The sequence below is a fragment of the Schistocerca cancellata genome, chromosome 4, assembly GCF_023864275.1.
Source record: "Schistocerca cancellata isolate TAMUIC-IGC-003103 chromosome 4, iqSchCanc2.1, whole genome shotgun sequence".
Classification (NCBI taxonomy): domain Eukaryota; kingdom Metazoa; phylum Arthropoda; class Insecta; order Orthoptera; family Acrididae; genus Schistocerca; species Schistocerca cancellata.
The window spans coordinates 751625010-752778442 of NC_064629.1; the positions used below are offsets into that span (position 1 = coordinate 751625010).

At 42.4% G+C, this 1153433-nt stretch overlaps 1 protein-coding gene, 5 non-coding genes and 1 pseudogene across 7 annotated transcripts; 2 read left to right on the forward strand and 5 right to left on the reverse strand.

Annotated features, from left to right (window-relative positions):
- The first annotated feature begins 33407 nt into the window (after positions 1–33407).
- LOC126184342 (zinc finger protein rotund-like) lies at positions 33408–916417 on the forward strand. 2 transcript variants are annotated; one of them, XM_049926719.1, is made up of 7 exons: positions 33408–34226; positions 592400–592747; positions 682901–682975; positions 714750–714795; positions 812108–812346; positions 907960–908040; positions 914063–916417. In XM_049926719.1, the coding sequence occupies exons 1-7, from the start codon at positions 34089–34091 to the stop codon at positions 915389–915391; spliced, it is 2256 nt and encodes a 751-aa protein (XP_049782676.1). In that variant the 5' UTR covers positions 33408–34088; the 3' UTR covers positions 915392–916417. The 2 variants fall into 2 exon arrangements, with proteins under 2 accessions (XP_049782676.1, XP_049782678.1); XM_049926721.1 differs by having other exon boundaries at positions 592403–592747.
- Positions 87008–87081, reverse strand: Trnat-ugu (transfer RNA threonine (anticodon UGU)). The gene has a single exon. It is a non-coding gene; the product is annotated as a tRNA-Thr (tRNA).
- On the forward strand, positions 401235–401353 carry LOC126185921 (5S ribosomal RNA; annotated as a pseudogene).
- Positions 457784–457857, reverse strand: Trnat-cgu (transfer RNA threonine (anticodon CGU)). The gene has a single exon. It is a non-coding gene; the product is annotated as a tRNA-Thr (tRNA).
- Positions 479998–480072, reverse strand: Trnas-cga (transfer RNA serine (anticodon CGA)). The gene has a single exon. It is a non-coding gene; the product is annotated as a tRNA-Ser (tRNA).
- Positions 573532–573606, reverse strand: Trnas-cga (transfer RNA serine (anticodon CGA)). Its single transcript has one exon. It is a non-coding gene; the product is annotated as a tRNA-Ser (tRNA).
- Trnas-gga (transfer RNA serine (anticodon GGA)) lies at positions 857715–857798 on the reverse strand. The gene is given in 2 exon segments: positions 857715–857749; positions 857759–857798. It is a non-coding gene; the product is annotated as a tRNA-Ser (tRNA).
- Positions 916418–1153433: the final 237016 nt, after the last annotated feature.

Genomic DNA, 1153433 nt, shown 5'->3' on the forward strand with positions numbered 1-1153433 from the left:
TGCGATTCCACACACAGCTCTCACATATGAAGCAGCAGCAGAAGAACAAATTAAACATCAGATTACAGCTATAACGAACACTCACAAACGTGCAAAACATTCATCTTCAATACATACCTGTAGAATGGCTACAATCAAATTGGAGACGCTTATTTCCCACAGAACCGTCATCATAACCCTTTCATTTATGGCGTTTCATTTCTGCTGATTCTACCAGTGATTCTGATGTTGCTGCTACCAAGTCCCAGGCTGGAATGACTTCTCATATTTATAGCCGAAAAACACGTTCCTCTGCTTATTTCAACCAACAGGAATCGACTACCACAGATCGTCTTAAATATAGGGCCATATTTCAGCGGAGGTGCGCGCACTGGTCCATCATATGGAGGGTACATCCACTGATGAAAGAGAAGAATAATTCTCCAGTGCTTTGAAATTTGCTGCCCGCCCCGATCTGCAAAGTAGTAACCACGCATCAGATGCCGCTAACAAAAAGAAAAAAATGGTTCAAATTGTTCTGTGCACTATGGGACTTAAATTCTGAGGTCATCAGTCCCCTAGAACTTAGAACCACTTAAACTTAACTAACCTAAAGACATCTCACACATCCATGCCCGAGGCAAGATTCGAACCTGCGACCGTAGCGGTCGCGTGGTTCCAGACTGTAGCGCCTAAAACCGCTCAGCCACCCCGGCCAGATGCCGCTTTCGATTCTGTTCAAAGAATACCACACATATATTAGTAACGCGTCTTTTGCAGGTGTTTGCTAGCGCAGAAGCCACTGACGTCACATGAAAGCATCAGACGTCTCTCAAAGCCAGGTAGCTATCACGGTACGCATCACTTCCGCATTATATATGAGGACGTCCTGAAAAGTAATTCCTCAGAATTTTTTTGTGGGAAAACTATTGAAGCTTCTTAAATGAGAAAAATTATTAACAATCCAAATCTTTATTCATGACGTCTACTTATTTAGTTAACATAATCATGAGGACGACAAACACATTTCTCCCAACAAGAGACCAGTTTGTTGATACATTACTGTAGACAGTTTGGCCTTGTTGGCAGAGCCACGTCACATCTGCTTCACTATTAAAGTGAAGTCCTCCAAGATGTTCTTTAAGTTTTTGAAACAGTTGAAAACTGGGTGTAGTCAATTAATTATTGTATGGTGATAGCCAGTGACAATGAACGTTGGATTGTTGCAGATGTCGCAGCGCTCGTGTATGGTCTGGTGTTTTCATGCTCAAGGGGGGAGTGCTCAACGTGTGGTCGAATTCTTCTTATTTGAAACTCGATTACAGCACGCAGTTTCTCACGCACTGATACAGTTATTTTACAAGTCACATGCTACAATTCGGAGCCCCCTAGTGGCAGAGCGCCGAAGCCATTAAGATTAAAGATGCAGAATATTTATAACAGCTAGTTCATTCAAAAAGTTTTAAGAACTTTCACATAAAAATGGTAAGGTATTAATTTTCAGCACGCCTTCATACTTCACAAGATTTCTCCACTATTAAAAACAAATATACCTAAAATACCACAAAAAGAAAAACATAATGCCTCCACGAGCCACATGCAGTCGGAATCCACCCGTCATGGCTGATTGAGGTTCTGGTTTCAGGATAATGACGTCATGTGCGGTCTGAATTGCCTATGGTCTACGAGAATAGGTTCTGGCGTGCAGGCATGCGGAGATGTTTGCTGGTGCTTTAAATCGTTCGGTTCTTTTGTGATTCATAACAACCTTTGAGGCTTATACTTATAATACTTAGATGATGATGATGATGATAATGATGATGATGATGATGATGGGGCGCTCAACTGCGCGTTTATCAGCGTTCATACAAATTTCCAACCTTTGCTCAGCCCAATCTCGCCACTTTCATGAATGATGATGAAATGATGAGGACAACACAAACACCTAGTCATCTCGAGGCAGGTGAAAATCCCTGACCCTGCCGGTAATCGAACGCGGGACCCCGTGCTCGGGAAGCGACAACGCGACCGCGAGACCACGAGCTGCGGACATAATACTTAGAATTGTGAACAAATTTTGCGTTCTTGATGTGTCAGTAGCTGCCAAAGTGAATAACAAAATAAACTTTTTTTTTAATTCCCAGGCGATGATGATAACCTCCATAATCGAGATGGGATAAATTCCGTTCCAAGCACTCAGAGGTAAGTAGATACATTTTTAATGTAAGTGTCTCGTAGTTACAGTTTGGTTCGCAGTATAAATTTAAGCTGTGAAAGTACAAAATGTTGTTCTGGTCTTCAATCAGAAGACTGGTTTGATGCAGCTGTCCTTTTTATTCTATTCTGTGCAAGCAAGCCTCTTCCTCTCTGCATAGCTACAAACTGCATCCGTTTGAACCTGTTTGCTGCACTCGAGCCTTGGGCCTCTCTACCATGTTTATCTCCGGCACTTCCCTCCAGTAGGAAACTGACTATTCCTTGATGCCACAGAATGTGTCCTATCAACCGATCCCTCCTTTTAGTGTAGTTGTGCCATAAATTTATAGTCTCCCCATTTCGATTCAATGTCTCTTCATTACTTACACGATTTACCCATCTAAACGTCAGCATTCTTCCGTAACACCCCGTTTCTAAGGCTTTTATTCTCTTCTTGTCGAAACTATTTATCTTGCACGTCTGTATAAGGCAACAGACCAGACAAGTACCTTCATAAAGGACTTGTTGTTGTTGTGGTCTTCAGTCCTGAGACTGGTTTGATGCAGCTCTCCATGCTACTCTATCCTGTGCAAGCTTCTTCATCTCCTAGTACCTACTGCAACCTACATCCTGAATCTGCTTAGTGTAGTCATCTCTTGGTCTCCCTCTACGATTTTTACCCTCCACGCTGCCCTCCAATGCTAAATTGGTGATCCCTTTATGCCTCAGAACATGTCCTACCAACCGATCCCTTCTTCAGGTCAAGTTGTGCCACAAACGTTTCTTCTCCCCAATCCTATTCAATACTTCCTTATTAGTTATGTGATCTACCCATCTAATCTTCAGCATTCTTCTTTAGCACCACATTTCGAAAGCTTCTATTCTCTTCTTGTCCAAACTACTTATCGTCCATGTTTCACTTCCATACATGGCTACACTCCATACAAATACTTTCAGAAATGACTTCCTGACACTTAAATCTATACTCGATGTTAACAAATTTCTCTTCTTCAGAAACGATTTCCTAGCCATTGCCAGTCTACATTTAATATCCTCTCTACTTCGACCATCATCAGTTATTTTGCTCCCCAAATAGCAAAACTCCTTTACTACTTTAAGTGTCTCATTTCCTAATATAATTCCCTCTGCATCACTCGACTTAATTCGACTACATTCCATTATCCTCGTTTTGCTTTTGTTGATGTTCATTTTATATCCTCCTTTAAAAACACTATCCATTCCGTTCAACTGCTCTTCCAAGTCCTTTGCTGTCTCTGACAGAATTACGATGTCATCGGCGAACCTCAAAGTTTTTATTTCTTCTCCATGAATTTTAATACCTACTCCGAATTTTTCTTTTGTTTCCTTCACTGCTTGCTCAATATACAGATTGAATAACATCGGGGAGAGACTACAACCCTGTCTCACTCCCTTCCCAACCACTGCTTCCCTTTCGTGTCCCTCGACTCTTATAACTGCCATCTGGTTTCTGTACAAATTGTAAATAGCCTTTCGCTCCCTGTATTTTACCCCTGCCACCTTCAGAATTTGAAAGAGAGTATTCCAGTCAACATTGTCAAAATCTTTCTCTAAGTCTACAAATGCTAGAAACATAGGTTTGCCCTTCCTTAATCTAGCTTCTAAGATAAGTCGTAGGGTCAGTATTGCCTCACGTGTTCCAACATTTCTACGGAATCCAAACTGAAACTGATCTTCCCCGAGGTCAGCTTCTACTAGTTTTTCCATTCGTCTGTAAAGAATTCGCGTTAGTATTTTGCAGCTGTGACTTATTAAACTGATAATTCGGTAATTTTCACATCTGCCAACACCTGCTTTCTTTGGGATTGGAATTTTTATATTCTTCTTGAAGTCTGAGGGTATTTCGCCTGTTTCATACATCTTGCTCACCAGATGGTAGAGTTTTGTCAGGGCTGGCTCTCCCAAGGCCGTCAGTAGTTCCAATGGAATGTTGTCTACTCCGGGAGCCTTGTTTCGACTCAGGTCTTTCAGTGCTCTGTCAAACTCTTCACGCAGTATCGTATCTCCCATTTCATCTTCATCTACATCCTCTTCCATTTCCATAATATTGTCCTCAAGTACATCGCCCTTGTATAGACCCTCTATATACTCCTTCCACCTTTCTGCTTTCCCTTCTTTGCTTAGAACTGGGTTTCCATCTGAGCTCTTGATGATCATACAAGTGGTTCTCTTATCTCCAAAGGCCTCTTTAATTTTCCTGTAGGCAGTATCTATCTTACCCCTAGTGAGATAAGCCTCTACACCCTTACGTTTGTCCTCTAGCCATCCCTGCTTAGCCATTTTGCACTTTCTGTCGATCTCATTTTTGAGACGTCTGTATTCCTTTTTGCCTGCTTCATTTACTGCATTTTTATATTTTCTCCTTTCATCAATTAAATTCAATATGTCTTCTGTTACCCAAGGATTTCCACTAGCCCTCGTCTTTTTACCTACTTAATCCTCTGCTGCCTTCACTACTTCATCCCTCAAAGCTACCCATTCTTCTTCTACTGTATTTCTTTCCCCCATTCCTGTCAATTGTTCCCTTATGCTCTCCCTGAAACTCTGTACAACCTCTGGTTCTTTTAGTTTATCCAGGTCCCATCTCCTTAAATTCCCACCTTTTTGCAGTTTCTTCAGTTTTAATCTACAGGTCATAACTAACTGATTGTGGTCAGAGTCCACATCTGCCCCTGGAAATGTCTTATAATTTAAAACCTGGTTCCTAAATCTCTGTCTTACCATTACATAATCTATCTGAAACCTGTCAGTATCTCCAGGCTTCTTCCATGTATACAGCCTTCTTTTATGGGCTTATGGACTTATTAATGCCTAAAATGCTATTAGATGTTTAAAAAAACGCCTCTTTTTCACAAATGCTTTGCTTGCTATTGCCGCTCTACTTCGGCCATCACTAGTTTTTTTCTACCCAAATAGAAAAATTTATCTACTAGTTTTGATGTCTCATTTACTAATTGCCTCAGAGTCGCCTTCTGTATAGCGTTTACACTACATTACCTTTGTTGAAGTTCATTTTATAATCTCTAGTCGATAGGAGTATTTCCTCTAGTGTTTCGGCACATAACTGCAGCTTCGTTTTCACAATATGTAGGCAGGAGATTCCCCAACAAAAATGGCGTACGACATGTTCCAAGCAGCCCCCACCGTCAACGGAAACATCATCTGTTTATTGTTGCAAACATTTCTGTAATTTTGAATTTTATGTGCACATTCAACGGAGCGATTCAAAATTAGTCTAGTCCGAAATGCGCTCTAGTACTTATCGTACTAGTAAACATTTGTTAAGCACGTATTTCTTGTCCGAATCGGCCATTCTCGTTTCGTGTGCCAGCCGGCTCCAGGATGTCTGATTGTAACAGCCATGCAGCAATCCTACTCAGTGGCTGCTCGTGGTCTTGGTATTCTTCGTGTCCTAAAGTCCCTGTTAACATGACGTATTTTTAAATCGAATGGCGCACTAGAACGATTTGGAATCATTCTGTCGAACGGACAAAATTTCAGCGATTCGCGTACTTGAGAAATCAGGCACAGATGGTCCAGCCAGCAGATGGCATTTCGGTACGAGATCCTTGACTAATGCTCGTCACTTAATGAGACTCACCAGGATTTGAAGAGGAGGTAGCCGTGATCCAGAGAAGAGCGGCACCTTTCGTCACTGGTTCATTTAATGAGAACGAGAGCGTCACGAGGAAGCTCGTCAAACTTCGACTGCAGCCACTACAAGAAAGACGTTGAGAGTCACGAAAATGTTTAACAAGAGAATACGTTCAAAACTGATCACGCAATTCCTCTCACATACATCTCGTCAAACGACCGTGGTTAGTTCATACGCAGCCTTAGCGCTGTCGTTCTTCCCGTGCACTGTTCATTCATTTAAATATTTTACGAAAACATTCGGTCTGTACTATTACGCTGAGAAAAGTTCACATAACATACCCAGCTCATACGTATATAACTGAAGTTCACTGCCGATACGATATGGACGTTGGGACTGATATAAACCAAATAATCCTGGGATGCGTGAGGTCCACCGCTCAGCAAATAAATAGAGGACTGTATGTCTCTCGACTTATCAGAGGATTTACTTCGCTACAGTTCAGTCGATCAAGCAGAGCATATCTCGATGGCCATGTACATGTGGTAGAAGATTTTTTCATGTGACAGTGAAACAATATAATTCTATAAACGACTGTGTGTCTATAAGTGATAGACTCAAATCATAGTTTTTAAATTATAAGTTTATGTAACATCTTGATATTTATGCTCGTGCACACGTGTGTGTATGCGCGTCGGTGTGTGTGTGTGTGTGTGTGTGTGTGTGTGTGTGTGTTTTCATTTCGAACTCGTTTGCGCTAATGACTGTCACTTTAAATTTTTTGCATAGTGCTTCATTTAGTCGCTGAATAAATTTTAAACTTTTGAAAGGTCGACACAATAATTCACACTCATGAACTGTACACGTACTTGCACGTGACGTCATGAAATTTTGAGCCCTGAAGTGGACTGTTCATTGAAACGGATAGCTACAGGCCACAGCATGACGTTTATCGTTCAACACAAAAGTGTCTTTTTCATTTGTAGTTAGTACGTGACGTTTGTTGTTGCTTTAGGTGCTTGGCTAGTAACACCAGCTCCAAAATTCATTATAATACTTAGGCTGCAGAAGAGATAGCAGGTGTATCATACACAGTGCAGGAGTGAAATAACGTGGCCACTGGAAACTTACTACAAAGCTGAAATGCGTCGGACAGGGTAGGGCAGGAAATTATTTCATAACTTCTAATTGGAAACCCCGCTCGTAACGTTGTATTTCTCCGACATACCGAACAGGAGACTACTCGACACGCCACTGTGGTTGTGGCTTGAGTCGAACGATGGTCTACTTTTCCAATTAGAGTACGTGTTGAAACGAAGTTCCACCAACTTCAATACACTTAGGATCCGATTTTCAAATGACCGCATACAGGACAGAAGTATATCTGCGGGAATGTCAGCACAGGCGTTTCTGATGCGGTCGACCAAATCTTCGAGGCCTGTTGACACTTGCTGGTACACCTTCTCTTATAGCTGTCCCCACAGAAAGAAATCGGGCGACGTCAAATCCGGCGACCTAGCGGGCAAATTAATAGGGCCACCTCTGTCGATCCACTGATCAGTGTAAACATCTAATATCTACCGTGCTTCAGTTGCGTAATGCCCTGGACAACCGTCATGCTGATACTTTGTCGAACGTCCAGGGCAACTTTCATTCGTCAGCGCTACCTACCGTGGCAACGATGCATTTGTGGACACATGTTCGTAGGACAGTTTTCCCTCCATTTCCGGACAAAAATCTGTCCCTGGAGTTTGTCGGTGTTATCAATGTCGGTCCTGTATACGAATGACGTTCCACTTAACATTCAAAAAATGGCTCTGAGCACTATGGGACTTAACTACTGTGGTCATTAGTCCCCTAGAACGTAGAACTACTCAAACCCAACTAACCTAAGGACATCACACACATCCATGCCCGAGGTAGGATTCGAACTTGCGACCGCAGCAGTCGCGCGGTTCCGGACTGCGCGCCTAGAACCGCTAGACCACCGCGGCCGGCTACTTAACATTCAACAAGCAAAACTGGTACTAAATCCCACTAGAGGGAAATAACCGAAGAGATTTTTAATGATTTTTTCAAAGAATTATTAAGTGATTCTCTGAAAACGAACGTTCCCTTTTTTGAGAAAACACACTACAGAATATTCAGTTCTGTACAACAAACAGAGTCATAACAAAACTTGATGTACCACATGAACAGGAGTGAGTTAATAGGGTAGAACGCTCTAATTTTATTGGTGTACATACTGATGAAAACTTGAACTGGAAGAAGTCTATTACTGAGCTTCTCAAACTATTAAATTCAGCTATTTTTGGTCTTCATATAATTTCTAGCCTTGTAAACAAACGAATCAACCTCCTGACATATTTTACGTATTTACACTCAGTAATATATCAAGGAAAATTTTTCTGGCGTAACTCACGACTTACAAAGAAAGTATTGCTTGCACGAAAGCAAGCAGTAATACCTACAACACTACAGGGAAAATGACCTTTATTGGGTTGGGGTTGGGTTGTTTGGGAGAAGAGACCAAACTGCGAGGTCATCTGTCTCATAGCATTGGGGAACGATGTCTGCCGTGCCCTTTCAAAGGAACCATCCCTGGATTTGCCTGGAGCGATTTACGGAAATCACGGAAAACCTAAATCAGGAAGGCCGGACGGGGGATTGAACCGTCGTCCTTCCGAATGCGAGTCCAGTGTGTAACCACTGCGGCACCTCGCTCGGTAAATGACCTTTATTGTCCATTATTAAAGCTGTCGGTGGCTCAGAAAGGAGTTCAGTGCTAGCAACAAGGAATTTTGATCATTTGCCTAACAAACATAAAATGTGTCACAGGTGCAAAGAATGTTTTCAGTCTAAGGTAAAATCTGTTTTTATGGACAAGTCCTTCTATTCCGTCGACGAATTTCTATTTAAAAACTGGTAGCCCGTAAGAAAAAATTAAAAAACTAGTTTTTAAGCGTAACTGCATAAGTAGGACTAAAAATAATGATTCATTAATTTTAACACTAAATACACTCCTGGAAATGGAAAAAAGAACACATTGACACCGGTGTGTCAGACCCAGCATACTTGCTCCGGACACTGCGAGAGGGCTGTACAAGCAATGATCACACGCACGGCACAGCGGACACACCAGGAACCGCGGTGTTGGCCGTCGAATGGCGCTAGCTGCGCAGCATTTGTGCACCGCCGCCGTCAGTGTCAGCCAGTTTGCCGTGGCATACGGAGCTCCATCGCAGTCTTAAACACTGGTAGCATGCCGCGACAGCGTGGACGTGAACCGTATGTGCAGTTGACGGACTTTGAGCGAGGGCGTATAGTGGGCATGCGGGAGGCCGGGTGGACGTACCGCCGAATTGCTCAACACGTGGGGCGTGAGGTCTCCACAGTACATCGATGTTGTCGCCAGTGGTCGGCGGAAGGTGCACGTGCCCGTCGACCTGGGACCGGACCGCAGCGACGCACGGATGCACGCCAAGACCGTAGGATCCTACGAAGTGCCGTAGGGGACCGCACCGCCACTTCCCAGCAAATTAGGGACACTGTTGCTCCTAGGGTATCGGCGAGGACCATTCGCAACCGTCTCCATGAAGCTGGGCTACGGTCCCGCACACCGTTAGGCCGTCTTCCGCTCACGCCCCAACATCGTGCAGCCCGCCTCCAGTGGTGTCGCGACAGGCGTGAATGGAGGGACGAATGGAGACGTGTCGTCTTCAGCGATGAGAGTCGCTTCTGCCTTGGTGCCAATGATGGTCGTATGCGTGTTTGGCGCCGTGCAGGTGAGCGTCACAATCAGGACTGCATACGACCGAGGCACACAGGGCCAACACCCGGCATCATGGTGTGGGGAGCGATCTCCTACACTGGCCGTACACCACTGGTGATCGTCGAGGGGACACTGAATAGTGCACGGTACATCCAAACCGTCATCGAACCCATCGTTCTACCATTCCTAGACCGGCAAGGGAACTTGCTGTTCCAACAGGACAATGCACGTCCGCATGTATCCCGTGCCACCCAACGTGCTCTAGAAGGTGTAAGTCAACTACCCTGGCCAGCAAGATCTCCGGATCTGTCCCCCATTGAGCATGTTTGGGACTGGATGAAGCGTCGTCTCACGCGGTCTGCACGCCCAGCACGAACGCTGGTCCAACTGAGGCGCCAGGTGGAAATGGCATGGCAAGCCGTTCCACAGGACTACATCCAGCATCTCTACGATCGTCTCCATGGGAGAATAGCAGCCTGCATTGCTGCGAAAGGTGGATATACACTGTACTAGTGCCGACATTGTGCATGCTCTGTTGCCTGTGTCTATGTGCCTGTGGTTCTGTCAGTGTGATCATGTGATGTATCTGACCCCAGGAATGTGTCAATAAAGTTTCCCCTTCCTGGGACAATGAATTCACGGTGTTCTTATTTCAATTTCCAGGAGTGTATATACACATATCCTGTAAACTGACTCGTTTATTATCATTCCGATGAAAGAATAGTTCAGATGATCCATGAAACATGGAACGTGTAACTAACTAACTAATCAACGAAGAACTGAAGACTGATGACCTTAGAAGTTAAGTCCAAAAAAAATGGTTCAAATGGCTCTGTGCTCTATGGGACTTAACATCTGAGGTCATGAGTCCCCTAGAACTTAGAACTACTTAAACCTAACTAACCTAAGGACATCACACACATCCATGCCCGAGGCAGGATTCGAACCTGCGACCGGAGGTCGCGCCTTTAACCGGGTGGCCACACTGGCCGGCAGAAGTTAAGTCCCATAGTGCTCAGAGCCATTTGAGGAACTGAACGATTGATAAAAGGTTACGATCGTAGTTGAAAGTGACTTGGCTACTATGTTGAAAAATAGTGTGAGGTATCTATGTCACTTTGAAATGTGTTGCAGCACTGAGTAAACGTTTGTTGTCGTGCCATTATCATGTATAACTTACTTTCTGAAGTACACTAATAAAGTCTTGTTCATCTATATACGCATTCTGCATGACTATAAGTGGTGGAGTGCGGTTGAAAACGGTAAAACTATTAAAATAATTCAGCAAAAAAGAGAGAGAGACAGAGAAAAGCACCAAGATCATGTTTACAGTCAGTTTTAAAGTCATTTTTTAGAAATGTGACAATGGAAAGATCTAAGGTAGTACAACAGATAATTGAGGCTGGCTGATCACTCTACTAAAAATAGTATGAGAAATACGCTTTGTTACACAGTCAAGTCTCAAACCTAACGTTAAGTTCAGCCACCGACTTCTTTCCTCTTTGGTACGTCCTTCCTCGCTTCTACTGTTTTCTGATAGTCCACGCATCACTTATAATCGTGCCGTGCAACAGACGTACACTATCAAGTACCTCCTCCTGATTTTCATACTAATATCTGACATCAGAGGACCTCTTTCATTAAACAAAGCTTTCTTCGTTTTTGTCAGCCTACGCCTAATATTACCCTTGCTTCTGCCACCGAATGTAATCTTGCTTCCTAGATAGGAAAATTCTATCACTTCTTCCAGTACAGTTGTAGATCACGATTTGATGTTCAGCAAGTCATTATTCTCCTTCCTACTACTCTTCTTCATCCTCCTCCTATTTACTTTGTTTACCCTAAAGCCGAACTCTGTTAAATGTCCATTCCTTTCAAAGTCCTAGTGCCATCTGTCCAGAAGCTCTACGTCCCCTCTGAAACATAGCATTGCTTTTCGTACTCCTTGCACGTTTATTCTGCAATATTCTTTCACTTCCATCATCACTTGTGCGGGGTACAAGATATCAGACATGAAGACTCATTTGGTGAAGTACGTAGCACTCGTGGTTTATGCAAAACCTACAAAACGTACTGCAAATATTCGGCTACAATGTGATAACACAGTTAAGTGCGCGTTTTTTATCCGCGGCGTGTGTAAGTGGTGTTTCCCTCGTTGTCGTGCTGAGCACTGAGCCGCAAGCGCAGCGGCCGCCTCCTAGCGAACACCCAACACTTAAAATCAGCTGCCGCCTGACAGGGTGCACGAGAACCTGTTCCCTGCGACTGGCGCAAAATAACGGGCTCTGGCACGCTGGAGCCTTCTAAGACGAGAGCTAACCTTACCTTCGACAAAGCCGCCAATACCGTCACCACGTACCGAAGACCCAGCCGACGTTGTTTAGGATCCAGCGGCTCCTTACAAAATAGGCTCACCGCAGAATATGATATCTCAGTTCTGTATTCTTCAAAGACACTTATACCAGAGAAGTAGCATCAACGGCAACCTGTTCATTTCACCCTCGACGCTCTGTTACGCCAACAGGTCTCTCGTCGGTATCTCGCTAACGATTTCGGAATACATCTCTTATTGTTAGGGATTTCTGCAAGTCATTATAGCTCATTTGGACGAGGATGGTGGAAGTAACATTGTGTGTCTCTTGCATTTCTAACTAATCACGGCAAATATCTTAACACCTAAATGTGAAATCAGACCTCACTGCGCATACAAGCTAAACCACACAGAAACAAACATTATTCAGTAATTCTATCTTCATTTTTCGATATGACAGCTCACAAGAAATTAAAACCTTAGACTAACATACACACTAATTCGTCTAGTACGATCAGTTCCCCATACAAACTCAAAAAGTTGGGTAAGAATATCCGGACTGTCTTGATTGAAGACTGAGCTGACATTTTGTACGAGATGAGCTCGTAATGGTCTCAGTTGTTGCATGAATTCTTATGTCTCCTCTTACGAGAGTAAGAGAAAATTTATAACTCCTATCTATGCATTTAGAAAGTCACAGATGGTGTTTTCTCGGTAGAATTTCTATGCCTATAACAGGGAAAATATCAATGGACAGATGTACTTCTACAAGTCACAGTGATGTTGACAAATGCAACCTTTAAACGAGTATACACTAATCAGCCAGAACATGATGACCGCCTAACTAGTAGTCTGTATGTCCTCCTTTGGCACGGAAAGCAGCGGTGACGAGACGTGTGATGGACGCAATGAGGCCCTGATAGATCGCTGGAAGGAGTTGGCACCACATTTGCCCACACAATTCACCTAATTCCCATTAATTCCGGGGAGGGGTGCGATGAGCTCTGACTCCACGTTCAATCATATCCCAGATTGTTTCGATCGGGTACAGATCTGACGAGTTGGATGTCAAGCACGTCAACTGGAACCCGCCACTATGTTCCTCCTAAAACTCCAACACATTCCCGGACTTGCAACGTAGCGCATTATCTTGGTGAAAAATGCCACTGTCGCCGGGAAACATGGTCCTCATGAAGGGTATACGGGGTCTACGACCGGTGTACGATACTCCTTGGCCGTCACGATGCCTTGCATGAGCTCCACTGGTTCCATAGATGCGCAAGTGAATGTTCCCCTGAGCGTAATGGAGCCGCCGCCAACTTATCTCCGTCCCGCAGTACAGGTGTCAAGAAGCAGTTTCCCTGGAAGACGATGGATTCGCGCCCTCCCATCGGAATTACGAAGAAGGTATCGGGATTCATCAGGCCATGCAGCGATCTACCACTGCGCCAACGTCCAGTGCCGATGGTCACTTGCCCTTTGCAGTGGCAGTTGCTGATGTGGTGTTAACATTGCCACATAGTGGATCGTCGGCTGCAGAGGCCAATCGTTAGTAGTAATCGGTGCACTGTATGTTCAGACACAGTTGCACTCTGCCCAGCTTTAACGGCTATTATTATTTCCGCCACAGTTCACCGCCTGTCCTATTTTACCAGTTTATTCAGCCTATGACGTCCAAGATCTGTAACTAGGGGTGGCCGACGACGTCTGGACTCGATTTCACATTGATTTCGCCACGTGTTGAAGACACTCACCACAGAGCTCCTCGACCACCCAAGTCGTGCAGTTTCCGAAATGCTCATGCCGAGCCTCCAGGCCATCACAAGTATGAAACTCAGATTATGCTGTTCTGCAAAACTTAAGGACGAGATAGATAAAGCAATAACATATTAGTAACTCGGTGGGAATGAATAAAAGTGCGGGAGCATTTTGCCAGAAGTCTCCGAGTCGGGAACAGAGAGATGGACGAAAGATGGCGCGAGATCAACGTGACTGTAACGGCAAAAGGGCTGACCCCGCATGATGAGGCAGTTGTGGAACGGAAAAAGACAGTGTTTTACGATGAAAGAGCAGTTACGGTGCACTGTGGTGGTCTTCGACAACACTTCGATGACTTCACACAGGAAAGTACCATCGAGAAAGTTGAAGAAGGACGCAGTTTGACGAATGTAGCCCAGTAGTTTGGTACTGCTCACAGCACTGTTTCACACGCATTAGGATCGTTCCGAACCAGAGGCAGTGCTGCCCGAAGCATCGGAGATGGTCGATCACGGGTAGCTACAGCAGCAGAAGATCGCTACAATATGCAACAACAGGCAAGAAGGGACTCACGTCAAACAGTGAATGCAGTTGCTTCCATATTCAACATAGTGCAAAGCACGCGTTTCCACGTTCCACAGTTGCACAGCGCCTGCACGAGGTGGTCTTTTTGCCTGTAGACAAGTACACTGTGTTCCGTTGACACCCACATCCGAGATACCGGTCGCGATGGTACTAAGAGCATAGGGATTGGGCTGGAGGGAACTACGGTCATGTGCTCTTCTCACATGAGCGCAGATTCAGTCTAACTAACGATTCTCGACGCACTCTTTTATGTCGAGAATGAGAACACGTAATGCAACCAGGGACATTGTCGAACATGATCGTTTGTGGTGGTTAGGGTGTTATGGTATGGGGAGGCATGATATTGCACGGGCGTACTGACCCACAGATCTTGGAATACGATGCACTCACCCGTCGATATTGTTGGGACACTATACTCCTTCCCAATGTACATCTTTTCAGTGGTGCATTCGGCTCTGACTTCATGTTTATGGGCGACAGTGCGTGACGATATCGAACAGTGGAGGTGGAGGAGCTCTCGGAACGAGAGGATATTCAGCGAGTGGAATGGCGAAACCCACTGATATAAACGGCTTTGAAAAATGGAAGATTGTTGTGATTTGACTCCTGGGAACGAGCACCTCGGAGACGATGAATCTGGTCGAATGTTCGCGTGCTGCTATCGCGAGCCTCTATGGAAAGTGGCTGAAGAACGGTGTAACCACGAGTAGGCGACAAGACACTGGATATCCACATCCCATCACAAAACGTGCAGGTCGGAAGGTAGTCCGATCTGTAAAGCAGGATAGGATGCAATGCTGGTGCAGGCACAAGTGTTTTGGAACACCCACTTCAGTGAACTTATTGAACATGGAGCTCCGCAGCAGATGGCCACTACGTCTCCCGCGTTGACCCAGTATTGTCAGTTACGATTGCAATGGCCACGGGATCATCCAGATTGGGCCTTGTATCAATGGAAACGTGTCGTCTGACTGGATGAACCACGTTTCTAGTTTCGATGGTTGTGTCCGGATATTGCGTCATACAGGAGAACCCAGCTGCTCGGTAAGTGCACCGCGCCACGGGCGCAGGCCGATGGGGCAGTACCGTGCTGTGGGGACAATCGTCACGGCTGTACCCCACCTGCATGGCTTCACGACTGATGCCTTCCACGACGATAGTGACATCTTCCAGAAGGAAAGCTGGCGCAAGGCCAGAAGCGGTTTTAGGAGCAGGATAGTGAATTCGCCAAATTCACCTAGTCTGAATCCGATGTAGCGCATCTGACACGCTCTCGGGCGCCAGGTCGGTTCCTGTAATTTACGAGAAGTGCTTGACCTTTGCGTAGACATTCGCAGCCACGTGCCTCCGGAAACCTGCCTATCACTGGCTGAATCCGTACCACGCAGAATCGCTGGTTCATTGTGTTCCAAAGGTGAATCAACGCGCTGTTAAGCAGCTTGTAATAATGTTGTGGCTTATCAGTGCATAATAGGAGTATATATTTTCTACATTATTTCACAGGATTTTACGAAAGCAATGTCGTCTTTTTTTGGTTCCCATTTATGTTTCATTGTCATCACCGTCAGCGACGTGTTGCGATTAAAGGCATTTGTCTGTGAGATGGCACAACACCTGCCGTCATGCCTACCTAACAAGGGCACCAAATGTTAGTACAGTACTCTAGAATGGGTCGTGGCAGAGTCTTTTATGCAGCTTCTTTTACAAAAGTACACTACACTTTTCAGAATACTTTTAACAAATCTTACTCTTTCGCCGGCCGAAGTGGCCGTGCGGTTAAAGGCGCTGCAGTCTGGAACCGCAAGACCGCTACGGTCGCAGGTTCGAATCCTGCCTCGGGCATGGATGTTTGTGATGTCCTTAGGTTGGTTAGGTTTAACTAGTTCTAAGTTCTAGGGGATTAATGACCTCAGCAGTTGAGTCCCATAGTGCTCAGAGCCATTTTTCTTACTCTTTCAGTCACCTTCGCTACCAGTGATGTTATTTTTTTTTCGCCCCATTTAACATTACTTCTCAGCCGACATCACCAGCCACTTGACATGTGCTGCTACAAAAGGCGTCCTCTGGACTTTGCCGTCTTCAGCTACATATCTTCAGCTACACGCACCCGTATTGCTCCTTCACGTTTTGTATTAGGTCGTTGTCTCGGACTTTCCTTACTTCTTAGAATGCGGCAAAGAACTTCCTCGAGTCATCTGCCATCTCTTTGCATTGCCTCGTGACCCGCCCACCTCTGTTTCATTTTTGTTACAGTCAGAATGACGTCCTGCACGACAGTCTCTTTCCTGGTCCATTGCTTTATTTTTCTGACCCTCCCGGTCATTCCCGTTCCGCGTATCCACTGCTTGCTCAGTAACCGGCAATGCTTGAATGGATTTGACGTTAAAAGTCCATATCTCACTGCAATAAACGAAATCTCGTAACACTCACTGACGTAATCATTCTTGTTCAGACGCACCAGAAGTTTAGTTTAGAACACGTTAGCTATTGTAATTGCTCGTTTTTACTCTTCCGTTTATTTATTTTGTAGTCACCACAGCCGTTGTCTTCAATTGCGCTAATTATGACAATTCATGAAGTGCTTCTAGCACTTCGTAGAGTATTTTTACAGTTTTCTTTTCGATGTTTTCACGGAACATCACTTCAGTATTATTAACATCAATCTACTGAACAACTTTCCAAATTTCACTATTTTTGGTATAATCCTTAAATACTCAAACGGTAAAATGGGCTCCACCAGTTTACCATTAATCTTGTAATCGGCGATTATCAGTATTTCTGTGTTTATTATAGGCACTATCTTACATTCATTCACAGCTGGCGTTCATCATATCGGCGATCTCTCGAAATTAAGTAAGGAAAGCGCTGCGGCTAGAAGGCGATTTACACTTCGTCGTTCCGGAAGGACCCGGCTCTCACACTCTCGCGGAAACGGAACAGCTGCTTGCGGAATGACTTACGAGCGTCATCGCATTACTATCGCCCGTTCTTTCGAGCACAGAAATATCGTGCTTTTGATAGCTCCGTGTCCGTTTGTTGAAATACTGGGCTTGCATTCGAGTGGCTGAAGTTGACCTCAACGTCGGATTGATTTGAAAATCATGGCGTTCCACTGGAGGCGGTACGCTATGATCTTCCTCCGAGGTCTGAAGTGAGTTAAGGACGGGTGCACTGGATGCCAACGGACCGTGACGGAACGGAGCGGATACTCTGCGTCAAAGAGCGGTGTGTTCACATGGAGCACAATGGCACGACGCTCAGTTCAATACCGAATGTTGAAAGTGAAGTTATGAGGGACCGTTCGCCTCACAAGGAGCCCTAAGGTCGAACTAGCATTAATTAACTTCCGATGGTAGAAGAGAGGTCAAAGACAAAGCAAAATTCGTAGCAGGTGCTCTTGACGAAGTATGTATGGTATATCTCACACACTGTTACGAAATTAAGAGAGCAGGGAAAGTGGAGTGAAAATATTTCAAATGGACAAGGTTTATATGTATACAATATCCAGAAGGCATTATCTAGCGCCTTTTCGTCTTTACCTTAGCGTCTTGTATTCGTTTTAACTGTTGACTAGCTTCAAAAAACTATATTTCTCCCTATCCACAGAGGTAACTTATTCGCTGTCGAAGAAATTTTCTCTGAACAATATATTTTTTCTATTAACGCTGCTTATGCACAGTATAGGCTTTTTAATAGGTGGGTCCGCCTTTTCGCAAGTACACAAATTATTATTTTGCTTTATCACCCTTTCTTCGCTTTCAGATATTGGCTCATCATGCAACTTTCGTAAACGAATCAAGCAGTAAAATAAACACTAAGAAGACACATGAGCAAAAAATTCCGGTAGACTACTAAAACATGAGAATAAGTTTAGTGGCATCTAGACACGAGGCCGTTCCTTCAACTTCAAAATGTTCTTCCCGAGGACCCTTGACAGTGAAGCTCCGTTTCGCTGACGGCATGTGTGAGTGCTGTTTTGATGCTGGCTCCGTGAAGACTATTGTGAACATATCTTTAGCCACCCCATGATTCCTTTATAAATTCTGTAATGACACCGTAAATTCATAAACCTAAGAGTACTGTGGTAGCGCAAAGAGATAGGGCTGATTTAACGTTCTCAATTGTATTATAAACTCCTAGTTTATACGATTTAAAGCATTTACGATGTCTCATCGCATTGGAGTGCTGTGTCTCTGACACACTGCAGATCATAGACGTTATAATATTTCTGGGCATCACACTATTGGAATACTACACTTCTATGGGAATAAAGCGCTGTACGCAGGCGTACACCCGTCCTCTAGTGGTTTTCGCAGTATCCCATCCCCCTTGTCAGAGACGAATTACACGAGTCAGAAATTTCTCGCGGAAGTCCGTGTAGGGGATTTTCAGCATTACTGCTTCGCTAGTTCGTTCTGCTTCTTTTGCTAATCAACTTGCCTTTACACTGTGTGTATTACCGAGAGGTAACAGCCATTCAAATTTAATTACCTTTCCCGTTGTTAATGCTAGGAAATAAACCCGTCTATTATTTCCACAGTTTATTTATGAATACGGCAACTCCAGTTCAGATGCGTTACAGCTTTTAGAACTCTCTCGGAGACACCAATAACTAAAGCCTTCATTAATTCAATATATTCTGCTTATTTAACGACCTATATTGTAACTGTAGTCTCCGACAGGAATGCTGACAATTCTTAAGGTAATTCGATTGCTTTTCAGAAAAGAAGCGATAGGACCGACTCATAATCGAACCCCGGACGTTTCAACATGTAGTCTGACGCTTAACCATCTTTTTTCAAAATTTAGTTTTTATTTTCACAGACTATGTTTTTTACATATCCTTATATTGTCTTGTATCCTTGATTCTTACGAACGCACTTGCCCCTCACCAACAAAATATTCGTTAACATTCCACGAACAAGCTTAGCCGAAGCACACGAGTTTCGAGGTCTTAGTAGGCTGCAGTGGGTCAGCGAAATAGGAGATGAAAATTGATTTTCCCCTTCTGTCTGCAGTATTCCACAGTGTGTGTGGAACAAATATTTGTCAGAAATGCATGTAAAATACCACACATTAGAACGACAAGATCGACACGATTCAAAGATAAATTAATGATGTCATGATTCCGAATTGATTCCTGGCTAATTTTCAGCGGTAATAGAAAACTGGCCTATCCATCCTTAAATTCTTTTACTCTATAGCTTGATGAAGTCCGTTCTTAACGTAACAAGTATCATCTCCAACGAAAACGTACAGTAGGATAGTCTCCGAATCACCTGCAACAGGTTCCGGATGAGTTAAATTAAACTGGCAACAAATTACTTTGATATTGGAACGTTCATACGTATGTCAACTCACAAGGGAAGCATACATTCAATGGGTCATCCAGTTTGCTCTTCTTTCACACTATTGTAGTGCTTATTAGATGTAACAATGCGCTTCTCACGTGTTTTCGAGAAATCGAGGTCCAAAGTTCTACTAGTGTGTTGAATAGCGTATGTGGGCGCCAGTCATAAGCAGTGCCGTTAATGCAACTGGTTACACAGCGTAGCACCAATATTACTTTTGACCTAAAGAACAGTCAAAGGATGCATTGTTTGAAATTAAAACATAAACAATGGCAAATGATCCTAATAATAATAATGAGCGTATGGCATTGGTGGCCGGGAGAGCCCTCGCCAGGCGGTTCGGCCGCCGCTCCACAAGTTCTTTAACGCCACTACGGCGACTTGCGAGCGAATGAGGATGAAATGATGATGAAAGACACAGAACACCCAGTCATGTCGAGGCAGAGAAAATCCCTGACCCCGCCGGGAGTCGACCCAGGACCCCGTGCGCGGGAAGCGAAAACGCTACCGCGAGACCACGAGCCGCGGACTAAAAATCGTTTAATAAATTTAGTAAATTGGTTTGTTCATTAGGCGGACGCTTCAGATATTGTTAGGTAAAGCTAATATCGTCCGTACTATATTTTTTGAAGTGGCAAGGCCGGAAACTTTGTAATTCCCCATCAACTGGGTCAAAATAAAGTTCAGGACAAAATTTGTAAAAGAATTTCTCATGGAAACGAGCTACATACGAGAATCTTGGCAGCCTTGAAGGGAAAGAAAAACAAACAAAACAAAGAATCAAATGAGGAAGTCAATGAAAGAGGAAACAGGGGGAGACAAAATAACATTGAGGAAAAGTATGCTGATAAAAACTGACCATAACACTAAAAAGAACCATAAGCAACCGACTTCATACATCTTATTTTAAGCCGTCGTGGTACAAAATAGTTCCTGGAACTGCGCGACAGCTGCGGTCGCAGGTTCGAATCCTGCCTCGGACATGGTTGTGTGTGGTGTCCTTAGGTTAGTGAGGTTTAAGTAGTTCTACGTTCTAGGGGACTGATGACCTCAGATGTTAAGTCCCATAGTGCTCAGAGCCTTCTGAACCATCTTTACAAAATAGTCAATAAAGTAGTAGCTAAATGATTTTATTACGTTTTTGGTCACAATTACACAAACAACGAAAGTTTCACCAGCCACATACGGGAATATATTAAACACACTTTTCGCAGATACTGCTTAGTAAGATGATATGAAGGACTGTGGCCTCAATAAAAGGCGCCGATCCCTGAAGAAAAGACCTTTAATATCCAAACTATGATCAGAGACGTCTAAAAAGCGAAATTGGTCGAAAGTGCAAAATGGCTAGGCGTAAATGGCTGGAGGCCTAAAGCAAGTCCATAGATGCATACACCGTATTTTACGGACTATAAGCCGCACTTTTTTCTTCGAAAAATTGCCTCCAAAATTCAGGTGCGTCTTAGACTCGAAATTAATATAAAAATGTCCAATGCTTGATTTAAAATTCTCGCCAGTCTTAAAAATGACCAGGTATTCGATGTCGCGGGAAACATATCTCTATCTGGCAACATTGGATTCAACTGGCAGCAGCAGTGCACCGATGCGACGAATTGTGGGCATTCACAAGCTTGCTAACAGTGTCTCCCTGCCACTCCGCCATCACAAACCCTGAACACTGTCGAGCCTATGATGCGTCATTGCAGTCTACGGTGTCAGTGAACTTGAACTGATAATGATTTGTGTTATCGGTAACAGTACAATATTTTTCTTAGTATCTGATTCCGTAATGTAACAAATAAAAGGCATTTGTATGATGCAGGCTACAAATTGAAAGTAATAGCATATACAGAAGAACATGGAAACAAATGAGTTCAGCGGCATTTCGGCCTTCCACCACAGAAAAAAACCATTCGTGCTTGGCGGACTAGTAAAGAACTGAAAAAAATAAAGACTACATGTGCAAACAGAGGACTGAATGAAAAATGGCCAAAACTAGATAACGTACTGAAATGGATTCAAGACCACCGTCAAAATGCATTGGAATTAATATAAAAATGATTCAAATACACACTCGTAAACTAGCACTACGGTGGCAGTTAACAGACTTCAATGGTGGAGTTGGTTGGTGCTACAGGTTTATGAAGCGTCATGGACTTAGCATACGAAACAAAACCAAAATATCTCAGAAAATTTCACTAGAGGATAAGGAGAAAATATTGTCTTTCCATCGCTTTATTATTCAGCATCGAAAGAAAGCCAGTGTGAAACTAAGCCTAACAGCGAATATAGACGAAACTCCTCTGACATTCGATGTGCCGAGTAACAGAACTGTTGCTATGAAAGGTGCTAAAACTGTAACTATAAAAACAAGTTGACATGAAAAAATTACAGTACATTATTGTCTTTTCATGTTGTGCTGATGGTATTAAACTTAATCAAATGATCATTTTCAGCCGCAAGACAATGCCGAAACCTTCTGAAATAGCACCAGGTAGTGTTGTTCACGTACATGACAAGGGTTGGATGCACGAGGCTGGTATGAAATTATGGATTAACAGAGTCTGGGAGAGAAGTAAAGGTGCTTTGTTGAAGAAGAGTTCCCTTCTTGTGCTACATCAGTTAGGTAGTCAGTTGAAAAATTCTGTGAAAGAGAACGAGAGCCAGGGAAATACAGAGCTTGCTGTTATTTCGGAACGACTTACTTCAAATTGCGGGCTATTGATGCCTCGATAAATAAATCAGTCAAAGTGTATATGAGACAGGAATGGAACAAATGGATGATGGATGAAACTCAACATGAATTCACGTTGAAGGGAGTTTTAAAACGACCTACAAGCAAACATGTGTGGCAGTGGATAAAACACTCGTGGTCTAGGGTGAGAAAAAGACATTGTTAAATCTTTCCAGAAGTCTAGCATAAGTGACGCTCAGTGAAGACCATCTTATATATGAGAAGGACAACGATAACGACGAAGAGGAGGAAGAAGAAGAAGAAAGTTCAGATGCCGATTTTCAGGGAACTTAAAGGTTACTTCGGTTTTATAAACTAAGAATTTTTTAATTTGGCTTCGCTATGCAATAATAGAAATGGTAAAAATGTTAATTTTTTTTAAAAAAAGAAAGCTTAACACTTAAGATGAGTCTTATAGTCGGTAGCGTCTTGTAGTCCTCAAAATAGGGTAGAGGGTGGTCAGAAACAGTCTGAAAAACTTGTAATGGTGCTGCAGGGTAGGTTGTGCTGACAAATAATTGTTAAGAAAAACTTCGATATGTTGCGCCGCTTTCGAGCCAGTTAGCATTGTAGTTAGTCAATCAGGCCGTTGCGAGCAGAAATGTAAGTGGACCACCAGATAAAATTAGTCTCAGTTGTTTTCATAGCGTAGATGAAAGAGCACGTGACTGCTTAGCCTTTGGCTCAGGTTCGATCCTTACTAACGTCCCTTGCTCTATCATTGTATCGCTGACCTGTTGCGTTTTAGGAAGCCAAACGAAGAACACATTCGGCGTCACCGTCACTGGCGGCCGCTAGAGCGCGCAACGACTTGATTGGATAACTTCAAAGCTAACTGGTTCGGAAACGGCACAACGTATCGAATTTTTTCTTAACAATTATTGCTCAGCACAATATACTCTTCATCACCCTTATAAGCTTTTCAGACCGTTTATGACTACCCTGTATGACTCGGAGTAAGATCGATACCGCCTAAAATTTAATTAGAGTGGCCTTCGGAGAAAAAAATAAGCAGCTATATGAATAACAAGAGCTCATACGGAAAACCAGAACTAAGCAAAGATAGGAAAGCTGAAAGGTAGAACTAATACGTATAGGGGCTGCACAAGGAAAATGAAGGCAAGACTATTATGCGATGAGGAAGTAGATTAAGATGATATGGCGCTCAGTCAGGAATCGCGCGACTGCTACGGTCGCAGGTTCTAATCCTGCCTCGGGCATGGATGTGTGTGATGTCCTTAGGTTAGTTAGGTTTAAGTAGTTCTAAGTTCTAGGGGACTGATGACCACAGATGTTAAGTCCCATAGTGCTCAGAGCCATTTGAACCATTTGAAGATGATATGGGACTTATGGTATTACGAGAAGAATTTGACTGAGCGCTGAAAGACCTACGTCGAAACAAGGCTACTGGAGTAGACATTTCCTCAGAACTACTGATAGCCTTGAAAGAGCCAGCCATGGCAAAACTTTTGCACCTGGCGATCAGGATGTTTGCGACAGGGGAAATACCTACTGACTTCAAGATGAATGTTGGACTGTCATTTCCAAAGAAAGTAAGTTCTGGCACATGCGAATATTACCGAATAATCAGTTTAATACGTCACGGTTGCAAAATACTGACAAACTATTTACAGAAATATGGAAAAACTTGTAGAAGCCGAAGACGGGGAAGATCGCTTTGTGTTCCCCTCCACATTTGCCAAGGTTGTTTCGACTCCGCTGCAAAAGTCCCGCAGCGAAGCCCTTACACATCCTCCATACAGTTTCTGTCTCTCCCCAAGCTATTTCAACATTTTTGGAGACCTGAAGGAAGACGTTAGTGGCCGTCTATTTGCTATGGACGAAGAGCTGCAAAACTGGGTGCAATCACGGTTCCGTAGGCAACCGCAAATATTTTTCCTTGAAGACATAACCATGTTGTCTCACAGTGAGATAAATTTATTAACAGTTACGGCGATTACTTTTAACATAATAAAGAGTTTACTTACTTTTTTCTATCTGACTGCTCCTTACAGGGGCACGCGGGTCATTACTGACACTTCGATTTATCTTAGAAGATACATTAAATAAGGATGAACTTACGTTTATAGCTTTTGTATACTTAGAGAAAACTTTCAAGATTGTTGAATGGAACACACTCTTGGCAATCTTAAATGTTACAGAGATAAAACGCAGGGAGCGAAATGTTATATTCGACTTTTACAGAAGCCAGACGACAGTTGTGAGACTCGGAGGACATGAAAAGGAAGCAATGGTTGGGACAGTAGTGCCTGTCCCCTATGTTATTCAATATATGCACTGAACAAGCAGTAAAGGAAACCAAAGGAACATTTGGAGAAGAAACGAAAGCTCAGGAAGTAGAATAAAATTTAGAAGTTTACCCACGATTTTGTAGTTCTGTCAGAGGCAGCAAATACTTGGAAGAGCAATTGAATGAAGGATATAAAATTAATATTAACAAAAGCAAAACACAGGCAATGAGATGTAGTCGAGTCAAATTAGGCGACGCTGAGGAAATTAGATTGCGATATGATGCATTGAAAGTAGTAGATGGGTTTTGCTTTTGGGTAGTGAAATAACTCATGATGGCTGAAGTAGAGAGGATGTAAAATGCTGATAGCAATAGCGAGAGAAGAATTCCTGGAAAACATCTAATATCAATTTAAGTGCTAAGAAGTATTTTCTGAAGGTGTTTGTAGTGTACCCTTGTACTGAAGTGAAACGTGAGCGATAAGACGTTCAGACGAGAAGAGAATAGAAGCTTTTGAAATGCAGTACTACAGAAGAATCCTAAAGATTACATGGGTAGAGCGTGTAAATAATGAGAAAGTTCTGAAACTAAATGGAGAGAAAGAAATTTGTGGCATAAATTGACTAAAATAAGCTATCGATTGATGATGTACATTCTGAATCAGTTTAGTATTGGAGGGAAGTGTGGGCGTAAAAACTGTAGAGGGAGACGAAGAGGGAAATACAGTAAGCAGATTCAAACAGATGTATGTTGTAGTAGTTATTCAGAGAATAAGAGTCTCGCATAGCAGAGAGTAGCGAGGAAAGCTGCATGAAACCAGTCTACAGCAGCAACAACAACACAAGAGCTCACTCTATTGAAACGTCCCCTTAGAACAAATTATACATGACTGTGCTTAAACTGACACACAATATTTTTAGCGCAACGCAATCTGACTTCCAATAATCCCTACAAAAGAATGGCCCTGACTAACATTAACCTATACCTTTCACAAATCACTTACCTCACAAAAATCTTCGTTACTGGAACTACTGCAATACAGCGAGCGCCACTACTGCCAGCTAAATAAAAGATTCAAACTACGGAAGGCACTAACTACTGATAAGCATAGTTAGCAAATGAAAGATTTTAATAGACAACAAACAATGTATTTACCTTAATATCATCAAAAGTCATAATATACATAGCAGTTCATGACATCCAGTATTGGAAATTTCAAAACTCCGCCATCTCTCTCCCCACATCCACCACTGCTGGCGGCTCACCTCCAACTGCGCAACGCTACGCGCTGTTCACATCCAGCTGCCGCTGCCCAACACTACAATGGCAGACAACAATGCAAACTACTATGCTTATCAGTAGTTAGTGCCTTCCGTAGTTTGAATCTTTTATTTAGCTGGCAGTAGTGGCGCTCGCTGTATTGCAGTAGTTCCAGTAACGAAGATTTTTGTGAGGTAAGTGATTTGTGAAAGGTATAGGTTAATGTTAGTCAGGGCCATTCTTTTGTAGGGATTATTGGAAGTCAGATTGCGTTGCGCTAAAAATATTGTGTGTCAGATTAAGCACAGTCATGTATAATTTGTTCTAAGGGGACGTTTCACTATATGCAGTGTATAAATAGGCTGGATTAAGCTTAGTTTAATTTAAAAATGCGTATATATTAAGGAACGGAAAGGTTTCTGGTGCGAACAAAGGAAAAAAATTAGTCGTTCAGTTATTTGTTTAAATCACTTTATTATGATTTATTTATTCAGTTTGATGTAACGCGAGGTCACTTACTGTGAAGTGTCGGCTAGGCAAGAATAGGCCTCACCTCTCCAGAGACACAGTCGAAGAGTAAGGGAGAAAAGCTGCAGATAACAAAGACAGAAATATCCTTTGTGCACCTCCAGTCTTAATTTATGGGTGAACTGAAATCAAATGTGTGTGTGTGTGGCTAGCGCCTACCGTCGGGTAGAACAGTCGCCTCTTTTTAGTTGACGCCCTTCCGGCGACTTGCCTGTCGATGACGATGAAATGATGATGAAGACAATACAACATCTAGTCCCCGAGTGCAGAAAATCTCCGACGCGGCCGGGAAATGAACCCGGACCCTCGCAAGACATTCTACGGCGCTGCCCACTCAGCTAGAGAGGGGAAAAAACGCTGATAATATGCTGTAATATACGAACTTCATTTTTATTTTGTATTTTATTATTTTAAATAAACTTCAATTATTATCAAAAAATGTTCACATGCCAGACTAGAAGTCTTTCTTTTTTCCAAATCTTACACCAAGTACCTGTACCATTACAACGAATCATTTTGTTCGGAAATGAATCATAATAATGATAATACTTATCGATACATTTGTGCACTTATTCCCGTGAAGCCATTGCTCCTGGAAAGCAGCTGTGTTCCCTAGTCGTGCAGGGGGCCGGCTTTGCCTGTTTTTCTAAGTGCTGTTTTACAAACCGCTTCATTTCGATGCTAGAAGTGAGCCAGCTGTTATACAATTGTTCACAAGCGCTCAGGGCGATAGTTCGCTACTGTGCACTGCAAAATTGGAAAGGAGCTGTGACCAGGATCTTCAGCTGAAGAGTCATCATACGATACTAAGTGGCTGACTAGAAAAAAAAGATGAGATTCAGCCTTAGAACGGAAGGATTGTTATCTGCAGCCTTGGGGGAAAGGAATGGAATGCCAAAATAATCCACAATACATTTCAAATGGCGGCATTCTCAAATGCTGTTAACGGAACGGGATGTAAACAACATCGGACTTTTATTTATTTATTTATTTATTTATTTTGCCACATTGCATAGGTTACATTATGACTTCGATATTTGCTACGACTGTTCGTGCAAAAGAACAGGCCAGATATCTGAAAGAGACAGATATTTAGATTTTACAACGTCTAGACACTAACAGAGCGTATACTCTGCGTACATAGGAGCATAAATTGGAGAAATAATGTTCATTGAATAACTTTTTTTTAACAGCGATAATGTCAGTTGTATTGAAATAGAAAAATGCAGTTGTTTTGACGTTACTTGGTACCGAGATGTATGAGTAAGGTGCCGGGAAGGCACTTTTTCTATTGGTTGACTTCTCAGCGGCTTACCTTACAAATTTCGTCAAGAACATCCGTTATGAATTTCCTTTGATCATTAATATATTTTATCAGTGCTATTTCCTTAATTCTTATATAGTCCGATCTTTTGCATAACGGACGTTATCTCATAACTTCACTTTCCCCGTCCGCTATAGGCCTAAGTGAAGAGACTTCGTGTTGACGTTCCGTCTAGTTTGAACACGATTTGACATTCCGTTCTGTTGACGTCCAGCGTGAATAGGCCTTAATGCTGTTGCGCTAACGCCGCTACTGACGACTAGCGCTTTCGTACGTACCAACAGCCTTGTAAAATTTCGAACCTCGATATCTCAAAAACGGCCGAGAAGCGCATCGTTCTAGAGCAGCGTTTGTTACAAAAGCGTGCGAAAGATGAGCGGGGTGGGTGGATGGCAGATAAGGTGATAGTCGGCCTCAGCAGGTTTTGTGGCGCAGCCTTGGAGTCAGAGTGGCCGGCAGCGGCAGTGAAGTCGCCGCCAGCGCTGCCCGCGGCGGAAAAAGTGACGCGCCGGCCCACCAAAAGAAAAAAACACGCCGCTCTCCCGCTCATCCGGAAATGTACGGCAATCACTTAGCCCCAGCTCCTCAAACTACACTCGTGTTCAGCTAGCGAATATTTCAAACTTCATCTATATCCATACTCTGCTAACCACTATCGAGCGGTACTTCCCACTGTAACATACTTTAGGGTTTCTTCCTGTTCCATTCGTTTATGGAGTGTGGAAGGAACGACTACTTAAATGCATCTGTGCGCTTTGCGCGCTATAATTAGCGACGTTCCGATATTACTTTTACGAGTGAGAGTAGTTTGTTATACAGCTTTCATTATCACCTCGAAAAAATAGTTATATAATTAAGTCGTTTGTCGATAAAGCATACAGGGATTTTGTTTCGGCTCCTGTACCGGTGTGCTACGATACTGCAGCGGGTGCTTTCAGTTTGTACCAGCACTGCAAACACGTACCTCCAATTTAAAAAGAGGCTATTACGAAACTTTTATTTCGAGGTGATAACTAAAACTTTATTATCACTCCTTGTAAGTACAACGGCACAATAAGTGACTTAAAAATACGGGAATTAAGTCGAGAATGTCTACGTATTTCATGCCACCGAAGATGCATCAGTAAATAATGGTGCAGCGCATCTGACAAAACGAAATTTCTGTTTACTTGGTTGCACATTTACAGAAATAAACTAAGACTTCTTAACATTAAATCGGTAATTCTGTACTATCTTAGGAAATATCAGAGTAGCAGCATCGGAAGTATCGCGTGTGTATCGTGGACAATAAGAATCTTTCGCAACAAAGTTAATAAGAATTTAAATATATGCAGTATCTTTATAGCATCCTGGAAACACAAGTGTAGTAACTTGAATTGCATTCCATGTGCAGTCTGTAATGAAATGGTACATGGCTCTTAGCACTATGGGACTTAACATCTGAGGTCATCTGTCCCCTAGACTTAGAACTACTTAAACCTAACTTAAGGACGTCACACACAACCATGCCCGAGGCAGGATTCGAACTTGCGACGTTCGCAGCAGCGCGGTTCCGGGCTGAAGCGCCTAGAACCACTCAGCCACAGCAGCCGGCTATAATCACTATCTTTGATTTCAGAAAGGTATATCATTAATGTTAAGTATCTATGTAGTATACAGAAAACACAAGTGCGTTACCGAGAAATTCATTCTACAGTGTACAGCTCAGGTTTCAGAACTGTGTAGCACTAATATTAAGTATCTCCTAAGCTGCCTTGGTAAAGTGATTCGAGTACTGATTTCGTACAGAAGTTGGTTCATGACAACATAAAAATTTCCATATTTCTCCTTGTATTCCAAATAACTCCTTTTGAATTCAAGAAAAACTTAAAAAAAGCAAAGGCATATTAATTAATAGCTAACGACGATTCCAGTATCAATGCTTTTGTTATGATGTTGTCGAGGTATCGTAAAAAAAAAATTGTATTGGTTTCAGTACCAAATACCTTAGCGAATCCTATACTGAAACGTCCTTAGTCTTATTTTGGCCTCGCAGTAACTACGGAAGCGATGTGCAGGGAGTTGCAGTTTATTCCTAGAGTCGCCCCTTAATGCAGAGTCTTGGAATTTTGCATGCCAGCCTTTGCGTGACAGAAGGCGTCTTTCTAGAACCGTCTACCACTTGAGGTTTCTCATTATTCCCCTGACATCCCGGGTTCGATTCCCGGCGGGGTCAGGGATTTTATCTGCCTCGTGATGGCTGGGTGTTGTGTGCTGTCCTTAGGTTAGTTAGGTATAAGTTCTAGGGGACTGATGACCATAGATGTTAAGTCCCATAGTGCTCAGAGCCATTCTCATATTCCCCTGACACTCTCAAACAAATCTTTGGCCCTTCGCCGTCCTTTGTATACCGTGTTAGACCTATTTTGTGTAAGCCTTTACACATTTCAGAAATATTCGTAAGCAATCTCCTTTGATGACTGACTGCATTTTCACAATACACTAACAATATACTACTCGAGTATAAGCACAACAGGGAACTGCACGGTTAACGAGGAAGAATGTACGTAGACCAGCTAGCAGGAGGGCGCCTCACGCCGCTAGAAGTCAATATTGGCTGGCCGCGTCGTCCTGTCTCCACAAGCTTCCTTTGTCAGCTCCCTGCACTTCGCACTCGATAACGGCACGCGAGACAAGAAATTGCCGATGACATCTTAATTCTGTCAGAGGCGGCACGAGACGTTGGAGATCTGTTGTACGAAATGGACAGTGGCTTCAAAACAGAACATTAGAGGAGGAGGAGGAGGAGAGTAGTGTTTAACGTCCCGTCGACAACGAGGTCATTAGAGACGGAGCGCAAGCTCGGGTGAGGGAAGGATGGGGAATGAAATCGGCCGTGCCCTTTCAAAGGAACCATCCCAGCATTTGCCTGAAGCGATTTAGGGAAATCACGGAAAACCTAAATCAGGATGGCCGGAGACGGGATTGAACCGTCGTCCTCCCGAATGCGAGTCCAGTGTGCTAACCACTGCGCCACCTCGCTCGGTAGAACATTAGATGTACAGCAACAAAAGTATGACACGGGTAATGGAGTGTCGTCGTATCGAGACAGGTGGTGCTGACGGAACTGAGACACAGAAAGTGTAAACGAGTTTTGATATTCGGGCGGCCAAGTAACTGACAACGTGAGAACTAAACAGAATACAAAATACAAACTGGCAGCAGCAAGAAACACGTTCCTATAACGAGGAAATAAGTTAACACTGAATATAAATTTTAGCTGTAAAGAAGTCTTTGTCAAAATTATTTGTTCGGAGTGTAGCGTCATATGGGTGATAAATCGCACATGGAGGAAAGAAATAGAAGCTTTTGAATTTGAACGCTACCAAAGAATTTTGTAGGTTAGGCGAGTAAATCGGATATTTAATAAATATATGCTCAAACAAATCATTGGGAAAGCCATCTTTAAATCACAAATCGAGTAAAGGAAAAAGTAAGCTGATAGTACACTCCCAAGGCATCAAGATTAGTTAATGTGCTAATGGAGTGTAAGAGGTACTAACTAAAGAGGGAGATGATAGTTTGAATACAGTAAGCAGATCAATTGTTTGTAGGATGGTAGTTATGTAATTATAAAAAGACATGCATGGGGCGGAGGGCTACATCAAAAGGGTCTTCGGACTGAAGATTAAAACAAGTATGGAACATATGTTTCGGAGACCGCTCATAAGCATTCTAGGGGCTAGTATACCATCGACATGAGTAAGCAATACTGAACAATAAAGAAGCGTTTCACTGTTGTTGAGGTATGACGGCTGAAAACATTTTAGACATCCCACATTTTAGTCATACAAATCATGCAGACGAAAAAGGACTGTTCTAAGACAGGGAATCATTGATCAAAAACAAATTATTTCATGTGGTATGAAGTCTTCAGTGAACAATGGCTGCAAGGCACGCATGTGTCTGCTGCTTGCGTTTCGTAACAAGCAACTGAGTGTCCCACAGACGTTGGTGACGCTACATTGAAAAATAATGCACAGCCGTCTGTTACGCGCCAACAACGGAGTTTACATCAGTTTATGGTATATGACTTTTTGTCGACGACGGAGTATTACTCGTTGTGGAAATTTTCAGACACAATTTCAGTGTATGGTGCAGCAGGATGCAGTGCCCGAAAAGGCGAACAGAAGTTCAGATAAAGCAACAGGTGCCAAGTTAACGTGGAAAAAATTTGTTGCTGTGAAAATTAACGTACGAAAAATTCTGATATTTCAAGCCACCTGGGAAAGGTTCTAAACAAAGAATGAGTCGCCATCTAATATTGAGAAGGTGCGTTGGATTGCGTCGGGAAGGACCCGTCCAATTGCCCGTGAACCACACGCTTCGGAAAATATGGTGTAGACCGCTGGTAGCCCAGAAGTTACACTCCTATAACACAAACCGTGTTCAGCCAATGGACCCACATGATTCTGAACCAAAGGCTCAATTACGGCAATGGATTACGTTGTAGGTCATGCACTGATACTGGGAGTCTTCTGTTTGAACGTTTGTTATGAGCTCAAGTTGTTGCTATAAAGGGTCAATTTCTTTTGTAAAAAAAAAAAAAAAGAAATATTCATTTCCGACCACTGGTGCCTTATCTCAGAGAACTCAGTCTAAGATCATCTAACATCTGCGTAATTTTCATCTCAGAGCCTACAGCCTGTGTAACTCTAAAAATATTTGTTGTGAACTATGCGTGCGTGCTATAATAAAACACAATTCTATACATTTTATAAGTTGTATGTAACTGCTGATAAATCGTCTATTCCAGTGTCAATAGTCCAGTTAACATTTATTCAGCAACGCTGATTGAAGGGAGAATATCAGTTACTATATTCAGTCTAACACAGTGCAAAACAAGAACCCTGACAATGTCAAAGGAAAAACCAAAGAGGTAATAGAGAATTCGGAAAGTGTGAATTTAAAAGAATGGTAACACGCACGTATTGACGACTGCTGAACAGTCCCGTCATTTAATTCTGATTTACACGAATTTAGATATATCGAAAACTATCTACCAACATTTGATAAAACTAGAATGTTTTACAGTTAAGACTTTTTTTAGAGTTGAAATACATTTATACTTACCTCTGCACTGCGTTACGAGTCGTTAGGTACATAGAAATAGGTAGGGTAAAGTATTATTGACTGGTCAGTAATATAATACAGAATTTTGGCTTAAGTCTTTCACTGCTTCGGACTAGAGACAATTCTGTCTTCGCGTACGGTGGGCGTAAACTGTGCTCTATAGCAAGCAGTGATCAGTATGACAGAACGATTTGGTGATGGCTATCTTACTGTTCGAGTGCCCCTTAAACGTAGACAAACACGTGGCGCATATTAATTCATACATTTCTTCTCTCGAGGGGCAACGGAAAGAGTTCAGCACCCTGAAGTGGCGATTCGGGAGAAATCGTTCTGGTTCTGGCGGTGTAAGAAACGAGTAAACAAAGCAAGGAGCGCATTTCGGAAGGTAATTTGGCTGTAGATGCGCTGCGATATCGAGCAGCGTGGCAGCGTGCATCGGAGCGCAGCGCATTATGAATGGCGCTACGCGAGTGGTAGCCGCGTACATGTGCCGGCCGGTGGTGGGGGCAGCAGCGGGGCTGGAGGAGGCACCCTTTCCGTCATCACGCACGACAGTAGCCGAAGGGGGCAGCCGAGAGCAGCCGAAGTGCCGCCAGCCAGGCGAGCGGGAGCGGGAGATCGGGGTGTCGCGTGCGCCTTCTTGTTTGTATTTCGTGCGGTGTTCCAAACGAAACGGCCAGATATACACCTCACGGCCGCTGCCGCCTGCGCTCCCGCGTCACATTTTCGCCCGTTATTCTGCATGTCAGCCGCTGCGAGCGCCGCAACGATGAAGAACCCGCCGCCGGCGTCCGACGCTCGCATTTCGAAGCGACTTGCCGCCAGACAGTGTCGCCCGCTGTTAATTTGAGTGTTATATTGCCCGAAAGCAACCGCGCGCGCGCGCGGCCGGGTATTTTGTGAAGTTTCCGACAGTTGACAGTCGTCTGCGGCGAGTGACAGTTGCCGCGAACTCCAGTGTCGTCTGCACGAAGCAGAAGCACTTTTCCTGCAGGGGCCTAAATGGCAACAATAGCGATGGGAAGCTGTCAGCACGGCAACAATTAGGCGCGCGGTTGGGGAGCTGGCGCCAGGAGAACTGGCGCGCCACCCCACCGTGTCAAAACAGATTTGCAGCAGCCGACGTCGCGTGTGCCAGTGCGTTTGCCAGCTTGTCAGCATAGTTAAACTATATCTGTCTGTTTCTCCCGACATGTACGTTACGACATTATCGGGGTAGACTTTGCACCTACGTACCTACGTCATCGTCCCAGTACTGCACCGCCGGCCGCCGCAACAATCGACGCCAGCGAGATGTACCCGTGGTATCGAGATTCTGTGAGCCAGCTGGGGCAATTCTGCCCGCCGGCGAACCCCATGTCCACAACCATCAAGACGGAGAACGGCTACAACGACTGCATGCTGGCGTTAGATTACGCTGCACAGACCAAGGTAAGTCCAGTGCACAATACAAATAGCGCCATTTTCAAACGCACCTGTTTCCCGTGCATACCTGTAGTTGTCAAACACAACCCGTGGTACCGGTATGCAAGATAAAAATACATGTCTTCTGTGTGCTAGGCCAAGATAATCTATCAAAGTAGATGAATACAAAGTGATAACTTATTTATTTACTAATATGCAAGTACAGATAACTAGTTAAGCACGTAACAGTCACTGCGAGTGTTGCATGTAGTTGGCGTCGTAAAAATTATAACTGGCATTTGACGCAAAACTACATGGAAACTGCTGAAACGATATGCACATGAAATTCTTTGAAAACAAATTTACGAGTGTAAACGTACAGAGTTTTTTTCCCTGTGGATTTAGTATGAGAAAAAATTAGCTAGAAAAATTTCGTTTACAAAACATAGTCTTTGATCATCTATGCCTGTGAAATACAGAATAATAAATACAGTAGACGAAGCGAGTCACGAAAATGTTTGGAATTTGCTTCTATTATCTGCATCGCTGACTTTTCTACAAAATTTCATAAAGACTGTAATGCACTAATATATATATTATTTTTTAAACAACATGTCGTTGTAGTGATTTGTGGATAAGAGCAGCAGCGTTTTGTGCTTATATCTTGGACGATACAATTGAATCATAATTAGGTACGAGTATTTCGATGGTAAGAAGTGACCATGTTACACCACCAGTGAATGTGCTGCCCAACTGGAACTTAAAATTACTGTCCAGAAGCAGCGTCTCTGATGGTATGCCGCCTGAGCATTTTTCGCAAACAATACTTTGATAACGTTTAGCCACATTTCTTGGAAATTTTCGTAAGTTTCACAAATATTGAAGACCAATGTTCGAGATGAGTATTATTAGCCAACGTAGGTGCATTGAGACATGATATAGTTGCGCAGCCCAGTTACGTACTTACTGAAACATCTTCTACTTTTGTTTAATTGTGGGTTATGTTATGAATTATAAACTGCTTAGATGCGCTGTGGGATTGAGTACAGCAGTGGAAAATTTTGATCCAGTCCATCTGCTGGCGGTAAACGTCTCTGTTGTCATAATTCTAACAAAACATGAGGCATGAATCAGATTGAATCCGTTTAACGTCAGTGAAAAAGACACGTGAGCTGACAGATTGATTCCCTCGTCGTGTAAACATGCGCGGATAAAAGTCCATCTCTTTTTGATATGCTGTAAAATGTCTTGTTCGTACGTCTGCGATTCTGCGTATTGTTTTTGCATTCCTCTGTGTAATTTCGCATTTGATTTGCGTAAAACCATAACATTTGCAACATGAAGTGCGCAGATAGGCGTCGTTGTTCAATTCCTAAATTTCGCTTTTAAACATAGTCACACTTCCCACAAGTCTTTAGTTTCGTATTAAATTTTTTGTGCGCTTACTTTCCGGTTGTTATTGTTACGGGTTATAAATTTCATTTTTTCCTATTAACGTTTTTTATTCTTCTATTATTGCTGAAGAACTTGTTGAAGATCAACATTAATTTTTTCAGCTACAACAGTGACGTTACATCTTCTAGCAATTATTATAATTAAATAAATGCAACAAGCAGCTGAACAGCTTATAAAAAATGTCCGCGTGATAGGCATTCGAAAGATATCCACTCTTCGGTCTTGCGTAGAGTATAAATGAAAATATAAATATTCGGAATTGTAATCTGACATTTCTTTGCGCCCGAGTCAAATGGAACATCAGCGGGAAACATGGAATATTGTTCCATATTGGAAGGCGATGTGTTGGCCGACACTTCTGTGGTGATTTTCAACTAAGAAATATATATCTCCCCCTCTGGAAACATACACTACGAATGTCATCAGCAAGTGATATCAGTTAACACACGTTGTATAAGTAAAATGCAAGTTCTCTGTTGTGATTCGTGTAGGCCCGTTAGTAGGATCGTGTATCTATTATTGTACAGCTATCCGATGAAATGTTCATTTCGTCCCCACATTTCAGTACGCTAGAAGGTACTAAGACAGTTAATTTGTTTATACACTGCACAAAACAGACACGAAGTATCTTTTTACAAGGATCTTCTGAAACCCATTTCCTCCTTTGTTGTTCTTCGTTTTGCCGCCATCTGGCAAATATTTACAATTCATGTTCGCTAGACAAGAGAGTAGTTAATCTTATAACAGAAGGGGATATTGCAAACATATTACGCCACCTTTACTTTAATGGTAGGCACATACAAATTAATTGAAACATAAATCATGAAAACCACGCGGGAAAACCTTAAAAGTCTTTTTCTGTAATGTTTACTAATTAGAGAGAGAGAAAAGAAATTTAGTAGAGGCTGAACGCGCCAGTCCCCTTTCCTGTGAAAACTGAGTTTTCTTTGTGTTGTGTTTTAATATGAAACAGAAAAACATATTTGAGTGGCGGGGGGGCAGTGTCAATAAACCCCTGCAGTGACAATGCTACACCTAAACTATTTTCAACAACATAAAATATTAACTTATCCTTTTCATCTAGCAAAATAGTTTTTATTATTTGTCTGCTGTATGATCTCGTCCGTGTTGTCTACCACACTTTTTCCAGATATGAGTAATATCACTTACTACACCAACCTCGTTTTATGAGCGTTCCTTGCAAAGCAAAGTAATGAAAAATTAAACACAGATTTTACAACATACTGCCACGCTCCACTTCCGTTCTTTGAGCGATTTTCTAAATAGCTGGAATTCGTTTGCAGACTTCTAGCTCCTGAAAGAATCAACACTTCAGATTCATCACTTATCATCGTTTTAAACAGGTAAATTTGAATCTCTGGATGTGCAGTGTGTTGCGCGGGAAAATACCGCCCGCAATTCAGCCGCCGGCTCGGCGTTATTATATTCTACAGACAAGACCACAGTTAGGCCTATACCAGGCAGTTTACAGTTCGCTACTGCACTTCTTCTTCAGTCAAGTATGAAAGTAATACTGTAACTATGCCCACTAGTGCGTTCTAGAAAATTCTACTAGCAAAGCAACAGATGAAAAGTAGTCGATTCTTCTGTCGGTAGTAGGAGATACTAAAGTTTGGACAACTGGATGCGTGTGCGTGCACCACTTCCACATAGCTTTCCTTCCACATTGAAATACAGAGGGCACTGTACAAAGCTAACAGTTTTCAAGTGTATTCAGCTCGTCATCCCGACGCAGTTGTCTTTGTCCACATCTTATGTCTTTGCAGATAATTCACCTAAACTGGGAAATGTTCTTCTCGATATCGATGCCCAGACCATATGAATTTCTGGTTTCCTAATAAAACTTCGATATGACTGGAAAAAAGCAACCAAGCCACTTATCCCGCTTTACAGAGTACAGTGGACAGTGAACAACGTAAGATGCCTGTAAACGCGCTTGAAAATTTCTCAGGAGTGCTTACTTCTTTCATGTATCGTAAAGGTGGTTTTAACCAAATAGTAGGGCATAAAAATTTCGTAATAATTTTAACCAAGAGTGAAGGTTGCAAACACAGTGAAAAGGAAAATAAAAATAAAGTATGAACTCTGGGGCAAATGGCAATGGGAAAGTAGATAAACATAATATTAACTTATCTGTGTCGCTACTACATTAATTTGCTATTACGGGACATGTATTACAAGAGCTGATCGTAAGTATATCTAAATGCTCCTTATGGGGCGTCGGGTACACCGGAACAAAAAATTAGTGCCTCGAAAAATTTTTAATGTAAAGGAGAACAGTTTTGTTTACAGACGTCTGAAAGAAATTAACTTCACTCGAAGAAAATTCAAATTAGTAACATTCAAATATGCTGTAATTATGTTCAGGCCCAATCCTTAAACGTAATTTTCAAATATATATGATGTTCTTACGACAAGATTTCCTTTTACGTCAAACCATTTTCTTTGCGTGGCTGATTTGAGTTAAACGACAACAATAAATTATACGTCAGGATGACAAAGAATTATGTGGACTAAAAACAGCCGTAGAGGAAAATAGTATCATTTAACAAACATTAGTGCGAAGTCAGTGCGGTCTTGGGCAGAATGAGATTACTGTTTCAAGTAACAGAACATTATGAACTTTTGCCTGAAGATGACATAGCCCACATTCGTAAGTGTGGTAGACAACCAAAAGTACTGTAACACGCACAGATAAAAGAATACATCGGTAAATCTAAGCAGCATGTACCAAATAACGTCAATGAAACGTAAATGTAATGCGGCTAGCAAGTTTTAGTCCAGTGAGCACTGGTGGCTAGATTGGCCGAAGAAATGTTCACAGAACGGATCGGTCGGGCGCCCTTCAGTCGGCGCAGTGCATTAAAAAATAATGGCCCGCAACAGTTTGTGGAAAGAAGAGGAGCCCGTGACGCGGCCGTGGCCGGCCCAACTCCTTTCTTCTCGCTTCTCGCCGAGAACGGCCGAAAATTTGTTGCTCGTCCGCTTCTTTTTAACATATTCCCGGCTGAGACTAATCGGCGCGACAGAAGGGCCGCATTAGCGACGCGCCCTCACACCGCCTCTTTCAATCAAACATCCTCGCCTCCACACCTGTAGCCTGCAACCTACTCCACATCACAGCCCGTGCAAAGCAAATTTAAATTGCTGCTCTTTACAGACGATTGCTAGATTCGTGTTCATTTGACAGTTTCGCCCTCTGTGCCTTATATGGAAGCAAGTATCTGGAACCACAAATAACTTTTGTACAAGAAAACAGGTGTCCGTTTATAGATGAATTTGCATAGTGTTCTGTTGCAGTTTGTCGTAATATATTCAGACAAAACTGAAACTGCCGCTTGTTATGGCGGAATGGTAACTTCGTGTCCAGCTGATAATTTTCAAGCTGCATCTTAATAACGGAAGCACGCATCAGAACTCAAAACTGATTTAGGGTCTCGGGAACATACTGCTCATTTATGTATAAATTTCATCGATACTAAGAATCACTTTATTTTTATAATAGTAATGAACTTGTATAAATTAAAATTCTGCTCCGGAAGAGAAGGCGATGCCATTAATAAATATTTCGAATTTGTTTGTGAATCGAATTTCTGCACTTGCTAGTTAATTTAAAATGTAAGGCAAGTGGTCGAAAATTTTTGTCACAGCGTAATTTACTCCTTTTTTCGCAATAAACATCATTGCAGCAATGCACATTACTATTTGTTTTAGTTCACAATGGATTATTTGCGACAAATTTCATTAGATAATGTATGTACTGCATCGGTAGGGAAAATATTTAGCGCCTCACAAAGCTTTCGTCGGATTTATTATTTGTACGCCACACGTATCTACGCAGTTAAAAGATTCAGTTTGAACTATTATCTGTCCAGGAATATTCATCTAAAACTCACAATCGGTATAAATAGGCAAAACATATTGATTTGTTTGTCTCCAATACTTGCGCTGACAAGGACTAAAGCTGGTGAAACTAGTTGCTCTGGATACTAATACAAGCTCATTCTGCAGCTTGGTTATATCGCAGTTTTGGCTTCTCCGCGGTGTGAAATTTAATCACGGCTTCCGGCTTTTAACTGAAAGCTAAATATACTTTTATTCAAAAAACAAAAAAACTTTATAAATACGATACGTCCTGCGTCTGGTCCGAACAGGTGGTCTTTCACACGTAGCAGCTGCCTTCAGAGCCTTGTACAATAATTACACCGTCAGTGAATTTTAAACATTTAGTTAAGCATCTATAGGACTAAGTGCGACTCCCTGGCCAAATATCGAAACAAGGACCACGTTCGCTTTTGCTACCCATTTCTGCTCCGGATAATATATTATAAAGGTTTCCAACGTTAAATGTTTAACTGCCATTGTCGAGCATGAGAAACTGTTAAGAGAAGGAACCGATCCCTAGAACTAAGTGTTGTGTACTTCGTTTCTCTGACAGTATCCATTGCGAAACAATAATTTCAATGTTGTAAAGGCAGAGTATTTGTTACCGTACGATTGCAGCGTTGCCCTTGTTGGATTTCTTATTATTTGATTTTATATTTTGTGCATCGCTACATTTCTGTTGTCTAAATCAATCTTACTGTAACATTTATGATATAATAATCATACAAATTATAATATGTGCCGCTTCTATGCACTACTGACGGTCTCTTTCAAATATTCTTAAAGCTGCCATCAAAGTAAACTTTCATCCCATTATGTCCAATAGCAAAATGTTGGTGGAGCCCTGTGTGCTTGCTATGTATTATACAGAACACACTTCCAGCCTGCTGGCAAGCGTACCCATACAGTATATGACAGAAATTGTTTAAGTATTATTCCTTTTAATAACAGTTAAAATTAATCTCTAATAAGAAAAACGGGAAACATATTTCGCGGCTTAGTCCAAACCGTCATGTAGCGCCGTGGTTATATTACTGAGCCCGCATTGATAATGTTTTAAGGAGCGTTGCGTTACTTACTACGACTCAATTTAAAATTCCATGTGTAGCTGAATAGTCTATACCGCTGTGAAATATTCAATAAGAGCTAGAAAGAATACTGTTTCACGCGAACTTCTTGCCTTTCCGAAGGACATCACCAAGCGGGTATGAAATAAATGATTTCAATTTACATCACGTTAACTGAAAATAATTACGCGCCAAAATTTACTTTCTGACGCTAAACAAAACTTCATCATTCTTTAGACTTTCTTATTTTTTTAAATAATCGCAAACCAAACAATACACTGTAGAAGTGAGCCCGGCGAGATTTACTTCAATGAAGCCATATATCGTCCCAAACCGTATGTACTGTCTTCGATGGAATATTCTTGGTGACACTAACAGTCACAGTTTTTGTGTGTCTGGTTAAGAAAAGATGTTTATATCTTTTTTCGAGCTATTCTTGCTCTATGTTATTTTATGCGCGAAATAGGCAGGTCTTCATTCGCGTATCTGCTGCAAACAGGACATGTTCATTGACATGACTGGCGAACCACACACTGTACAATCACTTACAGTTTCGCTGTTCACTTCTCCCAACGCCGTATGTTGGTCCTCGCAGTGGTTATAGCTGTATTGATACGATTGGTTGCAACGCAGAAGTATTGTTCTTTCTGACTCTGAAGGCTTGTTGTTAACACGTCAGCCTATCAAAACTAATGCAGAAACCCATCGCGTCCGTATTCCTTCCGTTATGAGAGAGCTTCAGCTTCGTACGTTCTTGTTTTACTACTCTGTCACCTCAATCTTTTAGGAGCTTTAACAGGGTAGTTAGACAGCAGTGGAAAAAGATAGACCAAAATTTCGTTCCGTTTTCTTTTCATCTCTAGCTAAATCTGCCTGATCTGGCCACTTGTAAAAAGTACAAAACTTATCCTTTCACTGTCAGACCTCTAAACAAAAATTGAAGAAATCACCAAGTTTCGTAAAGACGATTAGGAGTTATGAAATATCCTCTGGCTGTTATTTTTAGAGGTATTTTAACGTCGTTTGGTAGCTAAACTTCATTTCTAGAGTTAATATTCAATTTTCTTTTCCGTTAAATCTCACTTTACACATATCTCTATATACTACCGTACGTCATCCGAAAACAGACTGCTGTTTTATTAAATGTTATCGCTGCAGGCTTTGCTTTTTGCTGGTAATAGGAGACTGCTGGAAACTGACGGAGCATAAAAGATTAGTTTTTATGGACATATAAAACTGAATGACAATGAACCAGAAAAAGCTAAGCGTGAATGAGTTACGCGATAGCACTCTTAAGGAATGTAATCTTTTTTATCACCCGAAACAAACATACAGAAGTACGACACGTCCGCATGCATTATTAACATTTCTGTGCCTCAACTTAGACTAATCCTCAAGAAGAATTTCTGTGTATCATGAGTCGATCTTAACTTGTTTCGGATTTTTTAAAAATAAGTTTCTGCTCTCCTACAGTTTAATAATAAATTATAGATTGGTACACATTTGTAATGACACGCTAGAAGACATCTTTTCTGTCACCCGGTAACTCCGACAACACTAAGAACTGAGGCATCCGGCCGACGTCACATACCGTATTACTTTGCAACAGCGTCAAACAAAATTCGATCCTTTGTAGAAATGTCAACAACGAGAAACATCGCTGAGATGAACAACAATTTTTTGATGTGGCTTCCACTATAGACGCCAGAACATGGCGCGTTTCTCAATAATTTGGTTCGTGTTGATGAAAAATAGACTTTATTCACCAAGTGTTTCGGCGCCCATAGTTCAAAATCCTGTAATGAACTTTTTTTGTTCAGTTTTATGCCTTTCTGGCATCCTGAACCTATGTAAAAACCTGTTGCTCACCTCGTATAATTAACGGATTTTGAAATATTGTCTCTTTCAAATCAGCTATATTGTTTCCAGACAGAGGCACTTTTTTTAAATTGTGCCACGAAATATATGTGACCAATGACCTGCAATGAAGAACTTAACCGATTATTAGCGTATGCTCCCATATAAAGGTCAATCAGTCTAAATTTAGCATAGTCAATAACACATTTTAAGTGATTTTTCATTACCAATCAAATGAGTGCTAGTGGGTATGTAACTGTAATTTACGCCATTGTGTGGAAACACGTTTTATGCATGCTCGTGTTAATATTATAATTAAAATGCAAAGACTTATTTCACACTTTAACCCATACGATACATGAGTCAGCTGTCAGGTAGCTTGACTTGAAAGGCGAGTTACAGTTACTTGACAAAAGTAGTTTTAATATCAATATTAAAGCCAATAGCAACACGTTACCCGAAAAACATAAATTTTTTCATTACGATGTTATCTTTGTTTGGACGCATAAAAGCTAGGTCTTTAAATGCCCACGTAGTTAAAATGGCAATACAAATAAACATTACCAATAACTAAAGTATAATAATTATCCAAAAAAATGTTCATAAAAGCACACACACACACACCCACACACACACATTTTTTTATAACGAGGATAAAAGCATGCGAAAGACCTAAAATACTACATCAGGTAAATGAGGCTGTCCAATCACTAGACTAAAACAGAGTGAAAACCATTCTGCAACTCATTTTTTCAAAAGTTTTTCCTGACTAGTCTCGTCGAAAGCCTAAGCAGAAGGTACGTCTCCATCTAAACTTACTTCTGACCCCTCACCAGTGACTTTTACGCACAGGCAGCACAGTCTGGAGGAATATACTCCCCACGCACCATGAAATCTTTGTATATTGTATATATAAACAGGGACACTTGAAATTTGAATGTGGCTGATTTATCTGCCCAGCATATATAGCAGAAAGTTACACTATCGACAAAAATCTCGATCACGGTGAAAAATCAGAGAAATTAGAGCTCATAGGTGGGTTTACAAAGAGTCGAGCTCCCTACACACCAATCGCGAACTAATTTGGATATTGGCACGCGAAGTACCTTCCGCCATACATCGTAAGGTGCCGTGCAGAGCACAGATTTAGATGCAGATGCTGTATTTTTCGCTGATTTCTCCGATAACACAAATACATTTTTGACTCAATATTAAAGAATAAAGTTCTTTATTTCCGTCTATGATCACAAAATTGGTAGATCCTTTTCCTAATAATTTTGTGATCATTGACGGAAATAAATTTATTCTACATTTTTCTGGATCACTGACCATGTCGTATCTTGGCAGTATTAAAGTTTGACTTAACAGTTACCAGTTTCAGCGCTAGAGATGGAAGCACGCAGAACACTGTGCCTACACTATACTAAATATAAGAGTAGTCACACCTAGTGACACACAGTCAGCAAAACACACAGAGAACAAAATTCACCAGAAAATATAATAAAAATATTTGACAAACTTACGACAACTCTAGCGAATACGACGTAAGTTCGTATTTGTTGATACACAAAATTACCTTTGCAAGTAGTTTCGTTCAATAAGACAGAATTGAACTGACGTTCTGGAATTAAAAGTATTATCTTAGTAAACTTCAGCATTGTTGAATCCATCAATTTAGTATTGGTGTATGACACATTTTGCTTTGTACTTCTGAACTACCCGCGTGGCACTGAGGACACTAGAATGCACGTGTAATGAGAAATATCTAAGTCTCTTTTTGATTGTTGCCGTACAGGAGTGTCTATATGAATTTACCACAGTAGCTAACTACATTTATTATCGGCTACAATTACATTTGCATAAAAATTTCGAGTTAAGCGTCTGTTTATTGGCTACGGTTTATTAATAGTCCACGATCGCACGTGGTTAAAGCGTTGACGCTAGAAGGCCGCTATGCAAATCGCCCGAGACGTATACCACTGCTTGGGCAGGTGACCCGCGCGGGATGTCTACACACGCGCCGTGCTGGGCTGTTCGTCTCCTGTCCTCCAACCCCACCACTACATCAAATGCCCCAAGTTTTCTTTTCGAAAAGCGAGTCGTTATATCGGAATACCGGGATACACAGTTCTGTAGTAGTCACGTGTATTACCGAATCATTAAAATTTAAGTGGTTGGCCAATCAAAGAATCATTGTCAGTAGATATTTAAGCAACTATTGCCAACAACAAAAGGTTAATTTTTATTGTTCTTTCTGTTCTTTCGTATAGCACGAATACCTTCCAAATGCTATCTACTAGCGTTTCTGGATATAACAAGACTATCGTTAGGATATTTATCTCATACCGAGTCTTAACAAGAAAGTGTCACATCCGCTTCTAATCAAAACTTTTAAAGGGTTGGAATTCCTCGATACGATGCTTAGAGACATACTGTAATCTGACTGTCATTTATTCTCTGTCTATATCAAAAACTGAGTTTGTCGCCATCTTTCAGGAGCTTCAATTATTATCAATTAAACTTTGCTGCAGTTGATGTGTTCTGCCACGAAATATTTCACAAATGCATAATTTTTTTATGGCTTCTATTGATGGAAGGACTGTTCGCATCGTACCTTCTACTCTGTGCCTACCTAAAGCTCCTCAGAGTGCCTCGTATTAATTTCTACAAAGCTTAAGGTCTGTGGTTACAATATTCTTGCGAATACAGAACTCATTACTTCTGAAGTAATTCTTTAGTCGAATCATTTAAGTCAAGTCACAATACAGTACTGATTTCTCTTCCTTCCATAATTTTCATCGCATTTCAACCGCTTGATTGAATTAAGTTAATATATTTCTGTAACTCTAAATTAAAGATGTCGAAGTGATATAGGGTGAAAATCAAACAAAAGTTTATTACATTTCTTATGCCGATCTTCCACTTTCGAGGCGTAGGGGATTCTTCTTCTGAGTCACAATTAGGTGTCGTGTTTATTGCAACAACGTTAAAGATCTTTAAAATTGAAACTAAATCATGACTCGTGTACTATCGTTCTACAAGGCGATTTTTTGCAGTTTCTACCGAAAACTGAGTTTTTCTTATTCCCTCGACCGCTGCCATGGTGTTCATGTAAATTTTACTGTATTATACGTATTCTGTCATCAAATGTTTCAAAAATGCATCGTGACAGCATGGTTTATGCAACCGTTGAAACTGTTTTGCAACTGTCTCTTCATTCACTACGTGTATAGAATTTCTCAATATGGCTGATATTAACTTCTGGAAAGTCTAAGCTCTGTGGCTGCGATCGGCTTCGGAACACAGAACTCAAACTTTATGTAGTTACATATTTGGAGCACACGTCACATACTCTCTCTACATCTGCCATAACTTTCTTTTCTAATAATTGTATTGTCAAATTAGTTAAATCCCTCTTCTGCATTGAATTTCGAACTATCGACTGGATGATGTTAACATATTTTTGTATCCTGAAGTCCAATACAACGAAGAAATATTGGGTGAAAATAGAAAAAAAGAGTAGATCTAATAAGAGGAAGGATGTGACCCTGTTGATTGGTGACTCGTCCGTGCAATGAGGCGTGATACGAGTTTTTTATTCTCGCCCTTCCTTTTATTCTATAACAAAATCAACAAAACATCCTTACCATAGTCATTTAGACAAAAAAAAACCTTATAGCTAAGAGAAAGACTTCCACTAGGACGTTACTCGGGATTAAAGTGACTCAGTGTGATACTGATTTCGGCTTTGTACTTGGCGCAAATAGTCAGTGTACGACGTGCAACTATTACGGTTTTAAAATAATTGTTTTCCACATGTTTCAATGTTTATAACATTTTAGCTCTAAGTAACTGGACACATAGAAAAAGCTACAATTCATTATTAAAAGTAATAAGAAAGCACCTTAGTAATACTGGTACAAATTTATTATCTCACAACCTGTTTCGTTAGAAAGAACATTGTTAGAATACACAACCAACAGTCTTCATAACAAATTCCCACAGATTTCTGCCAATATCATGACTTAAGAACGCTAATTATCTTATATAACATTAAAGGCGAATTTTGGACCGTGACAATCATAACACTCACTCCGGCGGTCAAATTTATTTAACATGATAGTCACGAGCTGCAAATTAAAAGGAACAGCACTATAGTACACTTGTGACAACATTCCGTGGCGTTTAAAAGTTTACTAAATCGACTTTGCATCGCGCAGACCCCTGCACCGTGTTGCGAGAGGAACAGCGCTGATAGTGCGCTGTATTAGAATGTAGAAAAGATATTGCGTAAAAGATGTAATACAGTTCACTTAAAACTGAGAAGCAGTTAACACGATGCAGCTGACTTTGATACGTGAAACATCTTGTTAAAAGTCATAATTAAATTAAAACATTTATTGCACGCAGTTTTCGCCTAAGGTGTACTTTGAGCTGAGTGTGTCTGCAGCCGCGCTGCCAAGTGCGGCACCCTGCTATGACTCTTCTGTCGCATTCACTATAGCAAAGCTGCTGACCAGTTAAATGTCATAAGATGTAGATGTCTAAAATGAATTATGCATTTTGTAATGTTCTATACCAAGAATTACTACTGCTAAGGAGTTGTTTTGGTAGTAATACATTAATGATTGTTATACTACGTCTCTTGGCAATTGAATAAACGCAGTCCTATATCTCTAAACCCATTTCTCTTAATTTATTAGAGCATCTTGGGTGGCCTGAGATACATTTTTTTTTATTTTAATGCAGCACTTTTAACTTTCCTGTACACATATGTTTTGTTACTTATAATGCCAGGGTAAGAACGTTTTGTAGTACATAAGTACAACGGCACAATAAGTAGGTTAAAAGTACTGTATTTAAGTAAACACGAACATGTATTTCATGATATCTCAGGAAATGAAGCCGAAACGCTTCTGACAAATAGGCATTTATTCATTTGCACATAGACATAACCTAATTACACCCAGCAAATGAGGATTGACAGAACAGCACCTGTACCGGCGGAGGACGTGAGGCAGGTACTCGCACACAATACGTGCTTGCTTGCAGCTGCCTAGATCAGTCACCACAGACAGTTTGCGTATTCTGTGCGTGTAAACTTATGAAGGCGGGTTAACCTTATGCGTAGTTCCACAGTAGGCGTTTCCCTTGATCTTGAAGTTCTGTATACGGAAGCTCAAGTACTGTCTGCGTGCTGTGACTCAATGCAGGACGTAGACGAAACTTTGTATGCAATTCCTTTCGGAGTGCATACTTTATTTTATTATTTCATAACCACCACACTGCTAAATCAATGAAGTTGGATACTATTTTCATTTGACTGCAATATTATACTAGTCCTTGTCGTCCAGTCAGGACGTTTGGAATATTTTAGAGCTGTTAATTTAGTCGTTAGAGATTTACGAAGAGGACACCATCATCTAAGGACTGCTGTTACAACCTCTTATCGAATATCAAATTCATACTAATTTTGCTTGTGTTTTGGCAGTGATGTTGACGCGAAGCATGTCCATTGCAGCAGAAAGTCTAATATCATCGTTGTTTTCCAGGATCTGTTAACCAGCTCTATGCTTTTGTAACACTGTAATCTTCATTTTTCACATCATATTGTTATATAAAGTAGTTTAACGTTTTAAACGTAATCTTTTAAACGTAATCAAGATATTAGTTTCGAAGTTTTAGAAAATCTTCGCTTCTTAAGTTTGAGTAAACAGTTATTCCACGTTAACATGTACAACGACGAACAACCTGACGTTTGAGAAGAATTTATTAGTCTTATAATATGTTATCACTGTGTCATTTCCTGAGATCAAGATACTGAATAAAAACAATACTGCCATCTGCATTCTTTAGGCCATTCGCTGACAGGGCGAAAACTTAAATGTATTGTCTCCTTATTTTGTGAGGCCTGTCCCTGAGTGTCTGTTTCTTCCATTGTCATACGTGTTTCGTTTCTTTTATTTTGAAGCATTCTAAGTGGAAAAGATTTTAAGTGGCCTTTCTTCACATTTCTGCCACTAGGTAACTGCGTTCTGTTATCCACCACCGCCCAAGATATCCTATTCTTGTTACTGACATTTTACGATAACAATTCACGTTTTCACAAGTGCGTTCAAAAAACAAGCTTTTATATACTAGAAAGATAAAAATAATCAGACTGACAACAAAGAAACTGCAGAAGATATACAAAACGATAAAATGTGTTGTTTCGTATATTGACATAGTGGAGAAGCTGTTCTTCAAGGAATAAAGAAGATGGCTTTTTTTTTTTTTTTGTAATATATAAAATGGGCCTCCTACCTCCCCTGTAGCCCTACCTTTTCCTCCCCAAATATGCCGCCATCCTCTAGTGTCGACGCAGCACGTAAAGCAGGGTGCTGTTAGTAGCAAGACTTATTGCCATAAACCTAAAATAAAAGTGGAGGTATACTCTGCTATGCCTCAGGGGGAGACGACACACTACTCAGAAACACACCTCCCTCTGCAGGTGTGAAGCAAGTGATGATTTTAGAAACTAAAAAGAAAGAAATAAATCGTCTGAAGCTGCATTTTCATGCAGGTTGTATTCCTGGTGTCCAACGTATCTATACCAAGAAAAGGTTTCTGCATTCGCATGGTCTCGTCTTCAAGACAGGTGACAGACCCGCCGAAGGATGTGTTTTGCGATCGAAGGCTCTTTTAACACGTCACTAAAAATATTTTGCAATACACTAATGCCCCGTCGTATTTCCGCATTTAGTGCTAGCGCGAGTGGGGTAACAATTGTTTTACATCTTTTTTTTACGTTTCGCTACATTAGTGTATGTTTACAGTTTCTATACCACGATGCAGAAGATTCTGTAGCTCTCTTCGCTAACTTATGGAGACACCAGACGGTTGTTTACCGTATTGCTACTAGCTATTACCTAGCTAGAACACAAAGTACGTTCTGTATTTTTAAAACTGTACTTTCGTCTAGCTCATGCCATTCCATTATTTTACTTCAAAATGATCGAAATTACATCAACTGTCGATCTCTACCTTTATAATAGGTACCGCGCCTTATATTTGTAAGTAGCCTAGTCGTATTGCTGTCATAAACCATTCAATTGACTTTTTTTTCTATTTCTAATTAATGGAAGAATTTTTATAAAAATGTAACTTATCTACGGACCAGTCCGCTAACTAATCTCTCTTCCAAGTTCTTCGTCAGTACTGCCTGCTTTTCAGTCTGTGATCGTTACCGAAAACGTTTAACCAAAGAAATGGGAAGTGTCAAGGGAGAGCTTATCGGTTTTGAAACGTCCCCTTAGAAAAATTATACAAGACTATGCTTAAACTGACACACAATATTTTTAGCGCAACGCAATCTGACTTTCAGAAATCCCTACAAAAGAATGGCCCTGACTAACATTAACCTATACCTTTCACAAATAACTTACCTCACCAAAAATCTTCGTTACTCGAACAACTGCAATACAGCGAGCGCCACTACTGCCAGCTAAATAAAATATTCAAACTACGGAATGCACTAACTACTGATAGGGATAGTTAGCAAATGAAAGATTTTAATAGAGAACAAACAATGTATTTACCTTAATAGTCATAATATATATAGCAGTTCATGACATCCAGTCTTACAAATTTCAAAACTCCGCCATCTCTCTCCAACATCTACCACTGTTGGCGGCTCACCTCCAACTGCGCAACGCTACGCTCTGTTCACATCCAGCTGCCCAACACTACAATAGCTGACAACAATGCAAACTGGCCACAGACTGCACACAGCACAGCCAGTGATTTTCATACAGAGCGCTACGTAACGTTGCCAATAAGAAAATATAAACAGCCTACTTACAGCTTGAAACGGAGTTTTCTAGCCTCAGCTAGTCGAATATCATCGACATACGAATCTACGTACCGAGAAGAGTCGAGGGATCCAATACAACTCCTCACCTAGACTTCGCATAATGTCACGATGGTAAAATTAGAGAAATTTTACCCATACAGAGGTGTCAGAAACATGCTCTTTCCACACAACATTCACAAACAAATAGAACGGAGGTTGTTTATGTTGGTAATTTCCGCGAAATATTGCATAATGGCAGACAGAATGCGAAGACAGGCGTTGATATAGAACAGATGCATAAATTTTGGAAAATTAAACAATAAGAACAACGATGGTGGAATGCGAAATATTTGAAGAACGCACTTTTTTTTTGGATGATTCAACTCAGCTTCTACAACGTTTGTATGATTTCTAAATTATTTGCATAACGCTATAAGTCTATCTCAATCGAAATTTATTGTAAAATTAACAGTATTTAGTTTTACCACCTAGGAAACAAATCTGTATAATGCTTTTTGATTATACGGTATAGAATTGTATTTTGAAAGTACCACTTGATATAAACAAGACGTTACCGGTGAGTGAATTTCAACCGATCACATTTAATCACAATTGATAGTTTCTTTCAGTTTGAGTCTTAAACACAAAATGAACGCTGAAGCACTCAGAAATGATTAATGTTTTTAAAGCGTTACCATTAGTTGACAAAAATGAAGAACCATTACCTCCCAAAATATCAAACCCAGAACTTAATAGTTTCTCCGCCACTTCCTAGAACAATCATAAGTATTTCACTTTCTTCCATCGGAACTCGTCTTCATTAAACGTTAGCAGCATTCAGCATCAGACTTTCGTGATGTACATACTCTTGTGAGTCGACGGGAATAACTTGCAATATGCCGCGCAAGATTAGCCGAACGGTCTAAGGCGCTGCAGTCATGGACTGTGCGGCTGGTCCCGGCGGAGGTACGAGTCCTCCTTCGGGCATGGGTATGTGTGTTTGTCCTTAGGATAATTTTGGTTATGTAGTGTGTAACCTTAGGGGCTGATGACCTTAGCAGTTACGTCCCATAATATTTCTCAAACAACTTGCAGTATTAACATAGCGAGTATCTTACGCGACGTGAACTAGTTTTTTATTTTATTTTTTTAAGATAAACATGCCTACGAACTTGCGATTCTCGCCAGTTCTTGTAGGAGAAACACGTATTTATTCTTCCCTGAGGCCCATAGTTATCTAAACCGCTTGCGTGATCAAAAAATTAAATGTAATTGTACCACTGGTATTTGCTCAAGGTAAGACAGTTGTACATTAGTAACGTAATATTTAATGTCAGTCCTCCACCCTCCCTTCTAACTGAATCCGGATACTTAAGAGTGTTTACATTTCACCGTCTCATGGAGAACATTGCCCTCAAAAGATGTGCTAGATATAAGGCAAATAAGAAGTAGTAAGAACGCAATAACTTATTCGTAGGGCTTCTATTTTTTCATAATTATCTCTAAAAGCAGGGTGTTTCCTCTTATCACAAGCTACCGACATGCGTACCTGTTTGCGACACCACACAATACAGCTAAATGTTATACAGGTTACATTATTTAGCTGCATTCACCATTCCAAACGCAAAACTTACAGTACGTAATCATGCCGATAGCTCGTTATAAAATTTATATTTTTAGAAAGTGGAGTAATATATGGCGAATTGTGTACCACAAACATGTAGGGAAACCAAAGATCACCCACGGACAGATTCGCGTACGCTTGCAAGCTGCAAGGTCTCTGCAGTCAACCTCTGGATCGCTGTCTTCGGAATTTGTTTCAGCTAGGCGTAGGGCCAGGCATACATTTCAGCGAAAACATGCTAGTCCTGCACTCCAAATTAATTCTCCATTGTGGACCTGACTTGACGTTGTGGTTGTGCACACAAATTTAGGTCTGATTTAAGGAGACCTTATCGAGTCATTCTTCTGTTTTGTGGTCAGACGGTTGTGAATTTGTTTTTACAGGAAATTCTTTTTTCGGCAGTGAGTGCTAATTCCTGTTTCACCATTGCAAAAATAATGTTTGATAAGCACTATGTTCTAAATTCCTTATTAATGAGCTCTGAAAGAAAGATGAACTCAAATGCAGCTACATGTTCACATTGGTGTAATCACGTGGGCATATGAACGTTATGTATGTATTTTGTGTCTTTCGCCGTTCTGAAGTACATAGTAGATATAAGAATAGGAGAATACAGACGTGTCACAAATGTTCAAGAGCTCTTACATAATTTTCATTACTCGAATGTAGTGAAAAACAGTAAAAAATTAAGTTTTTTCGTTAAACTGATATTGCGTCGGTCTTATACGCGTTAAATATATTTTTTTAATTTTACAGAAAGGAAATTTTTTCGTTAAAATTTACAATTATTATGACAGTAAGATGTATTTTTTGATAATCTCACTGTTTTGCAACGTCTGCTACGGCGCATCGGAATATTTCTTAATGACATTAGTAGGAACTTCTAAAACAGTCTTTCCACGTAATTTTTTGCTTCGTATGGCATGGCCGTTGATTTCTTACATCTTGGGTAAGATAACATATCTTACGAAGAGGGAGGACAATTCTTTATACTGGCTATAATATTCACGAAGGTGGCAAGATTTGCGATGACGTGTAGGTATGTTTGTACGTTTACCATCCATTTAGTGTGTTGTTTTGGATGCAATGTTTAACGTAATAATTGATCTCGCATACATTGGCGCTCGCGTAGCTCCACCATCTTTCATTTGTTTAGCTTTTACCTGATTACACTCAGCCGTTCTTAAACAAGAGACACGGTTTATTCTTCCCGTACTAGTAACATCTATATCGGCACCTTAAAGCTATAGGAATCTATTTTAATTTTCCCTTCCAAAAAGTAATATTTGTAAGATTAATTTCTCGCAACTAGTAATAGTTTTAGAGGTGCAGTTAACATTATAATCCGTGCACTGTACTCAGTAAATAGATGAAAGTAATGGATAAAGGATCGGTGAATACGTTTACTGCCTCGAAGAATTTCTTAGTACTTTGAATCAGGCACGAGATTTAATAAAGTACCTGCAATTATGGCTAGCCATTTGCCATTATGTATTTATCTTTTGTTTTAAAGACGATATGAACAGAAGGTTCGTCAGCAGCAAGTCTGTGAGTAACAGTTGTTTACTTTTAGAGGCGTAACAGTTCAAAAAGACATGCTGCTCCCGCATCATACACCGTAACCACTGTCGATTCCGCTTTTCGTCTCATTCATCCCTGCTGTTTGAGATAGAAAATAAAATAACACCGACGTCTTCGTAGAGCTTTTACATCGATCTCCACCAAGGAATACGAAAGGACATACCATGGGTGGGGACGACGACGCAAACAACGAAACTGACGTCGTCAGAAACTGTACGTATGTTAGTATGAACATATATGTGGCTAGGTAATTTCAAGCGCACGTACAAAAATGAGATACAACTGCTTAAAGTGCATTTCTGTGATGTATAGAAAGTATTTCGTTGTGCTGACGTCTTCGTGTAACTGCATGAAGAAAAAGCTTAGGCGTGAAGTCGGTGGTAATCGGTGCACTTTCACAGGCCTCTTCTTCTACATCCCTACCCTTAGGAATTTGAAAATAAATGGAAAATCACTAAGCACTCATGAAAATGATATCACACTTCTTACAACGCAAGCCACTGGGCGTAAAATCTACAAGCAAAGAGGTTCTTATGCATTGACTGCCTGTTAGTATATATTAAACTCGTAAGCTACACACCACGATAATTATCAACAGTTTTATTCAACAAGCGATCAGTACAAAACTCAAATAATCAGTTACTTAAAAGAGCTTTCCTTGTTTTCGGTACCGCTGTTCATGAGTTTTGCTACTTTTCTTTATGAAAACGGCAGAGTATAGGGAATGATCGAGTATAGGGAAACGTGTACTAAAATCAATGTTAACATCATCAGAAGTAGCAACTTGACATCCACTACGGAGTAAACGCCTCCTGTAGTATTTTCCATTATTACTGTTTCAGTAGTACGCATCCAAGTGGGTTTTCCATATTTTGCAATGTCTTCTATCAATTTTCCGTAGGTCGTCGTTTCTTTAGTTTCTGACCTCTTAGAAACCCGCAAGGAAATTCCTCGGTTGTTCTGCTGTCCATTCAACTTGTTATGTGTCCTGGCCACCTCCATTTATCATTTTCTTTTTTTCACGATCATAATTATGCCATCCACTTTTGTCGCTTCTAGTAATTCTGAAAATGCATCTCTTCATTGATCGATGGTCCGTCCTCAGTCTTGGATTGCTTTACGCATTAAAAGTATCAGGCTTTATAATAAGCACTAACTGTAAACTATCCTCTTCCGACAGAATGGCAGCTTTCATCCGAAAATCCTGTTTGATTTATAAAAAACTCCACTAAATTTTTATCCATTTCTTTTCCTGTCTATCCAGGCATTATCTTCAACTGCCCTCTATATAAAAACTCATCCACTGGTTCTATGACTTTATTGTTAATATGTATGGGAGACTGGGGCTAGTTGACACACAGCTTGTATGTCCTGCCATCGTGATAGTGGGGAGCGTATGTAAAAGAGCACGATCCACCGCAACTTTAGTCTACTTGGAAGCACGACGAAGGAAGGACCCCTATTTTATAGTTTCTATGACTAGTGAGTAAATTTTTTCGTCTTTTTTCTGGTGAATCTGAAAATCTAATTGAGGCGCTACTAAGAGCTGTTTTCAAAAGAGTGGTTAATTTTTGTTGTATGTACCTATCATAATCTTTTTTTCCAATGTTTGGGATTGTGTGGCATCCATTTCCTTTTTTATATCGCCGTGGGACTAGTTGGCATAGTTAGACATGGGGTCAGAAGGCATACAACTCATCCAATATGTATGTCAACAAACGCCCTCGATTAACATTCGTTATAAAATAAACACTTCCTGTAAAAAGTACATAAACACACATCACCCCAGTAGAAAATCGCGCAGCCCCACAGCTATGCCAAAACAACAATACATCCATGGGCGAAAAAGAAGATTCACTGCAATTCTGACAGACAGTCCTATGAAAGAAGGTGACATGGCTAAAGTTGACAATTCGAAGAAGAAAAAACTTCCCAGAAAACGTCCATCTGAATTTTCTTCCACGTATTCTGATGACGGCGTGTCAGACATTAGCTACGTCGAAACTCAAAAATGGCTCTGAGCACTATGGGACTCAACATCTTAGGTCATAAGTCCTCTAGAACTTAGAGCTACTTAAACCTAACTAACCTAAGGACATCACACACACCCATGCCCGAGGCAGGATTCGAACCTGCGACCGTAGCAGTCCCGCGGTTCCGGACTGCAGCGCCAGAACCGCTAGACCACCGCGGCCGGCACGTCGAAACTGACGAGAGCTAGGCCTTCCTTAATGATAGTTCATAAGCTGAAGAACTTCTCCGTGGCGAACAGCTTTCATCCTCAGCCTCGCACCTAGACGATGGTGAGGGTTCTCATTCGATAGTTCCCACACATCCTGGAGAACGTCAAAAATATGCCAACACGTCACGTCGAATAAGACCAACAAAAAATCCCCCACAATCTCGAGGACCTCCTAATCCCGCTGAATTCCATGTAAATGGCTTTCCTTTGATGAAGTACCAGCCTCACCAATACCTTAGGAAGATAGTCAAAAGTGGAAACGAAATTCGAGTGTCCACCACAGACAAAAAGGGTAGAAATTGAACTCGTGTGCTCCATTAATTTCTGGCGTTATTCTATTGCTTGTAAGCAACTGAGTACACTTTTTTAGCCAAATAATGGGCCATATTTAAAGGACCACTTCACAGTTCTTTTAAAATACTGTTAAAATTTCTTCTGTTGTTTTCCTTTTAACAGGATTAATTATAACACGTATAAAGTCTGTGGACAGTACAAATTCTGCTCGAGTTATGTTCAGAGGAGGGGTATTCACCTACGTGGGGAATAGTAGTGAACCTATCATCGAACCCTCTGGCATTCCCCTTCGTAATTTCTCCCAAATCACTAAACTTTTCGCACTCTTCCAGCGTTGTTTAAATTATTCGGCAGAATATTTTGCTTTACGAGTTGTTTATTGTAATAGGAATGTGTCGCAGTAGGGTACGAAGTGCGACAATGTTAGCAGTGACAAAAGAACGGCAAGCAGGACTTGCGATGACGGGGCGAGTTCCGCAACAGAGATGGGATAGCCTTGGCGCCTGTCACGGCGCGTTCACCGCAACATTGCTCGCCACGTTTAACAGCCGGGCCGCAGGCGCTACTACCAAGTACGTGCCTTTTATAATGCCTTGTAATTCAATAACCGGACAACTAGCCAATATTCGCGGACCCATAACTTACGATCAAAACACGTAACATTCGACACGTCGTAAACCAGTACTTGGACAGCAATGCTGTGAGCTAGAAACTCCAGGAACGCTCTGCACCACTGTCCAAAGGGCTGCTTCATATGCCTAAATGAACCTCAGGAAAAACAAACGTGAAAGTATATGTGTTTCGCAAGATTTAATTCTTTGTTGGGTTATCTGTATTTGCAGCTGCATTTTTCTGCTCACTGTCTGTCGGCAAGTAATGTGCAATCTGTTTATGATGCTTACAAAGCCCGACTTTTCAAATGGTTCAAATGGCTCTGAGCTCTATGGGACTTAACTTCTGAGGTCATCAGTCCCCTAGAACTTAGAACTACTTAAGCCTAACTAACCTAAGGACATCACACACATCCATGTCCGAGGCAGGATTCGAACCTGCGACCGTAGCGGTCGCGCAGTTCCAGACTGTAGCGCCTAGAACCGCTCGGCTACCCCAGCCGGCCCGACTTTTCAGTACATTAGGTTCCTTACTGTTGTTCCCTCTGACAATGACGCCATTTTAGATAGAATATGTAGTTACACTCGATAATGATATGATCTGTGCTGACAAGCCTCGCAGAATAAAGACGATAACTGATGATCTGAAGTAGGAAAGGTAGACCCGTGAGAAAGTGGTCCAACGCTCGATATGTGTCCCCTCGCTTCACCCTATGCCGCTAGTCAGTTGCAGACCTTTATTTCTCTAGGAAATGCATTTCCTTCTGTACCTATGTTGATCTTACAAAAAAGTAAAAACAGGAACTAGCCAGTGTTAATAACGCCATTTTCCGAGAACAAACAGTGCTGTTGCCGGTTTCGAACCGACAAGTTTATCATCACACTTATAGTGACATTTTGATTCTGCTTCACATGCAGTGTCGGCTGCTTTTCGTTGTGGCGCTTGTTCCTCGAGATGATGCTGCGCTACAGCAAAAAAAGCTATGTAAGAAAAAGATGTTACGTCGAAAATCCTGCATTATTTGATGACACAGTCAACAGTGTCAATCAAATTGACTCAGTCCTTATCTTAGTAAGCTATCAGTGTTGTTTTAGTTGTATGTTACATCCAGTTACAGTAACGTAGCCCTTTTTTAAATCGTTTTTTGCTGTAAGGTACCACCAACACGAACAACTTTCGCCACAAGGAAAAACAGCCTACACCTCATCTGCAGCATAAACCACATGTAGTTTGAAACTGGAACAGCCGTCCGACGAGGAACTTGTGACGGCAACTGCGTCGTTAGTTCTTAATAAATAGCATTATTGACAGTGACTGGTACCGAGCGGGTTGGTGCAGTCATTAGCACACTGGACCTGCATTCGGGGTGGGGGGGTGGGGGGAGGGGGGCGAATGTTCAAACCCGCGTCCGGCCGTCCAGATTTAGGTTTCCCGTGATTTCTCTAAATCGCTCCATCCAAATCCCACGATGGTTCCTTTAAAAGGGCACGGCCGATTTCCTTCACCATCCTCGATGCCATTCGAGCTTGTGCTCTCCGTCTGTAATGACGTCGATGTCGACGAGCCGTTAAACCCAATCTTCTTCCTTCCTTTAACAATTACTGGTTCCCGTTTTCTTTTCTTTTCTTTTCTTTTTTGTAAGAATTAACCTATATTATTACACTGCTCTAGTCTCATCATGTCAGTTTTCAACAAAACAGCATTAATAATGTGTTTAAGCTACCCGACATCTCTGCTAAATACTCAAATATAATTAATTTAATTCAACGTTATATTCAATTTAGCGAAGCAAAGGTTATGTTTATCACCATCTTAAAGAACAGTGGCTAGTTTCGTTAATACACTGCTGTCGGCGATTTAATTAAAACATGTGCTTATAAAATTCTAACATTCCTTACGAGCCATGTACCATTCGCTTAAAGTAATAACAATACCAAGAACCAATAATACGAACCATTTACACGCATAAAATGTTTGTCGTTCGCCTTCAGATTTATCAATATTATTGTCTTGTTAGTCTTAATATGTGATTCTACAACGATATTTGAATGCATTTCTGCATTTTGATAGCGTTAAATTGAATGTACATTATTAAAGCGCGAGAATTTGTTAAGACCATCAAGAGAAAGCTTTTAATATTTGAGGCCGGCCAGTGTGGCCGAGCGGTTCTAGGCGCTTCAGTCTGGAACCGCGCGACCACTACGGTCGCAGGTTCGAATCCTGCCTCGGGCATGGCTGTGTGTGGTGTCCTTAGCTTTAAGTAGTTCTATGTTCTAGGGGACTGATGACCTCAGATGTTAAGTCCCATAGTGCTCAGAGCCATTTGAACCATTTTTAATATTTGAGTGTGTTGGCTAACTGGATGAATATGCTTCATCATGTCCCAAGAATTCAGCATCAGTAGCAGCACAGAAATTTTTATTAATTATTATTACTATTCGTTTGAATAGATCACCATATGCATGGTACATGATTTCGGCGTTTACGTAAGAATGAAGCGTCAAGGGCAAAGACGTAAGATCCAGTGTGCTCTCAAGGGGGTAAAACTGTGATTACATTCCTATTTCTGTGGGTATCGGAGATGATAGCTACATTTTCCAGAAACACTTATAAAAGAAGCAATAGTTGTAATGTATTCACGTTTAGGACAGCACATTGTTTTATTTGTACAAAACTGTCACTGAAACGTCATCCAGTAACATTTAATACGAAATACTTCAACTTAATAACGGAGAAATATTTTTTCTGTATTAAAAGAAGGCTAGACTAACGTACCGTGCACATCAAGGTCTTCAGAGAGTAGGCTTATGGTTTTTGTGGGTAAAACGTGTGCTGATTTCTGCATTATTACACTGCCATTTAAAAACAGTTGCCTGTATACAGCCAGACTTGCCAGCGTAATATGTCTACAAATATTAAGTGAAACAGCGTATGCGTCCACTCATATTAGAGATGCCTTTAATACCTAACGCAGTAGTCCAACTAATAAGAGAGGTGTATTAATATGAAGGGCATCTCACTTTATATCCATTTTACACATACCGCAACTGATTTTTTATAGCGAAGACGATCCCTATTGCATGTAAGTCCTCGTACGGTTACAAATAGATAGTGAATGAAGCGTAAGCTGGAGAGAAAAAGATTCCGACGCCATTCTTCTTGAAAGTTAGTGTTATTATTTTTTCATCGAATTCGTATCTTTAATACGTAAAATCAACAGGTATGACTCGTAATATTACTATGTAGGAATTTTTCCAATGATTCATAAAGAAATTTTTAATCACATATTCATTTACTAATGAAAATGAATAGCAACCGTGAATTATGCTTTGTAGATATTTTGTTACAACGCTTTGTTTGGAAATAACAGATCTGTTTTTATTTCTTCTGAAATAAATTCTCCATTACTGCAACATACCATTACAATACCTAACTCGGGAACTTGGCCTGCAGTAAATTAAATCTATGGCGACCGCGCAGACTAACCTAACATCAACGGGAAGCGTGCATCTGTTTTAGCGTTAGTTATCCTCTTAAAGTTTAGGTGTCCGGAGTGCGTTTGTACAGCCATACGCGTACAGTTCTTATTTCATACGCTTCTCAAATAGCACAAGGAAGTGGGATATGTACCCCTTTCCTTTTGTTCAGATTTTTAATTGATCATTAAAGTTGATTTTAATTGCCACTACAGACAAGGATGCTGTCGTAAGTGGTGAGCAGAGAGTATTCTTAAGATAATTTTCACCTATTAGCTGTATACTGCTGAATCATTCGCACCTCGAACTGCTACGAAAGTACTTGTAATATCGTGTGCTAATCTATGTGCCAGCATTTACACTAGTTTTTAGAGTAAAAACCCGTTAATCATCTTTGTGCCATAGAGTCCTCAAACTAATAAGCTTTTTTTAATATTCAATAAGAAACACTCTTTTCTGTTCCGCTTAATGCAAGCAACCTTTCATACAGACCGATCTCGTGTTCGGATATCAAGAGCTATCTCGAACGAGTAACAAATAATTGCTGTAGCTATGCGACAATCCACGTGAGAACACAATTGCACACGTCGGGGTGTTTCTCAGCTATTTCGTAAAATGTCTGGAGCTCGTGCTCTTGTGCTTAGCGTCGCAACCTCTAGATCGCAGGATCCCGGGTTCGATTCCTAGCCGGGTCTTGAGATTGTCTTCCCTCGGGAACTGGGTGTTTGTGCTGTCCTAACCATTTTATGTCATCTTCATCGCCGAAGTGATGTCAAATAAAAAGCCGTCCACCAGGCAGCCGAATAACCGCAGAGAGCACATAATACCACACCACATATCATTTCATTTCGTAAAATTAGCCACCATCATTTCATTTCATTTCGGAAACTTAGCCATCAGAGTTATTATGTTTCCAAAACACAGATATAATGTTTCTTTCCACAATGACGATTGAAATTACATCGAATTTGAGATTTTATGGACTACAGGTGAGTACAATCGTTATATGGTCTCAAAAATCTCAATCATAGTTAATAACTTACTCATTGTCTAACTGTCAAATATAAGCGATGAATAATTTGTTTTCTTGTATCACCTGTTACTGCTGTTTGGTGTAATACAGTCTGCTGTTAATACATCTAATAAAATAATTCATAGTCATGCACTGGAAGGACAGGTCTTTCATATTTTACGATCTTCCAGTCGACTGTTAAAAGACGTTTTCTTTCAAATACATCCAACATCTGAGTTCTGCCGTTCGCTATGCTTAGTTACTTGTTTGAATCACTTCTCAGTATCTTCTCTACTTGTTATGTCTCAACAAAATGATAGCCTACAAAGTTTCTAAGCAGAACAGTTGCTAAACAAATGCCTCCACCATCTATGAAGACTGAACCACACAACTGTTGTCAATTTGTCTCCGGAGTGGAACTCTTTGGAAATACAATCGGCTTAAAGCTTTTAAACTAATATTTCTGGCATCGGAGAGAAGTAATTCCTCTTGCCACCATTTCCAGTAAACAAGTGGACTCTGCTAACATTTAGCGTCCTAGTTTTATGAAACGAACACTCCGAGCAACGCGCATACGAATCAAAACAGAGCAGGCTCAAACAAATTGTAACTTCATTAGCTCTAAAGTACTATACATTAAAGTTTGTAAAGTAGTAACACAGTACTAACTTCACTCGTTAAGACACAATGTATCAACGAGATATTTATTTGTCTTCTTTTGCGGTCTTGCACGCCTGAAGTTATGTAGCGTAGACGTCGGTGTAGTACGCCTCAAAGATTTTGTACTTATTACGGACTTTACGACGCTTTGGCACAGGCGCGGAAGAAGATGGCAGCGAATGTCCATCCACAGAACCTGCACTTCCTGTAAATTCCGAAGAAGCGGTTTGTAAGCCATGAGCTGGCATGTCCAGGAGAACTAGTATCCGGCTGAGTTTAGGTACGGGACAGAAACCGGAGTTGATCAAACTGTATGGCACACTTATATTCTAACATGTTGGTATAATCAGTTGTTGCTCTCGTGAAATCCTATGCGCTGAGGACGACAACATCCACAAACGAATGCAGTAAAGGTAAAACTATCGTAAAACCAGAGGTTGGTTTGAACACCGCAGTAATATACTGGCCATGTTCCTGGTACGCCCTTCCCTTAAGAAAAACTTTTGATCTCTTAAGTATAAGAGGACCTACAGTTTCATATGGACTCAAAACAACGGTGCAAACTGATAGTTTTTACAATAAGAAATCATTGCCACAGGCGTAAGAAGGGATACGTGACAAAGAATTTCCAGCGTCAGATAAGAATTGAAACCCATATATTCGGATTTACAGTTTTACATAACCTATTGAGCCATGCACGTGCGCAGTTTGTGTAACAAGCATAGGTTACCTGCAGCAACATACTGCCATCACCTCTCGTGTAATTATCAGGTCACGATTAAATAACACCCATAAAATACACTTCATCCTTTCACCTACTTTTAATCTACGTTCTCAGTATCATTTGTGAATTCTGTTTTCATTCAATACATATTTCTGTCTCTTTTCTCCTTTCTGCGTAGTCACTTCTCGACCCAATATATTAGCATTTTTTTCACACCATAGCTGCTACTCATTGTATGTTTACGTCTTTGTCGCTTTTGTGATACATTTACCACGCCTGCTACACGAGATTTAAACTTAAGTGTTTGTATCATTATTTCACCAGTTTCCTAATGTGTATGGTATATGCAAAAGTAAATAAATTCACGCTACCACAAGCCACTGCTCTTACACAGAACGTCACAGCTTTATATTATTGAGTGGGTTACATCTCACGTAAGTAGCTTTGAAATTTTCATTTTCAACGTTTGTCAGTTTCATATTTACTTGTGTTTACTGACTGCCTTCAGAATGCTTGAAAATGACCACGTTTCGAAATTGCAGTAAATAATGATTTAACAGCCTAAAGTGGAATTATTTCATTTAAAAATTTCACGATGGCTGTGGACCCAGTCATCGTCAAATTTCTAGATCCTTTTATATGACAGACTCGGACGACACCATGAGTGTGATGTTCCAGGGAGAGCGAGTCATGTGGCCAGGTAATTTAATTCCCACGATATTCCCATGTCAACTCTAATCGTCATACAACGCCGCCCTGTCATCAGGATCGCAGATACCCCGAGAATTCCCAATCCAATAATGCTCGAGTAACCGTGAGCTGCGAAAAAATGATGCTTTCTCAGCACTGTACTCAACGGCAGGCACACAACAGATTGGCGCCCGCACTGCTCTACACAGGAAGCAAGCCATTGATTTACATATTCTTGAGTGAGATCCTTTGTCGTTTACTTATTCACTGTTGATCATATAGTTACGATACTGGTGACGGCATCATTCTGGGGAATCTGTGTTCAAATCCCGCTATCTGGCTGTTCAGATTTAACTTTTCGTGGTTTCCCGAAATCGCTTAAGGCAAATGTCAGGATGGTTCCTTTAAAAAAGACGTGACCGAGATCGTTACACCTCCACGATATGAGCTTGTGCTCTGTCTCTAATGACCACATCGTCGACGGGACATTACACCCTAATTTTTCTTCCCCTCCTTTCTTCTCCGTTTCTCTGATACTTCCCTTCGTCTCGCGCTCTCACATCGTCTCTTGTCAAAGTATCTTAAATCACCAACCTTCCGTACGCCTCGTACACGGAGTGAAGGCCCTCAACTGTTACACGGAAAGTTCCAAATCTTTAAGAGGAAAATGATACAGATGGTGGAGGATCCTAAACTGAGTAGTATGAAATGAGCATTAAATGGTGGGAAATGAATATCTGCTTTTTATTGACATAAATAACTGTCATCTGCTAACAACATGGTAAACTCATAGCAACGTTTCAGTGTGACTACCGCCAGTGTGAATGCACGCATTAAAACACAGTGACAACACAAATGAGGCCTGATATCTAAACCATTTCTCCCCAATTCTTGCACACTTTGTTCATGATGGGTTGCATTTGCAGCTATGCCGTTTCCTACGAAGTGTGCTTTTCACGGGAAGAGGTAGAGTGCTTCGCGATTGATCTTCGTAACTGCAACTACTAGTATTGGAAAAATTCTTTATCGATAACCGCGGTCAACTCTACGTCGCTTCAACGTCCCAATACGTCACTGTTTCCAACGACAGCGGGAAGCTATATATACATATTGTCCACTAGATTGACGTTTGTTGCAGAACTGTTCTATGTATGAACGTTCGGCTTTCTAGACAATACGCCCTACTGCACTACAAAGGGTACATTAAATATGTTTCTGTAACGAATAATTCTCCATCTTCGGCAACTGTTCGTGGACCGTAGAAGAGTCCACCAAAGACACATTACAAGCCACTGTGTATTGTCTGTCAGTGTATGGAATGCGGTGAACAGTTGACAAAGACCTGCCTCATATGCGTTGCTCATTCGGGACCTAGTATCGTCTGAAATAGTCATAACCGACCGTAAACGATATTAATTCTGCACATTTTCATGTGAGTTATTACCACTTGAGTTGTGCGTTTTTAATCCCAACTGTAATTTATTAAAAATGGTTTTCATAAGACTGCATTTATTCTATGGAAGATCTGACTACTGCTAATCCCGAAATACTCTGGTACTAATAGAATACGGTGGTTTGTGAAAAGGACGTCGTTCAAGTAATACTTAGTAGCTTCAAGGCTTGCAACCCAGCAAAGTTTAATAAAAATCAGATAGAAATTTCTTTGTTACATTGTCGATGAATTTGCGACTATAATTAGCAAAAACGCGAATGACGGCTGCACATGCACTCAGAAATCTTCATTTGCCTTAGATTAGTCTCAAATGTGAAGATATTTTCGTATCATCCGTACAACTGCTGAATAAGAAGGACCGCTGAGACTATTAAACATCTTTATTAAAATACATTTCGGGAACTACATTTGCATCATCAGATGTTAATAATCAGTCCATAAAAGCGATTTGTTTAAAAGCCGGATAAGCACCTTCCCCAACATTCTCATCAAGGTATTTAAAATTTCTCACTTTTTCCGGCTTTTAACCAATCGCTTGTATGGATTCGTTATAAAGCCCTGATAATGGAAGTATAGCTTGCAAAACCGGTCATGTCTTTGAATAAAGATTTTTAACAGTCGCAGGGGTTCTTTTTATTCAACATGGAAAATTTCAACTGTGGATGCCCTATATATAAAGCGTTATATTCAAACACATGTACAGTTGGCACGCCCAAAACGGAATTTCAGTATTAAATAAAACGTTGCTAACTGGAAACCTCTTTGCAGATAGCTGACAGTGTCTCAATAAACCGATAGTTCATATGCTCTTTACTATTTTAATGAGTACTGTATGCGAAATAAGTGCAAACACGCTAAACTTCTCTTGAATGTAATTTCTAGAAGTATATTAACATGTATTAAATAAACTAGTCAGCAAATTCGAAACTGTTTAAAGGCATGAAAACATCAATGGACGAAGAAACCGACAAAACCGCATAAAAAAAAAACATATATCAATCAAATGACAGGTGAGACTCCTACCGATGCAGTGCTCTCGGAGTTATGAACATACTGCTCAGATTCACGCGAAGATTAACAACAAAGCCTCGAAAAAACAGTCAAATTCGTCAAATTAGTTTGCGTAGAATGACATCCCCTAACTCTAAGGGGAAATCTGGGTTCTTTTTTCCTGAAGAATAGATTGCAGCGTGATCCTACGATTTGTATTGACACAAGAATCGCACAATATAATATCTTTGCAGTATTGAAATATGCTAGCCTCCATCATATGTCTACAGCGAAAATAAAATGTTACTACTCTATAATAGCGAGTCTACACGATGTGGTACATGTTTCGAATTAAGGCACGTCAACTTTTCGTACAGAGCAATTAAAAATGGATACAGCGATTATAAACGGCTATAACTATTTGATTACAAGTATGCATCGATAATAATTACAGAGAAGGCAAAATAAAGTTATTTTTTTACACATTTCGTAGGTTACACGAATAATATGAAGTGATAACCCATTTCGCGCCGTATATGGAGCTAAGACTATTTACTTGCACATGCATCAACAATGGCCATTGCCATAGTTTGGTCCGAATTTCACAGATTACAACTCTCAGCAAAATGAAGCACCACCTCATTAGAGTAAGGAATTTCGCACATTTTTAAACCAACATCTTCCAAATCGTTGGATCGGTCGCGCTGGGCATGAAGAAGTTCAAATGGCTCTGAGCACTATGGGACTTAACTGCTGTGGTCATCAGTTCCCTAGAACTTAGAACTACTTAAACCTAACTAACTTAATGACATCACACACATCCATGCCCGAGGCAGGATTAGAACCTGCGACCTAGCGGTCACGCGGTTCCATACTGTAGCGCCTTGAACCGCTCGGCCACTCTGGCCGGCCGTGAAGAAGTGCTTGGGATCTTACACCCCTGGATTTACTTTATGGGGTCAAATGAAAGACCTCGTGTACGTGCCACTTTTGCAAAAAATTCTAAAATTCAAAATGTGCGTTACTAATGCTCTTGCTTCGGTGACTCCGATATGGTTCTGAATTTACGGCTTATCGCTTAGATTTGTTTATGTGTATAAGGGGAATAACATAGCACACCTGTAAACCATATAACGTTTTTTAACTTTCTTTTAGATTATTTGTAGTTATTATTGATATATCGCTATGTTTTAATAGTTGTTTTACGTTTCCTGTATTTCCGTTTTTTATTTACCTAAACGTCTTTCTGAGCGAAAGCTCCCACTACAGGTCTTGCAAGTACGCCAAAAATGTAAATAAAAACCGAAATGAAGATGGTTCGCCAACTTTTATTCAGAAAAATATATATCTGTCTACTGTCTCTCCGTACCAAGCGAAACCATTATGAATTCGTTGAAGTGCACAGTTTTGGTTTGTAACAATCAGATAATAGCAAATGAATTTCACTAAGAACCTCAAGCGAATAACATTAGCCTCGGATGTTTTAATAACTGCAACTGAGTGCGTAGCATTTCCTTAAACCCTGTTTAATTTATCGCTGTGGTGGACTGAACTATGATGGACTATTATATAGCACGACACTAAAATAATCAAAATATATGGCTACGTAACTCTTTGTACAGGTATGTTTCTGTGTGTAACCCGGGAGACAGAATCTTTCACTGTGCGTCCGTTTCTCAAACCGGCAGCTCTTGGTAAGCGACATTATTCACATAAACGTCAAATTGGAATAATTACCTGTGTACGAAAATTCAGCTGTCTCTCTCATAGTTTAGTAAATTGTATTCACTGAAAATGGACAGAGAATGAAGACACAGTTTAACGTCCCGTCGACGACAATATCAATACAAACGAAGTACAAGGTCGTATTGGAGAAAGATGGGGAAGAACATCAGCTATGTCCTTTTTAAAGGAACCATCATGGTATTTACCTTAAGCCATTTACAGAAAACAAGGAAACCTAAATATGGATTGCTCGATGGCGAATTGAGTCGCCGACCTACCGAAACCTGGTCCAATGTGCTAAACCTAGCTCCGCCTCGCTCTTTCTAAAAGCCGGTCGCGGTGGTCTCGCGGTTCTAGGCGCGCAGTCCGGAACCGTGCGACTGCTACGGTCGCAGGTTCGAATCCTGCCTCGGGCATGGATGTGTGTGATGTCCTTAGGTTAGTTAGGTTTAAGTAGTTCTAAGTTCTAGGGGACTGATGACCACAGCTGTTAAGTCCCATAGTGCTCAGAGCCATTTGAATCATTTGAATCTTTCTAAAAATCTAAAGCACTATAATGTTGGTCTGAAATAATATAGTGAGTTTTCTGACAACGGATTACTCTTTTGACTTCTTAAAAATCTGGCAATTATCTGTGGAAAGTTTTGCTTCTCGCTACAAAATAAAAAAAAATTATTGAAAATTTGGTACAAACTTCAGACATAGTCTCCATTATTAACAACAGTTTTCATGGAATGAACGTGTCTTCTAAACAAGTAACAATTACCACTGGAGAACTCTTAATTTACTTCCCAAGACAAACAGTGACTTTAAGACACTCCACCATGGAATCGCATTATGCGCCTTTGACACTGAGTTGCGGTTTCACACTTACTTTGCCGGATTTCCTTCTTGTCTCTACACTCTGTCTTACTTCTCTCTAGGTGTAATTGTCGTACATATTTTCTCTGGTTGCTTCACTAGCTTTAAACTCTCCCTTTATACTGTTTTGTTGTTTCGCATCCTTAGAGATTACACTCGTACAATGGAAGTTACTTAAATCCTTCTTGTTTCTGCAATTTCTTTGAACAGAGAAAGACTTCAGACATGTCGGACACGATGTAGTGTTCATGTAATATTTGTACAGTAATAGCAATTTTCTAGAGAACTGAATTAAGGTTCTACAACACACACGTGGCCATCTCTCGCTACACTTGGAAACGGGAGGGTTAAGTCACGCAATGCTTTTTGTCCTGCTTAGCAAAGTAGATGTATATTTCCTATACAACTTGTATGAAGAAAAAGTATTTACCAAAATTTAGCAGGTCTTAAACAGAGGAGGTTTTACTGATACTTTCTGTTTTATGTACTGCTTCGGTACATACGAGAGGAAATGGCGGTGTGTTTTAATGATCAGTGTAACATTCCCACAGATTGAAGTATTTCGGTATCGAAACAAAGTTCTAAAGCATAAACAGGTAAAGAAGCAAATCTATAATAAACTTACTCTTTTGTGAATTGAGCATAGATTTCAGTTTCTGAACACGATCCTAATAAAACTTTTAAAAAACTAGCTGCAGGCATGCTGCACACCTTCGCGACATCGATTTTTTTCCTTCTCCTACTACTTTTTGCAAACGTGTGCACTTATTAGTTTCAATAAATGACGGAACCGTATTTTAAACAATCAGTTCAGGTGCTTTATAGCAATACCTAGCAAACTGCATTATTTCGGACTTTTTTAAACAATCATAAGATCATACTCGTATATTTTGTTCGTTTTTCTTCCGTTACACGTACGTCGTTTGCAATAAGATTTTTAACTACAGAATCGAAATATATCTTTAAAATACGATTAGCCACTGCGGGGAAAAAGAAATGTATGCGCAGTACATTTATATAGGAACTGTTTGACATGACTGCCTCAGACATACAGTCTATAGAATTATTTATCGTACACATCACTAGACGCCATCCTCTCTGTGCTAACCTACGATGATTTACTATGACACACGGCTACTAGTACTAATGTGACGATGGACAATATCCATTCGAAGTTGATAATATAAAATTACATTTATCGCTCAGACAACAATTCAAACAATTTTCTTTCAGAAAATAATCATTCGTTACTACCACGTGTAAGAATGGTTGACCCAAGTTCTAGTGTAAGAATATTCGTAGGGAAAGAAAAGGTTGTCTTCGAAAATCAACCAAGTTTCACTGAAACACTGCTTGAGTTAACTAAATTGAAAACCATTAGCTACCGGTTGTACACATCGATCGTTGAATATTCGATGTAAAGAAGGACAGCAGTCAGCCACCGAATCCGCAACTTATTGCAGAACTATATTTCGACTATAACAAACTCATCATCAGTGCATTACCAGAAGGACGACGTACGCATAACCATGTCAGGGCATAAACATGTGACATTTACATTGCAGAAACAAAACTGCTTGCTTTTCTCAACGCAATAGTCTGCAAACTGTGGACACAGACAAAGAGACAGATAGTGTATTCGTGGTTTCTCGGAAGGCGTATCATACTTTCTAGTGAAAACAAAGGTACGAGTGCATGGTATTATCTTCTGAAATACGTGAGTGGCCTGCAACATTTTCAACTATTAGAAGCTAGTGCGATACTATATACGGGGACCGCCCCGAAGAAGCGTTTTTGCTTTTAGTTCGGGTGAGCAGCACTTTCAGGCTGTTTACTGGTGATGTTGTTACGAATATATTACTGTTGATAACTGTAGTGAAAGTCAGAAAGCCTCAGACAATCATGTCTTTCTGCAGATGAGCGTGGATTTGGTTATATGTGAATATAATATTGGGCACGAATAGGAGGTAGAAATCGTTAACGATCGCGTGCAACATTGGTGGTCCACCACAGGACTAAGCCACATCGATTACATTCCCTAGTGTAACGTTCTAAATACTACGAATGACTTCATTTACCTAGGAGACACAAAGGAGATTGATTACAAGAAATTAGTGCGACCTGTTCTTTAATAATACGCGTGCGTTTAGGAACCTCTCCCGACAAGGATAAAAGACGAGACGGAGAGCGTTAAGAACCGGGCTGCTAGATTTGTGACCTCCAACTTTTTCATGATGAGTGTGTTTATACGGAGATCTTCATGGAAACCATTTAAAGAAAGTCAATGTTTTTTTCCCAAAATGCTCACGAGTAATTGTAGCAAACCAATGTTTTACATAGACAATACAATGATTTTAGTGCATCAGTTACGTGTTTCGTTTAATAATGAGCATAAGAACAAGTCAAAAGAGATTAGAACGCAGACAGTGACATTTTCCTCTTACTCTGTCAATAACGACAGAACCAAGCACCTTATACTACGTAGTACTCAATGGTTTTCAGGGTATATCGCCACATGCAGCTCTAGACATACATAATCGTCTTCCGTTCTTAGTATCAATATACATATGAAAACTGTCATGTCACTCTGTTTCGAATAACAAAAACACATTTGATTGTCATCATCATCACCACCACCACCACCACCACAACCACAACCACCATCTCCACCATCATCATCACAACCATCACCAACCATTTGACATCAAACGCAGTTTTCCATGCATTACGGTTTTCAGCTACAAGCATCTTTAATGTCATCTACCCACCATCCGCCGTCTTGGCCTTTCCGTCTCACGGAACCGCGAAAAAAATTCTGTTGGTGCATCTGCCATCTACTCGCCTGGCTAGAGGTCCAGCATACCACGGTTTCATTTTCACTGTAGTCATAATTACGTCTCCAGTCCAGACTGTTCTGTGTACTTCTTTTGCTGTTTTCTTTGTAGAGTACTTCCCAGCAAGCAATTCACCATTGTTGGCCGAGAAAATCTAGAATAAAACAATTATGACCTTTCATTTTCAGACTTATCAGAAGCTTTGTTTAGAAAACTCTGTTTATGCTACTAGAAGTGCTGCAGGCCATTTTCACTATTCTGTTCATTCTTTCCTTGTCCATCCAGTCACTGTCTTCAACTGCCCAGCACAAAAAAATCATCCACTCGTTCTAAGACTTAATGATTACTTTTCGCTATTTCCTTTTCTATATGTTGCTTACATATTACTGTAGTCTTAACATAATTTCGAAGCTCATTATTAAATTTTTTCCGGTTACGTTTTTCCGTTCATCACTGGATTTTGTCTACACCTGTAGCAAATAGTACCATGTCGCCCGCAAGATGAAGGTATTTTAGATGTGTTACATTAACACGCACTGCTTCTTCATTTTCCCAGTTTCAGCATTTGAAGACTTCCTCTAGGACAGATAAGACTAGTTTTTATGACATTCAGCCTTACTGCATGGCTCCTCTTTATGTTCTCAGTTTCTCATTGGTCTTATTATGTCTGCCTAATGGTAGCTGTGGCAATGGTGTATACGTTCTTGATTATTCTGACATAGATTGAATCCCTGACTTAATTCTCAACGGCGATTATTAAAAATTTTTCGAAATCTAGCCAAACGCTTCTCAAAACATACTAATCGGAGACAAAATGATAATTCATACTTATCGCCCTGTCCTATAATGTAGTTCTCAACTCGTTGACTGTCCTATATCCACTTCTAAGCCACCATGTGCTTTTATCTAATTAACCTCATTTTTTGCATAATATTAGTGGATTTCTTTGTATTACCTAGAGAAGGATGATAGATGTATAGTTCTTTATCTCTTGTCTGTTCTCTTTCTTGTGAGCGAGAATAATTGCAGCGTTGTTCCACTTTTGGGGAACCTTTTTTTGTAATCATTCTGTAAGTAGTTTTACGAGTTTCTGTTATCATTCTTATCATTTCTACTGAAACCCCACGATTTCCTGTCTTCATGCTTTATACACTGCATATGGCGTCACTTTTAGAATTTCATTACATTTCTTATGGTCTGTCTGCGTTTCTCTCTCATATAATTAATTATACAACCATTTTAGGTTACTCTGCTCTTTCCCACCTTAGTTGACGAAATGTGGTGTTTCCCAATAACATTATTTTTTGTTTTCTTCATAGTTTAATTATTTGCAGTTGCATCTCATACCAAATTTTCGTTCTATCCTACCACATCCTCTCGTCAGACAGGCTTCATTTCATTACCGCGAGCTCGATGGATATTATTGCATTATTTAGCATCCACATGGTTCAAATGGCTCCGTGCACTATGGGACTTAACTTCTGAGGTCATCAGTCCCCTAGAACTTAGAACCATTTAAACCTAACTAACCTAAGGACACCACACACATCCATGCCCGAAGCAGGATTCGAACCTGGGACCGTAGCGGTCGCGCAGTTCCAGACTGCAGCGCCTAGAACCGCTTGGCCACCCCGGTCGGCTTAGCATCCAAAACTCTTTGTGTGTGTCTTAGATATTAATGGCTGTTTTTCTCTTGTTCAATAGAGTATTACAAACAAAAAATATTAAAGGCCAATTTGTACATGAATCTCGTTGTTTCATGTAAGCAATAATGTTGCACAACTGTAATCTGAGGCATTTTGTTACGGGTGTACGCCATTTCCGTAAAACTGTTACCTGTTAAACTACGGTGACAGATGTTTATAAGGCGAACAGAAGTGTAACGGCGTCCGCATTCTGTCATTAAATCGTTCTCTGTTTTCTTGCGCCTGTAAGTTTGTGTTGTTTTCTTCATAGTTTCCTTGTTAAAAAATTTTCTTTAACAAATTTTTTGTCTCTTCCTACATCCTTGCAACACCACTTACAAATAGTTTTGTTTTATTCAGCATATTCTGTCATAAAAACTGCACTTACAACTGTAAAACTGATCGTTAGTCGTCCAGAGTTGCGGTTCATTTCGTTGGCGCTTCCCGCCACGTGTTTTGCCACGTTCGTCCTGTTGTTTCTTATGCGGTATACTTTCATAAGCAGATGCTCTCGGCAGTCGTTAATAGCTGCGAGATATAAAAAGGAAGGCGCTACCTGATAGTGCAGCAGTCGCAGCTATTTATACGGGGTTTCGTTTTTACTAGCGTGGGCGCACGTCTTGTGAGACACCTGTCTGGCACACCGGCTACTGCTCCAGAAATCAGCAAGTGGCCTATTGTCTCACCACTAGCACTGACAGTCTATAATACAGCGGGCAACGTTAGCAGTTGGCGACTATTACACCTCTTCTTTCGCCCCTCGACTCCTGTCCACGTCACGTTAATTCCAAAGATTTGAAAAAAGGAATTGTCTTATTTTATGAAGAAAATACCATCTTACCATTAAATTTTGAATATGTTAGAATATATTGGGTAGGCAGAAGTACTTACCGAAGTACAAGAGAGCTCCTGTCTTCTGCACGGAAGCCTAGAAGAGCTGTGATGATTCTGTGTTGTGACTGACTCACCTCATTCGTGGAATGCTGAAATCCTTCCTAGACTTCACGCCCTCATTCGCATAGGTTTCGCGACGGATTGACACTGAACTTTGTTCCAGTACGTCAAAGTTTTGATGATGGAAGTAGCAATTCTTGAACAACGTAATAAATTACAAAAAAAACATTACGCGATCTGAGCAGCATTATTCGCAAAGGCGTGCAATCATCGCAGACTTCTTTCAGGACTTTATTGACTCTATTAATAACGTAAGCCGGCCGGAGTGGCCGAGCGGTTCTAGGCGCTACAGTCTGGAACCGCGCGACTGCTACGGTCGCAGGTTCGAATCCTGCCTCGGGCATGGATGTTTGTGATGTCCTTAGTTTAGTTAGGTTTAAGTAGTTCTCTAGGGGACTGATGACCAGAGCAGTTAAGTCCCATAGTGCTCAGAGCCATTTGAACCAATAACGTAACTCTCGTTGCGGCCACTCGAGTGGTTTGCGTGTCAGGTGCCTTAACCGTAACTACTTCCTGCACGTGACTCTGAGAAGCGCATACATACTATAGAGTCTGTGTTGTTGATCCTGAGGGAAGGAAAAGGACGAAAGCTAGTGCCGCCAGAGGCCTACTCCACATCCTCATCGCCACCAACGGTGTCATATGTCCTCACTCCATGACACAACGCAGAAAAATTTTGGATTTAACCCAGGTCAAGGTTGCAAAACATGTGGATCAGACATTCTATTACAGAAGACACACAGTACTGCATTCCACCTAGTATATTTTTACTTAGGTAGTGCAAACAACTTGTAAATGTAGACATAACTTCGTATTCATCAATATAAGCTGCTGACTGAAGTAAATTTTATTTACTACCAATTTCAGTCACACAGATAATAGTCAGCATCTTGAAAACATGTAACTTCCTTATCAAAAAAAAAAGAAATGCTTTGTAGTAACATACAAATAAAACTAAATTACTAACATGAAATGAAAATACAGCACATTTAAAATAGGTAAATTATGGCCGACTAACAAATATAACATTCCGTGTTCTTTTAGAAGACAATCTCAGTTGAAAAACGGGGAAATTTTTATATTGCTCCCTAAAATAAATGTGGACAAAAATTTCGCGATATCCATCATTATGTGATCAAAAACATGTAGCATTAATAAACACGAATCAAATTATCATACACATCACGTTCTTTTGACTATCAACAGCTCTTGTTATTATATGTGCAGCAAGGGTATTTGAAATCACCCGAAACAGCTGAATTACTCTGATGAGTCAATTAAGAAATATGCATGACAGTACTCAGTGAACAGTGTTAAAATGTAACACTTAAATATCATGGAGGAGCTGTTCTCCTCACTGACATTCAACCGTATTCATGAATAAACTAAAAGGAATCATAACAGACTTAACCATTACACATTATGCGACGTAATACCATGTGTATGTATCAACAAGCGGTATAGGTATTTACGACTTACAGTGCACACACATTTCGCATCCTTACCCAAAGGATTATGTGATATTACACACTAGGACCATTAATGAAACCAGAAACGTAATAAGAAAACAGAGCGCTGCAAATTTACATATTAAGTAACAAACGTTATATAACTGATTATCTTAATATTTGCCGTCAAACATTCAAATTCAGTACGTATGTACCTAAATGCATTTAATGAACACAGATGTTAATGCCACACGAGTACTCTGCAGACTGTTACACTGGACATCTAATGATGATCTGTGTGGTCGAAACCACTAGCAAACAATCAGCAGTTTATTTTTATGAATCTGCTGTGATTTAAGCAATTCATTCAGTTGAAAACGTTTTGGTAAAAGAAATCGCATTTTTCGAAACGAGTTCTGCTGTTCATTGGTGCCTAACACGTTAAATTAGCAGTGTAACGTTGTTTGTAAACTTTGTTGGTTGGCATACGCATTTGCTACCCAGCGAGGTAGTGACGAGTAACTTGAAACCAACAAACACCCGGCCGATGCTTCATGACTCTGATCTAATCCCTTCTCGATGGAGTTAATATCATAACCAGACTTGCATCGAGGTTATCCTTCGCCCCTACCTGAACTATACACCTGTGAGTCCTTTCCCTTAAAACTGCAATACTTTTCTGCGGTTTTATCTACGCTGATTTAGCCTTTTTAAAGTCTGTATGTGGGTTTAATGAAAATGAAGCATTACTAAAATTATTATGTAAATGAACTACACTGATATTGCACATAACAAATTGAACATATCATTGCAGTAAATAAATTATAAATTTTATAAAGTACTTAAGAAATTCAATATAAAACAAAATCTCAGTCTTATCGTTTATTATAGCTACTATTCATTTCCTTTAGCAAGAGATGTAGTAAACAACAAATTTTATTTTCACCTTATAAACTATTAGTATTGCTTAAATTATTAATCTGAAATACATAGAAAGAGGTTTAGTTGAAAATTAAGAAAAAGTTGCTATTACGTTCGTTTGCATGGTGATTCAACAGAAGGCTTATTCTTGAATTCTTTTTTATTGACACTGTAGGAAGTATCAACCGAGACATGGGAGCAGCAAAACTGATGGCTGGAAGAGCAAATAAATTATATACCCCTCTACGTTTTTTGATTGATTCCTCCAATGACGTGCCTTGCTCCAGACCTCAGTCGTAGAAATCAGCAAGAATCAGAAGCCTTCGGTCCAACAACATATTTGCCTCAGCACGCTCCCGCCGACCTTTGGGCTGCAGTGCCGTAGCGAAGTAGCAGCTACGACTTCATTGTTGAACATAAGCGAGCTGCGTAGGCGGCAGCTGAATGTATGTGCACTGTTGCCACATAAATCACGTTAGCGGTAGTTGTCTGTTCGGTAGTAGTCGTTTCCTTATGATGCTACTGCAGAAATGTCGTTTTAAGAACAGCGTGCGTTCACAGTCGCGGGCCGAGGGAAGGGCTTTTTTCTCGTACGCAAGAGATAGGAACACGAAGGGTGAAAACTCACGTGCCTCTCTCGGTAATTTTTTTCTTTTTTAATACCGTGTCATTTTCATATCTCCGTGAGTTTATCATACATTTTTGTCTTTCCAACAGCATATTCTGCTAGTAAGATCGTCGCTTTGCATGGTAGTAGAATATAGACATAGTAGGAAACTGCTAGTTCCCAGAGACAGACCTTTGCTTATTAAAGCCGATAGAGTTTCTACCAATGGTGTTGCTCGTTTGTAACGGAGAGTAAAATCACAAAACCAAACCTATCCACTATTCGCGACAGCAACTGATCTGCGACTAGAAACATTTTTCAGTTTTATGGTGAACTTGAGTGGCAAGCATAAGACTCTTATTCTAGTCAAATTTTAAGACGGGTAGAGTGTTAAGAAATAACTCTAGAGAGTGTAGCATTTTCACTGAAAGGTACGTCCGGAATTTCTACCGACAGAAGGATCAATACTGCAGTTACCTTTGACAGTAAAAGCTAACATATGCAGCTTGCAACAAAAATGTTTCTGCCCTTCCCAAACATTGTCAACTAAATTTTAATGTCTACGTTGCTCCCTTAGCTCTTGTACTACTTATTCCAGCTTAAACAACCGTTTCATGTGAAATGATTCTCTTATCTGGTCGGAAACATTTAGTATTCTTAACGTGCTCTTTACAGTGCAACGTCTCAAAAATGAAACCTCGAAGATGAGACGGTTATGAAATGTGTCATACCGAGGGTGAAACCATAGTTTCGCTATTTCATAGTTTCATACTTACATATAAATATGGGTTATGAGCTGATAAATTTAAGACATGGATTTAGATTCGACATAATAACGCACTGCTTAGCTGGGGCAGTCAGGTAAAAGCTTACATTATTTTGTGTGTACTTTTCGCTTTACGTTCATTATTTTCACGGTGTTAAGACTTGACTACGTGTAGAGATATTTCCTCGCTCCAACAGTGAACAAAACAAAGTAATATGTACGTATAAACGTTGATGGACTTTATTTCTTCCAAAACAGCTAAATGTGTTTAATTACCCCTTTCCACACTCCCCTCCTGTTCTCAGTTTCTTAGTTACTTATGGTTTGGCACAAAGTGGTCATGCCAAAGCAACACAAGAATGTTTCTTTCCGTGTTTCGTGAAACGTTAGCTGACGAAACAGCACTGAGTAAACAGAAAGTGCGAGTCGGCTGTGTCGAGAACGGCACACTCCACCGTGTGCTTACTTTCTTTCTCGCCTTAAGTTAATTACAAGCAGCGTTACATGTATTTAAAGTTTGTTTAATTGCTGCAGCTCTGCTCCTACCTCCTAATCCCTTCGTGACTTTGCGCTCTGACCCACATTCCTTTCGGTTAGGGTTAAACCTAAGATTTGGAACGGTTGTGATGTTTCAACGATTTGCAATTCTACTTCAGGCTGTACAAGGGGCACAGAGGCAATCAGCAAAGGCGGTTCGTCGTCGTCGTCGTCGTCGTAAACGGAAAAATTTGGACACTATGTAACGTGGTAGTGGAGGGACTACTACCTTGTACCTACAATGCAAGCCTGCTAAGGTTACACAAATTCGCAAAAGAAAGACAGCAGAGCCTACGGTAAATTATTCCCTACATCCGCGGATGTACTGCCTTTCAGTTTGTCTTAAGCCACTAACAAAATCTATAAATTACGGACTCTATATCACTGAGGGGCATACTATCTTTTACTAACGAAATTTCGTAACAGTTGGAGAACTTCGCGGATTTCATGGGAAGCATAATGCAGTAAGTTGTTATCAATTGATACGGAGGTCACCTAGCGTACGATAGACTAAGAGACTAATGTTACTCACTTATTCACTAACAACGTGGAATTCTGTGAATTTTTAGTCCTACAAGTCTAATAGTTTTCTGCCAATAATGGAAATTATCCCTAAAACAAAACTATTTAAGTAAAATAATGCGATCTTAAAAATATGGCATCCTTCGAGAAGCGGAACTGGCTATCTCATATAAACAACTGCTATTAACAATATGTGGAGGAATGAAGTGTCATAATAACATTAAGTAGAAAACATATCCTGGTATTCGAATAAGATATGATGGTCTGTCAGAGGATACTGCCCACATCATGTGATCTCTATTAACTTGGAACAACATACCGTATTCTACACATCGGAAGCCACAGGATTATTCATTCAATTGAATAGTACACATATACTGCACGAAGATGTAATTGAAAAAAGAAATAAAATTAAAAAATTCGAGAATTTTGTTCTGTCAGTGAACATCCTGCAACAGTGATCATGCCTCTTATGTAGGAAAGCTGAAGCCATCGTCCGCCTGAGTGTCAGACATCGAGATAAGTACACAAATATTAAAGTAAATGACATCGCAAATTTATATCCTTTGAGCGAAGTTACTGACTACTTTACTGTCTAATCAGAAACTATTCGAACTTTTTTTTTGTCTATGGAGATGCATACTTGACTCACTAATCAAAATCTATCTGAACACTTTTTTGTGTAGGGAGATGCATAGAACTACAATCATACCAACATATATTCAGAAAGAAGAACGTTCTGTATTCTTCCTTAATAAGTAAAGGGCTCTCATTCTTCTCATTGTACCACCTTTTCTGCTTTTTTGAAAAACAAGTATAAATATCCCTGGAATTATCGCCGACGGTTTTTGCCCAAACTTACGAACAATACTGAACAACGTATCGGCCATTTGTGATTTAAGCAACTCCTTTGGCGGGACAATTACATTTACATTACAGTCACATTCTCCCAATAAAAGTCAGTCTACCACCGGCCTTCCTCAAGACTTGATTTATGTTGGCTTTCGCCTCAGTCGCTTCATACGGATACCCTTAGACATTTGACGGTTGTAACTGGTCACCGATCGTGTAGTCAAATGATGGAGTTTTCGCCTATCTGATCATTTCTTGGTCTTTCCGCCCTTCGCACGAACTGTGTAGAGTTGTGATCTCCATATGTACAACTTTGTCATCCAATATCAGTTCTCGCGTTATCTAACTTTGTCGTAAGCATATATAGAGTGTAAAAAAACTACGCGTACAAAATCTCAGAGTGTTTAGAGAAGATAAAAAGAAATACTCCTTGTATGTGACAATGTGACGAAATGTTTCAAGTTCACTGTTTCCTCGCAGTTGGTCCATGAAGATCTAGTAATGATAAGAGACGGTGTTCAAACTGGTGTCTGATGAATCTTATTTTAGAGATGTTCCTGGGCAAATATGACTACTTTTTCATGGGAAGATGAATGGCTTGGTATACGAGACACCGATAGATGCTCCAGAAGAGCTGGTTGCCTTTTTAGCTGAAAAATTCAACTGGATGTTTCGGGCGTGTTAGACAATCATTGGCAAGCAGATGGCAGTTGAGCATTAATGTAAGCGGACGACATTTTTAGCAACATCTCTAAAACAATATCCTTCACACTGCAGGTTGAACACCGTTCCTGGTCATCACCAGTTCCACAATCTTCATGGACCCTTACCGGTGAGACTGTTTACCTGTGGCATTTTTGTCAAAAAATGTGTTTCTTTTCATCGCCTCTAAAAATTCTGTAATTTTACATACGTTGTTCTTTTGCACCCTGTACCCGCCAGGGTAGCCTAGAGCGCTAACGCGCTGCTTCCTGGACTCGGATGGGCGCGCCGGCCCCGGATCGAATCCGCCAGGCGGATTAACGATGAGGGCCGGTGTGCCAGCCAGCCTGGATGTGGTTTTTAGGCGGTTTCCCACATCCCGCTAGGTGAATACCGGGCTGGTCCCCACGTTCCACCTCAGTTACACGCGTAGCAGACATTTGAAACACGTTAGCACTATTTCACGATTTACACTAGATGCAGACAGCTGGGGTACACTGATTCCATCCCTGAGGGTACGGGGTGGCGGCAGGAAGGGCATCCGGCCACCCCTAAAACTAACCTTGCCAAATCCGTTCTAACCGCGCCGACCCTGCGATCGCTGCGGGACTATGGGGTAAGCGAAAGAAAGAAAGAAAGAAAGTTCTTTTGCACCCTGTATAGTGAATGCATTGTGAATATTAACGATCCTAACACTTTGTGACACGCCGAACGCTTCTTTTACTTCTGACAATGCTTGAAAAGAGAGCCTATACCGAGTTTCATGTGATAAGTCGCATTAGACGTTTGGTTGCTCGGAAATCTACGATAAAATTTTGCTAGATCATGTGTCAATGTCTGTTAATAAAGCACTTTTCTATATCTTTGACTTCTACTGCTCTGTTCTGTAATGGATGGGATGAGCGCCAGTATAACACCTCAAGGAGGCGTAACAAAAATAAACTTTCCTTTATAACTGAAAATACTATCGAAGGGAGAGTCACAGCAGAATTATAGCAGCAGCCTCGCTCTAGAAATCATTTTGAAACTTACCTGGACAGGAAGCTGGACCACGGAAGATTTGAATCAAAATCAGGGATGGCGATGATGAGGTAATTATTGTGAGGCGTTGCGCCGTAAATATGAGGTATGTTGGACATGGAAGTAGTTTCCAGCCGTGCTACTCTGAACTTACTTTAGTTATTTTCTCTCGCGGTTGCCGTTTCTTGAGAGACTTGACACGTGGTCATCTTGTGTAACGATCTTGTAACGCACAAAACGGCAACAAAGTAATGGATCTACAATTTTGGATGGAGTGGCGCCTTTCAGAAGCTATTACGTACGACTCACCATGTAGATAGTACAATGGTTAACAAATTAGACTTCTAATTACGATAAAAATTACTTGGCGAGTCCCTAAATGATACCATTTGAGTTGTGACGAAGATTATATTATATATATATATATATATATATATATATATATATATATATATATATAGACATTCTTGTAATTTCAAATATAAGTTAAAAATTCCAGAATATAATGGGTAAATTTTGCCATGGGCAGGGCCATAGTTTGTGCCGTATTCTCTCTGTCTTCTTTCTATACTTTGCAACGGATCATAACGGAAGACCCCTTTCGTGTTTCAAAAAATTTTGCTCTCGCCGTTAAACTGAAACATTGTTAACGGACGAGTATTTTTTTTATTTTTGGTTTTACAGATTTACAGCACTTTTAAAGTTCTTTATTATAAGTATAGGTACTCCCCAGCGAACTTTTAATTTTTTTATATGCAGAAGAATTGTCAGTTCGCGGGATACTACAGCTTTTAGAAAGCTTACTGAGTTACCTGCAAACAGCTATATTGGTATCTTTTTGCAAAGAAGATTTCTTTGGCCATGTAAGAATGCCTGAGCTTCGACGGCCGGCGCACAGCGATAAGCGAGCCGTACTGTTCGGCGGGCTGCCTGCCACCAATGACTCATCGACACTGACACCAGCCAACGGCTGCATTCACCACGAAACTCGCAAGTGAGCGTACATACTGTGTATTTCAGCTATGAGTACAATGTGCGAGTGAAATTCAGGCGTACGACCGACAAAGCAAGGCAAAGAGGGTGACCGAGTGAACAATCAAACCAACTGGTTTGACGCGTGTACTACTAAGCCTATTCTGTATCAGAAAGCAGATCTTTTGTAGAATAGAAAAGAGCGAAGAGACTTTTCCGACTTGTCTTCGGTATGAAAAATCTTACTTGGTAGACTACTACAACGGTAGTGTTCGAAAACTTATAAAACTTTCCATCCAGTATTGTTTATGGACAATCGTAATTGATTTTATAAGCTTTAACTTCACTTCTCTGGTAGATTTTACTTTCAAAAACAATCCGAAACTACGGATCAGTATTCATAAGTGCATACCGTTTAATTAATACCAAATATACACTTTATAAGCAACCGAATTGTGCATTGCGAAGCGTACACACTATACCAGAACATTTTTCTTCCTTCCCATTGTCTTTTCAGATTGGCGAGGCAATAAAGAATGCCAGTGCCTCTGAATTAGGGTAATTTTGCAGCCATGGTCATTACGTTGGCTGTAAAATGCAAAAACTGGAAACATATCCTGGTGTTCGAGTAAGAAATGGTGGTCTGTCACAGGATACTGCCCACATCATATGCTCTCTATTAACTTGGAACAACATACCGTATTCTACACATCGGAAGCCACAGGATTATTCAGTCCATTGAATAGTACACATACACTGCACGAAGAATTAAATTTCAAAAATTCGAGAATTTTGTTGTGTCAGTGAACAAAATGGTTCAAATGGCTCTGAACACTATGGGACTTAACATCTGTGGTCATCGGTCCCCTATAACTTAGAACTACTTAAACCTAACTAACCTAAGGACATCACACACATCGATTCCCGAGGCAGGATTCGAACCTGCGACCGTAGCGGTCACGCGGTTCCAGCCTGAAGCGCCTAGAACCGCACGGCCACACCGGCCGGCTTGTCAGTGAACATCCTGCAGCAGTGATCAGGCCTCTTATGTAGGAAAGCTGAAGCCATTGTCCGACTGAGTGTCAGACATCGATAGAAGTACACAAATATGAAAATAAATGATACCGCAAATTTATATCCTCTGTGCGAAGTTACTAACTACTTTACTGTCTAATCAGAAACTATTCGAACATTTTATTTATTTTTTTATTATTTTCTTCTATGGAAATGGATACTTGACTCACTCATCAAAAACTATCTGAACACTTTTGTGTAGGGAGACGCCTAGAACTACAATCATGCCAACATCCACTCAGAAACAACAAAGTTCTGTATTCTTCCTTAATAGGTAAAGGACTCTCTTTGGTTGGTGCTTTACTGTGTATGTTCCTTTTGGAAATCGTATGTCCTCATCTTCTTCTGGCCTGTCTATTGATGTATGCAGTCAGTTATAAGTAGATGTACAGTTCAACATGCATTCCGTTCCATAGTTCAACATAAGATTTCTCGCATATACAAAGCAGTGCCAAACATATGAGAAACTACACTGCCTGACGAAAAAACAAACACCCAGAAGACATGGCCGGATGTCAATGGACGGTGGTACACGCACACACCATCTCTCTGCGACAGGTAGTACGGCCAGCAGACAGCATTACTGCTGTTAGTGTTTAGTGCTGTAAAGCCGGCCGGTGTGGCCGTGCGGTTCTAGGCGCTTCATTCTGGAATCGCGTGACCGCAACGGTCGCAGGTTCGAATCCTGCCTCGGGCATGGATGTTTGTGATGTCCTTACGTTAGTTAGGTTTAAGTAGTTCGAAGTTCTAGGGGACGGATGACCACATATGTTAAATCCCATTGTCCTTAGAGCCATTTGAACCATTTTAGTGCTGTAAACAGGCCTGTCATTGTAGCTCTCAGTTTGGCTGGCAGGTCGAATCGCGGGGTATTTGTATGTGGCAGTAGAGCGGGATTGGACTGAATGGCAAGCTGAGTGCAGGCATACCACGTCTGATCAGCACAAGGGAGGATCGCCGTGTTGTGCACCAAATACATAACATCCCTTTCAGATTTGCGCTAGCCTTTCGAGAACGAGTAATGGAGTCTCTGCACTATTCTCCGTCGTCTCGCAATATTGGTCCAGATTAGCACCAGCTGCACTACGGAATTAGGGTGACATGCTTAGGCCGCCGTCAACATCACAGTACAAACGGCTGCGTTTTCAATGGTGCCGTCACCGAGAAGCACTGATTGCTCGCCGGCCCTTGTGGCCGAGCGGTTCTAGGCGCTTCAGTCCGGAACCGCGCGACTGCTATGGTCGCAGGTTCGAATCCTGCCTCGGTCATGGATGTGTGTGATGTTCTTAGGTTAGTTAGGTTTAAGTATTTCTAAGTTATAGGGGACTGATGACCTCAGATGTTAAGTCCTATAGTGCTCAGAGCCATTTGAACCATTTTTTTGAACGGATTGCTCGTGGATGGCGTCGCATTGTCTTCGGCGATGAATCGTATTTCTGTGCAAGTGTGTATGATCATCGTCAGCGAGTACGGTAGCGACTTGGGGATAGATCACATTTTTCGAATCTTTTGGAGAGGCAGAGCGTTGTTACTCCTGGCTGCATTTTGTGGAAAACCATTCGTTATTTCCTGAGGTCACGGCTGGTAGTTATTGAGGGAGCTGTGTCAGCACAACGGTACATCACGGACATTCCGTGTCCTCATGCGACAGTGTCTTGGGACCATTTATCAATAGGACAACGCTAGTCCATACGTGAGACGTGTTTCTATGAACTGTCTACGTGATCGTGGGGTACTCTTGCGGCCAGCAACACCCCCAGATGTGTCCCCGACAGAACACGTATAGGACCATCTCGTACTACGAGACCGTCCCAGTACCAGTACGCTGAGTATAAAGGACCAGCTATAACAGTTATGGGCCAACTTGCCTCAGGATGGGATACAACGCCTTTATGACACCCTTCCGAACCGAATCAGTGAATGCACCCAGGCTAGAGGGGAATGCAACATTATACTGCCACTTTCTTCATAAATTCGACTCGATTTTGTGATCACTGAAAAAAACATCACATACCCTGTCAACTCGTGATGCTTTATTTCGTTTCCTCCAACGTTTCTTGGTGTTTCACCTTTTTTGTCAGGCCGTGTTTACAAATTGCCGAAAGTTATGGACAGGATTTCACTAGTTTGCTCAGAGCGATGTATGTACAAACAGTGTTATTGTAGTATAAACAGAAAATTGTAATTGCTAGTGATGTTTTACATTACATTAAGTGATTAACAGCCTGCCGCGGTGGCCGTGCGGTTCTGGCGCTGCAGTCCGGAACCGCGGGACTGCTACGGTCGCAGGTTCGAATCCTGCCTCGGGCATGGGTGTGTGTGATGTCCTTAGGTTAGTTAGGTTTAAGTAGTTCTAAGTTCTAGGGGACTTATGACCTAAGATGTTGAGTCCCATAGTGCTCAGAGCCATTTGAACCATTTGATTAATTGATAAAAACAGACTCCTGAACGGGCACACGTTGCAACAGCTTGGACTGGAGCTAATAGCTGTAATAGGTACGAGATCTTTCCTTTCGTAAGTTAGATCGTTCTAAACAACTGATTCTTCTCAACGATCTACTACTTGTAACAGTAGCTACCGCTGTTTTCTGCAGTGAATAAAGGAATAACGATGTTGCTGTATAAAAAATATTCTACCTACGGCCAACAATTGTATTGCTTTGTTGTACAATACTACATCTACATACAGGGGTTGGACAAAAATATGGAAACTCTGCGAGGAATATATGCTCGAACATAATTGCAGATGCTAGCCAAGCATGCACGTTGCACTGTTCTATTTTATCACGAATGATACCAGGCAATGTCCTCACTACGTTACTACTATCAGTCGTGGTTGTGAGTGCATTACGACGGAGCTTAGTGAATTCGAATGTGGGCAAGTTGATGGTGCTCATATGGTGGGTGCTTCCGTAGCCAAGGTAGACGAAGATTTATACCGCATGCAGGGAAGGCGGAAAAAATTCATCCGCCAAGTCACAACGCGGATGAAAGTGCGTGCCGAGTGGTCGTGACGGATGACCGTTTAAAAGGAATGTGACAAAAAATAAGAGGACGACAGTTGCAAAAGTCACTGCAGTACTGAATGTCGTACCCGCAAACCTTGTCAGTACCAAAACAATACGATGGGAGCTCCATAATCTACGATTTGTAGAGTGAACTGGAGCTGGAGCTCCAAAACCACTCATCAGTAGTGCAGATATCCATAATAGGAAGACGTGGTGCTTAGACGTACAACCTGGGCTATGGAGCAATAGAAGAATGTCATTTTCTCGCAAGAGTCTTGTTTCACAACTTTTGGCCGAGTCTCCCTCCGAAGAAAGAAATATAGAGGTGGCTGGGTAACAGTTTGGGCAGCCTTATCGTGATATTCCATGGGCCTCCATGAGAACCTTGCAAAATCGCATCAAAGCCAAGGATTATGTGAGAATTCTGGCTGATCAGTTCCATCTCATGATACAAGGTTTGTTCTCAAATGTTGGTGCAGTGTTTCAAGACGACAGGGCCTCGCATCGTCCAGGACCACCTTCTTAGCACGAAAATCAATTGTCGCATGTCCCCTGGGCACCAATCACCTGATCTCAACATTACTGAGCCTTTGTGGAGAGAAGGTCGCGTTAGCGCTATCCACCTCCATCATCGTTACATTCAGGTTCTTTGTGCACCTGTGTTACAGTTTAGTATGCGCTAAACTCACCTATTACGAGCCTAGAAGCGCCTCTCTGAATCATTTGATATCTGCTGCCAGGACTCCAAACGCTGTCGTAGTTTTCTAGAATTAAATTACAATGAAATCCAGACCATTAGCTGCTTACAGGCGTTGATAAATATCAACGGGGGCGGTTGAAAATGTATGCCCCAACCGGGACTCGAACCCGGAATCTCCTGCTTACATGGCAGACGCTGTATCCGACTGAGCCATCGAGGCCACAGAGAATAGTGCGACTGCAGGGACTTATCTCTGGCACGCTCCCCGTGAGGCCTTCATTTCCAACTTACTGTCCACACAATGTGTGTGGCAATGTGAGTGCATCTGCACTGAAGAAGGTCATTCGTCGGTAAGCCTTATCTATATGAAGATGGTATCTGTTCTTTCGGACTGTGTCCTCGAAGGCTCAGTCGGATAGTGTGTCTGCCATGTCGGTAGGAGATTCCAGGTTCGAGTCCCGGTCGAGGCACGCATTTTCAACTGTCCCCGTTGCTATTTATCAACGCTTGTAAGCAGCTAATGGTCTGGATTTCATTGTAATTTCATTTTTCGGGAGCTGCAAGATCACCAATGGTATCTGTTCTCTTGGACATGTCCGAAAGAACAGATACCATCTTCATTTTCTAGAACTGGTCGCACTAGCATATTGTATGCGGTTTCCTTTACTTATGCAATCAGCTTTCTTACAACACTTTCAGCAAATAAAAGTTTTCCAATCGCCTTCACTACTATCGATTCACCGCATTTCATACTGCTCCGTGTTATTATTCCAACAGATGCAAACTAGGTTATGGGGCACCAAGTGTAAGTTTTAGCCGCTTCTTCCTACATTTCCTCACGATCGCCCAAAGCCGATAGTTTCCTGTAGACGAAAGCATCACCGATGAACTACTTGCTGCTGATCACATTCAATAAATCCAGAATGTATATTGAGAATAGTACTCTCCCTGTTGCACTTCCTTGGCCACAATATTCATAATGTTCTCGTTAATAAAAGTAGTAGCTTGTTTGCTGGTTTTCACAAAAGGAGAACTGTTGTGCCAGAAAAACTTTATTCATTTTTCATTTTTTTAATTCTGTTGTCGCCCTGTTGTGAAATAGTCAGACAAAAGTCTGATAACAGCCTCGCACATTTTTGAATGATACTATGTAAGTATTTGGAGCAAAATTGCATGAAGTGTAAATCGGGAAGTAACACAACATCCGCTTGTCTAAATGCGAAAAAGCTACATGTGGTTTCTATCTTTAATTCATCCCGTCGACTAAGTGGACACGAGAAGGCATAGCAGTACGTCAGTTTCAACAATGTTGTCTTAAGAATAGACCGCAGCTGTATCCACATAACTTTTCACAAGGCACCAAAAATAATGTAGACAAGGCCCATCACACTGGCACATAGATCTCCCAGTGTTCCGCGTCGCTGAGTAAGTCGCTACTCCGCATAGGTCTGCGCCAGTTCAACAGTTCCAGCCAAACTGAGGCGCAATTCCACAACTTGTAGAAACCCGCATGTCCTACGTATACTCTTTCGTTCTGTGCCATTATAGCGTATCTATTAACCAGACGCATCTTTGGAAAAATACCTACAACCTAACATTAGCAAATCAACAGCTTAAAACAATGTTTCGAAAGAGTGGTGTGTCAATTGCGCATGAACGTTTACTAATTATGTCCCGAAAGTAAGAATTACAACAGCTATAACGTAATGGATCACTCGTTTTCCTTACTTAACCATGAAAACTGTGCATAATGATCACTTTTTTGTTATCGTCATTGTTCAAATAGATTACATTGTTCACTGACATTTGTCTCGCAATCGTAGCCTATTTAATGGGGCAACGGACAGTTTTGAACTAACTGTCCGTTGCTTAGTTTACAATTCCTATTTTCTCGAGAGGCGTCAAAGGTCCGAACTGATTATTTCCACCATGATTTTTATGTCACTCTCTTTGGGTAAAAGTTCCTTTGTAAGTTACTTTGTTCTCCATCCTAAGGACGTGCTATTCTTTTAAATCTAACCACTTGCGAGAGACAAGACGCAATTTCCATTGCAGTCATGTAAAATGGAACATAGTAACATATTCTCCGACACCTGTCTTTAAGTCGTGAGACCATTTGCACATACTTGCTATAAAATACAGTAAAATTAATTGCGACTGCTCTGATGAAAATTTGTGGTAAGGTACTATGGGACCAAACTGCTGAGGTCATCGGTCCATAGTCTTACACACAAATTAAACTAACTTATGCTAATAACAACACACACAACCATGCCCTAGGGAGGACTCGAACATCTGGCAAGAGGGGCTGCGTAGTCCGTGACAGGACGCCCTAAACCGCGCAGCCACTCCGCGCGGCTCTCTTGTTTACTCTATATTGCGTACTATTAATGTACAAAAAGTAAGTGAAATGTCCCAAAGTTTTAGTGACCTGTTATTATAGGCTCCGTTTCCAACTATGTCCTCCACACAGTCTTAAAGTGAATCAGTCTGTAGGACGCTCTGGAACTAGATATATCTTTTATTACTTAATTATATTATCTGTATGATAACTGCAACACTTACTCGAAATTATGTCAAAACTATAACAACGAAAGAAACAGATTCACTGTTTCACATCAGAAGCACCTAAATAAGAAAACGAGGTAATACCTATTGTGGTTTATCTCTTCAGGTCTGCCTGGCTGAAAACGTAGGACTAAAACCACTCTGTGTGCCATTATGTTACGCTAAAAACAAAGAGAACGCATAATTATGACCTAACACGTCGAATACGATAGTGGAAGGGGAGACTCATCTGGTAATTTCTGCATTCTGACAATAGTCGTAAACTATTACGGATGTTTCTCTTTTAGAAGTGATTGATTTTTTATAAGTAACACGTAGCAGTGTAGCACTTATAATTGTACATCCGTTTAAAGAATACTTCATGGCTATAAAAGTTACGAGGTGTCCCATACAATTCGCATAGACAATGACTCAGACCTTATTTCCCTTCCTTGCTTAAGTAGAACAATTACCCAGAATGAGCTGCTGTTGTGAATCGCATAATTATACTAAATTCTTCTACTAAAAGATTAACATGTACATCACTAGTTTTGTAGATTCAGACCTTAAGAATATTAAAACTATAGTAGCAGAACCTTCTCACCACACGGACGTGTTGCACAAAATACTTCAGCTTAGTCTGGTGTAAAGCTGTCTAATACTCCATCTTTAAATCCCTTGTCATGTTACTGTAGACGCCACAGAAAGCCTCCAGGTGAAAATGTCCTTTCAAAATTACAGAGTGACTGTGACATCAGCCGAAGTTTAAAAAAATAAAATAAAATAAAACTTTGTACAACGTACTTTTCGTGTGATAAGGGCACGCCAATCTGCCTATTTTTTGGGGTTCATTCTCTCTCTCTCTCTCTCTCTCTCTCTCTCCCTCTCCCTCTCCCTCTCCCTCTCCCTCTCCCTCTCTCCCCTTTAGTTTTCCAGGCTGTTATTGAATAGAGACTCAAAAACTTTTAAATACTGTGCAAAACAAACGTAGCAACGTTTCTACGGGTAATTGTATAATCTTGTGTATTTACGATAACTATCTATTCGCCGGAGCTTCTTGTATAGTTTAAGAAGCATTCGCTCGCTTGCGTGTCAGAGAGGTGAGCGAGACCTGTAACTAGTCCATGTGGCACATTAATGACCGATCAGCCGGAGTGTGGTTTCACGTGATTTTCTACGCTCGTTTTGCAAATACCGGGCTGTTCCCGACCACCGTCTCACAAAGCACGGTACGTTAACACTCGAAGTACGATCACACACAGAAGAAAGTTTCCGCGATTCGCAGACAGATGGCGCCCACCATTTGCCTCCTTATATGAGCTTTCGACTGTGGCGGCAAAGTTACTATAGGTCTGACAAATCATGAAAACAGCGAACACTACAGAATGGGACAAACGATAGAATAGGAAGAGATATTAATATTTATTCTTGGATCCTGTAAGCCACCTCCACGTCCTAGTATTTTATTTCTTTTCTCTATGAATATAGGTAATTAATACTTGCTATAGTCTAGCTGATTAGAAAAATTAGGCATCGGGCATTAATAAGTAGCAGTTATAGAGCACAAACTTCCTCCCAACATACTGCGCCGCAAACTGAAGTTGTGACAGTTAGCCCACGACGTATGTTCTTTCTGTTCCCACATTGTTCTATGACTGTGTTCCTTCCAAAACATTCTATTAATAATGAAAACTGGTTAATACGTGAACACTTTTGTACGATACAGTTATTTTATTCTACTTTATATTCAACTAACACGTCTCTACTGTTTCAGATTTCATCCATATTACAATTGCAGTCATTCACTTAGCACGCGCTTGTATGAGTTCACCATTGCTGCTTCATTACCGTACGACAGCTATTTTATTACGTAACAATTCTCCCGGACACAAAATATTCTTCTGAACTCGAAAATTCTAACTTTGTTCACACACATACGCGTTCTAATCGTCTTTAACCGTGGCGCGACTATCATTAAGGTCTTTCACTTTTCTGCGCGACAGCGAGAAGCGCAGGGACTCGAGATATACCCTGTTAAGCATGCTCCTGCACGACCGACTCACTGCTTCGCGCCAAAGATATCCAGAAGCCATCTCTCCCATCTAAAACTTTGGGGCATCCCTGCCAGCTATGCCGCTGCCCTGTAGTAAAGGCGCGTAAGGGTAGATTCGATCCTTCCAATTTAGGATCGATATCTCTACCCTTACAATCCATATTTCGCAGAAGTTAAGTTTTTCTACACTATCAAAGCTTTCCGTTCATCGATAAATGTAATGTTTGTTGCTCCATTTTTACGCACTGGAATTATATTATTAGATTACAAGTTAAAAGTCGCTCAGCAGCTTATTGTGTTTACCGCATTTTTATTAACGTACGCGGCGCCGAAGAAAATTCGATTTGCGGCTTAAGGATGTAAACGTGATTCATTTATGTTAACTTGCTTTACCACAAGAGTCAAGCCCCATTTAGAAAGCTATTTGAAGGACCAGGAGGTGCTTTTCCAGATTGTTGCAGCTTTTTCTAGACGTAAAGAGTACAGCGCACATTACCGCGGTATTTTGTTTGAACATCACAGTACGTTATCGGGCATGCCCCTATTGGAACATGCCTGTTCAGAGTATATTTTCCCTCTATAAGACGTAACTTTCGAGGCCACTGTATTACAGACTATAAAATTTTGACTCTTATTGCATCACGCAAAGCACTGAAATTAAAAAAAGAAAAGGAGATGCCAAAATCACTCATTACGTGTGGAAATGAGGGTGTTTAGATATTCTGATGACACACAGGCATGATATAGCAAAGTTGTGATATCGTCTTTCCATTTATACATTCCACGCAACTAGTTTTCATTGTTTTACGACATATATCGAGGTCCAAAAACTAGCGTGAGAAAGAAATATAAGTTTCAATATTCCACAGCAAAAACAGAGAAGCAACGCGTACTGATACAATTGAAAATCGGATTGTGATCTAAAATTTTAACCAGTATGAATGAGGATCACTGCGACTGTGATGAATAAAGGTTACTTGAAATTACTGCAACCAGCCGCTTTTTATTTTGCTCTTCAATTTTTACTATCCCATTTCCATTTTCGAACCACCTAGCGATTCATGATCAGATGGTATATAGGCATTGACTGTTTGTAGCAGTGTATAAATGGGCTCTTTCAGTAACTAAGTGTGCTTCAAAGATAAAAACATTTTTGAAAGCTTTTATTCCACTTTTTGCGAGTTCCCCTGGTTTCTTATTGCGTGAGGTATGGAAGAGTAATAAAATCAGAATGCCGTCGTAGAGGGAAGTTCTAAACAGACACCAATGGTTTCTAAGCAAGAAATTTATTTCACGGTGCCTGCGAATATTAAAAGTAGTGTTATAATTTAGGTGTGAAAGAAGAATACCGACGTCTTAACAGCCTGAGGGCTCCACTCGAGCATTTGCTCAAAATTACGAACAAAAGAAAGTTTCAAATATTTCCGTGCAACGAAAATTAGTGAATCAAGTTGGCTGCGAGTTATTTTTCCTGTAGTTATAATCGACAAAGGACTATTTCAAAAACGGCAGATAATGTTTCCATCAACTGACACTGGATTGGAACGGTACAGTCTGATACAAATTAACGTGCCTCTTTACTTTATGGGCTCAAAGGAAAATCTCTACCTCTTCTCCGTCAGTTTCAGAGCTATAGATGGAGCTGCATGTTGAAATACGATCGGACAGTACCCGCTGGGGATGAGAAATCGTTGTAACTACCACCGTAAACGTTCGCAGGGTTCTGCATCATGCATTCTATAGAAGGGATGTGCAACAAACGTCATAAATTCCAAATTTTTTTCACAATAATGAATAACACCTAAAAGTTTTAAAAAATTAAGTTTTTTTTTTTTTTAGCATGGCGATTGAGGGAGAGAGAGGGGCAGACGCGTAAAACAACGATCGTTGGTCACAATACACTGTTGTCTTTACCATCTGCTGAAAAAGTTCCTTCTGGGCAACTTCCTCTACTCGACGACAGAATTTTTATTTAGAAACTTGTAGCTTATTTAATACAAAAGTGCCGCGCGGAGTGGCCACGCGGTTAGAGGCGCCATGTCACTGAATGGGCGGCCGCTCCCGCCGGAGGTTCGAGTCCTCCCTCGGGCATGGGTGTGTGCGTGTTGTTCGTAGCATAGGTTAGTTTAAGTTAGTTTAAGTAGTGTGTAAGTCTAGGGACCGATGACCTCTGCAGTTTGGTCCCTTTAAGAACTCACACACACATAGTACAAAAGTGTTACATACTTATGTCTGTAATTAAAGTAAATGGGTTTTCTGTTTGTGAACTCATCCGCAAATGGTCAGCATGCAACAATATTTAAATAGCAATTAAAATGATAATCTGAAAGCTGAATCGTTGCACGTCATTACGCTATATCGTGCAAGGTAGCCCATGGAACAGCTAACTATCTAACTTACAACTCGACAGTAACCATTGCTTCTGACCAAAACATACGTAAACAAATTAATTGGCTCGAAATTAAGTTTTTACGGTATCTACTTTTCCCTAAATCTCTTTGTGAATTCATTTTCTCAGTGTAACTATTTCGGCATAAACAGAATACAAACGTGAATTATATTATTTTCTGAACGATCGTATATGTGCCTCAGAGAAGCGTTTTAACCGGTACATTATGTTGATGATTATGACCACCATATCAAACAAGTTCCCAAATACAGCCTACAATCTTCTCAGTTGGTAGCAATGTTTCAGATGACTTCTACTCAGTATTTCGATAGCGTTGCTGTAATCTTCAGCAATGTGCATCTCATGTAACTGAACACTCCTCGCCCATAACGTGAGATGAAAAAGGATTGGGCCGTACCCGAAGACAGTAACATAGGTCCAACGCTGTTCAGGATGTGTATAAGTGGTGTGAAACATAACATCTGAAACTCTGTAATGTTACTTTCGGAAGAAAAAAAAATGTTCATATGTGTGTGAAATCTTATGGGACTTAACTGCTAATGTCATCAGTCCCTAAGCGTACACCCTACTTACCTAAATTATCCTAAGGACAAACACACACACCATGCCCGAGGGAGGACTCGAACCTCCGCCGGGACACTTGTGGAAGATTCTGCTGATTTTATGGAAGTCGTAACGCCAGAAATTTGTACCGAAATTCAGTAACACTAAAAATAGACGCTTAGTGCAGGAATTTGAAGCTGATCCTCAATGTAAAGAAGTTAAATGTGAATGTGGATTGCCTTACTGGTAAACAATTACTAGAGACAGACAATCGACATTATCAAGACATACTCGCCAGGACTGATCCAAAGTGGAACAAGCGCATTAAACTTGTAGTAAATGCATATACCAGGCTGAGATTCGTAAGAAGAATTCTAACGAAAAGCTATCCACCACGAAGGATGTAACATCGTAACGCTGGTGCTTGAGTACTGACCGTCAGTATGGGACTATCATTAATGACAGAGGGAGAGGAGCAGCATGTTACTTTACGAGAGCGTCATGGAGATATTCACCCATCTCCAGAGAGAGACGCTACGAAAGAGGCTTTGTGCATTACTGAGAAGTCGTCGTCGTCATGGAGCTACGTTCAGGGAAACGGCCATCTTTCCTTTGCCTCTCCTTCCTTTCGGGATTTTCATGCTTAGTCTTTCATCTCTCATTGTATTCACACAATGTTTCCATTTGTCTCTATATTCAGTGGTTTCCTCATCAACAGCAGGAACAAGTACATTCAACTCATTTCAAACGTTACCGTTTATATTTAGATTTCTTTTTGCACAGCTTTTCCCTTTACTCTCCTGAAAAATCTCATCTCAGCTGCTTGCATTCATCTTTCTTTTTTATTTATCTAGCTCTTGCATAAACAACACAATAATAGCGTCGCCAGAGTTCTATGAAATAAGATTTGCCTATCTTCTCGAGTTTTATGCTTAAATTTTCTGTTGTTGTTCCATATATTGCTTGAAATGTGTGCAGGGTTTGAACTACATCACTACCACTTTCATAATCGCTGTTGCATCAGAGATATTTAAAATGTTCAAATTTTTCGTTGTTGGTTACTATCTCCTATTCTATCGTGTATTTACCGTAGATTTCGTCTTATGTGTTGAAATTTTAAGACTTTATTCTGTACGTTATGCTGTAAGGCGATGTACTGCATCTACACTTTCTCTATCTCTACCGAAAGTGAGAATTTATTTTTATTGATTCGATCGAAAGCTTTCTCAAAATCTATAGAAGCGATATGGGTTTCAAGATTAAAATCTGTTTGTTTTTCTAGGAGTCATTTTATTGCAACAATACTGTTACTTTTCTAAATCAACTTTCATCTTAAAGAGGTGCCTCAGCTAGAACTGTTATCCTAATGTTCAAGATTTTTCAGTAGATTTTGAACGAAAAGAGTTAAGTAACTTATTGCTTCATTGTTGGTACTTCTCACGAAATGATCTTTATGGAAAAATCAGCGAAATTCAATCAGACAATTATACCGACAGCTGTTATTCCCTGCGTCATTGACGAATGGAAAGGAAACGAGGAAATGGTTGGACGCAAACGAAGCCCTCCGTCACACACCGTAAGATGGTTTGGGAAGTATAATCGTAGATTCGGAATGTTAAAAATGACTATTGAAAGGGTTCATGTAGTCTGAGTAGTTCCACAAAAGCCTCCATACGTACGAAGATCAATTATGTCAGCAAACGTCTGAAATTAGTCGTAACCCTTGCAGCCTGCTTCAACTATGAACGTCTGTAATGATAATTTGTTGCGCGAGCTTTTTAAGACTAATGCCTCGTGCTTGATCAACAACGACATAAGTTCTTCCTCTTTCCCAGTAGTTTACAGACGAACAAGGGTCGAGGTGCTCCGAGGTTTCGCGATTTGCATTCCATTGCTCTGCGTGGTAAAGAAACTGGATAGAAAAAGGAAGCGCGCAGAAACCGTTACTGCAAATCAATTTTTACGAGTTCTTCTTCTTCTTCTTCTTCTTCTTCTTCATTCGTGTTTGGGGGTTTGCAGGTAGTTTTTCCTCCTAACTTACGCAGCTCCGTGCACTATGTATTACGTCAGCGAAGGGACAAAAAGTGGAAACCCCGACATTAAGCATGCGAATACTAGGTTAACAGAAGGAGTACACCGTGGACGGTACGAGATGCACCGGCCGCGGATTTCCCCGTTGTTATTTTGGCCAGCAGCTGACCATCTGATGATTCACATTATTCTTATCGTTATTTGCATACACTTCTTCTGCGTGCTCCGAGGCGCCGCCGTAATCGTAAGTGGCTTTCCCAGGGCTGCGGCCAATGTGAATATTAATGCGTCTCTCCCTCGCGAATACGCCACAGCCTTCGTTTTACTCACCTGCATGAAAGCATACTGTTCCAGCGAGGCTGAAAATTTTAGCTCCAGTTTTCTCAGTCGAGGGTTGTTCAATCAGAAATTTTGCTCGGAATGTTTATGAAGGCACTTGTAAACAGATAACAGCTGGTCCGCAAAATGCGCCAATTTACATTTCGACGCCGGATGTGAGACTCGGCGCTAGACGCACGTTACATTATTCACACAGCGCGCTCTACCGAATTTTGCAGTTTGATGAAAGAAGTGCTGGATCGTACTGAGCACGTACAACGCTTTCCCTGAGTATTGTAAACAAACAGTCCGCTGTATTCGTGTTAAACTATAGATGTTAACAGGAAACGTCACATTATTATAAATCGTAGTGAAAAGTTTACAGTAAAAGTCAGCTGTTTGAGACAATGAAACTGCTTTCTGGATGTTGATGCTGTTCATACTGCATAATCATGAAATAAGTATTTCCCTTCCTCTGATTTAACTAGTCATTATGTAACTTTTCTTAATGTAACTAGCCTTCCTTTCGACTACTGTATTCTTTTGGAGTCTCCGATTTTATTATTAGTGTGGCAGCTATAATCCAGATTTTATCGAACATCAGGTAACTTTTAGTTGATGCACAGATCGTTTATTACGTACAAAACATTGCTCATGTTCTTTTGAAATCCAAGGAATGCGTGGACTACGTATTCTGTTATGGTTTTGTTCGTTTTGAAAGAGGTTTATGCGAAGTTACGCGTGTTAGAAACAATAACTTGAACACATGTACGGATTAAAATGTCATACAAAACAGGCTAAAAGCGTATGTCTCTTTCATAAGGCGTGTTCGATACATTTTGGAAATATTCGTAATGAATCCTGCTCGTCCGGAAATGACTTATCAAGAAAACTCATTTGCCCATATGCAAGAAATTTAGGAAGCAGGTGTTTTATTCCTGTTCATCAGCCAACGCCCTTGCTAACAGAAGAACTACACCAAACAGAAAAATACTTTACCAATTATAAAGATAAAAACGCGAATACTATGAGGGACAAACAATTTAGTGTCTACTCATTTAATGACCGCTAAACGATTTCTTCCTAAAAAAAACTAACTCGTGCCGTCTCTCTCTCTCTCTCTCTCTCTCTCTCTCTCTCTCTCTCTCTCTCTCTCTTCACTTTGATACGCATTTTCGTGGTTCGTGCGTCGTAGAGCTTCATCCCTCCTGTATTTTAGATTATGATATTTTTGTGACCGCATCCTAATAATGCCATCACGACTTCACTGTAACTTAAGATGGGAGTGTAAGTCGTAAATGCCACCTGTCAGGGAATAACGAAAATCTTATTCAGTATGTTTTAATGTTGTTTGAACGAGAGACAGTTCATCTTTTGCTCTGATAACTGTATGAAACTGCCTTAAAACCGACCCAGTCGGCACACGACTCCATTCGAGCCTGGCCTACCTCCTCGTCTCGCCAACTAGCGCTCTGTCCGTTATTTTATACGAGCATGTTGTTTTATCGGTACATTTCTTATTTACAGTGAACAAAGTGCGATTATCACAAAATTTCAGAGTTCAGATATTTCACATGGAATGTTAGGAATAACAAAAGCACACCTTGACCGCGATTTGCCTTTTTCATAAACACAGTAATACTAAAATTATAAACCCTATTTTGTCAAAAATTGAAATTTTGCGCCCGTGGCTATGTATAGAATATGGTTTGACTCTTACACAGAAGATTACAGCAACCAGCCACTTTTTACAGTGTTATTTATTGATTTAAACAGCGACATTACCGGTTTCGAACCGCCAGGTTCATCTTCAGACGGCTAGTTCACGTTAAACATTAGATTTCGTCTTTTGCTTCCCCATGTGACGAAATTTCCTAGGGGTGGTGGTACCGATGAAGAATCCGCGCCATTATGTTCCACAGCAGGTTGCTCATCATCTTGCAGCAGCGAAAGCTGTATAATGCACTTTTTTGTGTACATATATGCACATAATATAAGGCACCACTCCCACACTAAGAAGTTTCGTCACATGGAGGAATCATTGTATACAACATTATGTGCATACATATGCACAAAAAGTGCATTATGTAGTTTTCGCCGCTGCATGATGATGAGCAATCTCCAGTGGAACATAACGGCGCGGATTCTATATCGGCACCACCACCCCAAGGAACGTCAGGTGGAGAAACAAAAGGCGAAATCTAATGTAACGTGAACTAGCCGTCTGATGATGAACCTGGCGGTTCGAAACCGGTAACGACGCTGTTTAAATAAATAAATAAATAGCATTATAAAAAGTGGCTGGTTGCTGTAATTTTCTGTGTAAGAGTCAACCCATATAAAATTATAAAAATGGGGCTGTATATGGAACTTCAAATTTCTTTTATACAAATATGGTAGTTCCAACAAAATTTAAAATAAAATTTAACCAAAGTAGAACCGTGTAATACATTGTCAGGATAAAGGCCTCGAGTATTTTAGGCCGCCCGTGTGGCCGAGCGGCTCTAGGCGCTTCAGTCTGGAACCTCGCGGCTGCTACGGTCGCAGGTTCGAATCCTGCCTCGCGCATGGATGTGTGTGATGTCCTTAGGTTAGTTAGGTTTAAGTAGTTCTGAGTCTAGGGGACTGATGACCTCAGATGTTAAGTCCCAGAGTGCTTAGCGCCATTTGAGCCATTTTGAGTATTTTAGATCAAGGGGATCCATCATTATATCAATACGTTTCGAAGGGTTTGGAATACACACAGTTGCCTCAACTGTTTATGTAATGAAAAAAGCTACTCATGAGGTGCAATTAGTGAGAAGATGCGTCAGTAAACAAAGTTTGCACGTGGTGCAACGTTGGATGCCAATCAAAATGGCTCAAATGGCTCTGAGCACTATGGGACCTAACATTAGTGGTCATCAGTCCCCTAGAACTTAGAACTACTTAAACCTAACTAACCTAAGGACATCACATACATCCATGCCCGAGGCAGGATTCGAACCTGCGACCGTAGCAGTCGCGCGGTTCCAGACTGAGCGCCTAGAGGGTGCCAATCCATCCGCGGAGTTGTGCAGACAATCAGAACTCCTCATCCAGTCAAGTCTGCTGGCGAGGAACGGGGTTTACATCTATACGTGAAAATCCAGATATAGGTTTTCCACGGTTTCACTACATCACTTAAGATGACTGCCAGGATGGTCTATTTGGAAAAAGAGTGGCCGATTTCTTTCCCCGTTTGACCTCAGACCCAAACTGCACTGTGTCCTCTTCGTCGGAAGGAAGTTAAGCCTAATCTCAGTTCCTTTTTATAGGAACGCCTGCCTTCGTAAAAACATCTACATCTATGCTGTAGAGTTTGCTGGTGACGCTCAATATATTACGACGAACTCTAGGCCGAGACTCATTCCATGGCCTGTCAAAATAAGGAAAAAGTCGAAATCTCTGTAGCCGCAGCATTATTTTACGCCGCATTTGCCCGCAATAAACTTAATTGTTAAGAAAACCGCACGGCGTTGTTCTCCGCCTTAACAAATCACATATGAAGGCCAAGGCTTTCAGAAGAACAGAAATTTTTAGGATTAATATCGGTTTAGATTATTCAGGGGTAGAACTAGAGTAAGACGTTTGGTACCTGGGAGTGAAATCACTTGACCCGGACGGAGATAGAGTTACTAAACTGTCCACATATAAGTACATTAGTGGAGCAGTAGAAGGAACATTTTGAAAAGAAGTGACATGAGAAACAAATTCAAAGTTAAACCTAACGTGCCTTCCACGATGTTTACTTACGACAGGAAACATTCGGTGTTTACCAAAACAGATACAAGGATGAGCCAGAAAATAGAGATGAAGTTTCTGAGTAGAACCCGCTGAATTGCAGTGTGAAATAAGCGCAAAAATCCCGTACGGAAAGATAAAAAAATATTTTCAACATAAATGATAAATTCCGGAAAAAAGGTAGGAAATGGAAATCGTATCTGCAACGAATGGATAATCAAAGGTACGCGAAATATTTATAATCATACGGTTCGACAGAAAGAAGAAGCAATGGATCATATTTACAAAGATCGTAAGATACGGAAGATACATAAAGATGGAACAGGAATTTATGCCTACACCATGAAACGGAGACGACGGCGTCTCTGTTACACTTGTTGAAAGTCTATGTCATGGTGCATAAAAACATTTAGTTCAGTTGAAATGGAACTCACCTATGCCTTACGTACCTATGCGATGACGTGTTCCATTAGTAAAGTTTACAATCTGCTCAACTGAATAATTTCCTACAGCATTTGATAATGCCATTTGCTATAACTTTTTACAAAACCAAGAAATTCGTACAAAACGCTAAGGGAATGTTTTCTATGACCCCACATTGAACGAATAAGAACAACTGTGCATTTCATCTCAGACTGCAGTACGATATTTATTCAAATAAAAATTTTCAAGTTAGAAAATAAAACTTTATGACGATCTAGCCTTTTTGTTTTTAATTTTTAACGAATCTTACGTTAAGAAAGTGGGAGGAAGGAAGGCGGACACTTTCTAGGGCGCCAATATTTAATGTTTTTAGAGTGTACTAGCGACCCGACTCGCCTTCGCACGGCTGACACCGAGTACCTACGGCAGGATGACTTATCTGGCCTAACGGCAGCAGACTATAGACACAAATCTTCCTCACGAATAAAGTGGAAACCATATCAACATCCCTAAAGTACTTCCTGACATACAGACAGGAATATACGGTGGGAGACTTTAATTTAGTATTATGTACAGATTATTGTATTTCAAGCTGAGGATGTCATACACAATTTACAGACAGTATAAAAATGAGTGAACTTGCAATCATATCTGTGGCTTTGTCTATATATGTGATAGGCAATCACAGCACTAAAGAAGTAAACAAAAATATTTTTCACTCGTAATAAATGCTTTCCTTCCGGGCAATTCGGCAACAGTATAAAATCAATAACAATTAGCAAGACAGCTCTTTGTCATTGACAGAACACTATGCATTACCGAATGCTATTATTTTCCAACAAGTCTCCCAAAAAGTAATCTGCAAATAAGCACGAATCCTTGTACAGTCGACGACTGCATCTTTGCGTTCAGTTGCCTCAGTCGGCATCACGCGCCTGTGCACTGGGGCTCGACTCGGTTGTAAGCCGTTTCTCACCCTGATGGTGGCTGAAATTCTGTCAGTATTTGGCTGGAAAGGGGAGGAGATGTGGGGGCGTCAAGTTCCTATCACCAGTCTTTCAGCCAATGACCTCGATTAAATTCCTAACACCTCCGCAGTGTCTCCCGAAATGAGGGCATGTGCTCATTCAGATCCACGTCTAGCAAAACGTCTGGCAAGGCAAGACGCTGTATCTTTCGTGCTTCTACAAAGACTTTGAGACTGCAGAGGGGACAACACGTGATCGAGCGTTCAATTGTTCAAGTGGAATACCAGAAACGAGCTGAGGGAACGATGTAGATTGGTGACCGAGTTTACTAACTACTTGTAGCGTCTGAGAGCGTCGATGGTAAGAACAGTGTTGACCAACCCATCAGAAACATAAAAAAATGACGTAGCCTAACATGAAAAAAATAGTTCTCAAACTAAATGTATTGTATACAATGATGTGCTCATTGTAATAAGAAATATCGATACTCGAGAAACAAAGGGGCCCCATTAAAAGATGCACTTGTACGCAGTCTTTAAAACAGCCAATAACGCGGAAGAAATATCTTACTGTCTTCTCCCGCTGTTGGGCAACGCTCACAGGTCTATACTAGCAATCACGGCGTGGTTTTTCCTTCGGGCACACACTAAACCAATAAAGTAAAGTAAATTCGTATGGCATTGTTGATTGGAAACCCCAAGGGACAGGCTCAGCCGCCAACTTGTTTTCCATTCTTCATCTCTCCATTCCGAAGTGTGAGTGTTACGTCTTAGGTGAATCTGTCCAATGTCTTTTTCTGTTCGAATAGAATTTAATACCAGGTTTGTGTTGCTGATGACGATGAGAAAGAAAGGAAATGGTGTAATTTGATGCAGGGGCATAGCCTAACGTTTTCGAATAGCAAGAATGGGGCTGCCGAGCTTAACATCCCAATCCCACGGATAGGTCACCATCAACAGTGTATCATGCTGTTACACCTCGAGGCACCCTAAAAGCGTGCGTTGGTGAGCCCTGATACAGAAGCGGGTTTTCTACGCCGTTGAGACACAGTGACATCTGTTAAACAGTTCGCATCTCGCAGTCAACGTATCTACTGGGTGTGTAGAGACATCGCGGAGTAGCTCAAGCATGCCACCTGACACTGTTGTGTTAGCTGATGATTGATTTTCTGATATGATTTCCTTTTGACAATATCTTCGAACTTTCGCAGTTATTACGAATTTGCTTGTAAATCTAACTCAGAACGCCATGTCCTTCTTTCTTTCCTTTCACAAACTAATAAATAATTATGGTTTGAACACCACATCTAATTACGCGAGACAATTTTTTTTTCAATCCTCGCAGCAAATAAACTAACAACATTGTTGAATGTCATCATGTTTACTCAAAACTGCACTGCCTATGAAAGACCAGAATTTCCGCCATCTTGTAATCTTCAAGCAGTCCGCGGTGCTACATTCAACGTCAGGATTCACCTTGGAGGCGACTTGATGTTTAACGCGACGACATGGAGATAACAGGCCAACAACAACGAACCTCAGCAGCAATCGCTGAAACGGTGAGAAACTTAAATATGAAGAAGAATGACAATAAGTATCAAAGACGATGATCGTGAAGACACACACGTTCTAGTTCTCCGTCCGTGGTCCAGTCAGTTCACAACGCTATGTAGTCCTAAGGTGACCACCATGTTGCCCCCTAAGAGCCATAGCGATTCGTGGCCTCAGATTCACTTTCAAGGAACTTTATCTTCTTTTGATAAGACTTATTTTAACAGCCCTATTCGTGTAATTAACCACGACTTCGAAAGAGAAGAAGATGAACTTCATCCAGCGCAGAGCGGCTAGTATCACACAAACTGTGACCAAAAGAAAAAAAGATCTGGCACGTGAAACGGTAGCCCAAGTTACTTATCACTCTCCATAAGAACCATTATTTGTTACCCAAGTCAGCTGGCAGCATGACAATTACAGTTTCCACCATTCTTACCATTTACCACCACGTAGTGAATTGCATTCTTTAGAAAGTTTTTTTTCGTTGTTTCTGGTAAACACACCAGTAACAATAATTATGAAGGAATACAGGATGATTACTGTTTACTTCCCGTCGAGAGCGAGGCCATTACAGAAGGAGCATAACTTCTTCTTTTCGAAGGACTAACTCTTGATTTAGGGGAAGTAGATTGTGATAATGGAAAGGGAATTTGAACCGCAGGCCTCCCACTGCGAATTGAGCGCCTTAACAACTGTGCCACCTCGATAGGTAATAATTTTGATTGCCACTGATGATTAAATAAATGAATATATCTCTGTACTATTATGTTTATGATACTGTGTGATCTTTGCATCTCTAACCTGACGGTATACCCTCTTTTGTACTGAAAGCTGGTTTCGCAAGAGCTATTTACATTTTTGGTCTTGGGCCACCCTTTGCACACCTGTGCTTCTCTAGCACATAAGTGGAAGGAAACTTTCGTCTGTTATTACTCTAAGACGTTATATACTAGGCATAACAGTTATTTTAACCGGTGTGTCAATGACTTCCGACTGTAGCAATAGTCTTACAAATGTTTTGGGTCCTGACTAGCCCATCCTTATCTTCTAACGCTGGATGTCAACGGGCTAGCAGTCTGAAAAAGAGATCATTTCCCTTGGCGAGGTGGTGCAGTGGAAGACACCGGATTATCATTCGGGAGAACGCTAGTCCAATTCTAGGTTTAGATTTTGCGTGCTTTCCTGAGGTCACTAAAGGCCACTGTTCCACTGGAGAGCTTTTACTCCGTCTCTGATGACCTCGTAGTTGACAAGACATGGAAACTTGATATTTCTTCCTTCTTTAGACCATTTTCCAATAAATATAAAAAGAAATATTAGAATTTAATGTCCCGTAGACATCGATATTATTAGGGAAGGAACACAAGCTCAGTTCGACAAGAATGAAGAACGAATTCGTTCGTGGTCTTAGTGAAAAAATCAACCCGTCATTCACGTGTATAGATTGAGGGAAATCATGAAGAAACTGAATGGCTTACGGAAATTTGTAATTCTTTGTTCTCGAATCCGAGTTCGATGTCTTCACCACAGACAAAGTGAAGTCCTCAGAAACGGCCAACCGATTCGTCCCGTATTTGGAAAGTCGCTTTTGTACAGCCTAAAATGATAGAGTCTAAGACATTTTGGCCAACAACCCTGCCACCCCCCTTTTTCTAGAAAATTGCCCTAAAGTTCAAGACGCGCAATCGGCTCTTAATTCACGGAATCGACAGATAATTGGAAACTGAATTTATTTGTTTCAACGTAATATGAGGGGTCAGCAGCCACATATTTTCGTACAAATCGAGGAAAGAAACTTTTTTGACTGCCACTTACGTAACGAAAAGATAGGCGCTGTGAAACGAAAGCGCCGATGGCATAGCGACCGAGGCAACTGGACCTGTGGAGAGGACCTGTGTCCAATTACCAGTTGCATTCTGTAGTCTATTTTTCTTTTGCATTTTTCCGCATCGAAAATTGTAGGAATATGAGGCTTTAATAAGATAAGTGAATCAGTATGAAACAATAACAAAGTAGGTAAATCAATTTCTCAAACGACTTGGATTAGTTATGAATTAAAATTTTAATCCCTGTTGTATGCAAATAATAGCGAGTAAGATTGCTACGAAGACAAGCATCCGGCGAACGTTATGGCATAAGGTAGGAAAACTAACCGTCGTCGTAGTTGGTAGTGCGTATAAAATAACGCATTCGTACACCGCGCAGTATTCCATCATACAGCCTAGAAAATTGTTTCCCACAGTTTATCCCTAGTTGTAAGAAACTAATTATGAATTTGGGCCTCGGGATACGTAAGAGGTCAAGCGTCTAATCGACTAGTTAAAAATTTTTACTTGACTTGCTCCAATTCAATTCAATTCAATTCACAAAATATATCTTTAGAACATTTTAAAACCATACGTTGCTGATAACACGTTTTGTCTGATATTGGATTCCTGGAGTGCATAAACTAATCCATCACGAATGAGTGCATGCTCATAAATGACGAGGGTCAACCGATATGCACGGTAGAAGTAACACCGCCAAATTGAACACCTGTGTGCTATCCATGTGATCCTTATTTTTACCACCAAGCGAAAAACTTTATTTTGAAGCTTCAAAATTACAGTCTGCATCTGGAAACCACGAGGGAATAGCACAACCTAGAGGATGCAATAACAATTGAAAGGATCAACTTTCAACACCGATTTTTCAGATACTGTTATCGTGTAAGTAGTATGCATCAAAATTAATTCCCGAAAAAGAAATATTTTTAAAAGTAAACTAAGTTTGTTTTCCTTCGAATCTTCCAACGAAGCGATGTAGTTGTACAAAGAGTGCATTCGTTTGACGTTCTTCATGTCGCGAGTATACTTATTTCGAATGCTTATATCCATCTAGTTGTTCGAAGGAAGCTAAGGCCATATCACAGAGTGAATGAAAAACTCATTGTTAAGCGACCACGATTAAATTTTTAATTCCTTACTAATCCAAGTCCTTTGAGAAATTTATTTGCCTACCTTCATATTATTTCACACTGCTTTACATAACTTATTAACACTCCTACGCCGCCAGTTTCGAAAGGGAAAGAAGTACAAATAAAAAAAATGCAAAATGGAACTAGGAATCGCACACAGGTTCATCGCTCCGCAGGCCGATGTCTCGGTCGCTACGCCAGCGTCAAACGGCGCGTACCTTACGGGTGCATAAGTGGCAGTCGAAAAAGTTTCTTTCCTCGATTTCTAGGAAAACATGAGTTTGCAGATCCCATACATGTCACGAAAAATGCTCAGGTTTCACTTAGCTATCGATCCCGTCGATTATGAGTCGATTGCCCGTCATGAACTTTACGTGTAGTTTTCTCAAAAAGGAGAGTTTGATGACCCTAAACATCTTGGAGTCTTTCATTTTATGTCTTACACAAGCGACCTGCCAAATATGAGCCGAATCGGTTGGCCGTGTCTGAGGTCTTTCCTTGTCAGCCATCTCGCTGTGTAACAAAATTTATATTTTCCACGAAATACGACAGTATTCTTGTATAGTAGATACGAATTTCAGTTACCGTTTCATTCCCATTTTCTTCTATTACTGATCTTAGGTAGCAGCATTAACGGCAACTGATAGTGTTTAGCTTATTCTACGCGATACAATGACAGAGCCGGAAGGTTTCGTTTCCTTCGGCATATATTCATCGTGATGCTGACGAATAGTGCAGGGAGCACTGTTATATCATTAGTCTGCAAACACGGTGCGCAAAAGACCGTTATTACTGGTTGACGCAGAAAGAACAAAAGATTTTTCTGCCCAGAGAGTATAAATCAAAGAGCCATTACACAGAGCTACAGGCGGTACGCGTAAGAGAGCAGAATTGATTACCGGCCGCAGCGGGAAGTGTTGCACAGGAAGCTGGTGGAAATCAATCAACTGCATTACATAGCTAGTTCGGAAATTCCCATCGCAATTCCAGACCGGTCGCCTGGCGCGACATACCTCACCGCTTCGCCCGCTGCCACCAGTAAGCGTATGTTTGGCCTTCTCACTCACCTGTATGTATCCATACAACTATTTGCACGTTTATCGTTGATTTTCAGTGACAGACAATGTGCCCTGATACGTGCTATTACTAAAGTGTTGTTCTTATTCAGTATTCAGTAGCGCGTTTATGGAGTCTTTTTTTTTAGTTTCCTATGGAATAAGCAGAAAATTTGAATTTGAGTGAATAAACCATAAAGTGTCCCCTAGATATGTGTTGTTAAGTACAGTTTTTAAGTCATAGGATCAGCCTCGAAAGAGGTCCGTCACCCGCAAAGGCTAGCGTCTAGAAAAACACAAACATGTGTTTTAAAATCAAGCAGTTGGTCCTAGAGCAACTAGTTTTCACGTCAGTAGTGAACATGAAAGAGTTTATTCTAAAGCAACTAAATTCATTTTTATTGCCTTCAGAAGGAAGAAAGTATAAACTAATTTTGTCCATGTTGGACTCTTTCTTTGGTTTGTTTATGTTACTGGTTCGTGTTTGTGAAAAATTAAATTAAAAATGTATAAGTCTATGACGCTGGACCTTTTCTAAAAGTACTCTTAATATATCTTCATAATACGGCACATTTTTAGACGGTATCTGTTTCATAACCTTCTGATGCCTTGAATTTTCGTACGCTTCATTCGAACGCTTCTGTCGTACATTGACCGCCCAGGAATAATAACACATTTTGTTATTGCCAAACTTGAGACTAAAGTATGTTTTACAAGCCCACCAATTAATATAAAAGTTATGACTGTGTCAGCTCTGAACAAATAGAAACAGAGTGTCCCACTTTCCTTCCTCGAGATTCCATGGAAAGTCTTCCTCTCTTGCAGAAGTTCGACCATCACCCCTTAAAATCTAAAACTGCCGCAGGATTTACGATGCGGATCGTACATTTGTTATTCTTAGTATGTTAACAATGACGGTTCTCTGTTAAATTGCTCCATCAACAGGAATAGGGCCTTTCCAAAATGAATGAAAAAAATTTTGTCATCCTCTTATAAAATCAGCAGCCTTAAGAGCCGTCTTTAGTATAGTGTGATTAATTACTCCTGGAGACCGCAAATCACAATTAAAAACTGTTACTCTGAAATGATTGATTCAATTTCGTTATGGCCTTCAATTTAGTGCGCCTGTTAGGTATATTGACTCATATACCATATAACAGAAAATAGTACGATGTTATGCATACATTGTTCATGCTTCAAAATTGGTCTGACGATCTTTGACAAATTGTCTTATGTGATAAGCACAAAACATTCGTGCCAGTAAAATAAAGACATCTTAGCAGTAGGAGGTACATCCAAAAATGATGCTGAAACATCCCTATCCCGTTATTATACTACTTAAAACGACTGGAGCTTGAAATTATAGAGGACAAGTAAAGGTATCTTTTATTTTGCTCTTGTTGTTATACTTTTAACCGGCACAGAAGAGCCACAAATGACAGCCATCAGAGCTAAATCGACAGAAACACTTTGTTCAAAGTCTGATCGCATTCCTACGAGGTACGAGGTCAAAGCCTCATGATTTGTGCAAAGCGCATGCGTTAAACATGATTTAGGCAACAACTGAGCGTGTCTTTCAAGGGCTGGGCATTAAGAGCACGCTAGCGAGGCTCAAGCAAATCATAGATGGTGTAAAAGTGCCTCAAAGCATCGAGTAATATAGGACAATTTGCACTGAACAGGTACGGACAGAACACCACTTATCATATTTTCTCGTCTGAGAGCAGGTGACGTAGTGTATACAGATATTATCGTAAGCCAACACCAAATGAGAATAACCAGACTTAGAATTAACGCTCACATTGTTTAATAGTTCGTAAAATAATATAAATACGTTACCCCTAATCTCAACCAGAATAAAGATGAATGAAACATCATAATAGTAATTTTGGGAAGAAGCGGCCATGTGAGTACAAAAATGGCTCTTCAGAAGCGAGGGTAGAAGAACTGAAAACCACAGCTGTAGTAAACCACCAATTTATATCATTGCGTCTTATGTGGTTTCTCATAACCCCAAGCGAGTTGATCACACGTAATTAGATAAAATTAAAAAATGCAGAAGACTGGAAAAGCAAGTTTGTGAAAGTAGAATATGTATTAAAACTGTGTGATTTATCTTTGTTTATAACGACTAACAGAAATGTATGTGTCAGATCATTTCGAATTACTATGAAAGAATATACCCGCTTGAGAGTTTTGCAGTGGCAGTAATGTTGTCCAGCTATGAAGAACTTCATTCCCATATTGCAGCCGCACGGGGTTTCCACTCGGTCTCAGGCGCCTTGTCACGGTCCGTGTGGCTCCCCCCGTCGGAGGTTTAAGTCCTCCCTCGGATATGGGTGTGTGTGTTGTCCACAACGAAAGTTAGTTTAAGTTAAATTAAGTAGTGTGTAGGCTTAGGGACCGATGACCTCAACAGTTTGGTCCCATACGACCTTAGCACAAATTTCCAATTCCATATTGCAAAAAATATTTTTGAAAAAACAGAAACACACATCTCGTGGATAATTAACATAACTACAATTGTGCCTGGAAGATATTCAGTATAAAGTCGAATGGCAAATATAATTGCACACATTTATTCACTCCACCCTTGGTTTATGTTTGAATCAAAATTCTAACGATCCTCAAAACAGGACTGAAAGTAAACGCTACACTTTTATTATTATTTAGTTTTTCATTACGTTCTGAGAAATTATTATCCGTACTCGTAGTTTTATTGTTGTAATTAGTTATTCTGCCGGAGGAAACATTTTATTGGGAGCTGACGTGCGTGTAGTCACTTACTTGTCAATTATATTAAAGGATGCTGCGTAAATTTTTGTCATCTGTAATAATAATAGAAGTACGTGTAACACATGTTAAGTGATTTTATTGAACAAAGGATAGCCACCAAAAAATCATTTATTTGGAATTATTTGACCGCAGTGTAGCTCGAGGCTCACTCGTGTCAAATTTACACTTACAAGAAAAAGTTTCTTGGGAACACAAACAACAGCAATAGCTGCTATGCAGTTTCCGTTCTGGAAGAATTGTAGAGAACAGTTATTGTGCCGTACGGTCTTATTCGTGGGGTAATTTTAAGTTACTTAAGAAAACTGACATTCAGAGTGTTATTCCTTTTCTGCTATGTGCAGGAAGCCGACAAATCATTGAGTCATTAGGTGATAGTAAACATTAGGTCCCTGGAACTTTTTACATGCTACTAGATTTTGCAGACTTGACGTGATATCGAAAAGTTATTTGCTGTTTAGGTTTTGAGGACTGAAACCGCTGAGGGGTAGTAACGGCCCTGAGCAAAACTTACGCCGGCTGCACAGTATCTGTGACCCGTGTTTCGATCTAGACATTCAGTAGCCAATTTATTAAAGTTATTTGATGCCTCACATGACAATGATAAATTGCCTGCCATTATTACTGCATTTCTGTGAAAAGAATCCACACTTTTAAGGTCCCGTACTTCAATTGGTAAAAAAGAGACCCTTATGGCGTCACTTCGCTTTACTCATTCATTAAAACCCGTGGGATACTTTCTGTTTAAATAAATCTTGAACTTTGTCTAGAAGGAAGGTTTCACAGTACACGATAAGTAAAAAGTCCTAAAATTGTTAATTTATAATTATAGCACATAAAAAACATTTTTTTGGCATCACAAACTTACATTTCATTTGTAAACCATCAAGAATCTGAGGAACTACAATAGAGATTTTGATCTAGTTTTCATTAACATGTAGAGCGATTCACGAGGAGGGGTTGTGTATACAATTTATAAATATTTCGTCCTAATTCGCAAAGCTACAATGAAGTGAAGTCTCCTGTCGCTGTAAAAACGATGCCTTTGTCATTTAGCTGTGATAGGCCTTAGGCCGGTCGACTTATGCGATTTACTTGTTGTCCGTCTGTCGGTCTCTCCGTGTGTCTGTCTTCCTTTTTCTCAGGAGAGGGTGGAGGTATCAAGTTGAAATTTATGTCAAATAAACTTGGCGATGTGAAAAAATTAAGACAGGAAGTCAATGTAGTCAAAAGCTAAGGCCGTTTATGTCTAATATTTTGATACTCTCAAACCCACACATCAAAACCTGTAAATGAGCTGTCTATGTACAAAATTAAGTTTGTACGGGAGTCTCGGAGCACCATTCCTACTCGTACTTGTCAGATTTCTTTTCTCAGATATTGATACTAATTTTCAGTTTGTTTCACACATTTAGCACAAGGTAAATGCCGATCCACATTAATTAATTTGTACAAAATAGGAACATTTTCTTTTTTGCAAGTAAAAATATTTTCGTTCCGTGTACGAGTTGTGAGTTAATTTGGTTCCTGCATTTCTTAAGGAATAAAGGTATTTGCTCCAGTGAAGTAGACGTCATCACATACGAAAATATATCTACTAAAATTTAGATCTTGAAAAGATCATTAGAAAACTGGAGTCAGAAACGTATCTCAAGGCTATGAAGAAAATGTGTCTGACTGCAACGAACCAATGACGTTATTCTAGACCTTCAGCGTTATATCCGTATTGCATAAGGTAAAGAAGGTGTCGTTTAAGATGTACAGGAATGTCAGATTACATTTAATGAAACAAATTTACATCAGCTCACAGTAAGTGGAGCTTCCACTTAAATTATCTCACAGCACGAAGCAGCACTGTCACAAAGAAATGTGAAAGCCAAATTTAAATCAGCGATACAATCACACACATCCGGAAAGCACTGCATTACAGAAAACACGAAAGTTTGTGTGGTGAATGAAATATGGACCGATGGCAAAGTTGTTCATAATCTTTCGCTCCCTGTATTTCATCTGTGGTATCTTCACAATTTCAAATAACGTATTCCAGGCAATATTTTCAAAATCTTCCTCGAGATCTACAAATGCTATAATCATAGGTTTGTCTTTCCTCATTCTACCTCCAAAGATATGTCGAGGGGTCCGTATTGCAGCATGGGTTTTCCTTCCTTCATTCTATCTTCAGAGATAAGTCATGGGCTTAGTACTGCCTCGTGTGTCTCTAAACTTTTCCAGAACTCCCTCGGCTTCTACTAGTTTTCCCTTTCTCCTGTAAATAACTGTTGTCACTATTTTGCAACTGTGATTTGTCAAACTGACGGGCACGCAGAGCATTTTAAAACTGTGGGATAAGTGAAGTGAGCTCTTGTTACAGATGACTGGCAAAACCTATTAAAGGTGATCTGCATATGATTCATGATAGTCTGAAACGTTTATGCTACACAATAATGAAAGCTATATTTTATCAATAGTAGTAGAACGAAGAAAGTTATTTAGTGGAAAGACCAGCATTTTATCGCAAGGGTCGTTTACAGCGTGTGTGGGTGTAATATGTGATCTCGCTAGCTTTTACTGTAATCGGAGCTGCAGGCTCAGGCGTTCTAGCGAGGTTTCTTTGTTTACTCTATGGCCAATCACACTGTAAACCAGTACAACATGCTGCGGCGTCCGTCATGCCTATCGCAAAGTGCCCACTTCAGCAAGGCTTACTGATGTTAAAAGCTCTTTTGCCAATTCTCCGTGTTTACATATTAAATTAGGTTTTAAAAACTCCACCTTTTGCAAAACGAAGGGTTTCTATTTTATCTTATTATTTAGGAATACATGTTTCTCCATTTTGGACAAAAACAACGACATTAACAAGCTACCAACTGCAGCAACATAACTCCTCGATGAATGTCGCGACGTAAGTTACTCTAAATTCGTTTTGAGAATAACACTCCGCGATACCAGGTAGCAATGAAGCGAAAAAAATGTGGAAAACGGCGTTTACAGTTACACTCTTCAAAACGCACCGAAGATGCACAATATGATAAAAAACGTATCTATCTAACATCCACTATTGTTACCACAGGAAGATGTATACAAAAACAGTTACTTTCTGTGTAAGGCAACACACTTTTTTCCGACTCCTTAGCAGATAAAAAATGGTTCAAATGGCTCTGAGCACTATGGGACTTACCATCTGAGGTCATCAGTCCCCTAGAACTTAGAACTACTTAAACCTAACTAACCTAAGGACATCACACACATCCATGCCCAAGGTAGGATTCGATCCTGCGACCGTAGCAGTCGCGCGGTTCCGGACTGAAGCGCCTAGAACCACTAGGCCACCGCGGCCGGCTAGCAGATAAAATCCTGTCAAAGCATGAAAAGAATAAAAGTATGCCTTCATTTACAATCAAAACTTCAAGTTGGTGCAGCTTCGAGTGAGCAGTCGCAATAAAATAAATGCACATGTTATAGTTTTAGGCCTAAAATAGAAAATCAACAGAAGTTTGTGTATTATATAAATACACATAAATAAAAAAGATATCCACAGAATGTGACATATAGGCGATGAAACATGTAATGATAAATAACGAAAAGAAGAAAAACATTGTGCTTTAGGCACTGCAAAGTTTTTCAAAACAAAATTTTCAGACGGCTGTTTACGCTTCCTTATTGGACAAAATCGTAACCGAACTTTTCTTCAAAAGATTCACTTTCGACACAGTGGAACTGCCAGTAGCTTTCGTACGACATCCATCTGAAATTAAATCCAAGCTTCTATGTTTTTGAGGATGTTGAGAGCAAAAGTCGTTGCAGGTGCTATTAGATGAAGAACCTTTTATGATCAGAGTATATTTTGGTTACTAAGAAAACATGTTAGCAATATGCCAACAGATCCACGACAGAATGTTTGCCGGCCGTGGTGGCCGTGCGGTTCTAGGCGCTTCAGTCCGGAACCGCGCGAATGCTACGGTCGCAGGTTCGAATCCTGCCTCGGGCATGGATGTATGTAATGTCCTTAGGTTAGTTAGGTTTAAGTAGTTCTAAGTTCTAGGGGACTGATGACCTCAGCTGTTAAGTCCCATAGTGCTCAGAGCCATTTGAACCATTTTTGAACAGAATGTTTGAGTAGATTTTGTAAATATAGCTATGAAAATCACTTATGCTGACTGTAGCAGTAGAGAGAAAAAGGAAACTCAATCAGATACAGAAGACAGAATGTTTCCCAGTCACGAGAGATGAATTTATAGATCCTTCAGAGCGATTAAAGTTTCCGTTGAAAGAGAACGAGACGTATGGCGGCCTAATATCAAACTTTTCTGCCTTCGAACAAACTGGCCCTTTTCCTTCGCGAAATGTACCAATTTGTCCTAAGTGTACCTGTTAAATGTAGATGACTGAGATGAGAATCCTTGGAGTTTTAGCGTTGTTTACGAAGTTAACAGTAGGAAGTCACGTAGCCTATTCTTCTGTAATAGCACCAGTGGTGCCACTGAGCACAATGTCCCAACCCGACCGACGGACCACCAACAAGTGTCTCATGTCTTCATTCCATGAGATACAGCGGAGCTGTTTGAAATATAATCCAGGACCAAGCCTGGAGGTATGAAACATAAAGCCACAGTCTCACCTTCCACTCCCAGCGAAGTACTAAGGGTGATCATTTATTTTACCACAAAGAATCTAGCGCTAGCTCCGACTCGAAAACCACTACACAAGCATACTCTAGCAACTTCAGCTACGATTATTGTGCCGGTCGCGGTGGTCTAGCGGTTCTGGCGCTGCAGTCCGGAACCGCGCGAATGTTACGGTCGCAGGTTCGAATCCTGCCTCGGGCATGGGTGTGTGTGATGTCCTTAGGTTAGTTAGGTTTAAGTAGTTCTAAGTTCTAGGGGACTTATGACCTAAGATGTTGAGTCCCATAGTGCTCAGTGCCATTTGAACCATTTTTACGATTATAGTTTTCGTTGTGAACGGAAATGATGGCAAAGCATTTAACGTTAGTTTCTAAAACTGTATTAGTGGTAGGTAACTAATGGAAGTATATGTAAGGAATTGTCAAAAACAATGCAAAGTCCTGGTGGTGTTCAGAGATTTTGAATGGAATGAACGTGCAATGTTATTTTCCCGCGCGTATGGAGTCAAGGCTCTTGGGGGTATACTCCCCCTACATAAAAATTAACTGTATACTAATGTGAAAAGCTAGAGACATTTGCAGTGCCGGAGCAGCTGGCGGGGAGCCTCTCCTAACAGATCCCGCTTTCCTGGAAAGAAGCCCAAGACGAGGGTACAAAAACTCTCGATTCGGGAGAAATGAAAAGAGGGAGCACCTTCCAAGAAAGTCTTTGCACGCCACGCTACGTACGTTGTTAGGACACCATTCTTGTACTTGACGCTGGCTATTCGTAATTGCGAAACCCGTTAAGAACGTAGCAGAAAATCTCCTACGCATTTCACATACGCCGGTAGTTGAAATGTAAGCGTCCTTAGAAGTTTCTTCTTATATTTCCAGACTTCCAGACATATCCTTTCAACAAATGATATCTTTTTCACCCACTTGTAGAATATAAAATTATTTTCTTGCGATCTGTCACCGTGGATTATTAATGGTTGTTATTGCTTACAGTATATACACCGACGAGCCAAAACATTATGGCTACCTGTTTGATAGCGTGTTGGTCCACTTCTCAAACACACTGCAGCAGCGATGCTGCTTGGCATGGACTCTGCAAGTCGCTCATAGCTTTCCAGAACTATTTGGCACCCGATGTCCACTCACAGGTCACTAAATTCCCGCAAATTACGGGGCGGTAGGTTTTGGGTACGCAGCTGGTGCTCGATACCTATTCCAGTGGGTACAAATGAGGTGCATTTGCTCCCTAAGACATCAATGTGAGTTCACTATCGTGCTCCTCGAATCACTGTAGCACGACTCTGGCCTCGTGTCGCAGAGAGGTACTCTGCTGGAAGATGCCATCGCCATCAGAGAAGACTTCAACCACGAAGGGACGCAAGTGGTCCGCAATAATGTTAACCTAGTTCGCTGCTGTCACGGTCTCTTTGAGTACTACCATAGTTTCCACAAGTCCAACCCAATGCACCCCATAGCACGAATCTGCTCTCACCAGCCTGCATCTGTGTCGCGGTGCACATTTCAAGCAGCCATTCGCCTGGATGACGACGAATAAGGATCCAACCACCGGCCTGGTGTAATAAGAAATGCGATTGTATTGATCCACGGTGAAAACTCAATGATGCTGTGCTCTCTGCTATCACAGACGATGCTGTTGGGTCAACACTGGAACACGTGGGGGGCGTGTGATGTGGAGCTCCATGTTCAACAACGACCTTTGAACGGTGTGCTCTGAATCATTTGTTGCTGCACGAGCATTGTTCTCTGTCGTACGATCTGCCACAGATTGCTGCCTAGCCTGGATTACACAATGGGGAATCCCCGACGTCTACGTTTTGTGACGTATACGTCCAGTACCAACAGCCTACGTGTTATTCCTCCATCCCTCAGTCACGTTCCACAGGTGTTCACGATAGTAGTACGCAAACAGCCGACCAGCTTGGCCGTTTCAGAGCCACAGCAATGTTCCCCTTGTCGAAATGCGTGGTGTCTGTTCTTTCGTACGTTTCCGAAAAATCAGACACTACGCATTCATATAACTGATTCGCCGCGATGGGCAACGAATCCGTCTTCTTCAGTGCAGGGATGCACGATTACGTCTGACGTTCTGCGGGAATCTCAAGCAGCGAGCATGGGGGACGTGGACAGGGACTGCAGAGAAGTGGCGCTAGGTGGGAATGTGCGTCGGCCGAGAGGCCTACCGAGATAGTGGACTCAATTACGATAAACGCTGTCTCCGGGTGGTACGGTGGTTAACGCAACTGCCTAGTAAGCAAGAGATCCCGGGTTCGAATCCAGGTCCGTATTAAATTTTCACTCGTCTTCGCTGATTCTGCGAAGAGTCCCGATGCAGCTAGCATCAGTAGCGCCTTCCCTTTCCTTTCCTTTCTACCCCGCAGCCTTCAATTGACATATAATGTGCCCCTTGTCAATACCGCGTCTATCAGTCGATTTCCGCATCTGCGGCCCGTATCTTCGCTATAATGTCTGCCCATTCGTCTCTCTTCCGCTTATATTCTTCCCTTACTGCGTCACGTGCCCGCAACACCACCAGGAGGTTTTCAACCTCGTGGTGGGCAGTGGGCAGAGCGTTTTGGCTCATCAGTGTGGTCGGCTCGGCAAAACTTAAGGACGAGAAATACAAAGTGAGTGAATTCCTAATGGACTAAACTGCTAAAGTCTTCGGTCCCTACACCTACACACTACTTAAACTAACTTATGCTAAGAACAACGCACACATCCATGCCCGAGGGAGGACTCGAACCTCCGGCGGGATGGGCCGCGCAGGCATATAAAGTAACGTAATATGTTAACAACTCGGTGAAAATTAATGAAAGCGCAGAATATTTTCCCGAGGTCTTCCAGTCGTGCACAGAAAGATAGGGGTTACATGGCGTGCGGTCAGCGTGACTATAGTGCCAAATGTGGCTGGCCCCGTAATCTGTCCCCACCTTACCACTTGCAGCTACTATCCACATTAGTCTTTTATGAAGATTTGAGAGGAGCGAAGATTACAATAAACTTTCTAGTTTACTTATCTTTTCACGTAGAGTTGGCTTCAGTTCTTCTCGTCTAGTGGTCTGATTCTTGAAGCTGAAATTCACACATTTTAGGTCCTAAATAAATTTGAAGTCTTTTGGTGCAGAATTTTTGTTGTTACGTTAACATATTTTGTCACATTTTAGCATATCATAGTCTTTTGATTCTTCACATTAACAAAGCCGAAATTACATTGTTCACATAAAATACAAAACTACGTCTGATCACATCAGAGGCATGCTTACTACTGTCTCACTCAGCGGAAATAACAATATTCCAAAGGGTTTACAATTTTTCTTGACAAATTAATTTCTATCAGTTTAGATTATTATTTCATAAATGAATCAAGAAGTGAACATAGTAAACAGTACTAGACTGCGTAATTAATAACAGAAATTTTAAGTGTGCCAAATAACTTGTAATTTCAAATGTTTCTAAAAAAAAACTTTAACTGTACATTCAGAACTAGTAATTATCGATTATAACATACAAAATATCGACAACTACTGCTGAGGAAAAGTAATACTAGAGGAGGATGTCCCTTTACACCCCGCAACGCGAGACAACTGAAGAAACGGGAAAAGACCGCGTGTGTCAATCAGCGAGCGATTATGGTGCAATGAGGTGGTGTTCTTCATTAAAACACAGCCCGGCGACAACATTTGGATGATTTCGCACTGGAAAGAATAATCGGGAAACTGGAAGAAGGCGGATGTGACGACTGCAGTCTAGGTGTTTGGTATTGTTCACAGCATTGTTTCACGAGCGTTCTGGATCTAAGGTACTGCTGCCCGAAGCAGAGGAGGTGATCGACCACGGTCAAATATCGCAGCAGATGACCGTAACGGGCAAAAAGGGACCCACGTCAAACAGCAGGTGCAATTTCAACAACATTTAACATGACAGCAAGACACACAATATCATGCTCCACAGAGACACGGCGACTGCATGGGGGTGGTCTCTGCCCAACGACCAGTTCGTTGTATTCCGTTGACACCCGCACATCGGCGATGGTGACAAGACAACAGGAACTGGACCAACGAGGAGTGGGGTCGGATGAAAGCCGATCCAGTCTGAGTAGTGATTCTGTACGAACTCTCATTGGCGAGAAATGGGAACAAGTAATGTCATGGTCGAACATGATCCTTTTGGTGGTCTAGGAGTTATGATGTGGGAAGACATAACGTTACATGTCCGTACTGGCCACATAATCATTGATCACGGTACACTCACTTGTCGACGCTAATCTGACACTGTACTCCTGCCCTACGTGTGTATTTCCAGGGATCCATTCGGCGCTGACTCCATTTTTGTGGATGACAATGCGCGATCGCATCGGATAGCGCAGGTAGAGGAGCTCGTGGAACGAAACGTTATTCGGCGAATAGACTGGCCTACCCGTTCCCGCTACTTAATCTAATCGAGTAGGTGTGGGATATGTTGGTGAGACGTATTCCGTTACGTCCACACGCACCAGCGAACACACAGCAGTTGTCAACCGCGCTGGTGGAGGAATGGAACGCGCTACTACAAGGACTCCGTACTAACCTTGTAGCCGACATGAGAGCACGTTGCAGACCATGTAATGCCTTCCGTGGTGATCACACGTCCTATTAGGAACAATGTTCCACCATTTGTAATGTGTTGCGGACCATAAATCGCGGTGACTTTTGTGGGTCTTGTCTTTGAATAAAATGTCATTTCTATTCGTCTCATTGCGTATTTTTCAACTACATTCTATACTATACTGTAGCTGTTCTTTGTACGAGGGCTTCTCAGAAAGAAATGTCCGATCGATCCCGAAATGGAAACCACAGTGAAAATCAGAAATGTTTTATTTTGAACAGTTAAAACTTCTTCCTGGTACCTATCTCTATAGTCGCCGCTCCGACGTAGACATTTGTCATAGCGTTGTACCAACCTTCCAATACCCTCACTATAGAAGGCAGCCGTCTGTGCTCTCCACCACTTCCTTATGCTGGTCTGCAGTTCGCTGTCTTTGCCAAAATGTTGTCTACGTAGCATAGCATAGTGGTTCAAGTGAGCATAGACAAACATCAGAAGGAGCCAAGTCCGGACTGTAGGGTGTGTGGTCAAACACTTCCAATCGAAAACGCTGCAGCAGCGTCCACATTGCCTCTGCAGTGTGTGGTCGAGAATTGTCATGAATAAAGTAATGCACGACTGGTATATTATGTGGAGCTGCATTAAATCAGGCGAAACTTCGCGGCCGGTAACCATACTTGGCGGGAGAAACTATTGTTCTATGCATATTTATGTGCTCACTGTGCACTCAGAACTGGAAAGAGCAACGTGACGCGATCGACGGAGATGCTAGAGACACTGCCGAACATATCGGTGCAAATCTTCGTAGGATTTTTACTTACGCTTCCATCTCTCGACCTATCCGAACTTAATTTCCGAATAGGTTTCCTGCACGTGGTAAAAGTTTCGACCTATGTTACTTGGCAGTAACATATCTTGTGAAAGTTACATTCGTTACATACATCAGTGTTCAATCAACAGTGAACACCACAAGATCCTGAAGAAGATGCCAGCAGAGGGGTCTAAACGGCGAGCGTTTAGAAGGAATATGACGCGGCCTAACAACCCAGAATTTTTTACGTCAGTTACAATGGCCACTAAAGCCTGCAGACTTATGTATATATTTTCTGCCCTTCTCAAATGTTTCAGAAAGTTTATATTTGCCTAATCTTTCTTTTTTTAAACACCATATACAGATATCTGAACATCAGTAAGTACTTACGTTTGCATCTACATCTTTCTGAAATAGTTGCCATATCATCATATGAAATGATAGGTTTGTCACCGTTTATTCACCAGCTATTTCTTAATTAACTTCTAAGTCTGAAATTACATACTTTCGGTCATTAAATTTTCCTACAATTATTAATATCTTGTTAAGATGCATAATAACTTTTATTGTATTGAAGCCACCTCGTTCTTTTCTCTTTAATATAAAAGTCTACGGTTAAAGAAATGGGTACCTGTTGGTGTTAGAGTAAGATTACAAGCTGTTTATGAACTGAAAAGATTAGTAGTAGTAGTAGTAGTAGTAGCAGAGGTTTTTTTTGGGCGCACGACAGCAAGGTCTTCAGCGCCCTGAACAGATTCGCGTGGTTATATCGATGGATTTATGGATCTCATCTATCGAAGTATTTATTACAATAACGAGAAATGATACTTACTTCGCAATCACTGCACAGGTTACCATCAAAGAGACAAGGTACTTAAAGCGATCACAGAAGAAATTTTACATTTACGTGTATACTGCGCCGTTCACTATAAAGTGCGTAACAGAGGTTCCTTTTCTTTTACTCTATCTTCACATTTCGTCTCATTCCGGAGTGTAGCAAAAATGAGTGCTTGTCCACCTCTGCTCGATTTGTTGTTTGCTTCATTTTATCTGCACGATTCTGCAAGAAACATACATAGGAGCTGAAGAATATTTATAGTTCCTGCGCTGAAAGACCGTTCTTCAAATTTATTAAGTTCTCGGCAGATGTACACATCTGTTACGTCCTCTCGCTAGTTTAGCAGGTTTATAGCTGTTTCCGCCGCTCTTGTCTGTGTTCCATGTAAATCCGACCTGATCTGTGTCCCACACACCTGAACAGTATTCAAGTATGCAATTGCTTTTGAAGGAAAGCTGCAGTTGCCCACAGTCATACCGCGAAATCGCAGCGTAACCTGTCATTTGCTTACCTACAACTGAGCCCATATGGTCGTCCACTGTATATCACTACATAATTTCATTTCCTAATATCTATGCGATATCACTGACTATTTGTGACTCTGTAATCCTATTGTCAAAATTCTCCACGATTTTTACGTTTAATGAAGTGCAAATATTACAGTTTTCTACATCAAGATATATTTAATTTTCATTATTTGGATTAGGATGATATTTTGTCGAGGTATAGCTGGATATTAGTACAATTTTTACGGGATAGAATATTCTCGTTGACAGCTGCATCAACTGAGAAAATCTTGAGATTGTAGCTATTATCATCCGCAGAGTCATTAATGTATAACACGAGCCGGAACTCCCTTGGGATGCACCACATATTACTTCAGTGCCTGAAAGCTACTCTCTATCCAGGATAAATCCCTGTGTCCTGCCTGCGCGGATTTTGTGGCCAGGCGCAAACCTGGGCAGATATCCTACAGGATGATTTGGATTATACGATCGACCTCCAGCTTCCACAGTTCAGATGACAAGTCCTCCAAACGGAGCCTGTAACGATCGTGGCGTTGAATCAAAGAGGAAGTATTTGCTTTTCTGGGGAAGCTTCATTGCGCTGTTCCGCATTGCTTTACCAATTGTTCTTGGAAAACCATGGCAGACATGTCACGGACTAGAAGCATCCCAGACACTTTCGACAGACAAGATACCAAGTGAATATATTGGCCTGAGGGCAGCAGCACTCATTGTTATTAGAAAAAGGTTGTGGTGTGACTGTAATCTGCCGTACAGGAGGACTCTTAAAACAGCTCCGATATGGCGATTGCTTTTCAGATTTCGCTCAATACGACCGAATCAGTATCACACATTGTATCCTGTTGTGTCTCAAACCGTAACATATGTATCTTGTCAGCTATGACGGTCACCAATGCCGGATGTCTGATTATTGTCAACGTAGTAGCATTCAACAAGTATGCAACCATCGTTGTAGGACACCTTTCCACTCAGCACGCCAGAAATGACATTCACGCTTCCAACGTAATCTGACGCACTTCAGGTCTCTAGAGAATGGAGTACAATGAAGATTCAGATTTGAAGTCCCATCGATGACGAAGTTATTACAGGCTCGGACAGGAGAAGGGTAGGAAAGGGAATCAGCCGCGTCCTTTACACCATAAGCTGTAATGGGTTAAGTGAAAACATGGAAAACCCATCTCACGATGCATGTAAGGAGACTTGATTCCTGTTGCTACCGAATGTGATACCAGTGTTTTAACCACTGCGCCACCTCACACGGTCTGTGCAATGGAAACCGATGCACTGGCGCACGTGGCAGAACTCCAACCCACATACGACGCCGTCCAACAATCTACGCAGATAGCCTGTTGGATTACTCCGGCGTCGAGCAACACTCAACACGAATCCGTAAGGTCTGTTGTTGCCATGCGGCCATCTCTCGCTATAGAGACACTAAATGTCCAGGGATCCCCTCTGCTAGCAAGATATTTGTCCACCGGTTCTACGCATGCGCCACTTTCTTCGCAACATGCACTGCACAAGCTGAAATGGCTTTGTGTAGCAAACACGTTTTCCGGAGACGACCGTTCTACCCCAACTAAACTATGTTACACGCTCCATTTGAAGGCTACGAGGCATATTACGGTGATGCTCATATGAGACGACGAACGGGGGACCGATGTGCAGGAGTGATTCACATTGGCTACTCCCGTCATTAGCATCAGATTCAGTTGGGCGTAGAATACTTAGCGTTGGTATTTCGTGATAGTGTATCTATCTGTTTCTCCAGTCTAGTACTCATTGCAAGAAGCACATGACTGTTACAAGAAATGTAACGTTCACAAGCCACAGCGATACTTTCCAGGTCTATATATATACAGGGTGATTCAAAAAGAATACCACAACTTTAGGAATTTAAAACTCTGCAACGACAAAAGGCAGAGCTAAGCACTATCTGTCGGCGAATTAAGGGAGCTATAAAGTTTCATTTAGTTGTACATTTGTTCGCTTGAGGCGCTGTTGACTAGGCGTCAGCGTCAGTTGGTGCTAAGATGGCGACCGCTCAACAGAAAGCTTTTTGTGTTATTGAGTACGGCAGAAGTGAATCGACGAGAATCCGCGGGAAACAACTCAGTATGAACGTGACTCGCCTAAGGTGAACTTTTTCTGTGTCATTTCAGCCAATAAAGTTTTTGGTCCATTTTTCTTCGAAGGTGCTACTGTAACTGGACTACAGTATCTGGAGATGTTAGAGAATTGGCTGTTCCCTCTGAACAAGAAGCACAACAATTCATATTTCAGCAGGATGGAGCGCCACCACATTGGCATTTATCTGTCCGTAACTACCTGAACGTCAACTACCCGAGGCGATGGATCGGCCGCCAGGCAGCCCGTGACAGAGCACTTCATCACTGGCCTCCAAGAAGCCCTGATCTTACCCCCTGCGATTTTTTCTTATGGAGGTATGTTAAGGATGTGGTGTTTCGGCCACCTCTCCCAGCCACCAATGATGATTTGAAACGAGAAATAACAGCAGCTATCCAAACTGTTACGCCTGATATGCTACAGAGAGTGTGGAACGAGTTGGAGTATCGGGTTGATATTGCTCGAGTGTCTGGAGGGGGCCATATTGAACATCTCTGAACTTGTTTTTGAGTGAAAAAAACTTTTTTAAATACTCTTTGTAATGATGTATAACAGAAGGTTATATTATGTTTCTTTCATTAAATACACATTTTTAAAGTTGTGGTATTCTTTTTGAATCACCCTGTATATATATATATATATATATATATATATATATATATATATATATATATATATATATATATTCCAAAGGAACGAAAATGAGAAATAGAGCCCCAATACCGCAGCGTTATTTGTTGTCACGGGAGCAGGGGATACAACAACGGGAGCGTGTGGTGTGGCAGGCTGTCAACACATTATGACATTGTCGTTTTACTTGCACATTGCTGTAGCAAAATTTTTGTAAATTTCTGGTAAGGTCTTATGGGACCAAACTGCTTAGGTCATCGGTCCCTAAGCTTACACACTATTTATTCTAACTTAAACTAACTTACGCTATGGACAACATACAGACCCATACCCGAGGGAGGATTCGAACCTCCGAAGGGGGCAGCCGCGCGGGCCGTGACAAGACGCCCTAGATAGCGCGGTTACCCCGCGCGGCCACTGCTCTAGCACTTGCCACTGCTGAGCTTCATTTAAAATCTCTTCAGTGACTGACTGTGGCGCGTAATAGAACCATTCTTTACAGAAGGTTAAAAGCTACTCGACATCCACGCCAATCTTCTATCTGCAGTCTTATTACCTGCCGGCATTACACCGTTCTACTTTCTCTCCAAATTTGGATTCATTTAGCTCTTTGTTTCTAGTTCCAATTTTCCTAAATGATAGTGACATTTGTTTAAATTTATACTTTTTTCGTAACTAAAACCGCCTTATCTTCCTGCAACTTAATTTATTTTTTCCAGAGGTGTTTCACCTTTTTCTTGCTCTAAGGCATCAAAGTGGGATCTATAACGATACAGTTTTGTTATTTTTAGATTATCAAACAGTTCACATCGCAATTTTTTATGCCAATAAGATATTACTTACGGTTTTATGTGATCTGCGTTTCCTCTCATCTGGTCTGGATGACGCACTACCAAAGGTCACACTACCACTTTATTTTTAAGTCCCATAGTGCTCAGAGCCATTTGAACCATTTTGAGCCACTTTATTTCCGACACATAAGCAAAATTTTGTATTCCAAACTTTTTCATTCTGTTCACCATGTTTCTCCTTTTTTGTAGTGTACTATTATTCTTTTGACACTCGATATAGCTATTTCTTCAGACACTGTGCTTTTAACAACGTAAATATTGTAACTTCATTACGTGTTACCTCCTCTTTGGTGTGTGTGTGTGTGTGTGTGCGTGTGTGTGTGTGTGTGTGTGAGAGAGAGAGAGAGAGAGAGAGAGAGAGAGAGTATGGGTGTGGCCGGGGGGGGGGGGGGGTTGGAGTTGGTGTGATTTGAGTTGTAGAGTGCTGAATATGAACGTAATGAAAGCTTTGGTGACAGTTGATTTGACTTTAAGTTTCAGTGTTCAGGGTTCATGGATCAGTGAGTCTAAAGATGCTGGGTGGTATTATTGTTATATTGGGTGGTATTGTTATATTAATCCTCTTTGGAAGCGTAATTCTATTATTTTATCTATTAGTGTAAACAATGTATTGTTTGGCATGTGAACTTGATAATTCGACAGGGTTTTCCTTTTTGCTTTGGTTTCTGTATGTGGTAATTTTATTTCATGGTTAGGAGGTGTTTTTTTCTTGTTGTTTCTAATTATTTTCATGTCTTCTTCTCTAGTGGTTGGTTTGTGGCTATGTTCTCTTTGGTATTCTGCAAATGTGGAGTGGTTTGTCCCATATTTCCAGGCACTCATGAGTTCTTTGTATCTCACATCAAATGTTCTACTTGTTTGTTCTATGTATCTACATTCACGAGTGTTACACTGTAGTTGATATATACTTGCTTTCTGGTATATGTCTATTTTTTGTCAGTTTTGGGGTGTATTTTTGTACAGAATTGTCTGTATGAACATCATGAGTAAAAGTTGATTTTGAACATATATTTCGTTAGGTTGGCAACATGTAGGTAAACAAACCAAAGAGGACGAAACACGTAATAAAGCTACAATATTTACGTTGTTAAAAGCATAGTGTCCGAGGAAATAGGTATATGGAGTGGAAAAAGAACAATAGTACACCACAAAAAAGAGAAACGTGGTGAACAGGGTGAAGAAGTTCGTAATTCAAAACTGTGCTTGTGTATCGGAAATAAAGTGGTAGTGCGACCTCCAGACCAGATAAGAGGAAACGCAGATCACTGCAAACCGTAACTAATTACTTACTTACATAAAAAATCGCGACGTGAACTGCTTGATAATCTAAAGATAACAAACCTGTATCGTTATAGATCTCATTGATGATGTCTTACAGCAAGAAAAAGCCTAAACCGCCGGCCAGGATGGCCGAGCGGTTCTAGGCGCCACAGTCTGGAACCGCGCGACCGCTACGGTCGCAGGTTCGAATCCTGCTTCGGGCATGGACGTGTGTGATGTCCTTAAGTTAGCTAGGTTTAAGTAGTTCTAGGTTCTAGGGGACTGATGACCTCAGATGTTAAGTCCCATAGTGCTCAGAGCAATTTGAACCCGATCAGGACTGTTGCTGAACAGAAAAAAAAGTTCAGTCCAGTTTTGATACTACTGACAAGCCACTGAACGTATCTAAACAAGAACTCACGAGTACATAGTATGAAGTATAACATAAAGCTTTCAAACATAAATGTGGTGACAACAGCGTAAATGAAATCATAAATATGAACATGGTATCACAACATGTGATACACATTTTCTGGTGGTGGAGCTCGAATGCATCGGAAATCAGATGGGATTCTTCCGCGTAAAAGGGCACTATGTGTCAAAGTGACGTCTGTAGATTCACACAAACAATGCGCACTGAATGTAAGGTGAACCACAATAAAAACCTGTGTTCTGAAGAGTATTCGCTATGAAAACGTGAAACATTCTATGGACGAAGTTGTTGATGAAAATGGAGAATCTGAAATCAGAGATGTAACTATTGATTACAGGGCATTCAGCTCTGAACGGTGTTGTAACAGGTGTCTCGGATGACATTGGAAAGCGCTAGACAGTTATCGACCACTCAAAGTTTTGAGGAATTGAAACGATATGGTGGTCCAGTACAAAAATATATCCGAACTAGTTATATCAAAAGGAGAATATGATTTTAATCGAAACATTTTAAATTTAAATTGAGATAAACGGTTACGCTATGTGAAACCAATTGCAGGAGCGCACAGATTATCATAGAAAGCCATAGGAAAGCTGCAAATATCTAACGATCCTGACATTATGCTAAACTCGTGAAGTTTAGTAGAAAGTCGAACGTCAGTGTTGGTGTTTTTCAACCGACACCAACTCCGAATATAACAATTGCCCAAACGATACAGACAGACCATGTAAATAGAACAACACGCGTGAGATAAAAGGAGGCTCTTGCAATCGAAGACGTATTGAGCGTTTATATACTAGGAAAACTCAAGCTGGGTTCAAAAATCTTTAGGAGGCTGAATTTTTAGAACAATGTTTGCATGGAAAACCCGAACACTGTTATAAAAGTGCAAACAGTGTCTTTGGGGCAGTATTCCTTAGAGAGTTTCTGTAAAACTGAATACTCTGTATCCATGTAATGGAGCCGTTTCATGGAACAGTAGAAACGTAATTTAGTGTAATGCGTAGACAAGCATAGGAGTGGAACCGAGGCACTTTATACTCACTTCAATGTGCTGCCGTGTCGACCACTGCGGGAGGGAGGAAGAAGCTGAAAGCAATCCGAAAATGGCGACGAAGCAAAAGCGTTAAGAGCAAATTTCAAGGAGAACGGATGACGAGGTAACTTCTTCCCTTGTCCCACAGTCTCAAAGCTTTGTTCGTTCTATCTTTCAAAGTAACATTACTTGGTCCATAAAGACCATTGTCACAAAATATAAACACTTAGGAAAAATCGTCTTACACAAAGAGCACTTTTACATATGTGTATTTACCCTGAACTATGAGGTGTTCAACGGCCTTATGTTGGGTCATGTAATAATGAGAAAATTATAAGCTGTTCAAGTTTCATTTTAATAGTACTTATGATTTGCAACAGAATTAATTTTCTTTAGAACAAGGTCGTTTTTCATTATCATAGAACACCCTTAATGCCCACTTTCTTCGATCACTAGCAGCTAGATGTGTTATTCACTTGCCCTTCTTCTAATTGTGTTTTGATGTTCTGTAGGCAACCATATATATAGCAGTGAATTACTGAAGTAGCCGTACTGAATTTGTATGATCGGGGATGAAAACGGCTGACATTACCAAACTGGTACGATAGGAAAGATTCAAACAGCATTTGCACGAATTGTCGTGGATTTGTTTACTAGTAGTTAGCGTACGAGTGTCACAGGTAAGTTCAAAACAATTCTGTGGGAGACGCTACAAGCTCAACGTTATGCAGCGCGGAGAGACTCACGTTCCGGAGCAGACAAGAAACGTACTAATCTTGCGTGATGACAACTATGGTAGAGCTACAGAAAGGAGACAGTGTTTCTTCACATTAGGGAGGAGTGGAGGGGTGGGGGGACATTGATACACTATGATGCTTCCGCCATACATTAGTAAAAATCGACATTAAATTCAAAAATTAAATTCTGTAACATAATACGTCGCAAAAATTAAAATATTACTCATTGGGGCTAAGGACTACGAAGTCATCACCCTCCTATTCTCACTTTATGTCAGTTTTTAATAAACGTAGACGTTATGCACGGAAAGATAACAACTACGTGATACTTCACTAAATCGTCTATTTGGCTTGCACAGAATTCTGATTAAGTAACGTAAATACGTCACTTATCATTGTGGTCGGTAATCTAGCGTTGGAAATGGCTATCAGTGAGTTCTGAGTGGCCCACTTAAGCCTTTTTTTTCAACCGGAATGAACCTGCGAGTCAGTTCGGATGATCACAAAAAGTACGACCAGATTATGTAGAGAGTCAAATAGTTGACGTATGACCTCGCGATTTGTTAACAGCTCAATAAGGCCAGTACAGGAAACACGAAACATTTATCTCGGAAGGGAAGGCCGGGCGACGGCACTGCCAGAGAAAGGGACAGGGCATCGACGTACGTCGAACGAGGAGAAGTAAGTTATCGGCGTCGAAAGAAGAGCGGTAAAAAAAGCCTGGCAAAAAGCTGGAGCGCGTCCAAAAACGGCGGCGCGACAGGAGGCGCCGCCTCCTTCACTTCCGTACGCTATCGAAGCCAGTGACCAGAATTGCAGCTGCGGAATATCTGTAATAATGAGAAAACTGGCTTCTTTCACTGGGAGTGGGGCCTAAGCTGTTCCTTCCTGTGGAGATATTTTATTTGTTTTTGCGGCGGCGCTTAATGATGTGTTCCCGGCGCCAGCCGCGCTCTGCGCTCTCCCGCGGAGCCGTTTTTGCCGCCCCAGCCACACGCGAACCTTCTTACGGCCGCTAATGTCTCCATTCCGTGTTGCATCGCGCGCTGATGACATGCACACATGCGGCAAAAATTAATGCCCGCACACCTTACGTAACAACCCCGCCGGCAGATAAAAGCTAATTGCGAAAGGTGCTAAACAAACGCGCCGCGTCTCATCCGCACCTTCTCCTGATCTTTCCGCCTGCTCTCCCGTTTGTGGGATCCTGCGGGCTCAGCATCGGATGGTCCCACTCCGTCTTGCAGTTTTCCTCGCCAGCTTCTCCTCCTTCGATATAAATAAAATACTAGTAGCAGAAGTGGCTTACTGTTTCCATCACGCAGTCCTTATCTGAATCACTAGGCCGTAAGTATCGTCAACAGTTACTCGGTGGTGTGAAGAACCTAATAGGTAATGAAATTAACTTCTAACAATGACCGAAACCTATTTACTTGACAATTCGTGTGTGTGTGTGTGTGTGTGTGTGTGTGTGTGTGAGAGAGAGAGAGAGAGAGAGAGAGAGAGAGAGAGAGAGAGAGCGTTAGAAGCACTTAGAAAGATTTAACGTTAATTTAAGACTGATGTAAAAGAAGATCATGTACATTGTCAGCATATTGCTATATTTTTCATTGAAGGGTTATTACATTTGTAAATTAACTGATACAGGTCGGTTGAACTGCCAATACCGGACGTTAGCTTGGACCCGTAAAGTAATGTGTTGGAGCGTGATACGTGTGATAAAAGAGACGGGTAAGAACATTAATAATGTTTAACTTGCTTTTTATGAGTTCAGCTGAGTGGTCAGTGTGGCTGACTGACATGCGAAGGACCCGAGTTCGATTCCCGGTACTCCCATCGATTTTCCGTTTTCGGAGGACTGGAGCAGGGTGCACTCAGTGTCGTCTGCTCACCCGACAATGGTCTGGATTGTTCTGTACCCTCCATATCGCATCTGCATGACGCCATTGGCTACTGGACGACACGTCGATCGGTTGCCCCGATCGGCTATCCGTCACCAGAACGGCGGCGGTGTTATCTTTTTGGGATGTAGCTTGTGGTGTAAGTAGTGTAAGCTGAAGCATAGGTTAGGTTGTAAGATCACAGTTTGATTGTGAGATGCTGAAGCATACGGATGTGAATGCGGAATCTTCATTGTGTTGACATAGTGATATCTAACGTAGCCCAGATCTATGTTAGCACAAGTTCAATAGCCTGGGCTGAGTTGACGATACCAGCAACGTGAAGCGATGGGAATAATTAAAATTCTTGTTATGGCATGCATTTCACGCATATTCGAAGTCCACGAGTTGCTTGTTTCCGCCATTTTCATGAAGACACGGGTCAAAACAGGCGTGTGGGATTTGTTTATTCAATATTTTCCGCACACATTCCACATTATGTTCACCGTTACGACCCACGGAATATGTAAAACTATACTTTACCTCTTATTCGCCACTGCCTGCCTTTCCTTCTCTCTAATTGGGGCTTTGCGCAGTTACTCTCACGTTTCACAAGTCATTTACTGAAGTTAATTCATCTATTCAACATTTAACGTTTGGACTCGAAGATCGCCCGCATCTCGTGGTCGTGCGGTAGCGTTCTCGCTTCCCACGCCCGGGTTCCCGGGTTCGATTCCCGGCGGGGTCAGGGATTTTCTCTGCCTCGTGATGGCTGGGTGTTGTGTGCTGTCCTTAGGTTAGTTAGGTTTAAGTAGTTCTAAGTTCTAGGGGACTGATGACCATAGATGTTAAGTCCCATAGTGCTCAGAGCCATTTTTTTTTTTTACTCGAAGATCATCATCTTTCATATCTTCCAACGAACATTTTTGTTCAATCAGCAGAAGAGGAGTCAACTTTTAGCCAAACTCCGAAAGTAGCAACTCACTCTTTATAATCTTCGACATAACGATGTCCAAACTTTGAAACGTATCGTTGATTATACTATTTGAGTTACTCGCCATCGAAGTTTCAGCTTTCAAGACATTTCCATATCGAAAAAAATGCTCTTTTGCTATTGGTTTCATTTTTCGTCAGTCTCAACAAAGAATGTCGTATAGTATCCCGATCATCCCCATATTCCGTTGCGGTATTATTGCTGTTTTAGTAAACATCCAATGTTTTACAGACAGAGGCGAATTTTGGCGTAAAATGCTGTTTGTTTTTGCCGCACGTCACTCCCGTAAAGATAGAAATTGGTCGCAATGACACTTCAGAATGTGTTTCCAGTTAAATTTCTCATTATCTTTCTTTTTTTTAGTTTCACTTCAGGCCACGGCATACGAGCATACGGCAACACTGATGGCATACCCCTTCTGCATGAATGCCAAGTTCGGCGGCCCCTGTTTCTCATACGCCCTTCTCTCTCTCTCTCTCTCTCTCTCTCTCTCTCTCTCTCCACGTATCTACCTCATATCATTATCAACAACACAACGATATCACAAACATGCACTTACCACAACTACCCATACGAAACGGTTACTCTTAACACACGAAATTCACATACCTGGATGGAGGAATCCCAAGTACGTTCGAATAAAATACCGTCTTCCGGTTTGGACAGCTGATATCGTATTGACTATCGCAGTCAGTAATGCCACACTATAGTTACAATAATTTGGTTGGGATTAAATTTTAAATTTGCTTATCTTTTTCAAATGATGATTTTTTCAAAGTTTCTTAGTCGTGGCATTGCAAGACGAGGACAAAGTCTACCCTGATTACAAAAATTAATTTCTAATGGATTATGCTAGATACAGCAGATAGACTTCCCCGTTCGTTGCACGTGGAACGTGATACTAGCAGCCGCCTGGGGGTGCCAGAGACGACCCAAGTGCCAAATTTGTACACAGAGTATCGTAACTAGTAACGGAAATAACCTATTTCTAGGATGAATTGCTTTAGATTTATTTTTAAAAGCCTTAGCAGGAGCCCAAAGAACGGCAACAAATGTACGAAGGCGGAAAGGGTGCCAAATAAAATGTTCGTTTGTGTGGAAAAATGTTCCGGAACGTCTAGGCGGTGCTCGGATTCTCTCTATGTCTTTACCAACATCCCTCCCGTCGCCGCCTCTACTGCCTTGGTGTCCGTGCCAGTGAATTGTTGATATAGTTTATTACGTGACCCGTTACAGCAAAGGGAAAACTGTTTGATCCTCTCAGTGCCCGTTGACTTTCGTGATTTTTTTATCGTACCTGATTACAAATAAGCGATCATTCCAAATTTTACAAACGAGGGACAGTCTATGACAGTTTCTTCCGACACAGTTAAACACAAAACAAGAAATAAAACAAAGAGGAATATGTATCATTAGGCTCTGATACCGGTCACACAGTGATTCACAAATATACTTTAGGCTATGGGAATGCTTTCTTGCTAAGTGTAATCATTTCCGAGGTTGACTGAGTGATCATCTATGGAAACTACAATGAATTAAGCCAGTGTGGAAAATTTTACTAAAGAACTGACTGAAGCAGTGAGAACAGAGATATTAATATTGGTTGTGAAAATGCGATAGGTGTAATCACCCATTACACACTCAAGTCCCAAAAAAGACTGAACACACTGTGGGTTGACAAGGCCCCGTTTTGCAGTACTCTCAAATAAAACTCATTCTGTCCGAAAAAAAAGATGCAGCGTAGGAACATATGAGAGGAACACAGATAGATGGGCGCGAGAACATACAGGATGCTTCAAATTTCTACGCGTAGTAGAGGTCCCTAAACTGAGTACTTTGAGATCGAGAACTAATGTTAGGAACATAGTATTTTGTTTGTTACCAGCACAAAGAACATAAACCGTACAGTAACAATTTAGAATCCAAGCAACTGTTCACCGCGATTACCGCCATTCGCAATGTACACATTACAACAACGCATAATATTTTTGCACACTCTCTGAAATACGCCTGCCATCTTCTTTACAATAAGGCATAAAGCTGGGACCCAACGAACACTTTCCTATTCGTTATATGCTGAGCGTTCATAAGCCCACGACATGCAACATCATACAAAGCGTACACCGTGGAGTATTGACTTTCAAGGTACAGCCACCATCATCGACGCATAAACATAAAAGCTTACAAACATGCTGCACACACGGTGTGCTTATTCAAGAAGTTGAACTGCCTGAAATATTCATTTCTCACTATTGGGTTGTTATCTGAAAGTATTTCGTTTAGGACCCTCTACCGGCTGTATAATTTTGATCCTAAAGGTTTGGGACACCCTGTAGAAAATAGCACCGGGGTAGTAGACAAATACAGTACAGGGACGGTAACCATGTGGGGATAATTTTTGCCCAATATTTAACATCAGGTTTTGATTTAAATCGAAATGATTGCGTCTCTTTAATACTGAAAGAAATGATGAACAACAAATGTACTTTAATAGTCATCAAAGACATGAAAAACAACATATTAGCAACAACGCTGTTGATAATATTAAACGTAAGAATAACGGTACTGAGTGCTGAAGATTAGACTAGTAAATCGAATAGCTAACGAAGAGATGCTCAAGCTAATCGTGAGAAAGGTGTAGTAATGGAGGTAACTTGACTACAGCAAATACGTTAGAATGGATGTAGGTTGGAGTAGTTATCAGATATGCAGAGACGACGAGATCGTATCCAGGATAGGCTAGTGTCAAACCAGTATTTGGGATGAATACCACAAAATAAAAACTGTATTTAGAGTGGCAGTAACAGCGCAGATAACAGGGAAATTTACTTTTTTTCTTTCAGTATTGTCGAACATTTCGGAAGGTAAAGTCTCATCTTCACTAACTATATCTGGGGAGCTGGCAAATAAAATTAAATTATCTAACTAACAGAACTCAAGGATCTTTCAGCATCAGTTTATCAGCACTTCTCCTACAGTGCAACATTGACGGAATATTATGTGAGATTTTTTCACCGGAAGCTGACCCTTTTTTATTCAGTAATTCTCGAAGACCTCCAAATGCACTAACCGTTAACGAGAAAAAAAAACAGCTTAAATCCAGAAAGGTGAATCGAACTGTACGTGTTTTCTGAAAAGTTTTTGATACAATCACGGCTCCATAATCCGCTATTCGCTTCCCTGCAGCGGATAATCGTCCAAACTTTGGCAATTTAAAATATTCTTCGTCAATAACACGTTATCTAAAAGTACACATATAATGAAATTGTGACATACACGAAATATTTGTACCGGAGGACAGGCCAAAGTTTCAATGACTCAGGTAGCTGAGTCTTACCCGAAGACCGGTCACAAGAGGTTTAAGACTATCGCTTATTTGACGTCGTAAGTTCAGTTATTATTCTGTCGCAATGGCATCGAAACTAAAAATAACAAATGGGAAACAAACCTGCAACGATGTTTTTAGAACCCGGATTATTTTTTTGTACATTCCTTCCGAAAACTTAACTAAATTGAACAAATAATGGCTTACCAAAAAATGCGCATTCTGTTCCTCATATTTGGCTATAGAGAACCGTCAAAGCTATGCAGATATATCCGACTGTAAAAGCTTTAGTTAATATATGTCACACAGAACTGTAAGGCGAGTCTGAAGTAAGCAACGACGAACTTTTCTTGCGTATTCCCGTTTCGGGCATCCATATCTAGGTTTCTCGTGGTTAACATAAATCGCTTAAGGCGAATGGCGAGATGGTTCCATTAAAAACTAAATACGGGCAGTTGCTTTCTTCAATCTGCCCCAGTCCTAGCATGTCCTCCGTCTCATATTCGGGACGTTAAACCCTATCTTCCTTCCTTTGCGTTCGCAAATGTTTTTTTATTGTTTTTTTTTTTAACTTCCGTCCATAATTACAGCGGTCAAGGATACTTTACCTTTCAGATCAGCAGCAACTCCAAAATTATCTAGGAAAAAGGGAATAGCAGGGAGACAATTCTATTTCTGATATCTGCACCCAAACCTTTCGCCGACTCGGAAATCATTACTTGTAACATCATTATAGCTACTGTGCAATATTTATTATGATCAATGTGATATTATAGCATTCCATGCGCGCTTACATACGCACACGCACACACAGGTGTTTCTCATATTTTTCTTTGCGAGTGCACCAGATCTTACACTTGAATAGCTACATGATATGCAAGATGTGCGGACAGCCGCTTTCTGTAGCAGCTACCGTGCCTCATGCAGGCGTCATGAAGCTGTCCATTGTAAAACGCCTCCCTAAGTGAATACCGTTACAATTATGGCCTTTATTTTTCAGAAAACCGATTTGCTGCTAGACGTAGATACTTCAAGTTATTCTCGATAATGACTCTTCCTTCGCAGGAACCGAGCCCAGAAAGAGCTGACATATAAGCACTTATTTATTCTGTACTGTTCGTTGATGACAACGGCCAATTTAACTCCTTCTTCGGAGGATGTAGTTGGATGTCTTGTCATTTCTTTGTCATCCATACCTGTCCAAGTGTTTTCTAAACACTCAATCCATTCGCGTGAACTGCAGTGAGGTAAAGCACTATTCCACATCGCCGTCTCGTCGCTGAAGTTCAGGACTTGACAAAAGAAAAGTGGTTCAAATGGCTCTAAGCACTATGGGACTTAACATCTGAGGTCATCAGTCCCATAGACTTAGAACTATTTAAACCTAACCAACCTAAGGACATCACACACATCCATACCCGAGGCAGGATTCGAACCTGCGACCATAGCAGCAGCACGGTTCCGGACTGAAGCGCCTAGAACCGCTAGGCCACATCGGCTGGCTCAGGTCTTGACACATACTCACAAGTCAAAAACCTGCCCGGAGTTCTGTGCTTACTTGCGCTCACGGTAAGAACAACAGTGTTTACTGTCGAACAGAAGGAAATGAACTGCCCGGAAAACTTCTAACGTGCGCTGCCCAACGATAATTGCGCCTAACCTTACCTTCCACGAACAGAAAGCAATTTCACCTAGGCCTACCAATAGATTACAGAAGCGATCATAGGTGTCCGTAGACTTATATTTTTCATTAGATGCTTTCTTGCTGCAGGTTCCTATTCATTTACTCCTAATGAATATGAAAATAAGAATGCGCGTGAGCAACAATGAACAATATACTGAACGCCTTATGGTAGCCACATGACGGCAACACCCATCACAGAGGTCCAAGTTTATACGCCAGCTAGCTCCATAGATGATGACAAGATTGAAAGAATGTAAAATGAGATAAAAGAAGTTATTCAGATAGTCGGCGAAGACGAAAATTTGTCATGAGTGACTGGAATTCGGTAGTAGGAAATGGAAGACAAATAAAAATTGTAGGAGAACATGGACTGAGGTAAAGGAATGATAGATGAAGCCATCTGGTAGAATTTTAGAAAGACTATAATTTTATCATCGCTAAATCTTCGTTTAAGAAACATGAAAGGAAGTTGTCTACGAGTAACAGACCTCGATACACTTCACGGTTTCAGACTGGTATATAACGGTAAGAAAGAGATATCGAAACCAGATTTTAAACTGTAAAACATTTCAAGGGGCAGAGGTGGACTCTGAGCATAGTTTATGGTTTATGAACTGCAGATTGAAACTGAAGAAATCGCAAGAAGGTTGGAAATTACAGAGATGGGACCAGGATAGAGTGAAGAAACTAGAGAGTGTTGAGAGCGTGCGTCAAGCAACGTCGACCTGAAATGAGGGAGAGGAATACGATAGAAGACAAATGAATAGCCTTGAGATCTGAAACAGTAGGCAGTAGAGGATCGCATAGGTAAAAAGGTAAGGCCTAGTAGAAATCCTGGATAACACAGGAATTTTGAATTTAATTGACGTAACGACAAAATATAAATATGCAGCAAATGAAGCATGCGGAAAGGGAATACAGACATCTAAAAAATGAGACTGAGAGAAAGCGCAAAATTGGTATGAAAAAATGGCTAGAGGAGAAATGTGTATGATCGATGGTGTCTATGTGGACCGCCTCGCGCCGCCCCCATCTAGGAATACTTGCAGTGAGAATACAACTACGAACTTTGGACGACGTTATTAACATTCAACAATGATACACAACTATTTTTGAAACGCTGTAGAACAGACAAACAGTGATAATGAAGATATGTTAAATTTTACTGTGATGCACATACTGTAAATAAATGTGTTGATGTTTTAGTCGTTTATTAAATGTTTGGTAGAGGTCGATAACGCACACTTGTCCGGTGGCGTTCGACCTGGGGGCAAGCTGGTTCGAATCCTGGTAGTGGAAGAAATTTTCACTACCAGTATTTAGCCGGTAAGGGGAAGAGAGATGGTTGGTTCAAATGGCTCTGAGCACTATGGGACTTAACATCTTAGGTCATCAGTCCCCTAGAACTTAGAACTACTTAAACCTAACTAACCTAAGGACAGCACACACATCCATGCCCGAGGCACGATTCGAACCTGCGACCGTAGCAGTCCCGCGGTTCCGGACTGCAGCGCCTAGAACCGCACGGCCACCGCGGCCGGCAAGAGAGATGGTGTAAAGTTCCCGATCACCAGACTTCACGCCAATGTCCTGGTTTAAACACAGTGCCGAACCTCTCCGCAATGTCTCGTGAAGTGAGGGCATGTGACACTGTTGGTGATTCCTCCGTCGGGTGGGAACGTTAGGCTTGGCGGCCTCCTTGGTGCTATTCGCGAGGAGTAGGCTATGTGCCGGCACAAAGTTTCACCCTCTCCCTTCTCATCGTCGTCGTTATCATCATCATCCAGCACAATCATTTTTTACACACAGAAACACACACACACACACACACACACACACACACACACACACACACACATGTAGTATGTAGTAGTTCTATCTTTATAAGGGTCAGTTTTCGCCTATAAATGATCGTGGTTGGCGGCCGGACTCGTAACTGTAATTCGCGGACGCTTCCGTGCAGTATGACGTCAGTGTTGATTTCACTAATCGCTCTAAGCTAAGCTAAGCTCCTACCCCACAATATTTAATTCTGAATAAAAAGAACCGACATAGTAACTTGACGAGCAGTCAAGAGGGAGGAGAGCACATAATAGAAGTCATAACCACTTTGAAATAGCGAGATACATTGCATTTGGACAATATGGATCCTACACATGTATTACTTTCGCTACCGCAGCAAATGACACTTTCATCAGTACAGAATAAATCTATTTTAAACTTGAGACACCTTTGTGTAAAGTAACACTGAAATGTTGAGTGAAATATCCTGCTAAACATTGAAGTTGCGTTGCTACCGTGGTTGTGTTATTTGTAATTTTTATAATAATAAACATCTTTCTCTAACCTTATCTTTACACAGAATTGACCACTGACTGAAAATGAGTTTTTACACTGATGTTTCCTGATAATTTTCAACGTGAAGAATTTTTGCACTGATAGTACTTCAATTAAATGTGACAATAACACTTCCCTGCACTTTTTTTGAAACAAAAATTTAGTTCGTCAGGTGCAATGAATTAAATCGTATGTTCTGAACACCATAGTAATAATCTTTTTTGTAGTAATGAAAATGTGCACAACACCTTTTGTTGTCTTTTTCTGCAACTGATTTTATTATGCTTGTCAGTGTAATAAAATAGTACTTCGTACACAATCTGATGCTTTGCTTAATATGGCAATAATAATTTTAAGCACTTGATATAGGCCTAAATATAACCAGCTTATGACCTGAAAATGTTGCTGATTAAATATCACAGTATGTGAAAAGGACACACTAAGCATATACTGAAATAACAACACTGCCATAAAACTTGTTGCTTTTAAACACTTAATTTTGAGTACTTAACTTGTGCACAAGGACGGCGAATCATGACGTTTACAATATGTCCGTCACTATGAAAAACAAAATATACTGAACTTCACTATAGAAATAAACACTTCAGTAATTTTGTGGTGTTGAGCAACGTATTGCAGCCACTCATGCGATTTTGCTACCGATGTATGGTTTAGCAACTTGTACACAGCGGCTTCCGAGTCGTAATTCCCATCGTAATATTTGGCCAATGCAGTGGGTAATGCTGCAACATAATGTATGCCTCCTTCACAGCAAACTACTTCCCATTGGTCCTCGTAATAACATTGCCACTTCTGCTTGGTTGACAAACAGCTTCTTCATACTGTCAAATTATGTGTAGCAATAATTTCCCGACCATCCGACGCCGTTTAACAATTATTGTGCTCATTTTAACCACCACACAATACAGTACGTGGGCATCGCACCACACACTTCTTCACAACCCTCCGACTTACAAAGAGAACTGTTCTGGAACTTTCTGTCGCAATGTTTCTCCCGCCTTACCCTTCCGCGGGGATCTTCCTTTACATTTTAACTTCAGCCTAAAGCCATGACTCGTTACAGCTTTAAATACAAGGGTTCATAATACTTTTAAAACTAAGATCTACTTAATAATATATAGATATTAATACAAAAAAACATTCTTGACAGCTATACATTTACAACACAGTTACAGATTATTAGTTGCGTGCTTCGCAGGCTGGTGGCAGTACGTTAGAGCAGCGAGCTGTCTTTTTATCCCACTGCATATGCGCACTCAGCGCACTGCTAGCTTTATACAGGCTTTTGCAACTTCCCTGCTACTGATCGTATTTTTTTAGTTATGACAGAGAATAACGAAATAACTTCTACAAAATGAAATGGAACAATTCCTACACTGTGTGACGTATACTTGTGTCGTTACAAGTATTACAAATAATGTAATGAAACACGTTTAAATAAATAAACAAAATGAAAACTCTGCCTAACCTCCAGCTCCAAATTTTGTTGGAATACTTATTTATCGAGATAATATGGTCTTTGTCCGTGTTCGGGTTTTTGACTCGCAGAAAAACATAATGGGTGCCATACATCCTATAATCACAAAAGGGGGAAAAATACGCTTTTCATGGTTTAATTCTTTTGTCATTATTGGAAGACATACTTCTGTGGCGCACTGTGTGTCCGTATACACAAGAAAGAAACAAGCTGTAAACTCGACCGTGACAATATCACAGACGACACAGTACCGTTTTTAAGGTAGCGCTAGTAATATCCTTGAAGCAGCAGTTTACAAGCACGTGCTTCACACAAATTATTCATTCGAGACATTGTAGCCTGAAATATTCATTTCCGATCATTAGTTTCTATCTCAAAATATTCACTTTGGGATCGTCTAGCGCCTGTTTATTTTTGGCCTGAAGGCCCTTTTTAAAAACTGTGTGACGAAATTACTGTCTTATTTCCATCTGACGAATTGTTATTTGCAATGAAATGATAAGAACTAATGTTTTATGAACAATGTGTCTAGCTTCTAATAAAAATTTCCCGAATTACATAAATGTCATGAACACCACATAGCTGCCACAATACTTCATTTATCAACACCTGAACATGTTTCGGAGTAAATCCATTTTTAACTGTGAGACGTGAAAATGTGCAGCGTTAAAGTTGTATACACACAGATGCCACGTTGAAAATACTTCTTAACAACATAACTGTGAAGTTTTGAAGGTAGCAGAAATTAAGGCCCTGAATGGTGCCGCCGCGCGGTCTAGGGCGCTTGTCACAGTCCGCGTGGCTGTCCCCGTCGGAGGCTCGAGGCCTCCCTCGGGCATGGGTGTGTGTGTTGTCCATAGTGTAACTTAGTGTACGTTAGATTGGCTTAGGGACCAATGAACTCAGCAGTTTGGTCCCATAAGACCTTACCACAAATTTCCAAATTTCCTGAATGATGCCCAGATATTTTTGCTGATACGAAATTGCCCCCGAAAGGTTAGATGCTGCCTCGAGTCCTAATCTGACACACATTTTTAGTCTGGCAGGAAGTTTAAGAACAGCTTACACAACGATGCTGAGTGCAGGACTTATTATGTAAACCACTTAAGATTTTAGGATGACTTCCTAGTGGCAGCAGGACTCGAGCTCAATTTCTTTTTCTGCGCGTGATCAGTTGCACTGCGTGAGGCATAGTAGCTGTAGTAGGTGAACATGTAAGCTGACCGTCTCTCAGACAGTACTGGCAGATCCGAAAAGGTTTCCGCGAAGAAAACGAGCTGATCATTTACGGAAATGATGGCACAGACAATGGGAGGGGAGCCTGCGCACAAGTTGATACACACGGGGGCTCGCGTGACGCCGGCTCCAGACACGCGAGTCGACTTTTATTTTTCGGATCGCTAAGATGTCGACTCCGGCTTCACGGAAGTGTCCAGTTCTGCCCCTCGTCGGACGTCTGCAGGGCCTCAGACTCGACAGCAGACACACGCACCGTCATATACTCGTTCCCCCGAGCAACCCACTCCTCTTCTTCACTATCGTTATCTGTAAACGAGATCACTTACAAAATTCCGAGTGCGGTCTGTTCTTGACTAACGCTCGTGTGCTCACTCGCGGGTAGGGTTCAAAGAGGCGATCTTAGTTATTTGGAGGCGTGCTGGTAGACAAGTAAACTCCGTGATTAGTCAGCACGGGAGTGTTTCGGAGATGACTGAAGACCTTACGTGCGGACTGTGTGAAGGAAGGCAGGAACCGTTGACGAGTAACTGTGGAAAAGTATTTTAATCGTATTCAGCATTACCCTACATAGTCCAGTGTAAGTGAAGAAAGATTAGAACACACAGAAACAGACATTTTTTCTCAGTCTGTGAATCAAGCATCTTAAACTACGTAATGTTCAATGTGTCAGTGTCCTCTACCCACATTTCATTAGCCGTGACGTTTAAGAAGTTTCGAACCCCAGACGTCAAGTAATGCAAAGGTAGAGCTGCCTACCAACCCTAAGACTGGTTTGAACAGAACAGTGCTCAATTAGGTGCGGTCCAACTGGTGGTGTGCCCCTATACACGGTTCCGTCCCATTAATGTGATCACTACTTGGTGTTTCGCTACATGCGTGGAGAGAAGATGAATGAGGAATCGCTCTCATGTCGTGAGCATCTATGGAAACTGGCTGAAGGGAAACCACGAATAGGCGACAAGATGTTGGACGTCCACCTCTCATGGCAGAATGTGGAACTCGAAAGCTCGCCTAATGCATAAAGCAGGATGGGTGGATATCTGTGGCAAATCTGGCGTGTCATTCTTTAGGGCTCCAAAAATATGGAAATCGAATGGAAAGAGATCGAGACTGTATGAAGGATGTGTAAGAGGTTCCGAGAAAAAGCTCTGCAGCGTAGTCGAAACAATGTTGGCAAAATGTGGGCGGACATTATCCTGCAACAGAATTATGCCGTCTGTCAACATTTCTGGGCGTTTGGACTTGATCGCATGCTTCAATGTCTCCGAAGTGTCCACGTACCATTGTGCTTTAATTGTGGTGCCGTCTTCCAGAAATTCAGTGAGCAGTGGGCCCTTTCAGGCAAACAACAGGTCATATGCCTGTCTCGGAGCTGGCGTGTCCGTTGTTTCGACTACGCTGCAGAAGTTTCGCTGGGAAGCACTTACACATCATCCATACAGTCCCGGTCTCTCTCATGCGATTTCCAGATTTTTGGAGCCCTGAACGAAGACATTCGTGGTCGTCGATTTGCTTTGGACGAAGAGGGGTGGTGGGGGGTTTAAGGTTGAAAGGGAAGGGACCAAACTGCATGGTCATCGGTCCCAGGACGAAGAGGTACTTGCCTGGGACAATCACGGTTCCACAGATAAACCGCAAACATTTTTCCATGAAGGCACTGACTGTCTTGTCTCACAGTGGAATAAATGTATTAACAGTTATGGTTATTACTTTTTAAAGAATAAAAATTGTTCAAATGGCTCTGAGCACTATGGGACTTAACATCTGAGGTCATCAGTCCCCTAGAACTTAGAACTACTTAAACCTAACTAACCTAAGTACATCACACAAATCCATGCCCGAGGCAGGATTCGAACGTGCGACCGTAGCGGTCGCGCGGTTCCAGACTGAAGAGCCTACAACCGCTCGGCCACACCGGCCGGCTTTAAAGAATAACGAGTTCACTTAAAAGAAGTACTACATGGAAAACAACTGACAACACACATCTTCACATAAACACCCCATTAACAGAACACAGTGGAATATATAAAGTTATACTATGTTCTACGTAGACAAAACAGGAAAAACTTCCCATACGCGTTACAAATAAACCAATGGTGGCATCCACAATAGTGTAACTGTGCTCCACACACAATATAATCGAAGACAACTTGATCTGGTAGAACGATTAGGAATACTTTTACACAAAGAAATATAGTCCGAAAGCATGCTGAATGAATAAACAATGTTTAACAGCCTATCTTTCAGTAATTTCAAAAGTTTATTTTTTCTAAAGAAACAAGTATTCGATAGTTGCAACTTTTCATAACATAACGTCATATCTGATATCTGCACAAATAACTGTTTCAAAAATGACATCTATGTATAAATAAGAAGGTTGCATCTTTCTGTCATCTTGAAATGACAACACCTGTGCAGAAATGTAACAGCTTTACACTCGGATATTCTTTGAGTTGTTTGAATTTTGTTTGCAAATGTGCTATGAGCCGAATACATAACGTACTTAAAAACTTTGTAACCACTACTGGAAACAGTAAGTAAATCTTTACTTTTGTAAAATTTTTAGTCACAATGAGACGCTTTGTAATACACCTACGCACTCTTAACAGAATCAATAGTAACCTGAACTTGAAAAATTATGAATTCTGATCAATCTCTTGAAGATGAGCCCTAGGGCTCTAAATACATAGTTATTGAAATAAATATCACGATTCGTGACTGAAGACGGTTTGTTTTGTATGTTACGAAATTAAATTATTTAGTTTATCAAAAGGTTCAAATGGTTCTGAGCACTATGGGACTTAACATCTGTGGTCATCAGTCCCCTAGAACTTAGAACTACTTAAACCTAACTAACCTAAGGACATCACACACATCCATACCCGAGGCAGGATTCGAACCTGCGACCGTAGCGGTCACGCGGTTCGAAACTGAAGCGCCTAGAACCGCACGGCCACACCGGCCGGCTTATCAAAAGGACTGTAGGATGTTTTTACTCCTGTTTTGCATCCTGCAGTTATCAACTACTCTAAATCGAATAATTAGTCGTTTTTTTCTACGAATTCATCGTTAATTTCAGCTATTTAGTCCTCGATATGTAACATAAACATCGTTTTTGTGTTATTACCATTACTTCCCAAGTCCATTTACAAACTTGCTACGTGGAGTAGAGTATACTGCCATCAGTGAAACGAATGCGGTTCCAGTGAGATGTGTTAACAAGTATTTCTCCTTCGTATTCCAAGTTTAAAGATCTGAAACTTTCTCTACAACTCTTGAGAACACCTTTCGTAATACGATATCTTCTTCAATGGCTCATCTTTTAGTTCAAATTTTTGTTACCATGCTGAGAGTCTAATGGAAGCTATAACCTTGACACATACATTCTACAGTATATTCTTGTATCAGTGCTTCGTGTTGCTAGGGGTATTGGTAGAGACTGAACCGAAATTAATTCAAAATCTTTCTCAAGATCTATGAATACTGGACAAGTTGGTAATTCATACTTATTGCCCCGATCTATGATTTTGTTCTTAACTAGCAAATGGTCCACAGTGCTATATCTACTTCTAAATAAGTTTTTCCCTTGTCTGATGTTTCCTTTCTTTGCATTTGGTGATGAGTTTAATAAATATCTTATACGCTACAGAGACGGAGCTAATAGAACTACATTTTTTACCTCTTACGCGTCTCCTTCATTGTGAAGTAGGATAAGTACAGGATTGCTAAAGTATTGGGGGATTTTCTAACTCCATAGACATGCTGCAAATAATTTCACATGTTCTTTTCGTATAATTTTTCCTCCAGTTTAAATCATTTATACTGAAAGCCTGTCATCTCCAGACGTCTACCCTTTGTCCATGCGTCGAACGGCTTTTTGTAGTTGCAATAGCTGGTATTTGTTTGATTGCTGGAAAATGGATTTCGTGCACCATCGTGTTATTTTAAATAAACAGTACGATTAAGTGATTACCTCGCAATATATTATGTTTATTTGGAATTCAGCATCGCTTCAAGACATTCTAGGTTAAGGAAAGATAAGGGAGAAAACTAATAAAAAATCTGCGATTTGTTGCAGCTGTGTGAGATGTACGGTTGTTAGTTTTACTATGGCGTGGAAGTTGGAGGTTAAAGAAATTGAAATAAAAGATGGGAACAAGACTTTCCTACTTATTATTAAATGCTGAACAAAAAATGGCCGCATACCTATACAAAGTGCTTTGACCTTACATCATTGTAATGAAAGAAATTCAATTGTCACTGTTTCTCTATTCGACAGTATGTCATAACAGTGCTTAAGAAGGGAACACGTCGCAGTTTACGTAGTTTTTTACTGTTGTACAGGAAAACATGTTATTTGTTTATTGTTATGAAGCAACATAGGATTAGACACGGAACACAAGCTCTGGTCGGGAAAAATGGTAAAACTAACTGACCGCGTGCAGTTCAAAGCCACCATCCCGGCTGAATTAGAGAAATCGGGGAAACCCTACATTCGGATAGCCGGACGGGGAGTTGAACCGCCGTCCTCTAGAATATGAGTTTAGTGTCTCAATCATTGCGCCAGCGTGCTCGTGGATTTTATGTTTGTTACACATACCAAGGCGTCCATGACAATTCTGGAATGCTGAGGCGCTTTTTATACCATGGGACTTTTATCTTCTAAAAAGCCTGGGCCCTGAGTTTCATTATCGATGCTCACATTTACTTTCATTCAACTACAGCGATGTTCTAATGTTCTACTTTTGTAATCGCGAAGGATTTACAAGCACTCCACTGTCACAAATACCCTCTCACATAGTGGAAATGCTGGTTCACTGCTGCAAACTCCAGGCTCACAGTCTCTTCTATAATTTGTAAAACTCTGCTCTGGTAGTATTCTACAATAAATAAATTGTATTTTTCACGTTATGTGAATACTATGGGCTAAAAATGCTGTAGAGTGTCGTCTCAATTATGTACAAACGAAAAATTTACACTACTTGAAAAATTCATTCACAGACCATCATAGAACGAGCTCTATACACCCGGCAGGTAGGCAAATACGACTGACATACAAAACTGTCCACCTCCTACGTTTTGCGCATACACACGAAACCTCCGATGGACGTTGAAACTGGAAATGTCTGCTGCAACTGAAAACAGTACAACGAAAAGTCATCATTTATACATGTAAAATTATTTCCCAGTGGGGCGCTTTCTAGTAAAATATTGCAGGAAACATCACGATAGGTTGATTCACGGTACAGTTATTCCACGTAAGAGAAAAATGTCAGTTTTCATGGAAGTTTATGACCATTGTGGAAGCGTATGAATAAATTTATCTTCCGATGACTGAATAAAACTTAAAATACATTCAGTAGTTTGTGCGAATAGGAAATACATACGCCAGAGTATGGATTATACAGAAATTTTGTATCGCTGCTAAATTTCACGATATGTGGCTATATAGGTGTACCAGCTCAAAATTATCGAAAGCAGGTCAGTACTTCACAAAAGACACGAAATTTTTTAAAAACCCTGACAATTTGTTTTGGAATCAAGCCGTTATTTCAGAGTGTGAAAATACCGAGACAGTGCTAGACAAGCAACTACATGTCTAACCGAGATAGCGCATACGTCGACTATGAATGCAACGTTTCTCCAAACAGTTACACCATTGGCAGCGATCCTCGTAAAAAATATATCGCCAAGTATGTGCACCTTATAATTCAGTCCAATTACGCTACAGATGATGAAAATAATGCAAGTTAGTTACCAAAAAAGTCGGATAAGTGCGAAAATACTCAAACGCTAGCAGAACATCAAAAAGAAGCATCGAAAAGCCGGAGGTGTCCGGAAGAAGACGAGCGGTTTTAACTCTGCTTTATAACGAAGAGTATTGCGAAGCTCGTGTGTACGGCGACTATTTCATGTCAAAAATGGCGCGTCGGGGTTGGTCGGCTGTTTCCGGCAGCTCCCTCGCCTTCGATCCCCTTGAGCTTCTGGCCGCCTAACCAGGTGGCAGCACACGTCGCGTCGAGCGAAGACTGCCCTCACGAAGACATGTGGAGTGCATCCCTCAAGTAGGATAGTGTTATTCGATTTTCAGCGTTTCTATGTATATGTTGAGTAAAACATGAGAAATCTTTAAAAATAATTTCTTAAATGGACAATAGTTCTTTCAACGGTAGACCACTGTGCGCGCCCACTTACAATCTAGATACAGCACCTGAATAACATTCCTGAGTGAGGTATAACCACCAGAAAAGGGTTAAGGATCTTATGCCGTGTTTATTAGCAAAAGGTAAAAAAAGGATGAAACCAGATCAGTACTAACAAAGTTGTATGCTTTATGGATTGAAAAGATTCCTGAGTAACCACGTGAAGCATTGCCATAAAATATAGCAACTTTTGTTGCTTTTTTTCCTTTCTCTCTGTCGTTTACTTCTGTTTTGGATTTCATTCCATATATTTCGTGATGTAAGGATAACAACTATGATAAAAATACCGACTTTGCTTTTGTATCCATTGCTAGTAAATAATTGTACAAACAGCTTATGATGTGGTAAACAGTGTAGATATAGTCCTTAAAATCGCAACGATAAAGAGGTGATATTACACACGGTGTTTGTTTGCTACCACAACGTTTCCTAATACCATCAGGAAACGTTCTAAGATAATTAAAGTAAATAATAGTTTGGAACCTTTTCTGGCAACAACCGTTGATTACGGCTCCCTACATTACAATATTCCGCTTCTCTGGAAGATATAATTCACCAGAATAGCAGTAAATTATTTAAGCCATCTACGCCAAAGACCGACAATTGTAACAATGAAGTTTCAGTATCGTGGCAGAACACATTCTATACAGGCTATACTGAATACGTCAAGAGAGATGTAATAAGCATTATGTGCCACCCCCTACCATCGAAAATATTAAAAAAATAAAACTAGGAACAGGTAAATTCTCATTTGCGGAAACGACACGAATTGCAGGTGAATTCGCCTTGGTTCATGCTTCCAGTTCATTCGAACAGAGGGCGCCGCCACGCCTGTAACAAAGGAGCTACTTCCAGTTTCTAACGCCTTCTCTTTTAGTCGGCAATTAAACTCTGAATGACACAATTTCCCATGCAAGACGAACACAGTGATTCATGTGCACCTACAATGATCTTATAGCATCTGACTTTCATTTAATTAGACTATACAGTCATCACCTCACAAGTATTGGAATACCACGAAGAAATGCACTTACAGAAACAGAAAGTAGCTATAAAGGTAAATTACAGAACGACAGTATAGACATCTGGTGATTACTGCCCCTTACTATGTAGAAATGGCCGCCGACGGACGTATGCGTAGCGTGACAGGTTACTACGCTGCTTCAAAACTGAAAAGAAGCAATCCTTTTAGTTACAGAGTAAAATCTTAGGTGAATGGTTGAACTCCATGAACGTGGTTTGTAATTTTCTGTAATTACCGCATAAAAGATGTGTAATGCTACTACAGTGATATGGGCTGAGGGCAACAGGATGTTTTCCACTATACCCTTACAGCAGACTGGAACAGTAGATGATGTGTTGGAGCGTTACGACAGGTCAGTCATTGTCTGCTTCCACCACTAGCTAGCACAGTGTACTGTGTATGGCAGTTATTTTACGTAGGACCCCGTTCCTCAAAACACAAGACGTATCCTAATACAGTATGCTCGTCACTGTATAAAGCGATAAAACCGTTATCAGCAGATTCTTGTTTCAGCTATAGCATAGCCGAGTATACCAGAATCAGACACACATTCCATCCCGATTTGAGCCCAACTTGCAGCCTGGAGCCCATTGCACAGCGTGGCCGAATTTTTAAAGCGATCACTACATTAGCACATGTGTTCACTCCAGAAATGTTCCCCCATTCTGTATATTTCTGAGGATCTGTTTCTACAAGGAACTACTTGCCCACATGCGAGCAGTGTTCAAGACTTCTTTTCGCGGTTCGGAAAGAAACTGTCTGACAAGGTAATATTCAGGGACATATTCCAAGCCATTATGACTATATTCCTCAGAATTTAGATGGTGTTAGTGAAGCGGATAGAGTTTTCACTTCTCGCCACGATACACTGCTTTATAGCTCTCTAACTTCTATGATTCTTTTTCGTATGGCTATATAGTATTTGGACTGTATATTATTGAGTTTTGATCATCACTTAATGTAATTTTTACAAATAGTAGTGCGGTTTTCCATTTAAGGTCTCGTTCCAAAGTTCAATGAAAAATGAAAGAGCTCGAGGCTCCTTTGCTAAATGTATAATTTGTTCCAGTATTCTCTTTTTATTTCACAGTGTGCGAAAGCAGACATTGTACAGTTTGTGACAACGCATAGTCCTCAACTAAGGCATGCCAGTCGTCAACAAAATTACAGTAATGCACACTGATCGTAAGATGGCGGTTTGACACGGATGAAACTGTTAATATAAAAACATAAATGTGAATCTGTCAGGAAATGAAATTATTTTAGTATATGTAGCCATCACAGTCTTCTCCTCTTCCTACACTTGAAGTATTGGGCGATTGCCTGTTGCGGTACCCATCGTTCCCCCGGTCCTCCTCGATTTCCTCTTCCTTTAGGTTTGTGTTTTATAATTTGGAGATGAGGTCTTTGGCTACTCATCTCGTTCATTCCATTTTATTCTGTTTTCACGGAATATATTTCCTAATTTATACATATTCAATTCATTCCTAATGTGATCATTATTAATTCTGTCTTCTCTCGTACATACTTTTACAGTTCACAGAACCTCATTTCTGCTGCCTCAGTTCTAGTCTCTTATTGTTTATATGTGATCTATAACTCACATCCATACAATAAAGTAGGAAAAGAACATGGTCTTATAAAATTTCAGTGGTGTTGCTTCCAATGGGTTTTTATCCACGGACCTGCTTATTTTTCCACATTACAGTTGTCTCCCTGACGAAAAAAAGCAGACACAGTTTCTATAGGAAAAAGACAAATTAATATATTATAATTATGATAAATAAAACACTTCCAGAATTCTTCCAAAATATTTGTAAACTGAAACTATGCGCCGTATTACGAAGGCTCTTGTATGTTGGCTGTTATATAGCATGACCAGTTTCAGAATTTCTCCTAGATACTATTTCTTAATGCAAGTACGGGTGGGGCAAATAAAAGTATCCCGGAGAATAGAGTGCCAGGGTACAAGGAAACACGGCAGAGGAAAGGAAATACAGTACTAACCTGACTATACCAGATGTTGAAAACGACCACCATTAATCTCTTGGCACTTTTGGGCCGTGGTCAGCAAGTTGCTGAAGGTGGATCGAAGCTGAACTGCTGGAATTGCTGCAGTCTCATTCGAAACGTTCTGCCGTAGTTATTTAAGACTACGAAGGTGGTTGTGATACTCCCCACAGAAAGCAATCGCACACTGACAGATCAGGTGACTATGCTAACAACTCTGTCAAACGTGAAGATTATGCAAATTAGCTCCACGGTTCGGCCGGCTGTATGGACAGTTGCTCCATTCTGTTGGAAGTAACTGTCCGTCTTTTCTTCCTCAGTTAATGCTTTCACAATTGGTTTCAAACTGTTGGCAATGTAACGTGCCGAAGTCCGGGGCACTTTTATTTGCTCCACCCTGTATAACGAAAAACTTACTGTTAATTACACCGATGATTTTTATTTGCAAGGTTATCGGCGATCCCAACAATAATCTTAGGCTGTCCCGTAGTTTTTTTTTCTGTATGCTAGACTGTTTTCTATAGGTATCTCCAGTTTTAGGTTATCTTTAAGAAAACAGTCCAGAAATCAGGGAGGGAAGACAAGTGTAGCGTCCCATCGGCGATAAGGGTATTACAGACGTAACACTAAATCGAAATAGAAAATAATTTGATGGAAATCAGCCTTACCCTATGCAAAGGAATCATCCTGGCACCAGCTTAAGCGATTTAGGGAAAACCTAAATCTGGATGGCTGGATCGGCGTCTCTTTCCTTCCGAATTTGACTCCAGAATCTCGACCACTGCGCAACCTAGGTTCGATAAGAAACAAGCTGATCGTGGGAGGAGCTTACTGCGCCTCCTTGTGGAACGTTGATCTCTAATCGGTTTGTCTGTACTTCTGGATAGTGAAATGAGGAAGCATGTCGAGCGGTCCTGTCTCTACACTTAGATGACTAAAGTTGTGTGTAAGAATCAAAAGAGTGTGTGCCGTGTCAGTACAGAGAACCACGCGAGACTTCTCAGGCTACTGTTTAATGGTCCACGCACAGGTCTCGCCTGTTACGTGAGCAAGAAGGTGAGGCTTCCCAGCAAATGGTCATGTACGCACTTCATCCTGAAGAGGGAACGCGTTCACTTTTTTTTCCGCCATACCCTTTGCAACGATAATTTGTCGCGAACAGTAACTGTAGCGCCTTTTGTTGCAGGCTACATCCTAAAATTCCCGATATTACACTTCGCAAGTTGACTGCGGTGAAGCTTTCGGCTCAGAATTTTATTCTGGATTCGTCACAATCTTTTCATTTATTTCGACAATAGTCTGCATGAATGCCACTGCAACCTATTTCTATACACCGTTAAACTTCGGGTGAGTGTCCCAAATATCGCACATCCTAACTACTTTTTAGGCTGGTAAAATATCTATTCTACTTCAGTTTTCTGTGTGAAATTATTCAACCGACTTTAAAAAAATTGAAGATAGGAATTTTCCAGATAACTGATCCCATTTGCGCCATCTGTTATAGAAGTTGCCAGTTCGAGAAACATATAAGTTACAAAATCAAGGTTATATAACGTTAACTGGATTTGAAGATTAACACACAGCTGTTCTAATAGTTTTGTTGAAAACAATCGGTAAACAGTCTGTTCTGATTGTACTTTATTTTCTTATAAATCGGTTTTTGAGACTGAGAAAGTGAATTTGCGTTTTCTTCAATGTACCTTTAGACCCTAGCTCTTGAAAGGCTCTGATGAGTTCTGACAAAAATTTGGATCCTTCTTCAAAACTAAAGCCAACTATTTCCAGTCAGCACTGTCGTTTACTTCAGAAACCAAATAAGGGAAACGGGTCCTTATAGTCAGTCGGAAAGTCATTTGCTGTGACATTTCGAAAAGGTCGAAGAAATTATTTGGCATGCCGATTCAGTAATTAGCAAGCTCTGTTCCCACACACACTGTCGGCACTTGTTTTCTGTAAACCTTTTTCATTTCTGATTATGATTTTATGTCATTTGTTAACAGTCTTTTCTTTTTAATAATCAATTAAAGAGGGGGCGGTCTTCTTGCAAGAACACAATTTTTTAATATTCTTTTGTTTCTTTTTACTGCAGTTACTGCATTTTCTTTTTCCTTACTTTATTGTACAAACTCTGGAGTAGTTAATCTTAGTACACCTAACGTTTTGTTAGCTTTCAGCGTTGTTATTTCTTTATTCTGAATAGCCCTACATGCAGTCGGAAAATGTGATGTGGACAAAGTCTACCGTTTCGTACTCTTATTCCTCAACATCTTACAAGCCTCAGGTAACAAAAACATAGCGGAAATATATTAAATTGATAAAATTTAGATGATGATGATGATAATAATAATGTCGTGGTGGTCACACAGCGGTGTAAGCCTTGCGATTTGACGCCATATCGGCAACTCGTTTCGATAAAAGATTTTTTGTGCAAAATATACTGCTGGAGTCTTCTTTCACATACTGTTACAAGGATGAAGATGTGTTGTACGCACCTGATCTTTCCGCAGCCAGAATGGAAACACTAAACGGTGAACGAGGCTAGAAAGCTTGAAACTCCAACGTTTTATCTGCCAATGAAAACGAGCTCGATGCTGACGCCGTCTGCAGTCGCGCCCAAAGCTCAAAGTTTACCTTATCAAATCAAGGGTACGTACTGCCTTCAAAACAGATGTAGGCCATATTTTTTTCCATTGCAGTTCATCAACACACTGTGTTTAGCACGGCGGTCATCTGACTATTTGGTACCAGTTTTCGCAAACATGTTTAGATTTCGTGTCTATTGCCTGCATACTCATTTACTCGCGTCTTTTTTGACATTCACGTACCAGGGTATACTTGTTTCTATCTGATGTGTTGAAAGTAAGTTTCGTCCATTTGGAATCGTACATCCTTCATGTGTGGTCGTAACGTAAAACTCTACGTATGTGCATTGTGTCCGAAATTTTATGTTAGACTGTGTTCATTGTATATATTGTTGTTGTCGTCATTGGTAGTTGCCATTTGCTCCTATTGTATCACACACTAATTTTATGAGTCGTCTGTCGGATCTTCCACATGAAACATGACACATTTTCCCTGCACTGGCTATTTCTCTTTATTCGCTCTATTCGTTCCTGTCTCTTTGAAACTTAATTCTCCGACTGTACTAACAAACAGTCTACCTACTGACTGAAAAAGTTCCTGTTTATTACTTCTACTTATTTTGCGTGGGTCTTCTCTAGATGTTGTGTGTACATTTCGTCGTTAGTAGTCTTTGAACGATTCATAGAAATTCCGATCTGCATTTTATAGTATCTTCGGTTAGGTTAGACAACTTGTCTGTTGTTTTACAGGATTTCAGTTTGGTCCATCTCAATTGATCTAAGGCTAAGCATTTTCTTCATAATCCTCCGTTCATCCTTCGGGATGTTTTCCAGATAACTATATAAATAAAAGAGGAAAGAAAAAGGAAAGGTATAGCGAGGCGAGGGTTATGGTGTGACGCAGATTCGCCCTCATTAGCTACGTTCTTCCGTGTGAAACAGACTGGTTCAAAGCAAACTTATAACACATACATCTACATCTACATCGATACTCTGCAAATCACATTTAAGTGCCTGGCAGTGGATTCATCGAACCACCTTCACAATAGTTCTCTATTATTCCAATCTCGTACAGCGCGCGACAAAACGAACACCTGTATCTTTCCGAATGAACTCTGATTTCCCTTATTTTATTATTATGATCGTTTTTCCTTATGTAGGTCCGCGTCAACAAATTATTTTCGCATTCGGAGGAAAAATTTGGTGACTGAAATTTCGTGTAAAGAATCCTCCGTAACGAAAAATGCCTTTGTTTTAATTATGTCCACCCCAAATCCTGTATCATTTCAGTGACACCCTCTCCCCTATTTTGCGATAATACAAAAGGTGCTGCTCTTTTTTGAACTTTTTCGATGTAATCCTATCTAGTAAGGATCCCACACCGCGCAGCGGTATTCTAAAAGAGGACGGACGACAAGCGTAGTGTAGGCAGTCTCTTTAGCAGATCTGTTGCATGTTCTAAGTATCCTGCCAAATTAACGCAGTATTTGGTAAACCTTCCCCAGAACATTTTCTATATGTTCCAATTTAAGTTGTTCGTAGTTGTAACTCCTAGGTATTTAGTTGAATTTACGGCCTTTATATTTGACTGATTTATGGTGTAACCGAGGTTTAACTGATTTCTTTTTAGCAGTCATGTGGATGGCCTCACACTTTTCCTTATGTAGGGTCAATTGCCAATTTTTGCACCATACAAACATTTGTAACCTACGTACTGCATTTAAGGACAGTTATTATGTTTGGTTTATGTAAGTTACGAAGCGCCTTTCTGCTTAAGGCACATCAGGCTATATTTTGACTAACTAATACCAAGTGTCTTGACGTTAATGCTCACACCCATATTGTTACTTAGCTTCAATACAGCTATCAACACTAAGCTAGTGAAATAAATTCGATAAGGAAATTGTTTTAAATATTAGGTTCAAATGTGTGTGAAATCTTATGGGACTTAAATGCTAAGGTCATCAGTCCCTAAGCTTACACATTACTCAACCTAAATTATCCTAAGGACAAACACACACACCCATGCCCGAGGGTGGACTCGAACCTCCGCCGGGACCAGTCACACAGTCCATGACTGCAGCGCCCTAGATCCTTCGGCTAATCCCGCGCGGCTTAAATATTAGGGTTTTTTTTATTTCTTTACCACACACAAAGCCAATAATCCCTCTACTAAATCAATTACACGTAACGGTGAATCATTGTTTAATTTCGCGTACGTAAGGACACTGCGAGAAAATAAACTATCACACGTAGAATTTTAGCAATAGAGGGATGAAATTTAATAATTGCTCTAAATGTAATTTGACTTTTCAGGAAATTTCGCTATCATCTATGTCAGGTTAGCAGTTTAACTGTTGCTAATTGAAGTTATTTAACTTGCAGCGCGTTAGCTTACTCTCCCTTAAATTATCACTAACTCCATTGGAAAGTAATTATTCTCAGTATAAACTGTCTATTCAACGAACGACTCGAAGTTAACATCGTCAGCAAACACTTCCTAGTTGCAAGAGCACCAGGATGCTCGTTACCTCCTCCACCTGAGTCCAACAACCAAGTGTATCTTTCTGGATGCTGTCCTGGTCATGCGCATTCAATGTTGTCCGATACATCAGCAGTGCTTCGCTTTTCCTCGCGCTTGCTTAAAGTTCTCAATACCACCTCAAGGCATGGATATTCAACTTAAATATTGTAAGAGTATAAACATGAAAGTGGTGGTTTTTTTACACGTTCCGAAGGACCATACATGCGGAAGTCAGTTGTCCAAGGAACGAGTCAGTGGGCAGTGCACGAAATGTCTATTACAAATTTATAAACAAAATAAACTAAAGAATTAATGAAACCCAAGAAGTTGAGAGAGAATATATGAATAAATAACAGCCGGCCGAAGTGGCCGTGCGGTTAAAGGCGCTGCAGTCTGGAACCGCAAGACCGCTACGGTCGCAGGTTCGAATCCTGCCTCGGGCATGGATGTTTGTGATGTCCTTAGGTTAGTTAGGTTTAACTAGTTCTAAGTTCTAGGGGACTAATGACCTCAGCAGTTGAGTCCCATAGTGCTCAGAGCCATTTGAACCAAGCCAATAAATAACACATCAAAGAAAAATGTCCGAACTACTGCATCCAACATCTGTACTGAATAAGAGTTTGCCATAAGGAAATCTTTCAACTTGGATTTGAAGACTTAGGACTTGTAACTCAATGTTTCCAGTTATTTCGGAATGTTACTGGATATGAAACCTGCTGAACAGTGCACACATTTCTGTGCAAAGTGTTATCCAAGTACGATTATTTTTCCGTCATATGTTCACTGAATGAATGTCGTTGCTTATTCTGAAGGAGCCAATATTGTCAACAACAAATCCACCGGTGGAGTACATGAACAGGGATAGGAGTTAGGATTCCAAGAAAGGAAGGAAGGAATATTACGGGCATTTGAGACAGAGCACAAGCTCAGAATGATTTAAGGCTGGGGGTAAGAAATCGGTCGTGCCCTCGTGAAGGACTATCCCGAAATTTGCCTGGAACAATTTAGGGAAATCACGGAAGATCTAAATCTGGCTCTGGATGGCCGGACACGGGTCTGAGCCGTCGTCCTCCGGAATGCAAGTTGAGTGTGATCACCATTACGCCACCTCGCTCGGTGGGATTCCAACACACCTGAACCACGACCTACACTGACAAAAGGTAAATCTGCCTGACTTCTCTTTCCTGGGTAAAACTAATACTGAGAAGTCGACACAATTGTCCCAAAGCATGATGCCTTAGGAGAGAAACAGAGAAAGTAAATTAGCTTTCCCGTTCCAATGTCAGAGGCAGTGGAGATTATTCCAACAGTGAAGACAGCGGCATTCAGTTTTTGCACAAGATCTTGAACGCGATACTTCCAAGAAAACGTCGATCCTAATCATTTAAAATTGTAGACTTCACAGACTAACCGACCACGTCGGGACGATATAATTTAGCTTTTATAACACTTCCATGTTAGAAACTGCATGCATTGTGTTTTGTTACAGTTACAAGCTAACCCGTTACCTGAAAGCTACTTGTTGATGTTACGCTAATAGCCACATCATTTATTGTACGTTCTACGTCTTTCACAGCACTTGTGTCATCCGCTAAGAGAAGAATTTTTTGAATCATTCATCATGTTTAGCAATATCAAGAAAAGCAACGGAACGAAAACAGAACCACCTGCAAACGCCCCCCCCCCCTCCCCCCCCCCCCCCCCCCGCCACATTACTCCAGTAAGATTCATATCTCTTCCCCAGTTGTTTGCACTGGAGGGCAACCTTCTGTCTCCTTCTTTCCACAGGTGACGTAAACAACTGTTGAGATTGTGCCGAGATCCTACAATATTACTACTTTATCAAAACTAGACATATTCCTCTTATTGCAACTAATTTCGTAAGACTTTTGAACCTTAGTAAACATACATCCTAAACCAGTTGTAGTTCAAACCAATTATAGTTAAAGGTTTTCGCAACAGATCTTAAAATGGGCAATCCCGAAACCGGTCATACGGAAATAAAGGAAAGCGATCTGGAGATTGGATTTGAACTGTTTTATACTCAACTCAGCAGTTCTCGAATAGAATTTGAATAGTTTCGCAGCATAGAGAGACAGTCCCAAGGTGATGCGCATCACACCATTGATGTTCGAGTTGAAGACAATCCAGTGTGAGGCAGGCACAGTTCCCTTCCAGGAGCGCTAATCGGTGCCACGGACGCGGCCTGCTGTCGTCTCACTGAGGCCCGAGCAGGATGATCAGCAGACAACGCAGCAGGCGCGCTCTTTCGGCATATTTACGTGTCCTACCTTCCGCGGCATAAATTACTCTTAGGCTACACCACGAGCCCTTCATCTTATCTCAACTCGCCTGCTGACTTAAGCGTCATCTCGTGCAGGCCACTTGTAGAATTTCCTTAGCGTTCCTCGTAAAAACCTGGTTCTCATGGTTGAGTGTTGATCGTCCGCCTTATAAGGAGTACGCCTACATCTACTGCTCAAGCCACTATAGGCTGCGTGGGAGAGGGTACTTGGTAACAATATTAGAGATTTTCTGTTGTCTACACGGCTCTCATCGTGACCCAATATCCCTTGAGTTATTATCATAACCTCTGAGAGTGGTATACGATACTGGCAGCAGAACTGCCGCACCGTCTTCCTCAAATATCGGTTTTCTAAATTTTGTCCTGGTGGGATTCGCGAGAACGATATCGGTTTTCTTCCAGCGATTCCCATATAAGTAACTTGTACATTTCTGTTACAATTACAGTATGGACTATACCGACTCGTTGCGACCCTAGTAGCGCGGCTCTGAATTCGTTCATTGTCTTCTCTCATACTTACTTGATAGTTTTCTCAAGTCTGGAGGAATGAAGCTTCCTGGCAGATTAAAACTGTTTGCTGGACGAGACTAGCTAGAGACCTTGAAGCAATGCTCTAGATTTTACCACAGTAGCATCTTCTATGTGATATTCTTTACGAAGGCACTACTCTTCCTCAGAACGTTTCCAACATATCTAAGTCTTCTGTTCACCTTCCCTGACAATGATTCTACGTGTTCGACAAATCTCATATCGCGTCTATTATCTGTAAATGTTAAAATGATATGATATAATCTAATCTTGCAATATGATAGTATCGGCTGCTTTCTCTTTGACATAGGCATTGTCTCACGTTTAAAGAGGTCTGCCGTTCCTTACACCTAGTGGAAATGTTGTCTAAATCTTTCTGCATTGCCTTACCATAGCCCAACGACAGAGCCGTGAGCGAACAGTCTTTTTGGGCTGCTGGGCTAGAAATCGGTTATATACAATATAACACAGCTCAGAAACCTAAAATGCAATTGGTGAGAATTTTTCATTTTATCTTCAAATTATGTGTTCCCTGATATTGCCAATTGTGCAATTGCTTGGTACTACAACATTTAACTCAAAACTTGATACACGCTGTTAGTAGTTTATAACTATTCGGTGTCCTTTACTATATTCGCACGTTTATGACGTTTCTGGTCCTAAGTAATGAGTTTAATAATTTATTCATTTTACGCAACCGTTTCTCGTGCAATGTGTAAAACGCGGAACACATCTGGCATACATACGTACATGGCCGATTGCATGCAGTCGAAGGATTTCCTTCATACCTCTGTTTCAACAATCTCTCACTATAAACAACTTGTGTGAGTATACTTCAGCACTATGAAACTTAACGCTGCGTTCCTTAGTAACAGAGTTCTATGCTTTGTCTTTAACTTTGTCTAAGTGCGTTGCAATTCGAAGATGTATTTTTGAATGTGAGAAACCATGTAGTGTACGTGATTACCATATCAAAAATTGGTACATTTTCCATGTGAAGCTGCCCGCATCTCGTGGTCGTGCGGTAGCGTTCTCGCTTCCCACGCCCGGGTTCCCGGGTTCGATTCCCGGCGGGGTCAGGGATTTTCTCTGCCTCGTGATGGCTGGGTGTTGTGTGCTGTCCTTAGGTTAGTTAGGTTTAAGTAGTTCTAAGTTCTAGGGGACTTATGACCACGGCAGTTGAGTCCCATAGTGCTCAGAGCCATTTGAACCATTTTGAACCATGTGAAGCTACACAGTGTAAAATGATAACACAAATTATGACTTTTATAATAATTTACAGGGAATGTGGCGAGTTTTTGTAAACTCGAAGAAGTTTAGTAAAATTTATACTGATTCAAATAAATCGATATTCCACCTGCGTACAGATGTAGTAGCAAACTACAGTTCTCATTACACTGCCTCAAGCACCTTCTTTAAGACCACTCACGCACAGAATACGCGCAGCAACAATCAGATGACTGTATTTCGTTTCGTCTAACACCACTAAAGAAATTGGTTTGGCATATCTTAACATGCGAAATAGCTCAGAAACCTATAGAACATGAACTTTGAACTACGTATTAGCAGGCGCCGGCCGGAGTGGCCGTGCTGTTCTAGGCGCTACAGTCTGGAACCGGACGACCGCTACAGTCGCAGGTTCGAATCCTGCCTCGGGCATGGATGTGTGTGATGTCCTTAGGTTGGTTAGGTTTAATTAGTTCTAAGTTCTAGGCGACTGATGACCTCAGAAGTTAAGTCGCATAGTGCTCAGAGCCATTTGAACCATTTTGAACGTATTAGCAGCTGTTCTGCTACAAATCATTCGTACCCTATCAAAGGTTGTACTTAATGTTAGGACACAGAATAAGAGGTATTCCATTAATCTAGCTACCTAATCTATTTCTCAGGAATGAACCTAAATAGATTTGTCATGTGCAGTCATGATTTGGTCTCCATTGTTGTACGCATCTCTTGTTGGCGAGTCATGTGTTTCAAGCAAAAAGTGGCACGGCATGTGGTATAAATGATTCCATTTTATGAAGGTTTGTTGATGGAGTTGTATCGTTTCCCAGATATAAATGAAGTTACATGTTTGTTGCAGGAACAGAGGATCTAGTATTAGCGCCATTTTTATCACAATAGATTTACTGGGCTTTTTGGTCACGTTAGTTCTACGTTTTTCTTACTGACTCAGAGCTCATATTTCACCGAGTGACTGTAGCTTTGAAACCTCAAGGTATTATCGAGCTGTTAAACGAATAGGACGCGAATGAAGCAGGGCTGAATTTTACTGAACACGTTCGAGAACATGGTGTTCAGCAAAAGATGAGATTCAGACTAAGAAATTAAAAGGCTACCGACCCCTATGTCTCTAAATCAATCATTTTAGCTGCTTATTTATAAATAACAAAGCATCCATATTGAATGCAGTTTAGTCACGTTTCTTTATCATTTCGGTAGCTTGTGCAGTAACAGCCATTGCTCTGCTGTTTGAATCCTGAGACTTAACAATGAGAGGGAGGAATAAATTAACACAGGCATTAAACAACGCGTTAAGAGCAGACACTTAGCGCTAATGTGGTCATTAACGAAAGCATTTACTCGTGATGGGAAGGGGTAATAAGTAGTATGTTAATGCCATTTTGAGATACTCAAGGTGCCAAACCCAGGAGCGCTCCTCTGACGTTTACTGTTTTACAACTTCTGTGTTCTACCACAAGCAAGGGTCCAGTAATTCAGAGCAGCCATCAGTTTGTTAATTTGCATTAATCTATCCAGCAACGGAACCATGTATAACAATCCCTCTACCAAATGCTTGTTAGCGAATGGAAGAACTTTGAGGACAACTCTATAAACGCCGTATACGTATGAAAAGTCTATGTATCGAACAACAGCAAATTTTATATTTATTTTTTGGCGTTAACAGTAACAGGAAATGAAAGTATCTTACTGCCTGCGTCTCGAATTTGACTTCTTCGGGCATGAATAAAAAAGTTTACTCATAATATTTGTTATCTTATACGGTTTGCACATAGGTATGTATGTGTGTCGATAATGTAGTCTTAAACGATTAACGTCGACCTCTCAGTTATGTACAATGCTTGTCTTACAATGTATGCCAGTGTTTGATGAACATCAACCTAACGATCTCCCACGTACTAAAGATGCCGTTGACGAAACGCTCCGATCACCTTTGGATCTCCTGTCTTCTCTATTAAATCTAATTGGTGCCGGCCGCCGTGTCCGAGCGGTTCTAGGCGCTTCAGTCCGGAACCGCGCTGCTGCTGCGGTCGCAGGTTCGAATCCTGCATGGATATGTATGATGTCCTTAGGTTAGTTAGGTTTAAGTGGTTCTAAGTCTAGCGGACTGATGACCTCAGATGATGTTTGAACCATTTTTGAGTATTTTAGACCAAGTGGATCCACCGTTATATCAATACGTGTCGAAGGGTTTGGAATACACACAGTAGCCTCAGCTATTTATGTAGTGAAAAAAGCTAGTTATGAGGTGCAATTTGAACCTTATTGGTAAGCAATACTTAAGACTCTAAAGAACGAGTGCTTTGTAAACAAATGTTTTCATTGATGAATTACATTTCCTTAGGACGCTTCCAATTCTGGTTTCTGCTTTTCCAACAACTGGTTTTATCTGGTCGTTCAACTTCAGGTCGGTCCGGATGGGAACTCCTAGGCATCGTATGGCTGTTGCTATTTCCAGTGATTTATCGTCAATAGTGAAATTAAAAAAGCCGTGAGTCTTTCCGCTCATTCATGTGCAACAGTTACATTTATTTGCGAAGAGGGTCAGTTGCCAATACCATCACCAAGCGTCGATCCACTGCAGGTCTTCCTGGACTTCACCACAGCTTTCTGACTACAACTTCCTTATATGCATCATCTACATTGAGCTTCCAACGTAGTCCACCAGGTCGTTCGTACACATCGTTAAAAGTAACAACCTTCCAACACTCCACTGGATTACTTTGACGTCGCCGATTTCTCTCCGTTAAGAACGCGCTGTTGAGTTCTATTGGCTAGCAAGTCGCGAATCCAATCACGAAGCTAGTCTAATATTCTATATAATAATATGTTTTGGTTAGCGACGTGTGAGACTGCATCGAATGCCATCCGGAAGTCAATAAAAACTGCGCAACCTTGGCTTCGTTATCTACAACCTTTGGACCCATGGATACACAGAGTGAGCTGACTTCATAAACCCTCTTCTCGTTGAACCTATGTTGATTCCTGTTTTCGTTTTCCGAGAAAACGTGCACCATAATTCTACAACAAATTGTCAATGGTACAGGATTATAATTATGCGTATATGCCCGACGACCCTTCGTGAAGATGGAAAAAACTGTCCATCGAAAGCAATGCAAGACACCGTACAAATAGTGTACAATATTGGTCGCCGCCGCGAATCCTCCCCAGCCACGTTTAGGGCACGTAGCACCTAATAGATCGTGAACAGAAAGAAGCCAGGAAACAGACAACTACTCTAGAACGGGAGTGACCGCAAAAATGTAGCGAATCCGCTGCGAGATACTTGTGACTGCGCAGGCCGCGTTGCTAGCTACGACTTTGCACCTGAACCGTGGGAAGTGCCAGCTTGCAGCTTACCCTCCGCAGTTAAGCGTTCCCAATCGCTCATCAGCGACTGGGCCTGAAACGCAAGAAATCTGGCGTGCTTTTATACTCGATTAGCTCCATTGCTGCGGAGTTGGGTAACATTGCCGATGTTTTATGACACGCTTCTATAGATTTAAATCGAAATATAATAGCAGACTCGACGTGAGGCAGTGTTAAGAGCGATCCCGTAAACCCGAGCGCCGTTAAAAATGTGTAATTAAACGCTACGCCCCGGGAAATTAACGCATCGGCTATCCTGATAGCGCGTTTTTTCTTATTGCAGCGAGCTTAATTTAATTGAACCAAGTTTCCGAGGGAGTCGTATATGGTTGACCAGTTGATCCGGTTCCAGAGCAGCGGCGCGCCCCATTACACGGACAAAAGCCGCGGCGATCGCATTTTGTAAGAACGAAATTTTCAGTCGCGGATCCCTCCTTGCAGAATACGATGCGATGCGCTTCACTACTAATTAGGCTGGCAGACGGCGATCGGCTGGACAAAGAATGTTGCCAACTGCGCCGGTACCAATAACTTGTGCAGTAAGGCAACAGAAACAGACAGCAGAAATCGACAACTCTGCAAAACTCAGGTGCGGTTGACGCAACATAGCGTTTTCGTATGATCGGTGGATTTCTAGACAAGCAACGATTTGCAGCCTTTATCAAAAATGGTTCAAATAGCTCTATGCACTATGGGACTCAACATCTTAGGTCATAAGTCCCCTAGAACTTAGAACTACTTAAACCTAACTAACCTAAGGACAACACACTCACCCATGCCCGAGGCAGGATTCGAACCTGCGACCGTAGCAGTCCCGCGGTTCCGGACTGCAGCGCCAGAACCGCACGGCCACCGCGGCCGGCAGCCTTTATCAGTTGAGGACATGACGTTAGAGTCCAAGTTCGTGATCATTTTCAACGGCTCTTCATTCGTGAAGATTGCATGAATGTATCGCAACCAGTCACAAAGTTTACAGATTATTAATCTTAGAACATTACATTATTGGCGACGTGCCACTCTTGCTGATCTTCAGGCATCAAGGCATACAAATCACGTGAATATTATTCATATTACTACGACTATTAACGAGATTATCGCTAATTTGTTGAGTTGCCAGGATCTTCAGTCGGTCTATATCGTATGCATCTCCACATAGAAATGGTTAAAAAAATATTGTGCATTCTCGCCAAACAGTTGTGCTTAAATGGAGCTGTTTATCGGCGATATTATGCTAGTGACAAACTTTGCAACTATATAACACAATCAAAGAAAACCGTTCAGCCAGCATGACTATTGATCAGCGTTTTATTTGTACTTTGCGGTCTAGATCGCTCCGTGGGCCATGTAGTTCACAATATTGCCGAATTTGGCCCAAGCCATCATAATATTTTAAAGTGAAAAAACTCTAATATGACAATAATCAAATGGTTTGAACGTGGTCTCAAGTGTGTGACTAACAAACTCGTACAATTCTTTATTTTTTAAAATACGTTCCATTCTTTGCACCTAAAGACAGAGGGGGCGAGCATCTTTCCAGACAAACTGCAAGCAAGATGGCAAAGAGGCACACAGTTTTAAAAGGGGATTTTCAGGTTTGGCTTTTGCCTTACAACCAACGGAACTCTCCCGAAAACATTGGCCAGAGCGGAGAAATGGGAAATATTTTTATTTACTTGCGGAAAATTATATCCCAGATGGAAACAGCAAAGCCTTGGATATGTGTAAGAGTACTTGTTTATGAGAATAAGCAGTAAAGTCGATGACTTGCTCCATATATGTAGTGTACCTGTGTCGTTGCCGGTATCGGGCGATGCGATCAAGTCGGCGAAGCCGCGGAGTTAATGGAAGATAAGGTATCACGCTACACATATCAGTAACATGCATACCTAAAAACAGAATAAATATAATTAATTTTAATATGCTAAATATTTTTAATAATTTATGGGCACCACAGAGGATATAAAAACCCAATGTTATTAATATCGAATGGCTCCAAGTGCTATGGGACTTAACATCTAGGATCATCAGTCCCCTAGACTTAAGAACTACTTAAACCTAATTAACCTAAGGACATCACACACATCCGTGCCCGAGGCAGGATTCGAACCTGCGACCGTAGCCCGCATCTCGTGGTCGTGCGGTAGCGTTCTCGCTTCCCACGCCCGGGTTCCCGGGTTCGATTCCCGGCGGGGTCAGGATTTTCTCTGCCTCGTGATGGCTGGGTGTTGTGTGCTGTCCTTAGGTTAGTTAGGTTTAAGTAGTTCTAAGTTCTAGGGGACTGATGACCGTAGCAGTTAAGTCCCATAGTGCTCAGAGCCATTTGAACCATTTTGCGACCGTAGCAGCAGCGCGGTTCCGGACTGAAGCGCCCAGAACCGCTCGGCCACAGTGGCCTGCTGTTATTAACAGTGATCAAATAATATGTAACAGTGACTATTCAGCTAAAAATGTAGTTAGTTTTTGACCAATGTAGAGCAAATTCCGGATGGTGTCACAATTTCGTCTGTGTGGTATGTTTTTCTTTGGCGTTGCTTCCGGACCAAAGCTCACAGTGTACTTATTACGAATTGCTATTTGTGTTTTAGATAACAGTAACTATGGCCATCATGTGCATCTCTCTTTCCCCACTCCGATTCAACCTAATTGTTATAGGCATCGTCAGCAATCTACAAAATAAATAAGAGAAATAACTATGTGCTTTACTTGAGTCTTCCTGCCCAGACTACATCCTTTATTTGTGAATAATGTTAAGATTAACTTAAACTAAAAGTGGTGCTAGGAAACGCTATATCTCAAAGCACAGTAATTATAGCTATGAAAAGTATTAGTCTTTATTTTTCTTTGGCACTGAAGATGCCACCAACAGTTAGGTTACATGTTTGATTAAAATCAACGACAAAATTCAGCAGTAGCTTTTCTTTCACAAAATAAGCAAATCTTTTCTAGCAACTGAAAATAATGGCAGAAAATATCAGTATTTTGTACTGCTTGATACTTTCCTCATTAGTTGCTTTTTCCGTTCTGTTTAACAGAATCTAATGGTAGGTTAGGCTAAAACAGAAAATATCAAGAAATATGTCTAGCAAAGTCCTACTTTTACTGACAATTACAAATAAAGATTAGCATGTGTCTGATGAAACAAGAAATTAGTTCTAGACTGACATTTCTTATTGTGAGTTTGCTCTGTTTTTCACAGCCTACTCAAGATACTGGAAACATTGAAAAATATAATGACAATTCACGTGTCTCACGCTGTAAGTATGTTGTTCGATTTGTGTGTTGAATTCCAGGGTCTTACACATGCCACTCTTGAACGAAAACGGATTTACGTGTAACTTCAATAAGAAGCGTACGGTGCGCAAAGTGCTACTAAGCATGAACATCTTTTAAGTTAGCGTCTCATACAGACCGAAGTCTGGAAGGGTAGAGTTTAACATGCTGTAGGTGAAAGATTTGAAATTTTGGGTGAAAGGAGACCATTGACGATCAGAGAGATTGATCGAGTAACGAATTAAGATCTCCTTCGGCGAGGAAAAATAGCCTAATAAAGAATATAATGACTCGATGAGACAGAACGATTGTGAAAATACATGGCACAGAAGAACGTACCTGATAATGACAGGTCAAGGTAGTGTACGTCAAAACGAACAAAATTTGTCATATAATAATCGGACAGAGATCCACCGTTGTGGCCACAAGACTGCAGCCAATTTGTGAAAAGTACGCCCATCAAGAACTGATCACAGTAACGTTTGAGGCGGCAACGAACGTTCGCAACATGCAAGGAAACGTTGAGAAGGTGATCAATAATTTCTTCCTTTCTTCGACGGTGTCACATTTGTACCACTGGTAAAGGCGGAAACTTCGAGTATTTATTGTAAGCATATTTGAAAAAAATTAAATGTTCAAATTTAATCGCTGTTTTCTTTTAGGTCAGTCTCTTACTTTACATTTAACTAACTACTTGTTAGAAGAAGAAGAAGAAGAAAATTATGATTTGGGTTGAGGGGGCGCTCGACATCATGGTCATCAGCGCCCCGACGGAAAGTCAGCATGCAAATTTACTGGGTGGGGACGAAGGCTGTTCCCACAGTTTATAACGTATTAAAGTCTGCCGCCCTTCTCCACCAATTTAGGGAAGTGGCCTGACAGTTCACAAAATTTCACCACTCTTGTAAGACTGTTATCGGTACCTGCAAGGATGGTGGGGAGATCTCAGACTGAGGGCTGCCCTAATATCAGTATATAGTACCCACGTAGCCACAATATGCTGAACTGAAAGCGGCACGCCACAAACTTCACAGAGTGGTGGATCCTCCCGCCGGAGGAGGAGGAAGCCATGTGAGAAAAGACTATGCCCGATGTGCACTCACTTGTTAGAAGAAAAGCTTATTCATGCTCTTTACACCACAGTCAATATGAAAACAAGTGACCTTTAAAATTCAGTATTAAAAACACTGTATCTCTTATTTTATGTCGACAAATGAATTCCAGCACTGTTCTTGTAACGCGGTTAATACCTAGACAATTTAGTTTTATTACGGAACGTTGAGCGTAGGCTTTACCCAGTACACATACAGAAATCGCGTCTCATGAAACCAGCCGTGGACAGGAATTTAGAGTTTGTCTCACTTTGCCTCTTCGGCCAAAACAATTATCTTGAGCCAATTTAAACAACAGCTGTCCCCCTCGGCATAACAGGTACTAGCTGGGAAAGTTAGCTTGCGTCTACCTTTTATGCCTTGTTATCCACAATGGTGCATTTCCGACCTATGCTCAAACATCAAATTTTGCTCTATTCGGAGTTCTGTATCCTGCGCTGACCTGTCATCACTTTCTGTATCCTGTGTCGCTACACGAGTCATTTCTGCAATCTTTACTCGAAAGGAAGGAGGCAGGAATAGATCGCAGGGATGTGTCTAGAAGTGAGTATATAAAGCAGACTGTTACTATGTTACAATATAGCACATACGCGGAAATTAGGGGAATGACTGGCATGTGACAAGTAATGTAGAACCACTCAAACTAAAAGTTACCAGACTGAATTTTCACTGTGCAAAGGCGTCTGCGTCGAATTAAAATTTCCTGAGAGCGTACACCTGTGCGCGGAACGGGGCGCAGACGTGCAGCCTTTCGCTTAATTTAGGAAAAGAGTGAAGCTGTGGGGACGGGTTGTGAGTCGTGCTTGGGTAGCTCAGAAGGTACAGCACTTGTCCACGAAGGGCAAGGATTCCTACTTCGAGTACTAGTTATTCACAGTTTTACGCTTTCAGGAAGTATAAACCATAGTGTTGATGATGAAAACAACATCTGGAGGAAATTGGTGGTGACTTTGTATGGGAACTACCGGCATAGTGAATTGGGAAAACTTAGACAAGCAAGGCCGTATGGAAATTGAGCACCACTCTTTCCAAGCATGAAAGCAGTGACTAATCGCGGAGCTGCCTCGCTCTATACATAATAAAAATACCAATTACATCAGACGAGAATCACAATTATGAACAAAACAGTCTTTCAAGATGATAGTGAAGGATACTACAGGAAGAACTCGATGCCCAATTACGACCAAGGGCTTCAGCCTAGACAATAAATTGTTAAAATTAAAATAAATAAATGCATGTGGCACAGTGGCCCAAGGAGCCGTTCGAATGAACGTCTTTTCGGTGATGCCTGTACCTAACGCACCCCAGTTATCCGAGCGAAGTAAAGGTTTCTCCACTTCAGTATGGTATCCGAGTCACAAGTCGTTTCTAGCGACTCTTCACATCGTTCAGAGCTTAATGTTAGATTAACGGCAGACTGAAAACTTCCGTGGTCCGGCTGGATTCCAGTCCGCCATCTATCGGTTTCCAGTCAGGCACCTTTTGGCAAGACTACCAAGCCCGACAATGATGGACAAAACATCATTACAGATTTCGTTATGGCAACTGAGGAGAACTTCAACTAGGAGCTCTACTAACGGAATACCGTGGTCGATATAGGAAAGCACGATCGTGCATAGTCTGAGAAATTCGATTGAATATTTCCGCAACACAGCTGGTAAATGATATTTCATCTCGTTTGTCGATATGAAAAAAAAAACCAGCACAGACCAAGAATCATTTAGTAATAGGCCTACTATCTGCGTTTGGATTAGAACAGAAGACCACAGACATTTTAAAAGAGAATCTCACAAAGTCAAAAGTCAAATTTATGGAAGAACATGAAAAAATTATTTAAAACAAACACGGGGACATGCAAGGCGATGGTCTACCCCCATTACTATTCAGATATGCCCATGAACAAATTTCAAGACGATAGATGTTCCTACACATCGACTCAAAAATGTTGAATTAGATTGCCTAGCCTCTGCAAATAACATGGAACCATTTGCTAAAAACGTCAGCTGCGCACAAACAGAACTTGAAGTGTCACACAATCAAGTAGGGTAAATGGAACTACCAACATCTGGTTCACGACTGTTGCCAATACAGAAGCAAGTCTGGTAAAAACTGGGAAAACAAAGTACTCCGTGTCAAAGAAATTAATTACCTAACTGAATGCATCACAGAAAATTGTTACGAAAAAAAGTTCATAGAATACAGTCTTGATAAAACAGATTTCATCTAACAAGAACGCCTTTCCCGAAATTCTGCAGTACAAAAATATTTAAAAATCCCATTTAGAAGACCAAGAACGTACTCGTACAATCGTGTGAAAATCTTTGGAGCAAGATAAAAATCTGTATCACCAAAACCATAATACAGAAATCGACAGGAAAAAGCTTAAAGTCATTGTTACAGTGCATGTACTAAATATCCACCTCATGGGGTACACAGGAAAACATGTTTCAAACAGACGACCTCATCAGATTTACATATTCCTCAAAAAGACTACTAGACACAACTAAAACAAACAAAGAGAAGAGTAAATTACGGAATCTGAATCGCAAATCTACAGGCCTCAGATGTAACTGGTGAAGTCATACCAACAAGCAGTTTCCAAGAACAAAATAGTGCAAAACAACATACACGAACAAAGTAAGATATTCACTCGTTGCGCACGAATGAATATTGGTGAAATCTTTTTATAAATCTACAAATGGTATTACAATTATTGTTTAATAACGTATTACGTAAAGGAATAGTCACAGTTGTGTATAAAATTAGAAATACACAGTGCCTTGTTCACGAACTTCTAACCTGCAAATATTGTTAGAGGAAAGGGTCCATATATTATACCGTGTTTCAACAGTAACGCTCTCATAATTGGTTCTTATTTCATTTCCAGGAATATAAAGGGTGCCTCAAGTAACATATTGGGCGCAGTAATACAGAAGAGCACTCTTACTAGATAATCGAAAGGCTGTTTACGCGCGCACTGAAGCAACGAGGGCGAAGAGCGTCGATTTGGCTGATACGTGTGAGGGAGAGCACGCCATCTGTCGTATGTAAGAAGGCGGAACACTTGACAGGCCAGTTCCCGGGGGAGCCACTATCGCCACGGGAACCTCGTCGCATCAAAGAGCGTACTCACAGCTCTCCACCTCCATCTTTCCTTTCTGCCTTCTACCATTCCCACCGTACATCATACATACATACAAACACACACACTGCACGAGACTTCCGTTGTATTCATTTGGATTCATATACCTTATCTCACATCGTATGCTGAATCTCGCGTCGTAAACTAATTAGATATTTAGTAGTATATTTAGCGCAAGTATTCATAACATGTTGCGCCTGGATTTGCACTCGACCACAACCTTATCGCTAGCTCAAAATCCTCGAAAGCCATACACTCCGCCCCGCCTGCTTCCCCACTCGCATCCTTCATGAATTAATTTTTTCTTCCCACCCCACCCCACACCCCCCGCCCTACCACTCTCAAACTGAATAACTACCGATGTAATAAACTTCTCACTAACGTGACACCGATTACAATATCTTTCATCACTGATTATCAAACCTCGTACTCTGCACATCCGATCACTAAAACGAAATCTGCTGAGATGTCTACCTATTCTTTCTTCCGGAAACACTCTCCCAGTACAACGCTCCTAATTCACTGCTCACTTCCTCCTGCTTAGTGTAGTAAAGTGGTCCTTTTTTTACAGGGTGACAATTACTAAACTACATGAAATAAAATCGTCATAACTTCTGAACGGTTTGCGTTAGGACGTCAGAACTGCACAGTTGGCCGCGGGGGTTGATGGGAATTAGTATGCGTTGTATGGTTTGGTTTAGCGACGAAGCCCACTTCCATTTGGGTGGGTTCGTCAATAAGCAAAATTGGCGCATTTGGGGGATGGAGAATCCGCATTTCGCGATCGAGAAATCTCTTCCAATTTCAGTGAATTTGCTGCTTTATTTTTTCCCGATACATCTCTTTATGGTGATTGCTTTCTCTTTAATTTCACAACCAAAAATTAAACGATTATATTTTTAATACGATCCATCAATGACAATAACTGGCACAGGGCCGGACGTAGGTAAATGTAGCGTATTACGTACAGACAGGCTAAGACACCAACTAACTGTTCGATTACACAGTTAGTGACAAATCACCGCAAACAGTAACTACCGTAAAATAACTACGAGTAAATATCCATAGCGACCTGAAGTGAAATGACTTCATAAAACAAATAGTAGGAAAATCAGATGCCCGGCTGAGACTGATTGGAAGCGTTTTAAGGAAATAAAGATCGTCCACAAAATAAGTAGCTTACAAAACACTCATTTGACCAACTCTTGAGTATCGCTTGTCACTTTGGGACCCTTACCGGGATAGGGTTAGTAGAGGAGGCAGAGGGACGCGTTTCATCACAGTATCGGTTACTCGGTCCGAGACTGTTAACAAAACACTCGACAAACTGCAGCGGCTACGAGAGGGGGTGGGGGTTGTGCATGAGGGCCACGTTCAGTGTTGAAGTTTCGAGAGTATACGTTCCAGAAGCCCCGCCGACAACGAAGTCATTAATGACCAAGAAGAAACTCGATTTATTTCAAGGATGGAAAGGAAATTGGGAGTGTTCTTTCGTACCGGCATTTGTTGGGAGCGATTCAGGGAAACCGCGGAAACCATAACTCGGGAAGATCGGGCGCGTATTTGAAACGCCGTCCTCCCGAATGCGAGTCCAGTGTTCTAACCACTGCGCCACCTCGCTCGATCATGCGTTCCATCAACAGTTGGGCAACATATTGCCACCTTCCACATACGTTTTGGGAAGTGAATCAGAAAATTCCAGCACATACTTAGCTTTGTCGACAATCATTCTTCCCACGCGCAAGGTGGCATATGGAGTGGAGATATAGCTTTAATTGTGACTACAGCCACGACTTCTGTCAGTTATTGTTTTTTTTAACGTAGCTAATTTTACACTGCTATTGTAGTTTCAGGAAGCTGTGTTGTCAAGGCGCACAAGAAACTGCCATTGCAATGTCTTCAGAGAACAGTAGTATAAGTTATTCTTGAATTCCAGGCAAAACTACAGGGTATATACGAGTTTCAGAAAGGAATTTGTGAGGAGTCGATCTGTGCACCACTGTAAAAGCAAAGCAAAACTCCACGTTCAGGCCTAGGCCGACCGTCGTGTCAACCTCTGCCAATACGTCATTCTGACGCGGTATGGAGAGACATGGGGTCAGCACAACTCTTTCTCGGTAATTATTGCTTTGTTGATCTCGGAGCCGCTTCTTCTCACATGAGTAGTTCCCCCATTGACATTATGAGGCTCAGTGCCACCCATACCAGTCCTCCAGATAAAGAAAAATCCCTGTCACCACAGGGTACCTCACGAAGCAGCCAGACACGCTGACCACTCAGCTATGGAGACGAAATACGAACCACTGTATAGCAATATATCCCAGACTGAACCTCGTCAATTTGAGAAAATGAGATTTATCGTTGCCAGGGTAAAACATGCCGGTCGGCCGGTACCGACGGAACCGCTAGGGACTGTGGGCATAGTTTGCGTTGGATGACCGTATGGGGGGTGAACCACAACTCCATCGACACGATTAATGAAATTGTTCAGGGATGTTTCCTCAACGGTAAACTGGACCTGTGATCTCCGAAGACTCGTTACAGAGTAATTATGTAATTATGATCTATTCGGCTTCGTAAAGAGAATCATCTTTTTTTTCTATGGAACTACTTTCAAAACAGTGGAAAAGCCTGTAATATGCAATCACCAAGCCGTAGTAGCGCAAAAGGATACGGTTATTCGTGGGCGCCTATATACAGAAGCAAAACTACTGTACTGTGGTTGCCGTCGCTGCGGGGACAGTTGAGAATGGCGTCGTTGTACACTATGTGTTCAAAAGTATCCGGACACCTGGCCGAAAATGACTTACAAGTGAGTGGCGCCCTCCATCGGTAATGCTGGAATTCAATATGGTGTTGACCCACCCTTAGCCTTGATGATAGCTTCCACTCTTGCAGCCATACATTCAATCAGGTGCCGGTAGATTTCTAGGGGAATGACAGCCCAATCTTCACGGAGTGCTGCACTGAGGAGAGGTATCGATGTCGGTCAGTGAGACCTGGCACGAAGTCGGCGTTCCAAAACATCCCAAAACTGTTCTTTAGAATTCAGATCAGGACTCTGTGCAGGCTAGTCCATTACAGGGATGTTACTGTCGTGTAACCACTCCGCCACAGGCCGTGCATTATGAACAGCTGCTCGATCGTGCTTAAAACATCAATGTAGGCCTGTGATGTGATAGTGCAATGCAAAACAACAAGGGGTACAAGCTCCCTCCATGAAAAACATGACCACACCATAACACCACCGCCTCCGAATTTTGCTGTCGGCACTGCACACGCTGGCAGATGACGTTCACCGGCCATTCGCCATACCCACACCCTGCCATCGGATCGCCACATTGTGTACCGTGATTCATCACTCCACACATCGTTTTTCCACTGTTCTATCGTTCAATGTTTTCGCTCCTTGCACACAGAGAGGCATCGTTTGGCATTTCCCGGTGTGATGTTTGGTTTATGAGCAGCCGCTCGACCATGAAATCCAAGTTTTCTCACCTCCCGCCTAACTGTCATAGTACTTGCAGTGGCTCCTGATGCAGTTTGGAACTCCTGTGTCATGGTCTAGATAGATGTCTGCCTATTACACACTACGACCCACTTCAACTGTCGGCGGTCTCTGTCAGTCAACAGACGAGGTCGGCCTGTACGCTTTTTTCTGTACATGTCCGTCCACGATTCCACTTCACTATCACATCGGAAACAGTGCACCTAGGGATGTTTAGGAGTGTGGAAATCTCGCGTACAGACGTATGACACAAGTGACGCACAATCGCCGGACCACGTTCGAAGTCCGTGAGTTCCGCGGAGCGTCCCCTTGTGCTATCTCACTATATCTAATGACTTCTGAGGTCGCTGATATGGCGTACCTGGCAGTAGGTGGCAGCACAATGCACCTAATATGAAAAACGTATGTTTTGGGGGGTATCCGGATACTTTTGATCACATAGTGTACCTGTTTCCGTTGCTTTAGGTAAATCTGTAAACGATATGCACATCGGCCGATTTTTCATCACTAAACCTATCCGTACTACTATGTATCACTGTTAACGTACAACAAAACTACCTGGAAAACAAACCCGAAACAGGACCGAATATTTCTCAATGCAAGTTTGAGGACCAAGAGTAAAGTAGGCCTTACTGTTCTCAGTAGCAAGTACCGCGTGTGAATGGAACAAGTTTGTTTCCCAACAAGACACACAGCGCATAAGGTCGACATTTGCATTGTTGTGCAGATATCTTCAGTGCAATACCAATAGAAAGCGCAAAAATCAAACTAAATGATTATTACTCTGTAACAAGCCACCTCAGACCACGGGTCCCTTATACGAAAATACTACGGAAATACGCCTGAACAACATCAGAAATACTGTCAGTGTGGTTCTGGTTCACCCTGTATAATTCGTATTCTGGAGACGACAGCATGCTTACAAATATGTTCCAAAACGCCGCATATAAAACCTGGATTTTCCGATGCTCATACCTCGCGGTCTGTTGGTGAGAAAAAGGTAGGGTCAAGCGTTTTGGATAGTCCTTGGGTTAAGGACCATTTGAATACCCAAACAGGGGGATCGTCTTAGTGCCATTCTTATAAAGTACAGGTCAAAGTGTGAATATTACATACTTATTCCGTGTTAGGCAAATGAAGAAAATCGGTTGGTTCTTTTTGCGTTTGATGTAGCCTACGGGGGGCTTGGTGGGCACCGTTAATTCATGGGAAGATACTCGGAAAACCCCAAAAAAGGTGTTTTCTTACTATATTTTCGCCGTTGCCAGTGGACCAAAACCCACGAGGATTCCAAGATGGCTATGCACAGCGAATGATTGAAATTTTTACAATATGTACCTAAGATCCCGGTCTCCAATAACGGTCAAAATTTTCTTGATCTTTATTGCTTTTCCAGATACAAAGCTTCAAATTTACCCTACTCGTATACGTAAAATATGCACATAAAAATTAAAAAGATAGATCGATGACGGGTATACTCGTGATAAAACCGTGATTAATTACACTGACGGATATACCCGTGGATGGATGAATGAGTGAAATGAATTAATTAATGATGCATTTGCGAAAATTCATGGGTGGTTCCTGAGGAAACCCCAAAAACAGCGTTTTTCACCATATTTTCGCCGTCAACGACAGACCACACCCCAGTCGCGGATTCCAAGACGGCTATGTACAGAAAACGGTTGTAATTTTTATGATATATTCCTAAGATTTCAATTTCGAACAACCATGAAAATTTTCCAGATATCTTTATCCGTTTCCGAGACACAGAGGTTCAAAGTTAGCCTCTCTGTGCACGTAAAATACGCACGTAAGATGGGTGTGAGGCGGAAACGTAATTTATGAAGTGACGTAGCACGAAGAAATGGGGTGTAAAGTGGTACCGTTATCATCAAAACGGTTTTGGAAGCCCCACATTGTAGTGCTGAAACACACGCACGTTTGTGCACGTAAAATCCGGCCTGAGGTGTAAAATTAGTTTTGCGTTATTTCAGTTGCACATAAGTAAACTATCAAAATTTTACTGACCAGTTGAGTTCTTTTCATATGACCGACGTGCCCTGCTGTGACCGGAAACACAAGGGAACCAGCGGAAAAATGTTCCTATCGGGGCACAAAAAAGACGAATATGCTCCTCTTTATTAAAAAATTCTGACTGAAAAGCGAGGTACCAACTGCTTCAGTGTACCTTCCTCATCACCTTTAATAATGTTCCTAAAATTTTTGGCATGCAGACATATTCGCGCTGTTTTATGCTGAGAAAGAAGGAGACAATGGCAGCGGGAAAGAGATGGAGGAGTAATGAATATTGGAAGATAGTAGACAGTGGTTGTGGTTAGAGAGAGGAATGCGGCAATAATATCATGAGACAAAGAGAGGGACAAAGTGGCAGTGAAACATAGTACTGTAGACAGTGAGAGAACAGTGCTAGGAAAAGGATGAAGGAGACAGTGCCAGTGGGAGAGGAATATAGAGACGGAAGTGGGTGAGAGCCACTGATAATGAGAAGCAGAGTCTGTGACAGTGACAACGGGGAAGGAAGAGACAGTGACAGTGAGAAGAGACAGCAGCAGTAGGAAGGAATGAATGAGATAGTAGCGGTAAAAGAGAGCAAAAGAGAGGCAGTGACAGTGAGAAGAGACAGTAATAGGAGAACAGAACAATGGAGACTGTGCTGAGACAGGAGACAGTGACAGTTGGAGAGCCACAAAGAGATAATGAAATCGAGTTGGGCCAAATGAGTGAGTGAGAATAGGCAGTTAGAAGTGGATGGGTATGAGAGATTTATAACGATGGACTAGTGAGCGTGAGCGAGTTGGGTGCTTGTGGGAGGGAGAAGTGACTTACATGTTAAAAAACAGCGTGAATATCTTCACATGCCAATATTTTTGCGAAAATTTTTAAAGACGCCGAGGAACGTAGAATGAGACACCTGGCACCCCAATTTTCAATCAGATTCTTTTAATAAATAGGAACACATTCGCCTTTTCTATGTTCCGATAGGAGAATTTTTCCTCTGGTAGAGACTTTCAACGTGAGATACTGTAGTTTCCTCTGGTACATTATCAAGTGAAAACTGATTCTTGTTGTATGTTTATTCAACACCTTACATTGATCAGTGAAGAATTTTTGAATGTCTTTTTCATCTAGAACTCGTTCCTCACTCCAGAAGCCACGGCAAGCTGTGTGCCAGACTGTACTAATATTATTTCCCTCCCCCTTTTCTAGCTGAGTTGCGTACGATACGCGCCGGCTGTTGGTCCCCTCTGCATGATTAATTTTGGCGTCGTTCTCTTATGTAGTACGAAATATTGTGATTCTTGACTCGTTTTGGAAGATGAACTGTCGGAGTTTTGAGACCAATTCTTTCCGCGATGCAAACCGACTTTCTTTATGCATCTCCGACTGAAAATTGTTGACGAAAGGAAGATTACTCTTCAATGGCCAGCGAAGACCTAAAATTCCTTCTTGTCGACTACGTTGCATGTCGTTTACCGATTATAAATCGTGTTTTTCGGTCAAATATGAATTCTGAAGCGTGAAAAAGCTGTATTCGAGTGCAGGCATTCTAAGCATCGTGTGTTAGGCTTACCTTCATTTCTGTTTCCAGAGTCATATTATGATTTCCAAAACACTGTTTCGTAAGTTTAACTTTTTAATTTCACACGGTCGTCTTGCTTACACTGCACTGGAGGGCCAACTGCCTGGTACTAACACGGCGGTCGCCTTACACAGTGTTAATCACATTTTCCTTGAAGTCTGAACATTTCAGGTACGTCCTTCATGATTTCCTGCTTCCTGAAACGACCCTGTCTCAGACAAACGGCGAAACACTGTTGCAAACATCGGATGCTGTAGTTGTCGTCTGCGGGGACAGGTCTCCTGATACAACCTTAGTGCCCGTCACCCACTCCCATTTGCCTTTCCGTAAGTAAACATCATGTCGTCAAGCTCTCGATTCGAATACTGAACCATTGTGTACAACGCTGTATCACATCCACTTCAAGGTGAGTCAGAAAGAGAAGTGAATCGGACACAACATTACCAATTACTATGGCAGGAGAATACGCTAGGGCATGACGTATGAGGAACAGTACCCCGTTCTAGGAGCAAATCATGCGTACTGTAACTGTGGCTGCATGGTACAGCGTGTATTAGACCACACTCGCTGTAACGGGGTACGACTGAATGAATGGTCTCTAGCATGGAAACCACACATTTCCGGAAATAAGTTCATTAGACATTTTTTGTACCGTATCCTCTCATCGATCAATTCCTAGAGTTTGTACATGAAGGAAAAAATCACCCTGCATAAAAAGCGTGATTGCAGAAAGTGCAAAACGGCTAAGGAAGAGTGGCTAGAGAACAAATGCAAGACGCTGCGAATAGGAAAATTAAAGGGCCCTTTGCAGTTAAGAGAAGCAGTAACGTGATTGTCAAGAGTTCCGATGGCGAAGCCAATACTAAGCAAATAAAAGAAAACTCAGAGGCGAAAACAATATATAGAATGTTTATGTAAGGGAAACAAACTTGAGGTCAATATTATAGAAAGAGAAGAGGAAATAGGTGAAGATGAAATGGGAGATGTGACACAACACTGAAACACCTGTCACAACTGACAAAATTATTGCACCTGGTGTGCAAGATGTATGGAATAGGCGGAATAGATTCAGACTTCAGGAAGAATGTAATAATTCCAATGCTAAAGAAGGCACGACCTGAGAGGTGTATATGCTAATGAAACATCAGTTTAACAAGAAGTGGTTACACGTTACTGAGACGAATTATTTAGAGAAGAATGGAAAAAGTGGTAGAAGTCGACTTCGGAGAAGATCTCTTCGAGTTCCGGAGAAATGTAGGAACGCGTCAGGCAATACTGACAATTCGACTTATACTAGAAGACAAGTTAAAGAAAGGCAAACCTACGTTTATAGTCTTTGTAGCTTTAGAGAGACATTTCTCTGGAGTATAGACTTGTACAGAAGTGAAACGGCCATAGTAAATAGTTCAGAAAAGGAGAGAATGTAAGCTTTTGAAATGTGGTGCTACAGAAGAATGCTGAATATTACAAGGCTAGATCATTTAAAGAGGGTATTGAATCGAAATGGGCAGAACATTTATGGCATAGATTGAGTAAAGGAAGTGATCGGTAAATAGAACGCATCCTGAGGTATCACGGAATTGTCCATTTGGTAATGGAGGTTAAAACCGTGGAGGGAGACCAAGGTTTGAGCACAGCAAGCAGGTCCAAATGGATGCAGGCTGTGGTAGTTAACTCAGAGGTGAAGCGGGTTGCACAGGATAGAGCAGCAGGAAGAGCTGCATCAAACTAACCTTCGCACTGAAGACCACAACAGCAACAATTCCTCAACAATTGTATTGTATAGAACGGTGTTCACAATTAAGCAGATTTCATTTTCAACAGGCTTCCCAAAAAACTGAAAAAAAATTGAGTTATACACCCCAAGTCTTCAAATCTAAGCAAGGCAGTCCTCGCAATAGTTGATAATTTATCCCTGTATTGCGTTATTAATTCGTACAGTCTTTCACAATTTTTTGTGTTTTATTCATTCTTTCGTTTCTTTTGTTTATAAATTTTCTAATCAGCATTCTATAAGCTACTTACTGAGTCGTTCGATGACCGTGTAGTTCTGGCCCGAATGCTCCCAGGGAACCTGACAAATAAATGCACACTCATGAGCAGTTGAGCAGGTAACCGTTGTGGTAGGGCGGTGCAAACATTAGATTGGCCTGTAACGTAACTGCAATGTCGGGGATTTTGCCTGCAGACCGGAGAGACAGGATGGGCAAGGCACGAGGTATCAGCGCATTTGATCACTTTTGGCTGGTGGCTATCCATGTTGTTGGACAGTCCATTCCCGACGTGGTGCAGGTAATGGGTTGCCTACGTGCCATAGTGGAATTGCATAACGTGAGTACTTCGGTTCGAGGAAATAGTCCCCGACGGAGTCAACTGCCGTGAGCAATAATGTGTTGACCACTAACGTCACCGTCGACTATCGCCTAAAAACCGAGCACAGCACAGCAAGCTACTCCCCAGTCCAACAACAATCGGTGAGCAGTCATACCAACCGGCCCAGTCTGTAGCAGCACTACTCAGTCGCTTCTGGTGTACTGCTTATTCTACCTATTATGTAGTCGCTGTTAAGATTCAGTTTCCTACAGGACCAAACTGCTGAGGTCATCGGTCCCTTGGCTTACACACTACTTAATCTACCGTAACTTAAAACTACTTAATCTAGCTTACGCTAAGGACAACACACACACCCATCAACACCCATCACTCACCCATGCCCGAGGGAGGACTCGAACCTCCGACGGGGGGGGGAGCCACCGCGCCAACCGTGTTAAGGCGCCCTAGACAGCGCGGCTAAGATTCATTTGACACAATGCTCCACTACAAATTGTTAACGAAGGTGCGAGCATACGTTATACGCTCCCAGATAACTGATTGGCTCCAAGGCTGCTTAAGTAATACAACGTTGTCCTGACGTGGTCACAAAATCACGTGTTTGTAAGTCGAAAACTACATTATTGTTAGCTATAGTTAGTCTGTTATCATAGTAAGTGCAACGTGGGTTTGTGTTCGTCGAGCTCGAGGACAGTACGTAATGCTTCATGACGTTTGCCTCTAGGTAATGTTTAAGTATCTTCTATGTTCTGTCTTGTAACTTCTATTCGATTCATCAGCCTGCTCATTAATGTAACAGATTTATGCAAACTTATACATTTCTATAATTGTTGGAAGTATTGTGAAAGACACCTTCTATTGTGTATAGGAATTACTCGCAGCACTTGAGAACTTTCCTCTTTAATTCTCTCCTGCAACAGATTTTTGTGTTTTCTTAATTTTTTAGTTTCTCTAGATTATAAATTTTCTGGGCAACATTCTGAAAACAATGATTTGAAAGGTTCATGACCAAGTAGCTTTCGTTCACACGGTCCCACGAAACCTGATAAATGAATAATTTAACTGGTTTCCTCCAACAGAAAACGCTACATGTAACGCAGCTGTGTAGCACGAGTCAGGTACAGTTCACTCTTCCGTTAGCCATTACCCTAAACCTTTAAGCTACGAGAACTGACGCATTCATCATCACATTCGTCTATTAAATGAGTACCGATTGAGGTCGAGGTTACTGACGACACTGGACTCCAGTTCCAGTCCATACACTGATTTGGCTATTCCTAAATCACTTGAAAACTGGCTTGATGTGAATGCCGATCAACTTTTCCCCTAACTTCTCTTTCAGAGTTTCAGCTTCGCATTCCATAATGACTAGTTGTTAAACTCTCTCCTTCTATAAGCATTGCTATTGAATCTTTACGCCTGATATTTTATGTTCTAACGTTCTGTCACTAAGCACACGCCAAGCTAACGTATCTCGCCTCTAAACCCCCACAGAAGTTGCGGCTGTGGTGAACACTGACATTCTTAACAAGTGAGAGTGTAAATGCGTTAGGGAGCATTTTCATTCACACACAGCGATTTGTTACATGGATTACTACTACTGCGTAACGTTTCGATGTAGACAAGTTGTTAAGCTCTTCTGTACGGGAGAATATCGGCCATTTTACAAATGACTTGCTACGATGTATCACATCTGCATTTTCCCTTACCGGTGGCGCTGGTATGCAAAATGTTGTCGCGCAGCTACATGACTTGCTCCCCACAGTGGTGACACTAACAGCTAATTGTTCATTCGGCACACACTGCAGCCTCTAGCTTGTACATCCTTTTTGACTCGGGGATACACAATAATGTAAAGGCAACGGACGTGCGGGCCATCATTATGTAATTATTTATCAGACAATTGATGGATTCTTTTGATCCGAGCCGCGCGGACGTTTGGAAGTCTAAACTGCCTTTTTGTATGCTTATACGCCCCTTACTGCAAATTCTTGTGCGTGCGTTCTTTGTCTCGGCTCTTGACGTGAATTCTTTTTTTCTTTTTCTTTTTTTGATGCTGCGGTCAGTCCGACCTGTAACTTTGCGAAAAACAGTCTCCTCCTGCTTTCTCGCCAATGCGGTGGAAGACAGAGCCTGTAATGGACTCAACTCTTCTGTAGTTTCTTATTTTATTCTATTTCTGACGCCAGAGATCTGCAGAAGCCATCGTTGAGCGAAACTCACCGTGCTACTGATCTTCCGACTTGGGTGACTATCTCTAGAAATTTACTTAACTTGCTTCAAAAATGTTTGCGTCGGGGTTTCTGCATTAAAACAACAACAAATTAAGATACTGCATTCAATGCACACAGCTTTTACGCAGATTTGCTACAAGCAATAAATTTTTTCAGTTCATATGTACATCAGACAATTTTAAGAGATTCTTTTATGTATGGTGCCCAGTTAGAGAGCGCGTCGAAACTAATGTTCCACTTTATTTCGTCTTGTCTTCCCAGTATCTCTTCACCTGTTCGCTTTGTTTCTTTTACCATTCATTCGTCCACCCTGAGCGTAATTTGTCAGAGGCGGCTTCTCAGAAATGTTTTTATTGTTAACTATGGCTCCAAATATTTTTCTGTCTTGCAAGATTTCTCCATGCATGTCAGTTTCCCTTAGGTTTTCACGCATTTCTGTTAGCTATTTGTTTCAGTTATTCTAAAACAAGGTTAATTTCAGTATTTTCTTTGTGAGCCATTTATATCCATTCTATGAAAATGACCACGGCGTTGTAATCAACATTTTGCGATTGTGACGGTGATTTTTTCTATAACTTGTCAGGTTTTATATGATTTCCTCTTCATCTAAATTACGTTTTCACATTTTGGAATTTATATTTGGCGATTTACGAGTTTTTTTTTATTTTCTTTGAGGTAAGTCACCAATTGTAATTGTCATAATTACAAACACACAAAGAACTCCTTTGTAATAATTGTAATATAATGCCGCAAATTTCCATTTTTTAAAAGATTTTTTTATGATATTTGTTCCAAATGAGGTTATGTGTACTTTCTACTATTGCAGTTCTTTGTTTATTAGCTTTCCCTTTTATCCCTGCAGATTCAGTAATCTAATGGAAATATTTAATGACCAGTTGGAAGATTTTCCCGAATCTAGTTAGTAAAGGTTGATTGTTGAATCCCGATCATGTTTCTGCTGCAACTGCGTCTTCTTTTACTATATTAGGTGTTCGGTTTTTTCCGCTATTTTGTGTAGTTTCTATCATTGTGTGATAGCAATATCATCAGGAAATCCTTGGCAATGAAGATGAATTTTATAATGGAGACATTTACGAAAAATCATATGCTTACATTCATTTTACCTTATTCCCAACCCTTGATCTCAAGTTTTATCCCAAGTTAATTATCATTAACTGTGATAAATTGAAGTACGTAAGTATAAAAACTACCTTCACTGCAAAAACTTATATTGTTTACGTCTCATGATACTTATGGTGCCATGATACCAAAGTCAAGTGCAGGTAATTTTCAGTAACAGTTATCCTTTCGATAATATGAAATAACTAACATAGTAAAATACTTATTAATTCTACCTGCGCACAAACTAAATTTGCACTCTCGACACACATCACCGTGTCAGCATCACCTTTGGCATTCTGTGCTCAGTACACGAAGCAGTGCCGTTAAATAGAAATAAAGTATCATCAACATGTCTCCTGTTACGTAGTCTTTGTCAAGTCATGACTTACGGCAAAAAGTTCATTGATATTTAATGGCACCGAAGAATAAATCATTAATTTGTTTGCTGAGTTCAACATATTACACAAAACCATCACATTTATTGTAGAGCGTGAAGCAGGAAAATAATAAAATCCTCAGGCAGGTCATAATGAATAAAGATCAAGTACACCACGTTCTAATCCATAAAAGAAGAACGAAAGAAGTTCACATTTAGAGCTGTATTACATGGAAAAACGTTGTCTTTAGCGAGAGCTTAAAGCCGAGGTTCCGATGTTCATGCAGAAAATTCGTGATCATTGTCGTTTAAAGAGCATGGATGTATAATAGTGTCATGAAGGCCATTTAAGTAGTATCGCATGTAGTACTTATTATTAAAGACAATAGTTATCAGGAAGTTCTAAACAGTTTAATGTTTCAATTAATTATTATATACCATAGTAAGGAAAACAAAAATTCTGTTACTTGTGGAGACCCCTTACCAAGGCTTTGTGTCATTATCATACTAATTATCAAGCATTTGACACGAACAACTGAATAAAGGCTTCCTGTAAACTATTCTATGCATTACGGACTTCGTTGCCACGCATACATGTTGCTCTTACTTGTTTGCGAAAGTCGTGTACCAACTTTCTGTTATATCGTAGTCTCAGTCTTTCTTACTCCTTGGAATTCAAAAACGATTTTCCTCGGTCCAGTTTGGATTTTCCGGTTTGCAACATATGCTGGCCACTTCCATTTATTCGCACTGTGATTATCTATTACTCCTGTCTGTCCCCTGATCAGTTTCTTTCTTTTCATATCTCTTCGGTTTACAAACAGAAATAAATACAGTTAAAACCAATGGAATCATTATCATAAGGATAAGAGATATCACAATCCAGGTAGTTGAATTTTCGGACTTGGTCCGTTATGTTTATTCTCAATCATGAGTTTTAGTTCTAACGTGCTCTCTTTCCACTAAAGGCCATAACTGTAATTTTCTTTGTGGCTAGGGTGAAATTACATTTTTCTGCCATTATATGTAAGAACCATACAGCTCGTTGTTGGTTGCCTTTCGTATCCGCCTATACAGCCTGGTCATAAGCAAAAGGAGTGAATTAAAGGCTGCACATTTATTTGAGTACAAATCCTACACTTTTTTTGCCATTTATCGACAATGTGATTTCCACATATGTTAAATAGTGTGGGTGATAAAGGACATCCTTGTCTAACTTATTGCGTGATTCTTCTCATTCCTGTACTAATGGTTGAACTGACGTTTCTCTTTTTTTGCCATTTATCGACAATGTGATTTCCACATATGTTAAATAGTGTGGGTGATAAAGGACATCCTTGTCTAACTTATTGCGTGATTCTTCTCATTCCTGTACTAATGGTTGAACTGACGTTTCTCTTGATGTTGTTATCGGCATGCAAACACTGAATTGATCCTATTAAATGCTGAAGAATACCATACTCTCTTAAATATCCAATAACTTATAACGCACCACGTGTGAATGCCTTTTCATAATCACAGAGCGAGATGGCGCAGTGGTTTAGCACAATGGACGACCATTCGAATCCGCGTCCGGCCATCCTGATTTTGGTCCTCTGTAATTTCCCTAAATCGCTACAGGAAAATGCCAGGACGGTACCTTTGAAAGGGCATGGCCGACTTTTCTCCCCATCCTTCAAAAAATAATTTGAGCCCGCGCTCAGTCGCTATTAACCTCGTTGTAGACGGGAGGTTAAACGCTAATCTTGTAGACGGTGCGTTAAACACCAATCATTTCTTTTCATAATCCACAAAAGCTATATACGTCGGGATATTAAATTCCCTGTGCTTTTCTGTTATCTGGTTTTTAGGGATAACTTCAAACAAAATTACCCTCAAAATGATTCAAATGGCTCTGAGCACTATGGGACTCAACATCTTAGGTCATAAGTCCCCTAGAACTTAGAACTACTTAAACCTAACTAACCTAAGGACATCACACACACCCATGCCCGAGGCAGGATTCGAACCTGCGACCGTAGCAGTCCCGCGGTTCCGGACTGCAGCGCCAGAACCGCTAGACCACCGCGGCCGGCAAAATTACCCTGAAAAGAATTAAAATGTTAGGTACGATTAAGAGAACGCTCCTGAACAAAGCCTGCAAAGAGACAGTAGTTAAATTCTATAATACTATGATTTACGTTTACTGCTCTATGGATCCGAAGTATGGAATTTAACAACCAAACAGTTAAAGAAATTTGAATCTGCAGACATGAGATGCTTCTAAAACCTTTGGCAGGGTACAAATTAGAAGATCGTAAGAGGACCAGTATGATAAGAGAGGAGCTTCATGTTGTACGAATACTAGAAAAGATCCCGCAGTATAGAAAGAAATGGCATGGCCATCTACTACGCATGGGCCAAAACGGTATTCAAAGGCAAACTTATGACTACGGACGCTAGGTTCGAAGAAGGGTATGACGACCACGAAGAATACGGTGCTATGGGCTTTAAATTGCTTGGTATCGGAGAAGGCAAAGATGTTCATCCTAAGATGTACGAGATGTCTTGATGATGGTAAAACCTACCTCTACATCTACATTTACGCACTGCAAGCCACTTGCACAGCACATGACGAAGGATAATTCGTGCCGATATTATCCAGTTTTATCCAGTCTCATTCGTGTGCCGAACAAGGGAAAAATGTGTAAATGCCTCCGTACGCGCGGTAGTCTCTCTCATCTCATACTCATTCTCATTACACTACGCGAGACATACGATGGTGCCAGCAGAATGATTTCACTGTCTTCTTCGAAGTTTACCCAACAGGAACTGGATACTCAAACAGGCCGCCTGGTCCGTTATGGTTGCTGTTCCAGGTACCCACAAACACAATTAACATACTCGTGATACTGAATCAAGGAAATATATCAGCATCTCCTCACACGACGATGTATCTCAAAAACTAGAATATTTACTTAAGGAGACTGATATATATATGCACGTACTCTTTTAAATAAACGTCTCCAGCTTTCATTAACATACAGTTTAAGGTAATATACAGGGTGATTCAAAAAGAATACCACAACTTTAAAAATGTGTATTTAATGAAAGAAACATAATATAACCTTCCGTTATACATCATTACAAAGAGTATTTAAAAAAGTTTTTTTTTCACTCAAAAACAAGTTCAGAGATGTTCAATATGGCCCCCTCCAGACACTCGAGCAATATCAACCCGATACTCCAACTCGTTCCACACTCTCTGTAGCATATCAGGCGTAACAGTTTGGATAGCTGCTGTTATTTCTCGTTTCAAATCATCAATGGTGGCTGGGAGAGGTGGCCGAAACACCATATCCTTAACATACCCCCATAAGAAAAAATCGCAGGGGGTAAGATCAGGGCTTCTTGGAGGCCAGTGATGAAGTGCTCTGTCACGGGCTGCCTGGCGGCCGATCCATCGCCTCGGGTAGTTGACGTTCAGGTAGTTACGGACAGATAAGTGCCAATGTGGTGGCGCTCCATCCTGCTGAAATATGAATTGTTGTGCTTCTTGTTCGAGCTGAGGGAACAGCCAATTCTCTAACATCTCCAGATACTGTAGTCCAGTTACAGTAGCACCTTCGAAGAAAAAGGGACCAAAAACTTTATTGGCTGAAATGGCACAGAAAACGTTCACCTTAGGCGAGTCACGTTCATACTGAGTTGTTTCCCGCGGATTCTCGTCGATTCACTTCTGCCGTACTCAATAACACAAAAAGCTTTCTGTTGAGCGGTCGCCATCTTAGCACCAACTGATGCTGACGCCTAGTCAACAGCGCCTCAAGCGAACAAATGTACAACTAAATGAAACTTTATAGCTCCCTTAATTCGCCGACAGATAGTGCTTAGCTCTGCCTTTTGTCGTTGCAGAGTTTTAAATTCCTAAAGTTGTGGTATTCTTTTTGAATCACCCTGTATATACAGGGATCTGGTATGTGTAGTTATCGCACAAAGACTACTTTGCCTTACACGTAGTACAATCAGAGAGGAGGTTCGGATAACGTTTCAGAAAACACGGAAGTGCTACTAGTCTAAATTATTTCGATAAATAATGTGTGACGATACACAAGCAGGATGCTCCTATCCACAAAAAAGTGTCTGTTATATACATTGCGGGTTGAAATACAAAACTAGATTTACTTCAAGAGGTCGGAACTTATTTACACTAAGTAAGATAGCTGAATGGTATTAATAACTAGAAATCAAATTTTATGTCCACCATTTCTTTCGCAGTATTATGTACACATTGCCCAACCTTCTGCCCGCACCTACAACGTCATCTATATAGTGGTGTTTATAGTGTCAGAGGCCAGGGAGAAAGCAAATAGACTAAAATTGTTGCATGCTGTATACTTTGCTAGGTTGTGTATCTTTGAACTGTTTGTCGCCTGTAGCTAGACAACATCTGCGTATGTTGTATACATTTGACGTGTTTATGCTTACACCACGTTGTACCTGCCTGTCTGCCTTGACTGCACTGTTCTGTGTACTTTTTATACCTCGATGTACAGCAGGACACTGAAGCTGACGCTGCACGAAGCGGAAGTGAATGTTAGCGTGCAGTTTTCGTTTGTACACCCGCAAAACAAATTTTATTATACAATTTACTTCATGTTACCTCATGTTAACAGTGTGTTTTCGGAGCAGAAGGTTGTGAGGTTTCAGTAATTCCCAGATTGCAATGGTACGCTTTTATGAGGACATAGTTTTGGACAATTGTAAATGAATGGTGCTGAAAGTTAGGCAGCGTTGTAGGAGCCACAGTGAATCTGCGAGGGCGCGTTGAACTGAAAGGCAGTAGCCGCGGCGCGCGGTTGTGAGTTGTGTATTAAGCGACCGTTTAGCTAAAGTTAAATGTCAAATACTGTCACATCAATTAATAACTAAATAATTAACATTTAGTGCTCTATGGAATTGCATCATTCTTGCGTTTACTGCAGACCAGAAGTAGCTGCGAATAAACGTCAGTCGATAATTTATGTCTGGACGACTCAGTTTTAAAATGTGCTAACCGGGATCCCACAGGGCGCGTGCAACAGTCGAAAATAGCATTGTGACGTCATATACTGTACGTACTGTTGACTGCACCAGAATCCAATTTACTCCTTAGCTTGCATACAATCGGCTACCTAAGGCAGCGAACGATCCTTTATTTCTGAGGGACCATAACTTCGGAACCTAATAAATAATAGGATCGTCCTAAAATTTCTCTGTGAAGTTAAAAGCTTGAAAAGACTCATACACTGGCGTAATATGTTGTAGAAGTAGATGAAACACTGAATAAACAAAGGGGAATAACTTCATACTCATTATGGTACTGCTGATTCCGTCGAGTGCTGATAAACTTCAACAATAAATGGAGTAATTTAACAGAGAGTGTTTGAAAGCAGGCCTGAAAACTATGACAGTAAGACCAAATTAACTTGTAGACAATGCATCAAAAAGAAAATTCTTCGAATGAGCCATGACGTCAAGTAATTAGTTGATTTTATTTGGGGGGGGGCATTGGTAGGGGGGAGGGGGAGGGTAGCTGAACACCACGACTGAGTGGGCAGGAAAACAAAAATATACAGAACAGTAAAGTGAACCTGGAGCTCTTCTGCTCTTCTGGTAAACTAAACAGGGCCCGATGTATTGGAAAAGAAAAGTTTACTATCCAGTGTATTATCAGTTTTTACTGACGGCGGCGAGTCATGGACTTCAATCGCGTAAACCGTTTATGAACTGAGTTTTTCACAGCGAGAAATGGAGAGATGCAAGTTAGGAAGTACGAGAAGAGACAGAAATAGAAATAAATGGATTGTGGAACAGACTGCTAATAATGACCGTAGTGAAAATGAAATTGAGGTGTGTGGGACATGTCAGACGAATAAACAAGAAATGGATCGTAGAAGTTGAAGTTTCTATGTCAAGTGATAATAACAGAGCGTGATGGAAAGTGGGCAGACGACTTTCGAAAACCCGCAGGAGCAACATGGATACCCCTCACTGGATTGAGAAGTCACGGGAAGTTAACTGCGCCCTTTGGCTGTCAAGAAGCAGCATGTCTTTGCTTTTGGGGTCATTCATCAAATGACACCATATGTAATGCACCGACGGAACCAGTTTCACAAGGATCTGGAATAACAATTATTCCCTTAAACGATGAAATGGCACAGCAGAAATTCCATTATTGCTACAATTTTTCACTTCACAGCCAGCAATGTGCTTTCGATAACTGAAAAAACTCACTGAATTATTAACACTTTAATTTCAAATGTATTTCATTGGTTCACTGCACACCCACTTCGATTTTACGTCGTCGATAAATACAATCAATCGTAAAAGAAAAACGACGCGACGCAAAAATGCTCAGAAACTTACGGAAACGCAAACTTTTTCTGCAGGTCGCGTAGGTTACTGCTGTCTGAAGTCGATATAATTATTCAGGGAGCACTGAAAAGAAGAAAACAGTGGAGAAATGGATATTCTGTAACGTAGATAGCACGTATTGTCGCCACGAAGCTGAAAGTATAGTTTAATATTACGGAATCTGATAATGATTTTAATCTTCGCATACTTTATATTAAAGAAGCATATTATCACTTGAGTACACGCGTTAGCACTTTTAATTTGAAAGGGCTGATTTCACTTTATACTTTAATGAGTTACGGCGGGAAGGTATTTGTGATGTTATGTTCGGCTGTATACGAAAGTCAAGATCGCTGCAGAAGTCCATCACCTGGAACAAACAGGAAGACAGCGAGAGCGTTTTTCCACTTCCCGCTCGTTTGCTGCAGCGTATGCTTGCACTCACATCCGTGTATATCTTTGCTGGTAGACATGCTTCCAATGATTACACTGTAAGATGGGAAACAGATTATTTACGGAACTATTTTTCAGACTGTAATTAGCACTTACGACCTCCGTCAATACCAAAAACGTTAAACGTCACTGCGCGCAGGGAAGTTCCGCGAAAACCTGAAGAAGCGAGGTAATTAAATTTCTAATTTTCTGGTAAGGGTGACGGAGAATCCCACAGAGCACAGGCGACCGAAAATCTCCCAGAGCACCGTCAAATTGTTCTTTTGGCACTCGGACACGCTACCAATGTCAGTAATAGTCTGGCAAAACCTCGTATTCTTTGAGCTAACGATCTAACATACCACAGTTTCCACTGTAGTACGAGTCAGAAACTCTAACAAAATACGTCGTATTTGGTAAATTGTTTTCTGCATTTCAAAGTTTTAAATCAGTCAGTGACTATCTGCGGGACATAATAAGAATTAAGAAACACGGCGCCTGAAAGATTCTTGATGCGCAAATCGTGTGTGGTTGCTAGTGGTGATAGATGCCAGGACATGTATCTATTGAAACTACGTGTAAACATGATTCGTTCGCTGTGTGGTACTCTACTTTGAATTTGCAGTTTAACTTCTAAATTTCTACGTTCCTCACTGACAGACAGGGTTTCATTAGTCTTACAGTTGAACCAATCTTGACTTTCAGCATCTTCTTGATAAATTTCCATAATGCATAAAACACCAATATTCGTAACTAAATTTGAACAAGTACAAAATTGTTAATTAAGTCTTTTATCGTATCGACGATAGACTACACTTTAAATCAGGTTATTTTAAACGAAATCGTTTTCTCGTAATTACAGTAACGCAGGACAGAGAAACTCCTTAGCATTTTAGCATTTCTGTGAGAAATGCTTCAGTTGTGAATCATTTGTCTGTTAGATAATAGAACAAATACTTTTAAGTGGCGCAGTCGTTTCGTAAGAGATTTTTATGAGCATGAGAGAGGCCTCTCACCTTGCTGTATGAATGATCAAGTTGCTAGCAAGCCACAGTTTGTCAAACACCGTTCGACCGTATGAAATACGCCACAGCAGGCACTGCTTTACCACAGTCTTTCCAGGATGAACGGCTCTGTAGAGACGACACTCGTAGTATAGCATCTACTTTTCGTCGCATGGCACTATCCTATTCGAAAGAATGCACAGACATCCTTTCAATAAGTAATCCACCTACCCATCTTATTCCAGGTTCTTGTGAAAATGCATAATGACGTACAAGTAATGCCGCCACTATTTACCTTACAGCGAGGTAAGGATAAAAGACTGTTAGTTCATGTACTGCACTACTATGGAAAACCGCAAATGCAAATTGTCTAAAGGATCGTAACGTCGTGCGGCATCGATTTGAATCACCACCTTACGGGTTTTTCAATTGCTGTATAGGTATAAATATTGACAAATCTGGTCGCCTCTGCTTCATAGTGACCAAACGTACTTACAACCGTTAACTAGAAGTAAGCGAATTTGATTTACGGCCTTTGGTGTATACAGACATAAAGCGGCGGCTGCCCATATGCCCGCATGTTCGATACTGCCTTCTCAATAGACAGCCACCTCGTAGCAGCAGTTTCGTAATATCGTTTCTCTCATTAATGATTACACATCCAATAACACCTCAGCTTTGCCATTACTTTAATATACAGGGTGTAAATTTTAAGTTTCCAGTGAGTCCCCTCGCCTCTCACTTTCGGCCTGCTTGTTGTCCGTAAATCCCTTGCATCTCACCGTTTTATGAAATCAAATGTTCAAAGTGATGACCTCCGACTCGATGCATTTATTGTGTCGTGCCGAAAAATCAGTTCAATAACTACTGTAAAATACTAACACGAATTATTTACAGAATAATGGAAAGACCACTTCAAGCAGGCTAGTTTGGATTCGGGAGAAATATAAGTACACACTAGCCAATGCTGACACTACGGCTTACTTACAATGTACACTTTTTAGCATTTTTAGATTGAGAGGAAACTTTTGACATTGTTGACTAGAATAAACTATTTGAAATTCTGAAGCTTTCAGGGGTAAAATATACTGATCGAAAGGTTATCTGAAACATACACAAACCAGACAGGGGTTATAAAAGTCGGAGGACAAGAAAGGGAAGAGACTGAGACAGAATTGTACAGAAACCAAAGAAATTTGGAAAGGGAATTAAAGATCAGTGACACTGTAATTCTGTCAGAGATTGGAAAGGACTTGGAAGAGCAGTTGACCGGAATGGATAGTGTTTTGAAACAAGGTTACAAGGTGAACCTAATCAAAAGTAAAACAAATGGTATTGGAATCTTGAATTAAAACGACTATTCTGAGGGGTTAGATTATAAAATGAGACACTAAAGTAATAGTCGAGTTTTGCTATTTGGGGAGCAAAGATATGACTGAAGCTGCTAGAAAAGAGAGGATGTAAAGTGCTGACTTGCAAGAACAAGAAAGCTTTTCTGTAAAAGAGACACGTTTTAACATTTAATATGTATTTAATTGCTAGAAAATCTTTTCTGAAACTACTTGTGTGGAAAGTAGCTTTGTACAGAAGTAAAACGCTGCCGATGAGCAGGATAGATACGATAAGAATAGAAGTTCAAAATTAGATGGGTAGATGGAGTAAGCTATGAAGATATACGTAATTAAATCGGTGAGAAACGAAATTTATGGAAAACCTTGAATGGAAGAAGGGATGGAATGACAGGATACTTCTTGAGGCATCAAAGATTAGTCAGTTTGTTATTGGAGGGAAGTGGGGAGAGGGTGGCAGAGGGGTTGAGGGGGGGGGGAGAATTATAGAGGTAAGGCAAAGCCTGACGACAGTAAGTAGGTACAAACGGATTTACGTTGCAGCAGCTATGGAGAAACTTCCACAGGATAGACTAGAGTGGAGAGTTGCATCAAACCAGTCTTCGTACTGAGGTCCACGAAGGAATAACACGAACAGATAGGTCAAATCTGTATGTTTCACAGGACATTTGGATAACATTTCATAAAGCGGTGATTTTAGGAAGAGGGGCTCGCAAGAAGGAAGCAGAAGGCGCGTCCCAATTAGGTCGTGGTTGCGGGTTGCGACGGTCGGCGGTCGGCGGTCCGCTTGTTTGCAGACGCGACGCACATGTGCGCCGCTTTTTGCGACCGCCGCGTTCTCACACTCGCCGCAGCCACCGACGCCGACGCATATGCTGCCTTATCGCACTCTTCTATGCGTGCCTTGCGACACCAGCCGTTATCTGCACCCACCGACTGACATTTCCACTCTTGCGCAGAAGTTCGCTAGGATTTTCATTGCCAGTTAGGCTGGCGGTGACTGCGCTCTTAGGCGGCAGCCCGATACAGTGCTGGCGCGAAGCGTGGAGTCCGATATTTAAAATGTCATAAAGATAACCAGAAACAACGAGCTCTCTTTTGGCAATAGCGAGATATCTCTTAGCAGTGCCAAAGAAATCAGCTGAAAATTCTTTCCAAAGAAAATGAGTCGACTCGAATGCACTTTCCGTTTCTTGCTGTTAGAAGACATATTTCAACCTACAGTACTGAATTCGAGTAAACAAGATCTTAAGGCGTATCTAATACACATAACAAAACTAATAATCGTATAGAGAGTTTTATAGGGCCGTTACCGTTTAACTGTACATAAATGATCCAGTTGACGACGACGGAAGTTCGGCGAGGCTGTTCACAGACAACGTTATTGTCTATAAGAAGGTTTCGACGCCAGAATATGCATTGGATTGCACGAAGAGCTACACAGGATCGGCGATCGGTGCGAGGACTCACACTTAACCCTGGACGAAAATAAATATAGCCTACTGTTCGATCACGCTGTTAGAAGTAAATCACTGTAAACAGAAATAACTGTAAAACATCTAAAATTGACGGTATGCGAGACCTGTAGGAACAGCAGCTGACAACCTGAGATTTATTGGATGAACCTTAAGGAAATGTACTCCGTCCAAGAAAAGAAATGGCTTACAAAACATTTGTCCCACCGATTCTTGATTACTGCTCCTCCGTTTGGGATCGTTCCAAGCTGAATTAATAAAAGAGGTAGAGAAGATCCGACTAAGAGCGGCGGGTTTCGCCACGCTTTGGCTGAGCCGGTGCGATGGCGTTACGAAGGATCGCAACAAAGTTCGCTAGCAGAAATTAAGAGAGAGATATGTTGTGCCTCACGGACAAGTTCATTATTACAATTCCGAGCGCATATGTTAAAAGAAGTGACGGGAAATATATTAGTTATGTATGGTGAAATAAGCACGAGAGAATCAGAGAAACTAGGGCTCATACGGAGGATTACCGACAGTCTTTCTTCCCAAGCGGTGGTAGTGAATGGAACAGAGAAAGCGAGTATAAGACAGTGGTACCACAATTATGCTCTACCACAGACCGTAAGGTGGCTTCCATAAGTCGTATAAAGTCAGTTTAACACGGTGACCGCCCGCACCTTCTCGTCATCACCAGTTTCGTTCAGATTTATGCAACATACAGGGCTTGGCCACAAACGAAAGGGGCAGAACGGGAGCTCCAGATCGCTAAGCGTTTAAAAAAAAATAGCATTTATGGTGTGGGTCGGGTGTGACATGAGCCACATGTGTTTGTGTAGTTCCCAGGCAGCGGAAAGAGCACAGAATGGCTCTGAGCACTATGGGACTTAACTGCTGAGGTCATCAGTCCCCTAGACTTAGAACTACTTAAACCTAACTAACCTAAAGACGTCACACACATCCATGCGCGAGGCAGGATTCGAACCTGCGACCGTAGCGGTCGCGCGGTTTCCGACTGTAGTGCCTAGAACCGTTCGGCCACCCTGGCCGGCAAAGAGCACAGAATCGGGTCCATGTGCGGAAACGTTTAAGTTGTTTTCACTCTGCAAATAAACCGAAATAACGCTCAATATATTGTATTTATTCATATTTTCATTAAAGTCATGAAAAGAATAGCTTCAAAACTTCCGCTGTCTCATCGAGAGAGAAAAATACATCTCATCCCGAGAAGACTGCATCAAAATACATTGCACTGCACATAATCAAATATACTCGCCAGTATCTGGCGAAATGATGCGTTGTGCTCGGTTTGCTGCTACACTGTGCGATGAAACAGAAACTTCTATAAAAGTAAAACAAGTTTTTTCTATAGAAACTTTAAAACAACCAAGTAATTGTAAAACGCGGCGTTTATAAAGTGTGCAAGACGCCATGAATATTACTCCTTTCCATGTTTTTGCGATAAATATACCCCCAACACTTGTAAATCATCGACGGGAAAATAATAAAAGTATCTGATTTTATGCAGACTACGAAGTTCTCATGTATGCTTGCAATTCCTTCCAGGAAATTTATTTGTAATCCTAGATTTTCCTTTGGCTTTACGAAATTATTAATAAATCCAATATCTTAAGTATTATTTTTGTTCATTTTCAACGTAAATAATGTAAAACATGAAGATAAAAATATAAATTGTTTATGCATAGAGACTTGACCCCACGACCTTTGGATTACGTTTATGTACTCTCTGATGTCCCAAACTGAACTACAGTGTCTAACTGTGATTTTCAAGCTTTTTTTTTGGAAGTGTTTGGAGGACTTTGTCTGCAAATTACGGTGACAGATGGCTCACGCCTTCCCCGACACGCGCCAAAAATGCTTTTTTTTCTAAAAGCTCCCACGCCTGTCGTTTTCATTTGTGGCCTAGCCCTGCATGTATCATAAATTGAAAGAAACGGATGAGAACGAGTAGGCACGCCCCAGTTGTAAGTGTAATTTCAAAATGTATTTCGTTACCAACTGTGTTCTACAATGAATTGTGGCCTACTCAGTATACACAGAGGATATTTACCAAAATCCTCTACATTTCTTAAGTTCAACATTTGTAGCTATCTTTTCTCGGTCCTCCGAAGATAACCGATCGTTAGTACGTCACGCGATTTTCAGTCTCTCAAGATGTGGTGATCTTTCCAAGTGTTTAGCTGTTGTAATGTTTACTGACATTTATCCAGAGCTACTTTTTCGTTCTACAACTGACACTCAAAACTTGTTCTTCTGATGTCCCAAATTGAACTACAGTGTCTAACTGTGATTTTCAAGCTTTTTTTTTTTTTTTTTTTTTTTTTTTTTTTTTTTTTTTTTTTTTTTTTTTTTTTTTTTTTTGAAGTGTTTGGAGGACTTTGTCTGCAATAATCATGCAGATTTCGCAATGAATTTTGTGGCTCGATTTGCCATCGCCGTGAGAGGATTTGAGAATGCGTCCCGAAAAGTTTAGGTCATGCAGCGTGTATTCAGTACAGTGTTATGTAGTTAAGCCTATTCTACGTTTAAACAAATACCTACATACGTTTCTCCTTTGCTAGTTTTAAGCTATAGCCCCACTTCTGAAAACTCAAAAGTCGTACATTTATTTATTTTCTCTACAACGCAGGAAAGAGTTTATAAACATGAAATGAGAGGGATAGAGCATGAGAGTAATGAGACGCACTTTTTAGGTTCATATTCTGGGAGCAGAAGAATTGTGTAATTGCATTACTGCCTGGATAAACTTCAGCAATGAACGAACCGCCTTCTCCGGTAGTCGCTCGTATTAAAAACACCTCGTAATTCTGTCGTAGACATATTGGCGGAGTACTCTCTTGCATTGTCCATGTCTTTTCGTTAGTTGTTATTTCACTAAAAGAATGTTTCCATATATTGTTCACATACCTATTGGAAGTTATGGTTTGATGGAAGAAGTCAGTCCAGTAATCCATGTTTCCACAATTTCACATCACTCTCCTCTTTTCAATTATGCAAAATCTCTTGATGTAGCTGATGAGGATTTTCATACTTGTGATCCGCAAGTTCGCACGTGCCAATAAATGCAGCCAAGCTTCATCAGTAAAATAGAAGGGTTTCAGGATCAAACTTTCCGTCACGCACAGACAGCAATGGCCAGGTGCAGCAATGATGCTGAGGAACACTATATGAGTTGTTCAATCGATGCACCATTGTTACTATATAAGGTTTCAGTATGAATTTGTGCACAGCACCGGCAGCAGATGATACTGACGCACCGGCAGCAGATGATACTGACGCCAACTGCTAAATGACGCAGTGCTTTCTTTAGACTTCTTGGTAAGGCTGCACTTGAGTCTTACAGTTTATTGTCGGATGGTTTTCTCAGACTTCTTGGCAAGATCGAACTTGAGCCTTACAGTTTATTCTCGATTAAAACGGAAGCGCCATCTACCACTGTATTCGAACATGAGCTGGAGCGCCATGAGTTGGTCAGAGCCTGCTTAGGGGGACCTGCTTCCCAGGCAACGTTGGAGACAACACTTGCGTCATACAAGAACCGTCACATCTATAATAAGTTAAGAACAATAAAAAGTATTATGTTTTAATACAAAGTCATCTCAGTTAAAAGGTGGCGTAACTCTAGCCAGGAAAAAATGAAAAACAAAAAAAAAGGTAGTAATTCAATCACTAATTCGATTCGTGACATTAGTGAGGAGCAACAAGCAGTCTTACTGAGTATAATAACAGTATATTTCAATTTACTTTTCTGGCGTAACAATAAGCCAGCGTACAATTTCAGGCATAAAATCTGGCCGCCAGCCGGCCACCGTAGAGAGTGTTCAAGTCGTTCACTTAAGACTCGAATTAAACTGGCCACCCCTCAGAATACTTTATCCGACCATCTCCACGATCTGGAAAAATTTTACTATGCAGAAGTGTCTGAAGGAGGTAATGTCTTCCACTCGAGATATTACAGTCCTGGTCTACTGGTCTACTGGTAAAAGTCGCAAGATGTAGACGCAAAGTAGCGAGTTAAAATTCACTCAGTTCATTAATTTTTAACCGTATTTTAGCAAACGTTTACCTTTCAGACTCTTGTGTTGAAAAAATGTCAAGACAATTCCCCTCCGGACGAAAGCGCACCACAAACCTGGCGTGATGACACTTTTCCAGTAGTTTTCTACAAACGTGTAATCGGTAAACTGCCTGAGAATTGACAGACTGTTGTAGATCGTGTTAGAGAATATATTGTTGAAGACTAATTTTTCTCTTATGTTGACTGTTGTGTTCAATAAACTAATGGAAAAACGCTATTAAAATATCCTCTACACTAACACAAATGAATTACAACTTACTGCACCCACCTTACGACGGGAGTCTGTTTTAATAAAACGTTAAGTATCTGTAACACGAACGTGTCTAAACCAGCATGAATTAGTAAAATGCTAAGCACTTTGGGCTTCTAAACGGTCTTTGTTTATGTGTTGTTCTGTGTCATACTCAAGTAGTATGGAATTATTCAGTGCCACAATTTCAAAAATAAATTTTTGTATCCATAAAAACCATAAATTATGTCGGTAGAAGCAGAAAAAGCATTACCAAGTTTGAACACTACATACGTTTTTCGCTCTTACACTATGGGCTACTGGAAGTAGAAAGCGGGCTTAGAATGGAGACATTTTCTTACAACATTCTTATCGATTTTTGACCTGGCTTATGGACGGTATGTCACAAAATAGATAAAAAAACTGGTCTCCATACAGGCTGGAACCAAGACTAAACACAAAAATGGTTCAAATGGCTCTGAGCACTATGGCACTTAACATCTGAGGTCATCAGTCCCCTAGACTTAGAACTACTTAAACCTAACTAACCTCAGGACATCACACACATCCATGCCTGAGGCAGGATTCGAACCTGCGACCGTAGCAGCAGCGCGGTTCCGGACTGAAGCGCCTATAACCGCTAGGCTACAACGGCCGGCGACTAAACACAGAATTTACTTTACAGCACAACCATACTACCTCAGTGATAGCGAAGAGCTGCGCTATTCATCTCTTTCATGATTCTCCAGATCAACTGCGACGTGTAAGACAATAGCAGCTGTAATTTCCGCGTGACACGACTTCCCTAGGTCCAAAACAATAAATTGATAACCCGAAGTCACACCTTAAATGAAAATCCCTCAGACTGTTCGAAGAAAATGACAAGAAAATAGCTAATGCATTTAGCAGGATGATTTTCTACCATCTCCGAAGTACCTCAGAAGTAACACAATTGCCCAAACATTTTCTACGTTGTTGCAAAGTTTCATTTACACGACCAGCAGGAAGAAATCGTTTCACCAGCTGATATATTCCATGATCGGGAGCGGAAGACACTACAGCCTATGTTTGAGAGATGTGGCCACCAAGGTCCAGAATACCAAAATTACATATCAATGAGCTTTATTCCAATTTCTGTAACTAGGCTTAGAAAGCAGAGAGTAATATTCAGATGTACCAAATACAAAATAATCATAAATCAATAACTCTCATGATTACTTTTGTTTGTTCTGTCTTATGTATACTGAAAACTGAAAAGGAAACAGATTTATACCTACTTTAGCAGCTTCTTGTTACAAGTTTTTCAGACTGGGTATTCTGCTGTTTCTCTCAAGATGAATAGTTAAGGTAAAAACGAATATGCTGTCAACTAGCATCCCATGTTTACATTCATCCAGTTCCACTATTAAAAAGACGGTGAAAATAAGTGACAGAATACTGTCTACGTACTAATAAATGATAGTTTAGTTATAACTAGTGAAGTCTGGTAAAGTCCATCAGTCATCTGCCGATTATAAAAATTTTTATGTACACAGCACTGCAGTGCGAACTCAATGGTTTTCTTCACAATTCCATTACTTAATTTCGTTGTGGTTCTTTTAGATTACAGTAAAGTATACGAAAAACATCTGACTTTAAAACACATGTCCAAGTAAATATCTAGTGAAATTATTCGATGGTTTTCCAGAACTGAAGCCGGATTATCTCACTATCACTGATTTGCCAAACTTTTTCTGGATGTCACTTTACAAATAGGATATATATTTATTTTTTGTGCATTACATGTGATTTACGAATATTTGTCTTGTGTAATAATACTTGGACGGCATTCTCTCATTAGTCATTGTTTTGTGATGGTACCAAGCCATGCCAGATACACGTGATTCAGCGTGCGCCACCTATTTTGTAAAATAACTGATGGTCAGTATATTTAAGAACAGTGGAAGTAGGAGTGCAGTGAGCTGATTATTTACCTAACTGTAACATATAAAACTTCTTAGTGACTGTCATTTCAGTTGCATAGGGGACAGTAGTATATGTTATGCAGATATCTGCAGAATTAATGAAATTAAAACAGTGAACTTTGTTGTCATTTTTGTATTATTAGTAGCTCAGGAATTGAGAAATTCGTTATATCAAATTTTCAAACTGATCCCAAGTACAGGAGACTTTTTTCAAATTGGTCTTGGTGTGCGTGTTACAAACAGCGGTGCACGATTTGAATGCAAACTGAGCACTATTTAACCTGTCGCATAATACGTAACAATGTTATTTGTGAAAGGGGGTGCATAAAGAAGCATTACATATGAAAAAATGGTACTGCAACAGGCGAGATACTGTGTGAATGCAGCAGTGCTGAGTAGTATTACTTATAGTAATTGCTTATTTGGAGAAAAATCGCAGCTATCATCTCTAAGTACACTTTTGACTAATTTGCTATACAGATGCGTGTTGCAACTACACAAGGCAAATTTAAGTTAATTTTCTATCAGCAATGCATTTTGAAGGTGTCATGGAAGGGTTATTTGCAGTTTCTCAGAAACTAAGACGCAACAATTTATATCACGACGTTTCGCGATCAGAAATGTTGCAAGAACGAAGTAGTTCTCCATGCTTCCACCCCACAGTCTGTTTCCATTGTTTCCTTTCATATCGCTCGCAGATTCTTTTTTAAGAAGTTCCTGACCTTAAGTTTTCCACCCGAATGAGTCTAACGGTATTTTAATAATTATGTAATGGGGAACATGCAGGAAAGGAGAGTGACCTCCTAGAACAGCGAAGATCTTTACGTATGTCTGGATTCAGCACTGACTGCCAACTGCCACAACGCTTTACACAATTCCTGAAACAGGCAGCGCAACAGTCAGAGCAGTTCGGAAATAATTCAGGATGTCGAGAGGAGATGGACTGAAAGTCGAATTAACGTTACCTTCCGAATCATATTCAATGCCAAATGGAGTACTGCTTAAGGCAGTAGTGTTACAGTTATTACACTTGGATAATTCCTATATCCATAATCTTATACCCTAAAGATCCCTTAAAGTGAAACTATCAGGAACTAATTTAAACTCAGACTACAAGGACTTGAGTAAATGGATGAATATTTTTACATTCGCTGAGTATGTTTAATCTCTTATTGTTATTTCGGATTCTCTCTGCCTAAGGCATACCGCAAACAGGTAATCTCACACATAAGGCGCTTTGTGCTCTTCGCTTTTCTTGGAAAATCTTCAGCAGCAATTATATTGTAATCTTTGCGAGTTGTTGATACAACTGTATGGCCAGAATGGCATGGGTGTTCAGTGAATTGGGTGGTATTACATCGCCTACCTGCTTTAAATGAAATTAGTAGTGGTGCGTGCCATGACATATTCCAATCCTAATGACGTCGTTGATTTTCTTATTTTGCAGTTACTCTGTGCAATGTAATGCCGAGTGACAGTTACAAGCACCACCAAAGTTAATTGTTTCTCCTTCACTGCCATTTAATGTTTATTTTGATCCTGATACTGCAAGCTTATGTCTATGGGAGTAAAGATAAATTTTGGCTATAGTCCTGGACAATCTATCAGTTCTGGAAAATTCACTTAACCTATTACTGCTACCATCTCGCTTCGTGGGAAGTATACTTTTGACTGTAACAAGAAACTTTACAGCTTCTACAGGCTGACAAAAGAAAAACTAAAGACCCATATAATATCTCTGTAACTATGCAAACTCTTCTGTGCTGCTTTCAGTGAAATTGCAAATAAGTGCTCCATCACAACTTTACAATAGCAAACTGGAAGAAAGAATTAAAACTGTGTGCCCGACCGAGACTCGAACTCGGGACCTTTGCCTTTCGCAGGCAAGTGCTCTACCATCTGAGCTACCGAAGCACGACTCACGCCCAGTACTCACAGCTTTACTTCTGCCAGTATCTCGTTTCCTACCTTCCTAACTTTACAGAAGCTCTCCTGCGAACCTTGCAGAACTAGCACTCCTGAAAGAAAGGATACAGCGGAGACATGTGTTAGCCACAGCCTGGAGGATGTTTCCAGAATGAGATTTTCACTCTGCAGCGGAGTGTGCGCTGATATGAAACTTCCTAGCAGATTAAAACTGTGTGCCCGACCGAGACTCGAACTCGGGACCTTTGCCTTTTGCGAGCAAGTGCTCTACCATCTGAGCTACCGAAGCACGACTCACGCCCGGTCCTCACAGCTTTACTCCTGCCAGTATCTCGTCTCCTACCTTCCAAACTTTACAGAAGCTCTCCTGCGAACCTTGCAGAACTAGCACTCCTGAAAGAAAGGAGACTAGATACTGGCAGAAGTAAAGCTGTGAGTACAGGGCGTGAGTCGTGCTTCGGTAGCTCAGATGGTAGAGCACTTGCCCGCGAAAGGCAAAGGTCCCGAGTTCGAGTCTCGGTCGGGCACACAGTTTTAATCTGCCAGGAAGTTTCATATCAGCGCACACTCCGCTGCAGAGTGAAAATCTCATTCTGGAAGAAAGAAAGTTAAATTTGTCCGTTGTAGCTGTAATACATACTCATACCGCAGTTTGGTCAAAAGGATGCTTACAGACAGTAGCTGCAATCTTTCATCTAGTAATTAATTAATGTAAACAGTAACACTCAACACAGTTTGCTTCACACTTCATTTCACCTGTTATAGTACCATTTTTGCACATGTAATGCTTCTTTATGCACCTAATTTCGTAAATAATATTTTTACACATTAAACATTGATGGCTTCGCAGTTAAATCATGCATCGCTGTTTGTAAAACACATCTCAGGATCGAGTGGAAAACAACGTTTCCTACATCACTTTGAACAATCTGACCTAGCCCTCAATTTATGAGCTACTAATGATACAAAAATGGCAATAGAGTTCATTACTGATGATTTTTGTTGTATAGTCTAATGCGTATTTCACTGCTCATAAAACAAATATCACCAGTAACGCAAATACCGGCTGTGAAAGACTGCATTCTATGATTAAAGAGAGTTCAATATTGTAATTACACTCATTCTGCTGATAAGTGTACAACAAATATTACTGTCTGCTATGCAAGGCAAATGACAGTCATTACACATCATCTGTATGTTACAGAGAGATAAATAATCACTTCGCTACATTCCTGCTTCCATTGTTCTGAAATGTACTGCCCATTAGTTGTTTGAATAAATAGGCGCTGCATCTGATTCACGTGTGTTTGACATGGCTTGTTGCCATCACAGAACAATGACTTACGAGTGTAAAAATGTGAAACGGGAAAATGTTTGGCAACTCACTGTTAGTAGGATAGTCCAGTTCCAGTCCTCTAAGATCGTCATATAACGTCACCAGATATTTGCTTGAAAATCTAATGAAACATTATGAACAATTCTCGTGTAGTAAGAGACAGTAAGTTAGAAGATTTAATTTTTCGACTGCAACAAGTTTATTTTACACGTAAATTACAATTTCTCTCATCTTATATTACAGGAAAGAGACAATGTTCACATTACCGCTGCTTCGATAGGTGTGTGCTACTGCAGCTATAATCATAGATTCTCACAGGAAGAAATATTTGAAGTTAGATGTTTTTGAAACGACCACAACGAAATTGAATAACAAAGTCGTAAGAAACCAAACACTTCATACTGCAGTGCTGTGTAGATTAAAAAAGCGGATTTTCATAATCGTCATATGACTGATGGAATTTACGAAGCATCACTAATTATTACTAAATTATTCTTTATTAGTTTGTAAGCGCTTTTCTGTCGCTTACTTTTACCATTTTTATGGTGGAGCTGAAAGAATGAAAATACCGGATGTTCGCTACACAAAATGTTCATATCTGTCTTAAGTATCTATCTTCGGAGCAACAGCAGGATACCCAGTTAGAAATGCTGACAACAAGAAACCAGTAAGACATTGTCATAATTTCTGATACATTCACAGTGGGTGTGCTGGTCGAGGGACGAAGTGGACCTGATCGGTGGTGCGGTAGACAGTAACATATCCACAGTGACGTGACAGTCTGCAGGAAAGAAATTGAGTCACTGGCAGAAAGATGAAAGCATAGGGAATTTCGTTGTGATTAATTGGCATACAAAAGGCCGTATTATGTGTGGATCATGATGCTATTCGCCCACTGTTGAGAAATTCTTTCACAGGCAGATATTAAATTCAAATGTGTGTGAAATCTTATGGGACTTGACTGCTGAGGTCATCAGTTCCTAAGCTTACACACTACTTAACCTAAATTATCTTAAGGACAAGCACACACACCAAGCCCGAGGGAGAACTCGAACCTCCGCCGGGTCCAGCCGCGCAGTCCATGACAGATATTAAGTCTGGGCTATAATTCGACATAAAGGGTAACAGAAGAAGTACTTCAGCAGGTACATTGAAGAATACAGAAATACGAGTCACTGAGGAATGAAATAAATAGGAAGTGCAGGAAAGCTAAGATGACATGGCTGCATGAAAAATGTGAAGAAATCGAAAAAGAAATGAATGTCAGAAGAACTGACTCAGAATATAGGAAAAGCAAGACAATCTTCGGTGAAACTAAAAGCAATGGTGGTAATATGAAGAGTGTAACGGGAATTCCACTGTCAAAAGTAGAGCGGATAGGTGGAAAGAGTACACTGAAGGCATCTATGAGGTGGAAGATTTGTCTAATGTGATAGGAGAAGAAACAGGAGTCGATTTACAGGAGATAGAAGAGATAGGGAATCCAGTATTAGAAACAGAATTTAAAAGAACTTTGGAGGACTTAAGATCAAATGAGGCAGAGGGGATTGATAACATTCCATCAGAATTTCTAAAATCATCGGGGAAAGTGACAACAACACGTTTGTGTGTCGAATGTACGAGTCTGGCGACATACCATCTGACTTTCGGAAATATCTCATCCACACTATTCGGAAGACCACAAGAGGTGACAAGTGCCAGAATTAGCGCACAATCGGCTTAACAGCTCATGCATCGAAGTTGCTGACAAGTGTAATACACAGAAAAATGGAAAAGAAAACTGAGGATGAGTCAGATGACGATCAGTTTGGCTTTAGGAAAGGCCAAGTCACCAAGAGACAGTTTTGACTTTGCGATTGATAAGGGAAGCAAGACTAAAGAAAAATCAAGACACGTTCACAGGATTTGTGACCTGGAAAAAGCGTTCGTTAATGTAAAATGGTGCAAAATGTACGAAATTCTAAGCAAAATAGCGATAAGCTGTAGGGAGAGACGCGTAATATACAAGAGTCATGAGGGAATAATAGGAGTGGACGAACACGAACGAAGTGCTCTGATTAAAAAGGGTGTAAGATAGGGATGTACTCTTTCGCCCCTATTGTTCACGCTGTACATCAAAGAAGCAATTATGGAAATAAAAGAAATGTTCAGGGGTGCAAACAAAATTCAAAGTGAAAGGATAACAATGATGCGATTCGATGATGACATTGCTGTCCTTAGTGAAAGTGAAGAAGAATTACATGATGTGCTGAATGAAATGAACCGTCTAATGAGTACAGAATATGGATTGAGAGTAAATCGAAGGAAGAGGAAGGTCATGAGAAGTAGCAGAAATAACAGCGAGAAACTTAATATCACGACTGATGATCACGAAGTAGATGAAGTTAAGGAATTCTGTCACCTAGGCAGCAAAATAAGCGATAACGGTCGGAGCAAGCAGGTCATAAAAGCAAACTAGCAATGGCAAAAAATGCATTCCTGGCCAACAGGAGTCTACTAGTATCAAACATAGACCTTGATTTGAAAGAAATTTCGGAAAATGTACGTTTGTATGGTAGTGAAACATGGACTGTGGGAAAGACGGAACAGAAAAGAATCGAAGCATTTGAGATGTGGTGCTACCGACGAATGTTGAAAATTAGGTGGACTGATAAGGTAAGGAAAGAGGACGTTCTGCGCAGAATCGACGAGGAAGGGAAATGTGGAAAACACTGACAAGGAGAAGGGACAGAATGATAGGACATCTGTTAAGACATCAGGGAATGACTTCCATGGTACTAGAGGGAGCTGTAGAGGGCAAAAACTGTAGAGGAAGAGAGATATTTGAATACATCCAACAAATAATTGAGGACGTCGGTTGCAAGTGCCACTCTGAGATGATGAAGTTGTCACAGGAGAGGAATTCGAGGCAGACCGCATCAAACCAGTCTTTGCTGTCATGAACCAGCGGCGTATGGATAGTCTTCGCACATATTAGAACCATCTGCCCATATTTGCCATCGCATTACACCTCGATAACTCTCATGTGAATATTGTAGTAGCCTAGAGGCATCATTCGTATGAAACCATAAGTGACCCAATTAATAACACACTGCTTCGACTGTGAAGCGCTGCGTAGAATATGAGCACTAACCTCAGCTTGGTGGACCCATTGTTATTTCAGGTTCTTTCGGTCAGAAGAGAATCGTACGTTGAAAAACACTTCAACATAGGTGCTCTTCGCTTTTATTGACAAAACATCAAGAGCCGTTATACTGTAATCAGTATGAGTACGTGATACTTGTTATTCGCTCTGTATTTATAGCCTCAAAGACAGTTTTTTAAAGCATGACTTAAGTTATGCATTACTGTCTGTGTTTTGTGTTCCTTGTTCAACATTCTGATGAAAACAGCTTCTTCTCTCGTGTAGCAGATTCTGGAATCGAACTCGCACTGCACATATTCACTGGTATCACATTCTCCGCAGCTTTTTAAGCGCACTATTTCGGTCATTTTTGATCTGGAACTTTGTATTAGTTGTAATTTATGAAGTCTCTGCGTGTCTCTGCCTTGTGATGACTGGGTGTTGTGTGCTGTCCTTAGGTTAGTTAGGTTTAAGTAGTTCTAAGTTCTAGGGGACTGATGACCATAGATGTTAAGTCCCATAGTGCTCAGAGCCATTTGAACCATTTGTAGCTCTGCGTGATTGTTTCCGTTTTGCAACCAATTCTCTGTTACTGTCTTTTCATTTCTGCCACTCTGTTTTGGGTTCGAATGGTTCAAATGGCTCTGAACACTATGGGATTTAACATCTGAGGTCATCAGTCCCCTAGAACTTAGAACTACTTAATCCTAACTAACCTAAGGACATCACACACATCCGTGCCAGAGGCAGGATTCGAACCTGCGACCGTAGAGGTGGCGCGGCTCCAGACTGAAGCGCCTTGAACCGCTCGGCCACAACGGCCGGCTCTGTTTTGGGGATAGTGCCAATGACAGCATCTTATGAAAAACATTGTCTAAGCCTATAACGACCAAAGAGCGTATCGCCTACTCATAATGTTACAGTACAACCACTGGAGGCATTCCAAGCATCCGAATTGAACTGGAGAATTACCTTTACAATTTTCAGTATACAAGGGACTGAATAAAATATTCGTGATAATGATTTATGACGTTTAGTTTGGAGTTGGTGCATCTCAATGTCATTAATAGCTGCACTCCACTCGCTAAACCTAGTTACAGAAACAGGAATAATGCTCATTGGCATGTACCTTTGGTATTCCGGCCTTCGGTGGCCGCGTGTCTCAAACGCTGGCCGTAGTGAGTTACGCGCCCGCTCTAGGAAAACATCGGCTGGTGAAACGATTTCTTCCTGCTGATAGTACGATTGAAATTTGGCAAGAACGCAAAAAATGTTTGGCAGTTGTGGGAGTGTATATTCATGACTGGTGTCCGGCAGAAGAAACACGACTCAGACATATAAAATGCTCAGGTAGTTTACCGATTCCACGCCTGTAGAAATTTACTGGAAAGATGGCGTCAAGCTAGATTAGAGGTGGGTTTTCGTACGGATAAGAATTTTTATATGTTTTTTTCGATACGGGGCGTGAAAGGTTTGAGGGCGCAAGTTCATATGAATAAGTGCTTGAGAAATGACTTCCTAAACAACCTCCTGAACAGTTCTGCTTGTTAAATCAGCAGAATGCGTTATCGTTTAGTAGCGACACTTGATGCAGTTTTGTTGGTCGTTTTTCCTACACTGCAACCAAATGCGGTATCGGCCGCCATCCGGTCGGCCGCACTATAAAATACGCGCGCCGCCGCCACTGCGGCATGAGGGTGATGCCACGGACGCCTACACCGCTGCCAGTGATATGCAAGCATCCCTCTCCGGAGCTCCAGCGGGGAGTTTACGTAAGTTCAAACGCCATTTTCTGTGTTTGCCACTTCATAACATTTACAGACTTTCATAGCGGTCAGGGCTCCTCATCTACGGAATGGCCATTGTACTGAAGACTGACTGAATTGTAAATCTTCGTAACTGTATATATTCCAACATTCAAACTACTGTCAGCAACTGACGCTGCAACTACAGCAAACGAAGTTATGTATTACTTTTACTATTTGATATTAGATGTAGAGTAAATTAATGTCTGAATTCTCTGTCCACGAACCGTATCTGTTCCTCGCTCCTGTATCCATTAAAGAAACACAAAGCGTGCAAGTTACAACACCAAAAGTGTCTCAGTTGTTGGCAAAAATGCGAGCTGCGATGGAAACATCCCTACGGAGGTGTCTGTAGTGTGCAACATTATTTTATGCCACTAGATGCAAGATATTATGTGATCGCAACGCCTGTTGCTCGATGGACTGTCTTTATGACGGCTCACCGTTAATTCTTTCTTAATAAGTTAACATAAAGGTACCGCAACTAGTCACCGCTAACAGAATTGCATAGGAATGTTCATAGAGCAAAATGATAACGTTCGTACCAGTATTTAGTGATAGTCACACCTTTAATTTTTGTTGCTTTGAATTAGCATACACCCTACCTCTGAACGTAGCCTACTGAATCCAAATGCCGCAGTTCACCACATATATCAACTATCGAGACTTCCTGAATGTGGAAAACCATTCGTGCCTGAACGATGTGTCACGAAACAAGAAAACCCTTTCCTTACGTGATTTCTCCGGTTGCACTCGTTGCACACACCGTACAAGTGTTCCGATCTGCTTCCGCTTCCTGTACTCCTGCATTAAACCCAAAGCGACCAATATGTCGCAAGCGTTAAACTTTTTCCACTATCGACTCTATTTTATAGTTCTCGATAAATACACCCGTAGCAACCTACATGTCCTGTGTAACAATGCGGTGTTCATTCAGTTTATCGAATTTATTTCACTTGGAAAGTCTACAACAATAAGAAACTATGTTTGATAACAATGCGAGCGCAAAAACGAGCCGAAGTGCGCCGCGGTCATTTGATTGAGGCGGCTAGTGTCGGGTGGACGGCGGCTGCTGTAGAGCGGGGAAACACGAAGGTATTTCTATTAATGGTCTGTTAAAAAGTGGAGCGAATTATGTTTGAGGTTCCTCAGAGCGATACCTTTAGCAGACAGTGGAAATGAGGTGGAAAAATATAATATAATGAGTGGATTCGAACGGTCTGTTTCGCATCTACACAACGCGACTTTGCCATTATACTACGAGCAGGCATATCACTGTAACATTTTGAGCAGCAGACAACTGACTGATGACCTCAGAAGTTAAGTTCCATAGTGCTCAGAGCCATTTGAGCAGACAACTTTTCCTCCAGACAGTTTTGCTGGTGCCTTAAATGAAAAACTCGCACTAAGTCTCTGGGGTGGTCAGCTGGTGGCTAGGTTTCGTGTCTAAGACTGTACGTCACTTTAAGCATATACGTACTAATTAAAATCTTACTTATTTACTGATGCAGTCTTACTGTCACGATGATTATAAGTAACTGAATACATATAATTAGCAACCGTGTTGTGCAAAATAATACAGTTTGTAGTAGTAGATGATTTTCGGCTTTTCGTTTTGCTATCGTCTGCAGTTTCTTCTAGTAGCGTATACACTTCAATAATTTTAAAATCATCAACCTTTAAACTTATTCAGAAGAATCCGAGAGTACTGACGCTCATAATGGTCAATAACCTTTCTCGTATAACCATCGTTAGCAATCACTGTACATTGCTGTAGAAAGTATACGGACGTCTGTTTTTCAAATGGCGCATCTCACGGAACCACATTAGAAACCGGCGTTTATACCGTGGCGACGTTTCGCTGTGCATTCCCGTGCTCCTTTCTCCAAAGCTTACGTTTTTAGTTGTAGATCAAGAGCAGCAGAAGTAAAAACTGCTGTGAAAGAGGCGGCATCAGGTAGCGATATCGCCGAAAGCGGTTTTAGCCTTTCTCGCTGCAGCAAGTCACCTCACTCTCGCACAATGTAACAATGAACTCGGTACATTCTTTAGTAGCATTTTAAGTTCTGGCTCTACTGCTCGTTACAGTTATTCAGCACAATGTCACATGTACTTCCATCCCTTCCCGTAAAGAAAAAAGGAGGAGACGAGGGGGATAACGTCACGTCAATGACGACACTATTAAAGGCAGAAAACGTGCTCGGATTGTGAAGAGACACTGGTCGTGTCCATCCCAGCATTTGTCTGAGTCGCTTCGGGAAGCCACGGGAAACGTAAATCTGTTTGGCTGGACAAGGTTTCGAATCGCCAAGGCAATATCTTCCCTGTTGCGTTCTCCGATCAATCTTCTTTTCTGAAACGTTTCCTGTTTCATCTAAAGAAGTGTCGGCACTAGAACTGTAACTCCACGGCGGCCCCGCTCATTTTTTGGAATCTGGACATCTCTTTCGTTTCAAATCATCCCACTTGTACAATACTCTGCTCCTATTTTCCCACTTTCGACATTACTTCAGAGGTCTTGAAAAATGTTTTGTAAGCGTCCTGTTTCATATAATAAAAACTCTTCCTGACGATTCTTCCAATAAATCCTTGGCCAACGTTAGCTGTATGTGTCCTTCCCACAAACAAATCGCTCCCGGCAGATACTCCCGGTCGTAGAAGGATAAGCCACGGTCCTCCAATGAGTTCACTACGGCAGCGGTGCTGTCCCTCAATTCTCGTAGAAGAACTTCTGCTAGTAGTGCGCGGAAATCATAGAACAATGACAATTAGTTCGATCAGGCTCGGATAGGCTAACGGTTAATGCGCCTACTCTCTACGAGCAGAAAATTCGGATACGAGTCCCAATTTGGCACAGATTTTCAGTTGCGTCTACATATTCATTACATTCCAGGTTCAGCATATCTGAACGGTTTACAGTAATATTCTTTCATGTTACTGCATCTTTACTGATTTCGTCCTCATTAATATGTTCATTTCATTTCAGTGCATTTAATTCATCTCACATTTGACGCTGCATAAGTCCGAGATGAGGCCACGAGCAAGAGCATACAATAACGTTGTACACAGGACAGCAGAGATGTGACTGATATAAAATTGAAATCATTGACCACGACTAAGCGTGGAACCTATACTTCTTAATGTACTGCAAATTCTGTGGATTTCACGCTTATAGTCACTTCACAGCTATCGAATGACGTGTCGCAGTGATAAAGACACTGCACTCGCGTCAGAATGTGCTGGTTTCGAATACCTGTTCGGGCAGCCTCATTCTGCATTTTGCTGGATTCCCTTAATCGATTCTACATCTACGTGCCTTTGAATGCGAATTAATCTCTTCCCTTCTCATGGGCCCTACGCAAAAATGACTGTGAGCACTATGGGACTTAACTTCCGAGGTCATCAATCCCCTAGAACTTAGAACTACTTACCTAACTAACCGAAGGACATCACACACAGCCGGCCGCGGTGGTCTTGCGGTTCTAGGCGCTGCAGTCCGGAACCGCGGGACTGCTACGGTCACAGGTTCGAATCCTGCCTCGGGCATGGATGTGTGTGATGTCCTTAGGTTAGTTAGGTTTAAGTAGTTCTAAGTTATAGGGGACTGATGACCTAAGATGTGAAGTCCCATAGTGCTCAGAGCCATTTGAACATCACACACATCCATGCCCGAGGCAGGATTCGAACCTGCGACCTTAGCAGTCGCGCGGTTTCAGACTGTCTCTAGAGGAACGGAAGGTTCCAAATGATTGGAAAAGAGCACAGGTAGTCCCAGTCTTCAAGAAAGGTCGTCGAGCAGATGCGCAAAACTATAGACCTATATCTCTGACGTCGATATGTTGTAGAAATTTAGAACATGTTTTTTGGTCGAGTATCATGTCGTTTTTGGAAACCCAGAATCTACTCTGTAGGAATCAATATGGATTCCGGAAACAGCGATCGTGTGAGACCCAGCTCGCTTTATTTGTTAATGAGACCCAGAAAATATTAGATACAGGCTCCCAGGTAGATGCTATTTTCCTCGACTTCCGGAAGGCGTTCGATACAGTTCCGCATTGTCGCCTGATAAACAAAGTAAGAGCCTACGGAATATCAGACCAGCCGTGTGGCTGGATTGAAGAGTTTTTAGCAAACAGAACACAGCATGTTGTTATCAATGGAGAGACGTCTACAGACGTTAAAGTAACCTCTGGCGTGCCACAGGGGAGTGTTATGGGACCTTTGCTTTTCACAATATATATAAATGACCTAGTAGATAGTGTCGGAACTTCCATGCGGCTTTTCGCGGATGATGCTGTAGTATACAGAGAAGTTGCACCATTAGAAAATTGTAGCGAAATGCAGGAAGATCTGCAGCGGATAGGCACTTGGTGCAGGGAGTGGCAACTGACCCTTAACATAGACAAATGTAATGTATTGCGAATACATAGAAAGAAGGATCCTTTATTCTATGATTATATGATAGCGGAACAAACACTGGTAGCAGTTACTTCTGTAAAATATCTGGGAGTATGCGTGCGGAACTATTTGAAGTGGAATGATCATATAAAATTAATTGTTGGTAAGGCGGGTACCAGGTTGAGATTCGTTGGGAGAGTCCTTAGAAAATGTAGTCCATCAACAAAGGAGGTGGCTTACAAAACACTCGTTCGACCTATGCTTGAGTATTGCTCATCAGTGTGGGATCCGTACCAGATCGGGTTGACGGAGGAGATAGAGATGATCCAAAGAATAGCGGCGCGTTTCGTCACAGGGTTATTTGGCAACCGTGATAGCGTTACGGAGATGTTTAGCAAACTCAAGTGGCAGACTCTGCAAGAGAGACGCTCTGCATCGTGGTGTAGCTTGCTCGCCAGGTTTCGAGAGGGTGCGTTTCTGGATGAGGTATCGAATATATTGCTTCCCCCTACTTATACATCCCGAGGAGATCACGAATGTAAAATTAGAGAGATTCGAGCGCGCACGGAGGCTTTCAGACAGTCGTTCTTCCCGCGAACCATACGCGACTGGAACAGAAAAGGGAGGTAATGACAGTGGCACGTAAAGTGCCCTCCGCCACACACCGTTGGGTGGCTTGCGGAGTATAAATGTAGATGTAGATGTAGCGCCTAGAACCGCTCGGCCACCCCGGGCGGTGGGCCCTACGCCATCGTATATCTAATACGATGGCGGCAACAAAAACGTCTCACCTCAATAGAGATACGCGAGAACAACGTCGCCTGTTCCGAAAATTCCTACTTACAGTCCCAGAACGTCTATGTTATACTTCCCTGTAGGTTACAAGGACCTGATACGAACCTAGAAGTAGACGTCTCAATTCTTTCGATATCTAGTGTAATGCCTACTTGATAAACATTCGAAAATCCGGAACAATACTCTAGAACTGGTCGCAATGGCCTCTGGTATGCGACTTCATTTAGAGATGCTCTGCACTTTCCCAGAATCCTTGCAACAAATATAAGTTTTCAATTCGCGTTTTCTGCTATTGATTGCCCCATTTAATACCGCTTATTAATATTGGCACTAAACATATAAAGCGAATGGCGGGTCGGGGTTTTTGAACAAGACAATGCCGATTTACTTTCTAGATCTTGCTTTGTCCGAGTTTGTGCTCCGCCTCTAATGACCTCAACGCGTGACGCTGCACGATAATCTTCTATATCACTTCGATGAACTAGCATCGGAAAGTCTACCGTACACTGGAGATTAGTATGCTTTTCTCTCGGCATTTCAAGCGCTAGAGTTGTCGCGGCGGCTAGCGTATTCTTGGTCCGCAGTATTGACTGCAGTGACGAACTTGAAGACTGCAGCTGGGGAAGTTAAACAGCCTTGACCGCAATAACTTCACTCTGGATTATCTCCGCAGAGATCGAGCACACAAGACCCGGCTCGGAATTCATCCGAATTTCGCCGGCTTGCAGATACGAGCGTAAGAAGTCTGAAGCGATTAAATCTGCCGACAATGCTTAAAAAATTTTCAGAGATCGAAAGCGGCCTCCAGGTCCCCCCCCCCCCAAAAAAAAGGTTGTTTCGGGACATCGGAAGCCTGCCCTCGAAATCGACGGCACAACCGTAGACAAACAACCCTCGTCTTACTACTGTTGGGTAAAATAAAACTCAGCCGAGCCACTCACTCGGCAATGTTTTCTAGTGTTCCAACTCCTTTCGGATAGTTACGGTTTTATTTGCTACAGAGCCTGTTTCATGCCATTTTGCATTGCAAACTTTGCTGGAGGTTTTATCAGGACAGTTTCGGTCTTAAACTCTTGCGCAAACAGTGACGCGTATGTTTTCCACGAATTGTGCTGTCCATAACACGCGCTGTTTTATCGTAAACATAATTTTGTGTTGCGTTCAGCTGGTCACTAAACGCGTCTGCTCACCTCATTCGCATAAACGTGATGACACATCAGAATACTCGTGACAGAGCATGTGGCAGATGCGCATGAACAGACATGTGGGAGTAACCGATTTGTGCATAGAAATAACGATTTCCGGCATTTTCTATGACGGGCAGTTCTCCTGTTCATTAACAAGGGTCAGTTCCGCGACAGTGTTAGAATTATTTTGCGGCCTAGTTTTATTTTCACATCGTTATATTTACTACTTATTTAGCGTATGACATAGTGACTCACTAAATATCTTATATATGTGACCAAAAATACAAAAAAAGGTATAAAAGTTCGTAAATTATTCAAAAATAATTTTGTACCGAACTCGTGACTTATATAGTTCGTGATTCTTTGATCGAAACCTCTTTGTCAATACTCTTCTTATTTTAGTAATTGCTAAGCACAGTCGTCTATGTCATAGGATTAAACGTGAACGTATATTCTCAGTAACCGATGTCGTGAGACACAAAATCATTGAAGATCTGCCTCTTAGTGGCCGCCAGTGATCAATAACACCAACTGACGACCACAATCTACGAATTACGGCTCCCAGGTACTCCGAGAGGAATGCAGCAGAACTGCGGACTGCCTTTCGGAGGCTGTGTCGACCGAGACAATACTCAGCCGAATCCCCACAATCAGGTTTCGTCTCTAACCGTCAATGCCCGTAGCACCATGATGCGCGAAGAATGTAGGCAAAAGAGCACATTAAATCAGTGGCGTCTGGTTCTCTTCATCAACTAGCGCAGAATTTGTCTGACCCTGATGATAGTGATAGAACAGTGTGCAGGTACCAATGGATGTCTCACGCATGCATTTCAGAAGAGGGAACATCAGTCGTGGTAGACGACTATCATCGCTGTCGAGGTTAAATTTAATGGCTGGGCAGTATCGGGATTTCTTTCTTCAAAATACTGTCGAGCCCGACAGTCAACATTTCGGCGGTTAGTTCAGCTGTGAAGACAAAGTGGTGCTAGCACATCGCGTCCTGGTCTAGGTTATCTGGCGACGTGAGTCCGATTGAGCATGGACAGCATTCGGCAGCAACATTTGACCACCTGCTCGACATCATTCCGACGAGGATCCAGCTCAGTACTGAGTGTTACCCAGCAGTCAAATGGTTCAAATGGCTCGGAGCACTATGGGACTTAACTGCTGTGGCCATCAGTCCCCTAGAACTTAGAACTACTTAAACCTAGCTAACCTAAGGACATCACACACATCCATGCCCAAGGCAGGATTAGAACCTGCGACCGTAGCGGCCACGCGGTTCCAAACTGTAGCGCCTAGAACCGCAAGGCCACTCCGGCCGGTTTACCCAGCAGTCGATTTTGATTTCACATATGTGCACTTTCGAAGGGAGAGCGATTATTTTTGTTAGTATTTTGTTTTAATTCGTAGTGAAGTTACTTTTTCAGTTTTTCGTTTTCTGCTCCCCTCGAATTTGCGCCCGCAAACTTTGTACATATGCCACTAATGTGAAACTTTTTCGAGACGATTTTTTTAAAAAAAAGACTTCCCCAGCATGTATGTCAACATTGTATGCTGAGCATTCCATATTTTCCGATAATTTTCGTATTGAAAGTACATGTTTGACTATCATAATGCCAGACGGCAACAAAACTGCTAATGCACACTGATTGTAAAGTTAAACTTTCAGACACATCATGAACTTAGTTTTGGAAACTGTATTTAGTTTGCAAAAATTACCCCATATCATTTTTATTGTTCCATTTATTTCTTTTCCTACACGTCCAATCGTTGTCTTAAATTGTCCTAAATATAAAATGTCGTCAACTGACACTGGATCTCCATTACTAATTTCTACTGTTCTCTTTTCGATATGTGCATTATAAATTATTTTAATCTTATTAAAATTTATTTTCGAACCTCCTCGATGACTTTTGTTTACATTAAGTTATTTAGCTAGTTACTGTAGTTAGTTCGAATTAGAGGCAAACTGTAAAGTATCGTCAGTGTGACGAAGCTAGTTTGAGCAGTTTTCGTTATCACGCATGCCTTCTTCTTCCTATTCTACTACTAATTCCCAGTTTAGCGATCTCAAAATTTTATCTACACCTGTTGAGATTAGTTTCTGCAGTGACTTCAAATGTCAGCGTTTTTGTTGGTTTGTGACTTCAAATGTCAGCATTTTTGTTTGTTTGTTTGTTTAAAATCCTGTGTTACTGGCGATAATTTCAGCGAATATCCTATACATTTCTAAGAAGAAGCTATTGATGTCTTGCCTTTCTCCTTTCTTCAGAAGTACAATATTTTAGGGCTTTGCTTTTAATTATGGGAAATTTTCTTCCACAGACTCTATAAGTAATTTGCAAGTTGTTTTTATATAACTTTTCCACCAGTTTGAATCATCATTACTTTATGTCTAGACCTACATCCATACTCTGCAAATCACGGTGAAGCGCGAGACAGAGTGTGCTTTTTGTCGTACCGTATAGTAGGGTTCGCTCACGTTCCATTCGCGGGAGGATTATGGAAAGAACAACTGTATGCCTTTGGCCGAGCTGTTATTTGTTTTCGCTGTCTCCACGGGTTTACGTAAAGGACTGAGGACTATTCGTAGTTTCTGTTCTGAAAGACGATCCTTGAAGGCTTGTAAGAAGGTTCTTGCGAAATGTAGGCCGTCTTTCAAGTAGTGTCTGTCAATTAAAATTTTCACCATTTGTGTTACAGTCTCTCACCCGAGAAACAAGCCTGTGACCCCTTACACATCACTTCTTTGTGTGTACTTTATGTGCCACATAAGTTCAACCTGATATGGGTCCTATACACCCGAGCAGTATTCCGTATGAGCCGCACAAATGTTTTGTATGCAATCTCTTTTGTAGACAGATACCCTGAATTCTATCAATGAATCGTAGCCTGACATTTTCATTTGCTACAACTGAACCTGTAAAGTCGTTGTACATTATACCTTACGCATTGTTGGTCTCCACCATTCTTATGACATGACTGATTTGTGTCATCAGTTCAGTATTCAGAAGATAACATGGTTTTATGTTTAGCGATTCATAACAGACGTAAAAGTAATTTCACGCGCGGAGCACGGAAGTGCATTGAGACCCTGTGTTGCTCATCAACGAGTTGGTAAACAGTAGTCACCTCAGACCATTTTTTTGCAAGTGACGCAATTATCTATAATGAGTACTATACAATCTGATCTTGATAGCGTTTCAAAGTGATGCAAACATGGGCAACGTGCTTTAAATGTCCAAAAATGTAAAACTCTGCGCTTCATAAAACACATTTAAGTAAGTATCCTACGACTGCATTATCAATGAATAACAAATGGAACTCATACAATATAGGGTAGGTGTAGCAATTTCTGAGAATATGAAATGGAATGACTACATAAACCTATCTTTAGTTAAAGAATGTGTCAGGTCGTGGGTTGCAGGAGTCAAGCTTCATTCTGTTGTTATCATAATGGGAAAGTGCGGTCTACAAAAAGTTTGCTTACGTGAAAGTCGTGCGACCCTTCTTAGAATATTTCTCAAGAGTGCGCGACCCACACTAAGTAAGTCTAAGAAGGGATTTTGAAAGCATACAGAGGAAGGACGCACGAGTGTTCACGGGTTTGATTAAATCTGGAGGGGGGGGGGGGGGGGCGCCGAGAAACCTGAACTGGCAGCGATTGGAGATAGACGACGACTGTACCGCCAAAGCTCGCCTACAGAGTTTGAAGAACCAGTATTAAGTAATAACTCTAAGAATACGCTACGACCGCTCTACATGTCGGTCACGTAGGAACCACTAAGGTAAGATTAGCCTAATTACAACGCGCACAGACCCATTCGAGCAGTCATTCTTGCCGCGCTCCCCAACGGGTAGAAACCCACGCAAGTGCTACAGTGGGGAGTACCTCCTGCAAAGCACAATTTTGTGACGAGCAGAATACGGCCAAAATTTAGAAAAGCTTCAACTTCGCATTTCTCGAAACACTACCATGTCCCAACTCCTTTCTTACTTCATTCCTCGGATGACTTATACACCTTATCTGGCAATAGTTTTGTAATTCTGACCACCTGTAGGAAACGAGATTAGGGTGCAAAGTTCTGTCCACAACCGAGTCATTAGAGACGGAGCACAAACTCGGACAGAGGAAGCGTGTGAAGGGAACTGTGTCCTGCTCCCGGTATTCACTTTAAGACGAGTGCAGCCCTCGGAACAAAAGCTGGTACGAGATCGCGGCAGTGTCTGTCGCGGCGCGGCGCTGGGCCGCGTGTGTCGGCAGCCAATGAGGCGGCGGCGGCGGCGGCGGCGGCGGCAAGGTCATTTGCCCCGGCGAAGGCCTAGCTGCGGTTTCCGCCGCTGCGGTCGCGCTGTCGTTTACCACATCCCCTCATAAAAGTGAGCCGGCCCGTACTCCCTGCTCCACTGTCACTGGTCGTTGCTCATTACACGCCTGCACTCCATCTCGTCCGCTCCCGACTCGAGAGGCGAGTACGTGAAGACCAGTTCCATCGCGCAACCGCTAGCAATTTTAACTTCGCCGTATTTTATTTACTTATTTGTTTATTGCCCCTATCTGTGGAGAAGTGGTTAGCGTGTCAGCCTTCTATATCTTAGCTCGCGGATTCGGACTTATCCTTTTTTTTTATTTTAAAAAACCGACTCCATGATATGCCTACTGAAAGCTCGTCTCCTCGAGCTCGGAAAAAGTAAACTTTTATTTTTTGCGTTCGTGTTCGAAATCGCACAGAGGACCATTTTTCTTTCATTTACTGTCGACGGTGATGTCATAAGTTAAAACTCTATGACTTTCTCGAGGTGCTCTTAAAAGATAAAAGTCGATTTTTTTATGATTTGGAGGCGAGCAATACGAGGTGGAGTTCCACCAAAATGACGCAGCCGCAGCCCGTACGAAGTGGAGAGGGGCTGCGACATTTTGGCTTGGCCCACTACCTGCGTGTTTTAGTACTGTGGCACAGAAATAACTAGACATATATACCTGCAAACAAATAATAAATTAATTATGTAACCCAATTTATTCGAGGTCGTAATCAAAACCTTTATCAGTTACCTTTATATGTCAAAAGGATTTTTGTGCAAGGCTGCTTTGCAAAGGATACAGTATGAAGAAGGTAGGGATGAGAACAGCGAACAGAGATGATGAAGAGGGGCGAGAAGAAGTACACTGACATGGACAGGAAAGACGTATTCTTTTGGGCGGCTTACATCTCTACGCGGACGTCGCGCTCAGGTAGGCGCGACGTGCTTAGAGTATTGTTGGGATAGGATTTTGAGAGTATGTATGACTGGTTGTCAGTATCTGCTGGTGCAAGTGCGGCAGAATAAGAAATATGATATTCGAGGATGAATTAATTGGATGATTGGTGTCAAGTTCACAGCAAGTGTAGGGAATCCCAAGGTGTTCGGTGAGAAAGAGGAGAGCCGGGATTCTATTGGGGGAAGCTAGACGGGTGCTGAAGTACCTCACATGTTATAGCTAAAGTGACCGATGTCTACAACAACTAATATTTCCCCTGCTGCATTTTGGAAGTTAATGTAAAGACAAGAAAAAGACTTCCTTTCTGCTCGCTCACTTCCATTCGTGATAAGAGCCTCTCAGTGGACATTTGTAGTTATGAGTACACTAACTGATCAAAAGTATCCGGACACCTGTCAGTGGCCATTCATATGGTGTGCGTCCACTCTGCACCTTATGACGGGTGAACTCCGCTGGGACACTTCCAGTAATGTGACTGAATGTGTGTGGGCGACTAGCAGCCCGGTCTTCCTCAGCAGCCGGAACCAGAAGTTTCACGCTGGCGTCTGGAGCGAAATGACGTTATGACTCATCCCAAAGGTCCTCCAGTGGTGTCCGGTCGAGACTCTGGGCAGGCCAGTGCATTTCAGCAATGTCACTGTCCATAAACCATTTCCTCACATATGCACTTTCATGGTGATACAATCATCGTCTCCGAACTGCTCCTTCACTGAACACAGTACAAAATGATGTTAAATATGTTCACAGCCTTCCGCAGTTACGTTTTCTTAAGCAAAATAAGTGGAGCACACCCTAACTACAAAAAACAACCTCATACCGTAACACCATTTCCTCCGTTCTCCACGGCTGGCATTGCACGCGATGTCCGGTAACGTTCTCCATTCTTCCGCCAGACCCATACCCTTCCATCGGATTGCCACAGGCTACAGTATAATTCATCACTCGAAATCATTCGTTTCTGTCCATCCGCAGTCCAGTGGTGTTGCCCTTTACACCATACCGAGCGTCGCTTGGCATTTACTGCAGAAAATTGTGGCTTACGGGGAGCAGCTCGACCATTGTACGCCATCCTTTTTAATTCCCTGCGCTCTGTCGTTGCGCTAGATCTTTGGATCTCTTATAATTCTTTCCGCTGAATTCGTGCGACTTTTACAGCCAGCCTCCTAGACGCTCGACGGTCCCTGTCCGTTAGTAGATGGGGTCTGCCTTGTTTCGCCTCAGCTGCGGTTCCTTCGAGTTTCTACTTCGTAGTCACACCACCAACAGTTGACTTGGACTCCTTCAGAAGGGTTGGAATTGTTACGCAGGTGACATCCGGTCACTAACCCATGTCCGACGTCAGTAAGCTCCTGTCCGACCCATTCTGCTGATACTACTGACAAATCAGTACTTCACGTCTCCTTCTACACCGGCGGATCCGCCTTTCGCGATATCTAGAAGTCACTTCTGCATTACATAGGGCTGCCCAGGTACTTTTCATCAGATAATGTATTTCCTTCAGAGATCACATCCAGATTTAGGTTTCCGCTAGTTTACCTAAATCGCTTAAGGGAAGTGCCAGTATAGTTCCTTTGGAAAGGACATAGCCGAGTTCCTTCCACTACCCTTCACCAAAATCGAGTTTGTGCTCTATCTCTGTCGCTAACGAGACTTTAAACTCTAATCTCCCTCCATTTCCTTTCTTTCTCAAGTTCCTACTACATTCCTGCTAACATTACAGTTACGCTATCTGAGCATGTCTCCAGCCTCGATTCAAATTTTTAGTTTCGCTGTTTCCTTCCTATTATTTCTGAACTCAACAGACATATGGTCTGACGCAGGTATGTGGGAATAACGTCGCTGGGGGAATAGATTTGATGAAGTACTGTACCTTACGCAAACATATACACGGTCTAGTCACATTAATATGACCACGGCCTGTGTTGGACGACAACGTGCAGCAACCACTCACAACGGCAGGTGGCAGCACTAGCTGTGGAGGGCATATAAAGCGTGTCGGAGAGGGATGCACAAAACAGTGCAGTCGTTGTGGTAATACGGAAAGCGTGTCGGAGAGGGATGCACAAAACATTGCAGTCGTTGTGGTAATGCGGAAACGGTGCAATTTATCTGACTTCCAAAAGGGCACGGTCGTTGACATTCGTGCCTAGGGTGGAAGCTTTTCCGATGCGGCTAAGGTTGTAAATTGTTCCCGTGCACGGCAAAATGGCCCTATCCAAAACCTGCGCTAAGGCAACTGTGGTGCACCGTGCGCCGTAGACGACATGAGTGAAGGACGGCTGAGGAGATGTGTACGGCCGACTAGACGTGGAACTGTTGACCAAATGACCGCCCATATGAACCAAGGGGCTACGAACAGTATCTCCTCAACGAGCTTTCAGCAAACGTTGCAGCGTGTGGGCCTCCGCAGCAGGCGCCTAATTGACGCACCCGTGCTACTACCTGCAGTTCATCGGCGACGAAGGCTGGAATTTGCACACCGGTACCACAACTGGACGTCCACTGACTGTGAGTGGCGACAGGTAGCCGTTTCAGATGAATCACGGTTCATACGCCATCGGACAGAAAGCAAACAATCTGCACCAATTGTCGGAAGGGTCCAGGCCGGGGGAGGGAAAGTTACGGTCTGGGAAATGTTTTCGTGCCATTCCCTGGGCGATATCGTCATTCTGGAAGTTACAGTGGATCAGCATACGTACGAATCTATCCTTGGAGATCAAGTCCACCCATACATGCACTAGACACGACGGCATCTACCAACAGCACAACACAATGTGCCACACAGCTCGCAGTGGAAGTGCGTGGTTCGAAGAGCACCAGCATGAGTTTATTGTCCTCTTTCGACCACCGAGCTCCCTGGTTTTAAACTCAGTCGAGAATCTGTGGGACCACTACGATCAGGCTGTTCGTGCCATCGATCCTCAACCGAAAAACCAACTGCAGCTATTCAAGGCACTGGAGTCGGCATGGCTCTGGATCCCTGTTGGTCTCTTCCAGAACGTCATTAACTTTCATCTTACAACTCTCGCAGCAGTCAACGCTGCAAAAGGTTGACAAGTGTCCACATTAATTTCACTGAAACGAAATGGAGGTATCTAATGAGAATTAAGTGCAATGACATGAAATGATGACAATGACATCCCATAAGAAACGGTGAACGACCCTGTCATAGAAAATAAAAATTTGCGCTAGACAGCGATTCGAACCCGGATCACCTAGTTATGACAAGTAGTCGTGATAAAAATATAGATCATCTGAGTATATATTTTCATTTCTCATGACACGTTCATTTAATTTTGGTGGCTCGTTGCGAAACATTAGTCTACTGCTTAAAAAGTGCTGAACAGAATTCCCTTGTACTTAACTATGTTTCCCAGTGCCTAATAACAGTGCAGATCACATATCTACTAGAAAACGGATAACTCTGAAGTAAGAGTAAATTCTCTGCTCTACGAGTAAGCTGGAAATCTTGTCTCGTCGTCACAGTAGCCGTGGCTTCTGGCTGCGGAAGGCTGCAGAAGCACGTAAGAGTTAGGCCATGAAACTTACATCGTAGGGACGTAACTTTTGAGTCTGGAGAGGCTGACGTTTACAACGTAATCTGCCTCCCGGCTGTTCGGCGGCGTCTTCTCAACTACCCACACAGGAGCGTAAATAGCGAGCCACAGCAAGCGGAACGTATGCATCACAGCTGATGTGCAACCAATGCTGAAATCTCCGAATGTTTGCAATCTTGCAGTTCGAAAAGGTCCACCAAACTAAAGACGTGTACACATCCTATATTCTGTCACAGACTCTTAGTTACACGCACTTGACGTCTACTGCTGAATAAATGAATCATCGTCAATATTAACATCAAAGATTAAATTATCTCCGGTTTCTCCCAGTCATTTGCTGTGATCATCTTTCCGTTGCCTGACCGATCGACCATCTCCTTTGTTTTGGCTTATAGTTCAGCAGCGACTCTGTTATTCTTACACGCTCTGTCCATTTCTTCCGATAATTCATTATTTTTTCATTAAGTATGTTTATTTTTCTGGTATCATCACTTCTCTGACTATCAAATAATCAGTAGCCAGCTATTACTCTCAGAAATCTCATACCTGCTTACTTTCGCCTAGCGTTTATCACATCCATTTCGGGGGACACTTTTCGAGGATTTGTCCAATTTTATTTTGTTACAAACTCTCTGGGGGGAGCCCTAACTAACGCCACAGTCCTGAAGCTAACCTGAGAGAGGGAGATAGTGAGCGCCTTCTGTCTGTGTATTCACGTATGTAACCGACTGCGTTTCTGCTCTGAGACGGAAGCTAGGGACCAGTGCAGCATTTGCCTAAACGAAAATGAGAAACCGCTTAAAACCACTCTCAGGCATACCGGTGTCCCACCCCCGGCCGTTAATCCGCCGCACGGATCTGGCTCACTTCCCTGTCTCCTAAGCCAGCGCGCTGTGCTTTACATTATACACTGAGATGATAGACGTCATGGGACAGCGATATGCACATATACACACATGCCGGTATTATAGCGTATACAAGGCGTAAAAGGGCAGTGCATTGGCGGAGCTGTCCCTTGTTCTCAGGCGATTCATATGGTCGTACGACGGACATTAACAGACTTTGAACACGGAAGGGTAGTTGGAGCTAGACGCATGGGAATTCCGTTTCGGAAATAGTTAGCGAATTCAATATCCTGAGATTCACTGTGTCAAGAGTGTGCCGAGAATACCGTATTTCAGGCATTACCTCTCACCATGAACAACGCATGAACTTAACGATCGACAGCAGCAGCAACCGCATAGACTTGTCAGTGCTAACAGTCAAGCAACACTGTGTAAAAATAATGGCAGGAATCAATGTGGGACGTACAGCGAAATTAGAACAGGACAGTGCGGCGAATTGTGGCGTCAATTGGATACGGCAGCAAACAACTGACGCGAATGCCTTTGTTAACAGCCCGACATCGCCTGCAGCACCTCTCCTGGGCTCCTCATCATATCGGTTGGATCCTAGACGACACCATGGCCTGGCCTGATGAGTCCTGATTTTAGTTGGTAAGAGCTGATTTTAGGATTCGAGTGTGACGCAGATTCCGCTAAGCCATGAACCCAAGTTGTCGATAAGGTATTGTGCAAATGGTACTGGCTCCATAAAGGTACGTGTTGTGTCTACATGGAATGGACTGGGTCTTCTTGTCAAATTGAACCGATCATTGACTGGAAATCATTATGTTCGGCAACTTGGAGACCATTTGCAACCATTTGCGACGGAATTTTTATGGACGACAGGGCACCATGTCACTGGGTACAGTTGTTTCCATAATATGGTTTGAAGAACATTCTGTACAAACTGAGAGAATGATTTGGCCACCCAAATTGCCCAACATGGATTCCACTGAACATTTATGGGACATAATCGAGAGGTCAGTTCGTGCACAGAATTCTGCGCCGGCAACACTTTGGCAATTACAGATGGCTACAGAGGCGGCATGGCTCAATATTTCTGCAGAGTCTTCCAGCGACTTGTTGAGTGCATGCCAAGTTGAGTCATTGCACTAAGCCGGGAAAAACGGAGGTCCGACAGGATATTAGGAGGCATCCCACGACTTTTGGCACCTTGCTGTAGGAACAGGTCATAAATCTCACATCCGCACTTCCTATTATTTTGATCTGTCGTTTGTCGGCCGCGGTGGCCGTGCGGTTCTAGGCGCTCCAGTCCGGAGCCGCGCTGTTGCTACGGTCGCAGGTTCGAATCCTGCCTCGGGCATGGGTGTATGTGATGTCCTTAGGTTAGTTAGGTTTAAGTAGTTCTAAGTTCTAAGGGACTGATGACCACAGCAGTTGAGTCCCATAGTGCTCAGAGCCATTTTTTTGATCTGTCGTTTAGTAAATGTCCACAACTGACACCCGTACAAAACTCTAGAACTGTCATTAGTTTAAACAATGTACTGTTCTGTTACTTTTGAAATACCGTTTGATAGCTCCACATAGATACTAGATTTCTGTAACTTTCTAATCACATCATCAAGTAATTAATATCATATGAAAAATAAAGGAAATTATGTTAACGCTCCCCATTGTTTCGTTACTAATCACTATTTTGACCCATTGCTACACACCATCTACACTGAAGAGCCAGAGAAACTGGTACACATGCCGAATATGGTCTAGAGCCCCCGCGAGCAGACAGAAGTGAAGCAGCACAACATGGCATCGACTCGACTAATGACTGAAATAGTGCTAGAGGGAACTGACACCATGAATCCTGCAGGTCTGTCCATAAATCCGTAAGAGTACAACGGGGTGGAGATCTCTTCTGAACATCACTTTGCAAGGCATCCCAGATATGCTCAATAATGTTCATGTCTGGGGAGTTTGATGGCCAGCGGAAGTGCTTAAACTCAAAAGAGTGTTTCTGGAGCCACTCTGTAGGAATATGGACGTGTGGGATGTCGCATTGCTTGCTGGAATTGCCCAAATCCGTCGGAATGCACAGTGGGCATGAATGGATGCAGGTGATCAGGCAGGATGCTTACTTATGTTTCACATGTCAGAGTCATATCTAGACGTATCAGGGGTCCCATATCACTCCAACGGCACACGCCCAACACCATCACAGAGCCTCCAGCAGCTTGAACAGTCCCCCGCTGACATGCAGGGTCCGTGCAATAATGAGGTTGTCTCCATACCAGTACACGTCCATCCACTCCATAAAATTTGAAACGAGACTCGTCCGACCAGGCAACATGTTTCCAGTCATCAACAGTTCATTGTTGGTGTTGACGGGCCCAGGCGAGGCGTAAAGCTTTCTGTCGTGCAGTCACCAAGGGCACACAAGTGGGCCTTCGGCTCCGGAAGCCCTTAAGGATGATGTTTAGTTGATTGGTTCGCACGCTGACAGTTGTTGATGGCGCAGCATTGAAATCTACTGCTATTTCCGGAAGGGTTGCACTTCTGTGACGTTGAACGATTCTCTTCAGTCGTTGTTGGTCCAATTCTTGCAGGATTTTTCTCCGGCCTCAGCAATGTTGGAGATTTAATGTTTTACCGGATTCCTGGCATTCACGATACACTTGTGAAATGGTCGTACGGGAAAATCCCCACTTCATCGTTACCTCGGAGATGTTGTGTCCCATCGCTCGTGCGCCGACTGTAACACAACGTTATAAAGTCAGTAACGCCAAACGTGTTCTTCGTTTGGTTGCCTAAAACCGAACAAGAGAGCGATACAAAAAAAGAACACGGGATGGTACTAATGATCGAACCCGAGCCATGGGCTGAACAGTATGCAGCGCTATAATCTACACTATGAGAACAACTGACACTAATTGTATCTGGCGGGACGCTTGAATTTGTGTGCGCAACGGCCTGTTGGTTAAATTCAGTGCTAATTAACTCAGAAATGGCGTAACGTACCGATTTTTTTCTCTTAACAATCATTTCTCAGCTGCACCCTGACAAGATTTTCAGGCTGTTTCTGACCACCCTGTAGACAACCAGAACGCACCTGCCACCCTTCTATAGGGGATTCCTGCCAATACCTTTGTCTCTAATGAACACTCACCGCACAGAAAAACGTACTGGGTTCTATTGCTTAAAAGTCTTCGAACTACTCACATATCTGAGAACCTATTCCATGGGCGCAGACCTTCGTTAACCGTTCACAGTGCGGCACCGTGTCAAATATTTACAGAAACCTAGAAGTATGATACCTCCCTGTTGTCCTTCATCCATGGTCTGCAGGATGTCGTGCGAGAAAACGGCAAGCTGAGTTTCGCACGAGCAACGTTTTCTGAATCCATGTTAAAAGTGACAACTGCCAATCTCGATCCATGCACCACAATGGCGTATAAGTCTTTGAAACATTTTCTCAAATAGTCTTGTTACATGACGGCATTCAAAAAGTACGTAATATTATACTATAACAAGCCAAGTAACTTTAATTGAATGCTGCGTTAAACTTTACAATTACTCAGACACAAGACACTATTTTTTAACGTGGTCACCTCCAGATGAAACAGAAAACTTAACAAAAAATCTGAGTTCGCTAATACGTGTAATCCCCCAATCATGCTGCCATCCTTGGAGGGGACTTTTAATCATCTAATATCAACTGGGAAAATTACAATTTTGTAAGTGTTGGGCGTAACAAGATATTCTTTGAAGCATTAGTAAATGCGTTCTCTAAGAACTACCTAGAACAAACTGTTTGGAATCCCACTCGTGATGTAAATATATTGGATCTAATAGCAACAAATAGATCTGACCAATCTCGGGATTTCCACATAGAAACTGCGATCAGTGACCACGAAATAGTTGTAGTAACAATGATTACCAAAGTGCATAGGGCAACTGTATTGTTATGGCCGTAAATCCCAAGACTGGTTTGATGCAGCTCTCTACGCTACTATATTCGTCTTCGACTAACTACTGCAACCTACATCCATCTTACTGTATTCGTCTCTTGGTCTCCCTCTACAATTCTTCCCGCCGCACTCCCTTCCCCCCCCCCCCTCCCCCCCCCCACATACTTCCCACCAATACTAAACTGATGACTACTTGCTGTGTTAGAATGTGTCCTGTCAACCGACACCTTCTTTTAGTCAGTCAAGTTATGCCAAAAATTTCTTTTCTCCGCAATTTCGTTCTGTGCTCCCATCTAATATTCGGCATTCTTCAGTAGAACCACAGTTCGAAAGCTTCTATTCCCTTTTTTTCTGAACTGTTTATCATCCACATTTTACTGCCGTACAAGGCTACGCTCCAAATAAACACCTTCAGAGAAAACTTCTTCACGCTTAAATCTGTATTCCATGTTGACAATATCCTGTTCTTCAGAAACGCTTTCCTTGCCATTGTCCGTCAATCTGGACATCATCAGTTATTTTAATGGCCAAATAGCAAAGCTCATGGACTATTTGCTTTAAATGTTCAAAAATGTAAAATTGTGCATTTTACAAAACGAAGAAAAAGTACAACAGTATCAATGAAGCACAGTCAATTCATATAAATACTTAGCTATAACATTTGTTGGGATATGAAATGGAACGATCACATAGGCTCAATCGTAGGAAAAGCAACCGGCAGACTTCGAATTATTGGTAGAATATTAGAGAAATACAATCAGTCTACAAAATAGATTGCTTAAAAATCACTCGTGTGACCATCCTACAATATTGTCGTCACAGGTTTGTTTGACCCGTGGGAGAGTGTCACAGAGATGCTGAAGAAATTGAACTGTCAGACTCTCGAAGACAGACGCAAACTATCCCGAGAAAACCTACTTACGAATCTTAAAGAATCGCCTTTAAATGACAACTCTAGGAATATACTACAATCTCCTACGTTCCGTTCCCTCAGAGATCGTGAGGAACAAGATTAAATTGACTACGGAGCGCACGAAGGCATCTAACCATTCTTCCCGCGCTTTATACGTGCCACTAGGTTGCAGAGTATAGATGTAGGTGTACAAGTACCTACAAACAACGGTTGGATCGTTCTACCAATCGTTCAGTTCCTCGACGATAGAATTCCGCTCCTCGGTCACGGAACAATTCGACAACGACTGAGTGAACACCCTCATCACCGGAAACCCGCGTCTGCTGCCAATCAGATCCTCGATTGTGTGTACATTGCCGTCTGTTGTCGATGTCGATGGTCTTTCTTCCTGATCGGTTTCACCCACGTCGATCAAGTCGTCGGTACCATTTCCCTACGGCTGAGCGCAACATTCCATTCGGCCCATATACTACCAGCATTTCACAGTGAATCAGCGCGGAATTTCCCACCAGAATCGTACTGTCCTGCATACTTAATCTCTGGAGAACGTTTCCAAATACCGCGCCACTTCTTCACCACGGTGTGAGTCACGTGATATCCGTACCGCAATAGAACTGTGTTTGCAGGAAACCTAGAACATTTACTCTCTTCTGACAATGCGTCAGTCTTGTTGCACGATGGTCTTAATGTGGAACGACAGGTGTAACTAACTTTCTGACGTCCCTCCGTAGATGTGAAACGAAACTGCTATTATAACCTTACCGAAACAGTTCCCTTCCAAATTCTTCTGAAGTTTATACACTAACACCTTCATGTAAAACCAAAGAAGAAAATCCAGCGTCGACACGCCAGAAATCAATGTGTATTTTTTCCAGGTCAGTGCGACCAGTGTCAATGCAGAAACAAGCAGTTTATTGCCTGAAATACTGATTTCCGACCATTCTTCCGACGCTCAGTTTATGTTCCTCTACCGTCTGCACAACTGCGAATCTTACGAATCTAGGACAACCTTTCGTCTGGACCACAGGTAGTGTAATTATGAACGGCCCAATAAGAACTATACTCTATTCGTCTAATAAACTGTATCATTACTGCGCTTGGAATACTATCGTGTGTTACAGTCTCTTACATATCCTCACGGTTTTGATCCTGAAAATATTTTTTGAAATTTTTTCGACATGAGAAAAAAGCTATTAAAGCACTGACTGTTAGATGAAATTGGCACGAGACATTCTCAGCGTTACAGATATTTGGGCAGGTCTTCTACTTTCGGACTGTATATCAAATATTAAAAATGTTACCCCATAAAACATTAAGCAACTAGAAGTAACATGAACATCCTTCAGCGAAATCAATAGAATTCTAAAAAACAAAAGTTCATGTAGTTTTGACGGAATTTCAAGCAGAATTATGAAAAGTTGTTCCTATTTTATAAGTAGTGTCCTCAGTGACATACTTCATGCATCACTGGCACATAAGAAACGTGACAAGGCAGACTTAAACAATTACCGTCTAGTTTCCTTACTGACAGCTTTCCAAAATATGGGAAAAAGTAAGGTACTCCGGAGTAGTCTCACACTTAAATAGGAACATTTTGCGTAACATATCACAGTTTGGATTCCAGAAAGATTGTTCGGCTGAGAATGCTGTTTATGCATTCATCAAATATTACAAATCTTAAATAACAAAATTTCGCCACTTGGTATTTCTTGTTACCTTTTCAAGGTGTTAGATGGTGTAGATCATGCTATTTACTTAGGAACACTCAAGTTTTGTGTGAGTGATAGCTTTACACACAGCTGATCTGAATCACAAGTGACAAACAGAATGCAAAAGGCTGTCCTGGATAATACAGACAATGTCGGAAAGGTAGAAAATTTTAGTGACTGGAGTAAAATCATAAACGGAGTGCAACAGGGTTCAATTTTGGATCAACTCCTAATTCCCTATATATGTTTATGACCTTCCACTTAACGCTCAACAAGCAAAATTCGTTCTTTCTGCTGATGAATAAACGAAAGAAAGAAAGAAATATAAGAGATTTTAAGTGATGTTTTCCAAAGAATTATAAAGTGGATCTCAGAAAATGAATTATCTCTAAATTTTGAAAAAAAAACACACACTATGTTCAGTTCTGTCAAGCAGATAGAGTCATACTAACAATTGATGTAGCATCTGAGCAGTAGTCAATGAATAGGGTAGAATGCTCCAAAGTTTTGGTTGGAAATATTGATGAAACTCTGAATTGGAAGAAGCGTATTACTGAGCTTCTCAAACAGTTAAGCACAGCTACCTTTGCTCTTCGTATAATTGCTAGTCTTGGAAACAAAGATTCAAGCTCCTGACGTATTTCACATATTACGGCTTAATAATGTCTCATGGAATAGGTTTCTGGGGTTACTCACCTCTTAGAGAGAAAGTATTGATTGCACAAAAGCGAACAGTAGGAATAATATGTAGTGTTCACTAGTGGACAGCAGTGGGTTCCTCTTCAACGAGCTAGGCACTTTAAGTGGGCGTCCACGATACATATATTAGCTAATGGAATTCGTCGTAAATAATCCATCACAATTTGACAAGAACCTACGACACTAGAAGGAAAAATGACCTTTATTATCCATTGGTAAAACTGTCAGTGGCTCAAAAAGGAGTTCAGTATGCAGCAACAAAAAGTTTTCACCATCTGCACAATACCATAAAATGTCCGATAGGTTGCAAAGCAAGTCTTAAATGTAACTTTAAGTATAGTCAGCTGACTAAACAGGGATCTTGCCGGCTACAGACAACCATAATGAGTGACTGTTGTAATATTATGTTCAGGAGATGACAAAAGGAAGCAAGTGGACAAATGAGATTTCCCGTTTATTGCTGTACTTGTAGCTCAGCCAGATTTTGACGTTGCTAACCTCAGTGCAAAGAGGCCTAGATTTCTGTTCACGCACCAGTGCAGCTGAGCGCGCCACCACAGAGACAAAGCACTCTGACGCTCTTTTAGCCTTTGTGGTTACTCTAGTAGAAAACTGCTTCCGACTTGCTGTTTTGTCCCAATTCCCCGCAGCGGAGAGCGCTTGGTATGCAAACACCTACCGACTTGTGCGACAACTATCTTTCTCCCTCCCTGCGTATTTCCTCACGGTGTCTCAGGTAAAGGCTAATTTGTTCACCATGAAGTACGAAGTCGCACGTGATCATTAAAATTTATTCGTCATCGGTTATAGATGTCAAATGTCCATAGCAATCTTTCCTGCATATAGGTTACTGGCATTAATGGGCAAGCTCTACAAGAAAAGTAAGTACCTACGAGGTCAGGCTGAAAAGTGATGCCTTCGAATTTTTTATGTGACAACAAATGAAGCTTTTTAAATAAAAAAACGTTATTAATGTTCTGTATATTTATCATTCATATCTACAACTTTTTAGCCCTCTACTGGTAGAGGGCTCCGACTTGTATCGTGTAACGTGGCTGTATATAACGTAACTGTGCCTGTGGGCAAGAAACAGCGTGCTGTAATCGAATGACGAATTCAAAGAATACGTCCACATGTGGAGCACCTCTCCTTACGCATGACAATGACAGACCACAGACAAGTGCTGCGACGTCTGCAGCAATCCGACGACTCGGGTTCCCTGTCATCGATCATCACCCATACAGTCCCAATTTGGCTCCATCCGATTCCAAACCTTAAAGAACAGCATCGAGCACTTCACTTCGATTGTGATGAAGCGGTGTAAACAGAGTTGAGGTTGCGGCTTCGTCAACGAAGTCAAACATTCTACAGTGACGGTATCAACAAGCTGGTCTCTCGTTGGGAGAAATATGTTCGTCAACAAGGTGGCTGCATTGAGACATAAATATGTAGAGATGAAGAATAAAGATGTAGAATGTTAATAACGGTTGTTTTACTTAGAAACCTTTACAAGATTTAACATAAAAGATTTGGAGACATCACTTTTGAGCACGGGCTCGTATATCATTATTCCGGAACACGATACGAGCAGCAGTTTGCCTATGTAATGGCTTCCAGGGAAACAAAACTTTGATTTTCAGTATTTCGCGGAACTACTGACCGAATCAAAAAAATGAGATGCTGTCATATTCTACTCATTAAAAGGTATAATGTTATTCTAAAACTTTGACACAATAAGACAAGTATTACAGGTGGAAATTGTGTGTGTGTGTGTGTGTGTGTGTGTGTGTGTGTGTGAGTGAGTGTGTGTCTAGAGAAAGCGTAAATGACGGCGCGACAGATACCCGGACTTGAGCATGAGAGCACTTAGTGACTTCCACCAAACTTTACACATAATTTCAAATCTTAATGAAACTTTTTCTCGCTGACACCCCTACAAAATGATGAAAGGAAAAAATGTTTATCGTTTACTACATAAAGTCACACTTAGGCATCAGCATGACGTTTTACCAAGAGCAGTCAAATGAAAACGAGAAACATGTAAGAAAAGCAGATAAATTGTTTGTTATTTCAAAAGTAATTGCCATAACCGTTTATACAACTATCTCACTCTGAAATACGACGGTCAGTGCCTTTACAAAAAAAGGTTTGCGGTTGCCTGCGGGACCAGGACTGTATATCGGCGTGCATCTCTTCGTCCGAAGAAAATCGACTGCCACGAATGTCTCTCTTCAGGACTCGAAAAATATGTAAATCGCTTGGGGAGAGAGCACGACTGTATAGAGGATGGATAATGGCTTCCCAGCGAAACTTCTGCAGCGTAGTAGAAACAACCTTAGCAACATGTGGGCCCGCAGACTGCTGCTCACCCTGTCCGTCAGTTCATTTGTGTACACAGAGAATGAAAACGTTCCTATCACACTCCCATGGGACACTCCTGAAGATGCGCACTCGCCGTCAAGGACAATATACTGGGTTCTATTACTTAAGAAGTCTTCGAGCAACTCGCATGTCTGGGAGCCTATTCCGTGCGCTTGTACATTCTAACAGCCTACAGTACGACAACGTGTCAAATGATTTTCGGAAATTTAGCATCGTCGTGCCGCTCTTTCATAACGTTTAGAGTGCTCATATTCGGGACGCTTGTCAGTAACTCTTCATCAGTTAACCTCGCTGTTAACGCACAGCTGACGCTTCGGCAAAAACAGACTCGAGCAGTATTGAATGGAAGTTTTGGGGCGGGATGTTAAAGTGAGCTGTTTTCAAGAGCATGTACCGTGTATGAATGGAACAAGTCTCTTTCCTAACCAGGCCAACAGCGCATACTGTCGGTATTTTCACAGCTGTGCATATATTTTCATTACAATACAGATACGAAGATAAAAGGGAGTAAGAAATCAAACTAAATGCGATTATTGTATAATGAGCCACCGTAGAGCACGTGTTGCTTGTACCAAAATAGTCAGAAAATATCCCTGTACGACCTCGTAAATTTCATCGGTGAGTTTCCGTTTCTCTCTACAGATGAGTGACCCCGATACTACCTGGATGTAGAGCTCCGCGTAGTCGTCATCATACCTGCCGATTCCTGTTGTATTATTATTGTTAGGCAAAAAGTTTCAGTCGGTCAATACGGGACTATTTACACATTTCTGGTAGGTTCTGAGCACTATGGGACTCAACTTCTGAGGTCATTAGTCCCATAGAACTTAGAACTAGTTAAACCTAATTAACCTAAGGAAATCACAAACATCCATGCCCGAGGCAGGATTCGAACCTGCGACCGTAGCGGTCTTGCGGTTCCAGGCTGCAGCGCCTTTAACCGCACGGCCACTTCGGCCGGCACATTTCTGGTCATTTACTGTAATGGTCTTTGAAGCATGGAGCTATGCGTTAGAAGAGGCCCATAAACAAAAATAATTTCTTCCTTCGCGTAAGTACCAATTTTACAATGTGTCTTGTGATTTTATTCCCGCATATTATTAGAAAATATTTAGTGCTCCAGGAATATTTTGTTTGCTTTTTATCTTTACTGAGTATACCTTGCAGGAAATTGATAAGCATCTGCTACATTATTCCCATTGTTCGTCACCTTGCAAATGTACTTATGTTATCAAAATAGGCCACGTTTGGTACTGAGAAGTGCAGATAATCTCCGTGAAACTTATATATCTCAGGTCCTACTGACAGAAATATATTGTCACATTTGCAGTTGGTAGCAGCCACCTTGAAATTAGGCAAGTAACGATGTACGAGGATTTATGGGTGGCACGCTCAGACAGTAGCCCACTGTCATAGATGTAAGAAATGTGGTACCAGTTTTCAAGTGACTCGCTGATATTTTTTAATCGAATATATTGTCCACAGTTGTTGTGAGATATTACAAACATGCGTCCCTCGCGTTCCACACTGCGAGTTGCTTATGCGACTCTGTTTCTGTGCCACAGGTTGGCGTACTGACCCTGAAGACCTAGGTATTGGTTTTTATTTCATCACACTATGAACGATGGAACAAAAATCACTAATTTCTTTCCCACACGTTTATTGAGTAATGCCACAGGTTTTTGGGAGCATTCATTTCCACTTCCTCGATTGCATCGAGCGATGTACCTTTTCCTACCTGTGTGGCACTTTTAACAATTTTTTATTCCTGCGTTGTCGTGGCCTAGGATTTCAAGAAAAGTGCCACAGTAAGGGCTCTATCGACTGTAATACCCTCTATGTGCTCACACAGCCTATATTTTACACTTTACATACTGTCTAATTGCCGTAGAGCCGCGTTAAGGGATAAATTGTCTTCTGCGGGTGTAACAGCGTCGAGGTTGGCTAGTCGAGGACAGAAGAGCAAGGGAAGCTAAGTCGCCGGATTGTGCTCATTCGATTCCCTCCTTCATAGGTCTGCAGTCTGAAGAGCTAGCATGTAATTCCCCGCTCTATCTGTGCAACTATGTTACAAGACGCAAGTACAGGATGTTTCACAAAGTTATACCGACCCTGCACAGTGCGCGCGCCTTGTGAACACTGGTGATGCATGTGCAGGCAAGCACGAGGGGTGGGGGCTATTTTCAACAAATTACGTTAACACTACATGGAATACGGACGGAATCTCTGCACACTGTTCTACACTGCTGCAGGGTAAATTAATGATCAGTCATCCTGCACAGTAGCTTCGTCTTCCTGTACAGCAGTTGTAACATTCTTCTGGGAAAGGAACCACGAGCGCTGCGGTTCCCTTCCTGTTCTCTGATGTGAGTAGACAAATTAACTTCACTGAGCTCGAGTTTATATAGTGGAGTTATTTTCTGTGTATTTCAGTAGTACATATTTGCAGTTATTGTGTTCAAATGTGTGTGAAATCTTATGGGACTTAACTGCTAAGGTCATCAGTCCCTAAGCTTACACACTACTTAACCTAAATTATCCCAAAGACAAACACACACACCCATGCCCGAGGGAGGACTCGAACCTCTGCCGGGGCCAGCCGCACAGCCTATGACTGCAGTGCCTTAGCCTGCTCGGCTAATCCTGCACGGCTTTGCAGTTATTACATGAACATTTATACACCTGATAAGTGCGTAATTTGTAAGTATGATGTTGTCAGTGACCTTTGTAATGTTGGTGGGAAAGGGACTGGATTGGTAAATGTGGCACGTTGTTGCTGTCTATTGTTGGCAGTGTATTGTAAAGCCGTGTAATTGTATTGTCGTCACTTGTTGGTGAATTAATGAATGACCAGAAAGTTACTGCACTTTTACACCATCAAACTGTGTTACTGGCAGACTTCATAAATATCTTCCATTGAGGAAATGCTGACAGCACTGAGTGAGGCCACAGGGTATCTTCCAAGCTGAGTGTGAATATGGCTGATTGAATGGAACTGATCAAGTTCAAGTCTAAAACAGTAATCTACTGTTATGCATTGCTTGACTTATGGTGAATTATCTGAAGTTCCGCAACACCTTGGTGACCTTCTTCTGTTGCAGACGGAGTTAATTAAAGCCTCTGGGCTTCTTCAGCTGTTGGGAGAGCTGAGGTTGGGTAATGCATCTGATACCCCTCATGCTGGGAAAAGTTTTCCACCTAATGATAGTGAAGACAATAAAATCAGCGTTGACGAGTACATATTAACAGCATTTTACAGCTGCGACAGCCTCGAACATTTTTACAAAATGGCTCACTTCACAATTGCAAATGAGGTCTCTCTTAATAAACTGAAACTCGCTCCACGATATAAACACGATCTCGGTGAAGCTAAGAACCGGTCAGGAAATGCTGGGGACGTATAGACTGTCTGCAGAATGAAAAGAGAGCAGCACTCGTGACTGGGGAAGCTGTCTTTCCCTGAAGAACGCTTGACTTGCCGTAAAGGACGATTAACAATCAGTTTCCCGTCTCTGTCCGCCGCTCGTGGTCTCGCGGTAGCGTTCTCGCTTCCCGAGCACGGGGTCCCGGGTTCGATTTCCGGCGGGGTCAGGGATTTTCACCTGCCTCGAGATGACTGGGTGTTTGTGTTGTCCTCATCATTTCATCATCATCCAGGAAAGTGGCGAAATTGGACTGAGCAAAGGTTGGGACATTGTACGGGCGCTGACAACCACGCAGTTGAGCGCCCCACAAACCAAACATCATCATCATCAGTTTCCCGTCTATCAGTGTAGAACAGCGTGTAGACATTTATGTACATCCTGTCCATATGCATTTCTTGCGTCAGTATTATAAGTAACTCATATGTGTATTCCATGTAGTGTTAATGCACTATGTGAAAAATAAACACGCCTTGGGCATGTCCGCGCATTGCGTCGCCAATGGGTCATGAGGCGCACTACAAAGAAAGGGTCGGTATAACTTCGTGATACACCATGCAGTTGTTTCTTGTGACGTAATGGGATTGATAGAGTGGGAAATCACCTGCTCGTCTTCAGTTTGTGACCTATGAAGGAAAAAAGTGCATGACTCCGACTCGGCGACATACCATCCTTCACACTTGTACCATCCATCCACGCTCGCTTCACCGTGTTACATGCCCAAAATACAATTTATCCCTTAATACGGCTCTACTGCAAGCAGACGTGGTACATACTTTTAATTTTTGTTCTTAACTCTCACTTCATTTAATAGAAACATTACTTTTATACTGTTAAAGCAATATTTTTAATTATCTGCGATTTTGCATCCCCTGCTACGCGTAGGCTATTAGTCCTAGAGAAAAAATGAGTAGGTCCTTTTTTGTAAGAATTTATTTAATTTAATTTTGTGCCGGGAAACATTTTCGCTAAAATGCGGTGTTTCGAATTATTCAAAAAACACGTAACTGGTGACCTTTAAACGCCCCCACCATGCTCACTCCCCATCGGTGGGAGTTTTTAGTATGTTGTTTATTCATTCCCTCCAACCACTGTACAAAAATTTGCAACTACAGGAATTTTCTTCGCTATTCGACTTCGTTGAGTAGATTATTTGAGATTATCTGTAGAAACATCATACCCAGAAAACGGCCAGTGTTACAAGTAATCCACATTTACGCATTGCTCTAACCATTCTGCGGGAAGGCCAAGCAGATCAGTCATCCCCATTAAACAGCAGCGCAATGCAAAAACGCCACCTGCCGGGCGGCTGCAGTTAACGCGTGACGTGTAATACGGCGGCCAAGAGGTTCGTTTGTGTTATGCACCAGCGAAACAATGGTGGCCATTGATAAAGGCTGGCCAGGGCACGTAGCGCGGCCGAGGACACGGCCTATTAGACGGCCTGTACGCTTCACGGCTCACGATGATGATTCAGGTTAGATACTTGGTGGTTTTGGTTTTCTGAACCAGATTCCGCGCCACTCTCTTTTTATTTCCTCCGCGTTCGTACCGTTTCTTTTTGGGTGTCTGAGAATGGTAGTTTGTGGTGAGTCATCTCCCGGCCGGCTTTTTATCTACAAAAAAATCCATTTTAGGTACGCTTCGACACCGGGGATAGAATGATCCATTAGCGTTCTGCACTCCAAGTCCTTCGTTGTGCCTAACGGAAGACTAGTCGCAAAAATTACGAAACATGTGACGAAAGGGTGCCTACTCTTCTTTGCCAAGGGCGCTTCATTCCATTGTGCCCCTGTGTCTGACTTCTCAGAAGACGAAGAACCATAATTCATAACGTTTTCCTTCACATAGAAGAATTAAACCTGGCCAGTGCTACCGAAATGTTGCAATTCATCGTTATACCAGTCTCAGTGTGTTACGCTGACATATTTATTATAAGATTAGGATACGAAAGAGACGCAGTAATAGACAAGGGGGTGAGGCAAGGTTGTAGCCCGTCCCCCCATGGTATCCATTATGTATATCGGGCAAGCGGTGCAGGGGATATTTGAAATGTGGATTGAAGTTCAAGAAGAAGAAATAAGATCTTTGAGATGACATTTGACAATGACTTTGTACAGTGAGACGTACCGCTGCCATGCACTTCACAGTGGTTAGCATAGCACAGATGGGTATGTAGATGTAATTTTGTCAGAGACGTCAGACTTAGGAAGATCAGATGAACGGAGTGTCTCTTGAAACGAGATTATAAGATGAATATAATCAAAACTAAAGGGGCGTTCTCGAATTAAATCAGATGATGCTGAGGGTATTAGACTAGGAAATGAAACGCTGAAAGTAATATACGAGTTTTGTATTTGACTAGCAAATTAACTGACGACGGAATAAATAAAGAGGATAAACACCGTAGACCCAACAGCAAAAATCTTTCGTCTGAAGAAGAGACATATGTTAACATCAAACGTCAATTTAAGCGTTATGAAGTCTTTTTGAAAGTATTTATTTGAAGTGTAGCCTTATATGGAAGTGAGACATGGACGGTAAACATTACTGACACAAGAAGAAAACAGAAGCCTTTGAAACGCGATGTTGCAGAAGAATGTTGAAAATAAGTTGGCTACATCGGTTAACTAATGAAGAGGCGCTGAACAGAGTTATAGAATAAAGTTTTTTGATAGCATAAATCTTGAGACATCTAGAAATAGTTTATTTGACAACAGAGGGAAACCGTTTGGTATAGGTTATTTAATATTGCAGAGAAGTGTGGAAGGTAAAAATTGTAGAGGAATACCAGGGTTTGAACACAGTAAGATCGTTCAAATGGATTTCGCGCGCAGTAATTATGCAGATATGAAAATAATCGCGCAAGACAGATCACCATTGAGAACTGTATCAAGGCAGTGCAACAACAATATAATATTTCATAAAACCACCATAAAAATTTGGAAACTAAGAAACAAAAGGATGATGTTGGTTTCTGCGGATTCTATGAAGACACATGACCCAGTACGCAGACAAACAATATTTAATATCTTAGATACATTCGACATAGACCACATGGCTGGAACAGTGATAAAGGAAACGCTTATAATGAGTAAGTGTGATTTACGATTCCAGGGAGAAGATTGCCATGGAGACAGGAGTGAGACAAGGCGACTGACTTTCACCAAACATTTTTTATGTAGTTTTGGAAAAAACTATCCGGAAATGGAGAGCAGACTGTAAGAAAGAAAGCGTGACAGGCAAAATACTGGGTTCAAGAAACACGACTTGAACATAGATTGTTGCCCGCATCTCGTGGTCGTGCGGTAGCGTTCTCGCTTCCCACGCCCTGGTTCCCGGGTTCGATTCCCGGCGGGGTCAGGGATTTTCTCTGCCTCGTGATGGCTGGGTGTTGTGTGCTATCCTTAGGTTAGTTACGTTTAAGTAGTTCTAAGTTCTAGGGGACTGATGACCATAGATGTTAAGTCCCATAGTGCTCAGAGCCATTTGAACCCTTTGAACATAGATTGCTTAGCTTTGGCTGATGGTATAGTTATCCTAAATGAAACAGGAGAATAGGAAAACATGACGTTTCATAAGCTCCAGAAAACAACCCTGAAAATTTCTTACCAAAATAAACAAGTAATGAATGTGATGGTCTGGGGAATTACAAGCGGAATAATTAAGCAGGTATACAGATTCGAATACATGAAGGAGTGGATACAGTCAAAAGGTTACGATAAAGAAGACAATAAGAATTAGACTAGGGAAATGGAACTGGCAAAGAAACCCACACAGCACATTTACACTATCCGCCGAAGTGAAACCGATTCAGAACAACTATAAGAACGAAGGTATTATATGCATGAAAACGTCTAAAAGAATAAAAAGTTTTAGTCATAGAAGGTTTAAGAAGTACTGAAACCATAATTTTTCGTTACTAACCATTGACAAAGCACAATGCGCATTTTCAATATTTATGGAGATTCTTTACAAACAAACCGATAGCTCGAACCAAAGCAGTACAGTTCACGCAGGCGTGTTTCTCCAATACTAACACAGCTATCAACCCCACATATTTTGCAGCATTTGTTTACAATATAGAACCGGGCGTAGAGCACCTACTTTTTGACTAGCGACAGCGTTGATCAGAGACAAATGGAGCGATTCTAACTGGACATAACCAAGTGAGACTGGAAAACACATAAATGATTCGGAAACAAACTGGAGCGAATGGCATAATTATGATTCGTTGATCTGAGGGAGGGGACCAAACAGCGAGGTCATTAGTCCCATCGGATTAGGGAAGGATGAGGAAGGAAATTGGCCGTGCCCTTTCAAAGGAACCATCCAGGCATTTGCCTGAGGCGATTTACGGAAATCACGGAAAACCTAAATCAGGATGGCCGGACGCGGGTCTGAACCATCGTCCTCCCAAATGCGAGTCCAATGTGCTAACGACTGCGCCACCTCGCTCGGCACGTAATTATGACTGTAATGATTATTACATGGAGGAGGCTGAGACATGTAACCGGTGAAAGATGGTACGACGTTATATGGATTCCAAGTGATAAAAAGGGTAATGATTATTACATGGAAGAGGCTGAGACATGTAACCGGTGAAAGATGGTACAACGTTATCTGGATTCCAAGTGATAAAAAGGGAGTGATACGATGGGCTTCACAATGGTAGGTACAATGGATCAGAAGTCATGCACGAACAACATGGGTGTTACACGAATACCGTAATGTATGCAAAAGTCAAGAAGAGGCCTCATTCAACAGTAGATGCCAAATGACTGATGGTTCTGATTTTACTGTTTCGGTGTCTAGGAGTGAAGTTTCATATGCCGTTGTGTCAGAAAGTAGTTTCGAGTCTATGGTTTGTGACTACTCGGATGCGGCAAGATAGATAATATTACAGCGTTTGTATTAGTTGGCGAACAGTGAATTGCAAACGTTGCCAATGATGGGATTCTACTCAGTAACAATAACTTCGTGTGGCTCACAGATCTGATACAAGTCTTTCAATTGGAAACCATTTCGGCCACTTGCGTATTCTTAACCTACCCCTAGTTATCCAACTGGCGAAAGGGGACCTACTTTAACGTGGAATCCAAACCACGTGTAGCTTTTGTTGATCTTCACATCGTTTGGAGGTGAAGGCTAGGTTAAAACGCAGGCTGAAAAATCCGGGAACCGACAGTGATTCGATACCGCGACCTCTCGATTTCCAGTGAAGTACTTTCCTGCTAGACAACTACGCCCGACGTTCTACTCAATGAGGCAGAATTTGGTGACACATGCACATAAGCCTGGACGGTACAGTGCGAGTTTTTGTTTAGTCGTGCCAGGAGAAAATTCACTGAAGCCCCAAAGACACTGGTATAGGCATGCGTATTCAAGTACGGAGATAGGTAAACAGGCAGAATACGATGCTGCGGTCGGCAACGCCTATGTAAGACAAGTGTCTGGCGCATTTGTTAGAGCGGTTACTGCTTCTACAATGGCAGGTTATCTAGATTTAACTGAGTATGAACGTGGTGTTATAGTTGGTACACGAGCGATGGGACACCGCATCTCCAAGCTAGCAATGAAGTGGGGATTTTCCCGTACGACAATTTAACGAGTGTACCGTGAATATCAGGATTCCGGTCAAACATCAAATCTCCGACATCGCCGAGGCCGGAAAAAGATCCTGCAAGAACGGGAACAATGAGGACTGAAGAGAATCGTTTAACGTGACAGAAATGCAACCCTTCCGCAAACTGCTACAGATTTCATTGCTGGGCCATCAACAAGTGTTAGCGTGCAAACCGTTCAACGAAACATCATCGATATGGGCTTTCGGAGCCGAAGGCCCACTCGTGTACCCTTGATGACTGCACGACACAAAGCTTTACGCCTCACCTGGGCCCATCAACACCTACACTGGACGGTTGATGACTGGCAACTTGTTGCCTGGTCGGACGAGTCTCGTTTCAAATTGTATCCAGCGAATGGCAATTCCAGCAGTACAATGCGATACCCAAACGTCCAGAATTGCTACAGAGTGGCTCCAGGACACTCTTTTGAGTTTAAACACTTCCGCTGGCTACCAGACTCCCCAGACATGAACATTGTTGAGCATATCTGAGATGCCTTGCAAAGTTCTGTTCAGAAGAGATCTCAACCCCGTTGTACTCTTACGGATTTATAGACAGCCCTACAGGATTCATGGTATCCGTTCCCTCCAACACTACTTCAGACATTTGTCGAGTCCATGCCACGTCGTGTTGCGGCACTTCTCCGTGCTCGTGGGCGCCCTATACGATGTCAGGCAGGTGTACCGGTTTCTTTGGCTCTTCATTGCAGATTTTAAATGTAGCTCGTCCATTGAACACCTGGCTCGGTACTCAACTGAGGCGGCTCAGTAGTGAGGCCGACTTGTCGTGGGAACAGTTAGTTTCCTTTTCCACCTCTGCAGTTATTGCTGGTCTGCTGAGCTGGGCTAACCAACACACGGCCCTTCCACAGCTGCCTCTTTGCATGTGCTGGACTGGGGATAAAAGCCACTGCTGACAATAATTTCTATGCTGTATGAGTATGGGTCGCCTTGATTCTTTTCAATTAGAGTGCTTCGTGTGTTCGCAGCGATTAAATCGCATCCATTACCTCGTGCTAAACACACTCATTTTCACTGACGTAAACCCTGCAGTGCAGGTAAGTGGGGCTCATCACGATACTGTTACATATTACACGCCAGGTTACTGATGAAAATTCTTCGCCCGCAACGAGTGCGAATAAATTATGTCAAAACTGCGGTACAATCAATTCAGATGAGCTGGACGTCCGGACTAGGAAGTATACACAGTGAATATCTCAGAAATGGAGCAGAAAAACTGTCTGTATTGCTGTTGTAACTATTTTCAGTCATTCATTCACGCACGCGTTTCGAAAATCCCACCATGAAGGAGAACATTGACGGATGCGGAGACTGTCCAATTAGAAACTAACAGGCATTAGCAGTAGTAGCCACCGCAAGCTACTTGCGTGAAGTATACTAACAACCGATTACAGCTAGACTACTGAGCATGGTTAATTATCGGAGGTGTTAAAAAGTTATGGGATACCGATTTGCACATATAAAGATGGCGGTAGAATCGCGTATGCAAGATATAAAAGGGCAGTTCATTGGTGGAGCTGTCATTTGTACTCAGGTGATTCACGTGAAAATATTTCCGATGTGATTATGGCCGCACGAAGGGAATTAACAGGCTTTGAAAGCGGAATGGTAGTTGGAACTAGATACATGGGACATTGAAATTCGGAAATGGTCAGGGAATTCAACATTCCGAGGTCCACAATGTCAAGAGTGTGCCGAGAATACCGAATTTCAGGCGTTACCTCTCACCACGGAGAACCCAGTGGCCGACGGTCATCACTTAACGACCGAGAGCAGCAGCATTCGCGTAGAGTTGTCAGTGCTAACAGACAAGCAACATTGCGTAAAATAATCGCGGAAATCAATGTGGGACGTATGACGAAAGTAGCCGTTAGAACAGTGCGGCGAAACGTGGCGTTAATGGGATATGGCAGCACACTACCGACGCGAGTGGCTTTGTTAACAACCCGACATCCACTGGAGCGCCTCTCCTGCACTCGTGACCATATCGGTTGGACGACTTCGTGGCCTGGTCAGATGAGTTCCGATTTCAGCTGGTAAGAGCGGATGGTAGGGTTCGAGTGTTGCACAGACCCCACAAAGCCATGGACCCAAGTCATCAACTAGGCACTGTGCAAGCTGGTGGTGCTTCATAATGGTATGAGCTGCGTTTACATCGAATGGACTGGATCCTTTGGCCCAGCTGAACAGACCATTGACTGGAAATTGTAACGTTCGGCTACTTGGGGAACATTTTCAGCCATTCGTGGACTTGATGTTCCCAAATGTGACGGAATTTTTACGGATGCCAATAAGCCATGTCACTCGGCCACGCGATTGATTTTAAGATGGCTCTGAGCACTATGGGACTTAACATCTATGGTCGTCAGTCCCCTAGAACTTAGAACTACTTAAACCTAACTAACCTAAGGACAGCACACAACACCCAGCCATCACGAGGCAGAGAAAATCCCTGACCCCGCCGGGAATCGAACCCGGGAACCCGGGCGTGGGAAGCGAGAACGCTACCGCACGACCACGAGATGCGGGCAGATGTGATTTTAAGAACAATTTAGACAGTTCGAGAGAAAGGTTATGGCCACCCAGATCGCTCGACATGAATCACATCGAACATTTATGGGACATAATCGAAAGGCCAGTTCGTACACAAAATCCTGCACTTCCGCAATTATGAACGGCTATAGAGGTAGCATGGCTCAATATTTCTGCAGGGGACTTCCAACGACGTCGAGTTGCTGCATTAAGCCGGGCAAAAGGAGGTCCGACACGTTGTTCTGAGGTATCCCATGAGTTTTGTCACCTCAGTGTATACGGACAACTACTTTTAAGATTCATGTACAGCATGCCGTTCCAAACTCGAGAGGAAACTGCCATGGCATGGGAACACATGTTGCAGGCAGTACTCTTCATATTACGCAGTTTGTCGATTATCAAGTTATTCTAGCCATAAGAGAGAATAATGGTCATCATAAACTATGCAGATTAATACAAGAGCATGAGAATTGGGATTTAATAATTAATGTAAATATGACATAATAGGTTGTAGTTGTATACAAGGGGCGTCGTTTGCATATAGGCCGGAAGTAATCAAAATTAGTGTATTATATAAATAAGTAGGAGCGTCAATAAAAACAAGAGGAGGCAACGAAATAAGTAAGAGAATACGAACTGAAATTTATATTGTAAAGACAACTGAAAAATAACGGATCATGTGGTTTTAGCACGTTGACAGAATGTCTTTCGACTGATAGCCCAAGGAAATAATACTGTGAACACCGCGATGAAGACAAGGGAAGGAGGACGGCTAGACAGAATTCGAATAAGGAAGATCAAGCAGCCACGGCAGCGCGAGGTCTACAATCGGGGAATTGGGAGGACTGACATGAGTGGCTACTGAGTTGCGAGAGACGGCAGCAGCTGAAACAAACCCTCCCGTGGATGAAGATGGTGATGATGATTATCATAATGGCGCTGAAGATGATGATGCTAACTTTGACCACGCGTGATTTCTGGATTGTCCCCACGCTTTCGACACTCTGAAACATGTTCCACTCCTTCCTCAAATGTTGTGCATTAGGAAATCAAACTAAATGTGTTATTAATTTAGGATTTAGAATTAGCGTACTTTCTTCGTTTAAGACAAAGATATTATTTTAAATATACTTGGAAAATGAGAATGCACGGATAAATCTTTAGAGGAACTGCTGGCACTGCAGCAGCTTTTTAGAAGACAACCGAGTAGCTCCGTTTACACACTATAGTAGGTTTAATTAATTTTCTTTGCGCTACTGGATTTCGATGTTTCTTTCATTTGTTAACTGGCTCTGAGAGCGGTATTTAATAAATAATCTTTTTCTTTACAGGTAAGAGGTCACACCGAATGGCGAAACGTACGCTCGATTTCTTCTTGCGCCTTCGTACGTAAGTAGATCTAAATTGTTCAATATAATCGAAGTATAGAGAGAGTGTAGAAAACAAAAACGAAAGTAATTTACTGTTTCCGAAGATCTCATACGCTGTCTCATGGCTTTTATCTATTTTCGAAAATAGTCTCACATTACGCGCGAGTCCGCAAGGATTGCAATATATACCACTGGTTGTTCCTGTATTGCTATTTTTTTTTTTTTTACACATGAATCCACGTCATTTCCGTACATGTCAGCACCGAGTGGCAGCAAGTTTTTACGGTAAGTATTTCGGAGTTTAATTGAAAGTAAGTCCGAATTTCAATTTGAATTGCAGACACATTTCAAATGCCCCGTCCACAGCCATCTGCATTGACTTGTTTGTTGGCACCTGTAGCTGATTCCATATTATGATCAATAGGATGCTTTTCATTTCATTACACTTTATAGATATACATTAGTCTCAAAACTGCATTCTTGATACACTAAAAAATAGTTGATGTTTCTAAGAAAGCTTTGCAATCACAAATCAGTTTCGTTGTTTTGTTATTCACAACAACAGTTATATAAGTCCCTTTTTATACAGGGCGAGTCAGAAGGAGAGCTATATGCTTTGGGGCGTGATAGTGATTCGGAACCAAACACTTCATATGGACATAGAGCATATTCCGAGATACATGGTTCAATCACATTAATGTGATCGCCTGTCAAAAGGCAGAATAATGACCTTTTGCAACGTGGACGTGAAGGAAGAGAATCAGTGAGATTCTGGAAGGTCCCGACACGGATGTGGAGCCATGTCGACTCCTCTGCCGTGGCCATCTACGCTAGCTTTCTCGGCTGAGAATCCATGGCGTGAACAGTCCGATCGAAATGTTTACACAGACTATAGATTTCATTTAAGTCCGGGGAGGTTTGTGGCGAGGGGAGTGCGGTAAACGCATCCTGATGCTCTTCGAATCACGCACGTGCACTTCGATACGTATGACTCATTGCATTGTCCTGTTGGTAGACGCCATCGTGCCGAGGAAAAACAAACTCCATTTAAGAGGGATCATGATCCCCAAGGACAGATTCATACGTGTGCTGACCCATTGCACCTTCCATAACGATGGGATCGCCCAAGGAATGACACGAAAACATTCCCCAGACCATAACGTTCCCTCCTCCGGTCCGCACCCTTCCGACGACTGATACAAAGTGTTTTCTTCCTGTACGATTGAGTATAAGCTGTGATTCATCTGAAAAAGCCACTTTCGTCACACAGTGGACGTTCAGCTGCGGTACTGGCTTGCAAATTCCAGCATTCGTTGCCGATGAACAGCAGTCAGCATGTGTGCATGAGCAAGGTAGCTGCTGCTGACGCTCATACGCTGCAACATTTGCTGAACTATCGTTAAGGAGTGCTGTTGGCAGGCTCCTGGTTATCTGGGTGGTCAGCTGCAAACAGTTGCACGTCTATTCGTCCGCACGCATATCCGCACCCATCGTTCACCCCTGTCATCTATGACCGTGCTGCGCCATAGTTGCGTCGGCGCCTGTTTCGATAGCGTCATTTTAACACTTTAATAACGCGAACAGTTTACAGACTTAACCGTTTCGCAAATGCTTTCACACCTGGACCGAAAGCGAATGACTGTGTCCTTTTGGGCGTCAGATAAATCGCTCCGTTTCCGCATTATGACAATGAATGCAATGTTTTCCTAGTCCCCCGACACGGTGAATGCTAGTACTGGCTTTTTGCGTCTGTGTGTGGTTATTGCACTAAGACGTCGAACGTAGGTGGTCACATTCATGTGAGTGGTCGTGTTGAACACATTTAATACCACTTTTGTACGTTTTTCTTTAATAACTCGAAAACCGCACCCTCCAGCGAAAACGGATCCCAGCACAAAATTAAACTAATTCCGTACAAAATAGGTCCCATTCATTTTTTCTGTAGGACTAATAGTTTGGGCGAAGATAGCGCGAGGATACTGAAAATCTCGCTTGACGAGTATGTGCTTTAGCTTAGGTGTGTCCGGTATTACACTATCATATTTCTTTGTCAGAGTTGATATGTCAAATATTTATGTCAAAGAAATTTGATAGTGTAATAGGGAACATTGACCAATGTCGCCTCTTCTCAAATAAATATGATCAAATCTAGGGCCTCGTCGTAGATTTGATCATAAAAGTCGTTCGTCTTCTGTTCACTCCAATGTGAAATGTAACCGCTTGGAGCGATGGCGTCGCTACAGCTATTTGACGTCTCTGTAGAGTGTTTGCAAATATGGCTTCAAAGTTGCTGCTTTCCTTCGACTCTCTTTTTTATTTTTATTTTTAATAAACTTGCCTCGACAAGGGTGGGGGTGAGCAAGGGGCACAGTGCATGCTATTAATTGTGTGTTGATGGGCAAGTGGAATACGCTGCAGGCGACTTCATGTACACGTTCACAGCTACAGCCATCCACCTCTACATCTGGAAACATCCAGGCAGCTTTTCAAATGGTTCAAATGGCTCTGAGCACTGACTTAACATCCTAGGTCATCAGTCCCCTAGAACTTAGAACTACTTAAACCTAACTAACCTAAGGACATCACACACATCCATGCCCGAGACAGGATTCGAACCTGCGACCGTAGCGGTCGCGCGGTTCCAGACTGTAGCGCCTAGAACCTCTCGGCCACTCCGGCCGGCGACAATGTTTGAACGATACAGAAAGTAAATAACAACGTTCATTAAATGTGTTCACTCTCCGAAACCATAGGGCACATGTCCATATGACGTTTTTGTGTTTTTTGTTCAGGATCAGTAAAACTATAACCCACCCACCCAAAGCATTTACCTCTCTGCTGACTTACCCTCTATAACTGATATTGCAAGCCGCATGTCCGTGCTGAAACGAGGGGAAACCTAGTAAGAATAAACTTCTTCGTACAATATTTTTTTGTTTAAAAACAAACTTCTCATCAATTATAAGTTCCTTTTCATTTTTCTAACACCTTTTCTTTTCTAATGCTCTATAAATTGTAATTTTACGCTCAGTTATGTTTAAATTGTTGTCTTTTTCATTTAATTGATATTTCGATCTTGTCGACAGTGCGATACTTAGCAGCGTTTAATTTGTGTTATCTTACGTTTAATGGAGGTGACATTCGCGCTTATGTTTTTAATCGTTGTACGGAGCCTTTTTTATTTATGTTGTTTTTTGTTTAATGGAGATCACATTTGTGCAATAAGTTTTCAAAGTGAAATTTTTCTGTAATTGAAAATTGCATTCCGCTGAATTTTGAATCCTGTAGATCAGCCTGGAAATCAGTGTATCCGTACTTTTAGAACAGCCATTCCTGATTAGGCCTGTGTGTTGTTTCTAACGGAGACACCGACCATACTACTTAACTGACATGCAAAATACGGTTCTCAGGATGATACTTCTTAGAACCCAAAGTCTAAACTGAAACACCCCAACACCGGTAAGTTTCTAATCAACTGCTAGAAAAGTATAGGTTCATTTATTGACTCTTTAGTAACACGACCAATTACGTCAGTAATATAAGGTAATTGAAAGGTATTACATAAATCCGAGCTCCTTTGACAATGCGTGAGGTGTCCCACGAGTAATTTATCTCCTATGCCTTGACTAATGAAACCCAGATTTCCTGCTCTCCGAGAGCAGTCGCTTCAACCACTAGGCTGTTGTATACAACTCCAGCCTAAATGAAAATGATCTTTGCACCAAGTCCTTTCCTTAGTGACATTAAAGACCTAGAGCCGAGCTCAGATAGTCTAATGGTTAATCCTGTAAGTCATAACAATATGAAAAAAGTATAATTTTAATATTTTTCAAAAACTTAACCCTCATTATCACAGTAAGCAACGAATATAAGAAGAAATTGGCAAAAAGTAAACAATCAATTGTTTTAAGGTTGGAGGTCGTTTCACTTCCGAATAAAGTTTCAAATTTTCACAAAATTATTCATTATTATCACAGTAAACAACGAATAAAGCAAGAATTTGGCAAAAAGTGAACAATCAGTTTCTTAAGGTGGTAGTTTCACTTTAGAACCAAGTTTTCAACCACCCTTCATTTCATGTAATATATTTTAAAGGAATTTCGCATTTCTCGAAGACAAAATCCCATGTCTCGAAATTTCCAAGAACTCATAATACCTAAAACAAGTTATTGCCCTAAATAACAAGCAACAATGGTTTCTAAAATATAATAAATGTATATCAAAAGTCCATACTGCCCGCAGTTCTTCATTTCGAAACCACTCATAAAAGTAGTAGTACAGACTCAAATTTCTGTTATAATAACTTTAGATATACTTACATTTACTGTCAATGGCCCCCTCAACATGACCACTATAAGAAAACTCAATGCCACGATTTCCTATAATCACGTAGCATATTCTTCGCGCTGACGGATGCTTTGAACGCTGTGAGTGAGTGCTACAATTCAATGTCTTCATAGAAGTACCTCAGTGTACCACTAGTTGTCTTTGTCTTGCAACAGCATCGGTGGTTTCATGCGAAAGGCAGTGGTACTTCGAAACAAAATCAATAAAATGGTGGTGTGTGGCTGAACCCATTGGTGCTCAAATGGTTAAAGCGACTGCTCGCGAAGAGCAGAAATTCCGGTTTCACGTCCCAGTCCACCACAGATTTTCCGTAGTCACAGCATATTCATTAGGATTTTTATGAGGTAAAAATCACCATAATATGCAAAGAAAATGCTGTTATCAGCAGAAACACATATAATAAGCGCAATAACATAAAAAATATGACCGAACGATATTAAGGTGATGTAAAACTTCTGTTGTAAAATAAATTAATAAGTCAGTTTAGTATAATGAACCATTTATTTGAGAATAAAATGCACATGAGAAACAGGCTAAACTATGGAATCTGATGTTGTGGTATGATTTTTATTAACAGTATCAGAACACAGTTAAACTTTTGTTTGTATCTGCTCATTTTTACTTCACTTTATGAGGCTTGAGTTACAATATACAATTAATACCTTTTCAGATAATAAAGGTTTTCTACTGTCAGCCAAAAAAGCCTTGTACTTCAAAACATTTCATTCTGCTTCAACTGACCCAAGAGGAGCATATTTAAAATGGACGCTATCATTTGAATGTAAATCTAAATGATTAATACAGATCTTTTCGCCTAACAAATTGAAATGAAACATAGTTTTTTCCAACATATTTTATATTTTCTATTTTCTATGACACTTCTTTTCTACTTTACCATAAACAGCGTCTAATTTACTCATATTTTTCCTATTTATTCTACCTGCTTTACTAGTGGCACCTCCGATTGTTACTAAGCAGTTTTTGCAGCAGGAATAAATCCAAAATTTCATTTTATTTACGAAGGTGTGCCCGAAATTTAAGCATCGGACGTTAATTATTGGCCTGGTCCAATTGAAGCGGTTTCTCTGGTACCGAATGAATCAATATTGCTTTTCACAACTTTGAAGTTACAGGTATCAGTCCATAAAACCCATCTGTCAGAATGGGAGATGCTGGTAAGAAACAACTTAAATGCTGCAACACGCGAAGGTACTTTCAAAAACACCAATTTGACACCCCCAATAAACTTCTCAGCATCTCTGAATTTACTACGAATCTCTTCCGTACTTACGTGGGAGGCGTGAAATAAACATGTCACATGCACCATTTTTCTGTATAATGCTTTTAGTGAATCTTCAGCTTCCACCATATAAAGTGCAGCATCCGATATGAAGATTAATACTTTGTCATGCCCAACGGCTTTGGACCATATGACACGCATAGACCTGTCGAGCAATTTACTAATGGTGGAAAAATTTACTTTTTCTACCTGTTCAGTGTTCAGTGTTCATTACAAACTTTTCGCCTGAACCATCTTCTTCCAAAATTCCTACAGCGACATTTGCAATATGTGTAGCCTGTTTATTCATCAATGCCACATTTTTTACTCACAACCCGTAGTCTGATTTGTTTCATTGTTTTTTCGTAGTTTCTGATGATGTAATCCTTTCTCAGTGTCGAAAAACTGAAGGTGTTGTTTATTGAAACTGGACAAAATGTGATACGAAACGAGGTTAATGACCTGTCTGTCGCTGATCCGCTATTAGCTGGAAAATTAATCTCACCTACTAATCCTATGTTCTTTCGACCGTGGTGACACTGGACTTCTCGCCTACCAAGTGATTCAACTGCAAAGTAGGAATTTATTGATACAGGGCAAAAGGGGAATGTTACAGACCAGCAAACAGACAGATTTGGTGCATAATTCAGATTCATTCACCATGAAACTCAGGAAATGTGAGGTAGCCTGTTACATTCTATGAGAGATCGATTCAGTCACAGTTCAACAAATAACCAAGCCCGACAACGTCTTGCTGTAGGTCAAGATAAAACAATAAAACTGAATCGAACATAAGAAATAAAATACGAGCATTTCGTTCAGCCCTTTTGAAAGAGTGTGCTCACAGAAAATCGCAAGGAAATTTTAGAATTTTTAATCAAAAGGGAAACAGTTAATAGTCATGAGTTTTCTGTCTGACAGATAGCCCGGACAGAGGCACCCCGAAGTAGCTTATCCCACCAGCACGGTAAAAGTCGTCATGTCCGACGATGGCGACGTGAACAGTTGCATCGCAAAGAAGTTGGAACCGAAATTACCGCGAGCATTCCACTGAAAAACCGTGGTACTAAAACGAACTACTCTGCCCACTGGTGCTACTGAGTAACGCTGGCAAGTGCACAGACGCTGAAAACGGCACACCACCTGCGCTACTGCTAACACCATGTGGCTCGGACTAAGAACTGCAACTCAGTGGGGTGCTGAGAGTGTCTTTCAGCACTTTTGTAGATTCGGACGCCTCAGCACAGTAGTTGTCCCCGGCAGAAAGAGGTCCCACACCCAACCTAACAGAGCTGGCGGTTGCAGTGACAACCCGGAAAGGGGGAAGCCTCGAGTACTAGCGAGCTGACGTAACTGTGGCTTGAAGTTCAAAGAATGTCTCGAAACCGCTACACAACTTCACCATTTTGTAAATTATTAGCAATAATTAATCCGCGGGCCTTAAAATCTGTCCGCCTTCCCAAGTCGCTCTCTATTCAGGCAAGCTATCGGTGGGCTCAGATTCGCGGTGAAAATTGATTTAATGTCGTTTACTCATCAAATAATTTTGTCGACTTTCAAATTACTTACTCGATCAACTAGTGACCAATATCATTAGATCCGTAGTTCCAAAAGCAATCCGAATCTGTGATCGTAAATGTAAACTACATTTAATTAGCGACTCTCTTTTCGTCAGGAGACCGGACAGAGCCTCTCACGAAAGGGATCTCTGAATTACAGATTCACTACAGGATTTTCCTGTGTATTTTTCAAAGTATTCACGAATTTTCTGAAGATTCAGTTTAATTGCGGCAGTGTCAGCACAAAGGAAACCCGTACGCAGCTCTAGACAGTTTGATGAATAAGATTGGCGGGACTCCCCTAGAACAATTCGCTGTAGTGTTTTCACCTTTTCAATTTGTTGTATTCCACGTTTGTGTTTCACTGTTGTCAAATGACTTCTTTGCAGCTACTCTTACGACGTACAGTTTATAACATGGTATTTTACCGTCAGTCGCAAATACTTCCTCGTCATATTGAGACTCGAGCTATTGTAATTTTACTCGAATAATTTGCTTCCCTTTAGACATATTTTCTGAATTATTCCGCACACACTTCTGACTTTAAGAAGACACTTGTCTTCAATCGGGGGTCCACCGTGGCCTAAGCAGTTACCTGCTCATGTACTAACTATAGGCTACACAAACTCACTACTGCGTAAGGATGAAGTCCGTATAGTAAATTCAAACAAAATACGAGAGTAAGATGGATATTTGCCATTTTCCAGGAAACAAGATTAGATGCTATTCTAAGAAATATAGCACCCAAGAAAGACACTGAATGTGAATGAATAGCTCTTTACGTCTTGAAAGAGAGAAAATTTAAAGAATATGGGCATTTACTTGCTAAAATACGTTCTATTAGAGAGTAATGGCCATATATTCACAAATGTGACATAACAAATTACAGTAATTCATTTAGTTTTGTCATAACAAGCATTTATATGTATTTAAGAAAGATGTCAGTCTTGCCGAAAAATATACGGGCCATCATAAAAATCTAGCCCTATTCATTACACTGGCGTTCAGCGTTTCTGCTCAGTACTTCACTGACGTCATTTCATGTCATTGCATCTCCGTTGATTTCATCCTCATTATCTCCACCAATTTCACGTCAGTAAATTCAATGGAATTGTTAATTTAGTTCCGCCCATTCCGCTTACTAAGTAAGCTACCAAAATCTGAGCGGCATGAGCACTTTCCGCACTTTTCGTATTCTACGTGTTTAAATACTCTTCTTAAACTATACAAAAAGCGTGACGTCAATGTGCTTTATCAGCCCCTCTCATCCCAGTCGGCTAGCTGGAACACGTTCTTCCAGGGCTAGGCGCACATAGAGGGAACAGTGGACTGGAGCATTGTCCTTTACGGCCGGCCGCGGTGGTCTCGCGGTTCTAGGCGCGCAGTCCGGAACCGCGCGACTGCTACGGTCGCAGGTTCGAATCCTGCCTCGGGCATGGAAGTGTGTGATGTCCTTAGGTTAGTTAGGTTTAAGTAGTTCTAAGTTCTAGGGGACTGATGACCACAGCTGTTAAGTCCCATAGTGCTCAGAGCCATTTGAACCATTTTTGTCCTTTACGTTTAAGATTATTTTCCGCCAAAGAACCAGAATAGATCCGCAACAAATCAACACACAACTGACATACGAGAAGGTATTTCATAACGAGATTCAGACGCAAGATAATACTATTCATTAAGCTACACAAGAGGTTAAGTTTGAACCATATGACGTCTTCAGATCCACAGATCCAGAAATTGCCCAAATTTATTGCACTGAAATGTGGATTATTTGTCCACATTTCACATAACAAATGCAATAGAGCATTCCTTGCCGATTAGTTGCATCATATCACAAGAAAACCTTTGTTTTGCCGACTTGGTACGGAAACAGCAGCTAACCCACGCCATTCACAGAAAATGCAAACTTTTGCTCCTGATGGCTTAATTAGGTACCAGGCAAAATACGCAGTTTTCAAACGTAAACAATAAACCAGATAGTAAATTTTACTTTTACAGCAAAGAATGTGGCCGACATTTTAGTCCGCTCTTACGGCACTAGCTGAAGGATAATGCACCTTTCTGAAAGTACACTGCGCAACAAAATTAAAGTATCACTTCTTAAAAACCCCATAATTATCCCCCATTCTGACGTATAAGTTTCAAATTTGATGAAAGATGCCTACAACCTTCCTCTACAATGACGCACAAGCGTGGCGGCTTGAGAGGTTACCCTCGGGCTCGGCGATGCTTCAAAAAGCAAGCTGATGACACATGTAAGTAAAAAGTCCACAGCTCGGAACGTAATGTAAACTGTAAGGTGGGTTAATAGTGTCACATGGGCACCAAATTTGATCACAATTCTGCTCAACCCCACCATACACGTGTCAGACGATGAGAAGGTCGGTCACACCCGCACTTACCGACATTTCAGTCCTTCTTTTGACGCCACAGCAGTGGAGTTCAGAACTGCGACAACCAGTGTTGAAATCACACGGTTTTATTACGGGTGGTTGAGGAAAACATTTAAGACACTCCGCCGCTCAGAATCAACACGAAAACGCCTCAGGGAGTGGCATAAAGGGCGTCAATGAAACCACCTACTAGGCTGCGATCGTTGGTTCCCATACATTTGGCTGTTGAAAACGGCAGTTCACAGTGCGATGAGCAGCGGGTCGATGTTCTTCACGACGACCGACACTGCTGCGGCCGCATTCTGAGCACATCGTGGAGGAAGGGGGGGAGGGGGGATATTTCTGCTTCGAATCACATTTCAGATTTCGTCGAATCGTTTTCAACGGTCTCTAGTATCTCCATCATGTATACTGGAGCAAAAATTGCAGTCGCACTACACTCCAAACGGGTCAGGTCACGTTCAATGTGATTTCAGCCCCACGATGTCCTTAGACTCGGGTTGAAACGTCCGGGTGGTAGCAGGAGAGTAGAACTCTGTCAAGGACGTCATCGTGCTGCTTATCACACTGCGAAATGTCGACGCTCCTGAGACGTTTTCGTGTCAGTTCTGAACGGCAGTGTATCTCAAATGGTTTCTTCGACCACCCGTAAGAAAACCGTGTGACTTCAACACCAGTTGTCGAAGTTCTGACCTCCACCACAGGGTGACAAAGAAAGAGGTGAAATGTGGGTAAGAGGGGGTGTGAGGATCATCATGTGACATGTGCACGATGGGATCGCGCAGGAGTGTGGTGAAAATTGGTGACAGCGTGAAAGCGGTACCCTATCTGACAGCTCTCATGAACTACTGAGCTGTGACCTTATTTTGCGTGTCGACACCTTGCTGTCTCAAGCGTCGAGGAGGCCGAGGGTGAGGTCGCAGGGAGCCACTCTCTTGCACCATTACAGAAGAAGATTGTACGCATATTTGAGTCAACTTATGCGTCGAAATGTGTCCACTTGAAACGCAAAGCATTACTTCTACTCTCGCAAGGAGTTATCAGAACTACGTGGCACCAATTTTCTCTACCACGTGTTTCTGCTTCCAGGAGTTTAATTATTTTCTCGGATTACCTGCAATTTAACAAGTTCATTGCTTTCTTTAGTCATGTGTGTGTGTGTGTGTGTGTGTGTGTGTGTGTGTGTGTATGTGTATGTGTGTGTGTGTGTGTGTGTGTGAGAGAGAGAGAGAGAGAGAGAGAGAGAGAGAGAGAGAGAGAGAGAGACTGCTCCTGTTGGAGTCTGAAAATCTTCTCTTTTGGAATTAAAAGGTGTGTATATTCGCAAAGCACTACTTATATTCTCTGCAATGAGTTTTCAGTACTAGATGTTGCAAATTTTGTCTATCATGTGTTTCTGCTATTAGGATTTTAATTATTTTCTCGGATTGCCTGCTATCTAACAGCTCTCTCTGCGCTTTTGTGTGTGTGTGTGTGTGTGTGTGTGTGTGTGTGTGAATGCGACAGAGAGAGAGAGAGAGAGACAGAGAGAAGACCCTGGACGTAAATAAATTCAGCGCACTGAGCTTATATAAGCGTAAAGCTCCATTATTCTCTGATTACACGATTGGCGACCAACCGCAATGAAACATAACAACCGTAAAATAGATAGTAACATGCTTGGGGGACGATCTATAAAGTGGAACGATCACATAAAACGAGTTGGAGGAAAAGCAGATTCTAGAATGAGATTCACTGGCATAATCTTGAGGAAATTTAATTCACCCACAACATAAATCGTTCAACTAATTCTACAGTACTGTACGTCAGTGTTAGGCCATTATCAGGCAAGATTCAGACCGGAAACGGAACAAGATGCAATGAAGAACGGAGAGCTTCGTCACGAGATCGATTAGTAAGCGCAACAGACGTTACAAGTAAGTCGTAGTACAGCAAGTAGAGGTCTACAATTAAGATTACAAAGGCGTATGTTACATAAAGAGTCAGTCAACATATTGCTCTCTGAGGAAACTGGGTAACAGTTTATTTCAACCGTCTCAGTTGCATTGATATAAAATTTTGTATCAATGCAACTGAGACGGACGAAATAAAACAATTATTCAATTTCCTCAGTACTGAACAGCTGTGGACCTACCATCGAATAATCAAATATTGCTTTCTACCACCAATATTTCGCGAGGTGACCATGATGGCCAAAATCAGGTTTATTCGAGCCCATACGTGATGCTTGCAATTCGATTATTTCTTTTTTTTATTCGTCCTGCGAACGAGAGCTATTTCGGTCTCCTTGACTTCGTGCGTGAAAAATGTTGTGAATAAAAAACAATCTAAATTTAAAACATTTTGTTGCATGTGCGAATTCAAGGTCTCAGTTCATAAGACTGGGACCACACACTGGTGAGCGTGGCGCCGAGTTTCATTGGAATTTTATGCGCACCGAACTTCCAAACGGCCACCGCACTTTGAATCATTGATCTCAGTCGGCTATATAACTCCAATTAAATTTTATTATTACTTAGTACAAGCGCTAAAAGTCGTCGTTGCTGCAGCAGGGTGTTACTGATGAGCAAAAAATGTCGGCTCCGAACAAAGCCGCTTCGTTTTCGAAAGACATTCGCCACGATAAGCGACAACACGCCATCCGGTCCTCATTAGCCCGTCTTCTTGCTGTTTAGCACGCCCTCTGCAACAGCATGTTGGTCGTACGGTAAGAAACGTGCCGAGGCGTTTTCCGTATAGTAGGGGCAGTATTATGCTCTTTCCCCAGTCACGTTTTATCTACTCACCCGATAAACACTCTTCGCTGCCTTGCACTGCATGAAACGCTATGTTTATGAAATTTATTTTATTTATCTGCATTCGTAAATCGTGTAACCACAGCAGTATCAATGTTAAACCTAAGAGGATTTCTTTGCTTACTTAATACACTTGACTTGCTATGTTGGGACGTAGTATCTAATCGACAGAGTGGTCGTTAGGGGTGAAGAAAGAGCGCACTTTGAGAAGAATGGCTTTTATGTGAAAGAGATGAATCTTACCGGAATTCAAATGGCGATTTCTCGATTGCGAGCCGCTACTTTTGGTCGCTACAAACGCCTTTTGGAAAAGGTTATTGTCTCTCTTTACAAAAATGATCCGATTTTAACAATTATAATCAAATACTACTTGAGAAAGTAACGCTGATATAGTTTTTTCACGATATCTGCTATTGGTTCACTTGTCCACTTGTTACGTAACCATACAAAAATTTGAAGACATGGGAAATCTTATGCCAACAACGAATTCTCATATTCTCTCTACTCTTTTATTCATGATGACTGAGTGGTGTGGGTCGGCAGCCATGTAAACTGGGATATATGCGAAAAAGTATTTTTCGAACAGTTGCCATTACTATTTCAGTAGCTAGAACGTAACTAGTTTGATAACATAGTAGTTCTGTTATCAAGCGTATATCGGAGCGCAGTGCTCCAACATCTAATGCCTGCAAATTCAAAACTTGATAGTATGCGTTTAATACGCCGCTTATGCTCTCATAGATGAGACAATAAGGAACTAATTTCTTCTCATACATCTAAATTCTCGTATTCATTCTACAGTATGGACAAAATCGCAGCTTACTGAGATTTTTCTGAAACGTAAAGCAGTTATTGGGTTTGCAGTTCCTTTGCGTATCAGCAGTTGATTAACAGGATTTCCAACTCGCATTCAACTAAGAAACTGTTTCAAATCTTTCGGTAAGTGGTAGTTCGTACAGCTCCAAACCGCTCCTCTCTTTTTCCCAAAAAAGGCAGGACAAACTAGTCAGACAGAAGTTTTGATTTCCCCACTAAGCTATCTCTATATCATCACTTCGATAATTTTTACTATTTCCAAAGTTAATTGAAGGAACTTGTGGTAAGTTCTAAGGTCAACATGTGAGAATTATACTGCATCTTTTCTCTATCGTCTTTTACTTATTTAGTTAATCATGACCTTGCTTTCCGTCTTAGACCCACCCTCATTCGTGGGGTATGAAAGTGCTCCAGTTCCACTTCTTTGACTAGCCGTCGCCTCTGTCTTCCACTGTGAAAGCTTCGGAATGCATTCCACACATTGACAGAATAAAATCTTCAATGCCTTGAATGTACTACGTAGAGGTATGTAGCAAAGTGTGCCGCTGTCACTGCACCCATTTTTTTTTTCTGTTCGCGGATGGGACGCAGAAAAAATTGCTGTTGATAAACCCTCAAATGGGCTCAGTATCTCTAATTTTTTTCATTAGGACGGTTTCACTAGATTTGCGTGGTAGGAACTAATATGTTGTGTGTGTCTATTTGGAATGCTAGAGCACGAAAATTTTAATATAAACCTCACCATGGTTGACAGAGCCTCTGTTATATCATCTGTCGCTGAATTTAGTGAGTTTCCTGTATGAACCCACAACAAAATGCCGCACCCTTCTTACTCTTCTGTGCACGATGTCTATCCCCCTATCACTCCACCTGTTAAGGGTCACAGACTGACCAGAATACTAGAGACACGGTCGGCTCGTTATGCAAGCTACCTCACTAGTGAGTCAACAGTATTTCAGCCATAAGACGTGATCAGAAGTCAATAATTTTGTATCCACACATACCATCGGCGAGAATCTAAATGATTACAGTTGCAACTGTCTGTCAAAGGTACAATGGACACCAGAGTGCATTAGTGTAGTCTGTGTTTAGTGTCCTTACCAGGATTTGTGGGATACATAAAAAGTGTGAACGGCGTGAGATGTCGAGTGATTAGTGTGAAGGATACTGGGATGATCTATATCCCGTCAAACAGCGTTATCAGCACGTAACAGAATTTGAAAGGAGTCTCATTGTAGATCTCCATTTGCCAGCTGGACAAATCGCACAATATCCAGATTTTTGGGGCATTCAGTTGTGACAGTGGCCCAATGTTGAACTGCACGGGTAGGTGAGGGCAGGCAAACAAGTCGTCAAGCTTCCAATCGGTCACGTCTGACCAGCAGAAAGGAGGATCGCTGTTCTGTGCACAAGGCACATCGTAAGCCTTTCACGTCTCTGTCTGCCATTCGAGAACAAGTAATGAACTCGTAGAAACATTGTGACATCTTGCCCTTTGGTCAGAGAGTAACAGCAGCAGGACTAGGACTTACCGTCTACAGTATAGGCTGCCGTTAACACCAAAGTATGTGCGTTTCGATTGGTGCCGTGACTGGGAAGTATGGAAGGTGATGAATGGTGTCGCACTGTGTTCAGCGGTTCTGCATTACCCCATATGCCTTCTTCCAATGTTCTGGAGAGGTATAGCGGTATTACTGTTGGCGTCATAATGTGTACACCAATCGTATATGACTTTGGCCGTGGCTCGTAGTGGCTGAGGGAACTCTGACGGCACAAAGATGCAACACAGACAACCTCTTATGCGACAGTATCGTGGTGTCATGCTCGTCCACATGTGGCACACGTGCCTACGTTGTCAGCGTGATGTTGAGGCACTTCCGTGGCCAGCAAGTGCCCCAGATCTGTCCCCGGCGGAAAATACTTGGGACCAGCTCGGATTTCATCTCTCTCCCAGTGCCAGTATCCAGAATATAAAGGATCGGTCAGAGCAGTTGTGGGTCATCTTGCCTCAGGAGGAGATATGACAGCTTTGGGCTCCTTTCTCAACCGTATGAGTGCATGCATCCGTGACAGAGGGGGTGGTACGTCGTGGCTCATACTGCCAAGTTGTTTGAAAATTTCGCTCGGTATTATATTCACTGAAATAGCATCATATACCCTTTCTACTCATTTAGTTTGATTCTGTTTTCTCCGTCCTTTTTGCATATGCACGGTGTCCCAGGAATATTGCAACAAATTTTGAGGGTTTGTATATGGTGTTCTGCAGATAAGATTCCATGTCCGGAGACGTCATCTAACGACGCTACAGAGGCGCCGGCGCTGGCCACTAGGTCCCTCTTTCTTCAGCAAATGTAGCTTTGTACGCAATGTTGTTTGTTATTCAGTGACTGCGACTGACTGCCACTATCGCCAGTGGAGAAGTGGCGCTAACTGCTACATAGAAAGGCCTTGTCTCCAATGAAGGTGAAGCTCTGTTGCCTCGGTGGATGAGTGTTTCTCGCACGGGTTTCCGTCTGCATTTTATTTTTCCCCTGTATACCGAAAAACACTGAAGATTTTAAAACAGTTGCTTTCGCTGCATCCCAGAAGAAAAGGTCAGGTGGTGTTAGGTCAGGCGATCCTGGAAGCCGAAGTCCCTGTGAAATTATGCGATCACCAAAAACATCAGCAAGCAGTGACATCGAAACGCGAGCTGTATGCGTGGTTGCACAATCTTGTTGAAAATAACCGTTTAGTATTTCACTTAACACAAGTTCTCCTATGAATGGGTACAGAATATCACTGCAGTATCGTTGTGCGTTTATTGTTTCGTTGAAAAATATGGGACCCACAATACGACGTCTAGAAATTGCAATCCAAACTCCTATTTTCATAGAATGAAGTGGTTCTTCATGAATACACAATGAATTTGCAGTATTCCACATACGAGAATTTTGCGAGTTCATGTACCTGGATAAATGAAACCAAGCCTCATCAGTGAAAAACGTTTCATTAAGAATATCCGTTCCATTTTGTTGAACGAAATTTTTGAACCATTGACAATAATGCAGTCTCTTTCCAAGATCAGTATTTTTCAGTTCTTGCACGACTGTCACTTTGTGTAGGAAAAGTTCTAATTTTTTCCTTACAGCTGTGTGGGCCGTTCAGACACTAACATCGATTTCCTGGACGAATTTTCTTACTGACTTGTTCGGACTCATGGACATTTTATCGGAAATACCCAGTAGTGTATCCTCAAACAAAACGCTAGGACGACCGCTTCTCGGTGCATCTGTCACTGAACCCGTACTTCGAAAGTTGTTAATCAAATCTCGCACAGTATCGCGTTGTGGGAGTGTTGTCTCCGAAAAACCTGAATTAAATGTTTGACGATCTGAAATAGTGTATTTACCGCCAGCTTTGAACACTTGTTCGACTAAAAACAAACGTTTTTCAATGGTTAGCATTTTAACAGTGATAAAAACGAAGCAAACGAACAAAAGAACTAAACTTAAACGTTCACGTCAACACGTAACGACACACACCAACGATACTACTGACGCTGGCTGAGATAAACGAAACAGTGGAGTGCTGGGAGAGTCCACTTGAAGGAAAGTAACCCTGGCAGGCGAACAATCTTACGGCACTCGCGGCTAACAATCATACGGCACTGCGGAGAGATTTTTTGAACACCCCGTATATATAGGGTGTCTCTGCTAAGAGTCGTCAGGCGCATTTTCTCTGGTGTTTCAGCAGATATTTGCAATTTAGTTTTTGAATTGTGTAGCTACAAATAGTGCTCATCACTTCTTGCAAGCGACGCCCATTGTTGACGAAAAACGTCAGTTTGTTTCCCGTCAGAAACAAAATTATTTTTAAAGCTGAATTTAACAGGCCAGTCGATAGAGTGGTCTCAGATTAGCCTAGTGTGATATTTGTTTTATCGGTATGTATAGGGACGGTAAAACACGAAGAATTAAAAGCTGCCCAGCAGCGACGCAGTAGCGCTGCACGCTCTACTGTAGCAGTCAACGAGGCCCAGGACGGTGCTGTCGCAGCTAGAGTACTGATTACTCTTGGAGTTTTTTTTTACCTCTCTTAATACTTAACGATTAAGCAGATAACGGACTAGACTAATCTGGGACTGCTCTATCGCATGGCCATGCAAAACTCTGCTTTAAAAATCATTTTGTTTGTAACAGGAAACATAACGACACTTTCCACAGACAACGGGCTCCGCATGTGAGAAGTAAGGAGCACTATTTGTTCGGACTGACTCCAGCTTCAGAATGCAAAACCGAAATTGAAAGTATCTGCCGAAATACCAGAGAGAATGCACCTGGCGACTTATAGCATAGATACCTACATACCTACAGGGTGTTTCAAAAATGACCGGTATGTTTGAAACGGCAATAAAAACTAAAAGAGCAGCGATAGAAATACACCGATTGTTGCAATATGCTTGGGACAACAGTACATTTTCAGGCGGACAAACTTTCGAAATTACAGTAGTTACAATTTTCAACAACAGATGGCGCTGCAAGTGATGTGAAAGATATAGAAGGCAACGCAGTCTGTGGGTGCGCCATTCTGTACGTCGTCTTTCTGCTGTAAGCGTGTGCTGTTCACAACGTGCAAGTGTGCTGTGGACAACATGGTTTATTCCTTAGAACAGAGGATTTTTATGGTGTTTCAATTCCACCGCCTAGAACACAGTGTTGTTGAAACAAGACGAAGTTTTCAACGGAGGTTTAATGTAACCAAAGGACCGAAAAGCGATACAATAAAGGATCTGTTTGAAAAATTTCAACGGACTGGGAACGTGACGGATGAACGTGCTGGAAAGGTAGGGCGACCGCGTACGGCAACCACAGAGGGCAACGCGCAGCTAGTGCAGCAGGTGATCCAACAGCAGCCTCGCGTTTCCGTTCGCCGTGTTGCAGCTGCGGTCCAAATGACGCCAACGTCCACGTATCGTCTCATGCGCCAGAGTTTACACCTCTATCCATACAAAATTCAAACGCGGCAACCCCTCAGCGCCGCTACCATTGCTGCACGAGAGACATTCGCTAACGATATAGTGCACAGGATTGATGACGGCGATATGCATGTGGGCAGCATTTGGTTTACAGACGAAGCTTATTTTTACCTGGACGGCTTCGTCAATATACAGAACTGGCGCATATGGAGAACCGAAAAGCCCCATGTTGCAGTCCCATCGTCCCTGCATCCTCAAAAAGTACTGGTCTGGGCCGCCATTTCTTCCAAAGGAATCATTGGCCCATTTTTCAGATCCGAAACGATTACTGCATCACGCTATCTGGACATGCTTCGTGAATTTGTGGCGGTACAAACTGCCTTAGACGACACTGCGAACACCTCGTGGTTTATGCAAGATGGTGCCCGGCCACATCGCACGGCCGACGTCTTTAATTTCCTGAATGAATATTTCGATGATCGTGTGATTGCTTTGGGCTATCCGAAACATACAGGAGGCGGCGTGGATTGGCCTCCCTATTCGCCAGACATGAACCCCTGTGACTTCTTTCTGTGGGGACACTTGAAAGACCAGGTGTACCGCCAGAATCCAGAAACAATTGAACAGCTGAAGCAGTACATCTCATCTGCATGTGAAGCCATTCCGCCAGACCCGTTGTCAAAGGTTTCGGGTAATTTCATTCAGAGACTACGCCATATTATTGCTACGCATGGTGGATATGTGGAAAATATCGTACTATAGAGTTTCCCAGACCGCAGCGCCATCTGTTGTTGACAATTGTAACTTCTGTAATTTCGAAAGTTTGTCTGCCTGAAAATGTACTGTTGTCCCAAGCATATTGCAACAAACGGTGTATTTCTATCGCTGCTCGTTTAGTTTTTATTACCGTTTCAAATATACCGGTCATTTTTGAAACACCCTGTATATACGAGCGCTACTCGGAAAGTAAGGTCCGATCGGTCGCGAAGTTAAAACCACAGTGAAAATCAAAAAATTTTATATTCGCAACAGTTAGCCACACCTTCCACGTACCTCTCTAAATAGTCAGTACTCCGACTTAGACATTTGTCGTAGCGTTGCATAAACTTTCCATCAACTTTCCGGTACCTCGTCACAGAAAGCAGCCGCCTGTACTTTCCGCCAATTCTCTACGCCGGTCTGCCTTTCGTTGTTTGTGCCAAAATGTTGTCTTCGTAGCCAGCGGTTCATGTGAGCAGAGATGAACAACGGGAGGAGGCAATTAAGGGCTGAATTGTGGGCGACGAAACACTTCCCATCGAAAACGCTGCAGGAGCTTCTCCGTTGCCCCTGCAGAAAATTGTCTTGAAGAAAGAAACGCATGACATTAATGGTATGTGACCTGCATAGCTTCAGGCGAAATCTTTCACCAGATTCACATACTTGGCAGGAGACACTGTTGGTTTAGGCGTTTCTACCTGATCACTTTGCGCTCTGAACTGAAAAGAGCGACTTGAAGCGATAAACAGGCACACTAAAGAGACTGCCCAACACATTTGTGCAAAGTTCCATCGAATTTTCACTTTTGCTCATATCCATCAAATTATTTACATATGTGTTATTTAAAATCCAGGAAATTCAGATCATCCTACAGAAAAATATATGTGGTGTCCTGATAAGAATATTGGAGAAAGTAACATATGTCATTTCAGGACATCATTAAAACGAAGATACAATTTAAAAAACAGAACGCACTCCAAATATGGAATACAAATTAAATTTCAGTACGATAGAATATCGTAATACAGTATTTTAAAAGTATTTTCTTTTTTTCTACATCTACATCTAAATCCATACTCCGCAAGCCACCTGACGGTGCGTGGCGGAGGGTACCCTGAGTACCTCTATCGGTTCTCCCTTCTATTCCAGTCTCGCATTGTTCGTGGAAAGAAGGATTGTCGGTATGCTTCTGTGTGGGCTCTAATCTCTCTGATTTTATCCTCATCGTCTCTTCGCGAAATATACGTAGGAGGTAGCAATATACTGCTTGACTCTTGGGTGAAGGAATGTTCTCGAAACTTTAACAAAAGCCCGTACCGAGCTACTGAGCGTCTCTCCTGCAGAGTCTTCCACTGGAGTTTATCTATCATCTCCATAACGCTTTCGCGATTACTAAATGATCCTGTTACGAAGCGCGCTGCTCTCCGTTGGATCTTCTCTATCTCTTCTATCTACCCTATCTGGTACGGATCCCACACTGCTGAGCAGTATTCAAGCAGTGGGCGAACAAGCGTACTGTAACCTACTTCCTTTGTTTTCGGATTGCATTTCCTTAGGATTCTTCCAATGAATCTCAGTCTGACATCCGCTTTACCGACGATCAACTTTATATGATCATTCCATTTTAAATCACTCCTAATGCGTACACCCAGATAATTTATGGAATTAACTGCTTCCAGTTGCTGACCTGCTATTTTGTAGCTAAATGATAAGGGATCTATGTATTCGCAGCACATTACACTTGTCTACATTGAGATTCAGTTGCCATTCTCTGCACCATGCGTCAATTCGCTGCAGATCTGCATTTCAGTACAATTTTCCATTGTTACAACCTCTCAATACACCACAGCATCATCTGCAAAAAGCCTTAGTGAATTCCGATGTCATCCACAAGATCATTTATGTATATTGTGAATAGCAACGGTCCTATGACACTCCCCTGCGGCACACCTGAAATCACTCTTACTTCGGAAGACTTCTCTCCATTGAGAATGACATGCTGCGTTCCGTTATCTAGGAACTCTTCAATCCAATCACACACTTGGTCTACGTTGAACACAAAAAATGGACTTTCGTTAATGTCTTAACGAGTTTTTGAGTTTTGTTAGAGTAACATCGCCACTTCATCACATTCAGAGAGGTAGCTCATGGAATATTAATGTAGACGAATTGCTTTAAGGCTCATGAAGGGAGCCAAACAATCAGCGTTCGAAATTACACCATGGTTTCCAGCTGTAACAAGATACAATACGGTTTCTGATGAAAGTGTAGTGTAAAAGGGTTGCGCGATAACATTTGTAAAAGCACTTCGTGTCTTCTCTTCCTCTTAGTGGTATTAGAATAATTGCAGCGACTGAAGCGACGACGAACACTGTTGCGTTGTGGGTAAGATTGCAGCTCGCTATTGAGGGTGTTTCCGTAGTACTTAGGTTTCCTGTAATACTGGGGTTAGTTGTAGAATTGATTTTGAGAATTAATTTTGTAGCAGAGAACGTCGAAAAGTTCGACTTCTCTCAAGGAAACTTAGTTCTGAATCTGAAGAGTAAAGAGTGCATTTCAAAACGGTTGAATGCACCAGCAGGAACGAATGTAAACCATCACCGGCCAGAGTGTGAATAAACAGCTACAAGATAGGAAGTTTGCGAACGACGAGAGTTTTCCAATGTAAATTATGTTAGGCAGAGCAAAATAGAGACAACATAATGCCTTAACGTGCATGGAAATGCTGTACCACGTTTTGCTTGTGGAACTCCAAAATATAACTTGTCATATTAAAAGAGGAAACACCTCTTACGAAAAAAAATTGTTACGCACAGCTATACAGGGTATTTACCTAGGCCCTTTAACCACATTAAAGGCTCATACTGCGGGTCGACTGGGTGTTACTTCAGAAAACACATCAGTGCTGAAACAGAATTGTCTGCTACACACAGATGACGCACTCGGAATTATTTAAAATCATTCGAGGTCACTACAGTGCTAAAGATTCATTCAGCTTTCGAGTCAATTGCTTCTTTTTTTCCTGAATGATTTCTGTTCTCTCACTTGTAGAATTCAGTGTATGAAGTTGGAACTATTTCGCGAGTTTAGCAGAATCTTTTTACGAAAATAATTGGCCTTCCTGTAATTACATACCAAATTGACCCACAGCGTCATTTCAAAGACGTGATCCATTATTGTCTTTGTGTAAGTACCCAAATGGGTGAAGTCGCTATTCTCTTAGCACTACAAATTATGCTAAGATCAGAAATTTCCGCAATGATTTCTTCATCTACTGAACTTTCGAAATAATTTACGCAGCGGACGGTCTACTGAAGCGTTGTTCTCATGACACTAAAGTACAAAAAATTTCCGAGAACATTTTATTCTTTCAAAAAAGAACTTCCAGAGTTCAGTTCCATGTTTATAAATTGTAGTTTTATCTTCTCTTAAACGTCGCTCATTAGTCTGACGATTGTCCAAATTTTTGCTTCATTAAACCGTCAGATACAAAGACAATGTTAACGACTGGGAGGTCCGGCCAGACCCTTAATTAATGGCGCAGCCCAGTGAGAATCAGCTAATCATCTTGTGCAAGATATGAGATTTAAGCCTTGAATATTGTTGTGATCGTAAAAAGTTGTGTGGTTATTTTCAGCGGTGGTATCTTCAATTCTTCTCATATAATGTAACAAAACTAGATTCTTAGTTCGACCTCTGTATTACTTATTTTTGACTTTCTCCCAATTTTTGCTTCGTTAAACACGCGTTCATTATGCTGGAGGGCTGTTAATTGCAAGTGTTTCTAACAACCGTGTTTTGTGCACGGTACACAGTGGAGCAAGCTTCCACTACAACTCAACGCGCCAGTTCTTAAGCAGAAAATGAAGCAAGGACTTAAGAGCAACAAGAAAATAACTGAATGGCTGCCATGACCCTGGTTTTCTGAGAAATCACCGTTACTATGAACCATGGCTTCTATTCAGTTTCTTTATGTCACGGCAAATAATATAGTTATTAACACAATTCCTGTTTAACTGTTACTTGTCTTCCACACTAAATTTCATTTGTTTTTACCAAATACGTTTCACCTAATATTTTTAGGTTTCTATAGTCGTCTATGAAAGAAATACAACAAGTAATTGTTTCCTTAACTATAAATATTTTGCTGTATGATAGTTGTGTTCGTCAGTAGCAGTCCGAGGTTAATTTAAGATCCACGTTATTTATAAAGATGCAGACTGAACCTTACTTTGATTTTAGAAATGAGGCTTTATAACACCATTAGCGGCTCTTTAAATTATACTTTAATTAGAATACCAAAGCTGGAAAACACATTAAACAACAAAAAACTTACTTTTATGTTTCTTATTGTACATCCGTTAGCAGCTGTGAAAGAATGGCTACAAATATTAACAATAAGAAATAATTCAGGGATATGTAGAAATTACGTTAATCGTTTCCATGACCCCGTGCAGAGATGTGTCTGAGATGTAGAAAGTAGACAAAGCTGTACAGTTCGTTTAAGTACAATACAATGAAATGACTTTACATTATGAAATATAATTGTCTTAAAATGCTAATGTTCATATGAAATAACCTAAAATATAAAATTTAAGAGTTTTGGTGAAAGTTGGCTGCAGTAGAGTAGATGAAGTTACCGCAAAAAATTAAACTTTATTGCTTCATATACTATTTTACTTAAATGAACCATGATGTCTGTAATACGTTTCCCGTTTTGAGCTTGGATAAAAACCCATCGGGACTTTAAGACGTCTGCAGAATTACAAATCAGTTCATTGGAAATAGATCAAAGTCGTTTATGAACACGATAGAAGCCGCCTTCTGCTTGTAAATCTTTAAAACCTATGTTAATATTATGCGTCGGTAGTCTTTGGTCTCCATGCAAATACGTACGTACCTCTGACCACCAAAAAGTTCATAATAAACAACAACACAGAAAAATCGTCATCCGAAAGTGATTTATATTCTAGAATCTATTTGTATGTAGCTTGTCATCTGCAACCAAACGATGTTGATGAGAACTTATGTTGGGAGTTAACATTTTATGCCCTAAACGTGGTTTAGTTTGTCGCGATATTTCGCACCTATATTCGTTATTACTTACGTTTTTCTGTGGCAAGCCCCTTTTTCTCAGCTTCATGGTGATATGTTGTGAAGTACACGTAAATATAACACATATGTTCACAAATATGTTCGTAAAAGCACTTTTCACTTCACAAAAATACACTGTAATTGTGGTTGTTGTGTATCCCAGCCCGGTCAGTGTTCACATGTTCACCAGTGCGCGCGCGCGCTTGTGTGTGTGTGTGTGTGTGTGTGTGTGTGTTCTGTAGCTTCTTAGCTGTTTGTGTTGTCTTTTACGTGATGTTCCTTCAGTGTGTAAAATGGTGAGTCTTTGCAGAGTGTAGTGGATCCATTTATCGTGTGTGTGTGTGTGTGTGTGTGTGTGTGTGTGTGTGTGTGTGTGTGTAGACTTTTTAGCCGTTTGTGTTGTCTTTTTTGTGAAGTTCAGCTAAAAAGTCTACCCCCCCACCACACACATATATATATAATGTAAACAAAATTCGAATTTGGCGCCAAACACACTGGTGAACAAATGAACACTGACTGGACTGGGACACACAACAACCACAGTTACAGTGTATTTTGGTGAAGTGCAAAGTGCTTTTACGACCGTATTTGTAAAAATATGTGTTATATTTACGCGTGCTTCAAAACACCCCACTATGAAGCTGAGAAAAAAAAGGGCTTGCCACACAAAAACGAATATAGGTGGGAAATAGCGCGACAAACTAAATCAGGTTTAGAGCATAAAATGATAGGTTAATCCCAAACAAAATTTCTCATCAACATCATTTGGTTGCAGATAACAAGCTACCTGTAATAAATAATACGCAACTGGTCCTGAGAAACGATGCAAACTGAGTGTACGGGTATTAACAAAAAGAAACGAATTGTTGTTTGAACTAAATATTCCCGCAATTTTCTAATAATTTTGTAAAAAGGTTCATGTTACAGATGAAATAAAACAGAAACCCACTGATAAAGGCACAATGGTGCTGAAACATGTTTGAAAACGTGGGAAAAACGGTGTTTTGCATAACTGGCGGACCTTACATCCAACTTTATAGCATTTAACATTAAATCAACTTCTTGCGTGTGTTAATTCGATGAAGTAGAGATATTGAGAAGGAAATGATACCCACGAGACGAAAATCTTGTACTGTTAGCTTGCAGAAAATTTGTCGGCAACCATCTAAAAGAATGTGGTTTGACAATCCTCAACGCGAAAGGAAGGAACGCAGAGTGAGACGGGAGCACGCTGCTGGAGACAATCAACCCACCGCCGCGTTCCTCTCCTGAACCGCAATTAAGGGTAGCAGTGAGCGCTAACACTAATGAAATTCTTCCTGGTTTTGTCTAAAATGCTCAGGGAAGCGGAAAAAAACAAATCTGATCTAACCTGAAGAAACTGTACCGATCAACCGGCCATTCTTGCACACGATACGAAAAATTGGCTGCTCAAATGAATGGTGGACTGACATTGTTCTGACAGTACAACGCCATATTTCTGTTTTCTTTTGATATACGGAAATTATTTCACCGAAAACATTTTGTGTCCCGGAACCACAACCTGTGCTGCAGAAATTCTTATCTAAAGTATAGAGCGAGTGAGGTGGCACAGTGGTTAGCACACTGGACTCGCATTCGGGTGGACGACGGTTCATATCCGCGTCCGACCATCCAAATTCAAGTTTTCCATTACGTCTGCAAATGCAGAGACGGTTAGTTTGAAAGGGCACAGCCTATTTCCTTCCCCACCCTTGAAAGAATCTACATCTACCTCTAAATCTACATAGATGCTCCGCAAGCCACCGTACGGGCGTGGCGGAGGATACCTTGTACCACTACTAGTCATTTTCTTTCCTGTTCCACTAGAAAATAGAGCGAGGGAAAACGCCTGTTTATGTGCTTCCATATGAGCCCCAATTTCTCATTCCTTATTATCTTCGCGGGCCTTAGGCGCAGTGTATGTTGGCGGCATTAGAACCGTTCCCCAGTTACCCAACTCATCAGAGGACCCAAAACAGAAAGTTGTGGTACACCATGTCTGACCGCTTCAAATTCTGCATATGTATTGAGCGATCGTATGGGACAGATACGCTGTGCTGTCTATCATTCAAGTATGATAAAAACAGTGAACCTGCTATGTTTACTATTCCTCAGTATTTTAATTTTCGCAATTGGAGGCTGCACATGCAGACATATGTTTCACCTATCAGACTAATAAAAGAAAATTAATGGGAAACATTTGCACAGAAACACATCACAGTCGATAGCAGTCAACGTTCATAAACCATCGGCGTCAAAGAGATGAAACAGACTGGTCTAAGGTCCTCGTGAAAAGCGACCCACTTTACGACGTGGAAGGCATAACTGAGACTAAGTCGTTTTTTCGGCGTGATATACAGTGTAAACTGTGCTGCATGCATGATGGCTAGCGACACTCCACGAGTGATGGGCGGTGGCACTGATAGCAGGTTGTTTACGTTTCGAAGTCTCTTTCGGCAACGGTAGAGACAGGTCCAGCAGCCCGTGGCCTCGGCCGCAAGTCAACGCTCTATTGCCGGGGGCAGTCGAGGTGTGACGTCACACCGCAGGCCGAGTGAAAGCCGCGTCGCGGAGCAGCCAGTTAAGATTCTCGGTTCGGCCATCACTTAGGTTTTGGGCTGCTGCTACATTACTTGCAGCTGGATTTTAACGCGGCTACACTACAGGTCAACAGCCTTCTCCCACCAATCTAGTCTACGCCCTAGCAGTTATGGCTCACCACGTCGCTCGTAAGTAGGTAGTAGATATCAGTGCCCTGGTTGATGCTTCAGGAAGATGTTCGACGGAGTTCCTACTGTAGCTTCAAGAACAACTTACGAGCGTACGTAATATAAGACTAGTTTTCTGACTGGACTACAAATTTCCTGTAAAGTTGAATGCAGCATGTCGTTCTCAGCAGAGACAAATCTTACGATGTAAAAGTACCTTCGAACGTACCACAGGCTAGTGTTAAAGGATTATTATTGTTCACAATATAAATAAATGAGCATGTAGGCAACGTCGAGAACTCCACGAGGCTGTTCGCGGATGCTATTGTTGTATACAGATAAGACGAAACGCGAGAAAATTCTACTGAAATGCAAGAAGATCTGCAGAGGAGCAACGCTTAGCGCAGGGTTTGACAGTTAACCTTCGACATAAACAAATGTAGCGTGTTGCGTAAAAATAGGTGGAAAGACCTGTTATTGTCAGATTACACGACTGCCGAAAAATCACTGTAAATATCAGTTAAATATTTTGGATAAGTGTTACAGAGCGATTTTAAGTGGAACTAAAGTACAGGGCTATTACAAATGATTGAAGCGATTTCATAAATTCACAGTAGCTCCATTCATTGACATATGGTCACGACACACTACAGATACGTAGAAAAACTCATAAAGTTTTGTTCGGCTGAAGCCGCACCTCAGGTTTCTGCCGCCAGAGCGCTCGAGAGCGCAGTGAGACAAAATGGCGACAGGAGCCGAGAAAGCGTATGTCGTGCTTGAAATGCACTCACATCAGTCAGTCATAACAGTGCAACGACACTTCAGGACGAAGTTCAACAAAGATCCACCAACTGCTAACTCCATTCGGCGATGATATGCGCAGTTTAAAGCTTCTGGATGCCTCTGTAAGGGGAAATCAACGGGTCGGCCTGCAGTGAGCGAAGAAACGGTTGAACGCGTGCGGGCAAGTTTCACGCATAGTGATGTGAAAGATTCAGTGTTTAAACCTCCTCTACCAAGAAACGTGCCTGAACTGCGAGCTCGCATCAACAATGCTTTCGAACTCATTGATGGGGACATGCTGCACCGAGTGTGGGAGGAACTTGATTATCGGCTTGATGTCTGCCGAATCACTAAAGGGGCACATATCGAACATTTGTGAATGCCTAAAAAAACTTTTTGAGTTTTTGTATGTGTGTGCAAAGCATTGTGAAAATATCTCAAATAATAAAGTTATTGTAGAGCTGTGAAATCGCTTCAATCATTTGTAATAACCCTGTATAGAAGAAATCGTAGGAAAGGCAGATGCCACGCTGTGAGTGATTAAAAAAAATCCTGAGTAAGTACAGTGCATCCACGAGGAGGTCTTCCATAAAACCTTCGTTCGTCCAATATTTCAGTATTGTGCCTCAGTCTGGGACGCTTACCAGGGAAGACTGGTAGAAGAAATAGAAGAGGTCCACACCAATTCGTTACTGGTTTCTATAGTAAGCCCGAAATCGTTAAGTAATGCTCATCTCACTCTAGTGGCAGGCGCCGCAAGAAATGTGTAGTCCGACATGAAGTGGTTTACTACACACATCAAAAAAAGTTTTGCATTACCTCGGTTCCGAGAGTTCCAGAACCTGTGCACAAAATTGGACTAGAGATCAACATAAACATCATTTCCGCCCTTTTTATTGCTCATGAAAACCACACATTGCATGTTGTACCACCACACAGAGAGACCTTCAGAGGTGGTGGTCCAGATTTCTGTACACACCGGTACCTCTAATACCCAGCAGCACGTCCTCTTCCATTGATGTATGACTATATTCGTCGTGGCATACTATCCACAAGTTCATCAAGGCACTGTTGGTCCAGATTGTCCCACTCCTCAACGGCGATTCGGAGTAGATCACTCAGAGTGGTGGTGGATCACGTCGTCCATAAACAGCCTTTTTCAATCTATCCCAGTCATATTCGATAGGGTTCATGTCTGGAGAACATGCTGGCCACTCTAATCGAGCGATGTCGTTATCTTGAAGGAAATCATTCACAAGATGGGGACGATGGGGGCACGAATTGTCGTCCATAAAAACGAAAGCCTCGCTAATATGCTGCCAATATGGTTGCACTATCGGTTGGATGATGGCATTTACGTGTCGTACAGCCGTTACGGCACCTTCCATGACCACCAGCGGCGTACGTCGGCTCCACATCATACCATCCCAAAACAGCAGGGAACCTCCACCTTGAAGCACTCGCTGGACAGTGTGTCTAAGGCGCTCAGCCAGACCATGTTGCCCCCAAACAGGTCTCCGACGGTTGTCTGGTTGAAGGCATATGCGACACTCGTCGGTGAAGAAAACGTGAATCCTGAACGGTCCATTGGGCATGTTGTTGGGCCCATCTGTACCGCGCTGCATGGTGTCGTCGTTGCAAGATGGACCTCGCCATGGACGTCGGGAGTGAAGTCGCGCACCGCGCAGCCTACTGCGCACTTTTTTAGTCGCAACCCGACGTCCTGTGGCTACACGAAAAGCATTATTCAACATGGTGGCGTTGCTGTCAGGGTTCCTCCGAGCCATAATCCATAGGTAGTGGTCATCCACTGCAGTAGTAGCTCTTGGGCGGCCTGAGGGAGGCATGTCATCGACAGTTCCTCTCTCTGTATCTCCTCCATGACCGAACAACATCGCTTTGGTTCACTCCGAGACGCCTGGAAATTTCCCTTGTTGAGAGCTCTTCCTGGCACGAAGTAACAGTGAGGACGCGATCGAACCGCGGTTTTGACCGTCTAGGCATGGTTGGACAACGGGCAACACGAGCCGTTTACCTCATTCCTGGTGGAATGTCTGGAACCGATCGTCTGTCGGACTCCTTCCGTCTAATAGACGCTGCTCATGCATGGTTGTTTACATCTTTGGGCGGGTTTAGTGACATCTCTGAAGTGTCAAAGGGACTGTGTCCGTGATACAATATCCACAGTCAACGTCTATCTTCAGGAGTTCTGGTAACTGGGGTGATGCAAAACTTTTTTGGTGTGTGTATAAAACTGCGAGAGCGTACGCTCGCACGAAGTGTCAAACAGTATGTTTTTTCCTCCTACATCTGTCTCATGAAGAGCTGACGAAGGTAAAATTAGAGAGAATCTAGTTCACCTGGAAGCTTACCTGCTGTCGTCCAACCAGCATCCCATTTGCGACCGGTCCAGAAAATGACAAGCACACTCAGTATGGTGGCTTGTGGAGTATAAACGAGGCGAAATTCTCATATGTCAGATTAACTTCAGGGACTTTCCAGAGGAGCCTTACTGTGCAGTTACTTTCCACAATACGCGTGAATGGACGTCTATTGTTCCGCACTTACCCGAGTATAAAATCATTTAAATGTTTCAAAGTTCTCTCGGAAGAATTTTTCGATGTGGCAAACATAAACCGGATCAACGAAATATTTCGATAATTGAAAAATGTTTCGAGGAAGCAACTATGATGATCGAGTGGTCCTTTGTGTACCGAAATTTCATGTTTGTTTTATAACAACCGCTCAGTAATACAACGGTTTCCTCTCGTTTTACACTATTTCAGAAAGTTTATTGCAAACCGCATGTCTGCTGCAGCAGGGCATTACGTCGAACGTAGCACAGAAGAGCAGCTAAAGAAACGCCGTTACAAATATGGTGCACTGAGTGACTGGGCGCAGGCACTTTAGTAACGCGTGTCAGTTGTTGGAGCGATTCAGCTCAGACGGTGCCATTCTTCCTCACTTAACAGTTGTCGTTCACGCTTGACCGAACTGCCTGTACTTCTTGGAAGGCCCGGAACAGCCTAAAAGCGTGGCCGTTAGAACTCTGCGATATTTCTACGGTGACCCAACAACAGTCATTGAAAGGCTTCAGTTAATGGACACTGAAATTGTAAGCAGAAGGACTCACATCTCAAATTACACTTCGGTTGCGGTAGTTCAAGTTTCCTGTGCGACTCTTAGGATTTTGTTCACTATTTCCTTTCCAGTTTCGTATACTCGTTAGGTACAGCGTCGTAGTATATTTTGCTGGAAACACAATTTCGATATTCATCATGGTTCAAATGGCTCTGAGCACTATGGAACTTAACATCTCTGGTCATCAGTCCCCTAGAACTTAGAACTACTTAAACCTAACTAACCTAAGGACATCACACACATCCAAGCCCGAGGCAGGATTCGAACCTGCGACCATAGCAGCCGCGCGGTTCCGGACTGCGCGCCTAGAACCGCTAGACCACCGCGGCCGGCTGATATTCATCTTCCACCGTTGGACATTCACTTTTCGCTAAATTCCAAATGCCCCCTCTAGTCTATTAGGTGCGTTACGGTCTTCTCTCCATGCTTATCGTATATATTTTCTACTGTCATCTGCCCATCGCTTGGTCTTTTATTATTTTCTGGAATCAAGTAAAAAAAAAACTTTAGTGGTTCATCTACCAGCTATTCGGTTGGTTTCATATGCCACTTACCTCAATTTCATTTTCACTGCGGTCATAAACATATTTTTCACTGCAGTCCAGTGCCTTGATTCATTCGTTTGCTTTCGTTACCTCTCCCAGTAATTTTCCCTCATATATCTCCTCATTGCTCAGTGAGCGGACCTAAAATATTGAACGGTCTTCTCTTTACAAGTTCAGTTTGCGTACCTTCCATTCGTTGTTGAAGTCTACCTGCACCTGGGAAACGAAGGTGATTCAGATATGTTCCATTATTCTTCATCCTTTATCCCAGTTTAGGGATCTGAAGAGTTCATTTAAGGCTGCTGAAATTATTTTGGTGGTAAGGACTCACCTTGCCGGGCGCTCTTTTAATTCTGAATTTCAGCCCTATCGCGATGAATTCTAATGGAAAATGTTGCACTGACGTATTCTAACATAGTCAAATCAAAGCTGGTAATTCATATCCAGTGCTCCGTTCTATAATTTCGGTTACGACGTACACAAGCCAGCGTTTGTAAATCTGCCTTTCTCGTTTCTCAGACTGAAGTTCAATAGATTATCTCAGCAGATGACGATAATTTTATTGAACATTTACATTCAGCACCGTAAAAAAAATCAAATCATGATTACATATGATCCCTTTGTTCTTATACATATGCATGAAATGATTGTACCTTGAGATGAGAACTCCAACAGGCATAATTCATTTGTTTCATTCGGTATTGGTTGGACTATGAAACTGAAATTTCTAGCCTGGAAAAATAATTACGGATTAGTTAAACTTCCTTCGTTGAAATCTTTATCAGTTAACCATACACCCCACGCGTCGCGTTTCCCAGTTCGTAGTCAAACCACGTAATATTTTAATCTTTTGGTAAAGATTGTACGCAATATCTGTTCTATTTTTTCTGTGCCCTAAGAAGTCGAGCAAAAACACATTAAAGTAACTTTCTTAACGTTTTCTCTCGGCCTTTCTTCTATCTGAGATGATGTAAACGTCTCAAACAGATGTCACACCTCTCGCTAGAGAGAAACTGGCTTCAACTAACTCACAAGCTATGACAGGGAGCCTTACGTGCATTACTACAGTCACAGAGATATTTTTCTATGACGAGGCCGAGTGCGACTTACGCGGTATAGAGCAAGTGCAGGATGCTCGCTGTACGAAGTGTGGGGACCCAGGGCAGTGCTGAAGCGAGATGTGATCTTGGGCCTGGGGCTGCGTTCCGTGAGTCAGGCGCGATGATGTCACATCCGCCCAATTGCTTAAACAAAGCCGACATACAGCAGAGTATGTGTCAGCTGGTGGTGGCCGCCGATTGCAACCTGCAAAATAAACCCTCCCTGGTCCACGCCTATCGTTTAAAGCGCCCACTTCATGCTGCCCCTATATCACAAACTGTTGGACGGTCATTACCTCCTATACTAGTACTGCCTGTACCTCTATAAGCGGTCGGGAATGATTATATTCCAAAACTGCAATGGAATATGATAAGTCTCTGAAAATACTGTCTTTCCAGGGAATGTAAGCTCGGTGTTCTCATAAATAGATAGAAAATTGGACCCAACAGATACTGACGCTCTATATCTGACAAATACTGAAGAACAGTAACGTTATTCATTCGTACAAGTACTAAAATCAAACAGATCCTTAGCGGCTTTTCTGTCACACTGTATTACCTTTGCAGTCATATCATAGGAAGACCTGAACCGAAATGAGAAAAGCTACGGAATACCGATGGGCGTGCGCCGATAACCTTTTTTCTCTTACTTTATTCCTGAAACACGTAGCAAGAGATACAGCATATTGGCCCTGAGCACTATGGGACTCAACTGCTGTGGTCATAAGTCCCCTAGAACTTAAAGCTACTTAAACCTAACTAACCTAAAGACAGCACACAACACCCAGCCATCACGAGGCAGAGAAAATCCCTGACCCCGCCGGGAATCGAACCCGGGAACCCGGGCGTGGGAAGCGAGAACGCTACCGCACGACCACGAGATGCGGTCTGATACAGCATATCAAGAGCGAATATCTTGTGACATATTGATATGGTTCTATTGCTGCCGTTTAGCGGCATGCTTCCAAAGATGAAGCAAAGCCTCCCGTACCTGAATTTGCATCTGTATCACGTAAACGTTTCTTACAAGCATAAGCTGATTCTGACGTTGCTGTCTACTATTCCAGGTTACATGCTCAGCCGAAGTTCGTCCTCTGAATACACACAAATCGATTACACACCTTGCACGGAATGTCCCATTGTACAGTTGGCAGAAGGTTCTAAACCTAGTATCTTGAGCTAAAGAAATAATGTTCGTAAATCAACACGAACTATATTAACGTAAAAAACTTACACTTAAGTTGATAACAACTGTTAAAAGTTACGACCGCCAGCCTGAATTCCTGCATAATCAATTGTTAGAACTGAACTCTGAATTCAAAGTCATTTGACTCCACCGCTTGCACATGTTTACGATTCGGATGTAATTGCTACCCCACAAATGTCATTCACATTGATTCCTTCGAAGATTGCCCTTCACGAGTGCTCATTGATAACTCTTCAGTCTCGCGAAGCAACGCCATCCCTTCAGATTCTTGTGTTCGAACAATTCTTTGAGGTTTCAGTGAGCCAGTTTCTCGCAAGTTCGTATGCGTGGTGATAAATTTCTTCCGGTTAGGATGATTCCTGTTTCTCTTTACGTTGGTTCGGCTTTCTGAGTACTGACTGCATCCTCCTGCACCATACATTAAATAGAGAGTTGCAGGTTCCTGTAACAAATAATGCTCCACGTCAGTAACGAACTATCAACAGTGAGACAAACTGATTTTGAACGCAGAGTTCAGGTATGTCAATGGACAATGTTGTAACGCTTGCATTAAAGCTGGTGGCTGTCAGTTTAAAAGTTGTTTCTGAAAAACAAAGTAATTATTTGATTCCAACCATCAGTTATTAACTTCAAATACTCAGTTTACGATCTCCTACCATATATAATATTTTGACCCTATGGGGTTGGGACACTTTATGTATTCACACACTGCAGCAAAGAATTTTTTCTCTTTCATTATGGGTAATTGCTTCAATTCTCATAAAGCTTAGCAACTGTCCCTACATTCAAATGTCTCATTTCTATTTAGGGGATTTTTCTTGGTGTATGGTACCAGCTAAGTATGTAATCTGTGCTGCTTTATTTCTCTATTAATGTCGTCATTAGACTGTAACCAACGACTGAGTGTTACTGGTGACGAAGTAACTGACTCCTGCCAGATGCCAGCTACGGTGATATCCGATTGAAATAAAATTGTCCGTAAATCAGCATTTAATGTTTCATTATTATTATTATTATTATTATTATTATTATTATTACAAAACGCCGAAAAATGAAATGGTGTCATCCAATTTCGACAAATGAGAAATACCAGGACTCCTGGGTGTGAGACTGTGGGAAGCACATAACTCTCAAATTTTCTTACCACTGTCGTTCAAGAATCTTTGGATCTTGCCTTTCGAATGACCTTTTCACCACCGAGATATTATCCAATGTGAAAAAAACGCGTTTTTTGTTGACGATGAAGATTAATTCAACGGCTTCTTGGTTGGCTGGTTGCATGTATAAGGCGCTCGACAGTGAGGTTATCCGCGCTTTTACTAAACCAATTTGATATGAATATGGCACCCACGTTTAAAACGGGCTGTGCTGAAAAGTAATACCTCCGATTTTTTTATGTGAAAACTCTTTAAGCTTTTAAGATAAAACAAACCTTATTAGTATTGTACATCTTTATTCTTCATGTCTACATATTTATTTCTCAAGATAGTCACCCTGGCGACGAACACAATTCTCACAACGAGAGACCACTTTGTTGATACCGCCACTGTAGAATGTTTGACTTTGTTGACGGAGTCTCAACCTCACATCAGCTAGCCCCTCTCTATCACTTGTTGTTGTTGTTGTTGTGGTCTTCAGTCCTGAGACTGGTTTGATGCAGCTCTGCATGCTACTCTATCCTGTGCAAGCTAATTCATCTCCCAGTACTGACTGCAACCTACACCCTTCTGAATTTGCTTAGTGTATTTCTTCATCACTATCAAAGTGAAATCGTCGAAGATTTTCTTTGAGATTTGGAAACAGATGAAAATCTGACGAGGCCAAGACGGGACTGTACAGACGATGATCGATTACAGTGAACAAAAGGCATCGGATTGTTGCAGATGGCGCAGCGTTCGTGTGTGGTCGGGCATTGTCATGCTGGAGGTAAGGGTGCTCCATGTGTGGATGAACTATTCGAATTCATGCCTCCAGTTTTCTGAGGGTCTCTCACGCACCATCATAATTACGTTACACACTGCCACGTTAGAGGCTACAGTTCGGAGCCTTATAGTAGCAGATGTTTGCAACTTGCGTCAGCGAAACGGGCAAGTCGACGAGCAACATGCACGACATGTAATACCTCTACCTATACTGACAACAGAAAAAAAGTCCGGAAGCATTACTTTTCAGCACGCCGTCGTATATTTCAAAAGGTAAAATCCGTACGTATTATAGAAGTGGATGTATGTATGTATATTCCACATCTCCTTCTAAACCCCTGGATCGATTTCAACCAAACTTCTTACACCTACCACTTTCTATCTGGAAAGAACCACTGTGAGGGTAAAGGCCACCTACCCCTAAAAAGAGTGGGGTGTGGGTTGGGGGAGGGGGGGGGGGGCGGGTGAGAAAGAAGCGTAGCTCAGGACGCGCACATATCCAGATTACACTGAGGTGACAGAAGTCACGGGATAGCGATATGCGCAGATACACATAGCGATAGTATCGCTTACACAAGATATAAAAGGGCAGTGCATTACTGGAGCTGTCATTTGTACTCTGGTGGTTCGTGTGAAAAGGTTTCCCACGAGATTATGGCCGCATGAAGGGAATTAACGGACTTTGAACGCGGAATGGTGAGCAGGGCTTTACTCGGAAATATGTTTTATCAAAACAAGAGCAATAGTGCTGCTGCTCTTCGCGAGTATCGACTCATTAGAGGAATACGGAGAGGTCCTCTTTCCGCACCGTCGTTGAAAGACGTGATTCGGAAGTTCGATTTAACTGGTGATTTGTGAATTCCTCCGACGGTGAAGCTGCACGACAGTTTATTGAATACGTTACCGTTGCCACGGCTGAGAATTCTGGACGCAATGTGCGGTCTTCAAGCTGCGCACGAGCTGTGTCAGGATAGCTGAACATTCCGTGGTCCACCGTTCACAAAGTGCTGAGAACAGTATTAAAGAATGATATCTCTTAGTGCGGATCCAGGCTGTTGTGGATCCAGATGGTCGTCACCCAGAACGTAAACATTGTACGCAAATATTACACTCGTGTGCAAATTAAATGTATTTCTTTCACTGACTTATTCGTTATTTATCCTTCCCATGTCCTTACAAATGTTTCCACAAAGTTTCATTGCCCTACGATCACCAGTTTTTCATGGGGCCTCTCTCAAGTAGTAAAGATGAGCACAGAGATGACGAGATGAATATAGAGAGGGCGACGGGAAACGGACACACAGGAGGGAGAGGAGGAGATGGGCAGAGAGAGGCAGGAAGAGCAGATGGACAGAGAAAGAAAAGAGGAACAAACTGGAGAAATTTTAAGAGAGGGGGACGAGGAGATGGACAGAGAGAGAGGGGGAGGAGATGGACAGAGGAAGGGGGAGGACAAGATGGAAAGAGAGAGGGTGTGTGGCAGATGGACAGAGAGAGGGGCAGGAGGAGATGGAAAGAGAGTGGGGGGTTGAAGAGGTGGAAGAGATATAGGGGAGAAATATAACGACAGGGAGAACGAGGAGGAGATGGACTAATAGAACTGGAATAAAAATATACCTGTGCATTACATGACATTTAAATCAATGTAACAGCGAATTGTGACTGATTGATCGCTGGGAAAAAGGGATGCATCATTAACCCTGAAGATACATTTAAAATCCTCTTTCTAATAACATATTCAGAAGGTCATACATTACACAAAATCTTAAAACACAAACCACATTCGTTTCATAGTCACCCAAAGTAGAGGGCAGATCAGCTGGTAATTTAGTTGCAGCCCTCATACACTGACAAAAAACCCATTCTTTTCAAGTTTAGTGTAAAGATAACAAGCATTTCACACGGGCATATTCTCTGGTCAAAGGACAGGCGCGATAGAAGTACTTCCTCCTGCTTCAGCGGCCGGAAGGAGGAATGGCACGGCCGTGTCACTTATTTCGCCGACAGTAGCTTATTTACGTCTCAGTCCCAATCACTCCGCCTCCAACAAAAAAAAAAAAAAAATGGTTCAAATGGCTCTGAGCACTATGGGACTTAACATCTATGGTCGTCAGTCCCCTAGAACTTAGAACTACTTAAACCTAACTAACCTAAGGACAACAGACAACACCCAGTCATCACGAGGCAGAGAAAATCCCTGACCCCGCCTCCAACAGATGCAAGATCTTGTGTCTCAACAAACAGAGAATTGCATACAAGGGTGCAGCACATTGGAACATTGTACTTTCCACGCAGGCATACTTAGCTGCTGCCACAACATCTAAATCTAAATCAACACACATAGTCCGCAAGCCGCTACTAGTCATTTTCTTTCCTGTTCCACTCGCAATAGAGCGAGCGAGAACGACTGTCCACATGTCTCTTTACGAGCCCTAATTCTCTTACCTTACCTTCGTGGCCCTTACGCAAAATGTACTCTGGCGGCAGTAGAATTGTTCTGCAGTCAGCTTCAAATCCCGGCTCTCTAAATTTTCTCAACAGTGCCCCTTGAAAAGAACATCGCCTTCCCTCCAGGCAATCCCGTTTGAGTTCCCAAAGCATCTCCGTAATGCTTACATGTTGATCGAACCTGCCGGTAACAAATCTAGCAGCACGCCCCTGAATAGCTTCGATTTCTTCCTTTAATCCGATCTCGTGGGGATCCCAGGCACCCGAGCAGTACTCGAGAAAGGATCGGACCAGTGTTCTGTATGCGGTCTCGTTCTATTTACAGATGACCCACACTTTCCTAAAGTTCTCCCAATAAACCGAAGTCGACCATACACATTTCCCACCACAGTCCTCGGAAGCTCGTTCCATTTCACATCGTCTTGTAACGCTACGCCTAGATGTTTAAATGACCTGACTGTGTCAGGCAGCTCATTACTAATACTGTATTCGAACCTTACGAGATTCTTTTTCCTACTCATCTGCATTAACTTACATTTTTCTAAATTTGGAGCTAGCTGCCATTCATCACACCAACTAGAAATTCCTTCTTGTCATCTTGTGTCCTCCTACAGTCGCTCAAAGACCACACCTTCTCGTACACAACAGCATCATCAGCAAACAGCATGCTGCTCTCCCAGTCCCGACGGCAATCAGGTAGATTTAAATTGAGGGCACTGCCACTGACGGACCTGAGGGAAGGAGTGGCAGAGAGAGAGAGAGAGGGAGAGAGAGAGAGAGAGAGAGAGAGAGAGGACAGTCATAGCACCGAAGAGAGTGGGAAAGAAAATGACATGACTGGCTGAGAAACGAAGACAGACGGAAGTGCAACTGGGAGGCTGTGGGGGCATTTGCTTTACTTTTATGATAGAGGCAAAATACGCCGGATGTGTTGATTGTTAGGTAAAGGTCATTACGTTGACAGAAGGCAGTGCTTCAGCACTTATAAAGTGCAGCAAAGCACTGAATTGTATGTGGAATGCAGAGTAGCTTGTTCCAGAGAGGGAATCTGCCAATGTTTTCGTTTTGTGCGTGGTGACAGCTAGAATACTTACAAAAGTGAGACTTTCCACATCTACATCTCCAACTATTAGTCATTTCCGTTCCTATTCCACTCGCAAATGGAGCGAAGGAAAACGACTTTTTATATGCCTCCCTCCGAGCCCTAGTTTATCTTATGTGGTCTTGGCGGTCGTTACGCTAAATGGATGTTGGCGGCAGTAGAATCGTTCGTCAGTTAGTTGCAAATGCCTATTCTCTAAATTTTCCCAGTAGTGTTTCGCGAAAAGAACGTGTTCCCTCAAGGAATTCCCATTCGAGTTCACGAAGCGTCTCCGTAATAGTCGGGTGCTGACTGAACATACTGGCAACAATTCTGGCAGCTTGCCTCTGAATTCTCCTTTAATCCGACTTGGTGGACCCATAACACTCACGCAGTACTCAAGTATGGGTCGCCACAGGGCTCTATACACGGTCTCCTTTGATGGGTTTCTGTTTCATAAAACTCCAATAAACCGAAATCGGCCATTCGCCTTCCTAACTTGCTCGTTTCATTTCGTGTCACTTTGCAACGCTACGTCTAGACATTTATACGAAGCGACTGTGCAACCAGTACACCACTAACACGATATTAGGACATTACATGAATGTTTTTCCTATTCATCTACATTAACGTACATTTTTCTGCATTTAGAGCGAGCTGCCATTCATTACACCAACTGGAGATTCTGTCTAAGTCATGCTATTTCCTCCTACAGCCACTCAAAGACGACACCTTCCCGTACACCACAGCATCGTCAGCAAGCAGCCACAGATCACTTCTCATTCTGTCTGTCAGATAATTTATGTACGTAGATAATAATAGCGGTCCTATCACAGTTCCCTTTGCTTCTTCAGAATTTTTCGAATTTTGTTATTAAATCACGGTGAGTCTTTTGCGTCCTTAATGCTCTTAATCTGCACATACTTCTCGAGAGCGCGATTTATAATCCGTTTTAACTTCGCCCACAATTCCTCTACGTCCACCATACTGGAACCAAATGGAATCAATTCACTGTTTAATTGGGATGATAGCAACTGCTTATCTTCTCTTGCTAGCAAAAATACTCTCCTAGCCTTCTTGACTGATTTATCAACTTTAGTAACCATCGTTGCAGTGATGACATCAGGATCACTGATCCGTGTCTTTCTACAGACTCCGTCGATAAGGTCGGGCCAGTTAGTAGCTACAAGGTCTGAAACATTTCCATTGCGTCCGGGTTATGTAACTATCTGTTCAAGACGGTTTTCGGAAAATATATTCAAAAGTACCTAAGAAGACTGCCTGTTCATATCCTCTGCAATGAATCTATAGACTTCCCGTTCTGCACTCGGCAGGTTAATGTCACCTCCATTTAATACTGCCTGAACTGGGCATTTCCACGCTACTGAGCGTAGACTTTCTTTGAATTCCCACGTGCTCTGGCACCCAGTGAAATGACGGCACCTATCCCCTGGTTCAGTAGATAGAAAAGGCCGTCGTGGATGATCTGTATACTTTTTCCCTTTGAGCAGTGTGAGGACTAAATGCAGACTTGTGTAGCCTCAAATGAAGTCGACCACCACGAACTTGAACATCTTAAGTTGTTACATAAATTACCAGCATCAATCCCGTAAAATATGAAATACAAATCTCTTACACTCTGCTCCATTCTTTTATTTGATGGACATTGTGAAGGGCTCTTCGGCAGTCAGTGCAGAGTATAAATTTGGTAGTAAGATTACAGTTGATTTACTCCAGCGCCCTCTAGATCGTATATAATTCAGCACCACACATCGTGAATCCACTAGATAAGCGAATCTTAATACTATGTTCGGGAAATAAAAGAGCGCAGCCCATGGAAGTCATCTGGCGCTATTATGTTAAGCCTGGCTTCCATATCAGTTCAGGTTCCGCTGTGTAACACGCATCAAATTACACATTCTCTATGTGATAGACCCCTCTTTAGGTCCATACACTGACGCCTAGTTGAAGCACGTTACTTCAGTCTTCTATAGCTCTTCAGAGACTGTGTGAGTTGGTACAGTATTGCACCGACAGTGAGTCATGTTCTCACAGTCCCGTCGCGTACTGGAACAACGTAATTGTTAGAAAAGACTATCTCACGACGAAACCAACGAAACTGCTCGCAGCCGGCCTGAGCGGCCGTGCGGTTCTAGGCGCTGCAGTCTGGAACCGAGCGACCGCTACGGTCGCAGGTTCGAATCCTGCCTCGGGCATGGATGTGTGTGATGTCCTTAGGTTAGTTAGGTTTAATTAGTTCTAAGTTCTAGGCGACTGATGACCTCAGAAGTTATGTCGCATAATGTTCAGAGCCATTTGAACCATTTGAAACTGCTTGCATTATTGAGGAGCTACTTTTCGACGCAGATTACAGCTCGACTTTTGTTTAAGCTTCAACTGAGTCCTTGTGGTATGACAAGTGTAACCAAAATTGATCAGCTCAGTGGTAGTGGACAAGCCGTTCACTGAGAATGTGTTGCCGTTTACTATGAACGTGTTCTCGCGCAGCGCCGGAAACTGTCGTGCTCGAGGTCTGTCACAAAAGAAACGAGACCGAAGCCGCTGATTTATGTAATTACAAAACGTGTTCAGTTTATGGTAGTGGACTTCATTTCAGTCAATCCATGTCTGGATTAGATACTTACACTGCTCACAAGACAAGTACCTCCGCTGGAGCGGCTAAATCGGAAGAAAAAAGTTACTTTAAGATACAGAAATGTGTCTGTTCTCTCACCTTTCAAGACGATGTATGTCTATAATTCGGCATTTTTTTAAACTCGATGGTTGAAAGTTAACGAATTTGAAGACTGCAGAATCCGAACTCGATGACGAAACAATAGCGTCTAACAGCAAAAGTTTGAATGAACGAAAACAGGGCTGTCAAATTGACCAGAGTGAAGTAATGAGAGTACTTAAGAACAAATTGAAAGTTAGAGAAAATACCGTAAATTTTTTTTAAATGGTTTGTCTAGAAGTGAGAAATAAAACAATATAGAGAAACATTTGTCGCGCCTTTGAATGATGCTGAGTTACGTAGAAAGATCATTAAGTTGAATCCGTAGTTCCAATGAAGCTGCTCTTAAATTTACTTTTTTATTTTTTTGTCGGGAAAAGTAAGCATGGACAATGACTTCGGCAGCAGACATTACTTCTTGTGCCACACGCATTCTCTTTCCTGCTTTCCTGATGCACTTGCCACACACATCTCTGTTGCTCTTGAATGTTTTTTAATGCAGCTAAAATTATTAAGACAGAAAAACTGTTGGACCTTTTTTACATCTTCGGCATAGCTGACAGAAAGACTTCAAGGTCCCACAACAGTACATCAGTAGACTGCATGGTCTACATCATCCGCCAGATCTTTAAAATTCTGCCGCGCGTTATTAGCCGAGCGGTCTGAGGCGCTGCAGTCATGGGCTGTGCGGCTGGTCCCGGCGGAGGTCCGAGTCCTCCCTCGGGCATGGGTGTGTGTGTTTGTCCTTAGTGTGTAAGACACTTAGCAGTTAAGTCCCATAAGATTTCACACACATTTGAACATTTTGATTTTAAAATTCTAATTTAAACATTAATTTTTAAATTCTCAGTCTGCACTTCCATTGCTATACATGATTTCGAGCTTCCTACAAATACGTGTCAAATGTTTCTGCAATCTATTTTTTGTCATACTTTTAGACAACTCATTTAAAGAAACATTTGACAGTTTTTTTCTAAATTTTTCTTAAACATTGTGAAAACTCTAAGCCAGACGTTTTATTCGTTTCCTACGCTTCAAAATGGCAAATTGCTGGTTAAGTGATACATATTTCTTCATCCGTTCTCATTCTGTTACCTAAAAAGAACTTTCCGTATCAAGATTTAGAGCCGTGCCAATGTATGTGTAGCAGATAGCTTCGTAATGAAGTTGATATTCCTGTTTCATTGTAACATAATGTGATCACTGTGGTTTTTGATACTGGGAGTAATGCAGTGCGGTTTCGTTACAAATGATGTAACATGTCTACAAGTTTTTGTTGTCAAGTGTACATACTGTTTCATTCTGCTATGTTTTAATCACATCATTCATATCCCACATTTACAATCGATGACGAATAAGGAAGGAACGTGGGACAATATAGCAACTTCTATTTCTGGATATAACTCTGTAAGTACTGAATGTGTTACTACAAATGTGTCACGCAAATATTTATCATTTTGCCCAGCAATGAATCATTTACTACTCGTGTCAATCTGCTGGTCATAATTGTGTGTCAGATGGTATAACGTCTTCAGTGATTCTCGATTCCGTAGTCCTTAGATTGGTTAATATTCGAACACCGATTACACATAAGTAAAGAGCTTTACAGATAAATAACTGGAAGAACAGACACATGTCCACATTCTGATATCATATTAATTCCGTTTTAGTCATTCCAGGTGGGGTACTCCCCTTGTAAGGAACCTCATCAATTGATTCTCGGCGAAAGAGTCAAACGTAATGACGAAACGTAAACGAAGTAACAGTTATACTGTTTTGTTAGTAACTTGTGATACGATCATCATAAGATTGATCCCTCGCCCCCCCCCCCCTCCTCGTCTCTCTCTCTCTCTCTCTCTCTCTCTCTCTTACGGGATAAAATTAAGTTCATCCAAAGAACGGTAACATCGTATACCAGAAGAGACGTCCGTGTGCAATGGCAGAGAGCGAAGACAGTCTGGAGTAGACGAAGGCAATGAATAACAAGGGCGCAAAGAGAAATGAGAACGAAATTTGTGTGTCTCCACGGCCACTGCTGGATTCAGGCGTGCTCCACATTTCTCCCGTGTTCTTCCATACACACCTCTGTTGCTGTTTCTAACGTCGCTACCAACAGCCGCTTCAGTCTTTTCCCCATCTCTTGAAATCTAACAAAAAATTTCCTTGGTTCACCTGTCATTCAGTGTCCCGGCCACATGTAACTTCCGAAACCATTTTATTTTCGTCACAGTCATAACTGTGTGTTCCAGTCGATTCTATTAATTCCCAACAAGCATTTATCCGTTGCTTGCTGAGCATCCCTGAATTATTGAATAGTTTACTCGTATAAAGCTGAGTGTCTCACTGCTACAAGACAAACTTAACAGCACACACTAATTGTAAACCTCAGGTTTCAGACATGTCGAAAGCTTAGTTTTCAAACTCAACTTAGTTTGATAACATAGGGTGAGCCAATAAGTTCTTTTTCAAGGTCTTCCCGTAGTTTTTGTTGATACTGCGCCGAAAGCTTTTTCAAAACCTGTGAATCCCAAGAGAAACTGGTAATTCACACTTATCCCTTCGGTCTATGATTTCGTACACCACTTGCAAATAACCTATTCCACTATATCCACTCCTAAAGCCAGCTATATCCTTTCTACTCATTAATAAGAGTATCAAAAGTTTCCTCTAGGTGGTTGGTGGTAATTTTAGTGAATACGAGGATGCAGATGGATACACAGTCTCTTATATCTTGTCAGTCTCAGTTGTTGGGAAGCAGCACTGTTACAATTCTCTAAATAATTTTGCAAGATCATTTTACATTTTCTCTGGCTTCAGTCACTCCTGTGGAGTCATCATCATCTCCTGGTGCCTTCCCTTTCTCCAATCTTGAACGGTTTTATACGTTTCCTTAAACATCATTATTTTCATTTAGAAATATTTTTATTTCTGATTCATCTCTTCAGCTATACAAAACATACAAATCTGATGTTACTCAATGTAAGTTTTTGTTTTGTCTTCTACATACTCTAGTTTTTTGCAGTCGTTTCTATAATCAGATGTTCATTATATTGTCGCAAATGATGATATATTTATTACTTCATGAAAATAAAATATTTTGCCTGGCTCTTCGTAATCAAAGAGTAGCATGCCCTTTTCTTCTTATGGACCTATATTCCAGTCTAGATCATTTCACTGGAATGCTTACACTAGTTCGATAATCTAGATGTCTGGAACTGTCTCCTTCTCATTACACATGGTGTGTGTGTGTGTGTGTGTGTGTGTGTGTGTGTGTGTGTGCTGTGTATGTTACTGAACCGTTGCGAATAAATCCTACGCTAAACAGCCGGCCGCGGTGGTCTAGCGGTTCTAGGCGCTCAGTCCGGAACCGCGCGACTGCTACGGTCGCAGGTTCGAATCCTGCGTCGGGCATGGATGTGTGTGATGTCCTTAGGTTAGTTAGGTTTAAGTAGTTCTAAGTTCTAGGGGACTGATGTCCACAGATGTTAAGTCCCATAGTGCTCAGAGCCATTTGAACCAACCCTACGCTAAATACTATTACTATCCACAATCTCACAATGCAACTTAGTTTTGGAATCCGCGGAGGAAAGCGATAATGCCACAAGCATGTCCTCATCGCGACTGCACACACACTGTGTGAAATCGATTCGGAGACATGTAACATAAGTCAATACGGACGACACGCTGTCGGCAGCGCTTTAAATTACAATCATTCCACAGCCGGCAACTCTCCCAGAAGCTCACTTTCCCCGGCACCACCAGCTTCACCAGTAATTATTCTTACAACAGAACGGACCACTACAATTAACAATACGAGACAGTTTTCTATTTACGTTGTTCTCTACGCGAAAGCATCGTCGTTGGATGACTATAGAGGGATTCAGGATGACTTGGACTGAATTTCTGTCGGTGCGATGAATTACAGCTTGCCGTAAGTGTGGATAAATGGCTGTTAATGCCGATGGGAAGTACAAACATTCTCATAATAATCAACTTCAGTAGGTATCTCCTTTTACGTGACATGTACTACAGCCATAAATTTATTAAAAGACAATTCCGTTTTGCACCGTAGCTGTCATTTACATTACACGATCACCTGATTTCGCCACTGTGCAATTCTCAACTGCTGTACCTATCGTCGTAATTTTACATCGTCGCCTAGTGTTGGCGTATAGAAACGTGCGTCCGTCATTTTAATATGTAACTGATACAACATTAGGCACGAGCGAGAACAACGTTCCATATTCGTCGACGATTTAAAATAACATTACTGTGTCAGTCAGATCGATTATATATCTAAACTAAACGACAAATAATGGAAGGAAAACGTAATGGCATTTGTAGGGAAAGCGAATGAGCGATTTCTGTTTACTGAGACAATCCTGGGGAAGTGCAGCGTACTTTAGTTCATGCGACCCGGTCTTGAGTACTGCTCAACTATTTGGCATAACCACAAAGGCCGGCTAAAGGAACACATCGAGGCAATTCAGAGACGTGCTGCTGCTAGATTAATTGGTTCAAATGGCTCTGAGTACTATGGGACTTAACATCGGAGGTCATCAGTCCCCTACACTTAGAACTACTTAAATCTAATTAACCTAAGGACATCACACATATCCATGCCCGAGGCAGGATTCGAACCTGCGACCGTAGCAGCAGCGCGGTTCCGGACTGAGGCGCCTAGAACCACTCGGCCACAACGGCTAAATTAATTACCCATCGTTTATATCAGTAGGAGAGTGATACGAAAATTCGATGGGAATCACCCGAAGGAAGAAGACGGCGGGCCGAGGTGGCCGAGCGATTCTAGGAGCTACAGTCTGGAACCACGCGACCGCTACGGTCGCATGTTCGAATCCTGCTAGGGGACTGATGACCTCAGAAGTTAAGTCCCATAGTGCTCAGAGCCATTTGAACCATTTTTTGAGGAAGACGATCTTTCGGGGGAAAACCGTTGAGGAACTGGTTTGTTTGCGTGGGTATCTTCTGCACGAAGCACAAAAATATTTGATTTGTAAATAAAAAACACCTTCTCTTGCTGCACTGCATTTTATTTCTCTCACCCAGACGCGTTTCGCCTTTTTTCACTTTAAGGCATCATCAGTGGGAGTTTTTAGTTGGCATCTGCGTTCCCCCTCATCCGGTCACATATTGGAGACTGCACTAAAGCTCTATTTACGAAATATGCCCATTTTTTTAACTACTGAACTTTTTTCTTCTCATTTTCCATCTTGTTTGCCCTTACTGTTGCGATGCACTATGAGTTTTCTGTCACTAATTACGGATAATTGATCGAAAACTATGGGTTCACTCAAAGTAGTCTTGAAAACACAGTTTTCAATCGATTATCTATAATTTGTGACAGAAAGCTGATAGTGCGTCGCAACAATAGGGGCAAACAAGATGGAAAATGGGAAGAAAAAAGTTAGGAATATAAAAACATGCTCATGTTTCGTAAATAGAATTTTAGTGCGACCCCCAGCAGGTGACAAGAAGACAGCGAACCCAGATGCCACCTAAAAACGCGAGGAAATATCCCACTGATGACGCCTTGAAGTGAAAAAAGGCGAAAAGCATCTGAGTGGGAGAAATAAAATACAGTGCAGCAACTGACGGTGTTTTTTACTTACAAAACAAATACTACTCTTGAGTACGTTCAGAGAAACAGCTTTTCAGGCAGATTGCAGAACGATTCTACTCCATCCGTCATTTATATCAGGAGATAGGTAAGAACAAAATAACGAAAATTAGGGCTCATATAGAGCCATTCAAACAATCATTTTCCCTCGCTCCATTTGGGAGTACAATAGAAACTGGAAGACAGTGGTTCATAAAATAGACAAGAAACCAATACATACCATAGTTGTTGTTGTTGTTGTGGTTTTCAGTCCGAAGACTAGACTGATGCAGCTCTCCACGCTACTTTATCCTGCACAAGCCTCTTAATCTCCGAATAATTGCTGCAACTTACATCCTTCTAAATCCGCTTACTGTATTCATCTCCTGGTCCCCTCTAAGATCTTTACCCCCCGCGCTTCCCTCCAGTATTAAATTGGCGATCCTTTGATATCTCAGAATGTGTCATATCAACCGATCCCTTCTTCTAGTCAGGTTTTGCCAGATATGTCTTTTCTCCCCATTTCTATTCAGCACCTCTTCACAAGTTACGTGACCTACCCATCTAATTTTCAACATTCTTTTGTATCACCACATTTCAAAAGCTTGTATTCTCTTCCTGTCTAAACTGCTTCTCGTCAATGTTTCACTGCCATATACCATAGTATACAAGTTTATATGCCAACTAGCTCAGCAGATGATGAAGACACTGATTATGTAATGGTGAGACAGTGATTTCGGAACCAGACTTTAAGCTGTGAGACATTTCCAGCGGCAGATATGGACTCCAAAGATAATTTGTTGGTTGAGAACTGTAAATTAAAACTGAAGACATTGCAAAAAGGCAAGAATTAAGGATATGGGACCTCGATAAGTTGAAAGAGCCGAAGTTTCTTGAGAGTTTGAAAAGGAGCATTAGGGAAAGGAAAACGATATAACACGAATGGGTAGCTTTGAGGGATGAGATAGTGAAGAAAGCAGAAGATCAAATAGGTAAAAATCGAAGGCCAAGTAGAAATCCTTGGATATCGCAGGAGATACTTAACTGATGGAAGGAGGAAATAAAGAAATGCAGCAAATGAAGTAGGCGAAGGTAACACAGTCGACAAAAATGAGACTGACAGAAAGTGCAAAATAGCTAAGCAAGAATGGCTACTGGACAAATGCAATTCTATAGAAACGCGTATAACTAGTGGCAAGAAAGGTAGCCTACCACCTATAGGAAAATTAAGGACGATCTTGGTGGAAGGAGTTGCAGCTGTACGAGTGTGAAGACCTCAGATGGAAAACCAGTACTAAGCCAAGAAGGGAATGCTTAAAGGTGGAAGGCGTTCAGGGAAGAGCTCGTAGATGAAGATGAAATGGGAAATACGATACTGTGAGAAGAATTTGACAGAGCACTGAACGGCCTAAGTCGAAACAACATCTCTCACAACTACTAATGTCTTTGTGAGAGGCAGTCATGACAGAACTTCTCCACCTGGTGTGCAAGATGTGTGAGACTGGGGAAATACCCTCAGACTTCTAGAAGACTGTAATAATTATAATTCCAATGACATAAGGTGCAAGACAGGTCAAAGCAAGGCAAACCTGCGTTTATAGCATATGTAGACTTGGAGAAAGGTTTTCACAGTGTTGACTGGAATACACTCCTTGAAATTTTGAAGATAGTAACGGTAAAAAATAGGGATCAAAATGTTATATACAAGGGACAATCAAAATGTTTCCGCTTATGGGTGTTGCTGCGGCGTGTATGCAACGTACCGCGACTCCAATGCGGATCTATAAGTACCGACATGTAGCCAAGGGATTAGTAAGTCTTCTGCCTCTTTCCGAGAAGCGTGTGGTAAATGCGGGAACGTGAACTATGGCGACGTTATTATGAAATGCGGCCAAACAGGGCCATCGTGCTGTTATTCTTTTCTTTACTGCCGAAGGACAAACACCGGTATACATCCATCGCAGAATGAAGACTGTGTAGCGGGCAGCAGGTCTGTCTGTGGAACAGTGCGACAAGTTCCGTGCTAGTCGCGGTTCGACACAAGGCTGTGGTCGGTCTCGGAGGTCAGCCCCGTCCATTACGGACAAGTGGGAGACACTCGAGCACCCGCCCTATAGCCCTGATCTCTCTCCATGCAATTTTCACGCCTTCAGTCCCTTCAGAAATGCCTTAAAGGGTCGACGATTCCTACAGGACGAGGACGTGCAGCAGGCAGTTACGGACATCTTCACACAACAGCTCAGGAGGTTTTACCAAACAGGCAATAGCTTGAAAAGCGTTTCTAAAAAAAAGTAATTTTGTTAACATTGAATACACTTTTCAGTATTGGGAAGTCTTTTTCGAAGGCATTTGTCTGGAATTTAGCCTTGTGTGGAAATGAAACATGGACAATAAGCAGTTCAAGTAAGAAGAAAATAGAAGTTTTTAAAAAGTGATGCTACGGAAGAATGCTAAAGATTAGACGGATAGAGCGCTTAACTAACGAACAAGAACTTAATCAAACTGGGGAGAACACAAGTTTATGGCATAACTTGACTAAAGTAGGGATTGGTTGATAGGAAACATCCTGAGACATCAGGGAAAAATCAGTTTAGTATATGAGAGAATTGTGTGTGTAGGGGGAGGAAGAGGGGCAGAGGCGGTTAACAGTTCTAGAGGGAGACGAAGAGGTGAATACAGTAAACAGGTTTAAATGGCTGAAGATTGTAGTAGTTATTCCGAGATGAAGAGGTTTGCACAGGATAGAGTAACATGAAGAGTCGCATCAGAACAGTCTTTGGGCTGAAGACCACAACAACAAAAATGGCACGGAGTACCTTCCGACACCGAATGAACAGTGGCTTCCGGAGTATGTATGTAGATATAGTACGTGATTCATCTTTAAACTTACGCTCTTAAAATTTTAAGAGCAAGTTTTCATGTGATGTGAAACATATTTAATTTTGTGGCTAGAACTGGAGATTTTCCAGTACTTCTTTGTCGCTCTCCAACCTCCACCGTGCTAAATTACACTTCATCTGTGTTTTTCTAATTAATCTCAGTCTTTCATTTACTTTTTCCACTACAAGATTCGCGTAATCGTCATACATAACCTTGCTCCACATACACAAGATTTGTCATGCAGGACATCCGCAACCAAGAAGCATGATAATTAATTTAGAGAGATCTGCTTCAATTGTACTAATAATTTGTTTAAACCACGACCGGTTTCAGGATATAAAAATCCCATTCTCAGGCGTATAACACAGTAACATGCAAAGAAGATCTGGAGGCGCCAATGGTGTAGAAACAAGGAAACTGATGTTGGTTCAAATGGCTCTGAGCACTATGCGACTTAACTTCTGAGGTCATCAGTCGCCTAGAACTTAGAACTAATTAAACCTAACTAACCTAAGGACATCACACACATCCATACCCGAGGCAGGATTCAAACCTGCGACCGTTGCGGTCGCTCGGTTCCGGACTGTAGCGCCTAGAACCGCACGGCCACTCCGGCCGGCGAAACTGATGTTATTAGCGAAGATAAAAACAGTAATTTTTATCTCTGTTGTTATCTGCAGATCTCAGACGTGGCCCTCTACATCTACATCTACATCCATACTCCGCAAGCCACCTGACGGTGTGTGGCGGAGGGTACCTTGAGTACCTCTATCGGTTCTCCCTTCTATTCCAGTCTCGTATTGTTCGTGGAAAGAAGGATTGTCGGTATGCCTCTGTGTGGGCTCTAATCTCTCTGATTTTATCCTCATGATCTCTTCGCGAGATATACGTAGGAGGGAGCAATATACTGCTTGACTCTTCGGTGAAGGTATGTTCTCGAAACTTTAACAAAAGCCCGTACCGAGCTACTGAGCGTCTCTCCTGCAGAGTCTTCCACTGGAGTTTATCTATCATCTCCGTAACGCTTTCGCGATTACTAAATGATCCTGTAACGAAGCGCGCTGCTCTCCGTTGGATCTTCTCTATATCTTCTATCAACCCTATCTGGTACGGATCGCACACTGCTGAGCAGTATTCAAGCAGTGGGCGAACAAGCGTACTGTAACCTACTTCCTTTGTTTTCGGATTGCATTTCCTTAGGATTCTTCCAATGAATCTCAGTCTGGCATCTGCTTTACCGACGATCAACATTATATGATCATTCCATTTTAAATCACTCCTAATGCGTACTCCCAGATAATTTATGGTATTAACTGCTTCCAGTTGCTGACCTGCTACTCAGTCGGCTGCCGGACGGCACACAGTGTGAGCACAGCGTTCGTTCTAGGTTTCTGTTTCCTTCGTCCCACCCGCCCGGACGTTACACTTTTAGGTCAGTCTGATTATCAGGCCCTCTTCTTTTTTCTAGTTCAGCCAAGATGCAGCGATATGGAGCTACTGCAGTGACTGGTACGACCGCATGTTAATGCATTAGGAAATACAATAAGAGAGTCGCCTTGTTTTTGATCTGATTTTTAGAGGAATGTTGCATTATATTTCTTCCCTCCTTTCCTTTATATGTTACAGTTTTATACACCCGAAGATTGAATTTTAAAATCCCGAAACTCCTCGTGGTTTGAATGAATAATTAGCACAACTGAAGTAAATCTCTTTCAGTTAATTGTCGTTCCTACAGACGAATGCCCTTAATACTTGAAGGTTGTGATTGTATCGAACTTAGCCCAGTAGTACGTATCTCCAGACTGCAGGTACTCTGCATAATCTCCAGTCATGGGTTGTGTACCAGAGTGCTTCGCTAACAGTATGGGATACTGAGAGAGAATGTATGAGAGCAGAAAGCTGTGGGTGAGCTTCGCCAACGCCACTTCAGGCCGGCCGCAGTTAGCGCGGCTCTGCCTCCAACCGATCATGGGCTAATTAATAAAACGACATTAAATAATGTTATGTAGCCAACCACGAGAAACTCACTTTTCTGTTAGTCCTGCGATGAACCATGTCTTTCAAATTTGTCGCGAATAAAATTTCCGTGAACTCTTACGTCTTTTACTAGGTTCTGAGCTGTGGAAAGCCAAACGATATTGCCGAATATTTTCACATAAGCACGTACGCGTTGGTGGAGGTCGTTATTATCCATAACAATAAAAATTATGGGAATGTTTAAACTTACGTCAACAGAACTTCATTTATAGCAGCAGAAATGGGCATTGCAACAAACTACAACAGTAGACATTACAAGAGATACGTTGTACATCGCGGAGAGATCTGCTACTGAAATTTCGAGAGATTACATTCCGGTCAAAAGTCTGGCAACATATTGCTTCCTCCTGCGTACGTCTCGCCAAATAATTACAACGAGAAAATCCGAGAAACTAGAGCTAATACGGATATTTACATGCAAATACTCTCCATTGGAACAGGGAGGGGAATCAGTTGTTGGTACCAGGAGTACCCTCCACCATACACAACAAGGTGGCTGGTGAAGTATAGATGTGGAAGTAGGCGTTACTCAAAAAATACTAGCGAAAATATAGAATTCAGCGAAGTGAGCTGCCATCATTCTCCAGAATCTCGTTACAAAAAATGAAAAAAAAGAAAAAGCCTACAAAAAACGGTCGCAGTTACAAACTTGTTAAGAGGACAAATATGAGAGAAGTGGCATATGGCGAAAACAGACGCATCTCCGCTTTCAGCTGCATATCTTCCTTTATTCACACATCCAGTCTATTACTAGTCGTTAATATGTCTCACACAGATTGTGCTGCAGAAGCAGCTTGATGCCGATATTTTGTTGCAGGGACCACAAATATATCCTGTTTAATGTAATGCATGTTTGATCTTTCTTTGAGTATCGCATACTGTTCAAACATATTCTTAGACTGACTAAATTACCATTGGATTTGTATACACACTGACAACACCTACAAAAATCTATAAAATGGTGGCGTAGCGCGTGGGTAAATCCCGCCTTTCTACATATTCGTAGTGTGTGCGATGTGACGGCTCAACAGGCACTCACACTACACTTTAAAATGCTCATCGTAACATTTTCGCGTCAACAAAGGCAGCGAAAATACTTAGTAAAAGTTCTTCGTGATTTAATCATATCAATTTTGTCACATGTATACAAAATCATTTATACCCCATTACAGCTATCCGATTCTAATTACGTCACACGTACTAGAAATATGCACTGACTCTCCATTTTTCTAAGCTTTATATTGAAATTAAATCTGCAGCGGCTTGTGGAATATCGCCTCAGCTGTGTGACTAGATTCGTGATTTCCTGTCAGATATGTCTCAGTTGGTAGTAACTGACGGAAAGACGTCGAGTAAAGCATACGTAATGTCCGGTGTTTCCTAAGGAAGTGTTAAAGGCCCTCTGCCGTTCCTGATCTGCATAAACGACATAGGAACAATTTGTTCATCCACCTGAGATTGCTTGCATATGATGCAGTCATTTACCGTCTTGTAAAGCCATCAGATGACCAAATCCACTTCCAACATCATTTAGACAAGATGTCTTTACAGGGTGAAAAGTGGCATTTGACACTAAATAATGAAAAGTGTGAAGTCATTCACATGAGTACTAACAGAAGTGCACTAAATTTCAGTTACACAATAAATCTCACAAATCTAAAGGCTGTAAATTCATATAAATACTTAGGGATTAGAGTTAAGAATACCTTAAACTGGAACGATCACGTACAGAAGAATGTGGGTTAAGCAAACCAAAGACTACGATTTACTGGCAGAACACTTAGAAAGTGAAACAGGTCTACTAAAGTGACTGCTTACACCACGACTGCCCGCCCTCTTCTGCAGTACTGCTGTGTCGTGTGGCTCAAACTCAGATTGGATTGTCGGAGGACATCGAAAAATCTTAAAGAAGGCCAGCTCGCTTTGTATTATCGTGAAATACGGAAGAAAGAGTGGATTTGGGTGCAGTCATTAATACAAACGCCTTCTTCGTTGCGACAGGATCTTCTCGTGAAATTTTAATTACCAACTTTCTCATCTGATTACGAAAATATTCTGTTGTCGCCTACCTACATAGAAAGAATTGATCATCATGGTAAAATAAGAAAAATCAGAGCTCGCACAGAAAGATTTAGGTACCTCACTTTTCCTGCGTGCCGTTCGAGAGTAGAACGGTAGAGAAATAGCATGAAGGTGGTTGGATGAACCCTCTGGCACGCACTTAATCGGGAATTGCAGAGTAATCACGTAGATGTAGATGAACAGCTGCAGTTCTTTAACCAAATTGATAACATAATACCTCCTTTCATTTGAGATTTTCTTTTGCTCTACTTTCTTCGGCTCTGTAACGCATTTTGTTACTTCCTCTTCTGTGGTTACTGCTTTCATTTTAAATATTCGGAAACTTTTGCTAATTATCCTGTTCTTTCCCTTTTTAAATAGATTTACATGAACAGCATTTCTGCATTCCTGCCTGGAGAACAAAACAAAAAGTTTTGTATCATCCCGGTTCCCAGAACTTCTGAAGATAGGGGTTGACTGTGGATATTGTATCACGGACACAGTCCCTTTGACTCTTCAGAGATGTCACTAAACCTGCCCAAAGATGTAAACAACCATGCGTGAGTAGCGCCTATTAGACGGAAGGGGTCCGACAGACGATCGGTTCCAGTCATTCCACCAGGAAGGAGGTACACGGCTCGTGTTGCCCGTTGTTCAACCATGCCTAGACGGTCAAAACCGCGGTTCGATCGCGTCCGCACTGTTACTTCGTGCCAGGATGAGCTCTCAACAAGGGAAGTGACCAGGCGTCTCGGAGTGAACGAAAGCGATGTTATTCGGTCATGGAGGAGATACAGAGAGAGGAACTGTCGATGAGATACCTCGCTCAGGCCGCCCAAGGGCTACTACTGCAGTGGCTGACAACTACCTATGGATTATGGCTCGGAGGAACCCTGACAGCAACGCCGCCATGTTGAATAATGCTTTTCGCGTAGCCACAGGACGTCGTGTTACGACTCAAAAAGTGCGCAGTAGGCTGCATGGTGCGCAATTTCACAAATGGCGAGGTCCATCTTTCCAACGACGACACCATGCAGCGCAGTACAGATGGGCCCAACAACATGCCCAATGGACCGTTCAAGATTGACATCACGTTTTCTTCACCGATGAGTGTCGTATATGCCTTCAACCAGACAACCGTCGGAGACGTGTTTGGGGCAACCCGGTCACGCTGAACGCCTTAGACACACTGTCCAGCGAGTGCAGCAAAGTGGAGGCGCCCTGCTGTTTTGGGGTAGTATGATGTGGGGCCGACGTACGCCGCTGGTGGTCATGGAAGACGCCGTAACGGCTCTACGATACGTGAATGCCATCCTCCGACCAATAGTGCAACCATATCGACAGCATATTGGCGAGGCTTTCGTGTTCATGTACGACAGTTCGAGCCCCCATCGTGCACATCTTGTGAATGACTTCCTTCAGGATAACGACATCGCTCGGCTAGAGTGGTCAGCATGTTCACCAGACATGAACCCTATCGAATATGACTGGGATAGATTGAAAAGGGCTGTTTATGGACGACGTGATCCACCAACCACTCTGAGGGATCTACTCCGAATCGCCGTTGAGGAGTGGGACAATCTGGACCAACAGTGCCTTGATGAACTTGTGGATAGTATGCCACGACGAATACAACCATGCATCAATGCAAGAGGACGTGCTGCTGGGTATTAGAGGTACCGGTGTGTACAGCAATCTGGACCACCACCTCTGAAGGTCTCGCTTTGCGGTGTTACGACATGCAATGTTTGGTTTTCATGAGCAATAGAAAGGGCGGAAATGATGTTTATGTTGATCTCTATTCCAATTTTCTGTACAGGTTCCGGAACTCTCGGAACCGCGGTGATGCAATACTTTTTTTGATGTGTGTATATTTCCACTGTGTATCTTCCTATTCTATGATTACTTGCAATTCGAATGTAGTTTAGCACCGTCACAAACCATGCAATGATTATATTGATCTTTCGGAAGACTGTACTGAGGTCAGCCATGTTGATCTTCTCGGTGAATTCTACTGACGTATGAGTTCTCTCATTTCTGGTGTCGTATTCGAAATTTCCTAATAACGAATTCTACTTTCGCATAAAAATTCCGTATTATTACCTTTTAGCGGAATCTGCTGTCACTCTCCACAGAGCTCATCTACCTGGTCTTCAGGTTATGAGCACGTTGGGGCACGCACCTGAATGATGTATAGGGAATATCTTTTGGAGCGGACGTCATTTCCGTGCGGGAGCTACCATGCATATACATATTTTTAAAAAGAAGTTTATTTCTACAGTCCTACTTGCATGGCATAAATGATGACTAGTTTCGATTATATACGTACAATAATGACAAGAAATCAGCGGAACTAGTCAGCAGTGATTTATGTCATGTAACTGACACGGTAAAAATTAACTTTTCTTGAAAGCGATACCTTTCGTGTATTTTTAATATAAGTCTTGTTATTGTATCTCGTTTAAGAACCATAAACCGCAGAGGCGAAGATAAATTATTTTTCGCCCATTACATTCGCAAATAGAATAACAAAGGAAGTAACATTGGTATGAAGCACTATCTGGCAGTGACAGAATAGGGGTAGAGGGAATGCAGATAGGAATCTACTGAGGCGGTAGAAGCTGCTTTACTGTCTGCTCCTACCTCCAGACAGATGTCGCCGCTTCCGGCGCCTGCTCTCTCGGCAGGTGAACATCGTCGAACCGGGATTCCGATTGCACACTCGTCCTCCTATTTTAAGCTTTGTAACGTCTCTCAAAAGAGGTATAAAGCCTGTTTCTCCTTGTTCCTCATTTAAACAGAAACTTTTACTTGGAAAGTACTACACTGAAGCGCCACAGAAACTGGTATATGCACGCGTATTCAAATACAGAGATATGTAAACAGACAGAATACGGTGCTGCGGTAGGCAATGCCTATATAAGACAACAAGTGTCTGGCACATTTGTTAGATCGGTTACTGCTGCTACAATTGCAGGTTATCATGATTTAAACGAGTGTGAACGTGGTGTTATAGTCAGCGCACGAGCGATGCATCTCTGAGGTAGCGATGAAGGGGGGATTTTCCCGTAAGACCATTTCACGAGTGTGCCGTGAATATCAGGAACCCAGTAAAACATCAAATCTCCGACATCGCTGCGGCCGGAAAAAGATGCTGCATGACGATTGAAAAGAATCATTCAACGTGACAGAAGTGCAACCCTTCCGCAAACTGCTGCAGATTTCAATGGGCTATGAACAAGTGTCAGTTCGCGAAACATTCAACGAAACATCATCGATATGGGCTTTCGGAGTCGAAGACCCACTCGTGTACCCTTGATAACTGCACGACACAAAGCTTTACGCCTCGCCTTGGCCCCTCAACACCGACATTGGGCTGTTGATGACTGGAAACTTGTTGCCTGGTCGGACGAGTCTGGTTTCAATAGTATCGAACGGATGGACGTGTACCCTTAGGGAGACAACCTCATGAATCCGTGGACGCTGTATGTCAGCAGGGGACTGTTCAAGCTTGTGGAGGCTCTGTAATAGTGTGGGGCGTGTGCATTGGAGCGATATGGGACCCCTGATACATCTCGATACGACTCTGACAGGTGACACGTAAGTAAGCATCCAGTCTGATCACCTGCATCCATTCGTGTTCACTGTGCATTCCGACGGACTTGGACAATTCCAGCAGAACAATACGACACTCCACACGTCCAGAATTGCTACAGGGTGGCTCCAGGAACACTCTTCTGAGTTTAAACACTTCCGCTGGCCGCCAGAGTCCCCAGACATGAACATTATGGAGCATATCTGGGATGCCTTACAATATGCTGTTCAGAAGAGATTTCCACCCACTCGCACTCTTACGGATTTATGGACAGCCCTGCAGGATTCATGGTGTCAGTTCCCTCCAGCACCATTTCAGACATTAATCGAGTCCATCCCACGTCGTGCTGCGGCACTTGTGCGTGCTCGCGGGGGCCCTGCACGATATTAGGCAGAAGTGTCAGGTTTTTTGGCCCTTCCGTGTATATGGTCCATGTTTTAACGTCATTAACACTAGGAAGATTATAATTGTTTTACAGAAATTGGTTAATAAACTTGCATTATCGGGTGGGGATTTATAGGACACCTTTTGATACGTCAGGAGTGCACCACACGAAGGTAGCAACTACTCGGGTAACAGAGTACTTGTAGAGTGCACATGAGGGTTTTTTTAGACTAGGCGGTAGTTTGAGGCACTCTTATGAACACTCGCCAGTCGATACGCATCAAGGGAGTCAGACCGCGTTCAGAGTAAAGACGCTTCGACTGTCAAAATTTTATCAGTAATTTGTCGAAATATTCATAATAAAGGACCCGAATTTACTGCCATCCAGAGACGTTCTCGCGCTCAAATTATTTTTGGGACTGAAAGCTGGCTGAAACCCGAAGTGAAAAGCTCTGAGATATTTAGTGAGTCATGGAACATATTTCGAAAAGACTGATTAGAGGCCATAGGAGGGGGAGAGTTCATTGCAGTTGACCAAAAAAAAAATATTGCCTCTATCCAGGTCGAAGATGAGTGTGACAGTGAAGTCATCTGGTCGAGTATAATATGTTTACGTGAAACCAAGTTAACCGTCGGATGTTTTTACCGGTCATCCGATTCTGATGTGACAGTTCTAGAATCATTCAAAGAAAATCTACGGTCAATAGCGGGCAAATACCCAGATCATGCAATACTACTTGGAGGCGACTTTAACCTGCCGAGTATAGACTGGTATTTCTATCGATTCATAGCAGGGGGAACGGACAGACAGTCGTACGCGATACTTTTGTACTGTCTTGAACAGCTAGCTCGATAGACCACACGCTATCTTAGACGTTGTAACTACGAATAGGCGAGATCTTCTCGACAATGTCAGTATAGAATCGGGGATTAGCGATCATGATGCCATTATAGCAACTCTGGCTACGAAAGTTAATAAATCAGTTAAGAAGGCTAGGAGCGTATTTCTGCTAGATAGAGCAGATAAGCAGTTGTCAGCATCTCAGTTATTGAGTGAATTGACGTCAGTTAGTTCCAGTAATATGGACGTAGTGGTTCAAATGGCTCTGAGCACTATGGGACTCAACATCTATGGTCATCAGTCCCCTAGAACTTAGAACTACTTAAACCTAACTAACCTAAGGACATCACACAACACCCAGTCATCACGAGGCAGAGAAAATCCCTGACCCCGCCGGGAATCGAACCCGGGAACCCGGGCGTGGGAAGCGAGAAAGCTACCGCACGACCACGAGCTGCGGACTGGACATAGAGGGATTAGGGGCAAAGTTCAAGCAGAATGAAAGTTTCACTCTGCAGCAGAGTGTGCGCTGATATGAAACTTACTGGCAGATTAAAACTGTGTGCAGGACCGAGGCTCGAACTCAGGACATTCGCTTTTAGCGGGCAAGTGCTCTGCCAACTGAACTACCCCAAGCACGGCTCAGGAATCGTCCTCATAGCCATACTTGCGCCAGTACCTCGTCTCCTGCCTCCAAACTTCACAGAAGCTCTCCTGCGAAACTTGCACAACTAGCACACCTGGAAGAAAGGATATTGGGGAGACATGGCTTAGCCACAGCCTGGGGATGTTTCCAGAGTGGCTAAGCCATGTCTCCCCAATATTCTTTCTTCCAGGAGTGCTACTTCTGCAAGTTTCGCAGGAGAGCTTCTGTGAAGTTTGGAAGATACGAGACGAGGTACTGGCGGAAGTAGGACATTGAGGACGGGTCGTGAATTGTGCTTGGGTAGCTCAGTTGGTAGAACATTTGACCGCGGAAAGCAAAGGTCCCGAGTTGTGGTCTCGGTCCGGCACACAGTTTTAATGTGCCAGGAAGTTTCAAAGTTCAAGCAGATTATAAATCGTGGTCTGCAGAATTCTGTCCCTAGTTACTAGATAAAGGATGGGAAAGACCCGTCATGGTTTTATAAGGATATTCGGAAGATGATGGGGAAGCAGGGGCTGTTGCAAAAAAAAAATGGCTCTGAGCACTATGGGACTTAACATCTGTGGTCATCAGTCCCCTAGAACTTAGAACTACGTAAACCTAACTAACCTAAGGACATCACACACATCCATGCCCGAGGCAGAATTCGAACCTGCGACCGTAGCAGCCTCGCGGTTCCGGACTGAGCGCCAGAACCGCTAGACCACCGCGGCCGGCGGGGCTGTTGCACTTGTGCGTCTGTGAAAAGATGTATGCGCGAAGCATACCATACCTGAGCAAAAGATCTGGCAGAGAACACGAGAAAATTCTGGTCCTATGTAAAATCGGTAAGCGGGTCTAAGGCTTCCATTCCGTCTTTGGTTGACCAGTCTTGTGTGGCAGTTGAAGACAGCAAAACGAAAGCCGAAGTTTTTCATTTCGCGTTCAAAAAAACGATCACACAGAGGAATCGTACAAACATATCGTCATTTGACCATCGGACAGGCTCCCGTATGGACGACATAGTAATAACTATCCCTGGCGTAGAGAAAAAACTAAAAGATTTGAAAGCAAATGGAAATAAGTCACCAGATCCGTATGGAATGCCAGTTCGGTTTCACAAAGGGTACGCTACGGCATTGGCCCCTTACCTAGCTTGCATTCATCTCGAATCTCTCACCTAGCAAGAATTCCCAAGCGACTGGAGAACAGCGCAGGTGACTCCAGTATTTTAGAAAGGTAAAAGAATGGACCTGAAAAATTAGAGACCAATATCCCTAACTTCAGTTTCCTGCAGAATCCTTGACCATATTCTCAGTTCGAATATAATAAATTTTCTTGACACTGAGGAGCTTACGTCCACGAATCAGCATGGTTTTAGAAAGCATCGCTCATGCGAAACTCAGCTGCTCTTTTCTCGCATGATATAATGCGAACTATGGATCAAGGGCAACAGGGAGATTACGTAATTCTAGACTTCCGGAAAGCATTTGACATGGTGGCTCATCGCAGGCAGTTAACGAAGGTACGAGCATATGGAATAACTGCACAGATATGTGAGTGGCTCGAAGACTTCTTTATGAAAAGAACTCAGTATGTTTTACTCGACGGCGAGTGTTCATATGAGACAAGGATACCTTCAGGAGTGCCCCGGGCAAGTGAGATATGACCACTGTTGCTCTTTATGCACGTAAATGATTTGGTGGAGGGGGTAGGCAGCAATCTGCTGTTGTTTACTGATTATGCTGAGGAGTACGCTAAGGTGTCGAAGTTGAATGACTGTGGGAAGATGCAAGATGACTTAGACAAAACGTCTAGTTGGTATGATGAATGGCAGTTATCTCCAGATGTGGGGAAATGTAAGTTGATGCGGATGAGTAGGAAAAAAAACCAGTACTGTTCGGATACAGCATTAGTTGTGTACACATTCACGTCGTTTAAATATTTGACCGCAACGTTGCAAAGCGATATGAAATGGAGCAAACATGTGAAGACTGCGGTACGGAAGGCGAATTGTCGACTTCGGTGTACTGGGAGAATTTTAGGAAAGTGTGGTTCATCTGTAAAGGAGACCGCATATAAGAGGCTCGCGCGACCTATTCCTGAATGCTGCTCCAGTGTTTGGGAGCCATACCAGGTCGGATTGAAGGGGAACATCGAATCAATTCAGAGGCGGACTGCTAGATTTGTTATCAGTAGGTTCGAACAACACGTAAGTGTTACGGAGATGTTTCGGGAACTCAAATGGAAATCCCTGGAGGGAAGGCGACGCTCTTTTCGAGAAACACAATTGATAAAATTTAGAGAAGCGGCATCTGAAGCTGACTGCCGAATGGTTCTACTGCCACCAACATATATTGAGCGTAAGCACCACAAAAATTAAAAAACGAGAAATTAGGGCTCATTTGGAGGCATATAGAGAGTCGTTTTTCCCTCACCGTATTTGTGAGTGGAACAGGAAAGGAAATGACTAGTATTTGTACAGGGTACTCTCCGCCACGCACCGTACGTTGACTTGCGGAGTATCTCCGTAGATGTATATGTAGATGTAAGCTTGACAGCAGTCACCGAAGGAATACAGATACGCGCTGATTGGAAATAGTGATAAGTTTTTACATATTCATCTTTTAGCAGCAATTGCATTAGGTCATTAAAGTTATGAAATTATTGAATTTTACGGTCTTATTCATGATAACATTCTTAACTTTTCTCTCTGTATTATTAACTTATAACCGAACAAATAATTTACTTTTTGAGTAGAAGTGCTGTTTGATTTTTTAAATTTTTTTTGTAGTGATACCGAAGTTCAGCCATCTGTTAAATAATATATATTTGTTGTAACTGTGTTAAATGCGACCTTTATTAGCCAGGTTACAAGAAAAGAGAAGCAAATAAATAAACGTTTTGGCCGTAACAGAACACTAAACTCATAGGAAAAGAAATTTAAACAGGAATTTTTGTAAGAATAGCTTCGTAGTTCTCGCAAAACCTTGTTCGTAAATTTAGACAACCGGTAAGGACACCATCGCATTTTTCATGTAATGATGGTAAGAATAAAATTTGAGAGATTAGGATGAGTAAGGAGACAGTCATTTTGCCCTCACTCCGTTGGCGAACAAGTTAGGAATGTTTATGACCAATACAGGCCCTAGTGCCCTCCGTGGAGCTCCGTATAATGGCTTTCGGAGTATGTAAGGGGACGATCAGAAAATTACCGTTTCAGTGCGTTGCTGCAGCTATAGGCAAGCCAGCGCTACCCCAATGTAGGTATATAAGCACCGACATGTAAACAAGGATTTAGTGGGGCTTTCGAACTGAAAGTTCCTGCAGAAATGCCCTTTATTTTTCCTGTAGGAAGGACTAATAGTGGGTGCGTACCGATCGTGAGAATATGAGAATCTGAAAATCTGACACGTAGTTTTTGAAGGCTAGATATAACATTGTGGGCTGCATAAAATGACATCGTTTTGAAGGCCAGATATAAAATTATGGGTTGCATAAGACGACATCGGTAGGAGAACCTCATTCACCTTTTATATGCAGATGTAGACCGATACCTGATTAAACAGTGGTAAATTCAGCGTGGAAATAACATGGAGACGAATATGCGCTTTTTTATGATTATAGACTCAGCGATAAATCATTGACGTCGTTCCAGTATCGTGGTGTAACGTATTAAGATATGCAGTATTAGATGTAATGTTTACGAGAAAGTGATTGTAGCCTGTGCTTTATTGTCAGGGCCTCGGCCAGATGTAACGGAATATGTATTATTCGCGCTGGTCATCCTTGCCGGTTTAACGAGTGGAACTACTGAAACGTCTCTGACAATATCTGCGGGGTTGGTTACAGCTTTCTAGCTTTCTGTATTGGGGGTAGTGCGTTACGGAGATAAGCAACGAATTGCAGTGGGAAGCTTTAGCAAAAAAGTGCCGTGCTCCTCTGAAGGGCTACTGAATTTTTCTCTGAGGAACCTAATAATGCACTATTTTTCTTTACACACGTGTCGCGCCAAGACCTCAGTAATCAGCGAAATACGAGTGCGTTGTGAAACCTGAAACTTCAGTGGTGTGTTTTTGTGCGAACGTCTTTCATAACGAAAAATAGATTTTTAAATGTTTTGTGGTTATTTCTTATACATCCGAACGTAGTGCACCATTTCAAATACAGAAGTTTTAATGAAAATATAATAGATGTACTGTCCATATGTGTGGAAACTGATTTCGAAAATTACAAGGTGAGTCTGAAAAGTTCAGTGAATTGACCCAGAAAATAAATGAAACAAAATTTACAAACAAAATACCTTTAATGGCCTTCAAAGTAATCACCAGTAGCTACAACACACGTCTGACATCGGTTGTAAAGCTGTTGAAGACTGTCAGCAAACTCTTCTTGTGGAATCGCTCGAAGCACCGTGGTCATGCGCTAATTTAAGGCGAGGAAACAAAAAGTAAACTGCCGGCGCCAAATCTGGAGAATAAGGAGGGTGTTGAAGAACACTCGCCTTGCACTGAGCGAGAAAGTTGAGCACACAGGAGTTGCGGATGTCCAACAACTAGTGAGCACGTTGCTTCGAGCGATTCCACAAGATGTTTCCTAGAGCTTTACGACCGATGTCAGAAACGTGTTGTAACTGCTGGCGCATCCTTGAAGGTCAGTAAAGGTATTTTGTTTGTAACTCTTGTTTCCTTTACACTGTGGGACTATTAATCGAACTTTTCAGACGCACCTTGTATTCAGTCAGGCACTGTTTGTTATCAGTTTATCAGATTCATTACGAAAAGAAAGATCATACACTGCCAGAAAATCTGTCCGTTGAGAGTTGGGTGGTATATGTACATTCTTGATGTGGACGATCGTATGTAGTAGAAGCTAGCGCGTTTTCAGACGATAGGACAATGTAGCAGCGTTATGACACATCTAAATTCAGTTCAGGTATTCTGGCTGTTTCTAAGCTGCAAACGTAAGAGCAAACAGGGAGGAGCGGAGGTATTATGGTCCGAAAATTTGCATGATTGTAAATTACTCCCTCCTTCGTACGCGTGTGTGTTCCTCTTTCATTATGCGCTATTATTAAATAAGTGACCAAAGGCCCGTACACAGCAAACAAAGCTGCTTGGGAGGGTCGCAAGAAGGGCAGCGCTGACGAGGCAGCGCGGCATTGCTCCCTGGCTGCAGCATCGCGAGCGCTCACTACTCAAGCCTTACGCCTCAGTCTTCTGCTTTAGGCAACCAGTCACGAATCTGCTACGGACATAGGATCCAACATGACGCTGTACTTAATTTCATATTATATCTTTCACGAAAGAGAACATTATTTCTCCTTAGCCTTTATAATTCCACAGAACCGTGCTTATTTAAACCAGTTTCGACTGTGTAGCCATTCTCAGATGCGAAAGTCAACGAATATGTGTCATATGCCCTACAAAAAACAATCAGGCATCTAATACTGCGGTCTATCACACAGCTGGGAAATGTGTAATCGCAAGTTTTGCAAAACTGAGCGAAGTATACGTTATTAATTATCCAAGATTCACACGAACCGAAGGGAAAGGGGGATAGGCAATCCGCACGTCAGGTGATAGGACCAATAAAATTCGAGCTCCCACTCCCGCTAATCATCCTTTGTAACTACTCCAGTTGTGTAGGCCTCTCCATTCGAGGTCTGTGCATTGTGGGGGAGGTTCAGGTATGTTATAAACAAACTATTATTGACAGTAATTTTATAGTAGAAGGGTTCGGAAATAAGAACAATGATACAACATATTAACTAATGATTTATTATTAACAATATCTTTTGCAATACAATTTTTACAATAAATTTTGTTATTTATTAACATTTTTCCTATTGCGTTGTTGTTTGCAAAGCTATTTGTTTCTGATGACATACACACAGTGGTGTTTCTTTTACAAAGCTATTTTTTCTTATGTATTGGGTTGGTGCGTAAGATCGTAGAGTTTTTCCATCTAAGAAACAGAACAGACGCACATAAGCCGGCCAGAGTGGCCGAGCGGTTCTAGGCGCTACAGTCCGGAACCGCGCGACCGCTACGGTCTCAGGTTCGATTCCTGCCTCGGGCATGGATGTGTGTGATGTCCTTAGGTTAGTTAGGTTTAATTAGTTCTAAGTTCTAGGGGACTTATGACTTCAACAGTTGAGTCCCATAGTGCTCAGAGCCATTTGAACTATTTTGACGCACATAACAGAGTCCTTAGTCATCAATATTATGTTATCCTTCACTGTCTACAACTGTCTACCAACGCTGGGGTAACTTTTCGATTCCACCACTAAAGAAATCACTTGGTTTTGTGGTGACAAACTCGTCGAACCATTTTCGGAGCGCATTTTCATCTGGAAAGGAGGGTCCTTGAAATTTGTTCGATAGAAAGCGGAAAAGATGAAAACCTGAGGGCGCAAGATCAGGTGAATAAGGTGGGTGCGGAATGGCTTCCCAATCCAACTCCTGTACAGTGTATTTTGTCAGTCTAGCAGAATGCGTGTGGGCGTTACTGTGGAGTAGCATCACTTCACGCGGTCTTCCTGGCCGTTGTTCTTGGACTGCGTTTGCAAGACGTTCAGTTGTTGTCAATAAATTCCGGTAGTGATGGTTACACCTTGGAGAAGCAATTCGTAGTACTCCACACCGTCGCTCTTCCGCTAGATGCACAACATTATCTTTTGTGGATGCGCGCAGGTTTTGTACGAGAAGTTCTGCTTTGTGTGGGCTCAACCATTCCATGCACATGGCCACGTGCTGATTTTTGTGATTTTGGCTAAGAGCATGCGGTACTCAAACCCCCGGTTTTTCAACCTTCCGCATTGCATAAAAATGTCGCACGACGGCGGAATGATCACAGTTCATCACGTCTGCCAGTTCTCCATTACACTGACGTGGATCGTTGTGGATTAATGCGTTGAAACGATTTTCATCAAACCTCGAAGGTCTCCCTGAGCGTGGAGAGTCACCAATTTTAAAACGAGAAGGGCTGGCGGTAACACTCCACGGAGGCTCGAATTTCTCTAATTTTAGCACCATGATGTTTATGTGAGATGTATGTTTTAAAAAAGAGTGCGTTTCTGGATTTATTTTGGATCGTGGACTCCAGGAACTTTGTGAGGAAGTCGCTCTGCGATGATTATCACAAACTTGCAACGTCTCGTACTGTAATTTGTTGAGTACATTCGTTATGCTCTCAAGACGGCTTAATAAACATGTGACGAGTCGTGCAGCTCTTCTTTAAGCATTTTATACGTCATCCGTTAATCCAACTTCGTAAGAGTTCCAGACTGACGCACAGTACTCAAGAATTTATCGAACGACGGTCTTGTAATTGATGCGTTCGTGTGTGAGCTAGACTTCCGTAGATTCCTCCAATAAATCTGAGTCCAAGATCTACCTCCGCAAGGCAGATTTGCAGCTGATTGCAGTGACTGAATGCCAATCGAGGAGACTAACCACGTAGGACAATTTCATCTATTTCCACGCATTACATTACATTTATTTACGTCAAGCGATAGCTGCCAATGTTTGTTCCAGACGCTGATTTCCGCAAGTCGCTCTGCAGTTCGTAACAAATTTTAAACAGTGTCACGTCCCTGTACACCAATGCGTTGCCTGTGAACAGAAACAGAACATTATCAGCCAGGTTATTTATATAGATCGTATCGCTCACTGCGTCCATCCCTGGTAGCTGAATGCTCAGCGCGACGGAATGTCATACCTAACGGTCCGGGTTCGATACCCGGCTGGGTCGGAGATTTTTCTCTGCTCAGGGACACGCATCGACACGCAAGTCGCCGACGTGGGGTCAACTCGAAAGACTTGTACCAGGCCAGGGCCCAACGGACGGCCAAATGGCAGAAGATGTGTTGCTGCTGGCGGCGAGGGAGCCTCGGTGGGGCGGGATGGGTCCTGGCGTCGAGTCCTCAGCCCTCTGCCTCTGCTGCTTTCGCATCACAGCCTTCCTGGCGTATTTTTGCAAGCGCAACATAAGCCAGTAAGATCGCCGTGTACTCTCATTTCCAAAGCTTCTTTGAAGGTCGAATCCCAGAAACCGTTGGTGCGGCACAGCACCTTTGTTCAGGAACACTGTGGATGCCGTGCTTTGCCACTACAGACTTCTCGGTTTGTCCGAGGCGAACGCTCCTCACACGTTCTAAGAGGCGCTACGAGATGCAGCTCTGCGTCTGGGCGATGTACTGCATACCACACTCGCAACTGATGTTGTAGACGCCAGCTGCCCGCAGCCCTAGTTGTCTGACTGACCAACATATTCTTGACGTTAACCGTTGAGCTGAAAATAGTTTTTACCCGGTGGTTCTCCACCGTCCAGACAATGTTGGCTGTGGGCGGCTCTGCGTAGTGGAGGAATGCCAAGCGTTTGGTTTCTTCTTCTGGATTGTTTTCTTTCTTCTTCTTGTTCGGCTGGAGAGGGCGTGTTATATGTATCTCCGAGTATCCGGAGGTTTTGCGCAGATGCTGCAACTCGGTAGAGAGACTTCCCTCGTCGCATGTGGCTCACGCTGCGTGTACCAGGGCACTCCAGTGTAAAACGCTCACGCGAAGATGGCAGTACGGTTGTCAGCCGAAATATTGTGGCACGGTGTCGACGCCATCCGGTTGCATTCCTGCAACTTTAAGTATCGAAGATTTTTCGATGTCAAGAAACATAGCTTCAATCTGATTCTGAAAATCTCCAGAACGCGTAAAAACTCAGATTGCACAGCGTAACTGTCGTCGCAACTGGTTTCGCTATAGGTCCCAATGTTCGAGTTCTGTGAACATCCGTACGCACTGAAAATCTCCTCTTGCGTGGTAAACTCATTGCTGTTGCACAAGTTTTTACTTCGCTTCGTACTTTAGTATACAGCGTGTTGTGAACCGTCGCCGGGATGTTTGCTGCGACTAATCCATTATATCGGGGTTTAATAAAACCCGGAACGGCCCGTGGAATGCAAGTCCAGAAGCTAACACTTCGCGCTGTGTCATGCCGATGTGCTCACCTGCTGGGAGAAAGCCTCAACAGCGCCTGGCAGCATTCACCGGAAACTACGGGCCTCTGGTTTTGCTACGAACGTTTCCATAAACAAATCAACTCTTCGAGTAACCGAGATACTTTCATACTTTTCACTTCGTGTCCTCAAAAAAATCTCTTAAGCTCTTATCTCTTAGTTGCGATACTGTTCACTGGAGAAATTGGTGAAGACGTGATCAGTTGTTCATCTCGCAAAATCCCCGCAGAACACGTTTTTATTTTTATCGTTTAGATATACATGCCATTTTAGTGTAAGTAAAACATCAATAATTATTTGGTAATGGAAATATTGGGGCTGGGTCTACCTGATCCCCATAACACAACGACAAAAAATAAATTTCACCTATTAGTCCCTAAATGTTGTAATATGGTACTGTGGATGTCAGCAGTAGCTTTATTGTGTGTGTATCTTCAGCTACCAATGACTAACAGTGGTTTTCGCAAAAATACCCTAATAACACTGCTCAGGAAAGAGTCAAAACGGGCTTTAAGGATATTTGCACCTAGCAGTGAGGAAGCCGACTCGCTTAAAAAACTGGACAACTGTAAGTAGGACTGGCGCTCCGCCAGTTGGGTACAAACGTATATGGATATTGATAGCAATAATTATTTCGCGTGGCTCAATGGCCTGGTGCAAGTCTTTCCATTCGACGCCACTTGCGTGAATCGCGTATCCTAACGTAACCCAGTTATACAACCGGGGAAAGGAGACCTAAAGTTAAACAAGCAATACGAACCACGTGTAGTTTGTGGCGACTCCTCAAAACGTTAAGAGGCGAAGGCTAGGTTAAAACGAAGACTGGAAAATCCTTGGTCCCAAGGAGATTCGAGGCTGCAATCTCTCGGCTTCGAGGCAAGCACTTTACGGCTAGGCCACCAGCCTCAACATGTATGTAGATAGCTCATCTGTAGGTTTTGATGAGTGAGTTTGCGCGTGGCAACGTATGTGAAGTTTGTGGCCGTATCTTCTAATTGCATTGACTGAGAAGTTTAAATGTTTTACACCGCTAAGGGACCGTAGACTTTAGTATTTGACATAAATGTCAACTTCCTGGAAAAAGGGACTGTTAACAGACGGACAGACAGACAGATGGACTGACGGAATGGCAAAGAATTTATTTTCATGTGATATAATTACAATTCCCATTTGTAATTTTGACATTTTTGCTCTACTCGTACTGTGAAACCTGGTTTCTTGTCTAATTTCATGAGTTTAAGTCAACAGGAAGTGCGCTATAGATTCTGATGAATGAAGTTGCGAGTGTTGAAATATGTGACATAGGAGATTTTTTTCCTTTGAACAGTTCATTGCCAATTTCATCATATCCCTCTCTCGTAGTTTCCAAATCCGACACTGTGCTCCGTCTTTAATTACTTGCACGACGACAGGACATTAAAGCCTAACCTTTCTTTAGTTTTTCGTAAATAAGTAAGTCTGAATCAGAATACAGTCGACAGGAAACTGTGACGACGCAATAGAAGGACCAAAGTGTACGCTTTAAGAATTCTTTTGCTGCAAACTATAGAATTTATGCAAAATTAACAATTACTTCTCTAAAGCTGTTAACAGTCAACTTAAAATGCCTGTAAAACAATTAGCAACAGAACGATACCAGTTGTTTTATAAGGGTGATTCGCCACACTTTTACTGAGTTGTGTGTACAGTAAACTTGTCACAGTGCTCATTGCACGTAGTTCAAGAAAAGATGAATTACAGCTTTGTCACTGAAATATACCTATCATTTAAAATATTCCATTCAATTTTTCGTTATATTTCTTGATAATTCCATTAATTAACTATCTAGGATAAGTGTTTTAGTTCTGTACGTCTCAATTCACTGCCAGCCTGAACACGTTCTTTTTGTCAGAACAAAAATACTAATTTGATATTGTACCTTTAATTTTTGACGTAGCAATGTAGATTTGTATAGTGTGGTCAGTAACAGTCTGAAAAGTCTGTAAGGGTGTGGCAGAGTAGTCTGAGCTGAGAAATAATTGTCAAGAAAAAAATTCGATAAGCTGCGCCGTTCTAGGTTTAATTAGCACAGAAGTTAGCTAAATAGGCCGCTGCGCGCGCAAATTCAAGCGGCCCACCAGAGACGGTGGTGCCAAACTAGCTCTTCCTTTGGTTTTCTAAAACCAAACTAAAGAGCGATACAAAAATTGGACCTGGGACGGTAATAAGGATCGAACCCGAAGCAAAGGCTGAGCAGTCTCATGCGCTGTCATCTACGCTATCACTAAATGTACCTGGCGGGCCGCTTGAATTCCCGCGCGCAGCGCCCTGATTGGATAAATTCAATGCTAATTAAATCGGAAAATGCACAACGTACCGATGTTTTTAACAATTACTTCTCAGCACAACCTCCCCTGCAACACCCTTACAAGCTCTTCAGACTGTTTCTGACCACCTTGTATAATTAGCGGCATAAGTTTAGTCATAGGCAATTAAATAATATGATTAAGAAATAATAATATGTACCTTGATAAAAATTTTAATTTAACATTTTGGTCAGTAGTGCAGTATTAAATTAGATTCATAATCCTGATTCACTGATCAGGATTCAGCGACCATTCAGTTAAACCGAGGAGTACTGTTGACGGCAAGAAAGGTCTTTTCTGAAGCATTAAAATTCACAAACTAAATATTTGTGTCCACATAATGTATCTATCACCTAATTATGAAACTCTGGTCTTAGTACGAAAATGCGAGTCCATTTGCTAATCACCGTGCCACTTCGCACGGCGAAGGGAAGAGTGAGGAAACGAAGGTTCAAATGGCTCTGAGCACTATGGGACTTAACTTCTGAGGTCATCAGTCCCCTAGAACCTAGAACTAATGACATCACGCACATCCATGCCCGAGGCAGGATTCGAACCTGCGACCGTAGCGGTCGCGCGGTTCCAGACTGTAGCGCCTAGAACTGCTCGGCCACCCGGGCCGGCAACGAAGGTGGAAAGGGAAATTCAGTGAGAGTGCCAGCACAGGATTCTATGTACCCTACGTTTGAAGACTACTGAGCCCCATAAACGACACGTAGGTTCGTATAAAGAATGCCGAGTGTTAACTGCAGTCCCCATAATATATGGAGGATGAAGGATGAGGAAAGTGCTTAGGTAAATACACACTTCACCCTGAGTCGAATGGCAGTGTGTGTATAGATTGCGTCAACGCAACGCATAGTTGGAAATTACAAATGTGCATGTTTCTTATTAGCTGTATATTGTCAAGGATTTATCCTTTAGAAGAATTTTGATTCTTCTTGTTCTTTCTCATTGAAGATTAACGGAAGCCTGTTGATTCACCAATATATTGATCTCACGTGTGCTTTATTCCAGAGAGGGGCTAAACAGGAGTATGTACGCGGGAGAGAGTGAAATGGGAGTGGTTTTGGAAGTTAGTGGGTATGGCGTTCAAGTCAGATACGGAGCTCATAACCATTTCAATTTCTTTAAAGATACGTGATCTTTTAAAGGGGTTGATATTTTGGAGGGCGGTAGAGGAAAAGAAAAATGTATTATGTATTCAGTGGTACTTGCGGGGCGAAGGGAATATTTGGTTGCAGTGGTGTATCGATTGGACGGATCGGGACTGTTGTTTGAAATATTATGGTGAGAAGGCTGTGCCTAAAATGTGTAGGAGTGTGTCAGGTGCGACAAATTACAGAAATTCTGTTTAAGTGGTGACTGCAGGTTGTGATGAAGCGATGTCCTGGGGCCACGTGGAACGACGTGTGACCGTCTTCCAAACTGCTTTCTGGAGTCGAGCAGCGATGATCGCTGGCGAGTCCCGTGTATAGTCCGACTTCGACAGTGTACAAAACTTGCGATAATCCTGAGGTGAAATGTTTACATTGCAATATGTACGTGAATCGTCTACATTGGTCAATGTGGCCAATGTGTTATTCATGATTCTAAGCTGTGTGTTCGCCTACATAGTTCTTTCAACGGCCAAAGATTAATCAAATGTCGAGTCTGCCAGAAGTCGTCCATCGTTGCTATCAGCGCTTTCCATTCAGTGTGGGATGAGTTGTCAAATGTTGAAGGAAAGTAATGAACACATTCACCTATTCTACAACATTTAGGATGAAAATAATTTTAGTGAAGCATTGTAGTTCCATTTTAAAATAATATCGTTTCAGAATAACCCCTTTTACATTTCAAAGGACGAAGTCTCTTTATCGGTGTTTCAGTCGGTAATGGTGCGGTGCCGGATGAGGTTATAAGTATGCTTCAATAATCATTTATTTAGTTAATATACTGGCTCTCATAAAAACTTATTTTTACTTAGTTTAACCCCACGATTACATTTCGGGTCAAAGAGTTTGGAGCATATTAACAGTGGCATTAGTGCGTATAAAGGGGTTGTTCCTCAGTTAAAGCCACGTGGCGATGCAGCCACATTACCCATTCTCTTGAAGAAGCAGTTTGTGCTAACGCCGTACAATTTGTAAAAGCAACGCAGAAGCATGCAGGGGACGCTGCAAAGGGATTTCGTAACGCACGTCTCCCATTGCGGCCGTAATTCGGGCGCCGCTATTCTCGGACCTTTTGCTGCTTTACGAAAATGTTCTGACACTCTCTCCTGCTTTTTATTAATGATTATGAAAAATAAATTTTTTTAGTCGTGTCTTCCACTCTTCAGTCCATTTCCTATATGTTTTTATGCGGATTACGAAGTAACGGCTTCGGTATACACAAATATTTTTGTATTATCTTTGACACTTCGCCGATTTAGTTCATTCTGGCGCTTATTTACTTTCGTCGTCCTTTTGGATGCAAGGAAGAAAAGTTACAGTTTAACGTCAATTATAGACGGAGCACAAATTCAGACTGGAAAAAGACGAAGAAGGAAATTAATCGTGTTCTCTTCAAAGAAACCACTCCGGAATTCGTGTTAAAAACATGATAGCGGTTCGGGGATTCGTCGACAACGCGGGGCAGTAGTTCAGACGCTAGATTCGCTTTGGTGGCCTCCGTTTGATTCCCCATCCGATCAGTGTTATTTACGTTTCCCGTAGCTTCCTTAAAATGCTTGAGGCGAATGCCGGAATGGGTATTTGAAAAGGTCGCAGCCGACTTCCTCTCGCAGCATGGCCTGTGGCTCTGCTAACGTCGTAATCAACGGGACGTTGAAAACTAACGTGCTTCCCTCTTTCTTCGGGATGGGAATCTTGGTCCTCTCAAATGTGAGCCGACTGCACCACTTTACTCGGCTATCGAAAAGACCACCTACGACCGTGTTCCCATTTTCTCTCTGAAACCATGTATTTCCCAGCACTAATTTTGTTCTTGAAACCGTGTTGCTGAGCTTTTTTTCTACTTATATCTTTTACTTTGTGCTTTTCACCTAGGAACACCTATTTTTCGTTCCGTGTGTTTCACGACTCTGTGATGACATGCAGGTTGAGCAGACTCAAACTGACCTTGAAAATATTTCGTGCAAACCATTTTCCATCAGCCGCTGCAGGATACGGATGATGTAATTTGGGTTACCTGTCGTAAGGAGCGTTGTAACCTCCCTGTACATACAGGGTAAGCTGCGTAAGACGTAACACCGCTTTCATTTCGCGAACGGTTCAAGAAATCGAAACAACGTTTTCAGAAAATGAGAGGGGGACTTAATTTTGTTACATGGTCAATGTCCTTAACTCCTGTATCGACCGAGATGGTGAAGGAAGTATGTTTTTTTTTTTTTTTTTAATGTAACAATATACTTTTTAACGGTATTCTAAAGCTCTTGAAAGAACAAATACAGTGATGTAACACTTGTTACTATTAAACAGTTATGCAAAAATAAGTGGGAAGCGTGCTAATATTGAAAGGCGATGTCTCTTAATTGCCTTACGCCGACTCATATTAAAATTTTCAGATGATTTTTGTGTATGTCCTTTGTTAACCGGGATATCACTTCCTTATCTTTAGTGGACACTTCAGCTATTTAACACATTAGGTTTTCGCTGCTTGTTCTTGTCCATATTCATGATCCTTTGTGTTGCCCTTACGTTTGTTTGCGTAGTCTAGTCCAATGGGCAAGTCTCTGTAGCCACTTTGACTTCGTTCAGATGGTTCAAATGGCTCCGAGCACCATGGGACTTAACTGCTGAGGTCATCAGTCCCCTAGAACTTAAACCTAACTAACCTAAGGACAACACACACATCCATGCCCGAGGCAGGATTCGAACCTGCGATGGTAGCGGTCGCGCGGTTCCAGACTGTAGCGCCTAGAACCGCTCGGCCACTCCGGCCGATCTTTGACTTCGTCTCGCTGCTGATCCCATCTTTCACTTTATGCACGTTTTCCTCTGCAGAAAAGAATATAATCTTTGAGATATTCACGTTGTGTAACGCGAATGTGCAAAAACGCGAAATACCTACTATACAATAGCTAAATAGTACTACAGTATAGTTACGTAGTTTTAAAAAGTGAATTAATTTTGTTCATCGGTTTACAGTCAAAAATAGACGAAACAAAACTTAAAATGCAGCACATCACTCGGGACTATCAGTCAAACAGAGGATTACATGTAAAAATATCAGAACAACATTCACGATATGAGTGCTAACATAAATTTCTTTCTTTTTAAGAATTAACTTATATTCATACAGTCACAGGGCGTCCTTCCACCATTGTATATAAACCACTGTATGAAAAAAATCTAAGTTCACTTTTTAAAACTATGTAACTATACTGTGGCAGTATTTAGCTACTGTATAATAAGTATTTCGCGATCTGGAACATCAGGGTCACACAACGTAAAGTATTTACAAAAGAACACGGATATCTCAAAGATTATATACTTCTCTGCAGATGAAAACGTGGCTGTGGTGAAGAGGGCATCAGTTATTTCACGATATTTTATTTTGTCAAAACGTCTCTAATTCTTCTAGCAGGTGCATTCTCTGGCCTTTGTTCAAATGATGGAGCCCAATGAGACATGTCTGTTATGGCTGTACAAAATTGATTTGTTCACTGTATCCGGTTCGATAATCATACATATGATAGGGATAGACACACTGGGGAAATAAAAGCAAACATTTCCAGTGCTTTTAACCCGTCAGAACAAACCCGTTATGAATAATGTTTCTTATTGATTACAAAGTGCAGTCTTAAATTCTGTAGTAAAACTAAAGTCTTTAAGACACAAAGGAGTTACAGACATTGGTTGCGAGTGGGCGTATTGATGTAATCAGTGGGGAAAGTTAAAAATTTGTGCCGGACCGAGATTCGAACCCGGGTCTCCAGCTTACTAAGCAGATGTGCTGACCACTGCGACATCCGGACAAAGCGGTCATCGCAAATGCACGGACTACTATAGCATGCCTCCCGTCAGATCCAAATTCTGAACTTATCCAGGCAGTACTAATGTAATGCCCCTTATTACTCGCGGCATTTTCACCAGTTCCCAAACAGAGGATTACATCTGCACTGAGGAGATCGCTGTTTGTCCTCGCCTTAAATATGTATAATGGTGTCTGTTCTTTCGGACATATCCAAAAGAACAGACACCACGTAAAGTTTTTGTGGTTTCGTCAGCTGTATAAGTAGATTGTGGTGCCATATCGGTAGTGCTTCCGTCCGATTCCGTAGTTAGTTTCTTGATCACTAATTTCATGTTCCAACGGCATTACTACCATTTAAAATTCCCACCTTATTAAAGTATCACAATACTGACATTCCTGCACCGTATTTTTAACATTTGCATACGCATTACGTGTGACTGTCGTTAGGCGGCCAAGTGACTTACTAAAAAAAAGTCCGTGAATAATATTTTGATTTTATTAGGAACACCCAATGTCATTATTTTAAAGAGTACTTTCTATGATGATTTGATTTGCCAAGTAATTTTTAAGCTTTCCAATGATGTCCTGAAAATGCTTGCTTCGGTAAACCACATTATATGTTGAGAAAAAAACCTACAGTAAGTAATATCCTGGATATTGTTTATTTACTGTAAATACAGAAGCTTGCATTTCAAATACTTTTGTACTAACGAGGGCCAAAGTTTAGACTGAAGCTAGTAGCGGCTCGTAACTTCACATTGGCAGTTACGTTGCACACAGCTCGTTTGCGGACCCATGTTTACCGCAGAGTGTCCGCTTCTGTTATGGATTATTTTTACCTGTTACCTGTGTCAGTTGTCGCTATTAATTATGCTACACCCCGTACAGGCCATACCTATTGCTCAGAACAAGGAGTCTCTCACTCCCTGTCCCTTGACGACTCGAGCAGTTAGTTCAGATACTTACCATCGCTAAAGGTATTACAAAAAGTCTTTATAACTAGGGGTCTTTTTCCAACAAGTTAGCAAAATATTTTTATATAGCAACTGTCTTGCCCTTACTCAACAGTGACTGAATAGGTGGTGCAGCATTAAGACACTGGACACATACTTGGAAGGATCATTCCCTCTAGACTACCTGAGTAGGTGTCCGATAATTTCCGTAAATCTATCAAGATAAATGCCAGAAGGTTCCTTTGAAAGGGCACTACTGATTTTCTTCGCCATCCTACCCTCACCCGTGTCCTGCGAACGCGAAGTAGACGGGACATAAGAGTCTAATCATCCTTTACTTACGAGTGGGTTGGAAGCTCAAGTCGGAGGCGAACAAACTTTTAATCTGCTGATGGCGTCTCCGCAGAGTGGAAAAACACGCATCGGTGGAGCGGGCGGGACGAGCACATGTGTGCGTTCAAATACTGTTGGCAGCCTGCTCTGACGGCGGCGCGGCGGAAGTGCCACGTGTGACCAGCAAAGCCGTAATGTGTATCGCCGCTGTGGGAACGTACTCGACGGCTGCCACACAACATCCTTCTCCTTCTTCTGTAAACGTATTCTCACACGGGGCTACTTTAACTAGGTTCTCTAGGTGCTCGGTCACATCCATTAGGAGGGAAATGACCGTAATTCTGTTGATTCAAATGAATGTATAATTGAACTCCGCCTTCAATCGCCCGTCAAGTACTTCCAGAAGTTGATTTTCGTACTAGCATTGTATTCACGTTCTGCACTATTTTTTGAGAAAAGAGAAATATTGGTAACGTCAAAGGACTTTAATTAATGTAATTATGTATTGTGAAGCAGTTGTCGAAATTTCAAGTTTATTTCGAACGGTCTCTACATGTTGTTGTAGAATTAATACCAAACGTAATTCTTGTACCACACTTTTGTATTCTGTGTGTTACAAATTTCATCTTTCGTGCCCACCTAATTTGTCGGTTTGACTAGAAAGATCACGAGAATAGGATAGGGGACCTTGACTGTTCGACTTTCGGAAAATGGCAAATGGTTCAAATGGCTCTGAGCACTATGGGACTTAACATCTGTGGCCATCAGTCCCCTAGAACTTAGAACTACTTAAACCTAACTAACCTAAGGACATGACACACATCCACGCCCTAGGCAGGATTCGAACCTGCGACCGTACCGGTCACGCGGTTCCAGACTGAAGCGCCTAGAACCGCACGGCCACAAGGGCCGGCGACTTTCGGAAAGATTGAGCTTTCAGAGCTCTGTTACAGATTGTGAAAAAACTATGTGTTCAGTACATTCTATACTATGTCTTTGTGCATACAAAAGTTCTTGGAACGAAAATTGTCTTTATTGCCCGGTAACGAAATGAATGGAGTTTCAGTATAGTCACCAGGCTACAGCGCAGTCACGTTGTAGTTTGTCTTGGTTCAAATGGTTCAAATGGCTCTGAGCACTATGGGACTTAACATCTGAGGTCATCAGTCCCCTAGAACTTAGAACTACTTAAACCTAACTAACCTAAGGACGTCACACACATCCATGCCCAAAGCAGGATTCGAACCTGCGACCGTAGCGGCCGCGCGGTTCCAGACAGAAGCGCCTAGAACCGCTCGGCCACTCCGGCCGGCGTAGTTTGTCTTGTTTTATACTTTTTGAACTCTTACAACGGCTTGGTACAGAATTTATGAAATTCGAAGCTGGATCGATAGTTAGATGGGTTTTCCTTCCGTGGATTTCTGAAGGCCTGGGGGCGAAGAGAGTATGAGATGACTGGAGAAATAATCGATCAATGCGTGCATTCCGTGGAAACTATGGAAGTGCAGCCAATAACTTGTAAAGCACTATTTCCCGGTATGTAATCGCCATTACAACTATTATAACATAGATATATGTTCTTCACTTGAAAAAGTCTTCTGCACTTTGAGTCCGTTTGCAACAAAGGTTCCAAAAACAATCAACAGAGACACACATTTTTATTTCCGTTGAACTGCCCTCTCTTGTTGTCGTCAAGGAATCGAAACAGTGCAAAACTGCTAAGTGTGACGATAAACATATTTTTATTCGGTCAAAGAAGTTTGTGTGGTATTATGCTTCTGTTAAAGTTGCTAAAAGGCGATTTGATAGAAAGTCAAATAGACGGTAGTGACAATGAGCGTTACTTTAGCTAGCACTGGGGCACAGTTTGCTCTAATGGTAAATGGATATGACTTACCGCATAAAGAGTGACGGCAAACATAAGCAGAATAAAAAACTTATATAGTGAACATGACTTCCAGTTTTCTTGCACAGGATAGAAGATTACAACAAATACAAAGACAGATACAGTGTTGTTACGAGAGGCACGTGCGGACGAAAGGAAGGAAGGAAGATTTGGGTTTAACATCCCGCCGACATCTGGGCCATTGGAGACGGAACACAGTCTCGGAATGTTACAAGGATCCGAAAGGAGACTGGTCGTGCCCTTTTTAAAGGAACCATCCCGGCATGTGTGCAGCAGACGTTGATGAATAATGAGCAATGCACATTAAAATAGTATTTATCTGAGTTTCTTCTGATAGGGTTCACAAGTATCAGCAATAATCTGTTACAATTTTAGAGACAGTAGTTAGTTACAGTTCAGTAGTTATCAATCGTATCACGTTTTTCAGAGGTCAAATGTCACCATCACACTAATACATAGCTTACAAAGTTGCGCAACAAATTCATTACGTGGTATATCAGTTCATATTTCAGCCAATATGGTAAGTTTCAATATTCTAGTTTTGTATTTATTCTGTGTTGGAAATAATAATTATAAAAGCTACACACACACACACACACACACACACACACACACACGCACAAGCACACATGTTGATGATGAAATGTACATTGTTTTCTGCGGTTTCAACCATGTAACGTAATTTCATTACCTAGTAATATATTTATACATAAATTGTTCTATATATAGTACAATGGCACTTAAATTATTATATACTGTTCTCTATACCTCCACGTCTCTGGAAACTAGCTGTGTACTCATGCAAGTTTGTAGTTCACACTCCAAGCAACAAACCATTTTATGCAGATACTGATTGCTTATGACAATTTTTTGACACTCATAGAAGACTCGACTTACATCTTCTTCACTGCAAGAGAAATTTGGCGCATACACCGCTTATGTTCGGGACACATGTTTCTTATAGCCCCTTATAGCACCCGCCCTTGGGAAACACTTGCGTACGAGTATATATTTGTGTCTGATTGAATGGTTCTTGAAGAGCTAGTTTCACATCAGTTCTTTGTGGTTATGCGACGAGGATTGAGGAACCAAAAACAATATGAAAGTTGAATACCTGCCTCAGTAGTACACGATGGAAGTAAGTATGCCTCGATGGCGTGCTAATTCTGCGCTTTTATGTACCTTATTCGAGCGCTATAAAATGTTCTTCATTAAATTTATATTTACGTACATTTTTATTTAGTATTTCACTGATTTTTCATCGTGATTTTTTAAAAAGAATCAAACATATACAAGTGCTGTTATAGAAGTTGATGTACTACTGGTTTCGGATGAATGACATAGTATAAATTAGTTTAATATTGCATCATCAAGTCTTACTATGACTAGTCGAAGACGGTAATATGATGATTGACACCAAGTCAGTGTGTACTAAATTTATGTTTACTGATTGCGATGGTTTTATCGGCCGGAAACATCATCTACAGTAGTAATATATAGTATCAACGCACATCTTTGGAACAATAGAGGAAATACAATAAATAAAGCAGTCAGTGTTTAAAATATGCAAACAAATATCATGGTAAATGCTGTGTAATCCGGCTGCGGACCCAACAAGAATCTAATCAGTTGGAAAATAATCTCGATGAAGTATGAGAATGCAGGTGATTTTCTCCGTTCGTTTGGATGCACGCGGAAATTTATCTGTACACACGAATTTAATGCTCTTATAGTTATTGTAGCCGTATGATGATTAACTACGAATTTTATTTGAGCGCCCCACAACTGCGTTCGGGTTTTCATTATGGGTACACAAATTTCCTCACCACGCTCGTAATGTTAGCGTTAAGTGCTCTTTCGCTAAATTTTTTGTTGAAGCCACAGCAATTACTGATTTTTTTTTCACTTGACAATAGTCCTCTAACAAAATGATAGCGCCTGTCTTCACTGAGGAATACGAGAAGAGAAGCAGTAACACAGAAGTGTAGGAAAGGAAATGAGGATTCACATAAAACTCGAAAAACTAAAGACCAAAATTTAATTACAAACCTTTTTCAATTTCTTCCTGCGACGAAAACGATGATTTGAGCGTTTCAGAGAAGTGAAGTTTAAAATGAAATATTTCATATCTTTAAAAGCTGATTCACCGTAAAGATATCCTCTGATTCTGTTCATCTTTTAGGAAAGATTTCTCTCGGATGAGAGATACTAATTCACACGGTGACATATTGTGCACTCTCTTTGTGGCAATGACTGAGCTGTGTGGACAAGCGACAATCAGAAGAAAAGTGCAGAAGGACTGTGTGGCTAGAAAGGGAAGGGGCGTAATGTTTTACGCATTAGGTAGCGGAAGAAAGTAGTGCGTGCTGGAGCTGAGTTCGGCCGCGGGCAGACTTTGGCAAATCGTCCCGAATTTCCGTCTCCCCTCTTGTCCTGCCTTCCTCCTGCTCGGCTGCGAAATTAACATGGCGCCGGAGAGTCCAAATGACTTGTGACAGGATGGGGGCCGGCCGCAGGAAAAAACTTTTCGCTGAGCCGGCAGGCGGCTGCACATTTGTCCCGTGTCACTTTTGGGGCAGAAAATCGGAAGAGAGGAGGACGATAATGATTAACGAGTGCCTGGGGAGCTCGTCTTCAATCATCGCGGTCATTATCATTATCGCCGCACGATTAATGTGGTTTCGTGGAAAACGGGCAAGTAGGTCCGTAGTGTGGTGACACTACACTAATTGTGATCTGCCCCAGTTGTCTCGGCATCCGTACCTGGGCACGCAGAACGAAATGAGAAAAGAGATTTCGGAAACGAGGAAAATCTCTCCTCTAGTCCCCAGCGTTTATCCCGTATTGTCCCTTCTGCTGTCTTTCGTAATTTGGAAACTTTATTTTTGTTTGACTTTGTGGCAAAAAGTCTTTCTCATCTCCAACGGCAATGAGGAGAATGTCATACTTCATTCGTTCGCCTACGAGTGCTCCAGGGTGACATTGACCGAATTATAAAATTGTTGTGAATGAATTATCGATATTACGACATATTGAGTGTTAATACACTTTCAGTCGCATAGTTCCAGAAGAAACTAAGGCAACCAAGGACTGAAAAGCACTTACAACATGGTACCGTGAACAGGTGACTGTTCTCCTCGACAGAGATAAATGACTGGCTACCAATAGTGTACACAGTAACTACCAGAGACAAGAACAACACATGGTAATAAATTATCCACAAATTTCAATACATATTCGTCTATTACCCATATCCTGCACTCTCCTTTAATTTCCGAATGACTTAATCTAACTTTAGGATTCTTAAATATTTCTGTAGATCAACTGAAGTTATTAAGTTGCTGTTTATAAGTATTTGAAAAGTTATATATAAGTTTTTATTTAATATAGACTGTATTTATGTGATTTTCTCGAAGGTTTCTCATTAATAAACGTATATCATGATATTATTCTTATGAATTCACCAGTTCTGCATTCAAAGACTGCCCGATAGCAAAGGACACAATCGATAATTGATCAATTGCTTCAGATGAAAAGCTCTTTTGTTTTTTAAATTAAGTTTACTCGTATTAAAAGTTGGTTCCGATATAGCATAGCGTGTAATTCTGACTATAGCGTATGACTGCTTTCGTGACATGCCAAGTATTTAATATACATTTACTCTCTCGGGAAAGTGCAGAAAGGGCTTCAGTTTCAAAGAGTGCAGAACTAACACAGAAAGGGGGTAGACATAGGAACAACCCATACTGTAGTTATCGTAGCAGTGTTGGAGAAGAATCAGAGCTCTAAGCGCTAAGCGAAAGCACTGAATTTCCAATCGTTATAGGTACGAAAAGCTGGCTAACGCCAGAACTAAATTCAGCCGAAATTTTTGCAACACACCTAAACGTGTTCAGAAAGGATAGACTGAATACAGTTGGTGGTGGAGTGTTAATTACTGTCAGAAGTAGTTTATCTTGTAGTGAAGTTGAAGTAGATAGTTCCTGTCAGTTAGTATGGGTAGAGGTTATACTTGACTACCGGAATAAATTAATAATTGGTTCCATTTACCGACCCACCTCCGAACAGATGATATAAACTTTAGTGTCATTTCAAACAGATACTCCATTCATACAATTATAGTTGGTGGTGACTTCAATGTACCCTCGATATGTTACGTGTTTAAAGTCAGTGGTAGGCATAAAACATCGTTCGAAATCGTGCTGAATGTCTTCTCAGAAAATTATTTTGAACAAATACCTCAGAAGCCCACTTGAAGCATAAGTGGTTGCGAAAATATACTTGATATCTTAGCAAAAAATAATCCTAACCAAATAAAGGGCATCATGGCAGATACAGGGATTAGTGACCACAAGGTTGTTGCAGCTCGAAAGAATACTGTAACGTCCAAACCCATCTAAAATGAAAGCAAACTACATCTATTTGAAAAAGCAGATAAAAATTCGCTTGACATCTTCCTAAGAGACGGCTTTCACTCATTCCAATCTGACTGTGTAAATTTAGACCAGATGTGGTTTAAATTCGAAGAAATAGTATCAACGGCAGTTGAGAGATATATGTACCAAATACATTAATAAGAGATGGTATTGAATCCCCCACGATACACAAAACAGGCCAGAGAGCTGTTGCAGAAGCAGCGAAAAAAACACGCCAAATTTAAAAGAACACAAAATCTGAAGATTGGTGAAGTTTTACAGCGGCTCGAAAGTTAGCGCGCACTTCAGTGTGCTTTTAATAGTTTCACAACTTCTCTGTCTCGAAATCTAGCATAAAATCCAAAAATATTCTGATCGTATGTAATGTACACTAGTGGCAAGACGCGGTGAATACTTCCATTGCCGGCCGGAGTGGCCGAGCGGTTCTAGGCGCTACGGTCTGGAACCGCGCGACGACTACGATCGCAGGTTCGAATCCCGCCTCGGGCATGGGTGTGTGTGATGTCCTTAGGTTAGTTAGGTTTAAGTAGTTCTAAGTTCTAGGGGACTGATGACCTCAGAAGTTAAGTCCCATAGTGCTCAGAGCCATTTGAACCAATACTTTCACTGCGCGCTAACATTGGTGATGTTATTGACGAAAGTGCCAGTAAAGCGGTTTTCCGAAATTCCTTCACAAAAGAAGACGAATTAAATACTCTAGAATTCGAATCAAGAACAACTGTCAATATGAGTAACTTAGAAGTAGATTGCATACCAGTCAGGTTCCTTTCAGAGTTGTTGATACAATAGTTCTGTACTTGCAGATGAGCTGGAGGCCATATGCAGACATGGGCTTGCACCTGCAACTTCTCCGCCAGCTGACGCAACAATGATGCTTTTGTTGCTCGAGTCTGGTTTGTCAAAGACGTACTCGCCGTGCTCACAAAAACTATCGCAGCCGGGTCTGCCACGATCAAATTCGAGAGGCTGAACCCTCATTATTCTGCCCACGTATACAGCCTGGATGTTGATGACAGCTGGCCAGAAGAAGAAGAGAAAAGTAAAGCACAAAGTTGAAGGCCCTTGCTACTATTTAAAAATTTGTCAGTGGCACAAACACGTAGATTAGTTGCTGTTCTCCAGGGGCAAGCATGGATCAAAAACATGCCCCGTCAAATTGTCAGAAATTTGTGATAAAAGTCTTTTGGCATAGATTTGAAAGACACGTCATTGACTGCCCGATCACAGGAACCGATAGCCGTGGGAATCCCTACCATGGAGAAAAAGTTCTTAGAGCTTAAGAACACCAACAATCAGGAGCGATTTTCCTTTGTCGTACATGCAGACTTCGAGTGCCTCCTAGCTCCTGTGGCACACTGCCTCCCATACTGCCTTCACAGAACGGCATGTACTCTACGTGACAGCCTATAAAGTTGTATGCTGGTATGACTCCAATCGCAACAAGTTCGAACAACACTTTGGAAATAGGCTTGTGGGATGACTGTTCTCTAAGTTCGAAAAATTTAGAAAGTTAATGGGATTTCTTGCAAGAATATTCTCATGATTGACTCGCAGGAGAATGATGCCTTGTATGAGAGGCAGTTGATTGTCATATTGTGGGCTGCTGTTGGATAGAAAAGAGGAAACTCTACATAGAGACCACTGTCGTCTAATGGGGAAGTTCAGCGGTGCAGCTCACAATGCATGCAACACGAAGGACAACTGTCAAGACAAATACCAGTCTACTTTTACAGGTTGAGGGGGTATGATGTTCACTTACTTGTTGAGCACTTGGGTGACTTCGGCTTGCAAGATGACAAGGTCAGTCATTTTTGGCACCACTGAAAGGTGTATTTCATTTTAAGGCAAATCATGCCAAAAATGTCACTTCGCTTACTCTATTCGCGACGCTTGATGCATTTGTCTCTTCAGAAACTTGCTGAGATAATGTTTCAGGTGGATATGCATATCATCAGAGCCACATATCCCGATGAAGCAAAGTTGCAGTCTGTGACGAAGAAAGGGACCTTTTCATGTGAATACCTGGATCTGGTGGAGAGATTCAACAAAACCATGTTGCCCTATGTAACCTCATTCTCCAGTAAACTAACAGGCACTACCATAATGGATGTGATGTATGACCATCTCTGATTTAGGGGAATATGCTTGATTACACATGAACACCGATGTACACCTGCTCGCATACATCTCCGAGAAACTCCGGAGTTTAAGCCTAGACGCATTTTCTGGATCCTGGCTTCCGTTACAACATGCCAGGGCTTTCGTGGGATGTAATGTTAAGAAGAACACGTGTCTGCATCGAAATGTTTCCCGCTGGTGACAAGCTGCTCTTCTTTGAACACGGGATTTGTAGGGGACATTACCACTGCATGCACAGGTACGCCAACGCAAATAACATCCATATGAGCGAGGTGAAGTACAAGCCATCAGATGATTTAAGTTAAATCATTTACTTCGAAGTAAACAACCTCTACGGGTAAACTATTCATTGAGTGATTGAAAGTTAGGCTGTGTATTTATTTATTTGTAAATTGTGGATGTGTGTGAGTGTGTGTGTGTGTGTGTGTGTGTGTGTGTGTGTGTGTGTGTGTGGATTAGTTGGATGAACTGCTTTCCACTGTTGTATGTGTGTGTCCAGTGATTTCCCGCCAGTTTTATATCACGTGACGGTATCGAGTTATGGCATGATCTGGTCCACTGGCATAAGGTATGTGGATAGGACAGAAGTTCCCCTGGCTGACCTTGATCAACTATCAGTGGTTGCCCTGTTAGGAGGTGAGTGGGGGGTGAACTTGTTTATAACTATCCAAAGTGTGGAACCTGATACGAATTCCTTGTTAGTGATCTTGAGATAAGATCATTATCTGGGCCATAATCAGCACTGATGACCCACTAATTATCGGTTACAGCGTTATCTGATCACCGGAACTGTGGGTTGCCTATCCCCTTGCTCTGGGCTTTCACATACACTGTGTAGCGTATCAGCCATATTTGGTCAAAAAATATGCCAGAGCGGAAGTTAGCTGCAACACGCAAGAGTGTTATGCATTGCTAAGCAAAACACGGCCGACAGGTATTGCGAAGTAGAGCCATCTGGGTGCGGTATAGCAACGGATGTTGTTGCAATACACTAACGGAAGGCTGGAACCATTCTTGACTTGCCACCACGAAAGTATTTAGAGTACGTGCCGTAAGCTCTATCCTGTCTTGAGCGTGTAAGTTCTCAGCCATTCGTGTACTAAAATATACTTGTCTCAGTATCACAGCCTATACAAGAAGCCTGTGACACCTGTAATGACATCCTGGAATGCAGTACGTGGTCCGCTGTTCGACCATGTGACAGGACAGCCTGCCTGAGTTAGAAGCGAGCCGCCCCCTGAGCAGAAAGCATCCTTCTTGCTGGAGGGAGGTCACTGCCATCGCCGCGGTATTGTCAGTCGTGTTGCCGCGCTGCCACCGCGGTCGCTGCCAGAGACGTTGCTGACAGCGGCATTCGAGTGGCGCCACGCTTGGCCCCGCTCTTTGCCTGACGGCAATGCCAGGCATCCATCGTTTCGCATGAGAGGCAACTGGACGCCTCCACCAACGTGTTCGTGATGTACTCTGGCTGAAGGCCGGAATAAAGAAGTTAATAAAACTAACCTACTGTCATCCTGATATCTTATTTCACTCTCCATGGAGGACAATCCATCCATGGGTGTCATCAGGGCCGCTCTGCGCCATGAACAGAATCAGTTCCAGTAAAACGTTATACATGTAATCATTGGGGGCATATAGCTGGGAAATGCCAGGGGTCGAGATGGCTCATGATTAGACATAAGAATTAAGTAAATGTACGAGGGTTGGCCAGAAAGTAATGCACCGCAGTTTTTCTTCAACAATCCTTTATTCAACATAATGAGATTTACACACACGAAAGAATGTTATTTCGTCACACACCCAATTTTTCCACGTAATCTCCATTCCGTTCTATAGCCTCCCTCCAGCGCAAAAGACCGCTACGGTCGCAGGTTCGAATTCTGCCTCGGGCATGGATGCGTGCGATGTCCTTAGGTTAGTTAGGTTTAAGTAGTTCTAAGTTCTAGGGGACTGATGACCTCAGAAGTTAAGTCCCATAGTGCTCAGAGCCATTTGAACCAGCGCAAAACAAGGGCATGTGTGCCCTGTCGGTACCAGTCCTTGTCCTGGTGGCGGAGGCAGTTCTTCATTGTGTGAGCTTCCTTTGCTGATTGACAGATGCCTCGCCAACTGCCGAGTTGTAATGCGTCTGTTCTCCCGAATGACATCAGCAGCTCGCTGTAACATGTCAGGTGTGACAGCCATGGATTTTCTTCCCGACTGCTGCAAATCGTGAAGCTCCGCTGAACCGCCTGTTGATGACCTCACCCTCCATGCCTAGTGACTTGTATCCGATAGGTACAAGTGAATTTCTTTTATATCTTACGATCACATAATCAGTGAAGATGTAATTCCTTGACAGACAATTTCCTTCTGTCGTCAGCAAATGCTCCAAATATTTTGCGCAAGCGTTTCGCATGAGAGGCAACTGGTCGCATCCACCTCTGCACTGAGAAATTCAATGAAGGCACGTTGCTTGTAACGCATATCACCTACAGACGCCATTTTGAAGCTGTCCTACAGCTACGCTATCTGTCGGAAGTGAGGGAAACTTGGTGCGCTCACTCAGGAGACTTCAAATAATACATGCGTAACGTTTCGCATTCGTAGCATTGTTTTCGGCTGAGAAAAAAAATAAGTTCATTACTTTGTAGGCAACCCTCGTATTTTATTTTCTTGTCTTGTGTTAGTTCTCAAAATGGGTGTCGTCATGGACAAAGCTTCGGTAGATCCAGAAATGCAGTATGTGTCAGAGATGGAAGCAGCACGCAAGTTGTTAGAAAAGGTAGCACAATTTACTGAGGATAACACACAAATGGTAGAACTGCGATCGTCATAGTGGGGTGAAGATTTGTCAGTCCCAACTTTAATTTCTCCATTTTCTGGTAAGGCAGCGGAGGTTGTGCAGGCCTTTAGGGGAGTCCAAATCTGGCTGACATGGAAGGTTGGTCTGACAAGGAATTATTGAGCGCTGCAAAACTGAGACTAACAGGGGAAGCTAAAACTTCTGAAGCGTATACAGAAGCCCTTAAGGGAGCCGCAACATTCGAAGAATTTAAGAAAGGGTTAATTCAGAGATATGCGAAACGAAATAGTGACGAACACTATATTGAACAATTGGGGGTAATAACTAAGAGAAATACTGTACCTATGAATTAGGGCAGGATTCTGCAGTCAGTGAAATTATTTTGCAAGAAACTGAGCAGATGGCGCCTGATGATTTTTAGAAGGGTTGCATGTGAAAATGCCAAGACTGTGTACGGACAGGGGTCCGACGGATTAGCGCAGTGCAGTGCGGTTAGCTGTAGAGTGTGAGGAGATCGATTTGTCGACTAGAATGCAGGGTAACGGACAATGTTTGCAGCTAGTATAAAATATTTCACGTGTGGGAAGTACTTGCAAACAATTCTGGAGGAATTTAGAGATCAACAGCTAAAAGATGAAATAATTGAAGAAAGTAATATTGCAAAATATTCGTCGTGCCAAAAGTCAACGGATGGAGCACGAAAATACAGCTTTTTTTGTGATTGCAGACATCTAAATTTGAAAACCATAACGGACTCGTAGCGTTTGCCAAAAGTTACAGAAACCATGAATCATTTACGGCAACGCAAATATTTTTCAATAATGGATTTCAAGAGTGGTTATCACCAGATGGATGTTGCACCGCAGGATGGACATGGAAGAGCGTTTTAGGCACCGTGGGGCACTACCAGCTCACAAGCTCGCCATTCGGATTAAAAAATGTACCTCGAACGTTTTAGAGATCGTTTGACGGAGTACTCGTAGACTTAAAACAACGGCAATGCTTAGCGTATCTCGATAGGAGTGATATGGAAAAGCATATCCAGCAATAACGAGAAGCATTCCTGAAGTTAAAAAGCAGCGAAGTTAACACTGAGAACAGAAATGTTTAATTTTATGATGGAAGAGATAGCACACCTAGGTCATATCGTAATTATAGTGGGGGTTAAGACAGAATCTGTAAAGGAGTTGCAATCATTCTCAGGAGTCACGAACTGTTACCGCTAGTTCGTAAAAGGATTTTTAATATTGACAGACCGTCGACACAGTTGTTAAAAAAGGGTACTAAATTTGTGTGGCCAGAAGAGTGCTAAGTCCGATATTGGTATTTCCGAATTTTAACAGAGAATTTGTTTTATCATGTGATGCATCAAACCACCCCCATGGCTGTGTGTTGTAAGAGGTAGAAGGTGTAAAACATCCTGTAGCTTACGTATCAAGACAACTAAACGCCGGCCGCGGTGGTCTCGCGGTTCTAGGCACTCAGTCCGGAACCGCGCGACTGCTACGGTCGCAGGTTCGAATCCTGCCTTGGGCATTGATGTGTGTGATGTCCTTAGGTTAGTTAGGTTTAAGTAGTTCTAAGTTCTAGGGGACTGATGACCACAGATGTTAAGTCCCATAGTGCTCAGAGCCATTTGAACCGTTTTGACAACTAAATTCTGCAAAAAGAAATTATTCTAAAACGGAGAAAGAGATTTTAAGCCTTATTTATGGAATCACATATTTAAAATATTTTATACGTGGTAAAAAGTGTAGAATAATAACAGATCATGCGCCATTAAAATGGTTGTTGGGGGTAAAGGATCCTTGTAGTAGGTTGACGCGATGGGTAGTGAGACTAAGTGAATGATTTCGAAGTCACGCATAAACGTGGGAAGAAGCACGGAAATGCTGATGGCTTAAACAGAAAAGTAGCAGTGGGGGGTAATGAATATAAGGAATGGCAAACTGCACAGAGAGCGGATGACGAATGTAAGCATTATTTTAAGCAGTCACAGTTTTGTATGCCGGATGGGTTGCTATGTAGAGAAACCAAGTTGAGACCGCGGGTAGTGGTCCAGCGAAGGTAAGGAAGTGAGTATTACAGGAAGCTCATGTTCACATATTAGCAGGTCATGGAGGTAGCAGATCTACCAACAGAAGAGTAGCAGAAAGGTATTAGTGGAGGAACAGACAGACGGACGTAAACAAATACGTGCGGAACTGCATATAGTTTGCACAGAGCGGGGATTTGTGTTGAACAAGAGTACCATCGCTCATGTTACCTGAGGTATCAGCACCATCCGAATTTCTGGGTACTGATGTTTCAGATCCGTTCAGTAAAATACCTGTAGCGATTAAGTACGTACTCACAATCGTAGATCATTTTCGAGGTACATAGAAATGGTCGCAATGTCAAACCAGCAGACAGCAACAGTGGCACAAGCACTTGTGAATAATTGGATACTGAAACAAAAGTAACAGACCAGGGAACGAACTTCATATCAGATCTACTCAAGGACTTGTGTAAATTACTGAATGTGAAGAAGTTAATGACGAGTCCTCTCCATCCACAAGCTAATGGAAGAACTGAAAAAGAGTGCATAGGACAATCGGGAAGATGCTTGGATACTATGATGACTCACTTCACGCCAACTGGGCTGTCTATTTGAAGTAAGTCATCTTCTTCTACAACTCAGAACAGCATACGAATACAGGATTATTGCAGTATGAAGTAGTATATGGTCGTAAAACCCTTCGACATATTAAAAGCGAAGAAAGGGGAGATTGTTGAGGCTGAAAGGAATTTGACAGAGTGAATGGTAAATTTGGAATAGAGTACGGGGGTAAATACACGAGCACTGGAGAAATAGGAAGAAGCAGTGGACCGTATGGCAAGAATGCCCCAGTATAAACTTGGTCAATGGATGATGCTATCAACTTTGTGTGCGCCGAATGGAAAGACAGAGAAGTTTCTTGTGAAGTATGAGGATTTGGCTGGCTATGAGCACTATGGGACTTAACTGCTGTGGTCATTAGTCCCCTAGAACTTAGAACTACTTAAACCTAACTAACCTAAGGACATCACACACATCCATGCCCGAGGCAGGATTCGAACCTGCGAACGTAGCGGTCGCGCGGTTCCAGACTGTAGCGCCTAGAACCGCTCGGCCACGTGGTAGAGACTACGTCGCCAGTAAATGGCAACATCCAGTTGCCGACGTGAATGGCAATTGTGCATGTAGGGTGGTTGAAACCTTTTCAAAGGATTCCGGAAGTTATTCCAGGGATAGGAGATGCGGACCGGAAAGGGAGAGAGACGAGGAAGGTATCGGAAGATAAATAAGAGGAGGTGAATGAAACGGTAATGAGGAACCCGTATGGATTAAGGCCTAGGAGATAGTCATTTAATATTTTTTAGGTTAGGTATAGATTTAGGGTGATTAGTTTAAGCAGCTGCGGAGCAGCAATGAATTTAGGGGGAGGAAAGTAATAGGTATTCTTGCCCGTAGGTGAGGTGAAGAGAAGGCGAAATGATGCGGTTCATATCGGCACTACTGATCTTCGTCGGTGTGGAAAGCGTTACGGAACCAGCACCTGGAAGGGGGAGAGCTGTTCGCCAAGCAGGAAGTAGTAGTGATCACCACTCATCTCTTGGTGATGCACGTGGTACTCAACGCATGGGGGATGTGTAACGAAGTGAGAAGATTGGAAAAAGCGTTCGACAAATTCCGTTAGGGAACAAAAAAGGCAGAGGATACTCAAAGGAAGTGCCGGGGTATGTGAGAGAGTGCAAGGAGCGTACGGGAAATTAAGGCGTAAGATGACCCAGGTACTGGGGGTTATTCCACATCCGCGAAGAAAAAGGGCTTGGATCGATGCTGGAGGTCGGCTTATGAAAACAATATATGGCACTACTATGAGGAAGACATTCGAAGGGTAAACGACACCTCAGAAGTGTTGAGCAGTGGGCAAAAGGGAACAAAGCAGTGAGTGACTGGCACACTACATAGATTGCAAGTTTAGGGAAGGACGTAGTGAATAACACACGGCTACTACGACAACTGACTGCAGAAGTAACGCGGTATACCAGACCTGCAGAAGAAGCAGTTATTCTTATCTCTGTTGCAGCCTATGGAATCTACAGTTTGTATTAGGTGTTGCTGCAGTACATATGTAACAAAAAAGTGTTTTCTGATTGCTGTGAATAGGTTTATGCCACTCAGCAAAGTTCACGAATCCAAAACTTGGAAAATCTCATCGAGCTCACATAAAGCGTCTGTTACGATTTTCTAGCCAAACCTGCGAACTAATAGCGCTTCTAGAGTTAACAAGGAAGTTTACGTTCAATCTGGTGTTAATGCAGTATTGACGAATTTCTGATATGACCCAGTGGCCATTACACAAAGTTGAGACGGCATATGTTTGCAAACTGGCAGTACGTGATTATTGTTGTAGTTACAAGAGTCTATGTAATTTGTAATACAATGAATGAAATTTGGGAGTAGCAATGCGACGAGATGTGAAGTGCAACAATCGCTCAGAATCACCTGTAGACGAAGGAAATGGTAGGCTTCATTTACGGATAGGACACTGCAGTTTTCTACAAAACAGAGTGCATACCAATTATTTGAATGGTGGTCAAGTGAACGGTTTCCATTTCAGGGTATACAAAGAAGATCGGGAAGAACCATTCAACTTCATGGGGCTTGACTGTAGATCCAGATATGATCGGATAGTAATGTAATGGTCTCAAGAAGAAATCATCCTTGATTTCTGAAAGGAATCACATTTTAAAATGACCCTCTGTAATCTTTTCTGGAGTAACTAGCGTAGAGAAAGAGGAAAGTAACGGAGTTTATCTGCGCGACACAAAGGAAAGAGCAGAGGCTGGAACTGGTGGTGGCGGGATGGCGGCCTTCCGGTATGCGTGCCTTCCATCCGCTCAATTAGCGCGCACTTGGCTGCGTGGCGGCACCCCGCCGCTACACTGCACATATTGTCAGGCTACGGCTCTAGTTGCGTCGAGGTTATTCCTTGCACCATGAAATTGAAACAATTTACATTACAACTGCGACTCGTAGGGAATAAAGTGATGTTAAACACGCATTGCGTAGACGACTCATTCGTAGTCAAGTGACACTACAAAGCTAAATACTCTAATGATCAAATTTAAAAAAACTATTAGGCGCATTCTTTTGGTCGTTGTTATCGTGTCACGGGTTGCCACTGTGTTGTTATTCCCTTTATAGCGTGGTTCCGTGGACAACTCGTATGGAAACTGAGAAGCCTCTTTTCTGTTAGGAAACTAATCGGTTTCGCAGATAAGTCCATCGTGAGGTTACGTGTGAAAATTGGATTTAAGTATCATTTGCCAAAATGGATCTTATTTGATAGATTACTTAGGTTTCAACGAGGTGACTTGTCTCCTTAAAAAATTTCGTGTGTCACAGGTTCCTTCATTTTTGCGCTTCAGAAAGAGCGCGTCATTATCTGTTCTACTGATTACATTTCCCTGGGGTCAATTCCATGTCAGTAAAATCAACTACACAGTCGCTCCCGTTCGGTACCACACGTTTCTCACATGTTGTCAGGCGATGCCCCTTAAACTAACAATTTATCGTAGCCTCGAAGTTTACCGAAGCGCTTATTCCTTGCACGATGATGGTTTGTCATAAAGGCCATACGGTGATCGGGGGATTACCGAGAACGAGGAGGCTATTATTGCTCGTTATGTGGGAACTGATATTTGATCATGTTAACCCATAACAGGAATTGAAAGTCAGCATGTTCGAAATGTACAAAACATACAAAGTTGTGAGCTTTCAGACGATGTACATTGTTCTTGATGAACAGATAATAAACGAGAAGAACACAAGAACGGAGCGGAAACGCATACTTGAAAAACAGGTAACTGGAGTAGCTACTGTTACAGGTAAACAAGAAGCTATACTCAGGCAAATTATAGTCTGTAGAGATTAAACATGAAAGAAGAACTGTAAAAGAAAATGACTGACAATACTTGCCATGTTCGTAGGGAGAAGAGTGGAAACACTTTCTTCCTAAGAAAAATGCACGGAAGATAGAGTGAAATGTTACCAAATATGCACTGTCGTATACGATAGCTGATAAAGAAAACTGAAAAGACATATATCGAATGATCACTGAATTATTACTATCTGACCAAATCTGTAAACCCTGCTATGTCAGCAAGTGACGATCGCGTTGTGTCATCGCACAGCTACAAAACCTGCAGTAACGGTGGAACTCAGGTTGTCACTAGTTTGTATTGAAAACCTATGGCGAAAGAATGTCGTTGCTATGGTTATTACAAGATACATAATGAAATGCTGTCTCCATAGCCGAGTGGTAAGCGTGTCTAAATGCTTTGCGGAGGTCACGGATTCGACTCGTGGAACAGCTATGGATTTGTCTTGGTAGAGGAAAGGAAAGTGGTGCACTTAGTCTCGTACAGCCAAATGAGGGGCTGCTTGAGCGAGATGTAGTTCGGAAAGCTGGTAACGGGCGAGAGAGCAGCTCCTCAACCCACCGAGCGTTGGGACGCAAGTGTAAGCCACTGGCTTCGTAATCTGGATGACGGCGGTTCAAATCCCCACATGACCATCTAGAGTTAGGTTTTTTTGTGTTTTCCTAAATGGCTAAAGGGGAATGCACGGCTGATTTCCTTCATCGTCCTACCCAACACGAACTTATATTCCGTGCCTAATGACCTCGTCATGGACGGGACAGCGCGGCGTCCGGTCAGTGTCGTATGATTCTCTGCTCCTGGTCGGGGAGCCTTGTTTATACACTACAATCCCGTAGGGCTGAGTGGAGTTCCTATAATGAATCGAAAGTATTGCCAATAAAGGGAACAATCTCGACTTTGGACACGTTTTATGAAGGAACAGTTCTAGGGGAAAGTACGTATTTAAAGTTTATACATACACTAGAGTGAAAATGGCAGCACCATAAAGAAATCATTAGACAACACGTAAATTTAATTCATATGTTATCCAAGGTCATGCGAAATCCAAAACTTTTATTTAGTGAAACTGCGATCCGGTGCATTTACACTGCGACCGACCCCGCCAGCGTTCGAATATGTCACTAAGGAGTGACATTCCAGATAAATTCTTTGGAATCTGTATTGGATACCGGTTGAGGATCTTGAGCAAGCCGGCCATCGGCGAAACTGCGGAATGGGCGAACAACCATTGTAAAGAATACTCACATCAAAGGCATAATGTACAACGACAATAGGTAAAATGATAGACGGAAGCTGGAAAGCTTGCTGATCGTTGACAGCTGCTGAGAAGATGGGCAGGAATTCGTTTAAAACAAAACGATAAGTATTAAAAATATTTAAAACATAAACCGAAAATAGGAAACTGGCCTCTTGTGAAATAATTTGTAAACAAGGATTTTCCTGTGATTACAACACTAAAGTGCACAATGTATGAAGGTACGACTTCAAGATCTGATGCTGAAGCACTTAGTATTTCCACATTTTTAAACAAACTTGCCCTAACACAAACTTGGTGCATTGCAGCATACCAATACACATGTGCAGTTTTCGTATTTTTTACATTGCCCACGCTTCCCGCTCTTCGTGTAATTACTTTCATTTTGTCACACTCCTTCGTTATTGCGCGGTATACAGAATGAACCGCGTTATAGCTGCTGTTTGACAAAGGAAATTGTCTGTCAAGGAATTACATCTTCACTGAGTATGTGATCGTAAGACATAAAAGAAATTCACTTGTACCTATCGGATACAACAAGAAAAAGTAAATTATGAAAATGTGAATAATTAAGTGCCACTTGATGCCTGTACGAATTGACCAGCATGCTTCTACGTACATGTTTTGCATTTCATATCATATTCAAATGCTTCAGGTTAGGCCACCGACGGAGGCGGCAGCTAACGAGTTATATGTCCGGTGGATTGGCATGTGTGTTGCTCTAATCGTATCCTGCAGCGACTGCTGAACATTGAGGATGCCACGATTATAGTCCCAGCGTTGTAGCCCCATATCAGATCGATTTTTCTGAGTGACATGGCAGTGTTTCCGTATTTGTCGTTTAGAGATAGTCTAAGGTCTTCTTAGCGTCGTTACGTTGCAGCTTTTATTTTAATAAACCTAAAATTCCTTTCTGTTTCTCCTCAGGTGCATTACGGCATTTCATTGGTGTACCTTTGCACTTTAGATCTTAATCATGAATTTGCATCACCTTCCGATCGGCAGCTGCGACAAGAAATATCTTAGCGCTTAAATAAATAGTTGGTATGTTCTTGTGTAGTGTAGCCAGCAGCTGCACTGTTTGCCCGAACTGACTTCCACTTAGCGCTCACTTACGTCTTACTTGTCTTAATTAATTAATTATTTAATTGGTGTTTCTTTTTAGTTCTCCCCTCTCCACGACGACGTGCTAGAGTAAAAAAGGTGGTGATTAACGACATTGTGGGTCATACAAGGAGGTGTAGCAAAGGGGAGGACGAAAACAGCGACAATGGTTCTGTCACCAAGAGGTGTAGAGGCAAGAGGAAAATTCACACACTCTTAATTCACAGCAGGGTTATTTCCATATTAGCAAAACGAAAATGTCAGCAACAACATTTCTTCGCGTGCTTTTTTCGGTAGAAAATCGACGTCTAACGGTAGCAATGCGGTAAGACTGTAATTACGTGTACGACTTGCTTTTTGATTCAAGACAGTGTGTTCTGGATTCAAATGTAGTACGAACATGAAGTTGTGCCAAACCCTTAAATCAAGCAGCTATGTGATGTTTATGGTCGAAGGGAATCTACAGAGACGTATGAATTCAATAGTTGAAGAGAAGCATATGCTAGACCAAAAACGAGACGGGTTAGTTTCTTTGTCCTTTAGGGAAAAGGATTTAACTGAAGAAAAGGGAAGCAATAACGACAAAAGGCTGAAACCATTGTTAGGTATAGGTAATAGAACATAATAAATTTTCAAAGCCAACACTCTATTATCTGCAGTAACTGGTCTGAGCTGCTATTCCGTTTCCAGTAAAGATACTTATTATATCTGCGAAAACAGGTCACTGGCCTATCGATGTAGTACGAAAGTGGAATAGCTGTAATGAGTATTTGCATTTTTTTTCTTTCTAGCGAGGTGTAATCAGTTCCGCAGAAGGGCACCAGCGTGCGAAAAACACGTATAAATTTGCCGTGTTGAAACAGTAACATGTTTTGTCTGAAATTCTCATTGTGTTATGTCAAACCTAACAACTAGATGAAGATACGGTCTCTAATAACATGTGGTCATTGTCTCAGGTTTCCTTCTGCTGATGAAACAACAAACCGTAAATTGCCGTCCCATACGCTATTAGGTGTCGTGTATGTAACCAGGCGAATGGATAGTAGAGGGAAAAAGAAAGATATCTGCCGGATTCTAAGAAATAAGGAAAGACCGAGACCGCTATTTAACTGAAGGTGTGTGAATGAAATTAGCAAACATGCAAGAGCACCATGAATGGTCACAGCTAAAGACCGTAATGTTGCTGCTGCTGATGAAGATGATGCCCTTTAAACTATAAGGATTAATGGCTGACTGTTGATTAATACTGTAACTTTACACATTCGTAGCATGTCACACGGATTGTATCCCCATCTCTGTTTGTGTATGTGCCCTATGTTTTAGTGTTTATAATCGTGACACAGATGAGTGACTATTGTGATGTGGTGAGACCGTTCGTGTTGGATGTTCGGTGCTACTCAACTCCTTTAACATGTTATGTTAAGACAAAAACTAGATCTACGGTTTGCCAATATGTCGATAAAAAAAAAACTGGAATTTTTTGCTCAGTATTTGCTTACAAACAATATTTACCGATCAGATTGAACAAAAAATGCTGTACAAACGGACACTACTTACCATCAGCCTTCATTTGCATATAGTCGTAGATATTGCGTCTCTAACCATAGTAATGAAGCTGAGAGTAACGTGAAAAATGAAATTCATTCGGTCATTGCCCAACAAATTACACTCTAGTAATTAGTAGGTTTCACACAGTGGCGAGAGCATTTCATCGATGATTTCACCATCTTTGTTCCACCAAATAATGCCAGTGATACGCTGCTTCAGTAAAACATTCCGTTGTATGGGTCACCAATATATACAGCATGTCAAAAGTCCCTTGTCCGCCCCCGGTAGCTGGTCGTCCTGCTCCTGCAGCGGTTTCTTAAAAAAGTGGTTCGCGCGACAGAATGTCAATCCTAAGGGCCCGGATTGGATTCCTGGCTGGGTCGGAGATTTTCTCCGCTCAGGGACTGGGTGTTGTGTTGTCCTAATCATCATCATTTCATCCCCATCGACACGCAAGTCTCCGAAGTGGCGTCAAATCGACACACTGTGCACGCGGTGAACGGTCTATCCGACGGGAGGCCCTAGTCACACGACATTTACATTTTTTTACAAGTCCCTGAGGTCAAAATTGTACAGATGCTAGGGATCTCAGAGTGAGTACTTTGATGTAAGTAAGAAATGGCCAGAAATGAATATCTGGTTCCTTACTGACATGAATAACTTATCCCTTATAGCAACAACTTAAGCTCATAGCAGGTGTTCAGAATGATGACTGTTAGGTCGCAATGCATGCATTACAACGGTGCGTGACATTTTGCGGCACACACTGTTGTCTGTTGCGGTACCTATGATCGAACAAACAGTTCGCCTTCAGTTTTTGCTGCGATTTCATCCACCGACGACTTCAGCAAGCCGATAGAACGAGAAACTATCTTCTACTCGACGGAAGAAGGGATCTGTTGTTCAAGTGCTCGTGGACATTAATATGGATGTGGCGCGGTGAACAATCCTGTTGCAACCACACCCTCTCAAGGGAAGTAAGAGGTATTGTCGCAAACAACTGTGGCACAATATTTCTAATGAACACAGGTGACCTCCCCCCTTCAGAAAATGCAGCAGCAAATAAGATCCTACTAGCTGATCTTGAAAAATTGTAACACAGGAGTTGCTGAAGATTTGTTACTCATGATACAGGCCAGCGACGTTCACAGATTTTCACTACTCCAGTCATTGCTGTTCTAGTGCTGTTCTAGCAGTTGTCAGCACCAGTACGAATGAAAGGTAATTCACATGTGGGCAATACACACTGTGGGAAGATCGGCATTGCAGTACAGTGCTGAGTAATTCATTTGTAGAACTGAACACTAAGTTCAAAACCGTTTGGCTCCACTGCTTGCTCACGTTGTTTATATGATAGGGGAGTAATTTCTCCCACATCACTGCTCTCTACTTTGTATTCTTCAAAATGAATGTTTCGCGAGCAAGTTGGCGAGTGTTTATTAATGAATACACTTTCACATGATCAGCGCGATCTCTTCAAATTCTACTTTGGGTGCATTTTTTTGTGGATAACGTAGACCAACTCTCAATGGCTTGAACTATCCAGTTTCTCTAAGTTTCTTTACACGGTGATTAATTTCTTCCATTAAGGCTGATGACTCTCGGGGAATTTTTCTTTGTACATTCGTCTAGTTTTCAGACCACTACATCCCACTGCACCACACAGTAAATGCACGTCTACTATTTCCTACAATGAGTAAGTCTTCATCTTTGACAACCCCTCATGGTCTGTAAACACCGATGGACCCCACCTGTGATACATTACAGACGGCTATGTGTTGTTTTTAAGGTGACATCAAAAACATGATTCGGCACAGAGCAGAAAGTTATGAAACATGCATTCACAAATAAATACGTGGCTCACGCGCATGGATCACCGAAAACCTCATTTTTTCAACGGTGGTGCTGCGGTGGATACAGTGGTTTCTGTCAACGCAACCAAGTGAAGCACTATCGGGCGTGGCCAGTACCTGCACGGGTGATCGGGTACGACGCGCACTGCTGACAAATTTCCCTTTGCCTTTTCAGCAGAGGGAAGAAGAGGGCTGGTTGAGTAAAATCCCTGATTACCAGTCTTTGCGCCAGTATCCCAGATTAAATAGCAAACCTCTCTGCAGTGTCTCTTGATGTAAGGACATGCCACACTGTGGTGTTGATGGTGGTCCATCCGTCGGACGGGGACGTTAAGCTTGGCAATCCCCTTCGTGCTATTCTAGAGGAGTAGACTGTGTGCCATCACTGATTTTCACCTTCTTCCTTCTCTCATCATCATCCTACACTTACAGAAGTTGGACAAAAATATGCAAACACCGCGAGAAATGCATGCTTCAGCATGAATGCAGAAGCTAACTGAGCCTGTAGGTTGCGCTGTCCTGTTTGACCACGTTGCAAGTGTTGTGTTGAGAACAGTGTTCTGTGTAGTTGTGAGTGAATTATGTCGGAGGTGAGTGAAGTCAACGTGGGCAAATTGTAGGCTCTCTTATGGTGGGTGCCTCTGTAACCGAGATGAACTGTGCGGAAACTTTAAACCGCGTACAGGGAAAGCGGAAAAAAACATCCGCTAAGTCACAACGCAGACGATAGTTTGTGTTGAGTGACAGCGATGGACGGTCATTGAAGAGAATTGTGACGAAAAATAAGACGACAGCTGCGAAGTCACTGCAGAACTGAATACCACACACGTAAATCCTGTCAGCACCAAACAACTCGAAGGAAGCTTCATAAGCAAGCGAGCCGGAATTCTAAGACCATTCGTCAGTGGTGCGAATATTCTTAACAGGAAAGCGTGTTGCCGAATCCGTAAACTCTGCGCTGTGGAGCAGTGGAAGAAAGTCCTTTGATCGGATGAGTGTTGTTTCACATTGTTTCCGTCCCAAGAGTGAAACGTGATGAGGGTTCGGTGATGATTTGTACAGCCGTGTTGTGGTATCCCATGGGCCCCGTGATTGCTCTTCCAGGTGGTATTACTGCCAACGATTACGTGACTATTTTGGCTGATTAGGTCCATCCCATGGTACAATGTTTGTTCCTCAGCGGTGATGCTATCTCCCAAGATGACAGGGGCTTTGTTCACATACATCGCATTATTCAGGACTAGTTTTGTGAGCACGAGGATGAACTGACGCATCATGCCTGGCCACGAAAGTCACTAGATCTCAGTATCATTGAGCCTTTATGGTCTGCTTTGGAGAGAAGGATACATAATCGCTTTCCACCGTCATCATCGTTGCCTGAAACTACCACTACTTTGTAGGAAGAATGACATAGGATTCCCATGGAAACCGTGAAGTACCTGTATTTATCCGTTTCGAGACGAATGGAATCTAGTTTTGAATCCAACGATTTTCCTACACCGTATTAGGCACGTTAATGTGTTGCATTTTTGATACAGCATTTCTATATTTTTTTCACGCTCTGTACATGACATCACACAACAGAAACATATTACAGTCACCTACACGTAACAGTTACACTTAAACAATACAAAACGCCCATACTTCGTGTAGGAAAGATGCCTATGGATGCGAAGGATATAAAACCTCTTTCAAAATGGTTCAAATGGCTCTGAGCACTATGGGACTTAACATCTGTGGTCATCAGTCCCCTAGAACTTAGAACTACTTAAACCTAACTAACCTAAGGACATCACACATATCCATGCCCGAGGCAGGATTCGAACCTGCGACCGTAGCGGTCACGCGGTTCCAGACTGAAGCGCCTAGAACCGCACGGCCACACAGGCCGGCAAACCTCTTTCCAATTCAGGCGATTGAACGTGCGCTAGGGGTATCCCAGCAGATCATGCCATACGACTTTACTTTACCTCTTTATCACCTGAAATATTCATTTCCGATCTTTGTTTCTCTATCTCAAAATACTCACTTTAGGTTGGTCTACCGTGTGCTTTATTTCGATCCTAATGATTTGGGAAACCCTGCATATTTAGGAATATAGGAAGCAAGTGCTGTTTACCGACCGGAGCAATCCCGGTACGCCTTTTCAGCATTATCGCCACGGACAGAGCAATAAGTACACCGGTATGGTGTCATGTGTGAGATGACATGTGGAAGTGGTGGTGTGAAGCTGAGACGGGCACCGGAACAGAAGGCACCTGTAAAAGCTACAGATGCTACGCTGCGAGTGCCGTGACAATAAAGCCTGTCGGCAAGATGTTTCGCTTACGTAGTTTGTACGCAAAATCTAATCCTTTTACTTTAGCCGTTATTAATATTTCTTCATTTCTGAAAAGTCGCGGCAAACGATAACTTACTAATTCTCTGGAAGGGAAAAAGAGTGGCATCGTGAATATCGGGTTTTCACGGGCGTTGTGCTTCAGCGGCTGGTAATTTGCGTTTCAAATGACATTTGTCATAGATTGAGGGCCCCCGTTCGTCGTTACATGGGCAGAGCTCGCGTGAAATGCGACCGCCTCGTCCAGGATGTCATTATACCAGCGCGCCACTTCCCTTTTATTTCAAAAAGCTCGTACGAACGTCCCTTTTTCTAGACGCCCAGTCACGCCAGCTTCACCACATACCTGCACACGACAGTTACGCCGTCTTCCGTATATTCTACTCTAGTGTTTGGCTACATCATATGTCCGTATGAATTTGCAACACGGAAGACGACATAACGGTTAGTTCCCTAGATAACCTATCTACCGGAAGTATCGCTATAATCCATGTAACATCCTCCTTGCTTGTGCAACACGAATATTGAATTTCCTGAACAATTCCACAACTTCGTTATAAATATTCACAAATTAGGATATGCTCAGATATTTTGAATAGTGTTACTGTTCTTATTGTTTCGCGCAGGCCGAGATGATTCCTTCAACGATTGCTTGGTTTTTAATTAGTTAGTTAGATTAGTTTTCCACAGATCATTTGCACGATTAGTCGTAATGACGTGGAACGAGTCATTTTACATTCACATCGCAACTAAAATTTTTAAAATGGCTACATGCTGAAAATTTATAACTTGAAGGTTTTTTGTTGCTTTTGTTAATGCAGATATCAGTTAATAATTCCTACCTACCGCCTTTTACATATTACAACAATAGAAATTATTCTACGGAATAGAAGGAGTTGTAAAGGAGAAAGTTTTTCAGTTTGTTTTAAATTTTACTCTGTGTATCAGACATTTTATACCACTTGATAAGTCATCAAAAATTTTAGTGCAGCATTATGCACGCCTTCGTGTGCTGAAGACGACCTTAATGTGGAGTAATAAATGTCATTTTTCTTTCTAGCATTGTAATGATGTATATCATTGTTCCTTTTCAATTGGTGTGGATTATATAAAATAACTTCTTAAGGACATAAATATACTATGAAGTGGTAGTCAGAATGCCCAACTTCTTAAACAGACAATGAGACGTTCAGTCCTAAGAACAAGGATACTGTTTGCATTGTGGATTCTGTCGGGTTATACTAACAAAGACTAATCAGTTACGTCATACAAATAAATGTGTACATAAATTCCGCCGTCAGTATCAAAACCACTTTATTCTACTGTTTTATGCATTTTGGTCAGAGAACACCGCAATTGTTTTCATAAATTATACTATAGGAAATACTGCAACCAGCCACAAGTTTTTGTTGTGATTTCATTGTACCATTACTAGTTTCGGGCCCTAGCCTATCTTTAAATGATAACTTGCCGTCTTTGCAGGTTTTACATTTATGTCCTAAAACATAACAAAGTTTTTGTGACGCAAAGTTTACAAAAGGTTTTACATTTGCATCCTAAAATGTAACAAAGTTTTTGTGATTACATAGTTTTACACTCATATATGCTCTATACATTGTACTTAATTCTTGAAAAGCCCTCCTTTGCAAATTGTAAGACAAAGATTTGATTCTCTTCTATAATTCATACTGATCAGTGAACTCAACTAAATGCAAGCTAACGGATACATTTTTGTTTACGTTGGGTGCTGATTGTATGTGCCAAAGAACGTGATATTTGTAAAGATATGGCGCATTTCTGGAAGTACTTCAAAGATATTTCTTCATAGAACAGATAATTTTATACAGTTAGACATTAAAGTATTTGGGTTTTAAAGATGCTGGTAATGGCCACTGAATAATTGACTCTCTGTCAATTAATTATTATTTCTATCATTTCAGGTTATAGGAATTGTATGAAGTTCCGGAGCCACATTGTATTTTGGTTCTAGTTTATCATTCAGTATGCAGTCAGGTTTATTGTGAATGTGGTTGCATGTTTCTAATTCCTCTAACAAATTTATCTGTACTCCTTTTAAAGACTTAAATTATTAAATGTCTGACTGTATAAAATAATATATACTATGCAGAAGTATCTCTGAAGTAACACCAGAAGTGTGCCATATCTATATACATATCACGTTCTTTGGCACATCAAATCAGCAGCCTATGTCAACAAATGTATCCACCATTTTGTATTTAGTTCAGTTTGAATTATAATCCTGTGTCTTATAATATATAAAGGAGGACTTTTTAAGAAGTAAGTTCAATGTATAGAGCGTATATAAGTGTAAAACTATGTAATTATAAAAATTTTGTTACATTTTAGGATGCAAATATAAAACATTTTCGTAAACTATGCATCACAGAAACTTCGGTATGTGACTTGTTGCAGTATTTCCTTACAGTGTAACTTTATTTTAAATTATACACGACGACATTTCTGACACATGAAATCAACCTTTAGGTTAATTGGCTTGTACAGCTTCTGCGTGAGTCGTCCTCTGTAATTAAACGTGTCTGTTGTTAACAAAAACGATACTATGCAGAAACAAATATAAAAATATTACTATACAAATCGAATGTTAATTATTTTACACAAATTACTTTGCCTTCTATGGTAGCCTGAATCCAAGACAGATTACTAAGTGACATAGTTATAAATCAAAACTAACTTAAGAAAATTACAAAGTGTCAAAAATCCGTGTCAACAATGCAAAGATAAAAGCTTATGTTCAAAGACGTTATCATAAAAATACCTGCTATATTTAAAGACAAAATTTCGTAAGATATTTTATTGTTACATTTTCGGACATCCCTGTTAATTAGAGATATTAAATGCACGTGGGTGTCTAATTAGCGATCTTGATCTTTATCCAAAATGTTTTAGTGTTCAGCATAATTGCATCAGGAAGTGACTGATAAAGTCGTGGTTGTGGGATTCAGTTCCCTCGCTCAGCAGATCTGTTGGTTCATGGATATGTGCCAGTAAATTTCAAGCTTTTCTAGTAAAACTAATGTTTTTGGTCTTTAATATGGTATCACACATACTAAGTGTTTTATCTGTTGAATGCATTTTGTGAGTTATGTCCTGCATGCGTGTCACTATGGATGGTTTTTTCAAGTGACTCAGCCAAAACCCGTAAAGCTGCCTTTCAAAACGTTTTTTAAAAATTCGTTCAGTCTGTCCTATGTAATGTGCAGAACCATTTACACAACAAACTTTGCATACGACGATGTTGCTTTTTTGAAATGGTTCAGATGGCTCTGAGCACTATGGGACTTAACATCTGAGGTCATCAGTCCCATAGAACTTAGAACTACTTAAACCTAAGTAACCTAAGGACATCACACACATCCATGCCCGAGGCAGGATTCGAACCTGCGACCGTAGTGGTCGCGCGCTTCCAGACTGAAGCGCCTAGAACCGCTCGGCCACATCGGCTGGCGCTTTTTTAAATTCTGTGTGTGGTCCTGTGTTGTGTATTAACTGTTGTTCTAGTTTTTCATTGGTGTATGCTACGAGAATACTGGATTTCCTGCATAAGTCGACAGCTTTCTGGTATATACAGAGTGATTCTTATTACGGTTTAAAAATCCTCTAATCGACGTAGGTGACGCTGAGACAAGTAATTTAATATAAGACACATGGGGCCGCAAATGTCGGGAAATACCCAAAAATGGGATGACAAATGTTGGACATGGGAGGTCATCAGATGAAGTACGTCGCCGCAAGTGCAGCCGTGGAGCCTGTCGGTCTGTCCCATCCCAAGTCAAGTCAAGTATCCACGTCGGCGTGGCTCCGGGACCACGTCGGCTATTTTAGCGTGTCGATCTCATGGATCGAGTCTTGTGTCTGACAGGCAGCATTTTGCGTTAGACAATTATGTGTTTACATTGACGCAGTATTTATTATTTTATTTAGCTGTCTCACGGCCTCCACTGGTTACCTGCAAAATACTGTACAGCAAAAACCTACTATATTGCGTCACAAATAAATAACTATATGCTTCTGAATTGCATCGCTATCAGTAAATGACCCACGTGTTCTTAACTAAATAAGCTCTATTAACAAAAAAAGAAGGGACAAAACGAAAGAAACATAAAATAAGAGCAGCTTTTGCTTGTTTACAGCGGTCTTCTACGTTTACAACAGGTTTTCTAAAATAGAGAAACCTAGCGGAGAGATGTGTAGCACTGACCGCTACCGGCGAGGGTAGGATCGAAAAGTCAAATCTCTGTACGTGAAGTGAGGTACGTCATTTGGTGACGTCACATGTCCAACATTTGTCATCCACTTTTGCGGATTTTCCGACATTTGCGGCCCCATGTGTCTAATATTAATACTTGTCTCAGCGTCATCTACATCGCTTCGGGATTTTTTAAACGTTAACAAGAATCACGCTGTATATATTCATATGACTGTCACAGTCATGGCTATTTCCAGCACGTCGCGGGTACGGGGCCATATGCTACTTCGACAGAAGAAACTTTTGTTCTAAGTACGACTTGTTTCGAAAATTTATTGTGATGCTAACTTTTTATATTTAGTTGTCGATGTAACTGATTCTTCCGAGTGGGGAAATGCATTTTATTCTTTTCTTCGTCTTTACCTCAATGCAAAAAAAGAAAACGAACTTAAGTATATTATTATATTCAACAATTTTTAAATCTGTATTTAGGACAGCGATAACATTTATTTATACATATTAGACGTTTTGCGCTGAAGAAATTGCCTCGTCCTCTCTGTCATCCCGCAATGGAAATGTGGGGTCCTGACCACTCGTCGCTTATAGCCTGCCTAAGGGATGCTGCGTTCTCGGAATTCTATACAACAGTTCAAGCAAATTACATTAGTAATTTTATATCAATAAAGCAGATTGATAATGCTTAACTTTGAATTTACACTGGTGTCGCAAGCGATGGATGACATGCAAACAAAGTCCTTTGCTGTATACAAGGTCCATGTAAGCACTTGGTATGGATCACACGTCACTTCCATCGTAGTATTGTCCTAGTACTGTGCGAATAGACAGATGTCGCTCCTATCGTGGTGACATCCTGGTCAGCGCGCTATTGGCTGACGTCGTCTCACCGCCTTCTCTGGTCTTGCGTTCTTCGCCTTCGTGCCGGCGCTTCTCGATACGGCGGAACAGCAAATATCACAGGAGATTGATATTTGAAGGATACTATATCTAGCATCATGCTCGAAAATATCCGAACGACCTGAATTACATTCCACTTGAGTGGCACGCAACCCTCATTACATAGCTTTCTTGCGGGTTCCCTAGTCACTTTTCGGTATAGTCCTTTCACTATAGAAAATAGCTACCACAAGTGACCGCTAGAGAACAGTGTTCTGTATGGCAATAATTTAAGATGTAAATTAATAACACGTTACTGTAAATATCAGAGAACGCCGTAATAGTGATGAGATAGTTCTTAATGCTTGTAAATTCAAATTTATTGCAATAAGTGACAGTTCTAAATGGTCCAAATGGCTCTGAGCACTATGGGACTCAACTGCTGAGGTCATCAGTCCCCTAGAAGTGACAGTTCTAAAATGTTAACACTCTCATTAGTATCTGACACTACCAATGCCCGTAACTCTACTACGAAAATTATTCCTTAATCCTTACTCAAAAGTAATTAGATTTGGGATCAGGTATTTTTCAAGAAGATTTTATCTCCAGAAGTTCAATGATATTTTGAAGTGGTCTTGCTCTCTAAAAGGTTTTCAAAGTACCTATTAACCGTCGTTCGCTTGACGAGTGGTTTTGTATCAACTGGTTAATGCCCTAACGAGACAGACAGGGCGCGATTAACAGCGTGTAGCGCTTTATGGAAACCTCACGATCAACAACGTATCATTAGTAATATGACCCGCCTCCGCAGCCGAGGTCGCTAACGCACGCTCGTGCGGTGGCGCTCGACTCGGAGGTAAACGGTTCGAACGGTGGATGAAATTTTCACTGCGAGTATTTGGCTGGCAAGGGGAGGACAGGTGGTGGCGCAAAGGTTCTGGTCACCAATATTTGCGGCAATATCTTGGATTAAATTCCAAAGCTCTCCGCAGTGTCTCTCATGAGCATGTCACGCTGTTGATCGTGATCCGTTCGTCGGATGGGGACGTCAAACTCGGCATCCGCCTTGGTGCTACATGTGAGGAGCAGGCTAGGTGCCGGCACTGGGTTGCACCCTCTCCCGTCTCTCATCATCTCTGATACGAACATGGCGCTACACTACACACACATCAGTCACTTACGCTTCACAGGTACACTTACCCACATAGCTCTCATACTTCGCGAAGGAGATGTGCCTGTGGGCGCGAAGAATAGGAAAAAGTTTTACAATTAGGTGGCTAAACCTGTCCTTCGGGATCTCCCATTCGTGGCATATGACTTTAATTACTAGCAATATCGCACTATTCATCATGATAAGTGGATCTAAGTACAGTTCGGAAGACACCTATAACCGTAGTTATCTAACAAAAAGTGACATTAAAAATGTAAATTGTCCGTGAGTAGCAAATTGTGCATATGTTTGAACTTTAGATGATAATGTGAACTGTTTACTTCTGGAGATGAATTCAAATCTAACATTCATGGGTAATGAAAACTAAGCAAAATTTTCGTGCCTGATCGAGAATGGAACACAGAGCAAATCGTCATTACTGACTAGGCATAAAGAACCGTGATGTATCTAAATTTTGAAATAGTATCAGTTTGCAAATCTGAACTTGAAATCTGATGACAAAACTCCTAGTTTTGTAGCCACGAGTGGACATTAAACGTAAGTTTCTTTCCTCAGTAGCGAGATGGGCTCATGTCTGAATGAGAAATAACATGATGAAGAATTCACTGCTGACTGGGAGTCGGGCGCCACACATATCGTCGTTGACTAAACACCAATAACGCATTGACTATCCAATTATGTTTCATCAGTAGCTGGGAGTAGCATGTGTGAACTTGAAATGATGAGACGAAAAGTTACGTGTCACACTGGAAGCAGAAGTCCTCACATGTCGTTATTGTTGAGAAAGGATGAACAGATGCTAAAAAGCAGAGCTATTTCCCATGAGCAGATAGATCTGTTCATGCTATAGCTTGAAAAACACAAAGAAAATTTCTATGCCAGACCAGGATTCCAACCACAACAAGCGCCTGACGTGAAGACGTTGGGGTGTTTGGAATTTACAGCAAAAAACCAATTTATGGAACCGTGTCGCCATGAAACGATCAAATACCGCTAGACGAAGGATCCGAGGTCGAATCACAGTCGAGAAGCAATACATTCACTACCTCATGCTCAAATCAAAAATGGAATAACTACCTTATGACCTTACATGGGGTCTCGTTTAGTAACTGTGACAGTACTGGTATTAGAATGGTTAATGGTGACAGAGTTTCTACATGCCGCCTCTTCCGTCTCTGTCGTGGTCCAACCTAACCTCTTCTCGGCAGCGAAGGGGCACCATCAATATAGTGAATATAGAACTACGGTACAATCGTACATTCTTCAGTGGTGTAACCAGAAGTTAACAGGATCTGTTTGTGGGAAGTAACTATCTTCAGCTGAAGCGAGACTCGAATCCACACCTAGCATCAGTCCACCAGATCACCGTGTTCTATATGTGATCGTATCACCATTTTGGCGTAACGCAGAGCCTCGTACTGGATGCCACGGGGTCCCGGGTTCGATTCCCGGCGGGGTCAGGGATTTTCATCTGCCTCGAGATGCCTGGGTATTTGTGGTGTCCCCCTCATTTCATCATCATCCAAAAAAGTGGCGAAATTGGGCTGAGCAAAGGTTGGGAAATTGTACGGCCGCTGATAACCGCGCAGTTGAGCGCCCCACAAACCAGACATCATCATCATCGTTCTGGATGAGAATGATGACTCTCTGGAGCTGATTACATATGTTCACTGCATTCATTTACTTGTTCGAGCGAATCGCCATTAACTAACTGCCTTAACTGTACAATGCTTACATTAAATCTCATTTTGTAATCCATACGTATTATAAAAATGGATGTACGTATATATGTATATTCCACATCTCCTCCTAAACCACTGGATCGATTTGAACCAAATTTGGTACACATATCACATATTGTCTGGAAAGAATCGCTGTGGGGGCAAGAACCACCTACCTATTAAAGGGAAAGGTTGAGAAAGTTGTGTCGGCCACGAGGCGCAAACACGCATACTTCAGTCATCCAGTATTCGAGAATGAGATCACTTAGAGACTTGCCACTAACTTTACACAGATTTTCAAACCTTTACGAAATCTTTTCTCTCTGGTGATCCCCACAAAATGAAAAATGGTGAAAGGAAAGAAAAGCTTATCTCTTAGTACATTTTCGTTGTTCACGCAGTTAAACTGTCGAATGAAGTATTGACATCTCAGTTTATTACTTGTTTACAACTAACTATATTCGCGACACACTCTGCAGACAGTATTCACGTATACCACTGAGTGTACCAGAAAAGTTACACTATGTGATCAAATGTATCCGAACACCTGGCTGAAAATGACATACAAGTGAATGGCGCCCTTCATCGGTAATGCTGGAATTCAGTATGGTGTTGGCCCACCCTTAGCCTTGATGACAGCTTCCACTGTGGCAGGCATACTTTCAATTAGGTGCTGGAAGGTTTCTTGCGGAATGGCAGCCCATTCTTCAAAGAGTGCTGCACTAAGGAGAGGTATCGATGTCGGTCGGTGAGGCCTGGCAAAACATTCCGAAGGTGTTCTGTAGGATTCAGGTCAGGACTCTATACTAGCCAGTCCATTACAGGAATGTTATTGACGTGTAACCACTCCGCCACAGGCCATGCATTATGAACAGGTGCTCGATCGTGCTGAAATATACAATCGCCATCCCCGAATTGCTCTTCAACAGTGGGAAGCAAGAAGGTGCTTAAAACATCAATGTAGGCCTGTGCTGTGACAGCGCCACGCAAAACAACAAAGGGTGCAAACCACTTCATGAAAAACACAACCACACCATAACATCACCGCCTCCGAATTTTACTGCTGGCACTACACACGCTGGCAGATGACGTTCACCAGGCATTCGCCATACCCACACCCTGCCATCGGATTGCCACATCGTGTACCGTGATTCGTCACTCCACACAACATTTTTCCAGTGTTCAATCGTCCTATATTTACGCTCTTTACACCAAGCGAGGCGTCGTTTAGCATTTACCGGCATGATGTGTGGCTTAGGAGCAGAGCAGCCGCTCGACCATGAAACCCAAGTTTTCTCACCTCCCGTCTAACTGTCATAGTACTTGCAATGGATCCTGATGCAGTTTGGAACTCCTCTGTGATGGTCTGGATAGATGTCTGGCTATTACACATTACGACCCTCTTCAACTGTCGGCGGTCTCTGTCAGTCAACAGACGATGTCGGCCTGTACACTTTTGTGCTGTAGGTGTCCCTTTACATTTCCAATTCACTATCACTTCGGAAACCGTGAACATAGGGATGTTTAGGAGTGTGGAAATCTCGCGTACAGACGTATGACACAAGTGACACTCAATCACCTGGCCACGTTCGAAGTCCGTGAGTTCCGCGGAGCCCCCCATTCTACTCTTTCACGATGTCTAATGACTACTGAGGTCGTTGATATGGAGTACGTGGCAGTAGGTGGCAGCACAGTGCACCTAATATGAAAAATGTGTGTTTTTCGGGGTGTCCGGATACTTTTGATCAAATAGTGTTTATCATTGCACCACACATAGTTCAGGAAATCTGACGTTATAAACACTGAGTTGCGTGACAAACTGCAGAGATGCATGACGTGTTATTTCTTTACTGCTAAATCTATTAGCAGCACATTTCTCAGACAACACCCACATATACAACTGGATATACATGCAAAATTGTATCATTGTACAGCACATAGTTCAGGAGATACGTCATAAACATTGAGCTGTATGAAAATGGAGAAAAAGGCGAAATTCGTTAGAGATACAGGTGAAATATGTGTACAAATATTTGTGAAATACGTGAAATATATGTGAAATATATTTGACATGTGCGTGCGTGGGAAAAGCCACAAGGAAAATGCTCGTCCTGTCATCCTGAACCCCTGGAATGATTTCAACCAAATTTGGTACACATATTATTTACAATGTGGAAATAAATACTGACTGAGTGAGAACCACCAACCTCCTATTTTGGGGAAGCGTGAAAACGTGAAAAGAGAAGGAGCAGTAGGAGGAGATTGGCACAGACAGGGGAGAGGAGGAGATGGACAGAGAGGGGGGGGGGGAGGAAGTGGACAGAGAAGGAGAAGAGGAGGAGCTCGACAGATAAAGGAAATAGGAGGAGTTGGGAGGAAATTGAGACAGAAAGGGAAGAGAACGAAATGGACAGAGAGAAGGTTAGGGGGAATTAGAGGGGGAGGAGGAAATAGACAGAGGAAAAAGGAGCATATGGACAGAGGAGGACGCGCAGGTTGACACACACCGGGAAGAAGACGAGACTGACAGAGAGTGTGGCAGGGGTTGGTTGTTTTTGGGGGGAAGGAGACCAGACAGCGAGGTCATCGGTCTCATCGGATTAGGGAAGGAAGTCGGCCGTGCCCTTTGAAAGGAACCATCCCGGCATTTGCCTGGAGCGATTTAGGGAAATTACGGAAAACCTAAATCAGGATGGCCGGACGCGGGATTGAGCCGTCGTCCTTCCGAATGCGAGTCCAGTGTGCTAACCACTGCGCCACCTCGCTCGGTGTGTGGCAGGGGAAGATGGACAGAGAGTAGGGGTTGGAGGAGTTGTACAAAGAAAGGGGGTGGGGAAAATGGATATAGAGGGGGTGAAGGAGGAGATCGACAGAGAGATGGGGAGGAAGAGATAGACTAATAGAAGATAGGACTAGATACACACCTGGACAAAGCTGAGTACTCATCTAGATAGAGCCTTCTATCCCAGCTGCTCTGCTTTACAATCTGTTTGTCGCACAGTGCAAAAGGAAAGGTGAGTTATTGAAACCCACTCCCTCTGTAAGTTTTTAAGCCACGGAGCTCAGAAATAATTCACTTTGTTTTCTAACCCGTGAATAGTAGCAAAGGCCTGGAACAACATTTCCTTGAAAGAGCTCGTGACTGCCTTTCCTAATCAGAACAATTTCTGCACGACCTATGATCTACAGCGGACGTTCCTGTACTCACGTTGGCTAGCGTAAAATTATTTCATATTGTACTTTGGTTTTCAGCGTGAAATATTTTCGATAAACCGAGTGCACTCCATGCAGTAAAAACAACGTTGTAACCAGTGTTCACACAGCACGCAATCTGCCATTGCGGGCAAAAATCATCCGAAAAAAGTAGGTTGGCCTAGAAGTTCGGGGCGACGATGTTTGGCGTGTTAGTATGCGGGTTGCTGTAAATGTATATATCAATCGTCATTTTTTATTCCTGTTAGTGATCCTGAGTTGCCATCTTGAACGTTGCATATTTTAAGGTTTTGATTAGCGTTGTTTATGGGTTAGAAACCGGAGGGTTAAACGGAAAAAAGGGTAAAATTTGTAACTTTTTTCCTCTTTGGATTTAATAGAGGGGTAAAGGGAGTTGAGGTAGCTGGAACATATGTGCCGAATACGAGATGAGTGCTATCACATCAGCAAATAGTTTTCTCACGTCACATAGGATCGTTTTGACATGAATTATTCGCCACATTCAGGAATTCTAACAGCTGTAGTTCTGTCACGTAAGTGGTCAAACGCTGGTTTCTCTCAACATTGGAGCCTAGAACCAACACAGAGTTGGCTTGGAGTAAGACGACGTTTGCAGCAGGTCGACAAACCACAAACCTAGCAATCGGCTGCAACAATTACTGCTCCCTCATTGTCATAGTGATAGCTAAGACAGATAATTCGTAATGAGAAAAAGGGAAATTAGTTGTATTTTGTACGTATAATGACCTTCCTGGACTGATAACATAAATTTGATAGTAAAATGACACACCATAATTGAAAATCATTCAGAATATTTAATTGAAATACCAATAAATATCAAGTGAATGTAGCAGTATAATTCTGTATCATTCCAGGAAGTTACTCGAAAATTATAAGGTGGCCAGTCCTATTCTACTATGTTGTTAACTCCCAGTGATCCTTGCCGCAGGAAGGAATACGTTTCCACAACTGATGTGTTTCTTGAGCGGGCTAGCATTCCAGGAGAAAAGCTTTCGCATCGAAGACGAAATGGAAACTGCCGCCAAACTGACATAAGTTTGAAATACGACAGATATAGGGCAAGGTGTGTAAGCCGTCCGTCACATCATAAACAAAGAGGAGGGGAAGTTAACTGGACGGCCCTCCTTCTCATAGCTGTCGTTATTTTAATTTTGTTAAACTCCACGTTTTTAGTATATTCGCATGAGAATTATCGAGGAGTAATTGTTAGAATAGACTGCTGCATTAAGTGTAAATAAGGAAATAACTTAGTGTTCATTCTGATGAATGGCTCAATGACAGTAAATCCTTAAATAGAAGGAAATTTTAAAAAGCAGACTGGAGTGTCGTTTACACGCATTGACCCACAACAACATCTGGGAAAACGAATACGTCGGTGCAGATGGACAGACGGTACTGGAGTGTGTGTAGACAACCCAGATGCTGCTGATTCATTAAGCCAAATTACAACGTCTGTTTAATAGCGATCATTGTCAGCTAAGTTATAATTCAAACTAATTTTCTACGATTGGAAGCATTAGTCAACGGTGTGTGGACAGTATCAACACATTTTCTATCCCACACACAACACAGCCTCATCACATTCTAGTTAATCACAGCAATACGCTCTTTACTTGTACCTTTCTGTAGACGATTTTCTTCGTAACAGGGAGACACCCCTCATTTTAGAGGCGTATCTCACCGCTGTCCGGGGCATCTCCAGACGCCTCTTCTGTTGGAATCTCATTGACTGTAATATAATTGAATTCATTGATGAGTTCCGCTTCGAATAGACCCCGACGAGCGGACTCGTGTCAGGAGACGCCCCTGTCAGCGGTGGGATACCGACCTTAGTATCGCCCGCTACACAGCCCGACAACCAGTGGTGATGGGCTGTGGTGGCATTTCTTTTCGCAGCAGGACCCCTTCGGTGATCATCCGCTGCAACCTTGCGGCACAGCTGTACGTCGACGATAGTCTACGTCCCGTTTGGTTGCCCTCCAAGGCAAGCCATCCTGAGCTTATATTTCAGCAAGAAAATACCCGCACGCACTCGGCGAGAGTTTCTACTTGTTATCTTCGAGCTTTCCAAACCCTGTCTTGGCCAACAGAGTCCCCGGATTTCTCCCCAATTGAAACCATTTCGGACATTATGGGCAGGGCCCTCAAACCAGCTCGGGATTTTGACGATCTAACTCACCAGTTGGACAGAATTTGGCACAAATCCCTCAAGAGGACATCCAACAACTCTGCCGATCAATGGCAAGACGAATAAATGCTTGCATAATGGCCAGAGGTAGACCAACACGTTACTGATTTGCTTAGTTTGTGAAGCCCTTTCTCTCGAATAAATCATCCAATTTTTCTGAAATTCTTTTCATTTGTTTGCCTGTATGTGTACACCACATCTACCGATTTCCGTCCCATTCGGATCATTACTTCGTGGTGCGTCTTTTTTGTCTTAGAATGTACGTAGTATCGCGTCACAGGATTTCAATCTTAACATTGTTGATAAATTAAGATTGAAATCGCGTGACACAACACTATGTTTTGTGAATCATATCGTCTAGACCACTTAACATATTTCTTAATTGATTAAGAAGGTTTGGCTACTGCCATTATCAGCTCAAAAACTATGTATTAAAACATTTTATATGAGGTAGCGATGATGTGCTATCCCGAAATGCGTAAACAGATTTTTAACAATAAGTAGACAGTTATTATTTCTACCAAAAGAAAGAGTGGTGGTACCTGCTCAGTATTCACCATCTTATGATGGGACTGTGATGAGCGTAGGATGCAAGACCGCGGAGGCTATTCACACTCTATTGAGCAAATTTGAAATATAATCTGGTTGTTAACGAATCATGGTACTTTAATGTAATAATTCTACGACGTCTGGATAGTCTCCACACACGCCAGCATCATCTTACCCGTCTATACCGACGCATTCAGTCACCACATGCTGTTGTGCGACACTGTGTGTAAATACCATTCCAGACTACTTTTTTTAATTGTTGTTTATTTCAAGACTTGCTGTAACTGGGCTCTTCCACAGAATGAGCACTACGTTATTATTTTTACATATACTTAAAGTAACAAGCTATACCCCTGGATTGGTAGTCCACTAGGGAACACATCAGCTGTGGAAACGTATTCCTTCATGCTGCGAGAAGGATTGGGCCTTGCCAACATCGCAGAATAAGCCTGGCCACCTTGTTATAGTCAAGTTACTTCCTGGAGTGACATAGAATTACCTTGCTTAATTCACTTGATATTTATTGGTACTTTAATGAAATATTCTGAATTGTTTTCAATTATGGTGTTTCATTTTACTATAAAATTTACGTTTTTAGTCCAGAAAGGTCATTACACGCAGAAAATACAACTAATTTGTTTCTTTTCTCATTACGAATTATCTGTCTTAGTTATGACTAGGACAATGAGAGAGCACTGATTGTTGCAGTTGATTGCTGGCTTTGTGGTAATGTTGTCTTGCTGCGAACGTCGTCTTGCTGCAAGTCCAACTCTGCGTTGGTTCTGGAATCCAATCTCATGAAAGACCAGCGTTTGACCTCTTACGTGACAGAACTACAGCCGTTGGACTTCCTCAATGTGGTAAATAATTCATATGGAAACCAACCTACATGACCCGAGAAAACTATTTGCTGATGTGATAGCACTCATCTCGTACACGGCACAAGTGTTCGAGCTACCTCAGCTCCCTTGAACCCTCTATTAAATACAAAGACAACGAAATGTTACAAATTGTATCCTTTTTTTTTCTCTTTAACGCTCCGGTTTCTGACCCATGAACAACACTACGCAAAACCTTAAAATATGCAACGTTCGATATGTCAACTCAGGAACACTACTACAAATAAAAAATGACGGTTGATAAATACACTCACAGCGTCTTTTAATGCCTATTCAGCAATGATGATCAGTGCTGTGGTCGAGTCTCGATCAGAGATCTTTGCTTAGTTTGCATTGCCTATTTATGCTGTGTTTGAAGCCATATCCAGATCAAAACAGTTCGAATGTTATTTAAAGTTCAAACATACGCACAACTAGCAGCTCATGAAAAATTCTCGTTTTAATGTCACTTTGCGTTAGATAACTAGTGCGATAAGTGTCTTTCGATCTGCACATAGATACACGTGCCATGATGGATTCAGTGATGTTACTAGTGATACGGTAAATTAAAATGTAAATGTCGTGTGACTAGGGCCTCCCGTCTGGTAGACCGTTCGCCGGGTGCAAATCTTTCGATTTGACGCCACTTCGGCGACTTGCGCTTCGATGCGAATGAAATGATGATGATTAGGACAACTCAACACGCAGTCACTGAGTGGAGAAAAATCTCTCACCCAGCCGGGAATCGAACCCGTGCCCTTAGGATTGATGTGCTGTCGCGCTGACGACTCACCTACCGGGGACGGACAGTAAGAAGGTGTCGATGGTGAGAGTTCCATTGAGCGATACACGCTGTAAATTGCGGTCTGTCCGTAACTAGCTGATACAAAACCACTCGCCAAGCAAACGACGGTTAATAGGTGGTTGGAAAACCTTTTAGAGGGGAAGAATACTTCGAAATATCATCGAATTTTTTGGAGTTCAGGTGTTCTTGGAAAATGTCTTATTCGAAAAAATTTCGTTTTGATTAAGGATTAGGGAGTGATTTATGTGGTAGAGTTACGAGCATTAGTCATCTCGGATACTAAATAGAGTGTTAACATTTTAGAACTGTCACTTATTGCAATCAGTTTGAGTTCATAAGCGATAAGAGTTGTCTCACCTTTAATAATGTGTTCTCTGATATTTGTAGCATCGTGCTATTATCTTATATCTGGATTTGTTATTACAGTACAGAGCAGTGTTAGCTAGTGGTCCCTTAACTCTTCTGGTTATGAGCGTACCACTTCCTCGAAGCCGTTGTTGTAGCTGAGCGAAAGTGGTAGGTGGTGGACTGAGGTGATCCGGAAAACATTATCGGTAATGCGGTGTGCGGCTCTACCATACTTGTGTAACGTGAAGTGGGAGATACGAAAGTCATTCATCTTCAAACTTATCTTATATCCAAACCGTACACTTCTGGACGTGGGCATCTTACCTAAACTTTTTCTACTAAATCCCGTCTATAACCCCTAGAATAGGAACCGTGAAACATCCTGTATAACCTGAACCTATGTGAACGTACTCTCATACAAGAAAGTATCCAAACGACCTGAATTGCTTTCCGAGTGATTTGTATTACGCGACATACATACTAAATGGTTATTACAAGTCATCACCAGAGAACATTGCTCTATATGGGAATCAGTCCAGAAGTAAATTATTACCACGATACGAGTGCAGTAAACAGTAAATACGTTATTAGGGGTGACGCAGTCTTTAATGCTTGTAAACTCAAATTAATTACAATAAAATTCATTTAAAAACGCAAGTTTCAACTTGAAATTACATTACACAAGTTTTTGTTCTGGACCGGGACCCGGGACTCTATTCAGAAACTATTGTCCGTGTTAACTACTCACGAAAGTTCTTAAAACTGCTTTCATCCACAAGTGACAAAGTGTGCGTATATTTAAACTGGAGATGATGTACATTACTGTTTTGTGTTGGGCAGTGATTCGAGCCCAGCACCTTCTCGATTGTTTAATAAGCACAACCAAATGTTAGTCGACATTTTTCACCAGTAGCGAAATGACGATACGAAAGAGTTTTGCTTTACCGAGACAAGACCCGAGACCTGTCGTTGATCTTTGCAAACCACGAATAGACATTGAATATCTGTTTATTTCACCAGTAGTGAGATGTGTCTATGTTTGAACTGGAAATAATATAATGAAAAGTTACGTGCTGGTTACGAGTCGAACCCACACATATAATCGTTGTTGGCTGCACATGAAGAAACTTTAACTAATGGTTTCATTTGGCTACTATCTAGGAGCAGCATGTTTGAACCAGAAATGATAGGGCGAAAACTCTGTGTAACGGGCACCAATGGTTATTGTTGATAACACACGGAGCAACGTTAAAAATCATAATTACTTTTGACCTCTAGTTTGGTTTGCACATGGTAAAGCTCAAAATGGCATTGGCAGTAGTTGCTGAGTCCTGGTCCAGTACAAACATTTTCGTCATGTAATCAAGTTGAAACATGCTTTTTGAAATGTCATTTATTGCAATAAATTTAAGTTTGTACGAGTTTAACACTGTCAACTCCACTAATGTGTTTCCTGATATATGCCTTATGGTATTAATTTGGATCTGGACTGATAGCCATACGGACCAGTATGCTCTAGTGGTCTCTTGTAGTAACCATTTTGTATAGTCAAACGATTGTACCTAGAAGATATTAGAGGCCGTGCAAGAAAGTTACCTTATGTGAGTGGAATACCAATCACACGGAAAGAAATTTACTTCTTTCAGACACTTCTGAACATTAGAATACCATCATGCTCAGACTGCGTGGTATCGTCACAGCCCACATAACGTAACTATGTTGCAGGTATTCCACTCTCTTTTAGGCACAGTCGTGTGACTGTAAAATGTGGTTATTATATGAGATCGCAAGAGAACATTGCCCTGCATGGTAACCAATTCAGATGTGAATTAATACCATTATATTTGTTTTATAGTTCAAACCCTTGTTTCTTGCTGCAGTCTACATCGTACTTACTTTCCAGGCAAATTTCGTCTATTATAGTAAGATATCTTCAGTGGATTTAATCTCGAGTAATACAGTTTTGTTTTTATATACGAATCTCAGAAAATACTTCGCGTCATAATTTTTACATAAATAAGTTACTACTTACGGTTATTTTTTTCCCACCCGAAATTTGCGTTTTCTCCCATGTCGTCATTGGTTAGAGACCACACCATCACTTCACTTACAAAATATACACACATTTTCATGTCACGATATTTTGGTTTTGTTGTTGTGGAACACCATCACTAATCTGGCACTAACTGCAGATTTTTGTTGCGATAATTGTCAGTGATTTCCACTATATCAGTGCTGAGCTGGTGTCTCTTTTTTTATTTTTTTTATTTAAGTGTTGTCAACCTAATGAAATTCTTGATGCAAACCTAATGTTACTTTACTTTTTTCCTGTCTGTCTCTGTATATGTTGTGTGCGTGTGCGTGTGTGTGTGTGTGTGTGTGTGTGTGTGTGTTTGTGTTTGTGTTAGTTGCGCCACGGTTCGACCTGGCGTAGCGGACGGCTCTTGTGACCGACTCAACAAAATGACGTGACGAGTAGGGTATCGCAAGACGCATCACTAACTAGGGCGCCTGGCACAAGACCGAGGATTCAGTAAGCTGAAATTGCCAAAGACGCTGCACAGGACCTCTGAAGAGGAGGAGGTGCTTCACACTAGAGCAATGACAGACGTGGAGGAGGATTGACACTTGGCCGGTGCCTCAGACCTGTTGTTACTTAGAGGTCAGGAACGGTGTCGTTTCAAAAACACTAGCCGAACAAATTTGTATACATACCACCTAATTAAGACAGGCATTACTGCAATCACCAGCAACGCTAAAACAGGGGAGGTCCACGTTAGTCGTGGAACAGAGACTGCCTCCAGCTGACTCTTATCTTCAACAGCGCCGCGCCGGGTAGCCGCGCTGTTTAAGGCGCCTTACCACGGTTCGCTCGGCTCCCCCGTCGGAGGTTCGAGTCCTCCCTCGGTCATGGGTGTGTGTGTTGTCCTTAGCGTAAGTTAGTTTATGTTAGATTAAGTAGTGTGTAACCCTACGGACCAATGACCTCAGCAGTGTGGTCCCACAGGAACCTACCGCCATCAAAAATTCTGTATGTAACATTTGGCTCTGCTTAGTTTACAGTCTGATAGTGGTATTTCCGAATCCATGTCCAACAGGTTTTAAGGGGTGCACACTTTGTTACTTGTAATGAAACCATAGTTAACATCTTTCGTGGTTAGTTTACAGAGACAATAGTTGCTGGAAAGGAGTCTCGGACTAGTATAAAATTTTTCGACATGTAATTTCAAGTAACTTCCTTTGAGGTCCTCTACTCTGTTTTACGTACAGTCTTGTGACCACACAGAATGGTTACAACAGACCCCTAGAGAACACTTCTCTGTATGGTAATCAGTACAGATACAAATTAAAACCACGATATTTCAAACTAATACTGGCCAAAAAACAGATATTTCACGTCTGTTTATGCCTACTCAGCAATGACAGTCGGTGTATGTTCGAGTGTTAATGGGGCACGAAAATTTTGGTTGGGTAGCATTGGCCATAGGTGCTAGATTGGAGACCAAATCCAGAACAAAGCAATTGGGCACGTCATTTAAAGTTCAAATATATGCACAAATAGCTGCTTTTGAATGCCTTGGATAACTAGGGCGAGAGGTGACTTGAACTCATAAACTATTATGATTACAGTGAAATTACTAGTGATATGCTGTTCATTTTAAGATTTCCGTAAAGCACATCAGGCTCTTAACTGCTGTTTTCATTTTGGTTATATCTTTAATGAGATTGTGTAAAATCACCCACCAAGCGAATGATGACTTTTAGGTGGTTGGAAAACCTTTTAGAATGGAAAGGATACTTCTAATTATCGTAGAACAGTACAAGTCCAGGTATTCTTACAAAAGCTCTTATTAAAGAAAAGAAATAGTTTTTGGTAAGAATTACTGAAACATTTATGTGACAAAGTTAGCAATTCTAGTTGTCTCAGATGCTAATGAGAGTGGTTATATTTTGAAAAACCACATATTGTAATAAATTTGAGTTTACAAGCGTTAGGTAATATCTCATCTCTGGTAACCTGTTTCTAGACATTTGAAATATCGTGGTTTTAATTTGTATCTGTACTGATTACCATACAGAAAATTGTTCTCTAGGGGTCTGTTGTAACCATTCTGTGTGGTCACAAGACTGTACGTAAAACAGCGTAGAGGACCAGCAAGGAAGTTATGTGATGCGGGCTGCAAGCAAACTAGGCGGAATGCAATCGAGGACATTCGCATACTTTTGGTCATGAGAGCACATATACAATATTGTTTATAAGAGTGATATAAATGAGAATACCAGTAGTTACAGTATATCTGAAAGACATTTGAGACAGAAAACCGATCCGGGCATTAAATCCTCTCAGTGTTCAAGATGCGTCAAATCTAAGTAAAAACTCGAACTTTTGAAGATGTCCACACCTTCTCCGTCAGACCATTCGAAACCAGTTTTCGATTCACTTTCCAATTTTGAGGATATGGGTTCGTAAAACAAATTATACTTTGTACTCAGGATGTGTTTCCTATTGAACCTTTTATAGAAGAGTTCACGACTGAGTAAGTTAGCAACTAATTATAAGTTAATCTGGAGTACTGTGTGCAAGGAACAGGAAAGCTACAGTTTTAATCCTACATGTTTCAGTGGAAAATAATAAGTAGCTACCGTATCGTTCAAACATATGAGGCGTACATATATTTAACTGTTATTGAAGATAAAACGCGAGTTATCACTGTCGACGGACAGTGGGAGAGATTATTGGTATTGACGTATGCGGCAAGACTAGTATAAAATACGTTATTATCAAAAAAGGCAATATGATCTTACCTAAACCAGCCAAATTCATTTCGTGGATTCGGTTTTTCAATAGAATATGCAATCCACTCATGCACTGAACTGAACCAAGCAACAGAACGTTAAAGCAATCAGAATTTAAAGATCAATCTACCGCAGAAACTATATCTCGATTTTTAACCCATTTCGTTATTGATCATATGTATGCCACAGAACTTGATGAATCCTCGCGTGTGTATGAATATCACAGGACTGTCACGCTGATGATGCAGTGCAGAATTCCAGAACACAGAACTATGGAGAAGCGACATTTCACACGTATTCTCATCTGAAAATCTGAATTCCATTTTTTTCTACATAAATTAACGTAAATCGAATTTATTTCTGAGTTATTGTTAATTTGATTTGTAGCAACTGCCTACTAAAATAAATGTGTGGCTAAATTTTCATTTGTCTCGGTGAGTAATGTGCACAAATGAATAGCAAGTACTCACGATTACACATGGTTTTGTTTCGCGACTTTCTTTTCTTTTTATGATAAGCATTCTTCCTCCTGACATTGTATGAGTAAATGTACATCTGAATATCTTGCTCACAAGATCACTGTATAAATCGTATTTTCTTTTTGTCTTCAAAAATGATTTTACATAAAGTAATGGACTTTTTTCAGTTGAAGTATGACGTATCTGAAATGCACAGTTGCTAGATTGACCGGTTTGTATACTAAGACAATTTGCATATCTAATATTTCGCAATGTACATCTTACTGGCCTTTTTAGGTGGTTGGTGGGGGGGGGGGGGGGGGGGAGTGTCATCTGTCACTGCATGGCGTCACGAGACGTGCCAGATTTCCTCTCCCGCGCCGAGCTCTTATCTCAGAGTAGCACTTACACCCAAAGACTGCAATTATTTGTTGAGCACATTCTAATTTTTGTCCTCTCGTACAGTTTTTAGCCCTCCATTAACATGTCCCTTCTTATAGTAAGTGTTCTCCACATACTCTGTGACAACCTCGCATTTTTATGTAATTCGTCTATCTCGCTGAATAAGATAATTACATAATCACCAAAATACACTTGTACACAATTATTCTCGGCGTTAATTATAAATGAACTCAGTAACTGTAGTCTGTCCTAGCGCGTTACATATTCTTACACGACGATGTTTGATATTCTTCTCTGTGCTAATGTAAAATTCTCTATTCATCCATCATCAATTTGACCCAGAGTTATGAAATGTGGGCTAGCTCATGATGTTTCTGCTACTCAAGTGTATGTATCTCAAGGCATAATTTTTCCGAATTTCAGCAAATTCTGTGACGTGATTTGGGATTAAAAGGTGTAATTCAAGTAAATAAGGGTATAAATGCGGTTCAGATTGTTCGAAATTTGACTAACTATATCGGAAAACTACATCTTCTAAACTAGATGTAGGTTGTGACCGTCATATCATTAAATCAGTCTGCTGTTCTTGAGTTTACATTACACAAATTAAGACCTGCTGGATACTTGATTTTGTTCATATACAGGGCTATTACAAATGATTGAAGCGATTTCATAAATTCACTGTAGCTCCATTCATTGACATATGGTCACGACACACTACAGATACGTAGAAAAACTCATAAAGTTTTGTTCGGCTGAAGCCGTACTTCAGGTTTCTGCCGTCAGAGCGCTCGAGAGCGCAGTGAGACAAAATGGCGACAGGAGCCGAGAAAGCGTATGTCGTGCTTGAAATGCACTCACATCAGTCAGTCATAACAGTGCAACGACACTTCAGGACGAAGTTCAACAAAGATCCACCAACTGCTAACTCCATTCGGCGATGGTATGCGCAGTTTAAAGCTTCTGGATGCCTCTGTAAGGGGAAAGCAACGGGTCAGCCTGCAGTGAGCGAAGAAACGGTTGAACGCGTACGGGCAAGTTTCACGCGTAGCCCGCGGAAAATTGGCTCATGCCACAACTGGAGACCGACAGCGCCGGCTTCATCTTTCAACAGGATGGTGCTCCACCGTCCTTCCATCATGATGTTCGGCACTTCTTAAACAGGAGATTGGAAAACCGATGGATCGGTCGTGGTGGAGATCATGATCAGCAATTCATGCCATGGCCTCCACGCTCTCCCGACTTAACCCCATGCGATTCTTTCTGTGGGGTTATGTGAAAGATTCAGTGTTTAAACCTCCTCTACCAAGAAACGTGCCAGAACTGCGAGCTCGCATCAACGATGCTTTCGAACTCATTGATGGGGACATGCTGCGCCGAGTGTGGGAGGAACTTGATTATCGGCTTGATGTCTGCCGAATCACTAAAGGGGCACATTTGTGAATGCCTAAAAAAACTTTTTGAGTTTTTTTATGTGTGTGCAAAGCATTTAGAAAATATCTCAAATAATAAATTTATTGTAGAGCTGTGAAGTCGCTTCAATCATTTGTAATAACCCTGTATATTCCGTCACATAATATATGTCACGGTGCATTTGATAATTCTAGCAATAGTTAATTATGTATACATTCTCGGCACATTTTCGACGCTGTGACGATACATTTACAACTGGAAACAACTATCATACATTTTTCTTCGTAACGCACATAATTAATTTCAGTTTAGACTAAGAAATTTTCTTTGCTGTACTTGGAAGTTTCTAAAATGCTTGCTAATTTGTGCTTGGCTCCGCCTTTTTTAAGCGCAATAGACAGAGCAGTCCATAAATGAGAGCGCAGTTCCTGTTTAGAAGCCAAGTGAGGCAGTTTTGTTTCAATATCGAGCTTAAATTCTTGCTAAAGTACGATGAACTAAAATTCGACTAAAAGCTATTTAAATACCGTCATTTTACAACTTGCTAAAACGCCACGTCAGTGTTGAATGAGAAAGAGGTGATTGGTTTATATTTAAAATTGGTGAGCTCAAAAAGCATTGTAGGACTGCCATCAATATAAGATGTATTCGCGTAAGATTTTACTTTATGTTACATGAATATGCAAATTATAATAATTTTATGTGTTTATTACGGTAAATTAATACTTCGGTGAATATTCTAAGTACGTTTTGAATATTGTTTTGGCCAACCGATAATTCATGTTTAATTGAACAACTGCAACATTGTTTCTGAGATAAGTTTACTACTTAAAATAGGCCGCTGAAACGTGAACGGGCAACGCATTCTACAGTCTGTTGTATACCCAAGGGTTAAGAGTGGATTAAACATAGTCACCTGAAGTTTTTACAGACCACCTGCCGTAGTAGCAGTAGTGGTGGAGCATTTTAGGGGAACTTGGAGAATATTTCGTGTAAGGTCATGTTATAGTATTAGGTGGAAGTTTTAACTAACCAGCTATAGACCGGGACGCTCAAGTGATTAAAGTGGGTAATAGGGAGAGGGAATCTTGTGAAATTGTTCTAAATGCCTTATCCGAAAATTACCTTCAGCAGCTAATGAGAGACCCTGCTCCGAAAAATATATTTGGTCTCCTAGTCACCAACTGGCCCAAACTTTTCGACTCAGCGTAGAACAGGAAATCAGCGATAATAATGCCGTTGCAGCAACACTAAATACGGCTGAGAATAGGATTATGAATAAAAGCAGTAAGATATTTGTGCTTCGCAAGAGCGACAAAAAGCAGATTTCAGATTATCTGAACGGTGAACATAAGATTTAATCTCCATAACAGACAATGTTTAGCTTCAACGGACGAAGTTCAAAAGTATAATACAATACGCTTTAGACAAGTATGTACCGAGAAAAGTTGTGATGGATGGGAAAGACCCACCGTGGTTCGACAGTCGTGTTAAAAAGCTGCTACGACAGCAAAGAGCGCTTCAGTGAAAATTTAAAAGTAGTAAAAACCTTAAAAACCAACAAAAACTGAGCAAACACAAAATTAGCGTAAGCAGATCCATACGTGAACGGTTCAACGAACTAGAAAATAAAATTTTATCTACCAGCTTGACAGAAAGTCCTAAGAAGTTTTGGTCTCACGTTAAACCAGTGAACGAATCGAAGCCGCTGTACAGTCTGTGAGACTGCAATAGTATCGAAATAGAGGATGACAGAGAAGGCAGAAATACTGAACGTCTATTTCCAAAACTGATACGCTGAGAAATATAACACAGCATTTCCTCGTTTAAACCGTCGCACGAAAGTCAGAATGCCAGATATCGAAGTAAGAGAACACGATACAGAAAAGCAACGGAAATCACTCAATAGAGAAAAGGCCATGAACCTGACCTGATACCAATATGATTCTACACACAGTATGTGAAAGAACTTGCTCCTCTGCTAGTAGCAATTGTACTGTAGATCACTAGAGTTTGGAGAAAAGCTACGGTCACTTCCGTCTTCGAGAAATGTCACCGAAAAGACGCAGAAAACTGTAAGCCTGTATCTCCGACGTCGGTCTGTTGTAGAACTTTGGAAGATGTTTTGTGCTCGGGTATTACGACATTTTTGAAGACCGAAAATCTCGTTTGCAGGAATCAAAATGGGTTCCGAAAACAACGACCGTGTGAAACCCAGCTCGCTCTGTTCGTTCACAAGTCCCAGAAAGCAGTAGTGCCTAGTGCCTAGTTGATACTGTGTTCCTTGACTTCGGGAAGACGTTTGATGCAGTTCCTAATGAACAAAATACGAGCGTACGGAATAACAGACGAGTTGTGTGATGAACTGAAGAATTTATAGCAAAAAGAACTCAGCATGCATGCTACTCTCAACGGAGAGTAATCTTCAGACGTAAAAGTAATTAGGGTGAACCATAAGGGAGTGTTGTAGGACCATTACTGCTTACAATATAAATAAATAACCCCGACGATAACTGGGAAGTTCTACGAGGCTTTTCGCGGATGATGCTGTAGTATACGGAGAAGACGCAACGCTAGAAAACTGTAGCGACATTCAGGAAGACCGACAGAGGATCGACGCTTGGTGCAGGAATTGGCACTTAACCATCAGCATAACGTACTGCTCGCAAATATACAGAAAGGCCCATTATTATATAACCACACGATTGCAGGACAATCACTGGTTTATCTAGTAGTACACGTACACTACAGTCTGGAACCGCACGACTGCTACTGTCGCAGGTTCGAATCCTGCCTCGGGCATGGATGTGTGTAATGTCCTTAGGTTAGTTAGGTTTAAGTAGTTCTAAGTTCTAGGGGACTGATGACCTCAGAAGTTAAGTCCCATAGTGCTCAGAGCCATTTGAACCAGTACGCGTACGGAGCGGTTGAAAGTGGCACGACCACGTAGAACTAATGGTAGGTAAGGCAGATGCCACACTGGGATTCAGTCGAAGAATTCTCAGAAAGTATAGTCAAACCACGAAGGAGGTACCTTACATTGCTCGTCAGTGGAGAATCCTTACCAGGTAGGACTGAAAGAGGAAATATGGAAGATACAAAGTAGTACAAAGCGCTTCGTTACAGGTTCATTTAGTAAGAGCGAAAGCGTCATGGAAAAGCTCAGCCAAATCCAGTGGTAGACGCTGCCAGTGTGGTTTTCTGAATGGCTATGCCGTTTACTGTTGAAGATCCGAGAGCCTACATTGCTAGAAGAGTCAACCAAAATATTGCTCCCTCCCAAGCTTATCTCACAAAAAGGCCATGAACATAAAATTAGAGAGGTTCGAGCTCACGCAGATCGTCAATAACTGTTCTTTTGCGAATGATTCGCGATTGGAATAGGAAACGGGGGAAGCGGCAGCAGGACACAAAGCACCCTCTTGCACATACTGTAAGATTTAGACGCAGGTGTGCTTCGCATCAGGGTGTTTTGAGGAACAAACAGAATGTAAAGTTGGAATTCGGCAAAGGTGCACAAGCTGCTGTAAAACTAACATTTCGAAAATACACTGAAGAGCCAAACAAACTAGTACACGTGCCTAATATCGTGTAGGGGCCCCGCGAGCACGCAGAAGTGCCGCAACACGACGTGGCATGGACTCGACTAATGTCTGAAGTAGTCTTGGAGGGAAAATATTGCAGGGTTGTCCATAAATCCGTAACAGTACGAGGGGCTGGAGATCTCTTCTGAACAGCACGATGCAAGGCATCCCAGAAATACTCAATAATTTTCATGTCCGGGGAGTTCGGTGGCCAGCGGAAGTGTTTAACCTCGGCAGAGTCTTCCTGGAGCCACCCTGTAGCAGTTCTGGACGTATGGGGTGTCGCATTGTCCTATTGGAATTGCTAAAGTCCGTCGGAATCCACAATGGACATGAATGGATGCAGTTGATCAGACACGATGCTTACGTACGTATCACCTGTCAGAGTCGTATCTAGACGTATCAGGGGTCCCATATCATTCTAATTGCACACGCTCCACACCATTACAGAGCCTCCACCAGCTTGAACAGTCCCCCGCTGACACGCAGGGTCCATGGATTCATGAGCTTGTCTCCATACCGTAAACGTCCATTCGCTCGATAAAATCTGAAACGACAATCGTCCGAACAGACATGTTTTCAGTCATCAGCGGTCCAATGTTGGTGTTTCCGGGCCCAGGCAAGGCGTAAAGCTTTGTGTCGTGCAGTCATCAAGGGTACACGAGTGGCCTTTGGCTCCGATAGCCCATATCGATGATGTTTCGTTGAATGGTTCGCACGCTGACACTTGTTGATGGCCCAGCATTGAAATCTGCAGCAATTTGGGAAAGGGTTGCACTTTTGTCACGTTGAACGATTCTCTTCAGACGTCGTTGGTACCGTTCTTGCAGGATCTTACTCCGGTCACAGCGATGTCGGAGATTTGATGTTTCACCGGATTCCTGATATTCACGGTACACTCATGAAATGGTCGTACGGGAAAATCCCCACTTCATCGCTACCTCTGAGATGCTGTGTCCCATCGCTCGGCGGCCGACTATAACACCAGTTCAATCTTACGTAAATCTTGATAACCTGTCATTGTAGCAGCAGTAACCGATCTAACAAATGTGCCAGACACTTGTTGTCTTATATAGGCATTGCCGACCGCAGCACCGTATTCTGTCTGTTTACATATCTCTGTATTTGAATACGCGTGCATATACCAGTTTTGTGTCGCTTCAGTGTAGTACTTGCCAAGTAAAAGTTTCTGTTTAAATGAAGAACAAGGAGAAACAGGCTTTATACCTCTTTTGAGAGACGTTACAAAGCTTAAAATAGGAGGACGAGTGTGCAATCGGAATCCCGGTTCGACGATGTTCACCTGCCGAGAGAGCAGGCGCCGGAAGCGGCGACATCTGTCTGGAGGTAGGAGCAGACAGTAAAGCAGCTTCTACCGCCTCAGTAGATTCCTATCTGCATTCCCTCTACTCCCAGTCATATTCGATAGGGTTCATGTCTGGTGAACATGCTGACCACTCTAGTCGAGCGATGTCGTTATCCTGAAGGAAGTCATTCACAAGATGTGCACGATGGGTGCTCGAACTGTCGTACATGAACACGAAAGCCTCGCCAATATGCTGTCGATATGGTTGCACTATTGGTCGGAGGATGGCATTCACGTATCGTAGAGCCGTTACGGCGTCTTCCATGACCACCAGCGGCGTACGTCGGCCCCACATCATACTACCCCAAAACAGCAGGGCGCCTCCACTTTGCTGCACTCGCTGGACAGTGTGTCTAAGGCGTTCAGCCTGACCGGGTTGCCCCATTCTGGAAACATCCCCAGGATGTGGCTAAGCCATGTCTCCCCAATATCCTTTCTTCCAGGTGTGCTAGTTGTGCAAGTTTCGCAGGAGAGCTTCTGTGAAGTTTGGAGGCAGGAGACGAGGTACTGGCGCAAGTATGGCTATGAGGACGATTCCTGAGCCGTGCTTGTGTAGTTGAGTTGGCAGAGCACTTGCCCGCTAAAAGCGAAGGTCCTGAGTTAGAGCCTCGGTCCTGCACACAGTTTTAATCTGCCAGTAAGTCTCGTATTAGCGCACACTCTGCTGCAGAGTGAAACTTTCATTCTGCTTGAACTTTGCCCCTAATCCCCCTACGTCCATATTACTGGAACTAACTGACGTCAATTCACTCTATAACTGAGATGCTGACAACTGCTTATCTGCTCTATCTAGCAGAAATACTCTCCTAGCCTTCTTAACTGATTTATTAACTTTCGTAGCCAGAGTTGCTATAATGACATCATGATCGCTAATCCCCGATTCTATACTGACATTGTCGAGAAGATCTCGCCTATTCGTAGTTACAACGTCTAAGATAGCGTGTGGGCTATCGAGCTAGCTGTTCAACACAGTACAAAAGTATCGCGTACGACTGTCTGTCCGTTCCCCCTGCTATGAGTCGATAGAAATACCAGTCTATACTGGGCAGGTTAAAGTCGCCTCCAACTAGTATTGCATGATCTGGGTATTTGCCCGCTATTGACCGTAGATTTTCTTTGAATGATTCTAGAACTGTCACATCAGAATCGGATGACCGGTAAAAACATCCAACGGTTAACTTGGTTTCACGTAAACATATTATACTCGACCAGATGACTTCACTGTCACACTCATCTTCGACCTGGATAGAGGCAATTTCTTTTTTTTTTTTTTGTCAACTGCAATGAACTCTCCCCCTCCTATGGCCTCTAATCAGTCTTTTCGAAATACGTTCAATGACTCACTAAATATCTCAGAGCTTTTCACTTCGGGTTTCAGCCAGCTTTCAGTCCCAAAAATAATTTGAGCGCGAGAACGTCTCTGGATGGCAGTAAATTCGGGTCCTTTATTATGAATATTTCGACAAATTACTGATAAAATTTTGACAGTCGAAGCGTCTTTACTCTGAACGCGGTCTGACTCCCTTGATGCGTATCGACTGGCGAGTGTTCATAAGAGTGCCTCAAACTACTGCCTAGTCTAAAAAAACCCTCATGTGCACTCTACAAGTACTCTGTTACCCGAGTAGTTGCTACCTTCGTGTGGTGCACTCCTGACGTATCAAAGGGTGTCCTATAAATCCCCACCCGATAATGCAAGTTTATTAACCAATTTCTGTAAAATAATTATAATCTTCCTAGTGTTAATGACGTTAAAACATGGACCATATACACGGAAGGGCCAAAAAACCTGGCACACCTGCCTAATATCGTGTAGGGCCCCCGCGCGCACGCACAAGTGCCGCAGCACGACGTGGGATGGACTCGATTAATGTCTGAAATGGTGCTGGAGGGAACTGACATCATGAATCCTGCAGGGCTGTCCATAAATCCGTAAGAGTGCGAGTGGGTGGAAATCTCTTCAGAACAGCATATTGTAAGGCATCCCAGATATGCTCCATAATGTTCATGTCTGGGGACTTTGGCGGCCAGCGGAAGTGTTTAAACTCAGAAGTGTGTTCCTGGAGCCACTCTGTAGCAATTCTGGACGTGTGGAGTGTCGTATTGTTCTGCTGGAATTGTCCAAGTCCGTCGGAATGCACAATGAACACGAATGGATGCAGGTGATCAGACAGGATGCTTACTTACGTGGCACCTGTCAGAATCGTGTCGAGATGTATCAGGGGTCCCATATCGCTCCAATGCACACGCCCCACACTATTACAGAGCCTCCACAAGCTTGAACAGTCCCCTGCTGACATAAAGCGTCCACGGACTCATGAGGTTGTCTCCATAAGGGTACACGTCCATCCGTTCGATACTATTGAAACCAGACTCGTCCGACCAGGCAACAAGTTTCCAGTCATCAACAGTCCAATGTCGGTGTTGAGGGGCCAAGGCGAGGCGTAAAGCTTTGTGTCGTGCAGTTATCAAGGGTACACGAGTGGGCCTTCGATGGCCCATATCGATGATGTTTCGTTGAATGTTTCGCGAACTGACACTTGATCATAGCCCATTGAAATCTGCAGCATTTTGCGGAAGGGTTGCACTTCTGTCACGTTGAAAGATTCTTTTCAATCGTCTTGCAGCATCTTTTTCCGGCCGCAGCGATGTCGGAGATTTGATGTTTTACTGGGTTCCTAATATTCACGGCACACTCGTGAAATGGTGTTACGGGAAAATCCCCCCTTCATCGCTACCTCAGAGATGCATCGCTCGTGCGCTGACTATAACACCACGTTCACACTCGTTTAAATCATGATAACCTGCAATTGTAGCAGCAGTAACCGATCTAACAAATGCGCCAGACACTTGTCTTATATAGGCGTTCGCCGACCGCAGCGTCGTATTCCGCCTGTTTACATATCTCTGTATTTGAAAACGCATGCCAATACTAGTTTCTTTGGAGCTTCAGTGTACATAAGAGGTTTGCAGCAACTGCTCGAAAGTATCATGGTCCTAAAATAGCTTAAATCTTTGGAATTTACTTTATGAGCTTAACATGGAGTCATGGGAGCAACGACATACATGGGACAATTTACTACCAAAAATCATCCCTAAAGTAAGTTATAATGCGCCTAGTATATCTACAGATACGACGCGCTCCTCATTCAAAATCACAAGTGTCACTAATGTATCCAATGTATAAAGCTTCCGTTTTAGATACTTGAAAGTTGCCTAAGGCCAAAATTGTATAATCGTACGTTAAATAAATAGAGTGGCAGCTGAAGGTATCACGAAATCATTCAAAAAATTCATCGCAGCTGCAGACCCTATCGCATTGAAAATTATACTATCGAAAGGCTCATTGGAATTCGGAATCCACCTATGTAGACACTTTCAGAGGAAGTCTGGGTGAGCTAGATTCCTATAAATTCACTTCATGGCTTCCATAACATCTTCAGGAATAGAGTTCTTGTGTTCAAAATACACTCCTGAAACTTCAGCCTTCAGGAATCTACACCATGATGTAGGTCCAGGTTGGTGAACTGAGTGCGTCGCTTTTCTTTCAGTAGAGAGTTTGTGGACTTATGAGATCAAAACTGCTTTCTTCATCCCTTCTAAATTATATTCGTTATTTCTGATGGCAATTCTATAATACTGCTGAAGCTGATCTATTGTTTTATCAGTCAGGCGACACCTCAGTAGGTTCACCATCTGCGTGTTATTGGCAATAATTCGTTTCAATTTTCTGAGGCTTGTGCCCATCCTATTTTGTTCATGTCCGTCGTATTCCAGTTTCTTTAACTCTACATTTTCATACGTATTTGATTCAACTACTCCCTTACAGGCTTTAGAATCGCAAACAAAGAGATGCATGTCCGAAATAAGGTCGTGTCGGAGATCCGCAAGTAATATAATAAAATTAAAAGTAAAATACTTCTAAACGTCACAGAAAGATACGTTATAGAGCATTTTGTGCAAGAAAGAGTGAAGAATATTGTTCAGCTTCTTTTGTAAAATGTCAGAAATTTTGATTTTTTGCCTACAAACTTCCCTAAACGATTAAGTAACAAATAACTGTGTACTAAAACGGTTTTTTTTTTGGTTAATGTCGGCAAAAAATATTTTCTGATGGACTGTAACTCTATGCTTTCAGACCTTTCTGTAGACAGTGAGCGTGTGCATAAACTACCCGAAGCTGTATTGGATTGTGCACATGAAAATCAATAGCGTTGTTAGCTTACGCCGCCAAGATGCCAGAGGAACGTTAGTTATGGTGACAGCACACAACTGGTACGGCGTCCAGCGTTAGGTACGGCGGCAACACGAGGCGAAGGAGAGAGCGTGGCGTCGTCGACAGCGCAAGTCACAGCTTCCGTTGCGTCAGTGTGCCGAGGTCGCCTTCTGACGTCCGAGACACAGAGAGAGAGAGAGAGAGAGAGAGAGAGAGAGAGAGAGAGCCCTTAGATGCATACCGCTATCGTTAGCGCACCAGCCTCGCTAACAAAAATGCCGAACGGTGATTTTTTGCACGAATCACTGGGACTGCTATTAAATGTCCATTTTATTCTCCAGTACATGTTTTGATTTCCAGCTTCATTTCCGGTTAGTTAGTTCCCTGTACGCGAAAGTGCTAGCAAAAATTATTCCAGTCGATTGTAGCATCAGATATACACTCCTGGAAATTGAAATAAGAACACCGTGAATTCATTGTCCCAGGAAGGGGAAACTTTATTGACACATTCCTGGGGTCAGATACATCACATGATCACACTGACAGAACCACAGGCACATAGACACAGGCAACAGAGCATGCACAATGTCGGCACTAGTACAGTGTATATCCACCTTTCGCAGCAATGCAGGCTGCTATTCTCCCATGGAGACGATCGTAGAGATGCTGGATGTGGTCCTGTGGAACGGCTTGCCATGCCATTTCCACCTGGCGCCTCAGTTGGACCAGCGTTCGTGCTGGACGTGCAGACCGCGTGAGACGACGCTTCATCCAGTCCCAAACATGCTCAATGGGGGACAGATCCGGAGATCTTGCTGGCCAGGGTAGTTGACTTACACCTTCTAGAGCACGTTGGGTGGCACGGGATACATGCGGACGTGCATTGTCCTGTTGGAACAGCAAGTTCCCTTGCCGGTCTAGGAATGGTAGAACGATGGGTTCGATGACGATTTGGATGTACCGTGCACTATTCAGTGTCCCCTCGACGATCACCAGTGGTGTACGGCCAGTGTAGGAGATCGCTCCCCACACCATGATGCCGGGTGTTGGCCCTGTGTGCCTCGGTCGTATGCAGTCCTGATTGTGGCGCTCACCTGCACGGCGCCAAACACGCATACGACCATCATTGGCACCAAGGCAGAAGCGACTCTCATCGCTGAAGACGACACGTCTCCATTCGTCCCTCCATTCACGCCTGTCGCGACACCACTGGAGGCGGGCTGCACGATGTTGGGGCGTGAGCGGAAGACGGCCTAACGGTGTGCGGGACCGTAGCCCAGCTTCATGGAGACGGTTGCGAATGGTCCTCGCCGATACCCCAGGAGCAACAGTGTCCCTAATTTGCTGGAAAGTGGCGGTGCGGTCCCCTACGGCACTGCGTAGGATCCTACGGTCTTGGCGTGCATCCGTGCGTCGCTGCGGTCCGGTCCCAGGTCGACGGGCACGTGCACCTTCCGCCGACCACTGGCGACAACATCGATGTACTGTGGAGACCTCACGCCCCACGTGTTGAGCAATTCGGCTGTACGTCCACCCGGCCTCCCGCATGCCCACTATACGCCCTCGCTCAAAGTTCGTCAGCTGCACATACGGTTCACGTCCACGCTGCCGCGGCATGCTACCAGTGTTAAAGACTGCGATGGAGCTCCGTATGCCATGGCAAACTGGCTGACACTGACGGCGGCGGTGCACAAATGCTGCGCAGCTAGTGCCATTCGACGGCCAACACCGCGGTTCCTGGTGTGTCCGCTGTGCCGTGCGTGTGATCATTGCTTGTACAGCCCTCTCGCAGTGTCCGGAGCAAGTATGGTGGGTCTGACACACCGGTGTCAATGTGTTCTTTTTTCCATTTCCAGGAGTGTATATCCCGACTCTACGATTTTTCGCGTTTTCTGCTACATTACGTAAAGAAAAATGAAACCTTTCGTGGTACGCTTAAAAAGTACACTAATACACCTATTTATCACGTAATCAGTACTAAACTAAATGTTATTATAATCTAAAATAACTTATCTTCACGAGAACACCAAAACTCGTACTAGTCGCCTGGCTGCAGGGCTGCCAACCTCCAAAAATGTACTGACAATAGGAAAAGACTGAAGGTCATACAGTCGCAAAGAAAAGCTGAAACAAACTCTGAAAATGGCCTTTATTGGACACCGCGCTATCCAGTAGCATCCAAACGTAAATAAAAATAAATGTTTTGAACGTAACAGATCATTATAACCCATACAAAACTGCAACGGAGATGTTCAGGAAACTTAAATCGGAATCTCCATAAAAATAACTACATTATTCTCGAGAAAGCTTGGTCGCAAATTTATGTACACAACAGGATCCTCGGCGAAGAGCATATCGGTGCTTCCGACGTTACACCTATATCAGTGCAAAGTGAATGAGTTGAAGGAGACTCCTAAATAACTGCACTCAACACTGTTCTTCAATTAGTCACCTGAGATATATTCATAGAGCTACTGCGAAACTTCGATTCCATTGAGAAAGGCATCCGAGGACTTTCCCTCTGAAACCGCCCGGATGTTCGTGATTCGTATGACAGTGGAGGAATATGGGGTATGAACATGTACAAAGAAGCGCAGGCGACAAGATTATAGATTTATTTGACCTTACGGCTTCTCAACGATAGGACATGAAGTGGGGTGTCGGGATTTTGCGGCAGACATGATTGTCGAATGTATTCCATGTTTTCGCAGATGTGTGAATACTATATCAGTTAGTAGGGGATATAAGGCATGCGACGTTCATACATTAAAAGTAGATGGACATGATTCTGAACGTACAAAAAGATACAAGTAATCAAACATCGCAAACGAGAGCCCTTGGGTGTAGGTTTTCTCTAAATTCCTCTATGCAGTATTACTGTCCTTAGCTATACGCATCCACGTAACTCCTGTATGCTTTCTATAAATGTTCGATTACGGCGTCCTCTCAGTTTTTTTTTTTTTCGTCTCTTGGAATTCACCAAAGTATTTATTTGGTTTATCGATCGACCAATCATTCGCCTGATTGTATATCGTGTGCACCTCCTTCTCACTCTTATAGCAATTATTTATGTATTCCGTTCCAGCCTGTTCCTTTTATAGTTATTTGTTTTCCCATTTCTTAGTAATTTGTAAAATGCATCTCTGCATTGCTCACTACAGGGGTAAATAGTGTAATGTCATCAGTAAAACAAATGTAAGTTTGGTACGTTCCGTTAAAACCTACTCCAATATTCATTTTTTCGTTAAATAGCGATCTTGTTTTGAGATTGACATTAAAACTTGAAAAAGTCGTTAGTTAAACTATATTGTGTGTTATTTTATTCTTACAGGTACGTCAATCTGCGATGCTTCTGCACTGACTACGGTGGCAAAAAGTTTCAGCACTTTTGGAGGTAACGTACAAGCTTTGCCTAGATTTATCTTAAGTATGCCACGGTCCGTCCGAAAGTTCCGAGGTTGATTTTATTCCTGGCGTACAGCCGATGGTAGCGCAGTAACTGCGGTTGCAGCTTGCACTAACAGTACCTGTAAACAACCGATGTGCATTCTACCCGTCAGCTGAGAGTTGGCAGAGTGAAGTAGTGGACGTGAAAACCACCGAGTGTCAGCGTTCTTTTGTCACAAATCACAATGAAGCAACATCTCTAAATCAAATTTTCAAGACATTCACCAGAATATTTTGAAGAAGAGAAAACGGTATGCACCGTTCGTCCCGCACACTTTGACTTGCAAACAAAAACGACCTGGAAGCCGGCCGCTACTTGATTGAAATCAAAAACGCAGAAAATTATTTTATGAAAAAAAAAACATCACAGGTGGTAAGACTTGATGTTATCAATGCGAACCTAAGACAGAACGACAAAGTGTGATAATTCACAGGAAGGGTCAATGCTTTGACGATGTAACCGAGGGGCGTGCCAATGTGGCGCGCGAGTTGAACATCGCAAAGAGCGACTTTTTGAGAGTTTCACATGGTTGTATGAACGTTCTGTGCGTTGTACACAAGTGGTGGAAGACTATATAGAACACCTGAAGCATTAAAACCATCATCTTAACTTATTTCTATTTTTTAAATGTCTCGAAACTTTTATGGCTGACGGGGTACATAATACCAGAGTAACGAATGTAGAAGAATTCATTTTAAATCCTTGACAGAAGCGTAGAATAAGACTGATATCACCTCTGCGAGTCGATTCTAATAAGTTACCTTAGCCAATTTCTGGATTGGTGCGAACACAAGACTATTACCAAAACAGTGGTTCCTGGGGAAGGGATGTAAGACGTAGCACGGGAAAATTTCTATTGATAATACGATCGCATTGGATCTTTAATATCGGGAACAAGAACATAAATAAAAGTAGTACTACAGAAAATATGTGACCTCATCGATAATCCACAACTTAAATCGTGTGTACATCTCCAAAAGCATGCGAACACCTGCGCAAAACTGAAACAGATAACACTACAGAAGGGGACTCCAGTAAAATCTCTATGGTAGATAAACGTAATTGGTAAAAGTAACGAAAATATTAGGATAGAAAAGTATCGCAAATATCTCTTCAAAATTTCCGGGTTAAAAATTTTTATATATATTTTAAAGATTTATAGAACCATAATAGCGGCTGGGGTACTGTGCTAACTATAAAAATCGCGAGATATTATTGAAATTGATGGAGTGATTGGATATACATTTGGCACTTTGTTTCAAGGACCGAAAAGAAGAATATACACTCATCTTTCTGCCAAAGGGGTGCAAACCCGTCCCCTCCAGTTGGAACAAATACAGCCCCAATTCCCCATCATAGTTATAGTTTTATCATCATGATTACTATTATTATTATTATTATTATTATTATTACACCATACACAGCAAACGACATCATATGTTGCATTTGCTATTTGGTCACTAGCAGCACACTTCAGGTCGGCCTACAGTTGGTGACGATCAGCGAATAATTCGTGCAGATCCCAGTATAGCGAATTTTCGTAATTAGTTGGTTAATCATTGGCATTGATGTTAAGCGAATTTTTGTAATTAGTGGGTAAATCATTGGCATTGATGTTATACCCATTGGCACTGCTCCCACTGCGCCGAGAACCACAGGGACGACTTTCACTGATTTTCGCCATGCTCATTGTACTCGATTTTAAAGTCTTCATACCTCGTAAGGAGTTCTTCCACTTGTTTCTCGTCGATTCTGCTATCACCTGGGATGGCAGTATCAATGATGTATACTTTCCTTTCCTCCAAAATTATGATGTCTGGTGTATTGTGTTCTAACATTCGATCTGTTTGATGTCGCAAGTCCCACAGTAATTCGTTATTTTCGTTTTCAACGACATTTTTGGCTCGTTCTTTGCAACCGGTAGATGGCAATTTTGACATAAGCTCAAGTGGATCATTCGTGCCACATCGTTGTGCATCTGCTTATAAACATTCTGGGGGCTCTTTTTGCAACAACTCAAGAAGTAGTCAGTTGTTTCCTCAGCTTTTTGGGAGGGTCTGCAAGTTTGATCTTCTGCTGATTTTTCTGTTCTGGCTTTGATAGCGTTAGTTCTGATGACTTGTTCCTGAGAAGTAAACATTAGTCTTTCAGATTCTTGCTTTAGGGTTCCGGTGGTCAGATAAGACCAGGCCTATTCTTTGCCTATTTTTCCTCCGTTCTTATCCAAAAACTGCCCAGCCGTTGCTTTATTGGGCAGGCTGTTGGTCCGGCATTGGAGTACAACTTTCTAGTATTGATTCTTGGTTTGTTGTACTTCGAGAAGCTTTCTTTTGTTGACTTCGGTCAGAACTGATTCTTGGCTGTCTATCACATAGTCTGCCAATGCAGTCTTCTCTTGTTCCACTGCTGCCTCACTTTTAAGAGGCTTCTACTGCCTGTTTTTCTGGGTAAGTACATAAGCCTACTATTGACGTCACCACGAGAGTGAAATACAGAGTCAGTTACCATAGTTTTCTTGTTTTCCTGTACAGAATATACATCTCCACTGGTGTTCAGTTCACTACGCCCAAAGTGTATCTGAAGATGGATATGGCCCAAGTATTGATTGCCTTGAAGGTATTACCGCCACTCAGTTTGACGTTAGAAACTTTTCTGATCATTTGCGTGTACCCTGTCCTGTCCACACTTTTGACAAATACATACTTGTTGTCGCCCAGCTGCAAAATGCCTACGCAACTGTAGGCTATGGGTTATTGGCACCTGATAGCTTGCCCATTTGGCATATCGATCCTTCAGTTTCTGAGATTTTGCCCTTGTTTTGTGCCAGTGTGGCGTACTCGTCGAAGCCGAATTCCATGCTGTTGTCACTGCTGACGATTCGGGGTGTCTTCATTTTGGAATGGATTTCAGTTTCAGATTTTCCGGTGAGCTTCAGGTCATCCATGCGAATCAGAAGGAATATTTTCTGAGAATTTCTCGCTGTTTGATAGCACCGATTTGCTTTCTGTAAAATGTGTGCCAGTGGGGTCAAGTCGATGATGAACAGCAGCGCGGAAGAGTCCTCCTGACAAATGCCTCTCTTCGTGTAGATTAACCGTAACTTTCTTTTCAGTTCTGTCTTCTAGTTTTCATCGGATTTTCTGTGAATTTCATGACCTTTTTGCTAATCTCGACGGTTTCTGGGTACTTTATGATCCAACTATGTGGCCGTGAGTCAAAGACTACTTTGTAGTCAATTCAGGTCATGCGTAGATTTGTTTATAATAATAATTATTATTACTATCATTACTACATATTTTAGATGGCATTGTGATACTGTGAAATAGCTATGAATAATCTGCATCCTTGATGCTGTTGCCGACTATCGGTATCTGAATTCATAACTAAATTTCAATGAGTTTTTCTGGTTAAAGCTTTTGTAGCACTTAATGCGCAGTTAATTAAAAATTAAGAAATGTAAGAAGAATATTAAAAATACAAAAAGAATAATTACTTAGAGAAGCTACAAGAATTAAAAAATCTACCCCGATATTGCAGCTTCCGAAACATACCCTCACATCCGATCTTTTCCTACAAACGAAAATGTAAAGGCTCTTCCAGTCTCGTTTTACCTGCACTTGTGCCAATATTGCAAAAAAAAAAAGGTTCAAATGGCTCTGAGCACTACGGAACTTAACTTCTGAGGCATCAGTCCCCTAGAACTCAGAACTACTTAAACCTAACTAACCTAAGGGCATCACACACATCCATGACCGAGGCAGGATTCGAACCTGCGACCGTAGCGGTCGCGCGATTCCAGACTGTAGCGTCTAGAACCGCTCGGCCACCCCGGCCGGCGCCAATATTGCAAGATCCTGTAATTAATTAACTTGGCGAGGAGAAAAATTGAAAAATCATTCTGCAAAATCTAAATTTCACCCTTTAGTTCGAGCAGGAAAGGACGGTTTCTTTTTAGGCCACCTAAAGCTATAAATTTCGAACGAAAAATGGAACAGAAATTCAAAAACATAAAAGAAATGAAGAGAATAATCGAAGAAGGAAAATTCCAATCTTCTTCTTAACGTTTTACTAAAAGAGAAACAATAATCCATAAAGTCACTGAAATCAAGGAAGACAGATGTAATGGGTACTGTTTGCTTAATTTCAAACATATCTAGGAAATTATGCCTGTGGTTGCTTTAAGATGGTCTGTACCAACATTCTGAATGCCACAGTGGATACCACGCCAAATTTATTGCCACCCTAACGCCAGAGAAGTGGATTGACAATCTTGCATTTTACCAACCAACTGTGCCAGACGGTACGTTCGTAATGTCCTTTATTTACATTCAGCAGTTTGGTCTTAGATGCCTTATACCTGTAAAGAGAATTCTCATGAATTATTTTATTCTAAACTTAACCACACACACACAGGATTTAAAAAAAAAACGAAATACTGGTAGTCTTCGTTGCATGATTGCCCCGTATCTCACAATGTGTTCAGGACACACACCCAACAACCAATTTATTATCAACAAAATATAATAATAAGATAGCTACGTATTGAGCACACATTTAATCTATACTACATAGAACACTATTTCAGCTATGAAACTTAAATCCTTATACGCCGATGACATACCAACAGTCATATAAATATTTTTCCTAGAAATCGAGCTGAAATAGAAATTTGTGAGTGAAATTTTAAATCAATATAAAATATAGTAAATTCGCGGCGTTCAACGCGAGAACAGCCGTGTGGCCTGAATGCAGCCTCAGTAGGAGGGGGAGGATGGCGAGCCCATCCTGGAGAGACTGGAAAGACGAAAACTCCCCGCCCCTACCTGGGACTGAACCCGGGACCTCCAGAGCTGGAGAGGGCTCCGCCTACTAGATCACCGCGGCCACTCTTTGAATAAATTTAGCAAAGATACAATTAACTACACAGTATGCTAAAATAGCCACTAAACAGTCCAGCTCACGGTTTCAGCATGTCACGTATCATTGATGCAGACTTTCATACTAAAACGTACAAAGAAAACGCCTATTTTCAAGACAAACATCTGACATTGGCACGAGAAATCCTCGATACCGTCTGGCGATGGCCTAGTCCCGGAACAATTTATAGTGAAATAAACCATTCATTCGCCGGTCGGAGTGACCGAGCGGTTCTAGGCACAACATTCTGGATCCGCGCGACCGCTACGGTCGCAGGTTCGAATCCTGCCTCGGGCATGGATGTGTGTGATGTCCTTAGATTAGTTAGGTTTGAGTAGTTCTAAGTTCTAGGGGACTGATGACCTCAGATGTTAAGTCCCATAGTGCTCAGAGCCATTTGAACCCGTTGGCATTGGCTTTATGCACCAAAATCCTATATTGGAGGGACCTGAAAACAGAACAGGGGCAGGTTGAAATTTCACCGTAATGACCTAAAAGATTCTATAACGCCAATTACAGTGTAGCAGCAATTCAGGAACGGCGTCACCTAAACAGAATTTGAAGTAGCCACCATAGAACTATATACATGCTACAGAAATATACCATCTTTCGTGGCCCTGTAAGTTGTTGTAGCGCGTCGAGACAAATAACTGAAATTGTATGGTTAGAAAATATTATGGATGCGTAATGTCATACTGGAAAAGCTACATCTGCAGCCGTCACCTGGTTGCAGAAGATGAACACAGAGTTCTACCTCATCCTGCTGTCTTATACAGCCCTCGTAATCCCAGGACCGAAAATGTAAGAAGTTTGCCCAGTTTGTGGTGTGGTAAATATTACAGGTCGCTGAAATTTTAAACTGATCCGAAAACGTAAGGCATCGGCAATGTTCCTACTTGCAGACGGTCCCAGATTTCTTTGGGTACTAGCAAAGGTGAGAGGATATCACAAAACTAATAGAACGAAATAAAGAGTCATAAAAATAGGGATATATTCTGAAAGTAAAATGGTGCAAACAGAATATTTAGTCTAGGGCATCCTTCACTGACTTTACACAATGATAAACGACAAAGAGGGTATACATTGAAACTGTAGCTAGGCACACACAACTGCGATCAAATCGGAGAGAGAATGCTGAACAGTGGGAAGCAGATCAAGGTGAGAAAGCTGGGGATTTCGGTGAATCTTACCAAAAGCCCGGGGCCGCTGGTTTGCTGTGTTCTGTTTAAAGCAGTGAACAGCTAAACTGCTACTATTATGTGGCAGCAAATTCCTACAGCAAGACGCGGTTTCGATGGTAACGGTGAATGGAATTTACACTTTGTGCTTCGTATTGTGGCCTGTTCTTTCACTTGGCTCTGCACTACACACAGAGGCAGAAATGGGGTGCCGAATTGGTCACATGAGTGATTGCTCACGGTTCGTCACGTGGTGGACCCGGAAAAGTTCGACGTGTTACAATAGTACTCTCACTTTGTTCGCTGCCAGTGCAGTTGTCTACAGGAAAGTATCATCGTTGGATGCTCGTAAGGTAACACAGAACGATGTGGACAATATTTTCCACACATGATTACAAAAGAAAAGGTATGTCTGGTGGACAGCTCTGTGTGATACCAAGACACGGACAAAGAACAACACATAAATGAAACGCGCGGACATTTTGCCTGTGAGTATGTTATTAGGTGAAGATGGCACCAAGTGTCTTAGCCGCAGATTCGTGCAGTATCGTCTGCACCCGGCTAAACACCCGAGAAGAATTTGAAACAAATAATAAGATTAAAAGGCTTTCAAATCTGGTCTTACAGGAGTTTGTTAAAGATCAGATAGATTGGTTGAGTCAGGAATTCAAAATCCTTGCAACGAGTCAGTGAGAAAATAAGCCTGCTACAGAATATTTTGAATCGAAGGGGTAGAATGTTTAGGCATATATTACGACTTGAGTTGATAGATTCTGTCGTTGAAAGAACGGTGGAAGGAAATAATTACGAGAACAGACTTGGATACGCACGTAAGGCAGATCGTACACGATGTGAGAAGAAGCAGATATTCTGAAATGAAGATGCTATCTGGCTAGCGACAGCATTAGATAACCGCATAAAAGCAACGTTAGGGTTGATGACGGAAACCACGTGAGTTTGTGGTAGGAAGACGCTAATGGAAGAAGCACGCCAGAGCTTGCGTGATGCGGGGGCGGGCCGGGCCCAGCAGCTGGCGCCAGCATGGCCCGCTGTCAGCGACAATATTTGTGGCAACAGCTGCCCAACCTCATCCTCGCCAGCTTAAGCGCCACCACATCGTTTCACCCTCTATCAGAGAAGATAGAGGCTTTCTCAAAAATGTTTATTTAACCGCCAAAACCACCATTATTGCAATGTATTACTGATGTCGGTTGATACAACAACAGTCCTCCGGTCATATTACTGTCACGGTAGTGTACTAACTAACAATTGCCAGTTCAAATACATGTAACGACAAAAGTGAACGTTTTGTTAAAATAGTAGTGATATGATCTAAAAATAGATGCTCTGTGAAGCGAAACCCATAACACAGTGTAATAACTACGTTTCTCTTGTTGCAATAAAGCGGGAGGAATCAACCAGTTATTCGTTCAAGTATCCTGTAAGTATGCAGAAGTGGTGAGGAAACAAACAGCGTTTGGCGGTGCAGTAGTAACAAGGGGGTAAAGTTCCTGTCGGCGACGAGGTCACTAGAGTTCTCCTCCTGAGAGAAACTTTCTTTTCGTTTAATTTATTGATCCATATTTTTATAGTCAGTTCAACATGTTATGCACTGCTCATGTGCCATTCATATCGATACGACTATTATTTTTTCATTGGTTTTGGCCTACTAAGGACCACATGAAATAACTTATGTCTTCTTTCGTTTCTTCTTTTTTTCTTCCCAGTAATTTTTCATTCTTTCGCTAACTTTCTCTCTTCCTTCTTCTGTTCATACCGCGCCCGTCTGCTTTGTTTTCCCCTGGAAGCCTTTGAAACTATTTACTTTTGCTCTGAAGTTTCCTCGTTCTGCTATTTCTTCCCCCGTTATTTCCATTTCTCTCGTGTATGCTTTAACTTCTTTGATCCATGTCATTGATCTTTTGGACTTTCGTCAATGAAGTTAAAAATTGTTTTTGTTATCCTCTTTTCATCTAGCCGCTTCAAGTGTCCATGAAATACAACGTTTTCTTCCTCATTGTGTCTGATATTGGTTCTATTTTTAATAAATGTCCTTATTACTTCCTAATTTCCATTTCCCATTCTCATGTTTTCGTCCCAAGACTTTCCTGATTATTTTTCTTTACTTTCTTTTGTTTCACCTGATTTTTTATCTGTATTCAGTGAAAGCCATTACAAAGCATACAGGCATTCTGGTTTAATGACAGTGTTGTGGTGCCGGAATTTTGCATTTATGGAAATAGATTTTTGTTATACAGGTCTTTTTTAGTTGGAAAGCACCTACATTTTCCTTGTCCTTGCTAAGTTAGCTTCTTTGTTCAAAATATTTCGTTGTATTAATCTCATTAAGTACTATGAATAGTGCGATGTTAACTCACCAAGGATGCCTACAGGCGTTAATTTTGCCAGATGAAACAAATGCGTAACACAAATAACTATTTACTTCTGAGCAGAGGCTAATTTTCGGCTCTGTGTTGTATTTCGAAGCTTCTCGATAAAATCAGGCAGTTGTTTGTACGGTATCAATCAGTGTTGGTAAAGAACGTTGTGCCGGACCACTTGACAATTGCCATCTGTAAGTAGAGAAGTTAATATACTTTCGTTGCATGTGTGACGGCGTGCTGAAAAGTAATGCATCCGAATTTTTTATGTGAAACCTCTTAAAGCTTTTTAAATCAAACAAACTTTATTAACATTCTACATCTTTATTCTTCATTTCTACATACTTATGTCTCAACATAGTTGCCCTGTCGACGAACACTTTTCTCCCAACGAGAGACCAGTTTGTTAATACCGTCACTATAAAATGTTTGACTTTGTTGAAGGAGCCACAACCTTACCTCTACTTGCACCGCTTCGGCACAATCAAAGTGCAGTCCTCAAAGGTGTTCTTTGCGTTCTGGAAACATATGAAACTCGGGTGATGATGATGATGTTTGGTTCGTGGGGCGCTCAACTGCGTGGTTATCAGCGCCCGTACAATTATCCAATCTTTGCTCAGTCCAATTTCGCCACTTTCCTGGATGATGATGAAATGATGAGGACAACACAAACACCCAGTCATCTCGAGGCAGGTGAAAATCCCTGACCCCGCCGGGAATCGAACCCGGGACCCCGTGCTCGGGAATATGAAATTCGGATAGGGCCAAATCGGAACTGTATGGGAGATGATCGATTTGAGTGATCCCAAGGCGTCGGATTGTTGCAGATGTCGCAACGCTCGTGTGTGGTCTGGCATTATCGTGCTGCAAGAGAGGGTGTTCCATGTGTGGACAAACGCTTCGAATTCTAAACTCGATTACAGCACGCAGTTTCTCGGGCATCGACATAGTTACATTACACACGGCTGTGTTACTCGCAACAATTCGGAGCCCTCTAGCGGTAGAGGGTTGCAAATATGTAGACATGAAGAACAGAGATGAAATGAAATGTCGTGTGGCTAAGGCCCCCCGTCGGGTAGACCGTTCGCCTGGTGCAGGTCTTTCGATTCGACGCCACTTCGGCGACCTGCGCGTCGATGAGGATGAAATGATGATGGTTAGGACAACACAACACCCAGTCCCTGAGCGGAGAAAATCTCCGACCCAGCCGGGAATCGAACCCGAGACCTTAGGATTGACATTCCGTCACGCTGAAGAATAGAGATGTAAAATGTTAATAACCTTTGTTTTATTTAAAAAGTTTTAAGAATTTTCACATAAAAATTTCGGGGGCATTACTTTTCAGCACGCCCTAGTAAATGTAAGTCATTGACTGTGCGATAGATAAGTGTCTGATTCTTGTACGTCGGATATAATTAAATTTGATATTTGTGGGTTTGGCCGTGTTTATTGTAAAACAACAGTTGCAATTATTCTTAAGAAATATATGGATCCACCGAATAAGAATCTGCAGAAATTTCGTGAACGTGTAAATGTAATGAATGAACCACAATTATAGCAATACTCATCAAGAGCTTGCAAAATATCAGCCTAGTGCAAAGACTGTCAATTAGCTCTTCATGCAGGAAAAGTCGAAGCTGTGTCACTTACGAAACTTACCCTTTGGCTACATATTTGACGGGTGGGTCAAAACTAGAATCAGAAAAGTCTTATAAATATTTGCAAATAACTGTCTGTTGAGATACGAGGTGAAACGACCAACAGTGTCAGTCGCAGGTATAGCAAATGGCAGCTTTCGATTCCTCGGTATTATTGTAGGCAACTGTAATCGTGTATGACGAAATAACATACAAAACACATCTACGGTGCTCACTGTAAAACTGCTCAACTGTGCGGGATAGATACCAGGATACATCGCGTTCGTACAAAGAAAAGCAATGTCAATGCCACAGGCATATTTGAGCAATAATCGAGCAGATAAAATTAGTCACAGTAAGATTCGCACTGACTCGTACATATCTTTCCACGCTTCGTACGTGAGGGAATGGGACGAAATATTAAAACATAGTCAATAATAAGTACATTCTGTCATATACGTCATTGTGATTTGCAGAGTTTAAATGCAGAAATGGATTTATGTGACCGCTCCACGTTAGGTCCCAGCGGATAGATACCACTAGATACTTGACTGTTGGGACTGATTCCTGTAATAGACCGACGTTTTATGCTCAAATAGGTGCCTTTCGGCAATTTTATCCATCTTCGTATTTATATCAGTCGAACGTGGGTTATCACGTGTCATAGACATTTCAAGAAGATTACCACACTGAAATTCGATAGCACTAGTGAAAGTGCAGTCCAGAATACAATCGTCCTATGGGATTCCAAAGGAAAAGTGCTTATAACTGAAGTAGCGTTCTGCTTTCGCGACGGGGAAAAGTAGGCATTAGAACAATAATTTGTCCCCGTAGGTACTTAACGAGCAGAGGACAGAAACAGTTTTAATCTTGCTATTCTTAGAAATACATTCCTTTCTACGGCATCGATTCCGTGCTTTTGTGTTGATATAAAACGGGAAGGCAGCATTTACTGCAGCGAGGAACTCTATGCAGGCCAAAAATCGTGGCGCACCAGCTATGTTGGTGTAATTGGCTCACTTACCGTTGACTCCCAGAGGCCTTTCTCACGATGTGTCACGAACATCGCAGTCCACTAATTCCCCTAGATTAAAATTTACGGCAGGCTCAGCCGAGAGCTGTTTTCAAGTAATCTGCTTTATTGTTGTATCATACTACTACACATAAAAAGTAAATGTACTCCCAGGAGCTGACACACGTATATGAAATATTGGCTGAGATCGTTTTGCCGTCAACGACTCTTTCTGCATGACGTAATAAAAAAGCTGAGCGATGTTCGAACGTCACAGGTTTATATGAAGTCGGGTGCAGAATAGCACATTCTCTTCCACCTCCACTTCCTCAGGGAAGTCCATGCTAGTCAGTCTTTCCCCATTCACACTCAAGCATTTACATCACCAAACAAGTGGAGAATATGAGGATAATTTAACTTTGGCTAACATTTACAAATACTATTGCAGAAAGCATCCTTGCGGTGTGTGGCGTGGGATATTTTGATACCTCCTTTCCGCTTCCATTCACGTGTACCTGGAAGGATGGCCGATTGCCCGCAAGTCTCCGTATGAGTTCGGATTTCTTTAATGTATGTGGAAGGACTGTTCTTGGAATGTACGCTCCAGATATTTTGACACTCGTGTTGTCTGGGCACCCCCACGATTCTCTCGCGTTTACTAAACGAACCAGTGGCGAAAGCAGCCGACGTTCTTTACATCCTCTCTATCTCCTCCATGAAAGCGACGTCGTGTCCCAGACTAACGAGCAATACTGAAGAATCGGTCGCACGAGACTTTTCAGAGCTGTTCCCCTCGTGGATGAATTACAAATTCCTATTGATTCTTCCAATGAATCCCACGGTGGAACTTGATTTTGCTGCTACTAGTCTTTGTGGTCGTTCCATTTTGGGTTGCTATCACAGTTACTTCCAGATTACTGTTGTACGTGTGATTTGTCGCCGATACTGTCATCGAACAGTAATGGGTCTTCCGCTTATTCATAACATTTATTTAGGTCGAGGGTCAACTGCTAGTCTCGAACAACTGTCGATCCTATCCCAGTCATCTTACATTTCGCGTCAGTTTTATGACGGTGCAACTTTCTTTTATTTTGCTTCCTCATCCACGAACAGGTACGATTCTTCCTGAAATTTTGAAGTATCAAGAGCCACTCAGACTCTGAAATCTATCGAAAAATATAATAATCGAGGTGTAAGTTACACAGCTCCACGCGCTGAAAGAATCAGTAACATAATTTTTAGTTAGGTTGAAACCAAGGGAAACGTAAGAATACTGATGTAGAACGCGACTGTCTAGATTGTGGGAAGCCATTATTGTTGGTCAAAAGAACGGTCTTAAACACTTAAATTTTCGTGCTTATTGAAATCCTTTTCAAACCAAAAGTAATAGTTAATCGTATACTGGATAAAGTTCCACTCAACTGTCTTATCTTTTCATTATCGATTCGGGATGATTCAATCCCGTCTTGAGACGTCCTGCAAGATACGAAAATGGACACATTGCAATGCACCAACACGTTAAATATTTGAAACAACGTGGAATATCGTCATATAAAAATTATCAGAGGTACATCTTTCTTCTGAACAATCGTGATTTGGCACGATATCTGTTGTCACTTCATTCAAAATACCGGTTTTGGTCTAAAAATAGATCATCTTCAAGATGTAAGAAATGACATTAATTAAAGGGCATACGTCGAATCATCATAATTTGTATCTGGATCAACGTTGTGGGAATTTCATAATGCAGCAGTGTCTGTTGTTTCAAAGATACTGGTAGTTTTAGTGAAGAAAGTACCGCGATTGTGCCAGATGATAATTAAAAAGAAAAAAAACTGAAATATGTAAATACTTAAAATGATGTACATCTTATTTTCTATTAATTATCCAGCTTCATAAAAATGTAAAAAATATGACGCGTTCTTCGATACAAAAAATAGTCGCACGAATGTACTGAACTGAGATCTTATTACCTAGCACGGAGTTTACCTAGTTAGTTTGGGAGGAATGCCTTCGGAGAGTGACGAAAAGTGTGGGATGATCAGTTTAAATTTAACAATTGTGTATAGTTAAAGGATACTTGCTAGTCACAGTTCTCGGTTCTGGTACCAGTTTGTGTAATTCTCGTTAAAACTGTGCGGGACTGTAGGCTGTGGTGTTGAGTTGCAGATCGGTAGGCGGCGTGAGAAGCGGAGTACTTGCGGCGACACGTGTTGGGGACGTACAGTACGCTGCGGCGGCGGCGGCTGCTGCCACGTGACGGCCAGATGTTGCCGGCACCGGGACGTGGGAAGTGCTCAGTGCTCGCGCAAGCCTTCTTTAGCACGCGGACCTTCTTTTTCTCTTTTAACTCGATATAACAGCTACCTCGAGTGTGCTAACAAGCGGCTAATCTGCTCGCGTTTAGGATACCTACTTATGTTGTAGTACAGGCGCGCACTTTTAACGAACAGATATTACAGCTGATGTGCCCCATTTGACGCTGCTCCACTTTGTGCGTGGCATGAGTGGTACGAGATATATTTGCTTTTGTGCTACCCCGAAAAGTCACCCGCACGCTAGAAAATTATCGTAAAATTATATAAATTATTTCTGGGATTATCCTACAAACTTTCAGTCGTGATAAATCTAAAAATTATATCCTAAAATGCAGAAGGGTCCGCCTTCTAGAAAGCAGTTGATAATTGTCTTCACTCAAACGTGTTTCACTACAAATGTAGCATTCTCAGTGGGCATTTGTTTATTTACTCTTAAAATATTATTTCATAAATTGTACTGATTTGGAAAATCTAGGTCTTAGGCTATTTCTATTTTTTCCATTTCTATTATGGTGTTTTTTAACTGGCGCAGCATCCATAGACTCAACACGATGTGAGATCTGATACTACCGGGAGCTAAAGATTACGCTTTGTAAGACTGGTAGCGAAGTAATTTTTGTGTTTCACCCTGCAATGTTCGCTACATCCATTTCACCTGCGTGTTAGTTGAAGTCTTGTAGCGAAGCGAACGATCCGCGGGGTCAGGGATTTTCTCTGCCTCGTGATGGCTGGGTGTTGTGTGATGTCCTTAGTTTAGTTAGGTTTAAGTAGTTCTAAGTTCTAGGGGACTGATGACCTAAGATGTTAAGTCCCATAGTGCTCAGAGCCATTTGAACCATTTGAACCATCCGCAGAGCATTACTGGAAATTCCTGCCCCTATAGTTAATGTTTTACGCCTTGTACGCCTACCTGTTGGACGGGTTTGCCTACCCTGCGGTCTTCGCAGCCAGGTACACGGCAAATCAGATTATTACATCACATTAACGACTATTCGTAGGCTCTCGTATTCCACGGCCAAATTTATGCCACAACAAATCTGGCATCGTAGGATTCGACAGAGTCGTTTATGGACCAGGGTTTCTGATACGTATGTCCTTCTTAATCACCCCTGAAAGTTTGTATCAACATCCGGACACATCCTCTATATGATAAGAGACGTTTGTCGCGTGCGAACAGTCGGTGTCTGGGCTAATTCCATTAGAGAAGATTGTGACATTAAAATAGCAGATGAGCTGTAGCCAAGTGCGGCGTGGACGCAGATAGAGAGCAGTGCCACCCGTCACCTACAAATGTCGTTAAGACTGGTGACATGCTTATAATATACGGAAAGCGAAGTCATCAAAACGTCAGTCAGCTACTACCACATGACAGTAATCGGGGAGCATTTGTTCGCAATGTTTGTTAAGTTCGTACTTCGTCGCATTTTTCTTTCACTTAACAAGCAACCTATTGCCAACGACCTTGCCGCAGTTGTAACACCGGTTCCCGTTAGATCACCAAAGTTAAGAGCTGTCGGGCTTGGCTAGCAATTGGATGGATGACCATTCGGAACTACCGAGCGCTGCTGGCAAACTTGATGCACCTAGCCGTTGTTAGGTCAATTGAAGAGCTGCTTGGCTGAAAAGTAGCGGCTCCGGGGCCGAAAACTGACGACTGGGACAGCAGTCTGCTGACCACATGCCGCTCGTATCCGCATCCAGTGACGCCCATCGGCTGAGAACGACACAGCAATCGGTCAGTACTGTTGAGCCTTTCGAGGCCTCTTCGGACGGGTCAAGTAGCCTATTACGCAAGTACATCACCTCAAATTTGCATATGACATTACACATACCACACAGATTGTTTTTCGAAGTCAACTCTGTCACGTGTAAAGCACATCGTAACATCATTTTAACTGATTGATGAAGGTTTCTCGGGTCCGAGAAACCTTAATCAATAGTTTACGCCGGGAAAGCCTACAGTCACATGTCATTTTAACTAACACGCGACTTGGACAACACATGTAATGCACAAAACGACAACAAATCCTTGATGCCAGGTATGGGTCAGTTGTGCTACGTAAAATTAGTTGTGAAATCTGGGAAAATACATGAACTTAAAATGGAGGGTGAATATTCCTATGGTCCTGCCCCTTCACACATTAGTGTACCAATTTCCAACCGCGAAACCCTGGGTTTAAACATAGAGTGTCGAGAAACTATAGTTTCCAGCTGCGTATGTCAAGCGTTCTCAGTTGAATACTGTGTAACTTCGTGTCATGGAGTTAATACAGGGCCCATCTGGTATGAAGGATGTTGAAACCTTTTGTGCCACTCCGGTTGAAGTATGTGACGTTAGACCACTTCGCATGTTCTGAGGCAAAAAACCCATTCACAGCTTCCATAATGGTACATTACTTAAGCAAAAGGCATTAAGATATTGATCAGTATCAAAATATTCACGAACGTAAATAGGATAACATGGCTCCAACAATTTAAATATAATGCGATTCTGGTAACTACGTCACGCCCTTTTAAGACTGCCATATAGCAGGATGCTTTTGTGAATAGTTCGGTCCATTGACGAGCAGTCTGAATTCTCGTGTTTCATGCAGCTTGTAACAACAGTTACAGGAAAAGGCTGAGGCAATATCACGTCAGAAAGAAAAGACTCTGTAATCGAATCAGTATCCATCTAAATGACGCTCGGGAATTACGATCCGATGTCTATCCCGATCTAGGTCATTTAAGATTTCGACGCTTCTATAATATCTTCAGAAAAGTCCCGACTGCAACCGCAGAACCAAATCGTGCTCCTGTGTCTAATAACTTCGGTGTCGACGAGACGTGAAGTCAAAATGTTCCTTCTTCACTCCTCGAATCTTCCGGTTTCCTCTCATAAGATAAAGACCGGTGCATTTGCAATCGCGGTCAAATGGGCTCGATGTCAGACAAGCTTTGTGTCAGGATTCAGGATTTCTTAGCAGATAGTACTGAACAAGTCGTTCTTATAGCGGACAAGTCGTTGAATGTAAACGTCATTTTGAAAGCACTCTAAGGGATGTTACTGGGTCGTTACTATTCGCGAAATATATAAAAGATTTAGTGGAAGCACCGTGAGGTTGTTCGCCGATGATGCCGTTGTACAGTACATAGGAAAGCTGCAAAGCCAAAACATTATAGCGATATTTCGTAAAATACCTGAGGGTAACACATATGTATCTAAAGTGAAACGACCACAAAAACTATTTGTCGGAAAAGTAGTTGGCACACTGAAAGTTACTGGAGGAATTGTAAGTAAATGTAAATCACCCACGAGAGATGTAATCACAAAACGCGCGTTCTGTTGAGTATTACTCGTAAGTCTGGAAACACAAGCAATTGCATTCGTAGAGGAGGCAGAGAAAAATCCAAAGAAAAGGTGTGCATTTCGTCACGGGTTCGTTTAGTTAACGCGAGAGCGTGGCGGAGATACTCGTGAAATTCCAGTGGCAGAAGAGGCTTCGAGAAAGATGCTGTATACCGCGGAGAAGCTTACTGTCAAAAATTCCGCGGGCGTGCTTTCCACGAAGATCCGTGCAGCACGATAATTCTTTCTACATACGTATTGCGAAGTGACCGTGTCGGGAAATCAAACAAAATCAAAGTGTTTTACTGACAGTCTTCTTCCGATGCACCATTCGCGATACGAAGAGGAGAGGTGCGGCAGCCGGCAACAACGTTTACATGGTGCGGCCTGGGGCCTGGCAGACGCGGCGGTCTCAGGGGGCGCAAGGATAGTGGGGGGATTCTGCTGCTGTCGCGCGCTTCGTTACCTCCCACCGACTCAGCCCATTCAGCCCTCTCCGCTCCGCCCGTAATAAGCGTGCGACTGGCACGACTGTCTGTGTGACGTTCGCTCAGTGCCTTCTGCCAACGCTTACCTATTCCCTGCTTCGTGCCGAGGTTTTTCAATATCTTTTCTAAGAAATTAAGAACTAAAGCGTCGATAAAAGCAAAAGGCATATTCTACAGGGTGTAAGTGGTAACTGTTTACAACATATCACAGTGATGTAGGGGATAAAATGGTTCAAATGGCTCTGAGCACTATGGGACTTAACATCTATGGTCATCAGTCCCCTAGAACTTAGAACTACTTAAACCTAACTAACCTAAGGACAGCACACAACACCCAGCCATCACGAGGCAGAGAAAATCCCTGACCCCGCCGGGAATCGAACCCGGGAACCCGGGCGTGAGAAGCGAGAACGCTACCGCACGACCACGAGATGCGGGCGAAGTAGGGGATATCGAGACAAAAAAATAAGACAAACTGGTCTACAAAAGCACATAAGCTACATCGTGTGTGTGCCGCGCGGGAAGCTGAATATCCTCCCGCCCTCTTACATCATCAACATTAGTAAGCTGACCTTTCTTGAATCTAATTAAATTTCCAGTCCCATCTAATCTTAACCCTAATAAGCACAGTAGTCTCATAGTAAGAGGGCCAGGGAAACAAAACGGTTTACTCGTTAATTTGACGCTGCTAAAATTCACAAAATTCTGGGTTAAAACTTGTACAAACGTGAATTTTTAAAATTTCTAAGTGCCCGAGTAATCCAGGGCCTGAGAGAGCGAGAAGATATTCCGACATCTCGCACGATACGCTGCGCCGTAGCTTAGGTAGTTTTTGTAAGCAAATTTAAGGTTCTTCTCTGGCTTGAGAGAACGTAAGTATCCTATTTCAAATTATTCGTCTGGACTTGCCCTACACAACTGTGAGATGTAATAAACAGATAACGTTTACACTCTGTACATCTACATAAATTAGATTACGTTTCATGTTCTTCTCGCTTGGGCGCAGTATAAACTTTCTACAGACTGTCGCAAATGTTTGTTCTCTAAACTTCTTCAATGGCGTTTCGTGAGAACATCATTTTCTAAAGTCAGGGAGTATTTCCTTAACGCTCTCATATTGAGCGAAGCGATCGGCATCAATTTTAGCCGCACGCTTCTGAATTGTTTCGGCGTCTTCCTTTAGGATCCAAACATTTGACCACTGACAAGAATGGGTCCCACAACCGTTCTGTAGCAATCTCATTTATAGGTGCGCTACACTTTCACTCACTCACTGCCCGCCATTCACTCTTCTAAAACTGACCGTATGTTCTCTTTTCATTTTATGTCGTTTCACAACGTTCCTCCTAAATATTTAGTAGACTTGACTGCGTGAAGCAGCAAAATATTAATATTTTATTCGAACATTCTAGGAATATTTCTTCTACCCCTCTCCAATACATCCTGAAACTACCTACACTCACTACACGGCTACGCCTTCCCCTGTCCGAGAACTTCATCAGCAAACAGTCCTAGTGTGATGCCTGCTACTGAGTTCTATGACTCATAAAAAGCTTTGGGCCAGTCGCATACTTGAAAATTTATTCTGTTGGTTCTGTCAATGTATCATTAGAAGAAAGGCATCTGGAACGAGTAAAACAAGTTATGTACTTAGGGAATTGTGTAGTAGACAACAGAAGCTGTATGGAGGGAATGAAAAGTAGATTATATGAGTAAAAAGGCTTTTTAAATATTGAAAGGTTTGGGAGCACAACTAAGAATATCATTCATAATATGTACCTGGGGTGTAGTATTACGTCATGGAGTGGCCAAAAAGAACGCAGAAAAATATTTTCATTGTTTAGAAATATGAAACGTGAAATGGACTGAGCGAACGAAGGACGAATACATGGTTAAAATATATACCGAAAAGGAAGCTAACGAGAATGATTAGAGCGAGGAGAATATCTTGGCGGTGACATTATTTCGAAGACTCGTTGAATGAATGATTTCAGGAGAATCAGGATAAGGATGAAGAAGACTTGAAATGCTGGATGAAATTAAAAATGGACGAAGCAGATTAAGGAAGAGGCACAGGGCCGCGGAATGTCGAGAGCGTCCTGTCACAAGGCAGAGCCACCATGGCGAGAATATCTCATTACACAGCACTGCAATATCACTACTGAACCTTCCGGAATTCGACGACAGAGAATTACTATGGAAAGCGTGGGCGAGGGCCACAAGCTGCAACGAAGCCGCATAGAGCATGCGTATCAGCATCAAGCGACATGTTCTTTGTGTGACACGAGATGAGGAAGTAAGGAAGTCTTTTCAGGAAGCTGCCAAGTAAAGTAAATGATGATACACAAAAAACAATACAGTGAAAGGAGCCCATTCACAAAACGAAATTCAGTGGCAGCATTTTTACTAAATCCTTACAGTGCAGTATTCGTTACCCTGCACCAAATTCCATTTCACATAACAGGCACGTGGAGAAATGACCAAATTCAGAGCAGTTACGAACTCGTTCTTCAGTTTCACAAAGGACAGAATAGTCGTAAATATCTCCCATTTTCCTTCGGAAAGATCTCATGACAAATAACTTTAACGTTACTGGTTCCATGCTAGGCATATCCATCGCACTGCTTCCAGTGCTTAACACAAAGCCTCAAAATCATGTGAGTACAGCCACCTTGCCTTTGACGGCACGATCTCTTCCGTGGCCTCTATGTTCTCTCGCCGTTGTAACTCCAGTCTCAGTCTCAAACTATCATTCACTAGAAAAACAGCTGTACTCGCAAACCCATGGATTGCCAAACCTGATAGATTGTTACACCGTACGCTTTTTACGTGCTGGTGTCGTTTACGTCCTGCGGGCAGCTCGCAGGTACAGTATTAACGCATGCCTTTCATTTGTCGGCCAGCGAGCTTATGACATTTAGTACCTGTACAAAGAGTTTAATAATCGCTCTGGTACTGATTTCGCTGCCTTATGTATCTAACATGTTGCATCATAAAACGTTATATTTTTATAACAAGCATTTGTAAGGTTAATGACATTCAAAAAATGAAAGAAATTCATTGCATTACGTAAATTATATTTCATCGATCAGTAAAAGGCACCAATGCGTCCTGTTATGCGGTGTTTTACCTACAATATGTATCTCTGTATTAGCAAGACGCATGTCTGTGACATTTGTGACACATTATGGTGTCTTCTCTTCTTGCGAGTCTTCTTTGTTTGCCTGAGACTCTTCTGTTTACCACAGACTTGGCAAGTGTAACTTGAAGAAAAACAGGTCGAAATATCAGCACTTTGGATGGCTCCGTTAAAGCACCTATATTTACATCTAAATCTACATCTACATGAGTAACATGCAAGTTACATACGGCATGTGGCGGAGGGTATATAGCGTTCCAAAATCCTTCCCCTCCCTTCCTATTCCACTGCGAGTGGAACGCAGTAAGTGCGATTGCCAGAACTCGACCGTATAATACGAAATTTCTCTAATTTTACAGCATAGTCGTAACACGAGGTGTATGTTGAACAAATTACAAAGCTCTTCTTTGAGTCATCTCTATATCTTCCAATATTCAATTCTGGCAACAGATCTAGATGAACAATACTCAAGAAGTGGTGGAAAGAATGTTTCGATAGCGACATCATCGGGAAGAGAACGTCGTTAGTGGTAGTCTGGCATCTGCCTTCTACGACCACATTTATGTGGATAGATACTCCTAGGTACCTGACAGTTACGACTGACCGAGTAACGGACCGCCGATCGTACGGTCAAAGGATATCGTATCTTATCTTCTGTTTATCTATATTACGTTTATTGACGTTGAATTAGACGTCAATTTTTCCACTAAGCGCTGGTGATATGTAAGTCTTTCCGAATTTTATTTCTTCCTATAGTGAACTTCGTTATCCTCATACATCCTCATTTGTCTACACACGTTTAAAAAGTATTTACTGAGTTCTGTTTCGTAGCCTTCAGTCAAACTACACATCTGTTCCGATGTTCCAAGTACTTTGTTTATTAGGTGAGGGGGTCCTCTGTCAGTAGCCTTCCGGAAATTGGAAATTTGTCATAAGGTCTTATGGGACCAAACTGCTGCGGTCATCGGTCCCTAAGCTTACGCACTACTTAATCTAACTTAACCTAACTTACACTAAGGACAACACAAACGCACATTCCCGAGGGAGGACTCGAACCTCCGACGGGTGGAGCCGCGCGGACTGTGACAATGCGCCGCAGACCGCGCAGCTGCCCCGCACTAGCCTTCCGGAGTTCGTAAATGAGTAGATCATACTTCGATGTGTGAATCCAGCGTAAGCCACGAATTGTGAAGAAGACATACGTTTTAACGGAGAATGCACACACGAAGCCTAAGTCACGCTAAGACTGAGAAATTACAGCTGTCTTCCGGCTGTACCTATGCGGGCAACCGAGCTAACAAACACAACATTGTTCTGTATTTTAAGGTGATGGAGAATTTTGTCTCGACGAGCGTCTGGATGGTGTTTAACTGCGTTGCTGAACGTAGATCTGGAGCGAAAACGGGAAATGAACGCAGATGTAGGTTTTTTGGCGTAGAGTGCTACATTAACAATCTGTTCCAATAAAGTTATATATTTACAACATAAGAAATTCAAATACAGCAATGATAGAGAGCTTTGGGCACTCCGTGGGTTTATCAGAAGCTGTCCTCTCAGCAATGTAACTGCCTCAGGGGATACTACTTCCGACACCACAGCGTATCCTGCCTAAAGTTTGGTGCAGGTGGAACGAGGAAAGTTGAAGCCAGTCATTTCTGAGCAATGAACGCGGGAGCTGATAACGTCATCAAGATTTGTTTGAGACCGTGCGTGTCTCCACGCTTTATCAGGTGTAAAAGACAGGTCGACTGACTCCTGGGCCTTCATCCAAGCACGTTTACAGTATTTCGATCTCATTACAGCAAGTGCTTCTGTTCCTCGCTGCATGGGATGACAGCAGTTGTTCAGTATTCTGGACAATAGTCTGTAAAGAGCGCTCTGCAGTCTTATGTGAGAGAATATGTTGTTCTATACGGGCGACCATTGGACGGGAGTGGAGAACAGCGTACCAGATTTGATTCTCACTGTGTGATGCAGTTGGTGAGAGAGGGAACTGTTGTCATATAGAAGAGCATGATTCAGCTGATGAATATAATAATGCTATAGCAATTGTTCGTATGTTCTCCCCACGAAGTTCCACAAGGCGTTGTTAAGGTTTTCAAGTTCAGCAGCCAGTATCTGAAGATGGAACCAGTACGTGAAAAATGTTTTCTAAGACTACACGCAAGAGCTTCTGTTCGTATCGTACCGTAATGTGTGACTGCCAAACCTGAGCAAAGACGAAGTTTGCTGCGGTACTGGCGTGGTGGACCTCACGACCGCGACATTCCGGAAAGGAACCCAGAGTTCTATCAAATCGTTCTTTTGACCACTCACAACTCCACATCTGAACACTCGGCTCTCAGTTAACTAGTTACGAACCTAAAATCGAAGAGAGGTTACTTAGTTATTTCTTACATTGTAGCCTTTATTCTCATAACTTAAGTAGGCCTACAGGCTATTGACTGTAGGTCAAATTACTTCCACGAAGAGTTCATATTGTTTTCCGTACATCGGCAACTAATGAAAGTACATGTACTGCTGCAGCTAACATAATACTACTTGCCACCACTACAGAAGTTACTGAAAATAATTAAGGCTACACCTACTACCATAACTAACTATATGTACTAATACTATTGCGCTACAACTAATTCCGCTGCTGTCTAACAGTACTAGACATTACATCTATCTGGAACTTATTATAAACAGTAATAACAACAGGTTTTTTATAACAGATTCCGCAAGACACTCTGCTTTTCATAAGTGAGTCCTGTGGATATAGTCGTACTGGAGCATGGGAAATGAGCGCCGCTTAAAAATTTTGGCTTCGGTCGTTCTCCAACCGGCGGACAGGTATTTTCTATCACACTTAACAATGTGACTATTTATATGAGATCGTAAGCATTCCAAGGCTACAGCATCAGGCAGCCATTGGTCGCAGCTCTGTATAAACCACTGGAGACTGAAATTCTGCGCCACAGAGGTTTCCTCTCAGTTACAGAAGTAGGGGCCTACTAGCCGTGCTCTGGCCAGACTTCACCTATTACCTACATGCGAAAAGCCGCTTATCGAACTACCGCGAAATTCGAATGAAGTTGTCTTCTAGAAAACCGATGTGCCCTCTCTCAATTCTGCAGTCGAACTTTGAAAGGACAGTAGCAACGCCTCACATATTTGCGGAAAATTATTTTACTCGCGTGTCGATAACGCTCGACCCGCCCCCTTCCACTCTATTTTAAACTCAGTACTGTGATTGTTCCCCGCAGCTAATGACATCTGCAATTAAACTCGTAGAAGAAACAGAGTACTTCGCAGGTGATGAAGCTCCGCCATCGAAAGGCACCTGTAATAAACTCGTAATGGTGTCGAGATGTGGAGACGCGAACAGCTCTTCGCTGAAATCTCTTCCTTTGTATAGTATTTAATAGCTGCCTGAGGAAGAAAGAAGGCTCTCTAGTAGGCGCAATGTGCTGTTAGGCGTTCTTGCGAAATAGGAAGGGAGACAGACGGGTTTTACTGCCATAGGTGGACAAATATATTGGACGGATTACGCTCACATTAATGTCTTTGACTGGAAGCTGCGGCATTAAACAGGATAAGCGACAGCTCGCGCGGCAGCTGCTCGGTCGGTCGATAGTCTCATTTTTGCGGACTTTCCGCGCCCGATGAAAAGCGCGACGGCGGCGGCCCGCGGCGTAAAGTGCGCAGCTCAGGTCGCGCCGAGCCGGTCCGTCGGGTTCCGCAAAATAACACGGACACGGACGCCGGCGTCGCGACGCCGCTCATAAAACGCGGCTATAAACTGCATTCGGCGTGCGCCGCGGCCACCGCCTGGATTCCAGCCTAATGATGTCGGAAGAGCGGCCGGCGGCCGTGGGAAGCAAAACTGAAAGCCTGCGGCTGCCGCTGCCGCTGCGGGCACGATTAACAAGCGCCATTATGGGCGCGCCTCGGTGACATCATCCAGTGTCCCCTCACTGCGACGACGCGCCGCCACAGTTGGGCAGAATACCCTAACTTGGTAACTAAAGTGGACAGTCCTCCAGCGATCAGGCTCCAGGAGAGGATGCGGACAGTCGCTAAAACTTTTCGGAAACCTCAATAGTTGAAAAATGCCTGTAGTAAGAATATTCGAAAGAACAACCCTAACAACATATTTGTTATATCTGATTTAACTTTGTCGAGTATGCATATTGCTCGGTAAAGAGCATTACAGTGACGGATGTGCATTTAACACGGTGAGTTCTCTACCCGATCGTGACGAGGATTAGAGACAGAAAGTGCCAGGAAGCTACGAATGAGAACAAATTTGTAACAGCGGAATTCTGTTCCGTATTTCTATTGAGAAACCGTGAGGTACATCGTGCCCCAGGCTGGAAATTGGAAATTTGTGTAAGGTCTTATGGGACCAAATTGCTGCGGTAATCGGTCCCTAGGCTTACGTACTACTTAATATAACTTAAACTAACTTACAATAAGGACAACACACACACCCATGCCCGAGGGAGGACTCGAACCTCCGACGGTAGGAGCCGCGCGGATCATGACAAGGCGTCCCAGATCGCGTGGCTACTCCGCGCGCCCCCCAGGCTAGATTCCATAAAATAGTCTAAACGGAAGGAACCGACGAAAGACTGAAAACTAAGAACAAATGCGCAAATCTGCGGTCAGCAAAACTAAGAACCACCCGTCGATTACTGTCTACGCCTGCAACTACATACTCGTATATACTGCGCAGATCACTGTACGGGGCGCGGTGCAGCGTAGTTCCTACCGTTATTAACGACTTCCTGTCCTATTCCACTCACCTACTGATAGAGCGAAAACGAATGTTAATAACTATGCCACTGTCTTACCTTATTTTCGCGAGATATACGATGGTGCTAACAGAATTGTCGCACAGTCATCCTTGAATATCGGTTCTCATAAATTTGGCCAACAGTACGGCACATTTCATCTAGATACCCATTTCAGTTCCCCGAACATTTCCGTTACACTTTCGTACGGACTATACCGACCAATTACGACGCTGGCAACGTACCCCTGAATTGGTTCGATGCCTGCTAACGTGCCTACTAGATAAGGACGCTGGAAAAATACTCCGCAATTGGTCGCACTAGCGTCTCGTATGCGATGTTGTTTAGAGAGACACTGCACATTCTCGGAACCCTTCCAAAAAATAGATATCCTACATTCATCCTACTGTTACAGATTTTGTGTGTTCGTCGTATTTCATACAGCTTGTTAGTATTGTCCGTAAATGTTTAAACAGTACGAAATGGGCCAGACGTTCACCACTGTTCCCGTAATCTGATACTATCGGATCCTTCCTCTTTGATACAGGCACTATCTTGCCATTAGAGAAAGTTGCCGGTGCCGGCCGCGGTGGTCTAGCGGTTCTGGCGCTGCAGTCCGGAACCGCGGGACTGCTACGGTCGCAGGTTCGAATCCTGCCTCGGGCATGGGTGTGTGTGATGTCCTTAGGTTAGTTAGGTTTAAGTAGTTCTAAGTTCTAGGGGACTTATGACCTACGATGTTGAGTCCCATAGTGCTCAGAGCCATTTGAACCAAAGCTGCCGGTCATTGCACCAAATATTTTGTCTAAGTGTTTCTACACTACCTTTCGATTGTCCAATGACAGTACTTTTATGTAGACAACAATACAGTCATGTAACAATCTGATGGATCAGTTAATTGTAGCTAATAAGTTGTCTATGTATCTTGGGAACATTATTCGAAGTATTAGGCTTCTTGCCGCGCGCTGCAGCCGCGTGGTCTTAGACGCCTCGCCACGGTTCGCGCGGCTCTCACCGTCGGAGGTTCGAGTCGTCCTTCGGGCAGGGGTGTGTGTGTGTGTGTGTTATCCTTACCGTAAGTTAGTTTAACTTAGATTAAGTAGTGTGTAAGACTAGGGATCGATGGTCTCAGCGGTTTGGCCCCATAGGAACTTGCCACAAAAATTAGGCTTCTTTGGGACACATCCGATGTTACTTTCGCTTCTGTTGAAAAATGGTTCAAATGGCTCTAAGCGCTATGGTACTTAATATCTGAAGTCATCAGTCCCCTAGACTTAGAACTACTTAAACCTAACTAACCTAAGGACATCACACACATCCATGCCCGAGGCAGGATTCGAACCTGAGACCGTATCAGCAGCGCGGTTCCGAACTGAAAGGCCTAGAACCGCTCGACCACAGCGGCCGGCGTTTCTGTTGAACATTCGCCGTCCAATATGTAGAACTGGATTTCACTGGTCAGAAAATGATAAATCCAACGACATATCTGCGAAGATACTCGGTGTCATCGTGTCTTGGTTATCAGTCGACGATGCGGTACACTATCGACGAGCTTCTGTAAAGCTAAGGTAACGGGATCTAACAGCTCACCTGCATTTAGCTGTTTGCAAAGTATCGTGTATGTTTCATAGAAGTGTTTTTTCCAGGCCCGTGCTGATTCTCCGAGAAAAGCCTCTTTTCCTCCAGCAACTCTATTACACCTAAGCTCAGAATATGTTGCAGCATCCTGTCCATGGAACAGAAACACAACCTACATATCATAAACGATACTACAGTAGTTCTTTTTTGTGTGCTGATACTGTCCGTCGTTGGTTTACAATTATTAAAGCAATTATTAAAGGTATTTCAGATCCGTCTTTGCAACTAGTAAAAATGCCAAATGTGCCATGTTGTACACATATGGCAAGCCACAGATCAAAATAAAGTATTTTAGATAAGGTGAAAATCTGAACTTCAGGTTGACACTATTACACATACAAAACACACACGTACATAGATGTAACCACGTGTCGCGTTGGACGTCAACAAATTTGTAATACTGCAATCCAAAATGAACGCAGGAATACTAGAAAAATTTGCATGCAGACGGCACGCCCATGTAAGTGATCGCCAAACCGTCGATCGCAAGCAACTAGTAGTTCGCGGGTACATTTTCGGTAGATGGCGGTAATGCTCAGGTTGGCTAACCTGGATTGCTTCACGGACGTCAGTAAAGACCGCACTCACCACAACAACTGCTCGATTCTCCCGTGCAACTGCCACTGTCATTCACGAATACTACATTGTCAGCCTCTTAGTTCATTGTATATGCGGGAAGCTGTGGACGTTATGTTTCTCGTGCGTATATCAGACATTTGATAACGTGGATAGTTTGATTTACGCACTGATACTGAACTAGGTTTATCGTATGTCGTGTGGAAACAAAAAGTAATCTAATCAGTTGTGTGCTTACTGTGCTATGCAAATGCACCAGTTGGGAAGAAAGGAAACGTCGAACGTCACTTCAAAACCGTTCACTCAAATATTGGACAGAATTTCCCACTGGATTCTGTTCTAAGGAACTTTAAGGAAAGGCGGCTAAAATCCAAAATTAATGCTCAACAATCAAGGTTTTTAAAACCATTAGACAATACTAAAGCAGCAAATGGAGCATTCTGAGTTTCAAATATTATTTTTCATAATAAGACACAATAAAATGACGATGAATTAATCGAAACTACGTTTCAAAATCTGCAGATTCATTATTTGACAGTTTCATAAATAAAACTGAGGTAATGTCTGCCATCAAATGTGTACAGATTTCTGCAGATATAGTAATGAGAATGGTTGAAGTATTAGTTTTGACAACTTAAATTTGACTTTGATCGCTGCAGTTATTTTTCCCTACAACTTGATGAATCGACAGATATAGCTGACATAGCTCCGTTGCCCATTTTTGCAAGAATGGCTTTTGATAATTTCGAAATAAGAGAGGAAATGTTAAAGATTATACCACTAACATGACACACTAAAGCACAGGACATATTTTTAGCAGTTAGAGATCTTATAAACTCTGAGAATATTGTAAAGAGCTTGGTGGGCTTAGCAACTGATGGAGCCCCTGCGATGGTAGGGCGAGAGAGAAGGGATTATGTCTAAACCAACACCTTTCAGTCTTATCATTGTGTAAGACATTATCAGTCACTGTGTGGAAAGTTTTTAAGTATGAACAGTATAATGCTAACAGTCATAAAAGTAGTGAACAAAATAGGAGACGTTTGTTCAAGGCACTGACATGGTGATCTACTGCTTCATACGGAAGTTCGTTAGCTTAGTAGAGGCAGAGTTTTACAACGTTTTAAAGAGTTTATTTCCACCTTACTAGAATTTTTTTAAAAACGAGGTAAATCCTTCTGTGAACTAGAAGATCTTGTTTTCCTCTCAGACAGCACCGAAAAGTTAAATATCCATAACTTGCAGCTTAGAGGTAAGGATAAAGATATTGGCGGAACAATTTCAGATGGTGCTTCATTCTCGAACGAGCTGGAACTATGGGACAAAAATCTTGTCCAGGGTGAATACAAACACTTTACCTGCTTGAACTCCGTCGTTTCTAGGTCCCCGGCTAACATACAATACAATACAATACAATACCTGTTTGAAACAAACCCTTGACAAGCAAGGCTCCTCAACGCCTCCCCACAACAGCAAACAATACCTCGAAATTCTTTAATGTTTGAGAAGTCAATTCAACAGACACTTTCAAGTTTTCAAAAGAATTTCAACTATCGCAAATTTTGTCAAATCGCATTCTATAGAGATTTATGCCGAAGAGCTCTCCACTTTCATCGTGAAGTATTTTGTTCCTAGAGAAAAATATCCAACTTTGGTCCGGGTTTGTCTCAAAATGAAGTCAATGTTCAGCTGAACATATCTATCCGAGGTTTCTTTTCCCAGCATAAACATAATTTAAAGAAACACCCTCTGAAACAGACTGACTGATGAACTCTTGGACAACTGTAGTCGAATGGCAGCCACTACTTGTTCTCCCACCACTAAAAAAATTGTGATGACAAAAAACACTGTCGTCCTTCTCAGTAAAGGTAAAATCTTTTCTTATATCTGTAATCTGTTTGCTAACTACACTTCAGTTTCTTTCTTATGTACCATTCAATTTCAATTTATTTTTCTTATGTGCAGTTTATTTAAAATTCATTTCAAATTTATTATAAATGTGAGTTTACAGGCAATAAACAATTTTTTTAAGGAAGTTCTTACTTCCGTGCTAGCTTCTTTTGGTAGCTCGCATTTGTATTTGAAAACAGTAGGGTAGCTCAGAAGCTTCATAAGTTTGGCAACCACAGTTTCAAATGAAAAAAATAAGACGCATATGGCGAGACAACAAAGGACTTGGAAGAGCAGTTGAACGGAATGGACAGTGTCTTGAAAGGAGGATATAAGATGAACATCAACAAAAGCAAAACGAGGATAATGGAATGTAGTCAAATTAAGTCGGGTGATGCTGAGGGAATTAGATTAGGAAATGAGACACTTAAAGTAGTAAAGGAGTTTTGCTATTTAGGGAGTAAAATAACCGATGATGGTCGAAGTAGAGAGGATATAAAATGTAGACTGGCAATGGCAAGGAAAGCGTTTCTCAAGAAGAGAAATTTGTTAACATCGAATATAGATTTAGGTGTCAGGAAGTCGTTTCTGAAAGTATTTGTATGGAGTGTAGCCATGTATGGAAGTGAAACATGGACGATAACTAGTTTGGACAAGAAGAGAATAGAAGCTTTCGAAATGTGGTGCTACAGAAGAATGCTGAAGATAAGGTGGGTAGATCACGTAACTAATGAGGAGGTATTGAATAGGATTGGGGAGAAGAGAAGTTTGTGGCACAACTTGACTAGAAGAAGGGATCGGTTGGTAGGACATGTTCTGAGGCATCGAGGGATCACAAATTTAGCATTGGAGAGCTGCGTGGAGGGTAAAAATCGTAGAGGGAGACCAAGAGATCAATACACTAAGCAGATTCAGAAGGATGTAGGCTGCAGTAGGTACTGGGAGATGAAGAAGCTTGCACAGGATAGAGTAGCATGGAGAGCTGCATCAAACCAGTCTCAGGACTGAAGACCACAACAACAACAACATGGCGAAATCAAGATTTATTTTTATTAGTGGGCAAAACGAATTTGATATACCTATGATAAAAGTTGAACCTTTCAGTAACTAGTGTGGCTATCACTGAAAGAGTATGCTGCAGTGAAATTCATAGGGACTAAAACTCGTTCATGAAGGTCAGTATACCAAAAGGAAATTCCGTTTTAAACGTGCACTACGTAACATAGAAGTATAGCTTACAACTAGTTATCACCAATGCAACAGTTGTGATACACACAATTGCAATGGACTAATTACCTAATTTTTACTCTTAATGATTAATTTTTCATCTTGAGATCGAGCCCAGTAAGTGAGTAACACATATTACGCTGTCTTAAGCCTCTGTTAAGAATCACATTATTGCCATGAATTCGTATTTTGTAAAACCGGGTGTCCTAAAATTCTAAGGAACAAAAATGAACAGATGTTAGATGATACTAAACTGAGTGCTGGCGAAATAAATGGTGGAAATGAATGATTCGTTTTTTACTGACATAAACAACTTTCAGTTTGTAGAGTAATCATAATATCAAATGAAAAACACTAGTTTCCTTTTGTTCTACAGTATTAATTTTTTGTGTTAACTGGTTTTCGGCTTGCAAAAGCAAACTAGCGCTTCTCATTTATTATAATGTTTTTCCACCAACAGCGTACGGAAGATTCAGTCGACAACCACAATAGTTCAGAATGATTACCGTCTGTCTAAGTACACTGCACCACACTGCAACATAATCCTTTGGTCACTATTGCTTGCATACGTTGTTTGTTCAAAAATGGCTCTAAGCACTATGGGACTTAACATACGTTGTTTGTAATAGGGTTAATTGATGTTGCAAAAGTATTCTCTCATACTATTTTTTGCAGTGTGTAGTGCGTGGCCAAGTTAATGTACGGTTATTGATGCATCTTTTCCCACATGGTCCAATACCATCTCTCACAATTTTATTGTGCAATAAATTTGTCCTCGACTACACTGGACATCTCTATGTGCCTGTAAGTTTCCAGTCACTGTAATAAGTTTCTTGCAATTAAAATAACACATGTTATGAAACTTGTCTCCGAATATTCGTTCGGATTTCTATGCACCACATTCTAGTGCACCATACATTAATTGCAAGTCCGCAAGTTCCTGCAACGAGTAACGCTCCGTCTTCGACAAGCAGTCATACTTTTAAAATTTATCTCAAGTGTCTGGCTTCACAAATTTAGAAGATATAACCTTGATACCCGCAGGACAAAGACAAATAAGGGCAACTCACTGGCTCCGTCACTAGCGTGATGGAACCGTTACTACACTCACTCGGTCATCATATACTGTTTCAGTGGACATGATCAGGCAACCTTCCAACACAATCTCGCAATGTTCAGAGCTTTTCTTTTGGCTTAAGATCATGCCATCTGCGTATTTCTTCAGTTGCTAGTTGGCTATTTCTGTAGACTGCTCTTCTTTCCTGTGCGGATATTACTTCTTTTCGTGCCTCGATGACTCAGTGGGCAGGTATCAGGCTATAAACCCGGAGGTCAGCATTTCAGTCCCAGCTCGGTCCACAGAATCTTTTCCTTCACTTACCGCTTCTATCGTCCCTGGCAATGAACTGTTAAAGCGAAAAGTACTGAGCTGTGTCACGGTTCGCCGTCCACGTTAAACTTAACACCCCCTATAAATGGCAGGCAAAGCAATTCAAAGTTTGAAGGCAGCGGCGCAGCACCCCCGGAAGGAGCGAGCCTAATAATGCACTGCAGTATTCAGTCCAAACTTCGTGTTGATGGTAGCTCTGATTTTTTTACTCCATATTTAGTCATGACAGGAATGCTTATTATAATGGTGCTGCCATATACTAGTTCCCCTTTCGAGTGCAATTGTCCGCTCGAAGTGGGCTGTAATTACTGTACCGCCTCATTCATTGGTAATATCCACTGAGCCTCAAATTGTCTCATTCCTCTGCAGCGTTCGCACTAGCGGCAACAGCAGTAAAAACGGCCGCCTGGTTGACAGAAGAATGCCCTTCACCGGAAGAGCCGTGACAATCGCATTAGGAGTTACAGTCTGCTGGTTGGAGCTTCAGCCGCTACCTTTCCTCGGCAGACCACAACAGAAGCAACTCCCTTTCTAAGGAGTCTCTAACGGCCTCGTCGTCGACGGGGCGTTAAACCTTAATCTTCTTCCAGAGGAATTCCTCTGACTTACTCAACAGTGACGCAAACATTGGTCACCTTTGACTGGACACCTTTAATATACGCACGTACAGTGTAGTGCACGTCCGAGAAGCAAATGGGACAAATAGAAGTTAATAGTCTGACATGTTCTCCATAAACTGCGCTGCTACATATGGAAAAACATCGATAAACATTTTCAAAGTATGTGTAGAATTCACTGCTCATTTCAGTGTTAAGTGAGAAGTCTTCTACAGTCAGTGTAAAGTTGAATAAAATCATTTTGGGTATCATGTAGTGTCATTCTCTAAAACTAACGTAAAGTTCCGCGTTCTGGCCCTAGACAGGCCAATCGGGCCCGACCGTCCGCCGTGTCATCCTCTGCCAATGGCGTCACAGGATGCAGCAAGGAGGGGCATGTGGTGAGCACAGCGTTCTCCCTGTCGTTGTCGGGTTTGTTCACCCTGGCACCGCTACTAATCGGTCGTGTACCTCCTCAGTTGACCCCACGAGGCTGAGTGCGCTCCGAACCAGTCCTTCTAGCAAGCAATACGGGCAATCGAACCCGAGTGCCCCGCATGGCAGTCAGCCGCGCCGACTACTTACCTACGGAGGCGGACGTCTAAAAGTAAACAGCAATTATAACACATAGACCAACGTTTCGTCCGAGTTGGAGAGCTCCTCTTCGGGGCGTTGGAACTACTAGGTTCTGATATCGCATGAGAGCCGAAATATGGCGCATTGTATAGAGATGATAACATTTAAATCCCAATAGTTCCGACGACCTGAAGAAGAGTGCTGCAAGTCATTCAAAACGTCAGCTTTAATTTTATAGTCGTTAGTTAGTTCCACAAAATAACTTGGCCTTACGCCCAGTAAGTTGTTGATCTAACTGCTCGTTCTGTTTCGAAACAGCGCCGCACCAAATGAGGCTTCTCCGATTCTTCTTTTTATACTTGTAAGTCTCACACGATGAATAGCAGTGCCGCGATTCTCGCCAGCTGTCTTCCTTTAAATTTTCGTGTAATTTTTCCCGCTTCCCCTTCGGTAAGAAAAACTATCTCAGATCAACTCCACGGGAAGTTTTCTTACCTTCTATGCCCATCCATAGACGTGAAGTAAAGGAAATTTATTCTATATTCGGGTCACTGTTCAATTCGTGACCATGTCGCAGCTTATCATACGGAATAAGTTCTCAGATTGTTGACTGGCACGAAGATGGTTTCAGCAGTAGAATCCAGTACGTTGTTCCGGACGGCTAGTCTTTATCAGAGACGAAGATAACTCCAAGAGCGTCTGACAGGACCGCTCCTGTTCTCCATATACAAAAACTACCTGTCGCATAGGGTCGGCAGTAATCAGTGACTTCTTGCTGGTGGCACTGTTCTGTGCGGGAAGGTGTCGTCGTTGAGTCACTATAGATGGATTCCGCATCTGCACCCATACTCTGCAAACTACTGTAAAATTTTATGGCAGAAAGTACTCTCCACTGTAGCGCGTATCAGGTTCTCTTTCCATTCCATGTGCGTGTTTAGTGCCGGGAGACTGACTGCTGAAACGCCTCTGCTGTAATTAGTTTTTCTCGACTCCTTCAGGAGTGATACGTAGGGCGCAGTAGTATACTCCTATTCCATAACCTTGCACTAGTTCTCAAAACTTTGTGTGTATGCTTTCGCGGGTTAGTTAGCGCCTACCTTCATACGTGTGCCAGTTCTGTTTTTTAACATCGTGGCGCTAACCCACGGGTTAAACAAAACTCTACCAATCGTGTTGTCCTTCTTTGTATAATGATCCCTGTCAGTCCTATTTGGTATAGGTTCCACACATCTAAACAATATTCTAAGGCGTTTTCTAATGAATAGGCGTAGCTTGGACAGAGTTTGTATTTAGTGCGAGTAATGGCAACTTGCTTTAAATCTGGTTAAACCGGAGTTAATGCAGGCATGTAGGATGTAAATTCTTGCAATGTCCGAGTACAGCCTTAATGGTGTGATGAGTGACTCAGTCATGTCGATTAAGTATACAGCAATAACGCTGCGCAACGACGTGAAATTGAACGAGCACAAAGGTCAGCTGCTTGGAAGGGGAATGATTAACGGCGATTTGGAAAAGACTGGAGATTCAGCACCAATTCTAGAATTTTTTGGGATATCCAATAGGAAGGACCACGGGGACAAAATGAGGGAGATTAGGGCTCGTGCAGGGACGTAAAGGCAGTCAACCTTTCCTCGCTCCATTTACAAGTGGGAAAGGAAAGGGAACGACTAGCAATGATAAGAACTATTCCCCGTCATGTGCTGTACACTGAGTGGTTTCTCATCCCTGTTATAGTTTCTACGAGTCTAATGCAGAAAATAAAGCATAAACAGTTCTCATGGTCAAACTTTATCCTACAATCAGTATTCTGATGCACTGTAGCGTGACGTTCCGTCCTCACATTTCTTCGTTTGCATCACTCGTGTATCGGTGCCTGTACACAAGATTCTAACATTAATTCTTTCTATCTATCTATATCCGAATCCCGCTCCAGCTACTGCCGGGTCTGGGTGCTGACGAGTCCTCTCCATTTGGCTCGGTCCTCCCACCACTTTTCTTCCTCCACTTGCTGCTAGGTCACACCTCTCCTTTCAACAGATATTCTCACTCCCATTTTCCACCGTGTTCTTGGGCGCCCTCTAGGTCGTTTCCCATCCATCTTTAGTTCTTCCATAATTTTGGGGAGTCTCTGCCCATGCATCCTCTTAACATGCCCATACCATCTTAATCTCTTTCTTTCAATTTCTTCTCTCATACTTTCTTGTTTGAGGTCCTTTCTAATGTCTACATTCCTTACTCTGTCCATTCTTGTTTTTCCCTTAACTGCTCTGAGAAATTTCATTTCCCCTGCTTGCACTCTGCTCCAGTCCCTTTCTTTCATTGTCCATGTTTCTCCACCATAGGTGACAATAGGGAAGTAATAATTCTTATACATCAGGAGTTTTGCTCTTTCTGAAACTTCATTATTCCAAATCAGATGTTTTATTGTTTGGTAGAAATTGCCTCCCTTCTGTAACCTCCTATTATTTTCGTTAGTTATTCTTCCATCCCTAGATATTTCACTCCCTAAATAAGTGAAACTTTCTACCACTTTGAGGGGTTCTCCATTCAAGGTAATATTTCCATTGATTCCTTTCTCTCTTCCAAATACCATTACTTCACTCTTATCTTTATTTATTCTTAATCCATACCTTTTCATTATTTCCTTCCACGCATCAAGCTGTAACTGTACATCTACCTCTTTATCACCCCATATTACCATATCATCTGCAAAAATCATCTTTTTGTCTTTTTCTTTTACTATATCTTTAACTGCCCTATTCATTCCCTCCATCACAACATTAAAAAGCGCAGGAGATAGAATACTTCCTTGCTTAAGTCCTTGTCTTATTTCGAAGTATTCAGAGTTCCCCAATGGTGTTCTAATTCTACAATTGTGGCCTCTGTACATTGTCTTTATAACATTAATGTATCCATCTTCTATATCTATCTTCTTCAGTTCTTCCCAGAGTCTTTCCCTGTCAACTGAGTCATATGCCTTTTCTATGTCTATAAAAACCATTATCACCCTTTTGTTATACTCCCAACTTTTTTCCATCAGTTGACGGATAGAAAATATCAGGTCGATTGTGCTCCTTCCTTTCCTAAACCCATGCTGTTCTTCACTCAGCTCCTTTTCTATCTTTTCACTTATTAGATTTAGTAAAATTCTTTCAAAAATCTTGGCTGTATGACTCATGAGGGTTATTCCTCTGTAGTTTTTACAAAGTCTTTTATTGCCTTTCTTGAAGATGGGAACAATGTCTCCTGTTCTCCAGTCGCCAGGTATTTTACTATTTCTCCACACGCTTGATAGTACTCTATACAGCCACTGCATTCCCACTGGACCTGCTGCTCTTATCACGTCCACTGATACTTCATCAGGTCCTGGGGCTTTCCCCCCATTCATCTTCTTCACAGCTTTTTCCATTTCTTCCTGTGTAATTTGTCCTAATTCTGCTTCCCAACTTCTCTCAATTTCTCCATTCTTTGTTGTTTCCTCATGTACCTGGTCCTCAGCGTTTAACAGCTTCTTAAAACGTTCTTTCCAGAGATCTTTTATATTCCCTGGATCTTCAATAATGGTACCGTCCTCTGTTTCCATCTTTACTGGTACTTCAGAAGCCTTCCTTTTATTTTTCATCATTTTATAGAACATTTTCTTATTGCTCTTCACATCTTCTTCAAGTTTTTTTGTAAACTCTTCCCATGCCTTTTTCTTTGCTGTTTCCACTATTTCTTTGCACTTCTTCTTTTCCTCTATATATCTTTTATGGTCTTCGTCATTTTTTGTTTTCCACCATTTTCTCCATGCTCCATTTTTTCTTCTAACTGCTTGAATTGTGGTATCATCCCACCAACTTGTCTGTCTTATTTTTTCCTTTCCAGATGTTCTGCCACATACTTTTTGTGCTGCTTCGACTAAAGTGTCTTTGAATAAACTCCATTCTTTTTCTACATAGCAGAAAACTTCTTTTGGAAATTTTTGTGTTATTAATTCTCTGTACGTCTCAGCACATTCACTCTCCTTCAATTTCCAATCCCGTATCCTCGTCACTTTCTTCTGTTTTCTATTTTTCACACACTGATTCATTTTCCATTGTCCCATACAGCCAGTGTGAGTGCTGATGGTCTCCATCAGCACTCACACTTGGAATTACCTTCACATTTGTTACTTTCTCTCCCCATTCCCTATCTACTAGAATATAATCAATTACACTCTTCGTTCTTCCATCCCAACTGTATCTAGTGATAACATGACTTTCTCTCTTCAATTCTTTGCTATTAAATAATATAGGTGTGCCTAATATCCGTACCTGCGCCGTCCCCAATGGATCGAAGGGGTGAAAATTTACATCTCGATCTACAAAGATATTCCGCTAACCTCCGTAAAATGTATGGCAGTGGGTACTTATCACTTCCATTTCCATGAGCATACGAACCTCGCGAAGAACGACTGTGTAAATGCCTCGGTGCACGCTGTAATTAGTGTAATCTTGTCCTCGCGGTACCCACAACAGCAATACCTTGTGGGCTGCAGTATGTTCCCAGATTCTTCACTTAATACTGGTTGCGCGAACTTTGTTAAGTACACTTTGCCGGAATAATTTACGTCTTTCTTCAAGCTTCTGTCAATTTCGGTTTTTCACTATCGCTAAGTTATAGAACTTTTCACGCGAAACAGAGTTAATAGACCGTCTTCCCCTATAGGCCCAATCAGTACACAGTAATTTCCTTGTGTTCGGGACATGGTAGAAGCAATGAGTAAACCCAGTTCGCCTTCATAATCGATAGGCAGCTGTGTTGATAAAACAAATGTTTCAACAATGGTAATCAGGTTGAAGTTTAATGTGTACGACTGTTATGCATCAGTGTAGCTCTCTGCAAAATCCGAAAAGAGAGTTTTAGATTAGAGTTATTGTTACCGTACTTTTGAATAAGCTTTGCCCAAACCGTAGCTCAAAAACGAAGGGAAATTGGAACTATGTTCAGCCTGATATTTTTGTTTCGTATCAGCGGGACACAGTAATCGCTTGGTATAAATTGTCTGCATCCATTTCTCAAAATTTGTCAAGAAATTACATTTTTCTGTGTGAAAGTGTGACGAATGCCTCATGCAGCACACAAATGTGATGATGATGATGATGAGGTCCAATACTTCGAGGAGCGTAAGGCACGATGCGGAAGACTCGCACCGCCGACTAAGCAAGGTCGAACTGTGTACCTTATAAATATTAAGCACTTGTTTAGAAATAGGTTAGAAACGATTGAAGATGCGTAAGTATAGATACAACCCCTGCATGTTTTCTAGCGAGGATATCAAAATTCTTCATGTAACACAGCAACTCGTGTTTCTGTGTGAGAACTGTTTTGGAACTACACAGATTCAATAGAGAGTACTTTGATGGAGATTTGCCTGTTGATCAATGTAGGATTGGATGATAGTTTGTCAACAAATTGAATTGCCTATTATTAACGCTCCATTCCAAATGTGAATTTTATGTGAATATTTCTGCTCTGGGACGCGCTTTTCTTCGTTTTCAGTATCTTCCGGTAGAGTGTTCTTGTAAAAATTCGTGTTCCACTGTCTTCCAACTACAGGCACAATAAATTGCTAAAACTTTAACTCTCGTAACTCCATCTTTTTTAAAGTATTCAGTTACATGACTTGCCACGCACTTTTACAGATCCGATCACCTAATTAACGACTGTGAATGTAAGAAACACATAAAATGTGCTCTGGTCCTTGCTCACTCGATGACTAATCCTCCTGTATCTTTGCACGATTATACTCACACTCAATTCCAAATAATGAAAATAAAGAGGCCTTTGATACCCCAATGTGAATATAAATTTGACATGGAAAAAAAAACACGAAAACCTGCCTGTCCTACAATTTATGAATCTGACTTTATACCTCAAGTAAAACTGTCATCTTTTTCCAACTGACAATGGGTTATTCTTTGCATTATGCCTGAGTAATGTAGGGAAACCACGGAAAACTGGAGGAAACTCGACACGCCCGAATACGCGTCCAGGTTCTTAACCATCCCGCCCATTTGCTCTTTTGATCTTGTTTTCGCTTCTACACTCGTTCACCTCCCTTCATTACATCTTATTTTTCTGAATTTACTCTCACTCTTCCTACGTCCAGTAAGAAACAAAATATCTCATATGTCACTTTCGCAATACGTTCTCATTTGTAGCGCGTTTTACGGTGACGTTTTTCATACCGGTACTAAACTGTGAGACACAGACATATATTCTACTTACCGCGTTTCGTCCAAGCTGGAAATAGAATATCTGGCCATGAAGTGGCACATGTAATCCTTCTTCAGCGCAAATCGACGACTTTATGTGACATCCCGCATCAAGGCAGAGTTGACTGCTTCCTACCATCAGAAATACGATCGTCTAGGAAAGAAACCGGTTTGTTCTGGCCAGCTATATGTCCGCGTTACGCCTTATATCTGAAAATTATTGCTCCTTCGTATCCATATTTAAATGGTTCCTCAGCCAGGTTTACATGTACAAGCCCAATAAAATATCGGAGCCCAAATGTTGGATATAATTCAAAAGATGTTAGTTGGAGGAAGGACACTAAGAAACCAAATACATGGCACCTACCTATTTTTGAAATTAGAAAATAAGGAGATCACCGTTTTGATTAAAGCACTATGATTGTTATTTTCGCTCTTCTCTCCTAGTGGATCGTATATGAGTCCTGCCATTTATATGTATGTGGAAAGGCGGTAGAGGAATCATGTTTTACTGCCAGAGAATATTAAATGCATGCAATCATCACTCAGAGAGACCAATGTCAAGTCGCACCTACTTCAGGTAGCCAAATGGATTACTGTTTTACATTTTTGGGCAGGAAAACAAAGCACACAAACAGATAGGGATGCATTGGTAAGAGACTGGAGGACGCTAAATGCCCGTCATATGCCACTTATTTTTATTTTTCCTAAATAGCTAAAGGCAAATTCCTTCGGACAAGATACTGCAGATATCCTTCCTCAATCTGAAAAACAGGAAGGAAAATTATAGTTTAATGTCCAGTCGACAACGAGGTCATCAGAGACGGATCATAGCTCGGATTAGGAAAGGGCGTCGAAGGAAATCGGCCTTGCGTTTTTTAAGGGAACCTTCCCGACATTTTCCTTAAGAGATTTAGGAAAATCATGGAAAACCTAAAACTACATCACCGGACTAGGATTTTAACCGTCGCCTACCCGAATGTTAGTCCAGTGTGCAAACTACACTCCGCCACAACGCTCGTTTCCCAATCCGAGCTTGTGTTCCGTCTCCAATGACCTTGTCATCGGCGAGACGTTAATCCCAAATCTTCCTCTTTTACGATCATATTTGTGAATTGTGCCAGAGGAGGAAGGGGAATATATGGGAAGAAATACACAAACCTGCAGTTCCACTTCTGCCTTATGACCGAACAGTTACATGTAATCTCCAGAAGAAATCCACCATTTTGAGAAATGGGCTAACGTACATTCCTAATTCTATCGCGCAGTTAGGCTGAAGAAAGGGTTAAGTATCGTAAAACGAATGAGAAGCAGTCAGTCGAAAATTCAGAAATGTACTCTACCCGATCACTTGAGTACTGATTATCGTGGAATTTTACCCATTAATGTTAAAACTGCCTCACTTCCAACCAGCCCGCGTTTGGAAACAGAATGATCTCCCAAGAGTGCCACTGGGGAGTTATGGGACCTGTTGATAGCAATGTAAGTTAGCAAACGCCAATACTGAGCACTGAACCTGCCGTTCTCATGGTCGTTTTAAACGATCATGAGCAGACTCATTCAAGACAACATTTATAACGTAAACGCATTTCCACATTAGCGAGGTAGTAAGTGCTTAACCGCTCCAGAGGAGAAGTAGATCTGACATGTTTTGTATACAAAAACACGTAAGAGTATGTTCTCATTATTCACCAGGAAAACTTCTTTAACAATGTAGAATATACTCCCTTGCACCACGCTTATAACTATTTTATCGTAGTGAATAGATCACCTAATCTCAAAATAAAAGCATTTACTTTCCTGTTTCTGTATGTTGTCGTGGAACAATGAGATTTACTTTACGATCGAATGCTCCCTGAAGGTTGCTTCGTTTCTTGTACCAAAGCTGCGGTGTATATTGAAGCGCCAGGTAGATTTGTTGTAAACAACCCATTAGAGTTCAGAAGGAGTAATGAAGTCCGTAACTGCAACACCGGCAGATAAAATCACTGCCATTAATACTGACTTTAGCTCAAAATGTGGTGAATAATGCTGCTGCCGAAATTTTTGGAGACATACTCAGTTATATTAATAGAAAATCTGCATTTAACGTAAACTACAAAATTTATTCTAGGCAGGTCCAATTCCATAGAAAAATACTTACTTGGAAACTTGTAGCTTACTTAGTGTACTTATTTCTGTTTTTAAACAAAATATTAAATTCTGTTTGTGAACTGCTCCGTAAACGATCAGCATACAGTCATATTTACATAAAAATTATTACAATTATGATGCCCCTTGAAAATATTTCTTCGCTTTACTAACGACCGAACGGTCTGCCGCAGTGGTAAGACTTACGGGCATTCGGGAGAACGACCTTGTAAATCTCCGTCCGGTCACGCAGAGTTTGTGTGTCAGTGGCATCTTTACATCGCTTGAGCAACTCGGGAATGGTTCTTTTGAAAAGGATGTGGATATAGCCTTCCCGTCCTACCCCCTTCTAAGGTCCTAGTCCTCTACCTCCCTTCATTCTTTGGTAACGGTCAAGAGAAAAGAAACAAAAGGTGAGACAAACGGTGGGTGTTATAAAGTATGCGTACCTCTCGCTTTCCGATTCTCTCTTTTTGTCACATCATAAAACGTCAGTGCTACTTGACATTAGACGGAATAAATTCTTCTCCCGTGTATAAGAGGCAATCAAACAAAAACTAGACAGATTTATTATTTCAAAAATAATCGCCATAACTATTAATACATTTATCCCACTGTGAGACAAGACAGTCAATGCCTTAGTAGAAAAATGTTTCGGTTTTCCACGAAACCGCGATTGCGCACAGGAGTGCACCTCTTCGTCCGAAGCAAATCGAGGGCCACGGACGTCTTTCTTCAGACAGTGGGATAAATGTATTAACAGTTATGGTAATTATTTTTGAAATAATAAACAGTTTACTTACTTTTTTCAATGTCTCATTTGACTGTCCCTAATAGTTCATCGTTTAATTTAGGTACGTTTGAAAACACGAAGCTTGGTGGACATTTGGAGTGAAGTTGATGAGGTTGCCGCTAGCGTCAGGCGGGATAATCGTTTCCCGCTACTGTCGGGAACAGGTGTTGGCCGAGGCACGCGAAACCGAGAGCAGGGAGGCGGACCGAATCGCTCACGGACGTTCTGGCCACCTTGCTACGTGGACAGATTGCAAAAGCAGAACAAAACGGAGCTACAATTAGTTAGATATTGACGTGTGTGACAATGATATATTCTCTGTTTACACACCGCTTGACCCTAAAACAGAGTGTCTATATGCGATGTAATCATTTTGGATTGTCAGACGTACAAAGTAATTTAACATCGAGGAGACTTGTGTTGTCATATTTCCTTTTCCGATAGGAATTAGATACGAGATGGAGAATGCTTTGACGTGGGACATATTTACGCAAACGGTTTCTTTCTTTTTTTTCAGTAACTACCTCATCTCATAACGTTAATGATTTGAATCACGATTTCAGTAGCGATAATTAAGGGTGTATGGGCTGTTATGTGAGCGTGACGGAACAATATTTCAAGGAAAATCCAACGGTGTGCAGTTGGCAGTGCGACCTTGTCTAACTAATGAACAAAGAGGAAGAAAAAGGATAGCAGGTTGCCGGCAGATGCTTTAACAGCTCCGTGCACCTTCCTCCACGCTTCAAGGATGCCAAACAAACGAAAACGTACAATAGAGCAAAAATATTTGTAGCATCACTTTCGATGTAATTCTGCTTCCTATTCCCAGTTTTCTATCCCGTACTAGCTTTATTTTTTGTATATTTAGCTCCAATCGAGCCTTCACAGTCGAATTACTTGAAGTTACTAGTACCTCAAAATAATACCGAGAAATACAACCTGTGGACTGTATTGAAATATTAGTTTTATTACGTAGAACTAATGAAATGGGCATGCGCGAGAGGTAGAACCAGTAAATATTTGGACATCCGAATGCAATTCCCTGGCTACGTGTCAGATTACAAATCCAGATGTTCCAGGTTTAATCCCGGCGCAGACCTAGATTTCTTTTCAATCATTTATCACTTTCTTAACCTTTGGCAGTTATTCGTATATGAGAAAAATCCTAAGTTGCACATTGTATCGGAGGGCTGAATAAGTCAATCCGAAGGTCGAAAGAGGGTAAGGCCTACAGCTTCAATTTGACTCAGTTGCATGAAAAACCGCTAGAAATACAATAGCTCCAAATTGAAGAACCTGCCACGTCAACAGATACTGAGCGCCTCCAGTTTAGACAAATATGTGCTTTTTGCCCGGTAGCTCACTGAGAGCTCTCGCTCGTGAGCACTGTAGCTACCTACCACACATCTTTCTCTCTCTTTCGGCCTAGAAGAGAAATTTTACTGTCACATTCTGATCAAATAATCGACGACGTTGCACGTTTTAATTCTCAGGACTGAAGATAGATGAAAAACTGTCTGGGAATTATCATATACAGGTGCTTGTGCACAAACTAAATGACGCTGTCCTTACTGTAAGAATAATCTGCACAGTCTCTGGCACTGAAACGGAGAAGCTAGTTTACCCTGCATTCTTTTATACAACAACGTGCTATGGTATTGCATTTGTTGGCAACTCTGTGTGGGCTTAGTCCAGAAGAGGGCAGACTGAACAATGTCTAGTTTACCAGTCCACTCAATAGTCGCTCCCTCCAATCAAAAGAAAATTTATAGTTAACTTAATCTCCGGTCTAGACTAGCAAATGTCCCCAGTGAAATATGTAATGTACACACAGGAAGTATAAGCATACAGAAAGGAACATAAAGATACGTATCTCATTGCATACACTGTGTATACTGTGCTATTTTAGGCACAGTTGTTGATTTCTAATGCTTTCTACCAGCTCTAGTCAGTAGAGCACGTGGAAATGTGAATAGTTGTTAAAAAAAACCGGGCAAGTGTGAGCAGGACTCGCGCTCTGAGGATAATAACAATAATTTGGTGTGGCTGTGGCCCGATGGCCTGGTGCAAGTCTTTCTGTTGGACGTCGCTTGAGTGACTTGTGTGTCCTTCACCTAATCCAGTTATCCAACGGGGGGAAGGGGCCTACAGTTTAACGTGGAAACCGAACCACGTGTAATTTCTGGAGACTAATCACATCGTTAAAAGGTGAATTGTAGGTTACAACTATGACTGACAAATCCGTGGTCCGACAGAGATTCGTGCCTGAGATCTCTCGGCTTCCAGGCACGCGCTTTACCGTTTTTTTTTTTTTCTTTTCCTTTCTTTAATTTTGTTCGATCTAGTTCGTTGCGTTTGGTCTGGGTGGACGTCACAATACATCCGTTCAAGTTGATCGTTGCTTCCTAGACTCAGTTTTTTATTACAGAGTGCACGCTGCCCTCTGAACGAACACGCTGAGCTACCGTGCCGGCATCCGTTAGACCACCAGGCCTGGCCTCTGTATAGATAGTTCATCCATAGGTATTGATGAGCGAGTTTGCGCGTATCGAAATATGTATCTTCTGACTTCGTTGGCTTAGAAGCTTAAAATATTTACACCACCAAGGCACCGTAGGCTTTGATATAAATTCACACACGTTAAAAATCTCCCCGATAAGACAGGAGAAATATTTATATTATTTGTAACCGTAATACATTCAATAATATTTTCTTTAATAGATGCCAGCGCAGTAAAGGATCAAAGTACTTGGGAAGCCAAGACACGCTCATTCCGCTTTCTTGCGTATTCAGCTTTAGGATGAACCGTAATTTCCTTGAGACTTTGCTAACTACAAACAACTCTCAATGATTTTAGTACAGAAGCAACAAAAGAAGTTGTTCTTCGGGTAAGGAACATGACGTTGTTTGAACATTTCATCGTATTTAACGTCATGTGCTTTCCTCAATGAGATAACTGTTTCGAAATCTGATTGAACTGAGACGTGAGAATATCCAGTAAGTCCTGCAACGGCGACCACGTATTCTACAAAATAAAACAATTACAATAGGATCATTAGATCTTCGCGCCCTACACGCTCCAGTAATATCAAGTTTCGATATGTGGCCGCTAGGCAGTGCCGGCGTCGCGCTGACTTGTTGCCCCTGCGACGAGCTTCCGCGTACTGGCACCAGAATGCGCCACGGTCGTGTTTGTCGCCACTTCGCCTTCCATTGGCGGTAGCTGCAGATGCGAAGTCGAGGATCCCACACATTTTTACAAACTTCCATTGCAAAGGATAACGTACAAGCGTTCAGTATCCAAATATTTTACCGTGTTTATACGACTGGAACCTTTCAGTTAAAAAGAGTTCTTCTTCTAAGAAGATACAACCCCCTCCCCCCTTGAATAATATTTTAGTAAGTGTTATATTTTGGACCGTGAAAGTTTAAATTTTACAAAGATGGTTTTTGTGTAAACGATTATTAAAACCCACGGTTGTTACATTTTATTTCGCTACCACAAATTTCAATAAAACTCATTTAACGTCTCATACTTTTTGTCAATCAAATATTTAAGACGCTTATTTTGCTCTCGTAGCCCAAGACTTACGTACTGGAAGAGAGCTACTTTCGCACTGCAGACAAATGAGGCGAGGTATCAATCACGAAATTTTCAAATAGCAACCCCACGTATAGGTACGTAAAAATGAATGCATGATATCTGGGACGTTTGGCATTTATAATTTAGTGCGTCTCCCTCTGAAGTACCAAACCCGTAGAGAGGAAAACGGTATCGCAGAAGAAACGTATCCTGCGTCCAGCTGAGATGTTTCTTCTAATTCTGATGACGTTATCGCGAGTTCTCCGGAAAATGGCACAATAACTCCGTCTCTGTAAGATTAAAATCGACACACATTTTATACAATGCGTCCGGACCGAAAATTGTTATCTGCATTCCGTAAATACGTGATCAAAACAGCAAAGATGTTTGTCGATAAACTAACAGAAGACGGCCGAGGGCACCGATACTCAGCAAGACGAAGCAATAGCTGTCATAGCACAACGAATGTTTGCACGGGTTCATTCGGGATTTGTAACTAGAGGTCAGTAAAATCTCAGTCGTTGTGTCAAGAACACAAGTGCTCATGTGCATCTCAACTCATGCATATACGAGAGGAGCGTTACGGATTTGCTTCACTGAGGATAACAGCAGTCGTGATCATTCATACATCATGATAATTCATCAGCATCACTATCATCTTCTTCATTAGTCATTTGACATCAACTTGACTTACATCCATTTTGTTCCTGAATGTTTTATATCCAGCTTTTTCTCGGTCTTGTCTTATTATTTTTTTGCATTATCAATCCAAATCCCAGTGGCCTAAGGCAGAAGTTGTAATAACCACTGACTTCACATTTTTCTTTTCATACAAACGGGAACCCCACACCTTTTAAAACGCTGTTTAGTATATCAAAGGGGATTAGTGGCCATTTCTCCTCTTCTGTTCATTTCTTTTGCTGTCCGTACTGCGATTGTCTTCAGCTTCCCTACAAACAAAAATTCACGAAATAGTTCTCTGACTTCCTTGTTTACTTCTAGTATTGTCTTTACGATATGTTGGTTATAGATTATTTTAGTCTTCTTGAAACTGATCTCAAGCCTAATTTCTGTAATCATCCAAACGAAGGTGGTTCAAACAATTCCATTAACACGTCGTATTCCTTCTCTGTTTTGGCCAGTTTTAAGGATGTAAACACACGCTATAGGACCGGTATGAATTCTTTCAATTCTGAAGTTCTTACTATCATTATATATACATCAGTGCACTAACATAGGTTTAATCAGTTCCTTGTTTCTCAAAGGCTGTAGGTGTAGATTTTGTTGAAACTGAGTGAAATGTTTTCTCGAAATCATTGAATCCGAGACAAAGTGGTAGGCAATTCACATTCACTGCTACGTTCTACAATTGCGTTCACAGCTTTGAAAACTTCAGAACATAATTTTGCAAGTTTCTTTGGCATAACTTTTTCTTCAGCTTTAACCATTTTCATTGAAACACTATCTCCTCCAGTTCCTTTCCATCCCTTCACACGTCGAATGGCTTTACTCAGTCGGGTCTTGGTAATGTGGCTGAGCGTGGTAAAACTATGGCTCGTTATGTCCTCTATTAACGTGAATGTTTATTTTCCAGTTTAAAAAGAAGTCGTGTCCCAGATATACTCTAGACGCTGTACTGGTTAACTAGCGAGGTTCGATACCCAGATGGTCAAGTTGAATTTACTGTAAGAGGCAGATCAGAGCAAGGAAGAATTATGTAAAGGTTAGAGATTACGGTCTGTAGGAAGAACTGCGTCGTGGATTTGTTGGCAGAACCTTTATTAAATTCGTAGGAACTGATGTAAATCACGATGGGCTGGCGGGAATTTGAACCATACGAAAAATGTATCTAGCAACGTCAATCCGACCAAGACAAAAGCTGTCGTAGAATCAATAACTAAACGTCGATATTTAGTGATCATAACTGATGTGACAACATACATTTTTAGCTGTCCATGCCGCGCGTCGTAGCCGTCCCGTCTTTGTAAATTAGTTTAAATTAGATTGAGTAGTGTAAGCCTAGGGACCGATAGCCTCAGCAGTTTGGTGCCATAGGAACTTGCCACAAATTTCCAAAACTAAGTCCATGCATATTTTAAAAATGGATGTATGTATGTTTCGCATCACCTCCTAAATCACTGGATCGATTTCAACCAAACTTGGTATAAATCTCACTTAGTGTCTGTAACTGACCACCTAACTCACAAAGGGGTAGAGTTCATGATGTGCAAATAGCCAGGATTTGAGAATGAGAGCACTTAGTAACTTGCAGCCAACTTTACACATAATTTCAAACCTTAAGAGACTTGTTCTCCCTGAGACCTCCTACAAAAGATGAAAGAAAGAAGTTTATAGGTTCCATTTTCGCTGTTCATGCAGTAAAATTGCCGCATCGTGCATGACGTTTTAATTTATTACTTCTTTACTACTAATTCTACTCGAAACACATTTCTCAGACCGTGTCCCCATATACCATTCGACGTACCTGCAACATTATATCATTGTACGACACATAGTCCAGGAAATATGACGTCATAAACAGTCAGCTGCGTGAAAACGGAATTCTTTAGAGATACAGGTGAAATGTGTGTGTAAATATGTGTAAAATATGTTAAACGTAACTCAAATATATGTGACTTGTGCGTTAGTGGTCAAAACCATTGGTAAAAGCCGCCTCCTAAATCCCTGGATAGATCTCAAACAAACCTGGTAAACTTATTGTTTACTATCTACGGAGAAATACTGTGGGATATAAACTAATAATCTCCTATTGGATTGGGGTGATAACGTGTAGAGAGAAGTGGGGAAGAAGAGATGGACAGACAGAGAGGGGGAGGAAAAGATGAACGGAAGAGGAAGGAGAAGGAGATAGAGGAGATGAGGTGGAGATAGTAGGGCAGGAGGAGAAGGGCTTAGGTGGGGGCAGGTGAGATCGACAGAGGGGGAAGTAGCAGGTGGACAGAGCGGAGGGGAGTAGGCGGAGAGAGGAAAGAGGAGGAGATGGACAGAGACAAGGGGAGGAAGAGATCGTCAGCGAGAAGGGGAGGAGAAGATGGGCAAAGAGAGGGGAGGAGGAAATGGGCAGAGAAAGGGAAGAGGAAGAGATGGACAGAGAAAGAGGAGTGAAGGAGATCAACAGGGAAAGGAAAGAGGAGGAGATGGATGGAGAGAGGTGGGAGAAGGATATGGACAGGGAGAGGGGGAAGGAGGAGATGGAAGAACAGAAGGCTGGAATGAATACGTACCTGACCAAGGACAGGTAGTCAGCTAGTGCTGAATATAGGAAAGTGGCTCTTGAAGAGGCGGACGGATTTTTCTATGTCGCAAGTAGATCAGATAAAGACCGTTTAAGAAAGGTAAAGTACCACGGAGTGCAACAGGGGAAACGGTTTTCTATAACAAGATACAGCTGCTAACATATTGAAATACAATAGAATCCTCGTGACCAGAAAGCAAAATGAAAATGTTTGGAACACAGCTTTGTACATGTGTGACGTGTGGACTATGGGGAAAACAGAAATGAAACCATTAGACGCCCTTGAAATGTAGTGTTACATGAGAACGTGGTCGATCAAGAAAATTGGTCGCTTGAGAAAGGTATAGATGCCACAACGATTCAGCAAGCGAAAAGTGCAGAACGAGAACATAATGAACCACAGAGACAAATAGGTGGGGTGCATATCACGACACGAATAAAACGTTGGGTGCATATTAGGAACTAAAGGAAGAGGAAAGATGACTATCAACAGGGGTAGGGGCTGCATTAAAATAACAACTTTATCAGCTACGTTTGTTTGACAACAGTAACGTTATCTCTACAAAAATTGACTTTTATTCTTAATTCTTCTTTTTTCAAGGTCTTGAGTCCCATGTCGTCCGTGTGTGCTGAGCTGTGGTTATAAAGTTAGATCTGCTTCTGTTTCTGCTTGTCTGGAAGAAGCTGAGGTCTATATTGCTGCTATATTACTATTTAATTTCCACGTAGATTTCATCCTTTACATGAAAGGCATATACCACAAATTTTTTTGTGCTAACATACGGTTTTGTTTTTACGTTTGTTAAAAATAGAGGCTGAACGGTTCATGCTCTACTTTATTACGTAAATAAAATGTTACAACTCTTTTTTTTTTGCCCGATCAGGAAATGTGTGCGTTTCCTCTTTGCATTGACATGTATACTTCACAAGCCACCTTACAGTGAACTTCTGGTATCATAACCACTTCCCTTCTTCCTGTTTCGTTCACGAATGGTGCGTGGGAATAGCGACTGTCGATGAACCTCCGTGTAAGCTCTTTCTCGTCGTGAGACGAAGTAATATGTTGGCCGACTCCTCTTAAAACATACGTTCTCGGAACTTCAACCTCTCCGAGATGCACAGCGCCTCACTTGTAGAATCTGCCACTGTCACTCATTGAAAATCTGTGTAATGCTCTCCCACCGACTAAACGATCTCATAACCAGTCTCATGTCGTCATAGTTAAGAAACCCGCTTCCACTTCACATAAGAAAAATCGAAACGTATTCGCGTCGAAATTTTCGTTTTTCATATTCCTCCATGATTCGTATTGCGTGTACTATACGGTGAGAAACACTTCACTGGTCATCTGGCAATTATTTGAGACTGATAATCAAACTATAGCTTTGTTAGTTGAGCCTAGTTCGCCTTCCTCCATAACGTCCTTCTTCCTGCTACAATCACTGACTTCGTGCATTTAAGTGTTATTGACTCACTTCCGGTCCCTCAAGAAATGTATTCAAAATTCAGGTGGTAACTATATCGTGTTTTCCATCTGAACAACGTCAGTCGTTGTCTTATCGATATCTACGTCGATACGAAACCTACGCACATAATCTGGCAGTAATTTTTTCCCTGGAAATGCGGAAATTACAACAAAATGATGTACCCCTTTAATTATGACAATATGTTTCACAGGTGGGTGGCCTATCTCGGTGTCAGTCTGACATTTGGCAGAAGATCCGTGAATTATTTTGTCAGCACAAAATTAAATTACTGATAATTATGGAAACTGTGTCAATATATTAGCATAAACATAAGATTAATTTCAATGTAGTTGTCTGTTTAGTATGTGCTTTCACTAGAAATTTGCTCGTTTGTCATTATTTACTCATCGGTAGAGAGTCCATTTTTTAAATACGATTATTTCAGCTTCAGCGAGAATAAGCGTTGTGTAAAGAGTCGAGCAGGGTGGAGCAGTGGTCAAAGTAGAAGGAAGGCTATTTCACTCCGTCATTGTCCGGTCATTCCGATTTACGTTTTCGTGTTTTGCTTTAGCTGCCTAACAGTATGGCTCTACATCTAAATCAACATGTGCACTTACTGAACCGGATTACTGTCCGTACCACTACAGCGTCTCCCCTTTCTTGTTCCATTCCTGAGTAATGTGTGAGAGAACGACTGTCTCTAAGGCTCTGTAAGAATTGCGAAAAGAGGCAATTCAATATTATATTCAACAGTTCTACAGGTGCAATACATAGTAGACTGAAGAATATTTCCAGATGCGACACCGAAAAACTGCTGTTGGGCTATTCTAAGTAATTTTTCGCGACATTTTACACGACTTCCCGTAAGTACAAGCCAGCTGATACTCCTGTGGTATTCTCCCGCAAGAAAAATGGGTCCGCAAGCATTCTCATTTCCCTCCTTTGAGCACAAAATAGTCAGATTTTCAGATTTTCACAGAAGACTTTTTGCTCCAACCACCAGCAGGTCAGCTCAAAAACTAATACATACTTAATCTAACAATATTTATTAGAATACATTTTAAATGTGCCGTAATCAGCTACACTGTAGAAAGTATAGAGGAACTCTAGAGACAACGAGAGCAGTAGTTCAAGTTAATGGGAGGCAGCCGCACACAGACACACAGTTACTCAGAACATTTAGAAGAATCAAATTACTGCAAATGCAAGGTCGTATTTCGTCGAAGATAAACACGATATGAACAACACTGCGACAGGAACGTAGTTCATCACGCTCTCTACTTCACCCGCTGAAACAACTCAGAGATATTATTAGTAAATTCGGAACAGAAGGAGATAATACAAATGGATGACGTGTCATGGCTGAAGATCGCCGATTCCATTGCTTTTGGTGCTCGACATAATAAAAACGTGGAAAACGTAGTAACCATAAGAAGCGAGTCTTAAATTTTAGGACCGATTGGCAATAAAATGACTGTCTGCAGTCATCAGTTCGAGCCTGTCCACTAGCATGCTCCGGTCCTCCGCGCGTGCGTAGCCCAAACTCCTCATATTGTTTCTGCTTTCTCTTTCTGTCATACGCAGATGAAAAGATGGCAGAAACAGGTAATCCCTATGGTCAGTTTTAATTTACCCAGTACAAACCAGGCGTAATACGTCTGGAATCCACAGTGAACAGAGTGACATCTATGGACCTTAGCTACGGTTCAAAGAATATTAAGACAACAGCATCGCGCATTTAGGGAAGCTCGTCCCTGTGAGGAGTAGCAGGCCAAGCAAGATTTGAGAGTGGAAAAGTGCATTTCATGAAGTCTGAAACATTACAAACATTTGCAGTCTATTGTCAAATAGTTTCGAAATAGTATTATCGCATTCGGGACGGAAGACGTAGAGAGTTGACATCCAGAACTGTCTTGATTCAGAAAATGAACTTCCACCCTTTAGGGTGCAAAATCTGCCTCTTTCAATCCTCATCCCGCAACCAGTTAGTAACATCTCTTATTATATCCCAAGAAATGGACTGATTCTCAACATTTCGAACATAAGAAAGAGTAAAATTTTATGCATTGCTATAGTCTGTGCAGCCGCCGTATTAGAAAACATTCCTTCTTCGCTCACAGTGGCATATTTCCTCCGCGTACTGTTAAGTGTTTTGTATTAAGCCTCTCGGCTGAATGTGGGGAAGTGGAAGACCCACAAGGGGTTGTTCAGCAGCCTGATTGGAAAAGTAATCCTTTTACGCGCACAGTGGCATATTTCCTCCGCGAAAAGTGTTAAGTGTATCTGCTGAGTGCAGGTGACTCTGATAGTACATCTAGATATTAGTGATTTTATGACGATGATGAGAGAGGAAAGGGAGAAGATGAAACCCAGTGCCTATAAGTAGCCACTCCTTTCGATTAGCATCAAGTGGGCCGTCGAGCTCATCAACCTGAGCCAACGGATGAATCACCATCGGTAGTGTCACATGCCTTCGTTCCATGAGACACTGCGGAGAGTTTCGAAGTTCAACCTAGGATGTGGCGGAAGGTTTGATGATCAGGAAATATACGTCACTACCTATCTCCTCCTTTCCCGTCAATTATTGGCGATTAAAATTATATTATTAGAAGACCAGTGGGAGTTTTCAACGACATCGGTTATGGAGCTGGATTGCTTTTAAGATAATGAACTGTTAAACATGTAGCTTCGACATTTCAGGTAACATACTCGAGTATCGTTATCACAAACAAGTTACGTACTGCGGGTATTTTTACAGTCAATCCCTACGACCAATAAAGTATAAGAATTTCTTAAATTTTACAGGGGTGGGCTGAAAAAATAGACGCGCGGGGTGGTGCATTTGTTAAGTTCCTGGAATCGAGTTCTCAAGAACTGGTTTCGTTCCCCGTCAGTCTATTCAGATTTAGGTCTTCCGTGGTTTCGCAAGATCGTTTAAGCCCAATAGTTCCTTTGAAAAGAACAAGGCAGATTCTCTTCTTCTTTCGTCCCCAGTCCGAGACGATGCTCCGTTGCTGTTGATGTTGTCACCTACGCGACCTCAAATTATCAACTTTTTATTTTCTTCCTACTTCTGCCGAGTGCCAAGCGGAAATTTCACAATAACCCAATCGTATGCCAATTCCTCACGACAATATGTGACAGCTATGGAAAAGATTCTTGAGATGTATGCAGCGTAAAGCGCCGACAAAACTGACAGCCAACGGCTTAAACATATCGGTTGGAATTATAATTATTTTTCTATTTGGACTGTTTTTCATTTTCTTGGAAGTGCAGTTTCTTATTCGTCAATGCTGCTGTATAATTCCCAAAAAACTTATTCTATGCTTTTCAGTGACAGTGGTTACTCTTTCAAATCGCAAGTGACTATGTTATCCATCTAGTGACAGTGAAATTATGTACCACATATTGTTAAACAAGAGTTGCAAGTAGCGGAACAGTATGACACAGTACTTAAATTTGATAACCTTACATTAGTTACTTCATCCGAATGCCTTGGAGTAACAGCATGAGGTTCCATAAATCCATAAATCTAAATGGTAGAATGCATTTACCTCGATGGAATGTTTTGTGGCATTTCGATGTCTTTATAAAATTGTAGCGTCGTATTCGAAAAAATACCCTTTATGACTACTTCTGGATCACACATTCAAACGACACGCAAATGTTTAGTGTTGCATGAGCCTAATAGCATATACATGGGCTTATCGAATGGCAGCTTGTTGAACGGAATTGCAAAATATTGTTTAAATGCGAGATTCCTATAAATAAACTATAGCATTTGCATTTAACGAAGAGCTGCAGCTCATTGCGTAGTAGAATACAAACGTCCAAAACTCATCACTCCGACCCACTCGCAGTTTCGACTCAGTAAGTATCAAAGGAAATTGTATCTGCTATCGATACAGCGACGTAATATTTTCGAACAGCATTTTCTCATCGAGCTACTAGTAATCATGCGATGCTTGGCTTTACCAAAACGACGAATCTGGATGGCGTTCGCCGGCCACAACAAATCTAGTCTCTGAGGTTACGTACTAGCGGACAACTGCAGGTGTTTCACCGATCTGGAGTAACCTCCTGGATTTTATCACAATGTCCAGTTCGTTCCTTGTCTCCCCTTTTTTTAAAAAATAAACTCCCTATACCCTGTGATGCAAGACACATTTCATACCCACCTCTTTCTCATGATTGCTTTTTGATGATACGTGAGTAATTATATCAGAGAACTCTGGTTGCTATTAATGCTCCGGCGCACTTCCAAATACTTTCTCCTTTGCTCTGTTTTGCGTAGCGGCGTAGCTATTATGGCTCATGCCGCCATGAATGACGCTTGACGCGGGTTCAGAGGTCATCCTCGATTCCTTCAGACGGCTGGACGAATCAGAGAAGACAGACTCGGGGTGGAAGCTCGGCTCACTATTTGTAGCATTGTACCGCAGAACTGATCCTGTGGTTTGGAGCCAAGTAAAAGGCTTAACACTTCAGGATAGACTACTCTGTAACGGTTTCGGATGCGAATTTCACACGTCCGATATGGGTGGCGAAATTCCCTCTTCCCCCCCCCCCCCCAAACCTTTAACAGGTCAGGTATCCACTACAAACAGGAGCGGCTATTCGGGTAGCAGAATACGTGCGGCGTACACACGAGAAATTTGTAGGATAAAGGAACCCCTCAACAGGCTTTTTCATCAATTACGTGACGTATTCGGAGAGAAGAGTAGATCAACCTCATTAAATACGAAATGCGATAATATTGATCTGGTATATGTTAACTACAGGAAAGGTCCCAGAACGTTTAAGAACCTTTACCGAAAATAATGTTACGTGCTGCGAGCAACAGAAAACTGATGGAAAACAGAAGTGAAAAGCAGCGATATTTTTTAGTCCGAACGGAAGACAAATCGCCAGGATAGGCTGGACACTAATGGTGGCGACGTGTTTATTTCGGTAACGAACTCGATCACATCCATATTACAGATACCGAACACGAAATAATTTCGGAAGCAGTGAGCTCGCAGATGAGTCAGACTTGGTAATCGTGTGTTTTAACGACCGCCTCTGGAGCTGTGTACAGAACGCTTCGTGTAAAACATGGATAATATCGTACGTAATTTTCCTATCATGAAAGGCAATTGGGGGACACTTCAAACTATTAGTTATAGACTAGGACATTCGCGCGATTAGAAAATGTGTAAGTGGCAGGGATCTGTGTATATTGCACTAATCATCACATCGGTAATACATGAACAGCCAGAGGACCGATTTATTACGATAGCATCTTAATTCCTGTGGAGGCAAACAGACTCAAAATTTTCGATTCAGTTAACGTAGAGTCACTGACCATAAGTCTGTTACAGCAGCAGTCACTACAGGTGTCGACAGGAATTTTAAGAAAGGTACGAAAATATTTGTGCTTAACTAGTGTGACAGGAAGGAAGGAAGATAACAGCTTACGGTCCCCTCGACGACTAGATCCATAGCGACGGACCATACACTCGAGTTGGGAAAGCATGGGGAAGGAAGTCGACCGAGTCCTTTTCAAAGAACCATCCCGACATATGCCTCAATCAGCTGGGTGGTTGGACGAATCCATCGTCTTAAGAACCACGTCACTTCGCTCGATCAGGGCGACTACCTGAGCAATCGACATCGAACATTTATCAGTGGGGATGAAAATGTGCAGTACCAATGTTCAAAATTCGAGAGTGGTGGTTAAGATAGATACGTATAGATCAAGGTTGTGAAAGATGCTTCAATACTCGTGTTAGACAGCTGCAATGAATACAAAGCCACAGATGCTGTAAGCAAGGCTATCCAATCCGATAGTAAAATTCTATCTGTCGAGCTGAAAAGAAATCCTAATGACGATTTGTTTTTGCGTAAAATCAGTAAACCTGACAACTCATCTATCTAGTCGCCCAGTGACCATTCCGGCCCCGAAAGGGAGGATGATACAGAGAAAGCAGAAACAATTAATTCTGTTGTCCGAAACTTTTTCATCGAGGAAGATCATGATATAGTGCCTGTCGGCGATCTTCTGAGTCTCATCTTGTACTCTTCATCTGGGGTACACAGCAGAAAGCAGTCGCAGCTCGATGCCGTGTACCTTGACTTCCGGAAAGAGATCGAAAGTGTTCCGCTCTGCTACCTAGTGAACAAAACACGAGCTTCGGAATATTAGAGTAGCTTTCTGAGTGGACTGCAGACTTCCAGAATGGCAGCTGATCTTCAAAGGAGACAAACATAACGTAATGAGCATAAGCAGGCGAGCGACCCACGACTGTTCGCTAACACGATTGGCGACCCATCACTGGCTACAGGAGCCACCGTTAAATATCCAGGGGGGAAGTATGCAGTGCGATTTAAAGGGGAACAACCACATAAAACTAGATGTAAGAAACTCAAATGCTACAGCGAAGTTAAACGGAACAATCCTAAGGTAACGTATTCCACTCATGAGAGATAAATCTTACAGAATCCTCCTTCGACTTACTCTTAAGAATTACGCTTCATTATAGCACCCCTACCATGTAGAATGAATGGAAGAGCTAGAGGATGATTGAAAAAGGAGCTGCGTATTTCGTCACAGGCTTCTTTGATGAACACAAGAGCGTCAAAGAGATGCTCGTGTAACTCTAGTAGCAGGCGCTGCAGCGACGTGTTGTGTTGTACATGACAGAGGTTAACTTACTGTTACAGTTCAGAGATCGTGCATCCAAAGAGGTTTCAAGCAATATATTACTTCCACCCAAATTCATTTCGCGAAATGAGCATGACGGCAAAAATGAAAGCAATCTGAACCCTAGTGAAGTCTTTACCGCCATTTCTTCTTTCCGTGCACTGTTTGTTAGCGTAATAGGAAAGGATGAGATTATAGCGGCGAGTCAAGACTTCCGCCACATGTGGTTAGGTGGATTGTAAAATATAAAGGTACGATTTTATAGGTCACAATTACAAAAGAACAGATATCGAAGTACTGCTGTCATCTTTGTAATACGTATAAGAATAATAACCATTGGTATGAGTTACTGAGCGCTTCCATTTCAGCAACTAGTGTTTGGCTTCTTGCCGTTATCGTACTTTAATCGAAATATCCTAGGGGTGAAATAGTGAAGAGGCACCTATCTCGGAGTCTTTATTTGTTTTATTTGGTTTCCGTGACAATTATAATTTTACCAGCTTCAATTTGTCTGTACATATCGAGTAAAAATGGACTGACTGTAACGTTTATAGGGCAAAAATTCAGTTAAGACAAAACTTTAAAAAGTAAGTCTGTATCCCAGTATAGTGCTTTCTTGTAGAACTAACAGTAATAATAAATGATTGAGTATAATATGAGAAGATGCATTCCGTAAGTTTGATTCCTGGTTTAGAGCAAACGTAACTCATATAACTACAGCGTCTCCCTCAGTTCTCTTACTACGAATACTTCATAGTGTTCGTCTACGTATGCGCAGATATAGACATAAGATTCACCCATCAGACTTTTCAAAGATGTTTCATAGGATCTTATTACGCTAATGTATTCTCCGACAAGCAGAATACCTCGAACACGAATATACGATAAACTTACGAAGAAGTTTGTCAAAAACAATCAACGAAGAGTTTTCTGAAATACACTGCCGGCTATTAAAGCTACAACACCTTGAAGGCGTCATGCAACAAATTTAAAACTGGCATCAAGTGTATGTGCGTCCTTTGACATACTAATGATTAGCAGTTCACAGCAACTGCACAAAGTAGTTTTGAGTAACGCCTCCTGCATTCTGTATTCGAGAAAAGATAACATTCTTGTTTTCACATTGAATTGTAGCATATGAATGTTGGTTGTTGTCGGCCGATGTGGCCGAGTGGTTCTAGGCACTTCAGTCTGGAACCGCGAGACGATACAGTCGAAGGTTCGAATCCTGCCTCAGGCATGGATGTGTGTGCTGTCCTTAAGTTAGTTAGGTTTAAGTAGTTCTAAGTTCTAGGGGACTGATAACCTCCGATGTTAAGTCCCATAGTGTTCAGGGCCATTTGAACCATTTTTGTTGGTTGTTGGTGAGAAGATGGTGTTATGCCTCGGGTAAGAATGAGAAACATCTGCCAGCACGTATCGCAGTTCATCGTTTCGCGATATTGCTGCTCACGTTGTACAGCTGTCATTCTAATATGGAAGCGATGGGAATAACATGGCCATATGATATCAACGCCCCAGGTGACTGGCGCCAAGTGGACTGACACTCGGCCGTGTAGGATCGTACATCCAGATGGCCTGGCTCGAGCCAGGAAACGGGCTTGTTTGCAGCAAGACGAGTACCGCTACGGACGATGCGAGTACATCTGACATGTGGAGCACCACGACTGGCAGCGCGGCAGCAGAGAGGTGCGGGGAATAGCATCGTGGCGTCTTCTCAGACGACTTTCCTTTCTGCTTACAGCATCACGATGAACATGTACACCAATGGCGGGTCTGCGGAGGACGAACATTCATTATCATCGTATAGGTCGGGCACATGGTGGGACGGAATTGGGTGCCACTGGGTACACAGAAAGATCACCTGTGCTTCCCATTGCCGCGAATGTGGACAGAGGGCTTTACATTTTTGATGTGTTACGGCCGGTGGCTGCGTTTTACCTTCGAGGTCTCTGTGGCGTTAGCTTTCAAGAAGATGACCCGACACCGCTCGGTGCTCGTGCTGTCCTGACCGACCTCGGTGCAGACGGTGTTCGATTGTTACCTTGACCAGCATGTTCTCCACATCTGTCACCAACTGAAAATGCATTGTCATGGATTGCCGACATCAGAGATATTGCTGTGCCAACACTCGCCACCCACTACGATTGATGAACTCCGGCATACTGTTGAAGCAGCATGAAATAACGTACCCGTTTCTGTCATACAAGCTAAGTTCGACTCGATGTCCATTCGGATTAGAGCTGTTACTGCTGAAAGTGATAGTCCTGCGTACTAAATTTTGCACTCTCTATACCCCAAATCACCTACAAATTTGATCATGTTATTGTTATACTTCACTGTCCAATCACACCTGTCAATAGCTTGAATGACCACCACCTTTTGCAGTGGTCAGTGAGGTTCTGGAAAGTACTGACAGGGATGTGGGGCCGTGCCGACTCCAGTGAGGTGCCCAGCTGCGCAAGGTTTCTCCGTCGAGGATCCACGGCGAGAACAGTCCGATCGAGGTGGTCCCACATATTTTGGACTGGGTTTACATCTGGAGAGTTTGGTGGCCAGGGGAGTAGGGTAATTTCATCCTGGCGTTCTTCGAACCACACACATACACTGCAAGACACATTGCATTGTCCTGCTAGTAGATGCCATCGTATCGAGGGAAAATAAACTGCATTTAGGGGGTGGACTTGATGCCCAAGGATAGATATATACTTGCGCTGATCTACTGTGATTCCAGAATGACGAAATTTCCTAGGGAATGCGACGAAAACATTCCCCAGATCGTAACGCTCCCTCTTCCTGCCTAGACCCATCTGACTATTGTTGCAGGGTGTTTGCTTTCAGACGTTTCACGTCGTACACGTCAACGGCCATCTGTTCGATGGAGCATAAAACGTCATTCATCTCAAAAGGTCACCTATCGCCACCCAGTGGACGTCCAGTTGCGGTACTGGCGTGCATATTCCAGCATTCGTCCCCAATGAACAGCAGTCAGCGTGGGTGCGCGAACCAGGCACCTGCTGCGGAGGCCCATACGCAGCAACATTTGCTGAACGGTACTTGAGCAGACTCTGTTGGTAGCCTCCTTGTTCATCTGGGCGGTACGTTGATCGACAGTTGCGCTTCCATTCACCTGTACGCATCTCTGCAGCCGTCGTTCACCACTGTCATGTATGGACCGTGGTGCACCATAGTTTCCTCTGCGCCGGTTTTGGATAGCACCAATTTTGCCACACACGGTGCATTTTAAACGCGGTGGCACTGCAAACAAATGGTTCAAATGGCTCTGAGCACTATGGGACTTAACTTCTAAGGTCATCAGTCCCTTAGAACTTAGAACTACTTAAACCTAACTAACCTAAGGACATCACACACATCCTTGCCCGAGGCAGGATTCGAACCTGCGACCGTAGTGGTCGCGCGGTTCCCACTGCGAACAGTTTACAAACTTAGCCGTTTCGGTAATGCTTCCACCCATTGCCCGAAAACCACTGATGCCAGAAAGATAATGATCGTGCCCTTCTGGACGTCACATAAATCGCCCAGTTTCCGTATTACGACAACGGCTGCACTGCTTTCTGCGTTACCCCGACACGCTTTACCCTCCACTACTAGTGCTGACACTTAGCTTCTGTGAGTGATTATTGCACGTTGACGTCTAACATAGGCGCTGGTCAAGTTAATGTGACTGGACCGTTTCGTAATTCCTCACATTTGTAATTTTAATGGCCAGCAGCATTTTAGTGAAAGACAATACAGTTCCTTGTAAACAGCCTGGCATCAAAGGTTCGATTCCAGATCAGTTCAGTATTGTGAATCTTCAAGTTTTCGCGGCGCAAAGACTGCTCCATTAAGTTTCGGGAATGCGGCAAATTCATGCGGCTGCATTCCCGAAACTTAATGGAGCAGTTCAGTATTCTTTCCAAATAGCTTGCCCTTGGTTCTCATATGTTTTTTTAAGGAAAACTAGGACATTTTCAAAGTATTGCACAATATATCTTAGAGAGCTTTTTCAGTATTAGGACATGACTAAAATTTTCAGTCATATACACATACAACTTATTTATTCAAACAAAATAGAACACAAATAAATTATTGAGCATATAACGTAGACTCCACAGAAACATTTCAGATTCTGGACTGAACTTGATGGGAATATTATGATCCCATTATGTAGGAAAACAACAAATAGACGAATAGGTTTGAAATCTGCGTGGTCAGAAGAGTAAATAGTTACTGAAATACTTTTTACTTCTTTTAGATAATTTCTTAATTGTTCCATATCAAACGATGTAATTACATTCACAGTCATTAAATTAGTTTCAGTTTGAGAACATGAAAGCTTCTGGAGCAATATCGTTATAATTATATGAGACGTGCAATTCGACAATCTAAGACAATGGTTGCGCATCACAGTGTAATATTCAGACTAGCTACTTGACTAGCAAGTCGTTTTTCCATGTCTGTAACTGGCTTCACCAACATGCAGTTATCAATTTTAAACCTTGGCGATTTAATTGGAACAGAGATTTCATGTTTGTTTGCCTTCGCATGAGCTATAACGTTTGTTCCTCTTCCGTATCTAATTCTAAGTTTCGCGCCAACATTCTCACCCTCTCCGTTATGAATTAAATGTGTTGCAATAATTTACTGTTTACTTTGTACTTTTGTTTTCCAAGAATAGAAAATAATTCACCATGTACGGAACTCGAACCTTGACACTGCTTAATTTTTCGGGACTACGAAGCGTTATGTCAACATTCTTCAAATTCATACAATAATGAAATTAACGCAAGGGAACTTCGACCATTGTTCTGAAAGAAGGCATCCTGTACAGTCGGCTGATTAGTTTAAATATGAAAATGGAAACGTACGCTTCGTAACACGAAAATGGGAACATTTCGCTGTTCCCAAAGAGTATGTGGCGAGAGCGGGGCAATTTGTTAAAACTAGGGTCCGCCCCGGAAAGTTGTGAGTGGTAATTGTCCTGAGCGAGAAGAGAAAGTGTCATTTGACGAGCGGTGCGCGGGCAGTTAGCAAGGAGCGCCGCAGGTGCAGGTCACGTGGCCGCCTCGAGGTCGCCCCACAGGGACAGCTGCGCCTGCCCGCAAGGTCCTCGTTTTACAACTGGGCGAAAAACTCATTTCGAAATCAGTCAACGCGAAACGCCACACAACACAATACACTTCGATGACCAAATTCCCCACCGTTGTTCCGTAGGATGAAAATTATCCGCTTGCAACAGCGTCCCACGTGACGTTTTAAACGACTAGATTCAAAGCTCCCTACGAATTAATTTATTCCTAACAATGTGTCGACAATTGTAGATCCTCTGCCAGAATGCAGGGATGCAATCTATCAGCGAAAAGACAGAAATTTATCGATATTTTCTTGCGAATATTGCTTGAATCATTTGTACGATTAATCGAGATGTTGTGGAACGAGTTATTTTACGTTCACATTACACATTCATATGTAAATATGGTTCCATACTGGCCATTTGCTGGTGTGTTTTTAAATTTGTTACTTATTTTATTTTTTTAATACAGATATGAATTGTTAATTCCTGCTTACAACCTTTAACACAGTACAAAGAAATTGTTCTTCTACGGAATAGAAGGTTTTGTCAAATTTACCTTAGCTATCTGTTAGACAAATTATGTCAGTAGGTAGTAAGTCATCAAAAATTTTGGTGGCAGTATGGTCTTAAGGACAATGTTGATGCGGAATAATCACTGTCTTTTTTCTTCTGGCATTCTAATGATGTACATAATTTTTTTTCAATTGTAGTGGGTTATTTGCAACAAACTTCAGGCGGGAATCAATATAATGCAAACCAGTAGACTAAATACCCAATCCCTTTGTGGTGGTAATCTACTATGGGACCAAACTGCTGAGGTCATCGGTCCCTAGCGTTACACGCTACTTAATCTAACTTAACTAATTTACGCTAAGGATAACACACACACACACACACACACACACACAAACATGCCCGAGGGAGGACTCGAACCTCTGACGGGGAGAGCCGCACGAACCGTGGCAAGACGCCTAAGACCGCGCGGCTACCCCGCGCGGCCCCAGTTCCTTAAACAGAAGTATACGAGATGATCCTGGGTGAGCACTACGTATTATTCCTACAACACGTTTCTGAGCAATTCTTTAAGACGAGTTGCCCCTTCACAGCATCGATTACAGAGAATTTGCTGTTTTGCTTCCATCATCTGAAGCCACCTTCATTCCTCACTGAGCATTCCGAATACTATTAGATGTTGCTGCTTCCTCTCTGTATTTTACCGCTTGAGTGGGATGGTTTTCGTCTGCTGAGCGAGTGAACGCTGTTGCTGTTTTCTTTTTCTCAGTATTAGACTAATCTATCGCTATATTTTATTTATTACACTGCTTGTTACGAAACAATCCTTTTTCCTAAAATATTAGGCCGGAAAATTTACTGGTCATCACATGATATTACAACATTTTGTGAGCCATTAAAGACCAAATCATTTCCATGCCTGCGTCTGCCATTACTTAACGGTGTTGGTTCAAATAGAAAAAACATCAAAACAAAGAAAAAACGATACATGGGCTCCAAAAATTGCCATCGTATAGATGAAAGTAATCATTGTGCAACAGTTCACTTGAAATTGCCGTTAACAATGATACAATTAAACGGAGCAGCTTCATGAATATGCGACTGACTCGATGAAAATTTGAGTAACAGTATGCAATACGTCATACTGGACGGCGACTTTTCAATAGAAGCGAACGTAACATACTACGTGTCCCAAGAAATCACAATTTAAATCTCTAACATTCTCAATACATGTAAAATATTTGTTAGATAAGGTCGACAAGACTATCAGAATCAGGGTGTATACGACCCGGGACAACAGGGAGATCCGGGAAAAACCCGGGAATTTTTTCATCCGGGAGAAAACAGGGAAAAAGCCGGGAATTTTTTAGAATTCCGGGAATTTTTCATTGTTTTAGTTTTCAGTTAAATTTTTGTAATTTTGACTGGTAAGAATCGATGCTCTAACAAAGAATATTAGTGTATGCCGCTACTGTAGAATAATACTTCAACAATAAAACATAAACGAGAGAAAAAACGAAAATAACTTAAATTGCAAAGGAAATGCGCCATATACAACGACACACAGACTCGTGCAAGCGTCTCCCAACAGCAAAATGTGTCAAAGGCTTTAGGAAGACTACGCAATGCTCCATAACCACAAATTGCCTCCGATGAGCGTGAAGTCACAACTGTTTACATTTGATTCGTTTTAGCAGTTACGAGCGGGCTCGTGCGTATGCGCAGGTGAGTCGCGTTTGAGTAGTAGATTCTCCCGCTTCTGGCTACAGGAATGTGGCTGTTGGCTGTGCAAGCAGTCGCAGCAAGCAGCTAGATGCTACCGGGAAAAGGGGGCGCCAAATTCATGTTCTTGAGGAAAAAACCTTGTTTCACAAAGCGCGTAGCGTCCAGAGCACGTTTGTCTATTCATATGATTTCGAAACGCTTCCCTGTTGGTTTTTGAACATTTTGGAACACATTTTAAGTTGATTTGTGAATGAATCATAAGTTGATTTTTGAATTCTTGCATAGTGTATGTGATGTCTCTGTCAGGAGAATCCTCGACGCATCTTGAAATAAACTTTCCGCAGACAAAAGAGGACGGGGCTATACGAGCAAAGCGGAGTAAAGCCCAACGGATGAATGGGAATCGCTGTCTGATTATGTGGTTGATTGGGTTTTCGAATGATCAGCATTGAATCAATGGATTTCGCCAGTAATTATAACAGACTACAAGAATGGAAATAAACGACTGGCAGGAATAACAGGTAAGAAAGATTACGTATTATCTTCTCGGTGTATCCAAGAAGATGAAATTTTGACAGAAAATTTTTGCTCAGATCGCTACACTAGTAAGGACCAGTTGTACAGTCCCCGGCTAGCAGCCGCTTAAGTTATATTCTGGAAGTAACGCGGAAAACGTGTTGTACGAACACGGAATAACGCCTAACCGGAAAATAATCGCGGGATAACTAAACCTGATTCTGGCGGGGTTAGTAAAGTTAATCGGCGAACAAATTTTGACAATGGCAGGAATAACTACAAAATCGGTGATGACAAGATTGTTTGTTAGAACGAGGAAGGAGAAGAAACGGGGAAACTGGGACGTCACACAAATTATGGAAGAATAAGACTATTCCAAATTTATATAAAAATTTCGTAATACCACTTTTCGATCTCATGCTTGAGAAACTGGTGCGTATGAACGAAATGTGAAACTATTTCCTAACATAAAGCTTTTTGCTTGCAGTAGGCCTAATAGGCATTTGATATTGGTACTTCGTGAATTATATTCCATCGTGTTATAAAAATGACCATTTGTGCCAAAACAGTTTCGTTTATTTGGTGTGTTTTACAAAATTGCTGCAATATTAGAAAGGCCTATTTTGTTTTATCTAGAAGACAGTCACAGAATAGACGTAATCAGATCGAGAAACCACACCAGTCTTCATTATTATTTGTGTTAACACCTTTTCAGTATTAAATAACGACATTTCGATTTTTCATTTAGCAAAACGTTCGACGAACTTTGATGAGGTAATAGATTCTCTCGCAGAAAGGAAAGCACGCCGTGTAAAGTTGTAGCAAGATTAGAGAGAAAAAAATTCTAGGAGCTAAGGATTGAAGAAATGTGTACTTTCTTGCTTGTCTCTTGTCTTTATTGGTTTTATGTAACCTATATTTAATTTTATGTCACACAAAACAGCAAGTTATTAGCTAATAGGCAATAAAGAGTGCAAATTTTCTGAAGAGTTCGTGTTCTCCCGATTACAAATAATCCCATCTGCTATTAATCGCGAGATATTTTTTAAGAGGGGAGGCTGTCAACCCAGCCGACTGGGAGCAGGAGAGGCACCACAGGGCATTTCAATTTCCACTGTCCTGAAAATAGTTTGATGGCATCCATTACAAAATATACACGTTTCAATTCCACAGAGCGAAATACAGTGACTTGTGATAGAAGAATGCTTTATGAATAGGCGTGGCACTGCACGTTGGCACACTTCAGACCAAACAATAAGTCTTACATTTCCTCGAACACATATGTTTTATGTTCTAGACTTTTCTGAAAGATGTACGCTAGAAGATGAACATATTTTTGAATATTCGATTTTTTTTTTTTTTTATATTGACAAATATCCGTAGATCCGGGGCTGACGCACAGAGCAGTCTGAGTTGTAGTGGGCAGTCTCCACGTGACCCGTGCTTACATTTAGTGATTTTGCCATTTCCCCTTCGTTTACTCTCACGTCAAATGAAAACAAAACGGATATCTGTGGCCGGGAGCCATCAAGTGAATTAAAATTCATTCACATAATTACAGAAGGCTAAAATATGTCATTAGTTTGAGATTTTATTTTATTTCCACCTTTCTGACAGACAAGCATTAATCGCCTTGCGGAACAATGAAGTTATTTTTGTCAGTTTGCTGAAGAAATTTGGCTTTTATTAACCTTTTCCGCAGAGGCAGTCAATATATTTGAAACGAAATGTTTAATTGCACAGTACTGGCTAGTTTCAACTGTTCGCTGCATTTCTAGTGCCCGTTTTCATCTTCTAGCACGTATGGCATTATGCCATAATAAAGAACCAAACATGATATAACACAGTACTGGTGCTCCAAGAAAATTTACATCCCGAAAACCACATTGAAAAGCCTAATATCATGTCGAGGTCTACTTTATTGGGAATCTGGACATACGAATGTGCACTTTAAGTATGCACTTTAAATGTGCACATTTTAGTATGGTTCACGAAATTCCGACGCTCTTGGAGTATCCTCTGATGTCTTATTTCTTTTATGACATAATGTATGATCTTTCAATGTTTTACACGTATGTACATTAAGGCTTCATACGTCATGATAGCAAGCGCGGTGTCGCCTCTTATCTGCGCTCTCTGGTAACTGCCGAAACGAAACTATTTCTAACAGGTCGCGGGAAAACACTGCGAATGGTGGTTTGAAAAGCGTTACTTTCAAAGTAAATATCCTTTTACGTAAGTTGAACTATGTGCGACAATGTACCATGAATATCTTAATTCACAGAGCGTTTGACTCTCATTTAAAAATCAACTCTTTGATGACGAGCCATTTAGAAGAATTTCAAACCCTGAAGATCAGACATTTATGTCATTATTAAAAATTTTACTGGCACATTTGTGTGAAATATCTTAAAGTGTAACACGCGCGAGAAAGATCAACATTATATGCGAAAGCTCAGCTTGTCTTGCAGCTTATTAACCTTAGAGACCAATATTACATGTGAAAGCTTTGCTTTTCTTGTAGCAACACTATGTATATTAATATAACTATTAACTTTTCCTGTTTGTGTGTTCGTGCTACTTAACAGTGATATGTTGCTGTTGGCTGACTACATCACCTGTCCTATGCTCTGAATATCAGCTGTCATCGGCTGGCGAGATCACGTGACATAAGCTATAACTGGCTTACAAAAGCGCTTCGCAATCTCGAATTCAATGATTCGGAAAGTAACATGCGGTGTTTGGTGGAATTCCATGTATGCTTTCGTAATACAAAAATACGCAACGTGCATGTTGCTGCACATCAAATATATTTCCAAAACGTGTCTTGTTTCCCTGAGTTTCGTTTTCTTAAGTGCCGGGAAATTCTACGCCCGTGTGTAAAACCATAACCATTCAAAGGATTGATAAGGTAAAATATACTGTCACTTAACACAGAAAAAGCGTGTTTTCATCCGGGAGAAAGTGTATTTTTAACCGGGAAATCCGGGAAAAATCCGGGAATTTTGTTTCCTTGTCCGCGTATACACCCTGAGAATGTTTGCTGACCATGCTGTTGTCCGTAGGAAAGTATCTTCCTTAGAGAAAATGTTCGCTCGATGTAATGATCGGCAGCTCTCTTTAAATTCAAGGTAAGGCCGACGCGAAATAGAAAGATCCAGATGGTACCCTATAGCATGATTAGCTGGGAACATTTTGAGAATGTCACATCGTTCAAGCACTTGAGAGTTACCCACTACTGGAAAAAAATGCAACATCCTCAAGTACTGTGTTCAGGGGCACCAAGGTGTATTATATGCCTACTGAGGGGCTATAGTGTTAAGTGATTCATTGGCCACTGTCATCGGCGACCACACTGTAGCCGGTAACTGTACTCAGTTTAGTGGTGAACAGTATTTGCAACAGTCATTTTGGGATACAACTCTGCCACACTGACGAGTATGTGCTCCTACATCAGCTTCAGCCACTTGAACAGGCTCGCATAGTGGGATGCAGGAAGCTGGATGGACGTGTCGACGGACTGCTGCATATGTTGGCCACAATGTATCACGGTGTGTCGTTGTTTCAGCAGTGGTCTCTGAAATAGTACCACACATGTAGATCAGTTTCTGGGCGTCGTCGTAGTACAGACATACGTCAACATCGATGCATTTTGCGAGCAGCGGTGGCCGACCGGTCATCATCCAGGGACCAAATCCGGGCACATGCTGCACCTGATATGCCATCAGGGACCACTGAGAACCATCTGCCTACAGTAGAATTTAAATCACGTGTGCCTCTGGTCAGGCTACCACTGACACCAGGACACCTCCAAGAATGAATCCTGTGGTGTCGTGAAGGTGTCAACTGTAATGCGTAATGTGTAATGTCACTCTAGGACGGAGATAACGGCCTGTGCAGTGTAGCGGACACTGGCTTCTTTACCCTGCAGATATACCAGGTGTGAACTCAAGTTGTAACTGATTGGCCAGCACACCACGAAGCCTGAGATGGGACCTTTGTGACGCGAGCGAATGAATTCTGAATATGGAGCTCACCACTTCTACGCCATGCACGTGTACGTCCATCACTCGCTTACAGATAGAACCTATTCTCATCACTGGAGAAAACAGCCATTTTGTCGACAGGAAAGTGATGCTCTTTTTCAGCAAGACAGTGCACATCCACATACGGCTGCTGCAACGCAACGTGCTCTTAATGGTGTGCAGAACTGCCATGGCCACCAAGATCACCAGATATCTCTCCAACTGAACACGTATTAGTGTCAGTGGTATTGAGAAACAGCTGAAATCGTTAAAATTGAACAAAGCTCCCGGGCCCGATGGAACCCTGTCAGATTCTACACTGAATTTGCAGCTGAATTAGCCCCCACTTCTAACTATAATCTGTCGTAGATCCCTCAAACAAAAAACCGAGCTCAGTTCTTGGAAAAAGGCACAGGTCACACCCGACTACAAGAAGAATACCAGAAGTGATACACAAAACTAACGTCCAATATCCTTGATATCGTTTTGTTGTAGAATCTAAGAACATATACTGAGTTCAAACATAATGAGATATGTTGAACAGAATGACCTCCTCAATGCCAACCAGCATGGATTCAGAAAACATCGATCGTGTGAAACCCAACTCGCACTTATCTCACATGACACAAAGAAAGCTTTAGATCGCGGCAGTCAGGTAGATGAAGTATTTCTTGATTTCCGAAAACATCTGACTCAGTACCACACCTAAGCTTATTGTCAAAAGTACGATCATATGGGGGAATCAAGTGAAATTTGTTACTGGATTGAGGACTTCTTCGTAGGGAGGACACAGCATGTTATCTTGGATGGAGAGTCAGGGTCAGATGTAGAAGTAACTTCGGGTGTGCCCTAGGGAAGTTTGTTGGGACCCTTGCTGTTCGCCGGCCAGAGTGGCGGTTCTAGGCGCTTCAGTCTGGAACCGCGCGACCGCTACGGTCGCAGGTTCGAATCATGCCTCGGGCATGGATGTGTGTGATGTCCTTAGGTTAGTTAGGTTTAAGTAGTTCTAAGCTGTAGGGGACTGATGACCTCAGAAGTTAAGTCCCATAGTGCTCAGAGCCATGTGTGAACCTTGCTGTTCATGTTGTATATTAATGACCTTGCAGACAATATTAATAGTATAATCAGGCTCTTTGGAGATGATACAGTTATCTATAATGAAGCTGCATAAATATTCAGTCAGATCTTGATAAGATCTCAAAGTGCTGCAGAGATTGGCAACATGCTTTCAGTGTTCAGAAACGTAAAATTTTGCACTTCACAAAACGAAAAAACGTAGTATCCTACGACAATAATATTAGTGAGTCACTATTGGAATCGGCCAACTCATACAAATACCTGGGTCTAACGCTTTGTAGGGATATGAAATGGAATGATCACAATAGTTCAGTCGTGAGTAAAGCAGGTGATAGACTTCGTTTTATTGGTAGAATACTGGGGAAGTGCACTCAATCTACAAAGGAGATTGCTTACATATCACGTGTGCAACCAGTTCTACAATACTGCGCAAATGTGTGGGAGGTGTACCAAATGGAACTAACAACGGATACTGAATGTATACACAGAAGGGCAGCACCGGTTTGCTTAATCCGTGGGAGACTGCACATAGGTACTGAAGGGACTGGACTAGGAACCTCTTGAAGACAGACGTAAACTATCCCAAGAAAGTCTATTAACGAACTTTCAACAACCGGCTTCAAATGATTACCCTAGGAATACACTACAACCCCCTACGTGTCGCTTACACAGGAATCGTGAGGATAAGAGTAGAATAATTACTTCACGCACAGAAGCATTTAAACAATCATTCCCCCTGCGCTCCATACGTGAATGGAACGGGAAGAAACCCTAATAACTGGTGCAATGGTTCGTACCCTTCGCCATGCACCTCACGGTGGTTTGCAGAGTGTAGATGTACTTGTAGATGTATGGGACATGATGCGGGAACTTACACGTTGTCCAGAGACTGCAAGAACCATTGCCGAATCGCAACAAAGGGAGCAATTGCTTGAGACAATCTGTCGCAGGTTGTCATTCGATACGTTTATGATGGTTTGCATGCGAGGATACACAGCTGCGTTGCCCGCAGGGAGTGGTACACTGTGTATTGATGGAACTGTTTAGACAGCCTTTAGTGTGACGTGTGTCTCATTTGGTCTGAATTTGTTATCATGCACTCCTAAATCGATGAACTACCTCTCACATCACGTGTCAATAAAATGACATTGCATATGAAGATAGTAACTGTTCTCGAAAGAACAGATACCATTGATGACCGTGCAGCTTCTCTAGAATAAATGATAATTAATAGTAACCCTCAGCTGTCGACAGGTGTTGTTGATATAACTCGATGGGGACAGTGAAAATGTGTGCCCCGACTGGGATTCGAACCCGGGATCTCCTGCTTACGTGGCAGACGCTCTATCCAGCTGAGCCACCGAGGACACAGATGAATAGCGCGACTGCAGGGACTGCGCGACTGCGCACAGATTGCCCGAACTCTTAAGGGAATCATCACCTTAGTGTGCGGGAGTAACGAGTGGATGGGCGAATATCTATTAGGTACATTACATACGTAGATTGTGGACAGTTGGAAATGTGGGTCTCGCGGGAAGCGTGCAAGGGATAAGTCCCTGCAGTCGCGCTATTCATCTGTGTCCTCGGTGGCTCAGATGGATAGAGCGTCTGCCATGCAAGCAGGAAATCCCGGGTTCGAGTCCCGCTCGGGGCACACATTTTCTGCTGTCCCCATAGAGGTATATCAACAACATCTGTCGGCAGCTGAGGGTTTCAATTAATTATCATTTAACATGACATTGTTCTTCAGGGCATTGCAGTTTTTGCCGGCAGTGTATTATGAATCGATATGAAGGCATGGTAAATCAGTAGCAGAATAGGTAAATGGAAGACTTACGTTTGTTTCAAGGGCTCTGGGAATGCAAGTGTATCTGTAAAGGCGCTAATGAGACAGTTCCCGTAGTGCTGTTCTTACGTTTTGAGTCCTTGTCAAATAAGCACAAATGCGCCCACAGCGAACGAATTCAAAGGCGCGCTTTTAAGATCGTAAGGGACCGGTACAGCCCATATAAAAGTTTGACAGAGATGCTCTGGGATCTTGAAGGATTGAAAGATAGGCAGCATTGTGAATGTAAACTTCCCCACGTGTAGTGATGACGACATCTCGGGTTTCCATCCGGGTGCCTGCGTTGAAATTCCGAGACGTTAATATGAATCTCATCTTCTGATGGTGATGAGATTGACACTCACAGAAACGTTGTCGAATTTCAGAGCACCCACATTGATAGAAGGCCGAAAAGAGCTCGTCAAAGTCCATATCGTTTTTTTGTAAACCGTTTTGAGTAGAATTTGAGAACTAGTAGTCAAGGAAGACTGCTTCCACCATCGCGTATTTCGAGTATGAGAGTTACAGACGCTTGAGGCAATCGCGTTTCGTTACTTAATAGACGAATGGAATGGGACAAATAAAAATCACTAATATTGGTGAGAAGTATCTATTACCGTGCGGGGAAGCCGTGTGGTTTAAGGCGCTTTGCCACGGTTCGCGCGGCTTCCGCCGTCGGAGGTTAGAGTCCTCCCTCGGGCATTGGTGTGTGTGCTGTCCTTAGCGTAAGTTTGTTTACGTTAGATTAACTAGTGTGTAAGCCTAGGGACCGATGACCTCAGCTGCTTGGTCCCATAGGAATTTACCACAAATTTCCAAATTTCAGAACAAACTTTTGGTTGGTTGCTGTATTTCCTACTGTATAATGTATTTTTCTATCAATTAAACTGTCTTTTCATGTTAACAGTCGAAGGTAATTGATGATTCAGAGGGCTAATATTTCGTAGTAACGCTATTAATGTTTCCTTCCGGCATATGCAACGAAAGCGAACGTGATTTAAAATTTCCTCTCCAGTCCAGTCCCACGGAGAAGTTGAAGTGATGTTAATGCGAAGGAGGTGTTATTTGTATCGACCGTGGTTAAAAATCGTATGGTATACAACAACTAAGAATTCGTATTCGCAGCTGAACTCACGGTATCAAGGTTACGTTGGTATAGCTGGTACAATCACTAGTGTCTTCCCCTTGTTACCTGCGAGCCTCTCCGCTCTTTGTCCCAATCTTTTCTGACGAGTTGCTTTGTCTAGCGGATAAAGTCTCCCAATGGCATTTTGCCATCGCAAACAGCTTTCTTCACAAGAGTGTCAGCTTTTTTATAGTTTCGCTTGTTGATATGGCCTCTTCTACTACAAATCGCGAAATGGTGTCCCTTTATAGACAACCGACATTTATAAGTCACTATCTAGCACACATCGGGTGATTTGAATGTCTCTTCAGGTTTTTAAACAATGTTAATACAGACTTGTCCGTTAATAAATGGTCGGCAACAAGCTCTGCAGTCACGATAGTAGTGTCATTATTCAGTTTGGATTTGGCTTTTGATGTCGTATTGGGTCTCAGAAAGCACATATTATGCCATCCGCGTTTTCTGACTCACATATACTCTATCTTGCAGATACTCTGTCAGCTTTTCACTGACATAAGCTCTTTTTTATGCCTTTTGTAGTAAACAATAGGCTCACTATTACGTCTCAAAGCGGGGAGATCCGCGCAAATCGTGGCAAGGTACCTCAGTTTTTTTAATTATTATTATTTTATTGTACCATTACTAGTTTCGGACCTGAGCCCATCGTCAGGTGGTAGCGTCGACTTCTTTGCAAGTTCTGCATTTGTGTCTTAATGAAAAGCCTTACATTTTGTATTATAAGGCAGAAGTTTGATTTTTTTTTCTGCCTTACAATATTTAAAGGAGGGCTCTTGATGAAGACACAAACGCAAAACTTGCGAAGAAGTCAACACTACCATCTGATGATAGGCTCAGGCCCAAAACTAGTAATGGTACAATAAAATAATTTAAAAAACGTTTGGATGGTTGCAGTATTTCCTGCAGTGTAAGTTATGAAAATACCTGTGGTGTTCGCTAACCTAAACGGATAAAATAAGAACAATACTGAATATACCGTACCTTCTCATTGGAAGCAAAAGTAACAATACAAATAACATTTTTTAAATACAGTGTAATCAGATTACCTGTTTCTAAGTACTAGTTATTCAGCTACTGTAATTGTGCCTCCCATTCTTTATGTTTTGGGTTTTACACGCTTGCGCTGCAGGAAGGGCCGCACACGTGTACGCAGGGTGTGCGATGCGGAGGCCTTGACACTATTCGGGTTACGTGGGCCATCGCTTCTCCAGCGAGCTTACACTTTATTGCTGATGCAACTCCGCTGTCAGTCAATATGCTAATGGATGGCTCACCATTCTTACAATCTGTACCTGTCACGGCGCGCACGTCAAAGCCTCTTCATACGTATTCATCCCGCCTGCGGCATTAGCACACCTGAAACCAATCCTTGCCCGAGCTCATCTGCCAGTCTCTTAAACACAAATGGTATTCGCAGCAGGAATACCGACAAATTTGACACATTTCATTGCATAATTGCGATGAAAGTCTCTAAGCATTCTGGTCAAAATTATACGATGGTAGCTGATCCTAAAGTGAGTACTTTGAGATTACGAACTACGGGTAAGAAATTAATATTTTACATGAATACTATTACCCAAAAATAACCAACTGATATAAATATCGAATATCTGATTACTAAGCCAAGTATTGCGCCATCGCACAGTTACAGCATGCCGATTAACTGCGCTATTATGCACAACGATGAAGTTTTCAAAGAAGCCTCCTAGTATATCCATGTTAGCGAGTAACACATCTCACGCTTCCTTAAAGCTTGGCTAACAGCACATTAATGTCGTGAATTCGTAATTTCTTAATACATACTGTCCCAAACATGTAAGGTTAAAATAATACAGATGTAGACCACCCATAACTGAATAAAAAATGGTTCAAATGGCTATGAGCACTATGGGACTTAACTTCTAATGTCATCAGTCCCCTAGAACTTAGAACTACTTAAACCTGACTAACCTAAGGACATCACACACATCCATGCCCCAGGCAGGATTCGAACCTGCGACCGTAGCGGTCGCGCGGTTCCAGACTGTAGCGCCTAGAACCGCTCGGCCACCGCGGCCGGCCAGAACTGAATATTTTAGGCTAAAGAACTAATGCTTGGAGATGTGCTCCGTCTATGCAACTACATGAAATGCTGCTTACTTTGTGCATTAAGCGTTTCGCTTCTTTTTCTTTACGAAGAATGTTCAGTCGCCAGTAACACATATTTGTTTCATGGATACAGGGTGTCTGTATTACCTTTCGACAACTAAATATCTCGAAACCGACGCAACGTACGGAAAAAATGTTCTAGGTGAAAAATTAATATAATTAAAATGGACATCTGTCTGTGCTACAACTGGCGACCTACTAACCTCACCTCCTGCGTGGGCGGAGTCAGCTTTGTATTTTCAAATGGGAACACGCTATTTTATATTGCATATTCGGATTCTAGGCCATAAAATACGCACGCTTTACTCAAACTATTGTTTTCCATTCGTGGTAGACGGCGCTATAATCGACAAATATCAAGTGTGCCTGTTTTTGCAATTAAGAACTGGCGCATTTTAGTCTACATTTCATTTACGATGTAAATGTAAACCTTTGTATTCCAACGGTTGATATTTATGTCCATAATTTACTTTATTGTTACAAAAATTGTTGGGCAATGCAATATGGTTAGCCTTGTCAATGTCTGGTTAGAAACTACGTTTATCGTGATCCAGGAACCATGACTTGGATGTAATAGTTTTGTGTTCCCATCGGGATGCCTGATTTCGGTGAGTGCCCTTGCTCCTCACCATTGTGGTGCTTGATTTCGGTGAGTATCCATGGCAGGTGCGCCTGTCTCTATCACTTCATGGACATTTTACCTTATTACAGTGGTTGTGGTTTGTATTTCGTTGGTAGACTCTAGCAGCCTGCTTAAGAGTTACGGTGGTTGGATTGGAGCACACAAATCAGGCACCCTGACGGCGAGGTTCGAGGGCGGCCACTGAAATCAAGCATCTGGAGACGCGCCACAATAAACTCCGCAGGGAACAGAAAACTACGTTACCATACAAGTAGCTTAATTGTCAGACATGACAATGTCTAGCCATATTATTTGTACTGTACAATCACACACGACTCAAGTAACGTTGGAACATCAGTATCGACCGTTAGAGCAGAAAGATTTACATTTACATCGTAAATGAAACACAAAATGAAATGCATCGGTTCTTAATTGCAAACACATGCACACTTGATATTTGTCGATTACAGCGCTGCCTACCGCGAATGGAATGGTTTCACTAAACCGCACGTATTTTTTGTCATGGAACCCGAATACGCAATAAAAATAGGGGTGGTTAGGAGCTGGCGAGCTGAAGCACAGACAGATGTCCCCTTTATTACTATTAAGTTTTCACCTAGGATATTGTTTCGTACGTTGCGTCGTTTTGGAGACATTTAGTTACCTCAGGTTACAACAAACATCATGTATAATAATTGTCTTATATAATTATTCTACATATGTTACTATGCTACATTTTTTGTTGTTCTCTCGTGGTTAAGTCAGGAACAACTCTTAGGAGCGTGAGTTTCGTAAGGTTAAATCCGTATTTGGTTCTGCTTGCTGTATTTTGATCTTATTAGTTCATATTTGTCGTCTTGGAGTTGTACTTGGTTGGCGTACAGACACCAGGATGCCTGGTTTCGATCACATTTCAGTATTGAACAGTTCTGTTTCACTGTATATAGGAGGATGGTGTTTTTTGATTATAATGTTGCCAACTGCCGCTGTGTTTTTCGTTCGTTTCTTTTTTGGTAGTGTCTGTATGCAATTTTGTTTGATTGTTATTTGTTGTGTGTCTGAGTGTGTTACTGTGGGTGCTGGGGCCTGCTCCGAAGAGGAAATCGTTTTTTTTTTTTTTTTTTTTTTTTTGCACTTCTGTGGTGGGAGATTAAGTTATTACTTAACTCGGTTACGTCCTACATTCCTGTTTGCTGTTGTTTTAGTGTCTAACATGATCAGTGAGTTGTTACTTATATTCATTATGTCGTTTACTACGTTCTTGTTCATTCCAGTGGCTACTGTATGTAAACGTTTTTCTGTAGTGTTAGGAGTTTTCTGTTGTAATTGTTCGTTCTAATAATTTTCATACCATGTTCTGCGTTAGAGCGTACATGCCCAGGCTTTATTAGATGTTCAGCAAACGTAGAAAGACTGTTTTCATACTTCCATCATCTTATGTGTACTTTTGATATTTCTGCTTGTTGTCCCCGGATACAACGATTTGCAGTCTTGGCATTCTAAGCGGTGTGTACCAGCTCCTTTCTTTTTCCACTGTGTACAAACTGTAGGGATTGATCGATGAGGCTATTCGGAACAAAAAAGGTCTAATGAACTTATTTCCTGAAATGCATGGTTTCCATGCTAGAGACCATTTATTCAATCATACTTTGTCTAATACGCGCTTTACCATGCAGCCACTGTTATAGTATGCATGGTTTCCTCCCAGAGGGTGGTACTGTTCCTCATACGTCATGCCCCAGCGACCTCTCCTGCCATAGTAATTGGTAATTTTGTGTCCGATCCACTTATCTTGCTTACTCACCTCGTAGTTCATGTGATACAGCATTGTACACAATGGTTCCGTATTCGACTCGAGGACTTGCCGACAGCGTGTTTACTTATGGAAACGTAAATAGCAATTGGTGGCGGGCAGCAAGGTTGTATCAGGAGTCCTATCCCCGCTGACAACAACCACAGCATTCAATGTCTGCAACAGTTTTTCGCTGTTTGTCCGAGGCATGGGTTGTTCCAGGAAGCAGGAAATCTTGAAGGGCTTACCCGAAATGATGGGACACCAGGCTTGGAGGAAAATGTGATTAACACTGTGGAAGGCGACCGACGTGTCAGGACCAGGCAGTTGGCCCGCCAGTACAGGGTAAGCCTGACGACCGAGTGGAACATTCTCCATGACAATTGTTACTACCCTTACCACGTACAGCGTGTGCAGGGCTTACTAGCGACAGACATTCCACATCTGGAGCAGTTTTGTCACTGGTTTCCCCACCAGGCATTCTCCAACGAATCTGGGATTTGTGTCAGCCATCCTATTCACAAACGAGGCAATCTTTACGCAGAGTGATACCTTCAACTTTCCTAGCAGTCATCTGTGGGACAGTATGCACAATCGCCTTGATATAGTGACAGCGATTCACCAACATCGGTGCAGCCGCAATGTGTGGGCTGGGATAATTGGCGACCTACTTTTGGACCAGTCTTCCTCCCACGCCGCCTAACAGGCCGGAACTATCGACGTTTCTTGCGGGTGGCTTTGTGTCCCCTGATGGAAGAAATGCCACTGATGTTTCGAAGGGTTATGTGGCTGCTACATGATGGTGCTCCAGCCCATTTCGCCGTTAACGGCGGGACGCATATCAATCGGGTCTTCCCTTGTCGATGGGTAAGACGAGGGGGTCCAGCTGCGTGGTCTCCTCGTTCACCGGATCTCAACTCGCGAGGGTTCTGGTTATGGGGGCATCTCGAAAGTATCGTGTATTCAGAGCCCATTCCAGATGTGAAGACACTGGACAGTTCATTTGAGCTTATTTGTTCCTTATCCTCTCATCTATCAATCCCTAGAGTTTGTACAGTGGGAAAAACACCTTGTATAACGCAGTTATTATGTACATAAAACAAACATATATTACAGGCTACTAAAGATGTTTCATAAATACAAAGAAGTGAAATGCAAATGGCACAAAACAAACAGCTTTTCACTTAGTTGCATAGACGGACCACATGTCGAAGAATGCGGAAGAAACTAACGAACGACGTAAAATACAAAAAATGAGGAAAGAGCTAATGAAATACTCAACTTTTTATTGATGTAAGCAACTTAAACCTTGTAGCAACGACGAGGGATAGCAACCGCTCTAAGTGACTAGCAATCCTTTGTGGAGGACCTCGGCCTGCTCTCAGTAGCGTAAGGGTCGCGACAATACGGAGCGAGGTTGAAAAGTGGTTAGCACACTGAACTCGCATTCGGGAGGACAAAAGTACAGATTCGCGGTTCACCATCTACATTTAGATTTTCCGTGATTTGCCTAAACCGCTTGATCCAAACGTTGGTACGGTTCCTTTGAAAGGGCACGGCCGATTTGGTACATCATCATTAACCAATCCGAGCTTGTGCTCCATCATTAACAATCTCTTAGTTCAGTGGACGTTGAACTCTAATCCTCCCCTTCCTTCCTCAGTTCTCGCTTTGGTCATAATATTAAGTGTTCGCTATGGAAACAAGAAAAGAACGAATGGAGAACTTATCGGTCCTCTGAGGCGTAACACTTTTTGCGTGATAGAACATGCATACGACTCGGGAATATGACAAACAAACACACTAACTCAAACGCGTACTTTACAACTAAGCTATCAGTATACTACCACGAGGAAAAATCTGCTGTACAATGTGCCTAAAACAAAAGAATGCCATCGACGTGTGCGGCTTCGTACTGGTAGCCCTTTCACGTTTGGAAGCCGGCCGTGGTGGCCGTGCGGTTCTAGGCGCTTCAGTCTGGAACCACGTGACCGCTACGGTCGCAGGTTTGAATCCTGCCTCGGACACGGATGTGTATGATATCCTTAGGTTAGTTAGGTTTAAGTAGTTCTAAGTTCTAGGGGCTGATGACCTCAGCTATTAAGTCCCATGGTGCTCAGAGCCATTTGAACCATTTGGCGTTTGGAGTGACAACGGTGGCAGCTGCGATCTGCTGCGCCGCCCGGCCCGCCCGACTGTTGCTTTTTATTCCGGTACGTGCCCACACAGCCATCTCAACAATGGGAAGGCGATACGACTGTGTGTCGCGACAATTCAGAACATTCTGTACCGATTGCAGAAAATCTCCGACCTGGCCGGGAATCGAACGCGGGTCCAAGCGGTTAGCAACCCGCCGCGCTGACCCCGCAACTACCGAGGCATTGTGCCAATTCACCAGCCACCTGCCCGCTGCCGACCCCCGACTGCATTGCGAGTACGCACGGACCTCCCGATCGCAACTGATTCGGCCACTTACCGGCTGGTCAACTCCAGCGCCAGTCTGGCGCGAGCTACATTTTCTGTGTGACCTTTTCCTGCTTTTCCCAACATAACAACGCTACAAAGCGCTCGCTGCCACGCGAAATCAGCACGATGCACATTCTTTCGAGCAACATTGCTACAAAGTACCCTATGCCACGTAACATTAGTACCCGCCCGACAGCAGCGCCTGGCCGCACGAGCTACCATAATCCCGAGGAGCTCTGTCATTCACCACTAGATAGAAAAGGCATCGTTTGCATAACAGTGAGGGAATTAACTCATCATAGTTCAGCCAGTTTGCACGAAACATTTATAAACTCTACAAAGAAACGTTTCTTGTAAATCATATTGCCCATCTGTAAAAACAGTATGAAAATCCCTACAATAGTTCCTCAGCCGGCCGTTGTGGCCGAGCGGTTCTAGGCGCTAAGTCCGGAACCGCGCTGCTGCTACGGTCGCAGGTTCGAATCCTGCTTCGGGCATGGATGTGTGTGATGTCCTTAGGTTAGTTAGGTTTAAGTAGTTCTAAGTCTAGGGGACTGCTGACCTCAGACGTTAAGTCCCATAGTGCTCAGAGCCCTTTGAACCCCCTTTGAGTAGTTCCTGAGATTAATCCGAACATACAGACGTAACTGTGACACGGGACTCGATTTACATCTCTGAAGAAAAGAAGATGATAGATAAAGAGATCACCTTGTACACACCGATTATGGAACACGCAGGAAAGTAAAAAACGTCATCTAATGCCTTTTTCATACTTATTTCCATATAAGTACAAACAAACATTCACTGCATCACTTTAAAATCTATGAAGCCCTTAATAATTTTTGCAAGGAACATTATAAATCTTTTAGTGTCCAATTTTATTTACATATTTCTTGACTTTCCTGAATCGTTTAATATCAATGGCTGGTAGCATTGCACAAGACGGCAGTTCAAGCTCGGCATTTTTAAAGCATTTGCCAAATTCGAAAAAATGGTCCTTCGTGTAATACATGTCGCTAAATTCTAATGCAGCATTGGGCGACAAACAAATGTATAGCGAATTGTAATGTGATAAAGTGACTCGTTCCATATAATTTCGATAAAAGAATCGTTCAAATGATCTGTGGAACTTGTTACTAACTACCTGCAAGTTTGATTCCTCCGAACCGTAAGTCCTAGGACTCAAAACAAAAAGGACAGTATTGGCTGCTGCAAAGAAATACTCGTAAGACCTGTTCGCCAGTACAGGAAGTCTCGCGGCAGCGACAAGTGAACGCGGACAACTTTTTACGTCCAGAGTAAAAAACTCTGCTCTTAACCATGAGAGTTATTAAGACTGATCACGATTACAATAGTGTGACTGCTATTCCCAGTCATCATCTGTCTCTAAACGTAAAGTCTATGGTATTCCAGTCAAAGATTTCTCGTCCCAGAGAGTTTTAGGTCATGTTTACTTTCCAATCATAAAGGTCTTCCTGTTCGTAATAGGTGCTCTTTCGGTGGCGGCGCTACAATTCTCGACTAGTTTTCGAAAGTGCTATTTCGGAATTTTAAAGAGTAAGCCTTCACATAACGGCCCACCCTTAAGATCTCCTGCTAGGAATTGCTGAATATCTTTGTGACGCTCTCGTGCCGATTAAATGAACTAGGGAAGAATCCAGTAGTTTTTATCCCAATATTCTCCTTCGTTTGCGACGTCTGTCGTATCCCCGTCGTCAAGCGTTACAGAGATGCGCACGGACTCTAACGCCTAGACATTAATCGCACGGCCGTTAGTTCCGCCAATGCTGGGCACAAACATAGGAATCGCGGTAAGCACGTATCTAGTGATCTCTGTACTGAAATGGACGAAGAACAAATGTTAAATTTGTTTAACTCACCTACGTACAATAAAATCGTATTAAGGGACAGATTGTGTTTTTGGGGGGAGGGGGGTGGTAATAGAATGGAGCGGGCGGGGTTGGAGGTTAGAACTGCGAGGGAAAGTAGGTCGCTGGATTGTGGCCATGCGCTTCCCTCCTTCATAGGTCTGTTAACTGAAGAGATCGCAGATTCTCCACTAATTCACAAGAAGCAGGGTGTTTCACAGAGATATACCAACCCTCCGCCTTACCAATCACTGGCTACATGGAATACCGATATGAGTTACTAGCGTCCGCAGCTCGTGGTCGTGCGGTAGCATTCTCGCTTCCCACGCCCGGGTTCCCGGGTTCGATTCCCAGCGGGGTCAGAGATTTTCTCTGCCGGCCGGTGTGGCCGTGCGGTTCTAAGCGCGTCAGTTTGGAACCGCGTAACCGCTACGGTCGCAGGTTCGAATCCTGCCTCGGGCATGGATGTGTGTGATGTCCTTAGGTTAGTTAGGTTTAAGTAGTTCTAAGTTCTAGGGGACTGATGACCTCAGTAGTTAAGTCCCGTGCTCAGAGCCATTTGAACCATTTTTTGGATTTTCTCTGCCTCGCGATGACTGGGTGTTGTGTGATGTCCTTAGGTTCGTTAGGTTTAAGTAGTTCTAAGTTCTAGGGGACTGATGACCATAGATGTTAAGTCCCATAGTGCTGAGAGCCATTTGAACAATTTTTTGAGTTACTAGCAATATTAACAGAGAATCTCATATAGTAACAGACGGCAAATCATCGAGTAAAACTGAAGTGATATCAGGTGTTCCCCAGGGAAGCGCCCTGGGACCTCTGCTGTTCCTGATCTATATAAACGACCTGGGTGACAATCTGAGCAGTTCTCTTAGGTTGTTCGCAGATGATGCTGTAATTTACCGTCTAGTAAGGTCATCCGAAGACCAGTATCAGTTGCAAAGCGATTTAGAAAAGATTGCTATATGGTGTGGCAGGTGGCAGTTGACGCTAAATAACGAAAAGTGCGAGGTGATCCACATGAGTTCCAAAAGAAATCCGTTGGAATTCTATTACTCGATAAGTAGTACAATTCTCAAGGCTGTCAATTCAACTAAGTACCTGGGTGTTAAAATTACGAACAACGTCAGTTGGAAAGACCACATAGATAATATTGTGGGGAAGGCGAGCCAAAGGTTGCGTTTCATTGGCAGGACAGATGCAACAAGTCCACTAAAGAGACAGCTTACACTACACTCGTTCGTCCTCTGTTAGAATATTGCTGCACGGTGTGGGATCCTTACCAGGTGGGATTGACGGAGGACATCGAAAGGGTGCAAAAAAGGGCAGCTCGTATTATCACATAATAGGGGAGAGAGTGTGGCAGATATGATACGCGAGTTGGGATGGAAGTCATCAAAGCAAAGACGTTTTTCGTCGCGGCGAGATCTATTTACGAAATTTCAGTCACCAACTTTCTCTTCCGAATGCGAAAATATTTTGTTGAGCCCAACCTACATAGGTAGGAATGATCATCAAAATAAAATAAGAGAAAGAGCTCGAACAGAAAGGTTTAGGTGTTCGTTTTTCCCGCGCGCTGTTCGGGAGTGGAATGGTAGAGAGATAGTATGATTGTGATTCGATGACCCTCTGCCAAGCACTTAAATGTGAATTGCAGAGTAGTCATGTAGATGTAGATGAAAAAAATATATTTCAAACTGTTCTACACTGCTAGAGGGGAAACTGATTCTCAGTGATCTTGTACGTCAGCTGCAGCGTTCTTCCGAGAAAGGCAGCTTCCACACCAAGAGCGCTTCTCCATTTTCAGTTTACAGACAGGACCACCTCCTCAACGTTTTTTGTACACTTCTCTAACGTGCGTACGCAAAGTAACTTTATTGAGCTCGTGTTTATATAGTCGAGTTATTTTCACTTTATCGAGTTAATTTATTTTCTGTTGTTAATTGCGCTGATATGTACAAAGGCTCAGTAGCTGAAGCTGTCAACTGTCTACCAAACGACGTTCTAAACGGAACACTGAAGGCAATCTTCCGAGGAAATAACATAGCGTACTACTTTTGACTCTGTGGACTATTATAAGAGGGGTTTCCAGTTCTGCCATAACAACAACCATTCTATGTCCACCATCAGACAGGCATAACTGAGCTCAAAGTATTGATTAATGGTCTCCCTCAGAAACGTAAAAGAAAGATATCAAACAAGACATACTTACACAAGGACTTCAGGTTACTGAAATCCACCAGTACATGACGACAGATGAAACGACAAGAGAGATCATCCGAAAGGCCACCTTCACGGAGACATTCGCAGTCACCCAGCAGTAGGTGCAATTTACGACGTCAAATGTATGTTATACACCAGGGTGAGAATGAAAAGTACGTGTCAAGGGACGAAAACCTAAATGTAAAAATTTTTATCGCTGGAAACAAGTAACTACTGTTTGTTACCGTCGTCCTGTGTTAAGTGTGGAGACAACGACCAAAGACAGACATGTAAATTGAGAAAAGACCAACCAACAAGATGTGCCAACTGTAAGGAGAGAGGACATCCGGCGTCTTCAAGGCATTATAAGCCTGCAGAGTAGTAGCGAACATATTCATTACAGAGGCAGGACAGAAAAGTATTATCAAGACAAGAACCGAATGGGTCCCATGGGGGAACAAAGAAACCAGGAAAGAGATGCAACATTCACAGGACAGTAACAAGGACGAAATCCTCCTGAGATCGCAGTCAACATCAAAGAGAGGAAAACTCTAATCTAACGTCCTACAAAACAAGGAGGAAAGTAAACAGCAAGATACGCCACCACATCAGACAATACCGAGACAAGTTAAGAGATCAGTGAATTTGCTGATTTGGTCCACTTCTCGCTTATCGACAATCTTTGTAAAAGACCAGTAGACGAGAAAGGTAATAAAACGAACACCAGACACAACGTCCAAGATCATCACCTTGATTGAGGAAATAGTGAACTGTTTTGAGTAAAGCACAATGGCCAGAAACAGAACAAAAGACCTAAAAATCTGTATCTGGACCAGCAGCAGCACTCAGAAAAGGAAAGACGAACGGCAAGACATCCTAATATCCAACACTGTAGTCTTCGTATTTTTAACCCAAACCCACCTCAGACAACCAAACCACTCTATTTGAGGAACACGATAGGATATCCAGCAGACAGAATAAACAGAAGAGGAGGAGGAACCGCCATCTTTCTCAAACAACACAGCACACACGAGGAACATAATTATAACAATTACAACAACTGTAAGAGGCAGCAGTCACTGTGCTCGGAGCAGCACTTGAAATCTATGTTCTCAATTATTTGCTGAATGTATTCCAAGCTCTCTTTCTCTACAGTTATTGCTTTCTACTGCTCCCTGTAATACCATGAAGTTATTCCCCGATGTCTTAACAGATGCCCTATCATCCTGTCCCTTCTTCTTGTCAGTGTCTTCCATATATCCCTTTCCCTGCCGATTCTCCGGAGAACCTCCTCATTCCTTACCTTATCAGTCCACATAATTTTCAACATTCTTCTGTAAGACCACATCTTAAATGCTTCGATTCTCTTCTTTTTCCGTTTTCGTACACTCCACATTTCACTACCATACAATGCTGTGCACCAAACGTACATTCTCAGAAATTTCTTACTAATATTAAGACCTATGTTCGATACTAGTAGACTTCTCCTGGCCATGAATGCCCCTTTTGTCAGTGCTAGTCTGCTTTTTACGTCCGACCATCATGGGTTATTTTGCTCCTTAGGTAGCAGAATTCCTTAACTTTATCTCTTTCGTGACCACCAGTTTTGATGTTAAGTTCCTCGCTGTTCTCATTACTGCTACTTCTCATTTCTTTCGGCTTTCTTCGGTTTACTCTCAGACCATATGCTGTACTCGTTAGACTGTGCATTCCATTTAGAAAATCCTGTAATCCTTCTTCACTCCCACTGAGGATAGCAATGTCATCAGCGAATCTTAACGTTGATTTCTTTTCACCTTGAATTTTAATCCCACTCGTGAACCCTTCTTTTATTTCCGTCATTGCTTCTTCGATGTGCACATTGAACAGTAGAGGTGTAATCCTACATCCCTGTCTTACACCATTTTTAATCCGAGTACTTCGTAGCATATTTAATACCAAATGCACAGTTCGTTGCACAGGACTCCGGAGACATTTTGATAGATATAACAGATTAATTGTAGGAGGCAACTTAAACGCCGAGAACCTAAGTAACTGGTGCAATGATATGGGACCCAGTAGACCCAACACTCATGCCAACACAACGAGACCAAATGCCAGACGTAATCGACATTGTGAGGATTAAGGGAGTGAAATGCGACCCTGAGCTCATGACAGTTAACAAACAGTCATCGGATCACCAGCCAGTACTTGGAAAAATACGAGTAAGGACAATACCAACACTGCGTACTAGACGCGAAACGGATACTCCAGATATCTAAATCACAATACTGTCCCCACATTCGCCGGCCGGAGTGGCCGAGCGGTTCTAGGCGCTTCAGTCTGGAACCGCGCGACCGCTACAGTCGCAGGTTCGAATCCTGCCTCGGGCATGGATGTGTGGGATGTCCTTAGGTTGGTTAGGTTTAATTATTTCTAAGTTCTAGGGGACTAATGACCTAAGATGTTAAGTCCCACAGTGCTCAGAGCCATATAACCCGTTCAGCATAAGAATAAACCTGATGTAAACAAACACAAACGCGCTGATTGGTCAGAAGCCGTAGCACATGTACACTGGTGTTGTTACGCTCTTGGAAGTAAGTCCTGCTTATGTATTAGATATCTTATTACTAACAAGGGAACCTCCCCATCGCACCCCCCTCAGATTTAGTTATAGGTTGGCACAGTGGATAGGCCTTGAAAAACTGAACACAGATCAATCGAGAAAACAGGAAGAAGTTGTGTGGAACTATGGAAAAAATAAGCAAAATATACAAACCGAGTAGTCCATGGCCAAGATAGGCAACATCAGGGATAATCTGAGCTCAGGAGCGCCGTGGTCCCGTGGTTAGCATGAGCAGTTGAGGAATGAGAAGTCTTTGGTTCAAGTCTTCCGTCAAGTGAAAAGTCTACTTTCTTTATTTCCGCAAAGTTATGATCTGTCCGTTCGTTCATTGACGTCTCTGTTCACTGAAAATATTTTAGTGTCTGTGTTTCGCGACGCACCGCAAAAGCGTGCGAGTAGTAGACGAAAGGACGTGCCTCTCCAATGGGAACCGAAAACATTTGATCGCAAGGTCATAGGTCAACCGATTCCTCCACAGGAAAACACATCTGATATGTTCTACACGACACTGGTGACGGCATGTGCGTCACATGACAGGAGTATGTTGTCGACCCACCTAACTTGTACACTTGGCGAATGGGTAAAAAGATTCTTCTACCTTCCCCGATTTAGGTTTTTTTGTGGATGTGATAATCACTCCCAAAAAAGTGATGAAAACTTACGAGTTTGTCACATGAACTGCAACAAATGAATGCAACAGTTTCACAGTCACACAGTTTTCCCTGTGATCTGTCAAAACATATGTTTTTAACGTTTACAAATTTTTCCGTGTGTAGACCGTCAAATCCTGCATATGTCCAAGCAAATCTGAACATGTCCTGGAATTTTGGAGAGTGAAGTTGATTATATGTGAGTGCCTGAACTTTGATGATTGACACAGGATCACGTGAACAATACTGCTCTGTGTACCTGTGCAGCTTCGCAAAATCATAGAATGTTTTCACAAAGTATTTCACTTGCCGAAAACCAAACACATCTAACGGTTGCACAAGAGGTGTACAACCTGGATTAATGGTAATCACGTCTACTCCCACACTAAAATTGTACAATGCCTGATCCTTCTGTCCTGTATAGCTGTCAAGGAATAAGGCAAAACATTGTCCGCGTAAGGAGCAATCACACGTTCATTAAAGTCTTTCACTAGTCTTTTCTCCATTTTTCCTGACGCACTGCAATTCACAATGACATTCGGCGGATAAATAATAATTGTCTGAAAATAAAAAATTAAAGTTTTACCTCAATAGAAGACTCGAATCAAGGTCCTCTCGTTCCGCAGCCGCTCACGCTAACCACGGGACTAAGGCGCTCCCGGTCTTACATGTCACTGAAATAGCATATCTTGCAGATGGATTACTCAGTTCGTCTATTTTGCTTATTTTTTTCATAGTTCTGAACAACTTCTTCCTGTTTTCTCGATTTATCTGTGTTCAGTCTTTGAAGTCCTATCCACTGTGCCAACTTATAACTAAATCTGAGGGGGGTGCGATGGGGAGGTTCCCTCGTAAGTTACGTTAAATGAAACTTAAAGATATTCAAATATATTAACCGCCATCAACGTTTTTCTTAATCACGCTTTAGCTACATAGTTTTTAGTTTAAAAATTGGGTACAGCCACAGCCTCTGCAGCGTTGTGCTCTGACTGTCGCGCTGATAAAGCGCAGTATGAAAATGGCCGTGGCTGCTTTCTGTTCCGTAATGAGACACGCGCGTGGAACACAGTTAATAAGTTCCGAGAAATAGGCTGTTCTTAATGTTTTTCATCAATTTACGACGATAATCGGCTTTGAAGTTTTCCCAGTGGCGTATATATTGCAGTTGACAAAAGAAACTCACATTCAAAGTATAGCGCAGTCGGTAGCGTAATTAAATATGAACCAAATGCGTTTGTTCGTGCTGTGGTTTAAGCCTCCACAGTATCATTTTTTTCTCGTTCAATTTGAAATACCTACATCTCGTAATTATAAAACTCACCATCATTTTTTTATGAATAATGCACGACTTCTTGTTTCTACATATTGGACGCGAAATTCCTGTTTCCATTTGCAATACAAATTCTTAATTATCGATGTTTCATGAAAGACTGTTCATAAAAGTTGTTGAAATTAAGAAAACATGACAGTTTAATTTTTTAAAGCAAAAATGAAAAAAACCAATCCTCTTTATTTGGACTACGCCCATCGTTTTATACCACAATGGTAGATACGTATCATAGAAACATGAAAACCAATCATTTTCACAGCATCGAATACATCGTACAAACGCTGCATTTTTACATTTGCTACTGGCCCATTACAATATGAACCCAACAGAACTGATCTGGAGCCAAGCTGCGGGATTTGGCCCGAGAAGTAACAAGACTGTTCAGCTGCCAAACTTGGGAACTAACGCACGCAGCTTTTTCACACGTCACTGCCGATCGCTGGCGGGATATAGAACAGCTCGTCATAAAAGAAGAAGAGAATATGCTGCGCCTGGTTGGCTTCGTGGATTCTGTTGTTTTACGTGTGAACTACAGCTGGTCACGTCAATGCAGGCTAGCTCTACCAGCTGAACGGACAGTGCTGTCCAAGTTAAATGTGCCGGTAAAGCTGTTGTCCCGTATTATAGCTAAGTCAATGTGCGAGCAAAGCAGAGCACAAAACGGACTCTTATTATCGTACTTGACAGTACTCGAGACAGCTTGGCTGAAGTCCTATGTGAAACGGAAATCCAATGAGGTTCCAGCAAACGCGCAAGAATACATAATGCAATGTTTAATGAGGTTTTTTCTTATGGTGAATGGATTATAGCGGAGGAAATCACATAGCAAGTTCACCTTAATTTAATGTCTCAATGGTGTCGGAACATCAAATTTAAAATTAGCTCCCTAAATACAACAGCTGTATATTTTAGCAATAAATACCCTAACAGGCCAAACATTAAATCTTCAAGGACAGAATTTACCATAGGGCCCAAAGGTCAAGTAATGCATAGACAACTCTTATTCCATAACCATGTCATCAGGGCTGGCATCTGGTTTTCGCAAATAAACGTTTCTAGTGCAGCTCACCGTATATAGAAGATGTCCTTTAATACATAAGAATTAAAACCCTCCCGCTGCCACCTAGTAAGTGTGGATCACGGAAGTGATGGAACCACCATAAAAAAGCAGGGAACTATCAGATCCTTGAAATGCATTCGTAGTTGCAAATAGCAACAACCATCACCTATATATGAGAATGACGACAGTGAAAATTTGTGCCGAAGTATTGTTGTATTGTCAGTACGAGAAATATTGACGATCTAAATATCCTCAGTATTACCAATGCGTATTAAGCGTGTGAGGGCGAGTATTATCGATGTGATAGTTCGCCATTCCGTTGTTCGCATTTTTCCAGTTTTTCTTCAGTGTGATACAGCCGATATATGCTAACGTCAATCGATTTAGACTTTTAAACTTTTTATAATGAACAAATAAATGATGACTTAATTTATTTAATGTTGCAGAAGCAACCCATGACTATGTAATCAGTCATCAAAAGTATTTTTGAACAAATATTTTTTAATAAATGCTTGCTAACAGTGTTTCTGGATGTTAACACATTCGAATGATCTGCCTGTGATTAAAAAGATCAAAGATATTCTTGATTGGTTGCGGCTGGGACTGCCTATCTCATTGCCTTATTCTGTTTTTCTAACCTTTCTCGTATTAACATTAGTAAATAATTCTTGTGCATTGTGGACGTACTAGAACACTGCAAATGTTGAAACTGAAGGTACTTTGTAATGATTTAGCTGCAAAAAGTTTTTATACCCGCTAATTTTTCGCAATGATATTTCAGGATGACTGGTATCCAATCTTCATATATTTACATTTATTTATGTGTCAGAACATTGTTTCTTTACTAACGGTGGTGCAGAATTTTGCAACGGAAGTTTTTAATACACATATTGTAAAGCATTGTAAGTAACGAAACAGTGTCCATAAAGCAAAAATAAATTTAAACATCTGAAGATGGGGTGAATATAAAATGATTGTACTCCCAAAAACGCGTGTTTTGAGACACAGTTTGTTGGTGTGACGTGTAGGGACACGGGTGCCATTCATATCTGTGCGTTACTCCACAACCATCAACGTAGAAAGTAGGAGGAAAGTTCTGTTTTTAGACACTAGGCATGGAAGAGGTGTGGGCCACATCCTGCTAGAAAAATTAGATGACAGGCACCAGGTCACAATCTTTTTCAAGCCCAGTGCTTGTCTTAGCCAAGTGATAAAGGATGCAGGATCATTGTGCAAGCATTTTACAAAGCAGGATCATGTTGTGATAGCGGGTGGAGCAGGAAACAGTATTCATAGGGATCAGGATAACAATATTGAGAGTGACCTGGTTAAAATAGCATCTGCAACGAACCATGCAAATGTTGGCTTGTTTCCTGCTTTCATGCAGTATGATCGGCCCCAATTGAACAGCTCTGTCAGGAGGGTCATTATGGAGCTACACCAGCTGCTACGGGCGGTTACTTTGTCAGGCATACGTTTAGTTCCTGTTCATGGTACTGGAGACGAGTTCATAGAGCCTTATGATTAAGGCGACTGCTCGCGATAAACAGGAATTCCGGGTTCGAGTCTGGTTTCTTTTTTTCTTTTTTTTCGTTAGTTGCATTTTCGTTAGTATCCGAATACTTACTAAAATCGTCTCAGACTGCCGTTGGCATTTATCTCCTCTGAATGACAGAATGTGGTGCCTTACGTAAAGTCCCACTTGAACTTGTCGTGCAGTCATGGCCTCATACATATCAGATGCCATCATGCTGACCGTAACACAGGCATCTTTCATGGCTGACGATATAAATGAAAACTGTATGATGGTTTGGGGAGCTATTAGAAACAACATGTGCCCTCGACTGCAGTTTATTAGTGGTAATTCGAACAGCAACTGATGCATCACACAAGGCAACCTAACATGCTATATTTGAGCAAGAAAGTGCCTAGCCACAAGTGACGAAGGACGTGCAAGTCTTCTTCGAAGAATGGCAGATATCACTGCTTCTCTGACATGACGTCTATCGAATATGTCTTAGATTTTGTTGAGCGGCAACTAGTTCGTCACAGTTAACCAGTGAAACCTGTTGATAGTTTGTGGCCTAGTTTTAAAACATAGTGGAATGAAATTCCCAAGAAATGGATATGAACGTTTCTTGAATTAACTTGCACGACTCTTAGAGACTCTTTTTCGCAGTAAACTGAGACTTCAAACTATACTATATTCTCAAAGTAATAGACCATTTTCAATTCTATAATGCTAATCATTTCTATATTGTTATGTACAAAATCCCTTTCAGTCACTTGTGTTCTACTGGTTTAGCAAATTTTGACAAAAGGCATTGTAAGTATGCATCGTCAGTCCAAATGAAATCGTTGCAGAGTTTATTGATTCTATTTATTGCTTATTTAGCCTGACAAGGTTATGACCTTAAGGTCCTCTCTTACATCTAACCAGGGGCAACACATACCAAAGATATTAAAAAATCTTCCCAATAATAATAATAATAATAATAATAATAATGTACTTTATAGACGCAAATGTGTTTCCGGGCGCAAAAGACAACGAAAATAGCTTACAGTCCCCGTTGCTCGACTTCTGGGGCGTTTCGAGATCATCGCCCGAGGATAATTCCGACAGGTCGAACTACGATATAAGTGACGAAAGTTGTGGTAGTTTGAGAGCCCGCCAGCGGATCACCTTGAAGAAGGCCTCGCCTGAAGGAGAACCAGTGCTGGCAAATCACTCGAGAGTTACTGAACACATTATATTCGTACTAAGTATATTGCATGCTAGAAATGAGGGGGGCGTGCACTCGGCGTGCTGCTGAGACAATGGGTACCTCGACAGAGAGCGGGACTGCAACTTTTGCTCGGGGCAAAGTCCAAGTGCAGTTGCACCGTCCGTGTTCTTTCCACGTCTCGCAGCTGACGGCCTTGGGGAACGCTCTCGACCACGGCGCTCCGCCAGAACTACACATTTCTACAGACCAATGAGCAGCAAATACAAGGTTTCCCCAGCGATGGAACTTTATCGTCTAATTATATCACGATACAAGCCGCTTTCTACCACAGTGATACACATTGTAGTTCAGTCTTTCTTGCTTACTCGTAGCTGTGTAACTACAGAAAAGTAGAGTAAGTGGTTCTGCTTTCGAGTAATCATAAATGTTTCCTCTGTAAAGCTGGGCATTAATTTACCGTCGAATAAAAGCGTCCATTAATCTTTCGATCTCTGTGATCTTCAGAGAGACGATATAATTTAGATCGTCTATTCAGTGAACTATTTTCTTTGGTGCATCATTTTGAGACTGTTTACAATCCCCATGTGAAAACTAACGAACCACAACTCGATAAATGGACACACACGTAACCTACAAAAGAGCACAGTTCATTCAGTTCCGTATAAAATTATCTATATCATCGTCAGTGATAAAAATAGTGAGGAAATATGTAAAACTGATTGCTGAAATTCCAGTGCGGGCGTACTAATTAGAACTTCAATAGGAAATCATATATTCTGTAAATTTTAAACACCCGAATTCAGGTAAACTTGCTCTCCCTGTAATTACTGAGTTTGGTGGTAAAAAATCAGAAATTTGGCTTACTGCGCGTAACTCCATTTATTAATGTCACATGGAATAATTTTCTAAGGCAATTCCACATATAGATGTCAATCGGCCATTACTCGGAAGCGTGCTATCATGAAATTCGTGTGAACCGTCGAACTGTAGGCAACTGCCTCCAGAATGAGATTTTCACTCTGCAGCGGAGTGTGCGCTGATATGAAACATTCCTGGCAGATTAAAACTGTGTGCCCGACCGAGACTCGAACTCGGGACCTTTGCCTTTCGCGGGCAAGTGCTCTACCAACTGAGCTACCGAACCACGACTTACGCCCGGTACTCACAGCTTTACTTCTGCCAGTATCTCGTCTCCTACCTTCCAAACCTTACAGAAGCTCTCCTGCGAACCTTGCAGAACTAGCACTCCCGAAAGAAAGGATATAGCGGAGACATGGCTTAGCCACAGCCTGGGGGATGTTTCCAGAATGAGATTTTCACTCTGCAGCGGAGTGTGCGCTGATATTTGATTGTAGGCAACTGTTTAGGCACACTGTCAACAGTCTTACAATATATGTTCTGCCTTATGAAGTTTGTTGTGAAGAACAAATAACTTCCAGGCTTTTAAAGGAGGAGAATTAATAGTCCGAAACGCGAAATTTGTCGTTTATGTTGAGTATTATTTTCTACATCCTGGTTCAACGCTCGTAAGACGTAAATTCTTCGGCAACTAAACGTGTGAAATTCTACTTTAACTGCTCTTTCCTAGGCTTCCTTCTTCCGTCATGTAAGCAAGAAATGACGTGGAAGAGACGAATAATAGATAGTGAAGCATGATGGCCGGCCGGTGTGGCCGAGCGGTTCGAGGCGCTTCAGTCTGGAACCGCGCGACTGCTACGGTCGCAGGTTCGAATCCTGCCTCGGGCATGGATGTGTGTGATGTCCTTAGGTTAGTTAGGTTTAAGTAGTTCTAAGTTCTAGGGGACTGATGACCTCAGATGTTGAGTCCCATAGTGCTCAGAGCCATTTGAACCATTTTTGAAGCATGATGTGTGGACGACTGGGGTGGATGCAAGTGAAAAGAAGTGAATTCTGCGACGCAAAGCGTAATATATGACAGGGTTTTGAATTCCAATGAAAGAAGGGTTGAATGAGGGGCATTCGCTATGGCTTGCTGTTCACTCGCGGCCCCGCGAGGAATAATTTGCGCTTCCTGCGATGCTACTCTCAATTTGGTGTGACTTTCTCACTACAACCGCGGACGACAGCAGGTAAAGAATTAGTTCCATTTTGGGCAGTTCTGTTAATGTACATACCATCTTCGACATTACAGTTGGCATTAGACACTTACGTGGCAGACGTCAAAAACAATCTTACAGTTTTTAGAAAAATAACGTAGCTTTTTTGAGGGTGCAAAATGCCTTGTCACATTAAATTACGTGGTGTAAAAGAAGTGAGGAACACAATCACATAAAAATTTGATCGTTTTCAATCAACATAGAAAACATTGTTGTTAGCTTGCCGAAATTCCAAACCAACGAGCTAGGAGTTGAAATAATATCCGCACTGAAAGCTTGCATGCGTCAGCTAAGACACACTCGATATTAGCACTTTATCTACATATTAATGTAGTCACTGGAGGATAGAAATTTCGTGTGAATACGACAGAAACAATCTTTGGAGTTGTGATGGACCGAAAAAATGCCGAGAGTGAAGAACAAGACTCCATTTCATATCTGAGAAGTCCTGCACAAAACCATCATTGGTAGCAATGATTAAAGAATCATTCTGTTCTGAGCTGGTAAATACGGAAGATGAGCAGGTTGATAACTTCAAAACCAACATTCCATCACGTTATGTATCATTCACTGTCTCTCAGCGATGCACTACCCAACTTGATCCATAAAATAATAATTCAACTTATAAGTGCTCACTATTTAGCTAAGAACAACATCTCTTCCGTCAACTTACGGCGTCAGAGGCCCTGCACAGCCAAGCAGTGAAACTCTGAAGTCAAATGACGCAGAAGCATGGTTTAAAGCAAACCACAACACCCAAAGTTAGCTTCTCTGTAGTTTGCTAAATAAATTTTGTGTGAGGCCTTCTTCCATTCCTGACAAAGGAGACTAACTTCCGCAATCCAGCCCGTCCATCGTAGATTGTTCCCCAAATTCTTAGGGTTAACATTATGCAGGTGGTAGAGGATTGTAAACTGAGTGCTTGGTACTAATGACCGGAAATGAATATATACTTTTTCACCTTACACTTCATATGCAAAAAACTTAAGGTATAGCAACTGATCAAAGTGACGGCCATCAGTCTCAGTACATGCATTACAAAATAGTCCACCGACGGAATTGAAACGTGCACACAAAATCATTTGGTCCCCACGGTTCACACACGTTTGTTTGTTGCTCCACAAGTATTCTTCGCACTATTCTCTTTTACGGTGAAGCTTAAGGATGCTTACTGATGAATCTACTCCCACACGATACAGCCGACGACCAAGTACTGTGTACCAAAGTGCGGCTACCTTCGTTGATGCGGTAAGCAGTAATTTTTTATGAAACAAACAGTTTACAAACACTTGCCTCACACACATTGGTCATTCAAGATCTCGTAGCGCCTGAAATACTCATTTCTGACCACTGATTCTTTATCTCAAAATACTCAGTTTACTATCCCTTATAGCGTGGATAATATTAACCCTAAGGGTTTGGGACGCCCTGCGTGTAACGTAAAACTCGAGAGTAATGTGCTGGCAACACTCAGAACAGAAGGCTCGGAAGATGTAACTAGAAGCCTGAGTTCAAACTCGCGTTTGAAACGCTCAAGAAGTTTGCTATCTGACAACATTTCGTAATTAACTGTAACGGATACACTCTTAACGTCTTTACTACCAATAAAGCTACGTCGGACCGTAAAGGATTGCTGGACTACATCGATGACTGCTGCCGAACCAATTACCGCCGACACTAGGTTACAGTCGTTAGTACAGTTTAGAGTCCCAAGAAATACAAAAACAAACGACGGATAAAATTAAACACTGCTGAAGACAAGCTCGTGATCAGTGAAATAGTCAACCCACAGTTCTGCAGTAAGAAACAATAATGAACTGAAAAAGTTGTGGCACTCCGAAACATTCACTGATTTATAAATAACAACAGAACAATTTAACTAGTTCTGCGTAGGTGCGACATTCGTAAGCTTTATGAGGAATGTGCTATGGCTGCGCAAAGGCCAGAGTTCTATCGTCCTTGCACAATGAGACAAGGAGAAATAGAGCAGAGCTATAACCAAACAAACCGTTACCCTTACCCTCTTAACGAAAAATCTGCGTTCTGTACTTAGCCTCTCAGAAGTGTAAGAGGATGCCGCAAGGAAGAAGTTACAGGTGATTGCGGAAAGAAATATCCTGTCCCTCATTCTGGCGACCTGCTATTCGACGGATAACTTGTACTACAGTGTTATCGGACTCAGCGAAGATGAAGTAAAACCTAGTTCCTGATAAAAGGGTCTAAAATCAAAAGACACATTAGGTTTTAACGTACCGCAGATACCAAAGGCATTAGATACGAAGCATAAGCTAGGACTGCGGAGGGAAATTCGCCTTTTCGAGGTAGTAATCTCGACATTTGCCTGAGGTCATTATTTCTGTTGGAATATCGTAAGGAGCTGCAGGAAGACTTGAATAAAATTTCCACAATTTCCACGTGGCTAAATTCAATATAATGCCTATAACAAACACAGAGAACTCAACAGTATCTGATTAGAAGATTAATGGCGAACATCTGAAGCACGTCACGTCGTTTAAGTACGTAGGCGTAATAGTATAACTTGATATGGACTGGGACGAACAGGTAAAAGCATCAGAGAAGGCTAAAATGAAAGATTTAGAGTTGTTGGAAGGGTTCTGGAGAAGAGCAGTGCATATGCAACCGAAGCCTCAGACAAGATGCCAGTGCGTTTAGTGTTCTAGTTAAGTAGGCGTGACATCAGACGTGGATGCATCCATAAAAGGGCTGCTAGGATCGTAACAGGCCGATGTAGCACAGAGAGATGCTCAGGAAACATGTGTGGGAACCTTTGGCGACCTAGTACTCTCGAAGCGCTGATGGGTGAATTTAGAGAATCGTTATTAGAGGACTAGAGTCCGACAATTCAGTTACCACCGACCTGCATCTCTCGTAGGGGCCATTAGAATGAAATACGAGAGATTAGGGCGCCTACACAGCCGTATACAGATTGTAATTTTTTCACCGCTCAGTACACAAATGGAAAAGGACAAAAAATCGACAATATAGCTACGAAGAACCCTGCACCAAACATTTCATAGTGGCTTGCGATGTATATACATGCATGTGCATGTAGATTTTTGACTCGTGTGCCTCGTTCTGTATAGGTTCGACGTCCCGATTAATGAACATGCTGCCGGCCGGTGTGGCCGAGTGGTTCTAGGCGCTTCAGTCTGGAATCGCGCGACCGCTGCGGTCGCAGGTTCGAATCCTGCCTCGGGCATGTGTGTGATGTCCTTAGGTTAGTTAGGTTTAAGTAGTTCTAAGTTCTAGGGGACTGATGACTTCAGATGTTAAAGTCCCATAGTGCTCAGAGTCCCAATGAACATGCTATTCCTGGGCAAAGGCCAGATTACAGTTTTTCTCGAACAATGTCGCACTAAGAAAAACAGAGCAGTGCCAACACTAAATCGGAGAAAACAACTGCCTTCTTAATACAAACCATTTTTCAGCACTTTTACCGACAGAAGTCTGTGAAGATAGAGTACAGATGGCTGTGGAAGGAACATGCTGCCTCTCAGCCTGGTGAGTTTATGCTCGCTGCATAGCTTGTGCTACGTGTTATAAATCTTAAGGGAGACGCACTAACACCCAGTTATTGCTTAATGGGTTTGAAAGACAAAAGCAGATTAGGATCTAACGTCTCACTGGCTACGAGGTCACTGAAGATGGAACGCTGTCTTGGACTGAAGTAACCAAATTCCACTATGGCCACCAAGTTTTATGTTTTCGTCCTTCCCCTAAATCGCTTAAACCGATTTCAGCTGTGGTTAATCTGAAAATGGCAAAACCCTTTTTGTTTTCTACGCACTCTGAGGATGAGTTCTTTCTCTAATGGAGACGAAGCTGAAGCGACATTAAACCGTAGTTCTCCTCCGTTTCCTTCCTTCAACCTCAATTCTTTCCTCAAACCGTAATTTCCCTTCCTTTCAATTAACAGCCCCGCATTGATGGTCAAAGCCTTGACGACTCTCAAAAGGGAACAGCCTATTATCTGATTCTTGTCACCCATACGACCCGTTTCCGTAATATCTTCCTATCATTTCGGTACCTTTGAAATCGGTGACACATAACGTATGTCTGGGAAATTATATAAACTTACTCGAAAACTAATATCAGTTAGTCTGTTACGTGGCTTTCACCCATTTCTCACTTAGTTCCCATCTCGACGGTAAGCGCACTTCGGGTTGCGCTATACTAATAGTTTCCTTTCTTCACACTTCTCTCCCACCGTCGGTTTGTTCCTTCGAAACGTTTCTGAAATAGTTAAGACTGGAAAAGGAAGATTCACTTTTGAGAAGGAAATCAGAAGCAGTAAACAATTTACCGTCAAGGACATGCGACCACAACTGCAAATCGCTGCTCTCTGTTGTGAGAATTTCATTTACAGAGAGCAAATTATGAACTGTGTTTCGCCTACCTAATCATTTCCTCTTGGTTTCTTTCTAAGAGGAACCACCCGGTGTGTGCACAGAACGGCCCAGTGGTGCCGTACCAGACAGAGCTCTATTTGCTGCGTTACATTTTGCGGACGACGTTTACATCCTTTTTTGCCATTTACTGTGCGCTTTCACATCGCATACACCCAGATGTCAGTTCTGCCGTTTGGTCTAATGCTTTGCTAGTTAAAATTAACAGAAAAAGTAAAATACATCGTCATTCTAAGAATTTTACCATTCAGTTTTCACATTGATGTACAGCTGAACGTGACATTCATTATGCAATAACAATTTATTAACAGAATTGTTACTTACTTAACAAGTGGGTAGAGCTTCATTTGAGTCAATAGTTTGTTTATTGGATTAACACATCTAACAGTTCTGTATATTTACACTCACAAAAAGCCAAAGATATAGAGCGTATGTACATGAGGCATTTAATAGCCTGTCGCATTAGTTCACATACGAACAGCTAGCAAATACACTACTGGCCATTAAAATTGCTACACCACGCAGATGACTTGCTACAGACGCGAAATTTAACCTACAGGAAGAAAGAAGATGCTGTGATATGCAAATGATTAGCTTTTCAGAGCATTCACATAAGGTTGGCGCCGGTGGCGACACCTACGACCTGCTGACATGAGGAAAGTTTCCAACCAATTTCTCATTTACAAACAGCAGTTGACCGGCGTTGCCTGGTGAAACGTTGTTGCGATGCCTCGTGTAAGGAGAAGAAATGCGTACCATCACGTTTCCGACTTTGATAAAGGTCGTATTGTAGCCTATCGCGATTGCAGTTTATCGAATCGCGACAATGCTGCTCGCGTTGGTCGAGATCCAATGACTGTTAGCAGAATATGAAATCGGTGGATTCAGGAGGGTAATACGGAACGCCGTGCTGGATCCCAACGGCCTCGCATCACTAGCAGTCGAGATGACAGGCATCTTATCCGCATGGCTGTAACGGATCGTGCAACCACGGCTCGATGCCTGAGTCAACAGATGGGGACGTTTCCAAGACAACAACCATCTGCACGAACAGTGCGACGACGTTTGCAACAGCATGGACTATCAGCTCGGAGACCACGGCTGCTATTACCCTTGACTCTGCATCACAGGCCTGCGATGGTGTACTCAACGACGAACCTGGTGCACGAATGGCAAAACGTCATTTTTTCTGATGAATCCAGGTTCTGTTTACAGCATCATGATGGTCGCAAACGTGTTTGGCGACATCGCGGTAAACGCACATTGGAGGCGTGTATTCGTCATCGCCATACTGGCATACCCCCCGCGTGATGGTATGGGGTGCCATTGGTTACACGTCTCGGTCACCTCTTGTTCGTATTGACGGCACTTTGAACAGTGGACGTTACATTTCAGATGTGTTACGACCTGTGGCTCTACCTTCAATTCGATCCCTGCGAAACCCCACATTTCAGCAGGATAATGCACGACCGCATGTTGCAGAACCTGTACTGGCCTTTCTGGATACAGAAAATTTTCGACTGCTGCCCTGGCCAGCACATTCTCCAGATCTCTCACCAACTGAAAACATCTGGTCAATGATGGCCGAGCAACTGGCTCGTCACAATAGACCAGTCACTACTCTTGATGAACTGTGGTATTGTGTTGAAGCTGCATGGGCAGCTGCACCTGTACACGCCATCCAAGCTCTGCTTGACTCAATGCCCAGGCGTATCAAGGCCGTTATTACGGTCTGAGGTTGTTGTTCTGGGTACTGATTTCTAAGGTCTATGCACCCAAATTGCGTGAAAATGTGATCACATGTCAGTTCTAGTATAATATACACTCCTGGAAATGGAAAAAAGAACACATTGACACCGGTGTGTCAGACCCACCATACTTGCTCCGGACACTGCGAGAGGGCTGTACCAGCAATGATCACACGCACGGCACAGCGGACACACCAGGAACCGCGGTGTTGGCCGTCGAATGGCGCTAGCTGTGCAGCATTTGTGCACCGCCGCCGTCAGTGTCAGCCAGTTTGCCGTGGCATACGGAGCTCCATCGCAGTCTTTAACACTGGTAGCATGCCGCGACAGCGTGGACGTGAACCGTATGTGCAGTTGACGGACTTTGAGCGAGGGCGTATAGTGGGCATGCGGGAGGCCGGGTGGACGTACCGCCGAATTGCTCAAAACGTGGGGCGTGAGGTCTCCACAGTACATCGATGTTGTCGCCAGTGGTCGGCGGAAGGTGCACGTGCCCGTCGACCTGGGACCGGACCGCAGCGACGCACGGATGCACGCCAAGACCGTAGGATCCTACGCAGTGCCGTAGGGGACCGCACCGCCACTTCCCAGCAAATTAGGGACACTGTTGCTCCTGGGATATCGGCGAGGACCATTCGCAACCGTCTCCATGAAGCTGGGCTACGGTCCCGCACACCGTTAGGCCGTCTTCCGCTCACGCCCCAACATCGTGCAGCCCGCCTCCAGTGGTGTCGCGACAGGCGTGAATGGAGGGACGAATGGAGACGTGTCGTCTTCAGCGATGAGAGTCGCTTCTGCCTTGGTGCCAATGATGGTCGTATGCGTGTTTGGCGCCGTGCAGGTGAGCGCCACAATCAGGACTGCATACGACCGAGGCACACAGGGCCAACACCCGGCATCATGGTGTGGGGAGCGATCTCCTACACTGGCCGTACACCACTGGTGATCGTCGAGGGGACACTGAATAGTGCACGGTACATCCAAACCGTCATCGAACCCATCGTTCTACCATTCCTAGACCGGCAAGGGAACTTGCTGTTCCAACAGGACAATGCACGTCCGCGTGTATCCCGTGCCACCCAACGTGCTCTAGAAGGTGTAAGTCAACTACCCTGGCCAGCAAGATCTCCGGATCTGTCCCCCATTGAGCATGTTTGGGACTGGATGAAGCGTCGTCTCACGCGGTCTGCACGTCCAGCACGAACGCTGGTCCAACTGAGGCGCCAGGTGGAAATGGCATGGCAAGCCGTTCCACAGGACTACATCCAGCATCTCTACGATCGTCTCCATGGGAGAATAGCAGCCTGCATTGCTGCGAAAGGTGGATATACACTGTACTAGTGCCGACATTGTGCATGCTCTGTTGCCTGTGTCTATGTGCCTGTGGTTCTGTCAGTGTGATCATGTGATGTATCTGACCCCAGGAATGTGTCAATAAAGTTTCCCCTTCCTGGGACAATGAATTCACGGTGTTCTTATTTCAATTTCCAGGAGTGTATTTGTCCAATGAATACCCTTTATCATCTGCATTTCTTCTTGGTGTAGCATTTTTTAAGGGCCAGTAGTGTATATTTAAAAAGTTATTGATGTCATCTCTAGTACCACTTTGGCGCTGTGTGAAAGTCGTACCGCGCTACTGAAAATACTTACCAAGTTGCTAATTTTTTACTTTTTCTGTTACTCTTGCACCACACAGTACGTACCAGGTTGCTATAATTGAAGTGAAGCTACCCGCGGAGGTCCAGTGGGAGCTGTAATTATCGTATGGCAGCGAAACTTGATAGATTTTAGACTTACGCTGGAAAAAAATTAGTTCCAATTTTGGCCACCAGGTACAAATCTGGCGCTGTACAGCATCTCGTCGACGTATCTGGCGCTCATAGTGAACAAATTGTGTAAGCTGCGGTTAATAATAAAATAAACATCATGTCATTCTCGGTTATCTGAATTTCCTGCTCACGTCCCATTTCTAATGCACTACATATGGAAACATTTCTATACGTCTTTCTTGCATTCACAGCGCCAGATTTGCATCTAGTGGACACAATTTGTGAACTAAAAGCGTAGATCGGTTCCGCTTTAAAACATTAGAATATATACCAAGCTTCCTTGCCATACGATAATTGTAGCTCACACTCTGTGAGTAGCTGCACTTTAATGATAACCACACGATACAGTAGGAGCAACTGTTTTTTCGTCATCGGTTGCAGAGGCCCATTATTTTCGAATAATCTCGATTCTGAGAAAATGACTTCTGTCTGGTAATATTGCTCCAGACATAATGCAACTGTAAAACATAAATCTGCAGTCTTTTTCTCCTATTGTATCTATTAAGTGCTAATGTTTTTTTAAAACGCTAAAGGGCACCCATTTCTTCCAACTTTTCGCGTTACATGGGCAAGACTTTTGGTCTTAAATCTGATAGTACCCCGTACCCCCAAGAGGCCGCCGAACAGAGCAAACGGAAACCTAAATATTCCACTACAATCGTTTAGGAGATCATACGGAAACGATTGAAATGAGAATGTTATCGCTTTCTGTTGCAACAAATTTTGACTAGCATATACAATATCAGTTACTCTGAGTGTGCTACAGGAGTGCAGTATCATTTAAAAGGGATATTTTTTCGGAGAAACTGTTTTACCTTATTCTATGAGTCAAGCCTTTTTGTGACTGGCGAAGTAAACAGTTAATGTGCGAATCTGGGGAATACAAAATTCACGGGCTATTATGCAGTATGTTCGCAAGTCACCAAAGATTAATGTTTTATGAGTTTTATCGCTTTGAGAAACACAGCGATCTACGAGGTGTAGATGTTTTTCTGTTTATTTTCAGTTAATTATGGCAGGCAAATATGCGTAGATTATAGCTTTCAGTCGACTATATGATGCTAACCGCACTACATTCTCTTGTTTCTTTCTATGTTGCATTGATTCCACAAAAGCAGACCGGGTAACAAATGAGTCACCCCAAGAGCCATGAGGCTATAGTGTAGAACATAAGCTATACCTTTGATAAAGGAAGAAGAGACTCCACATGTTTGTTCAGGTATACCATATCCTGCAAAGCCACTCACTGATAATTAGATTCCGTAAAGCTACTAAATTGCGCGCAATTTTATTTGTTACGTTTGAGTCGCTGTTCCAAACAGTCCCAGACAAGATCGGCTGATTTAGCGGTACACTGGAGATGCCTGCATGTTCGTCAAAGCAGCACGTTTGCCTGCAGGCCTCAAAACACGACAGTTGTCATCTTAGTAGATAAGATTGTCCACAGCATACTCATCCTGAAGATGAAGAAGAAAGGACAACACCAGAACACCGAATGTTAAAATAAACATCGTGGTTGACGATCACAGTTACGTGAATGAGTGGCCCAAGGTATGATACGAAAAACTGGTACCAGTTCTCACCATCAACAGCACTCCAAAGTGACCAGTGTCTTCTTTTAAGGTGACTAATGCTTTCTTCGGTGAACTTATCCTGTTATTGGATTTCATTTTGCTGATATATCTCTGTTTGTTTGCTTTTTTCCTTGACTTCATATTTGCAAGCATATCTGAAGATGGTTATTGCTGACCGAAAATGATATATTGCGGTCTCATTTCCTGCATGGAGCAGAAAATTGTGAGGATATGTTGCGAAACTGGCCTATACCTTAGCTAGAGATGGACAGCGTGGACTTCACCTACCGACAAGATATTGGTTCACCACATATCTGTCTCCATGCTCGTCAATCCTTAAACACAACAGTGGGGAACTGATGGATAAATCGTGGTGGGGATGACGATGAGAAATTCCTACAACTGCATCCGCAATCAACTAACTTTGCTTCAAGCGATATTCTTTAGCGCTCGTGCCATCTTTACTAGGAGACCTAACATACCACCAGCGCCTTCGAAAAGACTGATATGGATATGTTACTTTGAGTGTCGTAAGAGCTTGATTACAGACTCGATATCTGCAGAATTAACTACAGGGAATACATTCAGCACTTTTAACTGAAGCTTTATACGATCCTCCGTGTGACTGTAAAACCCCACATTAGTATGTCAAAAACTACAGCTACGCTCCAATGGCAAAGCTGCGTCATTCATTTGTAACCACCCTGTACACAGGCAGTATGGCCACAATTAACAGTCGTATTTCTGTTCATTTCATAGCTCACCGTGAAACGAAATTTAGTGATAGAAGAAAAGTGCTACTGTCGGACCATCAAAGCACATCCCATATTGAGCTACATTCCTTGCTACACTTACTACACTGTTCTCGACGGAACCGTTCGTATAAGTGCTGTGTGCCATTACATCTGCATTGTTAGAAGTGACATATTGTTATAAGAGTGGACTTTCGATCGCCGGCCGGAGTGGCCGAGCGGTTCTAGGCGCTACAGCTGGAACCGCGCGACCGCTACTGTCGCAGGTTCGAATCCTGCCTCGGGCATGGATGTATGTGATGTCTTTAGGTTAGTTAAGTTTAAGTAGTTCTAAGTTCTAGGGGACTGATGACCTCAGAAGTTAAGTCCCATAGTGCTCAGAGCCAAAACTTTCGATCATAGGGACAGCCTAGGATAATCCATGGCAAAGAAAAAGAACCCAGCATAATCCAATTACAAGATTAGTGGTTAACTTTTGGAGTTCGTCAGATAGTTTTGAATATTTATGTATTTATGTATAATAACGAGAAGTGATTTGAAATGGCATGAATATACAGTTTAAAATAAATAGCGTACTAAAGAATACGAAGGGAAGAGTTACATAAATTGGAAGGATTCTGGGCAAGTGTAGTGCGTATGTAAAGAAAAATTTATACCAGACACAAGTGTGGCCAATTCTGAACTATTTCTGCAGCGTTTGGGTACGTTATTAAGTAAAAATTACACCAGACATCGAACGAATACAGAGAAGCGCTGCTACGATCGTAGCAGATCAGTATAGTCTTTGTGGAGTAGTAATAGAGGTGCTCAGGGGATACAAACAAGAAGAAAGGCGACGTTGTTCCTTGGATTACGTGTGTGGAAAGGGAAGAAACTCTAATAAGAAGTCCAACAGGAAGCGCCTTCTGCTATGCATTTCACAGTGCTTTGCAGACTATGTATGTAAAGACAGATGCAGAAACCGTATTGGCAAAACTTAGAAAAGTGGCATTTTAAACAGAGTTCTGCTGCCACTGTTGCATAATATGCAAAGGACTCGTGAAAATAAGAGAGATTGGGGGCGTACAGAGCGCCTTTCATTGTAGCGTGGATTGTGGAGAATGTGTGTAGATGTGGACGTAAGTTTTAAGATGACGATGTAGTGAATCTCATTGTTCCAAATTCCCTTTGCGCCACCATTGTCTGTGCCCCTTGGCATCCATTTAGTTCTGTGCTTCGCGGGACGTTTCCTGTTGTTTAATCATTTGCAGGAACTCCAAAAACTATATCATTATAAGTAATACAGGATTCAAGTTGCTTGTAGGTTGTGTTGGTAAGAGTACATAGCAAGACGATGAGATGCGTTTTTAAATAAGCGTTGTCCAAGCGTTGGCCACTGAGATGTGTAGATGGGAAGCGAGTTCGAATCCCATTGCGAACAGGCGTAAGTATGGTCGCCGTCGGCGTAAACGTGACGTAGCTAGCAATCCAGCTCCGTATTTCATCTAAGCCGCGCTTTTTGTAGCGTCTATCGACGGTGTGAGCAAAGTGGAATTGTATACGGCGTTCTCATCTTTTAAAGTTGACAGGATACGGTAAAAATATTTTTTAATCTTGTTCAAAATCTTATTACTTGCTATAAAAACAGAAGCTATACCTGGAGCTCAGAAAGGTCCATGACTTTTACTCTCCTTTGTAGCTGAACACGTCACAGGAGGCAAACCTGTTTGAAAGGCGAAGCTGTATATATGTTTGTGTTAAGTTATTTACAAAACGCGTTATACGCAGAACGCGATAGCCGAATAAAATTCGTGGAACCGCGAAAGTTAACAGCGCTTCCTCAATTTTTCGCGTTCGTCACTCTCGGCATTTTACGACCTACGTCGGTGCAACAGGGCCTCATTAAAGCTCTGCGCACAGCGCTTCCTTTTTGCACTCGCTGTATTACCAGACAGGCGCCGCTTTAAAAAATAAAAAAATATATAACAACAATAAAACGCGCGTTCCTCAGTGTTTATCGCGAAATAGCTCTCCTGCCCCTCTGTTATTTATCCGGGAATGGATAGTCCGCCTTCACAGTTCGGGCTTCAAATCTAGAGCAGAAGCTGCGAAATTTGTTGCACAAAGATGCGCTCAGTCAATTACCACACGAAAACGCGGGTTGTAAAAATGCTGGGCATTTTTATCGATTTGCGGTGTGGCGGGGAGGGCGCACGATTCGGCGCCCTGCTGCCATCTGCCGACCGAAAGGCGAAGTTGCGTGGCGGTAACTGAGCAACGCTAACAGTAGACAGTCGGCACTCTCCCCTGCGCCGGGCTTTATTTTTTTAGCGCAGCCCTCTTCTTCTCGCCTTCACGATGCTCTCCTTGCGTTCCTAGTTTCTCGGAAGCGATTTTCTCGGTGGCGCGAGTGTTTGCGTTTATGTGAAATGACGGAGGGAAGGATCGCAGGGTAAGTGTAGTATATCATTGAAAATTACCGTTACGTAAACCGTTTCTTCCCTGTATTCTGTGCGTAGTTTTTATCTGTAAGTTTCTTTAGTAGTCGTTTAAATATCAGCGTTCGTAGTTGCTATTACGCACACTAAAAAATCTGATGGACTGTGGCTCAGCGCAGAATAGCTCGCTTTGTACCACTAATGCAAGAGGCTGTAACATACTAAGCAATAAATGTTCGCCAAATAGACCTTGCGATTATGTTTCAAACGTATTCCTACTTCGATTGAGCGACAGTATCCTCGATACCTAGTTCCAGTGGAGAATGGTCTTCATAACGAGTACGTGAGCGAGTCAGTTGGTGAAGCTGATGGACATGTTGGTTAGACGCGCACCCTGCAGCAGCCCTGAGGACGCGGCAGCTACGGCGTCGCCAGGACTCAGCGGCCACGTGCTCCTCCCATTTCTCCCGAAACACCCACAAGACTCTCGTCATATCGCAAATATCTTACCAAAACAGCTAGCAGTACATATCCTTAATTTTGCTTCCGTCACTGCACAGTTTAGACTGTGAAGCGCTTTTCAAATGTTTGTATGTGCAAGTTACCAAATTTGACACTTTTGTCTAGAGCCCAATAACTCATCAAATCACACAATGGTGCAAGCGTAGGAGGTTGGCCACAATACTGGACTTCACAATTAGAGACGTGATCAGGCATATCTCAGATGACACGTTGCTGCACATAGTCCAGTTAGTAAACATCCTTCATAAGTACCTACGGCGTACAATGTACTTAACTGCGGTGTACAGTTTGTATGACATTCGTACTATTGTTTTTCTGTCAGGAAAGCGACATTCATATACGCGCGAATACTTTGCATTTTCACGGTTTAGTAGAGTAGTACCTGAAAATACATCGTGATCTGAAACAACAACGCTAAGGAAAGCTTCAAGGATCCAGAGACATCAGCCATTTTCAGCTGCAAGGAGAATACTGATGAACGGCGAAATAGTTTTAAAAGTTCATGACAAATGGCTGTTGGTACACTTGCATCTAGTCAGCATATATGACGCGTTCTGTTCGACTTGAACTACGTCGGTCTGTGTGCCGGACAGCATAAGCCTTCAGTTGGCGCAGATCATAATTTTTCTCTAGATAAGGGGTGAGGCAGCTGCCCTCCTCTGTCCCTTTCTGTGTACGTCCTTGGTAATCCCACGTGTTTTGATGAATTGTTGGATTCTAGCTGAAGTACTTTCATTTTTACAAATAGAACATTTGTAAATTAGTTCACTGCCAAAATTGTTCAGTAATAATAACAAAATGAAGGGACTTGTAATGCGCCCAGTGGCAGCCGTTGTGGTGAAATGTTATCATTCAGACAATTGCAGTGGCTGAGATCAACTTTGAAATGTGTTATGACTCTGGTAGACACCTTATTCAGACAGGGTATACCCAAACTAAGCATCTACCTAGGGCACGGAAATCTGGGAAGCGTCAAATTTTGTGCGGAAAACCACAGTTCGCATTATTTATGGACCGGTAACATGTGGCCATGGTTTACATTAACACATACCCGTCAACACTGAAAAATACTACTTGGTACAACTGTACCGGCTAGCCGATACGACGGACTACGTTCAAATGGTTCAAATGGCTCTGAGCACTATGGCACTCAACATCTTAGGTCATAAGTCCCCTAGAACTTAGAACTACTTAAACCTAAATAACCTAAGGACATCACACACACCCATGCCCGAGGCAGGATTCGAACCTGCGACCGTAGCAGTCCCGCGGTTCCGGACTGCAGCGCCAGAACCGCTAGACCACCTCGGCCGGCGACGGACTACGAGCCAATGCTAAGAGGAGAGGAGCCCTTCAAGCAAAAACAACTTAATTGACATTCAGTTAATGTCTTACGTGACCAAGAAAGTATTAAATGAGCTTTGCTTGTTCACTTAATACGTTAATCGCTTAGCGAATAGTATTACTTGCAATCCCATGCTTCCCGCGAATGAAATACTTTCTGGATAAAAAAGTGCTGTGAAAGTGTGTGGCCTCGTCTTCAAAGTAAATGCCGATCTCTTTGGAGTGAGCCCAGAAACTGTGAAGGATACCGAATTTCTGCCTGCATTTTATGTGACACTGGTAACTTCTCATGAAAATGTAATGAAAAATCTGTTTCTCGCGACACAAATCGTTTAGCGGACACTTCTGACAACATCGTCCGTATTTTCGTTTCCCAGAATTGCATTTTTTTCCTCTAGCTTCTTACTATTTCACACGGTTTTAAATCTACACTGCCTGACAAGAACAGTTCAGCAACATGAAGGAAAGGAGAAAACAAATTGAGACAGTATGTGATGATGTTTCGCTGATTACAAATTCAAGACAAATTTATAAAGAAGTTGGCAGTATTAGCCCACTTATCAGTATGACGTTTCATCTGGATGCATACACTGATTCGATTGGGAAGGATGTCATAAAGCTACTGTATTTTGTTCTGATGCACCCTGGCACACAACAGTTGCTACTGGTGCTTGATATCCCGGCTACTGACACTGGGACGAAGTTGACGTCTGAACTAGTCACATTTTTGTTCTATTGGAGACAGATGTGGAGATCTGGTTGGCCACGGGGGTACCTCAGCATTATACAGGCAATCGTTAGAGACACACTTTATGTGTGGATGAGCATTGTCTTGTTGAAAAGTAGCACTACTAGCTAACGCATCACAGGTAACACGCGAGGATGCAGAATGTCTGTAACGTATCGTTGTGCTGTCTGAGTTCTCTCGGTCACCACCGGCCATGACCAGAAGTCATACACGATGGCTCCCCACACCATGACGCCAGGAGTAACAGCACCGTGCCTTTCCAAAACACTGGAAGAATGGGACCACTCCCCAGGTCGGCACCATACTCGTTGACGATGGTCATCCAGAGGTTCCGCAGAACCGCGATTCACCGCTGAACACAATGCGATAGCATTCGTGAGCTCTCCAAGATTCCAGATCATGGCAACATTCCAAATGCAGCCATTTCAGTTACTGTGCCAACGGCAGTCTACAAATGCGACGGTAATTCCCTAGTCCTACTAGCCTCCGACCAAAGTTGTGGGATCACACAGAATTCTGCAGGGAGACCATTACTTGTTCTCGGTTAGGAGGCGCAGGCGTGAAGGGTTTACGAAGTGCTTTGTGCACCGTACGACGATCCTCCCTTGTGGTGGTGAGACGATCGGAATCTTGACGACGAATATGCCTGCCCCCATGTCCCCATGCAGCCCAACGTAGGTCCAGTGTCACATCCTAATGCCCCACAAAGCTGCATGAAACACGATTCGACCAGCCAGTGAAGTGGAGACCCACAATGAGCCCGCTTTCAAGATCTTGTCAGATGCTGATAACGCTGTCCCGTACGAATATGCGGTATCTCTGTGTTCTTGACAGTGATTGCTCAACATCTCTCGCTGTTGTCGCTCCCTTTCATACTCTGCCATGTTTGGTGAAAACACTAAACACTAACATCCACTAGTTGCCGTTACACGTTCACAGAAAATTGTGACTGTAATGATGGCGATGGTGTGTACGTGTACAAAGTTACATCGACATTCGACCATTTCTTCTCGGAGCTTCACATTTTTTTCTGATTAAACCTATATACAATAGTCTTCACTAAACTGGTAGATCTGCCAATGGTTTCTCCTATTTGTCGAAAGGATTTTCGCCGGCTTGTGTGGCCGAGCGCTTCTTGGCGCTACAGTCTGGAACCGAGTGCCCGCTACGGTCACAGGTTCGAATCCTGCCTCGGCAATGGATGTGCATGATGTCCATAGGTTAGTTAGGTTTAAGTAGGGGACTGATGACCTCATATGTTAAGTCCCATAGTGCTCAGAGCTATTTGAACCATTTTTTAAAAACTTGATGCAGATTTCTTTTGTAATATCGCGACGTTTTCGGCCCATGCTACTCAAGTGTTTGAAACAGAGACGGAACTATCCACTACAGTCTATGAAACACAACTGCGTAAGGAAAGGGAGAGGGGCGTGTGTCAGTGCGGCACCACATCTGGGATCTTGTTTATTAGGAGAATACTTGTTTGACATCAACAGGGGCATGATGTTAAATAACGTGGATTTATTCATAAATTAAGCGACGTACGAACCCAAATAGGGTTTTATTTCTATATGTTGATATTAACCGATGCAAGGAAAATGGATACTGTTCGTTTCTTAGCTACATTTTTATAACTGTGGTTGCTTACATTCTATGCGATATGGTCGGATGAATACTGTTTGGAGTCACTGTATAAGTATGATAAAGTAACATGTTGTCAAACACTTCTTTGAAAGTACGCCCACGGAACTGTAATAGCAAGTACAATGATATTCTTTTACTCGCACGTATTAAACGAAGCCCTGATGAAACGAGTTCATCTTTGAATCTTTTCTACCTCCTCCAAGAAATTGGAATGACCAACAATTCTCAAGAATTGGTCGAACGAGATTTTTATAAGTTATCTATTTCGCGGCCAAATTACGTTTCATTATGAGTCTTTTTGTGGTCGTTACGCTTGCAGGGAGATTGAAACATAAACGTAGCAAGACTAAATAAGAGCCACGCTGAGGTATCTTCTAAGTGCGGTATAAATAGCACCAAACAGCAGGACAGTAAGTAACGCTGGTAACCTGTAGAGGCACACGACAAGAGCTGCTTAAGACAATCAGCTGGAGTCAGGAAATACGGCCGAACAACTAACAATTGCTTGTATATGGCCGACATTATCCGAAGAGTAACAGTGAGATTCGAATCCAATTTATGTCGGATCTCGCACTGTTTTGGATCAAAATTTATTGCAGTGATGTGGAACTGAGTCGCAGTAGCATTCCGTTTGCATATTTTTCACAGGTGAAGACGACTTACACCACAGACGAGACAGAATATGGTCTCGAACAAATAACAGAAATCCTAAAATATTTTAATCAGTGGGTTTTAATAGCCTTGCAGGAATCTAGAGCCCATTCGTTTACCTACAGGAGGTAATGTGTAGTCGGGTCGAAAGTTAAACAGTGAAAATGCTAAGGATAAAATTGAAGCAGAACAAAACTGAAGAGTCGCTGGGAGAGGATAATAGTCAGGTATAACATTATGGCTACATTTTTTCGTGGAAATTGCTTTGTTTTCGTGGTGAACCTTTCCGAGATAATGGTTTTGGAGCAAGGTATCAGTCTGAGGTAAAGAACCATGGCCAAAAAATTACTGAATCGAAAGTTACAAAGTAAAACATGTTGTGAAATAACTCTTCCAGTGGAATATGAGTCGTTTTTACGATGTACTAAACTGATTTGCTATTTACATGGTTGCTAACACTGGTAAGTAGGCAAACCCAAGCAACACACAGGCGTACGCCGTGAGGAATCCTGTATGGTGACCAGCTCGTTCATCTGACCTGAAACCACTCTGTCTGTTTGAGGGTCATGTGAAACGTACAGCATTGGGATTTTCCAGAAGAGTACGACCGAACTTTGTGCCACAATGACGGGGCTTCACAGAATCTGGGGAATGCTAGTTTGAATAAATGTTGTGAAGCGCAGGTAGTATAGATAAATGAAACTATTACAAAAATGTATCTACTTGCATTTTTACTATCGTCAACATACCACTCGAAAATTTTCTCACTTTCGCTAGTAACTTCGAATATTTCCGAAGTAGGGTTTCCTATCTCATATTAATAAACTGGTCCTAAGAATTTGTGTCATCGTCTCTGAAACAACCTGGGTCACAGCGCAACATACAGCTTTCTAAAATATGCTACGAGTGCCATGCATTTGATATAACACAGCATTCACCGCTCATATTTGCACACGGGGCTTTGCAACAACCGAACTGTATGCGCGCTCTTGCTGACAGCCCAAGTAGTGAATCGCTGTCGACGGGAAATCAGGACATTGAGGAGTATAACTTTGCTCTCTGGAGCTTCGTAAACGTAAAAATCACTATTACGAGATTTCTGACGGCGCCTAATCCGCATTGCACTGTCACACATAATCTGATACAACACGTCATAGTGTATGACAAACTTAAGGAATATCTGATGCGTACGTAGCCATCATTGTAACAGAAGCTAAGCGACAATGCGTTCTGCTGAGCAGCATTACTCCACCGGTCTTTTGGATGCATAAAAACCTTCAGTACTATTTTTAAGCAAGCGGTTGAAGGATTTATCGTCATCACGACCGACACAATTTGCGGGTACTTTGAATTGAAATTGTCAACTATACGAAAGTCGTACGTTTCGTTCAGCACATTTCTGGCGGTAACCGAACCAGGTCGTGCACTCGCAAGATGTAGGCGGTTCAAACACCCAACCAGTTTATGATTTTTTTCGTGTTTCCCCTGAATCAAATACTGGCATGGAGTCTTTCAAAGGACGCGACCGATTTCGTTGTCTTTTCTGAGATTGTGCTTCGTCTCGTATGACCACATCGTCGTCGGGACGTTAAAAACGAACCTTAAATTGTTTCTGTAAGAACGATCAGAACATCGCAGCGGAGTAGGAAACGATCACCTAGATGTTTGCCAGGCAAGTCGCCAACTGTATACCTTTGGCTTATAGTCGCTTCTCAGACGGCCCAGGGAGTAGACGAACTACCAGATGCCACCGTAAGTGGGACGGATAATGGGTAGAAAACTTGCAGTGTTGTATTTAAAATGAAATATACGTCCTAACCGACTTTTCCGAGGAGCACGAATGCCCATAATCTTCATTATGCCTGGACTTCCTGACTCATTCATTTTGACTTCTCTAAGTTTAAAGTGCATAGGTTTATTGCAATATAATGCAGACTGACACGATAATTTATAATAGCACTATTCCATACCGTGACGTATACGATCTTCACAGTGGTGCTGAGATCTAATGTTAGATCTTTCTGCAAGAGAGTTTGTAAGTCTAAGTCGATGCTAAATATCTCTGGATGTTGTTCCTGGCAGTGAAGTGATAATTCATCACTAACTTCGTGTACTGAGAATGTGGCAGTAATATTTCTTAGATTTGCCTACACTAGGAAGGTGTTCTACGAGACCATCATTAAAAAAAAAAGAAAGGTTATGATCATGCCCTGAAGACTATGCGACGTCGAACAGCCGGCGCGTCACCTTGTGCTACTATGGTGGAGGGCAACGGCGTCACAACAGCGCTCCCCCTGCCGTTGGTGACTTCCAGACGTTGGAGCCACCACTTCTAATTCAAGTAGCTCCTCAGATGGCTTAGTGTATCCCATTCCAGTCCTCCCACGATGGTTCAAATGGTTCAAATGGCTCTGAGCACTATGGGACTTAACATCTGTGGTCATCAGTCCCCTAGAACTTAGAACTACTTAAACCTAACTAACCTAAGGACATCACACACATCCATGCCCGAGGCAGGATTCGAACCTGCGACCGTAGCAGTCGCCCGGTTCCGGACTGAGCGCCTAGAACCGCGAGACCAACGCGGCCGGCCCTCCCACCATGGAAAATTCCCTGGCAGTACCGGGAATTGCACCTGGATCTCCCGCATGAGAGTCAGACGCGATCACGACGTGTTTTTTTTATTACTTTTTAAATGGTTACTTTGTCGTTTTCCTTCTGCGGAGAGATCAGTGTTGTTTGTAACTCACGTAACGTCTTTCACACATTAACGTTGACACCTTTACTTAGATTTTATTAGATCATTAAAGTAACTCGCAATTGCTTTCATTTAGCACGAATAATCCATTTTGAAATATGGTTTTGTTGGTGGCGGCTTCCTGGCAGCGAGTGGGCCAGGCTACACCGAGCATTTAACAGCAACGACTCTGGCCTCGAGTGTAAGTACTGATAATCGGGCAAAATCTTCAGTGCCCTTCCAGCAAAAACAGAAGTGCCTCACATGAGATGCAGTAACGAAGTGTCCCCTGGTAGCAGAGTATCAGTTTCTTGTCTCCTCTGACATACTACCAAATTTTCCCTTTGTGTGTCTTTACTTCTGATAACCAACTAGTATTCTGAGTCCCACAAATCCTAACATTAGCTAACTTACTACTACTGAGTAATGTCCTGTTTTCCATTGCTAAAATGCACACGCATCAAAAAATTTCCCTCCAAAAGCAACGCACAATAGTGCTTAGTTTACCAAAATCTGCAAAACTCTGTGTTCCGTCGGATCATAAAGTTTATGGCCCTTCAGGAAGGGCTCTGGTTCATCCATTGTGCACTATCATCGCTGATTTGCAGACCAGCAACAGCGCTCGGGAGACATCTGGAGCAGCACTGCCTGGTAAGATGGTTTCTTTCCTGTATATTAAGGCCTCGTATTGGATAGAGACATCACACACCTTTGAAATTTAAATGCAGCTTCAACTCGCCTCAGTACTGAATGCTAGATGCGCTGATGTATCCCTGGCGTATTGTGTATAGTTAGGTTGCTTTCCACAACACGGGTACGAAGATTTCCTGCGCCTCATGTTGGTGCGTGTATCGGTGCTACTAATGGAACATATTTTCAACATTTCGTGCAAGGAAGAATTTTATGAGGTATACTACAAGTACGTTCTGTTCCCGCGTAATTTCCATGAGTAATGTATTTTGAAAGTTGTGAAAATGAGTTCTAACCAGGAAATAAATCGCTTTTCGACCCCAGTCGATGTAAAAAATTTTGTTCTTTCCTGCGCGCCGCGCGAAGTGGCCACGCGGTTACGGGCGCCATTGTCACGGATTGCGGAGCCCCTTCAGCGGGAGGTTCGAGTCCTCCTTCGGGTACGGATGTGTGCGTTGTTCTTACCATAAACTAGTTTAAGTAGTGTGTAAGACTAGGGACAGATGACCCCAGTAATTAGATCCCTCAGGAATTCACACACATTTGAACATTTCTCTTGTGCGAGTAATTCAGCGTGAATGTTCTTTTTACCACTCACGTTTTTCACTAACACTGACGCTATCAATTTCTGCTCTTTCACAATCAGTTTAAATACGTCGTCTTTCTAGCTGACTATGAACTGTTTCCCTACTTTGAGTTTTACGTGTGAGTTGACGTCGTCGGATTGATTAAGAGGTAACTAACTAACTATGGTAAAGATAACATCAGTTGTCGAAACTGCAAATGACAGTGTTAGAATCCGCTATTGATAGTAATAAGTGAATGTCAATATATTTAATGTCTTTGATGTTCATTTAAAGAGTATTTTGTGAAAACACATGCGACAGTAAGCATTGACATCCTCGTTGCTTTATTAGGCACGGTCCTCGTGGATGTGATACGCTAGGCCGCGCGGAGTGGCCGCCCGGTTGGAGGCGCCATGTCACTAATTGCGCGGCCCCTCCCGCCGGAGGTTCGAGTCCTTCCTCGGGCATGGGTGTGTGTGCTGTCTTTAGCGTAAGTTAGTTTAAGGAGTGTGTAAGTCTATGGACCGATGACCTTTGCAGTTTGGTCCCTTAGAAATTCACACACATTTGAACATTTCTGATACGCCAGCGAGTTATAGGCAAACGTAGACTCTGGATCACAGCGGAAATTAGCATTGTTCACATACATAAATTATGCCACAATTGAAATAAACTTTTAACATTAAAATAATCTTAAGTGCTACCGGGAATCGAAACCCACATCTTCAAATTTGTAGTCCGAAATTTATGGCTGGTTATTATCCCACATAGTTAACAGAATCATGCAGACAAGAATGAAACAATATCACGAAACTTTGGTTTGATACCTCGAAGAGCGCATAGGTAATGGAGTACGGCTCGGTCACTCCTTCCAGATGTGTGGGGACAGGCGTTAATGCGTACAGTTTTTCCGCGTTACGAGGCGATCGATCAAATGAATGGCTGCGAGGGTGCGAGCCGCGATAGAGACGCGTGCGCCGCGGCCGCACCCAGCCTGCGGCGCTGAAAACACGCCGGGACAGCGCCGACGGCTGCTCACTCCTCCACATTTGATTCGATAAACTGATACACGACTTCCAGCGTCAGCCGTTAGCGGCGGAATGGGTTTGCGACATTGTACGAAATTAAACCAACGTACTTAATTCGAAGAATGGAAACTCAAACCCTTTGTTCCGGTGAAGAAAACTGCAAACTTTCAAAATATATTCGCCAAACAATACATGAAAAAGCCAGATATGCAGTCTACTGTCCATTAATGCATTTGTCTCTATGAAACTGCCTCAGAGTGCCAACAAAAGTGATCAGACTACACCAACAGACCGTGAGATTGTTCTGACAACCGACTATTTTTAGCGTATCATTGAAGATTTCCATCTGGTATTAAGCTACCAGAAAGTTTCAGACTTCAGTGCCGAACACTAAAAGCTGCACTGCTGCTGATCGCAGGTACTGACAGACGACGTGCCTAAAGTTTAATGGTGAGAACTACAATAGCGTCGACTGAAAGCTAACCATCACAAGTCAGGACAAAAACGTAAAATATAATTCCAGGTATCCTTGTCAGAAATTCCAACTCCATTCCTCCCTACAGTGAGTTCAGAACGCTAACCAGAAAACCATCTAACTCGGTGAGTTGCGTGGAGCACACGTGTGTGCTGGGTACATACGCTTCGTCATAAATACCGTTATGTCTTAACTATCTGCGATGTTTCCTAATTTCAAATACAAACTGGAATGACGTAACAACTAAAATCCACCACTAATAATGTGATCGACAAAAGAGTTTGTGAAGCAATGACCAGCCTAGATGTCACAGACTAAACAGTAAGCTACATTGAAACCTACTTATTGTACAAGTCACTCGTCCACTTCTGTAGCTGAAAGGTCAGAGCGTCTACCTGCTATATGGAGAATGTGGGTTCAATTCCCGAAACTATCAGCTATTTTTCCTTGGTAGGAGGACTGGAATATTTCTCGTTACTGTGGTGTCACGCATACTGAATGTGTTATCTGTTTCATGCGTTTTGTGACCTCTCCCCTGCATGTGTGATACTATGGATAATTCATTGAAGTGGTTCAGTCAATATCCGTCAAGGTGTCCTTCAAAGCGTTTTTAAAACTTCGTTCAGTCTGTCTTGCGTAATATGCAGAACCATTTTCACAGCAAACTTCGTATGCAACACTGTTGCTTGTTTTTTATTCTGCGTGCGTTCTTGTGTCGTATATTAATTCATCGCCCAGCTTTTGACTTATGTATGCTACGCGGATACTAGACTTCCTGGATAAGCCGACAGCTTTTTGGTGTATATGGTGCATATTCATCGGAATTGTCACAGTCATGATTATTTCCGGCATACGATTGATGTCACAGATTTGGAGCAATATCTTATTTCGAGAGAAGACATTGCTGAAGAGGTTACCATGAATGTTTCTGCTCGGAGTTTAACATTTTGCAAGGAAACTTGTGTGCCTCATGTCAGTTGGTTTCAGCATTCTATAAGGTCATCTTTCATGGTAAATAGCTGCACTGCAAAATTCAAGGACGTGGTGGACAAAGTAATATAAAGTATTAACAACTCTGTGAAAATGAAGGGAAGTGCGGAATCATGTTGCCAGAGGTCTCCCAGTCTTGCACAGAAAGCTGGACGCCACATGGCGTGGGATGGGGCCTATGAAAAATACGGGCCCTGAAACATACTTGTGACATCACACTAGTCAGCTTGTCCACCATACTTTGCGAACGCTCGACTCCTTGTAAGGCCCACGAGAAATCAATGTGTAATTGAAAAGACCCTCACTAAAGGCCTTGACTTTATTGTTAGCTATCGAGAGCTTGCATGTGTTTAAACGCGTAGTCAAGAATTATTTAACTCGTCTGAAGCAGTTACTCGCTCCCCGCCGGAGACGGCTGCTGTCACTCGTAAGACCTGCAGTGTCACGTGCTGTGACCAACGCGCCACGGCCTATCTTTCTCGTTGGCCTCGGTGTGAGGTCAGAGTGACTAAACCGCCAAATGGGGCTGGCCCCGCAACACGAGGCAGCTGAAGGAATGGGGAAAGACAGTGTGTGTCAATCAGAGAATAGTTACGGTGTACTGTGGTGGCGTTCTTCATTACAACACGGCCTGAAGACAACCTACGGACGACTTCACACGGAGAAGAATTATCGGGGAATTGGAAGAAGAATGACGAGTGTAGCGCTAGAGTATTATTTCATGTTCGTGGGTAACGTTCTGACCCATGGGCATGCTGCCGGAAGGAGAAGAGCTGATCGACCACGGACAACTACAACAGCAGATGACCGGTACATTGTGCAACGGGCGAGAGGGGACGCACATAAACAACGGGTGCAATTGCAACCCTATTTAACAGGACTGAAAGGCACGCAATCTCGCCCACAGTGGCTTGGCGACAGCATGGGGTGGCCTCTTTACGCGACAACCAGTGCGTCCGTTGACAACCTCACTGTTTGGGATGGTGCCAAGAGCACAGGCACTAGACCAGTGATGAGTGGTGTGCATGCTCTTCTCGTAAGGGAGCAGATACAGTCTGAGTAGTGATTCTGCGTGCACCCTCATATAGCGAGAGGTGGGAACATGTAATGCAGCCAGAAATATTGTCGAACATGATGGTTTTGGTGCTCCAGGTGTTTTAACATGTGTCTGTGACGTACTATTGGGCCTTCAGAGTTCCCTGAATCACTAGCAGAGGTGGACTCAAGTCATACCAGATGGCTTCCCACACATTGAAGCTGTGAATAAAACCCATTTGTGTCTCCAAAACATTGGCCTAATGTATCCCCTCCCATCGGGGGCTTCATACATGCAGAGTGTGGTTACCCAAGGTACTGCAGAAGCGAGATTCATTTTTCACGATGATGCGACGCCACCCGTCAGCAGTCCACGCCCCCAAGTGCGGCACCACTCTTAAAAGAAGCCGCCTGTATTACGGTGTTAACGGCAGTGTTCTCACTGTATGGCGATTCAGTAGCCCATCTTCAGCTAGTCTCCAGACAATGGTGCGGGATATTGTAGGGAGTCCATTACTTGTGCCAAGATAAAAGGTGCGAACATGAAGCGATTACGGTTGGTGAACAATATGGCTGTACTCTATCAGTCGCTCAAAACATCGACGGCTTGTGTGGTTCACCTCCAACAATGGATCATGGTCGCATCCAAATGCCTGAATATTGCGTAATCGAGCAGCCGACCCACAACGATGCACTTTTCAAATTGTCAAACGCTGATGTTGTCTCATGTGAGCACAGAGCACTCTCCGTGGTCCTTCAAAATGTTCGTCAACGATATGATGCACTGCACACCTATCGTATATACTGTCAGCCCGGATAACGTGGTCACACAGTGAAGAACTAATGCAATCTGGCGGACATTCTAGCCATCACAGACGATTGCAACTCTTAATTACTGACATGCCTCTAGTGGCGCGTATGTGTAAGGAATCGTATCGGCATCGGACCTTTGCTTCTAGATACTCAACCCTCTTTGTCATCAAATATAAGTAGCAAAGATTAAACTAGCCTTGTTACTTCTGCACCTTTCGCGATTATGTCGCACCTATTTGGTACTAAATCTTTAAATTTAAAATAAATCCCATTATGCGTTGAGACAGCTCTTTTCTGAAAGCGGGAAACCCTAGCAGAAGCGGGAAGCATCGAATGTGCTTGGTCAGCGGGCGGCTGTTTAGCGGTGAGGGCGGACGAACGTGCTGCAGCGCTAGCGGCTGGCAACAAATCGGGATTCGTGATTTAACGGTATCACATTTTCTACCCGGGCCGTGTCAAATCGTTTAGAGAGCATGCCCCGTGCGGCTTTGATTGTTTCCGTGCATTCGCCGGCGTTTCTTGCCGCTCCCGCGCTATACGAGAGCTCGCAGCGGGCACGACGACGCTACACGTAGTTTCCTCGTCCACATTATTTCCGGCCTGCTGAATCACTTGTTTCATAGCACAAGTTTCTTTAAATGGACTATTTTTGTAAGGTTTTGGCGAGTCATTTATTCGGGAGTGAAATTCCGTACATACCCAATGAGCTCGTTCTCGAGGAACACGAACGGTTTTAGCGGCGACGTTCGTGCATGATTTCAGATCGGACTGCGAGAAAGCTGCAGCGTCACAAAAACTTTGTAAACATGCCTATGACGTTGCAGCTACAGCGGTACCAGCTAGTGGCGAGAAATCGGGCTGTCCACAAAGCCAAAATGGTAAATCAACTACCAGGTCGCTAGGTCCGCGTTCAATAGGAGTTTCTCACATTACAGAAAGCAAAATGTGTGACTGCTTATTATTTAGTGTGTCCCTGGTTGGATCTCAACAGATTCTGTGGTTTCCCTAAATATCTCAAGATGAATATCCATATGGGCATTTTCAAAAGGACACGGCAAATTTGCTTCCCCAACCTTGTTTATTCTGACGTTGAGCGCCATCTATATTGGCCCCATCGTCGATGGGGGATTGAACCCAAATCTTCATTCTATACCCGCAGGTTTGATATTTTGTAGTGCTTAGAGTATGTGCAAAAACTCAGTCGTTTGATGGTTCTGATTCCACGTTAAACCGTACTTTCTCATACTACTGGCTCCGTTAGAAGGGGGAGCACTGCATCTTGAAATCAAGCTTAAGAGTGTACAAAAATGCCCAGCCTTTTTGCCGCGTCGAATTAGAATAAAACTCCATCGTCTTTGCTAGGAATAACTGACTCATGCTGTGATGGCCTTACGCAACGAATAATCGGCCTATGATTGGTCGACGTACAGTATCATGACTTATGCTACCAGAGGTCGTGTCGATGTGTGTGATGCCGGCACCACCGCTCCCGATGGAACGTAGACAACTCGATGAATACCTTTGTAGCGACTCAAAGTCGCCAGCCCGCTTCCGTGCAAACACTAATATAGTAGCTGTTGTCCCGATTACAGCCATTGTTGCACATTCCGGTCTAGTGGCCCCTGTGACCGACAGGTCTATACGTGAGACAAGAGTTTCGTTTCGCCAAACATAATTTTATGTTTATTCGTGAGACAATTTTCAGCAACCGCTGAATTTTCTAATAAGCCCTAGCGGTACATGATTTTTAAGGTGTCCCAGGTATTGTGTACAGCGTTTGGAAATTGTACGGATTGAATGACCGACAAAGTTGCTTCAGTAATACACCAGCGATGCTTTCGGCATTTCAACAGGAATGGTGACATCGTAACACTGTAGGTACCGACACTATCTCTGGCAGCACGGCACTATATGATGTGAGTCCGTCAATCACACGCCGACTGTTCGTTACATACGATCACCACACAACACTTAAGACTGTCAGTTGCTCCTGACGAAGAAGATGGGGGTTCCATAACGAATTCTCCGTCTGTACCGGAGTGTGCACTTATTTTAAACTTTCTGACGCTGGAGTTTTTATTCTACTGTGGCAACGGGCGAATACTGAGACATTTCATATACTTATTATATTCTTGAAACTTGGTTCGATTTTTCGTGATCTGGCAGACTTCACATCTCAAAAGCAGTATAAAACACGCGTCCATGATTGCACTGTGTGTTAAATATGTTGTTAATACTGAGGAACGGCACGACATCATCTAGCTCGCAAAACAGATCTTGGATCTTTGGGTACTGGGTGATGATGTGATATACACTTGACCCACTTACTTACGCAACATTAACTATGTATTAAACATACATTGCAATCACTGACACGTGGTTTATACCACTTAGAACTGTAAAGTCTGCCAGATGATGACGAACAGTGGAAATAAGTTTCGGCAAAATATAGTTATATGCAATAACAGCTTTCGGTTGTATGCACAAGTATAGCTGTACCGAAAACTGATCTGGGTCATCTGATCAACGTTTCGTGAAACAATAAGCCGTGTAATTTATCGCATAATTTGGTTCGCGCACCACACACTGTCAGAAAGTAGTAATCCCGGCCGCGGAGGAGCCTCACATTTCTACATTACGAAAGACCGGGAAAGGAACATTTCCAAACGAAACGGAACGGAAGATGTTACACAGGATTTCTTCGATGAAAATATTTTTTCAATTGCAGATACTCAGAAGAAAGAAGAGATGCCGTGATTGCGTCGCCACAAGTAAAGATGAATATGTTTGCACACAATAAACACCATAGCATGGAGAAAAAGTCTTGTCAAACGTTGTACTTGACAAGGAATGGCTTTAAATCCTTATCCGACCATTGTAATTAGGTTTTTTGTAGTTTCCTTGAGCTATTTAAGATGAAAACCGAACGTTACTTCAATATCGCTTCATTACACTCTTTCTCTCATTGCTTTTAAACCAAACGAATTCTTTGCGTCTTGTTCTCATGTAGGTGGCGAGTTCTCTTAACAAGAATTTGAAAGAAATCTTTGTCACACTAATTCACATGAAATGAACTCGGTAAAATATTGTCAATGATGCCCTCTGAAAACTTTTCAGAGAGAGGGACAATCCTTGGTTTAAATTCGTCGATGCATTATTCTGGGGAATTCAGCTTAACAGATGTGATAAAATCGAGTAAAATCTGAAACATACTGGCAGCATAAGCTCCTAGAATACGATGCTACCGTTTCATCCCCTCGTTCAGGAAATGTCATCATTTTCAGTATATCACAGAAAGTAGACACACGTCAGTGGATAGAGCACCTCCCTGCTTTGTCTGCTCACATTCTAGTTTCTGAGTGTGGGTACCGTTCGCGACCCAACCATAGTACAGACACGTCCCAACATGTTATGGTCCTAGTGACCGCGCTGCTTGTCTTTCCTTGCAACACTTCCAAAGCAAGTGTCGGTGGAAGCAGGAAGACGTGATCTTTGACATAATCCTATAAAAAGATTACGGGGATGTAAGTCAGGTGACCGTGGAGACTACTGACGAAGAGGACAGCACATGACTACCGCAAGCATGAAAGTCAATGAAAGCTTCGAATGAAGTTCCATGTGTCATAAATATTCTATAAGCAAAGTATTGCTAAAAGAAGACGTAGGAATATTCCGACCAATATTAATGAGCCGACTGTATTACTTTTTCCCAAATGTTAATTTTTAAGACCCTTCAGAGATAATATCCGTTACCTTCCTATACAACGAACTCTAGCTATACGTGTGAAAATGTTCAGATAATACGTCTTGGCAACTGCCTACTATGTACTTGAGTGACATTGCCACTGAACCAAACTAACGATAACATTTTTTTACTTTCTGTTTAGCAGCCGTTATAAACTAATTAACCGTTCGAATCATGGTTCCGTCGACGCTGTAAGCTTTTGCCAGAAGCTAGAATTATTGGTACATCATGACTGGCCAGTGAATTCAAGGTATACAACGAAACAACAGTCATAAAGCGCAGCACGTGACTCAAATTCGTATTGATAGCCACAAGTACGAGAGTTAGAACGTTAATAATCGCAACTGTTTACTTATCACTTATACAAAATACATTGTCGTGGAAAAATCGCAACACCAAGAAGGAGTTGTGTGACAGTAACGAAAGCTAACTGATGTGTTTCTACATCTGAAAGATGATGACTATTCAAATTTCGCGCCACTCGCATAAAGCGGTACTTGCAGCGCCACTATGAGGATGCAAAATAGGTTTGCTTTAAATACACGCTGTAACTGTTGTGAGTCTTGCCTATGGAATTGGACATGGTGAGTTGATTTTAGTCAAGAATGTCTTTAAGGCGACAAAGACGTCTTTATCAACAACTCACTGAGTTTGAAGGAGGTCGTGTAATAGGGCTACGAGAAATTGATGTTTCTTCTGCGATATTGCATAAAGACTTGCCAGGAGCGTAGCCACTGTACCTGATTGCTGGCAGCAGTATTCTTGAGAATGTACGGTCGCTAGAAGACCGGGCTCCAGATGGCTACGTGGCACTACCGAGAGGGAAGACCACCGTGTTCGGCGTATGGCTCTGGCGCATCGTTCTGCAGCTGCAGCAGCAATTTGAGCAGTATTTGGCACTACACCGCCACAATGAACCGTTACAAATCGGTTACTTCAAGGACAGCTCCGAGCCAGACGACCTGTAGCGTGCATTTCACTGACCCCAAACCACTGCCATTTGCGATTTCAGTGATGGCAAGCGAGAGCTCGTTGAAGGGCAGGGTGGTCTGTTGTGTTTTCTGAAGAAAGCTGGTTCTACCTCGGTGCTGGTGTGGCCGTGTGTTGGTTAGGAGGAAGCCAGTTGAGGGCCCGCAACCTAACTCTCTGCGTGCTAGACACACTAGGCCTGGGATGCGATTGGTATGACAGCAAGAGCACTCTCGTGGTTTTCCCACGTGTCCTGACTGTAAATCTGTACATCAATCTGGTGATTCGACCTGCTGTCCCGCCATTCATAAACACCGTTCCTGGGGATGTTTCCCAGCATGATAACGCTCGTCCCGTCATGTTGCCGTGGACTGCTTGACCACCACATGTCTCCAGTCGAGCACATATGGGACATCATCGGTCGACAACTCCAGCGTTATCCACAAACAGCATTAACCGTCCTTCTGATGACCGATCAAGTGCAACTGCCATGGAGCTATATCCCACAAACTGACATCCAGCATCTGTACAACACAATGTATGCACTTTGCATGCTTGCATTCAACATTCTGGCGGTTACACCGGTTATTAATGTACCAGCATTTCACGTTTGCAATGGCTTAATCTCGCGCTTACATTAACTGCGACCTTGCAATGTTAATCACGTAAATATATTACCTAGACACACGTATCCCCGAAATTTCATTACTCTACATTAATTATTTTTGTGTTGCGATTTTTTCCGTCTGTGTAGACACGTGTTTCAAATTTTTACTGCTTTAAAAGTTGTCACTAGGCTTGCGTATTACACATGGGCTCAGGCTATGTCCCAAAAATGAACACCTTAACGAAAGGAGCGGTGACACGTTATGAAAGACCCTCCCATCATTTTGCAGAACAATGCTCGGCCGCATATGGCGCAAGTTGTGACTGATTTATTCGATCGATGTGGCTGGGAAGTGCCGTTACTACCCACGACACTCCCCGGGCTTAAACCCTTGTTACTTCAACTTGATTCCTAAACTGAAGGAAGCACATCATGGCATTCGTTTCAGACCTGTTGCACAGATTCGTCGGGCAATAGACCGCTCCACTCGAACTATCAACAATATTGGCGCTGCTAAGGCTATCCTACGACTTCCACATCGCTGCCAGTTGGTTATACACAATTATGGTGACCACTTTGAACAACAGTAAAACTCTGAAACATGTATCTACTTTGTATTAATTATAAGCAAAAGTTTGCCACTACTAAAAGTTCGAACCCTCGCGTTACCTGTCACATGCTTGTAAATCAGGCTCAGTACGTACCGCGTGAGAAGCGCCTCTAAGGCCAAAACTAACCAGTCATGATGGACAAACATGTTTTAATTTTTGGCAGGAGCTCGCAGCCCCGTAGAAACATGGTTTTAACAGCGAGCTAATTACGAATTCCCTGAGAACAATTAGGCCGCAGTGTTCACATTTGTTGATTATCGATCTATTCTGAGCTTACTCCATCAGATTTTTTCCTCGTAAGTATTAACAAAAATTGAAGTTTACAGAATTACAATAAACACAATTGACGAATAAAGGTAATGGACGAGATCAACATTGCCGCCACCGTAGTAAAACATACGAGCGACCTCGGAACAATGATATTGCACAATGGTTCGCTGCAGTTGGACGTTGTATTGTTAAAAATTTTATTACACTCCTAGAATTTACTTGAATACTTTCGGACAAATGTCTATCATCAAGCTACTGCCCTAGAGTTGCTAATTTCTGTGATTGTTTATATATATACACTCCTGGAAATGGAAAAAAGAACACATTGACACCGGTGTGTCAGACCCACCATACTTGCTCCGGAAACTGCGAGAGGGCTGTTCAAGCAATGATCACACGCACGGCACAGCGGACACACCAGGAACCGCGGTGTTGGCCGTCGAATGGCGCTAGCTGCGCAGTATTTGTGCACCGCCACCGTCAGTGTCAGCCAGTTTGCCGTGGCATACGGAGCTCCATCGCAGTCTTTAACACTGGTAGCATGCTGCGACAGCGTGGACGTGAACCGTATGTGCAGTTGACGGACTTTGAGTGAGGGTATATAGTGGGCATGCGGGAGGCCGGGTGGACGTACCGCCGAATTGCTCAACACGTGGGGCGTGAGGTCTCCACAGTACATCGATGTTGTCGCCAGTGGTCGGCGGAAGGTGCATGTGCCCGTCGACCTGGGACCGGACCGCAGCGACGCACGGATGCACGCCAAGACCGTAGGATCCTACGCAGTGCCGTAGGGAACCGCACCGCCACTTCCCAGCAAATTAGGGACACTGTTGCTCCTGGGGTATCGGCGAGGACCATTCGCAACCGTCTCCATGAAGCTGGGCTACGGCCCCGCACACCGTTAGGCCGTCTTCCGCTCACGCCCCAACATCGTGCAGCCCGCCTCCAGTGGTGTCGCGACAGGCGTGAATGGAGGGACGAATGGAGACGTGTCGTCTTCAGCGATGAGAGTCGCTTCTGCCTTGGTGCCAATGATGGTCGTATGCGTGTTTGGTGCCGTGCAGGTGAGCGCCACAATCAGGACTGCATACGACCGAGGCACACAGGGCCAACACCCGGCATCATGGTGTGGGGAGCGATCTCCTACACTGGCCGTACACCACTGGTGATCGTCGAGGGGACACTGAATAGTGCACGGTACATCCAAACCGTCATCGAACCCATCGTTCTACCATTCCTAGACCGGCAAGGGAACTTGCTGTTCCAACAGGACAATGCACGTCCGCATGTATCCCGTGCCACCCAACGTGCTCTAGAAGGTGTAAGTCAACTACCCTGGCCAGCAAGATCTCCGGATCTGTCGCCCATTGAGCATGTTTGGGACTGGATGAAGCGTCGTCCTACGCAGTCTGCACGTCCAGCACGAACGCTGGTCCAACTGAGGCGCCAGGTGGAAATGGCATGGCAAACGGTTCCACAGGACTACATCCAGCATCTCTACGATCGTCTCCATGGGAGAATAGCAGCCTGCATTGCTGCGAAAGGTGGATATACACTGTACTAGTGCCGACATTGTGCATGCTCTGTTGCCTGTGTCTATGTGCCTGTGGTTCTGTCAGTGTGATCATGTGATGTACCTGACCCCAGGAATGTGTCAATAAAGTTTCCCCTTCCTGGGACAATGAATTCACGGTGTTCTTATTTCAATTTCCAGGAGTGTATATATATATATATATATATATATATATATATATATATATATATATATATATAACTGTAACATCCGAAATTCAGTACCTAAAAACCACAGAACACATATATGTATAGAAAAGCTTTCGGCACTACCTTCTCAAATATTCGCCGTATCTACTGAAACAACGTGTGTACAACTGTGCATTAGTGACGAGTGGTGATATGTGAGATTGTTTGTATTTAAACCTAGCTACACACTCAATAGTTGTTTAGGCTGCTTAGCAATTGACAGACACTGACAACACTGTCAAAGAGAAAAGAATGTGATTATTAAAGAAGTGCTTAACATCTCAGGAAAAGAGGTGCCCGAATTGTCTTTGACTGATAACTCGACTTCGCTCCATCCACTTTGCCCTTCCTTCTCTGTTGTTCCCGCAGACAAAAATCATTTCGCCTAAGGGTGTTGATGAACTGGTTAACTCAAACAACCTTTCACTCAAAACTTCAGTCACAAGCTATTATGTCATCTCTGCATTTTGAAATCCGTTGGACGGTGGAGCACTGTTTCTTATAGACGCCACAAATTTCTTGACACTTTACGATCATCATGTATAGGTTTCGGGGTCGTAGCTTGCCACGTTTTAGCAATCCATTGACGTTATTTTATGCCTTGCACCTCATCACGAGTTCGTATAATTTCTTTCTCGTTGTCGAGATTTTCATTACGGTATTTCGTTTTTCCTAGTATATATGATTACATTTATCGATGATTTGCGGTTATTCAGGGTTTGAAATTTAATAGACAGAGCTGCCATTTCTTGTCTGTAACCCGGCTGTATTTCAGATACCCGTATCTCTTTCTATGGCAGAGTAGCGACTGACGATTGTGAGAAAACCAGTGTCTCGCCAAGTCGTGGCAGATGTGAGCTACGTGTCGTCCAGGGCGCTAGCCGCGTGCAGCCATTGAGATATGGTATACGTCGAATATGGCCCTCCCGAGCCATATTCGCTTGAGAGTCGTGGGATTCAGACCAACGTGAGCAACGATAAGCCACAGTCTCGATAGGACACCTTCCTGCCGACTGTGCTGGCTGACATTTCTACTTGTTACAAACAACTAACATTCAAATGCGATTTCTAATTGAGTAACTGTGAAAAATGTGTGTGATATCTTATGGGACTTAACTGCTAAGGTCATCAGTCCCTAAGCTTACACACTACTTAACCTAAATTATCCTAAGGACAAACACACACCCATGCCTGAGGGAGGACTCGAACCTCCGCCGGGACCAGCCGCACAGTCCACGACTGCAGCGCCCCAGACCGCTCGGCTAATCCTGCACGGCTAATTGAGTAACTCGCTGCCTAATTTTTCCTTATATACATAATGTGGATAGCGTTGCTCACACCTGCGACTGGATCTAAATTATTCTCATTTTGATATCCTAACATGCAGTACACTTCATGGCAATCGGACGTTTGTTAAAGCCGTCATCACGGTGCAAAAATATTGGTGACCAGCAAAGTATATTCCTGTAACTGCACTACTGGCCATTAAAATTACTACACCAAGAAGAAATGCAGATGATAAACGTGTATTCATTGGACAAATATATTATACTACAACTGACATGTGATTACATTTTCACGCAATTTGGGTGCATAGATCCTGAGAAATCAGTACCCAGAACAACCACCTCTGGCCGTAATAACGGCCTTGATACGCCAGGGCATTGACTCAAACAGAGCTTGGATGGCGTGTACAGATACAGCTGCCTATGCAGTTTCAACACGATACCACAGTTCATCAAGAGTAGTTACTGGCCTATTGTGACGAGCCAGTTGCTCGGCCACCATTGACCAGACGTTTTCAGTTGGTGAGGTATCTGGAGAATGTGCTGGCCAGGGCAGCAGTCGAACATTTTCTGTGTCGAGAAAGGTCCGTACAGGACCTGCAACACGCGGTCGCGCATTATCCCGCTGAAATGTAGGGTTTCGCAAGGATCGAATGAAGGGTAGAGCCACGGGTCGTAACACATCTGAAATGTAACGTCCACTGTTCAAAGTACCGTCAATGCGAACAAGAGGTTACCGAGACGTGTAACCAATGGCACCCCATACCATCACGCGGGGGGTACGCCAGTATGGCGATGACGAATACACGCTTCCAATGTGCGTTTACCGCGATGTCGCCAAACACGGTTGCGACCATCATGATGCTGTAAACAGAACATGGATTCATCAGAAAAAATGACGTTTTGCCATTCGTGCACCCAGGTTCGTCGTCGGGTACACCATCTCAGGCGCTCCTGTCTGTGATGCAACGTCATGGGTAACCGCAGCCATGGTCTCCGAGCTGATAGTCCATGCTGTTGCAGACGTCGTCGAACTGTTCGTGCAGATGGTTGTTGTCTTGCAAACGTTCCCATCTGTTGACTCAGGGATGGAGACGTGGCTGCATGATCCGTTACAGCCATGCGGGTAACATGCCTGTCATCTCGACTGCTAGTGGGATCCAGCACGGCGTTCCGTATTGCCATCCTGAACCCACCGATTTCATATTCTGCTAACAGTCACTGTATCTCGACCAACGCGAACAGAAATGTCGCGATACGATAAACCGCAATCGCGATAGGCTACAATCCGACCTTTATTAAAGTCGGAAACGTGATGGTACGCATTTCTCCTCCTTTCACGAGGCATCACAACAACGTTTCACCAGGCAACGCCGGTCAACTGCTGCTTGTCTATGAGAAATCGTTTGGAAACTTTCCTCATGTGAGCACGTTGTAGGTGTCGCCACCGGCACCAACCTTGTGTGAATGCTCTGAAAAGCTAATCATTTGCATATCACAGCATCTTCTTCCTGTCGGTTAAATTTCGCGTCTGTAGCACGTCGTCTTCGTGGTGTAGCAATTTTAATGTCCAATAGTGTATGACAAATAGCTGTCACATTTTAGAGTAGTACGGGCAGTTAAAGACAGCTGTTGTCACGCAGTATGTCACATGCTAAATGTCGCCGTACGTCACTGTGCGAGGTAGTCGTGTAGACATAGTCCCTTAATGGAAAAATCACGTTTTTGAAGAATCGTGACTCTACTCACAACCAAGGGGTTTACACATTAATGTATCATTGTTATTACGGTAAACCCCCAGATATCTCAGCTGCTGAGCCCTGTATGCAAGTCAGAAAGAAGAGCAAGAGAAAAATCACATTTCGTTGGCACGGACCAAATAGAAAACAATTGATCAGCTTCTCATTAATATTAAATGGTGGAACATGGTGACTAGCCCGTTTACCACCACTGAAACTGCTGATGTGTGGTGTTCTGCCAGTGTCAAAATCACCAGAAACAAATTAACCTCAGTTACCTAACATCTTCATGATTCTCGGAAAGTAAGCATCTACCTGCTGTGTAACATCAAAATAGGGAACAACACGCTAGTCAAAGAACTGAAAGCACTCACGCATCCAGGTACCATTCTTCAATAAAACAGCTCCACTTGTGTCAGATATTGATACGGTACTGACAAGGGAAACTCCCCATCGCACCCCTCAGATTTAGTGGTAAGAGGGCCCAGTGGACAGCCCGTCAAAAACTGCACTCAGATCAAGCATGAAAACAGGAAAAAGGTGTACTGAACTGTGAAAAAAAAAACAGAAACAGTGAGCGGTCCAAGCAAAAAGTGCAACATAGAGCAATGCAGAAGATTAACGGAGTCGTGGTCAAGTGGTCACGGTCTTAGACTACCAAGCGGGCGAGCCCTGTTCAAAGCTCGCTTGATTCTTCCGCTGTTCGCTGTATTGAAATTTGAGTCTGTTTCGTGGTGTAACGTCCGTTTGCATCAACGTGGTTTAAGGAAGGGACCTATAATGAAAGTTGGTTCTGCACAACTACCGTATTAGCAGCCGAAAGGAAGTAGCATTCGAATAGGAACCGCAAACGTTTGATGACAAGGCGACAAGTCAACAGAATCCTCCAACGGAAAACACGTCTGGTGTGTCATACAAGGCATTAGTGACAGTACATCTGTCTTATGATACGAATCTCTTATCGACGCACCTAATTTATACGCGTGGTGAGTGAGTGAGATATGCCTCCTTGCCCGATTTAGGTGTTGCGTATGAATGTGAATGTGACCTCTCCCAAGGAAATGATGAAAACATAATAGTCTGTCACATAAGCTGCAACAAATGAATGCAACAGTTTCACAATCACACAGTTTATCTCTGCTCTGTCAAAACATATATTTATAACGTTTTTGAAGTTGCGTTCCGTTTCCAAAGTTTTGACTCTTCAATTCCTTCGTTACAACATAGTTCACAACCGTTTATTTGTTGTTTTCATTTTTGTGAGAAGTCTACGACGGATCTCGCCTGCTCTCACTATTCATCACTCGAACTTGCAACGGTAATACACTGAAGCGCCAAAGAAACTGGTATAGGTGTGCGTTTTCAATAACAGAGATATGTAAACAGGCAGAATCAGGAATCCGATAAAACATCAAATCTCCGACATCTCTGCGGCTGGAAAAAGATCCTGCAAGAACGGGATCAACAATGTCTGAAGAGAATCGTTTAACGTGACAAAAGTCAAACCCTTCCGCAAATTGCTGCAGATTTCGATGCTGGGCCATCACCAAGCGTCAGCGTGCGAACCATTCAACGAAACATCATCCTTATGGGCTTTCGGAGCTGAAGGCCCACTTGTGTGCCCTTGATGACTGCACGAAACAAAGCTTTGCGCCTCGCCTGGGCCAGTCAACAGCGAAAGTGAGCTGTTGATGACTGGAAACATATTGTCTCGTTTCAAATTGTATCGAGAGGAAGGACGTGTCCATACGGGGACAGCCTCATGCTGCATGTCAGCAGGGAACTGTTCAAGCTGGTGGAGGCTCTGTAATGGTGTGGGGCGTGTGCAGTTGGGATGCTTGGTGCGTCTAGATACGGCTCTGACCTTGTGACACGTGCATAAGCATCCTGACTGATCACCTGCATCCATTCACGTCCACTGTGCATTTTGACGGACAATGTGACACCCCACACGTCCAGAATTGCTACAGAGTGGCTCCAGGATCACTCTTCTGAGTTTAAACACTTCCGATGGCCACCAAACTCCCCAGACATGGACACTGAGCATATCTGGGATGCCTTGCAACGTTCTGTTCAGAAGAGATCTCCACCCCGTCGTACTCTTACGGATTTATGGACGGCCCTGCAGGCTTCATGGTGTCAGTTCACTCCAGCACTACTTCGGACATTATTCGACTCCATGCCATGTCGTGTTGCGGCACTTCTGCGTGCTCTCGGGGGCCTTACACCATTCCGCGCGGAGTAGCCGTGTGGTCTGAGGCATCCTAGCACGGTTCGTGCGACTCCCACCGTCAGAGGTTCGAGTCCTCCCTCGCGCATGGGTGTGTGTGTTGTCCTTAGCGTAAGTTAGTTTAAGTTAGATTAAGTAGTGTGTAAGCTTAGGGACCGATGACCTCAGCAGTTTGGTCCCATAAGATCTTCCTACAAATTACCAAATTTTCCTTATACCATATTAGGCAGATGTACCAGTTTCTTTGGCTCTTTAGTGTATATTCTTATCACACGACTCATATTCTATAGCGAGTGTATAGTATGACAACTGCCAGCACTACAGAAAGAGAACAAACATTTCAATGACCGGACGGATGTCCGTTATGTGAATAAAAAATAATAAAAGTAAATGGAAAGGTAGGTTTGAACACGGCTCGTCCGGTTAGCAGTCCAACACCGTAGCCACTTAGGCACCTAGCCACTGCTACTTCTCTTCGCTCGATGTTACACTTGTTAAACTTGGACCGTTCACTATTTCTATATTCTTTTTTCTTTCTTTCTTTCTTTTACAGCTCAGAACGCCTTCTTGCTGTTTTCATGTTTGATTTGTGTTTAGTTTTTCACGGACTATCCGCTAGACCATCTTACCAATAGAATGTGGTGCGATGGGGCGATTCCCTTGTGAGAAGAAAGTGCCTGAAAGTATACCTCTGGGTACGTTAGTGTGTGGACGTGTAACGCGAATGATTAGAAATCCGAGGAAGATGAAACTAAACATTTTTTAAATGTGATGCTACTGTAGGATGTAGGTAGTTACAACATGAAATAAAGAAGTAGTATAGGAAGTGATGAGGACATAAGGCTCCGTAAAACCCTTACCAAAAGAAGGGTCAACTTGATGAGACGTGTGCTAAGGCATCTACGGATAGATAACTTTGCGCCTGTAGTAGCAGCAGACTGAAAAAATAGTAGAGTTAAACAAACACTAGAATGTTATAGAGAATGTTAAGTGTAGTAGTTGCTTATGGATGAGAAGCTTAGTACACATATAATGTGACGGACTGCAAAATAAAGCCGGCCGAAGTGGCCGTGCGGTTAAAGGCGCTGCAGTCTGGAACCGCAAGACCACTACGGTCGCAGGTTCGAATCCGGCCTCGGGCATGGATGTTTGTGATGTCCTTAGGTTAGTTAGGTGTAACTAGTTCTAAGTTCTAGGGGACTAATGACCTCAGCAGTTGAGTCCCATAGTGCTCAGAGCCATTTGAACCATTTTTTTGCAAAATAAAAATGTTTTAAAAAAAATAGCTGTTGTGACAAAAAAAATGTCTCTGAGCACTATGGGACTTAACTTCTGAGGTCGTCAGTCCCCTAGAACTTAGAACTACTTACACCTAACTAACCTAAGGACATCACACACATCCATGCCCGAGGCAGGATTCGAACCTGCGACCGTAGCGGTTGTGCGGTTCCAGACTTCAGCGCCTAGAACCGCTCGACCACTCCAGCCGGCGCTGTTGTGACATCTTTTGATAAATCGCAAGTTTCGTTACATTTAATTGGTGTCAAGTGCATTTCTTAAAGGACACGAGAGTGTGGTGATTGAAACACCGCGTTGAACACACTTGTTTCAGAAGTGTTGGGATGTGAGGGTTTAGCTGGCAGAGGTAACACTTAGAACAGCTTTCACTCGACCCCCACAGCCGACACATGGGCTGCTAAACGTCCACATCGCTCACCGGTTATCTGCGGAAGGACGTCGTCGCCTACCTGTAATTACTGTGTTGCGGGAGCCACAGTAATTTTAATTATTTAGCTTTTTGTATCGGAAAGAAAAAGGAAAGAACGGACGTGGGCTAAAAGCTTCTGCACGCAGGTCGCGCACTCTCCATCTAATGCAACGCGCGGTAGGCGGTGTGAGTGGATCGAGACAGCCGTCATTCTATGCTCTTCGCCATCGACAACATTCGACTAACTTCGGAACGCTGCCCACGCGTCTTTCCAAGCGTTATCCACAACTTCGGTCCCAAAACCGTCGCTCAGCAGGTATATATTCGTACGGTTATGAGACATAACTCGGCTTCACATATAGTTGGGTCATTCAGACAGCAATAACAATAGTGTTTATTTAGCATGCCAGTACACTGCTGGTCATTACAATTACAACACCGTGATGGCGTCAAACTGGCATAAAGTATACTACACACTTCATATGTATGGCACAGGGTTCCATTATTAGCGATGTTCTGTCCGATTGCTTTGGCGTATTGTGTAAGCGGAAAATGATAGCCTCTATGCCTTTGCACCCGCCCAGATCAGTTTTACTTTATTTTATGGTCTATAAGCGAGTTATACGATGATGGCAGCACAACTGTGTCACTGTCTTCCTGCAATATCGAATCCCAAAATTTACTCAGTAGAGTTTCCTGAGAATAATGTCCCCACTATTCTAAGTTTACAGAGCATTCTTGCATTTTCGTCTGGGTTCTACCGACCTGTTGCAATGCGAGCAGCGCGTCTCTGAATTCGTTCCAGTGGTCACACTAACGATGCGAATTCTCTTACAGACACCTAGCACTTTTCCACCACCCTTCCAATAAATTTAAGTCTTCCAGTCCCCTTAACATTGATTTTCATTTCTTCATATTTCATAAAACTTCTTATATTATTCTCGTTATGCCAAGAGGAAATTTTCTTCAAGTTTTTTCTGCAATTTCTTACGATCATCCAACGAGAATACTTTCTTGTAGACAACAAAGGTCGGCGCTTAATAATCCCATAACGCTTATGAATATACGATGTCTGATAAATAGTTTATGAATAGTGAGTAACCTATATTATAGGTCTAACCATGCTAAACAGTTGTACGCCCGATATTAGAGTGATCCTGTTGAAATTTCGCCGGTTGGTATAACGTACTTGGCTCTATTAGTCAAAAATTCACCGAGCCAGTCGCTTTTTTGTGAAAATACTCCGTAGGATTATATCTTGGTTATTAGTCGACGATATCGTGTTACTTACTCATATTCGAGGAAACGCAACGAACACTAGCAATAGAACAGAACACTATGTATGTCTGTGTGGGACGTCTGTGCCGTGTTAAATTAATGCCTGGCAGCTATCTCAAAGGAGCTTCTCCTAAACATTCCTTTTAAACATCTATACTCGTAATCTGCGAATCGGAGGATCTTTACTGAGTGATTAAAGTTCCTTAAATATTGTGTTTCATTTCTATGCGCCATAATTAACAATAGTTAATGGACATGATCGATCCAATGAATAATTCTAACTCGGGATCGTCTTAGCGGGTAAACGTCGCGGCCACATGCTGTTGGTGCTCTTTGTATTAAGAAAGTAAATCTTAGTGGTTAAAAGTAATGACACGTTTAAGATCCGATGTTCAATTTGCAATAGTTTATTACTATCTGCAGCACTTTTTCAACGCTCTCGATATTTGTAGAAAATAAGAGAACCCTATATTCCAATTTATTTTTTCAAAACTTTTAATTACGGGTAGTTAAAAGAATTTTTCCTCGCCACTTCACAAAAAAATGATGGACCAGTTTCTGACGGACCTGAAGATGCACAACCAGGAAACAATAATAATGCAGAAAAGTGTGTCAGATTACATGCAGACCGTTTTTAGCAACAGCATTTACGTTGGAAAAGACCGATATTAATCTGAAATTATGCCCCAGAGTGCAGATGACTCTTACATGCGGCTTGTCTGGAGACTCGATTCGATATAAAATACTCCGCTCAGTGTATTTCCCAGGGCAGCGAGTAACTCTTATTAACTGGTTTTACGACAGCAGTAACGTCTTGAGTAATCTGACACGTTCAGACACTTTTTCTTTTTCCGTCATGTTTCTTTTTATTTATTTCGCTGATACCTTCCACACGACTACAGACTCGGTCAAGTAGTTGCCGCCTCCGTCACTAGATGGCACGGGCAGATCGGACGCTGTCACAGGAGCTCGATTCTTTGGGTAGCAGCCATTTCGCAGGTTATCGCGGCCACTGATACCCTTATTCTACTTAAGTTACATCTCCCTGTTTTCTACAGTTCGTGAAGAAGGGAGTCGTTCATAGGAAGAGTGACATTATTTAAAACTCATTGTAAGGCTGCTTCCTGCAAAAAGCTCTATGCTTCCATTTTCGTTCATACATTCACTTTTACGATGCGTTAGCCAATAATGACAACGAATGACATTCCGCTCGAGACCTTAGCAATAAGTTTTGCCTACTCTTTGTCACCGCGTTATCCTAGCACCGGTATCGTCGACGACTGTTGTTGACGGTAGAGAATTTCCCAAAATGCTACCAGTTTCGCTATGGTCGTTGATGGTCGTGAATGAGATAGGAAAGAAAACTGACGTGGAATGTTAACTCGTAGAATTCAGTTTCATCTCCCCTCAACTCAAAATTCGTTTGGGAAACAACTATGTCATCTACAAAACCGTATTCCTCAAGAAGTAGAGCTCGCAGGGTAGCTTCATTCTGTACTGACGTAATCAGTCCTTCCTTTTAATTTTCTGATTATGTAATGGTGAGCACCATCATCGTTGATATTTCCTTGATTAGAGTCCTTGACCCATTTTTTAAATGTAAGCACTTTGTGTGTAGGTCGTGCTTGGGGTTGTTGATTTTAATGATCATGTTACGTCATAAAACTTTATATTCATGGCTTTAAGTTTCTGTTGAACCACTTGACATCAGCTAAGGAAGGAACTTCGGCTCTGAAACCCGATGTGGTGAGTTAAAAATGTAAAATGTAATGACTGGTTCCAGTTTCTTTCTTCTCGTTCATTTTACTTCATGCAATCTGAAGTAGGTCAAATGCATGGTTGCCATTTAATGTTTAATAATATTCGTAGTTTCTGCCCTTGAATCCGGTCATTGGAGTTTTCTGAGCAGCTTCTCACGTGCCCGAAGGATGGGGGTGGGGGGGGGGGGGGAAATGGGGGGGGGGGTGGATTTCGTCGCGTGTCTGTCTGTCTACTGCTATGATACTGACAATGGCTCTTGCTCCCTTTTCTCCTAAAACGCTGATTTTCATCTAGTTTCGTTGATCCGTGCTGACCGCATCACTTAAAGGCTTACAGTAGTTGGTCAGTGACCGACCGCATAAAGACAAATAATGGCTGAGCGTTGTGTGACATCTTGAATATCTTTAGAGAACTGCGCATATCTGAATCGCGCGACGCTTCTTTAGTTGAACTGCTACCTCATCGTAAGTGATGAGACCATTGCTAGCCCATCTTTCGTCAGTGTCGTACTGGTGTGACTGTCAGTTAAAACACATGAGCTGTTAAACCGCGACAAAAAGGAAAATACACTGAAGACGACGAATTACATTAGGTTCTCTCTTGATTCTCGAGAACAGATCACCTCAACCAAACTGAAATAATGTATTATCAGAAAGAGCAGCTACCTACAACGTGTGATATAAATGGTTCAAATGGCTCTGAGCACTATGGGACTCAACTTCTGAGGTCATCAGTCCCCTAGAACTTAGAACTACTTAAACCTAACTAACCTAAGGACATCACACACATCCATGCCCGAGACAGGATTCGAACCTGCGACCGTAGCGGTCGTGCGGTTCCAGACTGTAGCGCCTAGAACCGCTCGGCCACACGGGCCGGCCCGTGTGATATATTCTCATAGATCCTGACCGTAGAAGTCACGATCATTAGGGAAAAACAGGTCAAAATATACTTCTTCTCATCTGAAAAATCTCTCAATTTCATGTAATATTTCGATTTCATCCAGCAGACGACCAAAAATTAAGAGTGTGTAGGAGAACATACATTTCAATACACTATACCATACCATACCATTTTTTCCCGGTAAATTCACGAAAGGAGCGTGGGAAATATGTAACATGTTCGTCTCACTTTGACGACATCTACGTAATAGATACGAAGAGGCTGAAGAATATTCTTATTTTTTGGTCTGGAAGCCGTTTCTTGGAGTTCGTTAATCTGCTTTTTGCGAGTTGTACGGTGTCCGCCAGTTGGTATCCCATTTTAATCCCCTGTCTGGAATACTCAAAAAGAAGAGCGCCGTGTTCCACAAGCATTGTCACTCAACGCTCGCCGCGCTCTGCCACGGAAGATGTTTGTGTCTCGACAGACCCACGGTTCCGACGATTTTCTGACTAGAACGCAGGCGGATAAATGACGTAATACTAGAGACTCTAAAAACAAAACTAGCTTTATAGCACTCCAAGATTACCATGGTGTCTGACCTTGAAACAGAAATAGATCACTTTGATCAATCGAACTACGCTAAACTCGTCAGTGATTGGAATATCGACATTATTACAACTTTTGAAAGTTGTAAGATCATCTTTACCAAAACTGCTAGTCAGTATTCCGACTTAGCTTCAAAATGTGAACGGGTGGCGACAGGAAGGGCGCCTGGTCATCCTCTACCACTAAGATTGCCAAATACAGGTTAATATACCGACCCCTCCAAATTACGGATAAGGCCAGGAAAAATAGAAGAAGATTTGATGTACCTTGCTCATCTGCAGAAGTTTCTTCGTCTGCTTCGAAAAATTTCTATTGTGCTTTCAGAGCAACATCATATGCTTAACAATGTGATGTTGTTGCAGGCATAACACATGATTAGAAATGAAAGAAAAGGGGAGCCGACACTGATCCATGGGCAGCCTTTTTTTTTTTTTTTTCAAGTAAATCATATAAAATGAATCATGGCAAGAATCATATGGCCGGCCGGAGTGGCCGAGCGGTTAAAGGCGCTACAGTCTGGAATCGCACGACCGCTACGGTCGCAGGTTCGAATCCTGCCTCGGGCATGGATGTGTGTGATGTCCTTAGGTTAGTTAGGTTTAAGTAGTTCTAAGTTCTAGGGGACTTATGACCACAGAAGTTGAATCCCATAGTGCTCAGAGCCATTTGAACCATTTTTTGAAGAATCATATGAGCCAGTCATATCACCTAAAGACATGCAGCCACGGAGAAAAATCTGGAGCCACATGAGTCGCACAGAACCAGGCATGAAAGATTCAAACCATGGGATTTTGTATTCTGTCGATAATGTGGCAAAACAGGTCGAACAGTAGATCGCATTATTAACGAATGCCCAATAAGAAGATTTTAGGGAGACTGGAACGCATTCGTACAGGCCTCTGCAAAGGCTACTGCGTGGTTACAGGGCCGGTTTAAGGCCGAAGCGGACCAAGTCGTCGCTTAAGGCGCCAAGCTGTAGGGGGCCACAACTGTATGATTTCTGTACAGGACGCGCCACAATTAGCAGCTGCCGCTTGCGGAGACAACCCGAGAGGGGTGCCACGGGCATCCAAGTGCAAGACTTTTTTTGTTTACAGTAAGTATCACAATTAGTAACGCAAGCTGACACCGGTCGTGGTGTACGAGAGAAAAGAGGGAAGAGGGATGCAGGTATCAAGTAAGTTGCTATTGTGGAAAAACATTCTCAAACCGGCTCTGCATGGTTAAATTTCTCGGACATAGAGATTTAATGAAACTGTAATATTAATAACGTTTCTAAATGTTCACTCGCTATAATTTTACACTAGTTCCTTAATATTTCGTACGTTTCCTTTACATCTTATTTTTCTCTTTTGTAAATGTCACGTTTTCTGCAGTTTTCCCATACGCTAAATAATAAACTATAATAATCTGATGATAAGTCTTCAGTAGCTAAGGGGCAATAAGAACTAAATGATGTTAGTCATCTCATTTAAAACTCTTTGCCGCCCTACTAGCAATTGGAAGGCTCTCTCCTATAGTTTTAAATGATCAACCACGGCCTTTCGTGTAGCAACGTTCTAGTATGTGTGCCAATTAAACATTCCCCTATTCAACTTTCTCGATTTCTCCGTTGAGTCTTCCGCATCGCGAGCTCCACGCCTCTGACAATCGCTGGCCACGCGACGAAGACTCACTGCTGGCCTTTCCGGGTTTAGGGAGGGGAGGGAATAGCGTCGCGTTCATTAAGCGCCAGGAATTCCCATCTACAGCGAAATAAAGTGTCACCACAACCAGCAAAATCGGATTTCCTCCAAACTACGCCTAATCTGCAAGATCTTGTGTCATCATCAACTATGTCTTCTTCTTATTCCAGTGTATAGCCACTAACGAATTTTTAGCTCTTCTGCTGAGTATATCAGTGATTTCATATCGTTGTGTCCTAATACTTTGCAGCCGAAACGTCCTATATATTCCAGTTCGTCTTCCGCGTTTAATTTTGTATTCAGGTGTCAGCTTCAAAAAATGGCTCTGAGCACTATGGGACTTAACATCTGTGGTCATCAGTTCCCTAGAACTTAGAACTACTTAAACCTAACTAACCTAAGGACACCACACACACCCATGCCCGAGGCAGGATTCGAACCTGCGACCGTAGCAGTCACGCGGCTCCGGACTGAGCGCCTAGAACCGCGAGACCACCGCGGCCGGCTATCAGCTTCAAGAATCGGTATTTTTTTATTGGTACGATATGTCCAAAATACTCGTCATTCTTTTCTTTATTTTACTACGTAGATCCGGTCTCTATTGATACACTTAACGAGTTCCTCATTTGTTATTCCCGCTGCCCACGATATCTTTAAATGCTATGCGTTGCATCTACATCTCGAAAGTTTCTATTTTGTTGATGGTGTTTACTTCTTAGTGTCCAACTTACTCCGTAAGGATGTATCGACTGAACGTGACATTTTAAAAACCTATTTTCTTACATTCCGTTCAAAATACCAACTTGTAAACACTTTAAGACCGCTTGTCTAGCTCGTCCAATGCGGAATTTTACTTCACTGCATGATATCTAGTCTACAGAAAGCCATTTGCCACATATTTAAATTTGCTGACTCTGTATATGGGCATTGCACTAAATTTAACTGCATAGTTTTGGTACAATTTAATGTCCATCGACATAATTATGAATTTAGTACTGCATCGCCAATATCGCGGTTGTTGTTGATCCAGTTTATTTTCAAATTCACCGTGGTGGCCGAACTGTAACAACAATTTTGAATATCACAATTAAATTTAATCTCCAACAGTGATTGAATATTCTGCTAGTTACACTCCCGCACATTCATACTGGAAAGCAGTTAGTCGCATCCTGCATTTCCACACAAGATTAGTGAGATTGACTCATTACCAAAGACGTCATCCAGTCAGAAAATGAGCGGTTCTGTCATAATTTCCTTTTGGTTCTACAGACGGCCCTCTGAAACACGAATTTCTAGCTCATCAGTCTTAATGATAAGGTAAGGCAGATAATACTGTTGTATTCTTCTTCTTCTTTTGCTACTGCCTTTATCCTGCATCGTACGCAGGGTCGGCAAGGTTAAGTACGGATTTGGCATAGTTAATTTTCCTGCCGCCACCCCGTACCCCACGGGGCGGAATTAGTGTACCCCAGCTGTCTGCGTATAGTGCAAATCATGAAATAGTGTGAATTTGATTCAAATGTCTGCAAGTCGTGTAACTGAGATGGGACGTGGGGACCAGCCCGGTATTCACCTAGTGGAATATGGAAAACCGCCTAAAAACCACATCCAGGCTGGCTGGCACACCGGTCCTCGTCGTTAATCCGCCAGGCGGATTCAATCCGGGGCCGGCGCGCCTACCAGAGTCCAAGAAGCAGGGCATTAGCGCTCTCGGCTATTCTGGCGGGTACGCTCTCAGCTATTCTGGCGGGTAGAATAATACTGTTGTGTATAGGGAAGTTATAAAGCATAAAAAGTAGATAATTAGAGGAAGACCCGCACAGCATCTAATAGCCCACAGGCGGACTCCTAGTCCAGCAGCGCGCAAGAAACAGCCAACTTACCCTGTACTATGGACCGGTCTGCATTTAGCATCAGGCATTGCCTCATTCGTTTGACATTCTTTTTGAAGTTATCGCATTCCGTGAGAGAATTTACAGCTGAATCACCTACGTAACACACTCCGGTCTCTAAACACCCTGCAGAGCTGTAATTCGGTTTTATGGTTGAGAGATAAACCGCGTGCAACTCGCCACCTTTCAACGAAGTGGAACGAGATGGGAGTAATTACGTACAGTGCCCACTATCAACATTGCCTTCGTCTGGCAATGCACTTCAATCTGTAAAGGGAGCACGCAAATATCTTAGCACATAATCCATTTTCTTAGTGTGCAGTTGACGAGTTTCCTTCAAAATGTTTCGTACCGCGTGCATTTGCATTTAGCAGAGACGATACCGGATGATTTGCTATATAATCTCTGCAAGAATTTTTTCTACTGTACCACATCACACAGGATTTCTTCGATTTATCGTTTTTAAGATACTTGACAACAATTACAGATTACACAAAAATTCTATTTGTCGAGGTTCGACGTAGCAGCAGCCGACTATTTCAATAGTGACTGTCCATACTACGTGAGTAGAGATATCGCTTCTGTGTCCACCGAACACCCCACCTTTGGATCTGTAGCCTGACGAATTTTAATTTTACTGGCGAATTACCAAGAGCACTAACAAATGACTTGGTGCTGTTAGGAATAGAGGAGTTAAGGCACGTACACCGGAGGTAGAATGGTTAATCTATTCCACATTCTAGTAAAACTGCGGCTTTCAAGCTCTTTTATACGTTTAACACATCCAGGCGGATGGGTTTGTCACCGGTTACACTTCCAAAAGACGTGACAAATTGAACGGGGAACATTAAACTCATCCCCGAACGTTTAGATTTTATAATTAATGGTAGAACTCTGCATGCGTTCTTATGGGGGACAAGTCATCAGATGTGGAAGTGTCTTCGGGCGTATACAGTTGAAACGCCAGAAAACTGCAGAGAATTTGTATTAGTCCTTAATTTTTCCTTTTACTCCTCTGATCCTACTTGAAGCAAAATTTTTGTATACTTTAAAGCTCTAGTCAACTAATTTTACTTTCTTTTTCTCAAACTGAAGCACCTGAAATAGGAAAGATATGCTACGACTTGCGGCTGGCGAATGTGCTTCTCTTTTTTGGGAGGTTTCAGTTGGCTTAGCAGAAGCTACAGTGTTTTTATTTGGCCAGATAGGACATATCACTAATGTTGCTCAGTGAGAATCGTGGTTGTAATTTTATGTATGTCTCCGGTGCTAAATATACACTATGTGATCAAAAGTATCCGACACCCCCAAAAACACACGTTTTTCATATTAGGTGCATTGTGCTGCCACCTACTGCTAGGTAATTCATATCAGCGACCTCAGTAGTCATTAGACATATTGAGAGAGCAGAATGGGGGGGGCTCCGCGGAACTCACGGGCTTCGAACGTGGACAGGTAATTTGGTGTCACTTGTGTCATACGTCTCTACGCGAAATTTCTACACTCCTTAACATCCCTAGGCCCACTGTTTCCGATGTGATAGGACACGTACAGCAGAAAAGCGTACAGGCCGACCTCGTCTGTTGACTGACAGAGACCACCGTTAGTTGAAGAGGGTCGTACTGTGTAATAGGCAGACACCTCTCCAGACCATCACACAGGAATTCCAAACTGCATCAGGATCCACTGCAAGTACTATGATAGTTAGGCGGGAGGTGAGAAAACTTGGGTTTCATGGTCGAGCGGCTGCTCATAAGCCACACATCACGCCGGTAAATGCCAAATGACGTCTGGCTTGGTGTAAGCAGCGTTAAAAATGGACGATTGAACAGTGGAAAAACATTGTGTGGAGTGACGAATCACGGTACACAATGTGGCGATCCGATGGCGGGGTGTGGGTATGGCGAGTACCCGGTGAACGTTATCTGCCAGCGTGTGTAGTGCCAACAGTAAAATTCTGAAGCGGTGGTTTTATGATGTGGTCGTGTTTTTCATGGAGGGGGCTCGCACCACTTGTTGTTTTGCGTGGCACTATCACAGCACAGGCCTACACTGATGTTTTAAGCACCTTTTTGCTTCCACTGTTGAAGAGCAATTCGGGGATGGCGATTGCATATTTCAACACGATCGAGTACCTGTTCATAATGCACGGCCTGTGGCGGACTGGTTACATGACAATAACATCCCTGTAATGGACTGGCCTGCACAGAGTCCTGACCTGAATCCTATAGAACAGCTTTGGGATGTTTTGGAACGCGGACTTCGTGCCAGGCCTCACCTACCGACATCGAGACCTCTCGTCAGTGCAGCATGGGCTGCCATTCCCCAAGAAGCCTTCCATCACCTGATTGAACCTATGCCTTCGAGACCGGAAGCTGTAATCAAACCTAAGGGTGGGCCAACACCATATTGAATTCCAGCATTACCGATAGAGGGCGTTACGAACTTGTAAGTCATTTTCATCCAGGTGCCCGGATACTTTTGATGACATAGTGTAAGCAGCTTGTTTCAAATAATCGTTTTTCTTTAATTTAAACATACATTTATTTGATGTGCCCTAAAATTGCATCTTTTATGGCCGTTTCTTCAGTTGCAAATTAAAGTGTATTAGATTATGAATGAAAAGTTTCGTATTCTGGATGTCCCGAACAAGAGCATAGCTCTGAATAAAAAAGTGGGGAAATGTCCAAACACACTCTCTGCAGCTGTTTGTATTTCTTTTTTCTTCTAGTAAGATGCTGAACATCAAAGAACCAACGAGGAATATCATGCGAACAACAGGACGACAGTCGGCAGGAGTAAGTTGGTAGGGATGTCACGTTAATTTGTCGAAATCTACTTCTACAATGACCAGTCAATTCTGCTGCATGCCCGAGAGAGGGCACCATCTTCATACATCTATGGCTGCGCTATAAACCTTTTATTCGTGCTAAATATGTTTCGAACCGAAGTCCATTTTCAACAGTCGTCGTGATAAAATAAAGGTATGAGGATGCGTGCATTTAACAGTCTCACAGTAAGAAGAGGTCCCATATTCATCGATACAAAATACATGTGGAAAAAGGATCAGCAGTCAAGATAATATTGAAGCAAAGAACGAATACATGGGTTACATTTGAAATTCTGAAATGTTTTTGTTCCTGCTTTGGTTCAGTCTTATCTTCCGTGCTGCCCCTTTTTCCATTTGTATATTATATTGTTATATTTACGAGATGAAATAACCGAACTTAAGTAGGTTCTTAAACCCAGATGTGTAAGTAGGGTATGGCAGCCGGGGCGCGATCCCTGGACGCTGTTTCCGTGTGGGCGCAGTTTCGTGACGAGTGAAGACAAGGAATGGCCAAAGAAAAAGGGAAGAGGGAAAGCAGAGCGGAAGGTGGAGAAGGAGGAGGAGGAGGAAGAAGAAGAAGAAGAAGGGAAAGGATTGGAGGGCACTGAAGTGGTAGGAGGGTGGAGGTGTAGTTATGTAATCCCTAGCTCTCGCTGGCACGGGGAAGCGAGTATCTTCTTGTCGGTTACAAGATGGAGCCACTCTCGTTATGCCAACTGAGCCAAGGCAATGAAAGCGTAAGTAGTATATTTTGGTTTTTTTAGGGCTTTGTATTGGTCAGCAATTAAAACCGAAAAAAGAACAGCGTTACTATTGCAGGCAATGTGACTTTGGACTATGTGTTTTCCATATTTTGAATTATATCATAGAAAAAAAGAGATACCGAAACGTGCAAGTTTCACTAAATAGAGGTGATGTCGACCGCGAGGGGAGGGCGGAAAAGTCGGAATTTACTCTGGGAATCAGTTAGCCTAATTACACCACCGCTCATAGTTTTGTTTTATTACGTCCGTTGAAAATGCACTTTGGTCCAAGATATATGCAGTATGAGAAATAGAAATTCATCGCACAGTGTAATGTGAACAAACAGTTTCTTTCGGTTGACAGGCACGGACCCTACAAGCTGTCTGAAAAAATGAATTTTCTTCGAAATGTATCCAACCACGCGAGTCGGATTTTCAGCGAGCCCTGGGCTCGTTACTTTTACACGCACGCTTCAGAGTTTTCACGTGAGGCCCGTCGCTTTTTTCTCCCTGCGTTGGATGCGGGTGCACGTCGTGCGAGGCATTTCGGAAGCGGTAGCCGGCCGGAGTAGCGTAACAGTCCCCGGACAATTACAATTAAGCGGGCCGCGAGCAGACACACAGCGCCCGGAGTGACACCGACTTCGCTAATCTATCGCACGACTATAGCACATACTTCGATGTAAACAACACTGCTCTAGTACAATGCGCTTCTTGAGACGTTTCAAAGGCGATCATTGTACGACGAACATTGTACGACGGTTGGAACTTTAACAACAGCAACTATTTATTTAAAACTAACGCAGAATACAGTAGACACTGCGTATAACCCGTTGCCAGCTATATGGAAGTCGTAGGATAGCCTTAGCAGTTCGAGTTGTGTCGATAGTGCGAGTCCAGCGGTCTATTGCCCAACGAATCTCTATAGCAGTTCCGAAGCGAATGCCACGACGTCTTCCTTAAATTTAGGAATTGAGCTGAAATAACGAGGTCTTAAGTACGGGGAGTGTGATGGGTGATATAGCATTTCCCAGCCCCATCGATCGAACAAGTCCGTCACAAGTTGTGCCATATGCGTTCGAGCATGTCCTGCAAAATGATGGGCGGATCCTGCAGGAAGTGGCGCCGTTTCTTTCTCTAATCTGGTCCCGGATGTGTTCCAAGAAAGTGAACAGCTCGTTCACTAGTGAACGCCGACTGGGATGGGAGACACAATAACAACGTTTGCACTGTGTTTGTAACAAACGCTTTTCACTTTGCCAAAACAAAGTTCTGCAAAATAAGTGAAGTATTTGTGTGCGGCTCTCAATAAGTGGTGACAACGCAAAAGAAAAAGGATCTGCCAAAGAAAAACATGACAAGTTACCAGTACACGATAATGTACAAATGTTCCAGTATAACCGATAATGTAAACATTAAAATTTGAATACAGAAAACCCACTGATGATAGCACAGAGATGCTGAGACACGCTTGAATCACATGAAAAAAAAAAATTAAAAAAACAAGTGTTTCGCATGATAGGAGGATCTGATATCCATTAACGTCGAATATTGTTCAGCTACCCGGGTATCCGTCCAGTTAAGAAAGCGTAAATAAAATTTGACAATTAGCTGCCACAGAGATACACAGACAGACATTCTTCCAACGCATAGTCAGTGAATGAAACCCAGTATTGCGGTACAATAAAAGGCACAACCAGCCAAGCACTTTGCAGAGCTTTCTCTATCCTCGTCCAACCCGAACTACTATTCCATCGCTAGTGACGCTATAATAAATTCGGACAGTCCTTCCGAGATTTTCGAGCAAGTTCTTTCTTCAATGGGATAAAATTAGTTCCACTAATAACAACTTACACCTTGTGAAATAAACATCTAGTCTTAAGTAAAATCTAAATATCATACACTGATGAAGGAACGGAAGTTTAGTGTTCTATGTCACGACTAGGTATGGAGTACATGTATATGTACATCTACATATATTCCGCGCAGACCAACGTACATTGCATATTCCATTTGCGTATCAAGTGACTGAAAAATAACTGTTCGATATGCCTTTGCACGCAGTCTAATCTCTCTTATTCTCACCATCCCTACGCGTGATACGTGATGCTGGCAGCACAGCTATTGCGCACTCAAGTAACTGTGCTCTAAATTTACGCAACAGAGTTTGACGAGAAATACGTCAGCTTTCTTCCAAAGATTATCATTTAAGTTCGCTGAGCATCTCTCCTACACCTTCGTACGCATTATACCCATTTGTTACGATCCGAGCGTCGCGTCTCTGAATTCTTTAGATATGTGCACTCGTGCCTACCTGATAACAACCAACGCTGGAGCAGTGCTCTAGAATTTGTCGCTCTTTCGTCTTTTATGCGGTTTCTTTTGCAGAGACAATGTATTCTCTCAGAGTCCATCAAACAAATGCAAGTCTCCAATTCGCCTTATCTCTGATAGATTTCACGTATTCGTGCTATTTAATATCGATTCTTAGTACACTCCTGGAAATGGAAAAAAGAACACATTGACACCGGTGTGTCAGACCCACCATACTTGCTCCGGACACTGCGAGAGGGCTGTACAAGCAATGATCACACGCACGGCACAGCGGACACACCAGGAACCGCGGTGTTGGCCGTCGAATGACGCTAGCTGCGCAGCATTTGTGCACCGCCGCCGTCAGTGTCAGCCAGTTTGCCGTGGCATACGGAGCTCCATCGCAGTCTTTAACACTGGTAGCATGCCGCGACAGCGTGGACGTGAACCGTATGTGCAGTTGACGGACTTTGAGCGAGGGCGTATAGTGGGCATGCGGGAGGCCGGGTGGACGTACCGCCGAATTGCTCAACACGTGGGGCGTGAGGTCTCCACAGTACATCGATGTTGTCGCCAGTGGTCGGCGGAAGGTGCACGTGCCCGTCGACCTGGGACCGGACCGCAGCGACGCACGGATGCACGCCAAGACCGTAGGATCCTACGCAGTGCCGTAGGGGACCGCACCGCCACTTCCCAGCAAATTAGGGACACTGTTGCTCCTGGGGTATCGGCGAGGACCATTCGCAACCGTCTCCATGAAGCTGGGCTACGGTCCCGCACACCGTTAGGCCGTCTTCCGCTCACGCCCCAACATCGTGCAGCCCGCCTCCAGTGGTGTCGCAACAGGCGTGAATGGAGGGACGAATGGAGACGTGTCGTCTTCAGCGATGAGAGTCGCTTCTGCCTTGGTGCCAATGATGGTCGTATGCGTGTTTGGCGCCGTGCAGGTGAGCGCCACAATCAGGACTGCATACGACCGAGGCACACAGGGCCAACACCCGGCATCATGGTGTGGGGAGCGATCTTCTACACTGGCCGTACACCACTGGTGATCGTCGAGGGGACACTGAATAGTGCACGGTACATCCAAACCGTCATCGAACCCATCGTTCTACCATTCCTAGACCGGCAAGGGAAATTGCTGTTCCAACAGGACTATGCACGTCCGCATGTATCCCGTGCCACCCAACGTGCTCTAGAAGATGTAAGTCAACTACCCTGGCCAGCAAGATCTCCGGATCTGTCCCCCATTGAGCATGTTTGGGACTGGATGAAGCGTCGTCTCACGCGGTCTGCACGTCCAGCACGAACGCTGGTCCAACTGAGGCGCCAGGTGGAAATGGCATGGCAAGCCGTTCCACAGGACTACATCCAGCATCTCTACGATCGTCTCCATGGGAGAATAGCAGCCTGCATTGCTGCGAAAGGTGGATATACACTGTACTAGTGCCGACATTGTGCATGCTCTGTTGCCTGTGTCTATGTGCCTGTGGTTCTGTCAGTGTGATCATGTGATTTATCTGACCCCAGGAATGTGTCAATAAAGTTTCCCCTTCCTGGGACAATGAATTCACGGTGTTCTTATTTCAATTTCCAGGAGTGTATTACTCCTAAACATTTAAACGATACAACGGACTTCATAAGCTCCGTACAAATCTTATAGCCATATACCGTAGGATTCTTGCATATTACTGCATTTATCGACGTTTAAAGAGACCTGCCATTCATTACATCGAGTGAAAATTCCATCAAAGCGATTGTGCATGTTTCCTCTATCTTCCGTTGAGGATGCAGTCTTGTAGATAGGTTCAGGTTAGACAAGGACAGAAGAAGGAAAACTGCGGTGATCTTTTTTCAAAGAAAGCGTCCCTAATAGATTGATGGAAGCCTCTGTTTTTCTTGCTGTAGTCCAAGACTGGGTTGGACTTCGTATGTGTTGAAAAGCAAAAGCAAACAAAAAACGTTCGCATAAATTTTATAGATTTTTTATTCTACACAGTAAAGCAGAATGGCAAGATATCAGTGGTTAGAGGCTATCCAAGTATAGACATATATCATTGGATGGAGATAGACGGTACTGGATCCCAGGTACGCCTGATGATGGAGTGTGCATTTCGAAGCTGATAATGTATCTTGCATGAATAATAAGCATCAATAAAGTACAACTTTAGGAAGTCTTTAATATTTCACACAGGCTAATAAAATATATTTCGCTTGCGAGCCTTCGAGATGTCATCGTCGAAAATGATGGAGATATTGTTGTTGTTTTGGTCTTTTGACCAACACGTAGTTGGATGCAGCTCTCCACGCAAGTCTACCCTGTGCCAGCCGCTTCATCTGTGAATGACGACTGCAACCTGCATCCATTGAACCTACTTGCTGCATTCGTCCCTTTGTTTCTCTCTACAACTTTTACTCGCAACACTTCCCTCCAAAACCAAATTTACGATTTCTTCAAGAATCAGAAATTTCTTGTCAACCGATCACTTCTTTCAGTCGACACATGCCATAAATTTCTTTTCTCCCAAATTCGATTTAGTACCTCCTTAGTAGGTATGGGATCTACCATATAATCTTCAGCTTTCTTCGGTAGCAGCACGTTTCAATTGTTTTTGTCTGGTACATTTATTATCCATGTTTTACTTCCATACAAGGGCTCCATTACAGAATAATACCTTCAGAAAAGAATTCCTAACACTCAGATTTTTATTATATGTTAACAAACTCCTCTTTTTACTACGTTTTTATTAGATTGTCTTCTTTTCTGTTTGTTTGGTGCAACTTTTGCAGTTCATTTTAAACTAAGTTCCCAATGAGCTAGAGACTTGTAATTTTAAACGCAGCTCACAACTGGATGTCAATGCAATATTAACTCGCTTTCTTGTCTGTCTGATCCACCTAGGTCCCACAGGGGTGGGTGTGGGGTTGGAGATGAAAAGGATTAGTAACGCCTGACATCTCGGCTGCTATGCGGGACCAGCTCGTTGTGCAGGTAATATCGGAATGCTTTCCAGGTGGTATGTGTGGAACTCGATGTCGGCAGCCAGACGGCACTGCTGCATCTGTGAGCGCCAGCACTGCCTCTGCAGCGTATACCTCGCGGAGCCGCAGGGCCACGTCCACCTTACTGTCCAATTACTGCACTCGACTGCATTAAGCTCTTGCATCGTTCTCATTACACACTGACCCACTGACAAATTTGACACTTACAAGACTAAGAAGCTGCAAATGATAATTTAAATGACATACATTTTTAATGTAACACTCTTTTACCCGCCCGGATAGCCGAGAATATAACACCGCTACTTCCGGTACAGGAAAGTGCGCTGGTCCCAGATCGGATCCGCCGGGCGGATTAACGACGATGGTCGGTGTGCCGGTCAGACTGAATGTGGTTTCTAGGCCGTTTTCCACATCCCACTAGGTGAATACCGGACTGGTACCGAAGTCCTACCACAGTAACACGACTTGCAAACATTTTGGGAAAAATTTCATGACCTCCACATGTACACTGAGGTGACAAAAGTCATGGGATAGCAATATGCACATATACAGATGGTGTTAAGAGTCGTGTCACAAAACATAAATGGGCAGTGCATTGGCGGAATTGTCATTTGTACTCAGATGATTCATGAAAAAGTTTTCCGACGTGATTGTGGCCGCACTACTGGAATTAACAGACTTTGAACGTGCAATGGTAGTTGGAACTAGACGCATGGTACCATCCAATTAGAAAATCGTTTGGGAATTCAGTATTCCGAGATCTGCAGTGTCAAGACTGTGCCAAGAATATCAAATTTCAGGCATTATCTCTCACCACGGACAAGTCAGTAACAAACGGCATTCACTTAACGACTGAGAGCAGTGGCGTTTGCATATAGTTGTCAGTGCTAACAGACAAGCAACACTGCGAGAAATAACCGCAGTAATCAATCTGGGACGTTACAACGACCGTATCAGTTAGGACAGTGCGGCGAAATCTGGCGATAATGGTCTATGGCAGCAGACGACTGACTCTAGTACCTTTACTAACAGCACGATATCGCCCGCAGCGACTCTCCTGGGCTCATGATCTTATCGGTTGGACCCTAGATGACTGGAGAACCGTGGCCTGATCAGATGATACCCGATTTCAAATGGTTCAAATGGCTCTAAGCACTATGGGACTTAACATCTGAGCCGGCCGGGGTGGCCGAGCGGTTCTAGGCGCTACAGTCTGGAACTGCGCGACCGCTACGGTCAAAGGTTCGAATCGTGACTCGGGCATGGATGTGTGTGTTGTGCTTAGGTTAGTTAGATTTAAGTAATTCTAAGTTCTAGGGGACTGATGACCTAAGAAGTTAAGTCCCATAGTGCTCAGAGCCATTTTGAACTTAACATCTGAGGTCATCAGTCCCATAGATTTAGAACTACTTAAACCTAACTGAACATAAGGGCATCACACACATCCATGCCAGAAGCAGGATTCGAACCTGCGACCGTAGCAGCTCGGTCACAGCGGCCGGCTACCCGATTTCAGTTGGTAAGAGCTAATGGCAGGGTTCGAGAATGACGCAGACCTCACGAAGCAATGGACCCAAGTTGTCAACAAGGTACTGTGCAAGGTGGTGGTGGATCCATAATGTTGTGGATTGTGTTTATATGGGATGCAGTGGTTCCGCTGTTGCAACTGAACCGATCATTGACTGGAAATGGTCATGTTCGTCTACTTGGAGAACATTTGCAGCCGTTCATGGGCTTCATGTTCCCGAACAACGATGGAAATTGTTGGCGATTGGTTTGAAGACCATTGTGGACAATTCACGCGTATGATTTGGCCACCCAGATCGTCCGACATGAATCCCATCGAACATTTATGGGACACAATGGGGGGCTCAGTTCGCACACAAAATCCTGCTCAGACAACGCTTCCGCAATTATGGATGCCTATAGTGGCAACATGGCTCAATATTTATTTAGTGAACTTCCAACAGCTTGTTGAGTGCAGACCACCTCGAGCTGCTGCAGTACGCCAAGCTATCCGATGACTTTTGTCACCTCAATGTACAACGCTAAAAGTAGACAGCTGGAGTACACACACTCCGTCCCGTCCCTGGGAGTAACAAGGTGGCGACAGGAAGCGCATCTGGCCACCCTCTAAATTACCCATGCCAAATTCGTTCGTAACTCTGCCGAGCTCGGGACAAAGGCACAAGAAAAAGAAGAATGTAACTCTCTTTTAAACTGGACTAAAAGGTATAAAATAAGTTCTCCTAGTCCCATACAGATTCCACTTTTATGATTTATAATGAAAGACGCTGGGTACATGTAACAGGTAATAGTTAGGAGGTGAACTATTCATGTATCAATTATGTATTGTACGTGCCCATGTTCTTCATTACAAATCGTACAAGTATTTTCATAGCTATTAAATATTCAGTCACAAATTTTCAGAGCTATATTTATGCGTTAGCTTTTAGTCCCGTTTAAAAAGTGTTCTATCAAACTTCTATTTTTATTTAAATAATTATTCATAAACGCTTTCAAACTTAAGGCCTCTCTGCATCTGGAAACATTTCAGACCTTTTAGCTACAAACAGACCTGACCCTATCGAGAGTTATTTCCACCAAGCGAGGTGGCGCAGTGGTTGGCACACTGGACTAGCATGCGGGAGCGTGACGGTTCACGTCCACGTCCAGCCATCCAGATTTAGATTTTCTGTGATTTCCCTAAAACTCTCCAGGCAAATGCCGGGATGTTTCCTTTCAATAGTGCACGGCCGATGCCTTCCGCATTCTTTCATAATCCGAGCTTGTGCTCCGTCTCTAATGGCACGCTGTCGACGGGACTTTGAACTCTAAATCTTCCTTCCTTCTTTCGTTTATTTCATTTAGTTCCGATACGACGGACCTAGAGGAATTTTGTACAAAGTTTAAAGTAAATGTAAATCGCACTCTAGAGTAGTATGTGCCGAGTAAGTGGATTAAGGAAGTAAAAGATCCACTGTGGTTTAATAACAAAATTGGGAAAATAGTAAGGAAACAGAGATTCTAGTACTCTCGGTTTAAAAAGGAACGCGTAAATGTCGACAGGCAAAAGTTAGTAGGACTTCGTGCATCAATAAAATGATCTATGCGCAAAGCATACAACAAATTCGAATGTCACATGTTAGCGAAAGATCTTGCCGAGAAGCAGAGAAAATTCTGGGCCTACGTAAAATCACTAAACGGGTCGAAGGCTGCTATTCAGTCATCGACCAGTGTAGCGTGGCAACAGAAGATACCAAAAGGACTGAAGTTTTAAAGTTCAAGTTTACAAAAATCATTCACGCAGGAGGATTGTACAGACATACGATCGTTTGACCGTTGTACAGACTCACATATGGTGTACATAGAAATATTCATCCATGGCATTAAGAAACAACTGCAAGAGCTGAAAACAAATAAATCGCCAGATTATGATGGAACTCCAGTTCGGTTGTACAGAGAGTATTCTTCGGCACTGGCGCGTTTCGTAGCTTGCATTTATCGCGAATCTCTCGCCCAGCGTGAAGTTCCAAGCGAGTGGAAAAACGCGCGGGTGACTCCTGTATATAAGAAGGGTAGAGAAACGGACCCGGAAAATTGCAGACCAGTTCCGTTAACCTCGGTTTGCTGCAGAATTTTTTAGTATAGTCTAAGTTTGAAAATAATAAATTTCCTTGGAACAAAAAAAAACATGTCTCCACAAATCATCACGGATTCAGAAAGCATGGCTCGAGCCTGATTTAATTATCTTAATTTCCATTTCTTTTGTTTTACTTTTGCAAATGTTTATCTTATAAGCTACTTTCAGGACACTATCCGTTTTGTGCATCTGCTGTTTTAAGCGCTTTGCAGTGTCTGATAGAATTACAGTCTCATCGGCAAACCTCAAAATTCCTATTTCTTCCCCCTGAGCATTAAACACTTTTCCAACATTTTTTTAAATTTGATTTACTGTTTTATAAATGTACAGACTGAATAACATCGTGGATATGCTTAAAACCTGTCTTACGCTCTTCTCAACTATTGCTTTCCTTTCATATCCTTCGACTCTTATAACTGCAGTATGGTTTCTGTACAAGTTGTAAATAACCTTTCGTTCCCTGTATTTTATCTTTGATACCGTCAAAATTTGAAAGTGTGTACTTTAATCGACATTGTCAAATGTTCTCTCTAACTCTACAAATGTTATAAGCATAGAGTTGCCTTTCTTTAAGATACCTTCTAAGACAGTATCACCTTGTATTTTCCTACATTTCTCCCGAAATCGAACGGATGTTCCCCGAGGAAGGCAAATACCAGTCTTCCCTTCTGTTAAAATTCATACCAGTATTTCGCAAGCGTTAATGATACCGCGGTAATATTCACACCTGTGATTTATTTCATTCTTGAAGTCTCAGGGTATTTCGCCTGTCTCACATACATCGCCCGAGGAAAAAGCGAAGCACCCAGAAGTGGAGGAAGAAACGAAATTTCACGGGCTCAGAGGATATGCGGTGCCGGCTGCGGTGGTCTAGCGGTTCTAGGCGCTCAGTCCGGAACCGCGCGACTGCTACGGCCGCAGGTTCGAATCCTGCCTCGGGCATGGATGCGTGTGATGTCCTTAGGTTAGTTAGGTTTAAGTAGTTCTAAGTTCTAGGGGACTGATGACCACAAATGTTAAGTCCCATAGTGCTCAGAGCCATTTGAACCATTTGATATGCAGTGTTATTTCAGTGACTGCAAATTGGAGTCCGTTTTACGAAGTACTTGGAAGTGTGAGCCCACTAATCAGTATGACATCTCCTATCTCATCTACTTCCTATTACCTTTCTACACTACTGCCTCAAAGTTCATTTCGCTCGTATAGCCCCTCTCTATATCTCTTCCACCTTTCAGTTTTCCATTCTTTGCTTAGAAGTGGCCTCCCATCTTAACTCTTGATATTTACACAGTTGCTTCTCTTTTTAGGAAGAGACTTTCTAGAAAAGGAGAGATTAAAAGACAGTAATTAGTTACTTTGCACCGAGAGAGGTGACGCAGTGGTTAATACACATTCAGGAGGGCTGCGGTTGAAATCTCCACATACGAATTCGGTTTTAGGGAGTCTGTGGTTTCCGTACCACGCTTAAGGTCGAGTGTCGACATGGTTCCTTCGGAGAGGTTGCGGCGGATTTCTTCCCCAGTTCGAGGTTTTGCTCCGTCTCGAATGACCTCGCCGTCGACAGTAAGATATATCCCGATCCCGCTTCCTCCGCTGTTATCTACTAGTGCCTGTAGGTGGTGGGTAGGAGAAAGAGATCTCGCGTTTGTTTGGCTGTATCGGCAGCGGGCCCGGTGCGCAGGCGTGGCCTGGTGGCGCGGCGCCCCAGTGCGGCGGCGGCGGCGGCAGGTCGCCAGATGCGGGCCGCGGGCCCCGCGGCTCGCGCCGCCCCCACGTCCCGCGGCTCCTCTCCCCGCTCCGGCGACGACGAGCGCGCCTCCGCCCCCGCGTCCAGGCCGTTCCAGCTGCCGCCCGCGCTCTACAAGAGCTTGCTCAGCAGCGCTCTGCTAGACAAGGCGGCCAGCTGCGTCTCCGTGGGCGTCCCGACCGCCCTCCGTGCGTCTTCCGCCGCCGCCGCCCGCGCCCCTGAGGTACGAACAAACTACGGCAGTCGCGTATACGGGGCGTCCCAGATCTTTTACACTGGCCGTACTAGACCCTGAACTCGCGGGTTCGAATACAGATTTTACTGAGGTGGTTTATCGGTGCTCGAGTCGGAGTCGGAAGCTACACAGTTGTACTCTAAGTCGGAATCGTTATGTACGAAATTATCATTTACGAATAACAATAACACTGCGTAAAATTATCGGTCTATTTACTCGTATAACGAAACTACTTTCTTTGTAAATTATTTACGAAAGAAGAATGAAACTTTTCGATTAAAAGATGCAATCGAACTGAGTTAAATCAGATTAACATGAATGTAAAACTTAATAATATAATCCGTCTACTGTTTTTAATAACGTTTTTATTTCGCCAGTGTACATTTCGATGACACAGTTTCATCGTCAGAGCTCCAGTTGTTATCTAAGAACCTTCATTAGGATGACAAGAGATCAGCAACGCCAATCTGTTGGTGTGGGTGTGAAAGGTATATTTAACAAATGTTCAAATGTGTGTGAATTCCTAAGGGCCCAAACTGCTTAGGTCATCGGTCCCCAGACTTACACACAACTTAAACAAACTTATGCTAAGAACAACACACACACACACACACACACACACACACACACACACACACACACACACACCCTTGTCCGAGGGAGGACTCGAACCTCCGGCGGGAGGTGCCGCACAGCCCGTGGCATGACGCCTCAAACCGCGCGGCCACTCCGCGCGGCTATGTATTTAACAAAGAGACATCTTGTAAAAATGTCAAAAGTTATTTGAGGTGAAAACGTTGGGCGCCTCAGCCTTTATATTTCGCTTCTTCTGCTAGCTCACTTTCGTATCAACGGTGATGTTATCAGAAATGGATACCAGCTCAGTTTCGGTGACAAATGTTAATGAATGAGTTGGGTGCGGCATATACACAGGAACTAACTCCGCACTCGTGTAGACTAACTTACACAAATCGGAAAACGCAAAGAGGTATGGCTCGCGCAAATTTGAGTCTATAACACCTCGAGAATACAGGTTCAGACGTTTATAGTTCTTCCACTTAGTTTTAGTGATTTGCAGTTGATAGTAATGCCGAAGACAATTTCACAGCCATATACCCCAAAAATTAATACAGTTTCTAAACCTTGGAAAGAAAAAAGGTATCATAAAAACCCTCTTTCCAATCTCCCGTGGATCAGTGTGGTGTTGAAAGTGAAGACATCACAAACAGAGCCCGTATATGAACTTCCTTTATTAATACTGAATTTACGCATAAGAAAATTATCACACTTATATCAACAATTACATGACTACTCTCCAAGTCACGGTTAAGTGCCTGGCAGTCGGTTCTTCGAAGCATTTTGACTGTTTTCTGTTCCACTCTCGAAAAACACGCGCGAAAATTAACACTTAAAATCTCTCCGTACGAGCTCTAATTTCTTTTATTTCTTTCACAATTATCGTTTCTTCCTATGTAAGCTGGGACAATAAAGTACTTTCGCATTCAGAAGAGAAAGGTAGTGATTGAAATTTTGTGAAAGATATCGCCGCAACGAAATAGGCCTTTGTTTCAATGACTGCCAGTCCAACATATTCGTGAGTCTCTCTCTCCCATTTCGCGATAATACAAAACGCGCTGCCCTTCTTTGGACTTTTCTATGCCCTCCGTCAATCCTGTCTAGTTAGGATTCCTTAACGCAAAGCAGTAATCTAGCAGATGACGACAAGAGTAGTATAGGCAATCAGTAGACCTCTTGCGTCTTGTGAGTGTTCTGTCAGTGAAACACAGTCTTTGATTTATCTTTCTCATAATATTATCTACATGATCGTTCCAATTTACGTTGTTCACAATTGTAGCTCTTAGGTATTTTGTTGACAGCCTTTAGATTTATGTGATTCATCGTGTAACTGAAATTAATGAATTTCTTTTTGTACTCATGTGAATGACATACTTTTCATTGTTTACGGTCAATCGCCACTTTTTGCACCAAACAGATGTCGTAACTATGTCACTTTGTAATTGGTTTTGATCGTCTGATGACTTTACCAGACGGTAAATGACAGCATCATCTGCAAACAGTCTAAGAGGGCTGCTCAGATTGCCTCCTAAATCGTTTGTATGTATTATGAACAGCAGAAAGCCTGCAACATTTCCCTCGGGAACAATTAATCTCACTTCTGTTTTACTCGATGATTTTCCGTCTATTACTACGGTCTGTGACCTTTCTAAGAGGAAATCAGGAATCCAGTCACACAACTGTAACAACACTCCATAGATATGCAAATTGTTTAGAAGTATCTTGTGAGGAACGGCGTCAAAAGCATTCTGGGGATCTAGAAATATGAATACAATATGAGATCCCCGGCCGATGGCACTCATTACACGACAACGTTTGGTCACTGCACACGCTCACCTGTGTGAGGCACTTGAAACCAATTAACACTACTCTAGTCCAAAAAGGCACGGTCCTCACAGAATTCCTGTTAGACGTTGTACTAAATTAGTTCCAAATCTACTAAGAAAATCTTGTGCGGCGAATTGTCCTGTGTGACGGAAAAAGCGCACAGGTCAAAATGGGTATAATCGCAAGATGAATGGGTATAAACGCTGTAGGATGCTGCAGGGCATTCTGCGGTCGAACTACTAATTTAAGACACAGATCGCTTTATTCACACACACAAAGTCTTGTAAATAATAAATGCAAGTGAACGGAAGATTCCTTATTCCAATATACTGTCGACTAATAATCAAAAGACGATTATACCTAATATATTCACAGACATGTGAAGGGGTTTAAGAATTTTGATTACAGAACCCAGTACGTTAAACTGAACAGCATATGATCGACAGAAACGTATGTAATACCGGCTAACCCACAAAGTAGCAGGATAGGAACATTTACGTTTCAATATACATAAAAGATTTATGAAAAAGAGAAAGAAGCGGACGTCATTGGATTGTGTGTGGCTCGGTAACTCAAATCAAACCAGGAACTGAAGACAGTTTTACATTTAGTACATGATTAAAAGTTAGTGATACATTTCTGGAGCCCAACGTTTAAAAACTTTCAGTTAACGCTAAGAAGCGATATGGCATGTGACATAAACGTGAAACTAGTGGTAGACTATGTCAAGGCCCATCCATATATTTGCAAGCAGTGTTCTGGGACAGTGCGGCGCACCTGTAAAGAAACCACATACAAAACACTAGTCGACCAGTTCTACAGTACTCTTCCTTATTAAGTATATATTACAGCGGATATCGAACGAATTGAGCTACGTACTCCTAGAATCGCAGAAAATCATTATAGCCCGTTCGAAAGTGTGACAGAAATGATTATGCAACGTAAATAGAAATATTTTGAAGAAGGGTGACAGTGTTCTCTCGAAACGCTATTGGTTAAATTTAGAGAAGCGACATTCGAGGAAGAAAATGTGATAAATCCACTATTTCCATCGTATTTCTTGCGTAGAGTTGTTGTTGTTGTTGTTGTTGTTGTTGTCGTTGTCGCTATTGTGGTCTTCAGTCCGAAAACTTGTGATGCAACTCACCACGGTAGTGTATCCTGTGCGTAGTTACTGAAACCTACACCCACTTGAACCTGCATACTACAGTCAAACACAACTCTTCGTCTACAATTTCTACACCCACACTTCCCTCCATTGCCAAAATGACATATCAATCGAGCCCCTCGTTTACTCAAGTTGTGCCATACATTTCGTTTCTCTCCAATTCTACTAACTAATTCTTCATTACTTATCCGATTTACACATCTAATCTTCAGCAGTCTTCTGTTCACATTTCACCACATTTCAAAAGCTTCTATTCTTGTATTATTTCTAATGTTTATTGTTAACATTTCTCTTCTGTACAAGGCTACACTCCAGAAAAATACTTTCAGGTAAGATCTTACATTTGAACTCATATTGTATGTTAACAAATTTATCTTTTTCAAATACCATTTTCTTGCCGTTGTCAGACGGTATTTTACATCCTCTCTACTTCGGCAATCTTCAGCCAGTGTTCTGATCAAATCACAGAATTCATCTACTACTTTTAGTGTCTCATTTCCTAATCTAATTCCATCACCAGCACTTGTTTCAGTTCGACTAAAATCCATTACTCTCATTTTACTTTTGTTGAAGTTCATCTTATAACATCTTTTCGTAACACTGATCATTCCTTCATCTATTTATTTGGTCTTCCATCCCCTTTGACGTCTCTGACAAACCTCAAAATTTTTATTTCTACACCCTGAACTGTAATTCCATTCCGATATTGCTCTTTGGTTTCATTTACTGCTGCATATGAACTGTCACTTTCCTCTCATTCAATACATGAGCCGAGTTGGGCAGAAAATCGCTAAACTTTTACAAAGTACCGTTCATCAGGTATTTTTCAGTGGCTTGCGGAGTATATATGTAGATGCAGATGTAAAGAGATACAGAAATCGTGAATAATAATGCCAATAAAAGCCAAGTGCAACTAATCCTGGCTGTAGGCGTTAATCTTCACGTGAGACTACTAATTTCGTCGATATTAGTCACAAAAATGATTACACTTATACACCTGTTTCGTAATATCGTCATGGCTCCATTTCCACTGCCGGCATGGTAATTCCTGCTAGTTGTTTGTTGCTAATTCACGGCCACTCGAGACGGAAGTTCCGCGTGACGCCACTGAGCGGGCGCGACCTTGTTGCACTCGAACCTGACTTCCAGCATCCGCTGGGAATATTCAGGTGGCAGCTTCCAGTTGCAGACGGGGGCGTCTAGGAGCGAGTACTAATGGCTGGAAGTCCCGGGGAGCCGGTTTGACTGCGAGGAGTGGCCGCGCGCTCCGAGCACTCCATTTACTCTTATTATAACACACCAGCACTGCCTCTACCTCGCTCTGGTCGAGCCCAAATAGTTGAACATACATTTCAGTCGATTGTCGGAGCTGTACAGCGATAACGATCACAATCTTTACCGATGTAAACAAAGTCTCTCTAGCAGATGCATAGGGCTATAAAAATATACTTCAAATTTATTAAAAGTTAAAAAATTAGCGGCACAACGTAAGCAGTAGAAACTATAAGTTCTGTCTAACCTATTTCCATCACAAGTTACAGCTGCTCATGTGTTCAAGTTTGACCTTCACACGTTCGAATAGACCCTCGTCGGTGGTCTTCAATGCAGCAGCAGTGCGTTCCAGGAAAAGGAAGAGTAGGGGTTTGGGTTTAACGTCCCTTAGGTTATTAGAGATTGAGAACAAGCTCGGAATAGAGAATGCTAGAAAAGGAATGCCGTTAGCTCTGTTTGAAATGAAAAATGATGGTATCTGCGTCATGTTGTTTCATGAAACATCAAGAAAAAATAAATACTGATGATATGTCTTGTTTGGACCCGGCTCCACCCGAAAGCAGGTACAGTGTCTTATCGCTACACCCGCGGTTCTGTAACTTCTGCAGTACACAAGTAAATGTTTTGTCATGCCCTTAAATTAGTGAGAACCTTGAACTGTAAGATCGAGAGAGTTAGGGCATACTTTACGATATTTTCCATTTCTGTGACATTGCTCTTCTTGCTCCATTTCAAAGATTGTCTTTCCTTGTACTGATAACCAGACAGCAATGCAATGCTTACCTTCGGAGGAGTTCTCAAATTCTAACACTCTGTCTAGAAACCATGTGCAGGAATGTAACAAGTATCAACTGTTTCCTCACTACAATAGCTGCTGCCACCACGCGTCGTCCTGAGGGCAAATATGTGACCTCGTAGTTCGCCTCCTTCAGAAATATCTGCCTGGAAGTTTGCACTCTGCCCGCTTCTTGGCTAGAATGTGCAACTTCGTTATTTCGGCACTATGTGAACTGAAACGAACCATTCCTTCGTAGTGCCAAAAGGTGGAATGTGGGCTACATTTCAGTTCCATACCACGAATTCCCGAGCTTGGATAGCCTCCCTGAAATCCTCTCCCACGTATCTCAATATGCTATAATATCTCACTTTTGTATCCTTACTTGCTTTCTTTATTGTTAGTTCCTAAGCAGTTTTATTATTCCCAATCGTATTGCACATGTGCAAATTTTATTAATACAGCATTAATTATTATTATTATTATTATTAATTATATTATTTTTTCTTGTTTACTTTTAATTATATTATTGATAGTTGTAGGATCCCAAACCAAATTTTTCTTCTTTTTCGTTTCGGCCATCTGTGGACAATATTAATTGGGATCATTTTCTTTTCTTTCGCTCTTTATCCTCGTCCAGTATGCCTTTGCTATCACACTTTGCAACCCTCTTCGCGCCTCTGTCAGTGACATTCTGGTCATCCACCTATTGCCCTAGGAAACTGTGGCAGTATCGACTTTCATTTGACGTTTATCCTGTGGTATGCATCTATTTCTTGTGCTCATGTTTCTTCTATAGCTCTTTGTACCTCTTGTATCTATCGCTCTCTGGATTTCTTGCTCACAATAAACTGTACTATCTGTTATGTCCATCTTCGCTGGTCCATTCTACAGATGTGTTCAAAGAAAATAGTCCATTTGTTCATAGCAGTGTCCGAGATCTTTTCCATCCCGATATGTTACTCTTGATTAGCTATTCTTCTAAATGAACAGTCTACAGTTCTTCGAGGACACAATATTTTTCAGAAAGTTCCAAACGTTATAGCTTCCTAATAGAGATTCAGACTCCCAGCAGCTTACAAGTTTCAGGTTAGATCACAGGCTGATAATGTCTTAACTTTATATTGATCGAAAGCTGTTCATACTGGGTTGATTCGTACTACCGTAATGTGTTTCTGTCACATCAACATCTACTCACTCTCCTAGATGTTTAAATCCCTCTACTTTCTGAATTTTGCCTCCTTCTAAGATAAGCCATGAAGAAATGGTTTTAATGTTCTTCATATATGGTGTCCCAAAGATGGAGATCTTTAATCCTGTAAGAGATTGGGTGGCTTGATTAGTCACATCCAACGATTGCAGCCGGAATTATTAACTTATAAACAGGCACTCTTTTACTCTTCAGTCACGTTTCAGTATCAGTATTTACTTTGACTGGAGGCGCTGGGTAGAATGCCACCGTCACCAGATGCTCATCTATTAACCATACATTATTTTGGGTGAGTACTTTGTCATAAGCTCGATATTTTTGTTATTTAATGTGTTGGCTAGGTTTTGTGACGAAATTTAGTTATTTGTCTGACGAGGAATCTATTTCTTGCACAATAAACCAAATAGCACGCGTAAAACGAAAACACTGCACTTATGACAAATGTACTCAGGGAAAATAATGTCTAATTAGTGGATAGCTCGTCGTGTCGAACTAGACTTTGCTTTTAAATGCGACTAAAGCAGAAAAGTATCTTGCTGCTAATGTGCTTCCGAGATTGATGGTGAATAAGGCAACCAGTCGTAAATGCTTTTAAAACGCTTTATTTCAGTACCATAACATGCATAACATTTTTCGGGCTATTTTCAGATGGACAACGTTTCCGATTTCATTAATGTTTATTCTTAAGTTCGATATAACATGGATAAATTGAAGGAATCAGTTCGTCTATGAAGGTAGCAGGAGATCACAGATATTTCATAAGATCTACGTGCAAGTATAATCGTAGTCGAGGGCCAACAGTCCCAAGAGCATAATTTCGTTCTTACTAGTGTGCGGTTGTAGTTTCCGGATAGTACCATCACTCCCCTGGCGGCTGAGGAAGGGGCCATCTAATTCTGAATCACTTGCTTAGGCAGAAGGGAACGTCACGTGGAAACTGACGTATCTCAAGCGATTGTTATCGGATAAACAATGGTAAACCGTGCTGAGACGATGAACTGAAATGCTTAAAAACAGGTTTTATCAAACTGCTACCAGTAACAACTCTTCGTTAACTTGCTAAAGTTATTTAATATTGCAACATGTTTCGAGGAATGACCTCATCAGTACGTCAAAAAAGGCAATACAAAAAATTTAACAACATTACACGTAGATCTTTATTTAGTTACTTTTATTTTGACATGTTTTATGGCCTGCTATGTCCATCAGAAATGATTGTCTTCTTGAGGCGTATTTCACTTCTTCCGTTGCTGTGGCTATCTGGATTTTTGTTGTCCACTGTTTATTTGTGAAGAGCCATTACAAAACGTTTATTATCATCAACACCACTACGCACTAGAATGAAAATTCTAGTGATTGATCGTCATTCTAGAAATAACTTACGAGAATGCAGCCAGTTAACATCGTCGGCAACGGCCGATATTTCGGCAGGAAACACTCCCCATTTTGAAGGCACAAACGAAACGGGAGATTGCTGTGTGTGGCAAATTAAACCCTCAGTGGACTGGGCTACGTCCACCAGAAACAACAGAAGGCGTACGAGGAAAGACAACAGAAGCTGTAGCAACAACCAAAGATAACCAACGCCAGAAGTTATCGGTCGCAAAATATTAATTAATGACGGATGAGAAATCAGCGGTGACTGTCCCTGGCCAAACAATAGAGTGACAGAGTTACTGCCACTTGCTAACCCGCTGTTAAGTAGTCTTTCGCTATCGATAACTTCTGGCGCTGGTTATCTTTTGTTCTTAGTTGTTTAAAGTGCGGCTTTCTATACATGCTGCTTTTCCCTTCCGGTTGACGCAGCGTGGCCCACCGAGGATTTAAGTTGCGAGGCAAAGGGGCCTCTTCTTTCATTTGTTACTTCTTGTATTCACCTGTCGAAATATTGGCTGTTGTCGACGACGTAACCCGGTTGCATTCGCGTAAGTTACTCGAACATTCGTCATGCCGGGAAAAGCTCGACTTCCACACCTCGATTCTAGTCCACAGTAGCGCTGATTATAATAAACAACATGTAATAAGCATTATTCACAAGTTTGTAAACAGCGGATAACAAAAATTCAGATTTACCAAGTGTAGAAGTATAAAGCCGGAATTTTGTTGCAATAATTACACGTCTGTTGTTTGAAACTGATAAACAATATTTTATACAAAATAATCTCCGTTGCTATTATACATTTCTCCCACCTCTCCGGCACCTTATGGATGCCACGCCAAGAAAACAGTTCTACGTTTGAAGCGAAAATGTCAGCGAGCCATTTTCATACAAACTGAAGCGTTGTTCAGCGAAAGCGTGTCCCAGTGATGCAAATAGATGATATTCGGACGGAGCCAAGTCTGGAGAATAAGCCGCATGCCTTAGTATTTCCCAACTGAATGCCTCGATCGTTTCCCTGACCCGGTTTGCTGTGTGCGATGGGGCGTTAGCATGGAGCAATATGACTTTGTGTTGCCTTTTTCCATATTCCATTCGTTTTTCACATAATGCTCGATTTAAATCGATCATCTGCTGTTGGTAGCGATCAGTGTTAACAGTTTCTCCAGGTTTTATCAGCTCATAAGAGATGAAACCCTTCTGGTCCCACCAAATAGAGAGCATTGTCTTCTTTCCAAAGCGATTTGGTCTTGCAGTGGATGTCGATGGTTTCCCTGGATTCACCCACGATTTGCGACGATTAGGATCTATTTTTCATCGCCTGTCACTGTTCCATGAAGAAACGACTTTCTTTTATATCTGGCGAGCAGCATTTCAAAAGTAGTCTTTCGAGTTGCTTGGTGTCTTTCACTCAGTTCATGCGGAACCCATTTTCCCACTTTCTGCACCTTTCCCGTAGCTATCAACATTCAATTGTTCCGCGAGTTCCTGTTGAGTATGTTTATCACCTTTATCCAATAAGGGCTGCAGTTCTTTGTCTTGGAACTTTTCCGGTGGTATCTCGCGCTCGTCGTTTCTCAAGTCAAAATAACCACTTCTGAAGTTTTTGAACCACTCGAAACACTGTGTTCTCCCAAGAGCATGTTCGCCGAAAGCTTCGACAAGAATTCGATGCGATTCTGCAGCAGGTTTCTTCAAATGATAACAGAAAACCAATGATGTCCGAAAATCGTAGTTGGTAGGCACAAAACTCAACATGTTTATGGGTTTTAAACAGATACCGATGTACGGAACTTGGGCTACTGTGTGTTGACATTCGTCGTCAGCCGTTACAGGAAGCAGATGGTGCTGTAGACACGGTCTCATGGGCCCTACACTGACGGCTAGCACGATCTATAGGGAAATTCCGGTTTCATACTTCTACACCTGATATACAGAAATCCAGATTTATTTAGTACACGCAGGCATCGCTTGCTGCGTACAGAGCGGTTGTTAGGAATTAATGTCCAGATAGTATTATCTGAATCACAGCTAGTTTCTAGTGCTAGCAATAAAGCAAATAACCTGTAGTTGTTTATGAGAATATCAAAATACAAATAGCCAAAAATAATTAAAGAAGCACATGCCAAAGTATAAAACTACTACATTGAGATCTGTGTGTATTCGTGTCAAATGCTTTTGTACTGCTACCTTTTGCCTGATGATGAAGTGATACCTCAAACCGCGTTGCAAAAATAAATAATTTAAGCAAGTTAACGAAGAAACTGTGACCGGTAGCGGGCCCTGGTAAAGCTGTTTACAAAATTTTAAGAAACAGTCACGGTTTTAAAGAAGTGTGAGTGAGGAAGCCGGTGGGAAGTGTGGCGCAGCGCGTGTGAAGTGTGGGCCGGCGCTGCCGTCTCAAGGGCAGGTGTCGCCCGCGGCGCTGCGCCCGCAGACACGCTCCCAGCCTCAGCACAATAACCCACAATCCAGCTCCCAGCTTCAAACGTTAAAGGAAAAGCTTACAGAAAGCTTGAAATTGTGCTTAAAAGTTGTATTATGGAACACCGGATGAATAAGAACTAGGCAGTTTGCGCTAATCAAAAGCGAGTTTGTCACGCATCTCCGTGTTTATGACGTCATGTCTCCTGAAGTGTGTGTCGTACAACGATGTAATTTTGCACGTTTAGTAATATGCTTAGATACTGCCTGCAAAGTGTGGTGCGAGTAGAATATGTAGTAAAGAAATGGTAAATTAAAATATCGTGCCCGATGTTGAAGTTTTACTGTGCGCCGTTTTAAGCAGAAGCTAATTTTTCACGCATCTAAATGTCTATGACGTCATATCTGTCAAAATACGTCGCGCGAAATGATATAATATTGCTAATATTGCAGGCGCGTCAGTGGTATCTGTGAATACTGTCTAAAAAAAAAAAAAAAAAAAAAAAAAAAAAAAAAAAAAAAAAAAAAAAAAGTTCAAATATATGTGAAATCTTATGGGACTTGACTGCTAGGTTCATCAGTCAGTAGCCGGTCGGAGTGGCCGAGCGGTTCTAGGTGCTACAGTCTGGACCCGCGTGACCGCTACGGCCGCAGGTTCGAATCCTGCCTCGGGCATGGATGTGTGTGATATCCTTAGGTTAGTTAGGTTTAAGTAGTTCTAAGTTCTAGGGGACTGATGACCTCAGAAGTTGAGCCCCATAGTGCTCAGAGCCATTTGAACCATTTTTTTCAACAGTCCCTAAAATTACACACTACTTAACCTACATTATCCTAAGGACTACACACACACCCATGCCCCAGGAAGGACTCGAACCTCCGCCGGGATCAGCCGCACAGTCCATGACTGCAGTAATGTCTGCAGAATGGGTCTCAAACAGGGTCGGTAGTACGGAAGTAATAAAATGAAACGTTTTGTCCGATGCTGAAATTTCACTACACGAGCAGCGAAAATGTAATACGTTATAAATTTTTTTTCTTTCTTCTCGTATGAGGGAGGGGTGACAGCGAGAAAAAGTTGCGTAAAGGTTTGAAATTATGTGTAAAACTTGTTGGAAGTCGCTAAGTGCTCTCGTTCTAGAATACTGAACGAATAAAGCCCGAGTACTTGCGCAGCCTCAGGACAAACAACTATAACAAGTTTTTTGTTGTGTTAAAGTTTTAGCGTACGATTATACCTCTTAATGAGCAGATTATGATAGCATTTTAAATTTTCAAATTCGCTCAAAAATTACGCAAAATACTGAAATAAAAAATTTTATTGCTCCTAGAAGCCGTAAGATATGCAACCTCACCTGGTACTGAATTCCAGATTCCCGGTTACTCGCTTAGTAATATAAGAGGTTTTTTCCTTCTCTCCAAGGTCCGATCGGTCGCCAAATGGAAACGACAGTGAAAATCAAAATTCTTTTATTTGCAACATTTAGCTACATCTTCCAGCTACTTGTCTACATAGTCGCCACCACGACTTCACACACCTGTCGTAGTGTGGTACCAACTTTCCAGTACCGTCTTCACAGAACGCAGCTGCCTACACTTTCCGCCAATTCCCTGCGCCGGCCTGCATCTACAGAGCAAACAGATAAGTCAGAGGGAGCCAAATCTGGAGTGTATGGTGGGTGATAACACATGTCCCATCGAAAACGCTGCAGGAATGTCTTTGTCATAGCTGGAGTGCGCGGCCGAGCAATGTCACGAAGAAGCACAGTGGTAGATGACAACATGCGAATCGCTTGTTCTGAACTACCCTTCGTAGACGATTTTCTCGACTTTCCTGGTCAACTTCCTGAACAACATCGTCGGTTGACACTCCCTTTCTTCCCTGACCGCCAGCATCGTGAAGGTCTGTACGTTCTGCACCACTGAGGCACGTTTCTGTCAGAAATCAGGAGGCGACCCTGAATGACAGCACGTACTTCGCACTTGGCGGAAGACTCTATGGTTCTAAGTACCTTTACGAGCTCACTGTGAGCTCACAACTCGAAAGTGCAACCTGATGCGGTCGATGGGCAAACTATAGAGACACTGCACAACACATTTGTTCCAAGTTTCCTCAGATTTTCACCGTGGTTCTAATCTCACGACTGATCGGATCTTGAAAAGAAAAGTTGACGTTGTACATTGCAAGAGAGAAATGTGGCCTTCATATTTGATCTACAACATTATCACCATTAGCCATCTGACATCCGGTACTGATTAAAGACCTCTAGAGTTTCCCATGTATTACCATCGTCTAGCATACGCCAATGCACATTCCATTAAGTCGCCCTATCGTCTATTATATTTTGGAATGCAGCACAAAATTTTACTGCTTTACCCACATTTTTGAAGCCTGTCAATCCTAGCAATTCCCAAAATGATGCATCTCTCCATTTCTCGCTGATCAGCCGTCAATTTTTGAAAAGTTGTCGTTTTAAGTGTGCACGTCTCATTGTAAATAATTCAATACTGATCCCTTGTATTTTCAGATATATCGGAAGTTTCAACTTAAGAAGCTCATTTAATTTACCAAAAGCCCTCCAGCCTATCACCCGTATCAGTTTTTGCTATTAATTATCATACAACCTATATAATTAAATTCAGTGTCTTGTTACTAAATAACTGTTAGTACTGATTTACAGGAAAGTGAGTCTAAAGCTTTCTCAAAATGTATAAATCCAAAGTAAAGTGGTATTTCATACTCATTGCTACATTCTACAGTTTCATGCAGGCGAGGCTTGTACTCCATTGTTCTACTTCCACTATTAAAGCCAGCTAGTTCCCTTACTTGACTGAAATGCAACATTGATTTTGTAAGTGTTTGGTATTACGTTAGGTGAATTATTCGTACATAACGGAGGGGAAGCTGATACCTCTACAGTTTTTTACGTCTTGCAGTTCTCATTTCTTGTGAAGTTGAATATTAACAACATTCTTCCAAATTTGGAAGACTGTCCTTCTCCGCAAACAATTTTTCAAGTTCCTTTTGTATTACTTTCCCTCCGACTTTAATCACTGCTCTGGAGAAACACCATCTTCTCCAGGCGCCTTCTCTTTCTTCATACTCGAATGGCTTTATACACCTTATCTGGCATTATACGTTGATTAAACGTCTCTAAAAAGGTCACCATCATTAACAGGTGATGTGTGAAAAGCAATAAGGTAAAAGTGTAAATAAATTAGAGTGATAGTGGCACACGTCGGAGGGTGCCTCCTACTGACGCATGCTTCATTTTTAAAGAAAACATCGCGAAAAATACAAGCGACATCCTTCAGTGGTTCAAATGGCTCTGAGCACTATGGGACTTAACATATGTGGTCATCAGTCCCCTAGAACTTAGAACTACTTAAACCTAACTAACCTAAGGACATCACACACATCCATGCCCGAGGCAGGATTCGAACCTGCGACCGTAGCAGTCGCGCGGTTCCGGACTGAGCGCCTGGAACCACTAGACCACCGCGGCCGGCCATCCTTCAATAGTACGATATATGTGCAGATATTGAACCCTTCTCACCGTTGCATTACCAAGAGCGGGCAATTATTTCATATCTAATATTTCAGATTTGCATAAAGCTACAAATTACAAAATTATACTCGTAGAAAAAAATCAGACGCATGACGGCTGTTACATTTGGCCTTGTTGAGCAACGTTCGCTACACGTGTTGTTAATCGGGCAAAACTGGTTGCAGTTAGTCTATTACGAAGAGTTTCGCAACATCTGATTTCATCTCTTGTTCGCGAAGATATTCGAAGTGATAGTCTGAGATTAAATGTACCACCTAGTTTTGTTGTTCATCTTACAGTTTATGATCGGAAATGTAACTGATTAAAACTTTTAATTGACTTGATTCACAGCTACGTCACAGGTGGCATGCATAAATAACAGCGAAAAATAACGGACGGAGGATTTAATGAGGGATTTAACGCCCCACTACCAACGTTCGCAAATTCATGGAATGGAAGGATCACATCACACTGTGACCATCATTCAGGTTCATGCCAGAGGATAAGGTTTTGTGAAACTCTAGATTAACTGCAATAACTGTTTGCCAAACTATCATTTCAACTGTCCGGCTAACACGTACATGGCATAAATTTATGATTGATGGTATTTTACGAACGCATTGTTGACTTTTCCACAGTCTTTGTCGCTCTCTGAGAATAAATAATGTGCTGTGACAAAATCCATTTCTTCATTATGTATGACAGAAAGAGGTGCCGCAGCTATAAGTCACTGCACCATATTTCGCGACAAACATGATTTAAATCCCCGTACGTCATGCATATTTCGGTTCCGTGGTTTCCATATATCGACGCAGGTGATTGCTGAAATTTAGTTTTAGTAAGCACATGAGCGATTTTCTTCCTTATCATCGATCAGTTGAGCTCCAGTACAGTGTGTCTAATAATCTAGGCGTCGACGAAACGTTAAACTCTATAGTTCCTTTTCTTTTCCTTTAGGATCTACTAATATATTTCAGCTAGCGAATATTCGTGATTTTAACAGTTATTTCGTGTTTTCATTTCACAGAAACGCTTTCACTCACAGAAATAGCGCATAATTAACAAATTAAAATTGCACATCATTGTTTGACAACCCTTGGTTTTAAGACGCATTTCGAATACTGCTGCTGATAAATGTTTTGTGACACATTGCAGGTATGGTACCAACCACAAGGACAACAATGAGGTTCGAGTTGACGCCTATAATAGAGAAAAAAGTTTCATGCGCAACCGATTTGAATTACTTTCCGCATGAACGGACACTCGACTTCCGACACTGCTGGAAACAAGAAGAATAACAGACGCAGGCAGCCGCTGTTTTCCCTTACACTTGAACAAAGAAAAGCTAATTATGCAGGGCAAACCACTAACATGAAAGCGCTTGGACGATAAAATGGCCAACTATGCGGAAGTTGGTCGTCTCACTGGAAAACCGGCAGATGCAGCGGAGCGCACCATATTCCGTTGACCAACAGCCCTCTCCTTTCCAAAGAAAGCTGTTACCCTTTCCCCACAAAACACGAGAACGCAATTCGGAGTTCTCCACTAGAAAAAAACTATATAAGTACAAAAAAAGGACAAGAAAAGCAAAAGTAAAACATGCAGATGATCCCACAGAGTTATATATTTTAGACGGTGTGCAGACATTTTGAGATAAATGCGATTGTGAAACGATGAAACACATGAAAAGAGCGTATTTCGAAGTGAAGAAACGAAACAAGTGACGGAACAAAGGGTATGGACGAATGGGAGAAAGCAGAGTCATAATTGTTATAAATTCCAAACAGGCTGTTTTTTTTTTTGTATATAAAATTCTACGTTATACCACCACGATATATATACAATGAGAGTCGGGGGCGAGGAGAACGAGAAAATGTATCAATTTGACATACGGAACCATGGTCCAAAATTGTCTGAGTCGGAACATATTAGGGAGAATTGTTGGCAGCAGATTCTCTTCAGTATCGATAGGTACCTCGTACGCAATATTTTACGGGGAAAAAATGAAAATTTTAAGGGTTTCCGAAGGCATTATAATGCTGTCAGAAACGGCAAAGGCCTCGGAGGATCAGATGAACGGAATGGGTAATGTCTTGAAAAAAGCTTTAAGATGATTATCAACAAATATAAAATAAGGGTAATGGAACGTAGCCGATTTAAATCAGGCGTTGTTGAGAGAACTAGAATAGAAAGTGAGGCACTAAAAGTAGTAGATTAGTATTTTTTTATTTGAACAGCAAAATAATTGACGGTGGCTGACGTAGAGAGGGTATAAAATGCAGACTTACAATAACAAGAAAAGTGTTAACATCGAATGTAAATTTAGGTGTTAGGAAGTTTTTCGGAGGGTATTGATCTGGGACTGTAGCCATGTGTTGAACTGAAACGTGGACGTTAAACAGTTGAAACAAGAAAAGACTGGAACCTTTTAAAATATTCTGCTACAGAGGAATACTGAAGATTATATGAGTAGATGGGATAACTAATAAGAAAGTACTGAGTAGAATTGAGGAGAAAGGATATTTATGGCACAGTCTGATTAAAAGAATGGATAATTTGTTGAGAAACATCCTGAGGTGTAAAGAAAGGGTGTGTGGCGAGAGGTAAGAGGTAAAGAAAATGACGGCTTCACTACAACGAGCAGGTTTAAATGGTTGTAGGTTGCAGTGGTTACGCAGAGATGAACGGACTTGCGTACGTACAATGGATTAGAACACCGTGGAAAACTGCAGTGAAGCAGTTTCGGACGGAAGATAACAACAAAAAAATCGCAAGACTTTTCACGTGGTACAACAATAAGAGGACAAGTATTGTCGGACGTGCTGGCCATGAGACGATGCCTCTCAGAAACACAGTATTCACCGGAGGGATTGAAAGGGGTGAGGGGGAGGGGGTGAGGGAGGGAGGAGGAGATACGGGCCTATTATGCAACAATTGAGACTGGCCGCCCCTATGTTCACTACAAGTCTAATGACTTTTCACTACCATAGTCTGGGCAGCCTCAACGGCTCATACAGATTATTGCGACTACGAACATTCCATCGTTGCTTGCACGGGCTTCATTTCAGAAGAGAAGGTTTGCAGCAAGGCAAGGTGCTGCAGAACCCAGTGGCTTGAGACGTCGCGATGCCGGAGGTCATCAGGCGTCAAAGTTTGTACTTTTTGCTGCTGTTCAGTTACCACTTTACATATAGGACAACACGAAACACATTTTCTAAGCAAGCGGTCGACTGCTGATTGAAGGCCCATCTTCCAGAATAGCAAGAGCAAGCAGGCTGCTTCCGATTTAGAAGCCTGTACGGCTCGTTATTCTCCTCAGTCGGTACACTGTGGTACCAATTATCATGTTTCCACAATCTTGGAAATATGGTGTGCGTCGGATGTCTCTTACATGGATACTTATCTCTATAGCACTTGTCACATTCCCTGAAGTTTCCGTTAGCTTGTGCGTACACCACTATTATGTCTGCAAATTTTCAGTACACCGCCAGTCACTATGGCTCATCGACTACACAACTCAATTTATTAAGTCAGACCGTTACATCAAGACCCGTTATGCCACTTCACACATAACGCCATCTGCAGTACATTAGTTTATCTCCCTTTCCTCTAGGTTGGTCGGGTTTGGCTACCTTACTCTGTTGGAAACTAAATAAAAAATAAATCAGTTCATTACGCTGTACAAACAACGATTTGTAGGTTCTCGTATTCCGCTGATAGAGTTACCTCATTACACTTTTGGCTCTATAATGTTCGACTCAGTCATTCTCGAACCATAGCCTCTCATCTTAAATTGAAATATTTTCTCTTCTTCATCATCCCTGAAATTTCGTATCATCATCACGGAAAAACACTGCTTTCCTAATAGTATCAAATTGGGAATAATTTTTGGTGTGGTCTTATTTAATGTGACACACGTACATAAAACCTTTTTGCTAGCATTGTGTCAGTGCTCTTCTTGTCTCTTTGTAACAATCATCGTACTGTAATAATTACTCATATGTTTTTGAAGCCGCCGGCTAAAGTGGCCGAGCGGTTCTAGGCGCTTCAGTCTGGAACCGCGCGACCGCTACGATCGCAGGTTCGAATCCTGCCACGGACATGAATGTGTGTGATGTCCTCAGGTTAGTTAGATTTAAGTAGTTCTAAGTTCTAGGGGACTAATGACCCCAGAAGTTAAGTCCCATAGTGCTCAGAGCCATTTTTTTTTCGAAGCAAATAAATAAGTTGCGTTAAATCCGCCGATCAGTTTTCAGATATAAAATTTCTACCATGATCGATATTGAGTACCTCACATGGATTTCTGCACTCTCCTGTGAACGACTACTGGGCTTCGTTGCTATATATACTGAACGAGGTGGCGCAGTGACCAGCACGCCGCCAGCCGGAGTGGCCGTGCGGTTCTAGGCGCTACAGTCTGGAGCCGAGCGGCCGCTACGGTCGCAGGTTCGAATCCTGCCTCGGGCATGAATGTGTGTGATGTCCTTAGGTTAGTTAGGTTTAATTAGTTCTAAGTTCTAGGCGACTGATGACCTAAGAAGTTAAGTCGCACAGTGCTCAGAGCCATTTGAACCATTTGAACCAGCACGCTACATTCGTATGCAGGAGTAAGACGCTTCAAATCCCCTTCTCGTCCACTTATAAGTGATTAGTGGTTTCCCTAAATCTCATAACGCAAATGCAGAGCTAGTTGTTGCGAACAGGACACCATCGATTTCCTTCCCCTTACAATAAGTTTGTAATTGGCGTTTCAGCGAGTCGTTTGGAAGGGAGCAGTCTTTCTTTCTCGAACATCACGTGGACGTTTTATTGCCTGTTTCGCAGGCATATGCAGTGCCCGAACACTGTACTATACTCCTTCAATCTATCAACCACAAAGTTATTTTATCCGAGCTATAACGGCCTCATTGAGCGAGGTGGCGGTTACGATACTGCACTCGTTTTCGGGAGGACCGCGGTTCAAATTCCCGTTCAGGCATTAAGATAAAGGCTTTTTGTGATTTCCTTAAATCACTTTAGGCTAATACTGGGGGAGGGGAGGGGGTTACATTGAAGAGCAGCATGTGTTGTGATCTCGTCGTCGTCCCAATACTTCTGTGGCCACGTGATTTGAGGCGCATATCACGGATTGCGCGGCCCCTCCCACCGGAGATTCGAGTCCTCCCTCGGGGATAGTTGTGTGTGTATGTGTGTGTGTGTGTGTGTGTGTGTGTGTGTGTGTTTTGTGCTTAGCATAGTTTAAGTAATGTGTAAATCTAGGGACCGATGACCTCAGCAGTTTGGTCCCTTAGGAATTCACCCACATTTGAACATTTGAATACTTCTGTGTTGAATTAATACATTACATATGCTCCCACATAGTTGGATATGGAAGCAACAACACGTTAGTAAATTTGTGTTTTTTGTAACACTTATAGACCTATTATAAAACATGACACTAACAAAGCAATCCAGTTGCTCATAAATACGATCCTGGTTATTTACAAAAGAACATCACGGTATTCCATTTACGGTGTCTTACTTTATAGTTCAATCCACTTGCTCAAAATAACTAATATGTCCATTTCGTATATAGTTATGAACTATGTCATCAAAAATTTTCTGGGGTCTCTTACTACCTTCTTTCTTCGCGCTAACTGAGGCCCGGGTGCTGGTTTGTTTAGTATTAAATTATTCGGGGAAAAGAGACTCATAGAATGAGCAGAGACACATGAAGCACCGGAGGACACTGTACAAACTTTAATAGTATTCACTCTCGTGTAGTCATGGTGGATGCTGTAGAACCTAAAACATGGGCTCTTCCTAGCTTGAAGGCCGCACCAAGCAGGTGAGAAATGGCTCTGAGCACTATGGGACTCAACTTCTGAGGTCATTAGTCCCCTAGAACTTAGAACTAGTTAAACCTAACTAACCTAAGGACATCACAAACATCCATGCCCGAGGCAGGATTCGAACCTGCGACCGTAGCGGTCTTGCGGTTCCAGACTGCAGCGCCTTTAACCGCACGGCCACTTCGGCCGGCAAGCAGGTGAGAGACCCCTATTGACGGGCCTTCCTTGCCCCGTGGACCAAGCGTAGCTAAATAGCACGTAGAAAATATTCTGCACCTGCCTCATTTTCCTTCTACATGAAGTGCTGCAGAAAGTAGCTTTCATTTAGAGAATAGTGCAGCTGGAACAGAGAACTTTCGGGTTTCTGCAATATATATTACTTCCATTTACAACTAAATGTTGAAAAAAACTTTGGTGTTCAGTCAAGCAAAGGAACAAGCTGGCTTTAGAAGTGGGCACTCAGATGGTGGCAGAAATTACAGAATAAGTGTGAATTACCACTTCGCCTGGGATTCATAGTTTTTTACTCACTTTCATCTAAATCTGTACTAACTGCTTTTCAGAAACAAGGCATTGGTGCAATTTGGGTTAGTAAACCGAAGAAATTATGTATGTCAGCGATTACACTTCAACGGAAATGCGGGAAACTTAGAATTAGATGTAGAGTAAAACCATTCTCAGCAGAACTGGAGAAAATTCCCAAATCCTTAAACTAAAGAAACAAAGAAGGAATATGTGTTAATGGAATATATCTAAACCACTTTTTTGCGAATGACTGTTTGCCTTGAGTGCAGATGAACTTCAACAACGACTGGAAGAACGTTAGTATCGAAAGAAACGTAATACAAACCAACAATGAAATTATAGAACCGCTTATTGAGCTTTTATATTTAGGACTGCTGATGACATCAACGGGATAGACAAGAAATAAAATACACACAATAGTAAATTGACGAGTGCTTGTGGCAAACGAGGACTAGTAGAAATTCTTGGGTGACAGAAGAGAAAAAAATGGTTCAAATGGCTCCGAGCACTATGGGACTTAACTTCTGAGGTCATCAGTCCCCTAGAACTTAGAACTACTTAAACCTAACTAACCTAAGGACATCACACACATCCATGCCCGAGGCAGGATTCGAAACTGTGACCGTAGCGGTCGCGCGGTTCCAGACTGTAGCGCCTAGAACCGCTCAGCCACTTCGGCCGGTGACAGAAGAGATATTGGATTTAATTGATAAAAGGAGAAGATATAAAAACACAGAAAATGAAGCAGGCAAAAAGGAATACAAACGACTCAAAAATGAGAGCGACAGTAAGTGCAAGATGGCTAAGCAGGGATGAGGACAAATGTAAGGACGTAGAGGCATATATCACAAGGGGTAAGATAGATACTGCCTATAGTAAAATTAAAGAGACCTTTGGAGAAAAGAGAACCATTTGCATGAATATCAAGAGCTCAGATGGAAAACCAGTTCTAAGCAAAGAAGGGAAAGCAGGAAGGTGAAAGGAGTATATACAGGGTTTATACAAGGTCGACGTACTAGAAGGCAATATTATGGAAAGGAAGAGGACGTAGATGATGAAGAAATGGGAGATATGATACTGCGTGAAGAATTTGACAGAGCACTGAAAGACGAAAGTCGAAACAAGGCCCCGGGAGTAGACAACGTTCCATTAGAACTACTGATCGCCTTAGGAGAGCCAGCTCTGAAAAAATCTACCATCTGGTGAGCAAGATATATGAGACAGGCGAAATACCCTCTGACTTCAAGAAGAATATAATAATTCCAATCCCAAAGAAAGCAGGTGTTGACACGTGTGAAAATTACCGAACTATCAGTTTAATAAGTCACGGTTGCATAATACTAACACGAATTCTTTACAGACGAATGGGAAAACTGGCAGGGGTCGACCTCGTGGAAGATCAGTTTGGAACACGTGAGGCAATACTGACTCTACGGCTTATCTTTGAAGCTACATTAAGAAAAGGCAAACCTAAGTTTCTAGTATTTGTAGACTTACAGAAAGTTTATGACAATGTTGACTGGAATACTCTTTCCAATTCTGAAGGTGGCAGGGGTCAAACACAGAACGAAAGCCTATTTACAATTTGTTCAGAAACCAGATGGCCGTTGTAAGAGTCGTGGGGCATGAAAGGGAAGCAGTGGATGGGAAAGGAGTGAGACGGGATTGTCGCCTACGTCAGATGTTATTCAATCTGTATATTGAGCAAGCAATAAATAAAACAAAAGAAAAATTTGCAGTAGGAATTAAAACCCATGGAAAAGAAATAAAAACTTTGATGTTCGCCGATGACATTGTAATTCTGCCAGAGACAGCAGAGGACCTGGAAGAGCAGTTGAACGGAATGGACAGTGTCTTGAAAGGAGGACATAAGATGAACATCAACAAAAGCAAAACGAGGATAATGGAATGTATTCGAATTAAATCAGGTGATGCGGTGATGCTGAGATAATAAGATCAGGAAACGAGACACTTAAAGTAGTAGATGAGTTTTGCTGCTTTGGGATCAAAATAACTGATGATGGTCGATGTAATGATATAAAATGTAGGCTGGCAATGGCAAGGAAAGCGTTTCTGAAGAAGAGAAATTTGTTGACATCAAATATATATTTAAATATCAGGAAGTCTTGTATGGAGTGTAGCCATGTATGGAAGTGAAACATGGGTGATATATAGTTTAGACAATAAGATAATAGAAGCTTTCGAAATGCTGAAGATTAGATAGGTAGATTACGTAACTGATGAGGAGATACTAAATAGAATTGAGGAGAAGAGAACTTGACTAAAAGAAGGGATCGGTTGGTAGGACATGTTCTGAGGCATCAAGGGATCAATAATTTAGTATTGGAGGGAAGCGTGGAGGTAAAAATCGTAGAGGGAGACCAAGAGATGAATGCACTAAGGAGATTCAGAAGGATGTAGGTTGCAGCAGTTTCTTGCAGATGAAGAAGCTTGCATAAGATAGAGTAGCATGGAGGCTGCATCAAACCAGTCTGTAGACTGAAGACAACAACAACAAGAAAACAATCAAATGCATCGCGGAATAGACGGGAGTGGAAGATATAAATATGACTATAATGAAATTGGCATGACTGTGGGCTGGACATGTAGCCAGGCGGAAGGTTGGTAAAGGAAAGAAGGGAGATCTTTGCTGGATTCCAAGAAATTTGAAAAGTCCGAAACTATGGAGAAACAGGGTTCTGGGTCCTGATCTCAGTTTGCTGTGGTGCCCCTAAATTAGTTCATGCGAAAGCTTGGATGATTATTTCTACAAGCAGCAATCTAAAAGTTCCCGTTTGAGGGCGTTGCTGCAGCCTATATGCAACGTAGCGTGAAGCTGATGCTGGCGTATAAGCACCGACATGTAGGCAAGAGATTGGTGTGGCATTTTTGTCTTTCCTACGTGGGTGCAGTGAATACGGAAACGTAAACTATGGCGACATTACCACCAATAGGACTAACGTGTTGTTATTTTTTTCTTGACTCCCGAAGGACAAACGCCGCTAGATATTCATCCGAGAATGAAGAATGTGTATTGGATAGCATGTCTGTTAGAACCCACTCTTGTGGTAAATGTTGCGCCAAGTTCCGTGCTGGTCGCGAATCGACAAAAGTCGCCAGGCCAATCGCAACGCAGAAGTTAGGCCAACTCAAGCGGGAGACACTCGAGCACCCGCCCTATAGTACGAAGGGTGTCCAGAAAGTAAGTTCCGATCGGTCGCGAAATGGAAACGACTATGAAAATCCGATAAAGCTTTGCACAGATGTGTTGGGCAATGTCTCTAGTACGACCCTAGATAGCAACACGTCGCACTTCTCATTTCTGAGCTCACAGTGAGCGCGTAAAGATGTCTAGCAAATAGTGTTTCCCGCCAAGTACGAGGGCCTGGTCAGAAATTTCGCCTGAAGCTATGCAGCCAACATTATGTAAGTGTCGTCCGGTTTCTTCTTCAAGACAATTCTCAGCCGCATTCTGCAGGGGCAATGAAGATGCTCCTGCATCGTTTTCAATTGGAAATGTTTGATTACCCACAATACAGCCCGTAATTGTCTCCCTCTGAGTCTCATGTCTGCTCACATGAATCACTGGCTATGAAGACAACATTTTGGCACAGACAACGAGCTGTGGGCCAGCGTAGAGAATTGGCGGAAAGCACTGGCGGCTGCTTTCTATAACGAGGGTACTGGAAAGTTGGTACAACGCTATGACAAACGTCTAAGTCCGATCGGTGACTACGTAGAGAAGTAGCTGGAAGGTGCAGCTAACTGTTACAAACAAAACATTTCTGATTTTCACTGTGGTTTCTACTTCGCAATCAATTGGAACTTACTTTCTGGACAGCCCTCGTATCTCTCCTCATGCTATTATCACTCCTTCGGTTCCTTAAGAAAGGATTGGAAAGGTCGACGATTCCTGTCCTACGAGGATGCGCAGCAGGCAGTTACTGACTCTTCCATGCTGTAGGACAGGTTGTTTCACGAAACGGGTATCTTCGCGGGATTAGCCGAGCGTCTGAGGCGCTGCAGTCATGGACTTTGCGGCTGGTCCCGGCGGAAGTTCGAGTCCTCCCTCGGGCATGGGTGTGTGTGTTTGTCCTTTAGGATAATTTAGGTTAAGTAGTGTGTAAGCTTAGGGACTGATGACCGTATCAGTTAAGTCCAATAAGATTTCACATACATTTGAACATTTGAAACGGTTATCTTCAACCTGGTGCGTCGGTGGGATGAGTGCCTCAGTGCTCACAGCGGTTTGGCGTGATTGTCATATCGATTCTGCTCTGAGCGACCTTCGAACGGAAACTTTTTGATAGCCTCTTATACATACCAACGTTCACTTGGTCGTCCAGCTATGTTAGTGCTCTGTTTCCAATGACGTCTGATGTCAACAGAATATGAATTCTATTTTTTCTTTGACTTTGGTTTTGTGGAACTTCACATGCTGGCTAAACACAGTATGTAAAAGAATGAGAAAAGCCAAGTACTGTCCCTAGACGGACTCTTCATTAGCACTGTCTGTAACAGCTGGCCACTATTGCCGAAGTTGCACTTATGTCCAAGTTCCAAATATCCCTAAACTTGGCGCAGCCAAGCCAAAACAGAGGGCGAAATCACAGATAAATTAGTTCTTTAAACAAGACTGTCTGCCTTATCAACATTTTTCTCATCCCGCGTCCGAATGTATAAGTGAGAGACCAGCCACGACAGTTACAAAACCTAATAGCCCGGTTCTCAATCTGGATACTTGATTTTGTCGTCCATTACTGGTTAATTTTGTTAATGCGCAACTCTGTTCCGTCATTTGAGATATTAGCCAGAAAATCCTTGTTAATAAACACGTAAGTTCACCAGACGATAAGTAATATGTTACATTTAGCACCCCGAATAAAAGTATTGACGTGTTCAGTGAGTTGCATCTTACAGCTCTCAGATACTGTAGAAAAGACATTTTAAAATATTTAACACTCAAGCTGCCATTTATTTATTGGCTGACTAGTTTAGGGATTTACTCATTTTCCCAAGTCGCGTATCTGCGATGGCACAAATAGAACTATCCACACCAAACATATCTTAAACCCAAATAAGTGACTTGTGAGAAGGGAAAAACCCAAAACTAATCGGTCAGTAAAGAAACATAAACTAGAGTCGCACTTGGGATGTCGATAGGTCGAAGTCTACCACGTAAATTGAACAGGATACCGTGGATGAGAAATAAGTATTGCAACAAAATATGTAACATTGCAACAGCAGTTTCCGTAATTATACAACGGTGATGGCAACGAAACCACAGTAAAAAAAAAAAGTAAAGATAAATTTACAAGTACACGGACACATCGTTTTCGGACCACATAACCAAGGTAGATGGCTCAAGGCCAAGCTCGCCAACCCGTATTTGCTTCATTAAATTGTTCGTTTTTGCCTCTTAAGATTATGGTGGACTGAATTCCGTGTGTGCTTGGACACCCGCATGTTCCGCTCACGTGTATCACCTTACTTTTGCCGTACTGTGAAAATGAGGATGTGGGACTTGCCGGTGTTTGTAAGGGGGTGGGTAGAGTGAAGACTGCCTAGTCCCTGTTAACGGATTCTCTAACTCTGCTTCCCAATAACTTCATATAGAAGTACTGAATTCTTTTCAAAATGACATCGGAGTTCTATAGTACATGAAGAGTGATATCAAACAAGTAGTCCAAGGTAAAAAAAAAATCATTATTTTATACTTGAGCTTTTCTGTTGTGTAGCATCATAGACATTTACGAAAGCAGTGTCCAGCGAAGTAAATACATACTATCCCAGGTGCATTGTTCACCTCTGCGGAAAGCACAACATAGAAAATGGACGTAACTAGCTACAGCTTACAAAGCCTATTGCAAATATCTACAGCTGCACACCTCATGAAATAATTTGGTTCAAAGATGGCTCTGAGCACTATGGGACTTAACATCTGAGGTCATCAGTCCCCTAGAACTTAGAACTACTTAAACCTAACTAACCTAAGGACATCACACACATCCGTGCCCGAGGCAGGATTCGAACCTGCGATCGTAGCGGTCGCGCGGTTCCAGACTGAAGCGCCTAGAAGCGCTCGGACACACCGGCCGGCAAATAATTTGGGAAATTGCAGCTTACATAGAGCTTTAGATTAAAACAATCATTTAATTTTTGAGTCAATAGTACTGTAACGGCCAACCACCGGGTCAGGAGGTGAAACAGTGGTATCTGCAGTAATGTTTTATTTACGTGATTTCTACAATGCACACTGTCTTACCTGGTGCACAGGAAACAGGCTGGGCTCCTCGGTTACATATCGGCGAGGAATGGTAGTCACCACACTCCGCAGCTCACGTAGCTTGCGACAGGTCAGGCACACTGCCTGGCAGCAATGTGGCGTGGGGTGAGGCAGAGGGCCCACAGACCCACCTCTGCGGATACAATGGGCATCAGGACTCTCCAAGATGGATGCACGCTTACACCTATACCCACAGCATCTTCCGGATGGCAGCCGTCGTGAAGGTGGAAACCCAGGGCTCGCTCAGCACACGCAGCATACAGTCAGGAAGGCAGTAATCTTAAAGCCGGGCGGCACTCCAGCAGAAGGGAAGCTTGCAGTTAGTCGGTTTGGCCCCTCATCAGAGGAAGACCCAGTAGGTCCGCATCTTCTATCAGTCACGGCTGTGGCAGTAGCGTGCGGCAGTGGAGTGGTTTAAATGGCTCTGAGCACTATGGGACTTAACATCTGAGGTCACCAGTTCCCTAGAACTTAGAACTACTTAAGCCTAACTAACCTAAGGACATCACACACATCCATGCCCGAGGCAGGATTCGAACCTGCGACCGTAGCGTTCGCGAGGCAGTGGAGTCCCACCACAGCCGACAGGCTGCAGTGTCGTAGTGGAAGTCTTTAGACAGGCAGCAAGCAACAAACCACGGTTGGCCAGTAGGCCTAATCTGTAATTAGCGAGGCTGTCATTCCGCAGGGATCGGTGATGTAGACAGAATGATCACACACCGAGGAGGAGATGTCTGGAACTGAAGTATTTAAAGGCAGACATGAAGTCTTTGTAGCATGTTAGGCGTGCATTTGCCCTCGTATAACACTTTGGAGACCGCCCACTTAAAAGAATATCGGGCCTAGGAAACTGGACAAAAAGGACCTGGCTTCAAGATTTATTTCTCATATATTCTTTAGTTATTTAAAATAATGATGACAGAACGTATAATTATCCTTCCATGAAAAAATTGTGGGGTGAGTTGTTGAGCAATTTCTTCCTCTTAAGCTTCCAAAATTTCTTGCTCAAGCAACAGACGTGGTGGATTTGTAGCAGAATTACAGCAAACTGTGAAACCTAGCGAGTACACACATTCAGTGCGCTCATACTGGCTCAGCCATTCGTGTCAGTAGCCGCTACGTTCGCTAATGTATCTTTCAAAATAATTCTAGAGATTTAAAACCGAAGGCAGTAACAGTCAAGAGACAGATAGCGAGACGTCCGTACATTGTTCTCATACGAAATGAATCCAGTTTTAGAGCGATAGGTGGCTCAGGCGCTGTGTTTTTAACATAAAGTTGTGGGCCGAGCTATGCTCGGGATTCTTTTCCAAAGTGTTAACCAGAGGTGTGAGAAGACATTTTGGATGCTGTCATACTGCACCATTTGTGCTCCTTGCTATGGCTCTACTCGCTCTGTGGGAATGAGTTACAAGCGTTGCCCTGCTTTTGCAATATTGGCTCTCTTCGTGTGCTCTAGGTTATGAGTGTGACGCACGGTCGGTTGTTTGTTTTAACGGCTGTGTCGAGCAATAGCTTCTTTTGGCGACAGTGTCGAGCAACAGCTTTGGAAATTTATTAGTGCACCTGGAACGGCTTTGCAGCAGTACTCGGCCTTTTCAGCGTCGTTCCATCTCACAGAATTGTGTGCAGGAATTCAGGCTTATGTCTCAGTAATTTCCCCTTCTACTGAGCCAGAAAGTTTGCACGTGATTAGCTAATGAAATCAATTTCAGTTGATTTGACATTGTGAAGACAAAATAGCTTCTCAAAGGAACGGAAGTTCGACAGTCAGCTACAGACGACTTGCGAAAAGACCCCACTTCGGACTCCTGTTCATTGTTTCATGTGCGATGATTTAAATCCTCCTGAGAAGCGCGTTGATTTGCCTATAACACAAAGGAAATTACTGTTTATTACTTTTTTGTAGAAAAATAAATGTCTATTACAGTAATACATTGCTGCAGAAAACACTGCAAAAGTTGACTTGTACTAAAGTATTGATACTCCAAATACAAACTGCTGAAAATAAACTTTTACACCACCCTCATTACTTACATGGTTGGTGTTTCTTTTTTTTTTTTTTTTTCATTGGATACTTCTTTCGCAGCGGAGTGAGCGATGATATGAAACTTCCTGGCAGATTAAAACTGTGTATCGGACCGAGACTCGAACTCGGGACCTTTGCCTTTCGAGAGCAAGTGCTCTACCAACTGAGCTACCCAAGCACGACTCACGCCCCGTTCTTCATATCAGCGCTCACTCCGCTGCAGAGTGAAAATCTCATTCTGAAAATGTATGCTACCTGCGACCAGCTAACTTCTCGTGATTTCATCTGTAGTAGTGTCAATATGTGATGCATGTGTATGGCTTTTCGTTTATGAAATCATACCACTTTACAGTGCATCCAAATACTTTTCGATTTCAAATAAATATGTCTTACAAGTTGGGTGTTTTGGGAGAGAATACCACAGTATTCATAATCCAAACAAATAGTATTATCGTTTCATCAGGCACACAGTAGTAGTGCGAGTACGACAGTTTCGTTTTGACACTATGTCCCTCTAGAAGACACCGTTTATCCACTATTGAAACATATGTGGCGTCAAAATCACTCTTATATACACCCGTTACATTAAGGATCACTAGTCCCTCTCTACGACATATTCCGATTACTCCATCTATGTAATGCTGTTTTATTTCTCAATGTATGTGTGGCGTCATGTATCTTCCATCTCACTGTATATGTAACAAACTCCGTATATTTTTGCCAAGGGGTCTACGACCTCTCTCAGCATTCAGCGAAGAGCTCTCAGTCATTTTGGGAGCAGATGGTGCTGTGATTCTAATAGCTTTCGTCCTTGGTACAAACTTGTAGCTTTCTGAGAAAAAATCAAATAACTCTTCAGACACTGTAATCTACTCCTTATTTCACAACTTTCGACTACTTTGTATGTATAAATACAAATATCCTGTATGACCATATTATATCCAGATTTTACCGTATTTTCGACATTTGTTACTGTGGTTAAACTGCCTGTTGGCTTTTGTCTTGGGTTCTCCAGCCGACGTTTGTTTGTTAATTTTTCTGACGATTCGCTAGCGCGACTCGCTGAATTTGTCAACGCTTCACCATGCACTGCTGATGGCGGACTGAACTCGAACTCACGGCAACAAATTATGTGACCTGGCGCGCCCGCCCAGGGGCTTTTCCGTGGGCATTTCCACTACTGTTGCCGCCTTGCTACCTGCAACAGTCGTTCGCTGCAGCACGGGAATCCAGGATCCGTCCACCTTGAGGCTTCCTTATTTCTCATTGAAGCTATTGTCGTGTTTGTGTGTTTCTATAGCTTCTCTGAATAAGCGGGTTTGATAGCTCTTCTCTACAGCAAGAAATTCCGCGTCAGCGAATTTTACTATGAGGTGCCACACAGCGCATTCTCCGCCACGACCGAATTCCCCTCCTCCTCCAGCCTGAAATGCCGCTTATGCTCGGTGACCCTGGTGTTGTTTGAGCTTCCAGTCATTTCAACACAGGCTTTTCACATGTACATAGTACGCAGTATATTCCCGACATTGCAAGTGGGTCCCATTTCTCTTTTACCGATGTGAGACACTCTTTGATATACTTTGTCGGCTTATAAACAGTCTTCACGGCCTGTTTGGGCAATATACGGCCGATTCTGTCCGTCACTCTGGGAATGTATGGCAGAAAGGACGTACCCGACATTTCGTTTTCCAATGTTTCAGTCCCAGTATGTTGGATTCTGTGACACTTCTGTGCAACAGGTGGTGTACGTGTCCCTCAGGACGCTTTCCAGGTACTGCATCTCGCATATGAGGTGCTGCGGCTCACATATTCGTCTTGCTCGCGTTTCGAGCGTGTCAATCATGCCTCTTTTTCTGGCTCGGGTGAATATTTGACAGTTTGTCCAGGTATCGGTCCTTGTGTGTCTGTTTTCGGTACACGCTTTGTCCTAGGTTTTCACCATCCCCCGTGACCAGCACATCTAGAGAAGGTAGCTGTTGGTCCTTTTCTACCTCCATGGTAAATTTTACGTTGGCATGGAGGCTGTTGACGAGTCTTAGAAAGTCACCGAGCTGCTTCTCATCATGGTTCCACACAACGAAGATTTCGTCGACATATTTTTACCACACCTTAGGTTTACAAGGCGCCAAGTCTAGTGCCTGTGCTTCGAAATTTTCACGAAGAAGTTGGTGATCACTGGACTAAGAGGTTTATCCTTGGTGACACCTTCCAGCTGTTTGCAGAAGTTGACATTCCACATGAAATAGCTCGCGGTGAGACATGCATGAAAGAACTCGATGATGTCTTCTGGGAAAATGGAACCGATGTGCTCCAGAGTGTCACTGAGCGGTTCTTTGCTAAACAAAGGAACAACGCAAAGCTGACCAGGATGTCGTTCGCTCCAAATTTTAGTTTCTGCAGCTTCTCAATGAGATGTCCTCAGTCCTTTTGTATGTATCAGGCTTTCCCACGTGCAGCTGGAGCAGAGAGGTCAAGTTTTTCGCCAGTTTATACGCCGGTGAGCCATGGGCGTTAACAATCGGTCTTAATTGAACATTCTTCTTATTATCTTCGTTGATCCATATAGCTGACGTGGTAGAGCTTGTGTGTTATGTAGGTCCATCTGTATGTAAGCCGAGAGAGAAGACGCCTTGCCGGCCGCGGTGGCCGAGCGGTTCTAGGCGCTTCAGTCCGGAACCGCGCGACTGCTACGGTCGCAGGTTCGAATCCTGCCTCGGGCATGGATGTTGTAGTGTCCTTAGGTTAGTTAAGTTCAGGTACTTCTTAGTTCTAGGGGACTGATGACCTCAGATGTTAAGTCCCATAGTGCTCAGAGCCATTTTGAACCATTTAGAAGACGCCTTGATTAACCGATTCGTATCCCGTATGATCCGCTGCTTCGGATCAGCGCTTATGAGCAGAACACCCGGGACCTATTAGATCCTACTACTTACCGAAAACTAAGCGCTTATCCGGCGCAGCGGATCACAAGAAATACGAATCAGTTAATCAAGGCATCTTCTCTCTTCGCCGACATACAGAGGAACCTGCGCAACACAGAAGTGTTGTATGGATTACCAAAGATCCATAAGAATAATATTTCGTAAGACCTATTGTTAGAGCTCCTGGCTCATCAATGTATAAACTGGAGAAAAACTTGGCCTCTCTGCTTCATCCGCAAGTGAGAAAGCATGATACGTACCTGAAGGACTCAGGACATTTCATTGAGAAGCTAAAGAAACTAAAACTTGATCACGAAGGATGGTAAAAACCTGAGACACAGCGTGTATCGAAAACACACGGGCCGATACCTGCACAAGGTGGCTCCATCAGTGATACATTCGGCATATTACTCGGCGTGGGTGCACCGAGGTTAATTCCAGGTTAATATCCGGCAGTGGATCCACTAACATTATACCTGGGGTATTGTTCGGAGTGGATCTAACTGCGCTACGTCCGTGTTTCATAGGAAGAATCTCAAGGAAATGTAACACATCCACGAAAGATGTCCCTTAAAAGGGGCTCGTTTGACCGATTCCTGAATATTGATTGTCAATCCTGGTCTCTTATCAAGTAGGACTGGTAGATGATATAGAGAGGATTCAATGAAAAGCAGCACGTTTCGTGACGGGTTCATATAAGTGTTGATGTAGACGTGGATATAGGAAGTGTCTGAAAATGGATCCACGTATTGAAAATGGATCCACGTATGTTAAGTTCAGGGCAGCATCCTAGTGTGGGAAAATGTCCACATACCACCAGAGGTATAGTCCGAAGGTGGATCCACTACAGTACGCTTAGGGGTGGAAGGAGGGCGGGGGTGGGGGGGGGGGGGAGGCGGCCGGAGGGATGTAGGAAGAAATACTGTCAACAAACTCCCTCCATAGCAATCGATCTAGGTGTGTGTGTAAGTGTATTAGCTCTGTCTTTGGCAGTTAGTGTAATGTAATTTGACATTTAGAAGACGTATAGCTTGTAGGTACTCTGGCTGGGTTTGGGGTTTGTATCTCAGTTCCATGGTAATAATAGCAACCCACACCTGGTAACGTAAGAAATAATAGCATATATACACTTGTGCATTCACCTACTGAATATAGATAAATGTGGAAAAATGGCAAAATACTAAAAAACAGAAGAAATGGAAAAATATGGAGAAGACAGTAAAAAATGTCAAAAATACGGTAAAATCTAGTTGTGATACGGTTATACAGGATATCTGTATTAATACATAGGCAGTAATCGGAAGTTGTGACTTAAGCGGTAGATGAAAGTGTCTGGATATCTCTTAGATATTCCTCCAGAAAGCTACAAGTTTGTACCAAGGAAGATAACTATTAGAATCACAGCACCATCTGCTCCTAAAATGACTGAGAGCTTTGCGCTGAATGTTGAGAGCGCTCGCAGACACCTTCGCAAAAATATATGGAGTTTGTTATTTATACAGCGGCGGGATGGAGAGATATGACGACACACATACGCATAGAACTAAAAAGCATTATACAGACACAGTAATCAGAATATGCAACACCGCATATGCGTTAACAGTCGAAAGATGCGCACTCTAGTGAGACATAGTAACAAGACAAAATTTTCATCCTCACACTAGTTCTGTGTGCATGACGAGACGGTAATGTTATTTATTTAGATTCTGAATGCTATGGTATTCTCTCCCAATACACGTGCGTTGCAAATCGTATGTATTTAGAATCGGAAAGTATTTAAATGGAAGATTATGGTTCAACGTCCTGTCGACATCGAAGTCACTAGAGACCGAGCACAAGCTCGGAATGTTTCAAGGATGGGGAAGGAAATCGGCCGTGCCCTTTCAAAGGAACCATCCCGGCATTTTCCTGGAGTGATTTGTGAAAATAACGGAAAATCTAAATCTGCATGGACGGACGCGGGTTTGAATCATCGTTCTCCCGTATGCGAGTCCAGTGTGCTAACTACTGCGCCGCCTCGAGCGATGTCGGAAAGTGTTTGGATGGAGTGTAAAGCGATAAGATTCCGTAAACGCAAAGTAATACACATGAATTACATATTGACACTACCACAGATGAAATAATGAGAAGTTTGTTGATAACGTGTAGTATCTCCCCATGATGAAGTAGTTATAAACAACGATAAGGGAGAAGCGGAGCTTGAATCTTATTGGTGCAGGGGTGAGAGGTTTCCCGCGATCAGTCTAGGGACTCCCCACCAATTTTATATCGCACGGGCCGGCCGGAGTGACCGAGCGGTTCTAGGCGTTACAGTCTGGAACCGCGCGACCGCTACGGTCGCAGGTTCGAATCCTGCCTCGGGCATGGATGTGTGTGATGTCCTTAGGTTAGTTAGGTTTAAGTAGTTCTAAGTCTAGGGGACTGATGACCTCAGATGTTAAGTCCCATAGTGCTCAGAACCATTATATCGCACGACCAATATCGAGATACATCATCACCTAACCTACATGCCTAAGGTGTGTTGGTACAACAGGAATTACCCCAAATGATCTGGAGCAATTGTTGGTAGCCCCCCGTGAGGGGGAAGCAGTGCAAGTGTCCTTGGATTTACTAACAGAAATGTGTAACCTGACACTTGAAGTCCGTATCAGTAACCTTGAAATAAGATCGTTATCTTGGCTCGTATTTTATACTGCTTATCTGCTGACCCTTTGAATCATATCTGTTCCTTTAAGCCGCTGTTGTCGAGGCGTTACAGTCTGGAACCGCGCGACTGCTACGGTCACAGGTTCGATTCCTGCCTCGGGCATGGATGTGTGTGATGTTCTTAGTTTGGTTAGGTTTAAGTAGTTCTGGTCTAGATGACCTCAGATGTTAAGTCCCATAGTGCTTAGACCCATTTGAACCATTTTGTTCCTTTAAATCGCCTCCATTTACAGTATGTCCCATTAAATCTCGAACTCCCACTATATGACTACTATTCTGTCTGTAAGCAATTTTGTTGTATTGCTCAAATGAAAAAGTCAGCGCTCGGAAATTATAAGACTTCTGCTTGAAATCTATAAGCAAATTTAAAAGGAAGATGGAAAGCAACATCTAACACATGGAAGTCTACCAGCAAAAATCCGCTTAGTCTGCAGTGCTATCAGGATGAATGGAGTTCACTGATACTACACAGTGGGCATGTTATCAACTGTATTTGAGACAAAAGAAGAATAAATGCCAGTCATAGGAGAGCGTTTGGCTCGGGTGATCATGTGCACATCTTAAAAACAAAGAACGTCTGATTGCTTCCTTCAAGTGGTGCTTGCTACGTAACTGTAAGTAGAATCTTTTCGGTCATTTATTTTTCTGTTACATTACTATTTCATTGGAAAGACTCCGTTTGAAAGCTAAAGTAGATAAGAACAACAAGTCTGAAAAACCATGTCCGTGTATTTATGTTTTACTATACGACTGCACGTGTACACATTAAGAATATACTGAAGGTTTACTTAGATACTTGGATACTCATGAAGAGGAACCTCAGGACGCGAGAAGAAGACTATGAAAGGTTCGGGGATCGGATGCTCTATCGGTCCCAGAATTTTTTCTAACACTTATTGCATCTTTACTTATGTCATTGTTTTGTTAATGTGAAAAGTGGCATGTTGCATCGTGGTTCGGAGTACACTTTAAACTTTGGATCCCCGAATAGCTAGCTGGGTACGTCACTTCAATCGCCGGACGAAGAAGTACGCATTATACGTCCAGAACGCCAAAGCGGGTTCAAAAGAGTCTTTTCGGGTTTACATACTAAGAGAAAACCACTTTTCTACGAAGTTCTGTGTCAATAATCAACAGGTCAAACCGTCGCGATCGCTAAAGGCAGAGCTACCCAAATATTTCCCGACTGAGTCCCGCTCAAACTGTTTGCTTGCTAGAAGGATTGAGCCATTGGTGAAAATCCTGTACCCCTTCACTAACTTAGTAAACTGGGCTGATATTCTGTTAATATCGAGAAAAACTTTATATTTGTCTCCAAGTATACATTTTGCTACTGCAGTCTTCCACGCAAACTGCGCCCTGGAGTAAGTCCTTGTTTGTTAATCTAACGGATGAGAAGAATCTCTTCGTCGTACGCTATCACTTCAGGGGTCAACTTCACAACATAACTGGCAGCGGCTTATCAAAGAAGCATCTGGTTCTCAAAGAAAGAGCCGTTCTGCGAGTTTGGCCCACAATTTTGTGTATCCTACAGCCTGCACGTTGGCAACAACATACACTCCTGGAAATTGAAATAAGAACACCGTGAATTCATTGTCCCAGGAAGGGGAAACTTTATTGACACATTCCTGGGGTCAGATACATCACATGATCACACTGACAGAACCACAGGCACATAGACACAGGCAACAGAGCATGCACAATGTCGGCACTAGTACAGTGTATATCCACCTTTCGCAGCAATGCAGGCTGCTATTCTCCCATGGAGACGATCTTAGAGATGCTGGATGTAGTCCTGTGGAACGGCTTGCCATGCCATTTCCACCTGGCGCCTCAGTTGGACCAGCGTTCGTGCTGGACGTGCAGACCGCGTGAGACGACGCTTCATCCAGTCCCAAACATGCTCAATGGGGGACAGATCCGGAGATCTTGCTGGCCAGGGTAGTTGACTTAAACCTTCTAGAGCACGTTGGGTGGCACGGGATACATGCGGACGTGCATTGTCCTGTTGGAACAGCAAGTTCCCTTGCCGGTCTAGGAATGGTAGAACGATGGGTTCGATGACGGTTTGGATGTACCGTGCACTATTCAGTGTCCCCTCGACGATTACCAGTGGTGTACGGCCAGTGTAGGAGATCGCTCCCCACACCATGATGCCGGGTGTTGGCCCTGTGTGCCTCGGTCGTATGCAGTCCTGATTGTGGCGCTCACCTGCACGGCGCCAAACACGCATACGACCATCATTGGCACCAAGGCAGAAGCGACTCTCATCGCTGAAGACGGCACGTCTCCATTCGTCCCTCCATTCACGCCTGTCGCGACACCACTGGAGGCGGGCTGCACGATGTTGGGGCGTGAGCGGAAGACGGCCTAACGGTGTGCGGGACCGTAGCCCAGCTTCATGGAGACGGTTGCGAATGGTCCTCGCCGATACCCCAGGAGCAACAGTGTCCCTAATTTGCTGGGAAGTGGCGGTGCGGTCCCCTACGGCACTGCGTAGGATCCTACGGTCTTGGCGTGCATCCGTGCGTCGCTGCGGTCCGGTCCCAGGTCGACGGGCACGTGCACCTTCCGCCGACCACTGGCGACAACATCGATGTACTGTGGAGACCTCACGCCCCACGTGTTGAGCAATTCGGCGGTACGTCCACCCGGCCTCCCGCATGCCCACTATACGCCCTCGCTCAAAGTCCGTCAACTGCACATACGGTTCACGTCCACGCTGTCGCGGCATGCTACCAGTGTTAAAGACTGCGATGGAGCTCCGTATGCCACGGCAAACTGGCTGACACTGACGGCGGCGGTGCACAAATGCTGCGCAGCTAGCGCCATTCGACGGCCAACACCGCGGTTCCTGGTGTGTCCGCTGTTCCGTGCGTGTGATCATTGCTTGTACAGCCTTCTCGCAGTGTCCGGAGCAAGTATGGTGGGTCTGACACACCGGTGTCAATGTGTTCTTTTTTCCATTTCCAGGAGTGTATAAAAGTCACCTGCAAACATTTCCGACGAGTAATTCTCATCGCTATGAAACGGAACACAACATCTCGTCAATTCTTGGTTGGGCTTTAGCTTATCTACACGCCGCAAACCTGCTTACGGTTTGTAGCGGAGCGTACTTTGGGTGCCACGATCACATCCACTCTTTCCAGTTACACCCGCGAGCAGCCAGCGTCATCAACTAATATGAATAATATATCATCTGACTTTTTTACAAAAATGGTTCAGACGGCTCTGAGCAATATGGGACTTAACATCTGAGGTCATCAGTCCCCTAGTACTTAGAACTATTTAAACCTAACTAACCTAAGGACATCACACACACCCATGCCCGAGGCAAGATTCGAACCTGCGACCGTAGCGGTCGCGCGGTTCCAGACTGAAGCGCCTAGAACCACTCGGCACAACGGCCGGCCTGACTCTTCTTGGAAAGTACGTTCTGGTATCGTTAACAACAAACCTTCCAGTGATGCGCAACAACTCTCTTGCAGCTCCTGCCAATACTGTGCGATGTGCATCTCCGTGATGCTGTCGAGTTTAGTGTGACGAAATTAATATTATGCGGTAAGGGTCCCGTAATGACAGTACTCAAGAATCGCTCAAATAAGAGGTTTCCAAACCACCTCTTTCGTGGATGAATGACATTTTTTTAAGTCTTCAAATAAATCGCAGTCTTTCGAAGAAAACATTCTTGTGAGTGCATTATGGGTCCGCGCCGTAGATTTTTCGTGAAAACGTAAGGATACAATCATAATAAGCGTTTCGTATTAGTACATAATTTCATTATCAATCTCTTTAATACAATAGTTACAAAGAGAAGTGTAATGATTCAGAATAAATAAATCACAAGTCCTAAAGGTCACTAGTCGCTGTAGGTCCGATGAGCCAGCTACGTAACAGCTTTTTGCCGTTTTTTCATTTACTTTCCGACACTGCCGTAGGTCTTGCATTCTCCCAGTATAAGACCTTTTGGATTCCTTTCGACGTGAGCTTTCCTCTGACTTACATTTTTTATAATTCCAAGAAAATTTAGGAGTCATATGAGGCGACATCTTTTTTTTTTTTTTTAACTTTCAATTTAATACCGATTTGCACCGCTGTTCCGGCGAATAATTTTGTTGCCTCATTTTGTGTCGTAGTAGTGCTCTGCAAAAAATAACATCGGAATCAATGCTCTAACTAAAAGTATACACACGCAACACCAATTTATAACGTTACCCAATGCTAATTCGTAACAATCACGCGCATGCGCCTACAGCGGTACGATGACGTCACAGGCAAAACAAATACTGCGCGACAAACACGCACAGACAGGATCTACCCCTTGTAGGCTCAACTACTGTTTACGCGTTATTAATCTCGTCGTTATTAGCGATTGAAATCTGACAGCATTTTGTCACACAAGAAAGTTCAACAGACGATCAAAATAGAGGTTTTCACGTCAACAATAACATTCTGCCATCGGAGATCGTAACTGGTCATACATATATGCCTTTATTTTGTTATTTAGCCGGCCGCGGTGGCCGTGCGGTTCTAGGCACTGCAATCCGGTACCGCGGGACTGCTACGGTCACAGGTTCGAATCCTGCCTCGGGCATGGATGTGTGTGATGTCCTTAGGTTAGTTAGGTTTAAGTAGTTCTAAGTTCTAGGGGACTGATGACCTAAGATGTTAAGTCCCATAGTGCTCAGAGCCATTTTTTTATTTTGTTATTTACGCAGTTACTGTTCACAGTGCAACCGGTTTCAGTCACACTGTTTTCATCTTCAGACACTATAAGAAAGAAGAAAGCGGGTTAGTTATAAGGAAATCTGCCAAATCTCCAATTTTAAGACACAAGGAACATAAAACAGTTTGACACCTATGCTTACACGTTGCCTACAGTGTTACCAGGTGCCCACATTTCTTCGTTCTACTGATACATCTAGTCTATCCCAATAGAGTACTGGATCAATGCTTTTCGATCGGGTTCTGAGACAGAGGCCAAGGCAATAAAATCTAGTATGAGGTATTTCAGTCTTCTCGAGTTCTGTAGTCACGACAGGGCACAAAGTACGAATATAGATTTCTTTATCTGACAGGAAGGAAGACGAGGGTTTCACGTCCTGTCGACATTGCGATCGTTAGAGACGCAACACGATCTCTCGGGCTGGTTCAGGGCGGGAAAGAAATTGGCCTTCCGCTTTCCAAAGGAACGATGCCGGCATCTGCCTTTAGCAACTTAATGGAGCCATGGGAAATCTAAACGTTGATGGCCGGACGAAGATTTAAAAACCGATCCCCAGTCATGGGAGTCCAGTGCTTGAGCCACTGCGTCACTTCGCTCCCTTCCCGAATCTATGGTGTCCCAGATGTGACCAACAGCATTTAGGGTTTGGGTTGGGTTGTTTGGAGGAAGAGACAAAACAGCGAGGCCATCGGTCTCATCGGATAGGGAAGGGCGGGGAAGGAAGTCGGCCGTGCCCTTTCAAAGGAACCATCCCATCATTTGCCTGGACTGATTTATGGAAATCACGGAAAACCTAAATCAGGGTGGCCGGACGCGGGATTAAACCGTCGTCCCCCGGAATGCGAGTTCAGTGTGCTAACCACTGCGCCACCTCACTCGGTAGCATTTGGTAAACAAAGGTTGTACACCGACAATTACCTTTAATCAAATATTTTGTCGCTCGGTTGCACAGATTCTGTCCAAAATCAAAAAATAACGTTTCTGTAATTTCATTGAACTTAGACCCCAACAAAACGAGATACTATGGAAGACGCCCCTGATATTTACTGTACTGGCGCATGAGTACCAGAAGGTTCGCTTTAGTGATTTGCCAGACTTGCATCCAGTATCTGTAGTGTCATTCGCCGATGATATAGTCATAAAGCACTCAGACGAAAATGGTAATGCGTGTGGCCAAGCTGGGAACTCCACCTGCGGGGTGCCTTGCCTCCTGGTGCAAGCCTTTTTAGTTAACACCACTTCGGCGACTTACGTGTCGATGAGGATGAAATGGTAATGAAGGCAACACAACACCCAGTCCCCAAGCGAATACAACAAACTTTTTTAGCTTCCTTAACACCCTCACTAAACGGAAGATCATTGCTGAAAAGAAAAAAGAGACAATCTCTTATTTTACAAATCGATTCTAAGACCGGTAATGCCGCATGCCTATCCCATACAGAACTTCGCATACGCTCATCAATAAACTCCATAATTTCCGAACAAAACACAGCGAATAATACTACATACCCCGCGGTTTGGTAGAAACTCAACAATACATAATAACCTAACAATAAAAGCATTTCAGAAGAAGTTCGCTCTATATCTGAACGCTTACTCACCAAAATACACAGTCATGAACTATCCTACTATGACATCTATGATCGACACGAACATGAACCTCTAAACCGGGTATTACTTCCACGTCGGAAATATTAAAAATGATAATGACGAATAACAAAAGAACATCTATTTTAATCATAGATTCAAGGTAAAAAATACTGTAAATGCCGAGACGTCTTTTTTTCTTTTACAATAACGAATCATGTGGTCCAGTAACTAAGTATAAGAATCCTTGTGAAAGTTGTGAATGAAGAAAATGTAAATTACAAGTATTAAGTCCTGTCGACGCCGAGTTTGTCAGTGGTGGACGTAAGTTCGGACTGCAGAAAGAAATCGAATGTGTCCTTAAAAAAGTAACCAACACGGAATCTGATGTATCTGATTTATAATTATGTTACTCATCTAGATTTTGCTATGTTGTGATTTTTTAATTACTTAATCGTGAGTAGTCTTCCCCTATATTCATGAAGCGTTAATTATAGTAAATATTTTTCTTGTATTAGGATGTGAGGATCCTTGGTTTAGAATCATAGAAAGAAGTGTGACAAAAAAGCTCTAAAGATGAGCTGTCTCGGTAGCAACCCATGCGCATCGTCAAGTGATCGAACTTTGAACTATAGACACTGCAATAACTAGATTGCTTCCGGAGCTGTCTACAAATGTGCCTCGTCAAAAACAGTTAAAACAAACTTGGAAACTCGTTTTGCATTCTAACTGCATACGAGATTAGTCGATGGTAGCTTAACGTATAAGTGTCATACAACAAATCCAGGACTCGATCCCTACACTGTCTAAGGATTTTGGTAATTTATCGCTTCTTTCAGCTCCGGCAATGATTTGTGTGTGAAAAGTACCATGTAACATTGTGATTTGGAGTCCACGTCACACTGTATATCCCTATAGAAGGTGATTCAGTTTCCCCTACTGATATCATTTCATGCAACCCCTAATGTTACATCTGGCCTTCAAAAGCCACGAGCGAGATTTTCGTATTCTCTTGTTCGCTACGCACAAATTATTAATTCTAAAGAATAAACCAATAGGACTTTTTTTGTAGTAAATTTAATATAGTTACATTTTGTACTGGGATACGTTTTCGCTGGATGCCACGGTTTCCGAGTTATTAAAGTGACCTTCAAACGCACCACAAACCCGATACTCGATCCTCACCAGACGGGAATAATAGTATGTTGTTCGTGGCACTCCCTCCTACAAAATTTCCTGCTACTCGAACTATTCCCGATATTCGACCATTTTTGCTTTCTATCGATTGGGCTGTTATGCCATCAGCATATTCGGCTACTTCGTTAACATTATCAATTTAAACGTGCCTATGAGGGTAATGAAAGAAAAACGACTTTTGTAAGTGTTTCGCTGGAACTAATTACGTTCACAATTCGATGCAAAGCTAACTCTTATGAGTACAGTAGTTTCGTGTCAGAAAACCTGAAGAATACAACGATGTACCTGTTTATTTTATGTTGTTTAAATTTACAGAGATGTTAGGTAGAACTTACACAAACGTCAGTTTGAAAATTTGCAAGTGCTCGACTAAGACGGTGGCATAAAACGCCAGTCAACGGAGACCACAAAAGGTCGAATGTGGGAAATAATTAGTGCAGACGCGAGTTTTTGTACAGTGGTAGGAGGAAGTGCATGAAAAACATATTAGAAATCCTGACCGGTGGGAGAGGAGTGTGCGTGCGTTTGAAGGTCACTTTTGTACGTGTCTCTCGAATAACTCGAAAACTACTGCCTCTAGCTAAAACACATCCCAGAACAAAATTTAACAACATTAAATTTCGTACAGGATTGTCCGATTTCTTTTTTCTATATGACTAATAGCGCGAAGCGAGCGAGACAATATGAAAACCTTGCGCGTGGATTTTGAAGGCCAGATGTAACATTGCGGGTTGTATAAAACGACGTCGGTAGATGCAGGTGAATCACCCTATACGACTTGGTGGGTGAATCAGGTCGGAGGAAGACAAGGATATACCACCTCTAACTGTCTGTCTAGTATTGCGGTGTTCAAACCAAGCATCTTGTTCAGATGGCTCTAAGCCCTATGGGACTTACCATCTGAGGTCATCAGTCCCCTAGACTTAGAACTATTTCAACCTAAGGACATCACACAAATCCATGCCCGAGGCAGGATTCGAACCTGCGACCGTAGCAGCCCCTGGTTCCGGACTGAAGCGCCTAGAACCGCTCGACCAAACATCTTGTTATTGAAAGCTTTCGTTATATTTCTCGTATAACTATAGGGTTTCAAAAATTTTACTTTTTTCAGTTTAAGTGGTTATTGGATCTATGTGATGACTATTTTTTCCACAACCTGCCAAACGTCGTCGTCGTTTATTTTAATTTTTTTACTTATTTACACGTCTAGTTCCGTACGACCAAATTGAGGAGCGAATCTCCGAGATCATGGAACGTGTCAGTACATGAAATTACAACATAAAAGTAATAACGGATAAAATAAAATGTTGATAAGCCATAAGTTTAAGTCAACGCAATAGAATAGAATAGAACATAAGAATCAGCTTGATTTTTCAAGGAAATCCTCAACAGAATAGAAGGCGTGACCCATGAGGAAACTATTCAGTTTAGATTTGAAAGCAGGTGGATTACTGCTAAGATTTTTGAATTGTTTTGGTAGGTTATTGAAAATGGATGTAGTAGTATACTGCACACCTTTCTGCACAAGAGTTAAGGAAGTGCGATCCAAATGCAGATTGGATTTCTGCCGAGTATTAACTGAGTAAAAGCTTCTAATTCTTGGGAATAAGCTGATATTGCTAACATGAAACGACAGTAAAGAATATATATATATATATATATATATACACTCCTGGAAATGGAAAAAAGAACACATTGACACCGGTGTGTCAGACCCACCATACTTGCTCCGGACACTGCGAGAGGGCTGTACAAGCAATGATCACACGCACGGCACAGCGGACACACCAGGAACCGCGGTGTTGGCCGTCGAATGGCGCTAGCTGCGCAGCATTTGTGCACCGCCGCCGTCAGTGTCAGCCAGTTTGCCGTGGCATACGGAGCTCCATCGCAGTCTTTAACACTGGTAGCATGCCGCGACAGCGTGGACGTGAACCGTATCTGCAGTTGACGGACTTTGAGCGAGGGCGTATAGTGGGCATGCGGGAGGCCGGGTGGACGTACCGCCGAATTGCTCAACACGTGGGGCGTGAGGTCTCCACAGTACATCGATGTTGTCGCCAGTGGTCGGCGGAAGGTGCACGTGCCCGTCGACCTGGGACCGGACCGAAGCGACGCACGGATGCACGCCAAGACCGTAGGATCCTACGCAGTGCCGTAGGGGACCGCACCGCCACTTCCCAGCAAATTAGGGACACTGTTGCTCCTGGGGTATCGGCGAGGACCATCCGCAACCGTCTCCATGAAGCTGGGCTACGGTCCCGCACACCGTTAGGCCGTCTTCCGCTCACGCCCCAACATCGTGCAGCCCGCCTCCAGTGGTGTCGCGACAGGCGTGAATGGAGGGACGAATGGAGACGTGTCGTCTTCAGCGATGAGAGTCGCTTCTGCCTTGGTGCCAATGATGGTCGTATGCGTGTTTGGCGCCGTGCAGGTGAGCGCCACAATCAGGACTGCATACGACCGAGGCACACAGGGCCAACACCCGGCATCATGGTGTGGGGAGCGATCTCCTACACTGGCCGTACACCACTGGTAATCGTCGAGGGGACACTGAATAGTGCACGGTACATCGAAACCGTCATCGAACCCATCGTTCTACCATTCCTAGACCGGCAAGGGAACTTGCTGTTCCAACAGGACAATGCACGTCCGCATGTATCCCGTGCCACCCAACGTGCTCTAGAAGGTGTAAGTCAACTACCCTGGCCAGCAAGATCTCCGGATCTGTCCCCCATTGAGCATGTTTGGGACTGGATGAAGCGTCGTCTCACGCGGTCTGCACGTCCAGCACGAACGCTGGTCCAACTGAGGCGCCAGGTGGAAATGGCATGGCAAGCCGTTCCACAGGACTACATCCAGCATCTCTACGATCGTCTCCATGGGAGAATAGCAGCCTGCATTGCTGCGAAAGGTGGATATACACTGTACTAGTGCCGACATTGTGCATGCTCTGTTGCCTGTGTCTATGTGCCTGTGGTTCTGTCAGTGTGATCATGTGATGTATCTGACCCCAGGAATGTGTCAATAAAGTTTCCCCTTCCTGGGACAATGAATTCACGGTGTTCTTATTTCAATTTCCAGGAGTGTATATATATATATATATATATATATATATATATATATATATATATATATATACCATTTATTGCCTGAACTGCCTCTTTCCGAGCCAAAATATCCTTCTAAAATGCGAAGAGTTACCAAAAATATTATATAATGCGACATAAGCGAATGGAAATAAGCAAAGTAAATTAATTTTCGTGTCGAACGATCACTTACTTCAAATACGGTTCGAACAGTAAATATGGAAGCATTAGGTCTTTGAACAAGATTTTAAATGTGGGATTACCACGACAGTTTACTATCTATCTGAACACTTAAAAATTTGAACTGTTCAGTTTCACTAATTATATGGCCGTCCTGTGAAATTAAAACGTCGAGTTTGGTTAAATTGTGTGTTAGAAACTGTGAACACCGAGTCTTACTGTGATTTAGCGTAAGTTTATTATCTACAAGCCATGAACTTATGTCATGAACTGCACTATTTGAAACAGAGCCAATGTTACATACAAAATCCTTTACTACCAAGCTAGTGTCATCAGCAAACAGAAATATTTTAGAGTTACCCGTAATACTAGAGGAACAGAAGTGGCCCCAACGCTCATCCCTGGGGCACCACCTCGTCTGACCGTGCTCCACTCAGACCCCACATCACAGCCATTCTCAACACTGTGAATAATGACTTTTTGCTGTCTGTTGCTAAAGTAAGAGGTGAACCAATTGTGAGCTGTTCCACATATTCCGTAATGGTCCAACTTCTGGAGCAATATTTTGTGATACACACAATCATACGCCTTAGTTAATTCAAAAAATATGCCTAGCGTTCGAAACCTTTTGTTTAATTCATCCAGTACCTCACAGAAAAAAGAGAATATAGCATTTTCAGTTCTTAAAAGACTTCTAATGCTGAACTGTACATTCGATAGCAAATTATGTGACATCAAATGATAAGTTATCCTTACATACACAGCCTTTTCAATAACTTTAGCAAAACTAATGGCATAGGAATAAGTCTAAAATTTTCTACGTTATCCGTTTGTCCCTTTTTATAAAGCGGCTTTACTACAGAGTACTTTAATCGTTTAGAAAACTGACCATTGAAAAATTGCAAATATAAGTAAGTACAGGACTAACATGTGCAGCACTGCACTTTAATATTCTGCTAGGCACTCCATCATATCCATGAGAGTTCTTAGTCTTCAGTGATTTAATTATTGACTCAATCTCCCCTTGTCAGGTTTGAAGAGGACAGAGGAGCATTTCAGACATCATTCTCGGAAAGGCATTTTCCAAGAGAGTTATATGATTCCCAGTATAAGCTAATTTTTTTTAAAATCATCAGCAATGCCCAGAAAATTATTGTTAAATACTGTACATATATCTGATTTATCAGTAACAGAAATATTTTTACTGCGAACTGAACATGAGAAATGTGTCAAGGAAAGCATTATATTTGTCACCTATGTTATCGACACTATAAACATCCTGCCACTCTTGTTACTTAACGAGGTTTAAAAAACTCTCTATTGCCGTTGAATTAGCTTCCCTACTTAGTTTGTAATTATATGTGACATTTCTTTGAGTACAAAAGCCTTTTAATGTTAAAATTTGTGCATCATGGTCTGAAATGCCATTCACCCTTTTACTAACAGAACGCACATCTAGTAATGAAGAATTAATAAAAATATTGTCTATGGCTGTGCTACTGTTCCCCTGCACCCTAGTTGGAAAAACACAGTCTGCATCAGATCATATGAGTTAGGGGGAGGACCAACATAATTTTTCTTGCACAGTCCTATACAAAATTAACATTGAAGTCAGCACATATAACTAATTTCTGGTACTTCCTATAAAGTGAGGCAAGAACCCTCACTAGCTTGAGCAGAAATTCTCTGAAGTCAGAGTAAGGGGACCTATAAATAACAACAATTATAAGTTTAGTTTCACTAAATTCAACTGCCGCTGTACAACACTCAAATATCTGTTCAGTGCATTGTTGCAGTTGGAAGTGTGAAACGTCGTGGTTTGATGTGACTTTTCGAGACAGTCACTGCAGCGCAAGTCCCTTCATGTGTGTACAACTACAGCAGCCTACGTCCACTTAAACTTGCTTACTGTATTCAATCGAGCCTTAGGCTTCCTCTACAAACTCCACTTCCCACTTTCTCTCTATTGCCAAATTAACCATTTCTCGATGCCTCTGGATGTCCAATCAAATTATCCTTTACTTTAGTCTAATTTGGTATCTGTATTAATGCAGGTTTAATGTAATCACCCATCTCTGTAGCTTCTAAACTTCTTCGTCTGAACAGGCCTCGGAAGGCCCAACGGTGTCAACCGACCGACGTGTCATCCACGGTCGATAGGCGTCACTGGATGCGGGTACGGAGAGGCATGTGGTCAGCAAACCGCTCTCCCGGCCGTTAACAGTTTTCGTGACGGGAGCCGCTACTTCTCAGTCAAGTAGCTCCTCAATTCGCCTCTCAAGGGCTGTGTGCCTCCCACTTGCTAACTGCGCTCGGCAGATCTGGACCGTCACCTGACCGAGAACGAGCCAAGCCCGGTGTTAACACTTCGGCAAGGTCGTTGGCCCAACTCTATAAAGTTTCTTTAATTTAAAAGAAATGAAAATATTAACATCTGTTTTTTTTAGATTAAGCATATTACTCGACAAACCTCGTGAATAAATTGATACTCACAAATCTATGATAAAACAGACTTGTTTTTTGAAACGTGAGGGGTGATGCCCGGTGCTGGCGGCTCTGTTCCAGAAGGCAGCGTTCGTGTGGGGCGGCGAGTCGTCGTCGGCGCACCACCACCACCAGCAGGCGCAGCACCAGCCGCAGCAGCAGCCGCCGCCGCCGCAGCAGCAGCCGCAGCACCAGCAGCCGCAGCCGGCGCCGCAGCAGCAGCAGGTGTCGCAGCAGCACCAGCTGCAGCTGCAGCAGCCGCACCCGCCGCACGCGCCGCACCAGGGCAAGTCCGCCGCGGCCGCCGCTGCCGCGCTGCACGCGCCGCCCGCCTCCGCGCAGGGCCTAGTGCACTGGATGTCCGTCATGGCCGAGCACATCAACACGCCGCACCACGACTCCATGCACTACATGTGGAACGGCGTCGAGGTCAGTCGCGCTACCCTAGTCTCGGCCAATCCGACAATCGACGTCTCGCAACTTGTATTTTAATTATTTTACTAGCTTTCAGGTGACCCCGCGTCAGCTGCCTGCATACGATGGATGGGCATAAAGTTTTAACTATCACCTCGAAAAAAAAATTACGTAATTAATTGTTTGTTTTACAGGTACTGGTACACACTGAAATTCTCCCGACACGGTAGGTCTAGTAGGCTGCTAGTGCGGTCAAAACAACACGGCACATCCCGTTTATAAAATACACCATTGTGCGATAATTTGCTTTCCGGTGAATTGGTGGAAGTGTACGATAACAGTGCAACACCAAATGACCCAGTGGTTACGTCACGCAGACAATGTCAGTGATGTCTGAATTGTGAAAAACACAGTGACAGACAATTTCTCCGTGAACAGCCAGGACTCACGAGAGAAGTAGAAGCCCTAATTTTCGAAAACCGACGGGGCGCAATCGAGGCGATAGTGGAGAAAATGAAAATCAGTCGTGGGTCAGTTTTCACCACGTTGCACGAAGTTTGAACACGACGGAGGTCGCACCCATCGTACACTGTATTCCACAAATGATCACTCCGTTTCAAAAGACCCGACGAAGCAAGGAAGGAAGATTAGAGTTTAACGTCCCGTCGACATCGAGGTCATGAGACGCAGAGAACGAGTTCTCGTTGTTTCGAGCACGGGGAAGGACATCGGCCGTTCCGTTTCCTGGGAGCGATTGAGAAAGCTAAGATAAACCTAAATCAGAATGATCTGAACCGTCTTTCTCCCAACGAACCGAGGCAGTAGCGGAAACTTTTCGGAAGTGGCAGACCAGTCCAGATGACTTCCTTAGGTTTAATCATAATGGATGAGTGATGGGTGTTTCAGGATGACCCAGACACAAAACAGCAAAGCACGCAGTGGAAACTTGTAGATTTACTGCCGTCGAAGAAGGCGAACACAGAACATTCGTCGATCGAGGTGCAGATTACGCTCGTAAGCGGCAAACTGCCACAAGATCATACTACGGCACCCTCCAGATGAGGTTACTCGAGCCTGTCAGTATGCAGCGCCACACGAAGCCGTCCGAGGGATTGTTTTTGATCGACGACAACGCCCCAGTACATTCTGTATAGGAAACAGTCACACATGTTGTTGCTTTGGCCATCAAATTTTGCCTCACGTCTTGTGTTCTCGTGACGTGACACCAAGTCAGTGACTTCTTCCTGCCGCCTCAGATGAAGAGACCATCCAGTGGCAGACATTTCCAGAGTGACGACGATGTGATATCTGTGATACAACGTTTCGTGAACACCTAAAATCAGACTTATATAACCGTCTCCGCCAAGTCATCTACCGTTGGGAAAAATATTTCCATTGAAGGGTGAATACGTAGAGAAGGTCTAACACGATCACCTACATCATGATCACAGCTTGATTCGTTGGATGCGATTATTAAAATTTTACGGCTACCCCTCATACATGCCAGTCTTGAAAGAAATATACTCAAATGTTATGAAATAATACGCTGCACAACACATTTAAAGGGCCATCTTTTCGAAACCTCGTAATTGTCTCCCAATACGGCCTATGAGTCTGAATTTTTTTAAAGGTACGTGCAACCATCCTCTGTCTTGGTACAAAAGCGCGGCGCCCTGCAACGTCATTCTCGAGCCCGACAATGCTTCAAACAGGACACATGCGAAATAAAGGCCAAAGCTCAGAAGCTCATGAGAGCTTTAATGTGGGTTAATAGTGTCACATTGGCCCCAAATTTCACCACAATTCTGCCCAACACCACCGTGGAAGTGTTACACGATAGAAAGATCATCACACTCCCTCTTAACCACATTTCACTCTCTCTTTTGACGCCTAGGCGATGGAGGTCAGAACAGCGACGCCTAGCGTCGAAATCACAGGGATTTCTTACGGGTCGCCGAGGAAAACATTTAAGACGCACCGCCGCTCAGAATCGACACGAAACGCGTCAGGCGGTGGTGTAAAACGCGTGAATGAAATCACCACTTTCCTTGGGGCGTTGACTCCCACACATTTCGCGGTCGAGAACTACACTCCGCACTGTGATGTCCAACAGGAATACGTTCCCGGCAACTTTTGACTCTAGTGGCATCCCATGGACGATACAATCCTTCTCCAAGGACATCGTGGGCCACAAATCCCACCGAACATGATCGCAACACTTTGGAGTGTAGCATGGCCGCAATTTAGCTCTGTTGTACGGAGTGGAATCATTAGGGTCCGTTCAAAACTATTCGACGACGTTTGAATGCGGTCGGAAGCAGCAAAGGGCGCTTATGCTTTTTCAGCCCTCCTGTTTCGCGCCCTCTTTTCTCTTGTGGCGTAATCACAGGGGAAGAGTGAGGGTGCAACGTTGACACATGCATGAATAAAATGGCAAAGGGTCCCTCTAAGACCACCCATTATGGCAACACCCTCGGTGGCATCGGCACACTTTTATTGGAAACTTTAAAAAATGTACCCGTACAGAGACCGCCCTTGCTGTAGTCCTAGGCACCTCCAGGCTGACAACACCCTGACGCCCCACCGACTCAACATACCCGCTATCATCGGCTAGCAGCAGCGTAGCCTGCCTGCAAGTGCCTATGACTCCGTCACGGGTTGTCTCTGTACAGACACATTTTTAAAGTGCTCAACGAAGGCTGACAGGTGACAACAAGGGTGTTGCCGAACTGGTGGTCTTAGAGGGACTCGTTGCCACTTTCTTCACCCATGTACCAATGTCGCACCCCCTTCCCCCTCTCCCCCCCCCCCCCCCCTCAGACGAGTGTCAAAGGTTTTCAAGTACGTCGTCGTTGCTCATCGCACTGCGAATTCTAATTTTAAACCGCGAAATGTGTGAGAATCAACGCCCCAAGGAAAGTGGTGGTTTCATTCACGCCTTTTACGCCAACCCTTGAGGTTCAAATGGTTCAAATGGCTCTGAGCACTATGGGACTCAACATCTATGGTCATAAGTCCCCTAGAACTTAGAACTACTTAAACCTAGCTAACCTAAGGACATCACACAACACCCAGTCATCACGAGACAGAGAAAATCCCTGACCCCGCCGGGAATCGAACCCGGGAACCCGGGCGTGGGAAGCGAGAACGCTACCGCACGACCACGAGCTGCGGACCAACGCTTGACGCCTTTTTGTGTCGATCCTGAACGGCGGTGTGGCTTAATTGTTTTCCTCGGCCACCTATAAGAAACCCGTGTGATTTCAACCCTAGGCGTCGCTGTTCTGCCCTCTGTCGCCTAGGCGTCAAAAGAGGACGTGAAATGTGGGTAAGAGGAAGTGTGATGACCTTCCTATCGTGTGACACGTCCACCGTGCTGTTAGCTAGAATTGTGGTGAAGTTTTCGGCCAATGTAACACCATTAACTCACATTACAGATCTCATGAACTTCTGACCTTCGGCCTTTATTTCGCGTGTGTCGCTGTTTGAAGCGTTGTCGAGGCCGAGGATGACGTTGCAACGCGCCACGCTTTTGTACCATTACAGAGGATGGTTGCACGTATCTTTAAAAAAAAAATTCAAACTTCTAGTTCGCAATGGGAAACAGTTACGGGGTTTCTAAAAGTGACCCTTTAATTCTGTTGCGCAGTGTAGATACATATTTAAACCACCTTGATAATATAGCACTAGTCTTTACGATCGTATTCTATTCTCACATCAAAATCGTTACTTCATATTTCATGAAGTCTCCTATATAATTACTGTTGCTTTCATTATGGAAATTCTGTATATCAAAATGTCTTCCGATGAAACAGTACAGAGCCTAAGGTTGACAACTAATGTTTCAGACGGCTGAAGTTTCTTAGTAACGCAACTGATATGTCGTTCCAGCGTATGCAACCAGATACAATGTAATTTCGATCTTCCTCTTCACCGCGGGACGCACAGAACACTTGAGAAGTTCTCGATTCCAGCACGTTCTTAGTATTATCGAGAACTAACGAGTTTTCAGCTACTACATTCGAAAACAAGACCTCGTTTGTGTAGCGTATCGGCTCGCTTCGGTAGCACTCGAAGCCAGAAGGAGAATAGTTGTTGGCTGTTAAAACTTATCAGTTCACGAATGAGTATTCATTCCCGGGTGTTTTGAGCTGCTTCTTCCTACGGAAATTTGCTCCACAGATTTCACTTGTTCTCTTGTTATACAAAACCGTTCGTTTCACTGATAAATGTATTAAGAAACAACACTGGATCATACATACTTGATATTTGCATCAACATAACTCTACAGAATTTCGCTAAGAACTGTTTCATTAATTTTAAAAAATAACTCGGAAACACAGGAGAATAAATATTTTGGAAACAAGTTTGATGAAAATACAGAAGTTGTTTGATTTTCAATTTAAATTTAGATTTAAGTTCTATTCTTTAACCTCTTTTCAACAGAACAAAATCACACAGTAATTTTCCCGACGAATAAACGTCGAATTAATTGTCAATTTTAAATAAACATTAACAATGATTTTTACAGAATAGTTGCTTTACAATCGCATGAGAAAGACTGCAAAATAAGGAATACACACTAATCCAGAAACTACCTTATTTTTGCATGTGTACAAACAATAAAGAAGACGACATCCGAAAAACGAACTACAGAAACAAACGTAGCTTTGCTTCACTAACATAAAACTAATTTCCTTAGGGGCGTAGAATACGACATAGACGCAGGCATGCTAGATATACATCGGTGCTCGTGAGTTGTCACATGGGGATAATGAAAAACTTATATCTTTCTTTCAGTGGTTCATGACTTCTGTAACTCTATATAATAAAGAACTCTATGATTGGTTTCCGTTCGACGAGGCAGGCCAATAGTTTCACCTTGTTGGATATGTGAATGCACAGAATTCACGTATGCGGGCTATGGAAAATGGACACAAACCCTGGGTGTTTCGTGTGCTGACGACATTCTTTCCTCATACAGTGGACAGTGAAAAGCTACATCTAGATGGTGCAACAATTTTTAAACTCAGTATTTGAAAACTAAGTGCAGTACACATAGTTTCAGCAGCACAACCTACATCAACATGATTACTCTGCAGTTCACAATTAAATTCCTGGCAGAGAGTTCACGACCTTCAAGCTGTTTCTCTGACGTCCCACTAAGGAACAGTGCGGAGGATATCAAACACTTAAATCTTTCCGTGCGAGTGCTTATTTTGTTATAATGATCATTTCGCTCTACTAAAATGTTTTCGCAATTTGAGGAGAAAGTTGGTGATTGAAATTTCATGAGAAGATCTGCCGCAACGAAAAACGCCTTCGTTTTAATGACTGCCACCCCAATTCGCGTATCGTATCCGTGGTACTTTCTCCCCTACGCAGCGAAAATACAAAACGAGTTGCCCTTCTTAAACTTTTTCGATGTCCTCTGTCAGTCGTATATGACGTGAATACTATACCGTGCAGCAATGCTCCAGAAGAGGATGGACAAGCGTAGAGTAGGCAGTCTGTTTAGTTGACCTGTTCCATCTTCTAATTGTTCTGCCAATAAATCGCAGTCTTTGGTTCACTTTCCTCACAACGTAATCTGTGTGAACGTTCCAGTTTTAGTTATTCATAATTATAGTCCCTAAGTATTTAGTTGGATTCACAGCTTTAGATTCGTGTGACTTATCGTATAACAAAAATTCAGCTGTTTGCTTTTTGTACTCATGTGGATGACTTCACGCTTTTCGTTATTTAGATTCAGTTGCCACTTTTCGCATTATACAGGTGTATTTTCTAAATCATTTTGCAGTTGGATCTGATCATCTGATGACTTTACAAGACGGTAAATGACAAAATCATCTGAAAGCAATCTAAGAGAACTGTTCAGATTATCTCCTAAATCATTTATATAGATCAGGAACAGTAGACGGCCTATAACACTTCCTTGGGAAACGCAAGATATTACATCTGTTTTACTCGATGATTTTCCGTCATTTACTATGAACATACATTCTGACAGGAAATCACGAACCGAGTCGCACAACTGAAACGATACTCCGTATGCGCGTTATTTGATTAGAAGTCGCTTGTGAGGAACTGTGTCGAAAGTCTTCTCGAAATCTATAAATATGTAATCAATTCGACGTCCCCTGTCTATATCACTCATTATTTTGTGTGAATGAAGAGCTAGCTGTGTTTTACAAGAACGATATTTTCTTAATCCGTGTTGGGTATCTGTCAATAATTCGTGTTCTTCGAGGTAATTCATGATGTTTGGGCACAGTATATGTTGCAAACTCCCACTGCAAATCGACGTTAGTGATATGGGCCTGTAATTCAGCAGATTTTTTTCTACTTCCTTTCTTGGGTATTGGTATGACTTGTCCAACTGTCTAGTCTTTAGCTAAGGAGCTTTCGAAGAGCGAGAATTGTATATGACTGCTCAGTATGGAACTATTGCATCAGCATACCTTGAAATGAGCCTAACTGGAATATACAGGGTAGTCCATTGATCGTGACCGGGCCAAATATTTTCCGAAATAAGCGTCAAACGAAAAAATTACAAAGAACGAAACTAGTCTAGCTTGAAGGGGGAAACCAGATGGCGCTATGGTTGGCCCGCTAGATGACGCTGCCATAGGTGAAACGGATATCAACTGTTTTTTTTTTTAAATAGGAACCCTCATTTTTTACTACATATTCGTATAGTACGTAACGAAATATGAATGTTTTAGTTGGACCACTTCTTTCGCTTTGTGATACATGGCGCTCTAACAGTCACAAACATATGGCTCACAATTTTAGACGAACAGTTGGTAACAGGTAGGTTTTTTAAATTAAAATACAGAACGTAGGTACGTTTGAACATTTTATTTCGGTTGTTCCAATGTGATACATGTATCTTTGTGAACTTATCATTTCTGAGAATGCATGCTGTTAGAGCATGATTACCTGTAAATCCTTTAAATATCTGAACGTAACGCTATAAAGCGATATGAAAGGCAACGAGCATGTGGGGACAGGTAGGAAGGATAATTGGTCCCCATTTTATCGATGGCAATGTAAATGGTGCAATGTATGCTGATTTCCAAATATCCATCAACTTTCCCCACAGAAAGAAATCCGGGGACGTCAGATCCGGTGAACGTGCTTCGACGACCAATCCACCTGTCATGAAATATGTTATTCAATATCGCTTCAACCGCACGCGAGCTATGTGCCGGACATCCATCATGTTGGAAGTACATCGCCATTCTGTCATGCAGTGAAACATCTTGTAGTAACATCGGTAGAACATTACGTAGGAAATCAGCATACATTGCACCATTTACATTGCCATCGATAAAATGGGGACCAATTATCCTTCCTCCCATAATGCTGCACCATACATTAACTCGCCAAGGTCGTTGATGTTCCACTAGTCGCAGCCATCGTGGATTTTCCGTTGCCCAATAGTGCATATTATGCCGGATTACGTTACCGCTGTTGGTGAATGACGCTTCGTCGCTAAATAGAACGCGTGCAAAAAATCTGGCATCGTCCCGTAATTTCTCTTGTGCCCAGTGGCAGAACTATACACGACGTTCAAAGTCGTCCCCATGCAATTCCTGGTGCATACAAATATGGTACGTGTGCAATCGATGTTGATGTAGCATTCTCAACACCGACGTCTTTCAGATTCACGATTCTCGCGCAATTTGTCTGCTACTGATGTGCGGATTTGCCGCAACAGCAGCTAAAACACCTACTTGGGCATCATCATTTATTGCAGGTCGTGGTTGACGTTTCACATGTGGCTGAACACTTCCTGTTTCCTTAAATAACGTAACTATCCGACGAACGGTCCGGACACTTGGATGATGGCGTACAGGATACCGAGCAGCATACATAGCACACGCCCGTTGGGCATTTTGATCACAATAGCCTTACATCAACACGATATCAACCTTTTCCGCCATTGGTAAACGGTCCATTTTAACAAAGGTAATGTATCACGCAGCAAATACCGTCCGCACTGGCGGAATGTTACGTGATACCACGCACTTACACGTTTGTGACTATTACAGCGCCGTCTATCACAAAGCGAAAAAAGTGGTCCAACTAAAACATTCATATTTCTTTACGTAGTACACGAATATGTAATAAAAATGGGGGTTCCTATTTTTAAAAAAAAGCAGTTGATATCCGTTTGACCAATGGCAGCGCCATCTTGCGGGCCAACCATAGTGCCATCTGGTTTCCCCCTTCAAGCTATACAAGTTTCGTTCTTTGTAGTTTTTTCGTTTGATGCTTGTTTCGTGAGATATTTGGCACGCTGACTATCAATGGACCACCCTGTAGCCTGGACCTAAGGCCTTGCTTTTATTAAGTGACTTAAGCCGCTTCGTTACACCGTGGATATCTATGTCTAAGTTACTCATGTTGGCAGTTGTTCTTGATTATAATTATGGAATATTTACTTCTTCTCCTTTGTTGAAGCAAGTCCGAAAAACCGTGTTTAGTAACTCTGCTTTAGTGGCACTGTCAGCAGTAACATTACCGTCGCTATTGCGTAGTGAACGTATTAACTGCATCTTGCCACTGGTGTTCTTTACATACGACTAGAATCTCTGTGGGTTTTCTGCCAGACTTCGAGATAGAGTTTCGTTGTCGACACTATTAAAAGCACGTCGCATTGAAGTTCGTGCTAAATTTCGAGTTTCCGTAAAACTTCGCCAGTCTTGGGGATTTTGTGTTCTTTTAAATTTGGGATACTTTTTTCGTTGCTTCAACAGTGTTCCGACCCGTTTTGTTGAACATGTGGAATCAGTGCCATCTCTTATCACTTTACATCTTTCGGTTGCTGTCGACACTGCTATTTTGAATTTAAACAAAATCATGTCTACGCTTACATAGTCAGATTGGAAGGAGGGGAGGCTGTCTCTTCGGCAGGAGTCAAGCGAATTTTTATCTCCTTTTTCAAATAGACATATACTACGTTTCATTTTGGTAGATTTGAATGTTACAGTATTCATTCTTCCTACAACAACCTTGTAGTCACTAATCACTTTATCCGCCATGATGCTGCCAATTTGCTCAGAATTATTTGTTGCTGAGAGGACAAGTACGTTTTCGCAACCATTTACACTTAGAGTGGGCTCCTGAACTAATTTTTCGATATAATTTTCTGAGAAAGCGTAATACAGCTAAATCTACACCGATACTCCGCAATCTACCCTACGGCGCGTGGCGGAGGGTACTCTGCACCACTATTAGTCATTTCCTTTCCTGTTCCTCTCGCAAATAGAATGAGGAAAAAACAACTATCTTATATGCCTTCGTGTGAGCCATAATTTCTCATATCCTACCTTCGTGGTCCTTACGCGCATTGTTTGTTGGAGGCAACATAATCGTTCTGCAATCAGTTTCAAGTACCTGTTCTCTAAATTTTCTCAGTGGTATTCCTCGAAAAGAACGTCGCCTTCCCCCCAGGGATACCCATTTGAGTTCCCGAATCATCTCTGTAACACTTGCGTGTTGTTCGAACCTACCAGCAACAAGTCTAGCAGCCCACCTGTGAATTGCATCGATGTCTTCCTTTGATCTGACTTGGTACAGATCTCAAACACTCGACCAGTACCCAGAACAGGTCGCACTAGCGTCCTATATGCGGTATACTTTACAGATGAACCGCACCCTCCCAGAATTCTCCCAATAAACCGAAGTCGATCATTCGCCTTTCCTACCTGTCCCCACATACTCGTTCCCTTTCATATCGCTTTATAGCGTTACGTTCAGTTATTTAAAGGACGTGACTGTGCCAAGCAGGACACTACTAATGCTGTATCCGAACACTAAAGGTTTGTTTTTCCTACTCATCCGCATTAACTCACATTTTTTTACATTTAGATTTAGCTACCGTTCATCAAACCAACTAGAAATTTTGTCTAAGTCGTCTTGTATCTTCCTATAGTCACTAAACTTACCGTTCACCACAACACCATCAGAAAACAACAGTAGACTGCTGCCCACCCTGTCCGTCAAATCATTTATGTATATAGAGAACAACAGCGATCCTATCACACTTCCCTGGGGCCCTCCTGACGGCACCGTTGTCTCTGATGAACACTTATTGTTGAGGACAACATATTGGATTCTATTACATAAGAAGTCTTCGGCCACTCACATATCTGAGAACCTATTCCATATCCTCGTACCTTCTATAACAGCCTGCGACGGGGCACCGTGTCGAACGTTTCCCGAAAATCCAGAAATACACCCTACTGGCCATTAAAATTACTACACCACGAAGATGACGTGCTACAGACGCGAAATTTAACTGACAGGAACAAGATGCTGTGGTATGCAAATAGTTAGATTTTCAGACCATTCGCGCAAGGTTGGCGCCGGTGGCGACACCTACAACGTGCTGACATGAGGAAAGTTTCCAACCGATTTCTCATACACAAACAGCAGTTGACCGGCGTTGCCTGGTGAAACGTTGTTGTGATACCTCGTGTAAGGAGGAGAAATGCGTACTATCACGTTTCCAACTTTGATACAGGTTGGATTGTAGCCTATCGCGATTGCGATTTATCGTACCGCGACATTCCTGCTCGCGTTGGTCGAGATCCAATGACTGTTAGCAGAATATGGAATCGGTGGGTTCAGGAGGGTCATACGGAACGCCGTGCTGGATCCCAACGGCCTCGTATCACTAGCAGTCGAGATGACAGGCATCTTATCCGCATGGCTGTAACGGATCGTGCAGCCACGTCTCGATCCCTGAGTCAACAGATGGGGACGTTTGCAAGACAACAACCATCTACACGAACAGTTCGACAACGTTTGCACGAGCATGGACTATCAACTCGGAGACCATGGCTGCGGTTACCCTTGACGCTGCATTACAGTCAGGAGCACCTGCGATGGTGTACTCAACGATGAACCTGGGTGCATGAATGGTAAAACGTCATTTTTTTGGATGAATCCAGGTTCTGTTTACAGCATCATGATGGTCGCATCCGTGTTTGGCGATATCGCGGTGAACGCACATTGGAAGCGTGTATTCGTCATCGCCATACTGGTGTATCACCCGGCGTCATGGTATGGGATGCCATTGGTTACACGTCTCGGTCACCTCTTGTTCGCATTGACTGCACTTTGAACAGTGGACGTTACATTTCAGATATTTCAGATGTGTTACGACCCGTGGCTCTACTCTTCATTCGATCCCTGCGAAACCCTACATTTCAGCAAGATAATGCACGACCGCATGTTGCAGGTGCTGTACGGGCCTTTCTGGATACAGAAAATGTTCGACTGCTGCCCTGGCCAGCACATTCTCCAGATCTCTCACCAATTGAAAATGTCTGGTCAGTGGTGGCCGAGCAACTGGCTCGTTACAATACGCCAGTCACTACTCTTGATGAACTGTGGTATCGTGTTGAAACTGCATGGGCAGCTGTACCTGTACACCCCATTGAAGCCCTGTTTGACTCCATACCCAGGCGTATCAAGGCCGTCATTACGGCCAGAGGTGGTTGTTCTGGGTACTGATTTCTCAGGATCTATGCACCCAAATTGCGTGAAACTGTAATCACATGTCAGTTCTAGTTTGTCCAATGAATACCCGTTTATCATCCGGAATTGTTCTTGGTGTAGCGATTTTAATGGTCAGTAGTGTAGAATCTGCTTGTTACCTTTCATCCACAGTTCGCGCTTTATTATGAAAGAAAAGGACAAGCTGAGCTTTGCACAAGCGATGCTGTCTAAAACCATGCTGATTCGTGGACATGAGCTTCTGAGTCTCAAGAAACTTTATTATATTCGAACTGAGAATATGTTCACAGATCCCACAGCAAGCCGAAGTTAGGGATACTGGTCAGTAATTTTGCGTGTCCGTTCTTTCGCCCTTATTATACTGAGGAGTGACCCGTGCGATTTTTCCAGTTGGTGGGGACTTTGTGCTCGGTTAGAGATTCACAATAAATGCAAGTTAGTAAGGGGCCAATGACGTAGAGTACTCTTTAAAAAATAGAAATGGGATTCCATCCGGACCTGGCGACTTATTTCTTTTCAACTGCTTCTGTTGTTTCTTTGCCCCAGGCATGCTTAGTACTATGTCCTCATTGCAGGAGTCTGTTCAATGGTCAAACGACAGTATATTTGTACGTTTCTCCTGCGTGAACGATTTCTTGAACGTGAAACTTAAAACGTCGACTTTCGTTTTGCTACTTTCATCTGACACACCAGATTTGTCAACAGCTAACTGGATGAAAGGCTTCGACCAACTTAGTGATTTTACATACGACCAAAATTTTTTCGGGCACTCTGCCAGTTCAGTTGCTAGTGTAAGACGGTCGTAATACATTAAGTACGAGTATAAAGGGCAAGCGTGAGGAAGTGATCTCCACATGCATGGGTCAAGGCACCGCAAGGTGTGTGGCGGGGATTGCACAGTGTTTTCCCATGGTTCCTATTCCATTCGCGAGAGTTACACGTAATTGTCACATAAAAGATATGAGCTCGAATTTCACTAATTTTACCGTACTGAACATTACGCGAGATGTATGTTGGAGAGAAGGAGTAAGTTCCTTGACTCATAACGTGAATTTATGGAATTTTGTAAAGCTCTCCACGGTCCATAAAGTGTTTCACGTAACATCTGCAGTTCGTTGAACATTACTGCGACATTCGGGAGGACGACGGTTCAACCCCGCGTCCGGCCTTCCTGATTTAGGTTTTCCGTGATTTTCCTAAATCGCTCCAGGCAAATGCTGGGATGGTTCCTTTGAAAGGGCACGGCCGACGTCCTTCCCCGTCCTTTCCTAATCCGATGTGACCGATGTCCTCGCTCTCTGGTCTCCTCCCCTACAACAACCCAACCCAACATCTCTGAATCTTTTCTGTCTCTTCCGGTAAAGTAACTTGGAAGGGCTCCGAGATCTACGAGCAATACTAAACAATTCTCTGAACGAAGATTTTGTAACCGACCTCTATTGCGACTTTAGGATTCCTTCAATACATCCGAGACTGGCATCTGCCTTCCTCACGGACAGTATCATGAGGCTGTACCGCCATGGGCCACTTCGGACAGAAAATTATAGATACTTAAAGACCATGAATGACTGTAGCAATTAGTGGGCGACAGTGTAGTTAAATGATATCGAATCGATTCGTCTGTTTACGCACATTATAGTACGTTTATTTACATTTAATGCCAGGGCGCTAACGGTCTGTCTGCATTTTTAATCAAATTTCTAACGCTGTCACCTCCCTATGCAGAACTACGTGATCTTGAAAGAGCCTCATACGGCTACAGACTCCATCTGCCACGTAATGTAAATGCGCGTGTGGTCAGGGCCTCCCGCCTGGTAGACCGGTAGCCTGCTGCAAGTATTTTTAGTTGAGGCCACTTCGGCGACTTGCGTGTCGATGAGGATGAAATGATGATGAAGACAACACAACACCTACTCCCCGAGTGGAGAAAACCTCCGACCCGGCCAGGAATCGAACCTGGGCCCCTGGCATGATTTTCTGCCGTACTGACTATTCAGCTATGGAGGCGGACATCTGCCAGGTTATTTATGTAGGGTGAACCCAATCACGAATTTTTAAGATGTTGTTCAGGACTAATTTATGAGCATTTTGTTACAAGGGACCCGTGGTCTCCGTTGGCTGGTAGTTGAGAGGCAGGGAGACTATGAGGGCAGATGATGATTTTATGTCAAGGTCACAGCCACACTTCCGAGAAATCCACCCCCCTCTCCTCAAACCTGTCAGCCACTTGAGTTTGGTACATTCAAGGTCAGGATGTAACTTGAAATGTGTCAAGTTTTCTCCCCTTCCACTGCCCACATCTGTAAGGTAACTGTGTGTGGGTCATTGAAGGTCCGGATGTAAGCAAATACCTCACCCGTACTTTTAGGGTACTTACGTGACATAAAAAGGGCGGGGAAACGAAGGTCACCATCCCCCTCTGTCGCCTTCTTCTTCTAGTGCAATACGAATCATTCTCCCCATGCCCTCGACCCTTTTTATTACTATTGCAACTGTGAGTGTTTCATCACTCAAGGCCAATATACCGTAGTGAAAGGATCATGAAGCGCCATCAGCCACTGTCTCTGACCAGAATAGAAAAAAGTCTGTCACGTTCGAAAGTAAGTATTAGTACATGCATCTCTCTCATTATTAATCAGTTATTAATATCCTATGTGTTTTTAGATATACCAACGATTTTTCTTTCTTCCACAAATGAGTATATATTTATTAATAGTATATAAGTTTTTTGGAAATTCTGACGATTTTTATTTTTTATTTTCCGAAAGAGAAAAGCCCCCGTGATGCGGCACTAGCTAAAATGTTGGACCAGAACATGCAGGTGTTTAAGATTCTATTGTCTGCACGACCACCACGACAGCAGATACCTGAATTATGGGACAGGGAAACGCGGCTAGCATATGCACTGCAGCAGCAGTCACAGCGACAAGCTATCTGGTATACGACAAATATTCCCAGACATTGAGTTCCCATTATCGCCATCATCAGCACCACTCATCAATCTGCTACCATGGCATAACTCGCCTATTAAGGTGATGTTATTTTCTGTAATGTACAGTCTAAATATGAGTGGTAGTAAATTTTTGGTTGTAGGATTATACTCAGATTGTGAGTTCAGCAAACTGGTAATGGTTGAGAAGCCCAATATAGTGATATGACTGTAAATATTTCACACTATGAATGGCATATATTATGCTACAATTTCTCAGATATATCTACAATGGTCAATGGTCAAATGCCTCCTGTGTTACCAAATAACCACATAGTATGTTATTTTATTTATTTTATTTACACGCCAAGTTTCGTAGGACCAAATTGAGGAGTAAATCTCCAAGGTCATGTAACGTATCAGTACATGAAATTACAACATAAAAGTAGTAACAGATAAAAATAAAATGTTTATTAACCCGAAAAAAGCCAATCCATAAGTTTAAGTAAAAGCAATTAACAATACAACAAGAATCAACTTTCTTTTTCAAGGAAATGCTCGCCAGAATAGAAGGAGTGACCCTTACGAAACTCTTTAGTTTCGATTTGAAAGCGCGTGGATTACTGCTAAGATTTTTGAAATCAATAGTCCAACTTCTGGAGCAGCATTTTGTGAGCAACACAATCAAACGCCTTAGTTAAATCAAAAAATATGCTTAGCATTCGAAAACTTTTTTTAACCCATCCAGTACATCACAGAGAAAAGAGATTATAGCATTTTCAGTTGTTAAGCGACTACTAATGCCGAACTGTACAATTGATAGCAAATCGTGTGATATAAAATGATCAATTATCCTTACATACACGGCCTTTTCAATAACTTTTGCAAACACTGATGGCATGGAAATCAGTCTTAAATTGTCTACGTTATCCGTTTCTTCCTTTTAATGAAGCGGCTTTACTACTAAGTACTTTAATTGTTCAGGAAACTGACCATTGAAAAATTACAAATGTAAGTAAGTACAGGACTAACATGTGCAGCACAGCTCTTTAATATTCTGCTAGGCACTCCATCATAACCATGAGAGTCCTCAGTCTTCAGTGATTTAATTATTGACTCAAACTGCCTCTTGTCTGTATCACTGAGGAGTATTTCAGACATCAATCTCGGAAAGGCATTTGCCAAGAGAGTTATATGATTCCCCGTAGAAGCTAAATTTTTGTTTAATTCACCAGCAATGCTCAGAAAACGATTGTTAAATACCGTACATATATCTGATTTATCAGTAATAGAAATATTTTTACTGCGAACTGACTTTATATCGTCGACCTAGTGCAGCTGACCAGAAACTTCCTTCACAACTGACCATATGGTTTTAATTTTATCCCGTGAATTAGCTATTCCCTTTGCATTCCACATACTCTTTGCATTCCTAATAACATTTTTAAGCACCTTATAATACTGTTTGTAATGCGCTACTGCAGCTTGATTGTGACTACTTCTAACATTTTGATATAATTCCCGCTTTGTTGTACATGATATCCTTATCCCGCTAGTCAGCCACCTATTACTGCTATTACCCCGTTTAGAACGTTCTAATGGAAAGCAACTCTCAAAGAGCATGGGAAATGTGTTAAGGAAAGCATTATATTTATCATCTATGTTATCGGCACTATAAACATCCTGCCACTCTTGTTCCTTGACAAGGTGTAAAAAACTACTTGGAAAAAACACAGTCTGCCTCAGATCATACTAATTTAGGAGACCTACCAACATCCTATTTCTTGCACCATCATAGACAAAATTTATATTGAACTCACCACATATAACTAATTTCTGCTACTTCCTACAAAGTGAATCATGAGCTCTCTCTAGCTTGAGCAGAAATGCTCTGAAGTCAGAGTTAGGGGACCTATAAACAACAACTATTAGAAGTTTAGTTTCATTAAATTCAACTGCCCCTGAACATTATTCAAATATCTATCTGTTCAGTGCTGTGCTGTGATAGGTCTATGGACTCAAAAGGAATACTGATTTTTTTACGTACATAGCCACTCCCCCACCCCACAAGGAAGTCCTTGAAAAACAGCCAGCTATTCGCGAAGTTAAACTTATGATCACCTGAAAAATTTAGATGTAAAGAAATACACTTACTTTTCTAAATAATACTCAGTTTTAGCTTTTGAACTACTTTTGGCTTTTAAACAGTGGTTGTAAGTGTTCCAGACTGCTAATAGTTGTCAATAATATCGACAACTTAATGTATACTGGTGTTTCAGACCAAAGATAAATAAACGAGTCAAACCATGGTTTGTTCGCTAAGGTGTCAATACAGGTGCCAAGCGAAAGAGTCCCGAATTCAGAATTAAACATCTCAAAAGCTAAGATCGATGGACGAATGCAACAAAACGAATGTTTATTGTGAAAGCTGTGAGCAGTTTGTGCAGAAGTTACACAAAAGTTTCTAAATAGTTCGAAAAGCTGCTAACAGATGGCACTGTAATCGCAATACATAGTCTCTATAACTTGTGCGCCGCAGTTCAGTGCTATCAGCTGCACCGTTAAAGCGTAAAAGGCGGTTAGCGTACCGAAGGAAGAAGTATAAATCATGTATTCCACTGAGCAACGTATTTTTCTGGTACAGGTATACCACAGGTTAGAACACAGCCCTGCGGCAACTAGGCGCAGTTTTCAAACACGGTTTACTGTTGCAACAGGACCCGATGTGAAAACCATTCTCAAGCTCTTCGCCAAACTTCAACGGTCAAAAATGGCTCTAAGCACTATGAGACCATCTGAGGTCATCAGTCCCCTAGACTTAGAACTACTTAAACCTAAGTAACCTAAGGACATCACACATATCCACGCTTGAGGCAGGATTCGAACCTGCGACCGTAGCAGCAGCGCGGTTCGGGACTGCAGCGCCTAAAACCGCTCGGTCACAGTGGTCTTCTCCAACGGACAAGTAGCGTTGCTGATGATCTAGCAGGGTATACTCCTGAAAATATTGCCACGATTTCTTGGATTATTCAGCAAAATCCAGGGACATCCGTCCGAAGCATTAGAGCAGAGACTGGTTTGAAGTGTTCCAGCACGCAGAAAATACTGTAACAGAGCTACACTTGTTTCCACGCAAAATCCAAAGCCAGCACGCCATAGCTGAATTGTGTTACAGAGGGCTGATTTTGTGAACCGTATGACTGACTGATAAGGAAGGATTTGCTGTTGGCTGTATGTGGTTCACAGATGAAATGGAGTCGCTAATAAATAAAACTGGCGATTTTGAGGTTCCGAAAATGCCCGATCACTAGTCAACGTTACGTTGCTATTTTGGAACAATTGCGTTGCATTATTGCAAATTTACCTGCACGTGTATGGATTGACCTCCATATTCTTCTGATTTGGCTTCTTGCAACTACTTTTTGTGGGCACATTGAGAGACACTGTCTGCCGGAACCATCCCACCAAGATGGACGAGCTTGAATAGGCAATCTGTGTGGATTCTAAATGTATTTCCCTTGAGACACTGCAGGATGTGATGGCAAATTTCATTGTTCGTTTGCACCGCCTACGTCCTACGATTAATGGACATTTCGGAATCATTGTGAAGTGATTGCACAGGTAGCTTGCAGAGGACAAGTTTAATTACGCATGCTGATACTGAACGAGCCGCACAGCGTACAGCGCCATGTGTTAAAGGCTTTTCAGACTATTCGAAGATTCTGTATAACATTTTTACAGCTTTCATAATAAGCGTAGGTACCTTTGTTGCACTCGTCGCTCTTAGTTTTCGAGATATTTAATTCTGAAATCAGGGATTTATTCATGGACACCCCGTATGAATTTACAGAAGAAGCTGCGTTTCACACGACCGGTGTTTGCAGTTGCTCGATTTCCCGAAAATTCATTATAATTCTCACCCATAATTCTTGTGGCAAGAAATTTAAGTCAGTGGGATATATTTTATGTCTTTGTGTGTCGGTCTTACGATCTTGTTCGTAGGTAGGAACGACCTGCGCGTATTTCCAGCCATGTTGCACACTCCGTCGCTCCGGAAAGCTAAGGTAAATTTATCATCATCATCATCATCATCATCATTTAAGACTGATTATGCCTTTCAGCGTTCAGTCTGGAGCATAGCCCCCCTTATACAGTTCCTCCATGATCTCCTATTCAGTGCTAACTTTGGTGCCTCTTCTGATGTTAAACCTATTACTTCAAAATCATTCTCAACCGAATCCAGGTACCTTCTCGGTCTACCCCGACTCCTCCTACCCTCTACTGCTGAATCCATGAGTCTCTTGGGTAACCTTGCTTCTCCCATGCGTGTAACATGACCCCACCATCTAAGCCTGTTCGCCCTGACTGCTACATCTATAGAGTTCATTCCCAGTTTTTCTTTGATTTCCTCATTGTGGACACCCTCCTGCCATTGTTCCCATCTACTAGTACCTGCAATCATCCTAGCTACTTTCATATCCGTAACCTCAACCTTGTTGATACGGTAACCTGAATCCACCCAGCTTTCGCTCCCATACAACAAAGTTGGTCGAAAGATTGAACGGTGCACAGATAACTTAGTCTTGGTACTGACTTCCTTCTTGCAGAAGAGAGTAGATCGTAGCTGAGCGCTCACTGCATTAGCTTTGCTACACCTCGCTTCCAGTTCTTTCACTATGTTGCCATCCTGTGAGAATATGCATCCTAAGTACTTGAAACCGTCCACCTGTTCTAACTTTGTTCCTCCTATTTGGCACTCAATCCGTTTATATTTCTTTCCCACTGACATTACTTTCGTTTTGGAGATGCTAATCTTCATACCATAGTCCTTACGTTTCTGATCTAGCTCTGAAATATTACTTTGCAAACTTTCAATCGAATCTGCCATCACAACTAAGTCATCCGCATATGCAAGACTGCTTATTTTGTGTTCACATATCTTAATCTCACCCAGCCAGTCTATTGTTTTCAACATATGATCCATAAATAATATGAACAACAGTGGAGACAGGTTGCAGCCTTGTCTTACCCCTGAAACTACTCTGAACCATGAACTCAATTTACCGTCAACTCTAACTGCTACCTGACTATCCATGTAAAGACCTTTAATTGCTTGCAAAAGTTTGCCTCCTATTCCATAATCTTGTAGAACAGACAATAACTTCCTTCTAGGAACCCGGTCATATGCCTTTTCTAGATCTATAAAGCATAGATACAATTCCCTGTTCCACTCATAACACTTCTCCATTATTTGCAGTAAGCTAAAGATCTGGTCCTGACAACCTCTAAGAGGCCTAAATCCACACTGATTTTCATCCAATTGGTCCTCAACTAATACTCGCACTTTCCTTTCAACAATACCTGAGAAGATTTTACCCACAACGCTGGTTAAAGAGATACCTCTGTAGTTGTTACAATCTTTTCTGTTTCCATGTTTAAAGATTGGTGTGATTACTGCTTTTGTCCAGTCTGATGGAACCTGTCCCAACTCCCAGGCCATTTCAATTATCCTGTGTAGCCATTTAAGACCTGACATTCCACTGTATTTGATGAGTTCCGACTTAATTTCATCCACCCCAGCCGCTTTATTGCACTGCAATCTATTGACCATTTTTTCCACTTCCTCAAATGTGATCCTATTTCCATCATCATTCCTATCCCATTCTACCTCGAAATCTGAAACATTACTGATCGCTTTTTCACCTACATTGAGCAACTCTTCAAAATATTCCCTCCATCTGCCCAAGGCAGCCACAGGATTCATCAGCAGTTTTCCTGACCTGTGCAAAATACTTGTCATTTCCTTCTTACCTCCCTTTCTAAGTCTGCTAATTACACTCCAGAACGGTTTTCCAGCAGCTTCACTCATAGTCTCCAACCTGTTTCCAAAGTCTTCCCAAGATTTCTTCTTGGATGCTGCAATTATCTGTTTGGCTTTGTTTCTTTCTTCAACATAACTTTCTCTGTCTACCTGGGTTCTGGTATGTAGCCATTTTTCATACGCCTTCTTTTTCCTTTTACAGGCTGCCTTGACTGTATCATTCCACCAAGCTGTTTGCTTCATCCTACTTTTACACACTACTGTTCCAAGACATTCTTTAGCCACTTCTAGTACTGTGTCCCTGTACCTTGTCCATTCCTTTTCCAATGACTGTAATTGACTACATTCAACTAACTGGTACCTTTCTGAGATCGCTGTTATGTACTTGTGCCTGATTTCCTTATCCTGAAGTTTCTCAACTCTTATCCTCCTACATATGGACCTGACCTCCTGCACTTTCGGCCTCACAATCCCAATTTCACTGCAGATTAAATAATGATCAGTGTCATCAAAGAATCCCCTGAATACACGTGTGTCCCTCACAGCCTTCCTGAATTCCAGATCTGTTATTATATAGTCAATGACAGATCTGGTTCCCCTGCCTTCCCAAGTATACCGGTGAATGTTCTTATGTTTAAAAAAGGAGTTTGTGATTACTAAGCCCATACTGGCACAGAAATCCAAGAGTTGTTTCCCGTTCCTGTTGTCCTCCATATCTTCTCCAAATTTACCCATAACCTTTTCATACCCTTCTGTTCGATTTCCAATCCTGGCGTTAAAATCACCCATGAGCAGAACACTGTCCTTGTCCTTTACTCTAACAACTACATCACTGAGTGCCTCATAAAAACTATCCATCTTATCTTGATCTGTCCCTTCAAAAAGCGAATATACTGACACAATCCTAATTTTCTTGCTAGACACTGTCAAATCTATCCACATCAGTCGTTCGTTTACATACCTTATTGCAACTACGCTGGGTTCCATTTCTTTCCTGATGTAAAGCCCTACACCTCATTGTGCTATTCCTGCTTTGACTCCTGACAGGTAGACCTTGTATTCTCTCACTTCCTCTTCTTTCTCACCCCTTACCCGAATGTCACTAACAGCTAAAACGTCCAGCCCCATCTTACTTGCAGCCTCTGCCAGCTCTACCTTCTTCCCAGAGTAGCCCCCATTGATATTAATAGCTCCCCATCTCATTACCATTTGTTTGCCAAGTCGTATCTTAGGAGTCCCTGGTTTGTCAGTTAGAGGTGGGACTCCGTCACCTCCAAAGGTCCGAGGCATTTTGCTCTGATTGTTGCCAGCATCATATTTAAAGTACCAGGGAAGCAGGTTGCTAGCCTTACTTGCCCCGAGTCCCATTGGGTTTTACCCCTAACGGCTGAGGGACTAACAGGTGGATTTGGTAGTCTTTGCCGTATGAGCACAAAGGTGACCACGACTCAGAATATGTCCGAGATGCCCAGCCTTATTCCAAAGTAACTGGTATCCCGACTGTCGGGACCACTTACTGGGCCACTCATACGTTGCCCGTAGTTCATGAACTAGGACATGACTACAGGAACCCACACCATAAACTTATGCTATACTAAAATGAGTTTAACTGAAGACATGCGTCGATAAACTCTTTTATCGCGCTCTGCTTAGAAGCAAAGGCAGGAGGAGGAAATCTAACGCTGAATCACACGTCACTCACCAAGATTCCTTGTGAAGAATTCTCACACGTAAAGATCTCACACTAAGTTCTTTGAGATTCACTCTGAATATCCACGAAGCATTACTAACATCACGAAGTTGTCACTTGTACTTACGTGTGACGTGTTTTTGCTTCGGTGATGATTTGATGCAGCTCTCCCTCCAATCCTGTCATTTGCCAGCTATCCATTTCAGCACAACTGCTACATTCCACATCATTGCTGATCTATCTTTTACACACATAGAAAGGCCTTCACCTGCGATTCATGCCTTCCACTATGCCTTGAACTAAAAATTTCACTAATGACTAATGTCGTAAAATATGAGAAACCAATCTCTCTCTTCGGTTCATTATGTTCTTTGTTAGGCATTTTTATCGTTGACTCGTTGCAACATGTCTTCACCAATTGCACAATCAATCCATCGATTCTTTATTCCTCCTCCATAACACAACACTTGAAAGGCCTCCAATGGTTTCATTTCTGACGTCCCCATTGTTAATGTTTTGCCACTATAGCTTCCACAAGGTTTATATTTTTCATGTTCCCGGTTGCTTCTTTGTATAGGAAGCCCTTTTTGCACTGTGCAATCCTTGCTGGTCTGTCTTCCCTGTATTCTCCTTCTTTGTCTATTCTACAATGATGTGCAAAACTTAAGGACGAAAGTAATTCTCACATGACATGTCACAACCAAGTAACATAGCTCGATGAAACTTGGACCCTGTATAGAGATGTGCTACAGAATAGTACTGAACGTAAATGAAAGGAATACGCAATGAAATGAACAAAAATGACACTTTCTTCAAAGAGAATATTTACACTGAATTCACCGCGGTTCATGGTGGTCCTCTCGTCATTACCAAAGGCAGAAAATAGTTTTTAATGGGTGCGTGATCGCCACGGACGGCAGCGCATGCACTGCTAGGTGCTCCCGTGTGCTCCCGTGCTGCAATACGTCCCTCCACCACATCCCACAGGTGCTCGATGGTATTTAAGTCGGGGAAGCCGCTCCATTCGCCGAATATCCTCCCGTTGGAGAAGTACAGTGTCACAATAGCGTTGACCGGTGAGTTACCACCGTCAGGGATTGGGAGGTCAGCCTGCCCATGCAACATTATGCCTCCCCACACCATAACACCTGGACCGCCAAAACGATCATGTTCGACAATGTTCCTGGGTGCATCATGTGTTTCCACCTCTCGCCGTATGAGGATACGTAATGCACACAGGAACATCGTCGACCATGATCGTTTTAGGGGTCCACGTGCTATAGTGTCGATAGACACAACGTTACATGGGTGTCTTGACCCCCAAATCTTTTAACATGTTACTTTCACCGGTTAACGTTACTGTGACCTGCTACTCCTTCCCCATGTGCCTCTTCTCGGGATGCATTCGGCCCTGACTTCATTTTTATGGATGACAATGCGTGATCGCATCAAACAGCACAAGTGAAGGAGCTCTTGCAACGAAGGGATATTCGGCAAATGGCCTGGCCTGCCCATTTCCCCGACTCAAATCCCATCGAGCACGAGTGGGATGCATTGGGGACACCTATCGCAGCACATCCACATGCAGTAGAGACCATCCAAGAACTGTCAACCGCACTGGTGCAGGAATGGAACCCCCGACCACAAGATCTCTGTACCAACCTTGTGGCCAGCTTGGGAGCGCGTTGTAAAGCATGCAGTGCCGTCGGTGGTGATCACACTCCACGATAATATCTACGTTCGGCGTTTTGCAGCGTCCAGGAGGCCATCGTGGCTCCCTGTGACTACAGTATAAATATCTTCTTTGAATTAAGTGTCATTTTTGTTCATATCATTGCGTATTACTTCAGGTTACCTTGTGTTCTACACTATAGTAGTTCTCTCTATGTTTGGTCCAAGTTTTATCGCGATACAAAAAATGGTTCAAATGGCTCTGAGCACTATGGGACTTAACATCTATGGTCATCAGTCCCCTAGAACTTAGAACTACTTAAACCTAACTAACCTAAGGACGGCACACAACACCCAGTCATCACGATCGCGATACAGCTGAGCACCCGGCGTTCCCTGTGGTATGTATTTATTTCAGTCTCCTATGAATCCATCTCCTCCTCCCCCTTCTCTCTGCCCATCTTTTTCTTCCGTTCCTCTCTGGTTGGTTGATCGATATGGAGGAGTTGACTAAACAGCGAGGTTATCGGTCCCGTCGGATTAGGGAAGGATGGGGAAGGAAGTCGGGCGTACCCTATCAAAGGAACCATCACGAATTTGCCTGAAGCGATTTAGGGAAATCACGAAAAACCTAAATCAGGATGGCCGGACGCGGGTTTGACCCGTTGTCCTCCTGAAAGCGAGTCCAGTGTGCTAACCACTCCACCACCTCACTCGGTCTGTCTTTCTCTGTCTATCTCCTCCTCCCCCTATCAGTGACCATCTCCTCCTTCCCCTCTCTGCCTGTCCATCCCGTCTTACCCCGCTCTCTCCCCACGTTATTACCCATATCTCAATACGAGATTGCTGGTTCTTACGTCCACAGAGTTTCTTTCCAGACAGTAAGTAGTATGTGTACCAAGTGGTTGAATTCCATCCAAGGATTTAGAATGAACTTTTACCCGTGGCTTTGCCCGCATACACACGTCATATATATTTAACATATTTCACTCAGATTTTTGCACAAATAATTCACCTATGCCTCTAGCGAATTTCTCCCTGCAATTTCGTTTTCACGCAGCTCAATATTTATGACGTCATATCTCCTGAACAATGTATCGCACTTTGATATATTTTATGGGAACGTCCAGTGGCGTATGTGGATACTGTATGCGAAATGTATTGCGAATAGAGTTAGTAACAAATAAGTAGTAAATTTAAACGTCATACATGATGCGGCAGTTTTTCACGCATCTAAGTGTTTACGACGTCATATCTCCTGAACTGTATGTCTAATAATGATATAATCATTCTTGTACATTCAGTGGTATATGCTGGAAACCGTCTGCTAAGTTTGTCGTGAACACAGTAGTAAAGAAGTAACAAACTAAAACGTCATGTCTGATGTACAGTTTTACTATATGAAGAGCGAAAACGTAGTAAGCGATAAACTTATTTCGATTCATCATTTTCTGGGGGCTGTTAGCGAGAAAAAGTTACGCAGAGGTTTGAAACTATATGTCAAGGTTGCTCCAAGTGTCTACGTCCTCTCATTCTGAAATACTGGATGAATAAAATCTGCGTATTCTCTCGTCATGAGCCACACTTTTTTTTCACCTCCACCCTCACTCCCACACCTTTGTGAGGTAGGTCGTTTTTACCGCCATAGCGATACTTCCCAGACAGTATGGCCGGCCGTGGTGGCCGAGCGGTTCTAGGCGCTACAGTCCAGAAACGCGCGATCGCTACGGTCGCAGGTTCGAATACTGCCTCGGGCATGGATGTGTGTGATGTCCTTAGGTTAGTTAGGTTTAAGTAGTTCTAAGTTCTAGGGGACTGATAACCTTAGCAGTTAAGTCCCATGGTGCTCAGAGCCATTTTGAACCAGACAGTATGTGATATGTGTACCACGTTTGGTTGAAATCGGTAAAATGGTTTAGGAGGAGATTTGGAACAAACGTACATACATATTTTATACTATAATATGTATGGATGTTACCTAGCAGTGACACATTACGTTAATGTCTGTTTCGTCCTTTAAGTTTTTCACACCAATGTACATGCAAGACTGCAAAATTCGTCCACCTTTTCAAAACTTTCTTGCCCAAGTTTAGCATTAAACGTACAGCATGTCCACTGAACATGCTATTGCTCTAGTTTTCTTTTTCTTTATCTGCATATTGCTGCGCGTTCTGCGACGTCCGTTGTCACGTAGTGGTTATAGTCGGTGGATGAAGATGTGCGGATAACTGCTTCGATGTTCACCTACTGAAATTATTTACCACTTCTGATTTCTATTAAGTTCTGGGACTTCTTTATGGAATTAAATAATTTGCTAGAATATTCTACGTATATATGAATAGGAGCACATTGTACGTGTATACAAATAGGAGCAGTCTCCGCTGAGACAGGAAGTTCAGGTCCGGCTTTAGCTTCCTGTGTGTTTTAAAAAAATGCTTTCGGTGCGAAGTATTAATTTCTATTGACGGTCCTGCTCTCCTGACTGGTACTTGATTCCGCATTCTACGTGACGATATTAGAGCCGTCAAATACACGTTTCACAATATTAAGCACCCGACTCAGTTCCTGCTAACTTTCGGCGACCATTGCTATTTCATCAGGGAACCATATCATGCTGATTTTTTTCCATAGCAAACAACTCCTCGATCGAGATAGTTCTTGGTGCTCTAACTGTCCCTTTTATATACAAATTAAGCATCAGATTTGTCTACGAGCAACTCTGCCTTTCACACTCCCTAATTTTGTCTTCTTGTACAGTGCCCTCTGTGGTTATTATTCCAACTTGCTTCGCATAAAGGAAATGCATTTCAATTTTTCAAAAGTCCTTCTCCAAACTCCAAATCTACGATGAAATATGTGTTCCTCGTTTATCGTAAACTTGGCTCGCGGTGCCTATACTTCTCCTAAAGTGCCCCAGATCCTCGTTGTTGTTGTTGTTGTGGTCTTCAGTCCTGAGACTGGTTTGATGCAGCTCTCCATGCTAATCTATCCTGTGCAAGCTCCTTCATCTCCCAGTACCTACTGCAACCTCCATCCTTCTGAATCTGCTTAGTGTATTCATCTCTTGGTCTCCCTCTACGATTTTTACCCTCCACGCTGCCCTCCAATGCTAAATTTGTGATCCCTAGATGCCTCAGGACATGTCCTACCAACCGATCCCTTCTTCTAGTCAAGTTGGGCCACAGACTTCTGTTCTCCCCAATCCTATTCAATACCTCCTCATTAGTTACTTGATATACCCACCTAATCTTCAACATTCTTCTGTAGCACCACATTTCGAAAGCTTCTATTCTCTTCTTGTCCAAACTATTTATTGTCCAGATCCTCACCTAATCTAATTCCAATTCTCCGTGATACTCTTCGATGAAGTACCCGATCGATTATTTTTATGCATGTGCCTATAGACTGATTGTACAGTGATCTTCACAACCACCCGCTCTTTCTTTCTTCTGAAGTGTAACGGTTACAGTCTTTTCAAAACTTGATAGAATACACCCAGTTATGTTAATGTTTTTAAGGGTTTGTTTCTTCGTATTCGTACTTATACAAGTAATATTGTTTATAGACCATCTTTGGCGACTATAATAAAAGTCATATTTAGACCATAGTTGTTTCGCTTTATTTTAGAGCATCGTCAATCGTCACTGTAATAGTTGGATATTTCCTACAGACTTGTTTGTCAAGATCTTAAATAGGTCTCATGATTTACATTACTACTATTAAACAGTATTAAATTACAATTATTACTCAAGATTTTTGTTTCCTACTTCATTCCTAATGTTCTTCCACATATAGGCGCTCGATTTTTAGAACACAGTCTTCACTGACACTATATATATTTACGTCGTCATATTGTGCAGTTACAACTTACGCCCTCGTACAGTTTGTTTTCATGTTGCTCAAAATCGTTCAAATGGCTCTAAGCAGTATGGGACTTAACATCTGAGGTCATCAGTCCCCTAGACTTAGAACTACTTAAACCTAACCAACCTAAGGACGTCACACACATCCATTCCCGAGGCAGGATTCGAACCTGCGACCGTAGCAGCAGCGCGGTTCCGGACTGAAGCGCCTAGAACCACTCGACCACAGCGGCCGGCTTTCATGTTGCAAGATGCGATTGTCTTATGTTTTGTTTTCTGTGGTTGTGGAAGTCTCTGCTGCTCGTCTGTGTGTGCTTTCATTAATTTCCGACTAGTATGTGTGACTGCATATATATATATATAAAACGAGAGACCAGTTTGTTGCTAGCACCTTTATAGCACGTTTGACTTTTTTGACGGAGCCACAACCTCACCACTGCTTGCACCGCCTCATCATTATCAAAGTGAAGTCTTCGAAAGTGTTCTCTACGTATTTGCAAAAGACGAAAATCGGAAGTGTTCAAGTCGGGACTGCATGGAAGGTGATCGATGGCAGTGAATCCAAAGTGTCGGATTGTTGCAGATATCGCCGCGCTCGTGTGTGTGATCTGGAATTGTCACGCGGAAGGAGAGGTATTCCATGTGTGAACGAATTCTTCGAGTTTGAAACTCGATTACAGCACGTTGTTTCTCACGTAGCGACTTAGTTACAACACGCCGCCATGTTACACGCTACAATTTGGAGCACTCTAGCGGCAAAAGACTTCGAGTACGTAGACACCAATAATAAAAAGCTGTAGAAATGTTAATACCGTTTGTGTTATTTAAAAAGTTTTAAGAGTTTTTACAAATTCGGAGGCATTACTTTCCAGCACGCCCTGTTTGTTTGTTTGTTTGTGTGTGTGTGTGTGTGTGTGTGTGTGTGCAGGGGAGACATGTGTTCTAATTTCTTTGTACACAAATTATTACTTTGTTAAAGCTTCTCTACTGTGGTGCCGAAACAGTGATCCTGGCTGGGTATGCCGGCTGTTTTATATGACACTGTTCTTGTGTTGTCTAGAGGGATTGTTATTTACGGTATCTACTAAATGTTTTATAGTTTAAATAACGTTTGGTTTCTGATGTTTGTTTGGTCGTTTATTATCTGTTTCTTTTCTGTGACTGCGTTTTGAATTTGAATGTTTTCTTGTCGTCTTAGATGTTGATCATTGCTGAGTTTGTTTGCTTTCATATCTGTTTCTGTAGTGGTTGGGGGAAGGTTTCCCTGTCGGGGGTGTTCTGCAATTCCTGAATGGCTGGTGCCATATTTCCATGCCATTTTATATTCTTTACTTCCTGTTTAAAATGGTTTCTGGTGTGTCCTAAGTATAGAACATCACAGCTATTTTACTGGCGTTGGTAAATATAATCGCTTTTTTCCAGTGGGTGACTGCAACGTCACTGTCCTTTCCTGAAATTTCTGAAATAATATACGTCGAATTTCTCTTGTTCCTAAACACAAGATACGTCAGTGTCATCCTCCTTCTTTAAACCTTTCGATATTCAGTTATAACTTTGGCAAGTTATATTTATTCCTTGTTTCTTAAAGATAATACCAATTCTATGTGTCAGCTTGTTTCCATATGTGAATATGTGCTAGCTTGGTTGTTGAGCTTTAGTGATGTGTCCTTGTTGTGAAGTAGTGGTGTTGTTAGTATGTGTGTCTGTGGTGAGTGTTTTGAGTCCATGGATATGTGTTGTCTTGTTTTACTCTCTTAGCTTGTTTTATGTTTATTGTTTTCTGGATTTTCTTATTTAATTTTGTAACGTACCCATGGTGGCCGTTGTGGATGCTTTGAAATAAAGCGAAAAGCGTTTAGTCTGAATAACACTTTTACTGCAGTCGCAAAAGCGTGATACAAGCTACATTACTTGTGCGTAAATTTTCGTTCACGAATTTGTCTAATTCTTGTTCCACCCTTTAGCTCTTCTGGTACGGATGTGGAGGTGATTAAAATAGAAGAAATGCAAACATTGTTGTAAACAATGGAGCACGGACTTGGCGGCCCTGTGATGGGTACAGGCTGCGCAGAGAGGGACACGCACCTGGCGTTCGGATACCGGCGCTTACAAAAGCCGCGCCCTGCGTCCCATCCCCTCGCGCTACCAGCGTTCTTTAATCTTTTGGCCCCTTTCAAAGCCTCACACCTGAACCCATAAAATACGCTCACGACCTAGCCCACAAGCCACACCATAACAGCTCGTGGTAACATCGGGGAAGCGGTGGACGACGCACTAAATTTATACCAATGTTTGCCGGCCAGACTCAGTGTTGGCTCTAAGGCATTTATCTCAGACGAGCATGAAACACCACTATGTTTCTACGTAAGTTATCGCTTTCCTCTAGTGGGTGACTGCAACGTCACTGTCCTTTCCTGGAATTTCTGAAATAGTATACGTCGAGTTTCCCTCGTCCACACTTTCCACGTTCCTTGTACAATAAGACAGATTCCAAGGTTAAAGACAGTAAATCCAGTATATACTTGTCGTTTGTTTCCCTGCATTGTGGTTTTTTACAACTGCTTGTGCTCCGCACGCCACTAAACAGTTCGTGTCGGGCGATGCTTCGTACCGATTTCAGTGATATTCCGTCCGATTCGTGTAATGAGTGACGGTAAATGACTGTCTATTTGTCGACGTATGCACCCTAATCTCTCTTATCTTACTCTCGTGGTCTTTTACACGCGGTAGGTAATGGTGGGCTACAATATTGTCGCACAGTCTTCCTGTTCGAATGCCGATTCTCTAAATTTTGCTCAACAGGGTCTCGTGACTGTTACAGTCCAAACAGCGTGTGTCTGAATTCGGTGGATGTCTCTTCTCATGACTTCTTAACACTGACTCCAAACTCCGGAGCAGAAATTTAGAACTGGTCGCAAAAGCGTCTTGTACGTGACTTTCAACGAATCCAAGTCTTCCATTCGCCTTTCGACTACTCATTTTACGTGATCGCCCCATTTAATATCGTTCCTTAGCATTACCTCTAAATATCTGCGAGTAAATGCTGTAACGGTTTCCAGAGATTCACTATTAATCTTGTAATAGGATATTGTCACATTATTTTTGTTATGGACATATTCTTTCATTTATACTTAAAGAGAGATTCCATTAATTGCACCGAGCGTAAATTACAGCCAAGTCGTTCTGGATTTCCTTATGATCAACGGAAGATGATATTTTCCTGTAGAAAAAATCACTGCAAGTGAACAAGCTTATCTGATAAACCGTTTACGTATATTGAGAATATTGTTGGTCTTATTACGCTTCCTTGTGGATTATACGATCTTACTTTTTTCTGTTGAACATTTCCTGTCCGATGTGATGTGCCAGTCATAAGACTGTGAAATACTTGGTCTGATTGTATCTAGTTTACAAGTCGGCAGTGTGGTACGGTGTTAGTACAGTTTTGAAGAAACAGGAATATACTCGTAAAATCTGCCTATTCAACTGCATCCACTATTTGCAAGATAATTAAATGGTTCAAATGGCTCTGAGAACTATGCGACTTAACTTCTGAGGTCATCAGTCGCCTAGAACTTAGAACTAATTAAACCTAACTAACCTAAGACGTCACACACATCCATGCCCGAGGCAGGATTCAAACCTGCGACCGAAGCGGTCGCTGCTCCAGACTGCAGCGCCTAGAACCGCACGGCCACAACGGCCGGCTGCAAGATAATTAGTGTGACCTGTGTTACACAAGGCTGTTATATCCCGAAGTCGTGCTGATTCTTTCAGAGCAGCTTCTTTTCCTCTTTCTAGGCCCATACAGCGGACGGATGTCTGTAACTCAATGCATTCGTCGTGTTACCCTTTTCGAAAGAAGGGGTGATGTGCGCTTTTTCCGGTCACGTGGGACTATTCTCTGAGCAAGATTTCCTCGATAAATATGAGCTAGGAAAAGGGCAAAATCCCGCAGCGTATTCGATGCAAAATCTAAAATAAAATCCGTCAAGGCGTAGTGACTTGTTCGCTTTGAATAGTTTTACTCGTTTTTCAATACTGGATGAGAGCCTATAGAATATCTCTCATCTGAGTGAGTGTTCTGCTGTCGAACATTTGTGTGGCTGTCTTCTCTAGTGAGAATACATTTGTAAATGCTCTGTCTTCACTTTAACACCAAACAGATCCACTTGTGATTCGATGAAAGGTTTGAAAAGAAAGGAGCGAAGAATTTAAGGCTTAACATCTCGCCGACGAGGAGGTCAATAGAGACAGAGCACAGGCTCGTACTGGGGAAAGATGGGAAAAGAAATCGGCCTTGACCTTTCCAAAGGAATCATTCCAGAATTTTCCCCAATCGATTCAGGGAAACCCCAGGAAGACTAAATGGTGAGAGGGGAAATTGAAGCACCAGCCCTCCGAATTCGAGTACAGAGTCTTACCACTACGGCACCTCGCTCGGTGGAAAGGCTGGATCCGAATCATTAACATTAATGTTACATGTGACCACTACTTCCTAGGATATTTTGGTATGTTTTCACCAGGATCTGAAAATTATTACATGCATGATGCAAAGTCCTCTTAAAGATGGCAGAGTTACCATTAACTTTCCTGTATAAGTTACTTCTATTCTCTTTGTAACGAGAGTCCAAAGTCCATTCTCCAGATAGTACCATTAACCCAAAGTGGGACGCGTTTAGCTAGAAAGCAATTTAGGTGGATGGTAAATCTGCGTTTCTCGTATTCGAACAAAATGATCTCAGTTCGTCTTTTAAATAGGCTCTTAGCAACACAATCACTTCGACCAGACACACATACTCTTCCAGCTGTTTTGACGATTTTTTCACTTTGGTGAGCATCGTCCCTCGAATAGCATCATGATCACTAATGATTGGTGACGGACTTGAAAAGATGGGACCCGCTTCTAGCCAGTAGGCCTAAGACATTTCTTCCGAGTGTTGGCTGTCGGACAGATAGTTTCGTGAATGGTGCAGATTCGCTAACACCACTGTCGGGCGCTGCAACATCTTCGACACGTACTTTCGACGTCCATCATGCATGTACTTTCTCACTGTCTACCGAAAAAAGAACTATAGTATCGTCGTGAAGGGGCTTTGATATCAGCGCATAAACAAGTACCGTCTGTTTGCATTCCCGAAATTTCATCTAATTAGCAACATCTGTAAAATGCACTACTGGCCATTAAAATTGCTACACCACGAAGATGACGTGCTACAGACGCGAAATTTAACCGACAGGAAGAAGATGCTCTGATATGCAAACGATTAGCTTTTCAGCGCATTCACACAAGGTTGCCGCCGGTGGCGACACCTACAACGTGCTGACATGAGGAAAGTTTCCAACCGATTTCTCATACACAAACAGCCGTCGACCGGCGTTGCCTGGTGACACGTTGTTGTGATGCCTCGTGTCAGGGGGAGAAATGCTACCATCACGTTTCCGACTTTGATAAAGGTCGTATTGTAGCCTATCGCGATTGCGGTTTATCGTATCGCGACATTGCTGCTCGCGTTGGTCGAGATCCAATGACTGTTAGCAGAATATGGAATCGGTGGGTTCAGGAGGGTCATACGGAACGCCGTGCTGGATCCCAACGGCCTCGTATCACTAGCAGTCGAGATGACAGGCATCTTATCCGCATGGCTGTAACGGATCGTGCAGCCACGTCTCGATCCCTGAGTCAACAGATGGGGACTTTTGCAAGACAACAACCTTCTGCACGAACAGTTCGACGACGTTTGCAGCAGCATGGACTATCAGCTCGGAGACCATGGCTGCGGTTACCCTTGACCCTGCATCACAGACAGGAGCGCCTGTGATGGTGTACTCAACGACGAACCTGGGTGCACGAATGGAAAAACGTCATTTTTTCGGATGAATCCAGGTTCTGTTTACAGCATCATGATGGTCGCATCCGTGTTTGGCGATATCGCGGTGAACGCACATTGGAAGCGTGTATTCGTCATCGCCATACTGGCGTATCACCCGGCGTCATGGTATGGGATGCCATTGGTTACACGTTTCGGTCACCTCTTGTTCGCATTGACGGCACTTTGAACAGTGGGCGTTACATTTCAGATGTGTTACGATCCGTGGCTCTACTCTTCATTCGATCCCTGCGAAACCCTACATTTTAGCAAGATAATGCACGACCGCATGTTGCAGGTCCTGTACGGGCCTTTCTGGATACAGAAAATGTTCGAATGCTGACTGGCCTGCACATTCTCCAGATCTCTCACCAATCGAAAACGTCTGGTCAATGGTAGCCGAGCAACTGGCTCGTCACAATACGCCAGTCACTACTCTTGGTGAACTGTAGCATCGTCTTGAAGCTGCATGGGCAGCTGTACTGTACACGCCCTCCAAACTCTGTTTGACTCAATGCCCAGGCGTATCAAGGCCGTTATTACGGCCAGAGGTGGTTGTTCTGGGTACTGATTTCTCAGGATCTATGCACCCAAATTGCGTGAAAATGTAATCACATGTCAGTCCTAGCATAATATATTCGTCCAATGAATACCCGTTTATCATCTGCATTTCTTCTTGGTACAGCAATTATAATGGCCAGTAGTGTAGAATACAGATCAACGTTCCTATTCACAAGGGAATCACGTTTACTCGTCGTAACCGATTTCGTCCAAATTTATGGAGATCCCGGTCTTGGCCAGAAGCGGGACCTCCAGATGACCAAGTGTTCAAAAAAAATAATATTTTTGGCGCGGGTCGGGCGAGGCATTAGCTTATTATGTTAGCGTTGTTGTCAGACAGCGGTTGGTGCAACATAGAGAGTACGTTAACCCGAGGGTTGTGGAATCAAGTCCCTATGCGGAAACTTCGTTTCTTTTCTGTATTCAATTTTTACGTTACTTACACTGAAAATAAACTGAGATAATGCTCTGTGTATTGTATTTATGTGATGAAACACTATGTGCAAAAGAACGAATTTCTTCTCATAATTTTCTGGTAACTGGCTGGTGAGGAGGACACACAAATCCACAATTATACGACGAGGTGAAGAATGATTTCCATCGTGCAGTATTAAAGGGATTCCAACCAAATGCAATCCGCTAGTACAACCCTGCAATGTCTATTTTTATCGTCAACGAAATAATTTCATCAGAAAGTTGCATAACTGACCTTACCCTGCCGAGACAGACAAACAAATCACATTCCCAGAAGAGTGCATCAAAATACATTCCATTGTACATCACAAGCTAACCTCACCAGCATTTGGAAAAATTATTCGTTACACGTAGTTTACAGTCAAGCTCTGCGATGAAAGAGAACCTTTTACGAATGTAAACCAAGTTTTTTATTTGAAACTTTAAAACAACCATGTAACTGTAAAGCCGCGCCGCGCCGCGCAGCGCCTCTCGGAAACGCACTGGGCAGACTGTTGCACACCAGGGCAAAACTGTGCAGAATGGAGCAGTGTGTACGTAGGTGTGAGGCAATTGTTCCAGTGGGTGCGCGCGCGTCGATAAAAATGGAGAACGGGAAACGCCGAATCTCTTTCCTCGGTTTTGGGTGGCGCGGCTTAAAAATGCAGCGTTTATGACGTGTGCTGAAAGCCGAGAAAATTACAGCTTCCCTTGTTTTTTCGAGGAATATTACCCAAGCACATTTAAATCATCAACTGTAAAATAGTAAAAGTATGTAATTATATACACGGAGTTCTCGTGTAAGCAGTACAATCCCTTCCTCGAAATTTTCCTTTGCCTTTCCTTTATAAATACAATATATTGAGCATTATCTCAGATTATTGGCACGCTAAGTAATTTTAAAACTGATAATTAAAAAAGTTTCCTCATAGGGACTCGATGCAGCGACCCTCGAATTATCGTTCTGTACTCATTCCACTGCACAAACAGCTGATAGAAGCTACGCTAAATTAAATGGCTCATTTCTCGCCTGACTTGCAGCAGGAATACTATTTTTTTCTAAATACTTGGACATCTGTATTTCGCACTTCTGTCACTCGTTTCTGCGCAAGACCTGCATGTATCATAAATTTCGACGAGCAGGTGACGTCCCCTTGTCAGCAAAGTGGCACAGTGGTTAGCATATTGTCGGACTGATGGCCAGTTTTCCGCCTGCACATCCATATCTAGATTTTTTATTTTTATTTATTTTTATAAAACTCATGAGACGTCAGTGTGTGAGCATTTATGTTATTACTACCAGTTTCGGTCATTAGCCATTATCATCCTTCGAAGGTGCCATACATCAACTGAGCATCACAATAGTTTCAGAGACAGAAAACGCAATTTTGTACGAGGCTTTTACAGTACAATGATAGGCAATGACCGAATCTGGTCGTAGTAAAGTAAATACTCATACATCTGTGTGCCATGAATTTCTTTAAATATTTAACCATTGGTGGTAGTCGACTAGTACAAATGTTAAATTGCTGTGGTTTGTTCCTGAGAAGAGGATAGGGCCGATTTCCCCGCCTGTACCCCGTGTCTAATAGCCCAACAGGATGTTACAACTTAATATTCTTGTTGTCTTTGTTCAGGAAACTGCGCTGGTTAGCTGCGTAGGTGATGGATCATATTCATATCTGCATGTCTGCGGTAGCACATCGGGGGGCACTCTGGAGTCTTCGTTGTCCTGTGTGCCTGTAGGAACAATGGATACAACGAATTAAAATTACAAAGCGCGTACCGCACAGTAATATGAGGATGTATGCGTTAAGCTTCTGGAAGAGCTGCTCACTTTATGTAGAATCGCATTTTATGACCCTTTAATATTAGGCTTTCGAGATACCAGACATTACCTACTTTTTATGTTGTTTAAATAACATACTGAATTTTCATTATTGTGAAAGCGACGTACTTCAAGAATGTTCCAGTCCATTGTTTTTAACGTTATCAAAATGGTCCAAATGGCTCTAAGCACTATGTGACTTAACACCTGAGGTCATCAGTCCCATAGACTTAGAACTACTTAAGCCTAACTAACCTAAGCACATCACACACATCCATGCCCGAGGCAGGATTCGAACCCGTGACCGTAGCAGCCGCGTGGTTTCAGACTGAAGCGACTAGAACCGCTCGACCACAGCGGTCGGCCTTAACGATATCCACTACAAGTTACATGGTAATGTGGCAGAGTGAGATGACGCACACCGAACTCGTAAACGAGTGGAGCAAGATTAAAAGCCCTGTTCTACTATACCGGCGTGTAACTACTTTCTGCTGTTGCTGTTACTATCTGACGCCCATACATATATTTTTTTTTAAATTTTGAGTGTTTCACAGCAGAGAAATAACACGTGGGCACTCTAAGTAACCGTCCGCCAATAAACAACAGATATGCATTCGACCAGTCGATTGTGAACAAGTAGTGTTAAGCAGCGAACATGCGGCAGCGTTGTTGCATCACAAATCGTAATGGAGTACTATATTTAAACCTAGTGTTCAAGCCTTTCTTGAGAATGTTTTGAAGAAGAGAAAAGCGTAAACAAATTTTGTTCCGCACACCGTGACTCCCGTACAAAAACGTCGACGCGTGGACGCCTGCCGCGACTTGATTGAAATATAACACGCGAACAAGTCTTTTATGTAAAACATCATCACAGTTGGTGAGACTCGGTGTTATCAATACGAACCTACCACAAAACGACGAAGTGCAGAAATTCACATGCAGGGTCAACGCTTTGACAGCATAACTGATATTCAAGCCAATGTCATGCGCTAGTTGAACAACATCCCAAAGAAGGACTTTTATGAACGTTTCACATGGTTGTATGAACGTTCTGTGCGTTTTATGCAAGTGGGGACAGACTATGTAGCACACCTGAAGCATTAAAGTCACCATATTAACTTTTCTCTATTTTTTTATTAATCCTGTCTCGAAACTTTTTGGACAGACAAGGTACATACTGGTTTAACAATGCTCACATGCGACGTAATAACTGCTACACTGCCTTGAGAATCGCATCATATATTCACTTACGCACCAGACAAACGATGTACGGTTTGGCTGAAACCTTTCACTTTATAGCAGACAATAACGGGATCAACACTCCAGATTGACCGTTGCACTTTTGGACCACGAAGCACTTCTAACGACCTCGTCGTCGACGGATCACTGAACCGCAGACTTTCGTCAACTGTTTTCACCACTGTCACTATTCTCGGGATGCAATCGTGTGTAGTAGATATGATCTCTGTCGGTGTGATGCCTTGCATCTGTTGAACAATACCTCTTGGAACGCACGCCAGGGACACACGGCAGTCCTTTCTGTCGTTTACAGCTTTTTGTGCGGTACACAGTAACTTGCTTGACATTTGAATTTGCTGCAGTTGGCAGCCTGCTGTTCTCATTTTGTAATAGCTCACCAATGCACACCAACTGTCTCGATGGCTATCGCATTTTCCTGCTCGTCAAGTAATGTTGCTTTACTTCTATTTTCGAACTGCCCATTCAGCAGTTCATTATCACTCACGTTGAAGCGATATGTCTGTCTCCGCACAGAAGTGTGATCCGGTCATACGCAGTCGACACGGCTAAAGACTATTCACATACGTTTTCTGTAAATCACTACATTGGCACTCACTGTCCCCACATGACGAACAACAGGCAGACATAACTCGCACTATTTGCGTACTAACAATTCCGAACTGGGACAATGCTTATGCAGCAGGCTCGCAAGAGGGATGAAGCTTGGTGTGATCTGGACGATTCTGTAGCTAAGCGCTGACTGCCACGGCTGTTTATTGCTCGCGCGTATTTCCAGTCGACCAATGAACAAGCACTCAAAAAACTGCCCCCACCTGGGCTGTATTCATTCAATGCGCTCTGCGGTCATTGAGATGGCAGTTTTTTGTTGTTGTTTTGCCAGCTTTTGACACTACTCGGACACCTGTGACTTGCAAGACAAAGCGCTTTTTTGCTCTCCAGCAATTTTTTCTTCCTGAGGGGACACTACGGAGGGCTCGGCCGTGTACTGGCTTAAGCAGTCACACTTGCATGCAGTTGAGATACAAAGCACTTACCACGTTCGCAGGGAGTCGCAGATCTGGAGAACTCTTTTGACTCAGGTTTAAGAAGATACGTACTACGAGTACATAACGAAGGCATTGATTCAGCCTATGTTAGTATGTTGAAGAATATATACATAAATGCTACAATCTCCACTGGACTTCATTTGGAGAGAGCGAAATTCAGAACTGAAAGAGGCATCTGGAAAGAAGGTGATATGTCACCAGTAGTCTGTATCACGGGACCTATTTTCGGCGGTCCTGGAGGACGTTATTTGATCTTTAAACTCAGTTATTTGACCCTTAATTTGGGAAGACACCTGTAGGAACGCGTGTTAAGGGAACATATCCGAAGCACATTCATTTTGTCCATAACACCGTACTGTTTGTATCTAGTGAATATAAACTTCAATAACGAATGGAAGAACCTAAGACAGCAAGGTTGGAATCAGGTCTGAAAATAAATTATAATACGATTAAAATAAAGTATGATGAACAAATCTGAAAGAAAGAAGTACAGATTCACAATGAAGTAATGGAAATAGTTGACAAGATTTTTTTATAATTTTGTATTTAGGGGCATCTGGAAACGACAACTAAATGGAAAGTAAAAGAAATAAATATGAAATTAAATGTGGCCTGCAGCACTTAAACTTAATCTGGTCTCAAACTAAGCTTCTGTACTGTCTAAACATAAAGTTTACAATCAGTTACATTAGCAGTTTTAATTTATGGGAGTGAGATACTGACTCTCTACGCAAAAAGGTATACACGTAGATGTAGGATGTTCAGCGATCAATCGAGAGATGCATAAGAGAATCTGGAAAGCAAACAAATGGATCAGCGTACTCACTGGAATGGAAGACGCACTTGTGACTGTAATAAAACAGAAATGTGATGGGTGCGAGATGTAAGCAAGTGAACAGATTGTAGGTGGACCAAAGAAGTTCTTCGCTCGATTCCAAGAGATAAAAACGACGGAGACGACTACCGAATAGAAAGCGTGTAAATGATATTAAGGAAACATGCAGGAGCAACATAAATGCGTATAGCTGAAGAGAATAATGTATGGAAAGGTCTATCACTGGGTTTCAAACGCCATGATGATGATGACAGTTGTAAATAACGCGATACTAGTGGTATTTTAATACGAAATTAATGCAATTTACAAAATTGGGGGGGGGGGGATAGCGGTCTGACAAAGCGAACACGTTTTGGGGATAATTACGTCCCTTTTTGATAAACTAGCCTTTTACCACCTAAGACGTTCTAAAAGCTGTGTGGATGTGGAACCGCATGTAAAACAGATGTGGTTAAGAAAAATAAAAATTGTGGACTGTCTATCCAGGGACGAGAGATTTGTGTAGATGCCAAAGTTTCCAGAATTCAATAGCATACGTATTCTGCTTGCAAGAAATATCATCATGCCAAGAATTAGGACAGGGAATGAGAAAGGATCTAGTAGCAACCGCCTGTGCTGAATGGAAATGACGGCAAGTGGTCGGCGGCAGACCGGTTCGGGAGTTGTGGGAAGCTGCGCTGTCTCTCCCTCCCTTTGTACGCGCGCCCGTAAACATACACGGAAGATAACATCCCCACCCAGACGGGACGGCCCTTCGCGGCGCTCTTTCGCACTTAGGCATTCCCACTGTTCCGCTGTTTCCTTTTGTCTTGATTCCAGGCACCCGAGTAAAAAATAATCTGCCGGTGGTAGATGGCTGTAAGAACATAAGCGGTCTTTCTCTAACGGCTCCGTATAAAAAGAGGGGCCGGACTTTTTTGTGCAGCGTCTTCGTGCGTGTGTGTGTCCGAGTATGCAAATATATTTCTCTGCCGGGGTACGGTGATCAGAGAGGCCCCCGAGAAAGATTAGGGTTAAGTATGCAAATGGTGTTGTCCTATGCGAGATCTTTACTAAGGACCGAAGGTATACAGGGGTTAAGATAAAAGGCTTGTTTTCAAAGGCGCTGGGGGAGAGAGAGAGAGAGAGAGACAGAGGGTCCATAAGGAAAGGATTAGTGGTCTCTCGGAGAACCCTCAATCAGCAAGAGCCAGCGCTGGGAAGGGGTTAATAAATGAATAGGCAGTAGACATTCAACTGAGAGAACACCGTACTCATCATTTATAACGCATGCAAAGTAAGAACTAACCGAGGTGGGGACCGCGCCGCTTTCAAGGCGATGAGAAAAAAATTCGCGTCGCTCTTGTCCCTACGAGCATAGAAAAAACGCCGAAGAAAAAGCGGGAAGCTTCGTTCTCACACCTCGACTCGTCCAACGAATCTCAACTGCCGAGTCGTCGTCCTGTCTGAGCTTTTTATGCCAGTATTAAACGTGAATCTGTGAGTGGTATCTAGGTAGAGATCTCTTTCGCTGTGTTTCAATTCGGCTCATTTGTACTCCGGGAAGCTGCCGACAGTTACAACGAGACCGTTGGTGGATAACGAACTGGACCAGCGGACGCAACTTGGCTGAGGTTTCATTGTCTCGTACGTGAGTCAGCAGGGCCACCGACGGTTCGTTGGATACGTGTTGAGTATGTACTACCTGCTGCATCTCAGAGGCGAACCGCCGGCCAGTGGCTTCCTGAAGAATTTCGTTTGGGACGGAGAAGAGCTACCCAATGATGAATTATTTCGAAGATCGCCATGATCACATGAGTGTATAGCGATCTAGCAAAACCACAGTCGGTGAGGAGTCCCAGGCAACAGTTCATGGTGTAGCATTTTTCCGTTGCGCTACAGCGCTGGATAATTTCACGTAATGCCTAGAGTACATGTCTCCTTAGTTGTTTCTACACAAGTGTCGGGTGGCCGTAGTCAATTCCTACTATTCACGTGAAAAGTAGCGAGACCTCTCGCTGAAACGTGAGGAACATTTGCAATCCTAAGATCTTAATTAACCAGTGTTATTAGTTCTGTTGTGAAAGTCTCGGAAGTGAATACTTCTCTTTCCTTAGTGGAGTATAATATCACGAAGTGTGGTTCAAGACACTATTGTACCGCCAAGCCTGTTTCAGTTTTACGTAAAGGACTTGCCCATTAATGTAAATTCTATTTGCAGACGATTCATAAATGTTGACAGATGGTAATGGCGCTGCAAAATAATCCAAGTTCCAGTGTGATAAACCTCATTTTCCTAGAAATATGGTAACAAATTTATGGATTGAAACTGAGTATCTTCAAACTCTGTATTGAGCACTTTAGAGCCAAACATCAAAATTTCCAGAAAATTAAAAAAGGTCAATACAGTCAACTTAACAAATAACCTGATGCATCCAATGGCATGGACTACATACAGACTACAATTTAAGCTTTAACCATGTTCAATTTCTAGCGAATAAACGGAGCATTTTTCAGATGTAAATATTATCAAATGCTACTGACACGTAAAAAATAATATTTTGTAGTTGTTGAATCTGTCATTAGATATGGCACTGTGTATTAGGAAAGCTCAAGGGGGCTATCTTTGATATTGAAGTTGCAGAAGAAAATTTCTTAGATCCATGTGTATTGCACAGCTAGAAGATTATTATCGCCATCTTCAGTCTGCTCCCTGTACATGTGTGAAACTATAATCTTTTTATAGAGTGGACTGAAATTATTTGAGAAAGATCATTTTGACCTTTTCTATTCAACAAAGTGTGGGTCGGTAAGTGCTCACGGTCGATGGCCGTAAGAAAATTATTCAATACCTGGTAGAAAACTCAAAACTTTGAAGCAAAATGACAGAAGTCAAATGAAAGATGTTATGGCACAGTGAAAGAGTCTTTTCTTTGTATTTTTTACAGTATGTGTATGATAAGTCAAAAACACGGAAAAAAGAAAGAAATCAAAATTTATAACAGGAAACAGTTCCAATGAATTAGAGTTATATAGGTGGCAAAACGCGGTCAGCTGCAGGGAAGAAGACTTGAAAGAGATTATGAATAACGTGAAGCCAAAGCTGCCCATGTGAGAAGCGTTCGACGAATTCGAAAGTAAAATTATATCTACTGACTTGACCGAAAATCCTAAGAAGTTTCAGTCTTATGTTAAGTCAGTAAACGGATCAAGCCATCTGTCCAGACACGGTGTCACCATGACGGTATCGAAACGGGGGATGGCACAGAGGAGGTCGAAATACTAAACGTCTTTTTCCAAAACTGTTCCACTGATGAACACCACATTGTAATTCCTTCTTTAAACCGTCACACAAACGCCAGAATGACAGAAGTCTAAATAAGTGTCCGTGCGACAGAAAAGCACATGAAATCGCTCAACAGAGGGGAGGCCACTGGACGTGGCGGGATACCAATACGGTCCTACATAGAGCGTGAAAAAGACCTTGCTCCACTTCTCAGCGCACCGCAGGTCGCTGAAAGAGCGAAGCGTTAGTAATGATTGGGGAAAAGTGCAGGTCATTCGTGTTTTCAAGAAGGGTTGTCGAACTGGCGCACGAAACTACAGCCTGTATCTCTGAGGTCGGTCTGCGGTAGACATTTGCAGTATCTTTTATACTCAAGTATTATGACATTTCTGGAGTCCGAACATGTCCTCTGTAGGAATCAACATGGGTTTAGAAAGTGACATTCGTGTGAAATCGAACTCGCTCTGTTCGTCCTCGAGACACAGAAAGCAGTAGATATAGGCGCTCAAGTTGGTGCCGTGTTCATTGGCTTACGGAAGGCGTCCGATACAGTTTCGCTCTATCGTCTAATGAACAAAATACGAGCGTACGGATTATCAGTCCAGCTGTGTGGTTGGATTGATGAGTTTCTAGCAAACAGAACAAAGCATGTTATTCTCAGCGGAGCTAAATCTTCATACGCGAAAGTAACTTCGAGTGTTTTAGGACGTCACTTTCCACAATATATATAAATGACGTAATGGATAGCGTCGTAAGTTCCATGAGGCTTTTCGCTTACAATGGTATTGTATACACAGAAGTACCACCGGTAGAAAATTGTAGCGAAATACAAGAAGACCTGCAGAGGATGGACGCGTGGTGCAGGGACTGGCAGTTGACCATCAACATCAACGAATGTAACGCATTTAGCATAAACAGGCAGAAAGACCCGTTCTCGTATGATTACATGATCGCAGAACAATCTCTCGAACCAGTCACATCCATAAAATATCTAGGAGTGTGCGTACGGTGAGATTTAATATGGAACGACCACAAAAAACTAATTAAAGGTAAGGTAGATGCCAGACAGATTCATTGACCTCGCTCAGCCAGTACCTAAATACTGTCCGTCTGTCTGGGATCCGTACCATATAGGATTGATAGAGGAAAGAGAGAAGATCTAAAGGAGAGCAGAGTGTTTCGTTAAATGTTCATTACTGCATCTCGAAGCTGCCAAAGAATTGGGTTTGCTGACGGGCTGTTGTGCATGGCGTCGTATTGGTAATGTTCATGATGTCTGTCTGCTCTAGTTTCATAATGGCGGATTCCAATAAGTGCTTTGCGTGCGATAAAGAGTTTCAGCTAAGAAAAACATTGTATGCACGTATCATGCCAGCAGCTTTCCAAGAAGTAGTGAATCTTATACACGTCCTTGGATCCTACCAGATGCAGTAATAAATTGTAAAATCATTGTTTCGAAAGTTCTCTGTAAAGTGATCTGAATATTTTGGTTAACTTGTCCTATAGAAATCATGGAAGTGCTGTGACTACATTCCTCTAAGTATTTCAATGTCTTTCACATGAATACGGAAAATATGCAATTTAATACGTACTACATTAAAACATATTAGTTGAGGCTAGTGAGTTGAAAATTTCGTGATTTATTTCAGATGTCTGGTTACACATCAAAAGTGCTGCTGATACAACAGATACACTGTTATAATCAGTGACATGTATCTACAACAGTCTTACAATTTGGAGATAAGAGTATTGTCTAGATCTGTTCCTCATTCAGCCCTATTCATCATAATGCCACAGACAAATGAACTGGAGTTTGAAAAACTACAAATAGGAAGATGAGATTGTCATATGCAGTCGGAATATATCTGTTTGTTTTCACAATAAAACGACGGAAATTTAAGCATAACACATATTTGGCCTAGAGTGTTATACTGGAAACCCTTCCAGGAAATCTTGGTTGTGGTGAAAGACTGATCTGTAGCATATCCTGAGATGTAGGGTAGGTTGAAACGTAGTAATGTGGTTGTGAGCTGGCGAAGCCACTGAATGTTAATGCCAAACGAAGATTGTGTTGACAGGTGTAAGTGTAGCGCAGCCTAATATTTACGTAAGCCTCATATTTAAATGACGTTTCTGTATTTAACTCCCTTTTCGCCATAAAAACTAAAACGGCAAAAACAAATCAGAAAACGTATATTAGACAATGAATAAGTCTCCGACGAGTATTTTGATGCATATTCCTTACGCATACCGTAATAAACTGCAAAAAAAAAAAAATGCAAGGGTGTCCACTAGATAACATTTACCCATATTTAGCCTATTTTCCGCATTTGATATTGCCGCTAAAGATGCAGATTTACGGAGACTGTGTTATGCTATAAATCATTCTGTCATTCGACTAATAATTAGTAGTTACATTCACTGGCTTCAGAGAATCGTCTTACAATCTAATCTTTAAGTCAGACTACGCTACGGTTCAGTCTGTCACCACAACTGTGGTTTATCACAATCGAATCTGGCTTGTACATTTCACTTTTATAACCGAAGTTCCAGTCCGAATCTGTATTGACTAGAAGTTCCGTAATAACAGCTGAGGTTCGGTCTCTACTAAAATGATTTGGTGAATAGGTGAGTGACGTCACTTTTGTCAGTAGAGCTCCTTACAGGCCAAGTCACGAGGCGGTGCTCTTACAGACTTTCTGCCTTATGACGTCATGAACGCCAGTCAATTACCAACCAATACCCTGGCAGCCGCGAGACCCGGGTCAGGCTGATGTAGTACGCGCGATAGGTAACTCTAGTGACAGACGCTGCAAGAGAGGCGTTCAACATCACATTGTGGTTTATCGTTGAACATCCAAGAGTGTACTTTCCTAGAAGAGTCAGCCAATATATTGCTTCCTCCTACGTACATGGAGCGGACACAAATATGGAGACACCACAAACACGACACATTACCATACATAACACGTTGTATGAAACTCTTTGGCATACAAAACAGCTTCCAGTCGTCTCGGGGAGATGCGACAGTTCATCCTCGTGCTCACAAAACCAGTCCTGGACGATGCGAGCTGTGGAACTCAGCATCACCGTTTTGGAACAAACACTGTACTATTGGATGGACCCGGTCAACACAAAATCGTCATATAATCCTTGGCAGTAATGCGACCTTGCAGAGAACCCATTATGTTCATGGAATACCAAGTTATGGCTGCCTAAATCATCGAAGATCCCCCGCCATGTTTCGCTCTTGAGACGTAAACTCGGCCAGAAGTTGGAAACAGTTGGAAACAATATTCATCCGACCAAACGAATTCTTCCAAAGCTCCATAGTCCAGGCCTTACGACTTCGGAGGCAAGTTTTTCTGTTACGGGCATTTGCCTCGCTGGTGAGTCATTTTGGAATTCCAGCTCGCCCTGCAATTCCCTGCTGCTGGAGCTCCCTTTGTAGTGTTTTTGTGCTGTAAAGCTTCGCCAGTGCGATGTTGAGTCCTACAGTGACTTTTGCAGCTGTCATCCTCTTATTTCTCGTCACAGTACTCTCCAGTGACCGTCCGTCGTAATGAATCAACACACATTTTCCTTCGCGGTGTGACTTGCGGTTCATATTCTTCCGCTTTCCCTGTAAGAGGTAAAAATCTTCGATATGTTGAAGCACCAAACGCTTGGGCTACCTTGGGTACGGAAGCACCCACCATACGAGCACCAACAATTTTCTCACGCTCGAATTCACTTAGCTCCGATATAACGCACTCACAACTCCACAGAACACTGTTCTGACCACGATTGGCATTTGCAACGTATTGAAGACATTACACAGGTACAGTTCGTGGTCAAATAGAATAGCACAACCTGCACGCTTGGCTAGCATCTGTATTTATGTCCATGCATACATTTCTCACGGTGTTCCCATATTTCTATGCAAACCCTGTACGCTTCGCCAAAAGACCATAGATTAGAGAGAATCCAGCTCACACGGAGGCTAACCAGAAACTTTTCTTCAAGCGAATCTTTCACGACTGACGCAGGTCAATAGAGATGTGAAAGTGGTACACACAGTACCCTCCGCCACGTGCCATAAGGTGACTTGTGGAGTACAGATGGAGATGTGAAGCTAAAAGGAATATTAAGATCTCGTGGAACAGAATAAAACACCTTCCGTTAATAATGCTGAAACAGATGCTGGGACCATAGAATAAGTCGCTAATTATATTGTTGTTTGCAGCTTCCCCGACGTAATGCCTGCTTGAAAGGTTCTCGGGTGTTGTGTTGGATGGTGTTGTGGAAACTGCACAATATATCAACGCGGCAGCTGCTCGTCATTGTGCAGTTTCCGTAACAGCAACTGACGCAACGCACGAGGAACTTTCAAGCTTTTATATTGCTCTTTAAATTTTTAACAACTAAAGCAGGCAATCTATAACGATTATAATATTATAGGAATATTTATTACACTTCCGTATGGAAATTATACCAGCTGTTAAAACACACAAGTCGGCCGCGGTGGTCTAGCGGTTCTAGGCGCGCAGTCCGGAACCGCGCGACTGCTACGGTCGCTGGTTCGAATCCTGCCTCAGGCATGGATGTGTGTGATGTCCTTAGGTTAGTTAGGTTTAAGTAGTCCTACGTTCTAGGGGACTGATGACCACATATGTTAAGTCCCATAGTGCTCAGAGCCATTTGAACCATTTTTTGAAAACACACAAAATTTTCGTAAACAGTCGCAGTATAAATTCGTTCTACCCAGAAACTAGAGTAAGTTTGAATAACGAACGATGATAAATAGCCATGGGAAGGTAACTTTTATACGTCGCCTTTCAGAAACGAGGTAAAAAAAGACTATGCTGACTTATTATGTTTCGAGAAAATACAAATCTGCAGTTACATCCGGGTGACTTTGAGCGTATATTAAGAGTAAATACACAGAATACGAGGCAATAGTTCTACAGAAGAAGTAGATAAGAAACAAAAGAAATCACACGTTTATCTGAAGAAAAGGTTTACTCTGAAAATAATTAGAACAGAAAGTTCAGGGAGGGCAAATAGTCTCCTTTGCTGATATTTCGGTTGAGAACCTTCCAGCCAACTCCTGGGCCGTAAAACTGTATCTAATAAGATGGCTGGACGCTTTACAGCGGAATGAAGTATTTTGTGTTATCATAGGAGTCGAAGGCCTGGAGGACCTGAATATCAACCAAAACTTCACTTGTGACTGTTTCTCCATGTATGTATGTATTACAGTACTTCCTGTGCACGCTCGAATTTAATGCTGTAACACCATTGTGTCCGCATCTCGTGGTCGTGCGGTAGCGTTCTCGCTTCCCACGCACGGGTTCCCGGGTTCGATTCCCGGCGGGGTCAGGGATTTTCTCTGCCTCGTGATGACTGGATGTTGTGTGCTGTCCTTAGGTTAGTTAGGTTTAAGTAGTTCTAAGTTCTAGGGGACTGATGACCGTAGATGTTAAGTCCCATAGTGCTCAGAGCCATTTGAACCATTTTGAACACCATTGTCGTGCAGAGACAAGGAATTAGACGTCAGACAAATTAGATTTGGATTAGACTAATTAGTCTCCACGTCAGAGAGAGAGAGAAGGTGAAAAAAACGTTCCACACTTCGTACTGGGTTCTTTTTGTGAGAGTCAGAAATGCTCAACAAATTGCAGTGGGTGGCGCTGTGTATGCTGGAGAACCTTCCACACAAAATTCCGAGTTCCAACATATATATCACGCAATTACCACAACGGTAATAACAGATAAATTCAGGCTTACACTGAGAGGATTTCTTCCTGTGTACCATTTGTGAATATTATACGGCAGGGAGGACACGAATCTTGTGCAGTACGTACCCTACGCCAAACACCGTACGGAGTACAGGTGATTACGGACAGCTAGATTCTTTCATTCCCCGAAATCACAGCAGCAAGCTATACATGAAGGGAACATATTTCCTCCCCAGAAGGCGTCCAAGTAAAATTAAAGTGAACGTAAATGAAATTTTCGTGCGACTAACTGACTGAGATCACTTCGGCCCAAGAGCGCGAGACCGAGCATTTAGACGCCAGTGTCACGCAAAATAATTAGGGATGGATCCCTTTTATTCGCTTAGACAGTGATGAATTGGTTTTCCTACTTGTGTATGCTAAACCGTCTCAAGTATTACGAAAGGCGTGGAAGGAGATGGGGTGGGGACAGCATAAAAGAAGTCCCGACAAAGCCCTTTCCGTTTCAGACGGAAGGGGTTATTAAGCACAGTTAAGTCTACCGTTATTTTCTTTCGTATTCAGAGTCCGTGCCCGTATGGAGAGAAGTAGGGGTAGAGACAGCATGCGAATATGTACTGTTTAATCACTACTACGTCTGTTTCGTAAGCAAAATTTATTTTTGGGTAACAGTCGTCGTGAAAGGCACGGGAAAAATAATTGTTCTCTTGGTAAAACGCTTTCGCAGCGAAAGCTGCATCACTTCTGATTTCTCGCATACAGTAACGAAGATTCCAGAAAAACACTCAAATACTGCAATACTTTATCAACATACGCCGTCGCAAAGACTTCGAGATTTTTTTGAAGTCACAATTCTGAATGAATATCGCACTAATAAATCAGGCGATGTTAATAGACGCGAACTGGTGGCCACATGGTTTAAAGAGTCTACTCAAACCAACTAATAAAACATGTAGACATTTGTAAAGTTGTGGAATTACAGATAGATCACAGCCTTAATTGGAAAACGCACACCCTAAAGTCAATGAAACGCCTTAGTTCAGGTACATTTACAGTATGAATGATTACTTCAACAAGTGATTTAAAAATGAAGTAACTAATTTATTCTGCACATTTTCATTCATTAATGAGGTACAGAATCATGTTTTGTGGAAACCCAACTCATAAGGATATTATTTTCAGAAGGAACAAGCGATTTATAACATTTTATCTGCTGTTAATCCTAGAACAACCCGTAGAAAACCCTTGAAAACAATTGGTATTTTGTAGCGGCTTCACAAGTACACACACATTCATCAGTGTCCTTTGTCGTTACAAATAGTCCTGTTTTCTCAAAGAGTAACGAAAACCGTGAATGTTATACTAGGACTAAAAACCACCTCAACAAATACTTCAAAGGAGTTGACATTAGTAGAGAAAGGAGTTAGATACATGGGTAGGTATGTATTCATTACGCTGCCAGACTATATTAAATATCTAGTAGGTTATGTGGCGGAGTTGAAGACTGAATTAAAGAAGTTTTCTTCTACTTCACTGAATAGTTCTTTACAGAATCTCTTAAAATTGATGTTTAGGTTACTTTGCAATTCAGGTTGGCACTGTGCATTCCAGAGACCCCTCTCAGCGGTATCCACGCCATACGGTCACTGTAATGTAACGTAATGCCATCAAGTGGACAATGGGGTGCCAGATATCCAGGAGTTATTTTGTGAACCGAACGCTTATAGACAGTCTAATAGAGCGTGGTCGGAAACAGTCTGAAAAGCTTGTAAGGCCGTTGTTAGGTAAATTGTACAAGAAATACCTGTTAAGAAAAAAAATCTATACGTTGCGCCGTTTCCGAATTAATTAGAATTGAAGTCAGCCAATTAGGCCGTTGAACGCAAATTCATAGCGTAGATGATAATGAACGAGACTGCTCAGCCTTTGATGGGTTAGAACCTTAATGTCCAACTTCAGTATCGCTCTCTTGTTCGGTTTTAGGAAACCAAACGCAGCACACGTTAGGCGACACCGTCCCCGGCGGGCCGCTTGAATTTGCGCGCGCGGCGGCCTGAGTGTCTAACTTCAATGCTACGAGTAATTAACTCGGAAACGGTGCAGCGTATCGAATTTTTTTCTTAACAGTTGTTCCTTAGCACAACCTACCCTGCAACACACTTACAAGCTTATCAGACTCTTTCTCACCACGCTGTGTATCTAACAAGGGGAAGGCCTCAGACACGGCCAACCGATTCGGCTCAAATTTGGCAGGTCGCTTGAATACAACCTAAAACGAAGGAATCTAAGATATTTTGGGTCAACAACCCCGCAATTTTGAGAAAATCACCCCTAAAGGTTATGACGAGCAATCGACTCAAAATTGGACGGATCGATAGATAATAGTAAATAGAGCATTTTTCATAATCAGGTATGGTGTCCGCAAACGCAAACTTTTCCAGAAATCGAGGAAAGAAACTTTTACAGTGCCACTTCTGTACCCACATGGTACACGCTTTTCGCCGACAGCGCCCTTAGCGCAACGGCTAAGGTAACTAACTAGGAGCCGGAAAACCCGGGTTCAAATCTCGTAAAACCTAGCGGATGTTCTTCTTTTCGTTTGTATTTTTCCATATCTCAACTAATAGAGATAGGAGGGTTAATAAGGCAAGTAAATCAATAAGGAATGATAATAATAAGGTAGGCAAACTAATTTCCCAAACGCCGTGAGTTAGTAAAGTATTAAACTTTTAAGCCTTGTCATATGAAAACAACTCCGAGTAAGAGTGCTACGAATTCCTCACGAGGGATTACAGATAGCCAACCGTGCGACGCTTGTTTACAGCGAGGCACGGGACAGAATGCACGTGGGAAAGTTATGTTGTCCCTGTTGCCTCTTCGTCATATCATAGTTGTGAACCTGCAAGAGTGAAGGTGTCCAGTACGAGCCTTATAGAAGTCAATCTGAAAGAGTTGTTTTCCGTCATTAGGCTGCCGCGAACCTCTCGGATACATGTAGTGATTTTTTCATCGCTAATGCGCTGAATGAAATACGTTATTGCATGAATACAATGTTCTTCCGTAAGTAACATACGACGAGGGTCAGCCGACGTGCACAGTAAAAGTAATACCGCCAAACTGCACACCTGTGTACCAGCTGTGTGATGTTTATTTCTATCGCCAAGTTAAAAACTTTATATCCAGGCTTCAGAGTTGCAGTGTGCTTCTGGAAACCCAGCGGGGATGGCACAACCGCACGGACGCAATAACTACTCTCAGCATAATTCATAACCAACTTTCAGCACCGATTATTCAGGCAATGATATCGCATGCGTGGTGCGCATCAAAATTAATTCCCGAAAAAGATATATTTTTAAATGTGAACCAAGTTTGTTTCCCGTCGACTCTTCGGAAGGAACAGTGTAGTTGTCGAAAGATTGCATTCATTATATGTTCTTGGTGCCGTGAGTATATTTGTTTCGAATGTTTATATGACAAGTACCATCCATCTAGTTGTTCGAAGAAAAGTGAGGACACGTAACAGTGACTGGAAGAGCCATTGTAAAGTGACCTGGAGTAACATTTTAGTTGTTAGAGGTTTGAGAAGTTTATTTGCCTACCTTATTATTATCATTCCTTAGTGATACATACCTTATTAACCCTCCTATCCCTATCAATTGAGATATGGAAAAATACAAACCAAAAGAAGAACATCCGCTAGTTTTTTTTTTTTTTTTTTTTTTTTTTAGTTTCGAACCCGAGTTCTCCGATTGCCAGCCAGTTACCTTGGCCTTTTTTTTTCTTTTTTGGTCATAACATTCCACAGTAGTACACAATTTTCAACAGACATTTAAAAGTAATAAAACAAACTAGTCGGTGAACAGCGTGTACCATGTGTGTACAGAAGCGGCAGTTGTAAAAGTTTCTTACCTCGATTTCTGGAAAAGTTTGCGTTTGCGGACACCATACCTGATTATGGAAAATGCTCTATTTACTATTATCTATCGATCCGTCCAATTTTTAATCGATTGCTCGTCATAACCTTTAGGGGTAATTTTCTCAAAATTTCGGGGGTGTTGACCCAAAATATCTTAGATTCCTTCGTTTTAGGTTGTACTCAAGCGACCTGCCAAATTTGAGCCGAATCGGTTGGCCGAGTCTGAGGCCTTCCCCTTGTAAGCCGCGATGAGAAAATTTTGCAAACTGTTGTTAATAAAGCTTTCGGATAAATACACTTTCCTTTATAAACGCAACTTTCAACATTAGCCTCAGCAGTATTCAGAAAATTAACTATCAACTCAACCACACATAAGCTGAGCAAAACTGGTGGAGGACGAATGGACAGGACGTTGACCAGAATGTAAGGCATTGGGTACAATGTGCGCAATATGCCGATCTCAGCCATCATCACAAAGAGCGCAAAGAGTACTGAGGGCACCCAAGCCATTCCAAATTGTGGGAATGGACATTTTGGATCGATTCAACCTAACACCTGCAGGTAACAGCTATGTGTTAACCATCATATTGCACATCTAACGTTATGCCACAGTGTTTGCAGTACTGAATGAGGAAGTGAGTAAGGTGGCACAGACAACAGTAAACAACTGGTTACAGAAATGTGGTATTCCTAACACAATAATTACATATCGGGGCCCGAACTTCATATTCAAGCCGGTTTAAGTACTTGCGCCATCTATTGCGAATCTGGAAGCTAAGAAGTTGTCCTTACTGCCTCAGTCTTATTGAAGAATGGAACACATCCACTGGTCTCTCACCAAAATGTTAAGTTATTATGTGGACACCCATCGTAACAATTTCTGAAGTTTATTTACTATATGTTGTAGCTGCATACAATTCTAATGTTCATGATAGCATTGGGGTCTCACCACAGGCGGTAATGAAAGAAAGGTGCCATGGTCTTTTGAAGTGATTGAGCCTCGAGTTGGGAAAATAAGGAGTCATTGAAGAAGTTTGTGAAGATGTTACAGGGTATGTGGAAATGGGTGAAGAAAGCAAACACTAAAATGCTCTAGCATCAAGAGCAAATAAGACGATTTGTTGGTAAATTACCTGAGAAGAGACTCTGTCATTGGGTTATGCTGGTGAGTCCCTGCACACTGACGGGAAAACGAAAATTTCCTTACGCAGTATCAAATCATAGAAATGAAACCGCCCATGAATATGAAGTTACAGTTAGTAATAGATCTACACTAATTAACCATTAACACAACAACAAAAATCTTAAAATTTTTTGTTGTACTTTTACAAATTTGTTTTTTAAAATTATTTCATGTAAATTCAGATTAAGTGCAGCTATGTATTATTGTAATTGCAGCAGCAAAAATTGTACAGAAAGAAGTCTGAGAAAATGGTAATGTAAAATTGGATGTATGATATCACCATGAGTAGTATCAATAAATACGTATCTCTGATATGGGAAAGTACTGATGATGTGGATGGCGCAAAAAGTTAGCATGCGTACAAGAATATACAGAGAGATGAAGACATTGTATGAAGTAGACTGCCAATAAAGTAAGATGTAGTGAGGATGGTCGCTCTGTGGAGTCAGAACTTTGACTAATTGATAGTCTAACAACAGTAAATTTGATATGAAGTGAATTGTAATAATGTGGATAAAGTTAATTTGTGTTAATTGTCATACGAGTGCAGTGGTAAAAACTGTGGTGTGTGCTCTTGTAAAGGTATAGATGATCTACGATGTGTGGCATGAAAAATAATAGAGCAGATGTATTGTGGAGGTATTCTGCTTTAAACACCAATTACCAGCCTCTACTAAATTGTCTACATCACATACAGCAAGCAGAGTATAAATGCACATACTGGTACTTCAAGATGATAATGTGTATACTAACATGTGATATGTATTTTAGAGAGTTGTATCTAAGAGCAGCCGCAAAATGAGTACATGGAAATTACTAACAAAGTGAACATAATTACTGTTTCACAGTAATTGAAAGAGTGTGCATTTTTCAAAGCGATTATCATTAAATATTTTACATATACTGGTACATATATCAAAATCCATCAGTCATTCCACATGGAAAAGCTTCTATACATATACATTAAAGTATACATAAGTAACTATTTACATGTTTACATGTTCAGGCAGCAAATACAGTAATTAATATTTTGTAGTAAATATCTGACGGAAACGGTGTTTTCCATTCCATTAACTCTATTATAGTAAAAATGGTTATTCCATTGTTCACAGAAGTTCATGAAAGTAATAACAGATCGTTATTAGTTAATTGAAGTTATAACTGCTTTTGTTTGTACTGTCTTAAAGTGTACTCCACTGAGAAGCAATTATGTGACCGCAGTATTATAGTGGAAGTAATGAGAGCGTGTTCGGTACAGTAACATACTTAATGCACCTATGTTAGTGTACATATACATGTTAAAGTTACTGTACTACTGCTGCTTTGGTTCCTACAAGATAAGCTGTAGTGATTCTCAGTGAGTCTGGAAGTTTAACTATTTTTCTAACCAGATATTCTTAGCTTTGTCAGTAAATACATAGAGGTAGTACGTTGCTTAATTCTTGCAGGCAGAAAACTTTAAAATCTTCACAGTGCTTTAATTGACAAACTATTGGCTTTAACACAAATAACAGTTATCCTGTGTTTTATCATGTTTTAAGACACCACACTTGCTTTCCAAGTTATATTTTATGCTTCTTTATTTGGGACTTGCATCACATTTCAAAATGAAAGTTAACTTCTCCAATCAAGTACTGGCACAATCAAGTTTTTCAAGTGAAAAACTTTCATGAAATCATTAGCATCACTAACCTTTTAGATTTATGATTTCATGGTAAGTATTGGCTTCTGTCTTAGCTGAGTGTACTGCACTGCCACAAAATGTACTGAAGGAGGAGCAGAACAAGAGGGTTGGAAGCAATGGTGTTTATTAACAGCCAATTTACAGTGTGTTGTTGTGTCTTCGGATACTGACTGCCTATGTGTTAGCTAAGTCACGTTCTAGGTACACTGTAATTATTTCAGTAGTTAGCTGGTTAGTTGCTGTATACAAGATACAACTCTCGTTTATTTATTCTTTTCGTGTAAAGACGTAGGGTAAGGTTAGTATTGATGGGCCAGCTCCATCGATAAACCGGCTTGATTTCTCTCCTTATATTGACAATAGGCACATTCTAGCGGTCATTAAGTGCACCCCATGTTGCCAAAGATTAGCTATCTTAGTTGTAAGTCGTTCCACGAAAACACAAAGCAACCGTGAAATAAGGTAAGATTTTCAGTATGTTCTCGTAACTGAATACTGTTAAAGACTGAAACATTGGAGTGATACTGTAATAGTGATTAAATTTCTGTGGCGATAATTGAAAAGTAGGAGCAGATCACACCATTTTGTCATATTCACAATACGTGCTGTGGACGAAGACTAGGTATTCTTAAGCGATGCCATGCGAGTTGTCTTGAGCGAGCCATTTTCAGTTTCTGTGAATAAGTTCGTGGCCCAATGATGGGAACTATCTCTACACATACTGTCACAACAAGAGTTCGAGTTATGTACCAAACAAATGCGATGGTTGACTTAAAGTTTTAAGTAACAACTAACTGACTAATAATTTATGAGTAATAAGCAACTAATTAATAACAACTATCTGAGCAATGAATAGTGAAAAATCAATTTAATAATAACGATAGATCTGATAAAAATAATTGAAAAATTAATTTACAACCATCAATTGAATAACTGTTAACTGAGTAATGATTAAGTGCATGACAAAGGATAATATTTAATTTCAAAAATCATATATTATTCTATATTTGGTGTTGTTTACCCCAGGCAGTACATGGGCTCCCACGTGCAGCTTTCCCTTGATACTCAGTCTTATGGGGCTATTTAATGTCACACGTCGCGTGGAGTGGCCATGTCACGGATTGCGCGGCCCCTCCCGCCGGAGGTTGGAGTCCTCCCTCAGACATGGGTGTGTGTGAGTGTGTGTGTGTGTGTGTGTGTGTGTGTGTGTGTGTGTGTGTGTGTCGTTCTTAGTATAAGTTAGTTAACGTTAGTTTAAGTAGTGTATAAGTCTAGGGACCGACGACCTGAGCAGTTTGGTCCCTTAGGAATTCACACACATTTGAACATATGAATAATGTCATAATTAATGTGATAATAGTGAATTAATTAATTAATTGATACTAGTACTAATACATGCATATATTACATGTGAGGTTTCTATCCTGGATGCCTCCAGGATTGAAATATGGAGAGTGGCAGGAAGTCGATATGGATCGTGCATTAGCTGCAGTACGAAATGGTGATATGGGAATCAATGCGGCTATCAGAACTTGTAGCGTGTCGACAGCCATTTTACAAAGACATTTAGTGAGGAAAAACTACTTTCCTCTTGACAACAAAAGAGTTATAGGCTGTACGGCTGACCGGCCCATGGCAGTGGAGGAGTAACTAGTTGTGTAGGTCCTGAAACTAGAAAAATTAATATTTGGCGCTATACCAGAGGAATTATGTTCTTTAGCTTTGAGATAGCGGACAGAAATGATATTTAACACAGATTCAGTACGGCAAAGAGAATCCCCAGGGAAAAAATGGAATTATTCATCAATCGGGGGGCATCCTGAGCTTAGTTTGCGTCAGCCAGAAGCGACTTCGTATGCTCGAAGTAAGGGTTTTAACAAACAGAACTTGATCCACTTCTTTGAAATACTCGAAAAGACCGTTGATGAAATCCAGCTCAGCACAATACGAGTATTCAGCGTTAACGAGACAGGTTTATCAACAATTCAGAACAAACCAAGAAAGGTACTTGCCCACAACTGTAAAAATATGATGGGGTCAACAGCCAGTGGCGAAGAGACTAGCCAGTATGTCCCATCTTTAACAATTTACAAAGGGTTAGTAGAAGGAACAATTTTTGATTGCAACCCAGAAAGTGGATTTATCAATAAGGATATATATGAGAGGTGGTTAAGGCATTTCATCAACTCACTCCACTCCTCAAAGGAGAGAAAAATATTTCTTCTACTTGATGGTCACTCAACCCACACCTAGAATCTCGATGTCCTTTATAGTGCTCGAGAAAACGATGTCATCCTGTTGTCACTGCCAAACCACACTACCCACAGGTTACAGCCACTGGTGTCTCAATTTTTAAGCCTTTGAGTAGTTATTAAATTGCAGAGATGGAGGATTTTCTAACGCAAAAACGCAGTGAAGGGAAACACGAAGTTGTTACGCAGTTTCACCTTGGGTGTCTCTCCGGTAAAGCACAGGGACAGGTTGCAACAATAAGGGGTGCAGTAAATGGTTTCGCAAAAACAGTAGTTTGGTCAGTAAACATGAATGTTTTCCGTACTGCCATTATGTAGCTGTGACGCAGTTTGAAACAAACAATATTTCTATAAGATAACGACAAGCTAATGAGTTAATTTTGGTAAGGCATATTCCTAGGCCCAATACAGTCGTCCCCGCATCTAGAAGTCAAGATAGGCCGGAGCTGCTGCACTACGCCAGAAAAAAGGAGATCCGACACGATATTAGAAGGTATCCCATGGCTTTTGTCAGCTCAGTGTATTCTAAATGCAGTCCAGGGATTGGTTTAGAGCTTAAACTTCATCATCCGAGAGTGCGGCACTATGCGGTAATCGCTTATACTTCTTTCTCTCAGAAGATACAAACACTTTAGCTTCCCAAATGTGCATTTAGGTCGTTTTCTTACAAAATAGCGCTTGTACCACTTTTACTCTAAGCCCTTCAGTTGTTATTTATATTATTTACATGATACTGGTGATGTGTAACTTAAAACAACACGTCATGTAGACAAATATCTTACTAATAGATAGTTCACTAGTCCTTGCAGATTCGTCTAACAGCATATCGTGTACATATACATAACTGTCCCTGTAAAATGACAGGCCTACACTTTTTGGTCGATGCATGGTTCCCGCGAATTTTAATAATTGTAGTAGTAGGGTATTTGTCTGCATTATGTGTTGTGAAAGTGGTGCATGTAAGCTGACTGCTATGTGCAAGACTATATTTGTAACATTCGAGATGTGTATGTCTGGGAACATGCCTGTCCCCACATAACACGCAAAAAAGTTTTTAAATATGACACATTGCTAATATCATGTAAGTAATTTAAATAATAATTGTAATACGCAAGCGTAATGTTAGCCACTAATGTGTCTTACCTATTTATTGTAATTTTGGTATTATATTGCGGACAGCCTACGGTCGAAACTAGTCAGTACTGTAATTTATATGCATGGTGCTTAATATGATTCCATCATTTAGAAGATACAGTGAGTCTGTGGACCCGAACATGAAGAAATTATTGGTAAAGTATTTGCTAATTGTGTCATTGTCTTATTGTAATTGGCTTATATTGTGATTTGCTGATTTTTGTGATAAATTTTTATTATTTTTTAAGTGAACAGGAGCGCGCTGTTGTAATTCGAAGTTGGTGAAGTAGTGAGTCACGTACGCCTGACCTTGCGAGAGGTGATGGAGAGTATCGAGGTTTACGAGTCTCGTGTGAGCGGTTAAGGGACTAGTTGCGTCATATGATGGATTTGGCACCACGTATATTGTTGAATCGGAACAGGGGGTGTTTAAACGCAGATGAAATCACAGGAGCTGTTCTTAATCTTCTAGGAGAGGAGTAACTGTGTAGTGATGTAAATGGCTGAGATCCATCTGTGCCACAGAGAGTATTGCGATATGTCCAACTAGGATAGTTCAGACCGGCATAGGAGCATGTGAAATGCAGTTATTCTTAGGTTAAGAGGTAGCTGCAGGATGTCAGAGGGATGTTCTAATGGAACACCCATACTTTCAGAGGGTGGGCATGCAATGGGTTGTGTTTACTCTGGAGGTAGTGAAAGTGAACTATTGCTAACAAGGAAAGTCCAAGGGATTGAAGAGATTGGAGCTGCAAGGTAGTGGAGTATTAGTCAATGGTACGACCTGTGATACAGCAGATCAAACGTTCCGTCTTCCAGCTACCATCACTGGAACAATTACAATAAACCTGACACAACCCTCGTTGTATTGGCTAGGAAGCCCATTAGACGTGTTGCAAACCCAGAACTTGATATACTAAATCACACCCTAAAACCACACCTCTTACATTTACTGCATGAGTTTATAGACGCCCTCAAGGAACATATTACTACTGGAGCGTATACATATTTGGCAGTATTGCTGTAGGTAGCGCAATAACATTACAACCTTAAGCGTCTTGGTTTCTTGTACTATTGTGGTTCTGATTTTGCTTTGTGTAACCTGCATCTACAGCAAGTAGAAAATCACCCACCCCTGTGAACTCTCAGTTCATCAACTACCAGTGGACTAGGTTACCCGTAATGGTTCAAATGGCTCTGAGCACTATGGAACTCAACATCGGAGGTCATCAGTCCCCTAGAACTTAGAACTACTTAAACCTAACTAACCTAAGGACATCACACGCATCCATGCCCGAGGCAGCATTCGAACCTGCGACGGTAGGAGTCACGCGGTTCCGGACTGAAGTGCCTAGAACCGCACGGCTACCGCGGCCGGCTTACCCGTAATGAATAATGATTATTTAAGTAAGAATTAAATGACAAGCCGCCAGGCAATCACGGACGAGTACTAAGCGCGAGGAAAAAATGGTCGAAACTATTTGGTGTCACATGATTTGTTACAGAAGTTCGCTGACAAAGAAGAGGTTTGGTAATTTATTTTATCAGTTTGCTACGAGATGATGTGGAATAACGTAGGTTAAAGAATAGCCAATGAACCATGTGATTTATGCTTAATAATAGAAAGTGGGAGAGGAGAAAACTTCCATTAATTTTTTATCATTCTGTCAACTCGTAAAACATACATATATTCAGACGGTTTTTTTTTAGATATGAAAACAGATACTAATCTGAAGTCTGGATTTCTTCAAAGAAGGGAGGAATGTTGCGCCACAACTTAGACCGAAGCATTTCATTGTCTGGCACTAATGCAGCAAAACGATATCACAGGGAGCGAGGTGCCTTCAGAACGGTGACCACGCACTGTGAAGTAAGAGGACATATTCAGAGTGCAAGAGTACGTATTCACTACGCCGATGCTGCAAAATGGGCCTGCCACCGCTTCCGAAAAGCGAATTTGGGACACCTTTCAGCTATTACACAGCGTCCGGGAAGCTGGCGGGACGAGAAAAGATGGCCACGTAAAGTCACTCTCGCTTCACGGTGGCGAGGGAGCACGCAACTTGTTTTGGGTTTTCGGCTAAGGTGCTGGCGAGAGGAAAACACTAGCCGGCCTACTTGGCAGGACCAGTACTTGCATCTGAGACTCTCCCTGAATGTGCTCGGATGTTGTCAGACAGTAGCCAGGTGTGCTCACGATGCCGAGCTACGTCGCCAGCGTGATGCACGGCGCCTACTCTGGACTAGGCTCCAGAAGCTACAAGCATCCGCCTGGACAGAAGATCGTATGCAAGCTACCTGACATACTCACATCGCTGAGTCACCTGTTGGTGACAAGCTCCTGAGGGCGTCCAACTCCCAGGAGAGACATGTCTTCATGCTGGTACCTGCGCGGCTACCCTGTCACTGCACTCTGGCCCTTGTCTTGTAGACCGCCTTGTCGCTGCCTGGCGCCGAAGACTGGCACACGCCTTCGACGTCGATATTACTGGGACTGCGGTTTGAGTAGCGTCCGTCGTTGTGCTGTATTCCGGGGTCCGAGGCGGACAAGCTGCGGACGCGGCGCGCGGTGTCTGCCCTGCTGACACCAGCGGATGACGCCGTCCAGGCGGTGATGCTGCAGTCTCGCTGAGCTTCTGCGCCTCACTGAGTCAGCCTGGGGTCAACGGCCTCCACTCCACTGGCGAACTCACCTCTGTACCTAACGCGAATAGAAGTCTAATTCATTCGGGGGCGCCTTAATAGGGGCCCGCTGCTCGATTCCAGTCACATCTCCACCTTCAAATTATGCTCAGACGAAGGACGCGGTGCTTCATCCTGACCTTCATACAGCAGTTTCCTCCGTCACAGTTGGGTCATTCTCAGCCCAAACAACGCATCTGTTAAATGCTTTTCCACAGCAGACGCGATACGCATTTGTCAGCGCTGTTTTAAAAATATCCCAAGTGTTTTCGTTGCTACAGATGACTTTTTTAGGTCCATCATGTCACTCCAGATTCGACAGAGCTATGAAAGAAGAGCTATGAAAGCAGCGTGTGGAAGCTGCTTCAAATAAGGCGATATCGATTTTATATGCCGAAAAGATTTCGGTCAATAGTTTTGGGAAGCAATTTCTTTCCTTTTCAGTACCTTGCAGAGTGTAAAGCTATAAAAAATTTAGGATACTCGAGTCTTCCGGAGTAACTGGATGCAGAAACATGCGATAGGACGTTGGGACTACAAATGTTGGGGAATATATGTACGAAATGTTGGAGTATCGATCCTGTTCGTAAGATTTAGCACCTTCTGACTGTCTATTTCCAGTTCTGAAAGACAGTTTTTTTACATCTACATCTATACCCTACACATCAGTGTGAAGTGCGTGGCAGGTTCTTTTTAACGCACCACCATACATTAGGTTTTCCTCCCGTTCCACACACGGACAGAGAGTGACGAGAATAACTGCTTGTACGCCACTGTGAGAACTGTAACTAGCACAATTTAAACCTATAAAGAAATTAAAATCTGCTCGATCTGAATGGAATAGGTATGTAGAGCGAGAGAGCACATAAGTAGTTTTGTGCCCTGTAAGTCGTTTCTTTAACCTTTTTAAGCAAGCGCTCGCTAAAAGCAAGGCGTCATTCTACGAGTGACTGCCGTTTAAGATTTTTTTAGCACTTGTACTACCGTCTCTCACCAGTGAAACTCTCATTTGACGATTCGCGGCGCCCTTCTTTGTTGACGGTTGATGTACCCTGTTAGTCAGGCCTCATAAGGGTCCCATAAGCTTCAGTAGTATTTATGCAGGTTAGTACAAGTTTGCCGGCTGGTGTGGCCGAGCGGTTCTAGGCGCTTCATTCTGGAATCGCGAAACTGCTACGGTCGCAGGTTCGAATCCTGAAAGCCGGCCGGAGTGGCCGAGCGGTTCTAGGCGCTACAGTCTGGAGCCGCACGACCGATACGGCCGCAGGTTCGAATCCTGCCTCGGGCATGGATGTGTGTGAAGTCCTTAGGTTAGTTAGGTTTAAGTAGGTCTAAGTTCTAGGGGACAGATGACCTCAGATGTTAAGTCCCATAGTGCTCAAATCCATTTGAACCATTTAGTACAAGTTTTCTGTATGCAATTTCTTTTGTAGACATACTGCAGGTTCCTGCCATCGTGTCAATGAATGCGCTTTACCTTCAACTGGCCGAATGTGCTCTTTCCACTTAATATCTCTAGATATCGTTATTCCCAAATATGTGAACGACGTGATTGGCTCTTAGGTCTGACGCATTATTTCCGTAGTCAAAGAATATCAAGCTTTTAAGTTTTGCGAAGTGGCCACATTTTACTACCAGTCTTTACAACACGCTAATATTTGAGTTCGAAAGTGGAAGCTACGGCAGCCGCTGTCGTTGTTGTATTCAGTACGAAGACAGGTTTGGAAGAGCTCTCCACGCTAGTCTGTCCTGTGTAAGCCTCTTCATTTCTGCAGCGCACATCCATTTGATCCATCTCTGCAGCGCACAACCATTTGATCCCGCTCACTGTAGCCAAACGTTGGGCAGCCTCTGCAATGTGATCCTTTATCCTTATTTTGGTCAGATAGTGCCATAAAATTCTTTTATCGCCAATTCGAGTCAGTACCTCTTTCTTAGTTATCTGATCTACCCATCACATCTTCAGCATTCTCCTGTAATACCACAGTCCAAAATGTTCTATTCCCTTCTTATCTGAATTGTTTATCGTGCACGTTTCACTTCCTTTCAAGGCTGCACTCGAGACAAATACCTGCATTCATGATTTCCTAACACTTAAATTTATATTCGATGTTAACATGTTTCTCTTTTCCGGAAACGCTTTTCTGCCAGTCTGCATTTTATATCCATTCTACTTTGGCCATTGTCAGCTATTTTACTGCGATAATAGAAAAACGTCTTATTTATTAGCCTAATTCCCTCAGTAATACCTCATTTAATTTTATTGCCTTTCATTACCCTTTTGCTTTTGTTCACGTTCGTCTTATATCCTTTCAACAAACTGTCCATTCCTTTCAGTTGACCATTCACCCGTTGATAAGTGTTTTCGAGTACTTGTGGCATAGAAGATACTGACAAGAAAAGCAGGAACAAATTGTATAGAATTATTTTTGCTGCTGATGGTGATGGGGTAGTGTTTTATTTTGGGCAACGGAAGAGCACAGGGAGGACGCATCTACTTGTGCAACGGCCCCACCGAACAGAAGGGGCGGCGTACGCTTAGTATTCCAGGCAGGGCTTTATCTCGCACTGCGACTCGACTAATGCGCCGACTCGCGCTGCATACGTTAGCGCGGTATCAACCGTTAGCGTCTGCTGATGAGTTGCTACCTTCCGCCGTTTCCTCGCGGATAGCTGGTCTGCCAGATCGCAAATACAGGACGACAATCATTGAACTATATGAAATTAAATCGTCATAACTTCTGAACGGTTAGCGTTAGAGCGTTCGAACTGCACGGTTGGTTGCGGGACATGATGGGAATTAGTATGCGCTGTATGGTTTGGTTTAGCGATGAAGGCCACTTTCATTTGGATGGGTTCGTCAATAAGCAAAACTGGCGCATTTCGGGAACTTAGATCCGCGATCGAAAAGTCTCTTCACCCTTAACGGGTGACTGTGTGTTTTTCAATATCAAGTCCCGGAATAATCAGTGCGATATTCCTTGATGGTACGGTGTCTACCGAACTGTAAGTGAAGGTTTTGGAAGATGATTTCATCCTCATTATTCAAAGTGACCCTGAGTTCTACAAGATGTGGTTCATGCAAGACGTAGCTCGAGCTCATCGAAGCAGGAGAGTGTTTGCTGTCCTGGAGGAGTTCTTTGGAGACCGCATTCTGGCTCTGGGGTACCCAGAAGCCACAGGCATGGACCTCGATTGGCCGCCATATTCTCCGGATCTGAACATATACGACTCCTTTTTGTGGGGTTATACCAAAAACAAAGTGCACACCAATAACCCCAAAACCATTGCTGAGCTGAAAACAGCCATTCAGGCGGTTATCGACAGCTTCGATGATCCGAGACTTCAGCGGCTCATGCAGAATTTCGCTATTCGTCTGCACCACATCATCGCCAATGATGCCAGTCATATCGAACATCTCATAACCTAAATCCGAATATCTCTAGTGACGTTTACATGTCGAATAAAGTGTGTCCACGCCGAAGTTTGTAACTAATTTACGTTTTTTTTTCATATAGTTCAATAACTATATAAACCTTTTTGCTCGATGCAGTCGCTGCCAGTGGAGACCGGAACATCGACAGCCGCATCCGTCGGATGCGAAAGTTGGCGTTAGAGAGGCAGCATCCCAATTATATTTTCTAAAGCAGTTCACGTCCATTTGCTCTGTTTGGTAATGCGTGAACGCTGGGTTCCAAATTTCATACAACTGTTTCAGGCACGATGGAACAAAATGATACGGCCGTATGTTCGTGACATATTGCTTACACTCAGACGAAGAAAATAATGTGCCTGTACGTGGGTCCGGCAGCGCTTAATTTTCATGTTAGAATTCATTTTATAAACTTCTATACTGTATTAATCATGGTAATCACATATGGACAGAACGTATCAGCACGTCATATACAATTTTCTCTTACATAAAGTGTCTAACATGATCTCCGTTAGCTTTGATACATGATCAATTCGTCGTCAGATTGAGTACCACATGTGCTCATGATCTCTGAAATCCTGCGTACGGTTTCGTATCTTTACGCATTAGTGGCACGAAGTCACTGTACCTTGTAGCGGAATTCTATATACAAGAGCCTTAAAATTTTTTTCAAAAATAGAAGTCTAGTGGATTTAGGTCCCGAGAACGTGGAGGCCAGGGTGACCTAAGAGTACATCTTACCCTTACGCAACCGAGCTGGCAATTCGAACCGTTCATGTAAGCAAGGTTCTACGTGAGGTATGGTAGTACGTTCAGTTCCTACGTGTTCCTCGTACCTAACGCACTATGATGAATTGTAGAATCTTAATTCAGCCTTGGAAATAAAGCTTTCCAGACCCTTGTCCATTTAACATACTCGTATTTTCTGTTCGTATGTGCGAAGACTGTGTCTTGAAAGTTTGACAATACGTTTTCGTTACACCCTGTACAATAGGGGCTTTTAGTATCTCCCAATTGGGTTACACTATTATTTTATGAATTAAATATGATAACTGCTGTGAACACAATAGTAAACTAGGACGAACGGCAAAGGAAAGAAAAAAGGAAGATTGCTTAACGTTCGCCGACATTGAAGTTATGAGAGACGGAACGAACGGTAAAAGGTGAATTGGGTAGGAAAACGAAACCAACATCTTGTCGAAGTGTGACAGTGCTGTTAGCTGGTAGTGCAATGAGATGTCAGTAAGCCGGCCGCTGTGATCGAGCGGTTCTAGGCGCTTCAGTCCGGAACCGCGCTGCTGCTACGGTTGCAGGTTCGAATTCTGCCTCGGGCATGGATGTGTGTGATGCCCTTATGTTAGTTAGGTTTAAGTAGTTCTAAGTCTAGGGGACTGATGACCTCAGATGTTAAGTCCCATAGTGCTTAGATCCATTTGAACCGTTTGAGATGTCAGTAGAGGAGAAAGCCATTAAGTCCATGCGCAACTTAGTGAAATTAATTTTTCGGAAGATATGTCAACATACATCAAAACGCACGCGAAAGGAAATAGACGTATTAAAGAACAACGGACGTTTGAACCTGCTGTCTCATCAAGTATACAGCCGACGAAACAGAAAAAGCACTGTATACTGAATTAAAAAAAAAAAAGAAAGAAACATGGGAATAGAGTAGCGCTGTTGTTTCTGAACACAGAGGGGGAGGGGGGGGCCGGACAGGTTCCTAAACGAGATTGGGGGGAGGGGGGCAGAAGATATCAAGAAAAGGAAAACAACGCGAAAAAGTAGAAGAGGTAAAATGGAAAAGATTAAACTAACAAACATTGTGGTAGAGCTGTATTTTGCATGTAACTTCGCTGTATACATTTTACTCCAACTCACTGGCTGGCGTGCAGACCTCTGCATGAGACAAATCATTTCCAGTACCTACGTAACCTTGCTGAGTACAAGAATTGGCGCTGAAGTTGTGCAGCCATTCGGTCGTGAGAAATGCGGTGTTATTCTTGATTATTCATTAAAATGTTCATGGTAAGGTCAGCTCCCAACGATCTACAAGGAAAATACACCCACAATCTCAAAATTACAGGTCACGCAGAAACCTATAACCTCAATCGTGAAGTTATAGGTCACATGGATTACTATACATTTGTATCTGCAGATCAGTTTTCAATAATATAATGCGGTGCTAACACAGTTTTCTTGAGTTAATAAATGATTATTCCACGGGTGTTGTTGATATTGTTGCAAATTCACATCATCTTATTACACACTACTATATACTTATGTTGATTTCTCCGATATTTTTGGAAATCAAAGATCGATTGTGAGCACAGTTTGCAATCGCTTGTTTCAGAAGGAAGGCTCTTTCTTCATCATAAACTACATTTTCGACTGATGAATCTGATTCTGATATAACATACAAGACACATTTGGCTTCTACATAACATTACTTCAAATTATACATTTTCTTCCATATAGATATTTATAATGTATGTACTTTATCAGCTTTTTCCTATAATTCAATTTCTTGTAATTAGGTTCCTTTTTAGAAATTATCCCCCCGTTACTAATATTTATTTCAAGCTAGAACCACCTCTCATCCTGCGTGACGTAATAGGTTTTGTACGGAACAGTTTCACGAACTACGAAGCCCCTCAATTTAATTTTCGACAGTTTCTTTGAAAAGCATTGTGAAGACACTGAAGTTTCACAGTCGATGTACAAGTTCGAAATACCTCGATAAAGATATTTTTTTCATACAAACGACAATGTTCTAATTCTTATAATTAATTAAAACATTGACACAAATGCATCGATAACTTACGTGATACTTTAATCACATTTGTAATTTATCATTAAAATGCAATCGTTTGTATTGATGCAATCGTTTGTGCTGACGTTTCTTTTTGTATGATTTTAGGCCCTCTATCCCCACGGCAACCCGGTTCAATCAGTACATTATAGGTATGATTTGGGCGTAAGGAGAACCGACAATCTGTTAGGGTTCCTGAATTCTACTTTGATCCACTGAATCATACTGAACACTGATATTCATTGCAAAATGTGGAACTGTACGAGTATATTTGATCGATAATACGCTTTGTAATTCTGAAGTAAGGCTTGTTTGACTCTATGGGAATTACATCACAGGCCACCATAATAAAAGAAGCCGGCTCACCATGAGGTGGGCAGTTCTGGAGAGTGTATCGTTAGTTAGGCCAGTTACAGGCATAATGATTCTTAAGATTCGATTCTATTAAATATTATGGTGGCAACACTGACTGCCGAGGCAGAATTGAGTAATATATCTCTGGTTACCAGTCTCAGGACTGAAGACCACAACAACAACAACAACATCTGTTTTGCGGTGAACGGTGATAAACAAACATTACGAATTTTTTTTTTTTTGTTTCTACAATTTAAATTCACTCCAAACATTATATGAAGCCGTAGACCTGCAACCATGTGCAAACGAAGGACTACAAGGTAAGTATAAATAAATCCATGGGAGGTGTGTATTTGAGTCTACAAGGAGGGATTCGACTTTTATACATGGAACAAAAAATTATAGGTAAATCTCGACACTTCACTTGCAGAAGTCCTTTGAAATTTTCTCCAGCAAGCCAAAACATTTGTGTGTGTGTGTGTGTGTGTGTGTGTGTGTGTGTGTGTGTGTGTGTGTGTGGTGGGGGGGGGGGGAGGGGGGAGGCACTATCTTATTAGGTTTAAAAGAAATCCGAACTACAACGAACGCCTGTGTGCTGAATATGTGCTAGTCAAACCATAAATTTGACTGATCTCGTACACAATATTCTTGTAATATAAGAAAACTTGTTCCAGCGTTGAGTGCTTACACCAGGACACTCAGAAAACAGGCATGCCGTGTAATATTTATGACTGGAACGAGACGTTTTATGAGAAAACGGAAGTGAATGTCGTGCAGTGGCTCTTCAGTAGCGATGTCTTCACAAACGTAGTACATGCTCAGTTAGCAAGTAGGGCGGAAAATATTGCCCATGGTTTCCTTGATCAGACAGCTCACACATTTCCTCATGTTTATTTACCACGCTATAATGGTCGAAGGATTCTGCGACTATTACCATGGGTGAGGATGAGGAGCAGAAAATAAATCAATAAAAACTAGAAAAACACTGGCTCATCCTTTCACCAAATCAGCTAGTTTCTTTAGCTGCATATGAGTCTTCCGTAATGTATATAATATTTCGCAAATTTTCAGTGCAGTGTTAGTAGAGGCAGAAGATGCATTCACACAAAAGGGAGAGCGGTCTTCATACTACGAATATACGAATTTAGATTGAGCCTAACATAAAATGTCGTTTACTTTTTAACAGTCGCTAGATTCGTTATTATGAAGCAAGTTAATGAGGAGTGTAAGGGTTGACGCAATATGGGATGTAAATCATATTTCCTTTGCTTAAAAGGCGCGTAGATACCACCAAATAACGATTTTACAGTTGTTAATCAGACATAATTAAGCAGATTCAATCTACCACTATCAACCAGCTTAGCAGTTCTCCTTGGTCAAAATTATGTTGTCAAATTGAGAAACACAACAATACAGCTGTTCTAAATAACTAATATAGACCTGTAATGTCCCAATAAAGCTCTAAAACACAGAGATAACTATACAGACTATATAACTCAAATACAAAATAAACGTGCGAGGGAGGGTAGGGGGGTACAGTGATTTTACTTTTCCGAGAACGGCACCAAGCTGATAAGGATGTGCGAGGAACGAAGAGTCTTGCGGAGAATCATAATTGAATTGTAAGTTGATTGTAAGAAAAATAATATCTAGAGTTTTCCCTTTATTTGAGGGTCACGAGAAATGGATCGAAGTCCAGCTGCCGGCCGAAGTGGCCGTGCGGTTAAAGGCGCTGCAGTCTGGAACCGCAAGACCGCTACGGTCACAGGTTCGAATCCTGCCTCGGGCATGGATGTTTGTGATGTCCTTAGGTTAGTTAGGTTTAACTAGTTCTAAGTTCTAGGGGACTAATGACCTCAGCAGTTGAGTCCCATAGTGCTCAGAGCCATTTGAACCATTTTTTTTGAAGTCCAGCTGTTGTTTATCGTTCGCTGGTATCTGAAAGAAGCTAATAAGGTGTATAAAATGAAGAGTAAGTCACCATCGTTATCGAGAATACTCCCACGGGAGACATGGTAAACAACAGACCTATGGCGCCGATGCAGATTTTTTATTCGATTTGGAAACAAAAAAAATGATCTCTTCGTTTTATTCTTATACAAAATAGTGAATGTAGCAAATAATCGTGATCGGCAAAATGTTGTGTTCTTTTATTTTAGGAAGCTTCTGACACAGTTCTCAACTTTTGTTTAATGAACAACTTACGTTTTGACGGAATATTAATGAGCTGTTAGCACCCGTCGCGTTTTTCTTTCCTAGTTCATTTTAACTACTCTCTTTTGTAACCTTCTCTTCTGTCTATCGTCTTCCTTTTTCTTTTCAGAAAAAAAAGAAGTCGATGTTGAGGCAGTTAGAGACAATCCTTCTCTTTCAAGATACAGACGGACTAGTACACTCAAACATGGCACTAATTTGTCGTTCTCCCGTGGCAGCTCATAATACATTTCATATCATTAACGGCGAATCACTATCACAAAAGCAATATAAATATGTAGGTACTCTGAGGACACTACAACACAGTCATAAAGGAGTCTGGGAATCTGGAACTGTTTTATCTACAATAGTACATAGACTTTGTTGGGTCACATTGGTTAATGCCGTACTTCGTCGTGTTGCGTAAAACAAAGGTCGTTAGATCTTTTAAGAGCTATTTGAGTGACAGTTGTGTATGAAATGGACAAGGTGCGCGAACTCACATGCCAGACTATCTCAGAAGTCGTTCAGGCACCATGTGAAGAGTCTGTAGTGAGCCACTCAATCCAAGTTAAATTGGCACCAGCGGAGCCAATTACCGTCGTCAGTAACACAGTGATGATGGAGGTCACTAGCTATTAGCTTATGGTGCAGCAGATAACTTATGAGCCATAAATTAATACACTGACAAAAAATAGCAGCAACTATTATTAACCACAAAGATCTAGCACTATCTCTTTACTACTGGATACATGAGGCGTACTTCCACACGAGTCTTACTGTTAACGACACGCCAAGGTGAAGACAGGTTAGCACGAGTCTGGGAACACCCCTGTTGGGCACCTGAATAAGCGAAAATGTCGCCCACGCAGATTAGCGGAACATATCTTGCTACACACCACTGACAGAGTGCACAAGGTGACAAACAAATGGTACATGTCATGCTGGTAGTAGTATCCTCGTACGGAGACTGGTAACGGATAATGAAATCGCGCACATGACAGATGTAGTCGAGAAGTGCTCTGGAGTCTGCTCCGACCAATGTACCAGAGTTGTGAACGGCCGCAGAGCAGACGTGCCTGTAGACCAGCGTGGCTCCCCTCATGCTTCCCGCCTTGTATGCCACGTGGAATCGCTGCCATCTTCAGGGTGAGGGGGGTTGCTGCACGCCACGTGCTTTTAGAGAAAGATTCAACTAACACGAGCCTACATTACACGTCCATTGCTTCCTTCATCTTACATACACATAAAGGTTAAGCTCCTGTGTGCAAGAGTGAGCTGAAGATTTGAGTGGTTCCCAAAGGTAAAAATAAAGTTCCTTTTGTATTAGGATTCATAAGAATAGTGAACGCGTAATTTTTGTGAAATCTGGCGCGCTCAGCGAGAAAAAACTCATACAAATTGTAAACTCTGAAGCAGCAAAAAATCACCAGGCGATAGCATACCCACACTCACGACTAATACTTGTATAAAAGAAAAAGAGTCGTTCATTGTTCGATAACCGGCGGCTCAGCTTCCGAAAGCAGGTGTCCAAGGAAAATGAGTGGTCTGCTCTCACCCGATTACAATATGGAAACACATGAACTAATGGTGATCAGACTGTCACTTCAGATCGGGGATGGACAATCAAATACGTGCGTAAGTCTTGAGCTAAGAAGCCAAGTTACTCCTGAAGTTCGTTCCTTTAAAATTCCGAGCCGACAGTGCAGCCTGTTACTAACGTAAATGCTACAGAGAAAATGACTTTTTCCTCGCTGCTCTACGTGGCAGTCGCTTTTTTCAGAGCAAGCGGGCGACCTTGGCGCTGTTTGACCCAGTAGCGGGGTGCGCCTGCGCGTTGCGTCCTCTCGCCTTATTGATTTTCCTCCCTCGTCTGGCTCCCCACCCAAGTTAGAACCCTGACCCAGCCTACTGCAGCAGACAGTGCGTGCGTGGGCAGGCGCTCCAAACAAAATACGGGACTACACGTCCATAAGAAACGACTCGTGGCTCCAACGGTGGCTGGCAGCCTTTACGCTCGTGACTGTACCCTTCCATTGTAATGGAGTATGAGGCACAGTAGCAGTTTGTGTAATGTTTCCTTATACGTCGCGCTGCGTTTAACGACTGACGCTCTCTCATCTTATTGTAGAGAAGAATATCAGAATATCGCTTCATTTACTTCGGTTTCTGTTAATCTATCTTTGTAAGGGTTTCTTAAAAATGTTGATAGGCTTCTTTCAATTGCCTATAAATATTGTTAGTTAAACTCCTTTATAGCTTCATTTAAAACAGGATTAAGTAAATTTAATAGCATCCGAGGAGAATATTAGCAACTTTCGTATCGATATGGCTTCAAAAGAACTTTCTGAGTAAAGAAATCGCGTTGTAGCAACTTTTTTCGGTGTTATATTCAGACTCGTGAGAGTTGTTTAACTCGTAGCGAGTTTCTTCACTTATTCTCGGATATATTCCGAGTGTCCATGTGAGTAGTACGAGGGTCGTTTGACAAACGCACTGAAAATAAAATAAAATATCAGTTTAGAAAAAAAATTCATTTTGTTTTTCAACACTGTCTCCATCCGTGACTATTCCTGTTGCCCAGTGCGCTGCAGATTCTTTAATTCTGTCAGAGAATAGACTTTATGAAATTGCAAAATATTGGCGCCAACGACTACTTCCTCATGAAATATAAAGGGTTCTTCTGCGCAAACCAAATTTCAAGTTGAGTAATGAGAAAATTTCACTTGGAGCTAAAGCAATGGAATACGCCTAATGAGTAACTAATTCGAAGAACATTTCACGCACTTTTACTACTGCGATTACTACAGTATTAGAACGATGCATTATTGCGGTAATCAAAATACCTTCTTGACTGACAATTTCGGTCGATTTCGCTCATCTTATATTTCAGACTATACAGAAATAAAGCATAGTAAGTTGTGGGTATGATTTCGATCTTTCCAAGTAGTGTACAATGATTATATCCCGGGAATACAAAAATAAAAGTGACCATTATTTCATTAGCCGATGAGCAGAACGTAACTTCTTCGCCGCAGTTCTCAATGGCCTTTGTCCATTGTTTTGACCTGCGTTTCATCGACAGTCAGGAATCAGCTAAAATATCCTATAGTAAAGCATTCTTCCAAATGCGTTTATGGTCAACAGTCAGTACCGCGGCACACGTCGCGCATGCAGCTTTCTGATTTCCAGTATTTCGTCCATCTGAGATTCCAACATTCTCAACTTCTTGGGGCTCTTGGCCGCGTGGTAAGTATGCCAAAAGGCATTGCTGGCTAATCATGCTGAGGTTCCGAGATCGATTTCCGGTAACTATCTCAGGTTTTTGTGGGGTGGAAAGATCTGAGAAGGAGTCCACTCAGCTTTGCAAAGAAGTGTAACAGAACAAGTAATTGAACAGAAGGATGAAGTGTCGACAAATGAAAAGGCTTGCTGCCCGCGACTCGGTGGTCTTTCATTACAGTCATGGAGTTTGTTTCAACGATTTCAGTTCAGGTGGCCACGAGTGACAGGATGAAGCACGCTTTATCTTCAGTCCATCTAGTTCCACGTTGAAACTTATTAATCCAAAAGTAAATGGCTTTCAGTTTTGGTTCAGAGACCTGGTGACCTTCATCCAACTCAGTTTTGATCTGTCCAGCTATTCAACCATCCAAATGAAAATGTTTAATAATAACACGGAACTTTTTACAATGTCCCACAGCAGCTACTACACTGATCATTTCAGGTGGCTGTTAACAATGATGTGGCTGACGTATCCCATTCAAACGGGGTTTAAAATCGTTGAAGGAATCACCCTTGCCTACGACGAAGCAGTTGGAAAAATTCTCTGCTATTTCACAGAAACTTTCCAGCCATAAGAAAAGATCTTCGGCTATTTTTCCGGTATTCCTAGTCAGGAAATGTTTAAGTGAAAACTTTCGTCAGAACATTGTCTTTATCTCTCCTACACTGTACATCAGACAGAACTCCACATCACGGAGGAAATTCAAAAAATCGAAGGAAATTTAAATATGGCTAGCTATTCATAATAACCTAGTTGTGCTACAGGGCTTTTGCACACTTCTGTGATGTCACAGAGCAAGTAGGGCTGTTGTCCTAAGCATAAACTGGTGTGAAATGCAAGAAGGCACATTCTCCTGTAAGTTGAAATCCAAGATGGGAGCCATATAATGTCAATTTGGCTGGACTTGTGTACTGGCCCACTTCTATGATATCAGAATTCAAGATAGCGCTCCAAGGCGACTGACTTGGAACACTCGCCCAGCCCTATGATGCCAAAATTCAAGACAGCGATTCAAGATGGCTGATCCTGGGATACTGGCCAGGGCTACACGGTGGTCACATCACTTATCCTAAGTTTAAGACGGTGGGAAATTCAAAAATCAGTGACTTTCCCCTGACATCACATACTGCTTGTACTAAGTTCAAGTCCACTTGTGCTAAGTTTAAACAATTTTCCCCTCACCCCTCTGAAGTCAGAGTAGCATCCTGCACAACTCCTGTAACATCACGGCCGCTGTAACCCGAGTTAAATTGCTGGAGAAAATTTAAAATTCTAACATACACGCCGCAGGGAATTTCAGCAATCGGGAGATGCACATCCGTTGTCCTGGAGGAATACCTGTGCATTGACTCCGAACAAGATGAAAATATGTTCTGGTATATGCTTGTAAAATTTACCACAAACAATCAGTGTGTTGTATGAGTGGCAGCTCGTCACCCCCCCCCCCTCCCCCATACACATTCTTTTTTTTTCTGGCAGCAGCATAGGCGCCGCTCTTCAGCCGAGAGACAGTACGAAACAGGGAGACATTCGAAACAACATAAAGAAGGAAACATGGCGAAATATACATATAAAAGAGGAAACATAATGGAAGATAGCGTAAAAAGGGGGTGGCTGTAAAAATGGAGATGAAAATCTAAAAAAAAGTGTGACGAATAAAAGAACACAGGGCGAAGTACGGTCTGAGCATAAAAGTTGCGATGGGCGGCGTAGCACAGAGCAATCACGGACAGTAACACTATACACGAGTCCAGCACACGATTAAAAGCACAGCACTTGACGTCACTGTAGAATACATACACATTCTTTTTTTCTTTATTGAATTTCCATTCCCCTGAGGGGGGGGGGGGGGGGCTGGCTGGCAGCGTAATATGCCGCTCTGCAGCCTACAGATCAAATGTTAAAAGCATAACAAGGAGATAACAAAACAATAAAAACACGCGACAAAACGATCACTGGTTAAAACTGGAACATGGCGAAAATTTGCGAAGTGAGAATAAAAAAAAGGGGTTGGTGATGCTGATTACAACACATAGTAATTAGACAGTCACAATTAAAAAACACGGCGACAGTCTGGTTTCTGTTCGCAAGAGTTAAAAAACACACCCAGCGGCAGTATGGTGTCTGTTCCCAACACTGAAAGGGGACGCACAACACTGAACACCCACTTAAAACTGCACCACAGAGGAGACACGACGGCAAATGGCGGGGGGGGGGGGGGGGGCAGACTTTCCATTTTTTTTTTCTTTATTGTATTTCGATTCCCCTCCAGAGGGGGAGGCGGGCTGGCAGCAGCGTAATACGACGCTCTGCAGCCTACAGATAAAGTTAAAAAACATAATGAGGAGATATAACAATAAAAACAGGTTATAAAACTGTGACTGCTGAAAACAAACATGGTGAAAAGTTGCAAAGAAAATATAAAATCAAAGGGTGGGTGATGCTGATTAAAACACATAGTAATTAGATAGGCACAAATAAGAAACACGGTGACAGTCTGGTTTCTGTTCGCATCACTTAAAAATGGGGACACACAGCACTGAACTCTCACGGAAAACACTACACTATAGAGTACAAATGCAAATGCGTGGGGGGGGGGGGGGAGGGGGGCATACACATTCAGCCATGTGAACATCACATACATCTACATATACACACCACTTCCGAGAATCAAATACATCCATGTGAAGAGAAGAGACGAATCATGATAATCACGAAACAGGAAATATAAATGACTGGAAAAAATGAGATTTTACGACAGTAGTGGCCCATACCCTTTCTTATGTACAGCATTTCAAAGGAAAACCCCTCATATCACCAGTGATAGGGTGCAACCCCATCTAGCGACTAGATGCTGATCAGCTACACCATAAGCACACAGTATACCCGAGACTTGAAAGTGAGTGAAAGTCACTACCCAGATGGAGGCAGGTAGCCAATGTGAGGTACGCCTAAAGTGCACCTGCATTGCACTCTCGACCGGTAACTTTCTGTCGGCGCTGTGGTTGTCCAGCTAGTCAACAGCCCTACCTCGCAGTCGCTGTGTTTCTGAGAAGAGCCGTTCTCCTGTTATTTGCAGTTTCGGAATACGTCAGAACAATTTGGAAGGGCAGAGGCATTCTTTTCGTGAGCAGTTATTGAAAAAGGTTAGGGAACTTACGCTTGCAGCAGACTGCAGAACGATTTACAGTCTTGAACGCCTGAAGACATGAGAAATCAGGACTTATATGGAAGTATACACTCGTTCTCTCCTCACTAAAGTATCGCTACTTGATGGTTAAGATCATCAGGCAGAGTACTTCATCATTTGTACAATAACCCGAAAATATACGAGATTTACTGCTCGTTCTAAAAAAAAAATGGGAGTGACTGCTTAAGAGTGTGTCACTATACATATTACAGTGCTGATTCGGTGCTACAAAAGACAAGAACGTTGCTGACGTAGTGATATGTCTCGACTCTGGATATCTGGAGAATAATATTGTACACAGTGTTCACATTTTTCAAATAAGCCTTTGGTTTTACCCAATACTTGTGGTTGTGTCATTTGTCACAGTTCGTTATCGGTTTTACTTAAAAGACTATTATCTCATTGTGAGGAATAGATACGTGCAAGGCAGCAGTGTTTGAGGTTTGAAATAGCAGTATTCTGTCGATATTTTACTAATGTCACGAACAGAACTGAACAGAAGCTCACCCAATCCCTGTCACACAATAATCGTCAAGGACGTGGTTAGAGAAAATTGTGCATGGTGCTGGTAGAATCTTACCAATTCCTGTCACTTATTTAGAGTCACTACAGCTATGAAACTGAATGATTCAGTTTATTTCCAAATTGCTTACAAGTATCCTAAATGTGGTGGAGAAAATTCCTCTAGAAGTTTGATACAGCGTTTCACAGTAGGGCATTCCCTGTAATTCATCTTTACATAACTGCAACGCCCTCGACCGAATAACACACAGCTTACATAACAGAAACCTGAAGTGTCCTGCATGTATTAGACTACCATTACATTGAAGCCTATTCATCCTCAAACCAACATTGCATGATTCAGCCTTTATACCACAGACGGAATACATCTCATAACACTAGAATCTGAATGACACACATCTCAATAAACATGAACGACAGACATTGACATCAAATCCACAGGATTTTTATATCAGTGCAGATGAGCAGCATCTACGATCACAGTTTCTAGCTTGACACAGGTAGCTTGAAAATCTTGACTCACAAGCACTGCAAATAGTTCTAGACATGGAAGAGTATCCCTTTCGATTGATGAAAGTGAAGTGTTGTTACATACTAGATGAACGACGACAAGTGTCAGAGGTTTGCAATCGTAGACAGACGGTAGAACAGTACAACCATTTGAAACTGTCGCAGAAGATATGCTGTGAGTTAATTGTCAGATATATATTTCACATTCTTCCTTAGGATTTCTAAATCATTTCTAATGAATGCAGGTTGATTCTTTCTACAACACACTTGCATTGCAAGTCTTTGCTGGCCAAGGTTGTAGATGTTCATTATAGAGAGGTCTGCTGCTATGACTTACATTGCATTCCACACACAGGCTTACGGTTGTTGGCAGATCCAGCATGCAGATGAATCAGTTCTACACCCGTTTCTTCTGGATGTATCTGACGCTGTATGTTTACATAAACTCCTGTAAATTGCTGTTGTAGCGCTAACGTCCAATAGAATCCCAGATGTATTCAGATCGGACGAATTTGATTCCTAAAATATCAACGTGAGTAGACTTTAAACCACTCTGGCACAACTGAGGCTTAGACCACAGTCAGTCATAAGACTTTTTGTACACGAAAATATGTTATAGTAGCTGTTAACGACGTTTGGTCTCTGTGGCTCAGTTGGTAGAGTAGTAGTGGTTGTTGTAGTAGTACATTCATTACATGGATTCAAACAGTAGGTCATGGCGAATTCAGTAAGGCAGTAGCAGTAGATTCGTACGAAAGTTGAACTAGGTTCCCACTAGCTATACTAGTAGGGTAATACCATAGATTCTCAACTAGCTGTATCGTAACAACCACAAACTTTTTGACAGTATTCTTCTTCAACTAACATTGATTTTCGCTTTAGGAAAGCCCTGGTGTAGACACATCGATGTAGACACAACGGTAAGTTCCAATTACCTCTCCTATAAACATAAAGCAATCTAATATCCATGTTAGCGCTGCATTTTTAAATGATTTTATGGCGATTTCTCTCATAAATTGCCTTTTAAATTATACGTACAAAGTCTAAAATTTCCAGCGGATTCATAAGTGGTGGTAGTTGAGGAATCTGAAGATGTGAGCGACATGTGAAAAATGTTCATAATCAATTGATGGATTAGGGGGGATTCAGTGCTAGAGATATTCTACAAGTCTGCTTAGATATGGGACACTGAAGAATGTTCAACTGTAGCGAGATATTTCCGACAATCTCCGAACTATGATTTATTCAAGTTGGTGAGGAGTTCTAAGGCTACTCCGAAATATATTGAACAAAGTTTGGACTTTGAACATTGCATATGAAGTGGAAACGTGGTGGGAAATTGAACAATTCGAATTCTGCATAGTGGGGGCTACATAGCACCTCACCCCATACATTTAAATGTCACAGCAAAAGCTGTAACAAAGTGCTCCTAAACTGAAGCATTCGGCATAGCGAACAATCCAAAGTAGAGATCCTGAAGGTATAGGCACAGTCTGCATAGTTCTAAGTTTAGAATTCAAGGTGGCGATCTGGGATGGTAATCCATGAAGTTATCAATGACATCAGGATCCAAGATGGCGATACAAGATTGTTGACCTGGGGATATGAGTGCAGACTGCAACATTGCTACTCCAAAATAGTTGTTCCAATTTCTGTAGAGCTGCACTCTACCTTCACACCGCTCATTCTCAGTATCCACTAATCAGTCGAGCTTGGCAGACATATTCAGTACGCCCTAGTGAAAAGCTAATCATCATGAAGCATCATCAGAGATCTGCCACCTCCAGACAGAAAAAAACTAACTTATAAAGTGGATTATAAGTATTAAACCGTGCTTTTCTCTCAATCTTTATTATTATTATTCATTGCGTGTATGTGCACATGTTTTCAAAGTTTTCATTTAATTCTCCCTCAGCATAGCAACCCCTTACATAGATGATGCAGTGGCTGATACAGCTGAGCAGGAGCAGAAATCACGTCAGCATGCAGCCAGACTCCGTGATACAGTGCCTGATATATGGGAGCAGGACACAGAACTGTTTCCAGACTTCAAGTTTCTAGTATATCAAGCATATGCACTGACAATCACGCCAGCAGCACTGCACGGTGCACCTGATACTTCAGAGTAGTAATCAAGCCAGCATTGTAGAATTATTTCCAGACTTTGGGTTTCCACTATCACCACTGTCTGCACCACTCTCCGAGCTGCTACCATCATAAGAAGCAAATATGAAAGTGGTTTTATTCTTGGCAGTATACAAGCTGAATGCAAGTAGCAGTAAACACATCACTGTAGGCTTGTTCTCAGATCACGAGTTCAATGTAGTAGTAATTTTCGAAACTTCACTATTTAGTGACATAACAGTACTGCTTTCAGACAATGAATAGTATCAGTTATGTAAGAATTCAACACAAATAACTGCAGTGTTCAATGTTCAAATGCCTGCAGTGTAACTGAATTGTCATATAATGTGTGCTGGGGACTACCCAAGAATATTGAAAGTATATAACAATGAGTATACCATGCAGTGCATTCATTTTCAGGAATCTATGTTCATAAACTCCATGTGTCGTTTATGAGCATCTTGGGTGTACAGAATATGTGTATGGATTTTTTGGATATATATCGCATGCACTTACAAAGCTTACCCATCATTACATTTCAGAAGAAGTCTTTTCTGCTAATTTTGATATGTGGTGCACTTCAGTATACAATATGTATGATGAATCAGAATCGCCTCAATCTGACATTGCTAGAAAATTATATGCACATTTGTACTTATTTGTATAATCTACAACATAATGTCAGGTTAAAAAAATAGAAAATAAATTAGTATTTATTTCTCAAAACTGTATTCCATTTCATCAAAAATCTCAGACTTGTTGAATAAAATATAAAGTTAAGATTATTAAAGTGCAAATGACAATTAGAATTATTTACATGTCCAGTAATCATGATAAAGAGGCAGTCGAGATATATCTTAAGGTGAAAGTGAAAACAGTGAGGTTTGCACCTACAACACTAGAGGGAAATTGACCTTCACTACCTATTATTAAAGCTATGAGTGGCTCAGAAAGGAGTTCAATATGCAGCAACAAAAATATTTGATCAGCTGCCCAGTAAAATCAGATGTCTGACAAGTGTAAAAGCAAGTTTTAAATATAACCTAAAACATTTCTTCTAGACAGCTCCTTCCATTCCATGGGCGAGTTTCTATTTAAAAACTGGTAGCTTGTATACAAAAAAATCTTGTTTTTGAGTACTTGCATGATGAAGGCTAACAAAATAATGTATTCATTAATGTTGACACCAATCATGTATACGTATCCTGTAAACTGACTTGTACCCCATCATTTCAATAAATGAATCATTTAAATGATACCTGGAACATGGAACTAACTAGCTGACTAACTAACTTTACCTACGGACAGGAGCACGCAGAAGAACTGTAGCTCAAGTTTAAATGAACAGTTGCCCATGTACATGTTACATACATATCTAGTAGAACAGTTCTCACATCAGATACCTGCCTCTGGCCACGAAGCAGCTCTTGCTCACTTCGTCATGTCTTAGATATGTGTAGTGTAGTGTGTGTCTGCTAGCGGTCTACTTGTTCAATGTCTAGTCATTAGATTGGGGCTGCACTCTATCTCTGGTGACAACAGAGTTTTTCATGTTGAAATGCTGTGCATAAGAAGGGTACAGACCACTGCTGTCATAAAATCTCTTTCTTTTCACATCTATATTTCCCATGTTTTTGATGGTCATGATTCGTCTGCTCTCTTCACGAGTTTATTCCGTTCTCAAAACTGGTGTGTATGTGTGGGTGCATATAATCTTCACATGACTGAATGAAAATGTTGGGCTGGTTATTGACTAGCTGCTACCGATACAATGCATTAATTTTTCATGATGAATTTTACAGGCATAGTACTCCCCAGGCTGGTATTTGTTTTAATAAAGACATAAACAGTCCTTTCATACCCCATCAGTGGTGCCAGTAGTTTAAACATAGCACAAGTTGACTTAAACTTAAGACAAGTGATATGTGACTCCAGGCGAGAATCAATGATTTTCGATATTCCCACCTCTTAAATTTAGGATAAGTGATATGACAACCATGCAGCCTGGTTCAGCATCCAGTGACTTGGCAACCAATATGCCAAGGTCGCCATCTTGAGTTACGAAACTGAATTGTAACATCATCAGGTTGAGGAAAAGCTGACAACTGTGCAGGCTGAGCCAGTATCACAGGGTCCACCATCTTGGATTTTAGCGACCAATAATCATGCAGGCTTTGCCAGTATGCCGAAGTCGCCATCTTTATTTGCCATCTGCGACTGTGATGTGACACAGGCTGGGGAAAACCTGACAACTTTGCAGGCTGGGCCAGTATCCCAGATCAGCCATCTTGAATTCTGACATAATAGGGCTGACCTCTTGAGTTTTCAACTAACAGAGACAATGCACCATCTTGAATTTCCTACCAATTTATATTTAGGATAAGAGCCCTATTTCCACTGTGGTATCACAGGTGTGGGGGAAAGCACTGTAGCACAATTGAGCTCTTTTGAATTTGCAGCCATTTTTTAAATTTCCCACCAAGTTCTGAATTTCCTGCCATTCCATGCCGAGTGCTATTACCCATCGTTAAAGTGGGAGAAATCTGGCAGCAATGAAGAGTGGGCCAGAACTGGCACAGCTATACTGCACGTATAAGACAACTAAATCCAATCATTCTGTGAAGTCCGTTACTTTGTCATCCACTCAATAAGCACTGGTCCACATGACAGATATTATGAGTTTTGTGTAAGAGGAAGTTTGGTTACTTCAAATGGCTCTAACCACTATCGGACTTAACATCTGAGGCCATCAGTCCCCTAGACTTAGAACTACTTAAACCTAACTAAGCTAAGGACATCACACACAGCCATTCCCGAGGCAAGATTCGAACCTGCGACCGTAGCAGCAGCGCGGTTCCGGATTGAAGCGCCTAGAACCGCTCCGCCACAGTGGCCGGCGTTTGGTTACTGTCTCACATATTTACAGACAACATAAACTGTGGTACAAATACATTTAACCACGCTATGATTTATATACTGTTACACTATAATGCTTTGTCATTCAAGCAACAAAAATCTCTCAAAAATATTGCCATTCAGATCGAATCATGCACAATGGTGCACGGTACCAATACATTCCAAAAAGCCTTCTCATGGTCACAGAGCTAAGGGGTCACATGTTTTGGATAGTCCTTGGCCTAGCGACTATGTTATACCTATCGGAACAACGGGAATACTGTATTTATCCTCCAGTACAGGGTCAAAATTTAAACATTTTACACTTCCTCCAGACCAGGCAAATTGAGCAAATCGGTTGGTTTTTCTGCATTAGGTGTGGTCTAGACACTGGCGGTATATAAAAGTACCATTTGTTCACCAGCGGTTCCTGAGAAAATCCCGAAATACCGTGATTTTTTGATACGAGAGGTGCCAACTCCCGGAATAGCCTCTTCTATGATTTTTGTTCATGGCAAATTGTCGAATTTTTTACCATATGTTCTTAAGATGATATTCTCGGGGAATGTCGAAACTTTTTCGGTATCATTATTCGTTAATGAGACCAAGAGGTACAAAGTTACTGTACCTATGCAGAAAAATGCAAAAAACGGTTGTTAGCAATTTTCACAAATTGGGCCACAGTTATCTAAATAACTAACCTTAGCAGATGGTTCCAGTTTCAACTGTACTTTCTTTCGACATTCGTGTAGAAAGCCATTTTCCCCATTTTCGAAATCCTGTAGCCCTTACAAAGATAAACCTGATTTTTGTGTACCAAAAGTACTAATTGTGGGTATGGCCGCTTCCATAACTTCTTTTCATGGTAAAACGTCGAAATTTATACCATGTGTTCTTAAGATGGTGTTCTCGGGAACCTTGAAACTTTTTTCAGTGTTATTATCCATTATCGAAGACCAGAGGTTCAAAGTTACCACACATAAATTATGAATACATGACAAGGATCCTCAGGCCATCGCAAGGGTTCTGTGGTCACGAAACTATGTTTTTAGTTGTCATTTTCAATTGTCATTTTTTCATCAATAAAACTTTATGATGTTCCATAAACGTAAACGTGGTTCGTCGTAGGCTGTATTGTGATTTTAATCGTGTGATTAGTTAATTTCGGCTACCTGTCACTGTCACGTGCCTGTAAAACCAACACAGAAAAACACTACGTTGTCTGCATACATTGCCATGTATAAATAACAGTTTACACACCTCACATTAAGATAAAACTTTACTGCACAAATTTCTTACAACCACATGGTAACTGACAGCAGCTGGTATTTTGTTGTAATAGATTCATATTCATCCAAAGACTTTAAGACTCTATATTCCATGTATCATACGCACATTACATATTTGCTGGCATGCCAGACTTAGTTGATGTCATGTATAAAAACAGTCATCTACCAAAGAATACATTACGAGTATACAAATGGAAATAAAATATTATATAAAGTACATGGCCTATCACCGGGCAAACTACATTATTTTAAACATCATATTAACAAAAGTATACACGAGGTACATCCAAAGTTCCACAGATAACAGAGATAGAATATTCCATCAACTGTTGGCGTGTCAGATATAACGATTGCCTTATATCGTAAGTAATCAGTGTATGAAAACTGTTTCTAGACACACAGAAGCCAGACACAACAACCAATATGCAATGCTGAAAGGGTGGTGACGAAATGCTACTGCGCTAAAAAATGTATCAGCCAGTATTGGGATCATAAAGTACTTCATGACTTACGGTGTATGACAATATCATAATATAAAATACATTAAAAAATCATGGGATCGGCTCAATATCAAGAGAAATAACTATACATGAGAATAAACAGAAAGAGTTATGTGGCCACATAAAGTAAGCATAACACTAAAATGTAAAATGTGTAAAAATCAATGTCATAGCCCTAAATTAATAGCAGTTTGTTACTCAACATTCACTACATCAAACGTTATTGGCTACATAGAGCTTCCAAAACAATGTTCTCACAATCATATTAATGCTTATAATGTTGAGCAAATACATGGTAACACATCATATTGTTTGAGTAAAGATATATAGTAACCTATAGCAGAATTACGACGGAAACAGGTATACAATATTACATGACGCATATCAAGTAAATGGATGAGCTAATACAAACTACTTATTCAGAATAAAAAAGGTGTCAACAATTGTAAAATATAGGAAGGGACAGCAAATAATACTTGACTTGCAACGAGAAGTGTGGGAACCACCACTGTACACGACATAACATGTATACTGTTATCATGATATAAATTCCGTTGTAATATTGTACAATACATATAAAAACTTTTTGGTCAGTTCAATAAAAATACGCCATATTGCAAAATGACGCCCGAAAATAACGGCAAAAATAAGAAACTGAGCATAACACGAAGATATGAACCATAGTCCTAAGGCAGAGCAGTTTGTGAAGATAATATTCAACATTACTGCGTCACACATTACTGGGTACGTAAAAATGTCAAAAAAACTTTCTCACTATCATATACGTGACTCTCATGTTGAGCAAGTACATGGAAACGCATCACATACTTTGAAGAGAGATATATGGTAACCAATAGCAGAACTAAGGAATTAACAGGTATGAATTACTATATGTACATCGACTAATGGACGAGCTAAGTCATGTATGATGGGCACTCCACGCCAATAAAGGCTGTCTTGACCCGTAATTTATTCGATGATGCCACCTGGCAGCGTAAGCACCTTACAAAAAATTATTTTGACACAGAAATTCTTTGTACTTGCAAATCAAATACCGCATTTTTGGTATATGGAAGGTATGGCCTAAAAATGTTCTGTATTTTCATGTAAAGTAGTGTAAAGTGAACTTTCATTGGATGCGAGGCGATTTTGTGTTAACCTTATATTATGAGTATTTATTTGTTGTTTATGTTTGTCAAAATAATTAAATATGTCGAAGTATATAAACAAAATGTGAAAACTTATCTACACAGTTCGTTTTATATGAACAGCACACCTCTGTTGCGATAAGGAAAAATGTTCATGTCAAAGCACAAAAAAGGCGAATATGCTCTTTTTGGAAGATTCCGACAGAAAAGTGGGTAACCAGCTGCCTTAATCCTCATTCTACCTTCCTCACCAAAACTTTTGGAGTGCGAATATATTCGTGCTTTTTTGTGATGGAAGAGAATAACAGAGAGACAGTGACGGTGGAAGAAAGGGGAGACAGTGCCACTGGAAGAGAAAGAGCGACAGTGAAAGAGAAAGAGAGAAGAGAAATGGATGAAGACAATAGCAGTGGGAGCCAAAGAGAAAGGAGAAGTGATCGTCAGTGAGACATAGTGGCAGTAAAAGAGAAAGAGAGATGGTAGATGGATGGAGATAGTAGCAGTGGGAGCAAAGGAGAGAGGAGGTAGTGGAAATGAAAAATAGAGATGAGTGGAGATCATACATGGACTTGGAACGTCTGGACCTCTCTCCCCGACCGCAGCGAACTTAAGCACGTAAAAACTTGCTCATTTTCCCACATTTCCCAGTCTAGAGGTCAAAACTCCGAGCAGACCATCCCCATGAATATGCGTGGAGAGGAGACAATGGTGGCTGAAGTGAAAGACAGCCGACTGTAAGTGAGAGAGAAAGAGACAGTGAGAGACAAAGAATGGGACAAGTGGCAGTGAGAGGGAAATACTGTGTATGAAGGCTTCACTAGAAAGAGAGACTGGGTAAAATGACTCAAAATGTTCTGTATTAAAAGTGCGTGAATATGTTCGCATGGCAAAATTTTTGGTGAGTACGGCAGAATAAGGATTGAAGCAGATGGTTCCCCATTTTCCTGTCAGTCTCTTAAAGAAGAGCATATTCGCCTTTCTGTGTCTGACAGCAGCGTTTTCCAGCTGATAATAGAAAACACCCAGTTTCACAACTACAAGTAAAGTGGTCTTTCTTATGAAGTTTTAAATTTTGTTATTGTGATGTATAGGAGGTAGCTTCATCACAAAGAATACCTACAGATGAGGCATTTCATGCAATGCAAAATGTCAATGGACAAAAATTGTATTGTTAACAATTGCGGTCATTCTTCCTCAGTCACTAGTCAATTTTAAAAAAGCTGCAAAATACGAGCAGCAGTTATTTTTGTCAGGAAGATAAACAGTGTAAAATACTTCGTTTTGCTTCTCACTATACATGAAACTTCTCTACACTGTAATTTCCTATGTCCAATCGATAGAGCAACCTCCAATTAGTCTGCTACAGTATTCAATTCAAGTGGATTTACTGAGGCTGCCAGCAAAGCATGAAGGACAATTGATGTTTCCAGCAGCGGTTGAATACCACAGCTGTGCCGCGCAATACTCTTTTTTACCGCCCCATTGCACAATAGTACAATGGAGCTGAGGCCAGCGTGGCAGAATATTGGCATGATATTGCTTACAGAACACTCGTTCGACCAACACTTGAATACTGCTCGTCAGTATGGGATCCGTACGAAATAGGACTGATGGAGGAAATAGAGAAGATCCATAGAAGAGCAGCGCGTTTCGTTACAGGTTCATTTTGTAAGCGCGGAAGCTTCAAGGAGATGCGCAGTCAGCTCCTGTGTCAAACAGTGCACGAGAAGCGCTCTGCATCATTGTCTACTGATGAAGTTCCGAGAGCATACGTTCCTAAAAGAAACAACTAATACATTGCTTCCTCCTACGCATATCTCGCGGAAAGGTTGTCAAGATAAAATTGCAGAGATTCAACCCCACACGGAGGTATACCAGCAATCGTGTTTCCTGCGAACGACACGCTACTGGAACAGGAATACACAAAGTACCCTCAGATTGCGGAGTGCAGATGTAGATGTAGAATGACTACGGAGAATTATCCCACCCCTATACACCTGCACCCATATTCAGATGATGATGATGATGATGATGTTTGGTTTGTGGGGCGCTAAACTGCGTGGTTATCAGCGCCCGTACAATTTCCCAACCTTTGCTCAGTCCAATTCCGTCACTTTCCTGGATGATGATGAAATGATGAGGACAACACAAACACCCAGTCATCTCGAGGCAGGTGAAAATCCCTGACCCCGCCGGGAATCGAACCCGGGACCCAGGGCTTGGGAAGCGAGAACGCTACCGCGAGACCACGAGCGGCGGACCCCCCATATTCAGCAAATAACTGTAAAACGTAGTACTTTTTATTGTACCGTACATTCATGTTTCTGGAAGTTACCATTCCAGGATGGAGGGTGGGAACAATGACTGCTTGTAGCCTGCGTGTGAGCTGTTAACCCTTTGTGCGTCACATTTAGAAAAAAAATTGGGGAAAATTTTTTTGTAATGAATATTTACTGTACATGTTGCATATATGCCATATCCATTGCAAAAGTTCTTTTGAAGCTATTGGTTAATAAATAAAATAATGATTCCAAATGGCATCATTAGAAATTACATAATAATTACTCAAAAAATGCATATATAACTGTATTGTAAACTTACCGTATTTCTTTCCCTTGCCCTTGAGGAACTACGTAAAGTTGGTTCCATAACCAAGAATTTCACTACACACAGCATAAAACTAAACACAACAGTTAATTTTCACTCACAAATGCAGTAGCACAACTCACGACACTTCTCTGTTCTGCACTTCAAACAAAGGGCGAGTCACGAAAGCAAACGCCACTGTGATCTGTTGGAACTACGTGAAGCGATGCCAAACGGTATCATTGAAGCTAAAAAAGCCATTTGGAATCGCAGACGCAGAAAGGGTTAATTGCCTAACTGCATCCGCACGATCTTTGCGGTACAAATACGTAGCTAGGGTGATGAATTTTCGTAGTTTCGGTTCTGAAAGCCGGTTCTTGAGGTTTTCCTCGCATCTTCTCTCGATATGATAGCAGACGTCTTCACTGTCTGCCAGTTAATCGTTTTCAACGTATCTGATACACTCTCGCGAAAAACAGTCATAGGACCACTGCAGCGCTCTCCTTTGTAGACACTCGGTATTCCCTATTAAACCGACCTGAAAAGAACCCCATATGCTTGAACAGTTTTCTAGCACGGAACGTACAAATATTTCGCATGCGATCTGTTTCTCAGACAAACTGTAGTTTCCCGGTATTCAATCAATCAATTTAAACCTGCCATTGCCTTTACCTATAACTGAGACTATATGATCATTGCATTCGTAGATCTGCACATTTGTACTCGCAAATATTTATGAAACTTGACTGGGTAGTCGTAACTCATTAATGTTGTAGTCGAAGGATGTCAGATTTTACGCTTGGTGAAGTATACATCTTTGCATTTGTCAATATTAATAACTAATTTTACCAGGTTGATGAGTTACCGAAATCTAATTGAAAAGAGTTTCCTCACTGCTAACTGCATCACATTCGAAAAGTCTGGAATTACAGCTAACATTACCCATTAGAGATAACTTGTACGTTATACAATAGTAAACATCTACATCTTACCCCCGCAAACCATCTTAATAAGTATAATAATATTTTCGCCTCCTCCAACTCCATTCGCGCGGGGTATGAGGGAAAGCAGAATTCCTCTAATTCTAGCGCAGTCTTTATTACTTTGTAGGAGGTCACACGTTTCTCGGCTCGTCTTGTAACATGGGCTGATGGAATTAGTAGAGTAAGGCACTCCGGGATTTACAACACTTTAGTTGTTACCTCTCCCACTGTAGTTTTTCTAGGATGTCTGTGACGCCGTCGTGCCAACTATACAAACCTGTGACCAATCGTGCGGCTCTTCTTTGAATCTTCTGTACCTGTTCCATTAATTAAGTTGATATGGGCCCACATCGGCGAATAATGCTCAAGAATTGTTCGAACTAGCGTTTCGTAAGCGACCTTTTTGGTGCGCCTGATGCACTTCTTCAGCGTACTTACAATAAAGCTGATTCCGGCATGTGCCTTCCCCACAGCTGGATTTATGTAGTAGTTGCTTCTTAAATCACTCTGGACGGTGTTTCCCAGATGAAATTGGTGACTCATTCCAGTGACAGACTATCTATCGCCCATCCAAACGTGTCGTCTCATTTCCTCCGTGCACGTGCTTTGTTTACTAAGGGTCGGTGTGGAACTAATCTAAGGGTTTGTTGAAGTCACAAAATACAATATCAAAGCTGCTCCAATATCTCTGGATCTCATGAATGAACAGAACAAACTGGGTTGCACACCGTCAGTGCTTGTGATATCCTTGTTTATTCCCACGTAGTTGTTGTTCGATTTTCAAAAAAGTCATCATTGCGAGTACAATATACGTTCCATAATTCTGCATGAAGTTTACGTCAACCAGATACTTCTACTCTCCTGCGCATCGTTCTTGCTGTCCTTATTACGTAGATCTAAACGATCTGCAAGTATTTTTTCATAATATGTGTGACATATTTACCGGAATCACCCTCTTATGCTCATTGTACATTACTAGAACACATTTCAAACTGAAACATAATGCACGCATGAGGTATATAGCATCTTTTTAGACGTAGCAGATGGTTTGGCCTTTAACCGTAGTTGTATTTACACCCGCTTCTTTGTTGTTAATTACCAGGTGGCGATACTGATGCCTTGTTTGCTAACTGGTTGTTATTTGTTGGCAGCAATGCGGCCCCCACGGGAAGGAGCTGGATTACGCGTGGTCGCGGCAGTCGGTCGTCGCAAAGCAGGGATATGAGGTGAGTAACGAATCTCTTCTTACCCATTAATAACTGTAATCCTGAGAAAGATCCGTTGTGCTATTTAGTGAATTACCAATCTAACGAGCATTTCGCCGTTGCTCAAGCAACACACAGTTGCGTGTTTCCCTCTCTTATAACAGTGACTAAAAGTGCAGTCTCTGGAGTGCCACCATTCTAGCAGTCACATTCCGTAGAAAAAAAATGTCAGTGTTTCTAGACCTGTTAAATGCTGAAGTACCAAACACACAACCGAGCCCAAAGAGATACGAAACGCTCATGACAGGTATACATGAAATCTTGTGGAGGTCTGCACGTCAGCCACGACACCTTACCGTAGATCTTGCCGTAACTTTCCATAGGTAAAGAAAAACCTTTTAGCTGACATATTAGAATCGAGAAATCGATTTATATTATCATTTGCATCAGCGAAAAAGGATTTCAAAATAACTGGACTTAACCATAATTCTTGGCAATCGGTTTGATGGTCATCAAAGTTCCAATAAAATATTGTCCCATTCCAAAATGAAGGAAGATTAGGGTTTCACGTCCCGTCTAAAATGAGGTTATTGGAAAAGGGAATATGATTAGGGTTTAACATAACGGTGAAGTCAGTTAAAACCTAAAGTTGGGTGACCAGAAGGGGTTTGAGCCAACGGCATTGCCGCAGTGTTAACATCGGTTCCCGTCGGATTACCGAAGGTAAGTGCCGTCGGGCTGGGCTAGCAATTGGATGGGTAACCGTCCGTTCTGCCGAGCGCTGTTGGCAAGCGGGGTGAACTCAGCCCTTGTGAGTCAAACTGAGGAGCTACTTGATTGTGAAGTAACGGCTCCGGTCTCGTAAACTTACAAATGGTCGGGAGAATGGTACCCTGTTCAGATGCTCCACCATATTCGCGACCAAAGGGGCTAAGGATGACACGGCGGCCGGTCGGTACCGTTGAGCCTTCATGGTCTGTTCGGGCAGAGTTCAGTTTAATTTAGTTTAGAAGGGGGTTTGAACCATCGTCTTCCCGAATGCGAGTTCACAGATAGTGGAAGCGTAGGGAAGGAAATCGGTTTCACGGTAACTACCCCAGTCTCTATGACATCCTGGCTGAACAGGCCATAGATTTTCAGCAGAGAAGAAAAAGCTTCAACATGTAGTATTCTTGAAATTATACAGATTGGCCAAAGTAAAACTCGCCCAATATATATATGACATAATTTACGTTTGTAAGTGAACAGGAGGCCTGCTCTATACGCAAGATGCTGGAAATGACCGCTGTGAGCGGTTGGTCACACTATGAGACACGCGTAACAGCTCCGCGTCAAATATGGCAGCTGTATCGTTTTTTACGTTCTGTTGCTGTGCGTTGGGATTGTTTGAGAACACCTGATCCTTGAACTCTTCCCGCAGACAAAAATTACACGCATGGAGTGAGATCAGGCGATCTTGAAGGCCAGGAGATTTAACTGCCTTTTCCGACTGACATCTCCTCGACGATCACCACACGAACTCGTGTCAGAGTTATTTGCGGCATGCGGTGTTGAAGCTCTGTCTTATCAAAAGCATCCATATAGTCAGTTTCTGGTAACTGATTACAGACTTTTCGGACAAGTTTTATTTTGGCCATTCTGTGTGAGCAGATGTCGTGTGTCCAAATTATTAAAAAAGAAGTGAGTGATTGCTCCACCATTTTTCAAACTCTCCTAATCGTGGAAAATCTGAGCCAGATCCTTAAACTATTGTAACGCATTATTTGAAGCCGCATATTATTGATCGGCGATATACCGTTAATCATCAGGATAGAGGATGAGAAATTTGGTAATGTTAATTAGCTATTGCGTGCCAACAGTGAGAAACAAGCACGTGCGCATCAAAAGCTTTCCGTACAAAAGAGCTTTCCATAACTGAGAGCTCTGTTCAACGATACTGATGTTCGATTACCTTCCCATTTGGCTGTCTGAACCTGAATTTGTTTCCTCCGGGGTTTTGCAGCGCATTTGAGAGTTACGGACATGCCCTCTTCAAGGGCTATGAGACACGCTTGATACATAATTCCTGTATGACAGACATATATGTAAGACTTTTAGAAAAGAAATCAAAGAGTCCATGCTGTAAAAGAATACGTGATAATCGTATACTTGTGGTAGAAATGTATTAGACAAGTGTCTAATAATTTACGCTGTTTTTTCTGAAAACTATTGACATGCATCGACTCTAGACACATGTGCGTATTATGTAATTGTTACTAAAATGTCATTATGACAAATACGCTTAAAAAGCGAAAAACTGTATCATCCAAGAATGTGAGACAACTCGTTTACATAATAATAACATAAACTGCGAATATGAATTCATTTGTCGGTGTAGCTTGTAAGTAGGAGAGACTTTCCAAACTTCCATAATTTTTTACTAAAGCTTATACGCTCAATAGAAGTATAAGGAGCAGAGACAGGCAAGCAAAATCTGACAGAGGTGCACTTACGCTCTTGTAGTCTTGTTTCAAGAAATATCGACAGATGAGAAAGAAGAACTTTTCACCAGATTGGTAGTTACATGTCTGTCTCTGAATGCACACTGTATAGACTAAATACAAAGCCACTACACGATTACATGGAGAATAGCTCCAATATTTCTCAGTCGTCGTCTTTCAGATATTAGGTACGAATAAAATTTATGACCTCATTAAAATTTGTCGTAAATTCTACGAAATAGATGTCAGTTATAAGTGTCGGACCAGTGGAATAAAGATGTCAGAAATACGGCTTCTTCGGTCGATTTGTAATTTTTATTGCCTAGCTCTTGCACGGGTATCATTAAAAGCGCTCGACGTATTCTCCGCCAGAAAGTCTCGACAACTTGCAGAGCATTTAGGAAAAGAATCATGACACACAGACACCTCAAGATTTCGACTAAATTACAGTCAGCAATAAATTTTCTCACTTTGACTTTTAATTAAGTTAGGATGGGATGACGTCAGATATCAAGTTCAAGCAAAAGACGTGTTAGCGATGAAAATACTATAACTGACAGCTAATATCGTTCTATTAACAACTTAATCTTCTAATGCAAGAGCCTAAGGCCCTTGTACCTAGACATCATACGTTGCAAGTGTGCTTCTCTTGTGCTTCGATTTCTGATCGATACCTGTCCTTCCTCAAACTGAAATGCAGAACGATATTTTGCCTTCATTTTGAGGCGATACATTCCACCTCGATACGAAAGTTTATATCTAAATTTCATTTCACTGGCTACACTGCACACACTTCGTGCACTAAATGTAGTTATAAAACCTAGCGATGTACCTTGAAGGCGGTGAACTTAGTGGAAAGGCCATGCAGGTACATCGTTTTATACACCGGGTGAAAACATATGACGTTGTCAACTGAGAGACCCTATTTGGATAGGTTTCCATTCCTTGCACGCAGTAGCAGCTTTCCTTCACAAAGTACAGGTTTTTTAAGTAAAGTGTCCAATGTAGGTGACTATGACGAAAGCAAGTTTATTGTCAAGTTTTCGTTGTTGATGTTGATGAGGATGAGTAGGGAGGAACAGTTTGAAACCCGGTGTCGGCAAATAGCCTGCTACTCTTGAAAAGCGTTAAAGGGACCGCCGAGCTTAACGTCCCCATCCTTCGAATAATTAGCAGCTGTACGTCACCACATCGCCTCCACTTGGCAGCCGAATGCTGACGATGAAAACTTCTTCCACCACCAGTATTTGAACCAACTATATTGTTAGAAAATGTAGCTAAACCGAAATGACTCTGCAAACGAAATACAACATTTTGATCTAAGTAATTTTGCCGTCACAAGTTGATTCAATGTTCGGTTGTGAGGGAGATGGGAAAACAGTTTGTTACTGTCTCTCACCGTCTATTCTCCGTCCCCCCAATCCTACCACAACTTGCCGTCATCCCTGCTTCTAACGTGTGTACGATTTTGTTAATAACAACAAGAAACAATATAAAATGTTTTAATATAGTAATAATAAATTCTTTATCCCAACAAATGCATAAAACCTTTTTAATATAATAATAATAATAATTTGTTTAGATCGGTGATTAGTAGATTGCTTTAACGTAAACTTACGAGAAATTGGAGTTCAGAGAAATACAGCATGTAAAAAGAATTAGTCCAAAAATTTGAGATGTACATACAGCGTGCAGTTGATTTAAGAACTAGAAGAATAAGAACTGTCAAAACTTTCACGTCATAATCTACACGATATAAAGTTGTTGTGTGCTCTTACCGTTATCAGTATTCCACATAGCAGTGCGACTGTGAACAGGCACTATCTGATCAAAAGTCTCCAGACACACCTATGTATTGCGGTACTGACCACTAGATGTCACGATAGTAGAAAAGGAGGCGGAGAGTATTGTGTTGTCTGTAGAGATGCAATATCAGCAGAATTGGTCGATCAGAACTCAATGACTTCTAAAGTGGACTAGACACTGGATATCACCTGAGTGGCAGATGGGTTAGGGAACTTTCAACCCCTCTGCAGCTGCCCAAGTCAACCGCTAGTGATGTGATTGTGAAGCAGAAACGCGAAGAAACAACAACAGCTAAACCGAGACCAGCCAGCCCTCGTGCTGATGGACAGGGACCGTCGAGCATTGCAGAGGGTGATTGTAAAAAAATCGCATGAAATCAGCGGAAAGAATCACTCTTAAGTTACAAAATACTGTCAGCAATCGGGCTAACACGTTGGCGGTGTGCAGGGAGTTAAAAGAATGGGCAGAATGGTCGAGCACCTTCTCGTAAGCCAAAAGTTTCTGTAGTCAGTGCTAAGCGGTACTTGTGGTAGAGCAAAATGCCTTCACGTGCCAACAGTGAACTGCGGCGGAGATGGTGTTAATGTTGAGGGGAGATTTTCTTGTTTGGGGCGTGCTCACTTACTGCAGTCGAGAAAACGCTAACTGCTGAAAGACTCGAACACATGTTGCAGCACTGTGTAATGCACACTGTAGAGGAACAGTTTGGAGATTATGATTGTATTAGAATGACAATGCACTCTGTCATAAAGCAGTGTGTGTCAGACAACGGTCTATGGCCAAAAATTTCACTGAAATGGACTGGCCACTCCAGAGTCCCAACCTCAACCCAATGGAACGCCTTCTGGAAGAGTTGCAACGTTGACGTCAGCATGTTAACATTGTCGGGTCTGGTTTCAAAGAGACACTTACTTCAAGGTCACTGATAAGGTTACACACTTGGTTTAGTTATAATAAGGGTCACCCCCTCCCCTCCCCTGGGGAATCACCGGCAGATGAGCAAGATCACTCCAAACCCTCTCCCTCTCGCCTCCCCTCCTCCCAGAGAGGTGATAGGAAAGCTAGGCCCATATGAATCGATTGCTTCCCTTCCCTCTCCTTTATTATACTGGGTGTTCCATTTATCTGATAACTGCCTATGTGGCGCAGTAGATGCCAGGCAGCGAGCGCTCCGTTGCCCAGCGGTCAGATGCCGTTGCCCGGCGATCAGATGCCGTGTCGCCCGTCTATTGCTGCGGTACGACATGACCATATTTAAAAGATAAACAAATAAATTTTGTACTCGCGCAAGGAGATTCTGGAACCGCCTGTCATTATTTTCCACGCATTTCTGACATCTACTCAAGAAATTATACATCACATGATGTAATTCTCTGAGATATTGAAGTAACTGATTCACAGATATTATCCTTGAGTTCCTCTATCGTGTGAGAATTTGTTGTGTGCACTTTGTCCTTCAATGCACCCCAAAAATAAAAATCGCACTGAGTTAAATCAGGACTTCTAGTGGGTCAGATATCGTTACCAATCATTCTTTCATCGAATACACCGTGACTTGCGTGCAAAGAAACACTGGCCGTTTGAGCCCTTGGCAAATCCTCTTGAAGAAATGCGAAACTCCGTTCTCTTTCACTCAGTTCATTACAAACGGTCAAAAAAAATTTTGCACATATCTTTCACTTGTAACTGTCATTAAAAAAATTGGGCCTATTATTCTGTCACCACTAACTGCGCGCCACACCCCTATCTTCTGACCATGAAGAGTTTCCTCATGAAGCACAACAAGTCTATCTGCGCTCCAATGTCGTCAGTTTTGGGAATTAACATACCCGTGTAAATGGAAACGAGCCTCGTCTGAAAACAGAATGAGGTAAGGATCCATTTTACCATCATGCATTTGTTTTAAAGTCCATTCGCAAAACTTAATCCTGTGCACAGGATCACCAGGTCGAAGTTCTTGTACTACTGATACTTTATACAGAGATGCACGATATTTGTGTTTGCTCCGAAAGATGTCTAAGGGATTTTTGGGGGAATTTTCCAGGCGGTATGCAATGTCATCGAGACGAGCTGCTGTGAGCACTGTACGTCATCGTTTGCGTTTCTTGTCTTTAACACTTCCCGTTTAACGAAATTTATTCACTAATTTGTGAACTGCATCACGATTCTGAACTCGAATACCTGCAAACTTCTGTTCAAACAATCTCCGAACGGTACGAGCGGACTATGTTCGCACATACGAATCGTAAATAAACACTCCTTGTGGAATTGAATAATTCGCTCTTGCCATTGCTGTGTTCGCAAACTGCCCTGTTACACTCGTGATGCCTGATTCACTGCTCAAATGACACTGTCTGACAAGGTGCGTATGTCTGTACAGTCTCCACAAAAGAGGGGGGGGGGCATGGCTTAGTCTCGTGGAACCCATTCGACCGGCAGGTGCGGTTTCCGTGGCCGGCCTGCAATACCTCTACCAGGTGGTCGTCAGATAAATGGAAAACTCTGTATTATGAATCCAGCTGCCCGAAGCCCTCCACCCTCCACATTCGAGGTCTGATCTTCACAGTGCAAGGATGTAGCTCCAGCAGAGAGAAGCCAACACTTACAGGCATAAGAAGAATAAGACTATTTGACTTGAAAGTAAGTATCTATGAATTCTGAAATTATTAACATTGCTACTCATAAATATATTCGATTATACTTAAGTTTTGTTACTTTTCTTCCTCCAGTGCAACATGCCCTTGATCTAGTATTGAGAGAACAGCTGGACGAGAACACTGACATACTATTAGCTGCACTGCCACACCAGCCAACAGATGGTCTTGCTAATTTATCAGACCTGGCGTTTAACTGGCACAGCTGCAGGTGTGTCCCTCAAGAGTGCTACTGTCTGCGAACACTTATGACGTGACTGTGAGTGGATCTAAACATGTAAATATAAGCCTGGTACAGGACTACGACTTTGGTGTGGTAACTGAAGCTGAAATGTGGAACATGATGGTGCCAAAGTCCAATAGTCGTGATGTAAGTGGGACTATCTGTGTAATATGATGGAGTATATAAAGAATAAGATGATGGACGAATATGTTCCACCCCGTACTCCTAATGAATTTCGTATGTATGGCTGTAAAGTCTCTGTATTAGATATTTACGATGAGACAATACTAGAATTAACTTATGTGAGACAGGCATGTACTTAAAACATTCGAGTTCTGTGAAATTAGATGACCTGTACTTTCCACTATCAATCACCACAGATACATTGTACCGCAGATGCCCATATGCAAGGGGTTTTACTGCAAGTTTGTTCACCATTTAAGCAAAAATACCGTAACTATGTACCAATTAGAGCAGTGTATTAATACCTGCATTCCCCCTGTACCAAAGTGTGTCAGCGTATAATCTATCAAGTCTACAGAGGCTGTATTGACTGAAGAAATTCCTATGTACATTATCCCATCTACTGGACTGAATGCAATGCAAGTCGAATATAAGGGTTACAGAAGGCAGCTTTTTTTCAATATTCTATTCTGGCCATACGCAGTGAAATTTGTGTACATATAAATCAATAAAATATTATATATATATATATATATATATATATATATATATATATATATACACTCCTGGAAATTGAAATAAGAACACTGTGAATTCATTGTCCCAGGAAGGGAAACTTTATTGACACATTCCTGGGGTCAGATACATCACATGATCACACTGACAGAACCACAGGCACATAGACACAGGCAACAGAGCATGCACAATGTCGGCACTAGTACAGTGTATATCCACCTTTCGCAGCAATGCAGGCTGCTATTCTCCCATGGAGACGATCGTAGAGATGCTGGATGTAGTCCTGTGGAACGGCTTGCCATGCCATTTCCACCTGGCGCCTCAGTTGGACCAGCGTTCGTGCTGGACGTGCAGACCGCGTGAGACGACGCTTCATCCAGTCCCAAACATGCTCAATGGGGGACAGATCCGGAGATCTTGCTGGCCAGGGTAGTTGACTTACACCTTCTAGAGCACGTTGGGTGGCACGGGATACATGCGGACGTGCATAGTCCTGTTGGAACAGCAAGTTCCCTTGCCGGTCTAGGAATGGTAGAACGATGGGTTCGATGACGGTTTGGATGTACCGTGCACTATTCAGTGTCCCCTCGACGATCACCAGTGGTGTACGGCCAGTGTAGGAGATCGCTCCCCACATCATGATGCCGGGTGTTGGCCCTGTGTGCCTCGGTCGTATGCAGTCCTGATTGTGGCGCTCACCTGTACGGCGCCAAACACGCATACGACCATCATTGGCACCAAGGCAGAAGCGACTCTCATCGCTGAAGACGACACGTCTCCATTCGTCCCTCCATTCACGCCTGTCGCGACACCACTGGAGGCGGGCTGCACGATGTTGGGGCGTGAGCGGAAGACGGCCTAACGGTGTGCGGGACCGTAGCCCAGCTTCATGGAGACGGTTGCGAATGGTCCTCGCCGATACCCCAGGAGCAACAGTGTCCCTAATTTGCTGGGAAGTGGCGGTGCGGTCCCCTACGGCACTGCGTAGGATCCTACGGTCTTGGCGTGCATCCGTGCGTCGCTGCGGTCCGGTCCCAGGTCGACGGGCACGTGCACCTTCCGCCGACCACTGGCGACAACATCGATGTACTGTGGAGACCTCACTCCCCACGTGTTGAGCAATTCGGCGGTACGTCCACCCGGCCTCCCGCATGCCCACTATACGCCCTCGCTCAAAGTCCGTCAACTGCACATACGGTTCACGTCCACGCTGTCGCGGCATGCTACCAGTGTTAAAGACTGCGATGGAGCTCCGTATGCCACGGCAAACTGGCTGACACTGACGGCGGCGGTGCACAAATGCTGCGCAGCTAGCGCCATTCGACGGCCAACACCGCGGTTCCTGGTGTGTCCGCTGTGCCGTGCGTGTGATCATTGATTGTACAGCCCTCTCGCAGTGTCCGGAGCAAGTATGGTGGGTCTGACACATCGGTGTCAATGTGTTCTTTTTTCCATTTCCAGGAGTATATATATATATATATATATATACAGGGTGAGTCACCTAGCATTACCGCTGGATATATTTCGTAAACCACATCAAATACTGACGAATCGATTCCACCGACCGAACGTGAGGAGAGGGGCTAGTGTAATTGGTTAATACAAACCATAAAAAAAATGCACGGAAGTATGTTTTTTAACACTAACCTACATTTTTTTAAACGGAACCCCGTTAGTTTTGTTAGCACATCTGAACATATGAACAAATATGTAATCAGTGCCGTTTGTTGCATTGTAAAATGTTAATTACATCCGGAGATATTGTAGCCTAAAGTTGACGCTTGAGTACCACTCCGCTGTTCGATCGTGTGTATCGGAGAGCACCGAATTACGTAGGGATCCAAAGGGAACGGTGATGGATCTTAGGTACAGAAGAAACTGGAACAGCACATTACGTCCACATGCTAACACCTTTTTATTGGTCTTTTTCACTGACGCACATGTACATTACCATGAGGGGTGAGGTACACGTACACACGTGGTTTCCGTTTTCAATTACGGAGTGGAATAGAGTGTGTCCCGACATGTCAGGCCAATAGATGTTCAATGTGGTGGCCATCATTTGCTGCACACAATTGCAATCGCTGGCGTAATGGATGTCGTACACGCCGCAGTACATCTGGTGTAATGTCGCCGCAGGCTGCCACAATACGTTGTTTCATATCCTCTGGGGTTGTAGGCACATCACGGTACACATTCTCCTTTAACGTACCCCACAGAAAGAAGTCCAGAGGTGTAAGATCAGGAGAACGGGCTGGTCAATTTATGCGTCCTTCACGTGCTATGGAACCCCCGTGGCCCGTGTTCGTTACAACACGCAACTGAACGTCGGAGGTTTCAAGCGTCAACTTTAGGTTACAATATCTCCGGATGTAATTAACATTTTACAATGCAACAAACGGCACTGATTACGTATTTGTTTATATGTTCAGATGTGCTAACAAAACTAACGTGGTTCCATTTAAAAAAACGTAGGTTTGTGTTAAAAAATATACTTCCGTGAATTTTTGTATGGTTTGTATTAAACAATTACACTAGCCCCTCTCCCCACGTTCGGTCTGTGGAATCGGTTCGTCAGTATTTGATGTGGTTTACGAAATATATCCAGCTATCCAGCGGTAACCTTAGGTGACTCACCATATATATATATATATATATATATATATATATATATATATATATATATATATAAAACTTCTTTTTTTTGTTATTTCACACCTCAGTGTCCTATCAAACTACCTATAAAAACATAGCTTCTTACCAAGAGTCAGCCCTCACGTATCCCCGACACTGCAGCCCCTGATGCCGCCAGCCCCGACATATCAGGTCTCAATGAGCAGCCGCCATCCACAGAGCGCTGTAACAATGGGCAGACTGACATATAGTCACGTCGTCCTCATTAACGTATGAAATAAGAGACTGAGATAATATGTACACACACAAAGATGTACACACAGCAGCTTAGTGGGAACCGCCTTTGATTCCTAAACATTACCACATACTTGCTAAGCCACTGTGTCTAACATATTTTTATTATACTGCTAATACAAGTACACTGAGTAAAAGTAAGTCATTTACTTTCCTTTTTAGAACCAGCAAATTGCCATTAGGTAAAAGGAGGCCCATCAATCTGGCATCATGCATTCACATCATAATGTCTATATAAGGACTCATACATAGAAAGAAGCAGATCATTTTTAAACGCTTGAGGCAGTAAGTAAAATTTGTGCGAAATATCACACACTGAAGGTATAAACCATTCAGGGAACAAATAATAGTCTAAAGCATACAATCTGTGGCGTCTTTCAGTGTGTTTCCTATAAATGTTCACAAGCACTTTACATGTATTTCGTGATTTTAACAACTCGAACATGTAATAGGCAACAATACGAATATTGTCGTCTTGGAAACAATAGTCTTCCAGCTGAAGCACTGTGACATGATCAGGAATACACAAAATAGCTGACGCCTCACTGGACGTCACTTACAATATTCCCCCCACAAAAGTTAATGCCGAGCATTGTCGGTCTGCGAAGGATCATAACCTTGTTCATTCTGATGATGAACTGGCAGTAGAGGCAGGCATATTCGTCTTTTATGTTGTGATGATAAATTTTTAAAGTTGGATACAATGCTGTAAATAATGTATATTAACAGCAGATGATAAATCCACTCATGAGAGAAATGGCAAAGGGTGAAGGTGTTGAGGTGCACAGCAGGTGAGGTGAAGCAGCCACGTGACACAATAATTATGTTTTTTAACAATGCTATAGGTTGTACAATAGAGGCTGTAAATGCACCAGTGTCAGTGCGGCGTCAGACCAGGAGCTGTATCCAATGGTTTCAAACACATTTTAATGATGATAGATATGTATTCCAAGTTTACCTAGATCCTTCCTGTGAAAGTAAAGACTGGGAGGGAAGTTACACAGATGTTCGAACAATTTCTGCAGACTTGGACGAATCGGTGCCCTGAAAACCTACAAACCAACCGCGGAAGTGAATTTCAAAATAAGTGTTTCAAATTAGTAATAGGGTTATATGGAATAAACCATTACTCAACATTCTGCCTCATGAAAGCAGGTAATGTGGAGTGTCTGAACAGAAAAAAGCTCTTTGTGTATGCAATTTAAACTCCATGATTCATACACATCGCTAGACACTCTCCCACAAATTACATTCTTATTGAACATCATATAGTTAAAATGAAACCTATTGATATATACAACAGTGGGCTTCTAAATACAGCATACAATCGTATTAAGATGGATCCTTGCAAGCAGAAATTCACTGTAGCTAATTTCTAAATACAAAACTGTGTTTCAAAAGTGTTACTTTCCTAACTGGTCAACGGAGATATTTACAGTGTTCAAAGTACATAAACAAACCTAAGAACTTTCATCTTAAAGGACAACTAAAGTGCGAATATTGCAGAGAGTTTTTAAATGAAGGAATTATGGAAAAGTTCTGAACCGAACGTGTTTCTCATAGAGCGTGTCACAAGGCATCACGGGATCAAGGCTTTAGTGAGATGGCTTAGTTCTCCATCATCACAAAACAGTTGGGTGAAGGTTCACAATGTGGTAATTAACAGAGTGCGCAACCTCTGACAGTGCAGTAACATAACATGACTGCTAGGAAGTGCACCAGAGGTGGCGATGATATTCTTGATAAACTCCCACTTGAACTTTGTCTCCCTGGATACAACTTCTATGGACCTGGAACGAAACTAAAACAGCCTGGCTCATGGTTATAAGGCTATTAATCTGCTTGACAAACGATAAAGCCGCGTATATACATCGAAGAAGGGACATGGGAATTGGACAACATATTGCAATATTCACAATTGATAAAGCAATGGATACGAAAATTAAATTGGGTGCTTGAATAATACCGAACAAATTATGAATGCAGTTGGTCATACACTAAAGAAGAAACCCACATGTTTAAAAAGTTGCAGTCCTATCAGCAGTGATAGGGACATAAAGTGTCTTCAAGAAGAAGAAGAAGAAAAGAGTAAGAAGAAGAACCTGTGTTAAAACGCCTAGGGTTCTGTGGATTATCCCGTTTCTAATTATAGTGTTGGCGGGGCTTAGGCAGTTGGGTCATTAGCAGAAGAAACTGCTGCTATATTCTGAGCAGTAAATAACGCACAAAACTCACAGGGGCAATTACAGGAAACCAAAATGTCATAATAGGATAGAACCATACCAGAAATGACTTGGACTGCTTATTTAAAAAAGGAAGTCCCCTAAGTATTCTACTGGACAGACGCCTTACCAATATAGATCTGCTTGGATTCAGCAAGAAACTGAAAATGTCAATATTTCGTGGCGTGTTTACGTGGAATACTTTGCCGAAGACGAGCGTTGCACTGATGAGTCTGGAAATTTATAACAGCATTCCAAATATCTCTGAGGCAAACAATGAACTTTATCTAGGAGGTGGCAAAATTGTGGAGATTCCTTCTGAGTCTTCCAGCAATAATGATCTAAATGCAATTATAATACAATCGGTAAAAATATTTGACTTATATACAAACATTAATACATTTAAAACAGAGGTAAAAACGATAAAAACAGATAGTAGACATTAGCCAGGACAGCTCAACAAGATCAGTACTTGATTTCTTGATGCGTTACATTTTGGTTAATAATACCGAGAAAATTTACGAGTCAGATCAACCAGTGGATATTCCACTTGTTGGCACGATACATGTCGAGTGTAATATCGCAATGAATTCATACGTTAAAAGATGACTAATACATACTATCTACAAACTTTTCCCAACAGTGGAACCAGGATATCCATATTTACATCATACTCTGCAAGCGACCTGACGTGTGGCGGAGAGTACTGCTGGGAACACTAACTGATCCACCTACCCTGTTCCATTGGTGAATGGCGTGTGGGAAGAATGATTGTCACTGAGTCACTGTATTAACTCTTAATTTTTTGAATTTTTCTCGTCATGGTCATTTCATGAGGTTCCGAGCAGCCCAATATACCTTCCAGTGACTGTACAAGCATTAAACCATTTAAAGTCGAACGTTATTGACCAGGACGGAAATCCAGTAGATTTTCCGAGCAGAGGAAATCATGGTACATCTTAATTTGAATCAGAGCTATGGGCATAAGGTACAAAACCAGTCCACACACCTGTCAGTACTCCACTCTGCAACAGCAAGCAGTGTGGTAAAACATAAGAATTACAAGTTCCTCAAGTCAACAGTACTGAAACCTCACAATGACGTCACTCCATATAACAACATGATGAACAAATCACTTTCAGAAATGTATCTCCCACAGACCTTTCACTGTAGCGACATTCGATAATAACGACAAAATAAGAATTCTGATTCAGTTTCAGAATCATTTAACAATTCTGAACAACGGTTTCATCTACTTGGAAGGCACATTTATCAAGAATGATGGAAGCTCTTCAGCAGAAACATTGCAACTTACACATAACGCTTTCCACATTCTGTCTCAACATATTTGATACAAACGTAATGACGTCGAAGTCAACTGCACAAGAAATACTGGAATCATATCAACACTCAGAACTTATGTACGCGCATTAAATTCAGGCCTGAATGCTGTACAAAACACAGTATGGTTCAATCACAGACTTCAGTATGTGTATCCCTTTAAAATGTCTATGGGTTCTTTGAGGATAATAAGCGAGTCCTTTTGAACGCCAAACGAGAACTGACTCTCATTCAAATTGCTTCAGACAATAATGTGTACATTCGACAAGTGCAAACAGCAGAAAATAAAATTGTTTAGGATAATTTGGTATGTAAAGTTCCGCACATATCAATATCAGATGAGGACCATTTTAGACTTTTACATGTGGTAAATTCTGGAGTTCAGCTGCCATTAAGTTCTGTTAGTGGGAACACTACAAGTATCCAGTTCTACCAACAACATCAGGACATAGCTTGTCAATAGAGACAACTTTTCAACTATAAACTCCTCAATTAATTATTCTGGTGCCGCAGACAGACAGGAGAGGGAATGTGAATAAGGATTCCAGCGTATTCAACAACTGTAACCTAATCAGTGCAATAGTGTTACTGAATTCAGTATATTACCCACATGATAATTTGCAACCTGACTAGAACAATTACAAAATAAGTTCACTGTACGATATGTAGTCAAGGTTTTGCTGTTCTTACTATGAGGGTGATGAATTTGGATGCATGCTCAGCCCACAGTAGTTTAAAGAATTAGTCGAAGATCTCATGATCGACTACTCCGAGCAAAATTAGAGTATTAAGATAGGCCATATAGACATCCTTGTTGAATTTGGAAAGGAGGAAGGAGGAGGAGATTAATGTTTAACATCCCGTCGACAGTGAGGTCATTAGAGCTGGAGCCCAAGTTCAGATTAGGGATGGGTGTGTAGGCATTCGGCCATACCCTTTCAAAGGTACCATCCCAGTAATTTCCTGAAGCGATTTAGAGAAATCATGGAAAACCTAAATCAGGATGGTCGGATGCACATTTGGCCCGTCTTCCTCTCGAATGCTAACCACTGTGCTAACCACTGTGTCACCTAACTCGGTCCTGAATTTGAATCATTAGACTATTTCCCTCCAAGCACCATAGCGTACGCATTATTGTTACATAATCACGTGATAAATTACTCACCTCACACAGGTTTTGTAGAGTGATTAATATAAATGTGTCAGTGCGACTTCACACCAGAAGCATTCCATGACGACACCACAATGAGCGAACATCGTCACGGATGTGCAGGGCTTTTAGGCCTGTGTGGACAGTTTGTGTCTAAAGACGCTGCATTCCTTTCATTCGCTAACACTTGAGAGGTACTGAATATCGTCGCTTCACCCAAACTGTTTAGCGCAGTATAGAGTGTCAAGATTCTACAGACAGCTGCTTGGTTGACTCACTACCACCACGGAAAGTGGTGGGATGATGACGGATTGCAGTATTAAGAAACAGCGACACCGCGCCGAATATACGATGATAAAGACACAAAGTTTGCGTCAAAGACCGTGAAAAAGTGTTCTGGCTTAGCGACAATTTCAAAAGTGCATCAACAAGTGATCTTGAAGATTATAGCTGCCCAGCCATTCAGAGACTCAGGAAAAAGTGTGGTAAACAGATAAGAGATAATATGTGTGCTTCAGAAAAGCACAAAGACCTTTAAGTTGGAGTATCAATAAAAGATATTGTCTTTTTTTAAAACTGTGTATTATTTTATTTTATTTATTCACACAATACACTTAGAGGGTTCAGGTAGGTATTCATTATACACTGCCTGTGAGGTTCACTGAGTACAGGGGTTGTAAGCCTCCTCTAGACATTTTTGAAAGTGCCACCTGTGCGTAGTCACCTGCTTCCAAGGCACCATGCAGGTCTCTCTGTACACGATAATGGGCCAATAATTTTTAGTATGTGACGTGAAGTGCACACCTCATCTGGAAAGTGGACTTTCTTCATCATCACTGCGACGTCTGTGTCACAATTATTTTTATATACCGACGTGTGTAACCGCACCACAGCATGTGACGGCGAATGCCTGCAGTGAGCCGCCCTGGCAAACGCCAGCTCGGAGCAGCAGTGGCCGTGTCTGCCCAGGTGGCCAGTGATAATGGCCAGCAGCCTGGGTACAGCTCTGCAGATTACTACATCGTGGCAGTTGGCGGGGGCCATCTTTCTCACCTCTGGTTCGATCCTCTACCGTTGACGTAGAACATCACAAAGTGTCTGAAAAATATTCTTTACTGGGTGGGATGCAGCCCACGTATGACAAATATTATATAGTGCATACCTGCAGTGAAATGTACACCAGTGTGATAGCGCTGCCGTTTACTGAGTGCCACAAAGCGTCGGAAGAAAATATTTTTCTATTGCTCTCAGTATGAGGCTAAATTCCACCGCCGCTCAAGTTATTGACCAACGAACACACTAGCATGATAGCGAGAAGGCTCTGGCATGCCCGAGACTGTGCATGCAGGATCCAACCTGTCTACACAGCTACACAGCGACAGGCAGCCTGGATTCCTGTTGGTTGAAATAAGCAATGGAACGCAGTTCTCGCCTATAGAAAGGACCACTTTGTCGTGGATTGTCATTCCGGTCGGATCACTAACAGAAGGTACTTACCTTCCTGGCTTCTGAGTAGACTGTACGGAGCCACTCTTCCGTGCTTCTCAATACCTATCCCAGCCTTCCCTTCATTCCTATACTGAGTAGACAGGTTAGAGCAAATCTCTAGTGATTCTCAATAGCAACCATCCCACCATCCCAGGATTCCTTCCTTCCCACTGAGTAAACTGGCTAGAGTACTCTCCAGTGCTTCTGAGTACGAACCACTACTCCTCCTTTTTTTTTAAAGCTCCTTCCCAGAACTCGTCATCGTTCAGTGAGCTATGGTGGTGCTAATAAGCATCCCACACTGAACTCCAGTGATTCTACAGGTATGTGATGATGTAATAAATCCTTTATTGTAATAACGTCACAGTTGCGTTTTAATATACTGGCGACTACTTAGGAACTACCAAATTTATTTTAAAGCCAGGCCTATTAAAGCTGCACTAATAGTGCTTGGTTAGGCGATAATCAATTCACACATAGGTAATAAACACGTGATACATATTCACACTGAATGTTAGACCACTTTCACAGTGTAGATGTATTCATGAGGTGCAGTTGAACCTGCTAGTTCGAAACTAGTCGCCAACATAATAAAACACATCTATCACGGAATTACAATAAATAATTTATGTTATCCAAGTTGCTGACGCTGTCCTGACTTCATGTTGGAAATACATAGCGTGTGATGATGATTTCTGTCCATATTGTTGTTTTTGTCTTTATGTTTTAGCTACAATCTGATGACTAATTTCTCTTTCTGCTGCACATGGGTGCATACCGTCAGCTCCGATCAATGGCAGTACACTTGAGGATTTGATGAAGCGACTTTGCATTCCAGAGGTTGGTACATCGGTAACTGCCGAATCTCGTGAACGTAAGCACCCATTTTACCTCTCCCTCTCCATGTGTGTGAATAATGCAGTTACCGAACGTTATGCTTGTTTTATGTTTGTTGTAGAATTCTTCAACAAAATCGCACTTATGGGCATCGATCAGGTATCGGCTTTCTCTACTATGAGGTCATCAGGAACGACTCCAGTGATTGATGGGCAAATACATAAATAGTAGTTTTTTCTATTATTCTCCTACAATAATATGCTTGTTACCCATACGGCTGTATGCATTACTAATGTGATGTGTTCTTGTTTGTTTGTGGATGCCTTTGTGATGCTTCAGAGATAGAATTAGCTCATTCAGTGCTGCAGTCTATGATGGAGACTGGACCCTCATCATAGTCTCCAGAATTAGCTCACGGGGGTTGACTCGAGTCATTGAGGAATGAATACGTGGGCAGAAGTTGTTTCTGTTCTTCTACAATAACATGCTTGTTACCTACACAATTGCATGCATTACCAACATGAGGTGATTTTGATAGTTTCTGCGTGCACTTGATGAAAATATTGCCATGACCCAAGGGGAGTGCGGATCGATCTGAACGTAGAGTTGGATAGGATCTTATGAGAGATAGCAGCCAATAGTGGTGTGACGAATGTCTCATGGACTGATTCGGGCGCTTCTAATCTGGAACATACGTGAAAGTACTTTAGCCAACTTGCATATATCTTTCTTTTCATTACACATGATAAATAAAGTTTTTGTTTCTTTGCAGGTGGCATGGATGAGATATGTGGGCTTGCGCCTGTGACAACAACTGATATAAATGACGGTGCAGCAGTGACCAGACTGTTGCTGACTGGCCTCTCACCGACAATGATTATGCACCCATTGCTGGATGTGTCGCAGGCTGGCCCATCAATGACAATGTTGTATTCACCCCGTGTTGGTCCATCATCATCACCATGGCATTGCGTTACAACTCAAGTTCTTTTTCCAAGGTCTAGGCCACACTCTCCACACCCTGGACCATTACATGAATGTTGCCATTGAGCATCACCAAGACACTGCCCTGGGTCTAGCAGCAGCAGCACCCCCACCCACTCTATTATGGGTCACCAAGTAAGTCCTGCAGCTGCATTGGAGTACTCTGTGGTTGCTGGCACAGTTGCTGACAAGATATCACAGGATACCATTAACAACATTAATGTGGGCAACAGAGATCCTGCCACTTTCCTTAATGCTGGTCAAGCCGTCCTGGAAAGGCACCTCCCCGAATTCGTCAACGACTCTCGATTTCTTGCCTTTAAGTGCAAAGCGGTTCTGTCCTGTGAACTGACGCATCCTGTGAAAGAGGGAAGCGGTACTTTTAAGTAAAAAAACCATCGTCCAAACTTGGGGGTACTCGGCTATTTTTCCGAAATGCTGGAAAGAGGGTCTGGTACGGGCGCTCAGCCATGTACCCCACCTTGATTTTTACTCATATGCCTTTGATCCATTTAGTGGGGGTCCAGTTTCATGCCTGTCCCAAAAACTATTGCTCCTAAAAGCATCCCTTAAGGTTTCGAATCTTAAGGAGAAATATTGTTTTGCATAGTTGCTTCTTGCTTGCAATAGAAATTACCCTAAAAATGCAGCTGATACGAAAACATATCAAACATCTCATGTTCGTGAGCATTACAATGTCCAAGGCATCTCGTTCCCCATAACGGTACAGGAGGTACCAAAATTAGAGAGGCAGAATCCTGATTATTCAGTTCACATATACGGCCTAGATGTTGATGATTGCAAGGCAGAAGATAGCCATGAGCACACTGTACAGGACAAAGAAGTTAAGTATGAAGTAGTTGGACGCCTCTAATTTTCAAAACTAGCCAGTCAACGCCCTAAACATGTAGATTTTTTGCTCTTCTCTGAAGGCGAGAAGCAACACTTAATGTGTGGATCAAAAACGTTCCCTGTGTCAACTATCGAAAAATAAATGAGTAAGGTAGTTCTGCTATAGATGTCTCATCTCGTTTTCCAAGAGCAAGTATTTTGGAAGATACGTCATCGATTACTCAAGCCAGGAACTAATACATGCGGAAATGCCTACCGAGGATATAAAGTTCTTAGACTTTAAGGATGCCACCTCCAGGAGTGATGTCCCTTCATCATATACGATGATTCTGAGTGCCTCCTAGCTCTTGTGGCACGTTGTGAAGGCAACTCCAATGCCTCCCATACTACCTTCACAGAACAGCACGTACAGTATGTGGCAGTTACGTCAGGGATAATCCTGGAAGATGGTTTGTCACTGAGCTCGAAAATCTTGTGTTAGAAGTTGATGGGATTTATCACAACAACGTTCCCATGGCTGACTCATAGCAGAATGATGCCTTACATGAGCAGGCAGTTAATTGTTATATGTGTGTGCTGCCACTGGATAGACAAGCAAAAAATCTACATGGAGCCCTATTTCATCTAACAGGGAAGTTCCACACGCAGCTCACAACCCATGCAACATTAAGTACCAATCGCCATGGCACATACCAGTCGTCGTTCACAGTTTGAGCAGGTATGATGCCCACTTTCTCGTTGAGCATTTGGATGGTTTTGGTTCAAAGTATGAGAAAGTCAGTGTCATTCCTGATACTGTTGAAAACTATACTTCTTTTTTCCAAGAGAATCACGCCAAAATTAACGCTCGGCTTCGTCTACACACTACGTTTCATACACTCATTTATTCAGAAATGTGCTGAGATGGTGTATCAGGAGGACATGCTTATCACGAAAGCCACATATTCTGATGATCCAAAGTTTCAGACTGTGAGCGAGAAGTGAGTCTTTCCATACAAATTACTGGATTTGATGATGAGACTTCATGAAACCACATTGCCCGACATAACAAGATTCTCTAATAAACTGACAGGCACTGCCATAATGGATGTGGAATATGAGCATTCGATGAATGTTTGGCAGGAGTTTGGCATCGCTGATTTAGGAGAATCAGCAACACTGTAGATGAACACCAGTGTACACCTGCTTAAGGACATTTTCGAGGAATGCCAAATTGCATGCCTGAACACAGATTCTCTGGTTCCTGCCTTCTGTATCACCGTGACACGGCTTTCGTGGGACATAATGCTATGAGGAACACGTGTGAGCACTGAACTGTTGACCGATGTTGAAATGCTGCTGTTCTTTGGACGCGGAATTTGCGGGGGGATTTAGCCTGTGCGTGCAGGGGTATGCTAAGGCAAATTACCCGTAAATGTGTGAGGAGAAGTACAGGGCATCTGAACTATTGACTTACATCCTTTACTTGGATGTAAACAACCTCTACAGCAAAGCCATGCAATAAACTCCTTCATTTGGAGGAATCCATTGACTGCCTGAAGAGGACATTATCATACTAAAAGAAAAGATCCATGACATGGCTGCTAATGCTGGTGAGGGATGTGTTCTCGAGGTAGAACTGACACATCCCACCCATTACACAGTGGCTCGACATAGTGTCCAAAGTGCCTAGTCCCTGAAATGACCCCATCCCGAAGCTTTTTGCAATGCTGTGGAACGAGAAGCGATATATGCTACACTACAGAAACCTCAAGTAGTGTGGAACTTGTTAAAATCACCTGTAACACCTCCTTCAAGCAGCGCTGCTGGTGAAAAGGCTATAGTGATGTAAACACCGAACAGAGGCCTTTCGCGGTGTGTGACTTTGCAAAAGTGTTTTACAAATTGATTATTAATTCATTTTTTCGGAAAAACGAAGGAGAACGCGAAATTCAATTAGTTTATCGTTCGGACAGTTGTCGTGGCGCAAGAGATTACTTCTCCGAGACAAATTCCATGCATGCCGCCATTTTCAATGAAGGACTACTCAATGCGGAGATGGCCAAGGTTTCAGCGCAGTTCACAAAACCTGTCTGTATCGGTATGTGTCTTCTGGACCTCTCCAAACTCCACATGTACCGATTCTACTATGAGTCTGCGGAGCCAAACTTCACCTATCCCAAGTTTTTTTATATGGATACAGACAGTTTCTTCTACTTGGTGAACAGCTGCGATTCATATGAAGTAATATGGTACAGTCACATATAATTCAACATGTCTGAATGTGCAGTCGATAATCCTTTTGCAATAACACCACAAAATAAGAGAGCTATCAGCCTGATGAAAGACGAGACGAATGGTTCACAGTTTGTGGAGTTTTGGGGGCTAAGGTCGAAAATGTATGCGTACTGCATAGATGCAGGTGCCACCCAGAGGCGGGCTAAGGATGTGTATTGCGGGGCCTCAAAGGCTCTCATAATCGAGGATTACAATAGATGCCTGCTCGAGAGCGTTGCCGCCGCTCCATACGTGGTGCACCAGGTAGTCTTTCAATCACGAGGCAATGAGATACATACTGCACTGCAGCTGAAAGTAGGGCTGTTCCGTCATGACGAAAGTAGGGCTGTTCCGTCATGACGACATATATATCGTACATAGAAATATGATCGATCAGAAGAGTACGTGTAAAATGTAAATATTGTACATAGAATAATCAGAGAGAAAATCATTAAATGTAAATTTTGTGTAAAAGAATAAAAAGTGTATCTAGAAAAAAAATGGCAAACGTAGTACCTAAGCTGTTCGTCTCCCTACTAGTTTTAGTGTAAATAAATGCTTCTGATAGTCATAAGTCATCAGAAAAAATAGCTTTGTAAGGAACTCAATGTATATTACTCATAAAAAAAATTATAGATTGCATCTGTAAATGAAATCATAAAAGAAAAAAATTTAATAAACAACAAAAAATATTGTAAAAAAGTTATATTCCAAAAACGGAATTGTTAAGAATAAACCATTAGTTATTTGCCACATCATTGTTATTATTTCCAAACTCTTTCAGTATAGAATTATTCTTAAAAATAACTTGTTTACAGCAAACCTGAACCTTTCCCCATGATGCACAGAATTTGAATGAAGAGGCCTACTCAACTGAACTAGTTACAAAGGATGATAAATGGGAGAAGGAGCCTGAATTTTATTGGTCCAGGGGGAGAGGGAGGGGTTTCCTGCCATCTCAATGCTTCCATTGGTCCAGGGGTTTCCCACCAATTTTATATCACGTGACCATTCTCGAGATATGTTACGACCTTGAACATAGCTAGTCCATTGGCCTAAGGTGCGTGGGTAGGACAGGGCTTCCCCTGGATGACCGTGGTTCCCCAGGAGGTAGAGAAGTTGGGTTAACCTTGAATATACCTAGCACAAGTGTATAACCTGACAACAGAATTTTTTATCAGTGACCTTGAGATAAGTGTCCCTTTAAACACAGGGGGGTTCCATGAGACTGGTCGCAAATCGTGGGGTTGTCTATAAGAAGAAGATAGCAAAGCCAGAAGACTATACCAAATTGCAGAATGTTGGTGGAGGGACTGGCATTTGTCACTGAAGGCACGTAAACGTAATGTACTGCATATAAATAGGAGTAGAAACCCGCTCACTACTGTTCTATTACACTATTGGTGATAAATCATTGGTGGCAGTAACAATCGCAAAATATCCAATACCATCTAGACAGACCTAAAGTCGAACAGCCATGTAAGACAAATAGTAGGAAAAGGGGATGCCAGGAGGCTGATGGAAATCTTAAAGAAATGTAATCCATTAACGGAAGAAGTGGTTTACAAAGCATCTACCTGACTGATTTTTTTTAGTATTGCTTGTCTGCCTGGGATCCTTCCCAGGTTGGATTAATAAGACAGATAAGATCCAGTGACAAGTGGCATGCGTGTAATTTCTTAGTCAGTGCTATAAAATTCCACAGATGCTAAAGAACAACTGCAGTGGCAGTCGCTACAAAAGAAGCATTGCATATCACGCGAAGGGTTTGTTGAACTATTGAGTATGTACATTCTAAGAAGAGACAGCAACTTATTACTTTCTTCCACACATGTCTCATGAAATGATCACCATGGGAAAATCAGAGAAACTAGAACTATTATGAAGTTTACTGACAGCCATACGTTAGGTTCAACCTAGGAATCCCAAGTACAGTCCTGTATATATGTATATTACAAATGCAGTAACCTCATTTTTCTCACTGTCACGCAGTGCAGAGTTCAAATAATTGAATCCGCTTTTTGTCACATGTACATCTACTTGTATATATATATACACCAAGGATCCCTGTACATGCCGGAAGGAAACAGTAGAGATTTTAGCAGTTTTTCTGCCATGTACAGATGTTAAGAAAGGGAACAGTGACTCACTTCATGCACTGTGATCTCTTTTATCTTATTCCTATGGCATCTGCATGACATATACATTGGCAGCAGAAGAATTATTGTACAGTCTACATCAAAAGCTCATTCCCCAAAATTACGCAATAGGATTTTTTGAGAACTACATTGTCTTTCTTCCATGGAATCCCATTTACTGCAGAGACGAGATATCAGCCTGGTAATTACATATGCATATGTCCAAACACCTCTCAGGCTGATCTGTGTACCAGACAAATGGTAGCAAATACCAAACACATAAGTAATGACTTTGTTTACATAAAACTTCTTTCTTCCGTGAGTAATACACTTCTGGCCATAAAAATTGCTACACCAAGAAGAAATGCAGATGATAAACGGGTATTCATTGGATAAATATATTATACTATAACTGACATGTGATTACATTTTCGCGCAATTTGGGTGCATAGATACTGAGAAATCAGTACCCAGAACAACCACCTCTGGCCATAATAACGGCCTTGATACGCCTGGGCATTGAGTCAAACAGAGCTTGGATGGCGTGTAGAGGTACACCTGCCCATGCAGCTTCAACACGGTACCACGGTTCATCAAGAGTAGTGACTGGTGTATTGTGACGAGCCAGTTGCTCGACCACCATTGACCAGACGTTTTCAGTTGGTGAGAGATCTGGAGAATGTGCTGGCCAGGGCAGCAGTCGAACATTTTCTGTATCCATAAAGGCCCGTACAGGACCTGCAACATGCGGTCGTGCATTATCTTGCTGAAATGTAGGGTTTCGCAGATATCGAATGAACGGTAGAGCCACGGGTCGTAACACATCTGAAATGTAACGTCCACTGTTCAAAGTTCCGTCAATGCGAACAAGAGGTGACCGAGACGTGTAACCAATGGCACCCCATACCATCACGCCGGGTGATACGCCGGTATGGCGATGACGAATACATGCTTCCAATGTGCGTTCACCGCGATGTCGGCAAACACGGATGCGACCATCATGATGCTGTAAGCACAACCTGGATTCATCCGAAAAAATGACGTTTTGCCATTCGTGCACCCAGGTTCGTCGTTGAGTGCACCATCGCAGGCGTTCCTCTCTGTTATGCAGCGTCAAGGGTAACCGCAGCCATGGTCTTCGAGCTGATAGTTCATGCTGCTGCAAACGTCGTCGAATTATTCGTGCAGATGGTTGTTGTCTTGCAAACATCCCCATCTGTTGACTCAGGGATCGAGACATGGCTGCACGATACGTTACAGCCATGTGAATAAGATGCCTGTCATCTCGACTGCTAGTGATACGAGGGCGTTCCGTATTACCCTACTGAACCCACCGATTCCATATTCTGCTAACGGTCATTGGATCTCGACCAACGCGAGCAGCAATGTCGCGATACGATAAAACGCAATCGCGATAGGCTACAATCCGACCTTCATCAAAGTCGGAAACGTGATGGTACGCATTTCTCCTCCTTACACGAGGCATCATAACAATGTTTCACCAGGCAACGCCGGTCAACTGCTGTTTGCGTATGAGAAATCGGTTGGAAACTTTCCTCATGTCAGCACGTTGTAGGTGTCGGCCACTGGCGCCAACCTTGTGTTAATGCTTTGAAAAGTTAATCATTTGCATATCACAGCATCGTCTTCCTGTCGGTTAAATTTCGCGTCTCTAGCACGTCATCTTCGTGGTGTAGCAATTTAATGGCCAGTAGTGTACTATTCTTATTTAAAATACTGTGTGCTATTCGATTGATAGAACACGACATATTAATATCCACTAGTATGTGTCTGGATACTTTAGATTAGATAGTATATGCAGAATTTAAATGACACAAGGAACTAATAGAGAGCCGGCCACGGTGGCCGAGCGGTTCTAGGCGCTTCGGTCCGGAACCGCGCGACTGCTACGGTCGCAGGTTCGAATCCTGCCTCGGGCATGGATGTGTGTGATGTCCTTAGGTTAGTTAGGTTTAAGTAGTTCTAAGTTCTAGAGGACTGATGACCTCAGATGTTAAGTCCCATAGTGCTCAGAGCCATTTTTTGAACTAATAGAGAAGCAAGTTTGCACATGGGGAATGCCAAAATAAATTTGTGATTAGCCACGTTTTTCCTATGTGTTATACGTCATTGTCAAAGTATCAAAATTCGTTTAGATGCTGTGTCGAGCTGGCGGTGTGGGGCCTGGAGAGATGCGTCTTATATGCTCCTGGATAGGGAGGAGTGAGAAATTTTTTTACGAATGTGTGCCGCCAGCTGCTCCCTCAGATTCACACAGTGCTGTTGGCCACACTTCACCTCTGAGTTGGCCAGAGGCAGTAGCTGTTGGCTGCCACTATCGTAGTCATATAGAGGACTGCACAGCAGGGAGTGGCACGACGAATTGTGTCGTGCCTGCTGTAGCCTGGCCCTGCTCTGCTGGCATGAAAGCAGTCAGCTGTAGCTCTCCAACATGACACAATCTGGATGGTGTGATGCACCATGTGAGGCACTGCACACTGCAGTGGTTGTTTAAATAACAAAGGTGCAATTGTTCCTATCCTATCCTAGCAGTGGTAGCAACAGAACAAGAGATCTGGCAGCTGTTGGGGGAATTTGTTTAACCTGTTTCATCAGAGGGGCCACAGGATTGTTTAAACATTGAACTGTGGGATATCAGTGAATCTTATTGTTTATGCACGTCCATGATGTAATTTAGCGATGACTTCTGAGACTTGCAATGTGTTTTTAATGTAATACTGGAACATGTACACTTGTGGAAATATTCCTCCTTGGATTTTTTTAAATTTACAGCCGGTTTTACACCTATACTGTAACATTATGGTGTAGTACTCATTTTGGTCAGGCATGTTTTGATTGTGGTGTCTATATTTTAGTCACAAATTATAGCAATAAAAATAAGGGTACATCATATAAGAGGGAACATATCCAGCGGCTATATCGCATAAAAAAATAAGGTATGGATGATGTTAATACAAAGGCAGGCCTTTTTCGGTAATGGGGTCATAAATCATAACCATTAAGACAGTTGGGTAATAAATTGGACCTAAATATATATGGGAAAATCTGGCCTCTATGCAGGCTGCACCATTATGCCTCAGCGAATAGGAGAATACCCCGCCTCTAACTTTTTAATTTCCTACCATTTATACCTCACCCAGTTTGGGATAAAGTTGAGAGAGATTGGGTTGGAGGAGGGAGGAGTTCTGACAAGAATGCAGATTGAACTTGAAATGGTACAGTACCACTACTTTTATATATCAATTTCCTAATTTCTCGACTAAATTTCGAAGAATAAAGTTAGCACGAAAATAAAATGTCACGGAAGTTGCAAAGCACTTACGAGCTGTGTATAACGTAAGATACTTTACAGTTTCTGGTACACATGTATAATTTTGCTGCCTACGTAGTTGAAGAAAATATTCCAGCCAGGCAAAAGTGTCGATTCAGAGGTTGATTATACTGCTACTAACAGTACATCTAACATGGTTGATGAGCCCAGTAGTGGAATCGGCAAACTACAGGAAGTTAAGTAAGATGTTACAGAAAGGAACAGACACTCCGCTAAGAAAAACATATCAGGAACGCTGGCTGTCCCGAATATAGGTAGAAAAACTGAAAGAACAATTCCAGCCATTTATTCGTGCCATGAATGCGTGGTGTTTGTTCTTTCGGACATGTCCGAAAGAACATCTTGCAGAATCCCCAGCTGTGGTACAATTATGTAAACTGAAGGCGGACTGGGGAGAAAGGTAAGGAAAGAGAGGGAACTGATGATACCAGCTGCATCGGGAGTTTATACAGTAACTGCGGAGACGAGTCAAAATGTGTGCCGGACCGGGCTCGATCCCGGAATCTCTTGCTTACTAGGCAGTTGAGTTAACCACTGCGCCATCAACGTTTAGTATTTATCGCGGATATACGGATTACTTCGGCACACTTCGTTTGTATAGCCATAGACTATAGACCTGGCTATTCGTTGTGGTAACTGAAATACTGATAATGGAGATTTTATATCTTCAAAAATATGACATTGTCGAAGCCATACAACTTCTCATATCAGTTTCATGACACTTGTACTTCTCAAATTCTCGAATGAGTACTTTCTAAACGATGTGTTTCTCTGAACTGAATTTTCTTGGAAGTTATGTTAAAGAATTTACTAGGTTCTGATGTAAACAAATTATTATTATTATGTTAATGCATCTGTGGCACGTTAAAAGCGGGGTTACGGCAAGTTTCTGTTGGCGGGGAGGAGACGGTAGCAGCAAAGTGTCGCTCCCGCCTCCGCCCCCTCCCCGTCGTTAACCTGATGAAATCGAAACTTTCGAGTATGTTAATAAACATGAGCTATAAGGTGCTATCCCTAAGCGACTGCGCTCTAACTGCGTAAGGTAACTTACAGATGAGACATCTGAAAAGGATCTCTATCGTTGCCACCTGTTCCAATCACGTGAGTCTGCCATCTGAGAGCAGAAATGGCGTAAAGCTGTAGCGAGAGGGGAGGAAGGCAAGACAGAACACATGGCAGGCTGCTGGCGTCCCTAGGGGATGGCGCCAGACGTCTCAAGCGCAGAGGGGTGCACGCCGGCAACAAATCGTCGCGGAAGAACACTTCGCCATAATTCACCAGTCCACCAGATACTCGCACTCGCTCATCAGTTTCAACACTGACGACATTGCATGTTTATGTTTTGTCAGGTGGACAGTGTACTGCGATTTAAACAAACTGTTGAGTGATTCTTATGTAGTATCTAATGTTAAATATAACATATGTGCAAAACTTAAGGACGAAAGTAACTTTCGCATGATGTGTCACTGCCAAGTTAATTTTTTTTTTCATCAATCTTCTGTCTGGTTTGGTTCGGCGCGCCACGAATTCATCTACTGTGCCGACCTTTTCATCTCAGGGTAGCAACTACAATCTACATTCTCAATTATTTGCTAAATGCATTCCAATCTCTGTCCTCCCCTAAAGTTTTTACCATCTACGGCTGCCTCTAGTACCATGGAAGGAATGTTCTCTTCTGTCCCGGTTTTCCCACAGTCCATGTTCCACTAGCACACAATGCTGAAGCCGCGCGGTTATTGGCGCCATGTCACGGACTGCGCGGCCGCTCCCGCCGGAGGTTCGAGTCCTCCCTTGGGCATGTGTGTGTGTGTGTGTGTGTGTGTGTGTGTGTGTGTGTGTGTGTGTGTTGTTTTTAGCATAAGTTGGTTCAAGATACTTTAAGTAGTGTGTAAGTCTAGGGACCGGTGACCTCAGCAGTTTGGTCCCTAATGAATTCACACACACATTTGAGCAATGCTATGCTCCAAACGTACACTCTCAGAAATTTCATCCTCAAACTAAGGACTATGTTTGATACTAGTAGATTTCTCTTGGCCAGGAATTCCCTTTTCGCCAGTGCTAGCGTGCATCTTATATCGTCCTTGCTCCGTCCGCCATGCGTTATTTTGTTACCTAGGTAAATGAATTCCTTAACTTCATCTATTTCGTGATCACCAATTATGATATTAAGTTTCCCGCTGTTCTCATTTCTACTACTTCTCATTACTTTCGCCTTCTTTGATTTATTCTCGAGCCATATTCTGCACTTATTAGAATGTTCAGTGCAATCAATAGCTCCTGTAGTTCTTCTTCACTTTCACTGAGGATAGCAATGTCGTCAGCTAATCATATCACTGATATCCTTTCACCTTGAATTTTAATCCCATTCCTGAACCTTTCTTTTATTTCCGTCATTACGTCTTGGATGTATACATTGAACAGTAGTGATGAAAGACTACATCCCTGTCTTACACCATTTTTAATCCGAGTACTTCGTTCTAGGTCTTCCAGTTTTATTTTTCCCTCTTGTTTCTTGTACGTATTGTATATTCCCCGTCTTTGCCTATAGTGTAACCCTATTTTTCTTAGACTTTCAAACATCTTGCACGGGTTTACATTGTCGAATGCTTTTTCCAGGTCGACAAATCCTACGAACGTTTCTTGATTTTTCTTCAGTCTTACTTCCATTATCAACCGCAACGTCAGAAGTGCTTCTCTGGTGCATTTACATTTCCTAAAACCAAACTTATCGTCACCTACAGATTCTCAATTATCATTTCCATTCGTCTGTATATCATTCTTGACAGCAACTTGTGTGCAGGAGCTGTTTAGCTGATTTTACGACAAAGCTCGCATTTGTCGGCTCTTGCTACCTTCGGAATTGTGTGAATGATGTTTGTTCGAAAGTCTAATGGTATATCTCCAGTCTCATACATTCTACACACCAATGTGAACAGTCGTTTTGTTGCCACTTCCCCCAGTGATTTTAGAAATTCCAATGGAATGTTATCTATCCGTTGCGCGTTATCTGATGTTAAATCGTCCTAAGCCCTTTTAAATTCTGATTCTCGTACTGTATCCCCTAACTCTTCCCTGTCGACTCCTATTTCTTCTTCTATCACGTCATCAGACAAGTCCTCCCGCCCATAGAGGCCTTCAATGTACTGTTAAACCTATCCGCCCTCTTCTCTGCATTTAACAGTGGAATTCCTGTTACACTCTTAATGTTACCGCCATTGCTTTCAGTTTCACCGAATGTTGTTTTGACTTCTCTATATCTTTAGTCAGTCCTTCTGACCATCATTTTTTTCCCGGTTTCATCACATTTTTCATGCAGCCTTTTCACCTTATCTTCTCTGAACTTCTTATTTATTCCATTCCTAAGTGACTTGTATTTCTGTATTCCTGAATATCCCAGAACATTTTTGTACTTCCTTCTTTCGCCGATCAACTGAAGCTCAAAAACCAAAAAAATGGTTCAAATGGCTCTGAGCACTATGGGACTTAACACCTGAGGTCATCAGTCCCCTAGAACTTAGAACTACTTAAACTTACTGATTTGCAAAGTATCCATGTAGATGTAAATGTAGATTTCCCCTTAAATTTCAGGGTACTAAGAAACTGTCGTTTTCTCGACGACAATATTTTTTTACAAAATAACTGTAAGACCTGAAATGGAATACTGTTGATGTGTCAAGTTTTACACCAAGAGAGTTTGATCGGATAAGGATAATGGTAGTGGAATTACGTACACGATCGTGCGACTAGCGGGAAAGTGTAGGAAAATGGTGTAAAATCTGAAATGATAGTCAAAGAGGTTTAAAATATTTTAAAAGCCTATTTAGAAAATTCCCGGAACCGGTTTTCAGGGCGTAATGTTCGAATGTTTATCCTATATATAGTTCTGATGGAAACCGTGAAGACAAATTCAGACTGATAACAGGTCACATATTTACTTATCATCAGTTGTTTCTCTCTTTCTTAATTAGCAGAATAAGAAGGACAAAGGTAATATACTGTAAATTGAATGCAAACCTTTTGTTTTTCCATATAGTTATATGTGGCCCAGTGCTCATATTAAGAAACCCTACTACATAATACATGACCTTGTCTTAGCATTTGTCAAATAGAGTAGATATAACAATGCGATTTTGTCTTTAAAACCGATACAGACTCGTAAGACTACAAGGTGATGTTCGATGTTTTTAATATGGCACTGTAAAAACACCGTTGTTAGGTTGTAGCTCTGATACAGTGTACGACTTACGTTATACTGATTTCAGAAAATAAACTGTGAATGCTTATGTTTAAGAGAAATTGTATTATGTAACTTGATTCTTCAACGTGATGTCTATGTTTAGGCCAAAACAAAGAGTTGTATTAACGCCCATGTTTCTTATTTTCAGGCGAAGATGAGTACGCTGGATCAACATAACCATTCCATGCAGAAAGGTTTGTGTATTGTCTCACATGATTACGTTTGTCACATGAACCAAGTGTTTCTCTCTTAAATGTGTAGATGTATCGAACCGTTAATTTTTGCTGTGCTTTTTATTGTGCAATGTATTAATCTATAAAGCATAAAAACTTTTTATTTCTAATTTTCATTCAATATTTAATAGATAGTGACAATGCAGAGGCAAAGCTATCAATATCATTATCACAGCCCTGAGAAGAAGTGATGTCTTAAAAATCTTGCCAGTCAGAAACTAACTGAAAATATGTATTCTTTGGGCGATCATGCCATTTTTCTGTATTTTATAAAAGAGTGCAGGTCCACTACATTTATGACAGTCTTCTCCAAGTTGTACACATATGGGTCCTTGCCATAACGTGCACCAGTAATGTCCGTGCTACACGTTCAGGAATAAAAAAAAATGTAGATCCGCAACTGAATTTTTCAAACGCTGTCCCGTGTTGACTTTAGAATAGTAGAATTATTGTACTATTCGTGATTGACGTTAAGTTCTACGACTGTTGTCACTGAAGACAACGTCCTGTCGATGGCGAAGTTATTAGAGATTGACAGGACTGGACAAGGATGCGGCAGAAAATCGGACGTGGCGTTGCAAATCCCAGCTATGGTTTACGTAATATACCGTCACTATCAATGTTCCTATTACACTTTCTTGCCGTTCGCTCGAAATAATTTTCGCTTCTAACGAGGTACTCCAAATGAGTCTGTGCGCTAGAAGTTTACCAGCTCAGTCGCGTATCCAGTCCAAAAATGAGCAAAATAGTTTTACTAAATTACTATCTGGAACTGTATCAAAACCTTTCCTATGCATTGAGCTGAGCTGAGCTTTTGATTTCTACATTCTTCGGTATCTTGCGAAAGAAGGGGGTGACCTTGGACTATCTGGTTCGCATTTTGTTGAATTCATACTGCTTATAGTTCCTAAAGGAATTCCTCAAGAAGCCGACCATAGTCGAGCAGGTAACTATTATCATACAACAAACTTGCTAATTTTGTTGCGGAATCAATACAACTCTGTCTTTCTTCGTTCGATGATCTATAGCTCGGATTGTGGAATTTTGGTACAACCGTCATTCGAAAAATATTTCGACCTGTTCTGTCATCTTCCTTCTCGACAAATTTATACTAAACGACGTTTTCGTCAGTTCGAGTTAGTATTAATGCCAGAATTGGTGCAGTTACCTTACATGAGAATCACACCCCCTAACCTTACTTTCCTTCGGTCAATAGTTGGCTTGCAGATTTGTTGAGGGTGGGTTGTTTGGGGGTAGAGATCAAACAGCGAGGTCATCGGTCTCATCGGATTAGGGATGGACGGAAAGGAAGTCGGCCGTGCCCTTTTGAAGGAACCATCCCGGAATTTGCTTGGAGCGATTTAGGGAAATCACGAAAAACCTAAATCAGGGTGGCGAGACGCGGGATTGAACGAATGCGAGTCCAGTGTGCTAATCACTGAGCCACCTCGCTCGGTTGCAGATTTATCGCCGTACTGTAGTAAGGGACTCAAGATGCACCCAGAACATGAACGTGAGATTGAGATAACCTTGACACTAAAGACAGCTCCAACCCCTGTCAACCCGATTCCCTAAACGACCTGTAGGACGTAACGTTGTGATTCTCAACAGGGCAACACAGATCAAATAAATGGAGCTTTAAAGTTCTAATTACCACCTGGAAGAGGATGCGGTTGGATTGGTTGCATTTTACCACAATAGTTAATGTTTTTTATTTTGCCAGAATGGTAGTAGAAACTGATGTAATATAGCTTAGAATGCTTTGCAACTGCGCTGTTCAGTCTACGATAGTTCTCATTTTCCTTCCTTAAATTCCATTTCCTGTTACAGACTGTTTATAAAAGTACTATTACATAATATCTTTAGAGAAGAAAATGTTCTTGATTTAAGACGCCGTAGCTTTATAGAGAGAATTTTGGTATGGTGGAATGATATTCGAGATTCTTTCATTCTACAGCTTACTGTGATCGGAAACAATTTTTTAGTAGCAATTACCACCCTTTGCTAAGTGGAAATCGAATTAGGTTTTCTAGCTCGATGAACCTTCATTACTTGTGGATTAAAGGTAACAGGAATTCTTAGTTAACATCAGAATGTTTGTGGCCTATGTTTAGTTGTTAAAAGCCATTAGGAACGATACACTTCCGTAGTTCGAAAGGTGTCGGACTGTAGCATCCCGTGAGCTGTGAAATAAGTATTTCAGCGATGTGTTCGCCAAATCTAAAGCCAATCGAGATTCCGAAGCCCAGTCAAGGATTGGAGTCACGCTCCTCGCACGTGTTTCTGCCTTGCGCCACCTCAGACACGGAGAAAGTACGGCGAGCATATGTGAGCGCAGCGCCGAGGACCTTAACACTGGAGGTGGACGCTGCCTCACGAGAGGGGAGTTATCCATTGGTACTCCCCTAACCTCCTCCACTGCGGCTTTTAAAACACTGGCCAATAGGAATCGACCCGACTCATTTCTTTTATTTCCTTCCTCCTCGTCCGACTCCGAGGAGGAGGGGAAGTCCAGCTGTACGAACTAAGCTTTCGAATGCCAGCCCGGGTCCAGTTGGCAATGCTTTTGATAGTTGTTCCGGCTTGTTCCACTTGCGTTGGATACATTGTTCGTTACTTGCAGTACTGATCAGTTTTCGGTAGTACCCTTAACGTATCTGGAACGTCGTTCGGTTGTTGTGGTACTCGGGAGTGAGCGTCGTGTGCTGGCCGACAGGTTCTAGCGCAGTGAGAGCCGAAAGAAAGTTCCCGCATTATGTAAAGTGCAGTGTTTCGTTAAGTTAATTGTTGCCCTAGACTGCTGACGTCATTCGTTGGGGGACTGAAACAAGAGCTGCGACTGACGTCACACAGGCAGATGTTGCCGACTGCGATAAGAGGCACTGCATTGTCACCGCGTGGATAATTGTGCGGCACACTAGGGCATTTGTTTGTCATTTGTCTCTGCAAAAAGGAAGAAACCATTTCTAATGTCTATTGTCGATACGTTAGACATCAAACAGCTTCCTATAAAAGATCGATGTTGTTGGATCTTTCATTAGAGTACGGTGAGTCAACCGCTTATCGCTGATAATTAATGTGTGCATGCATGACTGAATTATTTTTGAATTCTGTTCTGAAGTATTCGAGTGCATGGAATCCTGTCTTCTGCGTTACGTAATCGTTATCTTAGTCACAAGTGCGATGAAAACGAGATTTATCCGGCTTCCACAACTTGTTTCTCTCTCTCTCTCTCTCTCTCTCTCTCTCTCTCTCTCGGAGGCAAGCACATCACAAGTTTCATAGCGCATTTTCTCTATCGAAAAACTACTATCAGAGAATAAACTGTAACATAAAATGAAAACAAATTAACACTTCTACAGTACTGTCCTGAAAATCGTGCGTCATTTGCTTTAGTAATATCTTTGCATTTCGAAACACACCTGTGTAAACGCCATTATTTTGATTATAAAGTAATATTTAGTGGTAATAAAGATAATATCTGTTTTCCTAACATGATTTCGCAATTTGAGGCGGTCCTGACTAGGTTACAATACCCTTCGTGACATATCTAGTTCATTCAACAATTACTGCATTTCTATATACTTTTCATTTTCTACCCAAAACGTAGAGTGGGCTGTTGCTGTTCTGATCCACAGTGGCTTTCAGACGTAACTGGTTCTTAAACACGAGCAGAACGAGAAAACGCAGTAAAAAATCAAACGGGTCAGACAATCTTTTTTTGTCTTCCACTTCTTCTTCCTCTTCTTCTTCTTTTTCTTCCGTTCGTATTTAAGATCGAGTTACTGGACGAATCGAGTTTGCTTTTCAATAAAAGACAGCAATAACTTCGGTTGCCAAACGGTGATGTTTAATTGTTTACTCACCTAGAACAAAGACTCTTACATATGAAAAGATGTGGTGTGCCAATCCACGCTTGATCGCGTGTATCTCTCTCTCTCTCTCTCTCTCTCTCTCTCTCTCTCACACACACACACACACACACACACGTACTCAGGCTCTGGAACTCGATTATTACCTTCATTTTCCTTCTTTTCCATTACCCACTACGTGTATTTCAGGAATCGTCTAAGTACTGACGGATATAGCATTAAGTCACCAGGCTAAATACCTCAAGGTGAGGCGTGGCAGGGAAAGGCTATGTTTGTGATCGTAAGACTTAAGAAACAATTTAATAAAGCCGTTGACTTTCATTCAAGGGTAAACACACTGAAATCCGTCCCTCCTGGTGCAGCTCTTCTATGGTTTCCACAAATTACAGCAGGTGAATACCAATATGATTTCTTCGTACAGAGAATAGCCGACTTTCTCTCCTCTTCTTACCAAAAGTGAACTTAAATACATCTCTACTGGTCACTGTAGCGCCTAAATATTAACCTGTGAACCATAAGAATGCAAATAGAGGCGCTGATTGGGAAGCCAAAGATGAAACTGTTTACCTCTTCACAGTTCGTCGAAGAATGAGTAAATGCCAGACTAGTTATCCAAAGTTCCCTAGTCCGATCCCCAGTTGGCCCTAAGATGGTTTTCAGTCACTTACCATTTCTTTCATTTCTGGCAACGATTATTACACATGAAAAATGCACCGTGGTTCAAAATCCAGGTTTAAATGCAGTTCCCCCATACAAATGGCTGAATAAGTTAGTTCAGAAGCCGGAGCAAGACAAGGACATACTACTCCCAATTGGACCATGCTTAATAAGGGACTATGGTGTTCTTACAGATCTTCGTGTACTGTACAGCTATATTTCATTTACTATCACTATAGCAACAGTGCATGTCCAAAGTAATGCATGTAGGGATGATCTGACTGCAAAGTAGAATTAGCAGTAATCTGTGAACTCTTTTACGCTTCTGCCCAATTTCTGTGTTATCAAACGTTAATTCCGAGCCTACTCTACAAAAAGACAAAATATGGTTTGAAAATATCATTGAGAAACCGAATGTGACAGTGTAAAACAGGTATTCATTGCAACATCAGACACTCTTCGCTTTAGAATGTAGGTAATGCAATAAGAAACGTACAATAAATATTGCATCAACAATTGATATAATTTATCGTGAAACAAAATGTAATTCTTAAAAAAAATAACGGTAGACGATCATACGCATCTTTTCGTGAGTGAGGACCAGTTTTTCTGATAGGGTTAACTGAAAATTAGATCAAATGTGTGAGAACGCTACGGATTTCCTAACAGACAAAACCCGACACTTGATCCTCAATTGGTAGACGTAGTGAAAAGTGAAATCAGCGTCGCCGTATCTGGTAGGAGCATTCATCACCATCATCACTGTCATGATCAGCAGCAGCGATATGGCAACCTCAGCTAGATACAGGCCTCTTCCAGACTTCTCCATGCACTTTCGTCTTCATATTCTCGAATGTCATCTACCAACCCTCCGTTAGGTCGTCTTCTCGATCTTTTTCATTACATTCATAATTACGTAGTCCATTCGAGTCTACTACCTGACCCTTTTGTGTTATTTCCCAGAGTTCATTTTCGGTGTTGTAGGGTGCATCAACTAATCGAAATGGGTGTCATTAGACGGACCATAACTTCTCTTGTCTTTGAAGACCAAAGATTCTAATTACGTCAGACAAGAATGCCATATAGCTTCCTCGCTATTTTTCCTAATCGTTTTCCAGTTTAAGGAAGAGAACCAAGAAACTTTTCTGTGCACAATAGAAGCATTTTTATTGCTATTATTTCATACAAAGTGGTACGATGTTTAGTCTGTGGTAGCTTTTGAATAACTTTTTGACGCCACATTACTTAGTTGTCGATATGGGAAAGGAAGAGACAGTATTACGGAAACACAGCATCCAGTTCAAAACTTACGCCATGGAAGCTAATTAAGATACTAACATGAAATTAAAAAGTTTACAAAAGCTTGGCTTAATTGCCGGTACCACCTACTGGTGAAAGTGTATGTCCACGGAGCGTTATGGATGTTGTCATTGTATCGTATGTGAAAACGCGTAGTCTGCCGCCAGTTACCGCGGCTGCAGTTGGATCAGATTCCTGCTATCTCATCTCTAGTTTCCACAAACTTATCCAGCGACCTGTATCGTGCGCTGTAGCTTCCTCTGTAATTTAAGTAATTTCTCGAATCTTCACACGATTAAGTCATTTTTACTGATGTCAACATTTTTTCCTAAACTCTATGTGCAATGTGATATTATTTTATGTTTCAGCTGCCACCAGAGCCTATAGATTTAGCCTAAATTTCTAGGAGCACAACGAACTTAACCCTTAACTTTTCCGACCTAGAAGACAGTGGTTCTCCGTTTACCGTATTTTTTTCACGTCTACGTCGATCTAGGTTGTTAGAGTATATCAGTGAGGCTAGTTTGTCTTGGGAATGTTAAATTCTCAACAGTGTTAATAGTATAATGCCCGTCAAGGACAGATGATTTTACACTTTATTTCTCAGTTTATTCAATTTCTCTAACAACATCGTAACACAGGAATTAGCTTAATTTTTTTAAATTTTTCCAGGAGTTCCTCGACAGAGCAGAAGTGGGTAAGCCATGAGGGGACTCTTCAGCTTAGACTTCAAAGTGCGTGGATTGCTGCTAAGATTTTTGAATTATTGTGGTATTTTATTGAAAATGGATGCAACAGAACACTGCACGCCTTTCTGCACAAGAGTCAAGGAGGTGCTATCCAAATGCATATTGGATTTCTGCCTAATATTAACTGAGCGAAAGCTGCTAACTCTTGGGAAAAGACTGATTCATTAAAGAAAATATGTATTGAGAGACTAATGTCAGAATTCCCAGACTTCTGAACAGGGGTCCATGAGAGGTTCGCGAACTTACACCACATATTGCTGGAACCGCCAGTTACTGAGCCAAAAATGCCCTTTCTGCATCAGAAGCGTAACCCCAAAAAATAAAAACTTACGTCATAAGCGAATGAAAATAAACAAAGTGGACCACTTTTCGTGTTGAATTACAACTTATTTCAGATACTGTTCTAATCGTAAATAAAGCAGCGTTTAGTTTTTGAACAAGATCCTGAACATGGGTTTTCCACGACAGCTTACTATCTATCTCAATGCCTAGGAATCTGAATTGTTCAGTCTCACTAATCATATGTCCATTCTGTGTAATCAGAACGCTATTTTTTGCTGTACTGTGTGTTAGAAACTGTAAAAACTGAGTCTTACTGTCATTTAGCATCAATTAATTTTCTACAAGCCGTGAACTTGTCTTGACTGTATTATTTGATACTGTGCCAATACTGCACACAACATCCTTCACTATCAAGCTAGCATCACCAGTAAACAGATTAACTTTAGAATCACCTGTAATACTTGAAGGCACATCATTTATATAAATAAGAAGCAGTATCCGTCCTAGCATCGACCCTGGGGTACCCCCAATAAACTGTACGCTTTTGGGACTGAACATCGTAGCCGTTCTCAGTGCTGCGGAGAATGACCTTCTGACGTGTTTTCTTAACGTAAGAGGTGAACCAATTGTGAGCTACTCCCCTTACTCTATAATGGTCCAACTTCTGCAGTAATATTTTGTGATCAACACAATCAAACGTCTTAGTTAAATCAAAGAGGAGGCCTAGCGTTCGCAACCGTTTAATCCGTCCAGAGCCTCACAGAGAAAAGGGAATATGTCATTTTCAGTTGTTAAACAACTTCTAAAAGTAAACTGTACATTTGATAGCAAATTATTTGAACTGAAATGATCAATTACCTTTGTGTGTGCAGCCCTCTCAATAACTTTAGTAAACTCCGATGGCATAGAAATAGGTCAAAAGCTGACTACATTACCACTTTCTCCTTTTTTAGAAAGTAGCTTCACTACAGAGTACTTTAAGGACAGTTTCCTGACCATTCCGGAGGGAAAAGTTACAGCCGGCCGCGGTGGTCTCGCGGTTCTAGGCGCTCAGTCCGGAACCGCGTGACTGCTACGGTCGCAGGTTCGAATCCTGCCTCGGGCATGGATGTGTGTGCTGTCCTTAGGTTAGTTAGGTTTAAGTAGTTCTAAGCTCTAGGGGACTGATGACCATAGATGTTAAGTCCCATAGTGCTCAGAGCCATTTGAACCATTTTTGAAAAGTTACAGATACGACTAAGTACTGGGCTAACATATGCAGAACAATACTTAAGTATTCTGCTATGCCCTGTCGTATCTATGAGTGTCCTTAGCCTTTAGTGATTTAATTATTGACTCAGACTCTCCCTTGTCGGTATCATGGAGGAGTATTTCAGATAACAGTCTCAGAAAACTATTTTCTAAGACAGTTATATGATTCTCTGTAGGAACTAAACTTCTATTTTGCTATATTCAGAAAGCGATTATTAAATACTGTACATGTATATGGCTTATCAGAAACTGAAAAACTTCTGCTATGCACTGACATCATATCCTCAACCTGATGCTGCTGACCAGACACTTCCTTCAAGACAGCCTTTCGCCACTGTTCTAGGATAAATTCCAAACTTCTCATCGGATGGGAATTTCAACTTCGGCGCACCCGCCATCGTGTTCGAGAGGAGTAGACCAGATGCTAGTTATGATTTCATACTCTCTCGTCACTCACATTGTCATCACAGCCCTAATATGACGCTAAAATTTCACACGCACTCATCACAGTCACCTGTACTTAACAAGGAGAGCTAAGAAACATAAAAACCGCACTTCACGTGGGAAACGGCATTGGCCGCGCGAGGAAGAAAAGACACTGCAATTACATTGCTAACAACCCTCCTCAAGAAACACAACCAATAACGCTATACAACTTTTTTTTTAGTTTTCTCTTCAGTAAAAATACTCCCGGTAACGGCAGGCTTAACAAAACGAAAGACTGTACGTAAAGATCATCATCTTCATGACCCACTATGTAATGACGGTTTTGGATCAAATACGCACACCGGCCATTCCTCGGGCTGGTGAAGTAGATGCTCGGACTGTGGTGTACGGAAACCACACCCCACTGATATCACAATCCAAGGTTGCAGCACTCCACGCCCCTCTTTATCAATGACATCATCAAGCTATGCCCTGTTCTGCTCCCTCTTCCCTTTCACCAACCAAAGAAAATACAAAATGGCGGACTTAACCCAGCTGAGCTAATGGAAAATTAAAATTAAAATCTAAGATGGCAGAACTACACCAGTTGTGCCTTTTACCCTCTCCCCTAATCAAGTATTAAAATGAGACAACTGATCAGAATGTAGCTGCAAGTTTTTGACACTAAGTTAAAAAACACGCAATATTTCTGTAACCTCCTCCTTCACTCTTCACTGACCATCTCCTCCACCCCTTCTGGCTGTCTACCTCCTCAAGCCTTCACTCTTTCTCCATCTTCTCCTGCCTCTCTCTCTCTATCCATCATCTCCTTCCACCCTCTTTGCCTATCAGCTCCTCTCTCTGCCCATCTCCTCCTCCTCCTCCCTCTGTCGATCAGCTCCTTCTCCATCTGTCCATCTCCTCCTCTAATTCCATCTCCCCTTCCCCCTCTCTTTGTCCTTCTCCTCCTCCCCCTCTCCCTGCCCATCTGCTCCTCCCCCTCTCGCTTTTTATCTCAGCCTCCCACCTCTTTCTGTCCATCTCCTCCTCTCACCTCTCTCTATCTATTTCCCCCCCCCCCCTCTCTTCATGTCCTGCTCCCTCTCCCCTGTGTGTAGTTCCAACTCCCACCTCTCTGTCCATCTTGAACTCCCAACTTCTCTATCCATGTCATCACTCTCATCCCAATAGGAGGCGGGTGGTTCTTAACTCATAGTATTTATTTCCAGAGTGTAACTAATATGTGCAACAAATTTGATTGAAATCGCTCCAGGTGTTTACAATGAGCTTTTTACCCATGGCTTTGCCCACATAAGCACATGTCAAACATATTTCACATATATTTATAGTTTTTCACACATATTTGTAGACACATTTCACAACTATATGTAGCGAATTTCGCGCACAGATTCATTTACATACAACTCAATGTTTGAGGTCATATCTAATGAACTATGTGTCGTACAATGATATGTTTTTGTAGGCACATTCGGTGTCATATATGGATACTGTATGATAAATGTGTTGCGAATGAAGTTAGTAGCAAATAATTAATACATTTAAACGTCATGCATGGTGCGGCAGATTTTCACACATCTCAGTATTTACGACATCATGTCTCCTGAACTATGTATCGTGCAATGATGTAATTTTTCTGGTGCATTCAGTGCTGTGTCTGTATACTGTCTGCACAATGTGTCAACAATACTGTTCGTAATAAAGAAGTAATAAATTAAAGCGTCTTACTGCATATGGCAGTTTTACTGCATGAACAGGGTGTAGCAAGCGATAGCCTTTTCTTCCTTTTATCATTTTGCGGGGGTTGTCAGCGAGAAAAAGTTTCGTAAAGGTTTGAAATTATGTGAAATGTCTGTTGTAAGTCATTAAGTGCTCTCATTCTCAAATACTGGATAAATAAAGTATGGGTATTCGCAAATTAATATTAATTTGCCACAACTAGGTTAATTCCGCCATATTGGGTTTTGATTGGTTGAATAGAGGGGCAGCTGGGAGGGGGAGATGAGCTGGCTTGATCACACCATTGATAAGGAGGAGCAGGCCTTGCCACCACCTTAGATTGTGGTGTGAGAGGGACGTGGCCACAGCCTGCCACAGTCTAAGCATTCACCTGACACAGTCTGACAAAACACTGTGGGGCACACATATCTACTATCATAGGATGTCAGGGCCGTCCTTCCATCCATTAAAAAGACATCTAACATCTCTCTGACAAGCCACTTTGCAGATCAGAGCCTTCGTCTCAGGCCTTTTGCGTTCATTCTTAATGGTGCTTGTACCAGATACATTTTTGTTTTCCTTAATTTACAATCACATTAAATATATTTTTCCCTTGTTTGGTGCTTTCGTTTCTTATTTTTTCTCTAAGTATCTATGCAGGCTTTCTTCTTCATTCAATACCTACCTTCTCCTTTTACTCTGAAGCCACATTCTCACAACCATACAACTTCATATGCACTGCTACCACACTGTATAAGATATCATACATTATGTCATTAATTGTTCCATTTGTAAAGCCACTTATTTGGAATTTACTAAACTTGTTACTCAGCTGTTCATCTTCATTACTGGAAATCAAGCATCCCACACAGTTAAACTCGCTGAAGTACTCGATTATGCACTAGTGTGCAAAACTTAAGGACAAAAGTAATTTCTGCATGATGTGTCACTATCATATAACATAGCTCAATGCAACTTGGTGCATGCATGGTAGGAACTGCTGCAGTATAGTATGTAAGTTAACTGAAAGACATACACAATTAAAGAAAGAGAATTGACACTTTTATTCAAAGACAATCATTACACTGAAGTCATCATGATTGATGATGGTCCTCTGATATTACAAATGGCGTAACATGGTTCTTAATAGCGTGTGTGGTCACCACAGATGGCAACACATGCTCTGTATGGTAAGGGGTTCTTGTGGTAGGGCATTCCATTTCTCCATTAGTGCAACAACTGGTCGATGGTCACTGGTCCATGGGGACATGCTGCAATACATCTCCCCAATGCATACCACAACATGTTATTCCACATCTGTAAGGACATCACTTGGGATCTGTAGCATCTTTGTTTTTATTTGTAAATATTTATTGGTGTTTTTGTTTTTCTGGAATTTTTTACATTCTGGAGGATGTCTTCACTATGGCTCTATTAGAATAAAAAGTCTATCTAATCTTAGCTCATCTAAACATGTGTGGGGATTTAAGTTGGAGCAACAGGCAGGCTAGTCAATTCACCGAATATATTCTCTTTCCAAGAGCTCTCCACATTCACTGTTCGATGCAGTCACAGATTTTCATCCATAAAAATGAAGAAATATTTGTATGTATCTCTTACAAGCAGTACTATGTCACATTGACAATGACCAGTGGGAGTACAGTGTTGAAAGATTTAGCAGCAAGGCAATATAACCTTATGTCTCCCTACACCATAAGATCTGGACAACCACAATGATCACATTCAACAATGTTGGACATACCCTTATATGGCGAGAGGTGGGAACACATAATGCACAAGGAAAATTGTCGAATGTGATAGATTTGGCAGACAAGGAGTTATGGTGAGTAGAGGGTCACTGCAGGTCCTGGCCCAAAAATTGCTGACATCAGCATTCCTGGAATTGATGACATCAGCATCAGCATTCCTGGAATTGCCAACATCAGCATCAGCTTCCCCTCCACATTCCCTCTCCCTCCGTCCCATGGTGACCAATGGTATCTCTGTGAAAGTTGTCATGTGCTGAGATAATTGTGTTCATCCCCTGAAACACTGGAATTTCAGCCAAGTTCAGCCCCCAAACATTGAGCAATTTTCATTTCTATGCTTTCCTTATGTGTGCATGATCATTTGTCATCTGTACTTTGTCCAGTACGAAGCAGCAGCAGCAGCAATCAGCCAGAGAGAAAAGCCTAACAGTAAGTATCTGTCAATTCTTTCTGTGATAACAGTATGGTTGTTAGTAGCAAAAGCTACCAATATGTGCTTGTTTTCACAGCACTCCAATGTGGCACAAGTGCAGCAACTTATGTTGTACTAATTCCATGCTAAACTTAGAGAACTACTGCATGTGTGTTTTTACAGACATGGCGACCTGTTGTAATAAATTATGTACATATTATATGTATTTATTGCGTTTATACTTAGGTTTTGTTGCTAGTGTTACAGCCCCCAATCCAGTGTTGGTAGAGTCACAAAAGTCTACTGAATTTAGGGGAAAGATGAGGGAGATAGACAGTAGCCCGTGTCCTGTAAGATGCACAGTATGTAATCTGGATGAACACCATGCCCTGGAGTGCAATCAATATATGCTGCAGGCAGTTTGCACGATACGTGGAATGTAAGAACACCTGGTGAGCAATGCTGTGAATACTCTGTGAAGAAGAAAGAAGGAATAGCTAGAGGGAGTTTGTGGTGTGGTGTGGTGTGTGTGTGTGTGTGTGTGTGTGTGTGTGTGTGTGTGTGTGTGTGTGTGTGAGTGAGTGTGTGGATAAATATATCCTATAAACAATATATCCTATACATATACACCACATACACTGCAACTGCAACACACTTACACCACAATTTCGCAATGTACATGCCTCAGTTATGCCAAAAATATGCCATGTTTATACTGTACATACACCATACTTACATTGCACATACACTGCAGTCAGATACTTTGACAGTATAAAATAATGATATCAGACCAAATTGGAAATTGGTAGACTAGCCCAAAATGCAGATGTAGTGGCCGAAAAGAATTGTGTATGTGTGAATACCGTATATCCATTCTTCCAGATATGCATTTACTTACTGTGGTCTCATCCAAAGAAAAGGGTGCTATAGCAAGATTAATACCTCACAACGAAACCAAAAGAGTATACTCACTGCATGCTGCATTGATGAATAGGTAATGCCAGAGTAGCCACGCCTCCTAGAGCTTTGCAACACTATCACAATCGATGGTCTACTTACAGTTGAGCAGACGAATACTCAGCCCAGTTCTCAGTCAATGATCAAGCCGTCAGCATCGTCTTAGATAGGCCACGAGTGTATAAAATATGTCTCAGGTAGAACTTAATGTGAACATTGTTTGTTGTTCATCAGCTGAAGAGTCTTGTAAATTTGTCTGCATCAAGTGATGCTTTAATATTCAAGAGACAATAGTAAATACTCACAACATTCCTTGACTGTATGAAGCTATGTTAGTCTTCATCTCTCTAGTGTAATAACTAATATTTTACATGTAATAGTTCTGTTCAATATCCTCCTGGAGCAATCCAAAGAACCATCACTGTACTGGCGAATGTATTTTCTTATGGCACAACACTTATTACCCCAGCAGAAAAACTGCAGAACACTGTTAAACACCACACAGGAGCTGTTCTACAACTTATTCATTGATTGATACTACATGGAAATGGGGCATTGAGTACAGTTGTAAATAGTACTTTTTGTTCTTTACACAGGGTCAAACACACATTCTGTTCCCAGCTACAAGATTCGTGTAAACATTTGGTTGCTAAACTGCTACTTCTATGCATAGGACTAGGTGTACAACATCTAGTCCCCCACATTTAGATGGAATGTAGCTTCCATTTTTACAGATCTATATGAGAATGGAGCTTTAAAAACATTTTTCATGTGTCCCTTAATGCAGTAAACGGTCCATTCTGACATTTTAGACCAGGACTCCAACATATGGCTATTTTCCGTTTCTATGGCTGGCAAAAGCACTATCTTCCAAACGGTTTTCTTTGCTAGTGTTGATGATAACGACAAAACTTAGTAAGAGTCATTGTCCCCATGACAGTAACTATGGGAATGCAAAGGATAGCTAGGCATCTCTAGAGATCTGACTCTTGCTGGCAAAGATATAGATAACTAAAGAAGGCAACGTTTCAAGGAACAAGATGTAACTTTTCAATGTGAATACGCTGAATGCAGTATTATATGTGTAAATGTACTACAGTTCCACTGTGCTACATTAATGCATTCATAAAAATATCCGCAATCACCAGCCACTTTCGATCCAGTCTCTAATTATTAATCACCTCTATAACACGTTTCTGATTTGTGTGATGTGTTAATATAAAATATACAGGACTTTTTCGTCTGCATAGTACACTTACCAGGTTGGATCAATCAATTTGTGGTATAATTATCATGAGTAAATATGATCGAAGCCTATTTTACTGTGGCAATGTAAACCCATGCAGTGTTTACATATACATATGTCTGAACAACTAGCTAATTCTGCACACATCACAGATTCTTCATGCTGTACATGGATCGTGATGCAGTTTCATCACAATAGCATGGCACGAACTACTATTCTGCACTTCACATTGATATCAAAGGCTTTTTAATCCAAGCAGTGCATTGAGAAACGACACATGCTGGCCACATGTACAATCTGACACGTATCATCAAGGTATCTCTCTCTCTCTCTCTCTCTCTCTCTCTCTCTCTCTCTCTGTGTGTGTGTGTGTGTGTGTGTGTGTGTGTGTGTGTGTACCCTCTACCAGCACCAGATGGGGAGCTGTATGAATAACAACAAAATCTATATATAGGTATATAGTGAATACAGGGAATGTCATGACGTTATTAATTTATCACAATAGGTCAGCTCATAAATAAAAATACACATGCTATATTTCCCTTAAGTCTAGCATGGAAGTAATACATTGTTAGCTGCTACTCTTATGCAACATTGGAGTGCTGTGTTGCGCACATGCATATTAATACTGGACAAAGTATAGATGGAAAATGATGGCGCGCACACAACATAATTATAAAAATTAAAATTGCTTGATGGGTGGAGGGCTGAACTTGCACACAACTGTCTGAAGCATCACTGCTCCATGGCTCCGACACAACTGGCTGAGAGCGTGATGATATCGACACACATGTAGTGCCATTGGCCACAGGGGAAGGGCAGGCCGGAGAGAATGCTGATGCTTATGTTGGCGCTTTTTGGAAAGCTGTTGCTGATGTCGTGAATCCCACGAATGCTGATACTGACATCAACAACTTTTGGGCTAGAACTAACAACGATCCTGGGGAGTGGAGAGGCATAATATTGCTTAAGTACACTGACTTCCAAACCTTTGAACATGATACGTCCACTGGCCAAAATATTGTGACACTGTACTCCTTCCTGATGTGTATCTTCAGTCTCACTAATCATATGCTTATTCTGTGTAACTATAACGTCAGGTTTCGTTGAACTGTGTGTTAGAAACTGTAAAAACTGAGTCTTACTGTTTTAGCGTCAGTTTATTTTCTACAAGCCATGAACTTACTTCTTGAACTCCACTATTTAAACAGTGCCAACGTTATACACAAAATCCTCTACTACCAAGCTAGTGTCATCACCAAACAGAAATATTTTAAAATCACCTGTAATACTAGAAGGCATATCATTTATACAAATGAGGAACAGGAGTGGCTCCAGCACTGTACCCTGGGGCACCCCCATTTAACTGTGCCCCACTCAGGTCCCACATCATAGCCGTTCTCAGTACTGTAGAAAACGACCTTTTGCTGTCTGTTCTTAAAGTAAAGGTGAACCAATTGTGAATTACTCCCCATATTCCACAATGGTCCCACTTCTGGAGCGATATTTTGTGATCAACACAATCAAACGCCTGATCTGAATCAAAAAACATGCCTAGCGTTCGACACCCTTTGTTTAATCCGTCCAGTACCTCACCGAGAAAAGAGAATATAGCATTTGCAATTGTTAAACCGCTTGTGAAACCAAGCTGTACATTTGACAGCAAATTATGTGAAATGAAATGATCAATTATCCTTACGTATTTCATTTTTATGTATAAAAATGCACGAACGCATCTAACGGCGCAGGTGCAGAAGCTCTTGGAATGAGGGGATATTCGGCGAATGGGTTGGCCTGCCTGTTCTCCAGATTTCAATCCCATTCAGCACGTGTGGGATGCATTGGGAAGGCATATTGCATCACATCCACATGCACCACCGACCACACAGCAGTTGTCAACCGCGATTGTGGAGGAATGGAGCGTCCTACAGCAAGAACTCCTTTCCAACCTCGTGTCCAGCCTGGGAGCACGTTGCAGAGCATGCTGCGCTGTCTGCGGTGAGCCCACACCCTATTAAGAGCCATATCCCGCCGTTTGTTACGTCCAGGGTACCATAATAAATTATGGCGACTTCAGCGTACTTATTGTCTTTGAATAACAGTATCATTTCTGTTAGTCTCATTGCGTATTCCTTTCAGTTACCTTCTGTTCTACACCATAGCAGTTCTTTCTATGTATGGTCCCAGTTTCATAGAGTTATGTTACTTGGCAGTGGCACATCATGAAAGAGTTACTTTCGTCCTTAAGTTTTTCTCACCCATGTACCGGTGCATTATTTTCAATTATGATCTTTGAATGGAGTGGCTATTTCTCGTTATATACCATTACCTTAGAGCTGCTAAAGTATATGTCTAGGTTGTAAAGGTAAAAGTTGAAAAGCTGATTTGGGCCAATTATAAGCCAGTTGTCTGTAAGTATGGTCTGACAATGAGCAAATGAAACTGTTTTTTAAACTGTGTTATCAGTTTGAAACCTATTTCCTTAACCCATCTGGTATTTCAAGTAAAATTGTCTTGTCACCCCTTTACGTGTCAAACAAAATCGGTTTGCTACAAGAGGAAATAACGGCAGTCCAAACATTGGCAAACAACGTACCAAATGTAAACTGCCTGTATCAAGAAGCGATGCTCTATCAGGGGTACCTGGGTCTAGTGAATAGCAGACCCACCTTTTTGTTCTGTATCTTCGAAGTCGGACCACGCCTTCCCCACCTGTCAGACTTATCTGATCTTATCTGCAGGGCAGGTAACAGCACGTTTCACACCTGCATATTAATTCTGAGATCGAATGTGCTACGAAAATAGCACTCTGGTGAAGTGGTTACACCCGTAAATGAATCACAGACAAATCTAGTAAAAGCTTAATATATTGTCGAGGTTCTGTGTAAGTGTACATTCGTTACAGTTGTTGCACACAGCTATAAATGATTCGATCAGAATTCATCATGTTCTGTCAAACGGATCTTTTTACTTTCGCCCCAACCCTACCGATACACAAGAGAAAGTTACTTGCACCAGAATGTACAATACTAATCTGCCACAATTCCGCTGTGCTTTCAAACCTGTACCAGCCACAGAGGTCTTGCTACCACATCACCAGGATGGTTTAGGAAATGCTGGCACTGTTTCAAAAAACACAAAGCTGAAGCAGTAAACACTGGAGTAGCAAAGACACCCAACTTAACTAACACGAATAGCGGTAATGGCATCACGACTGGCATAAGCTTTGCGCATTTTCTGACGCTTTCTAAGTCTGCGACTTTGTCACCAATCAAAAATACTTATAATCACCAAACAAATTCACTTCTTACGCAGCTTAACTTGCAAATACCTTATTTGTGTAATATGAACAAAGTCAAAGCGTATTTTGCCATAGCTGTGCAGCCGCCTCTCACACCACATCCGACATTTCAGGCTCCAGCCACATTCTTCTGATCAGTGGCGCGTCCTCCCAACTGCTGGCCGTCCTAAGCGACAATGACTTTACACCACCACATTTAAAAAGTGTTAATGTTTTTGGTACAAGAAAACCTTCCGTCGACAGCTCCATTGCAGAAGGGTATCTGTCAGAATTTTGCCTATCTCCTAAGACAATTGGCTCTGAGCACTATGGGACTCAACTGCTGAGGTCATTAGTCCCCTAGAACTTAGAACTAGTTAAACCTAACTAACCTAAGGACATCACAAACAACCATGCCCGAGGCAGGATTCGAACCTGCGACCGTAGCGGTCTCGCGGTTCCAGACTGCAGCGCCAGAACCGCGCGGCCACTTCGGCCGGCTATCTCCTAAGACAATTCCTAACTTTATCATACCCTACTTTTCCTCTGTCTCTATACACTTTGCACTCTTCCACCCGCTCGGAGTCTGCCGCTGCAAACTACGCTGTATTTTTGCTTAGTACACAGTTCGAATTCATCCGCCAGCCTTCGAAACATTCCCTACGCCGTGGCTTCGCCCGCGTCCCAACGACGCGTTTTTACGACTATTACTGCCCCACTCTGCAACAATGGCGTCTCCCCCTCACTTTCGGCACTCGTAAATTTAGATCGATCAGCTGAATCAAAACTCTAATATCTCGTGATTCGGTGCTCGCATCGTTGCAGTTTTCACCACAATTGTTGGAATAAAATTTTCTAAACAGCTGGATATGCTTATACTTGCTCAGTTCTTTCTTTCATTATTTTAATTTATCCAATTATGGATGACGAGTACAATCAGCATCGGCAGTGGACACTTCCACGTCTCAAGATCTAAAATGTTTTATAGTACTTTGCATCTAATGGAATTAAAATCCCGTAGCATATCAATTTATTCTTCTCAATAGACATAAATTTCTATTAGTCTTGTTGGTAAAGTCTGTTTCTATGGCACGAAGTCTTTACTACGAGGCTTTGTTAGAGCTGCGGGTGGGCATTTCAAACTGCCCGAGCTTTGCATCCTCTTCACCATCACATTTATCGCGTGATCGTAAACGAGTAACATGTGTAAGGCACCCATATAGAGCCGAAGCCTACCTCTAACACCACTTAACCGTATTCTTTCTCGGCACTGGCATAAATAAAAACAGAAAACACATTATACCTATTCGGTTCGCATTAGGGGCGCATTCGCCAATTAAGAAATTCGGTCGATATCATGGCTGTTAGAATCTAACATGTGAAATGATTCTAGTGTCACCTTTTCTTTCAAGATGACAACCTTGTCTTAAACAGTTGACAAGTAATCTATCTACATCATTATTCCGCAAACCGCCTTACGGTATGTGGCGGAGGGTACTTCGACTTCTACTGTCGCCTACCCCTTCCCTGGTACAGTCGCAAATGGTGCATCGGAAGAACGACTGTTGGTAAGCCTCGGTTTGAGCTCGAATCCCTCTAATTTTACGTTCACGATTTTTTCGCGAGGTATGTGGAAGAGGAAGCAATATATTGAATGGTTCTTCAAGGAACGTACCTCTAAATTAAATCGTTCCGTGCAATGGATGTGACTGTTTCTAATGATTGTTCAAGAATAATATAATCAAACAGTAACCAGGCTTTCCCTTATTTATGCGAAATGAGCGCCATTTGTTTATGTTGAGGGTCAACTGCTAATGCCTGAACAACTAGAAGATTTTCTAGTGTTGTGACTTCAGCATCCTTCACCAACAGCCTCACGGAGCTTCTGATGTTATCCACTACGTCATTTATATTTACTGTGAACGGCAATGGCCCGATAACATTCCCTTCAGGTACTCCAGAAACTACTTTTACGTCTGTTAATTTATTTCCGTTAAGAAAAAAATTGTTCAAATGGCTCTGAACACTATGGGACGTAACTTCTGAGGTCATCAGTCCCCTAGAACTTAGAACTACTTAAACCTAACTAACCTAAGGACATCACACCGTAGTGGTCACGCGGTTCCAGACTGTAGCGCCTAGAACTGCTCGGCCAAATCGGCCGGCCCTTTCCGTTAAGAGTTTCATGGCCAGTTCTATTTGCTAGGAACTCTTTGAGCCAATCACAATAGCAAATCTGATAAGCTCGCATTTTGTTCATTAGGCAACAGTACGCAACTGTATAGAATGTCTTCTGGAAGTTAAATATCACTCGATCTTTCTGCGACCCATTGTAATTACGTCTCAAACGAGGCTCTATACAAACACTGGTATGCTTGTTAATAATCTTCCACGTACGCCTCTTCTACCACGACGACGTAAATATTCTTTCATGTGATGACACCTTGGATCTATGCCTTAAGGCAAAGGTAACGTTAGCCTGCACGAAGAACAGCTACATTTGATGGCATGAACCAAGCCATTACCTCTAGCCGAACTTGTACTCCAGTGTAAGCTGTACGTGCTGCTTCATCTCAGCGTGGCCAGTACACTACGCGTATGTTGACTCACGTGTAACTTGACGGGACTTCGGCTTGATCTTCCTCAAAGAGCCTTCCCAGGCCTGATCTTCAGGTTCCGTTACCAAATTTCGTAGCTTTCTTACACGGTTCAATTAATATTCTCGGAGAAGCACACATTCTTTCTGTACACCGATCGACAGGATACAGAATCGGTTCACTTCTCAGACTGGACAGGATTGTTCCACTCTGACCGTTTTGCTTTATATTTGTCGTAGTTCTGTCTAAAGCATTTATAAACGCGGCCCACTGTTTTCACGACTTTCATTTATGTCAAATCATGCGATTTTTAATGGCAAGCAAATTTTCTTCATATGCTTCATCCTAAAAAAATATTTCAATGAAGAAATCTGTTCCATTAATTGTTCCTTTTATTCCACATCTAATAACGTTCCATGTGCTGTTACTTTTTGCATAAATGAGCACATACGCTTTGGGAAACGGCGGGCGTATTTTAAGCTGTTTAGTTCTGGAACTCACTGAAATATCTGCTGCCTTCGTTTTACGCCGTTTGATATAATGGAGACATCTGAATGGAGAAATCGGTGCAATTTTGCTTCAGTGGGTGTTAATACAACTCACCCTCCAGAAGCATTCGAGATAATCGACGAGTAGTTCCGCTGATATTTCCCGCTAGCCATTCCAGGCTTCCCTTCTGTTCTTCGGGGGACTGATGACCTTAGCTGTTTAGTCCCCCTTAAACATCCCAACAACAACCAACAACATCTGTTCTTTCTAGTACAACTTAGCGCACCATATTTTCAGTGAAGACGTGCAGTCGCAAATAGTCTTCGTCTCATATCGAATATTGTGCAGTGTTCTGAAGGTTCTGAGTCGCTACCAGAACAGTTGCCATCCATTCGCAGTTCCTGCAACTGGAATTTTTGCATTCGTACGGCTATTGCATGTTTCTTAGTCTCGCTAATTTAACACAAGGATGAGGCGATTGTTAGTTGGTACATACTTTCGCAACCTGCTTCACAAGTAAAGGCGCCTGATGCGCTAAATTGCGCAGAAGATTGGATACCGTCTGCCTGTGCTATGCCAAGAAAATAATTCAAGCCGCCAAGTCTTCATAACTACGCGGAACATACGTTTCATACAAAAAGATACGCCGAAATGAAAGAAATATAGCATTCCACATGTTCATTTGACAGCTTCCCGATGGGGACATTTAGATATAGATGTTAATCGTGCGAATTTGAATCACTCGTTTGTCCACGTAGGTAGTTACCTTTTTAGTTTGTGCATCTATTTACGCCGCGTCGGGTACTGACCACCGTAACAAACGACTACTTTATGTCAGCAGAAAAGCTTATAAAGATCTGAATTTACACTTTATAATGTCTAAGCTGCTGCTGCTGCAGACGTCCCTTAACAGTTATTTCATATTCAGATTTAAGACTAGCAATGAATAAGTGACGATACTACAAAGGAAGAGACGTATTATTGGTATAAACATGAGTGATGATGAACAGTGTGAAAATATAACTTTGAAAAGTTTCTGCCGTGAATCATAGTTGCTTTTTTTATTATTATTTTGCAAAAGCCTTTTAACAGTTCCTTCTCGTCAAAATACATAAATTTGTTCCATTGAGAACGTAATGAAGTGTAAAATGAAGAACTTATACATCGTGATCAGAGATAGTGGCAAGATAGAAACTTTTAAGTTTAAATGACAAACCATAAAAGAAAGGCGTAGTTGACTCACAAAAAATACTAGCCAAAATATGCAGCATGCAAAGCAGCCAAATGATTAATGTACTGGACTCGCATTCGGAAGGAGCGAAATTTGCATCCCGATGTAGGTTTTAATAGTTTCGGGCGATGATAACCTCGCCGTTGAGCGCCCATAGGCTCCATACACACACGTTAATAGTCTGCCTGCACTACATCAACGGCGGGATGTATCCTTTGAAAAATTCACAGCCTGTTTCGTGCTCCATTCTTATCCAACCGAAGCATATGCTCCATCCACAATGCTTCGAGAAACGGTAATCTTCCTTCCAGTCCACCAGCAAAAACATTTATTCTCCTTTCATATACGTTCTTTTATGCTTAATGCAACTTCCCCTGCATCTGCTGTATTTTTTATCAATATTCCGTTTTTCTTCAATTACGAAATCTGTGAACAATCATTATTTACACGACGTTTAGGAAATGAAGTACGAGAGAAAACTGTATGATACCAGAGCCACTCAACCGCAATGACACAAAACAATGACCCACAGTGAAACGTATCACAATTAGAAGTAGGCGACTTTTTAGGCCGTTTAAAACTACAATCTGGAATTGGAATGACATAATTTAACTACACATTTCGTCTGCACTTTACCTGATTAAATGATAAACGCTCGCCGGCCCCTGAGGCCGAGCGGTTCTAGGCGCTTCAGTCTGGAACCGCGCGACCGCTACGGTCGCAGGTTCGAATCCTGCCTCGCGTATGGATGTGTATGATGTCCTTAGGTTAGTTAGGTTTAAGTAGTTCTAAATTCTATGGGACTGATGACCTCAGATGTTAAGTCCCATAATGCTCTTAGCCATTTGAACCATTTGATGAACGCTACAAACCGATAATGAAAAAAATTGTCAAATCATAACCAGTGACTATTTTTCGTTCATTACTAAGCGATCGTGAGCCTATGCTCCTTTCTTTTGCTGTTCATCACCATCACACCATCTTACCATCACCATCATCATCATAATCGTCATCATCATCATTACCAACCATTTGACAATCACTGCTGGATAAAGGCGTCTTCTAGAATTTCCTGTGCGTTACGGTCTTTACCTATATCCATATTCTCGCATATTTCGCAAAATCATCCATGCACCTTCCATGATTTCGGCGTCATCTCGATGTTTTCTTATATCTTTTAACCCTGCAAAGAACTCCACTGGTCCATCTGCTATATACTAGCCTGACTACATGTCACACCTCCATTTCATTTTCTTTCCAGTCGTAACTACATTTTCCATTCCAGTTTTTCTCTGATGCGTCCATTTGTTTCTTTTCCTTTTCTGACAGCATCACTCAAAATGCATCTCTTCGTTTCTCATTGAACCACCCTCAATTTTTGAACTTTTTCAGATTATAAGTCTGGTTTCACCGCCATTAAGTCAAAAGCATTAACAAAATCTGATTGTAAATTATTATAAAGTATGTTATTACAATCAATTGTCGGAACTTTTTCTAGAAAACCAGTTTGACAGAACATCGTTGGGTCAATAGTAGTTACAGAGCAGTGACTCACTTTCACCCAGTATAAACAGCGTCCATAAATGAGTAAGGTACCTCAGGGGCATGTGAAAATTGTGTATAGCATCACTGTGGCAAAAGGCGGCAGTTGACTAAAAGGCACAGCAAAAATTCATTTGTCTCGAGTATTTCCACTTTACAACGTGTCAAGCTTTCGTAAATTGTTTTAAACTTCCCTTATCTGCCCATCCAGTCGTTGTCTTCATCTGCCCCAAATACAAAAACTTATCAACTTCTTGTGTGAGTTAACTGACAGTTTATACTATTTTCTTTTCGATAAGACGATTGTACATTATATTACTCCTGTTACAATTGATTTTCGGACGTACTTAAAAACTTCCATTCGTTGTTGAAGTACAGTTTATCTGCACTAAAGGGAAACAATACGAGGCCAGTCCCTGTCCGACACAAATTTTCATTCATCACGAATAAGGTATAACTACACCTAATGTAGTTGATGTCAAAGAAATCGTCATCTGCAAACAAATTTCGTAATATTCACTACAACTATGGATCGTCGACAATGTTTATTCCTTCAGGTAAGCAGTGTGAACGAACAGTCACTGTAAAAATTAAATGTGCACAATAAACCAGCAAAAAGTTATTATTTCACATTTGTTCAATTAATAGGTATTCCTTTTTCGGTTTCCTAGTTTACGCTTCCTCAAACTTTTTCTACAACTGCAGAGAACAGTTTGCGCGATACATAATTTTTGTGTTATTTCTTCTTACTGCCTGACTCCTCTTTCAATTCTGAGTAGTGCACCTTTTCGGTGACGTCTAATCGAGGCTACTGTTACACCGATCTCCTTTTTTAATTCGCCTCCTTCCTCTTCGTCCAATATAATCTGTATGGTGTTCCGTACGAAAACAATGTTGACTACTGTTAATGACACTGCACGTATACATACAAGAGTATTAGAATTAGGAGTCGTTAAAAATGATCTACAAACTCATAATGGTGATGCTCGTAGTAACCATCATAAGCTTCAGGTCATCCCGTTCACGACATTGTGTGCGCCAGATTACCATCTACACGTAAAAAATGACTTTTGAAACTCAAACGGAGCATATAATCCACCAGATAAATGGCATAACTTTACTTTTACGACTGCTCTGGCTTAAGGAAGCGACGATTCGATATCCACGCCAAGCATACCACGTCTGTAATGACGGACGTTGAGCACGAAGCGAGAACCGGACGAATACGTTTGCGCGCCTGAGACGAGCAGCGGCAGAAGGCAGCTGGGAGGGGAACGGTTGCGCACGTACGCCGTATTTCTGGCTACTGATGTCATTCGTCCAGCACTTACCGAAAATAAAGCAATACAGGCCCTTTGTTGCCATCGTTTTTCACAGCTGCCGGTGGAATAATCTTAGCTTTGGGATAAAGACATCTCTTTGGGAATTTTTAAATTCTTCACAAAATAACTTACGCTTCTATTACACAGAAGAATATTTAGTTCCGTGTACTGCAAATGTACACTTAAAGCTACTCGTGACTTCTTAATAGCAGTCTTCCATAGAGGGAAACACTTATCTTTTTTTATTTTCTTAGGTCGATGTTGACACTAAAAAGTCTGTTTACATATACATCGGCATTTAAATTCCGCAAAGTTGAAGGTATTTTGTACCAATGTTTGCGATGTTTTGTATTATTCCATCCGCGTATGGAGCGCGGGCAAACTGAACCTCTATACGCCAATGCCGTAAACTCGAGGAAGCAGAATTATCGCACCGTCTTCCTCGAATAAAGGTTCTTTAAGTTTAGCGACGAGAACAAGGTCATCTTTCATTCAAAGATTGCCATTTAAGTTTCAGAGTTTCATTTGGGCTATACGGGCCTGTTGTGATGCTAGCAGCGCGTCTGTCTTAATTCGATAGATATCTGCCGCAATGTTAGGGAGTACAACCGCTGGAGCAGTACTCTAAAACTGAAATCTTTTATCCGATTTCCTTTACAGATGCCCTTACTTCGCCAGTACTCTGCCAATGACTTACGTCTTCCATTCACCTTCCCTACTACTGACTTTACGTGTTCGTCGCATTTCATCACACTTTTAGTTTTTGAAAAATATAATGGCCTACTGAAGTTTACTACTACTATGCCCGGTTGCTCCCTTTTTTATCCGCATTATCTTGCGTTTATCCACATTTGTTACATCAAGTGCAAACTTTGTCCCGAGTTTCCTTCCTGTCGTCCAGCTACGATACTTTCTTGTAGACAGCAGTATCGTTAGCGAACAATCTGTAGTGCTACTGACCCTATATGATAAATTACTTACTGATATATTGAGAACGTCCGCAGCTAGTGGTCTTGCGGTAGCGTGCTCGCTTCCCGCGCACGGAGTCCTTGGGTTCGATTCCCGGCGGGGTCAGGGATTTTCCCAGTCTCGAAATGACTGGGTGTTGTTGTATCGTCTTCATCATCATCATCATTCATCCCCATTAGGGTCGGAGGAAGGCAATAGCATACCACCTCCGCTAGGACCTTGTCTAGTCGGCGGTGCGGGCCTCCTGTATCGCCCCCTACTCCTCGGAGTATGGGACGTCATCAAAATATTGAGAACATTAGTCGCCCACATACGCTTCCATCGAAGACGAACTACGTTACTGCTGTTTCTGTTAACCTTTCACTACCAATATGACGTGCTGTGTTCTGTTAGTCAAATATCCTTCGAGTCGATCGCATATCTGTGAAGATATCCCGTATGACTGTATCTTCGCTGTTAATCGAAGCTTAAAAGGTATCGTGTCGAATGAAGCAAACTGTGTTTCACACGGCAGGACTTTTTTAACCGGTGCTGATTCTTTTAGTAAAGCCTGTTTTTCTGGAGAAGCTTCATAATTTTCAGAGTTAAAATATGCTCTAGGATCCTTCAATAGACGAACTTCGGCGATATTCGTTTGTAAATTTGTGCATCCGTTCCTTTATCTTTTTGTATACAGAAGTGGCTTATGCTCTTGTCCAGGTACGTGGGAGCAGTTACGTGGGAGGATTCGCTACGTGAGAAATTCTCTCTCTTCGAGCAGCTGCCGTTGTCTTCGATACTGGAATTACACTTTGGGATACTCTAATAACGCTTCACGCTATGATTGACTAGGATCTATATACCAGTGCTCCGGATCATAGTAAATCACGTTGCTTTTCTGGCACAAATACTGTTCAGCCTGTATTCAAATGATCAGCTGCTTCTCCAGGACGCCAGAAATTTTCTAGACGCAGATGATCTTGCCCTCGTCGTACAAGATGGAACCCTTAAATATAAGGTGCATTCGAAAAGAATCGAGACGAAGGCTGTAAAATGAAAGCCGCTGAAGGGATTGTAATGTATTGCCTGTGAAGAAGGTGTGGCCCCTATTAGAGGGCTGAGGCCCCAGACTCGCCGCTAGAGGGACATGGGCGCACATCTACGTGACGACAGAGCGAGCACATACACGCGTCGACCGTCCACTGCACTCAGTGATGCTGAAAACGCAGAAAATGGGGCTTCAAAAGAAAAGCAAAGGGGTGTAATGCGTTACCTAATAGCGGAACGAGTGCTGGAAACGGAAATTCTCCAAAAAATGACATAACTTTGCGAAGAGCACTGCACGTCCATTGCAAGGGTCAAGGCGTGTCACAAGCCATTCAATGAAGGACGGATATCGCTGGCCGATGACGCACGGTCTGGAACGCCACACCGCATTTCCGATAACATTGTCCAGCAGGTTGACTCCCTCGTCCGCAGCTCGTGGTCTTGCGGTAGCGTTCTCGCTTCCCACGCCCGGGTTCCCGGGTTCGATTCCCGGCGGGGTCAGAGATTTTCTCTGCCTCGTGATTACTGGGTGTTGTGTGCTGTCCTTAGGTTAGTTAGGTTTAAGTAGTTATAGATGTTAACTCCCATAGTGCTCAGAACCATTTGAACCGCTTTGTCGTCAGGTGGGTGTGTGCCCATGCCTCCCAGCCTCCCATGCCTGGGGCCGAAGGATCACACTTCTTCCATAGGCAGTGGTATACGATCCCTTCACCGCTTTTCATTTGACAGCCTCCCCTCGCTTCTTTTTGAATATACCTTATAGGTCGAAGATCAAATCAGAAGAACACTAATTGCATTCGGGAGGACGGCGGTTCAAATCCTCATCTGGTCATCCAGATTTACATTTTCCTTTGTTTATGTAGACCGCTTAAGGCAAATGCCGACAAGATTCTTTTGAAAAGAGTATGGCCAGTTTCTATCCCCAACCATCCACAAACCGAGCTTGTGCTCAGTCTCCAATGACTTCATCGTCGACAGGGCTTTAAATCCTAATATTCTTTTAACATCTAACACCGACGGTGCAGAGACAAAATTCTTCAGCGACTGAATTCTGTGTCTTCCATCTGAACTCGGGCTAGCACGATAAAACTTAATGTACCATAGTAAGCCAGCTACTAAAGTATATGCATACTAAAGCATATGCATACCTTAGAGGTTGTTCTACTGGGAAAACGTTTGTAAACATACAATTAAGAATACTGAAGCAAGCTATAGTACACTTTGAATGTCTGTGCGCCACAAATTGAGTTCAAATCTCCTGCTCTCAAAAATCAGCCAATGCTTGCTCGAACTGGAACAGATCCGCTCATGCGAAGAAAGTAGGTATCATCCTTTATTAAACTTGCTGGATAATAATTGATTGCACGAAAGGTGCACCTTTGAACAAGGTGTAGAAACCAGAAGACATTTGTACTCCAACAGTGTAACGAGTAGCTCATCAATACCATAGTAAATTCAAGAAAGGCTATGGTAAAAGACGTGAGATTAATGGAGCAGAGGACAAAGTCGGTGTACCACAACTACTAAAACCAAAGAACTCTGTCGCATCTTAGCTCAACACAGAACCTTTAAGATGATGTCCACTTCAAGGGGACGAGCCCACTGGCATTAAACTTCCATCGAAGACTTGGAGAATGTTCTGTCTGCAGCGGTGAAGACCAGCCTAGCAAGATATGTCCTGAAGGGTGCCGTCGACATCCTTTGTGGAGGAGGAGGAGGAGATTAGTGGTTAACGTCCCGTCGACAACGAGGTCATTAGAGACGGAGCGCAAGCTCGAGTGAGGGAAGGATGGGGAAGGAAATCGGCCGTGCCCTTTCAAAGGAATCATCCCGGCATTTGCCTGAAGCGATTTAGGGAAATCACGGAAAACCTAAATCAGGATGGCCGGAGACGGGATTGAACCGTCGTCCTCCCGAATGCGAGTCCAGTGTGCTAACCACTGCGCCACCTCGCTCGGTAACATCCTTTGTGACTGCAGTCAGGTACCAAACATACAGCATATCTTGAGTGCCCTGTTTCACTGTTCTTGCTGTTGAATATCTATGGGAATCGAATAGGGGTGCCACCGGCATAGATAAGTACTGGCCTAAGAAACTGTAGGAATTTTATGACACCTAGATAAGACAGAGAATAAAAAAATATTTTACAGAGGCTTTATACCATGTTTACTTAATATTTCTTTTTATTGGAATATGAGAACGGCTACATGTTATATTAATAATATTAACAGTCTCAATGACTTCATTACTTCATACACCATTACTTCATACACACACACACACACACACACATACACACACACACACACACATCACTCCAGACCAGACCAGACCAGAATGGGAGAAAAAAACGAAATGAAACTTTACGTGTTTAGAGGGTATTTGATGTTATTTCACAGATTGGAATATAGAGTCAAATTTATGAAGTACTTTAGCAGTACTAACACTCTTATCACTATGACGTTACAGCCTGTCTGTCCTTGATGCATGCACTGATTCAGTTGACACGTGGTAGGCATCAGGTTAGAATATAACGTTGAATTTACGACACGCTGTTGTCCTAGGTCCCTAGAGGCGTATCGTTATCTGAGCTCGTATGCCCATTGATACCATACTGTAGTCACCAAGGACAATGCAGAACCAAGATTAATCACTCAACACAATGTGACGCATTGCATCAGCGGTCCACACTGCCGGGTCATAGCACCAATCCTAACACAGCCATTTGTGTTGCAGCATTAATGGTAGCCTATGCATGGGATGGTAATTTCCTAGGCTGGCTGCCGTCAGTGTCCGATCAATAATGTGGGTGATACAGAATGTTCCGAGGAGTCCACTACTGTTCTCAGATGGCAGGTGTAGAGGTGAAGGGGTTACAATGTGCATGGCGCCCAGTTCATCGATTCTTTGTGACTGCGCTAAGGCCCAAAACATACAGTATATTCTAATGGACCATTCTCAGCTCATCCTATGTACAGCACTAATACACCCTGGTGGATATTCTATCTGGCACAGTGTGTTTCAGCTCAAATCATTTACATGCCTGCCAATGGTTTGTACGTGTATGAAGTTACATTGACGTCAGCCCACGTCTTCTTACTGCTTCACTTTTTTGTCAGGCAGTGTATATAAGTAGTAGCGTAATGGTGCCATGAGGGCATTTTGTTACTGCAGTTTACCTACTTCAGGGGCAAGTATACATTCAGAGGCAAAACTGTTGTTCTCTTTTGATTGACAGGTCCTTAACTTATTGTTCTGCTAAGACGTTTATGATTCCCTGGGGACAATCCGACCTTTTCATCGACAGGTCCTTAATCTACACTCCTGGAAATGGAAAGAAGAACACATTGACACCAGTGTGTCAGACCCACCATACTTGCTCCGGACACTGCGAGAGGGCTGTACAAGCAATGATCACACGCACGGCACAGCGGACACACCAGGAACCGCGGTGTTGGCCGTCGAATGGCGCTAGCTGCGCAGCATTTGTGCACCGCCGCCGTCAGTGTCAGCCAGTTTGCCGTGGCATACGGAGCTCCATCGCAGTCTTTAACACTGGTAGCATGCCGCGACAGCGTGGACGTGAACCGTATGTGCAGTTGACGGACTTTGAGCGAGGGCGTATAGTGGGCATGCGGGAGGCCGGGTGGACGTACCGCGGAATTGCTCAACACGTGGGGCGTGAGGTCTCCACAGTACATCGATGTTGTCGCCAGTGGTCGGCGGAAGGTGCACGTGCCCGTCGACCTGGGACCGGACCGCAGCGACGCACGGATGCACGCCAAGACCGTAGGATCCTACGCAGTGCCGTAGGGGACCGCACCGCCACTTCCCAGCAAATTAGGGACACTGTTGTTCCTGGGGTATCGGCGAGGACCATTCGCAACCGTCTCCATGAAGCTGGGCTACGGTCCCGCACACCGTTAGGCCGTCTTCCGCTCACGCCCCAACATCGTGCAGCCCGCCTCCAGTGGTGTCGTGACAGGCGTGAATGGAGGGACGAATGGAGACGTGTCGTCTTCAGCGATGAGAGTCGCTTCTGCCTTGGTGCCAATGATGGTCGTATGCGTGTTTGGCGCCGTGCAGGTGAGCGCCACAATCAGGACTGCATGCGACCGAGGCACACAGGGCCAACACCCGGCCTCATGGTGTGGGGAGCGATCTCCTACACTGGCCGTACACCACTGGTGATCGTCGAGGGGACACTGAATAGTGCACGGTACATCCAAACCGTCATCGAACCCATCGTTCTACCATTCCTAGACCGGCAAGGGAACTTGCTGTTCCAACAGGACAATGCACGTCTGCATGTATCCCGTGCCACCCAGCGTGCTCTAGAAGGTGTAAGTCAACTACCCTGGCCAGCAAGATCTCCGGATCTGTCCCCCATTGAGCATGTTTGGGACTGGATGAAGCGTCGTCTCACGCGGTCTGCACGTCCAGCACGAACGCTGGTCCAACTGAGGCGCCAGGTGGAAATGGCATGGCAAGCCGTTCCACAGGACTACATCCAGCATCTCTACGATCGTCTCCATGGGAGAATAGCAGCCTGCATTGCTGCGAAAGGTGTATATACACTGTACTAGTGCCGACATTGTGCATGCTCTGTTGCCTGTGTCTATGTGCCTGTGGTTCTGTCAGTGTGATCATGTGATGTATCTGACCCCAGGAATGTGTCAATGAAGTTTCCCCTTCCTGGGACAATGAATTCACGGTGTTCTTATTTCAATTTCCAGTAGTGTATAATTCAATTAAGTGGTTTTATAAGAAACCCCCACCCTTCCCCCTCCCATCCCACCTCGTCCCTCTTGGAAATCCCCACGCTGATACAAGTACACTTTTGACTTCAATTTGATTGACTAGTTAATTAAATCAATCACATAATTAACCTCTCCCCCTCTGGGAAACTCCCACCCCTTCCCCCCCCCCTCTCCCACTTGGAAATTGATGGGACAAAGACTCAGCTAATTGGCCATTTGGAGGGAAATCGATTGCAGTGTATGCAATATTGTTTAAACAATTTAGACAATACATGGAGTATTGTTTATTTAAACAAACTATGCGATCCACGACAGTGTATAGAATATAGTTTATTTATTTATTTAAACAATTTGGCGAGAAATCGATTCCAGTGTATTTAATATTGTTTAAACAATTTCTGGAAGACAAGTACAGGGTGTGGAATATTTTTTATTTAAAAAATTTATGGGACACAAAGCGATGTTTGGAATACAGTTTAATTATTTAGTTAAACAATTTGTTGGGAAACTGACTGCACTGAATGGAATAATGTTTATTGAAGCGATTTGAGGGTGACAAGCCACTATGAAACATTTAAACAACTGTGGCACTTTTTATTCTGATCGTGCATGGAATCGCTGAGGAGGCTTAGGTCATATTTGCTGCCGGAGTTAGAGATGTTAAGTTTCTTATTTTTTATTTTCCCCACTTTTTGAAGCATACTGGTATCTGAGCACAGACACGAAAATCAGAAAAATTATTTCGAAACCTACCGCCACTTACTGCAAATGGACAAAGTACTAGAATCTCAGCAGCAAACTATTTTGTACAGATCGAGAAACACACAGCAGTCATATTGCACTCACAGTTAAACCCTGCAGCCGGCCGCGGTGGTCTCGCGGTTCTAGGCGCGCAGTCCGGAACCGTGCGACTGCTACGGTCGCAGGTTCGAATCCTGCCTCGGGCATGGATGTGTATGATGTCCTTAGGTTAGTTAGGTTTAAGTAGTTCTAAGTTCTAGGGGACTGATGACCACAGCTGTTAAGTCCCATAGTGCTCAGAGCCATTTGAACCATTAAACCCTGCAACAGTGGTCTACAGATCATGAGTAGAATGAGGTGTAGTAAAGTAACTACCTCCAGCGAGTATGTCCATTATCATGGCGCCAGCACAAAGGTCAAAACAGCCCAATATCTTAATTGCAGATCATGTTACTAAATACCATGGACAGCATATCGGCCTCCGTTCATCTCGCAGCCCCCCCCTCCTCCCCCCCCCCCCCCCTCTGCCCAAAGAAAGCATCAAATGGCAGCATTCGGTTGATTGGGAAATTCCAGTCTCGCTTCCTCTTTCTGTCTTTCTCAAGAGGTGTTCCTATTGGCTAATGCTGGAGACTAAGGGAGAGCAGATGCAGTTTCAATATCAAAAATAGAGTGAAATAATCCATCTGCACTACCCTGTCAAATTAACTGTTTAACAATTTACACTGGCCAGGAGACAACTCGCACCCGCACCGAACATGCCTGCCTGTACCAAACGGATGGAGAAACAATAAATTGACCAACCAGGAATTTGACGTTGCGACTGGGTTTTTAAAACACAATAGAATTCCTAAATTGGTCCTTTCCACTAACTGAGGAAGGAGGAGGATGGGACTACCACGTGATAGGATAGAGACAACAACAACAAATACCTCTGCAAGGCGGAGTCCACAGCGATGTATTGAGAAGGACTAAATACAACACACTTAAACCACAATCCGATCCGTGGCAGTAGTTGTCATTGCTAGAATCTTGAGATCGCAGAAAACACTTGCACATTCCACGCGCTCTTGACCAGATGCCCACATGCAGCACGCCACTGACCCCAGCGTTCAGAGGTCGGTAAAAACTACCGCCACAGCCACAGTAGTGGGCGTGCATGTGTGCCAGAGTGCACCATCCCTAGCCATGGAGGGCATCTGGGGATTATTGGAGTGGTAGGAATTTGAATGTTATCAATATGTCCAGCGCAAACATCTGTCATTTCAATATTCCCTCACACAACACACACATCCGCTTCTGTCACCGCTCAAACAGCATACTGGTCGCTTCACGAGCCTCCACTGCCGCGGGAAAAATAAAACGTGTCAGTACATTCTTTGCACCTAGCCACCCGTCACCGGTTGAGCTAACTCGCAACTTCCGATTGCCAAAGCCTGGTGACTACTTCTGCCAATAGCTGCAGTGCACAGCGAAACAAACGCCACCAGCAGCGATGCACTGCGAAACAGACAGCTGCAGCTTCGATGTATACAGTAGTTCTAAATAATTCCCCTCTGATATAGAGCCCCAACCCACCAAGCTTAAAAACTCCACTTTATCCAACGCGAGACAGCAACGTTGTTGACCATACACCTGTCAATCAAAAGAATGGATTATCCTCTGTGAATCATAATACTCTTAGCAGAACAGTAGGTTAATGATCTGTCAATCAAAAGAGAACAATAAATTTACCTCTGACTGTACGAGGTGCTATCCAAAATTTTCGGGACTGGTGCTGCCATCTGTTGAAAACCTTCCCTTTGGACTAATGGTCACCATCACCCTCAAAGTAGTTCCCATCCGCACGTACACACCAGTCCCAGCGCTTCTGCCACTGGTCAAACGTTTTCTGGAAGTCCTGATCTTTGAAGGGGGTTTATCACCACCAGCGATGCTTCTTGAATCGTCTCTAGAGTGTCGAACCGACGGCCTTTCAACTTGAGTTTCAGTTTTGGGAATAGCGCGAAGTCACAAGGTGCCAAATCTGTCGAGTACGGTGGGTGGGGTACAACCGCCATGTTGTTTTTTGCCAAAAAGGTCCTGGTGAGTAAGGACGTGTGACAGGGTGCGTTGTCGTGATGCAGCAGCCAGTTCCCTTGACGCCAAAGTTCGGGCCAATCGTCGCAGCACGTTTTCACAGAGCCCTCGCAAAACGTCACTGTAGTATGTGGAATTCACTGTTTGGTTGGGTGGGACGAATTCTTTGTGCACAATTCCCTTGGTATCAAAGAAAACGATGACATCCTCTTCACTTTGCTCTTCACCAGTCTCGTTTATTTGGGTCTTGAAGACTATTGTTGCTTTGTCTTTGGGTCATAACCGTAAATCCAGCAAGGGCCTACATAGCACTTTTCCCGAGATTCGCACAGAATTTGATACACAAGCGCTGTTCTGCTCGCAGATCCATCGTAAAATCGCCACACACAAAACACAGAGTACTACGGAAATCCCTGTGGACACACAACACGTCCTCCCAGCTGAATGCCGCTCCGCACACTGACTCATCATATATGCAGCTCTCGCCACCTAGAGATGCAAAAATCTACTACTCCTACTTTCCAGATGGTAGCACCAGTCCCGAAAATTTTGGATTCCACCTCGTATACTTGCCACTGAAGTAGGCAACCCGCACTAACAAAACACCGTTGTCGCGCCATTACTCTACTAGTTATATATACAATGGGCAGTCAAATGAAAATGAGACAGATGGAAAGAAGTGGGTACCTGCTTATTATTTTAAAAGTACTCACCACAGTTGGTAATACATTTATCCCACTATGAGACAAGACAGAAAAATGTTTGCAGTTGCCTACAGAACCATGACTACACTTAGGCTTGCACCTCTTCATCCAAAGCAAATCGATGGCAACGACTCTCTCTCTCTCTCTCTCTCTCTCTCTCACTCTCACTCTCCAGGGCTCCAAAAATATGGGAATCACTATGGAAGAAATCGGGACTGAATGGAGGATGTGTAAGGGTTTCCGAGCGAAACTTCTGCAGCATAATGAAAACTACATTGGCAACATGTGGGTGGGCGTTATCCTGCACAACAGAATGATGGGCGTTTGGACTTCAATTTTTGTAAAGTGTCCATATATCGCTGTGAGATAATTGGGGCGCTGTGTTCCAGGGAGTCAATCACACAGAGCTCTTGCAGTCAAAGTAAAAGGTTTTCATGACTTTCCTGGAGCTAGCGTGCCTGTTCTTTCGACTGTGGTGTGGAAGTTTCGCTGGGAAGCCCTTACACATCCTCCATACAGTTCCTACTCCCACATGCAATTTCCATGTTTTTGAAGCCCTAGTGAATTACATTTTTGTGTCCATCAATTTTCTCCGTACAAAGAGGTGCACACTTCAATACAATCATGATACCATAGGCAACTCCAAACATTTTCCCATGAAGGCATTGACCTTCTAATCTCACAATGGGACAAATTTATTAATAGTTATGGCGCTTACTTTTGAAATAACAAACAGTTTACTTACTTTATGTCGTTTTCATTTGACTGCCCATTACACACAGAGGTGACAAGTCAGGGATACCTCCTAATATTGTATAGGACCTCCTTTTTCCCGGTGTGGTGCAGCAGCTCGATGTGGCATGGACTCCACAAGTCGTTGGAAGTCCCCTGCAGATATATGCGACATGGTGCCTCTATAGCCATCCATAATTGCGAAAGTGTTGCCGGTTAACGATTTTGTGCACGAACTGACCTCTGATTACGTCCCATAAATGTTCGATGAGAATCATGTAAGGCGACCTGGGCGGCAAAACCAGTCGCTAGAACTGTCCAAAATGTTCTTCAACCCAATAGCGAACAATTTTGGCCCAGTGACATTAGGCATTATAATCCATAAAAATTCCATCGTCGTTTGGCAATATGAAGTCCATTAATGGCTGCAAATGGTCTCCATGTAGCCGAACATAACCATTTGCCATCAATGATAGGTTCAGTTGGACCAGAGACCCCAGTCCATTCCATGTAAACACAGCCCACACCATTATGGAGCCACCACCAGCTTGCACAGTGCCTTGTTGACAACTTGGTTCCGTAAGGACTACGGCGCACGCGAACCCCACCATCAGCTCTTAACATCTGAAATCTGGACACACCTGACCGGGCCACGGTTTTCCAATTGTCTAGGGTCCAACCGATATGGCCACGAGCCCGGGAGAGGGGCTGCAGACAATGTGCTCTTAGCATAGGCACTCGCGTCGGTCGTCTGCTACCATAGCACACTAACGCAAAATTTCACCGCATTGTCCTGATGGATACGTTGGTCGTACGTCCCACATTGATTTCTGCAGTTATTTCACGCATTGTTGCTTGTCTTTTAGTCCTGACAACTCTACGTAAACGCCGCTGCTCTCGGTCGTTCAGTGCAGGCCGTTGGCCACTGGCGTTGCCCGCGGTGAGAGGTAATACCTGAAACATAGTATTCTCGGCAGGCAGGCTCTTGACACTGTGGATATCGGAATATCGGAAATGATTTGCGAAATGGAATGTCCCATGCGTGTGGCTACAACTACAATTCCTTGTTCAAAGTCTGTTAATTTCCGTCGTGCAGCCATAATCACGTCCGACACCTTTACACATGAATCACCGGAGTTAAAACGACAGCTCTGCCAATGCATTGTCCTTTTATTCCTCGTGTACGCGATACTACCGCCGTCTGTACATACGCATATCGCTAACCCATGACTTTGTAACGTCAGTGTACAACGTATAACTGTATCGAAATTAATACTGACAGCAGATGGCGACAACTTCTGGATCTCCAGTACTAGAGCAATGCTCCATTCATCACTCGCGATTTTGGGTGAAGTGTCATGATTAACGAGATGCCCTATTTTTCCTTTACTACTAGACACTGCAGACTCATTGTGACTGGTCCTGTAATGGTTCTGACAGTATATATTTATAGTCGCATAATGCATGGCAGCTATGTGCGGGCCTTTTTTTGTTTCGTTTCCCAAAGCTTCATCTACTCTGTTAATTAGTTCTTTCCGTTTCGTTATTTTGTTGTTGTAGATATTTACGCTTATCTGACACAGATGCTAAAACGCAGTTTTCCTCTAGCTCAAACTGCATCAGTGGCCAAGTATGAGATGCTGTCCCTGCGGGGCTGAATTGACTCGTTTCTGCAAAGTAGGCACCGCGCGCCACGTCCTTGATTAGCTCCGGTCAACAGATGTGGCCTGTACGCTAACTACACAGTCTAGCGTTTGACTGCACTCGCTTCCGTGTATTTTCTCAACAAAGGAATGTCTAATTGGAGCATCCTGGCCACAGAAGTAAAGCGTGTGCACCGGCAATGGCTTGTTTCTCCTCTCATTACGATTACCATTTCACATCTCAATTAATACAAAATTGCTACATTTTATAGAAGTAGAAACAAAACAGAGGCTAGAAAACGGAAAACCAAGCGAGGCGGTTCAGTGCTTAGGACACAGGACTCTCATTCACGACGAGCGAGATTAAAATTTCCGTGTGGTCACTCAAATTTGCATTTCTTTGGTTGGCCTAAACTCCTTTAAGGCAAATATCAGGATGGTTTCTATGAAAAAGACACAGTCGAATTACTTTTTCACCCTTCCCCAGTCTGACATTGTCTCCCGTCTCAGCTGGCCTCGCTGTCGACGGACTTTACACGCTACTTTTCCACTTTTTTGAGATGAAAACATGGTCGTGTTTCTTTTTTTAATTTTTTAAAATCTAAATAATTTCTACGATTTTATGAATTTTCTGTCAGGGAAAAACTGAGCATTAGTAAAAGAACTAGAAAATGAAACAAATATCTAGCGAATAAATTGTAATGTACAGTGCATATAGTAACCAAAAGTGCTCTTTTTCTGTAATTCAAAAAAAATCTAGCAACAAGCGTTGACTGTCATGAAATCTAGCCTAATTGTATATCACACGACAGGGCATAGAAAACATGAGAAAATGCGGCTCCAGATGAGGAATTTAGTATAGAAATTCGAAGACGTCTGAAGTGAACAAAACGGATGTTTCATATTCCATCATTGCTTCCTCTACACAGTGTCTGCTGGGCCCTTTCCAGCTATTGTTAAGGAGAGTTAGTAGGTCATGCAAGTGTTTCCTTTAATATTCTTTCCACTCCCTACCCCTAGAGGCAGAGCAGTCTGTTCCAGGTCTGGCAATTACAGACTCAGGGTCTTTTCAAACAAATAATGAGTGAGCTAGCAGTAGGCCTCTCGTAGGAGCGGATTTCGAATTCCGGCGTTTTTCCATATAAGGGAGATCTCTCAATCCTTTTATCAGAACTAGGAAATAGTACCTATCTTTAACTTAGTTTTATTGCATGTGTCATAGATGATATAACTGGCACAACAACCCGAATCATAGGTAATACTTGTGTCATAGATAAAAAGCAGAACTGTCCGAGAAGCTATGAATCCGCAATGCTGAAATTCGTGGCAGGTTTCTGAATTTCAGGCAGAGAAGATAGAAACCAGAAATTGGTGTGAGAGCGACTACCTGAAACAAGAGGATTGCGAAAATTGTCTAGAGGGAGGCCCTCGTCGCGACTGAGCAGAGTATCTACCAGTCGTATTTCCAGGCATCCTAAATCCCAGAATCTCAAAAGGATGAGGTTGTGAGCAGTGTCTGAACATTGTTGTAAGTAATGGAATGGCCAGAAGAGACACAATGGTCAGGCACTGCAGGTCTGTTCGGCTGTAGTGGAGAGTGTGCCGTTGGTGTTCGATGTAGCTTTTTTTGTACAGACCGTGTGGTTTGCCTTATTACACACACGGTAACGCATTATGCGATTTGATAGTCATACATTAATCTGCCAAGAAATATGCTGACCTATATTAGTATAATGTACTGTATCTACGAGTAATGTGACTAGACCCGAATATTGGTTGCAGTCATTCATTCGGAGCGTAGAAATTGGTACTGGCGAACATACGAAATTATGCCATTTGATGATTACGCTGTTACATGTTGCTATATTCTGCACTGTTCTGTCGGTCATGATATACTTTTGACACATTAGTCCTTTACACTACACATTTGTTTAATGTTGTTTGCAAATGACGGAGGGAGTGATTTTAGCTAACTGAGCATAAAATCGAGGGTTTCTTCCAAATAAAAATACCCCCTTATGTAGGAAAAATGATTTAGACCAAGAAACTGAAGGCGGCTGTGGAGACAAACGTAAAACGTACAACGTGAATTAAATTTTGAATTCACCTGGCAGACCGATGCAATATACGCTACCCAACAAAAAAAGTGATGCACCCAGAAGGCATGGTCAGACTTCAACGTAAAATCGTGCACGTACACACTGAAGAGCCAAAGAAACTTATACACCCCCGCGGGCACGCAGAAGTGCCGCACCACGACGTGGTATGGATTCGACTAATGGCTGAAGTAGTGCTGGAGGGAATTGACACCATGAATCCTTCAGGGCTGTCCATAAATCCGTAAGAGTACGAGGGGGTCGAGATCTCTTCTGAACAGCACGTTGCAATGCATCCCAGATACGCTCAATAGTGTTTGTGTCTGGAGAGTTAGGTGGCCTGCGGAAATGTTTAACTCAGAAGAGTGTTCCTGGAGCCACTCTGCAGCAATTCTGGACGTTTAGGGTGTCACATTGTCCTGCTGGAATTGTCCAAATCCGTCGGAATGCACAATGAACATGAATGGATGCAGGTGGTCAGACAGAATGCGTACGTACATGTCACCTGTCACAGTCGTATCTAGACGTATCAAGGGTCCCATACAACTCCAACTGCACACGCCCCACACCATTAAAGAGCCTCTACCAGCGTGAATAGTCCCCTACTGACAAGCATGATTCGTGGATTCTTGATGTTGTCTCCATACCCGTAGACATCCATCCGTTCGATACATGTTGAAACGAAACTCGTCTGACCAAGCAACATGTTTCCGCTCATCAACAGCCCAATGTCGGTGTTGACGGACCCAGGCGAGGTGTAGAGCTTTGTGTCGTGCAGTCATCAAGGGTACACGACTGGGCCTTCGGCTCCGAAATCCCATGGCGGTGATGTTTCGTTGAATGTTTCGCACGCTGAAACTTGTTAATCACCCAGCACTGAAATCTGCAGCAACTTTCGGAAGAGTTGCACTTCTGTCACGTTGAACGATTCTCTTCACTCGTCGTTGGTCCCGTTCTTGCAGGATCTTTTTCCGGCCGCACCGATGTCGGAGATTTGATGTTTTACCGGATTCCTGATATTCACGATACACCCGTGCAATCGTGGTACGGAAAAATCCCCACTTCATTGCTACCTCGGAGATGCTGTGTCGCATCGCTCGTGCGCCGACTATAACACCACGCTCAAACTCACTTAAATCTCGATGACCTGACATTGTTGCAGCAGTAACCGATGTAACAATTGCGCCAGACTCTTGTTGTCTTATATAGGCATTGCCGACCGCAGCGCCGCATATTGCCTGTCAACATATCTCTGTATTTGAATACGCACACCTACACCATTTTCTTTGGCGCTTCAGTGTATAAATGACTGGAGTTACAATTCCCTGTGACACGCAGAGCGGACAGCTGAGTGCATTAGTGTTGTTCGTATTTTGCGTTGTTACTAGATGGGTAGGTCACATAACTAATGAGCAGGTATTGAATAGAATTGGGGAGAAGAGGAGTTTGTGGCACAACTTGACTAGAAGAAGGGATCGGTTGGTAGGACATGTTCTGAGGCATCAAGGGATCACCAATTTAGTATTGGAGGGCAGCGTGGAGGGTAAATTCGAAGAGGGAGACCAAGAGATGAATACACTAAGCAGATTCAGAAGGCTGTAGGTTGAAGTAGGTACTGGGAGATGAAGAAGCTTGCACAGGATAGAGTAGCATGGAGAGCTGCATCAAACCAGTCTCTGGACTGAAGACCACAACAACAACAAGAACAACAACTAGACATAGTTGGGTACATATGGGGCATGAACGGCAACAGATCATTAGTCTTCACTGTGAAGGACACACAGATGCCACCCATTCGTCTGAGACAGCGTTATCAGCACGTAACAGAATTTGAAAGTGGCTTCATTGTGGGTCTTCATTTGGTCGGCTGATTGAATCGTGTGAAAGGGGTTTCATTGTGGGTCTCCATCTGGTCGGCTAACCGAATCATGCAGTGTCTAGACTAGTGTAGCATTCGTATGTGACAGCGGCCCGATGTTTGATTGCATGAGAATGTGAGAGCAGGTATACCCGTCATCTGGTTCCATCAAGCACTACGTCAGACCATCACAACGGGTAATTTCCGTATCATGCACCAAGCACATCGTAAATCCTTTACATCCGAGAATAAGTAGTGGACCTCCTGTAATCTTCTGTACCATCCCGCACTATTAGTCTGAGACCAGTAGCATCGGGACTAGGAAATTACCGTCCCATGCTGTTAACACAGCAACACAAATGGCTGCGCTTGGAGTTGTGCCGTGACCGGGAAGCATGAACTTCTGCGTCGCATTGTATTCAGCGGTGAATCGCGGTTTTACACTATCCCGGATGACCATCGACGGCAAATATGGAGGCGATCTTTGTTGAGGTCCCATTCCTCCAGTATTTTGGAGAGGCACAGCGGTATTACTCCCGGCGCTAATGGGGGGAGGGGGAGAGAGCCATCAGGTATGACTTCACGTCAATACCGGCAGCGATTGAGGTAACTTTGATAGTTCCCGTCCACACACGAGAAGTGTCTCTGTGAATTGCATGCGTATTATGTGGTTACCCTATGGGCGGCAAGATCCCGAAACCTGTCCCTATAGAATCTGTGTGGGGCCAACACGAACGTCAACTCCGTCCCAGCGCTAGCATCCAAGATATCAAGGGTCAGCTTGGCACAGGAGAGGGCACAACAACTCTGTGACACCCCTCCAAACAGAGTCACTGCAAGTATCCATGCCATACGAGGCGCAGCGTCATACTCATCAGTGGGCTCATACTGCCAAGTTCTTTGAAAATTTGACTCAGTTTCATAATCACTGGAATAACATCATATACTCTCTCAAGCAGTGCAGTTTTATTTCGTTTGCTCCTCGCCTTTGTGTGCTTAACGTTTTTTCAGGCAGTGTAATATAATACCGATACGTCATCGACCATTAGTCACTACTATGAGTCACAATAGTCAAGTATCTAGAAGTATCTGTCCGGAACGATGCGGAGTAAAACGATAACTTAAATCTAGCAGTATGTAAGGCAGACGCCAAATTCACATTTATGGTAAAAATTATAAGAATGTGTAGTTAACTCTCGAAAGTGACGCTTTCAAAACCCTCGTTCGAATTATTTTGTGTCCTCCGTTAGGCTGGGACACTCGCCGAGCTGGATTAGCGGAATAGATGGAAAACATTCAAAGAAGAGGTGCAATACTCGTCAAAGGTTTCTTTAGTCATCGTGAGAGTGTCACACAAATGCTCAACAAACTGGTTGGGAGACGTTAAAAAAACATAAAATGCGTCGCAGACAGGCTTGCTCACAAAATTAGGGAAGTTTTCGTTCCATAATGGAACAATAAACATATTTCCTCCAACATTAATTTCGTGTAATAAAGGCAACACTGAAATTAGGTCATTTCGTGCCCGTATAGGCCCCGCGTACGATTTGTGCATGAAATCAGAACGAGGGGAATGAAATTAGTACAGGTACTTTCCAGCACACTGAGTACAGTGGCCTACAGATTACAAATGAAGATTTGTTAAAGTATAGCACGATTCTCATTTATTTTGTTGTTATTGATCTGGTGAATCTAATAAAACACGTCCACGACGTATATCTGGCGTAGTAGAGAACCTAGGTAGAGAACTTGTCTCCCGTAACATTCGAAATACTCCACTAATGGTTCGTGCATTCGGGATCCTCCGAGTTGGATAACGTACGCGATATTCGTTAACTGCAGCAGTAGCATTACCATCACATTTACCATAAATAAATACCATATCGGCGTATTCCTCTTTCGTAAATTTGAAAGGAATCTCTATTTCATAAATAATCTACAAACTACAACATTTACTATGCGGTTTCACTTAAATACATTGTTGTTACTATGTTCTTGCACTGAACAATACAGAAACTAACTCGTTTCAAGGTCAGAAAACGACTGAAACAACTCACTAACGGTTGCCAACAATGACATAAACGATTCTACATTCTTAATGGAAAGGAAACAAATTTACTTGTATAATAATCTTTGCTTTTCTGGATGTTCTGGAAAACTACTGCACATACACGTCTGGGACATGTTTTATTAAATTCACCAGACCAATAACAACAAAATAAATGGAAATCGTGCTTTGCTTTAACCACGTACAGTTTTGCGATGCCTTCACATTAGCGAAGTCGTTAAATTTCAGGCAAAATATTTTATTTAAGTACCTCCGTAACTAAACATTTGCGGACCTATGTTTATATGAACTTTTCCCTTTAGTTTTGCGTGTAGAATAACATTTTAGAGTATTTGAATATCTTCGTGAACCACATTGTATAATGACACCAGAGACGCGTTCCTAGCATCGAAACATGTCGGTAGAACTGATACGAAAGAGTAACAGGGATACAGTGGAATATTTTTAAAAAGACGACATTATTCGCGTGAAACACTTGTGTAAATTTAAAGAACCGATATTCGAGGAAGTATGAACCACAGTTCCGCTGCGACCATTTTCTACCTCGCATAGGGATCACGACAGTAATATACGAGATAACACGGCGTAAGTAGAGGCATATAGTTATTTATCCCTCTCTCAATACGCAAATAGAATAGCACAGAAATCGCTACTATTGTTAAGAAAAGTATGTAGGTACCGATCAGTAAGTAGGACACTTTGAAAACTTGTCTCATTGCGTCACAGAGTAAGAGAGTAAGACACAGAATTGTCAAAATGTCAAAAAGAACCCAGTGTGAGTCACCAGAGGCTAACAAACTGCTGTGTGGTTGCTGGGAAGAGATCCCCCCCGCTGTGGATATGTGTGGTAATAAAGAAGCTGATACAGCCACATAGCAGTCGGGCTGGGACCACCAAGGGCGTTTGATTACGCCTTGCTCTACGCTCCTGTGAATCTGCGAAGTACTACGTTCTTCGGCGGTACTGTTTATTTCCACTAGCAGTTAATTTATGTCGTCCCGTAATTTAAGTCGACAGATGAACACATAAAGTCGTTACGAAGGCACATGAGTTTTTGCAAACATTACTAGAGATAAACTACTTTCCAGTACCACTTCCTCGATTTAGAGAAACTCTCGGGGGGGGGGGGGGGGGGGAGTCATATCGAGTTTGCCTATGATGAAACGTATCTCATTTTATACCAGACGAAACAGAAACTGAATATATAATTACGAGGAGACTACAAAGAGTAAGTTACACTTTTCGCCCCACGCTAACATCAGAGGGTACATGTTCTGTCTCTTCTGCAGACGCAGTTCTGTTGTTGCAAGGTACATGTGCATCGTAGTGTCGGAGTGAAATGGCACGGAAACTTGAAACGTACTCCAAAGTTGAACTATGAGACACATTTGGATTATTATGGACAACACGTCTAAATTGCACACAGATTCACCGAGTCATTCTGGCGGTATACGCTGACGGAAAAAAATCCCAATACCAAGAAATAATCAATGTAGAGTAATGAAATTTCGTGAATACATTTGTCTAGATAACACATTTCAGTTATTAGCAGTGCAAGATCACAGGTAATGTAAACACGACAAAAGCTGCTGGTACATTAATAACCGTAATCGCCAGAATGTTGAATGCAAGCATGCAAACGTGCATGCGTTGTGTCGTACAGGTATCGGATGTCAGTTTGGGGATGGAGTTCCATGGGCGTTAAACGGTATCGGTCACTCGGACAGTTAATGCTGCTTGTGGATGACACTGGATTTGATGTCCGATGACGTCTCATACGTGCTCGGTTGGAGACAGCTCTGGTGACCGAGCAGGTCTAAGCAACATTTCGACACTCTACAGAGCAAGTTGGGTTACAAGTACTGTATGTGGGCGAGCGTTATCCTGTCGGAAAATACTCTCTGCAATGCCGTTCGTGAATGGCAGCACAGCAGGTTGAATCAGCAGACTGACGTACAGATTTGCAGTTATGATGCTTGGGGTAATCACGAGAACACTCATGCTGTCATACTAAATTGCACCCCAGACCTAACTTCAGATGTAGGTCAAGTGGGTCTGAGCAGCAGATACGGTGGCATGCGGAGTATGTATATAGGTGTAGAAGTAGATCACTGGCACCGAGGCAGAACCGGCTTTCAACAAATAAAATAACATACCTCCAATCCGCCCTCCAACGAGCTCTCGCTTGACACCACCGAAGTCGCAAACGGCGGTGGTTTGGGGTCAGTGTAATGCACACTACAGAGGATCTGGCTCAGAACTGTGCTTAAAGTAACCGATTTACAACAATTCGTTGTGTCACTGTGGTGTCAACTGCTGCTCGAATTGCTGTTGCAGACGCAATATGATGCGCAACAGCCATAAGCTGAACATAACGGTCTTCCCACTCGTTAGTGCCACGTGGCCGGTCTTCTTGCGACCGTACCTTCCAGTGACCACCGCTGCAAGCAATCATATACAGTGACTACATTCCTGACAAGTCTTTCTACAGTATCGCGGAAAGAACATTGTGATTCTCGGAGCCACATTACACGACCTTGATCAAACTCAGTGAGCTGTTGATAGCAGCGTCTTCGTCGTCTTAAAAGCAGTCTTGGCTAACATCAACTCACTACGTCCAAGGTCAAAGGTAACTAAGGCTCAGGACCATTCAGCGCGTATTTAAAGCGAACCTGATTTGCATCCTCATAGTGGCGGCACTAGCACCACTCTTAAGTGATTGGCGTGATATCTGAATAGACGTTATCTTTTAGATGTATAAGTAAGCCTGCCAACTTTCGTTTATGTCGCACCACTCCTTCATGGTGTTGGGATTTTTTCCGTCATTGTATGAACCAAATGCAATGTCGCGTCCAACCGTAGTGAAATAGTGGCAGTGTTGATGTGGTCATTGCTGATTGGAAAGGGAGGCCATCGACATCGACCGCAGACGATAATGTCCAGGCAGTCGAGGGACAAATGCGGAGCAAAATCAAATCGCTCTGAGCACTATGAGACTTAACCTCGGAGGTCATCAGTCCCCTAGAACTTAGAACTACTTAAACCTGACTAATCTAAGGACAGCACACACATCCATGCCCGAGGCAGGATTCAAACCTGCGACCGTTGCGGTCGCGCGGTTCCAGACTGTAGCGCCTATAACCGCTCGGCCACCCTGGCCGGCAAAAGCGGAGCAATTGGAGATTTGTCGATGATGGAGACGTTCACACAACGGTTCACAAATGGCTCCGTAACCAAGGAGTGCATGTCTATCATCGAGGAACTGAACGATTTATAGAACGTTCCGACCGTCGTTTACACAGACTTGGTGACTATGTTGAAAAAAAAAAGTGTCATGTATCTCTGTCACTTTGAAGTGTAGTGCAAAAGTCAGTAAAAGTTACTTTGCCTATCATAATAATGTGTAACTTACTTTCTGAGGTACCCTCATATTATCATTACTTTTTTTCTGAATCTCTTGACACAGCTTCAAAACAGAAGTATCACCTCCTGATGAAAGCAATGCTTGTCAGCTTTGAGAAAATACTCGTACACTTTCTGACCAACCTCACATCACCGCTGAGGGAACTACTGGTAAGTGGGGGAAAAATAAAGTAGGGAGACTGGATAGATCCCAATATCTAAGAGAAGGATCCCTTAAGGATCAAAAAGATGGAAATGGCACACCTCCTTACCAAAGCTGTTTATAACGAACGATCAGTGTCCATCAATGGCTAAGCTCAAACGCTACATTACAGAAGATCTATATGCTCAGGAAACTCATTTCTGATGACTGAAAATCAGCACGTCTGCATAGGATTTATTTTTAAAATTTGACTATCCCTTACTGCTACATTGAAAGAAAAAATTATCAAAAATAAAGTTCCTGAGTTTCGTATAAGTAACAGAGCATAGTGTTTATGCTTCTTAACAAATTAGAAAGATCTGCCAAAACAACAGGAAGCCAACGAAAGGAAGAGTCTGAGAAAGAGCTTGAGCAGACAGATAAAATAAAAACTGCTGAGTAAGGCACAACCAAGTGCTATCACATATGGAGAAAAGTACAGACACCACTCGGAACTGAAGGATTTCTTATTGTGGTAAGCTGAGAGTAATGTGACGACAAAGGTGGTCCTGTCGAACCTTTGTCCACTCCTTAAATAAAAAATCTATTGTGCTTAGTTCACATAAGTGGAAAAAGGCTTGAAAAGTCAAGGTATCTTACGTTATTTCATCGTAAAAGTGAATTTCTAAAGAAGAAACTTGATGGACAACTGAGTTTCCGGCCAAAAGACAGGAGAAATGTGGACCTAAGAAAGGAAAGAAGCGTGCCGAAAAAGAATGCGAAACTACTAGGCTAATTTTAAAACCGAAAAAGCTTAAAATAATGAGGTCATTAACTAGCAGAAACATAGTAAAATCGTTATTGTTTATTCAAGGACAGATAGCTTACCTTAGGATTTCAGTGTCAGTTCGGAGACATTATTCTGGAGATACACCACCTGACAAAAACGTGATGCAAACAGAAGGGGAGGAGGAAACGAAAAGAAACCTCACAATTTGAGAGGGTATGTGCCATTATTTCAGTGATTACAAAACCAAGTCAAGTTTAAAATGAACTTGGGACTATGAGCCCACTGAACAGTATGACGTTACATCCCCTCTGGTCTGATTCGGTTGAGGAGGCTGTCATGAAGTCATTGTATCTTCTCCTGAGGCAAGCTGATCCAAAATTGTTGTAACTGGTCTTTTAGCACTGGACGCAGCTGACGTCAAGCTGGTCCCACACATGCTCTATCGGGGACAAATGTTAGGATCTTGCTGCCCACAGGAATACCTCGACATCGCGCGGACAGTTTACAGAGGCATTCGAAGAAGATATAGCAAAATTCGAAGAAGATCAGAGCAAATTTGTCCATCGAAGAAGTACAACCAATGACGATCCCTACCTCATGCTCACGGTGTTTAGGGGAAGGCGGCAGGGTAGCGAGCTCTGCGGTAGGGAACAGGATGTAGCATATCGTCCCGAAGTGACCGTGGTCGTCCTTCAGGTGGCCACGTCCACGGACGCAGGTACACTGCATCTGTTCCATCACTCAAAGGACTGCTAACTGACCAGCACATGTACAAAGCCTTAATCTGACTTATTCTCTCTTACAGCAATGTCACCCCAAAATTCTACCACTACTTCCAAATCCTCGAATCCTGTATAAGCTAATTAATTTTCCCACCCTCCTTTCCCACACTGAACGCCTTTAGATGTACAACACTTGTCAAAAACGTGACACGAATCACAAAGTTACTCCCCGAATTATCAAATCACGTACTTCGCTGCGTTTGTACCAACACATCCCCCAACCTTACTTACACCTACGCAACATCCACATCCCACCATAACGAAATTTCCACGATTACCCCCCCCCCCTCCCCTACTTGACTTACGAAATCAGCCCAGAGATTTACCCATCCTTCCAGTTTCTTCCATTATGGTCTCTGTAGAATTAGTACAGGAAAGTGAAGTGTTTCCTGCGAATTAGTACAGCAAAGTGAAGTGTTTCTTTTTTATAAAGACCAGTGTAATTATTTAATCTTAAAAGACAAACGACTTTTATTTAAAATCTTCGATGAACAAACCGCCAGCTTTAATAATTGCATGAAACTGATCATATTTTAACATTTTATATGTTAAAAAACAATGCTTGTATATTTTATAATTGCCCGCGGCTGAAAAATGCCGATGTATTGCTGCTAGCCCACCATTGCCTTGATGGCCGAGGAAATGGAGCAACAATAAAGGAAAAAAAAATATACCGACGTCGGGAAGTTAGCGAAGAGTGGACTACTGCCCACATGCTCCTACGTATAGTTATCGGTGTGAAGTTAAAATTTATGACTATGTAATGTTTGACAGTTTGCGTGACCCCGCATTTGTTTGGGCCAGTATGTATTAATGACGCGGCGGATACTGCTGGCGGCAGACACAACCATTAACCAGATAACGTCATTACTTACGATTTAGTATTATCGGAATAAAATATTGCGTTAATTATCGGCAATGTTGCAGTCTGGTTCCGTGATTATCAACTTGCACTACAAGTAGATAACGCAGATTTGTGCATGCCGCAGAAAGAAATATGATTGTAGCCTGTAATTGAAATGCTTATCACATAGACCTGACAGAAGTTTCCGATTAAATACAGACGTGCTGCTAGGAACACGGGTTGGTTAATATACTGAAGAACGTGGACGTTCATGCTACAGCTCGGGTTATGCTTTACCAGGAGAGTGAAAAAACAACTGCAAGATGATTCCACATCACCAAAATTATTCTCACGTTTTCTATAAAAAATTTTATATCTTTAAACTGGAAAACGAAGACCGAATATGCATTAATGAAACATATTCGAAGCATTTCCGTTTTGACGATGACATTAACCTTTTTGGCTATAGTGAAGATCAACATAAACAACAAGCGAAAAATCTTAATAGAGTCATTTGAAATTACCTGCAAAACAATTATAATATGACTAACGTAACGTAAAATGAACACATCGAAAACTAAATTGTACTAATTCACTATGTTACAGAACCAGTTGATGGATTTTTGTTTTTACGATAGTTATGGACAACGACTGGGTGCACTAAAAAAAAATAACATAAAACTAGAAATTATCAGGAGTGCTTTCAGTAAAATGCATTGGATTTTCAAACCTAAGCTTTCGATATGTCTTAAGAGAAATACTTGTAGTCAGTGTGTATTACTAGTTTTGCCTTAAGGTGGTAGTAGACACGTAGGTTAAATGTGAAGCTCTTTCAAGGCTTTCTCAATTGCCAATGGGGAAGTGCGCCCGAGTTGGGAACTACTAGGAGAAAGAGGAAAATCAACGACGAATCAGGTATCGATACACTTCAGTATGGCCCTAATGAAAATGAAACTGAGCTGGCAGACACTTGACCACGCGAATGGTTGGTAGATGAAGCAAGCAAGTTCGTGGCTGAATTCCACGCAATCAAAAATGCGCGGGATGATGATAGGTGGACAGGTGTCACTAGAAAACATGCAGGGGCAGCACTGAAGGGTGTCGCTTAAAACCGTAATGTCTCTAGGAAACCATGGGAGGCCTTTCTTCAGAAATAGTTGTTAAATGTCTGATGATAATGGTGGTGCTAGCCCATACGGAAGTGCAACAGAAACGCTCATGGTATCTTTGCTGGGAATGTCTAGGTTGTTTCCGCGATACTCTGTCGAGTAAATGCAGAGAACCTGCTTTCGAGGTAGAATGTCCAATTCTACTGTCTCCACCGAATCTATGAGGTAGGGATGATGAGAACATAAGAGGGATTAGCGTGCACAGCGGAATAGGACAGGGATGTGTTAATACTGGTACGAAGTACTCTCCGCAGTGCACTTTATATCGACTTACTGGGTATATGCGTGCACGTAGACAAGCGTCTCACAGCGGGAGCCGTTGATGTCTTACTCTTATTAGCACGTAGGAGTAACAGTACGAACGAGGATGAAGGCGCGCGTTGGGTCGCGGGTGAAGCAAGTAGAAGGCGCAACATGGGGCGCATCTCTTTCGTCCGACTGTATGACTCCGTGACCCTACAGAGATAACGCAACTTCCGTTCGGAGTTCTGAGGCTTCTGGTGGCAGCGCTGCGTCAAATATAGGCGCGCAGCACAGAACGGTTAAACTTTTCCCACTGTGAATCGTAATACTTCACTTGGGACGGTTAGTCTTGCTATCTGCAAACCATTAGTGGTAGAGAGTTTCTTGAGGATTGGCTTAAGAACTTCTACACAACTGTTAATGAAAGAGCAACACCGCGAACGCAGTTAAAAGAATAGAATATTGAAAGGGTAAGACATCTTCAAAATTTGAATCTCCAAAAGTCACTATATGCCGCGCATTGAGTCTGTTTTCGTTTTCCACCTCTGCATCTTCAACTACTCAATTTCTCTTACTAACACCGTCAAGTATTCAGACTTAATCTCTGACAAGAAACTAACCTGGGACACATGCCACCTCACGATCCAAAAAAAGCATGAAACCGACTAAAATCACTAAAATGATTAACATGACGCACCTGATGCCTACATCCTCCTACCAACATTCTCACCTGTGAAACTGTTATTAGTTCTCTCCTAATATGTAACAGTACTGCCTGAATAATTTCCCCTCCAGAATTCTACAAGTCCCAGACAATACATATCCCTTCACCTCGCCTTCTACACCCACCTGCATTCCTCAACTCGCCTCCTACACCATCCCACCTATTTCCCACACCTTCTCGTTCTGTGAAACCTTCGAACGAGTTTCATTAAATGAAAAATCTGCACTCTGCATGCAATATCTTTTTCCCTAATCACCATCTTCAACTTCCCATGTACTTCCAAGCCCTTACCCACCCATTCGGGCGGAACATGAAACAACTTTCACTTTCCAACCGTGACAGCCGTCCCGACACATGCGCTTTCTAGCAGCCATAGTAAACAACACTCCATCCTAGCGTAATCCCAGCCTATCCTTTCGTTTTTCCTCGTTCTCGCCTACCACATCCACTGTCAGTTACATCTTGCTGTCTTTCACGGCCACATTACAGTTAAAATCACTTCATCTCCACCATGCGTCCTGAACTTGATCGTTGAGTCCAAAATTCAGCTTTATTGCACATCACATTATCGTCAGTCGTAACGGCGGAACGATTCGACGACTTATATTTCCAATAAATGAGCAGGCTAGGAAAGATAATACAACTGCAGTGTATTCTTTACATTATGTACGGAACAGCTGGATTTAGTGCCACTTCAGATCCCCATCCCAGTGGCTTGTGCTTTATGATGTTGAATAATCTACTCTGGAAAATATCTCTCATCACGCGTATTCAATCCAAGATAAAGCGAAACGCAAAGAAAAACGATGTGTTGGTTTTTAACACACCATTTGCTGCGTCTTCGGTTTGGTTTTTACAGTAGTCTGGACGAGGGAAGTGATCTCGCGCTGTCAATGACGTCTACAGACGGAGGAGGGGACGCAGACAATGGCATAGCTATTGCAGCAGTACACCTTTGTTGTGACGACATTCGAAATAAACCTGTTATGCAGACGAGGTATCAGTCAACCTGTGCTGGTGTCCGATTTCGTGATCGATTGCCTGGATTAAGAGACCCGTCCGATTCTCTTCGGCACGCAGTTTCTGTACAGGCCTCCCCGAAGCAACATTAAGCCCTGAACGGGCTCAAATCTCTAGCTACGAAAACCTCCTTTGCCGAACGCGGTTCATTCTCCTTCTTTCGAATTATGTAACGGTTTCACTGGTGCCCTCTGGTCAGTGACATCTCACTGGGCGTTTACTGCCGGCAGGCAGTGATAAAACGATCTCTGCATCAATTTTATTTTCCTAAACGTCAGCTCATGCATGCACTATTATTGATGTCATCGGTCTGAAGACTGGTTTGATGCGGCTCTCCACGCTAGTCTATTCGTGTGTTTTCATATCTGCATAACTACTACGTCCTACAGCCATCTGAACCTGCTTACTGACTGCAAGCCTTAGTCTATCTCGACCATTTTTATTCCCGAGGCGTCCCTTCATTACCAAAGTAAATATTCTTTGATGCATCAGGATGTGTCCTGTCAACTGACCCCTTGTTTTAGTCACGTTGTGCCATAAAGCTATTTTCTTTTCGGTTCTGTTCATTACCTCTTCATTCCACCCAATCTTCAGCATTATTCTGTAATACCACACTGAAAAACACCCTACTTTCTCCCTATCTGTGCTGTAAGTTGTCAAATTAAATCTTATACATTGTCTGAGCACCGCACAAGTTTCGAATCATTTGCATCTTCCTTCGTGATAGTTGCAATTTAAACTAACAGTCTAGTGGTTAAACAGAAACAACGCACTGCGGAAGAACAACAATACGATCCAGACAGTACAGCTATTTCAGTATACATTCGGTTTTCCGTCAAACCCCAAAGACAGACGTCAGTAGGAACTATTATTGGTAAGAGCTTTTACGATCGATATTAGTTACTTTTAAAACCGTTTTTGGTTCAAATGGCTCTGAGCACTATGGGACTTAACTTCTGAGGTCATCAGTCCCGTAGAACTTAGAACTACTTAAACCTAACTAACCTAGGGACATCACACACACCCATGCCCGAGGCAGGAATCGAACCTGCGACCGTAGCGGTCGCGCGGTTCCAGACTGTAGCGCCTAGAACCGCTCGGCCACCACGGCCGGCAAAATTGTTTTTGTGTAACGTCATTTATTGTACTTGTATTAATGACGTAAACAAGTTTCGAAGAATACTTAGGTTTTCTAGTGTATATACACTCCTGGAAATGGATAAAAGAACACATTGACACCGGTGTGTCAGACCCACCATACTTGCTCCGGACACTGCGAGAGGGCTGTACAAGCAATGATCACACGCACGGCACAGCGGACACACCAGGAACCGCGGTGTTGGCCGTCGAATGGCGCTAGCTGCGCAGCATTTGTGCACCGCCGCCGTCAGTGTCAGCCAGTTTGCCGTGGCATACGGAGCTCCATCGCAGTCTTTAACACTGGTAGCATGCCGCGACAGCGTGGACGTGAACCGTATGTGCAGTTGACGGACTTTGAGCGAGGGCGTATAGTGGGCATGCGGGAGGCCGGGTGGACGTACCGCCGAATTGCTCAACACGTGGGGCGTGAGGTCTCCACAGTACATCGATGTTGTCGCCAGTGGTCGGCGGAAGGTGCACGTGCCCGTCGACCTGGGTCCGGACCGCAGCGACGCACGGATGCACGCCAAGACCGTAGGATCCTACGCAGTGCCGTAGGGGACCGCACCGCCACTTCCCAGCAAATTAGGGACACTGTTGCTCCTGGGGTATCGGCGAGGACCATTCGCAACCGTCTCCATGAAGCTGGGCTACGGTCCCGCACACCGTTAGGCCGTCTTCCGCTCACGCCCCAACATCGTGCAGCCCGCCTCCAGTGGTGTCGCGACAGGCGTGAATGGAGGGACGAATGGAGACGTGTCGTCTTCAGCGATGAGAGTCGCTTCTGCCTTGGTGCCAGTGATGGTCGTATGCGTGTTTGGCGCCGTGCAGGTGAGCGCCACAATCAGGACTGCATACGGCCGAGGCACACAGGGCCAACACCCGGCATCATGGTGTGGGGAGCGATCTCCTACACTGGCCGTACACCACTGGTGATCGTCGAGGGGACACTGAATAGTGCACGGTACATCCAAACCGTCTTCGAACCCATCGTTCTACCATTCCTAGACCGGCAAGGGAACTTGCTGTTCCAACAGGACAATGCACGTCCTCATGTATCCCGTGCCACCCAACGTGCTCTAGAAGGTGTAAGTCAACTACCCTGGCCAGCAAGATCTCAGGATCTGTCCCCCATTGAGCATGTTTGGGACTGGATGAAGCGTCGTCTCACGCAGTCTGCACGTCCAGCACGAACTCTGGTCCAACTGAGGCGCCAGGTGGAAATGGCATGGCAAGCCGTTCCACAGGACTACATCCAGCATCTCTACGATCGTCTCCATGGGAGAATAGCAGCCTGCATTGCTGCGAAAGGTGGATATACACTGTACTAGTGCCGACATTGTGCATGCTCTGTTGCCTGTGTCTATGTGCCTGTGGTTCTGTCAGTGTGATCATGTGATGTATCTGACCCCAGGAATGTGTCAATAAAGTTTCCCCTTCCTGGGACAATGAATTCACGGTGTTCTTATTTCAATTTCCAGGAGTGTACTTCAATTTCGGTAACGTGCTATTACGGCTGTTATTAGCATAGATATTAAAATAGCACCTTTGACGTTTCATTTTGACGTGACTGCGTCTCACCCTAAGGCGTTCGTGTTCGAAACGTTTGCATTATAAAATGATCTTAGAAAAATAAATCTTTGTTGTTCTGCTCTGAGGTGACAATAGCTTATCACCAAGCAATCATGTCCAAAAAAGTTTGCGTTATGAAAATACGTCGCCTATCTTCGGCTGTTTGTGACAACATATAAATAATAATAATCCCGTATCGTACCACGGCCTGGAGCAAGTCTTTCAATTGGACGCCATTTCGGATACTTGCCAACGGCACCCGCTTGCTCCCAGTCACCCACCAAAATACTAACTGGGCCGACGATGCCTAACTCCGGCGATCGGGGAGGAACCGGTGTTTCCAAAGTAGCAAGAGCGTTGGCTGACACATAAATTATAATTATTACATCATTTTCTTGTATAACATCTTAGTTAGATATCCCCGATAAACGTCTCAAAAATCATCGTTACCGGTACTGGGAAGAGACGAAAGTGCGAATTGGCACATGAATCCTTGGTTAGTTCATGTGGATGTGGCAAAACAAATTAAAAAGATGATAAATTTTTGCTGTGTTGGCCTTACGTTTTTTAAAAACGGATACTCCACAAAATTATATCGGAAGCACGCTGGACCAAAAACTAGTCACCCCTCTCCCCACAGGGCTGCCTGCAGCTGTGATACAGGCCTCAGTTCGACCAGTAAGAGAGTCGACTAGTTTCTTCAAGTACGTCATATCCAGATGAAGCCACTCACTGATGATTAGATCCGGTAGAGATATCGGATTGTGGTGATGTTAATTTCTAAATTTGTCCCGTTGTCCCAAATAGTCCCAGTCATTTTCTATGCGATTAAGATTTAGTGGTTTAACTGGGTAGTCGAGGTGCGATGGATGATTGAATGATCGTCAAATCGGGTGACTGATTTTTTGTCCGGTGTACTCACCAGCCTCGTGGTATAGGAGTCCAACATGTTTTAACGGAGGCAATAGAGTTTAGAATGACGGATTATTTATTTCAGTAAATTATGGGATCTGGCGATGAATTTGCTTCAACCGCGTGGGAAAACATATCACGCTATATCTCCATTCAAAGATAATCGCATATTTCGGCGCTTTTAGTTAGGTTAATATCATACGACAGTTTCTTCACCCACAAAGTCTTCACAGTTTGGCTAGTTTTAAATCTGTGCGAGATTGTTTGACGGCGCAGCGCACAACCGCTAACACGACAAGCCGCTTGTCATGTTTGCAGTTTGGAGTCCAAACAGCGCTTGACCCCCGACAAAGATGACTTCAGAAGCAAAACGGCAACGTTAACTCAGCGCCAAACCCAAAAACTTAGTAATCAGATTTCAATCATTTTGGATGTCCGTCGGTCCTCAGGCTCCGCAAAAATTTATGAATAACGACATTGTTCCACAGCAGACTGAACGTATAACGATCCATTATTCCTCACTACTGTACAGTTAAAGCAGCGAAGCCATTTCCAAAAGCACTCCAGTGGGGACTATTCAGATGTAATGGTCATTGGATGAGCAGGTTGTTTTAAACTGATTCTAGCATATGATACACTTCATTTTTCATTGTGGTGTTTATGATAGAACTTGTTGACTCAAATTATAATGTCTGAAAATGGTTTCATGGTTCCAACTCTATGGTAACGAGGAATAAATTTGGTTTAATGTGAGCCCCGAATTAGTATAATAACAGATAAAAGCAATACCTTGTAAAACAATTTAAACTTACACGATTCCAAATAGGAGTAATACTGGTGTAAATTCCCACTAGCGGGAAGATGACGACACTATCATGTTTTTTCTGTGTAATATATGTACTATTAGTTTTATTTATGTTAATCTAACTATGCTAACTAAACATACTCCAATTAGGGAAATATTATTATAAGATTATAACAACAACATCTGGCGAAAAATAGTGAACACTCGTATGGTCTTTTATTGGATTGTGTCATAAATGGAGAGAGTTTGCAGTTATGAATACCGAATTCAGTTCCCAGTGGAAGAGCGACAGATCGTTTATTGTAACCAATCATCTGATGTGCACAGAATTTATTGTAACGTGATATTTTACGTATCTGTAACAAGGCGAGCGCGGCAATAGAACAATAAAGCCTCTTGCGAAGTAGCCAAAAAACGGGTGAAACAGGCACGAACAAAAAACTGCTCGAGCTGGCTCAGGGCGTGCCTGTGCCAGTGTGCAGTATTGGGCAAGTGCAGCGGTGTTCTTTTTGGCGGCGGCTGCCTGCAGGCCAGCTGTGAGGCAGAGCTGTTGGCACAGTGTGTGGCGCGGCACGGCCTTGGCTCTGCTACCTGCCCCTGTCAACATCCACATTCCTAGCCGCTCCCGCCTCCCGGATTGATACGCTTCTCACTGTTTGCACTCTTCTCACGCCGCTACCAATCTTTATAATCGCCGCAGACGCAACGGCCAGCGAGGCCAACATGAAACTTCCACCAGAGTAGTAAAGCGGCAGGGCAAAACGCATCACAACACTGTTTGTCGAAAAAGGTGAAATGTTACCTGCAGGCGTGAGAGGTCCAACAAATTCTGGCAATCAAATTGGAAGACACAGCACCCAATACAGATCGCTCCTATCTAACTTCTTGTATGTCATTCGCTTCTGATTGATGTCTTTACCATACGCTTCTCTTCAGTCTGATGTGACTGCATTTACAATCCTCCTCGATTGTCTTAATACATATGTTCTTATCGTTACGTGACAGACTTTGCAGTGGTTCCCTTTGACTTCCTGGACAGTTACTCAAAATAAATAACATCTTCTACATTTATATATAAATCCATTACAAAAGCCTTAAACGCATTTCAGGTATTACTGTTACGCCGCGCGGGTTTTAGCCGAGCGGTCTTAGGCGCTGCAGTCATGGACTGTGCGGCTGGTCCCGGCGGACTTTCGAGTCCTCCCTCGGGCATGGGTGTGTGTGTTTGTCCTTAGGATAATTTAGGTTAAGTAGTGTGTAAACTTAGGGACTGATGACCCTAGCAGTTAAGTCCCAAAAGACTTCACACACATTTGAACATATTACTGTTATGGAACGTTCGTAGGCGTGCACTATTTATCTAACGTCTCCTGAATCGGTAAAGTCAGTAGTAGTCGGAATAGAACAGGTCATTAGCGTTTCTCTCCGGTCACTACCAGCTTAACAGACGGAAAACAATGGCAGTACTGCGACTAGCACTGTAGTAGCCACTATGACAGACAGGAACATTCGCGTTTCTTTGTTTCCAAATGTTTTTTGAAGTTATTCTGGGCCTAATGCAGAAGCTAGCTATGACTCCAGAGTGAAGCGTGGAAACAATAATGTGAGCGAATGCCGTTTTTCAGAACCGGTGGGAGTATGCGTAGCAATAAGTGTAATTATTGGGTACGAACTTGTCAGTATGGCACCGCTACGAAACATTTAAGTATTCATTACTTTCCTGCAAAAAAATGGTTCAAATGGCTCTGAGCACTATGGGACTTAACTTCTGAGGTCATCAGTCCCCTAGAACTTAGAACTACTTAAACTTAACTGACCTAAGGTCATCACACACATCCATGCCCGAGGCAGGATTCGAACCTGCGACCGTAGCGGTCGCGCGGTTCCAGATGTAGCGCCTAGAACCGCTCGGTCACTTCGGCCGGCCGACTTTCCTGCACCACTTCTACTTTTAGTACTGAAGTTCAGTACGAAATACGAAACACATAAGAAGCGTTCACAAAAATGTCGACAAATCATTCACTGAGGGCCATGTGTCATACGGCAAACATCAAAACGATAACCAATTTCTTGCCACATAGGAATCAACGAGACGCTTTTACTGTATGCACAACTTGGATTTCTGTCTAACCGATCTGAGAGGGTATCAGGCCTTCCATTTACATACATTCGCAAACAAATATTACATTGAGTCAGAAAAAATATAGTGTCCAGTCGTCAAATGTTTACTGTGACTTTTTTATTCAGTGGCTGCAGCAATAAACAGCGAAAATGTTTTTAATTAACAGCAAGATGTTCTTTTCACTTGCCTCGAGCTACGGTCGCTGATATTTCGGTGTCCACCAGAACCATACTGTAAAAACAGTAAGCTCATACATTCTCCTGCGGATATGGTAACAGTTGCTGGCCACGATGAGGCAATTTCTGCCATTGTCATTATAAGTAGGAAATTCATTGTGACGAAGGTGGCATAGAAATGTAGATTGTCACAAGAGAAGTGAGGGACGCGCAGGCAAAGTGTGTTGTAGTAAGCATATACGTGGTGTATTCTCATCCCATCGCACCTCATGCGGATGAACTCAGGGCGGTTGTTCTGTGTGGACGAGATGCGCGCCTCCTTGTGGCAACAGATGCGAATGCAAAATGCTTTCTGTGGCACAATAGATAAACTGACGAACGAGATCAGATACTAGAGGACACAATACAGGCACTGGACCGCATTGTTTTAAATTTAGAAGACCAGCAGAGGGACGAGCAGGTGTAGCAACTAACATAGATGTCTCTTTAGCAAACCGCATGGTAGCAACTAAGATTAATAGTTGGCAAGTGCAATGGGGCAAATGATAATAACACAGGGCGACAACCAGAGGAAAGCAGGATTGGGTTAGACATCAGGAAAACGGATTGGGATGGCTTAGTTGCCTACGTCGCAGGATTCCCAATGGAAATGCTTCCGGTACACGTGGCCTTGGGTGCGCAGCTACTAACTGAACTCTTGCAAAGAGTACAGGACTTTTATATCCCCAGGAAAAAGGTAAACAATCAGGCTACGATCCCTTGGAGCTCAGAACTCTCCACGCTGAGGCGTTGGGTAATATCAAGAAGAAGATCTTATCAACATGCTCTGGGGCAATCAGGCTGCCAGGCCCCATGAATACAGGGCAATTAAGACGGGCTACAAAACAATGCTTCAGGAAATTAAAAGAATACACTGAGGGAAATTTCTATTAAGGCAACTGCAGTTTGACATATGGGGAAGACCGTGTAAATTATTGACTGAAAAGGTTAAGGGGCCTACTGTTATATCCGCAACTCATAAAGAGGATGGCTCAATGATGGCTGGATGGAGGGAGCCAGCAGAATATCTGCTAACCGCCCTGCTTCCTGATGATAACACATACAGTGATACTGAAATACACGCACAACTTAGAAGTGAACTAGATAACGGATACGGCAATCAGATGTTGGTGATGCCGTTCACTCAAGAAGTTCCTGTAGCAATTTCCAAGATTAGAAATGGAAAGTTACTTGGTCCAGATGGCGTCTACCCTGAGGGCGTGTGGAAGGTAGATCCACTAACAGTGCCGTATTTGACAGCAAACTAAAATAGGCGCTGTGAATAGGTAGGATCCCGGCGATATGGACAGCAGCTAGGCCAATAGTGATTAAAAAGGGAAAGGATAAAGCCCCAGCATCACCGTAAAGCTATACGCCTATTTGCTTATTAAACATTTTGGCCAAAGTTCAGGAGCGTCTGCTTTGTGATCGGTTGCAGGCGTACATAGAGCTCTTGGGTCTAAACAAGTGTCAATATGGATTCAGAAAAGGGAAATCTATAGATGATGCGGTTAATAGAGCTCTTCAGATTGTAGAAAATTCGACAACGAAGTTAGCAGTCTCGCTCATGATTGACACCGCAGGGGCATTCGACAATCTTTGGTGGCCTGCGATGGTCGGAAGCCTTCGTGATCTCTGGGCCCCAAATGTCTTATTAAGAGCTTTGTAGATTATTGTGGTGGACTTACTGTTCAGTGATTCGCGGGGCAGAGCAAGATAATCAAAAAGGTTACCAAGGGCTGTTCTCAAGGCACCATAAGTGGTCCGCTGTTCTGGAATCGTAAAATTGAACTCCAATATGCATATGTTACTGAGTTGCATACGCAGATGACATCCTTGAGGTTGTGTCTGCAGACTCCAGGGCGAGACTTGAGGAAACGACGACTGATGTGCTTGCTCAGATTCAGTATTGGTGCAAGAGCATCAAACTGCTATAGATTTTCATAAAACCGCATACACACTTCTGAAGGGAAGACTTTCTCTTGCCAGATATCCTTTCCTGAGGCTGAACTGTCTGTCGATATTTAGGCATTCTTCTAGACGAGAAAAGAAACTTTCTAGAACACGTAAAATCTATTACTCAGAAAGTGGCCAAAATTGTGCATAAGAATGCCCGCTGTGGAACTGCTGACTACGAATTTTCGTTGCATGTGGTGCGGTCATATCATGAAGCTATCTTCAACGCCATTGTGGGCTTCTCAGCCAGCGTCTGGACGCACCACCTTAGACTAGGCAGCTACGAAACAATACTGCGACGAATTAGTCGGAGCATATGTCTGAGGCTCACCGCTGATTTTCGCATTACAACTGTAGAGGGTTCAGGGGGGATCCTCGGGATATGTGCGATGGATATCGTGGTACGTTACAGGGCAGTTCTATATTGGTTGGGGCGTGAGCAATATGATCCTTTCTACGAGATCACAGGAATGCATTTTACTGATAAAAAAACATTTACGAGCCTGGAAGTCATATGAATGACAGTCTGTCTGGGGCACTAGGAGCACTGCAAGGTCCGTTTACGGCATATTCTCAAGGACCAGGAACAGGCTCGAACTGCGTGGCATTGCCCCTACACAAGGTATGGTGCACCTACTGACAGGTGACAATCCATATCAAAATGGTTCAAATGGCTCTGAGCGCTATGGGACTTAACATCTATGGTCATCAGTCCCCTAGAACTTAGAACTACTTAAACCTAACTAACCTAAGGACATCACACAACACCCAGTCATCACGAGGCAGAGAAAATCCCTGACCCCGCCGGGAATCGAACCCGGGAACCCCGGCATGGGAAGCGAGAACGCTACCGCACGACCACGAGCTGCGGACGACAATCCCTATCCCAAACATCTTCCTCTATTGGGATGTAGTAAGACGCCAATCTGTGAATGTAGGGAGAACGGTGCCGCTGATCACCTCGTCCTCAGATTCCCCCAGAGAGACTGCAGACGATTAGACTGCGATCTGCAAGCAACTGTAAGTTATCATAACCTATGGACTTAAGTCAATATCGTGTCACATCGAATATCTAAAAGGCAACTGCTTAACTTTTAGTCTACAAGATCAAGTTGACGCTCTGAATGTCAAAATAGTGTCAAAAGGTCACAAGAAACGTTCCCTCAATTGTAGATAATGACAAGCACATATAAATTTAATTAAAAGAAACCTCAAATACAAAAGTAACAAAAAGAGAAAAAAAAGAAAGAATGCTATGGCCACTCGCACGTGTATCATAGTTTAATGCCAGCCATTCGCTTGCATATAGGCATTCTGGCTTCACTACTGTGTTGTGTGTTATAATGCCTTTTTGCGTTTTTGGATAGGCACTTTTTTTGTAGAGGTATCTGGTTATACCATATGCTCTTCCCATTTTAAGCAACGTTTTCTGTCTTGCAGATCTTTCCAAAGAATTTTCTTGGATTATCTCCCCAAGATATTTGAATTTTTTTCTCTATTTAGGCCAATATCTGTTTTCGGGAATTTTGGGGCATCCTTAACGTTTGTCAAAAATTTTGCTTCTCTATAGAAACCTTTAACTCAGTTCTCCTGGCTATTTCTTCCAGGAGATTTGTTTCCGTTATAGCAGATTCCACGTTTTCGTAAAGTATAGCAAAATCATCTGCAAAAGCAAGACAGTTGATTTCGATCTTTTTGATTCCTCTTCTTAACATTATCGGCAAAATGTTCAGTTCAATAAGTTTTTCGTTCCAAATTCTCACTGTTTCCTGTAACACACTATTAAAAAGAATTGGAGACAGGCGCAGGGTACTCGCCCACTACTACTGCATGTTGCTTCTCTGTTCCAATCTGTGAATTATAATCTCCTACGAGTATCTTTACATGTCTATATGGTATGTTTTTCAGTGCATCATATAGATCCTCCCAGAAACTGTTTGCAACTTTCTTGTCTTTCGTGGATATTGTCCTACTACATTTCTAAATTTCTTTCCTCTGCCTATTTGTGCATTAAAGTCGCCTAATAGTAACATGGCGTTCATCTTTGGAATTTTTGATATTTCAGTTTCTAATAATCCCAGAATTCCTCTGTTTTTAATTGATTTTTCTTGTTGTCTTCATTTACTGGTGCATGGCAATTAACAAGTGTCTACACCTTGTTTTTGCATTTTTGCATTTAACTCTTTCTAAGGTGGACTTAAATTCTGTTACATTTCCTATTATACATTTATGAACATAGAAAGCTGTACCCAATAATGACATCTGATTCATCAATTTGATTGCTGGTTTGTCTTTGAAGATTCTGTAGTTGCAAGTATCTACTACATTTTCACCCAGGAACCTTGTTCCTTGAACAGCTAAAATTTAAATTTTGCTTTTCTCTAAAAATATTTCTAATACTTTTTGTTCACCAGTCTTGAGCAGATAATTTACATTTAAAGTGCCTGGAAAGAATTTCTTTTTGAATTTTATTTTAGAAGGATTCCACGCTTGCCCCAATTCACCCCTCTGACTGCAGTTGTTGGGTCTCCCCAGAACCCTTGGCCCCAAAGCGCTGCGTAATGCAGTGGTGGCTTTCTCTTAAGAGTTGCCACCTGAGGGAGTGCATTCATTTCGTGGACTTTCCATAGTGCAATTGAAGTTGTATTACATACAAAGTAAGGAATTAGATTCCAAGATAAGATCCCATTGTTAGACCCAAATTTGATTTCTTGTTCGTGGTACACTCCACTACGCTCTTCCGTTCTCTCCACCATTGGAAATTAAATCAGACTTCCTCTTCCGTCTTCGAGACCGTTGAACGTTGGACCTAGGTTTTTAAGGAGGTTTTTACTACTCCCTCTACTCCTTCAACGTCACTTGCTAAAGGGGGTCCAGGCTTCGAACCGGTAATAGCAGAGTTATTATTATTATTATTATTTCTTTCCTTTCTCAGACGTTATGTCTGCTTAAAAATGGAAAGTGACGCGGACCTTGATCAAGCGTGACTTCCGTTTAACTGTACGGTATATGTTACATTGCACTTAGGAACTTTCGGGTAATTGAACATGTATCAATAATTACAGATTTCTGTAGTTGTATATATACGTTTGGAAGTAGCTGCATTGCGTTGATTTACTGGTGGATATTGTGTGGTATGACTCCTGTAGTTGATAGTATAATTGGTATAATGTCAACTTTATCCTGATGCCACATGTCCTTGACTTCCTCAGCCAGTTGGATGTATTTTTCAATTTATTATTATTATTATTATTATTTTAAATTATTCTTATTTTTCTACTTTTCTGTTTTATTTGTACTGTAGTATTGTCAATGGTTGCTGTTAACATGATTTACTACAGCATACATAATATAAAACATTGTATGTCACCAATATTAAAGAATATGTACGACCAGTTTATAGTTTCCTGTTAAAGGGGCCTAAAATTCATAGCAATAAATCAATTGAATTGAAAAAATTGAATTGTCCGTCAGATCTCCAGGTCAGAGTGAGATGGCGTTCCCTCATGCAGGAAAATTATATCATTCGAATCTTTTAAAGTTGAAGACTCAACCAGATCTGTAAAATATCCACGTCTTAAAATTTAAATTACGTTTGTTTGTCGAAAAAAGAGGCATAATTATGCATTAGTTACGGAAATGGCGCGAAACACACATCTCCGAGAGAATCTCTAACATGTTAGTCGACCACATAAACGTTTTTACTCCTGTAAGTTTTAAAATTTTGTGATTCACCTCAGCAATAGAATCATCATAAACTATTTGTCGTTTGCTGCAACTGTCGTCCTTCATAACATGCTGGGCAGCAGAATCAGACTGGAATCATTTGTTAGGTTAGCGTACGTAATGCCTGCAGGAGCCGCACTATGCACGTTGTTGTATACATAGAAATAGTGGAGAGGTCAGTAACGGCTCAAATTATGGATTTCCTTGTATTCTAAAAGAACTCATCCCCTATCAGCTCAACTCCATGTGACGACGACCAATACTCTTCCATTTGCGTATGTAATAAGCTTCTAACGTGTCTTAGTTACTCTGCATATGAAGAAGCCACTGTTTCGATAGCAAAAATCGAGTCGTTCTTGAAAAATAGATTTACACTTCCCAAACTTCCACTCGTCCTGAGACGCACCGTATTCCGTTGAACTAGCTACTTTGAGTTAGGTACGTAAAGTCTGTTTAAAATAAATTATCGAGTTATAGTATTCGCAACATGTATGTATTATTTTTGCATAATACCTCTGCCCTATTAAAAGAAAAGTTAAGTGTCACTCTTTGTAATGAAGCTTACCGAGGCTAACTAGTTTCTGGAGAACAATATGTGTCTGTCGATCGAATATTGTTATACAGGACAACGCAAAGCCAGTAAGTTTCTTACATCATGCAATTGAGGAACCCTGGATGCATATCACTGCCACTTTCATTCACATTCAGAAGCTGCGTTCCTCACTTTTTAAGGCTGCTTTCAAGCTGACGTTAGTCACGCCGGTTCAGCCTCGCAATTTTCGCTAGAATGCACGACGATCGCGCCGTCAAATGAGAAATTAGACTGATCAGTGGTTAAGAAGTAGAGGAAAAAACGGGTCTTTTCGTTTTCATGTATGAGAAATTAAGAGAAAATCTCCAAAACTATTTAACTATTACACAATGTCTGCAACGCCTTTTCCATCGTGTGCTGTTGCTCTCCGCACACTGATACTGGCTGTTCAGTACCGACCGGCCGCTGTGTCACACTCTGCCAATGTCGTCGTTCAGACGCTGTGTGGAGGCGCCGGGCCTTGGAGCCGCTACTTGTGTCTCACGTAGCTCCTCAGCTGGCACCACGTGGCGGATGGCATCGCGCTCCACCGCCCCAGTCATCCCACCGAGGAAAAAAATCCCTAGCATATACCACGAATTGAAGACATGTAAATTTTGTGAACTCGGACGTCACAGCGGTATTCCTTGCACACTAACAGTCCTAAAAGATCTTCTACAGAATTCTATCCCTTGCATATTTTCGGTAGAAAAAGGACGTCAAAAAAAGGCAGTTTGCCAATACTGTAACCACGCATATGACAAGTGTCTTCAGTCAGTACTGTATAACTGTTCTGTCCAATTAGGACGCTGGGTAGACTGTTATCATAGAATACTAGACTTCGTGAGTTCGACTGCGGAGGTAAGTGAATTTTTTTTTATCAAAATGTTTATCACTTTGCGTGCAACAGGCTCTCTTCCAAGTAGACATTTTTCGTCCGAGCGTGCACGTCAACAAACTTTGCAAGAACGGGAAGAAATTATCGCAAGTGTTGAGCGAAGTCCCAGTACGACGATACGAAGAATGTCACTATGTATGAATGTTCCACAGACATGCGTATGGGAAACATTACATGCGGAAAACCTATACCCATTTCACATACAGCGTGTCCAAACTCTCTACGTTGGCGACAATGCCCAACGACTTCAGTTCTGTCACTGGTAATTGAGAATACTCATTTGCTTCCATACGTACTGTTCCCTGACAAAGCCGAGTTTCACGACTTGAAATTAACAACACACGCAATAATTATCCATGGTCACGGGAAAATACACACGCTTTAGTGGATAGCAATTTATAAGTTCGTTTTTCCATAAATGTTTGGTGCGGCATGTTTGGTAACCTTTTGATAGGTCCATTAATTATCAATCAGCGACTGACGGGAGAGAGGCACCTGCATTTTTTGGAAAATTCATTTGTGGGACTATTGGAAGACGTTCCCTTAGCCAAGCGAACTGGAATGTACTTTCAACATGACGGTGCCCGTCCACATGTTACCTTACGTGTAAGGGACCATCTCAACCGCACCAAATGTAATCGCTGGATTGGCCGTGGCAGTACTATTAACTGGCCTCCAAGATCAACTGACCTTACATCTTTGGATTTCTGTTTATGGGGTTGGATGAAATAAGAGGTGCGCAAAGTGAAGGTAAATACACGAGATGAACTGCTTCGTCACATCATGGACGCTGCTGAATTGATTAGGAACCAACCGCAGGCAATTGAACAAGCAACACAACATGTTATCGCTAGAGCGCAAAAGTGCATTGACGTCCATGGTGGGATATTCGAACCTGTTCTGTGAACCGTAGTACATCTGTACGATAAGTGTTAAAACCGTTTGTAAAAGACGTGGCACGTCTTTTTCAACTCAATACATGTTATATGCATGTTGTAATGCATTATGTACTAAATGCAAAGAAAATAAACATTATGTAAAAACGTGTAACATACCTGTACTTCTGTGTAACATTGTTTTAAAGAAAATCAAGTTACGGTCCAGTTGTATTGCGTATGCGTTCACGTTGTGCCCATCAATTTTGCAGAATTAAAGTTCCTTTCAATACCCATACCTCCCTAACGAAGCATTTGCGGACCTACGTTCATATACCATTTTTTGTTCAGAATTACTGATACTGTCACTGTGTAAAATATTGACCTTTCCTCCCAGAACACTGTGTATAGCAATGACAGAAATTCTTTAAATACAAAATATTCCTTTTTGGGTGGAAACATTTACTCTGTTGTGTTCCTCATACTACACTCCTACATGCTTTCCGGCCGATTGTCAGCATTGTATTACTTTTCTTCAAATATATACCGCCCCCCCCCCCTCAACAGAAAGTTCCTTCTTGGTATATCATTGTTTCTTTTACCCTAGATAGTCCCACTGCAGCCTGGAAAATACATAGTCACATCGCTTAAGTGTATTGTTTCGGTCTACTTCATCAACTACATTCGAACCCAGTTTGCAGTATAGCCTCTGCCATAGGTCCTTTCGATTAGTAACAACTATCATGCTTATCAATTACATGTCCGTTACATTTCTTTAGGGCATCTTGTCGCCAGTAGGTGTAGCAACCCCCTCCGCAGGTAATTTCCAAACTCTGTTACTATTCGACGAGTAATGTCTTTCAGCTTTCAGTCTACTACCACTACTACTACTATTACTATTTTTCATTATATTTTTGACAAAATTAGCAGCAAATTGTTTATTTCTTGTTGATTACATAAGTTCACGACAAGTTTGTTTCGGTATCTGTAGAATGACGTCCATAAATTGTCTTGGAACGTAGTTCCTTCTATGTTCTATAATGTTAAAATAGATCACACATTTACTGTTTATAGAAATTTTGTGTTACTTTTTGGCAGTTGAAAATGACAAAAAGTTTCAATGATGTTTCATTGCCATCATCATTATTATTATTGCCTACATAGTAAGATTCCGTAAAAATGTAGGAACACGCGAGGTAATGCTGACTCTACGACCTTTCTTAGAAGAGAGGTTAAGGACAGACAAATCTATATTAATACCATTCACAGACTTAGAGAAAGCGTTTGACAATGTTGACTGGAATACTCTCTTCCAAAGACGGGGAGAGAAAGGCTATTTATAGTTTGTCCAGATACCCGATGGCAGTTATAATAGTCAGAGGGCATGAAAGGGAAGCAGTGGTTGGGAAGGGAGGGGGACAGGGTTGTAGCCTATCCCCGATGTTCTTCAATCTGTATATTGAGTACGCAGTAAAGGAAACAAAAGAAAAATTTTGAGTAGGAATTAAAATCCATGGAGGAGAAATAAAAACCGTGAGGTTTCCAGATGACATTGTAATTCTGTCAGAGACTTCAAAGGACTTGGAAGAGCAGTGAAAAGGAATGGACACTGTCTTGAAAGGAGGATATAAGTGAACATCGACAAAAGCAAAACAAGGAAAATGGAATGTAGTCGAATTAAATCAGGTGATTTTGAGGGGATTAGGTTGTAAAAAGAGACACTTAAAGTAGTAGATGAGTTTTGCTATTTGGTCAGCAAAATAGCTGATGATGGTCGAAGTACAAAGAATATGAAATGTAGATTCGCGAAGGCAAGGAAAGTGTTTCTGAAGAAGAGAAATTTGTTAACATCGAGTATAAATTTAAGTGTCAGGAAGTCTTTTCTGAAAGTATTTGTATGGAGTGTAGCCATGTATGGAAGTGAAACATGGACGATAAACAGTTTAGACAAGAAGAAAATAGAAGGTTTTGAAATGTGATGTTACAGAAGAATGCTGAAGATTAGATGGGTAGATCACGTAACTAATGAGGAGGTACTGCATAGAACTGGGGAAAAGAGGAATTGGCCGGCCGCGGTGGTCTCGCGGTTCTAGGCGCTCAGTCCGGAACCGCGCGACTGCTACGGTCGCAGGTTCGAATCCTGCCTCGGGCATGGATGTGTGTGATGTCCTTAGGTTAGTTAGGTTTAAGTAGTTCTAAGTTCTAGGGGACTGATGACCACAGATGTTAAGTCCCATAGTACTCAGAGCCATTTGCACCATTTGAAAAGAGGAATTTGTGGCACAACTTGACTAGAAGAAAGGATCGGTTAGTAGGATACGTTCTATGGCATCAAGGCATCACCAATTTAGTATTGGAGGGAAGTGTGGACGGTAAAATCGTAGAGGGACACCAAGAGATGAATACACTAAGCAGACTCTGAAGGATGTAGGTTGCAGTAGTTACTCGGAGATGAAGAGCCTTGCACAGGATCGAACAGCATGGAGAGCTGCATCAGACCAGTCTTTGGACTGAAGACTACAACAACAACAACAACAGCAACAACAACACAACATCGATGAGGAAAAATCTTGTCTATTGCTGCTAGGGAAACGGCGTAGTTGAAAACTTACACCTTTCTCGCGACAGTGTTGAGTTGAATAATGGAGAACGAAAGCTGCTTTCTACAAGTCATGAATGACTCACACAGCCGATTACATGTTAAGAACACCACATACACATGACTCTTTCTTGAATCATTAATTATTCATCGTCATTCTGTTTCCCCCAAAAGTACTCCCAAAGTGTTCTGAAAATCTTCACATCGTTTTGAATTTGTCATGATATGTGCTGCTACTTAAAGTTCGGTTTTAAGAACTCAAAGGGTCTCCATAGCTCCGTTTGTAAAAACACCACCAAAAACAACCTGCAAAAGCACAGGTGCCGACTCCATGGGGCCTGAGCTCACTCAAAAATTTGTTTGGGGGGAGGGGGGCGGGCGGAGCACCCGCACCCCCCCCCCCCCCAATAATTTAAGAAAATTATTAGTTATATTATGCTTTGTAAAATCACAAAATTATGTTGGAATTTTTTATTTTCCTTGTTTGATGGTAGTTACCTTTTAAAATACATCCAGTAATGAGTTAAAACAAATAATTATTACGATAGTAAGCAGGTTAACTGAAGACGAGTGATGTGAATCACGATAGTGTTACGGTGCTGCGGGCACACTTAGAATTTGACTCGGTGCGCTTCGGGCGAAGTCTGGCGCCGGCGGGCCAGCGCTGCGGCCGCGGCGACATCAAAAGGACTGGAGCAGAAGCGGCTGGAACCCTCCGCCTCGTGTCGCCTTGACGCGTCCAGACAATACGGCGCCCCGGCTATATAAAGCCCACCCTGCTGTCGCAGTCATTCCGCGTGGATAGTTTCGTTCAGTGCACGCTCAAGATGTGTTTAGTGTTCCGACTTTAGTGTCTAGTGGGCTATTTTATATGACTATACTTTATTTGTTTATTTTGGTCTCTTAGAGTGTTGTGAATTAAGTTTGCAATGGATAAATTTGTTACCAAAAAGAGGCGCTTGGAAGTTGATGATACTGGAAGTCAACCTCCAACAATTACTGCGTCGTCAATTGCTTCGTCGTCTTCCGGAAAGAACCGTTCACAGTCTAAACCTGGACAATTCGGTAAGGGAAGATCATTTCAGAAGTCGTGGTTGATCAAATATACATGGCTAGAATATGAAGCATCTCCCGAAAAAGTTTTTTGCAAAACCTGCAAAAAAGCAGAGGCTAGAAATATATTACAACTTTCTTCAGAAAAAGAAGATGCATTTATTTCCTTAGGGTTTTCTAACTGGAAAAAGGCTTTGGGAAAATTCCAGCTTCATGAAAATACGTTTACGCATAAAGGTGTTCTGCAACTAAATTCTGTCACTGACCGAAGTGCGGCCTCCCAATTTAATGAACAGTTATGAAGAAAGGCCGTTTAGCTCTTGAGACAATTTTTACTACACTTTTGGGAATTGTGTTTAAAAGAAAAACCTTCACAAGTTGATGATCCTTCGCTTCCTCGGAATCGAAGTATACCAAAGAAGTATGAAAACAACGAAGCCAGCTCACCGCACACTTTCAAACCCCCAAAGGAATAATACAAAGCTATTTACATTGAAGTTTGTGAAACGGTGCAATCTTCTTTACTGAGTGGTTTGCTTCAATTGGGCTCACACAGGTCATTGCAGTTGAACAAGAGTGCTTGCTTTTAGTAAAGAGTAGTGATAAAAATTTGGCAAAATCAACTGAGTTTTTCAAAAATGACCTAGACATTGAGAGAGCCTGCAGCTGGAGAAATGTTATGTGAGGTAGTGAAGTGCATTAAGCTTCTCCGAGTAGTTCCAATCACGACAGCAACAGCAGAACGGTCATTTAGCGCCCTTAGATGTCTGAAGTCATATCTCCGATCAACAATGGGACGGAAGAGATTGAACAACTTGGTTGTTCTTCATGCCCACCGAGATGTTTTGGATGAATTGGATATCCCACCAGTCATCAACGACTTGACATTCAGTAATCCAGTCAGACAGTCGACATTTGCACCTTTCTAAAGACACTCTAGTCCTAATAATGGCATTTAGAGCAATATTAAAAATCTTTGTAAAATAGAGAATTAAATACATACATAATGTTTTCAGTTACAAAATATTAGTACTAGTTTAGTACTATATTACTATAGTACTGTATTAGTTATTTTCAAATACTTAAATATTTTTAGGTTGTAAAACCCAATTAAAACGCGCTATTTACGTACTTTTTGACTGAAAGTATTAAGCATACTGTATTAACTTTATTAACTGTATTAAAGCATTAACTTCGAGATATTGTTTTTATTTAATGAACCCTAAGCGTTATTCAAAGTAAGCTTAAATTAGTTGTTTCACTTATTAAGCACAGTGCCATTAGTGTGCGACAGCAATATTTTATGTAGTATTCTATAAGCATGATTATTACTGTTAATTAAATTAGCACTTTACGAAAATACCGTGCGTGTTTATGTTTTGTTTCTTTTTTCAAAGTAAAAAATGTGTAGGCTTGTCGAATTTCCCGCAGTGTCGAGTTATCGAGAGTCCAGTTTTCGGGGATCTAATGTTGATCATATGACTCTTTAAAAGCTTTAAAATTCACTACTTTTCATCTAAAATTTAGAAAATTTCCTGGGGCAAGACCCCCAGTATGCCCTCCTCATCACCCCCCCGCCCCAAATATTTTTTGCAAGTCGGCGTCTCTGCGCAAAAGGGTTGATGTACGGGTAGGGACAACGGTCCATTTCGACTAATGAAGTGTTCACGTGCACTTTTCTACGCATTTGCAATGTGGAAGATGTGATAGCACGTTCCATCCTGCTCTAATAATTGGCGATGCAGTTATGCTCCGAAGCTTTCAGAGAGGCACGAGCGAGTGAGTCCTTAAATTTTTTAGGGTAGGCTGCGAATTAGAATTTCGATAAATGAAAAAAAAAACATCTTAAAACAAATCTTGTAAAACGGAAACACTGCCCAAGAAACTTGGTTACATATTTCTACTAAGACTGAAACTACTACAGAAATTGTGATAAATAAATGCATAAAAATATCAAGCATCTACACATTCATAAAAATATAATACATAGTAATGCAACGTTACATATTTTTATAAATTTGTTCTATCCTCCCGTCCTTTTTCAGTGTGTAAACATTGATGACAAGAGATATGAAATCCCGCCGATTAGTTGAAGATTTCCCATTTCCCTTTTCTATAGCCAAAATCGCCAAGTTTGACAGTCTGTCATTTGCCACTGTGGTGCGAAGGTAGGCTTCAACGCGTTTTGATGTACTCACGCTTCTTTTGCAAGACGCAGTGGTTGTTGGAATTGCAAGAACCAACGACAGTAATTTCACACATTCAGAGAACATGTTTTTAATCCATTGTTTATAATGGTAAGGAGGCCCTGAGGCTCTAGAAGTTTATCCTCACTGCTGTAAATAAACATAAGTTCTCTTTTCAGTTTTCCATGGTCAATAAAGGATATACTTTACATAGTTCTTTAACTTCAGATATAGGTAAATTGTTTGTCCTACGATAATCTAAGAACGTTTTCTCGTTTACACGTTCTGTAGAATCTGTTTCATGGAAGTTCTGGAATCTAGTTTCGATGTTTACTACTACTGTGTCAATTATTTTGAATACTACCCTTCTCAATTTCTGAAAACTTACTTCTGTTTCGTTAAAATATATTTCAAATACTCCTGTTAAATTTATAAGGCTTTTAGCACCCACTATGCATTTCAGAATAATTTCCTCACTTATTAGTCTTTCACCAGCTTTAATGCAGTTTTCAATTTCAAGCTTACAGCGTCTTATATCCACAGTTTTACTTTGAAAGATGTCAAAAAGAAGCTTGTATGCAGGAAAATGGAACTGTACAGCTGCAGTAGAAAAAGAAAAGTCTGGTCATCCGAATACTATCTAGCCCAACTGCTTGATGTAAAGAATTATCATCCCAACCTTCATTGGTTATCACATCAATAAATGCTGCCCTCAGGTCTTTATAGTGAAGAATAATGATTTGTACAGAGCGTGAGTGAAACTTCCACCTTGTTTCACACGGACCTGGTAGTTTAAATCCCCTTTCCCTGAGAAGTTCACTTATTTTACTGGAACGGCTAAAAGATGCGCGAAATCCTGACAGATTTGCCTCAAAAATTTCTAATTGCGTAATTTTTTTACGAGCACAGAGGAGGACTAGGTTCAACTGATATGCATAGCAATGGATAGAGAGAATATGAGAATACACTTGTTTCACAATAGAATGGACCCCATAATTTTTCCGTGCCATTGCACTGTAGCCGTCGTATGTTTGCGACACTAATTTGTTTTTATAAATATTCCAACTGCTTAGCACTTGCAAAAAAACACGCCGGTCTTTAGATACGTCATAAAACCCTACGAATCTCTCTTGTATTTCTCCTGATTCGCTATTTTCAAAACGAAAAATTACACTCATTTTACTTCTAGTTGAGACATCCGTTGTATCGTCGGCTTGTACTGTTATAAAAGGCCTATTTTTAAAATTCACTTGAAATTTGTTCTTTAACAACATCCGTAATGTAAGCTATTAAATCATTCTGTGCGTCGGAGGAAGTGCCCTTAAATACTGCATCGGATGATAAATGATCTTTTATTTACGGTTCTTCTTTTGCCAAGAAAGCCGAAGTTCTAAATAATTTCCTTTATTTACTGACACCTCAGATTTGTCATGACTTCGAAGAGTTGTCGTGCTAAAAATCAGATTGTCGAAATAAGTGTCTACATATGCTTCTGTTTCGATCAAACTTCTCGTTGTCTTTTAAAGCTTCCAAGCCTGCTGCTTCTGAAACAGCATGGTCAATTTTTACTGTACCTGCCTGATTGTATGTAACAGCTGCTGTGATATGTGAAGTGGAACATTCATGCTTTTTAGCTTTCGTGGGGAAATTTTGAAGACTCTCTTCGCCTACTCGCCACTTACGCCATTTAAAATCGTCATTACCATTCCAAATAGTACACGATAGAAATAAAAACGTTTGTTCCTTACAATGCTGCCACTTAACCTCAGTTTTGAATTGTACCATTCTGTTCGGGAAACGTCTTACAAATTTTTCATAAGATTTTTTAATAGAAAGACTTGGCGTCGGCTTTCGTTCTTTCACCAGGAGTTTATCTCCCAAAGAAAGAATTAGAAAGTTCAGTGGGTCTTGTGATGAAATAAACGCGTCCGTAGTCAGCAGTACTACGCTTTACAACATAGTGATTTAAATATTAGACAACTTATAGTTTTCGTTTCGGCAACACAGTGTCAAGACAGATTGACGTGACAGGACACACTGAAATATGCTACACTAATCAGTTAATGACTACCACTATTTTTTACGTTACTACAAAATTTTTGTTCGAGGCTTCACCATAAGCATGTCTAGTATTGTTGATTTGAAAATCTACAGGCACGCTACGGAACTGCCAACGTTTGAAGTAAGTACGGCTACTAAATTTTAATCTGGGAAACAATGAAAACAAGTACGCTATTTTCTGTCATCTAGCAACAACATCCAATGATGCATTCACATCTATTTTCTTTAAATTATGAATGTCTTCTTGTTCTTTGTGTTTTAAATAAACCCTTAAATTAAGAGTGAATGCTTTCTCATTCTTGCCGGCTATCTGCCCGTGTGCTAGACGATGCGAAGTAGCGCTATCTGTTAGGGAATGACAGTTGGGCTTGTATCCACCTGCTGGCGAAAAACAGAAACAAATCAAACGCTAACTCTTAGAACCCGTATGCAGGCTGTAGAACTCCAGTCCGCCACGTAAAAGAAACGGGCTTACTGCGTATGGTCGTAACAAGCACAGACTTCCGAGCTGCTATTGGTTACAAAGCAAGAGGAGTGATGCATTATACCGGCGGGTGAATATACGAAGTTCAGTCGTAACATATTTGAAAACATCTACAAAGGTACGTGATCAGATCAGATTAAATTCAATATGGACGAATTATTTTGAATTTTTTGGGTAGGCTCGGCCTAAGAGCCTTAAACGTATAGAGTACAATTCGCCTCATATTTGTACTGTCAATTGTGTCAACAAGATACCGAGAATGAGCACTGCACCTTGTCAAAAGTTTTTTCTGAATGGCGTAAGACAAGGGAGAATCGGGCATTCTGATGTATGTGACATATACAGGGTGATTCCGTAATGATATTACAAACTTTCAGATAATTTGTGGTAAGGCACCCTGTTCTCGAAACAAATGAATCAAAAGTTATAAGCGAAAATCGATATGACACCTCTGATAGTTGAATACATGTGCTGTTACAGCTGCTGCTAAGATTGTTAAATTTGCAGTGGTGGCATGGACTAAAACAAGAAAAAGATGTCTTGCAAACATTGGCTGTAAAACGCATACCTTATGAGCTGTGGACATTTGTTCAGCAGAAGATGTGTTTCACAGTAGCGAAGATGAACAAGTGCTCATAGCTCTTAAAGTATGCATTTTAGAGCTCATGTTTACTAGACTTTTTTTCCTCGTTTTAGTCCATACTAACAACCTCCGAAATTTGCCTATGCTACAATCACAGCAACAATAGTAACGGTACATGTATTCCACCATCAGAGATATCAGAACGATTTTCGCTCATAACTTTCGACTCAATCGTTGGACTAGCATTCGAGAGGACGACGGTTCAATCCCGCGTCCGGCCATCCTGATTTAGGTTTTCCGTGATTTTCCTAAATCGCTCCAGGCAAATGATGGGATGGTTCCTTTGAAAGGGCACGGCCGACTTCCTTCCCCGTCTCTCCCTAATCCGATGACATCACTGTTTGGTCACTTTTCCCAAACATCCCAACCCAACAACAACGTCGTTTCTGGACGAGGGTCCCTTACCCTGAATTAATACATTTACCCTTCTTCATCATCCCAGAAAGTTTTGTAATATCACCATGGAATCATCCTGTATGTCACGTAACTGTACGCCTACGTTCAACAACTCTTCCTTAGGACCCTGGATTGATTTCAAAAGTACTTGGTACACATACTCACTATTGGGAAAGAAATTTTGTGCGGGTACAAATCAACAACCTCCCACAATGGTGGGGGTCATGGACTGAGAAGGGGGAGGCGGAGGTGGACGGAGAGGCGAGATGAAGAGATGGACCGAGAGGGGATTAGGAAGAGTTGGACAGAGGGAAAGGGAGGAAAAGTTTGACAGAGAGAGGGAGGCGGACATGGATAGAGAGGGGGAGGAGGACGAGGTGGATAGAAAGAGGAGGAGGAGGAGACAGACACTGAGAGGTGGGAGGAGGAATGGACAGAATGAGGATGGAGGAGGAGATGGACAGAGACAGAAAGGAGGAGGTGATGTACTAATACAAGATTTGAATAGATATATACCCGGGTAACGCCTTGTTTCTCAGCTAGCAAAAAAATAAAAATGCATTTAAACCAGGAATCCAGTTTATGAACCAAGCATTGTAACACAAAACTCTAGCCTCTGCCCTACCTGGCAATACAGATATACAGTACTAAGTGAAGATACTTGCTGCATACGTAACTAGTGTGTTTCGAAATTGTCTTTCACGTCCATTTTTCGAACGAAAATAGGCACGGATGAAATTTTTTGGGAGACGCTTTTGGATTATTAGTATAAAAGGAGTCGCGCTGTGGCGTCAAGAGTGCGCGGCTTGTATCACGTAGTAAATGTAAAAAGATGCAGGAGGCACGTGAAGCATCAATCACTAGCTGCTAACGAACAAACGCAGTGCAATCTGCCTTGGCGGTAGCAGCCTACCAGCCCACCAACACTGCCTACTGCAAATGGGATCACGTGATGAATGAGCGCTGTTGAGTTTGCTAGTGAGAAATGTCGTCAAATGCGCCATATCGCTGCTATAGGTCGCGGAACAGGCGGGTACACTGCTTTTGACGCATGATGATGTCTTGCGAGAACAGTGTACGAAGTGACAAATGCGACTCATTCGCCTTGCTAATCCCACGACCAGTTTGCCAAAGTGACTGTGCAAAGGGAGCCTCATGTACCAGTACGAGTATAATTCTTATCTGAACCGTCCTTAAAATTCGAAGAAACTACAATCTGACAACATTTTCCGTCTTCCTGAACTTACAAGTCATATTGACTTCACATTCAGTGAAACACATGTTATAGTTTGAAATGGAACCATACAATAAAAGAAAATTTAACCGATAGTAGAACCAAACAAACGTAGACGTACGATAGCCGGTTTCCCAGTCGAACACTGTTCAACAATTCGCAATACTTTTGCTATGCGAGTAACATGACGCTACTTACAGTTCCGATTACAATTAAAAAAGAATTATTATCGAACTGAGAGAAGCTAGAACTTTTAACAGAGGTTACTGACATTTCGCACGCCAGCAAGAATAGTGACACAGCTCAACAACACAGTACTTCAGAAAACTCGACTTTAAAAATGAATTCTACGAAACTTATACTAAAACAGTATAAGCTTCTTTTAAATTTCAAATATGTATTGTTGGCAGTAAATTCGATTATATTTTTTTCGTGCAAGTTGTGGCACTTCGCACGTATTTTTCAGTGACAAATTAAAAATTGCCGTTTGTCGACAAGTGTCTCTTTTCTTGCCGGGGTGCGATTTATTTAGTTGCTACCTGTTGAATTTCAGTGCCATTACGTTTTCCGGCTACAGTAAGGCTACGTTCGTGAGGGGCGGAAGCTATATTCGATGGGTTCTCCTTACCGAATGGCTCATACATATTTATTGGTCTCTGTAGGCGGATGTCTTCGCTCCTTGAAACAAAGTTATGGATCTGTGTGGATTAGCGAAGCAGTTTTCCCGTTCGCCATACAAGTTGTTAGGCCTCCGTTAAGTGCGGCAGGAAACAGGTGTAAAGGATTTCCTTGCCACGTTTTGCTGGAGGCCTGCATAAATCGAATGTTAGCTCTCCGATTCTACTTCACAGTGATGGCTTTGCAACAATGACGCTAACAGCTGTCTGTGTCGTTTATTCCTCGAGCGTCCCGGGACACGAATGTCATTTGTAGTGCAATTATCAAATACGCAAATTTATGCCCTGTTATGTCGCAATTTACTTGGTTCACCGTTGCGACACCTTCTTGTGTGAACACACTATCTATTCTGTTTCACACACAAGTGTCTCAGTGACAAACGGCAGTGGCATCTACATCTACACGCATACTCCGCTCTCGATTTGTTCCCATCATCGCTATGCGAGATATATGATAGTGAAAGTAGAATTGTCGCGTAATCTTCACAGAAGTCTTCTCTAATTTTACACTACAGGTTTCCACGTAAGACAAACAGAGCATTTCTGTAACAATGTTGTGTGGGATTTACTGACCTGTTACAATCTTGACAGCGCATCTCCCTACACCTTCCATGTCTGCTGTAATACACTGGAACAGTATCCAAGAAATGGTCGCACTGTCGTGTTATATGCGAAGTGATTTACTAGAACTGGTCGGACTAGTTTCTGAGAAGTGTTTCGAGACCTCAGCTACCGATTTTAGATTCTGAACACATCGATTTGTAAACTTGTTGTAGTTTTATGTCCAAACAGTACCGCAGTATTTTCGAAGAGTACGAATGCCGACGCACTTGCTCATGACGTCTGACTATATAGTGAAACGTGTCAGTTGGTTTAGAAGAAACCAGACAGTTGCAAGTAGGACTCGAGATCTGACGGTTCCGCACCAATTACATTATGTATTTAGACAGTTCATTTATAGGTCCTGATAAGTAAGTTTGCGAGTATCAAAATATGAAACACAAATGGCCGTATCTTTTGATTACATTGACTTAATTTTTTACACCGCTAAGGGACCGTAGACCCTAGTATTTGACATTCAGCTTGATGCATCTACCGATTCCTAAGAGACAGACTACAAAGTGATTCTACAAGGGTTCCGTTTTGAACGACAGAGGCACAGAATCCTAAAAAATGACATATTTTGTCAATGAAATACTACCATATGTTGACCCTTTACATGAGGGGCTTAAATATATTGTTACTTAATACACCAACATTCGTTTAAATTGGCTACATACACACACAAATAAATTCTAAATTCGCCTAGGGTGCAAAATTCATGTCCTTATATTATGCGAGTGTCTAATCGTTTATAGTCAATGCACCAAATAGGAAAATGAATTCTTTTTCGTCTTCTTACCATTATGTTGATAGCAATTAATATGTTTACCGCTCGGAAAATGAAAAAAAATACTGTAAAACCAATGTGCACTCAATAGATACGTGGAACCATTCCTTTTAAATGCAAGCAACTTTTAGTGAAGTTTATGTAGGTTATGTAACCTATTATACAGCCACTAAATGAGTTTATTATCCTAAAAATCAGAAGGAAAAAACAGATAAAGTTCCCATTTCGGTTCGATGAGGAAAGATTTGGAGTTTAATGTCCGATCTTAAATCAGTACATTTTTCTTGTTTCTTTCATCAATTTAAAACGTACTCTTGAAAATATTTTAATGTAGATTTGAAAATACACTTACTGCGAATACACAGCTGCAATGACGTGAATTTTCACTCCAATAAAATGTTATAAGTAAAACGTGTTAACATTCTTCCGTTAATGGCTGAAACTTACGGAAAACATGTCACAGATGTAACAGCTAACAAAGCTATTGCAAAGATGTTAATTCAGTATCGATTCCAGAAGCCATGTTTTCTTCAGACTGTTAGAAATAGACTTAATTTTGTAAATTAGTTTAGACCTTTTTCCTGCCGAACTAAGAACTCCGTTTATTGCGTTTATCGTGTCATTAGATGCTTTCAAAAACTGCGACAGAATTTTCGTGCGTAAATTTTTAAATTCACACGTATGTCATTTAATTGTTGTCCAGAGGTGACCATATGGTTAGCTTTTGGCGATTTGTCGAAATGTTTCGGGCTGTTGATTGTTTGAGCACACGTGGAAGAGCTCGAGGAGTTTACGTCACAGCTGGGGAAATTTCGGGCTCGGCCGGAGTTTTGGGTCGCGATCTCTAATGGTACTAGCGCCACGACGAATCTTAGCGCGTAATTTATTCTGGCGATTGTGATCATAATTCAGTACGAGAACTCTTATTGAAAAACTGTTCAAATACAACAGGTGTTCGTGCTGTATTAGGACTGAATGCTATTTATTTCTGTGTTTTTTTCTTGAAATTGCCTAATAACTTGTTGTTGCATCTAGATCGTAATTTATCGCGTACTGCTTGCTCTTCGCGACGCGCGAGTCAAAGTAACGTCACTGGTCAGCCATGCTTGATGAGTGTCGAGCCCTGCGACGTATCAAGGAATTTCGACTCCCTTACACCGCGAGTTTCACTTTTTCCTCATACAGACAAAATGCATCCATGAAACGCGTGCTGTTTCGACAATATAGTGTGCAGGACTGCATCTATAACGCACATAATTTATGCCACTATTTTCTTTTTTAGATTTTGTGTAATGAATTAGTGGATGTTTGAACTCGTTGTTCCATGTGTACGATGTCCCCCCCCCCAAAAAAAAAAAACTGACAGTTTAACTAAGAAGGTAGATATGAAACTATTTTTCTCCACCAACAATTTATTCATCCATTCAGTCAATGCCAGACAGAGAGCAGTTGCACGTTGAGTGTATGTCCTCTGTTTTTCAGACCCAGATAGAAGCGTATTCTTATCACGAACTACTTTTTTCTTTCACAATAAAATCAAACATTTGTTGAATTTATTGTGTGTTAGTTTTGTTCATTACCGGACTAATAGTGCATCACTTAAATATGGAGTGACTCATTTCACCGCCGGCCTAGGTGGCCGAGCGGTTCTAGGCGCTACAGTCTGTAACCGCGCGACCGCTACGGTTGCAAGTTCGAATCCTGCCTCGGGCATGGATGTGTGTGATGTCCTTAGGTTAGTTAGGTTTAAGTAGTTCTAGGTTCTAGGGAACTGATGACCTCAGACGTTAAGTCCCATAGTGCTCAGAGCCATTTGAACCATTTTTGAACTCATTTCACCCATCCTAAATTAGGTTAACCCTTTTTGTTACAATTATGGTTCACGTAGGTACTGAGCAAGCAAGTTCACGCCCGAGACCTTCTTATCTTTTACTGCATGTGGCAGAGGAAAACTATGCGCCTAATTGGGATAGCTGTTTTCACGAGCAGTGAACGCAACGTATTGACCGACTCAAATCTTTAACTTGCCACTGGCTTTTCTTATTTCAAGTTGAAACCTCGTACCGTTCGAAGAGCTGTAGTGTAGCACAACGTGTAGCGGAAAGCGGGACCGGGGTACTCAGTAGCACACGTCCCCCACTCTGTTTTATCCCTTAACGTCCTATGCGCGGTCTCAGAGACCACTAACATTTATTGTTACTCTGTTGCTAATGGATAGAGGTGAGGTAGGGGATTACAGCGTTGTCTGGTTGTTCTTTTCTGCCGCGGTTTCCTTTTTCAGTAGCCACTTGAACATGATGTCGATCGATGCTATTACTGCTTCTTTTATGCTAGCGGTCTCTGGATCTTTGCTTCATGGATTCAGTAGCCAGGTCTTCGTCTGCTGTTCGTGTTACAGACCCTGACTTCAAGGGTACGGTTGTAAGATGGTTTGAGGACAGTTTAGGAAGTGTTGGATCAGATAGTAACAGCGAAATTGAAAGTGAACATAATTCAGAATCGGAACAGTGTGAAAGTGAAGATGAATTTGTTTTACCACCTGTGAATCCCTTGAATGAAACAAGTGATCAGGCTGATGAGGACATAAGGAAAGAGACTGAACTTGTAGCTAAACGTTCTGCTAGAAATATACGAGGTGCATTCAAGTTCTAAGGCCTCCAATTTTCTTTCTCCGGACTGGAAAGAGATAGAAACATGCGTATTGTTTTAAAATAAGGCCGCGTTCATTGTCAATACGTCCCAGAGATGGCAGCACCGTACGGCAGATGGAATTTTACCGCCAGCGGCGAGAATGAGAACTGTTTTAAATACTTAAAATGGCGACGTTTTCCTTACTTGAACAGCGTGCAATCATTCGTTTTCTGAATTTGCGTGGTGTGAAACCAATTGAAATTCATCGACAGTTGAAGGAGACATGTGGTGATGGAGTTATGGATGTGTCGAAAGTGCGTTCGTGGGTGCAACAGTTTAATGAAGGCAGAACATCGTGTGACAACAAACTGAAACAACCTCGGGCTCGCACAAGCCGGTCTGACGACATGATCGAGAAAGTGGAGAGAATTGTTTTGGGGGATCGCCGAATGACTGTTGAACAGATCGCTTCCAGAGTTGGCATTTCTGTGGGCTCTGTGCACACAATCCTGCATGACGACCTGAAAATGCGAAAAGTGTCATCCAGGTGGGTGCCACGAATGTTGACGGACGACCACATGGCTGCCCGTGTGGCATGTTGCCAAGCAATGTTGACGCGCAACGACAGTATGAATGGGACTTTCTTTTCGTCGGTTGTGACAATGGATGAGACGTGGATGCCATTTTTCAATCCAGAAACAAAGCGCCAGTCAGCTCAATGGAAGCACACAGATTCACCGCCACCAAAAAAATTTCGGGTAACCGCCAGTGCTGAAAAATCGATGGTGTCCATGTTCTGGGACAGCGAGGGCGTAATCCCTACCCATTGCGTTCCAAAGGGCACTACGGTAACAGGTGCATCCTACGAAAATGTTTTGAAGAACAAACTCCTTCCTGCACTGCAACAAAAACGTCCAGGAAGGGCTGCGCGTGTGCTGTTTCACCGAGACAACGCACCCGCACATCGAGCTAACGTTACGCAACAGTTTCTTCGTGATAACAACTTTGAAGTGATTCCTCATGCTCCCTAGTCACCTGACCTGGCTCCTAGTGACTTTTGGCTTTTTCCAACAATGAAAGACACTCTCCGTGGCCGCACATTCACCAGCCGTGCTGCTATTGCCTCAGCGATGTTCCAGTGGTCAAAACAGACTCCTAAAGAAGCCTTCGCCGCTGCCATGGAATCATGGTGTCAGCGTTGTGAAAAATGTGTACGTCTGCAGGGCGATTACGTCGAGAAGTAACGCCAGTTTCATCGATTTCGGGTGAGTAGTTAATTAGAAAAAATATCGGAGGCCTTGGAACTTGAATGGACCTCGTATTTGGTCTAAACCAGTATCGCTCGTCGTGAAAGCCTTTTCTCGAGCGATCTGGTGTTCAGCAGCACATTTGATCCAAATAAATACAGTTTCATTAGATGATAGCTTACGTCTATTACGAGTATATAAAGTAAAGGGAGAGAGTGACATATAGGTAGATTTGCCAAAGTCTTTATTAGCGTTCTCAGTAACATGGTAAGTTCTATATGCGATGACATCACGGTCCACAAAGCTCTCCAGGCCGGATACATTTGGAACTCCAGATCCACCTCGTACTATAGCAACAGTTAACCACCCGTTGCCATGTGTGAAGGAATCGTTGATATCAATGCTGAAGTTGAGTCGGCATCCACAGAAGACTGCTGGTCCATCCAGTAGAGAGTGTGCTGCGACAGACTTTATAGTATTCTTTTTCTTGTCTGCAGCAGAAGTTGTCATTTCCACGTCTTCAATTGTTTTATATACTGTCTGTCTTGAGCGTCGACGATATCTTCTGTAATAAGGCATGGTGGCAGGGCGATTACGTCGAGAAGTAACGCCAGTTTCATCGATTTCGGGTGAGTAGTTAATTAGAAAAAATATCGGAGGCCTTGGAACTTGAATGGACCTCGTATTTGGTCTAAACCAGTATCGCTCGTCGTGAAAGCCTTTTCTCGAGCGATCTGGTGTTCAGCAGCACAACATCATTCGTTTGCTGACAGTGCAGCCACCTGCTCAAGTAGGTAATAAACTAGATCCTCTTGCTATTTCGAATTTGCTTATGACTGACGATATTTCGAGTATTCTACTGAAATAGACTAGCGTAAAAATAAAGAAAAGCCTGAAAATGATACAAATGTTTGGTATGAAGCCGATTTATGTGAACTAAAAGCATTTTTCGATTTAATGTTTTATTCGACTATTTTCAAATTCAGCAGATAAGATTACGAATCATTGTATGCCACAGATAGTATTGGACATGATATATTTAGGTGCGTTATATCCAGAAACCACTTTGGTGTACTCCTAACATGCTTGAGGTTCGATGACCCTGCAATCCATACTGAATGCAAGCAAAAGGATCCTTTGGCTCAGTGTCAGAAATTTTTACACAATTTATTGACGGCTGTCAAATGTTGTACAACGTTGGAGAATGCACATACATCGATGAAATGCTGGTATCATTTCGTGGCAAATGCAGATTCAAAATGTACCTGCCGAACAAACCGTGCAAGCATGCCTCGAAAGTCATGTGCCTTACTGATGCTCGCATTGGTTATCTGTGCATATGTTTACACAGGAACGGATTCCAATTGAAAAAATCTAAGCTCAGTAGAAAAAAAAGTTCCATAAAGCAACTCAGACTGTGATTATATTAGCTAACCCAACTGAACAGACTAACCGCAACATTACTGCAGATATATGGTTTAGCTCAATCGAGTTAGCAACATGTCTCAGATCGAGAGGACTAATTTACGTGGGAACATTGAAAAGCCGGCCGCTGTGACAGAGCGATTCTAGGCGCTTCAGTCTGTAACCGCGCGACCGCTACGGTCGCAGGGTCGAATCCTGCCTCGGGCATGGATGTGTGTGATGTCCTTAGGTTAGTTAGGTTTAAGTAGTTCTGAGTTCTAGGGGACTATGACTTCAGATGTTGAGTCCCATAGTGCTCAGAGCTATTTGAACATCGAAAAAAAAAAAAATAAAAGAGAAATACCAGAAGAATTCTTACCTGTGAGAAGCAAGGAAATCAGTTCTTCAATGTATGCATTCATGCATGATCTAAGTCTAGTTTCATTTATGCAGAAAAAGAGTAGGGTAGTGTCTCTAATATCATCTGTGCACTATGATGAATGTAAAGATGGTGATAGAGGAAACCATACATAATACTTCATACCATAGCCGGCCGCGGTAGTCTAGCGGTTCTAGGCGCTCAGTCCGGAACCGCGCGACTGCTACGGTCGCAGGTTCGAATCCTGCCTCGGGCATGGATGTGTGTGGTGTCCTTAGGTTAGGTAGGTTTAAGTAGTTCTAAGTTCTAGGGGACTGATGACCACAGATGTTAAGTCCCATAGTGCTCAGCGCCATTTGAACTTTATACCATAATGACACTAAAGATGGTGTAGATGCCCTAGACGAGAAGTGTGCCAAGAATTCATCTGCACTACGTACCCTACGATGGCCAATGGCATCGTTTTTCCTCATCTTGGACCTAAGTGGGGTAAATGCCTTTGTCCTTCACGACACCAATAAAGATACTACCCAAATCAACCGCTTTAAGTTTTTGAAGAAGCTTGCATACACATTGGTGACACCACAAATGGAAAAGCGAGTCAACTACTCTCACATACGTTGTCAACTTCGTGCCCTTTCGTAGCAGAACCAGGAGCAGAAGTCGTCGTAGAATGACTGGAAAAACGCAAAACATGCTCCACCAATGACCCAAAAAAGAAGAGGAAGAGTTGTTATGTTTGCCATTCTAAACCGCAATCTGCCTTGAATGATGTACAAAAATTGGCAGAGTGTGCAAAGAAAATTTCTGAGACGGAAACTAAAATCCAAAGAAGTAGTAGTACAATTTTTATTTTTTTAATGTTGCATTGGAGATTCTTATGTTTTTGTTATTACATGTATGAAAACAATAAAAATATAGCAAAAAGTAAAATTTGGAGTGCAGGGTACTTGAGTTTTTATAGCTTTAACATTATCATGTTATGTTACGTTCATTTTGTGCAGTTTTCTACTCAAATGCGTTTTTGCGTAAAAATAATCTTCGAAATTTATTTGAATATATTTTTTGTGTGGTATTAATGTAAAATTTTACATAAAAACCTGAACTGTCTCAGTGACATTGGTGAATACAATTTTTATGGCAATTTAAACATAGCGGTCTGTTAGTCTGCACCTGGGACAGTGAGTGACAAAAACGTGACCTGCGAAGCCAAGGGTTAATCTGCATAGCGTGTACTACACAAAGAGCAAAATAATTTCCACTCTTCTTAAAACTCTCGTCGTCGTTCGTGAATATAGCGAACTGGCATGAATCTCGGCCATATGATGCTTGCTTAGTGTTCGTGTGTTAATTGTGAACGCTGTCCATCGTTATAGCTAGGGTAAGATTTATAGGGAGTTGCCCTCACGGAATTTCTTTCCCCGTAGACGCAAGTAGAATGGGATGCTGATCTTCCGCAAAACTCTCAAGTAATAAGCCACCTAAAAAAATAAACAATCATTGCAAGGCCCGCTGTTGTGATATTCACGGTAAAAATATTCAGGGGCCGCTATTCAAATGATTAACCATTGTTACATATTGCCTTGGACGTTAATTGCACCAGCCAGAGAATCACATTACTAGCACACCTATCTGCCCTGAAAGACGGGCTGAAAGATAACTCGGCCGTGTGAGAATTGTCGCATCGTTCAAATGGCCGCATACCAAACTGCAAGCTCGACAAGCATGCATGATCAAGCACTTTGCGCAAACATTCATGAACGTCTGTAGGGTATTTTGCACAGGCACTCCGTCTGTTCAATCTGGTTGACGCTTGATCGATTTTCAGTAGTGCAAGCATGTGCAAGTACAGGGTGGACCAGACGTCACGACTGGAAAGTGTTCAAGTAACTTAACACACAGTTTCGCGGTTACCTGAATCGGGAAAGATATTCTAGGTTAAAAATAATGTTCCCTGCCTGAGTATGCCTGTCTTCTGGTACAGGTCACTCAAATAACAACAATGTAGGCGAATGCTACGGCACGTGATCATGTTCTGTTTTGCTGCCAAGGTGATACTGTTGTAAACATTTTTGTTATAATGGCGGATACAAGCAGATTCACAATTGAAGAACGTCTTCTTAGCATATGCGTGCATTGAAAGGCAACGAACGGGTGAGACACGCGGTGAAATTAGGGTAAACTTTCTTAATCGCTTCGAGAAAGAAGCCCCAACGGAGACTAATATTCGGAAACTGAAAAGAAAGGCCTTTGCAGCTGGGTCTGTGATAGATGCACAATACTGTGGAAGACGCAAGAAATATGACACTGAATGCTGTAAATGCGCCATTGTTTCGTACGCCAGCAAAATCGAGAAGGAAGCGATCGACGAAGATGAACATTCCCAAAACGTTAATACATTGTTGGATGAAGAATGAAGGTTGACATCCATTTCGACGCGGCAGCATCAACGAATTAAGTGGTCATAATATGAATACGCAACATGATTCGCGCCTAACAGTTACTTGCAAGCTTTTCCAACATCACCGGCTCGCCGTAAGGTTATGATGACAGATGAATGTGCTGTGTGTCTTAGCTCCCGGTCTCTAAATGTTAATATCTGGTCGAAAGATAACCAATTTCATGAAGAAACTATTCAACACCCTCCTTATCTTATGCTGTGACCATATCATTGGGTCGTATTTCTTGGATGGATCTGTGACAGGGGCATCATAACTCCAGATGTTACCTCATTGGCTGTTACGCTGGGCTGCTGAACGATGTTGTTATGCAACAACATGGTATCCCTGGATACTACTGGACTCCTGTTCGAGACTGGTTCAGCAACCAGAAGGCCAGTCACAACATCGTGCCATCAATGACTGTGGTCCTTCTTATAGGAAAAGATTTCTGCAACTCGTATGACTCCCGTTGAAGGGCAGAAAGAAGAGTTTATCCGTATCCTGACAATTATCACTCTCAAAATGTTGTATCGGCAAAGCAGACACACATGGCAGCGAATCCAACTCTGCCCCGAGAATTATGGTCAGCATAAAAAGAGAGTTTCAGATATGTAAGAACATTCGTTTCTCTGATATTCCATACTTGAGTGAATCTTTTTCTATTAGATGCAATTTCTATTTGAGCCAGGGAGTCGTTTTATGTTCCTGTTCGCCTTTCACGTTGCTTCTACTTTTAATACAATAACATTAACTTGTAGCCCACCCTATATATATGCTTGAGAGTATGTACCGATAATGCGGAAGCTTTTACAAGCAAACGTCAATTGTGAGGAAATCTTCGTAGAGGCATTATTTCGATTACCAGATAGAAAAGCAATTGCAAAAGGTTGTAAAATATTATTCAAGCATACGAAAGCTAGTTTTGTGTCAATTGTATTAAACCGTAAGTCTGTCACGGTAACGCAACGACGAATATCACATATATTTTACTTTTATCAAATATAAAGTAACTGACGATGTCATAGAGAGACTTGCCGTTATTAAAAAGGTAAATTCTCTCTTATCCAACTACAGGAGGTTTTTGTTATGGTCTTCAGTCCAAAGACTTGGTTGATGCAGCTCTCCATGCTATTCTATTCTGTGCCAGCTTCTTGATCTCCGAGTAAATACTGCAACCTGCTTAGTGTATTCATCTTTTCATCTACCTCTACGATTTTTACCCCTTTTTTCAGAAAAAACTTCCTGACACCCAAATCTATACTTCATGTTAGCAAATTTCTCTTCTTCAAAAACGTTTTCTTTGCCACTACCAGCCTACATTTTATATCCTCTCTACTTCAATCATCCTCAGTTATTTTTCTGCCCAAATAGCAAAACTCATCTACTACTTTCGGTGTCTCATTTCCTAATCTAATTCCTCAGCATCACCTGATTTAATTCGACTACGTTCCGTTATCCACGTTTTTCTTTTGTTGATGTTCATCATATATCCTCCTTTCAAGGCACTAGCCATTCCGTTCAACTGTTCTTCCAAAACCTTTGCTGTCTGTGACAGATTTACAATGTCATCGGCAAACGTCAATGTTTTTATTTCTTCTCTTTCGATTTTAATTCCTACTCCAAATTTTTATTTGGTTCCGTCTATTGCTTGCTCAATATACAGATTGAAGAACATCGGGGTTATGCTACAACCCTGTCTTGCTCCCTTCCCAACCACTGATTCCCTTTCGTGCCCCTCGACTTTTATAACTGCCTTCTGGTTTCTGTACAAATTGTAAATAGCCTTTCGCTCCCTCTATTTCACCCCTGCCATCTTCAAAGGTAATACAAACTAAGGTAGGTATTCACCCTTGACAGGAAGAGATGCGAGTAATAGGAAGTTCGTATACGTTTCTCCATTTAATCGGAAATAATTGTATCGATCAAGTGGATATATCTTCAGCTTACAGTAATAAAATGTGAGAATAAGTTTTTCATTTTATTACCCCAAATACCACATTTCCTCTTTTTTTTCATTTTGCTCCACAACGCAAATCTGACCAAACTTAGCAAATCGACTTCGCCTCATCACCACATATCCTAACCACAAGCTAATGCTTTTGGAAGTATGCTTGGACTGTATGAAGGCGAAGGGTATTTGTGCGTGCTTCCACGAGGAGCTTGTTCATACATGCGGTGGCACCACCGTAAGACATGGCTGAAAGTCTGTCCGCTATACCCGTGCATGTTCAGGCAGCTTTAGACACTATCGCTATTCTATCGTTGTTCATTTTTTTTTAAATATTTATTAGTTAACGGTGTCCATAGCTAGCGTTAGCTGTAATTTAAAGAACGGTTCCTCCTGGGCTATGTGAAACACATTGTTACATGTGCCTAAAAGTCAGGTAGCAAGTCTTTCGAAATCTCTCGGGTGATCGTGTCGCCTCTGACACTGGGGGCCGAACCACACAATAACCCTGGGTTCGGTATGGGGCGGCGGTGGGGTGAGTGGACTGCTGTAGCCTGTTGTGGGGTTGTGAACCACTGAGGGCTATGGCGGGGACGAAGAATCTCCGTCTTTTCTAGGTCCCCCGTTCCATAAAATACAATACGATAAAATACAAGGTCGTGATCACCGTGTTCTGGGACTGTGAAGTTGTGATTCTCATTGATGTTATGCCAAGAGACGGTGCCATTAATTCAGAAACATATGTCAACACATTAACAAAACTCAAAACGCGCTTCCGACGACTTCGGCGCCACAGCAACCCAGTAGATGTTTTGCTGCAACGCGATAACGCTCGGCTCCACACCAGTCTGAGGACTGCTGAACACTCTGCAAAACAGGGTTGGACAGTGTTACCCCAGTCAACCTACAGCCCTCACCTAGCCCCTTCGGACTTCCACTTGTTTGGGCCATTAAAGGGTGCCATTCGTGGGAGGCATTTTGAAGATCATGAGGAGGCGATTCACACAGTGAAGCACTGGCTCCAACCACCAGGACAAGGATTGGTACCGACGGAGCATACACGCCCTAGTTTCGTGCTGGAGAAAGGCCATAGAGCGGGAGGGAAATTACGTGGAAAAATAGGGTGTGTCGATAAAACACCATTCTTTCGTGTGTCTAATTCTCATTACGTTCAATAAGAAATTTTTGAAGAAAAAAAATGCGATGCATTACTTTCTGAGCAACCCTCGTATGTAGTTCTGCCTACAGCGACTTCATTAAATATGAAAAATCAGCTTAGTTTCGACAGGCCTGAGAGATAGTATAGAGAGTGTGTTTATTGGCGAAATCATTTCAACTCTCTTTTGGCGTGAGCCAAGGAAACCAAGAAACAGGTAAAGAGAAAGGCTGACTGAAATTCGAACGCAGCAGCTATCACAGAGGTCAGCCACCTCAACGGTTTGTGATTTGTAGCATTGCTACAATTTTATCTCCGCTTCAGGACCACAACCTGTCAACGTTAATGATGTATCTGAATTTCTTCGTAGCGGTCATGAGTTTTAGTCGTATCTATAGAGGCACGGATTAAAATTTGAAACATGCGATCTCGTGGTCGTGCGGTAGCGTTCTCGCTTCCCACGCCCGGGTTCCCGGGTTCGATTCCCGGCGGGGTCAGGGATTTTCTCTGCCATCGTGATGGATGGGTGTTGTGTGCTGTCCTTAGGTTAGTTCGGTTTAAGTAGTTCTAAGTTCTGGGGGACTGATGACCATAGATGTTAAGTCCCATAGTGCTCAGAGCCATTTGAACCATTTTTTGAAACATGCGAAACCATTCCGATTAGCTCCCTGTAGGAGACTCAGCACAACGCAACGCCGTCTGAGAGTGTATTCCTTTAAGTTTTGGAAATGGGGGCAGCATGTCTGTAGAAAACGATTGTTATGGAATAATGCGCCAAGTTCCGTGCTGCTGCTTAGTGGCAACGCACGTCCTCAAATCACAAATGTCGTAACGCATAAGTTACACCTACTCGAGTGGGACACACTCCAGCACCCGGCCTATAGTCCTGATCTCTCCCCGTGCGATTATCACGCCTTCGGTTCCTTAAAAAAAGGCCTCGAAGGGTCGACAATACCTGTCGGATGAGGAAGTGCAGCAGGCAGTTACGGACTTCTACACGCAGTAGCACACAGTGTTTTACGAAACGGATATCTTCAACCTGGTGTGTCTATGGGATGAGTGCCTCATTGCTCACAGTGACTTTGCCGGACTGACCTTCCGATTGTGGACTGCGGGCTTTCCAACAGAAACTTTTTGACTGGCCCTTATATTCTACCTGAAGTCAAGCGCGGCGTTAAAGTAACCACATTAAATTACAGCGCGATAGCTCGTATAGCTCTCTAACGTTGTCGGTGTAATTTCCTTTTGTGACGTTGCTGTGCTGTCACTTGAACACGTCTTTGTACCTGGTTAACCAAATTAGCGTTCACGAACGCCTACAACGGCTTCTTCAAAATGTAGCACCACAGTACCCACAGTTTGTTACTACATAACGATTACTGAAATTCATCTACATCTACATGGATACTCTGCAAATCACATTTAAGTGCCTGGCAGAGGGTTCATCGAACCACCTTCACAATTCTCTATTATTCCAATCTCGTATAGCGCGCGGAAAGAATGAACACCTATATCTTTCCGTACGAGCTCTGATTTCCCTTATTTTATTGTGGTGATCGTTCCTCCCTATGTAGGTCGGTGTCAACAAAATATTTTAGCATTCGGAGGAGAAAGCTGGTGATTAGAATTTCTTGAGAAGATTCCGTCGCAACGAAAAACGCCTTTCTTTTAATGATTTCCAGCCCAAATCCTGTATCATTTCTGTGACACTCTCTCCCATGTTTCGCGATAATACAAAACGTGCAGCCTTTCTTTGAACTTTTTCGATGAACTCCGTCAGTCCTATCTGGTAAGGATCCCACACCGCCCAGCAGTATTCTAAAAGAGGACGGACAAGCGTAGAGTAGGCAGTCTCCTTAGTAGGTCTGTTACATTTTCTAAGTGTCCTGTCAATAAAACGCAGTCTTTGGTTAGCCTTCCCCACAACATTTTCTGTGTGTTCCTTCCAAGTTAAGTAATTGTAATACGGGGCGTGAGTCGTGCTTGGGTAGCTCAGTTGGTGGAGCACTTGCCCGCGAAAGGCAAAGGTCCCGAGTGTTGTGACTTGGCAAGACAGCCAAGCCACTAGGAGGAAGCCGAAAGGCACGCGTTAAGCTCACGCAGGCTGGCGTGAGGTCTGGAACATTTAAGGAAGTTAGACTTTAGCAAAAAAGGTCGTAGCTTTTGGAATACTTAACTTTAATCCATAATTGGTGAACATCGGTCTGACGGTACATGCATCACAAGATAAATAGCAAATGATAATGGCGCCATGCTCGGTCGTAGCAAATGACGTAGCTGAAGGCTATGCTAACTATCGTCTCGGCATATGAGAGCGTAATTTGTCAGTGAACCATCGCTAGCAAAGTCGGCTGTACAACTGGGGCGAGTGCTAGGAAGTGTCTCTAGACCTGCTGTGTGGCGGCGCTCGGTCTGCAATCACTGACAGTGGCGACACGCGGGTCCGTCGTATACTAGCGGACCGCGGCCGATTTAAAGGCTACCACCTAGCAAGTGTGGTGTCTGGCGGTGACACCACACCGAGTTCGAGTCTCGGTCCGGCACACAGTTTTAATCTGCCAGGAAGTTTCATAATACCTAGGTATTTAGTTGAATTTACGGCTTTTAGATTGGACTGAACCAAAGTTTAACGAGTTCCTTTTAGCACTCATGTGGATGACCTCAGACTTCTCGTTATTTAGGGTCAACTGCCACTTTTCGCACCATTACTATATGTCTTCTAAATCGTTTTGCAGTTTGTTTTGATCTTCTGATGACTTTATTAGTCGATAAACGACAGCGGCATCTGCAAACAACCGAAGACGGCTGCTCAGATTGTCTCTCAAATCGTTTATATAGATAAGGAAGAGTAAAGGGCCTATAACACTACCTTGGGAAACGCCAGAAATCACTTCTCTTTTACTCGATGACTTTCCGTCAATTACTACGAACTGTGACCTCTCTGACAGGAAATCACAAATCCAGTCACATAACAGAGACGATATTCCATAAGCACGCAATTTCACTATGAGCCGCTTGTGTAGCACTGAGGAAAATGTACGATTTACCTAATTCAAAGAAGTTTCTCGATTAATGCTTCGTCGCATAACTGATACAAGGAACGAGAAAAAATAGGATTTAACGTCGTTCTGACGACGAAGTCATTAATTAGGACAAGTTCCGAATGTGGAAGAATGGAAACTCAATGTTTTATTTCTATTGTTGTATTTTTTATTTAAAAATAACCGTTGCGGCACTCAGCACACATTATTTAGAAATGCAACGGAAAATATAATTTGGATGACCGGACAGGGATTTTAAACCCTGTGCATTCAAGCGTAAAAGCTATACGTCAACTTACTACGTCATAGCGTGAGACGAATGGCTGCAAGCTGTTGGAGATTTCACTGAGCGTCAGACAAATACGACATTTCCTCTTTTAGGAACGTGTCTGCCGCTTCTAGTGCGAACAGGCTATACATCTGAGTGCAACGGAGTTGGTGCTTACTGTCTACACAAGCGAGACGTTATTACGCGCACACTCTGTAAGGGGCGCGGAACAACCTCGCGAACGGATTATGAGTCGCTTGGGGAAAAACTGACACAGAGAGCTTTGCCTTTATTTAGGATACACACTGTATAGTCGAGGTGGGATACGGTGAAATGCGTATTCTTAGAAATGTAGCTAAACCAAAATGACTGGAGGTACGATACACAGTATTATGATCTGAGTAATGTTGTCGTCAGTCGCACATTGAGGTCCCGTCTCTCCCGCTTCTAAACTGCGTACGATTTTTGATAATAACGTCACTACAAAATATAAAACCCTTTAATATATTAATAACAGTTCTATATTTATAATGAAATATATAAAATGTTTTAATGTAATAACAATAATAATAATTGGTTTACATTAGTTAATTGGAGCAGCGTTTGAAAATAATTCGTCAAAAAATTTGAAAATTATTTATATCATGCACTTGATTTGAGATCTACAACAGCAACAAAATCTCCGAAAACTGTCACAACGTCATAATCTACACGATATAATATCGTAGTGTCCACTTAGCGTTATCGATATTTCAATTAGCATTACGACACTGTGAACGTACGCTACCTAATCAAAAGTATCCAGACACCCCTACATAATGCGTAACTGACCGCTAGATGTCGCGTTGTCAGCAGAGCGACAGGAGGGCTCAGTGACTTCCACCCTGCGCTAGTCACTAGATATCACCTGAGTAACAAATCCATCAGGGACATTTCAACCCTTCAAAAGCAGCCCAAGTCGACTGCTGCTGATGTGACTACGAAGTGGAAATGCAAAAAAACAACCACAGCTAAATCGAGACCAGATGATCATCACGTACTGACTGACAGGAGTCGTCGAGCACTGCGTAGGGCTGTTATAAAAGTTCACACGAATTCTGAGGAACGTGGTGGTGGTAAGTTCCTATGGGACGAAACTGCTGAGGTCATCGGTCCCTGGGCATACACACTACTTAAACTAACTAATTTACGTTAAGGACAACACACAGATCCATGCCCGAGGGAGCAGTCGCGGGGCGGGGGGGGGGGGGGGGGGGGAGGGGGGGAGCCGCGCGAACCGTGGCAAGGCGCCTCTGACAGCGCGGCTACCCCGCGCGGCTTCTGAGGAAGGAATCACTTGTGAGTTCCAAAGAGCTCTCAGCAGTAAAGCTAGCACAATAACTGTGCACAGAGAGTTAGAAAGAATGGGATACCACGGTCGAGCACCTTTTCGTAAGCCACACATTTGGAGTGATGTATCACGCCATATCTAGTAGCAGTCCGATGGAAGGATTTGGGTTCGGCGAATGGCTGCACAGTGAATTACGATGGGGGTTGTCTTACGGTACGGGGTTGTTTTTCGTGGTTAGAGTATGACTCCCTCACTGCGTTTAATAAAACGCTAAATGCGGAAGGATATTAACATATTTTGCATCGTTATGTACAGAGTATGTAGAGGAACAGTTCGGAGGCGACGGTTGTCTGAACCAACAGGACAATGCACTACGTCATAAAGCAGTAGCTGTGAGGCAACGGTTTGTGGACAATAATATTCCTGAGACGGACTGCCCAGCCGAGGGTCCTAACCTGAACCCAGCGGAACACGTTTGGGATGAGTTAGAACGCCAACTTCCCTCGACACGCCAGCATCCAACTTTCTCTGGTTACGGCTCTCGAGGAAGAATGGTTTCACATTCCTGGACAGACATTGAGACACCTTGTTGGAAGTGTCCTCAATAGAGATCAAGCCGTATGCAGGCGAAGCGTGTCCGGATACTTTTGTTCAGATAGTGTACTGTCTACCGCGTAAATGAGTCGAACGCTGTTTCCTTCACTCGTTTGTGCCTCAGTTCTCAAAGTCGGTCTTTCCGTGTTACCTTACTCAACATGCTGTGATTTGCTGTTTCTGGCTGTGGATTTGTTGTTGATAGCAGGTACGGTCAGGCTGTGGAATGTTCCCTGCAGCCCTTCCACGTGGACAGGCACTCACACAACTGGAACTTATCCTGTGTGAAATTTTGCGGCATTTACAAGGCACTGAAGTTTTCATTCTGTTTTATTTTCCGTAGGTTTAGAAAATGATCGACGTAGAAATATAAAAGATTTTGTGGAGCGTAACGCGTGTGTCGGCGCAGGCGGAGGCGGCGGCGCCGAGGAGCAGCAGCTGGGCGGCGCGCTGGCGGCGCGCTCCTCCAGCTCCAGCAGCTGCGCCTCTCCGCCCACGCACGCGCACCCGCACGCGCACGCCGGCGCCGCCCCCGCGCCGCCGGCGGCCATGCTCGTCGTGCCGCAGCCCATCAACGCCTCCAAGCAGGCGCCCGCCACCAACGGCGGCCCGCCCCCGCGCAAGTACCAGTGCAAGATGTGTCCTCAGGTAAGCCCAGTCCTCAATTCCCTCTTGCAGAATGAACCTCAACACACGTTTCTGGCCCTTTCGGGTTCGGGATGTTGAAAACTAACTTCCTTTTTTTTTCTCTCCCCGAGACCGGACGGGCGTTAGGGGGCAGAAAGCGGCGATATCAGCGCTCTTCTTCTTTCGACTGAATTAAATGAAATCTACATAATATACGTTAATAGGAATAAAAACGACGGTCTTAAGCTCGATGAGATGTTCGTCGGTCTCGAACCCTGTAAGGATGGTAGTGCTGTGGCCTCCTGCTAACAGTTGCTAGCCGTGGGATTTAGATACACAGGAAGTGGCACGAGAAAGGGTGTGGGATAAGTATTGGCAAGAGCCTAGGGAGAGGCTGTAGGCGGTAGGGGATGGAAGGAACACAAAGGCGTACAACGAGGCGAAACGAAGAGGACTCCCGAAGATACGAAATGGCACACATCAGGGGCCTGCGCTACCGAAAGTGCAAATTACATGCCACGTGAATAACTGTCTGTTCAGAATCTCTATATAGCAAAGATACACAAGAACTGTACCAGAGTTACGTGTTTATTTGCAACAGGAAAGACGTTTATAGGACCTCTCCTCCTTACACACCTTATTATTGCATCAAGTTTCACAAATGTTGTATCACTGAAGTCCTCTTCAAAACTCTCTTTCCAGTGCCACATAAAAAGTACACAGTTTGTTTGTTTCATATTCCATGGATCGGTAGATCGTAATATTGTGAAATGAGTTTACATTCACATCACAAATTACGGGGGGCGTTCAGTCAGTAATGCAACACATTTTTTTCTGAAACCAGTCTAGCTTTTTCAGGATTTCAATACAGCATACTGTTCCCCACTCCTTTGGCCGCAAAACCGTATTTTTCAAAATTATCTCTGTTCAGTGCGACTGCCTTACGTCAGCTCACCGCGAGGGCCTGTATTCCCGCGCGGTGACACTCTACTGGTCGACGTCATGCTGCAGCAGTAACCTCCCCATCATCGGCGTACTGCTTCCCGCGGAGTGCAACATTCATCAGGCCACACAGACAAGTTGGAAAGTGCGAGATCCGGGCTGTAGCGTGGATGACGAAGAACAGTCCAATGGAGTTTTGTGACCTCCTCTCGGATGCGCAGACTGGTGTGAGGCCTCGGTTGTCATGCAGAAGAAGAAATTGGTTTGCTTTTTTTGTGACGAAGAACACGCTGAAGTCGTTTGTTCGATTTCCTGAGTGTAGCACAACAGACTTCAGAGCTGACCGTTGCATCGTGAGGGAGGGCAGCAAACAGAATAACTTTCAGAGTCCTAGAACACCATCACCATGACTCTACCGTCTGAGGGTGCTGCTCTGACCTTTTTCTTCGGAGGGGAGGTGGTGTGGCGCCACTCCATGGACTGCAGTCTTGTTTCCGGTTCCAAGTGATGAACCCGCGTTTCATCGCCTCTCACGATGTTCGTCAAAAATAGTCACGATCATCCTCATAGCCCGCAAGCAACTCTGCAAAGGTGTTCCTTTGTTGCTCTTTATCGTCTTCTCTTAGGCGATGACGCACCAGCGGGCACCCACCTTTGAGTACCCTAACTGCTGGACGAGTGTCAGTACTACCAACAGAGACGCCCACTTGAGCAGCGAGGTGTTTGATTGTGATCCGTCGAGCACTTCGAATAAGAGTCTACGCACGCAACAATCCAGGAGTGACAGCTGTGTGCGGCCGGCTGGCACGCGGCGTACCGGATAGGTTTATGCTACCTCCTTGCGATAATGACAGACGCTTGGCCCAACGGCTTACCGTGCTTTTGTTCACTTATAGGTCTCCCTAGACATTCTGTAAGTGGCTATGAATATTTGCGATTCTCTGGTTTTCCGCCAAAACGAACTCAATGATACTTTACTAATTGGAACGCACCTTCGTTACAGACGCCAATTTGAAAGCTAAGTCTAGCGCCGCCACATATCGGAACTTCATGAAACTATAGGGCCTGAAACGGGAATAGTCCTTGATGCACGACAACAAATTCCACGTTTTCGCAACCGAAAATGGCCGAAAATAATGTGCTGAATTACTTGGTAAACTCCCTTCGCAATTTGTAAATATGGCTACATGCTGATCATTTAAACTGAAGCGCCAAAGCAACTGGTATAGGACTGCGGATTCAAATACAGATACACATAAACAGGCAGATTACGGCGCTGCAGTCGGTAACGCCTATATAAGGCAACAAGTTCAAATGGCTCTGAGCACTATGGGACTTAACATCTGAGGTCATCAGTCCCCTAGAACTTAGAACTACTTAAACCTAACCAACCTAAGGACATCACACACATCCATGCCCGAGGCAGGATTTGAACCTGCGACCGTAGCGGTCGCGCGGTTCCAGACTGAAGCACATAGGCAACAAGTGTCTGGCGCAGTTCTTAGATCTGTTACTGCAGCTACAATGGCAGGTTATCAAGAATTAATTGAGTTTGAACGTGGCATTATAGTCGGTGCACGACCGGTTGGACACGGAATCTCCGAAATAGCGATGAAGTGGGGATTTGCTCGTACAACAATTTCACGTGTGTAGCGTGAATATCAGGATTCGGGTAAAACATCAAATCTCCTGCATCGGTGCGGCCGGAAAAATATCCTGCAAGAACGGGACCACCGACGACTGAAGAGAATCGTTCAACGTGACAGAAGTGTAACCCTTCCGAAAATTGCTGCAGATTTCAATGCTGGGCCATCAACAAGTGTCAGCGTGCGAACCATTCAACTAAACACCATCGATATGGGCTTTCGGAGCCCAAAGCCCCTCGTGTACCCTGGATGACACAAAGCTTTACGACTCGCCTGGGCCCGTCAACACCAACCCTGGACTGTTGATGACTGGACACATATTGCCTGGTCGGACGAGTTTCGTTTCAAATTGTATCGAGCGGATGGACGTGTACGGGTATGGAGACAACCTCATGAATCCATGGACCCTGCATGTCAGCATACGACTGTTCATGCTGGTGGAGGCTCTCTAATGGTGTGGAGCGTGTGCAGTTGGAGTGGTATGTGAGCCCTGATACGTCTAGATGCGACTCTGACAGGTGACACGTACGTAAGAATCCTGTATGATCACCTGCATCCATTCATGTCCATTGTGCGTTCTGACGGACTTGGACAATTCCAGCAGGACAATGCGACACCCACACGTCCAGAATTGCTACAGAGTGGCTGCAGGAACACTCTTCTGAGTGTGAACACTTCCGCTGGCCACCAAACTCCCTAGACAAGAACATTATTCAGCATATCTGGGATGCCTTGCAACGTGCTGTTCAGAAGAGATCTCGACCCCCTCGACTCTTACGGATTTATTGACAGCCCTGCAGGATTGATGGTGTCAGTTCCCTCCAGCACTACTTCAAACATTAGTTGAGTCCATGCCACGTCGTATTGCGACACTTCTGTGTGCTCGCGGGGTCCTACACGATATTAGGCAGGTGTACGAGTTTCTTTGGTTCTTCAGTGTATACAGAAACTAAGAATTTTGAAGTTTCCGCCCTATTAATTATTTCCTCGCCATGTGTTCGCTTATCAGTGTTTAGTACCCCTAGTTGTACAGAACTGAATATGTTGAGTCTTTTTAGAAACGAGAATGATCAATTCGCATAGAACCAGTCAATGATACTTTTAAGGATATTGTTTACCACATTTCTGTATGTGTGCTCGGATTGAGTACAATGCTAGTGTCATCTGCAAAAATAACTAATTTTCCTTGTTGTATATTAGACGGGAGATCGTTTACATATATAAGAAAAAATAGTGAACCTATGACTCAGCTTTGGGGACCCCTATACGTGGTTTCTCCCCAATCAAAATAATGTCTCCCGACTACGTTGACTGAATTACTAAGTACAACATTTTGCATTCTTTTGGTTAGATATGACAGTGTCCACTGGTTGGCTATGCCACCAATCCCATAAAACATCAGGTTACCTAAGACAGTGGTTCCCAGTCTTTCTTAGACCATTACCTCTGAGTGCCATCAGACATCAGCTACTACCTCTTACCTCTGCCATCTGTTGCCGCCCCTGCCGCACATAATCACCAACTTCAGCACGTAACTAAACTGCAGAATGAAAGAATTTCTTGGGACACTTTTGTTTTTAATATGATGAAAGATGAATGATTTTTAGTTTGTGTGCGTGCGTATGTATGTGTATGTGTGTGTGTGTGTGTGTGTGTGTGTGTGTGTGAAAATGAATGAAGAAAGAACTCGTGGTGCATCGCAAGTGTTACTCACAACTCCTCCCCAGATAAGTAAGCTAACTATCCACATGAGACTAGACACTTGTTACAAAACATACATCCCCTGACCTATTACTCTCCATTGAGACACTTGCTTGACCTGCACACTGCAACGCCATTTAAAATCAAACATGTTCAGATGTGTGCACTATACTTACTGTTTGTAAATCACTTAATTGCTGCACTACTTGTTTCTGAACTGGCAGAAATTTGACGACTTCAGGCTGTGAATGCTTTGTGTCTAACCACTCTAAAAATAATAATAATAATAATAATAATAATGTGTACAGCATTATAGTAACTCTTATGTAGTTACTGCTGTGTCGTGTTGTCAATTAATTCATTTATCTGTCTCGAAATGAGTAATGAAACAATTTCTGGACTACTGCAGTTACCATAATGAGATTTTCACTCTGCAGCGGAGTGTGCGCTGATATGAAACTTCCTGGCAGATTAAAACCGTGTGCCGGTCCGAGACTCGAACTCGGGATATTTGCCTTTCGCGGGCAAGTGCTCTACCATCTGAGCTACCCAAGCACCACTGACGACCCGTCCATATAGCTTCAATTCTGCCAGTACCTCGTCTCCTGAGACGACTGAGAATTCCAGTGTACATTTCGCGCCATTTGTAGTCTTTGGTGTGTTTCTTCTACTAACCTAAATTGCTAGCAATAACGTTCACAATAATTCCTTTTATTGTAGCGTACGAACAACAATTACTGATCTCCTAGCCCCCTGACAGAGTTATACGACAACAGGTTTGGCTTCATAACTTTTGGCTCAGTCGTTTCCTTATCTCAAAATCATACACTTGCCTTCCGTGTTATCTCTGAAGTTCGTATCAACATCGCGGAAACACACCGTAGACAACAACCTAGGACAATGCAGTAGACTATAAATCACTATGTGACATTATTTTATCTCGTAGACATATTTTTATCTCGTTTCTCAATCTTAGTACTTCGGGAAACTACAGAGCAATATGCATAACCCACTGAACAAGATAGACTGTGGTAGGCGACACTCTTTCTGATTAGTTGTATAAATTATGGAAAAAGATGCGCATTTGAGCTCCCAGCATCGTTGTAAGTAACGCGCACATATGCAGAAAAGTGACTTCCATTTGTTAAGGCCAATGTAATTAGTGGAGTAACACTTTTTAGTTGTCTGTTCCTAACTTGCAGTTGATAGCTCTTTCAGTTGATTGGTAGCTTCCGTCCCTGCAGCAGCGCGCAGAAGCACACTGCTCCGTTTGTGTTCACACAGCTTCTAGAAAGAAGTGCCTTATTTTGAGTTTCCTGTGAGCTCTTTACTTTAACATCTTAAATTTTATTCGTGTTTGTTTATTTATCAGGCACAAAAAATGGCTCTGAGCAGTATGGGACTTAACTTCTGAGGTCATCACTCCCCTAGAACTTAGAACTACTTAAACCTAACCAACCTAAGGACATCACACACATCCATGCCCGAGACAGGATTCGAACCTGCGAACGTAGCGGTCGCGCGGTTCCAGACTGAAGCGCCTAGAACCGCTCGGCCACAACGGCTGGCTATCAGGCACAGTTCCGCGTTTTAATAACTGCCCAGAGCACATTTCTTCCGTCGTCTTTAGCATGGATGGGGACTATTATTGCTTTATTCAGATGTGAGCTGAGTTGGTGACCCTTCGCGTGGAACTCCAAGTTTTAGGCTGTTAGGCATCACAGGAGGGGGGGGGGGGGGAGGGTCATAGACATTTCGATGGGCCAATCGAAGGGCCTCACCACATCACGTGGTACTGTCGTGTCCGAAAAACATCCTGAGCAACATGCAGTAGCTTGTTCTATACCTGGGGAAGCCTCTTGACCAACAAGATCTGGGCAGTCACAGAGGATGGGATTACTGGTAGCTGTGAGCTCCAACAGTAGACGCATAATGAGGCCCCTTATGGGTATGGCTGCCAAGGAACGGAAGGAATCCAGTATCCACTCTGTGTGCATACGAGGAGGAGACATTCCAGATGTGGAACGGATGCTTCCAGATGCCATGAAGATCACAGGGTACAGCCAACTGCAGGAGGCGGCTCATATCTCTGCTAACGATGTGTGTCGCTTTGGATCATAATAGATTCTCTCTTGTTTCGGATTGCTCGCTGTAGTGGTAAAGACCGCCAGCCTTGCTTGTGAGATGAAAATGGAGCTTACCATCTGTAACATTGTTGAACGACTCCGCACCTTTGGCAGAGAACCGAATGGAGGGTCAGAATCAGAGACTCATACGGTTTTGCGACTATGTAGGCTGCAGATTTCGCGACTTGCGCCATAGAATGATGGGTTTTCGGGATCCATTTAATAGGTCAGGGATCCACTACACACAGGAAACGACGACACGGGTAGAGGGAGCTGTGTGGAGGGGACTGGACGGTTTTTTAGGTTAGAGTGCCTCGAGAAACTACGGAAAAGACGCCAGTCTAAAGGAGTTCAGGGGAGACACAGACCGAGGGTAAACTTAGCAACAATCGGCATTGTAATTGTCAATTGTCGTAGCTGCGCTGGGAAAGAACCAGAGTTCAAGCGTAGACACTCTACTCATACACGTTGACAATTATTGAACTACCGTATATGAAATTAAGTCGTCATAACTTCTGAACGGTTTGCGTTAGGATGTTCAAATTGCGTGGTTGGCCGCGGGGCATAATGGGAATTAGTATGCGCTGTATGGTTTGGTTTAGCGGCGAAGCTCACTTTGATTTGGCCGGCCGCGGTGGCCGTGCGGTTCTGGCGCTGCAGTCCGGAACCGCGAGGCAGCTACGGTCGCAGGTTCGAATCCTGCCTCGGGCATGGGTGTGTATGATGTCCTTAGGTTAGTTAGGTTTAAGTAGTTCTAAGTTCTAGGGGACTTATGACCTAAGATGTTGAGTCCCATAGTGCTCAGAGCCATTTGAACCAACTTTGATTTGGATGCGTTCGTCAATAAGCAAAACTGGCACATTTGGGGGACTGAGAATCCGCATTTCGCAATCTAGAAGTCTTTTCAACAGGTGACTATGTGGTATGCAGTGTCCAGTCACGGAATAATCGGTGTGATATTCTTTGATGGCACGGTGACTACCAAACGGTACGTCAAGGTTTTGGAAGAGGATTTCGTCCCCATTATTCAAAGTGATTCTGATTTCGACAAGATGTGGTTTATGGAAGACAGAGTTTGACTGCGTCGAAGCAGGAGAGTTTATGGTGTCCTGGGGGTGCACTCTGGGGATCGCATTCTGGCCAGTAGCATGGGCCTGATTGGCTACCATATACCCCGGATCTGAACCCCTGCGACTCATGGCTGTATGTTGGTTAGAAGGAGGCCAGTTGAGGGCCTGCAACCAACCTGTCTGCGAGCTGGACACACTGGACATGCACGTGGAGTTATGGACTGGGGAGTGATTTCGTATGACAGCTACAGCACTCTCGTAGTTATCTCATGCAACCAGACTGGAAAACTGTACGTCACTCTGGTGATTCGGCCTGCAGCGCTGCCATTCATGTACAGCATTCCAGGGGGTGCTTTCCAACAGGATATCGCTCGCTCACAAACCGATATTGTAACCTGACATCTATAGACTGTCGACATGTTGCCTTGACCTGCTCGATCACCACATCTGTCTCCAATCGGGCATATATGGGACAACGTCTCCAGCGTTATCCACAAACAGCATTAAACGCCTCTGTGTCGATCTACCAAGTGCAACAGGCATGGAACTCTATCCCACAAACTGACGTACGACACCTGCACAACACAATGCATGCACGTTTGTGTACTTGCATTCAACATTCTGGCGGTTACATCGCTTATTAATTAATATACCAGCATTTCAAATTTGCAATGGCTTATCTCGCTCTTACGTTAACGTGTGACTTTCAGTGTTAATCACTTAAATATGTTACCTAGGCAAATGTACTCCCGAAATTTCATTACTTTACATTAATTATTTTTTGTTGCCATTTCTTTCCGTCAGTGTATTTATCAGATAGATAGATAGACTGTAATAGATAGACTGTAATAGATAGATAGACTGTAATATTGCTCGCTGACGATACTGTTGTAACAGGTAAGTATCATCTATGGAAAATAGCAAGGAAACACAGAAGGACTTCTACAGACAGATAGTCAGTTGAAAGACCTGCAACAGGCCAGGCCATTGGACCACACGAAATTATTATTGTAGGGATAATACTAAGAACTGATGTGGAATGGGTCGAACACGTAAAATTAGCATAAGGGAAGGCGAAATTAACACAATGATTTGTTGGAAGGGTTCTCTGAAAGTACAGTGCGTCTGTAAATTTATGTATTCGTGTCCAAGGCATCGAACTTCAGCATACATAATACATGTATATACACACATAACGGCATTTGTAAACTAATTACTAATTTCAAATCTTAAGACATGCGAGTAGTCTACAATTGTATAGTTCGTTGAACTCCAGTCACAGTCACTTATAAAGTAATGCTAATTTGGAATTTGAAGAATACATTAAATGAATGTTGAAACAGAAGATTTAAAGACAAAGATAACAATCTAGCCCAATATTTGTCTGTCACTGCGGCTTCAGAGCTTAGGACGGACATCAGCTCAGCAATGGTACATCTTGTAGGACACATGATGCTCTGCAAAACCTAAGGAGGATACAAATAAAGATAACATATTAACAACTCGATGGAAATGAATGAAAGTGCGGGAGTATGTTACCAGAGCTCTCCCAGTCGTGCACAGAAAGTTGGATGTCACATGACAACAGGTCAGCGTGACTGTAACGCCAAATGGGGCTGGCCCACGGAACACGAGACAAATGAAAGAACGGGAACAGACGGCGTGTGTCACTCAGCGAGTTACTCCATGGTGGTGTTCGCTGAAACGTGGCACGGAGACAACATTTCGATGATTTCACACGAGGAATAATCACCAGGAAACTGGAAGAAGGTCGAAGTGTGACGAGTGTAACGCAAGAGTTTGGTATTGCTCACAGAACTGTTTCACGTGCATGGGGGAGCGTCCCGCACACAGGCAATGCTGCGCGAAAGGGGAAGAAGTGGTCTACGGTCAACTACAGCATCAGGTGACCGCTACATTGCGAAAAAAAAAACGGGTGCAGTTGCAACCACATGTAACAGGACTGCAATATCAGTGACACGGAGACTGTATGAGGGTGTCTCTTTGATCGACGACCTGTGCGCTGTGTTCCGTTGACACCTGCACATAGATGGCACTGTTCGCATTGCTGCCAAGAGCAGTGACACGTCACATGAAAGTTACTTTCGTCTTTTAAGTTTTGCATACCAGTGTGATCTGTACAGAGCACATTGATACATGTGCTCTGTAGTTTGTTGAACTCCACAATCACCAAAGTTTGATGATGTGGTATGACCCCATTTCTGCAAATTGTGTTGTGACATGCAACTCATGTTCTGAGCCAGTTCAGAGCTTGTCACACGCGCCATTCTTCAGTGAAGCCGGCAGTTAGATTTTTCGGTGGAATCTGTAAGGAAATCGCATACAAAATGCTACTGCGACCAATTCTAGATAGGATAGGCGTTCCAGCGTTTGGAGTCCTGTCGTACCAATGACAACAGACATCGATACAATTCATGGACACGTTGTTAGGATAATTCTAACCACTCTGCTTCCACTATCGTATATCTCGCGTAGGGATCATGAGAATAAGAGTGTGATAAGGGTGCGTACGAAGACGTCATCTTTCACTCGGATGTATTGCTCTTTTATGTTTCCTAATCTCGTGCTGCCCTTCGGGTGGTCGTCTCGGTCTTTTCGTATCTCCCAGCGAAGAGCGACTGTGCCTGGCAACGTGTCCCGCTCAGCTTGATTTCATTCCCATTACGACGTCCACTTCAGTCTCTTCCGTATGCCCTTTTTTCTGTCTCTACTAGTAATTCCCTACATTAATCGCCCCATCGCCTTCTGTGCGAAACTCAGTTTCTGAATAGTTTTCGCCTTGAAAATTCAAGTCTCATTGCCGTAAGTCAAAACTAGTAATACATATTAATTTCAGATACATCAGAAGCTTGTTTTGAAAACACTAATTGTTTTATCAAAAGCACTCTGCGCTCTATTTTACTTTTTAATTTAATACTAACGGAAACAAGAACTAATGAAGGTGCTATTATTGTCAGTTTTACAGTTCATTCGAGGCGTAAACAGGTAAATGAATATCTCAATTGCTCACTAACTTTAAAGAAAGAATAGCTGAAAGCGGCATTATTAGTAATTTTACAGTCCATTCAAGACATAAGGAGGTGTAAAAAAATGTATGCACTGAGTAAGAACATCATATGTCCAGTTCCCATGAAATGTCAGCTTAGAACGTCATAATGTTCAAGTCCCACAAAATGTCAGCTAATTACTTCAACAAGAATAGTCCGATATTTCTTACAGCATTTACTGGGTTCGTACTGAGAAGTAATACATTAGAAAAATCAGAAGCCATTAAATAAATATATGTTATCGACTGTTGCGTATTATAGATGACCACCTGAATGACGTTCGATTTTAACAATTTCATCCATTATGAAGTATGTTGTAAGGACAGCGGCTGTTCATTAAAATGAAAAAAACATAAGATGGAAGGCAACTTTTACGTAGCTGTTTTTAGTTGCAAGCACTCAAGATTTTTTGGAAGAGCATTTGAGGTTGCCTTGCGTCTTGCTCTGGTAATAATTAACCGAATTAGCCACAACGTCTATAGATGCACCAAACTAAATAGCTTAAAAATATGAAAAGTATTTACAGTACAAGAAGAACATCATTTGTGTTGCATTTTGATATACAAAATCGTACATGCTTTTCACCGTACATAAATGAGACAATATTGTTGTTACGGTAATTTCAAACGAACGTAGTTTTTTTCAAAGGTTTAAGAGCCGAAGTATTTACATATCATCTTCGCAACAAACAGGTTATGCATTGTGTAAAAGATGCCCTACATTTAGAGTTTATTTTATTCGTAGGAAGTAGGAAACACACAGTAAAATATTAATATCAGTGAACAAATATGACAATGATAAGATCTAATCGGAGCAGATATCCCTAAAAAGTACAAAAAAGTGAGCAGGTATATAGATCATTCCCTGAACACAAACTGTTAAAAAATGAAGGCGGCATTGTTACCACTCATTATCAAGGTCATTTACTAAAACACTAGACCCGTCGTACAGTGGCGATGCACGAAGTTTTTGCGAGTCATTCCGTGTTGCCGCGACCTTGGCGTAGTCCAGCGGCAGTGAATCAGCGCCATTGGACAGGTAGCTGGGGCATTGTGGCGCTAGCTAACCTGTTACCCGAGAAGCGGACGCGCCCTCCCTGCAGATAAACTGCATTTTTTATGAGCGATTTCCATTCGCCCGAACGTGCCGATCGCCCTTCCCGGCGGGTTAACAAGTGCGCTCTTATTGTGGCTGGTTGCCGAGTGAAAGCAATCGAGCAGGTTTCACACAAAGGTCTGCGTTATGCCACAATGATTGTGTGCCACCGCTCACCCTAGCTCTCTGTCAACGATAAACACTTGCCCTGTGGGTTACAGCTGTATTATAAAAAAAATCTTCAGCCACCAGTCACACTGGTTCCTCCTGTGTTCGACGTGCTCTATTGTCAAACACTTTGAGCAAGTTATTTTGGAAGTTAACCAACAGTGTTAGGACATAAAGTATGTTGTCTGACTCCTCCTGAAACGTGCTGTCCCAAAATTTCAATAGCAAATCTTTCCGTAATGCACAACGTCTGCCAGTGGAGTTTGTTTAGCATCTCCGTAACGCTCTCTCGCCAGCTGAACGATCCTGTGACGAAACGCGCCGATCTTCGTTGGATCTTCTCTATCTCGTCTATCAGTCCTACCTGATAGGGATCCCAGATAGATGAACAATACTCGAGAATCAGGCGAACAAGCGCCTTATAAACCACTTTCTTTCGTGGATGAGTTACACTTCCTTAAGATTATTCCGATGAATTTGAGTCTGGTGTTTGCTTTTCCCACTATCTGTTGTATATGGTTATTCCACTTAAGGTCGCTCTGGATAATTACGCCTAGATATTTTACGGCAGACGCTGTGTCCAGCTGTTTGTCATCAATAGCGTAGCTGTACAATAGTGGATTTCTTTTCCTATGTATTCGCAATATGTTATATTTATTTACGTTCAGGATCAACTGCCAGAGTCTGCACCATTCATTAATTCTCTGCAGGTCGTTCTGCAAATTCTTACTATCTTCTGGCGTTGCTACTTTGGTATGAACAACTGCATCATCTGCGAATAGCCTTAAAGAGCGTCCGACGTAACGGTCACCCATCGCTGTGGTACTCCTGATATTATCTTTACATCTAGCGATTTAGTTCCGTTAAGAGCGATGTGTTGAGTTCTATCTGCAAGAAAGTCTTGAATCCAATCGCAGGTCTGCTCCGATACTCCGTAAGCTCGTATTTCTTTTCATTAAATGGCAATGCGCGACGGTGTCAAATGTCTTACTGAAATCAAGGAACACGGCATTAACCTGAGCGCCGTTGTCCACTGCACTGTGGATCTACATTTTTCTTGGCATTCCTTGTAGGACCCGTCGTCATAGATGCTATCACAGCCTTATGATCACGGATACCTAACTAACCGATACCCACAGATAGAAAAAAATGATGTAAGGTGTCGAGTGGACGGACGGTTTAATGAGCCGTTTAATGCACAGTGTTTAGTTCAGCAGAGAGATGTTTCGCTGGTGTGCTTACCTTTCAGATACCACCATCTTATCGAGTGATTTTCTAAAAGATCGACTTACCTCAGTCAATATAATTCTGACGAGTCATTTACGGCATAAAGGTTTATTAATCATCTTTATGATACTTTACTCTTCTCGCCGATGCCTTATCCTGTTACTTTAACGGACTTGTTTTTAAAAAAAATATTCAAGTTTTCGTTTTTCACCGAATTTGAGACAAATGCGCACCCAGGAGCAACTTCATTCTAATCTAAGTATATGAAACCAGGCAATGCTGTGAGATATTCATGCTTTAGTCATACTTTTAACGAGTTATTCATCGAAGTGCGAGTAATCAAACTAATTTTCATGCTGATCAACGGGGAAGCTTCATACAGGTTATTGACAAACCGCGCACTCACTTCAGACTTGTGTGCCGTGCAGTCTCACCGCTGGTTCACCCTCACTGGGTTTGAATATTAATGTTGTAAAACTCACTAGAGCATAGCGAATTGCGAAATTATCCTTGTAAAAACCAACCACGTGATAAACCTGTTCCACCCTGAAAGGTGTAGATTTTACTAAACCACCACTTTAATAAGTTGTGGTTGCAAAATGCTAACACGAATTGTCTATATAAGGGCGGCAATGAATCTGAGGACTCGATCAGGGAAGATCATTTTGAGTTCCGGACAAATGTGAGGTAGTACTGACAATACCACTTAACGGACAGACTAAAGAAAAACAATCCTGCATGTATAGAATCTGCAGATTTAGAAAAATCCTTTTGACAGTGTTGATTGGCGAGGAGCGAATGGTTTAAGAAAAAAAATGGTTTAAGAAAAAAAAACGGATTGCAGTTATAGGAGAGGAAGGACGGCAGTTGTTGAGGAAGGTGTGAGACATGCTTGTAACCTATCCTTCATGATATTCAAACTGTCCACTGAGCAGGTAGTGAAGGGAACCAAGAAGAAATTTAGAAAGGAAATATAAGTCCATGAAGAAGAAATATATAAATGTTGAGATTTGCCGATGACATCGTAATTCTCTTAGAGATCGAGTGGCTAGTGTGTCGAAAAGAGGTTGTAAAATGAATATCTACAAGTAAAATAACGCCAATGGAATATAGTCGAATTAAATCAGTTGGTGCTGAGGAATTAGATTAGGAAATGAGACATTAAAACCAATAGATGAAATGTACTATTCAGCGAACAAAATAACGGACGGCGACAGAAGTAAAGAGAATATACAGTTCAGACTGAATATCAAGAAAATATTTCTGATGAGGAGAAATTTGTTAACATTCAATAAAAACGTAAGTGTCAGGAAGTCTATTATGAAGTTATTTAACTGGAATCTAGACTTACATGGAAGTGGAAAGCGGCCGATAAACAGTAGAGCATAGAAGCATTTGAAATGTGATGCTACAGAAGAATACTGAAGATCAAAGTCAAGTAAATATCCAATTTATTTGGATAGAAAAGAGCTTTAAAGCACAAATTGATGAAAGGAAGATACAGGTTGACAGGACACATCCTGAGGAATCAAGGGGTAATTAATATGCAATGAAGTGAGTTGTGAGGTTAAGCTCAAATGATTCAAATGGCTCTGAGCACTATGGGTCTTAACATCTAAGGTCATCAGTCCCCAAGAACTTAGAACTACTTAAACCTAACTAACCTAAGGACATCACACACATCCATGCCCGAGGCAGGATTCGAACCTGCGAACGTAGCGGTCGCGCGGTTCCAGACTGAAGCGCCTAGAACCGCTCGGCCACACCGGCCATCGAGGGTTAAGCTATGTAGATAAAGACCGAACGTTGACTGTAGTCCATGTGTCTGTAGGGTGCAACTGTTATGCAGCAATGAAACGACTTGTACAGGACAGATCAGACTGAACAGCTGCAGAAAATATCTACTTTTGTTTCATATTGTCGCCAAAAATTACTCTTCGCCAAGCTATATTGTATTCGACATAGGTGTAACCAACTTTTACGGGGAAATTGCACTAGTTTCGAGGGCGTAATTCATCATATTCTACGACGGGTATACCGTTGATACATGTGTTTGATCGCGACCGAAAATGGCGTAAAAATTATCTCTTTCTCACTAACTGATCTGCTTCCGTCTTCTTTATCTTCCCGGTGACCATTCTTAGTTGCTTACGTGTCTGACGCACGTTCTACGTTACTGGGGTGCTATTCCGGAAGTGATATTCATTTCAGAGATCTTATCCGAGACAGATAACCACCCGCCCTAAAAACGTGAGTTCGTATTCTGAATGTATAGGAAGATTTTCGATTCGTCAGTGTCATAATAAGTGGTGTGACATTGGTAGAAAACCGCGATTGGAGAGCCTCTTCCAGTAACAGCTTCAATGGACGCGCGAGAACGCCTCGGCATACATCATCCCCAGGCCTGTTCTTTTCAGATGCTCCCAACGCTAAGAACACGGCCTGTAGACGAGGAAATCCGCCCCGTACCCAGCCGGAGCCACTTCCAAGAATGAGCCACAGAAAGCTTTGCGCCCCCACCTCTGCATCAGCCCCAGGCTATTACTAAGTAAGAGTGCTTGCTTTTTAATTAAAGTACCGAATTTGATAACAAAAATACATCTGGTGGCTCTCCTTCGTGTTTCCCTCTGGCTGACAGAGTTCAGGATGTATTTTTTAGACCATCGCGTTAACTAGACTGCGTTGTGTGACATACACGATCGTTTCAGTCAATCAAATTACAAACTGTCGATCCCCTCAATGCATATACGCGATATTACCTATCCGTATAGCCGGTGCTTGATTTTTGTTAATGTTATTTTGATGCACGAGCAGTGAGTCGCTTAAACCGACCTTCGAGTTGATGAGTGTGTTACTATCTGTTAGGCTAACACTGCACCACGTCTCGAATTTTTTAAAGGCACATACACAATTATAAGTAGTTCGTGCATAACAGGTAGAAAACACAAAATACGCCATATAGTTGTTAAAGGGCTAGCTCTAATAAACCGTGCCAGATGTGTCCTCTAATACCATATGCTCAATACAACAGTATTTTGAGCGGTGTGTTCTGGGAACGGAGGAATCACTTCCATACGCTCTCAGAATTTCCAGCGTCCAATTAAATTACACATGTAGTACGAGACGAGGTTTTCACATGTCGGTGGTAGGCACTGAGAACCCTGTAACTTCATTTTGTTCAATTTTACAGGTGCAGCAATAACGGCTTCTTACAAAAATAATATACGTGACGCAGAAAGTTGCTACATGTGTAACTGTATAGTAGAAGCGTAGTTATTGATGGATTAGAGAAATCGATGCACTTTCAGATCTCTCTTTGATTGTGGAGTTACTGGTTACTGAAATTACGATTTTTTACAGACAGACGGATTTCCGAGATTTGATTGCTCACCATCGATGTGCGCCACATGGGTAGTACCCATTCCAGTACCTTACGTCTTATATTGAAATATATGCATCTAAAAACTGGAACATCTTCACTGCTGTGCAGCTACACAACATACCGCTCGTTATAGCATCTTGTGACAGACATATTTTTAACGATGTGGTGACGCTATTATCGGTTTATCACGTTGCGGCTGTTTTGTGAAGACGCTTGCACAGATGTCTGTTGTAGCTTACTCTTACCCTGTGGGGGAGATATGTAGCTACATGTTTCCATCTTATTGCGCAGTAAGGATAGTGGCTAATCAAAATTCGTTTGCTGTCGCTATTGCTATAGCGGCATGTTATTACAAGAACACATATTTCCACAAGTTTCCAGTCATGAGCAGCTAGCAGAGAGGGAAAACGGAAATCAGCAATATTACTTCGTAGACGGCCATCGATTCCTGCTGATCGTACCAAGACTGCAGGTCCAGATGCAGCTGCTAAAATGCATACGTTAGGATAACATTGCTTTTTTACTGATTTGCACGTACTATGTGTACATCATTTCGAGAGGGTCCAGGCAAATGCCGGGATGGTTGCTTTGAAAGGGCACGACCGACTTCCTTCCTCTTCCTTCCCTAATACGATGAGACCGATGACCTCGCTGTCTGGTCTCCTCCCCCAAAAACAACAACCCGAGAGGGTACATCATTCATTAAGGACTTCAAGTGATTTTATTAAGCGACCGCGTAACGTTAACACTGCACGTCAGTCTAATTAACTAACTGTCATGTTGGTTTTATGAGTATTCCCATCTTGTCTGGACTAAAAGCTTTTTCACAAAACAAATTCACTCTTAACTAAGAATAAAGTCTTAAGAAGATAAACACGAAAGGGCAGTTCCTTTATTAAAATTGTTTCCTCCAGGAATGATGGGTCATTGAAGAAAAAAATTTGTAACCATATCACTTTGTAACACATCGTAGTCGCTATTTTGTGAAAGATACTACGATGGATTATAGTTTGAAAAGAATACTAACATTCATAGACCTAACTCTAACCTGGCAAAAGATCTGATTATAACATACGGTGTAAATAAATTCTGTACCGTAAAGATATTCAACCAACAGAGTGGATTTCCAAAAATTAATACGTGGAAAAAGCAAAATATATTCTGCGTGAGAACTGCTTGACTTCGGGAAAGCAGCAGAGCACTCAGATATCATTGTTGTGCATGTGAAAAGGGGAGAGTACTTGCAAACGAATAATTTAACTTAATTTTTCTCAAATATAATACGAACAACACATTTATAGCCGCGCAAGCACTAGAGCAGTGCGTTGCCTCGGTAAATATATTGACACGTCCCATATTTTGACAAATTTCCGTGTATGCGATCAGAATAATATACAACTGGCTCACACGTAGCTATTAACTAAAATTTGTTACCGAGCGGCGTTGCGCAGTGGAGGAGCATAAGATCAGTGTTTAACGTCCCGTCGACAACGAGGTCATTAGAGGCGGAGCACAAGCTCGGATTAGGGGAGGACGGGGAAGGATATCGGCCGTGCCCTTTCACAGGAACCGTCCCGGCATTTGCATGAAGCGATTTAGGGAAATCACGGTAAACCTAAATCAGGATGGCCGGGCGCGGGTTTGAACCGTCGTCCTTCCGAATGCGAGTCCATTGTACCCAACCACTGTGCCACTTCGTTGGGCCGTTGCGCAGTGGTTAGCACACGATCCCCGTCCGCCCACAGGGATTTTTCCCCAAATCGCTTCAGGCAAAAGCCGGGATTTTTTTATTGTGTTATTTAGTTTTTGGTCTCACATATGATTCACAAACGCACCAAGTCTTTATTTCGGGCCAATTAGTAGTTACGAATTATTAAACTCTTCCTGAAATAGAAAAATCTATCGTTAGGATAATCTCAGTGTGGCAGGCGTGGCTGTAAACAACAATAAAGACAAAATTGTGTCTATCGGGCGTACATAAGATAATTATTTGTAAATTATGTAGATAGTCGCCGCAACTTGTCGAGTATAAATACTTTTCGCAGTCGAGATAACATTTTACGTAATGAACAATACATTACTGTTTTGAGGGTACTGAGTATCGGAAGGGATGTTCTACTCGAGCTCCAGCGTCGCGCACAGGTGAAACGAAACTCGTCTTCCACGGAAGTAAAAGTAGCTGGCTCGGCGATAAAGCGAGGCCGTGTGTACTAATTTGGCTGGTTGCGCTAGCCGCGGGCACCCTCCCCGCCAGACGTTCCCCCTCCACCGCGTGTCCCCGCCGTCCCTGCTTTTTACCTGAGGCACCGCTGAACACCTGCATTAGCTGCTCTGTGCCTCCTGCAACTGGACCACCGCTACCGCCCGGCATCGCAGCCTCCGCTTCCACACACGTTCACCCGACAATCCTGCCTGACAAATTGTCCTACGAGGCTTACATTATGTACCGAGAATGAGCTTTAACATATATTCCGCACCAGACCGTTCTCATATCTTACATCAACACCTATGCGCCACAGCACGCTTTTTCCCACTAACATCTGATAATAAATTGCACGTGGTGAAATACAACTGTACGCTTTGCACTGTATTAAGTTGCCGCGGTAGCGATATTCGCACTAGTGTTCTTACTTCTCCGCCTGACAAATAAGACAGTCTGCGCGGTGAGTCTGCTGCGAGATGCGACGACGATCCTAATGTAGTAGCTGTGTGGTAGCGACGTGAAAGTACATTAATTATAGCCGTGGCGGGCCCATTCGCTGCAAACGTGAACCTGTCTGTACTTTCCCGTAGGGAGGAAGCAGACCCGTGTGAACCGAAAACCAGAAAAGGACAGACTTAAAAAGAAGAGTAGGCCCGCCTGAGGGGAACGAGTTGCTGGTGATTGAGTAACAGGCAGTGTGCTGTGCCTCCGGGCTATACAGTCGCTGACCAGCCTCCGTATTTATTGAATTCTTAACGCTGCCCGTACGCAGTACCGAAAACCGATGCCAGGACCGCCGCTCTTAACTTATACGTGGAGTGCTAATTTTTGAACGCCAGCAACACGTTCACTTGCGGCATTTAGGTACGGCTGCAGCCGAACAATAATACAGATACAAATATGTATAAGGTAATACTATACTAAATGTCTTAGTTATGTGAGTCCGAAAACTAAAAACAGAAATTTTTAATTTAAGAAATATCGAAAAAATTACGCAGTCAACTTTATTTCTGATTTTTAACAACGTGATGTAGTTCACCTGATAACTCCGTATTAAGAGACGCAGAAATAATGCACGAAGCGGGAGCATCAGAAAAATTTTCAGTCGTTAACTACGAAATCGTAAAATTTGTAAGCTGGCTGAAACTAAATAATTAGATCAGCAACTTCCTAATGGATCTATGCTTTGTGTCAGAATCATTTGTAGCTGCAGAGGAAAACGGATCGGTTTGTTGGAAATAATTAACACAACCTTCATTAATAAATATATTTTATGAATAAAATCACCGTTCCAAATACATCATTACATTGCTTTCGATTTTGAATCCATATATCCACATATATTTAAAAAATTTTATTTATATATATATATATATATTCCTAATCCTGGACCGATTTCATTCAGACTTGGTATGTATAACACTTACTGTCTGGAAAGAATCTCTGTGGGGTAAGTACCGCGTACGTATCAAAGGGGTGGGAGTGAAAAAACCGTGTATCCCATGACGCGCGAATTTCCCTACTTCAGTCATCCAGTATTTGAGAGCGAGAGCAGCTAGTGACTTCCAACAAACTTTACACATAATTTCAAACCATTGCGAAACATTTTCTTGTTGAAAACCCCCACAAAACGATGAAAGGAAAAAAGTAGTAACGTGTACACCACTGAACATACCTGCAAAATTATCTTTGTACAGCACCTAATTCAGGGAGCATGACATCATAAACATTGAGCTGCAGGAAAATGGAACTGCAACAGGGCGAAATTCGCAATAGATACAGACGAAATATGTGTACAAACGCATGTGAAGTAAGTTAAATATACGCGAAATATATTTAAGAGCAGCCAGCCTGCTGTTGTGTGAGAGTCATAACGTGGAGAGAGAAAGGAGGTGATGAGACGGACAGAGAGAGATGGGAAAGCAAGAGTTGGTTGCACACAGATAGGGGGTAAGAGGTGGTGACAGAGAGAGCAAGGAGGAGCAGATAGACAGAGAGAGCGGACAGAGAGAGAGTGGGGCATGGAAGAAGTGGAGAGAGAGGGTGTAGGGGAGATGGACACAAAGGGAGGAAGGAGGAGATGGACAAAGAGTGGGATGTAGAGGAGGTGCACAGACAGAGGCTGTAGAAGAGATGGACAGATGCGTCTCGCAAGATACAGATTAGGACCTGGTTCATCCTTGACGATGCGTTTAATATCAGTCAGTACCTTCTTAGTACGGTTGTTGCTGTTGTGTCCGACTTCATGGACACTGAGATGGCTAGTAATAACACAGTTAATTAGAACGCTATGTATGAGTAACACTTTATTAATTACAACAAAACCTATCTTTGTTTGGCTGTAGCTATGATACTGCACACACGGACTTGCGGTTCAGAACACACTAAATGAGCCACGATTACTGACTGGCGAATTGACACAAGTGGCTTCAGTACAGTGTGAGAAAACACAAGTCCGTAGACACTTGTTGACACAGTTCTGATAGCATTGGCGTGTAGGCACAGTTCACGGAGACGGAAGTCTCTTCAGTCCCCGACGGCTGAAACGGCGGGTAGACGGCACAACGACGTTACACTCTGACAGAAACTTTTTGGAGTTGGGCAGGATCCTACCCCGGCTAGAACTGCCCTGCTGTACACTGGCGACGATATTTCATGGCAGAGACCGAGCGAGGTGGCGCACACTGGACTCGCATTCGGGAGGACGACGGTTCAAACCCACGTCCGCCCATCCTGATTTAAGTTTTCCGTGATTCTCTAAACCGCTCCCCGTAAATGCCGGGATAGTTCCTTTGAAAGAGCACAGCCACTTTCTTCCCCATCCTTCCCTAACCCGATGGGACCGATGAGATCGCTTCTTTCTAGCATTCCATTGGCGCCTCTTTGTACCGCGTCAGTATGCAGTATCTCTGTGGTGGTCGATACTTATTGCTCCGCTCTCGAACCCCTACGACACCGCAGTTGTTTTTTTAATACGAATGTATGTTTTTCCATGGATATGCACCTGCATTTACGATTTGAACGTTGTGAAGATGGTTGTTATACGCAAACGAAACTAGTCAGCATGTTTTAATTGTCTTGCCAATAAAAGTTTTTGGTATAAAACCTTTTTTGATTTTAATAAATTACGTTAGGACCGCTGCCGTCTTTCCCGATAATGTCAGGCTTTTTACATAGTTCAATAAACAGTGATACCCATGTGCCTCCACGTCTTCAGTTTGTTTGCAGAGCACGCAAGTCAGATTTATAGAACTCGATTTACTCACTAATTCATCAGTGACAGTTAACACCCAAATCGAATTTAAAATGAAAATGTCGTGTGGATTTTTGGGCTGGGGAGTCCTGACGGGCAGCAAAAGGCTTTCTTCATGCGGAAGGAAGGAATATTGGGGTTTACAATCCGCTCGGCATCGAGGTGAATAGAGACGGATAACAAGCTCGGAATGTTGTAAGGATGCTGAAGCAAATTGGCTGTGCCATTTCTAAGAACCAAACCCGATATTTCCCTTAAGCGATTTAAGGAAAACACGGAGTATCTTAGTCTGGATGAGTGGACGCGGATTTGATTTGTCGTCCTCCCCGAATGAGAGTCCAGTGTGGTAACCACTGCGCCATTCCGCGCAGTTTCTTTATTCGAAATCATTCGGTACTTTTCATTTGAGAAGTTCAAATTTTACACTCCAGTGGGTCTCTGTCCAATATATGGTTGCATTTAAATTACTGAAACGATGCGAGAGAGGATAGAAGGGTGACTCCGGGTAACACGTAGCTTGCTCCTTTCAAATAGTATCAACGGTTAATGTGGGGATAGTATCGGCTTGCATGGGACCTGCGGTAGTGATCGAAGGCAAGCTGACAGCTGCGAACCGCCTGCATCACCTTATGCTTGATGTCTTCCCCGACGAGGATGCATCTTTCAGTTCGTAAAGGAATCGACGTATCGAGACCCTCACTCCACAAATGATTGTGTCGAGGATTTGGTATCGCGGCATAATCGGGTGATCGGGTACCTTACACAACTACCTTCCATTCTCTTGCCAGCCATATTCTTGCAATGAAAATGTATTCACCGGGCGAGTGCTACCGCAGTAGCGTTCTATGCCGGCCGCTATTGCAGCGCGGGGTAGTATTGAATATGCTGAGAACAGTACTCTTTAGGATTTTGGCTCCTGCCGATAAATTAGAACCAGACTTGAATATGCTGTAACGTGCACTATCGCATTCTCTATTGCGATGTTAAAAATATGCATGCCATGGCAGTGTTTGCAGACGCACATCCGTGCTTAACATTCCACACATAACAAATAGTAACTGCCGGTTGCGCCTGTCTTCCAAACCTTTGATTCCAGGTTATTCAGTTACAGAGCATCTCACAGAAGGAGAGATACAAATTTTATAAATTCTGCAGGAATACTTATAACATGGCAAATGATGCAACACGCAGTACTTCCATTTTCTTTTATGGTTCAAATGGCTCTGAGCACTATGGGACTTAACTTAGAACTACTTAAACCTAACTGCCCGAGGCAGGATTCGAACCAGCGACCGTAGTGGTCGCGCTGTTCCAGACTGTAGCGCCTAGAACCGCTCGGCCACTCCGGCCGGCTTCTTTATCTGAGTCCAGTTTATACGCTGATGAAGAACAGGAGATGAAGACAATATCAGAATGATTCCAGCTTGTGCAGTGGGCAGTTGCACCTCATAACTTCCATATTCGAAGGCACCTTAAACGCACCTCCGAATAGGGCACTGTCCTTTGACGAAGGGATTCCTCCGCCGGTGTTCAGTACTTGTCATGTACAGGCATCTGAACATCGCATTTTGACAGAATGCGTTTTATATCAATACATGAGGGCACAGATTAAATTGCAGCTGACCTGCTCTCTATTTTAGAAGGCGTAGACACCGATGTGGTCAGTGTTTTAAGCTTCTTTGTGATGTCTTAGGCAGAAGACTGTAACGTGTTTCCAATGCGTTCGCTTCATTTTTTTATTTTCTAATTGATAAACCAGGCAAAGTTCCCTTTTTCACTATTTTAGATGTTGTATGGTTGTAGTCTGTGTAATTTATTCACAAACTGTCTTGAGGGTTACATTTTTTGGTGCTCTGTGTAAAAGTATGAGAGTGAATGAGAGAGACTGTCCCAGGAGGGCTGAAGATAACGTTATATATTTGTCATCTGATGCATACTCTTCACAAAACAAAGCCACATTAGTGTCCCATCAGTTAATGGGAGACTAATGAGTCTGAATGAAGAAACGGAGCGGGGCGACACAGTGATTAGCGCACTGGATAAATACTCACGATTACCCGTCATGCTTGATCTCCTCTATAATTATTTACCACTTACATACCAAACTTCGGGAAATGATTCGGCGTTCGTGCTCTTTTTTCGTAAAAACATGTCGTTATTATATTTGTTCTTTGGATTTATGGATGCGGTGTATAATTATCACAGAAGCTACCTTAAACGTATGTTCCCTATAAAATTATGCAGCAGAGTTCCACGAGAACTGTGTTCTGGCTCCAGCCTATTTTATTGGGGAGACGGAAAGATAGTCCAGGGTTTACGTATGCATGTGGCCGCACAATTGTCAGACTGAAGCGCTCGTCAATTCTCCGCGCATGTCACAGATTCCTTCGTGTTTTTTCATTGCTGGTCCAAACTCTAGGTCACCGTGCGCCCATACGTTGGCCACATAAACATGACGTTGGTCCGTAAATTGTAGAACGCACACACTCCACAAACCATCGTATGCTTCCTGGTGGAGGACAAAAACAGATCGAGACTTTTGCTACAGAGTTGGGGAGCCAGCTCAAGGTTTACAAGTGCATATGTCCGAACAACTACTCGACTGATACGCCAAACAGACAGATTCTCGCTATTTCTGCACACATGTCGCAAATTCTCCGTGTTTTGTAATCTCTGTTAATATGCCTGTATATAATGCATATAAGTTGGTCACATGCTCATGAGCTCTCTCCCTAAGTGTCTCAGAACAAACGTACTCCGCGAACCACCCTATGGTACCGGATGGAGGCCACGATGTGTTGTGGTAGATTAATTGTCTTCTTACCCTGGGATTACTGACTGATAAAGAGTGATATCGCCCACAGTTTCTCTGGTATTAAAAGCAGGGTAATTGGGAGACCTTGTTTCTTATTGTCTGTTGGTCTATCATGAACAGTGTACATCAGCTGTTTAAGTAATTGTCAGTATCAATGAAATTCTCCAACAGCCGTGTAACTAAGATGTTATTTTATTTTGTTTTGACGACAACCAATTTTGACATTCCACTATGCCATCTTCAGGGTCCATGTGCATCTCTCAAAATAAACGATAATGCCACACAGTGCCATACATCCCTGGATTTCATGAATTCAAACTGTTTCACAAGTGCTTCATTCGAGGACAAGTCCAGAAGATGGCATAGTGGAATGCCGAAACTGGTTGTCGTCAAAACAAAATAAAATAACATCTTACTTACAGAGCTGTTTCAGAATTTCGTTGATATTTGCAATTGTTTCTTATTGGTCGAAAGAGACGGGGGGCAGAGAATGGCTCTTACCTGCAAAGCCGATCACTTATTTCCGCCAGCGCGTCACAACCTGTTTCTTGGTATTCACGTTTCCAGGATGGCCCTCATTGAGTTTCGTACCAATTTCTTCTCTACCAGCATTTAGGATGGCCGCACCTGGCACCCAGAGGATTATGCATACATTGTTTGTTTGAATAAAATGTATTTCTTGACCGCTGCCTGCTCGGGTTCGTTCGGTCGCGCCAAGATGGAGTGCCTGCGCTACAGGTGTCGCATTTATTCTGAGAGTTCCGCGTAATGTAGGTGTATATTGTAGCAGCGTAGTATTTGTCATATACTGATAAGCCAATACACTATGACCACTGATATATGAGGTCTTCACGGGTTGTCAGCCGAGTAGCGTCGTCGTCTCGTAGCAACGTTTCGATGGAATGCGTCTCCATCATCTTCAGGCGAAGTGTCGGGATATCGTCGCCTGAATATGATGGAGACGCATTCCATCGAAACGTTGCTACGAGACGACGACGCTACTGAGCTGACAACCCGTGAAGACTTCATGTATGAAATTCGCTGAGAAAACCTGCACTCACATTATGACCACTGCCCACCCCGACGTTGGACGCCGCCTCGTGCCGTTGTCGGCACCCAAAAGTATGTAAGCGGAGCAGACCCGGCTCGGGTCGCTCTAGCGAAGGTATGCTCTGCAATTGGGGTAATCCACTGAGATAAACTATCTCGACAGAGGGCAGATTATTATTACGCACAGCCTGTGGACGAGTATCTCGGAAACGACGAAGCTGTTCGAATGTTCACTTGCTACTATCGTGAGCATCTACGGAAAGAGGTAGAAGGACAGTGAAACTACCCCTAAGCGCTAAATGGTTCGATTTCCACGTCTCTTCACAGAACGTGAGGTTCGGAGGCTCGGACGCTCTGTAAAAGTAGGATAGATGGTGATATGCGACATCTTTGCCGAAAGAACACAATTCCGGTGCACGCCCAGGTGTTTCGGAGCACACGGTTCATCGTATACTGTTGAACATTGAGCTCCGCAGCAGACCACCCCTACGTGTTCCCATGTTCACACAACGACGTCGTCAATTACTATTGCAGTGGGCACAGGACAATCGGGAATCGATCGTCGATCAATAGAAACGTGTCGGTTCTCTGTGTGAATCACATTTTTGCTACCTTAGGTCGATAATGGTCTCCACAAACGGCGTCATCGAGGTGAGCGGCGGCTCGAAACGCGCAGCGCGCCACGGACGCAGGCTGGTGGGGGCGGTATTATGCTGTGGGAGACATTCTCCTGCGCCTGCATGGGACCTGCGGTTGTGACCGAAGGCAAGCTGACAGCTGCGAACCGCCTGCATCCCTTTATGCTTGATGTCGTCCCCGAAGGCGATGCATCTTTCAGCAGTGCAATTGTACGTGTAGCGGAGCCAGAACCGTGGTTTGAGGAGCATTATAGTGCATTCACTTTGACCTGATGTAGATTCTATGGATCTGATTCGCTATCGGGAGCCATCACCGCGTACGCAAATCAGCGTACTGTTATTTAGGCGAATTACATGATCTATGCGAAGACATCCAATTCCACATACCTCCACAATAGTACCAACAAACTGACGGATCCGTGATACGCTGAATCAGTGATGTATTTCGTTCCAAAGGTGGCAAGCTATTAAGCAGGTGGTCATAATGTTTTGGATCATCAGTGTACATACCGTGTTCATGCACGCCTTCGAAATAGGTAAACCTCAGATATTTATTATGAGGTCATCAATTTACCGAGATTTTGCCGTGAACTCATGGTTTTTACTAATAGGAGAACAGAGATACTATGACGTCACACACACTAGTAATGTATGGATGGCGTAGCTAGTTCATTTTGTTTATCTATTGTGCAATGGTATTTTTATAACATTTAAAGTCTTTGCAAGAGTACATTTGCCGTTAAATAGTCTCTGAAACAGAGTATTGGTCATTAAATGATGTGCCGGCCGCTGTGGCCGAGCGGTTCTAGGCGCTTCCGTCCGGAACCGCGCTGCTGCTACGGTTGCAGGTTCGAATCCTGCCTCGGGCATGGATGTGTGTAATGTCCTTAGGTTACTTAGTTTTAAGTAGTTGTAAGTCTAGGGGACTGATGACCTCAGATGTTAAGTCCCATAGTGATTGGAGACATTTGAAAATTAAATGATGTGCTGCAATAGGAGAATATATTCTTGTACATTTACATATAAACTATGGAAAATATGGCAAAATGTTTAAATTGTGGAAAACATGGGAAAACACAAAAATAAGACAAATGTGGCAAAGTATGGAAAATGAGAGTAGTTACATACACTCCTGGAAATGGAAAAAAGAACACTTTGACACCGGTGTGTCAGACCCACCATACTTGCTCCGGACACTGCGAGAGGGCTGTACAAGCAATGATCACACGCACGGCACAGCGGACACACCAGGAACCGCGGTGTTGGCCGTCGAATGGCGCTAGCTGCGCAGCATTTGTGCACCGCCGCCGTTAGTGTCAGCCAGTTTGCCGTGGCATACGGAGCTCCATCGCAGTCTTTAACACTGGTAGCATGCCGCGACAGCGTGGACGTGAACCGTATGTGCAGTTGACGGACTTTGAGCGAGGGCGTATAGTGGGCATGTGGGACGTACCGCCGAATTGCTCAACACGTGGGGCGTGAGGTCTCCACAGTACATCGATGTTGTCGCCAGTGATCGGCGGAAGGTGCACGTGCCCGTCGACCTGGGACCGGACCGCAGCGACGCACGGATGCACGCCAAGACCGTAGGATCCTACGCAGTGCCGTAGGGGACCGCACCGCCACTTCCCAGCAAATTAGGGACACTGTTGCTACTGGGGTATCGGCGAGGACCATTCGCAACCGTCTCCATGAAGCTGGGCTACGGTCCCGCACACCGTTAGGCCATCTTCCGCTCACGCCCCAACATCGTGCAGCCCGCCTCCAGTGGTGTCGCGACAGGCGTGAATGGAGGGACGAATGGAGACGTGTCGTCTTCAGCGATGAGAGTCGCTTCTGCCTTGGTGCCAATGATGGTCGTATGCGTGTTTGGCGCCGTGCAGGTGAGCGCCACAATCAGGACTGCATACGACCGAGGCACACAGGGCCAACACCCGGCATCATGGTGTGGGGAGCGATCTCCTACACTGGCCGTACACCACTGGTGATCGTCGAGGGGACACTGAATAGTGCACGGTACATCCAAACCGTCATCGAACCCATCGTTCTACCATTCCTAGACCGGCAAGGGAACTTGCTGTTCCAACAGGACAATGCACGTCCGCATGTATCCCGTGCCACCCAACGTGCTCTAGAAGGTGTAAGTCAACTACCCTGGCCAGCAAGATCTCCGGATCTGTCCCCCATTGAGCATGTTTGGGAGTGGATGAAGCGTCGTCTCACGCGGTCTGCACGTCCAGCACGAACGCTGGTCCAACTGAGGCGCCAGGTGGAAATGGCATGGCAAGCCGTTCCACAGGACTACATCCAGCATCTCTACGATCGTCTCCATGGGAGAATAGCAGCCTGCATTGCTGCGAAAGGTGGATATACACTGTACTAGTGCCGACATTGTGCATGCTCTGTTGCCTGTGTCTATGTGCCTGTGGTTCTGTCAGTGTGATCATGTGATGTATCTGACCCCAGGAATGTGTCAATAAAGTTTCCCCTTCCTGGGACAATGAATTCACGGTGTTCTTATTTCAATTTCCAGGAGTGTATTTGCCTGGGGGTGCTCGTTGGTCCCTGCTGGACCCTCAAATGACAAAAATTGCATATTTGTGATAATATTAAATCTATTATTAACAAACACCCACAACCTGAGCCTCTCCATAGATCGCAAATGTCGAAACTTATGTAATTACAATAAATTAAACTTAGCTAATTATAATAAATTTAATTATTATATTTATAACCAATGCCGTATCCAGATCCCAAACAAATCTGTTGATCCTCTCACTTGATCCACAGAACTCGAACGATGCAGCCCAGGCATTTTCTCTAGTTATAAAGGATGAGTAGGACGAGGAGGAGGGAAGCATTAATCCCATTGGTCCAGGAGGGGGTGCGAGGGAGGGGGCACGAGGGACGGTGCATGAGCAGGATGTCTAACATGATACTAATGGTCGAGGCGATCTAGTATGCCCAGTTGCCTCATGTGTAACCTGATACCCCCTCTCAAGGTCAAGTGCACCCCAACGCCGGAAGTGCGTCATCAGACCTGCTATAACTTGTTCTGTGCTTGTGCCGGCTGTACTGGATGTGTGTGGACAGGCCTGGCGGGGAGGGGGTAGGGATGACCTTGAATACACAACATACAAGTGTGTAGGTAGAACGTTGGTTCCCATGGATGACCTCGAGCATAACTCTCTCAGTTGTATAGCCTGACACTGGAAGTGACTTCATCAAACCGGTTATATCCGGCTCTCTAGCCAGTCATTTGGTCAACGCTATCTGTTGAAGCTAATTCTCTTCCTCTGACACTAGAGTTGTCGTCAACCAAGCGAAGAGCCGGCCGCGGTGGTCTAGCGGTTCTGGCACTGCAGTCCGGAACCGCGGGACTGCTGCGGTCGCAGGTTCGAATCCTGCCTCGGGCATGGGTGTGTGTGGAGTCCTTAGGTTAGTTAGGTTTAAGTAGTTCTAAGTTCTAGGGGACTTATGACCTAAGATGTTGAGTCCCATAGTGCTCAGAGCCATTTGAACCAAGCGAAGAAGTTCTTCCTCCAGCTGAGGTGCCCTCATCTTTCTTTGCACGCCGATCAGTCGCTTCAGACGTCCTCTGTCGTAGCACTGCCGTTCTGGGAATACGTCCCGATACGAACGTCGAGCGCCACGGCCATTGCCATCTGCTAGTCACTACAGAAAATCAGCAGCTGCCAATTTTGCATTTAAGTGCGCGTCCATTGCAGTGTACCGGATACTTTGACCGTGATGATCACTGAGCAGTTGATGATACGTACTTGATGCTCGTAGAGCAATGAAGTTAATCGCATGTCGACACAAGCGATGAAATGAGTCACATGTCGACATTACGTTCGTTCAATTGGAACAGCAAACAGTTTCGGTGAAACTAAGAATTACAACTTACTATACGTTCTAACCAGACGTAACCAAGAGGATATTCTGAACATCTCATGCAAAAAACGTTTAATGTAATGCTGGAACGTTCTATTCCCCACGATTAATGTGATTACGAAGAGAAGTAGTAAATGAGCTCTAACAAGGAAATAAAGCATTGTCTGATCCATATCCTTATTACACATTTTATTCCTCTTCGTGTAGGAATGCTTCTTGAAAATTTGGTCATAAGTTTTCGCTACACCATGTGTGCCGTAGGAACCCAGTCATAGAAACTTTAATTTACTGCGAGAAGTATTTTAACTACACCAGATTCATGACAGGAAGAGAATTTTTCGGAGGGGACCAGTTTAGATTCCTCACTAAACGTGTGGTAGAACCCTGGACAACATCTTCTAAGAAGACGGTACGACGAGTGGAAAGATAGCACGCAAGGGGGTAATGGAGGATAAAAAATAAACGCATAAGTATCACACTGCAAATCCAAATCCTCGGGGCCCAGTCCTGTGTGCGTCCTGTCGTAATGATCTGTATGTGCCAGGTTGCACCGCGGTTCGGATTCCACGTTAAACAGTTGGTCCCTCGTAACTGGCCGGACACCTCAGTTCAGAGGTCAGGATACCACCATCCGCAGTAATGCACTGCGATGTTCGAGTTGAGGAAATGAACGCTGGGTCCAGGACGCGAGCACCGCCGTACTGGCGGACGCCCCACAGGCCAGCGACAAGCGCATTAATCAAATTACCCCAGTTGCGAAACACTGCAACTATTCAAATAGCCTCTTCCTGTCCGGACATGACTTCATTTGCGCAGTACACATATCACAACTGAAATATTTTTAAAGTTATTATTTCTTGCTGTGGTTCTGTTGCTGCCGATCCTAAGGTCTCGGTTTCGTTTCCCAGTCAGTACTACGATTTTCCTCTGTAGCTGTCACTTTTGACACCTCTAACAATGCAACAATGCCGGGTAAGTCATTTCGAAGGTCGGAGGAAGGTCAGGGGCATACTATCTACAACAGTATTAGCATAGTAGTGATGGAAGAAGCCTTTGCGTTGATGACAGCTTCATTTCGCTATTTTCTAATAAATTATCATTCGTACGACGACTAAGCAAAAAACAAATACCACACAGTCACTAACGCCAAAACTCAACTTATTTCCTCCGAGTTTCTTTCAACAAATCAATTGTCGCACCTGCATTTGTATCTTTTCGATGAGCCAAAAATCAGAGTATCGGCGAGTGGAGCCTAGTGGGAGCGAAAAACATTTTTATAAGATATAATTACTCTCATTTGCTGAATATCTTGAATGATGTTGTTGTGGTCTTCAGTCCAGAGACTGGTTTGATGCAGCTCTCCATGCTACTCTATCCTGTGCAAGCTTCTTCATCTCCCAGTACCTACTGCAACCTACATCCTTCTGAATCTGTTCAGTGTATTCATCTCTTGGTCTCCTTCTACGATTTTTACCGTCCACACTGCCCTCCAATACTAAATTGGTGATCCCTTGATGCCTCAGAATATGCCCTACCAACCGATCCCTTCTTCTAGTCAAGCTCTGCCACAAATTTCTCTTCTCTCCAATTCTATTCAATACCTCCCCATTAGTTATGTGATCTACCCATCCAATCTTCAGCATTCTTCTGTAGCACCACAGTCCGCAGCTCGTGGTCGTGCGGTAGCGTTCTCGCTTCCCGCGCCCGGGTTCCCGGGTTCGATTCCCGGCGGGGTCAGGGATTTTCTCTGCCTCGTGATGACTGGGTGTTGTGTGCTGTCCTTAGGTTAGTTAGGTTTAAGTGGTTCTAAGTTCTAGGGGACTGATGACCATAGATGTTAAGTCCTATAGTGCTCAGAGCCATTTGAACCATTTGTAGCACCACATTTCGAAAGATTCTATTCTCTTCTTGTCTAAACTATTTATCGTCCACGTTTCACTTCCATACATGGCTACACTCCATACAAATACTTTCAGAAACGACTTCCTGACACTTAAATCTATACTCGATGTTAACAAATTTCTCTTCTTCAGAAACGCTTTCCTGGCCATTGCCAGTCTACAATTTATATCCTCTCTACTTCGACCATCATCAGTTATTTTGCTCCCCAAATAGCAAAATTCATTTACTACTTTAAGGGTCTCATATCCTATTCTATTTCCCGCAGCATCACCCGATTTAATTCGACTACATTCCATTATCCTCGTTTCGTTTTTGTTGATGTTCATCTTATATTCTCATTTCAAGACACTGTTCATTCCGTTCAGCTGCTCTTCCAGGTCCTTTGCTGTCTCTGACAGAATTACAATGTCATCGGCGAACCTCAAAGTTTTTATTTCTTCTCCATGGATTTTAATTCCTTCTCAAAATTTTTCTTTTGTTTCCTTTACTGCTTGCTCAATATACAGATTGAATAACATTGGGGAAAGGCTACAACCCTGTCTCACTCCCTTCCCAACCACTTCATGCCCCTCGACTCTTATAACTGCTATCTGGTTTCTGTACAAACTGTAAAGAGCCTTTCGCTCCCTGTATTTTACCCCTGCCACCTTCAGAATTTGAAAGAGAGTATTCCAGTCAACATTGTCAAAAACTTTCTCTAAGTCTACAAGTGCTAGAAATGTAGGTTTGCCTTTCCTTAATCTATTTTCTAAGATAAGTCGTACGGTCAGTATTGCCTCACTTGTTCCAACATTTCTACGGAATCCAAACTGATCTTCCCTGAGGTCGGCTTCTACCAGTTTTTCCATCCGTCTGTAAAGAATTCGTGTTAGTATTTTGCAGCCGTGGCTTATTAAACTAATAGTTTGGTAATTTTCACATCTGTCAACACTTGCTTTATTTGGGATCTTGAATAGGTTCTTGGAATAGTTCACGTATTATTTAATATTTCTTATGAGCGGTCCCGTGGGAGGTATGTCTGATTTCGCAGAGTTTATAGAAATGCATTTATAATGCTCTTTATAGTGCGGGTAAATATACACTGACGAAAAAGAAATCGCAAAACATAAGTGAAAGTTGGCGGTTCCTTATAAAAGGCAGCTACTGATGTACTCTCTCCACTCTCATCAAAACAGAGCTTTTGTGTCACCTCTAACGACATCATTATTGACGGGGTGTTAAACAATATCTTCCCTTCTTTCTTTAGTGTGGTATGGGTGGTGGATCGGAAATGTTGGTTTTCCTTTATAGTGTTACCCATGAAGATTGTCCTATCGAGTCCCGCAATCACTCACGCTTACTGAAATAAAGTCCCAGTAATTGTCTATACGACTGTTTAACGTGAACAGCAGTTTCTAATCGTCATTTCATGTTTGCATTAAAGTTCATCGGCAAAACGTCTACTCGATAGCGTAGTTATTTATGCATGCAATTCATTACTAAACTTAATAATTCTTCTGAAGTAAAATGAAAGTGTTTAAAGCTCAAGTTTACAGATAATATACCGAAATATTTGGAGAAGGAGCTCAGTAGCACCAGCCGTTTCAAATTGATCTCTCTATACTATTTATTTAATATATTAAAATATTTTCAGATTTTATTTTTATGCTGTCACAGAGTTAGAAAATCCTTAACGAATTGTTTTGCGATGTAATGCTTTCTCGGCACCCATTGATATGTCAGGATCCTTTATGTCACTCCTCTTGCAGTTTCCAATTATTTTTCGTAGATTTTTTGTTTTGTTTTTGTGTCAGGTCCCTCTCGTACTAACACGTCTGATGAAGAATCGGAATAATTTACTATTTTTGCCTCGGCCTGCTTATAATGGACTCATTTATTGCATCGTACTGACTTTCGTTTCACTTGGTACGTGTTTCTTCTTGTGGGTGGGGGATATCGTGACGACAGAGCAGCACTCAGCCAAGAAGGTCTTGAATTACCCACTTGCTACGGACAAGAAGTTTGAATGGGGCAGCGGCAAACGTGCACCTGCCCCCCCCACCCCCCTCTCAAAACCCTCCCAGAAAAACTGCATCTCCTCGTTTGTCGCTTGGAATAAGACATCCTTATTTATACCCGTACTCTGCACCGCCCCTCCCTGCCCCATTTCCGTATGAAATCCGGGAAGTATTATTGACTCGAATTTCTCTGACTACGAGATATGCCGTTGTGAAATAATAATACGTTCATTTACTTTCTTCGGAAGTTGGTTTATAAGTAATCCTTTCCGTTACGCATAACGTTTTTGTTGCAGCATGTTCAGAAAGCTGCACACTAAGTACTGTGTGGACGGTAACACCCAACTTAGGAATGCTGGCAGGGACAGTCAGCGGATGGCGATGTTCATTCACGGGGGGTGTGAACACTACAGCATCCCCTGGTCTCGGCTGCACGCCGGACCGCTGTGAACAGCCGCCCATATCAATAATTCCTTGCAAAAGATTCTAGACGAAAAAGTGCGAGACAGATTATTTACAAGTACAAAAATGGTTCAAATGGCTCTGAGCACTATGGGACTTAACTTCTGAGGTCATCAGTCCCCTAGAACGTAGAACTACTTAAACCTAACTAACCTAAGGACATCACACACATCCATGCCCGAGGCAGGATTCGAACCTGCGACCGTAGTGGTCGCGCGGTTCCAGACTGAAGCGCCTAGAACCGGTCGGCCATCCCGGCCGGTTTTACAAGTACAGCGCGGTGCATTTTACAGCCAGGGAATGAACGAAGATATTTTAGTCTATGATATAATCTCGAATAATTCTTTGTCTGTAAATCTTCGTGAAAAATAAAATAGTCTGCCTCACCGGTCGAGACTACGGGTTTTTTCCTTCTGTCGGCAACATTCTACTTGAGAAAATAAGACGACGTTGTGTCTGTGGATCTGCTTATGTCAGTTTATTTCTGTTAAAACTGAAAACGACGGTTTTTGTAGTTTTGCGTGTGTAGATTTCATTGCTAAATTTCTATTCTTCGAGTATTTGAATGGTTTAAAGATTTGATGTATCATTCTCAATTCTTTATTGTGCGATGGTGCGTAATCAAAGATTTACTGAACTTCCAGTAGATCGTCCTCAAATTACGCTTTTTTCCTCATTCAGCCATGTTACGATGGCCGCGGAAATTGCGTGCTTCTTTTTCGTTTTTCCTTCTTTTTTGTTTAATCCGGGCTAAAAATGTTGTTTAAACTAATTCTGTTAGAAGCTTCAAGTGTTTGTAATAGCAGCACAAGTAATGGTGTGTAGAAACTGCACGATGAATTGGTTTGAAAGATACGAAAAAATAGTTACTACATTATGACAAGAGAAATTTGTAGGATCACATACAAGTTAAAAGAACCAATGCACTGCCCGTTTACCATAACATAACTACATTATTTTGAGTTCGCAATATTTTTTACACTCAATGCGTATTACGTTTTTATTTATGGCAGTTCGACATTGACCTTGACCTTTAATGCTAAAACCATTTAAAAACTGAGAGTTTTCGGCGAGCAATGGAAAGATACAGCTAGGACTTACTAGAAGACACAGGAAAGGAAACACAAGGGTTGAGAGATCAGACCGGATTGGAAGACGTACTTACGACCGTCAAGGAAATGAAATGGAATGGGCGGGACATGTAGCTACGCGAGTGGATAGTTGATAGAACAAGAAAGAGGAATGAGACAATGACCTAGAAGAGGGTGTATAGACGACGTTAGGAAACACGCTGCACCAGTAGTGTAGAGGCAGCCGATGAAGATGGTGATCCAGCAACGGCTTCTGGCGACGCTATTTACATGAGGTTGGCGTTAAGATAGTGAACGAAAGGCGTCTGGGCTGCAGTGGTCGGCATTTACTCCTCAGACGAGTGTCTTACTTTCACGGCAACGAATTCGCCTCCACGATATTACAGAACAATGTTGCACTACGCACAGCTAGAACTTACTGGGGTACGTCTGCAGTGTGAGAAGCGCATTATTCTCAGAAGGCTGCCCGTATGCAAATGTTATAGGTCGCACAGGCAGCCAACCTTGTGTTCGTGCATTCTATAGCTCCTTCGTTTTTTACACACTCCCATGCTTATAAATTCCGAGAAGGCACATTTGTCAGTATTTTATTACGTATTAAGTACGCTAATAACCTCGCCGTTAATGTGCCGCAGCGCACGGCAGCCAGCGTCGTAATATTTCATTATATGCCCACCAAAGAGAAAAATACCCCACCAGTTGACGACTTCCGTTTCTGATGTGAAGGGAGCAAACACTCCTATCCTTGTAAGTTATACTTAAAACATACAGAGAATATCACTCACCGAAAAAAGCTGCGCGTATGTATTCCGTGATGGGTCGCCCGATAGGCCTAAATCGGAATTTGAAATTAGGCGACCAGCGGCAGACTTTGTGTGGGGGAAACAGTCGACGGAGGCAGCAATTTGCGCAGTCACAATTAAGAAGAAATATAAGTCGTGCCAAGGCGGCGGCCTTGCCGCCTAACAGTCCAATTGCTGGCTGGCCCGCCAGTCCTTCACAAACATCCTTTCTCTTACGGCGAAATAGACACCCTATACATCACTGCACGCTGCAGATACGATTGTCGTGTTTCGTCTACATCTACATTTATATCAGCTTTTGCAGCTGTTCAGTGTCTGGGCAAGGATACTTCGTACCAGTATTATTCGGTTTCTTTCCTGCTTCGTTCACGATTGAAGACATCGGCTGTAAACAATACTAAGGGACAGTGGATGAGAAACATAAGTGGTGGTAAGTTCCTGTGGGACCACTCTGCTGAGGTCATCGCTCCCTGGGCTTACTACTGAACCTAACTTAAACTAAATAACGCTAAGGACATACCGAGCGAGGTGGCGCAGTGGTTAGACACTGGACTCGCACTCGGGAGGACGACGGTTCAATCCCGCGTCCAGCCATCCTGATTTAGGTTTTCCGTGATTTCCCTAAATCACTCCAGGCAAATGCCGGGATGGTTCCTCTGAAAGGGCACGGCCGACTTCCTTCCCCGTCCTTCCCTAATCCGATGAGACCGATGACCCCGCTGTCTGGTCTCCTTCCGAAAACAACCAACCAACCAACCGCTAAGGACAACACACACACCCATACACCCATGCCCCGAGGGAGGACTCGAACCTCCAACGGGGGGAGGGGGGGGGGGGCGTGAACTGTGGCGCCTCAGACCGCGCGAGAAACATTGTTATTACGTGAAAAACATGGTAAGTGATATTCTTCATTCGTACTAGTTGATAGTTCCACGATCAACGTTGTCGCTTGGCAGCTTTGTCAGGATATGTGCGTGTAAACAGTGGTAAGTGACACAAGTGCGATTACCACCAGTAGGGGTGATTTTTATGAATCTGATGGTGATGTACACAGCTACGGCTCAGATGACGATCCTCATAAAGTTCCCGAACGCGAATGCGCCTTAAAAGTAGTTGCTACTCAGGTAAATGTGAATATTTATTTAAGCGAGTAAACGGTGTTCAGTTGTGTCCCTTACCAAAGTTTACGTGAATTTACGTGACGGGGTGACGATAAAAATGTTAAGGGCCAGCACTGTTTACGTGCTATAGTAAGGTGCTTGCTAAATTTAATTTTATACTGCGCCGAATCGTAGATTGATTTTTGACGTTTTCGTATTTTATTATTTCAAAAATGGTTAATGAAAATCTTAATATCAGAAGCTCAAAAAATTCGGAACTTTTAAATCTGTATTTTTGAAAGGTTTCGCAGAAATATTTCGTCAATTCGCCAAGCAAAGAAAAAGTCGTAAGCCAGCACTAATTCATGATATGTGCACTCAGCTTGGAAATAAACAATGTTAAGTGCCCGTTTACGAATTTTTAAGAAAAAAGTTATGGGTCAGAATTCATCATTTTAAAAATATGTCGCTGTAAATACATTTGGTAGCGATGATTTACTGGATAGAAAAATCACACTGCACGTACTTGAAATTTCTTGTTTGAGAGACTTTATTGAAACTTCACTGTGCCGTTTCTCAAAACAACCAGCTTGTCCCTTGCCGTTGTTTACAGCCGAGGTCTTCAGTTGGTACGGTGGAGAATCGTTTCTTGAGCACCCCAATCTTTCTTAATTCGTCCTTTTGGCTGCTGAACGAAACACAGAAAATTCTACTGTACCGCTTCGGTAAAAGCATTGTCGGCTAAGAGATGGGTTGTGCAACCGCCAAACTGCAAAGGCTTTTCTTTCTCACTCAAAATAGCATCTTTCCCAGGCAGAGCGTGAGTACTGTTCCTACTGTGTATGTGTCCTGTGTGAGCGACTGTGAGGAGTTTGCGTATAATTCAGTGTCACGTTTGTGTTGTGAGAGAGGAGAAATGGCTCTGAGCACTATGGGACTTAACATCTATGGTCATAGACCCCTAGAACTTAGAACTACTTAAACCTAACTAACCTAAGGACAGGACACAACACCCAGCCATCACGAGGCAGAGAAAATCCCTGACCCCGCCGGGAATCGAACCCGGGAACCCGGGCGTGGGAAGCGAGAACGCTACCGCACGACCACGAGATGCGGGCAAGAGAGAGGAGAGGGAGGGCGAAACTCGGCGACAGCAGACAGCCGCCTCCTCTCGAACAAGCCGAGCTAGACGGACAGATCATTATCAACATACTCTCACTGCGTGACGCACTGCGGGGATCTTTGGAATTTAGTCCAGGACACTGGCACAAAGGTGGATAAGCAGAAACTGTACACCACAACCACGTCCGGCCAAACGAAGAAAATTTCTTCCACAGGGTTCGCACCACCTATCTCTTACTCGAGCACCATTGTAAAAGCGTGTTTTAGCAACCTCGGCTTGTTTTTGTTACTGCTTTTGGTCACCTCCCCCTCTCCCCCCCCCCCCCGACCCCCAGTGCTTCCTTTTTCCACTATCAGCTTCCTTCATTGGTGTAAGTTCGCACTTACAGGTACGAGCGCACTTGCCTTCTCTCGAAATTTGTTCTATGGATGAAGGTTAGAAGAGCTCTGGTCTCAAAGTGCATGTCTATTGACATAAATACCCATTAATATGTCTTTTTTTTTTTTTTTTTTGCAAATTAATGATGAATTATCGCCAAAAGTTCTAAGGCAAATAATGTGGGGAAAGTGTGCACGTTGCATGTATATACGGAAGAAAAGCCCTGGTCATCTGTTATAGCAACGAAGAGAAATAGAGGGGACAGTTTTCAGGCCGAAATGATGAAAACATTTAGTGACACTCAAGAACGAGTCCGCTTAATAGAACAAATGAAGTATAGGGCCCTGCGTCATGCAAAATTGTGAATGTGATAGAAGCCGACAAAATCTCACATTTGATGAAAGGAGTCGCAGAAGACATATAAGAATAATTCGTCAAGTGGTGCCAGCGCATCGAGAAAATGCAAAAGAAAGGAAGAGAGAGAGAGAGAGAGAGAGAGAGAGAGAGAGAGAGAGAGGTGTCGGACGAAAGAGGTAAGGTTCTCTCCCGGATGTGGTCACAATGGCAGTTGTGGAAACCAATCTCCATACCAGTTGAACGCTTATGAAAAATGGTCTCGGCTAACGTTGAATTACGGTGCAACTAACTTGTGACAACCCAGCATGCGACCAGTGCAGGTGCAACCAATTCCTCCCCCACGTATCGCGCCCCGCAGAGAAACAGACAACACAGGACAACAGACCGGTGGGTCCCCACTACTGACGCCCGGGACTCGTTGTACGTTGCTGCACAGAAAGAAGGCGAGTGATAGACGACTAGTACGCCGCAAGACGTCAACCGTCATAAAAGTCCTATTCGCATCAGTCAACTGCAGACGCTTGGTCGACCTCCGGACAGAAACTCATCTCCGTACCCTGAACGAGGTCTCTCCCCAACATGCCGTAGCTGTTCCCCGTCGCCGTCCAGAGATAGCATATCGCCTACATCTACATGCTTAGTCTCCAAATCACACTTTAGTGTCTCGGAGAGGGTCCAAAAAATCGACTTCAGACTATTTTTCTGCCTTCATATGCCGCGCGGGGTATCCGAGCGCTCTAGGCGCCTTGTCACGGTCCGCGCGGCAGCCCCCGTCGGGGGTTCGAGTCCTCCCTCGGGCATGGGTGTGTGTTGTCCTTAGCGTAAGTTAGTTTAAGTTAGATTAAGTAGTGTGTAAGCCTAGGGACCGATGACCTCCGCAGCCTGCTTCCATAGGACTTACCACAAATTTCCATTTCGAACACCGCGCGGGGAAAACGAATTCTTAAGTCCTTCCGTGCGAATTCTGATTTCTCTTCTTTTATTACGATGATTCCTATGTAGATGTACAACAAAATATTTTCGGAGTCGAAGGAGAAAGATGGTGATTGAAATTTCGTGAAAAAGACCTCGCCGCAACGTATACCCTTTTGTTGTGGTGATTGTCCCATCCCGCTTCATGTATCACGTCCGTGACCTCCCCCCCCCCTCCCCCCCTCCCCAATCCAAGCTGCAAGCTGGTCTTCTTTGAACTTTTTCTTTGTCCTCCATCAGTCCTAGCTGGTAAAGATCCTCTGTCGTTTACCATCTAGTAAAATCATCAGAAGATCGAAAACAAATGCAGAATGATTTAGGTGAGATACTTGTAGCGAGTAGTATATCAGTAATAATTCTGAGACAAATAATTCTCTTATCTGAAGATCACGGGTACACCTGTATGGTTATCTCGCTCTACCCCCCCTTCCGAGGCAATTGCATGTGGTACGTTGAAGGTAAGGATGTAGCCTTACATCAGTCACGTGTCAAGAAAAACGCTCTCTTCCATCGCCCGTGCCTCTCGGGCAATTGAGCGACATAAAAATGGTGGAAAAATGAAGGTCACTGATACACTATGCCGAGATAAGGCCACCCTCCCCCTCTCCCTTTTCTCTCTAGGCCAATAGGTAAACCCACTCCCCCTGCACCATAACGAAAGGATCATCAGCAGCAGACTTATCCTACATAAAATGATGGTAAATACATTACCATAATTTATGAGGTAAGACAATCTATAGGTAAATGCATTGTCCACCGCTCGTGGTCGTGCGGTAGCGTTCTCACTTCCCACGCCCGGGTTCCCGGGTTCGATTCCCGGCGGGGTCAGGGATTTTCTCTGCCTCGTGATGACTGGGTGTTGTGTGATGTCCTTAGGTTATTTAGTTTTAAGTAGTTCTAAGTGCTCAGAGCCATTTGAACCATTTTTGTAAATGCACAAAACTATTTATGCTCCTATTGATTACCTTATCAGGTTTCCTTAGCATCCAAAATTGATTCAGATTCCCCCAACAAGCCAGAGAGAATCTACAACAGTGTATACAAGGTCACTTGTTCCTCTTGCTTTCCCAGATGTCAACCCAGGAAAAAAAAACCTGTCAACACATAATGCTAACTGCCAAAGATAACCCTAATTTACACTAAAACACACATGGGTTATGGTTGGAATAGAGTGCTAACTTAAGCTTTCTTAAACACAGCTTCATGTTCACCGAATCTGACAAAATCTACCTCTATTACCACCTGACAAATATGACATCTATCTGTACTTTCCCGTATTGGGATAACACAAATGCTATCCATCTATGGTTGTCAAAGCTTCATATATATTCTAAAGATACCTGATGGAAATTATGTTTTACACACACACACACACACACACATACACACACACATACATACATACATACAAACACACAAACGCGCGGGCGCGCGGTCCTGTCACATCAATGTAACCACTGTCTGTGTTCAATGTCAATGTGCAATAATCACTCACAGAAGCCACTAGCAGCGGAAGGTATATAAAGCGTGTCCAGGATACACAGAAAACAGTGCAGCTGTTGTAATGCAGAAACGGGGCAGTTTATCTGACATCTAGGAGGGGATGACCATTAACTTTCGGGCCAAAAATGGAAGCATTTCCAAAAAAGTTAAGTTTGTAAACTGTTCAAATGCTGCCATGGTTAAAGTACACCGTGCATGGCAAAATGGCACAATCCAAAGCTGGCGCTGACGCAATTGTGGTGCACGATGGGACATGGAAAACAGGGGTAAACAGCAGCTGCGGATGTAACGGGCGAACAGACGTGCAGCTGTTGAGCAACTGGCCGTTCAGATGAACCAACGGGCTACCAAAAGTGTCTCTTCAACGACTGTTCAACATGGATTTTTTGTCATTATTTACAACTCTACTATAATTCAAAACAACCTTATAGTGACAGCACTATAAGTGTACTAATAATGCAGGAGCGATCTTGGTATGTATTTGTTGCAGTGTGCTATTAGTGTATTTGTTTAAATGTCAATCTGCGCTAATTGTTCAGCATTTAAAGTCCCATATTTACATGTATCTTCTTGAATAATGGGTATTTGGGAAAAATAGGTAAAGTTATAACAATTTCTGCCAATATTGCAGATAGCAAGGTGGATACTCATACACTGGAGTGCTTACAGAAAAATTCGGGACATCATTAACTTATAATAATTCAGCAATGACCCGATCAAACTCTAATTGTCAAGTGTCTTATGTTATAAATTACTGTAACACACTGAAACGATAAAGAAACTGATACAGGCATACGAATTGAAATACAGAGATATGTAAACAGGCAGAATACAGCGCTGCGATCGGCAACGCCTATATAAAACAAGTGTTTGGCGCAGCTGTTAGATCGGTTACTGCTGCTACAATGGCAGCTTATCAAGATTTTAGTGAATTTGAACGTGGTGTTATAGTTGGTGCTCGAGCGATGAAACACACCATCTCCGAGGTAGCGATGAAGTGGGGATTTTCCCGTACGAGCATATCTGGGATGTCTTGCAACGTGCTGTTTAGAAGAGATCTCGACCCCCTCGTACTCTTACGGATTTATGGACGGCCCAGCAGGATTCGTGGTGTCAGTTCCCTCCAGCACTACTTCAGATATTAGTTAAATCCATGCCACGTCGTGTTGCGGCACTTCTACTTGCTCGCGGGAGCCCTACACGATATTAGGCAGGTGTACCAGTTTCTTCGGCTCTTCAGTGTATATCCTGTCATTTTGCAGAATATGCCATGACGTCGTTAAATTATAGTAATTCAGCCATGCGACAGTCATTTATTACAATATCAATGTGTTTTATATTATAAATTACTTTAACATGTCCTACCATTTTGCCGACTCAGCTGCACCCCAGTTACACACTTTAAATGCAGGAACCCTGACAAAGTACGGTAATAATTACCGTATTTTTGAAGTAGGATAATTCTGGTTGGTGATGATACTTTCACTATGCTGCAGAGAGCACAAATGGCGAAACTCACACAACTGGAATTGTAAAAAAGGGGGAGTGAGGACTTGATTTAATTCTTCCTATTGTCTTAGAGAGAAAACATTGATATGGATGGGTGACCTTGTCTTAGATCACTTTTTAGGCCAGAACCGGCACAGTGAATGGTGACGTTCATTTTACCACCTTTTTTATGTCACGCATTTGCCCGAAAGGCGTGGGTGGTGGAAGGGAAGGGGGCTTATTTTGACACATTACAGACATCAGATTACGTCCTGACGAAGAGTGTACCACAGGCAACGGCCTGAGATGTGAGGGCGTAGGGGTTGTGAGCGGCGGATGTTCCCCTTAGGGGTTTCCCGTGACCCTGAAATACTTTCATTATTTGTTCCAGAACTCTCACTGATATACTACTTTTGACTGGAGTAAAAGGGGCAATTGAACCCAAACAACGAAAAGTATGCGGTCATCCGAATGAGTTCTGAAAGGAATCCGTTAAATTTCGGTTACACGATAAATCATACAAATCTAAAGTCTGTCAGTTCGCTGAAATACGTAGGAATTGCTGTTATTACAAACAACTTAAACTGGAATGATCACATAGAAAACGTTGTGGGGAAGGCGAACCAAAGACTGCGTTTTATTGGCAGAACACTTAGAAAATGCAATAGATCTGCTAAAAGAGGCTGCCTACGCTACTCTTGTCCGTCGTCCTCTGGAGCATTGCTGCGCGGCAGAGGATCCTTACCAGCTAGGATTGCAAACAAATGAAGAGGGCTGCTAAGATTTTCCCCTAAAAAGGTTTATATATATAAAATAGGAACGTTAGATAGCTTATAATACTTCCTTCGTGAATGCCAGATAGCATTTCTGCTTTGCTCGATCACTTTCCGTCAGTTACTACGAACTGTGACTATTCTGATAGGAAATTACGAATCCAGTCGCACGTCAGAGACGGTGCTACATAGGGACACGCATTGATTGGAAGCCGCTTGTGGGGAACGGAGTCGAAAATCTTCTTGAAATCTAGAAATATGGAATCAGTCTGAGATCCTACTGAGATAAGACTCATGGAAGTAAAGACCTAGTTGTGTTTAAGAAAAACGTTATTTTCTGTATCCGTGCTGACTACGTGTCAACAGATATTTTTCCTGGATTTTATTCATAATGTTCAAACACAGAATATGTTCCAAAATCCTACTGTGAATCGACTGCCATTGATATGGACCTGTAGTGGATTACTCTTATTTCCTTTCTCGAGTATTAGAGTGACCTGCTTTCCCAGTCCTTAGGTACGGATTTTTCATCACCGACATGCCGAATTCAGAAAACTAAGTGAGGTGATCAACTATGGAGGAGAGACTACAGATGAAAATCCTCCATGGACGGTAGTTACCAAAATTACAGAAAATCTCATCAACATCATTATCGACGGCCAGCCTGTCATGACCGGATTCCGTGATACGAAAGCGATTCAACTGAAGGCCACGAATTGGAAATACGTCCAGCCGATAGGAACATGTATTGCAAGAATAACTATCAATGACAGAACACAAAACTTCAAATTAGTGGGTTTAACAGAATGTTGTCGTGATGTTATTCGCGATTAGGACTTCTTGTAGGCATCACAGACTCTCGAAGACCAAGGCTCCAGATTGACAATACTATTGCAACACGTCCACTTAACAGAGACTGCCCTGCGCGGTTGCTTGCCTTTGAAGACGTTGTTTATTTCGCCATAATCAACTTGACGAGTGCCAATCGTCAGTCGAGATACTCTGTTAAACTGTGAAGCTTTTGTCGATTGCAAAAAGCTGGTTATGGCTAAAATGGTTCACATGGCTCTGAGCACTATGGGACTCAACTGCTGGGGTCATAAGTCCCCTAGAACTTAGAACTACTTAAACCTAACTAACCTAAGGACATCACACACATCCATGCCCGAGGCAGGATTCGAACCTGCGACCGTAGCGGTCGTGCGGTTCCAGACTGTAGCGCCTTTAACCGCTCGGCCACTCGGGCGGGCAAAAAAAAGCTGGTTAGGCTCACAGTATAAATCTGCATCCCATCGACGATCTTAAGCATTGTAATTGGTTACGGAGAACTGTGGATCACTGCCACGAGCAGCCACAACTCATCCTTAAAGGTATGTGCTTAGGAACAGCCTAGCCAGTCCAGGGAGGGCATGACGTTGATGAAGAACCGTGCTCCGCTACCACTACAGACAATGCAGGAGAGGAAGCTACTATCAATAGGATCTGGTCTGACGGATGAACAACGTTGGAGAGTGGTATCCATTCTGCTTCAGATTTCGGATGCTTTCAGATCTGGAGTGAAGAAAGACAGAACAAGCAACCGGTGGCAAAGCATCGTAACAGCGCTAGGGATCATCCCGCAGTTAGCCAGCGCTCATATAGAGAGTCGACGGCTGAATGACGGATAACCCGCGAGAAAGTGAAGGAGATGCTGCAAGGTGACATCAGTGAACTTCCTGTGTCCCTGGTCCTCACTGGTGGTCCTGATGGCACATGGCATTTCTGCATCGACTACTGATGACTGAACAAAATCATGAAGAAAGATGTCTATCCGTTGCCGCGCATTGATGACACCCTGAACTGCTTGAAACGATCAAAGTACACTGCTGGAAAAAAAATTATTGGTCCTAGAAAGACGACGTTGAAAAAATGGTTCAAATGGCTCTGAGCACTATGGGACTTAACATCTGAGGTCATTAGTCCACAAGAACTTAGAACTACTTAAACCTAACTAACTTAAGGACATCACACACATCCATGCGCGAGGCAGGATTCGAACCTGTGACCTTAGCGGTTGCGCGGTTCCAGATTGAAGCGCCTAGAACCGCTCGGCAAAGCGGCCGGCGACGACGTTGATTTTGATCCGATGGATGCATATGCCACCTGGTAGATAATAGGCGCACTCATAATCGTTCCAGTGTCGTCCGGCAACAGATAGCGTAGTGGCATAGCTACCAGAGCTCCATTTGTTCCTACCCTTTAATGCGGAATGCTCACAGCGAGAATTCCCGCCGGCCAGTGTGGCCGAGCGGTTCTAGGCGCTTCAGTCTGGAACCGCGCGACCGCTACGGTCGCAGGTTCGAATCCTGCCTCGGGCATGGATGTGTGTGACGTCCTTAGGTTAGTTAGGTTTAAGTAGTTCTAAGTTCTTGGGGACTGATGACCTCAGATGTTAAGTCCCATAGTGCTCAGAGCCATTTGAACCATTCGAGAAGGCTCCTGGTGGTTCAAAGCACCCAGCTACAGAGACGCACTCGTGCTTCTTACAGCCAACTGGACGAGTTTGAAAAGGATCAAATTGTAGCCTTCCGAGTGGCGGGATGGTCCTTCTGGAAAACTGCCACACCCGTTGGATGTGCTGCGTCAGTTGTACAACGATGTCGGTATCAGTGGTCACGTGAACATTCTCACACCCTTAAACGAGGTTCTGGACGCCCACGCAGTACACACGCCTGCCAGGATCGTCATATTATAAGGGCAGCAGTGGCAGATCGTATCTACCACGGCGTAGATAAGAAGGCTTGTGAATCCTGACGTGTCCACACGAACTCTTGCGACCCGGTTATTAGCAGTGGGACTACGGGCACTAACAGCTCTAGCCCGTCTCTTACTAACGCCACAACATAGGCGTGCACGGCTGGAATGGTGCCGTTAGAGTATCAGTTGGAAAATGGAACGGCACGCAGTGATCTTCAGCAATAAAAGCAGATTCTGTTTGCCCGCAAGTGATGGCCTTTTTCGCGTACGACGTATACCTGGTGAGCGCTGTCTCGTACAGTGCATTCGCACAGGACACACTGGCCCCAAACAAGGTCTTATGTTCTGGGGTGCGATAAGCTACAGCTCTCGTTCACCTTTGGTGTTCCTGGAGGGGACGCCAACCAGCTCTCGGTACGTGCAGAATGTTGTTAGACCTGTTCTTTTGCCATTCTTGCAATGGGAACGTGATGTGTTGTTCCAACAGGATAATGCTCGCCCATACACTGCCGTACTCTGCAATATGTGCAGCAACTTCCCTGACCAGCACGATCTCCGGACTTGTCTCCAGTCGAGCACGTGTGCGATATGATGGGACGAGAGGTGACTCGCACGACTCTTCAGCCAACAACTCTTACAGAACTATGTGAACAAGTCGAGCAAGCGTGGCATAACGTATCCCAGGACGTGTTCGTCATCTGTACGATCGACTGGCTGCCAGAGTGAGCGCCTCCATCGCCGCCCGTGGAGGCTGCACCACGTACTAATACTGGTATTTCAGCATGGGTCCATAACTGGTACCTCAGAACCGCTTGTGCTATTGATCTGTAAATGTAATCGTTTCATATACTCCACATGCCCTGTTTCAACAATAAGTTTTAAGTGAATTGGAAATCTCTAAAAGGGTGTGCTAACTTATGTTCAGCAGTGTATTTTTCACCTGTGGATCTGCCGACAAGCTACTGCCAAGTCGACACTGATGACGCTGACTGGGAAAAGAATGTCTTCATAACACCTGACGGCTCTGTGAGTTCGAAGTTATGCCGTTTGGTCTATATAATGTTCCCGCCACCTTCGAACTTATAATGAACAACCTGTTCCGATACCCTAAATGTATGACGTGCTATTGCTATCTGGATGACGTTGTCGTTATTTGTAATACATTTAAAGAACTTCAACCCCGTCGAAATGTGCTCAGACTGCAGATCTCCGCCTTAGTTCGAAAAAGTGCCGTTTTGTCACCTAAGGAATAAATATCATGGGGTATCTAGTAAATGGGGATGGAGTCCGCCCCAATCCAGAGAAAACAACACCAATCACAGATTTTGCAAGAACTACTGTAGGAGGATGCCATATTTTCCTGGAACGAGGCGCAAGAGAGATCTTTCCTTGTCTTTACGGAAGCGCTAACATTTTCTCGAGTTCTGTCATTGTATGACTGGAATGCCAAGGCAGAACTTCACATTGACACTAGCTGGTTTATGATAGGGACAGTTCTATTTAAAATTCTGGAAAGTGCTGTAACGAGTACTCTCCGAGATGAACTACTCTAGAACTGAGGAAGCGTACCTTGCAGTTTTTTGGGCCATCAACACGTTCCCGCCGTATTTATTTGGTGAACCATTCACCATAGTGCCGGAACGTTGCTGGCTGACTAGCCTGAAGAATCTATCGAGGCGACTGGCGAGATGGGCAATAAGACTTTAGGAGTACAACGTCACAGTGATATACAGAAGTGGGCACAAACACAAGGACTCTGACCGCCTTTTAAGGAATCCTTTGGCGGAACACTAAGCGTGGACGATATCGCAGTCATCGCTGCGTTAAATGACATTGCTGCTGAAGAGAGGGAAGATGCAGCATTGCTGAAAACTATAGAAGCCTTGAAGAATGAGGAACCGAGCAAAGTAGGATTCCAGTTAATAAACTGAATATTGTGTAAGAGTAACTATGATCCAGTGGGTCAGAAATAGTTGCTCGTCATTCCACCTCATCCGTCATTCCAGTTCGGGTGGAAATTTCAAAATTTTTAGGTGTCAACGCTACTGAGAATTTAAACTGAAAAGAAAACAAAATTTTGAACTCCTAAAACAACTTATTTCAGCCACATTTGCACTTCGAATCATTGTAAGTTGACATATTTTGTATATTTTCATTCAATAATGTCATATAGACAATTTTCTGGGGTAATTCATCTTCGGGAAAGAAGGTCTTCATTGCTCAAAAACGTGCTTTAAGAATAGTATGTGGTGCTATGGGACTTAACAGCTGAGGTCATCAGTCCCCTAAACTTAGAACTACTTAAACCTAACTAACCTAAGGACACCACACTCGAACCTGCGACCGTAGCAGCCGCGTGGTTCCGGACTGAAGCGCCTAGAACCGCTCGGTCAACGCGGCCGGCCAGATCAAAAGGAACGATGATATACATAATTAAAATACCAGAAGAAAAAAAAACATTCATTACTCTATTTTAGGGCTGCCTTATCACAAAAAGGGGCGCATAATGCTGCCACCAAAATTTTTGATTACCTACCCAATGACATAAAATGTCCAGCAGACAGCAAAGTTCAGTTTGAAAACAAACTGAAGAAGTTTCTCCTTCAAAACTAATTCTAGAAGAATTTCTATTACTGTAATGCATAAAATGTGGTAGGTAGGAATTACTAACTCACATCAGTATTTAGAAAATAAATAAAAATATAAAAAATAAAAAAAATCAACCTTGTAAACGGTCTGCGTGTACCCATATTTACACATGAATGTTTCATGTGAGTTTAAAACGACTCGTTCGACATCATTACGATTAAACGTACAAGTGATACATGGAACATGAAACTAACCCACGAATGCAATAGCCTCTACATTGAATGTTCTGACAGCATATGCGAGCGCAGTAAAGTCGGTGTCGAATGCTCTCTTAAAATCTATATTTTTGATTCGTAAATGATAACATCTTCCGCAAAAACGCATATGAACCTGCGTAATCAATGTGTTACGATAACTGAACGTTCAAGTTGACACAATGTTGCGTGGAAACCGAGTCACAGGTCGTGCCGAAACGGAAAAAGCACTTCTTTTCAAAAAACCTCACCTGCCAATACGCAACCACACAACTTGTTCGTTACGAATCAACTAGAGTAACTGCTCAATTGGAGAGACAATTGCTTGATTTGATACAAAAACTCGACAGAAACGCTAATTCAGGATGTGAGAACGACGGTTAGACTCATGTCCCTGCCGATATTCGATCTAACTAACTTAACTATTGCCACAACAATATCGATATGTACTTTTACGTCGCAACAGAAACTTTCAGCCGAATTATAATTGATATCTCAGATCAGAGCCCGCAGCTCGTGGTCGTCCGGTAGCGTTCTCGCTTGCCGCGCCCGGGTTCCCGGATTCGATTCCCGGCGGGGTCAGGGATTTTCTCTGCCTCGTGATGACTGGGTGTTGTGTGATGTCCTTAGGTTAGTTAGGTTTAAGTAGTTCTAAGTTCTAGGGGACTGATGACCATAGATGTTAAGTCCCATAGTGCTCAGAGCCATTTGAACCATTTCTCAGATCAGAAATGAAGGAAGGAAGATTAAGGTTTAATGTCCCGTCAACGACGACGTCATTAGAGAGAGAGCACAAGATCGGATCTGACTGGGGAAGTATAGGAAGGAACTCGACAGTGACCTTTTCAAAAGAACCGTGTCGGAATTTGCCTTACGTTAGTTCCGCAAACCATGGAAAATATAGATGTAGATGGCCGGACAGGAATACTTCCGTGGCGAGCCCAGTGTCATAACCACTGTATCACTGAGCTAGGCCTGGTAGCAGAAGCTGATGAGAAACTATCATCAAAAACCATTTCATGTGCACCAGCAGTAAACGCTTCCTTTAGACTTTTCCTCGCATTATGCATCCATGTTGCTCTTGCACGTTTCCCAATATCATCTTCCCACCTCCCATTACGCCGTTGTCTCGATCTTTTCTTATTTCTTCGCCCCTCGGCCTCGTCCGTTCCTTGATATACTGCTTCTTTTCCCGTCTCCTCCGAGTAATTCCCACCATACATTTCTGCACTGTTCGTCGATAAAACTCCAGTTTTTGAATGAATACTGTATTCTGACTGCCCTCTGTCAAAACTGGTGATACATACTGATTGTACGCTTTCCCTTTTAGACACAGCAAGGGAAACTTCGTTTTGAAAACTTCATTTAGTTTACCATAAGCATTCCAGAGCATTTCTACTCTCCTGTCCTCAACTGACTAAAACATGTCAGCCGGTTAATATGTAAAGTTTTCTATTTCCATGTATTTATTGTACATTAATTGAGACTTGTTATAATTGATTTTAAAGCCCATTGTCATCGTCCTCCTTGCTGTATAGAGGCAGTCTCAATCCCAGTTAAGTGACAGAGATTTTTCTGAGCTGCAGATCACTCTACATAGATGTCAGATCCATTCAGCCTACTGTCCAGCTGATTATCGGAAATGTTAGAAAATTAAATATAATGTTGACCTCATGATTCTCTGTTCTTCGACATACTGGACCCCTCTCTCTCTCTCTCTCTCTCTCTCTCTCTCTCTCTCTCTCTCTCTCTCTCTCTCTTGCTCCTAGAGTTCACTCGGAACATACGACAATGGAAGCTACATCATTTGTGTGATCGTTCTCCCAACTAAGATAGGAATTTGGGAATTCGCGATATCACATCATTTAATGACTCGTACCTCACTCTTCTAAAAAGCGAATTTCTCTAATTTTTCTGTCATGGACACTATGCGAAATGTGCGTCGGAGGAACCAGTATGTTTCTTGACTGGTTATGGGATGTAGAGTCGCCGAATTTTGTAAGGCTCTCCGCGAAGCGGAACGCCTTTATAATAGCCCCTTCCCATATGGCGATTTGTGTGTCCCTTCCGCTCTGTCTAAACGGAGGTGCAGCTCTTGATTGAATCTTATGTACATCCTTTCTTAATCATCAAACAATACCCGGTAACTAGTTAAACAAGGTTTTCGATAAGTGCGCACGAATGACACATCCATAGAGTTCTTCAAACAAATGAGGCTGGAATCAGCGTTCCCCATCACTAGATTCATGTGGTCTTTCCGCCAAATCGCTCCGGACAGATACTCCGAGATTCTTGACGTTTGTGACTAATTCCGATCGTGTATTCAAAATTTTAATTTAATGGTATTCATTCTTTTTGTCGATTTACGCATGCTACCTCACATTTATTCGTCCCGAATGTCAGCTACGACTAATTCCGATCGTGTATTCAAAATTTTAATTTAATGGTATTCATTCTTTTTGTCGATTTACGCATGCTACCTCACATTTATTCGACCCGAATGTCAGCTACGAATCTTTGCGCAAGAAGCTGTCACTGCATTTTACAAGAATTTTCCAAGATGTCTCCACACTGTACACTGCTGCGTCGTCTGCGGGAAAGCTCGGGGAGACACCGGCGTTACACATCACTGACTGACGATGCGTCTCCATTAAGAACGACGCACTGTTATTTTCGCATCTGTGCGACGGTCCAAAGTTGGCATTGTTTTGTGATCTTCGCCGAAGCAAATTAGCAAGGCAGAATTTCCTGTTTTATCCCTCATTTTGGCATCCGTTTCGATGTCATCATATCAACGAGCACAAGGGCAGTTCCATTTATCGATTTTAAGTAGGACCAAAACTTTTTAAGATTTTTGCATCTTAGCAGGTAAGCTCTTACTTTGGAATGGTTAATCTCTTCCCGCAAAGCTTTCGTTTCATTTGCTTTGTTTGTTTCAGTTCTTTTTTTTTCGTCAGAAGGGATTCCGTTTCACTTGATTCTGCCACGCTTCTCTCTCTGTTTTCTTAGTAACGTAGTTAAATAAGGAAAAAAGTAAAATAACCTTCTGTCAACAGGCTCGTTTGTTGAGACGTTGTGGTCGAATTGTAGACGACCGACCGAACAGCTAAAAAGGATGACTGGCAATAACCTCGTTTGCTGAATGAGAAAGATTTGTGGAAGAAGCAGCTGCTCGATATTCGGCTGGATCGACGCATCGTTTGGAGCTGCTTAACATAAAGGTCTCCGAGAGAGTTACAGCTGGTGCGTAGCCTACCAACTTGATTTCAGATGCCAGCCCCACTGCACGGTCCCACCACTACTAGGTCCCTCTGCTCATGCTGTGGCGTTGACCCGCGAGGACAGTGGATGTTCATGAAGTTGTATAGAGCAGGGCCATGCCTTGTTAAGCCGCAGATCCGGTTTGGCTAGCTGGCTGCGGCCTTCACCACGTGTACAGTAAAATGCTCCGCGACACCCCTCCATCTCACTCACCATCGTAGAGGGGCTTTTTCGAGACCGACAATTAAAAAACAATACAAACTTTTCCATATAGGAGAGCCTCATTCCTCTCGTGACCGGGAGGTGCGATTGACAAACAAGGCTGCACGCACTCCGGCTGCCGACTGAAACATTGCACGATGTCGTACTGTCAGACAGTCGCATAGACCTGTATCATTACGATAATTCTCTTTTGCTGAGGTGAAGGTTGAAACGGCGCGAGGGAAGAAGGAATGCATTAATGTGCTGTATAAATGAAAAGAGCTTTACTCTCGATCTAAATAATAATTATGATATATTCCACAATTACTTCAGAATGACTCCAGCCTGCTAATGCTCTCTTAAAATCTATATTTTTGATTCATACTGTACCAGCACACGAAGTAGGTAGCGCAGACAATTACGTAACAACAATCATTGCCGACAGATAGATTTGCTACTGTCGAAATCAGAGGTGTTGGGAGGACAGTATGCGTTGTAAGAGATATTCGTCTTTCCCTTTATGAAAGGTTGCTTTTTTGCGTCAGTGCTTGTTTTAACAGTACATATTCTGTCTTGAGAAAAACTTATTTTCTTGTTTTTCCTTCACCCATGTTTCACTATCTTCATTGAAGAAGCTTTCAGGGTATCGTGTCTACTTGAAAATAGCCTGTGGTTCCTCTTAATTAAAATCGTAAACTTAAAAAATTTCTGAGAGTAGCGTGACATAACAACAAAGCTACAATTTATTTTGGTGCGATCAGTGATATGTTACGATAAATTCTTTGCGTTCCCGGCTTATTAAAAACGAGGCAAGGAAGTTGTTACACCATCACATTATTGAATCTGGATACACTCGAACGCCACGTAATATAATTCACTTTTCATGCACTCCCGTTACTGTTTTAATTTGGAAAGACTGCATCAGTAAATATAACAAAATCTACTCCTGTTGTTGTTTAACTTAAAGGTTATGTCAATAACACGTATCAGTCATATTTGTTTGGGATGAAATCTCCATCCATTCAGCAGTTTGCGGTTTCGGCAGTGATATTTTGAATCACACTGGTTCCATAACGACCTGCGTTCACAAATGTCTGCATTGCGTGCAACTAAGAATTCACACAACTACACTTAAAAATCCCAACACAATGGCAACTGGTCACACGTCGCATTTATACGCACATGGTCCTATGACAGATTTGTACGTAGCGTTAATTCTTCTACTGCTATGTACGTGTTGTGATGGATGCTGCGATACCCTGCGATTTCGAAGGACTGAAAATGCTGCAAGCACTCACCTTAACGCAGTCTAGCGTCTCGTCACGAAGCAGATCATTAGAGACGGAGCACTCAACCATATTCCACCATCGTTACCTTCACCTTAATCGATTAGAAAAAAACAAGGAAAACATAAATAAGGATGGGCCGAATCCTCCAGAATGCGAGTATTGCGCCTTAATTATTCCGTTTCTAGAGTTCTCACGTGATGATAATTCTAATATTAAAATTCCAGTACAGTTTTATCCAACACGACACCACTTCATCTACGCCGGCCGGAGTAGCCGAGCGGTTCTAGGCGCTACAGTCTGGAACCGCGCAACCGCTACGGTCGCAGGTTCGAATCCTGCCTCGGGCATGGATATGTCTGATGTCCTTAGGTTAGTTAGGTTTAAGTAGTTCTAAGTCCTAGGGGACTGATGACCTCAGATGTTAAGTGCCATAGTGCTCAGAGCCATTTGAACCATTTTTTGAACTTCATCCACACTACGATGTCAACAAATTGTTTTATCTAGCGTTGTAGCCTCTGTGAAGGTAGTATCATTAGGGCAAGTAAAAGTTAGCCCGTTTGACCTTCTAAAAGGGTTTCGGGCAGTTTCCAGCGTGCCACGGCTGGAATATACTTATGTTGTACATAGGTCAAAAGAATTTCTGATACAGAGATATGCGGAGGAGATACAAAATATCCCTGTAAAATATCCCCAGACACATAGCCGTCATAATTTAAATGGGAGAGTAGCAGTATTTTCTCTTTGGAATCTTGAGAAGGCAGTGAAATGCTGTTGGTTATAAGATTTTTGTTACCGAGTTGAAGGCTAGTTCAGCGAGATGCAACAGTTACCTGATCTTGTAAGCTACGCGTAACTCAGACTACAAGCGTAACGGTTTGCGGCTTTCCTTTGCTCCTATACGCTTCCACGGCGAGAAGCAGGATAACGTTTTAGCACACGGATATCTCAGCTGTATAGAAGAATATAACTACTTGGTTACACAAGAAGCTAGACTGATGCTGTATACGTGTGTAGACACTTTAAATGAAACTATTTTGCGAAACTTAACTTTAGACGGATTGTCACTAAATAAACACGCAAGTAACTCGAAAGTGATAACAATTCGTGTTGACTAAATTTTCGTCGAAGTATGGGGGAGGACAAGTTAGATGCAATGATCATTTTTCGCAGCAGCTATAGTGACTGCATTTTGCGCGATAAAAAAGGCCTTTTTCGTGCTGCAACATAGTAAAAGTTGTTTCAACCCAAGTGGATTCGCTTTTATTTAAAAGTAGACATATTGAGAGAAAAATAAATTTAAACATTTATTCATTTAACGCGGAAACTGTAACAGAATCTATTTTTGTTTATTTATGACGCCAAAAGCCGTGTAATAATAGAGAACATTTCTTGAAGATTTCCCATAAATAAAAATGAACGGTCAGGGGTAAGACGATTGAAAAATTTTCGTGAAGAGTGCAGAGTTATCTGGAAAAGTTAACAGAAACGGAAACTTACACAAAGAAGCAGACAAGCAACTGCAACACGGCTTCTGTAATGATATTGGCGGGAGAAGTGAAGGAAAACAAGGCGGAGGCTAGAGGGATCCAGGACAAGTTCCACTCTCCAGTCTACAATAAAAGATCGGCACGAATCAAAGGTAAAGTCTGGCTACCAACATTTAATTCTTTTTGTTTCGTTATACGGAGAGAACTGCTATGTTTAAAGAGACACAGTTTGTTTAGTTATCATAGTTGACTTAGGAGCAAAATTTTTTATCGGCAGTGCTTTGCAAACATGGAACTATCCATTTCGTAGTTCACAAACCTCGTTAAAAATCTTGCGAAGTATATAACCCCGTTTCGCTGTATACACTGCTTTCATTATTACTGTGAATAGTCATTTGTACTGTACAGTTTTGTGCCAAGGTTAACCTGGAGCGTAGTCAAGGAAATAACTTATGTAGATGCACAGACGATGATAAGAGACGGAGGCGTCGCGGTAAAACGGAAGCCACCGGGCGCTTTGTACGATTCTCGTTTTACGCATTTGGAGATCGCTAACGGGAACACTAGGCGGCTGCTCTTTTGTGAAGACGCAGAGGGTGTCTGCGCAGCCTCTCCCCCTACCCCTCCCCCCCGCTTCAAGTGTTCGTATCCCTCTCTTACGCCACCAGCGCAACTACGGCAAATGCTCGTTAATCACAGGCCCGCGTCTATTACAACCTGTTAGCCGTCACTCGCTGCCAAGTGACAACTGATAACTATCACTTGCTCCGAGTGGAGAAACGCACCGTCTGCTAATGAAATTGAAGGGACTGCTGATACTGCTGAATGTTCTACACCACTCTGTCGAAGAGGATGTATAACCAAGTGAAGATCAAACTGGAGCTTCTAGCAAGAGCATTCAAAAGAAGAAGTGTTCAGTACCTCTTTCAATACTACAACATATGCTGCTGCTGAGGCGTAACTTTTAAGGAAAATGCATCTGTTATAGAACAGTCAGTTTGTAGGATACGCGCACGCCTTGTGATGAAGCAGACATCACATCTGAAGTCAATTTCATCACAGACTCGTGCTAATTGATGGAGTGTCATGTCTACAATTGCGGCATGGCTGCGATTCACGGGAGATAACCAGGTAAAAGTGAAATCGCGAAACAAGAAGTCTATAGCAGGCAAGTTAGGTCAGTGTTGAAGGTGCCGCAACAGGCTCCTGACAGCCAATATAACACCACGTCGAAGGAGCAGCAAAGGTGGCATCATGGTTGCATCCAGTCCCTGTCCGGCTGTCCACATTTTTGTTTCCTGTGATATCTCTAAACCATTTCAGACGAATGCCGAATTGGTTCCTTCCCATTCTTGTCAAACTCAAACTTTGTCCTGTTTTTGAGGGCTTCGGTGTTGCCGGGATGTTTTCTTTTTTTTCCGATGAGAGATGCCTTCGGCATGTTAACTGATTTTACTTTAACTATTTGGAAAACATGCGTGAGTCAAGCCTGATTTCTGTGGCTGTAATATGACATCTTAATTTTTCTATGAGAATAATTGCTGTATGTCCTGAAATTTGCAAAGCTCGCAGTGATTTGCATTACACTCTATAACTTTAAAGAGATCCGTTTGTGGTACACTTGTTTTGTAGCTTCAGGAGACTCATATTGAAGAATTATGTATGTATTTATTTCGATGTTCAATGCAGAAAGAGATATTGAACATAAATGAAGAACGAAGCTGGGGGTTTAATGTCCCGCCGAAGTGAGGTCATTGAAGAACGTAACACACAGAGATAAATACTGCTTGCATTTGCAGATTGGCATCGTTTGTTACTGAGCCCATTTTTCTGAACCTAAAGAAATAACAAATTGCCACAGAAACTTACTATGCCACAGATTTTCATTTATTATGTATTCGCCCCCAAATTTTAAATGGCACTTCGAACTCGAAAAACCGATCGTTGTTATGTATGAAGTGTACTTGATATGCTGATGACGAACGAGTTGAAAGGTAGATAACGTTATACCGAGAAGCCGAGATTAAATGTCTATACGGTCCGTAAAGTCTTAGGTTGAATGCGATCTCCCTGCAATACTCTAGAATCTAAATGAAGACTGAAGAAGTTACTTTCAATTTCCCCATCCCCGTCAGATTAAAACGATCGCCACGACGTTAACAACTAACAGCAGGAATACAGATCGAAAGATATCTCGATACGTGAATTCAGTTTCAAGCAACTAATGTAAATATTCTGTACTCTTTCATATTGCTGAACATTTCAATATCCAGTAGAAGAATTTTACTTCTTGTAGTTTCAGAATCTACTTCCGTGATGCACTGTGAGCAATAAGTTGACAGCAATTCAGTTGCTTCGAGAATAGAATTATGTTGCACACAAAGTTTCATACTGAAATTTAAGGTCGGATCTAGCGCACATTCTATTCTTTAAATCACTGATTCGTTACTAAGATACCTATTCGCAACTACCACATATGAAGTGAAGCACGAAACAGGAATGAACTTGTGGATAAATGAGAATTTGGATTTGCCCTGCGACATTTCCTATATTACATTTCTTAGCAGCCAGTAATAACCACGAAATAACGTGTAAATAAGCGAAAACACTTATTCTATTAATCAAAATCGTCTATACGAGACTTTTTCAATCTGCAGATGCGTACAAATACCAAGTATGTAGTTTGGCTGATTTACACGAGCACTGCCAGAAACGCCGTATATTTTGAATGCGTTACTCTATTTTTTTACCTTAAAACGGTGTGCCATGTAACGCAAAGTTAGCCGACGTCATTCTCTGAAAACTTTTGCTTTCAGACGCGGCTTCGTTGCATGCCAATAGCGAAGGTCGAATACGTCTATTGCTGTAACGCTGCACGCAAGGAGAGCGAGGGATTAACGTCTCTACAGCCTCTTGCATCGAGATTCTTTTGCCGCAGTCTTATTTATTGGACCACATGCGAGCAGGAAGAGGGTGGCCATCCGCACAGCCACTAACTGATGAACGAGCGTTATTCTCGGCTCCTACTTCTCCCCCCTCCTTCTTCCGTCAGTCTGGGCGCCCCACCACGCTCGCCCGGCCCCCACCACCCTCCGTCTTCCCTGGCACTTTTCACTCCCTTTTCTCTACCAAACTAGCAGTCTGCTTCACGGCGCCGCATTGTGGGCTTCTCTAAATAACGAAAAAAAAGATGTTCTGAGTCGCCCCCTCGCGCGTCTTCCTCTGCTTGCTCCTGTCGTTCTCAACTGACGGTATTCCCCAGACAACCTATCTCCGTTGTCGCGCCGGGAGCAATGTTATCGGTCTGCTGACAGTGTTTCGGGGTTGTCGTGCGTGAAGTGTTGCGTAGTGTACCACGGATTGAGACGCCTCACGCTGGAGAGCACGGTTGTGGAATATCGCCGAGCGGAGTTGGAACAACCTCCGCTAGGTGTCGGCGTCGGACATGACCAGCATTCCGCCCTCGCAGATTATAAACGACTCAAGCTGTGCGTCGACGCGACAGCCTACAAGGGACATGACCACCACGAAGAAAAAGACGTCAAGTACACCCACCGGGAGTACGCCGGTGACAGTACAGACTATAAGTCTTTCAAGCTCTGCATCGATACGGAAGTGTACAAGGACCATTCGCAGACGGAGGCGGCGGACGTCAAGGGATGTTACAGTGCACCACCATCCCCCCAAGTCGAAGCCGAAACCAAGGTTTGTTTCAAATAGTCTGAACCTATGAGGCGCGAGCAGAGTGCATTTGCTATAGGTACTTCTTCGGGGCATGAGTTTTGTGAAATTAATGTCCTCCATCTGTCAAGTACATGTATGCAGCTACTAATTTCTATATTACATTGGACATTTTAAGATTTTTTCACATTTTGTGGAAAACATGAGGATATCATCACGGAAATTAGCTCAGTCCATTATTTTTCTACAGATTCATCACACTGCATGTGCGAATCAGCTTGAATTGCACGAGATGCGCTCTGAGTAAATCTTTGTTGTTCTGCGTTTTTAATGGTATATTTCACTGTTTTCATAAAAAATGTTTCATAACACCCAATGTCATGTCTATCAAGCAATTCATCCACTTTTTTTAAAATATTCTAACAATTTAATCATACATAACGAAGAAAATACATGACACGCAAGTATCCATAGTTGTGTACCAACTTGCGTCCTTCTACTGCACCGGTTTTGTTTGCCTTTTGTTGCACGCGTGCATCAACAATGAGCTACAAGGTAAACAAAACGATAAATTTGTGTATCACGTTGTTGAAGAAATTTGAAAGTACTTGGAGTAAAAGAGATGGCTAAACACATTAAATTGTAATTACTTTTTGCAATATGGTCTAATTAAAGTTTCGAGCATCCGGCACCCTCAATTCTCATTAAATAAATAACATGTGCAGTGTTCTCTTTAATAAATCACAAATGTAGCGAACCGACGATACATAATGTTCCTAATGAATTTGTCCTTGCCACTTAAACGTATTATGAACATTACGAGCGGAGGCGTATACGGCAATATTAGAGCGCAGAAATGGAATTAAGAAAACAGTATATTGGGCAAAACGTTTGGGAGTGTGCTTTGTTTACAGGCCGGTCGTGTTAATGCTTCCTCTCAGTGAAAGAGTCCGTATCTGGGGTTTGGGGAGCTCCCCCTCGGCCATACATGATTAGCTGAGGAGTTCAGCGGAAGTCCCCCGACGGGGGTGCAGCCAGCCGACATTCCTCTCCTCTCTAGCATCCATACAGGGAAAAAATAAAGCTGTTTCGTACGCGTTTCACAGAACGCAACTGGAAAGAAGTCTTTCTACGATACGCCTTCGAACGTGTAGCCAGAAAGAGCTCTTTTATTTTCACTGTAAATTTCACACCGCTAAAGGCCCGAATAAAGAAATTGTGTAGTTTGGTTGGTTGGTTTTTCACTGTAACAGTTTTACAATCTGATCTAAAAGTAATGGAACAAGGAAGTTTGACGAGAAGACTACGTAAATGAACTAGGGATGTGTTTAAATCGCACTTTTAACGTACTCGTATCCTCATGATTGCGGGTTGGTCAGATGTTCTCTATTAGCACATGCGAAAATGAACAATCAAACGAATGCGTTGTGCACATGAATATGGTGTACGGATTCCCACACACTTACAAAGATTTATCTCAGTAGCTCTGTCTGCCTTTGCCTACATATCGAAAGTCCAATCAAACCGTTGACCACATTCTGTTGATGATGTGTCCATGTAATTATCTAGTCGATTAGTACATAGTGCTTTAGAAAGCTGAATATATTGATATGCATAATTTATGGGAGCAAAGATGTAGTGTCTATTGCCTGAAAAATTAAATTGTAACAGTTATAAATATATCGAATTCAAGAACGTGTTTCGAAAGAAAGTGCCATGTTTTTATAACGTCCAAAAGAGTAACTAACATTTACTTTGGATGACAAATGTATCAGCACACAAAGAATATATATTTTTTAAATTGATAGTTTCAAGACAACTTATTAACTGATCCATTATGGTTTCTCTATAGGTTTGCAAAATAAAACTTGAAACATCTTCAACCTATCACCAATTTTAAAGAGTATTAGTTTTGTGCTTGACCGATAATGAAGCCATTGTTACAGCTACTGTGATGCGTCATTGGTTATAGTTCACAGCGCAGTAGAATAAACACGAAGGGATGATAAAATTAATAGTAGCCATTCCTGGTGTGCCTACTCCTGTGGAAATGACACAAATAAGACTGCAGGATTCAGCTCCTTTCCCGATACTGTCTTTATTTTATTTTTTCCAGACTTCGTTCGATATTTAATTATAAATATATTGTGCTAAATTAGATGACGTGTTTCCCTGTCCATATTCTGTTGTCGTGTGTTTGCTCGAGTATCGCTTGTGTATTGCATATACTGTTAAATGTTCTGCCTCAGAGCCCATTACGAGATGATATTTTAAAGAGACCAATGACAGTTACTGACTGAAACAAACCATAATATATCATACTATTTGATGACCCGGAAACGAACTAATTTGATTTATAAGCAAACAGATATCAGTTCTAGCCATACATCACCTCGCTGATAAGTGTAAGAGACTAATGAGACCACAGTATTCGGAATCAAATATCAACTCTTATTGAGCGTTAATGACCTCAAGTTGCTTGTGACTGCAGGAGAATGCAGAGTCCTTCGCAGACTCAGATGGGTCAGATTTCGTATTACGTCTGCCTCGCTTAGCTTGCTGAAGGGCGGGCACTGTTTCACGCTTCTTCGGGTACTAAAGGGACATCAGGAGAATGGGACAGGAATGATATTAACAATGCGTCTTCTCATTGCTCCAGTTTTTCACCACGAAAGATTTCGAAAATGATCCCAGACTACAATCTTGTAAAGAAAGACTTCAATAACATTTGGTGTCCGCTGAATTGTGTACATTAAGAACAGTTTACCCTAACACAGGTATCCTTGTCGCCGCGTGTAAAACCAATGTGCACCACAACTTTGTGCACACAGTGAATGACAAAGGATGCAGGAGTGGCGGAGGGGCGTGTCAAATTAGCCAGGCAGACTACCTAGAAAGGGCAATAGATGGATCAGCTGCAAGGATGAGGAGATGAATGCATAATTTTGGATCACACCAATTGTGAACTTATTACAAACGGAGAACATATTGAGTACTGACAATGACAGGGAACGATTCGAGATTTCCGGGGAGAGAAGTCGCGGCCAGACCAATTTTCAAATACCAGTAAGATCTGCTCAAATTTTCCGCAGCTTTCGTAAAGAACTACAAGTGAATGCCCCATAGTTCCTCCGAAATTATCACCTCGCGGATTCATTCTGTATTTCTAACTGTTTAAAGTAAAGGTAAAATGTAAAGTGCCCCTTTCTCACCCGATCGACCGCCTGTCGTTCTCTGCCAGTGACGTCATCGAATGCGGTTCGCTCGCTTATCTGGCAAGCATTACTTGCGCGGCATGTGTGCAGGTTTAACATGGAAATGTTATTCCTGCTGAACCTCTCGATGTGGTGTTACGACTACCTGACTTGCAGGATTGGCCTCAGGTGATAAGGCGATGCTTTTGTCCTCGAGTTAGCTGCGGGGAAAAATTTCTCGCAGCGGTATTGGCCTCAGGTGACGCGAGGGTGAACTGTCCTCAGGCTGGCAGCGTCATCGGGGTACTTGACCTTGCGTTCGCTACTAGTCGGTCGAGCAGCTGCTCAGTTGGCCTCCCGAGGATGAGTGCACCCCGTACCAAGAAAAATCCTTGGCAGTAGCGTGAATGAAACCCCGGACCCCACATGGCACTATGTCGCGCTGACCACACAGCTAAGAAGGCGGCGGACAGCTCTTTAAACTAGAGTCCTTAAAATACGGTGGCGAAGTGAAATAACTCGAGCCCCTATGTCTTTCGGCGAGTCCATTGGCAGTAAAAGATTTAGTTACTGTATCTCAGTACTGTGCACCTATAGTGATGTACGGTTCTAGGCGCTTCAGTCTGGAACCGCGCGACCGCTACGGTCGCAGATTCGAATCCTGCCTCGGGCATGGATGTGTGTGATGTCCTTAGGTTAGTTAGGTTTAAGTAGTTCTAAGTTCTAGGGGACCGATGACCTCAGATGTTAAGTCCTATAGTGCTCAGAGCCATTTTATAGTGACGTAGAGAAGCATCAGGAAATCGTCGCTGAGACTGTCACCCGGCAGTTCTGTCTGACTGCCACACAATTGAGAAAAAAGACATTGACCAGCTGAATTATTGCCACCACGCGCCCGGCAACATATCGCTTCGCTTTTAAATGCAGCCGGTCGGAGTGGCCGTGCGGTTCTAGGCGCTACAGTGTGGAGCCGAGCGACCGCTACGGTCGCAGGTTCGAATCCTGCCTCGGGCATGGATGTCTGTGATGTCCTTAGGTTAGTTAGGTTTAATTAGTTCTAAGTTCTAGGCGACTGATGACCTCAGAAGTTAAGTCGCATAGTGCTCAGAACAATTTTTTTTAATGCAATTCGTTGTGGCCTATCGTACAGCCAGCGGTGATGTACAATTTAATTCTGGATGTCAGCCCACACACCACATCGTCTCTGTGTAGTGTGAGTTCGGTACTGAGCTACGATCTGGCGTCGTATTCCACTTATGATCGTCTTGTTTGACATGCCTTTTTCTGGAGTCCATCATCACGCTTCTCAGACCAAACCAGTGCGTTCTTACCTAGGGATTTGGCAGTTTCTGCCCGATTCGTAAATGTCGTGCTTAGTGAAGAAGACGCCAGATATCTTTGCTGTCAGCAACAAAATTAGCGTGTTTAGCGGCATTCGAGGTGTCTTCCGTAACGCTGAAAGGCTCAGAATACGCTAATACGACCACTAACGAAGTGTGTTCGTATCGCTGCGCACGTTCCGAGCAGTTGTCCTGGAACGAAAGAATGTTACAGCTTGATATTCCGTCTACATATCTCATCAAAGACGGAGCACTTGCCCAGCTGAATCGTATCGAAAGAAGGAACTGACCGTCGTCAGGTACAGAAACGGTAGTGAGGTACACCACATGAAACTAAGCCAGGATGGCCGGACACGATTTGAAGTTTTGAAGTTAGGTTACGAATTTCGTAAGTCTAACGTGGAAAATGTGCGCGAAATAGTGGAAAAGATGAACAGTGTAAACTCACCAAATAATCCAAGAAAAGAGTTTTTAACGTTTTGGCACCAGCATGCGTTCTTTTCTCTACCGTTTTTGTACATATCACTTCACTCAAGAGGCACATTCGCATACACATATTTGTAAGCACTTCACAGATGTTTTTGTACACGGTGTGGTCAAAGATGGATTTTTCATGGTGCTAAAGGTATAATTATTAAACAGTTGACATATACAGGAAACAATTGACATATGCAGGAAATAACTTTAGAATAGTTATTTAAAATTATTGAAATAGCTCTGGCTTGCGAATCTGTTTGTCCATTTAACATCAATTCTGTTTTTTTTTATTATTATTTTGTGGAGGTATATCTTCAGTTGTTCTAATAGATTTAGGGTCTTACCCATTGGCTTCATTATGTAAGATTACCAAATTGTTTTTTACATTGTTGATGACATGTTTCGTTGCCAACATATGTTGTGCAATGACTGATTTTTGAAAGTGGTTGAGCCTGGAAGCATTTACATGTTCTTGAAAACGGGTTTTGAAGTTTCTGCCTGTTTTCGCTACATAGTAGGCAGGACAACTGGGGCATGATACTTAGTGCACTCCACTATTGTTGTATGTTTGAGTGTGTGATTTTACACAGTGGACTGTACAAAGTATCATGCTCCTGTTGTCCTGCCTACTCTGCAGGGAAAACAGGCATAAACTTCAAAACCCGTTTTCAAGAACATGTAAATGCTATTAGGTTCAACCACTTTGAAAAATCAGTCATTGCACAACGTATGTTGGAAACGAAACATGTCATCAACAATCTAGAAAACAATTTGGCCGTATTACATAATGAAGCCAATGGTAAGATCCTAGATCTGTTAGAACAACTGGAGATATACCTCCACAAAATAATAATAAAAAAAAAACAGAATCAATGTTAAATGAACGAACAGATTTCTCAAGCCACAGCTATTTCAGTAATTTTAAAGACCTAGTCTAAAGTTATTTCCTGCATATGTCAATTGTTTCCTGTATATGTCAACTGTTTAGTAATTATATCTTTAGCACTATGAAAAATTCATCTTTGACCACACGATGTACAAAAGCATCTGTGAAGTGTTTACAAACATGTGTATGCAAATGTGCTTCTTGAATGAAGTGATATGTACGAAAACGATGGAGAAAAGAACGCATTTTGGTGCTAAAACGTTAAAAACGCTTTTCTGGATTGTTTGGTAAGTTTACACTGATCGCACATATTTTCCACGTTTGACTTACTTTTTCTTTCTGTATACACTTTCTTTATACACTTTCTTTATGTATACACTTTCACATGTGCTCCGTTTGTTGGATGTAGAACATTCAGGCGATACTTAGTTACTCTCCAGGCCTTTGCCTACATGTCTTCTGTCACCGCTCCAACAGTATCTCGTATTCGTGCTGTAAGACTTTGCTAACGTAGCACACAAAAAAGTCAGGAGAGATTATATCCGGTGGCTGTGACGTCGGACCGCCTCTGCCGATCTGTCTGCGCGGAAAGGTTTCACCCGAGAACTGGCTGTGTATTATCTTGCTGAAACGCTACCAATGGTAGATATTCCTGTAACGGGGCTGCAACGTAAAGTTCCGACACGTCCAGGTAAACTGTTCGCGTGCTGGTAGGTTGAAAAAGAACGTTCCAGTAATTGTGTTGTGCATTAAGTCACAGCACACATTCACTTCGGGGCTGTCTCGTACTGTTGTACCACGATATGTCGGTTCTCCGATCCCATAGATACGGACATTATGCCTGTTTACTTTCCTGGAGATGCGAAAAGTTGCTTTGTCGGAAAATAAAACTTCGTTAAGGCAGTCGTCGTCGGCATCGATTCGTTCTAGCATAGTAAACTCAGTACGTTTGGGTCTATAATCTGGCTGCAAAACTTTCACGAGTTGCACTTTACATGCACGGAAAGGACACCGTTTCTATAAAATCTTGACCACAGTATTCTAAGGTACACCGCTTCCTCTGGAAACACGACGCGTCGATTTCCGCGGACTGTGCTGAAATGCTGTACACATGTGTACGGCATCTTCTCGCCTTGTCTCCAACACTGCCACTCTCTTTAAACATGCTCTTCTTATTTGGCGGCTCTCGACCGTAGTCGCTTTGGAACTGTCGCCGAATTGTAATAGGCGACCGTGATTGATGACACCACAAAACGCACTGTGGTTCCTCCTGCATAGATGCCATTGTGACAGCAGCACTCCGAAATTATTCTACCTGCATCGAGAGAGAGGAGAAAATAAATTAGTGTCTGTCAGAGCACATGTAGAAGTGTATCCATAAAGACCTTGTGAGTTAACCTACAATTTGTTAATAGCCGGATGGACATATGGAAATATTGCCATAAATTTTTTTGAGTTAAGCTACCATTTGCAATAATCTTGCGTACTTATGTCTAGCATACTTCCTTAGAAATAATTTCAGGGAAAGATTTTATGCCCACCCTGGAGTAACACAGTGCCCTTAATCATTTATTGTTGTACAGAAGTTAAGAACTACTTTTCTGCTGACTTGCGGGACGGAGAAAGTTCAATCACAAAACTCACTGGAAATGCTAGTATCCCTCTCAGTGCTATTTCACACAGCTTTGCTCGCTAAGAAAATCTGAAGCAAAATCATCCTTGACAAGGAAATTGGCCACAGTGTGAGCTCTGTGTTCTGAAGTGTTCGCCTTTCTTCTTGTAAAGAGTTCATTGCGCTCTAAATGATCTATTTAAACATATTCCAGTTTCATAGGTAGTCGCGAGATGGGTTCGAAACTCGGAATCGGCCCCGAGATGTTTAACGAAACTTGTGGCCACACTAAGTAAACGTTTGAGAAGCCATACCTCAACGCTGAGTACTTCATCCTGTCGAAAAGCAGAGTTCGCTGTCAGAATGTCCTTATTTCTCTTCTGTTTTGTCATCAGATATTGTTCTAATGCTTAAACCGATGAGGCGAATGTCGTTCTGATTACCTTCGACAGATCCCTTGAGCGCGATGCTTGGACGTCGGTCGTGTCTCAGCTATCAGCTTTGCGGTTGACGTTCCAGGTTGAAAATAGTCGATTACGTAAGGTAGCGTTGTACAACCAGCGATAGTTTTGACCACGTTTTCTTTCAGCAGATGTTTCTGATGAGGAGGATGGATAGAAGTTTCCAGGTCCTCGATCTCATGATCTTTGGCTCAGCACCGAAACGCTTACGAGAGGAGTTCAATAAGTAATGCAGCACATCATTTTTTTCGGTCATTTCAATTGCAAATATGCAGAATTTGTTGTGTAATATCTTGGAATATTACCACTTCGCCGGCCGGAGTGGCCGAGCGGTTCTAGGCGCTACAGTCTGGAACCGCGCGACCGCTACGGTCGCAAGTTCGAATCCTGCCTCGGGCATGGATGTGTGCGATGACCTTAGGTTAGTTAGGTTTAAATAGTTCTAAGTTCTAGGGGACTGATGACCTCAGAAGTTAAGTCCCATAGTGCTCAGAGCCATTTGAACCATTTGAATTAGCACTTCAGTTTTATGAAGTTGCGATAGGTGGCGACGCCCTACATAGCCTTCAAAATGGCGTCTGTAACGGAGATGCGTTCCAAATAGAGAGCTGTCATTGAGTTTCTTTTGGCAGAAAACCAGAGAATGGTAGACATTCGTAGGCGCTTCCAGAATGTCTACGGAGACCTGGAAATGAGAAAAAGTACGGTGAGTCGTTGGGTGAGGCGTCTGTCATCATCGTAACAAGATCACGCAGAAATGTCCGATCTCGCGCGTGCCGGCCGGCCTCACACAGTATTGGAACGTGCGGACACTCTCATTCGAGGTGATCGACGGATCACAAACAGCTCGCTGCACAACTGGACTTTCCTGTTGGTAGTGCTGACACACTCGTCCACCAGTTGGTGAACTCAGAGGTGTGTCCCCGCTGGTTCCTCACCACCTAGCAGAAGACCAGGAACAGCAGCGAGTTTGGCTCAATGGAGGATGCATCCGCGGCAAGTAGTACGTGGATGATAGGGAGATCGTTGATGCAGCAAGACGTTGGTTCCGACTAGTGGTACCATGCGGACATACAGGGCCTCCCAGTAACGTGGCGTAAGGTCATCGCATTGAACGGATATAAGGTCGGAAAACAGGATTTTGTAGCCAAAAGTACGGGAATAATATGCTATTTTGTAATCCGGAATAAAACAAATCTGCTTTGGAAAATATGTGTTGTATTACTTACTGGACGCCCCTCGTAGAGACAACCGTTATAAAAGGCGACAAAAATTTTGAAAAAGTAGAAATTATAATGCTCTAAAATACGCATATACAAACGCCCTCATAAACGTGTTAAAAACTCGAGCTATATCACATTTGAAAACTTTAGATAAAAGTAAAATAGATGATGCTCGAAAGTAGAGCTAAATACTGCATCATATTTATTTAGCCGACTGATCACTGAACTGAGGATTCATGAACCAACCGCTCTTCAAAAACTAAAGCCTCGAAGCCACGAGTTCAGACTGAATTTTGGACAAATCACAAAATTTGAAAACATATGCCACACTCGTTTCCTCAGATGAAATAAGAGGACAGGTCCACGTTTAAATTCCCTTCTATTTAAGACGAAGATGCCGGCGCAAGAAACACCAATGCTGTGATTATAAAGGTGATTCAGAAGTCATGTTCCATAGGACAAGGTCTACATTGATGATTGGATAGTCTTGACCCATAGGACCCATAGGACGAAGCCCTGTTCAGCGACATGACAGGAACGATTGCTTCGTGTCATAATGTAAAATGCACTCCGTTAAACTATGTCGCATTGAAATTCATACTCGACGAACATTATAAACGGGAGAAAGTCCTCTATGGCTTACTGTCACTTGATTCGGCCGCAGCTTATTTTGCGTCTCTTCCAGCCGCCCTTCCTCCCAATCGCTTACGGCTAGCAACAGAAAACGATAAAGCCAAACATGACTGCGAAAAAGCGGTATAACGCGAAATCGGTGGTTCTTACGAATTGTTGCGATATTTGGCATTTTCTCTGTTTCCGTGTAAAACTATCGGATGGAGTGTTGATAGCTGACAGTTAATGAATGCTGATATTAGATGTTCACTTTTTTCTCGACGCTGAAAACCGTACATAATCTTAAAATGACAGCTGATTTACCGTATTAAGAACTATGGCTTTAGGTGTTACGTGAAACGAAAATACTTTGGTGATTTTCGTATTTATACTCACGTACTACAAAAATATGCAGTTTAATTGTGCATCGCATTAAAGATCTCCCAGAAACGCCTTCGTTTTGGTTCGACGTTTTGCACAAAAATATCAGGAAATCTGACGTCACTGGACCTGTATTCCAAGTTAAAATCTAAAATTTCTTCATTATTGTGAGTAAATGAATTTTTAACGATTAAATGGCCAGCTTCTGAGAAATAAGAAGGGGCGAAAACTTTAGTCAGAGGCGAAGGAAACACCGAAACACGTTAGACTGCACCTTCAAATAAGGATAATAACTCAAATGGCCACAGATCCCCGGAAGTTGTGTTCACTGCTTAGGCTCTTGTTTCAAGCATAGGATGATGAACTCTATGAATGCAAAAAATGATAAAGTGTCTGTTACATGTCAGTTTCAGCCTTCATAATTAAGTCAAAAAGCAAGCAGGATATGTGGACATTGCGAAACGCCTGGTGCTGTGCTGAAGGCAGTATATTTCGACTCTGGATAGCTGTTCCGCAGTTGACGGATCGCCTCCATAATATCTGAGATGAGAAATTTTAAGTTACGACAATGGTTTCTTTGGAAATATTTTTAACAGTGTATGGTAGGAAAGTTATTTTTTCTTTAACTGGTGAGATTCAATGGGTTTAATGTAATAGATTTCTTTTTTAATCGTGTAAATAAATATGTTCTTCATGCCAATAAATGTAATGTAATTGATGGGTGTATTTTCATTTAATCTTAACACTGAAACAAGTAAGACTAGAATAACAGACATGTGGTACTTCAAAAATAAGCCACACGAAATTGATATCAAAATCGGCAAAAAATAACTCAGAAATTTACGGAAAATAACGCCAGAAATGGCAGAACATAATACCGAAATAGACAAAAAACACCTTAACTGCCCTTAAAAATAAAAGACCGCCTGGCTGAAGAGCAAGGAAACGGCTCGCAAGGGAACGGCAGGTATTTTCGCAGTGTGTCCTTGGCTGCTGCGTCACCTTCCTCATTACACTCGCACCCGCCACAATATTACTTCCTTTTCCCGGCCATTAGGACAAGCGAGTCCTGGGTCATCTGACTCGTTTCTCTGGTTGTTACATTTGTGGAGTCGTTTGGCAGACACTAAGGGAAGTGTGGTGGATGAGTAAATTATTTGCGATTCTTCAGTTTCTCTCGGCGCAGTTGATGAGAAAATAAAGAGTGGTTCAAAAAGATTCATCCGATTTCACCAACCTTTTTCTACTACTACTTGGGGTGGGTGAATTTTAACTTAAACGTATGACTGCAAAGTTTTTATTTTCAAAGAGCCATCCGATTTTACAAAAATGGTTCAAATGGCTCTGAGCACTATGGGACTTAACATCTGGGGTCATCAGTCCCCGAGAACTTAGAACTACTTAAACCTAACTAACGTAAGGACATCACACACATCCATGCCCGAGGCAGGATTCGAACCTGCTACCTCAGCTGTCACGCGGTTCCGGACTAAAGCGCCTAGAACCGCTCGGCCACACCGGCCGGCTCCGATTTTACTGTGGCCGGCTCCGATTTCACAAGGATATACGTATACATGCATGCACATACAACTTTAGGGTACTTTATAAAATCACGTTTAGGACCAAACTTTCATAGAGCATTCATAAATGTTACTGAACCCGCGACAGACATCCAGAGGACTGTCAAACCTCATGCCACACTTTTGCGAGCTTGTCTGCGTCCATTGTTGTAGGTGTTTGGCGCCGCAGTTGAGGCAGCGTTGTTGGAAGCGGAGGCTTCACAAACCGTCAGATGAGGCGACGTTGGACGCGAGATTCGTCCGCCCGTTACGGTGGTTGCAGTGCATGCAGTGCAGTACTCTCGACGAAAATCACGAGGCAATGTTGTAGTTGAACCGAACCTGCCGAAACAGAAAGCAGAAGTTTTTATTTTTTTTATTTTTTTTTTAATTATCGCGACTCGGCGCACGTGTACTAAAGAACAAGCGAGAGGGATTACCGGCAGTCACGTCAACCAGCAACTTACAATGTAACAGGATACAGTCTTGTCAAATGGGGTGATTGGTTGATGAAACATTGTGCCCGTTGGACATCGAGATTCGGCCGCACAGTCGTGAATAATTTTGTCCAGAAAATTACACCTTCTTTCAAGCGTCAATCGCTTTCGCTATCTACGTATACATACGTACTCTGCAAACCACTGTGAACTACATGGCTAGGGTACTTGGCATTGTACTACATATTAGGCTTTTTTCCCGTTCCAACCGCGATGGGGCAGGTCAAGAATGATTCATTTTGCTAAGGTTTGAAGCTCCTATTGATGTTTTTCCGTGTTTGCGATTTAAAAATGGGGTTGTTTTGAAAACCAGCCTTAAGCAAACACAATTTATTTTTGTATTTACCCAGACATGTTTCGACACCTATGTGTCATCTACTGTGGGTCAAATTTTTATTTCTGTAAAATATAATGTCAAATTTATAATAATTTATCTATTGTAGGCCTTAGAATTACAATATGTGCCTTTTGCTTTGTTTTGTTTACACGCTCACCCTAAATTACATCGGTAGATGAGCTGCAATATTATACGTCGGTTTTTGTGCCCTTTTTCGTCGTTTTTTGACATAATGTCATTTGCAAACTAGCCATGAAGAAAATTATTGTGTATCTGTGAATAACTTTTTCGTGGGTAGAGGTTCTTCACAAATTTGACATTATATTTTACAGAAATAAAAATTTGACCCACGAAAGATGACACATAGGTGTCGAAACATGTCTGGGCAAATACAAAAATAAATTATGTTTGCGTAAGACTGATTTTCAAAACAACCCAATTGTCAAGAATGTTGCTTAAATGCTCCTGTGTGCGTTTTAATTAGTTTAATCTTGTCTTTCCTGCCACAATGGGACTGATATGTAGGGGGCTCAGTTACATTCCTAGGTTCTCCACTATTTTGGAAGTAGGCTTTAGGAGGATCGTCGTCGCCTGTCCAGTTCACGTTTTCAGCATTCCCGTAACCCTCTCGCGTAAGTAAAACAAATCTGTAACCATTCGTGTTGTCCTCCTTTCAATATGTTCAACGTCTCGTGTTAGCCCTATTTGGTATGAGTGCGACGCTCATGAGAGGTGATCTAAAATGGGACGCACAGGTGCCTCCTTTGTAGACTGCCTGTTTTTCGTAGTATCTCATACAGGCCTGCACTGTACCGGGCCAAGTCGTACGACACGAGCAGGATAACCAAGATGTGCGTCTGAGTAGCCCATCATTATGCATTGTAATAAAATTGGGATAATATGGGCAAAAAATTCGTACGTATGGTTTTCCATTATAAATAAAAAATGTGCGATCGAGACGGAATATTTAATAATCGCTAAAATGACGGTGCTTGGGTAAAATATAAGAAAGACCCTATTTTTTTAAAAAAAATCGTAAAATCTTTTGTAGCAGGCTACACATGTGAGAGAAGAAGGTACAAATTAGAGTGTAAGATGAGTTCTTCTGAGGGTTAGGGCTCAACTAAAGCCGTGGAGAAACGGTACGGGGTAAAGGGACTGTCACAACAACGACACTAGCTGCAATGTTCATCAACTGCTCCCAGGCAGAATGAAGCTTACCCCAAGTAGAGGCACTATCCATTTGATAACGGAACGTGGGCCATACCTTTTCTACCTGCGTACAATCGGCAAAAGACGATGAGACAGACGAGAAAGTGCAGGAGCAATCCACTGGAACGTCGCCTCTAAATAGTGATACTCTGTTTCCAGATGTTCCCTTTGCATTAACAAATCCTGATTGCTGGCCAACTATTAGTTACAATGCGAACTAAATATTCCACAAGGAACTGTCGAGATCGTGGAAGAAAACGGATTCAAGTAGCTGAAGCGTGAAGCACTTCTCAGGCTACCTCTGTAATTCACGGTGATTCAAAAGTCGTGTCCCACAGGACGGTGTCTACATTGGTGGTGCAATAGTCTTGGCCCGCAGGATGAAGCTGTATTCAGGGATACGACAGTAAACTTGTGCTCTAAAATGCATACCGTAAAAGCTGTGAGCACTTGTTCATCTTCGCTACTGTGAAACACGTCTCTTCTAGTGAACAAGTACACGTCGCTCTTAAGGTTTGCGCTTTAGATTCCATGTTGACCAGGCAGATTTTTCTTGTTTTGGTCCATACTACTTCCGTCCAAAGTACGGAAAACGAAGAGCTTGCAGCAGAAGAGCTTCGTTTCACAGTTTCGAAGATGAATAAGTGCTCACAGCTCTTAAGATACGCATTTTAGAACCCATGTTTACTGGGCATTTATGCTTAGAGCAATCGTTCCTGTCATGTCGCTGAACAGGGCTTCGTCCTATGGGTCAAGACTATCCAATCATCAATGTAGACCTTGTCCTATGGAACATGACTTCTGAATCACCTTTATATTCACAGCATTGGTGTTTCTTGCGCCGGCATCTTCGTCTTAAATAGAATTAACGTTACCTTAACAAACGGAACACATGTTAATCGCTTGTTTCAACTCCTCTTTTTCCCTGTATTAGTGCCCGTAGTTTAATTGCTATTCTACAGGCTGTGACAAGGCACTCCACCCAAAATATGCAAACAAGAGCAAATATAACTAGGGTCTGTTTTCTCTAAGTTATAACAGCTGACAGGTAGGGAGTTTCACTATCGAGGCTGTCTATGGTAACTCGAAAAGTGATAACTGAGGAACCCTATAGTCGAAATATACGTAATAAAATCGTACATGGACAATGTGGTGACTTAATTCGTCCACAAGTACGCAGCGTTTTTATCAAAAAGTAGGTAACAGTGGCGCAAGTAACGGTGACTTGAAAGGGAATAATTAGGTCTTGAATTAAAGATTGGCCAGCTGTCTGGGAACTATATGTATGTGGAACCCAAATTATTTCTGATCGTCGTGACATTCACGAAAGCAGTAGAGTATGTAAAGAGTGAGAAAGCTGCCGATATCTCCAACCTTGTTGCTTGCAACAGGCCGTATGAATACATCTTTTTGCTTCCACAGCATGACAGTTATAGTACGTAGACAAATGCTACGATATTTTTATGTTTTATGTTCAATATTCTTGAGCCATAGGACGAAGCTGTAAGGGAGCTGGGCATAAACTAACCGCACTCAAAGAAAGAGTCTCGGTCGCATGCTCGATGTTCATTCCGGCACCCAACGATAAGACGGTTTGCTCCTTCCGCCCAAATAGAGGGGTGACAGCGCGGCGACTACAGCAAATCGTGTGCCGGAATTACGTACGTCAAGCAACGCCTGCAACCACAAATATTCCAAATTCCACGGTTCCGTCTCGATCGACAGAAGCGAAAAGCGAGTGCTCACCTCATCGGCCCTGCCAGATGTATAGGGTGTTTCACACTTCTAGAGGTGGAATACATGTACCGTTACTGTTGTTGCTAAGATTGTAGAGTTTGGCAACTTTCAGAGGCGGTAGTATGGACCAAAACAAAAAAGTCTAGTAAACATGGGCTCTAAAATGCATAGCTTGAGCACTTGTTCAATAGGAGACGTGTTTCACAGTAGCGAAGATGAACAAGCGCTCACAGCTCCTCAGGTATGCATTTTCGAGCCCATGTTTAGTAGACATTTCTTCTTTTCTTGGTCCATACTTCCACCTCTGAAAGTTGCAAACCCTAAAATTTTAGCAGCAACAGTACCTATACATGTATTGCACTGTCAGCTGTATCACAATGATTTTCCCTTCTAACTTACGACTCATTCATTTCCAAACCAGGGACGCTTACCTCAAATCGGTACATTTATCCAGCTCCATCACCTTTGAAAATTTTTGGAAATTTGTCGTAAGGTCTTATGAGACCAAACTGCTGAGGTCATCGGTCCCTAAGCTTACGCACTACTTAATCTAACTTAAACTAACTTACGCTAAGGACAACACACGCACACCCATGCCCGAGGGAGGAGTCGAACCTCCGACGGAGGGAGCCGCGCGGACCGTGACAAGGCGCCCAAGACCACGCGGCTACCCCGCGCGGCCGTCACTTTTGAAAGTTTATAACATAATCACGTTATCACTCTGTATATACATATATTTACAGGTGCCGGCGTCTGTAACTTTGACGCTCTGTAGCGTCATTGGGTGGCGTTTCCGCACGTGTGTTGCTACGTAACACTTCATCTACAAATTCCTCTCTAGATCTTGTAGAAGAGTGTAACATGAATTGTGAAACACCCTCCATACGACGACCGAGGCGAGCTTGAGTGGCAGTCTCTGACAGCAGTGCCGTAATATCTGAAGCGCGGTGAGCGCCATGTCAGCTCCGGAAGACACGGCGCGTCGCTCAAATAAGAAGCTGCTTCGATATTTCACGTTGTAGTACTACGGTAAAGCACCGCGAAACTGACCCCAGTGTCACATTGACGGCAACTACTCCTAGGCGGTCAGAGAATGATCTTCATCAATACTCTGCGAATAACTGTGAAGTGCGTGGCAGCGTGTACTTTTTATTATGGCATATACAGGGTGACACAGAGTAACGGGAATGTTTGAAATGAGTAGTGGCATCCATGGGCAGGTGGCAGCACTGCGGGTTCGTGACAGTTACGAGTAAACAGACCGTCGTTTCAGTAATCATGGATCAGTGGAACGGACAACAGCGTTCGATAGCCATAAAAATGTTTTATAAAAACAATGATAGTTTGGTAGCGGCGCTGAGGGAGTTTCGACGCTTTTTTAATTTAGTACGTCATGATGCCGTTCCGTCGAAAGACGCGATAAAATGTTGGATTAATAACTTTGAAGAGACTGGATCTGCCCTCAAGAAGAAACCAACAGCACGACCGAGAAGTGTGCGTTCTCCAGCGAACATTGATGTACGTGAGTCTGTCTTACGGAGCCCACGGCGTTCAATTCGCAAGCAAGCAGCAGTACTTTGAATGTCCCGGGACAGTCTTCGCAGAATTCTTTATCTCGATTTAAAATTTCACCCGTACAAACTACAGATGATGCAACAGTTGAAGGACAACGATTACCGGTTACGTTTAGGAGTCTGTCAACAAATGATAACAAAAATAAACCATGACGATGGATTTCTAAACAAGTTGTGGATGTCAGATGAGGCACATTTTCATCTCACAGGTTATGTGAATAAACAGAACTACCGTTACTGGGCAAACACAAATCCTAATGACGTTCATGAGCGCCTTTTACGCGCTAGTAAAGTGACAGTATGGTGTGGTGTTTCATCACATGGGATTATCGGACCGTATTTCTTCGCAAATGATCAGGGAAACACAATAACTGTCAATGCCGATCGTTACGTGAAGATGTTACGAACTTTCGTTACACCCGCATTGAACAACTTTCCAAACGTTCAAGAAGCGTGGTTGCAACAGGACAGAGCGACATCACACACTGCACTCCATTCAATGGAATATGTGCGAGAATTGTTTGGCAACCGTGTGATTTCACGATTCGGTAACATTCCCTGGCCCCCTAGATCGCCAGATTTGTCCGTTTGTGATTTTTTCTTGTGGGGCTACCTCAAGAGCAAAGGCTACACGACTCGACCAAGAACCCTGGATTAGTTAAAACAGAGAATTCTGGATGCAATTCACATATCCCAGGTGAGATGTTGCAGCGGCCAGTGAAAAATCTCAATAGCAGATTTCACGAATGTATTCGTACAGGAGGATGCCATCTAAAGGACGTAATTTTTAAAAAATGATAAATGCCATCAGTGTTTCGTAAATGGCAGAGTTGTAAGGTTTCAGTTACTATGAATGCAATTTCTTTCCTTTATCACTTCTAGTTTTATTGGATTTGGAAATGTTCCCGTTTTTTACTAAGGTCTCTTCCCATTGCATTCACGGATGGAACACTGCTGATACTCCCCTGTGGGAGCTGTTACTTGCCTAACTCTGTAAATACTGGCTAAATAGCTGGACAGCTAGAGGACAAATAAATAAAATAAAATAAAAACTCGATGTGTACGATGTTTACGGGCTTGGAAGGTAGAGGGCTGAAGAAATTTCGCGGTTTCTACCCTACAAAATATTGTTGTCAAAGTTTTCTAATCGGATTCTCGCGAGTTGTGTGGTTTCCTCGTCGAATACCCGTCAGTTACGATTTTTCGATATTTCTGTTACACTCTCTCACCTGTCAGACAAACCACTGACCATTCACTTCTGCTCGTCTATGTACAGACTTGACGTGCTCTCTTACTTCGACTTGACGTGGCATACACTGAAGTGACAATAGTCACGAGACAGAGATATGTACGTATACAGATGGCGATAGTATTGCGTACACAGCGTATAAAAGAGCAATGCATTGGCGGAGCTGTCATTTGTGCTCAGGTGGTTCACGTGAAAAGGTTTCCGACGTGATTATGGCCTCGCGACGGGACTTTACAGACTCTGAACGCGGAATGGTAGTTGGAGCTAGATGCATGGGACATTTCATTTCGGAAATCGTTAGGAAATTAAATTTTCTGAGATCGACAGTGTCAAGACTGTGCCGAGAATACCACATTTCAGCACTACCCCTCACCACGGACAACACAGTAGCCGACGGCCTCCACTTAACGACCGAGGGCAGCGGCATTCGCGTAGAGTTATCGTGCTAAAAGACAAGCAACACTGCGGGAAATGACGGCGGAAATCAATGTGAGACGTACGACGAGCGTATCCGTTAGGACAGTGCAACGAAATTTGGCATTAATGGGCTATGGCGGCAGACGACCGACGCGAGTGCCTTTACTAACAGCAGGACTTTGTCCGCACAGTCCCTTCAGGGCTCGCGACCATATCGGTTGGATACTAGACGACTGGAAGATCGTGGTCTGGTCATATGAGTCCCCATCTCAGTTGGTAAGAGCTGACAGTAGGGTTCGTGTTTGGAGCACACCCTGCGAGGTCTGCCCAAGTTGTCAACAATGCCCTGTGCAAGCTGGTGGTGGATCCATAAATGACGTAGGCTGTGTTTACATGGCATGGACTGGGTTCGCTGGACCAACTGAATCGATCATTGACTGGAAATGGTTATGTTTGGCTACTTGGAGACAATTTGTAGCCGTTCGTGGACTTCATGTTCCCGAACGACGATAGAATTTTATGGATGACAATGCGCCATGTACTCGGACACAATTGATCACGAATGATTTGAAGAAAATTCGGGCCAGTTCCAGCGAATGATCTGGCCACCAAGATCGCCCAACAATATTTCTGCAGGGAACGTGGAACAATTTGTGGAGTTCGTGCACTGCTCCAGGAAAAACGATCCCGACACGATATTAGAAAGTATTCCGCGACTTTTGTCACCTCAGTATAAGTCCCACACACTCGAATACTGGCAGGCATGAAATCCCTTTTGTAGACGGATTGTAGCTCCGGGTGTCCTACCAGTGAATCGGAAGCTGACATTTGCTTTATCTGCAGCTCAGTCTACGTGATCGCACCATTTGATATTACTACACGATGTTACTTCCAAATACACTGCCTTACAGAAAAGGTGAAGCCTCTCAGAAGGGGCTACTTCGGCAATTGCTGCGCAAACACTGTCTCCACGTGAGCGTACAGCATAATTACTCTACCAGGCAAACATTTGGGGCTACACTCGTCTTTTATGAGACGTTCCCTTGGAGGGGGGGGGGCGTTCGCTGATGGCGAACCCCACAATAACTCTGGGTTCGGTGTGGGGCAACGGTGAGGTGGGTGGATTGCTGTGGCCTGTTGTGGGGTTGTGAACCACCGAGGGATATGGCGGGACGAAGCTTCTCCGTCGTTTATAGGTCGCCGGTTCAATACACAATACACACACCCAGAAGGGGAGGGGGAAACGAACTGTAACTTCACATGTGTTTTCAAAATCGATTCAAATTTACAAAGAACTTATTAGTATGAATCCATTTACCAATAAGACGTTGCATACACCCTCCCCTACCCCACCCCTCTGTCATTGATGCATGCACAGATTCTGTTGGGAAGTGCATTTATACAGGCGTTGTATCATCTCCTGAGTCAAGCCGGTCCACATCTGTTGTAACTGGTCCTGTATAGTGGCACTGAGACGGAGTTGCGTGCTAGCTGGTCACACACGTCCTACGGGACAGAACTGGGGATCTCGCTGGCCACGGGAGTACCTCAGCATCAGACAGTTCATACAGACCACCTCTGTCCTGTTAAGATTCGACCAATTCTCCAACTGGGGACCCACACTGAGGCTCCTGTCAAATTCTGTCACGTACTGATAACGCTATCTCATACGAGTACCGTACGCGGCAACTCCGTGTCCTTCACAGTGACCACTCAACATCTTTTTTTTTAAATCTCATTTTGTTCGTTTTCGTTCGTTTCATCTGCTCGGGGCGGACGTCGCAAGACACCCGTTTCAGTTCGTCGTTGATCCATTAACTCAGTTTTTTTTATTACAGAGGGCAGTTAACCCTCTTACCGCACACGCTGAGCTACCGTGCCGGCAGATCTGAAGCTTTTCACACCTCTTATACACACTAAACACGAACGACACTAATGCACTACGGTGGCCATTCTAGCTGTCACAGAGAATTGCAAGTCTAATCATTTACATACCCCCTGATGGTGTGTATGTGAATGGTAAGGAGTTACACTGAAATCCGGACATATCTTCTGAGTGCTCCATTCTTTCTTGTCACGCAGGGTTTCTTTTTATCTCATAGCTTTTCGTAGTTGTGCTCCTTAACGCTGTAATCGAAGGATCCGTACACTTTTTGTTTCATGAAGTTCACAACTTTCCATTACTCTTCATTAATAATTATTTGCACTGTGTTGATATTTTGACAAGGTTCAACTGGATATTACTGCATTTTTATCCGACAGAATTTTCTCGTTGAGTACTGCATTATCTGTTAACGGCCTGAATACTATCCGCTAAGACATTAATGTGTAAAACGAATAACAACGGATCTATTTTAGTCGGCTGGGGCTTACCGGATGTTACTTCAGCGTCTGTAAATGACCCTCCATTCAGGTTAATAAACTGCGTCCTGTCTGTCACAGAATTTTCTATTAAGTCGCAAACCTGGTATATCCTACTGTTTGCATTTCATCCGTACGGAGGGGCGTCACATGTACCGTTGCGCTGAGATTCAAGTACAGTGTGACAGATTGACGTAATGAAAGTATTACTTATTGCTTCTCATTTCTGTGTGTTTATTTTAATTTATATCTCATAATGTGTTCATTTGTTATAATTATACTTCATTATTAATTACAGGATACTGTTACTATTAAAGTTAGTTGGTCCGCCCATAGGTCATTTATACAATGGTATTTGACATGCCATTCCAATGCAATGAGATGAACAACTGAAAAGGTAATTAATTTGTACAAACAGCGATATTAGCTGCCAGCAAGGCAAAGGTGCAGTAGAGACTCAGTACTCTTCGTGATCAATATCGATTACATCGTTTAGTTCTGTCAACCGTTAAATTCAATTGCAAAAAATTCGTATCAATTGGGCCATGAGAGTCACACATTAAAAGGTCATTAAAGAACTCGTTCCACGAGAATCAAAAGTGAAAAAATTACACATTAACTGGAAATAACTGTGATGTGCGCACACTTTACTGTAAAGGGGGCCGTTCCACACTGAACTTACAGGAATTTACGCGACCCCGGCGTGGGTCACTCGTGAACTGAAGCAAATGTAAAATCGTAGCTATCGCGAAACGTCCGTGGCTTCCACGTGCGACCGTGGTCATAAAAAAAAACCCGAACTACCGTAATTAATGTGAGCTGCACTCGTCACTGTACTCTGGTCATCACAAAAATAAACCTGATGTAAAGAAACACAAACGCGATGATTGTTCAGAAGCCGTAGCACACGTACATTAGTGTTGTTACGCTCTTGGAAGTAGGTCCTACTTATGTATTAGATATCTTATTACTGAGTTACGTTAAATGAAACTTCAAGATATTCATATCTGTTAACAGCCATCAACGTTTTTCTTAATCACCCTGTACAGTCACAGCCTCTGAAGTGTTGTACTCTTACGACTGTCGCGCTGTTAATACGCAATATGAAAATGGCTGGGCTGCTGCTTCCTGTTCCGTAGTGAAACACGCGTGTGGAACACGGTTAAAAAGTGTCGAGAAATAGGTACTTCTTAACGTTTTCCATAAATTTAGAGAGATGATAAAACTTAGAAGTTTTCCGAGAGACTGTATTAGATACAATTCACATAGGAGCACCTATTGAATGCATAGAGGAATCGGCTAAGTAATAGATAAATTATTTACTCCTGGTTATGGTTCGCTGGTTCAAGTCTCCCGTGAGTCATTTTTTTCTCGTTCAATTTGAAATACCTGCATCTCCTAATTGTAAAATTCATCACCATTTTTATGAATAATGCACGTCTTATTTCTAATTAAATATTGCAGGCGAAATTCCTGTTTTAATTTCAAACATAAATTCTCAACTGTCGATATTTTCTGAAACACTTAATAAAGATAGCTTAAATAAGAAAATATAACAATTTAATTTTTAAGGCAAAAATGAAAAAATAAATACTCTTCATTTGGACTATATCTATTGTTTTATACCACAAATGTATATAAGTGTCGTAGAAACATGAAAACCAATCATTTTCGCATAATCGAGAACAGCATACAAATGCTCCATTTTTACATTTTCCACTGTACCGATACAATATGAACCCAACAGAACTGATCTGGTGCCAGTTTAAGGGATTCGGCCAGAGACATAACAAAAGTGTTAAGCTGCCAGACGTAGTGGAACTAACGCACGCAGCATTTTCACATCACTGCCGAACGTCTCGTCATAAAAGAAAAGGAGAAAATGCGGCGCCGGGTTGGCTTCGTGGATTTTGTTGTTGGTCGATTCGTTATCAACGTAGCAGATGTCAGTTCCAGGTCTGAAATGTCTTTCTCGGATTCGGATAAGGAAGGAGCTAAGAGAGTTGGGTTGATTTGGGGGAAGAGACCAAATAGCGAGGTGATCGGTGTAGGGAAGGATGGTGAAGGAAGTCGGCCGTAGCCGGCCGGTGTGGCCGAGCGATTCTAGGCGCTTCAGTCTGGAACCGCGCGACCACTACGGTCGCAGGTTCGAATCCTGCCTCGGGCATGGATGTGTGTGATGTCCTTAGGTTAGTTAGGTTTAAGTAGTTCTAAGTTCTATGGGACTGACGACCTCCGATGTTAAGTCGCATAGTGCTCAGAGCCATTTTTTTTTTTTTTAAGTCGGCCGTGCCCTGTCAAGAGGAACCACCCCTGCATTTGCCTGAAGCGATTTAGGGAAATCACGAAAAACCTAAATCAGGATAACCGGACGCAAGATTGAACTGTCGACCTCCCGAATGCGAGTCCAGTGTGCTAACCACTGCGCCACCTCGCTCGGTTGGCTAAGAGAGTAATAGACGACTGACTGTAATTAATACCTTCAGTGGCTGTAGTATTCAACAACACTGTGAAGTCCCTGCAGTGTGCTTTTGCATCACACATTGCTCGCTCAGAAAAATTACCCTGTATATAAGTTAGGAATTTTCATCACTCTTGTTTGTAATTAGATTACTATGTTAGGTGAGAACGAGAGCATTTTATGCTTTCCGTCTGGTCACATAAGAAGGGCGCGGTAGTGCTGGAATTTTGCCGAATATTATTTCATTCGCTTTAAAAATGAAATGATATTCGAAGATATATTGTCTGTTTTTAAGTCTGAACTGCAATGCTCACATCACTGTAGGTTAGTTGGACCGCTGGCTGGCCAGTGCTGCGCAAGTTTAATGCGCCGGTAAAGCTGTTGTCCCGCATTATCGCTCCGATAATACACATGCACAGCATACAACGTATCCTTACGATCGTACTTGACTGGACTGGTCACAGACTGGCTTCCCCTCCACATGAAACGAAATCCAGTGAAATTCAAGCAAACTCGGAAGAATACATGGCGTAATTTTTACATCAGGTTTATTCTTATGATGAACAGAGTATAGTAACCCACAGCCCATTGTCGGAAACAAATATTTGTTCTTCCTTTGACCAGATATTTGACGAACTATCGTAAGTTTAGAAATCGATGGCGATAGCTATATCCAATGACCAAAATGAAAGAACAAGTAATTATAATTTCCAAAAATTGTATCAAACACGACGTCAGAGGACGCAGGGTGATAACGACACTTCGTAAAGTCGTGGAGAGTACTGGCCAGTATTTGTAGTGGCAACTTCATAATTTGCTGTTGCTCTGAACTCCTCTACGCACGGGGAATTACTGTTTCTCTATCCTGGATCATCCTTAATTCCCCGTTTACAAAGATCTTATTCCTAGTTTTGTTGCAACTATAAAATTCCACAGAATTGCACACAATACTTGTGACCGTGGGTGGTGTAGCTACAGTTCTGTCAATCTTTTGTTAAGGAGACATTACTCTCGCTTGAGAGACGCCCCCATCTTGGCAATAGACGTTATTTCTATTACGAAATTGTTGGAAGCTTCATGGCCACTTGGTGATGTATTGCCTGTCGGTTTTTGGCTCGAAATTTTCAGTTTACGTTTGTTAAATGATTTTTCTGTCGTTTAGCGACTACGAGTGGCTGGTATTCTACATTACCATCGCCAGTGGAGGGTGAATCTTTAATAATGTCAGCCACTCGTGCTCGCGAAATGTCAGAAAAAAGCATTAAACAAACGTCGGCCAAAGATTGCGGCCAAAAACCGACTAGCAATGCGCTGTTTGTTTTGTACAGAGAGAGAAGCACTGTCAGAACTCATTGTTATTCGTGCTGTTACTGGCTACCACGCTTTTCGGAGAATGATCTCCGTGCTTTGAATTGCTTGTGTTACTCGAGAGCGCCAGTAAGAGCCCGAGCAAGAGTATAACAGTGACTGTTTGCGCTACTTCGTAAAACGTGAAAAGCTGGCTGATTATCGGAGTAGATAGCCTGTGCTAGTTGCGTCAAACGTCATCCTCGTTTCCTGCAGCAGCCGCCGTAACTGGTTTCTTCGACCCGCCACCGATCAAATATCCTGTTCTACACGCGGCAACCATTTCCTGGCTGCGTGTTACTAAGCTAGCTTACAGGAAAAGCTATATTATCCTCTATAGACAATTTTGCAATGATAACGCGTTTGGTTTGCAGCATATTTGAATACTTTGCACAAAATAAATGGAATATTGAAGATGTGACCACAATCCGAGCACTGGTGTTATACAGGTCTGTTCATCTCTGGAACCTACATCCATTTGTATCTGCCTCTTGTATTAGAGCCGTGACCACCATCCATAATTTTTAGCTCCCATACTTCCCTCCTAATGAAGATACGTTTGCGACATTTCATTCGGGTAGAAGCGGAACAACAGTTTCTTTCCAGAATGAAATTTTCACTCTGCAATGGTGTGTACGCTGATACGAAACTTCCTGGAAGATTAAACTGTGTCGGACCGAGACTCGAACTCGGAACCTTCGTCTTTCGCGGGCAAGTGTTTTGTCCTTGAAAGTTGTTATTTGCTTATAAGAACATAACTACAGTTCCAAGTTACTTTTCATGTGCTTCGAGCAGTCAAGTAACGTTCTACGTAGATGTGCAATCGAAGCAAGTTTTGCGGGTCCGACGTTTAAAAGACGTAATTGTTTTTCTTTTTATGCGTGTTGTTGTTCTTTTCTTGGTGTTAGTGAATCTGTAGACTGAACCGTATTGTCACACAGGTAGCAAGTAAAAGTGTAACGTTTTTTCGACTCACGTAGTCTCCTCACATTGGATGAAAATGATTACTTTGCTATAGGAACCGACGACCCGGACATTTTCGGTGAATGTGTAGTCTATTAACAGCTCTCAACGTGTCACTGTACACGACAACTCGAAGAGGGGAAAAAAGCGACGAGGCGACCACTTACGTATATGTAGAGAGAGTCGTACTAGAAACCGTGCTATGTTGTTTGCTCTACAAGACATTAATCAGTTCCAATTGGAAAAGGATCGATATTTTGTATAAGACTACTACTAGAGAGAGAGAAACAGGAATAGCTTAAATTAAGACACTTAAAGTATCCTCGTAATCCACAGTTGGCAAAAAAATTTCTTTTTCAGTTTCATTATAATTTAATGTCGTACAGGGCCTTCTTCCACTTCTCTAAAAAATACCTGGCAGTTAAGTCTTCGAGTTATTCAATTCTTTATGTTGATAAAATTTATGGAACAATTGCTTGTCAGTGGCATATTGATTTCCGCTACTTGTTCACAGGGAAGTGGGCAGTGAGGCGCAATGGTAAGACAGTGGACTCGTGTTCACATCCCTGTCCGGCCGGCCAGATTTAGGTTTCCCGTGCTTTTCAAATGTTTCAAATGACTCTGAGCACTATGGGACTTAACATCTGAGGTCATCATTCCCCTAGAACTTAGAACTTCTTAAACCTAATTAACCTAAGGACATCACAAACATCCATGCCCGAGGCAGGATTCGAACCTGCGACCGTAACGGTCGCGCGGTTCCAGACGGAAGCGCCTAGAACCGCTCGGCCACTCCGGCGGGTCCGTGCTTTTCCTAAACAGCTCAAGTCAAACGCCAGGATGACTCCTGTGGAAAGGACATGGTCGATTTCGTGCCCCATCTTAGCCCAGTCCGAGCTCGTGCTCCGTCTCTAATGACATCGTCGGCGGCGGGACGTTAAATCACAATGCTCCTTCTTCCTTTGGTATTTCACCTGTAATAATGTCACGATATGACATCAAAAGACACTGACGTGTAATACTTCTGAATTACAATCTCTTTAACCGTTGAACTTGTCACAGTGACACACAAAAAGAGTCTGGATTTCTGTTTTCTGTTGGGATTAGTATGATTGTCTGTCTTTCAGTGTTATCATTTTGAGAAACGGGTGTTCTTTACTCTGGAGCGAATGGCGATTCACAGAGCGATCAACAATTCCCTCTTCGATCACTCCCGTTTGTGTTCTGTTTTTTCGATAACACAACGGACGTCTTTCTCGGCCATCTTCGTCCGAGTAATAGTTTTTAGTATTTGCTTAGTGACGGCGTCAAGAAAGACCTGTTAAATCCATCGAGAAAGACCTGTTAAACCCAAGGAAGTGTCTCATCGTGTACTAACTCGACACAAATGAACGAGAACGCTCGCTTTTCTAAAAAAAATTATGTATCGTGGAGTATTAATGTGCGACTGTTAACCGACTTTAAACTTTTTCATTTCTCTGTGACAAGTTTAATCGAACTAGGCCAACTCACTGGTAGTGTACAAGAATTTAACACTGGAGCGGTATTGCGCTCCGCCGGAAGGAAAAGAAACGTCTGATCTGTACCATAACCTCACAGACAACAAAAATTTTAAGCTTAAGCTAAATTCACAAATCACCCGTTTAGTACTGCTTTATCTACGGCATTTTGTTGTAATCTTGTGTACAAGTCTCCTCCTCTCTGCCCAAATACTGCAACCTACATAGATTTAAATCTGTTCCCTTGCTATAGTCAAGCTTTGGATTCCGTCTATAATGCGGACTCCCCACACCACCTTCCCTTACCAAATCGATTGTTCCTTGACACCTCGGAAAGTGTTTGTCACCTACTCGCCAGTTCGACTGAGTACCTCTTTTTCAGCTGTCCGCTCTAACCAGTCTTGTCTTCACCATTTTTCTGTCACACCACATTTAAAAACTCGTGTTTTCATCTTGTTTGTACTGTTTTACGGCCGAAGTTATAAACGTAAGAGGATTCTAAATTGAGTATTTTGAGATAAGACTATAAAACTACATTCCAAAAAAATACTTTCAGAATCGACTTCCATATGTTAGATTTATATTTAGTGTTAACATTCTTTTCTTTTCCAGAAAAAAAAAACAATTCTCGCTGTTGTCAGTTTACATTTTATGCCATCTTCCAACATCGTTAGGTATTTTGCCGTGCTAATAGCAAAATTCATCTACTACTATTAGTTTCTCACACCCTAATCTCGTTTCCCCATCCTCACTATCACCTTTGTTTCCCTTTTATTGACGTTAATCTTATAATCTCCTTTCAAGACACTATCTACTCCGTTTAATTTTTTCTTCCAGCTCCTTTGCTGTCTCTGACAGAGCTGTGATGCCATCGACAGACCTTAAACTTTTTGCATTTCCTCACATTTTCCAAATGCATCTCTAGTTTCCTTTACTACTTGCTCTGCGTAGCCGCGCGGGATTAGCCGAGCGGTCTAGGCGCTGCAGTCATGGCCTGTGCGGCTGGTCCCGGCGGAGGTTCGAGTCCTCCCTCGGACATGTGTGTGTGTGTTTGTCCTTAAGATAATTTAGGTTAAGTAGTGTGTAAGCTTAGGGACTAATGACCTTACTATTTAAGTCCCGTAAGATTTCACACACATTTGAACATTTTGCTCTTGTATACAGCGCGTGCCAGTGGGAATGGTCAGTGTTCAGGGATACGACAGGAACGATCATTCGAAGAAAAACGTTCTAGTAAACACGGGCTCTAAAGAACGTACCTTAAGAACCGTGAGCACTTGTTCATCTTCGCTACTGGGAAACACATCTCTTCTACTGAACAGGCGCTCATGCCTATTAAGGTATGCGTTTTAGAATCCATATTTTTCTTGTTTTGGCCCACATGATCTCCTCCTAAAATATGAAAAGCAAAGAGCTTGCAGGACCAGAGATTTGTTTCACAGTATCGAAGATGATGCTCGTTGCTCTTAAGGTGTGCCTTCTAGAGCCCGTGTTTATTAGGCTTTTCTGCTTCGAATGATCGTTCCTGTCATATGCCTGAATATTGCCCAGCCCTCCTGGGACACCCTGTATATAGTAACTATATTTATTGTTATGCGACCCAAAGAATTTGTCATCTCCTAATGCAGTTTGCACTTTTCTTCGCAATATTTTAGTAGTAGGGTTTACATCCCTCATTTTATCAATAAATTTTCTCGTTTCGTATGGTCTGTAGGAATAATCTCAAAGATCGTGTAATTCGTTTCCAGTCACTGTTTAACAGACGTTTGGTTCAGGTTTTTCGTTCTTAATGTTAATTTGTCTTCTTGCATCACCGTGAACCCTACGCCAGGATCAGGACCCGATATTATCTTATCGCTGACTCTTCCCGTACACTGAGTTCGCTCAAATACAGTCCTTGACGAACATTTTGTCGGAGTCTGTATTTTCCAATCCCCGTCCGACCATCAAAATGTAGTTTTTCCACCATCTTCCTAAACAGATTAAGGGGAGTGCCGGAATGATTCCTTCAAAATGGCACGGAGGGTGCTGTCCTTCCCAGGCGGAGCCGCCGGCGCTTCTCTTAAATCTGTACTCGCATTCAGATCCTCCTCCCCCCTCTCTCGGCTTTCCTGAAGCAGATAATGGTGAATGCCAGGATGTTTCCTTCTTCACCCTATCCGAACGTGTGACCCGTCTCGAATAATGTAGTGAGCGCGCTGTCTTACCGCTGTTCTCCTGCACGTTATACGTTTGCTGTAGGCTATGCCACTCGCACGGCGCCGTATTTACATACGACTCGATATGACGGTGCTGCCATCTGTAATTTTGCCCATTAAGTGATTTCCGTTATCACTCTGCAGCGCTAATTCTAATGAAGTGCTCGCAGGGACACATAGCTGTTACCGGAGAAAGCATACCTGCTCACATTCAGACTTAAACAGGCCGCCCGTAGTCTTTACGGTCAAAATTATAGACGTAGAAGGATCCTAAACTGATTATTTTGAGACAAGGGGCCGATGGTGGCGAATGAATATTTCAGGTGTTACGAGGTCTCCAATGAGCAATGCATGTGAGTACCATGTTTATGAACTGTTTGTGTTCCATAAAAAACAAGATCGACGTTCTTTCGGGATATACAACCGCACTTGTTGGAGACAGTAGGCCTACCTATTATCCGCGAGAACATTTGGTTTCGACACAATGGTGTACCAGGCCTGTTTAAAGTTAATGTCCGTGAGCACCTGCGCAACAGCTACCCTTACTGTTGGGTTGGAAAAGGTCGTCCTGTCCCATGGCTAGCGCGATCGATGGCTCCCACTCCTGTGTTTTTTTCCACTATCGAGAGGAAAATGGTTGGGATACATGAAATCATTGGTAGGATCCTAACTGCCTGTACAATTCTACAACAGATATTTGGAGTGTTAGAAAAGACACGGCAAAATTTTATTCTATGTTGTAAGTCATGCTTTGGCATTGGCGATCTCCACTAGTCGCGGTCAGGTGTAAGTCGTTTACGTCAACATAAAATTAATTTCATTTCCAATCATTAATTCTGTATCTCAAAATACTCATTTTGGGGTCCTGTACCATCTGTAAAATTCTTCATCTTATGGTTTGGGACACACTGTACAACAGAAAAAACGCGTTTTAGCTATCAACTGTTTTTATTTGAACCTTAATATCTACCTGTTTTGGTAGACCATCTGCACAGGATTAAGGAAAGGAAAGATCTGGTGAATGTGGAAATCATTTTCTATTCTTGCTGACAGAAAATCCAATCCGTCATAATAGGTATAAGAAAAGAATACATGTTCCACAAACGTCTAATAGATGTGTTCAATGTAATAACAGTTAACTGTAGTTACATTGAGCACATCTCTGCATTGTTTCAATTACCGCTGAATGTCATCTAATCAAAACATTAACAACTGTGTAGCGTCCGAACGACTTACAACAAAACGTGTAGAAAGGCGAAAGAAGAGGTAAATTCGAAGAAGCTGAAGACATGACAGTAGCCTAGTTTCTGATATGGATATAGAGAAGTAATACCCGTGCCTCTGCATGTCTCACTGTTAGTCCACATGATCTACATGAATTCTTTCAAATTTCCGAGCTAATAGTCGATTATCTAGTTGCCCGGGTGTAATACGAAGAGTTTCGCTACAGGCTCGCTAGGTATAAAAAAAGAATGGGAAGAAATAGTCGAACCCAGCTAATGTAGAGCGAAGGGAGTGTATGGGGAGGATAAAACCCTTGACATGTATAGGAAGAGACGGAGTTTGTCAAATCTGTGCAAAGTTGTCCAGATGTAAACGGGACTCATTGGAGGGGCGCTTGGTAACAAGTTGGAAAATGCTCGTTTCACTGTTTCATACAAATTCGGGGAGAAAAGAATTGTACATTTAGAAACTTGCGCTCGCGTCCATGCCACGTTGGCGTCCAAAAAAGGGAACTGCATCTGGAGAGGAAAACTAAATTAGTTTTTCAAAAACTTCAGGTTATCCTTTTCTCAGCAGTTTCACACAGCGAACCCATGCAAATGCAAGAATGGATCACAATGCAAGCTAATCTGTGATCCGCTTTGAATGTAAGTACAAACTGCTTCCCTCTATAGACCGTGACATCAGAGATACCGGTTGGCTATAATTAAACTTTCCCAATTTAACACGTTATAACACGGAAACCAATTACCGTACGAGGACCAAACTTGGTAGCGTTAATATCTAGGACACGGAGAAAAGAAATAACGCAGAATAAGTTTAATTGAAACACTTATGTGCTGCTGTAAGTACATCATAATACCGGTATTATTACTGCTACAAAAGGGGCTCAACATGGCTCCCATCAGTGTCCAGGAGAGTCTGAAAGCGCAGCATTGCATTCTACATAGCAGAACAAAGCACGGCCTCTCTTGATATGTTGCGCTTCAGATCAGCACATGTATGAATATTCCCCCGGTAAACCCTGTCCTTCAGGTAGCCCTACAACCAGAAATCACAGGGAGTGAGATCAGGTGATCGTGCCGGCCAAATGTGTTTTGGAGGAGGAGCAGGTGAACTTCATGAGCGATGTGCGGTGGGGCCCTATCTTGCATGAGAACTGTTGAGTTCAATGCATCTCTCTCCTGTAGGGCGGATATGACGTGCTGGCGCAGTAATGCTGGCCAGTCACACTGCACGTCTTTGGTCTTTGAGCGTCAGCCTGTTCAAAAAAGAATGGGCCAATGATGAACGTAGCCGTGAAGCCACACCATACGGTGACACGTTCACCATACAGAGGAACTTCATGACAGTGACTGGAGGTGAAGATCCCCATACTCGGCGATTCTGTGTGTTCACCTCACCCGTCAGAGAAAAATGGGCTTCGTCTTTCCATAGGACGGTCCAGAGCCAGCCCTTGCCAACTTCAATCCTTGCGAGAAAGTGGAGAGCGAAAACAACACCTCGTTGTGCGTCCTGTGGTGCAAGCTGCTGTACGATATGGATCTTGTACGGATACCATTTGAGAATGGTTGGAAGCACCTGCCGTACAGTGGACCACGGGATGTTCAACAAACGTGATACAGCACGCGCGCTGCCTGACGATCGGGAATTGCGCGCAGCGTTGTCTGCCATAGCTACAGCAATTTCATCAACCACCTGTAGTGCGACCGGTCGTCGGCCTCTTCCCGGAGCGACGCCCCGTTCTCCAGTTGATTCGAACTTCCTCATCATGCTCCGCACAGCAGGAGGAGAAAGAGGACCCCTCCGTAATCCTTTCACCAGGCGATTTTCTCGAAGTGAAGCTGCAGCATTGCTATTGTTTTGATAATAGAGCTTCACCAGTAAGCCCTGCTCCTTTTGTCCGAGCTCATGTTGACACCTCAACAAGTGCACTGCGACTGGTCAGATGTATGAGGCTATGAATTACGATGACTGATAACGGCACCTGGTGGCCTTAGTTGGAACTGGGCGGTGGCGCTGTGACGCTTGGAAATCATATCACCCGGTACATAAAAGTGCCAATCCTATCAGCTTACTGCAGTTGTCGCCAGGGTCTTATAGAGGCTTCTCGCACGTTACCAGCACTGGATTTTCAGTGTAAAAATGTAAAGAATTTTTAATTCTGCTAATAAATGTGTGTGCGTTTCAACTCACAAGAAAACACAGAATATCTGTGGAGCGAGCATAGCATAATGTACATGTCGCCAACATCAGGGGGGAAAATTCACATGAATTTTGGTTTAACGCAGTTGTTTATATTTTGCGAAAAAAACGGAAACTTTGATGTTACAAATACTAGTCTTGTTTTTGAACATTTATTTATTAGTAACAGCAATGGTGAATAATTGCAGCTGCTACGGATGCAAATTGAAATATGTAAAATTGCTATTGTTTTGATAATAGAGCTTCGCCAGTAAGCCCTGCTCCTTTTGTCCGAGCTCATGTTGACACCTCATCAAGTGCACTGCGACTGGTCAGATGTATGAGGCTATGAATTACGATGACTGATAACGGCACCTGGTGGCCTTAGTTGGAACTGGGCGGTGGCGCTGTGACGCTTGGAAATCATATCACCCGGTACATAAAAGTGCCAATCCTATCAGCTTACTGCAGTTGTCGCCAGGGTCTTATAGAGGCTTCTCGCACGTTACCAGCACTGGATTTTCAGTGTAAAAATGTAAAGAATTTTTAATTCTGCTAATAAATGTGTGTGCGTTTCAACTCACAAGAAAACACAGAATATCTGTGGAGCGAGCATAGCATAATGTACATGTCGCCAACATCAGGGGGGAAAATTCACATGAATTTTGGTTTAACGCAGTTGTTTATATTTTGCGAAAAAAACGGAAACTTTGATGTTACAAATACTAGTCTTGTTTTTGAACATTTATTTATTAGTAACAGCAATGGTGAATAATTGCAGCTGCTACGGATGCAAATTGAAATATGTAAAAGGCAAACCAGTCACCCTTCAGAGGTAGGTACCAAAGAGTGATGTGGCCTGGGAGGCAGTACATGTTGACAATAAAAATCATGTTCAGTGCATCTGAATGATCGCCGCATTATTCCACTATGTACTAAGGGAATTAAAGAAGTCCAGACGTAATTTGTTTCATTATTTGTTGTTTTTAAGTCAGTTAAATCTATATTTAGTTATCTCAATCGAAATTATTAAATGTACTGAAACCAGGAGCGGAGGAGAAAACAAATTCGTAGTGGCTCAAATGGCTCTAAGCAGTATGGACTTAACATCTGAGGTCATTAGACCCCTAGACTTAGAGCTACTTAAACCTGACTAACCTAAGGACATCACACACGTCCATGCCCGATGCAGGATTCGAACCTGCGACCGTAGCAGCAGCGCGGTTCCGGACTGAAGTGCCTAGAACCGCTCTGCCACAGAGGCCGGCCAAATTCGTAGTGAATCGAGTCACAACGCGTTAAAACAGCCTCGGATAAGGCTGGATTACCAGACCAGAATCGCTTCAACTCTGAGATCCTCTCTAGAAAGTAGACTTTCCATTGCTGTGTGCAACCAATATTGAGATATCCAACTACAAAATGCCACGTGGTCGTGCCACATTTATTTTGATTTTCAAGTGTTTCATATTTTTACGTAGTTTAAGAGGGTTGGGATTTAATAGTGGCAACTATTTATTTATAGCTTATACAAAAGAGATATATGTTTCAAAGTTTTACTGCCCTCTAAAATGGTCACGAACATTGTGTATAGCTAGATATGAAAGTCGTAGTATATCTTTAGCAGCGCCAGCTGTATTGATAGTTCGAGAACAGCGAGCTATTGCCCGACGAATTTCTGTAACAGTTGTGAAGCGAATGTCGTGAAGTACTTCCCTCACGTGAAGATTCAAGTTGAAGTCACAAGTTCTGACGTTGGGAAGTGTGGTGGATCGTACAGCACTTCCCAGCCCAATCGACCGAACAAATCAGCCACAATTTGCGCCACTCCCCGAACATAATCCCAGATGCCTTCTACTTGAAGCCTCAGGCGAATGAAGTACTCGACGGCATTCGCTTCAGAACTGTTACCGAGATTCGTCGGGCAATGGACCAATCCACTCGAACTGTCAACACAATTTGCGCCGCCAAGGCTATCCTACTACTTCCACACTTCTGGCAAAGGTTTATACACAATGTTGGTAACTTCTTTGAAGGACAGTAAAACTTTGAAACCTGCATCTATTTTGTGTAAGTTTTAAGTAAATGGTTGCCATCATTAAAGTTTCAACGTTAGTAGTTTGTGAAAACTTTTGAGTAGTGTCTGATTTATTTCAATATATTTTGAGGGATGGAAGTATTTGTGACATCTGGATGAGCAGAGCAGATGAGTAAGAATTAGTTACTAACATCGCATTTACAAACTCCAGGCAGTCTGCTAACTGTTTTGATTATCATGGCATTTTGAATGTCAATTGTGCACTTCAGACGTTGATCCTTGAAGATTGTATAACATATTGTATTTTAATAATCCACCTCGTCACTGTGCGTATTGTTCACAGTATATCTGGCGTGGTGAGCAGTGTACCTGTGTTGGCAACTAAGACTTGGAACGCGAGCAAGTCAACAAACTGTAAAGGAGAGGAAAGTGCTTTTGAGGAGAGCACAACTACCTACAAGTTTTGTTAAGAAATTCGTCAAGAAAAAAATTTACACATTATTGTAAAATACCATACAGTAGTTTTGAGGAGCTTTCCAATTTGGCTGTGTTGGTTTGTCCACGGTCACGGAAGACAAAGAGGATACCATAGTTTTAATCAAGTGGGAGCGTGTTTGGACTATCAAAAGAAGTGGTTAATAGTTCAGATGATGTCGAAGAAGTGATTTTCTGCCTAGAATTATACATGTCTTGTTGTCTCTCTGTTGTGGCAGCTCCGAGGTTCTGTCCCTAATGACTTCGTCATCGATGGGACATTAAACCCTAACACTGATTTTTTCCTTTTAGGTCGACGGTAGAAAGCGAGCCGGATAAGAGAAATGATTTCTGCTTAGGATTTTACATATCTTGTTGTCTCTCTCTTGTGGCAGGTCCGAGGTAGGAAACGAGCTGGTGCCAAAGCGAGGGATGGCAGCTTATCCTGGCCAGGCATTGACCATACAAACCCGGAGGTAGGCTCAACACCTTCTCTTAGCATGTTGTAGTGGCATGTGTAGAACAGTCTGTTTGGGACCACCTTTTTCACCTCAGGTTAAACTTCCCTAAAGACCCAATGTTTTGAGGTAGAACAGAGGCGTGTGTAGAAATTAAATGAAATGGGTATAGGGTTTGAAACTATTATTTTACTTGGCTCGTGCATATACATTTACAATTCAGCTGTTACCAGGTTTAATAAGTTTCTACATTGTTAAACTACAGAAATATCAATTTTGTTCCATTTCCATTTAATTTTCCATATAAATCAATTGAGAGATTCAAATTATCTATAGAAATGAAAAACTAAGTATTTGCAAAATGACAACACAAATGTCATTTGCTTAATGTATCAACTGATGGATACCAGTAATTAGTGTTTATTCTCAAACACTGGCAAAAATTTAGTGGTGGACCATTATAAATTACTCTTAATCATTTTGGGTAAACTTCTACAATATTTGATATGTCATATCCACGCCCAACCCCCCACTCCTACAGTATTTCTGTGGGTACATTTGCGACGAAGTTACATGGTCTGAAATGAGTACTACATATATTATACACAAAATGCTATTAAAAGAAGAAGAAAAATGTATTTGCTTTAGTACGTTCATACGAGTTCTATATTACAGCAAAAAGGCTCTAAGCTAATGTGCAGAACTCTTTTGCAGGTTTACATGTTATTAGTTGTATTCCATATCTCCTTAAGAGGGTCTCAGGGATCTGGAAGTAAGGAATATGCCATTTGGTGACCTTTTAACTTAGAGGTGAAACTACAAGATTCATTGCTCTCAATTTTGAAAGTCTTCTTGACGTGCAACTTGCAGAATAATGGCCTATGGATCTTTCTCTGCAATGAACAAGAAAATATTCTACAAGTGCAGATACTGAATTTTTTATGTCTTCAGCCCTTGTGTGTCCATTTGAAAGAGTTCATATTATTAACTGGAAGTATCACAGAAATGTGAAAATTCCTATTCTCTTCTGACAGCAACCTGGATAAAGTTTTGTAACACATATCACAGGTCGTTCTAATAGTCCTTTTCTGACATAAGAATAACTTCTATTAATCTGTAGACTTACCCATAGTATAATACAGCAGGGAATAATAAAGTGAAAATAAAGAAAGTAAACAAGTAATCTTTTGAATCATGCAGTGAAGACTTTTATGACTGGATGTCATAGCTGCTGATGAGTCTTTTGAGTTGTATGGTCATCGTCAAAGAAACGTTTTGGTTCCTGAAGTTTCATCCAGCACTGCACTGAACGTCTTTGGAGGTGCTCCTGGCGACTCTGAGGCTTGCCAAATCTTTTGAATGACAGACACTGTAGACTGTCCTGGTGGTGAAGAGAGCAGTACTCACTTTATCAAATATATATCAAAATATTATTCTCCTCAGAAAACTTTTTCTTTTATCTTCAGTGTTAGATATTTAAAATGCTAGATTTAACTGATTATCTGATCTTCTTGTGATTATCAAATTTTACTTTAACAACATTCTGTGTCAGTGTTCTGTTATCTGTAAGCTGCTTACGAATGTTATACTATTCTCTATTCGCTAAATAATTTATGTAATATTCTACAGTTTTCATAATCGCAGTCTTTCATCCACAAATAACAAATTTTTGGATTTATCTGCCATGTTCAGTAGTACACCATCAACACTTTTCAAAAAATACAGTAAACCAAAAACAAACCAATGAGACATCTTATGCATTTAGACCAACCAATAAAATTAAAATTTGTTCCCTGTTTGTTCATCCTGGAGAACAAATTTCTCCTTCTTCTTAACTGAATGTAGAAGGAACCAGTGATCAACTTTCCCCTTTAGTCCATAATGTATCAAATCATGCATGTGCGGTTCACACAGTTAAATGCCTGTGTAAGTCATTGAAGATAACTACTGGCCTCAACTGCTTCGTAGAGCCTACATGTATCACACACGAAATGATTATTTTATATTCTGTTAACAGTCCTTTCCTGAAGTCAAACTGTGCGTGTGACAACAATTTATGTTTACTGATTTGTTTTACTGTTATTATATCCATCATCATCTGAAAAACATTGTATGTAATGAACTTGATCCTAATTATCTAGCACATCTATTTCCCCCTTTATATAAAGTAGTCTTACTGGTGAGTATTTTAATCTGTGTGGAAACTGACTTCACCTGAAAAAGCACTGATGTATGGTGCAGTCATCTTTGTAAGACTATTAGATATATCTTCATCATTCAGACATTTAAGTGATTCAACCTTCTTCTTGTTTTTAATCTGAAACTTGAAACACTGAATTGTAAAAGTTTTGAAAGTTTTTTTTAAATTTAATTTGCTAACGATCGATGGGAAATGCTCAAAGTATTAAATATTTCCATGTGCCTTTAGTGAATCACTAAATTTTTTTTATCCCCATTCATTTCCAAGGAAGCTAGTGCTCTGGTCTTACACAAGTAACTTAAGTGCTTAAGCTATACTTATCTCTAATGTTCTTCAAATTTCACTGTGCTTATCATGACCCATGAAGACTGTTTCTAATCTGTTCATTCCATTAAATATTCAGCAGCTGGATCACTTTTTATACTAAAATGTATATTACTATCATTAACTGGGGAAACGAGCTGTAAAATACTCTATATTACATATTACCTTTTGTCTCAAATATTTTTGTTCAATGTTCAAAGACAAGAGTCCTGTAAGCAGACATTTTTGAAAGTTCATAAGATAAATGCTATTGTAAGAGTTATATGGTGCTCAAATGATATCAATATCATGTCTTTAGGAGCATCTGGATCTGTAAAGTATTTCTTCCTTAGTATCTTGTTATGTGTGTCGGAAGTGCAGTAAAGCAGCTAGTGAAGTTAGATGAAAGGTTAATTCTAAAGTGCATGGTTACATTATGCTAGTGTACATATCTTGTGGAGAGAAGGTCTTTCTGTCTCAGAAGCTTGTTCGCATGTTAAGTCTATGTGCTGCTTGCATGATATAACTTACCAGTCTATTGCACATTGACTGCAGGTAAGACTGTTACTTCCTTCCATTGGGTCATGTAATCTTGTAAAGATAATCAGTCAAATTCTTGTGCTCATAAAATAGCCAAGCTGACTTCTGTCCACTGTTCACTGTTCATTTGCAATTGGCATAGCATGCCTCATAAATGAAAGACTATTGCTTGCAAATTACTCCCTTCCCTCACCCCACCCCACCTCTCTCTCTCTCTCTCTCTCTCTCTCTCTCTCTCTCTCTCTCTCTCTCTCTCTCAAAAGTAGGACTGAAGGGAAAAATGGACAGTTGATGAGGGGTAGCCTTCCAAACTCTGTGAATGTGTTTTTCTGCATGATTTGGAGTCAGTTGTTTTGCTAAGCATACAGTGAACCAGAGAACAAAATCTGGCAATTTTTATACTACTGTGATATGTTCATAATGTTGCTTCTACTCAGATTCCAGTTTTAATCCATTTTCTTCTGGTGCTGTTTTAAATTAATTTTGCAGCCATACACCAGCATAATTTTGGGACTTCATTCATAATAAAAGTAGAATCACTATTACTCTGCAACAATGATCTGTAGATTATGTAAGATTTTGTGTCACATTGATGATTGGTAGTATATCAATGTTTATAGATAAAATGTGTAATTTTAACAAAGCAGTAGGAGGGAGACGTGTGTAATTTAAGAAGTAAGAAAGTTTATTTCTCAATCTTTTTAACTAAATATTGGTAAAGATTAAGTGAATGTTTCTTTCTCCAGTTACCCTATGCATATATTTCATCATCTGTGTGTTTCTTCTAAGAGGATGAATGTTCTCATAGCTTAAAAAGTACTTAGTTTCTTATGTACATTTTCATAGTTCATGCATCCCCTTTTAAACTCTCTCATCTGTTATGTATGAACTCTTCTTTCAAGTGTTTTGAGACACACAAAATATATACACACTTGAAAAAGTATGATCACTTGCATTTTGATGTTTAAAGGTAGCTTACAGTTATTTGTTAAGGCAGACTTAAATGACTGCTCATGAACAACTACTTTTATATCAAAGATGAGTTCCTGAATGTATGCACATGATCAGTTGCACATTTGAAGCAGTCAGTGTGCAACTATACATATTTTTATGAAAGATACGTGACTGGTGTAGGATTTAATATGTCCAACATTACAGTACTCATTGAAAATTCCACAAATGAAACATTAAATTAAATAACTAACCAATAATAGGCTAACTGGCTTAAGTGCTTTTATTATTGAAAAGGATGAAAATTTTAAACATAACTATGATTTAAAAACTTTCCAGTGAACATCTGGACCTACACTATGTGATCAAAAGTGTCCGGACATCTGGTTGAAAATGACTTGAAAGTCTGTGGCGCCCTCCATCGACAATGCTGGAATTTAGTATGGTGTTGGCCCACCCTTAGCCTTGATGACAGCTTCCACTCTCGCAGGCATATGTTCAATCAGGTGCTGGAAGGTTTCTGGGGAATGACAGCCCATTCTTCATGGTGTGCTGCACTGGGGAGAGGTATCAATGTCGGTCAATACGGCCTGGCACAAAGTCGGCGTTCAAAAACATCCCAAAGGTGTTCTATAGGATTTAGGTCAGAACTCTGTGCAGGCCAGTTCATTACAGGGATCTTATTGTCATGTAGCCACTCCGACACAGGCCATGCATTATGAACAGGTGTTTGATTGTATTGAGAGATGCAATTGCCACCCCCAAATTGCTCTTCAACAGTGGGAAGCAAGAAGGTGCTTAAAACATCGATGTAAGCCTCTGCTGTGATAGTGCCATGCAAAACAACAAGGGGTGCAAGCCCCCTCCATGAAAAACACAACCACACCATAAACCACCGCCTCCGAATTTCACTGTTGGCACTACACAGGCTGGCAGATGACGTTCACTGGGTATTCGTCATACCCACACTCTGCCATCAGATCTCCATATTGTGTACTGTGATTTGTCACACCACACAATGTTTTTCCACTGTTCAGTCACCCATTGTTTACGCTCCTTACACCAAGCGAGGTGTCGTTTGGCGTTTACTGGCGTGATATGTGGCTTATGAGCAGCTGCTCGATCATGAAATCCAAGTTTTCTCACTTCCCGCCTAACTACCATAGTACTTTCAGTGGATAGTGATGCAGTTTGGAATTCCTGTGTGATGATGTGGATAGATGTCTGCCTATTACACATTACGACCCTCTTCAACTGTCAGCAGTCGCTGTTAGTCAACAGACAAGGTCCGCCTGTATGCTTTTGTGCTGTACATGTCCCTTCACATTTCCACCTCACTGTCACATCAGAACCAGCGGACCTATGGATGTTTAGGAGTGTGGAAATTTCGTGTACAGATGTGTGACACAAGTGACACCCAATCACCTGACCACATTTGAAGCCTGTGAGTTCCACAGAGTGCCCCATTCTACTCTCTCATGATGTGTAATGAATACTGAGGTCACTGGCAGTAGGTGGCAGCACAATGCACCCAATATGAAAAACGTATGTTTTGGTGGTTTTCCGGATACTTTTGATCACATAGTGTATGTCCAGATCCTCTGTATGAATATATACAAAAACTAGTTAAAATATTGTGCAAAGTGCTATTTTCTTTGCCATATGCTTCATGTTTAGTGAAGCCCTGTTTTCTGCAAAGTGATGTCTTTAAGTTACCGAAAACCTGTCAGGAAAACAAAATCCATTAACTGAATAATTCAGATTATCATCAGTTTCTCTGTGTGTCTAAGGGTACATACACATTTTGTTACATGAATCCGCTGTCATTTATGTAATATTTTGAAAATAATCTTGTTAAATAATTTTCAGTCTACTTGGATCTGTATGCTGCTTTATTATTAATTTTCAGTGGATATATATAAAACTTTTTATAAACAGTTTGCGTTATTCATATCTCCACTGGAAAAGTAATCTCGCTTTGTTTCATAATAAGCAGTGTTTTGTATTAAATGCATTCTTTTAATTTAATATTTCTTCTGTTTACAGATATTTGGTTCAAAGGCTGATTTGCAGCTTCATACCCAGATCCACATGAGAGAAGCGAAGCCATACAAATGTTCTCAGTGCAGTAAAGCATTTGCAAACAGTTCTTACCTGTCTCAGCACACGAGGATCCATCTGGGCATCAAACCGTATCGGTGTGAAATATGCCAACGGAAATTTACACAACTTTCTCATCTGCAGCAGCACATTCGCACGCATACTGGAGATAAACCGTACAAGTGTCGTCATCCTGGCTGCAACAAAGCCTTCTCTCAGCTGAGCAACTTGCAGAGTCATTCAAGGTGTCACCAAACTGATAAGCCATACAAGTGTAACTCGTGTTACAAGTGCTTTTCAGATGAGCCATCTTTACTTGAACACATTCCCAAGCACAAAGAATCAAAGCATTTGAAGACACACATCTGCCAATACTGTGGAAAATCGTACACACAAGAAACTTATCTTACAAAACATATGCAAAAGCATGCAGAAAGGACTGACAAGAGACCGCCTATAACAGGTATCGGGCCCGATGTGAGAAACGCCGGTCTCGGAGGCGGCAATGGTAGCTCAGTTGCTGACCCACATCCTTACTGGCCTAAAGTATCGCCTGACACTGCTAGCTCACTGGTCGAAGCAATGAACCAGCACGAGGTCTGCATGCAACACGCCAGCAGTGGAGGTCTCGGGGAGCACCACTTGGCCGTGTCACATCACAGGAGTCTATTGGAACACGGGAGTCGCCACGTGAACGGTTCTGGCAGCGACGGAGGTGGTAATGGAGGTAGTGGAAACAGTGAGAATCTAGTGGTGATCCGGAGTCAGCAGGGTGGAGCTGCTGGTCTACACCAGCAGCATTCGGTTGCACCACCTGCTCCACCTCCAACTCCCACCTCACAATCGCAACAGCAGCAAGCGACAGTGCCATCGTCACCTTCCTCTGTCTACGGTGATTCTACGGTAAAGACTTCGACTACTCCGTCGTCAGCTTCTGCTTTCACTCCTATACAGTCAATGGGTGGCTTGACACAGACCCACCATCATCTCAATCACTTGAATCACCACCAGCTGGGGATAGCTTCACCTCCCACTCGGCCACCGTACATTCCGTATGACGCTATACCGTTTCCACCGCCAAAAGTTGTCACGTCGGCAGCAGGCCAACTTTCTGGCATGGGTGGAGGTGGTGTCGAGATGCCAAAGACTGGTTCAAACACGTTCCCTAACCAGCTGATCTCTTTGCACCAAATTAGAAACTATGCTCATCAGCCATCAGCCTCTTCATTAGTAACTGGTGAACATCTGCTCGGTCTGAAAGAGAAGGGACAGTAATGATATCCTCTGAATGAAGTGTTGTTGTTTTAGTAAATGTTTTGAGGATCTGTTGTTGAGACTGCTCAAATTTTAGCACAATGGAACTGAAAGAAGTGTAGAATCTGGACTGTGAGAAGTATTTTCAGAGGGTGCCTGTGCGTCGAGTAAATTAATTTGTAGTTAAGCAATAATGTGCTCAATTTAGTAGAAAGAACTTTGAGGTTATTATTGTTTCCTAAATTTCACCTGTTCTGCTGTGTAACCTGACAGTGTATTTGTTTCGTTATTTAAGTAACGAACTGTAAACCAAAGAGCTGTGGTGTGTCAACTGTGTTAGTGTTGTCAGAAGAAGAAAGTTTGTTTGTCATGAAGAAAACAAATAATTTATCTCTTCCAATGTAAACAAAACATTTTAAAACACCAGTTTAATTTTTCCAGGCTTTATATTTAAGTTGGGTATACAGCATAATAGGTTTCAAAATTTCCTGTAGAAATGTCAACTGTTACTTTTGAACATTTAGTTTGAATATGTATACTACAGGAGAAATGAAATGAAAACTCTTGTGCAATTAATTTAAATAGAACTTACCATTTTACGTCTGTCAGCAGTTTTATTGTGACAGTTGAATTTCTGGTAAAAAAGTTCTGTTTGTACCAAATAAAAAAAAAACGTGGTTTACAACATTAAACCTAAACAACTACTTTCAGAAAAATCATTCTTTAGAAGAATTTATGTGATTACTCAAAAAAGATCATATGTGTTGTTCCTGAAGTGAGAAAAAACCATTTCTGTGCTCATGGAGTTGTTTACAAAGAAACTTGGTGCTGGCATTCCAGAATATACAAATGAACTGATGATAATAATATGTAAAAAAATCTTTTCCATTTATGATGTTACAATTTTGAACAATAAAAGGCTCATTTAAAGAGAGCTGCAGAGAAATACTGATGTGCCGTCTGTCTGTCTGTGCACTATAAACTTAATGACTGTATCATTGTGGATTATCATATGTTTCCTATAAAATGCATTCTATATGTTTTGAATCTCATTGTTTTACTTACAGTGTCATTATCTTTCCTTGGGATCTGTGAGTTAGTGATGTTTTGTAACATCACCGAAAGAACTTGATGTTTAATGCAAAAAAATGATTTAGAAAAATTTTAACAGAATTTCTTGGTGTTAACTGTAGATGTGTATGAACTTCTTGTGAATTTTTCTCATGCGAAATATCAGACACTGTAATTTTTCAGAAAGAGATTTTAATTTTACATCTAAAACACACATAATATGTGATGCAACTCTTATCAGAAAATAGAACATTCCTATGCAATGAACCATTTCATTTCAAAACATCTGTTGCAACAGTCCCACAATAAAGCAACTAAATAATCATTCACAACACAATATGTGTGTGTGTTTCATTATATGAAGACATAGATTTAGCTAATAACAGACCTAGAACCTATCATTACATTCCATAACTTTTTTGCTATAGCTAAATGTTAGGCTGAAACTATTTAACACAACCATTGTGTTCTTAAGGACTGACTTTAATATACAAAAATCAAGAACTAATCCATTTTTTCCAGAAGACACAAGTACAATGGTCAATCTCAATAGACATATGACAAAAAAAAGTTGGAAATACTGCAATTTTAAAAAGCTGCTTGGTATTATGCAAATGGATCTCTCATAATTAGCAGAAAAATTAACATATTCAGTTCTGGACAATAAAGGAAACAATACTGATACCTTTAGAACACAAACATAGTGACTATGACAAGATCTTAGAAGTTTTTGTTGTATATACTGGGTGTCTGTCCTAAGAGTTGTCAGGCACAATTACTCTGATTTTCAGCAGATATTTGCAATTTAGGTTTGGCAATGTGTAGGTGTACTCAGCCCAAAAAAGTACTGTTTATTACATGTTTCATGCAATGCCCATTGTCATAGAAATATGCTAGTTTGTTTTGCATTATGTTCAAATTTTTCTCTAAACCGGAATTTTATGTGCTCATGACATATATCTCCTAATGATATCTTATTTTCAAAACCTTTCACTCACTTCATTCAACTGAATAATTCAGAATCACTAGTTACTTAAGAATTCCTGCTAAATATATTTATTTGTAAATAATCAGCACATTCTGCTGGAACATGTAACAAGCTAGTGCTATAATCACTCACAAGATAGATTATACTGAACCAAAAGACATTATGTGTCATAAAGGTAAAGAAACAATTGGGACCAGTAACATTAGACTTGTAACTGTTTTAACAATCCTTCATTAAAGCAGAAAATACAGAAATCTGAAGTTGAAATGCTGTCTTTGAACTGCATGGTAGTCTGTGTCACTGAGTGCTGGTGTAGAGGCTCTCACATCCAATGTATAGTACTGTTATTGTATGAAAGGGCATATCGTATGAAAGGGCACATAGAGTGGATGATCATGCATTCATATCAGAAAAGAAACATAAATTAAGATATGACTTTAGTACAGTTACTGAAGACAGACACTTTTAAATATTAGCTATTGAATTAACAAGGCTTGAAATAAACAAGAAATTAACCAGTTTGTGTGTGTGTCAGTCACCTAGTGGTAGCGTGGATACTTTTTTTAAATAAATTAACAGAAGTTCTAGGTATAGTCTCAACTACAAAAGTGAACATAGTTTTGTATGGAGACATAAACACATATATCACATATCAAGTGAGATGCACCACCGTAAACATCCTTCACAGTTTTAGTATGTCCCTGTTGGTCAACAGTGCAGCGAAGGTAACTACAACAATGGCACCAGTAATCAACAATGTGGCTACAAATATGGAGAAGGAAAAGTATGACATAGCTGTAAATGATCTCGGACTCCCAAATGATTTCTGACAAATAGTAATAGTAAAATCAGGTCCAAGAAAACGTCCTTCACCTTAAGTCTACAAAGGACTCTTATCAGACATCAGCACACAAGTTTTTTCAAGAGAACTAACAAACCAAAGACATGATGAATTGAACAGAGAAACCAACACACACACACAAAACACAAATAAGTAGCAACATCTCACAAAAATAAGACATTTACAGCAGGTATTTGAAAATCCTCCCAGACTTAAGTCTCTGTTTCATGAGTAAAGGTCATAATGATCTACAATTACTTGATGAAAAAGTAATATACAGTGCAGAAAATAAAAAGCATACTGGGATGTCATTAAACAGAAAACAGGGAAAGACAAATGAAAGAATAACAACATACTAATAATGGAGGTGGATAAAGCAATAAGTAGTCCACATGAACAATCACACTATGTGAACAAGCATTTTTCAAGTATTACAGAGAAATCACACCATAAATTCCCATATACAAACATATATCTATAATATTATGTACTAAGTACAATGATAGTATTGCCAACCACAGAGCATGAAGTCTCTAAAATAGTACAAAATCTAAAAAGGTCAGCAGGATTAGATGAAGTACCAATCTGTGTGCTGAAACAATGCCGAAAGAGAATACAAGCTCCCTTAACAAGCATAATTAATGACTCGTTTGCATCAGGAAACTTTCCAAAGCGTTTAAAACAGCCAAAAGGCGTGCCTTTGATAAATAAAATTAATGCAGTAGGTGAAAAAAATAGAGCTTAATTAATCGAGAGAGTATAATGTTATTTCAGTGATTCCAAATGCGAGTCAAAATGACAAAGAAGTTGGCACTATGAGTCCACTTATCAGTGTGATACTGCAACTCCTCTAGCCTGGATACATGCAGTGATTTGGTTGGGAATGATGTCATGAAGCTATTGTATACTCTCCTGAGGCAAGCTGGCACACAACTTTGTAACTGGTCCTGGATACTGACACTGGGACGGAGTTGGCATCCGGTCTTGTGCTTCACATGTTTATCAGGGACAGATCTGGGGATCTTGGGTGGCCACAGTAGTAACTCAACATCATGCAGGCAGTTCATAGATACACCTATCAAATGTGGATGGGCATTGTACAGTTGAAAACTGGCATCATGATACAATGAGATGACAGGTAACACGGAGGAGCACAGGATGTTGTCTGTGATGTACCATTGTGTCATCAGAGTTTTGTAAATCACTACCAGCTGGAACTTGAAGTCATACCTGATGGTTCGCCACACCATGATGCCAGAGGTAATATTCCTGTCTTTCTCTAAAACCTTGTAATAATGGGATCTCTTCACAGGTCCCACCATACTCATCAACGTTGGTCATCCAGGGTATTGCAGAGCTCTGATTCATTCCTGAATACAATACGGTGCCATTCATCATCAATCTGTGCTCCCCAGTCACAGAATCACTGCAAATGTAGCTGTTTGTGTTGTGGTGTCAGCAGCAGCCTACGCATGGCACTGTAATTCCCTCCCCTGGCTCCTGATACTCTCTGACTGATGGTGTGAGATGACATTACTTGCTCTTGGATGGCAGGCACAAATGTGAAAGGGTTACAATGTGCCTAGTGCACAATACAGTGATACTCTCTTGTGGTGGTCAACTGGAACCTTGAAAATGAGTATGCCTGCTCTCATGGTCCCATGCAGTACAATGTCAAGCTACTGTCACGTATGAATGTCCCACATATCTAAATATTATTTGATTCTACCAGCCAGTCAAATGGAGACCCACAATGATGTTCCTTTAAAACTCTGTCAGGAGTTGATAACGCTGTCTCACATGAGTACACTCCATCTCCACGTCCTTCACAGAGATCACTTAGCTTCTAAAACTGTTCACAATCTTTACATATCCTGCAATGCCTGATAACAACAATAAATGCAAACAAAACTAATGCACTCTGGTAGGTCATAGAGATTTGATATTCTAATTATTTACATACCTGCCTATGGCGTGTACAGGTATAAAGTTACATTGACACCTGACCATGTGTTCTGGGTACATTACTTTTTTTGTCAGGCAATATATGATGGTATCATTTATGAAAGGCAGATTAATGAATTATTTGATTAAATGAAACCTAAGTGAATCATAGTTTGGGTTCCAAAGTCATAGAAGTACAAATTCATCAATAGTAGAGCTCACAAAAGTAGTATTTGTTGCTCTTGAACAGGCTGAGTGTGTTACAAGCATATTCATAGATCTGCCTAAGGCTTTGATACTGTTGACCACAAGACTTACTAAAGCTTGAATCATTAGGAATAAGAGGTTCAGATCATGTCTAGCAGACTGTGTACAAAGATCAGAAATGACACAAATCTAGTGATACACTTATTAGAACAAAGATACATTAATATAGGAGTTACTAAGGGCAGCATATTAAGAGCAATACTGTTCATGATATACATCAATGACTTTTGCAAAAGTGTGAATCATAGGCAAAAAAATTCTCTTTGTTGATGACCTCAGTATTACAGATACTGAAAAACCAAGATAGTCCCTTACAGAGAAAGTAAATGAAATCCTCAAGGGAGTTTACAATAATTGTCAATACACAACACAAAAAAAGCAAATGCCATGAATTTCATTTTGAAGAGGGAAAATGGGACTGTTAAATTAAATGTAGTTGGTACCCCTATAGACTTCATAAGAAACACAAAAATTCTAGAAATGAATATTGATAAACAGTTGAAGTGGTGCAAACACACAAAGGTACTTGCAAACAGAACATCATCAGCATGTTAAGCTATTAGAGTCCTGGCATATGGAACATCCAGTGTCTTTTAGCCATATACTATTCATACGTCCACTCAATTCTTAGTTACGGAACTCTTTCCTGGGGAACAAATGCACAAAACATGAACACAGTTTTCAGACTACAGAAAAGGGCCAGAAGAATAATAACCAAAGATAACAATTGGGCTAATTCTAATGATCTGTTCAAAGCACAGGTGATTTTAACTACACCATGCAAGCAGATTTACAATTGAGTCATGCGCATCAAAAAATAACCTTGGAAATCACTGCATAAACAGCTCTGTCCACAATCATGGAAAAAATCTACACCGAACTTACATTTGCCAAGGAACAATAGATATAAAACTCAAAACAGAATTTTCTGCCACGGAATGAACCTGTAAAATAAACTACCCTAGGAGATTAAAGAGATTACTGTCAATAATACAAACTTATTTAAAAAAGACAGTTTAAAAGTGTCTGTTAAGCAATACATTCTATACAGTGATGGATTACTTGGATTGCACAAAGGAGGGGTTTTACAAAAAAATAACACAAATAACAACAACAATAATAATAGTAAAACATCTCTGTCATTTCAAACCACACTTTTGCTCTTTAATGTTTATTATTTTTTTCATTTCAAGTAAACTCAACTCCAAAGCTCTTTCTGAAGTCAACATCTCTCTCGTTATGGAGGTATACTAACTTAGACTTTTAGAGTGCCAAATAGGAAGTTTTGGAACACAATATGGAAGAGAAACATTATTGCTGTGGTCCTTAGGCCAAATAAAAGTGTGTGTGATGTTACATTATGATACATAAGTCAAGGCCGACCCAAGAATGTTTTACTACACAAGTGACTTATCATTTGGTGCTCCCTCTCCCCACCCCCCTTATCCCTTCACACACTTTATTCAAATCACTTTTTGCTGCTAATTTTAATAGGTAGTGTGTACACATCTTTCACTTCAGCGCCCATCTCAGCTTGGGCTCCAAGCAGCTGCTGCTAATTCTGATACATCCTGTATAGAAATCTCAGTTGTAGTGCCTCTGATGCCCCTCTCAGCATGGTACCCAAGCAACGATTTGTGGCACTTCTTAAACCGACCCTGTGTACAGTGTGTGCAGTGATCATTATTGACAAATGAATGAATAATGTAGCACTAGCTTTTTACATTATTACATAACTTCTTTGCAAGGGCTAAATCAAATTAGATCACTTTGTTTTAAACAGACTGGCCTTATATTTGGGAGGATGGGGGACTGAGCCTCCATTCAACCACCCTGTTTTAGGTTTTCTATGGTTCACCTAAATTACATGAGATAGTTGCCGATTAGGTTCCTACTGTAATGCCATGGCCAACTATCTGTCCCATCCTTATCAAACTGGACAAATATACTACTTACTACCCATATCATCCTCATTTACATCCTTTTTTCATTCTGTAATGTAGTCTTTAAGCTTGTTTCCCTTATAAAGATCATCTATCTATTCTTTCCACATTCCAGCCTTCCTTTCTTTGATTGGTATATGCTATCTGAGCTCTTAATATTCATACATGTGTTTATCTTTTCTCCAAAGATCTCCTTAAATTTCCTGTTCACTACATCTTTCTTTCCAATAATCATACGTGCTTCTCAAACCTTGCATTTTTTGCCTATCCATTCCTGCTTTCCTGGTTTGCCATCTGTCAATCTCATTTTTTAAGAATTTCATTGCTGCATTTCATTTGTGGTATTTTTTATTTTTTCTCCTTTTGTCAATTAGATTCAGTACCTTGTGCCTTACCCAGGTATTTCTTATAGACTTTTTTTTTTTTTTTTCTTTTTTTAATCTGTTTCATCCCCTGCTGCCTTCACTATTTAATCTCTCAAGGCTACCCATTCATCTTATATTGTGTTCCTTACCCTTGTCCTAGTCTATCATTGTCTAATGTTCTCAACAAACTCTGATTCTTTCAGCTTATCCGGGTCCCATTTCCTTAATTTTTCTAACTTTCTGCTGTTTCTTCTGTTTTAATCTACAGTTCCTAACCAATAAATTATGGTTAGAGTCCACTTCTGCTCCTGGAAATGCTTTGTAATTTTAAATCTGGTTTTGAAATCTCTGTCTTAACATTATGTAATTTATTCAAAACCTTCCACTCTCTCCAGGTCTCTTTGCCTTCACTATATTTTTAAATACAATACTGTTTTTCTGGTTCCTTCATTTTTTACAAAGTGCCATAGTGAAATACACAATTACTGTCACTGTCTGCTTTGAGTGCATAGAGGTTGAGTAGTTTCTTCTTCATAAAATACAGCTGTAAAAGGTAGAGACTTGGACAAGATGACCAGTTAATTGTTCCCTAACAAAAATAAAACAAGACATGCTGTTGCTTAATTTTTTTGTTTTCATTAATTGAAGTTTCAGAGACAGATTAAGTGTTTTGTATATTAATAAAATCATAACAGACAATGAACACAGTAATTTATTCTATGAAACAAACAGAAATGGGTTACAGAAGAAAGCAGACTTGTATTTTAAGCAGTTGCTGGTGTATTACTCAATTTTTGGTCTACATTTATTTTTATACATCTACTATCACATTCTATATTCATTACACTTTCTTCATTGAAACATTTCTGGATTTGTGGCTGCTTCATTATGTTCTTATATAGACCAACAAACTGAGCACTGTTTCTAGTGGTCTTCATCAAGAGGCAGCCTAGGATCTGATCAATGAACACAGGGAGAAAATCACCTCTCTCTTAAGCTTGTGTAGTCCAGATCACTTTAACAATTATGTTATTGATATTGTGGAAAATGCTATTACTGTGATAAATGACAGAAGATGCACCCTGATGAACTGGAGAGAATTACAAAAAATGAAATAATAAAGATTGCAAAATCTTATAAACTTTCTGATAATCAGGAAATATATGAGTTGTTCACTAATGTCCTCAAGATAATTATCTGTGAAGTTTCTGAAACATTAGCTATGGTAATTAATAGGTGTTTCACTGCTAGTGTATTTTCAGATTTTCTGGAACTGCACAGTCACTGTCAGTTTATATACAGGGTGACCCAGCCATGGTAGCAAGCTTCAAACCAATCTCAATAATTCTAGTCTTCACTAAAGTCAATGAGACTGCAATGAAAGACCATATATCAAGTTACTTTGACATTAACAAACTCTTCACAGATCCACAGCATGTGTCTGGAAAGACAAATCTATAACAATAGCAGCACTAGATTTGGTTACTAGGGTAAAGCAAAGTTTTGAGAAAAAAGAATCTGTAGCACTGACACTTTGTGACCTTAGTAAGGCATTTGACTGCATTCCTCATCAAGTATTCCTAAACAAGCACAGTAAATATGGTGCTGGAGGCACTGTTCTGGCAACCCTGGATAACAGAAGGCAGCCGATTTACGCTCTCATGGACAATACTGGCAATTTGCAAATAACATAGCTCTGTACTTGAATAGCTTTGATGCCAGTAAGGCTCAAGAAGCAATAGATGCTTTGTCTGATGCTACAAAGTTGTGGTTTGTTATAAACAAAATGAAAATAAATGAGGAAAAAACAAAAAACAAAAAAAGAATTGGTATATTGCCTCAGTGACAAAGGATACCTAAATAGTGCAGGAAGTGTGAAGCTTCTGAGGTTCATGGTGGAGAGTAAACTCATTTGTCACGAACACACTGTGTATGTATGCGACAAACTGTCACAAGTCATATGCCTTCTGAGGCAACTGAAGCATGTGGTAACTGCTCATTATCTGCTGATGGTGTGTTATTCACTGTTCCATAGCCACGTCAGCTATAGCCTGTTACTTTGGAGTCACTCTACAAGCTGCAAGAAAATATTGCTACTATAAAAAACACAGTAAGGATCATAACATCAAGCAGAAAACTGGGCCACTGCAAACCCATCTTCATATGTCTAGGAGTGATGATAATTTTCAGTCTTCACCTGTCTCATGTCCGTGAAAGAAAATCATGAAACATTCACCAACAGCACTAACATCCACAATTATAACATACATAATAAGGAAAACATAGACTCCCAAGCTGTTGACTCTCCATGACGCATGGCAGTTTTTGATCAGTAGCTATTAAAATGTTCAACCATCTAAATACTAAAATCCAGTCATTGGAATTGGTGTAATTTTGAGGAAAGATGTCACAAAACCTACACGGAAAACCACTGTATAATTAAATGAGTTCTTTGATAGTGAAACAGCAAACTGTATTGTCTAAGCAATGCACTAACGTATGAAATGAAATGAACATGTACTCGTTAAAATGTTCTCACTCAATATATCATTGTTATGCTATACCTATGCAAATGTGTTCTTGTATTATTATGCATACTTACACTAATTAGTTCTTGTGTTATAACACTTCTGTAATCTTAACCTTGTAACACTGATGCAGTCCAACCAATCCTGACTGGCAAATGATATAGTAGTGGTCTAAATAGTGGTAATAGTAATAAATAGTATGGGAAAGGTGCTATTGAAGATGACCACAGCCACAGAAGCTTTTTCTTTTCTGTAATGTTATTTTGTATTCCTTATTTAGACAGAGATGCACATACGTAGGAATATGTGCACTGCACTGAATCATGCTTCTGCTCAGATATGTAGCAAATGTTCCCCCTTCCTCTCCCTCCCTCCAGCTACAGTTTTGGGGAACTCAAGTCATGTGTACAGTAATTTGACCCCACAAATGTCACTGTCTGTTTAAGGACTTTTGTACAACATGTACAATTCTATAGAGGTCAAGCTCAAGCTTCCAACAAAGACTACTCAGGTCAAACTCGGAGTTCAGGCTCAAGTAACCATTACACACTTCACATTTCCCTTCTGCCTCATTTGAAACAGCCACAATACCCCTTACTGCCAAGTTAATTACAGAAATTTGTTTTTATACAGATGGGTACCATCAATTGTTCATACTGCATACCACTCACAAGTTGAGTAGGAAAGAGGAGGGGAGGAGGGATGATACCTGTCACACATTGTGTGCTGAGTACAAATGTATGCCTGGAAAGTAAAGAAGTTTTTCTTTTGATGCCTCTATTATTATCAGTGCATTTAGATCAGGTAGATAAGGTGGAGGAGACACTTAACTAACTCAGTCTGTTCTGAACTATGGGAGGATTACTGTTTTCTTGAACTTCCTGATAATGCACTCATCACAATGTGGAATGAACTCAACTCTCAAAACCCAACAGCTGCATTTTAAATAAATGTAGGCTAACACAAGCACAAGACTCCAAAAAGCTGATGTAACATATGTTAACAATTAGTAAAGCATCTGTGATATTTGCTAACATTGTAGTTCTACAAATAAGTTAAGTAAGATGCAGGTGTGACATTACTTGCCCAGATGATTTACTCATGTCTGATAATGATATGAAGATGTAAACAATCATCCGTATAAACTCAACTGACTGTCAGGCTTTTGTAGTTTTAACACAAAATCTTTATTAAAATATGTTATCGATCAAACCAAATAATGAATATGTGATGGAGATTTCTGGCAGAATTTAAATAACTTAGGAGTAAAGGCCAAGAGCAGTGGTGACCATCCAGTGACAGAACACACTGCCGAGCACAACATGCTCAATTTCAGTGCCTGCTTCACAATCCGTGCCATCTGCATCCTTTCCCCATTACCAGATTTTTTAAACTACATAGATGAGAATTATCCTTGTAACATAGCCTTCCCCACAGTCTCCTCTTCCTCTGTTCTGTCACAGTTTCCCAATCCACTCTCCTATGTCACCATTGTTGTGTGCTGCACGAACACACTAGCTCCAGTGCCTGGGTTTCACTTTTCTATCCCATGCACCTGAGACCTCTTCCTCTCACATTCCTGTCCTCTACACCTGCTGCCTCTCTGTGAGCCGTCAGCCACTCTTTCCCACATCTGCCTCCCTTCCCTCTTTTCTCCACACATCCAATCCACCCATTACAATCATTCATATCAGTCTACCTGTCTAACTGCAATCCTGGCAGTGTGTATTCAGCCAGTACAATGTAGCTGTACAGCTGTGTGCACATGTATATGTATGTAAATGTACTATAGCTCGATAAAGGATTCGTCCAAAAGCTAGTGAAGTTTTCAGTCTCATTTGTGTGCCTGTCAACATCTCAGTGCCTCTACTATTCAGTGAATTCTTACTATTACTTCTAATTTATGTGAAAACTAAGGAATGAAAAATTAAAAATTCAAAATACTTGTAATAGGTGATAACTAAGGCACGTCTAAGAATGCAATCGACTTCACATGGTCTTAGGTATGTGTAAAGTTGACAAATTTTTGTACCTTTACAATGGAAACCAAAGTGGAGTCACAGGAGAGTACCACATATCATCACATCATGACCACAGTCAAGTGTTAATCAAAAAGAAGCGTCACCAATGAAATGCAACACTTAGTACAGAAAGAGTGTTTGTTGTGGACACCAACTTACAACCAGAACACAACTGCCTTCTGGAGGAGACTGCTGCTGTTTATACAAACATTGAATATTAAAGAATATGCAAACATTAGAAATATAAAAACATTGAAAACTTTCCAGATATGATAAATATTAAATAAAATATATTTGCCAGAGATTGGATTTGGACCGGTGACCCCACAGCCTGCCAGCCAGCTACACTAGCTGCTACTCCATTCTGTATGTGGCACAGTTCATTGTATTGCTCCCTCTTCTGGACAAACGACAACCAAATGTTTTAGAACATCTCATTGGAGGCAACTACAGCATCCTACATGTAGAACTCGTCAGTGGTCTAGTCCATGGCAGCACTGGAGGATCCTTGCATTTGGGTGACATTTTCACATTCTCTTCATTATGATGAACATCAAAGGTAGCCTCTCTCATTAAAGTTACATGACTATCGAGTGGACCTTCAGTTTCCTTGAATGAGAAGCCCCCGTTGTTGATCTATGCCTAGTTGGGTTTCACGCGGAGGACACTGATGATGTCTTTTTGCTTCTGTCTTCTTGATGAAGGGTTATTATAATCCTTTACTTCGTATATGACATCTCACAAATGATCAGGGGTTCAATATGCCCCAAAAAAACATTTTAGTAACTTTTCCAATAGTTTTACTTCTTGCACAGGATAAAACTCCATGCAACATCTCTCGGGCTGTATTTCATTGGCTGGTGCTTGGCGTAACAGTGCTCTTGATGTTTCTTTTGGGCATCCGGGAACTGTATTAGAGCCAACTGTCTTTCTTCTTTACTCCTGGTGATGTGGTGTTTTCCACCTAGTCATCTACATTTGAAACAGAAACAGTGATTCCTTTGTTGTTTCAGCATTGCAGCTGTGGAGTAGAAAAACGGTGTGAATCATTTAGTGTCTCGATTCCCTGTGTTATATGTGAATGTTGCAGTGAGCAGTATTGTAGCCAAAGTTCTCTGTTTGACACCGACATACGTCAGGAGTGTATCGGACAATGTATAATTGAGGTGTGCTGTGAGACCATTTGTCTGAGTGTGGTAGTCAGTCATTATCCTGTGGATGATCTCACAGTGTGACATTTTCTCTGGTGGTAGCTTAACCTGGAAAACCTTACCATGTTCAGAGATCATAGCATGGGTCACTCAGTGCTTCAAAATTATGTCTTCTATAAGGAAACTTTCAATCTTTCAGAGAGTCAGTAGTCAACACAGTTTTGATTACAGTGCAGCATGTGAAGCAGTCAGTGATGACTATTATCCATCAGTAACTATTTGTCAACTGCAGGAATCTCCCCAAAAGGGCAGTTCAAATGTGATGGAATGGTGTTGCTGCGGGCAGAACTGGTATCAAATGCCCCAGAGGTAATGGCAACACAACTTCTATTGTTGGCATTCGTTACAGAGGATCAAATAATATCTAATGGTTTGGCAAAAACCTGTCCACTAATATCTGTGTCTGATTCTATCTAGAGTCTTCAATAATGCTGTGAGTTATGATCTATGTCCATGGTTGAGAACTACTTTGCTCCTTCCAAGCAATCCACAGTGTTGTCAGTGTGTGGCAATGGGAACACATCTTTGTTCACAATTTTGTTCAGTGGCTGGTCAACACAAATGCCGTGTGTCATCCTCCTTTACTAGGGCCACAGGAGTGGGCCAAGAACTCTATGAAGGTTCAGTGATGTAATATTGCAGCAACGTCTTCACTACCAGTCAAATTACACTCTGTTCAGTCAGCAACACCCTGTATGAGCACTGGCTAATTGGTGGTTGGCCCCCAGTGTTGACACAGTTTTGTACTATGGGCCCCTTGTTTTTTTTTTTTTCTCCACTCCAGATTTGAAAGCATCTGAAAATTGGTGCAGAATTGCTAACACTCACTGAAGTTGTTCACTGGTCAGGTCAGATCCTATTGGCAGTTCGACAGTAATTTTCTCCTCTGCATTGTCTGCACTGATAGCAGAGCACAATTCTTCAGTGATGGCACTGAGCTGTCCATCCTGGGCTGGTTTGGCTATTCCTGTGCATGTACCTGTAGGGATGAGTTTTGGCTGCTCGTGACAATTAGTGTCCTATCCTTGCCATCTAAAATGCTTATGATTGTCACTTGTTTGTGAGTCTGAGTAACTATCTGCATTCAACAAATTCTTCTCTGTTTGAATGAGCATCTAGATTGATGGTTGGAGCTCATCTTGTTGATGTTGGGGGGGACATCATCATCTTCAGTGGCAAACAACTACCCAGAGCAACCTATTTATGTGTGCTTGTTGAAATAGCTTCATGAATCTGGAGTTCTGATCTACCACAGTCTGTGACTGCTTGTGATGCCTGCAAGAAGTCCTATCCAAGAATAACGTCATGACTACATCCTGTTAAAGTGATAAATTGAAAAGGCTGTGTTCTGCCAATGTTCTTGCAATATACATTCCTATAGGCTGGACATATTTCCCATTTGTGACATTCAGCACAATCAGTTTTGTATTGTGGAATGTAGCCTTCCTTAGCTGGCAGTGATAAGTATTCCACTGACTTGACTAGTGTCTGGTCAGGTTGACTGTCGATATTGATGTTGATGGGATTTCTTGACATATTGTTAACTATCTTCCCTTGACAATTTTCATCTGTGGCAGCCTCATCTCCATAGATGACCGTGTCATTTATTTTTCCTGATTTTGGCAGCTAGGTGAGTGGGTGGAACCTCTGTACTGTGATAGGGAAGAGCCACAGCATGTTGAGGAGTGACCTCATTGAGGGCACAGTGATGGGCTTTGTCCAGTAGGTGGATTACCCAGTTGACTAGCATCAATAGGGCTGCTGTGATGCTTCATGTCTTGCAGTGTAATAGTTGTTGATAACTCTTTTTCTTTCTTTGCAGTAGTATGCAATGTATCCAGGGTATTCACAGTGGAAACATAACAGTGTGTTGTCTTGCATCCCTTGCATCCTCCAAATGTCGTTCCTACAGATCGATAAGCCTCTGCTTCAACTTTCTGTTTACCCTTATGAACTAGAGTGGCAACGTTCATGGCAGCTCTCTCTTGCTAATTAGGTCTGACATTTCTGACTACCATAAACTACTATACCTCTTCTCTTACTACCTGGCATATAAGAGAAGTGAAGTAGTGGTGGTCTTCCACAACTGTCATAGTGACGACATTTGGGGGTCTGTTATAGTTCATTCATTCAGTACTTTCCTGCTACATTTTCTTGATGTGCTGAGACCACTCAATGAATTCCTCTTTTGTAACATCCTTTCCCAGAAGAGTGTGGTGCATGTCTTCTGTGACTCCTGTCCTTAAGTGTGATATTTTATCAACTTCTGTCATATCCACATTCACAATGTGGCATAGTGCCTAAACATGTGTATGGTGTTTTCCCAAGACTTTGGCTCTTGTACTTCTACTAAGCAGATTTGCTGCACATTGTCACCAAGTGGTTTGTTTTTCTTTTTTTCAGTTCAGCTTGGAATTTATGTCAGCTATTGAGTTTCTCTTCGATGTTACCAAACCACTGCTGGGCAGTGCTGTTTAAGTAAAAGTACACATTTATCAAACACATCATGTTATCCCACCTGTTGTATCTGGTGACTGTTGAATCCTTTCAGCCATTTTGTCAGGTCCTGACCAGTGTTTGTAGAAAACGCTGGTGAATGCCTAACGAGCAGTTGCATCACTGCTATTTTGGTATCCATTTGTCTCTTGGGTGTACAGACCACAGGAAAGATGTACTGTTTGTATTCTGGTTTCTGTCTGTCTGTCTGTGCGGGTGACAGCTTTTACACTGCCCAATTACAGCCTTCTGGAAGCAGGGTCATCACTGAGATACAGCACTTAGTGCTGAAAGCACATTTATTAAGGACTCCAACAGAACTGCCTCCTGGATGTAAAGGGCTGCTGTTTATACAAACATTGAATATTCAATACATGCAAAAATTACAAACAAAAGAGATATTTAGAATTATTACAACACTGTACAGACACAATATCACAAGTAACACCAACTGAGTTTTATTTTGTTCCCACATGACGATATCCACAATAACAATGAATGTACAGAGTGTCATAACTACAGAACACATCAATATATGGTCTCCTAGGTGAACCTACAATAAGCATGTAAACATAAGTGAGTCTGAGAGTCCAGTGCACTGGGCTTATATCGGGGTGTTGTGCACACAGCACAGCGCTTGCTGTGCCACCTGTCCAGGTTATGAGGCGGCCTCTCGAGGCCAGCCATGGAGGTTCTTGTTTGCATACTGTTTGATTACGTGCACTCACACTATAGGGTTACTACACTCCTTCCCTTCCTCGGAGAAGAATGTTCACGGTAGAGATGTCCACGTCTTCATTGGTAAGGGATGATTACTGGAGCCCATGCCGTGCTGTCATAGGAGAATACTGTCTGAATGGTGGTGGCCCGGTGCTGACTACTCCGTGCAGCAGTGGTGGCACCCAGAGCAAAGACAGCACCAGAGCTGAGGAGACGTTAACCACACTGAAAGGGCTGGTGCAGATGGTGGAGGTGGCCTTGGGGGCGGAGGGCTCTCCAGTGTGTGGTTATAGTACCGTGACACCAAACCATCAGAGGAGTGCACAACACGAAGGCATCAGCCTCAGCAGTGATGGATGACTGCTGGTATCCACTTAGGGTGCTGGCCAAACCCACAGGCCCAGACAGCAGAGCCCAGATCGAATCACTGCAAGGCAGGTGCTGGCATGTGGCTGGGCATCAGCTGGAATAGATAAAGTGGCATACAGGGCTGGCAGCCATGAAGCTGCTCCACCACATTAGGGTCAGCGACTGGACTGAGCCTACACGAACTGGAGAACCTATTGAGGGCTTCCTCAGGAGAAGATTCGGTGACATATTTTTTCATCTTCGCTTTGAATATATGGACCTGCTATTTTGCATCTCAAATGGACTGGGGATGAAACGTAGGGTCCACAGCATTCTGGATGGCACTCTTTGTGCAAGAATTTTCAAAATCATCAGAGAAACTGTGGGCCATTGCCCATAACAAGCGTATACCGCAATTCTTCTAAGGAAAAATTCTTTGAGAGAGCCGTGGCCATAGCCGTCGTCGATGTGGACACCCAATGAACTGCATCAGGAAGTTTTGAGTGAGCTTCAACTACTACAAGCCAAAAGGAGTTAAGGAATAGACCAGGAAAACCAGCACGAATTCACCCCCAGGCCGGGGCAGGTGAGCCGTGCAGGAAAGAAAGGCCTGTGGTGGCACTTGACGGGCAGCGCACTGCGGGCACGCTGACACAATGTGCACGATATTGTCAATACCTGGCCAAAACACGTGGTGGCAGGCCAGCAATTTTGTACGAGAAACACCGCAATGGTGCAGGTGGAGAGGCCACTTGCCATCCTGCCAATTCTTCAGCAGCCAACAGTAATACACCATCAAGAACTGAGAGGTGGAGGAGGAGAGCATAAGAACCACACAAAGGATCCAAAACTCAGTCCAGCAGCCATTGAGCAACCTGACTTAAGACAGGACTGGCCATGACTGCTGCACAACAGCACAGCACAACATCCTGATCAAATGCTGGATTGGGGCCAGTTGGCAATTGAGACAGAGCGTCCGTATTACCGTGTTGTGCTGTGAGTTGAAATGGATTTGTAGTTATAGAGTGTCAAAAACAGAACCTAGCATTGCAGCTGATGGGCCACTCTGTCTGGTAAAGATGCTGAAAGATTGAAAAGAGAAACCAGAGATTTATGATCAGTAATAAAATGAAACTTAGAGCTGCATAGGAAAACATGAAATTTTTGGAGTGTATACACAATAGGAAGCGTTTTTCTTTCCTGCGAGTAGCACTGTTGGGCCTGATTCAGAGTTTTGGAAGTGCACACAGTAGGGCATTCAGAATTGTCTGCATATTTGTACATGAGAATGGCCTCAAGGCGGCCACTGAAAAGGAACATCTTTATCTACGAGAACATGAAATGGCTGGACTGATGTGGCTGCACCGGGAAGAAGTTTATGATAGCACGCGATCTTTCTGAGAAAGGCTTCACATTGGTACGCTGCAGAAAAACCATAATGGCACGGACATGTTGCTCTAATAGCTCGATGCCAGCACGTGAGACGTCAAAACCGAGATACAGGATAGATTGCTGAAAAAATTGTGACTTGTCCAGGTTACATTTCAACTAGTAGCCTGTAGCAGTGTCCACAGGGCGTGAAGGTTCCGCAAATGTTCATCTGTTGTGGAACCTGGGACCAAAATATCATCCAGTTTCTTAACCCATCCCAGAACAGAGGCTGTGAGCTTTTTTTTTTTTACAATGGGTGCTCATCACTCAATGCTTTGGGCATGCAGCCCACTCAATGTTCAACAAAAAAATAAGGGCACGGCAGAAGAGGAGCACACAGCCACTGTTGTGCTGCTTAGAATGGCACTGACCGAGGTGGCATGGAGGCTGCAGTTGCACAGCCGCCACATCTTCCCCTGTTCCCGGTAAATGAGGAGAGGAAGCAATGGCAACTGCCTCATACTGGGGTTCTATCTGCTGTCCTGATGCCCTACATACTTCAAAAGACTGACCAATCTTCAGAAAATCTGTGTGACAGGGATGTTCATATTGTAAAGCCCATTGATGAACCTCCCTGTCAGGGGCCATGCACATTATAGCATCACAAACCGTCAGATCGGCATACGAGTTCTGGAGGGCGTCAGTAGCACAAACTGGCAATGTTGGCTAAGCCTGTGAAGTTCCGACGCTTGAGCTCTGTACGACTGTTGTGACCACTTTTGACAGTGTCAGAACTCAATGTGAGCAGCAATAACACGAGTATGTTTGTAATGATAATTGGAGAGCAACTGACACATTTCATCAAAAGAGAGACTGGCAGGTTCCGGAAGATGAGCTAGCAGACACAAAAGCTTATAAACACAAGATGAAATCCATGACAAAAACAAAGCCTTGCACAAATTGGGGTCGGTGACTCCAATAGCTAGAAAATGTTGCCGAAAGTGTTTTTCATATACATCCCAGTCTTCCACAGAATTATCATTTGGAGGCAATGATGGGGACTGAGCCAATGACAGTGGTACTTGGCACTTCAATGAGGCTGCCAAGTTGTTTAGTGCCACGGAGAGAGCCTGCTGTTGGTGAGAGCTCACTGTTGTTCGACAAGGTATTGAAGAACTTCTTCCACTGACCACGCAGAGCAGAATACTGCAATTGTTGCCAAGTATATTATAATGTTGTACAGCCACAATATAAGAAGTAACACCAACCAAGTTTTATTCTGCTTCCACATGAAGATGTCCACAATAACACTGAATGAAGCATCGAACAGTACAAAGTCTCATAACTACAGAACACATCAAATGGCACTTGCTGTGTATCTGTCCAGGTTGCAAGGTGACCTTCCCAGGCCAACTGCGGAGGCACATGTATCACACACTGTTTGATTATGCACTCACACTATAGCGTTACAAGGAGAACCTTCGAGAAATGATACATGCTAATAAAAATTTTTTCCTAGTGGTTGAACTCTTACACCAGCCAGTGATGCTAATTAGCTTATATTTCAATACATATCACTAACAGGTAGTAAAATTAACTTGAAACACAAACTGAAAATATATCTCCTTGACAACTCCTAGTCATAGCTGTTAGTTACAAGTTCCACAGATGATATCCATAATAAATGTTATGCTGTGCAATATGTAGAAAACATTTTTAAATGCAAATTTTTTATTTGGGTACATTTTCAATTTTTTCTCTATAAATGAGTATTTCTATTCAAGAATTCTTCTCTGGCACAGAAGAAGATATCGAAGAGAAACATCTTTAATGTGTACTTAAAAATGCATCTGCTGGCTGTCAGATATTATGGTTCAATCGTCAGATTGTTGGAGAGTCTTATAGTTGCATATTTTACCCTTTTCTATGCCAAAGTTAGATTCATTGAAGGGCGATGCAAGTTATTTTTGCTTCTAGTGTTGTACTTGTGAATATCTTGCAACATATCAGCAATAAGGTTTCATAGTGATCCAGGAAATATTTCTTTTTTATAAATCCAATCATGGAGCATAAAAGTTTATTGAGCAGGTAATGGATGCCAGTCAGCAGTGGTCATCTGCGGACCTGAGTAAATCCAATACACTATATGCCATTGTGTATATGTAGGTGGTACAATTACGTTAATCAGCCATACAGGTTTCATTACAAAACTGAAAGATTTTCTGAGTACCATGGACACTATAATGTCAGACATGTTAACACTTTAGAGACAAGAAGTTGTCAGAATACTTCACATATTGAAAGTGTTAATGTGTCTGGCAAAATAGTGTCCATGGTACTCAGAAAATTCTCTGATTTTCTGATGAAGCTTGTATGGCTGATTAATGTGACTGTACAATCTACATACACAATGACATGAATTATATAGTGTACTGGATTTACTCAGGTCTGAAGATGGTCGTCACTGACTGAAATTAATTACATGGTTAATAAACTTCTGTGGTCAATGACTGTATTTATTACAAAACAAATCACTGTTACCATCAAATTCAGATGGATTTTTGAAAATTAATTTTGTGAATGAATAAATATATTGTGAGGCTGTGGATAATGTTCTGTCCTGCTTAAAGAGATGCCTGCAAGAAATATGTTTGATTGAGTTCTTTATTAATCCATGACGAAATTTATATTGCATGGATTCTGTAATTAAAACATTGAAAAATTAACACCTTAAAATTAATTCATTACACAGTAATTCACAATGCATTTCTTCTAATCTAATTGCATTTGTTTTTTAACCCCAATAATGAACTTCTTAAATTAAGTAACCTGTTTTTTTGTTTTAATTCAGGTATTCCATTACCATGCAAAACATTTTTTTGAAAGAGCACATAGTACCTATGTCTTTTGTATGCTGTTATGTAATCAGATGGAAACCCAGTTCTAAGCAAAGAAGGGAAGGCAGAAAGGTGGAAGGAGTATATAGAGGGTCTATACAAGGGCGATGTACTTGAGGACAATATTATGGAAATGGAAGAGGATGTAGATGAAGATGAAATGGGAGATACGATACTGCGTGAAGAGTTTGACAGAGCACTGAAAGACCTGAGTCGAAACAAGGCCCCGGGAGTAGACAACATGCCATTGGAACTACTGACGGCCTTGGGAGAGCCAGTCCTGACAAAACTCTACCATCTGGTGAGCAAGATGTATGAAACAGGCGAAATACCCTCAGACTTCAAGAAGAATATAATAATTCCAATCCCAAAGAAAGCAGGTGTTGACAGATGTGAAAATTACCGAACAATCAGTTTAATAAGCCACAGCTGCAAAATACTAACACGAATTCTTTACAGACGAATGGAAAAACTAGTAGAAGCCGACCTCGGGGAAGATCAGTTTGGATTCCGTAGAAATACTGGAACACGTGAGGCAATACTGACCTTACGACTTATCTTAGAAGAAAGATTAAGGAAAGGCAAACCTACGTTTCTAGCATTTGTAGACTTAGAGAAAGCTTTTGACAATGTTGACTGGAATACTCTCTTTCAAATTCTAAAGGTGGCAGGGGTAAAATACAGGGAGCAAAAGGTTATTTACAATTTGTACAGAAACCAGATGGCAGTTATAAGAGTCGAGGGACATGAAAGGGAAGCAGTGGTTGGGAAGGGAGTAAGACAGGGTTGTAGCCTCTCCCCGATGTTATTCAATCTGTATATTGAGCAAGCAGTAAAGGAAACAAAAGAAAAATTCGGAGTAGGTATTAAAATCCATGGAGAAGAAATAAAATCTTTGAGGTTCGCCGATGACATTGTAATTCTGTCAGAGACAGCAAAGGACTTGGAAGAGCAGTTGAACGGAATGGACAGTGTCTTGAAAGGAGGATATAAGATGAACATCAACAAAAGCAAAACGAGGATAATGGAATGTAGTCGAATTAAGTCTGGTGATGTTGAGGGTATTAGATTAGGAAATGAGACACTTAAAGTAGTAAAGGAGTTTTGCTATTTGGGGAGCAAAATAACTGATGATGGTCGAAGTAGAGAGGATATAAAGTGTAGACTGGCAATGGCAAGGAAAGTGTTTCTGAAGAAGAGAAATTTGTTAACATCGAGTATAGATTTAAGTGTCAGGAAGTCATTTCTGAAAGTATTTGTATGGAGTGTAGCCATGTATGGAAGCGAAACATGGACGATAAATAGTTTGGACAAGAAGAGAATAGAAGCTTTCGAAATGTGGTGCTACAGAAGAATGCTGAAGATTAAATGGGTAGATCACGTAACTAATGAGGAAGTATTGAATAGGATTGGGGAGAAGAGGAGTTTGTGGCACAAGTTGACCAGAAGAAGGGATCGGTTGGTAGGACATGTTCTGAGGCATCAAGGGATCACCAATTTAGTATTGGAGGGCAGCGTGGAGGGTAAAAATCGTAGGGGGAGACCAAGAGATGAATACACTAAGCAGATTCAGAAGGATGTAGGATGCAGTAGGTACTGGGAGATGAAGAAGCTTGCACAGGATAGAGTAGCATGGAGAGCCGCATCAAACCAGTCTCAGGACTGAAGACCACAACAACAACAATGTAATTTGATGGCATTGTACAATAAACTCTGCTGAGTTTTAACTTTTTTTTGGCTCAGATGCAAATGATACCTGTTCCTAGTTTCATAATGGTGTACCAAGAAACTGTTAACATGTAGTCAGTATTTTTTGTGTAAATAACACCCTGAAAAATATATTTACTAGAGACAGTTAAGATTTCCATCATTTTAACAAGTTTGAGACAGTGGGCCATGTTGCCAGTCTTGGTCATTATATGTGCCGGTATTGGTCTTTTCCGCAGTCTGAGTATATGCTGAATTAGCAAACTGCAGCATGGTTTCAGTTGCCTGAGACTGCAGTTGTTGTGTGTGTGTGTGTGTGTGTGTGTGTGTGTGTGTGTTGGTTTCAGTCGCCTGAGACTGCAGTTGTTGTTGTTGTGTGTGTGTGTGTGTGTGTTTTGTTGAGAAAGGGCAATAGCCATAAACTATAATTGTGAGAGCCTTTTTGTTGTGCCTATCTGCGACTAAATATTGCATACTGATGTAGGATTTTGGGGAGCACAGCATCTTGTAGAGGTTCTTTCGGTAAGTATTTTTATGTTATCTTCCCTCTTGAAGTGACAGTCAACTTGCATTCCAAGAAATTTTATCCTTTCCACACACTGTATTAATTCAATTTTTATTTTCAGATTTTTGTAACCTGTTTTTTTTTGTTTATGTAGAAGTTCATAGTTCTTGTTTTCTTTGTGATAAGTGTGACTTCATTGTTTGTTACTGACTTACATATGCTTCTAACTGTTTCTTCAGCTTTCTCTCTTAGTACTTCTGATGACTTGTCAGTTATCAGTTCATTACTGTCATCTGCAGACAATATTATTTGCTCATGTTTGATACTTCGTGGGAAATCATCTGTGGTAGATCTCCACTATGGGTACAGGAGGCCATACCAAGAAGTCAGTTGACATGGCTATGAACAGATAACACTTTGTTATGAGAGAACACATAAAACATGTTTGCACAGTACAAAGGTTGAAACCAGACTGTCTTTGATCTCCAGTCCCACAGGTATCCTGCTTCAGAGTTGTGGCTTTTTGGTCTCTGACACTAATAACACTGTTGTCCCCACACATTGATGTAAATTAGGAATAGTTCTGGGCCTAGTACTTTACCCTGTGGTACACATATATTCATATATTTAGCAACAGCAATATGGTTTGAAATATATTTAGAGATACTCGATATATGTGTAATTTTAGCCAATTGCACTCTATTTTCTAGATATAAAAGCAACCACTTTTGCACAACATCCTTATTCAGAGTTCATCTAACTTATTTAACAGTATTTTGTGATCCACTGTATTGACTGTTTTAGTTGGATGAAGCAATAGAACAGCTGTATAGTTCCCTTTATCCTGTGCTTCTAGGAAGTGTTTTGGGAGATATGCTATTGCCAATTCAGTACCTTTCCCTGATGAGAATCTAAAACTGACCATTGGAAAGGTGGTGTGAATCCAATACATAATTCAAATTTAATTTTTCTGTGCAATAAATACTTTTCGCCTGTGTGAGGGGGTACCACGTAATATTATCCTGTAATACATCATTTACTATTTTCTCTGTTGATTCTGTTTTGCTCAGTTTCATAATAACGTTTTTATAATCTATAAACCTGAATAATTTTGCCCCTTGATTCAAATAATATGGTAGATCATTAATGTAAAGCAGGAATACTGGAGGGCCAATGAGTGAACCCTATGGGGCCCTTATTGTAATTTCTCCTCATGTAGATGATGTGGTGTCCTCCTTTGTACTACTTGATAAGGCTAGGGTAACTTCCTACGTTCTGTTTCTTAAATAAGGACTTATGGGGCACAGGTCATACAATTGTCGTATTAATAACCTGAACATTTTATATGAAACTCTGTATTTATTAAGAACACTTTACACAATACAGCATCACAAGCCAAGGTCTGGGATGAGACTGAAGACAAAAAAAACCGCAATGGCAGCAGAAGTTTGAAAAGTCAAAGATTGTGGTAGTTCAAAGAAAGCATGTTGCATGGACACTTTATTCTGGTGGTTGACGACCACCACAGAGCCGTCCCCCCGCCTCTCCCTATTGTGGAGCACAGGGAGAGGTAGTGTGGCACTCTGTCCATGGTCATGTATAAAGATGTTCCTGCTAGGAAAGAGGGACCATTAGTGTACATTCCGTTAATGACAAAGCTGTATTGCCATGTCGACGGATGGAGCAGGCAGCTGAACTGGGAAACTAGGATCACGCAGTCCAGCGATGCAGAGGCATGGCGTGCTGCGAATGGTGTTTGAGTAGGGAGGTGGCCGCCGTTGTCAACTGAGGCGGTAATGGCTGTCTCCACTGCATGTGGAGGGATTGCAAACGCGTGGAGGAGAGTGACCTCGGTGATTGAACCATCCATCATTCATAGGGGGCGTGCAGGGCAAACAGTGTGCCATCATGTAGCTGCAGAACAGGTCCTTGATGGGAAAATATGACACGTTGACATGGAAGATGGCAATGCACGTTTCGTCAGACAGCTCGGCAGGTCAGTGGAATCACTGGGGTGGGGGGAAGGTAAGGGGAATCCTTCACATGCAAGACCACATGAAACCTCCAAGCTATATGGAGGATATGAAGCAGTAGTACATCATCACATACACTATCAGAGCTGGAAGAAAGAGCTCGGCTCATTAAGAGCCGGGGGAGTGAGGGTTCGAGTGGAAGTGGGATTGGGGGGTTGTCCTCAAAATCTGCCTCTTCATCACTCTGCCAAGCTGTTTTGAGACACGAGATGGGCACCATTTGTCTTTTACCATGGAGCAGAATGTCGAAGGTTTGTAGTGAGTGGTGTAATACTTTATGTGGGCCAGAGTAGAGAAGGTGCAGTTCAAGTCACACCGTGTTGTTGTGCAACATCACATAGTCACAAACGTGTAGATCCCTGTACATGAAGAGCGAGGACCTGTGTGTGCCCTAGCGGTGGTGGGACGTACTTGCATGGCAAAGTGTCTGACACATTCTACTAACGTCGGAAGTTTGAACTGCGAGGGAGGGCTGGAGTCCTCAACAATTTGCGCCGGAATGACAAGAGGTTCCCTGTACAATACGTCAGCTAAGAAGGTTTGTAAATCCTCTTTATAGCCACATAAACGCCAAACAGGACCCAGGGGAGAGCCTCTGACCAAGATGTGTCATGGCACATCAGCTTGGTTTTTAAGGGGGGACGTTAATGAAATTGACCAAAAATGTCAATTATCGATTTATTTCTTATTTGTTAGTACAACTCATGGACACTAAGTTTCCAAAGTTTCAATGTTGAATTCGCATCCGAAGTGCCTGAAAATTAATTAAAAGTGTGACGCGGCCTCCCTGCCACGCCCACGTTTTGAAGCAGCACTTCAATACCAGCTCAGTGAACAACGATTCTGTGTATTATCACAGTCTAACATAACAGTCGCGACACTCACTGCTGTAGTTGTTACCGTTTGACAGATGGAGCGACACTAGCGCTCCAGGCGGCGAGTAAGATGAACGTCAGACGTGCTGTAAGCATGTTTCTTTTGCATCCATTTTCTATGTAATTTACGAAATATTTGAGTTATTTTCTTTCCTCTAAGGGTTTGTGTAGTATCAGAAGGCATATGTGTTTCTAAAAATGATTCTAAAATAAGCGCAAGTATGGACAAAAACCGTGAATCGAGTGGCAAGCTACAACACATTCGTGGAGAAACACTTGGGACATTGGGTAGAACTGCAGTGTACCACATTGTTATCAAAAGAATATAAACACACATATTCACACGTAAGAAGCACAGACATGTACCTCTAAATGCAAAAGCGATCGACAGCTCATTTATCGTTCTGTAGGCCTACTGTGTTTGTCATTGTTGTCGCCTCTTGCCACAAGTACGGACTTCATCTTTATATTATTCTAAGTGGGACAAGCAACTGCCAAATAGTGGGAGAAATATGTTGAAAACATTATAATGAGCTGATTACATTAAATTTCACGCAAAACCAAATATCTGAATAATTTTCAAACGATCTGTCCGTGAACAAGGCGCTAACAAAATAATGTCATCACACGAAGGAAGCAAGGAAAATTAAGTGGCTAACAACAGAGGTGAATGAAATACATACCAAATGCTTTTGTAAGACACGAATAACTCCACTTAATCTAACCACTTCATCGTCAAAGCATGTCTGTGTTGGCGATTCACACGAATTTAGCACTGATACGTGGAGAGTTGAACTGACTGCTTCTGTGTCATAGGAATGTTTTACAGCTTTAGATGGACTGTCTTCGTGGCAGTTTCCTCTTCATCGTCAGTTGAGGTGGCTTATTTGGGGTGTCAAACAGTGTGGTTACTGCATTCTACACGAGTTTATTATTGTCTGCGTTCATGAACTGGTTTTGTTCGAAATGCAGCGAACAAAACCTAATATTATTATACAGGTAAAAAAAATGGTTCAAATGGCTCTGAGCACTATGGGACTCAACATCTAAGGTCATCAGTCCCCTAGAACTTAGAACTACTTAAACCTAACTAACCTAAGGACATCACACACATCCATGCCGGCGGCAGGATTCGAACCTGCGACCGTAGCGGTCGCGCGGTTCCAAACTGAAGCGCCTAGAACCGCTCGGCCACACCGGCCGGCATACAGGTAAACTGGGTCTTTTTTCATAAGGTCTTCTCATCTGCTACTAACTAACCATTTTCTACCCCTAAGACGAAACATTAATCATTAATACACATGTAGTTTGCAAGTGAATCCTAACGATACAGTTTAGTAACATGATGTTATATACCTCTCAGGATCCTTAGAAAACGTAAAAAAGACAGCTGTGGTGTCTTCTACCTGTTGTTGCTGCAATTTATTGCGCCACAAACGCTCCAGCTTGTAAAAACCATTGTCGAAATCAAAATAAACAACCACTATTCACTCTCAAGATCGCGCCGAACTCACAGTTTAAATTACTGGCCGCTTGGGGCGCTGCTGGTCCGGTAGGCAACAAAATCGTGGCGAAGTGTCGTGACTGTTATGTTAGACTGTGGGTGGTATTAGTTTCAAGCAAACGTGTGCGGGATGCATCTAGAAGACCGTGATGCATACTCTTTGGTTTTATACATCATCTTTGACTCTGATCCATATCTTATAAACAATAACAAACAAGCTGCATCGTTTATGATGAAGCAATTCTTTTTTTTTTTTTTTTTTGCCTTGTGATACTGATGGAGATTTATACAAGTGTTTGATTCTTTCTTCATTCAGTTATGCCACGATCACAAAGAGTGCATAAAAACTGGATAAACTGCGTCTGAATAAGTTTCTACAACGATAAACCAGCATTGAGCTACGTCTCTGCAGCGCGTCTCTGCAGCTGAAAAGTCAGTTGAAGACCCGGTAAAGGGAAGAAGGAAGACAGACAACAAGAAACCAGAAGAGATGCCTTGAAGGGAAAGACGACCCAGAGTACAAATGTGGTGCCTTCTGAAGAAGTGACATAAGGAAAAAAATTAGTTTGAACTTTAAATTGCGTTTCCCGAAAAGTTTGTTTTTTAAAGTTTACGTACCTTTTCCTCAGATTCTATGAATGCTAGAATCACAGTCTAACATAACAGTTGCGACACTTCGCCTCGATTTTGTTGCCTACAGCGCCCCAAGCGGCCATACCTAAACTGTGAGTTCGACGCGATCGTGAAAGCGAATAGTGGTTGTTTATTTAATTTCTACAATGGTTTTAACAAGCGGGAGGGTTTGCAGCGCAATAAATTGAAACAATAACAGCTGTCTTTTTTAGGTTTCCTAAGGATCCTGAGAGGTATATACCATCATATTACCAAACTGTATCGTAAGGGATTCACTTGCAAACTACGTGTATTAATGAGTAATGTTCCGTTTTAGGAGCAGAAAATGGGTAGTTAATAGCAATAGCAGGCGTGAAAACCTTATGAAAAAAGACCCAGTTTACCTGTGTAATAGTATTAGGTTTTGTTCGCTACATTTCGAACGAAACCAGTTCATGAAAGCAGACAATAATAAACTCATGTGGAATGCAGTACCCACACTGTTTGACATCCCAAATAAGCCACCGCAACTGACGATGATGAGGAAACTGCCACAAAGATTCGACAATCCATCTAAACCTGTAAAACAGTCTTATGATACAGACGCAGCCAGTTCAACTCTCCATGTATCAGTGCCAGATTCGTGTGAATCGTCAACATAGACCCGCTTTGACGATGAAGCGGTAAGATTAAGTGCAGTTATCCGTGTCTTACAAAAGCGTAATGTTTGGTAGCATTTCATTCACTTCTGTTGTTAGTCACTTAATTTTCCTTGCTTCCTTCGTGTGATGACATTATTTTGTTAGCACCTTGTTCATTGACAAATTGTTTGAAAATTGTTCAAATATTTGGTTTTGCGTGAAATGTAATTTAATCAGCTCATTATAATTTTTCAAAATATTTCTCCCACTCTTTGGCAGTTGCTTGTCCCACTTAGAATAATATAAAGATGAAGGTCATACTTCTGGCAACAGGCGACGACAATGACAAACACAGTAGGCCTACATAACGATAAATGAGCTGTCGATCGCTTTTGCATGTAGAGGTACATGTTTGTGCTTCTTAGGTGTGAATCGGTGTGTTTATATCCTTTTGATATCAACTTGGTAAGCTGCAATTTTATCCAACGTCACAAGTGTTTCTTCAAGAATGTGTTGTAGCTTGCCACTCGAGTCACGGTTTTTGTCCATACTTGCGCTTATTTTAGAATCATTTTTAGTAAGATATATGCCTTCTGATACTTCACAAACCCTTGGAGGCAAGAAAATAACTCAAATATTTTGTAAATTACTTAGGAAATTGATGCAAAACAAACATTATGCTTACGATGCGTCCGACGTTCACCTTACTCACTGCTTGGAGCGCTAGTGTCGCTCCATTTGTCAAACGGTAACAACTTTACAGCAGTGAGTGTCGCGACTGTTATGTTAGACTGTGCTAGAATTATGAAATTTTGTACATATTTCTGTAAACCTAATAAACTAGCAAATTTTGAAATTCTGATTGCAAGCTGAGATATGGGGCAAAGTGCTTGGAATTTTGCATGAATTTAAAATTGTACTTGTGGAATTATAATTAAAAAATTATGAAAATTCTCCTACTGACCTATTAAAAAAAACCTCATGTGAGAAGCTTACAACATATAAAGAGATGAAACAGAGAAATTTTATAGAAATACCTTGAATACTTCGTGAGAAAAAGGAACATTCATTATTTTTTTGAAAATAAAACTTCAAATTTCATTTAAAAAGTTGAATATATATAATCAAAGGATTTTATATGTAAATGTGTTACTTTCATGTAAAGCGTGGTACAAAATTTCATTGCCATATCTCCAAAACTGTGGATTTGGTGCATTTTTGAAATAATGTGTGTTTTTCATCAACATCCCCCCTTAAAGTGCAGCGCCATTGCTCGACCAACCTGTTGTTATGCAGGTGTTAGGCTGTTGTACATAATTTGTTTGTACCACACAATTCACATAGCTTGGAGAAAACAGCCCGATAGTGTTGTCTCTGGTCCATTGAGACCAAAGATGGGCAGCTGAACAGCGCAATCCAGGAGGTGATAATGGCCCTTGTGACAGAGTTAGCTGTTATATTTATGATCTAAATGGCCTCGAACCACTGACTAATACAGTTGATGATAGACAGGATGTATTAAAAACCCTCTGAAGGGGGGAGTGAGCCGACCAGTTCGAGATGTACATGATGGAACCTGCCTTTAGGAGCCCAACAGTGGGTATGCATGGTGACCAACCTTGGAGCATTGGCAGGGTACATTTGCATGGGTCCAGTTTTGCAGTCTGCCCTAACCCCTGTCCATACGAAATACTCCATTATTAGATACGTCGTGGCTTGAACACTCAGATGTGGGAGGTCATGGATAGCTGCAAATACCATGTCGTGCAAGAATACCAGATCTCGGGGGTGGACGGTGTCTGTGGAAATGCAGAGGGCCAGTAGGGAAGAACCCGGAATTCAACGAGGTTCAATTGAGAACGAGGTAGACTCACTGTGTAGTAACTGCTGTATGTCATCATCCGTTTGTTGTTGGGCCGCCAGTTCACCAAAGACCCAAGAGAACGAGATTGTACCAATTCATGGCAGGCAATCACGTTGTCAGTGCCCTTGATGGTGGTTAACTGACATTAAGTCCGCATGTCTGAAGCATTGGGGAGGGAGGGAGATTGGCTGTGTGGTTACGCACTGCATCGGCCAAGGGCTTGTGGTCCTATATATAGTCACTGACCTACCCTCGATCTCCTCGCGGAAATGTCAAACTGCATTGCAAATGGCAAAAAGTGCTTGGTCGAAAGTGGACCATTTACACTGTGAGGTGGACAACTTTCGCTAGAAGAAACACAGTGGTTATGCAGAACCCTCGACCTGCTGAAGCTGCATGACGCCAATGACTGTGTCACTCCCATCTGCCGTGATCGATACTAGAGCGTCTGAGACGGGGAGCGCAAGAGTGACAGCGTTTGTGAGTACATTTTTTAATGTGTCAGACGCGCGGCGCAGGCCGTCGCACCACGGAATCTAGTGAAGTCCAGAAGTGTTATTTCCCGAAAGAACGAAATCTGAATCTAATCTAATCTAAGAGCAGTCAACGGTGCTTGCAGGGACACAGCGTGTGGGATGTGTCGTCGAAAAATGTTTATCATGCCTTGGACATGTCGTAGATCACGGTAAGTCTCGGGAAGAGGAAGGTAATGGATAAAAGCGACTTGTTCTAATGTGGTGTGGATCCTTTCCGCTGAGACAGTATAGCCCAGGAATGTCACGCCCACAGCTCACAACTGCGATTTATAGTCATTGATCGCGACCCCATTCTCGGCGAGTATATTAAGGACTCATGACAGGTGATGTTTGTGCTCCTCAGAGGTAGTCGACGAAATAAGAATATCAGTTAGAAACGTATGAAGTATGGGAGCGAGAGTAGTATGTAATCGGTAAAATGTTGCGAAGTCTGTGCGGCGGTTTTTAGGCCATACGGCATGTAGTAATACTCAGAGTCTGAATGGGGTGATTATTGCAGTATTGGGGATGTCGTACTTATAAAATGGGTCTGGTGGTACACTTTCCGACAATCTATCACACTGAAAACTCGCGCACTGTGGAGCTGCTGGGCGAAATCCTGTATGTTCAGTATGGGATAATTATCTAATATTATCCAGGCGTTCAGTCGTCAGTATTCGCCAATCAAACGAAATGAACCATCCTTCTTAGGAACTAAGTGGATTGGTGAGGACCAATTACTGTTGTATGGGCTGACAATACCGGAGTCTAGCACTTGTTGTACTGTGATTTTTGTGTGCAGCAATTTTGTGGTATTAAGGTGTTGAGCCTTGTGGCGTACTGTGGGGCATTCCTGGTGTTCAATTGGTGAGAAGTACGGTTAGTAATGGCGCCTACCACCAACGGGGTTCCCTGAGTGACAACAGTGGGAACAGACATAGGAACAATCACGACACTAGAGGCTGGAATGTCACTGAACTCTGGGAGTAGGCGTCACTGCGAGGGTGTCTGCGGCATCTGCGCCACGGTGGTATTGGTGTGATTGTGTCCCTGCAGTGAAACCGTGTCCTGTGCTGCCTCGAGTGCGCATTCAGGTCAGCTGATGCGGTGGCGATCAGCTGTTGTAGGCGCGTGTTCTTGGCATGAAGGTCAGTGGTCTCGCTGTGTTGAGTCGTTAGGAGGGTCAGGATGGCGCTGAGTTCTGCAGTGAGGCAGACACATATGGTTGTAGTAGCAGACAGGGTGTCATCGTGTGTGGCAGGAGGCGGTGAGGTGGTAGCAAAGACCCCTGGTATCCAGTTGCCAGTAGCATAGTGCAGGAGGGCTTCTGCTTCGAGGTCCGGTGATAACCTGAAGTTGCATAAGAAATCCATGCCAATAATGAGGTAGTCGACATCCACGACACAGAAAGTTCAGGGGCAGCATAAGGTGGATGAGAGATGTAGTTGAAGTTTGGTCAAGTCATTGACATGAATTGTGCAGTTGTTGGCTGCCCAGAGTTGTATGGAAGATGGCAAGAGTTCAAGTGGAGCGCTCGACTTTGGAATGACTTTAGCGTCAGTGCCCATGTCTACGATGAAATGGATTGTGCTGATCCTGTCTTAGATGTATAGTCTGCCAACATGACGGGTGGTAGGAGTGGTCTACCGAGCATGTGATCGCTGCCCTGAAATGTTGGTGCGAGCCGTGGCTCCTATTTGGACTCACAATTTGTAATGCAGGGGGCACGACAAGAATGTGCAGCGTCCTGAAATGTAACATGGTACCAACATAGTGTGTATGCTGTGTCCAGTGCCTGGTGGTGTGGGTTTGTGCGGGACAGCTGGGTGAGAAGTGTTGGCAGGTACAGGTATCTGTTCGCCAGGTGGCACCATTGACTGCTCTTACATGCTGCATGTCTGACCTCTTCTGGCTGACTGATGAAACACAGGAGTTGGGGACAGCGCATTGCTACCAACATCTGGTGTACAGGGAAAACAGGAGGATGTGAGGTGGCTGTGTTCAATAATGCAGTATGCCTGGTCCGCCAGGGCAGCGTTTTTGTGAGTCAACAGATGCAGCTGAAGATCTGACAGCAATTTCACAAGTCATAACAATCAGTGTACAAGGTCCAGGAGTTCGTCCATGCTGTCCTGAGCTTGTAAGTGGTGCCAAAGTTGAGAAGACGTGTGGTTCCCTAAAGACACTTCGTGAATAATAGAGCAGATGGCTTCTGCCAGAGGATGCATTAAGTGCTTGAGGATGTGGGTTTTTGCAGTTGCGTGTTTGTGCTAGCTCGGTGGCGCAAGCAATAGATCCCCGACAAGGTCCAGCTCGTCGTGTATATGGCTCACAAAACAGATAAAGTATGCATCGGCTCCCAACACGCCATGAATGTCCAAGATATTATCCTCCAGCGTGAACCATGTTGTAGGGTTGTCCTCTTCAAGTTGTGGAAGCTTTGGAAATCGCCCAACAGGTGGCTCCTGTAGAGTCATTGGAAGATGGTGGTGGGGGAGCGGCGGGTACCCAGAAACTGATATATGGTCTGATGTTTGTAATGCAGCACAAGTAAGCATCTGTCCACATGACACAGAAGGCGTGGGAGGAAACGTGGTAGGCGTGGGTGTCACTGCGACTGCGAACGCGGTCGCAGGTTGTTGGTGCAGTAACATAATGGCTTGTGAGTCAGGCGGGAGCACATGTTTGTGTGTCAGGCTGGCAGGAAATGTGTTTCGTTCGAATGTTGAGCGACACTGTGGCAAAGATAGTTCTTGCTTCAGCTGCAGTACGATGTCCGGGAACTACCCCACATGTAGACAAGGTGCAGTCTGCATGCAACACGGCTCATGAACAGTGCTGGCTAGGTATGTTGTGTCAGGGGGAACACATGGGTGTGAAAATTCACTAAGAACCGTCAATATCCGAACTACCATCACTCGCCAGTGAAAGAGACTATAGGCAAACTCATGGCCACTTCCGTATCACATATTACGTGGTGGTTCATTAGTACTTAACGGCACACGAATAAACCCAAACAAGTGTAGTGAAAACAAGTGTGCAGTTGTATCGAAGAAGTCCAGGGTCACCAGTATGGGGAACAGGTCATATAAATGTCATATTGCCGGCCGCTGTGGCCGAGCCGTTCTATGCGCTTCAGTCCGGAACGGCGCTGCTGCTGCGGTCGCAGGTTCGAATCCTCCCTCAGGCATGGATGTGTGTAATGTCCTTGGGTTAGTTAGGTTTAAGTAGTTCTAAGTCTAGGGGACTGATGACCTCAGATGTTAAGTCCCATAGTGCTTAGATCCATTTGATTTGAAACGTCATATTAATAACCTTAACACCACTTTATATGAAACACTGTAGTTATTAAGAACCCTGTATAGAATACACTATCACATGCCAAGTGCCGGAATAAGGCTGAGGAGCAAAACTGCAAAGGCAGCATAAGTTTGAAAAGTCAAAGAATTTTGGTAGTTCAAAGATAGCACATTGCATTGACACTCGATTCTGCTGTTCAGTGACTGCCACAAACTGAATCAGGCATCTGTAGAATTATGTATTTCATGAAACCGTAAGACTGCTAATAGAATATGGAGGTTTACACAATACAATGTCTTCAATAAGTCACAAAAGATTCCAATTGGTGACATTTTATTATTTAAATAAATAATTATATGGTCATCAAATGTACAAATAGCTGACTCAGTAGAGTGGCCCTTTTGGAATCTCATTACTATGCAGGTGAGTGACAACTCTGGAGTATATTGCCTTCTAAAAAATTTTAAAAAATGATGTAAGGAGTGACATTGTGGGTAGATATTGATGTTTGTAGAATAATTCTTCTTATAGAGAGGCCTAAGAATAACATATTGTAATGTGCCTGGGAAACCACGTTAAATTAATGATGCATCACAGAAATGACTAAAAACGTTACATGTTATAGGGCCACAACTTTTTAGTGTCGTATTGGAGATGTTATTCACACCACATGAACTTTTACTTTTTAGAGCCATAATAATCTTTCTTATTTCTGATGGTGATGTGAGATTAACTTTTATTTCATTAAATGTATTTTGTATTGCTTCTTTGGTGTAGGTCTACTTTCTCTTCTAAACTAATTGTACCAATTCTCTCACCTATTTTTAAAAACTGATTATTAAACTGAACTGTCTTACGGTGCTCCCATTCTTTGACAGAAATTACATCACTCAGAATGGCTTTTATCCCTATCTCTCTATTGACAATATTCACCGTCTCCCTTTTAACAAAATCCCATTTTGTCTGATCTGTCAAATTCAGACAAGATGTACATATGCCTGTTTTCTTTTTTTATTTTCTTAACATGTTACATTATTGTTTATAATACGAAAATATTTCTAGAGCATTACTTATTCTGGTTATTTGATACATGTCTTTTTTGTATTTTGAAGGTACTTTGATACTTGCAGTGATCCAACATTTCTTTAATGACTTCCTATTGCTGCCTGTAACTACACTTTTAGGAAAACTACTTTCAAAAATTGGTGCAAACTCATTAATAAATGTGTTGTATTCAGAGGTAGTGTTGGGTTCAGTTTAAACTCCACCACAGACAACTTTTTTAAGCTTTCTTTATCTTCAGATGTTCTGTCATTAATCAACCGTACCATTTTATTTGAGTGTTTCTGAACTGTACATGAAGTCAAGTTATGCATTGTGACTAACAGTGCATTGTCATTTGACAACATGCATACTACAGGTTGGGCATGCATATCTTTTACTTTTCCTTGGTGTAATGAATACATTATCTTTAATGGTACTACTATATTCTGCAACACAGGTAGGGAAATTAATAACTTTTCCTGTGAGATTGCTTCAGGGAAACTACATTAAAATCACCACAAATTAATAATTCCTTTTGTTTTGCGTGACAAACAGTACAATAAACCATCAAAACTTTTCATGAACATTTCTCAGTAACCCACCTTCCCAGTACTGACTCACAAGTAAATACATCTGTATTCTTGTCTGTACAGAGTTTCCTTATGTCCACATTTTTGTAATGATGTTACTTTTTTATGAATGTGAAAACTTCATTATCAATATTGTATCTACATGAATATGCAGATTTGTAACCATTTGCATTGAGATTTTGTATCCCTGTGATTACACTGATGATCAAACAGGTAAATGGCATCTATTTCTTTCCAACTATTTAGCTGTTCAGAAAGAGTAAACAATAGATTTACATTATTTTTCACTCCTCTAATATTCTGATGAAGCAATTTAATTTCACCTTTATTGTTATTCTTACAAGATGAACTGGGGGTCTCCATCAGTTTAATTTCCTTTAAATTCTGAATTTGACCTAATGCTGGAGTGTCACCTGACCCAGTAACCATAGGGATTTGCCTTTGTGCGCTGGAGGCCACGCTTATATTGTCCGTTATTAGATTTGCTTACTTGTCCTCACCCCTCCCATTGTGGTGTCGACTGTGAGATGTATATTTCCATCTTCCTATAGCAACTGTCGGAAGAGAACCAATATGAGATGTGGCGGCCCTCTGAAGGAGCCCTCCTTCTGCTCCATATTTACTCACTTCGCCACAGAATTGACTGAGGCTGGTCATGGTGCCACAGAACTTCCACAAAACCCACATTTGTGTGCTCAGTAGCTGCTCATATTTTGTTCAAGTGATCCCTAATACTGCTTTTTTAATTTTTAGCTAGGCTGTTTGCAGCTCCCCAGTTATAGCACCTGATCTTCTTTGCTAAATTCCTTACACATTCATTCTAAGTTTTCCTTTACCTGGCTAAGACAAGCACTTGGAGTCATGGAACTTGTACCTAGTACTCTAAACCAATTTTTTCCTGTAACTTCTGGCGTGCGCCTCTCCCATGTGAATGCTGCCTAGCAGCAACTCTCTTTTTTTCCTGTTCTGTTTTTTGCCTAACTTACCTGAAAGTTTCACATAATCATTCTTGCACACCTTATATTCCTCTACATGTGTATGAAGCTTTTCCTTACCTATTTCTGGTAGCAAGCAAGATATTTGAATTTACTAACAATGTTTTCCCTGACTGCCCTTTGTTTTCCATCTATTCCCAGAAACCCATCCAACCCTGCAACTGTCATAACTCAAATATTGCCTGAAAGGCACAAATCCTCACCTTCCATAGAAGAAGTTTTGAGTTTTGTGTGTGTGTTTAGTAGGATAGTTAATGACTCCAGGACAGAAGATTAAAAAAAAAAAAAAAAAAAAAAAAACTTGAAAAAGGTGGACTGTGATGAAATTTGTAGAGAAAGAAATGCTATCTTAAATTTAATGTATTTCTTGATAATTTTCTGTTATTATTTGAAAATAGTTTTCTCCAGGTGATGCTTCGCAGCTCGAATTTTAAAAATGTTGTAAATATTTTTAAACGGCATTGTTGCAGGCAGAAGACGCCGATGGCAGCGCCTGAAGAGGGATAATTCATTTTTCATGGTTGGATAAAAGTGGCAGTGCCAGTTAGGGGTAGCACTGATTTTTGTTTCATTTTTTTGATCGATGATTAAACTTAGGCATGACTGGTAAATGAGAGGTCGTGGGATCCAGTCCTGGTAAAAAAGGAAAAAAGTGGCGGTAGTGTCTTTGGCTAGTGATATGATCAAAACGCCGTGGGCTCGCCATTCGAACCAACCACTGTTTAACTTTTGAATGAAAATCATCAGCATCAGAAGTAATCTCTGGTCTGCCAACGGCCTTGTCAAGGAGGACGGAGGAGCGGACATAGGTGCAGTGCACTTTCTTACTCTCGGGGTGGGAAACAACTCCTAAGGCGGTTGAAACAGCAATGATCAACGGCATGAGAATGCAGAAGGTAATGGAAACCACTGCATTAGAGACACATAATGTGTATCCACATGACATATAATTGAAAAAAAGTGTCATGACGAACTCTCCATCAGCAAAAGATTCCGCATTAGTCTCCTATTGGGATCTCTGGTAGGGGCTGCCGAGGAGGAAGTGACCATGAGAAAACGAATAACCAAAGAACGGATAAATTCAGCGAGTCAGAGCATGGAATGTCCGCAGTTTGAACCTAATAGGTAACACAGAAAATCTAAAAAGGGTGTAACAACCGAACCACGAAAGGATGCTAGAAAAAGAGATCATCTGAGTATAGATCTTAGCTGTAAGACTTTTAACTCAGGTAGAGATGTACAGTGCAAACTGCTTTCGTCAGCCTATGAAGAGGTCACAAGCAATGGGAAACTGCTGATTTCACGCTTACCGACTGCGAATTGGAGGTAAAAAGCGACGGAAACAGCCTCCAACGCCCTATGTAGAGGCCCTCAAACGCCAAACGAGTTAGAGTTGGAGAGTTCCAGCGAACGACAGCAGCCACGGGTGAACGAGCCTACAATAGATGCCATGTAAGAGAGCAGCCAGACGCAGTTAACTTTGTGCACCAAGGAGGGCTTGCAAAGCTTGCCTGTACGTACGTCTGAGCTATGGTTATTGTGTACATTTGTCTACATGTAACCATGTCTGCTTGTCACTTAAATTGTGACGATTACTGGAACCTAAGGGTTCTATTAAGGCAATGGAATCTGGCACTTTCATGGTTCGTTGCCTGTACTGTCATATGTTACTGTGTGCACCCGAATCCGAACAAAGTTACAGGCCGGGGTGGCCAATTGTTTTCGTAACTGATAGGAGAATCTAGTAAGCCTCTTCTATGTTTTTATAAGTCCCCCTGTGCTCTTCTGCATGTTCATGCAAACACGAAGAAACAGTAAACCAGACCAGCAAGCCAACCCAGAGTTTCAAAAAAATGTGTGTGAAATCTCATAGGACTTGACTGCTAAGGTCATCAGTCCCTAAGTTTACACACTACTTAACCTAAGTTATCCTAAGGACTAACACACACACCCATGCCCGAGGGAGGACTCAAACCTCCGCCAGGACCAGCAGCACAGTCCATGACAACAGCGCCCTAGACCGCTCGGCTAATCCCGCGCGGCCCCAGAGTTTCATTTCACTGTCATTACCGTATCTACCTCCTCTAGCCTGACATCCAAGTTTTTCGGTACTGTCTCGAACCACAGAGATCAGAGACTGATGGTGTGTCGTCTATGTGAACTTCAAAGGCATCCAGGGCCATTTTATCTGGCGAGAGCAGTGGGACAAGGGCCGCGCCACCTCACTCTGCATTGCTACCAAATTTATCTGGGATGGCGGCTATAGATACGCCAATGTTGCTGTAGATATGGCAATCATGGAGGGAAGTTCAAATTTTGGCAGAGGAATTGGTCAACTGGGCTACCTCTACTAAACTAACCCCTCCCCTCCCCCCTCCAATCACCTCCTCACCTCTCCCATCTGAAAACTGGCGGGGAAAAGGACTCAGTCTCTGCTGGGCTACTGGATAGGACATATGCAAGTATGCATTGTGTTATTTAAGCAATTTGAGTCGTCATAGACAGTAGCTCCATCCGACATATTCACCATGAGGTCAGGAGTCCAACTGACCTAGTTCACAACACCGCCACCAGGGTGCACTGTCAGCTCTCCCCCTCTCCCCTCCCGTGACGTAATCCAAGATGGCGGTCAGGATAAAACTGACAGGAAAAGGACTCACTCTGTGTCTAGCTGCTGGACTGAGGGGATGTATGTAATTGTTTACTGTGTTCACTCGGTGAGATGTCTATGCTGGAGAAGGAGTAGTTTAACGGGTATGTTAGATGTAACCGTGCGTTGAGGACTGTGTCGATAGCAATGATATTTGGTGAAGATGAATACATTTCATGTAGGTATGAAGAAGGAGTTACTATATTTTCAACAATCTAGTTTCAACTACTCTTCAAGAAGAACCGACTACCCACTTTCACTGTCCCAAGTACATGCACATGGGTCATTGTACATAGGAAATGTCTGAGGCTTTTTGGTAGATTAGCGAATAACAAGCAAATATTCTAGTACGAAATTTTTATTGACTTTTGCATCTGCAGAAAAGAACTCTTTCCTTGTTTTTGTTAGGCACAGTGTTAATATAGCCCAATTTAATTTTTAACTTCTAACTTAAATCCACATCTGAATCATCTGTTTCTTTCTCCAGCCAATAATTTGACATGTTCGCCAATATATATATCTGATTTCTTTCTGCAAACTACTTCTTTTGTGGCTTTAACAATTAGTTTTGTTCCTTCTGGCAGTTCTTCTAGACGAGAGCATTCGGGGATTTTAATTTTTCGTCTTATTTCCTGCATGACATTGTTGTTATAACACTCCACGTCTTCCTGGGTGTAGGCTGCCAGTTCTTCTGCTGCACATTCTTGTAGAATTTCGGAGCAGAACTTTAAGCTTACAACTTTTGCAAACGAGTTGCCATTAAAGGTTGTTATTCCGTTGGTTTTAAGCTCTGCAAATGGTTGTTCTGTTGCTAAGTTTATGACATCAAGCCCACCACATTTCGATATAATGTATCCATCCTTTTTAAGCAGTTACCAGAAGGAATTGAGTTCGATAAACAGATTTTTCGTGTGTCCTTCAACATAGTAAATGTGATCAATACGCTGTTTTCGGCCATGACTCCAACATATGGCCACGTACCTCTGCTCTGTACACTAAATGCTATTACCTTGAATTCCCCAGTCGTACCAGATGTCTCCATATACTGTGTTTGAAGACATATGTAAATCTGGCCTGCACATCCGCAATAGCCTCTTCTTGTTCCATTCGCAGCCTATATTCTTTCTTTATGGCAGTTGTCTTCTCCATATACTCCAGTTTTCTTTTCTTTAATTGATGTCTTCCATTTCTAGTTGCCTTTTCCGTGCACATAACACATTAACTGTACTTAAAGGTGTAATTTCTTTAAGGGGGAATGGTTTAAGCCTGTGTGCCTCATTTACTTTTTTTCTTAGAACTTGTGGAGTAACGCTGCTCGTGTCAATGAGTCACAATTCTGCAATATCTGTATCGGACGGTATTGTGGAGAACAACGTTCTAGACTGAGAAAAATAAGTTTTAACATAACAGTTCTGTGTAATAGTTATATCGTCTTTATTGGAGTCAGAATTAGAACCTCCACGTAGTTTACAGGTAGATAATTAAAACTGTATGCAGACAGAACATAGCTCTTCTCGGTGTGGGGTATCTGGAAGACATACTTGTATACCTGTCAATTTTCGGGTATTCTCATTAACCCAGCACACAAAATGCAGAACGTTATTAAACACAACACAAGAGTTGTTCTGTACGTTATCCATTAATTGACGCCATATGGAAGCCAGTGGCACACAGTAAAGTGATGCACATTGTAAATACTGTTTTTGCTGTCCAACATATGTAAACACACCTGCACAGGATCGAATACATGATCCATTCTTTAGTTGTATATTGTAGCCTCCAACCTGGTAATACCACGTGCTTAGCAAAGAAAGATCTAGAAGTTCCTCGTAGTTGCATGTCTGGACACTTTATAAAATCTATAATGTGCTCACCCATACCTTTGTTAATTCCCGGACTTGTGATTTGACATACAAATTTCTTATATATATTTACGGTTGGAGGTTAATCACGTTAGACAGTCTATTCCAATCGTCTTATCGTTGTCCACAATAACATTGCTGTTTTCCTGGTGATCTCCTTCCTTGCCGAAGTCGTGGGTTGATATTAAGTAGTCGCATATCTCCATTTTGTTACAAATTCCGGCGAAGTCTTACGTTATGTCCAAATCCAAAAGGGAATAGTCGTCTGCACGTAGCTGTTGAAATATTCCAGGCAGCTCTTCCATTAGAGCATCCATTTTAACGTCAGCTAATTCCACTTCATATGGTATAATCACAGGATTTTCATATTTTCTCGAAATAGTTTCCAGTGCTTCCATGCCGATTTTTTCCCCCGTATCCCTCTTGCTGTCTTCGCCTTGGCGCAATGTCTCGCAGTGACGAAACTGGAGAACATATTATCCAAGTTTTGCTGTAGTAACTGCAAACTGAAGCGTTGATCTGTTGGCCTTGTCTTCCTCTCTAACAGCTGTGGGATGTTTAGAACTTTTGAGGAATCCATGTTGACACTTTCAACTGCTGCAGAGGACTGATCAGTTGCGGGTCTCAAGCCTCCTTTTATACTCTAAAGATCCAAGATGACGGCACTTCCGGTCACGTGGTTCAAATGGCTCTGAGCACTATGGTACTTAACTTCTGTGGTCATCAGTCCCCTAGAACTTAGAACTGCTTAAACCTAACTAACCTAAAGACATCACACACATCCATGCCCGAGGCAGGATTCGAACCTGCGACCGTAGTGGTCACGCGGTTCCAGACTGAAGCGCCCAGAACCGCACGGCCACACTGGCCGGCCCGGTCACGTGCTTTCCAGTCATACACACTACTTAACCCTCCCATTACCAAGCTTTTTCACACCTCTATTTTACCAAACAGGGTATTTGGACTACCCCAAAAGAGTTTTGTGTTTTACTGTAATATTTGTTCTCAGATTTCGTTATTTCCATTGAATGGGTCTATTTAGTATTGAAAAACAGCTTTTCAGGTTATTAGAAGTATTTAATCAGATCACAGATACAAGTACAAAAAAAATTTTATATCTTTCACTAAATTCAGTACTCAACGAACAGAAAATTAACCATCTATGTACCTCAACAGTCACTGCAGTAAAATAACACTATACTTTTTTCAACTTTTCAGTCAAGTAAATTTTTGCAACGTATATACTTCACAGTAACAGTTTCTTCTCTCTGTATAGTACAAACAGGTTTCTTGCCCTTTACACAACAGAACCTTGTTTTCCGATCTTCGTTTCTCTTGCAATCTTGACATCGTTGTGGCGTTGGTAACTTTGAAAACTGGGTCTGGATCACTGCTGTAGACACTGCAATACCACAAGCTTTCAGTGCATCTTGTACATCTTTATGAAGAGCGTTGATATTTTGGGCTCTTTCTCCCATGTTGCCTTTGCTGAGTCCAAGTGCCAGTTCAGTTGTGAAGAGTTTACGTCGGCTTCGGTTATTCTTCTGCCATCCAGGAAATCTTTGAGATTCAGTGCTGCAATATCAATCATTCCCATGAAGATTCTTAGTGGCCACCGCCTCGTTCCTCTAACACAACTGTATTCTCTTGCCATTTTGTCCCCATTATCTACAGCACCTTTGGTTTTGTTGTAGTGCAATATGATTTCGGGTTTGTGTTTACTTTCTTCACCACTCACTTGTCTCTCATTATGCTGAGTAGAGAGTAGTATTACTACCTTTCCCTTCTTTGGAACATAGGAAACTAGGGTCAAGTCATTTGTGAAACCAAACATTGAAGGGTGAACTTCTCTCTTTCTGTTTGGCAAGAATTCCTTCGGAATCTCCTCCTTATTGGAACTTAAGGTACCAACTAATGTCGTGTTTCGTTTTAGTAGTTCGCAGCCATTGGAAAACTAGTGAAAAAATTATCAGTTGTTACACCATGACCGTTATTCAGAAATGGTTCCATCACATCCAAAACAACTCTCTGTCCTTGATTCACTTCCTGAGTACTGTCCACCATTCCTGTGTAAATCTGGATCGGTAATAAGTAAGATGTCTTCACATCAGCACAAACCCAAATTTTAATGCCATACTTGCCAGGATTGCTCTTTATATAAACCCCAAAAGGGCAGTTTCCTCAGTACGTTGCGAATCGCTCAATAGTCACGTATTCATAAGTTATATTGTACGAGTTATATTGAAATTTGTCGAACACTACACTGATGGCTTTAGCTTGTCAATGGTTTCTTCATTTCTCTATGTTCTTGTGTCTCTGTTGTCAAATCGCAAGATTTTCAGTATTGACAAAAATCGGTTTCCTGACATGGTAGCAGAAAACAATGGTTGCCGAAAGGCAACATTACGTCCCCACAGATCGGAAGCACTTGTGCAATGTCCATGAGTTCGACCATCTCCCATTAGAATTGCTAATACAGCGTACACTTCAGTTGCATTTATATCTTTCCATGTCGTTTTGTTCGAAGAATGAGTTGCACTCCACAAAGAAATTACTCGTTTGGCTTCCCTGTTCGTTTCTTCTACAATGATGCTCACGATTTACGGTGAGATAAATAATAAAAATGACTCTGTTATTGTTTTGATTGTTTTTCTATCATTCACTGGGCCAGGTGTTACCTTCAAAATGTTGCAACATCGACGCCGCCCACCTTTTGGTGGTTCACTAGAAAATTGTAGTCCACTTCTAGAAAGAGTGTCTTCGTCTTCATCTTCTTCTTCACCATCCTCTTCATCTTCTTCTACTTGTCCACGTGAATGTGTAGTGTCTTCTGATGTTTCATCATCAGCTTCATCTGATGCTATGATATGGTCTTTGTCAAGAGGTTCCATATATTCATTCAGCTCATTGTCAATGTCCCATTCGCTTTCATCGTCCCTGACATCAGAATTGTATAGAATTTCCATGATCTCTTCGCTAGAAAGTCCTTTGGACATCCTTACTTGCAGATGAAATACTGTCTCGTGTAATGTCAGCTCAAGAGTGAACGTCCAAAAATGGTTCAAATGGCTCTGATCACTATGGGACTTAACATCTGTGGTCATCAGTCCCCTAGAACCTAGAACTACTTAAACCTAACTAACCTAAGGACATCACACACATCCATGCCCGAGACAGGATTCGAACCTGCGACCGTAGTGGTCACGCGGTTCCAGACTGAAGCGCCTAGAACCACACGGCCACACCGGCCGGCCAGGTGAACGTCAAATTCAACCCAACAATAGTAACCAGCAACAATAATAACATAGGATCTATGGCAAAACTCAACAAAGAAGATGAATGACAGATATATTTCCCAAAATCTTCTTTTTCTACAAATAAGAAAATAAGATGTTTCATACCAAGCGGAATAGTCTCACAATCCCACCAATAAATGACTTGAATAACAATGATAAAGCCAAAAAACTGGACAGTTGTGAGTGTGAATTCAACATCAATCATTTTAGTACAAAGTCATGAAATCACAGGCATGTGGCCCTTCAGATAACATTATTATAGGGAAAAAAATCAACCTGGGGTAGTCAGAATACCCCACTTGCTAATGCGAGGGCTAACTCCTAGCCCAGCTGCGCTATTTTGTGTGCAATGTATCTGTGGCAGGAATGGAGACCATCCCCCCTCGCTAGCACCGCCCTATCCCACACTGTATAATCCCACTATTATGATGGGGTACAGTGCTACACTACTGCGTCTGCCCGGCGCACTTTATCATCCCTCCCGAAATCGTATTCTAGGTTCAAATGGCTCTGAGCACTGTGGGACTCAACTGCTGTGGTCATAAGTCCCCTAGAACTTAGAACTACTTAAATCTAACTAACCTAAGGACAGCACACAACACCCAGCCATCACGAGGCAGAGAAAATCCCTGACCCCGCCGGGAATCGAACCCGGGAACCCTCGTATTCTAGTACAGGGTTATACTCAACTGTATGAATATTGCGCTGTGCCATCCCATGCAAACGAAACGTCGAAGTACAGCGCTGTACTACACATTCTGGCTAATGTACTGGCTCTATCCCATACACAAGGATTGTACTAGTGAAGGAGTGTGTCTATGGCAGGGAGGAGATAACTGATTCAGATGTGGATTTAAGTTACAAGTTAAAAATTCAAATGGGTATTATTAACACTACGCCTAACAAAAATAAGGAAACAGTTGTTTTCTGTATATAAATGTATATGCAAAAGTTAATAAAGATTTGGTATTAGAATATTTGCTTGTCTTATTCACTAATCTACCAAAAATCCTAAGACATTACTTATATACAATGACCCATGTGCATGTGCTTCGGATGGTGAAAGTGGGTAGTAAGGTGTCCTTGAAAAGTAGTTGAAACCAGGTAGTTGAAAATATTGTAATCCCCTCTTTGTACCTATATGACACAGGACATGAGAGATAAGAAAAGATATTTTTCTACCTGATGTGAGGATAGTTAGAGGGAACATAACCTATGCCATAGTTCTGTACAGGATTTTCACAACAAGTAATATTATTTTAGCGATGTGAAAACGTATATATGGTCCAATCTTCGAAAATAGCTCGTACAAAAGGGAGAAATCTATATTTCACGTGGGATATTCGAGGTCTATGGTCAACAACATCGTTGCCTCAGATTTGGTAAAGTAGATTTTTTAATCTGGTGGGTCTATGTTGGGGCGAAATTGTTTAGAACTACTGTACATCTCCAAGCTGCAGCTGTTTGTTTCGCAGTGTACCGCAGCTGGCTGCAGCGGCGGCCACGACGAGTCGGGAACCGGAAGTAACGGATTAGCTCAGCCTGGGCCGGGTGCAAAGAATGCGCAGACCTGTCTGACCTTGTCCCCGGCAGTCATGGCTGGCGAAGTGACCAGTGTGCTGGGTGAGCGCGACAGAGGCGAAAGTGTGTTTGTTGCGTGAGAGAAGATTCAAAGTGATGGATGTTTGCACTGGACGTATTGATGACATCCGAATTTCTACCATTACAATCATCCCCGGATGCCCTCCATGGCTGGGGATGATGCACGCTGGCATACACGCACGTCCACGGCTGCGGCCGCGGCTTTAGTTTCCTCCGGTTCCTGAACGTCGGCGCTGGCATTGTACGAGTGGACAGGTGCGGCGCTGTGTGTGTGAGTCTGGGAGGTGAGTGCGCGGGATGTGCGAGCGTTTCAGCGATCTCCGACATCTACCCACGGCTACTACTGGTACAGGCTGGCTCATGGTTTAAGTGTGTCATGCTTAACACTTCTCAGTACATCACAGTGGATTCTGTCTTGCAGTCATGTTTGCTGTTGTCTCTATTCTATCACACAGCAGAACTTTCCTCCCTCCTTCCTTCTACAGCGGAGAGAACCAGTTTAGGAAATCTGTTGTACTTTTAAAAGCCCAATCGTGACGTCAAACTGCCGATCGATCAATTTCTTGTTTCCGATATTTGTATTGCATGCATGCATCAGTTCGATAGAGGAGGGCGAAGCCCCCCCCCCCCCCCCTCCCTAGTTACACTGCAGTCGGCAGATAGCACGTTTCGTGATCGGGAGTTTGTGTGATCGTCAGGATGTTCGTTCCATCACATATGTTTAGTGGAAACATTGTGGTGGAGGAGGGTGTTTGTGCTCTCAAACGTCGGTGCGTACAGGACTGCAGATATATTTAGCACTATGATCTATTTGTGATGGAAATTTTATTACTTAATTTGCATAATGTTGCATGTGATACATGGATTATTTCAGTCTATTTTTGAAATCGAAATTGCGTCAGCTTTCCCTTTGCCTTCAGCATTAGCCAATACGAATATAGTGTTCTGAGGAGAGATGAAAACCATTATCTTTGTGTTTGGAGACCTTGGTTCGCACAGAAACCAGGGAATGGCCTCTTGACAGAAACAGAGACAGACAGCAAGTCTGGAATTCGTCAGTCAACAGTATGCCGTCACTTTACGCTTTGTTTGGGGGGCGTGTGATCAAAGGAGGCCGATATCCAGTCTGTGGTCGGTGGTATTTAGTAACACGAACTGTAATTAGGACAATGGCTGTTTTGACCTTCGTGGCGGCGCACTGACGATAGACACAAGCGCGGGAGACCCCAAACGGTGGCTACTATATCGCACTTCATTCCATTCCCTGGTGATTACAGTTATTGTGTTATGGGGATCAAGAGAGGGTTCAGTCATGATGTTTACCCAAATGGGGTACCCTGTCTCCCACAAACTGATTAAATAGAGAATATGTATCAATATATTATTAACTTTGATTTGAATTTCGTGTCATAACATCCTTCCTCTTCACAGAGTGAGTCTTTTTCCCACCAATTTTTTCTGGGATAGGTGGGGGGGGGGGGAGGAGGCGAGGTATATGGGGTGGGAATCCTTTGGTGGTGGCACTGTGCACTAGCTCAGTCGACCCCTGCATTTAAAGGTCAGCGCACACAAAAATTTTCCAGTAAGACGACACCTCCAATTTGCAGTGGTGTAATTATGTAATTAGGACATGTAGCTCCAGGATGTGAGATTTCCCACCAAATAAAAGTGAGATCCAGCCCCTGCAAATTGAATTTGATAAATAAACGGTGTATTATATGCTATGTAACTGAATTTCCTGTTGTAAGATCCTTCCTTTCCAGCACAGACGGCAGCTTAGAGCCCATGGCGGAATCCATTCTCAGTGAGGCATTTGCCTTGGAAGTAGTTCTTTATGCATTAGTATTACACAGGAGCTTGCCGGGTAAACGCTGCTTTGTTTGCAGTTTGGTCCGACTGTGACCGATGGCACATGCAGACCTGGCTTTGGGATGCTACAGGAGGAGAGTGAGTGAGTGAGAGAGAGAGAGAGAGAGAGAGAGAGAGAGAGAGAGAGCACAAGTGTTTCAATAGGAATTTCTCATGTATCAAGTATCGAAGGATTGTCGCCGCCTGATGCTTCTGGTCGGGGATTAGCATGACATCTGGTCCGTCAGTCGGGGGCCCGAGTGGACTCTCTTTCTTGGATACAGGCGTGTGGCGTGGCCGCTGATGGACACATAGCTTCATGGGGCCTCCGGTGCAGCCTGACTCTGGGCAGTCTGTGCGGGTGGCGCAAGCTAGCACTATGTGTGGGCCAGCGGATGGTGCATGCTTCACAATCGAAAGATTTTTTAACAGTGTAATTATGTGCAACAGGTGTTTCATGACAGTATTCCTTGCGTGGTCAGAATAAATAAAGCGATTGATTTAACTACTTGTTTTCGATGTGTTTTACAAGATCCTTCCTCTCCAGCACAGAGCTGCTAATTTCCACTTAGGGGAGGGGGAGGGGTGGGTTTACCAGAGAGGGAAGGGTTAATTAATTAATGAATTTGATTAAGTACTCAATCAAATTGATAGAGTGAGAGGGAGCATTCGAATAACTCAGGCCTGAAAGTGTACCTGTATCAGCGAGGGAGAAGATGGGGCATTGGAGGTTTCCTGAGAGATTATCAGGAGGAGAGGGAGGGGGAGATGGGGGTAGGTTTCTCAGAAGGACAGATTATCCTCAGGGGACCATAATTCACTTATCAGAACAATAGGTTAAGGACCTGTCAATCAAAAGAGAACAATAAGTTTGCCCATGAATGTAGGCAACCCACATTAACAAATTGTCCTTGTGCCCACTTTGTCCCCCTACTGGCGAGACCAGTGATATGTTATGTTTGTGAAGAATCAGGACACTTAGCCTGACAGTGTTATATCGATGCTAGGCTAGCAGATACGATAGCTCAAACCGGGAAATGGAAGAGCAGCAAAGTTGTTCTCAGTAGATTGCAAGGGAAGAAATGATGTCGTGAATATGAGATGCACACATGGTGCCAGTATTTTCATTGCAGATAGTGTTGCTGGGGTGAGCGAAATAAAGGATCCAGCATTGAAGAGTGTGGTGAGCAGTAACTCTGTCAAAAGGATAAAACTTAAAAGGATCACTGAAGGAATAATAGACACTTGTGGAGCCGCAATGTTAACGCTGTGTGTGTGGGGGGGGGGGATGAGCTAGAGGTCCAATATGAAGGAATATTAGGCAGAGACTTCTGAAAGAGGTTAAAAGTAATCACAGATAATGCAGCAAAGACGCTTCGAGTGAAGGGCAGACCAGAGCGGTTACGGACAGAACCCGAACGGAACCGGCGAATCTTGGTGCGCCACGAGAGCACAGCGCCGAGAGACACGGGTCGCTAGTTCAAGTGTGACTCCAGAGGTATCAGTAAGAATTCAGACAGGATCAGACTTAGAGTCGAGAGGAAAGAGAGACCTCCAAAGCGAGGACTCAGAAGAAATAAAAAGCGATAGGACACTGCATCTAAAGGAAGCGAGGAACAAAGATGAGCAGCAGATGGAAAGGAAAGATGGCCTATGTGATGTTATACTAATAGGCCCACTGTACGAAAACATTTTGTGGATTAGAGTGCACAACACAGATCTGACCGAAGGGATAGTGGAGAAGAAGCAGTTGCAAATGGGCTTGTATTTGCCTGCAGCCTTGTTGACCACGCAGGGAGCCACTTGGTCCACGAGTATTTTGAATGCTACAGAAGAAAAAGTCATATTGAAATGTCGCAAAGTGAAGATAGAAGCAGTACCTGAAATAGGACATTCCTAGGAACGCCACATACGTGGTATAGTTCCAGTCGATCAAGAGACTAGGTCGCGAGTTAGCGGACTAAAGAGGTATTGTAGGGAAGCAGCCTACTCATGACGTATAAAATTCACATCAGTCTTTCAATTGTGTGCCAGCCTAGTCCGCTGTAACTAGCTCTGACGTCATAAATGTTGCGCAATACTTTAAAAATCAAGTAAATAACCTGAAACGTTTCTAGCATGTCAGGAGTAATACTAAATCAATATGTGTTGAACGTCAGTTCAATAACTTTAACCATTTTCGAAATTTGGACGTTTTTCTGCAAAAATCATTGGCACAACAGAAAAGAGCTAGAACTTAAAAAATTATACACTCCTGGAAATTGAAATAAGAACACCGTGAATTTATTGTCCCAGGAAGGGGAAACTTTATTGACACATTCCTGGGGTCAGATACATCACATGATCACACTGACAGAACCACAGGCACATAGACACAGGCAACAGAGCATGCACAATGTCGGCACTAGTGCAGATTATATCCACCTTTCGCAGCAATGCAGGCTGCTATTCTCCCATGGAGACGATCGTAGAGATGCTGGATGTAGTCCTGTGGAACGGCTTGCCATGCCATTTCCACCTGGCGCCTCAGTTGGACCAGCGTTCGTGCTGGACGTGCAGACCGCGTGAGACGACGCTTCATCCAGTCCCAAACATGCTCAATGGGGGACAGATCCGGAGATCTTGCTGGCCAGGGTAGTTGACTTACACCTTCTAGAGCACGTTGGGTGGCACGGGATACATGCGGACGTGCATTGTCCTGTTGGAACAGCAAGTTCCCTTGCCGGTCTAGGAATGGTAGAACGATGGGTTCGATGACGGTTTGGATGTACCGTGCACTATTCAGTGTCCCCTCGACGATCACCAGTGGTGTACGGCCAGTGTAGGAGATCGCTCCCCACACCATGATGCCGGGTGTTGGCCCTGTGTGCCTCGGTCGTATGCAGTCCTGATTGTGGCGCTCACCTGCACGGCGCCAAACACGCATACGACCATCATTGGCACCAAGGCAGAAGCGACTCTCATCGCTGAAGACGACACGTCTCCATTCGTCCCTCCATTCACGCCTGTCGCGACACCACTGGAGGCGGGCTGCACGATGTTGGGGCGTGAGCGGAAGACGGCCTAACGGTGTGCGGGACCGTAGCCCAGCTTCATGGAGACGGTTGCGAATGGTCCTCGCCGATACCCCAGGAGCAACAGTGTCCCTAATTTGCTGGGATGTGGCGGTGCGGTCCCCTACGGCACTGCGTAGGATCCTATGGTCTTGGCGTGCATCCGTGCGTCGCTGCGGTCCGGTCCCAGGTCGACGGGCACGTGCACCTTCCGCCGACCACTGGCGACAACATCGATGTACTGTGGAGACCTCACGCCCCACGTGTTGAGCAATTCGGCGGTACGTCCACCCGGCCTCCTGCATGCCCACTATACGCCCTCGCTCAAAGTCCATCAACTGCACATATGGTTCACGTCCACACTGTCGCGGCATGCTACCAGTGTTAAAGACTGCAATGGAGCTCCGTATGCCACGGCAAACTGGCTGACACTGACGGCGGCGGTGCACAAATGCTGCGCAGCTAGCGCCATTCGACGGCCAACACCGCGGTTCCTGGTGTGTCCGCTGAGCCGTGCATGTGATCATTGCTTGTACAGCCCTCTCGCAGTGTCCGGAGCAAGTATGGTGGGTCTGACACACCGGTGTCAATGTGTTCTTTTTTCCATTTCCAGGAGTGTATTTGGATTCCTTTTGCATAATAATTTAGTAGAAACAGTATTCTGGATCTCACAAATTAAAATTTTAGTTGAAATGCATGATTTTCTGGTTTTTGTCTTAGAAATTAAGGAAGCAAGATAGATTAAGTAGGCGAATAAATAAGGCTAGGATGTTTAAATTTAAGTAGAAGGGAGAGATCCACTATAATCACAAAGATGTGAGAAGTTTCAATTGAATAACTATAAAACTATAGCAGTAGCGTATCTCCAAAGGGCAAGTTCAGAGCTCGTCTACTGCGTGTAGTGTAATTAAATTAATTCTCTCGCCCAAAATATTTGACTTCGCCACGTCAGACTTTTATTATGATTACTTACCTGTGTGCTGAATGCACATTTAAATTGAGAGCTTCATCGGCCATCAGCAAAGGAAGCGATGATTTATTCAGTAACTTAAAGTGGTGCATTACTAGTCCAGCGGCTAGTCGGTAGAGCGGAATTGATCAGGCGTTCCCTTAGCCGTCCGCACCGCGACTTTATATATACATAAGAACGCTGCACGAGAGAAGAAAGCCCCAGTTCCCTCCAGACGCTGAATAGCACACCACCTGTGCCGGGAGTCGCGTCGCGTCGGTATCATTGCTATAAACAGCCTCGGATGCCGTAATAAGTTACTCGGGATACGCGTAACCATGAAATCGTTTTCGAGTGAAGTGTAAATTCTGAGATGACTTTAATGATCTATCTTCAGTTTGCGTATGTCGTATTTTCACGTGCCGTCGCGGGACAGACATTCTACCATTATTTAGCGTGGCGTTTGATGAACATTATCATCAAATTATTTCGAGCATTCACTTAAACATTTAATTTGAACAGTTATAGTTGCATCAGCGCATTAGACTCTGAACTGCTCTGGTAGTTGGATTGTGTGGATACTTTTTGGTCTGTGACTTTCAGAATATAGTGAACCTTTTATAGAGAATCGTTTTTGATTATGAATCCCAGACAATCTCCTAATTCCTCAGAGCTATAAGCTGTAGCTGTAAGTGTATTTCTCAGATGAAGTGGGCACTAGGAATTCTAATTACAGGCTTCACGTTTTGCTAATCACTTTCTGGTTGCCAATACTGTAGTTAGGGAGCCAGTGTTGAGGATGGCAAAAGACTGCATAAATAATAGGAACATTTTTATACAATTAATTTCACCCGCCGCCCCACATATGGTTAATCGGCCGGGAAATTCATCTTTTCTACACAACATTCTATTTGTATTAACAATTAAATTCCTCCCGCCGCCCCACATATGGTGCATCGGCCGGGAAATGCATGTTTTCTACGTTACACTCTACATTTTATTAACAATTAAATTCCACCCGCCGCCCCACATATGTTGCTAATCGGCCGGGAAAGAAAGTGAGTGAAAGTGAAAGTGATTTTAAATATTTGGATTCGGGAGTGAAATGCGACACGCAACTGAGTAATAGAACAGTGATAGTGTTACGTGTGTATGTGGACAACGCAATTGGATTGACAACGCATCTGGATTGACAGAGCTGGCACTGAGTCTAGCGGCGCTGCCGGCATCGCGAGAAGCCAGTTTCGCCTCACCGCAGTTGTCCGCCGGAGCAACCGGAGCCGCGCCTGCAGTTGCGGGCCATGCAAACACACAGCAGCCGTCGAAGAGCCGTCTGCAGTTCAACGCGCCGCATAGCATTAGTAATCCTGGTACGCCACGCCGGCAACGCCATACGTCGTGCAGAAGGAACTAAGTTAAGTGAAAAGCTGTTAAAAATTTTACTAACCTGCACTAAAAGACTGTCGGCGATGGAACCGCAAAAAGAAACTGAGGTTAAACTTAAATCAGAACCTAGGTCTGTTGAGGGAACTGTAAATCCAGACAACGGTTCAAGTGTAAATATGCATGAAAATAGTATTGTTAAAGTGAAATATGAAGTATTGTCTCCTGACAGTAGTGTGAAAAGGGGAAATGATTCAATAATAATAGAGACCCCTGTAGTAAAGCATAAATCAGAAATTGTTAATTTATTGGATGGTAAATTCTCTGATGAATTAAAAATGAAACAGTCATCAGAGATGGTAGAGTTTAAGAAGGAGAAGTTAGATATGACTGATCAATCAGAAGTTTCATTTAGTTTTGATGATTCTGGTGTTGGAGCTAGTTTTTCGTCACCTGGGTGTGATAAAAAGCCAGCTAGTGAGCAACCCAAAGATACTGGGGCTATTGATTTAAATGTTATATTACAAGCAATAGCTGCCAGTAATGCAAAATTGTCAGCCAGTAATGCTAGAATGACAGCTGAATTAAAGTCTGAAATAACTCAGGTCAAAAGCAGTAATGCTGAATTAAAATCTAATATAATTGAGGTAAATAACAGGATTGTGGCCAGCCAAACTAATTTTAATAAACGATTGGTGGTAATGGACGATACCTTCAAGGCTGGTTGCAATAAGTTGAAAGAGGATCTGGACAGTTTGAATTATAAAATTGATTACAATCATGAGGATATTAAGAAAAAGGTTGCTCAACAATTTTCTGAAATGTATAAAACAGTAAAATCCGAAGTGGCTGAGGTTCGCAAAGACTTCCAAATGGAAGATGCGAAGCTGGAGCACAAGTTAACAGAAAAGATCGAGGCGGAATCTGAACTGTGTTCAGATAGGTTTAAAGATGTTAATATAAAAGTAAACATATGTCAAGCAGAAGTAGATGCAATCAAAACTGATACTACTCATATTGTGCAAACGGTAGATAATGTTGAAATGAGAGTAGAAAATATTTGTACTAACATTGCTAAAATTGAGAGTAAAGTAGCTTCAGTAACTTCTGGTAATGGTAGTACGCAACAAATTGTAGCTGCAAACGCCGCTTTTATCGGGTGTCGGCAGTTCTTGCGGTTAGATCCAGATAAAAATATCCACCCACTAGATTTCTGGAACGATTTGAAGATGTGATTCCACCAACTTGGTCTGAACGAGAGAAAATCTTATTTATTAGAAGTCATTTAGCAGGTGACGCCATGCGTTGGTCAGCTGATGTTATGTTGAAGTGTAAAACACTAGCGGAATTTAAAACAGCTTTCATTAATGAGTATTAGTCTAGTAATAAACAAAATGAAGTGTTGAGAGAATTTTGAGTGGAAAACGCTTCAATGCAGGCAAGGAATCTATTAAAGAGTTTGCTAGATCATGGATCTCACGTTCGTCACATTTGGCCGAAAAGCTAAAACCTGTAATGATAATACTAGGTCTTGAGGCCAAACTGCCATGGTATTGGCAAACTAGAATTATATCCGCCCCTAGAGACAACGTGGATCATTTAATTGAATATTTGGAACGCGTAGAGCGTGTGGCTGCCAATGAGGAAGAAGCACGAAATAACAGAAATGCTAATAACACTAGTAGTAATTTTAAGAACGAGCAGAATGGCAATGTAAACATCAGAACAGTAGGTGTTCGCCATCCTAAGAGAGGTAGGAATTGGAGAAATAATTATCAGAACCAACAATGGCATCCAAATGATAGTAATATTGTTCCGAACAAAATTATGCGGGTGAACAACAGTGCGGAAAGCAATGCTGTGCCAGTTAACTATAATGGAAATAAAGGAAACAGCAGTAGGCCGAGGCAGAAAAACTAGTTCCCGTCTATGAGGACACTGGCGCTCACCAGGCGGTTATTTTTCCTAAGCCAGTAGTTACAGTAATAGGTAAGACAGATCAGAATACTCAGACTGAACATATGGATGAGGGGTCGGTAGCATCTAAGGATACAGCAGAAATATTAGATCACTCACAGTATTTGATAGATACCGTGTTAGAGACGCTTTGTAAGTGGGAAGAGAAAGAGAAGGCGCAGCAGTGTAACGGTAGGGAAGTGCTACAAGTTACTGAATTGTCAGGTGAAGAAGCAGAAGAAATTCATGCTTATATTTACGATGAGGATGATGTACTCTTATCTAAAGTGCCTGTGCAGGATGTTGATATTGTACTAATAGATTTAGGACAGGAGGTAAGTGAGAATGTAGAGGATAGGCTGTTGGGGGTCGATGAACCCAGTAGCTGTGACCAGTTGTCACTTGAGAAGGAACCCGACGATAATAGTGAAAGTGGTATAGCTGTAACTAGTGTTATGCCCGGTCTGGAGGCGCAGAATCGCTCAGACTACAGTAATTTGGGTCATGTTCAGCAAACTAAATGTAGTGAAGTCGTGCGGTGTTTCGATTTGAAATTAATAGACCGACTGGAAAAGGCAGCTGAAAATGTAGTTCAGGAAACCCCTACACACTTTGACCTAAATGTAATGAAGACAGATGTCAATCACTTTAGTTGGAGACAAATCCAAAAGGAACTATTGGATGAGATTGAGGAACCACCTGTACAAACTAGAATAAGCCACCCTATAATAATAGTGAATATGTTGGGTATTAATGTACGTTGTCTCTTAGACAGTGGAAGTGAGGTGAGTGCGATATCTCAGTCCTTCTTTGATGCATTACCTGGTAAAGACAAGCTTACAGTAATGAGGGTATCAGGACTAAGAATAATTGGTGCTACTGGCAAGGTGTCAAAAACGGTAAAGCAAGAAGCTTTGCTGCCCTTTAACATTAATGGTAATTTAATTGATCATCCATGCTTAATTGTAAACAATCTCAGTATTGAGGTTTTAATTGGCATAGATTTCTTGTCGAAATATCGGAGTGTTATTGACTTTGAAAGAAGCCAGTTAAAAATGGTCTTGCCAATAACCGGAGTAATTACGGTACCTCTTATTGATAAACATGTAGTAACTAATGATGAATCTTGGGAACTGCCTATACGAGTTCTGAAAAATAGGAGATATTGGGACGAAGGTGTTAATCTTAGTAAAAGTAAGCTAAACACAGAAGAAGAAAAAGCAATTATTTTGGACAAAATAGAAGCTAAACTGCAGGAAATCGATAAAATTTCAGCTAATCAAAAGGAAGAACTGAGACAGGTTTTAAAAAGGCACCATAAGGTAATTTCAAATCGACCTGGAGTGGTCAAAGGTTATGAATGAATTCTGTAGGGAGGAGGTTGTTCTTTAACCTCCACACAGTGTGGCAGCTGTGCAGTCCCAGCTGTGTGAGATCTTCTTTCCCATTTCAGGTCTCACTCATTCTTCATCTTTTCTATCTACAAAAATTTCGACCCCTTCTTTCCAATACGAAAATTTTCTGAAACTAATGATTTCTGTAGGGAGGAGGTTGTTCTGTAACCTTTACACAGTGTGGCAGCTGTGCAGTCCCAGCTGTGTGAGATCTTCTTTCCTTTTCAGGTCTCACTCATTCTTCATCTTTCCTCTCTACCATAATTTCGACTCCTACTTTGCAATACAAAAATTTTCCGTCATGGCTATCAAGCCATGAGTTCTGTAACCATTCTATCCACCGATTAGTGAAGAAAATACCTAATATGACAAACCTAACAGTGACATAAACAATGGAGAAGTATGACGTAATTAAGATACAAATGTATTTGAGTAACAAGTATGTATAGAACCCTGTTAATATTGTAAGTACAAAGTTGTTGTTTTATTGGAAATGGTCCACCAACAGTAATTTAAAAAGATATACAAATTCGTGTACAAGCATGATCTGAAGTGACAGTGAAACCTATTATATGCTGTAGAGCTAACTAATTAATAGTAAAAGAGATTGCTTAGTGTTATGAAAAATGCAGATAAGTTGTAAGAATAAACTCATCTTGTGTAGCAAGGAATGACAGTGTAATAGAATTGAACAGTGTTTGTGGTTGAGACGTGAAGGACACGTCTTTGAAATATTTATAAGGTTGGAGCTGGCCGTTATTTAGTGTAGTGTGTGACAGGACACACCTACATGTATTGAGGCTATGAGTTGGAGGCGTGAATGCGACCATAGGTATCCTTAAGTTAGATGAGACAGAGCAGCTCATGGTGTCCTATAGGTTTAAGGAATTCAGCATTACGCTCTTCCATAATTACTTAATGCACTTTAGTGGTAGGTCGAGAGAGACTACCTGTGGTTTCAGCGTCCGATCGAGTGGAAATGGATTGCAACGTGAGCAAACTGATCAGCTACAATACACTATAGATATGAAATAAATGTGATATCCTGTGCTTTAAATTTTAATGGAGTGAGTATTACTGAAGTTCATACATTAGCAAAGTAAGTAAGTACATAATGGCAGACGTGAAACATTATTTATAGCTTCGATGAAGTAAGTACATAATTGCAGATGTGGAACTGACACAGCAGCAGAGGACCAATAAATGGATTTAGTAGTCAACTAAACGTAGTGTGTTTTGAACACTCAGAACTATACTATTACCACAAGTTACTCACATGTACAAAGAAGCTGAGAAGACAACTACTAATCAAATATACTCATACTATCTCTAAGAATAAGGTAACCGAAGACGAGTCAGCTAAGTAAATAAAATACAAATGTATCAAGAATGTACCGAGCATTGGTTCAGTGTTCCGGCCCAGAAATAATAAATTGAAATTAAATAGGATTTATGATTGTATGCCTTGAGCATAAATTTTCTCTAATACGTGACTAACGGCGTTTTGAGCCATTTGTTTATCGATTTTATGACAGTTAAGTAACCGCGAGAGTAAAATTGAAAAAGTACTGTTAACTTTGTTCCAGTAACATATTGAAAGATAAAATGTATATATCCCCATTTCATTGTGGCCCACCCTTAGATATTAAGTGAACAGAGTCTGAGGCACTCTTTTTGTTTGTTCTACAGGACAAACCAGGTAATGGCAGCCTGGTAGCTGCGTGAAAGCGTGGAGTGACTTGGACACAACTCATAGTGACCCCTCCCCTTTCCCCATGTAATTTAGAGTGAACGTGAAGGACGCATACCATAGCAACTTCCCCCCCCCCCCCCCTCTACCCTTGTGAATGGAAGTGTAGAACGCCAGCCAAAGCGGCTACAACCACGTGTGTAAAAATGAAATTGTCATGAATTGTGAAATTTTCTTTCAGGTTTAGAAAAGACTGCTAAGATATAATTATCTGTTTATGTATCATGAATAACGGTGTTTTTTTCTTTGAATTTGTGTATGTAAAAATGTATTTAATGGATTTAAGATTTTCATAATTTTACATATTTTATGTGTTTGTTTGTCTAAGGCAATATGTATGCCGAAGTGTTTCATTGATGTTGCTTAAATTTTGAGTGAGAATGTTGCTTAAGAGGCAGTGAACATACTAGTATTTAAATAATTGAAGTAGGTAATCAGTTTTCTTTTAATATTTATATATGTTTACATTTAAATTTTAATTTTTCATAGGGAGTTAACCTGTAATCTTGCTTCCCTTTTGTGATTAAATTTTTTTTTCTTTCCCAAGTACATTAAAAAAAATTAAGTAGAGGGTGATGTAGGGAAGCAGCCTACTCACGCCGTATAAAATTCACATCAGTCTTTCCATTTTCTGCCAGCCTAGTCCGCTGTAACTAGCTCTGACGTCATAAATGTTGCGCAATACTTTAAAAATCGAGTAAATAACCTGAAACGTTTCTAGCATGTCAGGAGTAATACTAAATCAATATGTGTTGAACGTCAGTTCAATAATTTTAACCATTTTCGAAATTTGGACGTTTTTCTGCAAAAATCATTGGCACAACAGAAAAGAGCTAGAACTTAAAAAATTATATTTGGATTCCTTTTGCATAATAATTTAGTAGAAACAGTATTCTGGATCTCACAAATTAAAATTTTAGTTGAAATTCATGATTTTCTGGTTTTTGTCTTAGAAATTAAGGAAGCAAGATAGATTAAGTAGGCGAATAAATAAGGCTAGGATGTTTAAATTTAAGTAGAAGGGAGAGATCCACTATAATCACAAAGATGTGAGAAGTTTCAATTGAATAACTATAAAACTATAGCAGTAGCGTATCTCCAAAGGGCAAGTTCAGAGCTCGTCTACTGCGTGTAGTGTAATTAAATTAATTCTCTCGCCCAAAATATTTGACTTCGCCACGTCAGACTTTTATTATGATTACTTACCTGTGTGCTGAATGCACATTTAAATTGAGAGCTTCATCGGCCATCAGCAAAGGAAGCGATGATTTATTCAGTAACTTAAAGTGGTGCATTACTAGTCCAGCGGCTAGTCGGTAGAGCGGAATTGATCAGGCGTTCCCTTAGCCGTCCGCACCGCGACTTTATATATACATAAGAACGCTGCACGAGAGAAGAAAGCCCCAGTTCCCTCCAGACGCTGAATAGCACACCACCTGTGCCGGGAGTCGCGTCGCGTCGGTATCATTGCTATAAACAGCCTCGGATGCCGTAATAAGTTACTCGGGATACGCGTAACCATGAAATCGTTTTCGAGTGAAGTGTAAATTCTGAGATGACTTTAATGATCTATCTTCAGTTTGCGTATGTCGTATTTTCACGTGCCATCGCGGGACAGACATTCTACCACTATTTAGCGTGGCGTTTGATGAACATTATCATCAAATTATTTCGAGCATTCACTTAAACATTTAATTTGAACAGTTATAGTTGCATCAGCGCATTAGACTCTGAACTGCTCTGGTAGTTGGATTGTGTGGATACTTTTTGGTCTGTGACTTTCAGAATATAGTGAACCTTTCATAGAGAATCGTTTTTGATTATGAATCCCAGACAATCTCCTAATTCCTCAGAGCTATAAGCTGTAGCTATAAGTGTATTTCTCAGATGAAGTGGGCACTAGGAATTCTAATTACAGGCTTCACGTTTTGCTAATCACTTTCTTGTTGCCAATATTGTAGTTAGGGAGCCAGTGTTGAGGATGGCAAAAGACTGCATAAATAATAGGAACATTTTTATACAATTAATTTCACCCGCCGCCCCACATATGGTTAATCGGCCGGGAAATTCATCTTTTCTACACAACATTCTATTTATATTAACAATTAAATTCCTCCCGCCGCCCCACATATGGTGCATCGGCCGGGAAATGCATCTTTTCTACTTTACATTATACATATATTAACAATTAAATTCCACCCGCCGCCCCACATATGGTGCATCGGCCGGGAAATGCATCTTTTCTACATTACACTCTACATTTTATTAACAATTAAATTCCACCCGCCGCCCCACAGTATGAAGAAACACAAGGGTACATCCGAAGTTGCGAGAGTTGTCAGCAGAACAAGATTACGCAGAGCAAGGTTTAATTACCCTAAAGCAGCTTAATACGCTGTTGAGCGGTAGGGCCGTGCCAGAAGGCAAGAAAGCAGCGCTCACAGTTTAAAACATGCATAATCTTTTGTTTCAATAAAAGTCAACAACTTATGACGTTAGTAAAGTAGCTTTTAAAAACAAATAAGAAATTAAACAATTTGTCTAAATTAACGAGGAAATGAGATTGGCAATTGACGTCAGCAAAAGGGCTTCTAAACAATTAAAAATAAGCAATTTGTCGGACATTAACAGGTATCTGAATTCAGCCAAGCTGCATTAATAATCAAAATCTTAACGTTTAGAAAGTTTTTCAATTGGCTTTTAAATATAATTTCTTAAACGATTGCAGCAACTTTGGTAACAACAGTGGCAACATAACGCCGGTGAAGAAACAATACCGCGTAACTGACAGAATATGGATGTTGCGTTTTTCAGTCAGCTCATATCCATGACTCTCGGCGCATCTACTCATACCGCCAGAATGCCGATTGTTTTAATTATCTACATATAAAGTGAACTAAATCAATACCGCGTATAAGACACAGCGATGGAAATACCGCGCGAGTGCGAAAGAATGAAATACTGAGTAACTGGATTGGTTTGGATGTAGTAAACAATATCGCGTAATTGCAAAAGCGCGGCGGGCAGCCGCAGCACACTGTTATTGCTTACTACGTACCTTCCAATGTTCGAAAATGGTTCCTGGTTCTGCCTCTAGTATATGAAAATGGACAGCGTATTACAGGATGATCTCTTTACTGGGGGAGAAATTGTTTCTTAGCTGAAGTTAGCGTATCAAAGTGGAGAATCCTTCTCGAGAGTAATTCACAGTGGTAAGAAAATTGTTTTTTATTTACGTCACAGTAACAGCAGTCCGCTTAAACTCTAAAATTTGATAGTATCACAGCTGTTTTATTGTAATGCCACACTTCACTTATTGTGCGCTTTGGTCCTTTCTGCTAAATATGTTTTGAATACCCACTTTATTATAGGTTCCCAGAACGAACAACAGGCAAGAACAGTACTAACAGTGAAGGTACCCATCTAATGACACAGGTAAATTTTATTGTCACTATTAGTGTTATTAATGATATTGTAATCGTCGTTATCATGAAGACATGAATCTGAAATTCAACTTTGGTGTTCTTAAATTAATTTTTCAAACGTTTCTTTTCTAGAAACGTCGCTCACTGCATCCAAAAAAGCTCAAAATGATACAGCAGTCATAGCTGCCATTGGAGACGACAGTACTTCAGATTTATTGCTACACAATAGTGCTGACTTTTTATCAGACCATTCAGACAAGTTATCGGAAGTTGACGGAAGCAAGGATGTTGAAGGTGGAGGCCAAGAATTTAGTTGTGACTTAAGCAGTTGCAGGGAAAGGAAGTCTAAAACCAGTCCTGAAGATTGGTTGAAAAACGCCAACAAAACTCTGAGGTTTCGCGGACATGTAAATATTGGATATAAAAGAAGGTGATGTGGCAAAATTACTCATAATAGACCAAGAGAGGCACGTAAATGAGGTCCGATGTGTACTTCAAAGCTGTGTCAGAAATCCGTTCAAAGGAAGTGTCATAAATTTTTGCTGGTGACAGGCAGGCAGTTTTTAACACTTTGTAAGAAATGGTGTCATGGGTTCAGAGGAAGATTTACATGATTTTGTGGACATAATTCCAATCAAACGTCCAGGGAAGGTCACTGGTAAATCCAGGAGAAAAGGCACGCATGTTTATTATCTGAGAAATGATACAGGAAAACATCAAGTATGCAAAAAAAGCCTCTCAGTAGTCTTGGCATTAAAGAATGGACAGTGAGATATTGGTTGGCTAATTCCACACATGGGATGAGCCCTGATCCAGAATCGTCACGTTCCCAAATAAAACAAACGAAGAAGAAAGATGAGAAACACTTCATAAAAGAATTCCTGGACACTCTTCCTAAACTGCCAACATATTCTTGCAGGAATTCCTCCTCCAAGCCGTATCTTGAGCCTACTGTACATAGTAAAGCTGCATGGACTCTATGCCGAATAATGTAGTAAGGAACAGGTTTCACCGTTAAGTCGGGCCACCTTTAACTTTACTTCCGAAGCGGCTAACCTTAGCTTATTTTCTCCAAGAAAGACCAGTGCGACTTGTGCTGCAGTTACAGGCTAGAAAACATGAGTGAAGACATGGGGAAGCAGCACATACAACGGAAGGAGCAGGCAAGATTACAGAAAGATCTAGATAAGAAAGGTGCCCAGCGCGAATTCTGCACAGTCTACACTATGAACTTGCAGTCCGTGAAAGTAGCGACACTTTTATAGGCAAGTACAATTTATTATAAAACAGAACTGGCTGTCCATAACTTCACAATGTAGAATTTAGAAAATCATGACGCAGTGTGTTACTGACTCGATGAAACGCAAGGTGAAATGGTTGCATCAAGTTTTTCTCTATTCAAAACGGTTAAGGAAAATTCTGTCCCAGTCATTCGTATTCTGACAGCTGCACATATCAGAGCAGAAACGTTATATTATCAAACGCTCTTTTAAGATTGGAAATTGATTCAGAAGTATCGATTACGCAAAAGTTTTTGGAGAGAGATCATACTCAGATGGAATGGGACTCAGTTCAGAATTCCATAGAGTGCAGTCTCAAAAGACGTGAAGTTACACTTCCTAGGTAATATGCTTTGATATCTAAGAGGCGAGAAGAAAGCCATCATTTTACGAAGTCCATTACCTAGATTACTCCATTTTCATTAACTATGCAGAGAGAAGTTTGTGGCTGCATGATTCAGTTAGGCCTGGAAGAGCTGCAAAGAATGAGCCGACAGTTACGGACCTGAGGGCGACACAGTACCGTCCAAAAGTTGTTATTTACTACCAGTGCACTTTCAACGAAAAAAGAAATACCAAGACGTCCGAGAAAAATTCCTAGAAAAGCTTGCTTCCCGAAACTCTACAAGAAAGACTTAAATACGGGAAAGCCAAATGGGATCATTTACAAAAACTTAAAACCGTTGTTCCTAAGGATTCTCACTGCTATTATGACAATATTCTTTACGAATGATCATCATCTTGGACATTACTGTTTCAGGAGTGACAGTGCGGTGTAGTTCTTTGTTTGGCTGTTTTTTCTTTAAGAAATCTACAGACTTCAGACCTATGTGAACCGCTGTATATATTTGAAGTTTTTATCAAGTCTTTCAATAAAGTCTTTCCGAAACGATGGTGGTGCTGTTTTCTCAGCACCAAAAACCGTGTAAAAGCGGTATGTCGTACAGGAGACTGAGAAAGCAATGTCGCCTAAATACTGTTCCACTTCCATAAGTACCGAGACAGTTCTGCGTATCTGCCGTAATTATGCTTTCTAAAGAGTATTTTCTTCGTTTCACTTTTTGTTACGACTCGGAATATCATTGTAGTGGAACAATGCTAATTTTTGTCCTTGTGGAAAGTATCAGCTATTCTAGACAGTTCTTAGTCACTCTTCTAGAATACGTGTTTTGCTACTTACGCAGTATTGTTTCTTCACCGGCGATAAGCAATGCGTCACGTCATTTGGTGACTCGTATTTCATAATACACTGAAAGGCCAAAGAAACTCGTATAGGCATGCGTATTCAAATACAGAGATATGTAAACAGGCAGAATACGGCACTGTGATAGGCAACGCCTATGTAAGACAACAAGTGTCTGGAGCAGCTGTTAGATCGGTTACTGCTGTTACAATGGCAGGTTATCAAGATTTAAGTGAGTTTGAACGTGATGTTATACTCGGCGCAGGAGCGATGGGCTGCAGCAACTCCGAGGTAGCGATGAAGTGCGGACCTTCCCGTACGACCATTTCACAAGTGCACTGTGAATATCAGGAATCCCGTAAAATAACAAATCTCCGACATCGCTGCGGCCAGAAAATGATCCTGCAAGAACGGGACCAACGATGACTGAAGATAATCGTTGAACGTGACAAGTGCAACCCTTCCGCAGATTGCTGCACTTTTCAATGCTGGGCCATCAACAAGTCTCAGCATGCGAACCATTCAACGAAATATCATCGATATGAACTTTCGGAGCCGAAGACCCATTCTTGTACACTCGATGACAGCACGACACAAAGCTTTACGCCTCGCCTGGGCCCGCCAACACAGACATTGGACTGTTGATTACAGGAAACATGTTACCTGGTTGGACGGGTCTCACTTCTATTTTTTCGAGCAGATGGACGTGTATGGGTACGGAGAAAACCTTATGAATTCATGTACCCTGCATGTCGGCAGGGGACTGTTCAAGCTGGTGGAGGCTCTGTAATGGTATGGGGCGTGTGCAGTTGGAGTGATATGGGACACCTCATACTTCTAGATACGACTGTGATAGGTGACACATACGTAAGCATCATGTCTGATCACGTGCATCCATTCATGTCCATTGTGCATTCCGACGGACTGAGGCAATTCGAGCAGGACAATGCGAAACACCACACGTCCAGAATTGCTACAGAGTGGCTCTAGGAACACATTTCTGAGTTCAAACACTTCCTCTGGCCACCAAACTCCCCAGACATGAACATTATCGAGCATATCCGGCATGCCTTGCGACGTGCTGTTCAAAAGAGATTTTCACCCCCTCGTCCTCTTAGGTGAGTGCCCTACACGATATTAGGAAGGTACACTTCAGTTCTTTCGGAGCGAACCCCCATAAACAGCAAACACAGCAGACCTTCCGGGAAGGAGAATGTAGTCCCAGCACTCCAGTTTAACAAAAGAGTCGCACCAAAATATCTGATGAATCGGGAACGAAGTGGCACTTAGAGTTTCCACACGCTCGGTACAGACAAATTTCCAGAATCCCATCGCCACCATAGCCAACCAAAAATACCGTCTTCGCGGGATGAGGCCTGTGGTCTGTAAAAGGCGCTTACTATCAGCTCCAGACGGCGAAGGTAAACCGGCTTCGCGCCCCACAAGTACCCCTTCCAGTTCTCACTGTCAGCCTTCGTGCCGATCAAAGCTCCTCCCTCGGAGAACCTCCAAAGATCATGTCCCGCTACCGCGATCTAGTGATCAATTGATCGATGGAAGCTGGCACGGCTCAGATGCCCTTAGTCCTGACGGAGCTCTAACCAGGTATTCGATATCGACGTAGTCGGACTGCTTCAGATAACAGAGAAAAGGAACAGATACAGCCTAACGCTTCAGGATGCCCTCACGAATCCCATTGTAGCGGAGCCTATAGCACAACAGGATGCTGACACAATACTGCGACTCTAAGTACAGAGAATAATGTATAATTACGGAATACCGTCAGTATTATTGAGTGACCAAGGAACAAAATTCCCAAATGACATCGTAAAGTAAGCGTTTGTCTTGTACTAGATCAAGAAGATTCAGTCTCGTGTATACCATCCGCAAATGAATGGAGCACTCGAAAACACGCATCGAACATTAATAGAATATCTATGACATTATGTGGGAGCAAAGCAGGAAAACTGGGATGAATAGATGCATTTTGGCACTTTTGTATATAACACTACACAGCATTCATCAAGTAGGTTCATCCCATTTGACTCATTTTCTGGGTGACAGCAACATCCCTAGGATCCTACAGTGAGATGCGGCCAAAGTACAAGACAACCACGACAATCATGAACGGAACTAAATGAAGGGATGCGCCATATGCGTCAGACGGCAAGGAGTTTTAATAAGGAATCTGAAAAGAAGAATAAGGAGTGTTGAGATCGCACACAAAATCTCAAGGAATTTAAGACAGGGGACAAGTTATTATTACACGACGGAAGTGTGAGAAGAGGACGCTCACAGAAGTTAATAAGACCACGGAGACCTTTCCATGTTATAAGAACTCGTGGACCAAATGTAGTACTCCAGTTAATGAATAAGAAGTTCATAGCAGTGCACACGAACTGATTGGAACAGTTCATTCAATTTTATAGCATGTGGTTAAAAAGAATTAATTTGTTCTGAAATATGAAAGAGAAAGAATAAGATGACTTCTATCTTAAAACTGATTAAAGAGGGTCTTACGAACAGGCATTCAAAAGACATGGGTGAGGGAGACACTGGGATCAGTTCTCGGGTCATGCCGACCCCAGTCACTTTGACTCTATTAGCCTAGCCCTGGCTGCAGTAGCAAGCAGCGAGACAGGACAGAGAAAGAGGGACAGCCTCAAACGCCAAGCGAGTTACAGTTTGGCAGAGTTGAAGAGTTCCAGCGAACGACAGCAGCCTCTGATGGGGTGGAACGATCCTACAGCAGATGCCATGTATGTGAGCAGCCAGACTCAGTTAACTTTGTGCACCAACAAGGACTCGCAAAGCTTGCCTGAACGTATCTTTGAGCTACGGTTATTGTTTTCCATCGTACATTTGTCTACATGTACGTTGGTATGTATGTCACAGTGTGACGAGTACTTGAACCTAAGGTTTCGATTAAAGCAATGGAATCTGGCTTTCGTGGTTCGTGGTGTGTAGCACCATACATTATTACTTATGATGGAATCCAAATAATGTTATAGCCCTGGATGGTCACTTTTCCTGCCAACTGATTGGAGAATCTAGTAAGCCTCATCCACGTTTTCATGAACTAGTGTCTGTGTTCTTCTGCATGTTCGTTGCAAACACGTGAAGAAGCAATAAAAGCAGAGCAGTAAGTCAGTCCAGAGCCTCATTTCACTGTCATCACCATATTTACCTCCTTTAGCCTGATATCCAAGTTTTTATGTACTGTCTCGAAACACAGCGAACTGAAAAAAAAATCATAGAATGACCCGGTCGCCGTTTCACTCCTGTAAACAGCCACTCGTCTGCCAAGAGACGGATGGCCTCAAGATCCCGTATCACTTCTGTCTGACCTTAGGGTGAGCTACTAAATTGGTATGTTGCGATCTATGTCTGGTTACGACAAGGGGGATGCAAAGGCTCAGTCTAGATATAGTGGGTGTCAGTGAAGTGAAATGGAAAGAAGCTAAGGATTTCCGGCCAGGTGAACGTAGAATAATTCAACAGCAGCATAAAATGGTATAATGAGAGTAGGGTCCGTTTTGAATAGAAAAGTAGAGGATACCGTGAGCTACTGTAAACAGTTCAGTAATAGGATTGTTCTCATCAGATTCAACACCAACAACAGGTATACATGCTGCCACCGCAACCAGAAGATGAAGATACGGAGAAAGTATACGAGGGTATTGAACGGGTAATTCAGTATGTAACGGGAGATGAAAATCTAATAATCATGGGATATTAGAAAGCGGTTGAAGAGCAAATAATAGAAGAAAGAGTTACAGGATAATATGGGCTTGGCAGTAGGAGTGAGAGAGGAGAAAGACTAATTGCGTTCTGCAGTAAATTTCGGATGTTAATAGCGAATACTCTGTTCAAGACTCACAAGAGGAGGAGGAACGTATACTTGGGAAAGACCCAGACACACGGGAAGATTCCAGCTGGATCACATAATGGTGGGACAGAGATTTCGAAACCAAATATTGGATTGTAAGGCTAGCCCAGGAGCAGATGTATGTTCAGATTACACATTAGTAATAATGAAGGGTAGACTGAAGTTTAAGAGAATCATTGTAGGTGAAAGACGGATACCAAAGTATTGAGGAATAATGACATTTGAAGTTCGCTAAGGGTGTGGATACTGTGATAAGAAATACGAGAGTAATCAGTTCAGTCTAAGAGTAATGGACACCTTTAAAGGAATAATCATAAATTTTGGACAGACAAACATGGTTAACATAGTTAGAAGGAAGTTAAAAAAAAACATTGGGTAGCAGAAGAAATTCTTTACCCGATAGACGAAAGAATAAAGTAGGAAAATACTCAGGGAAAGACAGGAATACAGCAACGTAAATCAATCAGGAATGAAATAAATAGGGGGTGCAGGGATGCAAGGGCGAAATGCTGCAGGAAAATGAAAAGAAATTGAAAAAGAAATTATCGACCGAACAACTGACTCAGCGTATAAGAAACATCAAAATAACCTTCGGTGAAATAAAAGTAAGGGTGGTAACATTAAGAGTGCAATGGGAGTTTCACTGTTAAGTTCAGAGAAGAGAGCGAATGGAGGGAAAAAGTACATTGAAGGCCTCTATGAGGGGGAGGACTTGTCTGACGAGATGACAGAGGAAGAAGCTGGAGTCGATATGGAAGACATAGGGGATAGAATCAACACGTAAATGAGTTCTGGAAGACTTGAGATCAAATATGGCAGATAGGATGCATAAAATTCCATTGTAATTTCTACAGTCACGTGGGGGGGGGGTGAAGTGGCAACCAAATGAAATTCAAGTTGCTATGTAGAATATATGAGCCTGGTGATGTACCATCAGACTTTTCGAAAAATATCATCTACACAATTCCGAAGATAGTGTAATGTTATGCATATGCAAGTGAGTTATTCGGGTGCCTAGAATCGCTTGGAGGTAAGGAAAATTTGTTTTGTACGGCTGTAGCTAAGCCGCCAGACTGAGAGGCAAGAGAGTGGTGTGGCCAGGCCAGCCGGAGCAGCCTGAGCACAAAGGCTGCTGGCCTAGCAGAAAGCGGGTGTAGAGAATGTGGGCTACCGTCACTCACGTAGCAGAAGAACAGACGGCGGAGTGTCAGATAATCTGAAACTGGGCTCCTTATAACTCTTAGAAAATCTATAATGAAATTCACAGTTACATAATAAAGCAAATCTGAATACAGCATTGATCTCAGATAAATGAGGCTCATCCATTGAAACAATTATATTTTCAATATCTTTAAAACCAAAAAAGCCAATAATGTACAGCTACTAAATATCACAACGAACCTTAGAAGTAACAACTTTTAAAATCTTCATGTAGTTTCAGCAAATGATGTCTCAGGTGATAGCATTGCACTATAGCTCTCATCCCCGAAAGACACATATCAGTAACTGTTTTATTTGTTGACTATTACGTTTTTGTATCCTTTTCATTACACAAATGTTTGTCAAAACACCGTATCCTCCACAACAACACATCAACTGAATGCAGAATGAATACTTTTTATTTTCTCGTACTTGCATAGTTATTTAAGGTATATGCTACTACATTGTCAGTATTTTTACTTAAATATAATTACAGTCGATAATACAAAACAGTGCTAATTTAGGAAGTGGTCCATCACTCGTGTTAGTTGACACAACAATTGAAAAGGGTGCGAAAAGAAGCTTCTATGAAGCAGACGTAAATAATTGTTTAAACAATATTTAACAGTTAATACGAGCACTCTTGTGCAAGAATGCTAGCTTATTTATTTATCAACAAACCTCATTCATATTTACTTTGAATGTTCTGTGACCGAATGTTTGTAACGTTTCTTTATTCAAATATTGTCGTAATATATTAGATGGTGCAGAAAGCGGTCAAGTTGAGGAGGAGGAGAGGAGGAGGATATTAGTGTTTAACGTCCCGTCGACAACGAGGTCATTAGAGACGGAGCGCAAGCTCGGATTAGGGAAGGATGGGGAAGGAAATCGGCCGTGCCCTTTCAAAGGAACCATCCCGGCATTTGCCTGAAGCGATTTAGGGAAATCACAGAAAACCTAAATCAGGATGGCCGGAGACGGGATTGAACCGTCGTCCTCCCGAACGCGAGTCCAGTGTGCTAACCACTGCGCCACCTCGCTCGGTCGGTCAAGTTGAGTTAAATCATAGCTATAGAATATAAGAACGATGTATTTTCGGTGGGGATGGTCTTAGGGTAATGTAGAAGCAGACGGTGGCCGAACACTGCTGGGTTCAAGTGGAGACGGACACTTAAGAATGGTGCACTGAAGGGAGCGATTGGCCCAAGTTACGCTGAGACTCTATTACGTTAGCGCTGGAAGAAGGGAGACCTTCCTGAGGGATCATGTAAGATTTAGTCGTGTGGGTGACTGATTCTGGGCAGTGAACGGCCATTAAAAAAACTTTAACTTTTGAGGGGACTCAAAATTTCGCGAGGTCTGAATGTGCTCTAGTGCAGAACTTTACTTTTTTCCGCTTGCAGTATGGAACTGAGAATAGGTAGCTTGGAGTTTCTACTCGTTATCTCTCGTGTGTTATTGTGTAAATTGCCATATTGACCTCTGAATTATTTTGAGCTGGTGAACATTTCGTGTATTGTGATCACGAAATGGACATAGTTTTCATGAGTTTTGGATGATTATTGGGGATGTCGCTACGACTCTCGTAACGCTCTAAACGCAACTTTACTCCATTTAATAAGGTTATTTTATGTCTGTATTATAATTGGTTGCCTTAGGACCACATTCCGTATATCTGAGATTTATTTTCTTGATTAAATATTATTCAACAGAATTCTCTGATGTCGTCTACATCAATTACTGACGTTAGAATAGGACCCTGTTTATTAATTCTGCATGCGTCTTTTAGTTAATGTTTCTGTTTATTTTTTAATTTACAGCAACTTTGCTGCTGAGCATGAAAGCAGACGTAGGTGGCTTGACCTCCCGACATTACCTAGCCATTCATTTTAAACAGAGTCGTGCATAAACCAATTATCTAAAGTAGGAGTAACCGCAGTTAAAGTTTCAGTTTGCTCGTACGGGATTCTGGTTAGAGGAACTACTCAGCAGAATATCCATTAGGTAACGTCGCAATAGCAAGGGCCGATAAGTGCGACAACTATCACACAATCAGTTGAACAGCTCATACATCCGAGCTGCTGATAAGAATAAAGTGCAGAAGAATGTAAAAGAAAACTGAGGCTCTGGTAGATGACGATCAGTTTGGGTTTGGGAAAGGCGAAGGCACCAGAAAAACGCTTCTGACGTCGCGTAACAAACAAGTGTGAAATAACGGCACGCAGAAGCGCGATATGGTGAAGGGGGGCGGGGGTCTTTCTGCTTCTATTTGAGCTAGAAGCATGGGATAAAATGTTTTTGGTTTAGCCCGGAACAGCGGCCATTTATATAGCTCTTCGACCATCTGTCACACTGTAGCTATGTTCCAGTACGTTAAACAAGCTTTGAACGGTGAACAGGAGCTAGCGGCCTGGCAAACTGTGCTAATCGAATATTTCCTTTAGCAAAATATTTTAGTAGGGCTGAAGTTAATTCTCAGCAATTGGCTTCACTTGTATGAGAGCACCGTTCGGATTTTACGTGCAAAAACATTCACCCTCGCTCGGATTTCACTCGTAAATAACTGCGTGCTGGATCAAGACTAATTGTTCAAATTTGGTCCACCAGTGTATCGGACCAACGTATAAGCTAAGTTTTAACCATTTGAAAAAAAATCTTGCTTCGTTTGAATTTTACGAGCGGCAACACTTTTTCTGGGAGGTTTTGAAGCGTGCCACTTCTATACTTAAAACTTGTATGAATCGGTTCAAACTTTGCACGAGGATAGATAAATGGATAAAGTCAAAAGAAAACTTTTTTTCATTCAGTAACCTTTATCTATTGTCGAGATATGATTGCTTAACGTCGAGCTAAATGTAGCACGTAAAATTCGTTTTCATCTACATCTACATCTACATTTATACTCCGCCAGCCACCCAACGGTGTGTGGCGGAGGGCACTTTACGTGCCACTGTCATTACCTCCCTTTTCTTTTCCGGTCGCGTATGGTTCGCGGAAAGAACGACTGTCTGAAAGCCTCCGTGCGCGTTCGAATACCTCTAATTTTACATTCGTGATCTCCTCGTGAGGTATAAGTAGGGGGAAGCAATATATTCGATACCTCATCCAGAAACGCACCCTCTCGAAACCTGGGCAGCAAGCTACACCGCGATGCAGAGCGCCTCTTGCAGAGTCTGCCACTTGAGTTTGCTAAACATCTCCGTAACGCTATCACGCTTACCAAATAACTCTGTGACGAAACGCGCCGCTCTTCTTTGGATCTTCTCTATCTCCTCTGTCAACCCGACCTGGTACGGATCCCACACTGATGAGCAATACTCAAGTATGTGTTTTGTAAGCCACCTCCTTTGTTGATGGACTACATTTTCTAAGGACTCTCCGAATGAATCTCAACCTGGTACCCGCCTTACCAACAATTAATTTTATATGATCATTCCACTTCAAGTCATTCCGCACGCATACTCCCAGATATTTTACAGAAGTAACTGCTACCAGTGTTTGTTCCGCTATCATATAATCATACAATAAAGGATCCTTCTTTCTACGTATTTGCAATACATTACATTTGTCTATGTTAAGGGACAGTTGCCACTCCCTGCACCAACTGCCTATCCGCTGCACATCTTCCTGCATTTCGCTACAATCTTCTAAAGCTGCAACTTCTCTGTATATTACAGCATCATCCGCGAAAAGCCGCATGGAACTTCCGACTCTATCTACTAGGTCATTTATATACATTGTGAAAAGCAATGGTCCCATAACACTCCCCTGTGGCACGCCAGAGGTTACTTTAACGTCTGTAGACGTCTCTCCATTGATAACAACATGCTGTGTTCTGTTTGCTAAAAACTCTTCAATCCAGCCACACAGCTGGTCTGATATTCCGTAGGCTCTTACATTGTTTATCAGGCGACAGTGCGGAACTATATCGAACGCCTTCCGGAAGTCAAGGAAAATAGCATCTACCTGGGAGCCTGTATCTAATATTTTCTGGGTCTCATGAACAAATAAAGCGAGTTGGGTCTCACACGATTGCTGTTTCCGGAATCCATGTTGATTCCTACAGAGTAGATACTGGGTTTCCAAAAACGACATGATACGCGAGCAAGAAACATGTTCTAAAATTCTACAACAGATCGATGGCAGAGATATAGGTCTATAGTTTAGCGCATCTGTTCGACGACCCTTCTTGAAGACTGGGACTACCTGTGCTCTTTTCCAATCATTTTGAGCCTTCCGTTCCTCTAGAGACTTGCGGCTGTTAGAAGGGGGGCAAGTTCTTTCGCGTACTCTGTGTAGAATCGAATTGGTATCCCGTCAGGTCCAGTGGATTTCCCTCTGTTGAGTGATTCCAGTTGCTTTTCTATTCCTTGGACACTTATTTCGATGTCAGCCATTTTTTCGTTTGTGCGAGGATTTAGAGAAGGAACTGCAGTGCGGTCTTCCTCTGTGAAACAGCTTTGGAAAAAGGTGTTTAGTATTTCAGCTTTACGCGTGTCATCCTCTGTTTCAATGCCATCATCATCCCGGAGTGTCTGGACATGCTGTTTCGAGCCACTTACTGATTTAACTTAAGACCAGAACTTCCTAGGATTTTCTGTCAAGTCGGTACATAGAATTCTACTTTCGAATTCACTGAACGCTTCACGCATAGCCTTTCAACAATTTGTCCTCCCCCATGAACTATGGACCTTGCCGTTGGTGGGGAGGCTTGCGTGCCTCAACGATACAGATAGCCATACCGTAGGTGCAACCACAACGGAGGGGTATCTGTTGAGAGGCCAGACAAACGTGTGGTTCCTGAAGAGGGGCAGCAGCCTTTTCAGTAGTTGCAGGGGCAACAGTCTGGATGATTGACTGATCTGGCCTTGTAACATTAACCAAAACGGCCTTGCTGTTGTGGTACTGTGAACGGCTGAAAGCAAGGGGAAACTACAGCCGTAATTTTTCCCGAGGGCATGCAGCTTTACTGTATGGTTAAATGATGATGGCGTCCTCTTGGGTAAAATATTCCGAAGGTAAAATAGTCCCCCATTCGGATCTCCGGGCGGGGACTACTCAAGAGGAGTCGTCATCAGGAGAAAGAAAACGCATTCTAGGGATCGGAGCGTGGAATGTCAGATCTCTTAATCGGGCAGGTAGGTTAGAAAATTTAAAAAGGGAAATGGATAGGTTAAAGTTAGATATATTGGGAATTAGTGAAGTTCGGTGGCAGGAGGAACAAGACTTCTGGTCAGGTGAATACAGGGTTATAAATACAAAATCAAATAGGGGTAATGCAGGAGTAGGTTTAATAATGAATAAAAAAATAGGAGTGCGGGTAAGTTACTACAAACAGCATAGTGAACGTATTATAGTGGCCAAGATAGACACGAAGCCCATGCCTACTACAGTAGTACAAGTTTATACGCCAACTATCTCAATTATTCAGGTAGTGAAGGGAGACGAAAATTTAATAGTCATGGGTGACTGGAATTCGGTAGTAGGAAAAGGGAGAGAAGGAAACATAGTAGGTGAATATGGATTGGGGCTAAGAAATGAAAGAGGAAGCCGTCTGTTAGAATTTTGCACAGAGCATAACTTAATCATAGCTAACACTTGGTTCAAGAATCATAAAAGAAGGTTGTATACATGGAAGAATCCTGGAGATACTAAAAGGTATCAGATAGATTATATAATGGTAAGACAGAGACTAAGGAACCAGGTTTTAAATTGTAGGACATTTCCAGGGGCAGATGTGGACTCTGACCACAATCTATTGGTTATGAACTGTAGATTAAAACTGAAGAAGTTGCAAAAAGGTGGGAATTTAAGGAGATGGGACCTGGATAAACTGAATAAACCAGAGGTTGTACAGAGTTTCAGGGACAGCATAAGGGAACAATTGACAGGAATGGGGGAAAGAAATACAGTAGAAGACGAATGGGTAGCTCTGAGGGATGAAGTAGTGAAGGCAGCAGAGGATCAAATAGGTAAAAAGACGAGGGCTAGTAGAAATCCTTGGGTAACAGAAGAAATATTGAATTTAATTGATGAAAAGAGAAAATATAAAAACGCAGTAAATGAAGCAGGCAAAAAGGAATACAAACGTCTCAAAAATGAGATCGACAGGAAGTGCAAAATGGCTAAGCAGGCATGGCTAGAGGACAAATGTAAGGATGTAGAGGCTTATCTCACTAGGGGTAAGATAGATACAGCCTACAGGAAAATTAAAGAGACCTTTGGAGAAAAGAGAGCCACTTGTATGAATATCAAGAGCTCAAATGGAAACCCAGTTCTAAGCAAAGAGGGGAAAGCAGAAAGGTGGAAGGAGTATATAGGGGGTCTATACAAGGGCGATGTACTTGAGGACAATATTATGGAAATGGAAGAGGATGTAGATCAAGATAAAATGGGAGGTACGATACTGCGTGAAGAGTGTGACAGAGCACTGAAAGACCTGAGTCGAAACAAGGCCCCGGGATTAGACAACATTCCATTGGAACTACTGTTGGACTTGGGAGAGCCAGTCCTGACAAAACTCTACCATCTGGTGAGCAAGATGTACGAGACAGGCGAAATGCCCTCAGACTTCAAGAAGAATATAATAATTCTAATCCCAAATAAAGCAAGTGTTGACAGATGTGAAAATTACCGAACTATCAGTTTAATAAGTCACAGCTGCAAAATACTAACGCGAATTCTTTACAGACGAATGGAAAAACTGGGAGAAGCCGACATCGGGGAAGATCAGTTTGGATTCCGTAGATATGTCGGAACACGTGAGGCAATACTGACCTTACGACTTATCTTAGAACAAAGATTAAGGAAAGGCAAACTTACATTTCTAGCATTTGTAGACTTAGAGAAAGCTTTTGACAATGTTGACTGGAATACTCACTTTCAAATTCTAAAGGTGGCAGGGGTAAAATACAGGGAGCGAAAGGCTATTTGCAATTTGTACAGAAACCAGATGGCAGTTATAAGAGTCGAGGGGCATGAAAGGGAAGCAGTGATTGGGAAGGGAGTGAGACAGGGTTGTAGCCTCTCCCCGATGTTATTCAATCTGTATATTGAGCAAGCAGTAAAGGAAACAAAAGAAAAGTTCGAAGTAGGAATTAAAATCCATGGAGAAGAAATAAAAACTTTGAGGTTCGCCGATGACATTGTAATTCTGTCAGAGACAGCAAAGGACTTGGAAGAGCAGTTGAACGGAATGGACAGTGTCTTGAAAGGAGGATATAAGATGAACATCAACAAAAGCAAAACGAGGATAATGGAATTTAGTCGAATTAAGTCGGGTGATGCTGAGGGAATTAGATTAGGAAATGAGACACTTAAAGTAGTAAAGGAGTTTTGCTATTTGGGGAGCAAAATAACTGATGATGGTCGAAGGAGAGCGGATATAAAATGTAGACTGGCAATGGCAAGGAAAGCGTTTCTGAAGAAGAGAAATTTGTTAACACCGAGTATTGATTTAAGTGTCAGGAAGTCGTTTCTGAAAGTATTTGTATGGAGTGTAGCCATGTATGGAAGTGAAACATTGACGATAAATAGTTTAGACAAGAAGAGAATAGAAACTTTCGAAATGTGGTGCTACAGAAGAATGCTGAAGATTAGATGGGTAGATCACATAACTAATGAGGAGATATTGAATAGATTGGGGAGAAGAGGAGTTTGTGGCACAACTTGATTAGAAGAAGGGATCGGTTGGTAGGACATGTTCTGAGGCATCAAGGGACCACCAATTTAGTACTGGAGGGCAGTGTGGAGGGTAAAAATGGTAGAGGGAGACCAAGAGATGAATACACTAAGCAGATTCAGAAGGATGTAGGTTGCAGCACGTACTGGGAGATGAAGGAGCTTGCACAGGATAGATTAGCATGGAAAGCTGCATCAAACCAGTCTCAGGACTGAAGACCACAACAACAACAAACAATTTGTCAGGAAACTGACTGTAGTGTATGGAATACTGTTTATTTAAACAATTTGTGGGTGACAAGGCAGTAAGTCATTTTTTGAACATTAGCAGCTCTATTTTATTCGGATAACGCAACGAAACGCTGAGTGGATGTAGTTTATATTTGCTGCTGGGATGACAGATGTTAAGGCACATATTGTTCATTTCCCTCACTTTTCGAAGCACATTGGTGTCTAAGCACAGATGTGAAAATCAGAACAATTACATATCTAAAAGTTGATGACATATTTTGAAACCCACAACGTAATGTGAAAAAAAAACACACAAACAGAATTTGAAGCGCTATCTTACGAATGAGAAAATGGCTGGAATTTTGGGCAAATTTTCGATGTCCTACGAATGCTGGTCTGAAGATGCTCTAAAGCTACAATTGTGGGTATGCGACAGCATTCCACTTGTCAGAACCAGAGGAGGCTGATGTGCCTGGTCTTGTCTCTCAACAATTACCGAGCGAGGTGGCGCAGTGGTTAGCACACTGGACTCGCATTATGGAGGACGACGGTTCAATCCCGTCTCCGGCCATCCTGATTTAGGTATTCCGTGATTTCCCTAAATCGCTTCAGGCAAATGCCGGGATGATTCCATTGAAAGGGCACGGCCGATTTCCTTCCCCATCCTTCCCTCACCCGAGCTTGCGCTCCGTCTCTAATGACCTCGTTGTCGACGGGACGTTAAACATTAATCTCCTTCTCCTCTCAACAATTGAACAAAGAAGATATCACCTGACTCTCTAACGTCACAGAATTCCCTGCAAATACCTCATTGTGTCCCCCATCTTGTTTGAACCAGTCTGTAGAGACTCATATGCCTCCAAAAAAGGACGTTTTGTTACACTCTGACATCATGGAACTTCCTGTGAGTACAACATTCTGATGGGTTCATACTGAATTTACCCATCAAATTGCTACGTTCGGTGTGGGGACACTGTCCGCCACTTTCTGCAGATGGAAAAATTACGAGAATTTCAGCGGCAAACTATTTTTACGATCGTAAAACATACAGCAGTCATATTGCAGTGACAATTAAACCCCTCAGAAGTGGTCTACAGATCAAGAAATACAGAAAGTATCGCCAAAGACACTTAGTCTATTACACTGCTCTGCTATTGTCGAGGAGTGTTTGACTTTTTCGGTGTGAAACCGATCTCTGTCCAGACTATATCAACACAAACGATTGTATCACCATACCATATCGATGTAGTAAACACAATTCGTATCTTGCAACATACAAAATCATTACTTCTGCATCCTGCAATAGCTATCGCCCACCAGACACTCATGCATACACTGCGAAGACAGATAGATCCCAGAAAACATAAGCACATGCACTGTATATAGTTGCAGCAGTAGGTATTTCCCGCGTGGTCTGTCGGTTTTCCACAGTGGCCGGCGGTCACGACTCACGAGGCAACTGCCCTCACACATGCTGGCCTGATCAGAGCGCCCTCTACGGATAGTGGCCACTCTCCAAACTGGTGTAATAAGACTGGGCACAAAGCCGTTCGCTAATGGTACTATTTCCAGTCTGACCTGATTGCTGCCGTGGTTTCTGCAACGAGTTGCAATCATCTCCAGATGCTGGGATTACAAGATAATTTACTTTCTGAGCACTGTCGATGAGAAATGCTTCGGTAATCGCGAATTAATTTACCGATATCGAAACCGACATCAGCTGCAACGTCCAATTTTACATGCCTAAAACACGATGTTTTAATGACACTTTTATGCATAAATCACTGTGTAGCATAAGAAAATTTTCGGAATTTCATGTATTTTCACATGTTCTGTCAGAATATCATACCATTTACGCAATTGTTCTCGATATCAACCACACAGTAGTGTGCTTGCGATCTCTTGCAAGTATAATTCCGAAGATAAAGAGTGGAAATTATATCTCTAGAAACCCGAAACTTTAGGGGGGTAATTATGTGGGACGTGCTGCAAACCTTTAAGTAACTGGGAACTTATGTCGTCTGTAAATATCCTTACATGAAAACTGGAAAATAGCAGAAACTGGTAGTTCTATTCGTATTTTTTAACGAATACCGATGTCAATGATATAACACGTTCGAGGTCATCCTTGCACATCACAAAGCGAACTAAGTTTTTTTTTATTTATTGTATTTCAATGCCCCATATGGGGCAGGCTGGCAGCAGCATAGGCGCCGCTCTTCAGGCAAGAGGCAGACAGTACGTACAGAAGACGGAGACATTGAAAACAACATAAAGGAGGAAATACAGCGGGACAGACATATAAAAGGGGAAACATAATGGAAGATAGCGTAAGAAAGGGTTGACTGTAAAAATGGTGATAAAAATCTAAAAACTGTACATAAAAAACCACACACTGTGACGATTAAAACAAACACAAGAGGAAGATCGGCCGGAGCATAAAAGTAGCGATGGGTGGTGTAGCGCATAACTATCACTGACAGAAACACTATGTACAAGTCCAGCACACGAATAAAATCACAGCTCTCTACATCATGGGAGAACAGCACCAAACACATCACTGATGTAACACACCGATGACGATGAACAAACTGAGGGGATCTGCCAGTGGGATGGAGATGAGAGAGAAGGGATCGAAGGGTGGACGGTGGTGCTAGAGGGGGGGATGAGGGAGGTGGGCGGGGGACGAGCTGTAGGGGGCCGGGGAGGGAAGGATGTGGGAGGGAAACAGTCGAGGAGGGTGTGCAGAGACTCAGGGGGGAAGGAGGAAAATCCGCTCTCGGAGAAGGAGGGGAGAGGAAAAGGGAGAGCCTGGGGAGGAGAGGGGGGCGACAAGGCTAGGCTACAGTTGGAAGCCAGGGTAGATTCACGGGGAAGATCAACATCCAGGAGGGGGAAGTGCTGGAAATTGGCCTGATGGTGGAGATGGAGGGTGTGGAGGCAGGGAGGGAGAGGGATACAGTGATAGATACACGGCAACAGGTGAGGGTGGAGAGGAAGGAGGAAACCAGGGGGTGGGGCAATCAAGCCTGCAGATAGTGTAAAGGATGCATGTATGTCAGAGGGAAAGGAGGAGGTGGGGGAAGGGGATGAGGCCATACAGGATTCGTGTGGAGAAGGAAGGCAGACACGGATGGCAAGGAGGAACGCATGACATTCTAGGATTTGGAGAGCCTTATAAAAGTGGAGGGGGGGGGTGTCGAAGATCCAGGCAACGCTGGCACAGCAGAGGATAGGACAGATGAGGGATTTGTAGGTGTGGAGGATGGTGGATGGATGCAATCACCATGTCTGGCCAGACAGGAGTTTCAGGAGGCGGAGGTGGGAATGGACTTTCTGCTCAATGATCAGGAGATGAGGGATCCAGATAAGGTGATGGTCGAGGGTGAGGCCAAGGTATCTCAGGGTGGGGGTGAGCTGGATGACAGAGGAGACAGAAGGAGCGAGCGGGTGATGCAGTCTATGATGATTATCTGCACTTTGGAGGGGTTGATACGAAGTTACCACTGGTTACACCAAGTGTTGAACTGGTCAAATTGGGTTTGGAGGTTGTGTTGGGACTGTTGAAGGGTAGGATAGAGAGTCAGGAAGGCGGCGTCATCGGCATACTGGAGGAAGCGAACAGGTGGGGGTGGCTTGGGCACATCTGCAGTGTACAGGAGATAGAGGAGAGGGGAGAGGACAGAGCCCTGGGGGACGCCAGCAGTGGATAGAAGGTACGGGAGTTGGTATCGTGGAGGGTGACCATAGGAAGGACAGTGTGAGAGGAAGGAAGCGACCAGACAGACAAAATTGATAGGCAGGGTGTAGGTTTGAAGTTTAAAGAGGAGACCGGGATGCCATATGCAGTTGTAGGCATTTTGGAGATCGACAGAAACAAAATTGGTGGAGCGACAGGAGTTAAATTGGAGGGAGAGAAGGTAGACTACATTAAGGAGTTGGTCTTTGGCGGAGAAGGAGGGTCGGAAGCCACAATGGGTGAGGGTGAGGAGGTGGTGTTGACTAAGGTGGCGATGGATACGACAGGAGAGGATGGATTTGAAGACCTTACTGAAGATGGAGGTGAGGCGGATGGGACGATAGGAAGAGGCAATGGAAGGGGATTTGTTGGGTTTGAGGACTAAGAGGATGCGGGAACTCTACCACATGTTGGGGTAGAAGCTGGTAGAGAGGATGACTTAGTAGAAAGCGGCAAGGACAGTTAGGAATGAGAAGGGGCACTCTCTGAGGTGGCTGTAGGTGACACAGTCGTGACCAGGGACCGTGTTGCTTTTTCACCGGAGGATAAGTGTAATGTCTTGTGCTGTGATCGGAGTATTTATACGAAGGTTTTAATACTTATAATGATATGTGTTCTAGATGCAAACAACACACATCGCAATCGATGTTCTTTCAACCAAATAAAGATTGAAAATGTGTAGAACGGCAGTACAAGCAGTCAACCGATCAATTTACGTGGGAGGGAATAATTGTCCAACGTAAACAATCACCCGTAGTGAATCTTCTCAAATATCTACGAAAAATACTCGAGACACACACGATCGCGAAGGTAGCCTAACGCACACTGAGTATTGGTTTGCTATACACCCCCGTAGAGGGCGACATGGTTAGATCAGCTGCATTTTTGTACGACGCCTATCCAGCTCAGGTGGCTCAGCGACGGCCCCCGCCTTAAACAGGATATGTCAATTCGTTACGGTCACTAGCTACCTCTGCCATGCACTCGCTCACCAGCCAGAAACGTCCTAAGACACCACCAACGTATTTATCAGTGTGATTGAAATTAAATATTACGATCCTAGTGACTTCTGACAATGAGTAAAGTATCAGAAATACCTCCTCCTGATGACTGTGGCTCTAGGAATATCAATATCTATACCCTTCTTGTGACTGGACATGATTTTCCACGTAAAATCCTTCGTCCCCCTTATGGCTATCGATGTGCTGAAATCACGATTCGCCACGTCGAATCTATACCTCCCTTACGACCGGACAAAGCCATTTTCTTTGCACATGTCACAACATAAGCTACAGAAACTTTACACCCCAACATATACACATTTCACACAAGCAGTGTACTTATCGTTTATACGTGTATAGCACGCTACAAAATTTCTGGTATGCCCACACTCACACCGGCTAGGAGTCTCAATTTTCTCCATTTTTAGGAAATTATTTGTCGTTTATGCCTTCCAGTCAGCGCTTCTGGAAGGTGCTGCAACTCACGAAGACTCTTTCAACAAGTTGTGTAAAACACAGAAGTCTGGTGCCATGTGATAATCAACAGCATTCCCATGGACGAAAGGGTTGGAAAGACATCAACGATATGGGTTGGTGTACTGCAATAAACATCGTTGTCGATAGTGCAACAGAGAACGCACGAGGATCTGCTTAGGAGAGCCGATGAGGGAACGTTCTTTGTATACTTTTGTTACAGCCATAGTGCCCGTCCTGTTTGTACTCTAGAACAGATCCAGTTGAACCCATGCATTGCTATATTATGCAGGTTTTACAAAATGAGTTTCTCACCCCTTATGGTCGGATATACTTCCCAATGCACTGAAATCACAGTTCAGCACGTCAAATCAATCGTCCCCTTACAACTAGACATACGTATTTTTTTTACATGAATAGTAGTCTGATCACTTCCCACAAATGTCAGGTGATATGTTGCAACATAAGCCACAGTACCTTTACGTCCAAGTAGTATAACATTTCTATCATTTATGGGTGTATAGCGTCCGAAAATAATTATGGCATATCCACACTCGCACCAGCTGAGTGTCGTTTCGCACTGCCCAGTAGCAAACAGCCTCCACCACCGCCCCCGTCATTGCGTCGTCGTTATTACATATTTCTCGAGGAATAAATGTGTAATTACAAATAAAAAAGCCCTCGTGCCTTTTTTATTTTCTCGATTTCGCCACTCCCACGAAACCTTTTCGTATCTTTGATAACTGTAAATTCAGCCAACACATTGGTGATGCTATATATTTTGTTATCTTCCATCTTAAACTTCACCTCCTTAATAGCACTCATCTTCAGAAAAACTAACCTCATTTGTGTGATGCACATACTTTATATGCACATAATGCAATAGGGGTAGGTTTCTTTTGTAAATAATTACAACAAAGACAATGGTAACGAATTTTGTCCTTTATTCATTTTACATGGATACAATTTGATTTTTGAGATTCATTTCAGTTCTTGAGATGCAATTTGAATCAAATATTGCAATGCAGAGATTCTTTTATCTTAGTACTTCGTACGGGCGCTGATGACTGCACAGTTGAGCGCCCCACAAACCAAACACCGTCATCTTTTATCTCACACGCCACGACAATAACATTGGCTAAGAATGTTTTTGCAATGTATCTACACTAAAAACCAATGCAGAGATTTTTTTACTACAACTAAATTCCACAGTCCCAGTAGCATAGGTTGAACAGCAATTATGATGGAATGCATAAACTTAGAAACGAATAAATCTTGGACAGTTAGCAGCAGGCAAAACTTAAAAAAACTATTCTATTTCCATGACACACATGGCACTTAGATACATATATTTACACAGTACACATACATTATGTATGAATAAATAAATATACAAATATTTTTTGTTAGTTTATGCTTATGTTTACATTTTTAAATTTTTTAATATTTTTTCACACGCGATGTGCGTATTTATTTACACATATATACATATTTTTTCCTTGTTTCATGCTTTGTGTGTGTGTGTGTACATAAATATTTCCATGACACACACACACACACACACACACACACACACACACACACACATTGAGAAACACACAATTATTTACACTATGATAAAAGGTTCATACTACTCTGCAGACACAGATTCTCTCTCTCTCTCTCTCTCTCTCTCTCTCTCTCTCTCCCTCTCGCTCTCCCCCCCCCCCCCCCCCCACACACACACCTTATTCCCTACCACCCAATCAGAGTATCCTGTCCCTTCTCTCACTACAAGTAAGTAGTGTGAGTACAGGAGAGTTTCAATCACATCTTCACAAATGAACATTTTATCGTCATGAGGTATCCTGTGTCCTCTCGGTCGAATACCAGCCTGCGGCGGCTGCGGTGCAGCACCACGAACACTGATATACAGGCACAGCAAATGGTCTTCGATACAGAGGGCTCTCGATGACGCACATCCTTAGTCTGCCTCTGAGTACCTTCCAGTATGCAATATGTATACATTTTTGATTGCAGACCTACGAACTCCACAATCAGTAATCCATTCGCCTCGTCTTTCATAAGGCCGATAACATTCTTGTTCTGTGGAACAATACCATAAGGATTATTGGCCGTGTATGAGGATGTCTCGAATTCATTATCGTGGTACCTCAATACTTAATCTGGGTTGTACACTCCTGGAAATGGAAAAAAGAACACATTGACACCGGTGTGTCAGACCCACCATACTTGCTCCGGACACTGCGAGAGGGCTGTACAAGCAATGATCACACGCACGGAACAGCGGACACACCAGGAACCGCGGTGTTGGCCGTCGAATGGCGCTAGCTGCGCAGCATTTGTGCACCGCCGCCGTCAGTGTCAGCCAGTTTGCCGTGGCATACGGAGCTCCATCGCAGTCTTTAACACTGGTAGCATGCCGCGACAGCGTGGACGTGAACCGTATGTGCAGTTTACGGAATTTGAGAGAGGGCGTATAGTGGGCATGCGGGAGGCCGGGTGGACGTACCGCCGAATTGCTGAACACGTGGGGCGTGAGGTCTCCACAGTACATCGATGTTGCCGCCAGTGGTCGGCGGAAGGTGCACGTGCCCGTCGACCTGGGACCGGACCGCAGCGACGCACGGATGCACGCCAAGACCGTAGGATCCTACGCAGTGCCGTAGGGGACCGCACCGCCACTTCCCAGCAAATTAGGGACACTGTTGCTCCTGGGGTATCGGCGAGGACCATTCGCAACCGTCTCCATGAAGCTGGGCTACGGTCCCGCACACCGTTAGGCCGTCTTCCGCTCACGCCCCAACATCGTGCAGCCCGCCTCCAGTGGTGTCGCGACAGGCGTGAATGGAGGGACGAATGGAGACGTGTCGTCTTCAGCGATGAGAGTCGCTTCTGCCTTGGTGCCAATGATGGTCGTATGCGTGTTTGGCGCCGTGCAGGTGAGCGCCACAGTCAGGACTGCATACGACCGAGGCACACAGGGCCAACACCCGGCATCACGGTGTGGGGAGCGATCTCCTACACTGGCCGTACACCACTGGTGATCGTCGAGGGGACACTGAATAGTGCACGGTACATCCAAACCGTCATCGAACCCATCGTTCTACCATTCCTAGATCGGCAAGGGAACTTGCTGTTCCAACAGGACAATGCACGTCCGCATGTATCCCGTGCCACCCAACGTGCTCTAGAAGGTGTAAGTCAACTACCCTGGCCAGCAAGATCTCCGGATCTGTCCCCCATTGAGCATGTTTGGGACTGGATGAAGCGTCGTCTCACGCGGTCTGCACGTCCAGCACGAACGCTGGTCCAACTGAGGCGCCAGGTGGAAATGGCATGGCAAGCCGTTCCACATGACTACATCCAGCATCTCTGCGATCGTCTCCATGGGAGAATAGCAGCCTGCATTGCTGCGAAAGGTGGATATACACTGTACTAGTGGCGACATTGTGCATGCTCTGTTGCCTGTGTCTATGTGCCTGTGGTTCTGTCAGCGTAATCATGTGATGTATCTGACCCCAGGAATGTGTCAATAAAGTTTCCCCTTCGTGGGACAATGAATTCACGGTGTTCTTATTTCAATTTCCAGGAGTGTAGTTCATCACCCAATGGATAAAGCTACACTCCTGGAAATTGAAATAAGAACACCGTGAATTCATTGTCCCAGGAAGGGGAAACTTTATTGACACATTCCTGGGGTCAGATACATCACATGATCACACTGACAGAACCACAGGCACATAGACACAGGCAACAGAGCATGCACAATGTCGGCACTAGTACAGTGTATATCCACCTTTCGCAGCAATGCAGGCTGCTATTCTCCCATGGAGACGATCGTAGAGATGCTGGATGTAGTCCTGTGGAACGGCTTGCCATGTCATTTCCACCTGGCGCCTCAGTTGGACCAGCGTTCGTGCTGGACGTGCAGACCGCGTGAGACGACGCTTCATCCAGTCCCAAACATGCTCAATGGGGGACAGATCCGGAGATCTTGCTGGCCAGGGTAGTTGACTTACACCTTCTAGAGCACGTTGGGTGGCACGGGATACATGCGGACGTGCATTGTCCTGTTGGAACAGCAAGTTCCCTTGCCGGTCTAGGAATGGTAGAACGATGGGTTCGATGACGGTTTGGATGTACCGTGCACTATTCAGTGTCCCCTCGACGATCACCAGTGGTGTACGGCCAGTGTAGGAGATCGCTCCCCACACCATGATGCCGGGTGTTGGCCCTGTGTGCCTCGGTCGTATGCAGTCCTGATTGTGGCGCTCACCTGCACGGCGCCAAACACGCATACGACCATCATTGGCACCAAGGCAGAAGCGACTCTCATCGCTGAAGACGACACGTCTCCATTCGTCCCTCCATTCACGCCTGTCGCGACACCACTGGAGGCGGGCTGCACGATGTTGGGGCGTGAGCGGAAGACGGCCTAACGGTGTGCGGGACCGTAGCCCAGCTTCATGGAGACGGTTGCGAATGGTCCTCGCCGATACCCCAGGAGCAACAGTGTCCCTAATTTGCTGGGAAGTGGCGGTGCGGTCCCCTACGGCACTGCGTAGGATCCTACGGTCTTGGCGTGCATCCGTGCGTCGCTGCGGTCCGGTCCCAGGTCGACGGGCACGTGCACCTTCCGCCGACCACTGGCGACAACATCGATGTACTGTGGAGATATCACACCCCACGTGTTGAGCAATTCGGCGGTACGTCCACCCGGCCTCCCGCATGCCCACTATACGCCGTCGCTCAAAGTCCGTCAACTGCACATACGGTTCACGTCCACGCTGTCGCGGCATGCTACCAGTGTTAAAGACTGCGATGGAGTTCCGTATGCCACGGCAAACTGGCTGACACTGACGGCGGCGGTGCGCAAATGCTGCGCAGCTAGCGCCATTCGACGGCCAACACCGCGGTTCCTGGTGTGTCCGCTGTGCCGTGCGTGTGATCATTGCTTGTACAGCCCTCTCGCAGTGTCCGGAGCAAGTATGATGGGTCTGACACACCGGTGTCAATGTGTTCTTTTTTCCATTTCCAGGAGTGTATTTTCATCCGTATAAAGTAATTTAGGATCTGCGAAACGTGTTCTCACAAACTCGTAATGAAGGCGATACACGTGGAGTTTGGAAAGGTCTAGTATGCACATTGCCGCGCGCTATTAGCCGAGCGGTCTTAGGCGCTGCAGTCATGGACTGTGCGGCTGGCCCCGGCGGAGGTTCGAGTCCTCCCTCGGGCATGGGTGTATGTGTTTGTCTTTAGGATAATTTAGGTTAAGTAGTGTGGAAGCTTAGGGACTGATGACCTTAGCAGTTAAGTCTCATAAGATTTCACACACATTTGAACATCTAGAATGCACATTCACAGATAAATAGGTTTCGTGAACTCTATTGCAGTCTTCACCATCTCCACAGTAACAAAGTTCTTATTAAATATGGTGACCCGTTTAAAATTTGGTGTGGCAGTGCGTTTTCGTACGCCCTAACGCCCATTCCATTCGATTCTAACCAAAATTTCACGCCGTTTCCTCAAATTCTCCATTTCTTACCGAAAATTGAACTATTCATTAATTTATAAAAATCTTTCTCTAAGTCACGCGATGTGTAAGCTATCTGTGTCGTATACTACTTCATCCAGGTGGACTGCTTGAAGGAGATAGTCCAGCTAATTCTAACCAGCTCCATTCCCAAGTTCAGACACTGCTGGAGATTATGGTAATGAATAATATATCTCCGTTAATTCCCCAGCGTCGTCATCAATTTTTTGGTGGAACCTCCTTGTAGAACTAGTTGCTCTGGATGCAGCGGCAAATTAGCGGAGAGTAGTTCTCGGCGTCATTCGTTTGGAGAATGAAATATATTTCTCAACGGTCTCAGGCAGGACGCTGACCCGATTTTTCTCCCAGCCGAAATCAGCCAAGTGCTCAACAAGGAAGTGAGCGTCGTACCCAATTAAATTATGGAAGAAGACGGGTATATGCCGCGGTAGCTGATACTCCAAATTGCACATATTATGAGCTGCACCACAGAACCTCCCCGTAAGATGACAGTGGTCCCTGTGAGGAGTTCTCTTTACCAGTCTAATACCAGCCTGCAAATATGACAGTCAACTGCGTTATTGTACAAATCTTTATTCTCCTTCGATCTGGTCATGGGAGCGTTACCTTAAAGCTTATCAACCTCCCATGAGAGTTTTTAGAGCTCAGTGAGAAGTCAAACCTCAGGATTATCCCCGACATAAGATTTGTAGTGGTTATGACTTGAACCATAGAATGATACAATTTGGTATGCTGCCGCATATTGTTCGTGTTTTTCTGTAAAGGTGAGGTTGCATGACCATCTTCACAGCGGGTCACAGGAGTGAGGAAGCATCCTATATCGACGTACACTACAACTGGGCTTTACATAACTATTGGTTGATGGTTGGGAGGAAAGGAGCTGGGACATGTCTTTGACCTAAACATAATGTTAAATGCCTGTCTCCTTTTTTTACTCATCGGAGAATAAGAGCATGTTTACATGCACTTTATGCTTACTGGCAAATTTTGAGAAATGGAGAAGGCCGATGACAATACGCTTGTCCTGCTCATCTGGCTTGTTTTTCTTCTCCAGGATATTCCGGTATTCTGAGCCTCTAATTTCGGCATGTCCTGGATCTTGATGGGGAACTCGATACCATCAAAGTTATAACACTTATGAACATCAAGGTATCTACCGATTGAGATGTGCGCTGTGCATGTACCTTAGACTTTCTTTCGCAAGGAACGACCTTGAAAAGCATGACTGATTGTTTTCATGTTGGATATTAATACATGCCTTCTTATTAGATATATCCTTAGGGGGCTTGATGTAGCTGGACCCTCCATTTTCAGGATCGTAGACATGTGTATGGATGTCCAGGTGTAGTGTTCATCTGAGTGCTTTAGGTGACCTCTCCCATCCATCTCGGAAACCAGGCCAGTATAGCTCTCAAGGTGGATTCACGAAACAACTCGGTGATCGATGTGCTCCCTGTTATCTCGCCATTATCCCCCCCAAAGATAATGAAGATTTGTCCCTTCATATTTTTTTGTTGGGGAGGGGGGAGGGGTGGGAGGGGGGAGGGAGGGAGGGAGTGGTTGATGCACAACAGCGCATTGCTTTTAATGGCGGGATACTGCATATCATTGATGACCTTGAGGAGCTCCATTTCCAAGACATGAAGGCACACTCTTAGAAACCCAGCAAGTCGCAGTATCCTCCTGCCAGATTCTCGATCCTTCTAAACGAGATTTACTCCTCAAAGGCTTCTGCTATCACTAAGTATTCTGACTGCAGTACGGTGTCACTGAGCTGATGTCCTTCACTAAAAGGACGGGAGAGGGAACTGCCACTAGCCACAGGATCATACCTATTTTTAATAATACTACAACTACATAATGAAGCTGCTTGAAGTGAGACGTTGAAGGGTATATGGCGTACCTCGCGAGATCGGCGAGGACAAAATGGTGGAGGAATAGGAGTAGAAGCTGCAGTATCGGGCCAGTGTGAGCAGCGTGGCTGCTGCAGCCCCGACCCGCTGGCCATAGCGAGTGGGATCCATGGACGCCAGAGCAGTGGTGGCGTGGGGGCGGCAGCGGCTTCCTGCATGGCGACTAGCGGTGCCCTTGGTGGCTAGGCATGCTTCACCAGGCCCTGCTTCGGTGAAGCAGGCTTCGCCACCCCTGGTACCTACACCACGGCATATTGCATGGATGGTGATGCTGTAAAGAGACACAATAACGAACACTATTAAGTACAACATTCTAGACCTCACCAACTGCTGCTGCTGCAAGGAAAGAAAGAAAGAAAGAATACTGGTTATTTGTAAGCAGAGTGAGTGTATTTTACCTATTTCGCTCTAGCTTCTTGGCATCTACCTAATCTCCTCATGGTGACGAAGCTCTCTCGCCATCTCCTCCACTCACGGTTGTATTTCGTCCTTGTCTGAACTGGGGAAGACCCATCTGTCCAGTTGCCCTACATCACCTGCAACATAATGGTCTAATAATAAAAACATACACATTCAAAAAAACTACGGCTTACATGTAACAGCGATGGTTCCTGCTTATCCCCGATACATACCCCTCCCTGTTCCCCTTCTCCCTCCAGGAAATCATCTACAACAAAGAATATGCATCACGTTACGTATACAATGATATTTTTAGAAAGAAATTACTTATACACAGTAATATGGAGATGAAAAAATTTAATGAATGTATACTGAAACAACCCGTAATTCTTAATGAAATGAAAAGAAGTATCGTTTATCAATTCTGATCCCCGAAATCATCTTCAACAAAAACAACATTTACGTATATGTTGAATTCTTTTTAGAAAGGAAATATTTGTACACGATATATAATGAAACAATACGAAATTCTTAGTGAAAAAAGGCACATTTAAAAATCTTGGTCCCTCAATATCGTCTACAACCACCTCAGACTCGTTGGTCACAACATATTACATATACGATGAAAAATATATGTGCTACTTACGATGATATTGCTGATGCTGCAGCTGCTGCCACTGCTGTTGCTGCTGATACAGCTGCTGGCACTACTGTTGCTGTTGCACCTCAGCAGTCATTTCATCCACGATTCGGTGGATATATGCTGAAGCAATGAGACGAAATGTACTTTATACGAAATTCTAGGGAAAATGTAACATTTATCGATTTTTGATTCTCGAAAGCACCTACAGCAGTACTACAAAGAAAAAAAATACCCTTACGATGATATTGCTGCTGCTGTAGCCATTCGACCTCTTCTATTACCTGCTGGATATATCCTGAAACAATAAGACAAGTGCTCAATACTAAATTCTCAGTGAAAAAAGTTACAGTTATCTATCCTGATCCCTCAAAGTCATCTACACCAGTACTACAAAGACGGAATATACACTCCTGGAAATTGAAATAAGAACACCGTGAATTCATTGTCCCAGGAAGGGGAAACTTTATTGACACATTCCTGGGGTCAGATACATCACATGATCACACTGACAGAACCACAGGCACATAGACACAGGCAACAGAGCATGCACAATGTCGCCACTAGTACAGTGTATATCCACCTTTCGCAGCAATTCAGGCTGCTATTCTCCCATGGAGACGATCGTAGAGATGCTGGATGTAGTCCTGTGGAACGGCTTGCCATGCCATTTCCACCTGGCGCCTCAGTTGGACCAGCGTTCGTGCTGGACGTGCAGACCGCGTGAGACGACGCTTCATCCAGTCCCAAACATGCTCAATGGGGGACAGATCCGGAGATCTTGCTGGCCAGGGTAGTTGACTTACACCTTCTAGAGCACGTTGGGTGGCACGGGATACATGCGGACGTGCATTGTCCTGTTGGAACAGCAAGTTCCCTTGCCGGTCTAGGAATGGTAGAACGATGGGTTCGATGACGGTTTGGATGTACCGTGCACTATTCAGTGTCCCCTCGACGATCACCAGTGGTGTACGGCCAGTGTAGGAGATCGCTCCCCACACCATGATGCCGGGTGTTGGCCCTGTGTGCCTCGGTCGTATGCAGTCCTGATTGTGGCGCTCACCTGCACGGCGCCAAACACGCATACGACCATCATTGGCACCAAGGCAGAAGCGACTCTCATCGCTGAAGACGACACGTCTCCATTCGTCCCTCCATTCACGCCTGTCGCGACACCACTGGAGGCGGGCTGCACGATGTTGGGGCGTGAGCGGAAGACGGCCTAACGGTGTGCGGGACCGTAGCCCAACTTCATGGAGACGGTTGCGAATGGTCCTCGCCGATACCCCAGGAGCAACAGTGTCCCTAATTTGCTGGGAAGTGGCGGTGCGGTCCCCTACAGCACTGTGTAGGATCCTACGGTCTTGGCGTGCATCCGTGCGTCGCTGCGGTCCGGTCCCAGGTCGACGGGCACGTGCACCTTCCGCCGACCACTGGCGACAACATCGATGTACTGTGGAGACCTCACGCCCCACGTGTTGAGCAATTCGGCGGTACGTCCACCCGGCCTCCCGCATGCCCACTATACGCCCTCGCTCAAAGTCCGTCAACTGCACATACGGTTCACGTCCACGCTGTCGCGGCATGCTACCAGTGTTAAAGACTGCGATGGAGCTCCGTATGCCACGGCAAACTGGCTGACACTGACGGCGGCGGTGCGCAAATGCTGCGCAGCTAGCGCCATTCGACGGCCAACACCGCGGTTCCTGGTGTGTCCGCAGTGCCGTGCGTGTGATCATTGCTTGTACAGCCCTCTCGCAGTGTCCGGAGCAAGTATGGTGGGTCTGACACACCGGTGTCAACGTGTTCTTTTTTCCATTTCCAGGAGTGTATATTTACAATGCCGCTGACGCTGCTGCTGCAGTTGTTGCCACTGCCTCTGCTGTTACTGTCGCTGTTACATCACAGCATTCATTTCATCAGCGATTTGACGGATAGGCACTGAAGAAATAAGAAGAAATGTCTTTAATACCGCTACTACGAAATTCTTTGTGGAAGAAAAAAACACAGTTACCGATTTGAATCTGTAGTTACCAGGTAATTCTCCATCCTGCTCTAACGGTCTCTGTCGTTTACGCCACTGGCACCCCCGCTGCCGCTTGATGGTTCAAATGGCTCTGAGCACTATGGGACTTAATTTCTAAGGTCATCAGTCCCCTAGAACTTAGAACTACTTAAACCTAACTAACCTAAGGACATCACACAACACCCAGTCTTCACGAGGCACATCACACACATCCATGTCCGAGGCAGGATTCGAACCTGCGATCGTAGCGGTCGCGCGGTTCCAGACTGTAACGCCTAGAACCGCTCGGCCACCCTGGCCGGCTGCTGCTTGATGCCGCTGACTGCTTCATGTTAGATGAATCAAACTAACGACTAACGAACACGAGCGAGAACAAAACAGTCAACCTCATACAACGGCGGATGAAGGCAGAATGAGGCTGGGTGTGGAGGGGGTAGGTTTTATATGCCTTCACTCATTCATCATCAGCCAATGGGAAGACAATCTTCTGGAACATCTGCTCAGCATTAGTCAATAGGAGCGCTGCATTTGGGTATACCTTGGTCGACAGGTTTCGACAGGTTGGCCGAAATTCTCCCTTGCACCGGCATAAAGCGAGAACATGTGCTTCGACAGGAATTTCTTGGGCATCGACAGGTTGCCGCCAGGCGGCTTGGCTGTGGTGTTTGAAAGACCTCTGCTATGCAGTGGTTTCTGCGAGTGTCTCAATTGCACTTCTACCTTCTGTGTGTGCAGTGTCTTGTAATATGAACTGTCTACGTTCACCATCATAGAAACCACGGAGTAAAGCAATATGCCATTAAAAAAGTATTAACGTCTTACTTGGCTATAGAACAGACATTATGATTTATTATTATTGTTGATTTTTTTTTTGCTATATATCGTCCGCAGCTCGTGGTCGTGCGGTAGCGTTCTCGTTTCCCACGCCCGGGTTTCCGGGTTCGATTCCCGGCGGGGTCAGGGATTTTCTCTGCCTCGTGATGACTGGGTGTTGTGTGATGTCCTTAGGTTAGTTAGGTTTAAGTAGTTCTAAGTTCTAGGGGACTGATGACCATAGATGTTAAGTCCCATAGTGCTCAGAGCCATTTGAACCATTTGCTATATATCCAACACAATGCATCCTAATTGAGGCGTTCATTTCCAGAAGGTTCCTTGTCCAAGATGTGAAAGTTTTGGGGAAACACAAAAAACGGTCTGCTCACAAATCGCTCGTTGTGTGCAAATAATATTTTGTACACTGATTAGTATTAACCGTTAACGTCCTTGGGTGGAATTACAGCGCTTGCACCCCAAAGGATATTTGTAAAATAAAGAAAATAACTTGGACAAGGTGCCGTTTGGAAGTGCATTGTGGACAAGGGGCATTTTGGAACACAATGAAATGGACAAGAGAGGCTTTGGTTTTGTAAGGTTCAAAGGAAATTTTATGGTCTAATAAAACCGCTGTTTTGATGTCATATAAACTGATTTATTCGTAGAAAACCGAACAAAGTTTTACATTAATGTTTAGGAACAAATATATCCGCCATTACACACCTGAATCATTAACTTCTCGCGTTGGACCACCCTCGTTTTCGTCCATTGATGCATCTTCATTATCTTTTTCACAATCCGCAAAGATGATATTTTTGTAGAACAGGAAGGCAGGTAAGGTCTGCCAATCTTTACCATAGTGAAGTCGCAGTAATTTCTTGATGTCATCTCTTTTTGTCTGCTTCACGGGAATGCCAACTACAATCAGCTCTGGATTAATCTCTGCTGCATTCCTCTTTGGTTTGAGAACCTTCCTTGCAATGCCCACGTCTGTATTGTATCCTGCCTCTCTACATCTACATCTACATCTACATCTACATTTATACTCCGCAAGCCACCCAACGGTGTGTGGCGGAGGGCACTTTACGTGCCACTGTCATTACCTCCCTTTCCTGTTCCAGTCGCTTATGGTTCGCGGGAAGAACGACTGCCGGAAAGCCTCCGTGCGCGCTCGAATCTCTCTAATTTTACATTCGTGATATCCTCGGGAGGTATAAGTAGGGGGAAGCAATATATTCGATACCTCATCCAGAAACGCACCCTCTCGAAACCTGGGCAGCAAGCTACACCGCGATGCAGAGCGCCTCTCTTGCAGAGTCTGCCACTTGAGTTTGCTAAACATCTCCGTAACGCTATCACGCTTACCAAATAACCCTGTGACGAAACGCGCCGCTCTTCTTTGGATCTTCTCTATCTCCTCTGTCAACCCGATCTGGTACGGATCCCACACTGATGCGCAATACTCAAGTATAGGTCGAACGAGTGTTTTGTAAGCCACCTCTTTTGTTGATGGACTACATTTTCTAAGGACTCTCCCAATGAATCTCAACATGGTACCCGCCTTACCAACAATTAATTTTATATGATCATTCCACTTCAAATCGTTCCGCACGCATACTCCCAGATATTTTACAGAAGTAACTGCTACCAGTGTTTGTTCCGCTATCATATAATCATACAATAAAGGATCCTTCTTTCTATGTATTCGCAATACAATACATTTGTCTATGTTAAGGGTCAGTTGCCACTCCCTGCACCAAGTGCCTATCCGTTGCAAATCTTCTTGCATTTCGCTGCAATTTTCTAATGTTGCCACTTCTCTGTATACTACAGAATCATCCGCGAAAAGCCGCATGGAACTTCCGAGTCTATCTACTAGGTCATTTATATACATTGTGAAAAGCAATGGTCCCATAACACTCCCCTGTGGCACGCCAGAGGTTACTTTAACGTCTGTAGACGTCTCTCCATTGAGAACAACATGCTGTGTTCTGTTTGCTAAAAACTCTTCAATCCAGCCACACAGCTGGTCTGATGTTCCGCAGGCTCTTACTTCGTTTATCAGGCGACAGTGCGGAACTGTATCGAACGCCTTCCGGAAGTCAAGGAAAATGGCATCTAACTGGGAGCCTGTATCTAGTATTTTCTGGGTCTCATGAACAAATAAAGCGAGTTGGATCTCACACGACCGTTGTTTCCGGAATCCATGTTGATTCCTACAGAGTAGATTCTGGGTTTCCATAAATGACATGATACGCGAGCAAAAAACATGTTCTAAAAGAGGAAGAGTAGCTCAGTTGGTAGAGCACTTGCCCGCGAAAGGCAAAGGTCCCGAGTTCGAGTCTCGGTATGGCACACAGTTTTAATCTGCCAGGAAGTTTCATGTTCTAAAATTCTACAACAGATCGATGACAGAGATATAGGTCTATAGTTTTGCGCATCTGCTCGACGACCCTTCTTGAAGACTGGGACTAACTGTGCTCTTTTCCACTCATTTTTAACCTTCCGTTCCTCTAGAGATTTGCGGTACACGGCTTTAGAAGGGGGGCAAGTTCTTTCGCGTACTCTGTGTAGAATCGAATTGGTGTCCCGTCAGGTCTAGTGGACCTTCCTCTGTTGAGTGATTTCAGTTACTTTTCTATTCCATGGGCACTTATTTCGATGTCAGCCATTTTTTCGTTTGAGCGAGGATTTAGGGAAGGAACTGCAGTGCGGTCTTCCTCTGTGAAACAGCTTTGGAAAACGGTGTTTAGTATTTCATCTTTACGCGTGTCATCCTCTGTTTCAATGTCATCATCATCCCAGAGTGTCTGGATATGCTGTTTCGAGCCACTTACTGATTTAACGTAAGACCAGAACTTCCTAGGATTTTCTGTCAAGTCGGTACATAGAATTTTACTTTCGAATTCACTGAACGCTTCACGCATAGCCATCCTTACGCTAACTTTGACATCGTTTAGCTTCTGTTTGTCTGAGAGATTTTGTCTGCGTTTAAACTTGCAGTGAAGCTTTCTTTGCTTTCGCAGTAGTTTCCTAACTTTGTTGTTGAACCACGGTGGGTTCTTCCCGTCCCTCACTGTTTTACTTGGCACGTACCTGTCTAAAACGCATTTTACGATTGCCTTGAACTTTTTCCATAAACACTCAACATTGTCAGTGTCGGACCAGAAATTTTCGTTTTGATCTGCTAGGTAGTCTGAAATCTGCCTTCTATTACTCTTGCTAAACAGATAAACCTTGCTTCCTTTTTTTATATTCCTATTTACTTCCATATTCAGGGACGCTGCAACGGCCCTATTATCACTGATACCCTGTTCTGCGTTTACAGAGTCGAAAAGTTCGGGTCTGTTTGTTATCAGTAGGTCCAACATGTTATCTCGACGAGTCGGTTCTCTGTTTAATTGGTCGAGGTAATTTTCGGATAGTGCACTCAGTATAATGTCACTCGATGCTCTGTCCCTACCACCAGCCCTAAACATCTGAGTGTCCCAGTCTATATCTGGTAAATTGAAATCTCCACCTAAGACTATAATATGCTGAGAAAATTTATGTGAAATGTATTCCAGATTTTGTCTCAGTTGTTCTGCCTTAATGTTGCTGAGTCGGGAGGTCGGTAAAAGGAGCCAATTATTAACCTAGCTCGGTTGTTGAGTGTAACCTCCACCCATAATAATTAACAGGAACTATCCACTTCTACTTCACTACAGGATAAACTACTACTAACAGCGACAAACACGCCACCACCGGTTGCATGCAATCCATCCTTTCTAAACACCGTCTGTGCCTTTGTAAAAATTTCGGCAGAATTTATCTCTGGCTTCAGCCAGCTTTCCGCACCTATGACGATTTCAGCTTCGGTGCTTTCTATCAGCGCTTTAAGTTCCGATACTTTACCAACGCAGCTTCGACAGTTTACAATTACAATACCGATTGCTGCTTGGTCCCCGCATGTCCTGACTTTGCCCTGCGCCCTTTGAGGCTGTTGCCCTTTCTGTACTTGCCCGAGGCCATCTAAACTAAAAAACCGCCCAGTCCACGCCACACAACCCCTGCTACCCGTGTAGCCGCCTGTTGTGTGTAGTGGACTCCTGACCTATCCAGCGGAACCCGAAACCCCACCACCATATGGCGCAAGTCGAGGAATCTGCAGCCCACATGGTCGCAGAACCGTCTCAGCCTCTGATTCAGACCCTCCACTCGGCTCTGTACCAAAGGTCCGCAGTCAGTTCTGTCGACGATACTGCAGATGGTGAGCTCTGCTTTCATCCCACTAGCCGCCGCCGCCGAAAGCCAGAGAGGATTTCCTCCGATCCATAACGACACACATCATTGGTACCGACATGAGCGACCATCTGCAGATGGGTGCACCCTGTACCCTTCATGGCATCCGGAAGGACCCTTTCCACATCTGGAATGACTCCCCCCGGTATGCACATTGGTTTTCTTCCCCTCTCTTGCTGCCATTACCCTAAGGGGCCCCATTACGTGCCTGACGTCGGAGCTCCCAACTACCAGTAAGCCCACCCTCTGCGACCGCCCGGATCTTGCAGACTGAGGGGCAACCTCTGGAACAGGACCAGCAGCCATGTCCAGCCGAAGATCAGTATCAGCCGGAGACAGAGCCTGAAACTGGTTCGTGAGACAAACTGGAGAGGCCTTCCGTTCAGCCCTCCGGAATGTCTTTCGCCCCCTGCCACACCTCGAGACGACCTTCCACTCTACCACGGATGAGGGGTCAGCCTCAGTGTGGGCAGTATCCCGGGCAGCCACAGCCGTAGTCCGATCGGGGGATGCATGGGACGAGCTCGCCGTCCCCGACAAACCCCCATCCAGAGCCCCACAGTGATGCCCATTGGCAACAGCCTCAAGCTGTGTGACCGAAGCCAACACTGCCTGAAGATGGGAGCGAAGGGATGCCAAATCAGGCTGCATCCGAACACAGCAGTCGAAGTCCCTCTCCATGCTAAATACTGTTGTGCAAAGAACGTCTGAAATAATCTACAGAGAGCACAAGCAATTCGACACAAAATTTAAACGGTTATTAAAATACAAGATTGCCTAGTAAATGCAGTAATGCTGCTACTTGCGCACTGCTGACACACTGCTCGTCGGCAAAAGGAGACTACGCGATTTTACACTATTCAGGTACTAAAAGGCGATGCTACAACTCTCAAATACTATAATACGCCCTAAATTTATGAATTAAACAATGCAAGTACCCAAAAACACGCAAAGAAATTAAGAATTAAACAATGTAACAAATAAGTGAGCTAAGAGTATACGACTTGCTGCTGGCAGCTGCTTATCCAGCGGCCGCAGGGAGCACACTGGCTGTGACCAACCGACACTGGCCGTTCAAAACAAAAACAGAAGACAGACAACTATGCGAACAAGAAGGTCTGCACTCTGCACTCGGTGTTTTTCCTCGTGTGATAATAAATCTCTTCCTTACGGAGAATTGAAAGTTCCAGTTGTTAGGTTATCTCAGAATTTCTCCCGTTGCAGCTTTCCAATTGCACACATTGAAGTCCCCACCTGTCTTGAGGACAGTCGCGTACACCTCAAAAAAATTTTAGCACTAATCTGGGCTGGATGTCGTACTCATTTTCTTCAGTTCCTTTTCGATGCGTCCAAAAACTCGGTCCGGTGGAATGAACGAATGTCCAGGAACAGGGAAAACGAGCTGTATCTCACGAATGTTGTTGGGGGCGTCGTGCAACAATTTCATCAGCATACAAATCGTAATTGTGTTTTATTTTGCCCGCCGCAACCATCAGCCAACAGGCGCATTACTTCAATGTCTAATAATTCTGTATTAGTTAGCCGCTGATAAACAGCTGAGGCTATTTCGCATGAACCTTTATGGCTATCTGCTTCCGTCCAGCTATAGATAAACGTGTTTTCCAAAGTCTGGGGTGCATTTGATGTGCCCTCTCAAATTGTAAAATTGTACAAGGACAATTGTCGTGAATAATAAGTAGCTTGGTCTGGTATTTTATGAAGTAGTAAGTTCTTCTGGCAATCGTAGGAAAAGTTATAGTATTCTCTTCATCTCTATTCAACAGTTAAAAAAATACATTAGTACGCCTTTTATGACACTCAAATTCTATTTCAAGTTCTTTGGTGTTTCTGTCAGAATTGCATCTTTCCTTATATTGCAAACACTTCGTACAGGCATCTACAGCAGGTGATTCAAAACTTATGTTATACTCCTTTACGAAAATATTCCTGAAATATTGATATTTAACTTTCAAGCTTTCTTCAGAACATGAACTATTGTACAATGTATGCAGTTCTGCTTTTGTTAAGATGCTATCAAAAAATGGCTCTGAGCACTATGGGACTTAACTTCTAAGGTCATCAGTCCCCTAGAACTTAGAACTATGTAAACCTAACTAACTTAAGGACAACACACACACCCATGCCCGAGGCAGGATTCGAACCTGCGACCCTAGCGGTCTCGCGGTTCCAGACTGTAGCGCCTAGAACCGCTCGGCCACTTCAGCCGAAGGTGCTATCCAAATACTGCTTATTACTGCTTATATTACGGCAGTAATGGGATTCTATAGGTACGAGGGCCCCAATAAAACTTTTCACTGATTTTCTTTGCTCAGCATGGGCTTGTGAGCGACGATCACCACCGCGTGTTTATTTCGGACTTGCACCAGTTTCAAAATATCTCCGAATGCACGTACACTAGTATATTACACTCGCAATGATTTCTTAGTCAGGGAAATTTGTATGATCTAGGTGGTAGGTCTATGATAGTTACGCTTGTAAACATGAAATGCACTGACACAAACCCGACTTGGCGGTCCGAATATGTATAAGACGTCAACTCTCTTGGCTGGATTTACAAGTACCAAAAATACGAAAAAGTTCCATGGAAGAGGCGAAATCGAGGAAATAAAAAAGACGGGAGAGCTTTTTTATTTGTAATAACGACAATGATGTGTGTGTGTATGTGTGTTCTGGGGAGCGGGGGGGGAGGGTCTTTGCTACGGGGCTGTGCGAAACGACACCCAGCTGGTGCGAGTGTGGACATACCATAATTTTTTCTCGGACGCTGTACACCTGCAAATGATAGAAATGTTTTGCTGCTTGGACGTAAAGTTACTGTGGCTTATGTTCCAACATATCACCAGATAATCGTGCGAAGTGATCAGACTAATATTCATGTAAAAAAATAATGCATGTGTGATCGTAAGGGCATGATAGATTAGAAGTGGTGAATTGTGATTTCAACGCATTGAGGAGCATATCCGACCGTAAGGAGTGAGAGATTCATTTCGTAAACTGCTACACAATATAGCAATGCAAGGGTTTAACTGGATCTGATATAGTGTAGAGATAGGACGGGCAATACGGCTGTAACAAAATGGATACACAGAACGATAACTTGTCTGAAATGTGTATATGTTGCAGTGTAAAGGTTCTGTGGCTTATGTTCTGACATGTGCGAAGAAAATGGCTTTGTTCGGTCGTAAGGGAGGTATACAGGGTGAGTCACCTAACGTTACCGTTGGATATATTTCGTAAACCACATCAAATACTGACGAATCGATTCCACAGACCGAACAAACCATAAAAAAATGCACGGAAGTATGTTTTTTAACACAAACCTACGTTTTTTTTAAATGGAACCCCGTTAGTTTTGTTAGCGCATCTGAACATATAAACAAATACGTAATCAGTGCCGTTTCTTGCATTGTAAAATGTTAATTACATCCGCAGATATTCTAACCTAAAGTTGACGCTTGAGTACCACTCCTCCGCTGTTCGATCGTGTGTATCGGAGAGCACCGAATTACGTAGGGATCCAAAGGGAACGTGATGGACCTTAGGTACAGAAGAGACTGGAACAGCACATTACGTCCACATGCTAACACCTTTTTATTAGTATTTTTCACTGACGAACATGTACATTACCATTTTAGTATGGTTTGTATTGCCCATTACACTAGCCCCTCTCCTCACGTTCGGTCTGTGGAATCGATTCGTCAGTATTTGATGTGGTTTACGAAACATATCCAGCGGTAACGTTAGGTGACTCACCCTGTAGATTTGACGTGCAGAATTGCGATTTCAGCACATCGATATCCGAAAGGGGGATGAAAGCTTTCACATAGGAAATCTTGTCCATTCATGAGAATGGTATAGATAGTCCAGGAGCCACAGTCGTCAGGAGGAGGTATTTCTGATACTTCGTTCAGTGTCAAAAATCACCAGGTTGGCACTAGGATCGTAATATTTAATTGTAATTACACTGATAAATATGTGACTGGTTTCCGAGGATGATGTTGTCTGTTGTGTGGGTGCCTGGCAAAGGTAGCCGGTGACCGGAACGACTTGACACATCCTGTTTACGGCAGGCGCCGTCGCTGAGCCACCCGAGCTGGGTGGGAGTCGTACAAGCATGCAGCTGACGGAACAGTGTCGCCCTCTAGGTGGGTGAATACTCAGTATCTGTTGAGTAACCTTCTAGATTGTGTGTGTTGCGGGTATTCTCCCTGGAAATTTGAGAAGATGCACTATGGTTGAATGTTTGCGCTGGACATTTATTCCCTCTCATGTAAATTGACTGGTTGTATTGCCATTCTACACATTTACTGTCTTTATTTGGTTGAGAGAACAGTGATTGAGATGTGTGTTGTTTGCATCTAGATGGTGAAATTAGGTGGAAGAGACGTTTTCTGGTTCCCTAGTCATGAGAAACACATACGGTTATAAGTATTAAAACCTTAGTTCACTTTGTAAAGTACGAGGATGATCTCGAATCTGTAATCGTTAAAAATATGAATGGAACTGCCAGTTTCTTCTATTTTCCAGTTTTCACGTAAAGACCTTCACAGCTAAGATAAGTTTCTAGTTACTCAAAGGTTTGCACCACATGCCACATAATTACCTCTCTAAAGTTTTGTGTTTCTAGAGATATAATTTTCACTCTTCAACTTCGGAATTATGCTTGCAAGAGATCGGTAGCACTCTGCTGTGAGGTTGATTTCGAGAACAATTTCGTAAATGGTATGATATTCTGGCAGAACATGTGAAAATATATGAAATTCCGGAAATTTGCATATGCTACACGATGATTTCAGCATAAAAGTGTCATAAATACATCGTGTTTTTGGCGTGTATAACCGGATATTGCAGCTGATATCGGTTTCGATATCGGTAAATTAATTCGCGATTGTCGACGCATTCCTCATCGACAGTGTTCATAAAGTACATGTTCTTGTAATTCCAGAGTCTGGAGATGATTGCAACTTTTTGCAGACACTAAAGCACCAAGCACCCCTGACCGGAAACAGTACCGTTAGTGGACGCCTTTGTGCCAGGGGAACCAGCCCAGTCTTCGTCCGCCAGTTCGGAGAGTGGCCGCTGTCGGCAGAGGGCGCTCTGATCACGCATTAGACCAGCATGTGTGTGGGGGCAGCTGCCTCGTGACCGTTGGCCGCGGTGGATGACCGATCGATCTCGAGGAAAATTTCTAGTGCTGCGACTATATACAGTGCATGTGCTTATGTTTTCTGGGATCTGTCTGTCTTCGTGGTGCATGTATGAGTGTCTGGTATTTCATAGCTATATGCAGGAAGCAGAAGTGATGATTTTGTATGGTGCAGGATACGAATTTTGTTTACTACTCGATATGGTATGGTGATACAATCGTTTGTGTTGATATAACCTGGAGTCACAAGACATCCTTTGTGGAGATCATAGGAGTCTCTACAGGCTGGTTTGAACAAGAGGAGGGAGAACAAGGTATCTACAGAATGTTCTGTGACGTCAGAGAATCACGTGATATCTTCTTTGTTCGAGTGCTCAGAGACAAGTCCAGGCAGACGAGCCTCCTCTGGTTTGGGCAGGTGGACACTGTCCCCCACTCTCCACTGGGCCATTACAGCATCTCCAAACCAGCATTTTAGGACATTTTTCTCATCTGTAGGACAGTGCTTCGAATTCTGTATGTGTTTTTTTTTCACATTCTGTTGTGGGTTTCGAAATATGTCACGAACTTTTAGGTATGTAATTTATCTGATTTTCCTGTTTGTGTTTGGGCACCAGTGTACTACGAAAAGCGAGGGAAATGATAAAAAGTGCCTTTTTATCTCTGACCCAGCAGCAAATATAGACTCAATGCAATCACTTTCCTGCCAAATTCGTTGAATAAATAAATAAACCATATTCCATACACCGCATTTTATCCCATGAATTGTTGAAATAAACAATATTCCACACATTTCCTTGTGTTCCAGAAATTGTTTAAGTAATATTCCATACAATCGATTTCCGCCAAATGGCCAATCGAATAACTCATGTCTGGAAGTGCATTGTATCGGTTAGGGGAGTTCCTAGCAAGGTGGGTGAGTAGGAGGGGGAGGGGGAGGGATGGGGGGTTTCCCAGAAGGATGGATTATCCCCGGTGGGTCATAATCCACTTGGCAGAACAACAGGTTAAGGAGCTGTCAGTCAAAAGAGAACAATAGATTTGACCCTGAATGTATGCTTGCCCCTGATGAAGGCAACTCACACTAACAAATTGTCACAGAACACAGGTTTTCCTACTACTTACAACTCACTAGGTGAATGCAGTGAGAAAATTGTAGCCTAATACGAAGGTTTTTAGCGAGAGATATTCAGCAGCGGAAGTTCCGTATTCTCGATAAATGTGTTAGGGTAGGACAGTAATGGAAGAATGGCGATATTACTGCTGTTGTGTAAATCTATATATATATGGTTTAAGTATTTTAATGGAGGAATTGTTAAAGGGGAAAATATGGGAGGAAAAACGGTGTCATCCACGAAGGAGCAAACCTCATATATTAGAGGTGGATGGAAGCCCTTCTCATATTAATTAGCACTGTGAAGGCATCGAATAGAAAGTAATTTTTTTAATACTTTTTTATTTTCATATAAAATGTGCGACTGATTCAGCCCAGTTGGTTCAGAAGTCGCCATTCCCTCTTCTCTCTATCTGCAGTCACACCACTGACTGCACTAAATCAGCAACACGTCTAGAAACTTTAAATTATATGCAAAGCAGATACCGACAAACAACATTCTTCCTTGAGTTTTTCGCGACTGTAAATGGATGGACTGAAATTTTAATAGCTAGGCTACAATGAGGCGACAAAAGTTGTGAAGAGTAGGGCAGGGCTTCACAACATAAGTGCTCTCGGAGCAAGCTGTGAGCAGCAAGGCTCGAGCACGGAGCAGCGCGAGCACGCTACCCCCACTACCGGACCAGAGCGGTGAGGGGGGAGAGTCACGTGGGGCACACAACAGCTGCCGCCAGTCAATGTAAATCCGCGGCCACCTGCAGGGATATCGCTCACGAATTATTACTGCGACAAATGAAACAAATAAAGGAGAATGTACACATGCCACATAATTTTATTAGCTTAGTGTATGCCTCTACATTAGCATTAATTTGTGAACTGTTACACAATAAAAGATGACTGGGTGTTTGTGTTGTCCTCATCATTTCATCATCATCCAGGAAAGTGGCGAAATTGGACTGAGCAAAGGTTGGGAAATTGTACGGGCGCTGATAACCACGCAGTTGAGCGCCCCACAAACCAAACATCATCATCATCACAATAAAAAGATGTCACTGAAGTGTGAGATTCTCGGTTATCTTGTACTTTTTGCCCTTTACAATTGCGTCTATGTTCGGAGTAATTGTTCTTGTGCATTTTAGGCGCAGTGTGCAGTTTAAATTTCGATCAGACAATGCGTTTCTCAAGCGCGTCTTGTTACATTTCATTGCAGAGAACAGTTGTTCACAAACATACGTGGAACCTAACATTGATATTATTGTAGCCGCCAGTTTGTGCAAACGAGGAAATCTATCTTGAGGGAAGTGTCTGTAGAATTCCAAAACGTTTTTTTCTTGTTCTGAAATTTGTCTCTGTATTCTCTGTCACATTGCAGGTCATTAATTTCTTGCTGCAGCTCAGGACGAATCTCTTAAATATTCGCTGAATATGGAGAGAACAGATCAAAATCACTGTCTAGTGCTGTCAGATCTTGAAAGCGCTGATCAACTAAACTATGTGAATAACGTTCACAGTCTTTGTGAACATCTTGCACGGATGATAATTTAGGAAAATGAGCTAGGTTTCCTGTTTCCAGCTGACTCACCCAAAGGGTCAATTTCATTTTAAAAGCTCGTATTCGATCTATGAAATGAGTAATTAGCAGATCTTTACCTTGTAGTAAAATGTTCAAAGCATTCAGATGGCTAGTTAAATCTGCTAAGAACGCGAGATCACATTCAAACGTGCGCGCGCATTTCCCCTCCCTCCCCTCCCGCCCTACTCCGCGACCTTGCACCTGCTCGCGAGCACGTGCCTGAGCAGACGCGAGTACTCGCGCTCAAAACCGGCCAGTTGTTAAGCCCTGGAGTAGGGCATTGGCAGAGCTGTCATTTGTACTCAGGTGATTCATGTGAATAGGTTTCTGACGATGGTAGGGTTCGAGTTTGGTGCAGATCCCACAAAGTCATAGACCCAAGTTGTCAACAAGGCGTAGTGTAAGCTGGTGATGGCTCCATAATGCTGTAGGCTGTGTTTACATGGAATGGACTGGATCCTCTGGTCCACTTGAACTGACCACTGACTGGATACTGTAATGTTCGGTGACTTGGAGAACATTTGGATGCATTCATGGACGTCATGTTCCCAAAAAAGATGGAATATTTATGGATGAAAATGCACCATATCACTGGGCCACAGTTGTTCATGACGGGTTTGAAGAACATCCTGGACAATTGGAACAAATGATTTGACCACCCAGATCGCCTGACACGAATCCCATTTAACATTTACGGGATATAATCTAGAGGTCTGTTCATACACAAAAGCCTGCATTGGCAACACTTTTGCAATTATGGACAACTACAGAGGCAGTATGGTTCAGTGTTTCTACAGGGGACTAGTTGAGTCCATGCCACATCGGGCTGCTGCACTACACTGGGAAAAACGAGGTCTGGCACGATATTAAGAGCTATGCCCTGACTTTTGACACCAGAGTGTAAATTTAAATTGTGGATTCGTACATAAAGTCCTGTGAATAAAGGTATTGCATTGCCTTGCAGCTCAAAAATTTTGATCAACAAATAGACATTCTTTTCACTGACAAATAAGAGCAATGAAAGCAGGTTCTGACGTGACGTTGGACCAATAGCATGAAGAAGCTTGCAGCATGAAGCTAAATAGGCAAAAGTTTCCAAGGAATTTTTCGATGACTTGTGAAAGAAAATGTTAAGCATCATCAATACAGAGTTGACTTATAATTTAGCGTTTTCTTTTAACTGCTCATCTATGGAATACAATTACGTTACTTCTACAGCTATTATCTATTCTCTGCTAAATTGTAGCAGAGACTTCGTGACTGACTGAGAAGACTAGATGGATAGTGGAGATTCTTCCATAAGCTTTATCTGTCTATAAATGGACTGACATCGTAATGGGAATGTTGCATGTGCGCCAAGAAATGCACGAACGCTATAGCTGTAGTTACAGGCAGCAAAACTGGCGGTTCCCGGTATTCACCGGGCACCTGCAGACTTATTGCCAGGAGAAAATTTGGCAACAGTGCGTGGTGCATGGGGCCACTGAACGCAAAATTAGCTGACCAACGGAACATTGTAGATGCTTCTCAGTAGTCTGATTCTGCTTGCCGCAGGCCACATTGGTCGAGTTTAATGTGAACTCCCAACAATGCGTACGTGATTAATTAGACAGTGCTGTCCATTCGTCAGTCTCGTTTCATGTGGCCATGAAGTATATTGCACCCTTCGAGTCGGGGAGACGGTTCTCGGTTTCGTCTACTCATATGGCCATTGTTTTTCCCACAGCCTTATGATCGGACAACATGTTCTGTCACTGAGGAAGTACACCATTTGAGAACAGTGTTTGAGCAGGTCTGTTGTGCGATGCTCATTACTGTGATCTAGTGGTTTCAAGAGCACACTCTTCTGCTATTAGAAAATATTGTTAATTGGTTATGGTTCAAATGGCTCTGAGCACTATGGGACTCAACTGCTGTGGTCATAAGTCCCCTAGAACTTAGAACTACTTAAACCTAACTAGCCTTAGGACATCACACACATCCATGCCCGAAGCAGGATTCGAACCTGCGACCGTAGCGGTCGTGCGGTTCCAGACTGTAGCGCCTTTAATCGCTCGGCCACTCCGGCCGGCAATTGGTTATGTATTCCTTTACTACAAATAAATGTATCACTGTGAGGACACGTTCTGTTCAGTTACTGTCACCATGGCCAACACTCTGAGCACAGTGTATGAGTGAGGCAATAAAATGGCCCACTGCACCACTAATTTGTAAGCAGTGAGCCTACATGTTCTCATTTCAATGGTGACACCAACACAAGTGACAGCCTAAACTCATGGTTACTACTCCTGTCAGCTTGTGTGAAGTGGAACTGTGAGTGGAGTGATGCTGATGTCCTCGTGTGTGAACAGTACCTTGTTAGCAAACAAACAATTTTGTACTCACCTATATTCATGTGTGAAAAATATTTGGATTCTGAACATTTACTTTTTTGTATCGAGTTATTTGTATTGCGTCCTTTCCCCTTGGGCGATGAATTAACTTTAAGCCAAGAAAGCGACTTTACAGGAAATGCAAAAAACTATAGAAGATCTGGTAGTGTGCAGCCAGAGACTGGAGAGTGAGTTGCAGGTGCACCCTGCATGCACAAATTCCACACACCCAGGGACGGCTCAGGAAAACCTCAGCACGCAAAAAACTGCCACACCAACTCTTTCTATTTTTACTGGGGCTGTGACCAACATGGGATGCCTTGGGGAACGACAGAAATCACGTCTGTTTTACTCGATGACTTTCCGTCAACTTTAAACCGAAGCATAGACTTGCTACGCATTTCTCGCGACAAAAAAAAATCGACAAAATTGTAACGATTCGACTAAAAATTGCAAATACACTCCTGGAAATGGAAAAAAGAACACATTGACACCGGTGTGTCAGACCCACCATACTTGCTCCGGACACTGCGAGAGGGCTGTACAAGCAATGATCACACGCACGGCACAGCGGACACACCAGGAACCGCGGTGTTGGCCGTCGAATGGCGCTAGCTGCGCAGCATTTGTGCACCGCCGCCGTCAGTGTCAGCCAGTTTGCCGTGGCATACGGAGCTCCATCGCAGTCTTTAACACTGGTAGCATGCCGCGACAGCGTGGACGTGAACCGTATGTGCAGTTGACGGACTTTGAGCGAGGGCGTATAGTGGGCATGCGGGAGGCCGGATGGACGTACCGCCGAATTGCTCAACACGTGGGGCGTGAGGTCTCCACAGTACATCGATGTTGTCGCCAGTGGTCGGCGGAAGGTGCACGTGCCCTTCGACCTGGGACCGGACCGCAGCGACGCACGGATGCACGCCAAGACCGTAGGATCCTACGCAGTGCCGTAGGGGACCGCACCGCCACTTCCCAGCAAATTAGGGACACTGTTGCTCCTGGGGTATCGGCGAGGACCATTCGCAACCGTCTCCATGAAGCTGGGCTACGGTCCCGCACACCGTTAAGCCGTCTTCCGCTCACGCCCCAACATCGTGCAGCCCGCCTCCAGTGGTGTCGCGACAGGCGTGAATGGAGGGACGAATGGAGACGTGTCGTCTTCAGCGATGAGAGTCGCTTCTGCCTTGGTGCCAATGATGGTCGTATGCGTGTTTGGCGCCGTGCAGGTGAGCGCCACAATCAGGACTGCATACGACCGAGGCACACAGGGCCAACACCCGGCATCATGGTGTGGGGAGCGATCTCCTACACTGGCCGTACACCACTGGTGATCGTCGAGGGGACACTGAATAGTGCACAGTACATCCAAACCGTCATCGAACCCATCGTTCTACCATTCCTAGACCGGCAAGGGAACTTGCTGTTCCAACAGGACAATGCACGTCCGCATGTATCCCGTGCCACCCAACGTGCTCTAGAAGGTGTAAGTCAACTACCCTGGCCAGCAAGATCTCCGGATCTGTCCCCCATTGAGCATGTTTGGGACTGGATGAAGCGTCGTCTCACGCGGTCTGCACGTCCAGCACGAACGCTGGTCCAACTGAGGCGCCAGGTGGAAATGGCATGGCAAGCCGTTCCACAGGACTACATCCAGCATCTCTACGATCGTCTCCATGGGAGAATAGCAGCCTGCATTGCTGCGAAAGGTGGATATACACTGTACTAGTGCCGACATTGTGCATGCTCTGTTGCCTGTGTCTATGTGCCTGTGGTTCTGTCAGTGTGATCATGTGATGTATCTGACCCCAGGAATGCGTCAATAAAGCTTCCCCTTCCTGGGACAATGAATTCACGGTGTTCTTATTTCAATTTCCAGGAGTGTAGTTTCATATGTTGGTGTGCTCCCAGTGCTACATGTGACGTTAGTTGTTACCCTTTAAAATTCCGGATTAAGTGTGTCTTCTTGTAAAAATAGATATTTTGGAATATATAGGGAAAATCGATAAAATTTTAACGTATTGCCTCAAACTGTAAATAGCGTCACATGTTGGTGGTGATAATTATTAAAGCTATTTCATATTCTTAAAGAAAAAAACATCTTTCACAAAGCGTCTAGCATCCAGCGTTCGTTGATGTATCGATTATTGATATGGTTTTGAAACGCATCCCTGCTGGTTTTTGAACATTTTGGAACGCATTCGAAGTTGATTTCTGAACTAATCTTGTTTTTGAAGGCGTGCACAATGTACGTGATGTCTCTGGGAGGGGAATCCCCCTCCCATCTAGAAATAAAAAACTTGCGCAGACAAAAGGGGATGGGGCTATCAGAGCTGAGCCGAATGAACCCGAACGGGAGAATGCTAGTTGCTGTTTGTTTATGTGGTTGATTGGGTGTCTGAATGATCAATGTTGCTATAATTATTAGCGAAATCCATAAATTCAGACTACCAGAGCGGAAATAAACGACTAACAGGCAAGAAAGATTACGTATCATCTTTTCGGTGTATCCAAGGAAATCAAATTTTGACAGAAAACTTTTGTCAGATCGCTACACTACTAAGGGCCAGTTGTACAGTCCCCGACTGGCAGCCGTGTTAATTTCTATTCCCGGAATAGCGCGGAAAACGCGTTGTACGATCACATAACAACGACTAACCGGAGAATAAACGCGGGATAACTGACACGATGATTCTGGTAGGGTTAGTGAAGTTAACCGGGGAGTAAGTATTGACAATGCCAGGAATAATTACAGAATTAGTGATGACAAGATTGTTTATTAGAACGAGAAAGGGGAAGAAACAGGGACATCACACAAAGTATATGGATGCATATGACGATTCCAGATTTAAATAAAAATTTCATACTGCTTTTCGATCTCATGCTTGAGAATTTGGAGCATACGAATGGAATGTGAAACTGTTTCCTAACATAAAAGTTTTTGCTTGTAGTAGGCGTTTGATATTGGTACGTCGTGAATTACATTCTGTCGTGTTATTTATGTAAATGAGGTAGATAAAAATGACCATTTGTGCCAAAACAGTCTCGCCCATTTGGCGTATGTTACAATTGTTGCAATATTACAAAGGCCTATTTCGTTTTATCTACCAGATGGTGACAAAAAGGCGTAATCAACTCGAGAAACCAAATCGGTTTTGGGGGTACCGTACGTATTAACAGCTTTTTCAGTATTAAACAACGACATTTTGATTTTTCATGTAGCAAAACGTTTGACGAACTTTGACGAGTTAGTAGATTCTTTCGCAGAAAGGAAAGCACGCCGTGTAAAGCTGTAGTAAGATTAGAGAGAGAAGAATGCTGGGCCCTAAGGATTGAAGAAATTTGTACCGTATTGTCTTGCTTGTGTCTTGTCTTTAGTGGTTTTATGTTTCCTATATTTAATTTTATGTGACACAAAAGAGAAAGTTATTAGCTAATGGGCAAAAAGAGTGCAAATTTTCTGAAGAATTCTTATCCTCCCGGCCACAAATAATCCCACCCAGTATTAATTGTGAGTTTTTTTTTTAAAGGGTGGTAGGATGTCAAACCGGCCGACTGGGACCAGGAGAGGCACCACAGTACATTTTAATTTCCACTGTGCTGGACGTAGGTTTGATAGCTTCCGTTACAATACAGACACGTTTGAATTCCATAGAGCGAAATACAGTGACGTGTGATAGAAAAATGCTGACTGAAGAGGCGTGGCACTGCACTTTGGCACACTTAAGACCAAATAACGTGTCTTACACTTCCTCGAACATAGATGTTTTATTTATCAAACTCTTCAGAAAGAGGTGCGCTACAAAAAGCATATATTTTTGAAAAATCGATTTTCTATAAAATTTTTGACGTCGTAATTTCAGACGTTCGACGGGAGGAGGGGCCGCCACTACCAAGTTTTTGCCCCGGTTCGGAAATATCGTAGCTCCATGGTTGTGAAGACCCGCTACAGTCCAGGGATCGACGATGGCAGTTTCAAGGAATCTGAAAACCCACTCATCGATCATCCATCTTCGACGGGAGGGTCTACCTTCGATGTTCATCATAGTGAACACGACCAGGACGCCAAGATCTGCCAGCACAGCCATGAAGTCTTTTTAGACCTATCCAAGGCCTTTGACTCTATAAATCATTCCATTCTTCTATATAAATGAGAAACTTATGGAGTCAGAGGAGTGGCATTAGATTTGTTAAGATCCTACGTTGCTCCCAGGAGACAATATGAGATTTTCACTCTTCAGCGGAGTGTGCGCTGATATGAAACTTCCTGGCAGATTAAAACTGTGTGCCGGATCGAGACTCGAACTCGGGACCTTTGCCTGTCGCGGGCAAGTGCTCTACCATTTGAGCTACCCAAGCACGACTCATGCCCCGTCCTCACAGCTTTACTTCTGCCAGTATCTCGTCTCCTACCTTCCAGACTTCACAGAAGCACTCCTGCGAACCTTGCAGAACTAGCACTCCTGGCAGAAAGGATATTGCGGAGACATGGCTTAGCCACAGCCTGGAGGATGTTTCCAGAATGAAATTTTCACTCTGCAGCGGAGTGTGCGGTGATATGAAATTTCCTGGCAGATTAAAACTGTGTGCCGGACCGAGATTCGAACTTGGGACCTTTGCCTTTCGCGGGCAAGTGCTCTACCATCTGAGCTACCCAAGCACGACTCACGCCCCGTCCTCACAGCTTTACTTCTGCCAGTATCTCGTCTCCTACCTTCCAGACTTCACATAAACACTCCTGCGAACCTTGCAGAACTAGCACTCCTGGCAGAAAGGATATTGCGGAGACATGGCTTAGTCACAGCCTGGGAGATGTTTCCAGAATGAGATTTTCACTCTGCAGCGGAGTGTGCGCTGATATGAAACTTCCTGGCAGATTAAAACTGTGTGCCGGACTGAGACTCGAACTCAGGACCTTTGCCTTTCGCGGGCAATTGCTCTACCATCTTCGCCAGGATGTTTCATATCAGCGCACTCTCCGCTGCAGAGTGAAAATCTCATTCTGGAAACATCCCCCAGGCTGTGACTAAGCCATGTCTCCGCAATATCCTTTCTGCCAGGAGTGCTAGTTCTGCAAGGTTCGCAGGAGTGCTTCTGTGAAGTCTGGAAGGTAGGAGACGAGATACTGGCAGAATTAAAGCTGTGAGGACGGGGCATGAGTCGTGCTTGGGTAGCTCAGATGGTAGAGCACTTGCCCGCGAAAGGCAAAGGTCCTGAGTTCGAATCTCAGTCCGGCACACAGTTTTAATCTGCCAGGAAGTTTCAGAAGACAATATGTTAAGCTGTATCATACAACTGGTGGACGTACACATACAGTAAAATCATCTTATAAAATTCTTAACTGTGGAGTCCCTCGGGGAAGCATTATTGGGCCTTTTCTGTTTATTGTGTATATCAATGATATAATAATTCCACAAAATTCAAACATAGTAAATTACGCCGACGATACCTCCTTCATAAGCTGGGGCTCTACAAAACAGTTGGCAGTGCAAAATAATACAGAGGACATAGCCTCATCACAGAATATCTCACCAAAAACAAATTGGCGCTGAATAAGGACAAGGCAATTCTGATGGAGTTCCTGCTAAAACGCCTTTCTAGCACAATAGCGCCACCTGTCTTAAGACAAATCTATTTTGGAATCATACACTCCCACCTACAATATGGTATTGAGATTTGGGATGGGCCACCAATGGCATAAATTGATAGGGCTTTCAGAGCCCAAAACAGAGCAATTAGGCTAATAGCTAATATTGGTAAACGTCAGTCCTGTAGAGAATACTTCATTACTTATAACTGTATAACATACTAACAGTGTATTAATTGTATGTTCTCTGGACTATACTGTTTGTAAAAGAAAATATGGAACGTAGTATAATTAATAGTGAAATCCATAATTATAATACAAGAAAAAGAGACGATTACCACATAAAATTTAGCAATAAAAGAGCAGCAGATCATAGTCCATTTTGTGCTGGAAGACATTTTTATAACAGATTTCCAAATAATATAAAACTGTTAAATGGAAACATATTTAAGACAAAATTAAAGCACCTGTTAATTGCTAAATGTTTGTACTACATCAAGGATTTTTAATTATGTTGTGTATAATTTATCTTTGTCTTTAAAATCTTATTAATGTTCTTATGTTTATAAACAGACTAATGTTGAGGGCTGTTTACATTAGAAAACAAGGCGTCACTGTTATGCCACTGCTATACTGGCTCCATTCCTACTCACTGTATTCCGCGGTTATGACGAGTCTGAGAACAGTGGCACTGCGGTCCTTTCCTACTAGTCGACTCGTTTTTTTGCTAAAGTGGGCAGGACTGTAAGATTATTCGTGGCTTAGTGTGGCAGCTGAGTGCACGATTTTGCTGTTCTAAAGTAGTGCTGACAGACCGAACTGACTCACTGTTGGGATCAGAGGGCATCTAACAAAGCTGTGTTTTGTGCGACTATGCAAGATGTAAGACGAAAATTAAGTGATGCAGTCAATTACGATTGCAAATGTGCTTCATTAGACGAACGTTGATGTTTCGAAAACGTTCGATGCTATAGTCCACTCTTCAACTAAAAATGTACAACATTCGTCCAATGCAAAAAATGGTCATATTCTTGTTTACTACATTTCCACTATGAGAGAACATAAACGCTCTGTCAAACGAAAACTGTACACATGGAAAATTCACTGTCACGCCCTGCGAGCAAAAAGTGCACTATTTGCATATCCATTTGACAACTTGCGTTTATGGGCTAATAGCCAGTCCCGCAGCTTACCATTTATTTCTATAACTTTTTTTAAGACCGTTGTAAATTTATTTCATTAAGTTAACATCATTTAGAAAATACATTTTATTCATGTGTCCTGTTTTCTTGTGCTGTCTTCACAGACTTGGTACCATAACGAAAGTGTGTGTATGCCAAAGTAATTGTTAGACCTTATCTGAATACATTACAGTCGTCTCCAAAAATATTTTGTGTGTATATCTACACGCAAACATATACATACTTTTATTTGAATACAGACACACAAACAGACATACATACATACATACATATTCACATGCATCATACACACACCACACAAACACACACACACACACACACACACACAGACACACACATACGCGCGCGCGCGCGCGCGCGCGCGCGTACATATATATTATGTACTTACACACCATATATATATATACAGTGTCGTCCATAGACAGTGACCGGGCCAAATATTTCACTAAATAAGCATCAAACGAAGAAACTACAAAGAATGAAACTCGTCTAGCTTGAAGGGGAAACCAAATGGTTGGCCCGCTAGATGGCGCTGCCATAGGTCAAACGGATATCAGCTGCATTTTCTTAAATAGGAACCCCCATTTTTTATTACATATTCGTGTACTACGTAAAGAAATATGAATGTTTTAGTTGGACCACTTTTTTCACTTTGTGACAGATGGCGCTGTAATAGTCACAAACGTGTAAGTACGTGGTATCACATAACATATCGCCAGTGCGGACGGTACTTGCTTCGTGTTACATTACCCGTGTTAAAATGGACCGTTTATCGATTGCGGAAAAGGTCGATATCGTGTTGATGTATGGCTGTTGTGATCAAAATGCCCAACGGGCGTGTGCTATGTATGCTGCTCGGTATCCTGGACGACATCATCCAAGTGTCCCGACCGTTCGCCGGATAGTTACGTTATTTAAGGAAACAGGAAGTGTTCAGCCACATGTGAAACGTCAACCACGACCTGCAACAAATGATGATGTCCAAGTAAGTGTTTTAGCTGCTGTCGCGCCTAATCCTCACATCAGTAGCAGACAAATTGCGTGAGAATCGGGAATCTCAAAAGCGTCGGTGTTGAGAATGCTACATCAACATCGATTGCACCAGTACCATGTTTCTATGCACCAGGAATTGTATGGCGACGACTTTGAACGTCGTGTACAGTTATGCCGCTGGGCACAAGAGAAATTACGGGACGATGACAGATTTTTTGCACGCGTTCTATCTAGCGACGAAGCGTCATTCAGCAACAGCGGTAACCTAAACCGGCATAATATGCATTATTGGGCAACGGAAAATCCACGATGGCTGCGACAAGTGTAACATCAGCGACCTTGGCGGGTTAATGTATAGTGCATCATTATGGAAGGAAGGATAATTGGCCCACATTTTATCGATGGCAATCTAAATGGTGCAATGTATGCTGATTTCCTACGTAATGTTCTACCGATGTTACTACAAGATGTTTCACTGCATGGCAGAATGGCGATGTACTTGCAACATGATGGATGTCCGGCACATAGCTCGCGTGCGGTTGAAGCGTTATTGAATAGCATATTTCATGACAGGTGGATTGTTCGTCGAAGCACCATGCCATGGCCCGCATGTTCACCGGAACTGACGGGATTTCATTCTGTGGGGAAAGTCGAAGGGCATTTGCTATCGTCATCCATCAACAACGCCTGACAACATGCGTCAGCGCATTGTCAATGCATGTGCCAACATTACGGAAGGCGAACTACTCTCTGTTGAGAGGAATGTCGTTACACGTATTGCCAAATGCATTGAGGTTGACGGACATCATTTTGAGCATTTATTGCATTAATGTGGTATTTACAGGTAATCACGCTGTAACAGCAAACGTTCTCAGAAATGATAAGTTCACAAAAGTACATGAATCAGATAGGACAACCGAAATAAAATGTTCAAACGTACCTACGTTCTGTATTTTGATTTGAAAAACCAACCTGTTACCAACTGTTCGTCTAAAATTGCGAGCCATATGTTTGTGACTATTACAGCGCCATCTATCACAAAGCGAAAAAAGTGGTCCAACTAAAACATTCATATTTCTTTACGGACTACACGAATGTGTAATAAAAAAATGGGGGTTCCTATTTAAAAAAACGCAGTTGATATCCGTTTGACTTATGGCAGCGGCATCTAGCGGGCTAACCATAGCGCCATCTGGTTTCTCCCTTCAAGCTAGACAAATTTCGTTCTTCGTAGATTTTTCGTTTGACGCTTATTTCGTGAGATATTTGGCCCGGTCACGATCAATGGAGCACCCTGTAGAAGAATTTTGCATCAGAAAAAGTTTATCTTTGTGTGTTATCCAAAGACACTTCAGGTTCCCTGCACACATTTTGAGAAAATATGGGGATAGTTTAGAAAAGACCACCTTGCAACGTAAAATCGAAGGCAGAAGACCACAAGGAAGAGCAGCAAGTCGATGACTGGATCAGGCAGAGATTCCCGACCTAGCTCTTCACGATGCCTTACAAAGAGCTGAAGTTCGCTGTGGATTGGGATGTCTAGTCGACGGTTTGATTACATAAGAAATGAATGAAGAAATGAGGTCAAACACTCAGCAATGAGTAAATCGACTAACAAAGATGTTATCTCTCTTTCTCTCTCTCTCTCTCTCTCTCTCTCTCTCTCTGTGTGTGTGTGTGTGTGTGTGTGTGTGTGTAAATATTCATATATATATAAATGTATGTACAAACAGAAAAATATTAACTGTAAACTGATAAGTCGCTGTATTGATATAATTGTCATGCATATATAGCGACAATGTCGTGAGTCCTCAGTTATACTTATGCATTCATGTACTCTTCTCCTTCCAGTACTGGTTTATTTCACTTGCATCCAGCAACAGACTCAAGTGACGAGTTTCCAGTTAAATGGGCAGTGGCGGAACTCAGTGCTCAAGTATCCAAGAGTGTGAAGATGGCAAGTTTGGAGACCAGTTGTCAAGTTTAAAGCTCATTTCTTACCTTTACCATTGTAAGAGAACTGATCACTGCTCCTATCTCTGACACAGATTGTAGAATATGATACTTATATTAAAGGCATAAGACAATGCAGCGAAATCAAAATCGGAAATTTAATAACATAATTCATTCTTATAGTTTCCATACAAAGAAAAGAAAATGTATAATATTGACAAAAGTTTTAGTTCCAGTTTAGTGTGAAATTATACTTATATATTAAACTATTATCATTAGTGCTATTTGGTATATTTTTTCTGAAAACATTTGTAAAAGAAGTATTTAATTTTCTCTGGAACTCATTGGATGTAAAAGATCAGTGTATTATAAGATCGCTTCACTGCGATTTTTTGTATCTTTGCATTTGTTGGTTTGCTGCATTCACAGTGTCATTGACAACAGTCGTCAGACGCTGTCACCAAAGGTTAACTGATAGTGTTGGGAGACAGCTTGGTCACAGTGCATCCGATCTCCTCTGACAGTTTTTGGTGGGATCAAGGAGGTTAGGTTAGAGTCTATTCTGTGTATGAAGTAGGCTAGATTTTTAACCTTGTAGGATGGGATGGATACGATGATGCCTCTGTGCTTGGAGACGAGTGCTGTAATGAAGGTTTTGCTGTTGAAACGAGGCGAGTGCATGTGATGAGCTATATCTGTCTCGAAAAAAACGTTGAGGGTACTAGACACTCTGTCCTCAGTTATTGGAATTACCAGACAAGTTTTACGAATACATTGGATGAAAGGAGAAACGTACTGTTACATACTCGATGTGATTCGTGGTGACGTTGAAAAGTGGGATTACAAACACTCGGTTCTGCTCAATTTACTTGAAGCTGTACAAACATACGTCAATTAATCTTCAGTAACTGTCATTCAGCACAAATGTGAAAGACAGACAAAGTTTAGAATAAGATTCTCTGAACATCTAAATATGTACACCATATTTGCAAATCTCTTCGTGTAATAGAATGACCACCCTACTGGCATAAAATGTCAGTAAGCAGCAGTTATTTGTACATAGCTAATGCCCACCTACCACAATCTAATAAATATCCACAATAGTAACGTTAAGCGTAAGATATGCCAACCTTCTCACATGAACAAATTATTTTTTGAGATTAGAATATATGCCTAAAATTTCGGATAAAGATTTTGCCTACTTGTGGTTTCCAATAAACCTTCACTTTCAGTTCATAGATTCCGATCTAAATCCCGGTTATGGCATTTTTTAGACTCAGAATGCCTCAAACTCCTTCTTTGCCTAAACTTATCAGTTTCTCACAGTCCATATTTCGTATCGTATCCGCCGATATGACTGAACAAAACAAATAGATTTGAATTTCATCGAATGGCATCCGCAGTCTCAATGTTCAGGAAATTATTTCGGCTACATTGTGAGCACACACTTAGTGATGTACTGACTGGAAAAGATCGGCCGATGTCGGTCGGCGGCGGAATCCACCGATATCGCTGTCATAGGAACTACAGCCTAACATTTATTAGTTTGAAGAAGTTGGAGAGCTATGGCACGGACAGATGGACTACGAAGTAATTTTGTTTTGGCTGGAAGCGATCTGGTTGGTGTTTGTAATTGTATGGAACTTGATTTATGCAGTCGTATACAAAGTATACACGAAACGCAGAAAATAAAAACGAAAGATCAAGAAACAAACACTAGCAGTTTTCACATTTCCACAACACACCTAATCATATTCCTAGAGGTGGGAATTAATGTTTAAGCGAACCATGATTCTCAAAGAAGCCACAAATTCAACTAGGAGCAGCAATAAACAGGTGCTGAGCGACGTTTCCCTTCTCGCTTATTTGTCAGCTGCACGTACCTCGTGATATAAGCTAGAAAAGTGCACTTCAGTCTGGGTGCTCATGTTCAGGATATTTCAAAAGAAAAATTTGGATACTGCTGTTAATTCATGTTTTGCAAGTTGTGAAGGAGAAATTATTGGTGAATTTACATGGAGAGCAGCAACAATGCAAAAATTATGGAGGACTGATACTCATCTAACAGCCAGAAGTGGTGGACGACAATTATGATGGGCAGTAAAGGAACTGGCCCTCAAACGGACACATCAAGATAAGTAGAGTCATATATATACTTTTTCAATGTTTTCTTCCATTGCGTCATATGTCAAATTTAGCCAAAATTACGATTTTAAAGCCGAAGTTACAAAGTATACCAGATGGGATTAAAAGGTTATCAGATATGAGGGACTTATACTTAACAATCAAGGACAAGGATGAATCATGTGCACTAGCAGAGCTAAGAGAAGCAGATCATATGATAAAAAAGAAGAAAAAGATTCTGATCAGCAGATATGAGTATATGAGAGTAGGATATACACTCCTGGAAATTGAAATAAGAACACCGTGAATTCATTGTCCCAGGAAGGGGAAACTTTATTGACACATTCCTGGGGTCAGATACATCACATGATCACACTGACAGAACCACAGGCACACAGACACAGGCAACAGAGCATGCACAATGTCGGCACTAGTACAGTGTATATCCACCTTTCGCAGCAATGCAGGCTGCTATTCTCCCATGGAGACGATCGTAGAGATGCTGGATGTAGTCCTGTGGAACGGCTTGCCATGCCATTTCCACCTGGCGCCTCAGTTGGACCAGCGTTCGTGCTGGACGTGCAGACCGCGTGAGACGACGCTTTATCCAGTCCCAAACATGCTCAATGGGGGACAGATCCGGAGATCTTGCTGGCCAGGGTAGTTGACTTACACCTTCTAGAGTACGTTGGGTGGCACGGGATACATGCGGACGTGCATTGTCCTGTTGGAACAGCAAGTTCCCTTGCCGGTCTAGGAATGGTAGAACGATGGGTTCGATGACGGTTTGGATGTATCGTGCACTATTCAGTGTCCCCTCGACGATCACCAGTGGTGTACGGCCAGTGTAGGAGATCGCTCCCCACACCATGATGCCGGGTGTTGGCCCTGTGTGCCTCGGTCGTATGCAGTCCTGATTGTGGCGCTCACCTGCACGGCGCCAAACACGCATACGACCATCATTGGCACCAAGGCAGTAGCGACTCTCATCGCTGAAGACGACACGTCTCCATTCGTCCCTCCATTCACGCCTGTCGCGACACCACTGGAGGCAGGCTGCACGATGTTGGGGCGTGAGCGGAAGACGGCTTAACGGTGTGCGGGACCGTAGCCCAGCTTCATGGAGACGGTTGCGAATGGTCCTCGCCGATACCCCAGGAGCAACAGTGTCCCTAATTTGCTGGGAAGTGGCGGTGCGGTCCCCTACGGCACTGCGTAGGATCCTACGGTCTTGGCGTGCATCCGTGCGTCGCTGCGGTCCGGTCCCAGGTCGACGGGCACGTGCACCTTCCGCCGACCACTGGCGACAACATCGATGTACTGTGGAGACCTCACTCCCCACGTGTTGAGCAATTCGGCGGTACGTCCACCCGGCCTCCCGCATGCCCACTATACACCCTCGCTCAAAGTCCGTCAACTGCACATACGGTTCACGTCCACGCTGTCGCGGCATGCTACCAGTGTTAAAGACTGCGATGGAGCTCCGTATGCCACGGCAAACTGGCTGACACTGACGGCGGCGGTGCACAAATGCTGCGCAGCTAGCGCCATTCGACGGCCAACACCGCGGTTCCTTGTGTGTCCGCTGTGCCGTGCGTGTGATCATTGCTTGTACAGCCCTCTCGCAGTGTCCGGAGCAAGTATGGTGGGTCTGACACACCGGTGTCAATGTGTTCTTTTTTCCATTTCCAGGAGTGTATATTGGTAAGGATGGGTCAATTTTTGAAGAAGTTTTAGATAAAAAACGAGAAAGCTTTAAAACGACAGAAGAATTGTGACTAAAAATAAAGAAAATTTAAAAACTGTGAAACAACACCTCAATGCAAAAATCTTAAATTTGGGATCAGACCTAGAACCATTTCACAGTGTAATGCACAAGCTAGTAAGAATGCTGATATAGAAAAAAAATGTTGGTGATAGAATAAAAAATTGGAGAATAGATTCCAGTCTTAGTAATCAAATCAAACAGGTCAAAGATGAAATTGTCACTGACTGGGAGAAAAATAAAATTTTTCTGGAAAATCAGAAAAGACAGAAATTCAAAATGTTGATGAGAATCTAAAAAACCTTATTTTTGGTATTGAAATAAATGTCAATACGGAATTGCTGAGAAAGTAATAGTGAATAAAGTAACTAGTAAAAATAATGTGTCAAAGTTAGAAAGTAATATTTCTGTACTTGCTAAGAAATTTGATGACCTTAATAACAACAGAATAAGTAGAAATCTTTGTAACAATGCGGGTACTATGTGGTGTAACATTGGAGTTGTGGCATTTCTGGTGGAGAGCGCCATATCTTTGACTCTTATTTCTTTGGACTGCTTTGTTCTAGTTCATTCTCGGCGCTTAACTTGTTCTTCTGCCATATTTGTTCGTTTTGTCTCAGTGATTAATAAAAGCATATTCGATACTTAGTGTGTGTTATGACCGACCAACCTTACGTGATAACCACAGTGGTGACCCTGACACCATCATTGTCTCATTGTGAGTTGTTTTATGCTTGTTTTCATAAGTTACAAACATTGTGTGCCAGCCCACATTGTTTCCACCACGATGGATCTGCCAGTGTCTTTCGGTGCAAGTGTAAGAGGCCCTATTAACTATGCTTGTGATCACAAATGGACAAGTGTACCTACTCCGAATTTAGTTAAAAGTGAAAAATTAATTATGCCCAGCCACGTCGATGGCTGTCTAACCTTAACCAGCACAACATGGCCACCGCCCAGTGTGGCAGCACAACAATAGTCACAACATAGACAGTGAAAGCCGCCTAATGACAACATGGATGATCTTCCTGTTGAAGACATTGTGGTTTATTCTTCATCTATGCCGTTACCTGTGGGACAGTTCCAGAACTGCGGATCGAATATTTCTATGCCCGGGTACAACATTCTAATTGAGAGAGTGTTACAGCACCCTCCTCCCTCCCCCCACACACTGTTTCGGCGACACCGTTGCACCATGGTTGCACCGTGACCACCTTCCGTTCTCTTTCATAATGGCGCCGGATGTTCCACCCGTGCTGTGTTCTTCGTCAGGCTTGCAGATTGGACACACCATGCCGACTTATATGCCTGCTCCCACCGCCACACTAAGACCTTGGGCGACGCAGCATTCACTGCTACCGCACTTCCGGCGATGGAGGCGTCTCGCTCTGCTCACACCGATCTCTGTCTGCCGGTGCTCCCTCAACATGTGTTACCCAGCAGGTTCCCTAAACTACCTGCTTTGCAAAAAGAAAATCTAAAAACATGGCATTTCCGACAAAGCTGTTCGTTTTGTCTGCCTGATGAGCCACTAGAGGTTTGCTCACCTCAGCGCCTCAGCTGCCTGTCACGAGCTGCCATCTAGCAGTCTACAGGAGGTACTAACAGTGGGCTCCCGACAGCCGCTGACCCCGCCCAAGCAGCAACTCGAGCGGCTACCGGCGCCGAAGCAGTCAGCTGCGGCCCCCTAGCCAATTGGCCTACCCGCTGTTCTGGCTCTACACTACTTATAGGGATGCCGCCTGCAACTGCTGCGCACATTGCGCCTTCCCCAACTGACACTGGTGGGCACATTTAGGCGCCATGTCCCGCCAACTTCTTCCATGGCACTTATCATCCGATGCTGCACCACTCGCTTCAGTGACACGACGCCTCTATGTCACAGACATTTTCTTGTTGACACTGGCGCCGATGCTAGCATAATCTCAGCCAAGCATGCTGCTAACACACTGTCACCGTCTACCCTCGACTTGATCACCGACAATCATTCTACTATTGCGGTCCATGGCTCCACCAAGATGTCGCTTCACCTATCACCGGTTCACACCAACACTTGGACCTTCCACATTGTCAATGTGGATGAACCTGTGATGGTTTGAATTTTATACACCATTACGAACTTTCACCAGATCTGCAGGCCACTGTACTGTGCCATGTGTCTGGCTCTACTGTTCCGTGCTCACACGGGTTCAGCATGACTTAGCTCTCTGCCTCCTAGGCTACTCTCTCCACTTGTGTGTCCCTGGCCAAGTGCATTACTACACGGGCCTCTGATCTGTCACACGTGAGGTCACAAATCGACGATCTCTGCACCCAGAACGATGCCTTATGTATCCACATCACCTCTGCCTCCACTGAATTGTCACAATCATGGCATACTATCTGCAGTCCCACAGTGAGGTAGTCCATCACACGCCTCTACAGCATCTTCTCACCAATCTGCTCGTGCTGTTGTTTTTTCACCGTGGCGAACGAATCTACAAGACACATCTGCATGCTTCACTCCTGCATCACGTCTTCCATCACTGACTACAGCCGATACCCCACCTATGCCGCCCATGTTCACCAAGGTCAGTGAATCGACATTCCCTGGGGATAGCTTCTTGACCCCTATTGCCGACCTTTCTATGCTAGTATCAGCAATAAATAATGGCACTTGTCAGAGGATTCACACCACCGACGCCCCACCCCTTCATTATAAGGCCAGGTGCCTTAATGCTTCCAAACTGCTGCATGTGAAGAAGATCGTTCAGGATTTGTTGGCTTCTGGCGTCCTCCACTCATCCGATAGCAACTGGTCTTCACCTATTCACCTTGTTCACAAAAAGAATGGCACCTTACCCACGTGCGGGGACTGCAGGTCCCTTGATGCTCGCACCATTATCAATAACTACCCCATTCCTCATATTCAGAATTTTATGCTATTACTACATGGTTCTAATTTTTTTCTCTGTTTTAGATTGTTCCAAGGCATACCATCAGATCCCTATGCATCCACCAGATATTCCTAAGATGGCTATCATCACACCCTTCATCCTATTTGAATACATGCCTTATGGATTAAAAGATGCTGTACAGACATGGCAACGGTTCATTGATTCCATTTTGCTTCCTCTACCATTTGCTTATGCTTGCTTAGATGATATACTGATCTTTTCCTCCTACGCTGGGGAGCATCAAGTTCACCTTGATGCGGTTCGTTCAGCCTTCACTGCCAATGGCGTGGTGATCAACCATGGTAAATTTCAACTGTGTTCCTCATCAGTGACCTTCCTAGGCCAGACCGTCTCTGCCGATGGCCTCCAACCATACTCAGTCTCCCTCTCCCCAAGGATTATGCTCAGCTCCGTTGTTTACTGGGTATGGCTAATTTTTGTCGCCGCCATATTCCTCAGGCTGCCTCCATCCAAATGGTCCTCTTTGACGCCCTCTTCAGCAAGAACACCACTGGAACCCTTAAAACTTGCCAGCGAGAGTGTCGGTGAGGGCCATTTGGACGGAGGCAGCTTGAGGAATATGGCGGCAGTAAAAGTTTGCCACACCGAGAATAGACGGAACTGAGCATAATCCTGCAGGAGAGGAAGTTTAAGCATGATTTCGACATAAGAACTTGTTGGCCGAAGACTGTTGCCAGGGATGGAATGACCAAGGAAGGTAACTGATGTGGAACATAGTTGAGATTTATCACAGTTGATCACCATGCTGTTGGTAGAGAGGGCGGGACGAATTGTAGTGAGATGAACTTCATGCTCCTCAGCGGAGGAATAAAAGACAAGGGTATCGTCTACATAAGTGTAAGCCAAAGGCAGAGGAAGCAAAATGGATTCAATGAACTGCTGCCATGTCTGCACAGTATTTTTCAATCCGTAAGGCATGCAACAGTATTCTAATAGTTCGAAGGGTGTGATGATGGCCATCTTTGGAATATCCGGTGGGTGCATAGGAATCTGGTGATAGGCTTTGGAACAATCTAATACAAAGAAAAAGGTAGAATCATGAAGTAACTGCGTGAAATGTTCGATAATGGTGCAGGCCTTAAGGGTCCTGTAGTCCATGCACATGCATAAGGTGCTGTCCTTTTTGGGAACAAGATGAGTAGGTGAAGACCAGTTGCTATTGGAGGGCGAAGGACACCCAAAGCTAACAGATCCTGAACGATCTCCTTGGCGCTCAGAAGTTTGGAAGCGTTAAGGCATCTGGCCTTATAACGAACAGGTGGGCCATTGGTGGTGCGAATCTTATGGCAAGTGCCATTACTGATGGCCAATAATGGCTAAGGGTGTCAATATGAGGGGTCAAGAAGGTATCCACAGGCAACATCAGTTCACTGACCTTGATGAACTGGGGCAACATAAGTGAGGCTTTGGCTGTTGTCAGCGACGAAAGGTGCGATGCAGGAGTGAAGCGGCATGAAGAATCTTGAGAGGTGCTAGGCTGCCTCACTGCGGGGCTGCAGATAGGTGATGTATGGTATGCCACGCATGTGACAATTTGGTAGAGGCAGAGGTGATGTGGGTGCGTAAGTCTTGTTCCGGGTGCGGAGTTCGTCAATCTGGGAGTGCATGTATGACAGATCAGAGAGCCATGAGGTTATGCACTCGACCGGGGAAGCACACTTGGAAAGCACAGCCAAGTAAGCGGAGAGGGAAGTGGTGCTTTTTTTTTGTTATAGTTTTAGAGCGCAAAACTGCTATGGTCATTAGCGCCCAGTAAGTGGTGCTGAACTCGGGTTTTCACAGAACTGTAGAGCTGGATGTGTGATAGAGCACGGCGGCCTGCAGGGCTGCTGAAAGTACATAATGGTGTAGAAAATACAACCTGGTCACAGGTTCATCAACGTTGGCAGCGTGGAAATTCCAAGGAAAAGTGTGAACCTGTGAGAAGTGAAGTGACATCTTGATGGAGCCGTGGACTGCAATGGGAGAACGCTTGGTGGTGATCAAGGTGAGGGTAATGGGGGATAGCGCGTCAACAGCGTGCTTGGCCGGGATGATGCTAATGTTGGCGCCAGTGTCCATGACAAAGCGAATGCTACTCGAGGTATCTGTCGCACAGAGGCACCGCATTGTTGAAGCAGGTGGTGCAGTATCAGAAGATAGCCGTCGTGAAGGTACATGGCAGGACGTGGCACCTAAACATGCCCACCAGTCTCGTTTGGGTAGGTGCAGGCCATGTGGCAGTTACGGGCAGCGTCCCCACAAGTAACACGGAACCAGCACAGCGGGTAGGTCTGGTGGCAGGCATGCGCAGTGCAGACGGGGACAGCGGCTGACTGTGGCAGGGCTGGTAGCCGATCAGGCCACTGCTCGGGGGAGGTTGGCAGCTGTCGGGAGCCAGCTGGCAGTACATACTGTAGGCCGCTAGGTGGCAGCTCTTGATGGGCAGCTGAGGTGCCAAGGCGAGGGTGCCGGCCTCTGCCAGCTGGGTGCAGAACCGGATGTGCGGGTGAGCCAGCTGAGTAGGATGGTGGAGATGTCGTTCGTGACAGGTGGTGTCAGTGCCGAATCATGACGTAAGCCTGATCCGCCACACGTAATCAGACCTCGAGAGAGTCAGCGATGTGAGATAGGAGATGGAGCTGCAGATCTGAAGACATTTTGACCATTCACAATGTCCAAAGAGTGGCATCAGCCAATGTGTGGTCGTCGATTGAAGCACGTAGATGCCGTGAAAGTTGCGAAGGGGAGCGGTCATCAAGATGCTCCTCATGTACAATGTGATGGATAGCCTCCACCGGAGGCCTAGAAAGGCACTCGATGAGCAGTGATTTGGCCATTGAATATTTGTCGGGCGGTGAGAGGAGCGAGTCACTGATGAGGTCCTCGTGTGTGGAGACGGCTTACCGGGCATACAAAACGGGCGCCGTCTTCGGAAATGCCGTGGATGTCCAGGATGTGGTCCACTAAGTCGAACCAAGTTTTTGGGTTGTCTTTTTGTAATGCAGGTAGCGTAGGGAACCTGCCTGGTAACACATGTTGAGTCTGTGACAGCAGCTCGTGATCGGTGCGAGTGGAGCAGGATGCATCTGACACTGAAGGTGCAGTAGCGGTAAACGGTGTGTCGCCCGAGGTCTGGGTGGGGCGGTGCCCGCATGCAGCACACAATACGGAGGGAGCGGAGGCGGCGGTGGGCGTATAAGCCGGCAAGGTTTGTCCAGCCGGCAAACCTGACGAAGAACGTGGTGTGGGTGTAACAGCCAGTGCCGTTGCAACAGCAGGCAGGGGGCGGTCGCGGTGGAGTCACGGTGCTGCGAACCCGGGAACCAGTGTGGGTGGAATGGCCAGCGCTATTACAAAAGCAAGCGGAAAGTGCGACGGTCACGGAAACCAGCGTGGTTCGGCGTCGCCAAAACGGCGTGCGGAGATGGGGTGGTGCTGCAACACTATGTAAATGAGAATGTGCTACCCCATCCATTGTAATGTTCGAGTCACAGTCCTGGAAATTTGCTGGCATGCCAAGCCATCCTGAAGGTAACAATGTACATGAAGGATAAACTGCAATGGAACATCCTCCATGTTGTGATTAGGCAGCAGGCACTCTCCATGTTGTGGCTGCTGTTGTGCTGCCACGCTAGGCGGCGGCCATGTTGAACTGGGTAAGGTTAGGTGGCCGCCGGCATGGCAGAGTGTAAATACCAGTCACAGGTAGATGCATTGTGCAGTAAACAATGCAGCTGGCACGCGACGTCGACGGCGTCGAGGTCACCACTGTGGTTATCATGGGAGATTAATCGAGAGATTTCGATATGAAATATACATTTATTTTACACTTGCACATACGACAATTATGGCTGTTACACATATCACGAGCAGAAATTTCATGCCAGACTCGCTAGTCCAAAGTAAAAGGTTCCCAAAGATAGGGCAGTTTTTCACTTTCAGATGACCTCTGATGCAATGCTAGTTGCTGGGCGCAAAAACTGCAATTGATAACGATGTTTGTGACGTCAGAGGCGACAGGGGGAAGCAGAAGGGCGAATCAAAAGGTCATTGCTGTTTTACTGCGTTTTTCTTGGTAAGATTTTTGTGCATAAAGGAACCTCACCAGTGCCTGGTTGTGTGTTCATGTTCTGTGATTGGCGGGCTTGTTCTGTTTGGCTTGAAGGAGTAGCAGGCTGTATGGGTCATCTAGAAATCTAGGAATTCACTGGGAGACAGGGAAGTGTTCGCGTCTTGTGCGCATCAGTAGACAGAGAGCCGTGCACATATGGCGCGCTTCTTAGCAGACCAGCACGTGTAGAGTTCGTGTTGACAGAAGCTTGAGTCTTGTCCTGTACTGCAAAGCCATACCCTCAACGGCGGCGTTCTGCACGTCTCACACTGATTAATTATGGTGAGCATAATGAGCAGCACCAGCATCATATTTGCTGAAGTTATTGCGATCATCAGTCTCGAGTCGTGTTATCCACTCCATTGTGCTCAATAATTACAGCTTGGATCTTGAAGGCGTGTCCGACTATTAATTAACTTTCTGGACCAGGATAGACATTTTTACACGCAAGGAGTTTTGCAGAAATTGGCGAACCCATGCCAGTATAGGATGTTTAGGATTTTCTGGGAAAAGTCAGTAACATTAATATAAATTCAATCTGCATTCGTTGTATGAGACTTGACAAGAGATAATACACAACACCATGACAGTTTATATTACTTTCCTGGCAGGTGTAAATGACACATGCAATTCGATTTCTCTTTAGCTGCATGTTTTTGGTTTTGTGGATTTTGCTCCACATCTGACTTATTACTGGTGGTGTAACTTAGAGCTACAAAATTTTGGATGAGTATATGTTATGTTGAGGGGATCTGTGACAAGCTGTGATGAGAACAGATAATGAGGTTCTGTTAACTGGATTTCATGTTTCTGAAAGTATGAAATTTCGAATGTGGACACTAAACAAAGTACAACTTGAATTAGATCAGAGTGAGGATAAAAGAGATAGCATAATGGAACAAGGTAATGTCAAGGTTAGGAGAGGAACAGATTATTTATCCCTCTGAACATTCAAGCCTGTTTGGTAGCAGTGACGAAGATAGTATAATGCATACCACACCGATAGAAAATGAGGGCAATACAGTGAACTGCAGTACCTGCGAAGACGAAGATGAGATCACACCACAACATGTAGAATCAGTGGTAATAATTAGTAACTGCGAGAAGAAATGAGTGGGAATTCGAACCAGGCAGAGACAGATGTCAGTTAGGTTCGTGTGCATCTTCGGCAGACCAGAGTAGTGAGACAGGAAATAACAACTGAATATTATATAATTTTCAAAACAGTGTGAAAAGCAAGTAAAGACATCAGGGAGAAGATATGAAATGACGTTTTGAAGCAAAAATCAGAAACTGGCGGAGGGAACTATGAAAACTGTTGAGGAAGCGAAGAACAAGGCACAAGAAGGAAGCAATACAAGCGAAGAAAGGTTGTAAGAAAACAGTTAAGGAAAGTCGGGGGCGATAACAAAAATAGCAGTAGAGTCGAAAACGCAAGGAAGGCGTAAAAAAAATAGAGAGATAAATAAGTGGATAAGGTAGAGGAGAATACTGGCAATAGCGTAGAAGAAGAGACAAATTGTTTGGCAAATGAGAATCATGGAACCGTAAGAAAATAGATTGTGAAATTCAGAAACTCAATGCAGGATCTGATATGACAATTGCGGTATCAAGTTCAGAAACTGAAGAAGTAGAGACCCTTCTCGCATTGAAGAGCCAGCAAGAAAGTATCAACATACAGTAGGAGAAGAGTATCGAGAAGGCATATAAAAATAGAATACTAGAAAAATAGAAAGTGAAATTTAGAAACTCAGTGCAGGATCCGATATAACAATCCAAGTATCTATTGCAGAAACCGAAGAAATATAGAGCCTTCTAACATTCACGAACTAGCTAGCAAATACCAACATACAGCAGCAAAAGAGTATCGAGGAGGCATATAAAGATCACATTAATCTGCAAAGAAGGTCAGGGGCGCATTAGGAGAGGATATCAGATCAAATGAATTGTGTGCCACTGAGAAGCAGTCACAATTATGATGAAAGCGAACGTAGCTATAGACTTAGCAATGGTGAGAAGTTGCAAGATAGCAGGCCCTCTGGACTCTTCATACAATTATTAAACGCCATCCAACCAATATGCCTAGCATTTCTGAAATCTGAATTTGCTTACGTGCAAATTAATGTCATTTGTTACTGTACTGAACTATCGTGGGAAGTAGGTAATCGGATGCCATGTACATGATGGGGAGTAGGATGCATGCATATCGTTCTTTTCATGCTGAAGACGAGAGCCCATCTCCAAGCAACGGAGCAGAGCAGTAGCCTCAACCAGCATACCACCTTGCACTGCACTGTTCGAAATAGGATTTCAGATGGTTTTTCAGTTGCCCAAAATTCCAATTGAGGTTTCTCAGTGGTTTCCTCCTTAGCTGATATCGTGGAACTGCATCCGACCACCCACTGGTTTATCAAAAAAATGTTCAAATGTGTGTGAAATCTTATGGGACTTAACTGCTAGGGTCGTCAGTCCCTAAGCCTACACACTATTTAACCTAAATTATCCAAAGGACAAACATACACACACCCATGCCCGAGGGAGGACTCGAAGCTCCGCCGGGACCAGCCACACAGTCCATGACCACTGGTTTATCGATATTATGTATTTCACTTGATGTATTTGGTCCCCCTTCTCATAGTAGAGAAGCATACCAAATTCCATGCTATGTCATTTGTACTAGTTTCTTGCCAACACCTCTATCAGATGAGAACTATTTACGTATTTGGTCTATGTTCATGTACATGACTGCCCCTTGTACAAATTCGTGATCAGTTTTGTGTTCCATTCCAAGAAAATACATGTAATTGTAATTTTTAGCACGGTATTTATCTCTTCAGCTGTCACACACACCAAAATCCTTTCCCATCGTCATTTTTGGAAGAGATCTTTGATCAGTTAATTTAATGAATAAATTGTATGTGAAGCTAGTCAGCCCATGTAGGATTTATAACAGGGCCATTATAAGACTGCATTACATACATAGTGCAGATTCAATATAAACCCCACTTGGGTGTGATTTGCATAGCATCGTATTTCTGCCCCCTAGCTTGCGTTATCAGTTAAGGGTCCTACAATAGCAAACACACGGATATTTTATAAAGTTTTGTGAAAAAACCTAGACAGGATGGTGTGACAAGAATGTAAATGACAGCCAGGACAAGCGTAACTGTCGAAATGCCGTTTGATTACAAACGTTTCATGCAAGTATGGAAGTTCCAAAATTATAAATACGAGGGAATACGCATCAACCTAAAACTTTGATTTCTCAATTTGATTCATCGCTACCTCCATTATAGCTATTGGCGTACAAATTTGAATTTGTGTGCACACACCCAGAAGGAACGGTAGCAGAAGAGATGAGAAGCATAGCACCAATGTGTAGTTTCTAAAAGGGTTTAGAGATGGTTTCCTTGTGAACAACTGGTCATAGGAGACTCAAGAGAGAATTAGACATGAAATAATAGTTGGCAAATAAGCCCGGAGAAATTCCTAGAGGCAGTGGTAAAGAAGAACCAGTTCCTAGATCTGCAATGCACTCCCGGCGATATCGTTAGGTACTGCGAAGCAAAATTAGCGTTGCATTATCGACAAGTGTTAGCAGAATGATGCAGTGAAGATGAAAGCACATTTTGTATCATGCTACATGAATTGGAATTTGCAGTCAGTGAACAGAGTAGCATAGGCGGGAGGCGTGATCCAGAGAGGCACTTTAGTGGATCGTTGTGACATCAGAACAATAAAAATTACGACGGCAGGAATGGATCCTCGGGCAGTGGCAATCACTTACAAGGTGCATCACGAGGCGGAGATTATGGGTGTAATTATGGATTGCAGAATGGCGGCTGGAAGAATGACAGGACCAAAAATTATGGACCATGAAATAGCGGCTGGAACAATGAACAGGAATAACAACTATAGACCGCAGAATGGCTGGTGGAACGGTCACAGGAAGAACAATAATGGGCAACGATTTATGCAGAATGTTATGGCAGGTGATAAGAACAGAGTTCAGGGAGAGATCATTGAAATTAGGGTGCCAAACCAACATAATGAACAGCATGGAAATAGTCCAAAATGGCACTGACTGCAGGGAAAGGCAGGAGAGGCCATACAAATCAGAACCAGCCATGTAAATGTTATAAAGTATTATGACATTTCAGACATATTATTAGAAGAGAAAGAGGTGACAATAACGAAGGATTAAAGTCATGATCGGAGAAATAGAGCTTGAAGGTATTTTGGATAGCGGGAGCTAAATTTCAGTGAGCTGATGGTGGTAAGTTCCTATGTGTGCAAAGTGCTGAGGTCATCGGTCCCTAGGCTTACACAGTACTTAATATAACTTAAGGTAAGGACAACACACTACACACAAACCCATGCCTGAGGGAGGACTCGAACTTCCGACTGGGAGCAGCGATAGCTGAGACCACGTTCGACGGACACGCAGTGAACTTCAGTTGACGAGTATTATCGTTAAGATAGACTAGAATAAAAGGTGCCACACTGGGTAACATTACGGAACTAAACCGACAAGAGAGGCCCGAAATGGTGTGCCAAGGACACACGCTGATAGGAAATTTCCTTGTGGTCCCCAAACTAGCGACTGATTTAATTAATTTATGGACTCCCTCAGTGACTACGGTGCACTTTTAGACCTACGAGGTGGAGAAGTCATTTTACAAAAAGTAGCGAAGATTCATACTTGTTTTTAAGAACAAGTCGTTTAGGCGCAAATAGTGGCGAGATGTTTGAACCTGTGTATGGAATATGAAGAACATAAGGAATTGCAACGAATCAGAAAAGGGAAGAAAGGGAATCTGAGGATGAACAAGAGATGATAAAGCAAGAAATCTGTCAGGCCATCAACGAACGAGTGGTGCAGGTTACAAACATCGATGCTAAGGGTAGGGAAGAATTGCAGAAAATATTACTCGAAAACCAAAATATATCTCTACCAAAACCTGACACCATTAGTAGTTTCCAGTATGCATTCAAGATAATGGATCAAAAGATTAAGTGATGTAGTGGTCGAACATGCTGTATCTACCTATAATAGCCCTCTGAGAGCTGTTGAAAAGAAAGACAGATCTATACACAACATACTAGATTCAAGACACATTAATATCATTATCACACCAGAGATGGACAGGCCAGAGAAATCTGTAGAATTGTTGCAAAGATTTCACAGGGTGAAAGTCTTCTCATTGATAGATCTAAAATGAAGTTTCTGGCAAACAGAACTACATCCTTATTGCACAAATATAATGTATTTCTCGCATTTGGCCGTTGTTATCTGTTTTTACACCTACTATTCGGACTGAATACACCTTTGGCTGCAGTTTTTCGAGGGTAGTCAGAATATCTGACAAGCCTGTGAAACAAAAGGTGACATGTTATGTTGATGTTTTGTTGATTATAAAAAAATCGTGGAAAGACCATACTAGAGGCATAACGGTGTTGCTCAGTGCTCTAGATTATTAGGGGCTAACCGCCAAGTTAGGCAATTCTTATTTTGGGAAATCAAGGTGGAGTTCCTAGGACATATGATAACAACAGAGTGGATATCATTGAACCTAGAAAAGATAGAGCCCATCACTCAGTTCCCCTTACCACAAACCAAAAGAAGTCTGAGGCAATTTCTCAGGATCATTAATTTCTACAAAAAGTTCATCAGGGTGCATACACAGGTAACACTGAGATGTGTGCATTAACAGACAAGAAAACACTATGGATGTGGGATCAGTTGTCAAGAACGAGCTTCAGGCACTGAAAAATGTGGTGGCAGATTTTTGTAAGTGCGAAAACGGGAATAAGATTTATGATCTTTCAAGAGGTTGAGGAGATTCGAAAGTATGTAAAGAAGACATAGCGACTGGTAGTCGCATGCTATCAAAGAACAAGAGAAATTATTCACTTAGGCTAGGCGCAAATTGAGACGCGTATAGCGCGTGTGAGGCGACGCAGCGCAGCGCGCGTTTTTGTAGCATCACAGGTTCAAATGGGACCGCGCAAATTGCGACGCGACGCGACTGGGACGCGACACGCGCCTGCGCCAGGTCGCGCGGCGTTGTGGTTGAGGCACAGTTTCTCGCGCCGCGCGTCGCGCTTGCCTCGCTAGCACCCTGGGAAATTTGAGGAGCGGAGCGGAAAAGTAGCCCGGCCATGTGCTCACATCGGAACGGCGCATATCAGCAGTGGTAGTATTGCCAGTACGATAAATTTTGCCTTACTGTGTACTGAATTTTATTGCCTTTGGGTAGTGTTTCGTTTTTCGCCATTTAAACGCTCCAGCTTTCTTCGTTAGCACGTTATACTTTTCTGTTATTTATATCTGCATAGTTTTGTTTTGTTTTTCTTGTCAAGAAAAATGTGTACTTCAGTAACTGATGAGCCATTGGCCGCTGGAGTTGCACCATATGCCTCCGCGATGTTTTCAGATCGCAAGAAGGGACAGAGGGTAGTGAATAAGGAAGCAAGGAATATTATAAAATCATGTGATTAAGAATCAAGGCAGGAAAGTAAAGCAAGGTTATATTCTCGCTGCCTAGTAAGCTAGCGTATCTGTACGATCTGTTACAAAAATTTAGAAAGGGATAATCTCCACAGGTGTGATCCCATTGTTCTTGTGGTAAAAAGCGTCCAAGATCTGAAGTATAGAAGTTTCACTGTGATTACTCTGATATGGATGTAATAATGTAATACGACACACTGTACTACATGCATGTGAACAACATATTTCCACTGCAAGCTAGAACAGTCGAAAAGCAGTCACAAATAACAATGTTTTAATTGGTTCGCCATGATGAGAAAAAGCATTTCAATTGTTGCATGGACATTATCAGCATTAATAAACTAATTATACAACAACAGGCTACACAAATGAAGAAAATGGTTGGTATTATTACGAAAGTAGGAATATACTAAAAGAGTGTTATGATTAGATATATTTAATTTGTTGAAATGTGCTGCTGACAAAGGCAGATCTACTTTCATGACAATGTTTTTCGAACTCCATCTCACAAGGCACATATGGCTAGCTTGGGCATTCCTGTCGCGTGCATTATCCTTCGCTGCTGACAATACACTGACCATTGTGTTGTGCGACAGATCAATTGTTTATTTTTCTCAATAGCAACTATTTTATTCGCGATCACACATTGTCAGTTTGGCAAGCCCTAGGTGAGTAAAAAGGAACGCTCGTCGTTATTTTAATACTGCTCAGATCAAGACAAGGAATAAAATCCTTTGGTAAGTTAACCTTTTCTCATTTGAAGAAGCATCACCATTTATGAGTTAAGACCACATTTCTCTTGGTGACTGGGTTAATTGTACTTTCTTTGTCACAATGTAATTTGCCAAACTCATCTCACAGCAGCTATTGAGACAGAATTCCGAAACGGATGGCCTCATTAAACAAGTAATTGACAATCACAGAGCTCAATAGCTTACGAAAAACCTCATAATATAGGTTTGCAGTAACATGAAAGAAGAAATTTCATGTTTATTTTCATACTTGGAAGCTCTTGTTTCGCTAGCTGTCGATAACTCTTAAAAAATTACAGTCACTGGAGTGAAATAAATAAAAAAAGAAGTATAAGTAGTGATATATCGCCATAGATAAGAAAGTTCCATGTGTTTAATAATTGGCAAAACACTATCCTCCTTGTGTGCTATCATTCGCCAAAATTTCGTTTCGATGTCTCGAGCGGTTTAGGAGATACGAGAGATGTTGCGAGTATTTCATTCTCGCGGGCGTGAGATCGGAAGTGAGCGCGCTACATGGGATCCATTTTCTCCAGATCGGAGGCAGGTAGAGATCTCCTCCCAACTCTAAACAAAAATTCAGCATGTTAGCTAAATTTCATACGCAGCAACATATGGTGTAATACGCACCAAACGCAAAATCATAGAGACCGCTAATTTTCGTTGCAAACTTTTTGAGTTTTGCGTAGTGTCTTACTAAAATGTGTACATCACAATAAGAATGGTCATTAGCTAGGTGATGGGCACTTCGTCACGAAGCTGACATATAAAGCTACAAGTAAGGCAGAAATCATATATTTTCAGAGAATAGTTTCTGTAAAATCGTTTGAGAAACATAAGAGGTTGCGCGCGCTTCGGTTCAGTCAGCGCAGCGCGTCGCCAGTCGGCGCGTGCGAAGTATGGTGTACGCGTCGCAATATGCGCTGGACCCGCGCGACCCGTGCAGCAAGTGCGTGTCGCGCTGTAGTGTCGTGTCATGTCACACGTGCTATAGCGCGTGTGGCACGACGCAGCGCAGCGCGCGTTTTTGTAACGTCAAAGGTTCAAATGGGACCGCGCAAATTGCGACGCGACGTGACTGGGACGCGACACGCGCCTGCGCCAGGTCGCGCGGCGTTGTGGTTGAGGGACAGTTTCTTGCGCCGCGCGTCGCGCGTGCCTCGCTAGCACCGTGGGAAATTTGAGGCGGGGAGCGGAAAAGTAGCCCGGCCATATGCTCACATCGGAACGGCGCATATGAGCAGTGGTGGTATTGTCCATACTATACATTTTGCCTTATTGTGCACTAAATTTTATTGCCTTTGGGTGGTGTTTCGTTTTTCCACATTTAAACGCTCCAGCTTTCTTCGTTAGTACATTATACTTTTCTGTTACTTTCTATCTGTATAGTTTTTGTTCTTATCTCAAGAAAAATTCATACTTCAATAACTGGTGAGCCATTGGTCGCTGGAATTGTATCATATGCCTCCGCGATGTTTTCATATCGCAAGAAGGGACAGAGGGTAGTGAATAAGGATCAATGGATATTATAAAATCATGTGATTAAGAAGCAAGGCAGGAAAGTAAGGTTATCTTCTCGCTGCCTAGTATGCTGGCGTATCTGTACGATCTGTTATAAAAATTTAGAACGACAATTTAGTAATATTTGAAATATGTGGCACAGTAATTACCTATAATAACGAAAAGTGAGCCTTAGTATTCAATAATCAATTAATGGCAGGATTTATTGCTTTTATTTTCCTGTAAGCATACATTTCTTATAGAAAGCATCAACAAATGACATAGAACAGTAATAGTTGCAAATTAATAATTTATTGTGTATTTATAAATAAGTATATGCTCTGACCTCAAAATAGGACACTGGTACTTAATGGGTTAAATCATGTGATTAAGAAGTAAGCCAGGAAAGTAAAACAAGGTCATCTTCTCGCTGCCTAGTATGCTGGCGTATATGTACGATCTGTTACAAAAATTTAGAAAGGAATAATCTCCACAGGTGTGATCCCTTTGTGCTCCTGGCAAAAAGCGTCCAAGATCTGATGTATAGAAGTCTCACTGTGATTACTTGGATATGGATGTAATAATGTAATACGACACACTGTACTACATGCATGTGAACATCACATTTTCACTGCAAGCTTAAACAGTTGAAAAGCAGTCACAAATAACAATGTTTTAATTGGTTCGCCGTGATGAGAAAAAATACAATAGGCCACACAAATGAGGAAAATGGTCGGTATTATTACGAAAGTAGGAATATCCTAAAAGAGTGTCATGATTAGATATATTTAATTTGTTGAAATGTACTGCTGACAAAGGCAAGTCTACTTTCATGACAATGTTTTTCGAACTCGAGCTCACAAGGCACACATGGCTAGCTAGTGCATTACTGTCGCGCGCATTATCCTCCACTGCTGACAATACACTGACCATTGGGTTGTGTGACGGATCAATTGTTTATTTTTCTCAATACCAACTATTTTATTCACGATCACACATTGTCAGTTTGGCAAAGCGTAGGTGAGTAACGCCTGAAGGAACACTCGTCATTATTTTAATGCTGCTCAGATCAAGAGAAGGAATAAAATCCTTTGGTAGGTTTCCATTCCCGTCGCTCAGTGTTAAAAATACGATGGGTTACGGGGATTCCACCAAAATTCCAACAGAATTGCCAATCTGTTTTTGTGTGAGTTGTTAACCTTTTCTCATTTGAAGAAGCATCACCATTTATGAGTTAAGGCCACATTTCTGGTTTAATTGTACTTTCTTTGTCACAATGTAATTTGCCGAACTCATCTCACAGCAGCTATTGAGACAGAATTCCGAAACGGAGTGCCTCATTAAACAAGTAATTGGCAATCACAGAGCTCAATAGCTTACGATAAACCTCATAGTGTCGGTTTGCAGTAACATAAAAGAAGAATTTTCATGTTTATTTTCATACTAGGAAGCTCTTATTTCGCTAGCTGTCAATAACTCTTGAAAATTACAGTCACTGGAGTGAAACAAATAAAAAGGGAAGTATAAGTACTGATATATCGCCATAGATAAGAAAGCTCCGTGTGTTTAAGAACTGGCAAAACACTCTCATCCTTGTGTGCTATCATTCACCAAACTTTCGCCTCAATGTCTCGAGCGGTTTAGGAGGTATGAAGGATGTTGCGGGCGTGAGATCGGAAGTGAGCGCGCTACATAGGATCTATTTTCTTGAGATCGGAGGCAGATAGAGACCTCCTCCCAAGTCTAAACAAAAATTCAACATGTTAGTTAAATTTCATACGCAGCAACATATTGTGTAATACGCACCAAACGCAAAATCACAGCGACTGCTAATTTTCGTTGCAAACTTTTTGAGTTTTGCGTAGTGTCTTACTAAAATGTGTACATCACGATAAGAATGATCATTAGTGAGATGATGGGCACTTCGCCACAAAGCTGACACATAACGCTACAAGTAAGGCAAGAATCAAATATTTTCTGCGAATAGTTTCTGTAAAATCGTTTGAGAAAGATAATAGGTAGCGCGCGCTTCGGTTCTGTCTGTGCAGAGCGTCGCCAGTCAGCGCGTGCGAAGTATGGTGTACGCGTCGCAATATGCGCTGCACCCGCGCGACTCGTGCGCCACGTGCGTGTCGCGCTGTAGTGTCGTGTCACGTCACACGTGCTATACTCGTTTCAATTTGCGCCTAACCCAAAGAACTCAAGGCTTCAGCTGTAATATGGAGTCATAAGAAGTTTCGGTACCTTCTTTTCAGACATAAAACCAACGTTTACTCAGGCCACTGCTGGAGTTCCTATTAACGGCCAAATTAACCCCTGACAGATTCATGGGGTGGGTTCTATTCCTTCAAGAATAAGACTTGTCACTTACGCGCCGCGCGAAACGAATGTGATATCAGACGTAATGTCTGGTTCACCAATAGAATTAAAAGAGGACATAACTAAAGACACTGAGGATAATCACTTCAGGTTATTTTATTTGAGGAATGTGGCCTTTGAAAACTACATTACTGTGTCACTGAGGGAGACTGGGAAGGAACAGGACGAGAATCTGGGACTTAGGCGGCTGAAAGAGAAGTGGAGAGGTAGAGATGAAGCTACAAGTAGCCAGTTTTACTTGGTGAGAAGGGGAATCCTTTTCCACCACAGAAGAATTACTGATTCGCTGTGGGCCCTCTGTATATCAGACAAATTGGTAAACAAAGTGATACGGTACACTCACGTTAGTACTCACATTTTGGACCAAAGAATTGTTTCTTAAAATTGAAAACCTTGTGTCACTTCAACAACATGGAGTACAGGATAAGAAGGTCCTTTCAATTTGCAAGGCATGTCAAACCATCTATTCAAGCGATGCGGACCCCTAACTGTCCGAGTGTGCCAAATAAACTATGACATCTTGGAGCCGCAGACTTTATTAATGGATCCTTGCCAGTAACACGGCATGGCTTTTGTTACATATTAGTTGTAGTCGAGTTCATATCAAAGTTTGTGACTCAGACCACTCAACAGAGCTACACCATTTACCATATCGAAGGCACTAAGCAAGGACTTTGTGGCTCAAGTAGATCACATTGACGATATTGTCACAGACGACGGGCCTCAATTCAAATTGTAACAGTGGAGAGCTACACTGAGAAGACACAGGATGCGGCCTATATGTATCTTATTGCATGACCTGAGTTCAAACCCCACATGATGCATAATGAAAGATCTCGGTAATTTGTGCTGAATATATCGTCACAAAAAACACCCCACGTGGCACATATTGTCGAAGGAGTTCCAAAATGTAAAAAATGAGATGCTGCACAGTTCGTCGCTATTGCCACGTTTATCTGTCCTAGAGAATCGGACGCCACCAGGCAGATTGAGGGAAGCTGTTGACTACGCACCAAGAATGAGAATACAGCATCGGGAACTAACTAATCAGGCACTGAACAGGACACGAAAGGCAGGAAGAAAGAGAAAGGAAAGAGCCGATAAGGAGGTGAGAGCGAGAGAGTACCAGGTGTAGCAGAAAGTCCTTGTCAAATCCCTCCGATCTTCAGACAAGCAGGAGAGATTGTATCACAAAGTTTTTCTCAGGATATAGCAGACCACTCAGAATTGGACGAATTGCACATGTGAACGCATTATGAAATCCAAGAAATCAGTTGGTGTGCATCACATCAGTCAAATCGAGCGTTTCTTAGTATAGACGAAATGGAAGATACGAAAAGCAGGTGAAGCAGGGAAGGCGAGAGGAGATTTGCAAACGATTATTGCTCTACTATACATGAGCGTACAGCAATGAAAGAAACATCAAAGCATGAAGTACGTAGATGATTCGAGCCTGTATGGAAGAGTAGCGTTCAGTGAGAATCACAAGGAAGAACCCATGTAAATACATTTGTTGTATCTTGGCTTGCAGAAGTTCTGAAGGGGAAAGCGTTATGTTGGATTCAAAAGAAGTATGTATGGATGTCTCACATATATGAATAAGTATTACATGGGGAAGATTGCTGGACATAGCTGTGTGAGATACATTAGGAACCATATTTGTGCCTCATGTCCATGACTGTTGCATGGGATGAGAAACTCAAGGGCAAGGTTATCAGCGTCCTTACACACATTAAAAGAAGGAACAGGGACAAAATTATTAAAATTGTTGTCACACAATGAGGAGGAAACCTATAAAATGACACTTGTGCATTCAATTGCGAATCACTCTATCTCAGACGCCTTAAAACAATGGAGGAAGGGTGAAAGGTGCCATACCTGGGATCAAAACAGAAGTGAAACGACAGGGAAGCTAAATGAAAGGCGCAAGGGAATTCGACTGGCTGGTCACTTACAAAAAACATAGGTGAGCCAGCCACCCTGTTTACATATTAAAAACACTTCCCTAAATGTGATGAAACAAGTGGAACAGATCACAAAACCTTAAAACTCTCACGACATTCGTCTGAACGTTACTTAAAATAGAGGGCAGATCTGTTGACAAAACTGCCACTGCCCCATGGTATGTTGCCCCTTCGTATTTCCAAGTTGTTACAGGGTGACAATTATTGAACTACATGAAATAAAATCGTCATAACTTCTGAACGGTTAGCGTTAGGACTTTCAAACTGCACCGTTGGCCGCGGAACATGACGGGAATTAGTATGTGCACGCACACGCGCCTTGTTGTTGTTGGCCATTTGCATTTGGATGGGTTCGCCAATAAGCAAAACTGGCACATTTGGAGACTGAGAATACGCATTTCGCGATCGAGAAGTCTCTTTACCCTCAACGGGTGACTGTGTGGTGTTCGATGTCCAGTCATGGACTCATCAGTGCGATATTCCTTGACGGCACGGAAGATGATTTCATCCTCATTATCCAAAGTGACCCTGATTTCGACAGGGTGTGGTTCATGCAAGACGGAGACATACTCCATCGAAGCAGGAGAGTGTTTGATGTCCTGGAGGAGCACTTTGGGGACAGCATTCTGGCTCTGGGGTACCCACAGGCCACTGGCATGGGCTTCGATTGGCCGCCATATTCTTCAGATCTGAACATATGTGACTCCTTCTTGTGAGCCTACATTAAAGACAAGGTGTACGACAATAACCGCAAAACCATTGCTGATCTGAAAACAGCATCGATGCTCTGACACTGTAGCGGGTCATGCAGAACTTCGCTGTTCGTCTGTGCCACTTTATTCCCAATGATGGCAGGCATATCGAACATGTCATAACCTAAACCCGAATATCTGTAGTGACGTTTACATGTTGAATAAAGTGTGTTCACGCCGGAGTTTGTAACTAATTTACGTCTTTTTTGATATAGTTCAGTAATTCTCACCCTGTATAATTGTCTTTTTATCGATAGATAATGTTAGCCACCTCCGGCAACAGCATGTCGATGTTGTTAGATATGTCATATACTGGTTACTTAAGTTATTTTTTTGTTTAAATAGCATGCAAGTGAGAGAGGATTCACAGAGGCTTAAGAAGGACTAATAAAAAAGTGTTATGACAGACACAGATTATAAAGAGAGCTAGGCTTATATTATAATGAGGAAAGTAAAGCAAAGTTTAAATTACACTTATACAGGAACATATTTCATGAGGAATAAAAGGCAACATGAAGAGCGTCTCAGCTCAGCTTCACATGCAGCATTTTCCAAGTCACAGAATAAACTGATGTGTAAAATTTGTGATAGGATGTTGCTTTTTGTGTTGTGAGATTTTTGTCAATAGGTAAACCTTGTAGCATATGAAGCTCTAGTGAAGGAGATATTGTAGGAAAGAAAGATAAATAATGATAGGTAGATACGTAAGGATAGTACCATCCCAGAGGGGAAAAAAACCTCAGTTTAGATACCAGTATCTTAAATTGTTCAATTAATGATTATCTCTTATAGATTATTTGCGTAATATACACAAATAACTAGATTTAATATGTTTGCAAATTAACTGAGAGTGTTACACTTTATGAGTGGCATGAGTGTAATGTGGACTAATATTAATTAACTAACAACCCTTATACTAAACTCAAACTTCATCTATGATAAACTGGCATGATACAAACGATGAAAGGATCCTGTTGCCATCAGCAGCACTTTCAGTCAATTATAAAGCCAATAATAAAAACTTTTTTGTGAAAATCACACAATTTTCGATGTTGTAAAGAACTCTGTATATTTTATATTGATTACCATTCGTGGTCATTATTTTGATTTACTGCTTACTATTAGAGTTTCTGCATATGTGTACAGTCATTCTCATAGAGATATTTCTTAGGTTGTAGTTAATACTGTAATAGAATCGTGTAGAATCTGGTCTTGAGGAGTGTGAGTGGTGATACGAAGACGGCATGCTTCACTGTACAGTGCAACAGGTCGTAGAAGACGCTGGCAGCAGATGCAGTCGAGATAGTCCACCTACCACATGTGGACAGGGTGCTGACATGTAAGGTGTACTGCAATTTCAAAGGCTCGACAGGGACCTCCTAGGAGGTGAGAGGTGGAGGACAACACAGGAGACTTCAGCATATTGACAGAGGCAAGCCGCATTCTGGAAAAACGAAGCGGCCATCGCAAATAAGGATTCCCGTGCGCTACGGACACCTTAAAGACTGACAATGCTGGCGCTGTATCACAATAAATGAACATCTAACCTTTGTGAATTCCTGACAGAAAGTGTCTTCATTACCATAACGTGAACTCATTTTGTCCACCTAGACATTTTTATCCGTTAGCCAGTCTGAACCACAACACGGTACTGTGTTATATAAACGATACCCCTTGCAATATTTCTGTCCCACAGCGCGAATATCCTGATACTGTCTGCCATTAGTCGGTATCGATCAGCACGACCTTTTCAAACTAAACCCTTGGATCCAGAATGAAATTTTCGCTTTGCAGCGGAGTGTGCGCTGATATGAAACTTCCTGGCAGATTAAAACTGTGTGCCGTAGTGAGACTCGAACTCGGGACCTTTACCCTTCGCGGGCAAGTGCTCTACCGTGTAAGCTTCCCAAGCACGAGTCACGACCCGTCCTCACAGCTCCGCTTCCGCCAGTACTTCCTCCGTCTTCTACCTTCCAGACTTCACAGAAGCTCACCTGCGAAACTTACAGAACTAGCACACCTGACAGAAAGGATATTGCGGAGACATGGCATTGCCACAGCCTCGGGGATGTTTCCAGAATGCCATTTTCACTCTGCAGCGGAACGTGCGCTGATATGAAACCCTTGGATAGTGACGAATGACTGTCCGAGCAACTCCACAACTGGCTACTATTCAGCTCTAGTAAGTGGATTAGCAACAAACTGTCATGTTACAGCTGAATTGGCAAATAAACGACCTGCACCAGGCACAGCACTATGAACAATGGAGACACCACAGACCGCATCGCATGTTCCACCCACCTGTTGCCATATGACCGGTACAATGGCGAAAGTCGTCACATGTCGTCACTGACTGAGGTGAAGTCACATCCAGCATCACCGTCACCCATATCCACATTATACCTGGGCATCTACATCTACATCTACGTGATTACTCTGCTATTCATAATTAAGTGCCTGGCATACGGTTCAATGAACCGCCTTCAAGCTGTCTCTCTACCGTTCGTCTCTCGAACGGTGCGCGTGAAAAACGAGCACTTAGATTTTTCTGTGCGAGCCCTGATTTCTCTTATTTTATCGTGATGATCATTTCTCCCTACGTGGGTGGGTGTCAACGTAATGTTCGTAATCGGAGGAGAAAACTGGTGATTTAAATTTCATGAGAAGATCCTGTCGCAACGAAAAACGCTTTTGTTTTAATGATTGCCACCCCAATTCACGCATCATGTCTGTGGCACTATCTCCCCTATTTCGCGATAATATAAAACGAGCTGCCCTTATTTGAACTTTTTCAATATCATCCGTCAGTCCCTTCTGACACGGATCCCACACCGCACAGCAATATTCCAGAATAGGGCGGACAAGTGTAGTGTAAGCAGTCTCTTTAGCAGATCTGTTGCACCTTCTAAGTTATCTGTGGGACCGTTCCAATTTAGATTATTTGTAATTGTAATCCCTAAGTATTTAGTTGAATTTACAGCCTTCAGATGTGTGTGACTTATCGCGTAATCGAAATTTAGAGGATTTCTTTTAGTACTCATGTGACTAACTTCACACTTTTCGCGCCACACAGATATCTTATCTAAAACATTTTGCAATTCGTTTTGGTCATCTGATGACTTTACAAGACGGTAAATGACAGCATCATCTGCAAATAATCTAAGAGGGCTACTTAGATTGTCTCCTATGTCGTTAATATAGGTCAGGAACAATGGAGGGCCTATAACATTTCCTTGGGGAACGCCGGATATTACTCCTGTCTTACTAGATGACTTTCCGTCTATTAATATGAACTGTGACCTTTCTGACAGGAAATCATGAATCCAGTCGCACAACTGATGCGATATTCCATAGGCATATAGTTTGGTTAGAAGACGCTTGTGAGGAACGGTGTGGAAAGCCTTCTGAAAATCTAAAAATATTGAGTCAATTTGGCATCTCCTGTTCATAAGTATAAAGAGCTAGTTGTGTTGCGCAAGAACGATATTTTCTGAATCTGTGCTATGTGTCAGTAAATCGTTTTCTACGAGGTACTTCATAATGTTGGTTTACAGTATATGTTCCAAAACCCTACTTGAAATCGACGTTAGTGATATGGGCCCATAATTCAGCGGATTACTCCTATTTCACTTTTTGTGTATTGGTGTGACTTGAGCAACTTTCCAGTCCTTGGGCACGGATCTTTCTGTGAGCGAGCGGTTGTATGTTGTTGTTGTTGTTGTGGTCTTCAGTCCTGAGACTGGTTTGATGCAGCTCTCCATGCTACTCTATCCTGTGCAAGCTTTTTCATCTCCCAGTATCTACTGCAACCTACATCCTTCTGAATCTGCTTAGTGTATTCATCTCTTGGTCTCCCTCTACGATTTTTACCCTCCACACTGCCCTCCAATGCTAAATTTGTGATCCCTTGATGCCTCAAAACATGTCCTACCAACCGATCCCTTCTTCTAGTCAAGTTGTGCCACAAACTTCTCTTCTCCCCAATCCTATTCAATACCTCCTCATTAGTTACGTGATCTACCCATCTGATCTTCAGCATTCTTCTGTAGCACCACATTTCAAAAGCTTCTATTCTCTTCTTGTCCAAACTAGTTATCGTCCATGTTTCACTTCCATACATGGCTACACTCCATACAAATACTTTCAGAAACGACTTCCTGACACCTAAATCTATGCTCGATGTTAACAAATTCCTCTTCTTGAGAAACACTTTCCTTGCCATTGCCAGTCTACATTTTATATCCTCTCTACTTCGACCATCATCGGTTATTTTACTCCCTAAATAGCAAAACTCCTTTACTACTTTAAGTGTCTCATTTCCTAATCTAATTCCCTCAGCATCACCCGACTTAATTTGACTACATTCCATTATCCTCGTTTTGCTTTTGTTGATGTTCATCTTATATCCTCCTTTCAAGACACTGTCCATTCCGTTCAACTGCTCTTCCAAGTCCTTTGCTGTCTCTGACAGAATTACAATGTCATCGGCGAACCTCAAAGTTTTTACTTCTTCTCCATGAATTTTAATACCTACTCCAAATTTTTCTTTTGTTTCCTTTACTGCTTGCTCAATATACAGATTAAATAACATCGGGGAGAGGCTACAACCCTGTCTTACTCCTTTCCCAACCACTGCTTCCCTTTCATGCCCCTCGACTCTTATAACTGCCATCTGGTTTCTGTACAAACTGTAAATAGCCTTTCGCTCCCTGTATTTTACCCCTGCCACCTTCAGAATTTGAAAGAGGGTATTCCAGTTAACATTGTCAAAAGCTTTCTCTAAGTCTACAAATGCTAGAAACGTAGGTTTGCCTTTTCTTAATCTTTCTTCTAAGATAAGTCGTAAGGTCAGTATTGCCTCACGTGTTCCAACACTTCTACGGAATCCAAACTGATCTTCCCCGAGGTCGGCTTCTACCAGTTTTTCCATTCGTCTGTAAAGAATTCGCGTAAGTATTTTGCAGCTGTGACTTATTAAACTGATAGTTCGGTAATTTTCACATCTGTCAACACCTGCTTTCTTTGGGATTGGAATTATTATATTCTTCTTGAAGTCTGAGGGTATTTCGCCTGTCTCATACATTGTGCTCACCAGATGGTACAGTTTTGTCATGACTGGCTCTCCCGAGGCCATCAGTAGTTCTAATGGAATGTTGTCTACTCCCGGGGCCTTGTTTTGACTCAGGTCTTTCAGTGCTCTGTCAAACTCTTCACGCAGTATCTTATCTCCCATTTCGTCTTCATCTACATCCTCTTCCATTTCCATAATATTGTCCTCAAGTACATCGCCCTTGTATAAACCCTCTATATACTCCTTCCACCTTTCTGCCTTCCCTTCTTTGCTTAGAACTGGGTTGCCATCTGAGCTCTTGATATTCATACAAGTGGTTCTCTTCTCTCCAAAGGTCTCTTTAATTTTCCTGTAGGCAGTATCTATCTTACCCCTAGTGAGACAAGCCTCTACATCCTTACATTTGTCCTCTAGCCATCCCTGCTTAGCCATTTTGCACTTCCTGTCGATATCATTTTTGAGACGTTTGTATTCCTTTTTGCCTGCTTCATTTACTGCATTTTTATATTTTCTCCTTTCATCAATTAAATTCAATATTTCTTCTGTTACCCAAGGATTTCTATTAGCCCTCGTCTTTTTACCTACTTGATCCTCTGCTGCCTTCACTACTTCATCCCTCAGAGCTACCCATTCTTCTTCTACTGTATTTCTTTCCCCCATTCCTGTCAATTGTTCCCTTATGCTCTCCCTGAAACTCTCTACAACCTCTGGTTCTTTCAGTTTATCCAGGTCCCATCTCCTTAAATTCCCACCTTTTTGCAGTTTCTTCAGTTTCAATCTGCAGTTCATAACCAATAGATTGTGGTCAGAATCCACATCTGCCCCAGGAAATGTCTTACAATTTAAAACCTGGTTCCTAAATCTCTGTCTTACCATTATATAATCTATCTGATACCTTTTAGTATCTCCAGGATTCTTCCAGGTATACAACCTTCTTTTATGATTCTTGAACCAAGTGTTGGCTATGATTAAGTTATGCTCTGTGCAAAATTCTACCAGGCGGCTTCCTCTTTCATTTCTTAGCCCCAATCCATATTCACCTACTATGTTTCCTTCTCTCCCTTTTCCTACTGACGAATTCCAGTCACCCATGACTATTAAATTTTCGTCTCCCTTCACTACCTGAATAATTTCTTTTATCTCGTCATACATTTCATCTATTTCTTCATCATCTGCAGAGGTAGTTGGCATATAAACTTGTACTACTGTAGTAGGCATGGGCTTTGTGTCTATCTTGGCCACCATAATGCGTTCACTATGCTGTTTGTAGTAGCTAACCCGCACTCCTATTTTTTTATTCATTATTAAACCTACTCCTGCATTACCCCTATTTGATTTTGTATTTATAACCCTGTAATCACCTGACCAAAAGTCTTGTTCCTCCTGCCACCGAACTTCACTAATTCCCACTATATCTAACTTTAACCTATCCATTTCCCTTTTTAAATTTTCTAACCTACCTGCCCGATTAAGGGATCTGACATTCCACGCTCCGATCCGTAGAACGCCAGTTTTCTTTCTCCTGATAACGACGTCCTCCTGAGTAGTCCCCGCCCGGAGATCCGAATGGGGGACTATTTTACCTCCGGAATATTTTACCCAAGAGGACGCCATCATCATTTAATCATACAGTAGAGCTGCATGTCCTCGGGACAAATTACGGCCGTAGTTTCCCCTTGCTTTCAGCCGTTCGCAGTACCAGCACAGCAAGGCCATTTTGGTTAATGTTACAAGGCCAGATCAGTCAATCATCCAGACTGTTGCCCCTGCAACTACTGAAAAGGCTGCTGCCCCTCTTCAGGAACCACATGTTTGTCTGGCCTCTCAACAGATACCCCTCCGTTGTGGTTGCACCTACGGTACGGCCATCTGTATCGCTGAGGCACGCAAGCCTCCCCACCAACGGCAAGGTCCATGGTTCATGGGGGGGTTGTATATAATTGTTAAATATGGCGCTATTGCATCTGCATACACTGAAAGGAACCTGACTGGCCTACCATCTGGACCGGAAGCCTTGCCTTTATTAAGTGATTTAAGCCGCTTTGCTATACCGAGGATATCTACTTCTATGCTTCTCATCTTCCCAGTTGTTTTTGATTGGAATTCGGGCAGACTGGAAGGTGACCCGCTTGCTGTGCATTGTACTGCTAGAATCTATCCGATGCATCACACCCACGCTGCAAGTGACCACAAGTTGGTGACGCACTGAACTGATCCACTTGCCCCCCTCCCCCCACATACGACGTACCTCCTTTCTAATTGTTAACTAATTTTATGTTTATAATCCGCACCAACATTGCACAAAAGTTTCAAGTTTAACGGGCAATGTTTATTTAAGTCGAATGACAGTGACATCAAGCCATAGTAAAAAGTTCACCTAGCAGTAATGTTACGTAATATCTAATATGTGGTCTAGAGTGTGAAATGACACGGCAAGGAGATAACATTCTTCTGTCTCAAAATATGTTTTATTCACCCTTCCACATAACATACACATGCGTTTTCAAAAGTGTCACAGGCAAATATCAAAACACAAAACTCAGAGCTCATCACGTATTGCAAGCAATTTTTCTAGATGTTTACTCAAGCCATGTAGAAACTATATATACGAGTCTGACCTAAACTGAAATTAACTGACTCAATTGGCATCAAACAAACGTAATATAGGTTGCATAACTGTTTCTAGAACATTCCAGTTCATTTGATGACTCAAAATATTATCGTGATGACTTCCTTTCTTTTAAGTTATACATCAGATTTAGTTTACAAATTGTCTGTTGAAGATAAATATTTATCTGAAGGTTTTTAGTAATATTATTTGATAACGATTGTTACAGAGCTTGCAAATACAAATACAGGGTGCGAAAGGCTATTTACAATTTGTACAGAAAGCAAATGGCAGTTATAAGAGTCGAGGGACATGAAAGGGAAGCAGTGGTTGGGAAGGGAGTGAGACAGGGTTGTAGCCTCTCCCCAATGCTATTCTATCTGTATATTGAGCAATCACTAAAGGAAAGAAAAGAAAACTTCGGAGTAGGTATTAAAATCCATGGAGAAGAACTAAAAACTTTGAGGTTCGCCGATGACAATGTAATTCTGTCAGAGACAGCAAAGGACTTGGAAGAGCAGTTGAACGGAATGGACAGTGTCTTGAAAGGAGGGTATAACATGAACATCAACAAAAGGAAAACGAGGATAATGGAATGTAGTCGAATTAAGTCGGGTGATGCTGAGGGAATTAGATTAGGAAATGAGACACTTAAAGTAGTAGATGAGTTTTGCTATTTGGGGAGCAAAATAACTGATGATGGTCGAAGTAGAGAGGACATAAAATGTAGACTGGCAATGGCAAGGAAAGCGTTTCTGAAGAAGAGAAATTTGTTAACACCGAGTATTGATTTAAGTCTGGGGAAGTCGTTTCTGAAAGTATTTGTATGGAGTGTAGCCATGTATGGAAGTGAAACATGGACGATAAATAGTTTAGACAAGAAGAGAATAGAAGCTTTCGAAATCTGGTGCTACAGAAGAATGCTGAAGATTAGATGGGTAGATCACATAACTAATGAGGAGATATTGAATAGAATTGGGGAGAAGAGGAGTTTGTGGCACAACTTGACTACAAGAAGGGCTCGGTTGGTAGGACATGTTCTGAGGCATCAAGGGATCACAAATTTAGTACTGGAGGGCTGTGTGGAGGGTAGAAATCGTAGAGAGCGACCAAGAGATGAATACACTAATCAGATTCAGAAGGATGTAGGCTGCAGTACGTACTGGGAAATGAAGAAGCTTGCACAGGATAAAGCAGCATGGAGAGCTGCATCAAACCAGTCTCAGGACTGAAGACCACAACAACAACCACATCGATAGTAAAATAAATAAAAATGGAGATAGAAACGTATGCTTTACCTGCATTCAAAAGTGAATGGTGAAAGTAGTAAAAAATAATGTACATTTGTTTTTAGAGCACCTGCTGTCAATTATTTTCCAGCTAATTTTCATAGGGTAAGATCGAAGTGTGGGAACATATTGATACATAAACGGAAAATTATATTTGTGGCACTCAGTGAATGGATAACTCTGTGAACATCCACAGTTATGGAATACATAATTTATATACGAAAACCAATTCCAGTCTGGCCAGAATCAGGTGGTATCACAGAGTGGGAGTAGCCAGGAGAACATATGTGAACGCACAGTGCAGCGCAGCATTATTCTGTGGCGACGAGCCCACGGACAATCTGCTTCACTCTTTGATTTTTATAATTCTTCTTTGTAATGACTTAGGTCTTTCAGTTGATTGGTGATTGAGCTTAAAAAAATAAAAAGTTATTGCCTGACTACTCTGTTGGAGCAGAGATAAGCTGTAGTTAGGTAATTCCTCTGTAGATGAACAAACGCAGCTCTCAGTTGAGCATCGTTTACCGCAGAGTCGGCGCCACACTGGTACTACGATCGGCGCGGCGCTTGGTTGAGGCACATCGAAGATTTACGACGCGACATTGAAAACCAGGAAAATGCTGCGCTAAACTTTTCTATTGCATCAAGGAACGGCCGTTCGGCAGATAACAGTAGCAAGATGAACATACGCCCACCGCAGTTCATTCCCGATAAACCTGAATTACGGCTTACAATGCTCAATCTAACTTTCGAGGACCACGGCATTGTAAACGAAGATACCAAATTTATGATCGCCGTTGGTACGCTCGACAATAAAACAGCAACGATCAGCGCAGATATAATACCCCACCCGTCCGCCACACAGAAGTATTCACAGTTTAAACAGTTACTCCTCGAGCGGTTACGTGGCCGGTGGAACAAGTATCCAACGAGCACTGCATGGTGTAAAGAGAGGAGATAAGCCGCCTTTGGAATTTTGGCGGCACTTGCGAAGCTTTGTCGACCACACCGAGTTGCCATATACGACACTGCAACATGTATAGGGCGTACAGTTGCCAGAGGGTGTTAAAACAGCTGTGGCGCTTTCCGATACACGCGATATTTCCTCTCCTTTCACCAGCAGGCGAGTTCTATGCCTCATTAGATGCAGGGCAAACGTCGTCTGTAACGTTCGAACGCAGTTGTACAGACCTCCAGGAGGCTGCAGCGATACAACGACTCCAGCAAACGGACGTTGTATTGTATTGTATTGTATGTTAACCGGGGACCTAGAAACGACGGAGATGCTCCGTCCCCGCCGCAGCCGCAGTGGTCCACAACCCCACGACGACTACCGCAGTCCACTTCACCCCTCCGCCACCTCACACCGAACCACTCTTTCAGGGTTATTGTGCGGTTCGGCCCTCCGTAAACACCCCCAGCGAACGTCTCACACCAGACGAGTGTAACACCTATGTTTGCGTGGTAGAGTAATGGTGGTGTACACGTACTTGGAGAACGTGTTTGCACAGCAATCGCGACATAGTGTAGCTGAGGCGGAATAAGGGAAACCAGTCCGCATTCGCCGAGGCAGATGGAAAACCGCCTAAAAACCATCCACAGACTGGCCGGCTCACCGGACCTCCACCCAAGTGCGCCGGGCGGATTCGTGCCGGGGACCTGGCGCTCCTTCCCAGTCCGGAAAGCCGTGCGTTAGATTGCACGACTAACCGGGCGGGCAAATGGACATTACTCCAGGTGGACGAGTTAATGAAATCACATTGACGGCTTGCGTCGGGCGACAGATATCGACGTTGCTCGGAGGCAAGGCAGGCACGTACAAGAAGAGCTAGGAAGATGACAACGTGTTTGAGGAGCGTATCTGCTGGTACCACCGTCGCTTCGGGAACGAGGCGACGCGGTGCACATCAGCCTGCAATCACTCAAATGGCGACAGCGGCCGGCGATAGACGTAACCGGTCGCGAGTTCGAGCACCGGCGCCTACCACTGCGAGGTTAGAGCCATGACGAGCAACTAATGGCGAGTAACCTTTCGTCTTTACCCTCGCTGTCCCAGCGACTTTTTGTCACAGACGTTAAATCCGGCCGCGCTTATCTAATCGACTCGGGTTGGGACGTCAGTGCATTGCCTGTTAGAAGTTGCGATGTGAAGCTTCCTCCATATCAATCAAAGCTCACAGCAGCAAACCAGACTTCAGCAATGACTTATGGAAAATGCAAGACAGATATAGACCTCGATTTCCAAGAACGTTTACCACAGACTTTCGTGATTGCCGATGTGTCAGACGCAATAGTGGGTGCGGATTTCTGGTTTCATTATACAGTTGGAGCAGCTACTGGCTCGTCGAGGGTACGCTGTGCATTAAAGGCACCCTAGGAAGAGGTTCCCTTCCTACGTTCGATGACAGAGAGGGGGTGATGCCACACTTAGCAAACTGCTAATCCGCCGCAGTGAAGGTAGAATTCGAAGAATTATTGCGCTCGGAGGTCGTCCGTAGATACGACAGCCCGTGATCATCGCCACTTCATCTAGTAAAGAAGAAAGATGGGACCTGGAGACCATGTAGAGGCTACTCAATACCCTCACCATTCCCGATACCACGTATTAGGGATTTTACGCACGGACTGGCAGGCGCGACCATTTTTAGTGTCATTGATTGCCGAAAATCATATTACCAGATACCAGTCGCACCTGTTGATATACCGAAGACCGCTATCAGGACACCATTCGGCTTGTTCGAATACGTCCGTATGCTGTTTGGTATGAAAAATGCGGCACATACTTGGCAACGGTTTGTCGACGAAGTACTGAGAGATTTACCGCACTGTTTCTCATATCTCGATGATATCCTTGTCTTTTCGGCGTCCGAGAAATTGCACGATCTGCATCTAAAGACTGTTTACCAACGCGTTGATGCATACGGCATTTTGGTCAATGAATCAAACTGTTTACTTCGATGACTTTAGGTGTCACTCTTGGGATATTCAGTGAAAGCAGCCGGTATCAGCCCACTACAAGATAAACATGCCGCTATCGAAGAGATGGTTCGCCCCATCGACTATCACCAACTACGCCCGTTCCTTGGAGCAGTTAATTTCTACAGACAACATCTGCCTAACGCGGCGGCCATCCAGGCATCTTTGACGTCAGCACTAGCCGGCAAACGACTTTTGCAGTAGACACCAGAGATGTTGATGGCATTCGATAAGATCGAGGCGTGTCTACGTCAGGCAATCATGCTGGCACACCAGGTTCCTCAGGCGGGACTGGCAATTGTTGTGCAAGCTAGCCAGCAAGCAGCTGTACACCAGCCTGTCGCAGGCCACTGGCAGCCCCTGGGCTTCTTCTCCCGTAAGCTTAAGTCGTCACAAGTTAAATGGAACGCTTACGACAGGGAATTGCTGGCAGTTTAGCAAGCCGTCACACACATCCGGCCACAAGTGGAAGCCAGACCATTCACGCTTTTCACAGACCGCAAGCCGATTACTTTCGCCTTCAGTAGAAACAAGGATAGCTGCTCACCGTGACAGTTTAGACAACTTGAATTCATCGCCCAATTCCCGACAGACTCGCAGCATATAAAAGGAGTTGAGACCGTCGTAGCGGATTTCCTGTCTCGGTTGGAATCGATCCCTCAAGCTACTGACTACAAGTCGTTAGCTGCTGCGCAAGACACAGGCCAATAACTCGTCGAATGTCGTTGCGACATGTATAGGTACATAAGGAAAAGCCCCAACAAGCTACGAAAAAAATTTAAAACCAATGATAATAATCATTAGCGCGGCCGGCGTAAGCGCCGATAAAGATATATTTTGCTACGCCGGAAGGCGGATAACAAATGATAAAAAATTCCATTCAATTTTTTTTCCATTAAGAGAGAGACTCTGTCTTTAGTTCTCGAGTGGAGAAGACGTATTTTTGTAACATGTGTGAGATAGCCATTTGGGTCGTTTGAATAATAATTATTATTTGTGCATAGCTACGAAAGTTTTTCTTTTCTTCCGTGCATCAACTCAATGTCAGATCCTCAAGCGGCCTGCATTCGGAAGAAGAAGCCCGATTAAGAACTGTTGTAGTGTCAGGTCCCCAGAGGATTTAAGTGATAAAATGACATAGCTATTCATAATGTAAAGGTTCAGCCAGTATTTCTTACGCGGACGCCGCGCAGTACCGCAGACACGGAAGGGAAAGTGTCACACAGTACAACTAGCCTGAGCTAGTAAACACGTCGAGGATACGAACAGCGCGTCTCCCGGACCTTGAAGGGTGAGAAGGAACTTTCCGTCCGGGACTGGGCCCGACATATCGAAACCAATGTAGGTCCACAGCGACGAAACGTCCGGGAAGACCGAAAAATAAGGTAGAGAAAGCGCATGCGAGGGCTGCGTCCGAGCAGGGCAGACCTTCACAATGGGTATTTAAGGGCATCCACGAGCAGCAAGAGGCAGAGTCGTCGCAGAAGTCGAAGAGGGCACAAGCAGCGCCCAAGGCCCGGCAGCATCGAGACGGTAGCATCCGCTACTGATGAGTTTATAGTAACTGCAACTACGAGAAGACGGTGATGCTCTGGTGGAATCAACTACAACTGCCAGTTAAGTAGAAGTTACTGTGGAATAGTTTTGAACAGGGATAGTTGTCTCTGTCTCAAGTAGCCTCTACCGCTAGTTCAGCAATAGAAGGAACAAGCCACTGGCTGGTGCTTGTCTCCTGTGGATAGTATAAAGGTCCTTCATATAAAGGAAGAGTAAAGTGGAGATTCTGGCTGAATCTATAGAAGCATACAGAGTAAGGGGAAGGGTCTGACACCTCACATGTTCTTTGTGATATTAGTTTAATAAATTACTTTAAAGGAGACATCTCACCTTACTGTTTTTTCAGTGCTGCCAATTCCCCCTCTGTACCCGCTACCTATTGGAAGTATTGTATAAGGTATCTACACCTCCTACACGCCCTTAGACAGTCCAGGAGATTCTACTCCCTCTCATCTCCGTAATAAAGACTCGTTAAAGGGAACCGCAAACCCATAATTGTCGTCAACGTCCCGATTGCGCTACGCAGGCTCGACCAACTCTATATTGGCATCCGGGACCTGTGCCGGGACGCGACATAAAATTTTTGGTGCCAGGTGTGGGGTGGTGCCGTGTATGTGTAGATCCATAATACGAAGGTAGGGGGAAGATAAGTAGCAGCAGACAGTTGTACCACCGAGTATCACCGCAAGAAGAAGAAGCCAGTACGAGTAGCAGCGCCCAAGATTCGGCAGACCAGAGGAGCCCAGCATCCCAACGAGAGATCGAGCAGCAGAGCCCGCAGTAGGAAGGCCCAGCAGAGCCCAGCGGACGGGACGAGCCGCGCAACAGTAGACAGCGACCAGAGGAGTGCAGCAGCCCAGCGAGTAGATCAAGCAGCAGACACAGGCAAGACAGCACGTCGAAGTAGTAATAAGGTCCCTTGTAATTGTAAACAATGACGTCCTCCAGTACTGATAAGAGTGGCATAAGCGCGAAAGATGCGTTAGTTTTAGTTCCTAAGGTTTTCGAGGGTAACCGAAGTGAATTACAAGAGTTCATTGAGAATGTGAATGCTGCATTCGATGTTGTTAAAAGTGAGGACGAGAAGTTATTGTTCCAATATGTAAAATCCAAAATAACAGGGGAGGCCAGGGCGAAGCTATTAGTGAGGGATAGAACAAATAATTGGCCGGAGGTTCGAAGCATATTGGAAGAGAATTATTCGGATAAGAGAACTATAGATTTCTACGCATGTCGCATGTTCCAAGCAAGGCAATATCCGGGAGAATCTGTAGCATCTTGGGGTAATAGGATAGACGAGCTATCCAAATCGTTCAGAGTTGCCGTAACACGAGTAACAGAGAAGGAGCAGCTGAAAGGCGCTTTAGAATTGGTTTACGCATTAGGTCGTGCATGCTTTATTCAGGGGCTAGTAAATGATAGAATACAGACGATTGTGCGCAGCAGAGGGGAAGAAATAAGTCTTGGGGATGCAGTAGAAATAGCACAGCAGGAGGAAAGTGCACTGCTATCGATGAAAGAAAAGGGACAATTTTATAAAGGGGCTCGTAGAGAGACGGAAATTAGAAATAACTGGGGAGAAAAATGTTATAATTGTGGGAAAAAGGGCCATATTGCTAGAGAATGTAGGAAACCAAAGATGATTAGTAAAGTACGATGGGTAAAGACACCCACTAGGGCAGAGGAAGCTAGGAGGTTCCAGAATTTCTGTTATAATTGTGATGAGCCAGGGCATACGGATGCTATGTGTAGTAAAATTATAATTTGTGAGAAATGTCAGAGACGTGGGCATAAGGCGACGGAATGCCGAACCCCCAAGTGTTTTATATGTAATAAATACGGGCATACCGCATACCAATGTAGGGAAAAAGTAAAAGTAACCTCAGGAAAGAAGAAAGTGGTTTCGGGAAACTAAGGAGGTGGGATACGGAGCAGTCTCGTGTTACCACCATCAAATGGCCCAAGGTTAGGGTGATAGACTGCGACGCAGAAAATGATGTTATGACGACTCATTGCCAAGAAATCGGTAGAGGATTGAAGTTTTTAATAGATACAGGAGCACATATTAGTCTAATTAAGGAAGAAGATATGATCCCAGGATTACCAGTTAACAGAGCACAGGTGCGGAGGTTAAAAGGGGTAACAAATGGTACAGTAAGTACACTGGGTACTGTGATATTAACTCTGAGAATAGGCGAAACTGTGTTGGGGAAACACACATTTCACGTGTTAAGCAAGGGAACAGATGTCCCGTATAATGGCTTGGTAGGCAGGGAGTTTCTACAAAAGCAAAAAGCAGTCATTGATTACCGAAATAGAAAGTTAGAAATAAATGGATGGACAACGCCATTATTAGCAGTGCCCGAAGAGGAAGCAACAAGGGAAACAAGCGAAGTAGAAAGCATGAGAGAGATAAATGCGCATCAGAAGGGTAAGGACCCGACAAATGCAAAATGTAGGAAGAAACGATGTTACAGGCCGCGCCACGAATATTTAAAGGACCAGAGTGTCGTCGGTGAAAGTAACGGACCGAGACAGCCATCAGGCGGAATGATTCACAGTCAGGAACGCGAAAGTAGCGACAGAAGTGGAACAATCGGACCAAGGGAGGAGAAAGTTATGAGAATTTACGTCAAGGGACACGAAGCTATTTCAGAGGGCGAAGAGATTATTGTACCAAAACAAGAGATAACACAGGGTATTTATGTTCCAGAAGCGATAGTACGAAACGTACAAGGGAAGTGTATCATTAGCGTACTGAATACAAGAGAGGAAGAATGTGATTTAACTTCCATACAATTAGTGGCAGAAAAGATATGCAATGAAGCCACAATACGAAGAGTGCAAGACGCGCCGGAACAGGCAAAAAGTTATAGGGATCGCAGTTTACAGGTCCGAGAAGCTTTACGAACGGAACATTTAAATGACGAGGAGAAGCATGAGTTGCAGAAACTGTGTAGTGCATATTGCGATGTGTTTCATTTAAAGGGGGACAGGTTATCCTTTACAGAAACAGTAAAGCATACCCTTCCGATACTGCCTGAGCATAAAGGCAAGGTTATCAATGTTCGACCATATCGGATTCCAGAAGCACAGAAACAGATATTGAGAGAACATATAGAGAAAATGCTGGCTGATGATATTATTGTGGAAAGTCAGAGTCCCTGGAACGCACCCGTTTTGTTAGTTCCAAAGAAGATTGATGCTAGTGGGCAAATGAAGTACAGGCTGGTAACGGATTACAGAAAGTTGAATGAGATTTCAGTAGGGGAAGCGTTCCCCATACCGAATATATCGGAAATACTGGACCAGTTAGGAAAGGCTAAGTATTTTTCCACGTTAGACTTAGCAAGTGGCTACCATCAGATATTAATGGACCCTCAGGACAGAGAGAAAACAGCCTTCAGTGCCAATTATCAGCACTATGAGTACAAGAGAATGCCAATGGGATTAAAAGGGGCACCCAGTACATTCCAGAGATTAATGAATGTTGCACTAACGGGGTTACAAGGAACCAAGTGCTTGGTGTATTTAGACGATATAATTTGTTATGGAAGCTCATTGGTGGAACACAATAAAAAATTGAGGGAAATTTTCGATCGACTAAGGGAACACAGCTTAAAGTTGCAGCCAGATAAGTGTGAATTTCTGCGTAAAGAAGTAGTATTTCTTGGACATAAAATCACAGACAAAGGGGTACAGCCGGACGAGAGGAACGTAGAAAAGGTGAAGAAGTTCCCAGTACCGAAAACAAAAAAAGAGTTAAAAGGATTCCTAGGATTAATCGGCTACTATAGAAAATTCCTGAAGGACTTCAGTAAGATTGCAGCACCCTTGCACAAATTGCTGAAGGGAAATGAAAATTATGAATGGGGAGGACAGCAGCAAGATGCATTTGAACAGTTAAAAGAGAAGTTAATCAATCCCCCCATATTACAATATCCCGATTTTGAGAAACCGTTCGTTATTACCACAGATGCTAGTGGCGAAGCGATTGGAGCAGTTTTATCTCAGGGGAAGATTGGAAGCGATTTGCCAATAGCATATGCTTCAAGATCATTAAACAAAGCAGAGAGAAATTACTCAGCAACTGAGCTAGAGTGTTTAGCGTTAGTATGGGCCACAAAACAATTCAGACCATATGTATATGGGAGGAAATTTACAATTGTCACAGACCATAAGCCACTAACTTGGATTTTCAGTGTAAAAGACCCATCATCGCGTTTATTAAAATGGAGGCTAAAACTAGAAGAGTATTCATACGAAATTATATATAAACCAGGGCGACTGAACGCCAATGCAGATGCATTAAGCCGAATGAGACAAAGTGACGAAGAGGCACAGGCGAAGGAAAGCCAAGAGCCAATAAGAATGATAACCGAGACTAATGAGGTAGAGGAAGAGGAGGCAGAGCTAAGTGAGGAACAGAAAGCCGAAATTTTGAAGGAGGTACATGATAATCCCCTAGGAGGACACCAAGGTATTCACCGAACTCTAGAACGTTTAAAGAGATACGGTTCATGGAAAGGAATGAAAGGTGACGTCGAGCAATACATTAGAACATGTGATAAATGTCAGCGAAATAAGTTTACACAGAGTAAGATAAAGATGCCATTAGTTGTTACAGACACGGCAGAAACTGTGTTTGAGAAGTGTTACATGGACATAGTTGGTCCTTTAGACGTAACAACAGGAGGTAATAGATATATTTTAACATTTCAGGATGATTTGAGTAAGTTCACGGTAGCTATTCCAGTGGAGAGGCAAGACGCAGATACAATAGCCGAGAAATTCGTCGAAGAAATTATATTACGATATGGAATTCCATCAGTATTGCTAACAGACCAAGGATCAAACTTTCTGAGTCAAGTGTTTAAGAGATTATGTAAAATATTGAGAATCAAAAAGATCCAGACCACTGCTTTTCACCCCCAGACGAATGGAGCGTTAGAAAGGACGCATCGAACGCTAGTGGAATATTTAAGGCATTTCATAAACGAGGACCACAGCAATTGGGATAAGTGGGTTCCTTACAGTACGTTTGTTTTTAATACTACCCCTCATAGCAGCACCGGGTATACCCCATTCGAGTTACTGTTTGGGAGAATTGTGAATGTACCAGGAATCTTACAGAAAGAGACAGCCACAATAGGGTACAATTATGACGATTATGTAGACCAGTTCAAAACGAGAATGCAGGAAGCACATAGGGTAGCACGAAAGAAAATAAAAGAGGCAAAATTAACCAACAAGGCTTACTATGACAAGACAGAGAATTCCCGAAACTTTAAGATAGGTGACAGAGTGCTAGTACATGACGAGACCGTGAGACGCGGGAGATCGAAGAAACTAGATTCCCAATTTAGAGGTCCCTACGAAGTTGTGGAAGTAGATTTGCCTAATGTAGTATTGAAAACGCATAGGAAGCAACAATTAAAAGTACATGCTAACAGGCTGAAGCCATACTATTAGGCTATGAAATTTCGCTTACAGGCCCAGCATGGTGCCCAGACCCGCGAAGTTTTGGATTTGGATGGTCATCTGCGTGGGGTGGTCATACGGTTTTCAAGCACCTGGTGAAGCGGACAATGTTGTGGAAATTCACCCGATAAAGGCGTCTCCAGGGCTGTACTACCACCATGAAGGGGAAGTAGAGATTACTAGTACAACGTGGAAACTGGTAACATATGTTAACCTTAAAACTTTAGATGAGAAATTCTATGCTGCTGCAAGGATGGGAACAATGGCAGTGCAGCAATGTAGGGAAAAATTAGCGCGTTTAAACATTAGCAGAACTGAGTGTAACGTATTAAGTAATGGAGTCGAACAGAGTGTAGAAAGGTTACAAGAAACAAAATCACTAATACATCAATTAACTAGGCCCGGAAGACGGCAGAAAAGAGGTATTTTCAACTTTGTGGGAGAAATCAGTAAAATATTGTTCGGCACTTTGGACGAGGCGGATGCTGCATATTATAAAACACATATCGATCAGATGGAAGCAAGATCCGAGCAGTTATTGAAGTTATCAAAAGAGCAAGTGGCGGTAGTCAGAGCCACGCTGACTGGTTTAAACAGAACGGTAGAATCAATCAGTTCGAATGAGCTATTGCTCAAAAACGGAATGGCCAAGCTGGAACAATTTATCACGTATTCATTGAAAACAACCGATCATGGTTTGAAACGGATGGCAGCATTCATGACGATCAATGAGCAGCTCCTACAGTTACAAGGCTTATTTAATGAGATAGGTGCGCAATATGAACAATTAGTAAGTGCCATAGTTCATGCACAGAAGGGTATCCTTGCACCTCATATTGTGAATCCAGTACAGATTGTTCAGAATCTAAGATTAATTCAAAACGACTTAAGGGACGTAAGATTTCCCATCCCTCTAGTAGAAGAATATGGGTATATACTTTTAAAAGTTATGGATCTTGATGTATTTGTAACCAAGGAAGTATTAGGTTATGTTATTAATATACCCCTAATTGAAAATAAGGAATTTAATCTGTATAAAATGTTATCACTACCAGTGGAAGTAACGGCTGGCACAGGACAGTTTACTTACATACAGCCGGAAAAGGAATATTTACTGTTAGATAGCTCTAAAAAGTTATATGCTAAGGTATCCTATGAGCATTTAGAATGTAAAGAAATAGATAAGAATAGAAAAATATGCAAACAGACATTTGGCCTAATATCAATGTATGACCAAGAGGACTGTGAAGTGAAGTTACTACAAGAGTCACAGATCCCAAATAATTGTGTTAAGAAAATGATTTCCTTGGAACGAAGTTTATGGACTCGTTTGAGTACCAATGAATGGTTATATATAGTACCTAAGGAGGAGGACATGACGATTTTATGCAGTTCACATCCTTCACAGGACGTAAAACTTCTTGGGAGAGGAATAATAAAACTCAAAAAGAACTGTAAAGGATATGGGACACACATATATATTCAATCAGACAAAGTGATTCAAAGCAACTATACTAGGAAAGATATTATACCTAACGTAGATATTAATTTAGATTGCTGTGAGGAAGTGAAAACGAAGATTAATGAGTCGGAAATAAGATTTGATTTACCTTTGAAGCACGTCACTTCCAATCTAGATGATTTAAGAGTAGCAGGTAAAAGACTGGACGAAATTAGTAAATTCATAGACAAGGAACAAATTGAATTAGAGAGAGAGAAAAGAGTCCAAACATATTCAATTACTACGTATATCAGTATAAGCTTAATTGTCATAGTCATTGTATTTCTGTGTTGTGCGAAGTGTAATTGTTGTAAATATTTATACAAGCAGTTGTTTGACGAGAAGGGAGGAGGCAGCTGTTGTCGCTCGATTTGTGTAAGAACAACGGTAGTGAACGCAACTGAAACATCCAGACTACCTGTACGATCAGGAGACAGAGACGAAGAAGTAGTAATTTATGAAAGACATCCACGAGATGCGGACGACAGAGTATTTATAAAGAATAGACGATAGAACATAGCAAGTAGTCATTTTTCTTTCAGGGTAATATAAGGAACACTTTTGTGATATTGCGATGTAAATTTGTTTCTCTTTCAGGAAAAAACAAAGAATTGTAATAATTTTGATGTATTAACGGCACTTTGATTAGTGCGCATTAATGTACTTTTGGGGGGAGGTGTCAGGTCCCCAGAGGATTTAAGTGATAAAATGACATAGCTATTCATAATGTAAAGGTTCAGCCAGTATTTCTTACGCGGACGCCGCGCAGTACCGCAGACACGGAAGGGAAAGTGTCACACAGTACAACTAGCCTGAGCTAGTAAACACGTCGAGGATACGAACAGCGCGTCTCCCGGACCTTGAAGGGTGAGAAGGAACTTTCCGTCCGGGACTGGGCCCGACATATCGAAACCAATGTAGGTCCACAGCGACGAAACGTCCGGGAAGACCGAAAAATAAGGTAGAGAAAGCGCATGCGAGGGCTGCGTCCGAGCAGGGCAGACCTTCACAATGGGTATTTAAGGGCATCCACGAGCAGCAAGAGGCAGAGTCGTCGCAGAAGTCGAAGAGGGCACAAGCAGCGCCCAAGGCCCGGCAGCATCGAGACGGTAGCATCCGCTACTGATGAGTTTATAGTAACTGCAACTACGAGAAGACGGTGATGCTCTGGTGGAATCAACTACAACTGCCAGTTAAGTAGAAGTTACTGTGGAATAGTTTTGAACAGGGATAGTTGTCTCTGTCTCAAGTAGCCTCTACCGCTAGTTCAGCAATAGAAGGAACAAGCCACTGGCTGGTGCTTGTCTCCTGTGGATAGTATAAAGGTCCTTCATATAAAGGAAGAGTAAAGTGGAGATTCTGGCTGAATCTATAGAAGCATACAGAGTAAGGGGAAGGGTCTGACACCTCACATGTTCTTTGTGATATTAGTTTAATAAATTACTTTAAAGGAGACATCTCACCTTACTGTTTTTTCAGTGCTGCCAATTCCCCCTCTGTACCCGCTACCTATTGGAAGTATTGTATAAGGTATCTACACCTCCTACACGCCCTTAGACAGTCCAGGAGATTCTACTCCCTCTCATCTCCGTAATAAAGACTCGTTAAAGGGAACCGCAAACCCATAATTGTCGTCAACGTCCCGATTGCGCTACGCAGGCTCGACCAACTCTATATTGGCATCCGGGACCTGTGCCGGGACGCGACAGTAGACACGGTCAACAGATAAATATTTATGGCGGAAGAAGATGAATATAACCAAGGACATCAGAAGTAAGTTCACGTCAAAACGGTCTCAAAGGAGAGAAATTATAAAAATCCAAAATTTGGACATTAATTGAAAATAATTGATTTCTATTAACCTCTTTATTTACGTACCCTTTATTATTATATTGCTATATACATATGAGAGATGTACATAAATTTGCGCAACTGTTGACCTGGTGACATGACATTCAGAAAGCCATGAAACCAGTCGTGTAAATTATCCCAAATTATTTATGACATTGTATGAGTTTTTTTTTGCATGTCTTAATTATTTTCAAATTTTCATGTCCAACATCACGACTGAGAGCAAAATAACCAGAACCAAAAATTCTTGCGGAGAAAACCAATTCAAAAGGGAATCAAAAGTGAAACCGAAATTTACGGAAAGTTTTAGAAATACGCTGTTTGCTGCATCGCAGCAAAGGTAGGACCGCTACGCAACCGCTTGCTTAGCTATGCTTGGTAGCGTCTCTTGCGTAATAGTTAGAAGTACCTTTCCTTAATTTCCTTTCCTAAATGCATTGTAGTGAATTTTTCAGAAATCTTACGTAATGAGTAGCGAGAGAAAGGTTTAAAGTTTCTGTGTCATAACATTTTGTGCGTCACAAAAGTTGATAAATAACGCTTGACGACACGTAAATCGTATGTTTAAAATCACAAAATAATATATTTCAATTTTCAGTTTTCCAAAAATTTTAATTGTAATATTTAAACAAAATGGCACAAAAATCGGTTTCCATTATTGATGACAATGGCGAAAACGCAATGAGCCAAGATGGCGTACAATTGCAGGATAGAACATCTGAAGTACCAGCGCCATGTCTTCCACAATTAGTCGTATTAAATAGTTCAGAGATGAATATGACCGAAATAACAAGTTCTCGTGAGCTTTCACAAAGTTCTAACTTTGATGATACGTTGATGACAATCGATGAAACAACATCACGTATCTCAGCGAACAACATTCTGTTCGCACAGGAAAACATAGAAAGTGCAGATAACATGATTTTCGATGACACTTTACCGTCACCCATCACACGAAATTCAAATGTTGATTTGCAGAGTAGTAGTAATAATAATAATAATAGCTTTATTCAACATCGAGTGGTACACTGCACATGTACAAAGAAACAGTAATGATTAAAGTTATTTGTACAATACACAAGACACATTCTTCTGAATATGTCATTAATTTACAACAAAATTACAATAAGATGTTTACTGATTTCTATTCAGATAATTTCACAAAGCATTTGTTGTTCTTCATATAAGTATGGTACTCTTCGAATGTGTAGAAAGGGTGTTTTACTAAAAATTTCTTAAGTTGATGTTTCAGTTTAATTGTAGGAAGAGCCATGACTGCACTAGGCAGTGCATTAGCTAATTTTATACCTGTGTGCTGAGGCCCCTTTTCGCAAAGTGCTGTTCTGTGGCTGCCAATCTAAAATCTTCCTTTATTTCTAGTATTGTACTGGTGGAAATCTGAATAAGTGTTTGGGCGCAGTCTTTTCACAAGCAATATGGCTTTTAGAATGTATGTGTTTATAACAGTTAACACTTCTGTTTTTGGAAACAAGTTGCGATAAGATTCCCTATATTTTGCTCCACAGATTATTCTCACACCCCTTTTTTGAAGAATGAGTAGCTTATCTAGAGTAGCTTTGGTTGTTGCCCCCCAAATTTCAATACTGTAGTTCAAGTGAGAGGAGAAAAGAGCATGGTATGCAGTCATTAGGACTACAGTGACTTTACAGAACTTGCTAATATTACTGATTGCAAATATATTTTTTGACAACTTAGTTGCTAGGGAGTCAATATGTGTGTCCCATTTCAGGTTGCTTTGGATTGTTACGCCAAGGATTTTTACACGCTCTTTCTTTACCAATTCGTTGCCAATGTATTATTTAATTTCATTATTCAAACTACTTTTGTTAAACTCCATCAAACAGTACAGTACAGTTGTCAACAACCAAAGTACATTAAATAGCAGCCAAAATATAGCACTTTCCGCAATACTTCAAAACCTGGATAGCATGAACACCAATTACACCAATTTGCGTACAGACATACAAAGTACAAACACCAGTTTGCGCGCAGAAATAAAAAATATAAACACTAATTTGCGAACGGCCATAAATACAAAATTTGACAGTTTGTCGCAAAGCCTTACCATAGTCACACAAGACACAAATCACATAAAAAAGAACGAAAATAAGTTTTAAGAGATTTTCAGGATACAGTCACACAGCAGATCAGTGATTTGACAAAGAATTTTCGCGAGGAGATGAATGTGAAATTTAAAGACATGGAAAAACAGTTAAAACAAGATGTACTTTCCGAAGTAAACAATGACATAACACGTATAAAACAGAAATTAGACACTCTTAACGAGCAGAATGATACAGTAGAGCACCAAATAAAAGCGATGAAAGACACAAACACGAACCTGGAAGCTACACAAACACAATTAACTTCCACAGTAAAGAACATTTCTACCGTAGTAAACAAACTGCACAAGGATTACGAAAATATACTAGCAGCAATATATGAACTCACTTTAAAAGTAACATCGCTTGAAATCGAATTAGTCTGTGCCAAAAAGAAAAGGGACAAAATTAATGAAAATTTATCTGACGTAATTTCACAAGCTGAAGCAGGTACTTTAGACAAAACCAGTACCACAGCGGAAAAGGTAATGAAGGAATGTAACTTAATTAATGATGTAGCTGAAGGGTTATTCAACAAAAGGAAAATGACATTATCGACAAAGTGAACACCAATTGTCAAGCTACAGAGCACAGGATACGCAACTACTTAGGTGAAACTGATACAGAGACACAAGTTGTACACATAAACAAAGTGCCAGGCACAGCAAACCAAAGTAATGTATGCACACAGATCATTGCAAACCCTACAAACAATGCCAATAGTAATAGACCACAAAGTGTAAGTTTACTTGGCATAACACCAGAACCAGTAACTACGAGAAATGTAAACACTTATGACAGATATGTAAACACAGCACAAAATGCAAACAGCTTGTCTACTATATTTGCAGAGGAAGGGCTATTAAGACACCGTCAATTTCCAACATTTACGAGTGAAGGTAAGAAGATGAATCCTGTTGTGTTTATTAGTGCTTTTCGACATGTGTTTCCTAGAAATTGGACGGAAGCGCAAAAGATCAGGTTTGTTGTTGGGTACACGCAAGGCGACGTACTTTTGTGGGCGACCGAGGTAGCTGAGCGTTGTACCACATATTTACAATTTGAACGGGCATTTCTTGACAAATATTGGTCAGAAGCCGTACAGGAGAGACTTAGGCGAGAGGTTTTTAACCCCGCCCATTTTAATAGCAAATATGGTAGTTTGCGAGGGTATTTTGAGAAGTATCTCAACAAAACACGTTATTGGACGAATCCTGTTTCTCATGTGGATGTCTTAAAAATTTTAAAAAGTTGTTTGCCATCACACATTCGTGAAAAATTAATTACTACATCTGAGCACGACACAGAATATTTTCTAACCATTTCAGATTCAGTCGACATAAAATATGAAGAGAAAGTAGTAACAAATAGGGCGTCAGACAGCTAAACACCACAACAACATAACTTGAATGGTCAATACAAAAAGCCAGACACGAACACACAGCAAAGCTGGTACGCGCAACAGCAGGGATACATTAACCGTGGTAGGAACAGATAGAAAATGTTGTGGGGAAGGCTAACCAAAGACTGCGTTTTATTGGCAGGACACTTATAAAATGTAACAGACCTACTAAGGAGACTGCCTACACTACGCTTGTCCGTCCTCTTTTAGAATACTGCTGCGCGGTGTAGTACCCTTGCCAGATGGGACTGACGGATTACATCGAAAAAGTTCAAGGAAAGGCAGCACGTTTTGTATGATCGCGAAATATGGAAGAGAGTGTCACAGAAATGATATAGGATTTGGGCTGGACATCATTAAAAGAAAGGCGTTTTTCATTGCGACGGAATCTTCTCACGAAATTTCATTCACTAACTTTCTCCTCCGAATGAGAAAATATTTTGTTGACGCCGACCTACATAGGAAGGGACGATCACCACGATAAAATAAGGGAAATCAAAGCTCGTACGGAAAGATATAGGTGTTCATTCTTTCAGCGCGCTATATGAGATGGGAATAATAAAGAATTGTGAAGGTCATTCGATGAACCCTTTGCCAGGCACTTAAATGTGATTTGCAGAGTATCCATGTAGATGTAGAATGGATACGGGAATGGAAATGGTAGGAACAAGGGATTTAAACAAAACTTTCCGTATAACAGGAACCATTACTGTCCACAAGCTAATTTCAATCCCTCCTCTCAGAATTATGTATCGCGTGTAAATGAAAATAGTCATCCGCATCGGTGGCTGGCGCGCGGCAACAACAATAATATGTCACATGCTGCACCGCAGCCAATCTTTGCGGAGCAAAATCACAATACGGCAACATTTCACAACAGCCATATGAACACACGAGAAAGCATGTCGCGAACTGGAAATGATACACACTGGAGAAACAAGCACACAGTACAACTGACAGAAGTTGTCCCGAGTACTGAAGTAGATCAGACTACACCGCAGGAAAACCCGACCGTAGTTGAGCCCCATACTATAGACCTTATAAGCGATGGGGGCAAACCAGGTTTGCAAACATGTTTCGTACGATTCGATGAACAAGGAGACAGAAAGGACGATCTATACCAACATGAACTAAAATCGGCGAAAAATACACTAGAAGATCAAGTGCAAGCAGTAATCAGAGTGAAAATTTTTGGTATAGACACACAGTTAACACTTGCTACAGGGTCCACGATTAATTTAATGTATGAAGCATTTTTCACTGAATTAAAAAGATGGAATAAATTTCCTGTTCCGCCAGTGCAAAACTGCAAAGTACAAACCGCTACAGGCAGCAAAACCAAATTAGTCAAACACCAAGCTCTTATCACCGTGAACATTGAACAATTTTCTGTGCAGTGTAATTTTTTGATAGTAGACAAACTTATAGTCAACTGCTTGATAGGTATGGACACATTTAGAATCTACAAAACTAAAATAGACATAGGTAAAGGTAAGTGTTATTTATTTGTGAAAGACCAAAGATTTTCTGTCAGCCTGATTACCAAACCGGAGAGGTATGACAAAGTAAACCCAAAACCCCATGTCACTGTACAGTATTCATATCCCACCGTGTATTTTGTGAACAAATGTGTTAACGAACCTGAGACCGACACTGAAGTTAACCAGGAATTAGTAGAACAAAAATTGAACGAATCAAATATTCTAGATGCTACACAACGACAAGAGCTTTCTGACTTATTTTTTAAATATGCAAGTGTTTTGAATAAGAATCCAGGAATAATCAAAGATTGTGAACATAAACTTAATGTCTATCCTCACGAAACATTTTGTGTTATGTCTTACCCGACACCGTAAAGCGTGAATCAGTTAAGAAGGAAATCAATAGAATGTGCCAATGGGGAATCATACAGCCATCATTTTCTCCTTATTACAGCCCAACGCTATCAGTTAGCAAACGTGATGGATCAGTACGACTAGTTTTAGATGCTAGAGGCATAAACAAAATCCTAGTACCAGGAAGAACAAAACAGATAATTTAGATGAACAATTGCTAAAATTTCATAACACCAAATATTTCAGCAACCTTGACCTTAAAAAAACTTACTGGCAAATAAAGTTACATGAGGAGAGTAGAAAATACACAGCATTTGTATGCAATGGCAGGAGTTATGAATTTCAAGTTCTACCTTTTGGCTTAAACATTAGCGCAGGCGTATTTATATCAGCTTTGGACAGGGTCTTAGGACCTAAATTGCTCAGTAAATTTACTATTTATGTTGACGATATGTTAATATCCACATCAACTTGGGCAGAACACATCAGCATAATAGAAAAGGTATTTCAGAGATTTACAAAGTACAGAGTAACAGCAAATCTAAAGAAATCTAACTTTGGCAAAGAACAAGTGAAATTTTTAGCACATATCATATCAGAACAGGGTATATTACCAGACCCAAAGAAACTAGATGCCATACATAATTGTCCACCCCCAAGGAACAGAAAACAATTGAAAGCAAATCTAGGACTAACTTCCTTTTTCCGAAAATTTACACCACAGCAGCTTATGAATAGCGATGCCCTACTTAACCTGTTGAGAAAGAATAAGCCTTGGGTATGGGAAGAGAGATGCCAGGAGGACTTTACCAAAATTAAAAATGCATTAATATCAGCAAACACTTTGAGTCATCCTGACATGTTCAAGGACTTTTGTTTAAGCACGGACGCCTCATCTCAGGGGTTTGGGGCATGTTTTCTCCAGATACAAGAAGAAGAAGACGGAAAAACAGTACCCAAAGTCGTCAGCTTTGCCAGCAGAACTTTATCAGAGGCAGAAAGATCATATTCCGTATCATAACTGGAAAGTTTAGCAGTAATTTTGGCGTTTAAGAAATTTGAGTATTTTCTTTGGGGTAAAAACACTAAGGTCTATTGTGGTCACCAATCATTATGTTTTCTCTTAACGTGTAAACTGTTACACCGAAGACTAGCGAGGTGGTGTTTGTACCTGCAGGAATTCAATTTTGAAATAATATACATAAAGGGCAGTCATAATGTTATTGCAGATGCATTATCCATATTGCCGCAGGGACTAGACGAGTTCAGTGAACTGCCTGAACACGATTCAGAAGTCCGAACATCATTGATGTAAAGTAGTACACAAAAATCAGACTACAAAAAATTTTGTAAACAAATGGGAATAATAGAACAGCAAGACAACAGGTGGATAGAGGTAATACAAAATCTTTACCAGAATGCAAACCACAAGGTAAGTAAATGGTATCACTCATACGAAGGCTTTTTGTTCCACTGGAAGCACGAAAGCTCTAACCATTGGTGTGTATGCCTTCTAGAGGAATACATCGACGAATTTATCAAACACACACACGAAGTATGGGGCCACTACGGAGTAACAAAATGTACAGACAAGATTTCCAAACTTTGTTACTTTCCTAATTTACGACGACGTGTTCCACAAATATTAAAAAAGTGTGCTATTTGCCAAAGAACAAAACCATCCAATATATCAAAGTTTACAGAACTACACCCCATACTTACCAAAGCTCCACTGGAAATGGTTTCTCTGGATAGCGCAGGGCCATATCCTAGAGCAAAAGGTGGTGTCAGATACATAATTGCTCTTCATGATATTTTCACAAAATACATCAAACTTTATGCTATTAAAACCACTACAGCCAGTAGCATCGTAAGGAGAGTTGAAGAGGATTATTTACGAAGTGTAGGGAAACCCGAAGTCATATTAACAGAAATGCAGCCTATTTCGTAGGAAGAAAATGGAAACAATAATTCATGAACACACAGGGGATTAAACACATCTTGGTAATGTTTCCAGAATGAGATTTTCACTCTGCAGCGGAGTGTGCGCTGATATGAAGCTCAGATGGTAGAGCACTTGCCCGCGAAAGGCAAAGGTCCCGAGTTCGAGTCTCGGTCGGGCACACAGTTTTAATCTGCCAGGAAGTTTCATATCAGCGCACACTCCGCTGCAGAGTGAAAATCTCATTCTGGAAACATCCCCCAGGCTGTGGCTAAGCCATGTCTCCGCAGTATCCTTTCTTTCAGGAGTGCTAGTTCTGCAAGGTTCGCAGGAGAGCTTCTGTAAAGTTTGGAAGGTAGGAGACGAGATACTGGCAGAAGTAAAAGTGAGTACCGGGCGTGAGTCGTGCTTCGGTAGCTCAGGTGGTAAAAAAGAAAAAAAAAAGATGGTAGAGGACTTGCCCGCGAAAGGCAAAGGTCCCGAGTTCGAGTCTCGGTCGGGCTCTAGAGTTAACTTTACGGGATAAAATCAAACAAGCAGTAATTGCACTAGAAAATAGAGCAAAATACAGAAAGAGAATATACAACAAAAAAATCTAAAACGAGTTACACATTTTTTTTGAAGGGCAACGAGTCCTCTTGAGAACACATCCCAAATCGACAAAGATCGGTAAGTTAAACAAAAAAAAAAAATGGCAATTACTTTACTCATGGCGCCGGCTAGTATGGCCGAGCGGTTCTAGGCGCTTCAGTCTGGAACCGCGCGACCGCTACGGCCGCAGGTTCGAATCCTGCCTCGGGCATGGATGTGTGTGTTGTCCTTAGGTTAGTTAGGTTTAAATAGTTCTAAGTTCTAGGGGACTGATGACCTCAGATGTTAAGTCCCATAGTGCTCAGAGCCATCCTCTTTACTCATGGCCCTACAGTATTACAAAAATTACTTATCCTGGAACTTATAGATTAGTATATGAAAGAACGGGGCGAGACAAAGGTCCCCACCCTCACGAAGATTTAAAGGCTTTTCACGAGTAGTGGCTCTTTAGCACAGCAGTTTTGTTGTCACGGAAAAAAGTATGTATAAGTAATGTGTTGGTTTTCATTATTATTATAACGATTATCCACATTTTATTTCTGGAGAGTGATTAAACTTGAATTCACAATTTCATTTCCAGGAGTTTTTTCTTCTTTGCTTCACGAAAACTTTTCAAACTCTCAGAGTGTTTCTTCTTGTGTTCTTCCATCTACTGTTTCCGGCACCCTCTGCGGTTTTTGAGATTTTTATAGTGAACTTCTACAGATCCCTCTGGACTGCTCTCTGACATTCTGTACCCCATTTACCCCTTGTTATAATATTGAGAATTTTCCTTGTCGTTTTGGAGTTTTCCATCCTGTAGAGACATTTATAAAATAGTCTTATAAGTGAATGTTATTGTTTTATAAAATAAAATTAATATGTATATTTTGAATGAAGTGTGTATAGACTCAATTTTGTTGTTTTATAAGCAAAAACAGACATTCGACAAGAGGGAAGTGTAAAAATACCGCTTCATATCAAGCGAAATGCTAACGGGAGCTGCGTACGACTCAGCTGTGCGCGCTCAACAATGCATGTTTACGTCAGTACTAGGGAAGAGACATTGACCTCGCACAAGCGCAACAGGCTAACTCGCGGCGCAACCAGCTAGGAACAAGAAGCTACACAAGTGTCAAACTTAATTTCAAAATAAATATTACACGCAACAACCATATTTTACTATCAGGGAACGAAAGAATATAATGTTACATCAATATGCAAAGATATGTCAACACTAAACTATATATACACTCCTGGAAATTGAAATAAGAACACCGTGAATTCATTGTCCCAGGAAGGGGAAACTTTATTGACACATTCCTGGGGTCAGATACATCACATGATCACACTGACAGAACCACAGGCACATAGACACAGGCAACAGAGCATGCACAATGTCGGCACTAGTACAGTGTATATCCACCTTTCGCAGCAATGCAGGCTGCTATTCTCCCATGGAGACGATCGTAGAGATGCTGGATGTAGTCCTGTGGAACGGCTTGCCATGCCATTTCCACCTGGCGCCTCAGTTGGACCAGCGTTCGTGCTGGACGTGCAGACCGCGTGAGACGACGCTTCATCCAGTCCCAAACATGCTCAATGGGGGACAGATCCGGAGATCTTGCTGGCCAGGGTAGTTGACTTACACCTTCTAGAGCACATTGGGTGGCACGGGATACATGCGGACGTGCATTGTCCTGTTGGAACAGCAAGTTCCCTTGCCGGTCTAGGAATGGTAGAACGATGGGTTCGATGACGGTTTGGATGTACCGTGCACTATTCAGTGTCCCCTCGACGATCACCAGTGGTGTACGGCCAGTGTAAGAGATCGCTCCCCACACCATGATGCCGGGTGTTGGCCATGTGTGCCTCGGTCGTATGCAGTCCTGATTGTGGCGCTCACCTGCACGGCGCCAAACACGCATACGACCATCATTGGCACCAAGGCAGAAGCGACTCTCATCGCTGAAGACGACACGTCTCCATTCGTCCCTCCATTCACGCCTGTCGCGACACCACTGGAGGCGGGCTGCACGATGTTGGGGCGTGAGTGGAAGACGGCCTAACGGTGTGCGGGGCTGTAGCCCAGCTTCATGGAGACGGTTGCGAATGGTCCTCGCCGATACCCCAGGAGCAACAGTGTCCCTAATTTGCTGGGAAGTGGCGGTGCGGTCCCCTACGGCACTGCGTAGGATCCTACGGTCTTGGCGTGCATCCGTGCGTCGCTGCGGTCCGGTCCCAGGTCGACGGGCACGTGCACCTTCCGCCGACCACTGGCGACAACATCGATGTACTGTGGAGACCTCACGCCCCACGTGTTGAGCAATTCGGCGGTACGTCCACCCGGCCTCCCGCATGCCCACTATACGCCCTTGCTCAAAGTCCGTCAACTGCACATACGGTTCACGTCCACGCTGTCGCGGCATGCTACCAGTGTTAAAGACTGCGATGGAGCTCCGTATGCCACGGCAAACTGACTGACACTGACGGCGGCGGTGCACAAATGCTGCGCAGCTAGCGCCATTCGACGGCCAACACCGCGGTTCCTGGTGTGTCCGCTGTGCCGTGCGTGTGATCATTGCTTGTACAGCCCTCTCGCAGTGTCCGGAGCAAGTATGGTGGGTCTGACACACCGGTGTCAATGTGTTCTTTTTTCCATTTCCAGGAGTGTATTATAAGTAATAGTAAAAGAAATCGTTAGGACAAAACATACAGAACGTGTTAGCTAACAAAAGGATGGGATACCGTAGGAAATGTCTAAATAACTTTCTTAGCACGGTAAAGGAATAAGAGGAATAAAAATGCAAGTGAACATATATATGAACAATAAGAATGAATTATGAAAAAACATGTGCCAACGAATATGATGACCGAATATATGAGCAGCCTATGAGCTACGAAACACAATTAGTTTTTAAGTTAGTTATAAGTTTTTTTTTATACTGCAGCGACCAGTGCATTGACACGGCGCAGAAGAGATTTACGACGGTTGTTATAGGTACTAAATGAGAAAACGGGCCGCACCTCAAAGAAATGATTTAGTTATTAGTATGTCTGTGTGAATATTTAGGTCATCAAGCAAATGAAGACTAAGAATATACATCGTCGCAGTACAACTATGAAAAATTTTTCCTGCACATATTGACTACAAAACACACGTAAACATGGAGGCATATGGCCTCAGATAAAACTAATCAACTTTTATTGCATTAAATATAGACATAAACAACGGAATTTACCCATAATTGTAAGAGGTAAGTATGAAGTGATGCAAAAACTTTTACGTTACGTACTCAAAGCTACACATAAAATAATATACACCTGAGGCGTTAATGCGTATCGTTTCCATGAAACAGGAGTTCCCTGATAAGTGATTTAAGAAAGGGTGAACAGCATTTCCTTAGTAATCCATAAACCAGTAGAGTAGAATTCCTTATTCCTTCTCCAATATGGGAGGCGACGCCAAAGCGTAGTTAGGCCAGCAACGCGTAATGTAGAATCATGATGTAAATGCTTTTCCATGTTTGTCCCTAGGAAAATATTAAACTCTCATACCTGATGTATGCATGACCGGAAAATAAAATGTGGATACACTAAATGCATATGTAGCAACAGAATCTAGTAGAAATTTGTATTTATGTACAAAGAAATTTTTTTTGAGGCTAACAAACTATACTAACCAGCAACTGTGATTGAAAAAGGAATTTTGTAATGTTTTAGTATTTAAGGATTCTCTATGTTTGATGCAAGTAATGGGTGGAGTGTCAGCCTTAGATGTAAGCCATTGTAATATGCACTGTTATGTCAAAATATTTATGTGAATATGTGTATATCGAGCCATATGTAAATGATGAACTTGAAGAATTATCTAAAAGTAAAAAACCTCAAGGACTAAAAACAATTCTCACGCCAATGTGAACGACGAAATAGATAGTGGTATCCAAATGCGTGTGCAATGAAACAATTATGGTAATGTCATGCTACGCAACGTCTGATATATTAATTAGCAAACTACAATTGTGCAAGCATCACTTACTTTGACGTTGGGTGTTGATGTGCAGTGTTTACCCCACTGAAAATGTGGATACAATGGAGAAGATCCTTCCCAGGCCGTATGAAAGGTGAATTAGCTGACACAGCATCGGTTCTTGGAGAATAAAGGCACATGCACCGCACTCACAATAGAAGACCACGCCACAGCAAATTATTCTACGTATAGAATAGAATAGAATAGAATCTTTATTTGCCTTTCAGTATGTTTTCCATTAAATTGGCATCGTCAGTGTGTTCAATACATTTTTTTTAATTACAATAATTATTATTGTACATAATTGTGCCTGTGTAGGGCAAGCAAATATGCATGCTAAAGTAATATTGATAGTACAACAATTATTCATTCACAATAATAATAATAATAATAAATCATAACAGTTAAATATACAATAGTATCAAGGTAAATTTATGGTACATCTTACATATCCATGTAAAAAGTCTTTGTTGGTACATTACTGTCACAAACATATAGGTATAATTCATATGGCAGTTTTTTGTTTCATGCAGCATATCTCTTTTGTGTCTCTGTTTAGAAACTCATCAAGTGAGTAATGTGGTGTACATTTGAGCCACACTTCTATTGCTCGCTTAAAGTTATTCATCGGTAGTTTGCTCACAGCCTTTGGGAGTTTGTTACAAATTTCAAGCTAAGGTGTTTATGGCTCTTTTGTGTTAATGTCAGCCTTGTGTATGGTAGATCTATGTTACTACTATTTCGAGTATTATGAACATGCACTTCAGTCTTAAATTAAAGTTCTTTACGTTCTCTTTAGCATATATTAAACAATTATAAATGTATATACTAGGTAGTGTCATTATCTTTAGTTCTTTAAAATGATATTTGCAACTTTGTCTTGGTGCTAGTCCTAAAATGCACCTGACTGCTTTCTTCTGCCACTTGAAGATGGTACTTGAACTCACTGAGTTACCCCAAAGAAGAACCCTTTATTGCAGTTGTGAATGAAAAAAAAACAAAGTATGTGGAGATTAGCAGATTTTTACTGATAACGTGTCTCAGCTTGTGTAATAGAAAGAGAGTTCGAGCAAGTTTGCCACATAGACAATTTGTGTGTCTGTCCCATGTAAGTTTTTGATCTGTATGTAAACCTAGTAACTTCACATTTTTTGTATTTGTTCAGTTGGTTTCAGGGTGAAGTAAATTTCTTCAGTTTTCAATTTGTTTATTGAGAAAAGGTTGGCTCTGCACCAGTCACTGCTCATTTCAGTTACTACTTTGTTGTATTCTATGACATCTTGCATATTTTCTCCATCTGTTATTAGTGTCATATCATCAGCATACAGTACATTGTTGCATGGCATATAATTTGAGAAGTCATTGATGTAAGCAATGAACAGGAAAGGGCCAAGCACTGAGCCTTGTGGAATTCCTCTCTTTACTTTCATAGGTGTTGACTTTTGATAGTTTGTTTTTACTAATTGTACCCTATTGCTTAAGTATGGTTTAAAAAATTGTAATGGTTTATCTACAATACCATAATGTTCTAGCTTTTTTATCATTATTTCATGTGTGACTGAGTCAAAGGCCTTTGTTAGATCTAACAGTGTAGCACAAGTGAGTTTCTTGTTTTCATTTCCTTCATATATATTACTAAAGAGGCATTCAACTGCTTTGGTTGTCGATAGTTCAGATCGAAAGCCAAACTGGTTCTTACTCAATAGTTTATTACTTTCAAAATAATTGCAAATTTGGATATGTATGCAGTTTTCTATTACTTTTGATATAATGGGAACTATTGATATCGGTCTATAATTGTTTGGCATTTTTCTGTCACCTTTCTTATAGATTGGGAGTGTAACTGTCATTTTCAGACATTCAGGGAATAGTCCTTCTTCAAGTATGTGATTCATCAGATATGTTAGTGGCACTAAGATTGCAGTGGCTATGTGTTTAACAATACTGTTACTAAGCGTGTAATAGTCCTCTGTTTTTGAGTTTTTAAGTTTCTTTATAGATTTGATAATGTGGCCGGAGGTGATTTTTGACCAAGAGAATTTCTTGGTTGCTGATGCTTTTTGTTTAAGAAGGGTTACAGCAGCTGAAATATTATCAGAATTATTATTACCAAAAGAAGAAGAAGAAGAAGAAGGAGAATGAGAGCTGGCACAATTTATAAAATATTCGTTAAGGATGTTGCAATCTATAGGCATTGTGGCTTCCTGTTTGCTCATATTGATTTCACTTTTTATTATGTTTCAAGCTGCTTGACAGGCATTTTTTAAGCTTGCAATATATTCATCATTTACTTTACATTTAGCTGATGTTATTTCATATTTGTACAACTTCTTAAGGGTCACATAGTGATTCCTGGCTTCCTCATTTTTATCACTATTATTTTTTAGTATAAGTAGCAGTGTCCTCATTTGCTTGAGCTCTGGAGTGAACCACTTGTTAGAGTGCTGAGGTTTTTTTCTGTTGTTAGGGGTGCATCTTTTTGTGATAAGTGGACAGTGACTATCTACTGCATTTTTAATGATATATAAAAACATAGAGAAACATTCATCAATATTTTTTATATTGTGTAGTGTATTTGGCCAATCTACCACCTTCAGTTCATGTTTTAATTGTACAATATTGCTCTCTTTTAGTATTCTGAAAGTGACTAACTGTTTAGTTCTCTCTGGGTTCATACTGCCTATTCTGACACATATCCCATAATGATCAGATAACTCTAACTTAAGCACATCATTAATGATCAGATAACTCTAACTTAAGCACATCATGCTTTAGTTGATCCTGATTTACATTACTAATTACATTGTCAAGGAATGCATCTAGTTTAGTGGGTTTTTCATTTATACAGTATCAGTTTAGTGCCTTTAGGCTGTTAACCATGTCATTTACATTTTTTCTACTTTCCCTTATATCTATATTGTCAAATTTTGTGATTTTTGTGTTTAGTGAATAATTTGATCAGTGAATTTAGTTTATCTATAAGAACTTCCTCATCAGAGGCTGGTGTGCGGTACACAGAAGCAATGATAATTTTTGGGTATGTAGTACTATGGCTGCTACTTCAAATACACCTTGAATGCAATGTTTGTGTAGGTCTATCACTGAATGCTGCAGATTTGAGTTTTCTTTGATGTAGATTGCAACTCCACCATGTGCAATATTTGTTCTACAATATTTTGTGGCTAATATGTAGCCATAAGGTACACACAAATCTATTACTGAGTCATGCAACCAATGCTCATTAATACACAGTATGCTACAGTTAATTTTGCCTGCCAAGTACTGTAACTCATTAACCTTATGTCTTAGGGATTGTACATGAACATGAAATAACATTAAATCGTTTTTTGTTACTGGGAGGAATACTTGTTGCTTTTTATGTTGCATTATCTTTACTGTCCCTTGCAAACTGTTGTGACCAAATCCAACTTGTGTTAGAATTGGTCACTACTGGGAGTTTCCCTGTACCATATCTTTGAAATGAAGCCTATAAATTGTTTTATTAGCAGAGCTTAATTTTTCTCTTACAATCCCAAGTATTTTTTTTGCTTAGAAGTGACTTTCCTACTCCATTTAGATGCTGACCATGGCTTGCATGACAAGCTCTGTTACAGTGACACGGTTTGCTAAGGGGCACAATTGTGGTGTGGCAGCAGTCTCAAATATCATTCATATCAATCACTGTTACATTTTTGAAATGTTTACATACTGAATCATAGAGGTTATTTGTTTTTTTAATTTCATTGTTCACACATGATTGTTCTATTAGATCATAACAGTGAGGTATTTTAGCCACTATTACATTGGTATGTGTTAGCTTACCCAGTGACTCTTTCAGTTCTTTTGTTGCTGCAACTGTTTCATTGTGATACAAATCATTAGCACCTCCTATAATTACTGCATAGTCGTTTGATGATAGATTCTTGCATTCTTCTTCAACACTGTCAATAACTTGGCTTAATCTTGCATTTAGTTTTACTAGTCCCTGAATTTGGAACCTGCCTGCTGCATCTTCTGTTTTCAGTTTTATAGCTAACCCTCTTCCAAAACTGTCTGAGAAGACTTTTATGTTATTATAGTGTTTATTTTTTCGTAGTACCTTTGTGTTCGTTTGATGAGATTGTTTTATCACAGTTTTGTTTGGGGTATGTCTTCTTTGGACTGTCACTTGATGATCACTGTCATTGTTTACATGAGTTAGAGCTGAGTATCTATTCTCATGTTCAGGGATTGTACAAAGATTAAGATAACTATTCACTTTTGCGTTGTACGTTACCTTACAGGCCGCTCGAGGCATAATCCATCCTGTGCTGCTTTTCTGAAAATGTGTTTGCCCTGTGGACTGGGACGGTGTTTCGTTATTTAACGTGTCCACTGTTGTTAATTCTCTATGGTAAACTTCCTGTTGGCTTATAGCATTAGATCTTGTACTACATTCCTCACATTTCCAGCTTGTCAACAATTTAATGTCTTCTATAAGGGATGGATCAACTTTTCCACATCTAAAGTGAAATAGTTAACAGCATTCGTTGCACTTAACGCCAGTTTTCACGTTTTTCTTGCATCTTTTACAACGAGACGGAATTTCATCACTGGAAACTTGGGTGCTAGGATCTAGTCTTTTATCAGTGCGAGTTGTACTACGATTTTCTGTTATCATATACGAAAGTTCATCACATTTGTATTTTAATGTATGTATTTCTTCTATTAAAGCCAAAATAATTTCGTTTTTACAGTCCTTTTTAAGTTTACTATTCAATTCATTTTGATCACATTTTGCACATAACCATATTTTCCATTTTGAAGTCGCATTTGAACATTGAAAATGAAATATTGTTTTACATTTCACACAGCTTATTCCTTTGTGAGCTCGCTTTTCACAGCAGCAATAACCGGAATCGAGAAATACGTTCATATCACTGTTGTAGGACGTGGTTGCTATGCAGGCAACGTCTTTATAGCGTTTTTCTATGCCCTTAGTCTTTATTTCGGTTGTTTTCCCGGCAATATGACACACCAAGCACATATTATTACGGTAAACACCGAATTGTTTGCACTTTTCGCTCATTTTCTCGCAATTTCTTCGTTTACTAACAGGAATATCAAACTCGCGATTTAAATTTGCCCACTATCTTGTACGGCACTCAGAGTGAAAATGGCACTTAAAGTGCAAGTGGAAGCGCGGACGAACGTACCAAATAATATGTGGAACATTTAACGGTTGTTGCGCAGTCAACAAACATATTTAGCGCACATGCGCACAGAGACTAGCAATGTTGCCAAAGACACAAGTGACCGCTCTTGGAGCGCCCTCATGAGAATGCTTGGTAAATTATCATTCCATATGTACACTACTGGCCATTAAAATTGCTACACCAAGAAGAAATGCAGATGATAAACGAGTATTCATTGGACAAATATATTATACTAGAACTGACATGTGATTACATTTTCACGCAATTTGGGTGCACAGATCCTGAGAAATCAGTACCCAGAACAACCAGCTCTGGCCGTAATAACGGCCTTGATACGCCTGGGCATTGAGTCCAACAGAGCTTGGATGGCGTGTGCAGGTACAGCTGCCCATGCAGCTTCAACACGATACCACAGTTCATCAAGAGTAGTGATTGGCGTATTGTGGCAAGCCAGTTTCTCGGCCATGGGAGCAATCGAAAATTTTCTTTATCCAGAAAGGCCCGTACAGGACCTACAACATGCGGTCGTGCATTATCCTGCTGAAATGTAGGGTTTTACAGGGATCGAAAGAAGGGTAGAGCCACGGGTCGTAACACATCTGAAATGTAACGTCCACTGTTCAAAGTGCCGTCAATGCGAACAAGAGGTGACCAAGACGTGTAACCAATGGCACCCCATACCATCACGCCGGGTGATACGCCAGTATGGCGATGACGAATACACGCTTCCAATGTGCGTTCACCGTGATGTCGCTAAACACGGATGCGACCATCACGATGCTGTAAACAGAACGTGGATTCATCCGAAAAAATGAGGTTTTGCCATTCGTGCACCCAGGTTCGTCGTTCAGTACACCATCGCACGCGCTCCTGTCTGTGATGCAGCGTCAAGGGTAACCGCAGCCACGGTCTTCGAGCTTATAGTTCATGCTGCTGCAAACGTCGTAGAACTGTTCGTGCAGATGGTTGCTGTCTTGCAAACGTTCCCATCTGTTGACTCAGGGATCGAGACGTGGCTGCACGATCCGTTACAGCCATGCGGATAAGATGCCTGTCATGTCGACTGCTAGTGATCCGAGGCCGTTGGGATCCAGCACGGCGTTCCGTATTACCTTACTGGTCGGTTAAATTTCGTGTCTGTAGCACGTCATCTTCGTGGTGTAGCAATTTTAATGGCCAGTAGTGTAAGTTGTGTGTTTTTCTATAAGATACCGAGCGATGTGGCGCAGTGGTTAGAAGCTGGACTCGCATTCGGGAGGACGACGGTTCAATCCCGCGTCCGGCCATCCTGATTTAGGTTTTCCGTGATTTCCCTAAATCGCTCCAGGCAAATGCCAGGATGGTTCCTTTGAAAGGGCACGGCCGACTTCCTTCCCTAATCCGATGAGACCGATGACCTCGCTGTCTGGTCTCCTTCCCCAAACAACCCAACCCCTCCCCCCCCCCCCCCCCCCTCTATAAGATAACGTATAATCAAAGCAAGCTGACATATCCAACCCAAAAATACAAAGAGAAATGCGCCGACAAATAAATGTCATTGTACCCCCCTCGGCATTAACTTAAATTTAAACTGTATGAGTCTATACAAAACACTGTGCGCCTCCATTGCATGTCACCGCACAGTGTGGGGGCAATTGTATCGGGACATAAGGGAAAAGCCCCAACAAGCTACGACAAAAATTTAAAACCAATGATAATAATCATTAGCGAGGCCGGCGTAAGCGCCGATAAAGATATATTTTGCTACGCCTGAAGGCGGATAACAAATGATAAAAAATTCCATTCAATTTTTTTCCATTAAGAGAAAGACTCTGTCTTTAGTTCTCGAGTGGAGAAGACGCATTTTTGTAACATGTGTGTGATAGCCATTTGGGTCGTTTGAATAATAATTATTATTTGTGCAAAACCACGAAAGTTTTCTTTTCTTCCGCGCATGATCTCAATGTCAGGTCTTCAAGCGGCCTGCATTCGGGAGAAGAAGCCCAATTAAGAACTGTTATAGACACGGTCAACAGATCAATATTTATGGCGGAAGAAGATGAATATAACCAAGGACATCAGAACTAAGTTCACGTTAAAACAGTCTCAAAGGAGAGAAATTATAAAAAGCCAAAATTTGGACATTAATTGAAAATAATTGATTTCTATTAATCTCTTCATTTAGGTACCCTTCATTATTAATATTGCTATTTATATGCATATGTACATTTAAAATTTGCACAGACAGTACATACGGGATACGTCTGTGGCAAATACAAACCGCTGGTGAACGTTTCCGAGTTCGGTGCGAGAGGGAAAACCGAGATCTTTTGTGCCTGAGAAATTGCGACGGCAAATATTTGACACGACCATGACCCGGTTCATCCAGGAATAAACGCCAGTGTCAAACTTCTGACGGACAGATTCCTGTAACCCAGTATAAAGATGGACTGCCGTAATATGGCAAAAACGTGCCTAGATTGTCATGCAAAAGTTGTAGACACATGCACAAAGTAGTAGGTGACTTCCCACTTACTGCGAAACGTTTCACACATGCGAACCTGGACATCATTAGAACATGCGCACCTGGACATTGTTAAACCTCTATTCCGTCGGAAGGATACTATTCCCTCCTCACTGCAGTGGACTGCTTCACCAGATGGAGGGAGGCGATTCCATTATCGGACATTTCCGTGGAAACGGTGCCAGGGGTATTTCTTTCATCATGGATCGCACATTTGGGCTGCCTTTTGCATCTCACCACAGACCAGAGGCGTTAATTCAAATCGACGCTGCGGTTTCCACCGTCATCATACCACAGCTTACCACCCAATAAACAATGGAATGGTGGAACTCTGGCATAGAATGTTGAAAGCACAATCTTGGTCGTCAACTTTGCCACTGGTTTTGTTGGCCCTTCGTACAGTATTAAAAGGGAATTTAGGAGTGTCCACTGCAGAGTTGGTTTACAGTGAACCCTTACGACTGCCTGCAGAATTCTTCGCTGATCAAACTGGGGCACGACAGACCGAACTGCCTTATGTACTTCAAATGGTGCACAAGCGTATGGCCAGACTTCTCCCATCCACTGTCTTAAGACATGGGGCGGTAACTAAGTTCGTGCACAAAGATCTACAGTGATGTGCACATATCATGCTATGGACAGACGATGTCAAGTCACCACTGCAACCCCCATATTCTGGGCCCTACAGAGTGCTCTCCCGAGATGAACGTACTGTGCATATAGATCAAAATGGGAAGAGACAAGTGCTATCACTGGGATGGGTCAAACCTGCACATACACTGAAGTGCCAAAGAAACTGGTACACCTGTCTAATATCATGTAGGGCCCCCACGTCCACGCAGAAGTGCCACAACAGGACATGGCATAGACTTTACTAATGTCTTAAGTAGTGCTGGAGGGAATTGATACCATGAATCGTAAGGTTTGTCCATAAATCCGTAAGAGTAAGAGGGGATGGAGATCTCTTCTGAACAGCACGTTGCAAGGCATCCCAGATATGCTTAATAATGTTCATGTCTGGGGAGCCTGGTGGCCAGCAGAAGTGCTTCAACTCAGAAGAGTGTTCGTGGTGCCACTCTGCAGTAATTCTGGACGTGTGAGGTGTCGCATTGTCCTGCTGGAATTGCCCAATTCCGTTGGAATGCACAATGAGCATGAATGGATGCAGCTGATCAGACAGGATGCGTACGCACGTGTCACCTGTCATAGTCGTATCTAGACGTATCAGGAGTCCCACATCACTGCAAATGCACACTCTTCACGTCATTACAGAGCCTCCACCAGCTTTAACAGTCCCCTACTGCCATGCAGGATGCATGGATTCATGAGGTTGACCCCATACCTGTACATATCAATCCACTCGATACAATTTGAAACGAGGCTCATCCGACCAGGCGACATATTTCTAGCCATCAACAGTCCAATGACGGTGTTGGTGGGCCCAGGCAAGGCGTAAAGCTTTGTGTCGTGCAGCCATCAAGGGTACACGAATGGGCCTTTGGCTCTGAAAGCCCATATCGATAATGTTTCTTTGAACGGTTCGCAAGCTGACACTTGTTGATGGGTCAGCATTGAAATCTGCAGCAAATTGCGGAAGGGTAGCACTTCTGTCACGTTGAACAATTCTTTAATTTTTTAAATTTTTAAATTTGTGATAAGTTCTATGGGACCAAAGCGCTGAGGTCATCAGTCCATAGGCTTACACACTACTTAATCTAACTTAAACTTACGCTAAGGACGACACACACACACACACCCATGCACAAGGGAGGACTCGAACCTCCGACGGGGGGGAGTCGAGCGAACAGTGGCTAGGCGCCGTAGACCTCACGGCTGCCCCGGGCGGCAAATGATTCTCTTCAGTCATTGTTGATCTCATTATTTCAGGATCTTTTTCTGGACACAGCGATGTTGGAGGTTTGATGTTGTACTGGATTCCTGACATTCACGGTAAACTTCTGATATGGTCGTATGGGAAAATCCCCACTTCATCACTACCTTGAAGATGCTGTGTACTATCAGTCATGCGCGGACTATAACACCACATTCAAACTCACTTAAATCTTGATAACCTGCCATTGTAGCAGCAGTAACTGCTCTGACAACTGCACCAGACACTTGTTATCTCATATAGGCGTTTCTGATCTCAGCGCCATATTTTGCCTGTTTACATATCTCAGTATTTGAATAAGCATAACTATAGCAGTTTCTCTGACACTTCAGTGTATGTTACCGACTGATGAGGACGTACATGCTGAACATGAAGTGTCACCTCACACACAGCTGGACATGGACGACACTGTCTCGGCGCCACAAGAGGAAGTGGGGAAGTGGTACCATCACTGCAGCACCGGAGGTTGAAGGAGTTCAAGCAACACCTTCAGTATGCATGAGAGCTGGGCATCAGGTGTTATACAAATACCTCTACATTTCCGGAGCTCCTCTCTACCAGGGGAAGTGGGAGAGGGTCTTCGTGGGAGTTGCCAGAAGAACATCTGTGAATGCACAGTGAAGCACAGCATTTATCTGTGGTGACGAGCGCACGGACAATCTGCTTTACTCTTCGACTTGTTATAACGTTTTATAATTCTTTGTGTTGAATTAGATTTTTTGGTTAATTGGTGTTTGAGCTAAAAAAAAAGTTACTGCCTAACTACTTCATTGGATTTCTTTAACAGACAGAGAGAAGTTGTAGTTTGCTAAAACATAGTTTGCCAAATGAGCAAAAGTACTATTAAATCCTGATTCATTACACACCGTACGTTGTGTGTCAATGAACCCCCAAAATACTCATGTGACAAACTGAACCCCAGGTGATTGTGATGATCCAAAATAATACTACACCATGATCAGGTTCAAATTCAGTGATTTGTGTTAATTATATAGACATTCATGTTTGATGTCAATGTTTTGAGTATTTATTATCATTTAATTTGTTCTGTTTATTTGCTGCCACATGTCTTATCAATTAATTGTTGATTTGAGAGGTTTACACGTGCTCATTCATAAGTATTCCATGATCATACCATAAAGACTTGCATTAATTTTGATTTGCTTTGACACATTAGATCTGATGATCACATTTGTAAGTTGTTTTCATATTTAAAAACACGATTAATATCAATATATTTAGTGGATGATATATATTTTCCATACAATCTTATAATGTAATTTTGTTTCCGCCTTTAATAAAGAGGTTCTTGTGTTTGATCACTTAGTACATGCATACTTATTTGCTGTTGTGTATATTCAATTATTTAACATGACTTGCCTTCAGCATTCAGTCCAGCACTAATTAATAGTTAGAATGGTATCCTTAAGGATGTATGCGATTGTCTCTGTTTGTCAATTTGTTTTTATTGACATGTTGTGGTTCTCAGGGTTACTTTTTCTACATTATTTACATTTGTTAATGCTGACAGTCTCTTCAGCAGACCTGACATTATTGCAAAATCAAATCGATTATGAGTAGCAAAATTTTCCTTGTTGCTACCCGTCTGTCAATCTTAAGAAGCTCGCCTCTGTTTAAAAAATTATAATTAGGGGGTTGTTATGAAACATGGCAAGCCATTTTGTATGACCCTTGCTATTTAATTTGAAAACAACATTGTAATTAGAGGATAATGATGGAGCAGACTATGGTAATAATGTTTTATTAAAGTGAAATGGATTACAGTGACTGTATGTACTGACTTCTGATCAACTTCAGGTTAAATACATTTAATATTATGCATGTTTTCCTTGTTTCCCTCTGTGCTTCCCATGTGCACATGGGAATGAGAAGCATGCTGAGTCTGGAACAGACAAGGCAGTGACTGACATCATGAAAGAAGCAGCCCCCTGGCATCAGCTGCACAAAAATTGCCACACCGGGCCAGTCATGTGCATTTATGACTGAGCCCTGTCCTGCAGCTGAACTGAGGCCAGGGAAGGGACCCTGTCATCAGGAGGCCAACACTTTCTCAAGTTCTGAAGAGTTTGTTCAGGAGGTAATAATCTTACACTTTCTTAAGGAAACACAGCTTGCAGAAAAATAAGAGCCTAGCCTCAGGAACACATTCAGAGAACTTCTGATGAGAGACTAGTTGCTGGATGTGAAAATTTTATATTGGTAATAATGTTTGTGGCTTCACAGAGATAGAGCATAAGTGAGAGCTTTTTGGAAGAAGTGAGAATCAAAAAAAGTCATTGGCATTCTATTGCAAAGTGTTTTTCTCGGTGGCATTTTTGTGCAGGATGGTACCTCACCAGTGGCCGGCTAAGTGTTCATATTCTGAAATCGGTGGGCACGGCCTCTTTTGCAGGAAGGAATAGCAGGGTGTACAGTTCACCCAAAAACCTAGGTGTTTTCTGGGAGACAAGGAGGTTTCTGCATCCCATGCACACCCATAGTGTATGCCTTCAGCACACATCCAAGCAGACAGGTGGAGTCCAGAGTTGATGCTGACAGAAGCTCAACCCTCATCCTGTACCACAGAGCCACACTCAATACACCGGTGTCATAGCACAACTCTTGGTTTGCATTTTCTTAGACCACTGCAATCATCAGTCTCAAGTCCAACATTTCTTTAGTTGATACATGAGTTTCTCAATAATTATCAAGCCAAAAGTCATTGCATTCATTTAGATAAAAGCTTGTGAGTAATTTTCAGAATTTCAGTTGCGTATAAGGGACACGTTTTCTTGCTCATTCAAGTAACACTGAAAACCAATAGGTTTATTTGGTAGAATTCACATAGGTGACATTTGTAAAGCCAACTGATGTTCTTTCATAATCAGATCCATTTAACCCTTGAATGTGTGTGCCTATGTCTAAAGTACACCACCCACAAATAACATAGTCTTGTAACATTACATTATTGTTTTACAATTGTGAGCCCATACCCATTCTTTCATTATCACTTCAACCAACACAGTGATAAGTTGTGTTGTCATATATCCACATGAGCAGCGATAATATAAACAGTGAGCCAGGTGAGAAAAAATGTACAGTCTGTGGAGGGAAATGACCCAGATCCCAAGAAATATTCTAGATTCATGATGTTTATAGAGTTTCATTTAAAACGGCAAAAATCGCTGACTGGCTTTATACTCCAGCTCTGAAAACATGTTGTGAGCCATTTACCAGCACTTCTTCATTTAAGAAGGCATTTTGATCTCCTAAGGAACAGTTTTCATAATGTTGCTGAAGCCTGATAAAACTGAAACTGACCTATAGTTAGCAAATTCACCTATTGCACCCTTCTTGTGCAGAGGAGTCAGTTTTGCTGTTTTTAGTCTATCTGAAATCCATCACCCTCAAAATTACTATGGCTGCTAGTGTTTCTGCAGTAAATGTTGCGTTAGATTTGGTGATAGCATCTGCTATCCATCAGCACTCACTGGATTTTTATTAGGTAATCCAGGTATTGCTGAGTACAGGAATAATATACTTGTAATAACTTTTTGATCTCATTGTACTCTCTTATTGTCTGGCTGCTTGTCGTGATGTGTTCATCAACTGCTGTGCTATGGTATGTTTGAGACATAATGGTTGTTGAAAGCAGTAGCCACTTACTTGATGTCAGTTAGTTAATTGTGTCTCTTGTACCTTAATCAAATGATTGGGTTATATATGTAATGAGACAAATGAACCACAATTCATAATTGGCTCTATATTACTGTGATTAACAGACGTTGCACTCATTTCTCTTTTTATGATTTGCCAGGTTGCCATAGTTTTATTCTTGTAATTACATATTAGTTCATCACTTTCTAATTTTTTGATTGTTTCTTAAATAACTTGGTTTAGTATGTGTCTGCATCTTTTGAAGTAGGAAATAAAATCAGGACTAGTAATTTTCTTGGGAGTCCTCATATAATCTCCTCTTATTTTGACATGATAATTATCCCTTTTGTGATGCATCTGTTTTGTTGAGTAGAATTAAATGTAGTTGTTTTCTTGTGGAAAGCTACTTCAAAAAATAAATAAATAAAAATAATGAGTAAATGTGGCCACAAACCTATCATATTTTTCATTGGCACCGTTACAGCTGTATGCACAACTCCAGTTTTCACACTTCGTGGGGAAAATAATAATATTCTATACTTTTAGTATTTAAATTTTTTACAGTGTGCCTTATTCCATGGAGTTCTGGATTTCCTCCAAGATCCGTAAGAATGTGAGTCTAGCGATCGCTAAAACCTATGTTTAGCAGTTGTGTGTAAAAGGCATTTTTACACCTGTTTATCAAAAGCTGGCCAATGATAGATGCAGAAGTTACTATTTCACAAGTTGGTTGAGTTACAGCTGAGCTTATATTTGATGACAATAGTAAATTTATATTGTCTTTGAATTCATTGGATTTTGATAAATCCGTGTTGAAATCATCACGTATAAGTAAATTTTCCTAGGAAGAGTTAATTTCTTCCAAAGGTTCCTCCATTTTTGTTTCAATCTATTGACCTGAACATACAAATAATAATTGTATTTTGCCTTGGTAATTAGACTATAGAGAATTCTATATCTGTTTCACTGGACAGATTATGATATTTAATTACGCTGTTGAATTCAGTATTTTCTTTAACACATACACAGAAGCCCCTATGACTTGATATTTCCCTACAAAACATGATTGCAAGTTGTAACAAGCTCTAACAGTAACAGTAACAGTAACACTGTTCACGTTTACGTCGCACTTCACTTAGCGTAGACCGGGACTGTGTCCTAGGCATGCCCGATGTTAACTGACTGGGCACGGCCCGTGCTGCCGGAGTTGTTGTTGTTATGTCGGCAGAGGTCGCGTCCGAATTCTCGCGTGCCCTCTGGTGGACGAGACTCTACTTGCGGCACTACCGTCCGTGACGCGCCGTGCCCATGTGTGCCTCCCGCGATCTTTCTGGTGGCTACTGCACTCCTCCTCCTTCGGGGGGTGAAGCCACTGTGATCCACTGCATCGGAAGGTGGAGCGTCGGGCAGGAGCGATGACCTCCACATCCATTGGAAGGCCGGAGTCGAGGGGATCTGCCAACCCTCGAGCCGGAACCTTCGAATACGGCTGGAAGTGACCCACACGAAGAGGCCCCCGTCGTCCCACAACCGGAGCCCGGGACAGAACGGGCAACAAGCTGTCGAACTCCGAATCCTGTTCCACCTCGGGAGGGGCAAGACCCAGTGGCGGGGGCAAAGGGGAAGGGACAACCACAGGTGAACCAGCCTCCTGAGAAACCGGGCCTGCTAGGGGGGCCGGCTCTCGCTGGGGCATCTCGAATGATGGCGATGCCGGTGCTGGAGCTACTGGAGGCTGCCAAGGCTGAGAACCATCGCAGTGCGGCAGAGTCACAGCGGGGAGAGGAGGTAACGTCCCCTGTGAAACCAACGCAGGTGCCGGCAATGTGGAAGCCGGTGTCCGAGAGGTCGGAGGGTGGGTGCCCGAACGTAGACGTAGCTGATTTTGGAGACAACATACCACCCAGTCCCCTGCCTGCAAGGTATAGAGCCGGCGGCCATTTCGGCGCAGGACCACCGCCGGTATTCAACGTGGATTGCGACCAAACCCACGGGCCCAGACCGACATACCCAGTGGAAAGCCAGGTACTCCGTTTTGTGAAGACTGGCGAGGACCAGGCCAGAGGAGGTGCAGCAGAGTCCTAGGTTGACGCCCATGGAGGAGCTCTGCGGGGCTGTGTTCTCCCATTGGTGTGGTCCGGTATGCCGTCAAGAGAAACGTCAATGCTTCCTCCGCAGGAAATTCGTGCACATACTTTTTCATCTGCGTCTTCCCCATTCGATTGTGGATGGAAGGGGGGAGAGCAAACGTGCCGAATACCGAAGCGCCTACAAAAATCCTGGAAGGTCTGCGAAATAAACTGCAGTCCATTGTCCGAGACCAGGGTGATTGGCAGACCGTCCACAGAAAAAATTTTTGCTAGTGCCTGGATTGCAACTTCTGAAGTGGTTGAGGAGCAGCGAACCACATATAGGAATCGGGAATAAGCATCAATGACAATGAGCCAATAGCCATTGAGAAACGGTCCCGCAAAATCGATGTGAACACGTTCCCATGCTTGGGTTGCCGGCGGCCATGAAGATAACGCTGCCCTGGGAGATGCTTGTTGGCTCGCACACTGGGAACAGGCGGCCACCAAGTGCTCAATTTCTCTGTCAATACCGGACCAGTACACAAGTCTGCGAGCGAAGGTTTTAGTACGGGAAACACCCCAGTGCCCCACATGTAATAACGTGAGGACCTCCCACTGTAAACCCGCAGGAACAACCACGCGAGGAGCTGTATTATCAGTAGCCAGAAGGAGAACTCCTTCCAAGACCGAGAGGCGGTCTCGTAGAAGAAAATAATTTCGAAGAGGGTCCGAGGCCCGGCCCGGAGGGCGGGATGACCACCCCTGCTGAATGAGGCGAACTACTTGCCGGAGAACCGGGTCAGCTGCCGTTTCCCTGGCGACTCGAGAACTAGTGATCGGGAAGCCATCAACCGCTTGGCGGGACGCCACATCCAAATGAAAACACATAATCTCCTCTCGATCGAACGTAGGATCCGGGCCCACCGGAAGACGGGAAAGAGCGTTGGCGTTGGCATGCTGTCCTGTAGGGCGAAAATGAATGTCATAATGGTACTTAGAGAGGAACAAGGTCCAGCGCTGTAGTCTGTGGGGCGCCCTATCCGGAATCTGAGAGGCGGGGCCAAATAACGATATTAACGGCTTATGGTTAGTGATTAACAGAAACTTCGTGCCATACAAGAAAGGGTGAAACTTGGTAACAGCGTAGACAATGGCCAAAGCCTCTTTTTCCACCTGGGAGTAATGGGCCTGCGCAGGACTAAGCGTTTTAGATGCAAACGCCAGGGCCAGGACCGCCCCCACCCCATACTGCGAAGCATCTGTAGCCAGGACCAACGGGGGATCAAAAGTAGCCAAACAAGGGGCTGACGTGAGGAGGCCCTTCAACGAGGTGAACGCTTGCTCGCATGCAGGCGACCAATCAAAAGGAACACCCTTGTGCAGAAGGCAGTACAGGGGGTGGGCTATAGTGGAAGCCCTGGGAATGAACCGGTGGTAATTGGCTATCTTGCCTAAAAAAGCTTGTAACTCTTTCAGCGAAGCGGGCCGAGGAAGGTTGACGATACCTTGGACCAAACTTCCTAGTGGCTGGATGCCGTGCCGAGAGATGGTGTAGCCTACATACTCAATGGACGGTTGGAAGAAGGTTGACTTATGCAGGTTGCAACGCAAGCCCACAGACCTGAATTTGAGAAAGAGGGTGCGAAGGTTGTGCAAGTGTTCCTTCGTGCTGCGGCCTGTGACAATTATGTCATCCAGGTAATTAATACAATGAGGGATTGTCGATGTGACATGCTCAAGATAACGCTGGAATATCGCCGGGGCACTGGATATTCCGAAGGCCAACCGCTGGTATTGGTAAAGGCCAAACGGGGTGTTGACGACCGCCAGCCGTTTGGAGTCCTCATCAAGTGGTATCTGATGATAAGCCTCCGACAGATCGATTTTCGAAAAATATTGGCCTCCCGCCACGGCGGAGAACAATTCATCAGCACGAGGCAAAGGATAGGTGTCCACCACCAATTGGGAATTAATGGTGGCCTTGAAATCGCCACAAAGACGTAATTTTCCCGAGGGCTTCCTTACAATAACGAGGGGCGAAGCCCACTCACTGGAAGAAATGGGAAGAACGACCCCTAGGGCTGTCAGCCGGTCTAGCTCTGCCTTTACCTGAGAGCGGAGAGCCAAGGGGATCTGCCTCGCGCGTAGAAAACGCGGGCGAGCCGACGCCTTCAACGTTAAGTGAGCTTCAAAATCTGAAACACGCCTCAGGCCCTCCTCAAAAATATCTTGAAAGTCTGAGATCAAAGATTCCAATGATTGATAGGGAACGTCTTCGGAGACCAACTGTATGGTGTCAGCGATAGAAAAACCGAAAGCTTGAAAGGCATCCAGGCCAAAAAGGTTAGCGGAGCTCGCATCACTGACAACAATAAAAGTAATAGGCCGAGTGACTGATTTGTAAGTCACGTCGGTAGTGAATTGACCCAGTAGGGGAATGTACTGTTTACCATAACCGCGTAAACGCCGGTAAACTGGCGCCAACGGGGGCGATTCAAGGTCGGAATAAGTTTGTGCATTCAACAACGAAACTGCCGCGCCCGTATCTACTTGCTGTTTTAATCGGCGTGACCGAACCGACACCTCGATAAAGAGTTTGTGTGCCGATGCGTCGGGAGCCTGGCCCGATGAAACTTCCCGAATGTCGACGTCCGTGTCCTCTGTACTTGCTTCCTTCGATTCTTTTGAGGCTGAGCGGCAAACTTTAGCAATGTGTCCTTTTTTATTACATTTGCGACAAACGGCCCAACGCTGGGGGCACTCTGACCGATCATGACGTACATAGCACGACTCACAGGACGGCAACAGGGGCCGGCGGCCGGAATTCTGTTTACGCGCCGTGCGGGAGCGGCCGTAACGGCCGGATTGTACCGCTCGCACGTCGTCCACCCCGGACACAGTGGACGCGGCCGCGCCGCCCTGAACCTCCGCGACGTCGCACCACGCTTCCAGCTGTTGACCTGCTGCGTGAGAGACTTCATACGATTGAGCAATGGACAGGACTTCCTCGAGGGAAGGGTCTTCTAACTGCAGGGCCCGTTGCCGGACCTCCCTATCAGGGGCCGAACGAACAATGACGTCGCGTACCATAACGTGGGCATACGACTCTCGTGACTGCTCCGTGACAAAATGACACTTGCGACTAAGACCGTGCAGGGTAGCGGCCCACGCCCGGTAAGACTGATGGGGCTGTTCCTTGCATTGATAGAACTCGACCCTAGCCGCCACAACATGCGTGCGGCGGCGATAATATGAAGACAGCAATGAACACAATGCGTCAAAAGACAAGGACGAGGGTTCCTGCAACGGCGCTAGCTGCCGCAAAACTTGATACAGCGAGGGAGATATCCGAGACAAGAAGAGAGCACGACATACCTCCGAATCGGCAACATGAAACGCCTGGAAATGCTGCCGAAGGCGATGTTCGTATGCGTCCCAATCCTCCGCCGTCTCGTCATACGGGGGAAAGGGAGGAGGAAACTGCGCCGGAGCAGACGGCGTGGAGAGCAACGCCGGAAGCACTTGTTTCATGGTGGCCATGAGCTCCGTCTGCTGCGCAACCAAAACCCGCACCAAATCCTCCATGCCGTGGAGAAGCTGCGAAACCGGAACAGCGACGCAACACGCGAAAGAACGACCCTACTCGTCGCCAATTGTGTAGTAACACTGTTCACGTTTACGTCGCACTTCACTTAGCGTAGACCGGGACTGTGTCCTAGGCATGCCCGATGTTAACTGACTGGGCACGGCCCGTGCTGCCGGAGTTGTTGTTGTTGTTGTTCCGCCGGCAGAGGTCGCGTCCGAATTCTCGCGTGCCCTCTGGTGGACGGGACTCTACTTGCGGCACTACCGTCCGTGACGCGCTGTGCCAATGTGCGCCTCCCGCGATCTTTCTGGTGGCTACTGCACATATCTTGTTTAAGACAGTGTTTGGTAAAGCATATGGCAGAAGTATAATTCAGGTCATTTAACATTATTTCTGTTTCATTCAGTTTGTTGGGCAGTGATAGAACATTCACATGGAGAAATTTAAAATTAGATAGAGGTAATATATTATTTATTGCCTGACCATATACATCACCTTTTGCACTAGCATATTTAGTAGCGAAAAATCCTGTTTTTCTTCCAGCAATGGTACTCTTGGTGTTTTAGGCTTTTGGCTTGTTGGTTCACTGGATGTAGGATTATGCCTTTCTTTTGTTGAGATGTTTCCAATTTCCATTTTATTACTGTCATTTTTACGAATCTGTCCACTAATGTCCACCTCTGTAGCGTAGTGGTTAGTGTATATGGCTGCCATGTGGAGGACGTGGGTACAATTCCCGGTACTGCGAAGGATTTTGCCTTGGTGAAGAGACTGTTACAGTGTGCAGTCAGTCTCGTGGTGCCAATTGAGGAGCTACTCGACTGAATAGTAGTGGCTCCACAGTCTGGAAATTCTGCAGAACACTGATCATATCGGAAAGCCGTGATCGAGCTGAAGTTCGGCGCTACGTACTCTAGACTCGAGGTCAATGAAGTACAGAGATTTTTATACGACATGTTACATGTTGACCCAAAAGAGCTGCTAGGTATCCACTTATCTATCATCTTCAGCATTGTATGTTTTAAGTTCACTGATGATGCAGCCTGTGACAAACTTCTCTGATGCTCGTTGGAAGGTTATAGGTTCTGCCACTCTGACGGAAACATGGTTGTGGTAACACTTGAACGTGCTGGACTGAGAATACAATGTGCACATGTTTGAGTTACCATCCTAATTTCCAGAGGATTCGGTCACCCTTGCTCTTCAACCCCATGGCACAGTTTTCGGCCATACAGCCAAAAAATGGAAGACTTTCAAACCTTACCCTCTCCTTAATAGGGTGCGACAGGTCTGTATTCAATTGCACCACCATATACCTTTTTATCTTGCAGTTGCTGGTTGCCAGGAAATAATTATTTATGATTCTCAGCCAAGGACCTGCTCTGAATGTGGACCAGTAGGGCACGTGCATACCGAATGCTTGCAACGCTGCCTCATGCAGATGCCCTCAGCCGATCAGATTTGACCATCGATAGTGACTTCTATGCCAATTACATATGTTGCAGTAGTGAGACAGGAGATGCCAGCTGTCTATGATGACCCTCCTGTACTGCTGCAAGCCTTGGAGGTCCCTGCAATAGTTCCTCAGCAGCCCACAGCATCATCCAGCACCGATGCCTCTGTTGCCCTCTCAACAAGCCCAGGCACACTGCTACAATGACAAGCCAATGATGCAGTGGAAGTTGAAGAACAGGATTCCACATCATCCTCCTGCCCTGTGCCAGACACAGAGGTGGGACAGCATAAACAAAAATCACCAAAGCTCCATAAGAAATGGCGCATAACAACCAAAGCAGTAGAACAGCCAGAAACAGCACCGATGGATGATGAGGTGCATAAGCTGATAAACCAACCTGACAAGGCTGATACTAATGCACCACATGGTTTGACACCTTCTCCCACTACCTGTGTGTCTGCACACATGGGGATGCACGAGATCACCAAAGCCCCGACCCCAGGGATGAACCAATGACTGTCTACCTCTTGAGATCCAGTGGTATTGATGTCCCTGGGAGACCGTGTGCAGGACATGGAGATGCAGGACCCTGACAATGCACTGATGCTGTTGGCAGCGTCTACATTGACGGTGACAGATGCCTAGGCTGGTACGCCTGTTGCTTCCCATCTCTACACCCAGAAGATGCTGCACACCACAACTAATGCCCACCTGTAATACCAAGGTCCCCCCCCCCCCCCCCAGTATCAAGGACCCTTCCCCCCATAACTTGATGGAACAAGCATACTGCCTAACCACAATCAGTGTCAATGGCGTTACTTCTGCTCTAAAAATTAGTATGCTGCAAGATACACTATGAGCTGCAGATTTGGATGTTGTTTTCCTTCAAGAAGTCTCATTAGGATTTTGTATTGATACCTATGGATATGATGCCTACCCTATGCCTTCAGATGTGGGCGGAGAAGGTATGGCTATTCCATTGAGGGAAGGTATTATGGCAACTAATGTATCCTATTTATTGTCGGCCCGTGGGTCACACTCATGGTTGGTACAGTTCATCTGGTGAACCTGTATGCTCCTGCCAGCACTGATGTAAGGAGAGAATGCTGCACCTTTTTTTGCTGAAGACATAGCTCTGCTCTTCCAGGGCACTGCCGACCACTTGGTAGTAGGCAGAGATTTCAATTGTGTGCTCAGACCATCCAACCAGATGCCGCACTATACCACCTGCCCAGCACTTCAGTCACTAGTGAAGGACTTGGCTTTGTCAAACACTTTGGTCATACAACACAGTGACCACAAGGAATACACCTACTTTACTAGTCATTCTGAGAGCCATTTGGATTGAGTCTACATCAGACAAGGCCTGCGATCGGCAGTTGTCGACGCTGAGATGTGGCCAGCAGTGTTCACGGATCACCTAGCGTATGTGTGTATTCTCACCCTCCCTCAACAATACATTGATGAAATAGAGGTCCATGGCACCTTATTGTGGCCCTTCTTGATAAGATAAATTGCAGACATGAAGTTGAGTCCACATAGAGCAAATGCCACTAGTGATTACCCGCCTACGGTTCCATAGTTCAGTGGTGGTTAAGGTGTGTCAAACCCACTTTGTGCTGAACATATTAGCCAGCTATGGACGAGATAGAGCACACTGTTATTCCATGACCACTGATTTCTACTACACTGTGCTCTACAAACTGGTTGTTCAACCACCATTGCTGGGATGACACTCGGCAGAACAACACATCAAAGCACAGTTGCTAAGTATCACTGCTGTACGTCTTGCAGGTTTGCAGGTGCGGGCGAGGACAACTGATGATATTAGTGGAGAATGACCTTCCCTCTATCATATCGTTCAAGAGAGGAGAAGACACAAGAGGCAGCTCATTACGGAGGTTGAGATGGAGGATGGAGACGAGCTGAAACACAAATGGACATCATCCCAGCATTCACACAGTCATATACACTTCTCTATGAGCGAGAGTAGAATATGGATGTAGGAGTCAGGGACGTCCTATCTGACCTACCAGTCTATCAGAACCCACAAGATGATGCTATGCTCTTGTTGGAGGTGACTTTAGAAGAACTACAAGAGGCTATGTTGTGCAGTGCTCCTAACAAGACGCCAGGCACTGATGGAATCCGTCTTGAAGTATACAAAATGTTTTTTGATCTTATGGGCCCAATGTGGGTCAGGATGTACAGAGAACTCCTGAACACCAATTTTCAAGTACTATCTGAATTCACTGAGGGTCTCTTGAGTCTGGTGCCCAAACCCAGAGGAGTCTGTCGCCCACTTGATTTTCGACCATTGACAATGCTAAACACTGACTACAAGCTGTTGAAACACATCCTCCACGAGCAGCTCAAACATATGGTAATAGCAGCAATTCACACTGATAAAACCTGTCTCAGAGGTGACACTGGTGTGTGTATGACTTTCAGCAAATATAGAGATATGGTGGTGCTGATGCAAACATGCCGCCTCCATGGCGCTCTTGTTGTACTGGATTTTGACTATGCTTTCCATTGTGTCAAATGTCATTTCCTGCATGCAGTTATGGAACACATCAGTATCTCACACATGATGACATCTGTTGTGCTTCATTTGACCCATGGGGACATAATGAGGATTATCGTAAATGGTTATCGGTTCACCCCCATCTGTGTCAACAGGTCTGTCACAGGATTGTGCTCTTTGTGCCATGTTATTCACCATTGACCTCGAACCAGCTCTTCACGGACTGTGGAGATGCTTGGAAGGTCTTAGCCTCTGCTCCATGACCTTTCGATGTGGCGCGTATGCCGATGATGTAAAGTTCTTAGTATGGACTGTTGACAAAATACAAATGGTGCTTTACTGACTCCAACAGTATGGGGTGGTGGCAGGAAATCATGCCCCATGGAGTTGGGATGAGGCATGCCTGCAGAGCTGGATGTACCCCTGACAAGGAACCCAATGCTCAAATGTTTAGGGATATTGCTCCATCGACAAATACAATGTACAGCGGCCTTTATGTATCATAAGGTCTTATGAAAACTCTGCATAAAGGCTTGCCTCAACAAATTTAGATAGCTGGACATTTTGCAACATGCTCAACATGTCAATGTGTACATGGCTTCTCAACTAAACCATTACATCAACATATTACCAATGACAGACACGATGGATTTCAGGATACAGGCAGTGTTTGGACACATGGCGAATGCTGGTGCCATTTTTAAGATCCGTTTCGTTACTCTTTCTTTACCCTTCCACAAAAGAGGTGTTGGACTCATTCACATCGAGCACAGAGCATTGCTGTAACTTCACTCAATGTGGCGACTCTGGCTTTCACCAACAGACAATCTTCCTGTCATCCTGCTAGCAGAGGTGGCCACACACATGCTGTGCCCACTGGTACCTGCTAGACATTTATCGCCCTCGCTATATCATATTAGGATGTTTTTTGTGTAGCACAGCTGTATGTTGGGACTTATACCAGAGACACAAAATCTGACAGCAAAGATTTATTATATTGTTCTCCAACTCTGGAATCCAGCTAACAACATTGTATGATGCTACCCCACAGTTGACTGTATGTGGGTTTGGCGAGCCATCCTTCTTGTAAACTTAGTGTGATCGACGTGGTATGTGGTCACTAATGAGGAATTTCCGACCCAACAAAGACTAGATTCCATTCACCTAACTGACCATCCTATGTACACCATTTCGTGATGGTAGACACGGATGAATGCAGACTTAACTGTGGGCCTGCACACGAGTACTGGAAACTGATCCACCAGATACTGGCTTTCCTGCTATGCCACCCCTATGTGTGGACTGTACCCCTGGACCTCTTTCATCCCAATGATGTCTATTTCACAATGAGCTGGATGAATGTGGTCCATTGGGTACAAGGAATAGCGATACACTACATGTACCGCGATGGCGAAAAGGAGGCCTTATTTGTGACAATAAATGATTGACAGAAATACGTGATCGACAAGTTCCTGGTCTTAATGAACAGAAAGCAATACCGGAACCTTTTTGCTAACTATTTGGGATCATCATTCATGGACCCACCGCCCAGCTGGGATATCCCAGGTGTGAAAAGAAACTGCCTTGCAGATGTGATGTTTCCACGATTCACCTACTGTAACAGTAACAGTCTCTGGCTGTGTGCAGCAGTCCCGGACACTCCAACAGTTGACGACTGGTGATGTCCATTGCAATGATGACCACCTCTTATTGGTCACCTGCTTTGATAAAGTGATCCCAGTGGGCAAGATGGTCCTTTTTAGTTAATATTATCAGCATAATTTTTGACATATGGCACCCTTGTTTTAGTTGTTTCTTATGTGAAAAAATAAAAAATAAAACCAGAAAAAAAAGTGAAGGTGGGCTTCGGTCGTAGAAAGAAAAAAAAGAAAAAAACTTGGTAGGGTTCGATTTCTGGGTGATGCATTTGTTTTTAATCTATTGTTCCATTTCCATATATAAGAGGTAGAAGAAATGCAGTAATTATTTTTGCCATAAAGTGAACAGAACTTCTCTCATTCTTTTTTCCTTTCCAATTAAAAAAATGACAAGTAAAAAAAGAAAAAGTGGCAAAATCAACTGAAAAAAAAAAAAAGTGGTAGAGCATTTGACTGCAGTTCGAGAGGTCTCCTGTTAAATCCTGAGTGTCACCTTTCATTTTAAATAACAACATCCATACGGAGGCTTTGACAATAACATGGAAAGACACTGGTCATGTGTTGCACACATTTTCATAATTTAAAACTATCGATAAAAGAAAATGTGGTCAGAGCATCTGCCTAGTAAGCAGGAGCCATGGGTTCAAATACTGTCCCAGCACAAATTTTCAACTTTCCCCATTGATTCCAATCATTGTCCACTTGCTGCCAATTTCTGTAATTCCTTTATGTCATAAAGATTGAGATGATGTCAAAATACAGGTTGAGAAAACTGTATAGATAACTGAGGAGTTACAAGTGGATTTAAATGACTTTACAATGCACGTAAACACAGAGCACAGTAAATTTGAAACTCATATTAGATCTGTAGAAAATAAAAGTGAGAAGGTTGAAAATGAACCGATCAATGAGACAGAGAGAAATGACAGGAGTCTAAAACCATTACATTCCATGATTAAAAATGAAACTGGCAGTATTAATTTGAAATTGATTGAATCAAATAGAATATTCAATAAAGAACTTACGGATGTAAGAGATGATGTTGTTGCATGTGTTAGTAATATTTCAAATGCTAGAGGAAAGTCAGATGAAACTGAGGAAAATGTTACAATCAGAAATTTTTGTAGTAACAATGGTAATACATGGAAGAGTATTAACATAAAGAACTTTCCTACAGAAAACAAACACCACACCATGGACTTTGTCAGTGTAGGGATAATTTTACTAATGGTATGTCAGACAAATTGAAAATTAAATTTATTAATAAATTTTTAGATTGGGAGGCACTGTTGTGGGATAATCAGACTATGTATACAGAAATGACATTCATAAAATTAAAAAATATGTTTTTTGAACAAATTTGGATCTGAAAACAAACAAGCTAGGATTAAATCAGAATTCTTGAATGGACCATGTTTCAAAGAAGGTATAATTTGCATGAATGGTTTTTGTGAACAGCAACTTAAAATACTAGCACACTTATATAAATTATCACTGAGATAATACAAATATATGCATTAAAATGATGTTTGGCACATAAGGTACAATTGGGTTAGTATACTAACCAGATGACTCTATTCAACAATTTTTAAAATATGTTGATAACCTAGATATGGCATGGGGACAAAATGAGAGAGAGAGCTGTAGGCAAAGGGAGCACTGATTTTATCAGAATGGAGGGGGGGGGGGGGGGAGGGTGGTCCAATGATCATCATGGAGACAGAGATGGAAGAAGAGATAACAGGAACAATTATCATGATAATAGTAATAGGATGGACAACCATTAGAATGACAGACAGAGATGGTGATGGGAGAAATAATAATTGAAATGATAGATGACGGGATGATGCAAGGGGTCATGAGCAAAGAAGTAGGCAATAGAAACATAATGATAGAAGGTTTAATAACAAGAATTTTGAAAATATGGGAAATGGATTCGAAAACTAAACTTCATCTCATGGGGAGCTTGTTGGTTTGGGGTGAGAGAAAATAGATATCAAAACCAGGCTAACAATTTTTAGGAGAGTGAGCAGTAATGTTCAGTGGCGATTCCACAGCCAAGGTTACATTAGTTCACACTAAATAAACAGGACAGAGTTTAGTAGGGACGTATGTGAAGGTATATTAGTGGAAATGAAAGGGGAAGGAAATAGGAAGCAGAGACGGAAGAAGAGATAACAGGAACAATTATCATGATAATTAAAAAGGAAACTGACAGTATTAATTTGAAATTGATTGAATCAAATAGAATATTCAATAAAGAACTTATGGATGTAAAAGATGATGTTGTTTCATGTGTTAGTAATATTTCAAATGTTAGAGGAAAGTCAGATTTATTTGATGAATCTTGTAGCTGTAACAGAGTCTTGATTAAAGATACTAGTGATGATAATTGTGATGAGTAAGGTCTTGTGGCATTAAGAAGTGATGAAGATGTAGAAGAGGGTGGTGAACCTATTTGTGCTGAGGTTGAATGTGTTGAGACTGAGATTCATGTACCTGAGGGGGGAGAAGATAGAACAGATAGTAATTATGATGATGCTGATGATACTTGTGCTGTGAATAGTGATATTATTGAAGATGGTTTAAGTAATGATGCTGTTGATGGTGTTTCTGATGTTGAAAGTGATGATGAGGGATAACAATTTTATCGCTTCTAAAGAATTAGATAGGATGATTTATGTTCAAATTAAAGAGGAAATATGGATGAAAGAGTATGATAAAAGTACAGTTGCAGGTATTAATGATGATTTAATGAAGAATAGAGAAGTACATAATAATCTGCTTGTAGCAGTCAATATCAGTGAAATAATGTTCACTTGTTCTGATGTCAGTATGCAGAGTGAAATGATCAGTGATGAGATTTTGAGGGTTAATTGTGATTATTTTGATAATGTTGGTAATGATTGTGAAATTCGGGCATACATCCAAAATGGCAGGTTGGGAAGCTTACAGTCTTTGGAAAGTGGAGACTCTGTAGAGAATGAGAAAGGTATGGGTTTCAGAGAAAAAAGAAGGGGATTTGCTGTATGAAGATGAAAACTGTGATAATTTTGATACACAGGAGAGACCATATATTGTGTTCAGAATGATAATTGGAGGGATAATTGCCTGGTTGACACTAGAAGTCCTATTTGCAGAATATTGAAGAAACATAGAGACAGAATAAAAGACGGGCAAAATTTTGCAGACTTTCCTGTAACTGGAGTCATGAATAAAGGTGCTATTGGAAAAAGTAGTAAATTGATTACCAGAAATGTTCTATTGTTTTTCAGGATAAATGGTGTTTATTTATGCATGGATGACTAAGGATTTGAATGAAAGTTTAATACTGGGAATGAATTGAATTCTCAAGCCTAAAGTTGGTTTTAATTGTAATGATATGATATGACTGGTCCTTAGGGGGGAATTTCTGGGCAGACAGATTTTGAGACCATAAATAACAGTAATAGCAATCAGATCATGGGAGCAGAGGAATTTAATGGTAGATGATGGATGAAGGCTATTTTGATTGGGAAATAATGATTCTTACAGTGAACTTGCAACAAAAAAGACAGGGGAACCTGAAGCTTTAAGTACAGAGGATAAAGAGGAAATACAAATTTTTTATGGGAATATATTTTTGATGAGGGACCAGGTAGAGTGAAGAATTATTGAAGTAAACTAAAGTTGAAACCTAATGGCCCATTTTTCATGAAGCCTTGTAGTGTGCCCATCTGTAAGACGAAAGCAGTTGAAAGGGAGTTACAGAAAATGCAAAAGTGGAGGATACTCGAAAGAAGTTGTGTCCAACATAATAACCTGTTGGTGGCAGTTCCTAGACAAGTTGATGGAATTAGGCTAGTTATGGACTCCAGACATTTGAACATTTACTTGGAGGGAGAGACTGATCACCCAGAAAACATAGATGAGTAACTGAATAAATCTGAGAATGTAAAATACATGACTAGTCTTGACTTAACTTCTGGTTTTCATCAAACTGAATTAGAATTTGGCTCTAGAAAGTATACTATATTTTTATATAATGGTAAGTGTTTTCAGTATTGTACTGTTTCATTTGGGTTGAACGTTTCTGTAACTGAATTTATTAAGGGGTTGGATTTTTTTGGGGGGGAAGGGAGTTGTTGCCAGATTAACTATTTATGTAGATGGCTTTTTACTATCCTTAAGAGTTGGAAAGATCATATGAGTACTTTAAGTGAAATTGAGGAGAAATTGAGATAGGGAGGTACAACTTTGAAGTTAGATATATGCAGATTTTCAATGAAACAAATTAGCTTCCTCAGCCACAGAATAACAAAGGAGGGAATTTTTCCTAATAATGAGAAAATCCATGCAACTGCAAATTTTCCTAAGCTTAAGTATAAGAGAGAGCTAAAATCATTGTTCAGTCTTATGGGTCTCTATATAGAAAAAATGTCAAGAGTCAAGCTTTAAATGCCCCTTGCTTAAGCAATCTGTTGAAAAAGAATATTATATGGGAATAGAGTGAGGAATGTCATATTGCCTTTGATGAGATAAAAGAACAACTTAGTAAGAGTGAAATTCTGCATAGACCAGAACTTTCTTTGCCATTCTGTCTAATGACTTACAGCAGCGATTCAGGTTTGGGTGTTCACTTATTTCAGGAAAACGTAGTGAATGAGGTTACAGAACATCATCCAGTTGCATTTTCAAGCAGAACTTTACATAAATATAAGAAGAATTACATAATCACAGAAAAGGAGCTTTCAGCAATAGTACGGGGTTTCAAGAAATTTAAGAATTATTTACTTCATTATAAAGTTAAAGTTTATTCTTATCACAAAGCCCTATATTATCTTCAGGAATATAAATTGCATCGTGGGAGGATCACAAGGTGGCCAGTTTATTTGCAACAATTTGATTACACAGTAGAGTAATTAAAGAGAAAGAGAATGTTATTTGCTGATGCTTTGTCTAGATTAACAGTGAAGGATGATTATGAATATGGAAATGGAAATCAAGAGAGAAATTTAAAAATCATATATATGAAGAGCATGAGACATGAGGAAGATATCAGGAGAATTTTTAATCATTTCAGGAGGAACCACGATCATGGTGATAATTGGAAATTAGTTAAAATTACTTGTGGTAGAAAGATTGTGAGAAAGTACAGCTATATTATCAAGTTTAAAGAGGTTTATTATTCTATATACAGACAGATAGTGACAAATGGAAAGTTTGTTGGCTTGAGCAGTATTCTGACACACTCATTAAGTACATACATGATAACTTTGGTCAATGTGGTTCACTGAAATGGATTCAGAAAAATTCAGAACATCTTTACTTCCATAGCATTGCTAGAAGAGTCAGGAAATTTCTTGCTGCATGTCATAGATGTCAGTGAGTCAAAGATAACAACATAGATATTTTTTGTGAAGTGTAATTTCTAACAGATGGACCTAGTTGGCATTAATCTATTTTGCCAGTCACCTAAAGCAAAAGGATGATACTCATATATTTGTCATGATAGATATATATTCGAAATTCATTAAACTTAATCCTTTGAAGAAAGCTACTAGTATAAAAATGATAACCAAATTTATACAGGACTGTTTTCACACTATTCGTGTTCCCAGTACTATTCTTTCTGATGAGGGGAGTCAACTTACATCAAAAGCCTGGAAGGATTTTACTGATGATTATAACACAAAACACGTACTTATTTCTATTTATTCACCATCTTGTAATCCTACTGAAAGATATATAAAGGAGAGGCCATGTATGCAGAAGTTGCTGTAGCAAAGATCACTCAAACATGATATATTATATTGATTGCTTTGTAGGTGTAGTAAACAGTTTACAAAACACCACAACCGTTTTTTTTTTTTTTTTCATATGAAATTTTATATGATAAGAAACCTCCCTAAAACATCAATGAATTAGTTGAATTTCCATCATGTGAAAGTTTCTGCAGCTGAGAGAGAAGACATACACTCCTGGAAATTGAAATAAGAACACTGTGAATTCATTGTCCCAGGAAGGGGAAACTTTATTGACACATTCCTGGGGTCAGATACATCACATGATCACACTGACAGAACCACAGGCACATAGACACAGGCAACAGAGCATGCACAATGTTGGCACTAGTACAGTGTATATCCACCTTTCGCAGCAATGCAGGCTGCTATTCTCCCATGGAGACGATCGTAGAGATGCTGGATGTAGTCCTGTGGAACGGCTTGCCATGCCATTTCCACCTTTCGCCTCAGTTGGACCAGCGTTCGTGCTGGACGTGCAGACCGCGTGAGACGACGCTTCATCCAGTCCCAAACATGCTCAATGGGGGACAGATCCGGAGATCTTGCTGGCCAGGGTAGTTGACTTACACCTTCTAGAGCACGTTGGGTGGCACGGGATACATGTGGACGTGCATTGTCCTGTTGGAACAGCACGTTCCCTTGCCGGTCTAGGAATGGTAGAACGATGGGTTCGATGACGGTTTGGATGTACCGTGCACTATTCAGTGTCCCCTCGACGATCACCAGTGGTGTACGGCCAGTGTAGGAGATCGCTCCCCACACCATGATGCCGGGTGTTGGCCCTGTGTGCCTCGGTCGTATGCAGTCCTGATTGTGGCGATCACCTGCACGGCGCCAAACACGCATACGACCATCATTGGCACCAAGGCAGAAGCGACTCTCATCGCTGAAGACGACACGTCTCCATTCGTCCCTCCATTCACACCTGTCGCGACACCACTGGAGGCGGGCTGCACGATGTTGGGGCGTGAGCGGAAGACGGCCTAACGGTGTGCGGGACCGTAGCCCAGCTTCATGGAGACGGTTGCGAATGGTCCTCGCCGATACCCCAGGAGCAACAGTGTCCCTAATTTGCTGGGAAGTGGCGGTGCGGTCCCCTACGGCACTGTGTAGGATCCTACGGTCTTGGCGTGCATCCGTGCGTCGCTGCGGTCCGGTCCCAGGTCGACGGGCACGTGCACCTTCCGGCGACCACTGGCGACAACATCGATGTACTGTGGAGACCTCACGCCCCACGTGTTGAGCAATTCGGCGGTCGTCCACCCGGCCTCCCGCATGCCCACTATACGCCCTCGCTCAAAGTCCGTCAACTGCACATACGGTTCACGTCCACGCTGTCGCGGCATGCTACCAGTGTTAAAGACTGCGATGGAGCTCCGTATGCCACGGCAAACTGGCTGACACTGATGGCGGCGGTGCACAAATGCTGTGCAGCTAGCGCCATTCGACGGCCAACACCGCGGTTCCTGGTGTGTCCGCTGTGCCGTGCGTGTGATCATTGCTTGTACAGCCCTCTCGCAGTGTCCGGAGCAAGTATGGTGGGTCTGACACACCGGTGTCAATGTGTTCTTTTTTCCATTTCCAGGAGTGTAGTTAGGTAGACCATGGAACAACAATGAAAACAGACACCTGACAACAGAGTGAAACCTACATGATCAAGATTGGAGGCCTTGTCTTAACTAAGAGCTATGCCAAGTCAAAGTTTACAAACAGTGAGATTAAGAAGTTTTTGACATATACATTGGATCATTTGAAATTTTATAAAATCGACATCCAAATGCATACAGACTTATCTAATCTAAACCTGGGAAACTTTATGGGCTTAGGAATGTAACACTGCTGAAATTATACATATAAATAAACTGAACTGATGACTGATACATACTGTTTCGTTTACTTCAAATTTCTTGGTGTACCACATTTTGCATTCCCTCAGGAGGCTGCACACTCATTTCTGTATCATGAATGTAGAAAATGCAGAGCCCAAGCCACTTGAAATTTGCTTCTACAGTAACACATTTGTGATGTCACATATTTTATTAGACTATCCTTTATCTCTCACTTACACACCTATGTAAATACCCTTATCTGTTTGGCCTATGTTTGGATACATATATATTTGGCAGGGGATGGAACTTTGATTATGAGTATGAACTTAGTTTTCCTTACACACATATATTGCTCTTGAGATTTGTGGACTATCTGTACTCTGCTATGTGTCTGGCAAACTGCTTGGTGCAGCCATTTAAGAATTCAACACATCTTACCTCACTGATACACGGTATTGTATCAGCTACCACAAATAGAGTCTTATTGGATTCGTCTTGATAAGCCGTGTATTTTCAAATCTTTCAAACCACATTCTCAGCTAATTAATTGTTTAGAATTGTGACTATTTAAAGTTCAACAAATATGGAGTTGATTCTACATACATATCTTGAGCAGACAGTTATTTATGAGTGGAAGATATATTTAGCTGTTTTGAGCACAATTATACACTGATAATTATGGGTATTGTTCATCAAACTACACTATGGTACCTTGATCACGTGAAGGAGGATACACAGCTATGTTTGTTTGTTCAGGTCACTATATCATTAAATTTTCATATTTTTATGTAAGATGCTCATTGAATAAATTCATATACAGATGAAGAATAATGATTAGTAATGAAAGTACATTACATTTTGTTTTTGAGATTATGAGTTATGGTTTATTGGATTAACAAGCAGGAGAGATATTGGTAATGGATTTGTGAATTACTCTGCTGCACTTTGAGATAAGTACTGTTATGTAGAAGAGAAATTAGAACTTAACAATTGAAGAAGTCACTTAGCAACTCAAAACTATACCTGACTTTGTAATGGATAGCAGGCTTAGAGTAATTGTGCATTAGTATGACCCATGCACAATCTTATATAAATTAGTTGTGCTGCTACTTTAATACTAGTCTAATGTTTACTGTATACCCATTACATCCTCCTCTTTCATTCTAGCAGTTGAAAATTTCCCTTGTTATTTAACTGTTGTAAAGAGGAAACTCAACAAATCAACTATCATCAATTCATCAATCCTTGCCTCAGTTTTGTATTTTCTCAATGGCCCAGCAGATGACTCTGCAGCAGCTCCCATCTGAAGACAGAATGTTTGCTTAGGATGCCTGTGTGCCAGACCTAACAGCTCACATATGTGCACTCTACAGATGAAACAAGCCAGACCATCCACTATCCCCTTAAGAAGTGTTGCTTGTTGTACTGCCCACATATTCCACAGTCCATGTCTGTTTCTTGTAACAAGTTAGGAAATGGCCCAAACCACTGCACTTAATTTTGACTTCATTGCTTGTAATCACTAGTGTGTAAGTTGATGTTTTAAGACCTTGACAGTAACACAACATTGTCACTCATCCTGTGAGTGCTTACTAACAACACTGTGGGCTGATTACAAGAATACAACTAGGGAAAACAATGTTATGAGTGTTTTGTCTTTATTGGTGATTATTATCGCATTTATGGTGTGGCTGTTAAGGGAGTTGAAGAGGGATAGGAAGGGAAAGACCACTGTTCAGGTAGTTTAGGAGAAGGTGGGATAGCTCTTTGAGGTGAAGTCTGGCATGTTGTTGCTGTTTGAAGTTGTCTTGGCGGATGTCTGAAGAATATGACTAATTTCGAACCTTAGCACAACTACATTTACTTTCCTTTAACAATGTAGGAAAAAATAGATACCTATTTACCATAAAGATGACTCTTTAAGTTGCAGAAATGAACAATTAAAAGATACTTATACATAAGATTTGACCCACAGCCTTTGTCAGAAAAAGGAAGAGAAACATACACCATTCAACCATTCATTCACACAAGCAAGCACACCTCACACATGCGTTATCGCTGACTCATGCAGTTTATTTATTTATTTATTTATTTGTCCATATAAATCTCTTTTTAAGTACATATATTGTACACAGGATATTGGACAGAAAACTGTTTTAGCTATTGGATTTTCAAATGTCAAACATACATTTTATAAATTTTTATGACAAATTGGCTCTATACAGTTAATAATTACAAATTTTTGAAACACTGTATATTTATAACTTATTTCTACAATTAAAGATAAAAATTACATTTTTTCTTGCATAAGATACTGTGAGATTGAATAGTAGCAGTTTTTGAGAAGGTAGGATGTCACAGACTTTTTAAAGCTTTGTAGTTCAGTAAGAGATTTTATATGTTTTGGTAAACTGTTGTAAAGTTTTGTTCCTGCATGATATACACCTTTTGGCATAATGTGGAGTTACAATGATTGACATGTATGTCACTGTATGACCTGGTACTGTAATCATGGACACTTTTGTTTTGAGGAAAAAGGTTTTCTTTTCTCAGTATGGTTTTTTTTTGACATGTGTGACTTCTTCCAGTATATAAATGCAGGGAAGGGGTAGGATCTTTAGATCTTTAAAGAAAGGTTTGCATGATTTTCTGCTGCTCATTTGTTTCATTATTCTTATAATTGCCTTTTGTTTGCTGAAAACTGTTATGGCCTGATGAACATTTCCCCAGAAAATGATACCGTACTTCAGTATTGAATGTACACGAGCAAAGTATACAGCCCTAACTTTTTCTGCACTAGTACTGTTGATGAGAATTCTTACCACATAGCTCATTTTTGCTAGTTTTGAATTTAGGGCTGTGATATGAGTGTTCCATTTAAGATTTTCCTGGATATGAATCCCAAGAAATTTAGTTTCATTGACAGCACTAATGTATTTGGTTATCTATACATATTACAAGTAGTGCCGGATTTTTATTTTGATCAGTGTGGAAATTCATGAGTACCGTTTTTTGGGGATTAACTATTAGCCTGTTTCTGGTAAACCATTCAGACACTCCTTTTGTAATATCTTTTGCAGATGCAGTAAGATTTTCTTCATTATTCCCTTCAATCAATAGCCTGGTGTCATCTGCAAACAGTACTGGTTCAGAATCCCTAATGTGTGATGGGAAATCATTAATGTAGACCAAAAAAAGAAAGGGACCTAAAATGGAGCCCTGTGGAACACCATGAGTTAGCCCACATGGCTCTGAAAGGTGTACCTGGAGTTGATTTCCTTCCGTGTACTTAATTTCAGTTATGTGAGAGCGATATTCCAAATATGATTTGATCCACTGATTTGGCACACTCTTACACCATACCATTCGAGCTTCCTCAGGAGTATAGAATGATCAATCACATCAAAAGCTTTTGTTAGGTCCAAGAATAAACCTGAGATATTTCTGTGGTTGTCCACTGCATTTAAGACATGGATTATCAGATTGAAAGTGGCAGTTTCAATTGATCTCTATGGTCTGAAGGCATGTTGACATCCAGAAATAATATTATTCTTGTCAAAGAATGTAATTAGTTTTGAAAGGAACACTTTGTCAAAAATTTTCGAAAACCCTGACAATAGAGACACAGGCCTATAGTTACCCATACAATGATGGTCACCTTTTTTATATAGAGGTATTACTTTTGCCATTTTCAGTTGCTGAGGGAAGACACCACATGATAAGGATGAATTGCATATGTCCAATAAAGGTGAAAGTATTTGTCTTGCTGTTATTTTTATAATATAATCTGGAATATCATCAATACCAGTTGAATACTTACTCTTCGGAGAATTAATGGTATTTAGGAGCTCTGTTGGGCTTACTGGACTGAGGAACATGGATATATTATTTATTTCAATAAATGAAAGTTCTTTCCATGTTGTATTAGGTGGATTTCCAAATTTTTCCTTCACTAATTTCCCAGAAACAGTTGCATAGTAAGAATTTAAACTGTTTGCAACTTCCCTAGGGTCCGTGACATTCTTGCCATCATGTGATACCACAATATTTTTGTGAGTTGTCTTCTTCCCCATAAGATCCTGCACAGCTTTCCACATGGACTTAGTTTTATTGGATGACTTCATAATATATTTGTCATTTTCCTTAATTTTTGCCTCCTTTATGACGCGTTTCAAAACTAGCTTGTATTTTTTGAAATAATTAATAAATTCTGGGCTGCTGTTAGTTTTTGACTGCAGAAAAAGTTCCCGTTTCCTTTTACAAGATACTCTGATGCCTGGTGTACTCCAGTTTCTGAATCTATCTGTGCTTTTGGAAATAACTTTCCTTTGTGGAAAAGCTATTTCAAAATTATGCTTGAAAATGTTCACAAAATGTTCCATGTTTTCGTTAGTATTAGAGGTATCATATACTTCTCTCCAAGATTGTTCACTGATTAGGTACTGGAAGTATTCAATATTTTTCCCACTATAAATCCTTTTATGGATAACATTTTCTATACTGGTCGAAATGTGATTTACAGGTATGGTCAGTAATTGCGAAAGGTGGTCACTATAGCCGGTATCAAAGTTTTCTGATGTACACTTGTCCATGTTTACACATACCTGATCAGTCTTGACCAGACCCCTGACCTGGGGTTCTGGGTGACTTTTCTGAATTCTGCTCCTTTTCCTAAACCTCACTTGTCCTTTCGTTTTACCCCTCTTCCTTCCTCTTCATTCCTTTTGCCAGAAGAAAGAGCCACTGGCTCCGAAACTTTGTAAACTTTGGTAACTTTCATATGTGTGTTTCTCAGCCATCACTTGGTGGGTAGATCCTTTATCTAACCAATTACATAATACATAATTATCAATATTTGATAAAAATATGAGATGCTTATTATGATGTTCCAGAAATTCAGAGAGAGAGAGAGAGAGAGAGAGAGAGTAGGAGGAGGAGTGGTCAAGCAAGGACTGTTTCAACTTTACCTTAAATTAATTTAATGTCAGTATACATTTTAATTAAGAAGACACATGGTTACATAACACAGATCCAGTGTAGTATTCTCCTCTTTGGCATACATTTCTACAGACTGTGTTTACATGAAGGTTTAACTTCTGCCTAGTTTCATATGCATGTAAATCATAGTGTGGCACCAATGAGGTTGACACCAGCATCGATCAGCGTTTGTCTTTGGACTCTGAGCATTGTATTTGGACTCTGAGCATTGTCTTTGGGCTGTTCCACCATGTTCAGTTCTTTGTGAGCCTTGCATGTGTTTAGGTGAATAAATGCACTACTGCTAAATGGGTGTTGTTTGGTGTAACCAACCCGAACTTCTCCCTCACTGGTGACCCCGAGTTGTAACGTCTTCTGTTTTTGCCATTTTACTGTGTCAGTGACCTCCGCAATGGTTATTTTTGCATGTATTACATCGACACAGCATTCAAACAATGACTTCGGCCCAGCGCCTAATGCTGGGTTTTGTGATCGACATGCATAGTGTTGCGGGCGATGTACACCAGCCAGGACTGCAACACGATGCCTCTCACTTGATGATTCCCCTGATTTCGCCGGACGTTTTCAAGCCTGCAACAATAAGTGAGGTTAGGAGTGTGCATGAGTCCGGCTATCAAACGCCTTTGTTCCCACCACATGTGCTCTCCCTCATCAACTGTGCAGTTACCTCTTACGGATCTCCGTGCAGTGCGGGACCAATGCCGATTTCTGAATATGTTTCGTCGGACAACCTACTACCACCAGGACAATGATTTGCCACGCCAAAATCCGTGCAGTATCACGTGGATACCAGCCACGTGGCTGGAACTGCTTCGGCCACAGGTCAACCTCCTCAGCATCCGACCACGCCCGCACCTACCTCGGTTCAGCATCAGCACATGCCTTCCTACTTCGATACCTCATCCTGCAACAGGAACAACTACTTGTTATCTGTGCCTGATCCCCACCTCCATCCCAATGCTATGCCTCAGTGTTTTCGTGCCATGACATTCACTTTATCTGCACACCGTTTTGATTGGAGGGACTATGAACAGTGAACATTCACACACCCCGTCCCATGTTCGACATCATTTCCCACACTGTGCTTCTGGACAGCCCACAGCTCCACAGCCTCCCTGCAACACAGGTGGCCCTGGCTCTGGTCATACATCGAGCTTTCTGCGGACTAGCATTCGTTCTCAAATTTTGAACTTTTTCTCACCTGTCGCCCCTGCGCTGGCTCCAGTAAAGCTTCCGCTACCGTTCTCGGCACATCTCGGTGCCTCATCCGCGTTGGTCTTCCACGACACGTCAGTCCAAACACACCATGTTGAGCTTCCGCAACTGCAATCAACACATACGGTGTCTCACACGTGTCGGCCTTCCGCGTTGTGATGGATTGTGCTCAACCACAACGTGTCACCTTCACACTACCACCCGAACAGCCGTTGTTGCCACACCCCCTGGAGGCACACTCTCCTGGAATACTACAGCAACAACAGCTCGATTCAGGCAGTGCCACGACGAACTCAACTCAATCTGTTCTTCTGAACATTCTGCAACGCCTACCGATACTCGCGCCGTTTAGTCCTGACAGAGCTACAACCTGGTTCAAAATTGTGGTCGAAGTGTTCAACCATTACAAACTTGACGAGTCAACCAGGTTTCTGTGCCTCGTCACCCACCTGCATGACCAGAAGTACTTGATTGCTGAGCTGGTCGACGCCCCGGAGTCATCTACCCAGTACACTCTAGCCAAAAAGACAGTTCTACATTGGCTTGCACGCTCAACTGAGGAAGCAATACAGCAAGTGCTCCACATCGAGCAACTAGGCAATGACAAACCTTTCCAGCTCTGGAGACAGCTACGTGCCCTGGTCAGCACCAATCTATTCTCTGACACAGCTCTCCTCGCCATCTGGTCAGATAAACTATCTCGTCACATCCACTTTGCTTTGGCCCAAAGGTCTCCTGAACCTGTTGAGCAAAGAATGACAATTGCTGACAGGCTACATGATGCATCACTACTCTATTTTGCCAGCCATTGCCTACCTGACAAGTCTCAGGTTCAGGCTCATCGTCCTGTGGCCGGACACAGCCATGGCTGTACTGTGCCGACCATTCCGCTCGCTCCGGGAAGCAGTAAACAAACAACTGGGACATCTCCAGCTCTGCCCACGGTCATGCCCACTCCTGCAACCAAACCTGCTGCAGCCACCAAACCTCGGCCACCGCCACTGGCAATGAACTTTCCGCAGGAAACGCAATCACACTACCCGTACTGTTACTTCCACACATGGTTTGGTGAGGCGGCACGGAACTGCGGATCACCCTGCTACTTCCTAAACGCCAATCGCAGGTAAGTCTGGGTGCTGCCTCCTGTGCACAACATGACAGGCACCCCCCAGTGCTCCATTCTGTCCGGGAATGACCGGATAATTGCGGACGACTTTACATTAAAGACATTTCATCAGGATACCTTTTTCTAGTGGACACAGGCGCCAATGTTTCACTGCTGCCTACATCCTTAGTGTCGTCTTTGGACTCTGAGCGTTGTCTTTGGGCTTTTCTGCCATGTTCAGTTCTTTGTGAGCCTTGCACGTGTTTAGGTGAATAAATGAACTACTGCTAAATGGGTGTTGTTTGGTGTAACCAACCCGAACTTCTCCCTCAATAGTAGTGTTTGAAGATTTTTTTTAAAGATGATGCATTTCATAAAAATTAGTACCAAAACTTCATCAATATACAGATGTGACAGAGACAGTATTTTCAGACTTTAAGAAAGGCTCTGCAGGAATCCCTGCATTTAGTTTTTTTTTTAACTGTGGAATTTCTCCAAAAAATTATTCTTTGCATCAATAGTGAATGTATACTGCCATGGTACATTGTCACTGCCAATGAGCATCTTGTATTTTGAGTGAAAATCATAAAAGCATACATACATGTTTTCAGATTTTTATTTGGATTGTTAAGGTGCATAGCACACTTTAAATCCTCCTGAATATGTATGCCTAAATTTTTCTATTAATCACATTTGAGTCATTTTTCCATCAATGATGAAAATGGGATAGGCAGTATGGAGATTTTTGAAATGTGAAGGTTAACTGCCACAGTTTTTTTCAGAATTTTTGACAAGTGTGCTGGTCCTGAATGACTGTGCTGAACTATGCATAATCGATGTTGCAGTTTCCTGCAGATTTTCTTCACTGTGTGTTTTAATTAGAATGTTAATGTCATCTGTCATGAGTATTGTGGTTTCATCATTTATTTTGTCAGCCAAGTCACATAGATATAACAGAAATTGTACAGCTCTCAGAACTGACCCTTTTAGGACTCCATACTGGTTTCCTTGTAAGAACAAGAATTTTTTGTGTTTCACTGTCTATGTATTTTGTTTTGTAACCTGCTATTGATTGTTGAACCTAAATAGTGGCAACTATTTATTCACAACTGATACAAAAGCGTTACATGTTTGCACCTGTTACTATCCTTCAAAGTAGTCACCAGTGTTGTGTAGAACCCGTTGCCAGTGATGTGGAAGGTGTAGTATACCTTTAGCAGAGCCTGTTCTGTTGATGGTGTGAGTGGAACAGTCTACTACCTGTTGAATCTCTGGAACAGTTCTGAAGCGAATGTCACAAACTGGTTCCTTCATCTTTGGAATCAAATCAAAGTCACAAGGACTTAAGTAAGGGGAGTATGGTGGATGGTACAATACTTCCCCCAACAATCAACTGAACAGAGCAGCCACAGTTTGCGCTGTATGTGCCTGCACAGTGGCATGCAAAATGATGGGTGGGTTGCACAGAAAGTGTCACTGCTTCTTTCCCAAAGCTGGTCGCAGGGGCTCAAATGCACTTCCGACTTTTGCGGCAAGCCAAAATGACACCATTCGTTGGATTGGTGTTTCAGATTTGGCTCATACGATGTGGCCCATGTCTCATCCAGTGTTACAATACAGCATAAGAAAGCCTCTTCTTCATGCTCATAGTGCTCCATGTGCATCTGAGCAGCATCATAATGCATCCATTTCTGCATTTCCATCAAGTCATACGGAATCCATCGTGATGCAATTTTTAGCACGCCTAGGTATTCCTTCAGGATGCAAAGCATAGTCGTATGTGCTAATCCAGTTTGATGGGCCAGCTCATGAATCATTTGGCGTCGATCACTGTCCACTAGCACGGCAACAGCATGCACTTCTTCTTGAGAGATGCTAGGACAACCTGCCCAATGCATGTCTGCCACAGTCTGCTGACCTTCGTTGAAGGCTTTTACCCAACGTTCCCCTGTTCTGTATGGCAATGTCGATTCCCCGCGCATCTCTTAAAGACCTCGATGACACTGTCATGCTGTATGACCTCTGGCACATTCAATCTTGATCCAACTCCATTGTTCCTGTTTCAAAAACGTAGTGACACTGTTACATTAGATCGCTCACTCACAAGTGACTGTGTTTCCCTCGATTGTGTGCATGCCGGTGATGGGCGAGTCCATTTGCTCAGAGATCAGGTAGGTATGTCAACAACATGTGCTATCAGCGACAATAGTAGATTCCATTGCATAGTGTTTCCACAGCAGTGTTGCCACTATTTAAGTTCCGTCCTACATATAATTGAATCCACCTTTTAGACTGGCCTCTAATTCCACAATTACTTAACTTATGCACGAGAATGTAATGATCACTAACATAAAAGACTTTACTAACATCAAGAAATATTCCAGATACATGATGTTTATAGTATTTCATTTAAAAAGGCAAAAATTGCTGACTGGCTTTATATTCCAGCTCTGAAACCATGTTGTGAGTCATTTATCAGCACTTCTTTATTTAAGAAGGCATTTGACCTCCTAAGGAACATTTTTCATAATTTTGCTGAAGCCTGATAAAACTGAAACTGACCTATAGTTAGCACTTTCACCTTTTGCACCCTTCTTATACAGTGGTGTCACTTTTGCAGTTTTTAGTCTATTTGAAATACATCACCCTCAAATTTACTATGGCTGCTAGTGTTTCTACAGTAAATGTTGCGTTAGATTTGGTGATAGCATCTGCTATCTTATTAACACTCACTGGATATTTGTTAGGTAATCCAGGTATTGCTGAGTACAGGAATAACATACTTGTAATAAATTTTTGATCTCATTGTTCTCTCTTATCGCCTGGCTGCTTGTCATGATGTGTTTTTCAGCTGCTGTGCTGTGGTATGTTTGAGACATAATGGTTGTTGAAAGCAGTAGCCACTTACTTGGTGTTAGTTAGTTTATTGTGTCTCTTGTACCTGAATCAAATGATTGGGTTGTATATGTAATGAGACAAATAAACCACAATTCACTATTCATAATTGGCTCTAAATTACTGTAATTAACAGATGTTGCATTCATTTCTCTTTTTATGATTTGCCAGGTCACCATAGTTTTATTCTTGTAATTACACATTACTTTGTCACATTCTAATTTTTTGATTGTTTCTGAAATAACTTGGTTGAGTATGTATCTGCATCTTTTGAAGTAGGAAATAAAATCAGGGCTAGTAATTTTCTTGGAGTCCTCATATAATCTCCTCTTATATCCCTTTTGTGATGCATCTGTTTTGTAAAATAGAACTAAATGTAGTTGTTTTCTTGTGGAAAGATACTTCAAAAATTGAATAAATAAATAAATAAAAATAATGAGTAAATGTGGCCACAAACTTATCATATTTTTCATTGGTACCATTACAGATGTATGCATAACTCCAGTTTTCACACTTTGTGGGGAAAATAATAGTATTCTATACTTTTAGTATTGAAATTCTTTACAGCATGCCTTATTCCATGGAGTTCTGGATTTCCTCCAACATCCGTCGTAAGAATGTGAGTGTAGCGATCGCTAAAACCTATGTTTAGCAGTTGTGTGTAAGAGGCATTTTTACGACTGTTTGTCAAAATCAAGCCAATGATAGATGCAGAAGTTACTATTTCACAAGTTGGTTGAGTTACAGCTGAGCTTATATTTGATGATAACAGTAAATTTATATTGTCTTTGAATTTATTGGATTTTGATAAATCCTTGTTGAAAACATCACATATAAATAAATTGTCCTTCTAAGAGTTAATTTCTTCCAAAAGTTCCTCCATTTTTGTTTCAATCTATTGACCTGAACACATAAATAATAATTGTATTTTGCCTTGGTAATTAGACTATAGAGAATTCTATATCTGTTTCACTGGACAGATTATGATATTTAATTACGCTGTTGAATTCAGTATTTTCTTTAACACATACACAGAAGCCCCTATGACTTGATATTTCCCTACAAAACATGATTGCAAGTTTGAACAAGCCCTAACATATCTTGTTTAAAACAGTGTTTGGTAAAGCATATGGCAGAAGTATAAGTCAGGTCATTTAACATTATTTCTGATTCATTAAGTTTGTTGGACAGTGATAGAACATTCACGTGGAGAAATTTAAAATTAGATACAGGTAATATATTATTTCTTGTTTAACCATATACATCACCTTTTGCACTAGCATATCTAGTAGAGAAAAATCCTGTTTTTCTTCCAGCAATGGGACTCGATGTGTTTGGCTTTTGGCTTGTTGGTTCACTGGATGTAGGATTATGCCTTTCTTTTGTAGAGATGTTTCCAATTTCCGCTTTATTACTGTCCTTTTTACGAATATGTCCACTAATGTCCACATCTGTAGTGTAGTGGTTTTTGTAGATGGCTGCCATGTGGAGGACGTGGGTCCAATTCCTCATACTGCGAAGGATTTTGCCGTGGTGAGGAGACTGTTACAGTGTGCAGTCAGTCTTGTGGTACCAATTGAGGAGCTACTTGACTGAATAGTAGTGGCTCCACAATCTGGAAATTCTGCAGATCACTGTTCATATCAGAAAGCCATTTTCAAGCTGAAGTTCGGCACTACATACTCTAGGCTTAAGGTAGATGGAGACTTTTATACGACGTTATACATGTTGACCTAAAAGAGCTGCTAGGTATCCACTCATCTATCATCTCCAGCATTGTATATCTTAAGTTCACTGATGATGAAGCCTGTGACAAACTTCTCTGATGCTCGATGGAAGGTTATAGGTTCTGCCACTCTGACGGAAACATGGTTGTGGTAACACTTGAATGTGCTGGACTGGGAATACAATATGTGCATATGCTTGTGTTACCATCTGAATTTCCAGAGGATTTGGTCACCCTTGCTCTTCAACCCCCATGGCACAGTTCCCAGCCATAAGGCCGAAAAATGGAAGACCTTCAAAACTTACTGTCTCCTTAAGCCATTAAGCCATTGAGCTATTTTGGGAGTAACCCCTCCACCCCCCAGCATGTAATTATGGGAGTAAAAACGTACCCTTTCAATGCTGTTGTCTACCTATTAATGATATATCCTGCCAATAATGGATTGGTATAAGTAATTACATCTTTGGAACTGCAGGTATCCTTACACTAGTAATTTCTTTATTATCTGACTGTCTCATTTTCCTCCACCAGATTCTCTTGATCCTCTTGTTTGAAGCAAGACATTTACTTGTTCTTTCAGCACATACTGTACAATCCTGAGTTGCCATGAGTTGTCCAAACAATCAACACTGAAGGCATAGCTGATAGTCACCTGTTGATAACGAACCCTGTTTCGATCAAATAGATGGTTAGGCAAGGGATTGATAGTGTTTTTCAACTGATTCCCTACTAAAATGGTGCTGATGTGAACCACATTAAGTATGAATTTCCAAGGGTACCCAAAGTGACCGATTTTCTGCTGGATTTTGGATGATTCTGCTAACCTGCTAACAGGTCCATTTGGCAGAGGAACATGTTCTTAATGAAGCCCGCCATTTTGGGCATGTGGGGAGGAACTTATTCCAGAATCCCAGCTGAAAATGACAGTACTAATCCACAGATATATTTCCAATTATTATTTTCCTATTAAATCTAAATTCAATCAATCTTACTATTTGTTGCATTGTATAGTTATGCCATTTGTTCCATGGTCTCTATATTCTCTTCATACACACCTGTGTTTCCAGAAAATTTTGTGATACATTTACATTCCTTAGTAGAGTGCTCCTACCCCCATGAACCATGGACCTTGCCGTTGGTGGGGAGGCTTGCGTGCCTCAGCGATACAGATGGCCATACCGTAGGTGCAACCACAACAGAGGGGTATCTGTTGAGAGGCCAGACAAACGTTTGGTTCCTGAAGAGAGGCAGCAGCCTTTTCAGTAGTTGCAGGGGCAACAGTCTGGATGATTGACTGGTCTGGCCTTGCAACACTAACCAAAACGGCCTTGCTGTGCTGGTGCTGCAAATGGCTGAAAGCAAGGGAAAACTACAGCCGTAATTTTTCCCAAGGGCATGTAACTTTACTGTATGGTTAAATGATGATTGCGTCCTCTTGGGTAAAATATTCCGGAAGTAAAATAGTCCCCCATTCGGATCTCTGGGCGGGGACTACTCAAGAGGACGTCATTATCAGGAGTAAGAAAACTGGTGTTCTATGGATCGGAGCGTGGAATGTCAGATTCCTTAATCGGGCAGGTAGGTTAGAAAATTTAAAAAGGGAAATGGATAGGTTAAAGTTAGATATAGTGCGAATTTGTGAAGTTCGGTGGCAGGAGGAACAAGACTTTTGATCAGGTGAATACAGGGTTATAAATACAAAATCAAATAGGGGTAATGCAGGAGTAGGTTTAATAATGAATAAAAAAATAGGAGTGCGGGTAAGCTACTACCAGCAGGATAGTGAACGCATTACTGTGGCCAAGATAGACATGAAGCCCATGCCTACTACAGAGTAGTACAATTTTATATACCAACTAGCTCTGCAGATGATTAAGAAATTGATGAAATGTATGATGAGATAAAAGAAATTATTCAGGTAGTGAAGGGAGACAAAAATTTAATAGCCATGGGTGACTGGAATTCAAGAGTAGGAAAAGGGAGAGATGGAAACATAGTGGGTGAATATGGATTGGGGAAAGAAATGAAAGAGGAAGCCATCTGGTAGAATTTTGCACAGGGCATAACTTAATCATAGCTAACACTTGGTTCAAGAATCATAAAAGAAGGTTGTATACATGGAAGAATCCTGGAGATACTAGAAGGTATCAGATAGATTATATAATGGTAAGACAGAGATTTAGGAACCAGGTTTTAAATTGTAAGACATTTCCAGGGGCAGATGTGGACTCTGACCACAATCTATTGGTTATGAACTATAGATTAAAACTGAAGAAACTGCATGGGAATTTAAGGAGATGGGACCTGGATAAACTGACTAAACCAGATGTTGTACAGAGTTTCAGGGAGAGCATAAGGGAACAATTGACAGGGATGGGGGAAAGAAAAACAGTAGAGGAAGATTGGGTAGCTCTGAGGGATGAAGTAGTGAAGGTAGCAGAGGATCAAGTAGGTAAAAAGACGAGGGCTAGTAGAAATCCTTGGGTAACAGAAGAAATATTGAATGTAATTGATGAAAGGAGAAAATATAAAAACGCAGTAAATGCAGCAGGCAAAAGGGAATACAAATGTCTCAAAAATGTGATCGACAGGAAGTGCAAAATGGCTAAGCAGGGATGGCTAGAGGACAAATGTAAGGATGTAGAGGCTTACCTCACTAGGGGTAAGATAGATACTGCGTACAGGAAAATTAAAGAGACCTTTGGAGAAAAGAGAGCCAGTTGTATGAATATCAAGAGCTCAGATGGAAACCCTGTTCTAAGCAAAGAAGGGAAAGCAGAAAGATGGAAGGAGTATATAGAGGGTCTATACAAGGGCAATGTACTTGAGGACAATATTATGGAAATGGAAGAGGATGTAGATGAAGATGAAATGGGAGATACGATACTGTGTGAAGAGTTTGACAGAGCACTGAAAGACCTGAGTCAAAACAAGGCCCCGGGAGTAGACAACATTCCATTGGAACTAGTGATGGCCTTGGGAGAGCCAGTCCTGACAAAACTCTACCATCTGGAGAGCAAGATGTATGAGACAGGCGAAATACCCTCATACTTCAAGAAGAATATAATAATTCCAATCCCAAAGAAAGCAGGTGTTGACGGATGTGAAAATTACCGAACTATCAGTTTAATAAGTCACAGCTGCAAAATACTAACATGAATTCTTTACAGACGAATGGAAAAACTGGTAGAAGCTGATCTCGGTGAAGATCAGTTTGGATTCCGCAGAACTGTTGGAACACGTGAGGCAATACTGACCCTATGACTTATCTTAGAAAATAGATTAAGGAAAGGCAAACCTGGACTTAGAGAAAGTTTTTGACAATGTTGACTGGAATACTCTCTTTCAAATTCTAAAGGTGGCAAGGGTAAAATACAGGGAGCGAAAGGCTATTTACAATTTGTACAGAAACCAGATGGCAGTTATAAGAGTCGAGGGGGCATGAAAGGGAAGCAGTGGTTGGGAAGGGAGTGAGACAGGTTTGTAGCCTGTCCCCGATGTTATTCAATCTGTATATTGAGCAAGCAGTAAAGGAAAGAAAAGAAAAATTCGGAGTAGGTATTAAACTCCATGGAGAAGAAATAAAAACGTTGAGGTTCGCCGATGACATTGTAATTCTGTCAGAGACAGCAAAGAACTTGGAAGAGCAGTTGAACGGAATGGACAGTGTCTTGAAAGGAGGATATAAGATGAACATCAACAAAAGCAAAACGAGGATAATGGAATATAGTTGAATTAAGTTGGGTGATGCTGAGGGTATTAGATTAGGAAATGAGGCACTTAAAGTAGTAAAGGAGTTTTGGTATTTGGGGAGCAAAATACCTGATGATGGTCAAAGTAGAGAGGATATAAAATGTAGACTAGCAATGGCAAGGAAAGCGTTTCTGAAGAAGAGAAATTTGTTAACATCGAGTATAGATTTAAGTGTCAGGAAGTCGTTTCCGAAAGTATTTGTATGGAGTGTAGCCATGTATGGAAGTGAAACATGGACGATAAAAAGTTGAGACAAGAAGAGAATAGAAGCTTTCAAAATGTGGTGCTACAGAAGAATGCTGAAGATTAGATGGGTAGATCACATAACTAATGAGGAGGTATTGAATAGAATTGGGGAGAAGAGGAGTTTGTGGCACAACTTGACAAGAAGAAGGGACCGGTGGGTAGGACATGTTCTGAGGCATCAAGGGATCACAAATTTAGCATTGGAGGGCAGTGTGGAGGGTAAAAATTGTAGAGGGAGACCAAGAGATGAATACACTAAGCAGATTCAGAAGGATGTAGGTTGCAGTAAGTACTGGGAGATGAAGAAGCTTGCACAGGACAGAGTAGCATGGAGAGCTGCATCAAACCAGTCTCAGGACTGAAGACAACAACAACAACAACAACAGTAGACTGCTCCCTATCAGTCATGTTCTGGTGATTCAACATTGTATTCCTGATCAATTATGAAATCCTCATTCTTCTGAAATGCATTGTACCTTCACTATTGAGACGATACATACACATCATCTGGGCACTGCGGTAGCTTGCACAATGCATTTCTGTCATTCTGCCGCACCTCGCCATGCATCTCACTTCCTGTCGTGTTGCCATTGGAACACTGCACAGCAGGCTTAGAGGAATTGTGCATTAGTATGACCCACACACAATCTTATATAAATTAGTTGTGCTACTACTTTAATACTAGTCTAATGCTTACTGTATACCCATTATACCTCCCTCTTTCATTCTAGCAGTTGAAAATTTCCCTTCTTATTTAACCATCGTAAAGAGGAAACTCAACAAATCAACTATCATCAATTCATCAATCCTTGCCTCTGTTTTGTATTTTCTCAATGCCCCAGTAGATGACTCTGCAGCAGCTCCCATCTGGAGAATGAGAATGTTTGCTTAGGACACCTGTGGGCCAGACCAAACAGCTCACATATGTGCACTCTACAGATGAAACAAGCCAGACCATCCACTGTCCCGTTAAGAAGTGTTGCTTGTTGTGCTGCCCCTGTATTCCATGGTCCATGTCTGTTTCTTGGAAGGCTTTATGAAATGACACAAAGAACTGCACTTAATTTTGACTTCATTGCTTGTAATCACTACTGTGAAAGTTGCTGTTTTAGCTTTAAGCCCTTGACAGTAACACAACATTGTCACTCATTCTGTGAGTGACTACAAAGAACAGTATACGTTGTTTGCAAGAATACAAATACAGAAAACAATATTGTTTATGAGTGTTTTGTCTTTGTTTGTGATTATTATCTGATTTTGAAACTATGGCAATATGTTTCTACTGTGCATTTAAAGGCATACCAAATCTGATGCTGAATTAAATGAAAATTTGCGTTATTTTGTCCTGTGAGACTCTGCCTCTCTGGAACACTTCTCCATTGCTATTGACAATCTCATCCAACTGCAAACTTACCTTGTGAAAATAAGTTGAACTCTGACCTTACACAATCACAGAATCATTATTGGCCCACCTTGACGCACACACATTTAGATACTCAGCATGTAAGACACACTACTGAATCCCCATGCCCCTCCCCCGCTGCCTGGTGCAGGCTAGTTAGAATGTCACTCAGACTGTAATGACTTTGAGGGCACATAACAGTTACTCATGCTGTATGTGGTTTGGTGAGCACTTAGTTGGTGGGCTTCACTCACCTAAGGCAGCAAAAGTCACTTCACACCTCAACAGAATACGCAATAAAGTGTAGCCTGTTCCGATAGGAGTACCTACCCTTACATAAGAAATTTTCGGTTTATCCATTTATCAAATGGACATCTGAATACAAAACAAGTTACCACTACAATTCTTGTACATCCGTCACCTTAATGGCTATCGATAAACTATTACAGAAACACACTGAATATTTGTGACTCCCTTGTACCAGTACATCAAAAACTGCTTTGCAAAACCTCGGTTATGAGAGTTCTGGAACCTGTACAGAAAATTGGAGTAGGCGGCGGTAGGCGGTTAGTGTTTAACGTCCCGTCGACAATGAGGTCATTAGAGATGGAGCGCAAGCTCGGGTTCAGGAAGTATCGGGAAGGAAATCGGCCGTGCCCTTTCAAAGGAACCATCCCGGCATTTGCCTGAAACGATTTAGGGAAATCACGGAAAACCTAAATCAGGATGGTTGGAGACGGGATTGAACCGTCGTCCTCCCGAATGCGAGTCCAGTGTGCTAACCACTGCGCCACCTTGCTCGGTAAAATTGGAGTAGATATCAACATAAACATCATTTCTGCCCTTTTTATTGCTGTTGAAAACCACACATTGCATGTTGTACTGCCACACAGTGAGACCTTCAGAGGTGGTGGTCCAGATTGATGTACACACTGGTACTTCTAATACCCAGTAGCATTCCGTCTTGCATTGATGCATGCCTGTATTCATCATGGCATACTATCCACAAGTTCATCAAGGCACTGTTGGTCCAGATCATCCCACTCCTCAACGGTGATACAGTGTAGTCCTCAGAGTAGTTGGTGGGTCGTGTCGTCCATTTACAGCCCTTTTCAGTCTATCACAGGTATGTTCAATAGGGTTCATGTCTGGAGAACATGCTGGCCGCTCTAGTCGAGCAATGTTGTTATCCTGAAGGAAGTCATTTACAAGATGTGCATGATTGGGGCACTAATTGTCATCCATGAAGATGAATGCCTCTCCAATATGCTGCTGATATGGTTGTGCTATTGGTCAGAGGATAGCATTCACGTATCATACAGCCATTACGGCACCTTCCATGACCAGCAGTGGTGTATGTTGGCCCCACATAATGCCACCTCAAAACAGCAGGGAACCTCTGACCGGGTTGCCTGTTGCCTCCAAACACATCTCCCACAACTGTCTGGTTGAAGGCATATGTGACACTCATCAGTGAAGATAATGTGATGCCAATCCTGAGTGGTCCATTTGGCATGTTGAACCCATCTGTATCGTGCTGAATGGTGTCATGGCTGCAAAGATGGACCTCGCCATGGACGTGGGGAGTGAAGTTGTGCATCATGCAGCCTATTGCACACAGTTAAAGTTGTAATACGACGTCCTGTGGCTGCATGAAAAGCACTATTCAAAATGGTGACATTGCTGTCAGGGTTCCTCTGAGCCATAATCCATAGGTAGCATTCATTCATTGCAGTAGTAGCCATTGGGCATCCTGAGCAAGGCATGTCATCGACAGTTCCTGTGTGTCTGTATCTCTTCCGTGTCTGAACAACATCACTTTGGTTCACTCCGAGATGCCTAGACACTTTCCTTGTCAAGAGCCCTTCCTGGCACAAAGTAACAATGCAGATGTGATCGAACCATGGTATTCACTGTCTAGGCATGGTTAACTACAGACAACATGAACTGTGTACCTCCTTCCTGGTGGAATGACTGGAACTGATTGGCTGTCAGAGCCCCTCAGTCTAATAGGTGCTGCTCATGCATGGTTGTTCACATCTTTGGGCAGGTTTAGTGACAACTCTGAACAGTAAAAGGGACTGCGGCTGTGATACAATAACCACAGTCAACGTCTATGTTAAGGAGTTTTGGGAACAGGGGTGATGCAAAAATTTTTGTGATGTGTATATTAACCACTTCTAAGACAATGTCACAAATGCTAGAGGTCAATAACAGAATGTTAAACAATATAAATAAAAGAAGTTATGGTATTGATATTTGTGGCAATCTGTATATGGAGGTATTGAGCATGAAGTCAGTGTCACTGCTGGTAAGTCAGTCACCAGTGACTGCTGCTGCATGACGATATCATCAACTCCACAAGGGCCTTCATTGCAGGTAAGTCATAAGGGAACAATTCTAATGAGTGCAACAGTGGACCTTATGATGACATCACATCACATCCATTTTCGCTTAATAATCAGATAATAGGTACTTGGAAGGAACAAGGGAAAGCAGCACCCTTGAGGAGAACTCACACCAACAGTTAACACCATGTCAGAATTAACACTGAGGTGTTGTCGACACACTCACTTTGAAGGAAAAGGTTAAGAATAGCCCTGCCAGTTCAAGATTCAAATGTGAAAGGTACAAATACACCATGATTAATACGATCACACTACGGGAAGTCTATTGCTCAAGTCAGTTTGCAATACAACTTTTTATTATGTACTTAAGTTGCGATTATCTTATTATTTTGACATTATTTTGCACTGTATTTTCCATGTTATTCATTTACTATTTTATGTTATTTTGGTGATAACGTATGACATGTGCACTAGAGTGTTAAGTCATGACAGTCTTCTCTTGAAGTTAACTGAAGTTAAACAATGTAAATTGTGTGATAGAGGCAGTTATGCACAGTTTTCTTCTATGTTATAATTATAACATTGTTAGGCAATGTTTAGAAATATTGTCACATAGAAGAAGGTGTAATTAAATGAATGATGAACACTAACTTCACTTAACGAAGGTTTATTCAGCACTTACACATATAAGAGCACAGAGCGAACAGCCTCCAGCCAGAACACATACAGTGTATATACAGCTACAGAACATTCCAGTACAATGATTCTTGACATTTTTGGACACTTCTAGACTGTCCTCGAACCAAATGTAGAAACTAAAATTGTACACTATAGGCAAGTTTTGAACTCACGACCCTCAGTGCAACAGTTCAGTATCATAACCACTACACCACAGTGTTACTCAGCTTCTTCTGTGACATTGCTCCCTCATTAAGAGAACAGCATCTCGGTGTTACGTCGTCCTAGTCTGAGAATGAGTCTTCGATCCTGCATACTCCAACTCCTGATGACTGATGCTTGCACTGGCAGTGATCTTCTTAGAACTTCTTTTGCCGCTACACTTTTTGTCGCCTTTCTGGTTACTGCCTGTCGCTGGAGCTTTGAATTTACCCTGGATGGCAGGAACTATGAAGGGCTTCATTTGAAGTATGTGGATGATATCTCTGATCTTTCATGGTCTTGAAATCTTCAACTTATTAAGTAACATCAGACAACTGTCTTACAACCTTATAAGGACTGAAGTAGCACCTGAGGAGTTTCTCAGAGAGACCAACCACCCAAACAGGAGTGAAGATCCAGACAAGGTCACCAAGCTGGTAGACAAGAGGGCAGTGGTCATACCTTCGGCGATCATTTTCTTGAGCCTGCAGCGTGCGGAGTCGAGCTAACTGCAGATCTTCCTCAGGTCTGGTTAACACCTGGTCAATGAAGTCCTCGTCCATGTCATCATACTGTAACAGAAACACAGTGCCCATTATCGTAGTCACCTCACACTCATGCACCAGGAAAAATGGTGTAAATCCTGTGGTGTCTTGTTTGGTGGTGTTGTAGGCAAACGTCATGAAAGGTAGCACCTCATCCCAGTTGCTCTGCTCAACATTGAAGAACACTGATATCATGTCAGCCTAGGTCTTATTAAGGCATTCAGTAAGCCTGTTAGTTTGCAGATGGGAGGCAGTTGTCATGTAATGAATAATGTTGCACCAACAGTTTATCTCTGTCACAAGATTTGAATGAGAAACTTTCCCTTGATCCATAAAAAATGACCCTGGGGCGCTGTAGTTTAATACAATGTCTTCCACAATTAATTTGGCTGCAGAAATGATGCTTCGGCTGTTTTCACAGCTTATGTAATGGCATAGCATGACAGATAACCAGTGCAAACAATAATCCATCTATTGTCACAAGCAGATATTGGAAATCATCCAAGGAGGTCAATCCCTACACACTGGAAAGGCGTTTCGGCTGGTGGAATTGGTATGAGTCACTCAGGTGGTTTCTGAGGAACTGCCTTTCTACTCTGGCACTCTCTACAGTGCGACACATAGTGATGGACACTCCTAAATAAACCTGGACAGAAAAATCTCTTGTGGATTCTATCGTAGGTCTTAATAAATCCTAAATGTCTGTCCTCAGGTGTGTCATGGAATTTCTGTAGAACATCTGAGCACATGTGTTTGGGAATCACTGGAAGCCACCTCTTTCCAAGTGGATCAAATTTTTGCTTGCAAAGTAATCCATTAACTACCTTAAATTGTCCTTTCACATCCTCTGACCAATTTAAGGCAAGCATAATTTGAGATATCTTGGTGTCCTTCTTCTGCTCAGCAGAGAGATCCTAGTACCCATCTGGCAAGTCATCCTGTTGGGTCCTTGAGACCTGTCAACCAACAAAGTGAATGATGGTCTGTAACAACTGTGAATGACCTTCCATGGAGATACTGTCGAAATTTGCACATGGTCCAGATCACAGCAAGACATTCTCTTTCTGTAGTTGAGTAGTTTCTCTTGGCTTTTGTACGTGTCCTAGAAGCATAGGCTATAACCTTCTCTTTTCCATCCAAAATTTGCACCAGAACAGCACCGATCCCATACCCACTGGAATCTGTGTGTAGTTTTGTAGGTGATCTCTCATCATACAGACCAAGCACAGGGACAGTCATCAGAGCTTTTCACAGCACATCAAAAGAATCTTGTTGAACACCACCCCAGATAAATTTAGCGTCGGCTTTTAACAACTTTTGGAGTGGCCTGGCTTTGATAAAAAAGTCTATGATAAAATGACGGCAATAAGAACATAATCCGAGGAAGCTTCTCACATTTCTAATACTTTTAGGAATAGGAAATTCCGTTATACACTCCTGGAAATGGAAAAAAGAACACATTGACACCGGTGTGTCAGACCCACCATACTTGCTCCGGACACTGCGAGAGGGCTGTACAAGCAATGATCACACGCACGGCTCAGCGGACACACCAGGAACCGCGGTGTTGGCCGTCGAATAGCGCTAGCTGCGCAGCATTTGTGCACCGCCGCCGTCAGTGTCAGCCAGTTTGCCATGGCATACGGAGCTCCATCGCAGTCTTTAACACTGGTAGCATGCCGCGACAGCGTGGACGTGAACCGTATGTGCAGTTGACGGACTTTGAGCGAGGGCGTATAGTGGACATGCGGGAGGCCGGGTGGACGTACCGCCGAATTGCTCAATACGTGGGGCGTGAGGTCTCCACAGTACATCGATGTTGTCGCCAGTGGTCGGCGGAAGGTGCACGTGCCCGTCGACCTGAGACCGGACCGCAGCGATGCACGGATGCACGCCAAGACCGTAGGATCCTACGCAGTGCCGTAGGGGACCGCACCGCCACTTCCCAGCAAATTAGGGACACTGTTGCTCCTGGGGTATCAGCGAGGACCATTCGCAACCGTCTCCATGAAGCTGGGCCACGGTCCCACACACCGTTAGGCCGTCTTCCGCTCGCGCCCCAACATCGTGCAGCCCGCCTCCAGTGGTGTCGTGACAGGCGTGAATGGAGGGACGAATGGAGACGTGTCGTCTTCAGCGATGAGAGTCGCTTCTGCCTTGGTGCCAATGATGGTCGTATGCGTGTTTGGCGCCGTGCAGGTGAGCACCACAATCAGGACTGCATACGACCGAGGCACACAGGGCCAACATCCGGCATCATGGTGTGGGGAGCGATCTCCTACACTGGCCGTACACCACTGGTGATCGTCGAGGGGACACTGAATAGTGCACGGTACATCCAAACCGTCATCGAACCCATCGTTCTACCATTCCTAGACCGGCAAGGGAACTTGCTGTTCCAACAGGACAATGCACGTCCGCATGTATCCCGTGCCACCCAATGTGCTCTAGAAGGTGTAAGTCAACTACCCTGGCCAGCAAGATCTCCGGATCTGTCCCCCATTGAGCATGTTTGGGACTGGATGAAGCGTCGTCTCACGCGGTCTGCACGTCCAGCATGAACGCTGGTCCAACTGAGGCACCAGGTGGAAATGGCATGGCAAGCCATTCCACAGGACTACATCCAGCATCTCTACGATCGTCTCCATGGGAGAATAGCAGCCTGCATTGCTGCGAAAGGTGGATATACACTGTACTAGTGCCGACATTGTGCATGCTCTGTTGCCTGTGTCTATGTGCCTGTGGTTCTGTCAGTGTGATCATGTGATGTATCTGACCCCAGGAATGTGTCAATAAAGTTTCCCCTTCCTGGGACAATGAATTCACGGTGTTCTTATTTCAGTTTCCAGGAGTGTAGATCTCACCTTTTCTGGGTCTGGACACACACACACAAGGTGTCCAAGTATTTTGATTTCTTTTGCTCCAAAGAGACACTTTATTGGATTAAGTTTCAGTCTGCCTTGTTGGAGACACTTAAGAGTGGCCCTCAGTCTTTTTACGTGTTTATCAAATGTCTCTGAGAACACTATAATCTCGCCTAAATGACAAAGGCACATCTTCCACTTCAGGCGACTTAGAAGATTATCCATCATCTGTTCAAAAGTTGCTGGTGCATTCGCAAACCAAAAGGCATTACCTTAAACTTATACAAGCACTCAGGGGTGATGATTGCAGTTTTCTCACGATCAGCCTCATCTACTTCGATTTGTCAGTATCCCAAGTACATGTCCATGGCTGAGAAAAACTTAGCCCCCTTCAGACAATATAGTGTATTGTCAATTTGTGGAAGGGGGTAAATGTCCTTTTTAGTTATCTTATTAAGCTTAATGTAATCAACACAAAAGCACCAACTGCCATTCTTCTTCCTGGCGAGGACCACTGGTGACGACCATGGGCTCTGTGAAGGCTGAATGATGTCATTCTTCATCATTTTCTCTACCTCATCGTGAACTATTCGACGTTTCATTGCTGAGACACGAAGTGCTGTCGATTTGTCTAATTTGCTCTTCACATTTGTATTGAAGCATTCAGAGAACTCTTGAAGAATTGCAAGCAGCTTCTCCTGTTGTTCCTTACTGAGATCTGGTGATAGTCGAGCTAGAAGATCTTGTCTCGTAGTGGTAGCGCTAATTTCGCCCACAGACTTGGCATGGGAGGTTTCTATGATGCTCAGTTGTTCTTCAATTAACAGCTCACTGTTTGCTGCGCAAATGCATCTTGGAACGATCTGCAGTTCTCAGCGACAGTTAACTATCCACAATTCACCGAATCCATTCTTAAATGAGATGACAGAGGCTGGGATGACCATGTTATTCTTCAGTGGTTTGCTTCTCTTACATTACACCACAAGATCCATGGGCTGATGCATGGCATGACATGTGACATTTACCTTTCTAGTGCTGACTGCAGGAATGATCACTTCATCCAGAACACATAGTCTCCACACACACGGATGCACATCTTCCTGTCCACATTATCTCATCTCGTCTAGCATAATCTTCGAGCGACCACAATCTACAATTACCTGAGAAGCTTTCAAAAAGTTCCATCTGAGAATGACGTCATGACTACACTCTTGTAAGATGATGAATTCTAAGGGCTGTGTATGGCCACTTATACCCTCACGAATGGTACATCTTCCTGTAGGTTTTACATATTTCCCATTAGCCACCTTCAGCAGAGATGTTTTACTGTCGACGAATATGGTTTTCTGCAACTGGTGACAGTACTTCTCCGAAATGAATGAATATGATGCTCCAAAGTCCACAAGACCTTGTGCTGGTCAGCCATCCATGAGGATATCGATGTAGTTTCCTATCATTTTTGTGACGATCAGTGGTGGAGGTTTTTTCTCTTCAGCTGCCTCACCTCCAAGGAAGATCACACCCTTTAGTTTTACAGGTTGGGGCAGCTAGGTGATCGGCTGGAGCTTCTAAACAGTGATGGAGACCTTGATCGGCGAGTTGGTGAGTGTCCTCTCCAGCGGCTAGCTTGCGGTGATGGTGACCTACGTCGTCTTGCACCCACATCTTCTTGTTCATCTTTGTCATCCCAGGGTTGGTGTTGGTTAAGATCGGTCTGCTGTCTTCAGGCATGGGCATAATCAAATATCCGCCACCTTTCTCGACAACAGCGCACCACATGTCCCGGTCGTCCATAGTGGAAACACACAGGTTGGTTATCCTGGGTCCTCTGGACGTCTGTCTTCCTTGGTGCCCAAACATGGACCTCATGAGGCATTGTAAGAACGTAACTTCACCTGGATCACAAGTTTTTCACTGTTTTAAAGGGAAATGATAGATGAGAGATTGGATTCAATGTCTGTTCCACTTTCTCCCTTATGACCTCTTGAAATGCCTCGTTTTTTTGCTCACCGTGCAATCCAAGTGCCTTCTGAACTTCCTCTCTCACTATCTGATGAAGAACACTTGTGGAATCAGTTCCTTCCTCCATCACACACATCGATATGGTGTTTGGAAGCCATTCAAACTTCTCGTGTGTAATTCTTTTTTGATGGATTGTCTCAATATACTGGCACCATTTTATGAAGTTGACTGCTGTCGAAACCTTCTTCGGGATTAGGGCTTGATACATGTCCTCAGCAACACCCTTCATGAGATGTGCAACCTTATCTTCTTCCTTCATTCTAGGATCCTCTATTTTACACAGCTCCAAGACGTCTTGAATGTAGGATGCTGTAGTTTCTCCTGGATGCTGTGTCCTGCACTTTAATTTATTTTCAGCCTTGCAATTCTGTCATTGTGTGTTGCCAAAATACTTGCGCAGTTCCGCCTGGAATATTTCCCAGCTTGTGAACTTCTGCTTTTTGTTCTCATACTATTGCTTGGCAGTGCCCTCCAAGTAGAAAAATATGTTATCCAAACATATGGTGTCATCCCATTTGTTAAATTTGGCTATATGCTCATAGACCTTCAGCCACTTGTTTGGATCTTGGCCATCATCACCAGAGAACACAGAAGGAAGTCTCATGTGGTGGCACACAGTTGCTGTCAACATATTGTCCTCTTCTTCTTCTGTTTCCGATACATTGCGATTTCTTGAATATGGCTTGAACTCAGGTTTCTCGCCACATCAACGGCGGCTTTTTCATGGCCTGATGGGAGCCACTGTGGTGTCAATAATGTGCGCTATCATAAGTTCCAATACCCAGAGTCTCCACCAGAATAACGTCATGTAGAAGAAGGTGTAATTAGATGAATGACAAACACTAACTTCACTTAAAAAACATTTATTCAGCACTTTCACATACAAGAGTGCGGAGCAAACTGCCTGCAGCCAGAACACATGCAGTATATATATACAGCTACAGAACATTACAGTACAATGATTCCTGACATTTGTAGATACTTCTAGAATGTACTCGAACTGAATGTAGAAATTAAAATTGTACACTCCAGGCAGGTTTTGAACTCATGACCCTCAATGCAACAGTTATAACCAATACACCATGGTGCTACTCAGCATCTCCTGTGACAATATTGTTAAATCCTTTTATTAGCCAATTCAGCAATGGCACTGAACAGTGTTTTCTGGTTAATTTCGTATTGTGGATATTACACTAGTATGTGTTACTATTTTAATAGGCCTGGACACATTAACTGAACATGTCCCAGTGCCTCTGTGTTGCATGTACTCTAGTGAATTAGATCAATGTTGCTTCCTTGACTATGGTTATACTTTTGCTACATTGACCACTATTTGGACATGTCTAGGCACAGTTGTGAGCACAAACATTCACTCTGTTCCCACCAAGGCCTGGCAAATATTACTTGTATCATAAACATTTGTCCTAAATGTGTTTACATTTTCTAAAGTTAGACAGCAAACCTCATGCAGAATTAAGGTAATAACCTACTCATTTACTGTCAGTCAATACAGTGTGGTGACTCCAAAGAATAGAAACCACACTGACCCATTCTAACCAGATTGCCTCCTAGCTACTCTATGTAGAGTGTGTTTATTCTTAGCCATGGCTAACAAGGATGAGTAGGGAAAACTTGTCATGATTAAGTTTCTTAAGCTACTGACAAGGAGCATCTGCAGTTGTACATTCTGTTGGTGAGACCCTGGTGGGCAGCTGTCACTGCAGACTATTGCAGTTGGTTTTTGTGCCCAACTCTGTCATTGTTTACCCCACTGCCATGTCACTGAATCTAGTCTATTTTTCTGCTTCAGTTGAGGAGAGAGTAGTCTTAGCTACATAACTCTGACAGTATTAGTTCTATCTTACTTTCCAACCATTTTTAATGAGGTATCACTCTTCTACTGTTCCAGTGTCCATTTTATCTATTCACTGAGGATTTGTCATTGGTCACTAACTATGTCTCAAATAGCTCGCTAAGTAAGTAGTCAGTGATACCTTCAACTGAGTTGATTCAGTATATTGATGGTCAGTCAGTAAACTTTTAGACAATTCCAGTGACCTACTTCCTACTGCAGCAAGTTGTTTAAAGAACACTAGAAATCACCTACCTGTATTGCCAAAATGTGAATATTAGGAGGTCCAAATTACATATTAACACTGTCAGATCAGATCATTATTTCTTTCTTGGTCTTTCACTCTCATCATGTCTACAGTGAGTGTATTCAATCTGGTGTATACAACTTTT

Coding starts and splice junctions, on each gene's coding strand:
- LOC126184342 (XM_049926719.1), top strand. CDS start 34,089: ATGTACCCGTGGTATCGAGATTCTGTGAGCCAGCTGGGGCAATTCTGC. Junction 714,796..812,107: donor TAACCATTCCATGCAGAAAG/GTTTGTGTATTG, acceptor GTGTCGGCGCAG/GCGGAGGCGGCGGCGCCGAG. Junction 812,347..907,959: donor AGTGCAAGATGTGTCCTCAG/GTAAGCCCAGTC, acceptor CTCTTGTGGCAG/GTCCGAGGTAGGAAACGAGC.